Source organism: Capra hircus, chromosome 16 (assembly GCF_001704415.2).
Source record: "Capra hircus breed San Clemente chromosome 16, ASM170441v1, whole genome shotgun sequence".
Taxonomy (NCBI): domain Eukaryota; kingdom Metazoa; phylum Chordata; class Mammalia; order Artiodactyla; family Bovidae; genus Capra; species Capra hircus.
In genome coordinates, this window is record NC_030823.1 from 29,190,958 (window position 1) to 30,168,207 (window position 977,250).

A 977,250-nucleotide genomic window follows, 5' to 3' on the forward strand; every position below is an offset into this window, starting at 1 on the left:
CACGGGATTTTCCAGGCAAGAATACTGGAGTGGGTTTCCATTTCCTTCTGCAGGGGATCTTCCTGACCCAGGGATCAAACTCGCAGCTCCTGCCATGTCTCCTGCATTGCAGGCGGGTTCTTTACTGCTGAGCCCTGGGGAAGCCCCATTGAGGCCTTGGGGACACACTCAAACAGTAATGTCAACACCTAGGTTGTAGATGAATTCCTAGCAGGGAGCATATAAGCTCAGGTGCTGGGGTTTGCCCAGTGCACCTGTGCTGGACATAATCCAAGAGGAGGGGCAGGGGGAGGGTGGACACTTCCCTTGAATCATGAACCCATCCTTCTCACTTCAGCTCTGGAAGGGTCAGGAGGTCAAGGACAAAGGTTCTAAGATGGTAAACAACTTGTATACAGAAAACTTCAAAACATTGCTGGAAGAATTAAATAAGAGCCACTAACTGGAATGATAGTATCAATTCAATGGCCATGAATTTGAGCAAACTCCAGGAGATGGTGAAGGACAGGGAAGCCTGGTGTACTGCAGCCCTTGGGGTTGCAAAGAGTCAGACCTAACTTAGCAACTGAACAGAAAACAAAGTTGGAATGAAATGCCAAGTTCATACACTGGAAGCCAATATTGTTGAGATTTCCATACCACCCAAAGTGATGTACAAATTCACTGCAACACCTAGCAGAAATCCAATGGCATTTTATAGAAAGGGGGATTTTTTTCTTAAAATATGTAGGGAACCACAGAGAACCCCAAAGAACCAAGGCAATCTTGATAGCAAGAACAGAGATGGAGGCTTCACACTTCCTGAATTCAAAACATATATGCAAAGTCACAGCAATCAAAAGAGTGGGGGTAATGGCATCAAAACAGGCAGACAGACCCATGGACCAGAAGAATAGCTTTCAAAAACATTCTTACATACTGAAACAAGGACCTTCACTGATGTTCTAAGACTGTACAATGGAGAAAGAATAGTCTCTTCAGCAATCAACAGAATGAAAAGACATCCTACAGCATGGGAGAAAATATTTGCAAATCTAATATTTGAGAAAGGAACTAATATCCAAAATATATAATAAACTACTAGAACTCAATTGCATCATAAGGGACACATAATTCTGTTTTAAAATGGGCTACAAACTTGAATAAACATTCCTCCAAAGAAGATATATGAATAGCCAACACACATATGAAAAGGTGCTCAACATCACTCATCATCCTGGAAATGCAAATCTAAACCACAGTGAGGTATCACCTCACACTCATTCAGATGTGCATGTGAGTTAAAAAAATTTTTTTAAGAAAATCAAATTGGTGAAGATGTGGTTAATTGGAAATTTCATACACTGTTGGAAGGAATATAAAATGATACAGCTATCATGGAAGACAGTATGAAGTTTCCTCAAAAAACTACAAACATACCCTATCATATGATCCAGGAATCCCAATTCTGGTATATATCCAGAGGAAGAGAAGTCAGCATCCAGAAGACAGATCTGCAATCTCATGATCACTGCAGCACTATGCGCTATATACTATACACGATATCTGAGATAGAAATCCAGCCCCAGGTCCACAGGCAGATGTATTAAGGAAGAAAATGTGGAGAATATATACAATGAGGTGCCATTCAGCCTTCATGGAAGATGGAGATCCTGTCATTTGCAGCATCATGAACAGAGAGGACACTATTTGAAGCGAAATAAGCCACTCACAGGACGGATACTGTATGAGGCATTGAAATGGGGTATCTGAAAGAACACTCCTAAGCAGGTTGTAGAAGGGTGGTTGCCAGCAGCAGGAGGAACTGGAAATGGGAGTGTTAAGTCCTGCAGGATGAAAATGTTCTAAATATCTGCTGTATGAAAATGTGCATATAGTTAAAAATAATGTACGGTACACGAACAGCTTGATGTTAGAGTTCATGTTATGTGTTTTAAATCACAATTAAAAATAAGGGAAAATAAAATGCAAAGAAAAGAAAGAGGGGGGAAGGAAGGAAAGAGGAAAATGGAAGGTGTCTGGCGTGTCACAAAGGCAGCTGGAGACAAGGACAGAACAGGAGCAAGTTCCTCTCGCAGGTCTTAAAGAAAATGCCTGTCCAGTGTTCACTCCAACAAGACGGCCCTGTGCTTTCTCATCCCCAATCAAGAAGGATCCCAAAGAGCATCCTACATGAGGGCCTGACTGGGCTCAGGTGCTGTCCCCCGATTCCTGATCTTGAAACCAAACACCTGATCACCACGGGGCCTGGGTGCCTTCCTCTGTCTTCCTTCTGCTCCTCTAAAGTGTTTCCTCTTCAAGTCATGCCCAAGGATCTTGATGCTGAGACCAGGTCTCACACCTGAGACCACTAGCCTCATCTTTGAGTTCTTATTTACAAAGATAAGATATGGAAGCAATGCAAGTGCCCATCAACAGAGTCACAGCACATGAATTCATATACAGACACTCCCACACCTATGTACACAGACTGACATCACCTAGCCATTTATACAGCTGCCTCCTGGGATGCTAATTCTTGGCCTCAGTTCTTTACCTGGAAAATCACATTCCATCCCCAGGTCCCATATTCCCAGTCCCAGCAGGAAACTGGAATCAGGTGGCTCTCCACAGGAAAACCAGCAAGAAAGCCCCATCTTTCACACCTTCTAAACTTTTCTCCCCGAGTGAGTTGAGGATACATACCGTTTTCACTTTCTACTGAGACCACCTGCAATTACAGAAGAGAAAACACTGTGAGGATCAGATCACGCTGCGGCCCATTTGCCCAGGGTTTTGTTCATTTGGTGACAGTGAGAAACCAGGTGGGAAAGACTAGCAAAGTCAAGGGAACCCAGCAGCAGAGCGAACCTCCTCAGGCCAGAAGGCATGAACTTTTCCTGGAGGATGCGTCTCCCAAGTTCATTTGTCTTGGCTTGTGACAAGATTGTTTTCCCAGGAGGAAAAATTGCTGCAAGAATAAGAACTCACTACCGTACAGTGTGCAGCTGATGTTGTCGATTTGTTAATTCCGCTTGGAATCCAGTATCATGAGTTGGTAATAGACTCCCACTCCATATTCTCCCACCCAAGGAAATTGTATGCATCATCCGGGATGCGCATGCTCAGTTTTCCGTATCTTAATTCCATGGAAAGAGATATAGATTAACCTTTCTATCTCAGGGTAAGAAAGGTGAGCTTACCTTAGAGATGGGTGAAGCTTCCTCCTCTGCTCTGTCCTTCAACAAATCCTCTGGGGGAGCTAAGAGGACACAGAGTAACTGTCAGCACCTTAGTTGTGTTCATCAGAAGCTACTCAAGTAGTTTGGCTTGATGTGGACAAGGGCTGGGATCGTGTGGACATGCGTGCGTGTGTGCATGCTCAGTCACTTCAGTCACATCCAACTCTTTGTGACCCTATGGACTGTAGCCTGCCAGGCTCCTCTGTACATGGGATTCTCCAGGCAAGAAAACTGGAGTGGGTTACCACGTCCTCCTCCAGAGGATCTTTCCAACCCAGGGATCGAACCTGCGTCTTCTGTGGCTCCTGCATTGCAGGGGGATTTTTTCCTTTGAGCTACCAGGGAAGCCCTGATTGTGCGCGTGCAGGTGGTTAATATGTTTAGATTAGGCTGCCTTTGGGGAATTTGGATGATGAAGACAAAAGAGTAAAAAATGAAAACTGAGCCACTGACTTTCCATCTCTGGAGAATCTAATCACGTGAAATAGTCTGTAAAAGAGTAAGCACTAAAATGCATGCTCTGTTTCACTGACAGAATCCTGTGACTCCTGCTGTCTGCTTCACAGCTGAACTAAATGCTACTGTCTCCTTATCTTCTTCCAAGATCACTTTTTCCTCCTGGATTCACAGTTGCTGCTACTGTATTTATAACCACATCTAGAAGATTTTGTACTTGATTAAAAGCAAACGTCACTGGGGAGCCAAATTCCATGTGAGGCAAATCACGCTATTATATTTATTCACTTTTAGCTTGTCATAAGGAAAATAAAAAACGACACCCAGTTGTGGATATGACTGCTGATAGAAGCAAGGTCCAATGCTGTAAAGAGCAATATTGCATAGGAACCTGGAATGTTAGGTCCATGAATCAAGGCAAATTGGAAGTGGTCAAACAAGAGATGGCAAGAGTGAACGTTGACCTTCTAGGAATCAGCAAACCAAAATGGACTGGAATGGGTGAATTTAACTCAGATGACCATTATATCTACTACTGTGGGCAGGAATCCCTTAGAAGAAATGGAGTAGCCATCATAGTCAACAAAAGAGTCCGAAATGCAGTACTTGGATGCAATCTCAAAAAACAACAGAATCATCTCTGTTTCCAAGGCAAACCATTCAGTATCATGGTAATCCAAGTCTATGCCCTGACCAGTAATGCTGAAGAAGCTGAATTTGAACGGTTCTATGAAGACCTACAAGACCTTTTAGAACTAACATCCCCAAAAGATGTCCTTTTCATTATAGGGGACTGGAATGCAAAAGTCGAAAGTCAAGAAACACCTGGAGTAACAGGCAAATTTGGCCTTGGAGTACAGAATGAAGCAGAGCAAAGGCTAATAGAGTTTTGCCAAGAAAACACACTGGTTATGGTAAACACCCTCTTCCAACAACACAAGAGAAGACTCTACACGTGGATGTCACCAGATGGTCAACACCGAAATAAGATTGATTATATTCTTTGCAGCCAAAGATGGAGAAGCTCTATACAGTCATCAAAAACAAGACTGGGAGCTGACTGTGGCTCAGATCATGAGCTCCTTATTGCTAAATTCAGACTTAAATTGAAGAAAGTGGGGAAAACCACTAGACCATTCAAGTATGAACTAAATCAAATCCCTTATGATTATACAGTGGAAGTGAGAAATAGATTTAAGGGCCTAGATCTGATAGACAGAGTGCCTGATGAACTATGGACGGAGGATCATGACATTGTACAGGAAACAGGTATCAAGACCATCCTCAAGAAAAAGAAATGCAAAAAAGCAAAATGGCTGTCTGAGAAATTTCTTACAAATAGCTATGAAAAGAAGAGAAGTGAAAAGCAAAGGAGAAAAGGAAAGATATACCCATTTGAATGGGTAAGATATACCCATTTGAGTTCCAAAGAATAGCAAGGAGAGATAAGAAAGACTTCCTCAGCAATCAATGCAAAGAAATAGAGGAAAACAATAGAATAGGAAAGACTAGAGATCTCTTCAAGAAAATTAGAGATATCAAGGGAACATTTCATGCAAAGATGGGCTTGATAAAGGACAGAAATAGTATGGACCTAACAGAAGCAGAAGATATTAAGAAGAGGTGGCAAGAATACACGAAACTGTACAAACAAGATCTTCACGACCCAGATAATCATGATGGTGTGATCACTCACCTAGAGCCAGACATCCTGGAATGTAAAGTCAAGTGGGCCTTAGGAAGCATCACTACAAACAAAGCTAGTGGAGGTGATGGAATTCCAGTGTAGCTATTTCAAATCCTGAAAGATGGTGCTGTGAAAGTGCTTCACTCAATATGCCAGCACATTTGGAAAACTCAGCAATGGCCACAGGACTGGAAAAGGTCAGTTTTCATTCCAATCCCAAAGAAAGGCAATGCCAAAGAATGCTCAAACTACCGCACAGTTACACGCATCTCACATGCTAGCAAAGTAATGCTCAAAATTCTCCAAGCCAGGCTTCAGCAATATGTGAACCATGAACTTCCAGATATTCAAGTTGGTTTTAGGAAAGGCAGAGGAACCAGAGATCAAATTGCCAACATCCGCTGGATCATGGAAAAAGCAAGAGAGTTCCAGAAAAACATCTATTTCTGCTTTAGTGACTATGCCAAAGCCTTTGACTGTGTGGATCACAATAAACTGTGGAAAATTCTGAAAGAGATGGGAATACCAGACCACCTGACCTGCCTCTTGAGAAATCTGTATGCAGGTCAGGAAGCAACAGTTAGAACTGGACATGGAACAACAGACTGGTTCCAAATAGGAAAAGGAGTACATCAAGGCTATATATTGTCACCCTGCTTATTTAACTTCTATGCAGAGTACATCATGAGAAACGCTGGGCTGGAAGAAGCACAAGCTGAAATCAAGATTGTCGGGAGAAATATCAATAACCTCAGATGTACAGATGACACCACCCTTAGCAAAGAACTAAAGAGCCTCCTGATGAAGGTGAAAGAGGAGAGCAAGAAAGTTGGCTTAAAGCTCAACATTCAGAAAATGAAGATCATGGCATCCGGTCCCATCACTTCATGGGAAATAGATGGGGAAACAGTGGAAACAGTGGCTGACTTTATTTGGGGGGGGGGCTCCAAAATCACTGCAGATGGTGACTGCAGCCACGAAATTAAAAGACGCTTGCTCCTTGGATGGAAAGTTAGACAGCATATTAAAAAGCAGAGACATTACTTTGCCAACATAGGTCTGTCTAGTCAAGGCTATGGTTTTTCCAGTAGTTATGTATGGATGTGAGAGTTGGACTATAAAGAAAGCTGAGCACTGAAGAATTGATGCTTTTGAGCTGTGATGTTGGAGAAGACTCTTGAGAGTCCCTTGGACTGCAAGGAGATCCAACCAGTCCATCCTAAAGGAGATCAGTCGTTTGGAAGGACTGATGTTGAAGCTGGAACTCCAATACTTTGGCCACCTGATGTGGAGAGCTGACTCATTGGAAAAGACCCTGATTCTGGGAGGGATTGGGGGCAGGAGGAGAAGGGGACGACAGAGGATGAGATGGTTGGATGGCATCACCGACTCAATGGACATGAGTTTGAGTAAACTCCGGGAGTTGGTGAAGGACAGGAAGGCCTGGCATGCTGTAGTTCATGGGGTCACAAAGAGTCGGACACAACTTGAGCGACTGAACTGAAGTGAAGGAAAATAAAATATAAATGTTCAAAAATACTAAGATCCTGCTGCTTAAAAATTAACACTATCAACCATGTGCCATTTTCTTCCCTGTCTTCTTTTTGTAAACAATGTGTGCATGTCCGCTGAGTTGGTGGCAGTTCACACTCCCATGTGCCATCCAACCAGAGGAACAGTTCATTACAGAGAGGAAGGCTGGAGTGAGTGCTGATGTCTCTAACCCAGCTGTGCAGGAGGTTTGTAAAATGGCTGATGGGCACAAGGACTAACAAATTCATTTAGACTTCTTTGCCACTGTGCCATCAGTGAGTGTTTACAGGATTCTAGCATTTCTACGGCTTGTGGTAGTAGTATCCAATACAATAAATACCTCCCTCATTCTTGCTGTGTTTGGTCAAATGCTAAACAGTGACCCCAACACTGAAAGATGTTGACCTGCATTGTCCTATGTGGAACCTCACACCTCTCAGAATCTGTGAGCTGAGCACAGTGTGCTGGCTTTCTGGGTGTGTTTCACACGCTTGACTCTGCCCAAGTTGGCTGTTGAATGTACCGACAGCTGCCCTGGGTTCTGTGAGCCACCTTAGAGTGATGGGCAGTGTCTGGGACCTCTGGAGAGTCTAGTGCTGCCAGGCATGTACACGGAGCAGAGACCCCCTTGCCTCAGGACTGATGATCCTGTGGCTGTGTGATAAGGACAGGTCAGTGGTCCAGAGCATCACATTGGGACCCTCATCTGGGTTCCCATTTTGACTTTTCACTTTAGGAAGTCATGAGTTTGGGCCGTTTATCTCTGTCCCATCTCTCTCTGAGGAGAGAGAATATTATCCAAACCTCTGGGAACAGCTGCGGTGAAGGAAGAATGAGGTGTTGCTTTTTTTTTTAAACAGAAAGTTGACAGGAGTGTTCTGTGCAAGTGGGAAATAGCTCTTGGGGAATCAACACATTTATACACACAGATTGACAATCATACCCCTAACCTCACACGTGGAGAGCCTGTTAGTCCTCATACACGCAAGCAAACATCATCTAAGTGACCTCACAGCTTCCGGGGACTACACAAGTTCAACGCTTTTTTGAGGGAAATTCATTTATTTCACTAAATCCTTCACTCTCTTTCCTAGTGGGAACCCAGAATCAGGGTGTTTCTCCAAGCAAAGCGGGCAAGACAGCCTCACACTTTTCATCACTTAGCTTTCTCCTCTGAAGAGGAGTGGTTTCAGAATACGTACGGTTTTCACCAGCTCTTGCATCCTCCTGGGAAGAGAGAGGAGAGGACACTGTGAGGATTCACAGAGAACAAACGAGGTTACCGACGCGAAGAAGGAAAGGTTCCCCTTTCCTCAGGGCCACGAGTGTTGTACAAATTTAAAGGGTACAAACTACTTTGTATAAAATAGAGGAGCAACCGGGACGTACTGTAGAGCTCAGATAATTAGAGCCATTATCTTTTTCTTTTTTTAAAAGATTTGTTTATTTAATTTTTGGCTAGGCTGGGTCTGCATTGCTATGTGCAGGCTTTCTCTATTTGTGGCAAGTGAGGGCTTCTCTTCATTGTGGTGCGTGGGCTTCTCCCTGTGGTGGTATTCTTGTTGTGGACCACAGGCTCTAGGAGGTTTTGCGTCACTAGTTGCGGCTCACGGGCTCGGTATTAGCAGCTCCTGTGCGCTATAGTGCAGGCTCAGTAGTTGAGGCACATGGGCTTAGTTGCTCTGCAGCATGTGGGATCTTCCCAGACCAGGGAATGAACCCATGTCCCCTGCATTGGCAGGTGGATTCTTAACCATTAGACCATCAGGGAAGCCCGAGCCATTATTTTCTAACAACTTTTTATGCAGTATAATTGGAAAAACACTTAACCACTATGCTATACATTTAAACTAATATAATATTGTAAATCAACTATAGAAAGTGAAAGTGAACGTGAAGTCGTGTCCGACTCTTTGCTACCCCATGGACTGTAGCCCACCAGGCTCCTCTGTCCATGGGATTTTCCAGGCAAGAATAATGGAATGGGTTGCCACTTCCTTCTCCAAAATCAACTATAATTCAATTAAAAAAATTTAGACCTCTGGGGATGGCAGCATCCTGTGAACTTGGGTACAGTTAGTTCTTTGGGTGACTTTGGGAAACCAGATTGGAAACAGGTTGTTGAGTTTATGGCCCCAGTGAAAACAGTGAAGACACTTGCAGAAAACTCTTTGACTTTTCATGGAAGAACTTCCCAAGTCCATGTTGACAGGCAAATACAAATTTTTTTTTTCCAGTGGGAAAATATTCTGTTCGGGGAAAAAGCTCACTATTTTCTAGTTTGTAAGTGATGCTGTCATTTTTGAAATGTCCTTTCAACCAAGTATCTGTTGGTAATAGACTTTCATTCAATATCCCCCCGATCAAGGAAATTGTAAGTATCATCTATATTGAACATTGTCAAATGTCTGAATTTGATTGGGAAGGAAAAAGAGATTAACCAACATTTTCATCTCAGGTAAAGAAAGGGGAGCTTACCTTGGCAGTAAGTGGGATCTCTTCCTCTGTCCTGTCGTCAGTCAGGTCCTCCAACAGGTCCGCAGGGGGAGCTAAGAGAACACAGAGTAAATATCAGCATGCTGGTGGTGGCGCTCAGGAGCTAGAGAGAGTTCACTGCTGTGCAAGTGGGATGGGTGTGTGTGGGTGAGGGTGGTTAATAAATATAGACTGAACTGTGGTTTGGCATTATGTTGGTGGACTGAAAGAAGGCAAAGGTGAGAAGAAAGGAAAAAAGGTGAAAAAAAGAAGCCTTTGGTTTTCTAGCTATGGGGATCATGCTCAGTATGAAATAGCCTGAAAAACAAGGACTCCTCTTGACCCAGGACTGATGATCCTGTGGCTGAGTGATAAGTACAGGTCAGTGTTCCAGAGTGTCCACACTGGAACCCTTGCCTGGGTTCCCATTTTGACTTTTCCTTTTAAGAGGTCAAGAGCTTGGGCCATTTATCTTCTGCCCCACCTCCATCCGAGGAGAGAGAATATTATCCACATTTCCAGGAACATCTGTGTGAGGGAAGAATGTGAGCAGTGGTGATGAGATTTTTTTTTTAACAGAACCTTGACAGGTGTATCGTGCTGTGTGAGTGGGAAATAGCTCCTGAGGAAACAGGCACTCTTCCACACACACAGATTCACAATCACACCAACAGGCTCACACAGGGACACTCACTTTTCATAGACACAAACCCACACCCGATAATCATTCTCGTAGTTTCCAGGGACGGTGCAACATGGGGTTGCTCTTTGCTGCATGCAGGCTCAGTTGCAACCCCATGCACTGCAGCCCACCAGGCTCTTCTGTCCATGGTGTTCCCCAGGCAAGAATATGGGGGTGCGTTGCCATTCCCAGTGGGAAATCAATTTCATTTGCTGCATCCCCACCCCTCATTCCCTGTAGCAACCCAGAATAGGGTGAGTGTCTCTCCAATTCCAGCAGGCAGGCAAGTCCCACCTTCTTCGTCAGCATCAGCTAGATTTCCCATCAGCAGAGGAGTGGTTCCAACACATGTAGCATTTTCATCATTTGTCCCATCCACCTGCAATCAGAGAAAAGAGAACGCTGTGAAGGTCACAGCATCCTCTGCACTGCGGGCTCAGGTCTGCCCTCTGTTGGTGACCTTAGGAAACTATCTGTAAAACCACAGTTGAGTCAGTTTCCTCAAAAGAAAACTGTGAAGACTCTTTTGGAAAAGGCTTGAGCTTTTCATGGAAGATTTCCCAAGCAAGTCCATGCTGACCAGAAAAAAAAAAAAAAAAAATCATTATCAAGAAGGAATATTTCAGGCTTCCCTGGTGTCTCAGTGGTAAAGAATCTGCCTGCCAATGCAGGAAACACGAGTTCAATCCCTGGTCGGGGAAGATCCCGCATGCCGCAGAGCAGCTGGGGCCGGGCGCCAAAACTATTGAGCCTGCGCTCTGGAGCCTGGGAGCTGCAAGCACTGAAGCCAGCGAGCCCTAGAGCCCGTGCTCCGCAGCGAGAGAAGCCACTGCAATGAGAGGCCCCCACATCGCAACTGGAGAGCGGCCCCTGGTCTCTGCAGCTAGAGAAAAGCCTGCGCAGCAGTGAAGACCCAGCATAGCTAAAAACAAATAAATAAATAGAAATTATATTTAAAAAAAGAAGGAATATTTTCTGCAGAAGAAAATGCTCACTCTGCTCAGTTTGTAACTGATCCTGCCAATCTTTCAAATGTTCTTTGAATCAGTTATTTGTTGATAACAAACTTTTATCCAGCATTTCCCCAAACAAGGCGTTTGTATATGTCATCTCTAATGTACAGTGTCACAATTTCATGTCTGAATTAGTTAAAAAGACACAAAGCAAATTTTTATCTCAGATAAAGAAAGGCGAACTTACCTTGGGGGTAGGCGGGGCCTTCTCGTCTGCCCTGTCACTGGGCAGGTCCAGGTCTTCCAACAGGGACTCAGTGGGAGCTAAGAGGACATAGAGCAAGAGTCAGGATGTCGGTGGTGCTGCTCAGGAATTACTCAGCAAGCCTTATCTGACTGGACGTGGGGTGGGTGTGTGTGGATGCGAGAAGTATGGACTGAACTGCTATTAGGCCTCCTCCTAGGTGGACTGAAGGAAGGCTAAGTGGTGGCTCAGATCGTAAAGAATCTGCCTGCAAGGCAACAGACCTGGGTTCAATTCCTGGGTTGGGAAGATCCCTGGGAGAAGGAAATGGCAACCCACGCTAGTATTCTTTGGGAAATCACATGAACAGGGGAACCTGGTGGGCTACAGTCCATGAGGTCACAAACAGTTGGACACAACTGAGCAACCAACACTTTCACACTTTCACAGAAGAGAGGAACTTGGAAAAAAAAAAATGAGCAACTGAGCCTTCAGCTTTCAAGTTCATGGGAACATATTCAATTGAATAGAGTCAGTCTCAAAAAGGGCACACTAAAATGCAGGCTGTTTCAGTGTGAGTGTCTCATGGCTCCTCCTGCCCATTTTAAAGTTCAGCCAAATTTCCATTTTTCCTGAAATATTACAGGATAGTTTCACACATGCTGCTACTATGTTCCTCATCTATTGATTGGATTTTTTTTTTTACTTCTTATATATATTTGAAATATACATAATATTTATCCTTGTAATAATTTGTAGGTAGTCAGTTCAGTGATCTTACCTTCACAATGCAATGCATCCTTCACTACTGTCTGTACATAATTTTTTCATAATATCTTATATAACCTCTGTACCCATTCAGAAATAACTCCACCTTCACCCATGGTTCCACTTTTTAGTGCTCACTGCTTTCTGTCTTTGATTGTCTGGCTATTCTGTTCACCTCATATATATGGAATAGTACTTTGTTTTTCTGTGCCTGCTTGATGTCACGACTGATATATATATATAGTCTATCTATGTTTGAATATGTAACATATTTCAAAATTTACTTCCTCTTTCTGGCTGAATATTATTTAACTGCAAGTATATATTACATTTTATTTATCCATTGATCACAGTGAAATTCGGGGTAGGTTCCATCTTTTGATGCTTCTGTGAACAGTGGTGTACAGATATCTGTATGGTGACACCTGACGTTATATATTTGTCAGAACTCACCCAATGTCACAGCACAATGAGTGAATTTTAATGTAAACTTGGACTTTTAATTAATAATGTACCAGCATTGTTTTGCTAATTTTAACAAATGTACTACAGTATAATTAATTAATAATGTACCAGCATTGTTTTGCTAATTTTAACATATGTACTACAGTAATGTTCAATATAGTTAATAGGGGAATCTGGAAGGACTGAATATGGGAACTTTCCGTATTATCTGTTCAACTTTTATTTTAGTATGATTTGGTGCTAAATAATATCTAATAACATTTAAAAATCTGGAAATGTGGCTTCAGGGATAGATGTATTTCAGCTAATATTCAAAAATCAGCTAAGGTCTAAACATGACTGAGGCCATCTTAACTATTAAACATAAACTGAATTTTGAGTTTTAAATTCATCATCACTTTAGTTATAAAACTACCAACTGAGTCAGTCAATTTGAAGTTTCAAATAATCTAAAAGAAGAATATGGCTTAGAATTTGTATGGTTCTTTCTTAAATATGGAACACTGAGCTAGAATAATCGCTCTTGAATGAACTTAGAGTCACTTTTCACAGTACCTTCTTCTGAGTCATTGATAGGGTGCACCCTCTTATGTGGCCAGAAGTGGATTATTCTGGCCCAGCTAGTGGGTGATTTTCTTGACATTAGATGAATATTTCTTCTTTCATTCCTGAAGCAAGATCCTGGAAAATGAATTATAGCAGACAGAACTACTACCTTGATTTCAGAAGATGACAATGAAATTGCTAGTAATTGGCTCACAGGCCAGTCTTTGATCCCTTACTAACGGACAGCCCAGCAGAGCCTCCAGAGTCAAAGTTGAACTTAGGAAGATCTTGCCTTTTAGGTTTTGTGGGCAAACACCCTTGTGTAGCAGAGACATTCTAGATATACAGCAAAGCACAGTGACCATGCCTGACGACCTGATTTCTAAGCCCCTGTATTAGAAGCACATGCCTGAGAAAGTGATGCAGATTTCTCTGTACCCCAATTCCCTGCTCTGAGATGTAGAAATGTTAATATGACCCACATATTCATATTCTGTAAAGTGGCCAAAAATGATTCATTACAGGTAAAGCCTTAAGAAAAATAAAGGACGGCTGCTTCATGATTGTTTTATGGGTATTCACTTATTGAATGCCTGCAGGAATAAGCTAAGCATGTGCTAGCGGTTGAATCCAGAGAGGTGACTTGGATGGTGCCAGAGCAAGGGAGGAGGGAAGCTTTCTCTCCAGCCTAGGCATAGGAAGGAGCTCACAAAGAACATCTGTTACTGTCTCCTCTGGTCCCCACATCAGTCCAATTCCAGGTGAAAGCCATGAAAAGCAGGTGCTGTAATCCGTGTTTTCAGTGGTAGACGCTGAAATTTAGAGAAACTTTTCAAGAGTCACAACTATGATGAGTGATGGATCTGGGACAGGAATGTACTTGCTTGCTGATGGCAGAGTTCCCTGAATCCCTGAGAAGCACCCAAGACTGAGATAATGTGCTGCACCTTTGAATCAAGAGCTCCCCTCCCCTTGAGTGGAGTGAGTGAAGTCGCTCAGTGTCCGACTCTTTGCGACCCCATGGACTGTAGCCCAGCAGGCTCCTCCATCCATGGAATTCTCTAGGCAAGAGTAGTAGAGTGGGTTGCCATTTCCTCCTCCAGGGGACCTCATTCTCAAATCCTCCCGCCCCAGGTTTATGGCGGGTGAGACTTGAAGCCCCAAGGAGATGTCTGAACCAAGATGACAGTCTACATCCTCTTCCAGTATGTTGCCTCCATGTTTCAGTCCCTGATCCATATACAGGAGTTTCCTCCAAATAAATCCCCTCTAACAGACCAACATCACTGATTCAATGGACACTCTGGGAAATGGTGAAAGACGGGGAAGCCTGGTGTGCTGCAGTCCATGGGGTCACAAAGAGTCGGGCTTGACTTAGTGACTGAACAGCAACAAGGGACCAGAGGAAGTCCAGCTGTGGCCATCCTCCCCAGCTTCTCCACATTGTCACTGTCTCATATGGTACCTTCACAATGACCAGGTGACTGCCTCAAGTGACCAGTGAGTGGTCTGTTTGGTCTGAAGTGCTCTCAAGATGGCTTCTGAGCATCAGAGGGCTTCAGATCAGCCATCAGATGGCTTCACAATGGCCTAAGCCAAGTGCCCCACTCTGCCAAGAATTATCCTCCCTTCAGCCGAGCAAACCTGTGTAAGCAGTTAATGTGAATTCCCTAGGGAGATGGCCATCCGGGCTGGTGCTTTGGTGGTTTAGGAAATCTAGTCTGTGATGCTGAATGTCTCACTGACTTTCTATCTAGGTACATGTTGAGCAGCCAAGGCCTGTTTGAGAATGGGCAGGAGGTCAAGTCTTTCTTCACCAAAATCCAGTCTCTACTCTATAAACATTTCCTCCATCTATAGATCCTGTAGAGGCAGGAACAGAGTACCATATTCCCCTCCATGTCCTCAGCCTGAACACCCTGCCCTCCTTCAGTTGCCAAATATTCATTCCTTAATTTGATGGCACTGTCCCTTACCACACTCTCAGGCAACACCCAAGGAGTCTATGATCCTGCCCTCATCAAACCATGGAAATCCTGCCTGGAAATCCCAGTTGCTTTCCATTCTAAAAATTTCTGTATTTCAACTGCCATTATTTGGTTTCAGATTTTGACATCTACATTCAGAAGAGCTGAGCTGTTCCCCTTTCCTGTGATGTCTATTGCAGGGGTGGCATCAAGATTCTCCTGCTTCAATGAGAGTTGTGTGATACAGTTCCTCTGTCTCTGCTCCAGAAGAGTGTGCACAAAATTGATGAATTAAGACACAGATTTTTTTCTTGACAGCAGAATTTAAAAGTACCTTAAGTAATACAACAGAGTTAAATAATAGATTTATATCAATAAGTTTATATGTAGAGTGGTGGAAATTAAAAAAATGGTGAGGAGAATATTTGCACTCAAAGTTAATCTCCCATTTGAAGGAACAGCCTTTAGAGGATCAATATAATGTACCTAAAAATAACAATTTGGATTTCCCATTTTCAAACACTCGAGGTGTGAAAGTGAGAGCTTGTCACCTGTTACCAAATTTGAACCTCTCAGCTCATAGACTGACAGCTGGAATGGAAGACAGGATGGGCATCATCACATTACTATGGAAACCAGTCATCATAGAACTTTCAGAGTGAAGGCAACTCTGCCCACTCTGAGTCCACCTGCTCTGTCTAGACTAGTGTGTGTTCCCATGGACAAGTGTGGGATTTCAGAGTGAACATTTCATTTCAAAAATTGAATCCCAGCCTCACACATTATTGCTCTCTGATTAAGAAAACAAGTTATGTGAGAGGAAAAGACCTCCCCAAATACCATTGATAAGTCAAAATTTTAGGATGAGGAGGAACAAAACATGGGGAAGACTTTACATAGGAAGGATGCTTTACTGCTCATGGAGAATATCTATTATCTTCTCATCTGATCCCTGCGACAGCCCAGTTGCAGGGGAAGACAAATGCAAAGCAGGGGCTATAATCCATATTTTTTCAGTGGAAGACTTCACAGTTTAGAATAACTTTCCAAGAGTCACAACAATGAGTGGATCTAGGACAGGAATGTTCTTGGTTCCTTGAGGACAGAGATCTCTCAACCCCTGATATCCACCCAGAGCTGAGATCATGACCTAGAGCCTTGAATCAAGAGTCCCCCTCACTCTCTCCCTCAAATCCTCCTTCTGGTGAGTGTTGATACCCTACGGAGATGTCTGAGCCAAGATAACCATGCAAAATCTCATCCAGCATTTTCATCCATCTTTCAATCCCTGATCAATGATAGAGGAGTTTCCTTCAGACAAAGCCCCTCTGAAGAACCAGGGGAAAGACAGCTGCCACGCTGCTATCCTCCCCAGCATTTACACATCGTCAGCTCTCTCCCAGGACACCTTCACAATGACCAGGTGACTACCTCAAGTCACCAGTGGTCCATTTGGCTCTCAAGATGGCTCAGAGTTCAGAACAGTCTAAACTAAATGCCATATGATGGCTCTGCCAAGAATTAGCTTCCTTTAGCTAACCAACCCTGGATGAGCTATTAATGTGAACTCACTGGGGAGGTCGCTGTCTGGGCAGGTGCTTTGGTCGTTTAGGAAATCTAGTCTGTGATGCTGAATGTCTCACTGACTTTAGATCTAGGTATATGTTTGAGTAGCCTGGACCAAGGCCTGTCTGAGAACGGGCAGAGGCTCAAGTCTTTCTTCACCAAAATCCAGCTTCTATAAACTCATCCTTCTATAGACCCTGTGGTAACAGGGACACAGTCCTATATTCCCTTTGAGCATCCCCTCCATATCCTCAGCCTGAACACCTCATCCCAGGACTCATCTTTGAGTACTGCAGACAGACACTCCTTCCCTGAACCAGTTGCCAAATGTTCATTCCTAGATTCAATGGCACTGTCCCTTCTTACCACACTCCCAGGTAACACCCAAGCAGCCTGTGATCTTGTCCTTATTAACCCACGGAAATCCTGCCTGGAAAGTCCAGTTGCTTTCCTTTTTACATTTCTCCTGCTAATATTTGGTTTCAGATTTTGACATCTACATTCAGGAGAGTTGAGCTGAAATTCCCCTTTTCTGTCTATCGCAGGGGTAGCATCAAGATTCCCCTGCTTCGATGAGAGCTGTGTGATGTTTTTTTGTGTCTGTGCTCTACAAGAGTGTGTACAAAATTGGCACTAGGAATAGCATATTTTTCTAAATTTAGGAAAATATTTGAGGCAGCCAGCTTGACAGCAGAATTGTAAAAATACCTTAAGTAATACAACAAAGCTGTATAATAGACTTATAAGTCTACAGAAAAATTACAGTGGCAGAAATGGGAAAAAAAGGTGAGAAAAAAATATATTTTCACTCAAAGTTAATTATCCATTTGAAGAAATAACCTGCCTTTAGAGTATTGATATAAACGTACCTCCAAAATAACAATTCAGATTTCCCATTCTCAAACACTCGAGGTATGAGGGTGACAGCTTCTCATCTGTCACCAAATTTGAATCTCTCAGCTCACAGAGTGACAGTTGGAATGGAAGGTAGGATGTGCATCATCACATTACCATGGAAACCAGTCATCATAGAACTTTCAGAGTGAAGGCAGCCCTGCTCTGTGCAGACTGTTGTGTGTTTTCGTGGACAAGTGTGGCATTTCAGAGTCAACATTTTACTTCAAAAATGGAATCCCAGGACCGCACATTATTACCCTCTGATTAAGAAAACAAGTTATGTGAGAAAAAAAGACCTCCCCAAATAGAGTTGCTATTGAAATTTTCAGAGTGAAGAAAAAAATGAATATGTTGAGAATAAAAAGAAGTTTCATTCTTGGTGGAAATACCATTTTTATTATTTCTGAGTCAGTAGACCTTTGTTTTGGAGAAGGCAATGGCACCCCACTCCAGTACTCTTGCCTGGAAAATCCCATGGACGGAGGAGCCTGGTTGGCTGCAGTCCATGGGGTCGCTAAGAGTCGGGCATGACTGAGCAACTTCACTTTCACTTTTCACTTTCATGCATTGGAGAAGGAAATGGCAACCCACTCCAGTATTCTTGCCTGGAGAATCCCAGGGACAGAGGAGCCTGGTGGGCTACCATCTATGGGGTCGCACAGAGTTGGACACGACTGAAGTGACTTAGCAGCAGCAGACATTTGTTTATCAAACAACTAAAATTTTTTTCCAGATGAAAAGCAGCAATAATAGGAATTCAACTGTAAAATGTGACATTCTCTCTCTGAGCATATACCTATCAAATTACATTAATCCTTGTCTTATTCATTATCACTTTCTTTTTCTCTGAATGCAACTAATTTTGTAGACTTGATCATGTCTCAGTCTCTGTGTATTCATTAAAAAAAGTCCCTGTCATTGTGTATACCCAAGAGTGTGTAGTCAATGAGCTAAAATAATAGTGTATTTTCACCAGTGGGTTGAGTAAAAGTACATAATTAAATCTTTCCTATACAAAGAATTTTAGATAACCCCAAAATGTAGGATTAAATATACGTTCTGGCTCAAAATTTAACACCTAATCACACCATTCTTGTGTTAGGTCATGAAATCCAGCTATGAAAAGGTAAGTAGCAGCCTCCCTCCCCCCTGTCCCCCCGCCACCTCCAGCCTTGGTACAAGTGAAAATTCTAGAAGATGAGAGAATTGCCATGTTTAAAACAAAGCTGGTAGTGTTCAAGTTTTGGAATGCTGTAGTACAAATCTCTATCACTGCTGATGTGCCACAAAAATCTGCAAGAAAGCAAATGGATCATTGATGAGGTATAACAAGACTATAGATGGTGTCATATTTTCTTCAGGATTGCCCTATCCCAATTGCTGTTTCTCAGAGTGATTGAACAAGGACGCAAAAGAAGAGGTAAAATAATACATCTCTAAATTAAGAATTGTATTGCTTCCCAGCTTGGTAGAAAATAATATATGTGCTGCTGCTGCTGCTGCTGCTAAGTTGCTTCAGTCGTGTCTGACTCTGTGTGACCCCATAGACAGCAGGCAGCCCACCAGGCTCCCCCGTTCTTGGGATTCTCCAGGCAAGAGCCCTGGAGTGGATGGCCATTTCCTTCTCCAATGCATGAAAGTGGAAAGTGAAAATGAAAGTGAAGTTGCTCAGTCATGCCTGACTCTTAGTGACCTCATGAACTGCAGCCAACCAGGCTCCTCTGTCCATGGGATTTTCCAGGCAAGAGCACTGGAATGGGTTGCCATCGCCTTCTCCAAATATATGTGCTGCTACCTCATGAGAAACACTGGACTGGAAGAAACACAAGCTGGAATCAAGATTGCCAGGAGAAATATCAATAACCTCAGATATGCAGATGACATCACCCTCATGGCAGAAAGTGAAGAGGAACTAAAAAGCCTCTTGATGAAAGTGAAAGAGGAGACTGAAAAAGTTGGCTTAAAGCTCAATATTCAGAAAACGAAGGTCATGGCATCCGGTCCCATCACTTCATGGGAAATAGATGGGGAAACAGTGGAAACAGTGTCAGACTTTATTTTTCTGGGCTCCAAAATCACTGCAGATGGTGACTGCAGCCATGAAATTAAAAGACGCTTATTCCTTGGAAGAAAAGTTATGAGCAACCTAGATAGCATATTCAAAAGCAGAGACATTACTTTGCCGACTAAGGTCTGTCTAGTCAAGGCTATGGTTTTTCCTGTGGTCATGTATGGATGTGAGAGTTGGACTGTGGAGAAGGCTGAGCACTGAAGAATTGATGCTTTTGAACTGCGGTGTTGAAGACTCTTGAGAGTCCCTTGGACTGCAAGGAGATTCAACCAGTCCATTCTGAAGGAGATCAGCCCCGGGATTTCTTTGGAAGGAATGATGCTAAAGCTGAAACTCCAGTACTTTGGCCACCTGATGTGAAGAGTTGACTCATTGGAAAAGACTCTGATGCTGGGAGGGATTGAGGGCAGGAGGAGAAGGGGACGACCGAGGATGAGATGGCTGGATGGCATCACTGACTCGATGGACGTGAGTCTGAGAGAACTCTGGGAGTTGGTGATGGACAGGGAGGCCTGGCGTGCTGTGATTCATGGGGTCGCAAAGAGTCGGACACGACTGAGCGACTGAACTGAACTGAATTGAACCATGTATAAAATAGATAACTAATGAGAACCTCAGTTCAGTTCAGTTCAGTTGCCGTGTCCGACTCTTTGCAACCCTACAGACTGCAGCACACCAGGCCTCCCTGTCTATCGCCAACTCCCGAAGTTTACTCAAACTCATGTCCATTGAGTCAGTGATGCTATCCAACCATCTCATTCTCTGTCATCCCCTTCTCCTCCCACCTTCAATCTTTCCCAGCATCAGGGTCTTTTCAAATGAGTCAGTTCTTCACATCAGGTGGCCAAAGGATTGGAGTGTCAGCTTCAGCATCAGTCCTTCCAATGAATATTCAGGACTGATTTCCTGAATGGACTGATTGGACTGATTGGATCTCCTTGTAGTCCAAGGGACTCTCAAGAGGCTTCTCCAACACCACAGTTGAAAAGCATCAATTCTTCAGCGCTCAGTTTTCTTTATGATCCAACTCTCATATCCATACATGACTACTGGAAAAACCACAGCCTTGACTAGACGGATCTTTGTTGGCAAAGTAATGTCTGCTTTTTAACATGCTGTCTAGGTTGGTCATAACTTTCCTTCCAAGGAGCAAGCATCTTTTAATTTCATGGCTGCAGTCACCATCTGCTGTGATTTTGGAGCCCAAGAAAATAAAGTCTGTCACTGTTTGCACTGTTTCCCCATCTATTTGCCACAAAGTGATGGGACCAGATGCCATGATCTTAGTTTTCTGAATGTTGAGTTTTTAAGCCAACTTTTTCACTCTCTTTTTTCACTTTCATTAAGAGGCTCTTTAGTTCATCTTTACTTTCTACCGTAAGCGTGGTGTCATCTGCATATCTGAGGTTATTGATATTTCTCCTGGCAATCTTGATTCCAGCTTGTGCTTCTTCCAGCCCAGCATTTCTCATGATGTACTCTGCATATAAGTTAAATAAACAGGGTGACAACATACAGACTTGACGTCCTCCTTTCCCTATTTGGAACCAGTCTGTTGTTCTATGTCCAGTTCTTGCTATTGCTTCCTGACCTGCATACAGATTTCTCAAGAGGCAGGTCAGGTGGTCTGGTATTCCCATTGCTTTAAGAATTTTCCAGAGTTTGTTGTGGTCACTGTATAGCATAGAGAACTCTACTCATGTTCTCTGGTGACCTAAATAAGGAAATCTAAAAAGTAAGGGATATATGTCTAGGCATAGCTGATTCACTTTGCTGTACAGCAGAAACTAACACAACATTGTAAAACTACTATACTCCAATAAAAATTATTTTAAAAAGAAAAGTGTTTGTGTAGATAGGAAGCTTGAGGAATGAAATAAAATAGAATTAGGGAATATATTATGAAAAATATACTTATCTGAGGAGAGGAACAGCATTCAAAAGACAACACTGAAAAACAGTTAAGATTTCCATTCTTGGAAAATGATGGGAACAGAGGATTTCCCTTCATCCTGCCACCTGAGTATCTGTGGTAAATGAAGAAGACATGAATAAACATAGGAAAACGCCTTGAGAAAAATGTTTGTCAGAGTGTCAGTGCTATGTAACTGCTCAGTTATTAAATCTGGAAGAAATACAGACACGTAACAGGTGTTGCTTCCAGATACAAACCCAGGAGAGGAAGGAAACAGATTGTAGTGTACGTGATTTGGCACCTCCTGAACTTGCACCTTTGTGTTATTTTTCTTGCTCTTAAAGTAATTTTTAATGAACTGACCTCCAAAATTGTGGCATTGAATACCCACTTTATTTGTTCATAGTCGCAGGTCAAGGAGTTTACACAGGGTACAGTGGGAAAGGCTCTTTTCTGCTCTGTGATGCTGGGCCGTCAGTAGAGAAGGCTCTGGGCTGAGGGATCAGGACAAGTAGAAGCTAGAATCCTCTGGAGGTAACTTCATTCCCATGTCTGCAGTTGAAGCAGGATTTTCTGGAGCACTTCCATGATACCTCCCCCACGGGGCCTGGACTTCCATGCACCAGGGCAGGCTCAGGGCAATCAGACCTCTTACTTGGTGGCTGAGGGCACCACAGGGAGTAACCTGAGTGACCATAGAGCCCTCTTGCCTTTTCAAGCGAAACCGTGGCTGTTGTAAGGTGTTATTTCCAGGAGATCAAGAGAAAAACCTGTCTGAAGTCAAGATGAGTGGACAGACAAGGCCTTTTTGATGAGGTCCTCATCTTGACCTTATAAATACTCGAGGGAAAGGCAAAACTAAGAGAAAAATCTGATGACTTGATACGAAATGCACTGCTGACCATCTTGTAGATTTGCCAGTTACCGTGTGACACTGGATGAATTATTCCATGATCAGAAACACTTGAATGAATTAAGTAGCAAAAAAAAAAAATCTTTACACATTCCCTATAAAACCTCCGTATTAATACCTGATTTACCATTCTACATTTTTATGAGAAATAAGTACACTAATGACCATAAGGCACAGCTTCTGGATGTTTTTATATATGAAGTAGCATCATGACTATTCTTACAATGGTAAGAATATGAGGGGCTGGAAATAACATTTAGGCATGCCAGACTTCCTCTGTTGGCTTAAGATCCCACCGAGACACCGCCATCCCTAAATACATGTGAATGGCTGCTTATTCTTCATTTTCAAACATATTTTCCTGAATAAAGTTAAAGAAGCTTTATTAAAAGTAGGACTTTCCTGGCAGTCCAGTGCTTAAGACTCCACACTTCCACTGCAGGGGACACATGTTAGATCCCTGGCATGGGAACTAAGGTACCACATGCTGAGTGGTGCAGCCAAAATAAATACATATGTTTTTTTAATGATGATATAAGCTATAGGGTATTAGGGTTGTAACCAAACCCATTAGTGAGTACCTAACACAATTTATTTCTCACTGAAAAGATTTCCTATAGAATATAATTTGCTAGCTATGAGAGTGTAATCAAAAAGGTCTTGGTCTCAGTTTTAAATCTACAACTTATCAGTTATTATGCGACACTGTATAGATTATTTCATGCTTTTTGCCTGAGTATTTCACATGTAAGATTGAATTAACCATGTCACCTACTTTCAGCAATGTTCTGAGTATTAAATGAGATTTTGTTTAAAAGCGAATTTCAGTTTTGGTGCATGTTAGGGGTTCAATAAATCAGAGCTAGTAAATAGCTGTAAAACAGTGACAGTGGTAGCAACAGTAGTAGCAACAATACTCAACAATACCTCAGCAGTGTTGCAAGTATAGTAGTATAGTATCGCAAGCAGTGCAAGTGTACCTCTTGCACTATACTTGGATATTGTGACTACACAGTTAATTCTTTGACTGTCTTTTGCCAAACATGACATCTTCACATGTAATGTGGTTGGCTGAAGTCTGTAAAGTGTTTATATCTGTAATCATCCATAGATAATCTAGAATAATTTAATAAATTATAGTTCCTTTCCTGACTAGTAAACACTATGCTCTTTCTCAGCCTGTGAGTTTATTCTCTACTCTTTTTATAAGATAGATTTCAGAGAGAATCTTTATGAGAAACAATCATCTAAAAAAAAAACCATAATTCACTCTTATTTGGTTGCTCAGTCGTGTCTAACTCTTTGGGACCCCATGGATTGCAGCATGATAGGATTCACTCTTGGATAACACTTTGTTCTTTTTTGGAAGCATGGTTAACTAGAGTAATTTTAGAAATATTCAATATGGTAGAACTGAATAATAATGCATGAAGAAAAACCCAGAGTATTTTAAAAACGCCTTTATTTATGACGTTTCTAAGTAGAAACAGAACATTTCTAAGTAGAAATTCACCAAATAACTTAATAGAATTAAGAGAAAAATAAAATTATCTTACCAGCCTGATGTATTAATAGCCAGCCCAGTGTTGGGACTGAAAGGCCAAAAGGATAGTACTTGATACTTGAAACTACCTAAATAATTTACTAAATATAGACATCTGTTTCTATATATATCAAATTTATGTAATCACATAGGAATTTGAGGCTATATCTTAATTAAAATTCTACTTATTAAAGCATTTATATTAAACAAAACAGTATAAAACTAAATATTTAGTATCTGATCAGTCTTCCTTGATAATGGTGCTTCAACAGCTAGAGAACCTACTCAATAGAAAGGAGGTAAGATCTGCAGAAAACATAATCTGAGCTTTAGATTTTAAGTTCTAATAGGATCAAAAAGAATTTTTAAAACCTAGGAATAATCTTAACAAGGAAGATGAGAGATCTTTACAAACTATAGGACACTGATGAAAGAAATTAAGGATTACAAAATAAATGAAAATGAAAAGGTACTCTATGCTTGTCGATTGGAAAAATTTATATTGTTGAAATGTCCATGTTACCCAAAGCAATCTACAGATTCAAAGTAAGCCCTACCAATTCCAAAAGCATTTTCTACAGAAATCAACCAAACAGTTCTAAAATGTGCATGGACCCACAAAAGACCCAAACAGCTGAAAGAGTTTTGAGAAAAAAGAAAAACTGGAGGCATTATGTTCTCTGACTTAAAAGTATATTAAAAGCTATAGTAAAATCAAAGCAATTGATTTTATTGACTATGCTAAAGCCATTGACTGTGTGGATTACAACAAACTGTGGAAAATTCTTAAAGAGATGGGAATACCAAACCACCTGACCTGCCTCCTGAGAAATCTGTACACAGATCAAGGAGCAACAGTTAGAACTGAACATGGAACACTGGACTGGTTCCAAATTGGGACAGCAGTACATCAAGGCTGTATATTGTCATCCTGCTTATTTACCTTATATGCAGAGTACATCATGTAAAATGCCAAGCTGGATAAAGCACAAGCTGGAATCAAGATTGCCAGGAGAAATATCAATAACCTCAGATACACAGATGACACCACCCTTATGGCAGAAAGTGAAGAAGAACTAAAGAGCCTCTTGATGAAAGTGAAAGAGGAGAGCGAAAAGGCTGGCTTAATACTCAACATTCATAAAATGAAGATCATGGCCTCTGGTCCCATCACTTCATGGCAAATAGATGGGGAAACAATGGAAACAGTGGCAGACTTTGTTTTCTTGGGCTCCGAGATCACTGCAGATGGTGACTGCAGCCATGAAATTTAAAAGGTGCTTGCTCCTTGAAAGAACAGTTATGACCAACCTAGACAGCATTTTTAAAAACAGAGACATTACTTTACCAATAAAGGTCCATCTAGTCAAAGCTATGTTTTTTTTCAGTAGTCATGTGTGGATGTAAGAGTTGGACCATAAAGAAGGCTGAGTGCCCAAGAATTGATGCTTTTGAACTGTGGTGTTGGAGAAGACTCTTGAGAGCCCCTTGGACTGCAAGCGGATCAGACCAGTCAATCCTAAAGGAAACCAGTCCTGACTATTTGTTGGAATGACTAATGCTGAAGCTGAAACTCCAATACTTTGGCCACCTGATGTGAAGAACTGACTCATTCGAAAAGACCCTGATGCTGGTAAAAAATGAAGGCAATAGGAGAAGGGAATGACAGAGGATGAGATGGTGGAATGGCATCACCGACTCAATGGATATGAGTTTGAGCAAGCTCCAGGAGTTGGTGATGGACAGGGAAGCCTGGTGTGCTGTGGTCCATGGAGTCACAAAGAGTCAGACATGACTGAGCAACTGAACTGGACTGAATCAAAGCAATATTGTATTGACATAAAAACAGACACATAGATCAATGGAATAGAATAGAGAGCCCGGAAATATGTTTGCACATCAGTGATCAACTAAAGGAGCCAAGGTACAGTGAAGAAAGAATAGTTTCTTCAATAAATGATGTTGGAGAAAATAGACAGCCACATGCAAAAAAGGTAACCAGACCTCTATCTTATGCCATACACAAAAATCAATGCAAAACAGATTAAATATTTGGACATGAGACCCAAACCATGAAATCCCTAGAAGAAAATGTCAGAAGTAAATTCCATGACATCAGTCTTGGCAAGAGTTTTTTGGATTTGACACCAAAAGCAAAAACAAAAGCAAAAATAAATGACAAGACCACATCAAACTTAAAACCTTCTGCACAGCAAACAATATTAAAAATGAAAAGGCAATCCACAGAATGAGAGAAAATATTTTCAAATCATAAATCTGATAATAGGTTAATATCCAAAATGCATATAATCATGCAATTCAATGGTGGGGAAGCAATATGATTAAAAAATGGACAAAGGACCAAAATAGACATTTTCCCGAAGAAGATACACAACTGGCCAACAGGTGCATGAAAAGGTGCTCAGCATCACTAAGCAACAGGAAGTACAAATCAAAACTGTAGTGAGATGTAACCTTAAAACTGTCAGAAAGCTTATCATCAAAAAGATAAGACACTACAAGTATTACAGAAGATGTGGAGATAAGAGAAACCCCGTACACTGTTGGTGGGAATGACTTTGGTACATCCATTATGGAAAACATTATGGTGTTCCTTCACCATAATGTTAATGTTTTCTTAAATTAAAAACGGAAGAACAGTGTGATCCAGTAATTCCACTTCTGAGTGTTCATCCAAAGGAAATGAAAACAGGGTATCAAAGAGATGTCTCACTACCACGTTCACTGCAGCATTATTCCCATTAGCCAAGGTATGTGTGCGTGTGTGGTAAGTCCCTTCAGCTCAGTTCAGTTCAGTCGCTCAGTCGTGTCTGACTCTTTGAGATCCCATGAATCGCAGCACGCCAGGCCTCCATGTCCATCACCATCTCCCGGAGTTCACTCAGACTCACAGCCATCAAGTCAGTGATGCCACCCAGCCATCTCATCCTCTGTCGTCCCTTTCTCCTCCTGCCCCCAATCCCTCCCAGCATCAGAGTCTTTTCCAGTGAGTCAACTCTTTGCATCAGGTGGCCAAAGTACTGGAGTTTCAGCTTCAGCATCATTCCTTCCAAAGAAATCCCAGGGCTGATCTCCTTCAGAATGGACTGGTTGAATCTCCTTGCAGTCCAAGGGACTCTCAAGAGTCTTCTCCAACACCACAGTTCAAAAGCATCAATTCTTCAGTGCTCAGCCTTCTTCACAGTCTACCTCTCACATCCATACATGACCACAGGAAAAACCACAGCCTTGACTAGACGGACCTTAGTCGGCAAAGTAATGTCTCTGCTTTTGAATATACTATCTAGGTTGGTCATAACTTTTCTTCCAAGGAGTAAGCAGTCACCATCTGCAGTGATTTTGGAGCCCAGAAAAATAAAGTCTGACACTGTTTCCACTGTTTCCCCATCTATTTCCCATGAAGTGATGGGATCGGATGCCATGATCTTCGTTTTCTGATTATTGAGCTTTAAGCCAACTTTTTCGCTCTCCTCTTTCACTTTCATCAAGAGGCTTTTTAGCTCCTCTTCACTTTCTGCCATAAGGGTGGTGTCATCTGCATATCTGAGGTTATTGATATTTCTCCTGGCAATCTTGATTCCAGCTTGAGTTTCTTCCAGTCCAGCATTTCTTCCAGTCCAGCGTTTCTCATGATGTACTCTGCATAGAAGTTAAATAAGCAGGGTGACAATATACAGCCTTGACGACTCCTTTTCCTATTTGGAACCAGTCTGTTGTTCCATGTCCAGCTCTAACTGTTGCTTCCTGACCTGCATACAGATTTCTCAAGAGGCAGGTCAGGTGGTCTGGTATTCCCATCCCTCTCAGAATTTTCCACAGTTTGTTGTGATCCACACAGTCAAAGGCTTTGGCATAGTCAATAAAGCAGAAATAGATGTTTTTCTGGAACTCTCTTGCTTTTTCCATGATCCAGCAGATGTTGGCAATTTGATCTCTGGTTCCTCTGCCTTTTCTAAAACGAGCTTGAACATCTGGAAGTTCCCGGTTCACATATTGCTGAAGCCTGGCTTGGAGAATTTTGAGCATTATTTTACTAGCGTGTGAGATGAGTGCAATTGTGCGGTATTTTGAGCATTCTTTGGCATTGCCTTTCTTTGGGATTGGAATGAAAACTGACCTTTTGCAGTCCTGTGGCCACTGCTGAGTTTTCCAAATGTGCTGGCATATTGAGTGCAGCACTTTCACAGCATCATCTTTCAGGATTGGAAACAGCTCCACTGCAATTCCATCACCTCCGCTAGCTTTGTTCGTAGTGATGCTTTGTAAGGCCCTCGTGCCCAACTCTGTGCGACCCTGTGGACTGCAGCTTGCCAGACGCCTCTGTCCATTGGATTGTCCAGCAAGAATACTGGGTTGCTGTGCCCTCCTCCAGGGGATCTTCCTGACCCAGGGATCGAACACTTGTCTCTTATGTCTCCTACTTGGCAGGAGGGTTCTTTATAGAAGCAACCTAAATGTCTATCAAAGGATGAATGAATAAAAAGCCACACACACATACTCAATGGAATATTAACCAGCCATGAAAAAGAAGGAAATCCTTCCATTTTCAAAAACACTGATGGAATTTGGGGACATTGTACAAAATAAACAAGCCAGACACATGCTATCACATATATGTGGAATCTGGGAGGGGGGTGGAGTGTCAAATTCATAGAAATAGAGTAGAAAAAATTATTTTCATGGGCTAGAGGCTGGGCAATAACAAGAGAGTGGTAAATATTACAGTGACTAGATTATAGTGACGAGATTAATAAGGTTTCAGGATCTGATGTAAAACATGGTGACTATAGTTGATAACACTGTATTTGTAACTGAAATTTGCTAAGAGTAGAATTTGTATTTTCAAATAAAACATACAAAAAAAGATAAATATTTGAAGTGATAGATGAGAATTCTTTTACCATGTATACGTATGTCAAACCACCATGACATACACTTTAAATATTCTACAATTTTATGTCAATTATGCTTTAGCAAAGCTGAAATTATAGATTTATTAATAAATAAAATTCAAAGAATAAGATTTAAGATCTTTTCACTGGCTTTTTTTCAGTCATTAGCTTAGTCATAATTTATTCTCTAAAAACATAACCAAACCAAGAAATACACTTCATATTTACTGAGACCAATTTGATCCAGACTTTCTGATAAGAACAGAAGTTGAAAACAAAATGGAAAATAAGATTTGACGGTGAATTGATACAAACTTACATACTAGCTCTGTAGAAATGGTTGTGAAAACTCTGGCAAGACATTTGCTTAATCTGAATCTCAATTTTCACATGTATATATTTAAAATAACAAGAAAGAGTTGTTGTAACCACTGAACTTGGGAAAATATTTTGAAAACTGAGAAAAACTTCTACGGAAAGCAAGTGTATTATTTGTTTTCCATGAAACAAATAATAATCTGTATTTTATTATTTTTTTATTTACTGAAGTGACAGATAAAATGTATTGATGAAATGTATTTTACACATAAAAGGTATGCCCAAATGGCATTCAGTGATACCTGTCTTAGAAAATTTTATTGTCAATAAAATAACTGTATTTTAAGACAATGATATTTTAAGCCCAATCCACTATTTATGAATACATAGTCTTTCTAAAGTATTTCATACTCTTCAAGATTTTTGTTTTGTCTGATCTTTAAAAAACTGCCAGTCCATCAGGGTAAGTAAGGCTAGAGTATTTACTTAGGAAGAACACCCCGGTGAAGCAGTTTGGTCGTTCGTTGGAGGGGGTTCCGCTCCTCGCTCGGCTCTCCGTTGGGCAGCAGACGCTGCGCCGCATTCGAAGAAGTGGCCTAAGACTTGGGCAGCGGTCTCAAAGAAAATGGCCCGGACCAAGAGGACAGTTTATAAGTCCACGGGTGGGAAAGTGCCCCGCAAACAGCTGGTCAGTGAAGCGGCCGGGAAAAGCGCCCCCTCTACCAGCGGGATGACAAGACCTCATCGCTACAGGCCCGGGACCGTTGCCCTCCGAGAAGTCCGTCCTTACCAGAAGTCCACCCATCTTCTGATTCGGAAGCTGCCTTTCCAGAGACTGGTGAGGGAGATCGCCCAGGATTTCAAAACCGACTTGAAGTTCCAGAGTGCAGCCATCCGTACGCTGCAGGAGGCTAGCGAAGCGTACCTGGTGGGTTTGTCTGAAGATAGTAATCTGTGCGCCATCCATGCGCAGTTTCACCATCACGCCCCAAAGACGCCCAGTTGGCTCGCTGGAGTGGGGAGGGGGCAGGAGGGGAGCTTTCAGTGAAGACAGTTTTTGTGGTGTCTTGTAGTGAATTCTGTAAAATACTTTGGCTTAGTTTGTGACATTTTTTGGTAGGAAATTGTTTATAATATGTTGCGTTTGTGCTTAAGTCGTTCCATCTTTCACTCAGGATGAATGGGAAAAGTGGCCGTTCACAGACCTCAGTTAATATGAGCACTGTTACTCAGAAAAGGCAAGTTGTTAATATGCAAAAGGGAAGAGTGATATTTCTTGCTTCTCATGATGCATGTTTTCTGTAGGTTTTGGAGAAGGCAACGGGCAACCCACTCCAGTACTCTTGCCTGGAAAATCCCATGGATGGAGGAGCCTGGTAGGCTGCAGTCCACGGGGTCGCTAAGAGTCGGGCACGACTGAGCGACTTCACTTTCACTTTTCACTTTCATGCATTGGAGAAGGAAATGGCAACCCACTCCAGCGTTCTTGCCTGGAGAATCCCAGGAACGGGGGAGCCTGGTGGGCTGCCGTCTATGGGGTCGCACAGAGTCGGACATGACTGAAGCGACTTAGCAGCAGCAACGGCTTGTTGGGTAATTACTATAGTACCAGAATTGATAAACCTATACTGGGTCCTTTTGCAGTAAAAGTGGTTATGACTTGATCCAGGTGTTTTTAACAGTTGGGGCTGTTAAGTCTGACCATACATCACTGTGATAGAATGTGGGCTTTTTCAAGGGATGAAGATACAAGTCTTAACCACAGTGTAACTTGCAGTTTCCTTAAAAAAAAAAAAAAAAAAGTAAACCTCACAGCTATAGAATACACTATGTGCATTAAAAACAGCTATTTTGTAAATCGTAGAGTCAACATTTTAAAATTAAGTGTTTCACATTGACACATGGTGGGGAGTCTTGTCATTAAGATGTGCGGGATTCAGAGTACAATTGTTTTTCTCCTAACTAGACTGCGCCTGTTTTCATACATAGTTCAAGTGCTTTGCACATTATACCTTCTACCAGTCCTCGTTGTACCACATGTTAACTAACCCTCTAGGTGATAATGCAAACACTGATGGGGGGATTGATTTATAAGGGCCCTAGAATATAATACAAGCTATTCACACCAACATCATCTGTTACTTATAGTTAGTGCAGTTTGTCTTTGTGTTGTGGTTGGTCTCATAACGAGGTTGAGTTTTTCTCTATCAAGAGGGAACAATGCTGAAGTTATTTTCCTTGTGGAGTTTGTATTATAATAATCCTTTGAGTAAACTTGCTGTGGGGGAGGCACACGTGGCTTCAGTCTACGGAACCTCTGTCGGTTAAAATAGGGCTTCCCAGGAGGCACTAGCGGGAAAGAATGTGCCTGCCAGTACAGGAGCCAAAGAAGACACGGGTTCGATCGCTGGGTTGGGAAGATCCCCTGGAGGAGGAAATAGCAACCCACTCCAGTATTGTTGCCTGGAGAATCCCATGTAGCCTCGCAGAGGGTCATAAAAGAGTCAGACAGACACCACTGAAGTGACTTAGCATGCTCACTCACCAGTAAAATGGTGTCATCTGGCATAAGGTCCAGCGAAAATCATTTCATAGAGATGTCTTTCCGAGTGATTTTAAAATTTATCCTTCTACTGAAGTTTTTATGTCAATTATGTATGTTGACTAATTTTACAAATGAACTTATTTACCAAAAAAAAATACCCCAATCCATCTTTTATACTTGATAATTAGTACACACCCAATATAATCCATATTTTAGTTCCTTTAATACATTTACATTTAATTTTTAAAATACAGTTGTACCACTGGTGATTACTTTGCAAGAATTTCTATTTAACTGTTCTCTCTGGGTCATATAATATAGGCACATAGTTTGAACATAAGTTGGTACAAACTCCTAGTGAAATCCCAATCAATTTTAATTTTTTACAAGGGGTTGTAGGTGTTTTGAATTGTTGTTCCTTTGATCATGTAAAACACTGAATGGGAAAATGCAGGTGCATTTATGCAAATAGCTATCCTTAATGAAAACATGAAATTTCATATGACCTTTACTTTTACTTATTTATACCCAAAACATGCTTAAATATTGTGATATGTATAAAACCATACAGAAGGTAACATTAAAAATAAATAAACCATCTATAAGTGGACCAACAGCCTCTTATATCTAATTCTTTCACAGTACTTGCTGGGTTTTTAATTTAATTTTATGTAGATAAACATATTTTTTTAAAAGTATACCATAAATTAATGTTTTGTTTTGCGTAAAAACTACTATGATTTTATCATAAGAAAAATTAAGGAAAAAGACTTTTTAGTTCCAATTCTGAAAACATACTAATGTTCCTCAACATAGTTAATATAATTGTTAATACACATTTATAGCTGGAACTAATATGTTTTTTTTTTAGTCATTTGGCTCAATACTTCCTTAACATAGTAGATGTATTAAGAAATTTTTACTATTATTTACATCGTTTTGGTTGTTGTTACAAGTACAGCCACACAATCACTAACATTTTATGTATGTATTTAATTAATTTATTTATTTTGGGGTCTTCATTGCTTTGCATGGGCTTTCTCTAGTTTCAGCGAGCAGGGGCTACTCTTCGTTGCAGTGTGCAGGCTTCTAATTGTGATGGCTTCTCGTTTTGAAGCACAGGCTCTAGATGGTGCAGGCTCAGTAGTTGTGGTTCAGGGGCTTAGTTGCTCTGAGGCATGTGGAATCTCCCTGGATTAGGATTGAACCCATGTCCCATGCATTGGCAAGTGAATTCTTATTCACTGCACCACCAGGGAAGTCCTATTTATAGATGTAATTATTTATTCAAATGTAGGCATTAACTCAGAGAAGGCAATGGCACCCCACTCCAGTACTCTTGCCTGGAAAATCCCGTGGGCAGCGGAGCCTGATAGGCTGCAGTCCCTGGCGTCGCTAAGAGTCGGGCACGACTGAGCGACTTCACTTTCACTTTTCACTTTCATGCACTGGAGAAGGCAATGGCACCCCACTCCAGTACTCTTGCCTGGAGAATCCCAGGGACTGGGGAGCCTGGTTGGCTTCCATCTATGGGATCGCATAGAGCTGGACACGACTGAAGCGACTTAGCAGCAGCATCAGGCATTAATTGACAACATAAGATTATCTCATCAATAATTAGATATTGACATGATACTGAACCGGCTATAACACATTTTTGTAAATACTGATTTTTAAATTTTATTTCTGTGTAAAATTTGAAGCTATGATAAAAAATAGTTTACCCAAATATAAAATAAAATGAAATTTAAAATGTAGAACAAAAGTTATTTGTCTTCTAATAGATAATTTTTAAGCAAGTTATGCCATGAATAATTAGGTTACTATTATAAAATGATAATGCTGTCTTTGTTCACTCTTTTGTATTTGCTGATTGATATTACAAAATACAAACATTTTTCTGAGGGATGACCTGGTTTTGGCTTTTTGCATGGTCAAATAGTTCATTTCCTATGTTAAAAATTTGAGGTGGCTTTGTATGATTTTATTTCATTGTGTTTTACTTTAAGGATAGAGAAGCTGTGCAGCTGCCTAGAAGGATTGTCATTTTAGTGATATTGAGCTACTGAAATGAGAAAAGGTCAAGACCTTGCAAAGTGTAAAGGTGTCTTCAGATTGGACTCTGCTCTTCTTTTGCGTTACTTTCTTCAGGCTCTTTCTTAGGCTTGTGATTCAGTATGTGCTTGTGCTTGTGTGCGTGTGTGCTTATTCAAGTCCATCTCTTTGCACCCCCATGAACCGTAGCCCAGCAGGCTCCTCCATCCAGGGAATTTTTCAGGCAATAATACTGGAGCGGGTTGCCATTTCCTACTCCAGGGGATCTTCCTGCACCCAGGGATTGAACCTGTGTCTCTTGCATTTTCTGCATTGGCAGGTGGATTCTTTAGCAGTGTGCCATCTAGGAAGCGCTTGTGGCTAGTGGGCACTATGAAAGCAGCCTCATCCTGTAACATTCTGTAAGATTTCTTAAGTGAGTCCTGGCTTAGATGAAGTTTCTTTCTTGATTATTTTTTTAATTTTCTTTCCACTCAACAGGTTGTATTCCTTGAGTCCAAGCAGCACAGTAATCTGGCAAGAATGTACTCCCAGAATAAGAGCTTCCCATGGCTTGTAGGAAAAAGGAGACAGCCACAACCCATGTAAGATGAGAACGGGGGCCTGAGAAGAGCTCTGGGACACTGCTGGAGTAGCCCTGAGCCTATGATGGAAGTGCTCATTCACATCCCTGAGTTTACTGTGAAACAAGTACTGTCTCAAAACACAAACAGAAAAGTAAAAAATAAACAGGAATCCCTGTCTCTGTGGTATTTATGTTCTAATGGGAGTGGAGAGGAAGCAGATGGTTAATAAATAATGAAAGCAGATGACATTAGTGAGGAATAAGTGTGACAGGGAAGAATAAAGCAGGAAATTGAATTTGCTATTATTAGAAAATTGAAACATTAAAAAGTAAAGTCTGGGTTGAATCAGTAAAAACTTTACATTTAAAAATAGACGTAGACTTTCCTGGTGGCTCAGTGGTAAGGAATCCGCCTGCCAATGCAGGAGGCATGGGTTTGATCCCTGATCCAGGAAGGCCTCACATGCCACAGAGCAGCTAAGCTCGTGTGCCACAACTGCTGAGCCTGTGCTCCAGAGTGTGTGCTCCACAAGAGAAGCCACCCCAGAGAGCAGCCCGTGCACCACAGCTAGAGAGTAGCCCCCACCTACCACAGCTGGAAAAGAGCCCTCACAGCAACAAAGACCCAGCACAGCCAAAACTAACTGAATACAGAACTTAAAAAATAGACATAAAGTAGGTGAGGTTACTGGGGCTTCCCTGGTAGCTCAGCTGGTAAAGAATCCGCCTGCAATGGAGGAAATCCTGGTTCGATTCCTGGGTGGGGAAGATGCCCTGGAGAAGAGAGAGGCTACCCATTCCAGTATTCTTTGGCTTCCCTGGTGGCTCAGATAGTAAAGAATCTGCCTGCAATGTGGGAGACCTTGGTTTGATCCCTGGGTTGGGAAGATCCCCTGGGGGAGGGCATGGCAACCCACTCTAGTGTTTTTACCTGGAGAATCCCCAAGGACAGAGGAGCCTGGCAGGCTATATAGTCCATGGGGTCACAAAGAGTCAGACATGACTGAGCAACTAAGCATAGCACAGCATAGGTGAGGTTACTAGCCATACGAATAGTTCTGAGAAAGGTGTCTAAACAGAGGAAGCACACGTGCAGTCTTGGACATCTCCTTAACCTCAGGAATGATAGATGTGGTCACCTCATCTCTTTGCTCCAGCAGAGCTCAGCTCCTGCCATTAACTTTGTCCTTGAGGTATCAGAGGAAACAAAACTCCAAGTTCACTCTACTTGACAAACTCCAGTTATTCAATCCAGGGGCCCAGCTACCTCCTACCTCAGCATGAGACCAAGTTTGTTTTATCCTAAACAGCTAAAAAGATAGGTAAGAGAAGGTCGTAGCTGATTTTTGGTTGAAGTGGAGAGAAAGAGATCAGAAGTAAGATTTTAGGCATGTTAAGTTTGAGAAGTTTCTCAGAGAGCCACATGGAGATGCTCAGAAAGTATTTAGGATATCAGTTCAGTTCAGTCGCTCGGTCGTGTCCAGCTCTTTGTGACTCTATGGACTCACAGCACGCCAGGCTTCCCTGTCCATCACCAACTCCCGGAGCTTGCTCATACTCATATCCATCAAGTCAGTGATACCATCCAACCATTTCATCCTCTGTCATCCCCTTCTCCTCCTGCCTTCATTTCTTTTTTTTACCAGCATCAGGGTCTTTTCCACTGAGTCAGTTCTTCCCATCCAGTGGCCAAAGGATTGGTGCTTCACTTCAGCATCAGTCCTTCCAGTGAATAGTCAAGACTGATTTCCTTTAGAATGGACTGGTTGGATCTCCTTGAAGTCCAAGGGACTCTCAAGAGTCTTCTCCAACACCACAGTTCAAAAGCATCGATTCTTCAGCGCTCAGCTTTCTTTATGGTCCAACTCTGACATCCATACATGACCACTGGAAAAACCAAAGCTTTGACTAGACAGACCTTTGCTGGCAAAGTAGTATCTCTGCTTTTTAATACTGTGTCTAGGTTTGTCATAACTTTTCTTTCAAGAACCAAGCGTCTTTTAAATTCGTGGCTGCAGTCATCATCTGCAGTGATCCTGGAGCCCAAGAAAATAAAGTCTGTCAGTGTTTACACTGTTCCCCCATCTATTTGCCATGAAGTGATGGGACCAGATGCCATGATCTTCATTTTCTGAATGTTGAGTTTTAAGCCAGCTTTTTCACTCTCCTTTTTCACTTTCATCAAGAGGCTCTTTAGTTCCTCTTCACTTTCTGCCATAAGGGTGGTGTCATCTGCATATCTGAGGTTATTGATATTTCTCCCAGCAGTCCTGATAGTTCAGTTGGTGAAGAATCCGCCTGCAATGCAGTTTGATTCCTGGGTCAGGAACATTCACTGGAGAAGGGATAAGCTATCCACTCAAGTATTCTTGGGCTTCCTTTGTGGCTCAGCTAATAAAGAATCTGCCTGCAATTTGGGAGACCTGGCTCCAGTCCCTGGGTTGGGAAGATCCCCTGGAGAAGGGAATAGCTACCCACTCCAGTATCCTGGTCTGGAGAATGCCATAGACTGTATATTCCATGGGATTGCAAAGAGTCGAATACAACTGAGCAACTTTCATTTTCACTTTCCTGGCAATCTTGATTCCAGCTTGTGCTTCATCCAACCCAGCATTTTGCATGATGTACTCTGCATAGAAGTTAAATAAGGAGAGTGACAATATACAGCCTTGACATACTCCTTTCCCAATTTGGAACCAGTCCATTGTTCCATGTTCGGTTCTAACTGTTGCTTCTTGACCTCCATAATGATTTCTCAGGAGGCAGGTCAGGTGCTCTGCTATTCCCATCTCTTTAAGAATTGTCCATAATTTGTTGTGATCCACACAATTAAAGGCTTTAGCGTAGTCAATGAAGAAGAAGTAGATGTTTTTCTGGAATTCTCTTGCTTTTTCTATGATCTAACAGATGTTGGCAATTTGATCTCTTGTTCCCCTGCCTTTTCTAAATCCAGCTTGAACATCTGGAAGTTCTCAGTTCATGTACTGTTGAAGCTTATACAAAGATCCATGTATCTATGCACTTACTTATTAACTATAGACCTGTTTTAATTTTTAATTCAATGGTTTTGCATGATTATTTTTTTATATTACTGTCTAATGAAACTTCTACTTTATTTTATTTGTCTAATATGAGTGAATCAGTAATTAGCCAATTAAAAAGCTCAAATTGGCAGATGCATAGCTGACTGTTCCCTTGAGATCAATGCTCACAGATGTAAACTACAGAAAAAAAATCCTCATTTGATATTTTAAGGATTATGGTAATATATATTTTCTAGAGATGTTTAAGGCAAGAGGAAATGAGAGCAGCAGAGGATGAGATGGTTGGATAGCATCAAAGGACATGAATTTAAGCAAACTCTAGTGGGTAGTGAAAGACAGGGAAGCCTGGTGTGCTGCAGCCCGTGGGGTCGCAAAGAGTTGGATACAACTTAGCAATAGAGCAACAACAATAAATATTTTCTAGAACCTAAATTTTCCCCATGGAACAAATATAATTGGTAACATTAAATATTCAGATAAATATATGTTGTATTTTCATATGTAATTCAGTCATATATGCATGTAAGTGGTATAGATTTTAGAAATACAATCCCATATTCCAAATTTCAAAAATGTTGATCTTTACTGAAAGACTGTCTGAGTTACTGGCCAATTGGCCACCTGAATCAATCAGTACTTACTGTAGAAAAAGACATATTTACAGGTTTTCAAGTCAAAGGTATCAAATATAGGGAATCAGACACTTAGAAAATTGTTTAGGTACTAAAGAATTAAAAGCCAAGGGGAGAATTTATAGGTTTCAAATTTTGCTCATGAGTTTTGGGGCTTCCCTGTTGCCTCAGATAGTAAGGAATCTGTCTGAATTGCAGGAGACCTGGGTTTGAACTCTGGGTCAGGAAGATTCCCCCTGGGGAAGGAAATGACTGCCCACTCCAGTATTCTCGCCTGAAGAATTCCACAGATAGAAGAGCCTGGTGGGCTCCAGTCCATGGGGTCACGGAGAGTTGGGACACGAGGGAGCGGCTAATGCTTCACTTCACTTCTCACCTCACCACTTTGTCAAGATATTGTCACCATTGCTACTCCTGCCTTGTAAAGCCTGGCAAGTGCCTGAGAAATAACCCAATTTTGATTGGGGGTGGGGAAAGACCCCGAACCCTCACTTAGAGGAAAGCACACAGTTCTGGCCTTTCAGCTGGAACCACCATCTTCCAGTGATTCACCAAAATGACCAAAACAAAGGGAAGGAGGGGAAGCACCTGCTGTGTGTTGTTTGTGCTCAGCTGCTCAGCCGTGTCTCTTTGTGACCTCATGGACTGTAGCCCACCAGGCTCCTCTGTCCACGGGATTTCCCAGCAAGAATACTGGAGTGGGTTGTCATCTTCTCCAGGAGAATCTTCCCGATCCAGAGACGGAACCCACATCTCCTGCACTGGCAGGCGAATTCTTTACCACTGAGGCACCTGGGACACCCTAGGCCTTCAGAAAACATGGAATTGCTCCTTTGGCCACATACATGTGAGTCTACAAGAAAGCTGATATTGCGGACATCAAGGGAATGGGCATTGTTCAAAAAGGAATGCCCCACAAATGTCACCACAGCAAATCTGGAGGTTTACAGTGTTACCCGGAATGCTATTGGCATTGTAATAAACAAACAAGGGCAAGATTCTGGCCAAGAGAATTGATGTGTGATTGAGCATATTAAGCACTCTAAAATCCTAGGATGCTTCTTGAAACATGTGGAGGAAGATGATAATAAAGAGGAAGCCATGGGACTTCCCTGGTGATCCAGGGAACTGTCATTACCTGTTCATTGCAGCGTTTTAAACAATAGCCAAGAAGGGTCAATCTCAGGTGCAGTGGGAAGCCTGGAACTCACATGCTCCAGGACCAGTGGAGCTTGTCGTTGCACTGAGAGAACGCAGCAGGCAGAGCTCCCAACCCTGGCCCAGCCTCAGAGCATACCCATCCTTGCCCTGGATGGGCAGGTATGTTTATGTAAACTATTAATATTTCCAAGCCATTGTCTGGAGACTGGGACACCTTTGTTGGCATACACTGTTCCCCACAAGCACTCCAGGGCTTATGTCTGCACAGCCTGAAAAGCCTTATAATTATCCTATCTGCAACACTCCTATTGCCACGGACAACAAGAGGAAAGATGAGATGGTAAACACAAAGAGCTGTGTATTCCTCTGTGAGAAACTATTCACACGTTTGTATTTACAGACAACATCCTCCCTGTGATTTCAGGCCCTTGGGTAACTGTAAGCTATTTGGAAGGCCCCCAGGGGTCACTCCTGCGCAAATGAGCAGCCCTCAGATTTCTACCTCCCTCAAAACAATCATTTTCTTTCTTCTAGGCCCTTCGATTCATTAGTAAGGTGACCACATGTCCCAGTTTGCCTGGGACAACGCCTGTTTGCATCTACTGTCCTGGAGTAAGTAGAACAGCTCCAAAGTATCCTAGTTTGTTCCATAAATTGTAGACCATCCTATTCCTCAGCCATACCTGTGCTTCAAGTTAACTCTGTCCTCTAGTGGATAGAGAGTCTCATTACACATATCCCAGACGCAGATGGCCCTGGAGGAGGACCCTCTGGGGTAACATCTCGGCCCTCTGGGACCCCAACTTCAGTGAAAAGCTGAGCTACTCTAACTGGTGTAGACAGAAATTGTCCAATTTAAAATGCTGATTAATGAATTCCCAGGGCTACCCACAGACACTCACTGGGGAGGTGATCTTTCTGGGGGAAGGGGTGACTCAGGTCATACATTTGCATAACTGGGTCTACTTGCTTTCCTGAGGGTTCGGGGGACTCTTGGTCAATTGCTGAGCCATATCTGGAAGACTCCCATATTTCACCTACTTCCTTCCCCTCCTGGTCACCTGTTCAGCCACTGACTTGATGGAGAAGAACTAGGTCACTCAGAATGACCTCCGGCACCTTCTAGCCTTTCTTCTCTGTCCCCTCACTCTCACCGCTCTTCTCTGCAGAAGTCGGTGCCTGACCCAGAGCCCTTGGTCTCTCTCTCCTTCCTCTTCTGGGGAGCACAAGCCATCAATCATTCCTCTCCCTCATCCTCATCCCTCCTCCCCATACACCTTCTCTTATCTGCACATTTCTCTTGACCTTGCTGTTCCTTCCAGTTACCTCCTCTTTCTTTTTAATTTCAAACTTACTTTTTTCTGTTTGAAAAGCATTATCTGTATATTAGAGAAATTTGGAAAATACAAAAAGGTATCGGAAGGAAAAATATTACCTATTATTCCACAACCACAAGACAACCACTTTTAAATGAACAGTCCTGTTGATGCCTAAATTCCTGTGTGTGTACAAATTAAACTTGGTGGCCTCTTGCATTCACTATGTTATAAAATAATTTCCCATTTGATGTATCTTGGACATTTTGTCATATGATATTGTTAAAATATATATTTTATGATTGCTATCTCAAAATGTCTGTATTTAACCAATTTTTATTAGATATTTAATGTTTCTATCTTTTTTCTTTTAAAGATATAGTTATTATTTTAAGAATTTTTCTACTGAAGAGTTCAAAAGAGGTGAAAGTGTTACTCATTTAGTCATGTTAAACTCTTTGCGACCTCCTGGACTATAGCCTGCCAGGTTCCTCCGTCCATGGGATTCTCCAGGCAAGAATACTAGAGTGGGTTGCCATTTCCTACTCCAGGGAATCTTCCTGACCCAGGGATCAAGCCCACATCTCTTGCACTGCAGGCAGATTCTTCACTGTCTGAGCCACCAGGGAAGCCCATCAAAAAGTGGTAGGTTTTTTTACATTTATTGATCTGTATTTAAAAGGAACATTTGACAAAGATTCACTGGAAATAATCTGAACAAACAGGAGAATAGTTATTACTACTGAAACCTGACAAAATGTGGTCCACTGGAGAAGGGAATGGCAAGCCACTTCAGTATTCTTGCCTTGTGAACCCCATGAACAGTATGAAAAGGCAAAATGATAGCATACCGAAAGAGGAACTCCCTAGGTCATTAGGTGCCCAATATGCTACTGGAGATCAGTGGAGAAATAACTCCAGAAAGAATGAAGGGATGGAGCCAAAGCAAAAACAATACCCAGTTGTGGATGTGACTGGTGATAGAAGCAAGATCCGATGCTGTAAAGAGCAATATTGCATAGGAACCTGGAATGTCAGGTCCATGAATCAAGGCAAATTGGAAGTGGTCAAACAAGAGATGGCAAGGGTGAACGCTGACATTCTAGGAATCAGCGAACTAAAATGGCCTGGAATGGGTGAATTTAACTCAGATGACCATTATATCTACTACTGCGGGCAGGAATCCCTCAGAAGAAATGGAGTAGCCATCATGGTCAACAAAAGTCTGAAATGCAGTACTTGGATGCAGTCTCAAAAACAACAGAATGATCTCTGTTCATCTCCAAGGCAAACCATTCAATATCACAATTATCCAAGTCTATGCCCCAACCAGTAACGCTGAAGAAGCTGAAGTTGAATGGTTTTATGAAGAACTACAAGACCTTTTAGAACTAACACCCAAAAAAGATGTCCTTTTCATTATAGGGGACTGGAATGCAAAAGTAGGAAGGCAAGAAACACCTGGAGTAACAGGCAAATTTGGCCTTGGAATGCGGAATGAAGCAAGGCAAAGACTAATAGAGTTTTGCCAAGAAAATGCACTGGTCATAGCAAACACCCTCTTCCAACAACACAAGAGAAGACTCTACACATGGACATCACCAGATGGTCAACACCGAAATCAGATTGATTATATTCTTTGCAGCCAAAGATGGAGAAGCTCTTATACAGTCAACAAAAACGAGACCAGGAGAAAACTGTGGCTCAGATCATGAATTCCTTATTACCAAATTCAGACTCAAATTGAAGAAAGTAGGGAAAACCACTAGACCATTCAGGTATGACTGAAATCAAGTCCCTTATGATTATACAGTGGAAGTGAGAAATAGATTTAAGGGCCTAGATCTGATAGATAGAGTGCCTGATGAACTATGGAATGAGGTTTGTGACATTGTACAGGAGAGAGGGATCAAGACCATCCCCATGGAAAAGAAATGCAAAAAAGCAAAATGGCTATCTGAGGAGGCCTTACAAATAGCTGTGAAAAGAAGAGAAGTGAAAAGCAAAGGAGAAAAGGAAATATATAAGCATCTGAATGCAGAGTTCCAAAGAATAGCAAGAAGAGATAAGAAAGCCTTCTTCAGCCATCAATGCAAAGAAATAGAGGAAAAGAACAGAATGGGAAAGACTAGAGATCTCTTCAAGAAAATTAGAGATACCAAGGGAAAATTTCATGCAAAGATGGGCTTGATAAAGGACAGAAATGGTATGGACCTAACAGAAGCAGAAGATATTAAGAAGAGGTGGCAAGAATACACAGAACTATATCAAAAAGATCTTCATGACCCAGATAATCACGAAGCTGTGATCACTCACCTAGAGCCAGGCATCCTGGAATGTGAAGTCAAGTGGGCCTGAGAAAGCATCACTACGAACAAAGCTAGTGGAGGTGATGGAATTGCAGTGGAGCTGTTTCCAATCCTGAAAGATGATGCTGTGAAAGTGCTGCACTCAATATGCCAGCACATTTGGAAAACTCAGCAGTGGCCACAGGACTGCAAAAGGTCAGTTTTCATTCCAATCCCAAAGAAAGGCAATGCCAAAGAATGCTCAAAATACCGCACAATTGCATTCATCTCACACGCTAGTAAAGTAATGCTCAAAATTCTCCAAGCCAGGCTTCAGCAATACGTGAACCATGAACTCCCTGATGTTCAAGCTGGTTTCAGAAAAGGCAGAGGAACCAGAGATCAAATTGCCAACATCTGCTGGATCATGGAAAAAGCAAGAGAGTTCCAGAAAAACATCGATTTCTGCTTTAGTGACTATGCCAAAGTCTTTGACTGTGTGGATCACAATAAACTGTGGAAAATTCTGAAAGAGATGGGAATACCAGACCACCTGACCTGCCTCTTGAGAAATCTGTATGCAGGTCAGGAAGAAACAGTTAGAGCTGGACATGGAACAATAGACTGGTTCCAAATAGGAAAAGGAGTGCGTCAAGGCTGTATATTGTCACCCTGCTTATTTAACTTCTATGCAGAGTACATCATGAGAAACGCTGGACTGGAAGAAACACAAGCTGGAATCAAGATTGCCAGGAGAAATCTCAATAACCTCAGATATGCAGATGACACCACCCTTATGGCAGAAAGTGAAGAGGAGCTAAAAAGCTTCTTGATGAAAGTGAAAGAGGAGAGCAAGAAAGTTGGCTTAAATCTCAACATTCAGAAAAAGAAGATCATGGCATCTGGTCCCATCACTTCATGGGAAATAGATGGGGAAACAGTGGAAACAGTGTCAGACTTTATTTTGGGGGGCTCCAAAATCACTGCAGATGGTGACTGCAGCCATGAAATTAAAAGACCCTTACTCCTTGGAAGAAAAGTTATGACTAACCTAGATAGTATATTCAAAAGCAGAGACAGTACTTTGCCGACTAAGGTCCATCTAGTCAAGGCTATGGTTTTTCCTGTGGTCATGTATGGATGTGAGAGTTGGACTGTGAAGAAGGCTGAGCACTGAAGAATCGATGCTTTTGAACTGTGGTGTTGGAGAAGACTCTTGAGAGTCCCTTGGACTGCAAGGAGATCCAGCCAGTCCATTCTGAAGGAGATCAGCCCTGGGATTTCTTTGGAAGGAATAATGCTAAAGCTGAAGCTCCAGTACTTTGACCACCTCATGCAAAGAGCTGACTCATTGGAAAAGACTTTGATGCTGGGAGGGATTGGGGGCAGGAGGAGAAGGGGACGACTGAGGATGCGATGGCTGGATGGCATCACTGACTCGATGGATGTGAGTCTGAGTGAACTCCGGGAGTTGGTGATGGACAGGGAGGCCTGGCGTGCTGCAATTCATGGGGTCGCAAAGAATTGGACACGACTGAGCAACTCAACTGAACTGAACTGAAACCTACAAAGATAATTCCAGGACATACAGTTTATCCAATATAATAACACCTCTAAATACTGTCACTGATATAAAACACTGGTTCTTACTTTTCTAAACACACAATGGTATAATAATATTCAATCACTTCTATTCTTTATCAGTATATAAAAATTAAAATATCAATTAAATATGAACATATCCTCCTCTTTAAATGCTTCTCACAGATACAACTTCAATATTTTTATTCAATAGTGGTGTTGTTTAAGAGATTTTTCATTCATGAGTCCAACAACAATCCACCTCAAAGGGAACTGACAGTCTATAAGCTCACAGTGCAAATAAAAGAGTTCAGGAATGCAGCAACAGACATTTCTAAAATATAAAACAGATAAAATTCTTAGAAAATACATGCAATAAGCTCTGCTAAGCAGCTGGCCACAGAACTAGAAGATTTAGTAATTTCACTGATGATTTCCATGGGACTCCAGATGTTACCAAACTCAGCCTGAACTCTCAGCTTCGGATTTGTATTTTGCTTTTCTAGTTTCACTAATGATACAAACATGATTCAAATCCCTGAAGTATTCATTATAGTCAAGGGCATACCCTATTACAAACTTTTCTGGAATTTCAAATCCAACAAAGTCTGGTCTATAGCCAGTGCTTCGAGGGGTCCTTTTCACCAGCAAGCTGGCAACCTCAACCATCTTTGGATTATGCTGCTGGACCAAGGATAGCTAGATTTGCATTGTTTTGCCCATGTCAATTATATCTTCAACAATCGAGACCTTCTTTCCAGCTAAAGTTGAGAGATTATCTCCACCAGTGGCTTTGACAGCACCTGTTGACTGGTCATTACAGTAGCTCTTAAAAAATCTAGTCTGATAAAATCTACAGTCATAGGAATGAACCTATCACTATTTCTGTTCAGCGCTTTAATGTAGTCCAGCAGGTCCGTAAAGAACGTTTAGCCTGCCTTGAGCACACTGAGGGCCACGATGTGGTCACCTCCCATATCCTCCATCACATCTCGGGCCAGCTTTTCCGTCCTGTCCAGAATGAGTCCATGAGGAATAAATACCTTTTCCAAATCCTCAGCGTAATGGTTAGGTACACAAAATAGATCTAGGTCATAACCTGGCTCCTCATCACTAATCATGACGCAGGGGCTGCAGCACGCCATAACGGAGTTGGCTGGTGCACGGGCCAAGGGCAACCTGGCGAGGGGGCGGCGGGGCAGTGCGGGGGAAGCCAGAGGGCCCACCCGGCTCTCTTCCTAGTGTCTGCTGTTTTCTGCTGGCTTAACTGTGGCCATCTTTATTATTTATGGGAATAAATTCAGAGAAATATAACTATGGCTGTATGTCAACATTTTTCAGGCATTTGTTATTTTATCAAATTATGAGCCAAAATATTTGCATAAATGTGTATTCTCCCAACTCTGTATTTGCTTTTTCTGAGCACCCCTGTGGATATTCCCTCCCTCAATGTGGTTTTGCGGTTTTAGAAAGTAATTGCTTTCCCTGTGCTATACAGTAAAAGAATATGGAAAATAACATATAAATGTGTGTGAATAACTGAGTCACTCTGGTAGACAGCAGTAATTAACACAACATTATAAACCAACTATAATTTTTTAAATAGTTGCTATTTCAAATCCTGAAAGATGATGCTGTGAAAGTGCTGCACTCAATATGCCAGCACATTTGGAAAACTCAGCAGTGGCCACAGGACTGCAAAAGGTCAGTTTGCATTCCAATCCCAAAGAAAGGCAATGCCAAAGAATGCTCAAACTACCGCACAATTGCACTCATCTCACACGCTAGTAAAGTAATGCTCAAAATTCTCCAAGCCAGGCTTCAGCAATACGTGAACCATGAACTCCCTGATGTTCAAGCTGGTTTCAGAAAAGGCAGAGGAACCAGAGATCAAATTGCCAACATCTGCTGGATCATGGAAAAAGCAAGAGAGTTCCAGAAAAACATCGATTTCTGCTTTATTGACTATGCCAAAGTCTTTGACTGTGTGGATCACAATAAACTGTGGAAAATTCTGAAAGAGATGGGAATACCAGACCACCTGACCTGCCTCTTGAGAAATCTGTATGCAGGTCAGGAAGAAACAGAGCTGGACATGGAACAATAGACTGGTTCCAAATAGGAAAAGGAGTGCGTCAAGGCTGTATATTGTCACCCTGCTTATTTAACTTCTATGCAGAGTACATCATGAGAAACGCTGGACTGGAAGAAACACAAGCTGGAATCAAGACTGCTGGGAGAAATCTCAATAACCTCAGATATGCAGATGACATCACCCTTATGGCAGAAAGTGAAGAGGAGCTAAAAAGCCTCTTGATGAAAGTGAAAGAGGAGAGCGAAAAAGTTGGCTTAAAGCTCAATATTCAGAAAACGAAGATCATGGCATCCGGTCCCATCACTTCATGGGAAATAGATGGGGAAACGGTGGAAACAGTGTCAGACTTTATTTTGGGGGGCTCCAAAATCACTGCAGATGGTGACTGCAGCCATGAAATTAAAAGACTCTTACCCCTTGGAAGAAAAGTTATGACCAACCTAGACAGCATATTCGAAAGCAGAGACAGTACTTTGCCGACTAAGGTCCATCTAGTCAAGGCTATGGTTTTTCCTGTGGTCATGTATGGATGTGAGAGTTGGACTGTGAAGAAGGCTGAGCACCGAAGAATCAATGCTTTTGAACTGTGGTGTTGGAGAAGACTCTTGAGAGTCCCTTGGACTGCAAGGAGATCCAGCCAGTCTATTCTGAAGGAGATCAGCCCTGGGATTTCTTTGGAAGGAATGATGCTAAAGCTGAAAGTCCAGTACTTTGGCCACCTCATGTGAAGAGTTGACTCATTGGAAAAGACTCTGATGCTGGGAGGGATTGGGGGCAGGAGGAGAAGGGGACGACTGAGGATGAGATGGCTGGATGGCATCACCGACTTGATGCACGTGAGTCTGAGTGAACTCCGGGAGTTGGTGATGGACAGGGAGGCCTGGCGTGCTGCAATTCATGGGGTCGCAAAGAGTCGGACACTACTGAGTGACTGAACTGAACTGAATCAAGCAATGTTCTCTGTCTCCAGGTTTTCCACATTTTCACCAACTATTTATTTTTTTAATCTCTTGCAATGTGACTTCTGGTCTCAGAGCTTTTCTAATACAAAAAAGTCTTTTTCAGACTTGATTATTCTTGTTCCTTTGATTTATTTTCTTAGTCTCTTGAGGCTCTGCGTGCCATGCAGCCTGGAGCCCTGAAGTTAAACCTTCTGCTCTGGGGCTCCTCACTGGCAGCCTTTCTCAGTGAGCTTGAGATTCTGGACTTTGGGGGCAAACTTTAATACACCCCACATCCAGCTGGATGGATGGATGGATCATAAACCTGTGTCCTCTCCTTAGGCTCTGGCTCTTCCTACACCTTCAGTCTTCCTGCTCAGACTACAAACACCTGTCTCCTTCTACCACCAATAGTCTCCTTCTCTGCTCCAATTGGGGGTGACATCTCTAGGGATGGATCCCAGCTCACCTCTCTACCCAGAGACTCAATCCTGAGACCTGGACAATTTCTAAGTCTGCTGAATATCTTCTGGATGTCTGTCCACTTCATCAACTCCTGTCGACAACCTTGATATCAAAGTCTCCCTCTTTCTCTAAGATCCTCTTCCTTATTTCTTCTACTTTTGTGTGTGGCTAAAGGGACCATGACACACTTGACTCCTCTTCCCCTCTTGCTCTCTGTCTACCACCTCTTGTCCACCAAGCCCAATAGGAGAACGTCTTCCTGATGGGTTTCTCCATCTGCAGCCTTCTTGCCAGTCTCACGGCCACTGCTTTAGCTCAGGCCTTCGTCTTCTCTTCTCTGGACAAACTCATTAATTTCTTTGCTACTGGTACCCTTCGCCTAACCTCTCCTTGCTCGAATTCAGCCCATACGCTCAGTGGTTACCAAAGGCTCTTACCTGAGTCGTCTCCTTGAAGCATTTCTAATCATCTAAATTATCTGCTTAAGGTTTGTTACTAGGCAGTAGCTCCTCACTAACCACCGAATACCCACCTCAACCTCTTCAGCCTATCTTATAAAAACACTTTCAGTTTTAGCTCTGGTCTTTACTCTTAGCCTAAATTCCCACCCCACCCAGCAAAGCTCAATCTGACACGGTCACTCACATGTTACAGGAATGTGCCTTACTCTCCCCCATCTATACATCTTTGTTGATGTCATTCTTTCCAATTGATTTGCCATGCTTCAGGGACCAGATTAAATCTTACATCTTCCACAGAAATGGTCCTCATTCTTAAAAAAATTAAGTGACCCTTTACCCTCTGAATTCTTTTATTATTTACAAGTAACATACTTGAACATCCTTGTGTAGGTTTGTCTGGCAACAGAGGAGGGTTCCTGAGATGAAGGTTGGAGGCTGGAGGGACTGGGATGAGCTAATCACTACACACTCCTAGTACTTACTACAAAATGCCTTAATAATGCTAACGTTTACTGGGCTTTTACATGAGAAAGCATACTGCATGCATTGCCTCGTTTAATTTTCACAGTATATGAGGCAAACTGGTAGCTATATACGAGGGACTTAAGGGCTGCGGTCTAACTGGAAGCAGAAAATGCCAAGTAAACATGTTGTTTTTACTTACATTTTATACTGATTAAAGGTGGTTTTGGAGGATGCTGAGAGCAGTTATGGAAAAGAGGGATAAAATCTTCCCAGCCTACCACCAGGAGATTGAAACTGCTGATGTAGGAGTTATTCTTATGCTCATTACACGAATGAGAAATTGATGCTTAGAGAGGTGGAGTGACTTGCCCAGGGTCACACAGCTGACCCAGGTGGAGCTGGACCTTGAGCCCAGTCCTTGTGATGACAAAACCCAGGCTTTATGGCATCAGCATCATCACAGTACAGCTTGTCTTACCAAAAGCTTCCCTCTTTGGAGGTAGGATTTTGCTTTTTTTACAAAGTTATTTTTCCCAAATCAATTATCACAATGCCTACCATGTAGTTAGAGCCCAATGATTATTGTTTGAATGGATGAATAAATGAATAGGGAGTGAATGCAAGAGACAAAGCCATCATAGTAGCCTTTTTCTTTTTATACTCAGATTACTATCCTCAGAAAATCCAGTGATCCTCTTATGTCCAGAAACTCCCCTTGTCCCTCCTTGGGTGTAGAGTCTATGTTTGTCTGCATACAGTGGTGTAAATACATTGGCTGGCCTGGCCAATGCTAAGATTTCCTGGATGAAGTAGTGTGGACATAACGATACTCATAGCTACTAGATAAGAAAACAACAGCATTTTCAAAAGCTAAGACTGTGGCATGACTCACAGCTATCAAGCATCCTTTATTTCTCTAAGGGAAGGAACCATTTCCTGTAATTTTCAAAAAAACTTATAATAAAGAGAAGCCATGTATTTTTAAAAAGGCTACGATTGGCTCTTGTTTAGCAACTTTAATTATGTAGCTGTACAATTACTCCTTCAAGCATAACCTGGCTAGCTCTGTTGCTGAATATGAGCTTTTACAACACTGGGCTGGATGTGTGCTGAAGTGTACTATCGATCTGGAATACAGTAAAATCTCGGGATTTTGTTATGGACTGAACTGTGGCCTTCTGAAATCCTTATATTGAAGTCCTAACCCCTGTACCTCAGAATGTGACTATTTGGAAATAGGGCCTTTAAAGAGAGAATAAAGGTAAAATGAGGTTATATGGGTGGGCCCTAATCTATCATAACTGAAGTCTTTATAAGAAGAAGAGATGAAAACACAGACACAAGGACTTACCCAGTGATCAAGATTCCGCCTTCCAACACAGGGGGTGTGGGTTCAATCCCTGGTCAGGGAACTAAGACCCCACACGCCAAAAGGTGTGGCCAAAAATTAAAAGTACGTAAATAAAAAGTGTTCACATATGCACTTCCACTTACCACCTCTCTCTGCTTGACTCCCTCAAATTGTATGTAATCATTTTATATTGTTAAGTTAGTCATGTTCCCATTATGGCTTGCAATTGTAATTATCTTTTTTTTTTTTTTTTGGTCTGGCTATTGATTGTGAAAACTATTAACATGTTTTACTATTGTGGGGGGAAAAAAACCAGGGACATCCTTGGCAGTCCTGTGATTAACACTCACTTCCACTGCAGAATCTGCCTGCAATGTGGGAGACCTGGGTTCGATCCCTGGGTTGGGAAGATCCCCTGGAGAAGGGAAAGGCTACCCACTCCAGTATTCTGGCCTGGAGAATTCCATGGACTGTATAGTCCATGGGGTCACAAAGAGTCAGACATGACTGAGTGACTTTCACTTTCACTTTGAAGAAGTAGAGTTATAGTGGTTATGTTATGTGGCCAAGGTCTTGTACTCTGCATGTAGAAAAGCTGGGTCTTGAATTTAGGTATAGTCCATGGGGTTGCAAAGAGTCAGACACGAATGAATGACTCTCACTTTCACTTTCCACTGTAGGCGGCACAAGTTTGATTCCTGGTGAGGGAACTAAGATCCCACATGCCATGTGGCCTAAATAAATAAAAATTTAAAAAAACAGACAGAAGGAAGACTATCTGAAGACAGGGAGAAAGCAGTCTTCAGATAACCTAAGGAGAGAGGCCTCAGGAGAAATAAACTTGCTGACACTTTGATCTTGGACTTCTAGCCTCCAGAATGGTGAGGAAATAAATTTCTGTTGTTTAAGCCACACCGTCTCTGGTACCTGGTTATGGCAGCCCTAGCAAACTAATACAGATCTTAGGGTCTTGATGTGGGAAAAAACCTGGAGGCCATCCAGTCCATCCACCCTTACGAGTCTTGCTTTCACCACTTCACATCCCCCTCATCTTTCTAACAGTGTTTTCCTTTGAACAGGTCCTCTTTGAAGATCTCCTCACCTTCACAAGATGCTTATTTCATTTCAGGCAGCTTTGACTCACAGTGAGCTTTGCGGATGGAACAAAATCTTTGTCCATACTGAAGGCAGCTCTGCAAGTGTGCTATAACCAGCACAGAGCGGAGAACTGGCACAATTTCTTTGCAGGCTGGGTTCCTTGGGATGCAGACTCTGAAGTGGAGTTTAGGGAGCGGGATGTTTATAAAGGAGCATCCTCAAGATCAACACCTGTGGAAGAGAGGGGGCCAAAGCAGGAGTGGGCAGAGGGAGACGTGGCCCTGAGTACAGCCCCAACCATAGCCTTGCAGAACCCACAAGGGTCTCTGGCTTTGACTCATCATTCGATGTGGCCCCCTGGGGTGGGGCTGTGACCTTGAGAGGCAGCTCATGGAAGCTGAGGGCATTCCTGATGCAGAAGAGACCTGTGTGCGGAAGAGTAGCCTCTCAGTCAAGGCCTAGCCTGTGGAATCTCTTCTCTGAGGATGAACAATGTGAGCCTGCCATGGAGTTTATGAAACAAACTCACTCATAGAGCTTCCCTGAGCAGCTATCTCTAGGACTCTTTATAGCCCAACTAGAACTGGAGCTGGGTCACCAAGTAATCTCAGCAAAGCACCCCAGCAGCTGAAGCAACAAGTCTGGGCGGGCTCTGGAAGCACACCACTGTGTTTACCACAGAAGCCTGGGTTTACAAAGGACATTTGTATGGAAGCACATAGCACTCTGGCTTTTATGACTGTCTGTGTATGCATGCCAAGTCACTTCGGTCGTGTCTGACTCTTTGCAACCCTATGAACTGAAGCCCACCAGTCTCCTCTGTCCATGGGGATTTTCCAGGCAAGAATACTGGACTGGGTTGCATGCCCTCCGAGGGATCTTCCCCACCCAGGGAATCGAACCCTCATCTCCTGCAGCTCCTGCATTGCAGGTGGATTCTTTACTGCTGAGCCACTAGGGAAGTCCTAATGACTGTCCACTGAAACCTTAATTTTTTTTTAAATCTCTGCCTGCCCAGATCCAAAGAACCTGTGAGACTGGTTTTCTGAGAATAAAATTTTAAAAAATTTAAATTTTGTAACCTGTACCTGGTTCTTCCCTCATCCTCACCAAATGCCTCCCAAATAAAACTCCACTTGCACAAGAATTTTATTAGGCAGTGCATTAGGGACTGTGCTAGACTGATTTCTTTAATCAGAGATCTGTATTGCAAAGGGCAATAAGTTCCATTTCATGAATTAGGAAAAAATTTTCTTTGTCTGCAGTGTCAGAAGTCCTGGGAACATTTGTGTGAAAGTGATATGCTTTCGTTTATTCCTGTGATGATTCAGACTCTTACTGCCCAGTGTGAAAGACAATGTTCCTGCAGAAATAGGAGAGGAGCCAAAGCAAACACTCCCAAACAGAATCAACCCAAATGACTAGAAGGAGGAAATAAGGGGAAAAAGAGAGCTGAGCATGTGGTGCAGAAGTGGGACCATGCCCACAGAATCCTGGGCCTTCTGAGCATGTGCAAAGCAGGGAGGGGTGGTCTCTACCTGTTTCAGTCTACCACCCTGCACTGTGTTTTCAAGACACACATAGGGGTCTTTAAAGAAGATAAAACAATCCTATTAAATTCTAAAAACCCTACCTCGCCCTGCCCTCCCTTCTCTTTGCTCTTCTCCTTTCCTGTAATCATAGGAACAGAGCAACAAAGACCTGGACTTAAAGCATTTATGCAGAGTCACCATCAGTCTACAGGTCGAAGCTAATTCCCATGGGCTCTGATGAAAAATGCTTTCTTTCTGTCTGCAGTCTTGATTGGTAGATAAGAGTTGGAAGGTTGGCTCTGCTTGGCAGGGGAATTGGTGGGCAAGGGGGAGGGTGGAAGCCCTGATTGGAGGAAAGACGAGGAGATGAGGGCCTGGCTCTGATTGGTGGGGGAGCCTGCCACTTGCAAACCCTTGACTGGTGGAGAGGAGAGAGGAGTCATGCTCTGATTGGCAGGGAGTTCTCCGGGTGTAAGCCATGTTTACCTCTGTGCCTCTGAGAACTGGTGTTGCCTGTTTCAAACCTCTTGTCCCCAATGCTCCATGTCCACTCTGGAATCTGTCTGGGTGCTAATCCCTCCCCACCCTAGAGGGGTGCTGCTGAATCCTCGCCTGCCATGCTGCCAGCCTCCCCAAGGTGTAAGCAGGGCTGTCTCCAAGCCACCAACACTGCACTTGTTTCAAGGGCAAGGGCCCAGCTTGCCCCCAATGATCAGTGTTGCAGAAAAGATGACAGGCATTAAAATGGCATGTCAGTAATTCTCTTTGAAACTTACTAGAAAATATGAGAAATAATGCCTCACCTCCTTGTCCCCATCTGTAGATTTAGAAACATTACTGAAGAAAGCAAAAGGTTTTCTTCCCAGTGCCTGACTCCTCCATTGGTTTAACTGACTGAGGACATGCATTAACAGCTGCTGAAGACAGGCTTTGTGCCCTTTCCAGCCCCCACTTCCATCCCCTTCTCCAGCGGTCCATGTGTTTTCATGAGGTCTTCAGGCTCAGATAGGTGTACCCACCAAACATTCCTCCTTGTAATCATGTAAAGACAAGAGCTGATGCTCAGAAAGGCATCTGGAAATTGAAAACTGGGCTTCTCTCCTTTTGAGGTCTTCTGAGGCTTCTCACATCTCTCAGTTTACCCTTAATGGGAATAGCAAAACTTTTCTTTTCATTTTTACCAGAGTATTTCACAGAAGAACTAAAAAAACAAAAACAAAAACAAAAAAACCTATAGGTGACAAAGTAGGGGAAAACAATACTATTAGAAATAGGAGCTAGAATATTTAAGGAGGAAAGGGTGAGGTTGGGAGGGCCCTAACCCATAAGTAGCCCAAGAAAGAATACAGTGGCTGACTGCACTTTCCACCTCGTAGCTAAGACAACACGCAGAATGTGAGGTCATAGAAAGGTTGCTGTGGAAGTTTCCCCAGGGACACTGTCTCTGGGCCTCTGGGGAAGGGAAACACAGGCGCTGGGCAGAGGTCTGTTGGCTATGTGAGCACCTTCTGAACAAAGGCTTTTGCAGACAGGTACCTCTCATCTCAGGGCTTCCCTGGTGGCTTAGTTGGTAAAGGATCTGCCTGCAACTCAGGAGACCCCAGTTCGATTCCCAGGTTGGGAAGGTCCCCTGGAGAAGGCATAGGCTACCCACTCCAGTATTCTTGGGCTTCCCTTATGGCTTAGCTGGTAAAGAATCCACCTGCCACGTGGGAGACCTGGGTTTGATCCCTGAGTTGGAAAGATCCCCTGGAGAAGGGAAAGGTTACCCACTCCAGGATTCTGGCCTGGAGAATTCAGGGGGTCATCTGAATTTAATGACCCCAGTTTTCAATTTCCAGATGCCTTTCTGAGACATCAGCTCTCGTCTTTACATGATTACAAGGAGGAATGTTTGGTGGGTACACCAATCTGAGCCTGAAGACCCAGTCCACGGGGTCACAAAGAGTGGGACATGACTCAGTGACTTTTACTTTCATGTTTTCACCTCTCATCTCTTCCCACTCTGTCCTCATTCAGGCCTGCATTTGGGATTTTTGTTTTTTACCATTTCAATGTTCAGTTCAGTTCAGTCGCTCAGTTGTGTCCGACTCTTTGTGACCCCAGGAATTGCAGCACGCCAGGCCTCCCTGTCCATCACCAACTCCCGGAGTTCACTCAGACTCACTTGCATCGAGTCAGTGATGCCATCCAGCCATCTCATCCTCTGTCATCCCCGTCTCCTCCTGCCCCCAATCCCTCCCAGCATCAGAGTCTTTTCCAGTGAGTCAACTCTTTGCATGAGGTGGCCAAAGTACTAGAGTTTCAGCTTTAGCATCATTCCTTCCGAAGAACACCCAGGACTGATCTCCTTTAGAATGGACTGGTTGGATCTCCTTGCAGTCTAAGGGACTCTCAAGAGCTTCTCCAACACCACAGTTCAAAAGCATCGATTCTTCGGCACTCAGCCTTCTTCACAGTCCAACTCTCACATCCATACATGACTACTGGAAAAACCATAGCCTTGACTAGATGGACATTTGTTGGCAAAGTAATGTCTCTGCTTTTCAATATGCTATCTAGGTTGGTCATAACTTTCCTTCCAAGGAGTAAGCGTCTTTTAATTTCATGGCTGCAATGAAGACGTACAAAATTTCAATGTTAGCCATGTGAATTTATTGTTATTTAAATGATTGATCTCTTAAGTGTTCATGCCTTGCTAGACTGAATAGTAACTAAATAGACAGGGGAAACACACACACACACATGCTCAAAATGCATGATTTCTGAAATCCTGTTTATCTTTCATAGTTTTCCCCTCTCTTCTTACTATTTTTGCCTCTGACAAATCAAGGCCGCTTTGCAGACATGTAGGCAGACATGGCATTTACTCTGTCCTATATCTGCTGTAGCCAGCGAGCTCTGGGGAGGGTGCTTCCCAGGCCGCACCAGGAGCGTAGCATCTGTGCACAGACTGTGGCTCTGCAGGGCCCGGCCTCGCCTGCTCCCCCACCCTCCCCTTCCTGTCCTTTTGCCAATTCATCACTGCACAGAAGGGAAGCGACCAGATGGATTTTGGCCACCGCTAATGTACTTCTATTTATGAGTAATCATTTTAAACAGAAAATGGGGTTTGCTGTCCTGAGAGAAGGTCAGACTGAAAAGACCAAAGCTCTCATCCTGAGAATCTGGTTTCACTGAGTGAAGACAAAAAGGTAGAGGGGCTAAAAGGTAGCTGTTGGTGAAGAGTGGTGGCAGCCGAAAGCTAAGCCTATGGATACGCCAAATGGAAAAGCCATCTTTTGTCATCAGAGGAGGAAATGAATAATTTAGTTTTGGCTAGGTACAACCACCCCACTCATATATCTGCAACAAGGGCTCAATAAAAACTAGATGACCTAGGAGCTAAACAAAAGGAGCAGCAGAGACGATATCTTCTATTTGTGTTATTGCTGTTGTTCAGTCACTCAATCGTGTCCGACTCTTTGCGACCCCAAGGCAGCACACCAGGCTTCCCTGTCCTTCACTGTCTCCCGGAGCTTGCTCAAACTCATGTCCACTGAGTTGGTGATGCCCTCCCACCATCTTGTCTTCTGTCGTTATTGGGCGGTGCCATCTGAAAACCAGGAGTAAAACACAATTCCGTGAATTCAGATTGTTGACAGCCACGAGCACCATAGGACAAACATCACACAGATCCACATTCGGAAGGTTTTTCGCCTCAGGTAAAGTACTACATTACTTTTTTTGCATCACCTTCTAAGCTCTGATTAAATTCTCAATTCTGTGTTAGATTGAAAGCACTTTAAGACTAAGTTTTGAGTACTACTTGTGTGTGCGTGCCCAGTTGTGTCCGGCTTGTTTGCAGCCCCACAGACTGTAGCCCACCAGGCTCCTCTGTCCATGGGGTTTTCCAGGCAAGAATACTGGAGTGGGTTGCCATTTCCTTCTCCAGGGGATCTTTTTGACCAACAAATTCTGGCCGCTTTCTACCCTTTTGTAGACAAACGTTGATTTTAATCACTGAGTTGATGTGCTGTCTTCTGTTTATACACCAAGACATGGCAGGTACTGAGGGAATCCAGAAAGGGGGGCTGAACGCTGCTCCCCAGAGCTCCTCGCGCCTAAGCCACTCTGCTTCTCTGGCTCTCGTGAGCCCCTCCCTCTCGTCCTCGGTGTCTGTGCTATGCTGTGGCACCGATAGGGGTTGCCTTCATTTAGTAAACAAAAATATAGGATGCCCAGTTAAATTTGAATTTCAGATAAACAACAAACAATTGTGTCGTACAAATTTGTCTCATGCGATAACCGGCATCCTGTATTTTATCTGGCATCCCTAGGCTATGTTTAGATTGTCTGCCAGGAAAACCTCTGCCTTCTCACTAGGGTCCCCTAGAGTCCATTACACAAGACCTGCACACCAACTTACCCATGCCTGTGGCCTGCAGTATGTAGTAAATGCCTCTGCTGTTTTTTTCCCACATGTAAGACCCAGAAGGAAAGTTATGACCAACCTAGATAGCATATTGAAAAGCAGAGACATTACTTTGCCGACTAAGGCCCGTCTAGTCAAGGCTATGGTTTTCCCAGTGGTCATGTATAGATGTGAGAGTTGGACTGTGAAGAAAGCTGAGCACTGAAGAATTGATGCTTTTGACTATGGTGTTGGAGAAGACTCTTGAGAGTCCCTTGGACTGCAAGGATATCCAACCAGGCCATTCTAAAGGAGATCAGCCCTGGGTGTTCTTTGGGAGGACTGATGCTAAAGCTGAAACTCCAGTACTTTGGCCATCTCATGCGAAGAGTTGACTCATTGAAAAAGACTCTGATGCTGGGAGGGATTGGGGGCAGGAGGAGAAGGGGACGACAGAGGATGAGATGGCTGGATGGCATCACCGACTCGATGGACACGAGTTTGAGTGAACTCTGGGAGTTGGTGATGGTCAGGGAGGCCTGGCGTGCTGTGATTCATGGGGTCGCAAAGAGTTGGACACGACTGAGCGACTGAACTGAACTGAACTGAAGACCCAGAGTGGACTTCCCTGGTGGCTCAGTAGTAAAGAATCTGCCTGCCAATGCAGGAGTCACAGGTTCAATCCCTGAGTCAGGAAGATCCCCTGGAGAAGGAAACCCACTCTAACCCACTCTAGTATTCTTGCCTGGGAAATCCCATGGACAGAGGAGCCTGGTGGGCTACAGTCCATGGGGTCACAAAAGAATCAGACATGACTGAGCAACTGAACAACAGCAAAGACCCAGAGGAATCGTGATCTAGGGTATAATAGTGATAGTGATCTAGGGTACAAAGTTGTAGGTAATAAAAAACAGTAGGAGGAGGATGCAGCGGCACCCCCAGGAGAAAGGCTCTGTAGATATTTCCAACTTCATGTTCATAAGTGGAGAGTCTTTGACTTATTCTCTTGATTTTGACCTTAAGGAAGTCACTGGAACTCCTTGGATCCCAGCTTCATTTCTGACACAACAATGCCCGCCTGATAACTCTAAAGGAACATGGTTTTAAAGAGCCAGGCAATACTTACATACAAGAGCTGTTGCATAGCTAGTTTTTCCTCTTCATTTGCAGGGAAGAGACACTTTCCAAGGTCACCAAGTGCCAGGGCTTCTGGAAATGGAGCGTTGTTTGGGAGATGGATCTTGGTGATTCCAGACGTTTCCGCTCTCTGCTCTGGAGGCTCCGTTGTTTGGGGGACTGCAGCCTATGTGGTTTCTCTGATGTCTGCTCCACTTCTCCTCCTTCCTATTTGCCAGGGCTGGATGCAAAGTCTGGACCCCAAATTCTAAGGACCTGAGAGAGGATCTGCTCAGGCAGATACTATTAACTGAAACTCCCAATTCGATGTTGTTTTGGAGACTAGACATGTGTCCGGATCACTATCCTTCCTCATGTTCAGGCTTGAAGGAATGCATCAGGCTGGGGCACCAAGCCCCAGATCTAAAGAACTGTGGCCTGAGTTTCAGGATGATGGGACACAGCACTTAGCACTTTGTTGGGAAGGGACCACCTGGCAGTCTCTTCCTCCAAAGGGGCTTTGGGCACAGTGGGCACTTCAAGTCTCTGAGTGGATTTCCACCTCTTATCCTCATGCACAGCTTCAAAAAACCTCCGCCAACCCTGATGCCACCATTGCATTTATCCACCAAATACAGACTTCCAAGTGGTCCTTCCTCCATGATGGCAAATAGAAAACTTTTGGTTATTCAAAAGATCATGAAAACGCATGTAAGAATTAAAGATTTTAAAATTTAAAAAAAATTAAAAAAAAATAAAAAAAAGATCATGAAGTTACGTTAGAAATACAGAGAAGGGGCACTTCCTTGGTGGTGCGGTGGCTAAATGCTACACTTCCAGTGCAGGGGCCCTGGGTTTGATCACTGGTCAGGAAAGTAGATCTAACATGCCAGAACTAAAGATCCCAGATCCCGTGTGCTGGGACCAAGACCTGGCACAGCCAAATAAATAAATAAAATACCTAAAAAAAAAAAAAAGAAATATATAGAAGGGGAAGCTGACTAAACAGCTAGTTCCTGTGATCTCATTCATCATCCAGATGCGGACTGCCTTCCTTCTTTGCCTTTTATTTACCACTAAACTATCCTATATCCTAATCTCCTCTCTAGTGAAGACTGAACTACTATTCCTATCTACATAATTTAGTTTTTTCAATCAAGAAAAAATGAAATTAAAGAAAAAGCAGACTGCCTATATTTATAGTTACTTTTAGACTAAGTTCCTGTCTGGACCAGAAGCTTAGGCAAGGATTTTTTTTTTTTTCTTCCTTGTTTAGTTTGTGCAGATCTTGTCAACCCCCCAATCTTGTACTTGGAAAATAACAACCGGCCATTTATGGGCTGTCATCATTCTGATGAATGATATGAGCCTTCTCTGTTCCCTAAGTGCATATCTTCTTCCTGACCCTTGATCTGAGGCAATTAAGAAAAGCAATAAAATCACAAAACCTCACTCTTGATCAGTGTATTCCAGCCAGAGGGAGATCAGGTTGTCCTTACAGAATACCTATAATTAGATTGGGTTTGAAATTTGGACTGCTGTATCAAGTAGAAAAAAAAAAGCCTAGTCTTTTTTCTATGCATTTTTTAAGCACAGAAAAAAATCAGTATCCCAACATTTCTGAAAGAGCCAGAGAGATCCAAAAGCTGTGAATAGACTTAGGCCTGAAATCAAGGCATTTCGAACTAAGGACCTTATTGTGACACTTTCTAAGTAGCCAGTTGTGTAGTAGTTAGGTCTTGTACAAACAAGGGGTGGTACTTGGAAGTCACCAAAATTTTTGTGTAGTCCAAATAAGCAACAACAGTGAAAGGGAATAAAGTATTCTAATAGCAATGATTCCCTTACCACTCATGATACCTTGAGATACTGTGAAGCTACAAACTGAACTTCTTTTTTTAATAACAGTTTTATTGAGGTATAATTTATGCACATAACTGCATCTATGTAAAGTGTACAATGCATTTTGAAAGATGTAGAAATCCATGAAACTATGACCACAATCAAGGTACATTTCTATCAATTTCAGAAGTTGCCCTGTGACCTTTATAATCCATCTTCCCACCATCCTTTGCCCCTCAAGGATCTGTTTCTGTCACTATGGGGTTAGTTTGCACTTTCTAAAATTTTATAACCAGAAACATACAATATATAGTCTGTTCTTCCTGGCTTCTTTAACTCAGAATAGTTAGAGACTCAACCATGTTTATTTATGTATCCATAGTTTGTTCTTTTTTATTGCTGAATAATATTCTATTGTGTTAGTGATGAACTACGGGGTGTTTCCATTTTTTGGCTATTACGGCTCTTAGGTAAGAACCTAGGTGTGGAATTGCTGAGTCATGCAGAGATCTGTACTTAACTTTATAAGAAACTGCCAAGCTGCTTTCCAAATGGTTGGTACTGTTTCATATTCTCCCTAGTTGTGTATGTGAATTTGGTTGGTTCACATCCTCACCAACACTTGGCAGCAAGTGTGCACACATGCATGTGTGGTAAAATTTGTGTAACATAAAATTTGCCACTTTAACTATTTTTAAGTGTACAATTCAGTGGCAATAAGTATATTTGCAAAGTTGTGATGCCATCGCCACCATTACCTTAAAAAAATTTTTTTTATCCTCCAAACAGAAACAGTTAAGTTTTAGCTTTTACATTTAGACCCATATAACTTTCCTTTCGCTCTTCCTTCAGCCCGTTAACCATTGTTCTACTTCCTGCCTCTTTGAACTTGTCTATTACAGATATTTAAGTCAAATCACACTATTTGTTCTTGCATCTGGCTTATTTCACATGACATGTTTTTGAGGTTTGTCCATGCTGTGTATGTACCAATTCATTCATCTTGTGGCTTTGATTTGCATTTCCCCGATGATCAATGATGTTGAGCATCTTTTCATGTATTTATTGATCATTTGTAGATCTTCTTTGGAGAAATGTGTATTCAAGTCTCTTGCCCATTTTAAAATTGGGTTGCTTGTCTTTTTGTTGAACTGTCAATGACCTTTCTATATTCTGGATATTTAACCTTTACCAGATATCTGAATTGTACAGATGTCCTCCCTTTCTGTGGGGTGTCTTTTCATTATCTTGATAACTTCCTTTGATGCACAAATTGAAAAACATATTTTTTGAGGAAGTCCTATTTACCTGTTTTCTCTTTTGTAGCTTGTACTTTTGGTGTCATCCCTAAGAATCCATTCCCAAATTCATCGTCATGGAGATGTACCTTATGCTGTATACACCCCTAAGAGTTTTGTGGGTTTAGCTCATATTTAGATTATCGATCCATTTTGGGATGATTTTTGTATATGTTGTGAGGCAGGGGTTCAATTTCTTTCTTTTGGGTGTGGAAATCCAGGTATCCTGGAACTATTTCTTTCCTCACTGAATGAACCTGATGCCCTCATCATAAATCAACTGGGCAAAGAGGTACAGGCTTGTTTCTGGATTCTTAATTCTATTCCATTGGTCTATGAGTGAGTGAGTGAGTATGTGAAGGTCACTCATTTGTGTCCGACTCTTTGCAACCCCATGAACTATACAGTCCATTGAATTCTCTAGGCCAGAATACTGGAGTGGGTAGCCTTTCCCTTCTCCCGGGGATCTTCCCAACCCAGGGATCAAACCCAGGTCTCCCTCATTGCAGGCGGCTTCTTTACCAGCTGAGCCACAAGGGAAGCCCCCATTAGTCTATAGGTCTATCTTTATGCCAGCATCACACTGTTTTGGTTACTGAAGTTTTGTAGTGAGTTTTGAAATTGGGAAATGTGAGTCCTCCAATTTTGTCTCTTTTTTCAAGACTGTCTTGGCTTTTTGGGCCCCCTCGCAGTGCCATATAAATTTTATAATTGGCTTTTCTACTTTGGCAAAATAGGCTCAAAATAGGGATTACATTCAATCTGTAGATCACTTTAGTATTATTAACTTAATAATATTATCTCCCATTCATCAATGATACCTTTCCATTTATATAGATATTATTTCATTTCTTTAATAATGTTTTGTAGTTTTCAACGTACAATTTTCTCTTTCTTGGTTAAATTTATTCCTAGGTATTTTATTCTTTCAGATTCCATTGCAAATGAAATTGCTGTCTTAATTTCCTTAAAGAATGTTGAATTTTGTCAAATGTTTTTTCTGCATCAATTGGGATAATCATGAAGTTCTTTTTCGTTATCCTATCAATGTGATGAATTACATTGATTTTCTTAGGCTGAACCACCCTTGCATTCTTGGGGTAATGTCAGTCTTTTAATCATTCTAGCAGGCGTGTGGTGGTATCAGTTTTCATTTGCATCTTGATGACTAATGATATTCAGCAACTTCTCATGTGCTCATTGTGTATATATACACAATGCCTAATGTAAATAAATTTATCCAGTAAAGGCCTTGTATTCAGTACAGAAAGGGGTTTTCAAATGGGTTGTCATAATATTGAGCTACATGAAATCTTTACATATTCTGAATACAAGGCCTTTACTTGATAAATTTATTGTGAATTTCCGACCCCCCATCTTCAGCTTGTTTTTTCATTTTCCTAACCATGTTCAAAGAGCCATGTGTTTTAACAGTCCAGCTGATCAGCTTTTTTCCCCCTTTTATGGTTTGTGTACTTTGTATTCTGAGAAATCTTTACTTACTCAAAGGTTGTGAAGATTTTCTGTTTTAGAAGTTTAATAGTTTTAGCTTTTGCATTTATATCCATTTATTTTAAAGTTAATTTTTGTTTTGTGTAAGGTAAAAGTTTAAGTTTATTCTCTAGTGAGACATAGAGTTGTTTCAGCATTATTTGTTGAAGACGTCCTTTCTCCCCTAACTGCCTTGGCACGTTAGATCACTTGAACACATACACAGGGCTTTCCTTTTGCCAAACCACAGTTTTGATTATTGCAGCATTCAATTTTGAAATCAAGAAGTTCAAGTCTACCAGTTTTGTTCTAACAAGTTCACCGCTATCTTCTAGGTCATATGCATCTCCAAACATATTTTAAAATCAGCCTGTCCACTTCAAATTTTGATGGAATTCTAAGAGGGCCAGTGTCAGGTCTATTAGTTCAGTTCAGTTCAGTCGCTCAGTCGTGTCTGACTCTTTGTGACCCCATGAATCGCAGCACGCCAGGCCTCCTTGTCCATCTCCAATTCCCGGAGTTCACTCAAACTCATGTTCATGGAGTCAGTGATGCCATCCAGCCATCTCATCCTCTGTCATCCCCTTCTCCTCCTGCCCCCAATCCCTCCCAGCATCAGGGTCTTTTCCAATGAGTCAACTCTTCACATGAGGTGGCCAAAGTATTGGAGTTTCAGCTTTAGCATCATTCCTTCCAATGAACACCCAGGACTGATCTCCTTTAGAATGGACCAGTTGGATCTCCTTGCAGTCCAAGGGACTCTCAAGAGTCTTCTCCAACACCACAGTTCAAAAGCATCAATTCTTTGGCGCTCAGCTTTCTTCACAGTCCAACTCTCACATCCATACATGACCACTGGAAAAACCATAGCCTTGACTAGATGGACCTTTGTTGGCAAAGTAATGTCTCTGCTTTTGAATATGGTATCTAGGTTGGTATCTAACTTTTTTTAACTTTTCTTCCAAGGAGTAAGGGTCATGGCTGCAGTCACCATCTGCACTGATTTTGGAGCCCAGAAAAATAAAGTCTGACACTGTTTCCACATCTATTTCCCATGAAATGATGGGACCAGATGCCATGATCTTCGTTTTCTGAATGTTGAGCTTTAAGCCAACTTTTTCACTCTCCTCTTTCACTTTCAAGAGGCTTTTTAGTTCCTCTTCACTTTCTGCCATTAGGGCGGTGTCATCTGCATATCTGAGGTTATTGATATTTCTCCCGGCAATCTTGATTCCAGCTTGTGCTTCATCCAGCCCAGCATTTCTCATGATGTACTCTGCATATAAGTTAAATAAGCAGGGTGACAATACACAGCCTTGACGTACTCCTCTTCTTATTTGAAACCAGTCTGTTGTTCCATGTCCAGTTCTAACTGTTGCTTCCTGACCTGCATACAGGTTTCTCAAGAGGCAGGTCAGGTGGTCTGGTATTCCCATCTCTTTCAGAGTTTTCCACAGTTTATTGTGATCCATACAGTCAAAGGCTTTGGCATAGTCACTAAAGCAGAAATAGATGTTTTTCTGGAATTCTCTTGCTTTTTCAATGATCCAGCAGATGCTGGCAATTTGATCTCTGGTTCCTCTGCCTTTTCTAAAACCAGCTTGAACATCTGGAAGTTCACAGTTCACGTATTGCTGAAGCCTGGCTTGGAGAATTTTGAGCATTACTTTACTAGCATGTGACATGAGTGCAATTGTGCAGTAGCTTGAGCATTCTTTGGCATTGCCTTTCTTTGGGACTGGAATGAAAACTGACCTTTTCCAGTCCTGTGGCCATTGCTGAGTTTTCCACATTTGCTGGCATATTGAGTGAAGCACTTTCACAGCACCATCTTTCAGGATTTGAAATAGCTCCACTGGAATTCCATCACTTCCACTAGCTTTGTTCGTAGTGATTCTTTCTAAGGCCCACTTCACTTCACATTCCAGGATGTCTGGCTCTAGGTGAGTGATCACACCATCATCATTATCTTGGTCGTGAAGCTCTTTTATGTACAGTTCTGTGTATTCTTGCCAACTCTTCTTAATGTCTTCTGCTTCTGTTTGGTCCATACCATTTCTGTCCTTTATCGAGCCCATCTTTCCATGAAATGTTCCCTTGATATCTCTGATTTTCTTGAAGAGATCTCTAGTCTTTCCCATTCTGTTGTTTTCCTCTATTTCTTTGCATTGATTGCTGAGGAAGGCTTTCTTATCTCTCCTTGCTATTCTTTGGAATTCTGTATTCAGATGGTTATTTCTTTCCTTTTCTCCTTTGCTTTCACTTCTCTCTTTTCACAGCTATTTGTAAGGCCTCCTCAGACAGTCATTTTGCTTTTTTGCATTTCTTTTCCATGGGGATGGTCTTGATACCTGTGTCCTGTACTATATTACCAACCTCTATTCAGAGTTCATCAGGCACTCTATCAGATCTAGTCCCTTAAATCTATTTCTCACTTCTACTGTATAGTCATAAGGGATTTGATTTAGGTCACACATGAATGGTCTAGTGGTTTTCCCTACTTTCTTCAATTTAAGTCTGAATTTGGCAATAAGGAGTTCATGATCTGAGCCACAGTCAGCTCCCAGTCTTGTTTTTGATGACTGTATAGAGCTTCTCCATCTTTGGCTGCAAAGAATATAATCAATCTTATTTCACTGTTGACCATCTGGTGATGTCCATGTGTAGAGTCTTCTCTTGTGTTGATGGAAGAGGGTGTTTGCTATGACCAGTGTGTTCTCTTGACAAAACTTTATTAGCCTTTGCCCTGCTTCATTCCATTACTCCAAAGCCAAATTTGCCTTTTACCCCAGGTGTTTCTTGATTTCCTACTTTTGCATTCCAGTCAGGTCTATGGATCAGTATTATTTTGTAAAATGAATTAGGAAGTCCATTTTCTCCTTCTGAAAGAGTGTTTTGTTGGATAGGTGCTATTTCTTACTTACATGACTGCTAGAATTTACTGGAGAAGCATCTAGATACGCAGTTCTGTGAGAAAGTTTTTCATTGTGCTATTTAGTGCTATTCAGACTTTAAAATTTGAAGGCGGCTCCTGCCAAGAAGCTTTTTACTCTTGGAAAGCCCATCCACTATCAATGCCACAAATGCTAACAAGAAGCAAAAAGTAGTGGTTACCAGGATTTTGCCTGGAGAAGATTCCTGTCTATCAAGGAGCTATGCAGGTGGGCTAGACAGAACTTTATTTTTACTCCTAATGCCTGATACATGGTAGAAAGGAATGAACTTAAGCTTCCACCTCCATGAGTTGCAGTATTCTGTTTCTTCATTCTCCCTTCCCTTTCACAAATATATTTACCTTGCCAGATGCTAACTTCTTTAAGCTGGTACCATTTCTTGTTTTGAGAGCCCCAGCACCCAGCTCAGTGCCAGGTAAACTGTAGGCATTCCAGTTTGTCAAGGTACAGATAACAATTAACACTGTCGCTCATGGTACTGCAGTGTTTTTGGAGCAACAGGCAAGAGATTGAGTTTAGGACTTAACTCTTCCTAGGACTGCGAAGAAGAGATGCCTAGTAGCCTCCACCAAGAGACTGAAATGCTACCAGAATTCCTTAAAGAAAATTCTTTAGCACATAAGGCTCACTAATTTATCCTTGAGTTTATTAAAATATCAGCTGGCACCAGAATTTGTACCATAAACCTTAGATCACTCTTACTCTTTTTGAAGATGGAAGCAACATAATAGAAGTGAATTTATAATGGATTCTGAAATTACAAGGCCTGATTTAAGGGATGTATGCTTACTGATCTAAGCATCAAATGAATAAATGTGCAAAATCTATGTACACTTCATAAGTAAGTATACAAGCGTACTGAAAACGTTGGTTAGTTGTGTCCGACACCTTTGTGACCCCATTGGCTGTAGCCCACCAGGCTCCTCTGTCCATGGAATTTTCCAGGCAAGAATACTGGAGTGGGTTGTCATTTCCTTCTCCAGAGGATCTTTCTGACAGAGACTGAACCCGCATCTCCTGCATTGGCAGGCGGATTCTTTACCACTGTGCCACAAGGGTAAGTTAATATGAACTGAGCCCACAGAAATGAATAGAGTTATACAGGTCACGTTAGTGGGAACACAAACATTTAGTCTCTCTCTGGATTGGGGTTAAATGCCACAAAGTCAGCTTCAGCAATACAAGTACTAGGTAAAAGATTTCTTTTTTCTTTTCCCAATATTCCCTCTCCATTTCTCAATTCCTATCCCTTTCTCCACCTTACCATTTCAGCAAGACCCAATTCACATCTGTCCTTTCAAAACAAAGCCTACCTCCAAATTTTAAATCCTCTTAGCATAATACACAAATTCACAACTCAATATAGTAAACCTCCCAGAGAGATTTGATTTTTAAATCTGAAGGAATGAATTTTTACAGTGAATTTCAGTGGCTGTTTCAGGCAGATGGGGAGATGTTTTAGAAGCACTGGAGCATTACGTAGGGACCTATTAGACTACCCAAAGTAATCTACTTGCGGGGCCAGAGACCAACTTCTGAAATTACTTTACTTTCACTTTAAATCAAGCGGTTTTTCTCAGTACCCAAGAGGTTCAAATAAACTCTCTGAGACATTTTGTTGGTGTAGATTTTAAATTACACGCTTGATCTGTTACCCCCAAATACAGTTTTTAAGGAAGATTAGTTACAAATCGTTGTCAGTACTTTCCAATGACAGGAAAAAATTACATGATAGTAAAACTGGATGAATTTTTTATGAGAGATAACAATTCTCCCATCACCAGATGTAATTACTCCAATTCATGCAATAAATGACCATTACATTTTTAAAAGCTGCCCTAGTTTTTCTAGGTGAGATTTCATGCCTATTTTAAATCAAGACCTCAGTATGCTCTTGAGCTCAGCTCCCTCTCCATGGGACACAGCGAGGACAAGCGTGGCTTTCCTGAGATGCAGCTGCCTCCAGGGACCAAAGCGTCATCTCAGGTCTTTCCCCTCAGTGTGAAGGCACCCAGGAAATCCTCAGTTTCCGAAGCAATGGCCCTGGTGGCCAATGTAATACTACAGATTATTTAGAACTTCAATAGTGATCGAAAAAAGGAACAGGAAGGAAATTTTGACTTATCTTGACATAAAACCGGCAGAAATCAGCATTGCCAAATTTCTGTAACTAGAAATCATGAGGGTAAAACAGAAGAGGTTTGTCTATGTTGGGGATACCCACACAGTAGACTTTGTGAATGTCTCTTACAGAACCACATAAGATAGTACCATCAGCATTTTATATATTTACATACAAGTTGAATACAAATTCTTAAAATTTATCATAGAACATTAAAATAATCTTCTAATAAAATCAGCCTTAAGTATAAGGAATCTAGATTTCAGTATCTTGTACACTTCTAAATAAATATCTTTGATCTATAATCCTTGAAAATATTATAGTTTATGGTGGCATGATAGAGACAAGTCAAACAGTATTATAAGTAAAAATAAAACATCAATTTAAAAATAAGCCTAAAAACACACTGAGTTGAAATTATAGAAAATCAAAACACTAAGTATACAGTAATTAAATATCAGGTATAACCAAATGCGTGCTAAACGACACAATTTCAACTTCTATAAAAAGCCCTTTAAAAATCATAAGTCTAAATAAATAAGCTGAAACATGAAGGGATGTACTGTACCAGCCAGTAACAACTAGTAAGAAAATTCTCTTTTTCTTTCAAATGATCCTAATGGAAAAACATGAAATAATGATCACTGCTAGAAAACTATAATCCATGTGTTTTGTTTCTTTTAGAATGCTATCAGTGAGATAAAAAAGTTAAAGAAAGGCTTCCTAATCGTTAGGTCACTGTACTTTAGGAAAGGAAAACTGACAGATTTAAATAAAAATCAGACATTTGTCTATTTAAGATATGATTGAATTTTCATCTAATGACCCCATATTAGGTCTGAATTAAGCCCATGATATGAATGCACATTCAAGCATCTGAATGTCTGATCTGTTAATACTGAATTATATATGATGATTTAATTTCATTCATTAAAGTATTAGTTTATTTTACCTAAGACCAGGATCAAAACATCTAGAGCAGGAACTAATATCTTATTTATCTTTGCAGAAGGGGTCTTAGATTCTCAGAACATAATAGGTGCTCAATAGGTCTTTACTGAATTGAGCTGAATCCGGCATCCATTACAGGAAGCATTGAATCCATGATGAAACTGGTTGCCTGAGACTCAGAGGGAGCTATTCGGTTTTATCTCTAGGCCTGTGATGAACTTCTGGCTAGTTAACCAAGTTAAGTGTCGCTGTATCTGTCACAGTTTCTCAATTCAGGGCCAAGATTTCTATAATTCATCTGTTCCACAGTTAAGCCTTCTTGAAAGTTTTGTGCCTGCACATTGGTAGTCATGTTGGAAGAATATTCTTCGTTATTTTATGTTGGGTTTTTGCTTATGATAACTGTCTGAAATACTCACACACACACACACACACACACACAAACCATTTCGCAAGTGGAAAACTGAATCTGGAAAGAGTGCACAAAGCCTAAATTATATAGCTCCCAACGTGAACTAAAAAAGACACTGAAACCATAAGGAAACGCCTTTTCATTACACACAAACTTATTGCGGGATGGCTGGAAGCAATGTCTTTGGACCAACAATTGTAAATCAACAGTGTCCTTTAACCATTAGCTTAGTGAAGTGAAGAAGTCGCTCAGTCGTGTCTGACTCTTTGCGACCCCATGGACTGTAGCCTACCAGGCTTCTCTGTCCATCGGATTTTCCAGGCAAGGGTACTGGAGTGGGTTGCCATTTCCTTCCCCAGGAGATCTTCCCGACCCAGGGATTGAACCTGAGTCTCCCGCATTGTAGGCCGATGCTTTACCATCTGAGCCACCAGGGAAGTCAACCATTAGCTTGAAGGTAGCCAAAAATGGTTTGGCTCCAGCACTGCCCTGTCTAATTCTGCTCAGTGTAGCTCATTACACTAGGAAGCAGCGAGGGGGAGGTGGACATGCTGTTCAAAGACCATTCCCTCCATCCACAGTGCTCAGATCAATATCGCTTCATTATGTGATTATTCTGAGAGCTCCTCTGGATTGCCATTTACAGTTGCTGTTTCTGATGTTTGTTGTTCCTCTGTGGGGAGGCGGCGGGGGGGCGGGGGGCGGCGCATGTTACAGAACTCCTGAAATAAAAGCTGCTTAGAAAGTCTCCCTCTGTGATGCTCACTGCCAGCATGCCTGTCCCTCGTGAACGCTTGCTAGGAGAGGTAGATCCAGTGTTTAAGTTCCGCTATTCCCTGTAGTAACTTAGTGTAATAGAAGTCCATGTTGTCTGCAAAGTCTGTACAAACGGGTGACTCCATGTCACCAAAAGTGCAGTATAACGCAGTTCCTCCCACACTAAGTAAAACCGTCACTATGCACAGCAAGACCAGTAAAATACAGGAACCACCTCCAACTTCATCTGCAAACAGGAAAACAGAGTAAGGTTAAGCTGACACAAGAATCAAATTCTAGTATCTTGCCTCACCGATTAAGATAACCAGATGTTTGTAATATTAGTCTTCTATGGATGGTCCCTGTTAGAAAGCTAGTGTACCAATGACTGTACAAGGACCTGTTACCATAAAGATAGACACTTGTGGAACTTGTGAATGCTAAAATTAAAACTAGTTCATTTATCCAACGGATGTAACCACTTCCATAAAAAAAGAAGAAAAAATCTGGCAGTACATCTCAGATCAAACACACGTGGTTAAGGATTTTTTTAGAAACAGGATTATGTAATTGTATTCTCCTTTGACTGACATATTTAGTTTAGTAGCTCTTCATAGTTAATTGACCTTAAGAGATTTAATAGTTTATACTTAGTATACTTTTTATACCTACAAATAAAAAGGACTATATCATTTGTGCTGTGTTTCTTAGTTTTGGGGGGGGGGGTTTGTCAGTTCAATTCTTTTATCATCTTTTCTGTTTTTGCCATGATTCCCACTCACCCTCTTATCTTTGTTAGCAATCTATTTTATGTATTTTTTCAGCTATTTCTTTACCATATATTTATATATAAACATTTAGATATAATTTATTTTAAAACATCTATTTTGTTTTATTTGTCTACATGCACTGACACTGTTTAGAGCTGTGCTGTCCAACATGGAGGCCAAGAAATGCAGGTGGCTACTGAGCAAAGTTATATGACTTAGTCTAAGATGAGATGGTTCCTAAAGGAACTAGGGACTGTCAGTTCTAAATCCAGGGTTCCTCCTACTAGGCAACAATTCAGTACCAATTGGCACAAAGAACTGAGCACTTTATCTGGAGAAGACTGTGATAGTTACAAGCAAGGTTCAGAGGTAAAAATGAGGAGTGAGAACAGATTATTTCCATGGCTCCCGCCAGCTTTATAGTTGTAAAACTTTAGAAACAGCTACTGCTATCACTTTATGTCATACTTAGAAATTGTGTCTACACATTGACATCATTATTTAATAATGCAGTTGTTTTATAAACATGAAAAGCACACTGACATATTCTAGGCCATGTTTCTACTCTGATTTACCTAGGCCTTAGGTAAACTTAACAACAACCTTAAATACAAGCCCAGGAGGGGAAAAAAAAAAAATCAAACAATAGCAACAGTGTTAAACTACTGCTCTTGAGAGACACTTTTTTCCCCATAGAGTCGAGAAGAAATCACCAAAGAGAATATATTTGTAATTTATAAATATTTTCCACAACAATCAAGGAGTATTGACTGTCACTGAAAAGAAGACAAAAACAGCAGGCTCACTAAAAACAAAAAGTCAGAAAACAAAACACTAAACAAAGAAACTGAGATGAACTCTGAACACTGACAACTATCTGTGGGACAGGCAGGCAAGGAGATGAACTTGCATCTGGTCACTTATTTGAGCAAACAGAATACTTAGGACTTACTTAAGAACTTATGATAGTTCACTTCTCTGTGATTCTTTATATAATGCAACTAAGTCTACATATTCTTTACAAATCCTATTACCAAACATCTTATTGTACATTAATTCATTCTTTTGGCAAACATGGATCAAATCTGTGCCAGACACAGTGCTGAGCACTCTACCTTGATCTAAGCTGTCGTCTATTTCTTGGAATCTCACTCTTCGCTTGGGTGTTTTCTGCTGCATCTGGGCGGGATGATCTCCTACAGCATCACTCCTCTTCTTCAATATAGAGACCAGTCCTTCAGCAGGAACAACCTGTCAGAAATGACAGGAACCGTCTGTTATATCGTGGTAAGACACCTCAGTGATATTTTACATGTAATGGTAAGAAGGCTAATTCAATTCAACAAGTATTGGAATTCCTATTGGAGTTTTAACCATAGGGGAAAAAAAAAACATAACAATTATCAAAATTTTACAGAGTAATACTTTCACTTGTATTCAGATACTGCCAAATACAGACTTCTAAAACACTGATTTCTTTTCTAAAGCCTTGAATTGAATCCAGGGCCAGGCAGTGTGACACAGCACCGACTGGAAATCAGGCCTCCTTTAAAGCTCCCCTTACCTGTTATGTCATCTATAAAATGATTCCTTTCTGCCCTTCTTTGCTTAATCATGAGTGCTGGGTTTTGCTTTACAACAGAGGCTTTTTTTTCATTCATCAGCAACTTTTAAGAAATGAATATGTGAGGCTAAAAATATACTTGATACCAACTTCTAACATCAAAGTCAGTGTTGTCCTCAATTTCTCTGAGAAACTACCCATTTACTAAATAATGTTACAGTGCTCTAAACACTTTACGAACTTCTCTTCTAGACTATCTCTCAGATCCAGTTTACTAGGCACATATTACCCTGTAGTATGCATAGCGTGGCAAACTATGGCCAGTAGGCCAAAGGCCAACTGCCTAGCTTTGTAAATATAATTTAATTGGAACACAGCCAAGCTCACTCATCCACATATTGTGTATGCCTGCTACGATGGGAAAACTAAATACAGGCCATAATGTCTAAAACATTCAATACTTGACCCTTCATAGAGTTTGCTATTATCTCTTTAGTCCCCCACCTCTACCCCTTTCTACGCTGTCTTTCTGGTTTTCACTTGGGATACCTCTCCTCTCCCTCCACCCTCGTCCCTTTATTTAGGATCAAAGACAAAACAGAAACCCTTGCCATTTTGGAATGAAAAGACTCCGAGGTGTAGGGAGAAAGAGAAGAGAATTGGTTCGTAGAGCCAGGCTGGGAAACTAGAGGCCTTACCAAAGGCCCCCTAAGCAGTAGGTTGATTCACACAGGTTGACTTGTGGCTGCCTTCTTGGACAAGCTGTAGGTGATGACATAGTTGGGCACTGTGTGCCTAACATTGTACGTGTCAGTGATTTGCAGGTATCACATCACTGTAAGCTGACCACTTCCTGTAATGTCATTTATCTGATCAATGGTATAAAATACTTAATATGACTTGGAGTTCCAGCCAACCATCTCTGATAATAAATTATTTGGAGTTCCAGCCAACCACCTCTGATACTAAATTATACATAAATGTTATAGATTCTATTAGTTCTTTTCATAACTCAAGGCTTTTAGGGTCAAATAACTCAATACTGTCTTCTATCTGGGCTTCCCTGAACATGGGTCTATAGAAACCATTATCTCAAAAAAAAAAAAAAAATCAATGTCAGTAACTTATTCTTTTTATAGAAAATATGTATTTCAGATGATGTAGTTCTTTTGAGAAAGCTAAAGTACTTTAGTGACATTAAAATGATAAGTACAAATTATGTAAAGGAATAGTTTTTCAATCTTTCATCAGAAAGCAAAACATTAAAGAGAATCTTTGTAAAACAAAGAAAAACTTTACAAGTACTGGGTACTTAAGGGAGAAAAAGAAGTCCTAATAAGTTTCTAAAGGGCAAGACATGGAAAATGGAAATTAACTTTTCATAGATTCATTTACTTTACTATCAATTTTCTCCATAAAATAGTATTTACCAAAAGTGATGTCACCTATCACAGGTGCTTTCAAGTTGCTTTAACTACTTAGAATAAGCAATTCTATTAAGAATAGCTCTGAAGAAGACCCCCAGAATTGCATCACTATTAACTGTATATCACTGTGATCTGAGTTTTGAATCTGTAAATTCAAGAAACAGACCCAACAGTGAATCTAAAGAACTGCAACTATGAGTAAATGGATGGTGAAAGGCCAAGAGAAACTCTCCAAATCATCTGGAAAGACACAGATGGTGCTTCTAAGACCTAGAAGCTACAGTAGGTGCAGGAGCTGTTAGGCCCCCACTTTAGCTCCTGCCTGGCCTAATTTGGGAGTGTTTGGCTCCAGAAATCAAGTAGTTACGGGATACAAGCCTTTCCAAGTGGCCCCATCTTATTTACCATGGGTGGCAGTGAACTTTGGCAAATTTTTTAAAGAGGGAAGAAGAAAGAGTATGAGGAATTATAGTTATGTGGGATGAGCCAGCATGCTATCTTGACACCCTCCCCACTCAACCCTTAATTCCTCGCAAAAATCTAACCACAGGCTTTACTTTCTTTTCCTTTTTCTCTCCCACCAAGAACATGTTTCAGCAAGACAGTGTCTGAAGTGAAGGAATGTGCTCTTTTCCGTTATTTCCCTTTAGTCTTGCTCAGGGATCTTCTCCAGGGATCCTTCTTTTTTAACTGCCCTCTGGTCCTACAGACTATAGGGATGGTGGGACTAAGTTTAGGCATAGGAGATGCAAGCCAAAAGGGAAACTCTCAGAAGACAGGTCTTTTCTGTTCTGGGAGGAGTTTTGAATAAAGGTCTTAGAACCTACACCTAGCCTGGAAATTCCTACTTACCATGCTAAGGCAATTGAACAAAAAATTAAAGAAATGGCTTTGGTAGAGTTTAATTTTATGGTAGAAGGGCAAGTTAGTTAAAACAAGATCAAGGTGTTAGTCTTGGGTCTCATTCAAAAGTTTGCCAAGTGTTTCTAAGTTTAGGGGACACAGAAATGTGTCTTATTCAAACTACTTAAAAAAAAATTTCTATGCTTCTATGCCTTTTAATTTTTTTATCATAATGTTAAGATTAAAAGGCTAAGAAATTTTAAACCTCAAAAAACAAAGCTTTAAAAACTAAATTTAGCTAATTCTCTGGTGATCCAGTGGTTAGGACTCTGTGCTCTCACTGCTGAGGGCCCAGGTTCAACCCCTGGTTGGGGGAACTAAGATCCCACAAGCTACATGGTACAGCAAAAAAAAGAAAAAGAGAGAAAATAAAACTAAACTAAATTTAGTTTCCCACTTCAATTACCAAATTCCTTTCCTACTAAAACAAAGTATACCAAGCCTTTACACTGAGAACAAAAAGAATGTCTAAGCTGCAATTAGTGTAATTGTTACTGGTGTTACACTATGAATTAGTGCAGAATTTAAAAAAAATAATGAAATATCCACCTGACTTAGCTCGGCATGGGCTTCCCAAGTGGCATTAGTGGTAAAGAACCAGCCTGCCAATGCAGGAGATATAAGAGAAATGAGTTCCATCCCTTTGTAGGGAAGATCCCCTGGAGGAGGGCATGGCAACCCACTCCAGTATTCTTGCCTGGAGAATCCCATGGACAGAGGAGCCCGGCAGGCTACAGTCCATAGGGCTGCACAGAGTTGGGACACAACTGAAGCGAGTTAGCATGCACGTAGCTCTGTATATTTGTAAATAAATAGCTCTCCTGCACATCTCCTCAAATATCAATGATCATCACAAACAGCATTTTAAGAATGAACTGGTTATAAAAACAAGATTATTCTGCAACTCTGCTGGCACAAGAAATCATAATATGGCACGGAAAAAAACAGACAGGCCTTGCTATTAAATCTGCCTCCTCAAAGGAGAAAATAGATATTAAATAATATTATTTTATTGACCTAGGCTTTGCTCAACCCAGAACCTTAAGGCTGGCAAATTTTGCTTGGTTTGCAACTAACTTGATAATTAATATTCATAAACCATATTAGTATATTACAAATAGCTTGAACGCCAGCAATCTCACTGTGGAAACACATGTCAAGCTTTCTGCTATTATTCTTCACTGAAAGAAAAAGTCATGGTTCTCTGTTTGGTCCTTTAGATCTGGGTTCCATAATAAGAACTATAATTTAGTGAATCTCTACACTTTCTGTAAAGACATTTACATAATATGTCATACTTAAGTCCTATTTTACAGATGAAGTCAAGCTGAGACAGCTTAAATAACTTGCTTACATTTGTAGCACCAGTTATTGGCAAAGTTGAATACAAACACAAGATTAAACCTCCTGCCATGTTCTTAATGTGAAGAAATCTTATTTTCCATGATTATTAAAATTTTGCTTAGTGTCACTTGTTATATATTACAATTAAAGTGAGATGAACAGAACTTTCAAATAAACCTAATAAGTTTCTTTTGTCTTTCCAAAGCACTTTATACAACAAATCCTTATAAGTCATCTGAATTAAGAGAGATACTTAAACTAATGGTTAAATCTATCTAGAGACACTGGGGAGGAGACAGTTAGATGAAAGAACATTTGTGTCATTCAATTCATCTGGAAGTAGATTAATGTCATGGCTACTACTACAGCAAATGACCATAACAAGTCACAGCTGGAGCAACAAGAACTGAGGCTAAATGGAGGAAAGTCATCTTCTAGAAAGAACACAATGGTTATCTCCAACCCCACAGTGCTGCATCTTAGAACACTGCAATTCGGAGAGTACAAAACAAATGATGATGAAGTTCAGTGATACTGAATTGTTCCAAGGTTAATTTAAAAAGAAAAAAAGTGTTTTAAAATAAAAATATGAGTTTTATAATGCACCTAAGTTTCTAAATTAGGCACTACCTGTTGTTTTTGTAACTAGGTTTTATTTGTTCAAAGGGACAATTTAATAAGTATAAACTAGGACAAGAAATGGGTAAGAATGTCAAGATACCATCCCACTTTTTAATCCCCAGTAAATCATTTTAAATGATTCCAAAGGTAGATTCCAAAACAGAACTCCTGATTCTCTTTCCCTCAAAACTGCTCCATTAGCAAATCTTGTTAGGTCCTCCTTCATAAAAATATATCTTCACCACATCCATTGCTACTCAGTCCTTCACTATTTCTCACCTGAATAATTGCAATAACTGGATTGATCTCCTTTCTCTGGCCTCTGCCTCCACTTTTCTAGTCTCCGAAGAGCAGGCAGGAAACATATAAAATCACATCTTCTGCTCAAAATCCATCTTAAAATGTTACCACCGGTTAAGTTTAATTCCAGTTCCTCACCTTGGTCTACGATGCCCTCAAGGAACTCGCTCAGCTTGTCTTCTCCACCTGAACGTCCTACCGTTCTGTTCACTGTGCTCCAGCTTGGCTGGCCTTCCTGCTGGTCCCCTCATTGCCCTCCCCTCCACCCTGGTTAGCCAGAGCCCATTCCTCCACCCTACCCAGCACTCTGGTCTCTCTACACCCCTTCATCCTGCTAAAATTTCTTCAGAGCCATTATCAATATATAAAATGGTACTGTTTATTTTTATGTGACCTTATTATGTGTCTCTCCCTCTAGAGAGTAAGTATCATGAGGGCAGGCTACTTTATACTTACTCAAATAACATAGCCTTTCCCCTTAAAATAATCAAAACCAAATCTATCCTTAAAGCTGATTAATTTTTCTAAGTGAACTAGGTCAAAAAAAGAAAAGAGGAGCAGGGGAAGGCTTATTGTATACAGGTGGCTGTTGGGCTTTGCAGAGAATACAAAAATGCATTCAACAGGATCCTCACCCTTCAGAAGCTTGCAATTTAGTGAAGAGGGCAATATACAAACACGTGTGTGTGTGCCCTTTAATAACAGGACAGGTAGACAGAACTTAGGGAGGAATGATGTTCAGGCCCCTCCCTCATCTGCAAGTCAAAGGAAAAAACATTATGGACTTTGGTGATCAAGAAATAATGGCAGCAGCTAGCATTTATTGAGTACTGCCCATGACAGGCACTGTGCTTGGCACTCCACATGCTAAAAAGGCAGAGCCTAGGCCTCGAGAGTGGACAAGAAATAAATGTGTGGGGAAAGCGTTTATCACTCCAGAGCAGACTAAGACTAACACAGAAGGTGAAGACCAGAGGTGACAATATTGGAGTAATACCTGAGAGGCAGCAGGGAAGCCAGGCTGACAACAGTAACAGTTTTAGAACAAAGGAACAGCAGGAGATGGTGCTGGAAAGGGAAAGGGGGCCAGATTACCAAGTGTCTCGAATATCAAGCCATTTACTATACAGCCCTTATCCTGGAGCCAAATGGAGTCATGGGAAAAGACGGACAAGCAAACATTATTTTATAGCAGAGGTTTAAACTCACAGTCTATGTGTTAGATCCAGACCCTCAGGTGTGTTTGGCTGCACCTAGAGAATTTCAAAAAGCTATTCAGCTTTCTAGATAAGAAATGGGAACGTTCCCCCATCACCTATAACGGAGTCATTTCATTTACCCGTGTTGCCTGAGTGGCTGGGGGATCCTGTTGAGGCACGACTTTTATACAGTACTAAATATAAGACCATTTGAAGGGGGAGAAGATGATATGAACAATGGGGAAACTTATTAAGTAGCTACTGCAAGAGTTCAGAAAGAGGCAGTAAAGATGTAAATTTAAAGAACGATTTAAATGGAAAAGAAAAGCAGCTGGGTCCAAGAGACATGACAAATAAGAGATGCAGTAAGCAATCAGAAAATTCAGAGGGCAGGATAAAAAAGAAAGGCAAAGATAAGACCATCTGGCACAGAGAAAGGATAGGTAATCCCTGGATAATCCTCTGGGGCTCATTAGACACTTACATAAATCCTGGGTCAAGCATTTTCCATGCACCCTCTTACGTTATTAGAAGACTATATTTCCTCTATGGTGACGAAGCTGGGCTTACCCTGCTCCCCTTAAAACAGTCATTCAAAAAAACACCATGATTGCTGTTTCTAAGACTCTCCTTTGTCTGAGATCCATGGAAGAGCTAATTATATGATTTCCTAAAATCCTGCTGCTTGATTCCAGCCTCGCATCTTACATTGGTAAGGGAATCCCACAGTGGTTACTTAATGTAACTTAATCCCCGGTCCCACCCAAGAGACAGAGATGACTACTGCACAGAAGTCACTTAGATTAGTTTCTCTGGAGACAAACTCAACACCAGTTCTGGGTTGTTACCTTTCTCCCCATCAGAAAGTTCTAGGTTATGTCCTTCCCTATTTTGGTTCCTGTGAGACAGGCAGACCTAAAGCTAAGTAATGCTGCCGACATAGACACAGGACAAGGAACACGTGTTGCCCTCTTTCAGATTAAAAGTTTTTTAAAGACCCAAGCAGCAGTAAAGGAGTAAAGAAATTATGCCGTCATTTCTAAAAACAAAAATCGCTTGAATCTGAAGCCTTTAGTTTTCTGAACATATGCCATCTCTGCCAACAGATTACACATACATATATTAAATGAAGAAAAACGAATGGTTTATTTTCCTATGGCATATTGTGTTGCCAAAATCTGCTCATAAAAGTATCCTTGAATTACATACTATGATAATTTTCAATGTGAATAGATTAATTATTGTAAAAATTTATCCAATACTTGATGTGCTACTTATTTAGAAAACAAAACAACTCCCTCTTCTCCACATATGTAGCAGCCTACTATGAGCTGAGTGGACTTTTATTATCAATAGCAGTATGAGGCTAGTTCCTATTGCCTCCTTGAACTTGTATAGCATATTTCCTCCTAAGGTTCTGATGCTAGGAACAGCTAAAGAGTTTAAAGAGACAATAATGCAACCCTCCCAGGTTCCAGAACAAAGCCAGTCAATGATGTATTAGCATTACTAGGTTGCTGGGTAAGAGGAGTTTGCATTCTGAGATTAAAATGTCAGGGTATTATGGGTATTGAGAAAAAATTTCATCTTTTTCTAAAAACTAGGATACTCAAATTCAGTAAACGGGTAGCACATGCAGTCAGACAACTGTTAGACAGAGGCTTCACAGATATAGCATCCTTCTCTAAATTTTTAATCACTGCACCTGTAATGTCATGGCACTCAAGTTACATAAAAATCACTGAATGAGGGGATAAGTGAGTGAGTCGCTCTAACGTACAGACACTCCACATGTGATGAACTTTTTTCTTAAGAATCTATGAAATGAACATAAATGTTTTTGATGCTTTTTGAAAACAGTAGAGGGGGTAGAATGGGGAGGGAGGTGGAAGGGATGTTCAAGTGGGAGGGGACATGGGTAAACCTACGGCTGATTTCATGTTGATGTTTGGTAGACATCAACACAATACTGTAAAGCAATTATCCTGCCATTAAAAACAAATTTTTTTTAAAGATTAAAAAAAAAACAGTAGATAGTATACGTTTGATGACAGTGTGTCAGGTTCTAGGTTCTCTTTTTACGTAAGAAAGAACAGCAATGCTTCGGATACTAAGCTATTATTTTACTTAGCAAAATTATTCTGGCTTTGAAAACATTTCCCAAACCTAGAAAAGTTTCATTGATACATATTTCTTTATTAATGAATTACTGTACATTAGTTCTCTATGAGATTTTGTATAAATTATCTCATCTTAATGAAATAATGATGAACCTAAGTGTTTAAAAAAAAACAACAAACACTTCCATTGTGCTGGTAATGGTTATCAGGGCCAAGTTCCACAGAAGTCAGAGCTGAGCAACGCAGAAATGGCAAAAGAATGAAAGCAGAGAGAGCTATGGCAATGAGAGATCATACCACTATAGTCTACCATGAACACAGTGGCAGAAAGTGTGACAGGTGGTAAGGAGATCTGTGAGGGCGGAGTCACTGACAAGAAATGATGAATTTGGGGGAGAAGGCCTCACAAGGAGAGCACAGTTCTGTGGAGGAACACAGGCTATGAGCCTCAGTGGATCCTGAGGGCAGGAAAAATATCCGTGAATATTATTTAGTTAGTAAGAAATTATGTTCCGTATCCTCTGTTCACAGAAGTATGGACAGGTGTGGCAGCAGAGAGCCCCTCAAATGCCACGAACTTCATCTGACTCCTCCCTGCGTCTCCATCACCTGACACATGGGAGACATCCTTAACACAATTTCATTGAAAGCATGAAATAAACAGTGTTTGGATTAAAAAGAAGTTTGTGCTTCAAAGCAAACCCCCTATTACCTGAACATTTTACTTAGCTCAAAACTTCATTCTTAAGGCGCTAAGGAAACAGTAAGCACAGTGATTTTCAGTTTCAAAGTTTAAAAACTTCTCCTGACATGGTTGGGCAGATTTTATCACAGTATAATTTTTAGGATGGAGAAGGAGTATTCAGAAACAGGCCATTTAGCATTTATCATAGAAAAGTAAGCTAGCTTTGTCAGTCATATGCAGCTTCTGGGGTTTTAAAACCAGTACAATTTAACAGACCAATAGACTTTCAGGAAAGGGGACCATCGCGTATAAAAAGTAATTTCACAGGAAGGACGATTTTAAGATGTACATAGCATAATCTCCATGGAGGAAACCTAGGAAAAGCTGACATTATGAGTTTTAGGAAGGACTATTCCATTTAGTTGTAGTACAGTGGTAATTCAACAGTTAATTCCCCACCATAAACGTCCATTAAGGCAGGGAGACTCAACAGGAGCATCTGTCCTTCTCCAGTTTATATTTGAAAAAGTAAAACTAGACCATACAACAAGTCAGCTTGATTCAACTTGAAAAGAAGCATTTAGATGGTAGTAAAGTTCTGGTATTAAACCTAGATTTGAATATGGTTGTGACCTTGCTTTGATAATTCCCTGGACCAGAAGTCTGATGAAAATAAAGAGAAAGGAGTTCTGGGTCCAGTGTTATACTATTAGGTCTATTTAAAATCTTTTTTTTTTTCTATTCTTAAAAATTATGATATAAAAATTATATACACACACACACATATAACATTGCCATTTTAACCATTTTTAGGTGAAATTATATTCATGTTGTATAACCACCACCAATATCTATTTCTAAAATTTTTATCACCCCAACAGAAACTCTGCACTTATTAAGCACTACTAAACAATTTTAAGGAAAAACTTAAGAAAAGTCAGTTTATGGAGGATTGACTGTCAATGGCAATAAAAAGATCTAGTTAAAATATAAAGAATGACTATTTTATCTATTTTGTGAAGAAAAAAATTTAAAAAAATCATAGCTGATAGAGAGTTGACTATAAACTGCAAGAAAGCAAGCTAGTAACATGACAGTAGTTATCTTAGAAAGCTCTCACAGGGTTTCATTTCCATATGTATTCTGTTGTCTACTTTGGCTTGGCTACATTTCCATCTTGATGGCTTTTTATTTCAGTGATAATGCAGAATCAGAAAACAACAGATACAAATTAAATTAAAAGCTTACTTGGAAAAAAATGTAAGATGAGAGAAGAAGAAAAGTAGTTAGCATCCTAATTCTCAGAGAAATAAACAGAATCAGACGGTAGCTCCATAAGGCTGGTAACAGTATTTGAAGTCAGTGTTTGAAGGCTGAGTCAGTATTTGAACTAAGGTTGTCACACATTGCTATTTCTACTAGGCCAGGCTGCCTTTTGGAGGTGCTATAGTTTTGGTATGGTCCCCCGACCCCCGCCTGAACTTTAAAAAATTGTATTTTCAAACAAAGGAGGATGGTCACTTTGATATTCTCTCCTGCCCTCTTTTTTGGTTTTGATTAGCTTAATTACTATTTAGAGAAACTTTAAAACTTTGAATTATTTGTAAAATTTGACTTAGTCAAGGAGTATTTAGTTTGTTCAAACCTAGAGCTGATAAATCCATTCAGTATTTCCAACTCTTACTGTATTTTAAAATGTTTCATTCATTGCTATACTGTTTTAAAGAATTTCAAAATACATTAGTATTAAGAAGAAACAAGTAGTATTTTATCTTCTAGATGTATGACAAGAAACGTAAGATTTCCTCACAAGAATGTAACTAATCTTGTCTTGTTCGTAATTCCCAGGCCTGCTGAATGAAAATCATAAAAATATAAAAAATGGTGTATATAATATTTACTATACTGGAGGCATGCAATATAATTACCTGAGGAATAAACATCATGATTATACATAGCGAGTCAAAGTTTATGCTAACTCAATTTCCCAGTCATGTTTGAGGCCAGAGAAAAATTGACAAAAGCAAGGCAATATTTAACATATATGTGCTTTCAAATTTCATCTTATTTTTAAAATTATATTAAATCTCAAATTTACCTCTGCGATCTCTATCCTTTTTGCAAGATCATCGAGAGAGAGGCAGCTTTCATCAGAAGGCAGGTTCTCCTGTAGGCTATAGGATGCTTCTTCAGGAGAAAGATCTTGAAGGAAATCAGAGTCTTCCTCTTGGTTATCTTCATATGAGAGGGAATCTTCAGTATCTTTTAAGCATCCTTCTAAAAGGCTGTTCAGATAGTCGTCTGTCTCCTTACTGACTTGTTCTTCCTTATCTCCCTGTTCCTCTGGGGCCATATACACCTCTGGAAGCACTGTACTTAAATCAGACACTGGATTATTTTCACAAAGTACACTCTCAGAGCCCTCTGAGTCAGCCTGCCCCTGTGGTGATTTTCCATCACGCTCTGTGAGATCAGGTTGCTGCAGCTCATTTAATTCATTGTTCTCAAGTTGGTCTGTGGGCAACGCCTCAGAAGCATCCCGGAGTGGCAACCGGAGTTCCTTTCTTTGTGAGTATTTACCCTCAGAAATCAATGCAGGAGGTATATGGTCAGAGCCTGGTGAAATCAATGGCTCTGTCACTGACTGGCTGGAAACCTTAGGGTCCTTAGCAATCCGCTCTGTTTCGGCCAGGTCTTGGCAGGCCTCTGTCTGAGCCAGCTGCAAGCGGCTGTCATCCTCAGGAGCGTTCCCTGAGGAGTGGGGGCTGGACCTGCTCCCTGCCGACTCCGAGGGCTGGGCGTGGAGCTCCTGCGTGGCTTCAGCGCTGCAGAGCGGCTCCTCCGTGTGGCCCTTCCCTGCAGTTACCAGGAGGCTCCGGGGATCTGCCTGCCTGACCATCTCATTACAGCAGGGACTGCTCTCCGGGGTCTCTTCTTTACGTTGGCTTTCTTTTCTTGATTCCATGCCAAGACAAATTTCACTCTCTGAAGATGAAGAAAAACAAGTGGTTTTAAGATTCAACATGGCACTTTGTACAGAAGGGAAGAGAAAGGACATGAATTGATCATGGGACACAGTAATGCTCTGCACCTCTGAAATGGAAATTCTACCTGTTGGATTATAGCATCTTTAAGTAGAAGAAATACTCTAAACATTTAGTAAGTAATCCTTTAGATATAAAAATTAAGAGATTATTAAAAAACATGTTAAGAACAAGAATATATTGCTTAGTCTTCATTATAATTGAAAAAAGTCATTTTTCAAAGGTTTAAAAGACATTTTAAAGTGTGGGAAAATTATTTTTAGTATGTTTATGAAATATACTGTATCACATTGTAAGAAAAACGATACTGGTTCTGATCCATTAAGACTAATAATTAAGGAACATGCTGTGCTGTGCTTAGTCACTCAGTCGTGTCTGACTCTCTGTGACCCCATGGACTGCAGCCCACCAGGCTCCTCTCTCCATGGGGATTCTCCAGGTAATAATACTGAAGTGGGTTGCCATGCCCTCCTCCAGGGGATCCTCCCAATCTAGGGACTGAAACCAGGTCTCCCACATTGCAGGCAGATTCTTTACCATCTGAGCCACCAGGGAAGCCCAATAATACCGGAGTGGGTAGCCTATCCCTTCTCTAGGGATACTTCTGACCCAGGAATCAAACCAGGATCTCCTGAATTGCAGGTGGATTCTTTACCAGCTGAGCTTCCAAGGAAGCCCCTAAGGAACATAAATCTGTTCAAATTTATTTAAACATCCTTAATAATAACATCCTTAATTAATGTATTAGAAAATTACTTGTAACTTCTCAAGGGGAAGTAGTAACAGGCAGTGGTAAAAGGCAAAGCATAAGTCTTGGCACCCGGCAAAAATGGGTTTGGAATTTTGATATTTCTTTCAATTTCTATTTTAAATAAAATCAATTTAAAATACTTCCCTTTGACTTTAAACCATTAAAAACTTTCACAAAATATATACTGAATGCATACATAAATTAGTAGATCACAGAGAAGCCTGTTCATGATTCAGCTTTCGGTTGACTGGGCTACGTCACTTTAGTCACTTTCACTTCAGCTAAGTCAGAAAGTCACTGACTGTGATCCTGTGGGCTGCAGCCTGCCAGGCTCCTCTGTCCATTGGATTCTCCAGGCAAGAATCCTGGAGTGGGTGCCCACGCCCTTCGCTAGGGGATGTTCCCGACTCAGGGACTGAACCTACGTCTCCTGCATTGGCAGGTGGGTTCCTTACCACTAGTGCACCTGGGAAGCCCTTTCGGTCGATCAAGCATTCCTAACTCCTGGCATGCTGCACTTCATGGGGTTGCAAGGAGTCAGACTTAGCAACTGAACAACTATCACAGAAGTTTTAACTTATGGCCTGTAGCCTGCCAGGCTCCTCTGTCCATGGAATTTTCCAGACAATAGTCCTACAGTGGATTGCCATTTCCTTCTCCAGGGGATCTTCCCAACCCAGGGATAAAACCCGGGTCTCCCGCATTGTAGACAAACGCTTTACTGTCTGAGCCACCAGGGAAGTCCTTATATTATTTAATTTACATCATTTTTAAATTAAATAACATATGATAAAAGAAAAAGTTAAAACTTCTGTGATAGTTGTTCAGTTGCTAAGTCCGACTCCTTGCAACCCCATGAAGTGCAGCATGCCAGGAGTTAGGAATGCTGGATCGACCGAAAGGGCTTCCCAGGTGCACTAGTGGTAAGGAACCCACCTGCCAATGCAGGAGACGTAGGTTCAGTCCCTGAGTCGGGAACATCCCCTAGCGAAGGGCGTGGGCACCCACTCCAGGATTCTTGCCTGGAGAATCCAATGGACAGAGGAGCCTGGCAGGCTGCAGCCCACAGGATCACAGTCAGTGACTTTCTGACTTAGCTGAAGTGAAAGTGACTAAAGTGACGTAGCCCAGTCAACCGAAAGCTGAATCATGAACAGGCTTCTCTGTGATCTACTAATTTATGTATGCATTCAGTATATATTTTGTGAAAGTTTTTAATGGTTTAAAGTCAAAGGGAAGTATTTTAAATTGATTTTATTTAAAATAGAAATTGAAAGAAATATCAAAATTCCAAACCCATTTTTGCCTGGTGCCAAGACTTATGCTTTGCTTTTTACCACTGCCTGTTACTACTTCCCCTTGAGAAGTTACAAGTAATTTTCTAATACATTAATTAAGGATGTTATTATTAAGGATGCTTGGGCCAAAGGTTAAAATCAAGGATGAAATAGAGTGATGATTATATTATACCTGGCTTTTCATGTATTGGTACTTCAATATTTAACAATTAGCAATGGTGGCACATACCGTAACAAAGGTAGGACTTAAATTCCATCTTCTGATTTCAGAGAATCAGGGAAAGAAACTGGCAACCTCAGCTCTGTACTGCTTAGTTCGTATTACCTCTCCCAACACCTTAAGTCAAAGTCAGATGAGGAGAGGACAAGGAAAAAGAGGTCTCTTTTGGGGAGAATACAGCATTCTTTCTTTTATCCCACCCCAAAGAATCACTCGGGGAGATGGTAAAGCTCCGCGAGATGGTGAGGGACAGGGAAGCCAGGCATGCTGCAGTCCAAGGGGTAGCAAAGGGTCGGACATGACTGAGCATTGAAGAACAACAAAGAATCGCTCTAGGTTGAGAAGACTGCAAAAAACCATTTTAATTCCCATTAGGTTGTCACCTTCACCACTGAGCTTGCTGGTCTGCCTCTCTGTTAAGATGGGGGAGGTCAGAGCAAGGAGGGCCCCAGCCAGCTGCAAAGGGATCCAAGCTCTTCTCCCCAAGTTCCCAGTACCCAAAGGTTCAGAAGACAGCCTTCCAGACACATCCATAGAATTCAAAGAGTAAAGAGCACAAACACATGGCAGAGAGGCCCTCAAATCAGAGGAATGGGATATGCTGTCTCAAGCTGAAGGTCAGTTACCTGAAGGACCACAAATGTCCAGGAAAGTGACTTGGAAGTAAGCTCCTCCTCACTTGGTCCTGCTGGAGCCACCAATGTCCCTATAGACTAGATTCAGGCCTATGCACTAATCTAGATAGCTCGAAAGGGAAAAGACCATGCACCCAGCCCTTGCAGAGCTGGTGGACAGAGAAGAGCTTTGAATACAATGAGATTTAAGTGTTAAATTTGGAATGTAATAGGACTAAGTCATAAAGAATCAAAGTGAGAGTATTTAATAGCTATAAGTTATTGAAAGGTTAGAGAATCAGCCTGAGATGGCATTCTATTGTAACAGGGAAGAGCAAATTCTGACTTTATGTTGGATCTGTTTCTTTTACTTTAACCTTCGCTTTTTATTGCTTTTGTTATTATAATCACCGTCTACAACTGTAAGCATACACAATGGCCTGCCACAGGGAACCCTGCCCCTCCAACCTGTCTGTTAAACTAGAGTACTTTGTTCAGCTCACAGAGAGACATACTGACCTGCTCACCTGTGAAAGGCTGCAGAAAAGAAATTAACATAACCCCTCCACAAGACTGGTTATTTCAGGAGATTTCTGCAAGACTTAGGACCTTTTTACTCTACTTCCTCACCTCCTTCCCCTCTCTGTTCTATAAAAGAACCTAACATCCAGGCTCCCATAAGATGGCTATTTTGAGACATTAATCTGCCATCTTCTTGGTCTGCCAGCTTTTTGAATAAAGTCGTATTCCTTGCCTCCAACACCTCATCTCTGATGTACTGGCTTGTCCTGCAGTAAGCTGAGTGAGCTTGGACTCGGTTAACAATACAACCGGAAAGTGAAGTGGCTGACTGTGGTTACCAGACAAAACACAATCAATTTAAGTAGTTCCTAATGAAGCAAGATAACACGTAAGTGGTGTGCAGTAAAGACTATCATTGGTACAATGTATTATTTATAAAATAATAGCCTGAGAACAGTTGCTTCATTCCACTATTAGATACAATATTAAATATAAAAAATATAGTAATTTAAGATGTAAAGGGCAAAAATTTCAGACTAGATCAAGACAGTAGCTATAATTTACGTGTGATGCCATATAAATGATATTTTTAATACATATTCAGTCTCCAAATCAAATAAGACATATGCTATTTTATAATTTGTTATATCAAATTATGCATTTGGAGAAAAGTTTTAAACCTGTCTTTACTGGTAATGCAAAACAGTCTTCCGCCTTAGTCTTCCATCTGTCTGATTCCTGCTCTCTAGGGGCAGCTACTTTTCAATTCCTTTAGCTTTTTCTGCTCATATTTACCCTCCATTTCTAGAGAAGACTTCCATTGTTATCTATTGACTTTTCAGTTTTAGAGACCACCTACTAACTTCCTACTAAGGAAGAGAGTTAGTTCTCATGGTTCTTTAGATTCTCTCTTTCCCCTCTAGCTCCCATTACAATTCAACATAAATCTGGGGCAAATCAGTATTTAAAGTTTACAGTACTATGGCTTTGTAAGTATTATTCACAAGATACCCAGACTGTGTATTATGGTACATTTTTCTTTCTCATTTATGCTGTTTTCTTTTGTGTTGATAACTGCCTCATTACTTTGTTAAAAATAATTTTAATCTATGCATCTTTGAACTCTGACAGATGGACAACTATGGCATATGTAACAACAGATAATCTTTCAGTTTTAAAACATATTCTTCTTGAGTCCCTGACCTGGAACTCCTTTCCAGGCTTGCTACACAGGTACTGTCCTAGAATTTCCTTTCCCAGTGATCCTAGGAATTCATTTTGGCTCTATTTTGGAAACCTTGTTTTCTCTGAATCCCAGGTCTTCCTCTTTGTTTATTTTCTCTTACTGTAAGGACACTTCCTAAGAAAGCGTACATGGAAGGCGAACTTTTTAAGATTACTCTCATCTTAAAGTCTTTACTCCTTCACCACTGATTAGAACTTTGCTTGGGTAAGTTTTCTAGGTTAGAAATCCTTTTCTCTCACATTTTTGAAGACACTGCTGTATTATGTCTAGCTTCCAATAGGGCTTCCTATTTGGTCGAGAGGGGATATCAAGGTCTAAATGCTTCCTACACAGCTTTTTGACTTAAATTTAGAGGTCCTCTCTGTGCTTCCATTTCCCAAACCCTCTCAGGCAGAAATCAACCTTTTCCCTGTAGACACTTAGTTTTCGGCTTTCCCTGGTATGTTAAGTTGGGCTTCCCAGGTGGCTCAGTGGTAAAGAATCCATTTCCAATGCAGGAGATACAGGTTCTATCTCTGGGTGGGGAAGATCCCCTGAAGAAGGTAATGGCAACCCACTCCGGTATTCTTGCCTGGAGAATCTCATGGGCAGAGGAGCCTGGTAGGCTATAAACCATGGAGTTGCAAAGACACAGCTGAGTGACTGAGCATGCACGGTATGTGAAGCCAGCTGTCACCAATCCATCTGCTTTCCAGCTTCCAACATTTTCTGGATGTCATATCTGCTGCTGGTTCCTTGCCAATTCTGTCCTTCTGGCTTTCTGCCTTTAAGGATCCCTTTGTGACATTTCAATAGTATTAAAAAAAAAAAAGTAGAAGTAAATGGTCAATCTACTATGTTTAACCAAAAATATATTTTGAATTTCTACAAGCAGGTATCACAGTATAAACTTATTGCTAATGTTTCTGTTAATACTAACATGAATTTCCGTTAACTTGCTTTCTTGAGCCCAAAGATCTAGTAAGGTAAGTCTACTAATCCCTACTGCATTGGCTTAAGACACACTAAAAAAAAAATTCTACTCTGATGAAATAACAATGGAATAATAGTTGAATGTATGAAATACTTAATAATACCAAATTAAAAAGGTAGTTCTCAAATGAGAAGTTAGACTTCATCTGAGTTCTAACATGTGCTCTACAAACGCACATGCCTTTGAGTTATTCTCGCAACTCTCATTCTGCCATGAATTCTCTTTAGGGAAAAATTCCCTATGTTATTTATGGATGAGACTAAAGCATTCATGAATTAACATGTTTCTTCTACCTTCTCAATATCTCACTAATCATCATGTAAAAACATTTGAGTGATATATCAGGCTTGAAAAAGAAATTTTCAATGTTAATATTTATTTTGGCGGATTGATGAAAAAATGTGCCTTCATTAAGTTTGAAATATTGATAATAGCATAAATTAGTACATCTTCTACAGAGATTAATGCAAAACTAAAAATGTACACACTTGGTCCTCAGAGAAAAACAAGTTAAAAACCACAATGACATTCATATCTACTAAAATGACTTAAAAAAAAAGACTGACAATATTAAATGTCAGCAAGGATTTGGAGCAATTGAAATTTTCATATATTTGCTGGCAGGGTATAAAATGGGACAACAGCATTGTAGAACTGTTTTGACAGTTTCTTACCAAGTTAAACATGTACCTTCCATATGACCCTGATTCTACTTTCAGTTCTTTACCCAAGAGAAATGAAAACACATATCTACAAAAACAACAAAAAAAACAACTTCCTATCAGTTTTATTCATGATATCTCCAACTTGGAAATTACTCAAATGTCTATCAACAATTATGTGGATAAACGAATTGTGTAAAGTTTAAAATGGAATACTAATCAGCAACAAAAAAGAATGTATTAATGGTACATTTAGTCATAAGGGTAACTCTCAAAAGAAAGTATGCTGAGAAATTCTATTTCTATTACATTCGGAAACAGGGAAAACCTATTGATAATAACAGGAAGCACTGGGTTGCCTGGGACTGGAGGTGGGAAGGACTGAGTATAAGAAGATTAGGAGAAAGATTTGTGAGTGATAAAAATGATCCATATTCTGACTGGGGTAGGGGTTACATGACTGTACACAACTGCCAAAACTCATCAAACTGTGCACTTAAAATGGGTACATTTTATTGCATAGAAATTGTACTTCAATAAAGTTGATTAAAAAGTGGGAAGGGAATGATAAACGGAGAACTCAGGATAATGACTACCTTGGGGCAGGGGAGTAAAGCAGGTGATGGGATAGAAAGGAACACAAAGGTAGTTTTAACGGGAGGACTGACAATAATCTAATCCCTCTGTTGGGAATAAGGTTCACAGGTCTTCATTTTTTTAATACATTGTTATAATGTATATATGTAACATGTTTTCACATATAAATATAACTTAATAAAAATGAATTAAAATATAATAAAAATACATGGGCTTCAGGGCCAGAAAACAGGATTTTAACTTTGTGTTCTAATTAGTTCTGTTTGGATAAGTCACTTACCTCCCCTGAGTTTCTTAAAATGACTTAGCCTACCTTAAATCGGTTGTTAAGAGGAAAAGATGAAATAATATACATAAAAGTACACTGAAAATATAAAGTCATATGTAAATAACTTGGGGACTTTAATCATGGTAGATTAATCAGGAAAGCAGCAATGCATAACACATAGAGAAGATTAATGGAATACCAGCCATAGCGGGTGGTGATAACATGGGAGGAAGTGCTGGAGGAAGGGTAATGAGAGCAGTCGGCACGTAGGTTTCTTACCTTGTGCCAGGCACTGTTCTAAACCTTAATGAAATTACTACTTTAATCCTCATAAAAATCCTACAAGGTAAAAATAACCCACATTTGGAGCTGAGCAAAGGGAGGGACAGAAAAAAGTTAAGCAACTTGTCTGTGGTCACACAAACTTTTTCTTCTGGCCACACCATGAGGCATGCAGGATCTCAGCTCCTCAACCAGAGATTAAACTTGTGCCCCTACATTGGGAGTGTGGAGTCTTAACCACTGGATTGCCAGGGAAGTCTCTTAAGGTCACACAAATTTAAGTGGTAGAGAGAGGATTCAAACCAGACAAGTTTGATACCAGCAACAACCACACACAGACAAAAGCAAGTTACTTATTATATAAGGAGCTTAAGACCAAGACATATATAAAGAAAGAAAAGCAAAACTCTACACTGTAGAACATGTAAGATATTAGAAACAAGGGATACGGGGTAAAACAAAGAGAATATATTAAATACAAATCATTTAAAGTAATATTTTCATATTTCTATTTTTTTTCATATTCTTTCTAACATTTCTCTGTATTTATTCATAGAATAACCTGTCTGAGTAGACTATGAGAGATTTTACATTTTTCTTTAAAAGATACTATTTTATCAGACTTGGCAAGATTTCTTTCTCAGAATTTAGTTCACACCCTTCCCATAAAATGGTTACTAATGAAATGTCTGCACTGTGGAATTTGATAATCCACACAACTTCCTTAGCAGAAGTACGCTGCAATTCAGTTAGAAACCAGAAGACACAGGTTCTAGTTGTGAGTCAAAGCACCAAGTAAGTGGCTTATGTGCAGTATCTCAGTTTACCTGTCTGTGCCACTCATCCTGCGGCAGAGCCTAAGCTGGAAGCAGTGCTGAGCTATTGCTGCGCAGTGTCAGACTCAAACTTAGAATAGCCTTCTTCCCAATGTGCACAACACAGAGACGTATTCACACCCAAACTAGGTGACTACTTTGTGATGTTTTCCCGTAAGATCTTTATGAAGCTCATTCTGGTTTCCAACGTAACAATGACCAGAAAAGAGAGATAGGAAGAACAGAACATAGTAGGATTGACCTAAGGCAACCCAAATTTGCCACATAAGAGAAGAGGGGATAAAGTAAAGATCTGAGGGGAAAACACTTAAAAGAGAAAAAGGCAAGTGAAATTCAGGGCATCACCATCATCATCTTATCTCTTCAGGCAACTCAGTTAAGACACATCATGCTGCCTGTTTAATATCAGGGTTTTCAGACCCAGGAATATAAAGTAGTACTAAAATCATATACATGGAAAAATAAATGCCCTAAAACACATTTTAAAAAATCTATCTTTAGTTTCTCAAGCTTTTGTAATGAACATACATTATTACTATAAGAAAACAAATTTCTAAAACTCTTAACTTTTGACATAAGACACAGTGGTATAAAACATAACTATAAAAGCTTTAGAAATATATATATATATATACAAATTAAAGTATACCATGTTAGCTAACAAAAAAAGAAAGAGAATAAATTACTAAGATAAGCTATCAAGATACAGAACTTATCTTGATAATATCTACATTTACAGAAAAAAATTTCTGCTAAAGTTTGTAAAAATAATTGTTGGTTTTTATACAGAAAAGAATGCCTGAATGCACTAAAACCAGTTCGCTTTCACAGCTTATTTGCACTCTTGTCATATTCTCTTAGATACATATAACCACCTACTGAAAACATGAAACAATTTTATGTTTTCATAAGAATTTAGATTTTATATTTTCTACTACTAGATATCTAAAAATAGGATTATATGATGTTAAAAAAACCCTTGCTTTGCTATTTGTCTAGGAGCAGTATGTGCAAAAAAGCTCCTTCACAGCAACTCAGATGTAATACTTGTAAAATATTATAAGAGGCAGGCATTTTTAACGTCTACTTCTAATTTAAAAACATACCCAGCTCTTCGGCTGTAGCTCCTCTTTCCTTTGGATCTTCAGATACTATTAACTGCGTAAAGCATTTCCTTCCCAGGGACTTCTGGACAGCTGCTATCTGAAAAGTTTTTCAAAAAGAAAGGAAAAAAAAAAAAAAAACTTAGGGGAAAACTGTTGCATTAAGCTAGAAAGCTGAAAACAATCTGAGGAAGGTTTCATTATTTTCTAAACCAGTCCATACAACAAAACATGACATTCTACGTTTTTCCTATAAACATTTTCAAAGAAAATCTCTTACCTTATCTTTGGATAAAAGAGGACTGTAGGAAAAGAGAGAGAGAGGGGGAAAAAAAGAATTAAAAAAAATATTATAGCAGCAAAATGCTTCCAAACAAATGTCACTGAAACGGCTGTAAAAAAAAAAAAAAGAAAAAAAATACAGCTTCTCTGGATTCTAATATTAGCACAGAACATTTCCACTGCTGAAACATTACCACTGGTTCACACAGTTCAAAGTGCAACTATATCATGTGTTAATCTTCTTAGATGACCAATAACTAATGAAAAACCTCCAAAGAAGCTATAAATACTGAGATTCAGTGGGGGAAAAAATGTCAACCTTTTGCTAATAATGTATTTCAAGAATATTTTACACATATTAAAATTTCAGTTTATGTCATTATCGTCTAAAGTTGATTATGGCGGAAGATATTTTATTCACATTTTCCACAGAAAAGGATAAAAATAGACGTAATCTGTAAATATATTTTAGGGAACACTCAAGATAAAAGAATGCATACATTCACCGAAAAGCATACACAATAATGTTCACAGCCAGTTTATTCATAATATTAAAAAACTGGAAACAATCCAAATGTCTACTAACAATATAATGGATAAATAAATTGCTGCACAGTCATATAATGAATCCACACAGGAGTAAAGCAGAGCAAATTACCACTGCAGGTAACAACATGTAACACAGACGTAATCATGCGCAAAAAAGCTAGACACAAAAATCTAGTCTGTGTGATTACATTTATGTAAAACTACAGGACAGGCAAATACAGTGTTACAGAACTCAGATAGCAGTTACTACCTGAAGGGGATGAGTGCTGGCTTTGTACACAAATTAGGGAGCTTTCTGAGGGGCTGGACTGTTTTGACTCTTGGTCAGAGTATTAGTTACATATATGTATCCTGTACATATAAAAATTCAGCTGTGTGCTTTAATACTCAAACATTTTATATTAATTTTAGGAGTATAATTTTGGGGAATTATCAAATATAAGTGTAAAATGTTAGGTTTGGTTTACAGTACTGTTTACTGTTCACTAGTCAGATAGTCTCTAGAGATGTGCAGCAATGTGACTGAAGACTAGTTTTTAAATTATGTGTTGGCACTAATAAGGACCTATTGTATAGCATAGGGAACTCTACTCAATACTCTGTAATGACCTATATGGGAAAAGAATCTAAAAAGGAATATATATGTATAAAAGTATAACTTGATTCACTTTGTTTTATACCTGAAACTAACAACATTATGAATCAACTATACTGCAATAAAAATTAAAAAAACAATATGTGTTGGCAAGTTGCCTTATATTTAAAAAGAGAGAAAAAAGAAAAAAAGTCATGTCTATACTAGGTTCAATAACTATTTATTTTTAAATAATTAAAACATTTATAACACATTAAACAATTATTAGTTCCCTGGGAAGAGCGAAAAGTATCTATATTGAATATTTTGAAAGTAAGAAAATAATCTCCCTTATCTATTTTTAATATTCCATTATTTAAAAGTTTTACAAAGCCAAGAGTTAAGCTATTTAACACACTAAAATTAGGTCATAATGCAGAATCCATAAAAAGACTGTTTCAAAAGTTCAAACTAACACAATAAAATTGTACATCCCAGAAATCTGCACTAGTTTAATAACTATCACGTCCCCTCACCTTTATAATTCTGTTTTCAAATAATAAATTAAAATATATATACTTAAGTGCTTTATTATGACTATGTTCAGTTTTAAAAATCCAACTCTTTACACAAATCAAACAATTTAAAATTATCTGGTATTCTGATTAAATGCATTTGCATTCCACTATTAGGCTACTCTTAAAAGTGTGTTTTTACTACAACATACAAACAGTGACAGACATACAAACACTGGAAAACAACTGTAATAAAAATTCCAACACAAAATTTTCCATCCGAATCACCTAATCTCTTAAGGAAAAAGTAATCGAAATTAGAAGTTACATTTAAAAATTTCTAATTAGAAGGTGCTTTGAATTTTGTAAAACAGACCTTTTGTTAAGTTTTGTGTAAGAAACAGATAAAAGCTGAGAAAGGAACCTAATCATTTTATTAATTTCTCCAGTTAGCATTAACAAAACAAAGAAGCAAATTCTGCATTTTAACTATTCAGGACTACAATGCTTCTCCAATATTCTATTCCAGTTCACTGTAAACAGTCAAGTACTTACTCGTGATGTGTTGCACAAAATTTAGCAAGCCGTTCAAAATCTTCACCATTAAATCCTTTTTCTGAATTCCTCAAAGGTGTAACTGTATGTGGCTGTACAGTTTTCCATTTTGTTTCTAAATTTAAAATATCTGTTAGTCACTAGCTATTACAAAACATGTTTAGAAGGGAAAAAATACTTAGCTGGCACCACTGATAAAGATTATCATGAAAAATTATCTTTTCAGCCCAAAGTTAACACAGAAATAGCTAAGTGATTGCTTTTAGATCTAAGTATATAACCCAGAGACTAAATCAGCCAAGGACATCAGAAGAAATGAAAAAGTTGCAAGTGTTCTTTTCTTGGTACTGGTATGAAAAACAAAATACAAAGACAAAAACTTTCTTAAAATGAGGTAAACTTGAGGTAAAAATGCTACTTTCTTTGTAACACTAACTTGACTAGAAACATCTACTTCCTGACTTAAAAAACCAGGTCAAATATGTTAACTCTCTAGATAGCAATTTGTTAGATTATTGATAATTCTGCATTCTACATTAGTTTGTACTCACCCCACTGTTCTTGAATGGCAGAAAGATTTGCGAGCAATTGCTCATGATACAGTCGTTCGAGCTGAATGAATTTCATTGCTTTCTCATCTGAACAGAAAATTTGAGGAAAACAGGAATCCAGGCTAAAGAATAATGTCCTAGATCAACTGAGAATTTTGAAGCTTATCAAAAAATGAGAGGACTCTAAATATTTTTAAATTTAAACAAAAAAGGTTTCTTGGTTTTGAAGTAGGTAAATTTTAATGTTGCATATCATGCAGTAGCTACCTGGTTTCTATTCTATCAGTAAATAGGAGACACAAAAAGAAGGTTTTAATGTTCAAGAAATGCCTGCTTGCTAATAATACCTCTAGCAGTCAATTAAATATAATTTGATTGGAAACAGGACCCATATGGAATCTGTAATCTAAGTGTCCCCTCTCTTTTCTCTCCTTAAATTACCTTCTGTCAAGCCACCATGTTATCCTCTGGTCAAATGTTTGTTTCTGATTTCAACTCCCCGTGATCCTTATTTCTCACTGAATTTTTTTTTTTTTTTTTTTTTGTAAATTAACTTGCCACAGTGATTTTTATAATTATGTGATTTGACTTTTTTTTTTGGTAGATTTTCTTATGAATTTCTGCCTTCTCCATCTGTATCACACATTTAGCAATACATGCGGTCAAGACAAGCTGTCCAACTGTCTACCTTCCTTTGGGCCATGTTCTAAATGTTGACCCAGAAAGAAGGAAGAGAAAATACTCATTGTTTAGCTTTTTAGCCTTCCCATGGTCACTCAGAGGTTCAGTTCTCTCTCTCATTTGTGTCTTAAATATATGCCAGGGATCATAAAATAGACCAGGGAGAAGCAGAGACAATTCTAATTTCCTCTGCTCACGACTTAAAAATATACCAATGTTTCTCACACTTTACTGAACCTAAATGTTATTCGAAAATCTTGGTAAAATATAGATTCGTGAGTCTGATCCCCAGAAGCTCTGATTCTAAAGCCCACGAGTCTGCATTTCTAGGAAGCTCCCAGGGAACTTGATGTGATCTGCACTGTACTCCATCATACTCATCATCTGGGTAGTTCTAAGCTTCATTTCCTTAAGAATTTGATTTCCTTCAGACTTAGTGACGGACAGCCACTGCCCTAAGTTTCTACCACACTTTACTAGTTTACTTGATAGGGGTTCAGGATGACAACTGCTTGTCCTCCAATCTGTAGTGAAAATCAGTAAGGTTAGGAGAAAAAAGAAATCACACAAATGGGGAAATAAAGATACTTAGGATGAGTTCTCTCTAAAGTGTATATATTGGACCTTCTCTGAAAAAATATAAACAATTTTAAGGGAGGGAAATTAAAACATGGAAGGAATAAATCTTTCTTTTACAAAAGTTATGGGCTTTCCAGGTGGTGTTAGTGGTAAAGAACCTGCTTGTCAATACAGGTAGATGTAAGAGATGTGGGTTCAATCCCTAGGTCTGAAAAATCCCCTGGAGAAGGGCATGGCAACTGACTCCAGTATTCTTGCCTGGAGAATCCCATGGACAGAGAAGCCTGGCAGGCTATAGTCCATTGGGTTGTAAAGAGTCGGACATGACTGACGAGACAGCACAAACAAAAGTTAACATGCAGTCTTCCTTGACAACATTTATTCTGTTTATCGCTAATGAAGAACTCAATCTTCCCTTTGCTATATACATATAGCTATAATAAGAGTCACGAGATTTGCTATGTATAATATGGCTGACAAACTCTATCATATGAATATTACTTGACATGCACTTCTGTTTAATTCAAAAGAAAACAAATCCAATGGGTTTTTATTTTTTTGCAACATGCATTCTCCCCTTCCTCCACACACAAATATTTAGATTTTGGTAAAATTAGAGCTTGTCCACAGGAGGTCAAACTTGGGTGGTTCTAGAGAATTTTCTGGAGTAGCAAATTTGCTACATCTTGTTTTCTGAGATGGTTACATGGGTGAATGAAAAAAAATCCAGTAACAACAGATCATACATTCATTGTAGGTAAATCTCAATTTTAGAAGTGGGCAATTCACTAAGTGTTCTAGGCATTTCTTCTTGTAATTAAAAAAAAGGATACAGTCCTCCTCCTGAAAATAAGACTCTGCTATCTGTTAAAAACAAATAAAAAAACAGAGAAAGTTAAATTAACAGTTGAATAAAAAGACAAATTTGGAAGAAACCAAAACCTTGAAATTCTCAAAATCTTTGATAGCAAACTAAGAAAACTCTTATTTAACTATATTTGCCAGTTCAGAAAAAATATGACTCTAGGCACAAGACACATTTCTGAAGTCACTTGTCTCAAGAAAAGCAAACACAGACATTCTTTGGTCCGTACACAATCTCATTCTTTCTATTCTATTTCAAGTCAAAGCAAACATCACTGATTCATTAGAGTTTAGAATAAGAACTCTAAAGAATGAGAGAAATGCTATCGAGGCTTATAAAAGTAGAACACAAATGAAAGGACGGCTTTATCATAAACTAAAAAACTGAAATATGTCATGTTACAAGGGATCTTAAAACCCATTCGTCTCTTTAGTATTTCACAAACTACCTCATGGGACACTGATTTTTCATTCTCTTTTGATATTTCAGAAAAGGACAGACCAAGTGCTACTAGTTGAGCAATGATGTTTGGAATATATAGAGTGCTGCACAGGATAAAGGGCACTGGATGGGAGGGCAAGGTCCAGGGACTCAGCATCTGGACCCAGTTGAGGCACATCCCTTAGTAGATTCATTCTAGGGCAACTTTAAATTTAAAAATTCTTTGATTCTAAAAACTTTGGGGTCCTTTATTCAGATGTAGCATTTATAAATAGAACAGTAAAACCAAAAGTATACATGGAGAAATATTTGCATGAATTGACTATTGTCATACTTAAAATACTTCATTAAGTAGTTTACACTTTCAGTTTGCCCTGCTTTTTCCTAAGTCACTAATGAAAAAGGTATTCTGTTTATGGATCATGATGTCTACTTTCCAGGAAGCTATCAGTACAAAGAGCAATAAAGCACTAGTCAAACCTATAAATTAGAAATAAAAAAGGAATTTTTTTTCTAAATTCCACAGCGGAAAAAGTATAATTTTAAAGGAAATAGTTGCCTAGCTTAAAATTTATTCTACATATCTAACATTCTTCCAGGAGCAAAACAACAATATAGACGGAGCTAATCACCTCTCTGTAAACTGTCAGTTTAATCCATTGGCTTTCAGACTTCTGGGATAGTTCCAGTCCCATAAGTGCAACCATAAAGACAGGATCATGAAACCCAAGGCCTCAAAAGTAAAAAGGCACTTACAGGTGCAAGAGCAGCTTGAAAAATACACACACAGTGTGCTTTCTCCCATAAAAACCTACTCCTCGCAATTCAAGTGGGGAAAAGAAGGTGTGATTTTCTTTGATGCCCCAAAGGTCAAAATCCAGGAGGTAGCTTGGTAGAGCAGAAAAACATGAAAGTTTGAAGGCGAATAACCTGACTGTGTTCTAGACCAAGCTTTGCCACTACCAGCTGTGTGACTCTGGACGTGTCATTCATGTCTCAACCTTGGCTTCCTTATTTGTAAAACAGGGTCAGTAATACCTACAACTCTAGGAGACAGAACGTGTGTCTAGTACAGTGCCCAGGACACAGCAGCAAGTGCTTAAAACGGTTTGCACTTGCTGACTCTGGACCAGAAATACTCTACTCTACCAGTGCAAAGTAGAATTGTGAGGAAGTGAGTTGAAAATCACTTTGGGAGGGCAGTCATTTTAAGGTTTTCCTGGTTTTGGGCGTCTTTTATCTACTGGGAACAAAAAGGAATTAGGAAGGTGTATGCATTTGTCCGCAGTCCCACAGAGTGGCTTCAAGGATCCCAGTGAAGCCGTTTCCTGCTTGAGTCTGAGATGAGTTTTAGGACATGCTCACTGAGGACAGAGTACAGCATTTGAACTACTTCTTCTCACTTCTATATGAAAAACTCTCAAGTTTATGACTTAGATAATATACATTTAAAGCTAACCTGCCATTATATTAACAAAGTCAGTGTGTAAGAGATTACTCACACCCAAGAAAAACAATTTTTTTTTCGGCCACACTACACGGCCTGTGGAACTCCCCTGATGAGCGATCAGACCCATGCCCCTGCGGTGGGAGTGCAGAGTCTTAACCACTGGACCACCAGGGAAGTCCTCAAGAAAAGTAATTTTTAAATGGAATCTTCGAGAGATCCAAGAACTTTAGTGTGGACTCTGGAACCAGACATGGACTTAAATCTTGTCTCTATGACTTATTGGCTGTGTGACTTCAGACAAGTTTAAAAAAAAATCTTCTTTGGTTATAATAATGTGTCATTCTGATACTGTGAGGATTAAATGGGCTACAAAACCTAGAATAGTGCTACGAAAACAGTATTTCCTATTTTAGTATTCTTATCATTGAGGCTGTTATTAGTACTGTTATGTCCATACTGACAGAGACTTACAATGGATGCTTGGAAAACAAGAATCAATAAAACATGTTAAGTGCCAAAAGGAAAAAAGAGTTCCGAGAGCTAAAAATGTAAGTGAATATCTGCAGTGATCACAGTCATTAATATCAAATGTCCTTTAGCATATATTCATCCATATAATATGTTAAAAATAGTAACTATCCCGTAATTAACTCTCCGTTAATACGTCCTTTTTTCTGTCAGTGGTACTACCATTCCTAGAATTGGTATTCCTAGGCTTATTCTTCTCTGATTTCTTTATCATCCCTTTTTTCATTATCTACACCGAGTCCTGATATCAAGATTTCAAATTCACCTCTCCGTGTTTCCACTGTCACCACGTTGACCTAGAAACTACTCTCACTTTATGTTTGAATTATAAATTGCTTCTTTTACCTCTTACCTTTATCAAAAATATATATATTTACATGGTTCAAAGAGGCAAATGGTTCTATAAGGTGTGTTGAAGAAAGGCCCTACTGTTCATGCCCTATTCTGCTTTCTTTCTTCAGGAGCAAGCACTTAAGATATCTCTTTTTTAAAAAAGCACTATATCTCTACATATTATGCTTATATTTGTTATTTCTCGATTTTTTTTTTCCGTTTTAGAAAATGGGAATTGAGTCTTTTGCACCTTACCCTACAAACATGTACCACACACACTTTCTCTCACATATTGACCTATCCCATGTTGTTATATTGTATTAAAAGGTAGATACACATTTAATGTTTACCTTATTATGAGTAAGCCATGTAGTAAACTCTCATTATTTTTCCCTTCATGAAAACTTTCTGTTTTCTCTGGAGTTTCCTTTTTCCTTTTTTTTTTTTTGGTATAGTTTTCCAAGCACTTTTCGCTTATACAGCTAGTCTATCAAGAGTTGAAATCTTCCTCAATGTATTCAGACACACTGAATATTCAGAAATCAGAAAATGATATAAAAGTTTCTCCCCAGACCCTTCTGATCTGCTCAGATAGAAGTGGGTACACTCTTTCTTGGTACAAAGCTGTCATCTAAGACTCTCTCTTCTCCTAGAGATCCCCTTCACCCATCTCCAGGGTAGCACCCCGTCTTCTTATATCTTAATCTTTCTGTTCCTTGGTTTACTCTCTTGTTTTGGTGGAGTACACCATATAGTGACTTCCTGAGAAAGGATGAAAAGGAAATATCATAGGCCCTGACATAGGAACATTCCTGGTATAGCTGAGGAAGTGCTAGGAGGCCGGTGTATCTGGAAAGAAGTGAAGAAGAAGGAGAGTTTTAGGAATTAAGGTCTAAGAGGTAACAGGGCCAGATCATGGAGTGTCTTGCTATGGTAAGAATTTTGGCTTTTACTCTGAATGTGAAAAGAAGTCAATGGATGGCTTTGAACAGAAAAGTCTCATGATCCCAACTAACATTTTACCTGGATCACAATGACTGCTGTATGGAGCGGGGGGGGGGGGGGGGCGGGCGGGGGGGACCTAAATGGAAATAAAGGTAAAGCAGAGAGGGTTCTACAATTAGTTTACTGCAAGAATCTGAATGAAATCTGATAGTGTCTTGTACTGAGATGGTGGCAATCAAGGAGGTAAGAAGACATCAGAATCTGCATATATTTTTTAAACAGATTGGCAGGATCTGCTGGTTGGATATGGACATGGGGAAAAGTGAAGGATGACTTCAAAGTATTTGGTCTCAGCAACTAGAGGGATGGATATGCCATCTAACAAAAGGGAGAAAAAAAGTCAAAGCCTGATTTTGGGCATCTTAAATTTGAAAGGCCCATGAGATGCCTCAGGAAGCTGGATGTTTAGTTTATACTGCAGAACTGAATCCTCAAGCACTCCAATGTTTAACAATCAGTAAAATTTGGAGGACTCAACAAATGACCCAGAGAAGGCATATCCAGTGAGGTAAGATATAAAAGTGGAAAGTGGAGGGTCCTAAAAAGCAAAAGAAAATGCTGCAAAATAGAGCATGTGATCAACTTGTCAGAGCTTCTAATACTTCTGGCAGGAAGAAAACTGAGGACTAACAACTAGATTCACATGAGCATGTAACACGGAGATCAATCCTGGCATTTACAGTGCAATTCTGGCGGAGCAGTTGCACAAAGGCCAGACTGGAGTGAGTTCAAGAGTCATCTGAATGTGGAATGTTACCTAGATAGAATTCTTGCCCAATGTATTTTAACCTGAATCAAATCGAAGAAATAATCAGACAGATCCTAATTATGGGACATTTCTACAAGAACTCCTAACTCTTCAGACCTGTCAATTTTATAAAAGCAAAAATAAACAAACAAATAAAACAGAAGGCAGGGAATTGTTCTGGATTACTAAGGATTAAAGAATGTTCACAACCAAATGCAATGTGTGCTCTTTTACTGGATCCTGGATCAGAGGGAAACCAATTATAATGAATATTTGTGGAATAACCTCAAGAAACAAATATAGGCTCTATATTAAATAATATTAAACCAACATTTCATTTCTTGGGGTTGATAATGGCATTGTAAGTTATTTAGGAGAGTGTCATTGTTCTAGAGAAATTTATGTGCAAGTATTTAAGGGTGAAGTGATGTAATGCCTGAAAATTACTTTAAGATGTTTCATGGGAAATAAATATGTGGGGTAGGGTTGAGTGGGAGGAGGGAAAAACAAAATCTGGCAAAATGTTAACAACTGTCAAATTCAAGTGAAAGGCACAGTGTGAGCTGCTGGGAATTACTAAATAATGGAAAAAAAAAAGTCACTCCACTTCTCTCTAACTTGTGTTTCCCATGAGAGTAACTCACAGGATATTTTGTATTCTTGGACTACAGAAGGCAGTCATCAGCTGACTGCTGTTGCCCTGGTGTCTCAGCTTACTGCAGTCTCAGCCATCTCTTTCCAAAAGCAAGCAATGTTTGAATTAGTGACAGAGAAATATAGTTCCGCTTAATGTTTAATTACTTTTATGTTAAGTATACCAAGTGTTATTGATACGTTAAGTACTTGTACATGCAGTATTTCACTGAGTCCTCTACAACATTACAGAAGATGAAACTAAAAGCTGCTTAGTTTGTTAGTAGTAGGGTTACGGTTAGATTTTAAAGTAGAGCCAGAGCCCATACTTTAAAGCCACCACTATATTCTCTAATCTTCTCTGCCAGGAGAGGACAGACTGCTGAGGTATTTCAGAAGCAAAACCTACAGGACTCAGCAAACTGACATGTTCCTAGGGGATGAAGGTGGAGTTCTACTTTGAGACATTTAAAAAAATTAAATAATCTGCATCTGATCAAGACTGTTATCATCTTCCTGCCTAAAAATGTGATTTTCTACTAGATCTGCTTCAGCTATGGGATCACCTGCTAGTAGAAAAGCGCATTCTCCTTACATTTAACGTAACAATATCCCAGTGACATAAACTGCTTGAAAAGATTTGGCTACACTTAGCTGTTTCTATTTACTCCAAATGTCCGTTTCCCCAACTTATTGAAATTCTACAGAAGACTTCAAAGAATAGTAAAATCAACAGTCATATACCTTTATTTAGATTTGTCAATTATTGACATTTTGCCAAATCTTCTCTTTTTCTTTCCCTTTCTTATACATTTTTTCCCACTGAAATATCTTAAGTTGCAGCCATTATATAACTTTACTCCTAAATACTACTTGCACGTGTGTTTCCCAAGAATAAAGACACTCTCCTACATGACCTTCAATTCCATTATCAACCTCAAGAAATTTGACAATGATGCAATAGTAGTATTATTATACAGTCAGTATTCAAATTTCTGTCAGGTTGTCCCCAAAACACATGCTTTGAGAGATGTGGGTTTGATCGCTGGGTTGGAAAGAGCCCCTAGAGTAGGAAATGGCAACCCACTCCTGTATTCTTGCCTGGAAAATTCCATGGATGGAGGAGCCTGGTGGGCTACAGTCCATGGGGTTGCAAAGAGTCAGACACAACTGAGCAACTGAGCACAAAACAAAGGCCTACAATTATAAGGAACTTGCTTTGTAAGGGAGTCTTATATCTCCCATTTGTTAAGACGGTGATAATGTCTCTCTAGATTGTTTGGAGAATGAAATAACAGTGTAAATATCTTTTACAAACTCAATCCATTGTACAAATTCAAAGAAGGCTGAAAGATTAGAAAGCTGCCTTGGTATTGGTGGTTCTCAACTACAGTTCTCAACTATGGTAAACATGTATTATATACGTCAGCAACACACCAGAGGTCAAAAAGTAGTACACATTTTCTCGAAGGCATTCTTCAAGCCCAACAAGGAGGTAATATAAATTTGTAAGAATATATGTTTTCCTGCATTGGGACAAAAGCTGTTTTACTTTTAAAAAATTATTCCCTGCTTATTGCAAATGTTTAATGAAACAGGAAGCGTGAGTGAAATAAAATTGAAGCTTCTTCCAATCCCATATATGAATTATTTTCATTTTGAAAAAAGAAAATAAAACACAGCTCATAAATACCTTAATCTTTTCAGAATTATCTCGTGTAAAAAACCTTCCGTATTACTGTCCTTAAGGTCTCCCAGTCTGCAGGCTCTCCATCTTCTAGTTTACCTTCTCAATCATCAAGAGTTATATTTCTAGAATTCTAATTTTGGCACCTGCATAATCAAAAGCTCTCGGCCTCTAAAAGCAAGACCTTAATGTTACAAGTTATCCAATCTTAATTCTCATCTCTCTTCCATCTTAATCTTCAAAATAATATCCCAGTCATGTCTTTGCAAAGGGTGATCTCTTTTTGTACCAGTTCACTTTCTTTATCTATTGTGAGCCTATAAATCCTGCAAAACCCAGCTCAGGAATCACCTTATTTCTGCCTAATGTCCAAAGGACAAAGTTAATCATGCATCTTGTGCTTTTGCTGAACCTGAAGCACATACCTACTCTAATACTTTATACAGACTTCTACCATTAGTTAGCTACATAATTGTTTTTCCTATTCCACAGTGTCGTCTTAAGGACATGTTCTTATGTAATCTGTTTGCCTAGTGTCTAGCTTAGTTTTGGGTACCTTGTTGGTACTTACTAAGCACTTTCTACATTGACTCATTTGTACAGTACACTGACTCTCAACTGTACACACCAAGTAAAAGAAGGGGCTTCCCTGGTGGCTCAGTAGTAATCAATCTGCCTGTAATGCATGAGATGCAGGAAACGTGGGTTTGATCCCTAGATTAGCAAGATTCCCCAGGAGTGGGAAATGTCAACCCACGCCAGTATTCTTGCCTGAGAAATCGCATTGAACAGAGGAGCCTGGCAGGCTACAGTCCACGGGGTTTCAAGAGTCGGGCACAACTTAGTGACTAAACCGCCACCACCACCAAGTAAAAGCAGCTAGCAATTGAATGAGCCATAGACTGATGATCCAAACCAACATGTGGCCACCAGTCAGTGATATGCCAGATTTCCTACCAGCTACTGATCCAAGGTCACCTTCTCCTGGACTCACCAATGACAGGTGGAGCAGAATCATTTACAGAGAATTGGATTTTAGATTATTACAAATATTGGCCCCAGAATTTCAGTGAGGCTGCAATTGAAAGTTCAGCAAGATACCTGGTGAAGGCAAAGGGGAAGTGCTCTTGAATCCAACTGCTCAACTTCACCTCGTATAAGTGAGAACAGAGATTGCAGAACCAACTTTGAGGCTTCCAGTTGATCGTTAGCATTTACTTCTGCAGATTCTTCATCACTAACGGCATGTGTGGCTACATGTAGTATATTTTCTTGCATTAAAGGTGTGGTATCTTCTGAAGAAAATCCTTTGAGAGTAAATAAAATGCTCACATTAGAATAAATTTCCATCATGGTAGAACACCTTAAAATAATTATGCCTTTTAACCATAAAATTTTCAAATAAAACTGATTATATTAAAAAAAAAACCCACAGAAGCCACAAGTTATTTCTCTCATTAAGTTAAGATTCTGCTTGACATCTGATTCTATTAGCAATTAGCTAACAGAAGCAATTCTGTTAGTTCTATATAAACTTTTCTATTTACAATACATTGTAGATTAAGAATCTAATTTATATTCTTAATTAAAAATATTTTAAAAAAAGAGAGATCTAAAGAAAAGTATGTAGGTTAAAATCTGACCAAAAACTTGACTCTCCCAAAGGAAAAATGAATTAACTATAATTTGAAGTCATACTTTGCTCTAAATAGCGCTAAATGAGAAAGTAAATGTGGCTATCATATCAAAGGCTAAAGAAGTTAAGCTGTCTTCTCTAAACTCTGGTCTGATAACTTTAGAACTACCTCTGGAGCCCAGGAGAGCAGAGGGAATCAGATGTCCAGAGCTAATGGTCACAGAAACTTTCTTCCTAGTAAAAAAGAGTAAAACAAACTTGGGGAAAAAAAAAATCAGTGACTAAATCCTTGGCCCAGAGCTCCTGAAATAACACACCAAATTTTAAAACTCTAAACATAACACATTATAACTTTATCCTTCACTGAAATCTCAGCATGAGTTCTAATTTTCATACTGAAATTGAATAGACTGCGTACATCTGTACTTACCTTCAGCTAGTCCGTCTAGGGAAGGATCTTTCTCAGTAATTTAGTGTATGCATACCATGATTGAAGATGCCTTCGGCCTGGAGATGGCATGCCATTTTATTTTGTAGGAATGGTATTTGTGAAAAACAGGAATGATTTTTCTGCTTTCTAATTTTCTAACTGCAATGGTGGTAATGCCAATGTAGGAAGAGAAGCTTTCTATAGAGAACTACAAAGAAACTAAGATAAATACTGTTTTCTTCCCTTTTCCTCCCAGCCACACGACTATACCCAAGACATTAAATTACATAAGACTGTGATAAGGCGAATCACCCAAATTCTATATCTCTCTTAATTAATTTCTTCTTAATTTTTTATTAAATGTTTGGTAGAATTCACCAAGGGGCTTCCCAGGTGGCTCAGTGGTAAAGAACCCACCTGCCAATGAAGAAGACCCAGGTTCAGGATCCCTGGGTCGGGAAGATCCCCTGGAGGAGGGAATGGTAACTCACTCTGGTATTCTTATCTGGAAAATCCTATGGACAAGGGGCTTGGAGGGCAATAGCCCATAGTGTCGCAAAGAGTCAAACACGACTGAGTGACTGAACAACAACGATAACAAAATTCACCTATGAATTAAATGTTTGGTAGAATTCATTTAATGAAAAATTAGTGTCAATCCTTCTCAGACTTTTCCAAAAATCAAAGAGCAGGGAACAGTCTCAATCTCATTTTTACAAAGCCAGCATTACCCTGATACTAAAGCCAAATAAAGATATTACATAAAAAGTAAACTACAAGTAAATGTCTCTGATGAATACAGGTGCAAAAATTCTCAACAAAATACTCAGCAACTTAATTCAAAAGCACATTTAAACGATCGGACACTGTGATCAAGCAGAATTTATTCCTGGCATGCAAGGCTGATTCAACATACATTAACCAATCAATGTCATACAGCACATTAACTGAATGAAGGATAAATAACACATGGTCAACTCAATGGATGTGGGAAAAATTATTTAACAAAATTCAATATCCTTTAATGATAAAACTCTCAACATAGTAGGTACAGAAGAATGTACCTCAACACAATAAAAGCCATATATGACAAACTCACAGATAACATCATACTCAGCAATGAAAGGTTAACATATTTTCCTGAAGATCTGGAACCAGACAAGGGTGCCTACTCTCACCACTCCTATTCAACATAGTACTGGAAGTTCTGGTCAGAGCAATCAAGCAAGAAGAAAAAATGAAAGGCATCCAACTCAGAAAGGAAGATGTGAAACTGTCTCTGTTTGCAGATAATATAATCTTATAGATGGAAAACCCTCAAGACTTCACTAAAAAACTGTTAGAACCAACAAATGATTTCAGTACAGTTACAGGATATACAATCACCATATAAAAATCAGTTGCATTGCTATATACTAACAGCAAACTATCTGAAAAACTATTTTACTTACAATAGTATTAAAACAACAAAGTACTTTAGAATAAATTTAACAAAGTAGATGAAAGCTACTGCTGTTGTTGTTCAGTTGCTCAGTCACATCTGACTCTTTGCAAACCCATGGACTGCAGCACGCCAGGCTTTCCTGTCCATCATCTCCTGGAACTTGCTCAAACTCATGTCCATCAAGTCCGTGATACCATCCAACCATCTCATCCTCTGTCGTCCCCTTCTCTTCCTGCCTTCAATCTTTCCCAGCATCAGGGTCTTTTCTAATGAGCCAGCTCTTTGCATCAGGTGGCCAAAGTGTTGGAGCTTCAGCTTCAGCATCTGTCCTTCCAATGAATATTCAGGATTGACTTCCTTTAGTAATGACTGGTTTGATTTCCTTGCTGTCCAAGGGACTCTCAAGAGTCTTCTCCAACACCACAGGTCAAAAGCATCAATTCTTTGGTGTTCAGCCTTCTTTATGGTCCAACTCTCGCATCTGTACATGACTACCGGAAAAACCATAGCTTTGCCTATACAGACCTTTGTGGGCAAAGTAGCCTTCCAGAGTCCTCTGTCCACAGGGATTCTTCAGGCAAGATTACTGGAGTGGGTTGCCATGCCGTCCTCCAGGGGATCTTCCCAACCCAGGGATAGAACCTAGATCTCTCGCATTGCAGGTGGATTCTTTACCATCTGAGCCACCAGGAAAGCCCATGATTACTAGAGTGGGTAGCCTATCCCTTCTCCAGGGGATCTTCCCAACCCAGAAATTGAACCGGGGTCTCCTGCACTGCAGATGGATTCTTTACCAGCTGAGTTACCTGGGAAGCCTGAAAGCTATTGAAGACACAAATAAATGGAAAGATATACTATGCTCATGGGTTGGAAGAATTAAAAAATAACTACACTACTCATAGTAATCCTCAGATTCAGTGGAATCCCTATCAAAATTGCAATGGCATTTTTCAAAGTATTAGAAAAGGTCTTAAAATTTATATGGAACCATAAAAGATCACATACAGGCAGAGCAATCATGAGCAAAAAAAAAAAAAAAACCCAACAAAGTTAATAGCATCCGACTATGAGATTTCATAAACTACTACAAAGTTATAGTAATCAACAATAACACAGTTGGCATAATAACACATGCACAGAACACTGGGACACAATAGAGCATCACAATACAGCAACAGATTTGTTTCTACACATTTACGATCTTTATCAAAAATGCAAAGAACACACACAGTTAGAGAAAGGACAGTTTTTTCAACAAAGAGTGCTACGAAAACTGGCTTTCCACATGTGGAAGAATGAAATTGAACTCATCTCACTACATATGCAAAAAATCAGCTTGATATGGAATTGAGATTTGAATGTAAGACCTGAAACCATGCAACTATTAGAAGACAATATAGGGGAAAAGCTTCCTGACACTGATGTAGGTGAGACTGTTTTGGACATGACACCAAAAGCACAGGAAACAAAAGCAAAAGTAGGCAGATGGGATTTCACCAAACTAAAAGCACAGTAAAGGAAACAATCAACAAAGGGAAGAGACAGTCTATGAAGTGGGAGAAAGTATTTGCTAACCATCCATCTGAAAAGGGGTTAATATCCAAAATACATGAGGAAGTCAAACCACTCAACAGCAAGAAAACAATGTGATCGAACTGTTGGTGGAAATGCATATCGGTATGGTTATTATGAAAAACAGTACAAACACTCCTCAAAAATGTAAGACTAGAACTACCCTGATGCTATTGCTAAGTCACGTCAGTCTGTCCAACTCCGTGCGACCCCATAGATGGCAGCCCACCAGGCTCCCCCGTCCCTGGGATTCTCCAGGCAAGAACACTGCAGTGGGTTGCCATTTCCTTCTCCAATGCGTGAAAGTGAAAAGTGAAAGTGAAGTTGCTCAGTCATGTCCGACTCTTAGCGACCCCATGGACTGCGGCCTACGAGGCTCCTCCGTCCATGGGATTCTCTAGGCAAGAGTACTGGAGTGGGGTACCATTGCCTTCTCTGAGATAATCCAGCAATTCCACTTCTGGGTATACACACAAAGGGAACAAAATCAAGAATCAAAATGATTATCTACACTCTAAGGTTCATTACAGCATCACTTACAGTAGTTCAGATATGGAAATAACCCAAGTGTCTGTCAATGGATGAACAGCTGAAGAAAAGGTGATGCACAGATACAATGGAGTATTCTTCAACTGTGAGAAAGAAGGAAATGCTACTTTGTATGACAACTTGGATGATTTAGGAGGTCGTCATGCTGAGTGAAGTAAGCTAGACAGAGAAAGACAAATACTACATAATTTCACTTCTGAGTGCAATCTAAAAAATAAAAATTTAAAGTGAAACTCAAAGAAGCAAAGTAATATGATGGTTGCCAGGGGCTGGTGGGGGCAGACAGGGAGATGCTGATCAAAAGGTGCAGAGCTGCAGTTATGTAGGATGAATGAATCTAGAAGTCTAACGTACAGGCATGATGATTCTACATAATAATACTGTGTGGAACACTGAAAATACACCGAGAGCAGCTTTTAGCTGCATGCATCACACAGTAATAAATGATAACTATGAAACGAGACATGTTAACTGGTTTGACTGCATTATGTGTACTGAATCATCATGTTGTACACCCCAAATATGGACGATTTAAATAAATGAAACGTAAAATACTGCTCTGAACAAGGCTGTTCAATCATTTAAGAAAACTGAAGGGTACCTGTGTATTAACAAGTATCTTCTAGCTGCTCCACACCCCACATGCTGTGTTTTTTTAACCACTGTGACTATTTTGCATAAACCGTGGGTTGCATAAACAGTGGATTGCATAAACAGAAGCATATCAGAGTTTGCAAGAAAATAACTGAACGGCTTTGCAAGAAGAATTATGCAACATTGCACACTGAAGAGCAGGTTTCTGTTTTCAGTGTTGTTAAGCTTTTAAGGAAATAATTTTGGGGCTTCCCTGGTAGATCAGATGGTAAAAAAAATAACATCTGCTTGCAATGCAGGAGACCCCGCTTCAATCCCTGGGTCGGGAAGATCTCCTGGAGAAGGGAACGGCAACCCACTCCAGTATTCTTGTGTAGAGAATTCCGTGGACAGACCACGGGGTCACAAAGGGTCAGACACGACTGAGTGACTAACACACGTGGTGGTGTGACGGTGAAGCATCTGCCTGCAACGTACGAGATACAAGCTTGACCCCTGGGTGGAGAAGATGCCTGGAGAAGGGAGTGGAAACCCACTCCAGTATTCTTGCATGGGAAATCCCATGGACAGAGGATGCTGGCAGGCTGCAGTCCACGGGGTCACAAGAGTTGGACATGATTAGTGACTAAACCCCCACCACCAAAGAAACATAAATTGTTATCATACACGTAATTAAGTGACAAGGATATACTTTACACATAAAATTCAATAGGAAAACAATAGTTGGCCAAATTCTAGCTACATCAATTTTTAAACTACTTAAAATACATCCTAATTAATTTCACATTGCTAGGATAAAAAACTCGCATTGAGAAAACTATTCCCAAAAAGTTGGGAGAAGAATGACCGGGGACATAAGGGCAGCCCTGAGTGCCCTTCCTGTTTTCCAGTACTTATTAGCTATTCCTATGGCACATCAGTCAATCTTTCACTCCCTAGCCTCCCAATCGATCTCTAAACTGGGCGTTCTACCATCTTATAAAATTACTGTGAGAATTAAATGAGATAGTGAATGTAAAAGCCAGGTATCCTCCCAAAGAGTATCTTAAAATAATGTCCTGAGGCTGTACTGTCACTTGAATGAAAAAGGTCATAGGACTTGTAAAGCACTTCTGAGACAGCCCTGTTTTTTTACTTTGAAGAAAACATTGAGGGAAGTGTAAATAAAGCTAATGAAGCTCATATTTCTATTGTCACATTACATAACAGGAATTATAAAAACTATGTTGGCATATCAAATTGCTTATTTATTACTCACCAATACTATACGTTTGAACACGCTTGAGCTTATTTTTAGTAAAGACAATAAGGAAAATAAATACTTGCGTAACCACGAGTACTCAGAATGACTAGCATGTTGTGAACTGATACGTTCATAATGTACTAAAATATTTTAAAGTAGTCTTAACAAAGCATTTATGTCATAACATGGAAGTTCCAGTATTTTTCCATGTGAATTTCAAATTAATTATTTTTCATGTCACATTGGTCTTACAAAAGTTTTGCTTGAGAAAACTAAGAATATGTCATCAATTAATAGGAAAATTCATTCTAATACATTAAAAGTTTTCTTTTAATGGTAAAGACATATTTTAATGGTAAAGATATATTTATCATTAATGAGAAAAGCCAAATCAAAACATATACTGGTACATATAATTTCACCTTCACTACAAACTGTCATTCAACATAAATGAAGCTTTCTTGTGTCAGATATGAATCTATACATACAGACAGGAACAAAAAATTCTATTTGTCTTCATCTGTGGGCTACGGTTAAAACTTGCCATTAACCAATTTGGTGTTCTATTTATAAGTATATGTAGGTGGTGACAGTCAAATCATAGGCCTTCATTTCACTTAGTATCTGTCAACTTTGTCAAGCTCTAAAATAGACATCACATTTTACATGTACCTATTGAGGTTTTATACTTAAAAAAAAAATTACTTGTAGCTGCCTTGGGCCAGAGATTAGAGGAGTAATCTTGCCTGATTTTACTCAATTTATCATACGACAAAATTCAAACTGAATTCTGTCTGTTTTGACATGTAGTTTTATTCAACTCAGAATCTGTCTCTCATGGTGGTCAAGAGACATACCTGGGGGAGATGAGTGCTGGTACCCTTTACCTTAACTCATTAGGAAGGTACTCTAACACTAAATTACTGGCAGTATTCTCCTTTAACAATCTAGCATTGATCTACCATTTGTTAATATATTGACGAGATATTAACTGTTTCTTTACGTGACAGGGAAAATGATGTAACTAGATAACTTAAAGGTAAAAACCTCATAGCTAGTACTTGAGGTAGTAATTAATCAAGATAATGAAAAGCTATCACAGGCAAAATGGGGTTTGAAAAGATGCTACAATGAGACATCCAGGTCTAGGTAAAGACAGAAGCAATGACTATACTTAGGATAAAACAGTGAAAGTAATGATAGAAACTAAGCTGATGGGGATGTTTGGGGATGGAAGAAGGGTTATTTAAAGACTTAATGTATTTCACCCTTACGTTCATAGCAGAACTATCAATGATAGCCAAGAAAAATGGAAGCAACCTAAATGTCCACAGGCAGATGAAGGAATAAGGAAGATGTAGGACATACATTCAGTGGAATATTCCTCAGCCATAAAAAAATGAAATAATGCCATTTGCAGCAACATGGATGCAACTAGAGAATATCATACTAAGTAAGTCAGAAAGATAAATATCATATATCACTCATATGTGGAATCAAAAATACGACACAAATGAACAATCTATGAAACAGAAATAGACTCACAGGCACAGAGAACTGATCTGTGGTGGTTAATGGGGGGAAGAGTTGGGAGAGGGATGGAGAGGGAGGCTGGGGTTAGCAAATGTAAGCTACTACATATATATATATATATGATAAACAACAAAGTCCTACTGTATAGGATGGGGAACTATATTTCAGTATCCTATGATAATGGAAAAGAATATTTTAAAAAACTATGTCTATTTATATAACTGAATCACCTTGCTGCATAGCAGAAATTAACCCAAAATTATAAAACTACACTTCAAATTATAACGATAAAAGTTCAATCATTTCAAATACTGTCTACTACTATTCAGAGTATAAGGATGCTCTCTTATATGCAGGTTAGTGTGACTTTAGAAAACAATCTGGTTTTTGTTCATGCTGGTCCCTCTGCCTGGTCAGTCAGCTTTTAAAGGGTTAGAGGTATGCTTCATCACTGTGACATCCACAGTAAGCATAGTGCCTGACCAACAGCACGTACTTAAAACACTTCTTGGGGAAAACGGTTAAACGTTATATACCACAGACTACAGAGTATACTACAAGCCCATATTCACTACGCCACTAAATCCTCACAACATTATAGATGAAGCAACTGAAATTAATCAGAGAGTAAATGAGAGCCTTGGCTTGGAAGTCAAGTGCCTGCCTGTGAATTCAAAAATCAACTGCTTTCTAGTTCTGCGACTCTAGGCAAAGTCAATCTCTTTAATCCTTTATTTTCCTATCTGTTAAACAGGAATATACCCTATATGGACTCTCCTCAGAAACTTCATTTAGATGAGACGTTAGGAAACAGTCATGTCTGACTATTTGTGATCTCATGGACTATACAGTCCATGGAATTCTCCAGGCCAGAATACTGGAGTGGGTAGCCTTTCCCTTTTCCAGGGGATCTTCCCAACCCAGGATCGAACCCAGGTCTCCCACATTGCAGGCGGCTTCTTTACTAGCTGAGCCACAAAAGAAATCCAAGAATAGCGGAGTGGGTAGCCTACCCCTTCTCCAGTGGATCTTCTGACCCAGGAATTGAAATAGGGTCTTCTACATTGAAGGTAGAATCTTTACCAACTGAGCTATCAGGGAAGCCTGCCCATCAGACAGAACAAGACCCAGTTTCCCCCTCAGTCAGTCTCTCCCATCAGGAAGCTTCCATAAGCCTCTTATCCTTCTCCATCAGAGGGCAGACAGACTGAAAACCACAATCACAGAAAACTAACCAATCTGATCACCTGGACCACAATCTTGTCTAACTCAATGAAACTATGAGCCATGCCATGTAGGGCCACCCAAGACGGATAGGTCATGGTGGAGAGTTCTGACAAAACGTGGTCCACTGGAGAAGGGAATGGCCACCACTCCAGTATTCTTGCCTTGAGAACCCCATGAACAGTATGAAAAGGCAAAAAGATAGGACACTAAAAGATGAACTCGCCAGGTCGGTAGGTGCCCAATATGCTACTGGGGATCAGTGGAGAACAAACTCCGGAAAGAATGAAGAGACGGAGACAAAGCAAAAACAACACCCAGTTGTGGATGTGACTGGGGATGGAAGTAAAGTCCAATGTTGTAAAGAGCAGTATTGCATAGGAATCTGGGGTGTTAGGTCCATGAATCAAGGCAAATTGGAAGTGGTCAAACAGGAGATGGCAAGAGTGAACATAGACATTCTAGGAATTAGCAAACTAAGATGGACTGGAATGGGTGAATTTAACTCAGATGACCGTGATATCTACTACTATGCACAAGAATCCCTTAGAAGAAATGGAGTAGCCATCATAGTCAACGAAAGAGTCCGAAATGCAGCACTTAGATGCAATCTCAAAAATGACAGAATGATCTGTTTCCAAGGCAAACCATTCAATATCACAGTAATCCAAGTCTATGCCCTGACCAATAATGCTGAAGCTGAACAGTTCTATGAAGACCTACAAGACCTTCTAGAACTAACACCCCCCAAAACATGTCCTTTTCATTATAGGGGACTGGAAAGCAAAAGTAGGAAGTCAAGAGATACTTGGAGTAACGGGCAAATTTGGCCTTGAAGTACAAAATGAAGCAAGGCAAAGGTTAACAGAGTTTTGCCAAGAGAACGCACCTGTCATAGCAAACACTATTGGAACGACTGATGCTGAAGCTGAAACTCCAATACTTTGGCCACCTGATGTGAAGAACTGACTCCTTTGAAAAGACCCTGATGCTAGGAAAGATTGAAGGCAGGAGGAGAAGGGGACAACAAAGGATGAGATGGTTGAATGGCATCACCGACTCAATGGACATGAGTCTGAGTAAACTCTGGGAGTTGGTAATGGACAGGGAGGCCTGGCGTGCTGCAGTCCATGGGGTTGCAAAGAGTTGGACACGACTGAGTGAACTGAACTGAAATTAACACTGCTATTTATTCACAATTCCATGATCTATCTAATTTCAACTAAGACCATTGAGTTTTTGAAGAAAGATATTAGGAAACAAAACTACATTCACTGCTTAAAAAAAAACACTTTCCCCTGGAGAAAGAAATGGCAACCCACTCCAGTATTCTTGCCTGGAAAACTCCACGGACAGAGGAGCCTGATGGGCTACAGTCCATGAGGTGTCAAAGAGTGGAACATGACTGAATAACTATATTACAACAAGAGGCAGGATGAAGATTTCCAAGGTGTTCAAAAAAACGGTTTGAGAGGACAGGGAATAGTGATTGGCTTGATGTATTTAAGAGAAGGCTTGATGAGGCTTGAACTTTGAACTTTCAGTTTGTGTTAAAGGGAGTCCTCAGGCTTTTTTAATCAGCTTGCTTTGGCTAAACGGGAAGAAACTGTCCAGAAGACTAAAAGATGTCAGTGGGGATTCCCAGGTGGTGATAGTGGTAAAGAACTCCAGGAACCTGCCAACGCAGGAGATGGTAGAAGTGGGTTCAATCCCTGGGTTGGGAAGGTCCCCTGGAGGAGGGCATGGCAACCCACTCTAGTATTCTTGCCTGGAGAATCCCCATGGACAGAGGAGCCTGGTGGGTTTGCTATGGTCCACAGGGTCACAAAGAGTCAGACAAGACTGAAGCAACGTAGCACAAAGGTATTTTTATCCTAGATTAGTAAAAAGCAAAAAACCCCAAACTTTCCTTGACCCAATTGTTGACAGTCCTTCTCACTACATTGAGGATAGATCAAATAAAGAATCTAAGGAATCAGAGACAATTAATGAAACAAACCAAACTCCACCACTTCCTTCAGGGTGAACCAACACCCTTTTCTCTGATCGTGTTTCATCTTGCTAAGGCTGGTAGGCAGGAATTGTTCTGAAGAAGCATGGCTGCAACATACTCAGAGAGAAAGTATGTGTGAAACGGTCCTGTGGCAAAGTGTGTTAAGTCAGACATGAAACAGAACTTTTCTTTAAACATACTTCAAAATTAGAAAATGTCAAATAGCGTAGTTTAACAATCAGGCTCAGTTTGAAGTCAGACTGCCTGGGATCAAATCCTGAGAGTGTCACCTGTCAGCAGTACAATCCTGGGCAAGCTACTTCTCTCTGTGCTTTCAGATTCCTCCTCTGGAGATTGAGGCTAATCGTGGTACTTAATAAGAAGATTAAATGACATATTTCATACAAAGCAGGTATCACGGTGGCATTCATACACTAAGTGCTCAGAAAATGTTCAAGAACTTTTGTTTTTAAAACTCAGCAAGCTGCAATCAAATTAAATATGTCCATGACAGTGAATTTGGAACTCTATGAATTGTTATTTGGTGATTTTTTTATATGTAACATAAAACTTAACATTTTAACCCTTTTGAACTGTGCAATACAGTGACATTACATTCACAATGTTGTACAACTATCACCACTTACCATTTGCAGAACTTTTCATCACCCAAACAAAAACTCTGTACCCGTTAAACACGAACTCCCCATTCCCCTCCTGCTTTACATCTGGAATCCTCTGTGGATGAAAAATGTTGCCTGCATATCAGTAAACAAAGAATGTTGCGGCCATCACGTCATTAGCCCCTGCAGCTGCCCAGCTGCTAAGCCCTGAGAGAACTCAGGATGGACACAAACAAGCTGCCAGCCACTGATACTAGCCACTGCAGCCTCTCCCCAATGGTGCATCCTGAGGGGATTTAGGATGGGAAAAAGCAAGATACAGGCCCTAGATAATTATAATGCATATCAAAGGAATGATTTAAGTGAGTCCAGACTTTCACATCTTCCTATACATAGAAAGGCACTAAATTCATTAACTTAAGTTTTCTTTATTTAACGTTTTCTAGTTTCCTTTATTTAACGGTAATTTTTCATCTTGTTTTTGTTGCAAAAATTGCTTTTTTTCCCAGTTTTTACCTTACCTCTTGGTAACAGTCTCTCTGGAAAAAGGTTGATTCCTGGGTTTAAATCCTCAGAACATCTGCCAAATTAAACAATCTCTCTTCTAGGCTGTCCTTTTTTTTCAGGTCAGCAGCTCTAGTCCACTTTCTGCCTCCATGAATTTGCCTAGACCAAGTACCCCATGGAAGCAGAGCCACACAGTGTTTGTCTTTTTGTGTCCGGCTTGTGTCACTCAGCACAATGTCTTCAAGATTCATCCACGTGGCAGCATGTATCAGATTATTACTCCTTTTAAGGCTGAACAATGTTTCCATATATATTTTTTTTTTCTTCATATATTTTATCAATGGACATTCTGGGGTGTTACCACCTTTTGGTTCCTTTGAATAATGCTGCCCTGAACACTGGTGTACAGCTATCTGAGGCATTAGTTTCAATTACTCTGGGTACATATCTAGAGAATTGGTGGATTTAATGATAATTCTATGTTTAACTTTTCAAGGGAACTACCAAACTGTCTTCCTGGAGCTCTATAGAATTTAAACTCCTCCACCAACGTATCTTCATGAGGCTGCAACAGTTATGTTTCCCCTCCCCTCATCTCTAAGACAAAAATAATATTACTTTCCAAAGATTGAGGTGATGTTTCTTAATCAACAGTATGTACACCTCAAAGTTCCTATCATACAAAAATATTATACAGTAGTATTCTTCAGAGCATTTTAATTTAAATCCATGCCTCTGGACATAGTTTACGGATTCTTTTTCCTGCTTGCTGAAATCTGCTGTTGAATCCCCTTAAGTGAAATTTTCATTTCAATCACTGTATTCTTAAGTTCCAGAATTTTGGCTTCACTTCTATTAATAATTACTAGATTTTATATACAACAGATGTGAAAAAGGACTTCAAGAAATGAACTTCATGAAACTCCAAGGGAATTTAATAAATGCATGCCCATTAGAGCTCCCACAGGCTGTCAGAGAAAAAAAAAAAAATTCCACCTGCCATATCAGTAAACACAGGATGTTGCAGCCATCAAGCCATCGTGCCATCACATTACAGCTGCCCAGAAGGTGAACCCTGAGGGAACTTGGGATAAAAACTGGATGCCCACTATCCAGTAGTTAGCCACCGCAGCCACCCCAATGAGGTACATGGAGTCAGGACAAGAAAGCACAGGATACTGGTCCCAGAGAGCTGAGATGCATGTCAAATGGATGATTTAAGCAAGCCCTTGCATCTTCCCATTTGTAGAAAAGCACTAAATTCCTTAACTTGAGATGTCTTTTTTTCTTTAATTAACAGTGATCTTGTAATATTCCCACTACCTGGCCTTTGTTGCGAAAACTCCTATATATCTTGGCTCCTCCCTTACCTATTTGGAGCAGTTCTGTAGAGCTGTATGAGAGGCTGCATCCTGGGCTCAAGTTCTCAGTTTTGTCTGTCAAAGAAAGTATGATTCTCAACCTTTAGGCTGTGATTCTTTTTAGTTGACAAAGATAATTATCCTATCAGACAACAATTCAATTTTGAAAACTGTGCTACTACTTGGAGGGTCTCCTAAGTGCTTGGGTTCACCCTATTATGTCTTTAATTTAATCCTTAGCCATTAATTTATAAGGACCTAGGTTGAGAGGATTCAGGTTGCTTACCTTAGGTCACAGGGCAGTTTGACTGGCCTGAAATCTTAACCACAGCGCTGTGCTGCTCCCTCTAAAGGCAGAGGCTGCCACCTGAGGGCATAGCAGGAGACTGCGTTGCCTGGAGCAGCCGGTAATTACGCTATAATTACATAAGATAACCCTCTGACCCCAGGTCAGGTCAGAAAGGAGCTGACTCATTTTCCAACCTTGTCTCTCATAATACTAGTATGTAGTGTTAAGAAAAAGGAAGGGATATTTCCTTTTAACTACTTGAATGTGTTAAGCTAACAACTGAAGATATTTAAACGCTCAGCACTCTTCTATTTTCATAGCACTAACTTGAACCTTTGAAAGAGGAAATTTTGGAAGGAAAAAGGAACAAAGCACAGCAAACTTAGCATCCAAACTGCATACTCACATATTGAAATTTATTTCTGATTCATTTCCCAAATTCATGGCCAAGATAGGCATCAGCTTACACAGGCGATTTGAGGAATTTTACTTATGCAATGGTTCTAAGAATCATAACATGAAATCATAGCAATGAAGACTTTTTTTTTCAATGTCACTATAAGGAAGGAAAGACATAAAAATAGCCACAACTTTATTTTATGACAGAGGAGCCTTGGTGGGCTACAGTTCATAGGGTAGCAAAGAGTCAGCCACAACTGAACGACTGAAGACATGAAAATTACTATTAATATTTCATGACTTTTGGGGAATGGGACTCAAACAAGGCTGAAAGACCACTCCTTTCACTAACTAAATCACCTATGTTTTAAGTGTTTTAGTAGGAATGTGCCATCATATCAGACTCTGACATAAACATATTTAAAAGAATATCCTTATTTTCTTCTCAGATGCCATGAAGGACACTTGAGAGGGAAGAATAGCACTTCTTTCGGCTTGCTTGCTTTGCTGAGCTCCCAAAGAAGCAGAACTTCAGAAAATTTAATGAGCCACACAAAGCCACAGTCTGGTTCTATAAGCTTACCTTATTATTTAAGCACCTCGGTATCCAGTCAGACTGTCTTAAACTCAGAAACCATTATTTCCTTTCTCCTTTCATAGAAAAGGGTCACTTAGGGCACACAACTGTCTTGAGTAACCTAAACTCAACACTTAGATTTTATATATAGCAGATCTGAAAAAGTACTTCAAGAAATGAACTTCATGAAACTCCAAGGTATTTTAACAAATGAATGCCCATGAGAGCTCCTATAGGCTGTTTCAGGGCAGAGTAAATGGAATGACTATTAATAGGTATGGGGTTTCTTTTTGTGGTAATGAAAATAAACTAAACTGTCTAAAACTGACCATGGTAATGACTGCATGGCTTTCTGAATATACTAAAAATCACTGAATTATATACTTTATTATATGAGTGAATTATATGGTATGTGAATTATATCTCAATTAAGCTGTTAAAAATTTACTGGGTTTAACTATAATTCAATAAAAAAGAAAAAATATATTGATTTTCACTTGTTCTTAGGATATTTACCTAAAGCTCCACCAGATATAGCCACAGGGAAAATTTGATGGAATGCAGCTTGAAACCCTGTTTAGTTGACTATATCAAGGGGATTCCATTCTCCTAAGGAAAAAAAAATTCTCGTAATATAATGACAACTGGATTTTCCTGGGGACAAGTTCCAGGTTTTAGCATGTTTACAGAAATGTAGCCTCCAGAAAACCAGTAAATAAAGATGTCTCCTAACACTACTACTCCAATTTTTTTTCCTTTAGTACTAGCTACTGGATACATGAAAAATTACTACAAATTAAGCATAATGTGTGCATGTGTGCTAAGTCACTTCAGTCGTGTCTGTTGAGCCCCTGTGGACTGTAGCCTGCTAGGCTCCTCTGTCCATGGGATTCTAAAGGCGAGAATACTGGAGTGGGCTGCTATGCCCTCCTCCAGGGGATCTTCCCGACACAGCCATTGAACCCACGTCTCTTAGGTCTCCTGCACTGGCAGCTGGGTTCTTTAACACTAGCACCACCTGTAAGCATAATAGTAAATAAATTCACCTTAATGTTTGTTTCCAAAAAACAACTGTTGAGAGGGCACCCAGCTATAAAAAAGTTACTTCTGGTTTGGGATTGAACATCATGTTCTATATGTCTTTCAAATCACATCTGAGAAGCTATTCTATTATTAGAAAAGTACTTATCTGCAAAACTGTGAGACTTTATTTATGTAGGATCTAGGAATTAAATCGTGAAAAGAGTAAATATGCTCATGTCTAGATCTCTAACTATAAACTCTCTGCCTTTTTAATCCTAACATGCAGAATGGATTGGCAAAACATAAGATGGAAGAAATGTTTGCAGAGGGCTTTTGCAGTACTCCAGTTACAGATGATGTTTAAAAACAAAAATGTACCAATGTATTGCTTACACATGAAAAACTCAACAGATACACTAGAGAGGAATTACCAAATTTTAATTGAGTTTAGACTGTACCATCTCGATTCAGAAATCTGAGAAATTCACAGCTCAAAAAGGAATTTTATAGATATATGGAGATGAACACCATCATTACACAGACGTGGAAACTAAAATACAGAATGGTTAAGACTCACCAAGTGACCAGCAACCAGAAGTAATGAGATTTGAACGTAGGTTTTACAACTCATAATTCAGTTTTCTTACACTCTTAAACTCATTTTATTAAAGGTATATAAAATAATTTTTAAAATAATCTGTATAAAAATTGTCCCTAAGTTTTGTAAATCATACATTTCAAATGCATTAGGAATACTAATTCTACACATATCTGCTCACGGGATAATAAGTACTAAATAACTTGAAATTATATAATCACACCTAGGGTAACTGGAGTAAGATCATGGAAGAAATAAAAGGAGCCATCAGTCTTGAAGCTATGACTGATTGTTACACATATGCAACTAGGTCTCAGTTCTTAAAAGCATCACACGGTCACATCAGAAAGGAACAAATAACTTTTGACTTATGTTTACAGAGTGAATCAATTTACATACAAATAGCACTGTATATATCATCGGTTTACACTTAGGTCTTTTAAGAAAATGCTTTCAAATCTCTCATCAGAATTTTTTTTGCTTTACATCTACTAAGAAAAAGCAAAGAAAAAGGGATCCATTAATTGGAAAGCCAAATGATGAGTTACAGTAAAAAGTTGTCAAATTGCCCTACTGAATAAACAAGGGTTTGTAGAAACTGAAAAGTTTCATATCTTACTCCAAATAAACAAATACAAATAAAAAAACAGGATATGGATAGACTGACCATATCTCTCAATCAGCCAAAGAAGTAGAAGAGGGCAGATGAGACAGTCCAATTTGTTCTCCAGAGCCCAACACAGGCCATAGGTGTAGGTAAAGTGGTGCTACACTAAGGTGGCCCAGACTAAGGTGTCCAGAACTCTCTAGACCCACATGGTTCCGATCAAAAAATAACCAGAGGCTGCCTTTTCGCAAGGGTGCCTTATGATTCAGGCAAAAAAAGTCCATAGCTCCAAATTTTAACTGCCAAATTATATGCCAGATGAAAAATACTCTGTAACCAAAGTAACATAAAGCTAGACGTCTTACTCAACATTGTTATATGATGTATATTAGTATACATTAATGAAGTGAGATGTAAAGATCCAAAAAAGCTGTGTAAGACTGGACTAGCCCATAAACTCACTGGTTAGAAATCAAAGCCAAAGTGACAATGGAAGGAAATTTTTAATGCTGAAATTGGTAGAAAAGGGTCTAACAGATATAGGAAAAGGTTATATATATATATATATATACATACATTAAAAGCATCTAGGGAGAAGACATGTACAAAAAATGCCACCTTCAACACATTTATTATAGAATACTGGGAATAGCCATAAAGTGGTTAAATACTTCATGGTACACCCATACAATGAACACTATAGACACATGTCACATACATGGCATACCACACAGCTGTGGTTTGTATGTGCTATCACAGAACTAGCTCTGGAACATATCAAGAGAAGAAAAGCAAGAAGCAGGACAATACACACAGTATGGGATGGGAAGACTGTTTATTCTTAGTTAAAAATAATAATTTAAAAAAATACCTTGTGGTATCTTCTTTACAGTGCCTCTTTTGCCTCTTGAACTTCTGCTTCCAGGTATCTTGTGGTCCTTTCTCAAGAGGGCCTGCCCGTCTTTGGGGCTTTCACAAGAAATGTTTTCCGAGTTCTCACTTGCAGCCACCTCACAGCTTGGTGTGCAGCTTTCATTATTGTTCAGACTGTCCTGCTCCAACACTTCAGGTTTGCCCATTGCACTGTCACTGCTGGTCAGAAGCTCAAGCCCATCCCCATCAAGTTGATTTTCATTTTCATCTGATGCAGAAGGCAAGCATGTTACTATACTTTCCACGCCGTCACCAGGATGACATCCATCTTGTGGTTCTATGTGCAGATTATATGCAGGAGTTTCGCTGTCATCCATTAGAGCATCTTTTGTTGAACCATTTAAGTTTCATTAAAGTCCTTGAATGTCTACAATGACAAAAAGAAAAATCTAGTTCATTTTTTGAACTCTGGATTTTCAGTGATCTTTCATTTTCCTCTTCTCCTGGATTCTTTTACTGTAAACATAGAAGAGACAGAAATGACGAAGGCTCACTCCTATTTCTACTTTTCTCACAACCCTACCCCACCTCACCTGGTTCCTGCTTGAATACAATGGTTCTAAATCCTGGGTGCATGTTTATTACCTGTGGAGCCTGTCAAAGTTCTACTGTAGACCTATGAAATAAAAATTTCTGAGGACTAAGCCTAAATATTGATGTATTTTTTGAAGTTCTCAAGATATTCTAATGGTGTAACATGCTGGAACCACCCCCTTGATGAAAGACATTATTATTTAAATAAGGTTGTCTGCTAAAACCAATCATTCATCTTATTCCTGGACACTTAATAGACAAGCGTAAGTGTAAGTCCTTATATGGCCAAGCAGCAGCAATATTTACAAATGAAAACACTTAAGGATAGTTTTAAAATAAATTTTTAAAAAAGTATATGGGGGAAAATTCAGGCAGCATATATTCTCATTACATAGTTTACTTTCTAAAAATAAGCCCTGAAAAGTACTTAAGAATTGTCAGCAAATTTCTTTTATTCAATTTAAAAAAAGAGAGAATCATGATTAACTCTAGACTACTTAGTTTAGACTAGGAAAAAATGTAAATCTACTCCAAGAATCCTTGTAACATTTTAAAGACATACAAAACAGACTTTAAGCCATTAAGACTTTAAGACTGTATCAGTCATGTTTTTTTTCCCCTTCTTCTCATCCAAAAGTATATCATATTTTAAGAAAAATGATGCCACCCAGATTTAGGTATTTTATGCTTGCCAAGTTTTGCTTTGGGTTTGAATCAAATATAATTCAGCAATTTTGAGAAAAACACAGTGATAAGAATTTTGTAAATTCTTCAAATTAATAAATAGAAATGCTATTTGCTCTTTAGAAACAGTAAATATACACAGTAAATAAGTATCATATTTAAGTAAAGTAATTGAAAAAAAAAAACAGAAAACAAAGTATAAACAAACCTGAGCCCTACACTGACTGGATCACATGCTTTCAATTATCTTACAACTGGAATACTTTATCTGATTCAGAATAAAAGTACTGCTTATCAAATACAAGAAATACCTAAATCTGGCTGGTATCATTTTCCTTAAAATATATGCTATATTTCTTCATTGACAGAAACATAATGTAAAAAGTAAAATGATTTAACTTGACTAAGAATGACTCAGTTTAGACCTAAAATGAATTCAAACTAGAGTATAATTTTTAATTGAAAAGTGATTAATAAAGTATTTTCAGGATCTCTATCATGAGAAAATTCTAATTCTAATAAGAGCTTAAAAGTGTATGTGGCTAATATGGTGTCCCATGATGGATGAAGAGATAAGCAAAATGTAATATATTTATACAACAGAATGTTATTCAACCGTAAAAAGGAATAAAGTTCTGATACATGTTACATCATGGATGAACCTTAAAAATAGTAAGCCGACACAAAAGGATAAATACTATATGATTTCACTTATATGTAATACTCATAATAGGCAAATGCATAGAGATAGAAACTAGATTACAGGGTCTGAGGGCAAGGGAGGAAGTTACAGCTTAAGGGTTACAGAGATTTTGCTTAGAATGATGGATAAGATCTGGAAAGAGACAGTGCGGACAGTTACACAACAGTGCCACTGAACCGATACTTAAAAATGGTTAAAATGGCATATTTTTGGTCATATATTTTTACCACAATAAAAGTAAAAGTAGTGAAAAATTTATGTGGCTATGGAAGAGAAATGTCAGTTCTTAAAACTGTCAACAGCCTCAGCTGTTTTCTAATGTAAACAATCAAGATATTTTCTGGCATGTATCTGCAGTTGAAAGCATAAAGGTTTTATTTTTATCTGCAAGAGACACAGAGATTTCTTGCCAAGGTGGAAGGCAGAAAGCGATCTAGAGAGCCCCAAATAATAACAGTCACCTCTTGCTGAGTCTCTTTCATGTGTTAGAAGCTGTGCCAGGCACTTCATGTATCTTATTTTTAATCCTCCAAACAAGCCTCCATGGAGGTATCCATACTGTGTTTGAGATGAAGACTCTGGGGCTCGAAAAGGCAAAAATATCTTGATTAAAATCTTATTTATTCCTAGATAAGTGGAACTGAATCTGAAACCAGGTCTTCCTGATTTGAATCCTGTGCAGTTCAGCATAATGTCTGAGAACACAGGCAGACCAAGGCTCAAATTCTGGCTCTGCCATTTAACAAACTGTGTATGTGACCTTATGCAAATTACCTAGCATCTCCAAGCTTTAATTTTCTCTTTGTAAGAGTAAAGAACTGTAATACCTACCTCAAAGAGTCATTTGTGAGGCTTAGATGATATGGCAGGTAAAGCATGTAACCTGTCCACAGTACCTGGCCCACAGTAAATGTTCAAGAAAGTCAGCCATAAATACTGTCCCCCAAACTCACAGATGGGCATAACAACAGGTTTATTCGAGTGGCTTAAGGTTCAGAAACAGAGCTTTTCTAAACCTCCTGAAAATTATTTATTGTGATCCTGTGTGGATCACAATAAACTGTGGAAAATTCTGAGAGAGATGGGAATACCAGACCACCTGACCTGCCTCTTGAGAAATCTGTATGCAGATCAGGAAGCAACAGTTAGAACTGGACATGGAACAACAGACTGGTTCCAGATAGGAAAAGGAGTATGTCAAGGCTGTATATTGTCACCTTGCTTATTTAACTTATATGCAGAGTACATCATGAGAAATGCTGGGCTGGAAGAAGCACAAGCTGGAATCAAGATTGCCGGGAGAAATATCAATAACCTCAGATATGCAGATGACACCACCCTTATGGCAGAAAGTGAAGAGGAACTAAAAAGCTTCTTGAAGAAAGTGAAAGAGGAGACTGAAAAAGTTGGCTTAAAGCTCAACATTCAGAAAACGAAGATCATGGCATCCGGTCCCATCACTCCATGGGAAATAGATGGGGAAACAGTGGAAACAGTGTCAGACTTTATTTTTCTGGGCTCCAAAATCACTGCAGATGGTGACTGCAGCCATGAAATTAAAAGACGCTTATTCCTTGGAAGAAAAGTTATGACCAACCTAGATAGCATATTCAAAATCAGAGACAGTACTTTCCCGACTAAGGTCCGTCTAGTCAGGGCTATGGTTTTTCCTGTGGTCATGTATGGATGTGAGAGTTGGACTGCGAAGAAGGCTGAGCACCGAAGAATTGATGCTTTTGAACTGTGGTGTTGGAGAAGACTCTTGAGAGTCCCTTGGACTGCAAGGAGATCCAACCAGTCCATTCTGAAGGAGATCTGCCCTGGGATTTCTTTGGAAGGAATAATGCTAAAGCTGAAACTCCAGTACTTTGGCCACCTCATGCGAAGAGTTGACTCACTGGAAAAGACTCTGATGCTGGGAGGGATCGGGGGCAGGAGGAGAAGGGGACGACAGAGGATGAGATGGCTGGATGGCATCACTGACTCGATGGATGTTAGTCTGAGTGAACTCCGGGAGATGGTGACGGACAGGGAGGCCTGGCGTGCTGCGATTCATGGGGTCGCAGAGTCGGACACGACTGAGCGACTGCACTGAACTGAATAACAGACTAACACTAAGCAGCATCATTTGAGAATGCTAAGTATTAATTTACAATAGGGATATCTCAGCAAGTTCCTGGAACTTTTAACTATCTCTTCTATATACCATTTCAGATGATAAAGATATCTAGAAATTAGTGATTAAGGCTCCCTGGTGAGCATAAAATTACAAATCACATTTTGCAACTTTATCGAGCATCATGTGCCAGTTAAACTGTTCAGACCAACACTCTAATCTTGTCAAAGGTCAGCTAATAAGTTTAGAAATGGAACATGAAATGTTTGTGATCCTGAGGCTGCATTCATTAATTATGCTCTATGGACAGTGGGGCGAAAGCAAGTTAATATTTCACTCCAGCTATGGTATACCTCAGAGAAGACTCTCACCCTACAATAGAGGACACACTTCTAACAACCAAGAAGCTCAAGTTCCTGGAAGTTCTCTCTTTCCCTGGGAACTGCTGGATTCACACAATATACGATTTCTTATCTAGCCCACCTTCTTCTGCTGAGAACTTGAAAAAAAAAAAAAAAAGACGTATATACTAATATACTATTTATGTTAAATATCTGTTACCAGTAAAGTATGTCTTATTTCTTTGGGCTTAAAGACATTTTGCCTCCTATTATTTTGTGATGATGTAACTAGTTGAATACTCAAAAGTCCACTTTGTAAACTATTTTCTTTTTTTTAATTTTTACTTTATTTTACTTTACAATACTGTATTGGTTTTGCCATACATTTTCTAATACTAACACTTTTAAGTATCAATGTCCTGTAATTATCATTAGACCCTGACCAATTCTTTGTGGCCTGGCACAGAAGTCACTCCATTTGTCTTCCCTGACTTCTACATTCTGTAAGATATAGCGTATACCTCTACAGCATTCATGCAGAGTTTCTCCCAAATACAGTTTTCTGCAGTGTATATATGTACATGCGTATATATGAAGGAGTACGGGACTTACGTCCTACAGTTTCCCTCTGAAAAGCAGAAAGGCACACGGATTCCTATATACTCCTCTGCCCATACTCTGAGAGGTAAAGGAGCCCATTACATAATATTTGGCTTCTAGCTTCATTTTTAACAAACTTCATTTGGAACACTTAAAGCAGTAGGATAATATTCTTAATGGGATTTCAAATTAGTACAGTCCTACTGCTTTTAGAAACAGTTATAAATTAAAGTGTTATTTTTGTCTCTTCTTCCTCCTCTTCCCTTTCCCTCAACGCTACACTGACAGCATTTCAAAAAGTTGATATTCAAGTACACCTGTATTGCACTATATAAAAGCATTTAGCCAAGAGAAAATCATAGCAAGAAGCCTCAGTTAACACATAGTACTTTAAAATATGCCCTAATATTATACTGGCTTTCCTAGTGGCTTAGTGGTAAAGAACCCGCTTGCCAATGAAGGAGATGCGGGTTCAACCCCAGGTTGGGAAGATCCCCTGGAGAAGGAAATGGTAACCCACTCCAGTATTCTTGCCTGGGAAATCCCACAGAGGAGACTGGCGGGCTACAGTCCATGGGGTCGCTAAAGAGTTGGACAGGACTTAGCGGCTAACAACAACACTGGAAGTTAGAAGTACAGTTGAAATGGCAATCTAAGTCATTTGCTGTCTCTAAATTCTATGTCTATTATGTAAGAGTCCCTATGACTGCACCGATTCTCACAAAAGAAACACTGACACAGTACAGTGACTGCACAGCACTGACTTGGGCATAATTTTTGCCAGTTTTTGCCTTTTTAAAGCATGATAGTAAGTGCTGCCCAAGTTTTCAGCCTCTTGTGGCAAAAGAGCATACCAAATATGTACACTGCATAAAAGTTATGTGACATGTTGACTCCATGCTGAAGAATTTTAAGCAAACTATTTGTGAGGCTTACATAAAACTTGAAAAAAAAAAAAAAAAAACAAACTCTGAGGAAGCAGCCTTAAATAGACTAACAAACAAATCTACATTTTGTCAAAAAAAAACCAAACCAATCTCACTCCCAGGTATGATTTGACTTCATTTTTTTTTTTTTACTATCTGAATCACCAGGGAAGCCCCAGACTTCCTTTTTTTCTTTTTTAACTTGAATTTATTTGACTTCATTTTTTGATATATCTTAATGGATTATCTGGTAAGACTAAATATCAAGTGTCACTAAAATTAAAACATTAATTTATAGGAATGGTTAAATATATAACATTATTCAATTTTTTAATTAAAATGCTTTAAGAAGATTTTGAGTGCCATTTTTCTGTAATTCATGTAAATGAGGCCTAAACACTACGCTTTTACCTTTGCAAGAAGCCAAGATTCTTCTTAAAAATTAAGATGCAACCCCAAGTTTAAATTTGATGATTTACAGTCAAACCAAAATTTAGAAGACAAATTACCAAATCAAGAACATATTCTATTAACCATAAATTAAAATCTGCCTCCTCATAATAACTCAGAATTGAGTAAGAAATTCACCACAATCCTACGTTGTGTCTATGAAGGTCACTACATATGACTTTACGTTTTGCCATCTTACTCACTTGATGTGTTCTAATACTACTTATACCTCATTACTAAACCTACAGTTTTCTGTGATTAATGTTTTGTTTAGACATATGTACCTGTAGGAAATATTTACTATATCAGCAATCAAAAGCATGCCCCAGAAGAAAAATTCTCAAAAATTCTGCAGCCCCAAATTAACAATTCATTTTTTCATTGAGATCATGTACATACAAAACACACACTGAAAAATTAAGACACTGAAGCAAGGGTTAGACTACACACACACACAAAGCACTCTGATACACTCTGCATTCTGTTCAATACTATTTCTTATTTCCTTTAAATGCTACTCAAGGTCCACTAGGCGGATTTCATATCCCACTAATGAGCACCAATCACAGCAATAAGGCAGTTTCTAGGAAATAACAGAATCTCAACCTGAAGACCACACACTGAGCACTAGATAAGTCTGCAATTATCTCCACAGCTTTTCTGAAAATGACGCAGACCATATGACACTCAGACATAAACTTCACTTAAAATGTTACCTCTGTAATATCCATAAAATAGTTCTTGCTAATTTATATCATTCCCTTCACATTAAAATTTAGCTAAAATAATATGCTTGATTCAGGGTCCTTTAGTTGACATTTTCAGTTGTTAGCTATATTCTGTATCTATGTTAACCAATGGTAGCCACTAACTACACATGGCTCCTGAGTACTTGAAGTATGAACAGTGAGACTAAAGAACTCAATTTTTACTTTAATTTTAATTTAAATTCTAAAACAGTTGTTGATTCAATTATTGAAAAAATTATGGATGTTTGGAGTAAACTGGGTATGTGAATCTGCTTTTTCACCTAAATTCTAGTAAGATGCTTGGTTCCAAATAGGGAAAGGAGTACATCAAGGCTGTATACTGTCACCCTGCTTATTTAACTTATATGCAGAGTACATCATGAGAAATGCTGGGCTGGAGGAAGCACAAGCTGGCATCAAGACTGCTGGGAGGAATATCAATAACCTCAGATATGCAGATGACATCACCCTTATGGCAGGAAGTGAAGAAGAACTAAAGAGCCTCTTGATGAAAGTGAAAGATGAGAGTGAAAAGGCTGGCTTAAAAATCAACATTCAGAAAACTAAGATCATGGCATCTGGTCCCATCACTTCATGGCAAATAGATGGGGAAACAGTGGCAGACTATTTTTTTAAGCTCCAAAATCACTGCAGATGGTGACTGCAGATGGTGATTGCAGCTATGAAATTAAAAGATGCTTGCTCCTTGGAAGAAAAGTTATGACCAACCTAGACAGCATATTAAAAAGCAAAGACATTACTTTGCCAACAAAGGTTCACCTAGTCAAAGATATAGTTTTTCCAGTAGTCATGTATGGATGTGAGAGTTGGACTATAAAGAAAGTTGAGTGCTGGAGAATTGATGGTTTTGAACAGTGGTGTTGGAGAAGACTCTTGAGAGTCCCTTGGACAGCAAGGAGATCCACCAGTCCATCCTAAAGGAAATCAGTCCTGAATATTCACTGGAAGGACTGATGGTGAAGCTGAAACTCCAATACTCTGGCCATCTGATGAGAACTGACTCATCTGAGAAGACCCTGATGCTGGGCAAGACTGAAGGCGGGAGAAGGGGACGACAGAGGTTGATATGGTTGGATGGCATCACTGACTCAATGGACATGAGTTTGAGTAAACTCCGGGAGCTGGTGATGGACAGGGAGGCCTGGTGTGCTGCAGTCCATGGGGTCGCAAAGAGTCGGACATGACAGAGTGACTGAACTGAACTAAAGATGCATGCACAGTAATCTTCCTAAATAATTTCTATATGATAATATGTACAAAGGTAAGCTAGACTGTTTTACTTAATAAGAATAAAAAGCTCTATCTCACAATAAGGAATTTACTCCTAATAAATTGAAAAGTCATAGAAAACTTAGGTCTTAAGAAGGAAGATAAAAATATAACAAAAGACATAGATGCAAAAAACTACGTATAAAATGGATACACAACAAGGTATCCACAGGGAACTATATTTAATATCCTGGGATAAACCATAACAGAAAAGAATACAAAAAAAGAATGTATATATGTGTATAACTAAGCCATTCTGCTGTATAGCAAAAATTAACACACTGTAAATCAACTATACGTCAATTAAAAAAATAAATTAATAATAAAAACACAACTAATTATATAACAGATTATTTACCAGCTGAGCCACAAGGGAAGCCCAAGAATACTAGAGTGGGTAGCCTATCCCTTCTCCAGCAGATCTTCCTGACCTAGGAATCGAACCGGGGTCTCTTGCATTGTAGGTGGATTCTCACCCACTGAGCTAGCAGGGAAGCCCAAATGAAAGCACAAGTGGCTCAGTCGTGTCTGACTCTTCGCGACCCCATGGACTATAGAGTCCATGGAATTCTCCAGGCCAGAATACTGGAGTTGGGTAGCTATTCCCTTCTCCAGGGGTTCTTCCCAACTCAGGGATCGAATCCTGGTCTCTCGCATTGCAGCCGGATGCTTTACTGTCTGAGCTACCAAGGAAACCCAAGAATACTGGGGTAGGTAACCTATCCCTTCTCCAGAGGATCTTCCTGACCCAGGAATTGAACTGGGGTCTCCGGCATTGCAGGCAGATTCTTTACCAGCTGAGCTACCAGAGAAGCCCTATGTAACACAATGAAAAGAATATAAAAAGAAAGTCAAGAAAAACAAATGCTAGATTAGTATAAAATGTGAAGGTAATGATTCTAAGAGAGAATACAACAAACATGTATTTTATTTATGCATAGAAGGTATTCTTGCAATAACCCAGAGGGTGGGATGGGGATGGAGATGGGAGGGAGGTTCAAGAGAAAGGGGATATATGTGTACCTATGGCTGACTCATGTTGAGATTTGGCAAAAACAAAATTTTGTAAAGCAATTATCCTTCAATTAAAAACTAAATCAAGAAAAGAAAAAAATTACTATTTGATGTACATTAGATTTCCTTACTGTATGACCTACATCACTGACTCTTTTCTAATTTCTCTTTATATTTTTATATTGAGATTGGGGGCTGAATTCCCAATCAAACTTCACGTATCATCCAGTGAACTACTACTTTCTGCAACTGTATAAAATTTGTTGCTTAATTTGTTCGCTCAGTTTATTTTTCTGATCTTTATTTTTAGAAGTCATACCATACTACTTAAAATATCTTTAACTTTTTGACAGCACCATTTTCCTTTTTATCCCATTTTATTAATTTTATTAAAATATTTTAATTATATAATTATAAAGAAAATACTCATTCTTAGGAATCTGAATCTATTGTTTGTTGTTTCTATCGACTGTTAATCCTAGAGAATTATTCTGTGATTTTGAACACGCTGCTCTGTAGGGATCTTGCATAGGCAGATTTAAGGATCACCTCTTCCAGACTGCTTTAGCTTTTGCCAGGTATCCCTGGTTATGTTACCAGCCAGGGCCAATTATTGCATTAATTCTTAACTGAGGAAAGCATTAATATAAACCTCAAACTTCAGAGTTAATAGACTCATGATTACAAACAAAAAGAAGCCACTTGCCAACAGAGTATCAGGGCACAGACAGAAAAACTCCTCATCTCTTTGCTACTAGGCAGACGCCCCCTTCCCCTAAATCTATCACTGGAGAACTGAGGTCTTCAGGGTCCTGGCTGTGTGTGCAGCTCTCAGTTCCCAGGCCCTGTTCATGTTCCTTGGCCTGGACTTAAGGCCTCCTTTTCTGTCCCAATGTGGCAGTTCAAATCCAAGTCTGCTGAATAATTGTCCCTATTCTCTTGTCCTAAAACAGCTGCTGATTATACGTGATTATTTATCAATATTTAATGAATGCCAGGTATTACACTAACACTTTACGTATCTTATTTTATTTCATTCTCATGGAAATCCTTCTATTTTTCATCTCATTCTCATGGAAACATAAAGGGAAATGAATAACTTGCTTAAAGTTTATATAGCAAGAAAGAAGCAGGACTGAGATTTGAACCGAGATCTATGTGAATCTGGAATATGCCCTGTTAATTACCATACACTGCCACTTTTAAAAACATCTTTCTAGTGCCTAGGCTAGTGCTAGATGCAAAGAAACCACTCAAGAATTGTCTGTTGAATGAACATTCTCCTTCAGTGTGTAAGCTTGGTATTGGAAATCCTGAGAACAATTAAGTATTTAGTAGATTTTTAATAGTAGAGTTGGACTGTGAAGAAGGCTGAGCGCCGAAGAACTGATGCTTTTCAACTGTGGTGTTGGAGAAGACTCTTGAGAGTCCCTTGGACTGCAAGGAGATCCAACCAGTCCATTCTGAAGGAGATCAGCCCTGGGATTTCTTTGGAAGGAATAATGCTAAAGCTGAAACTCCAGTACTTTGGCCACCTCATGTGAAGAGCTGACTCATTGGAAAAGACTCTGATGCTGGAAGGGATTAGGGGCAGAAGAAGGGGACGACAGAGGATGTGATGGCTGGATGGCATCACTGACTCGATGCACGTGAGTCTGAGCGAACTCCGGGAGTTGGTGATGGACAGGGAGGCCTGGCGTGCTGCGATTCATGGGGTCACAAAGAGTTGGACACAACTGAACGACTGAACTGAACTGAGATTTTTAATGTGCTTAGTTGCTCAGTTGTATGCCACTCTTTGCGACCCCATGGAAGTGCAGCCTGCCAGGCTCCTCTGTCCATGGGGATTCTCCAGGCAAGAATACTGGAGTGGGTTGCCATGCCCTCCTCCAGCGGATCTTCCCAACCCAGGGATCAAATCCAGGTCTCCCACACTGCAGGCAGATTCTTTACCAACTGAGCCACCAGGGAACCCCAAGTATAAAACAGTGGGTAGATTACAGGATATCACCCAAACTACTGAGTAGAAATAATGTTGGATGGCACTTCCAGCTATGATCTATACTTGAATCACAACATTAAAATGTTTCATAGACTAATTATGAAATTCTAATGATAGCAAGATGCATGATATTGTGATGAATAATTGTTACATTTGTCATCACTATCGAGACAGAATGCTTCCTTGAGAAGAACTTACAGGCTAGTGGAGAGCACATGTGTATAACGTACAGTCAGACATAATGAATAAATACTTAACAGAAAAAGAGAAAACTAGGGGAAAAAAAAGTTAACCAGGGATCTGTAAATTCATAGGATGATAAGTGACCATTTCCTGATAACATCAACTGACTCCAAAAACTGAGGTGGGAACTATTTGTATGTTAAAACAGATGTTATGAAGCACAATCAAAAATAAACATAAAATTCCAAAAATATTTAGGTTCAAATACATGCCTTCATAGAATGATTATACTTATTGTGAGGAATAACCATAACAACAGAGTGTGAGAATAAAAGCAAATACTCATACGGTACTTACTCTGTGCTCTGTATATACTGATTCATTAAGCCTCACAACAATCCTCTTAGGTAGTTATTATTAGCACCTCTATTTTATAGGTGAGCAAGACAAAGCACTGATAGGTTAAGTACTTATCAGGTCAAACAGCTGTCAGAATTGTAACTTAAACCTAAGCTGACAGGCTCCAGAGTCTGTGCTGCCTCTGATGACGACACACAAGGTAGAATCTGAGCTAAGCTGCTGAAGATGAAAAGTTGGGACAAATTAAGAGGAGGAGGAAAGGAAACTGAAATATAATTTACAATAAATATAATACAAATTTATTCTTTGTCCTTAGAGAAGTCCAGTCATAGATGGAGACAGCTTATGCTGGATCTATGCTAAAACATTTACAAAGACCTTTTTTTTTTAAACCAAGTAAACACTGTATTTATTAAAAGTATCTAGTGTAGCCTTTTAGGCATCAGGGACTGGTTCATGGAAGACAATTTTTCCATGGATGGGGGGCGAGGGTGTTGGTTTCAGGATGAATCAAGTACATTTACTGTGCACTGAATTTCTATTATTACATTGTGATACATCATGAAATGATTATACAGCTCACCATAATATGAATCAGGGGGAGCCCTGAGCTGGTTTTCCTGCAACTAGATGGTCCCACCTGGGGCTGATGGGAGACAGTGACACCTGAACTGTGTTGCTTATGTCCACTCTACTCTGTGATTTTGTTTTGGTTACTGTCCCTGCAGAAAACCCTGCTTCACAAAAACAGGATGGTGGAAATATAAGCAGGCTTTTCAGGGCTTGTGTGGAAATCTCAGGATATTCTGCCTTGACTTTGATCTAGAACGTGTGAAGATTTGAAGGTGACTTAAACCTACTTTTAAGGCCACCATCATTTGCGATCTCAAGTAGCTGATCCTCTTCTACAGTGGACAAAACTGATTCACCTGGCATCCATTCCTTCCCAGTCCAGGGGTCTTTTGTGGTAGAGGAGTAATGCTCAAACTCTTTTGAAAGCTGAGACAGGTGATAATGCATCCAGTTGCGAGAAAGAAACCCCTGGCTCAATCTCTTTCAAAATCTCTTTAAATGTTCAAAATATCAAAAATTCCAATTGTTCACTCATCGCTCCCATAATTGGAGTCTGGCTTCAAATGCAGCCACTGTACCTGCTGACTTGAACACAGCTGTCGTTCTCCCCTGAAGTGACAGAGTGAGTTCTTTGAGCAGGCTATGTCACACAAGTAATCAAGTTTTGCCACCCATTCTGTGTCACTGAAATATACTGCCAGTGGTGACTGTTCTTCTAAAAGAAATCTTTGGAGTGGCTCCTGTAACTCAAAAACTCTGGCCAGTGATCTTCCTTTATAAAGACACCTCACTTTTGTGTATAAGAGAAGACGTGTGTGCTCTTGTGTCCATCTCACTGAGCTGTGCTAAGAGACGTGAATTAAGGGTATGTACTTAATGTGATCATTTTAATCACACCCTGCAAAACATTGTTATGTTCAGGTGACATTTTTCAGCTAACCAGCATTTCTGCATGGATGACACAGTGCGTAGACTCACATTCAGAAGCAACCTCTTGGTGACCTGAGTAGTGTAACCAGAAAGTTTTAGTCATGGCAGCAGCTCTGTCTGTATGGAATGACCAATTCATGTATCACCAATTTCCTGATACGTAATTATTCAAAGACTTGAATAGTTCTGCAGCTGTGGTGTTGGCTGGTAACAAAGGTGCACATAACATAACCTCATGTACATCCTCCTGAAAAATATTTGCACAAAAACAAGCATTGTTGCCTTGTCGTCAACATCAGTAGACTTGTCAGCCTGGATTGTGTACCACAGTGACTCATTAATCCTCTGGTAATTACGCCTCGGTATCCTCTGCTATGTCATCAGTTTGTCTAGTTATGGTGCTAGCCAAAGGAGGAACACGTGTCATCTTGTGAACGGCAGTCTCTTCTAAAAGTTCATGACAAATGTCCTAAGCAGCAAGCAGATCAACTCTTCACCAACAGGAAAGGGCTTCTTAGCGTCAGTAATGCAGTTAGCCACTAAGAATGATGCTCTCAGTGCAGACACGTTTGATGAAGTGGTGGCCTTCAATAATTGCTTCTGTTCATGTTCACACTTTTTCCTTTGGAAAATCTCCAAAGGCTTGTCCTTTAATGCAGGGTGCTTTGTCTCCATGTGGCAAAGCAGTTGTGAAGGTTTCATGACTTCATTGGATAGTCAGTCGCCACGTATTATAAAAAGCAGGCTTGGAGAATGTGAATCACGTGTTGCCATGAACCCGTAACTTAAGTAGGACTCTTGGTATTTTCTTTAAAATGCAGCTTTCTTTTTGTTGGCAATCTTAGAGTCTTCTGCTGTCTCATCATTGGGTCTTTCCCCCTTTTCAAAGAAGCTCTCCAGCAACATTTGTTTTTCACTCATTTTGGTGAAGGTTATATTGTAGGCTTCCCAAAACTGTGTGAGACAAGTGTGCAGTGTGGGAAAAAGAAATGGATGGAAGTGGTATACACAATAAAGGGTGGACCACACATGGACTAAAATAAGTGTTGGATTCTGACTTAGAGCCTGCTACCAGATGTGGCTTAATTGTCACTTGCCACTTACTCACTGATAAGAGTTTTGATGAGCCTGCAAACGATTTATTGTGGTCTCTGCAGTTAACCTCTTTGCTAATGAATCTGTATCTGCAGTCACTCCCCAGCGCTAGCATCACCGCCTCAGCTCCACTTCAGATCATCAGGCATTAGATTCTCATAGGGAGTTCAAACCTAGATCCCCCACATGCACATTCTCAGTAGGGTTCTCATTCCTATGAGAATCTAATTACAGGAGGTGGAGCTCAGACAATAACGTGGGCGATGGGATGTGGCTGTAAATACAGATGAAGCTTTTTACTCACCCACTCACCTGGTGTATGGCCTGATTCCTAATAGGGTTGGGGACCCCCATCTAGTGGGTGCTGCCTCAAATTTGCTTATTTATTGCTTTAGGGCTTTTTCACAAGCTATTCCAATGCAAGTATATTATTTCCCAAGGTAGAATCCAAGTGCCTGAAGTAAGAGAATGTGTTACTTCTTTTGTAACACCATAGCAAAGCCTGAGGCACATAATGGGTGCTAAATAATGACTGTTCAGTTGAACTAAAACACTAACGTCTCTTTTTCACTACCTCTTACCTAAGGAAATAAACTTAGGAAAAATGGTTACATCACTCAATACTTAAACTTTATTTAACAAAACAGACCCCACAAATATTATCTGGTAGGAAACAGAAATAGAGGGGAAACTCTAAAAGAGCACTTTTGTCATTGAAAGATTAAATATAAAAGGCAATTCAGCAAATCTGAAAAAAAAAAAGAAGCATGAATTAGAACAAAAAGCAAAGATTCAATTAAATGGGTCCACTCTTACTGTCTTATCCAGAAAATTTTGAGTCTGTAATTACAAACCCTTCATTTTATGCTATGTAAATTAAAGGATAAGGTTTAACTATTCAGAGAACATATAGAAGAATTGTTTTAAGTTCCTTTCAAATATAGAGATAAGACAAACGGAACTAGACCAAGGTCAAATTTATTTTAATCTAGAATTTCCTTTTTTTTCAACAACAATTTTTACTTGAAAGTTTCATCTTCTCACATTCTTGACTGCATTTCTCCACTAAAGAAAAACATAAAAGATATTTCCATGCTCATTTAAAAGACAAAATGAAACCTAAGAAATAAATGGAATGAAACTGGTTCCAATAAAAATTATGACCCCTCTTATTGAAATTAAGAAAATATATTATTTTACTAACAGGGCTCTCCTGAAATTTTAAAAGTAAAAGGCTAAAATAATAGAGTAATCTCAGAGGTCCAAGTGAAAGCAGCAATAAATATAGTTTGAGAATTTGAATGATGGGTATAAAACAGTGGATGAATTACAGGATATCACCCTGACTACTACTGAGTTTCCTTGGCCCAAAGTTAGTTCAGTCAGACCCAGAAGAATGGCCAGAAGGTCTAGAAAGAGAATTAGAATAAGGAGGTAAAAGTAGGAGAGGGAAGAGGCTATGGGGCGGGAGAAGGGGGGTACAACAAAGTCATAATAACAGTGCGACAGGATTACTGCTTACATTTGTATTTCATAAGAAATGCCAATTGTTAAGATGTTTTAACCACAAAAACATTTGCACCTGAATCATTTTAGTACATGTCCTTTTAGTACTAAAAGGAAGATGTCCAACTTAGCAATATTTAAAAAAACCTACAACTTTGCTATGCTCCATCAACAACAGAGGGTAGGATAGCTTCTAAAAAGCTAAGAATTGAATTAAGAGAATTCTCTGGTGGCCAGTGGTTAGGACTCCTCTCTCTCATTGCTGAGAGGGCTGGTTCAGTGTGACCAGAAAAAAAAAACAAAACCCAAAATCAATATTTTACGGAAGAAGTGTTACTATATTTGCTCCATATTAGAACAAGACTTCCAAAGGTTTGCACTCTGGCCCAAGCTTGAATTTTGAAGGCCAAGTTTCCATGGCTCCCAGAGGGCAAAGTTAAAACCCTTTATTAACACCTACTGAGAGCGAACTAATTATCTAACACCAGGCTCAGTGCAGTGTACACTGCGGGTGGAGCAGGGTGGAGCGGGGTGAACAGGAGCATAGGACAAAAAGAACTGAGGTGTAATTTGTGTCCAAAAGTGCTCTATTTGAGGGGACAAAGCATATATGAAAGAAAGAAATTACAGGAGAAGGCAATAATAATTGAGAATAAGTTAAAAGAAAAAAGTGATAAAAGCATATGAGAAAAAAAATTAGGCTATAAATACTGAAATCTGAATTCTAACCAAGCCCTAAAGTTGTTTGAAAAGCTTGAGCAAGAAACCCCTCTGAGCCTTCATTTCTTCAGCAATAAAATCATAGGCCCTTTTAATTCTAACTATTTATGCCATTATTCCTCTTGAATGGCTATTAAAAGAAATAATTATGGTAGTCCTTATGAACTGACAAATTACTTTTACTTAAAATTAAAAGATGTAAAAAGAGAATTATGTGTTTATAACTCCAATACAATTATTAAACCAAAACAAAATTTGAAATTAATACAAGCAATAAAAACACCAATAATATTAACATTCATTTAATATGATGTATGATGCTGCTCTGCAAAAATTAAATGTCTGTTCATAACCTGAATTTGGTATTAACTGTGATAACACAGGTTCCTTCAAGTTCAGCACCTCTGTTTACCATGAGCACCTTAAGACTCAGCTTTCCCACCAGTTTTCTCTACTAACTACTGAGAAACTTTTGTTTTTACAACATGCTATAATGTTGCTCCAAAGATGTAACTTATTAATTTTATCCCATGATTATAAAAAGAAATCTGAGCACTGAAATCCCATAGCAGAAAGTTGTTTTATGGCAGTGTTCATGATGATCTTGAATAAGCTTATGTTATTTTCTTTTGGGAGAAGACAATGGCAACCCTCTCCAGTGTTCTTGCCTGGAGAATCCTAGGGACAGAGGAGCTTGGTGGGCTGCCATTTATGGGGTTGCACAGAGTCGGACACAACTGAAGCAACTTAGCAGCAGCAGCAGCATTTTATCTTATCATAAAAATGAAAATAGGAAAATGTTTAAATTCTAACAATTTTTTTCTTTTTGTAATTCTCTATGTTTTACACATTCTCTGTGATAAACATGCATTTTTTTCCAAATGAACTTTTAAATGATAGCTTTATTGAGATATCACTCACATACCACAGAACTTACACATTTAAAACGTACGAGTCAACCGTTTTCAGTATAGTCACAAAGCTGTGCACACATGTCACAATAAATTTTGGGACATTTTCATCATTCCAAAAAGAACCTCCCTGCTCTCCAATCCCCACATACCCATTAGTAGTCACTTTCCATTCTCTCAGCTCTCCCAGCCAGCTCTAGGCAACCACTGGTCTACTTTCTTTCTCTATGATCAATCCATTCTGAATATTTCGTATCAAGAGAATCACATAATATGTGGTTTTCATAACTGTCATCTTTCACTTAGCATATTTTCCAAGGTATATCTATGTTGTAGCATATTATCAATACTACATTTCTTTTATTGCCAAATAATATTCCATTATATTGGTTTACCACTTTATCTATTCATCAGTTGATGGATATTTGGGTTGTTTGTACTATCTGGCTATTATGAATAATGTTGCTACAAACATTCCTATATAAGCTTTTGGGTTGTTTTTTTAACATATGTTTTCAATTCTTTTCAGTACGTACCTAGGAATGGAATTATGAGTCATATGCTAATTTGATGTTTAAGTTTCTGAGAAGGCATCATACTATTTTCCACAGAGGGCCTACCATTTTACATTCTTACCAGCAACGTACAAGGTTACAATTTCTTTATCTAAAGATATGAAGTAGTATACATAGTTTTGATTTGCATTTCCCTGACGGCTAATGATGCTGAACATCTTTCCATGTATTTATTGGTCATTTGTGTTTTTGGAGAAATGTCTATTCAGATCCTCTGCCCAATTTTTAAGTGGGTTATTATTTATTGAGCTGTCAGTTGTATTATTTTTGTTCTCAGAAAAAAAATTTTTTTAAGGCATTGAACATATGCTAATATATGTTTTTTAATCACTAAGAATGTGGCAAGGTGACTGTAAATACTGAGAGTTATGAAGAAACTTCCCTCACCCCTGATGTCTTCCTTTGGATTCATCTCTGGGGAGGTAAACTGATTTATCAGTTTGGTAAATTTGGTAATACCTAAGCTTAACTGTCTCAGCCATCCTTCTCTCTTGAGTGACCCTGCCAGCAGAAAACAGACTGCTCTGCTCTGTTGTTCTGGCTGGGTAGGCCTCCCATACAGGAAAAGACAGAGGAGAAAAGACTGAAACAAGGACTAAGAAGGAAAAATTAGACAGATGGACAATAAAGAGAGGTGGGCTAGGACAGGCACTGCAGTACAGATACAAAGACTAGGAGTTGTTAGAGGAGAATGAGTGTGATAGGTTGGCTGCATGGGAAAAGTATAAGAAGCAGCTAGAGGCCTACTGAAGCTGCCTTTTCAACTCACATTGCCCTCTGTTGTTGTTTAGTTGCGAAGTCGGGTCTGACACTTTTGAAACCCCATGGACTGTAGCCTGCCAGGATTCTCTTGAGAGCCTGAGTCTCCTGGAGGGCTACAGTCCATGGGGTTGCAGAAGAGTCAGACACGATTAGTGACTAAACAACAACAATCTTCTATTGAAATATAGGCATTGTCACATGCTTTTCAGTTAGAATATAAACTGGCACAATTTATCAGAGAACAATTTCATAACATGTTCCTGATAGCTCAGTTGGTAAAGAATCCACCTGCAATGCAGGAGACCCAGGTTTGATTCCTGGGTCGGGAAGATCCGCTGGAGAATGTCTAGGCTACCCACCCCAGTATTCTTGGGCTTCCCTTGTGGCTCAGCTGATAAAGAATCTGCCTGCAATGCGGGAGACCTGGGTTTGATCCCTGGGTTGGGAAGATCCCCTGGAGAAGGCAAAGGCTACCCACTCCAATATTCTGGCCTAAAGAATTCCATAGACTGTAAGTCACAAAGAGTCAGACACGACTGAGTGACTTTCACTTTCAGGGGAATGATTAAATAAATTAGCTTATACCCTAAATGTTATAATACCACAAAATGTGCACACTGTGAATCTATAATAAATATAACTTAAAATCATAAATATGATCTCAACTATGCCTACACACACTCCAGGGACACTGAAAGTACATATACAGAAATGTTCACAGTTCTTGCTGTTGGCTGATGGGAGTACAATTTTTTTTCACTTTTCTGCATTTTGCTGTATTTGTTTTCTGTGTTACTTTCTGTATTTCTGTATATTTAACACACAATATTTTTTCTATTCAAGAAAAACATTAAAGCATTGAATCAAGGACACAATTTTTTAAAAACTCCTAAGAATGCTACACAGTGAATCAATATATTAATACTGTTCACCTCTTTACAAATAATCCAAATAAATATAAGGTTATCACAAAGTTTAGCAAATTAAAAACAAAACAACCAATTTACTAAGTGCTCTGTGTGCTTAACATTGAGAAAGGCAGTCACTTTAACATGCATTATATCATGTAATAAACGTGTGTGTGTGTTTTTTCTTTTGGAAATGCTTTTATCCACTATCTCAAAGGACTCTCATTGCCTTAAGACCCTATTTTACAGGAGCATATAATCATTGGATATATAACTTACAGAAACAGGAGTTCCTACAAAGCCAGTTCTCAAGGGCTCAAAGTAGAAACCTCTATGGTGGAACACTACAGATCTTAGAAATGAATTCATCTAAACTGTTACACAACTTTTCCCTATTATGTTTATCAAACCGTAGGTCAAAAAGGTTGCATTTAAAATTCTGGAAAAATAAGGAAATAAATTCTACAAAATATTTAGTAAATTAACTGTAAGTTAGACAAAACCAAAAAATGTTTTCATGTAAATTTCCTTCCTTTTCTTAAAAAATTACCTGTATATATTTGAGACTTGTATTTTTCATCAAATGTTTTCATGGAAGGGCTCATTTTTACTGCATTTCACACAGTACTTAGTGTAATGCTGATCACCGAAGGGCTCAGTTCAGTTCAGTCACTTAGTTGTGTTCAACTCTTTGCGATCCCATGAACAGCAGCACACCAGGCCTCCCTGTCCATCACCAACTCCCAGAGTCCACCCAAACCCATGTCCATCGAGTCAGTGATGTCATCGAACCATCTCATCCTCTGTCGTCCCCTTCTCCTCCTGCCCTCAATCTTTCCCAGCATCAGGGTCTTTTCCAATGAGTCAGCTCTTCGCATCAGGTGGCCAAAGTATTGGAGTTTCAGCTTCAACATCAGTCCTTCCAAAGAACACCCAGCTCAAACATTAGCCAATGAACTAACAGGAACTAATGCTAGGTTCAAGGTCATTGACAAGCTACCATATTTCAAAACTATTCACCAAAGCGTATATGGACATTTTAATGTGCAGGTTCAAATGGATATCAGTAAATTAAAATCAACCTATCAATTCAACTAGAATAAAGAACAAAACCATTTTAACAGTATTTTAAAATTATAAACCTGAACTAGGAGCTCTCTAGTCCCCTTTTGAACAAAAGGTAAAAATTTATTAATTCTATCATTTCAGAAGTTATGAAATTTCAAAATGAGTTTAGGCTGATATGTTTACTTTTAATTAAGGTTTTCTCTCATAAGCCAGAGGCAGATTACTGTTCAGAAAACACTACCTTTGAAAAGCAATGATACTCCAATAAAAAATTAATTTAAAAATACTAATAAAATTTTAAAAAAGAATATTCTATCTTTGTGTTCTCTATAGGAAAAACAGTGACTTAACAGACTTATGGAATGCATGTTTCTTTATGCCTCAAAAATCTATAATGACATTATTGTCTGGTCAATTTAGCAACTGTCACCCTAGTCTTAGATTTTACTGTGCGTCAAAACACTGTATTCATCTCAGGTGAGTCTCCACATCTCCAACTACCAATATCCCATTGTCTGGCTCTAAATTCCTATTCTTTCTAACTCTTAATCTTTACTGTCATTACCTCACTACCATCACCCAGTTCAACCACATCAAGAACTCCGGACTCAGGAGTTCCTTTGTGGCCAAGTGGTTAGGATTCTCGGCTTTCACTGCCAAGGCCTGGGTTCAGTTCTACTTGGGGAACTGAGATTCCGCCAAGTAATGCATCATGGACAAAGCGAAAAGAGAAAAAAGAACAAAATTAAATTATTAAAAAACAAACCGAAAACTCCAGACTCCTGCATTTTTTTAAAAAATATTAGTCTGACTCTGGCATTCTTTCTTTTCAAGCACTGAATTTATGTATCATCTCTAGCTACTTCCTTTGTTATCTTATATGTCTACTGCACCCACCCTATAAACCCCAGACCTGATCAACCTGACCATCTTCTCTGCTCTTATACCCAGCCTGCTGAAGAAAATCATAACTATGCAGATTGGAAACTATAAAAGCAGTATCCTTCCAACATCAGGTGCAGCCTCAATGCTGGCCAGACATCCTTACCCAATTAGCCCCAGAACCACATCCCCAAAGAGACACTAAGCTTCATCACTGCCCTCCAGTCCTCTTCCTATTCCTAGCAAAGCAGTCTCAACTGGGCCACAGGTAAACAGAAGTTACCAGATTGGTAATCAGTTATTTCCCCTTCCTATCTCAGTAGTACAATGTTTCTATCTGCTGTTCAAGGGTAATCTTTCTAATTGTACCCAGTTTCTTACGTTTTTCTACTTCATCAGGAGCATGCGTATCAACCTATCTGTGAATGCATTCCTCTCACTGGGTAGGGGAGCCTCATAAAATGCAGCTTTCCTTTATCCTGATTCTGAGTTTATATATAGGAATGTTTATAAAACTATAGCTGCTTATAAGGATTAGCAATTTATAACCAAGCTCAAATTAATTCTGTGAGTCTTATTCTCTTCAGGGTCATGGACCCTTTGAAGAATCTGACAAAAGCTAAGAAATGTCTCCTCAGAAAACTACACATAAAAAAAAAAAAGAAAAATGCACATATACTACCATTAAGTTATGAGAGTTATTTCAGGTGGCACACAGACCCCTTGAAGCCTGTTCTTGGACCCAAGGTTAAAACACTCTGTTTCCAGAGATTATATTGTATCCATGTCAAATAGGTAGATACTGTTTTCCTCTCCTATAATAAAATATCTAAGTAAACATTAATGGTATTAACTCTTACTGTGATGGGACACAACGGTGACATGCTAATTTATATCTGCTGCCTACCAAAAGTTAATAGGAAGGCAAGAATGGAGATAGGTGTAAAAGTGAACATGGCTTCTCACCATCAGCCATTCAAGAGAAATATGATGATGCAGGTTTGGGGGAAAAAAAAATTCCAGAGTAAGGCAGCTTATTCTAGGTAAGAAATTCTTCGAAAAGAATAAAAAAAAAAAAAAAAAAAAAAAAAAAAAACAGTACAGAAAAAAACCTGTCTCAGAGGAAGATAACTTGGAATGCTTTGAAAGACTGCTGATAGAATATGATTTTTCCCCAAGATATTTTATTTCAGTGGAGAATATCCCCTAAAGGAAACACATATGACAAAAGAGACACTATTAAATTTATTCTAGCAGGAATTCCTTGGCAGTTCACTAGTTAGTTAGGCCTGAGTGGTTTAACTACTGAGAGCCCAGGTTCAGTCCTTGATTGGGGAACTAAGATCCCACAGGCTGCAGGGCACAGCCAAATAAATAAATGAATTATACATATAATGAATGAAAAATATATGTGCATATATTTCTAGCACTGTCTCATATTAGTGCAACGTTTCCCAGCGTGATAGGGAAGAACAAATCTGACATCTTATTGGATCTATTTCTTCTCCTTTAACTCTTTGTAATCTATTGTTTTTTGCCAGAAGTTTAGAATGTTGCCAATAGCCTAAAACATACAGGAGAGCCTAATCTCAAGACTCTGATCTCTAAAGGTAAAACACTTTGCTGTTCACATAGGGATAAAAAATAACATCTGTCTGGCTGGCGGTTTATAGGAACACTGTGACTGGCTACCTAGAAAGCTGCAAGAGCAAAGGATTTCCGCACCGAGAAGTTCCCAGCAACCAACTACAGGCACACTCCTTTTGGTAAAAAGAAGCCTGACCTCTAACTGGAGGAATGGTTCTTTGGGACACTAGTCCATCACCTCTTCAGTTGTTGGCTTTCTGAATAAAGTCACTCACTATTTCTTGCCCCAAGAACTCATTTCCCAAGCAGTACTGCTATCGCTTGTACTCAAAGATTCTTCCTGGCAAGTCTACCAGGCATCAGAGGTAGGACAAGAGAGACCAATGGATTCTGACTGCTAAATTAAAGCTTCTGTTCAACGTTCATTATAGGAAAAAACACTGATTTTTGAAAAACCATGTTTTCCTTAAATTAAAATTTAGCTTCCTTCCCCCTGCTCTCTCTGTCCCCGCCACCCCCCCGCCCCCACCGGAGCACAATTACTTCTGCAATAGAGAAGAAAGAGAGGAAAAAAGAAAGGAGTAAAATTTGTTGTATTCCTACCACCTACCCACTCCCACCCCCACCGCCAACGTTCTACTAAACCATGACCTATTCTGACTTTTGAACTTTACATGGAAGACAACAGGAAAAAAATCAAATGGTGAAGTTATGCGAAATAAACTAGAGGAGATATTTATTCTGGGTATTTTTTTACACACTCCGAAGCACTGGAACAAAATGAAAACTCTCCAGCAAAATATACAGTTTTATGCAAAATTTTATACAAGTACATGGCGATTGTCATTTTAAGACAGTTGTAGAACATCTGTTTCATCACCATAGGTAAGTGTTTCTGAAGCAGAATTTTTGCTCATAAGTTTCTGCACACACACATTTACTCTTGGAGGCTGTCAGGGAAGGTAAGCCATATTTTCAAGCATCAAAGACCTGTCATGATTTACTAGGGAATCCCTTGGTTTTTCCCAGGTAAGCAGCTGAAAGAGGACAAAAAGGCTGTAGGCATCAAAATCCACAAAATTATAATTAATCAAGAGGGTAAGTGATATAACAAAAAAAAAATCTCCTGAATTAAATAGTTTACTTTAGGTTAATTTGAAATCTTTCTCTGGCTAGCAAAAATATGAACTTTGGTTGACATAAGACCTATTAGGTCAGTTTTAAACTAGAGTTCAACTGTAAGACTAATAAGACAAACCATTGCATCTTACAAAACATTTAATTATATGATCAAAGAAGTCACATGACCTTTCTTCTCATTTTGGCTCCTTACAGTGCTGATGCAATGCTATAGGTATAAACTCTACTTGGAATGACAAAGAACTCCAGAACAATTTTTTTTTTAGCTACTGAAGCAAAAGGAACCTAGTGACTACTTTGTAAACTGTTGAAGAAAATAAAGCCTAATGACTGATTTTAGATTAAGAAGTCACAAATGGATATAAAGTCTTTTCCTCAGGAAACTAAACTTTGCAGTCTTCTAATCAGCAGAGTTTCTACAAAATTCCATTCCTCTTTTAATTTGGGTTGAACATGAGGGAGGAAATCAACTCTGTTACCTGCTATAAATCCTTCTGAGACCTGACTTAAGAAAACCTTTTCATGCCCACAGTAGAAAAAAGAAAAATCTAATCTTTGGTGCTTCATAAACGGGGAAAAAAAACTCCATGAGGATTCAATAAATAGAATGCAAGTTAACAAAAATAAGTCCTTGCTGAAAAATCTTAAAGGAAAATGTTTCAGTTCATTTAATAATCACTTTTAAGATTTATCTGTACACTGTTAATACCTGCAGAAGAGAGAAACAGTGAACGAGAAAAACAATGCATGCATAAATTAAAAATACAACTGGTATGCTCTCCAATATCCAGGAACAATAGCATTCTTCCTGTTATTATAAAGTTCACATATTTTAAGGAAACTATTTACCTAAAAATCTATAACATAAAAGGCTCTTCAAAATGGTTGTTTGCCTTCATTCAAATTACAAAACCACAGCCACCCAATTCACTGGGTTTTCAAGATGCAGCAAACATAGAAAAAATATAATTATTTATTCAGGTAGTAGTTTTCCTTAAAAAATCAGTGTTTTCATAAGAGGATTTAATAGGTATGGCGATTACAAGAAAGTAAGAGAGTTCCAGAAAAATAACCACTTCTGCTTTACTGACTATGCCAAAGCATTTGACTGTGTGGATCACAACAAACAGGAAATTCTTCAAGAGATGGGAATACCAGACCACCTCACCTGCCTCCTCAGAAATCTGTATGCAGGTCAAGAAGTAACAATTAAAACTAGACATGCAACAACAGACTGGTCCCAAATCTGGAAAGGAGTACGTCAAGGCTGTATATTGTCACTCTGATTATTTAACTTAGACACAGAGTACATCATGCAAAATGCTGGCCTGGATGAAGCACAAGCTGGAATCAAGATTGCCGGGAGAGATATCACTCTCAGATATGCAGATGACACACCCTTATGGCAGGAAGTGAAGAAGAACTAAAGAGCCTCTTGATGAGGTTTCAACATTCAGAAAACTAAGATCATGGCATCTGGTCCCATCACTTCATGGCAAATAGATGGGGAAACAGTGACAGACTGTATCTTTTTGGGCTCCCAAATCACTGCAGATGGTGACTGCAGCCATGAAATTAAAATACGCTTGCTCCTTGGAAGAAAAGTTATGACTAACCTAAATAGCATATTAAAAAGCAGAGACATTAGTTTGCCAACAAAAGTCCATCTAGTCAAAGCTATGGTTTTTCTAGTAGTCATGTATGGATGTGAGAGTTGGACTATAAAAAAAGCTGAGCAGCAAAGAATTGATGCTTTTGAACTATGTGTTGGAGAAGTCTCTTGAGAGTCCCTTGGACTGCTAGGAGATCAAACCAGTCCATCCCAAAGGCAATCAGTCCTGAATATTCATTGGAAGGACTGATGCAAAGCTGAAACTCCAATACTTTGGCCACCTTATGCAAAGAACTGACTCCTTGGAAAAGACCCTGATGCTGAAAAAGATGGAGGGCAGGAGGAGAAGGGGATGACAGAGGATTAGATGGTTGGATGGCATTACTGACTCAATGTACATGAGTTTGAACAAGCTCTGGGAGTTGGGGATAGACAGGGAAGCCTAGTGTGCTGCAGTCCATGGGGTCGCAAAGAGTCAGACACGACTGAGCAACTGAACTGAATCACAAGATATTGTTAATTCCTAAAATCTCTTGTGAAGTTGCCCAGTCTTGTCCGACTCTTTGCGACTCCATCGACTGTAGACTGCTAACCTCCTCTCTCCAGGGGAATTTCCAGGCAAGAATACTGAGTGGGTTGCCATTTCCTTCTCCAGGGGATCTTCCCAACCCAGGGATAGAACTCAGGTCTCCTGCACTGAAGGGACACTCTTTACCATCTGAGCTACCAAGGAAATCCTTAAAATCTCTTATGTACAGTCAATTAAAATATCAAATGCTCCAATGTTAATAAAAATGACTAAATCTGTCACTTTAAAAAAATTTGTCCTACAGTCAAAGGGAAAAATAATCTTGAGCTGTACTTTGACAAACACACACTACCTTTCCTCTCCACATGGCTAATGATGATGAACGGGGGTGGGGGTCAGCGGGCGGTGTGGGGTGGGGTGGGGGAGCCCTAAGAGATGGCAGGGAGGAAGTCATATAAAGGCAAAAAGTTTCCATCTCCAAATATGGTAAAGAGCAGAATCTGAAAACTGTGACTAAAACAATTTAAGAAATCTCAAGCTGTTATAAGATTCAGAACTTTTTAATGATGTATTTTTTTTGAAAATTGTTCAGATATGATTTTTTTACTTTTTATTAAAGAATATTACAAAATAGTTATTTCAAATGCATTTTTAAAAAGTATCCCTTGGTTAAAAGGAAATACAATTTCCCCCCACAGGAATGATCCATAAATAAAGAGAAGCCTATATTCACAAGAATCTTCAAGGCCCTAAACAAAAGAACACATTCATAACAGCACTGAGACATAGATTATTGAATGTAGAACTTCTCAATAAAAATATAATCCTCGTAGAGGACACTTAAATTGAGGTTTTTAAAAAACTTGCAGGACTTCACTGGTGGTCCAGTGGTTAAGAATCTGCCTACCAATGCAGGGGATACAGGTTCAATTCCTGATCCAGGAAGATATCACATGCCACGGGGCAACTAAGCCGACGCACCACAACTAGAGAGCAGCCCCAGCTTGCCATATCTAGAGAAAAGCAACGAAGACCCAGCACAGCCAAAAATGCAAATTGCCAGACTATCAATTATTCCTTCTTAACTAACTAAAGAAAAATTAGCTAAGGCTAATTTGTAGGAACAAAACAGTGTATTTCCTCTCTTATCCAACTAAAATGGTAGCAACCGATAGCCACCTATATTTAAAAACAATTGAAAATGCTACATTTTCCTACATAACATGCATGCACCTCTCATGAAACAAGCAACAACCAGTAACTAGCCCTTGCCCAAATCTGTCCTTGATCCTTTAATACTGCACACACTGCCAACACTGTGCTAGGTCTATACTGACTAGATTTTACAGAAGGAATGTTTACTGATCAAGTAATTTAAGATTTATTTATACCATAAAAGTTGTGGAGGAGACAAGTTTCTCACATTAAATTACAATGAATACTAATTAATCCCTGAAGAATATTTTGACATTAAGTGTAAATGTAAAACCGTGCAGCTAAAATAGTATTTAGGAAAGTTTAACAGAATACAGACATCAGGATAGGAACCATGAAGGGTCATAGTGACCCACAGAAGTCTGTGAGCTGCAGTTACCCTTCCAACAGGGCTATCTTTCAGTCCTAACAGCTCTGAACAAGAGGCGTTCCATGTAAATCACCATCTCTGTTGCAAAAACAAGTTAAAACACATTCCTAGTCAGTATGTCAGTAGCGTTCTCCAAAAACTGCCATATTTCTTTTATAGTTTACCCAAACCACCATACACATTTGTGTTTTGCTACTACTCCCAGTGTTTGGGAGTCAAAAAACATACCCTCTTCCTTCCTAATTTTTGCTAAAAAGATTTTATCTTTCCTTTGATAACACCATCATGCAGAGAAGCACATACACAAAACTCTTAGCCATACCTGACACTGCTTCAGAGCAAGTCTCCAACAGCAGATATTCTACCTGTTCACCATAAAGTTCAAACTTCTGGTATGTCTTCAGGTTCTCCCTGCTTAATGCCAACAGACTTAGTAGACAAAGACTCACACAGTTCCTTGACACATTGTTGACATGCAGATGTAAATAACTGTAACAATGACACCCCAGGAAATGACTGAGCACTCTATACATCTTATGACCCTCACTAAACAAGCACAGGGCAACCTGTTTATCCTCCTCAGTATTAACACAGTCAACACTAAGAGGAAGAGACCCTCCAGGACTTTTATCCTGCTTAGAATCATCTCAGTTTGAACATCCTAGCACTTTAGGAAAAGGATTTTTAAATTTGCCTCATAGAATTTACCCCAGACTCTTAGGATAAGAAAACGTCTTAAGAATCACACAGAAATCCTATAGATAATATGCTAGCCAATAAGGTCTTAGCCACAAGCTAAGACCAGTAGCTAGTCAGAATTCAAATGTACTGTAAATGTAAAATACACACGAAATTTCACAGACTCAGTATGAAAGAATGTAAAATATCTCATTGTTAACTTTTAAAACAGATCACTTGTTGAAATGATACATAAATAAAACAGGTTGAAATTGATCCTATTTCTTTTTTACTTTGGTAATGTGACTAAAAAACTTAAAATTGCTCATGTACTAATGCCTTGTATTTCTATTGGACAGTACTACTGTAGACTCACAGCCTTAATTCTGACAACAAACTTTTACCACCTGACATTTTCCAATCGCAACGGTAATATAGAAGTCAAAAGAAAAGAAGCATTTTGGCTTCTTTATCAGTTAAATTGAGATAATAATAGAAAAAACTTTAAAATAGTCAGTAGAATCATTTTGCCTGACACCAAAGAGATATTTTCAAAAAGGCAAAAATAGTATCAGATGCAAAAACTATACTTCTTAAGAAAATAAGATGGGGAATAAACAACCAAGGTTTTTCTAATAAAGTAGGTTTAAATGCTGATTAAAGGTTCATCTTTAAAGTAACACGGACATTTCTTTCATTTCTAGTAACTGAGATCTCAGAAAAATAAAATATGTAATATTCTGTCTCTTGTGTTGTTTAAGCACCTACAACCTCAAACAAACCACTATTAACACTATAAAAGGGGAGATACTTATCATAACCTAATACTCTTTTCCAAAATCAGAAGAGAATAACACCACTCAAAAGCAAAATTTAAAGTGACATCAATTTCTCTAGGGCTGAATATTATGAAGAAACCAAATTTTAAGATGAGTATTTTTATCACAATTTTTAAAAGCATATTTTAAAAGTGAGAAATCGAACCATTCACTGTGAGTGAACTATTTCTTCTTTTACTGTAACACATCTTTCAGCTTTGATTTTAACAACATTTAGACCTCCAGAGCTTGTGTATTTCTAAATCTACAAAAATATTTTTATAAGGAGAGAGGGGACAGCTCAGTAAAAGAATGGGGGGCAGGTCTGTTCACTCAGGTATTCAGAGGGTGCGAGAATAACAACTTCTAGAGAATTGTCAATGGCAAAATCGCATTTTAAAAAGAATTTTTAAAAATTAAGACCAAAGGGTCCCCAGGGCTCCACAACAGTTCTGAAGATACTTTCTATGCTGTCCTAACAAATTTATAATCGGAAAAAGATCACAGTTGGCCATCAATTCCTTCTCCATTTGATATTCACCAGCTGAGTAAACCCTCAGACTTCTATTTGCTAAGTGATACATTCCTTAGAAACCTTTTCCTTGTGCATTTAAAATGCCAAGGTCAATTACGCGGCCAGTAAAGTATGCAGAAAGGATGGTGCATATTGTAAAATAGGAAGTTGAATGCCTGCAGCTTCCTGCCTTGGTAGAAAGAGTGATGCTGGTAAAGCTCTTGAGTATAATCCTTAAACACTGAAATCACTCTCAGAGAATTGAGGCTTCTAACACTGCCTAAGAGGTTAAAAAGACTGCCAAATTTTCCATTAGGGCATCCTATTTTTAGAGTCTTTGGAATCTCTCTTTTAAATTGCATTCCACAGTAAGATGTGTTGGACTAAGTTTACAAAAGCAACAACATAAGCATTCTAAGACCTTAATGCTTCCAAGCTTAGGAAGAAATGCTAAGCTTTTACATTTTTCTTTTTTAAATCTTAACTTTACACCTTTAACAACACGCAAATAAAAATAAAAACAAAGGTAAATATTGGCCCAGAGAGAGGAATGGAAGGGAGGCACTAGGTGCTTCTTGACAGCCTAAGTGGTGAGGCGAGGGGGGGAACAGGTACGAAGGAAAATACAAATCACCCGCAGAGGTGGAGAGACTGGGCAACAGAATGAAAAGGAACAGAAGCGCAGAGGAAGCCGCAGGCTCCGCGGGCAGCCGGGCGACGGAGGACCTCCGGCGCGAGTGCCCTAGGGAGGGAGAAATGGGCGCGCGGCGCAGGGAGAGGCCACGGCGGCGAGAGAAAAAGAGGAAAACAGGGGAGCGGAGAAGGGGCGGAGGTGAGGGAACGGGGCTCCACCGCACCCGGGGGGCAGAGGCGGCGCTGCCAGAGGAGGACAGCGCCGGGGAAGGAACGAGGGGGGTCCCAAAGGCTTTCCCCTCGGCCGCCAGCCGGCCGGTCTCTTGCATCTCGCTCTTCCTCTCCTTACCTGGGAACAGGAGACGCAAGGAGGGCTACCGCCGGGCGCCGAATCTGTTTCCAGCCCCGCTCGCTGACATGGCGGCCGACGAGCTGTCACAGAGGTTGCTCAGGTCTCCCGCCGGTCGGGTGGAGGAGACACCTCTCGCCTTCCCGCCCCGCCTCCTGCTCAACCCTCCCGGCAGGCGGGAGGGCGGCCGGCGGCCAGCGACCGCGGAGCATAGAGCGCGGACGGCTAGAGAGGAGGCACAGAGGGCAGACGACCATAGAGTCCGAGTTCAGACACCGCCTAGACGGGCCTTCTCTCTCCGCGGCCGTCCACTCTCAATCCTCCGGCCTCTGCGCCGGCAAGGAAACGGAAGTGACGGCAAAGGCAAGACGGAGAGGTCATTCGCAGGCACAGCGTGGAGTGTTTACTTCCGCCGGCCTAGTCCTGGAGTAGGGCTAAGTGGCACGTGGGGTGTTCCCTGTGTGGAGTTCGTCGACAATGTAACGATCCTGGGCGACCCTGGGACAGGCCTTAGAGGGTGAGAATGTGGGTCCCAGGGGCGGGAATTCCCTCTCGGCTGACGCTTTCAGCCTTTACCCGCGCTGGGCGATTTTGCGTTTTGAATTCCGGAGTGGCGAGGTGGAAGGACGTCCCAGCAGAGAACTGTCGTGGCTTGTATGACTTCCATCCGCAACTGAAGCCCGATGTGGGATTTGGGAAATTGTCCTCTCGCCTGTACAAGTCCCGCTCCGAGACCAAGCGATACGTAACCAGTCCGAGAGTGGCTGAGACCGTGGTGCGCATGCTGCGGGGAAAACGAAAAGCTGGCCAGCTAATCCTGGAGTGCAATCCAGGTGAGTCCCTCGCGGACTGCATTTTCACGTCGGCGTTCTGTCATGACTCCTTCGTTTAAGGAACTTTTATGGCCTGTGTTTATCCTGACTTCACATATTTCTGTATCAATTTTCACTTTACAAAATATTTTGATAAAACATGCTCTTAGATTTCACTGTCTTTCCAGAAGAACTTTTCATCTCGTTAGTGCGTTTTCCATAGACCGTATGGGAACACAAGATTTATAGACTTACTGAAGAATAATGTTTTAAAGCACCGTTTCCTATCATGAGCAATCAAGTTCTGTTTAGGTTTCGCAATATCTTTGCTATTAAAATATCCGGATAGTCCCTAAGTAACTGGTAAGCTAGAGGCAACCTTTTTTGTTTGTTTTTTTCTTGAGAGGTAGTGGAACATTGTAATTAAGAGAGCAGGTTTTTCACTCTTTGACAGAATGCTTTCAGAGCCATGCAGCACCACATACCAGTTGTGATGTTGGAGTAAAGTGACTGTCTAATACCCGATTTCCTTATATGTAAATAAGGAGTGTAATACCTACTTAGGGGATGTTGTGAGAATTAAAATTAGATCATACAGATAAAACATCTAATTTCTTTGATATTGAAAAGGATTTTGATGTTTCTTTTGCAAATAAACTTTTCGTTCTTTCAATGTGTTAGGTCCTGGAGTACTCACCCGAGCATTGCTTGCAAGTGGTGCCAGAGTGATTGCCCTTGAAAGCGACAAACATTTTCTTCCAGGATTGAAGGTATATTTTTGTTTTTTAAAATAATTTATTGTTCAGTCAGCTACATTCCAGTGTTTTAGGGAAGTAAAATTAAGCACACAGATTATTTTTAAACAATCACTCTTACAGGCTATTCCATGAATATCTCCTTACCCTCAGTGGATGGAGCAGAGTAAGTATCAATGATTGCTGACTGACTGAAAGATAGGATTCAAACTTTTTTTTTCTAATTCTAGCTCTGCTACACGCTGGTGACTTTGAACAAAATGTATAGCTGGTGTCTCTAGGCTTGTTTCCTCATCACTAGTGGACTATCCTGTGCCTCTTCTTTCTTAGAAGGGGCTTGGAAGGGAGCTTAGAGTCTAGTTGCTAATATTAGGTTAATGGAACTATGCTAACCCCGGACTTAAGGACTCAGAGGCTGGAGAAGTTTGATGTATTCTTATAAAACTTCATGGAGTAAAGTATTATCCAAATGGATTTTTTAGTGAATTCAGCTTCATGTATGGCTGACAAGTTCAGTAAACGGTAAAGTGGAAATTCCTGGCCTCATTGCCAGCCTCTTTTTCTTTATTTTTTTCCTTTCCTTCCTTCTTTTATAAATCATTTGATTCAACTCAGGAAAATAAAATGTACAACACATTAGATGGTTGTTTTTCTACAACTGAAAAAAATCAAGGTTATAATCAGGTTATTTAATTGATGTTTAATATGCTGAAATTCCAAAATCATGATGAGAAAAAGGACACTTAAAATTATTCAGAGATTCAAGATCTTGAATGTGACTTAGTAAACAAAGCCATCTGTAATTTCAACCTGGAAATTAAAAACAAGATAGCTTTTATTTTGGTATTTAGAGGGGTGCCTACTTTTGAAGATTAATCTACACATTCAGAGTTTTTCCAAGAGAATGCACTGGTCATAGCAAGCACCCTCTTCCAACAACACAAGAGAAGTCTCTACACATGGACATCACCAAATGGTCAATGCTGAAATCAGATTGATTATATTCTTTGCAGCCAAAGATGGAGAAGCTCTATACAGTCAGCAAGAACAAGACCAGGAGCTGACTGTGGCTCAGATCATGAACTCCTTATTGCAAAATTCAAACTTAAATTGAAGAAAGTAGGTGAAATCACTAGACCATGCAGGTGTGAACTAAATCAAATCCCTTATGATTATACAGTGGAAGTGACAGATTCAAGGGATTAGATCTGATAGACAGAGTGCCTGAAGAACTATGAACAGAGGCATGACATTGTACAGGAGGCAGTGATCAAGACCATCCCCAAGAAAAAGAAATGCAAAAAGGCAAAATGGCTATCCGAGGAGGCCTTACAAATAGTTGAGAAAAGAAGAGAAGCTAATGGCAAAGGAGAAAAGGAAAGATATACCCATTTGAATCACTGAAGTGAACTGAAGTACAGATGGCATTAACATGTCCTGTTTACAGTTTGTTATCCTGTAGCACAATGGTTTTCTATAAGGTCAAAGTAAGTCTTAAAAAAATTGAATCAATGAAAAAAGGATAATTAGGGTCTGAAGAATGCCTCACACACAGTATTTCTTGAGAGAATGTAGAACTACCCTTGAAAATGTTTCTGAAACTGTTAATAGAAGTGCAAAATTTAAACGTCTTAACTCTCCATTCCCTCCTCCCCTTAGCAATAACTTGAGCCCAGCCTTTAACTCATTATAAAGTGCAGCCAAAAATGGAGAAGCTCTATACAGTCAGCAAAAACAAGACCAGAAGCTGACTGTGGCTCAGATCATGAACTCCTTATTGCCAAATTCAGACTTAATTGAAGAAAGTAGGGAAAAATCACTAGACCATTCAGATATGACCTAAATCAGATCGCTTATGACAATAAGTGGAAGTGACAAATAGATCCAAGGAATTAGATCTGATAGAATGCCTGAAGAACTGTGGATGGAGGTTCATGACATTATAGAGGAGGCAGTGATCAAGACCATCCCCAAGAAAAAGAAATACAAAAAGGCAAAATGGTGGTCTCAGGAGGCCTTACAAATAGCTGTGAAAAGAAGAGAAGCGAAGGTAAAGGAGAAAAGGAAAGTTATGCCCATTTGAATGCAGAGTTCCAAAGAATAGCAAGAAGAGGTAAGAAAGCCTTCCTAAATGATCAATGCAAAGAAATAGAGGAAAACAATAGAATGGGAAAGACTAGAGATCTCTTCAAGAGAATTAGGGATATCAAGGGAACATTTCATGCAAAGATGGGCACAATACAGGACAGAAATGGTATGGACCTAACAGAAGCAGAAAATATTAGGAAGTGGTGGCAAGAATGCACAGAACTACAAAAAAAGATCTTCATGACCCAGATAACCACATTGGTGTGATCACTCACTTAAAGCCAGGCATCCTGGAATGCAAAGTCAAGTGAGCCTTAGGAAGCATCACTACAAACAAAACTAGTGGAGGTGATGGAATTCCAGTTGAGCTGTTTCAAATCCTAAAAGATGATGCTCTGAAAGTGCTACACTCTATATGCCAGCAAATTTGGGAAACTCAGCAGTGGCCACAGGACTGGAAAAGGTCAGTTTTCATTCCAATCCCAAAGGCAGTGCGAAAGAATGCTCAAACTACTGCACAGTTGCACTCATCTCACGCTAGTAAAGTAATGCTCAAAATTCTCCAAGCCAGCCTTCAACAGTATGTGAACTGTGAACGTCCAGATGTTCAAGCTGGATTTAGAAAAGGCAAAGAAACCAGAGTTCAAATTGCCAACATCCATTGGATCATCAAAAAAACAAGAGGGTTCCAGAAAAACATCTATTGCTGCTTTATTGACTAAGCAAAAGCCTTTGACTGTGTGGATCACAACAAATTGTGGAAAATTCTTAAAGAGATGGGAATTTCGGACCAACTGACCTGCCTCTTGGTAAATTGTATGCAGGTCAGGAAGCAACAGTTAGAACTGGAGATGGAACAACAGACTGGTTCCAAATTGGGAAAGAAGTACATTAAGGCTGTATATTGTCAGCCTGCTTATTTAACTTCTGTGCAGTGTCCATCATGAGAAACACTGGGCTGGATGCAGCACAAGCTGGAATCAAGTTTGCTGGGAGAAAATCAGTAACCTCAGATATGCAGATGACACCACCCTTATGGCAGAAAGTGAAGAACTAAGGAGTCCCTTGATGAAAGTGAAAGAGGAGAGTGAAAAAAGTTGGCTTAAAACTCAACATTCAGAAAACTAAGATCATAGCATCTGGTCCCATCACTTCATGGCAAATAGATGGGGAAGCATTGACAGACTAACTTTTTGAGCTCCATAATCACTGCAGATGGTGATTACAGCCAAGAAATTAAAAGATGCTTGCTCCTTGGAAGAAAAGTTATGACCAACCTAGACAGCATATTAAAAAGCAAAGAATTACTTTGCCAACAAAGGTCCATCTAGTCAAAGCTATGATTTTTCCAGTAGTCATGTGTGGGTTTGAGAGTTGGGCTATAGAAAAACCTGAGTGCCAAGAATTGATGCTTTTGAACTATGTGTTGGAGAAGACTCTTAATTAAGAGTCCCTTGGAGTGCAAGGAGATCCAACTAATCCATCCTAAAGGAAATCAGTCCTAAATATTGATCGGAAGGACTGATGCTGAAGCTGAAACTCCAATACTTTGGCCATCTGATTTGAAGAACTGACTCAGTAGAAAAGACCCTGATACTGTGAAAGATTGAAGGCGGGAGGAGAAGGGGAAGACAGTATGAGATGTTTGGATGGCATCACTGACTCAATGGACATCAGTTTGAGTAAACTCTGTGAGTTGTTGATGGACAGGGAGGCCTGGTGTGCTGCAGTCCATGGGGTTGCAAAGAGTTAGTTGGACATGACTGAGTGACTGAATTGAACTGAAAGTAAAGAGCCATTCAAAGTTTTGAGTGAATTCATATATATGTGCCAGAATAAAAGAGAAGTAATTAAATAGAACCTTTGCAACCCTAAATCAGGGCCTTAAGTGGTGCTCTTAGCAAGCAGTGCTTTTAGCCACCTAAAGACACTCAGTTGTACTAAAAACTAAAAGGATTTTCAAGGTTAATGCTTGACTCAGCATGTTTACCTAAATTTAAAATCCTTCTCTCTGCTAGTCCACTTCCCTGATAAAATTCCTCAGATTCCACATTAACAGTGTTTCAAATAGGAATAGTTTGTTTTCCTATTTGGATGTGCCAGAGATACACATGTTGCAAATTGTGTTCTATGTCACAACTTTTGTAAATCAACTAGTTTTTTTTTTTTTAATAGATGGAGTTATATCTCATTTGAATTGTGAAGACTATTGTTGCAGAAATAGCTGTGTATGTTCAGTAGAAGAGACATCATCATTTGTGGTGGTGGTTCAGTTGCTCAGGTGTGTCCACTCTTTGTGACCCCATGGACTGCAGCACGCCAGGCTCCTCTGTCCTTCGCTATCTCCCAGAGTTTGATCAAACTGTTGTCCATTGAGTCAGTAATGTCATCCAACCATCTCGTCCTCTGTCTCCCCCTTCTCTTCCTGCCCTCAGTCTCCCAGCATCAGGGTCTTTTCCATTGAGTCGGTTCTTCACAACAGGTGGCCAAAGTATTGCAGCTTCAGCTTCAACATCAGTCCTTCCAATGAATATTTAGGGTTGATTTCGTTTAGGATTGACTGGTTTGATCTCCTTACTGTCCAAGGGACTCTCAAGAGTCTTCTCCAGTACCACAATTCAAAAGCATCTATTCTTCGGTGCTCAGCCTTCTTTATGGGCCAATTCTCATATCCGTACATGACTACAGCAAAAACAATAGCTTTGACTAGACGGATTTTGTCAGCAAAGTGATGTCTCTGCTTTTTAATATGTTATCTAGGTTGGTCACAGCTTTTCTTCTAAGGAGCAGTTTTCTTTTATTTTTATTGATGCAATCATAGTCCACAGTGATTTTGGAGCCCAAGAAAATAAAGTCTGCCACTGTTGCCATTGTTTCCCCAACTCTTTGCCATGAAATTATGGGACTGGATATACTCTCCTCTCTCACTTTCATCAAGAGGCTCTTCAGTTCCTCTTTACTGTCTGCCAGAAGGGTGGTGTCATCTGCATATCTGAGGTTATTAATATTTCTCCCAGCAGTCTTGATTCCAGCTTGCGCTTCATCCAGCCCAACGTTTTGCATGGTACACTCTGCATTGAAGTTAAGTAAGCAGGGTGACAATATACGCCTTGATGTACTCCTTTCCCAGTTTGGAAACAGTCTGTTGTTCCATGTCCGCTTCTAACTGTTGGTTCCTGACCTGAATACAGATTTCTCAAGAGGCAGGCCAGGTGGTCTGGTAGTCCCATCTCTTTAAGAATTTTCCACATTTTGTTGTGATCCACACAGTCAAAGGGTTTAGTGTAGTCAATGAAGCAGAAGTAGATGTTTTTCTGGAATATCCTTGCTTTTTCTGTGATTCAATGAATCCTGGCAGTTTGATCTCCGGTTCCTCTGCCTTTTCTAAATCCAGCTTGAACGTCTGGAAATTCTCAGTTCACGTACTGTTGAAGCCTTGATTGAAGGATTTTGAGCATTACCTTGCTAGCATGTGAGATGAGTGCAATTGTGTGGTAGTTTGAGCATTCTTTGGCATTGTCCTTCTTTAGGATTGGAATGAAAACTGACCTTTTCCAGTCCTGTGGCCACTGCTGAGTTTTCCAAATTTGCTGGCATATTGAGTGCAACACTTTTAACAGCATCATCTTGTAGGATTTGAAATAGCTCAACTGGAATTCCATCACCGCCACTTGGTTTGTTCATAGTTACGCTTCCAAAGGCCCACTTCGTAAGGCTTTTGTGGTAAAAGCCTTATTTCAGTTCATTTATGTCCTCAGCCTGTACTTCAGTATCCAGGTCTACAACTTCCTACCTACATCTCCGCTTAAGTCACATAATAGGTGTCTCGAAATTATCATGACCAAAAATACATTGTTTCCACTCCCAGCTCTGTTCCTTTCCCTATCACTAGTTTGTTTTAGGGGTCCTCTTGAAAGTAATCATTAAATGCTAAATTTAGAAATAGAGTCATACGTATAGGTTGAATTCAAACAGTTAAGAAAGCTTAGTTTTGTGGTTTTTTTTTTTTTTAAACTCATAACTTTAAATTGCATGTTCACTGAAACCTTGTTAATACCTGTAGAATTTTCTGTGCATGAGAACCTCAGGGTGCACATCAAAACATTGCTTTCTTCTGTTTGATTTTTAGTAACTTCGAATTAAGTTTGTAGAGTCTGTAGCTAATACTTCCTTTCACTAGTAAGTTCTCCAGCACTGCCAGGTGAAAAACATATGGGCAGTAAAAAGATTGAGATATATTTTATGTCTTCTAGCAGGCAAAGAGCTTTCCTTCTGTTGCTGGCTCTGACTTTAGGAAAAGTAAAGGAAAAATTAAGAGGAAGCTAGAGAGTGAAACGCTAAAATTTCTGAATAAGTTCTCTCTGTCTGTCTCTAGTCCTTACGAGACAATGTGAATGGAAGACTAGACGTGATATATTGTGACTTCTTTAAACTGGACCCTAGAAATCGTGGCACAGTGACACCGCCCGTTATGACTTCAGATATGCTTTTTCAGTATTTGGGAATAAAAGCGCATCCTTGGAAAAAAGGTGATTTTTGTCTTTCAGTAGAGACGTATCTTATAGTTTGTCAGTTTTCTTTAGCAGTATACCAGGCTTGTTGGGATTTGTGTAAATATTTACATAGTATAGTTTATGGGCAGTTGCTCTTAAATTGATGATGGCTTTTCCATCACCTAGATTCAATCAGAGCAGTTTTGTAGGGGCTAAGTTCTAGATCATGGAATGATGCTAAAGGCTTAGTTTTCATTGAAGTAACTTTAATATAGTTTGTTAACTTAATTTGACTCAGTAAAGTATACTCATAGGAAAAAAATGTTAAGAATTTATTTAAATACTTTGCTTGTATTCTTAACAGGTTTCCCTTTAAAAGTAGTTGGGATCTTACCAGTCAAAACTGAGAGAAACACACTTTGGAAAATTTTACATGACCTGTATTCCTGTTCTTCTGTATATAAATATGGACGAGCAGAACTAAATTTGTTTGTTTCTGAAAAAGAATGCCGGGTAGGTTGTTACAAGTACCTGATTAAGTTTTTGTTTTGAAAGAGTTCTGTGATTTTTATCAGATTAGTCTTAATCTGCATGATTTTAATTTGGGCTCATGACATTTAAGAGTACCGAGGTTTTTAAATTTCTGTAGAGCACTCCTTAGGTTTTCTTTTTTAAAAGGTTTTTTGTGTGATAAAATATACGTACCTAAAGTTTACCATTGTGACTATTTTTAAGTGTACAGTTGCATGGCAGTAAGTACATTCGCGTTGTGTACAGCTATTACTAGCATCCATCTCTTCACAGAACTTTTTCATCATTCCATTCTAAAACTGTGTATCCACTAAACAACTAATTCCCCTTCCCCCATCTCCTAGACCCCTAGTAACTGTTGTTTTATTTTCTGCCTCTGTGTTCCTCATGTAAATGGAATCGTACAGTATTCCACTTGGTGTCTGGCTTATTTCACTTACTTATTCCACTTTTTAGGGTTCATCCAAATTGTAGCGTGTGTCAGAATGTCATTCCTTGTTAAGGCTGAATAATAACTCCATTGTGTATTTACACCACCCCACCATCTTTCGTTTATCCATTTTTATCAATGGATATAACGGACATGTAGCACTGTATAAGTTTAAGGTATATAGTATAATGTTTTGACTTATATACATAATGAAATGATTGTCATAATAAGTTTGGTAAGCATCCATCATCTCATACAGATAGAAATTAAAAAAAAAAAACTTTTCCTTGTGAAGAGAACTCTTGGGATGTATGAATTTGTTTCTTGAAGTATAATTTATCTAAACACTACGTTAGTTTCTGATGTATATAACATGGTGATTTAAAATGTCTATGTATTAGACAATGATCACCATGGTAAGTCTAGTTAGCATCTGTCATCACACAGAGATGTATCACTGAGTATATTTCCCAGACTGTACCTTTCATCCCTCTGATAAATTTATTTTGTAACTGAGAGCATGTGCCTGCTAATTTCTTTTTCCTATTTCATGTATTCCCATACCCCCTCACCTCTGGCAAGCTTCCGTTCTATCTGTAATTCTGTTTCTGTTTTGTTATTTGTTTTTTAGATTCCACATATGAATAAAATCATACAGTATTTGTCTTTCTTTGTCTGACTTATTTGATATAACTTAATACTCTGTAGATCCATCCTTTGTCGTAAAAAATGACAAGAGATCATTCTTTTTTAATGCTGAGTTATATTTTGTGTGTCTGTGTGTAATGTATATATATGTGTCTCTCTCTCTCTCTCTATATATATATATATATATACATATTTTTAAAGAACATATCCATCTTTATCCGTCTTCTTTACCCACTGAACTGTCAGTGGGCACTTAGATTATATTTTTTTCTTGGCTATTCTGAATGATGCTGTAGTGAACGTACAGTTTAGACTTTTTATTCTCTGAAATCTGAGGGCCTCTTAAAATCCTTGAAAGTTATGTTTCTTTGCTGCTCAGAATGCTTCATGTTATTCATGTTTTAATCCAAGATAACTGGAAATGCTTATTTGTTTAAGAGCTACAGATTGGGATGGGGATTGTGGGGGACCAGGGTCCAGAGATGAAAAGATGATTTGCTCACCCAGATCCAAATAGTAAGTAAATGGTGACTGTCCCTGGAAAGAGAAGAATTTCCCAGATGGCTCAGTGGTAAAGAATCCACCTGCCAGTGCGAGAGCCATAGGAGACGTGAATTCAGTCCCTGGGTCAGGAACATCCCCTGGAGTAGGAAATATCAACCTCTCAGGTGTTCTTGCCGGGATAATTCCATGCGCAGTGGAGCCTGGTAGACTACATTCAGTCCATACTTAGCCCATCAGCTCGTATATTTAATGTACATGATGATATATTTCAGTGTGAAAGTTTAAGGAGACTTTTACTTGAAATGGTTAAGATTTTGCATTTAATTCTTATTTTCTTTCATTTCTAGACACTATTAAGATATTGCTATTACCATTTCTAGATACTATTAAGATCTGACAGTTGATTTTGGTGTATTTTCCTTTTACTAGAAACTAACGGCAAATCCCCAAACTCCAGGCTTGTATCAGTCATTAAGTGTGCTCGGTCAAACAGCTTGTGCGATCAAGGTCCTATGTACGGTGAGTAAAATCCGTCTAAATTTCAACAAAGAGCTTCATTGTTTTTCAAAGAGGCTGCATTTCTGTAACCAGTAAATGAAGAAAAATTAAATTTCTTTTTTCGTAAGTATTTAAGATAATAGAGCACTGTGCTGATGTTTTGTGTCACAAATATGTATTTCATTGTAAAAGTTTTTATTCTTTTACAGTGGAGATTTTACCTTTTTAAAACATTTGATAGCTAATAGTCAATTACAAAAAATTTTTCCCTTCTATCTAAACATTTTTCTTGTTTTTAATGGCTATTTAATACCTCATTTTAGAGCATTCTCCTTTTTAGTTTATTTCCTTAGGCAAGATCAGAGCTGTCTAATAGAAACATAATACAAGCCACATATGTAATTTTACATTTTTAAACAGTAACGTTATGAAAAGTCAAAAAAGGTTATTGTATAATTTATATTCTTCCTTGTGTAATAAAATTCCAGTGTGTATTTTACACTTAAAACCAATTCATACTGGATGCATTTTATGTGTTCAGGAGCTACATATGACTTGTGGCTACCATTTTGTGTGTGTGTGTGTGTGTGTGTGTGTGTGTGTCTGCCATTTTTAAAAGAGGCCTAAAGTATAAGAAAAAAAATGATAAATACCATTTCTTTCCTAGCATAGTTTGCCCATTCTGTTCTTTATTATGGTAGATTATCCATCAAGTTATTGTTAGAAGGAATATGTCTGTGAATATTCTACGAACCCTTGTTCTTCCAAAGATATATTTGCTTAGTTTTAAAGTCGCGTACAGTGTTTCTCCATGTAGACTCGTCATTGCTTTTGTCCACATTAAGATCTTCAGTACGTACTTGGCCGTTAGAATGTAGTCTCATCTGATTTTTTTTGTTCCGATTCTGGCTTTTCCCTCCAGAGCATCCCAGGTTCTTAGTTTGGATCTCTCTGTACCTTGTCTTGCTTCTATCATGCTCTCATCCTTTTTCTGTATTCCCGGAAATCTTTTTCGCCTTTGACCTTCACGGCACTGACCCTGCCTTCTGCCCATACCATATAATGCAGTCTTGGTGCTGTCATTCTTGGTTTCCCTAAAATCCTCTCTTAACCCCACTGATCTCTTCTCATTCTGTTAGCTTTTCATCTCAGCTCTTCTCTCCTCCTGACTTTTGTTTCGTTTCTTCATAGAGGCCCTCAGAGGACTTCAGCTTTCAGGATAGTTTTATTGTTTTTTGCAGTGTTTATTTTCAGAAGCCCTATGTTGACTTTTGCCATTTATTAACCTCCAGAAAGGTCAAGTTATTCCAGACCCAGCATTTTAAACAGTTTTCCATTACATTACTATGTCTGCTACTGGAGGGTCTGTTGTTAAACCCAGTTCCCAAAGTCTTGTAGGTTTTCCTCTCCTGTGGGTTTGGTAAATAGAAATGAGGTCTTCTCTGTGCCCATTGCAGAGCCCTAAACTTCTGTACATAGACCAGGTGTGGGAGCATGCTGTGCACTGCCCGCTGCTACTGTTGTTGCTCTGCCTTCCTCCTCTCAGTGACTTCGTGAAACTGCTGAGAATTTCACAGATGGGCAACAATTGCATTTTTCATTCTATGCCAGCAGCAACTGCAATTAGTAATAAATTATCATTTTTGACAGTAGACTTGTACACCTTACACTCAATATTATGTCTTAGTCTTTTAAGTCTGTGTCAAATGCTGTTCTTTTGGAATTAAATGTATGTGTGTATGAAAGTGAAAATTGCTCAGTTGTGTCCAGCTCTTTGCAACCCCGTGAAGCCCAGCAGGCTCCTCTGTCCATGGGATTCTCCAGGCAAGAATACTGGAGTGGGTTGCCATTTCCTTCTCCAGGGGATTTTCCTGACCCAGGGATCAAACCCAGGTCTCCTGCATTGCAGGCTGATTCTCTACCATCTGAGCCACCAGGGAAGCCAAATATGTGTCTAATATATGTACACATATGCAGTAAATTCTTGTGTATATATATATATATATATATATATATATATATGCACACACACACACACAATTTTTCAGTTGGGTCATCTTTTAAAATGGCTTCACATACAAAATTGTTTATACCAAAGTTAGATACAAACAAGTAATGATTCTTTTAAAAATTGACATAGTTTGTCTCCTTACATGTCCCAGCATATTCATATCAGTGACTTTTCCACTGAAGTAGAACAGAAACATCCTCAGTATTGATCTGATAGCCCCTAAACTGTGCCTATAATAGAGAAATGCTTGCTAACTTAAGAATGTATTTACGTAATTATATTAAGGGCAACCATGTTTATCTAAGCAAGTAATAGAGTATTAGTATTGGGATAGACCTTTGACCCTCCTTTTATCTAAAAAGAAGAAAAATGTGTATGATTTAACTGTCACATATTTTTCTTAAATTTAGTTAGACTTGGCTTTAATTTATTCTGCTGTATAGGCAAGACATTTTTTAAGGTGGTAATGATGTGTGGTACTTTGTCCAAAAAGAAATGAAAGAAATGTGTTTTTAAAATTTATCTTCCCTCAAGGAGCCTTCCTCATCATTTGACGCGTATACTGCAAAGGGACAGCTGGAAAGGCAAAGGCATAGGGTAAGAACGAATGAATACCTTTTCCTTTCTTCCTCTAAAAGTAACATACTTTGTTTTCTTTTGCATTACCTGGTACTCTGTATTTACTGAAATTTTAAATTTTAGAATATCTAGAACTTTTAAAAATATATCTTATTGCTTTTAATATATGTTCAAATTATTTTGGAAAAGAGTTGTATTTTTCAGCTATTTGTACAGTGAATGCCAGCATAATAATAGGCTTAAACCCAGATTCTGTCTTCTCTTTTTAATTTTTGAAATGAAGACACATCTCAAATTTGGAAAATGCGGTTATTTTAATAGTCATCTAATTTGATAAACTAAAAACAAGATTTTATTTTTTCCCTTTATAAGAAACCAAAGTGATGATGTTATAAAGTGATCCTCCGTTTAGATTATATAGAGCTACTTATAACAGTTTTTGGACTCAATTCAGAAGTTCCACTTTGGGATTAAATGCTAACGATGCACTAATCTCAGTGTGTTAGCTCAGTCTGACGTTCCCAATCGCTTCCTACTTTGTTTTTTTCCTCACTCTTGCCACCAAAGGAAAAAAGGAAAATTTTCAATTTTTAAATAATCCTGATTTCAGAGTAACCAGCGATCATTGTAATTTTAGTGGTATTTCCCTGTTTGTAAACATAATTTATGTAGCCTCACAAAATAAGAGTGCATTTTGGCTTGGCACCACTAGGTATTTATCCATATGACCTGAAAATGAGTAAGTCCCCTACATTTAATACACTTTCTCATTTTCTCATTGAAAGTGTCAAAAGGTAGAATATTTTTTGGCTAACATAATTGTTGAAACTTTTAGAGATGAAGATGAAATAACCAAATGTTACATTTCATGAGAAATTTTTATTCAGACTTCACATGTGTCTTTAATGTTGGTGTGTTCATAATTGTTAAGAAGCACCTTTAGATATTTAACAGATTTTCTAAAGCACATGATCTTCATTGTCCACATGGTTTGAGATTTCCACTTTTTTGAACCCATGTTTTTGTGTTGTTCCTGGAAATTTTTTTCTTAAGCTATTAAATACAAATAGCCATTCATTGACATCAGGGAAGTTTTTTTTTCTTCCTTATTTATCAAATGAACCAATATCTGTAACTCCAGATCTATATACAAAGTGCTTTTTAAATTCACCTTTAAAAATCTTGTTAACAATGCTTTCAATTGTGTTATTCCTCTCCCTAGTTAATAATTGCTAAATATTTTAAAACTTTATTGCCTTGCTTTTTTTTTTCTTCAGCTACAAGAATTCAAAAGTAGAAACCAAAGCTGAGTGAAATTTTATTTTTTGGCCACCATGTCTTCCACAAATAGTATTTTTGTTTACATACGTGTATGTATACATCTTTTTTTATAAAGAAAGGGATTGTTGTATAGTAGCTGAGTCATCTCTGACTCTTTCGCGACTCCATGCACTGTGGCCCGCCAGGCTCCTCTGTCCATGGGATTTCCCAGGCAAGAATACTGGAGTGGGGTGCCATTTCCTTCTCTGGGCGATTTTCCAGACCAAGGGATCAAACCCATGTCTCCTGCTTGACAGGTGGATTCTTTACCACTGAGCCACCTGGGCAGCCTAAATAAGAGATTATTAGCTAATATGTGAGATTTCCTAAGAACTCAAACATAAGGCTCCCTCTGCTCTGAGGAATTAATTTTAGGGGGGAGAAACAGCTTAACGTTACATCAAGTCATATACAGTTTTTATTTTAATCTGTATGACACTATATACTAGAGTAGGTTGGCAAACCTTTTGTGTAAAAGAGAATATTTTATGCTTTGCAGGCCACATACAATCTATCACATATCCTTTGTGGGTTTGTTGTTATTGTTTGTTTTCTAAGAATCCTTTATATATGTAAAAACCATTTGTAGTTCCGTAGTACATAGAACAGGCAGGCCGTGGTTGCTAACCCTATATTTTTAAAAATCCAAATAAAAATTGTAAGGCAATAATTTTTTTATGTTTAGTATTTGCTGTTATGCCTCAAATACAGAGGAGACTCAGTATATTTGAGTGTCACATTTAGGATTTCATTTTCCCCTGCTTACAAGTTAAGCAGCTGTTACCCCTGTGTCCCTTGGAAAAATGTGAAATTGCTTGGCTGAGTGGTGTGCGTGCAGTGGGTTTGCCTTGCAGCTGAGGAACACAGAGCTGGGGGCATCCATCCCTTTTATAGCAAACATTTTGTCCTATAAAGGGGCACTGTCTCATCCCCCAAGAGAATAGCCCAGGTTAAGAGCAACTGGGGCCTTGCTTTTTTGGCACATCCAAAAAGAAGCTCTAGAGACATGCAGTGTCTGTGATGATTCTGTCTTCCAAAAGGTAAATTGAATGCATCAGTGAACAGTGTCTTTCATGGGCAATATTTTATGACTAATACGTTTTATTTTCCTTTCTCTGCAGGAATCATTAGAACAAAACGTATGTTTTATTCAGTTGACTCCTCATAGAAATTTATTTACAGGAACCTTAACACCTTTTAACTATGATGTATTTTTTCACATGTTAAGGCAATGTTTTATGAAACGCAATGCCAAGCTAATAGACCATTTACCGTAAGTAAGAATTATACAAGCAAATACAAAAGTAGCAACTTACTGTGAGAATTGTGCTTTCATGTTAACAGCTTTGTTTTTATATCTTTTATGGCTTCGTTAACAGTGAGGGACCATGTTTTCACTCATCTATTAATATTGCTTCAAAATACTTCCTTTTTGCTGGTACATATTTTGAGGAAAATATATTTTCCACACAATTTTCCAGTTGAGGAAATTAATTTTCCAATTAATTTTCTTAATTTTCCAATTAAGCTGTCCTGAGCTTAATTTTTTTCCCCCTTGTTTGAAAAAACAACTAGGGATGCTTAAAATTTGTTTTATCTTTGTTGAGATTAATCTACATGAAGAACTGGCTCCTTGCCACTGGCATTAGTGGTGGCATACCCACCAGCTGCATCTTGTCATTGCCTGTCCTTGGTGGTTCTGTTTCCTAACCAAAGTAGGCACAAATCATTATACCACCCTAGTCCTCCTACTGTGGGTCATACTCTGTATTTCTACCAAAAGCTTTGGAGATTCTATGAACTGCAAGGATGTTTATACTGGTGACCAGGATTCCATTCACAGTCAGAAAAGTATTGGAAATATTTTCCACCAAAACATTTTACTACAATTGTTTACTTGTTATTGTCAGAGGCTCACTGGTGGTTTCTTGCTAGACCAATACAGAATAAGGCAGTGCTTATTTATTTATAATTTATAATTATAAATTATAAGTTTATTATCTGCTTCTAATTTATTCACAGTAATATTTACACAAAAATGGGAAAAATTATTTCCTCTTTGAAAACAGACAGTAGTTTCTGCTGTTTGCATACTTACTGAACTTCTACATAAACATAAATGGAGTTAATTTTTTTGCAAAGAGAGTTAAAAGATGAAACAGGTGGGCAGAAGAATATTTTGAAGGACAAATGTTAAACTAGTGTTTTGCTTAAGAACTGATTAGAACATGTTAAAGCCTAAATCTGCTCTTTGCATTGCAGGCAAGCCATGAAACTTTAGGAATAGACATAGGTAAAGCTATATATAATATGCAGGCTCTTAAACTTAATAGGATTAATTTACATATATTGTTAGACATTTAAAATTGGGCTTAGAAACCACCTCTGTCAGCATTCACTGCCAGTTTTGTTATGAAAAATATTTAAGCAGATTTACTTTGTGTTTATTTTGCAGTTCATTGAGTCCAATTGATGCAATGTATATATTGAAGCAAATAAAAAAACCTAAAGATGTGAGAGTAGTAGATATGTACCCTGAAGACTTTCAGCACCTTTTTGAAACCATAGAATGTTCAAAAGATGATACTTGTAAGTGGCTATATGATGAATTCATGGAGGATACACTCGCATAGTGAAGTGGACTGCTGAGACGTTAACTGGAGCTGCTTACTATTTTGAAAATTATGACACAAATGAAAAAGAACTGAGTTTGAAAAGCTCACATCCTTTCAGAAGATAACTGTTCTTGTTTTGCACAACTAGGCAGATCATTTCTTCTGCCACTGATAATGGTGTATTGGATAAAACAGTGGTTGCTATTTTATTCAAATGAATGAAATGAAAACGTCTGTTAATTGTGGATTTAATAAAATTGGATTTGTTTTGTTTTAAATTCCTATCTGTTGTAAGCATACTAGTAGTTATAGGGTATTACTAGGTGAAATTCAGTTTTAGAAATTCTTTTGGCCTTATATCATATGCTGTATTTAAATTTTCCATTTTCGCTGTCGATTTTTATATCCTCCTGGGGGAGCAGAAGAGTGAATATAAACGTGGAAAGTAAACTGATTTAATTGGTTTGTTTTACTTTTCAGTTTATTGAAATGTATTATCAAGTACTGTACAGTTATTTAAATTTTAATATGGTTTAAACTTTTTTAGAAATTAAAATATTTTAAGTAATAGGATTTTGTGACTTTTTGTTTCTATCTGTTCAAACATAAAACTGACCCTGACTTATTCACTTTAAATTCTGTCTTGTATAGTCGATGTACTTCAATGAGTTATTCAGTCTGTTATTCAAAAGTTTCATGCATTTTTGTTCCATCAAGAACATCTGAAGTTAAGACTTTTACATAAACCTAAATGGAATTAAAAATATCTGTCTTCTTAGCTCTTTGAAGAAGCTTCTAGATTTTACCTGAGGCATATCTAATCTCCTCTGTTAGATTTCTTTGGTGTTATATATAACCCTTCATAATACCTAAGACATATTATTAGTAACTCACTGTAAGGCACATTAGTAATAATACTTAGCAAAACCGTTTCTTCCTGACTTTCCTGCTGTTGTCCTTGGTTTACATTTCAGTCCAGCTAGAAACTCTGAATCCTTTTTTCTCTTGCAATTCCTATCCTCCTATTACATAATCTGCCTGATCTTCATAATGTCTTCCAGTCTTCCTTCTCAGTCCTGTGCCTTACGTCTAAATTTCTCCTGAAACTTACCTGCTTCTCATTTTCATTACATCTTGTTTATTACTGCTATATTAATCTTTTTTAAAACATTTATTTCACCGTAGATTCTTCTAAGGCCTTGGTTTCCTAATGAGTAATAGTGTCATTTATCAGGGTTATTATCAGGAGTGGTGGGGCTTCCCAGGTGGCATTAGTGGTAAAGAACCTGCCTGCCAATGCAGGAGATGTAAGAGATGGCGGGTTCAGGCCCTGGGTTGGGAACATGCCTGGAGGAGGGTATGGCAGCCCACTTCAGTATTCTTGCCTGGAGAATCCTGTGGACAGAGGAGCCTGGCAGGCTACAATCCATGGGGTCACAGAGTCAGACACTACTGAAGTGACTTAGCAGCAGCAGGAGTGGTAGTGGTAAATGTTGATATAATACAGAGTTTAAGAAAAGAAATTAACAATTATGTATTCACTAAAAGATACAGTAATTAATGAAGCTTAATATGTGGGGATAGTTGCTCATGGTAACAGGTGCCCCAAGAATTTTGAATTAAAGTTAGCCTTGTTGCACAGTAAAAACACAAGGAAGTCAATAGTAACCAAAGCCTCTGGAAAGGTCAGTTAACTAAAATTATAACCAATGTAATTATCAGTTAGGCCAGTTTCAAATAAGTGGTGGAGCCAGAACCCTGATGGTGAGAGTGTGTGCTTTGTTGTAAACTTGGCTGTATAGGGGAAGAAAAAGAAGTTGAGGTGTAGGATGGGTACCTATAGTTCTTAGTTTATTTTTTTTAAGATGAGATATTTAAATAGGTTGTTTAGTTGCTAAGTCATGTTTGACTCTTTGTGACCCCGTGAGCTGCAACACGCCAGGCTTTCCTGTCCTTCACTATCTCCTGGAGTTTGCTCAGACTATTTTCATTGAGTCAGTGATGCTGTCTAACCATCTTGTCCCTGCTGCCCTCTTCTTTTGCCTTCAGTCTTTCCCAGCATTAGGTGGCCAAAGTATTGGAGCTTCAGCATCGGTCGTTTCAATGAACATTCAGGGTTGATTTCCTTGCAGTCCAAGGGACTCTCAAGAGTCTTCTCCAGCACCACAATTTGAAAGCATCAATTCTTCGGGGCTCAGCCTTCTTTATGGTCCAATTCTCACATCCATATGTGACTACTGGAAAAATCATAGCTTTGACTATAGGGACATTGTTGGCAAAGTGATGTCTCTGCTTTTTAAAATGCTGTCTAGCTTTGTCATAACTTTCCTTCCAAGAAGCAAGTGTCTTTTAATTCCATGGCTGCAGTCACCATCTGCAGTAATTTTAGAGCCCAAGAAAACAAAATCTGTTACTCTTTCCATTGTTTCCCCATTTATTTGCTATGAATTGATGGGACCAGATGCCATGATAGTTTTTTGAATGTTGAGTTTTAACCCAACTTTTTCACTCTCCCCTTTCACGCTCATCAAGAGGCTCTTTAGTTCCTCTTTGCTTTCTGCCATAAGGGTGGTGGTGTCTGCATATCTGAAGTTGTTGATGTTTCTCTTGGCAATCTTAATTCCAGCTTATGATTCCTCCAGTCCATGACATACTTTGCATATAGGGCTTTCCAGGTGGCTCAGCAATATAGAATCCGCCTGCAGTGTAGGAGTTTCAGGAGATAAGTTCAATCCTTGGGTGTGGAAGAACCCCTGGAGGAGAGCATGGCAACCCATTCCAGTTTTCTTGCCTGGAGAATCCCATGGACAGATGAGCCTGGCGGGCTACAGTCCATAGAGTCAAAAAAGTCAGACATGACTGCAGCGACTGGGCGCACACCCATGCCCTCTGTGTTTAAGTTAAACAGTGTGACAGTATACAGCCTTGATGTATTCCTTTCCCAATTTGAACTGGTTCATTGTTCTGTATCCAGTTCTAACTGTTGCTTCTTGACCTGCGTACAGGTTTCTCAGGAGGCAGAAAATGTGGTCCAATATTCCCATTTCTTTCAGAATTGTCCACAGTTTGTTGAGATCCACAAAGTCAAAGGCTTTGGTGTAGTTAATGAAGCAGAAGTAGATATTTTTCTGGACTTCCCTTGCTTTTTCTATGATCCAGTGAATGTTGGCAATTTGATCTCTGATTCCTCTGCCTTTTCTAAATCTAGCTTGTACCTCTGAAAGTCCTTGGTTTACGCACTGCTGAAGGCTAGCTTGAATGGATTTTGAGCATTACCTGCTAGCATGTGAAATGAGCACAGTTGTATAGTAGTTAGAAGATTCTTTGGTATTGCCCTTCTTTGGGATTGGAATTTTCTAGTCCTTTGGCCATTGCTGAGTTTTCTGAATTTGCTGACATATTGCGTGCAGCACTTTAACAGCATCATCTTAAAAAGGATTCAGTCCTGTCAGATTCTCTGCGACCCCATGTCCTGTAGCCTGCTCGCCGGGCTCCTTTGTGCACAGGATTCTCCAGGCAAGAATACTGGAGTGGGTTGCTGTTCCCTCCGCCAGGGGGTCTTCCTCAGCCAGGGATCAAACCCACATCTCTTATGCCTCCTGCATTGGCAGGCAGATTCTTTATCACTAGTGCTACCTGGGAAGACTTTAAACATGTTACTAGGTTACAAGAATGAAGTCAGCTGAGAAAGACATGTTAAATAAAGCTCAGAAGAATTAGCTGATGTTTTTAAGAAACGGTATGATGTCAAAAGACCAGAAAAGCACATTTTGTGGAAACTAGGTAAAAAGAGTTGGGTATGGGTGCTGACACAGATGTACGCAGGGAGCAAAAGATGAATTAATGCCTTTTAACTGGGAGAACCTGGGGACAGGATCAACCTGAAATAATGCACATGAAGCTAACAGGACCTGCCAATGAAAAGAGAAGGACTCCCAGGTCTGAGGCTGGGTTATGCCAATGATGGTTCCTTGTTCATTACTTAGAACCCTGAGCTTTCAGTCTTGACACTGAATTTCTCTCTCCCGCTCTTTCTCTCTTACACATTCTCTGAGCCAGAATGTCTGCTCCTCACAAGAGACCTTAGCTGCATAGCTCCTTAATCTCTACATGGTGTCTCTTTCCTGATGGGAAGAAAGAGGATTTATAAGTTTACTTGCACAAACTGCCTAGGATGGTGTCTGACAAATATTAGGCACTCAATTAATGTTAGCTGTTAATATTACAAAAAACAAATCACCATTCTCGTTACTCTTTCCCTGTATTTTGTTTCCCTCGTAGCTCAGTTGGTAATGAATCTGCCTGCAATGCAGGAGACCCGGGTTCAGTTCCTGGGTTAGGAAGATCCCCTGGAGAAGGAAATGGCTACTGACTCCAATATTCTTGCCTGGAGAACCCCATGGACAGAGGAGCCTGGCAGGCTACAGCCCATGGAGTCGCAAGAGTCAGACACGACTTGCCAATAAATCACAACTGGTGTATGCTCTTGAGAAATACCAGGCAGTGTCACTTCTGGTGGAATGGAAGAGGGGATTTGAGAATGACCAAGATTTGTCAAGTGCTGTGGGCAATTGGGGAGTTAAGGAAAGACTAATACAGAGGGTCTGACTAAGAATGGAAATAGAATTTACAGTTGTATCATTTTATTCTATAATACTGTGTCATTGGGACTAGAGCAATGGAGGAAAGGGACAAAGAGATTAATAGTGAAAGTTGTGTTTGAGGACATTAGCTATTAGATCTGTGTGTGTGAATGATTTCTGTTAGTGAGAAATTAGTCTGATATTCACTGTCTTTCAGATGGGATGGATGCAGCCTAAAGACAGTGATGGGGGGGCCACATCTATGTGGGGAGCAATTTGACTGTTGTCCCCAGCTTCTTACTCCTTCAGTCTCCCACTGTCTATGCCAAAGGCCACACTTCTTACAGGCCGCTCCCAGACTAAGCATGGTGGAAGTACTGAGGAAGTCCCCATCTGATGACACACAGTACTCCAAAGGGCAATTTGGGGGTTTTCCTGATGGTCCAGTAACGGAGACCCTGCGCTCCCAATCTGGGGACTTGGGATCGATTCCTGGTCAGGGAACTAGATACCCCATGCCACAACTAGGAGTTTGCATGTAGCAGCTAACACCTGGTGCAGCCAAATAAAAATGTTTAGAAGACATACATTTTCAGAGGGCAATTTTGACTTAAGGGCTCCCTATTGAACTGACTAAAACTTTCTTTGAATTTTGCTGTGTTTGGGGACTTCCTATCCAATCTTCCTGCCTTTCCTCTCTCTTCCCATAGATCACCCTGCAGTCACAGTCTGAAGCCCTTCCTGCCTTCTGCTCCCTTCTCTTAAAAAGGTTTTAACATGGCTAATCTTTTCTTAGCACCTGCCTCTCTATGGACCCAAAGTTGCTGAAGAGTCAAGGAATGTGAAAGTAATAGGAAGAAGAACGGTTGGAATAATTGAAGCATGTGTTAGAAAGTCAAGTCATTTAAATTCTGATAAGAAGGTGCCAAAGATGGAGTGATTCCTAATGATGCAAAGGTCCAGTACTATGTAATTTGGGGTTAAGCACTTTCAAAGATATTTTGCCAAAAGGCCTTTTATTTTTGCTGGTCATTTGATTCATTTGAATACCCCAAACCTGGTGAGTTTAGTAGAATGTTCAAATGGAATATTGGGAACATGGCCTGGTGTCTCTGAAGAAAATGTTTCACTAAAAAAGGAAAACAGCTGCCCATACAATTAGCTCTAGGTAAGATCATGGTAGAGGAACCAGAGATCAAATTGCCAACATCCGCTGGATCATGGAAAAATCAAGAGAGTTTCAAAACATCTATTTCTGCATTAGTGACTATGCCAGAGCCTTTGATTGTGTGGATCACAATAAACTGTGGAAAATTCTGAAAGAGATGGGAATACCAGACCACCTGACCTGCCTCTTGAGAAACTTATATGTAGGTCAGGAAGCAACAGTTAGAACTGGACATGGAACAACAGACTGGTTCCAAATAGGAAAAGGAGTACGTCAAGGCTGTATATTGTCACCCTGCTTATTTCATTTCTGTGCAGAGTACATCATGAGAAACGCTGGGTTGGAAAAAGCACAAGCTGGAATCAAGATTGCTGGGAGATATATCAGTAACCTCAGATATGCAGATGAGACCACTCTTATGGCAGAAAGTGAAGAGGAACTAAAAAGCCTCTTGATGAAAGTTAAAGAGGAGAGTGAAAAAGTTGGCTTAAAGCTCAACATTTAGAAAACGAAGATCATGGCATCTGGTCCCATCACTTCATGGGAAATAGGTGGGGAAACAGTGGAAACAGTGTCAGACTTTATTTTGAGGGGCTCCAAAATCACTGCAGATGGTGACTGCAGCCATGAAATTAAAAGATGCTTACTCCTTGGAAGAAAAGTTATGACCAACCTAGATAGCATATTCAAAAGCAGAGACATTACTTTGCCAACAAAGGTCTGTCTAGACAAGGCTATGGTTTTTCCTGTGATCATGTATGGATGTGAGAGTTGGACTGTGAAGAAAGCTGAGCACTGAAGAATTGATGCTTTTGAACTGTGGTATTGGAGAAGACTCTTGAGAGTCCCTTGGACTGCAAGGAGATCCAACCAGTCCATTCTAAAGGAGATCAGTCCTGGATGTTCTTTGGAAGGAATGATGCTAAAGCTGAAACTCCAGTACTTTGGCCACCTCATGCGAAAAGTTGACTCATTGGAAAAGACTGATGCTGGAAGGGATTGGGGGCAGGAGAAGAAGGGGACGACAGAGGATGAGATGGCTGATAGCATTGCCGACTCGATGGACATGAGTTTGAGTGAACTCCGGGAGTTGGTGATGGACAGGGAGGCCTGGCATTCTGCAGTTCATGGGGTCGCAAAGAGTCGGACATGACTGAGCAACTGAACTGAACTGAAGATCATGGTGGCTAAAGTTTTCTAGGAGAGCTAAGAGCTTACAACAGGAGATCCTTTTTCAGTGGTATTTATGAATCTCCTTGTGTGTTTGTTTTAGAATATTGATAAACTCCCATTAAGAAAATAGATATTTTTCTCTGTAGAGTATATAAGGACGCAGTCAGTGTAAATGCAGAAGGTGATCGGGAATAAAATAGGCTTGCTGTATATTAGCAGGGTTTTTAAAAAAGTTCTTTGTTATTGTGGAATATTACCATTTGTTCTCTCATCACTGAAGTGTAGAACAGCATTTAGCAAGTTACTTATCTGGGTCTTGGTTTGCGTGCACATGATAGAAGGATTTAACTATGTGCAAGGAGATCCAACCAGTCCATCATAAAGGAGATCAGTTCTGGGTATTCTTTGGAAGGACTGATGTTGAAGCTGAAACTCCAATACTCTGGCCACCTGATGTGAAGAGCTGACTCATTGAAAAGACCCTGATGCTGGGAAAGATTGAGGGCAGGAGAAGGGGATGACAGAGGATGAGACGACTGGATGGCATCACCGACTCAATGGACATGCTGCTGCTGCTACTGCTGCTCCTAAGTTGCTTCAGTCGTGTGCAACTCTGTGCGACCCCACAGATGGCAGCCCACCAGGCTCCCCTGTCCCTGGGATTCTCCAGGCAAGAGCACTGGAGTGGGTTGCCACTTCCTTCTCCAATGCATGAAAATGAAAAGTGAAAGTGAAGTCGCTCAGTCATGTCCGACTCTCAGCAACCCCATGGACTACATCCTACCAGGGTCCTCCGTCCATGGGATTTTCCAGGCGAGAGTACTGGAGTGGGTTGCCATTGCTTTCTCCCAGTGGACATGAGTTTGGGTAAACTCCGGGAGTTGGTGATGGACAGGGAGGCCTGGCTTGCTGTGGTTCTTGGGGTCGCAAAGAGTCGGACACAACTGAGCGACTGAACTGAACTGAACTGAATATTCTATAATTATCTGACAGTGTGTTTATTTCCTATAGGGAGAAAAATTTCTTTTTTACCCACCACATAAGGAGAATCTTCTAAAAAATGAAGTCAACATGAGAAACTATGGAAATAGGGAGACATCATTCTGATATTCGAACCCCTGGCCCCAGCTATACCCAAAGTCATGATGGTAGTGGTTTAGCTGCCAAGTCATGTCCAACTCTTGCAGCTCCGTGGACTGTACCCTGCCAGGCTCCTCTTGGGATTTCCTAGGCAAGAATACTGGAGTGAGTTGCCATTTCCTTCTTCAGGGGATCTTTCCGACCCAGAAATTAATTAAACCCCAATCTTCTGCATTGCAGGTGGTCTCCTGTATTGTAGGTCAATTCTTTACTGACTGAGCCACCAGGTAAGCCCACCTGAAGCCACAGACATGTTCAAAGCCAAGGAAATGCCTGAAGCCAATCTGCTGGGGTCCAGCCCCCGCAGAGTCCTGGGATATCCTCAGCATGAAAGGCGTTGGCGAAGGAATGAATGACACGGGGAGACCAAGCTTCGGTGAGCGAGGCCCGTAACTTTGTTCTCAAAAGGGGCTTTTATACCCTGACTTGTACATAGAGGAAAATGAAAGATGCAAGGTCATGCAGAGTCAGCTCAAACACTCCAGCAGTTTTGCCCCTATCGAAACCAGGATTTTTTTCTGCATACCTTTCCCATAAACAAGCGTCCTATGTTGTGTACATTATCTTCTGGCCTTGGAGGCCTGTTGATATTTTATGACCCTTTTTTGATAAAGGTTTATCAACCAGAAAACTTGTTTTCCCTTGAAGTGTTTTTTCTTTATACCTCTAATCTGTGTCAGCCTCCGAAAGTACTAAACAAAGTTACATTCTCATGGAGCAAAGGTGCAGTGGGTTACAACAACAACAAAAAGAACTTATTAGCTCAACGGTCTGATGTGGTTAATACCAAGGCTACTACTTGTTTTTCTTACATTCCAACTATATTAACCAATGCACTCCCGAGCACACAATGGATAAGGGATATGGGAACTTGGCAGCAAGCATTGGCTCGACAATGAAACCCTTCACCAGTATTATTTTAATAAAACTTTTTCACCCCTCGAAGGGCTCTATATTTTTAGAATGCTTAGGCTTCTCGTGTCATGGTTGGGATGTTGTGAACAAGCATATGCGTAGTTGCAAGAGTCTGGATAAACCTGCCAAGAAAGCTAGAATGCTAATAGTGGGGTTTGAATTGAAATGCTCCTTTCATGCCCAGGAGACTTATCAACTAGAGCCCTAAGTTGATTTTCTCCAGAGAAAGGTGGTCGGGGATAGCCCCCTGGTAATGTCAGAAGAGTTGGTGAAAGGCATAATATAGTATACAGCAGACAGACAGATTTTGATTTGGGGTAGATGCTCGAGCAGGTCCAGGGAGTCCCTTGAGTCCTGATCCGCCTTGCTTGTCAGGTCTCCTCCGCATGACCTTGTCATGGGTGGGATCTCCCGCGCTGGCTCCCAGCACCAATCCATTTCCTATTTTGTTTAAGCTAGTTTGGGATGGAATTCTATTACTTTTAATCCAGAGTTCTAATATAAATACTCTTAATAGCACTCATCAATAACATCCCATTCCTATATTAATACAGAGACTCTTCTGAGTTTAACTATTACAAATTAGCATGCTTCTAGCACTGAAGAATTGATGCTTTTGAACTGTGATGTTGGAGAAGACTCTTGAGAATCCCTTGGACTGCAAGGAGATCAATCAATCCTAAAGGAAATCAGTCCTAAATATTCATTGGAAGCCCTGATGCTGAAGCTGAATCTCCAATACTTTGGCCACCTGATGTGAACTGACTCATTGGAAAACACCCTGATGCTGAAAGATTGAGGGCAGGAGGAGAAGGGGACGACAGAGGAAGAGATGGTTGGATGGCATCACGGACTTGGACATGAGTCTGAGCAAACTTCGGGAGTTGGTGATGGACAGGGAAGCCTGGCATGCTGCAGTCCACAGGGTTGCAAAGAGTTGGACACGACTGAGCAACTGAACTGACTGAAAGTGATGACTGTGGTTGGTGACTTCCAAGCCACAAGTATGGGCCTTTGGATTAGTGAAAGAGGAAGGGATTTTTAATTCCATGACCTGTGAATATATTATTTGCACCATTATATAGGCTTGAATGAGGAATTCTAGTTACCTGATGAGGTATGTATTAATTATAGACTTTTAAAATAATTCAGTAATTCTTGGTTAAATGTTCCTTCAGTTTATTATGAAAATTGCTGGGTAATTCTGTATTAAAGATTTATAGCTACTACTTAACTTACCTCTTGGAGAAGGCAATGGCACCCCACTCCAGTACTCTTGCCTGGAAAATCCCATGGATAGAGGAGCCTAGTAGGCTGCAGTCCATGGGGTTGCAAAGAGTTGGACATGACTGAGCAACTTCCCTTTCACTTTTCACTTTCATGCATTGGAGAAGGAAATGGCAACCCACTCCAGTGTTCTTGCCTGGAGAATCCCACAGACGGGAGAATCTGGTGGGCTTCCGTCTATGGGGTCGCTTAAAGCATGTTTGTAAGGCTCTTTATTGGAAACATCAAATCTTCTCCAAAACTCTGAGAAAGAAGGTCAGGTGAAATATCTCACCCAGGATTTCCTTATAATTTATGGTATAGAAACCTTTACTATATATCATGAGCCTCTCATAACATCCTTTAGTTCTCTTTAAAATAAACCTTTTCTTTTACTGTTTTCATACAAGAGAAACTCCCACAAGAATTTCTTGAGAGCAGGACAAGATTGAGAGCTTAGGGATTCTGAGCTTTTATTTTTCTAATACATCTAAACCATAATGTGGTCCCTCCTAGGGAACTTTATAGTATGATCAGCCACCTTTACAGTTTCTGAGTGGTCTTTGAATAGGAAATTTGGATGGAATCTGATGCTTGTGATTTATCATTTAGGAATTCTGAAGAGCAGAACTTCCTATTTCCTAATACTTTGATAAATCTTTTTTATTAAGAGGAGAGGGGGAAAAAAAACCCTTAATCTTTCTGTTACCGACTACATGATTTTCATTTTAGGACGTGATATTTGTATTATTATGGAACTGTATATTCCATTGGTAGGAACAGATCCAAGTTTGTGGGCCTAAAGTTTAAACAACTTTAGGGAGCTGTCTTTTTAAAACTATGGAATAGATACAGTAGTAAGAAGAAATACACACATACACACACATGTGCCATTTTAACCATTTTAAGTTTCAATTCTGTGACACTAAGTGTATTCACATTGTTGTGATACTATCACCATTATATATTTTCCAAACTTTTTCATCATCCCAAATAGAAACTGTATATCCATTAAATGAATTTTCCATTTCTCCCCTCCCCTGGCCCCTACTTCATGGACCTCACATCAGTGGACTCATAGTGTTTGTTATTTTGTGTCTGGCTTGTTTCACTTAGCATAATGTTTTCAAGTTTCATTCACACTGTAACATGTTCAAATTTCATTACTTTTAAAGGTTGAGTAATATTCCATTGTATGTATAGACTACATTTTGTTTATCCATTCATCTGGACATGGACACTTAGGTTATTTCTGTAATACCTTTTGACTATTATCAAGAGTGAAGCTATGAATTCTCTTGGAGTCCCTGCTCTCAGTTCTTTTGAGTAGAGGGATCTTTTTTAAGAAAAAGGATACAAAACAATGAATACAAATATAAGTACAAGAGGGCATATTTGGAATAAGAAAAAGTATAACAAATATAAATTTTTAATAACTGATAAATACCACAAACATCAAAAAGCCCAGCAAAAGTTCAGTTCAGTCACTCAGTTGTGTCCGACTTTGCAACCCCATGGACTGCAGCATGCCAGGCCTCCCTGTGTATCACCAGCTCCAAGAGCTTGCTCAAACTCATGTGCATTGAGTCCATGATGCCATTCAACCATCTCATTGTCTGTCATCCCCTTCTCCTCCCACCTTCACTCTTTCCCAGCATCAGGGTCTTTTCTAATAAGTCAATTCTCCACATCAGGTGGCCAAGGTATTGGAGCTTCAGCATCAGTCCTTCCAATGAATATTCAGGACTGATTTCCTTTAGGATTGACTAGTTTGATCTCCTTGCAGTTCAAGAGACTCTCAAGAGTCTTCTCCAACACCACAGTTCAAAAGCATCACTTCTTCGGTGCTCAGCTTTTTTTATAGTCCAACTCTCACATCCATACATGACTACTGGAAAAACCACAGCTTTGACTAGATGGACCTTTGTTGGTAAAGTAATGTCTCTGCTTTTTAATATGCTGTCTAGGTTTGTCATGGCTTTTCTTCCAAGGTGGGACTTCCCTGGTGGCTCAGACGGTAAAGCATCTGTCTACAATGCGGAAGACCTGGGTTCAATCCCTGGGTGGGGAAGATTCCCTGGAGAATGAAATAGCACCCACTCCAGTACTCTTGCCTAGAAAATCCCATGGACAGAGGAGCCTGGTGTCCATGGGGTCGCAAAGAGTTGGACACAACTGAGCGACTTCACTCACTTCACTTTCTTCCAAAGAGCAAGCATCTTTTTTATGGCTGTAGTGATTATCTGCAGTGATTTTGGAGCCCCCCCAAATAAAATCTGTCATTGTTTCCACTGTTTCCCCATCTATTTGCCATGAAGTGATGGGACCAGATGCCATGATCTTTGTTTTTGAATGTTGAGTTTTAAGCCAGCTTTTTCACTCTCCTCTTGCGTTTTCATTAAGAGGCCCTTTAGTTCTTCGCTTTCTGCCATAAGGGTGGTGTCATCTGTGTATCTGAGGTTATGGATATTTCTCCCAGCAATCTTTATTCCAGCTTGTGCTTCATCCAGCCCAGCATTTTGCATGATGTACTCTGCATATAAGTTAATAATCAGGGTGACAATATACAGCTTTGACATACTCCTTTCCCAATTTGGAACCAGGCTGTTGTTCCATGTCCAGTTCTAACTGTTGCTTCTTGACCTGCATACAGATTTCTGAGTAGGTGAGTAAGGTAGTCTGGCATTCCCTTCTCTTGAAGAATTTTCCACAGTTTGTTGTGATCCACACAGTCAAAGGCTTTGGTGTAGTAAATAAAGCAGAAGTAGATGTTTTTCTGGAACTCTCTTGCTTTTTTGATGATCCAACAGATATTGGCAATTTGGTCTTTGCTTCCTCTCCCTTTTCTAAATCCAACTTGAACCTCTGGAAGTTCTCAGTCCATGTACTATTGTAGCCTTGCTTGGAAAAATTTGAACATTACTTTGCTAGCATGTGAGATGAGTGCAATTGTGTGGTAGTTGGAACATTCTTCGCATTGCCTTTCTTTGGGATTGGAATGAAAACTGACCATTTCCAGTCCTGCGGCCACTGCTGAGTTTTCCAAATTTGCTGGCATATTGAGTGTAGCACTTTAACAGCGCCTTTTAGAACTTGAAATAGCTCACCTGGAATTCCATCCCCTTCACTAGCTTTGTTTGTACTGATGCTTCCTAAGGCCCACTTGACTTTGCCTCCCAGGATGTCTGGCTCTAGGTTAGTGATTACACCATTGTGGTTATCTGGGTCATTAAGATCTTTTTTGTATAGCTCTTCTCTGTATTCTTGCCACCTCTTCTTAATATCTTCTGCTTCCATTAGGTCCATACCATTTCTCCTTTGTCTTTCGCTTCTCTTCTTTTCTCAGCTATTTAAGGCCTCCTCAGACAACCATTTTCCCTTTTTGCATTTCTTTTTATTGGGGATGGTCTTGATCACTGCCTCCTGTACAATGTCATGAACCTCTGTCCATAGTTCTTCAGGCACTCTCGGATCTAATCCCTTGAATCTATTTGTCACTTGCACTGTACAATCATAAGGCATTTGATTTAGGTCATAACTGAGTTACCTAGTGGTTTTCCTACTTTCTTCAATTTAAGTCTGAATTTGGCAATTAGGAGTTCATGGGCTAAGCCACAGTCAGCTCCTGGTATTGTTTTTGCTGACTGTATAGAGTTTCTCCATCTTTGGCTGCAAAGAATATAATCAATCTGATTTCAGAATTGACCATCTGGTGATGTTCATGTGTAGAGTTGTCTCTTGTTTTGTTGGAAGAGGGTGTTTGCTATGACCAGTGTGTTCTCTTGAGAAAAACTCTATTAGCCTTTGCTCTATTTCATTTTGTACTCCAAGGCCAAACTTGCCTGTTACTCCAGGTATCTCTTGACTTCCTACTTTTGCATTCCAGTCCGCTATGATGAAAAGGATATCTTTTTTTGGTGTTAGTTCTAGAAGGTATTATAGGTCCTCATAGAACCATTCAACTTCAGCTTCTTTGGCATTAGTGGTTGGGGCATAGACTTGGATTACTGTGATACTCTGTGGTTTGCCTTGGAAATGAACAGAGATCATTCTGTCATTTTTGAGATTGCACCCAGGTACTGCATTTTGGACTCTTTTGTTTACTATGAGGGGCTACTCCATTTCTTCTAGGGATTCTTGCCCACTGTAGTAGATATAATGGTCATCTGAATTAAATTTGCCCATTCCAGTCCATTTTAGTTTGCTGATTCCTGAAATGTTGGTGTTCACTCTTGCCATCTCCTGTTTGACCTCCTGTTTGATTCATGGACCTAACTTTCCAGGTTCCTATGCAATATTGTTCCTTACAGCATCAAACTTTACTTCCATCACCAGAAACATCCACAACTGGGCATTAGCCATGTTACCCCAAACTAATTCTGAGCCCAGAGAACAAGTTTATAGTATAATATCATAATATAACATTATCAATTTCTATAGCGAGGGTAAAAAGATAAATCAGTCCTCCCTCTAACATGGTTGTCTAAAATGGTGTTGTTGTTGTTTTTTTTTCATTAGCAGTAGTTTGAATTTTTTTCTTTCATTCTCTTAACTAATTGGTGACATGTGTCTCTAACTTCCTCTGCATTATTTTGTACTGGCTGTGCTTCTCACCTGAAGGCAAGCCTCTTGGGGCTCCAGCCCTTTGATCTCCCTCCACACTGCCCCAGGTCCAGTTCCATGAAGTACCTGGTCCTCCCCATTCCCTGAACCCTGTCTCTGCCAAGTTGGTCTTGGACTGGTGAGTGAAGTCTGGATCATAGTGATCCCAAACAGTGACTCATTTAGCCTTTTCTCCTTGGGATCGAAGATGTGGATGTGGAGGGACTGCTGACAGTCTCAAGACTGCCACCAGGAAATAGAGGATGAGCCCCAGTACTCCATGGCTTCTATGTGCCTGAGACTCCTGCTTCCTTCCTTTGTTCATTGAGGAAAACTGAGAGCCTTGGAAAGGGGCCTTTTAAGTGAAGGACTCTGAATATGAAGTTTCCTTAGTCTGTGTCCACTGGTCAAGCATGGGACAGTGGGTGACCTATTTGGTAAGAAAGATGCTTTGCAGGGGGTAGGCTACTTTCCAATTCTCGAAACCCTCTTGTTGTTCACAGTTGGGTCCCAAAGATCCTCAACACTAGGCTCGGTACTCTAAACTCAAATCAGGAATTATTTAACTCATTCCAACTTTACATTCTGTGGCTCAACATCGAGTTATCTTGGCTTCACATAGCATTTCAATAACTGAAATTCTTGGACTTCCCTGGTAGTCCAGTGATTAAGAATCCACGTGGCAATGCAGGGGATGTGGGTTCAGTCCTTGGCTGGGGAACTAAGATCCCACATGCCACAGAGCAACTAAACCTTTGCGCCACAACTGTAAAAGCCCAAGTGGCCCCAACAAAGAGCCCCTTGTGCTGCAATAAAGACCCAGTGCAGCCAAAAATACCCCCAAACAACAAAGAACCCCCAAAATTTAAATCCTACATTCTTTCTGGGCCTTAAACCTTCAATTGAGGAGCCCATGCCTTCTCTTGCCAGTGTACTGCTCACAGGCACACAGCATCACACTCAGTTTCATGAAACAACCCACAAGAATAGGGACTGAGCCCTGCCATTCATTCATCTGTCAAATCTCTGCATGCTAATTATGAGCAATGCATTATTTAAGATTGCAGGAAGATGGAAGTTTGTACCCCTGAAACTGTGCCCATGTATTTTGCTTTGTAGCTATCTTTCTGATGCCCAGCATCTGCTTCTGAGATAAAAGTTTTTGACTCCATGTTGCTATGTATGGGCCGAAACAGAGATCTCTTGTGCATAGCCTCTTGGACACTGAGCTTTTCTGGAAGCATAGATGACCTCTTGTGGTATAAGCAGCTTGATGAGAGTTCCTAACTTCCCTTGGCTCTTGTGAAAGTATCTGATGCTTGTTCCAGGCATTTCTTGCCTGCCCTGGCTCCTGTTGTTCCTAAACAATGAACGTGAGCAGGGGACAAAGAAAAATAGAAGTATGTATTAGCAAAAACTGCCTCTATAACTCTGCATGGGAAGGCCAGATGGGCAGAGCCCAGGTATTGCACTTTGGATACTAAAGAGGCTGTGATGTAGTGACATTGGTTTTCTCTCTTTAACACAGACCAAAATAAGAGTCATTTAACCAAGTTGTCTCTTCCATGGAAATGTCCAGTTAGGTGAACAGTTGGAAGTGTAGGCCTCTTCCTTTCTTATTGCATCATTGTCTGGGATATTGCTTTTTTCTTCATGGGAGGTGATGGCTCACCACCAGCCAAGTCCCAACCAGTGGGAAATGAGAAACTTATATATGCACATACTAGGAAAAAGTGAGACTGCAGGAACAGGATATTCCTCTAAGATGTGGGGCAGCTGACTTTCTGCGTCAGAGGGAAGGGGAACAAGTCATACATTAGAGGAGAAGGGGTCATGTCCGGATAGCTGGAACCACATCCCAGAACGGAAGGACTAAAGCATCTCATCTCTGAGTATGGAACCCAGCATCTTGTTTCTCTTGAGAACTCCGCATGCTTTAGTGACAGGGAATATTCTATGGTACAATTAGCCCCCAGTTCTCTGGAACTCCTTATGACATGTTATTTAGTTCAGTAAAAGGTTTGTGAGTTGCTTCTATGTATCATGCTTAATGCTAAGTACTGGTATGAGATGATTATACCAGCAGTGTTGGTGAATGCTCAGGCATTAAACTAAACTTATAGATGTAAAAGATTTACCTCAGAATAACGACTCCCTATATTTGTAAGGTGAATTAAAGGTTTTAAAAAATACTTTCATAGGATTTCTCCTCATCACTTTGTAAGGTATTATAATCTTTATTATAACCTTACTAAACAGGCTTGGCAAAGTCGCCAGAGCTCACACAGCAGAACTAGAACTTAAAGTCATGGTTTGAAATCCTTACCCACAGCTCTTTCCACTACAGCACAGCCACTGCTAGACTACTTTAGGAAGTGCCAGAAGTTTGCCTCTCAAGGTTGTGAAAGTCAAGCTATTCTTAGGGTGCGAGAATATTACCTCAAAATTTACTTACTAATAGCAAAGGTAAAATGTACATTTATAAGGAAGAGTTTTAGCAGCCCCCACTTTTACCAGCTGATCAAACTTAATTTTATTAGTAGCAAACAACCTGATATTATGCACACTCTGATATGATCTGATACAATATGAAGTGAACAATCTATAATTTGTAGTGTGAATTTTTACTGAAAAACACTTAAACTTGAATCAAGTCAAACCTCTATTTTTCTGACATCTAGATCTAGCCTGAATTTTATAGGGCATGCAGGGAGCTGCAGAACAAAGGAAATGCCACTAGGAGAAAATAACAGGCAAATACAGAATGCGGGACATTTTAACAAGAATCCCAGCTTAGAATCTTAAAAGAGTCACTGTCATGAAAAAGAAAATGCAATCCTGTTTTATGAAGAAAAAGTTACCAAAGCCATTCTTAAAGTGAATATGCTTTCTGCTTGCTATTACAGAATACTTTTTTTTGGTTGCATGTCTTGTGAGTTCTTAGTTCCTGGACCAGGGATTGAACCCACACCCTTGGCAGTGAAAGTACAGAGTCTTAACTACTGGATCACCAGGGAATTGCCAGAATAAATCTTTTAATTTTGGAGTATCTTTATTTTTATATAATTTTAAAGTGATTGAAAATAAGCACAAATAATAATGATCATAGTTGTAACTGACATACATATTAAATATTATGTGCCAACATTGCTATTTTACTTGTTCTAACTAAATCTCCACAATAGCACTGCGTGGGAAGCAGTATATATTTTCCCCATTTTTTGATGCAGAAACTGAGGCTCAGAAGTTGACTAGACCAGGCAAGGTCATATAATAGGTATCATTACCTATTATCTTCCAAAGGAGAATGGACAGACAACCTCTTGGCTTCAGTTTTTTGATTTATTTAAATTTGAAATATAATTGCTTTACAATGTTGCGTTAGTTTCTGCTGAAACAACACAACGTGAATCCAACAAATAGCAAGAATTAGCTATATTTATACATATATACCTTTCCTTTAGAGCCTCCCTCCCACCCCCAATCCCCATCCGACACTTCAAGGTCATCACAGAGGAGAGAACTGAGCTCCGTGTGCAATATAACAGTTTCCCATTAGTTATCTGTTTTATACATGGCAGTGCTACTCTCTCAATCAGAATAATTTTCTTCAGTTCAGTTCAGTTCAGTTGCTCAGTTGTGTCCGACTCTTTGCGACCCCATGAATTGCAGCATGCCAGGCCTCTCTGTCCATCACCAACTCCCAGAGTTCACTCAAACTCACATCCATTGAGTCGGTGATGCCATCCAGCCATCTCACCCTCTGTCATCCCCTTCTCCTCCTGCCCTCAAACCCTCCCAGCATCAGAGTCTTTTCCAATGAGTCAACTCTTTGCATGAGGTGGCCAAAGTACTGGAGTTTCAGCTTTAGCATCATTCCTTCCAAAGAACACCCAGGACTGATCTCCTTTAGGATGGACTGGTTGGATCTCCTTGCAGTCCAAGGGACTCTCAAGAGTCTTCTCCAACACCACAGTTCAAATACCCAGTGCAAATACTCCAATACCACACTCAGCTTTCTTCACAATCCAACTCTCACATCCATACATGACCACTGGAAAAACCATAGCCTTGACTAGACAGACCTTTATTGGCAAAATAATGTCTCTGCTTTTGAATATGCTATCTAGGTTGGTCATAACTTTCCTTCCAAGGAGTAAGCGTCTTTTAATTTCATGGCTGCATTCACCATCTGCAGTGATTTTGGAGGCCCCCCCAAAATACAGTCTGACACTGTTTCCACTGTTTCCCCATCTATTTCCCATGAAGTGATGGGACCGGATGACATGATCTTCGTTTTCTGAATGTTGAGTTTTAAGCCAACTTTTTCACTCTCCTCTTTCACTTTCATCAAGAGGATTTTGAGTTCCCCATTACTTTCTGCCATAAGAGTGGTGCCATCTGCATATGTGAGGTTGTTGATACTTCTCCCGGCAATCTTGATTCCAGCTTGTGCTTCTCAATGATATTGTTGTTTTACAGAATAGTTATTCTGCGGAAATGCATGTTACAGTACTTCTGCCATGTCATGATGTAAAGAGTTGTGAAACGTTATGATGTCTGCAATTTTCAAATGGTTCAACATAGCTTACTTTGAAGTGTTTGAATCACTATTATAAACATACATATATAGCGGGAGAAAATGAGCAGAAACTGCAAAATGCTAAGAACTGTGTGATCCAGGTGGAGGGTATACAGGTGTTCACTGCACTGAGCTCTCAACTTTCTGTCTGCCTTGAAAAATGATTATAATAAAATGTTAGCGGGGGAAAAAAAACCGCCTCTCCTTGCAGCGCCGCCTTAGGAACCAACGGTCAAGAGAGCACAAACAACAGCTCACACCCCCTGTCCCCGGCCGGCGCGCCTAGCCTTGAAGGGACCCCATCTGGGCATGCTCAGAGGCCGCACGCGCCCGCCCCGCCCCTCGGGCGTACGTGCGCGCAGAGCGCAGGCGCGCGGCTCCCGGTGGCCCCCGAGACCCTAGCTGCTAGTCCCGGCAGACGCAGAGGTGTCCGATCTCGGCAAGGATGGAGCCATCTAAGGTGGAAAAGTTCAGCACCACCGACAGGGGAAACGGGCTGCGCGCGTTGGCACCGCTGCGACCAGGAGAACTGCTTTTCCGCTCAGATCCTTTGGCGTACACGGTGAGCAAGGGGAGTCGTGGTGTCGTCTGCGACCGCTGCCTTCTCGGGTACGTATCGCTCTCGCCCGAGTCCAAACAGTGCGGGGTCCGGTATGCCGGGGACGTAGCGGGGCAGTTCTCCCCCGACTCTCCCGGGCCGTGGCTGCACTAGATCTCCGCGGTGTTGCCCAGATGCCCAGCCCCGCACTTCGCTTAGACGCGCGGCTCCCCGAGGGCACCTCGCAGCAGACGGGCTCCGCCTGGCCGTCGCCTGAACTGCCGCGGCGGGTGGCTGAAGGTACCCCAGGCTCATCGCCTGTAGCTGTGCAGGGCAGAGCTGGACCCGCTGCAGGATGGGTTGGGGAGAGCCGGTGGGCAGACTTAAGCGGAAGCGTTTAGTCGTGGGTAGTTTTGCTGGGGAGTAAAAAAGTCTGCGTCCTGGGGTATAAGCTTCGTTGGTGCAGTTGCGGAAACCACAGTTGGCGGAGGTAGGGATGAGGGGGCGCAGGGATGGTGTAAATCTGGATCATAGCGGAGGCCTAGCCAGGAAAGTACTGAGCTTGCAGGAGGCGGAAGACTCTTGGTGTTTACGGAGCGCTTCCTGTGGTCCAGATTCTGTTGGGCGTGTAGATAAGAAGATGAACGGTACATGCTTAAGAATCCTTAAGGAGCAGATGAGTGAGTGAGATGATTAATTACAGTGTATCAGAAGGGCTGAAATTGAGATGCTTCCCAGGGGGCGCTAGTGGTAAAGAACCCGCCTGCCAATAGAGACGTAGGAGACTTGGGTTCGATCCCTGGGTCGGGAAGATCCCCTGGAGGAGGGCATGGCTACCCATTTTAGTATTCTTGCCTGGGGAATTCCATGGACAGAGGAACCTGGCAGGCTACAGTCCATAGGGTCGCACAGTGTCGGACACGACTGCAGCGACTTAGCATACGCAGGCACTGTACAGTAGGAGCATAGCTTATTGAGGTTCAATAGTGTGCTTTGCTTTTAATAGCTGTGCAGGCATCTCTAATTCTTAACCATCTATCTAGAGGCAAGAATTTATGTGAAAATGTTTTATAAGCCTGGACGCATTGGACCAATGTAAAGGGCTATGCGACAGCAATTTATGGAAATGTGTGGATATAATATGTATGCACAGTCATAGGAATTGTATTCAAGAAACAATTGTTATTGAGCTATTATAGGTCAAGGAGAAAAGCTCTGTTTGAGATAGGCAGGATGATTTTTTCCCCAGGACTTCTTTTCCAGACCCATTAAGCTGGGATTGGGATGGTGGAGGTGAGGGGGTTAAGTGCACAGCTTAAGTCAATAGCTTGACCATTAATACTGTTATGTCCTTATTTGGTTCATAATTGAGGAATTTGTTTAATTTCCTATTTTAAAGTTACTTAATTGTATTTTATTTGTTGCTTCCTAAAGTAATGATCACAGTAACAACAACAACAGTTCGTGAGAACACCTTGACATTTCTGTAAAATGTGTGGTTGAAAACATTCATTCTTTTCAAGTAATGAAATGCTGAAGACTTCAGCATTGAAAGGTATAGATCTTTAATTCTCATTCAAGCAAGTTAGAAAGCTGGGCTTTTCCTTCTGTTCAATCCTTTGGGAGGTGTACCTAGAGTTTGAATGGAGTCCAAAACAGAGAACTTTCATTTTCTTAAACCCTACAGCATTAATTGGGGAAGATGTGGGGCATCTTACAGATAAAACCAGACTGCCAAGTTATTTTGTAGTTGGAGTAGAAAAGTTTTGTAATAAATACCGTATGACCAATTATTAATTAAGTTATCAGAGCTAAACTTAAGTCATAAGGTAGATGAAATCGTCCGTTTTCCAAAATAAACTACACAAACCCAGCCCTTCGTATGTGGGGTACTTCTTGATTTACCATACAATTCTGTTACTGCTATCACTTATTTTTCTTATTAACAAAAAGTGTAATGATTTAAATTTAAAAAAAAAAAGGTATTTCATGAAATAGTATTGGGGAGTTCTCAGCATTCTTTTAAAGTCTGGAGGAAACCCAGCTCTGACAATAGGCGGGAGCCAGGGGAGATCCACGGTTAAAATTGCACTGCAGGAGTAGTTGGAGTTGAGACTCCGGGAGTCCGTGGCCTCTGATGCTGCCTGGTAACTCTGGGTTTTGCAGCATGTGTTACCAGCACCCTGACAAGGGGCCCAACTGCTTGGAGAACTGGTTGCTGCTGGAAAGTTGCTGTCTCAACCATGCTTCTTTGTGATGTTAGTTTTTATTTTGGGGGTATGGGAGGGGATGTGCCGCACTGCAAGGCTTGCAGGATCTCAATTTCTGGACCAGGGATTGAACCCAGGCAGTATTCAAATAGTGTATAAAAGGCATTCTCTGGGTTTAGGGCTAGTTTTCTGAAATATACCAGCAGCAAGTGCAAGTGAACTGCTGCGGTGTTGTAGACTCTTCCTGAGGGCATGAGCTTGGAAGGTGGAAAGACTAGCGAAATCCTCTCAAAGGTCATGAAACCTTGAGAGATGCCTTGAAATCAGCATTTGCAGATTCCTGGACAAGGGCTAATGGGTTTACTGGTGGGGTCAAGGACTTGGAATAAATAAAGTAGAAGGATCAATAATGAAGTGGGTTGGGAAAGGTCTCGTTGGATATGACTTCCATTTTTCTTTTTTTAAGTGGGAGTTATAATCCCTGTTTCTTTTGCTTCTTCCTTTTCTTCTGCAAGGAGGTTTGGGGAAGGGCTGTATGTCAGAGCCCTGAGCCTGAAAACATTTGGTCCATGTGAATGCCACAGCAGAGGACGTTCTTAATCAGACAGCATGACCTGCTTTGTGGATAGCAGTGAGTTCTCCTTCTTCAGAGAGCCTGGTGCTTGTTCAAGGGCTCAAGAACAGAGCGACCGTGGAGACAGGGATGGAGGCTGGTGCCTGGACCTCAGCAGTGCAGACTTCCTCTCACCGTGGCCATCGTAGCTTCTGCTGTTACAGTTTGTAAGGGATCCCGAGTTCCCCACACGGCAGCACATATCTGGGGACAGCCAGCTGGGCAGCTGGGTTGGATTTTATTTTAGACCCTTTTGTCATGAAGGGATCACTGATTTGTTCTCATTGGAACACTTGTGTTTTTCCCTGCACTTGGATTTGCCTTTTCTACTTGGACTGCGTCTCTTGAGACCGTATGAAATCTTCTGTGAGGGCATGGTGTTCCTCTCAAGGTTGCCTCTGACCTTCACAGAGAGAGAAGTGAAGCAATGGGCTAGTTAATACCCATGGGTTGACTGCTCTTGGTTTATGCTGTCATTTAAAGCAGCTGATTTCGTAGACGTGGTTCTTAAACTTCAGTCTCAGGACTCCTTTCCTCTCTTAAAAATTATAAAGATTTCCTAAAAGGGTTTTTAAAAAAATGTACTTAGGATTCTGAAGAGGTATAAAGGAAACCATAACCACATAAATAATGTGGTTATATTTGTTGATTTTACTGCTTGAAAAACTAAATTGATCACTTTTGGAATTATGTACCGTTGGCCAAAAATCTTCAGGGGACGGAAAGATTCCAGAAAGTTCCTAAAAGCAAAACTTGAATTTTCAATGTGAAGGCAACTATTTACAGACCATTTCACTTTTATTTACAACTATTTCCATACATTTACGGGGGTTCCCTGGTGGCTCAGATGGTAAAGAATACACTTGCAATGCAGGACACCTGGGTTCTATCTCTGGGTCGGGAACCTCTGGAGAAGGGATTGGCAACCCACTCCAGTATTCTTGCCTAACATACATTTACAGTGTATTAGATTCTAGAGATGATTTAAAACATATGAAAGGATGTATATAGGTTCTGTGCAAATAAGATGCCATTTTACATAAGGGACTTGAGTATCTTTTTAATATTGACGGGGTCTTGAAACCAGTCCACAGCAGATACCAAGGGATGGCAGGATTTAGACATAATAAATAATTACATTTTGACAAGGATTTTAATGAAGTGGGCTATATTTTCAAACAAAAGAAAACTTAGAAAACTTGCTTGTTTTACATTTTTGAATATCTCTTTAACGTCTGGCTTAGTAGAAGACCCGCAGATTCCCATCACTGCTCCTGCATTTAGTGTATTGTAAAATCACACGTCATTTAGCCTCTAGAAGACTCCACTGTATACTATGAGAGGAAGAGAAGAAAACAGACAAGAAATGTCTTACTATCAAAATAGTTCTGACCTTGTGGACCTGCTTAAAGGGCTTCTGAGTCCCTGGACCATCCTTTGAGAGCCTTTGTTGTAAAACACTGTACATGTTTTGTAACATTTGGAAAGTCTGGGGTTTCTCCTTTAATGTTTGTTGTGAACCACGAATAATACTTTGTTTTGGTTTTTGCATAATCTGCCAGGATATATTGGGATTAGGAACTAAAGTATAGAGTTAGTGCCTGTCTGTTAAGATGACTCACTTCTCACTCTGGCTGATTCTGGCTATTTAAGAGTCAAAGGGTTTGGATGGTGATTAACCTTGATTTTCAAAGGAAAGTAAGAGCCATTTTCCACTTACTTGTTACCATAATATATGGTGATTGAAAATTATTATTCAGTAGGTAATATTTACTATCATTTACTGAGCAATGAATGGCTGGGGCTTCCCAGGGCGTGTTAGTGGTAAAGAACCCACCTACCAGTGCAGGAGACATAAAGAGATGTGGGTTCAGTTCCTTGGTTGGGAAGATCCCCTGGAGAAGGAAATGGCATCCCACTCCAGTATTCTTGCCTGGGAAATCCCATGGACAGAGGACCCTGGAGGGCTGCTGTCCATAGGGTTGCAAAGAATTGGACACGACTGAAGTGACTTAGCACACACTGAGCAGTGACAGGCATGATTTTAAGCACCTTACCTTATGTACTGCTTCACTTAATTCTCATAGTGACTCTAAAAAAGTGTCCATTCTGTTCCTTATAAGCACAGATAGGGACTAGAGAGCTTTTATACCTTTGTAGACGGTGAATTGGTATCGTCCTTTGGAGGGCAATTTGGTAGTACCTAGCAAAATTGAGTACTGTGGTTTCTTTGACTCTATTTTAGGGGATTCTGACAAATAAAAATAACATTGGTTGCGCAAAGATACTTAGCATAGCAATTTGGTGATGAAAGGAAAGGGAGAGAGAATTTTAATGTCCATTAATAGGGACTGGTTAATTATGCTGCAGCCATATTGTAGAATAGCATGTGGCTGTTAAGACTGAAGTGGATCTGTTTCTATAGATGTGGATGGATGTCAGTAACACATTACTGGGTAAATAAAAGTTGTAGAACAATGTATGTATTTGAAAATCTTTTTGTATATGTGCTTGTGTGTAGAAAAGTTCTGGAAAAACATCCCAGGGTTCTGTTACGATTACTTCTGGAGAATGAGACTTGGAGTGGGGGAAAGATATCCCTTGGTCCTTAATATATTTTGTATTTTTCAAAGCTTGTATCATTTTTTGTAATTAGAGATTTGAATAAACTTTGAGAGAATCTTTGTTTCATTTGGAATTGTAAAAGGGTGGTATTGCTTGGGATGAAGATGATTTTGAAATGCTTGCCAGTTTATGTCTGCTTTTTTTTTTAAAGTTGCATTCAAAGGAGAAAGAAACGGCAACTCACTCAAGTATTCTTGCCTGGAAAATTCCATGGACAGAGGAGCCTGGTGGGCTACTGTCCATGGGGTCACAAAAGTGTCAGACATGACTTAGTGACTAAACTACAGTCCCTTTCTTTATAAAAAATATGTATGTATATACGTATGTAAACAAAAATACTGTTTGTGAAGACATGATGGCCGAAAAAGAAAATTTCAATCAGCTTTGGTTTCTACTTTTGAATTCTTGTAGCTGAAGAATGTCTTTGCTCTTTGACTTTTGCAGAAGACAGGGTTTAGGAAGTATGCAGGTTTGTGCAAATATGCATATATGTACACACATATGGGCTTCTCAGGTGGTGCTAGTGGCGAAGAATCCACCTGCCATGCAGGAGACGTGGGTTCAATCCCTGGGTTGGGAAGATCCGGTGGAGTAGGAAATGGCAGCCCACTCCAGTATTCTTGCCTGGGAAAATTCCATGGACAGAGGAGCCTGGCAGGCTGCAATCCATGGGGTCGAAAAGAATCAGACATGACTGGGCACACACACATACAACATATAATATGTATTTTAGAATATGTATTTCAGAAGTCATGAGTTCACATCAGTACTTTCAATTCAGATTTGCCTCCCCAGGGTTCTTTTTACTTTTCTTCATTCCATAATCCTTTCTTCCTCACTGAGAACTCTGACCCTTGAAAGCCTCAGCGTATTTACTCATTTGCTCAATTCTGTATATCATCTAAAATGGTTTCAGAATTACTTTGCCCACATTGTTACCAAAAGGACCAGTATGGAATTTGTTTGCGATTTCCCCTTTCCTCCTACTCTGCCAGAGGCTGAGGATATATCATTAAATACTGTATTCGTTTTACCTTCTTTTTTATCTGCCTTCAGTGTATTTATTTGTATTCCTTAGAAATACAGTTGAATTCATTTGTTTTACTTTGCTTTCAGTTGTAGTTTTTCTCCCTATCCTTTTGATTTAATTTTGTTTTTTGAATATATGAATATTCATATGCTTCCAAAACTCAAATTATGAAAAAGAGAAATGTCACCCTTCCCATATTCATACTGTTTCCCACTTCCACCCCTTGCAGGCAACCAACTTCATTGTTTTCTGGTGTATCTCTCTCTCTCTCTGGTAAAGACAAACATATATGTGTGTGTGTCTTATTTTCCATTCATATACAAAAGATAGCATAGTATATTTGCTCTTTTGCACTTGCTTTCTTCACTTAAAAAATCTACTGGAAATCACTTCATGTTTACAGAGATCTTTCTTACTCTTTTTTTCTTGCTCCATAATACTCCATTTTATGAATGTACTATAGCTTCTAATTTTCCTATGCTTGGACATTTAGGTAATTTTCAGTATTTTGCAGTGGTGAATAGTGCTGTCATGAACAACCTTGCACATAGGTATTTTCATATTGTTTCAGGTGTATACTGGGGGTAAAGTCCTAGGAGTGGGATGGCTAGGTCGTAGTGTGAATACCTATGATGGCGAGGGTGGTACCATTTTACGTTTCCTCTAGCAGTGTATGAGTGCTTGTTTCCCTCAGTTTCACAGACTTCGTATGTAGTCAGAGTTTTGAATTTTTACTAATCTGATGGATGAGAAGTGGTATCTTAGTATAGTTTTGATTTGCATTTAAATTGCACTATCAAAAAGTTACTGTATGTCAACAAAATGTAACTAATTTTGCATATACTTACTGTGATTGCATTTTGCAATTCAGTATACCCTGTACTATTAAATTTATGTATGTTAAAGTAAAGAGCCATTTTCCTGAAAAGCAGTTGTATTATCAGTAAAGTTAAACATCTTTTCATATGCTTAAAGGCCATGTTGATATCTCTTTGTGGATTATCTGTATATATCTTTAGCCCATTTTTCTGTAAGAATTTTGTTCTTTCTTTCCTCTAAGATTAAAACATTTTTTTTGTCTATTAGAGATATTAGATTTATGTTTGATAAATATTGCAAATATTTTCTTTCTGGCTGAAAAGAAAAGTCACTGGTTAAAAGTCCCTTGTCTTTTAATGTTTCTTGTGATAAAGCAATTCACACATGTTTTCTTCTAGAACTTGTTTCCTGGGTTAGCCAGCAAGTTGTTTGGGTTTTCCTGTAGCTGCTTATGGAAAAACCCAGAAGAACCTTTTTTTATTAAGTACAAGGGAAAAATACAGTAACTTTACAGTGGGGAAACTTGGCAGGCATTATTTAAACAGGTGATCAATGTTAGTATCACCAAAAACAGCACAAGTTGACATCATGAGCTTCTTGATATGCCCTGAACAGGACACAGCATCACTTTTGTGATGTATAGATGCCAGAACATGTAACCTGAATTTAGTCTTGAGGAGACTTCAGTAAACCCAGCTGTGCATGCATGTTAAGTCACTTCAGTTGTGTCCAATTCTTTGTGACCCCAAGTCTTTGCCCACCAGGGTCTTCTGTCCATGGGATTCTCCAGGCAAGAATACTGGAGTGAATTGCCTTGCCCTCCTCCAGGGGATCTTCCCAACCCAGGGATCAAAACTGTGTCCTTTGTGTCTCCTGCATTGGCAGGCGGATTCTTTACCATTAGCGCCACTTGGGAAGCCAACTGAGAGAGAGTCTACAAAGTAACTAGGCAGTGCCCTGCAAAAATGTCAAGGATGTGAATGACAGGCAGAGACTGAAGAACTCTCGAATTCAGGGAAGCCTGGCAACTAAATGCAAGTGTGATCCTGGATAAAGAATTGGACATTTGTGGGACAGCTGATGAAATTTGAATAAAACCCATAGATTTGATAAAAGTATTGATTCAGTGTTAATATTTTGATTTTGTTAATTGTTGTTTAGTTTTATAAGATACTAACATGGGGAATCTTTATGAAGGACACCTGCAAATTCTTTACTATTTCTTACAACTTCTAAAAAGACTGATAAAAATCAATCAAATTAATTTCAAAATGAAAAGTTTAAAAACAATGAAAGCTTTATCTTTTTGAGATAGATAATGGATGGCGTGACAGGCTGTCTGGTGTTTGGAATTGGGAGGTATTGGGAAGTTTAGGTTATGTAAGATTGGTTATGTATTGATAATTTCTGAAGCTAGTTGATGGGTTTTTTATTATAATGTTCTCTCTAGTTTGGGGTATGTTTGAAATTTTCTATGAAAAGGAAAAAGGAAAGGAAAAGAATCCTTAAGTGTCTGCTGATTCTTGGCCAGTTGTATTTAAAAGCGAGACACCACAAAGTTTTAGGTTAAAAAAATTCTGGGCATTTGTACAGGTTCTTTCCTAGTGGGTGACTATATATATGGTCAACCAGTGTCTCCCAGCTGTCAAGGCTGTTCTCTAAGGCTGATCAGTTTTTGTGGGAAGGGATTGTATCACTTAGGGTTTGATCAGAGAAGCAGAATCCTTGAATGACAGGGGATAAGGATTATAGGGATTAGAGTTGACATGATACGTTGATAAAAATACTGTTGTTGTTCAGTCGCTCAGTTTCATCCAACTCTTGCAACCCAGTGAACTGAGCATACCAGGCTTCCCTGTCTTTCACTGTCTCCTGGAGTTTGTGCAAGCTCATGTCCATTGAGTTGATGCCATCCAACCATCTCATCCCCCTTCTCCTCCTGCCCTCAATCTTTTCTAGTATTAAGGTCTTTTCCAATGAGTCAGCTCTGCATCAGGTGGCCAAAGTATTGGAGCTTCAGCTTCAGCATCAGTCCTTACAATGAATATTCAGGGTTGATTTCCTTTAGGATTGACTTGTTTGATCATCTTGCTGTCCAAGGAACTCTCTAGAGCCTTCTCCAGCACCACAATTGAAAAGAATCAATTCTTTGGCACTTAGCCTTCTTTGTGGTCCAACTCTCACATCCTTACATGACTACTGGAAAAACCACAGCTTTGACTAGACGGACCTTTGTTGGCAAAGTGATGTCTCTGCTTTTTCCTTCTCTGTCTAGGAAATGGCAACCCATTCCAGTGTTCTTGCCTGGAGAATCCCATGGACAGGGGAGCCTGGTCGGGTGCCGTCTGTGGGGTCATACACAGTCGGACACGACTGAAGCGACTTACTTAGCAGGTTGGTCATAGCTTTTCTTCCAAGGAGCAAGTGTCTTTTAATTTCATGGCTGCAGTTACTTTCTATAGTGATTTTGGAGCCCAAGAAGATAAAGTCTCTCACTGTTTCCAATTTTTTCCCCATCTGTTTGCCATGAAGTGATGGGACCGGATGCTATGATCTTAGTTTTCTGAATGTTGAGTTTTAAGCCAGCTTTTCAACTCTCCTCTTTCACCTTCATCAAGAAGCTTTTTAGTTCCTCTTTGTTTTCTGCCGTTAGGGTGATGTCCTCTGCATATGTGAGGTTATTGATATTTCTAACCAAAATGATCACATGGATCACAGCCTTGTGTAACTCAGTGGAACTATGAGCCATGCCATGAGGGCGACCCAACATGAATTGGTCATGGTGGAGAGTTCTGAGAAAACATGGTCCACTGGAGAAGGGGATGGCAAAGCACTTTAGCATTCTTGCCTTGAGAACCCCATAAACAATATGAAAAGATGCTGTTGCCTCTGCTTTATGTAGTGGGCCTGAAACCTTGGTACGTCAGCAGAACTGGTGGAGAGAGAATCTGGTATCAAGTGGAAGAAATGAAGAACAAGTTGGAATCCAGCTAGAACTAATAGGGCAATTGGAACCTGTCTATCATTGCCTTCCCCCTCAATGACACCGATAGCCTGCAGAAATTGCTGATGCTCTTTGCCACAGTACTGTTTGCCTTGAAGAACGTCCAGGAAGAGATACAGTGGGGATTGCTGGAGGACAGAGCTTGCCTGCTGCCCCCGGCCATGCAGTGAGTGACATGGGTGACGGTCCACGCAAGCTGCCACAGTGCGTGGCGCCCTACGCAGACTGTCAGCATGCAATGGCAGTGGCTGCACTCCTGCCTTCCAAATCTCACCATGTCTTTTTTGGCCAACCTTCACCTAGAATCACACACAGAGGGAATTTGGGTAAATGTGATTCCAGTTTGCTATGTTGCTAAACTGCGGAAGCCACCACAGGTCATCCTTTGTCATCTATACATACTTCATTTAACTGTACTGAACTGTACTTAACAGACAAGTGCAAGCTCACTCTCCCACCTAACCTTTGCACAACTGAAAACACTAGCCCTCTCCCAAAAAGAGTATCCAAAATCTCTTTACCCATCTTTGGGTGATTTCATTCTTCTTAGAGCTGAATCACATTCACCTTTCAATAGTCTATAACTTTGATATCCAGTAATTGCTGGGAGCCAGCGTGAGGAACTCCGCCCATGACAAAGGTCATGAGGAAGGAGGCTTGGCATACGCAAAGGCGTGATCAAGCCTCAGGAAACCCCCTGTTCCCGAGCATCTAACCCCAAAACCAGAGTCTTGTTTTATGCTCTCGCCTAAGCCTCTGACTTTACGGGGGGCTCTCCCCCATAACCATTTCTCTCGGAGAAGGAGTTAACTTGCAGCTCCAAGTCAATAAAAATTCCTGGGCGTGACAAGAGTGTTTCAGCTTACGGACTCCTCTGAAGGTTATCTAGCCCACCTGTATAGGTTCGTCCGGCCACATGTGATTGTTTATAGCCTCCCAATCTGAGAGGCATGAGATGTTTTAGACTTACTAAAGGCAAATTCTTTTGGGGAGTTAGAAATTATTAGTATAGTGGGTTGGTTAGGAATTATATTGGTGAAGGGTTCTTCATTTGTTGTGTCAATAATTGCTGCTAATTCCCTGCCCTGGGTGGGACAAGGGTGTCTCAGGTGAAACCTCTCTGCTGACAGACTAGCTTGTGTGACAGGATTATCCATACTCCTGCCACTATGCACATGATTGTTCACTACCTCTCAACCGTAAACAGCACAGAGAGTTCTGGAGTATTTTGAGAGTCTTAATTAGCATAGGGCTTTTTCTTCTTGTTGAGTCAATGATTGCCGCCAGGCCTCTATATCCTTAGGCACCTGGGAATATATTAATCAATGTATTTGGAATATAGCAAAGGAAATATAGTAGTTTTTGATGTTAGCAATACTAGACTTTTTGAGTTAATGGATTTTCTCTTTTGTAATAGATCAGTGTACTTTGTTATAAATCACTGTGTCCTTGCTATGTAAAAATGTAACTTTATCATATCTTAAGACTAAATAGATCTTAAGGGGAGCATTGGTGAAAGGATTTTCATTTGTTGGGCTGATGTTTGCTGCTAAATCTCCATGTTCCCTACCCTTATAATGAATATAACTAGCATATAGGAAGAAATAAGCATTAACCTTTAAGCATATAGGAGAAATAAGTATTAACCTTTAAGATTAATCATGTTAACCTTGGGTTAAATAAATTCCTTTCTTGATTGTAACTCACTACACCCTCACCCTATAGGAATGTAACTTTATTTGGAGGGTGGTGCCTGGTTTAAGAAAAAACACCCTTGGAAGAAATAAGTTTTTTGGTTATCAGAAAGAAAGGATCATAAAATGTCAGCAGGTCTCACTCATGGCCAGAAGATGATGTACCTTTTTTATACATTTATGTGAAGCACCTGATTTTGATAACCAGGTTGTCATTTCCTTCAACAAAGCGTGAAAGTGAAAAGTGAAAGTGAAGTTGCTCAGTAGTGTCCAACCCTTAGCAACCCTATGGACTGCAGCCCACCAGGCTCCTCCGTCCATGGGATTCTCCAGGCAAGAGTACTGGAGTGGGTTGCCATTGCCTTCTCTGCAATGGACATGAGTTTGAGCAAACTCTGGGAGATAGTGAAGGACAAGGAAGCCTGGTATGCTGCAGTCCATGGAGGTCGCAAAAAGTCAGACACAACTGAGTGACTCAACAACTACAGCGCTTTATTTTTTCAGTGATTTAAGTTATACTTCTGTTTGCCAGACCTAGCAGTTTTTCTCCTTATATTAATCAGGTGAAACTTTAGTAGATTGCCTTTCTATTTCAGTTCTAGGGACACAGTGATCAGTTAGGCTATGTCAAAGATCTCTGCAGTTGGAATCTTTCTGGTTACTGCTTTGGCTGCCTTTATGGTATCTACTCCCACCTTCTTTTTGGTGACTGAGTACTGTCATCCCTTCTACCATGGGGCTCCACTATCCCCCATTCAGTTTTGGGAGCCCTGTCCGATGGCAGGAGTTCACACTTTTATTCCTGGCCTCTGGAGAATAGCCACCATGGAGCTCTTAAGGGAGGCCAGGGCTTCTCTCCTGAAGGTATTTCTTTTTGCTTGGTAAATGACAAGTTATCTGGATCCTTCCTGGGACATGGTTCAGGGGTAGGTAAGCAAGTCTTACCTATTAAATCCACTCAGCATTGTGATCTCCCTAAGCCATCAGATAACTTCCTCCTCAGTGTATGAAACTTCTGACGTAGTTTCATTTAGTGTAGGTCACCTTTAGGTTGGAAAAGAGTCGAATGCTGGGAAAGATTGAGGGCAAGAGGAGACGGGGACGACAGAGGATAACATGGTTGGATGGTGTCACCGACTCAGTGGACATGAGTTTGAGCAGACTCCGAGAGAGTGAAGGACAGGGAAGCCTGGCACTCTGCAGTCCACGGAACCACAAAGAGTTGGACACAATTGAACCACTGAATAGCAACAACCTTTAGTTCAGCTCTCAGCCAACCAAGCGCACTGTTAAGAGTCATTTCCAGCTGCTTGAGCCAACCTATTGAATTCACAGTCTTGGCTCCATATCAATAAATCCACTCATATAAATAAATTCAGCTCAATCCAGAATTATTGGGACTTTCCTGGTGGTCCAGTGTTGAAGAATCCACCTGCCAATTCTGGGGATGCAGGTTTGATCCCTGGTCAGGTAACAAAGATTCTACATGCCATGGGGAAGCTGAGCTCACGTACTCTAAAGCCTGTGTTTCACAAGAGAAGCCTTTGTGCCACAACACGACAGACCACGTGCTGCAACTAGAGAAAGCTCACTCACCACAGTGGAGGCCCAGAGCAGCTGAAAAAAAAAAATCCAGGGATTTCCCTGGTGGTCCAGTGGGTAAGACACCAAACTCCCAATGCAGGGGACCCGGGTCAATCCCTGGTCAGGGAACTAGATCTCACATGCCGCAAAGAAGACCCACTGCGGCCAAATAAATAAAAATAAATGAATACTAAAAAAAACACAGGATTATCTTTCACCTGAACCCAACACTACAGCACTCTTAGCATTCTTTCCCATATGTGTTTCCCAAGTTATTGTTGATAGAAATTGGTAAAATCTTGCAGTTCTTTTAGTGTGTTATTCACCTCCAAATGGGTCACGTTTTTTTAGCTTTGTCCTTGGGGCCCAACCAGACTCAAATCTGGCCATAGAGCTAGAAACTCTCAACGGTAGTGAAAGTAGTTCCCAGAGAGGATCAGTAGTCCTTTATAAGGCACTTGGCGTAGGCAAGGGCTTTGCAGGTTCTTCAGGCAAAGGGAAACCAACCTCTTCAGAGCACTTTTACTGGTAAAGGTGATTCAACATAATTTGGGAGTTCAAGGTGCCATATTTCATGAGTATCTGCCCAAATGTTTGCATTTCATGTTTAGGGCCCCACTCCTTACTTGATGTAAGAGTTAAACACATGAGTTTGGAAATTCAGCGTATGTTGTCATCCAGTTCTTGCTGAATGTGGTCTGTGAATCAGTAGCATCTCTGTCAACTGGGAGCTTGTTAGCAAGGCAGAGCTCTGTGCTACACCAGACTTACTGAATCAGGATATACATTTTCTGTATGTGACTTCAAGATATCTGTGTAACTTGTATCTACACTAAATTAAGACAGTGATTTCTTTAAGTATTTTTAAACTTAAATTCTCAGCAATCCAGTAATTGGATAAATATAACATTTGAGATTATTTTGGAGATTTTTATGATTTTTTACTTTTAAAGCTGTATATACATCTAAAATTTTTGCAGGTCAATGTTTTAGATGCTTTCTACTTTCTATTTGGGAGTTCTGCAAGCAGTCTTGATTAGATGTGATGCTCCCTCTGGTGGACAGTGGATGAAAAGCATGCAGACGTTTTTCAGGATACACAATAAACTGTGGAAAATTCTGAAAGAGATGGGAATACCAGACCACCTGACCTGCCTCTTGAGAAACTTATATGCAGGTCAGGAAGCAACAGTTAGAATTGGACATGGAACAACAGACTGGTTCCAAATAGGAAAAGGAGTACGTCAAAGCTGTATCTTGTCACCCTGCTTATTTAACTTATATGCAGAGTACATCATGAGAAATGCTGGGCTGGGAGAAGCACAAGCTGGAATCAAGATTGCTGGGAGAAATTTCAATCACCTCAGATATGCAGATGACACCACCTTTATGGCAGAAAGTGAAGAGGAACTAAAAAGCCTCTTGATGAAAGTGAAAGTGGAGAGTGAAAAAGTTGGCTTAAAGCTCAACATTCAGAAAACGAAGATCATGGCATCTGGTCCCATCACTTCATGGGAAATAGATGGGGAAACAGTGGAAACAGTGTCAGACTTTATTTTGGGGGGCTCCAAAATCACTGCAGATGGTGATTACAGCCATGAAATTAAAAGATGCTTACTCCTTGGAAGAAAAGTTATGACCAAGCTAGATAACACATTGAAAAGCAGAGACATTACTTTGCCAACAAAGGTCCGTCTAGTCAAGGCTATGGTTTTCCCAGTGGTCATGTATGGATGCGAGAGTGGGACTGTGAAGAAAGCTGAGCGCCAAAGAATTGATGCTTTTGAACTGTGGTGTTGGAGAAGACTCTTGAGAGTCCCTTGGACTGCAAGGAGATCCAACCAGTCCATTTTAAAGGAGATCAGCCCTGGGATTTCTTTGGAGGGAATGATGCTGAAACTCCAGTGCTTTGGCCACCTCATGAGAAGAGTTGACTCACTGGAAAAGACCCTGATGCTGGGAGGGGTTGGGGACAGGAGGAAAAGGGGACGACAGAGGATGAGATGGCTGGATGGACTCGATGGCCGTGAGTCTGAGTAAACTCTGGGAGTTGGTGATGGACAGGGAGGCCTGGCGTGCTGCGATTCATGGGGTTGCAGAGTCGGACACAACTGAGCTACTGAACTGAACTGAACTGAACTCAAAAACTTACCAGCCACTTTGAGGCAGCCTCATTTGTCCTGTTTCTTTAGCTTCTCCTCTTCTCCTCACTTTCTGACTGACATCTCCAGCAGTTAGTGATGGACAGGGAGGCCTGGCGTGCTGCGATTCATGGGGTCGCAAAGAGTCGAACATGACTTAGCAACTGAACTGAACTCAGGCTTGGTTTTCAGCTGTTAAAACTTAATATCGGGACTTCCCTGGTGGTCCAGTGGTTAAGAATCCTCCTTGCTAATGCAAGGGACGCAGGTTTGATTCCTGGTCAGGAAATGAAGATCCCACATGTGGTGGAGCAACTAAGGTCGCATGCTGGAACTACTGAACCTGCACACCACAACTAGAGACTCCGTGTGCCACAACGAAAGATCCCACCCAACACAGCAAAGATCACAGGTGCCACAACTAAAGACCCAGTGCAGCCAAATAAATGATTACGTAGTTCCCGACCCAGGGATTGAACCCCTGTCTCCTGCACTACAGGCAGATTCTTTACTGTCTGAGCCACCAGGAAAGCCCAAAGATGTATTAAAAAAAACAATTATTTTCCCTGAGTGATCGCCTTCATGACTGTTCTCAACCTCTGACATTTCCCTTAATGTTTGTTTTGAATTTGAACCAAAAATACTCCAACCAGAATCAAATTTTGTCATAAATATCTATATAAAACTCATCATAATGAAAGAGCACTGGCAAATTGATATGGTAACAGTGCCTTATTTATTTTTTTTGTCCATGCCAGGAGGCTTGAGGGATGTTAGTTCCCGGACCAAGGATTGAACCCGAGCCCTTGGCAGTGACAGTCTGGAGTCCTAACCGCTGAGTCATCATGGAATTCCCAACAGTGCCTCATTAATAATATTGACCATGTTATTCACATTGAAAGTCAAAAAATCTTGTCTGAAACTGGTAGTTGGGATTTGTGATGATGTGGGAGAAAAATTATGCCTTTGATCTATTTATAATGGAATTTATTACTAGGAAATATTTTGTGCAATTAATTTCCCCCTAGCTTTTGCTATAATAATTACTTACTAGGATGAAAATAATAAATGTGACTGACTGCAGTGACCTTTTCTTCTATATCACATTCTGATCTTAGAACTCGAATGGTTGCTTTTCCAGGGGCATAGGTATATGTCTGAACTGTTCCTTTCCAGTTCACCCATGTGACAAACACCTTACACATTTTGTTTTAAAAGTGAAAGTTGTCAAAACCATTACTTTACTTGTCTGAATCCAGTAAAAAATTGCCTTTTTAAAGTTAGCTTGTTGCCATTTTACTATTTTACACATGGGCTATTCATGTTCAATTTAAAATACTTAAGGGCATTTATAGTCCTAGATTAATGTTGATTTTTATTCATTACTTTGGTTGAAAATTTTAATGTTATGGAGTTCTCTGGTTTGTTTTGTTGTTGTTGTTGTTAGCCATCAAGGCAAAAACGATGAGAGAAATCTCATAAGGGGATAAAGATAGATTGATAGATCAACAGATTTGGCTTCATGAAAGAAGAACTATCTTATAATGGGAAGCCAAGAAACTGAGGGAAATATTTGTAACACAGAAAGGCATATATCTTTAATACATAAAAATCATTCATAAATCAGTGAGAGAGCTGCGACCTCCCCCCTCTTTGTTTCCATCTCTAAACAGTTGTGAGCCTCAGATTTCTCTGAGAGATTTTCTGATTCATAGGTTCTCAACATTGTGCACCCATGGGAAGCAGCTTTAAAAGAATACTGATGCATGGGTCCCAGCCAGAGATTCTGTTTCATTTGGTTTAGAGTAAGGTTTGAGCATAGAAATTTTAAGACTCTCCAGGTTTTTATAATGTTCAGTCTGAGTTGACAACTACTCTCTTTTTCACCATAACTAACTCTGTTCTTTGTATCTTTAAATTCAAGGGCTAGGGTGAAATTGACAGCTGGGCTTAGTCAAGCTACTTAGGATACATTAAATAATTCTGCAGCTGAATTTCAAACTGGATATTTATATTAGCATGTTCTGTTCATATTTAAATAATCATCATATGTTGGACAAGCATGTATGAAGTTGTGTTTTTAATTTGAATGGTTGTGATATTTCTCACAAATAAACTTCATGAGTATATAAAAATTTAATTCTTGTTGGCATTTTTCAACTACTGTGTTTACTCTTGTTAAGAAATAGATATTAATTAGATTGATGTTGTACAGATGATCAAGAAAAGAATGCTTGGATATTTAGGAAACAGTCTCTCTGGACAGGTTTTTATTTTTTGACTGTATGATATTAGATAGTTTAGGTACTGAAAACTTAACCATTTTACAGAAGACTTTCTTAAAGTCTATGAAACATTGGTGTTCACTCCTTGTAAAATTTATTTGTAGAATTTTTAAAAAATATCCAGCTGTCCAGGCCACATCTTTAAAGCCCTACAGGTAAAGCTGAACTGAGAACTTTAATCTGGTGGGGGAGACAAACAGATTAATAGTAAATATAAGTGAAATAGATAATAGCTATGGGGTATAACTAGTGGAGAGACGCATATAGATTCTATGCGTGTCTGCTCAGTCGCTTCAATCTTATCTGACTCTTTGTGACCCTGTGGACTGTAGCCCGCCAGGCTCCTCTCCCCATAGGATTCTCCAGGCAAGAATACTGGAGTGGGTTGTCATGCCCTCCGCCAGGGGATCTTTCTGACCCAGGGATCGACCCTGTGTCTCTTATGCACTGGCAGGCAGTTCTTCACCAGCCGCGCCACCTGGGAAGCCCATAGATTCTGTAGCAGATCATTTTGACTGTATTGGAATGTTATTTGTATGGAAGGTTATAGTGAATAAGGTTGGAATAGATTCTGGAAGACAGAAGGCCTTGATGGCCAGGCTAAATAATTTGAACTTTATTTTGTAGGTATTGAGGAGCTCATAAAGATTTTTGAGTAGCAATATGAAATGTACGGAAGTTGAGAAGACTTGTGCAGGAGAACTGGTTTGGTGAATGTGACTGGGGAGAGATGTGGAAGGACTGAAGGTGGGGATTCCAGTTAAGAGAAAATTTCCTTTCGTGAAGGCCTAAGTTAGGAGGGTGTTAGAGCACCTGGCAATAAAACAGGTCCTTTTGAGAGAAGAGTTGATACAGTTCATTGACTGATTGTCAGGTGAGGGAAAAGTAAAAGATGAATTTTTGGCTTTAATTGTTGGAATAATGACACAAGTAGTAATGATAGTGGTGCTATTTGGAGTCATTGGTGTGGCTGAAATCCCCAGGTAATAAGTTACTGAGCAAAAGATAGCACTGTTGAGGACCAAGCTTAAGAAAAATCAGTTCTCAGGGCTGGGAGACAAGAGAAGGCTATTGAATAAGGTTATAGTGCCCTTTTGGGGGGCTTAGGTTTTACTGTCTGTGTAACATAAGTGATTTAATTCTATGAGCCTCGATTTTACTTTTTTTGAAATGAAGGGATTGAATGATTTCTGACATCCTTTTGAAACTCTTCTACTGTTCTTGAGATCATCCTGTATTTGTTGCCTCTTCCTCCTCTTTTTTTTTTTTTCTAACAGCTTTTTTGAGATATAATTCTTATACCATATCATATATTCAGTGATATAAAAGACCATTTTTTTCCATTTTTAACTGTATAATTCATTGGCATTAAGTACATCGAAATGTTACACAACCATCTCCGCAATTTTAGCACATTTTCAACACCCCCAAAAGAAACCCTGTACCATAAGCCTATCTTCTACTCTAAACAAACAGAGGAAAACCTCAAGATTTAAACCCTTGAATTCATCTTGTTTTCCATCTGCTTTGTAACCAAATGAATTCACAGCCACCTAGAAATCACTGTCAGTTCAAATCAGCTCCTTGCCAGTTTGACCCACTAGGTGGCAGTGTGGGAACACGAGGTAGGAAACGTGACTTGGAGGACTCTGTCTGCTTCTGTTTCTACACAGCTGCAACAGGCACTAGTTATGCAGTTACAGCTGTTTGTGGTGGTAGGTGTAGTTGTTATGCAGGCACTCTCAGAGGACGAAAAGTTTCCGCCTGAAGACTCTGCTAATGCCGAATACTGTCTTTACCAGTCGGCCATATTTCCAGTCACAAAGTTATGACCAACCTAGATAGCATATTCAAAAGCAGAGACATTACTTTGCCAACAAAGGTCCATCTAGTCAAGGCTATGGTTTTTCCAGTGGTCACGTATGGATGTGAGAGTTGGACTGTGAAGAAGGCTGAGTGCCGAAGCATTGATGCTTTTGAACTGTGGTGTTGGAGAAGACTCTTGAGAGTCCCTTGGACTGCAAGGAGATCCAACCAGTCCATTCTAAAGATCAGCCCTGGGATTTCTTTGGAAGGAATGATGCTAAAGCTGAAACTCCAGTACTTTGGCCACCTCATGCGAAGAGTTGACTCATTGGGAAAGACTCTGATGCTGGGAGGGATTGGGGGCCGGAGGAGAAGGGGACGACCGAGGATGAGATGGCTGGATGGCATCACTGACTCGATAGCCGTGAGTCTGAGTGAACTCCTGGAGTTGGTGATGGACAGGGAGGCCTGGCATGCTGCAGTTCATGGGGTCGCAAAAAGTCGGACACGACTGAGCAACTGAACTGAAGCCTATCTTCACAGTCCCATCTGGTTTCTGTGTACCATTTGTTAAGTGCAGTGCCTCCTTTATCATTTTTCATTGCTCTGTATCTTGGAATCCTGTTCAGTATTCAAGCCAGATTTTTCATTTTAGCTTTTGGCCCCAGTAATTCCTTGGGTCTTTTTTTCACCTTTCCCATTGCTTTTCCTTCTTCCTCCCAGTCATGAACATCCTCTGCGATAGTGACTCTTATTGCTCTTGGAACCACCGGGGAGCTTTAAAACATCCTGATGCTCAAGCTACACTCAAGATCTGTTAAATCAGAACCTTTGGAATTGGAACCCAGACATCATTATTATTTAATCTCTAAATTGCCTACGAAATATTTTTGTCTTCCTGTATCTTTTATAGTCTATGAGAAATGAGCTAATTTAACTAGATCTACTGTAAGTTCATAATATTTCAGTATTCCAAGCGATGTATGTCTTGATTTTCTTTCTTCTTTGTCTGTTACTAGTTCTTTTCATTCTTATCTGAAAATGTCTCTTTCTTTCCTGTGTTCCCACTGCCTCTGGGTTAGTACAGGCTTCTGTCTCTGTCAGTGTTCCCTCTACCCAAAGACTACCAGGAAAATACGAGCCATTGAACGAAGTGGGGTTTATTAATTCCTTGCAGTGAGAAAACTCATAGACTGTGGGGGAATTGTGGGGTGTCTCAGAGGATGTTGGAAGGGATTTGTTGTAGGATTTGGCTTGTGTTAAGTGATTTGGAGAGGGTTCGGGGAAGTAAGACTTGGCTCAGAGTTGGATGCTGTCAAGAAGCAGGGCGATTCAGTGATTTAAATCTTACCTAGAAGGCGATCAGCCCTGGGATTTCTTTGGAAGGAATGATGCTAAAGCTGAAACTCCAGTACCTTGGCCACCTCATGCGAAGAGTTGACTCATTGGAAAAGACTCTGATGCTGGGAGGGATTGGGGGCAAAGGGGACAACAGAAGATGAGATGGTTGGATGGCATCACTGGCTCGATGGCCGTGAGTCTGAGTGAACTCCGGGAGTTGGTGATGGACAGGGAGGCCTGGCGTGCTGCAATTCATGGGGTCGCAAAGAGTCGGACACGACTGAGCGACTGAACTGAACTGAACTGAACTGAACTGAGAAGGCATGAGGAATGAATTGAGGCTACAGCTATGATTGATAAAGAAGCTGCAGTCACCTGTGTTAGCCAGGATGGGGAATGTTTGATCATTTTTGTGGCTTGGACATTGTTCATGTTTTATGTTCCTGGTTACAGAGAGCTCTTTTTTATTTTTTGTCTTGGTGCATCTTTGCCACAGAATAGCTTTGTCTGATGATGATGCTTGTGGAATTACCTTCAACAGGGGGACGGCACCCACTAGCTATGAGTGTTGGGCAGCTCCTAGCACTGTGTCTACAGCCAACACCTTACACATTGAAATTTTCTCCTTCCCTTAATTAGCCAAAGCTGATCGTGCCAGGCTGGCTCTGACAGTGAGGGGCAGCTTCTTTCTAGAGCAGTTTCTCAGACGACTGTATCTTTTGATAGATCTTCCCTCTTTTGGTTTGTTCTGTGCAGTACTGACATAATAGTCTCCCTTAATAAATGTCCCTTCAGTGTCTGATTCTTAGCTCTCTCAGATTAGCAAGTGGTCCTGTCTTATCCGGCCCATCTCTGTTCAGCCTTACCTCCCAGTGTACCTTGTAGTTATGTGAGTTGAGGGAAGTGACTTCCTGCTCTGAACTTTGCTTTTTTCACCTTGAACACTACCTCTCAGGTATTCTTAGAATTAAAAGAGATAACATGTGTGAAAGTATTTGGTATGTAAGAGGTGTTCATACTTACTGTTCTCGCTCTACTTCTCACTGATTTCCTTCATTGATCTGCGGTATTAGGTAATATTACATAATCTAGTTCCTAGTTTGGTTCTTACTAGATTTTATTTCCCATTTGGTTTAGCCTCCTTGAGGACAAGGATGTAGTCTTCTTTTCCTGTGAATTTCCAGGGCCTGGCACAGTACTGAGCATACAGGGATGCTTGATAAGCGTTTCAGTTTCTGAGATTTACAGGGTTATCAGAGCACTGTGTCTACAGCCAGCTCCTGAGACGTTTTCCTTATACTTTGAAACTTTCTCCTTCCTTTAATTAATTAATATGCTCTGTCAGTTGGTACTGCCAGTTAAGAGAACTAATATATATTGGGCCACAGGCTGAATTCTTTTTATCAAAATTATAATTCTGTGTAATCACCAAGAAGTTTATATCAAAATAAATTTTAATAGGTATTTAACTTAGCTGTTAAAGATGACTGAAAGTTCAAAGAAAGTAAACTTTAAACATAGATAACTTCATACCAAAGTACTTTTACTCTCTGCCTCAGCCTACATGTAGTCAACTCCAGAGATAATTTTAATTTTTTAAAAAAATTGAAGTATAGTTGATTTACAGTGTTGTGCCAATCTCTGCTGTATAGCACAGTGACTCAGTTATGCACATATAGACATTCTTTTTATAGAGATAATTTTAAATAATTATTTAATAGTGTATAGTTTTTAGTGTTGGTCTTTCATGTCTTTGTGTCTTTGAGTGACGCAAGATAATGAAACTCTCTGACTTCCTATTATTTTTATTTTTTAATGATTTTAATGATTTTAAGAATATTTGATTTTCAGCTTCTTTAGTTTACTCTCAAGTTGCTGTCTAATATAGCGAATTTCTCTTCTGTCCTTTTTCTTTCTTGCTAGTTGTTTAAGTTTGGGTCTCCTGTCCTTTGTCTTTCTCTTTAGTTGTTTAATTTTGGGCATCTTAACCTCTGGACGTTTGTTTCCTCATTCATAAAGTAAGGATAATATCTATGTCATGTGATCTTTATGAAGATTAAGTGAAAGAACACATCTGAGAGTACGTAGTATAACGCCTGGAATATTGCTGTTTCTCAAAGCATGACCCACAACCATCAGAATTAGCTGGCAGTGGGCTTATTTTAAATTTTGTTTTTTTGTGTTTCTCAGAATATCTACTATTTTAGGCACATTAGTGTACATTCTTACTAGAATACCTGGGTGATGTTGGTATGCAGCAAATTTTAAGACTTGCTTACCTGCAGGATAAGAACACATTCCCTGTGGAATCTGTCTTTTTGCCTACTTTGTCTTATTGGCACTGAAATTTGAGACTACTGGGATGAAATAAGTATTACTTGAATGTGAGTTTTTGCAGCATATCTCAGTAACAGCCTGATTAAAGTTTTTACAATTTTTTTCTCTGCTTAGCTCTGACTTTTTTCTTGGCAAACTTCACTTTTACCTATCTTAACTTTGCTTTTTGATTGATTTTCTTGAACCTGACCTTGTAGTATTGGAGATCTATAGGAAGATCGTCTGTTGTCTTTAGCTAAGATGTACAACTCAAGCTAGCAGATGATTCTAGAAGTCTACTTTAAAATGGCCATGTAAGAGCTGTCTTTAGTCATTAATTTATCAGTCACAGAATGAGTAACCTGATTTAAATGTAACTTGGAGCCCACCCCTTAATGAGCAGGATTTAGTGAGCAGTGCATTTTTGGATGGTCAGTTTATTGACAGGTCAAATGATTCATGTACTGGGCATTGGAAATGGAAAAACATAGTAAGTGGCAGCTATATTAGAAACTGAGCTTAGATTTCTATAGCAAACTGACACCTTCTGAAACTCTTTTTCTTGTATTTTGAAGCATCTCCGATTTTTCCCTTTTTCTTTCCGTAGATCAACAGATCACTCGGTTACCCAGTTTGTTAAAGTGTTACTCTCTTTTCCATGTTCTCATAGCATATATCTTTTATTCTGTGTACTACATTGTATTTTAGTTAATTATGTGAACTTGTATTTATTATATAATTTTCTGTCTCCCCTGGAATCTCTGATTGCAGGATCTATGTCTTTTAGTACTGCCAATATATACCAATTCTGATGGTTCTTCCTCGTATACATTAAATTTCTCAGTATAGTTTTCAACCTTATTTTCTTTATTTTTCCTTAGTACAGGTAAATAATTTTATTTTCCTATCTTGGAGACTGTGATCCTCTGCCTTCCTTCTAGGTCCCGCGGCTACCCTTTTTGAAGAGTGTTAACGTTCCTTCTCCTTTCAATGTTGTCATTTGGAGAACAGCACCCTGTTTTGTCTTTAAGGCTTTTGATCATGGATGAGAATGAGCGTGATGTGTGGACTCCTTTTGGGGGGAAGGAGTTCCCTCTTTTTAGGGAAGCCGTTACTCTTTTTTGAGATTTGTTTTTAATATTTATTAACCTGTTTGTCTACATGTTGGGGTAAAAAAATTTGCTCTGTACTTGGAGCAAGAAGCCTTAGGTTTGAGTCCTTCTTCTGTTACTTGTCAGATTTGTGACCTTTCACTTGCCTCATCTAATAAGATGATAGTTCCTATCTATATCCATGGGATTATAGTAAAGGTCAATTCATTATAATATATATATATAATATATATAGTATAGTATATATTTGGTATGTATTATATACCAAAGGATTATATAAATGTGGTATATTATCAAAATCATCACTCGCATCCCTGAAATACCTTTTAAGAAAACGAAAGGTCAGTTAGTTAATCTATAGATGGAATTCGGTTTTTCTGTTTTTGGCTGAAGCATTCAGAAGTTGGTATAGTTACTTGTAGGTGAATGTCACCTATAATGTCTTTTGGATAATGAATCTGTTATTACTCATTCTAGAGGAATTTCTACCTGTTAATACTTATGTCATACCTGTTAAGGAGCTTTGTTATCAGATACATTCTGGTTCAGGTTCTGGTTTTGCTATTTACTAGAATTTTCCCTGATGCTCACCAGGAAAAGAATATGCCTAAAATGCGGGAGATGTGGGTTTGATCCCTGGGTTGGGAAGATCTCTGGGTAAAGAAAATGGCAACCCATTCCAATATTCCTGGTTTGGAAAATCCCAGGGACAGAGAAGCCTGGCAGTCCATAAACTCACAAAGAGTTGGAGACAACATATTGACTAAACAACAATAACAAAAATGCCATTTATTAATTGTATGGACCTGAAAAATTACTTGCTGAACCCAGTTTCTTCATTGATAAATGGGGTTAATAGTAATAATAATAACAATAACAACAGTACCTACCTTATGAGGTTGCTGAAAGAAATAAATGAGAAAACCTATGATAAAGTATCCAGCATCCAGTACAATGCCTAAGATATTATTTGTGATTGATAAGTAAATAATAATAGTGATGGATGGTACCACCCTTATGACAGAAAGCGAAGAGGAACTAAAGAGCTTCTTGATGAAGGTGAAAACTCAACATTCAAAAAATGAAGATCATGGCATCCGATCCCATCACTTCATGGCAAATAGATGGGGAAACAGTGCAAACGGTGACAGATTTTATTTTCTTGGGCTCCAAAACCACTGCTGATGGTGACTGCAGCCATGAAACTAAAAGATGCTTGCTCCTTGGAAGAAAAGCTATGACAAACCTAGATGGCATATTAAAAAGCAGAGACATCACTTTGCCAACAAAGGTCCGTCTAGTCAAGGCTATGGTTTTTCCAGTGGTCATGTATGGATGAGAGAGTTGGACTGTGAAGAAAGCTGAGCGCCGAAGAATTGATGCTTTTGAACTGTGGCGTTGGGAGAAGACTCTTGGAGAGTCCCTTGGACAGCAAGGAGATCCAACCAGTCCATCCTAAAGGAAATCAACCCTGAGTATTAATTGGAAGTACTGATGCTGAAGCTGAAGCTCCAATACTTTAGCCACCTGATGCAAACAGCCGACTCACTGCAAAAGACCCTGAAGCTGTGAGGGATAGAAGGCAGGAGGAGAAGGGGATGACAGAGGATGAGATGGTTGGATGACATCTTCAACTCAATGAACATGGGTTTGAGCAAGCTCTGGGAGATGGTGAAAGACAGGGAGGCCTGGTGTGCTGCAGTCCATGGGGTCGCGAAGAATCGGACACACTGAGACTGAACAACAACAAAATGGTGATGGTAAGTATAGAGGACAATGATATTAAACACTTCCAGAGTACTTGCCATGTCAGGAACAAGGCCAAGGGTTTCAGCGTGCATTATCTTATAGAATCCCACAAAATCTCCTGAGGTCTCTGCGAAAGTGTTAGTCACTCAGTCGTGTCTGACTTTTTGCGACCCCATGGACTGCAGCCCGCCAGGCTCCTCTGCTCATGGAATTCTCCAGGCAAGAATACTGGAGTGGGCTGCCATTCTCTTCTCCCCGGGATCTTCCCGGCCCAGGGAATCCAGCTCGCCATCTCCCGCATTGTAGGCGGATTGTTTACTGTCTGAGCCACCAGGGAAGCCCAGGAGCCCCATGAGGTAGATATTCTTATTATTCCCATTTTATAGATAAGGGAACTAAAATTTAGATAAGTTTTAACTTGCCCTAGTCATCCAGCTAATGCTATTATTCCTGAAGTCAGAGCCCATGAACTTTATTATTAATTAAGCTTTTCTTTCCTGTTTGAAATTTGTCAGATGTCAACAGTAATTATACATTCTGTGATGTAATAAAATCGATGATAATCTCTCTTAGAGATTAGGGAAAATTGTACAGACAAGAATGAATATATAAAACGCTTTCTTGTAATGTGTAGCTAGCCCAGTAGTTCAGAGTTTTAGGTTGAAAGTTATGTATTTTTTGTCCTTCATTATCTTAAAAACTTTTTTGTGACTAGCATCTGTTAAAATAGTGAAAAAATAATGGTCCGTTTATTAATATTGAAATATTATTTGTAATTAACCACAAACTATTTGGACTGCGTTGAGACTTTGTTTTTATGACAAAGACCCCAAATAGCAGAATGGATGAAAGGGAGAGAGAGAGAAAGAGAGAAGGGAAGAGAGAGATACAGATTATTACATTTTCTGTGAATGCTCATTGCTGGTATTTATAAATATATATATTTTCTCTCTGTTGTGCTGTCTTATTTGCTCCACGCTCTTGTAAGAAAGCTGATGTGAGAGTCAAGGCTGTATGAGAGAACATAATTACATAATTACACAGCCTTCTTTCCCGTAAATGGTCCCTTAAGCCTTTAGGTCAGCAATAGAGATAACTTAGTGGCTGTTCTTCTAAAGAACAAAGAAGTCCTATAGTTTTGTTTTTAGAGAAAGCAGTCTTTGTGTTTGCATACAACAGTGCTTTGGTAAATGCTGTGTATTTAAGGGAAGAATAGGGTACCTTTGGGGGCTCAGTGAGTATTTTGATGTTAGTCTTAAAACATATTTTCATGCTGTGAATGATAACTTGTGATAAACTGATGCTCTGGTGTCTTAATGGTTGTTCTTTTCATCGCCAGTTTAGTATGACTCATTATGTAATGCTCTTTAATGTTTTGCTTGAATTAATGTGAATGTTTTATGAGAATACCAGATTTCAAGGACTTATCAACAGCTTAATTCTTAGTTTGATGTTAAAGCGCATCAATTGAGGTATACATGTCATCAAGGGAGAACTCCTCCTTTCATTGCCTTAACTTAAAAAGGAACATTAGAAAAGAAGTCACGTGGGTGCAGTAGAAAATCACTTTTGTTGCTGTGAGCAGTAAATCCTCTCTAAATGTATAACTGGGTTTTGTTTAGGTTCAAGAGAGGGCCAGTGAGATCAATCTGGTTGTGTAAGAACATATGGTCTAAGTCAGAAGAAACCTGAAATTTGGGGTAACTAGTTTTATCTCTTCGGGAAATCTACTTACAACCATAAACTCTTGGGAATCTTAGAGGTTCCCTGGCCCCCCTTTGCTTGTGGTGAAATCTTTTCTTCTCTCTGTTCTTAGATGGCAGTTTTCCAGGGGGCCATTTCTCCTAGGGAGGAATATATGACTTTGATTTTCTTGTACTTGAAATTGGAGTAATACTTGTTTCTCACCGTCTCCTAGGTTATTGTGTTTATAAAAGACGTGTAGCTTGTTACCTTAATTTTACCAGCTGAATTTCTGTGTCTGTTAGTTCAAGGGCTGGCCACATTGTTAGAAAAAGGTGCTGTACTGAGATTGAGTAGGTGTTTATCCTAGGACATGTGAGAAGATGGCTATGTGTGCCTCTGATTGAGGGTTGTGGAGAGCCTATCTTGGTTGTTCCTGCTTATACTTGGCCATGATCTAGGCCTGGAAAGGGAATGAGATGGCTTCCAGCAGCCATTGTAGCTGTTACCAAAAAAAAAAAAAAAAATTGATGGAACTTGTATCACATGGGTGCTTCTGTGTTTGATGGAACTAGATACATGACTAATTAATTTGTAAAGTGATTAGAAAGTGCCTAGTATGTGCCTGTAACTTTGAGGATTGGGTCGGTAAGGAGTTCTGCCATGACTTTACACATAATGGCCTCAAGTGAGACCGTCAGTATAGAGGTTGTTTGTCCTGGCCTGACCCAGAGTGTCACGTCACCTTTCATGGCAAACTGAAAAGAGTCAGTTGCACAAGTTATCTCTGACTCTTTGTGACCCCATGGACTGTAGCCCACCTGGCTCCTCTGTCCATGGAATTCTCCAGGCAAGAATACTGGAGTGGATTGCCATTTCCTTCTCCAAGGGATCTTCCGACTCAGGGATCAAACCCGGGTCTCCTGCATTGCAGGCAGACTCTTTACCCTCTGAGCCACCAGGGAAGCCTGGATTCTCATGGCAAACTGAGAATCATTTTAATGAGAGATGTTATGGAAGTGTTTTAAGCTTCTCAGAGAGGAGTTGACATACTGATCTGAAGGTCTTTGGAGCAGACTTATTTATTAATATAAAAAATGTTTATTTATGTGTGCATGGCTGTGCTGGGTCTTTGTTGCTGTGTGCAGGCTTTCTCTAGTTAGTGAGTGGGGCTACTCTCTCGAGATGCTCAGGCTTCTCACTGCAGTGGCTTGTCTTGTTGCGAAGCACAGGCTGTAGGTGCTTGGACTTCACTGGTTGTGGCATGTGGGCTCGGTAGTTGCGGTTCCTGGGCTCGAGTGCGCGTGGGCTCAGCAGTTGTGGATCACCGGCTTAGTTGCCCTGTGGCACGTGGGATCCTCTTGGACCAGGGATCAAACCTGTGTCTTCCTCATTGGCAAGCAGCCTCTTAACCACTAGACCATCAGGGAAGTCATGGAGCTGATTTATTACATTCATAATCTTTGTGTAGCAAGGCTTCCCTGTTGGTTCTTTTTAAAATTGAAATTTAAAGAGATCCTTTAAAAAAAAACAAAACAAAACAACGAAAAACCTTACTTGGATTACATTGAAATTTGCTTTTAATTTATCAGAAAGACCCAAAATAGCAGAATGGAAGGGCTTAGGAGAGGATTGATTGCTATATTTTCTGTGAATGCTCATTGCTGGTAAAATTTATTTTTGCTATGCAGTGCCATCTTATAAGAGAGCTGATGCGAGAGCCAAAGCTGTATGAGAGAACATAAACTCATACCTCCCACTTTCTCTTAGACTAGGAACTAATAGTTATGTCCAAATGGGTAGTTTATAAGTCTTACCTTGCTAAGATTTGGGAAACACATTTTAATACAGTGAAAAATGTGTTGCTTATTGTTGAAGCTGGTTGATGAATACATGAAGGTGCATCATACTTTACTTCTTTGTATGTTTTAATATTTTATTGTACAGAATGTTCAGTTAAAAACACTATAAATATGTGACAGAAAATCTCACATGGAGTATTAGGAACTAGACTTCTAAATCTTATTAAAAACAAATGAGGAGACTTGAACTTCCGGCAATGCTTCAGTTCAGTTCAGTTCAGTCGCTTAGTCGTGTCCGACTCTCTGCGACCCCATGAATCGCAGCATGCCAGGCTCCCTGTCCATCACCAACTCCCGGAGTACACTCAGACTCACATCCATCGAGTCAGTGATGCCATCCAGCCATCTCATCCTCTGTCGTCCCCTTCTCCTCCTGCCCCCAATCCCTCCCAGCATCAGAGTCTCTTCCAATGAGTCAGCTCTTCTCATGAGATGGCCAAAGTATTGGGGTTTCAGCTTCAGCATCAGTCCTTCCAGTGAACACCCAGGACTGATCTCCTTTAGGATGGACTGGTTGGATCTCCTTGCAGTCCAAGGGACTCTCAAGAGTCTTCTCCAACACCACAGTTCAAAAGCATCAGTTCTTCAGCGCTCAGCCTTCTTCACAGTCCAACTCTCACATGCATACGTGACCACTGGAAAAACCATAGCCTTGACTAGGCGGACCTTTGTTGGCAAAGTAATATCTCTGCTTTTCAATATGCTATCTAGGTTGGTCATAACTTTCCTTCCAAGGAGTAAGTGTCTTTTAATTTCATGGCTGCAATCACCATCTGCAGTGATTTTGGAGCCCCCAAAAATAAAGTCTGACACTGTTTCCACTATTTCCCCATCTATTTGCCATGAAGTGATGGGACCAGATGCCATGATCTTAGTTTTCTGAATGTTGAGCTTTAAGCCAGCTTTTTCACTCTCCTCTTCGGCAATGCTTACATATGTATATTCTCAAGAAGGCTGAGTCTAACAAGGGTTGTGGCAGAGGGAATGGTTTCTGATCCACCTGGCACTAACCAATTTCTTCACTATTTAGCAAGATATTTATTTAAAGCCTTCTACTTGTCAATCATTGTTCTAAGTACTGAGCAACAGCAGGGGACAAAACTGACAAAAATCCCTGGGTTGTTCTTGACACATGCCAAGCACATTACACGTATTTTCCCACCTTATCCACAGTGCCCAGTGCAATGCTAGATGGTGAGGTATACCTTCAGTGAAAGTGTGTTAAATGAATAACTGTATAGAGTAAGTGTGGTTTTTATTCCCATTTGACAGTTGAGGTCACTAACGCTTAAAGAGGTTACTTGACTCAGGTCACACAGCTGTTAATGACGGAGCTAGGTCTTAAACTCAGGTCCTTGTGACCTCAGGTCCTTGCTGTGAATCATGACCTTGTACTGCCTCCAAGATAGAGGATAGGCATCTACGACTGAGCACTTGCATGTCCATAGACGCTTTCTCACCCCCTATCACTTTTGTACAGACGAGCCTTAGTATCTAGGTGAGTGTGTTGTTGTTTAGTTGCCAAGTCGTGCCCAACTTTTTTGTAACCCCCATTCAGAAAACGAAGATCATGGCATCTGGTCCCATCACTTCATGGCAAATAGATGGGGAAATAGTGGAAACAGTGTCAGACTTTATTTTTGGGGGCTCCAAAATCACTGCAGATGGTGACTGCAGCCATGAAATTAAAAGACACTTACTCCTTGGAAGGAAAGTTATGACCAATCTAGATAGCCTGTCAGGCTCCTCTGACCATGGGATTTCCCAGGGAAGGATACTGGAGCGGGTTGCTGTTTTTTTTCTCCAACCTATGGATCAAACCTGAGTCTCCTGCATTGGCAGACAGCTTTTTTTTTTTTTTTTACCACTGAGCCACCAGAAAAGCCCTTAGGGTGAATATCCTCAGATGCAATTACATTAAATCTCCAATCACTTAAAACATCAGCTATTAGATATTCTTTGTGGTTTAAGTTGGTTTATTTTTCTTGTTTTAAATTGTCCTTATCTTTACTCTTAATCCCTCTTATAATGTTTGGTAAAATATTACTCTAGCACTATGCTCTCATAGTGGGTCTTCAACAGATGTTTTTTAGAATAAAAACCTGGGAGGGCCTAATAGCTAATTTTCTCAGTCATCTTTGTCTTCAGCTACATGTTAATGTGTGTTGACTTGAGATTCACCTTTGTTTTTCCCATCCAGTTAGTTGATATCTGATAGTTGGTTGTCTTACTACCAATACTGTAGATGTCGGTGGCACTTGTGATACAGTAGAGGTATAGACTTTTTAAAATTAAAGATCCACTTGGCGTGTGAGAAATACTTGTTATCTCTGGTAAGCAATCAATAACTCTACATTGGAAATGCAATACCTGGGTCAGAGGAGGTATCATGAGCTTTGGAGTCAGATAGAGCTGACTTATTCTTTTTTTTTTTTTCAGTTATTATGTGGCCTTCGACAAGTTGCATAAATTCCATGTTTAATTTTCTCTTTAATAATATAAAGGGTTCTATAATATCTGCTGCAATAATAATTATGTGAGTGCTTACTATATGAAAAACCAAGAATTACGGCATAGCAAGTTTAGATAACCCTGCCCTTAGGTCACACAGTCACTGAGAGTGGATGTAAACGCAGAATAGAAATCCAGATCTGCCTAATTGCCAAACTTGTACCTATTTGCTGGTAGGAAAGCCATAAAAATAGTCCCTGCTACTTATTTTTTCAAGTAGTTTCTCTACATTTCAAAAAGAACATTAGAATATATTTATATTGAAAGGTGATTTTAAAAGGCAGTGCTTTTTTTTTTTTTTTTGTACTCTTTTTAAAAAAAGGTACCTGTTGGAGAAAGTTCTATAGGTAATTTGGTTCATAAGGCCAGATTTTAATTTCAAAATCTAATAAATTCCTTGATTATATTTATTCAAATATTACATAAAGAGGAAAAATAGAGTGCATGAACACAGAAAACCCTGGGTAGCCCTCAAGAGAGACAAGATAATTTTTAGAAATGGCTTGATTTTGAGAAAGAGAAATGAGGTTTAAGTATATTAAGAATTAACCATATTTTAACGTTGGTCTAGTTTCAAACAAGTAAGTCTATTTCAGTTCGTGTCAGAGGTGTCTTTAAGTGCAAGGCCTTGAAGCGTGTTGTTTTTAGTAGACAAGCATGACTAGTTGGAACAATATCTTTTTGTAATCCTGCCTTTAAAAAGTTGCTGAGCATGAGAAATCCAGAGACAAGCTGTCTTTGAAGCTTTTTGTGGCATATTTGAGAATTGAGTAGTCAAGAGCTTTGTGTCTTAATGATGTGTCTGCTCTTATGTGTAATGTTCAGTCAAATGCCAAGTTGTAAAAGCTTGTCTACCTCCCCACTCCCCCTAATTAAAAAAAAAAAGTTGTTTTTCTTCTGTATATCTGCATGGGAATAGGAGAAATAGGCTTTTGTCCTAAGAATAGAAAAAAAGACATTGCACAAATCAAGTGTATTTTAGTTGGGTCTAGAACTTCATTGTAAATTGAAACTCTTCACATAAACTGAAAGCAGTGCCTTGATTCAGTACTTAAGAGTTAGGATATAAATGCCTTTTTGCTTAGGTCACTGGATCCTAAGTTAAATATCATCCTCTTCTAGTGTATAGTTGGGTAGCAGAGTGAAGTGATCTAGAATTTATTACCAAAAGTGTGGTTTGTGGACCAGCAGCATTGGTGCCTTTTGGAAATATAAAATGTCAGACCCAGTCCTTAGCCAGCTTAATCAAAGTATTCGGGTAATTTGTGTCTCAGAGTCTGAAAAGCACCAGTTGAACATGAGCTATGGACGTGAATCTGACACTTTCTAATGTTGTGACTTTGGGCAAGTTATTTAACCTCCTAAGTTTCAGTTTCCTAATTTGTAGAACAGAGATAATAATGGTATATGTGCAGTGCTTAGAGGAATGGAGTTCACAGGAAGTGCTTCGTTAGAATTAGCAGGGTATTTTTAAGGTGTGGGGTACACTATGTGCAGCACGTGAGTGATTACAGGGTAAAATGCCAATGTTTGTTACCATGAACCCCATTATTAATTTATTGGTGAAGGTATTAAAAATAGCTTTAGGATCATATACTATGATTATCTTTCTGTATCAGTGTTACTTGTCATGGAATAGCAAAGTGAAAAGTAGATAACTTATAACTTTTGAGCATGAATAAAATCAATTTAAATACAAATTCACAGTAAGAACTTTAATCATCCCATAAATCACCAGAAGGTTGTAGTTGAGGATTTGACCATCTTTGCCAAAAGTACCAAAGGCAACACCTTAAGGGTATCATAGGGCTGTTTTCTTTCTACCTGAATTGCCTCGTAAAACTGTACCTTCTTAGAAAGAGGGTGGAAGAGAGAAGGGGGAGAATGACCTGCAGACTCTCTTCCTCCCCCCACCTCTTCCTGTCTACTTTCTTTCTTCCATTAACCTCCAAGAGTTGTTGACTTCTGCTTTAGGTGTTGGAATCCTCTATGCATATTAGAGAAGAAAAAACCTAGTGCCTACATTTTATAATTCTATACGTAGAATTAAGTTTTGCTGTTAGTAATTATTTGATATTAGTTTTTAAAAAGACTAGTCAAGCCAAATTTCTGTAAGAACTGTGTAAAATGTATGTCTGTCTTGTCTGTGGGGGAAAACTACAGACTGCAAAGTTTAAATGCTGAAAGTGCCCCTTTGAGGTTTGTCCTGATGGGGCTTTATCTGTAAACCTACATTGTTGGAAATGCTTCATAGAGTAACTGTGTGGTTTCCTTTACTCATAGAACTGTTAGGTCAGTGGGAAAGAATTACAAGACAGAGCTGCCAAATAAACTATGAAAAACGTAATAAGCAAACTTCTAAAATCTTAGATATTGGCATATCTCAACAATCTGTACTGTTCTAAGGTGTGATAGCTTAGGAGTGAATATGATTTGAATTTAATATATTTTTAAAGACTGTCAAATTCAGAACTAGCAGATCTATCTCCTGACCCTAACCATGGTCCTAAAGTAAATTGCTTCAGGAAATTGGATCCCAAAGATTACAATCTTTTTCCTTAGGTGGGAAATTTTGAAGTGTGTCTGTATTCCACTGGAGATCAAAGAGATGAAAGAATTTTGTGCTGATTGACGTGACAGCTGTGGATTGAGCAAAACTTCTTTTTGAAAGGGCTGTCTTACCTTGAAGATTATGACTTTGGAGGAACTAAGGTGAAGCAGTAGAAAGAATCAGAAAGTGTGCAATTCCTTAAAACTTTATTGGCTTAAATAAAATTTGGTCTGTGTTATGCATAATTAAAAAACCCTTTATACTTTGTGCAAAAAAAAAAAAAAAAAAAGCTGAAAATGCCCTAATGTAGAATTAGAATATTTTGTATTTTATTTTACTTTATTTAGCTGTTAAAAGTGGTTAAGCATATATAGAATTAGGTTGGGCTTCCTTGGTGGTTCAAATGGTAAAGAATCTGCTTGCATTGCAGGACAACTGAGTTTGATCCCTGGGTTGGAAATATCCCCTGGAAGAGGGCATGGCAGCCCACTCCAGTATTCATGCCTGGAGAATCCCATGGACAGAGGAGCCTGGTGGGTTACAGTCCATAGGGTTGCAAAGAGTCAGACACAATTGAGCAACTGACACTTTCACTTTTTTTTTTTTTCAGGATTAGGTTACAAATAAACCTTGGGAACTTTTGGTAGGCCTATGGTATACTGAGTTTGCTGGCCCTACAGATTTTTTTGTTTTGTTTTGAATATCAAAACCTCAGCCTTATCAGTGATAGACCATTTGGAAAAAATGACTTTGGTGTATGGCAACAATTGGCCTCCACGGGATTAGGCAACAGAGGCCAACTTAGTCTTTTGGCATTACTGAATGACCCCAGGCTTTCTCCTGAGGGGCAGGACCTTCTTCTCTGCAGTTTATGACATGGACGAGTTACCCCAGGAAAGAACTCTGAAGGGACTGAGCCACTTGTGTCCAGCTTCCCAAACTCACCAGTCATGTAGGTCATAAATGGGTCTTGGACTTTCAGTGCATAGTGTGTGTCTGCTGCTTTAGTACAGAAAAATGTTTCTTGAACCTTACAAGACCTATTAGAGAGTGATGTCCTGAGCCAAAAGCAAGTGAAGCTGTAAAACAATGTTTTTAGAAAAATGGTTCTGAAATAAGCCTGGAGTAGTGATTTATAGAGCTAGTCATAAAAGATTTTTCTTCCCTGAGATGAACAGAATACCCATCAACAAAAGTAATAAGGAGCCAAGATACTTTCTTCAGTTAAAAAAATATGTATAATAAAATAAATAGTACCATAATAAATCAGATTTACTATGAATATATTCTAGACCCAGACTGCTAAAGTAGTCTCCAAGATATAAAGCAAGTTAGACTTGCTGTTTACTGTAGACTTGTAGTTTACTGATTTTCCTTATTACCAGAACCTAAGCAGTGTAAAAGGATTAACTAAAGCATTAAGATACATGCTAAATAAGGGAATGGAAAAGATTAATAAGAGGAGACCAGATTGACAAGAAACTCTTATTTGTCTCTTTAGTAATAATCAAGCTGTAAGAAAACATGGGAAATCTTTAAATAGAACTGTTTCATTTTCTCCATTCAATTAAACAACAAATATTGTCAACTGTTCCTTCAGTGTGTAACTTGAATTTGAACGTTTCTCTTTATTTGCACAGCAGCCAACATTGTCTAAACAGACACACATGCGCACATACACACACAAACAGAAGCTTGTTTATTTCTATGTTGCTGTATCTACCTACCTGTACACACATACAATGTGTGTGTGTATGTGTTTTAAGAGAAAAAATGGTCTGACAAAACTACATGTACTACAGTTGGGTTTTGGAGAAGTAAACCCTGAAACAGTTCTTTTTGTTCTGGCCTAGACTTGGTTATTTATCTTAGAGCAGAAGCAGGGAACATTGAAACACATAGAAGTGGTTATGTCATCAGCAAAGAGTGAGTCCATGGTATGCAGGCCTCTGTATTAGCTTTATTGGGTGTGCAGAAAACATGATTTTGATCTCTTAGATCAGAAATGTCGGATATGTGTTGTGCATGCTAGTATTCCTTTTTCCCTGAGCAGACTTGACTAACTTCCTATGGCATTGTGGAATTGGCTTCTAGTCCCTCTTAATACCTTTCTCTTCCTAGCAGGCCATTATCATCTGATTAGAGATTATAACATGAAGCCCTTTCAGACTTATTATAATAAGTGAGGGCCCTGGGCAATGTCATCTCCTAAGGCTTCAGATACCATCTCACTGTGTTTAGGGCTCTGAAACCTTTATGGCTTTGATCCTAGTTACAATAGTTAAACTCTAGACTCTCTCCTCTGCAGTGGGCAGCAGCTGAAATCTCTGTTCATTTCTGTTAGCTTTATTTTAGCTGCTTGCGTCTTGCTCTGCTCAGTTGCTCAGTGATGTCCAACTCTTTGCCACCCCATGAACTGTAGCCCATGAGGCTCTTCTGTCCATGGAATTTCCCAGGCAAGAATACCAGAGAGAGTTGCTATTTCCTTTTCCAGGAGACCTTCCTGACCCAGGGATTGAGCCTGTGTCTCTTGCATCTCCTGCTTTGGCAGGTGGGTTCTTTACCACTAGTACCACCTGAGAAGCCCGCATCGTGCCCTGCTGCTGCTGCTAAGTCGCTTCAGTCGTGTCCGACTCTGTGCGACCCCATGGACGGCAGCCCACCAGGCTCCCCCTCCCCTGGGATTCTCCAGGCAAGAACACTGAGTGGGTTGCCATTGCCTTCTCCAGCATCTTGCCCTATCTGTGTGTAATTTTTAAATGTCAGCCAAAACTTATGGTAGAGTTCATACTTAGAAATTGGGGGACACGTGCTCTTCTCTTTGAATCTCTCTTTTTTCGTTTCTTCCCTTCATTTGCTGGCTATTTTAGATGCCCCAAACTCTGTTTTTTCAAGCCAGTAAGTCTGTGAATTTTTATCTTAATTTTAGCTGTCCCGCATAGCACAAACTGGGACCTGCCTTCAGAATAAAAGTCATTCAAACCAACCAACCAACCTGGAAATTCACCCAGGACTATTCCCTTCTTCCAGGTATAACCCCCGACTCCCTATCTCCCCACACTTTGGTCTTCTCCTGTGATTTTCTCTCTGCTTTTGGTAGCTCTCCAGTGCCTTTGGTAGTTGATTTTTTAATATTTTGCCCAGAGTTTTTAGTTGTCATGGGCAGGAGGATTGCCCCATATAGGAGCAATTGCCCATGACTTCTTGGTCCTTTCCTTTTTTCTGTATTTGTTTTGGTTGCCCTGGGCCTTCATTGCTGTGTGTGGACTTTCTTTAGTTGTGGGGAGTGGGGGCTTCTCTCTAACTGCGGTGTGCTGGCTTCCTGTTGTGGTGGCTTCTCTGGTTGTGGAGCCAGGCTCTAGGGCCAGGGCTTCAGTAGTTGCCGTGCGTGGACTCAGTTGCCATGTGGCATGTGGTATCCTCCTGGACCAGGGATTGAACCCACTTCCCCTGCATTGGCTGGTGGAATCCTATCCACTGTGCCACCAGAGAAGTCCCCTGTTCTATCCTTTTTTAAAAAATTAAAATGTAGCTAAAATACCTTAATTTATCTATTTCCAATACTGCTTCAATTATACTGGACTGAAGCTCTGTAACCATTACCTAGTAACTCTTCTCTTTCTTCCCCAGCCCCTGGTAACCTTGAATCTAATTTCTGTTTCTATGAATTTGCCTCTGCTAGATATTTCATATCGGAGAAGGCAATGGCACCCCGTTTTAGTACTCTTGCCTAGAAAATTTCATGGACGGAGGAGCCTAGTAGGCTGCAGTCCATGGGGTCGCTAAGAGTCAGACACGACTGAGCGACTTTGCTTTCACTTTTCACTTTCATGCATTGGAGAAGGAAATGGCAACCCACTCCAGTGTTCTTGCCTGGAGAATCCCAGGGACGGGGGAGCCTGGTGGGCTGCCGTCTGTGGGGTCGCACAGAGTCAGACACGACTGAAGCGACTTAGCAGCAGCAGCAGCAGCAGATATTTCATGTAAGTGGAATCATACAATATGTGGCCTTTTATGACTGGATTCTTTCACTTAGTATAATGTTTTCAGGGTTCGTCCATGTGGTTGCATATCTCAACTTTATTATTTTTTATGGCTGAGTAATATTCTATTGTATGTATATATTTCATTTTGAGTATCCATTCGTCTGTTGATGGATACTCGCATTGTTCCAATCTGTTGGCTATAATATGTAAATAATGCTGCTGTGAACAGTCACAATATAAATTTTTGTGTGGACATTTTCATTTTTCTTGGGAATATGTGTCGGACTGAATCATGCATTTTTTTAATGTGTGTTTAATTTCTGAATTATGTATGTTTAATCATTTGAAGAACTGCCAGACTGTTTCCCAGTGTGGCTGTGCCATTGTACATTCTTACCAACATATGTGGAGGGTTCTCATTTCTCCACATCCTTGCCAACATCTGTACTCTGTGTTTTGGTTGTAGCCATCACAGTGGGTTAGAAGTGTATTTCCTTGTGGTTTTAATTTGCACTTCCCTGATGGCTAATGTCTCCCTTATTCTTAAAATCCCTAGGTCTCTTGACTTGCACGTAATACCACACTTTCTTGTTTTCCCTATTCTCTCATTATCTACTTCTTAGTCTCATTTGTTGATTCTGCCTCTTCTGCCTGCCCCCGAAAAATGGAGTTCCTCAGGTACAACCTGGGTCATCTTGTCTTTCTGAACATTTTTCTTAGGGAACTTTGTTCAGTCTCACACATTTCAATATCTTCTGTGGTAGAGGCGGTCCTTCTAGGCCTTCATTTTCCTTGACTTTTAGATACGATATCATGAGACTCCCTTAAGATGACCACCAAGTGACTGGCCAAATTAAAATCTGTGGTTCTAAAACTGTGAGCAGTTTGCTCTTGGTTTTCTAAGTGTTAGTTTGAACTTTAGATGAGTGTGTATGTTTGTATGGGGGATAGAGAGGGAAGCTTTTGGACACACTTGTTGGCAGCTGGAAATTCTGAGGATTTTTTTGGAGCACCTGGGAATGTGCTCACCCGCTAAGACCTCCTCACTGTGTAGGAGAGCTGTTTCTCATCTGACCAGAAGAGGCTCAAGGAGTCAGTGTCATAGGTGACTGACAGGTTGCTGAGATGGTGGCCTGCTTTCCTCCTTTTTGTATAGGCTTTACAGCTTAGTGAGATTGTGGGGCATTCCTTCTGACCAGGAATCTCACTTTCTTCTCCTTTGGGGTTAAGGACAGGTGGGAGTCAATAATCAGTAAATTTTTATATTCAGTCTGCAAGTGTTCTTTGTCATTTTGTGATACCAAAGGTGAACCTGAGATAATCTATCACCAAGTTTGTGTGTGTGTGTCTGTGTGTGTGTGTGTGTGTGTGTGTGTATACGTGCGCGCGCGCGCGCGCGATCAGTCATATCCGACTCTTTCAACCGCATGGATTGTAGCCTGCCAGGTCCTCTGTCCATGGGATTTCCTAGGCATTAACACTGAGGTGGGTTGCCATGCCATCCTCCAGGGGATCTTCCCAACCCAGGGATTGAACCTGAACCCACGACTCCTGCGTCTCCTGCATTGGAGGCAGATTCTTGGCTGCAGAGCCGCTGGGGAAGCCTGAGCCAGATCTGTTACCAAGTTTACACCCAAGTTTATAAGCCTGAGGCAGATTTGTTGTTCATATGCTAAGTTGTGTCCCACTCTTTGCAACCCCATGGACTGCAGTTCTCCAGACTTCCCTGTCCTAGAGTTTGCTCAAACTTATGTCTGTTGAGTTGGTGATGCTATCCAACCATCTCATCCAATGTCGCCCTCTTCTCCTCCTGCCCCAAATCTTTCCCAATATAAGGGTCTTTTCCAGTGAGTCAGCTCTTTGCATCAGGTGGTCAAAGTATTGGAGCTTCAGCTTCAGCATCAGTCCTTCCAATGAATATTCAGGTTGATTTCCTTTAGGATTGACTGGCTGTCTCTTAAAACATTGCCTGTAAATTGATGATTCTCAAATGTATGTCTCCAGTTCCCACCTCTATCCTCAGCTCCAGGAGACTACCTGTAGGGTAGTGAAATGTCAGGATGACTGCTTATAATATGCATTTGGTTCAAATTAGGAGAGAAGGCCATTTTTTTCCTACTCTAAGCTATAGATAGGGTGAGTAAAAAGTGCACAAAAAACATAAAGGAAAACAAATTCCAAAGGGGGAAATAATGCAATAAATTCTGATCTAAATATGAATCAAATTAAAACTTGGTATGCTTTGGAGCAACTGGTAGTAGCCAGGAAGGGTATTGTATTGTGGCATTAGGAGCATTCTTTTTCTAGTAGCAAAAGGGTCATGACCTTATAAGCATAGAGAACGAAATGGGTAGGGAAAGAGCAAATTAGCCAACATGGCATGGCCAAGTTCCCTTGCCCCACGTTTTGTAAATGATTATGTAATAGCTGAGATCACTTATAGCACTGTCCATGCACGTCATGAGGTACTCGCTTGGCCACGGGCAGCTTTCTGTTCTGTAAGCATATGTAAGCTCCACCTGGAAAGCCCTTGTGGGTGTGTGCTGTTAGGTTATGTTATGGCTGCTGCTACAAGCTGTTGTGCCAGCCAGCAGAGACTAAACATGTCTGCAATTCCTATGGCTCCTCGCATTTTCTTCCAGCTTCTTCTTAGCTCATGTCTTGTCTTGTCTACCATGGATTCAGTGAACACTGTGCACAGTGCGATGCAGTGAGGCAAGTGTAATCTTAACGTACCTTTTGACCCTTTGTTGAGCAGTGTCCTTTATTGGTTTTTACCTTTAGAATTATCCTTTAGTGGTCTTCAGAGTTGAGTCCCTGGACCAGAAGCATCCCTGGGGACTTGTTAGTACTGTGAAGATTCAGGTGACATCTCAGATCTGTAGACTCAGAAACGCACCAGGTGAAGTCCAAGTCTTGTGTTTTAACAAGTTCTCCAGGTGATTCTGATTCACATTGCAGTTTAAGAACCACTGCTACAGACAGTGCATGGAAGACACAGAAAATTATGGCCATATAATGGAATGTGAATTTTATTTTATTTAAAAAAATATTTATTTATTTGGCTGCACCAGGTCTTAGTTTCTTTTATGCAGAATCTAATTCTCTGACCAAGGATAGGACCCAGGGCCCCTGCATTGGAAGCATGGAGTCCAGCCACTTAGCCAAGGAAGTCCCTGGAATGTGAATTTTAAATCTTAACAATGTAGGACAAAAATAAAGCAGAGCTGAGGGAAGTTGGGAGGAGATGTAGAAAAATGGGTACAGGTTCTGATAGTCTTATTTTGTGAAGGAGTCATCAAAGTATTTTGTATTTGATAGAACAAAAAAGAAATTGGTAGAATATCTAAAAAGTAACAAACTGAAAGTAGTGATATACATCGAGAGGAATAGAGAGGGTGTTTATGGCAAGTGTAAGTTAACTAAAGCATCAGTCCTATCAGATGTATCTCACAGATACCTGTAGGTGATAAGTTAAGCTGCTGCTGCAAGTCGCTTCAGTTGTGTCTGACTCTGTGCGACCCCATAGACCGTAGCCCACTAGGCTCCCCTGTCCCTGGGATTCTCCAGGCAATAAACACTGGAGTGGTTGCCATTTCCTTCCCCGATGCATGAAAGTGAAAAGTGAAAGCGAAGTCGCTCAGTCCTGTCTGACTCTTAGCGACCCCATGGACTGCAGCCAACCAGGCTCTTCTGTCCATGGGATATTCCAGGCAAGAGTACTGTAGTGGGGTGCCATTGCCTCCTCCGAGGTGATAAATGAAGAAATATTGGAAAAAATGAATTATTTAGAAAATTGAGAGTAACTGCAGGAAAACCCCTAAAATGAAATGGTTAAATATGATTGCCTTTAGGAACAGGAGAACGGAGCCCTTGGTCCTCCTTCAGTTTTTTTAACCATATGCTATATATTACTTTGATTAAAAATTTAAAGACAGAAGAAAACGTGCTTCAGTTGTGGAGGAGTATCCACTCATTAAATTGCAGAAAGGGCTGCCTGTCACTGTTCTGAGTTCTTTTTCATATGGTTGAAAGCCTCTGATTCTTGTAATTACACATGGCACTTCCGTTTGAGTGTTAGATGAGTGGGTTTGTAGAACTGTGGTGTGTGTGTTTTTCTGAGGCTCCCGTGGCTTGTGCTGGGTAATTAATCTTTAGTTTATATTCTTCCCATTTTTTTTTATTACTTAAAGAGCATCGGAATCATTGGAAAACTAAAATCAGGCATTTTAGTTCAGTGCTTACATATTTTTATAGAATCATCCATAGCATAAGACTTCATAAGTAACAACTTAAGCTTTTATTTCCCAAGATAGGTCTGAATGTTCTCCACTTTCTGTATTTGAATTGGGCTTCCTGCTAACTAGCTTTTAAAGGCTAATGAGATTAGGAGCCAAATTTGGTGCCTATGCAGTTCTTAACCTAGTTGACTTTATGAGCTGTCTTCCTCCATTTTTATAGAACTTCTTTTATATCCAAATGTAATAGTCTATTTATAGATAAGAGATAAAGTGTTTTAATCTTACTCAGGGGACCCCTGATGAGCCCCAGATGAAATCCAAGTGAAACAATAAGCTGAGTACCAGTGCATAATTTCTATGCTAGCTGAAGCTTTAATCCTCTCATAAAATATTTATCTATGCTTTATGTCACAGATATAAAGATTGTTTCCATCGGAAGTTATATTTTATTAGTTTGCTAATTATGGCTGAAATGAAAGACAAAGTGTGAATGCATTCTTAGTTTCAAATATGCTTTTAAATTGGTTAAACCACTTAAAAAGCTTTATTTTGGAATAATTTTAATATTATAGAAGAGTGAAGAAATAGTACAGAAGACTCACATGTCTGTTATCCAAGTTTAGCAAATTTTAACTCTTTGCTACATTCAGTTCAGTTCAGTCGCTCAGTTGTGTCCAACTCTTTGGGACCCCATGAATCACAGCACGCCAGGCCTCCCTGTCCCTCACCAACTCCCGGATGGCTGATGCCATCCAGCCATCTCATCCTCTGTCGTCCCCTTCTCCTCCTGCCCCCAATCCCTCCCAGCATCAAAGTCTTTTCCAATGAGTCAACTCTTCTCATGAGGTGGCCAAAGTACTGGAGTTTCAGCTTAAGCATCATTCCTTCCAAAGAAATCCCAGGGTTGATCTCCTTCAGAATGGACTGGTTGGATCTCCTTGCAGTCCAAGGGACCCTCAAGAGTCTTCTTCAACACCACAGTTCAAAAGCATCAATTCTTCGGCACTCAGCCTTCTTCACAGTCCAACTCTCACATCCCTACATGACCACAGGAAAAACCATAGCCGTGACTAGACGGACCTTTGTTGGCAAAGTAATGTCTCTGCTTTTCAATATGCTATCTAGGTTGGTCATAACTTTCCAAGGAGTAAGTGTCTTTTAATTTCATGGCTGCAGTCACCATCTGCAGTGATTTTGGAGCCCCAAAAAATAAAGTGTGACACTGTTTCCACTGTTTCCCCATCTATTCCCCATGAAGTGATGGGACCAGATTAGGTTTATCATATTTGTTTTTTCCTCTATCTCTACTCACACTCTCACACACACACTGGCACACACTATTTTTTGAGAGTATGCTGCACACGTAATGTCCCTTTTACTTAATACTTTATTGTGTCTTTCTTAAGAACAGTAATATTCTCTATCACCACTGTACACTCAATAAAATCCAGAAAACTTAATATTCACACAATACTTGTCTCTTTAGTCCATATTGCCAGTTTTGTCAATTGTTCTAATAATGTCCTTTGTGTGTTTTTCCCCTTCCCATTCAAGATCCAGGCTAGAACTGCATGTGGTTGTTATTGCTTGGTAGTTTTCTTTAACCTGGAATATTCCTCAGCCTTTCTTAGTCTTACGACATTAATATTTTTATGCTGTTAATATTTTGGAATAAGGCAGGGTGGTTGTTTTTTAGTATGTTCCTAAAATGGTTTGTCTGGTGTTTCCTCATGGTGCGCCTTGAAGTGACTTAGCAGCAGCAGCAGCAGCAGCCAGAGGGCGACATAAATGATGTTATGTTCTTAGGGTCTCATGTCGGGAGGCACGCAGTGTCCCTGTGCTCCTCACGGATAAAATTTCATCACCTGGTCAAGGTACTGCCTGGGGTAAGTAGTTACGATCGTCCCCCTTGTACCTTGTAAGCCAGTTGGTGGGGAAGATACTTTGAGACCATGGAAACGTCTAATCCTCATCTTTTTTTTTCTCCATATGTTTAGCACCTCTTTATGATTGGTTCCTGCCGGAACCAAAATTTACTGTGACGGTTGTAAAATAGCGATTTTTAAACTCCTTTACTCCCTCCACATTTTAAAGTGTTTATTCTCTTCAAAGGAAGAGCTCCCGCTTCTTAATTACTTGTTATCTGTTGATATCAGTATGATAGGTTCAAAAAAATAAAAAGCTGATTTTATTCAGTGAGTTACAATCCATTATTGTTCTTTTTGCTTAGATGTTGAAGTTATCACAGATTTGACTAAAAGAGCCCCTTAAATCTGGCTCCTGTATTTTTGGTCTTCCTCCGTATTTTTTGAACACATATTTTTTTCTCTGGTGCAACAGACTGTTTTAGGTTTGCCTAGTATATTCTGCCTCCTTGGATCAGCCATTTTTATGAATTCCTTTAGCTTCATTTAAAAAAAAAATTATTTTATTTTTAAACATGTTATTGAAGTATAGTTTGGTTTACAATGTTAATTTCTTCTGTACAACAAAAAATATGTGATTCAGTTACATATATATGTATTCTTTTTCACATTCTTTCTTTTATGGTTTATCACAGGATATTGAATATAGTTCCCTATGCTATACTGTAGGACCTTGCTTTTTATCCATCCTATATATAACAGCTAGCATCTGTCCTTTAGCTTCTTTTGATATCCTAACAACCACGTCTAGACTATGAGGTAGTGAAATTTACGATATTTAGGGCTTTTTCCACCAAGGGAAATTGTGGGAAGAGGAAAAAGACCCAGATTAAAGAAGTAGTTGGTAAGACTTCACCTGCTTGGGAGGTATGTTTGATAATGGAGGTGGTGACAGTGGAGAGCAGATGGCCAGCAGCAGAGGCCGCTCCAGTGGGTGGCCAAAGAGATCGGCCAAATGTGACAGTACTCCTGGTTCTTCATGGCTTGCTTTATACTTGCCATCCCGGACTCCACAAGTTCCCCTTTGCTCTAGTGATGGACTGTGGAGGTACTCAGTGGGCTAGTGGGTGCTGGGTTTAGGGTGGAAGGGCTGCCATGTGTAGTGACTTAATGAACAAAGGCAGATGACTGTGGTTGTGGACCATGGCAGTGGGGGGTAGCACAGTCTCTCAACAAGCCATTTGGCAGGGGTAAGGGATGGAGAGAGGGATTAAGTACAAAGAAGCACCCCAAGAGAATTTGGGGAATGACAGAGCTTTTCTTTCTATGTATTTTAAAAAAATTATAGAATTGTATATCAAAAGAGTGATTTTAACAATGTATAAATTTTTTTAACAAGGCATGTTGGGTGTTTCTTGTCAAGGTAAAGAGAAGGCATCTTACATTGTATGAAAACTCTAGTTTGTCAAACATTGTGCATCTCTTGGCCTAAATAAAGGAAAGATATACATTGATTCCCAGTGTTTTAGTGACAGGTGTCCTTCCAATATCTCTTCCAAACTCTAGAACTTCTTCCATTAATTTATATTTTAGTATCAGCACTGAATCCCTGTGCCAGAGCAAGAGTTATTAGCAGGGTATTTGACACAATTCCGAAAGTAGATGCTATCATATTTTGGTCATTTTCAGAGGGATGGCAGTGTCAAGTTCCTACAGGTGCATTACTTAACCAGGTTTGTGAATTAGTCCACTTTTTCTGAAGCAAGTCACATTGTTGGAGAGAAGATTCAAATTATTTGGTAGAACACTGACTCCTGCTGTCTCTGTTGGGTTTCATGTGACATATTTTGACAGGAATCCATCAATTGGTATTTGGTCATTTCCGTTCCTCCAGCTGTATTAATATATAGTTGAATATTGTGAAAGTTTAAAATGTGCAATATAATGATACATGTGTATTTTGCAAAATGTTTACCACAGTAAGGTTAGTCAACATATCATTCACCTCATGTAATTACCCTTTTTTGGTTGTTATTGAGGGCAGTTTCCCATCTTCTCCTTATTACCATCTTGAAGGATAGTAGCATCTGGAAAGCATAAATAAGAGGTTTAGCTGAGAGCTTTTCATTTTATTTAATTTATTCCTGCATTTCGTGCTTCTCACTTTTGGGGAATTTGGTTCCTAAAGCAGGAAGATACATCAAATGACAGTCTCAAATCCCTCAAATCAAGCTAATGAAAGAGTCTGTAACAAATCTATCATCTTTCTTTCTTTGCGTTAACATACCGGACCGAGTAAGACGTTACTTACAATAAAGAAACATTCCCAATCTTTGGGGGGAGAAAAGGCCCCACACGACAATATGTTAGTGCTAAGTCCAGGTTAACCATAACCGGTGGGCTGGAAAAACTGAAAATCTGGTGGACTGCTTCTTCAACTACCACCCTAAAGCCACACAAACTTTAGTTTAACCAGAAACCATCCGGGAGAGGAGGAGCTGTTCCCCCCACGTGGAACAGCCCATTTTCTAGCCTTGTGGGGATTTATACTATTGAATATCATTTTTCTCTTGTGTTGTTAATCTTTCTCTCTTTACTGACTCCTCCTTTCAAGCACTTAAACGTGTTACCTTGCCTTCCATTCCAAATAAAGTGGCACCCCTCTACCTTAGCCTCTTGTCTCTCAAGGCTACTTCCTGTATTATCTTTTCTTTTTCACAAGCACAGTTCTCAAAAGCTGTGTTTACGATGGAAGACTCCACTTCAGTTTCATGCGTAGGTCCTCCCTGCCCCTAGTATCTAAATTTAAGATTTTAGATCTTTTCAGCACCTGTTCCCAGGCCATCTTTTCAGGACACATTCTTCCTTATCCTCTGGCGATCTCGGGTATCGTTGCAATTAATTATAGACTAGCAGTTCCCCAAATTATAGTTTTAGTGTCAAGAGGCCTCTCTTTTGAGAGATCTGTATATTCAGCTGCCTGCTTGATATTTCTTCCTAGATATCTCAGAGGTGAACATGTTTAAAATACTGTGTTCTCAGTCTTCTTAAATCATCTTTCCTCCACTTTATTTCAGTTATTGTTACCACCATTTTTGCCCTTGTGTTGCCTTGGGAGGGATTTTTGACATTCTCTCTCCTTCTCTCTACCACATCAGTCCTGATAACCAGTGAATCCTACTGGTTTTAGCTATGAAATATTTCTTTTTTTAACTTTTAAATTTTTTGGAAATGTTTCTTAAATAGATGTTTATCTCAGTGTCTCTACTGGCTTCACCCTAGTTGAAACCATCATGCCATAACCTCTCATATAAACTACTGTAGTAGATTGCTAATTTGTTGCCTTGTATCTATTTTTATTCCCCTTCTAGCTATTGTTCTTTTTTGTTTATTGGAGTATAACTGCTTTACAATGTTGTGTTGGTTTCTGCTGTACAAAGAAGTGAATGAGCTGTATGTTTCCATGTCTCCGCTCCCTCTTGAGCCTTCTTCCCTCGTGTCCATCCCACTGTCTAGGTCATCACAGAGCACGGAGCTGAGTTCCCTGTGCTATACAGCAGCTTCCAACTAGCTAGCAGCTTTACACATTAGGTGGTGTGTATAAGTCACTGTTGACTGTCAATTTGACCCACCCTCTCCTTCCCCCACTGCATTCCTGCTCTACTGATAGGTAGCTATTGTTCTTAATTTAGGGCTTAAAATCCCTCCATGCCTTTATTCTTCCCCCCTCCCCCCCTCCATCTTGAGCCATTTCTTACCCTTTTCCTTTTCTTTCTTCTCATTCTAATCAAGTCCAGCTATCTTTATGGTCTGTATTACTAAGTTTTGCTTGAATTCTCCTTCTTTCCATACCTACTACCAATGTCAGAGTTTAGACCTCTGTTATTTCACTTGAATGTCATCCCTGACACAGCCTCTTAAAGGTGGTTTTTACTACCTCCTGACTTCTTATTCACCAGTCTGCCCCCTGTTAGCCACCAGAATAAGTTATCTGAAATTTCTTTGGATCCTGATTTCCTATAACATCAAGTCCCACTCAGTGGACATTAATTTGAGCAAACTCCAGGAGATAGTGAAGGACAGGGAAGCCTGGCATGCTGAACTCCATGGGTTGCAGAGTCAGACATGAGTTAGCGACTGAACAACAAGTCTAAACTCCTCATGTGTTTCTTTAGTCCTGCAGTCCTGATTGTCCTCTCAACTCTGGGCTCATCTCCTGATTGTCTCTGCCCCGAACTTGTTTCAGCCAGACTGGATTAGCTGAAGCCAGTTCTCCTGTCCCCCACCATACCCAGCAAGCTGATTCGTCTCTCTAGGGCTTTACTCAAAATTCCAGGCTTCCCCCCATATCTATACACAACACACACACACACACACACACACACACGCACGCATGCACGCATGCACACTTGTCTACCCCCACCTCCCTGCCCCGCCCTCCCCTCCATCCAACTTGGCTACCTTCTACCCTCTGTTTTAAGATTTACCTCCTTCATGGAATGAAACCTTTCCTTGCTCTGCCTACCATCTCACACTGCATTAGGTTCCCCACTCTGTTACACTTTCCAAATTAAATTACAGTTAGGCTTATGTGTTTGTTTCTTTTCTAAACAGTGAGTACCTTTATCGTTATGTCCTTAGAATTAGACAGATGTACAATCAGTTTAGAATAAATGATAATGAACGCATGAACATGAGTGTTCTGAGAGCTAAGAAGTGTGTGCCACAGCAAAAATCAAATAATAGTAATTTCACTGTGTCAGAAAAAAATGTTTTTGTGTGGATATTTTCTCAATTGTCATTTTTTCCATACATTTTTCTTAACTTTCAATTACATACTACTTCTTGGCAAAATTAATGAATAAATATGCTTCCCAGAAGACACTAATGGTGAAGAATCCACCTGCCAGGGCAGGAGATGCAGGTTTGATCCCCAGGTTGGGAAGGTCCCCTGGAGTAGGGAATGGCAACCCACCCCGGTATTCTTGCCTGGAAAATGCCATGGACAGAGGAGCCCAGCCAGCTAACGTCCACAGGGCTGAAAAGAGTTGGACATGACTGAGCAACGGAGCACACAATGACATATGTTCAAAAAAGCATGGAAACAGACTGCAGTGCTTTGTATGACAGGCTTTTGTTTTTCTATAGAAACATGCTTGTGACATGATCACTTTCTGCCATTAAAATTGTCCTACGTTTTTATGATGAATGTTAAAAAACATTTTGTTGAAGTATAATTGATTTATAGTGTTGTATTAATTTCTGCTGTACAGCAAGAAAGAAAGAAAGAAAGAAAGAAAGAAAGAAAGAAAGTGAAGTCGCTCAGTCGTGTCTGACTCTTTGCAACCCCATGGACTGCTGCACGCCAGGCTTCCTTGTCCATCACCAACTCCTGGAGCTTGCTCAGACTCAGGTCCATCGAGTTGGTGATGCCATCCAACCGTCTCATCCTCTGTCATCCCCTTCTCCTCCTGCCTTCAATCTTTCCCAGCATCAGGGTCTTTTCCAATGAGTCCATTCTTTGCATCAAGTGGCCTGAGTAATGGAGTTTCAGCTTCAGCATCAGTCCTTCCAATGAATATTCAGGACTGATTTCCTTTAGGATTGACTGATCTGATCTCCTTGCAGTCCAAGGGACTCTCAAGAGTCTTCTCCAACACCACAGTTCAAAAGCATCAGTTCTTCAGTGCTCAGCTTTCTTTATAGTCCAACTCTCACATCCATGCATGCTACTGGAAAAACCATAGATTTGACTAGATGGACCTTTGTTGGCAAAGTAATGTCTCTGCTTTTTAATATGTCTAGGTTGGTTATAGCTTTTCTTCTAAGGAGCAAGTGTCTTTTAATTTCATGACTGCAGTCACCATCTGCAGTGATTTTGGAGCCCCAAAAAATAAAGTCTGTCACTGTTTCCATTGTTTCCCCATCTACGTGCCATGGGGAAATAGCGATGGGATCGGGTACCATGATTGTTGTTTTCTGAATGTTGAGTTTTAAGCCAACTTTTTCACTCTTCTTTCACTTTCATCAAGAGGCTCTTTAGTTCCTCTTCACTTCCTGCCATAAGGGTGGTGTCATCTGCATATTTGACATTATTGTTATTTCTCCCAGCAATCTTGATTTCAGCTTGTGCTTCATCCAGCCTGGCATTTCTTATGATGTATTCTGCATAGAAGTTAAATAGGCAGGGTGACAATGTGCAGCCTTGATGTACTCCTTTTCCAATTTGGAACCAGTCTGTTGTTCCATGTCCAGTTCTAACTGTTGCTTCTTGACCTGCATACAGATTTCTCAGGAGGCAGGTCAGGTGGTCTGATATTCCCATGTCTTGAAGAAGTCTCTGCAGTTTGTTGTGATCCGCACAGTCAAAGGCTTTGGTGTATACATATGTATACGCCACTTATACACTTATACATATGTATATATTTTCATATTCTTTTCCATTATGGTTTATCATAGGACATTGATTATGGTTCACTATGCTATAGAGTTGAACCTGGTTGCCTGTCTGTCCTATACATAATAGTTTGCTTCTGATAATGCCAAACTCCCAGTCCTTTCCTTCCCTTTGGCAACCTCAAGTCTCTTCTCTATACCTGTGTGTCTGTTTCTGTTTTGTAGATATGTTTATTTGTATCATGTTTTAGATTCCATATTTAGGTGATATCATGTGGAATTTTTCTTTATGACATTTCGTTCAGTATGATAATCTCTGGGTCCATCCATGTTGCTACAAATGGCATTATTTCATTCTTTTTAAGGGCTGAGTAATATTGCACTACACACACACACACACACACACACCCCATCTTCTTTATCTGTTCAGCTGTAAATGGACATTTAGGTTGTCTCTATGTCCTGGCTATTGTGAATAGTGGTGCTGTGAGCACAGGGGTGCATTTATCTTTTTGCATTACAGTTTTGTCTATGTATATGCCCAGGAGTGGAATTGCTGGATCATGTGGCAATTCTACTTTTAGTTTTTTTGAGGAGTATCCTTCTTGTTTTTCATGATGACTGACCAACTTACATTTCCACCAACATGCAAGAGGGTTCCCTTTCTCCATACCCTCTCCAGCATTTGTTATTTGTAGACTTTTTAATGATGACCATTCTGACTGGTGTGAGGTGGTGTAGCTCATGGTAGTTTTGGCTTGCATTTCTCTAATAATTAGGAATGATAAGCTTCTTTTCATGTGTCTATTTGGCCATTTGTGTGTTTTCTTTGAAGGGTTGTCCATTTAAGTCTCCTGCCTGTTTTTTGATTGGGTTCTTTGTTTTTTGGTTGTTGAATTGTATGAGCTGTTTGTGTATTTTGGAAATTAAGCCCTTGTCAGTCACATCATTTGCAAGTATTTTCTGTTATTCCATAGGTCATCTTTTTGTTTTGTTCGTAGTTTCCTTTGCTGTGCAAAAGCTTATGTTTGAATAGGTCCCATTTGTTTATTTTAATTTTCTTGTGAATTTGGCTGCACTGGGTCTCTGTTGTGGCACGCAGGCTTCTCTCTAGCTGTGGCTCACGAGCATCTCTTGTCGTGCACCATGGCCCTAGAGTATACAGGCTCAGGAGTTGTGGTGTGTGGGCTTAGTTGCTCCAGGGCACGTGGAATCTTCCCTAACCAGGGATTGAGCTCCTGTCCCCTGCACTGCAATGCAGATTCTTAACTATTGGACCACCAGGGAAATCCCCCATGTGTTTATTTTTGCTTTTATTTCTATTGTCTTGGGAGACTGACTATGATGAGTTTTAAAGTATCAATATTTCATGGCATTCCACGTTATTTATGTTGTTCTGCATAATTCCTAGAGCAGCATGTGCTGGGTGTTCAGGAAAGATTCTTGTTGACTAATCAAGGGTATCATAACTCCTGCTAGTTGATAACGATTGGAAGTCTTTAGAGAGTAAATGTGTTTGAGATCATTTTTCTTGAAATGCAATCAGATTTTTAGGTTTAAGATAATGTGGAAAATACACAAAATGCCAGGGTATACCCAAGTGTCATTTGATGTAGTCTTCTTACATTCTCTTCAGTTACTGTTTTCCAGAAATTACGTTAGACCATTTAGAGTCATTGTGGGCTTTTAGTAACATTTGAACTCTGGTATCTTCTGCCTCATGGTCGTCTTTTTCTAGGTTAACTTTTCTTCTCTTATAGCGCAGTAGTTACCCTGGTGATGATTGGGTTTCTCCCAGTCAGCATTCATTGTAAGTAAGGCAGAAATTTACTAAATTTATACTCAGCTAATTAAGAGTTTATAATAATTCCGACATGCTGATTTGAACTTTTCTTTGTCCTGTTTAAGTCAAAGAGAAAAGGATTTGCTTAGCTAATTAAAACTAAACAAGGAGGACTGTTTAATGTAGTTGAGGCAAACCAGTAACAGTTTTCAAGCATGTAAAATAAACACAAACTAAGGATACACCAATTAAAATTATTTTTTATTTGTTTAAGCACTAATGGATTCTCTGAGGCACAACTTCTGTCTGGTATTTGTTGAGGTTATTAAGAAATACTGATCCACTGGTATTTTTCAGACTCTTTGTTCATGACTTAGTTAGAAATACATATTTTATAGCTATCCATTGCGAACACATGTGTAGCTGAGAGAAAGTTATAGAAAGCAATGTTTAACCTTATTCTTATTTCTACTTTTATTTTCACATATTTCAAAATTTTGAAAAGTACCTCTAGGAACCCACTAATTGATCTAGACTCACATTTGATGTAAGTACTTCGCTAGATTATGAATTTGAGTGCAGGGTCCATGGCTTCCTTGTCATTCTGTTGCTAGGTGCTAGCAGTGGCTGGCATGAAGTAGGTGCTCATTAGATGCTAGCTGAATACATTGGAGGTTGGAAAGATGAGTAAGAAATGAAACAGGATTTATAAAAGGGTTAGATGTTTCTGGCAATGAAGTTTTTGGATGTAATCAAGATTGCAGAGGCAAAGCACTTGTGGTGTGAATATTTACTTAAGATTTCTTGTTTTTAGGTAACAGAAGCCAGTTTGAGCTAGCTTAAGCAAAGACGCATACACTAAAAGGATTCAGGGTATCTTATAGAACTGAAAGGCAGAGGTTCATCTCACAACCTGGAAAGGGGTTGAAACTAGGGCTGGAAAGGCTTCATGATCCCAGGCCTGGTCTGCATTGTTTCATCTGTGTTTCTTTCTGCTTCACTGCTTTAGTTTTTTTGTTTTACTGCAGAATGGTTTGTTGTGGTGCTCGGTCCACATGCTAATTTATGTCCAAAGCTCCTTCTTTTATATTTCGGTCCAGCCTTTTTTTAAAAATCGAGTATGACTTGTATATGTTAGAATAAATTAGACTTTTGATATGTGCTGTGTGATAGATGTTAGTAATCTCAAGTCACTGCTTTTAGATTACAGCTGCTCTGACATCCTGCTGTAAAATTAGTGTTTCTAATGTCTTCGTTTTGCCTTCTGGGTCATATGAAGACACACTGTATACATGTATGCATATATAATTACTGCTTGTGAAAGTGTTAATTAATTCAGCATATTTTTGCAGCATCCATCCTATTACTAGGTTAGGCTGTAGGATGGTTACAGAGATTAATACAATGTATTTAGAATCATTTTGCCCCCTGAAGGTTATGGCCCTGTTCCAGTGAAGTGATCCATTGATGAGCTTTGTTCATGATGTTAGCTCAAAAATTAATCTTCAATTTTCCCGTACCTCCGTTTCATCTCTGCTTGCCCCATTTGTCTCTTCCACCTCTATCCTTTTCATCTGGGATGAAGATCTTACTTCACCTTTCTTCACTTTCACTATTTGTATTCTACACGTGGACTCAGGCTAGTGTCAGTCCTCGAGGCCTTATCCAGGACCCCCCACAGTTATGAGCTGACCTCAAGGAGAGGCTCTTTACTACGCATAGCCTGGCATGCCGGCCTCCTCTTGGACCCAAGAAAGAAAAACGAAAGCTGGACCAGAAATTACAGTTCTTATCTTTAAGAAATGTATAAACATATGAAGAAGATAAAATCACAAGTGTTATTAATACATCGTTATAACTGTCATAACTCAAGTTTGAACACGGTACCAAAGGAATGTTTATACCTATGTCTGTCACATAGTAGGGCCTTTAGAAGAATGTTTAGAATCAGTACATAATGAGTGTGTTCATCTGTTGTAGCTTCACTGTAGAGGTAACAGCTGAGCTGATTTTTTTTTTTTTTGCCGGATCTGTGAAAGTTGGAAGATGGGTGGCTACTGGGTTGACATTTTTACTGTAAGAACAGCTTGTGTACAGGAACGAGGTTGTGAGCTGGTCAGGTGTGAATGTAGCATTGGTACTTGTTGCATTAGTACAAGGAAGGAGAAGAGCGGAAGAGCTTGGTTAGAGCCAGCTCGAGGAAGGCCTTACAGGTTATGGCAGAGAATCCGGACTTCGATCTCAGAGCTACATGAGAATTTCCAGTGCAGGAGTAATGGGAGGAGATTTTCTTTTTTTAAAGGTTACTCTGTGGTGAGTCTAAGCTTGGGGTGGCAAGGAATGGGCAGTACAGTATGAGCATGAACTGTGATGTTGTTTTAGAAGTCCAGGCAAAGACTCGGAAGACTCCATCCACCTAAGGGCTATAGCTATGAGGGTGAAAAGCACTTATATTTGATATACTGTGGGGGGATAGACTCCGCAGGATGGTTAGCTCCAGCACAGGATCACTTAATCAGCCTAATCTACTCAGTGTATGGGCTGGAGGCTCAGGTGCACCATCCCCTCCCTTCTGTGTCCTCCTCCATGACCATCGTCCTGTGTTTTCATGGTTAATCATCCCTTAGCTATTTCTCTTGTTTTCCAGCCTTGCAGCTACTTCTTAGAAGTGATTATAAAAGTTTGGTTAGTCTTTTTGGCTATCACTCACCCTCTGGAATCACCCATTTGTGGATGCTTGGGATACAAAAATGAAAAAAGAAAATCCAGTCTTACGGGGATGATGGAAATATGCACAGTTCCAGTAAATGGTGATGGATGCTCTCATGGGGGCATGGACAGAATTCTGTGGAAGCTTGGAGGAAGGAGCACCTAATGCTCCTGGGGTCAGTTAAGGAAGGAGAAGAAAATGTTCTAGCTTAGTGCTGGTGGAAGCACATGTCAGATAGGAGAGAAGTTTGAGGGGGGTCTGTGGGATACTCAGGTGAGGCTCATCAGGAAGGTTGATGTGATGGATCTAGACGAGCAGTAGGTCTGGACCTTGACTGCCTGCTAGGGAAACTAAACAACAACAAAACTGTGACCTGGTGCTTCTTATAGAGATTCTGATTTAATTAATGTGGGATGGGGACCCAGCTTGCTGTTTTAAAAGCTACTGAGGTCATGCTAATGTGCAGCCAAAGTTGTCGTCACTTTAATCCTGGAAATTGTGGAGTGCAGGTGACAGCTGATGCCTTGATCAGTTTGGGAACAGAGAGAATTAGAAGAAAATACAATTAGACAGAACCCCTGATTAAGAAATACCAAGGGCTTCCTATGTGATCGTCATGAAACTATGAGCCATGCCCTGTAGGGCCACCCAAGATGGATGGGTCATGGTGGAGAGTTCTTACAAAACATGGTCCACTGGAGAAGGGAATGGCAAACCACTTCAGTATTCTTGCCTTGAGAACCCCCTGAACAGTATGAAAAGGCAAAAAGATAGGAAACTGAAAGATGAACTCCCCAGGTCGGTAGGTGCCCAATATGCTACGGGAGATCAGTGGAGGACAAACTCCAGAAAGAATGAAGAGACGGAGACAAAGAAAAAACAACACCCAGTTGTGGATGTGACTGAGCATGGAAGTAAAGTCTGATTCTGTAAAGAGCAGTATTGCATAGGAACCTGGAATGTTAGGTCCATGAATCAAGGCAAATTGGAAGTGGTCAAACAGGAGATGGCAGGAGTGAACATCAACATTTTAGGAATCAGTGAACTAAAATGGACTGGAATGGGTGAATTTAAATAAGATGATTATTATATCTACTGTGGGCAAGAATCCTTTAGAAGAAATGGAGTAGCCATCACAGTCAACAAAACAGTCCAAATTGCAGTACTTGGATGCAATCTCAAAAATGGCAGAATGATCTCTGTTTCCAAGGCAAACCATTCAACATCACAGTAATCCAAGTCTGTGCCCTGACCAATAATGCTGAAGAAGCTGAAGTCGGATGGTTCTATGAAGACCTACAAGACCTTCTAGAACTAACTCCCAGAAAGGATGTCCTTTTCATTATAGAGGACTGGAATGCACAAATAGGAAGTCAAGAAATACCTGGAGTAACAGGCAAATTTGGCCTTGGAATACAGAATGAACAGAGCAAAGGCTAATAGAGTTTTGCCAAGAGAATGCACTGGTCATAGCAAATACCCTCTTCTAACAACACAAGAGAAGACTCTACACATGGACATCACCAGACGGTCAATACTGAAATCAGATTGATTAGATTCTTTGCAACCAAAGATGAAGAAGCTCTATACAGTCAGCAAAAACAAGACTGGAGCTAACTGTGGCTCAGATCATAAACTCCTTGTTGCCAAATTCAGACTTAAAGAAAGTAGGGAAAACCACTAGACCATTCAGGTATGACCTAAATCAAATCCCTTATGACTGTACAGTGGAAGTGACAAATAGATTCAAGGGCCTAGATCTGATAGATAGAGTGCCTGATGAACTATGGAATGAGGTTCATGACATTGTACAGGACAGGGATCAAGACCATCCCCAAGAAAAAGAAATGCAAAAAGGCCAAATGGTTGTCTGAGGAGGCCTTACAAACAGCTATGAAAAGAAGAGAAGAAAAAGGCAAAGGAGAAAAGGAAAGATATACCCATTTGAATGAAGACTTCCAAAGAATAGCAAGGAGAGATAAGAAAGCCTTCCTCAGGGATCAGTGCAAAGAAATAGAGGAAAACAATAGAATGAGAAACACTAGAGATCTCTTCAAGAAAATTAGAGATACCAAAGGAACTTTTCATGCAAAGATGGGCACAGTACAGGACAGAAATGGTATGGACCTACAGAAGCAGAAGATATTAAGAAGAGGTGGCAAGAATACACAGAAGAACTATACAAAAAAGATCTTCACAGCCCAGATATTCATGGTGGTGTGATCACTCACCTAGAGCCAGACATCCTGGAATGTGAAGTCAAGTGGGCCTTAGGAAGCATCACTACAAACAAAGCTAGTGGAGGTGATGGAATTCCAGTTGAGCTATTTCAGATCTAAAAGATGATGCTGTGAAAGTGCTGCACTCAATATTGCTAGCAAATTTGGAAAACTCAGCAGTGGCCACAGGACTGGAAAAGGTCAGTTTTCATTCCAATCCCAAAGAAAGTTAATGGGAAAGAATGCTCAAACTACTGCATAATTGCACTCATCTTACATGCTAGCAAAGTAATGCTCAAAATTCTCCAAACCAGGGACTAGATCAATGGTATGTAAACCATGAACTTCAAGATGTTCAAGCTGGATTTAGAAAAAGCGGAGGAACCAGAGGTCGAATTGCCAATATCCACTGGATCGTTGAAAAAGCAAGAGAGTTCCAGAAAAAATCTACTTCTGTTTTATTGACTATGCCAAAGCCTTTGACTGTGTGGATCACAACAAACTGGAAAATTATGCAAGAGATGGGAATACCAGACCACCTGACCTGCCTCCTGAGAAATCTGTATGCAAGTCAAGAAGCAATAGTTAGAACTGGACATGGAACAATGGACTGGTTCAAAATAGGAAAAGGAGTACGTCAGGGCTGTATATTGTCACCCTGCTTATTTATCTTCTGTACAGAGTACATCATGTGAAACACTGGGCTGGATGAAGCACAAGCTGGAATCAAGATTGCTGGGAGAAATAACAACCTCAGATATGCAGATGACACCACCTTTAGAAGAAGAACTGAAGAGCCTCTTGATGAAAGTGAAAGAGAAGAGTGAAAAAGTTGGCTTAAAACTCAACATTCTAAAAACTAAGAACATGGCATCTGGTGCCATCACTTCATGGCAAATAGATGGGGAAACAGTGGAAACAGTGTCAGACTTTATTTTTTGGGTCTCCAGAATCACTGCAGATGGTGACTGCAACCACAAAATTAAAAAACTCTTGATCCTTGGAAGAAAAGTTATGACCAACTTAGCTTATTAAAAAGCAGAGACATTACTTTGTCAACAAAGGTTTGTCTAGTCAAAGCTACGGTTTTTCCAGTAGTCATGTATGGATGTGAGAGTTGGACTATAAAGAAAGCTGAGTGCTGAAGAACTGATGCTTTTGAACTGTGGTGTTGGAGAAGACTCTTGAGAGTCCCTTGGACTGCAAGGAGATTCAACCAATCCATCCTAAAGGAAATCAGTCCTGAATATTCATTGGAAGGACTGATGCTGAAGCTGAAACTCCAATCCTTTGGCCACCTGATGCGAAGAACTGACTCATTTGAGAAGACTCTGATGCTGGGAAAGATTGAAGGCAGGAGGAGAAGGGACAACAGAGGATGAGATGGTTGGATGGCATCACCGACCCAGTGGACATGACTTTGAGTAGACTCCAAGAGCTACTGATGGACAGGGAGGCCTGGCGTGCTGCAGTCCATGGGGTCAATGAGTCAGACACGACTGAGCGACTGAACTGAACTGATGGGCTTCCCAGGTGGCTCTAGTGATAGAGCCTGCCTGCCAATGCCAGAGACTTAAGAGATGCTGCTTTAGTCCCTGGGTGGAAAAGATCCTCTGGAGTAGGAAAGGGCCACTTGCTCCAGTACTTTTGCCTGGATAATCCCATGGACAGGAGAGCCTGGCGTGCTACAGTCCATAGGGCTGCAAAGAGGGGGGCATGACTAAAGCAACTTAGGATAGCTGCAACTTAGAGGTAGGTGGCAAGGAAGTGCCAGCCAAGGAGAATCTGTAAACATAATTCCTAAATCTTAATTGTACCCTGTTTTAATTAAGTTATTAATGTGAGTTTTGCATAATTTTTCCCTTTTATGACCCACGGTGAATAGTCTATCTCCTGATACCATAAATGCTGGATTCATGTTTATATATTGTTGATTGACAGACTGATACAAATGATAAACATTAATCCTTTGGTCATTGATGTAGAAAATCATGACCTTTAATTCTTATCGGTAGCAAATAACTATACCTGCTTCCAAGTTTATTTAAAAGAAGGCTGCATGAAAGTAACAATTTCCAAGAATCCATTTTATTTTCTGAATTCTAAGTCACCTGTCATTTTTGCCATAAATTCTTTGAGGCATGAAATAGCCTGTCAGTTGTCTATTGCTCTCAAAGTTAATGAATGGTTATCAATTTATCATGGGTAATAACCTAACTGCAAATTGTAAAGAAGGCATTCTATCACTTCCTAGCATTTTTGCCTCAAGGCTGTATCTGCCTTTTCCAGAGGATGTAGAGGCTCAATGTTCCCAAAGCTTTCAACAGTACACATTTCTTGCTTGAAAACCTCTTTACACTTGGTAATGGGGCCATGAAATATTAGCTGTTTATATCTTGTGTTTTTGGAATAGATTTTGTGTAAATAAAATTTCTTGATGTAGGATGTCATAGTTTTACATCGAACCAGTATAGCATTATAGTTTTAGAGATATGCAGTTTTATTCCTAATTCACATTCCAATCACTCATTACAAGTACAATGTAGTAATGTTCCAGCTTTGTAGCCTCTTGGTTAGGCAGTTAATGATTGGAAAAAGAGGATTGTTTCAAGGAACCTTACTTTTTAAAGGCATGCCATTTTCTTTTACCACTGGCAAAGACAAAGAACTCTGTAACATGAGCTCTTTTAGATCAAGGACTTGGACTTGACTGTATATTTATTTAAAATCACAGTAAACCGAGTCCACATTTTATTCGACTTCACATTTCAGGCATTGAGCAGAGTATGAAAACTCAAGTACATATTTGTTGAATTAAAGTCAGCCATCACCTGTGCTTCATCAAGGCTGGGTTATCTTAGGGATGGGAGGATGTTGATTTAATCTCATCACCAGTTTTTATCCTGGCAGTATAAGCAGAGGTGACTATGTAGCTACGTGTACTTATTTTCGGTTACAAACTCAAGAATTTCAGAATGAGCTGCTCTCAGAACTTGCTTCCAGTCCTGTAACAGGCTTTATATAAGATTTCTTCAAATATTTTCATCTATTTAATTTTGGTTGCTTCAGTTGGTGCCTAGCATAGTGGCTTGGGAATATAATTGTGATTAATTAGTTAATATGCCTTGTTCAGTGGGAGAATAGACATTACTGAGATTTCTTTAAGGTGTTAGTATGTTTTCAAGAATCTCTGATCAGTTATTACCATTACCATTGTGGTAGATTATTTACCTGTGTCTGTTTAAAAAGCTTCCAATCCTTTCAGCTTCTGAAAGTTAGAGGAAGGAAACTGTTCTGATTGACTGCTTCTTGTGTGCTTATTCCTAAGACATCTAGGAGAAAGCAGAGAATTAGGTTGTCTTATCCATCTCTTGTATTGTTTTGTTCTCTTCCTGTGTTTATTCTGTCTCCCCAGCCGTGAAATAGGTATTTGTCTTGATGGAACCGTTATCTTACATTTTATTATAACTGCTGCAGAGCTGTGCACATAGTAGGAACCCCCTAAATTATTGATTGGTTGCTTAGCTGATTGATGAGTTAAGGGGGGATCCTTGACAATGAAAGCATCTTCACCATCTCAGTGCATGACGGTTTCTTAATGATTGTGTGTCTGTCTTAGAATCCCAGGTTCTCCCATCGGCTGATTTCATATTGAAATGATGCTTGTTTTTCGGGGAGTGTAATTCTATATACCCGTTCAGGATTTCCCTTTTTGCCCTGTGAACAGTGTACTCACGTAGGCTCTAATGTGAGTCAGCTTGTCTGAAGCAACTGCCTTCATCTCGGCATTAACGGCCTTCACCAAGGTCTTTCATGGAAGAGGAGCCAGTGGGAAGATCTATGGTTACGGTTCCATCAGATTCCCTCCCCCTCTCCTTGTTTCAAGATTTGGTGCTTAGTTGGGTGAAAAGAGTGTGGATTGTTGTGCACACAGTTGAGGTTTGCTGGCAATGTGCTGAAAGATCACTGCGGATCCCATCCACGGGCTCCCCTGCTGCTGGCGTGTGCTTGGTTGCTCAGCTGTGTCTGACTCTTCGCGGCCCCATGAACTGTAACCCACCAGGCTCTTCTGTCCGTTGAATTCTCCAGGCAAGAATACTGCAGTGGGTTGCCGTTTCCTCCTCTAGGGGATCTCCCTAACCCAGGGATTGAACCTGATTCTCCTGCATTGGCAGGTGGATTCTTTACCACTGGCCGCCACCTGGGAAGCTACTCCACCACCACCACCACCATAACATTTTGCATTTTTCAGTTATGTTAAAGAAAAAGTCATCTATTGCTGTTTTGCTAAGGGTTAAAAATCAGAAGTGGTTTTGTAATTTTTTCATAAACATGTTTGACATATACTGCCATGGTCATTAACTTTTGTTTTTTGACCTATTTGTGTGGTTATTATTTATATGGGTAAACTTAATATTTAATAATCCTTCTATTCCTAGATTGAACATTTTGTGCTCATAGCATATCTTTCATTTAACATATCCCTGAGTTCTTTTGGGCATCACTTTTAGAGTTTTTGCAGTAGTTTTTATTATGTTATTTGTCAGATTTTGGTGTCAGTGTGATGCTGTAATTATTTGACAGTTTTCCTTCTTTCTCTAGACTTCCCTGCTGGCTCAGACAGTAAAGCGTCTGTCTACAATGTGAGAGACCTGGGTTCGATCCCTGGGTTGGGAGGATTCCCTGGAGAAGGAAATGGCAACCCACTCCAGTACTCTTGCCTTGAAAATCCCATGGACGGAGGAGCTTGGTGCAGGCTACTATGTAGCTTCTTTCTCTATACCCTAGAAAAATTTAACTTGTATTATTTCTTCATTTAAAATTTAAAAAATGTTATATTAGGAAGGGAACTGAGAGATTTCGTCTAGTTGTCTTAATTTTACAGATGAAGACCCAGTGGCTTGTTTATAGCTGCTTGATGGCAGCTGCTTGGGATGTGGAATTAGGGCTGCGCCACAGAGATGAGGACTGTTCCTTGTAGCTCAGTTGGTAAAGAATCTGCCTGCAATGCAGGAGACTCAGGTTTGATTCCTGGGTGGGGAAGATCCCCTGGAGAAGGAAATGACAACCTACTCCAGTATTCTTGCCTGGAGAATCCTGTGGACAGAGAAGCCCGGCAGGCTACAGTCCATGGGGTCCCAAGAGTTGGACATGACTTAGCGACCAAACCGTCACCGTAGAGGTGAGGAAATAATATTTACTGAGCATTTACTTAGGTGTTTAAACCCAATAGCATAGTTTTGATGTACTCATTAGATGTGGGTTTGCTTATCTGAACATCAGGGTAAAATCATATTGTTTTTAGAAGCAGACTGTTTACAAGAGCAGTTTCAGATTCATAGCAAAGTTGAGTGGAACGTACAGAGCCCCCATATACCTCCTACCCCAAACATGCACGGGCTCCCCCGCTGTCAACATCCCCCACCAGAGTGGTACACTTGTTATCACTGATGAACTCACACTGACGCATCCTTATCATCTGGAGTCCATAGTTTACATTAGGGTGACCATTCCATGGGTTTTGACAAATGTATAACTGCATGTATCCACTAATAAAATGCCACACAGAGTAGTTTCGCTGCCCTAAAAATCCTGTGCTCTGCCTGTCAATCTCTCCCTCCTCCCAACCCCTTGTGGCCACTGATTTTTTTTTTTTTTTTTTTGCTATCTCTATAGCTTTGTCCTTTTTAGAATGTAATATAGTTGGAATCATATATGTAGCCTTTTCTGACTAGCTTCTTTTACTTAGTATAACATATATTTAAGGTTCCTTTTTGTCTTTTCAATGGCTTGATGGCTTGATAGTTGTGTGTGTGTGTGTGTGTGTGTGTGTATGTGTGTGTGTGTGTGTGCATGCATGCATGTTGAATAATATTCCATGGCCTGGATACAATTCTGTTGGCTTTGGATGGCTGAATGCCTTTACTGAAGATCATGTCTCAGTCTTCTTTTAATCCTTAGAATCTAGTCAGTCAGCTTACAGATGTTTACTGAAAGCTGCTGCTGCTGCTGCTGCTGCTGCTGAGTCGCTTCAGTCGTGTCCGACTCTGTGTGACCCCATTATATTAGGGCTCCCCTGGCAGCTCAGCGGTACAGAATCCGGCTGCAATGTAGGAACTGCAGGAGACCTGGGTTCTATCCTTGGGTCAGAAAGATCCCCTGGAGGAGAGCATGGCAACCCACTCCAGTATTCTTGCCTGGGGAATCCCATGGACAGAGGAGCCTGGCGGGCTACAGTCCATGGGGTTGCAAAGTGTTGGATACAACTGAAGCAACTGAGCATGCATGAACAAAGTATATTGTCACTCTTCTTGACTCTAGTGATACAGCAGTGATCAAAACAGTCATGATCTTTGCCTGTCCTTGTGGAACCTGGCATAATTTCCAGAACCTAGCAGGTGCCTGGTTAATGTGATTGAAATGTGTTTGCTCATGGTCCCCCAACCCAGTTGGAAATTTTCTTCTTTAAGGAGTTTGCAGTCATGGTAATGTTCATTATTTCCACTAGGTGGCGGTAGTGTCATGTAGCCAGAGCAGTTTGCCCATAATTGTCACTTAATTGTTTGCTTATAAATATACTTCTCTTTATAATAAGTGAAATTTAAATCTGTTTATATTAATTAGAATGTAATTACTAATTAAAATGAGGACTTTTAACACACATTTCAGGATGAATTCCAGTAAGTAAAATTCCTCGTTTTCTTAAGTTTGTCTTCCTTTGTTTAATAATGAAACATTTGTTGGGATTTGGCTACATGCTAGGCATTGTACTATTGTTGGGGATTTAGAATTGCATATGATTTCCTTTTTGTCTTTGACATGTCACAGTTTGATGAAAGAGATAGGAAAAGAGATTCAAACTTACAGTGAAATGTGTATGTGTTAAGTGTACCATTAGATGAGTGTTGACAAATGTATATACATGTGAAAGAAAGTTAGTCGCTGAGCTGTGCCCCACTCTTTGTGAGCCCCGTGGATTGTACCTGCCAGGCTTCTCTGTTCGCAGAATTCTCCAGGCAAGGATACCGGAGTGGGTGGCCATGCCCTTCTCCAGGGGATCTTCCTGACCCAGGAATTGAACCCGGGTCTCCTCCATTGCAGGCAGATTCTTTACCATTTGAGCCACCAGGGAAGCCCGAAAGACGTATATACACGTGTTTAAACCCAAATCCCTATCAAGTTATAGATCGTTACCGTCATGGAGTGGCTATTTTTAAGGGCCATGTATAGGCTGAGTTAACGGAAGAAACCAGTTAAAAGAGAAGTGAGGTGATCAAACCGAGCATTTCCTGGGAGAGAACTAAGCTGGTTTCTTGAATTACTGCTTATTAATTCCAGTTCAGTCCTTGTCAATCCTAGGTGTACTTTAGATCTGTGTGTGGGGTTCTGCACGAGCTGGTTTTGGTGGTTTTCGGTCACTTGCAGTCAGAGCATCACATCCATGCTGTCCTTAGCTTTCTAAGATGAGGGACTTGGCACCATATTGCTAATAATGCAACTTAGAAACAAAAAATAACTACCAACTGTAACAGCAGGTTATTGAATCACAGAGTTAGGTGTTTCAGTGCTGAAAACTGTAGCCTAATCAAAGCAGCTAACTTCATTGAGGACTTATTCTGTGCCAGGCACTGTTCCTCTTTGCGTTCATCATCTCTTTTTAGGGCAGTTAGCAGTAGGTGGTTCCTGTTCCCTCAGTCGGGAACATTGGCAAGGAAACTGATGTTCAAAGAAATTATAGAACTTCCATAAGATCATAGCTAGAGGAGTCAGATCCTGAAACCCAGGGCTCTCTGGTTCCAAAGCAGCTGCCCGCCCCCCTCCCCCCTGTGCCCCTCCCCTACTGCCACCTCCCCCCACCCCCACCCCGCAATATATCATACTGTCTTAGAAGAACGGATTTTTAAGATACGGAGCAGAAACACCACAAAAATAAAATGAGGACCTCAACTCCATTTATCCTAGTTGCGGAAGTAAATGAAGACCAAGCAAATGAGACCAACCAATGGCTATTCATTTAGTGCTTGCTGTAACAAGGGAATCAGCCATGCTTGTATCTGTCAGGGATTCAAAGGCAAATAGGGGAGTGGGAAACCTTGATAGTGGAAAGGAAGGTTCAGGTGTGCCTTGATGGGAGACTGTTTGTGTGGGGAAGCTGTGGGCAGGCTAATTAGAAGCAGGTCATCCTATGTGGTTGGCCTTCCCAGGTGGCTCAGTGGTAAAGAATCTGCCTGCCAATACAGCTCGATCCCTGGGTTGGGAAGATCCCTGGAGAAGGAAATGGCAACCCACTGCAGTAGTCTTGCCTAGGAAATCACCTGGGCATAGGAGCCTGGTGGGCTCTAGTCTGTGGGGTCGCAAAGAGTCAGACATGACTAGAGAGAAGAAGCACGTGCTACATTCTCTGGAAGGCATAGTGATCGATGAAGCAGGGGAACCCAGGCCAGTTTGATTATAAAACTCATGTTCAAGTAAACTTTGTGTTTTGTTCATTGTACCTCAATAAAAACCAACCAACCAAACAACAACAGCAAACTAAAACTGTATTAGTTTCCTAGGGCTGCCTTAACAAATCAATACAAATTCGGTAACTTAAAGGAAAGATGTCTTTCCTCATAGTTTTGGAGGCTAGCAGTCTGAAATCAAGGTTTGGCAGGGCTTTCTCGAAACATTGTATTAAGAAACCCTTTCTTGACTCTTCCTAGCTTCTGGTGCTCCCAGAAATTCATGGCATTTTTGGCTGCACAATTCTCCTGTCTGCCTGTGTTGTCGGCTTTCTTCCCATAGGCCTCTGTCTTCTCTGTATGTTCTTATAAGGACCCCAATCACTGGATTTAGGGCCCACCTAATCCAGCATGACTGCATCCTAACTAATGACATCTGCAAAGACCCTTCTTCCAAATAAGGTCACGTTCTGAGGTTCTGGGTGGCCATGAGTTTCGGGGCCACGCTGTTCACTCCAGTGCAACACCTTTGTGAAAAGCCACTTGACCGTATACAAGAGTCTGTTTTTGGGCTGTGCTGTTCCTTTGGTATATATATCTGTCTTTATGTCAACAGTGTACTGTCTTGGTTGCTCTAACTTTGTAGTAGGTGTTGGCATCAGATAGTGTGAGTTCTCCAAGTTCATGCTTATAAAAATTGTTTAGGCCTTTTGCCTTTCCTTGTATACATCTTAGAATCAGTTTGTCGATTTCTCTAAAGGAGCGCGCGGGAGGTGTCCTCGGCTTGTGGATGCGTGACTGCAGTCTCTGTCTCCACCTTCATATGGCCTTCGCTTCTCTCTGCCTTCTTCTGCCTCTTGTAAGGACAGTTGTCACTAGATTTAGGGCCGACCCAGGTAATTCCAATTGGAGCTCATCTCCTGATCCTTAACCTCTTTACATCTACAAATATCTTTCTTCCAAATAAGGTGGGTTTCACAAGTTCCTGGGGTTAGGACATGTTCATATTTTTTTAAACCCACTCTAAGAACCATGCTCAGTCTCCAGCTTAAAAAATTGTATCATTATGATAAAATGCAAAACAAGGGACTTCTCTGGCGGTCCAGTGGTTAAGACTCTGGTTTTGCTGCAGTGGGGGAGCCTGGTTGGGGAACTAAGATCCCACATGCTGTGTGGTCCAAGGAGGGGAAAAATACAAATCAAAATCAAATACAAAAATACAAAATCAAATACAAAGCAAAAACAAATCATAGTTATACACTGAGTATATGATGAATGTCAGGATTCATTCTTTTCTGATCTTACATCCTGCAACTACCCCCAGCTTACTGGACTCCAGCCACACCGCCTTCGTGCTGATCTTCAAACATTCCAAGCAGGCCCCTTGCTCTGTTCCCAGGGCTGGGCTTTCTCAACCTCCAGATGCTACAAGCTACTCAGTCAAATTCATCTGAGTCTCTGCCTCATGTTATTTCTTTGGAGGGGCTTCTCTCTACGCTAAATACCAACTCTCTCTCATTTTTCATCCCATACACTGCTTTATTTTTCTCCTAAGCACTTACCCCCATCTGATATATTACGTAGTTATTTTTCTTTCTGTTTTTGTCTTCATAAATAATAACGTAAGCCCCATGTAGTAGGGACTCTGTTGTTCTTTAATGTATCCCCAACACTTAAAAAGGCATCTGGCACATGGTTAATACTTAAGAGAAATTTTTGAAATAATTTATATGAATGAGTAGGTGATTTTCTTCAGTAGAGAAATAACCTTAAAAAAAAAAAGGTGACTTTAATCATACTGTATTAAGACTCAGATTTTTAAAAAGCAGCAGCTTAAAGAATTTGCTAATTGTCAAATTTGGGGCAATTTGAGTTTTAAGAAAGAATAAGAAGTCTGATTGTAGCATTTAGAATAGTTAACAGTCTATTAGTCCGTAGCCCCTGGAGGAGAAAATGGCAACCCGCTCCAGTATTCTTGCCTGAGAAATACCGGGAACAGAGGAGCCTGGCAGGCTACAGTCTAGTTCAGTTCAGTCACTTAGTTGTGTCCAACTCTTTGTGACCCTGTGGACTGCAGCACACCAGGCTTTCCTATCCATCACCAACTCCTGAAGCTTGCTCAAACTCATGTTCATCGTGTCAGTGATGCCATCCAACCATCTCATCCTCTGTCACTCCCTTCTCCTCCTGCCTTCAATCTCTCCCAGCATCAGGGTCTTCCACAGAGTCAGCTCTTTTCATCAGATGGCCAAAGTATTGGAGCTTCAGCTTCATCATTGTTCCTTCCAATGAATATTCAGAGTTGATTTCCTTTAGGATTGACTGGTTTGATCACCTTGCAGTCTTCTCCAACACCACAGTTCAAGAGCATCAATTCTTCGGCACTCAGCTTCCTTTATGGTCCAACTCTCCCATCCGTATATTGTTACTGGAAAAACCATAGCTTTGACCAAATGGACCTTTGTCAGCAAGGTAATATCTCTGCTTTTTAATGTGCTTTCTAGGTTGATTATAGCTTTTCTTCCAAGGAGCAAGCATCTTTTAATTTCATGGCTGCAGTCACCATCAGCAGTGATCTCGGAGCCCAAGAAAATAAAGTCTGTCAGTCACTGTTTCCACTGTTTCCCCATCTATTTGCCTTGAAGTGATGGGACCAGATGCCATGATCTTCGTTTTTTGAATGTTGAGTTTTAAGCCAGCGTGTTCACTCTCCTCTTTCACTTTCATCAGGAGGCTCTTTAGCTCCTGTTTGCTTTCTGCCATAAGGGTGGTGTCATCTGCATATCTGGTGGTTAATATTTCTCTCTGCATTCTTGATTCCAGCTTGAGCTTCATCCAGCCTGACATTTCACATGATGTACTCTGCATACAAGTTAAATAAGCAGGGTGACAATATACAGCTCTGACACTCTCCTTTCCCGATCTGGGACCAGTCTGTTGTTCCATGTACAGTTCTAACTGTTGCTTCTTGACCTGCATACAGATTTCTCACGAAGCAGGTAAAGTGATCAGATGTTCCCATATCTTGAAGAACTGTCCACAGTTTGTTGTGATCCACACAGTCAAAGGCTTTAGTGTAGTCAGTGAAGCAGATGTTTTTCTGGAATTTTCTTGCTTTTTCTATGATCCAGAGGATGTTGGCAATTTTATCTCTGGTTCTTCTGCCTTTTCTAAATCCATTTTGAACATCTGGAAGTTCTCAGTTCATGTACTGTTGAAGCCTCAGTTGGAGAATTTTGACCATTACTTTGGTAGCATGTGAGATGAGTGCAATTGTGAGATAGTTTGAACATTCTTTGGTATTGCTTTTCTTTGGGATTGGAATGAAAATTGACCTTTTCTAGTCTTGTGGCCACTGCTGAGTTTTCCAAATTTATTGGCATACTTAGTGCAGCACTTTAACAGCATCATCATTTACGCCTATATTCCATGGGGTCACAAAGAATCAGATATGACTGGGCATGCACACATTATTATTTTTATAGTCCATCAGTTCAGTTCAGTTCAGTTGCTCAGTCGTGTCCGACTCTTTGCGACCCCATGAATCGCAGCACGCCAGGCCTTCCTGTCCATCACCAACTCCTGGACTTCACTCAGATTCATGGCCATCAAGTCAGTGATGCCATCCAGCCATCTCATCCTCTGTCATGCCCTTCTCCTCCTGCCCCCAATCCCTCCCAGCATCAGAGTCTTTTCCAATGAGTCAACTCTTCGCATCAGGTGGCCAAAGTACTGGAGTTTCAGCTTTAGCATCCTTCCTTCCAAAGAAATCCCAGGGTTGATCTCCTTCAGAATGGACTGCTTGGATCTCCTTGCAGTCCAAGGGACTCTCAAGAGTCTTCTCCAACACCACAGTTCAAAAGCATCAATTCTTCTGCACTCAGCCTTCTTCACAGTCGAACTCTCACATCCATACATGACTACTGGAAAAACCATAGCCTTGACTAGACAGACCTTAGTCGGCAAAGTAATTATAGTCCATAGTGGTATTCAAAAAGGGTAGTAGGGTAAGGAGGAGAACAGAGGAAATCAAAAAGCAAAGCCCTACCATAAAACAGAAATCCCCCATGTAAGTATAGATGGATGATAGAACATCACCATTGTGAAATATTCTCTCAAAAATGTTTAGCTTGACTCTAATCAACCCTATACCAAAGTCAGTATTTTAGGAAACACAGCGGATAGAAAAACAAGGTAAATGCCTGAAGAGGAAAATAGTCAAGTTCAAAATACATGACATGAAATAAGAGTTTTCTGGAACTTTTCAAAATGTCATTGTCATAAAAGAGCACACTGTGTGTGTGTGTGTGTGTGTGTGTGTGTGTGTGTGTGTGTGTGTGTGTGTGTGGTTGTGGGTGTGGCTGGGTGGGTGGATTGGTGTGTCTGAGAAAGAGAAACAGAGAGAAACTATTCTTTAGCCTAAATAAAGCTAAAGAGACATAATTGCCAATTGTGATCTATGAACTTAGACTGGACCCAGGTTGAAGGGGGAAGTTAAAACAAATGTTCTTTCACCCACTGGTGAAATCTGAACACAGTCTGAATAATAGATAATACTATATAATTGTTTATTTTCTTGGGTGGAATAATAATTTGTGACCACACAGAAGATGTTAATCTTAAGAATCACATGCTGGAGATTTTAGGGTGAGTTATGATTTCTGCAGCTTTCAAATGGATGAGCCAAAGAACATCCACATTGATGTATGTATGGAGAGATAAGCAGACGTGGCAAATTGTTAACAAACATTGGATCTAGGGGAAGGATATAGTAGTGACCATTGTATTTCCCCCCTACCCCTCAACTTTTCTTTTTGAAAAAAGTGGGAGGAAAACAGTTTTCTTAACAAAGCTGGGAGTGAAAGAGTAGAGCTTGATAATCCAAGTGATGATTATGTGGCAGTTAATTCCCCAGGGAAGGTGAGGCTGCCTTGAACTGGGAAAGGGTGTTGAATGAATTGACTAAGTATGAAGCTGACCTGTCCTCTGTGATTTATGATGTGTGTGTGTCCTACTCACTCTCCTTATGTGGGTATTTCTGTAGTCTATAAGGCTGCAAAAGAACCATTGGAAAGACAGTCATCCTTGTATTGAGAGAATCAATCTTAAACAGGTACAACAACTTTAGGTAGGTGGCCTGTGAGTAAGTCTCTCTCTCTGATATTTGTGAGAGCAGCTCTGGTGATTAGATATGTTTTCAAATATCAAAAAAATATTTTTTTCCCCTGTTTTTATCTTGTCATAAGCCTGAAATTTCCTTCTGGCTTTTATGGCCAATAATCATTTTTTCTGTCTTTTAGGAATTTGAATCATGCTACTGATTTTACAAGTATTCTTTTTTTTTTCTTCCATGCTACATTTCATTACTGAATGTTAGTAAAGTTTATGGAACCAAAAAAATATAGTACACACTCTAATCCACTTATTTAATCACCCACCCAATTTCTCAGAAAAGACAAAACGTCACAGATTTTCTTACAATTAAATCTAGTTTCCAAAGCAAACATTATAATGATAATGCATTTAATACTTCAGTAAAAATTTCATTTATAGGATATGGTTTTGAAAGCTGTATATCTTTTTTTTAATTACCAGCTTATAGATCTCTATTTTTATTCTTTTTATTTTATTTATTTATAATTGAAGAGAATAAGTGCTTTACAGTATTATGTTGGTTTCTACCAGACACCAACATGAATCAGCCATAGCCTTACCCATGTCCCCTCCCACTTGAACATTCTCTAAGTTATGGTGTGACAAAATTAACTAGGATGCCAATTCTAAATTGCTATTATGCAGTAATAGAAGTTTCCTTTTAATAAAGCAGTGCCATCAGATTCTTCAGCTTACCGAGGTTCATAAAATTTATCTCCATATGGCACCAATCTCAATCATAGATAAGTATTAATGAATTTTTAGAAATAAAACTTTTCATGGAAAGAGATCAAAGAGGTAGCTTGAATGGGTTTAGATAAACAGCATTGCTTGATACTATCTTTAATGTGAAAGTCATCATTTACTAAAGATTAGTACATTGCAGAAGAAGAAGGGGATGACACAGGATGAGCTGGTTGGATGGCATCACCAATTCGATGGACATTAGTTTGAGCAAGCTCCGAGAGTTGGTGATGGACAGGGAAGCCTGGTATACTGCAATTCATGGAGTCGCAGAGTCGGACACGACTGAGCGACCGAACTGAACTGAATAGCTCAGCTGGTAAAGAATTCCACCTGCAGTCCGGAAGACCCTGGTTCGATACCTGGGTTGGGAAGTTCCCCTTTAGAAGGAGTAGGCTACCCACTCCAGTATTCTTGGGCTTCCCTGTTGGTTCAGACGGTAAAGAATCCACCTGCAATGTGGGAGACCTGGGTTTGATCCCTGGGTTGGGAAAATCCCCTGGAGTGGGAAAAACCCACTCCAGTATCTTGCCTGGAGAATCCCCATGGACAGAGGAGCCTAGTGGGGTTGCAAGAGCCAGTCCATGGGGTTGCAAAGAATTGGACATGACTGAGCAACTCAGCACAGCATAGCACACAGTATATTGTTTCTCCCAGATCCCAGAACTTATTGGATAATATAGCCTTTTTATTTTTGACAATCTTTGAAGGATTACATTGTTTATATATAGTAAATTGTTGCGCCTTTTCTTATTAAATAGAATTATTTCTAGAGTAGTCTTTAGGATGAATGAGGTAACACATTGTCTCATGGGTGTAGCGCTGTGACCCCTTGACTCTCTGCTGTCTTGCCGTTTGCTGCATGTACTGACGCACTCTGTTTCACAGTTTGTCCACTAATAACATAAGCCATGATTTTGGGCTCTGCTTCCACAAAAGCTTTGGGAGACAGTGCAGTATCTTCTTTGTTCTTTCAATATTTGGTCTTTGTTTTTAGAGGCAATTGATATAATTACATCCTGGGTCTCTGATTTACCTTAGCAAGTGGGGAGGTAAAGATGAAAGAACAAACCACTTCTAGAAAGGTTTTAAAAAATGAAATAGAATTAACTGTTTGTGGTCTTGAATGAGCTTGATCTATGGGACAATTGTATGTTGTTTAATATTAACAGATATCTAATAATACCTTACTTTTTATGAGTCATTGAAGTTAATTTCTTCATGTCTAGGAATTTTTTTTATTTTTTGGATGGCCACTCAAAGGCGAAGCTCTAGGCTCATTTCAGAAGTGAAAATGTTTGTGAAATTAAGCCTAGGTCATTCCAGACAAATTAAGTTCTTATCTGTTTTAAGCTTTCCCGGACAGATGGCTGGCTGGAAGTCCCCTCCATACTTGCACAAATTAAATTCCAAATCTTTTGGTTTGCAAAAGACTCTCTCTTCACACCTGTAGGGGTTTTCTAACTAAGCTCTCTTGAGTTCATTTCCTTTGTTAACTGTGTCATATACTATTAGACTCTGGGCACCTTAAACTCAATTTGAAATTCAGATAAAGATTTGAGAGTAGCTTAAAAAATAGCAGAATCTTATTAGTGCTATTTACCCCTTAGGTCAATAGTAAGAAAGGATGATTTTTATGTTCTTAAACTGTGCTGTGATTGGGGTTAGATTCATGGAAGTCAATTTTAGAGACATAGGGTGGGCCTGTAATTGAAAATGTCTCCATTTTGTCTGAGTTGCCTTGATTTTGTTAACAGTCCCCTTACTCACAGTCTAAATTACTGTTTGTTAGCATTGATTGAATGTTTACGACTTGGCAGGTTTTGTACTAAGTGTCTCTTGCTATCTCATCTAACCCTCACAACGATTCAGTGAAGCCCAGTTATTTATAACATAGTCGTCATCATGACACGATGACCATCACTCCTGTTTTATAGTCGAGGAAACTGAGCCTTAAGGGGATGAACGACTTGTCATATATGTCCTGCTTTGTGGAAGTATGTTCCTTTTTTATCCAGTTGTTGAGAGTTCTTATTGTGAGTGGATGTTGAATTTTGTCCAGTGCTTTTTGTTTCCTGTGTTGAGATGATCGTATGGTTTTTTCCTTTCATTTTATGAATGTGATATACCACACTTATTAATATGCATATGTCAAAAGTCACACTCAGTGAGGAAAGACTGAAAGCTTTTCCTATAAGATCAGCAAAAAGGCAGGGGTGCCCACTCTCACCATTCTATTCAATAGAGTACTGCAAGTCCTAGCCAGAGCCATAAGGCAAGAAAAGAGGTAAAGGCCATCTGAATTGGAAAGGAAGAAGTAAAATTGTCTCTGTTTGATGATAGCATGATCTTCTAAATAGGAAACTCTAAGGACTCCACTAAAACACTGTTAGGACTATTAAGTTCAGTAGACAAAATCTAATCTAATGTATAGCATGGTGACTATAGTTAACAATGCCGTATTGTATATTTGAAAGTTGCTGAGAGAGTAGATTTTAAAAGTTCTCACCAAATTCACACAAAATCATAATTGTGTGAGTTGATGGATGTGTTTACTCACTGTGGTAATCATTTCATAATATATACATATATTCAAGCCTTATATTGTATCTTACACTTATACAATGTTATATACTCAATGATATCTCAATAAAGGTCATCCAAAAAGAAAAAGAAATTTATTTAAAAGTCACAGTACTCTTAAGTGGTAGAGCTGGAATCTGAACCCTGAGCATGACGATGACAAAGTCCAAGCTCAGCCTTCCCTATGTTGAACCTACGTATCTTAGAGCTTTTACTGTGTTGCCGTGTATCTCGATTCTGCTTCTTTGCTTAGGACTTTATGACTGATAGTTTTCAGTTTGTGTGCCTGACTTTCACTTTTGAGTTCCACTCTGCAGCTGTTCTTAGGTTAGTAGTCTTCAGAAGGGGATATATATACACCTGGCATTTCAGGGAAACTTTCTAGGGATTTTGCATGCAAAAGTAGTGTAAATGGTATTTAGTTGCTCAATGCACATATCTGCTTTCCTGAAATTGGTTGTCTGAGAGCACTTGTGATTGGCTGGTTCTCCTTTCCTACCTTCCCCTTCACAAATTGCTTTCCTCCTACTTGGCCACGGAGTCACACATGCTTTTCACCCAACGTGGATCTTTCAGTAGTTGATTGCTTCCGGATGCAAAAACCTCTGGCTCTCCAAACAAGGGGACCATTTGGCAATTCTTAGCTCCTGAGTGAGAATCTATAGCAAAGCAAACAGAGCTCTGGTCAGAATCCTAGATGGGACAGGATCTTATTTTATCTTGGTATCAAATACACCACAGATGTCCATGACTTATTTCTTTTAGAGTTGAACTTGATTTCTGTGTGTATAGAGAGGGGGAGGGGTTACTGAGAAGGCAGATTAGCACATTTATTTGAAATGAAAAATGAAGTCAGGCTTTTCTGAAAGATAATTAGTTTGATTTGGTTTATTGATTTGACAGTGAGGACATGCTTAGCAACTAGATTGTTTGGTAAGCATATTTCACAAATAAATGGGTGAAATCTACAGTAACCAGGGTTGCAACAAAAATATATTTAAAAGAGTGTTGGCATATATATATATATATATATGTATATGTATGTGCATGTAATAATATAAATGTTATTCAACCATAAAAAAGAAAGGAATCTTGCCTTTTGAGACAACATGAAGATCCTGGAGGAAGTTATGCTAAGTGAAATAATCCAGACACAGAAAGACAATACTGTATGATATCATTTATGTGTGAAATCTCAAAAAGTTGAACTTACAGAACCAGTGAATAAAATGGTGGGTGCCAAGGGGTGGGGGAAATGGTGAGACCTTGATCAAAGGGTACAAACTTCCAATTATAAGATAAATAAGTTTTGGAGAGCTAATGCACAGTATGATGACTATAGTTGGTAGGACTGTATTATGTACTTAGGATTTGCTCAGAAACTAGATCTTAAATCTCCTTATCACAAAAAAAGAAAATAACTCTATGAGGTGGTAGAAATGTTGATTAGTTTGATTGTGGTAATCATCTCACAATACATATGTATATTAAGTCATTGTGTACACCCTGAATATACAAGTTTTCTTTGTCAATTTTATCTCAGTAAAACTAGAAAAAATAGAATATATACGTATATAATGTTGGGAATTCTTCATTAGGTTTATGATTCAAATTTAAGAGGTCAACTTAAAAATGTCAGAGGAGTGCATTCTTTTAGGAGGTGCAAAAGCAAAGAACTTGAAGCACATGGTGTTGGATTGCTGTGCCTTTTTTACCTATATCAGCCTTGATTAAGACTGGTTAGAGCCCCTGTTTGTACAAGGAAGGATTTAGGACTGATTTCTCCTAAGTGTTTTAAAATTAGATTATGTATCTGAAGCACTGTAATTAAATTAATCTCAGTTACCACATCTCTTTCCGTAGCGGCTGCCTTTTAATGTTACATGTGTATTGATTGTATAGGAGATGATTTCTATTTGAGGAGTTATATTCTAGAGCTTCCTAATTCAGATTTCAAATTTTATTGATGTCTGGCTGTGTATTAAATTCTCTTAGACACGTTGGTGGATATTAAACTTACAGTAGATGCAGAAATGTCTAGTTTGACGACCACACTCAAAGGTATTGAAGAGTTTAACAGTTAACTATAATCTTCTTCCTTGATGAAACCAGAGCTGATTGGTAAGAGGAAGTTGAGCAAAACTTCTTAGGCCAAATATGAGTAGGTGAACCAAAATGTTAATGTAAGAAGTAAGAGAGTAAAAATCAGAAATGACTATAAGGAGTACACAAACTCCAAAACAAAACTACCACAGTATTTTCATTTAAGTAAGAACATTTTAAAGACAGTTTCAAGTCTGAAGTCAGATTTGTGGAGCATTTTGTATGGGAAGTTGGTAGGCAAGAATCCTAGAGAGTAGAGAGCCTGAGGTTAGGTGGACACAGCGGTTAGGTGCCCAGAGGGAATACTAACCTTCTTTCTCAAGGCTTCAGGTTCCTGCCTGAGCTAATCTATGACCATCCATCCATTCTCTTTTTGCACTGCTTCATCCCCTAGAAGCTTTGAGGGGGTAGAACCAGTGTTCGCTATAATGATTTTGCTTTGTCAGTGAGTTATAGCATACAGCTGTATCTATAAACCTCTGGCCTAGTTTCCTACCTGCTTCAAAAGTGTTTTGTTTTGAAACTTATTCTCCAACTGGTCTCCAGTTCAGCAGCCATACATTACGTTATCATAACATTGTCTTTCTTTTTCTCATTTTCTGTGTGACTACTTTCACTCTTTTTACTTCTTCTTACTAAACCTTTCCAGTTGTCTTTTAATAGACTAGGGGGTAGGATGGGGAGGGAGACCGGAAGGAGTTCCAAAGGGAGGGGATATATGTATACCTATGGTTGATTCATGTTGAGGTTTGACAGAAAACAGCAAAATTCAGTAAAGTAATTATCCTTCACTAAAAGACTTTTTTCCTTAAGGGCACATAATTTTTGTCCTCTATGCTCTAGCCCTGATGGATTGTTACATTACCCCTTCTTGCCTGATAAAAAGGTGCCTCATGGTATGACTCAAATAACACCTCCACTGTGCTCACATAGTTTTTTTTTTTTAATTTAAATTCATTTATTTTAATTGGAGGTTAATTACTTTACAGTATTGTATTGGTTTTGCCATACATCAACATGAATCCGCCACAGGTATACACGTGTTCCCCATCTTGAACCCCCTTCCCACCTCCCTCCCTGTACCATCCCTCTGGGTCATCCCAGTGAACCAGCCCCAAGCATCCTGTATCCTGCATCGAACCTGGACTGGCGATTCGTTTCATATATGATATTATACATGTTTCAATGCCATTCTCCCAAATCATCCTACCCTCTCCCTCTCCCACAGAGTCCAAAAGACTGTTCTATACATCTGTGTCTCTTTCACTGTCTTGCATACAGGGTTATCGTTACCATCTTTCTAAATTCCATATATATGCGTTAGTATACTGTATTGGTGTTTTTCTTTCTGGCTTGCTTCACTCTGTATAATAGGCTCCAGTTTCATCCACCTCATTAGAACTGATTCAAATGTATTCTTTCTAATGGCTGAGTAATACTCCATTGTGTATATGTACCACAGCTTTCTTATCCATTCATCTGCTGATGGACATCTAGGTTGCTTCCATGTCCTCGCTGTTATAAACAGTGCTGCGATGAACATTGGGGTACACGTGTCTCTTTCAATTCTGGTTTCCTTGGTGTGTATGCCCAGCAGTGGGTTTGCTGGGTCATAAGGCAGTTCTGTTTCCAGTTTTTTAAGGAATCTCCACACTGTTCTCCATAGTGGCTGTACTAGTTTGCATTCCCACCAACAGTGTAAGAGGGTTCCCTTTTCTCCACACCCTCTCCAGCATTTATTGCTTGTAGACTTTTGGATTGTAGCTATTCTGACTGATGTGAAATGGTACCTCGTTGCGGTTTTGATTTTCATTTCTCTAATAATGAGTGATATTGAGCATCTTTTCATGTGTTTGTTAGCCATCTGTATGTCTTCTATATAACACTTCCATATGATATAGTACATGATTTATAAACTGGATTTCTTGGCTAATTTGTGAGAAGCATGATGGTATCTGTCGTTCTTCATTGCTTTCCTTGGAGCCTATCACATGGTAGGCTTTTTATGCTTGTCAGCTGAATGAATGGATATATGTCAACATCAAAGGCATTAAAGAGAAAGACATGGGGAAAGAAAAGCCCAATAATAGTATTATTCAACATTTATGGTGTGTTTCTTATGTGCCATGATAAGTGTTATGTGTGTACTAACTCATGGAATCCTCATGACTCCATGAATTACTTCTCAAATTTTATTTCATAAAGACAAGTGAGAGTGGCTTAGAAACTTGGCCTTAGTTCATTCTTATTGAAATGCAAAGGAAGCTTTAATAGTCTGTTTTGACCCACTCTGCTGCTGCTGCTGCTAAGTCGCTTCAGTCGTGTCCGACTCTGTGCGACCCCATAGACGGCAGCCCACCAGGCTTCCCCATCCCTGGGATTCTCCAGGCAAGAACACTGGAGTGGGTTGCCATTTCCTTCTTCAATGCATGAAAGTGAAAAGTGAAAGTGAAGTCGCTCAGTCGTATCCAACTCTTAGCGACCCCATGGACTGTAGCCTGCCAGGCTCCTCCATCCATGGGATTTTCCAGGCAAGAGTACCATGGAGTTGGGTACCATTGCCTTCTCCTGACCCACTCTAGGTGACATTATACCCTCAAAGTTAAGATTCTGGGTTCTAGAGCCAGGCTTCCTGGATTCCAATTCTGGCTCTGACTTTAATTAGCTATGCAGGTTATTGGGCAAGTGTGCCTTCATTTGTTCATTTGCCAAAAGAGGATGACAGTAGAGTGTACGTTATGTGATTATTGTTGATACTGAATAAGTTAACTGTGGTATTGGAGAAGACTCTTGAGAGTCCCTTGGCCTGCAAGGAGATCCAACCTGTCAGTCTTAAAGGAAATCAGTCCTGAATATTCATTGGAAGGACTGATGCTGAAGCTGAAACTCCAATACTTCAGCCACCTGATGTGAGAGACCCTTGGACTGCAAGGAGATCCAACCAGTCCATCCTAAAGGAGATCAGTCCTGGGTGTTCATTGGAAGAACTGATGTTGAAGCTCAAACTCCAATACTTTGGCCACCTGATGTGAAGAGCTGACTCATTTGAAAAGACCCTGATGCTGGGAAAGATTGAGTGGGGGAGGAGAAGGGGACGACAGAGGATGAGATGGTTGGCTGGCATTACTGACTCAATGGACATGTGTTTGGGTGGACTCCGGGAGTTGATGATGGACAGGGAGGCCTGGTGTGTTGCGGTTCAAGGGGTCGCAAAGAGTTGGACACAACTGAGTGACTGAACTGAATAAGTTAATGTGTGCAACACACTTAGGCAGTGCCTATTAAAAGGAAATAGCCACTAAATGTTAAGTATTTTTATTTCACAAATGACTCTATTGACACTTTTACTTAATACAATTAAATGTCTTGAATGTCAGATTTGTGGCTATCTTCTTTGTGAGCCTTTTCAGAGGAGAAGGCTCAACAATACAGAGAATAGGGAGTATGTTCTCTGTGTTTCTCAGGGTCAGTTGCTCAGTCATGCCCAACTCTCTGCAACCCATGGACTGCAGTCCACCAGGCTTCTCTGTCCATGGGATTTTCTAGGCAAGGATGCTGGAGTGGTTTTCCATTTTCTTCTCTAGGGGATCTTTCTGACCCAGGGATCAAACCCAGGTCTATTGCACTGCAGGCAGATTCTTTACTGACTGAACTACCAGGGAAGCCCAGGAAATTCTATTTTCCGTAGGATTTAAAAATGACTTAGTCCCTAAGATTTCAGTCTTGTTAATTTAGGGAAATTAAGAAGCCATTCTCTATCCTTGTTTCAGTGTCTCTGCTGAGCCACCAGCATGTTTTCCAGTTTCTTGAAGATTTCCAAGTTTCAGTGATGTCAGAAAAGGAGTGACCAGTGGTACTTTCCTCACAGGGTTCTTGTGAGGGTGAAAGGAAGTGGCTTGGAGCGCTGTGATCACACACTCCACAGTGTTGTTTCAAACCATGACTTTGCCGTGTAGTTGAAGTGACCTTGCAGCAAAGGTATTGTGGGACTTTAATAAGTAAACATCCATGAACGAGATCTAAGAAAGAACCACCTTAGAATGACTTTTACCTGCAATGATCCTCTTAGAGACTTTTCTGGGAGTCTCTAAGAGGTCTTTTCTGAGTCTTTTCTGAGTCTCCTAGTGAGGTCTTTCAAAGTCTTGGGGAAAAGTTTTCTCCTCATAGGCCTGTAATATGTGAATGCTTATGGATGGCAGGCCAAGGGGAAAGGCACAAAATGGAGATTAAGGGTTACCTATAATTTGCTTCTGCATAAAATGATCAGATTGGAGGGCCTTGTTTCTCCCATTAAGAGGTGTGCATAATTCCCAACGGCCTGAAACCAAGCAGCAGGCATAGATAGCTTTACAACACGTGGCACCAAGGGCATTGTTCCATTCACGAAGGGATTTCTTCTTCTCTCAGGAAAATACAAAGCAAGGGGTAAACCAGGACATTCAGAAACATGGTCACAGATGAGAAGGCTCCAACCCTGTAATTATGAAAGGGATTTTGTGAGCTTTTTCTGTGAAAGCTCACGCTGCTGTTACAGGTTGTTTGAATTACCCCTCTCTACACTTCTGTATGGTAGTCAAATGTGAGGCTTTCTTTTTTAGTCATATCAATGTCAACATTTTCAACTTTACCTTAAATATATTTGTATTCCTATTTTAATTTCATTTTTGTACTTAAAAAATTTTTTTCATAGACATGCACTTGTTGATTTGAGGAGAGTTCCCACTGAAGTTCTGCCTGAAAGACTTCTGTACTTGACTTTGTAATTAAAAAAAAAAAAAACTACTATTGTAATTATTTGTTCTGCAACCCTAAATATCACTAAATATTTAACACTCAGTTGTTCAGCAGTATGATGAGTGTTATGATACCATCTCACAGGCTTTTTGTGAGGATGAAATAACTTATGGAGAGTGCTAACTGTAGTGCCTGGCAGATGATAAGGACTTAGTATATGATAGGTATGTATCTTTGTTAGTCATTTTTTAATGGTATTTAATGACATGGGACACATAATCATATTGAATTATAAAAGTAAATTACAAAACTGTATCCTGGGCCTTGAAAAATAAAATCTTATACATATTTTGTATGTGTATTAATTTAACAGTGGTTATTTTTCTACATAATTGCATTATTATCTTATATTTGTTTTTCTCATTATTTCACAGTTTAAAAAACTCCCCATAGCCATGACTATTTGAGAGAAAATGTTTTTCTTTACTCTCTTCCTATTTTTTGTCCTTCTTTTTTTTTCTCTTCTTCTTCTTCCTTTTTTTTTTTTTAAACTAAGAGTGCTGTTGAAAACTGTCATGACTGCCTACAGAAATAATGTTTAACTCTTTTTGGCCAGAGGATAAATTGAAAATACTCACCCCTCTTTGGGATAGGATGTTTACTTTGCAGGATATATTGATGACATTTGGTGGTATTGGTGAAAGAAAAATGCAGGATTAGAGAGTGGTTGGTCATTATATACCTTCCCGAAATCTATTTTGACATTTTAAAAACATTTCCAAAGTAGGTTTTTATCTGTGTGAGGTAATATTAGATGACGTGATCTGCCAATCAAATTTTTATTTCTCACAGGTTACATTTGGGTTAAAATCTTGAGTGATCCTATGGTAATAAAATTTCTATCAGAATTTCATATAAAAACCACAAAGTTTAGTATTGAGTGTCCTTGTGTGATAATATTAAGAATTTTAGAGTATATAACATAGCCCCTTCATTTTAAACAATCGTTAGTGTAGCTTGAATAAAATGCAAAGCTGGACTCAGAAGCAACCGTGGGAAATGATGCATTATTGCTAGAATAACTTAAAAAGTGTGTGGAGAAATTAAATTTTAGATAGAAGTCAACCTTTTATTTTTACTCCCGTAATTCAGTTCAAGAAATGGTGACTGTAGACACTGAGACTAGAAGCATAGTGAACGCACTGGAAGTACTGAAGAAGTGTGATTTCTTAGGTAGGTTACATACAGTCTCTGTGCATAATTATAGTTGAGTTCAGTTCAGTTGCTCAGTCATGTCCAACTCTTTGCGACCCCATGGACTGCAGCATGCCAGGCTTCCCTGTCCATCACCAGCTCCCAGAGCTTGCTCAAACTCATGTTCATCGAGTCAGTGATGCCGTCCAACCATCTCATCCTCCGTCATCCCCTTTTCCTCCTGCCTTCAATCTTTCCCAGCATCAGGGTCTTTTCCAATGAGTCAGTTCTTCACATCAGATGGCCAGAGTATTGGAGCTTCAGCTTCAGCATCAGTCCTTCCAATGAATATTCAGGACTGATTTCCTTTAGGATTGACTGGTAGGATCTCCTTGCAGTCCAAGTGACTCTCAGGAGTCTTCTCCAACACCACAGTTCAAAAGCACCAATTCTTCAGTGCTCAGATATCATTATAGTTAGATAATTTGGGTGGACTGAAGTTTTTCCTTGGGTTATTACAAATTCTAAATTAGCAGAACTGAAGAAAGTGATATCTTCTCAGACCTAGGATATGCTGGACCTATGGTTTTATATTCAGACCCATACCTGGCTGTCTATTCTTAGTGAAGAGTTGTGGTGATAAGGACACTTGTCTGGCAGTTAGAAGGTTCTAGGTTGCTTCTAGCAGTAATCTTAGCTATGTACTCAGACAATCTAATTTTCCTGTTTAGGTTGTAGTAAAGTGTATATAGCATCAAATGTATCACCTTAACCATTTTTAGCTGTATGTTTCAGTGGCATTAAATTCATTCATATGGTTTTGCAACCATTACCACCATCCATTTCCAGAAATCTTTTCATTTTACAAATCTGAATCTTTGTACCCATGAATAGTAACTTCCCCTTTCTGTTTTCTATGAATTTAACTACTCTAGTGAATGAATGAGTGAAAGTTGATCAGTTGTGTCCAACTCTTTGCAACCCCAAGGGCTGTAGCCTGCCAGGCTCCTCTGTCCATGGAATTCTCCAGGCAGGAATACTGGAGTGGGTAGCCTTTCCTTTCTCCAGGAGGTCTTCCCAACCCAGGGATCGCACTCAGGTCTCCTGCATTAGAGGCAGATTATTTACCATCTGATCCACTCAAAGTACCTCATACAAGTGAAATTCTATGGAATTTGTCTTTCTGTGACTGGCTTATTTCACTTAGCATAATTTCCTCAAGGTTCATCCTTGTTGTAGCTGGTGTCATAATTTCCTTCCTTTTTAAAGCTGAATACTATTCCACTGTATATATACAATATTTTGTTTATCCATTCCTCTGTAGATGGACACTTGGATTACTTCAGTATTTTGACTATTTGTATAGTGCAGCTGTGAGCATCGAAGTATCTGTTCAGGAAACCTCTTTAAATTCTGTTGTAAGTATATCCGGAAATGTAATTGCTGGATCACATGGTAGTTCTATTTTTAATTTTTTTTAGGAACTGCCGTTTTGTTTTCCAAAGTGGCCGTACCATTTCACATTCACACTGACAGTGCATAAGGCTTCCACTTTCTCCATATCCTTGCCAGTACTTATTTCCTGTTTTTTGCATCCACCGTGGTTACCTGTGTGTGTGATGATCAGTGTAAGTTTGTCAATATGTTGTTTCAGCTTTTTCTTGGATAATCTAAATGAACTAGACCAATGTTGCCTAAACTTTCTGGAGTGGGTAGTAAGAATACTTGCCCCATACCTGTTGACTCAGAATTTCCAGGCTTGAAAATCTATGTATTTGATCCTAGGTGATTCTTACTGCCAGGCAATTTGAGAAATACTGATTAGAACTTCATTTGCCTTGATTTTTGGTCAGGTAGATTCATAAAATTTCAATAATCTCCCTCTTGGAGATTCATAATGAATATTATCTTAGTAAAAGATTTGTAAAAATACCTCTCCTAAAGCTCTTTTATCTTAGTCTAGTCCAGCATTTCCTAGCTTAAGCATGAGCCCTCTTTTGGCATCATATTTAACTTCTTATTCTAGGCTATTCTGCCTTGAAACATAGTTTGGGTGCTCAGTCGTGTCCAACTGTTTGTGACCCCATGGACTGCAGCATGCCAGGCTTCTCTGTCCATCACCAACACCCAGAGCTTGCTCAAACAGATGTCCATTGAGTCCGTGATGCCATCCAACCATCTCATCCTCTGTCATTCCCTCCTCCTCCTGCCTTCAATCTTTCCCAGCGTAGGGTCTTTTCCAGTGAGTTGATTCTTCCCATTAGGTGGCCAGAGTATTGGAGTTTCAGCTTCAGCATCAGTCCTTCCAGTGAAAATTCAGGACTGATTTTCTTTAGGATTGACTGATTTGATCTCTTTGCAATCCAAGGGACATAGTTTGGTAAATATTAATTTAAACTGTTTCTTAACTCATATTCTGTGTGAAAATTTGACCATTCTGAAAATTTTACAGATCAAAGGTCTTACTAGACTTAGTGGAGTTACAACCTAGCATAACATATTCAGGCCTTAACTATCAATTAATTCCCTGAGTGAAAGAGGTCTCTTGTCTCTATATGCCTACCATACCCTGTCTGCTTATAACTAAGGGGAGTTTTTTTTTTTTTTAAGTGGTTTCTTTGGATTTTTAAAATTATTTTAGCCTTAAATTCATAGACTTATTTATTGTAGTCTTTTCTCACTAATGAAAGAGAAGGAAGATTTTCACACAAGAGGGAGAAATATCCAGGATTATTCTCGTCTCTATAGTAGTCAGAGTGATTCTGGTCCTACAAAATGTCCTATAACCTACAAAAATGAAGCATAGCTTTTTGTCTGCAAAGCAGAAAGTGCTGGGTGTTACCTGGAATCAAAAAGTCTAGTACAATAGCTTCTAGCCACTTGTGGTTATTTAAATTTGATTTAAATTAAAAAATTTGGTACTTTAGCAAATTCTCTGGTGGTGCCTTGGCTAGGACTCCTTGCTTTCACTGCTTAGGGCACTGGTTCAGTTCCTGTGGGGAAGTAAAAATCCCACAGACCTCACAGCACAACCAAAAATGAACAAAAAAATAGTGGTTTAACCAAATACCTACATTTTAAGTGTATGGCTAGTGGCTCCTGTAGCTATAGAACATTTACACCATTGCAGAAAGTTCTATTGGGCAGTGCCCATCCAGAGGATCTGAAGCATGATTATACTTTATTGTTTGGCCCACATGAAGTATGTCCAAGTTGCCATGTGTCATTCATGGAGATGATGTACTGCATGGAACCATGGAGCCAGAAAAGTTTTCTTTATATCTGAAGATTAAAAATTTACAATTAGAAAATAAACCCATTCAAAAAACAGCAACTATATACTCTTATATACTCAAACCCACTCAAAAACACAAAATAATAGCACCTATATTCTTCTACAAACTCAACTGTAACTCTTAACACCCATGAAAAGGATTTTTCCTAAAACCTTTCAAATCAGTTCTTTAAAAAATTTTATTGAATTTTTATACACATAAGTGCATATGTTAATGTGTATACACAATGTACATAAAATCGCATGTTTATGTATATAAACTATATGTAAATTATATATACATACATGCACATGTGCTCATACTCAACATACATAAATGTTATGTATCAGTACAAAAACTATTGATCAGTTTTACAAACTGAAAACCACAGTGTCACCAGCACCCCATATGCCTTTTTCCTTTTGTTTTGTAAGTATTGCAGTGCTTGTTTATTTACTAACTAATGAATTATCACTTCCAAATATTAACTGAATTTGAAAAACCGTATTACAAGAACATTCTTCAATTTATGGAAAAAAAATTGAACTTTGAAATGAAATCGATTTGAGGTTGCACCTCCAGTCCTCTGAAGTGAATAATATCTTCAATTTCTGAAGCAGAATAAACAATTAAAAAAAATAAAATTTTTAGTGGAAGTGCTCATAATAGAATAATTAGAGAATACAGCTTTTAGTTTCTTTAATTATCTTTTATTAGACATGACTGTTCACTTTAGCTGCTCTTTGCGACTCCATGGACTGCAGCACACCAGGCCTCCCTGTGAGTATAAGAAGTAACAAAAGGCTCTATTTGTGAACTTCTGAGAGAAACTTTCTTGAGTATTTAATAACTGCTCTTCACTAATAACAATCCTAAAGGAAATCAGTCCTCAATATTCATTGGAAGGACTGATGCTGAAGCTGAAACGAATACTTTGGCCACCTGATGCGAAGAACTGACTCCTTGGAAAAGACCCTGATGCTGGGAAAGATTGAAGGGAGGAGAAGAAGGGGACGACAGAGGATGAGATGGTTGGATAGCATCACCAACTCAATGTACATGGGTTTAAGAAAGCTCCGGGAGTTGGTGAAGAACAGGAAAGCCTGGAGTGCTGCAGTCCATGGGGTCGCAAAGAGTCGGACACGACTGAGCAACTGTATGGAACTGATTCACTAATAGACTTCTGTTTGGGAAGCATGGAGATTACTAGTCCTCTAGAGCATTGAAATATCTATTTCATGTACACTGAGGAAGAAAAACCTACAGAATTATCTTCAGATTTAGGATTACAGTACATATTTAACAAATGAATATAACAGCTTTGAGTGATTAAATGCTCCCCTAAAGGGACAATAAAAACGTTGCTATTTGTTCTAGTTGTAAGGCACATTTAGAGCTCTGATGATGACGAAAGCCAAAGCATGTTTATATAGGTTGTTTTCTGCCTATGTATTATTAAGCATCTGCAGCAAAGACTTTCACTAGCTATTGTAGGCTAGCTTTTCTCAGATTTTTTTTTTGAAAATAGAATTGGCGAAAATTTGTATCCTGAGTTAGTTCAAACAAGTATTTTTATAGTTGAAAACAGTAAATCACGCCTTCCTACTTGTGATCTGGGATATATTTTGTTCTGTTCATCTTTAGTTCCTTGTTTAGATCACTTAAAGAGTGCCTACATTGATTTTACAACCCACTAATGGGTTGCAGCTGCCCATGTGAAAATTCTGTCCTGGTCACCCACAGCAGTTGCTAATTGAGGGACTGTGACTTCCTCTGTCTACATGTGGGACTGTTGGTATAGATGCTCCTCTTAATGGATACTGTTGGTCATCCAAATTCAAGTTTGCCCCTGTTAGTAAATGTGAACGCCTACCACCTGTTAGACTCTGTTGTCACGGTTTCCTGATCTTACTTAACTCGTGTCCGCTCAGTCGCTCAGTCATGTCCGACTCTGCGACCCCATGGACTGTAGCCCACCAGACTTCTCTGTCTATGGGATTTCCCAGGCAAGAATACTGGATTGGCTTGCCATTTCCTTCTCCAGGGAATCTTCGATACTCAGGGATCGAACCTACATCTCTTGTGTCTCCTTACTTATGTCTTCTTAAAGTTTTGATAGTGGTTCAGGCTGTGCCCACTCTTTTGTGACAGGGTGTTCATGTGATCCCAGGAAATAGCCATGGGTGAAGGTAGTTCTGCTTGGAGAGTCTGCATTTGACTACCACCATGCCTTCCTCCACTCCTTATTTTTTTAAATTAAGATAAAATTCACACAACGTAAAAATTCACCATTTTAACCATGTAAAAGTGTACAATTGGATTTTTAGCATATTTAGTGTTCTGAAAATATCACTGCTATCTAATTCTAGAAAATTTATGTCACTGTGAAACCAAACTCTATAGCTCCTAACTTCCCCCTTCTCTACCCTCTGGTAACTATTAGTCTGTTTTCTCTCTCTCTGAATTTGCCTGACAGTTCATATAAATGGAATCACACAATTTGTGGTCTTTTGTGACTGACTTCTTTCAAGGTTCATTAATGCAGTAGAATGTGTTAGTACTACATTCCTTTTTTAAAAATTGAAGTGTCATTGGCATATAACAGTAACTTAGTTTTAGGTGTACACTGTAATTTGATATTTGTATATATTGTGATTTTATTCTTTTTTATGGCTGAATAATGTTTCATTGTCTGTATATACCACCACATTTGGTTTATACATTCATTAGTTGATGGACATTAGATTCCGCCCCCCCCCACCAAATTTCTATTATGAATAATGTTGCTGTGAACATTTGTGAACAAGTTTTGTGTGGCCATAAATTTTTATTATATATTATTTTACGTACCTAAGGGTGGAATTCAGTTCAGTTCAGTCGCTCAGTTGTGTCCAACTCTTTGAGACCCCATGAACCGCAGCACGCCAGGCCTCCCTGTCCATCACCAACTGCCGGAGTCTACCCAAACCCATGTCTATTGAATTGGTGATGCCATCCAGCCATCTCATCCTCTGTCGTCCCCTTCTCCTGTCCTCAATCTTTCCCAGCATCAGGGTCTTTTCAAATGAGTCACATCAGGTGGCCAAAGTATTGGAGTTTCAGCTTCAACATCAGTCCTTCCAATGAACACCCAGGACTGATCTCCTTTTGGATGGACTCGTTGGATCTCCTTGCAGTCCAGGGGACTCCCAAGAGTCTTCTCCAACACCACAGTTCAAAAGCATCAGTTCTTTGGTGCTCAGCTTTCTTTATAGTCCAACTGTCACAGCCATACATGACCACTGGAAAAACCATAGCCTTGACTAGATGGACCTTTGTTGGCAAAGTAATGTCTCTGCTTTTGAATATGCTGTTTAGGTTGGTCATAACTTTCCTTCCAAGGAGTAAGCGTCTTTTAATTTCATGGCTGCAGTCCCCATCTGCACTGATTTTGGAGCCTAGAAAAATAAAGTCTGACACTGTTTCCATTGTTTCCCCATCTATTTCCCATGAAGTGATGGGACCAGATGCCATGATCTTCGTTTTCTAAACGCTAAGCTTTAAGCCAACTTTTTCACCCTCCTCTTTCACTTTCATCAAGAGGCTCTTTAGTTCTTCTTCATTTTCTGCCATAAGGGTGATGTCATCTGCATATCTGAGGTTATTGATATTTCTCCCAGCAACCTGATTCCAGCTTGTGCTTCTTCCAGCCCAGTGTTTCTCATGATGTACTTTGCATATAAGTTAAATAAGCAGGGTGATGATATACAGCCTTGACACACTCCTTTTCCTATTTGGAACCAGTCTGTTGTTCCATGTCCAGTTCTAACTGTTGCTTCCTGACCTGCATACACATTTCTCAAGAGGCAGGTCAGGTGGTTTGGTATTCCCATCTTTTTAAGAATTTTCCACAGTTTGTTGTGATCCACACAGTCAAAGGCTTTGGCATAGTCAATAAAGCAGAAATAGATGTTTTTCTGGAACTCTCTTGCTTTTTTGATGAGGCAGCAGATGTTGGCAATTTGATCGCTGGTTCCTCTGCCTTTTCTAAAACCAGCTTGAGCATCTGGAAGTTCACGGTTCACGTATTGCTGAAGCCTGGCTTGGAGAACTTTGAGCATTACTTTACTAGCGTGTGAGATGCGTGCAATTGTGAGGTAGTTTGAGCATTCTTTTGCATTGCCTTTCTTTGGGATTGGAATGAGAACTGACCTTTTCCAGTCCTGTGGCCATTGCTGAGTTTTCCAAATTTGTTGGCACGTTGAATGTAGCACTTTCACAGCATCATCTTTCAGGATTTGAAATAGCTCCACTGGAATTCCATCACCTCCACTAGCTTTGTTCGTAGTGATGCTTCCTAAGGCCCACTTGACTTCATATTTGAGGATGTCTGGCTCTAGGTGAGTGATCACACCATCATGATTATTTGTGTTGTGTAGATCTTTTTTGTGTAGTTCTTCTGTGTATTCTTGCCACCTCTTCTTAATATCTTCTGCTTCTGTTAGGTCCATACCATTTCTGTCCTTTATTGAGCCCATCTTTGTATGAAATGTTCCCTTGGTATCTCTAATTTTCTTCATTAGATCTCTAGTGTTTCCCATTCTGTTGTTTTCCTCTATTTCTTTGCATTGATTGATGAGTTGTATAGAATTGAGGAACTGCCAAACTTTTGCACAGTGGCTGTACCATTTTAACAAGCAGTGTATGAGGGTTCCAGTTTCTCCACATCCTCAAAAACTCTTGTTAATCCATTAAAAAAGTTAGTATAGCCATCTTCCTGGGTATAAAGTAGTGTCTTTTTGTGGTTTGATTTGCATTTTCCTAGTCATAAGTGACAGAGAAAGCAATGGCAACCCACTCCAGTACTCTTGCCTGGCAAATCCCATGGACAGAGAAGCCTGGTAGGCTGCTGTCCATGGGGTTGCTAGGAGTCGGACACGACTGAGTGACTTCACTTTCACTTTTCACTTTCATGCATTGGAGAAGGAAATGGCAACCCACTCCAGTACTCTTGCCTGGCAAATCCCAGGGATGGGGGAGCCTGGTGGGCTGCCATCGATGGGGTCGCACAGAGTCGGATATGACTGAGGCAACTTAGCAGCAGCAGCAGCAGCAGCAGCAGTGATAAGTGATTTGGGCATTTTTTATCTGCTCATTGGCCATTTTACATCTTCTTTGGAGAAATGCTCAAATCCTTTGACTATTTTTATATTGGTTTATTTATCTCTTTATTGTTGAATTGTAAGAGTTCATTATTCTGAATCATAGACCTTTATCAGATATATGATTTTTCATAGAGTTGTCTTTTCATTTTCTTGATAGTGTTTTTGATGCACAAAAGTTTTTAATTTCTATGAAGTCCGACTTACTGATTTTTTTCTTTTGTTATTTGTGCATTTAGTGTCATACTTAAGAAAGTACTGTCTAATGCACGATCACTAAGATTTATATCTGCATTTTCTTGTAAGAGCCGTAGCTCTTCCATTTAGTTCTTTGATCCATTTTGAATTAATTTTTGTATATGTGGTGAGTAAGAGTCATAGTTTTTATGCTGATACCTAATTGTGCCAGTATTATTTGCTGATTAGGTACCTACTTACACTTCTGTTTATAGGAGGGAGAATGGAAATTGTCAATTCACGCATTGGTTCAGTAATATGGATCCAATATTTCATTTCTTTTTTCTTAATTTTATTAAGGTATAATTTAAATACCATGAAGTTCACCCATTTTTAATGTACAATTTAATGATTGTGAGAGGAGAGAGAAAGTAAGGGAAAGAACCAGACCCCATTCTAGAATAACTGGTTGATAATGGCAACCCACTCTGGTACTCTTGCCTGGAAAATCCCATGGACGGAGGAGCCTGGTAGGCTGCAGTCCATGGGGTCGCTAAGAGTCGGACACGACTGAGCGGCTTCACTTTCACTTTTCACTTTCATGCATTGGAGAAGGAAATGGCAACCCACTCCAGTGTTCTTGGCTGGAGAATCCCAGGGACACAGGAGCCTGGTGGGCTGCCGTCTATGGGGTTGCACCGAGTCGGACACGACTGAAGTGACTTAGCAGCAAAGGCGATAATTGTAGATATAGCCTATGAGACAGAATGCTTCTTCTGTTCTGAAAAATGTGCCATGCCATCTATCTTCAATTTCTTGATTGTTTCTGGGATGAAGATATAAGACAGAACTTCTAGATTTTTGCATAAAGGAAAGTCTAGGGAAACTCACAGATTGTTGGCCTATACCAGGAAAGTAATTTCTCTGGGCCTGAGTTAAGTACATTTTTCACTGTCTTGCTCCAGCTGTCTCTCATCATTCACCCATAAGCCTGTGCTTATGAAGTCCTCTTGATGGTTGAAAATTCATTTACTGTGTGTGGTTTTATTATAGAAATGTGATCATGTGATATAGTTGCAGGAAGAAAGATATAAATAAGAGACAGTACTTTATTGACTAGACTTTATTTTCCTATTGTTGACATCGTTTATATTTTGGCAAAAGGGAGTTGGATCTCATAAAGAAAAAATTCCCTCTGAACGTTTGCCAGAATCAGTTTACTGTCATTTCTAGTTAAAAAGATTTTCTTTTTTCAAACCTACCATACACCTTCTTTTTGCATAGCAGATGGGAAAGATCAGTGAACTGCTATAGAGATTACAGGGTTTTCCTGTATTTTGATCTTTGATCTTAAGGCAGCTTTTAACCCTGTAGTAATCTCCCAAGAGATTTGAGGAAATATTTTGTAAAACAAAATTATGGGGACTATGAATACATAATTGGTGTTCTCAAAGCATTCTGTCAAATGTAGAGTAAATGCTTTTAAGAAATCATTATCAGCTGTTATGTTTTTTATTAAGCTGATTCCTTAGGTGTATGCCCAAATGCATTATTGTAATTTGTTTTTGAATTTATTCTATTGTTAGGGAAATAGACTTTCCTTGATATATCAATAAGCAGCTGGAAAAAATCACCTCAGTGAACAGCCAAAACTCTCTAATTAAGTTTTCAGATTAAAAATTATATTATTTTAATTTGGAATTTGGAATGGTACTTTTGACTTTTTACTAAGCTTTAATTTTTGTTTCATAGTCTTATCTTTTAGCAAACAAGTTCATGCATTAATAAAATCAAAATTGTGCAGAAAGAGCATTTCCTCTACCCTTAAAACATGACCTCCTCCTCTCTACAAAAAGTGGTGCAACTGCAAGCTTATAACTTTTTTGGAACTCCGATCAGAGAGCTTAGGTTCCAGGGCTGCCCACTGGTGTTAGGTCTAAGGAGAAACAGTCCCTATAGAGAGAGACATGAGCACTTACTTACCCGGGGCAGCAATTGCTGGGCACTGGCAAGAGTTTAGCTGAAGAATTCATGGATGCTGAATGTGGGCTGGTAAGAGAATGTGAAGACTTTGCAGGCTGTACATATAGGTAGAGTTTCTATACACTTGCAGCTTTTTCCTCTATGAACTCTACCAGGCGTTCCCCCCCAAAGACAGGTGCAACTCTCGAGAAAGCATCCTCTGGTGGTATAGGGATTGGTAGGAAGAGCCACTGCCGTAGATGAAGCAAGAAATTATGCCCATACACTTGTTCCCTATCTTGTTTCTCCTATACTGAATGAACGCAGGGGGAAAGGCAGAAAAATCACTTGGCCTTAGGGCACTGTTAAAGCCCCGTTGCACTTGAGGGTAGAAAGTGGAATCAAAGCTACACTTGGGTATCATGTTGGGCTCAGAACCACAGCTGGGTAAGGGACAGGAGTAGTGAGAAGGCCACGTCCTTGAGACTCAGTGACTTTCTAAGATTTATGCTTAGTGAGAACAACAGAAAATCTCTACTCCTATAACAGAGTGGTGAGCATCGAGTAACAGGTAACAGCTGAACACTGCTGGAAGACTGACCAGACCGCGCCGACCTCCCTGACGTGCAGCACAGAGGAAAGACTAACGCTGAGAGCAGGGCAGACGGTGAGAACCAGTCCCCACGCTAAACACTTTAAACGCAAGTTATCAGGAGAGGAGTTAGAAGACTGTGATGCCCCAAGGACACCATATCCACAGTAAATCTCAGACCTAGCCTGATTTCTGACTGGAGGAAAGTGAAGTGAAATGTGCTCAGTTGTGTCCGACCCTTTGCAACCCCACAGAGTATAAAGTCCATGGAATTCTCCAGGTCAGAATACTGGCCTGGAATCTTGGAATACTCCAGGCCAGATTACTTCTCCAGGGGATCTTCCCAACCCAGGGATTGAACCCAGGTCTTCTGCATTGCAGGCGGATTTTTTACCAGCTGAGCCATCTGACTAGATTAATTTAAACCTTCACCCTAAAAGCACAGCAAAAGAAAAGAGTTATGTTGCTTTCTATGCATAAAATCTACTACCTTAGTTCTTAATCTCCTTCACAAGTTCAACTTTCAACAAAAAAAATTAGGTGGCTTACAAAAAGGCAATCAAAAAACCCCCAGTACACTTATTGCCAAGAGACAAAGTAGTCAACAAAATCAGATTTAGGTGTGACATAGATATTGGGACTATCTGACTTAAAATAACTATAATTACTATATTGAAAGCTCTAATTAAAAAGGTGAACATGGATTACATGGATAGTTTTAGCGGAAAGATAGAAACTATAAGAAAGAATTAAATAGAAGCACTAGAACTGAGGAAAAGCAGCAGTGAAGAATGCCTTTGATGGGCTTATCAGTAGTTCTGACCGTCAAGGGCAGAATCATTGAGCTTGTGACTAGGCCAATAGAAATTACTATAAAGGAGAAAAAAGTCAAAAAAGAGCAAAAAGAGTAGAGTAAAACACAAAATAGAGCATCCAAGAGCTATGGAATGATGTTAACAAGTCAAATGTAAGCACAGTTTTTATATTGGAAACCACTAAAGAAAGTGGACAAAGTAAAACTATAGGGAGAAAAGACAGATCAGGGGTTGTCAGAGTTGGAGATGGGGAAAGGTTTGACTGCAAGGGGCAACATGAGGGGATTTTGGAGGTAAGGGAACTGTTCTGTGCTGTGACTGTGGTGTTGGGTGGATGGCTCTATCCATCTATCAAGATTGAACTGTATACCACAAACAGTGTGTTTTACTGTTTGTAAATTAAAAACAACAACCAGGATGTGAGGGGAAAACAACATGGAATACAGATGAGTAACATATCACTAAAGAGAGTGGGGAGGAAAAAAGCTCCCCTGATTAACGTTGGAAGATAGTCTTCTGACTGGATGTTGTGAGGTTAAAGACAAAAAGAGCTGCACATAAGCACTGCACTCTTGTTGGCATATTTGTTTCTCACAGAGGTATGGATTAGCAATTCTGAAACTATATGTTTATTAGAGTTGAAAAAATAGGTACAGTAGATAAGGAGATTCAGTTTTCTGCCAGAGAAATTACAAATAAGGAATGTGACCGAGTAGAATAAACCCTGTGGTGCTGGATTGCATTCAGAAGTATCAGTATAAATTCATTCTGAATATTTTAGCTGTATATGTAAACAGATATAGAAATAAATATAGGTGCATATGTAGGTGTTCGGTAGTATATGTACATATACAGTTGACCCTTGAACAACATGGGTTTGAACTGAATGGGTCCTCTTATATGCTGATATTTTGCAATAGTAAATACTGTTTACTATAATACAGTACAGTATTTACTATACTACAGTAGCACATGGTCTGGGGCTGGTTGAACATGAGGATGCAGGGGATCTGATGCTATGGAGGACTGACTGACTCTAGTTATATAAGGATTAACCCCCACATTGTTCAGAGGCCAACAATATTTCTTATCACTGTCCATGGAGAGGGTCTACCTAGAATCAGAGATAGCCCATTGACAGTGAGCACACCTGGTTCCCATATCGTGTTTTCTAAATACCATTCTCCAGTTAATGGAGCTAGGGTTCCTTTGAGAATCGGTTGATCCCAGGACTGGGTGAGAGAAAATACAAGATAAGCCGGGAGCATCTTGTATTACCAGAACTAAGAAAGTTCTTAAAAGAAGCGTGTGGGCATGTTGAGAGGCATAGGAGCTAACCTGAAAGAGCTCTCAATGACCAAAGCTGGAAAAATTGGGACCATAAAATATCAGAGTAGTTTTAGACTGTAACTCACAGAAGAAAGTAATATTTAGGAGCCCAGACTGATGCAAATAAATAAAATAAATGAATCAGTGAGTGGGGAGGTAGCATGTAGAAGAATTTGAATTGTAAATGCAGAAGGGATGAGGGAAGTAGAAAATTGCCGTTAGAATACTACAGTAGTAATTTTCACAGGCAAGATCCAGTGATGGATGCCAAAATTAGTGCATGATAGTGTGATTAGAAACAGGATATTTGCAGAATCTTAGAATGTCCCTTCCAAGATATTAATTCCAAGGGAAAGAGAGTATCTTTACGGTGGATTAACCTGGAAAATACCACCTTAACCAAGACAAGAGCACCTCACCTTTGTGGTATTCTTGCTAAAATGCATAACCTCAATTTAATTGTGAAAAAACATCAGAAAGATGTTAAATACTTGATCATTACTCTTCAGTGGTATCAACTGTCAAAGGCAAGGAAGGACTTTAAGGATTACCACAGATTGAAGAAGACTAAAGATATGCAGGGTACCTGAATGCATTGTAGAATCCTGGACAGAGCAAGGATGCTAGTGCAAATATTTAGTTGGATGAAGTCTGAGTAAAGCCTGCAGTTTACTCGATGATTTCATCAACTTTTGTTTCTTAGTTTTGATAATTATGGTATGATTAAGTAAAATGTTAATATTAGTGGAAATTGGATGAAGTGTATTTGGGAATTCTTTGTACTATTCAGGTTTTCTGTAAGTTTAAAATTATTTAAAGATAAAAAGTTAAAGGGACAACTGTAGGTTTTTTTAAAACTGCTGTCTGATGACTGAGATACTATAAAAATGAAGCTCCCATCTCCAGTTAAGAAATTTAAACTTGTAAATCTCCATTCACTTTAGGAAGATTAAGTTCTTTTGCATTCTCCTACTTTTGTTCTATAGTTTTATTAAAACAAGGAAGAAGGTTTTATAACTAAATTTTCCTCTCAAATATTTTGGGATCTATCTATACATTTTATTTCTCAAGTTGGTGGATTTGAACATGACTACTACCAAAAACTTATGGCTCCCCCAATTTTTTAAACTTGGCATTTGCTTCCAACTCTTACTTGCATTGTTGATTCATGAAATGTTGAGTATGACTGTGTGACAAGTGTTGAGCTGGGACACATGGTACAAAGACTGTTAAGGTAGGTCTGTCCCCTTGATGAAGTTGCAGTATTGGAGAATGTAGGAAAAATTGTAGTCGAGGAAATTTCATTGTCATGGGGGACATCCTATTCTATGTGGTTTTATTTCTTCAATCTCTTTGTACTTTCTGTTTGGAATTTGACTCGTTTAGAATTTCAACACCTCGGCAGTGTTCCTTTTCCTCCACCCTCTAAAGCCATTTTGGAATTCTCAATATTTTCTGATGACTTCCCTAACTCAGAGAAGAGCGATAGGTTTTGTCTTGGTTGTACTTTTTCTCAGGTGGTGCAGTGGTAAAGAACCCACCTGCCAATGCAGGAGATGTAAGAGATACAGGTTCGACTTGGGTTGGGAAGATCCCCAGGAGGAGGGCACGGCAACCCACTCCAGTATTCTTGCTTGGAGAGTTCCCCTGGACACAGGAACTTGGTGGGCTGCAGTCCATAGGGTCACACAAAGTCAGACACGACTAGCGACTTAGCACACACGCATAGCTTCTCATAATGCTCTTTGCTTAACAAACTAGTCTTAACAAAGAAACTTTGGAGTATAAATAAAATGCCTTCACTTAAAATTCTGCTGCTCTATTTTGTGGTCTTACTTATGCAATAAGAAAATTAATTTATGAAACCTCTTTGTGGAAATAGGCATTTATACATATTTTGCAAGAATATCAGACAAGCAGACCTCACAAAACTTACTCATTGACTCTAGGTAATGAATCATGTTCAGGGGCAAAAATGAAGTATCAGTTTACCTTGATACTTCATTTAGTTCTTATCACATTAGATAATGATTTTGGAGGGGCTGATTATGATAACTCAAAAAACAGTGAAAGGTTGTTAAAAAGAAAAAAAGACTATGGACTGTTTTGTCATAATGAGAGTATAGCTGAAGGATGTTGGATCCGGGAATCTTTTAATTATTCTCACGTCTTACCTGCATTCTGTCAAATATTTTTACTTCTTCCTACTTTCCGTTCTTGGTATATTCCATTTGTCCTTAAGTTGTTGCTATGGTGTTAGTCTACCTGCTGTTAAATGTGAACCTTCTAGTTCTGAGTGACTTGGTACCAGAGGGGTTGTGCTGAATTTAGGTTACACATGTTTATTAAATGTCTTCTATGTGGCAGACTGTGCAAAATCCACTTTCACACGCCTTCTTTCATTTGATCTTATTTAGTTAAACAAGACTGTGAAATATAGCTGACACAGAAAACCATTTTATTGTGTGGCCTGAATCATATTGAGCGAAGTGTGTGGGATTACTAATGGGATTCTGGAAGGCAATGGAAGAATGGCATAAAATATGTATAAAGTAACATACAGGAAGGCTGATAAGACTGGAAGATAAGCTTATGTGTATGTTTTGAAAGTCACCTCTAATGCTAAATGCTATTGATGACACCTTTGCCTACATAAAATCATAATGAGTTTACATTTAAGATGGAGTACTTTGGATGGAAATAAATTGCTTTATTATTAATGAATCTAGGGTGAGGGTAATGTGTGCCGCAGTTGTAGCCCATGATTTGCTTGCTGATTGGTAATATCTTAGATTCCATTATATGAAAACTTTCTTATTTATAGTTCAATCTGTAATGTATTTGAGCTAATTTGGAGCTTTGTTAGTCATAGCTTATGACTTTGTTTGCCCTTTGTCTCTTGGAAATATTCTAAGAATGATTCTAGAGTAGTCATTTATTATATAGTGAAGTCTCGTAGAATATTGAAAACTAAACCTGACATAGTGAGGAGAATTTTTTTCTGCTGAAGTGAGCCTACTGAAGAGGATCTCTTGCTGTTTTTTGACTCTATGCAGATTACATATTTTGAGTTTTTGATAAAGTCTATTTCCTGGATGTTTTCTCTTACTGCATGCATGCCAAGTTGCTTCAGTCGTGTCCAGCTCTTTGCAACCCTGTAGACCAGAGCCCAACGGGCTCCTTTGTCCATGAGATTTTCCAGGGAACAATACTGGAGTGGGTTGCCATGCCCTCCTCCAGGGGATCTTCCTGACCCAGGGACTTAACCCACATCTCCTGCATTGGCAGGTGGGTTCTTTGCCACTAATACCACCTGGGAAGCCCCTCTCTTTATTGGGTGCCCTCTAATTAACTTTTTAAAAAGCACTGAGCACTAGTACCTCCCCACCGCCTTTGAAATTGTTCTGTGAGAACAAGGAGAATGATTAACTTTCTAATTGATGTATGGTGGCATCACTATCTAAAATACTTTCATTAAAGCAACTTATTTTTTAAAAAAGATAGCCAAGTTAAATATGTAATCACTCTCCAGAGTAATTACAACGAAAGAATGGATGTAATTAGGAATTGTGTCTATCTTTTTATAGCCCATCCCATAACTGACAGTTCTGCTTTGTACATGCAGTTGATAATACATGGCTCTGATAGTTTCCTTTGAGCAAGTGCTGAAGGAGCTGGTACTTTCACACTGATGGGCCAATCTGAGTCTGACATAACTTCTTCATCACTACTCTACTGTGGCATCTGTAGTCATACAGTGAGGTCAAAAACTTACACATACTGTGTGATGTCTCTTTTTTTTCTCCTGCAGTGTAGCCAGAAATGTGGATTTTTAGGAAATGACTGATTTTTCTAAATTTCAATAAAGATAAAGGACATTTTGAGTTTTTTTTTTTTTAAATGGCTCCTTCTTGAGAAAAGAAGAACTGAGTAAAAATGAAGATTTAAGATTGAAGTTTCACTGCCTAGGTTGAGCTTGAACAGACTGTGGCAGAATTGGAGAGTAATTAATGTAGCAGATATATATAGATTTGTTCCTTTTAGAAACTGGTCGTACAAAAGGTGTGACCTCGTCCATATACCTTTTCATAAAATTTTGCTAAGCAGCGTATTTATGAGAGTTTTGATTAGTTTCTTTTCCCTCAAAAAGTTAACATTGTAATTAATATTATTTTGCTCAAAATAACAAGTTCGTTATGCTTGCTGAGTTTGCAAATCTTTTAATGTGTGCTTTAAAGCTTTTTTTTTGTTTAAGATAAACATTTTGAAATTGGATCCAGCTCATCCTTTGCAGGTGCTATTTTCCTTTCCTTCCACCTGATGACTTTCCCTGTTCATCTGGGTCACTTTGACTCAGCTTGGATGGATTCTCAGTTGCTCGGTCATGTCTGACTCTTCGCAACCGCATGTACTGTAGCCTGCCAGGCTCTTCTATCCATGGAATTCTCCAGGCAAAAATACTGGAGTGGGTTGCCACTTCCTCTTCCCGGGTATCTTCCCCCTCCAAGACTGAACCTGCATCTCCTGTATTGGCAGGCAGATTCTTCACCACTGAACCACCTTTGGCTCAGCTCAAGAGGAGTCTGTTCTGACCTCCCAGTGTGCACTCCCCTCCCATTCCTGCCACTCCACTTAAACTGCTTTTAGCCAGGCCATCAGCAGCCTCAATCCCTGGGAATGTGTTTTGGTTCTTACTCCATCTTGCTGTGAAATTGGTCAGTATTGATGTCTCTTTTTCTTCCATGCTGTTTTCCTGCTCTCCTGATTTTCTTTCCACTTACATGGTTGCTGCTTCTTATTCTTTGTGAGCTCTTCTGCTCATCCCACTAATGGTGATGTTCCTCAGATTATTTCTCTGGGTTCCTTTTTTTTTCCCCTTATGTATCACATCCTCTCAGTGAAACATCTTATTTCATAACTTCAGCTATTATTTGGTCCATATGGCGATGGTTTAGTTGCTAAGTCATGTCTGACTCTTCTGACCCCATGGGCTGTGGCCCGCGAGGCTCCTCTGTCCATAGGATTTTCCAGGCAAGAATACTGGAGTGAATTGCCATTCCCTTCTCCCGGGGATCTTCCTGACCCAGGGACTGAACCTGGGTCTCCTGCACTGCAGGCGGATTCTTTACCGGTTGAGCTGCCTGGGAAGCCCTAACGAGCCTTAGAGGAGTCCAGATGAGTCCTAAATAAAATTCCCAGTTCACATCTTTCTTTTGCTTTCCTGACTCAGATCTAGCTGGATTCTGGGCCCTTGCAATAGGTGAGAAAAATCACCAAGATGTCCCAGAAGCCCTTTAAATTCAGTGTCTCCAAGCCTTCTTTAGGGGATCCCCCCTGCCTCTGGTTATGTCGTTTTCTCTACTGGAAAACGTTTAGTGCCTCTTCTTGCCTACCAGTACTCTGTATTGCTAGCTTCATTTTCCATTGTACCTTTGCTTCACTGAAATAAAAATATTTGGTTTTCTATCAGAATGTCCTGAGCCTGCCCATATCCTTTTTATTTTCTTTTGTTTCTTGCCTCCCTCGTCTCTTGCAGATGCTCGCGCAGTTCTGATGCCAGCTTGATACTGAAACTTTGCCTGTTTGCTTTTTGTGAACTCGTATAGGGTTATTGAGGATTTTCCAGGTGGCTCAGTGGGAAAGAATAGCCTGCCATTGCAGGAGAGGTGAATTCGATCCCTGGGTCAGAAAAACCCCTCTGGGGGAAGAAATGGCAACCCCTCTCCAGTATTCTTGCCTGGAAAATGCCATGGACAGAGGAGCCTGGTGGGCTACACAGTCCATGGAGTCGCAAGAGTCAGACACGACTGAGTGACTGCGTATATACACGTATTTTATTAAAACCCATTTAATGACATTACCTCATTCTGTTAATTATTCTGTATAATTATTTAGTACTTGCCTTACCTCCCCTCCAGCCTATCATATCCGTCAGGCTGGAGTTAAGACATTTTCCCTCAGAGAACTTACACATTGGGCTTGACATATGGTGGGCATGTTGTAGCCTGGTATGGTGTCTGATTGAGGGACTGAGGAGTGATATTTGTGACAACTCTCAGTTACCATTGATGTTAAGTTCTGGGCCACAGCAGGACTAATTTCTGTTCCATTTCTCAGCTTGCATGCGGAGTCAGGCTAGACTCATGTTAGATATATATATGTGGGGAAGCAGTTGTAGATATTTTCGATCCCTGGCTGTTTTCACTTATCATATTATTAGAGTCATATTATTTGAAGCTAACATGAATATTTTCTCCCACATTTCAGAATCTCTGAAGTTAGGATGAATTTTACAGTTGATGACCTCTTACCATAATAATTGGCTATGTGATTCATCAACTCCTGCCCAGCTTTGGTGGCTAGCTTCTCCCTGGTACTCTGGCTTGCTGTCTACACGCTTCTAGCCAATGAACACTCTGAGGCAGAGAGTAGCTGTGGCCCGTGGCAGAAAGCTGTAAGACTGTAAGGGAGTGGTGGGTGCTGAGTAGACAAGCAGCTCATCCTCTATTGGCATTCCAGATCTGTGCTGAGATATAGAAGGTGTTCTAGTTTCCAGCCAAAACGAGGAGATGGATGTACTCTATGGGCCTTGTTGTCTGCTTGCCGTCTTATCTCCAGTACCTGGAGAGCTACAGTCTTCTCTGAATGGGCCCATAAATGAGTCAGGGAGCAGTTTTGCACTTTTTCTGTTGAAAAGAGCTGGTGGGCTTCTCCACCTCAGGGCCTGATCCCCTGTGCTCTTTCCAGGTCTCGTCCAGGCCTGCTCAAAACTCTGGACTGGCTCTTGGAGGGAGTTGTTCTTGCTGTGACCAGTTTTACATTGAGCCTGTGGTTTTTGCCAATTAATTTTAATCAAATAGGATAAATTAACATTGACAAGATAATTATTTATTTCTAAAACAGATAATTTTTTTGGCTTTATTTGCCTCTGCCAACATGAATTCTAATGTGTTTAACCCTTATCTGTCTAGCTACTGTGAAACAAGAAAAGCGTAATTTTGCAAGCAGATATGTTGATGTGACTGTTGCATGTTGATCAAGGAACTGTACAGTACATGAGATACAAAATGGTCCCATTAACCAAAGACTAGGGTTTTATAAATAACTATTTCCATTGAATATTTCACCTGATTTTCTTCTTAAATATCCTCAACCACTGTTTTTATTTGGTGATGTCTGGTATTTCCAAAAGCTTATTTGAATGAGTAGGTATCAGTAACCTAGTTGGCTAATTAAAAACATCTCTTGATTTTGGAAACCATGTGCAGTGTGATAGATCGAAAGGGAATGTGCAAAATGAGCATATTACGATAAATCACCTGTGAAACCTACAGGTAAACGTTTACATCCATTAGTAAAGATGTTGGTTTTCACCTTTATTCCCAGTAGATATGATGAGTCAGACTACCTTACACATGTTGCTTGGTAGTCACTTTTCTTGCCAAGTTTTCTTAAGTATACTTGTTTTTCTTATTTATTTCTTGTTCTGATTTCGTTTGAATTGAATATTTTTAAATATTCCATTTTATCTCTTTTATTGGTTTATTAGCTCTGTTTTACTTTTTGTTGTTGCTCTAGGATTTAAAATATTTATCTCTAACTTATCTGTATATCTCTACTATTAAATAATATCACACACAACATGTAATGTGTGGATGTTATAATCATAGTATACTTCCATTTGCCCCTTCCCATTTTTGGTGCCATTTCATCATAAGTTTTACTTGTATGTATTATAAACCCGACTGTATATTGTCATCTTTGCTTTAAATGATAAATTATCTTTCAAGTAAAATTTTAAAATGTGGAACAAAATTTTTTATTCTTCTTTTTTTTTTTTGACCAAGCAATGCAACATGTGGGATCTTAACTCACTGACCAAGGATCAAACCTGTGCCCCCTTCATTGGAAGTGTGGAGTCAAAGTTTTTGTCACATAGATAGCATTTCTAATATATCTTTGGATTTATCTGGATTTCCATCTGGTATTCTTTTCCATCAGCTTCCTTTAAAATTTTTAAGTTCCAAATCTTCTGGTACCAAAGTATCTTTGCGTTTAACTAAAATTTTTATTTTGCTTCTTTTTAAATGTTTTTGTTTGGTATAAAATTCTGGCTTGGCTTGCTTTTTTTCTTGACAGCCCCCCATTGCTTTCTTTAATTTCAACACATTAAAGATGCTCCACTGTCTTCTGTTTGCATTGTTTCTGAGATGATTTCAGTGGTAAAGCCTTCTCAGTGACCCAGAAAGTCTACATGATTCGAATCTTCCGGGTTTTTTGGCCTCATTTCCTCCTCTTACCTCCCTCCGTCATTCAGGCAGGCTGAGTGCTTATCTGGTATGGATTTTCGTATTTATTCTTCCATTTTTGTGGGCCTCTCTTCTCAGATACTCTTATGTCTCCAGCTTTCACCGCATGCTGTCATCCTATGAGAAAAGCATTCTGTGGTTACTCTCTATAGAACAGTAGTACCTTCCATTCTGCACTTATCTTCCTTCTGACCCAACATAACTTTTATCCATAATGCCTGTCACTGTGTCATCGTTTGTCTTGATTTGTTTTTTGTCTTGTTTCTACTATTGAACTTTAAGTCCACCTAGGAAGGGAACTAATGTTTTCTTTATATTTTAGAATAGTACCTGACCCTTAATAGGGGTTCAGGAAGTATTTGTGGAAATAAAGAAAAGAAAGACAGATGGATAGCAGGCTTCAGTTCATTTTGGAAGTGATGGTATAAATTTGGGGTATTAAAGATAGCTATCTGTATCCTTAAAAAACCTGTTAGATATGAGAGTACTTATGAGTTCATTGTGTGGAAACCTCATAACCTCTGTTAATAATTCTTCAGCTGACCACGAGTAGATTATACTCTCTGAGCCTGACGACAGAAGGAATGGAGTCAGACAATGTCTAAAGTCCCTTGCAACTTTTCATTCATCATTCTAAACAAGTTCATAATGAGGTCTCCTTCCTAGTTTTTCCTTTAAAAATCCATTGTAATCAGATTAAACATGTAGTAGGGAGATTAATTATATCATTTCATCTGCAGAAAGCCTTCGTTGGTTTTTGATTGCCCTAAAATTCTTTGATCAATCATCAAAGTTGCTCTTCCATGTTCTATCCTGTCTCCAGTATTCCATATCACCATTCCTACTCTGTATCTCATACCTGTTCCACATTATATTTTTTTAGATGCTGTTTTTGTTCCTTCCATTAAGGATTCCTGTCTTCCATTCCTATTTGTGAAAATCCTTTCTGACTTTCATGTTTAATATCAAATACTATCTTTCTTTGTGACATCTTTCCCAGTGCACAGAATTAAATGGTTGTTTCTTAATATCTGAACTTCTTTTGGACTCTGTTGGAATGAAATATTATATTTGAATATACTTAACAGATCATAGGGCCTCAAAACTTCTTACTGTTTTAAAACATTAAATAATTTCATTGTTTCTTAACATAGGTAGGTATGTTGGTGTAGTGCAATAACATTGACTGTAGGAAAAATTGTGTAGCCAGTGAAGTTTTTTTAACCCCATCCTTCCTTTTCCTTTGGAGGAGTATTGACCTCTCTTTCAGTGTTAGTTTTTCAATTTGCACTTGATAGTTGGGGCTTTGCACTCCAGCTTTCCTCTCCCTAAGCAGCAGCCTCCTCTAGCTCCATTTTAGAGTTAAAAAATCTCTTCTCTTTTTTATATTATTGTCTTTATTTATCGTATGTTATTTTCAGGTACTTTCAAATTCTCTACAATTGTTCTTAGTATTTTTTATTTAGTATTTTAAATCCTATCAGATTGCCCTTAATATAGACTCTAGGGCTCTGTGGCTTTCAATAAAATAAAAAAGTCACATTAAACTTTAGTTTTAAGGTCATCTTTTTCCCCATTTTTCTCATGGATTTGAAGGTTGACTTTTTTGATTTTATCATTTTATTACATTTTATTGCCTTTAGTGTTTATACAAAGGGCTTCTCTTGATATCTTTTTATTCAGATTCTTTTGATAACGTTTACTGGTTTTTCACATATCAGTAAAGGAATCTTTAAAAAGAGAAGGTAATTTATCAGGCCCTTTACTGTTCTTTATTGTAAGGTGCCTCAAAATGTACATCTGTTTTAGCCTTATTGGTAGTTTTGTTTATTTGATCACAGTGAAATACTGATATAAATTAAATAAGCTTCTTCCTATAATTAGTAATTTAGATTACTCATCAGTTAATGATGTAAAGTTGATCCTTACCTATTAGATATGACAATGTAAAAATTGAAGAATGGATATTTGAGGAATTTAGAGTTAATTTCATTGTAGGATATCTTAATTTTATAAGATCATGTCTTGACATGTATAGGTATACCTTGAAGATATCATGGGTTACTTTCCAGATCACTGCAATAGAGCAAATATATCACAGTAAAGTGAGTCATAATGCTTTTGGTTTCCCAGTGCATGTAAAAGATATGTTTACACTGTACTGCAATCTGTGAAATGGGCAAAAGCATTATATCTAAAAATGCAATGTACAAACCTAAATTTAAAAAATAGTTTTGTTAAAAAATGGTAGCCATCATCTGAGTCCTTTGCTGATAGAAGGCCTTGCCTTGATATTGGAGGCTGCTGATTGATCAGGGTGGCGGTCAGTGGAGTTTGGCATGGCTGTGATAGTTTCTTAAAATGAGACAGCAGTGAAATTTGCTACATCAATTAACTCTTCCTTTTATAAATGATTTCTCTATAGTGTGCAGGAGCATTTTACTCACAGCAGCTGTTGTTCAGTTGCTCAGTTGTGTTTGACTCTTTGCGACCCCATGGACTGCAGCACGCCAGGCTTCCCTGTCCTTCACCATCTCCTGGAGCTTGCTCAAACTCATGTCCTTTGAGTTGGTGATGCCATCCGACCATCTCATCTTCTGTTGCCCCCTTGTCCTCCTGCCTTCAATCTTTCCCAGCATCAGGGTCTTTTCCAATGAGTCGATCCTTCCTGTCAGGTGGCCAAAGTATTGGAGCCTCAGCTTCAGCATCAGTCCTTCCAGTGAATATTCAGGATTGATTTCCTTTAGGGTTGACTGGTTTGATCCCTGACTCTCAAGAGTCTTCTCCAATACCAAGTTCGATAGCCTTGATTCTTTGGTGCTTAGCCTTCTTTATGGTCCAGCTCATACATTTGTACACAACTACTGGAAAAACCATAGCTTTGACTATATGGACCTTTGACAGCAAAGTGATGTCTCTGCTTTTTTTTTTTAAATTTAAATTTATTTTAATTGGAGGCTAATTACTTTACAATATTGTATTGGTTCTGCCACACATCAACATGAATCCTCCACGGGCGTACACGTGATCCCCATCCTGAACCCCCTTCCCACCTCCCTCCTCGTACCATCCCTCCGGGTCATCCCAGTGCACCAGCCCCAAGCATCCTGTATCAAACTTGGACTGGTGATTTGTTTCTTATATGATATTATACATATTTCCATGCCATTCCCCCAAATCATCCCACCCTCTCCCTTTCCCACAGAGTCCAAAAGACTGTTCTATACATCTGTGTCTCTTTTGCTGTCTCTCATATAGGGTTATCATTACCATCTTTGTAAATTCCATATATATGCGTTAGTATACTATATTGGTGTTTTTCTTTCTGGCTTACTTCACTCTGTATAATTGGCTCCCGTTTCATCCACCTCATTAGAACTGATTGAACTGTATTATTTTTAATGGCTGAGTAATACTCCATTGTGTATATGTACCACAGCTTTCTTATCCATTCATCTGCTGATGGACATTTAGGTTGCTTCCATGTCCTGGCTATTATAAACAGTGCTGCGATGAACATTGGGGTACACGTGTCTCTTTCAATTCTGGTTTCCCGCCATCTAGGTTTGTCATAGCTTTTCTTCCAAAGAGCAAGCATCTGTTAATTTCATGGGTGCAGTCATGGTCTGCAGTGATTTTGGAGCGCAAGAAAATAGTCTGTCGCTGTTTTCATTGTTTCCTTTTCTGTTTGCCATGAAGTAATAGGACCAGATGCCATGATCTTTGTTTTTTGAATGCCGAGTTTTAAGCCTACTTTTTCACTCTCCTCTTTCACTTTCATCAAGAGGCTCTTTAGTTCTTCGCTTTCTGCCGTAAGGATGGTGTCATCTACATATCTGAGGTAATTGATATTTTTCCCAGAAATCTTGATTCCAGCTTGTGCTTCGTTGATCCTGGCATTTCGCATGATGTACTCTACATATAAGTTAAACAAGCAGGGTGACAATATACAGCCTTGGTGTACCCCTTTCCCAGTTTTGAAGCCATCAAGGCTATGGTTTTTCCAGTGGTCATGTATGGATGTGAGAGCTGGACTGTGAAGAAGGCTGAACACCAAAGAATTGATGCTTTTGAACTGTGGTGTTGGAGAAGACTCTTGAGAGTCCCTTGGACTGCAGGGAGATCCAACCAGTCCATTCTGAAGCAGATCAGCCCTGGGATTTCTTTGGAAGGAATGATGCTAAAGCTGAAATTCCAGTACTTTGGCCACCTCGCGCGAAGAGTTGACTCATTGGAAAAGACTCTGATGCTGGGAGGGATTGGGGGCAGGAGGAGAAGGAGACGACAGAGGATGAGATGGCTGGATGGCATGACTGACTCGATGGCTGTGAATCTGAGTGAACTCCGGGTGTTGGTGATGGACAGGGAGGCCTGGCGTGCTCTGATTCATGGGGTCGCAAAGAGTCGAACACGACTCAGCGACTGAACTGACTGATTGTTCCATGTCCAATTCTAACTTGCTTCTAAACCTGCGTACCGGTTTCTCAGGAAGTAGGTAAAATGGTATTCCCTTCTCTTTCAGAATCTTCCACAGTTTGCTATGATCCACACAAAGGCTTTAGAGTAGTCAATGAAGCAGAAGTAGATATTTTTCTGGAATTCCCTTGCTTTCTCTATGATCCAGCAGATCTCCTCACAGTAGAACTTCTCCCACAATTAGTCAGTCCTCTCAAACCCTGCTGCTGCTTCATCAATTAAGTCTATGTAATATTCTAAATGGTTTGTTGTCATTTCAGTAATTTTCACTGGGAATGGATTCTGTCTCACAAAACCACTTTCTTTGCTCATCAGTAAAACACTTCCTCATTCATTAAATTAAAAAAAAATTTACTGGAGTATACAACACTGCTTTACAGTGTTGTATTGGTTTCTGCTGCATGGCACAGTGAATCAGTTACACATATACATATAAATGACAGAGTATTAGTTAGGGAATCTGTTTGGCTGAAGTAACAGAGACTAGATTTAACAATGAATTAAACAAGGCTGATGTTTCTTTCTCCTGCATATAAAGTTCCATGTTGGTTCCTATGTGATGCCACCTGGCACTGGCCCAACTTCCCTCTGTATTTTTTTGTCTTCATTAAAGGTTGATCGTGAGATTGCAGCAATTCAGTCACATCTTCAGATTCTGCTTCTAATTCTCTTGCTCTTTCTACCACATCTGTAGTTATTTGCTCCACTGAAGTCTCGAACCCCTCAAAGTTATCTGTAAGCGTTGGAATCAACTTCTTCCAAACTCCTGTTAATGTTGATGTTTTGACCTCTTCCCATGAGTCTGGAATATTCTTAATGGAATCTAGCATGGTGAATCCTTTCCAGAAGCTTTTCAGTTTACTTTCCCCAGATCCATCAGAGAAATCATTAGCCTGAACAAAATGTATTTCTTTCATAATCAGACTTGAAAATCAAAGTTACTCTTTGATCCAAAGGCTGCAGACAGATGTTGTGTTGGTAGGCCTAGAAGCAACGTAAATCTCCTTGTACATCTCCACCAGAGCTCTTAGGTAGCCAGGTGCTTTGTCAATGAGCAGTGATATTTTGAAAGGAACCTTTTTTTCTGAGCAGTTGGTCTCAACAGTGGGCTTTAAACATGCAGTAACTGTGTTGTGAATAGATGTGCTGTCATCCAGGCTTTGTTGTTTCATTTATAGAGCCCAGGCAGAGTAGACTTAGCATAATTCTTAAGGGTCCTAGATTTCAGAATGGTAAATGAGCACTGGCTTCAACTTCACGTCACCAGCTGCATTAGCCCCTAACAAGAGAGTCAGGCTGTCCTTTGAAGCCAGGCATTGATTTCTGGTCTCTGGCTACCAAAGACCCAGACGGGATCTTGGTCCAATAGAAGGCCATTTCATTTACATGAAAATCTGTTGCTTAGTTAGCTGCCTTCATCAACTGGATAACTTGTTGCAGCTTCTACATCACCATTTGTGGCTTCATTTTGCATTTTTATGCTTTGGAGAGAGCTTCCTTCCTTAAACCTCAGGAAGTAACCTCTGCTAGCTTCAGACTTTTCTTATGCAACTTCCTTACCTCTGTCAGTGTTCACAGAATTGAAGAGAGATAGGGCCTTGCTGTGGATCAGCCTTAGGTTTAAGGGAATGTTGTGGCTGGTCTGACCCTCTTTCCAGATCTTTATGACTGTCTCCAGATCAGCAATAAGGCTGTTTTGCTTTCTTACCATTTGTGTGCTCACTGAAGTAGCACTTGTAATTTCCTTCCAGAAATTTTCCTTTACCTTCACAACTTGGCTAATCATTTGGCAAAAGAGGCCTAGCTTTGGGCCTGTGTTGGCTTTCGACAAGCCTTCTTCACTAAGTTTAATTATGTTTAGCGTTTGTTTTAAAGTTAGAGACATTCTACTCTTTCCTTCGCTTGAACATTTAGAGGCCACTGTAGGGTTATTCAGTTCAGTTCAGTTCAGGTTATTAGTTAGCCTAACTAATTGTTGTGTCTCAGGGAAAAGGGAGGCGGGAGGAGAGGAAGGGAGAGTAGAGCAGTCAGAACGCACACACAGTATCTGTCAAGTTCACCGTCTCATATGCTGAGGTGCATGCTACCCCCAAACAATCAGAATTGTAGCATCAGAGATCACTGATCACACATCACTATAACAAATACAATAAGAATGAAAGTACTTGAAATGGTGGGAGAATTACCAAAATGTGACACAAGAGATGTGAAAGTGAGCAAGTGCTTTTGGAAAAATTGTGCTCAACCGAGTTGCCACAAACCTTCAACTTATCTTTTTAAAAATGCAGACTCTGTGAAGGGCAATAAAACAAAGCTTAATAAAATGAGTTAAACCTGTATTAATGTGAAGATGTATTTGGTCCTTCCAGACACTTTTGAATGCTTTGCATCCTCCGTTGTTTTTAATTCTAGCAACAATCCCATTATTAATCCCATCTGTTAATAAGGGAATTGACAGAGAATTTAGGTAAATAGTCTCAGGGCATACAGTTGGCAGAGCTGAATCTAGAACGCTGGCTTCTAGCAATAAAAGAGTCTTTGCCTCTCCCGCCCCCACTTGTAGGGCTTCCCTGGTAGCCCAGAAGGTAAAGAATCTGCCGGCAATGCCGGAGACCCAGGTTTGATCCCTGGGTTGGGAAGATCCCCTGGAGGAGGAAGATCCCCCTACTCCAGTAGTCTTGCCTGGAGAACCCCATGGACAGAGGAGCCTTGTGGGCTACTATCTATGGGGTTTGCAAAGAGTCGGACACAGCTGAGTGGCTAACAGCCTCCCCGCCCCACCCCCCCCACACACATATACACTTTTAACATACTTGGTTTAAAATTCCCTTTGGAGAACAAAAGGGTTTTACTGTTTCAAATAAAAATGTTCAATGCCACTGGACTGCAGAGTTCATTTAGTTATTATTACTTATCCTTTGACATCACTTTTACTGTGATCTTGATACATGCTTTAATTCTGTGTTGCTGTTTAACTTTCTGATGTTAGTGACAAATATTTTTACATTCTGAACTGTATCCATATGGGTATAAATTTCCTACAGATACATTCACTGACCGGATTTTCCTAGAGAACTTTTATTTCTTTGTGTCTCCTATGTGGCACCCAGCACAGTACCTTGACATATAAATTTTTCAATAAGTGAACTTACTATAACTAAGTTTTTAGTTACAAACCCATATTTTTGTCCTTGGGAAAACAATTTTAATTTGGTGTAAAATATGGTCCTGATAATAAAAATCAGTCTTGAGAATGTCACATGAGAGGAACAGTTCTGCCCCACCCACCCCCATTTCGTATTCCTACAGTGACACATATCAATTCGTAGGTTGGAACAAGAAGTCTTAAGCTACAAATATATGGAGCATACTTTTCCTGCAGTGGGATGGCTCATGTGACTTGTGTATTCTAATTAAGCTTTTTTTGAAATTCAGGTCTGCATTCTTACTTGATTAATATTCACCACCACTGTTTTTATGCAGATCACATGAAAAATGAACCCTACATGCCAGGATAGCTTGCATGAAATTACTATTCATCAGCATGAATCAATAAGCACACAAGTATAGCAATATCCACTGGGAAAAGTTAAAGAAAAAAAAAAAACTGTTATGAAGGTCATATAATATGAAAGAAAAAGGAGAAAAAAATTCATTTTTGCATTGAAAAACATAAAAATGTTTCAAGAGAAAATTAGTATGACTATCTAAGATCAAAAACCAATAGATGAAGTTCTGATATATTTTACTGCATTGAACCTTGAAAACAGGAGGCTAAGTGAAATAAGCCAAACACAAAGGGACAAACGTGGTATGATTTTTCTTATGTGAAATACCTAGAACAAGCAAATTCAGTGAGACAGAAAGTGGATCAGAGGTTACTAGGGCCTGGTGGGAAGGAGAAAGTGGAACTCATTTCTTAATGGTAATAGAACTTTTTGAGGGGGATGATTTAAAAATTTCAAAAACAGTGTTGATGATTGCACAACCTTGTGAATTGTACTTAAAATTGGTTGAAATGGTAAATTTTATGTTATCTATTTTACATTTTAAAAAGCATATTAATTACTGGGATGGAAATTTAAGCATTTTCTTTAGTCTTTGAATGAAGAAAGCAACTGATTTCACAGACACTGAACCAGACCACACCATCAGCCCAGGGCTTTCTCTCTGCCCAGGAGTGAGCGTTGCCTGGCATGCCTCCAGGTTGTACATGGTAGACCTGTGTGGGTCAGGTGGACAGAGGAATCTAGACGTGATCAGCTTGTGAGACACTGTAGTTGGGAAAGGAACTGACTGACCCAGAGTAGGAGACATGTGAAATTTTGCAAACTTGGAAGTCCTAAAAGAATGAAAATGGAAGAAAAAGAAAACGAGGCAAGTAATGCTGAGAAGACAAGACCAGATGTGCAGTGGAGGAAGGCAGCTTGCCTGGGGAAGCTGGACACCTTCCTTCTGTGCTCTGAAAGCACCCAGGTGATGTTAGTGGTAAAGGTAAAGAATCCGCCTGCTGATGCAGGAGACAAGGGTTCGGTCCCTAGGTGGGAAGATCTCCTGGGTGTGGAAATGGCAATCCACTCCAGTATTCATGCCTGGGAAATCCCATGGACAGAGGAGCCTGTTGGGCTACAGTTAGTTCATGGGTTTGGCAAGAGTTGGATACGACTGAGGACACACACACACACACACACACACACACACACACCCCAGTTCAGGATTGTGGTATAAAGAACACACACACTGAAAGAGTTGGATACGACTGAGGACACACACACACACACACCTACACACACACACACACACACACCCCAGTTCAGGATTGTGGTATAAAGAACACACACACTGAAAGAGTTGGATATGACTGAGGACACACACACACACACCCACACACACACACACACACACCCCAGTTCAGGATTGTGGTATAAAGAACACACACACTGAAAGAGTTGGATACGACTGAGGACACACACACACACACACCTACACACACACACACACCCCAGTTCAGGATTGTGGTATAAAGAACACACACACTGAAAGAGTTGGATGTGACTGAGGACACACACACACACACACACACACACACACACACGCCAGTTCAGGATGTGGTATATGAGGACACACACACACACCCCAGTTCAGGACTGTGGGATAAAGAACACACATACTGGAATCACCCAGCTGTTCATTCCTTTCTTTACCCTCTGTGAATCTTCCTGCACTGCACTGAGAGACCAGGGGTCATGTCCATTTCTGAATTCTCAGAGTTTGGGACATGAAAAGGACTCAGTAAGTCAGTCAGATACCTGGGAGAAGGGGAGGCTGTGGTAGGCACAGACAGAATCAGCAGGCCAAATGACCACCAAGAGAGATGTGTGGAACTGCAGAAAAAAGGCAGCTAAAAATGGCTGAGGAAATACCTACATTTACTGCAGTTCCCTCTTGAAATACAACAAAAATAACAAAGGAAAATTTTTTTTTCCCCAAGAGGAGGAGGGAGAATTGGCATAAACAGAAAACAATGTAAAAAATAGGAGGAAGAAAACGCCCAATGTAATTGTAGAAGCTGATTTAAGAAGTCAGAGACTCACTTCGAAAGGAAATAAAAAGTTGAAATCTGAACAGATGATAGAAAGTGAGCATTTGCGAGCATCCTGAACCTGTGAAAGAATCTCGAAAGATGCCAGCGATCTGTTGAAAGAAACGACAAAGAATTAATGCCCCCCACCCTCAGGTCTCCTTAATGCTGCATAGCCTGGGAATTGCCCCTCTAGGGGCATCAGGCATAGCTGAGGCAGTGGTGCCAGGCTGAACACTGGCAGGGGCGGGATGTTGCGACAGTCTATACTGTGTTGTAACCCCTTTGCACACTTGAATTCCAGAGCAGTGGCAGAGGGGCTTATACTCCCCCAGCAGGATGTGGGAGGACACTTTTCTATTTTTCTGGGAAATTTTGACCAGCCCCATTTCCCATAATCAGGCTTTCCCCAAATCACTCAAGGCTTCCGTTGTCCAATTTGGTAGTCACTGAGCAATGTGAGGCTACTGAGCATTGAAATATAGATGGTCTGATTTTAGATAGTAAAATTCACTCTGTATTTTAAAAACTTCATAAGAGAAAAATATAAAGCTGCTCAATAATTGATATAGTGATTACATGTTGAAATAATATTTCTTTTCTTTTTATTTTAACGTATTTATTTGGCTCCACTGAGTCTTAGTTGTGGCAAGAGGGATCCTTAGTTGTGGCATTCTAACTCTTAGTTCCCTGACCAGGGATCGAACCCAGGCCCCCTGCACCAAGAGCTCAGAGTCTTAGCCACTGCACCACCAGGGAAGTCCCCCTGAAATGATATTTTTGATATAGTAGGTTAAATAAATTTATTTAAATTAATTTAACCCATTTCTTTTTAATGTTGCTACCAGAAAGCTTAAAATTCCATATTTCTACTGGATAGTGCTGCTCCAGAATGAAGCCTTCTACTCAATAGTTTTCTTTTGCTTATTGACTTCAAAACAGCTTTCAATATTCTACCATAGAGGGGATAGTCAAAGTTCATTAGACTTTTGAGGAAACATATTAATATGAAGGACACAGACAAAACAAACTTTTTTCTTTTTAAGTAACTTTCTGAAAATAAACAATGCAAGAGGAAGAAAACATAATGAGACAACCAAAAAACTGTTCTGTTATTGTTAGGGAAAAGTTACTGCAACCCGGTTTTTTTTTTAATTTTTTTTTTAAATTCATAAAACAAGTATTTTTGGAAATTAAAGCCCAAGTACAAAAATGAACTGTGGGGCAAAGTAATAGCCTCCTAAAGATGTTTATGTCCTAATCCTGGGATCTGTGGCTGTGTTGGGCTTCCCAGGTGGCGCTAGTGGTAAAGAACCTGCCTGCCACTGCAGGGGACATGAGACGCTGCTTCGACCCCTGGTCAGGAGGATCCCCTGGAGGAGGGCATGGCAACCCACTCCTGTATTCTTGCCTGGTCATGGACAGAGGAGCCTGGTGGGCTACAGTTCATAGGGTCGCAAAGAGTCAGATATGACTGGGGCAGTCCCCAAGAGCTCTAGTTTTCTTTTCAAGAATCTATGGCCCTATCCAAACCTGGTCTTATGAATGGCCAGAGAAGGTGTTCACATAATTGGCATGGTTTCCCAGGGAGCTGAAAGATTCAGCCCCTCCGTATCTCTGATCCACTGCCTTGTTCTAATATATCAAATCCCCACTAACAGAAAGCCTTCAAGGTGAAGTCTTCAGAAAGAGTATTAAAATGAAAACATTAACAGGAAGAATCGTGCCCACTAAAATTTTAGCTTAGACTAAGGAAGAGAAGCGGTTATGCAGAACAGCAAAAATGGTTGATTGGAAAGAGAATCAGCCATCTTTGGTGGAAATTTGATGAGCTTTACCATTTTCATTGTCCAAGTTCTAAAATATCCCTATTTTTATAAGACAGGACTCTCTTCTCCCAGCTCTGGAATCCTGAGCCTAGAGACGATAAATCTTACCTGAGTTTAGAGAAGAAAAGATCACAAATTGGTGTGGTAGTTTTTGGATAAAAATTACTAAGAATAAATCTGGGTTAACAGTTCTAAGTTAGTTTTATTAGTTTTATCTTCGTTTAGATACAGTTCTCATTAGAATAATATAAAATATTCCTAAACCTGTTATCAGCCTTAAATTACAATAGCATTTTGTTACAAATGCTCTTCTGCTCACCAGATTTGCCCAATATAGATTGAGAAACCTGACTCCAGTATTTACACTTACTCGATCCACACATGTATTTCTATTTACATATGTGTTTCTACCTGTGAAAATATGTATGTGAACATATATGAGACTATACATATATGTATAAATGTATTCTGTCTACATATATGATACAGAAAGAGTATATACATGAAAGCCTTCACAGTGTTGACAATAAGAAGTGTTTCCATGATACCACACATTATACTTTGGCCACTTGATGTGAAGAACTGACTCATTGGAAAAGACCCTGATGCTGGGAAGGATTGAAGGCAGGAGAAGAAGGGGATGACAGAGGATGAGATGGTTGGATGGCATCACTGACTCGATGGACATGAGTTTGAGCAAGTTCTTGGAGTTGGTGACGGACAGGGAAGCCTGGCATGCTGCAGCCGATGGGGTCGCAAAAAGCTGGATACGACTGTGCGACTGAACTGAACACATTAATCTATCAATTCTTCTAGCATATTTGTTCTAAATCTTAAGCTGTGTGGAGAAGAGGAATGGTTCTCTTCTTATCTGGATTTTTCTGTGTCCACGAAGCCGAGTTGGGATATCCGATTCTTACGTCAGGGCTTTGTTAGTTTAATGGATAATGTTTTTAGCTTTTCTTAACATATATTCTAAGAATAATCCCTCAATGCCCTTAAAAATGGTTTATTTAGACTCTTTTGCTCTTCTCTAATATATTTGTATATCCTTAACATCTCACTGTTGGCCTTGTTTATAAAATTGTGTGATGCCTCCGCCCTCAGTCTCTCAAGAGATTGCCTGCTCTGTTTTGTGTTTTGAAGCCACTTCTCTCTGATTCTAAACGGTTAAGGAGGAGCCTGGCGGTCTAAGTAGAAAAATGATTTCCATTGAGGTAGACATAGGGAGACACTTCTGTGTTACACCATTAAATCTCAGCTACTCCCTTTCCATGCATAAAGAGCAATTAAAGGGAATTATCTCTTTAATCACTTCATGTTTGGTATTTACAATAGCACGTCAAAAGAGGATATTTAATCCTTAAGGTTAGTGGTTATGATTTTTAAGAATTTTAATTCTTACATTTTAAAAAGTCCCATTTTGATTTGCTAATCCAACCTCATGAATGTAGCTGTGACTCAGTCCTGACCCCATGGACCATTGCACCCCAGGCTCCTCTGTTCATGGGATTTCCCAAGCAAGAACACTGGCGTGGGTTGCCATTTCCTTCTCCAGGGGATCTTCCTTACCCAGGCACTGAACCTGTGTCTCCTCCGTTGGCAGGCAGATTCTTTACCACTGAGCCACCTGGGAATTCTGCTTTTGGGAATAGAATTGTTGTAATTCCATTAGTTATCTTGGCTGGTGAAAATTAGCTGTTGACTCAGTTTTGCCTAGTGAATTTTAGTCTTTGCAGAGGGTATAGTCTTATGATGAGGGGCATGGATTCTGGGGTTCGAATATGAGCTGTGCTATTTCCTATGGTTTTGAGCAGCTTAATTTATTTTCTCTAGCCTCAGTTTTCCCATTTGCATAATGGAGCTAAATTTGGTACCTATCTCATTGGGTTATTATGGTGATTAAATAAGAAATAGCACAGTTCCTGATATGTTGTTAGCACCAGTTTAATACTTATTGTCAAGAGGCAGAAAGGTGTAATCTAATTAGACAAGCATGGTTTATAATCCTAGCACTGAGGTGGCGGTCATAGTGGAGGTTTTTTGTTTGTTTGGTTTTTTATATGCAAGATCTTTAGCAAACTGTCTAACCTCTCTGTGTTGATTTTTTTCAGACTAAAAAGTTCAGTAACCTTCCTTATCAGGTGATTGGAAGGTCTGGTATAGAGCAAACTTATAAAACTGCCTGCTATGCTCTTCTCTTCTCCCTTTCTTTCCAGTTCTTAGTTCCATTTAGGAATGCAAATTCAGAAAATCTTCTGAAGGGGGGTTCTCTACCCCCTTCTCTTAAAACTCAGCAAGTATTCTTTTACAACACATGTTAAGTAGTTGTCATTCAATCCGTTTTGTTTTACTGGGATCTTTTTTTATTTAATGCTTGCCCTATTTTTGGCTAAAGTATAGGAAATGAGCAGAAGGCATTGAGAAGAGATCAAGTATTAGAGAGCTTTAAGGTTTTATGTCTAAAGAATAAATAGAAAATAAAAAAAAATAGGCAACAGAATTGCTTTCATTAGATGCTATGTGGTAAGAAACTAAAGAGATGCCTGGTAGGTCAGGGAAATGAAATATACATCCTGTGTTTTGTCTTTGATTTGGTGATGGAAATAGCAATATCAGTAAACTATATGCAGGCTGGGAGAGTGCTGGAGGAACTACCCAAGGGATTGTGAAGTCATTCTTATTCACCTAGTGGGTAAAGATGCTGAGAATTTGAGGTGATTTGATGGTGATCAATCTAAGGTCATGTGCCTTTTCTGTAGCTTCTTGGGGATGTGCTGAGAATGGTAAATTCAAACCAAGATGGCTCAGCCTGGAAGGCAGTGATAATAAAAAATAAAATTAAAAAAAATTTTTAAAATTAAAAAAAAAAAATGAAAGAGGAGGGATAGTAGTTTCTCTTCCGCAGACTTGCTTCAGGGTAGGGATTAGGATAGGGAGGGACCAGGACTCTATGGAGAACTTGCAAGTTTCATTTTTCCCTTTGTTTATCCTGGGCAGTCAGAAAGCTGGTGTAGGGGATATGGAGCTCTGAGGATAGTAAAATATTGATGGGAAGCAGCACGGTGGGTATCACATGGCTCCATTCTGTGCACCACCAGCTTGTTTCACAGAACTATGTCCCCTTTTTGTAAACATGTATTTGGAAACAGACACACAGACTATCCTGAAGGAAAAAAAATCTTAGCTAAGACAGCTACTTATATACATTATTTCAAAATACAAATATAATGCCCAAATAATACAATAAAGGAGAAATAAATGGGAAGTTATCATAAAATAGTACATGTTGCCTTATATGAATGTTTAGGCATGATTAGAATTCATAGAAGAATTACTATAAATATGCAGTTCTAATGAAGACTGATAGGAATGTACTGAGTTGGTGATTCAAATAGCATGACATTATCGTCTGAAATCTTGAGCAACTCTTGGTAAAGCTTTGGACAAAAAAGTATTAATTTTCTTTAGTTTGCCTAGTAATAGCAATCCTGGAAAATTCAGCATGTTAAATTACTAAAACAATGCAAGGATTGCTTCTGCCCATATGTAAAAAGGAATTTGGTTCTAGACCAAAATGTGCTAGCTGAAAGCTGTGTGGGATTGTGACATGTACTGTGGGATGTAAGCACCCTTGTCTCCTGCAGGGTGAATGCCTGTGGTTCCTCCCCCGCAACCACTCATTGTGAAATCCGATCCACCCTCACAGCTTGCTCCCACACCTCCCAGGGATCCGTGCCAACCCTCCTGAGCAGAGCTTGTTTCCTTCCACATTTGCCAGGGGGGTTAGAAGTCCAGATAGTGATTACTGCTGTGGTCACATCCAAATCCCAAGAGACTTCCCCCTTCCCTGTCATTGCCAAGCCCATTAAATAAGCTGTCTGTTTCTAATAATATTACCTAACAGCTAGCTTGGAAATGCTTTGTTTGTTTGGGAAGGAAACTTTCAGCGTATAGGGAAATATTGCATAATGCCTGCGAGCAGAAACTCTGGGTCCAGATTGCCTGCATTCCAATCCAGTCACTGCCACTTCCAAGCTGCATGATCTTGCATGGGTTACGGAACCTCTCAGCGTCTCTGGCTTCTCATCTGGAAGGGGAGAGGTACATCGAGGTACTTACCTTGTGGGACTGCTGTGAGGATTTCGTTAGTGGCCACATGCTATGTGCTTTGAGCAGTTCTTGACACATAGCACTATGCACATGGTGTGTATACAAGACTTGTGAGCACAGTGAACAGGCCTGTAAAAAGTGAGACAGGAAATGATTAATTTGTAAATATACAGTGCAGAAAATGAAATAAGATCATGTATTTTTTATTTTCTCTCATAGAGAATCTTTACCAGAGCTCTAAATAGATTCTAATGGATAAAATTCATCATATTTCCTTTCTCTACTTTTGGCAACGATAATAATGGTTAATAGATAACAATTATAGAGCTCTTAACATGTACAAAGTGTGGTACTAATAGTTTTATAAGTATTGTATCATTTAATTTTTAAACAGATCTATGAAGTTGTTACTATTGACTTCATTTTTACATATAGGAAAATGAGACAGGGTGAGTAACTCAGAGAGTCACGGTTTAGAGAGTCAGACTCAACCATGCAGCTCCAGGGGTCCATTCTTTCTCATCACTGGGCACCGCTAAACCATGAAATGGACATATACAGACAGTTCCAAGAGAAGCCTCGAACACCCAAGCCTGGAAAAACCTCAGGTAACTGTGCTGGGTGACTAATCCTTGACATTTTCTGGCTGACCCTAGGATTTTTATAGTCAGCAGTGTGGTGAAGGTTTTGTTTTGAATAACTTAGTGTTTGTCGATTGAGTTTTGGCTGTGCTGGGTCTTCCTTGCTGCGCAGGCTGCTCTAGTTGCAGTGAGCAGGGGCTGCTTTCCAGGTGCGGAGCGCAGGCTTCTCATTGAGGTGGCTTTTCCTGTCGCAGAGCACAGACTCCAGCACGGGGGCTTTGGTGGCTGCGACTCCCTGGCTCTAGAACCCAGGCTCAGCGGTTGTGGTGCTCAGGCTTAGTTGCCCTGCGGCATGTGGGACCTTCCTGGTCCAGGGATTGAACCTGTGTCTCCTGCTTTGGCAGGCGGATTCTTGACTGCTGAGCTACCAGAAGCCCTGGTTTTGTTTTAAATATGCATTAGTGTCTGGATCAGGACTGTTCAGAAGTACTCTCTTTAATGTTCTGTATGGTAAACAGCCAGTAGTCATATGTTGTACTTGAGCACTTGAAATGTAGCTAGTGTGACTGAGGAAGTTAATTAAAAAATTTTATTGAATTTTAATTAAATGTGAATAGCCACATGTGTCTAGTATTAGTGCAGGCCTAGGTAAGTAAAGGAGATGCAAAGAGAAAATGCTGGACTTGCAAAACCGCCACCCTCTGTTTCAGCAGGAGGGAGTCTGTTATAAGGTATAGAAAACACATGGAGGGTGTGGGACTGGTTTCTTTCTGCCTTTTTGGACATGGGGACCTTAGTGCTGTGCCTTCGGAAGTATCCTTTGTTTAGCAGGTGGGTGCCCTATGGGAAGTCCTCTGGTGTGTTCACAGGTCCTCAGCTTCAGCATCCCTGGCACTGCTGAACTGGCTCTAGAAACCTTTAATTATTGCAGCATATGTTTCAGTTTTTAAACTGGAAGAAATTTATTCCCTTCAGCCTGAAGTCAGCACAGATGGGATCTACAGCTGAGACCTCAATATGAAAGAGCTAAATTGCTGACCTTTCATAGTTGCCATGATGCTGCTGACCTAAACAGCTGTGGTTGCCACAGTATGTGGAAAGCTTTTCTAACAAAAAGGAAAAAAATTTTCCATTTAGAGCCATCATTGTGATTTGAATTCAAGGTAGGTAAATGAAAGGTGGTCTATGTTGCTGGCTTTATTTTAAAGAAAAAAAATCTACAGTATTAGAACAGAAGAATGTTGCTTTTGTTCAGTGTGTCCATGAATGTTGTAGTATACATTTCAATCTAAGTGTGTATTCAACAGGAATAAATTTCTGTGAAAACACTGACTATGAATCGGGGTATCTGAGATGTTTCTGTGCTTAGTACAAATGTATATACGCTTAAACCCAGATGTCTCTTATTTCTTGAGTGCTATAAAGTGGTATCATTGCTGAATGTATAGAATGGGATATTTTGGGTAGTCAGCATTGCAGTTTCAAGAGTCATCTGTCATTGCATGTAGCTGTAGGCCATTCATCTTCATGGCTGTATGACAGTCCACTGTATAGGTTATATCACACTTCATTCATTCTCCTGTCAGGGAACTTCTGGGTTGTTTCCTGGTTAAACGTTCTTTCAGTTGATTATACTTTCTGTTGCATTATGGTTGGGAGGCAGCAAGGATAGGGCATGGATTATCTACCTCTGAGAAGGAGAGAACAGTAGGAAGAGCAATCTGGAATGAAGGATATATTTAAGATAAGGAGAAGAGTTGGGAACTAACATATTTTATTTTTTGAGTATCTGAACTATCACATATGCCATCTCATTTACTTCTCAAAACAGTCATGTGAGAAATTTTATTATCTTCATTTAGTAAGTGAAGAAATGGACCTACACAGAGGAAAAGCAACTTTTCCAAGATCACACAGCTCATAAGAGACGGAGCTAAATGTTCAACCCGAGTGCTTTCTGACTTAAATCCTTCATCTTTTCTCTACGTAGGGCTGACTAGAACAGTCAGGATTATATGACCCTGAGAGGAGCCGAAGTATGAATGGAAAATATAACAGTATACTGTCAGACTCTGTCACTTAAAACAACAAAGTCGACCTAGCACCAGGAAATTTGATTTCAAGGTAGACTACTAAAAGAAAACAAAAGGGACTTTCTGCTCCAGGCTCTGCATATTGCTCTCCAGCACAAATCTTTCTGACTCTGCCTTCTGACTTGGACAGTGACTTATCCAACCAGCTCTGTGGTCTTAATCTTCCAGAAATTTTCCTTCTGTCAGGGATGAACCAAAAAGTCATGTCATCCCAGGATTACCCTTCATCAGCCATGCAATCAGAGTGAAGAATAAATTGACCCTGTTTATCAGCAATCTACCATATGAGCTTTTTTTTTTTTTTTCCCCCAATGGTAAGTTTTTATGAAAAGTTAGGATTGAATTGGGTGCCAGGGACTTCCCTGGAGGTTTAAGGGCTAAGACTTTGTGGTGGTGACTCAAGTTTGATCCCTGGTCAGGGAACTAGATCCCATGTGCTGCAACTAATACCTGGCACAGCCAAATAAACTAAGTGAATAAATAAAATAAATTAAAGAGAATTAGGCGCCATCCTAGCATATGAGAGCACTTTGTTATTTTCGGTCTGGAGCAATTTTTGGTGGCTACTGTGCAGTTCATAGTAAAGTGTAAGTATATATTCAACATTTGTTTCCATGATTTTAAATTATTGACTGCTACTGCTATCCCAGGGATCATACAGCCAGGGTGACTGTGCATCTGAATGGAGAAAAATCTCTTCGGTAGACAGAGGCTGGAAATTGCCGTTGCTCTTTGCAGGTGGCTGTTGTACTTGTTCATGTTTTATTTAGGTGTTTAGCAGTGCCATTTGAGTTTTTAATTAAAGTTGTGCCTGCACTTCAATTGTTTATGAAGCCTCACATAGATTTAATCATCCGATCAGCTTGATGAGGATTGCAAAGGTGAGCTTTATTGCTTCACGCAGTGGCTTCTAGCTTCTATCTGGAATGTAAAGGGAGCATCGATTCATAAGAACATTACAAATAGCTCAGTGATCATCGGAGTATATTGAGTGGGGATGAAATGCAGAAGTCTATTACAGACGCTCTGTCTCTATTAACCTCTCTAACCTTCCATTTACTTTGATGGATAGAAGGATTTGTGCCCTGAAATCATGGAGATACCACGTGTTTCAGATGTGGGGTTATCTTTAAGATGGTGTTGTTAATCATTTTAGCACATCAAGACTGAGTTTAACTGATTTTGAACAGTTTTGCTTCACATTTTACTATAGTAATTCATAAATTTGGAGAATAGATAATTAGCAAATATCTTGAATTTACTCAGTAGGGTGAAAAAATACCGTATTTTGTTATTTATGGTATTTAGAATTTTAATTCCATATATATTGAACTAATGTTCCTATGACTGCAGTAAAAATACTGCATTTCTGTTTTTGCCATTCCTTTGGGAAAAGAAAGGATGGATGAAGGTAGTATATACCGTTTAGAGAGTTATTTTATCCTAGGGTAGAATGGATTATAATAATAATCTTAAAATAATATTTGAGTTTCTGAGCTTTAAAAACATTGTTACTGGGATGTTTTAAAACTTTATACGATTATTACATACATTATTTTTAGAGTTTAATATTATCAGTGTTTTCCAGTTTAATGACTCTTTTTGGTTACCTAGAAATATTTTCTTTTTATAGCTCTGAAAGAAAGCTTTGCTTTGAAAATGATCACTGAATTAATCTAAGGAAGTATGTCTTAAGATACTGTGATATTGATATTCAGCTGCCCCAAACATTAAAAAAAAACTAGTATCATATTCATTGACTATTACCAGTTTCTTTTGATTTACAAATGTCATTTGTAAATCAAAATGGAATTTTGTGACATTTATGAATTTCAGTTTCTGAAAAAAAAAAAGGGAATGGTGGATATAAAGCCATTTCTTTCCATGTGAATGTTTTCATTTTTCAGTATTTTCCAAAGAATACACTCACAGATACCATGTAATTCATAGTCTGTTTTTCCTTTTCTGCCCGGGATAATTAACTGAATAAAATTAGAGTGTGTTAGTTATTTTATTGCATGGCTAGTATTTTTCATTTTGCTTCTTTTGCCTTTTTTTTTTTTAATCTTAAGTTTTCCATCTAAACTGCAGTAGCCTGAGAGTAGCAAGAATTTGAAAGTGGCTAGGAATTTGTACCGGAGAAGGCAATGGCATCCCACTCCAGTACTCCTGCCTGGAAAATCCCATGAATGGAGGAGCCTGGTAGGCTGCAGTCCATGGGGTTGCACAGAGTCGGACACAACTGACGCGACTTAGCAGCAGCAGGAATTTGTACTGTATCAACATTAGAAGTCATCAGTTCAGTTGGTCGCTCAGTCATGTCCGACTCTTTGTGACCTCATGGACTGAGCACGCCGGGCTTTCCTGTCCATCACCAGCTCCCAGAGCTTGCTCAAACTGACGTCCATTGAGTCAGTGCTGCCATCCAGCCATCTCATTCTCTGTCATCCGCTTCTCTTCCTGCCTTCAATCTTTAGAAGTCATAAAATAGCACAACTGTTTCATGTTGTTAACCATGTTTTTGTTTCTTAAAGTTGTCTAAATACCTCAAGGACTTTTAGCAAATGGATCTGAAATGAAAACTTGAAGTGCAAGTCATTTCTGGTGTAGTTGCAAAACTTAGTTATTAAAAAAAACACTTGACATACTGTGTTTTAGTTGCCTTGTTAAATTATTTTACAGCTGAAGACTAAGCTTTGTGAAGGCAGGTACTGTTTTTGTAATGTTCGGTGCTTATTTCTCACTGCCAAAATAGTATCTGGCTTAACATGTAATTGTTAAATGAATAAATCAATGAATGACTTCTTAAACTGATGACATAAATTTAGTCACTGAGGAATTGAACCATTTTTAGGATTCAAAGTGTGAAAGTGTTAGCTGCTCAGTCATGTCTGACTCTTTGTGACCCCATGGACTGTATGTAGCCCATCAGGCTCCTCTGTCCATGGGATTCTCCAGGCAAGAACACTGGCATGGGTTGCCATTTCCTTCTCCAGGGGGTCTTCCGACCCAGGGATTGAACCCTCATCTCCTGCACTGCAGGCTTACCACTGAGATTATGTACCTTAAATATGGGCTTCCCTGGTGGCTCAGATGGTAAAGAATCTGTCTACAATGCAGGAGACCCAAATTTGATCCCTGGGTTGGAAAGATGGCCTGGCGACGGGAATGGCTACCCACTCAAGTATTCTTGCCTGGACAATTCCACAGACAGAGGAGCCCGACAGGCTACAGTCCATGGAGTGACACAGAGGAGTTTCTTTGCCTTTTATTTCTTAAAAATAAATAAATAAATAAAGGAGAAAAAAGGCAATGATGAAAATTATAGCATAAAATATGACTATAATCTTAGTGGTCTTATTGAATGGCTTTTTAAAATTAATTTTTTATTGATATATAGTTGACTTACAATATTAGGCTCTTTTTAATCTGAGGATTAAAAACTTCAGGGGAACCTAGTCACGGGAGGCAGCCCATACTTTTTGAATTTTACCTCTGGGAGCTTGACCAGGTTCTTACAGTAAATGTTGGAGAAAAATTCCCTCATGCTTCTGGCAGGGGGAGGGGAAGAGGAGCCATTCTGAAAAACACCAGAGCACTTTGCACTCCCTAACAATGCTTCCCTCAGAAGAAATTAGCTTATCATATCCTAACCTGCTGGAGTGTTACTGGAGCCTAATGGACCTGGAGGAAGGGAAACACCCACTCCAGTCAGCTCCAGTAGATGGGAAATACTAACCTCCTCTCTGCCTTCCATGTGGGAAGAGGGAAATATCCAACTCCAGTCCACGCTAGCCATTCTCTCACCTAAAGAGACCAAAACAACAACAGAAAAACAACCCCAAGAAACACTTGTGATGCACTTGTGATGTTCACAGTCCAGAAGCACTGGCTCATTAAAAGGCAGAAGCCTGATCACGAGACTGCTTTTGCCCTATGACTCACTTTTGCCCTACGACTCACTACTTCATTATTAAAGGTCTATTTACAGCAGTTCCTTTTACCCAGGACATCATATCCAGCTATCAAGAAGAAAAAATCATAAGGCATACCAAAAGGGGACAAACACAGTTTGAAGAGAAAGAAGTGTCAGAACCAGATATAACAGAGATATTGGAATTACCAGACTGGGAATTTAAAACAGCTGTGATGGATATGTTAAGGGTTCTTATGGATGAAGTAGACAGTATATAAAAACAGAAGGACAATACTAGCAGAGAGACAGAAATCCTAAGAAAGAAACCAGAAGAAATGCTAGAAATAAAAAAAATGCTGTAACAGAAATTATTCATTTCTTTAGTATCTACTAATATTACTATCTGCTAATATCTACTGGATATGGTTGAGGAAAGAATATTACTCACTGCTAAAATGGAATGATCTACGAAGCCATGAAAGACAGGCAGGTACTTAAATGCATATTGCTAAATGAAAGAAGATAATCTGTTAAGTCTGTCTGTACGGTACAACTCCAATTATATCACATTCCAGAAAAGGAAAAACTGCAGAGGCAGAAAAAGACCCATGGTTGCTATGGGTTGAGTTGAGGGGAGGGATGAATAGGTGGAGCCCAGGATTTTTAGGGTGGTGAAAATATTCTGTTTGACACTTTAATGATAGATATATGTTATTGTACATTTATGAAAGCTCGGAAAATGTATAACAGCAAAAGTGAACCCTGATGTAAACTGTGGACTTTAGGTGCTTATAATGTGTCATGCATGTAGGTTCACTGATTGTAACAAATGCGGTGTGGAGGGTGTGATGATATGGGAGTGGCTATGAATGTGCAGGGGCCACGGAGTGAATGGGTGATCTCTGTACCTTCTTCTCAACTTTGCTGTCATCCTAAAAGTGCTCAAGAATTTGTTATAAAAATAACATGAAGTTAAAACAGTATAGCATGGGAGAAAAAATATCTGAAAGTTGATTTATCTTTCAAGATAGTTTTCTTGAGTATTTTCATGTCATAATATTGCTTCAAAATTGTTGTTGTTGTTTAGTTGCTAAAGTTGTGTCAGGCTCTTTGCAAATCAATGGACTGTAAGCCACCAGACTTGTCTCCATGGGATTTCCCAGGCAAGAATACTGGAGCGGGTTGCCATTTCCTACTCCAGGAGATCTTCTCGACCCTAGGGATCGAACCTGCATCTCTTGCATCTCCTGCATTGCAGGTGGATTCTTTACCTCTGAGCCATCAGGGAAGCCCGTGAAAGTGAAAGTGAGGTCACTCAGTCGTGTCCAACTCTTTGCAACCCAATGGACGGTAGCCTACCAGGCTCCACAGTCCATGGGATTTTCCAGGCAAGAATACTGGAGTGGGCTGCCATTTCCCTCTACAGGGGATCTTCCCAACCCAGGGATTGAACCTGGGTCTCCTGCATTGCAGACAGACGCTTTACCATCTGAGCCACTAGGGAAGCCCCAGGGAAGCCCATAGTCAGCCTTTTATCATAGGTTAATGGAAAACACTGGGCTTCCCTGGCGGTTCATGCAGTAAAGAATCTGCCTACAATGCAGGAGACCAGGGTTTGATCCCTGGGTCAGGAAGATCCCCTGGTAAAGGGAATGGCTACCCATTCCAGTATTCTTGCCTCGAGAATTCTATGGACAGAGGAGCCTGGTTTATAACAGTTCATGGAGTTGCAGAGTCGAACATGACTGAGCGACTGACACTTTTCACAGTTCAAAGCACAGCTATCTCTGCGTGTACCTTTTGTTTCTGCAACTGAGCTGCAATAAAACCCATTCAGCTTAATAGTGTACGTGGACATTTTGCAGTCATGTCAGCTCCCTGTTAATGCGCTTCACCACATGAAGCCAGTGGAATAGTCTCAGCCTTGTTCACAAAGCCCTGGTCTCTCAACTCCCCTTGTATAATTTGCATTTTCTATTTTTCTCATCACTTTCATTTCAAAATTGCTCCATTGAAGGGAAATTGTAGCCTCTAAAATCAATTTGAATTTTTTAGGAATAGCAGCTTATTAAGAAAATAGTAATTGTTTCACATGCTGTGCGTAGTCCTAGGAATGCTTTAGAACTCACTTTTGCTTTTATTCCTCCTTGACTTTCTCCTGATCATGAAGTCTCCTTCTATTCCTGATAGCATTTTTGTACCTCTGTTCTTTTAGTCTGGGTGCCTTTTAGGCCCCCTGTAAGGCTATCCTGTCACCTTTACCAATAATTATTAATCCTATATTGCATGCTTCACTAGATGTTTCAAATTTGAAGCTTCATGTTGGTGAAATAAATTAGACCTTCCTTTATCAGTGTGTTCTCAAATACGTTTACATAAAATGATGGCTACCAATTTACAATTTTCCAGTGGTTACATACTTGGTTTAGTGCGTATACATGATCCGTGGTGTTCAACTCTTTGAGACCCCCATGGACTGGAGCCCACCAGGTTCCTCTGTCCATGGAATTTCCCAGGCAAAAATATTGGAGTGGGTTGCCATTTCCTTCTCCAGGGGATCTTCTGACCCAGGGATAGAACCTGTGTCTCTTGTGTCTCTGGCATTGGCAAGCAGATTCTTTACCACTCAGCTACCTGGGAAGACAAATGGTTTAGTAATTGATTACAACTCTGTATTTCTCCTGATTAGCTTCTTTTGGACTGTATTTAATATGATGTAATATTATATGTTGTGTATATGTGTATGTGTATTCTGTCCTAAATTTTATAGGCTAGGGATGAATCAGTTTAATATATTGATCATCTTCTAAAAAGCAGCATCATGACAGCTTTTATTTCACGTGATATGTTAAATTTTGCTGCTTGCCATTTCAAAGATTATATATTTTAAAAGCAAACAGGCTTAATATTCAAAATAATTATTTGCAATTCCATTTCAGATATGACCTTTTTTTTTTTTTTCAGGTTAGAATACTGCTTTTCTACTATTAAGGCAATATGAATTACCGAAAGGTATTTTTAAGATGCAGGTTCAGATTCCATAGTTGTGGGATACTGTTAAGCTCCCAAGTGAAGCCAGGCTTCTGGTACTAGCAGTTGTCACCTTCTATCATTTGGGAGGAGGATATGATCAAGGTGGCTTCTTTCAGTGATGGCGGAAGTCTCCTGTCATTCAGATGTCCTCCCAGCGGGTAGGTCCTACTGTGAAGACAGAAGCTAGGTTGGTGATTCCTTAAGGCTCTTTCATGCCTGTAAGGTCCTTTTGCCTTCCGTCTGTGTGACTCCACGCCTCAGAGGAGAAGGGGCACCTCGTTAGAGGAGAGGCTGGACCCATTCTTTTAACTGACCTCTGCATTAAGAATGTCAGGAACTTCCCTTGTGTTTATGAGATGTGTAGAGGCGGACTTAGATTTTAGCTTGGAGACACAGGCTTGGCATGACAAGTGCAGGCAAAACTTAGTGCACCTAATAATTTAAGCGTAGCAGCCAGTCCCATTTAATAGAGTACTTCAGTAAGTCTTTCTAAAAAGTGAATATAAGGAGTTCCTTGTTGGTGTTGTTCAGTGGCTCAGTCTCGTCTGGCTCTTTGTGACCCCATGGACTGTCAGAACGCCAGGCTTCCCTGTCCACTAGCTTCTGGAGTTTGCTCAAACTCATGTCCATTGAGTCAGTGAAAAGTGAATGTAAGATATTCTTTTTTTTTACAAAAATGAGAATTCCCTAATGTTTATTTTTGTTAGTGTTTCTGTTAGTGGCTTTTTTTTTATTTTTTATTTTTTTAATTTTCATTTTTACTTTATTTTACTTTACAATACTATATTGGTTTTGGCATACATTGACATGAATCCGCCACGAGTGTACATGAGCTCCCAAACAGGAACCCCCCTCCCACCTCCCACCCCACATCATTCCTCTGGATCATCCCTGTGCACCAGCCCCAAGCATCCTGCATCCTGCATCGAACGTAGACTGGCGATTCGTTTCTTACATGATAGTATACATGTTTCAATGCCATTTTCCCAAATTATCGCAGCACTGTTTATAATAGCCAGGACATGGAAGCAACCTAGATGTCCATCAGCAGATGAATGGATAAGAAAGCTGTGGTACGTATACACAATGGAGTATTACTCAGCTATTAAAAAGAATACATTTGAATCAGTTCTAATGAGATGGATGAAACTGGAGCCGGTTATACAGAGTGAAGTAAGCCAGAAAGAAAAACATCAATACAGTATACTAACACATATATATGAAATTTAGAAAGATGGTAACGATGACCCTGTATGCAAGACAGCAAAAGAGACACAGATGTGTAGAGCGGACTTTTGGATTCTGAGGGAGAGGAGAGGGTGGGATGATTTGGGAGAATGTTATTGGCTTTTACAAAAGAAGTGTTATTTTATATGGGCACACATTTTCACTTTTGAATGTATTTCATAAAATTTCAAACTTGCTGCATGAATAATAATATGAGAAAAGCATGGTGGTATACACTTTTTCCCCTTAGAACACACTAAGTAATTTGCATGGTTACCAGGTGAGAATTTTGTTTGCCCTTAACTAAACATTTAACATAAAGTCATGAAAACTGTATTGTGTTTGTTGAAATATTTGAGTGAAGGTGGAGACCTTTTTTTTTGCTTTTATCTTTGAAATAGTACAAGTTTTGAGAAGCACAAAAGACTAAAATTTGTCTATTCAATCTGAAGTTTGCCTCTTGACCTCCAGGAATATTATTTTGGAAAAATTTGTCAGTTTTCTTTTAAAGATCTCAACCATTATTGGTCTTGGCAGTCTAGTTGAAAGTACTTCTCTATGTAAATGCACATATTCGTTTAGCAAATATTTATTTACGTGTAAAATGTGCAAGGCACTGTGGGAAACACTGATGAGGTTACAGAGAGGTACCAGATGCAGTTCATCTTTTTAAGGAAATCCTCATTGCCCTTTAATGCATTATCAATCAGTCTGAGTTCACTGGTCTTCATGGTGTGAGAAAGTCTTTAAGTCTTCTTATTTGATTTGATTGCAGTTTGTCTATGGTATTTTGCAGAAGAGTATACTTTGTCTCTCTTCCCCACTCTGTTACCAGACAGTATCTTTAATCTCATCAGTGAGATGATATTTATCATCTGTATCTGTTATATTGTACTTAAATAATTTAAGTGAATTATTTAATATCTTCTTTTGCATATAAGTGTATCCTGGGTTCACTAACTTTCAGTGCTTTCATCTCTAACAAAATTAAGAAATCTTATTCGTATTGCATTTAAACTCTTTATTTTGAGAGCCTTTCTTGGGACTCCGTAAACTTCTGTTTTGCATGTATTCTTTATGTCAGATAAAGTCTGCTCTGCTCTCTAGTAGTGTGGAGGGAGAAGGTGAGAGAAATGTTTCAGCGAGTGCGAAGGGTAGGACAGGCTTGTTGCATTTCCATGACAGGACATGAGGCCTGGGCGTGGGGGGGTTAGACTCCTCCCAGTGAGATGGAGCCATTGTGTGGACATTCTGCTGCTTTCCTTTTCTAAAGGAAGGACAGAGCCATGTTCATGTTGGGGGTCAAGAGTGTTCTTTGCCCCAATAATCTCTCCTTCTCTGACTTTAGAATAGAGCTGAACTAATCAGAGGAGTCAGATTATATCATCTCTTGGTTATCTTTTTTTTCTCTCCCTGTAATAGCATTATTGAGATATTCACACACTATACCACACTGTATATTTACTCATTTAAAGCATATAGGTTAGTGGTTCTTAACATATCTATAGAGTTGTGGAAGCATCACTGTAATCAATTTTAGAACATTTCAGTTCAGTTCAGTCACTCAGTCGTGTCCGACTCTTTGCGACCCTATGAATTGCAGCACGCCAGGCCTCCCTGTCCATCACCAACTCTTGGAGTTCACTCAAACTCATGTCCATTGAATCGGTGACACCATCCAGCCATCTCATCCTCTGTCGTCCCCTTCTCCTCCTGCCCCCAATCCCTCCCAGCATCAGAGTCTTTTCCAATGAGTCAACTCTTCGCATGAAGTGGCCAAAGTATTGGAGTTTCAGCTTTAGCATCGTTTTCCTTCCAGTGAACACCCAGGGCTGATTTCCTTTAGAATGGACTGGTTGGATCTCCTTGCAGTCCAAGGGACTCTCAAGAGTCTTCTCCAACACCACAGTTCAAAAGCATCAATTCTTCGGCGCTCAACTTTCTTCACAGTCCAACTCTCACATCCATAAATGACCACTGGAAAAACCATAGCCTTGACTAGACGGACCTTTGTTGGCAAAGTAATATCTCTGCTTTTCAATATGCTATCTAGGTTGGTCATAGCTTTCCTTCCAAGGAATAAGCGTCTTTTAATTTCATGGCTGCAGTCACCATCTGCAGTGATTTTGGAGCCCCCCAAAATAAAGTCTGACAGTGTTTCCACTGTTTCCCCATCTATTTCCCATGAAGTGATGGTACCAGATTTAGTCACTCCAAAAGAAATTCTGAACCTCTTAGAGGTACTTCTCACTTCCCCCATCCTCCACTGCTCCCACCCCAGCCCTTTGCAACCACTGGTCTGCTTTCTTCCTTTATGGATTTGACTATTCTGAATATTTGTATCAACAGAATCATACAATATGTGATCTTTTGTGACTGACTCCTTTCACTTAGCATTATTTTTCAAGGTTCCTCCATGCTGTGGCATAGCAATACTTTATTTCTTTTTTATTGCTGAGTAATAGTCCATTGCATGTCTGTATCACACTTTATCTGCTTATCAGTTGGTTGACGTTTGCTTCTTTTCACTTTGGAAATGTTATGAATAGTACTGGTATGAGCATTCAAGTACAAAATTTTGTGTGTTTGAGTTTTCATTACTTTTATCTGTGTATCTAGGAGTGGAATTGCTGAGTAAACTCTATGTTTGAACTTTTGAGGAATTGCTAGATTGTTTTCCAGAGTAGCTCTTTATTATTTTTTGAAGCCGTTTCTTCCACCTGTTTTCACTTTCCCTGCCTTGATTCAGGTCTTGATGCCTCTTGCCTGACTGAAGAGACTCACTCGTAGGCAGTGGCACAGTGGCTGAGAGTGTAGGTTGTGGAGTCAGATGAAATCAGTGCCTAGCATGTGACAATAGAAAGTTACTGAACTTCTCCCTATCTCAGTTTCCAGCTAAAGAATTATATGTTCCTATCTTCCATGCAGTTAGATGTGGCCATGTGACTTATTGTGGCCAGTGAGATGTAAAGAAACATTGTGTGTGATTTCCAGGATAGCTTACTGAGGGGGATTGTGTCGGTCTCTTGCTTTTACTTCTTCTTGCTGCCTGGAATTGGATACATTGTTTGGTGCTCTAGTAGCATCTTGGTCTCACCAGTAACTATTGGAGGGAGCTGGATGCTTGGTCACCATAGATCTTTCCAAGCATCCCCATTTCCTGTCTTTGTTTACATGAGAGAAACAATGGAACTCTATGTGATCAACCCACTGTAACACGAATTTTCTAGATACAACCACATCTGTTTTGAAATTAATTTTACTACCACCAACCTTTCCCTTACCCTGTGCCTTTCCAGTTTATAGGTTTTATTCATGCCTGGCCCCTTCGACTGATTCAGCCACAAGGACTGCCCTCTAGCTGGCATCTGTGCATCTTAACTGCTGTTCCTATCGTCTGCAGTGCTGACGTCGCCTTTTAACCATATTAACCCAGCAAATTCTTACCCATTCTGTAGTTTTGATTTCGTTGATCATTTTTAATGAGTTCTGTTCTGACAACTCTTTGTTTCTAATCTTGAGTTTTCCTGGATATTTGTTACACGTTTTGACTGAAACATTTTGTCATTTTGCATCAAGGCTATTTTAAGAGTGGAATGTAGGTAAAATGAATGTGGCCTCTGAAGTCAGCTAATATCCAAAGTTATCCATCAATACTGAACAAATGGCTCTTGTCTATCTTAATCTCACTAATTCTTTACCCTTTCTTAACATTGTTTCCCCTATCCTTTCTTCTCTATCACCTGGAACGTGCTTTATCATCAGCAAAACTTCAGGCAATATCCTGAAGGTCTTCTCTGAATGTTCTCTTGTTGCTCCAAGTGAAATCTGACTGCCTGTTAAGGACAGTGCTTCCTGTCCTTCCAGGTAGTGGCTGTTTTTTCTCATATCCTATGTTCCTTGGTGTCGAGAGAAGCTGCATGTCTTTCTTGTTTCCATTGCTGCTTTTAAAGATATGTCTCTTCTCCTTCGAAGTTACCAGGTCCTTTGAAGCGTTTGCCTTTATATCCCATCACCTCACCTTCCATTTACCCCTTTATATTCATGACTCACTTTTTCTTTCTTCATCATTACTCTGTGTCATTCTTGGTGTAGTGAATATCCGTCCAACACCTGGCCTCTTCATCCCTATTTCTTATTATCTTTCCCTTTATCCCAGTTTAGCTACCTCTTCCTGTGGCCACACTCCAGAACCTGTGGTGACCAATAACTGTTACTTCTGTTACTTCAGTATCTGGGTTCCCACTCTCTACCTGCTACTGTCTTACAGATGGCTAGCACAGTACTGATTCCACATAGCAGGCGGGATAGTAAACATTGTTGCTGTTCCTGCTTCTCTGTTTCTGTTGCAGAAGCTCTTGAAAGTAAGAACTGTATCTTATTATGATCCCTATTTCTACAGAACCTACCAAAGTCCATTGTACAAAACAGTTCTTAGTGATGTTTATGGGCCCAGTAAAATAAAGAGCAGTAACAATAGGAAGAGTTTGTCTTTCAAAAGATCCTTTTATCAGAAAAAAAGAGAATTAAAATTTACCATTTAAATATCACATGGCTTTAAAAAGCCATTTGAGTAATGACATTTCAAAAATTGTTTTCTTTCTCATTCCCTCAGGGGGAAAATAGATGTTATAATTTATTGCCATTGGGATTCTTTAATTTTAGTCAGGGTTGATCAGTTATAAATTTCCATCATCCAAAGATGATTATAACTGAGCTATACATAGGAAGATTGCTTTTTAGTAAAATGAATCAGCTTACCTGAAAATAATTAATTATCTTTTCAGTGTTAGAAAACGTTTTACTACTCACTTAATGAGTGAGAAGGAGAGGGGAGTGGATGTGTTAAGATTTTCTCAGCCTTTCTTATAATATTTGTAGAAAAATAGAAGTATTCAATGCCATTGTATTATTTGTGTTTTTTTTTTTATTTTTTTGGAGATAAGAGAAAGATATGTAAAAGTTTTCTACTTATGTGGGTTGGATGTTGACTTTCAAGAATGTTTAAAACTAATGTGTACCAACAGTTTTCCCAGAAGCACTAGTTCCATTATTAGTGTGTTTATGTGTGGTTGCTCATTATATCCATGAATATTTCAGTAAATAACTTCTACTTATATTGCTATTATACTTTTCAGTAATTTTTCATAGTTAGATATATGAAGGACTTGAAAATCATTGGGAAAAATATTCCAAGGATTTATAAACATTCAAGGTTTTATAAAATTCTGAATTCCTATAAGGTTAAACTTTTTAATTATTAATATGTTTTTTACCCAGCACTTGAGGTACTTCAAATAGTATCTGGAAACATCTTTTAGAGTTTGCCATTAAAAAATCTCCTAGGTAATAATAACATGGTGATGATTATAAGGAGCCCTTCCTATAAACCAAGCACAGTAAGTTTTTCCCATATATTATTTAATTCTTGTTATAGCCATGTAATTTTGCTGTTATTATTATTCCCACTTTAGTTCAGTGGTTTAGAGAAAGTAAACTGAAAATTCAGTTCCAGGCCATATGGCTTCATTCTCAATGATTTATCTATTGTATTTTTCTTGTAGTGCCTAATTGAGGAATAAATACAGACTCGATCTTTGAGAAATTAATTTAAAATCATGCATCCAACAAGAGATCAAACTCAGTAAATTTATTCTCTTTAAAAGACAACACAGCTGAAAATGGGCAAATTACATGAATAGGCAGCTCACACAAAAGAAACCAAAAATGGTGAATGGACTTGCAAAGGTGCTCAAGCTCTGTTTATCAAGAGAACACCCAGCAAAAGCACAACGAGATAATATTTCACACCCATCAGGCTGAAAAAAAGTAAAATGACTGTCAACAGGGTTGACAAGATATGTATTTAAGAGAACTGTACTGCTGCGGAGAATTCCATGGACAGAGGAGCCTGGTGGACTACCTTCTATGGGGTCTCAAAGAATTGGACATGATGAGCAAATAACACACACACACACACACACACACACACTGTTGAGGGAGTGTGAATTTTTACAACAGCTTTGGAAAGCTGTTTGTTGACATGTAAAATATTTCAAGATGTGTATTCTTATAACTCAGCAATTCCATGTCTACAAATATGTGCTCTAAAGCAGCAAAAGGCAAAGTGGGGTCCTGAAACTTCTGGGCTTTCCCCAAGGTACTTTCAGAGGATTTATAAGGTGAAAACCATTTTTATAATAATATTAAGACAGTATTTGCCTTTTTCATTCTAATTTTCTCATGATCATACAGTGAATTTTCTCAGAAGCTCCATGATAACTGATTATTCAGCAGATTGAGTTCAGAAACATTGATGAGAATTCAGCTGCATTTATTCAGCCATACACTTAAGATTTGCATAAATATGTAACAGTGCCACTCTTCCTCACTAATTTATTTTTGTTTTGTGAAATATAGTTATTTTCATAAAAATGTATTCTATCAACATGTAGTATAATTATCATTTTAAATGAATTAAGTATTTTTAAAATTTCTTAATTTTAGTCTTTAATATAGGAAATATGGAGAGATGTTAGCTGCATGAGTAAAACCTCTTTGGAGTCCTTCAGCATTTTTTTTTACATTGAATTTGTATTATATATTGGAGTATAGTTGATTTACAGTGTTGTGTTCATTTCAGGTGTATGGCAAATGATTCAGTTATATGTATACATATATCAATTCTTTTTCAGAGTCTTTTCCCATAGAGGTTATTACAGATTATGGAGTAGAGTTTTCTGTGCTGTACAGTAGGTTCTTGTTAATTATGTAGTTGTATGTATATGTTAAGTCCAAAATAGTTTTGAAAATCATTGTATATATGTACAATGCAAGTGTTCACCATAGTATTGTTTATAAGAGTAAAATAATAAACCCAAATGTCCATCAGTATGGATATGATGCCAATTCTATCAATGTGGAATGATAAAATAAATTGTGATATATCTTTATATATATACACATACATACACACATTCATCCATATTTCTCAGATAATCCTTACCTTATGTGTCAAAATGTTTTTGAGGCTGTATTTTTCTATTTATAAGTACACAATAAAAACAGATGCAAAGTTTATTAAAAATTAAATATCAGTTCATAATATTGCAAGTTTGTTGACCTTCATCTTGAAGTGTTAGCCACTCATTTATGTCAGACTCTTTGACAAGCCATGGAGTATAGCCTCCAGGCTCCTCTGTCCATGGAATTCTCCAGGCAAGAATACTGGAGTGGGCTGCCATTCTCTTCTCCAGGGGATCTTTCCAACCCAGGGATTGAACGTGGGTCTCCTGCATTGCAGGCAGATTCATTACCGTTTGAGTCACCAGGGAAGCAAGGTAGAAATAAAAGTGGTACCAAACAGAAGCTACTCTGTTTGACTAGATGCACGATAAGCACCTTTAATAAGTCTTGGTTTTTCAGAATGTAGAACATGTTTTTTGTTTTATTTCAAGAGTACTGTGTGCTTATTGATAAAGAAACATCATTTAATTGTATCTTTGTATAGATACTTCCACTTTAACGGCTTAAACAAATAGGAACTTATTTTCTGATTCAAAGTCTGGATGGTAGCTGCTGGCTGTTGGACGTTATCAGGGTCTTTCTGTCTGATAGTGTTTATCCTCTTATTGTTTCTTGTGCTCAGAAAGTTGAAATGGGCAAAATGCCTCTCATTAGAAATATAGTTGATTCTTTTTATTTACCACAAGCACTAAATTAGCCAAAACTGAATCATTGCTCCTAGGTGATAGTCAGAGTTAGGTTCCTATAAATCGCTGGGCATATTTTAATCAACAATCAATATATAACCCTATTTTGTATGTGTTTCTGTTTAGAGACATATTATTTAATGTATATTGTTGATTCACTAACATTGCACTCATCGCCAGCAGTACTATAACTCATTCATGAATGAAGCTTATCTAACACACGTATTTCCTGGGTAAGATACATCATAGCTTCCTGTGCTTAGGATACTAGATAACATCGCAGTACTATGCCAGCTGGCCATTTAAAACAGCAAAAACACCAATGAAAAGTGAAAAAAAGTTAGAGAAGTGTGGCACTAGATAGACCATACAAAGGGTACCTGTTTACAGTATGAGAGCTGAAAGAAAGCAGAGTGTCCCTTTGTTTGACCTCAGCTGGGAAACATGTGCGTTGGGTGACTCAAATTTTTTCCCTCTCTACACATATCCACAAATGACTGCAAAAATGCTGCAGGTATTGATTTGGAGTTATAAATAAATTTTAGTGAGTCGGCAGATTTTCTAGTAAAGAATCCATGAGTAATGAGGATCAGCTGTATTCCTTTACAAGACATTAGCCAGAACTGGGTAACATGGTCTGTTCTCAGAACAACCAGTGTCCATGGGCATAAGATTTTTACTAGTTTAGACCAGTGATGATTTATCCCCCTGGAGTTGGCAACCTGCATGCTCTGAAATCAAAAGATCTCTTGTATTTCAACAAATCACAGTTCCTGTGGCAGGGAAGAGTCAAGTGGTTGTTGGGTAAGCAATGGACAATGTCTGCTGTATGCCCAAACAAGGGCTTGGCATCTGGAAGGGACCCAGTACATTTTTGCTGAAGAAGGAATTGGTGAATGAATGACAGGGTCAGTTTTGAAAACAACCTTTAATATCTCTCATACCTAAAAGATTTTTCCATTTGCATCTGGAATTTTAAAAAAAAGTGGTATTTTGAGTACCTAACTCCAAGTCAAAGTGAAAGATAATGTAAGAGAATAAAGAAATTTTACTTTATATGGATTAACTTCAAGTTGAATAAATCAGCAAATTCTTAGTCACAGCAGATGAGATCTAGTTTCCTGACCAGGGATCGAACCTGGACCCCCTGCATTGGGAACACAGAGTCATGGCCACTGGATCAACTGGGAAGTCCAAATAAGTCAGAGAAAATAATAAGAAATGAAGCATCAGTTGAAACTTGTGTTCAGAAAATGACTGAGTAGCCCAAATTTCATTTGATTGAACTTAAAAAAAATTTTTTTTATATTGTTCCGTTTTAGAAATGATTGTTTTTATATGTTGAAAGATATTAACTCTAGAAAATGTTTTAAAATATGCTATGATAATATAGATATTATTATTTTAAATTATCAGTTTCTCATATAGTATCTGAGTAAAAATATTTTACTTTTTAATACTACCATTTGTACCAAACACCAGTTAAAAATAAAATCAATTAATAAAATATAATTTCATTTACATTTTGTTTAAACAAAGTATACATTTGTGTTTACTATTCCCAACATGGTAATAAATTGTAATTCAAATTCAGTCTCTCTCTGTGTCCTGCCTTAGACCAAGAACAATTTAAAGTCATTAAATAGTAGTACATATTGGCTTTTCATTATTATGCTTATTTGGTTATAGAAGCAAAATAATACTATTATATAAAATTGAAAAAGAGGGAAAAAGGGAAAATCATCTCAATTTGTATCACTCAAAGAAAAATTTAAACAATTTGGTCTATTTCTCCTGGTGGCTCAGACGGTAAAGCATCTGTCTACAATGTGAGAGACCCGGGTTCGATCCCTGGGTCAGGAAGATTCCCTGAAGAAGGAAATGGCAATCCACTCCAGTACTATTGCCTGGAAAATCCCATGGACAGAGGAGCCTGGTAGGCTACAGTCCATGGGGTCACAAAGAGTTGGACATGACTGAGCGACTTCACTTCACTTCTCTCCCCCAGACCACATTTCAAGAACTTAATTTCATAAAGTATGTGTAGTGTGAAAAATCTGTTCCACTTTCTAGGTAGGCTTTATTATTATTATCATAGATTAGAATAACTTACAACTTTAAGGACAGAATTATATTTATTACTATCATTTGTAGAGCAATAAATGAAGCAGCTAGGATTAAAGTTTGCTTCTTCTAGAACTTTTTATGCTCGGTTTACCTTCTCTATTCCATACCTGCTTGCATACTGAGCTGGAGTCCAAATTTCAGGGCAAATGAAATTGTCTTCGTGTACATTTTTAACTTCCATTTTGGTCCGTTGTCATAGTTTCTCCTGTCTTTTCTCTCTTGACCTTTCTTCATGTTGAACACTCTGGTAGTTCTCTCCCCTTCCTATACCTTCTCGAAACAAAATTTCTATTCCTAGAAATCTCAGCTAAGTGTTTAGAGAAAAATAATATGATTATCTGATTAAGGTAATTCATTCAGTTCAGTTCAGTTGCTCAGTCGTGTCCGACTCTCTGCAACCCCATGAATCACAGCATACCAGGCCTCTCTGTCCATCACCAACTCCTGGAGTTCACTCAAACTCATGTACATCGAGTCAATGATGCCATCCAACCATCTCATCCTTTGTTGTCCCTTCTCCTCTTGCCCCCAGTCCCTCCCAGCATCAGGGTCTTTTCCAGTGAGTCAACTCTTCATACTGAGTTGCAAATAAATTGTAGTCATAAGTCTTTTGCAGCAATGTGTACATTTTATCACAAGGTGCTATCAAGCTCAGAAAGGTTTTTGATAAGTATAATGTGAGTGTAATACTGTGGGACCATGAGAGAATCTTGTATAGGCATAGCACCTACTCACTGTAAGAGGGCCACACGGGCATGAAAACCCTTACAAACCACTCCTGTTAACTCTCATTAGTTGGCTATCAGCTGATGATCATTCTCTTTATAAATATCTTGGGAATTAATAATTATAATGAATTGACTGGTGAAACATTTAATTCTGTGTCTCCTATGGGCTTGTCTTTTAAGGTTTCTTTGGGACTAGGTCAGTACAGTGTTTTTTTTAATAAACATAAAAGGCCACTTTATTCAAAATTGAGAATGAGTTATTTGAGATTTCATTATTGCTTACTTCCAAGAGGACTTGAGGAAATTTAAGGTTAAAAGTTAAGCAAAGTAATGTACTTAATTATAAAATAAAAGAGGAAAATTTTAAAGTAGCTAGAAGGAGAAAATGGTCTCTAGGCCTCTGAAATGAACAGATTAATATGATTAGATGGTGAATTTGGCTTTTGGATTTCTCACTGTTGGAGCTAAAATGGAAATATCCTGCTATTTTATTTTTTAACTAGAGGAAGCATGATTGATGATTCATTCATATTGATAAAGTGTACTTTTAATTTGAAACCAAGATGAACATCTTTTGCCATTTTCAAGGCTTAGGTTATAGTATATTAATGAAATTATTGACCAGATTTTCTTGTACCTTCTTTGAAATTTTACCTATGGTATTTTTATTTTTATGATTATGCAGTATGATATTTATAATAGCAATACTTATATATTTAAAGCATTTCTGATTTCAGTCTTTAGGCAAAGCATTTTTTCCTTCATCCTGATTTAAAACTATTTTAGATTTTAAGATGACTTAGGGAAATTGAATGTATTAATGTCTCTTAGACTTGTCAGAATACACACCGAGGAAACCAGAATTGAAAGAGACACGTGTACCCCAATGTTCATCACAGCAATGTTTATAATAGCCAGGACATGGAAACAACCTAGATGTCCATCAGCAGACAAATGGATAAGAAAGCTGTGGTACATATACACAATGGAGTATTACTCAGCCATTAAAAAGGATACATTTGAATCAATTCTAATGAGGTGGATGAAACTGGAGCCGATTATACAGAGTGAAGTAAGCCAGAAAGAAAAACACCAATACGGTATACTAACACACATATATATGGAATTTAGAAAGATGTTAATGATAACCCTGTATTCGAGACAGCAAAAGAGACACAGATGTATAGAACAGACTTATGGACTCTGTGGGAGAGGGCGAGGGTGGAATGATTTGGGAGAATGGCATTGAAACATGTATACTATCATGTAAGAAACGAATCGCCAGTCTAGGTTCGATACAGGATTACAGGATGCTTGGGGCTGGTGCACTGGGATGACCCAGAGAGATGATATGGGGAGAGAGGTGGGAGGGGGGTTCAGGATTGGGAACTCATGTACACCCGTGGTAGATGCATATCAATGTATGGCAAAACCAATACAGTATTGTAAAGTAAAATAAAGGTAAAAAAGAAAAAGAACTGTATCACTTGACTAGGGCAAAGAGATCTCCTGCTTAGCAACACGGATGCTGTCACCGGAACAGACCCCTCTGCAGCAATTCATTTTGGCCACAGCTTTCGTCATGTACGTGTCCTCTACCTGAAAAACATCTCTAAGTCTCCAGATTTCAATTCTTAGCTGTTGGAATGACCCATAGTTCAGCTCACAGTATCCAATTTCATAGGGAAACATATAACGAGAGTTTAAATCTGTACTCTTGCGAAAAAGTTAATTCCCACTTAACCTATAATAGATATTACTTTGCATAAAGCAAACAGAATTTTAGGAGCTAACATTGCCTTTTAATATTATTGAAGATATAACAGTCTTCTCTGATTTTAATTTCCACAAATGAAACTTTCGTAAAACATTTTTTCCTTCTTGAATCAGGCCACTTTGATATTAATCATTCTGATCAAGTTAAAAACAGTAACAATACAGACTTTGGTTGAATGTAACTTGAGCGCTGAAACGCTTATGATGCGAGTCAAATTTTGAAACTAGAGGCAAGTATTTTGGGTACATGTGGGTTTCAGAAAAATGGTGAATTGTCTGTGTGCTTGAAAGAGATGATCAGATTTGTGGCGTTTGTGGATTTTGCTTTTTTAGCAACCATGGAAGGGGCGTGGGAGTTTTCACACATGGCATAGAAATAGGCAAAATTATCTCGAGACTTTGAAAGTATACTCGAAAGCCTCAGTTTTCACTCTACGCTTCTATGCTTTGTTAGCAGACACTTTATGTAAGTTATCTGGTGTAGCCTACCCCACAGTCTTATGAATAATCACTTGTTGTCACTTTACAGAGCAGAAAATCGAGGCTAACGGGATATAAAGTTACACTGTTGGTAGGCTGTGGGCTTAGTGTCTCAGTCCTTTCCAGCTGCTGTAACAAAATGTCACAGACTGGGTAGTTTATAAACAACTGAAAATTTTCCCCACAGTTCTGGAAGCCAAGATCAAGGTGCCAGCAGGTCACATTCTGGTAAGGGCCCTCTTCCTAGTTCATAGCTGGCACCGTCTCACTTTGTCCTCACGTAGTGGAAGGGATAAGGGATCTATCTTTCTGGGGTCTCTCTTACAAAAACGCTAATCCCTTCATCAGCATCTTACAGTGGAGTACAGGTCTTTGGTCTCCTTAGGTAGATTTGTTCCTAGGTATTTTATTCTTTCTGATGCGATGGTAAATGGAAGTGTTTCTTGAATTGCTTTTTCTGATCTTTCGTTGTTAGTGTATAGAAATGCAACAGATCTGTGTGTTAATTTTGTAACCTGCAACTTTTCCAAATTCATGGGTGGTTCTAGTAGTTTTCTGGTAGCATCTTTAGGATCTTCTGTGTATATTATTATGCCATCTGTGAACAGTGACAGTTTAGCTTCTTCCTTTCCAATTTGGACTCCTTTACTCCTTTTTTCCTCTGATTGCTGTAGCTAGGACTTCCAAAACTATGTTTAAAAAAGTGGTGAGAGTGGACATCCTTGTCTTGATCCAGATGTTAGAGGGACAACTTTAGGAGACCAAAGACAATGAAAAAGGGAAGTTCTCGAGTAAGATGGTCAGGCTCTCTTGACTAACCTGTCTCAAATACTTTGCTGTGCTTTTCTCTAAGAGCTAATGTGGGTTTAAGTTACTTGTATTTCTCCGAGGATGTGATGGTGCCTATGAATCACAGATTCATTTTTCCTGAAATATCAACCATTACATTTTCTTGTTTTGTATTGTAAATATTAGAAATAAGAAATAAAGTGATAGGGACTATAGAAAAAGGAATCCAAACTGATTCTATTTTCCTGTGATATAAATCTATATTATTTTGATCATCTCTGCTGTTTTGTATGAAAAACCATTGGATAGTTAGGTGGATGGTGGATATGAATCGCTTTAATTTTTAGAAAGGCCTTTGGGCCCAAACCAGCACAATGACCATTTCCAAACAAAAATGGAGTATCCTTTTAATGTGTTATTATAAATATTTATGCCTAAAGGAGTTCTTTTTGTTTACCACTTTCCAGTGTATTTTATTTGGCCAGAGTAGATGTTACATTATCCTTGAAGATAATGACATGATTTTATTTGGGATAATCTCTTTTTCATACTGTAGAATTTCTTTTGCTTTAGAAATTTCCAGGGAGAAACAGCCAAGAACTTGGTAAAGTGGCATTAACGTTTCTAATGAATTCTGAGACTTCAAAGAAGTTTACAAACATAAAAATTCTATAAATAAATATTTCTGTGGTATTTTTGTTTTAAAAATTGTGCTTAGACTTCCTTCACTTATTTATTTTGGCTTTCTCCATTTAAAAACAGATGGAGAGTTTTTATTCTTTATTCTCAAGAGTTTCTTCATGACATTCACTATTTCTCATACAGCATAGAGCACCTTGGGTCTTAATTATATAAAAAATACTTTCATAGGAATTCTATTCAGAGAATCTTTCTTAAAACTTGTATAAGAGCCTAGTGTACTAAATCAGACATGCCATAAGTCAATACTCTTTAGCAACTGTAAGTGGTACAGGCTTTACTCCATGTGTTCTGGTCTTTTTCTTAGCTCAGATTTCTTCCCAAAGAAATCAGCTTTAAACTACATTTCCACAGTGATCAGCCACAAATTAAAATTCGGTCCTTGAGATACTCAGTGTGCAGAAGATCCCTGGGTAGGGATCTTCACTGTGAATAAGGAGGCTGCACAGGCACACACTAGGCTCTGTGTTGCTTCTGATCATACTGGGCTCTGCTCCATCCAGATGAGTGTGCTTCAGCAGGTAGGAGGGTCACCTGGCTTTTCTGTGGTGTCCGAGCCTTTGCCTGTAGCTGATTGGTCAGTGGTGAGCCAGTTACCTTCCATAGTGAGAATGGGCTTTCGAGAAGACATTCACCTGCTAAGCATACTGGGAGAATTCTAGGAGATCAAGGCGTATTACTAGGGAAAAACCCTGTGTAATAAATACATTACCTGTGAATTTGTTGTAGATATACTCTTATTTTGTCCTCTAGAGGAAGTTTAAAATGGATTCTGTAGGTGCCCGGGCTGGGTGAAATTTGCCAGTTGGTGGAGTTTGTTCATTTTTAAAATATCCTTTCCAGGGAACTTCTTTCTACCTGGCAACTGCCTATATTATTTTAGGGCAGTTTCTGAATAGTAAGGATGCTTCCCCCCCCTCAAATAGCCAAGAGGACAGATGTTCCCTTAAACAAGTAGTCTATTGTTGGTATTTAAGGGAACTATTTAATTTCCTTTCTTCTTTGATTTTTTTAATAAACACTTTTATTGGAGTATAGTTGATTTACAATGTTGTGTTGGTTTCAGGTGTATAGCAAAATGAATGTTATACATATACATGTATTCACTCTTTTTTAGATGCTCTTCCCATATAGATTATTACAGAGTATTGAGTAGAGTTCCCAGTGCTATACAGTAGGTCCTTATTTGTTGTAGTTTTTCAGTCGCCAAGTCATATCCAACTCTTGTGACCCTATGGACTGCAGCATGCCAGGCCTCCTTGTCCCTCACCATCTCCAGAAATTTGCCCAAGGTCATGTCCTTTGAATCACTGATGCCATCCAACTAACTCATCATCTGTCACCCTCTTTTCCTTCTGCTTTCAGTCTTTCCCAGGGTCAGGGTCTTTTCCAATGAGTTGGCTCTTCCCATCGGGTGCCCAAAGTATTGGAGCTTCAGCGTCAGTCCTTCTGTAGAATATTCAGGGTTGATTTCCTTTAGGATTGCCTGGCTTGATCTCCTTGGTGTCCAAGGGACTCTCAAGAGTCTTCTCAAGCACAACAGTTTGAAAGCATCAGTTCTTTGGTGCCCAGCTCTCACACCGGTACATGACTACTGGAAAGACCACAGCCCTCACTATATGGACCTTTGCTGGCAAACTGATATTTTTTCTGTTTAATAAACTGTCTAGGTTTATCATAACTTTCCTGCCAAGAAACAGTTGTCTTCTAATTTCATGGCTGCAGTCACCATCTGCAGTGATTTTAGATCCCACACAAAAAAAATCACTGCTTCCATTTTTTCCCCTCCACTTGCCATGAAGTGATGGGGCTGAATGCCATGATCTTAGTTTTTTTAATTTTGAGTTTTAAGATGGCTTTTTCACTCTCATCAAGAGGTTCATTAGTTCCTCTTTGCTTTCTGCCATTAGAGTGGTTATCATCTGCATATCTGAGGTTGTTGAAATTTCTCCCAGCAATCTTGATTCCAGCTTGTAACACATCCAGCTTGGCATTTCTCATGATGTACTCTGCATAGAAGTTAAATAAGCAGTATGGCAATATACAGCCTTAATGTACTGTACTCCTTTCTCAATTTTTAAAAATTTATTTAACTGGAGGCTAATTACTTTACAATATTGTATTGCTTTTGCCATACATCAACATGAATGTGCCATGGGTGTACACATGTTCACCATCTTGAACCCCCATCCCACCTCCCTCCCCATACCATCCCTCTGAGTCATCTCAGTGCACCAGCCCCAAGCATCCTGTATCCTGCATCGAACCTGGACTGGTGATTCATTTCACATATGTTTCAATGCCATTCTCCCAAATCATCCCACCCTCTCCCTCTCCCACAGAGTCCAGAAGACTGTTCTATACATCTGTGTCTCTTTCGCTGTCTTGCATACAGGGTTATCGTTACCGTCTTTCTAAATTCCATATATATGTGTTAGTATACTGTATTGGTGTTTTTCTTTCTGGCTTACTTCACTCTGTATAATAGGCTCCCATTTCATCCACCTCGTTAGAACTGATTCAGATGTATTCTTTCTAATGGCTGAGTAATATTCCATTGTGTATATGTACCACAGCTTTCTTATCCATTCATCTGCTGATGGACATCTAGGTTGCTTCCATGTCCTGGCTATTATAAACAGTGCTGCGATGAACATTGGGGTACACGTGTCTCTTTCAATTCTGGTTTCCTCAGTGTGTATGCCCAGCAGTGGGATTGCTGGGTCGTAAGGCAGTTCTATTTCCAGTTTTTAAAGGAATCTCCACACTGTTCTCCATAGTGGCTGTACTAGTTTGCATTCCCACCAACAGTGTAGGAGGGTTCCCTTTTCTCCACACCCTCTCCAGCGTTTATTGCTTATAGACTTTTGGATCACAGCCATTCTGACTGGTGTGAAATGGTACCTCATTGTGGATTTGATTTGCATTTCTCTGATAATGAGTGATGTTGAGCATCTTTTCATGTGTTTGTTAGCCATCGTATGTCTTCTTTGGAGAAATGTCTGTTTAGTTCTTTGGCCCATTTTTTGATTGGGTCGTTTGTTTTTCTGGAATTGAGCTGCATGAGTTGCTTGTGTATTTTTGAGATTAGTTGTTGGTCAGTTGCTTCATTTGCTATTATTTTCTCCCATTCTGAAGGCTGTCTTTTGACCTGGCTTAGCGTTTCCTTTGTTGTGCAGAAGCTTTTAAGTTTAATTAGGTCCCATTTGTTTATTTTTGCTTTTATTTCCAATATTCTGGGAGGTGGGTCCTAGAGGATCCTGCTGTGGTTTGTGTTGGAGAGTGTTTTGCCTATGTTCTCCTCTAGGAGTTTTATAGTTTCTGGTCTAAAGTTTAGATCTTTAATCCATTTTGAGTTTATTTTTGTGTATGGTGTTAGAAAGTGTTCTAGTTTCATTCTTTTACAAGTAGTTGACCAGTTTTCCTGGCACCACTTGTTAAAGAGATTGTCTTTTCTCCACTGTATATTCTTGCCTCCTTTGTCAAAGATAAGGTGTCCATAGGTGCATGGAATTATCTCTGGACTTTCTATTTTGTTCCATTGATCTATATTTCTGTCTTTGTGCCAGTACCATACTGTCTTGATGACTGTGGCTTTGTAGTAGAGCCTGAAGTCAGGCAAGTTGATTCCTCCAGTTCCATTCTTCTTTGTCAAGATTGCTTTGGCCATTCGAGGTTTTTTGTATTTCCATACAAATTGTGAAATTATTTGTTCTAGCTCTGTGAAAAATACCGTTGGTAGCTTGATAGGGATTGCATTGAATCTATAGATTGCTTTGGGTAGATTACTCATTTTCACTAAATTGATTCTTCCAATCCATGAACACAATATATTTCTCCATCTATTAGTGTCCTCTTTGATTTCTTTCATCAGTGTTTTATAGTTTTCTGTGTATAGGTCTTTTGTTTCTTTAGGTAGATATATTCCTAAGTATTTTATTCTTTTTGTTGCAATGGTGAATGGAATTGTTCCCTTAATTTCTCTTTCCGTTTTCTCATTCTTAGTGTATAGGAATGCAAGGGATTTCTGTGTGTTGATTTTATATCCTGCAACTTTACTATATTCATTGATTAGCTCTAGTAATTTTCTGGTGGAGTCTTTAGGGTTTTCTATGTATAAGATCATATCATCTGCAAACAGTGAGAGTTTTACTTCTTTTCCAATTTGATTCCTTTTATTTCTTTTTCTGCTCTGATTGCTGTGGCCAAAACTTCCAAAACTATGTTGAATAGTAGGGTGAAAGTGGGCGCCCTTGTCTTGTTCCTGACTTTAGGGGAAATGCTTTCAATTTTTCACCATTGAGGATAATGTTTGCTGTGGGTTTGTCATATATAGCTTTTATTATGTTGAGGTATGTTCCTTCCGGAGAAGGCAATGGCACCCCACTCCAGTACTCTTGCCTGGCAAATCCCATGTATGGAGGAGCCTGGTGGGCTACAGTCCATGGGGTTGCTAAGAGTCGGACACAACTGAGCGACTTCACTTTCACTTTTCACTCTCATACATTGGAGAAGGAAATGGCAACCCACTCCAGTGTTCTTGCCTGGAGAATCCCAGGGACGGGGGAGCCTGGTGGGCTGCCATCTATGGGGTTGCACAGAGTCTGACACGACTGAAGCGACTTCGCAGCAGCAGCAGCAGCATCTTCCTTCTATTCCTGCTTTCTGGAGAGTTTTTATCATAAATGGATGTTGAATTTTATCAAGGGCTTTCTCTGTATCTATTGAGATAATCATATGGCTTTTATTTTTCAATTTGTCAATGCGGTGTATTACATTGATTGATTTGCGGATATTGAAGAATTCTTGCATCCCTGGGATAAAGCCCACTTGGTCATGATGTATGATCTTTTTAATGTGTTGTTGGATTCTGATTGCTAGAATTTTGTTAAGGGTTTTTGCATCTATGTTCATCAGTGATATTGGTATCAGTGATAGTTTTCTTTTTTTGTGGCATCTTTGTCAGGTTTTGGTATTAGGGTGATGGTGGCTTCATAAAATGAGTTTGGAAGTTTACCTTCCTCTGCAATTTTCTGGAAGAGTTTGAGTAGGATAGGTGTTAGCTCTTTAAATTTTTGGTAGAATCCAGATGGAAGCTGTCTGGACCCAGGCTTTCATTTGCTGGAAGATTTCTGATTATAGTTTCAATTTCCGTGCTTGTGATGAGTCTGTTAAGAGTTTCTATTTCTTCCTGCTTCAGTTTTGGAAAGTTTTGCTTTTCTAAGAATTTGTCCACTTCTTCCAAGTTGTCCGTTTTATTGGCATATAATTGCTGATAGTCGTCTCTTATGATCCTTTGTATTTCTGTGTTGTCTGTTGTGATCTCTCCATTTTCATTTCTAATGTTATTGATTTGATTTTTCTCCCTTTGTTTCTTGATGAGTCTGGCTAATGGTTTGTCAATTTTATTTATCTTTTCCAAGAACCAGCTTTTGGCTTTGTTGATTTTTGCTAAGGTCTCTTTTGTTTCTTTTGCATTTATTTGTGCCCGAATTTTTAAGATTTCTTTCCTTCTAGTAACCCTGAGGTTCTTCATTTCTTCCTTTCCTAGTTGCTTGAGGTGTAGAGTTGTTATTTATCTGACCTTTTTCTTGTTTCTTGAGGTATGCCTGTATTGCTATGAACCTTCCCCTTAGCACTGCTTTTACAGTGTCCCACAGGTTTTGGGTGTTGTGTTTTCATTTTCATTCATTTCTATGCATATTTTGATTTCTTTTTTGATTTCTTCTGTGATATGTTGACTATTCAGCAGCGTGTTGTTCAGCCTCCATATGTTGGAATTTTTAATAGTTTTTCTCCTGTAATTGAGATCTAATCTTACTGCATTGTGGTCAGAAAAGATGCTTGGAATGATTTCAATTTTTTTTTGAATTTACCAAGGCTATATTTATGTCCCAGGATGTGATCTGTCCTGGAGAAGGTTCCTTGTGTGCTTGAGAAAAAGGTGAAATTCATTGTTTTGTGGTGAAATGTCCTATAGATATCAATTACATCTAACTGGTCTATTGTATCATTTAAAGTTTGTGTTTCCTTGTTAATTTTCTTTTTAGTTAATCTATCCATAGGTCTGTGTGGGGTATTAAAGTCTCCCAGTATTATTTATTGTTAATTTCCCCTTTCATACTTGTTAGCATTTGTCTTACGTATTGTGGTGTTCCTATGTTGGGTGCATTATATTTATAATTGTTATATCTTCTTCTTGGATTGATCCTTTGATCATTATGTAGTGGCCTTCTTTGTCTCTTTTCACAGCCTTTGTTTTACAGTCTATTTTATCTGATATGAGTATTGCTACTCCTGCTTTCTTTTGGTCTCTCTTTGCATGGAGTATCTTTTTCCAGCCCTTCACTTTCAGTCTGTATGTGTCCCTTGTTTTGAGGTGGGTCTCTTGTAGACAACAATTATAGGGGTCTTGTTTTTGTATCCATTCAGCCAGTCTTTGTCTTTTGGTTGGGGCTTTCAACCCATTTATGTTTAAGGTAATTATTGGTAAGTATGATTTGGGTTCGAGTTTATACACTCTTTTTGTGTTTCCTGTCTAGAGAAGATCATTTAGCATTTGTTGGAGTGCTGGTTTGGTGGTGCTGAATTCTCTCAGCTTTTGCTTGTATGTAAAGCTTTTTATTTCTCCTTCATATTTGAATGAGATCCTTGCTGGGTACAGTAATCTGGGATGTAGGTTATTTTCTTTCATCACTCTAAGTATGTCCTGCCATTCCCTCCTGGCGTAAAGAGTTTCTATTGAAAGCTGTTATCTTTATGGGAATCCCCTTGTGTGTTATTTGCTGTTTTTCCCTTGCTGCTTTTAATATTTGTTCTTTGTGTTTGATCTTGGTTAATTTGATTAATATGTGTCTTGGGGTGTTTCGCCTTGGGTTTATCCTGTTTGGGACTCTCTGGGTTTCTTGGACTTGGGTGATTATTTCCTTCCCCATTTTAGGGAAGTTTTCAACTATTATGTCCTCAAGTATTTTCTTATGGTTTTTCTTTTTGTCTTCTTCTTCTGGGACTCCTATGATTCGAATGTTGGGGCGTTTAACATTGTCCCAGAGGTCTCTGCGATTGTCCTCATTTCTTTTAGTTCATTTTTCTTTTTTCCTCTCTGATTCATTTATTTCTACCATTCTATCTTCTATCTCACTTATCCTATCTTCTGCCTCTGTTATTCTACTGTTGGTTCCCTCCAGAGTGTTTTTGATATCATTTATTGCATTATTCATTAATTGATTGACTCTTTTTTATTTCTTCTATGTCCTTGTTAATCCTTTCCTATATCTTCTCAAACCTTGTCTCCAGGCTATTTATCTGTGATTCCATTTTGTTTTCAAGATTTTGGATCATTTTCACTATCATTATTCAGAATTCTTTATGAGGTAGATTCCCTATCTCTTCCTCTTTTGTTTAGTTTGGCGAGCATTTCTCCTGTTCCTTTACCTGCTGGGTATTCCTCTGTCTCTTCATCTTGTTTATATTGCTGTGTTTGGGGTGGCCTTTCTGTATTCTGGCAGTTTGTGGAGTTCTCTTTATTGTGGAGTTTCCTCTCTGGGACTTCCCTGGTGGCTCTGATGGTAAAAGCATCTGCCTACAATGCGGGAGACCTGGGTTCAATCCCTGGTTTGGGAAGATTCCCTGGAGAAGGAAATGGCAACCCATTCTAGTATTCTTGCCTGGAAAATTCCATGGATGGAGGAGCCTGGCAGGCTACAGTCCATAGGTTCGCAAGGAGTCAGACACGACTGAGTGACTTCACTTCAGTTCACTTCTTCCTCACTGTGGGTGGGGTTGTACGGGTGGCTTGTCAAGGTTTCCTGGTTACGGAAGCTTGTGTCAGTGTTCTGGTGGGTGGAGCTGGATTTCTTCTCTCTGGAGTGCAATGAGGTGTCCAGTAATGAGTTATGAGATGTCAGTGGGTTTGGAGTGACTTTGGGTGGCCTGTATATTGAAGGTCAGGGCTATGTTGCTGTCTTGCTGGAGAATTTGCATGGTATGTCTTGCTCTTGAACTTGTTGATCTTTGGGTGGTGCTTGGTTTCAGTGTAGGTATGGAGCTACCTTGGATGAGCTCCGGTCGATTAATGTTCCTTGGAGTTAGGAGTTCTCTGGTGTTCTCAAGATTTGGACTTAAGCCTCCTGCTTCTAGTTTTCAGTCTTATTTTTACAGTAGCCTCTGGACTTCCCCATCTATATAGCACCATTAATAAAACATCTCACGAAGACAGTGGGCTGCTTTCCTGCATGTCTGATGTCCTCTGCCGGCATTCAGAAGTTGTTTTGTGGAATTTACTGTGTTCAAATGTTCTTTAATGAATTTGTGGGTGAGAAAGTGGTCTCCCCGTCCTATTTCTCCGCCACCTTAGTGGGTTCGAACCTTTCTCAATTTTGAACCAGTCCATTGTTCCATGTCAGGTTCTAACTGTTGATTCTTAACCTGCCTACAGGTTTCTGAGGAGACAGGTAAGATGGTCTGGTATTCTCATCTCTTTAAGAGTTTTTCACAGTTTGTTATGATCTCTGCATGGTCCATTGGAGATGGGAATGGCAAACCACTTTAGTATTCTTGGCTTGAGAACCCCAGGAACAGTATGAAAAGAGAAAAAGATAGGACACTGAACGATGAACTCTCCAGGTCGGTAGGTGCCTAATATGCTAATGGAGATCATTGGAGAAATAATTTCAGAAAGAATGAAGAGACAGAGCCAAATCAAACACGACACCCAGTTGTGGATGTGACTGGTGATGGAAGTAAAATCTGATGCTATAAAGAGCAATATTTTATAGGAACCTGAAATGTCAGGTCCATGAATCAAGGCAAATTGGAAGTGGTCAAACAGGAGATGGCAAGAGTGAACATCGACATTTTAGGAATCAGCAAACTAAAATGGACTGGAATGTGTGAATATAATTCAGATGATCGTTATCTACTGCTGTGGGCAAGAATCCATTAGATGAAATGGAGTAGCCATCACAGTCAACAAAAGAGTCTCAAATGCAGTTCAGTTCAGTTCAATTGCATCTGACTCTTTGAGATCCCATGAACCGCAGCATGCCAGGCCTCCCTGTCCATCACCAACTCCCAGAGTCCACCCACACCCATGTGCTTCGAGTTGGTGATGCCATCCAACCATCTCATCCTCTGTTGTCCCCTTCTCCTCCTGCCCTCAATCTTTCCCAGAATCAGGGTCTTTTCAAATGAGTCAGCTCTTCACATCAGGTAGCCAAAGTATTGGAGTTTCAGCTTCAACATCAGTCCTACCAAGGAACACCCAGGACTGATCTCCTTTAGGATGGACTTGTTGGATCTCCTTACAGTCCAAGGGACTCTCAAGAGTCTTCTCCAACACCACAGTTGAAAAGCATCAATTCTTTGGTGCTCAATTTTCTTTATAGTCCAACTGTCACATGCATATGTGACCACTGGAAAAACCATAGCCTTGACTAGATGGACCTTTGTTGGCAAAGTAATGTCTCTGCTGTTTAATATGCTGTCTAGGTTGGTCATAACTCTCCTGCCAAGGAGTAAGCGTCTTTTAATTTCATGGCTGTAATCACCATCTGCAGTGATTTTGGAGCCCAGAAAAAAAAAGTCAGCCACTGTTTCCACTGTTTCCCCATCTATTTCCCATGAAGTGATGGGACCAGATGCCATGATCTTAGTTTTCTGAATGTTGACCTTTAAGCCAACTTTTTCTTTCTCCTCTTTCACTTTCATGAAGAGGCTCTTGGATGCAGTCTCAAAAATGACAGAATGATCTCTGTTCATTTCCCAGGAAAACCATTCAACATTATGGTTATCCAAGTCTATGCCCCAACCAGTAACGCTGACGAAGCTGAAGTTGAATGATTCTGTGAAGACCTACAAGGCCTTCCAGATGTAGCACACAAAAAAGATGTCCTTTTCATTATAGGGGAGTGAAATGCAAAAATAGGAAGTGAAGAAATACCTGGAGTAACAGGCAAATTTGGCCTTGGAGTACAGAAGAAACAGGGCAAAGACTAGTAGAGTTTTGCCAAGAGAATGCACTGGTCATAACAAACATCCTCTTCCAACGACACAAGAGAAGACGCTACACATGGACACCACCAGATGGTCAATAGTGAAATCAAACTGATTATATTCTTTGCAGCCAAAGATGGAGAAGCTCTATACAGTCAGCAAACACAAGACTGGGAGCTGACCATGGCTCAGATCATGAACTCCTTGTTGCCAAATTCAGGCAAATTGAAAAGTAGGGGAAACCCCTAGACCATTCAGGTATGACCTAAATCAAATCCTTACAATTATGCAGTGGAAGTGACAAATAGATTCAAGGGCTTAGATCTGATAGACAGAGTGCTCGAAGAACTATGGACTTAAGTTCGTGACATTTTACAGGAGGCAGTGATCAAGACCATCCCCAAGAAGAAGAAATGCAAAAAGGCAAAATGGTTGTCTGAGGAGGGCTTACAAATAGCTAAGAAAAGAAGAGAAGCAAAAGGCATTGGAGAAAAGGAAAGAATACCCATTTGAATGCAGAGTTCGAAAGAATAGCAAGGAGGGATAAGAAAGCCTTCCTCAGTGATCAATGCAAAGAAATAGAGGAAAACAACAGAATGGGAAAGGCTAGAGATCACTTCAAGAAAATTAGAGATACCAAGGGAACTTTTCATGCAAAGATGGGCACAATAAAGGACAGAGCTGGTATGCACCTAACAGAAGCAGAAGATGTTAAGAAGAGGTGGCAAGAATACACAGAAGAACTATACAGAAAAGATCTTCTCAGCCCAGAGAATCTCACGATGGTGTGATCACTTACCTAGAGCCAGACATCCTGGAATGAAGTCAAGTGGGCTTTAGGAAGCTTCACTACGAACAATGCTAGTGGAGGTGATGGAATTCCAGTGGAGCTATTTCAAATCCTAAAAGATGAGGCCATGAAAGTGCTGCACTCAATATGCCAGCAAATCTGGAAAACTCAGCAGTGGCCACAGGACTGGAAAAGGTCAGTTTTCATTCCAATCCTAAAGAAGGGCAATGCCAAAGAATGCTCAAACTATCATACAGTTGCACTCGTCTCACACACTAGCAAAGTAATGCTCAAAATTCTCCACGCCAGGCTTCAGCAATATGTGAACTGTGAAATTCTAGATGTTCAAGCTGGATTTAGAAAAGGCAGAGGAACCAGAGATCAAATTGTCAACATCTGCTGGATCATCATAAAAGCAAGAGAGTTCCAGAAAAACATCTACTTCTGCTTTATTGACTATGCCAAAGCCTTTGACTGTGTGGATCACAACAAACTATGGAAAATTCTTAAAGAGATGAGAATACCTTACTACCTTACCTGCTTCCTGATAAATCTGTATGCACGTCAGGAAGCAACAGTTAGAACTGGATATGGAACAACAGACTGGTTCCAAGTCAGGAAAGGAGTACATCAGGGCTGTATATTGTCACCCTGCTTATTTAACTTATATGCAGAGTACATCATGAGAGATGCTGTGCTGGATGAAGCAAAAGCTGGAATCAACATTGCCGGGAGAAGTATCAATAATGTCAGATACACAAAGGATACCACACTTACAGCAGAAAGCAAAGAACTAAAGAGCCTCTTGATGAAAGTGAAAGAGGAGAATGAAAAAGTTGGCTTAAATCTCAACATTCAGAAAACTAAGATCATGGCGTCTGTTCCTATCACTTCCTGGCAAATAGATGGGGAAACAGTGGAAACAGTGAGAGACTTTGTTTTCTTGGGCTCCAAAATCACTGCAGATGGTGACTGCAGCCATGAAATTAGAAGATGCTTGTTCCTTGGAAGAAAGTTATGACCAACCTAGACAGCATATTGAAAAGCAGAGACATTACTTTTCCACAAAGGTCCCTCTAGTCCAAGCTATGGTTTTTCCCATTCATGTATGAATGTGAGAGTTGGACTATAAAGAAAGCTGAGCACCAAAGAATTGATGCTTTTGAACTATGGTGTTGGAGAAGAGTCTTGAGAGTCCCCTGGACAGAAAGGAGATCCAAACAGTCCACCTTTTTCCTAAAGGAAATCAGTCCTGAATATTCATTGGAAGGACTGATGTTGAAGCTGAAACTCCATACTTTGGCCACCTGTTGAGAAGAATTGACTCATTTGAGAAGACCTCATGAGAAATGCTGGACTGAAAGAAACACAGCTGGAATCAAGATTGCCGGGAGAAATATCAATCACCTCAGATATGCAGATGACACCACCCTTATGGCAGAAAGTGAAGAGGAACTAAAAAGCCTCTTGATGAAAGTGAAAGAGGAGAGTGAAAAAGTTGACTTAAAGCTCAACATTCAGAAAACGAAGATCATGGCATCTGGTCCCATCACTTCATGGAAATAGATGGGGAAACAGTGGAAACACTGTCAGACTTTTTTTTGGGGGGGCTTCAAAATCACTGCAGATGGTGACTGTAGCCATGAAATTAAAAGATGCTCACTCCTTGGAAGAAAAGTTTTGACCAACATAGATAGCATATTCAAAAGCAGAGAGATTACTTTGCTGACTAAGGTCCGTCTAGTCAAGGCTATGGTTTTTCCTGTGGTCATGTATGGATGTGAGAGTTGGACTGTGAAGAAAGCTGAGCGCCAAAGAATTGATGCTTTTGAACTGTGGTGTTGGAGAAGACTCTTGAGAGTCCCTTGGACTGCAAGGAGATCCAACTGGTCCATTCTGAAGGAGATCAACCCTGGGATTTCTTTGGAAGGAATGATGCTTAAGCTGAAACTCCAGAACTTTGGCCACCTCATGCGAAGAGTTGACTCATTGGAAAAGACTTTGACGCTAGGAGGGATTGGAGGCAGGGGGAGAAGGGGACGACAAAGGATGAGATGGCTGGATGGCATCATGGACTCGATGAACGTGAGTCTGAGTGAACTCCGGGAGTTGGTGATGGACAGGGAGGCCTGGCGTGCTGCGATTCATGGGGTCGCAAAGAGTCGGACACGACTGAGCGACTGAACTGAACTGATGCTGGAAAAGATTGAAGGCAGGAGAAGAGGGGGATGACAGAGGATGAGATGGTTGGATGGAATCCCCGACTCAATGAATATGAGTTTGAGTAAACTCCGGGAGTTGTTGATGGACAGGGAGGCCTGGCGTTCTGCAGTCCATGGGATCGCAAAGAGTCAGACATGACTGAGTGACTGAGTTGAAATTAGCACAGTCAAAGGCTTTAGCATAGTCAATGAAACAGAAGTAGAATTTTTTTCTGGAATTAATTTGCTTTCTCTATGATCCAACAACTGTTGGCAGTTTGATCTCTGGTTCCTCTGCTCTTTGTAGACCTAGCTTGTACATCTGGAAGTTCTTGTTTCAAGTACTGTTGAACGGTTGAAAGCATAACCTTTCTAGCATGAGAAGTGAGTGCAATTTTTCATTAGTTTGTGCATTCTTCAGTTCTGCCCTTCTTGGAAATTGGGATGAAGGTTGACGGCTTCCAGTCCTGTGGCCACTGCTGGGTTTTTCAAATTTGGTGACCTTTTAAGTGCCATGCTTAGTCACTCAGTGTTTAAGTTGGATTGTAGCCCAACCTCTGTCCCTGGTGATTCTCCAGGCAAGAATACTAGAGTAGGTTGCCATGCCCTCCTCCAGGGCATCTTCTCAGCCTAGTGATTGAACCCAGATCTCCTGCATTGCAGGCAGACTGCACCATCTGAGCCAACAGGGAAGCCCACTTTTATAGCATCATCTTTTAGGATTTAAAATAGCTGTGCTGGAATTTGATCACCTCCACCAGCTTTATTGGCAGCAGTGCTTCCTAAGGCCCACTTGAGTTCACACTCCAGCATGTCTGGCTCTAGGTGAGTGACCAAACTGGGTCATTAATATCTTTTTTGTACATTTCTTCTGTGTATTCTTGCCGTCTCTTCTTGATCTATTCTGCTTCTATTAGTTCTTTACTACTTTGTCCTTTATTGTGCCCATCTTTGCATAACATGTTCCTTTGATATCTCCAGTTTTCTTGAAGAAATCTCTAATCTTTCCCCTTCTGTTGCTTTCTTCCATTTCTTTGCATTGTTCATTGAAGAAGGCCTTCTTGGCTCTACTTGCTATTCTCTGAAACTCTGTCTACATTCGGTTGCATATATCTTTCCCTTTCTCTCTTGCTTTTCACTTCTCTTCTTTCCTCAGCTATTTGTAAAGCCTCCTCAAACAACCGCTTTGCCTTCTTGCATTGCTTTTTCTTTGAGAGGGTTTTGGTCAGTGCCTCCTGCACAATATTACAAACCTCTCTCTATAGTTCTTCAGGCACTCTTTTATCAGATCTAATCCCTTGAATCTATTCATCACCTCCACTGTATAATCATTGGGGATTTTATTTATGTCATGCCTGACTGGCCTAGTTGTTTTCCCTGTTTTCTTTAGTTTAAGCCTGAATTCTTTAGCTGGAAACTGACCATAGTCAGCTCCAGGTCTTGTTTTGCTGACTGAGTGGTGCTTCTCCATCTTCAACTGCACAAAAATATAATCCATTTGGTTTTTTTATTGACCCTTTGGTGATGTCCATGTGTAGAATTGTCTCTTGTGTTGTTGAAAAAGGGTGTTTGTTATGACTCTTCACAGAATTCTCTTGGCCTTTGACCTGCTTCATTTTGTACTCCAAGGCCAAAGTTGCCTGTTACTCCAGGTATCTCTTGATTTCCTACTTTTGCATTCTAATCACCTATGATGAAAAGGACATCATTTTTTGGTGTTAATTCTAGGATGTCTTGTATGTCTTCATAGAACTGATCAACTTTAGCTTCTTCGACATTAGTCGTTGAGGTATAGACTTGGTTTATTGTGATGTTGAATGGTTTGACTTGGAAACGAACCGAGATCATCCAGTTTTTTATTTATTTTGGGGGTTGCACCCAAGTACTGCATTTCGTATTCTTGATTTTGTATTGTTGATTATGAGGGCTAGTCCATTTATTCTATGTGATTCTTGACCACAGTAGTAGATACAATGGTTATCTGAATTAAGTTCACCCTTCATGGATCACTGCCTTGTCATGCTGATGAGCTTGCATAACTCAGTGAAGCTATGAGCCATGCCTTGTAGGGCCACCCAAGATGGACAGGTCATAGTGGATAGTTAGAAAACGTGGTCCACTGGAGGAAAGAATGACAAGCCACTCTAGTATTCCTGCTGCAAAAACCCCATTAACTGTGTAAAAAGGCAAAAAGATATGACACAAAAAGATGAGCCCCCCACGTTGGATGGTGTCCAATATGCTACTGGGGAAGAATGGAGGACAATTACTAGTAACCCTGGAAATAACGAAATGGCTCGGCCAGAGCAGAAATGAGGCTTGGTTGCGGATGTGTCTGGTAATGAAAGTAAAATCCGATGCTGTAAAGAACAGTATTGTGTAGGAACCTGGAATGTTAGGTCCGTGAATCAAGGTAAATTGGACATGGCCACACAGGAGATGGCAAGAGTAAACATCAGTATCTTAGGAGTCAGTGAACTAAAATGGATGAGAATGGGTGAATTTAATTCAGATCCTTATTAGTTATCTACTTTTTATATAGTAGTGTATATTTGTCAATCTCAGTCTTCCAATTTATTTCTTTTATTTCTTAGAGACACCGGTTTCCTCAATATCCACATACAGCTGACCCTTGAATAACACAGGTTTAAACTGTACAGGTCCATTCATATGCAGAGTTTTTTTTTTTTTCCTTCACAAAATATAATCTACAGTGTTACATGGTCTGAGTTTGGTTGAATCATTGATACAGAACCTTGGATACATGGGCCACACTACAAAGTTACAAACAGATTTTTGCCTACATGCAGGGCCAACACCCCTATGTTCTGCATTGTTTAGGAGTCGACAGTATAAATTTTTAACTGGTATACTAGCAGAACAATTAATTTTGCCTTACTTTTATTTCTTTTCCATACTTCAGTTGCATAGGCTATTGGAAAAACTAATTATGAGCGAACTTTTACCTGGAAGAGAGGACTTCACTTATGCTCCATGAATCACTTTCTCTGGGGCACTGAGCAAGCTGAGAAGTTTCTCTGAGTTAACTTTGTGTTCAATAACATATCTGAGTTTATATGAACAAGTGATAAGGGATCCCTTTTTCAGTTTTTTGCAGTGGGATCTAAAACTTCCATTTATTTTAGTATACAATAATATATCTTGTCTAGTTTAGAGGTAGCATACTACTATTTGTCTCCTGAGGGGAAGAATAGATAAAAATTAATCACTTTGCTGTTACTGATACATTCCTAACCTATTTCTTTAGATTCTTTTTTATTCAGAAATTCTAGTTCTGGATGCACTCTTGAGATAATCAGTTTGCAAACAGGATGTTTGTATAGTCCGTGAAAGCTGTTTTCCTCTCTTTTCTACTCCTCTAAGATTATCATATTTGGCCTTATAATATGCCCAAATTTTGTCTTCAAATTTATTCTATATTTGTTGGTTATACAAGAGGAAGAGAACCAATTAATTTGGAATTAGAAGGAAACTTAACTCATGTTCCTTTGCAGTGCTGGCATTTCCTTTACATCATGTCTGTAAATGTATGTACCAGATTCTCCTTATTTTAAAAATCTGAGAACTCCACCGTCTCAGGGCATTTCTTTTGAATTTTGAGCTATTGCCCTGAAGATCTTTACCTTTAGACAAAATCTGCCTGTCTCTACCTTCCATTCAGTATTTCTTGTTTTAGCCTCTGGAACTGTGTAGAATAGGTGATCCTTTTTATTTAGGGGCTTCTAATTAATTCTGCTTTTTATTTGACCTGTACATTTCTGATTTTTTAAAGAAAAAATATGGGTTTTTCAATTAGAAATGATATGTTGATTTTTAAGAGAAAGAGAATGTTTTCTTGAATTGTCTGGTGGCTGTGTTTCTAATACTTATTTTCCTCTCCCTCTGCTGCCCAAGTGTTTTTCTCTGTAGGGAAACCTTCAGTTCAGTTCAGTCGCTCAGTCGTGTCCGACTCATTGCGACCCCGTGAATCGCAGCATGCCAGGCCTCCCTGTCCACCACCAACTCCCGGAGTTCACTCAGACTCACGTCCATCAAGTCAGTGATGCCATCCAGCCATCTCATCCTCTGTCGTCCCTTCTCCTCCTGCCCCCAATCCCTCCTAGCATCAGAGTCTTTTGCAATGAGTCAACTCTTCGCATGAGGTGGCCAAAGTTCTAGAGTTTCAGCTTTAGCATCATTCCTTCCAAAGAAATCCCAGGGCTGATCTCCTTCAGAATGGACTGGTTGGATCTCCTTGCAGTCCAAGGGACTCTCAAGAGTCTTCTCCAACACCACAGTTCAAAACCATCAATTCTTCGGCGCTCAGCCTTCTTCACAGTCCAACTCTCACATCCATACATGACCACAGGAAAAACCATAGCCTTGACTAGACGGACCTTAGTCAGCAAAGTAATGTTTCTCTTCTGAATATGCTATCTAGGTTGGTCATAACTTTTCTTCCAAGGAGTAAGTGTCTTTTAATTTCATGGCTACAGTCACCATCTGCAGTGAGTTTGGAGCCCAAAAAATAAAGTCTGATACTATTTCCACTGTTTCCCCATCTATTTTCCATGAAGTGATGGGACCAGATGCCATGATCTTTGTTTTCTGAATGTTGAGCTTTAAACCAACTTTTTCACTCTCCTCTTTCACTTTCATCAAGAGGCTTTTTAGTTCCTCTTCACTTTCTGCCATAAGGGTGGTGTCATCTGCATATCTGAGGTGATTGATATTTCTCCCGGCAATCTTGATTCCAGCTTGTATTTCTTCCAGTCCAGCGTTTCTCATGATGTACTCTGCATATAAGTTAAATAAGCAGGGTGACAATATACAGCCTTGACGTACACCTTTTCCTATTTGAAACCAGTCTGTTGTTCCATGTCCAGTTCTAACTGTTACTTCCTGACCTGCATACAGATTTCTCAAGAAATCTCTTTCAGAATTTTCCACAGTTTGTGATCCACACAGTCAAAGGCTTTGGCATAGTCAATAAAGCAGAAATAGATGTTTTTCTTGAACTCTCTTGCTTTTTCCATGATCCAGCAGATGTTGGCAATTTGGTCTCTGGTTCCTCTGTCTTTTCTAAAACCAGCTTGAACATCAGGAAGTTACTAGTATGCTATTACTCTGAACCTTACCCAACAGAGAAAAGCAGTAACTCTTCAAAGGCCCAGTGGTTCCTCTAATCAAAGACACCTTTTCTCTTGGATACAGTTGCCTTTTTTTTTTGTTTTTGAAACTTGAGATGTTAAGTTTATTTATATAGTTATATGATCTGTAAAAATAACCCCAAACATTTAAATAACTCATATTAAAGAAGTTTTCTTTATGCATCAAATGGCAACTAAATTATCGAAGTACTTTGAATCATCTTGCTATTCATTTTGCTGAAAGTCTGTGCTAAAATTCATAAAAGTCTGTAGTTGAAAGCTATGGAGTGGGAAGGTGAGGTTTTAATACCTGCTACCAGGTTCATCACTGACCTTCTGGGTGTTTTGATTCTGCTGGTTATTTTTAAAAATTGAGATGAAACATTTTATATAGTTGGGGATCTTTATTTGCAGGCAGCAGAAATAACCTTTGTACAACTTAGACAAGAAAAAAGGAAACGAGGAGATATCTCAGTAGCCAGGTCTAAGGAAAGCAGGATTCAAAAGCGCCCCAGGGACCTCGTCCTTAGGAGTGTTCTTGCAGAAAGCATTCTCTCCCAATTTTGGTGGCAATTTTCCAGTTGGCTTGACAGACTTTCTGCTGGATATCTTTTGGCAGTTTGGAGCTTCTTCTGTTTTCAAGCCTATTGGAAGTTGCTTTTGTTTTCTCCCACAAATATACTGATTTAATAAAATCTTGAAGCCTGTAGTATTTTTTTTTCTGATAATATTTTTGGTTTTGTTGTACCTTTCCAGGTTGGGGAGTGATGGTTAGTGTTTCCTATTTCCTACTTATTCTGTCTTCATTTTTTTTTTTTTTATGAGGAGCGTAAAAAAGAATAAAAAGTTATACCGCTGCAGTCAGTGTAAGCATTTAAAGCTATAAATTTTCCTTTAAGTATTACATTTTGAGTTAGATTACATTTTGAATTTTTTTTAAATTATTTTGTCTATTTTCTAATTTTCATGACAATTCTCCTTTGATCATTGAATTATATAGAGGTAAGCTTTTAAATTTCCATAAATATGAGATTTTACTGGCTTGATTTTCGATGCTGATTTCTAATCTAATTCTTTTATTGTTGGAGAAAATTTCATATATATATAGATATATATACACACATATATACATATATACATATATATATATAATATTGATTCTTTGTAATTTTTGAGATTTGCTCTGTGTCCCAGTTTGTGGGCATATGTTGTAAAAGGCCAGTGAGTGCCTGAAGAGAGTGTGTGAATACACATGGATATAAAAAGTGCAAGGGTCTGTATTACATGAAATCAGATAAACTGTAGAGCTCCTTTTTCTTCATCTGCTTTATCTATGACTTCCTGAAAAAGACTTGTTATAGTGATAACTATTATGGTGATATACTGTTATGGTACTTAATATATTCCCGGTACTATTTTAAAGGCTTTACTTGTATTAATTTAATATGTATTCCTCATTTTTATCTTAGATCTATTACTTCTACTTTACATATTTTTAGACTGGGTACCCTTTTTGCTGGGTACTAATACCTGGTGGTTGGAATCTCTTAATCTTTGTGTATTGACTTATTCATCTCTAGTAATATTTTTAACTTAACTTCTTTTTTTTTTTTCTGATGCTGATATAGTGACACAGGCTTTTTTCTATTAGTATTAATTAAATTTTAATATTAATGTTACTATTTGCCCATCATATTCTTCTCATCCCAGATTTGTGTGTTCTTTTATTTGAAGCCTGTCTCATCAGTTGCCCATGGGTGGATTTTGCTTTCATCCAGTTTTGTCTAATAGTGGTAGTGGAGTATGATCATTAAAATCAAGGACCTTAAGGCCATATTGTTTGGATTCGGGTTGTTGTTTGGGATATTGATATCTGACAGCTAGAATTCTACGCTTGGGGGAAGCAGGTGTTTTGACGTTGCTTTATTTAGACCTTTAACCTCTCCTCATGTTATATGCTCTGTATCTCACTCCTGCTCTCCTGTGAATGAGCTACCTGATATATTCATGTTTTGATTCTCTGTGGTTTTTGTTCTTACCCTTTCAGTGTTTCCCTACCGCATTGCACTTTATGGTGTGTTTCCTTAGTCATCTACTTCTTATCTCCTGAAAATGTATTGAAGTAACTCTTAAATGAGCACAATAAAACTGTTTACTTACAGAATTGTCTGAGGTGAGTCAATAGATATACAGAAGTTTGAACCACACCTGGCACATCAGAAGTGCTCAGAAAGATTGCTCTTGTTTCATCACTGGTATTAGTATTATAGTTTGACTTTTAATGCTCTTGGCCACCTTGAAAGTATCTAGAGTCCTGTCGTTTATCACTGTGAATTGCATCATCAGATTTATTTTATAACGTGGGCTTCCCTGGTGGCTTAGTGGTAAAGAATCTGCCTTCAGTGCAGGAGCTGCAGGAGGCGGGGGTTTGATCCTGGCTTGGGAAGATCCTGTGGAGAAGGAAATGGCAACCCATTCCAGTATTCTTGCCGGAAGAATGCTATGGGCAGAGGAGCTTGGCAGGCTACAGTCCATAGGGTTGTGGAGAGTCAGACATGACTGAAGTGACTTAGCATGCATACACAGTCCTGTTATTTGTCACTATGAGTCTCATCATCAAATTTATTGTTTCATTTTATAATAAAGTTTTTCTTTGTTTTGACTTTTTTCTTCCTCAGGCAACTAGGGGGACATAACTTTGGTGTATCTCAATTTAGCATGTTGAAAGTAGTAATTGAATTTAATGGAATTAAAACTCATTTCCTAGAAAGAGTATATTACAATTAACCTATATGATAAATTTAAACTTGGACAGTTTTTATATTTGAAAGGCATAGGATGCTTTGAGTTAGTTGATAGACTAGATTCTGAATTTCGTATTCAGAGATTAAAAACTCTATTAAAGTGATTTTTTCTTTTTTTTGCCTTAGTGGGAATCTCTGTATTTTCATTAAATTTATGTTAAAAAGAACATTAGTCGTGGGGATTGTTACACAACAATGTTCTTAATGCCACTTAATGAATGTTCTTAATGCCACTAAAACTATGCACTTCAAAATAGTTAAAGTGGCACATTTTATGTTACATATATTTTACCATAATTTTTAAAAAAGAACGCTAGTTATTTTTAAAAAACCACTAGTCTCACACTGAAAGAAGTTGTTCACCACTGTGAAAATTTAAGTCTCATGGACTATACAGATGGAGTGAGTGGAACATCTTGGTGTCAGCATGCTGACTTACATTTTCTTTCTTTCTTCAGCCACATATGATTCTCATTCGTTTCCTAATGTGAACTTTATTTTTTAACTTTATTTTTATTCTTTAACAGGAAGGAAAAGCTGATGCGATGCTCTCAATGCCGAATTGCCAAATACTGTAGTGCTAAGTGTCAGGTAAGAATTCTGCTGTATATAAGTTCTCTACTCTTAAATTTGTTCTCCGTTATGCCTGTTGAACTATCTGTTTCATCATAATCTTTTATTTATTGTAACATTGTTTTCTTTCAACTTAAAAATCATATATGTATATGGCAAAAATTATATATATAATATATAAACTCTATATAGTATATAAATATATACATGTATATGTGTGTATATATATGTGTCTGACTCTTTGTGACCCCATGAACTGTAGCCCACCAGGTTCCTCTGTCCATGGAATTTTCCAGGCAAGAATACTGGAGCAGGTTGCCATGTCTTTCTCCCAACCCAGGGATCTTCCCTGGATCTCTCTGATGCAGGGATCATACCTGCGTCTCTTGCATCTCCTGCATTGGCAGGAAGGTGCTTTACCAGCTGAGCCATCTGCGAAGCTCATATATCATTGAAGAAAAGTTAAATGTTTACTCCTCTCCATCTTCTTGTCCTCTTGACCTCAATCCCATTTCTCAGAGCTGTTAAGTTTCTTGTGTAACTTTGAAGCATTTTTTGTGCAAACACATTCATGTATCTTTACCTTTTGTTTTAAAAAGCAGATACAGGTTATTCTGGCACAGATTCTTGTATACTTTGATTTGTCTTTTCATTTAATAATCTATCTAGAACAACTTTTGTTATCATTTCATTTATTCTATTACATGAATGTGCCACAATCATAATTTCCCCACTAGTGAATGTATGATTTTCCCTCCAATACTTGGTATTGCCAGTAGTGTTCCAATAAATGTCCTTTTGTGCACATTTTTGCACACTTGTGCAAATTAATTGTAGGACAAATTTTTCCACATTATATTGATTAGTAAAAGGGTATATGTAGTTTGAATTTTTAAAGATAATGCCTAGTGCCTTTCAAGAGTTTGAGTTAATTTGCAACAACTGACAGTCTATGAGAGTACTGCTGTTCACATCTTTGAAATTCTTTCAAGGATGTATAATTAACATTCAACATGACCTTTTCTTCTAACCTTATGATTAATCATTTAATAAGAAATTTAATTATGCTCTAATGAATTGTGTCATAATAAAAAGTCTTAATTGGAGGTTTTGTGTTTGTGTCACTTATCACCCACCCTCCATCCATACATTTTGTTTCTTATTTTGGTGTGTGTGTGTATGTGTGTGTGTACCATACATGTATACACACACAAGTGAAAATTCCTCTTTTCCTTCTTTAAAATCTAGGCTGTGCTTATCTGAAGGATTTCTGTTATATCACTTTTTCCTTTGAAAATAATTTCTCCAGACTACAGACAGAGTGTTCTAAATGGAAAAGAAACCGAAACATACAAAAATTAGAGGACCCGTTTTAATAATATTCTGCCATCAGTCCAATTAAATTATCTCAGAGGAAGCACTAAATCTCTCTGGGCCTTAGTTTCTTGTTTGTCCTGCTACTAAGAGCTCATATGTATTAGACATCTACTATATGCCATGCCCTATTGTATTCAATTTATTCTTAACAAGAATCTTCAAAGGACTAACTATTATTATTATGCTTATTTTACTATTAAGGAAACTGAGGTGTAAGAATGGCAAGCAGCCTGCCAAACATTCTATAGCTTGTAGGCTCTGCACTTTGTTAAATGAATCCAGGTAGTCAGAATCCAAACTCTTAATGTCTCTTCTAATCCTAAATTTCATTCTTGCTCTAACATTCTGATTAGCTGTAGCTTTCCATTTTCTATTGTAATCTCCTTTTCATTCCTGGCCTTTATTTTATTTTTAATAAGGATGTACATCCTTATGAGTACGTCCCCAAGGAATGCAAACAAAAAAAAAAATACAAGAAATAGAAGGTTAGAAATAACATTTTCCTAATAAAAATAAGGAACATGGAAATCAATTGAATGCGCTATACCTCATTTTGTAAACCAAAAATTCTATCAGAATTTTAAAGATGTCAGACTTGTATAAGATCATCAGCAATAATAGCAACAAAAAGCAAAATATGAAAACAAATCCACCCCTTTTCTGCAAGATAAATTCTGGAAAGACTGTCCGTGGTGATGGTTTAGATATTTTATTCATGTGGAACTGAGCTACATGTTTCAGGGAACTTCAAGTTAAGAAGACTCCATATAGAACCAATGAGTTATCATGTTACTTGATACAGATTTTCTCGCTAAGCTTCCTTTCTGTTCTCAATGACCTGAACATTTGCTTTTATTTCCCCTTGTTTTTATGAATGTTTTCCCCAGTGCGACTCCCTCCTTTTATAGTACATTCAAGAAACAAAAAAGCAAAACCCATTATCTGGTTAGAATGAGTAGAGGAAGTCTGGTGGGTAGGTTTGTCATTTTGACTCATTAGAGTGCGTGTATTTTTACCACATATATTAGCTGTTTACTGTAGCATTAATAATAGTGTCATCGTCAGATACTGTAGAAGGTAATAGGAAAATAGCTAGTAAGATGAAAGATACCATCTATAACACAGTTAGTGCATATGCTTGTGTGTGTGTGTGTTGGGGGGGTGGAATGGAGTGTGTGCACAAAGGTGGTGTGGGAGTCGGAGAATGGCCGGAACACATGCATTTAAACTGCTCTGTTAAACTCACCCTTAAGGTACAACATTAAACACTGTAATTATTGCGGATACCTTCAAAGGAGCACAAAATTAAACTGACAACTGAACTATGAACTGTAATGAACAAGAGTACTTGGAATGGAAATTGATAGAGAAGATGTGAATTCATAACATAAAATCTATAATACGTTTACCCGAGGGGGACATAACTTTTGTTCACAAGCTTAGCATTTGATGTGTGTGGCCATTGCATCAGTGAGTTGTCTACAGGAGGCTGAGGTGTTACTGGGTGTAATGTCCCCTGAGTCCATAAGAAAGATATCAGTGGCATCAGTTTTCACACCTCATTCGTAAACATAAGTGAAACCAGGATGCATTTGCATTATAAAAGTTAGCACACTATAGACTGAAAGTGAAAGTGAAGTTGGTCAGTCGTGTCTGACTCTTTGCGACCCCATGAACTGTAGCCTACCAGGCTCCGCCCTCCATGGGATTCTCCAGGTAAGAGTATTGGAGTGGGTTGCCATGTAAAACGTGTTCTTCCTCCAGTGTTCTTCCCCCATTCCTACTTCTGTTTTTCAGAGGTAATCTCTTTGTGTTTGTTTTGTGAGTGGAAGATATACATGAAAACTGTTACTATATGTTTCATACATAGTATACACATATGTACATATTTACTGCTGTGTCAGAAATGTTTATATTCTTCTGTGTAGACTCTGTTATGGGGTGTCAGATATTGTAGTAGATGGGCTGTGGCTTATATATGGGATCCAGTTTTACTTCTATATTGGCATAATCAGAATATCACTGATGGTTATGAGTCAAAGAGGAAGAGCGAGCTAAGTTTTCTTACAAAAATTCTCAAAATTTGTAGAGAATTTGTATCAATTCTCAAAAATTGATAGCAAATAAACCAGTTTCAGACAGGTTCACCAGCTATTACTTCATCTCTGTTGGATTTAATTTGATTCACAATATGTACATTTCTAATTGAATTAAGTGCTGAGCGAAATAAGCAGCTAGGCACCACATCAAACTGCGGTTTATCTACTTTTTAAAACTACTGTATTAGCAGGAAGAGGCTCTATTTTATGTTGGTAATTATAGACTTCTTTAAAAATGTGAATCATATTTTTGAGTTTGCATTTGATGTTTAGTTGTAGAATGATTTGATTCATTTTTGATGAGTCCCACATTAGTGAGCACTTAGCAGGGTGATTTAATGAGTTGTCAAACCCAAAATGATGATAATGAAGAAAGCCGAACTGGGCTTCAGGCTGCTAGGATATGCACTGGGTGCTCTGTAGAGAAGTTGACTTCACGTCTAATTGTGAACAGAAAAAGAATACTGTATAAAGGTTACAATTATTTGATCATGTTTAACTTTGGATTTCTACAGCATTCTGCAGGCTTGAGCTTTTCTTATCTCACTCTACGTTTGCCCGTGGAATGATGCCCTCTACTCCCATGGCTTCGATTGGCATCTCTGTGTTAATTTTTCTCAGAACTCCATCTCCAGCCTCTTCCTTTCTCCTGAGCACCAGACCCACATCTTCTGGGCACCTCTGCTTGGTGTCTTAAATCTTGTGTATCTATACCTGAGGGCATTATCTTCCCCCAGACCTGCTTTACTCTGTGTTTTTCTACCTTAGTAAATAATCTCGCCAACCACTCAGCAGTCCCAGGTGCCACGGTGTCATCCTCTCTGATTTACATTCTTCTTGCCCCCGCATCCCATTCCCCACCATGTTCTGCTTATTCTTCCACCTGAAGGTCTGCACTGGCTCACTTCTCTCTAGCTTCTCTACAACTACTCTTGTGCATGTTACCATGATCTCTTTCCCAAGGTTATCTGCAGTCTTTAATCTGCCAGCTTCTATTTTCTACACAGGAACCAGAGTGATTTTTTTTTTTCCTAGAGAAAGTGTTAGTTGCTCAATTGTGTCTGACTCTTTGAGACCCCATGGACTGCAGCCTGCCTGGCTCCTCTGTCCATGGAATTCTCTAGGCAAGAATACTGGAGTGGGTAGTCAATCCCTTCTCCAGGGGATCTTCTCGAGCAAGGGATCAAACCGGGGACTCCTGCATTGCAAGCAGATTCTTTACTCTCTGAGCCACCAGGGAAATGCCAGCATAATCTCTCACTCACCAGTTTTAGACCCTGGCCCTCCTTTTCCTCAGGATGAAGTTCAAACTCACAGACTTCACCATGTTTTTACTTCAGGGCCTTTGGCTATGTAAATTCCTGGACCTAGACCAGAAGTCTCCCCCTCGCTACTGAATTTCTATTTATCCTTTAGAACTTGGATCAAATGTCACTCCCTTCTTTCCTAACCCCCTGAAACTAGTTTGTGTTCTTTCTTTATCATACAGAAAAGTAATTGTGTTAATTTAGGGGTTAAGTTCCTGTGTCTAGTTAGACATCAGGCTCCTTGAGGGTGTGCTCTATGCTGCAGATGTAGTATAATTTGTTGAGTGATTGAATGATTGAATGAATACCTTTCATTAGTGATAATTGTTGAATTAGATTTTAAAAATTACAGCATCTCTAAATAACCTGTCTGTAGTAATATTTCTTTCTAATGGAAATATAAATAACATTTAATGCTGTGTTAATTTTAGATATACAACATAATGATTTGATAGGTATTTATTTGATAGATCATCACAATAAGTTTAGTTAACATCCATCACCACATGTAATTATCATGTTTTTTATTGTGATGAGAACATTTAAGATTATTCTTTTATCACTTTCAGTGTTGTTAACTATAGTCACTATCCTGTATGTTACATCCCAGGAATTATTTAATTCTTATAAAGTGGAAATTTGTATCACTTGACCATCTTTTCCTCCTCCCCAGTCTCCTGCCTCTGGTAAATACCTACCTATCTGTTTTCTGTATCTGTAAGTTTTCTTTTTCTTTTTTTTTTTACTCCATGTACAAGTGAGACATAGTAATATTTTTTGATTCACCAGTATAGATATTATCTGTTAACTTTCTGCTCTGATGGACAGGGAATGTAGCTTACCTTTTCAAGAAGAATAGGTAAGCTTACCTTACCTATGCAAGAAGACAGACAGGCATCTCCTTCCTGTCCCTCTTCTTGCATAGCTATATCAGGATCCTCCGTTCTTCCAGAGTTTATCCAACAGATATTCACTGAGTATCTGCTAGCTAGTCACTGTTGTAAATTGGGATTAGGGTGGTGGGCAGTTAGCAGTGAACAAGTAACAAGGCCCTGTCTTTTATAAAGTTTATAGGGGTGAGGAGACAGTAACAAATGCCGTGATTGTATTAATATAAGTGAGTATGATTTGGCTGAGTATTGACTTGCCACTGCATGGCTGGTTACAAAGGGACTCCCTGTAGAGGTGACATCTGGCCTGGAATCTAAAAGTCCCTAGTTTTGGAAACGTCTGGGAACAGATTTCTTTTTTTTAATTTATTTATTTTAATTGGAGGCTAATTACTTTACAGTATTGTAGTGGTTTTTGCCGCACATTGATATGAATCAGCCATGAGCAGATTTTTTTAATGTAAAAGGAATAGCGAATGTAAAGGCACTGAAGTAGGAAAAAGCTTGTTATCTTAGAGAAATGAAAAGAAGCTGGATGTAAACAGCTTCACAAATTCATATAAAAAAATGAAAATGATCTCTTATACATATATAAAAATAGCCTCCCAACCGCTATTACAAAGGATTTCCAACACCAAGAGTGAACCCTAGTGTACACTGTGGGCTTTGGGTAGTAATGTTGTGTCAACATAAGTTCATCAGTTTTAACACATGCACCACTGTGATGGGGATGTTGGTAACAGAGGAGGCTATATGTGCCTGGGGCAGACGATACATGGGAACTTTATATACTTTCCTCTCAATTTGCTGTGAACTTAAAACTGCTCTAAAAACTAAGATCATAACAAAATTAATTGTATGGGAAAAAAAGCAGTTGGAGGTGAGACCAGTGAGTTAAGACTTGAAGGACTTGATCATTCATTCATCTATTAATTTACTCAGCAAATAGTAGTGCTGATGGCAGGACTTTTCTTGACTCTGACACTGAATTTTTTTTTTGCCACCTTATTTATTTTTAATTGAAAGATAATTGCTTTACAGAATTTTGTTGTTTTCTGTCAAACATCAGCCATAGGTGTACCCATGTCCCCTCCCTCCAGAATCTCCCTTCCATCTCCCTGACAGAGTATTCTTGAACAAGACGCAGAAAATCCTTGCCTTTATGGAGCTTTCATTTTCCTTGTGAGACAGATATATAATACTGTCTTATTTTTATGCATAAAATAAAGGGGGTAAGAGAAAATGATAGGGATTGGGAGTCTATTTTGATATAAGTATGTATGTATGTATATACATATACACATATATACATACACCTATCTATATTTATCTTCTCTCTCTATATCTAATATATAATACTGAGAAAGAGATATATTCATATCCATGTCTATAAGGAGATAAATATTTCTCTAAGACCTCTCAGGAGTTGAGTGGAGATCTAAAAGAAGTAATCAAGACATGTGAATATTGGAGAAAGAAATTTCAGGTTGGATGTACATCAAACGTAAAAGCAGGAGTGAATATGGTGTGTTCAGTGAAGGACAGGAAGGCCAATATGGTGAACCAGAGTGAACAACAAAGAGAGTTTTATAGGAGATAAGATTAGAGAGATAGGAGGAGTCAGGTTATGAGGCCATTGTTTTCTATGGCTAAAAATAAACATTTTGTTTTCTGTGTGATGAGCTGCTACTGTAGGGTTCTGAGAAGGGAATGGGGATTAGTATTATGGTCTGATTGAAATTTTAAAGGAATTTTTCTGGCTACTGTGGGAACAGGTTATAGGAGGCAAGGGTAGAGACAGAGGAACCAATTAGAGGTTTTTCTACAGTTGATTATAGTAGTCTGGTTTCTGTATGATGGTTCATAGGACTAGAGTAGTAACAGCAAAGAGAACTGGTTAGATTTGTGATATCTTTTGAAGGACTGACTGGGAACTGACTGAGTTTGCTCATGGATGCTTATTCATTCGTACGTTCATTCAAGCTGAGAACTCAGCATGTCAGGCATTGGTCCAGTCAAGAGCTCTGATGGCTTGGGTTAGAGTGGTAGCAGTAGAGGTGGTAAGAAATCATTGACCTTGAGACATATTTTGCAGGTGTAGCTAAAAGTTTGTCGATAGATTAGATGTAAGAGGTTAGACAGAAAGAACAGTCAGACATACAACTTTTAAGTTTTTGGCTGGAGCAACAATGGGTTAATGTGGTGCTAATTAGTGACTTAACAGAAATCTTTGTGAAGAACAGGTTCTAAGAGGAGAATTATGCAGATGTGTAGTCTGTACCCATTAAACATCTGCATGGAGGTATTGAATGTTCAACTGGATATTGTTGCTCAGATTGCGGGGGATTAGACTGTATGAAAAAATTGTAGGGGAAGTGAACATGGGGATGGGAAAGAGAAGAATCAAGAGTGACTCCTTCGCTTTTGGCTTTAAAAATTGGGTAGATGATTCTCTTTACTGACATAGGGGAGCGAGTGTAATAGACCCAGTTTTAGGTGGGAAAAAAATCTCCTCTTGCTGTGTTAGCATTGTGATAACTATTATATGTTTATTAGGTTAAATTCTTTTTCTTGTGTTTGTAACTTTAAATGTTGTGTGCAAGCCGCCATCCATGTTTTATCAATTCTAAACAGTATCTCTTGATTCCCTATGTTAAAGGTGAAGATATTAATATTTCCACTCTCTCCTCGTCTCTGTCACTCCATTCTCCATAGTTTGCTAGTTGTGCCTTTGCTCTTATGTTTTCAAGGTTAATGATAATTGCATGCTGTTCTAGAACCCAAAGTTTAAATTTAAGCATTAATTTTAAAAATTCAAAATCAATAAAAAGTTACAAATAAGTGATTTCAAAATATCGCTTTCTAGATTTAGATTCAGTGCAATGCTACTCAAAGTCCCAAAGATTGATAGCTGATTAAAATTTATGTGTTAATGCAGAAGACTTAAACCGAGTCGTTTATTAAAAGGAGAGCAAAGTTTCAGGGTGTAGACCGCTTGATTTGAACATGCTAAAGCTGCAGTAATGACAGTGGTTTTAGGATAGACATACAGCACAATGAATAGAAGAGAGAGTTCAGGAATAGGCCCTGTTCTGTGTTCTTTCTGTGATAGGTAGTTGTGGCCGCAAGAGGGGACTTGGAGAAGCTCAGGAAAAACAGTTTATTACACTCATATATCTAGAAACAGGAGCATGAATTGCCATACGGGATCACATGGAGGGAGCCTCAGAGTGGTTAGGAGGCAGAAAGGAGAAGAGGAGGGAAATTAGAGGCTAGTGTCTTTAGTAAGGTTTCCGCAGGAAAGGCTAGGAAGGGTAAGATAAACAGTTTAAGACTGGCTAATTTGAATAATTCCAGGGAGATTTGAGCTATAGGAGTGGTCGCTAGTGGCCCTACCTGACTCTGAATTTGAAAGCAGATGGAGGAAGTAGGTCTCTGATTGGTTAGTTTGCATATCAAAGGCATGCTGCCTGCTGAGCCTTTTGCTGTCTATTTCTAGGTGGTACTAGTGGTAAAGAACCCACCTGCCAATGCAGGAGACATAAGAGATGTGGGTTCGATCCCTGGATCAGGAAGATCTCCTGGAGGTGGGCATGGCAACCCACTCAGGTATTCTGGCCTGGCAAATCCCATGGACAGAGGAACCTGGTGGGCTACGGTCCATAGCGTCACACAGAGCTGGACATGACTGAGGTGACTTAGCATGCATGCACAAGAATTGCCTAGCTCTGGGATGGGTAACCTCTCTCCAGCCAGAAAGGTTTTTAAGATGTCAAAACATCATAATATATAGAAAAATTTAAAAAACAAATACACTCCCACACATGTATAGCCAGTTTATTTTCTGCAGAGGTGCCAAGGTAATTCGGTGTAGAAAGGATAGTCTTCTATGTGTGTGTGTGTGTGTCTGATTTAAGTTTTTTAATCCTAATATTGAAAACAAGCTGAAATAAATGAATTCAAGCATTCATCAAAATGAAAACATACACCACATAAAGAATTAATCAGGAAGGATGATCTTTAACAAATAGTGACAGATATGCATATGGACAAGGTCTCATAATAGTTACCGGCTTAAATGTAAAAGCCAAAGGTATAAAACTTATAGAAGAAAACTTAGGAGAAAAATCTTTGAATTTTTTAGGTCAAGTTTCTCAGGCTGGACACAGAAAGCACTAACTATATAAGACATATGGATAAAGTGGACTACAGCAAAGTTGAAAATGAAAAGGCAAGCCACAAGCTGGGGAAAATGTTTGTAATTCATACATATCCGACCAAAGAGTTGTATCTATAATTTTTAAACAGTGCTTGCAATTCAATAGTAAGATAATACAGATAAGTGGACAAAAGATTTGAATAGACACTTCAGTGAGATATACAGAAAAAAGGCTTAATATTAGTCATCAGAGAAATGAAAATGAAAAGCACAATGAGATACCGTTATATACCCACTACTACTACTACTACTACTACCACTACTACTACTACTAAGTCGCTTCAGTCGTGTCCGACTCTGTGTGACCCCATAGACGGCAGCCCACCACACTCCCCCGTCCCTGGGATTCTCCAGGCAAGAACACTGGAGTGGGGTGCCATTTCCTTCTCCAATGCATGAGAGTGAAAAGTGAAAGTGAAGTCGCTCAGTCATGTCCAACCCTCAGCGACCCCGTGGACTGCAGCCTTCCAGGCTCCTCTGTCCATGGGATTTTCCAGGCAAGAGTACTGGAGTGGGGTGCCATTGCCTTCTCTGATGTACCCACTAGAATGGCTAAAATGGTAAAGACCGACGATACCAAGTGCTAATAAGGAAGTAGAACAACTGGAACCTCATACTCTGCTGGTGGGGATGTGAGATGTTATAACTGCTTTGGAAAACTGCTTTCTAAAAGTGTTAAATGTATACTTACCAACTAACCTAGCATTCTACTCCTAGGTAGTTGTGTGTGTATTTGTATTTGCATGTGCGCGTGTGTATACACATAGGTACACACGTAATTTACTATTTCTCAGCCATCAACAACAGCTGGTGATGCATGCAGCAACGTGACTGAATCTCAGAAACATTTTACAGAGGCAATGAAGCCAGATGGAGAGTAGTAGTGTGTTCTGGAACAGACACAAATAGTCTGTAATACTGGAGACCATATCTGGTTGTTGGGGATGGAGGGCTTGAATGTGAAGGCCCACAAAGGAAATTTGGGAGTAATAACATTCTATATCTTAATTTTGGTGTTATTCACATCAAACTATACTCTTAAGTGGGCACATTTTATTGTAATATAATTATATCTTAATGTATCCTTGGCACCCTACTCCAGTATTCTTGCCTGGAAAATCCCATGGGCGGAGGAGCCTGGTGGGCTGCAGTCCATGGGGTTGCTAAGAGTCGGACATGACTGAGCGACTTCCCTTTCACTTTTCACTTTTATGCATTGGAGAAGGAAATGGCAACCCACTCCAGTGTTCTTGCCTGGAGAATCCCAGGGACGGCAGAGCTGGGTGGGCTGCCGTCTATGGGGTCGTGCAGAGTCGGACACAACTGAAGTGACTTAGCAGCAGCAGTAACAATGCATTCTTTAAAAAATATTGCTCACTCCACAACTATTAAGCATGCATAGATCTTATTTCTTCCTCTCTAATAAAGTGATCACGCCTTAAGCCACTCAAAGAACGAGACTGCTATTTGAGGAAACCCTTATAAGGGGGTGAGCATGAGGGAAGGAAGACCAAGCAGAAAGTAAAAGCAGTGATCTGGATCAGAGATAATTTTAGCATTGCATTCAACTCTACAACTTACTCAAAATCATGCCAGTAGTAAGGAGATGTTTTCGGACTCTCTTGTATAGACACTTCCGTTTAATACTTTCTTTTTCAGTCACTTCTTAATCCCATTCTCTGCCCCATACATTGTCTTCAATTCTGGATTCTTGTTTGAGTTCTGCTTGGCAGGAGTTGAAGATTTTGAAGGTAACTAACTCGTGAACTTCCTGATGTTCAAGCTGGTTTTAGAAAAGGCAGAGGAACCAGAGATCAAATTGCCAACATCCGCTGGATCATGGAAAAAGCAAGAGAGTTCCAGAAAAACATCTATTTCTGCTTTATTGACTATGCCAAAGCCTTTGACTGTGTGGATCACAATAAATTGTGGAAAATTCTGAGAGAGATGGAAATACCAGACCACCTGACCTGCCTCTTGAGAAATCTGTATGCAGGTCAGGAAGCAACAGTTAGAACTGGACATGGAACAACAGACTGGTTCCAAATAGGAAAAGGAGTACGTCAAGGCTGTATATTGTCACCCTGCTTATTTAACTTATATGCAGAATACATCATGAGAAATGCTGGACTGGAAAAAACACAAGCTGGAATCAAGATTGCCGGGAGAAATATCAATCACCTCAGATATGCAGATGACACCACCCTTATGGCAGAAAGTGAAGAGGAACTAAAAAGCCTCTTGATGAAAATGAAAGAGGAGAGTGAAAAAGTTGTCTTAAAGCTCAACATTCAGAAAACTAAGATGGCATCCGGTCCCATCACTCCATGGGAAATAGATGGGGAAACAGTGGAAACAGTGTCAGACTTGATTTGGGGGGCCTCCAAAATCACTGCAGATGGTGACTGCAGCCATGAAATTAAAAGATGCTTATTCCTTAGAAGAAAAGTTATGACCAACCTATATAGCATATTGAAAAGCAGAGACATTACTTCACCGACTAAGGTCCGTCTAGTCACGGCTATGGTTTTTCCAGTGGTCATGTATGGATGTGAGAGTTGGACTGTGAAGAAGGCTGAGCGCTGAAGAATTGATGCTTTTGAACTGTGGTGTTGGAGAAGACTCTCGAGAGTCCCTTGGACTGCAAGGAGATCCAACTAGTCCATTCTAAAGGAGATCAGTCCTAGGTGTTCTTTGGAAGGAATGATGCTAAAGCTGAAACTCCAGTACTTTGGCCACCTCATGTGAAGAGTTGACTCATTGGAAAAGACTCTGATGCTGGGAGGGATTGGGGGCAGGAGGAGAAGGGGACGACAGAGGATGAGCTGGCTGGATGGCATCACTGACTTGATGGCTGTGAGTCTGAGTGAACTCCGGGAGTAGGTGATGGACAGGGAGGCCTGGCGTGCTGCGATTCATGGGGTCGCAAAGAGTCGGACACAACTGAGTGACTGAACTGAACTGAACTGAACTCAAAAACTTACCAGCCACTTTGAGGCAGCCTCATTTGTCCTGTTTCTTTAGCCTGTCCTCTTATCCTCACTTTCTGACTTAAAGAAAAGAGGTTAAACCCTTCATCCACTGATGGCCCTTCTGGTTTACTTTGGGAGTTAAAAACTTGATAGATTACTTGTGTTGGGGAGATAAAATGCATGTGCCCATCTGCCATGTTCCACTAGAACTCAGCATTGACATTTCAATTAATCTAGCATGGAGATTTCTTTCAAGGAAAATTGGAAGTGTGTAGAGGATTAATTTTGCCCTTCCAGATAAAATGTGTCAATTGCACCATTCCATCTTGATATGACCTCTCAGTAGGTCAGAGGTTGGCAAACTTTTTTGGTGGAGGGCCAGATAATAAACATTTTTTATTTTTTATAAATGATAAAAGATCTATGATTCTGTAATATCCATTCCTAACAAATATGTGAATTATGTCAAAAGGGCATGAACCTCCTTGTGCGTGCTTTGTGGATTGTAAGATTTCTGTCACAGCTCTTCAACTCTGTTGTTGTAGTATGAAAAGAGTGAGTGTAAGCTGTGAATGTGGCTGTTTCAAAAAAACTTTCCAAAAATAGGTGTCAGAATGGATTTGACCTGAACCTGTTATTAGATGGTGATTGACTTACTTTGGGACACATGTTGTTATTTATTATGAGTTTACTTAATTAACCTGGAGACTGTAATCCCCATTTTCCTAAGGAGTAATTATTTATTAATTTTGTCAACTTCTTGCCCTGTAACCATCCTCTTGCCTTACTCTGTCTTTATATTTGGCCCTATCTGTCTAATTTGATTAAGGCAGTGGGAAGACACTCTTGTTCTACATTTGATACAGTATCCAGAAAGCTTTTAAAGTGGTAAGTCTAATGTCTATCACGAGGTCTCTAGCGTGCTCTAAGGAGAATTTATGCAAGATTTTAATCAATACCTGTCAGTCAACTGTAGCTTGTTACACAGACTGCTTAGCTTTCCGGTTTTCTTTTCCCAGATTCCAGCTTTTCAGGTCTTCAGACATCTGTCAACCTGCAGTTCATTAGTGTACCACATTTGAAGCGTGAAGAAGGTATTATTTATTTGCCATTAAGAGGTTGCAAGTGAATGGAATACTGTTGGGTCCTCTTTCTTTCCTGCAAGTCACATGGCAACTCAAATATCCTAAGTTTGCTCATGGGAGACAAACTGTAGATGATTGTGCATATTAATGGTTATTAATTTTGGCTAATAGTGGTTATCAATCATAAATGAACTTGTTGAATAAGCTGGCTTAAAAAATCTTCCACAGTTTAAGCCAATTTCCTTCATCTTTAAATGACCCCAAATCTGAGGAAAATACCATTCCAAATTTTTATAAGTCTCACATGAGGAGGTTTCAGGGGCTTTCCACATGGCACTAGTGATAAAGAACCCGCCTGCCAATACAGGAGACGTTAGACACAGGTCCAGTCCCTGGGTTGGGAAGATCTCTTGGAGAAGGGCATGGCAACCCACTCCAGTATTCTTGCCTGGAGAATCCCAGGGACAGAGCAGCCTGGCTGGCTACAGTCCATAGGTTTGCATAGAGTTGACACAACTGAAGCTTACTTAGCATGCATGCACGGAGAGGTTTCATGCCTTTTTGACATAATTCACATATTCGTTAGAAATGGATATTACAGACTCATAGGGTTTTTTTTTTTAATCATTGAGAAGCTGCCGTAGAGATGATTTAATCCAGTCCAGTTACAGAATAAATGTCTAGTGAGCCCTTAGTTGTAAATTAGATGTATTTTACCCAGGCTGGGCTCAATATATATTGACTCTTCCCACAGGCTATCCCACAAAATAATAAGCTGCCCTAAAATGAGTATTTAATCCAACCAAAATTCAATGTTAAATAGTATTTAAGTGGGTTATTAAGCTGTAGTAGCTTTGTGTCCAACTCAGGGAGGAAAACATTACGATAATAGCATAAAGGTTATTTTGTGTAAGATAGAAGAAATAAATGGATTTTCTCTTCCTGTCCTAACATTTCATCAGTCCTCTCCTTTCGTAATTAAGCAATCAAGACCATCTCCAACTGGTCAGAGCAAGGATTGTTAGGGATTTTCCTGATCTTCTTTTTGGATGGCCCACATTTAAAATAAACAGTGATAAATATATAGTAAGTTATATCTCCTAAATGGTACTTATTTTAGAATAAGTCATCAGATATCTATTGCACACCTCTTATATGCATGGTACAGTCGTGTCCAACTCTTTATGACCCCATGGACTTAGCCCTCCAGGGTCCTCTGTCCATGGAATTCCCCAGGAAAGAATATTGGAGGTGGGTTGCCGTTTCCTACTCCAGGGGATCTTCCTGACCCAGGGATCGGACCTGCATCTCGTGTCTCCTGCATTTGCAGGCAGGTTCTTTATTCCTAGTGCCACATGGGGAGCTCCAAAATAAAATAATAATATTTAAAAATTGGTGAGTTTACTTATTCTTTGTGTTACAAAAGATTTATTTGCTGTTATAAAATAATTTATTGAAGCATTTTTTTAATATTTAAAAATTAATACATTTAAGGGATTATTGGAGTTACAGCCAGGTTTTCCAAAATAAACAAACATTAAGAAGTTGTGTTTATTAATAGTGATTTTACTTTTTTCTCTTTCATATAAAAATGCTTCTCCCTGAATCACCATTACTAGATATAAGAAAGATAATTATGTTTGCTTCTACTTATAAATATAGTGTATGATATTTGTAAAAGATAACAGTATTGGGAAACTATACAGGGAAGAACAAAATTGGCTTTTTCTTATAGGAAAAACTGGAAAATTAGTGCCAATTTTCTAATATTTTAACAAATCTACAGTGAGCATTCTTCAGCTTATTTATGTATATCATTTAAATTAGGGTTAATCACATTATAAATATTACTTCTATGCCAGCAAAATGCACATTAAAAATTCTGATGTTCTCTACCAAACACTCATCAGAAAGATTAGGGAAGCTTATAATTCTAATGATGAGTTAGAGAGTCCTCACTTGCCTATACCCTAGAAGCTTTTGAATACAGTTATTTTCATTTATCTTTAGCACACTAATGGGTAACCTATGATATTTTGTGTCTATTAGCATTTCTTTGATCACTGTGGTTTTTTTTGTTTGTTTGTTTTGTTTTTGTTTTTTGGCTTTTCTTTTTTAGGCATGAATTTTCCCTTCATATCTTTCACTTTTTTCCCCCTAATTTTATGGAAATATTCACCCTTTTCTTATTTATTCTATAAGACCTCCTTCTATTTTGGAGACATTTAACACTATCCATATACATAGTTTAGATTTTGTTTTCCTAGTTGTTCTTTATTTTTCAACCATATTTGAGGTATTAGGTTTTCTTCTTTCTAATATAGAAGTTATTTATTTTTATGTTGTTTAGCATATACATGTTTTCATTTATGGTTTCTAGGTTTTATGTCCTGCTTTAGAAACTCTTTCCCACCTCATTACTATAAAAATATTAATTCCTGTAAGACAATAGTTTAACTATAAGTATAGAATAGTATTTTATAGTTTTAATCTATCTTGTATATATGGTTGACCCCCTTTTTAATTTAGCCTACCTCAGTGGTTTTTCAGTGTTGGCTGCACATGAAATCTGCCACAGTGATTAAAAACAATTTAGACATCAGATTCTATCTCAGCAATACTGTGAGATTCTGTGGGATGTGTCCCAGGCTGTGTATTTTAAAATATTTTCTTATGTGCGTGTTGGATGTGTACCTGTAGCATTGTTCTAGATCTGGGGTTTTCAGCTCTTTCAGGCCTAACTCCATCTTTCTAAGACAGTTACTATATTGTCGTCTCTACTATCTTGAAATGAAATTTCTTAGGTAATACAGTCTACCTAGTTACATCTTTCAAAATTCAATATCAATATAAATGCCATAACTGGAACATAAAGAAAAATGAGCATTAAAATAACTTACAGTAATATATACTTTTGTGTGTAAGTGCTCAGGTGTGACTAGACTAGAAGACATATTTAAGAAGTCATATACTTGCACCTGTACAGAGTCACTGTGCAAAGGGAAGTTGCAAAATGCAGATCAGAAAATGTGTTTTGTTGGTTAACACACATACCAGAGCTGTTTTTTGCTTCAGTGGGATGCTTTTGTGAAATATTGAATAATTGTGTAGCATTTAATTCTTAAATGCAATCTTACCTTAATTTCCCTAGAGAATTCTGTGCTATTAAAAGTACGTAAAAATGTCTTTGTATAAACAAAGGAGATTGGGCTTAGATAATTATGAACAAGTTTGTCACCTTTCTAGGAAGTCTGATCAGACATTTACAAGTCCTGTTGGATTTGGAACAGTTCTTCATTGTATGGGACAGTCTTATGCAGGATGTCTAGCATTTCTGGCCCCTGACTAGTAAGTACCCATGGTGCTCCCCAAGCATTGTGTGAAACAAAAATACCTCCAATAAAATCCTAAACTCCCAAGTTTAGGATTACTCCCACTGAAAACCATTGGGTTTAGTTCATCAGTTTATATGCTGAATCAATATAAATAGTATAAACTATATGAAAATGTATATACTCTGAAGTTGTTTTTGAGTCATACATGTACTTATACATGGAGTTGAGTCAAAGATGTCTTAATTTCTTTTTTGCCCTATCTAAAATTCTTCTCTCCTTGCCTTTGTTTCTTTTTTTTTCATTTTATTTAATATAAATTTATTTATTTTAATTGGAGGCTAATTACTTTATAATATTGTATTGGTTTTGCCAGGCATCAACATGAATCTGCCACGGGTGTACACGTGTTCCCCATCCTGAACCCCCCTCCCACCTCCCTCCTCATACCATCCCTCTGGGTCATCCCAGTGCACCAGCCCTGAGCATCCTGTGTCATGCATGGAACCTGGACTGGCAATTCGTTTCACCATGTTTCAATGTCATTGTACATGTTATACATGTTTCAGTGCCATTCTCCCAAATCATCCCACCCTTGCCCTCTCCCACGGAGTCCAAAATACTGTTCTATACATCTGTGTCTCTTTTGCTGTCTTGCATACAGGGTTATCATTACCATCTTTCTAAATTCCATATATGCATTAGTATACTGTATTGGTGTTTTTCTTTCTGACTTATTTCACTCTGTATAATAGGCTCCAGTTTCATCCACCTCATTAGAACTGATTCAAATCTATTCTTTTTAATGGCTGAGGAATACTCCATTGTGTATATGTACCACAGCTTTCTTATCCATTCATCTGCTGATGGACATCTAGGTTGCTTCCATGTCCTGGCTATTATAAACATTGCTGCAGTGAACATTGGGGTACACGTGTCTCTTTGAATTCTGGTTTCACCTTTGTTTCTTAATTCAGTATTTTAATTTCCTTTGTCTTTCATGCTAATTTGTGCTTGTTATACTTTATTGTTGATTTTCAACTATGAGAACAGAAAACATTACAGTTAGTGTTGTGAATAAAATCTTAATTGTACCCTGTGTTGGTAGTAATAGAAGAAAAGAGGAAAAAGTAGATCAAGGGCTTATCTTTGAGAAAGGGATAGATGTGTAATGTGTATGTGTCCTTATGTAATGTGTCCTTGAGGTCTCCATCTGATGACTCACATGGTAAAAAAAATCTGCCTGCAATATGGGAGGCCCGGGTTCCATCCCTGGGTTGGGAAGATCTCCTGGAGAAGGGAATGCCTACCCACTCTATTATTCTTGCCTGGAGAATTCCATGGACAGAGAAGCCTGGCGAGCTGCACTCCTTGGTTAAAGTTTGTAGAGTGAAGATGATGCCTAATGTTTCTGTATGAGTGTGAGGTTTTCTTCGAAGTAAAATGCAGTTGCTTAAAAGATTTCTTTTTAAACTTTTTCTTGTGGTTTGTTTCTATTAGTAAGCCTATGGTAAGCCTACAATTAATGTTTTAAAAACATAGTTTTTAGTAGCATGGTTTCTAGTGGTATGATTACCTTCCATATTTATATAGATCTGGTTTAAGATGAAAATAATGAACTTCTTTTTTTTGCTGAAGCAAGTTTGGAAAATAAGTACATTGTCCAAAGTTTCTGTGCAATGATCTAGGAATAGCCTTAAGAGATATATTGTCTACTTTCTAATTATTGCTGAGAATAAAAACTCATTTTAATTATGTTAAAGAAATAAAGGCATTTTTGCCAAGAGTTTTCTAAAATTTAGAAGCTTCATTCTAACTAATGTCATCTAACAGATCTGTTGGTTTGTTACCTGGGGTACATGTTGTAGTTGCCTTTCCCTGGTAAGCTTCCAAAAGGCTGAGCTGCTCAAAACTGGAGGTTTTAATATGAAAGTTATGGGTGATCTCTAAGAGTTAAGTGTCAATTAAAATCTGCTCTTAAGATCATTTAATCCATTATCTCAGCCTCATTTTACTAGGTGCGGTTCTTTTCCAGCCAGACACTTTCAGTATCAAATGAAAACTCTTGCACCAAAGCTATGGTTCTCTCCTCAATCAATAATCAAAAACATCCATGCTCTAGTTCCCCGTCAGTGAGAATGACTGTGAATTTGTCTGCTTACCCACCCTCATTCAAAGACCAGCTGAAGGAAAGAAAGTGTACAGGTATCTCTGAGTCTGTATACCCCAACCTGACTTCCCAAAGGATGGTAATAACAGTAACGGGAAACTCTGTATTAACTTATTTATGTAAGTTTCTGAAATACGGAGCATTTTAGAACTTTTAGTAGGCTAAAAGTATTTTGAATCTCTAAGCAGGTTCTACAATATGAAATGTTTTTCAAACTTATTTGACAGTGTAACCATATTTATTTTAGGGATCTTACAGCACATTGGTGCTTACTAATCGTAGTCCAAGGTTAGCCCCCGGAGCAATGGAAATCTTGTCTTCTCTGAGTTGTATTCTATTGACATTAGAAGCAGCTCTATGAAAGGCCATTGTGTTGTAAGCTATTGTCAAAGACATTGTCCAGTATACTGATTAGCATTCTTGGAATAAGTTCCTCCTGTGATTTAATACTTGGTAAATCTATGTGTTTTTCTCTTCTGTCAGATGAGAATTATGATTTCTTTTTGCCTTGCCTGTAAGGCAACTCATATAAATGGAGTGCACAAGCGCGATCGTTACTTCTCTTTCCTGTTTAGCTTGCTAAGAATTTATACTCTCTCTCTGTATATTTATGTAGCTTGGTAGTTAGATTCCAGCTCTTGAGCCTTACTTTCATCATCTTTAGTATAAGGATAATATCTACCATTTGGATTATTGTGAAAATCAAGTGAAATCTTTTTTAACTGCTTAGCCATGTGTCTGACACACTGTAGAATGCTAAGTAATGCGAGAATACTTTTTTCTCCATAATTTTAACATTACATTTTGTTTCTAATTTTACAATCTTATCTCATACGCACCTCTCTCTGAAACACTCATTTTTATTTGGAAATGAGGCAAGTGTAAATGGGGCCTCCTAGGTTGCACAGTGGTAAAGAATTTACCGGCCAGTGGAGGAGATGCAAGAGATGCAGGTTCCATCCCTGGGAAGATCCCCTGGAGGAGGAAATGGCAGCCCACTCCAGTTTTCTTGCCTGGAGAATCCCATGGACAGAGGAGCCTGGCAGGCTATATAGTCCGTGGGGTCGCAAAGGGTTGAACACGAATGAGCGAATGAACACACACACACACTAAGTATAAATGCTTAAAAAATCACATTAAGAGCATCGCCATAGTGAATAAGAAGGAATGAATGAGACAATTGTGAGTAGAGTTGATAAAAGAAATGATGTACCCCTTGTAAACAATGTCTCCAAGGTCTGGTTTACTAGGCGATAGTCGTGGACAAACCGCGCCTTCACCCAGCGAAGTGGCACGGGCAGTCTTTCTGAGCAGAATGCCGGCTGGAGCTTGAATCTGAGTCACAGCTTCAGAGTAGCTGCAGCTGCTGGTTTGGTTATGCTGCATGCTGTGCTATTAAGTGGAAAAGAGAGACCTCTTATAGGGGGATTTCCTAGGCCCAGCATCTGGGAGGCAGATTTATAATCTCTGAAAGAAGACAGTGTGAGCATGAGGCATTTCACAAGCAGAACTTACAGCTCTCATTTGGAAAAGAAATATTAGGTATTTGGTCTAGTGGTCTCCCTCTCACCAGGGTTAGATATTAGACACCCTGGATTATATTTCCATAGAGAAGCAGTCCCATATAAAGGGAGTCATGGCATTTCAGACTCGAGGACAACGTCCCTCCATTTAGTCCTCTCCCTCCAAGTGTTTCGATGTTGCTGACCGGCTCTGTGGGCTCTTCACCCCACCAGTACATCGCTAGGACTCTGGGCTAAGTGACTGTGCAATCCCAACCATTAACATTTCAGAATGTTAATAATTAGGCCAGGACAACATAAATAAACCAAGACCGTTCTGAGTAAAAATAGCCTTTGGTCATTTTAGCTAATAACTCCTTTCTATGTTATCTTAAAAAGCAAAAGGATTTTTCTATTTTTAAAAGTTTTGTTAGCCCTCCTGATATTTCTGTACTTACTATAGCAGCACAGAAATTCAGATAGCTATCTGTCCTGTTCTGATTTTTCTGAACCATGAGTTTTATTTTCTAAGTTGGAGTGATGTTTTCTTTTTGTATTCAAAATCACTGTCTATTAAGAATCCTATTTAATCACCTAGGAGACTATCTTATGAATTATTAAGAAAGACATAATCATTCTTTCTTTGGATGCTACCAGCCAGGTAATAACCATGGGGCAAATAAAGGATAAAGGTGAAATGGAAGCTTTTGATATCCATGCTTGGTAATTGCATACTAAATCCTGGATCATAATAGTACTAGAATATTGCTTTCCTTTCCTATTTGCACTTACATTTAGGCTATTAAAATTAAGTTAATGTTGATGACTCTCAACATTCAAAACCCATATAAACGAAAGTGAGATTTTTATGTCTTATATGCCCTCCTCACTCTTGTCTTAACAGAAAAAAGCTTGGCAGGACCACAAGCGAGAATGCAAATGCCTTAAAAGCTGCAAACCCAGATATCCCCCTGACTCTGTCCGACTGCTTGGCAGAGTTGTTTTCAAACTTGTGAGTATAAAACTTGTGAAATATGCTTGGGTTTTAACTTAACATAAGCACTTGCAATTGCTTGTAGTAGTCATATTTAAGGCTAAATTTAAATCTTTATTAAAGTAGAAGGTGGATTATTCCAGGAAATATCTTAAGACAAAACTTGCTATTTTCTATTAATCACAACATTGGTGGCAGTGATGAAGTGCATGGCCCCCTTTTTGAAGGCCCTGTATGTGTTCTCTTAGGAATGGAGACATAAGGTCCTATGTTTGGGGCATGAGATGTTAGTGATTCCTGTGACGTTGCCTTTATTGTTGTTCTACTGAGAACTAATGCACAGGGCAAGTATATCATTTTTTGGGTTGCTTCTTTAAGTGAGATTTTAATTAGATGATTCAAGGAAGAGTGCTGTTTTTTGTTTTTTTTTTTAAAAAAAGCTAACATCCATTGAAATTGTTTCTCCCATCCCTTTTCCTACTTTGCCAAAGTGGCTAGTGGATTCTATGAAATCACTCTCTTTCAGCTTTTGTTTTTCCCAGGCTTTAGCCTGTATCTCTTTATTGCAAGCTTCAGCTCTATTCTATCCTGTTGTTTATTAACTTCTTTGGCAATAAAATTTTATAGGGGTTTTTAGGAATGTAAAAGTATATACCTAAAACCAGTGCAGTGTTTTGTATCAGCTACATCAGTACTAAAAGATGAATTTAGAATACCAAATGGGTATTGTCTTTAGACTGATTATACAACATCTGTTACATATACTTACTGCTATTTTCAAATGTATATATTGTATTGAACTAAACTCAATAATACACATGTTTATTTCAAAGCTTTCGTAAATTGAAAGCAACTTTGTTATTATGCATTCCTTTAATTACTTGATATTAAAAGTATAATAATATATTTGAGTCTGAACTTTGTCAACTTTATTAATATTGAAAAGATAGAGAACCACTGTTAGAGCAGAAATAGGTTATTTCAGAATCACCCAAGGTACTAGTTCTCAATCTCCACCCCCAACCTACTGAGTCAGAATCTAATAAAAAGTAGTTATAATGATTGCTCCCTTCTGTTGAGCACTTACTGTTTCCAGGCCATGTGCTAATTGCTTTATATGTTAAACATATTTTATACCACAACAACTCAGTGTTATACATTACTTCTTACGTGTGTTTCGCGTAAGGAAATTGACTCCTCTTGCCTCAAGGTTAAGTAACAATGCCCAAGGTTGCACATTTTGTAATAAACTCTTATTTTTATTCATCTATCTTTGCTTTTCTGTAATAATTAGTAATAAAATCCTTGCAATGACACAAGTCAGTGGTAGAACTGGGGAAAAAATAAAAGTATGGAAACTTTTTGTAAAAGGATTTTGTGTTTAGAAATTAAACTGGTGGGTCAAGTTGCAATACATTTTAACATGATGAAGAGAAGGAATATATAGAAAATTGTCTTTTTAACAGACTTGCATTTAAATATCTAAAGATATCTAAACATATTCATGTATATATTGGAACACTTTAAATTGTTTTTGGTGTTTTCCTTCTTTCTTCACAGATGCAAGAAACACCCTCTGAATCGGAAAAACTTTACTCATTTTATGATCTGGAATCAAGTAAGTGATTGTCTGTCAGCATTTTAAAAGTTCTATAATTTATTTGCTGAGCTGATGAGCTGCTTTATTTTTGCCTTTGTTTTTCTGTCTCTGTTTGTGAGGCAACAAACCTTTTCAAGTTTTTATGTAGACTGACACATTAGCTTATTTAATTTATTCCAGGATAGCTTTGGCCATAGAGGGGTTTGTGAAATGCTGTAGAAGAGTCTTAAGTTAGCCAGTGAAGGGAGTATAACCCTTAGTCAAGGTGACAAAATAATTTCACTTCTATTTTCCCCTCTGTGTGCTCTTCTTCCACTCTTGGCTTCTTTTTGATGTCAGGGAACAGTAATATGAATGGGGGGCTCCAAGGAACATTTAGGTTCACTGGTCCTTTAGATAATATGGAAAATAGAAGGTACCGATGACTTAGGCTCTCTGACAGCACTGAGTGTTGCTCAGCTCCTGAACTACCATGGCAGTGGCCAACCTCCCTGAGAACACTGAGAGGCTTTGCGTCCGCGTGTTTAGTGAACGTAAGGTTTATCTTTCTTTCGTATTGGCACAGATCCTCTTCACTGAAGTTGCAAATGACTTCAGCTCAAAAATAGTAAGAGCTTGTGGAGTAAATGTGCTATACAGTTTAATATTTCTGGATGGAGACAAATAAGAGGATCTAGTCCAGATTTATGGTTATGGAATCCTAAGTGCCAATGATAATAAATTATTATTTAAGAAATCATTGGCTTAATTGTTCTGTTGCACAAGTAATTTAGAGAAAATATATAGACCTGATATGAGCACCAGAGTAATGGTGTAGTTCGTCTTGATCTATGTTTTCAAGTTTTAATAGAGAACTAATTAGTCATTTTTTCTTGTTACATGACTGCAAGATAATTAACATCTCTTAAAGTGAGTTTTGCTGTGAACAGTAGCCCTGCTCAGTAGCAGTGTCGTCCATGCTGCCTGAAGTGAAGTGCTCTCAAATGTTATTAATTGAATTGTGCAGTCTTAGCCTTCACAACCCTTTGTGGTATAAATGAAACTGAGTTTTTCAAGGAGTGATACTGGCTTTGGAACTTTCTCCTTCTGTTTGAATGGAAACCTTATATATCTTGTTTATTCATTCTTTAAAGAGCTTGAAGATGTGATTTCTTTGGTTGATCCATGTTTTCTTCTTGATATACTTTCTCCTTGACACATGTCATCAATTGGAACTTAATTTAACCAAACTTGTCAATTTTTGCTTTCTGGGTTTCTTTTTTTTTTTTTTTTTGCCTTTAAAATGATAATGGTAATCGGTCATGTCCTGATTGTACACTGTTTCATGGAAAAGTCTGCTTAAATTCACTGATGAAATAAGCATGTATGGTGGTTTGAGCATGTGTGCAGGAGGATGTAGACAATCAGCTAACAGACATCATTACTGATTTTGGTTTTATTGTTTTTTTATGTGGGTGTGTGTATTTTGTTTTGCTAGGTGTTTGATCTTATTTTGTAGATGACATTTGGCAGAATTTTACTGGTAAGTGTATATAATGATTTGTAGCTGTCAAAAATTAAAAGATAGGCATTTTTAAAAATTTATTTTTTAATTAAGGATAATTGCTTTATAGAATTTTGTTGTTTTCTGCCAAACATCTGATCTCCCATGAAATCTAGGGCAGGAAATATCTGGCTTAATAGCTACCACTGAATACCTGAAAATTATCCACTGAAAGTTCGCTGTATGATAGTGCTATTTATTTTCTGTTTAAAAAAGATATTAACAAACTGACTGAAGATAAGAAAGAGGGCCTCAGGCAACTTGCATTGACATTTCAACATTTCATGAGAGAAGAAATACAGGATGCTTCTCAGCTGCCACCTTCTTTTGACATTTTTGAAGCCTTTGCAAAAGTAAGTGTTAACTTTGGTATCTTTGCTAATGCCATAAATCAACCCTTTACTCCTTATTTTGTTGTTGATCCATGAAAATCCAGGCCTCTTCATGTTTTTATCACTTCCCTGCCTTTATGAGTAGAAAATGGGAGAATGTATTGCTAATAATGAAGAGTATTACTTTTCCTGCTTTATCACTATGCTAATTAACAGCCAAGAGTGTTCACTGTTAGCTGGGAAAGCACACCCTCAAAAGAGTGTGCTTTCTTTCCTCAAGAGAGAGTAACATGTTCTATTATTTCTTACTAATGGATTTACGTTTGCCATTGAGTTCATTTAGTTTTGTGGTGGTGGTTTCAGCAATGGAAACTCTTTTGAAGTGGAAAAATTATTGGAATCCATTTCTTGATTAAGTGAATTCTAAATAGACTGAAGATATAATCATTTCTGATTTAAAAAGGATTTCCTAAATTGCCTAAAAATTTGTTTAAATGTTTCAAGTCACTCAAATCTTAGATTAGGAATATAAATAGGTGTAAGTTAATATTTCATTATGATCTCTTGGCACTGGTTATCTGAGTGTATGTTTTGTAAATGTTTCTGGGATTTGTTTAGGCTCAGAGAGACAGAATGTACTGATTAATTCTTGATGTCTACCCTGGGACAGGGATAAAGGAATCAATATGTCCTGCACTATTATCATATGTTTGCTTTCCTTACTTTGCCATACTGTGTGTTTTGATTTGTTTAAATATTTTATCAATCTTTCAAAATATTGATATATTTTAATAATAAGCAAAATTTTACATTTGAGGGTGATTTTTATTAATTTTACACTTTATAAGCACACATCCAGTGACATATTTATCCTGTGAATATATTTGAAATATGTTATATTTATAATATGAATATATTTATAATATGAATATATTATAATCTGAATTTATTTTCTAAGTATTTAAATGTGGTTAGTATGATGGCTATAGATTTATTTTTGTTTTTCCCAAATGTATTTTGATTCTTTAGAGTATGTTCTTATGATTTTCTGATACTGTCATCTTAGCATTGCATTCTGGTTTGTCTGTAATTTTAAATTGATTTCAGAATGTAAAGATTGCTTATGATACATCTGAGAGGTTTCACATATATGTATTTCACATGCTTCTGAAAATTACAACCTATAGTAGTGCTATGTATACACCACACACAAGCTCTTTTGATGTTACCTACTATACAAAGTAACACCTACTGAAAGATAAACGTATACCTATGATGACTATAACTTCATTCCTAGCGTTCCCTATTGTTGGAAAATGTTCAAGTGCTAATTGCTGGAGTTATTAATGTTCATAATACCTATTTAAAAATGGTTTCCATTATTCCATGTAAAGTGTGAATTACTATCTTATTTCTCTGGTTTCTTTTAAAATAATTTTCATCTTACGAATCTTACAATGAACTTTTCTCTGTATTATTTGGAGTGGGGGAAATTCTGTCATTACCATTAACCAGGAAAAATTTTAATAATATGCTTTCCTTCTCCCCACAAAATTATATTTGTTTTTGCTGCAAAAGTAAAACATATTCATTTTTATAATTTATGAGGGAATTGAACTCAATCTGTGATTTCTGTCTTAAAGTTTGGGTTAATATATATAAATCTATACTTTAACCTATATACTAACCTATATATATGTACATATATATATATGTTAATAATCAGAGGAAAGCAGCATTGACTTATGGCTCCTGAACTTCCTTGTAAAAGTTTTGTTTATCTTTTATAGATTGTAGTTATTTTTTCTGCTTATAAATTTGTCCTTAAAAGAGAAAACTCTTCTCCCTCCCCCCTCTTCCTCTCCATCCCTCCTTCCTGTCCTTCACTCTTTTTTAAAGAGATTAGGATTAAATTAAGCTCATCAGTGTCCTGTAAAGCTTAGGGATAAACCCCTAAGTTTATAACTTTGCAAGTGTGTGATGATGTAGATCATGACAGATGCATTGCAAGTGGGTGGAGAGTGCTGGTCAGGAAATTTTATCCCCAGCTACTGCCCTCTCCGTCTTGCTGGAATAAAGAATTAATCAGAGAGAAGAAGTGTGCAGTACAGAGAGGTTTGCATCCTGTTGCTGCTTCTCTGTGTGCAGTCTGTCAGCATGCCAACCTGCATTTCTCAGCCTAAGGAACTAGCTTTTGAATTTATGCTTTAAAGAAAGTTGACTTTATCTGGCCTCAGTAAAGAAAATCCTGCTTTATGTTTTGCTTTTCCTCCCACTCATTTATATTCATTTAGGTTCTCTGAAGGTATTAGACACGCTGAGCTTATGTTTCGGTTCATCTCATTGTCATTTAAGACAGAAGGAATTCTGAGAGCTTTTTCAAGTTGGTTTCTATCTGAATTTTTTTTGAGTTTTTGATTATGGGCTCTTCCAAACACACACAAAAGTAGAGAGACAATTCTGATAAAGCCTCACGTTTTTAACAGTTGGCATCAGTAGTTTTCAAGCTTGTTTTATTAATGTATCTGATAGATTTCACACAGGTGTTTGTCTCCTTTACTTGGATTTCCAAACATTCCTTACAATTACTCTTTTGTTATCAGGCCTCTTGGCTTCCTGAGAGAGGTGTTTGTTAGTGAATTTATTGATCAAATTATGCAAGCTTTATTTTGTTTTTGTTTGTTGGTGAACTATGTACAAAGCGCTCTTGGGCCAGGGTTATAGAAATATGTGGCTAAACTAACTCTGAAAATTACGTTCCAAGGCAAAGAACATCAGCAAGTCAAAAGTCTTTCTTGGGGATATGCAGATATTTATCAAACTTGCACTACCTGGAAGTGAAAGGCGTTGGTGGAGAATAAGAAGGTTCTTAATCCTAGGAACACATTTCTTCTTTGCTGAGCAGATAGCTTTTTCTAGTAGCAGTCCATGATTAATTACTCAAAAGTTGGCAGTTAATATTTTGAACACTCTGGGGTTTTCTGTTGAAAAATAGTGTATATTTGTTTGGGGGCTCGATTCTTAGTGCCTCTTGTGCTTCTGCTGCTCAAGACTTGGTTTTACTTAGAAAGTTTATCCCCGGCCCCCTCCCCACCCCCCTGCCCACCCCCCTGCCCCGCTTCATTACTCTGAAGACATTATAGTGTAGTCTTTTTCCAGTTATGTTTCCAAGTATCCCTGGTTTTCACCACTTCCTTATTAGCAGTATCAGCCCCCCACTCCCCCCACCCCCACACAGAGCAATTGACAAATTGGGATTCAGAGGCTAGGAATTTGCTGTATAAAATATCCTGTCCACTTAGGAATTTGTTGCCTGGTTGTAAAAATTAAGTGGGAAGGAGAAATTTTTCTAGGCTAAGAAATCAAGGAGAACTTCACATTAGGAAGCAGAAATTAATGGCATGCATTTCAGAAGAGAAGATGGTGTTTGGAAATAATTAGAGAAAATGGGCTAGAAATACCTGTGGGGAGCAAGGGGGTACAGCTCCTCTAACCCCCTGTGCTAAGAAAAATTCACTGGCTTCCTGTAAAGGAGATTTGAAAAGGCAGTTGTTACCAGTGGAATACATGTTTCAGTTGTACGCATTTTCAGTTAGTGATTACAATTGGAGTTGAATGAAAGCTTTGATGCTTAAAATGCAGCTTATTTTCGGTAGTAATAGAAATTAGAGGGGGTGGTAGTGCCTCCAGAACTTCTAAATAGGGTGGCTGCAGAGTGATGATCTGGTTGGATGGAAAGGTGGGAGAGGTTTGCCTGTAGCTTTATTTGCTTAACGGTTTTTTAAAAAATTTTTAGATTGTATGTTACTTGAGAGTGGGGCTGAATGGAAACTAAAGCATCAGGTGTGAGGAAAGTGGTGGTTTACCACTGATGGTATTGAAGGTGGCCAAAGGATAGGAGATGTACTGCGGATATTTGTGAGAATAGTGATGGCGTGTGATTATCTGTATCTTCATCAAAAATAGAGACCAGACTCATCTCTACTGGCTCTTTTTCAGATTGTTCAGAGAAGGGAAAATGTATGTTTTCATTTCTATAGGCCCTTCCTCCTTCCCACTCCCCAGCTTTTTTTTTTCCCCCACTTCTACTTTGAAGTAGAACTTCTGGTTCGATTTCAAAATGGATTTATACTGGCAAGACAACTCCTATGGTTCAATCTATTGATTGAGCTCTAAACATTTGCTACAAATATGCAGATAGTATGTATGCATAGTCATGAATATAAGCTTTTAAAAGGTGAGAAAATGACAGAGGACAAGTTTAAATGGGAGGCTGAGTAGTAGTGTGATGGTTAAGTCATTTTTTCAGACAAGTAAGTGAAATTCTCTCAACCTGGATTTCCTTATCTGTAAATGGGAATGATAATCATAATACTGGTGACTTAGTGGTTAAGAATCTGTCTGCCTATGCAGGAGACACAAGAGATGTGGGTTCAGTCCCCGGGTTGGCAAGATCCTCTGGAGGAGAAAATGGCAACCCACTCCAGTATTCTTGCCTGGAAAATCCCATGGACAGAGGAGCCTGGCGGGCTACAGCCCATGGGGTCACAAAGAGTCAGACATGGCTCAGTAACTGAGCACACAAACAGAAAACACAGAAAATAATAATAATTACAGATTAAAGTGAGGATTAACTATAAAGTACTTAGGGTGTCTGACGCATGTTATTAATTTCTGCCAATACTGCCCCACTTTCCATCTTTATTTGTGTTCCAGTGTAAAACAGGAGTGTAATCTGCAGCTGTCTGTAAATCAGAGTCACAGATACTTGCATACAGTTGTGTCCGGTGCTGGTGTCCCATACTCAGAATTACCTCTGTTATTGAGAAGAAAATTTTGCAAACAGAGAATAGTACCTTTCCACTAGTAACTGGCTTCGTTTCAGCCTGTAGCTATCATGATCAAAAATCATTTGCTGTGTCCTACATTGATCACAACATCATGATTTCAGAGTAGTTCCTTGGGATTTCATGGAGGAAATATAAAAGCAGGCTTTCTATGATGAATGAAATGTTTCTTACACGTGAATCTTAAAAGGATGAAATTAAATTATAAGAGTTTTGTTAGTTGTCATGGCATAGTTTACTGAAATGACATGCATGGTATTTCCTCTATTCTATCCCCTCAAATGTACACTGGTAATTATTGGTAATGGTCTTTCTAAATTTAGTGTCAGTAGACTCAGTTTTGAGCTTATTTCCAATGCATAGAGTCTATTTTTTAGAAATTATTGTACAGAGTTTTAAAAATATATACTTATTTTTTTCCTGGACTTAGAACTTCCTTTTCTAAAAATGTGTTTGGTAGACTGATGAGAATATGATAAGCTCTGAACAATAAAATAGAAAATGGACTAGTTGCGCAAAATGTTTCAAAGCCAGATATTAAATTGGAAGCAACAAGAATAAAAGTGACCTTTCTGACCACAAAACATATGTCATTGTTATTGCTGCCAGAGCTCCACAAAGTACTTTTTAACTCGATAATATATAACTGCAGCAGAATTTTTTGATTAGCAATTCCACATCTGTTTGAGAAGACTTTTTTTTTCTTTTAAACAAAATAATAGTTTTCCTGGTAGAACGTTCTTTTTATTCTTAAGGGTACATCTGTGACCTCCTGATCTTGCCTTCCAGACTCATGCTATTAGTGGCAACTGGCTTTGCAATGTATACTGTGATTGCATAGATCTGAAAGTGAGAATTTTAGAGGTTTTTTTTTGTATTATGATACTTAAAGTTTACATTCAGTTTCATTCTGAGTAAATTCTTTTTACAGGGAGAGATTTACTTTTTATTGGAGATGCAGTGAAGAATGGGTTAGAACAAGAATCTTGCTAATTCATAGGATGAAAATATATAGTGATTTAATATTTTTAGTCGAGATGTGTTAGAAATAAGACACACATGGTAATATATTAAAGATCATATGCTTGCATTTGGTATATGCCATTTGAGTGTTAATAAATAGTCCCTGGTATTCTGCCATAACCTCATACTTTTAGCAAAGTATGTAAGTCAGCATGGTGGAAAAAATTACTAAATAATCCCTTTTTGGATCTTTCTATTTGCTGAAGAATGGGGTACTTCAGTAAAAAGGAAGAACAGATTTGTTTCTGATATATTCAGTTTTTAATCTTAATTTTTCATCTAGTTAGCCCTCTCATTCTGGATGTAGGGTGCCTTATTACTTCAGTGTTGTCGTTAGGTTAATTTGTGGGACAAATAGGCCTCTGTTGTTTGAAAGGTCAGGAGTGTGTGTGTGCCTTTGCCGCTTGAAGGTTTCAAGTTCATGCAGGACCCGATTTTAGAACCTTTTCGTTGATCAGCTCAGTTGGATTTCACTACTGTAGCATGCTCTAAAGTAGTAAAGAAGGCAATCTTTTGAATTAGTAACATGATGGATTATCTAATTACAAAGTTTATATGAAATGGCAGTATGATAACTTTGACTGCATTACTAAATGATCCCAGTGACTGATCAGATGTGCCTGGATTCCATTAAGGAAAAATATGCCATTAAATATTTAATACTAAAAGCGAGCAGACACACCAGGATTGCTAACCTCTAATCACCAGGGTGCATGTATCTCAACATTTGGAGGTAGCTGCTAGATAACACATCTCTCTTGTCTTGCTCAGAACAGCTGTTAGAAGACTTAATTTTTGGGATTTTACTTTTATTCAGGTTTTAAGTAAAATGGGCAAACGGCCAACATACTTAACTGCATGTAGATCTTGGCATTCTAATTATGAGGAGCTGATGCATTTATGATTTATGTTTTTTTATACAATAGATTGACTCTCTGAGTAGATTCAAGAGATGATTATTCTCAAAAATGTTCTTCCAAGCAAAGTGACATTTGTAGGACACTTGGGATTTCAAAACAAAACAAGTCATGTAGTTTTAGTGATATTTATCTATTCTATTTTTCATTATTAACCATTCAGTTACTATTTCTCTTCATTTATGTATAAATAACCTGTGATGAATGGATGTCTGTTTATCATAGTTAAGGACCAGATGCCAGCTAACTTCTGAAGTTCAGAAGGATAATTATTAAATTCTTAATCAACATTTTTATGTATACCTGCGTTGCTCAAGGTTAATTACATATATGAGGCCAATACTTTGATTAAAACTACTGATGGATAAAAGTGTTTGCTAAGCCTTGTTGCCTTATCTATTTGAGTGTATAACTTGCCAATAATTCAGATAGAGGTAATATTTTTAAAATGATAATATGTCATTACGGAATGGCAGACTTTACTTTCATTGCTTTGCCTTTCCCTCTAGTGACAAAAGCTTCTATTAGAGTACTGTGTCTCCCTGCTAGAGTGTGACTTCTTAGAGCTAGCAATTTATTTATTTTGAATCCCTGGGAATCTTCATGGTACACAGTAGGCATTTAATTATTGACTGGGTCAAAGAATGTATAAAAACTGTACATTTTCTGTTTTATGGAGAATCCTTAGTTAAATATATTTTTAAATTATTACTGTAAATATATAAGACTAGATCAAAAAAGAATCTATATTATGGTAAAATTCAAGAAGTTCAGTTGATAGCTCAGAATCACAGAAGCTGCCATATTCATAAATTCTTCAGGAAATTATAAATCATTACATTAATTATTCCAGAGTTCATCAAATTTTTTATGCAAAAATCCACATAGTAAATATTTTAGACTTTGTAGGCCAAGAAGCAAAAGTGAATTATTACTGCCAATTTGTAATGCACGATGAGAGGGCTACTCATGGTCTCCATGGCAACTCCTAACCCTTCCATTATAGTTGAAAGCATCCATGGATAAAATATAAGTGAACTGGATGGATGTCTTCCAATAAAACTTTGTTTACATAAATAGAGCATTGATTTTCATATAACTTCACTTGTACTCAAATATTATTCTTTTTATTTTTTCCCAACCTTTTACAAATGAAAGAAAACATTCTTGTCTTGCAGTCTCTGCAGAAACAGGTGGTGGATCAGAATTGGTCCATGGGCCATTGCTTGCCAATCCTTAAATTATTTTTTGTAGCCAAAAGATTTTTTTTGTGTGTGTGTGCACAATAGGAGATAGCACATGCTGTCGAAACTTCTCTAATTAAAAAAAAGATAGGAAATATTTTATTTAAATTACTTTTAACAGTTACTGTTGCTTTTTAACATACCATTGGTTCTACAGTTTTACATTCCCAGTGACATTTGTAAGCACAATGTGTATACAGTAATTATCTCTTGGATTTATTATCTTTTATCCCCAAAACATTTGATTCAATAAATTTAAGATGTTTTAATTCAATAATATAGTAGAAAAGATGTAGTATATCACTAAGGATTAGGAAGAAAAAAAACTCTTAAATAAAAAAAATATATATTTTATTAACATCTTATTTATCATAAACTATCATTATTAGTTTTTTTTTTTTTTAACTGCAGATGGTATAGTTTGTTATTTTACCTTGAAAAGAGATGTAACAACACAGTTTTCTAGTAGAATTATTTTGGATGTATAACTCAGGTTTAGAAAATTTTTGTTTGAGTCTTCAGATCTTTTTCTTAGATTGTGGATATTACCTTCAGATTTTATTGTGCTTTGACTATTTGTGTTATGAATGAGATGGACCTCTTATGGGAGGAAAAAAAGTTTTAGGGGTATAACACTAATAGTAGTGAAAAATTATGATATGATAAACTTCTGTTAAATTTTATATCAGGGAGAAACAGAGCGATAGTTTTGAAGGCAGAAACTAGCCATTGCTACATGATGTAGAAAATAAGGTCTTATGTTATTAAGGTAAGCAGGTAAGTGTGGGGATGGCTTTTGTAAGTCAGATGAAAAAATGTGGCCTGATCAGGAGAGAAAATAGCCCAATTACTATCTGAAAGGATCAATTTTCATTAAATTTTTCTTCAGTACCTAGTGTTACATATTAAACATACATATGTAGATAGCTGTTCTTTGTACAGTATGAGAAAGGAAGAACAGAAAGCCCTGTCACATTGGGCAAGCTGTCTGTGGCTCAGTACCTAGAAGAGCTTTGTCATTAGAGTGCTCCAAGGATGTATCAGGCTGCCTTGGCATAGCTTTGAGCTTCCTGTCCTGCAAGTGTGTCATTCCAGGTTAGAAGCACATGTCAGGATGAGTTATCCCCATGAATAAGATAAAGTGAAAGTGTTAGTCACTCAGCTGTGTCCAACTCTTTGCGACCCCATGGACTGTAGCCTGCCAGGCGTCTCTGTCCATGGAATTGTCCAGGCAAGAATACTGGAGTGGGTGGCCATTTCCTTCTCCAGGGCTCTTCCCAACCTAGTGATTGAACTCGGGTCTCCCACACTGCAGGCAGATTCTTCACCAACTGAGCCGCCAGGGAAGCCCCGTGAATAAGGTAAAGCTTGATGATTTGTAAGATACTCGGTGCTTGTCATCTTCAGGGTGCATCATGGAAGAATGCAGTATATACCTTTCCCCATCCTCTCTGCCCAGGTCCTGCTTATTCTCAAACATTTCAGCTCAAATCGTTGGTGAAATCCACATGACTAGGGTCGATCCTTCCATGCTGTAAAATCAGTAGCCACTGGTATTTTCTATACCGATCATTTAACAACTGTGAATTTTCTCTCTCTTTATTAGCTGTATGTCTTCATTTCCTAAATTCCCAGCTAGATTGTAAACGTTGTGAGAATAGGGGTCATGTTACCCAGTTCCTTCCTTAAGCATCGGAGAACCATACAATTTTAGGCCTGAAAAGATCACAGAAACTAGCCAGTTCCCTAGCCTCCCCGCTTCCTCTCCTCTACCTCTTTCCATGATGTATCAGTCACAGTTAAGAGAAGGTTGGTAAAAAAAATCACCCTGTGACAGGATGGATGCTAAAATTTAAGTCTTTGGAGCTCAGTCAAATGCTCCTTCTCCTATCTGATGCCTAAGTGTTCAAGAATTAGTTTCTAAGTTGAAGTAAAACTGTGATGGAGCAAACAACTTAATGTCACAAACAAATCTTCGTCAGTATCTATTCCTTATATATTTTTTCTAGCTTTATTGAGATGTAATTGACATATAGCACTGTGTAAGTTTAATATGTACAGTGTGTTGCTTTGATATACTTACATATTACAGAATGATTCTGATGGTAGGGTTAGCTAACATCTCCATTATGTCACCTAATTACCTTTTTGTGTGTGTGGTGAGAACAGTTAAGATCTATTCATGTAGCAATTTTTAAATATAAAACAGTATTATCAGCTATAATCACCGTGCTGTCCAATTGATTCTCAGAATTTGTTTGTCTTATAGCTAGATATATACTCTTTCACTGACATCTTCCCATTTCCCCGGGTCCACACTTCTCTATTCCTTATATTGAAAGTTATCAGTATAAAGCCAGGAAATTAAGAATAAGTTACACTGTGGGATTACTCTTGTCAGCATTAGAAACTAGACTAGATTGTTTCTATAAAGATGAGTTTCAGTCTCAGAGATTCTGTCTCAGTTCAGTTCAGTCACTTAGTTGTGTCCGACTCTTTGCGACCCCATGAATTGCAGCACACCAGGCCTCCCTGTCCATCACCATCTCCTGGAGTTCACTCAGACTCACGTCCATCGAGTCCGTGATGCCATCCAGCCATCTCATCCTCTGTTGTCCCCTTCTCCTCCTGCCCCCAATCCCTCCCAGCATCAGAGTCTTTTCCAATGAGTCAACTGTTCTCATGAGGTGGCCAAAGTACTGGAGTTTCAGCTTTAGCATCATTCCTTCCAAAGAAATCCCAGGGCTGATCTCCTTCAGAATGTACTGGTTGGATCTCCTTGCAATCCAAGGGACTCCCAAGAGTCTTCTTCAACACCACACTTCAAAAGCATCAATTCTTTGGCACTCAGCTTTCTTCACAGTCCAACTCTCACATCCATACATGACCACAGGAAAAACCATAGCCTTGACTAGGCGGACCTTAGCTGGCAAAGTAATGTCTCTGCTTTTGAATATACTATCTAGGTTGGTCATAACTTTTCTTCCAAGGAGTAAGCGTCTTTTAATTTCATGGCTGCAGTCACCAGGTGCAGTGATTTTGGAGCCCAAAAATATAAAGTCTGACACTGTTTCCACTGTTTGCCCATCTATTTCCCATTAAGTGATGGAACCAGATGCCATGATCTTCGTTTTCTGAATGTTGAGCTTTAAGCCAACTTTTTCACTCTCCTCTTTCACTTTCATCAAGAGGCTTTTTAGCTCCTCTTCACCTTCTGCCCTAAGAGTGGTGTCATCTGCATATCTGAGGTGATTGAGATTTCTCCCGGCAATCTTGATTCCAGCTTGTGTTTCTTCCAGTCCAGCATTTATCATGATGTACTCTGCATATAAGTTAAATAAGCAGGGTGACAATATATAGCCTTGACATACTCCTTTTCCTATTTGAAACCAGTCTGTTGTTCCATGTTCAGTTCTAACTGTTTCTTCCTGACCTGCATATAGATTTCTCAAGAGGCAGGACAGGTGGTCTGGTATTCCCATCTCTTTCAGAATTTTTCACAGTTTATTATGATCCACACAGTCAAAGGCTTTGGCATAGTCAATAAAGCAGAAATAGATGTTTTTCTGGAACTCTCTTGCTTTTTCCATGATCCAGCGGATGTTGGCAATTTGATCTCTGGTTCCTCTGACTTTTCTGAAACCAGCTTGAACATCAGGGAGTTCACGGTTCACGTGTTGTTGAAGCCTGGCTTGGAGAATTTTGAGCATTATTTTACTAGCATGTGAGATGAGTGCAGTTGTGTGGTAGTTTGAGCATTCTTTGGCATTGCCTTTCTTTGAAATTGGAATGAAAACTGACCTTTTGCAGTCCTGTGGCCACTGCTGAGTTTTCCAAATTTGCTGGCATATTGAGTGCAGCACTTTCAGAGCATCATCTTTCAGGATTTGAAACAGCTCAACTGGAATTCCATCACCTCCACTAGCTTTGTTCATAGTGATGCTTTCTAAGGCCCACTTGACTTCACATTCCAAGATGTCTGGCTCTAGATTAGTGATCACATCATCATGATTATCTGGGTCATGAAGATCTTTTTCGTACAGTTCTTCCTTGTATTCTTACCACCTCTTCTTAATATCTTCTGCTTCTGTCTGGCTATGTTTAAATGATGGTGACTTTCCAAACCATCTGGATGTATTCCGAACAGATAACTGTTATGAACAGAACTGCTGTATTAGATACTTGACAGTTTGTGGATTTGTCTTGTATTTCTCATTTTTTTTGATCCCATACTTACTGGGAAACCAGTGCGTATTAGGCAGAGGTCTTTGTCTTACATTTCAGGACAATTGAAAGATTCATCACAAGTGGCCTAGTGCTAGAGTCACCCAATTTTATTTTTTATTTTAATTTTTAACTCTACAAAGTACTTTAACAAGTACAATCACATTCATTGCTTATAACAACCTTCTGAGCTGTTATTATTCCTTTTGCAGATGATGGAATGCTTAAGGTCACGTTGTTTCTAAATAAAGGTGCCAGAGATTTAACTTGAATATCATGATTTTAGATTTTCCTCATCCCACCATCCTGCATTCTGTGTTATGTTCTATATTAAAGGTCTAATTATGAACGACTCTAAGCCTTAGGAGAAAAACCAGAGTGAAAGAAATGGGAGTATGTATCTGATAAGATTTCTGTCACTAATACTAAAGCACTGCTATAGTATTATTTAAATTAAATATTTAAATTATTTGATTGGGATTCCTTCTGTTTTCATAGAGGTGGTGCCTCATGTCTTACACCTCTCCTTCATGTATTCAAATCTAGATAAGTGATAGCATGAGGGGTCAGGGGAGGGTGGGTTTTTCCTATCAAATATTTCTTAGCTGATGCTGCCACAACTGTAGGTGAAGATAAAGGTAATTGAAATGAAATTTTCATAGAGTTAAGATACTTTTTGAAATCTAGATTCTACAACCTTCAAGTACTGAATATTAAAATAGTAATCATTCAAGAGCCTTCAACTTTGTCTGTCTTGTTTTCAAGCCATTATTGGATGTGTTTTTCCTTGTAATTCTGTAAATACTTACATTTATGGATTAAAACATTTTATAATACAATAGAATATATACAGTAAAGGATAAAATCATCTTTGGCTTCTTTGACACCGATTTTTCTGTTATGCCTTTAAAGTTTATGACATGAGTGACATAGGCAAATAATTTAGAAATACTATGTTTTGAAGAAATACTTGTCAAATAAAAGCATTGGAACTGCGTATAACCAGATTTGACAATTGTGGGTGCTGTTTTAATTTTAATTAACATTTGGTTTTAGTTTTGATGCTATAGGAAAAGATTACCAAGGCTCTGTTTATGCAGAGCTCTTTTATTAGGATCTGATGAATTATGAACAGGATTAAAAATGCCCTTTACAGCATTTTCTTTCTTCCCCTCCTGCTCCTCATGGCTGGCAGTATTTTATTGAATTAACCGGACCAACTCAGTGTCTGAAGAGGCCCGTGTTACTTGCTGGGTGGTGTCCTGGGGCCTGTTGCATCCTTCACAGCCTTTCATGGGCTCTTGGTGTTTCAGGTTTAGAGAGAAATTGGTAGGCTATGTTGTTTTGGTGCCTCGGGAGTTTTTATAATAATAGGTGATTGTGTGGATATTCTTGTTTTGTTTGTCCAAGAGTCCATAGACCAGTACCCACTTAAACCTCAAGAATGCAGATCTTATGGTGTGATATTGTCCAAATTTTAGAAATTTTGAATTGCCTTTTGTGGCGTGACCTGCCCCTGTTTTACCTTCTACACCTCTTACCATTTTGTTTAAAAAAAATCATAATTTGTTAATTCTCTTTATACCTGTTGAATGACAAGCTTTCCGCAGTCATGGCCTAACTTGCTGAGCCTTACTATTTCCTCTGATCTTCAGTCTCATATTTTCTGCTTAATAAAAGCCTTCACTTGCATAATCTGTTTTAACTTCAGATTCATCATGAACAATACTTAAAAGTGTTGTCTTCTCCTTCTCCTCAATAGGATGGGCTTCTTATCCACCTTTTCTGTCTTTCCTCTTGGCGTGGCAGTCTCCTGAGTCAGCCACATCAGGAATATCAGAGATGTCTCTGAATGAATTTTCCCTCTCTCTTGCCTTCTATATGCCCTGCTTATGCTGCTTTTGAAATATCTCTTAATTCTTTTTTTTTTTTTTCTTTTCTCTCTGTTTATCTATTTTTTGCCTCTGGCCTAATTAAGGTTCTTTTTATCCTGCCTATGTGGCCTATCTAATCTTTTTTGCTTCTCCTTTCCTGGATCTCAACTCATTTTTGATATTGCCTTTAGAGATAAATGGGCTTTCCTTGTGGTTCAGCTGGTAAAGAATCTGCCTGCAGTGCAGGAGCCCTGGGTTCAATCCCTGGGTTGGTAAGATCCCCTGGAGAAGGGAAAGGCTACCCACTCTGGTCACAAAGAGTCAGACACGACTGAGCAACTTTCACTTCATTTCACTTGACACACACACACACACACACACACACACACACACACACACACATATATATATATATATAATTAATCTGATCATTTGTATTCTCCTGCTTTAAAATGTTGATTTCTTACTGCCCATTATATAAAATCAAGGTTTTAAAATATGGCATTTGAAGGCTCTGCAGGCCTCATTCCTTGCTCCTTTCCTGGAACTGGATGACTGCTTGGATAGACTGTAACTTGAGGGATGTAACCATTTTCTTAGCATGTTGCATAGTAACTAGTAAGTTGCAAGGATTTAATCAATGCATTCTTTCTCTCTTTTACATTGTTGCATTGTCACTGATATCTTGCTTTTCCTTTTTCACATTATTGCATCATCAATGTGTTTCTTCACACTTCCAAAGCCTGGTGATATCTGAAGCATTGCTGCTATGACAGTAGCAAATGAATGTAGGCAGGGCAAGTATGTCCTCTGGATAGGGAATTATTTTTGACAGGCTAAGCTATTTTGAGCCCATTTGTAAAGCTGCTAGTAAATATGAGAACACACAAGGAGAGGTTATCAAAGTCAGTGTGACTAATCAGCAAAGCCTGGTTATGGCTGCTGGTGTGTGTGTGTGTGTGTGTGTGTGTGTGTGTGTGGTGCGCACACACATGCGTGTGTAGATAGGTAAGCAAGGAGGTAGAAATCATTGTGTTCCTTTGGATCCTAAGGTGATGTGCTTCTACCTGTAAGTCATTCTGATTTGACAGAGGAAATTTAGCTTTGAATGTTAATCATCAGCAGTAGTTGAGTGGGCTTCTGCTTTGGAGAAGGAAATGGCAACCCACTCTAGTATTCTTGCTTGAAGAATCCCAGGGATGGAGGAGCCTTGTGGGCTGCCATCTGTGGGGTCGCACAGAGTCGAATACGACTGAAGCAACTTAGCAGCTGCAGCAGCAGCAGCAGCAGCAGCAAGGATGTAATCAGATTTTGGAATTCCATTCCTAGAAGATATCTATGTGTGTTTGCTAATGGTTGTCAGGCAGACTTCTAGCTTTTCTTCAGATACTTGCTAAACATAATTTTTTTCTATGCTGAAAATATTTTCCTCATATGCCAGTGATCTTTAGATATTTTTTGTCACTTCTTACCTCTTCAAAGTCACTAAAGAGAAGCTTGCAAAGTCCTTTGAATTTTGTAGAAGCTGTATAGTTAGAGTTATAGTTCTTTCAGTTTATTGGGAGGGTATTTTCTACAAGGCAAGGAGTGTTAGATGATCTTGGTATTTAAAAGTTTCTTTTGAAAACAACTTCATGTTTTCAATTACAAAATAATATAGTGGTTTAGTGAGTGTGATAATTCACGTATATACTAATAGTTATCAGCATTAGTTGAATAGGATTCAAAGTACTTTAAACTCTTGCCATTTGTCATTTCCCTAACAGTAAAGATTCCTTTCCCAATTCCAGCCTTTGTATGTGCAGCTCTTTCTATTCTTCCTGGCAAGTTCCTTTTCATTCTTTAAGATTCACTTCAAATGCCCCCCTTTCTCAACTTCCTTGGACATGTTCCATTATGACAGGAATGAGAAAGTAGAAGTACAAAAAAAGCAGATTAAAAAAATCTAAGAGCAGTAACGTCTATCCTTTCATCCCTCCAGCCAGGAGCTGTTGTCAGGAGTTGGGCAGTTTATCACAATAGGGCATAGTCAGAGGTTCCAGTCCATCAGGGTTGAACGGCTGCCCAAGATGACTGGCAGTATCTCACATCCAGACACGGGGAAGTCTTTCCTCCCATTCTAATCATGTAATTTTCTCCTTTTTGATAGTTTTTTATCTCTTATCATTCTGGTCCTCTGTGAAGAATCAACGGATTCATGATTTTTTAAAAAGCAGATCTTAAAAAATTACCAGTTTACTAGGGGCTTTCTTGGTGACACAGACAGTGAAGAATCTGCCTGCAATGCAGAAGACCAGGGTTTGAACCCTGGTTCAGGAAGATCACCTGGAGAATGGAATGGCAATCCACTCTCGTATTCTTGCCTGAAGAATTCAATGAACAGAGGGGCCTTGCAGGCTACAGTCCATGGGGTCGTAAAGAATCGGACATGACTGAGTGACTAACATTGTCATTGTTGTATTTATAACAAAATGATAAGCGTTAGGCATTAAATGATAAAATAGGTATTAAGTAGTATACTGTATATTTTTTGAAAATATTGCTTATGAATAACTTTCATAGATATCAGATTATGTGAAGTAGGAAAATTTGAAGATTAAGAAGGTCCTGAATCTTTTTGTGGAGGAAGATTTATTTTGGTAAACTTGCTCTATTTTTAAAACCTGGATTTCCATATGTGTCTAGCTTTCCCTAAGTCAGAGCACATTTGTGGTTAAGTTTGCCTTTCTCTCCCCCACCCCAGCCCCTCTTGCAGGGACCAACTGTTTCTTTAATGGGCTTTACTGAACTGAAGTTTGTGGGGGCCCATTTGCCCGTCTGTTTCTAGAACTGGTTGGAATCTACTTGGCCAAATTGTAATTCATAGGAAGAGTGCTGTGAAATTTATCTTTTGGCCATGAGGCCATTTAGCAAGTGACTGACTTCCTCTTTTCCAAAACCTAATTAGTGTCCCTGGGAACATTTCTATGCAAAATACCCATTCACACAGTTCAGCTTGCTCTCTCCTAAATAGAATTTCAAAACCCAATAACTTCAGCAGGTGTTCAGATTACTGTAGACACAGAGCATGAGAGAAAAAATAGCATCCTGAAACTTCCTGGTAAGTAGAGGAAATAAGGGCAGTAGTCACACTGCCATTTATCCTCATGCAGCCATTCAATTCACTTCCGATGTATTTGACATAGTGCACGTTTTGGCTGTTCTATTCCCTTTTGTGATAAACTGGCCAATCACTGAACTGACGCTTGACTGTTGCTGCTGCTGCTGCTGCTGCTGCTAAGTCGCTTCAGTCATGTCTGACTCTGTGCGACCCCGTAGAGAGCAGCCCACCAGGCTCCTCCGTCCCTGGGAGTCTCCAGGCAAGATACTGGAGTGGGTTGCCATTTCCTTCTTCAGATGCTTAACTGGAGCTGTATAATAATACAATTGCCTGTTCTGGTGTTTTCATCTGCATATATTTTATACTTCGACTTTTCTGCTCATGTCATAATTTAATATGTTTACTAGAATATGAGTCCATTCTGTGAAATGGAAAGCCCATGAAGACCATGTAGGCCTATACTTGTGAATGTTTTTGTTTGTCTCTTTTGTTTTGGCCCATTGCGTGGCTTATAAGATCTTAGTTACACAACCAGGAATCAAACCCAGGCACATAACAGTGAAAGTATCGAGTCTTAATCACTGGACTGCCAGGGAATTCTCAACATTCAGTATTTTTGAACAATTAAAAATATATACTGATGTTAGAAATAACTTTGTTCTGTTATATAAATATAGAATGAGTGCTTTAAAATTTTTTTTGTGTGATTAAGCTTTTAAAATCTTAGGCAAGGAAGTAATTTTACATTTTTGTGGATGAATCGTAGATTGGATGCTTATTTTGATGTTGGTTTTTAGAATATTGACATTGCAATCCTTTCCATCTTTATTTTCAGTGACAGCAGAATCCCAAGCATACGAAATGTGATTAATTCTTTCACATTGAAGTCATTTAATTGTTCTTTGCGTAACAGCTGCTTTTTATTCAGTACATTGAACATAAAGTTCTGGAGTGCTTTTGTGCCATCATAAATTTTAAATGTGAGCCATTCTTCCTCTGAAGGCTTATATGCTGCTGTTGCTTTGATTTGTCAGTTTGGTAGCCTCTGTTGCTAGAGATTGCCATTGTAGTTGGCCAGGAGGGCATTCTTCTGGGACTGAACTCTTTCTCCAGCTTTGCGTGTCACTATGGTATTTAGTATTATGTACCAGCAAAAAGATAGGCGGGAGAGACATCAACAGCTTCACATATACAGATGATACCAATCTAATGGCAGAAAGCAAAGAGAAACTAAAGAGCCTCTTGATGAGGGTCAAGGAGGAGAGTGAGAGAACTGGCTTAAAACTAAATATTAAGGAAACTAAGATCATGCATCTGGCCCCATTACTTCATGGCAAATAGAAAGGGAAAAGGTGGAAGTAGTGACAGATTTCCTCATCTTGGACTCTAAAATCACTGCAGATGGTAACTGCAGCCATGAAGTCAGGAGACAGTTGCTTCTTGGCAGAAAAGTGAGGACAAACCTAGACAGCATGTTGAAAAGCAGAGACATTACTCTGCTGGCAAAGGTCCGTATAGTCAAGGCTATGGTCTTCCCAGTAGTCACATACGGTTTTAAGAGTTGGACTGTAAAAAAGGCAGAGCGCCAAAGAATTGATGCCTTCCAACTGTGGTGCTGGAGAAGACTCCTGCGAGTCTCTTGGACAGCAAGGAGATCAAACCAGTCAATCTTAAGGGAAATCAATCCTGAATATTGGAAAGACCGATGCTGAAGCTGAAGCTTCAGTATTGTGGTCATCTGATGCAAACAGCTGACTCACTGGAAAAGTCCCTGATGCTGGGAAAGATGAGGGCAGAAGAAGAGGGCGTCAGAGGATGAGATGGCTGGATGGCATCACCGTGCAGTGGACATGAACTTGGGTATACTTTGGGAGATGGTGAGGGACAGGGAAGCCTGGTGTGCTGCAGCCCATGGCGTCACAAAGAGTTGGACACAACTGGGTGACTGAACAACAACAACTAGCAATAATGAAGCGAGGGAAAATTGGTTTGACTTGTCATTCCTAAGCTGCTTTTATTTCTAGAACAAATTGGTGAAGTGGAGAAGTAGGGTCACAACAAAGCAGTGACTTGGATATTTTGGGTCAGAAAGAAACAGCTTAATACATTTCAGCTCAACAAATCTATGTTGTCTCTGTTTATAGCACTATGTGGAAAAAGAAGCGTAATTAAGACTTTATTTCTGCCTCGTCTGTTAGGAGACATTAAAGAAGTTTATAAATAACTTATATATTTGTGTTGAAAATTCCTTGCATAGATTAAAGACTATGCCTTAATATTCTTTTTTAAAAAAATTTGCATTCCAAATTCAGCACACTGTAGTTGCTCAGGATATTCTCTGGTATACTATAATATTGTGTATAGTGACTGTAGTAGTCCTGAGATGGGCATCTGGTGTGGGGGCATCATTTGATTTGGGCTTTTAAGGGAAGGTGCTGTAGGTGCAAGAGACAATTCTGACTTCCTAGAATTTAGCAGCCGCTGTTGCCCACACAAGTCAGTGTGGGCCTTGTAGCTAAGAATTAGACTGCTATAACCCTGGATGCCAAAGGAATGAGCATTCCAAGGAGATTTTTACCCCCTGCCCCCCGAGGAGATTTCTTTCTCTCTCTTTTTTTTTTTAAATAGCTTTACTGAGGTATAACTGACATACAACAAGGAGATTTTTGCTGCTGATTTAAGTTTAATGAATCTGACTCTTTTGTGTCAGAAGCAGATAATTTAAGATTTTCCTCGAAGCCTATACCTGCGGCTGTCCCAGTGAGTCTCGTCCCTGTGTGAGCCCCCCGTGTGCCACTGACTCTTCCTCATCCTGATGGGATTCCACTGATTCATGACAGCTTTGTTTTCACGAGGGAAGTTTGGCGGTAGACTGTTGTTTATTTTGAGTTTGTTTTTCAAAATAAACTGAGAAGGATCTTTTAAATGACATGAAGGAAAAAGAGTAGCTTAGGTGTCTCAGGATCCTTGGTGATCTTAGGTGGTTTGGGATCCATGAAAGAAGACAGTTTCAGAAAGAAGATGGCCAACACACATGAAAGGGGGGAGGTGTTAAGGGGGAATAAAGTCAGCATTGAATTTAGGAATTCACTGGTATTTTTTTTAATCTTATTTTTTTAAGGGTAGGAAGCAAGATTTATCTATTTTGACCATGCCATACAGCACGTGAGATACTAAGTTCCCTGACCAGTGATCGCACCCATGCTCTCTGCATTGGGAATGCAGAGTCTTAACCACTGGACCACCAGGAAAGTCCCTCCCTGGTGCTGTTTTTATATGTTGTGTGGAATGAAGCTGTGAAGACTTTTATTTTTTTTACTTCAGAATAAGATCAAATGTCTAATCACTCTTATTTCTTATTCTTATTCATTAAGAGGAACTAAAGAACCTCTTGATGAAGGTGAAAGAGGAGAGTGAAAAAAACTGGCATAAAACTCAGCATCCAAAAAACTAAGATCATGTTATCCAGTCCCATCACTTCATGGCAAACAGATGGGGAAACAGTGACAGACTTTATTTTCTTGGGCTCCAAAATCACTGCAGAGGGTGACTGCAGTCATAAAACTAAAAAGATGCTTTCTCCTTAGAAGAAAAGCTGTGATAAACCTAGACAGTGTATTAAAAAGCAGAGACATTACTTTGTGGACAAGTCTGTGTAGTAAAAGCTATGGTTTTCCCAGTAGTCATGTATGGATGTGAGAGTTGGACCATAAAAAAAGCAGAGTGCTGAAGAATTGATGCTTTCAAATTGTGGTGTTGGAGAAGACTCTTGAGAGTCCCTTGGACTGCGAGGAGATCAATCCCTAAAGGAAATCAACTCTGAATAATCATTGGAAGGACTGATATTGAAGCTGAAGCTCCAATACTTTGACCACCTGATGCAAAGAGCCGATTCATTGGAAAAGACCCCGATACTGGGAAAGATTGAGGGCAGGAGGAGAAGGGAGCAACAGAGGATAAGATGGTTGGATGGTATCACTAACTCAATAGACATGAGTCTGAGCAAACTCATTCAGGGAGATAGTGAAAGCCAGGGAGGCCTGGCGTGCTGCAATCCATGGGGTCACATAGAGTCAAACACAACTTAGCAACTGAACAACAACCACCACCCAAATGATAAGATGTTTCTTAGGATGCCCCTAATGAAAAACTGAGTTTTTCTTTTTCATTCTTAGGAAAGAAATCCCTTGCTTCTACCATATTTGAATTCAGAATTACTCCTAGCTAAATTGGTATGTTAATCCATTGTTCTGAAAAATCAGCGAGTATCTTTTGAAGTATTTTGTGGAGGGCCGCGGAGTCATGGTGATTTAGGATTTTGGAAACTTGATTACTGTGTTATGTTCTATAATGAAAATATCCAGCATGAAGAAAGAAGTCAAAATGGTCTGATCTGAGCAATACTTTGCTTTACTCAATCCTTTGTAAAGCATCATTTTTACAATATTAACCTGCAAAGTAGTGCACAAATGTAATTTTGGGGATTACTTATACCTTACTAAGTTGGAAGCATAGGTTTATTTTAACGTATGTTGTGATCACTTAAGTATTGTACTAAGGTGCTAACTAAAGTGATTATCTATTGAAAAGCCATACCTGTTAACGGCTCTATCATGCTGTTAAGTATTCACTGCCAGAGGTGATGTAAACCAAATTGTGCTATTTTGAATAGACATCTGCTTGAATAGCAGAAATGTTCATATTTGTATATGGAGAATATATGTTTATTCATGAGCATTAAAACAATAAAACATGTCTGTCTCTGTGTAAGTTTTTGGAGGAACATGGTGCAGGCAAGTAAAGCTTGAAGATACGGTCTCTTGAAAGCTTTTAACTCCACTCAGAAATACATTTTGCAGTGCCCTTGGGAAGGTTCCCAAAATCAGGGGGTCAGCGCCTGGCTCACTTACCAAGTCTACGTCTTCCCGGGCTTGAAGGGAATGAAGACTTTCATAACCTGGTTTGTCACGGTTGCATAGGTATCAGTAGCATATTCAAGAGGAGGGCAGAGCTCTTAAACATCATACTTGCTTTTAAAGCAAGATAATAGTTGAAAAATCATAGAACAAACTAACTTTGTATACTTATGAAAAGGGGCCTTAAAGTATTTTTGGCTCTTTCATATTAGATTTTCTGATTAAGAATTCTGTGATAATCAATAATAGTCAAACTTTAGTTAGCATTTGCCTTCTCCATTTGACTATGGAAGCTTATATGTTAATTTCAAGTTATCTTTTTCAAATGGTTTTATTTCCTTTATCATCTCTCTTTAATATTCATTTCTTAATATCTTTATGAGAAAGTAGCTGTTATCTGCATATTATAAAATGGAGGTAATCTGACTTGACCATTAAATTTTTTTCAAATGTAATAAAGCTGTGAAATTACTATGACCCCTAATATTTTATGTTAGAAGGACAATTTGTTCTATATTGAAGATAACAAGGAAACTCTTATGCTGTGGTTGTGCTGAAATGAGGTTTTGTATAATTCTGTTAAATTGTTGTTTGAATTTAACTTATTTCTTGGGGTAGTTTTGTACCTTGTAATATTGTATTATTATTATTTTTTTAAATCAACTGTGAAATGGAATCTTTAATCATTGTTTTCCTAAATGAAGTCTGTGCGCCTCCTCAAAATGTGAACTATGAACCCTTTTGGACTCAGCAGTTATTGTGAGAGATTTAGAACACTTATGAAAGTTTGAAGCAACCTCTGGAAAAGTGAATTATTATATTTTTGTAAAGCTATACTCATTTCTTACTTCAAATAATTGTATCGGAAGTTATCTCACATTTCACGTGTGTATTGTAGAGATGTAAGACTACTCGGGTGTATGCTAATAGTTCTGGGTTGAGCATTAAGGCTGTGCTCAGTGATAGAGCTTAGGAACATAATTATTTTCAACCAAGATGAAAGTTTCATATCTCATGGGTAGCTTTAACGTAAACAAACAAGTCACAACCCAGAGAGATTTACCAGTGGACTATTCTTACATTATTTCTGATAAAGATTTATTAATTTATAGCCAAGGGCTCAAAAGCAACAGAGACATTGACAGAACGTTAGGTTCAAGCTAATGTTATAGGTCTCTACACTGATCATGCTGTAAAATAGTCTTTTCAAGGTAGTGATGACTGTGACTAATTAGGAATGCTGGGGGTTCAGAGAATACTCCCGTTCCAGCAGCATGGGTGGGTGGGTGGATGGGTGGGTGGGTGGCCTTTAGGCTTTGGGCTGTGATTCACTTGGTTTTGAGGGCGAATGAAAAAATACTTTTTCCTCACTATTTTTTCTTCTTGTGTTCGTGGAAGTCTTTTTAAAATCGTATTTTCAATTTTTTGTTGCTCGTCATTTACTAATATTCAGAGAAACAAGTGATTTTACGACATGTATGCACATTATAGGAGTATCTTTTCAAATTCATTATTTTTCTGCATGCTTTGAGCTAGTTTTTTTTTTTTATAGCTGATGTATATTTCTACATGTACTATGGTTACCTTTATAGGAATTTTTTTCAAACTTATTTTGCTTTGTACAAATTCTTTGCTGTCATTTTGTATATGTGGTCTCTAGAAATTCATTCAAATATATTTTATATTATGTTGTTTTGTTAGTTGCTAGTATCACCTGAAATATAGTACCATTATTTAATTTTATATGCATGATATGAGATTTTATTTACGAGTAAGATTATTATGCTTTTTTCCATGCTAAGTATCTGTTGATTTAAAACACTTAAAAATAACTTTGTGTTGCTATTCCTTATTTTTAGGTTAGTAGGCTGTAATTGCATATCTTGAACTTGATATTTCCAACTGGATTCTAGTTTATAGTATACGAACAAAACAATCACTTTCCTCATACAAAATCACTTTAAAGTCACTCTCAATACATATATTATAAAAATAATTTTTAAAATTGTTTGCCCTGATTCCTTTTAACTTTGGGATTCTTCGGAGGAACGACCAACTATATGTATGCGTGTGTGTGTGTGTGTGTGTGTGTGTGTGTGTGTGTGTGTATTTGAGGGGGAAGGTGGGAGGAGGAGAAGAGGGGAGAGAGAGAGAGAGATGAGTGGAGGTGGCTGCCCTGGGTTATTTCCCACGTGGCAACGATTTGTTTGAGCTGGGTGGCAGCTACTCCTTTTAGCATAGCACTTCAGCTTGCTATTTGCAGCCCACTCAGCTAACCTCAACCCATTCTTTCAGACTTGATATAAGCTTAAACTTGAGCGATAGATTTTTTTAAAAAGTCATTATAATTGAAGTAGTCTTCTTGCTTCTTTCCTCTGCCGTCTTGTTTTTGCAGTTCTTTCCATTTGGGATCTCTTTCCCTGTTGAAAACCTGCCACATCCTTCTGTGATCAATTCCATCTTTGCACAAAAGCTCTTCTAATTTCATATGATTGAAAATCTGGCTTGATATGGAATGAAGCAAAAAAGGGATTTGCATGCTAGGAACTAAAAGATGTCTCCTTTGGCATTGCTAAACCTAGAGGCTCAAGAGTTATCATGAAGATCTGTTATCTCTCCATTGCTAGACTCTCTTTCCAGGGGATGCCTCCATTCTTGGACAGGCCCTTACCTCTTGGTGGCAAGACATTGGTTGCAAGCTATAAGTTTTCATCCTCCCAACTCCAAATCCAGCATGGAAAAGAACTTGTTTTTTTGGTTGCCTAAGAAAAATTCCTAAGATTAGTGGTGATTGTATCTAATTAGCATGGCTGGGGTCAGGAATGAGTTTTTGAACCGTTTTCTGTAACCAGGGGGATGTAGTGTTTTTTACTTACTCAGCCTAGGTCACCTCCCACCCCTGAAGTTAGCTTCATGGGAGCAGGGAGACAGATAATGGGGAAGAGATGATTACCAGAGGAATATGGGTGTGAAGGCTGGATGACAAAAATGGTATATACCTTCCCCTTCCTTGGTTGCCCTAATGCAAATTCTGTGTCCCTCTGCTAAACTTCTCTGATACTGGTGTTCAGTGGCACATATAATATCCTGCTTTGTATTATAGTCATTTGTTTATTCACTTGTTTGCCAGACATTTATTTGATGCCATTGATTATGTAGGTATTGACCAAGAAGATGAAAATATGAAGATAAAGAAGACTCATCAGTTGCCCTTGGGGAATTCACAATACACTGTGTATCATTTGTTTGCCAACTGGATTGTAAAGCTTAGGGTATATCAGAAATGTTACTGTGCTCCCTTTAGCACATAACATAATATTTTCCACAAAACAGACTCTTGATAGATCGTAGAAATTTCATGCGTACAGCTTACTAGTAGTCTTATTACTTCAGACTTGCTAGATGAATGAATCTCAGTTTGTGACCATTTTGTTTGTACTCATATACCTGAAGAACATTCCCACTATACCTGTATGCTTCTTCCTGACTGGCGAGAAGTATGGTCTCTCTTGGTCAGACTGCTGTGGTGCTTGGAAATTCTTGTGTCACAGTTACTTGTTGGTTTATCTTGGTTCCTGTAATAGAATGGGATATTCCCGAGGGCAATGAATTGCTTAATACATGTTTATTGATTTCCTTCTGTTGAATGAGGAAAATGTATGTGCTTTGATCATGGGAAACAGTTTCAGTTCTTTTTTGCATCATCTCTTTATAGTTTATTTGTTCCTAAGGCTTTGTTTAGATTTTCCCTGAAGTTCTCGTTTATGTTTGACAGGTAGATTTGGGTTTTGTTCTTCATTTGGTGTTTTTTATATGTACAATTTGAACTGGTATTATTTTAACACCTGTCACAAAGTCAGAGTTGGTATTAATAATCACAGAGGACTTAGATCTCTGGAATACTAAAACTGTCTTTAGGATGATTATTATTACAGAGGAAAAATGAATTCTACTGACTGGTTGTGTGTTTTTTGTTATTCAATCTGAAGTTAACATCCCTTGTTTTTATTTTTTCTGCAATAAAATTCAGGCTTTGATTCCCTGAGGTCTTTGTAATTGCTACTGAAAGAAACAAACTTGGCATGCTTTGAGAAGGATAAGAGCTAACATCGAATATTGGCCATATATGAGGCACTGTTCCTTGCATATATTAGCTCTTAAAACTTCCCAACAATTTTATAGAGGTAATACCATTATTACCCCTGTATTGTAGGAGGAAAACTGAAGCTTGAAAAGGAGAAGGAACCTCCCCAGGGTCACATAATGAGTCACTGACAGAATTGGGCTCCTAAACCATGTATCTCTGATTGCAGAGCCCATGGTGTAAGTACCTGGACAGCACAGAGACATGTAAACCCCAATTCATACTTTACCACCCATGTCTCTCTCCTACCACCTTGAAGGTTGAAAGCATCTTCATGCTGGTAATATATTAAACATTTGCTGGACTAATTTTTTCACCAGTATTCCCAAGAAGACAATTTCGTGTATTTCTTTTCATCTCTTGTGTAATAACAGTGGTAGACTATAGATAACTACCTAGCCAACACATTATCTTTCATAAGTACCTCTTCTCATTTGACACAAGTGCAAGCCATTGTCTATAATATATGCAAATATGTATTTTTCAACTGTGATAATAGATGTAATCACTTATTTCAAACACTTGTTCAAGTGATTTAAATGTTTATTTGCATTATAAAGAAAATAATAAAAGTGCAAACCAGAAATTCAAGTGCTTCAGAGACCCTACCTCTTAGAGACCAGTTTTTCTATCATTGGTGTTGGGTCTACATCTGTATCTATAGCTAACATTTACACTCCCACAAGCGCACCGTATGTAATTTTCTTTTAATAGTCATATGCTGTTCCATGATATGCATGCATGCTAAGTTGCTTCAGTCATGTCTGACTCTGTGTGTCCCTATAGACTGCAGTCTGCCAGGTTCCTGTGTCCATGGGATTCTCGAGGCAAGGATACTGGAGTGGGTTGCCATGCCCTCCTCTAGGGGATCTTCCCTACCCAGGGATCAAACTTGCATTTGTTCCATCTAACCTGTATTGGCAGGCAGGTTCTTTACCACTAGCACCACCTGGGAAGCCCATTCCATGGTATGAAGCATATCAAAATGTATATAACTAGTACTCTTTGGAGGGTATTTCAATTTGTTTTTTTATTGCATGAAATATCAGTATATGTGTATCTTTACATAATAAAATTGTATTTTTTTTTGGCATAGAGTGAAAGGAAAGTGAAGTTGCTCAGTCATGTCTTTTTGTGACCCCATGGACTATAGCCTGCCAGGGTCCTCCATCCATGGAATTTTCCAGGCAAGAATACTGGAGTGGGTTGCCATTTCCATCTCCAGGGGATCTTCCCAACCCAGGGATTGAACCCTGGTTTCTCGTATTGCAGGCAGATTCTACCATCTGAGCTGCCAGGGAATAAGTTAATAAAAATGAATTTCCAAAGAAATTTTTTGTGCATTTTATGAAAGTGAAAGTTGTTCAGTTGTGACTGACACTTTGAGACCTCATGGACTATATAGTCCATGGAATTCTCCAGCCCAGAATACTACAGTGAGTAGCCTTTCCCTTCGCCAGGGAATCTTCCAAATCCAGGGATCGAACGCAGTTCTCCCACACTGCAGGTGGATTCTTTACGGGGTGAGCCACATATATGTTGCCAAATTGTGCTCCAGTATATATTGTATTAACTTATACCCCATAAGCACTGTATGAGTGCATTTTTTTAACAGCCTTGATAGCATGAGATATTATCATTCTTTTTAATCCTTGTCAACCTTATAAATGCTGTAAATAATATCTCTTTGTAATTTAATTTCAATTTCTTATGTTATAAAATTGTGTTGGATTTTGAATCTTGAAATTTTGCTCGATAGAACATTGAGACTGTCACTGTTTTTCTCTGTGAAATTGAGGCTGTCACAATTCTAAGCAGACCTAGATATTTTCTTTGGCTTTTAAAAGTAGAAATGTTTCTTCCTTCTTCGCATGGTTGAGTCTAATATACAAGTAATGTTGTATGTTCTTAATGATTCAGTCATTATCACAACATTATGATTGCTTTTTGTATAGCTTTATTTTAAGAGCCATTAGATGTAGAATGCTTTAACTTGGTGGGGTATATGCTTTACTTTTAGAGCAAAACTTCCATTTCACTTCTGTTATTTTATGAAAGAATACCTGGAACCAAATGTGGCAGTTCCTATATGACATTCGAAATTGTACTGTAAACACAGGAGAACCTGTATACTAGTCTCAGCTTTCTTCTTTACATTCAAGTACTTTGGATTTAGTGGTTTCCCAGGGGGCTCAGTGGTAAAGAATCCACTGCCTATGCAGGAGATGCGGGTTTGATCCCTGGGTCAGGAAGATCCCCTGAAGGAAAGGGCAGCCCATTCCAGTGTTCTTGCGTGGGAAGCCCCATGGACAGAGGAGCCTGGCAGGCCATGGGCTTGCTAAGTCATGTCCAACAACAACAACAACAACTTTGAATCCCATTAGGCATTAGCCGAGTTTGTTAGCTTTACTGTTCTTTTTGGTTATAGAAGAAAACTAATATTCAATATTTAAGTGTTTTTTCAATTCATTATGTTTCTAGTGCTTGAAATTGGTATGTCATTATATTTTATCTTTCCCCCTGCTTTTTTCCTGCAGGAATAGCTGCTACTTATTATTTTTTAACCTCTGAAAGCATGTTTTTGCCTTTTAGGAATAGTTACCTTAGAAGTTTCTTCTTATTTCTCTTTGGTTTTTGACAAAACTGTCTATGAACCTGCAGGTTTAAATAGACAAAGGAAAAAACCTCTGTTATTTATTACCTTTCCAGAAGAGGGTGTAGCAAGAGAGGAAAAGAGCAATTATACTGTCCCATCCTTTCATATTCAGTTCAGTTCAGTCGCTCAGTCGTGTCTGACTCTTTGCAACCCCATGAATCGCAGCACGCCAGGCCTCCCTGTCCATCACCAACTCCTGGAGTTCACTCAGACTCGCGTCCATCGAGTCAGTGATGCCATCCAGCCATCTCATCCTCTGTCATCCTCTTCTCCTCCTGCCCCCAATCCCTCCCAGCATCAGAGTCTTTTCCAATGAGTCAACTCTTTGCATGAGGTGGCCAAAGTACTGGAATTTCAGCTTAAGCATCATTCCTTCCAAAGAAATCCCTGGGTTGATCTCCTTTAGAATGGACTGGTTGGATCTCCTTGCAGTCCAAGGGACTCTCAATTCTTCGGTGCTCAGCCTTCTTCACAGTCCAACTCTCACATCCATACATGACAACAGGAAAAACCATAGCCTTGACTATACGGACCTTAGTCGGCAAAGTAATGTCTCTGCTTTGGAATATGCTATCTAGGTTGCTCATAACTTTTCTTCCAAGGAGTAAGTGTCTTTTAATTTCATGGCTGCAGTCACCATCTGCACTGATTTTGGAGGCCCCCCAAATCAAGTCTGACACTGTTTCCACTGTTTCCCCATCTATTTCCCATGGAGTGATGGGACCGGATGCCATGATCTTCGTTTTCTGAATGTTGAGCTTTAAGCCAACTTTTTCACTCTCCTCTTTCACTTTCATCAAGAGGCTTTTTAGCTCCTCTTCACTTTCTGCCATAAGGGTGGTGTCATCTGCATATCTGAGATGATTGATATTTCTCCCGGCAGTCTTGATTCCAGCTTGTGCTTTCTCCAGCCCAGTGTTTCTCATGATGTCCTCTGCATATAAATTAAATAAGCAGGGTGACAATATACAGCCTTGATGTCCTCCTTTTCCTATTTGGAACCAGTCTGTTGTTCCATGTCCAGTTCTAACTGTTGCTTCCTGGCCTGCATACAGATTTCTCAAGAGGCAGATTAGGTGGTCTGGTATTTCCATCTCTTTCAGAATTTTCCACAGTTTATTGTGATCCACACAGTCAAAGGCTTTGGCATAGTCAATAAATTAGGCAGCTCTTAAAAATTACAGATGACGGAATAGTCATCATACTGTGAAACACTCCTATACTTGTAACTCATAAATAATATTGACAATTAAATCCAACATGTTCTGTTAACAGGAACCAAAAAAGAAAAGTTGTCTCCCTCTAAAATATGAAGATCGTTGCCCTGTGAGACAAGGGTGAATAGAAAGAACACATATTTAGGACAGAAATGGAAGTCTTGGAAGGAAAAATCTTTTAATTTAATTAAAATCATTACTAATCTCAGATAGACTCATAGCATCCTTCAATTGGTGCAGTGGATTTATGGCATTTATATATTAGAAAAAATAAACAACATTTTGACATTTGATGCCTAAGAAAATAGACTCTTCTTTTTTTTTTTTGCTGGGGAATTTATTTATACTGCTAGGATTTGAGAAAAGAAAAAAAGGATAGATTGCTGCTTCCTAGTCTAAATCAGTAATTTAAAGCTTTTTGCCTTTAAAAACAAATCTGCTTTTGTTTCTTTCACATGAGAGTGGTTATTATATAGTCCAGAAACACTAACTTTTATTTGTTGAGGTTTCCGATTTTTGTGTTAAGGGCAAAGAATACAACAAATCTTGATGTGTCGTTTCCATAGTCTCACTAGTTGAGCCAAGCCTCAACTACTATATTGAAAATGACTTCACTAATACACCTAGTTACATCCTAAGTACAGATCCCATTATGCCTTTTCTGTCACTATGTTCTGCTGAGCTCTTTGAGGCATATATTGTTGACTGCTCTCTTCTTGAAACTCTCCTCTTAGAATTTCCAAGATACTTTTCTCACCTAATTTTTAAAAATCCTCCTACCTTTAAATATTTGATCTCCCTCAAGGTTTATCTTTATTTCTCTTTATTGCTCTCTTTTTTCACAATGTTTTCCTAAGGGATATCGTCCTAAGGAAGCATTACTATGAACAAAGCTAGTGGAGGTGATCGAATTCCAGTTGAGCTATTTCAAATCCTGAAAGATGATGTGGTGAAGTGCTGCACTCAGTATACCAGCAAATGTGGAAAACTCAGCAGTGGCCATAGGACTGCAAAAGGTCGGTTTTCATTCCAATCTCAAAGAAAGGCTATGCCAAAGAATGCTCAAACTGCGTCACAACTGCACTCATCTCACACGCTAGTAAAATAATGCTCAAAATTCTCCAAGCCAGACTTCAACAATATGTGAACTGCGAACTTCCAGATGTTCAGGCTGGTTTTCGAAAAGGCAGAGGAACCAGAGATCAAATTGCCAACATCCGCTGGATCACGGAAAAAGCAAGAGAGTTCCAGAAAAACATCTATTTCTGCTTTATTGACTATGCCAAAGCCTTTGACTCTGTGGATCACAATAAACTGTGGAAAATTCTGAGAGAGATGGGAATACCAGACCACCTAACCTGCCTCTTGAGAAATCTGTATGCAGGCCAGGAAGCAACAGTTAGAACTGGGCATGGAACAACAGACTGGTTCCAAATAGGAAAAGGAGGACATCAAGGCTGTATATTGTGACCCTGCTTATTTAACTTATATGCAGAGTACATCATGAGAAATGCTGGGCTGGAGAAAGCACAAGCTGGAATCAAGACTGCCGGGAGAAATATCAATCACCTCAGATATGCAGATGACACCACCCTTATGGCAGAAAGTGAAGAGGAGCTAAAAAGCCTCTTGAAGAAAGTGAAAGAGGAGAGTAAAAAAGTTGGCTTAAAGCTCAACATTCAGAAAACGAAGATCATGGCATCCGGTCCCATCACTCCATGGGAAATAAATGGGGAAACAGTGGAAACAGTGGCTGACTTTCTTTTTTGGGGCTCCAAAATCAGTGCAGATGGTGATTGCAGCCATGAAATTAAAAGATGCTTACTCCTTAGAAGGAAAGTTATGAGCAACCTAGATAGCATATTCAAAAGCAAAGACATTTCTTTGCCAACAAAGGTCCATCTAGTCAAGGCTATGGCTTTTCCAGTGGTCATGTATGGATCGGAGAAGGCAATGGCAACGCAATCCAGTACACTTGCCTGGAAAATCCCACAGACGGAGGAACCTGATAGGCTGCAGTCCATGGGGTTGCCAAGAGTCAGGCATGACTGAGTGACTTCACTTTCACTTTTCATTTTCATGCATTGGAGAAGGAAATGGCAGCCCACTCCAGTATTCTTGGCTGGAGAATCCAAGGGACAGAGGAGCCTAGTGGGCTGCCGTCTATGGGGTCACACAGAGTTGGACATGATTGAAGCGACCTAGCAGCAGCAGCAGCAGCATGTATGGATGTGAGAGTTGGACTATAAAGAAAGCTGAGTGCGAAGAATTAATGCTCTTGAACTGTGGTGTTGGAGAAGACTCTTGAGAGTCCCTTGGACTGCAAGGAGATCCAACCAGTCCTTCCTAAAAGAAATTCCTGGGTGTTCATTGGAAGGCCTGATGTTGAAGCTGAAACTCCAATGCTTTGTTTGGCCACCTGATGCCAAGAGCTGACTCATTTGAAAAGACCCTGATGCTGGGAAAGATTGAGGGCAGGAGGGGAAGGGGATGACAATGGATGAGATGGTTGGATGGCATCACCAACTTGATGGACATGGGTTTGGCTAGACTGCGAGAGTTGGTGATGGACAGGGAGGCCTGGCGTGCTGCGATTCATGGGGTCGCAAAGAGTCGGACACGACTGAGTGACTGAACTGAACTGAACTGATCATCCTCTTGTTTAGATTTAGTTGGTGCTTATTCACCAATAAGTGCATCTTTATCTCTTCTGCAGACAGCGCCCCTCAGTTCCAACCCTGCATTTCCAACTTCTGACTCTTTTACCAGATATCCCCACCTCACTTTTCAATTTATTAAAGAGTGAATGATTATCTAGCACTTTCCCTGAAATTTTTACTCACTCGTATATTTCCTTTATCATTTAATGTTGTTGTTCAGTGGCCAAGTTGTGTCTGATTCTTTGCGACCCCATGGACTGATAGCAGGCTTCCCTGTCCTTTGCCATCTCCCAGAACTTGCTCAAACTCATGTCCATCGAGTCGGTGAGGCCATCCAGCTGTCTCATCCTCTGTTGTCCCCTTCTCCTCCTGCCCTCAATCTTTCCCAGCATCAGGGTCTTTTCTGATGAATCAGCTCTTTGAATCAGGTGGCCAGAGTATTGGAGCTTCAGCTTCAGCATCAGTCCTTCCAGTGAATATTCAGGGTTGATTTCCTTCAGGTTGACTGGTTTGATCTCTTTCCATCTATGCTCCTCTACCTAGAAACCTTTGGTCTTTATCTTAATCTCCATAAGGTCTTCCCTGATAGCTCAGTTGGTAAAGAATCCACCTGCAATGCAGGAGGCCCCATTTCGATTCCTAGGTTGGGAAGATCCAGTGGAGAAGGGAAAGCTTACCCACTCCAGTATTCTGACCTGGAGAATTTCATGGACTGTATAGTCCATGGAGTCGTACAGAGTAGGACATCACTGAATGATTTTCACTTAATCTCCATAATCTTTAGAAACAATAAACAAAAGTATGTAGTCTGTGCAAGCTATAGTTGTTATTTGCATTGTTAATATTTTGTTTGAATTTTATAAAATTTAAGATACTAGATTTTAAAGTTTTCTTTAACATTAACTTATTTTGAAAAAGTGTCTTTAGCCAATTCTTTTCAGAGAATCTGGGGACATGTTCTGTAATTTTATTTTTAAAAAGGTAGAGGGAAAATATGACATATAGAAAATTTGACTACACATAGTTTTCAGGACTATGTTTAAGAAAGCAAGTGAGTTATTTTGTATATAAATAGTTATGTTTGTAAAAATCGATGGTATTACATATAAGTGAGTTGGTGATGGACAGGGAGGCCTGGTGTGCTGCGATTCATGAGGTTGCAAAGAGTTGGACACGACTCAGCGACTGAACTGAACGGAACTGAACTGATATAATAGTATATCTAATATAAAAATATTACCAAAATTAAGTTATTTATAATTCTGCACTGACTGTATAAGAAAAGAGCTGGCCAATGAGCAGGAAAATTTCTTCAGGAAATTTTCTATGCATGTTGATTCTTTCTAACAAAGCCAGTTTATTGTTGTCGTAGAGGGAGTGCAGATTTTTATTCTGGCTGTCTTTGAGGACATTGGACATGTAGATGCTATTCTGTGAAATCATTACAAGCAGAAAAGGAATGCTTTGTTTACTACTGAGGTTGTGGGGGAAAAGTTACCATTTCTTGGATTGTTGTAGAAACAAATATTAAAAAGCTCACAGGAGAGAAAATCTATATGATTTCCATAGTCACGGCTGAGGCTTTGCTGATTTTGTAGAAATTGTTCCTGTGTGCTTAAGCCGTCTGCGTGTCCAGACTTCAAAATGGTCTAATTAAAAACAGTAACTTTCTTCTCTCTCTCTCTTTTTTTTTGTTTAGAATCAATTTATCTTGAATATGTCCTTCTGATATTTTCTAGATAAAAGTAGAAGGTTAAATCATCCAAGGATGTCCTGGATTTCAAAATACAGCCTCCCCCCAGCCCGCAACAAATACGTGTGCACATGCACACAGAACCAAACACTGAAATGAACCCCTTGAGCTTCCTGTGAGAAATTTCGTCTTTATAATTCATACTTCCCTTGAGGATTGATTTTGTTCTGCTTTTGATGAATTCTGACTTTCTTGTTCCGTGGCTGTCATCTCAGTTGTTTAATGATTTATTTTTTTGTACTCAGAGAATTGAGTTTTCCAGATAATATAGCTATACCTTGTGTTGGTGTCAAGGTCAAAATGTTTTAATTTTATTGATGGAGCTCATTGTAACCTGAGGGTCTCTTGCTGTGTATTTAAATCCTGTCATATCATCTAAAAATGGTCATATCTTGGCTTTTGGTCCAGCAGATACTTTTATTAAATTCCTTGGCTACATCTAGTTTACTTGTCTTTGAGAGAAATATAACGGAATTCTACCAGCATCATGATTGCAAATAGATTGTTACTATGGCAACCTGACAGTTTTTAATATTAGAATTTTCTTGTTGAAGCAAAACTTACGACATTGGGGACCTTCCCCTGACTGTAATAACTTTATGGTGTGTCTTATAGTTGGCAGTACCCTGTGTTTGCTAAGAAAACTTTAATTCTTTAGCAGGGAAACCATTCATTTAAACACTTCATTTGCTCATCAACCCCTCAGCTACTATGTTAGGAAGACTTATACTTTCTCAGCTTAGACTTTCTCCCTTTCTTTGGTGTTAGGTCTTCTAGAGTTGGCACCAGTGAGGTTTGTAAGAGACACTAAGTAAAGAGAACCACAGTATTGTACCTGACACCAAAGGTTTTTGCTGTCAACCAGCTGCATGAGTGGTCTTGGGAAAATAGCTTAGATTCCCTGGGACAAGTTTTTAAAAATGATAAGTGGGAATATTAATTCTTGTCTTATTTATCTCATGGATTTATTTTAATAAAGTGAAGCATGAGTTTTTTATTCATAGTGAATAATAGGAAGAACTAATATATTTATTCCATAATGGGTTTATGTATTATCTCATGTAACTCTCATAGTAACCCCGTGAAATGCATATTTTACTCTCATTTTTGTATGAAGACATTTATAAGCAGAGAGCTTAATTGATTGGCACATAGATTTCACAGCTATTAAATGTCTAGGTGGATTTGGAATCAGTTCTTTTTCTCATTCCATTGCTTCCCCTGCCAATTCTTGTGCCTTCTATGGTAGCCGGCATGTAGCTGACTCTGGATATTTGTTGAATTAAGTGAATGCTGAACTGAATACTTCTTGGAAATACAGGCTTCAGGAAGGCTGACCACTTATTGATAAGCTAAATCTGGACTAGTCAAGAAATTAGAAATTAGTAATTTTTCAACAAGGTTGGCCCTATTTGTTTCTTTTTTTATTATTTTTATTTTTTATTTTTTTAATTTTAAAATCTTTAATTCTTACATGCGTTCCCAAACATGAAGCCCCCTCCCACCTCCCTCCCCATAACATCTCTCTGGGTCATCCCCATGCACCAGCCCCAAGCGTACTGTATCCTGCGTCAGACATAGACTGGTGATTTGATTCTTACATGATAGTATACATGTTAGAATGCCATTCTCCCAAATCATCCCACCCTCTCCCTCTCCCTCTGAGTCCAAAAGTCCATTATACACATCTGTGTCTTTTTTGCTGTCTTGCATACAGGGTCGTCATTGCCATCTTTCTAAATTCCGTATATATGTGTTAGTATACTGTATTGGTGTTTTTCTTTCTGGCTTACTTCACTCTGTATAATCGACTCCAGTTTCATCCATCTCATCAGACTTCCTTTATAATATCTCATTCATTAGGCCTTTATCAAACTTTGTGAGTGACACCCTGTGCCAGGGACTCATGTATGCAGAGATGAGTAAGACAGACTTAGCCAGTGGCCTGGATAGTCAGACCCTGTGGAAGGTATATGAACTCCTCTAAGAATATGTGATATTTCTATCAAGATAAGTTATTAAGGCCTGGAGACTGGTCCCTTCTTTGAGCCTTTATTAATACTTAAAAATAACAAGAAATATATTACGCTGAAGTTCTGAGTAAGTTTAATTTGTCGTAAACTCTTTAGGTTCTACAGCTGTTATACCAGTTGAGTCAAGCCAAATTATTATTGGTTCATCTTACATTCTTTGAAAGTCATTGAATGCCTGCCATGCTTGTCATATAAACTATTGGTTTATTTCTTCAAATATGAGAGTCACAGTACTGCCTACTATTCACAGGGGGCTCCTGCCCTTAGAGCACATGGGAAGGGCATTACCCCCAGGCTGTAGGTGCCTGGGGGGGCTATGGGAAAGTCTTTCAGTGTTCAGTGTTAGTTGCTCCATTGTGCCTGACTCTGCAGCCTATGGACTGCAGCCCACCAGGCTCCTCTGTCCATGGGATTTTCCAGGCAAGAATACTGGAGTGGTCTGCCATTTCCTTCTCCATGGAAAAGTCTTTGCAGCTAGATAAATTTGGGACAAAAGTTGTCAGTCAGAGAAGCAGTATATGTCAAGGCACAGATATAAAAGATGCTGTTTTCAGGAAACTGCTAAACAATTCAGCATGGGCAGGATGTAGGAACTTGCTTAGAAATGAGGCTGAGGATAGGCTGGAGCCAAGGCGTTGGGCCTTGTCCTGAAGGAAAACATCTGTATATACGTATTTTTTTCTTTTTAGCTGGCCTGGGTCTTCGTTGTGGCACATGGGCTTTCTCTGGTTGTGGGGCTTGCAGACTTCTTTTGTCGTGGTGCACAGGCTTCTTGCTAGGGCTTGCAGGCTCTTTAGTTGTAGCACATGGGGTTGGTTGTGCCATAGGCATATGGGATCTTAGTTCCCTGTCCAGGGATCTAACCCATGTTCCCTGCCTTAGAAGGCAGGTTCTTATCTGCTGGACCACCAAGGAAGTCCCCATTTAAGTTGACAAGGGACATGGGATTTGGTAGGTGAGATGTGTGCTTCAGAAGCTCTTTCTGTCTCAGTTTGGAGGATGATGGGAAGAGAGTAAAGCTGAGACCAGAAGACTGCTAGTTACCAGGTCAAGAAATGATGTGGTCCTGTACTGTGGCAGTGGTAACTATGGCCATGAGAAGGGAAGAGGGAAGGAATGGGAATGTTTTTGAGAAGGTGGAATTGCTAGCACTTGGAAGCTGCCCACTGTGCGGGTTAGAAAGAAAGGAGTGAGGATGCCCAGGTTTCTAACGTGGCACACTGGGGAGAGAGTGGTAGCGCCCTAGAAAGACAATGAATACAGCCTGGGGAATTGAGAATAGGAGAGAGAGGAAGTGGAGAGGGAGTTGCCTCTATAGATCATGAATTTCACTTTGGATATGTTGTGTGTGAGATGTTTGTGGGATATCTGGGTGGATGTATTTGTCAGGAAACTGGATATATGCAGCTGAATCTCAAGAACAATTTGGGTAGGAAATTGAGACTTGAGAATATAGTATATATTCTCATAAGTATAGAGAGGATTGCTTATTCTGTGGAGGTACAAATACTGCAGGGACATGGTGGAAACAACGGAAACAGTAAGCGTATGGGTGGAACTCTGTGGAGCAGGAATATTTGCGAGGCTGATTGTATGTGTGTTCAGTCATGTCCAGCTCCGCAGCTCTATGGACTGTAGCCTGCTGGACTTTTCTGTCCATGGGCTTTTCCAGGCAAGAATCCTGGAGTGGGTTGCCATTTCCTTCTCCAGGGGAATCTTCCCAACCCAGGAATCAAACCCACATCTCTTGCAACTCCTGTATTGCAGGAGATCCATTGCATTACAGGCAGATTCTTTACCTGCTGAGCCAACAGGGAAGCTCCCATTTAAGAGACTAGCTGAAAAGAAAGAGAAGCCAGGTATGGTGACTGATTGAGAGGAAAAGGCAGAGGAAAATCTAGAGAAGAAAAGTCATAGAAACCATGGGAGAAAAAGACATTTCAAGATTGAAGTCCACAGTCTCATGCAGTAGAGAAGTCAGTTATGATGAAGACTAAAAAGTGTTAATTGATTTCAACGGTAAAGAATCCTTTAGTGGTTAGAGTGATGAATGCTGCATCTTTTTACGAATTTTGGCTACAAATAAAAATAAATAGGATGGCAGTTAAAAAGGGAATGCAGTTTTTTGGTTCACTGGTTGGTTGTTTTAAAGAGATTTGAGCTTGGATGCATATTTAAAGGTAAGCGGGGTAGATGGTCATTGGTGATGAAGTGAGATTTCTGAGGTGAGAGCAAAGGGATTAGCCTTGAGTCCTGGGAGAGACACTTCCCTCCTGAGACTATTGTGGGTTGTTCCACTGTATATGCTAGAAGACTTACCAGAGTGGCCTCACCAGTTGGAGAGCCTTAAAGTGTCCTATATCCTCAAAAGAGAAATACATGGGCATCTGCCCCTGGAGAGGGAAATGGCAACACACTGCAGTATTCTTGCCTGGGAAATTCCATGGACAGAGGAGCCCTGCGGGCTACAGTCCACGGGGTTGCGAAATGTCAGACACAACTTAGCAGCTAAACAACAACAATGCCCACATTATTCTATGTTATATTATTTTGACCTCACAGTCCTCTAGTTTTTTTTAAACTCACCTTCAGCTAATAGCTTAATATAACTCACAGTTTAATAAAAAATTTACCTTGACCACATTTATATTAAAGTAGCCTTTTGGAAGCACTCTAAGGTGCCAATGAACCATTAGTAAATACGAAAGTACGTAGTATGTGTAGAGGTGAATGATTTGTTGTACAAAATGGCAATCAACATAGCTCAGAAGTGGACTGCTAGTTCTGAGACTCTTATGAGGTTGCCTGTAACACTGTGGCCCCATCACTGTCTTGAGGGGGTGATATGATGTAGTTTAGGGATTCACACTCCATTCCTGGTGAGGAGCTGCAGGTTGGCCTTATAGCTGCCACCAAGTATAAAATCAGTATCAGATGTGATCTGGTTTGTCTGCAGTGGGCATTCCTAGTATAGACGCAGTGAGAAAGGTATTTTACCAACTGTGGCAGCTAGATTGTTGTTGTGTGCAATCCTCCTCGATTTTATCTGCAGGTTTCCTCAACTCATACTTTAGTCTTCACGTCAACTAAATTTATTTTCTTGAAGATGGTTATCTCTTGACTTCTTCCCTTACGTTTTTCAGTTCCCCTTACCCCTGCCTGATCTCCCTCTGTCTTTGCTCAGTCCCTGATAAGAATGCAGACTGCTAGTTCTGCGAGACCTTTTAACCCCTGAATGATCTCAAGAAGTAGGTTGACAATACCTGCTCACAGTGCTTTAAGAAAGATGTAATTGTCATACCTTTTACTGTGTCATATGGTGTATTACAGCACATACCTGCAAAAATTACGTTGTAGTGTGCCAGAGTGACTTGTATGTTGGAGTGGATTTTTAGTAGTCTTACATTTGCCCATATGGAGATCATGTCTGCTTAGTATGTGACAGTTAGAGCAAGTTCAAGGTCCAGACATACTGGATTAGTTGTGGGAGCTTGTCATGACTCCTTTATGACCTACCTGTATGATAATCAAATTCATTTTTTTTCCCAAGACCAATATTTTCTTCTTTCTATGATAATTAGCTTTCTCATTCTGCAAGTTAACTGTGATAATAAATAGTGAATACTTGGCATGTTTTCTCAAGTATGAAAATAAAGGCTTATACTTAATGTGTAAATTACAGCTGAACATAGGTCCAGACATATGTTTATTAGTGTTGCTGAAATCACTGGGACTTCTTGTCAGTGCTGTTGCAAATGTTCCCGAAGGGCCTTCAAGTTGCTTCCTTTTCTGTCTCCTATAAGTAAAATAAATACATTTTAATTTGCGTGAATTTCAGATTTATTTATCCCTTTATTTGGAGGTCCAAATATAAACAGCGACAACTAGTACTGAGGAGTCCAGATGCTGCCCTGGGCTTGTTAGATGTCTCATGGTCTCTAAACATTTGGTCTAGTGTTTCTGGCTAAATGCCAGGAGCAAATTATACTTTCCGTGCAACTGTTAGCTTACTGTCTCCCTTCTCAGAGCGTGATCTGCAAAATGTACTCATAAGACATCAAATTTGAATTGTAAATTTGTGTGTGAATATTATTTTACAAGTAGTCAGAAAAGAAACCAAAGGGGAACATTTTTGTAATTTGTTAGCAAGCTGTACACATTATTTATAGCTGATGCTCATTTTGACCATATCATCAACATTCTGTAGGATATAGAAACACCAATATTCTCAAAGCTTTCTTTCTTTTTATTAAAATCACTTTATTAATTTCCATATTTTCTGTTGTGCTTAAAAGCTTTCTTAATTGAATCATCGTGAGGTAACAAATAGTCTAATTTTTTAAACAGGGGAAATTAGATATTTTTTAATGTGGAAAACTGCCTGTCTGAAAAGAAGTATATACAATAAATATACTTACAAATAATATACTTATTTATAAATAAATAAATCAGAGATTTATTATTACTTTTCTTTCAACTGTTCTGTATTTGGTGATAGGATAATTGATTAAGATGTCAGGTTGGTAAATTATGAAAATTGTGCAGCTCACGTGTTTTTATTTCAGAATAAAGCTAGCTTCCCCCCACCCTCCAATCTGGACAAAGGAAAAGATAAACTTGGAAAAAAGAATGCTGCAGAGTTTTCCTTCTTTATTTTGTGGGGTTTGTGTACGTTGGTTCCTTCTGTTGAGATAGTCCTGGTATTGCTTATTGATAGTATGAAAACTGAGCTCCAGACACTTGAAAGAAAAGCAGTGGAATGAAGGGCATCCGATGGCTATGGGCTTCATAGTGTGTTGATAAGTCTGAAATTCTCACCCCCTGAGTTAAAGTCAAAGTCAAGTCTTGAAGTTTCTTATAAGCCCATTTTTAATTTAGACAAGGTTTTGTTTTTACAGGTGCACTTCATTTGTGAAGAAACTTCCTGTAGAAAAGTCATACCTATGGAGTTTATAATTTAAGAAATTAACTATACTTTTGCTTTCTGGGAGCTTTTGCTCCCTCCCTTGACGAGCTTCCTCTCTGCTCACACACCAGTATAGTTAACTTTACTCTGTTGCCTTTTCTTCTAGAACCGTGTCAATCGCTGAAGTTTTGAATATCGTTCAAGTATCCCCTCTAAGTATGGAAAAACACCCTTTTGGTCACCAAGGAGATGGATTCTTTAAGATCAGTGTACTTAATTTTATTAAGTTATCACTGTTTTCTCCCCATAGGCCCACATACCTATTGTGATAAATACCCAAGTGATTCTCATCATCTGCATTGATAGTTGGGGAATTATTTTGAACAGAGTGGCTTCCTCTATCCATAATATTTGCAAATGGCCTCAACTGAGGGAGACTTCCCTGTAACTGAATTCTTCCATGTAACTGAGGGTGACCTGGGTCATCCTCGATTATTGCTTTGAATTCCTGTTGGTGATTCTGTGGCCACTTGTAGTCACGTAAAATCCCTGCCAACTACTAGCAGCTGTGAACACATTTACTGAGCATTTTCTATGTGCTCTGAACTGTACTCAGTACTTTACTTGAATTATTTTGTAAAAGACCTGTTTGAGATCAAGGTCATTGGGAGGGTAGATTTGTGTACACTGTTAGATCTGCAAAGAAAGTATAATAGCAAGGAATAATTTTCAAGAAGTTAGAACTTGAGCCATAGAAATGCAGACTAAAGCGTGTCAATGATTTATTAACTTATTAACAAGGAAACCAATAGGGTTACTGCTGGTTCCAACATTTATATATATATATATTATATGTTATGTATATGATACATGCTCATACGTTTTTTACATATATATGCATGTGTGTGTGCTTACTTGCTCATTAGTATCTGACTCTTTGTGCCCCTTTGGACTATAGCCCGCCAGGTTCCTCTGTGCCTGAGCTTTCTCAGGCAAGAATACTGGATTGGGTTGCCATTTCCTCCTGTAGGGCATCTTTCCTACCCAGGGATCAAACCAGCATCTCCTGTGTCTCCTGCATTGCAGGTGGATTCTTTCCCCTCTGAGCCATCAGGGAAGCCCACATATATGCATACATTTATAAATACATATATAGAATAAGATTTCTAGGTTGGAGATGAAACTGGTAATGTTCTACAGTCAGTAATAAAACTATAGCATACAGTCTTTTTCTTCCAGAGTAGTTTATGTTTAATTTTTCTACTGGTTGGTTTGCTATTTTATTTAAGTATTGATATGCTAAATGTAAGTGCTTAACATTAGTCTGATGCAAATACCTCCTTTTGTTATTTTTAATCAATTGTTAGAAACTGGACTGTCGTGAATGGTGTATTTGAGGTTGTGTATAATCATAATTGTCATGGAGTCTGAAATCTGGAATGTCCCCTGGTCTTTGTTTATGACTGGACAGTGTGAAAAGTGGGAGATATAAACCCTAAAGATATGGCAAGTAGGGATCCTTGTAGATTTCTGTGAGTGCTGTAGGCTCTATGTACCAGTGAGCTTGTTTGTGCTTTTGATGTCATAGGTAGGGCAATTTTACGTTTTTCTGGTCTTGCAGAAGCTGGTGTCATTTAGGGACCAATGGGGCAGAATATTGCAGTTTGGATCAAATTGTTTAATTTGAGACCTCTAGTTACCAAAAAAAAAAAAAAGACATAATCATAAATACACGTGAACGGAAACTTCAGTTGTATGTGAGCAGGGGAACATTTCCTGAAGTGCTGATTATTGACAAGAAGGCGAGAGGGAGGGTGAGATGGACTCCTCTAACACATTTAAAACCCAGCTTAGCCAGAGTGAGGATTCTGAGGTCCTATCTCTTTATTCAAGTTGAAAATCAAAGGCAAGACTTTAGGAGGGAAGTAATATAGGAGGTGTAATAACAGTTATAGCCTATGCTTATTGAACATTTACCTGCCATGTAGTATGCTAAGCTCTTTGCATGTGATAGTTTGGTTTTACAAAGATAATCTTATTATATTTGATTTAGAAAAGTAGGGGACTTGCCCATGATTACAGTTGTGGCCCTTCAGTCTGAATCCAGGACCCATAAGCCAGACCACTGCTTTATAGTCTTTGTATTCTGCATTGTTGTTGAGTAGAAAAACCCAATTTCTTCTGTCTGTTTTACTGTACCAGGGAAGGTGCAGCAAGAGGGGATTAAATTCCAGTTCTTCTTAAGAAATGATTTTACTGTAGTGGTTTGGTGTAGGGTAGGATGGCATAGCTGGAGAAGGCAATGGCAACCCACTCCAGTGTTCTTGCCTGGAGAATCCCAGGGACGGGGGAGCTTTGGTGGGCTGTCGTCTCTGGGGTTGCATGGAGTCGGACACGACTGAAGCGACTTAGCAGCAGCAGCAGCAGCAGAGTGGCATAGCAAGTATTGACGATGAATCTAGGCTTATTTGTTGCTGTTTGGGGAGAGAGATTCACCCTCAGTTTTACCTTAAATTGTTAGCAACCGTAACAAACCAGATTCATGTATAATATTTTCCAGGCAGTTTTTGTTGACTGTTTAGTTAATTTAGTCATGAATACATTTCTTCTGTTTTCCCCATAACATATGTTGAAACAGAAGTCTCATCTGCTAGAAGCAGTATTAAAAGTGCTTACATAACAATAATGTTGATACACAAGATCATTTGTATCCAAACAAAGAAGTTTAACCACTGTACTTCATTTATCTTCATCTGTCCCTAAGTGGCAAGAAAAGAGATGTTGAAAAGTAAGAGGAGGTAGGAAAAGAAAAATACATTAACTTCTTGGGAACCTGATGTAGTTTTTGAATCTCTCCATTGTATTTGTTTTCATGTTTTCCTTTCTTCTTTTCGTGATTCCTTCTTTTCATGGTTTTCTTGTTTTTTTTTTTTTCCCCTTTTCTTAATAGGTTTCAGGTTCTAATAAAGTCCAGCACCCATGTATTTCATCATCCTCTGATGTTCGAGTCCTTTTCCTATTTGGTTTTTATAGCTAGATAGTGTTAAGCTGTGTTTCCATAGCCTTCTGTTTAACTCATGTCTTGGGAATTTCTTCTTTTCTTGCCACAGTTGAGTATGGGTGACTATATTCAGGAATCAAAACTTTTCTTCCACTGCTTCTTAACACTTTTAAGCACAGGTTGTGCTCATAGTATGCATTTAAAATTCACCTTTGTTCACTGTTGTCTCCACTCATATATTATGCAGACATTTTTGGGTTGCATACTATACGCCAGGTACTGGAGATGTCTTCAGTTCTGGGGATACAAAAATGACAATAGCATAATCCCCTATGCTGAAGATGCTCAATTTTCTTGTAGAGGAGAAACATCTGTTTAAAACAGAAACATTGTAGTATAGTATGACAGAGCTTTCACTATCCATAAACTAATCATAAAATAACTATTTCATAGTGTTGCAAGTAAGGTGAATGTGATAGTGTTTGGAAAGCAGCCAGCCACAGTCCCAGGCATAGGAGATCATTAATTTTTAAATGGAATCCATTGTTATTCATAAAGTACAGTAGGTTCCTAAAGAAGAAAGAGATAACATTTTCCCGGGCTTGTTCAGTAAAGAATCTTGAGTTAACTCAGACCCATGATTCAGGCTGTACCATTGTATATGGTAAGGTAGCCCTGCTTCCTTCTCACTTTTATGGTATCCAATCATATGCTAGAATTTAATTCTCAAATGTATCTTTTTAATGACTGCTAAGTGCTTGTGAGTACCCAGAGGGCAGGTGCTATATTTCTATGTATCTCTGCTTTTCTGTGTTCTTTCAGAAATATGTAAGTGTTTGTTAGATAAATAGATTTGTGGAATAAATCGGTAGATTCTAGGAAACACTGCTATGGAATACTAGGGTGATTTTAATTGCTGGGTCTTTGCAAATAAAAGAGCCAAACTGAAGAAAGCATCTTTCTACTCACAATTGCAGGAGTAGCCATATTTTTCCACTGTCCTGTGTTTGGTATGGGAATCTGATCAAATGCAGTTTTAACTCTAGGATGCAGCTGGGTGTTGTCGCATTGACAAATGCAGAAAAGATGAGGCCAGCAGGGGTCAGTTTAATACCAGCTTCCACTGCAAGCACACTGCTTTTTACTTCTCTGTAAACTGGAGTGAGAATAGAAACTGAAACATACAGTCCAAATATAAAATATCAAGCTATAGCAGAGAATTGCCAAAAAATTAGGTAGAATATTTAACCAGTTTTAATGGATGACAAAGACTACTAGTGACAGAAAATAAACTATGGAAAATAGATGGATTAACTCTCTTTTTCTTGATCTGGCAGAGTAGGACTTTCAGCTAAAGTTATTTTCCTCACTGGCTCTTTTGTGTTGACATATGCCAGAAGAAGCGTGGAAATAGCATGTGTATTCCTTTGATCTTAGTTACTTGGTAGGCTTTATAACACAATACTTTAATTTATGCCTGTTTTGGGACTACCTGGCTATAACAATAAACCAACACTACTCACAGCTTGCATATAAAATGTCAATACTTCACAGAGTTGTATTCATAATAAGAAACTGTACATGAAATCATGACTTCTGAATGCTAAACTTCAAGTGAAATAACAAATATCTATCTGTCTGTTAGCTGGAGGTTATCTTGTTGTTCTGTTCTCAGTCGCTCAGTCGCATCCGAGTCTTTGAGACCCCATGAACTATAGCTTACCCGGCTCCTCTGTCCATGGGTATTCTCCAGGCAAGAATACAGGTGTGGGTTGCCATGCCTTCCTCCTCCAGGGAATCTTCCCAACCCAGGAATTGAAGCCAGTCTCCTGCATTGCAGGCAGATTCTTTAACATCTAAACCACCAGGAGAGGATTTGAATGGCCTTTATCTTTGCAGCCTTGATGTATGGGTTGACATTTAATAAGACTAGACTCTACTCGATACTGGATGCTTGGGGCTGGTGCACTGGGACGATCCAGAGGGATGGTACGGGGAGGAAGGAGGGAGGGGTGTTCAGGATGGGGAACACGTGTGTACCTGTGGCGGATTCATGTCAATGTATGGCAAAACCAATACAATATTGTAAAGTAATTAACCTCCAATTAAAATTAATAAATTTATATAAAAAGAAAAATTAAAAAAAGAAAGATTAGACCCTCAAATGCTGAGAACACAATGTGTGCCAAAACTCAGAGCCTTGCGTGCTAATCTTAGTTACTGAGAATAAGTACTCTTAGCAGATCGAATAGTTGTTTTCCTGATGTCTTAGTACACTTCTTTTCCTAAGGTAGTAGGTGATTGTTACTAAAATTGTTGAACTAAGACATTCTTAGGTTAAGACCGAAGAATGTAGGAACTGTTAGACCTGGAAGATACCTGGAGTGTCATAAGCCTCTCATAGGTGGCTGTGCGATGTTCCAAGGGCAGGGCTGCTGCTGGCAGAGCACTTCAGACTTCCTTTTTCCTATTTAAAAAAAAGTTAAAAATTTTATTCAATTTAATTAATTTGACTGAGTTGGGTCTTAGTTGTGTCTGGCGAGATCTTTTCGCTGGAGTGCACTGACTCTCCTAGTTGTGGCCTGCAGTCTCAGCAGTTGCAGCACATGAGTTTGGTTGCCTTGTGGCTTGTGGGATCTCAGTTCCCTGATCAGGGATTGAACCTATGTCCTTTGCATTGCACGGTGGACTCCTAGCCACTGGAGCACCAGGGAATCCCCACTTCAGACTTCTTATAGTATCTTTTCCATGATAGCATACTGTGTTTTTCTCTCCATATGGTGTGTTTGCTTTGGCGTGTTCACTATTCTGCATATTTGAATTGAATGTTAAATATACTGTAGAAATCAAGAGCCTGCCTTAGTGTCGTACCCTCCTTCAGTTGTAGACTAGAAGCCCATGCTCGTGAGTAAGGCCTGGTGATGGCAGTCTCCCCTCCTGGTTTTAATGGCTCCCACAGGATTGTTGTGAGCCACGTCTCCTGGGGCCACTTAGAGCCAAGGGAGAAGGGTCTCCTCAGGAAGGAATAGGGCTCTGCTCTAAACACAGTGGGTTGCATGCTCCCAGCAGTGCTTGTAAGGACTGTTGTGAGGTCTGTGATCTGCATTTGGTCATGCTTTAGGGCTGAAGTTGCTAGCCTAGAGTGGTATCAGGAAGGAACATAGGGCGGCCTTACTCACTGAACTAAGAAGTGACTCTGTGGTCTGTACAACAGACAGACAGCTCTGCCTAGCCCTGGTGTTCTGGAAAAGCCTGCTTTACTGGCAACATTTTTTTCTTTCAAACCGCGTAAGAAGTATCTCCCTCTGTGTCTTGATTAGTTCTCTGTTGTGGGTGACAAACTGCTACAAATTTAGTGGCTTAAAATAATAAAGTACTTATTTTACAGTTTCTGTGATTCCTGCAGTTGATTACTTCAGTATTGTCTGAATTTTACAAACCTGTGATGTAGTCTCCCCTTAGTTTTAGTATTCTAAGTTTCGCATCTGGGATCTTACAATACCTGACTTTTCTAAGAAAGAGCGGAGTCATATAGTGAAAAACACTGATGTGAGCATAACGCTGACATTCAGTCCAGTGTTTTATTCTGGTACTTCTCTGAAGACGAAAATGGCAAACCACTCCAGTATTCTTGCCTAGGAGATCCCATGGACAGGGGAGCCTGGCGGGCTACTGTCTTGGGGTTGCAAAGAGTCAGACATGATTTATCAACTCAACAACAAAAACTCCTATTTTAAGCCACTACTGCTGGATGCTGTGGACTCTGTTTTCCAAATGCACATGATTATTTCCTGTCTTAAAATTGCTAACTTACTGCATATAATTGAAAGCAACACAACTTTAAGAAAATTCTACAGCTCTGGTTTTTCACTGATTCAGGTTGAGAGTCCTTCCATCCAGTATAAATTCATCCAAATTTTATTGACTAGCCCATAAACTCTGTGAAATGAAATGTCTCACCACAGATGCAGGCAGCCTGAGAGACCGTCACATCCCATGGGAACACAGCTCATCTCTGACAGTATAGAGAGCCAGTCTCAGCCTCGCTCCCCTGCTGTCTGCTGTGTCAGAATTCCGTTTTACAAATAACATACTAGAAATGTTAAGCCAACGCCATTAGGGTCATTCAAGAATAATACTTGACAGAATAAATGCAAGAGTCATACTGCAGTATAGGAGAGAGACTATTAATTTATAAATTAGATCTGGATTCTAATTCTGGCTCCATTACTTGCCACCAACTATTTAACTTATAAGCCTCAGTTTCCTGATCTAGAAAATAAGGATATATCGGCATCACAACATTAGGACTTCCCTGGTGGTCCAGTGGTTAAGACTTCGTCTTCCAAGGCAGGAGATGCAGGTTTGATCCCAGGTTGGAGAGCTAAGATCCCACATGCCTCGCTGCCAAAAAATCAAAACAAGCAATATTGTAACATTGCAGTATTAAACTAATTCTTATAGTGATAATAAGAAATGAAATGTTAGCTGCTCAGTTGTGTCTGATTCTTTGCAACCTCATGGACTATAGTCTGCCAGGCTTTTCAGTCTATGAAATTCTCCAGGCAAGAATACTAGAATGGGTTGCCATGTCCTTCTCCAGGGGATCTTCCCAACCCAGGGATAGAACCCAGGTCTCCTGCATTGCAGGAGATTCTTTACTGTTTGAGCTACCAGGGAAGCCAGTGATAATATAGGGGTCATTCAATTCAATATTTATCAATTTATTAATATTGGTTATAGTTACATTTTTCAGTAGATCTACTAAGTATGGTGGCAGATCTGGAAAGAGTAATGATACCATTCAAAAAGTGAGCAGAGAAAACTGTGAAACTTCAGGATCTAACCCTGAGTCTCAAATGGTAGGCTCTAGATAAGGGTACAGTGGGATTACTGGCATTTAGTGGGATAGATAAAGGGAAGATTTTGTTTATTAGTTAAGTTTGGACACATAAACTTGTTGGTCTTTATTGATGCTAATTTAGTAGTGAGAGCCTACAAATTCTCAACTACTTCAGAGTAATGAATTTATTAAGGCAATGGTGATGTTAATTAGAGCTTGGATCATTTTATGAACAGTGATATGATTCCCAGCTGATAACTGATACTGTGATAAAATATGCAAGACATAATAGGGAAACAGGATCTTCCAAAACCCAAAAGAAATCTGGAGAGAAATCTTAATGTGTATCATTTTACACGACTCCACACCTGGGAATGGTGACTATGCAAGGCTGCCTTCTCTTACTGCTCATAGGAAAAGAAAGGACCTTCTTTTTTAGAGACTCACAGAAGAATGATGAAGAACTCTAAGGCTGGTCTGGGAGTAGACGTCTATTGAAGTGAAGAACTGAAATTAAGGTTGACTAAAAGCCTACTTTCCATTCAGCAAGTGTTGTTGAGCATACATGTCTGTGCTCAGATAACTAAGATGTGGTCTCTGTCTGTGGGTTGCATTCCAGGGAGGATGTCTAAAGGGTTGTAAGAGAGATGCAGAAAAAGTGGTCTGAGCGTATATGGGCATGATGTCTAGTTGGATGGTGGGGAGAATTAGGGATGGCTTAAAAGCGTTATCTTTGACAAGATCTCTCTGCTTCTATGTGCCAAGAATGGTTTGCTGGTATTTGAGAAATATGAAGTTGAGTATGTTCAAATGAAAATTTGAAAATGTTTCCCCAAAGCATTATTCATGTCAGATTTTAGAGGTTTACTATGGACATGGAATAATTAAATAACATAAACCATATTTTTTCTGTCTTTAGAATTGGGCTCAGAAGAGCATTTTATAGGTATTCTCCCAATTGATAAAACTTCAGTTCATATGTTAAGATATGATTATTAGGTTTTTAGATTATCTAGGCTGTACTTATAATTGTGGTCCATCTTTTTCTTTGGGCCAAGCATATACTCAGCTATCACTAGGCTGATTTGTATTCATGCCATGCAAATATATTTTAATATTGCTCTGTTTCATCTTTAAAATGCAGACAAATATTCTGACAAAAAGTTGCAAAGTGAATTTTATATTATTCAGTACTGAGTTTATATTCTGTATGTATCTTTGGGGCAAGACATTTGTCAGGTTCATAAAACTAGATATCAGTTCAGTTCAGTCACTCAGTCGTGTCCGACTCTTTGTGACCCCATGAATCGCAGCACGCCAGGCCTCCCTGTCCATCACAAACTCCCGGAGTTCACTCAGACTCACATCCATAGAGTCAGTGATGCCATCCAGCCATCTCATCCTCTGTTGCCCCCTTCTCCTGCCCCCAATCCCTCCCAGCATCAGAGTCTTTTCCAATAAGTCAACTCTTCACATAAGGTGGCCAGAGTACTGGAGTTTCAGCTTTAGCATCATTCCCTCCAAAGAAATCCCAGGGCTGATCTCCCTTAGGATGGACTGGTTGGATCTCCTTGCAGTCCAAGGGACTCTCAAGAGTCTTCTCCAACACCACAGTTCAAAAGTATCAATTCTTCGACACTCAGCTTTCTTCACAGTCCAACTCTCACATCCATACATGACCACTGGAAAAACCATAGCCGTGACTAGACAGACCTTTGTTGGCGAAGTAATGTCTCTGCTTTTGAATATGCTATCTAGGTTGGTCATAACTTTTCTTCCAAGGAGTGTCTTTTAATTTCATGGCTGCAGTCCCCATCTGCAGTGATTTTGGAGCCCCCCAAAATAAAGTCTAATACTGTTTCCACTGTTTCCCCATCTATTTGCCATGAAGTGATGGGACCGGATGCCATGGTCTTCGTTTTCTGAATGTTGAGCTTTAAGCCAACTTTTTCACTCTCCTCTTTCACTTTCATGAAGAGGCTGTTTAGTTCCTCTTCACTTTCTGCCATAAGGGTGGTGTCATCTGCATATCTGAGGTTATTGATATTTCTCCCAGCAATCTTGATTCCAGCTTGTGCTTCTTCCAGTCCAGCATTTCTCATGATGTACTCTGCATATAAGTTAAATAAGCAGGGTGACAATATACAGCCTTGACCATTCATAAATATAAATTTCCCTAAAAGGTGTTTAATGGAAGAGAATTAAGAAACCATGGGAAATGAATGAGAAAAGAAAAATATTAGTTTCTGCAATTTAAATTTTTTACTTGGCTTCATACTCCATTTTGAATTTTTACTACTTAAATAGAGATTTTTTCTTTCTCGTTGTTTCAAAGACTATGTTATAATATGTTCCTTAAAATTACTGCTAAAGATTTTGAGTCACATTGATCAAATTACTCAAAAATTTTATTTAGTAACTGCCCCTGAATTAGGTACATTTTGGACATATAAAAATGAATAAATTATGTTTTCTGTCTTCATAGACTTCATTATCTGGAATATAAACAACTTACTGTAATCATTTTATTAGTCCTCTGATAGTAGTATGAACACAAAGTTTGGAAGTATGGAAGGAAGAACTGTTAATTCTGTTATGGCAGGTTGGAAATAAGATTTGATCTGGTCCTGGCAGGAGGTATATAACATGGCCTGATGTTAAAAAGAAGGGGTGTGAAGGGAAAGGCATGGCATTTCCAGTAGAGTTCTCTCCCTGTCCTTTAAAAATTGCCAAACTTTTTAGGAATCATAAGCTTTGATACTGGTGAACCAAAAAAAAAAAAAAAGATTGGATGAGTATTAAGGATGACTAACATGGAACAGTTGTTTGGGGAGTTTGCATGATTCTCTTTTGAAATAGGTTTTCAGCATGCAAGGGAGCTGAGAAGTTAGTGGTGTCTTGAGGAAGAAGCTTAAAATAAGGAGGTCAATCAGTTGTATCTGTGTTTTTATAAATAGCAAATATCTGGACCTTAAGTATTAAAAACATTTGTGAAGAATTAGTTAATGCAGAGCAGAAGATTCTCAAACCCAATACTTTGGGAGAAGAAAATCCATTTTCTCATTAACTGGAAGATTGTCAATGTGAGGGGATGGAAGTGATTCTGAGGTACTTTCACATAATCCTACTTAAAAAAGCAAGCACTGCGGGAGTATTTTCTGTTGCTTCTTTGATTTATCAAGATGCCCCCATGGGAGAAGGCTTATACAAGCTGGACAGTGAGCTGATTTATTAAGATATGTGGTGGTCACTGAATGCTATACTGTGTCTGACATGTTTATTCCTCCTGCTGATTTGCTGACTTTTCATTGTTGTTTCATGTTTATATTGAGACCTGCTGAACATGTGAATATACCAAGAACTATCGCCCTTGAAAGATGTATTCTTTAAAAATGAGGATTGCAGGCTCTCTAGAGTCATCTTGTCTCTTTCTGCCGACTCATATTTGTGAAATGAGGGTTTATTCTTTAAAAATTAAAAAAAAGAAGAAGAAAGAAATATATGCTGACCAATAACATCCGTCTGATCCATTGTCAATAAAGAACCATGCAAGCACGATTAACTGGAGTTGAGTTGATGTTTCACAAAATCAGGATAAACAAAAGCTGGCAGGATTAATTTTTAGGCATATTTCTCTTCATATGGTTTTTGATTTAAAAACCCTTCTCCTTTAGATTTTTATTTCTTCAAAATTATCAATTGGAAACTGACATTCTTCTAGTAGTAAGATTACTGGTACTATCTGTATCATAAAATTGCAAGAATTAAGCAAGAAAGTCTATGCAGAGTGTTTGCAACATAGTAAGCACTGAATAAATAGCAGTTAGCATTTTTGGGCTCATCACCCCAGGACTACCACCATCACCATGAATATCATCATCCTTGTAAGTGCTTACTTTCACATTCTCTGTTTACATTAGAGTCTCTGACAAGGAAAGAGAAATAGCCAGTTAAATTTCAGATCTCAGGAATTTAAGAAGGCCTTAAACATTTTGGACTAAGAAGGATTTGGTCCAGACTGTGTGTTCTGTGTTTATGAAGACAGTACATACAGTCCCCACAGAATGGTTATAAAGCACTGCACTGCATTAAGAAAACTATTTTTTGAAATACATTGTCTTGTTGAAGTATGAGAAGAAAGTTGTATTGAACAAATATAGAAAAGTTACCATGTTTCATCAATGCTAAGATACAGATCTCATTTCATATTTTGTTTTATCTGAAATCAATATGCTTTTCAAAGTCCATGGCATGTTGTAGATTAATTGACAGCGTGTTTCTGTTACATAATTTAAAATGCATCTTAAAATCACAGGCATTTTAGATTTGATAAAATGTTTCAAATGCTTACCTATGTGGTATTCACAAGAATGGGGGTGAGCATCTAGACAAAGAGAAATCAACGCAACTCCTTAAGAGGAGGTCATGGGACTTGGGTAACCATGGTGTATCTGACTGGGGTCAGTCAAACCCTCTGGCTTCGCTTCTACTATGCAACTAATGTTTACATTCATCAGCTGCACCATCCTAACTGCTTCAGTGGTATTTCAGGCCCAGACTTTTCATCTGGGCTGCTGCTGCTGCTGCTGCTAAGTGCTTCAGTTGTGTCCGACTCTGTGTGACTCCATAGACAGCAGCCCACCAGGCTCCCCCGTCCCTGGGATTCTCCAGGCAAGAACACTGGAGTGGGTTGCCATTTCCTTCTCCAATGCATGAAAGTGAAAAGTGAAAGTCAAGTTGCTCAGTCATGTCCGACTCTTAGTGACCCCATGGACTGCAGCCCACCAGGCTCCTCCGTCCATGGGATTTTCCAGGCAAGAGTACTGGAGCGGGGTGCCATCGCCTTCTCCGCTCTTCTGGACTACTTTGATGATAATCCTCCTCTTTTTTCACTAACCTGTCTTTTCAAACACTCTGCGAGTCCTGTTAATAACAGTGGGATCTCACTGCTGCCGTCCTCAGCAGTCTCTAAGATCTGCCTCCCAAGACGGCAGAGCATGGTCCCGTCCAGTCTTCAGTCTGTCCAATCTGTCACCTGGTGGTCACATTTCTCTGGGCAAGTTTGTCAGCCTTTCTGAACCCATTGTCCTAGTTGTAAGACTGGAGTGATAATCATTCTTTATCTCAGAGGGTCATTATGTTTGCTATTTACCTTGCAAAGGGCTTGTTACATAGTGAATGTTTAGTAAATAGCAGTGTTCTCACTGAACTCAATTTCTTCATCTGTAAAATAGGGTTGATCATTTTTTCCTTGCTAACTTGGTCAGATTGCTCTGATGATTGATGGAAATACTTTATATGAAAGCATAAATTTTTTTTTCTTAAAATTATTATATTTTGTTCTTTAAATTACTATGTTCTGAACTATAAAATGCCATGTCAAATTAGAGGTTATTTTTATTGACGCATTCTAGGCCTTTAATGAACTTATTCCATGGTTTCTTTCCAGATCAGTGTACTACAGTGCACTCCAGTTATATACTCCCCAGGATATACTAGATACTTTGACATATTGTTGTTGTTGTTTAGTCATTAAGTCGTGTCTGACTCTTGCAACCCCGTGGACTGTAGTCTGCCAGTCTCCTCGGTTCATTACATTTTTCAGGCAAGAATACTGGAGTGGGTTGCTGTTTCCTTCTCCAGGGGATCTTCTCGAGCCAGGGATTGAACCTGCGTCTCCTGAACTGGCAGATGAATTCTTTACTACCAAGCCACCTGGGAAGCCAGTGCTTTGACCTGCTTGTGTGCTATATGTTTATGATGTAGGGATTTTATTCTTCACCATATTTTCCATATCCACATCCATCAAGATCCGGTGAAAATATCCTTACTTTTCTGATTATACTGGAAAAAATTGCTTTGTCCCATTTTCCCTCAGAAGTTGTAGGAGTTTGAGCTTCTTTGTAGCATCAGTTTTACTTAGATTTATACTGTGTCAATTGTTTTGTCTATTTTCTTATCCATTAAATTGAAAATTACTTAAAAGTAGGGACATGGCTAAGAAATGGCTAAGAAATCGTTTTGTCCACAGAAATTGTCTAGCATTTGTTGAGTGGAACAAGGCATTTGAAGGCAAGCAAAAAGACATTCTTGACAATGGGGTTAATGACTAAAGAGTTAATGTGCATAGAACTTGTAGAGCCCAGTCATGTTGCCTGGAGTGAGAGAGTGTTAAGAAAGTTGTGAGAAAGCAGAGTTGAAAGGTGGGGTAGCATCTCGTTATGGACGTCCCCAGCGACCAGCCAGAGAAGATGGAACCCACTGTAACAAGATAACCATTTTCAATTGTTATTTACCAGCAGAATTTTCTTCTCACATTTTTACAAGAAAATCCTAGTGTATTCGAAAGAGGAAGTGGAGTTACTTGGGCAAGTTTGTCAGCCTTTCTCAACTCTTTTTGATAGAGACACTGGATTTCCCCCCTCCCTGGATGCTCCCTCTTCCCCGTTGCTATCACACTGGCAGCTCAGCAGAACAACTGGAGTTTCAGGAAGCAAGGTTTGAAAATCATTGTCAGAGATTAGGCTGCTACCTTCTTGCGTCGGAGAAGAACATGATGGGAATTGTGCTTCACATCTGGTAGCAATGTGAAGGATATACTGGAGAGGAGGTGTTTGATTTCTTTTTTAATTGCTTCGTCTTCTTTCTGAACTAGCTCGGAACAACTGCCAGTATTCAAGGATTATCCCGTTGAACGATTTTTCCTGCCTGCCTGCTCTCTCAACTTCTCACAGAGCTATTGTCTGTTTTGCTCATCTTCATGCTGGTGACTGAGATGAATGCTTACTGTTTGACTGTACTCACTAAAAATTTCCCAGGCTGTCAAGACCTATCCATGCTGCTTATTTAGTGTCCCTGTGCCAAATTTGGGCAGTTATTTATTTATTTTTAATAGGCAATGATGTTAGTTTTTAGCCCCATGATAGCTTATACTTTGTTGCTGTCTTCTACTGCTTGTTCAAAAAGGTACTTAAAATGGGCCCTGGGAAAGATGATTGTATTGAATTATTGTCTCCAGAATAATTATATGCCAATTCAAAAGGAGGTGAATATCCAAGTGACAGAATGAAACAAGAGCAATTAGTTAAGATACAATGAGTTTTACTTCTAACAGGAAAAGTTTCCATCTGATTATCTCTCCTTCAGAGGATTGTGTTGTTAACCTGAGTTTCTTCATTACCTGTATGTAGGTTATAAAGTTAAAAAATAAAACCAAGCATTTATTTGTGTTCCTAATGATTGTTTGGCTATGACTTAGAAATTGAAAGCTTCATATATCTGTCTGTTGGTTATAAAGACTTCTTACATCAAAGTAATTAGTAATTTGGAGATTAAAAAATTAATTATGTACTATCTATCAAGGAGGAATATAATTGTCTAAGCCAGTTACAATCTTATACTTTTCATTTAAGACATGAATAAATGGCTAGTATAATTTTTTTCTGAGACACATTTTTTAAATGTCCAGATTTAAATACTCAGATTTATCACAAACCTTTGGGTTTGATCTCGCCTTTGAAAGGAATTGGTGTTTTCTTTGTAGAATAAAAAGGCAAAATTTGTTGAGGGAGTATAGAGAAATTCAAGAAATCAGTAATTTTTCCCATTTTTACTACTAAGTTATAGGCAGTTATTTTGACTGGTAGTTTGAAAAAGAAGATTATGCCCATGTGATGCTGGTAATGGAATTGGGTATGCAAATCACACACTTGAAATAGTCAGATGGCTGTGAGATGGTTTATTTGTTCACTGGGTTGAGGGAATGTGTACCATGTGGCATGTGTCACCCTGCACCACACGTCCTCTCTGTGTAAGTTTGAAGGGCAGGAATTTGCCATCTGATGTGGGTTTCCTGGATGCTCATAATCAGTGAAATAATTACTCTTCTTAAAAATTGTTTTTAAAATATGTATTTTGGGGTCGAACGGCAAGGTGTTTTAAGATAATATCACTGTGGGTCCAGATATCTATGTATGTTTATTTTGTAGAGCTAAGGAACTTACTTAATCAAATAATTCAGTGAACCTTCACAAAGAGCCTAATATGGGTAGCATGCTGGGTGTCAGGGACTGGGGCTGTGGAGAAGCTAGAGGGAAATGGGCTCGTAGGGTGGTGGCTAAGCTAAGCAGAGGGCCTGGTACATACGGAAAGTCCTAAGAAATTATTATTATTTTTAATAAATTATTAAATTATTTACTGAAATGAGGGCCAGAGTTGAAATTGTGCTCTATCTAAAATGGGCAAATTAGTTAATATTCTTAGTTTGTTTCTTCGTCAGAAATACAGGGTAATAAAATCACCATCGGAGGGACTATGTCAAGATTAAATGAGTTATTCAACAAAATGGAAATATTACTGAATGGGAGAAGATGTTTGTAAATGATATAACTGAGTAGGGATTAATATCCAACATATATAAACAATTTATACAACTCAACATCAGAAAAACAAAACAATTTGATTAAAAAATGAGAAGAACTGAATAGATGTTTTTCCAAAGAGAAAATGCAAATGGCCAACAGAGCACGTGAATAGATGCTCAGCATTGCTAATCACCAGATCATCAGGGAAATGCAAATCAAGGTCACAATGAGATATCACTTCACAGCTGTCAAAATGGCTGTAATGGAAAAGAAAAGAAAAAGACCAAATAGTAAATGTTGGCAGTTCAGTTCAGTTCAGTTCAGTTCAGTCGCTCAGTTGTGTCCGACTCTTTGCAACCCCAGGAATCGCAGCACGCCAGGCCTCCCTGTTGGCAAGGATGTGGAGAAAAGGGAACCCTTGTACACTATCGGTGTGATGGACATTGGTACAGCCACTGTGGAAAACAGTATGGGGGTTCCTCAAAAATCTAAAGATAGAACTACCATATGACCCAGCAACTATACTCCTGGGTATATATTTAAAAAAAAACACTAATTGAAAAAGATATATGCACCCCAAAGTTCAAAGTAGAATTACTTACAATTTCCAAGATATAGAAGCAAACTAAGTGTCTATCCACAGATGAGTGGATAAAGATGTGGTTTACAATACAATAGAATATTCAGTTCAGTTCAGTTCATTTCAGTCGCTCAGTCGTGTCCGACTCTTTGCGACCCCATGAATCGCAGCATGCCAGGCCTCCCTGTCCATCACAAACTCCCGGAGTTCACTCAGATTGATGTCCATTGAGTCAGTGATGCCATCCAGCCATCTCATCCTCTGTTATCCCCTTCTCCTCCTGCCCCCAATCCCTCCCAGCATCAAAGTCTTTTCCAATGAGTCAACTCTTCTCATGAGGTGGCCAAAGTACTGGAGTTTCAGCTTAAGCATCATTCCTTCCAAAGAAATCCCAGGGCTGATCTCCTTCAGAATGGACTGGTTGGATCTCCTTGCAGTCCAAGGGACCCTCAAGAGTCTTCTTCAACACCACAGTTCAAAAGCATCAATTCTTCGGCACTCAGCCTTCTTCACAGTCCAACTCTCACATCCATACATGACCAAAGGAAAAACCATAGCCTTGACTAGATGGACATTAGTCGGCAAAGTAATGTCTCTGCTTTTGAATATGCTATCTAGGTTGGTCATAACTTTTCTTCCAAGGAGTAAGCGTCTTTTAATTTCATTGCTGCAGTTACCATCTGCCGTGATTTTGGAGCCCAGAAAAATAAAGTCTAACACTGTTTTCACTGTTTCCCCATCTATTTCCCATGAAGTGATGGGACCGGATGCCATGATCTTCTTTTTCTGAATGTTGAGCTTTAAGCCAACTTTTTCACTCTCCTCTTTCACTTTCATCAAGAGGCTTTTTAGTTCCTCTTCACTTTCTGCCATAAGGGTGGTATCATATTACTCAGCCATAATTTTTTTTTTTTTTTTTTGCCATTTGCAGTAACCTGGGTGGAGGGTATAATGCTAAGGATATAAGTTGGACAGAGAAAGACAACTACTGTATGATATCACTTATTTGGAATCTAAACAGTACAACAAACTAGTGAATATGACAAACAGAAGCAAATTCACAAGTAAACAGCCAATTAGTGGTTACCAGTGAAGGAGCAATATAAGGATAGTGGAGTGGGAAGTACAAACTATTGGATGTAAAATTGGCCCAAGGATATATTGCATAATGTGGGAGATATAGCCAACATTTTGTAATGACCATAAATGAAAAGTTACCTTTAAAAATTATATGAAATATGAAAATTTTTTAAAAGATTAAATGAGGTAAATTATGGGAGTATGCCTTATATGGGACATGCCCAGAAGTATGTCTGGCACATGTCAGATAGTTAGTAATTGTCGGTAAAATAGTGAAAAGTAAAAAATAAAATAAAATAAAATTCCCTATTCTCAAGATGTGTCATGGCTTAGAACAGGGGATTCTTATACATTATGAAGTTGGACTTTAGCTGTCATTCCCACGTATTTGCTTTAAAATTCAGTATGAGTTTCACTAATAATCCAAAGAGATTTTGGACTCTAAGAAGAAAACACACATACACAAACACACCTACACATTTCCCTGCTCCTGCGCTCATAGTTATTCTTCTCTTGTTCACAGGTTTAAATTTTCTTAAACCCATGAAATATTTTTATATTTAAATGTCCTCTGTAATAACAGGAGAATGTGAGAAATGAGCGGACGCAGCAGAATTATATTATTGGATAAAAATTTGGATACAGAAGGAGATGTGTAGGTATTGAAATTTCAACAGCTTTATTCCCCTCACTGCTACGTATTTTGTGGTTCATATAAAAAGAGTTATTGTGTTTTTTCCTTGTGATTGGATGTACATGTGACAGGCTATGGTTTGTGCCTATCTGCATGAAATACCACCCATTTTAAAGAACTTTTCCCTTTCTTTCTTAATAGGAAGAGAAAATGATGTGTTTTTCCTGCTAGACCATAGTAAACTGACTTGTTTTAGTCTTTATTGCTATTTTAAGAAAAATTGCTGGTGTGAAGTACAGTGTTTTCACTTGTTAAGGTCAAGTCATATTTTAATAATGTGTTTTGTGTTTATCTATCTTTGGATTTAACCATTTAAAAAAATCTGATCTCTAAACTGATCATTTCATACATAATTGTTTAAATACCAGAGGTCATTTGATGACCTTTGTATGTTTTTTGATTTTTTAAATGTCTTTTATTTGAAGATTGTCATGTCTTTAATGCTAGTAATGCCTCATCTTTTCTGAAATTGGATTTGAATCATCACTAAAGGATAAAATGCTACGACAATAAGGTGGCATTCAAAAACAAGGTACACTTATTAAATTTAAACTATTACTTTCAGGCCCATATTTTCAACTCTTTCAGAAATACTTTTGAGTTAAAATTGAAATGTCAAATAACATAAAATTTAAAATACACATTTGGTTCAGTCTTACCATCATACAGTATTAAATATTAAACATTAATTTATTCCATGCTGCTGGCAGGACACAGTGATTCAGTGTTCAATGAAAAAAATTTGTCTGCTTGATGACTTCCATGTATTGTAATAGAACTGTGCATGTTTATTTACTGTGGATTAATAGGCTTTGTTCTGCTAGTGCATACTTAAATATGGTTTATAAGTCGTGTATAAATATACCTATGTCAGACATAGTCTATACTGAAATCCACAAATACTCTTTTTCGAAATATGCCTTTGTTTCTCTGTGAAAGAAATATTTATGAAAAGGTGCCTCTACCTTGTACACTACATTCCTTACAGTAACCAAGGCCTCATTAAAACTGGGTGCTTTGCACCTGGTGATGGGTTTAATGTAGGTAGTAAAATCTTACTATGAATGAATGTGAAAGGGAAGCTGCTTTAATTAAAGGGAATGAATCTTAAAATAATACAGTGTGCTATTTGGAATGGAATTAAAAAGCAATCTTTAACAGAGGGCAAATTTATTTCATTATATTTTGGAGTCAACATAATTATACGTATTGTTTGTTCATAACACTGAATGTGTGACCTTGGGCCAGTTACTGATCACGCTATACTTCAGCTTCTTTATCTGAAAAATGGATATAATCATAGTTCCTACCTGATATATTAATAGTATACTTGGAATTGTCCATGGCACTTAGCAAGCACTGTGTGTTATCTTTTGTTATTTTTATATATGATATGTAGAGTAGGGTAGGGAAGTGGAAACAGAGAATGAACCAGAAGATGAGCCATTCAGAATCAATTGAAATAGCACACTTTCAAGGGCCCTATTAGGGGATGCGGCTGGCTATTTTTGCACTTGAGATGAGCTCCAGTCACAAAATGATAACATTCTGTGGAAGGCGTCTTATGTCTTGTTGTTTAGTTCCTAAGTTGTGTCTGATTCTGTGACCTCATGGACTGTAGCCCGCCAGGCTCCTCTATCCATGGAATTTCCCAGGCAAAATTACTGGAGTGAGTTGCCATTTCTTTCTCCAGGAAATTTTCCTGACCCGTGGATCGAACTGGTGTCTTATGTCTACAACTTACATACAAATATCTCAAGGAAGACACTACTATTTGAAGTCAGGACACAACTGAAGTGACTTAGCAGCAGCAGCAGCAGCAGCAGGTTACTTTACGTCATGAGAGAAAAATTGTTCCTCTGTGAAGTTCCTTTCCCTCATCTCCAAACTCCAAATCCAGCAACACAATCCTCATCTCCAACTCAAATAGACTACCTACTCCCAACTCAAATCTACCTATTGATTTTCTTTGAATTAAGAAATTACATCCCTAGTGGCTCAGTGGTAAAGAATCCGCCTGCCAATGCAGGAGACGTGGGTTTGATTCCTGGTCTGGGAAGATCCCACATGAAATGCGGTAGAACAACTAAGCCCGTCTGCCACAATTGAGCCTGTGCTCTAGAGCCTGTGAACCACAGCTGCTGAGGCCACATTCTCTAGAGCCTGGACTCTGCAACTAGAGAGGCGCCCCTGCTCTCTGCAGCTAGAGAGGTGCCCCTGCTCTCTGCAGCGAGAGAGGAGCCCCTGCTCTCTGCAACGAGAGAAAAGTCCATGTGGCAACAGAGTCAGCACAGAAAAAAAAAAAAAAATCACACCTGAAATGAGTTTCCAGAACTACATGTAGGTCGTATGTAATTTTTAGCAGACCTTAAAGTAGTTGGGATTCAGGTTTTCCTTTTAGTTTATTGATCTCTTATAGCTAATAACTGTTGTTGAACGTTTTTTGGAGTTTTGTCAAGGTATAATTGGCATACAACACTATAGGAATCTGAGGTACACTGTTGTTGCTGCTAAGTTGCTTCAGTTGTGTCCGACTCTGTGCGACCCCATAGATGGCAGCCCACCAGGCTCCCCCAGCAATTCAGTGTTTATGTATATTGCAAAAGTGTCCCCACTAGAAGTCTAATTAACATCTGTTACTGTGCATCCTTACAGAATTTTTCTTTATGATGAGAACTTTTAAGATTTTCTCTCTTCAGTTCAGTTCAGTCGCTCAGTTGTGTCCAACTCTTTGCGACCCCATGAACAGCACTCCAGGCCTCCCTGTCCATCACCAACTCCAGGGGTTCACTCAAACATACGACCATAAAGTCGGTGATGCCATCCAGCCATCTCATCCTCTGTCGTCCCCTTCTCCTCCTGCCCCCAATCCCTTCCAACATCAGAGTCTTTTCCAGTGAGTCAACTCTTTGCATGAGGTGGCCAAAGTACCGGAGTTTCAGATTTAGCATCATTCCTTCCAAAGAAATCCCAGGGCTGATCTCTTTCAGAATGGACTGGTTGGATCTCCTTGCAGTCCAAGGGACTCTCAAGAGTCTTCTCCAACACCACGAAACTTTCAAATATTTGCAACACGTTGTTATTAACTGTAGTCACCATGCTGTACATTGCATCTCCTTGACTTATTTATTTTATAACTGGAAGTTTGTGCCTTTTGACCCCCTTAACCCATTTTGTCCTCCCCCAGTCCTCTGCCTGTGGTAACCCCCTCTGTGTTCTATGTATGTATGAGCTTGTTTTTTTTTTTTTTTAAGATTTCACATAAAAGTGAGATCATAAAGTATTTAACTGTCTGATTTCACTTAGCATAATGCCCTTAATGAACTTTCTTCTCTCAAATGGCAAGATTTCTTTCTTTTTCATGGCTGAAAAATATCCCAGCATATGTGTCTGTGTGTATGTATGTATGTTTATTTATTCTCACCCACACTTGTTGTTTCTTGTCTTTTTGAGAATGGTCGTTCTGACGAGTGTGAAGTATCTTTTTGTGGCTTTGATTTGTATTTCTCTGATCATTTTTGGTATTGAGTCCTTTGCATGTGTTAGTTGACCATCTCTGTCTGTTTCCACTTTCTTTGGAAAAAAAATAGCTGTTCAAATCCTGTGCCTATTTTTTAATGGTTTGTTGTTTTACTATTAAGTTGTTTGAGCTCTCTGTATATTTTGACTATTAACCTCTTATCTGATACATGATTTGCAAATATCATCTCCTATTTTTGGTAGGTTGCCTTTTCATTTTGTTTGTAATTTCTTTGCTGTGAAATAGCTTTTTAGCTTAATGTAGTCTCAGTTTTTTATTTTTGCTTTTGTTTTTGTTGCCTTTGTTTTTGGTGTCAAATGGCTACCTTTTAAAGTCTGATCTAGGACAGTTATATTTACACTCTCAAGTTTCATAGTTATTCTTAAAGGAGTCTTTCAAAGTTACTTTTTTCCTATTTTGCTTGGTAAAATTCTAAATGTATGAAAATCACCTTAAATGAAATCTCAATTGTAATCTAATTTCTGATTGAGTTACACAGAAGCTGCCATTTTGTCAGTGTTACAACCCTATTGACTATTTCTAATGTAATCCGTGGGCTCTTTTTTGATGATTCAAAGCACTATATAAGTGTAATAACATCTTACTTGTTTTCTGTACACTTATGTATTGGGTCTGGTGAAGATTTATTTTTCAAAATAAAATATTCTCTTATGAAATCTGAACATTCTCTGTCTTTACACCTAGCTTTTGTGAAAAATCACCTTGCATGCTGCAGTTTTGCAGTCACTGAAAATAGTGTTCTGAACTTAGTTGCTTTTCCTTAAATAGATGTTCTATGATAACCAGATTTCTCAAGAAAGAGTTGTAAAGTAAAAATAATAATAATAATAATAAAGAGTAAATGATAAATGGTAGAAAAATAGAGAAAGAGTTGAAGATGTAAGTATTGCACTATGAAAATGAGAATTTTCAAATGTAATTAGTCGCAGTAGACACAAGGTGAGAACAGATTAGATAGTGTTGCCAAATTTGTAGAGACACATTAGACTGAAGAATCAATGGAATCGGTGTATCATATGAGTATAGAGAAGTACATTTTTTAAATGTTGATTTCATACCAAGTTTTTTTTGAGACAGTTTTGCAGGTATGTTATGTATCAAGAGAAAGAAAAGGGGAAAGAATAGTTGATGGGAGAATGAAGAAAAAGAGGAGGATGGAAACGAATGCATTTAAATTTACCCTGCAAGCACTTAAAATTATTAATGGACTCCATAAAGGCACATTGCCACAGGTGACTCAGTTTGAAAGCAAGTTCACATGGAACATATTTGACTGCCTGGGGCAACTGCTCTCAGCAGAAATGAGACAAAGTTTTAATATAAAAAGGACAAGATCACTTATCTGAGGGGGAAATAAGTTTCAAGTTCATAGAACAGCCTATCTAAGAAACAGTTGCCAAAGCAGATATAGTGCAATGAAAGGAAAGGGCAGTAGGCTTCATGTGACCTTATCTTAATTAAATGATAAGGAAAACTAGTTTTCAAAGTACATAAACACATATACAACAACAACACCAGCACACACATACATACAAACATTTTTTTAAAGAGGAAAGAGAAGCTGTATTTTGATGTTGCCTTAGGTAAAGCTTTTAATCATATTGTACCATGATTCTCAAATATGACTTTAAATGAAGAGTTTTATAGAACCAATTTTTTTTTTCAGGATTATTTTTTCTAGACTATTGAGAAAAAAAAAAAAAAAGAACCAAACCTATACTGTATAATGGTCCATTGTGGGCACTTTTTTATGAATTAAAGTGTGGAATGTTGAATAATAGCTACAGTGATATTATCCTGTGTTTTTATTGCACTTTATAATTTTCACACCTTGTTCATGATTTCAGTTGATCCTCCGAGCAACACTATGAAGCAAGTAGATGGTTTCTTCCTTCTTTAGATGAGGAAGTTGAGGCCAGATCAGTAACATGATTTGCCCAAAGACATGGGTCTACAAACCAGGCTTTCAGAGCTTGACTGCAGAGCAATCAGGTGAGGACTAGAATGTAAGCACAAGGAAGCCCAGGAGCAGCTTTGATATAGGAAAAGAAGTGTTGAAATACTGATCAGTAGGTGCTAGAGAAGACTCTTGAGAGTCCCTTGGACTTCATGGAGAGATCAGACCAGTCAATCCTAAAGGAAATCAACGCTGAATATTCATTGGAAGGATTGTTGCTGAAGCTGAAACTTCAATACTTTGGCCACCTGATGCGAAGAGCTGACTTACTGGAAAAGACCCCAATGCTAGGAAAGATTGAAGGCAAAGGGAGAAGTGGGAGGCAGAGGATGAGATGGTTAGATAGCATCAGGGACTCAATAGACATGAATTTCAGCAAACTCTGGGAAATGCTGGAGGAATAGAGGATCCTGACTGGCTGCAGTCCATGAGTCACAAAGAGTTGGACCTGACTTAGAGACTGAACAAGAACAAATTGATGGTGGAACAAATGACTCAGACTGAGCTTTATTAACAAAACCATGCAGAAGAGGCAGCCTTTGTGAACTACTGAAAGCAGACACTTAGATCTGAATGGAAGTTTAGTTTCCAGACTTAGAGAAATTAGTTTATATATACTGGTTTGGCCAAAATTTCTTTCCAATAAAATATTGTCTCTGGAGAAGTTTCAAGCTGGAAAGAAGGGCAACTTTTGGACGATACAGGAAGATTTTAAATCTTGTGAAATCTTTTCAAAATCCAAAGAGCCCAGTTTCTGTTTTGTATCCAGACTTTTCCTGTGTATATTACATTGGTTAGAGGGCGTGATTTGATTATGTGGTCAGGAACAGTCTGGGTAAAATTGTTAAATCATCAGTTTTTATGTTACTGGCCCTAGCCTCACTTTCTTGTGGTTATTTTTCAGTTTTATAAAATGCTTTACTCCCAAACACTTTCTCAGTGACTCAATGCCCTTGTACTTCACAATTATCCAAAGAGATACCCTCACTTTCTGTGAACTATTTAAATCAAGACTGAAACCTAATGTCAAGAGAATGAATCTTCTGGAACTTTGGGTTCGGCCGGTTGGCAGGAGGAATTTTGGTGATGAACAAGAGTGAAGGCAGGAAAGGATATTTTCTCTTTGCTCACAAAAACAAAGTGAAGTTCTGAGGTCGCGTTTATCCGTAGCAGCTACCCATCCGAGGGAATGTTCATCCAGATTCTAGAATACTTGGATTCTTTTAGGAGGGAGAGGCTACTAAAATTTTTCAAAGCAAACATTGTAACCCACTTTGATTTATCCCTGTGAAGAAAATAGGTAATGTGTAGCTAGAAAATAAAAAATGCTACTGTAGCTTTTTTTCTTTAAAAAGCATTTTAAGGTTGTGTATTTAATCACAAGAAATGAAACTTGAGATTTTAGCATTGTGCTTGTAACACATAAAGTTCGAGGTCTGGGGCTCGAGATATTTCCTTCCAAGGTTCATGCACACTCTGAAATGCTGCTACCTGCCGGAGTCCAGCATCTGGCAATTTGTTATACTGAGCAGCTAATTTTTCACTGCGGTTCCTCTGCGGACTCAGTGCAAAGTCATACAACACAACTGACACAATGGAGTAGCAGCCTGAATTCAGATCAGGAGCCAGGTGAGTTTACAGCTCTATCACCTTCCAGCCTAGTAAGGAAGTTGTTTTAGCATTTGGCCTATTAATCCATTTAGTGATTGGATGTGTAATCTGGGTATTTGACACCTATAACTACCAAGACATATGCTGAATGTTATTTTCTCCATGAAAGCATTTAATTATCAGAATAATTGGAATTTAGATGTCTTACCATTCCTGGAGATACTATAATCATATTCAGCAGTGTAAAATGTTGGAATCAAATTGGGCATGAATTTTGGCAGAAACAATGTGTCTTTTGGACATATTCTGTATGCCTCAGTTTCTGCATCTGTAAAATGGGGCTGCTAAAAGTAGCAGCTTCATAGGGTTCCTGTGGGGATTAAATAAAATCATAGATCTACTATTAATGCATGTTGTAAATGCCCCATGCCATTTATTGCATTTTCTAGAATTCATTTATTAATATAACACTTTTTTGATGATAACAAATACATATATAATATAAATAATTCATTTTTTGTAAGTTATACTTGGTCTGCAATAGTATGGAGCACTCCACGTATTGTAGTGACTCCACTTGGAAACCTCATTACTTGGGATTGCTGCTATTTCCACTATAACAGTAACCTTAGGGACTCAGACTCCGGATTGTCCAGTAGAAAAGTGTATATTGTACATTGCCAGTAGGATCACATTTGAATAACTAGAGCAATGTCCAGTTCAATATAATAAACACATTTTCATGGTTATAGTTTACATGAATAATCTTTATTCAATGCAAAGAATGTGTGTTTGAAAATTGTCATCATTGTTCAGTCAATAGATCACATCCAACTCTTTGGGACCCCATGGACCTCACGCCAGGCTCCTCTGTCTTCTATTGTCTCTGAGTTTTTGCTCAAACTCATGTCCATTGAATTGGTGATGCTATCCAACCATCTCATCTCAACCATCTCTTAATTTATTATTTTGAATAATGAATTTTTTAGAATATACTTAATATTCTCTATTTTCCTTTATACATTATATGTAGTAAGTATACTTGAATATCTTTATAATTTAAATGTTTCTTTGAATAAACAGGGCTGGAAATCATAACTATAGGCTGAAGCTTAGGTACTAGAGATACATAGTTTTGGAAATGCCCTTGTTATCATTACCTTCTATTTATCAAATCAGTGGGGCTCCTTTAAGCCATGCATCTCCTAGCTAACTGGAGTCTTGGTCTTGGCCTCTTCACCTTTGTTGGCAACTGCCTGGTTCTTGGCATGTTCATTTGGGTATACCACTGTTAGCCTGGTACACCCTGGGTGCCAACATCAAGAAGGTAATTTTATCAGGAAGAAACCAAAGTCCATCTCAAGTGAGCATCCCACCCTGATTTATTGTCTTATTTTATTTTATTTTTTAAGCTATTGGGAAATAAATTCCTTTGATTTTATATCACATTTCTCTCTCGGGTCAGAACATCTCATCAATATTGATGCTTTAACTTAAATGAGAATGCAGTACTGGCGTGTAATTCATACTGGGCACAGGTGGTGGTGACATGATCTTCAGAAGGTGAAGGCCCTAAATCCCTTAGGCTATTAAGCAGAAACCCTCCCACTCCCTAATTGTTTAGCCATTTGTTACCTGCATAGTGAAATGGATTGCTCTTCACTATTGGTCCCTTACATTTGCTCGAAAGCCCATCACCCAGTTTTGTCATGGACGAAGCTATATCTTGGACTCGTCTTATTTGGATACTGAATGGGTAAGGGAAGCATAGTAACTGGGCTGTCACCTCCCACTCTCCAATTTCATTTTCTGGTAACTCTCAGGTTTTATCATCTTTTGAATTGCTTGTTCTTTTTTTGCATGCCATATCAGTGATTGGCTCCCGTGTGACCTGGGTCAGCCAGGCTTCATGGCCACTGACTTCCCTGGAGTAAACCTTTTTACAAATTACAGATCTCATGATAACCAAACATAATCAGAGGGAGAGATGGCCATTATTTCTCTTTTTTTTTCACAGCATGGGCCCAGTAATGAGTTTATTAGATATAGGACTTTGGTATGTATACATTTCCATATGTATGTCTGGCTAGAGAAAATTCTCATTCACAAATGTCCTTGACTTATAAATCAAGAAAATAATTATTTGTGATATAGAAGGACACACTATAGAGTCCTATAAATCAGAAACCTTTCTGAAACTTAGATGTTTCAACCAACAAAGGAAAGGGGAAGAAAGGGGAGAAAAGGAAAGGGAGGTCTGAGCAGGTCTGCCCCGCAGTGCAGTATGACTGGGATCATCTCCGAGTTACACAGCTCAAGTCTGGCACTTGAAGTTTGGTTAAAAAGTGATGCAAGATACTTTTGTTTGCAGTCAAGATACATGCTCCAGGCTTAGTGAATGAAACCAAAAGCCTCTGTGTTCTCGGATCCATATTACATTGAAACCTAGCTCATATACCAGAGCTCAGTTCTGCCCTTTAGACTAATGGTTCACCTTGATCCTGCCTTCAAAGCCTCAGGTGGTTCCTACCACATGGCTTCTCTCTCCTTGCAGGGTACCCACAACCATTTCCCCAAGGTAGTATGTTAATTACGAGACTTGGTATGGAATGTAATAGAAACCAACTCTGGGTAGCTTAGTTCAAAGGGGAATTTGTTGACTGGATCCTGGATTATTTTGTAAGATTAAAAAAATAAAAATTCCTTGGTAGCCAAGCCAGAGCTTGTGGACCTGCCCAGCCTCCGGAATGCTCCCTTGCATGTGACCACTCCACCAGTATCCTGTCTCTGAGTGTCTCTGTTTCAAACCTTTGTACCCTGGAATCAGAGTCTGTTTGGATCAGTTTGGGTTAAGCATCAGTTAGCAGGGCCATGTAGCTCAGAAATGAGTATTTGGTAAACATTTCGAGGAAAGGGGAGATTGTTAAACTAAAGCATCTCATGGCATAACTGCTCGATAATCCTGTCCAATCTTAGTTTCTGTATTTATGATGGTCCCTTTGCTTTTGTCCCTAATGCCAGTCAAAAATGTCTATGTAGCTCACTGCCTACCTTCTCCGTGTTGCCTTTCCTGAGCATCGGGTGCCAGTGACAGCATTCTCTTGCTTCCCACAGTAAATGACTGCTGTCTTTAACTTAGCAGGCTCTATTCTGCATCATTTTGTTCTTCTGATAAGCTGAGATACTGACTGCTCCCAGACAGTTTTTTCACTTCCTTTCCAACTGTTATGAAAGCCAGGGCTGAGCTTTCCATTCAATTATTATGGCTTTCCTTGGTAAAAAAAATATTTTAAAATATTATCTTTTTTTTCTTTCTTTTCACCACCTGTCTTTTGTCTTTGTCCTTGTGGTGTGATCCTTGATCTTACTGTACCTGTGGTTTACTTTAGAAGAAATGTAAATAGTAACAAAAAAGATGGCGTTTGTCACGCAAGTTCTTTTTCTGGTGCCCTTGCACTACCTGGAATAACTCTGGCCACAGCTCTGCTCACATCTTGGTCTATTAAAACCTATGCCTATTGTCCAGGGCTTTGCCCCACTGTCACCTCCTTTATTAAGTCTTTCCTTATCATCCTGATCCCCCAGCAAGATGTCAGAGATAGACATTTTTTTCCCCCTTGAAGATACTTTTATTCACACTTTATATAAAACTTGACACATGTTTGTCATTATTATTATTGTTGTTAACATTTTTATTAGGGGTGTTACTTTTCTGTTAGGGACTTCCCTGATAGCTCAGTTGGTAAAGATTTCACCTACAATGCAGGAGACCTTGGTTTGCTTCCTGGGTTGGGAAGATCCACTGGAGAAGGGATAGACTACCCACTCTAGTATTCTTGGGCTTCCCTTGTGGCTCAGCTGGTAAAGAATCTGCCTGCAATGCGGAGACCTTGGTTCAATCCCTGGGTTGGGAACATCCCCTGGAGAAGGGAAAGGCTACCCACTCCAGTGTTCTGGCTTGGAGAATTCTATGGACTGTATAGTTCATGGAGTCACAAAGAGTTGGACATGACCGAGTGACTTTCACTTTAGGAGGGCTGATGGAAATTGGGAAGGAGGGGTAAAATTCCCTAAGACTTGGCAACCCTGCTACCAACTGGATTTTAGTCTTGACTCTGGCACTTGCTTCCTGATTGATCTGGGACAACTCATTTCCCCTTTTCTAGGCTTCAAACAATCTCATTTTTCAAAATGTCTTTATTGAGTGTTACAAAAGCAAAAGTGATAGTTGAAAGCCCCTATAAACTTATATATATCTATAGAACTAAAAGAAGAAATAAGAGCACCTCTGTAGCCTCCTAGACTTTTATTTTTCACATGACTATATGGAAACCTCAAAGTATTTTAACCTAAATTATGCCATGCTGTCCATACCATGTGACAACTTGTTTTGTGTTATTTGATTAAAAATCTTGATTATATACATTAATATTTCTCATTTGTTTTATCTACTGTATTATGAGGAAGAACTGTTATTTAGCAATCCCTTATTGATGAAAATACCCTTTAAATGTTGAACTTTTCTTAAAACTAGGAAATTAATATATGCACATATATATTTTTAAGTGTAAAATGAAAATGTTCCTTCCTCCATCATCACTGTCTCTGAAAAAATTAAAAAAAAAACCCAACACTTCTAAAATATATTATTTTTGTTCTGATGGCTAACATCATAGTTTTAAATAATATATTCCTACGTTTCTTGATTTTCTTATAGTATTATTTTATACTGCCATAAATTATTCTTTTCCATAAACTAGAACTCCATCCTCTGTACTTTTGCATTAGTTGAGTTTAGGAGACTAAAAACCAATAGAGAACATTTATAATATTCTAATTATATTAATATTATTAAGCATATGCCACGTATGGTGGCAAGGTAAACAGACCCACAGAAAAGGAAATCCAATTCTGTCAGTTCAGTTCAGTCGCTCAGTCGTGTCCGACTCTTTGCGACCCCATGAATCGCAGCACGCCAGGCCTCCCTGTCCATCACCAACTCCCGGAGTTCACTCAGAATCATGTCCATCGAGTCCATGATGCCATCCAGCCATCTCATCCTCGGTCGTCCCCTTCTCCTCCTGCCCCCAATCCCTCCCAGCATCAGAGTCTTTTCCAATGAGTCAACTCTTCTCATGAGGTGGCCAGAGTACTGGAGTTTCAGCTTTAGCATCATTCCTTCCAAAGAAATCCCAGGGCTGATCTCCTTCAGAATGGACTGGTTGGATCTCCTTGCAGTCCAAGGGACTCTCAAGAGTCTTCTCCAACACCACAGTTCAAAAGCATCAATTCTTCAGCGCTCAGCCTTCTTCACAGTCCACCTCTCTAAACCTGTATTATTTAAGAAAAATTTTCCAAGAATCAAGATCAAGTAGATTCAATCTCCTATTGATTCTGACATCTCAAGTTATCTTTTTTCTTGGATTCTTTGTCATTTCATTAAAGTACCTCTTCAGATACTCATTTTTCTTATAGAAATCAGGGATAGTACTATTATGGCTTATACCCATGGATATTTGAATATTTTTTTTGTTGCCTTAATAGATTTTTGACTACCTAAGATTTTTGGCTAAATTATTTTCCCTGATATCTTTAAAAATATTACTCCATTATCTTCTACAATCCAGTACAGCACATGAGAAATTTAACTTTAGTGTAGTTCTTGTACCTTTTGCAACTTACTTTTTTTTCTCTAGAAGTATTTAGGGACACACACACACACATGCATGCACAGACATACAGAAACACACACACTTTTAAATCCATGAAATTATCACTGAGAATAGAAATATCTGAGCTTTTTTTTTTTTTTAATCTGACCCAACGCATAGTTTTTTTGGTCTGAAGCCTAGTATAGCATTTATCAGCTTTGTGAAAAATTTTTCTATAATTTCATTTATTATTTTCTCCTCTCTGTTTTGACTGTTATTTGCTTCTGAAAATCCTGATGAAAGGGTCTTGGTCTTTCTGCATGTTAACCTCAAAGTCTTTTATTTCTCAAATTATCCATTACTTAGTCTTTCTTTGTACATATTTTGGGAGTTTTCCTGAACTTTGCTTTCAAAATTAGTCTTTGGCTATATTTATTCTACTAGTTTGTCCATATATTGAATTTTTAATTTTTTAAATTATGAGACAATTCTTAGGAAAAATGTTTTTAACTATTTCAATACTGTTTTGATTCTTGCCTTGAAAGGTTGATGCAAAAAGGCCAAAGAACACAACAGATTGAGAGTTAAGTCAGAAATATTTTCAAGGTTTAAAAAAAATTTTTTTTTCCTGTTTTATTTGGAGGTAAAAAGTGATTGTTTTTAAGTATAAAAGTGAACTCATCTCTCATTTTAATGTGAAATAACTGCCTGAAGTGTAGCCTATTTTCAGTAAAAACTATATACTCTTTTCATGCATACTTTTATGTCATCAAATTTAAATCATGTATCCAGGCAGCCGCAGATTCAGTTGACCACTATTATAGATTTTTGCCTAGCCTTGTGGTTTAGGAGAAGGACAATAATAGATTAAGAGGAAAATATATATTAAGAGAATCTCTGCTAAATTATTTTCCATGTAAAAAAATACTTTATTATTGTCTCTTGTACACAGGAAACATTAACACAACATACTTTCCTCTTTTTCTATTGAACTCTAAAATTCATTATAAAAGGGGTTAGCTACAGGTCACAAATCAGCTACTCATCACTCAGCTCCCACACCTGAGAGAGTCCAAGGACACTGAAATGCAAATACACTGCACTTTTCACTTTACTGAGTGACCCCCATTTAAAATGTATCTTGAGCATAGTAGAATTTTTAATTCTAAAGTGCTGACTCACTTCATTGGAGAAAATGAGGTTTTCAGTTGTGAATGTGAAAACATTCCTGATTTTCTGGATCATTTTCTTCCCTTTCACTTTGGATAACACCACCTTATAAATAGGATTTAATTCACAGAAAACAGCAAACTGAAAGCTCCAGTGGTATATACTGTAATCATTTATTTTCATGTTTTAAATACCTTATTATTAATGGAAAATAGCTTTAAAGCCATCCATGATATGCACCACAGCTAACTCAGTTTGACAGTGAAAGATTCTTTGTTGGTCTGTAATGGCAGATATAAAGTATATACCATAAGAGCACATCTTGTGCATATATAATCAAATTCTCTGTGCTTCGTATTTTTTGTTACTATAAAAAGAGACAGGAAGCACTACTAATACTGCTTTTACTTCTTTATTTTTTCCACAGTGTTTTCTTTTACCTGCTATAAACATTGAAACATGTCTTTTTTTTTTACTGTCTGGTTGCAACAGTTTTATATACAGAAAAGATACTTCAGTTCTAATGTGAATTGGGTTTATATGGGCTCCATCTAAACATTATTTGTGAAATATTCTGAACACATACAAAAATGATATTTCAATGATCTTCAAAATGCTGAGGTTTCAAGTTTCTATAATTCTGCTCTCAGACCAGGCAGTGTGTTCATCTCTGTGTGGCAGCCTGCCTTTTAGGCGTCATTAATGTTTTAGATTTTCATAAATTCTGCCATGGCCAAACAGACCAAGAACCTGGTCTATAAACTATAAAGTTGCTCTAGGAATTAAACAGCTGCTAGCTTTTATTTTTCCCTTTGGGTCTCATCTCCAAATAAAGTGAAGCTTAAAAATAAAATAAAAATTGGGAACAAAAATATTTTGAAACGTGCTAGCATCTGTGTGTGCGTACATGCTAAGTTGCTTCAGGCTCTTTGCAACTGTGTGGGTTGTAGCCCACCAGGCTCCTCTGTCCATGGGGTTCTCCAGGCAAGCATACTGCAGTGGGTTGCCATTTCCTCTTCCAGAGGATCTTCCCAACTCAGGGATGGACACACCTCCTTTGTCTCCTGTATTAGGCAGGCAGGTTCTTTTCCACTAGCACCCCCTGGGAAGCCCTGCTAAAGTATTTAGTTTCTATTATATTAAGAAAAGAGCAGACAGTGCATTCAGGGTAATCCCTGACCCCAAAAGGGAGAGAGAAATGAAGCATTTTATAACTTAAGTGAAAATATCTCATCAATACAACAGTGACTTGTATCTCAGAGATGAAAGCTTGAAGTTTAACGTAGAAAATGCTTGAAACATAATATGATTCTGAGTAAGCCTTAATGACACTTTTATATCACCCTCGGCTAAACTGACATTAGCTAACTAACATTCCTTCAATACCAAGAAACCACTTTGCTCTGTATTCACACTCTGTATTTCATTCATACTGTATGAAAAGTTACAGCTCCATTTTTTTTTCAACTCTGCCAGTTCAACCACATAACCATAGATCACACAGAAGGAAGGCCAAGGTGTCAGTCAATTACTGAGCCATGTTTTCCTGCCCAGATATTCGTTGATTTTGGGTATCAGTTAATAATAAAATATTTTAAATTTATTCATTCGTTTGTTTTCCCTATGGCTTTTTAATCACATTTGTGCTCCAGTTTGTTCCATAGAAGGTTTGAGAAGACCAGCAGTAAAATTACATACGGTGCCTTAAAAGTATCCAGGACTAAGAAAACAGAATTTAAATAGGAAACCGAGACCAGAACCAACCCCAAAGCACAAAGACTCAGGGCCTTAAGTTCAGCAGATGTTTTGTTCTTCTTGTAAACTGTGATGTTGCCTGCCACCAAACAGTGATTTTGTTTCCTTTCTGTTGGGGGGACCTCTGACAGGACGTGGCACTGCCAGGAGCCTGATGGGTGGACATGGCTCCCTCTAGATAGATATTTAGGGCTTCCCAGGCGGTGCAGTGGGAAAGAACCTGCCTGCCAGTCTAGGGGACATAAGAGACACAGATTCAGTCCCTGGGTCGGGAAGATTTCTTGGAGGAGGGCACGGCAACCCACTCCAGGATTCTTGCCTGGAGAATCCCACGGACAGAGGAGCCTGGCAGGTTACATTCCATAGGGTTGCAAAGGGTCGGACATGACTGAAGTGACCTAGCACACAGCACACAGATACTTGTTTACCCCAGAGCCTTGCTGTCGCCAAGCTGAGGACCACAGTTGTACTTAATTTACTTACATAGCCGTGTATGGTTGTGTATCCCTAACGAGACTATAAGCAACTGGAGAGCAAGAATTATAGTTTATCATTCTGCCTCTTCTTCAGTGAATAATGTATTAATAATGTGTATGGGAAGGGATCATAGTCTGGCTTGAAGATAGTGTGTGATTCATACTCCAGTAGAGACTGAGACCGATTCTTCAATTTTAGTGAACTGGAAAGGGTTAAATATAGGATGATTAGGACAGAAACTAGTGTAGGATTTATGACACTTCCTAATTACAGTGGATAAAATGGTGTTAACTCTTGTCTTTTTCTTCTATGATCATGTACTTTCTGTCTCAGCCCTACGCTTAAGAGCAGATCTGTTAATGAGATATTTGACCTTTAGTTTTTTCCAGGTTAGTGGTTCAAAAGTAGTCCTATTTTTACGACTGAGAGAATAGAAAGCGATGCAAAGTCAAATAGAAATCTGTGCTGCAAAATCCGATTTAGTGTCACATTTCATGTTTCAATCCTCTGTGCGTATCTGCACCCCCTACCTTTCTTCTTTTGAACTGAAACAGTCTCAGAGGTAATAGAACCTGATTTTTTTTTTCCCCCTTTGTATGGGTTTTGGTCGTTCTTTATGTTAATTTTGTATCTGCTTCAATCGACACATAATGTAAACATAATCCTAATTCCAAACTGTGTAGTTAGAAAGGCTTCTTGCACAAGTTTTAACTGATACATAGAATTCTGTATTCTGAAGTTAAAATTTACGCTGCAGCATGGTTCACTGTGTCTGGTATTTAGCATTTGGTGTCTTGCAGGATAAAGGCAATATTCTCTTACACGAGATCTTTAAGGTACTAAAATTTAAGACACATGGTGGTGAGAGAGGCCAGTGACCATCCCAGGGTGGCTTGAAGGAGCACTTTCTTTCTGAACAGAGTGTGTTCTTTAAAGGCAGCAGCCATTGCTTTCTCCCTCATTGTAATTCACTCTACATCCAGCGCTACTGGAAAACTAATGAAAATGCTGGGACTACAAGGCTTTATTTTACTGTTGAGAATTCTCAGTGGTTACAGTATTATGTAGTGCCTAATTCTCTTGGTGTCACATTTTTTTTTAATAGTGATTTTTATTTTCAGTGCAGTAATCCATTTCATTCATTAACCCCCTAACCACTGAGTAAGCTTCATGTCTCAAAAGAACTTCCCAAGGAGAGGCATGCATTAGGTTTATTATAAATGTAAATGTTCTCATCCCTCCTAAATCTCTCTCTCTCTTTCTGTATATTTTTCTCATTGGCATTAAAAACTATGACTTTTAAGTCAAACTATGAAAGATCTAAGGGCTACAAGAAGAGAGTAAATACTGTGTTTCTCTTAGAATATGATCTCAAGTGATACAACTGTTGTCATAGCAAAATTAGGTTAAGTTTAATAAAATCTGCTCTTTGCTCCCATGGAGAAACTAAACTGGGACATAAGGATTTTAATGTCACTTCATTCCCCTTTCATTTGGTTTCCCATCCTTAACGCAAAATAAACATTGATTATACCCTTTATTTTGAAAAAAATTGATTTCCTGGCGGCGGCTAAATGGTATTGCATCCTCTGTGTGTGTGTGATCTGTACAGATTTGTACCCCAAACAGTAATTGTCATTCATGCTATGCCTTTAGGTGTCAAGTACTGTATCTGATGAATAACCGGCACCCTGGATGACTAAGGTGGTTTTGAAATGTTAGGGGATGTTATCTCCAGGATGTTATGAAATGTCTTAGGATCTTATTTTGATTAATTCCCTTGCCATTTAAAGCAGTACTTTCTTTTTTGTGTGTGTATCAGTGTGTGTTTATATGTACATTTTAGTAAAATTGCCCCCAAATCGGTTTTTAATATGGAATTTAGAATTACTATGTTGATGCTTATCTGAGCACTGTAAAAATATTACAGCTGCATTTTGTTGTTATACTGTTCCCTGTAGTAGAGATATGTATTTGCTTTTTAAAATAAGTCCTCCTATTGCTGCTGCTGATGTCTACTGCCCAGTGACTACAGAAGCTGCTTTCTGGACAGCATCTTTATTACTCTGCAAGTGTCCACAAGCCGTATCAAAAAAGCAGGAAATAGTATGGAAAACATACCTCTTTGAGAGTGGAATGTCATCTTCAGTGAGAGTAGGGTAAGAATGATTGATAGTTTAGGAGAACAAAAGACTGCTTTCAGAAATCAATGAGGACCAGAATCTAAGTGCATCCAATATAGTGCTTAGCAGTAACCCAGGAAACTCACAGATGAAGGATATGCTGAGTTCCTAGTTTGAAAAATTCTCTTGAATAAAATGCATTAGATAGAAAAGTAACTAAAATATTTAGATGAAAATATAACTCGTGGAAAATACTTCTAAGGAAGCTAAGTAACTGAGGAAGATACTATCATGATGGAGAAATTTATGCACATGCAGACATGCACTGCACCTCCCAGGTGGTGCTAGTGGTAAAGAACCCGCCTGCCACTGCAGCAGACATAAAAGACGTAGGTTTGATCCCTGGGTCAGGAAGATCCCCTGGAGGAAGACATGGCAACCCACTCCAGTATTCTTTCCTGACGTAGCCCATGACAGAGGAGCCTGGTGGGTTATAGTCCATGGAGTCGCAGAGAGTTGGACACGTCTGAGGTAACTTAGCACACACAAATGCGTATATGCGTTAGCACTAAACTGTCAAATACAACAGCCAATAGCTGCATTTGGCTAAAGTTTAAATTAATTAAAATAAAAGTTAAAATTATATTTTTAGTTGCACTAAGTATTTCAAGTGTTATATTTAATGGTGCAGACATAGAAAATTTCTATTACTGCATGAAGTTATCTGGGATAAGACTGCTCTAAAAGAATTTCTTCTTAAGAAGGGGACAAAGATCATGACTATTCTTTAATGATAAGAATAAGCCAAATGGTATAAAATTAAAGTGAACGTGAAGTCACTCAGTCATATCTGACTCTTTGTGACCCTGTGGACTGTAGCCTACCAGGCTCCTCTGCCCATGGGATTTTCCAGGCAAGAATACTGGAGTGGGTTACTATTTCCTTCTCCAGGGAATCTTCCTGAGCCAGGAATCAAACCCTGGTCTCTCGTATTGCAGGTAGACACTTTACCATTTGAGCCACCAGGGAATAAGTTAGTAAATTTGATCTCTGATTCCTCTGCCTTTTCTAAATCCAGCTTGTATATTTGGAAGTTCTCAGATCATGTACTGTTGAAGCCTGTCTTGAAAGATTTTGAGCATTACCTTGCTGGCATGTGAAATGAGTGCAATTGTGCAGTAGTTTGAACATTCTTTGGCGTTGCTCTTCTTTGGGATTGGAATGAAAACTGACCTTTTCCACTCTGGCCAGAGCTTAGTTTTCCAAATTTGCTGGCGTATTGAGTACAGCACTTTCCCAGAATCATCTTTTAGGATTGAAAGTAGCTCAACTGGAATTCCATCACCTCCACTAGCTTTATTGATTGTGATGCTCCTGAAGACCCACTTGACTTTGCACTCCAGGATGTCTGGCTCTAGGTGAATGATCACATCTTTGTGGTTTTCCAGGTCATTAAGATATTTTTTAATAGTTCTTCTGTGTATTCTTGCCACCTCTTCCTAATCTCTTCTGCTTCTATTGTCCTTTATTGTCCCCATTTTGCATGAAATGTTCCCTTGCTATCTCCAGTTTTCTTGACGAGATCTCTAGTCTCTCCCATTCTGTTGTTTTCCTCTATTCACGGAGGAAGACTTTCTTATCTCTCCTTGTTATACTTTGCAACTCTGCATTCAGATGGGTATATCTTTCTTTTTCTCTTTTGCCTTTCACTTCTCTCCTTTTCTCAGCTATTTGAAAGGGCTTCAGACAGTCATTTAGCCTTTTTATATTTCATTTTCTTGGGCATGGTTTTGATCACCACCTCCTATACAATGTTATGAAGCTCTGTCCATAGTTCTTCAGGCACTGTTTCTGTCAGATCTAATCCCTTGAATCTTTTTGACACTTCCACTGTATAATTGTACGGGGTTTGCTTTAGGTCATACCTGAATAGTCTAGTGATTTTCCTACATTTTTCAATTTAAGTCTGAATTTTGCAGTTTAAGTAGTTTGTGATCTGAGCCATAGTCATCTCCTGGTCTTGTTTTTGATGACTGTATAGAGTTTCTCCATCTTCAGCTGCAAAGAATATAATCAATTGATTTCAGTGACCACTTGGTGATGTCCATGCGTAGAGTCAGTCTTGTGTGGTTGGAAAAGGTTGTTTGCTGTGACCAGTGCATTCTCTTGAAAAACCTCTGTTAGCCTTTACTCTGCTTCATTTTGTACTCCAAGGCCAACCCGCCTGTTGCTCCAGGTATCTTTTGACTTACTACTTTTGCATTCCAGTCCCCGGTGATGAAAAAGACATATTTTTGGGGTGTTAGTTCTAGAAGGTCTTATAGGTCTTCATAGAACTCTTCAACTTCAGCTTCTTTGGCATTAGTGGTTGGGGCATAGACTTGGATTCCTCAGATACTAAGTGGTTTGCCTTGGAAGCAAGTGAGATCGTTCTGTCATTTTTTTATATTATTAATGTGCTATTAAAATTTTTGGTATTAACCCCTAATTCCATAGATTATTTTAAATTATATTTTTAATTCACTATGCTGTCTTTTCTTTTTGGTGCTGATTTACTTTGTTGTGCAAAAGCTTCTTAGTTTGATGTACTTCCTTTTGCTTACTTCTGCTCTTTTTTCCTTTCCTTGAGGAGACAGATCCAAAAATATAGCAAGACTGATGTCAAAGAGGCTGGTATGGGACTTAGACTCCTCACTTCACAGGGGTACCTCTGTGGTTGTGATATCCCTCTTCTGGGTCACACCCACCTGGTGTGGGTTCTGATCAGACTGTATTGAATTTTAGGAGGGAGATTCCTCCCGCCTGTCTCAATGTGGCCTTTCCTATATATATATATATATATATATATATATATACTTGGTTGTGGAAAATCTGTTCTGCTAGTCTTCAGGTCATTCTTAGAAATGGTTATCCTATATGTTATTTGTAGTTACCCTATATATAACTATACCCTAATAGTTATCCTGTTGTAATTTTCATAATGTCTGTCTGAAGAGGTGAGCTTAGAATCTTTTTACTCCACCATCTTAATCTATACCTTCCTTCAGGTTGTGATTTCTTTGTGTACCTTTAAAAAAATTGTTAGCCTATTGTATTAATTGTGTTTATGCAAACTCAGATCCTTTCTGGTGTGGAGTATGAATGTGAGATAAATGACCAGTTTCCTTCTTGTTAAAAAAGAGTTGATATTACTAATCCATGCATCATAATAGTATGAGAAATAATGAATTGATCATAGGGAACAATTGGAAAAATGTAAAACGTTATATACAGAGTGCCACAGATATCTGGAAAACACCATGTAGGAAAAGCAGTGGTTCTTAAAGGCTTGGTGCATTTTCAAATTAAAAAATTTTAAGATGTTTCTGAATTAATGTTTAAATACTATCATATTGAAAATATTTTATGTCTCTGGACAATGACATTGATGTTAATGCTTTATTTAGGGGGTTCATCTGTTTAAATCACTGGAAAAACCCAGGCCCTGATTTTTAGGACTGAAGATACATTTAACTTTTTTGTAGGTGTTCATGGACATTGAGATAGTTTCAGTATTATGTTAGTTTCTTGAAAGGTGTGTTATTTAACTTTGCAACATCTCTATGAGATGGTAAGGGAAAATTTTCATCATTTTTTCTGTAGATTTAACATGTAAAAAACTTTTAGGATTAAATACATTATTGATATTTTGTTCTGTGGCAGATAGACTGAAGCAATGTGACACCTACTACTAACCTAAACTAATTATTCAATAGGTTATTGCTAGTCATTTCATTTAAATTGACACTAATCCCTTTCATTTTTAATGAGTGACATAAAGTGATTTAACAGAATTTTAGCAGGATGATAAGATGAACAAAAACTCAATGTAGAGTTTCTCAGGAGAAAGTGTAGAATTTTTGGATATAAGCAAAGATAATTTATTAGGAGATGTTCTAACATTATTCCTGTAATGACTTTTAAATTAATGAGCTACTAATTACAGACTTAGGATAACTGTCATTATCAATGAATTATAAAACAATATTGGAGCTTTACTTTTGGAAATTATTTCAGGCCTCTAAATTGCTTATCTTAATCTAAATGATGCTAATGTGGTTTCTAAATTTATCTGAAAAAATTTTTTTTAATCTGGCTCAAAAATCCCACTTCATTAATTTGTTCATTCTTGGCTTTATTACTATGGATATTTCCAAGGATAATTGAACCTTCTAAAAGTAATGGAAGAATATGAAATAATATACAGTTAAAAAGAAGCCTTACTTCTTTTAGAAGAAAGATTGTATCTGGATGGTAGAGTTTCCAATTTATTTATTTTTAATTGAAGAACGATTGCTCTACAGTACCGTGTTGGTTTCTGCCATACATCAAAACATGAACCACCCATAGGTATACGTATGTCCCCTCCCTCTTGAGCCTCTCTCCTATCTCCCACCCGGTCCCCCGCTTCTAGTTTGTTCCAGAGCCCTGTCCTGAGTTCCCTGAGGCATGCAGCAGATTCCCACAGGGTGTCTGTTTCTCGTAAGTGGTGTGTATGTTTCCATGCTAGTCCGTCCATTGTCTCCCCCACCCCCCGCACCATGTGCATCATCTGTTCTCTATGTCTGCATCTCCACTGCTGTCCTCCAAGCAGGTTCATGAGTACCAGCTATCTATTTCATATATATGTGTTAATTTGTGATTTTTCTCTTTCTCTTTCTGACTGACTTCATCCTATATAATAGGCTCTAGCTTCATCCAGGAATGGTAGAGTTTTAACTGTTTTCATAAAATCAGATCCATGATTGTTGTCAGGCATAACATATCTTGTTTTTTTTTCTCTTTGAGAAATTCATACATAAAAGGAATATCAGTAGAGTAGAGGATTTTGAACTTTTTAACAGTTGAGACCTAAATTGCCACTTCAACTGATGTGGTCAAGATATTAAGATTTGTGAGTATTTGGGATTTTTTGCTGCCATTCAGCAGGAAGTACAGGGAGCCCCTGAGATAGGAATGGGGACAGTTTAAGAATCAGCAGCCAGTACTAAAGATGCAAGAAAGGATGTGTGGGAATCAGAACAAGACATTTGATTGATTTTCTTATGCCTCAAAATGTTGGAAGTTAAATAGATACAGTACCACACAGTTCAATAGTCTATGAATTTTTTGCCTTCCTTTAAAAATATTATAAATTCAAGAGTCCTATAGGAGAAGCTATTTTATTCTCATTAAACATTGAAAACCAATTGAATTGCTCTGCTTTAGCGTCTTCTGAAGTCAACTTTGAAACTGAAATAAGGGAAATATTTTTATGTAAGTGTAAATAATGACATGTGATGTCAAACCTAGTTTATAAATATATTTACCATAGTTTTTAGAGATAGATGGGACCTTAGAGAGTTATTTGAATGATTAAGTGTAAACTAGTATTATTTTGTTTTATGCCTAAAGTTAAAGGGGCCAAAGAGGTCATCTGCTTAGGTTCAAAATGTTAATGAAGTTTCAAAGGAACCCAGTTTTACAGCCTGGCATCTTAGGATGGCATTTTCTCCACTTCAGTGTTGTTTTATTTACTATTTCTAAGCGCTCTTGGAGAATGACATGGTAACCCACTCCAGCGTTCTTGCCTGGAGAATCCCAGGGACTGGGGAGCCTGGTGGGCTACCGTCTATGGGGTTGCACAGAGTCGGACATGACTGAAGCGACTTAGCAGCAGCAGCAGCAGCAGCAGCAAGTGCTCTTGAGTATATTAAATGGTAAGGAAGCATAAAATGGTAGAGTATATAATGAACATTTTCTAAAATAGCTACATAGTTCTCTAATAATAGAAAAAGTGAAAAGTGCAGTTAATCATGTATTGTGATGTGTCCCAGTGAAAATATTACCCTTTTCCTCCTCAGGGTCTACCCTTTTACCATGTGACATATGGAAAATTGGACTTGGTTAATATTTTCCATGAATTTTTACTGAGGTATGGAATTTAATATGTCAGTCATTATACATGCAGTTATTAAGTGTTAATTATTAATGCTAAGAAAATTAGGAAGAACAAATAACTTCACCTAATAATCAAATGCTAAACAAATCAGGAATATGTTTTGAAACCAAGGAAGATGAACTATATGATTTATAATGTCTTCCTGAGCTTTAAAATTCAGTGATGATGATTACTTCACTGTTTGTTTTGCTATTTTTCATATAAAATATATCTAATTTTTTTTTTTTTTTTGCCTTTTTGGTATATTTGCATCTGTCAGTTCAGTTCAGTTGCTCATTTATGTCCGAATCTTTGCGACCCCGTGGACTACAGCACACCAGGCTTCCCTGTCCATCACCAACTCCTGGAGCTTGCTCAAACTCATGTCCATCCAACCATCTCATCCTCTGTCGTCCCCTTCTCCTCCTGCCTCCAATCTTTCCCAACATCAGGGTCTTTTTCAGTGAGTTGTCTCTTTCCATCAGGTGGCCAAACTATTGGAGCTTCAGCTTCGTCATCAGTCCTGCCAATGAGTATTCAGGACTGATTTCCTTTAGGATTGACTGGTTGGATCTCCTTGTAGTCCAAGGAACTCGCAAGAGTCTTCACCAATACCACAGTTTAAAAGCATCAGTTCTTTGGCGCTCAGCTTTTTTAACGGTCCAACTCTCACATCCATACATGGCTACTGGAAAAACCATAGCTTTGACTATATGGAGCTTTGTCAGCAAAGTAATATCTCTGCTTTTTAATATGCTTGTCTAGGTTGGTCAAAACTTTTCTTCCAAGGAGTAAGCGTCTTTTAATTTCATGGCTGAAATCACCATCTGCAGTGATTTTGGAGCTGAAAATAAAGTCTGTGACTTTTTCCATTGTTTCTCCATCTATTTGCCATGAAATAATGGGACTAGATATCATGATCTTAATTTTCTGAATGTTGAGTTTTAAGCCACCTTTTTATTCTCCTCTTTTGCTTTCATCAAGAGGCTCTCTAGTTCCTCTTCACTTTCTGCCATAAGGGTGGTGTCATCTGCAACATCTGAGGTTATTGATATTTCTCCTGGCAATCTTGATTCCAGTTTGTGCTTCATCCAGCCTGGCATTTTGCATAATGTACTCTGCATGTAAATTAAATAAATAGGGTGACAATATACAGCCATGACGTACTCGTTTCCCGATTTGGAACCAGTCCATTGTTCCATGTCTGGTTCCTAGTGTTGCTTCTTGACCTGTACACAGATTTCTCAGAAGGCAAATAAGGTGATCTGGTATTCACATCTGTTTATTCAAAGGTGAGTTTGATAGTCTTGAAACAGAGTTTCAATTCTTTATTCCAAATATTCATTAAAAAAATCAGAAGAAAATCAAGTTGTAAGAAAAGAGACTAGAAATCATTGTGCTTCCCAGTTCTACTCAGAATAACTCATAGTTGAAAGAAGTTGGGCACGTCAAAGATTTGTAGGTGTAATTGGTAGCACAAATGATGACAGTGCTGCAGTCCATGACTTGAGTAAAAATCCTTTAGTAGTTAATGAGATTATAATCAGCATTGAAAGGGGGACTACTCACTGACTATTTTATTTTTGCATAATTTCTAATTATCCTTCCAGTAGTCATTGATGAATATATGCCCTCCATCCCCTGTAAACTACCATGATGTAGTAGATGGCATCATCATTAAGTGGTCTTCATGTAAATTAAAATTTTTTTCCTAACTTGTGCGAAGTGTGTTTAGTAGAAAAGGTGCTCCTTCAATAACTTAATAGGAAGGCTGTGGAATTGCATTTGCAGTACACTTAGGAGTTCACTACCTGCTCAAGGCTGTTACCAGGGCTTTGATAGTTATGAGGCCCTCAGCCTGCCCTGTGAAAACAGAGTCCAAACTGTTTATAGAGATCAAATTGCTGCACTTTAAGTTCAGTTTAACAGAGACTATAGATGGGAGTTTATTTTGGGTAAAGGGAAACTCTCCAGAACAAAATGAGGGCCAGAGAGTGTAAAAAGAGCTAATAAATATGGATACTTACCTTGTGAAAGGTACTGGAACATAACATTGACTTTCATGAATGGAAATAATAGAAAATCAGATTTAATCTTTCTAATGAAAATTTTCCCATTTCCAAGTGGAAGAGAACACCAAAATTTTGTGTGTGTGTATTCTGTGAGGTATGTCTCTCCTTGCTATCTTTTAATACCTACAAAATGCTGCTAATTTGCATGTTTATAAAAATGAAGATTTTAGTTGATCCTAATCTGTCCTCTAAAGTCCTGATTAGATTTGGAAGAAAAATATGGACAGAGAGGTTGAATAAAGGAAAAATGGGCCTAAGAGTTATTATATGTTGTGGGTCCATTTCTATTATTCAGTGAGAGGATTTTTAGAATTAGCCTTTAGCAGGTTGATTTGAATGGGAAACAAAATGAGAGGATTTTAAATATGTTCCATTTCTTACAGTAACTTCCATTATTACCTATTTTGAGTGTATGTGCACACTCACATATACACACTTCTTTTGACTTACCTTCTTTGTAATTACTGCTATATTTGTAAGCACAGTGAAACATTTTTGCTGATGTGGTTATGATTTACAGGTGGTCTATATCGGCCCCTCTTTTCTAGGATCTGCCCCTGGTTCTCTTGGTTCTCCAGACACATCTTTAGGTTTGTGTGGGTTTAGATGCAGTGACTGAACATGCCTAAGCAAGAATAAATGATTCAGACAGTATCTGATATTTAAAAAGGGACTGACATTTCATTGTGTCTGGTTGGAATTCTCTGCTTTGAACTTACTTTGTCCATTGTTTTCAGTGGAAGATACTGCCATTCTTCAATATCAAATTAATTCCTTATTGCTCTTAATAAGATAACAAAGAACTGTGTATATAAAGATGAGAGGAGCCTTCCTATTCCAAAGAAGGATATGTTTTGCTGCAACAGATCTTGCTTTTAAAAAAGAGACATAAATGCCTTTATGTATTAATTTTTATTGGAGTATAGTTCCTTTACAATGTAATATTAGTTTCTACTGTATAGCAAAGTGACTCAGCTATACATATACATCTATCCCCTCTTTTTTTGATTGCCTTTCTACTTAGTTCACCACAGAGCACTGAGTAGAGTTCCGGGTGCTATACAGTAGGTTCTCATTACTTATCTATTTTATATGTAGTAAGAAGCCAGCTGCAGTGCAGGTGACCCAGGTTTGATCTTCGGCTCAGGAAGATCCCCTGGCGAAGGGACTGGCTACCCACTCCAGTATGCTTGCCTGAAGAATCCCATGGACAGCAGAACCTTGCAGGCTACAGTTCCCGGGGTCACAAAGAGTCAGACAAGGCTGAGCGACTAACACTTACTAACCATTTACTTATTAACGTATATATGTCAATCCCCAAATCCCAATTCATCCCGCCGCCACCCTCAGAAATACCTTTATCATTACTGATTCTTTCTTGACTTTCAGAGCACCTGCCTCTCTTCTTTCCTGTCTGCTTTCCTTTGTCAAAAGCATGAAGTGAGATTCATGGCGCCCTAGAGCCTTTTGTTTTTAGATAACTCTTTTGGATAAAGCTTGGGTAAATGATTTCTGATAACTCAATAACTTACTCAAAGAGAATATGAATGTTTAGGCCAATATAGTACTGGCCACCTGATGCGAAGAGCAGAGAAATTGGAAAAGAGCCTGATGTTGGGGAAGATTGAGGGCAGGAGGATAAAGTGGCAGCAGAGGATGAGATGGTTGGATGCCATCCTCGACTCAATGGACATGAGTTTGAGTGAACTCCAGGAAGATAGTGAAGGACAGGGAGGCCTCGCATGCTGTAGTCCAGAGTTTCAGAGAGTCGGACATGACTGAGCAGCTGAGCAAAAACCCACATACCAAGTTATTTTCGACATGAGGCCTTTGTAATTGCTAGTTCTCTGGTTGGGATGGTCTTAAGTCTGTGGGTCTCAGTAAAGATGTCACTCCTGAGAAAGACCTCCTTGACCACTCAGTCTAAAGGAGCTCCCCATTAAAGCTACTGTATTATAGTCTCTTTGAAGCAACAGTATTGTATAAAATGTTGTTGTTCATTTACTTATTTACTTGTTTATTGTCTTTCTACTGCACGAGGACAGGGTCCTTGCTGGTCTAGTTCACTCTGTAGTAGCAATCCTCACAAAGAAATCCCATGTGTTCAAGAAGGATGCTTGAATAAATGTGCTAGAAATCAAAGGATTGAAATCCTCTTACAAATGAAAAGTATTTTAACTAAAAGGATTTTTTAGTTCTTTTCAAGTATAATCAAAAGTGATTTTGGAAACAGGTCAAACTGAATGCTACGATTTGATTAAGTTCATTTAATGAAATTATAGAATGTAGCAATTTCAGCATATTAGAATTACTGAAGTTTTCCATATTCTAAGGAACCGATCAAAACACACGGTTCTAATCAAGTGTGCTTGTCAGATAAGAGGATATGCTGCATAGAAGAGACGGGGACTGTAGAAGGGGTGGACCTCCTAAAGTGACACCAAGGTTAGGTGAAATCCTTGCATGCCTTCAATAGCTAGCAGCATAGTGTCAGGTCCATAAGAGAGGCAGGAGGGTGCTGGACATCCTCTTTAACGAGCACAACTCCATTTTGAGTATTTCTTCAAAATGTCAGAATGAACAAATATATAAAGTACTGTGTGTCACCCTCAAGCGGGAAACACAGAGACAAGAAACTAATATCATGGAGATTGGGAGATTTCTGTGATAGTACAGGAAACTCAGGCTGCATAGTTGATCAGATAAAACCGTCATTCTCATTCCCTGGCTACACTTCCTTCTTCTCTGCCTGGTGGGACATTTGTGGGTGGAGTGCATCTATAGCCTCCCTTTCCTGTGCCCAGCTCTCCTCATTCCTGCCTGCAGGGGACTTGCTTCTCTGAACCCTGGCTGCCCTCTGCCCCCTGATAGGAAACAGAGGAGTTGGGAGGAGGGGTGTTTGCTAGAAGCTCCAGGGAGGATTCAACAAATTACAAATCCGCAATATCAGAAACAGGAAATCTATGAATGAGTGTCAGAGGCTGTGTGTATGTGATATGGAGTATACTGTTTAACTGTATAGAAAAGACATGCACATCTTAGATGTTAAATAACAACATTAGAGCATTATGATTCAGTGTCAGATGAGTCACGATTATTACTAATAGGGCAGTTCTGTCCCTTCGTAACTACTTAATGACCCACTTAATAGATTCTGTCCATTCCTTCAGGGTATCTGTGAGAAGCCACTGAAGTGTGATAATAGAAAGTTTAGAGTTCCTTGCAACCTCCAGTTTATATTGATATTTTAGGTGTAAACTTTTCTCTTGTCCTAAATCTCAGTTACCTCAGACTCCTTTCACAATAAACTGTGGAAAATTCTGAAGGAGATGGGAATACCAGACCACCGGATGGGCCTCTTGAGAAACCTATATGCAGGTCAGGAAGCAACAGTTAGAACTGGACATGGAACAACAGACTGGTTCCAAATAGGAAAAGGAGTATGTCAAGGCTGTATATTGTCACCCTGCTTATTTAACTTATATGCAGAGTACATCATGAGAAACGCTGGGCTGGAGAAAGCACAAGCTGGGATCAAGATTGCTGGAAGAAATATCAATAACCTCAGATATGCAGATGAAACCACCCTTATGGCAGAAAGTGAAGAAGAACTAAAAAGCCTCGACGAAAGTGAAAGAGGAGAGTGAAAAATTTGGCTTAAAACTCAACATTCAGAAAACTAAGATCATGGCATCTGGTCCCATCACTTCATGGGAAATAGATGGGGAAACAGTGGAAACAGTGTCAGACTTTATTTTTTTGGGCTCCCAAATCACTGCAGATGGTGATTGCAGCCATGAAATTAAAGATGCTTACTCCTTGGAAGGAAAGTTATGAGCAACCTAGATAGCATGTTAAAAAGCAGAGACATTACTTTGCCAACAAAGGTCCATCTAGTCAAGGCTGTGGTTTTTCCAGTAGTCATGTATGGATGTGAGAGTTGGACTGTGAAGAAAGCTGAGCACCACAGAATTGATGCTTTTGAACTGTGATGTTGGAGAAGACTCTTGAGAGTCCCTTGGACTGCAAGGAGGTCCAACCAGTCCATCCTAAAGGAGATCAGTCCTGGGTGTTCATTGGAAGGACTGATGTTGAAGCTGAAACTCCAGTACTTTGGCCACCTGATGCGAAGAGCTGACTCATTTGAAAAGACCCTGATGCTGGGAAATATTGAGGGCAGGAGGAGAAGGGGACGACAGAGGATGAGATGGTTGGATGGCATCACCGACTTGATGGACATGGGTTTGGGTGGACTCTACGAGTTGGTGATGGACAGGGAGGCCTGGCGTGCTGCCATTCATGGAGTTGCAAAGAGTCAGACACAACTGAGGGACTGGACTGAACTGAACTGTAAGATGAAGATTTGGACATTTTCTTGTCAACTGGAACTTCATTATTAAATAGAAGAGTATATTTATTGAGAACCTACTCAATGACAGGTACTCTTATTAGGAATTTTACTAGATTATATGTAATTCTCTTAGGAACCTTGTGAATTAGGTATTATTATACCTGTTTACAAAAACTAAGGTTGAGGCTCTGAGAACTTAAGTTCTTGCTCAAAGTTATGCAGCTAATGAAACCCAGATGAGCTTAAATCCCAGGTTTGATTTCTGAAATCAGCCCATTTTCCATTAACATGAGTATCTCCCTATGCTTTATTCCTTGTCTGTATAAAGTCAGGCTAATAATACCTCCATATCTGTTTTGTAAAACCATGAGAACTCGATGAATATGAATGTAATACCTATACAAATTCCAAGCTCTATTGTGATTATTAGTAGCATTAATTTGACAACATTACCAAAATGGTCTTTTAATTAACTGTCATTTTATACCAAGGTTTCTGAATACCCATCATGGTTCTGTGATGACTTCTCTCTGCAACAGTGGATATTTTAATTATTTGTTAGACTCCGTGTGGTTATGTTTGGGTTTCTTTGAGGATGAGTTTTACACCCTTCCAATTGTTGGCAAATATTCATTCTGGAGAAAAACTATCCATCTGTTCAGCTGCTAGCCAAAACATCACAGCAAAATAGCAGATTCAGCTCTAATATGAATCATGATGGGACAGTGTAACACAAAATATGTCATATCCTCATCAACAGATGTGAGAAGAGGCAGTGTCCATCTAGGAAATTTTAAGATTGTCATCATTTAAGGGTAAAGCTGGGTTTAGAAGAGCATAGAAAATGCCCCAAATTGCACTTACAGATAGCATTTGAGTTGAAACTGAATGAACAGAAATAGAGAGGGAAAACAAAAGGCTAAATTATTTAGCTTAAGCCCAGCCTCTGTTGCAGATAGACTTGACATCTCCTAGACACTGAAGGAAAGCTCTTGGCACACCATAGGATGGAGGTCTACTTGACTAGATCGATCATTGCAGTTGCCCATATATTCTTCTTCTTTTTTAATGTCTGAAATTACTTGCAAGATTTACAGCAGTATATAATTTTTTTTTCCCGAAGTATTCTTTTCTGTTACAGTTTATCATAGGATATTGGATACAGTTCTCTGAGCTCTACAGTAGGACCTCATTGTTTATCCATTCTAAATGTAATAGTTTGCATCCACCAACCCCAAACTCCCAGTTCTTTCCTCTCCCTCCCTTCCTCTGCGTTGGCAAACACAAGCCTATTTATGTCTATGAGTCTGTTTCTATTTCTTAGATAGGTTCTCCAATATAGTCTTGAAGCACACAGATTCTTGATCTTCCTGAATGCTATTATTTTCCTTTTTTTTTAAGGCATGTGTCCCGTATGCCAGCATGAGTATAATTGTGCTTTTGGCCAGAATGCCCAGGTATATTGCTTTCTTTGTTTTGCTAAATACTTTTTTTATTATTAAACACACAACAGAAATGTTTATAACAGAAATACAAGGGACAAATAATAGTAAACAGAGACAGGTATTGCAATCAATCAGCCCGACAAACAGAACATTCCCACTCCCTTTGAAGTTCCCTGCACCTCCTTTATCTTACCTCCGTGTCTCCTATGATGTAACCACTATCTCAGATCTTAAAAACCACTGGCTTTTCTTTATATAGTTTTTCACATGTATATTACAATTGATGTTCTAGTTTAGTTTTATATGTTTTTAACCTTATTTAACTGAAGTCAAAGTAAGTTTAATTGTTTTCTTCTTCTTCTTCTTTTTATTTTTGGCCCAGTATTCTGAGAATTTATTCATGATGATAAAGGTAGCTATAGCCCATTCAGTTTCACTGCTGTATAGTTTTCTATTATGTGAGTATCTCATAGTTTAGTCACTTTCTGTTTTTAACAATTACACACTCCATTGCCATGAACATTTATATACTTATCTCCTGTTGCAAGTATACAGGAGTTTTCCTAGGGTGTATGACTTGTAATGGAATTGTTGGGCCATGAGTAGGCTATGTCAGCTTCACTAGATAGTATCAAATTATTTTCCAAGGGGACTGTATGAATTTATACTTAACCATCTGTGTGTCAGAGTCTGTATTGTTTCAAATTTTTGCTGACTTCAGACATTGTAGGATTTAAGGATGATTGCCAATTTTTATCAGTTTACTTATATTTTGTAGTTCTAAACATTTTTGTTTAAACATTAAAGGATATTTTTATCTTTCCTCATTTTTATAATCTTTTGTTTTTAAAAAATGTTAAACATTTACTTTGACAACCCAAATTGCAAAACTTTGCCAGCTTAATTCAGCTATATGATATTTATGCTGGGTCTTCCTCACTAGTTTTAATTCTTTGTTTTGTGATTTTTTAAAAAAACTGCAAGCTTATGTGCTTTTGAAATTCTGTGAGATTTCTATTGAAGGTGTTTTCATCCAAAGTGAGTTTGATTTTTGTTCTGGTGACTCACTAGGATAATCTAAGGTTAATTTCTGTGTTTGAGACTTCATGGGCCAGAAATGTAATGTTAATTTAGGCTTCATGCTTGCTTGGCCAATTACCAAGTTAACGGCTTTGAATCCTCTGGAAAAGTATTACTCCACTCTATTCAGTGCTAAACACTAGTTTGGCAACCTCCTTGTTCCTTCTGTGGAAAAAGTTTATTTGAATTCACTCTAAGGGTATGATCTTTTGGAATCCAGAGCTATTCAGGAGTTTGACCCAGGCGCAGTTCCCAGTGCTTTTTCCCTGGCTGCGGTCAGAATGGAAGTTCATGGTCCTCGGGCTAGCCATGTGTCCCCAGTGAGAGAGCCAGCCTCAGCGTTTACTTACCTCTCTGGGTTGCTGCTTTTGCTTCACTGCAGTCATCTAGTGATATTTTTCTTTCTTGTCATCTAAATGATTAATTTTATATTACTTTAAAATTTTCTCTTGTTTGATGGAACTTCTTATATACCTTAAGTTTTCTTTATTTTTAATTAGAAAAACATCCAGTCATGTAGAAAAGATGAAGCGATGAAACAGGAAGTGTATCACCTAGATTCATTAATTGTTAGTATTTTGTCATATTTACTCTTGTGTGTGTGTTTGTGGGTGTGGAGGGGCGGGCGGTGGTTTCTTGAACCATTTGGAAGTCAGTTGCAGATAGCGTAACACTTGACCTTGGATGTTTCGTTGCACATCTTCTCAAAATAAGGACTTTATACTTTATAATCACAGTAGCATATTACACCTTAGAAAATAAATAAAAAGTCTTTCATATTTTATTGAATGCCTAGTCTGTATTCCGGAGAAGGCAATGGCAACCCACTGCAGTACTCTTGCCTGGCAAATCCCATGGACAGAGGAGCCTGGTAGGCTGCAGTGCATGGGGTCGCTAGGAGCCGGGCACGACTGAGCGACTTCACTTTCACTTTTCACTTTCATGCATTGGAGAAGGAAATGGCAACCCACTCCAGTGTTCTTGCCTGGAGAATCCCAGGGATGGGGGAGCCTGGTGGACTGCTGTCTCTGGGGTTGCACAGAGTCCGACATGACTGAAGCGACTTAGCAGCAGCAGCAGTCTGTATTCAAATCCTCCAGTTATAATATATGTTTTTTTCTCTAAAATGAGAATACGAATATTGTAGTAATGCATTTATTTGTCAGTAGGGCTATTTGGGTTATTTGGTCCACCATACTTTCAAATGTGGAAAGACAGTTGGTTGATTGACTTTTTCTGAAGTTTGCCCATAATGTTTGTTTTTTAAGTAGCTGGAAGTGATGCATCTTTTGCCCTTCACTCACTTTCCTTTGAGGTGCTGATTGTTTGGGTATGAAGTTAAAGAACTGTAATTCTACTGAAAAGTTATTTTTATGTCCTTTTTAAAGAGCTTCACCTCTCAAGTGGAAGATACAGAGGTAGTTAGCTCATTGACTTTCCCCCGAATAGTTGTAAGTTTTAAGTTCTGTCAAGGTAAGTGGACTGACCTCACCCAGGATTGCCTCCTGGGTATGCTTTTTTTTTTTTTTTTTTTTTAAGACATTTGGTTTTCTTTACACAACAAAACCAATCTGTAGTTGAACTTTTGTTTGAACAGCTGAATTTTGCTGACCCCTATTTTGTCCTGCTGCTGGTCAACCCAGTTGGGTGAAAATGGGTGGAGAATGATGAAGACGAACAGTAATCCAAGTTACTTATGGGGAGAAGACAGATGAATAAGGATTTCTTCTTAAATATAAATCGAACCTATTGTTGCTCCTCATTACTGGTGACTTTCTTTAGGGCTTAAGGCTTGATGAATTTAGTGTTGCTTGACATATTTTTTAAATGGCTGAGGATTAAAAAAATATATTGCTGTTGAATAATAATAAGCATCACATAAGAGATACGACTGCTGCTGCTTTTTGATGATTTCAAGTTATTTATGTATTTAGCTACCCATATGAAGCCCCCATATTTGTATTTTTCTTTGCTACTGACTTCACAGCAGCTCAGGAGGACTTTAAGTGTTAATATTTTCTGGCACCTGCCCCAAGACAATATGCATCACCGTACATGCAAAGATGTATTTAGTGAAGAGACTGTGCAACTGTTTTATTACTGTCCCGATCTTCATCGGAAATGAAGCTGCTTTTTCAAACACTGTTTAGGCTTGCTATCTAGCAGTCAGTAATTGTGGCGATTATAATCATGAGCTTCTCTTCAGCATGTGTATGGCTATGGTGGTAATAACTGGTGAATCATTGCATTTTAATATGAATGAACAAAAAATAGAAAGCTCAGCAGAAGCATTCGTTAGAGAGGTAAAAAAAATCTTTTAAAAAAAGAAAAGAAGATGTACCCATGAATTTTAACCTACTAGATAGTAGAAAAAATTACTTCATAATAGAATATATATGTATGTATGCTTTTATAGTGCCACTAACACAAACATGAACATATAATTTTAGAATTCAGCTGGTTTAGCTGCAAAATGACTTTTCTTCCTCCTTCTTTGTATTTTTAAATGATCATCCCTCAGTAATTAGAGGGTTCTGTGTCTTCATTTTTCGGCCTAAATATCCCACTAGCTGTCTTTGGAAAGCTTTAAAACAATATTTTCAGTGACCATAATGGAAAAATGTTGAGTAAAACAGAACCATCTCTTTACATGAAAGAACCCAGTGGTCTAAAACAGTTGCTATCTTAGCCCTACTGCTTGGGGGTATATTTGTTGTACGGTTATTTATTTACTTCAGTGTGCTGATTTTTAAATTTCTTGTTTTTTATCTTAACCCCTTAATAAATTAGCTGATGCCATTAACTTTAACGTGTTGGTTTCAAACCTCATCTCTTCATCTTTTCCTTTTCCTTTCCTCCAGATATGGTTAATTGAGAGTTCAGTTTGCTCTTCCTTTGAGATTTCTTGTCATGTTTGGTTTAATATTCAAGCACAGACTGGACACTTCTAGCTAGATTCCTATGGCATTTGATACTTGTCTCTTTCCTCTTCAGTCTATCTTGTGTGTTTTTATCAAATAAATCTTTTAAAAATGTATCACCTCCCTGCTGATTCGTGGTCTAGAATGTGAAATCTTTCTCTGGCAAGATCTGAAGGAGCACGCCCCTCCTTGTCTTTTTCAAAATCATATTCACAGCTTGGCATTTTGAAGGCCATGTTCCATTTAGGCTAAAACCATCACTTCTTTAAAAAGTCTGACAGCTTCTAGAAGGTGGGGAGGAGAGTATATATTTCAGTACCTAGAAGATTAAACCATGACCAGTTTACTACAACTTCTGTCTCCTGATGTTAGGATGTGGATTTGGTGTTGCAAGAGAGCCACCAACCAGGGAAGGTTATGGGAGCCAGTTCTGCAGAGCTCCTGACAGCAGGTGTTCAGAAGATATAAGCTAGGATACTCAAGGTACCTCTAAAGGCATTTCTTGGAGGAAGAAGAGCTGTATTGAGGAAAAGAAAGCACCAAGAGAGGAGGAAACATTCTTTAGTCATATGCAGATTTGAAACTAGGTTTACTCAAAGTTTACAGTTGTTTTGGGGACCATGGTAAAGTCAGTGAGCCGAGGGGAGCATCAGGGTAGGACTGATCTTGGCTTTTGAACGGGGCCTCCTGGACTGGAAATGCAGGGCGATAGTCCCAGGCTGACATGAACCAGGAAGCTGAGCGTTCCGTTGCCCTGCGGTAGCTGACTTGGCTGGGGGTGGTGGGACTGTGGGCCTGAGCACACCGTGGGCACCGTGGGCACCGTGGGCTCCCTGTTTCACCCGTGCTGTTCCTTTGAAACAGATACATTTCTCCAGTCCATTTACCCAGCTGTCACATTGCTATGATGGAAGGAGCACAGATGTAGGTGGTCAGCTGACCTAGACTTGAGTTTTGTCTTTTTGCTGGTTTATCTGGGTGACCCTGACCAAGTTACTTCCCCATTCAAAACTCCAATTTCCTCCTTTGATAGTGGAGATATTGATACAATCTCTGCTGATATAAGGAATGAAAAGTCTGCCTCTCAGTTTTTGGAGTTAGGAAATTGCTTTTTTCAGCACCTATAGTCACTGATAATCACACACCCATATATGTGTGTGTGTCTGTGTGTGTCTGTGTGTGTCTCTGTGTGCTCCTGCTCAGTCACTCAGTCATGTCCGACTCTTTGTGACCCCAGGGACTGTAGCCCACCAGGTTCTTCTGTCCATAGGATTTTCCAGGCAAGAATACTGGAATGGGTTGCCATTTCTTCCTCCAAGGAATCTTCCCGACCTAGGGATTGAACTCGTGTCTCTTGTGTCTCCTGTCTTGGCAAACCGGTTCTTTACCAGCTGAGCCACTGGGGAAACCATATATATATGTGTGTGTATATATGCATGATACAGAAGATTTAAAGAGTTACTCGTTTCCACTGTTTCTCTTAATTTCATTTGTTTCTCTGCATCTTTGACCCTTTAGTCTCTCTGCCGGGAGGGGCTTTGCCGTTGTAGATAGCATAACCCCCTGATCCAGATGGCGCTAGAAACTCCTTTTGTGAAAAGACAGGGCATTCTGATATAAGAGAAATGCTTGCCTGACCCCTGTATATTTTCTGGAAGATTATATATTTCAATTTATTGACATATATCCCTAACATCTCAAGAGGATTCTATGCATGTTTGTATGCCCTGTGCTTGGCATGTTTGTTGAATTATTAAAGGATGCTTTTCTTTACATTAAAGTTATAGACTTTTATTGTAACTATTCTCTGTGAAAATATTGGAAAACTTTATCAGATATTTATAGAAATGAACACTATTGTTCTAAATATACTTTTGAAATTTAAATACTTCAATTTGTCAATACTTAGGAGACCAATGAAGAATGAAGTTCTGAGTGGAAATTTAAAAATCTATTTATCATTCAAAGAAAATTCTGATATATTTTATTTACTAGGATATTTTTTTATTACAAAACATGTAATTGTTTACTAGTATCGTGATATGTTCTCCACTATGTTTCCTATACATATTTGTATGTTATTTTGTTGTTTTTCTTTTCATTATAAGAATTATTTCTTTTCATAAAATATTCCTGAAAAATACTTTAATAGTGCTTCTCATATGCTGTATCATTATTCATTTAATCATTCTTCTAATACTGGGCATTTAAGTATTTATAATTTTAAATGTAATTAAAATAAATATCTTTTGTTAACATCTTTGATTATTTCCTTAAAATACTTTCTTAGTTAAACAATTACTGTGCCAAAGTTTTAAATATATGTATATATATTTTTTATATCAGTAGGGTATATATTTTAATCCCAAATGCTTAATTTATCCCTAACCTCCCTTTCATGTTTAGTAACAAGTTTGTTTTCTATGTCTGTGAATCTTAAATAAGTATATTTTTTTAAGTTTTTTTTTTTTATATTGCCAATGTTCTTCAGAAAGGTAGATTTAGTTTACTAGCCTGATATCCTTTAAGTGCATTATAGCCTTTTAATCTCATCGTAACCTTGCCAACACTGTTTTCATAAAAAAATAAAAGCTCTGGACTCTTATTTATTCATCTAGTCTGTGTTGCAGATATATTCCTTATTACCTGGGGTGTTTGTTGTAACTAAATACCTGAGGTCATACCTCTGTTCTTCTGTATTACTTTTGCATTGCTTATTGATGTGACTGTTTCTACCACAAGATTGTACAGGGATCACATCTTCCTCATCTTAATGCTGCCATAAAGATATGAGCATATATTGTTCTTAGTTGCTCAGTCATGTCCGACTCTTTGTGACCCCATGGACTGTAGCCTGCCAGGCTCCTCTGTCCATAGGGGATTCTCCAGGCAAGAATACTGGATTGGGTAGCCATGCCCTCCTCCAAGGGATCTTCACAACTCAGGGATTGAACCCAGGTCCCCTGCATTGCAGGTGGATTCGTTACCATCTGAGCCACCAGGGAAGCCCATATTATGTGCTCAGTAAGCATAAAAAATAATGATAATGTAATACCCAATACCCACCTTGATGGATTCCACCACTTACTAACATATATATGCATATATTTTAAGCAAATACCTCCTCTTTTTATTGGAAAGCATCACATAAAGTTCCTGAGTGTCTTTCTTGTTTTTGTATGAAGAACCCATTCATTGGTAGGCCATATTGGTGTATTTAAAATAAGAATTCTTATCCCCTCCTCTCAAAGTCAGTTCTGGTATCATGTCTATGTAATTTAGCTTCTAAATCACGTCATAAACACCAAGTCATTTAGCTTGTAAGCAGTGTCCATGCAAGAATCTGATGTTGCGCTGTCAGTGGAAAGTTATTGGAAAATGTAGCTAGTGGTTAGTAAGAATGTAACCACGATGGGAGCTTTACCAGAGATGTGAGATGTTTATTAAACCAGTTTCTGAAAATCATTTGCTTTTTGTATTTTATGGCTGTACCTTGTGGATCTGCATTTAGAATGATAATTCATGCTAATGGCTTTCATCTCCCACGAGGTAGCAGAAATCAGTTCTAAAGTGGCAGAATGAAAGGATATAGCAAATAAAGTCAATGAGCTGTCAAAGAATTTTTCTTCATCAAACAAGTCCCAAAGCACCATGTGTTACACTGACCTTCCTTCACTCTTCTTTTCTTGGATCCATATGCTGATTTGGTTCATGGTTTTTTTCCCCCTCATAAAAGAAAAATTAACAAACATGTTTGGTCAGTGAAACAGAAGGTATTTGAAAATAATACCTTGGAGCAGTGTCTCAATCTTCAGGAAAATGGTGAAGAGGAAATACAGCATTGATTGCCGTTGCTAAGCAACAGCTTTCGGAGCAGATGTGCCGGGGACAGTGGTGGTGTCTGCCAGCGCACGATGCAGGCTAGAAAGCCGTGCAGCACTGTGACGTTTCTGAGGAATCAGAACCTGGGCCCAGTGTTTCCTCTCTCATAATTTTCTAAGATCAGTATTTGAGACATTAAGATCATATTGTCAAATATATAGACTGAAAACTTTGGATCACTTTGGGAATTTTTAGAGCGCTAACTGTGAATGGATTTACAGAGCCGACTCTAAAGGAAACACAATTCCTATTTCCTTCCAGAAATATTATTAGTTTTCCCATTCATGCATTTATCCATTCATCCATGAATGTGTTCGCACATTCATTTAGCTTAATGTTCAAGGCGTTATGCTGCTCTTAAGAGTGGTACCTCTTGTATTGCTAATGGGTGCACTGTAGGTGTGATGGTAGGGAATTAGAGGTGGCGTGGCAACATGCGTGTGTGGTATAATGAAGAGCCTCTTGGGCCTTCTTTCTAGGACTGTAGCCCTGGAGCTTTAAGGCATGTGAAATCTCCTGGGTAGCTTATTAAATGATTTCTCAGCCCTGTTCCTGGCAATCCTATTATCAGAGGTCTGGAAGGTAATTTAGGAATATTCATTTTAAACAAGCTCCATGAGTTATTCTGACAGTGGTGCCACTCTTAAGAAATACTGAAGTAGATGGATTAGAGGAGATTTCACCACTGTTACCAGGCAAGTTTAGATTCAATTAAAACTGTCACCTGTCAGTTTTAATTCAATAAAAGAACTACTTTTGTGATTTTACTTGTTCATTCAATCTATGCCTCTTCAAACTTGATTCTTTATTTTCTTTCCAAAATTGTTTATGGACTGTTTTGAAAGTCTTTATTGAATCTGTTACAATATTGCTTCTGTTGTATGTTTTGGTTCTTTGGCCATGTGGTGTGTGGGATCCTAGCTCCCCAACCAGGGATCAGACCCTCACCCCATGCTTTGGAAAGCAAAGTCTTAATCACTGAACCACCAGCGAAGTCCCTCCAAGTTGATTCTTAAGTCTCTCCATATTAGAACTGCTTTTGATTCAGTAGAGTGAGACTAGTTGGGGTTCCTTCCAGAAACTTCTGTGGGGCTATCACTTCTGAGGATGGTGGAGCCCATCATCACTGCCTGTGACTCACCCATGAGCAAGAAATGAGAGTATGTATAACAAAGTACACAAGCAAAGCTTGGTGTAAATCTGCAGTTCAAACCCCCAAAGATTAGATTTCCAAGCTGCGTTTGATTGAAAACAAAAAACAAGTGAACAAGCAAACACCTGAACCAAGAGGTCATCCATTTTTTTTAAACCCCAAAGCTAGTAACATTTTAGTGGTCTGTCAATTGTGAATCTGGCCAATCCTTTAATAAAATCTTGTGTGCTTGTGTAGTATTTGCATAAATCAATGAGTAATTATTTTTTATACAGTCTTTTAATAAGATATTTTTTCCTTTCTCCAGTTAAATATGCTGCAAAGCTCAGTTTTGGTCCTAATTAGACCATGTTTGAGATCTTGGCTTCATGCCATGTAGTACTATAGACTAATAACATACGGTTCTTATTAGTTTATATAGTTTGTTAACCATTCATTTATCAAGCTAAATGACTTATAAATGACTTGTACATTTAAAACTGTTCAAAAGTTATTAAGGTCTGTAATTTATCATTACGAACACTTCTGACCTTATTCTTGGTCCCTTACCAAAATGATGTTCATTGAATATATACAACACAATAGGAAGAAAATTAAGTTGCATTAAAGGCATTACCAGTATGTGTAGGGAGGTTTAAACTATTGGCAGTCATCAAATAGAACTTACTTTATATGCTTTGTAGTAGAGACATTTTTCATTGCGCTTTTATTTTCTAAATTGCTTCCATTTTGAAATTAGGTGCCTTCATTTTGGACCATGTTCAGCAGTGAAATAATGTGTTTTCTGGATCTAAACTATTATATATGGTTTGGCCTTTAGCTGAATCAAGTAGTAAAGATCAAAATGAATCATGCTTGAGCAGGACAGGATTTTAATGCTGCTCTGCACTGTGTTTTTCCTCATCCCACATGCTGTTTAATATTATTAATTCAGCTTGAATGATGATGAGACAAAAAAAAAATGACTCTAGTTGTTTTTGGCTAATGTATTCTTGGATGTTATAGAAGTGCCTGTAACACCTGAATGGTTCCACAGAAATAGCAATGCATTTTTTATTTTGCCCACAAGAGAAAATGCAGCATGATTGCCTCTAAGCAGCAGAGAACAGGTTTCTAGATGTATGTTCTTTCCCAGGTACACATATATATAACTTCCATTAGTGCTAATAGGGCCTGTGTGTTTGCATCCAGAAATTCAGAATTTAGAATATGACAAGCAATGAACATTTGAGGAGTTACTACTGAACCTTTCAAATAAGCTGGAAGGCATAAATGACTTTGAGTACGGGGTAAGTGTGGTAATCCCTTGGAAATGAACTACTCAGAATATTTAACTCTATTATCAGTGAAATATTAGAAGGGGACTAGCCACATGTTTAGATTCATTTCAGCTTAATAGCATATATGTACACTTTGCCATCATTTCAGCTCCCTGGTAATGCACTTCACCACATGAAGTCAGTGGAATAGTCTCAGCCTTGTTCACAAAGGCCTGGTTTCTCAACTCTCCTTGTTTAATTTGCAGCCATTATAATGGCTCTTGCAGCAGCTCTGTTGCAGAAACAAAAGGTACATATAGAGAGCTGGCTGTGCTTTCAACTAACCTACGATTTAGGGATGACTGTCATTCAAGAATTATTTTACATCATATGGACACAAAGCAAAATGTATAATCTTACTTTCCAGAATAGATACATCTAAAAAGTGTGTCACCTGAAGTTTTATATACTAATTTGCTCTTCCTTTATATTTTTTTCCTGTAGATAAATATTCATTTAGATGAAAAGACATTGCACCAAGATATAGGCAATATTAAGAAGGTGTCAAGTCTCTTAAGACTTTAGAAATCACAGATTTATAGGAAATAATAATTTTTCTAATAAAACATGACAGCTCCCAAATAGCTGAGCTTATTTTTGTGTTGGTGTCTTGAAGGAAGAATGAGTCAGTTAGCTGCTTTGGAGAGGCACCTGAGAAGTCTCAACCATGTAGCTCTTTGTGTGAGCCCGTGTCATGTAGCAATGTACATGTTTGACTGGTTTACATGAAACAGTGGTTTAAAAGGTGGCATTGACTTAACAGATAGGTACAGGGTGATTACTGATCACTCATCTAAGTCCTAGGGATGTAATGTACAGCATGATAATTATAGTTACTGATATTGTGTTGCATATTTGAAAGTTGCTAACAGAATAGATCTTTAAAGTCCTTTTCACAAGGAAAAAAATATTACGCCAGCTATGTGTGATGATGGACCTGAGCTAGATTTCCTGTAGTAATCATTGCACAGAACTGTTGAGGGCTGAACAATGTGGAGGTTAGGGGTGCTCACCCTGGTGCGATGGAAAATCCGTGGGGGATAAAGATAACTGCAGTTGTTTTTCTGTGTTGGTGTATTTTTTCTTTTTATTATTGCACAGTTGATATCATGCTGTATATCAAATTTTTATATTCTACATTTTTGTTTATTATTGTATTAAAGACATTGTTTCCTTTCACTAAATTCTTTGTAGATCCGGATTTTAGAATGCAAAGGAAATCAATCCTATTGAAAAGATATGCTAAAATTAATGTAGTTTCCTATTGTTTAGATTATACCTAAATTTTTGCTAGTGTAAATACCATTACAATGAAGTTATGATTCTGTTTTTGCCACCTGTTCCATTATTTAATGTATGTTTAATATTTTCTTTAAACTCAAGATTTGCTTGGGACTTCCCTGACGGTTCAGTGATTAAGACTCCATGCTGCCACTGTAGGGGTGCAGGTTCTATCCCTGGTCAGGGAACTTAAGATCCTACATGCCGTGCAGCCAAAAACACAAAAGGCCCCCCTCCTTTTGCTAACTTGAATGTTTTTTTTGTATATTTGCTTTTCTATTTTTTAAAATTAATAACGAACATTTTTCAGGGTATAAATTTAGTTATAAGCACAGTGTTAGCTGTAACCTATACCTTGAATTCTTTTTTGTTACTTTCTAAGAAATAGGTTGCTGTAGGTCTAGTGTTTGTTTTTTCAGATGAATAGAATTTTGTATTTACATTCAGTAATTTCTAGTTTCAGAATATGTTCAGCGTATTTATTATAGATTTGTTTTATAGGTAAATAGTTGTTCAAACTCTTTCATGGACATTTTTCAAAAAGTGCAATATTACTTGGAGATGCAGAGTTGGTGTATTAATAATCCAGTCCTGTAGGTAAAATCTTTCACAAACCATACTTATGGATTGATTACTGTATTTCAGTCTTCCCCTACAAGTTGTCTTTGCTTGTGTTCATTTCTAATGGCTTTTGATTTTCATATTTTGATAGTACATGACTGAATGGAAAAAGGTTCACAATTATTTCATCATAGGATTGGTATAAATATAAATTGACCTACAGGCTTGGGTTTTGCTCTGAATTTTTTGTAATCTGATTTATCTTATTTTGTTGAAGTATAGTTGATTTACAGTGTTTCAGGTATACAGCAAAGTGATTCAGTTGTACATATATGTATATTATTATTTAGATGCTTTTCCACTGTAATCTGATTTTACTTTGTTAACTGTTTTAATTATGATTTATATATCTTTACCTGCTCTCTAACTTTTAATCTTTCTGTTTCATTTTGTTTCTTGGCCCTATATTAAGTTCTTTGTCCTGCTCTTGACAGTTAGAATTTTTTACATCTGTTTTACCAACTGACAGATGTCATTCACTTTGGTTCTTCTTTGGAGTTATCCCTTATTCATTGGTTGAATTTCCTGTCCCTGGCCTCATAGGCATTATCTTTTTCCTAGCATGTAGATCTCTTTATCTCTTTCCTCTAAAGCTAGCAGTTGTAAAACTTTTTCTGTAAAGAGCCAGATAGTAAATATTTCACACTTTGTAGACTGAGAGGCAAAGTAAGGATATTATGCAACTACTGTAACAGAAGCAAAAACAGATTTCTATAAATTTTTTATTGGTTCAATTCCAAATAAAAGAATAATTGAATAGAGTTTTGCTAAATTGTTTTGTTTTCTTGTAATGTGGAGCTACTAATGAGACAGATATAATTCTTTTGGAGAGAGAACCTTTTGGTTGGGGGCTTCCCAGGTTGGCTCAGTGTTAAAGAATCTGCTTTCCAGTTCAGGAGATGAAGGAGATGCGGATTTGATCCCTGGGTCGGGAAGACCCCTTGGAGGAGAAAATGGCAACCCGCTCCAGTATTCTTGCCTGGAAAATTCCATGGACAGAGGAGCCTGGTGGGGTATAGTCCATAGGGTCACAAAGAGTCAGACACAACTGAGTGACTGAGCATGCAACCTTTTGCTTCATTGGGGTTCAGAGTTCTCACCCTTCAGTTCAGTTTAGTCGCTCAGTCGTGTCCGACTCTGAGACCCCATGGACTGGAGCACGCCAGGCCTCGCTGTCCATCACTAACTCCCGGAGTTTACTCGAACTCATGTCCATCGAGTCGGTGATGCCTTCCAGCCATCTCACCCTCTGTGGTCCCCTTCTCCTCCTGCCTTCAATCTTTTCCAGCAAGGGGGTCTTTTCAAATGAGTCAGTTCTTCACATTACTTGGTTGCAAATATTCATCTGTAAAAACCATTTTTAGCCCACAGGACTTAGAAAACCAGGTGGCAAGCCGTATTTGGCTTTCAGTCGATAGTTTGCTGCCTTCTATTCTAATATTTTGAAGAATTTCCCAGACTTGTCCTCTTTTCTTCAGAATTCACTTTCTATATTGTCCATTTGGCTTTTTATTGTCTTGGATGCAAATTTTAAGTTTCCATTTACAGTTTTAAAAATCGTATCCAGTTTTCTTTACATTTCAACCTATTGACTTTTCAAACCATGTTCATCTCTGTCTGTGGTTCTTTTTGAAGCCATGCTTTTTCTGTTTCCCTGGAAATACAAAATGGACGTCTTTAAAATAGTCATGGTAAGTCATTTGCAGATGATTTTCTATGTATCACCAAACGAATGTGCACTTTATCCTAAAGCTTCAATTTTCATAGATTTACGCTACAATTCCAAATTTATACTTGTTTTTTCATGAGGACAAATTTAAGCACAGTTCGGTTCAGTTCAGTCACTCAGTTGTGTCCGACTCTTTGCGACCCCATGAATCGCAGCACGCCAGGCCTCCCTGTCCATCACCAACTCCCGGAATTCACTCAGATTCTTGCCCATTGAGTCAGTGATGCCATCCAGCCATCTCATCCTCTGTCGTCCCCTTCTCCTCCTGACCCCAATCCCTCCCAGCATCAGAGTCTTTTCCAGTGAGTCAACTCTTCTCATAAGGTGGCCAATGTACTGGAGTTTCAGCTTTAGCATTATTCCTTCCAAAGAAATCCCAGGGCTGATCTCCTTCAGAATGGACTGGTTGGATCTCCTTGCAGTCCAAGGGACTCTCAAGAGTCTTCTCCAACACCACAGTTCAAAAGCATCAATTCTTCAGTGTTCATCCTTCTTCACAGTCCAACTCGCACATCCATACATGACCACAGGAAAAACCGTAGCCTTGACTAGACGGACCTTAGTTGGCCAAGTAATGTCTCTGCTTTTGAATATGCTATCTAGGTTGGTCATAACTTTTCTTCCAAGGAGTAAGTGTCTTTTAATTTAAGCACAGGCTGTCTCAAATCTCAACAAACAGGTAGTTGCTTGCCTTTTGTTCTCTCACTATTTACATATCTTTCTCATATTTTAAGACAAGATTATGTTGTTGCAGCTAGCTTCTCACTCATTTTTCCAACTCTTCCTCCTAGTGTGACTATGTTAGAACGAGGCACAGTCTTTCCCGTCACTCTTCATTTAGCAATTATGAGAATGCAAGTTACATCTGTGTCATCATAGGTAGCTTGCACATCTTATTTAACTATACCCATACCGCCCCCCACCCCAAGTTTCTGTGCTCCTTCCTAGGCTTGTCAGTGTTTGCTCCTTGCCTCAATTGTATTAATGTGATTCCTGTGAAAAATTGAGATTGAATAGTAGATATGGTTAAAAAGTGCCTGGCAACCTAAACAAGAAACTTTAAAAGCTTTCTTAAGCAAATCTTTCCTTACCAGTTGTTCGTGATTTATTTTCTTTATCTTTCTTCTAGTTAGGAATGAAGAATACTGTATGGTTGTATAAATTTGTAGACTTTAAAGCTTCTTTTTTCCTTTTTCTTTAAAAATTTTTATATTATTCAACCTTTTCTTGGATTGCTTTTTCAACTTTTACTCTTCCTCTCTGATAAATATTAGCATACATGCCACTTTTTCCTGGGCTACATTTCTTGTGACATGTTTTTTTTCCCCCAGTGAGCTTTATTTAGTAGTATCCAAACCATTGTCCTTTTCCACTTCTTATTCTGCATTTTAGGTGGAAATATGAGGGCACAGTATTCCATCTTGGAATTCTGGGAGATGTTAAGGCTTGCAAAATAATATTAATATAATAGCATGGGCCAAGGGTAAACATGAAAACATAGAAGAAGACACATCGTAAATAAGAAAGAGAGACATACATTTGGATAATAGATATGAGAATCTGATGGTGATGAACAGTGATTTAAAAGAGAGGAGTAGATGTAGGAATGATTTATACCCAGGAATTCAAATTGTGTGATGTTTCATGTAAAATACTTATTTTATATAGTTTGGGTCTACAAATAATTCAAATATAATGTCAATGTACAGTATCCATTTGCCAGTTCAGTTCAGTCGCTCAGTTGTGTCTGACTCTTTGTGACCCCATGGACTGCAGCACACCAGGCCTCCCTGTCCATCACCAACTCCTGGAGTTCACTCAGACTCATGTCCACTGAGTTGGTGGTGCCATCCAACCGACTCATCCTCTGTCTGTATAGAAATGCCTCTTGTGGTATCATTTTAGGTAATCTGAAGTCCTAATACCTGCCTTATGTGCTGTGGCATAGAATGCCATTCCCTGCTAATGCCTGGCAATGAAATGTTTGGAAAAAAATTTTTTTAAGAAAGCATCTGAATCTTTGGCAAATCTCTGTTTCTATTAGTGAATCATAAAATTAATACTAATTATATTCCTATGAATCTGGCCTTTTATTGTTATTAAATCAGCTGAAGTGATATACTTTCTAAAACTATATTAAAATTAATATACTTGCTCTAAAGTAGCTAAGGTTTTAAGTTTGTGTTTTTCCCAACCTTTTGTGAATTTTATTAAAGCATCAAATACAAAATGCTCTCTTTGCCACTTTATGATTAGTTATGTACTGGTCAGAATGACAAATTTACTTTCTGAGAAGATGCTGAGCTAGGAGTTCCATTCAGGCAGTGCTGAAATTGGCTTTATAACACTACAATGGATACAAATCTAGAAATAAAATTGGTTATTGATTTTGCTTGTTTTGCATTGTAGTGAGGGAAAAATAATGTTTGTAATCTTTCATTCAGGCATATTCAAGCATACCAGTTCTGTGCAGAGTTTTTTTCTGTTCACTTTGTGTGTGTGTGGTTTTTTTTTTTTCCATCCCACTAAAACTTTCCATGTGGTACTAGCTCAACTGTGTGTGACATTCAGCCTGCTCGAATACCTGTTTAGTTTATTCAACTGCTTCATTTACCCACAGAATTCATATTGCTTTTACTTAAAAGAAATTCAAAATTCCTCATCTTTTCTTACAAGAAGGTTTCATGTTGTTTTATGGGGGCATATTGGCTTCAGTATAGATTTTACCCCCTAGTTTGATATTTATTCATCTATCATCTAGACCGTGTTTTTGTTTTTTAAACAATGATAGTTGTTTTATGGTAGGCTGGGTCAAAAATAGTTTTCTGATTCTTTTGAAAGTAACTAAACATTACAGGATACAATTCAGATTTCCAGGAAGGCCTAACATTTAAAAAGAAAAAAAAAGGACAAATAAAATTAGTGTTTTTTTTTTCTTGGTCATTTTATACTTCGCTCTTTTTATTCATTTTAGGTTTAAATGGTGTCTAGGTTTTAAAAAATTATATTTTCAGAGTTTTCTGGTTTTTTTTTCTGTTACTTCAATATGTAATTGAAATTGTCCTGTGAATAAAGAACATTATTTCATGTAAGATGTTCAATAGAAAATCTGACTCTTAACCTGGATGCTACATCAGGGATGTGTGTGTATGTATGTTCAGTTGCTATAGTCATGTCCGACTCTTTGAGATCCTACAGACTGTAGCCCACCAGGCTCCTCTGTCCATGGGATTCTCCAGGCAAGAATACTGGAGTGAGTTGCCATGCCTTCCTTCAGGGGAACCTTCTAGACCCAGGGATTGAACCTGGGTCTCCAACATCTCCTGCATTGGCGGGCTAGTTTTTTACCATTAGCACCACCTAGAAAGCCCCCCAAAGATACCCCTTGTTGTTGTTCAGCCTCTCTGGCATGTCTGACTCTTTGGCACCACATGGACTGCCGCACGCCAGGCTTCCCTCTCCTTCGCCATCTCCTGGAGCTTGCTCAAACTCATGTCCATTGAGTCAGTGATGCCAGCTAACCATCTTCTCCTTTGTTGTCCCTTCTCCTCCTGTCTTCAGTCTTTCCCAGCATCAGGGTCTTTTCTAATGAGTCATCTCTTTGCATCAGGTGGCCAAAGTATTGGAGCTTCATCTTCACCATGAGACATTCCAATGAATATTCAGGAGTGATTTGCTTTAGAATTGACTGCTTTGATCTCCTTGTAGTCCAAGGGACTCTCAAGAGTCTTCTCCAACACCACAGTTCAAAAGCATCAATTCTTAGGCGTTCAGTCTTCTTTATGGTCCAACTCTCACATCCATACATGACTACTGGAGAAACCATAGCTTTGACTAGATAGACCTTTGTTGGCAAAGTAATATCTACTCTTTTTAAAATGCTGTCTGGGTTTGTCACAACTTTTCTTCCAAGGAGCAAGCGCCTTTTAATTTCATGGCTGCAGTCACCATTGGCAGTGGTCTTGGAGCCCAAGAAAATAAAGTCTGTCACTGTTTCCCTTGTTTCCACATCTATTTGCCATGAAGTGATGGGACTAGATGCCATGATCTTAGTTTTTTGAATGTTGAGTTTTAAGCCAGATTTTTCACCTTCCTCTTTCACCTTCATTAAGAGGATTTCAGTTCCTCTTCACTTTCTGCCAAAAGGGTAGTGTAATCTGCATATCTGAGGTTATTGATATTTCTCCCGGCAATCTTGATTCCCGCTTGTGCTTCTTCCAGCCTGGCATTTCACATGATATACTCTGCATATAAGTTAAAAAGACACTACTACAGAATAATAAACAGATATCTTAGGAGCTATGTCTGGCTTTCAGGCTAACATAATAGAACATAGTTCTGGCCAGATGTATTTCTCTTCCAAATAAAGTTATGTTTAAAAGTTAAAACATAAGATATTAAGCTTCTGAATGAAGGCCTGTAGGGTTCCCTTATAGGTGAAATTAATGAACAACCAGTCCATCCTAAAGGAGATTAGTCCTGAGTGTTCACTGGAAGGACTGATGCTGAAGCTGAAACTCCAATACTTTGGCCACCTCATGTGAAGAGTTGACTCATTGGAAAAGACCCTGATGCTGGGAGGGATTAGGGGGCAGGAGGAGAAGGGGATGACAGAGGATGCAATGGCTGGATGGCATCACTGACTCGATGGACATGAGTTCGAGTAGACTCCGGGAGTTGGTGATGGACAGGGAGGCCTGGCGTGCTGCAATTCATGGGGTTGCGAAGAGTCGGACATGACTGAGCTACTGAACTGAACTGAACTGAACTGAACCATCTATTCTGACATTAACCATCCATTTTGACAATTTATAGAATTTCTTGTCTCTTGATGCTTGCCATGGAGAAAGCAATGGCAACCTACTCCAGTATTCTTGCCTGGCAAATCCCATGGACTGTAGCCTGCCAGGCTCCTCTGTCCATGGAGTCGCAAGAGTCGGACACCGCTTAGTGACTAAACCACCATCACTTGAAACTTGACTATGTTCTAAAATGTCAAACATGTAGATAATTGACCTTGTAAATAAAAGATAGCATTATATCAGAATTTTCCTCTTAAGAAGCTAAAATTTGCCATTTGGAAGAAAAGTGGGAATTTAAGCTCACATGCCATGTAGGAGGATATACATTACATGCTAAGCAGGAATCTTGCTGAAATAACGAAGGAATTAGGTAAACAAAATAAGTGGTGAGCCCTTTCAAAATTATTCAAGCTAGAATTCTTTGATTTATAGTTCCTCCATGCATTTTGGTTGCTCCAAAGAGATAAGCTAGTTCTTTACTCCATAATCATTTGTTCAGGATTAAGCATTTGAAATGTGACACAAATGAGATAAAATAGACACAATAGACCTTCAAGGAGCTCGCATTCAAAATGGGGAGGTTAACAGGGATGCTGTGTGGACTTCCGTAATAAGTGTTTCAGTGGAATATGCAAAAAAGAATTGATGCAAAGAAACCTGATGTCAGAAATGTTAGAATGAGTGAGGTAAGAAATGGGGAAGGTAAGAAAGAGATAATGGGAAAAATTAGGGAAAAGAGAGATTTGGGGTCTACTTTTTTGGCCCACTTAAAGTGTTTGTTTTTTTTTTTCCTTGCCACCTGCATATAAAACTTGGGAAAAGTTATATTTCTAGGTTCTCTTGAAAGTCAGAAGAACAAGATACCCTGGGCTCTGTTTTCACACGTGACTGAAGTTTAGCAGTGGGCCAAACTTTCGATGGGCTGGTGCTCTCTGGTTCTCCCCCTGGTGCATTGATGATCTACCCCTCTACTTTGAGGTCGAGACTCCTTGTTGTTGTTCAGTTACTAAGTCATTTCTGACCCCTGGACTGGAGACTCCTAGTCTGGGATATTGTCACATCTTGGCAGTTAAGGGAAACAGCCAGATGGAACAGGGGAAAGATATGGGCTAGTGGTGGCCTGCTGGTGTTTAAATATGAAAAAGACTTGAGAGTGTTATTAATGAGGGAGAAGAATCAGGACCAAGTGTGAGACTGGATGTGGGCCAGGTGAGTTATGGGCTTAATTGTGTTGCTGCAGAATCTGTATGTTAAAATCTCAATCCCCAGTTACCTCCAAATGTAAATATACTTGGAGTTAAAAAAATTTTTAAGTATTTTTTAATTGAAGGATAATTGCTTTATAGAATTCTGCTGTTTTCTGTCAAACCTCAACATGAATCAGCCATAGGTATACAGATATGCCCTCCCTCTTCAACTTTGCTCCCATCTCCTGCCCCATCCCACACCTCTAGGTTGATCCAGAGCCCCTGTTTGAGTTTCCTGAGACATACAGCAAATACCCGTTGGCTATCTGTGTTACGTATGGTAATGTAAGTTTCCATGTTACTCTCTCCATACATCTCACCCTCTCCTCCCCTCTCCCCATGTCCATAAGTCTGTTCTCTATGTGTGTTTCTCCATTGCTGCCCTGCAGATAAATTCTTCGGTACTATCTTTCTAGATTCCATATATATGTGTTGCTGCTTCTGCTAAGTCACTTCAGTCGTGTCCGACTCTGTGCGACCCCATAGAAGGCAACCCACCAGGCTCCCCCGTCCCTGGGATTCTCCAGGCAAGAACACTGGGGTGTGTTGCCATTTCCTTCTCCAGTGCATGAAAGTGAGAAGTGAAAGTGAAGTTGCTCAGTCGTGTCCGACTCTTAGCGACCCCATTGACTGCAGCCCACCAGGCTCCTCCATCCATGGGACTAGTATATCATATTTATCTCTCTCTTTCTGACTTACTTCACTCTGTATAATATGCTCTAGGTTCATCTACCTCATTAGAACTGACTCAAATGCATTGCTTTTTGTGGCTGAGTAATATTCACCATTGTGTATATATACCACAACTTCCTAATTCAGGTTTACTCATCTGGATAAAGAAATCTGTAAATATACAGATTTATTCATCTGTAGATGGACATCTAGATTGCATTCATGTTTTAGCTGTTGTAAATAGTGCTGGAATGAATATTGGGGTACGTGTGTCTTTTTCAGTTTTTGTTTCCTCAGGGTGTATGCCTAGGAGTGGGATTGCTGGGTCATATGGCGGTTTTGCTCCTGGTTTTTAAAGGAATCTCTATACTCTCTTCCACGGTGGTTGTATCAGTTTATATTCCCACTAACAATACCCGAGGATTCCCTCTTCTCCACACCCTTACCAGCATTTATTGTTGGAGAAGGCAGTGGCACCCCACTCCAGTACTCTTGTCTGGAAAATCCCATGGATGGAGGAGCCTGGTAGGCTGCAGTCCATGGGGTCGCTAAGAGTCGGACGCGACTGAGCGACTTCACTTTCACTCTTCACTTTCATGCATTGGAAAAGGAAGTGGCAACCCACTCTAGTATTCTTGCCTGGAGAATCCCAGGGATGGGGGATCCTGGAGGGATGCCATCTATGGGGCTGCACAGAGTCGGACACGACTGAAGTGACTTAGCAGCAGCAGACTTTTTGATGATGGTCATTCTGTCTGATGTGAGATGATATCTCATTGTAGTTTTGATTTGCATTTCTCTAATAAGCGATATTGAGCATCTCTCGTGTTTGTTAGCCATCTGTATGTCTTCTTTGAGGAATTGTCTGTTTAAGACTTTTTCCCACTTTTTGATTGGGTTGTTTGTTTTTCTGGTATTGAGTTGTATGAGCTGCGTATATATTTTGGGAATTAATCCTTTGTTGGTTGTTTCATTTGCTATTATTTTCTCCCATTCTGAGGGTTGTCTTTTCACCTTGCTTATAGTTTCCTTTGCTGTGCAAAAGTTTTTGATTTTAATCAGGTTCCACTTATTTACTTTTGTTTTTATTTCTGTTACTCTAGGAAGTGAGTCATAGAGGATCTTGCTTTGATTTATGCCATTGAGTATTCTGCCTATGTTTTCCTCTAAGAGTTTTATAGTTTCTGGTGTTCCATTTAGATCTTTAATCCATTTTGAGTTTATCTTTGTGTATGGTGTTAGGAAGTGTTCTAATTTCATTCTTTTACATGTAGCTGTCCAGTTTTCCCAGCACCACTTTTTTAAGAGGCTGTCTTTGCCCCATTGTATATTCTTGTCTTCTTTGTCAAAAATAAGGTACCCATAGGTGCATGGGTTTATTTCTGGGCTTTCTACCTGGTTCCATTGGTCTATATTTCTGTTTTTGTTCCAGTACCATACCCTTTTCATGACTGTAGCTTTGTAGTATAATCTAAAGTCAGGAAGGTTGATTCTTCCAGCTTCATTCTTCTTTCTCAAGATTACTTTGGCTATTGTGTCTATTAAAACATCTGCCTCCAACGCGGGAGATCCAGGTTCGATTCCTGGGTTGGGAAGATCCCTTGGAGAAGGAAATGGTAACCCACTCCAGTATTCTTGTGGAGTATTGTGTCTATTGTAGCTATTTGTCTTTTGTGTTTCCATATGAATTGTGAAATTTTTTGTTCTAGTTCTATGAAAAATGCCATTGGTAATTTGATAGGGATTGCATTGTATGTGTAGATTACATTTCGTAGGATAGTCATATTCACAATATTGATTCTTCCTACCCAGAAACATGGAATATCTCACCATCTGTTTATGTTGTCTTTGATTTCTTTTCATCAGTGTCTTATAATTTTCTGTATGCAGTTCTTTTGTCTCCTTAGGTAGGTTTATTCCTAGATATTTAATTCTTTGTGTTGCAGTGGTGAATGGGATTGATTCCTTAATTTCTCTTTCTGATTTTTTAGTGTTAGTATATAGGAATGCAAGTGATTTCTGTGTATTGATTTTTTATCCTGTGACATTGCTAAATTTACTGATTAGCTCTAGCAATTTTCTGATAGTATCTTTAGGGTTTTCTGTGTATAGTATCAGATCATCTTCAAACAGTGAGAGCTTTACTTCTTCTTTTCTGATCTGGATTCCTATTTCTTTTTCTTCTCTGATTCCTATAGCTAGAACTTCCAAAACTATGTTGAGTAATAGTGGTAAGGGTGGACACCCGTGTCTTGTTCCTGATCTTAGAGGGAATGCTTTCAGTTTTTCACCATTGAGAATGATGTTTGCTGTGGGCTTATAATGTATGGCCTTTACTATATTGATGTAGGTTCCATCTCTGCCCAGTTTTTGCAGAGTTTTAATCATAAATGGGTGCTGAATTTTGTCACTTTCTGCATCTATTGAGATTATCACATGGTTTTTATCTTTCAGTTTGTTAATATGTTGTGTCCCATTGATTGATTTTCCTATGTTGAAGAATCCTTCCATCCATGGAATAAACTCAACTTGATCATGGTATATGAGCTTTTTAATGCGTTGTTGAATTCTGTTGGCTAAAATTTTGTTGAGGATTTTTGCATCTATGCTCATCAGTGTTATTGCCCTGTAGTTTTCTTTTTTGTGTGTTGTCTTTGTCTTGTTTTGGTGTCAGGGTGATAGTGGCCTTGTAGAATGAGTTTGGAAGTATTCCTTCCTTGGAGATAAAGTTTTTAAAGAGGTTCAGAATGAAAACTTTAAGGTGGAGCCCTAATCCCATGTGATAGGTTTCCTTTTTAAAGAAGGAGAGATTCTGGGGAGGGGCACACACTGAGGACCACTGTGAGAGGCCACAGCAAGAAGATGGCCATCCGCAAGCTGAGCAGAGAGGCCTCAGGAGGAACCAACTTGACCTCAGACTTTAACCTCCAGAACTGTGGGAAAATAAATTTCTGTTATTTAATCCACCCAGTCTATGGTACTTTGTTATGGTAGCATTAGCTGATTAATACATAGAAGTCCTGGAAGCAAGAGGGAGAGAAGATGATTTAGGTAGCAGAGACTATTGGCTCTGTGAAAGAAGGGGCCTCTGATTGTTGTCTAGAAAATCCTCAACACCTTAACCACATCTGGCTCAACTCGATGAATGTTTATTGAGTTAATTTAATTGAATTGCTTGTAAGAGGGCTTCCCTGATAGCTCAGTTGGTAAAGAATCCACCTGAAATGCAGGAGACCTTGGTTCAATTCCTGGGTCAGGAAGATCCCCTGGAGGAGCGATAGGCTACCCACTCCAGTATTCTTGGGCTTCCCTTGTGGTTCAGCTGGTAAAGAATCCACCTGCAGTGCGGGAGACCTGGGTTTGATCCCTGGGTTGAAAAGATCACCTGGAGAAGTGAAAGACTACTCTCTCCAGTATTCTGGCCTGGAGAATTCCATGGACTATACAGTCCATGGGGTCTCAGAGAGTCGGACATGACTGAGTGACTTTCACTTTTATTTCACCAAGAAGAAGAAAACGGCTCCAGAGTCAGAGGGATTCACTTTGGAAAAAGGAAGGAAGGTTGAGAGAGTTCTTAGTTTCCAGCTTTTGTTTTCTTTGTAAAGGGGTTGAGGAACAATTGGATTGGATTTGTTGCCTTAATGTTGGACATCCCTGGTGACTCGGTGGTAAAGAATCTGCCTGCAATGCAGGAGACATGGGTTTGATCCCTGGGTTGGGAAGATTCCCTGGAGAAGGGAATGTATACACACTCTAGTGTTCTTGCCTAGAAAATTTCATGGACAAAGGAGGCTGGTGGGCTATAGTCCACGGAGTCACCAGGAGTCAGACATGACTGAGCAACTAACCCTTTCACACTTAATATTAGCATATGGTGTCGCTAGCAATGGAGCCTTTACGTTTACGTGTAAGTGAGTACTGTACATTTTGTTGAGTGAAAAAGGATTTGGGCTGTATTTTGTTAGGTATGTGAGGGCATGAGTTGCATTTCTATGTCTGTGCATGGTTGTCGTTCTTCTCATCTTGGTGATTTGATTGAAGAGAGGTGATGGATTGGAGAAGTTGAGGAAAAGGGGACATCTTTGGAAACCTACGTAGGGAGACAAAAGAACTGCGTACAGAAAATTATAAGACACTGATGTAAAGAAATCAAAGACAACATAAACAGATGGCGAGATATTCCTTGTTCCATCCTAAAGGAGATTAGTCCTGGGTGTTCATTGGAAGGACTGATGCTGAAGCTGAAACTCCAATACTTTGGCCACCTCATGTGAAGAGTTGACTCATTGGAAAAGACTCTGATGCTGGGAGGGATTGTGGGCAGGAGGAGAAGGGGATGATCGAGGATGAGATGGCTGGATGGCATCACTGACTCGATGGCCGTGAGTCTGAGTGAACTCCGGGAGTTGGTGATGGACAGGGAGGCCTGGCGTGCTGCAATTCATGGGGTTGCAAAGAGTCAGACACGACTGAGCGACTGAAATGAACTGAACTGAAAAGGCCTGAAGGTGAACGATGTGAGAGAGATTACTATACTTGGGCTGATATGTCTTGGCTTGCAATGTGGCAGTGTTAGAGCAACTGTTATTTTCATAAACAGGCTCCATTTCTGGGTTTCCTCTGAACATTATCATCATCAGTTTGCTGGTATCTCCTTCTTTACCAAGGTCAGCAGGCCATAACAGCTGGTACCACTACATTCCTGATTGTCTAATTAAATATTTCACATAAAGCACATATACTATCCGCTTAGGTTACAGATATAGTGACCCAAATAATAAACGGAATTGCTTGTGTGTGCTTAAGGTGATCTGGAGGTGAACCTGCATTTTTGACATAGTGAAAAAATGCTGGGCTTGCACTGGTTTAGAAAATGCTCCCGCTTCTGACCCCCTTTAGTAGAGCTGACTGTTTGTCATTAGGGATTAGTGATTAGTGATTTTTGCTTATGTGTCCATATTCTCACCTGGTGTCCCTCATTACTGGCATCATATGTATGGCCTGACAGAATTAGTTAGAGGGGTGTTTTGAGCTTACAGAGATGAGCAAACTCATTAACTTATCTCTAAGAATTGTATTTGTTACCTTGCTATCACCATATTCTATCATTATCTGTACAAACTATTGGTTTATCTGTAGGCAAACAATATATTTTTATTGAATGAAAAGGAGTCTGTATATATTATGTGAAAAAACCTGGATTATATGAGGACAGGAAACCCTTAACAGTCAGAAATGGTTGTCTTCAAGAAAGACTTGCATCTCGGAAACGGTGTGGGTTTAATGTTTCACATCTTGGTCCTTGGATAAGAAACTTCTATTTCTATTGCCAGGTAGAAAGACCTAGGTTTCTTCCTCTATAACTTCAGCTAAGTAACTTAAATGTTGTGAACTTCAGCGTTTAAACTTTAGTAAAGTAAGGCTGATAATACTTTATTTTTGGTTGCTTGGAGAATTGAATCAGAGATGTGAAAGCAAAATGCCTGCTATAGTTCCTGGAGATTAGTTGGTGTGTCCCATCCCCTGCTCCTTCTCCATCATAGTGGACCTCTGTCTAGCGTCCGTGTCTCCCTCTTCTGGGAACAGCACCTCCACGTTTGCTTTGGTACCATCTCCTCCATTTTTGGATAGAGACTTGGTGTAATTGTTAATCAAGGTCCCTGGTATACATACGGGCCAAGCCAACCGTTCTGATGTGCTCGTGATTCTTGAGCTAGGCATCATGATTTGGCAAATGTGTAGGATAATGTCCTGAAGGGACTGACTGACCAGCAGTTTCTGTTTAGCCCTGCAACTGCTTCAGTCCCTTATAGCAAATACTTTCTTTAAACTTAAATTACCTGGGTTGTTTTGTTGATATTGCTATACCCAGAGTCCGCTGACTAGTACATTTGACTGGTAAACTTGAATAATTTCCCCCAAAGGTACTTTCATTCATGTGTTGATTCAGTTCAGTTCAGTCACTCAGTCATGTCCGACTCTTTGCGACCCCATGAATCGCAGCACGCCAGGCCTCCCTGTTCATCACCAACTCCCGGAGTTCACTCAGACTCACATCCATCGAGTCCGTGATGCCATCCAGCCATCTCATCCTTGGTCTTCCCCTTCTCCTCCTGCCCCCAATCCCTCCCAGCATCAGAGTCTTTTCCAATGAGTCAACTCTTCGCATGAGGTGGCCAGAGTACTGGAGCTTCAGCTTTAGCATCATTCCTTCCAAAGAAATCCCAGGGCTGATCTCCTTCAGAATGGACTGGTTAGATCTCCTTGCAGTCCAAGGGACTCTCAAGAGTCTTCTCCAACACCACGGTTCAAAAGCATCAATTCTTCAGCACTCAGCCTTCTTCACAGTCCAACTCTCACATCCATACGTGACTAGATGGACCTTAGTCGGCAAAGTAATGTTTCTGCTTTTGACTATGCTGTCTAGGTTTGTCATAACTTTTCTTCCAGGGAGTAAGCATCTTTTAATTTCATGGCTGCACTCACCATCTGCAGTGATTTTGGAGCCCCCCAAAATAAAGTCTGACACTGTTTCCACTGTTTCCCCATCTATCTCCTATGGAGTGATGGGACCGGATGCCATGATCTTCATTTTCTGAATGTTGAGCTTTAAACCAACTTCTTCACTCTCCTCTTTCACTTTCATCAAGAGGCTTTTTAGCTCCTCTTCACTTTCTGCCATAAGGGTGGTGTCATCTGCATATCTGAGGTGATTGATATTTCTCCCGGCAATCCTGATTCCAGCTTGTGTTTCTTCCAGCCCCGCGTTTCTGATGATGTACGCTACATGTTGATTACGTTCCTCTTTATCTGTCCAGTGCTGAGTGCTGGAGTGCATTCGAAGCAGAGAAAGATCAGATTTTCCGCTCCCTTGGTGCTCTCAATTCAGTGGTTTCACAGAGGACATTTGGCCCCAGCACTGTAGCTCATGTGTTACACAGTCTGAGGGATAATCCCAAATTAAATTTAGTGTTAGGTATAGCGACAGCTAATCTAACTCTAAAAAAGTTAATTAAGATGTTTTAAATAAAAAAAAATCTCTTTAATTCCATTAATTACATTTTTATTAAAGAACAGCTTTTACTCAGGCTTTTCACTAGTTTCATTTGTTTCACTTAATTTCATCTTTTCATTTATTTGATCTGACGAAGAAAATGTGTCTTTATGGTTTTATGTTAAAAAGTAGGTGACGCTCGAAAATTCAGAGCTTTTGCTGAAAATTGTGACCTTTGATTATTTATGCTGATAATTTATTCTGTTTTATGTTGCTATTATAGCATTCAAAAGAGTAGACGAAGATCTAATAATTTAGAAGCACCAGAGGCATTGTTGGACCAAGATGACAAGCCTTTAATGACTGTCTTAGCTGGTAAAAGCCAGTACAATTGCTGCATGAATATTCATTTGAGAAGCATTCATTTGTAGGAAAGTTGTAAATCTTACAACATATAAATTAAAAAAACAACAACAACACTATAAATCCTGATCATTTTTTATTAAAAGTATTTTCAGATGTTCTCATCAAATTCATTTTGCCCTTTTTCTTATAATAAGCTTGGCTTGTGGAAAGAAAATAGGATTTCATTAGCCTCATCTGAATATTAGAACTAATAAACAGGTAGTGTTCAAATTATATGAAACTGCTGATAGTTCTTAAAATCAGTCCTGCGCTTTTCTCAGAGGCATTAATCGCTTCCCTGGTTACATCTGTTCTTAGAAAGGAGGACCTGCCTTGACTGTCAGTGGGGACAAGATTGCCATCGGCTTATTCTCAGTGTTATTCAGAGCAACCCACTGGCCTGGTCATCACTAGACATGGTTAACCTGTGGTAAGAGAGTCAAGGCTGATTGGGCTTTACTTATTTTTCTCTTGTTGGGAAAGCAGAGATTGTGCTGAATATACCGAAGTCAGGCTGGTCTCCATAGTTAGTTATATCCTGTGTGCAAGGCAAGCCCTTAGCGAGTAAAAATCAGTGTAGATGGTTGAATTGGATTCAGATCCAAGCAGTTGATCTTGTTCATGCTCTTCACCACAGTGGCAACATCAAACAAATATTTAAAAAACAAACCTAAAACGGTATGTAATTATGACTTAGTTTTGAAAAGATAGTATAAACTTTCAAAATAAACTTTTACTTTTAAAACAATTTGAACTTACAGCAAGGTTGTGAAGATAGTACAGAATTCCCCTATATCCCACACTGTTTTTCCTGTCATTAACACTGTACACTAGTATAGTACATTTGTTAAAATCAATGGACCAATATTGTTTTCGGGTTTCTTCTGCATACAAATATTGTCTCTTCTTCCTTATTTTATTTAAGTTATTTACTGATTATAGACTGATGGATATTTATTTTACACTTTGGTTATAATTCAGTACTGCTTCATTTATGCTGTTTCTCAAAGTATTTCAGCTTTGGTCACTGGAAGCTCTTTCAGTTGACTTCTGTGTCCCTTTGACATAGTCCCACCTTTGTGGAGTTTGTTTATAGCTCTGCCTTACTTCCTGGCATCACAAAATGCTCCAGGCTTATCTTGTATATTTCCCACTCTACTCCTTGAATCCGTCTTTTCTGCAGTGAGCCCTGGTTCCTTTTATTAGAGAATGATATTAGAAACCAAGAGCTGGATGCTAGTTGTGCTTATTGCTACTGGACTGTCTTTGCTGCCAGGGCTTATAAAACGTTTTAATTCTAACTTTTTTAAGGGGCCTGAACTTCTATACTGAGCAGTATTTTTAAATATCGGTAACTAAAAGTGTTACATAAATAGGTGTAAATTTGTTATTCCTTGGGGAAAGAATGTTCTATTGTAGCTACAGTCAAAAACTGCCAAAAATAAAATTAAAAATGAAAGCATGCTTTGTAAGAGCATGAACTTTTGTCTTATACTTCCATAACTGTCTCCTTAAATTTGCCTTTATAGTTTTCTGATTTTTTTTTTTTTTTAAAGCAACAGTTCTCTGGATAGTAATGTGAAGAATACCATTTGTGCTTTTTGTTTGTTTGTTTGTTTACAATGGACTTTTCATTTGTTTAGTTTGGATTAGAATTAGAAATGCGAACAAATCAGCAATTGAATTTAGGTCTTGGAAGCTGGAGATTGACTGTCTTAGTTACACAACTGAAAAAGCAAAAGGGACAAACTACAGTATCTGTGCCCTGGAGTAATTTTCAGAAATTTTAATAGCTAGCACTGATTGAACGATGGGAACAGGATAGCCGGAAACAAGATTGTGTCAGGTGTACTTTGGACAAATATCACTCCTGCCCAAGCTGAAAGAACTGCTAAAGATCTGAGAAATTTTGGCTTATAAATATTATGAGTTTAAAAATCTTTTAAATATCTGTGATATTACTAAAAGTAAGTTTTTTAAAAAGAATCCAGAAATGACAGTGAAAGTTATTTTTGTTAGCTTTTAAGACAGTGCTGTCCTTTGTATGGCAATATATTACTCTGAAAAAAATCTTCATTCTTTCAAGCCTGTTATCACAGGAAAGCCACCACTACAATGACTGATATCGACAAAGTCTCTAAATCTTTTGGTTAAAAATTCAGCAAAATCAGAGTTTCCATAGAGCTTCCCAACCGGCTTTAGAGCTATGTGGAAGAACCATCCACCCATTTTAATAATCTAGACATGTAATACTACATTCTGGTATCCTGCAAAGTAATTACTTAGAAAGAGGTATAGGTGTTCTTTTTCAGAATAGGGAAAGACTGAACCACAGAAGGTAAAATGTAGAAGAAAGGTGAACTATTATTATAATGTTCTTTCAGTCTGTGTGTGTGTTTTCTTGAGCATTGTGTCATATGGTGTAAGATTTCCTGGATCATTTTTTGTTTCTGAACATACCTGTCCAACTGACAGAATGATGTATTACCTTGAGGGTCACTGGAATATAGTCCTGATGTGCTTAAGGTATTATGAAAACTTCCCTATTGTCACAGAGACCCAATGTCACATTACATTATGTGGGCCTGCACTCAGTATTGCTCTTAAACTTTAAAGGAAATCTAAGTAAAATTGAACTCAACTTCAAGTATAGTTTTTTCATTTGAAAGTGACATTATACTCATTAAAAAAAGTTTTGTTACATTCACTTTGAAAACCATTAAGTTATTTACTATTACTTACTTCACAGTAGCCCAAGTTCTTTCAATCTCCGGGGCTGAAGTAAAACTTCAGTAGCATAAACTTGACTTCTGTCACTTCCTTGGGAGTCATACTTCGTATGGACCTGTGAATTTCCAGGAGACTACAATATTATTTCATATGTGCAATAATTTGATGTCTTTTTTTGATCCAAACTTTTGCTGGACATTCGGGAGAGGTTAGAATGTAGTCTGGGTTGGAAGACTCCTGCTCTCAATGGGCAAGGTAGAGTGTCAAAAACTGCAGTGGTGTGGAACTTTCCTGGCAGTCCAGCATTTGAGACCCTGTGCTTCTAATTAATGCAGAGGGTGCAAGTTTAATCCCTGGTCAGGAAATTAAGATCCCAGATGCTGCGTGAGTCCCTTTGCTGTACACCTGAAACTAATATAACATTATAAATCAACTATATGCCAATAGAATTTTTAAAGAAACTGCAGTGGTGAAAAATGAGGTAGCTGTAAGAGAGTTCATGCAGAAGGCTGCAGGGTTCTAGTTAGAGCTTTGGTGTGACAGAAATCGTCTTCATTGTGCCAGAGGGACCAAGTGTAATTCTACAGATATTTTTCTGGAAAATCTTGAGTAAGGAGGAAGGACAGTAGAGCTGTCCCATAGAACTTTCTGTAATGATGGAGATGACCTGTATCAGGACCCTGCAGTAATGGTGGTCACTGGCCACCTGCATCTTTTGAGTCCTCGAATGTGCCTGAGGAACTGAATTTTTAATTTAATTTGGTTTTTAATTTAAATAGCACAGCTTTAGAGGTCTATGTTTGTCATGTTTATTCATCAGATAATGTCCAAAAACTGGGGCATAATAGATAACTCAAAAAATGTTCAATTCCCCTCCAGGACGTATGTAGGCTTATATGATACTTCTTTTAAATAACAACCTAGAGGAGAATAAATCTCTTGTTTTAACTTTCCAAATATAGCAACATTGCACATATATCTCTTATATTTCAAGGTGGAATCAGGAACTTTTAGAACTATGAAACTACAGAGAAATATACCTGAAAACAATATTCTTTTCTTAATCTTGTGTTCCCGAATGAAAGAGAACATAGCTAATACATTTGTAGCCATTTTGTTCCCAGCTCTGGACTGGGTGAACATGATTCAAGATGCTTTGGTAGTTTTGCAATATATTTTCACTCACTGAATAAAAGGGGAAGTTTGAGAGGGGGTTCAGAGGTAGGAGGGAACGAAAAGCAGGCCTAGAATTATGGAAAGAGGAAAAGAAAGGGAAGTACCTCCAGAGCTAAGGGCGCCATGTTTGTAGCCTGATTGTGGAGCTAGTGGGGTTTTTGCAGCTGTGCTGCCAGTGGCTCCTTCTGGAGGCGTCTCAGGAAATGGCAACCTGCTCCAGTATCCTTGCCCGGGAAATCCCATGGACAGAGGAGCCTGGCGGGCTACCACCCAGGAGGTCACAAGAGTAAACAGCAGCAGTAACGGAAGCGGTAAGTCATTTTCTCTTAGCTGTGATTAGCAGTTGACCTGGATCTGGTCTGTGCTGTGGGAAAAAAGCCTGGTGAGAAGTGTGGAAAGGGCATCAGTGATGGCGGTGGGAGCTGCTTGGCTCTCTACGCAGGATCAGTCAGACCGCAAGGCCACTGAGGGGCTATGCTTTTGTCTTGTCCAGGCACCTCATCCAGTGTACTGCATAACCTAGACTTTTATCTGAGGGCACGTTTTAAAATGTCTTATAGGGACTTCCCTGGCAGTCAAGTGGTTAAAAGACTTAGTGTTTCCACTGCAAGGGGCACAGGTTCCATCCCTGGTCAGGGAACTAGGATCCTGCAATCCACACGAACAGCCAAAGAATAAAAATTATATTTAAAAAGTCTTAGTAACAAGCATGTTCTAAAGATATGTAAAGCAGCATATAGTTCAATTTAAGCTCCAAATAGTTGGTGATTTCACTTTTTTTGACAAATCTTATTAGTTATTCCTATTCCTTATTGTATTTTAACCATTAATTTATTCTTCATGCCTCTTCTTCCTTTTCCATCTCATTTACTTCAGAAATGTATGTTGTTAGTAATGTGACTCTCAAGTCGTCTCTAATTTGTCAGGGGCTGCAGTCTTGGTTTCCCTTAACTAGAGGTAATAAATGAGATATGAAGATAAATGTAAGCTAAGAATATTTCTAATAAGGAATTTTTTTTTGTTTGTTTAACATGTTTTATTGGGCTTAATTAGAATGAAAAAAATAATCATAGTGCCACCTCTCACTTGGTGTCTCAGACAGTAAAGAATCCGTCTCCTTCCCTGGTGGCTCAGATGGTAAAGAATCTGCCTGCAGTATGGGAGACCCAGGTTCAATCCCTGGGTTGGGAAGATGCCCTGGAGAAGGGAATGGCAACCCACTCCAGTACTGTTGCCTGGGAAACTCCATGGATGGAGGAGCCGGGCGGGCTGCAGTCCATGGGGTCGCAGAGAGTCGGGCACGACTGAGCGGCTCCCGCTGTCACTGTCACTTTGTGGGTCTCTCACTCGTGTCCGACTCTTTGCGACCCTGTGGACTGTAGCCCGCCAGGCTCCTCCATCCATGGAATTTTCCAGGCGAAAATACTGGAGTGGGTTGTCATTTCCTCCTCCAGGGGATCTTCCTGACCCAGGGGTGGAAACCCAGGTCGATCTCTTGCCTCTCCTGTATTGGCAGGTGGATTCTTTACTATTAGTGCCACCCTAGCATATTTGTTCTTAATTTAGTTCTACTTATTAGAATTTCTCAAAGACTTACTATACTTATTACATGAAAAGCCTCCATTGTCAGTTGAATTGCATCCTTTATAACCACATTCTTTTTATTTTGACTTCACATTTTACCATTTTAAAAATAATGAATGCCTGACCATTACCATGAAATGTAAAGATCCCAGTAAAATTTATTTTTCTCCTTTCCCCAAGAGAGAGCTGATCTCAGGTTCATTCTTTATTAATAACTAGACTTAAATCAGTTTAGTCTAATATTTATTCTTTTAAAGAAAATGTGGTGATTATTAATTTGATTTCTTTAAAGCTATGACTAAATAATGGTACATTTTAACATAGATAGGTGCCATAATTTCAGATTTCTTCTTATTTTATAGTAACATTTACTAAAGAGACTGTTAGAATGTGAATTTGCATGTAAAGCACACAGAGAAAGCCTTATCTGTATCCAATTATGTGTAAGTGAAAGTCCTTACAACTTCAAACAAATGTAACATTCTTAATTTTTCCACTGTAACTTTAGTGTTTTAAGATTTTCTGATTGTTTTCCTATATATTTTTGTGGAGATGCTCAACTTTATAGTGCATTCACATTACTCATTACTGGAGTTTTTGATTTAGTAGGTCTTTGGGAGGGCTCGAGATTGGGCATTTTGATGAAGTTCCCAGGTTGCTGATGGCTGTTGGTAGTGGGGAACACAATTCAGAAATTGCTGAAGAGGGCTTCCCTGGTGGTTCAGTGGTTAAGAATCTGCCTTGCGATGAAGGGGACAACAGTTTGACCCCTGGTCTGGGAAGATCTCACATGCCACAGAGCAACTAAGCCTGTGCACCACAGCTCCTGCGCCTGTGCTCTGGAGCTCAGGAACTGCAACTGCTGAGCCTGAGGGTGCTGCAACTACTGAAGCCCAGGCACCACAACTAGAGAGGAGTCCCTGCCTTGCCGCCACTAGAGAAAGCCCGCGAACTGTACCGCCACTAGAGAAAGCCTGCGAACCGCAGCAAAGGCCCAGCACAGCCAAGAAGGAAATAATGAACTTTTTAAAACGATGGGGTTAATTTATTTGATCCTCATAAGAACCCAGTATGGTGTCGGGCAGATATAGAGAGGAACCTGAGACTTTCAGAAATTCATGATTTTCCCTGTGGCACATGATGAATTATTGGTTGATCAGAGATGAGAACCTGTGAAGACCTTTCAGTTGTCCTCCTGCTCAAGTCAAGAGTTCAGTTCCCCCAAAATTCTCTCTTGATTTCACGTGTTTGATATTTTTGATGCATTCTGTACAGAGCCATTTTTCTATGTAGATACACCCTCCTCTGGCCATTCACTTTTAATAAATATGTGTGTTAAATGGTCTCCCCTTTGAAAGATATAACTGATTTTAATGTCTTAAGACATTCTAAAAATGGCTTCTGTAGAAACAAAAGGCTTATATAACTTGTTAAGGCTTCCCTTTATCATGAGGAAAGATGTTGATACTTTTTATCCACTAGCCTAGTGCTCTGGTATTTTTTCACTGTAATTTGTGGTGATGGTTTTAAGCAGAAGCATTATTTGTGGATGCAGGGAATGAGGATGGAACATGAATGATCCAGGCAAGGAATCTTAAAGTCGTGACTCTTGTGTGTAAGACATTGGCAATCAGAATGAACTGTGATGTGTACTTTCTCTCCTTTCCCCACAGTTTCTCCCTGAACTGGTTCAGGGTCCTTAGCATATGTTTGTGGAGTGATCAGTCAAACCTAGTGCCACCCAGTGTTCAGAGCTTACCTTTTGAGTGTTGCCTAGTGATCTTTTCTAATATTATGAAGAAAACGTTGGTGTGCTTTCTGAGGCTAGTTTTTCTGGTTCCTGCTTTCTCTATTCTCTTGCTTCCCTCCTTTTGTTCTATTTTGATTTTGGACCTGTGTCGTCCAAACAAGGAAGAGAGAAAAGTAGTGGCGGGAGAACAGGTTGAAAATCCTGACCCAAAGATCTCCATTATTATTAATTATTTTGTTTTTGTTGTCTTCTTCACTGTAGGACAAAGGAAGCCTTGATATGTTTAACTTAGTCTTGCTGAGTATTAATTAAAAAAAAATTCTCCGTGCTTTCAAGCCTGAATCTCACTCTGTGCCTCAAGTGCTCCTCTCCTGTCCCTGCTCTTTATAAAGCTTGTATTAAGCCGTAATGTTTACCAGGCTATGTTTGGTGCTTATATACAGCATTTCACTTAATTCTCGCATTATAAGGCACACTTTTGAAGAAGCTGCTGATTAGGGCTTCCCTGGTGGCTCAGCTGGTAAAGAATCCACCTGCAATGTGGGAGACCTGGGTTTGACCCCTGGGTTGGGAAGATCCCCTGGAGAAGGGAAAGTCTACCCACTCCAGTATTCTGGCCTGGAGAATGCCATGGACTGTATAGTCCATGGGGTCACAAAGAGTCAGACATGACTGAGTGACTTTCACTTTCACTTTGAAGAAGTAGAGTTGTAGTGGTTATGTTATGTGGCCAAGGTCTTGTACTCTGTATGTAGAAAAGCTGGGTCTTGAATTCAGGTCTTTTGGATGCCGCAGCTTATGCCTTTAAGGACTAGTTTATATAACTCCCCATGTGAGACCATTACTCAGAGGAGAGTTGTATTTCATAATCTCATACAAGATTAATAATAATTTCATGCTTATTTTTTGTGGAGCTGAATTTATTTCAAGATTTAATTATCTAGATATCTTGAAATAAGTTTGGCTCCACAAAAAATAAGATTCTGACTCGCAGCTTGTCTCCATGTTTCCTCTTGTTTCTCAGTTCCTTTTTTTTAAAAAAAGAAATTCCTGTAGAGAGAAGGAAAGAATTATAGCATTCTCCAGAGAACTGTGCCTCTCCTAAGCACACACGACTGGCAGTATCTTGCCTTTGCTGTCCCTGGGAGTTTTTATTCTAGTCATTTGGTCTTTAAAGCAGCATGTGATGGAGTTTCAATGTGTCTTAAAGCCACAGAGTACTACTGTGATACAAACACCAATAAACTGCAGGGTGTGCATTAGGGTCTTCTCTTTATTTTTTCCCTTGAAATATTTGGCAGTTTTTGGAAAAAGGCAGCCACCCTAAGAGATTGAGTTGACACATTTACAGGGAGGCAGTTGAGGATATCTCCCAAAGCCTATTCATTTAAAAATCCTTCCTTAGCCTCGCCTATATCTTTGAAAATATCATTTTCATCTTTCCTGTTTTTTCCTGTAGACACCTCTTCTTGTGTGAATGTGTTTTTTTAACAACATCTAAAATACAGAATTCAGATTAAAATCAGCGTTTAGTGAATCTTTATTTTTAATGGTAACTCTGTACCAAAACCACAACTGATCATATGTCTTCCTTCCCTCTCTCCTTTTTTCCTCTCTCCATCCCTCACTCCCTCCCTTCTTCCTTTTGTTTCTGCCCTGCTTTCCTTTCTTTCATCATTGCTTCAATATAGAATAACCGGTGTTGATTCTTGGGCTTTTCCCTTACTAACTGAGTACGCTTGAGAAAATCCATTCATTCCTTTGAGCCTCAGCTTCTTTATCTGTGAAAAGGTGACGGTAGCGTCTGTCTAGATGTTTGTGAGACTTGGGTACCATAGTGTGCGGCACACAAGAAAGTGCCTCTCTGCCGTGTCCGGGTGGTGGAAATGCCATTTCTCTTCTCAGAAAATAAGTTTACCTTCTGGAAAACGATGACAAAATCAAAGCACAATGGCTGAAGTATCACAGAGGGTAAAGGAACAGATCTTAGGCAGTCCTTATCTAACTGATAAGATAGATATCTTTAAAATAAATATGTCAACTAGAAATATTAGTAACCTGTGGCCCTTTAAAAAACCGAAACACCAAGGCGGGAAAGAAGGGTGGATGGGCTGCATTGAGAGATTGGGATCGACGTATATACATTATTGATACTATGTATAAAATAGGTAACTAGCTAATGAGAACATACTGTGCAGCTCAGGGAACCCTACTCAGTGCTCTGTGGTGACCTAAATGGGAAGGAAATCCAAAAAAGAGGGGATATGTGTATACATATAGCTGATTCACTTTGCTGTATAATAAAAACTGACTCAACATTGTAAAGCAACTATACTTCAATAGAAACTAATTTTAATATACAAACAAAAAACTTTTAAAAAGTAGAGTTACTGCAGAGTTTCCATTTGGAGTGCTGAGAACGTCTTGGAATTAGTGGTAATGCTTACACAGCATAGTGAATTTAATTAATGCCACTGAATTAAATACTTAGGAATGGTTAAATGGTGAATTTTGTCATTCAAAAAGAAGTCAGTTAGGTGGATATTCACAATGTTCCTTGGGGTGTTATCCAGTAAAAGGAAAGCTGAAGTTAGGACCATGCTGCACAGACCCTGTGCAGAGCAGAGCCTGTTTGTGCAGTTCAGTCCAGAGATAGTAAGCTCCACCAGGGCAGGAATCTGCTCTCTTGTTCAGTGCTTTGCCAGCACCTGCTGAATGAATCGATAGCCTTTTATCATCCAACATTTTATGAATGCAACTTGCTGTCTAGCCCAACCAACAAGGTTCTCTCTGTCATGCATTGTCTTTGGGCTGTTTTATAGCTCCGTAATATTACAGACATCAGACAGTAAAGCAAATGATCTTGTCTATGAAAAGCTAATTGTGATCAGTGAATGCAATAGATTATTACCCTTTGTATAGTGATCAGTTTTTCCAATTTTGCCTACTTTTGCTTATTTCCAAATAAGTACTACTGATGCTTATATATTTGTTTGCTCTTGTGATTCTCTTTTGAATAGATTATACCATCTCACTCGTTCCTCAATTAATGAATTAAATGAAAGTTTTACACTTTTTTGAGATTTATGATTTTAACTTAAAAATTACTCCTTAACAGCACAATAGAAGAACACAATTCTGAGAATTAATGGATCTATTTATGTCACTTTTAATAAGGCACTCAAGTCACTGATCAGTGATTTTCTTATTTTAAAAAAAATGAGGTTGACTTAAATCGTCTCTGGTCTATGATTCCCCATTTTGTACTTTTATAATTTTATATTCTGTAAGTCTAAATACAGTGTCCTACGTTTGGTAATATCTAGGTCAATTGTCATAAAACCAAGGAAGTTAAGTATCTTACTTATGTAAAAATTTCAAGAGTAGTTCTTTATAGTGTTTTTAGCACACATGTACACATAAATTAGTGTTAAAGATATTTTATCTGGTTGTCGATGTTCCTCATGGAGGAATTATAATACTTATGTTGCTATCGACAGTTTTCAGTAGTGAGTGAGCTAAGGGTGAGCATCTGACAGCCTGCTTTTTAATAAAGAGAAACATTTGTTTGACTGTAGAAATGATATCTTGGCTTATAGCAGCACTTACGGATAATTGTAGGTGTTATTGCAGTCAGTGTCATTTTTAAACCATTATTATGTTCAAAAGAGCATTTCTGAAGCACAGAGCATTGCATTATGCCATATATAATAAATAAATTTAAAATTTCATTCCTGCTGTCTGGAAAGTCACTAAGAAACATTGGTAGAGTAGGTATGTCTTAGCTCAGGTTGCTGTAACAGAATACCACAAATTGGGTGGCTTAAACAATAGAAATTAATTTTCTGCCAGTTCTGGAGCCTAGAAGTCCATGATCAAGGCTCTGGCTGATTTGATTTTTGGTGAGGACTGTTTCTGGCTTTCAGATGGCTGCCTTCTTGCTCTGTCTTCATGTGGCCTTTTCTTTGTGGGTACTTGTGGTGAAATAGGGCAAGCTCTTTGATGTCTCCTCTTAAAAGGACACTAATTTTATTGGATCAAGGCCCCATCTTTAGGACCTCTTAGGTGCTTCCTTAGAGACATCTTCTATAAATATAGACACATTGTGAGTCAAGGCTGCAGCATATTTTTTTTTGCAGGGCCACAGACATGCAGGCCATAACAAGGTGTGATACTTTTAGAAGCAGAAATTACACCTCTAAGGTACAGATTGGGGATGACAGGAAGTACTGTCCTCCAGAGATGGCCAGGTCACTGAGCATTGATGAGTCTGATGCTGCGAATGTGTGTGCTGACTTGGAAACTGTTAGTTATATTGATCTATTATGGCTCATCTGTGTTTTCAACTATTACTGTCCAAGTATTTCCCCGTAGAAGAAGAGGGTGATGCACTTGCTTATCTTTCGTATTTAATGTAAAAACTGAGGCCTCTGGGGGTCAAGGTATGCCTTCAGGTTTTTCCAGCATTTGTAACAATATCTTGGAAAGGACAAGTGTTTCTTTGATTCCATTCATCTCGCATCTAGTTTTCCACCTAACTGCCTTTACTGGTTTGATGTAATGGGGATACTGCCTGTTAGGGAATAATAAAGCATGATCCTTCTTGGATCTCGGGGTGGCTTACATGGTTTAAAATAATCTAGTATGTGTGTAGATAGAGTTATTTCAAGTCATCTGGCTTTACTTCCATGCCTAATGTCTTTTCTCATCATTTATTAAAGCTCGCCTTTTGGACTTTGATATATGTCATATTAGTACCTGGTAAGTCCTTCTAGTAATACCTTTCTATTATTAAAGTGTAAACATTGTTGTTTCTACCCCATTTGCTTTTCCCTCTCTGCCATTTTTATAGGGTTCTTTAACCTGTTAATGTTCCAGGATATTAATTTGAAACAGCCAGCCAAATAGTAGAAATTGCTTCTTTCTTAGGATGAACTGACCTCCTTTTACTCGGTTCCTTTTCAGATTCAGTTTGGAAAGTTAACTTTTCATAATCTTCTGAGCTGGTATTTGACTTCCCTGATGCTTGAAATTTGGCAGCCTTATTATGCTCAAGACTTTATACCAAGAGTACACACTATTTTATTTTTTCTGAACACTCTTCCCCTGGCTCAGTCAGAAATTTGATGCATATATTTGTTTGTTTATTCTTTGTATGCATTTTCTCTAATTTATTCACCTTGCTTCTTCCTAACTTTATTGTGTCACTAAGGGGTTTAGCTAGGACATTTCTGGCTTTTGTCTCTTAAGCTAACCTTCTCATATTTAGCTACATGGGTAGAGCTGTCAGATTAAATGATGTCTAATGGACTATATTTGAGTTTGTGCTTGAAAATAATTTCAAGACTTGTTTGATGTTTTGTCCTTTGTTTCTGGTTATTCTTGAAGTTCATAAGTTTCTTCTATCTGAAAAATACTGTTGTCTTGAATACTGGCTCTTTAGCATGGAAGTTTCTTTGATTGCCCTGGACTTGTACAAGTTTCTAACACTTTTGTTGATGGCTTTTCTCTTACATTAAGGATGTCCATGGTCTTTATATTAACCTATTCTTTGGTTCTAGAGTCTAGCTTCCAGAAGGCAACATAGTCAGTTTGAATGGACTTTAGACCAAAGCCAAAAATATCATTAAAGGGTTGATAAAGCTAAAGGGACTAAGATTATTTAACCTCCTAAAGGTAAGGTAAGGCTGTGGAGATGTTTAGGTTTGTGCTTTTAGAAAAGATCCTTGTGTTCTTTCTGTCAACCATCCCCACCTGCACTTAGGGGCTTATGTAGAGTGCCTTTTCGACCTTGGTGGTGATTGTGCTTCAATGTCACATTTAAGTGGGCTTCTCCAGTGGTGCTAGTGGTCAAGAACCCACCTGCCAACTCAGGAGACATAAGCGATGTGGGTTCAATCCCTGGGTCAAGAAGATTCCCTGGAGGAGGGCATGACAACCCACTCCAGTATTCTTGGCCTGGAGAATCCCATGGACAGAGGAGCCTGGTGGAGTATGGTCCATAAAGTCACAAAGAGTCAGACATGATTGAAGCGCTTAACATACACATACACACATCACATATAAGAATTAAGGGCTATTTCTTCTTCTAGGAAGGATTTAGGTTTGACTCATGGAAGGTATCCTTCCAGTCACATTCAGTAGTGGAAAGAACCACTGGGAGATGGTCATTGTGGAATCAAATCTTACTCTCTGATGAGGTGGACTAAGGGTGAAGACATTCGAACTTTGGTAGAGTCCTTCAGATATAGGATTCTAATCTGATCAAGGTGGTTGCTTTTGTGTTATTTTTCCATTTGTGACTGGAAGCCCTCCTTCTGGTAGAAAACAATGAGATGCATCACCTGGTTCCTCAAATCCCCCTCTTGGGTAAGAGTGAGCAGTGCCAGGTAGGCGGTAGCACCGTGCTATCCCAGGAGGACTGCTGGATGAGGACGGAGCTTTACAAATAGTTGGCTTGCTGACGATGCGGAGCCTGTGCCTTCATCACTTCAGGCCTCATCTTTCTATTTTTACTGGTTAGGAGTTTGAGTAGAAGAGTTCTAAGGTCCCCTTCAGCTCAGTCTTATTGGTGACAGTGGGAGGGACGTTATAATTGTAGAGGGAAGTGAGGGTAAAATAGGGGAGATGAGTGATAGAGGACCCAAGAGAGAGCAGGAGTTCCTGGGGGAAGGCTATGATGGTGGGACGAAGAGGAAGGATGGAGATGCAAATACGAGGTGTCGGGGTTTTAACCTCAGTAAGGAACTGGTGAGAAGACAGTGTTTACAGCCACTGATAATGGGTCCTTCCTAGGCTTGGAAGGTGAGCTCTCTCTCGCTAATCTCTCTTTAGTTGGATTAACTGGGCAGGATTTGTTCAAGCTTTTCTTTCTGTTTACTTCATAATTAGGTTAAAGTTGTGTTCTTTCTTTGAAGATTTCAAAGAATTTATTTTTCAAAAATGCTCCTGCAGAATAACCTCTGTGAAATGGATAAATGAAGGTACAAGGTTGCTAAACAATTTATTCCGGAAATAAATATGCTAGTGTTAGAATCCAGTTGTTCAGCTCCCTCTGTTAGGCTTCTCAGTTTTCTGTTGTGTGTAGGTATCTGAAGGACATACTACTTAGACAACTGGTGCTTGGCATACAAGTAGCTGAAGTAATACCATGTCTCAAAGATGGGAGCCTTGCATCCCCTTTCATATTGGGGAATGGATCCCAAACTAGACCACCCTAGTCTATGTACTTGTTTCATAACTCAGTAACTTGAGTTCTGCCTCTTATAAATAAAATTATACAAATTAAGAAAATATCCATACACGTGGGGAACAGAAATTCTGAGATTTCCTGTCTGTGTAGAGAGGATCTTTGGTTGCCCAAAGTGCCATTCATGAAATGATACATAATTTGTAGCAATCTTGAATTTCCCAAGTCCTGTATGTGGCAAATAAGATGTCAGGCGTAGTACTGTTCCTGAGCCGTCTCGGCTTTGGAGGGTAGAAAGGTGGGATGCTTTTCATTAATTTTGTACATAGACAGACTTTTTATATTACAGCTGCATATGATTTCAAGGTCACCTCTCCCTTCCACTGCACTGGAGACTAGGCTGTCTGTCTGAAGGAAAAATACAGGAGAGACATTTTCCTCCACTGCGGTCACTTTCACCGTAGCGTGTTCTTGGTGAGCCCTCCATTTGCCTTGCTCTCGTGAGACACTGTTCTGCACAGTCGCTCCTCTGAGTGGAATGGAACCTCTAGGAGTAGAATGAGTTCTCTGTGCACAAGAGCATTTGTTTGCACACCATGTCAGCCTCCAGTTTCTACTGCTTGTCAAGGGTGGAAATGCATGTGGAGAGAGAGATGATAGTAATTACCATAGTTTAAGTGATGACTTTACTTCTCAGGAAAAAAAATACAAGCCATATGATGTACATACTATAGTAGAATATGTCATTTCCATGGTATTTGGTTGCTTTTCCCACATCTCTTTATGGCTCCTTATATCACAGACTCTGTTTATATCACTTTTGAGGAGTGTTTGCGAAAGGAAGCATCTCTTGCTGGAAACTAGTGGCAGTCAGTTCTCTCTATCCAGGGGTTCTTATGTGCGGATTCTGCATCCACAAATTCAACTGAGGATCAATTTTTTTTTTTTAATTCTAGGAAGTTCCAAAAAGCAAAACTATAGTTTTCTGCTTCCCAGCAGCTACCTACATAGATTTACATTGTACCAGGTATAATAAGGGACTTCCCTGGTGGCTCAGAGGTTAAAGCATCCACCTGTAATGTGGGACGCCTGGTTCAATCCCTGGATTGGGAAGATCCTGTGAAGGAGGGCATTCTCCAGTATTCTTGCCTGGAGAATCCCCATGGACAGAGGAGCCTGGTGGGCTACAGTCCATGGGGTCGCAAAGAGTCGGGCATGACTGAGCGACTAAGCACAGCACAGTACAGGAATTATAAGTAATCTAGAGATGACTTAAATTATTCTGGAGGGGGACTTCCCTGGTAGTCCAATGTATGACTCGATCTCTGGTTAGGGAACTGAGGTCCCACATGCTTTAGAGCAACTAAGCCCGCACGTCACAGCTAGAGAGTCCATGCACTGCAAGGAAGATCCTGCATGCTGCAACTAGGACCCAACACAGCAAAATAAATTAATATTAAAATGTAAATTATAGCACAATGTGTAAATATATAGGCTATATGCAAATATTACTCCATTTAATATAAGGGACTTGAGCATCCTTGGATTTTAGTTTAAGGGGTTCCTGGAAGCCGACTCCCACAGATACCAGGGACAGCTGTGTAGTGACTGCTACCCATTCTCTTCTGCCCTTTGAGTTTCTAAAATCAGGTGGCAAGCATTTGCATCATGACTCTGAGAGAAAGGTGTTAGATATTTAATATTCTTAAAGATGCAGAATTCTTTAACTTTCTTATTTGGAGATATTCAAATTAAGGGGAAAAAAAATCTGCTTGCTGAAGAGGCCTTAAGGAGACAGATGCTCTCAAAGCAGATTATTATCTTTCTTTACTCCCACTCTTAGACATACTTAGATAACGGATAGTTTTAGATTTCTGACACAGATGTGGGGGATAGTCCTCTCAAGGGATTTTCAGAGCTAAAAGTTAAACCCTTATTGGTTCTTTTTGTAATGATATTAGGGAGTCAATCATTACTTTGAAAACTGACAAATAAAAGGAAAGAAGTTTTTAGCATGCTTCCCTTTACAAACTATACCTCGTATTTACCAAATAGTTGATGAAACTGTCTCTCTTTAGAGCGGTTTAGTCCTGCTAACAGAGGAAGGGGTCAGAAAGTCAGGATTTATTATTTTGTAACCCCCGGTAAGTTGATGAATCCAAGTGGTAAGTACCCCTTTTTTATGGACATCACAGAGAGGCACCTTGAGATTGTAGGTCTCCAGTACACAGCTTCTAAAGTGTTCTTGCCAAAATTTCAAACTGTAATCTGATCTGGCCTCTTTCTCTGACTACCCATGGACTGGAAGTACAGAGGGCAGGGGAACAGACTGAATTAAATATCATGGAAACACAATTTTAATAATCTAGACTGGGCAGTTCTACAGGGTAAATGACTTTGTATCATTAGCTACAACAGCTAATGCAACAGAAATAAAAAGAGATGGAGGGCTTCACTGGTGGCTCAGTGGTAAAGAATCTGCCTGCCAGTTCGAGAGACACAGGTTCGCTCCTTGGTTCGGGAGGATCCCACATGCCATTGAGCAGCTAAGCCTGTGCACCACCACTACTGAGCCTGTGCTCTGCAACAAGGGAAGCCACCACAGTGAGAAGCCCGAGCTCCCTGGGTAGAGACTAGCCCCTGCTTGCTGCAACTAGAGAAAGCCCTTAAATGGCAATGAAGACCCAGTGTGGCCAATAAATAAATAAATAAGATTGTCTTGTAAAAAGAGATGGAGGGGAAATCTATAGATTAAAAAGATTTATGGGATATGTCAATTCACCCTACTGTCTAGACCTTTTTTGGATACAATTATATACAAACTGGGTTTCCCTGGTGGCTCAGAGGTTAAAGTGTCTGCCTGCAAGGTGGGAGACCCGGGTTCAATCCCTGGGTCGGGAAGATCCCCTGGAGAAGGAAATAGCAACCCACTCCAGTATTCTTGCCTGGAGAATCCCATGGATGGAGGAGCCTGGTAGGTCACAGTCCACAGGGTCTCAAAGAGTCGGACATTACTGAGCGACTTCACTTTCACTTTCATATACAAACTATTAAAGGCTGTAATGGGTGAACTGTGAACTTCCGGGTGTTCAAGTTAGTTTTAGAAAAGGCAGAGGAACCAGAGATCGAATTACCAACATCTGCAGTATTCTTGCCTGGAGAATCCCAGGGACGAGGGAGCCTGGTGGGCTGCCATCTATGGGGTCGCACAGAGTTGGACACGACTGAAGTGACTTAGCAGCAGCAGCAGCAGCTGGATCATCAAAAAAACAGAAAAACATCTATATCTGCTTTATTGACTATGCCAAAGCCTTTGGCTGTGTGGATCACAATAAACTGTAGAAAATTCTGAAGGAGATGGGAATACTAGAGCACCTGACCTACCTCTTGAGAAACCTATATGCAGGTCAGGAAGCAAGTTAGAACTGGACATGGAACAACAGACTGGTTCCAAATAGGAAAGGGAGTACGTCAAGGCTGTATATTGTCACCCTGCTTATTTAATTTATATGCAGAGTACATCATGAGAAATGCAGGGCTGGAAGAAGCACAAACTAGAATCAAGATTGCTGGGAGAAATATCAATAAACTCAGATATGCAGATGACACCATCCTGATGGCAGAAAGTGAAGAAGAACTAAACAGCCTCTTGATACAAGTGAAAGAGGAGAGTGAAAAAGTTGGCTTAAAGCTCAACATTCAGAAAACGAAGATCGTGGCATCCGGTCCCATCACTTCATGGCAAATAGATGGGGAAACAGTGGCTGACTATTTTTCTGGGCTCCAAAATCAGTGCAGATGGTGATTGCAGCCATGAAATTAAAGGACGCTTACTCCTTGGAAGGAAAATTATGACCAACCTAGACAGCATATTAAAAAACAGAGACACTATTTTGCAAACAAAGGTCCATCTAGTCAAGGCTATGGTTTTTCCAGTGGTCATGTGTGGATGCAAGAGTTTGACTATAAAGAAAGCTGAGTGCCAAAGAATTGATGCTTTTGAACTGTGGTGTTGGAGAAGACTTTTGAGAGTCCCTTGGACTGCAGGGAGGTCCAACCAGTCCATCCTAAAGGAGATCAGTCCTGGGTGTTCATGGAAGGACTGATGCTGAAGCTGAAACTCCAATGCTTTGGCCACCTCATGCGAAGAGTTGACTCATTTGAAAAGACCCTGATGCTGGGAAAGATTGAGGGCAGGAGGAGAAGGGGACGACAGAGGATGAGATGGTTGGATGGCATCACCGCCTCTATGGACATGGGTTTGGGTGGACTCTGGGAGTTGGTGATGGACAGGGAGGCCTGGCGTGCTGTGGTTCATGGGGTCACAAAGAGTCGGACACGACTGAGTGGCTGAACTGAACTGAATAATGGATAAAAGGTATAGTGCCTGAATGATATTAAGGAATTCTTATTGATATACTTAAGGGATTATTACATTGAAGTTTTAGAAATGAAGCCTATAATTATTTTAAAAAATATTTATATATTTATTTGGCCCTTAATTGTATCACATGGAATCCTTTGTTGTCGTGTACAGGCTCTCTAGTTGCTGTGTGTGGGCTCAGCAGTTGTGATTGGTGGGCCCAGCTGCCCTGTGGCATGTGGAATCCTAGTTTCCCAACCAGGGATTGAAACTGTATTCCCTGCATTGCAAGACAGACTCTCAACCCACTGGACCACCAGAGAGTTCCAAACCCTATAAACATTGCCACATAAAATGATATGATATTTGAAACTGGCTTCAAAATAATACAGGAGAGCTAATGACACAAGGTGTAAATGAAGAAAATTGGTCAATATTATTGAAGCTGAATCTGGTTATGTGAGCTATTCTCTCTACTTCTGCATATGTTTGAAATAATCTGTCATAGAATTTTTTTTTTTAAGAATCTTATGTCAAGATATGTAGTAAGGCTTTGGGAATAATGGAAAGGAAGTTGGGAGAGAAGAAAAAGAGATATCAAGTGTTTAGCATGATACTTGGTATGTTTTATATATTGAATTGTATTGGCTATAATTATTTCTAAGCCATGCATGCATCCATTCATTTATCCAGTTACTCTGTTGCTTATTTCAATAATAATTTATTGAGTGTATATGATATGGCAAGCATCAAAACACTTCTGTAAATCAAGTAAAAATAGAGCCCATCATACCCCAGTGGTATTTTTGGCCTGCTCATTCTACAGAGTTTCTGAACCGTATGTGAATAGCTTCCAGACTAGAGGATTTTAAACGGCACTGTGTCGTGTCATGCCTGGCTTCATTCAAGTTTAGTGTTTAATATTCTTCTCAGGGTCGCTCTAACTAACCATCTGCTGGGTCTTTGCCTTCCTCTTGAATCATCCAGCTCTTAAAGGTCACAAGTGCCACCTCTGTGACTCCAGAAGGACCATCTCTGATTCCTGGCCTGGTTCATCCAGTGCCTGCCCATTGAACAGGCAGCTCCAGATTTATAGTTGAAATCCTATGGGAAAGCTCCCTCCCCTTGCCATTTCACCTTTAGAACTGTTGTTACACTCTGGAAGATTTTCCAATTACTACATCTAATTACAAGGAAGAATAAATTACTGAAGCAAGTTAAATTATCATGTGTGTCATAACAGTAATTAACATTCAAATAAGAAACTGCTCCCAATAAACATCTGAAAGTAGAGGCAGCACCCCTTTTGAAAGAAGGAAGCTAGAGGGTCTGAAACCTGGAGTAAGGATGGTCTGGGAGGATTGCTAGATTGTGCCTGTGTGCTAAGTAGCTTTAATCATGTCTGAGTCTTTGCAACACTATGTAGACCATAGCCTACCAGGCTTCTCTGTCCATGGGGTTCTCCAGGCAAGAACACTGGAATGGGTTGCCATGCCCTCTTTCAGGGGATCTTCTAGACCCAGGGATCGAACCTGCGTCTCTTATGTCTCCTGCATTGGCAGGTGGACTCTTTACCACTAGAACCTCCTGGGAAGCCTGTTTAGAATAATCTATCTGGATAAGATTGATGCAGTTGGAGAGATTGATTTTTTAATTGTTCCTGTTTTAATCTAAATTCTTAGAAACATCAAAACTTGTCTCTGCATTTCTCACTATCTACTTTGTTCTCATGACCATACATATTTTCTTACCTATTTTTTCCTCCATATTTCAAATAGGACTGGACACCAGTCTGCTCATAGGACATTTCATGTGCTAGGCATTGCTTGGAAAGCAACTCATAGCCTTCTCAGAATCCACTTTTCAACAAGTCCCTGTGCATTCCTTAACCTTTTCGGTGCTCTTCTGCCATGAAAATGCTTATTCTTCTCCGAGTGGTCTCTTGACTTGATATCGTGTTTCTGAGCTGCTTTTAGGGTGAACATACTTTTCTTGCTCAGTATATCGCCTAGCCTAGCGTTACTGCATCTAGTATTTAGAAATTCTTAATGGCAGTACAAAAATTAAAAACTCCAAGAGTTTAGGAGGAATCTCTTTTATTGTTTGTTTGTTTGTTTTAAATTTAATTGGAGGCTAATTACAGTATTGTGGTGGTTTTTGCCATACATTCACATGAATCAGCCATGGGTGTTCATGTGTTCCCCATCCTGACCCTCCCTCCCACCTCCCTCCCCTTCCCATCCCTTAGGGTCATCCCAGTTCTCTGGCCCTGAGCACCCTGTCTCATGTATCGAACCTGGACTACTGATCTATTTTACATATGATAATATACATGTTTCAATGCTATTCTCTCAAATCATCCCACCCTTGCCTTCTCCCACAGAGTCCAAAGTCTGTTCTTTACATCTGTGTCTCTTTTGCTGTCTCACATATAGGGTCATCGTTACCATCTTTCTAAATTCCATATGTATGTGTTAATATGCTGTATTGGTGTTTTTCTTTCTGACTTACTTTGCTCTGTATAATAGGCTCCAGTTTCATCCACCTCATTAGAACTGATTCAAATGCATTCTTTTTAAATGAGTAACATTCCATTGTGTATATGTACCACAAGGAGGCATCTCTTAAATTATGCGGTAGTGGCGTACAGAACTAGTACTAACGGGTCTGTAGCTGCTTTTAACCTCATTTGGTGAGTAGTGTGTAGGCAGTTAAAACTCAGCAAGGTTTGGGAAGATCATTTTAGTCTGCCGTTAATATTTGGGATTATGAATTGTTTTTATTTACTTAGTAGACTACTAACCTGCCTAGAAGGGCTTCCCTGGTGGCTCAGACAGTAAAGCGTCTGCCTGCAATGCGGGAGACCCGGGTTCGATTCCTGGGTTGGGAAGATCCCCTGGAGAAGGAAATGGCAATCCACTCCAGCACTCTTGCCTGGAAAATCCCATGGATGGAGGAACCTGATAGGCTACAGTCCATGGAGTCGCAGAGTCGGACACGACTGAGCGACTTAAATGGTAAAAATAAATTAAACCTGTCTAGAATTTATTTAGAAAATCGACACCATAACTCTACCTTGGATAATAATGAATGGTTATGGTTTTTGTTCATGTTCTTCTTTGAAATTTATAAATTCTTAAATGATGTAAGGATAGTGAACAATAGAATCTAATTTAAGAAAGCAGTGGTCTTAATATCATAAATAGGTATCTCTGGTGTTATGAAAGGTTTAACTAAGTCATGGAGATAAGCAGAGATCTTTTTACCCTCAGGCCAAATATGAATCACAATGGTTCCTACAATAAGCAAATTATAAGCCTGACAAAAATTTCAAAATTTCTCTTCCTTTTGCCCTATATTTAAATAGAAATATTATGTATTTCTACCAATTTTAGTTAAAGTCTGTAATTTGGGGATTCATACAGTATGTTTGTCTGTTCTTTATTTTTCTCCTTTTTTTAAAAAATTGAAGGTGTGAAAGTGTTAGTCGCTTAGTCGTGTCCATCTCTTGTGACCCCATGGACAGTAAGTAGCCTAACCAGGCTCCTCTGTCCATGGGATTCTCCGGGCAAGAATACTGGAGTAGATTTTCATTTTCTATTCCAGGGGATATTCTGGACCCAGGGATCGAGCCCAGGTCCCCTGTACTGCAGGCAGATTCTTTACCAACTGATCCAATAGGGAATAGTTTATTTGCAATGTTGTATTAGTTTCAAATGTACGCCAAAGTGATTTCATTATACACACACACACACACACACACATACACATATATTCTTTTTCAGATTCTTTGCCATATAGGTTATTACGAGATATTGAATGTATCAGTAGTTGTTCTCTGTGCTGTGTGACAAGTCCATGTATGTGTTATTTTAGCTCAGGAGCGGCTAACCTCACCACCTAAGGGAAGAGCCAGCATTTACCAGCATCATTGACAAAAGTCCAATATAAGTATTATTCTCATTGTTGCTGATTTTAGGCCATCTTATTCCTCTTGCTGATTTTAGGCCATGTATGTCATTTCTGTTTTAAATAACAAAAAATTACTTTTTGGTCACAGTATCAGTTCAGTTTTAAATGCTTTCTTTTTCTTTCCTTTTTTTTTTTTTTTTAATGTTTTCTCTATCTGCCAAGGTCTCTGAAAAGCCAAATATGGCCCCAAGTTTTGGTTCCCTTTTTGGATTTGGATGGCAGTGGAAGGATTTAGGAATGACTGATGAGCTGGAACTCATCAGTGTGGTTGAGGGAGGCTAATTTTGTTTACTGATCTCCAATTTTGCAACTCTGCACTTGTTTCTGAGACTAAGTGTTGTGTTAAAAGATAAGAATTATTTTGTGGTCACTGGTAATAGAGTTTTTGCTGGGGCCTGGAGGAGGCAACTGAAAGGAAAGGAGGATGTTGGAATGGAATAAAAAAGCTCCTGAGTGACTTTGTGTAACATTAGCTTAGACTAGAAGACTTGTTCCCCATTCTCTTGCTGCTCTTGAATAAATAAATACCTATTCTAAACCATGGAAGATGTAGTAACTTGGGTCAATGTAAATTGCTTTTCATGAGGAATGTATTTAAGATGGAATCTCCTTTGAATAAATTACAGATTTGAAAGAGGTTTCTATTCTCTTTTATCCAGCATAATATATATCAAATTTGTGGCTAATTTACACGTTTCATTTACAATGTATTTGAAAGCCCTCCTCAGTGAATAGTTGGTAATTAGATGATTGACATATTCTAGCACTTGACAATCATACATACCAGTAAATTGTCCTCTATTTTTCAAGAGTATCTCCAACAAATATTTGAAACTTCCCCTAGCAATTGCTGTTGAGCAAAATTATAGGGGACTGACGGATACTGTATTTCCATAAATGGAATGAATGCTCATGTTGTAACACCCCGTCTTCCCGGATGGTTTATGAAGTACTTTCAGATCTGTGATGGAACGAGTGGTTCAGCTTGAGTAAGCAGATATGAATCTTTAGTGTTTTAATTCTTAGGTAGTGAAGGAACTGCAGAGTTTAGGGTACCTCTAAATGTAAAAGTTGCTTATAGAAAAAAACCTAACCTTTTTTGTTTGTTTGTTTTTTAATACATGAATAATTGTTATTCTAAATTTCAAAGATCAGAGCAGTTATTTTGTTGAAGGCTTCCCTTGTGATTTAGTGGTAAAGAATCTGCCTGCCAAAGCAGGAAACATGGGTTCCATCCCCAGGTAAGGAAGATACCCTGGAGAAGAAAAGGGCAACCCACTCCAGTATTCTTGCCTGGAGAATCTCATGGACAGAGGAGCCTGGCGGGCTTCAGTCCATGGGGTCACAAAGAGTTGGACACTACTTAGTGACTAAACAACAGCAAAAGCTTAACTCAGGGCTACTTTTTCTTTTATCTCCCATAACAATTGGAAAATACTGTGTTTATTGTCATAATTCATATTGAAATTCAGCTGTAATTTTTGGTGCAACAGAGGGATCGTTACCATTTCACAAAATACCATTATATAAGAGATAGAGAAGAAAGTTTGGCATCCTGCAGACCATGGGGTCGCAAAGAGTCAGACATAACTTAGCAACTGAACAACAAAAACAGAATTTCGTACTCAAGTATGATTTTATAAATGAAATGAATGCTTGTGTCTGTATCGCCAGTGTCACTTCTGCATGGATTATATGACTTCCTGCGTGTGTGCTGAGTTGCTTTAGTCGTGTCTGACTCTTTGCGACCCTAAGACTGTAGTCTGCTAGGCTCCTCTGTTCATGGCATTCTCTAGGCAAGACTACTGGAGTGGGTTGCCATGCCCTCCTGCAGGGGATCTTCCTGACCCAGGGATCGAACCCACGTCTCTTCTGTCTCCTGCATTGGCAGGCGGGTTCTTCACCACCAGCACCACCTGGGGAGCCCACATGATTCTTTCATCATACTTATATTTTTTCCCTTGAGTACTCTTTATTTAAATTGAGTTATAATTCATGAAAAATAACAGATACTGACCTAGATATAATTCGGTGATACCTGAGTATTGATATGTAGGTATTCATGTAACACACACATTCACGTACTCCCATCAGTATGTAAAGCATTTTCATGATTGTCAGTTCAGTTCAGTCGCTCAGTCGTGTCCGACTATTTGCGACCCCATGAATCACAGCACGTCAGGCCTCCCTGTCCATCACCATCTCCCGGAGTTCACTCAGACTCACGTCCATCGAGTCCGTGATGCCATCCTGCCATCTCATCCTCTGTCATCCCCTTCTCCTCCTGCCCTCAATCCCTCCCAGCATCAGAGTCTTTTCCAATGAGTCAACTCTTCGCATGAGGTGGCCAAAGTATTGGAGTTTCAGCTTTAGCATCATTCCTTCCAAAGAAATCCCAGGGCAGATCTCCTTCAGAATGGACTGGTTGGATCTCCTTGCAGTCCAAGGGACTCTCAAGAGTCTTCTCCAACACCACAGTTCAAAAGTGTCAATTCTTCAGCCCTCAGTTTTCTTCACAGTTCAACTCTCACATCCATATGTGACCACTGGAAAAACCATAGCCTTGACTAGACAGACCTTAGTCGGCAACGTAATGTCTCTGCTTTTGAATATGCTCTCAAGGTGGGTCATAACTTTTCTTCCAAGGAGTAAGTGTCTTTTAATTTCATGGCTGCAGTCACCATCTGCAGTGATTGTAGAAAGTATTATAATATTATAGTATTCCTGATTTTAAAATTAGCAGAGAACCTTGGAGTAGTGATCAGAGAAAACTTCATTTCAGTTTATTAGGTGTTTACTAGAAGAAATGATAGAAAAAGGCAGATGTATTAAATATTAATAATTTAATAGTTGGTTGAGGCTCTGTTCCATGCGTGAGTTATTTTAGCTCCTAGAGTAAATCCATTATTAATAAACAAATACTGTAAAATTTAAGCTATTTACAGGTGACTACACTCTCCTCCTCCCTCAAACTTTGTTATTGAAGTAAAATTATAGGCAAGGCAAATCAGGCAATTAAACTAAAAGAAAGGGATTACAATATCAATTTAATATAAATGGAGTTTAAGATTAAAAAAAATTTGATGGAATGAATTTTATCTCTTTCATAAAAGAAATAAATCTGGGTGGATGCCAGGACAGAAGGAGTTGGGGAGTTGGGTGAAATCCTTTAAAGGATTTAAGGGGCACAAATCTACTGTTATATAATAAATAAGCCATGGGTTGTAATATCCAGCATAAGGAATGTGGTCAATAATACGGTAATAACTTCGTATGGGGACGGATGGCTACTAGACATATGCGGTGTCAAATTGATGTATGCAGGTGTCAAATCATTATGCAGTGCACCTGAAAAAATGTTGTATGTCAACTGTGTTTCCCACTGAAAGGAACTATACTGTTTATTCAGATTTAGTTATCATTGAGATATCTATTAAAATTGATTCTTTTTTGTGCCAGGGTTAATTCAGCCCTACCCGTTCCCCGGGAACTAAGAAGCTGTAATTATTGGACCAAAGTGGAAGTCATAGTCATTCCCATGTCATGACCATAGAAAACTTTCTGATTAAAAAAATATATACATTGGAGGGTGTTTTGGAAAATGCCATGTATTTTGCTTGCAGAAATCTCTGAGAAGTCTTGAATAAGGTAGTTAGAGGCCACAAATACCACAAAGAACGTACAAAAAAATACAAACTTTAAGAAATAATAGATTAATTGAAGAGACATACTACATTTGTAGATGAAGGGCTAAGCATTATAAATATGGTGGTCTTTCCAAACTAAGTATTTTTGTGACATTTTTTCCAGATGATTATTTAGATTTTACATTGAAGAATCAATAGACAAGATAGTGTAATATACAGAGAAGTCACAAAAGAATTAGCCTATAAAAATGTGAAAAAATATTTAATCTTACTAATAATCAAAGAAAGACAAATAGGGAAATGCCATTTGGCAGGAATTAATAAGAAATGTTAATGCTGAAATGTTAGCAAGAACTTAAGTCACTTCCATGTTACTGCTATTGTTGTTTGCACTGATTTGTGATTGGTACAAAGCAAATTTAAAAGTGTTTATTAAGAGTGTAAAATTATTAATTCATAGTGAACCTATTTGGTGCAACTAGTAATTGTACTTTATTTTAATGGAAAAAAAGAAAAGGTCCAGCAATGTGAAGTGGTTAAATGAATTATAAGTGAAACTAAAAAGAAGTTACTTGAACCATTAATCATTTTTAATAATATGGGGAAATAGCCATGGTACAATATTAATTGAACAATATGTATATATATATAAAACATCATTCTGATATTTTGTAATCAGATGTATTTCTGGAGGGAAGAAATCATATAATGTAAATTCTCAATTTAGGATAACACAAAATAGTTAATTCTTGCCTATGATAACGAGGAACTATACCAAAAATATTCCTTTTCTTAACTTATAAATACCTAATAAACTGCAGTGTGGTTTTCTTTGATTGCTAGTCCATGGTTCTCTGCTAATTTTAAAATTCAGTTCAGTTCAGTTCAGTCACTCAGTTGTGTCTAACTCTTTGCGACCCCATGAATCGCAGCACACCGGGCCTCCCTGTCCATCACCATCTCCCAGAGTTCACTCAGCATCCAGCTATCTCATCCTCTGTCGTCCCCTTCTCCTCCTGCCCCCAATCGCTCCCAGCATCAGAGTCTTTTCCAATGAGTCAACTCTTCGCATGAAGTGGCCAAAGTACTGGAGTTTCAGCTTTAGCATCATTCCTTCCAAAGAACATCCAGGACTGATCTCCTTTAGAATGGACTGGTTGGATCTCCTTGCAGTCCAAGGGACTCTCAAGAGTCTTCTCCAACACCACAGTTCAAAAGCATCAATTCTTTGGCGCTCAGCCTTCTTCACCGTCCAACTCTCACATCCATACATGACCACAGGAAAAACCATTTATGTATGTAGTATATATTATAGTATGTAGTATATATAGAGTCCCTTTCTTTTTTCTTTGTATTATTCTCTTATTCAGAGAGGGCAGTGGCAACCCATTCCAGTGTTCTTGCCTAGAGAATCCTAGGGACAGGGGGAGCCTGGTGGGCTGCCGTCTATGGGGTCGTGCAGAGTCGGACATGACTGAAGCGACTTAGCAGCAGCTGCAGCATTCTGTGATTTCTGTACTTTCTATAATGGTTAGAAAATGAAAAAACAGGCAGCATCCAGAATTAAGCTGCAAGAAATTCTGATTGTCACCAAATTTGAAAAATCATTTCCATAATTTGGGAAAGATGAGTTTATTAGTTACATTTTGGACCTAAGCTTCTTGCCGTATTTGTGGAGTTGGAACTCAAACCTGGGACCGCCCGTGCATTGTATATGCATTACATTATTCTGCTTCTTAATTGTTCTTTAACTGTGATCTAGGACAAGCAAGAACATTTTGATGACTAATCCAGGACTAATTTTTATTTGCTTTCCCAAGAACATAATTTTTCTTTTTTACAGTAAGTTTACTTTTGAGCTTGCCCATTTCATGTATCATATAATTAGAGGTTTTTCAGAGAAAGTTTTTTGCTATGTAACAGACCTTCACTAATTTCCCTTCTCTCTACTTTGTAAATTAATTTTGGCATTTTACCTTTTCATTTACTGATTTGTTTCCTTCCTTTTGATTTACTAATTTTTGACCACCCCTTCCATCTTATTCATTTGTTCCAGTATTGAGAATAAACTTGAATTTGAAATGGCAACCCACTCCAGTATTCTTGCCTGGAAAATCCCATGGACGGAGGAGCTTGGTGGGCTACAGTCCACGGGTCGCAAAGAGTCGGACATGACTGAGCGACTTCACTTTCACTTACCCGTGACTCCTAGTTCCTTTCCCTCTATCCTTTGCAGAGCTCATGAATTATAATCTAAGTTAATCAGTATGTCAAGGTTTAAATTTGCTGGTAAAGGGAATGTGGGGAAGGAGATACATAAGCCTTTAGAAAACCCAAGCTCCCTAAGGAATTCAAGTGAAGTCAGGACTTCATTCCTTTTTAAAGCAGTGTAAAATGACAGGAAAAATTACAGGTATGAAATTGTATATTATAAACAGAAGATTTAATTGAACCAGAGTATATAGTAAGAGCAAAGACCCTGATGCTGAGAAAGATTGAGGGCAGGAGGAGAAGGGGGCCTCAGAGGTTGAGATGGTTGGATGGCATCACTGACTCAATGGACATGAGTTTGAGCAAGCTCTGGGGGATAGTGAAGAACAGGGAAGCCTGGCATGCTGCAGTTCATGGGATTGCCAAAAGTCAGACACGATTTAGCGACTGAACAACAACAATATAGTAAGAGACATTGAACCCCTACCCTGGAAGAACTTTTAGTTACCAAATCTGGAATAGACTTGGAGCACAGAGGCCTTTGCACATTGACATTGGATTGGTGTTACATGTTACAATGAACGTGGTTTCTAAAGACTGCAAAGCATAAAGGCAGCAGCATAGACTTAGCAGAAAGATGCATGTGACTTTTGGATATGAGTGGGTGCACTGCTTGACATGATTCCCCTGGTTGTGATGAAGTTTTTGTTTGTACAGAAAGGAGAGAATCTTGATGCTTCTCAATAATATGGTTTACTGTTCTCACTCACAGTGATGGATAGACATTTCAAAGAAATGACAGTTATAAAATACAGTAGCCTGCAAGCTTTCCCCGTTTTTTTCATTCTAGGGACTGTATGATGGGACAGAAGGTTTGGTCCTTGTTTAGTGTTCGAATCATCAAATTTCTTCTCCATGTGGGTTCTGCCTTCTGTTCTACAGTATAAGAATGCTTTTCCTATGTTGTTAAAGGTATAAATAACAATATTTTACCAAGTGCTTTTCATTATTTTGAGACCATTTTATACTTAACATATTTCCTTGCTGGAGTTCCTTTTTCCCTTGCATGGCTGAATCTGGTAAAGGTTCATGCATTTCTCCCATCTCTATGGGAATACATATGTAATTACATGGAGATGCTGTCCCTTCAAATTTTATTGATTATTGACAATTTTATGGTTCTTACTTTGTCTTGGACACAGTTAAGTATACTACATTGATTAAATTATTTATTGCTCATCACACATCCATGAAGTTTAATATTAATATCTTCATCTTACAATGAGAATCTCTGGTTCAAAGACATAGCTCTGTCAAGGTCATAAAGATGTTCAGTTACAGAGTGAACCCAAGCAGTCCGGTTCCAGAACATAACCTCTTAAGACTATACTGTTAACATCTTGTTTTGCATCTCATCTGCTTGAAGCAGTATGTTTAGAGACGAGTATCGGAGTACCTTGCTTAAAAATGACTGAAAGACAAACCATCCAGTTTAAAAATGGGCCAAGGGCTTGGATAGATGTTTCTCCAGGGAAGTTACACAGCTTGTCAATCAATACAGGAAAAGATGCTCAAGGTCATTGGTCATCAGGGAAATGCCACGGTGAGGTACCACTTAACATTTACTAGGATGGCTATAATTGAAACAGTGGAAAATAAGAAGTGTTGGTGAGGCTATGGAGAAGTTAGAATCTTTGTACAGTTCCTGGTAAGACTGCAAAGTGGTACAGCCACTGTGGAAAACAGTTCCTTAAAAAATTAAACATAGAATTATCATGTGACTGAGTGATTCTGCTCCTAAGTATATCTCCAAAAAGACTGGAAAACAATACTTAACAAATATATGTACACATATGTTTGTAGCAGCACTATTCTCAAAAGGTAGAAACATCCCAGATATTCATTAATGGATGAATGAATAAGCCAGTTGTGTTATATCGATACAGTGGAATATTTTTCAGTCATGAAAAGGAAGAAGTGTCATTGCATGCCATAGCATGGATGAATTGCAAAAACATTATGCTAAATAAAGGAAAGTAAAAGTGAAGTCGCTAAGTCGTGTCCGACTCTTAGCGGCCCCATGGACTGCAGCCCACCAGGCTCCTCCACCCATGGGATTTTCCAGGCAAGAGTACTGGAGTGGGGTGCCATTGCTTTCTCCAAACATAACGATTATGTAACCATTAATCAAGCTCCTGAAAAAGCCCACATATTGTATGAATCCATTTATATGAAAAATCCAAAAGAGATAAACCTACAGAGACAGAGCTCAGATTGGTGGTTTCCAGGAGTTGTGGGAAGAGGGAGTCAGGAGCAACTGCTTAATGGGTACAAGGTGTCATCCTGGGGTGATTAAATGTTTTGGAACTAGGTGGAGGTGGTACTTCTACAACATCTTCAGTGCCATGAATGCTACTGAGTTGTTCATTGAAAAATTTTTATTTTTGTTATATGAATTTCACCTCCGTAAAAAATTAAATGAAAATGAGCAAGCTATCCCGCATCACCTGGCCTGCAGATATTGCTGCTTTTAAGGAGCACATGCTTGCGTGTTCTACTGCAGAGCAAGGCAGGCAGGCACTATCTGGCAAAGATCAGGTTGAGTACTTGACATGTGCAGGGCACAGTGATTGACATGGTTCCCAGGCTCTCGGATCCTGCCATCTTGAAGAATTATCAGAGGCCGCCCCTCTGTGTTGACTGAGCTGACACTCAGTAAATAAAGGGCTTAATATTTTGGATAAGCAAAGAACTAACATGCCTTTTCCCACAGCGAGTAGTAAGAAGAGAGTCACAGGCCTTCAAGCGTGTTCAGACAGCGTGATGCTATCTTTCTTCTCGTTAAGTTTCAGTCATGCACAGTGGAACAAATGATTCAGGTGAGAGGAATGTTCCTGAAAAGAGCCCTGTACTCATCGGTACCTTTTTCTTGCTGAGTGTAAAGGGAACCTCCCATTGTGTGGCCCAGTGTAGCCAGTGCCCAGAGATTGTTAGTGTGGGCTTTTGATGTTCTCAGTTTCTTTTCTAAGTTGGCTTGGAGTTTTAAGCATACAGTGCATTCATCTCCACAGTATCCCTCAGGAGCTGAAAGAAAATAGATAGTATTTTCCTTTAAAAAAAAAAAAATAGAAGGGAAATTTGGGACACGGCAAGGGGAAGCAGCTTGCCTGAGGTTAGGTAACTGAACTGTGCCTCACAGAGCATGCACCTTATTTCTCTGAATTCCTCCCCTCTTCAGTTTAGATGTATGTGTGCAGATACATTTGCTCCTGTATAACCTCTTATGTTACTTGAGCTTGTTGCTTCAGCTCTATCTACATTTCAAGGTTTTTTACCCTAGACATGGAGTGATGAATGAAAATGTTTATTTGCAAATGTTTGAATCATTGTGTTCCCCAAGTATTTCTGCCTAGTTGGACAAATTTTATATGTCCCACTACTAAGTAAATTTATTAAACTATAACCCACCTTTTCCCCTCTCAAACCTCCCATTCACTTTTACCAGTTGTCAATTAACCTAACCTTAAATACACATTCCAGTCCCTGGGGGCTTCTTCCTTTTGCAGTAAATCTTGCCTGAGAATTTTCCTGGCCTGAGGCCATTCAGGCAGAAGTCTTTCAACCTTTAATCCTTCACTTCTGCTCCTTACCCCATGGTTGCTCTCCTCAGCATCTTTTGTCCTCCTGTCCCTCAATTCCCAGGGGAAAGGAGTCTCCTCCTACTTTCTGGATCCCACTCTGTTATATTCTTTCAGGGACCTCAGTCCACCAAGTTATTCTTCATTAGTCTCTCTTTTCAGCCTTTAAGTATGGTTAAATCTTTCCTATTTTAGGAAGGGAGGGAGAACGGAAGAAAGAAAGGGGAAAAAAAAAAAAAAAGAAAAACTTCTCTGTCCCAACTGTTTCTCTACTTATCCTGGAACCAGTCTCTTTCACAATCAAAACTGAAATTGTCTGCATTCTTAGACTGCATTTTCATAACATCTCATGGGCTCACCTGCCCAGTGCAGTCTTAGGTTCAGGCCTATAACTCAATTGAAACTGCTCTAGTTGATGTCACCCTGTTGCTAAATCCAGTGAGTCCTGGATCCTCTTGGTATTGACTCCATGGTGCTGAAAACTTGGCCTCTGTGTACCAGTGCCAAATCAAATCTCAGAGACAGAGTTTTGGGTGAAGTAGAAAGGAATAGCTTTGTTGTCTTTGCCAGGCAAAAGGGTACACGGCGGGCTCATGCCCTTCAAAACTATGTGTCCCAACTTGGGGAGGATTTGGTGAGGAGTTTCATAGCAATGGTTTCAGTGTGGGGTTGCTAATAAGGATCAGGGCGTTTGCAGGGCCTGTACTCCTTTAATCTGGCCTCAGGTGTTCTCCTGGTGAGCTTGTGTGGTTAACATCAGGTAGTCTTCATTTGTTGGGGGTTTTAGTTCTAAGAAGAGCTCAAAGACATTGTTATGCGTGTCCCTTGAGGTGGAGCCAGGACCCTGCCCCAAGGCTGCACTGTGGTGTCTTGGCTGCTCTTCCCTTGTCTCTGTAGCCCCTTCCTTCCATGACTGGCATCTGTTTGAGCCTGCCCTGTGGAACTTATGGAAGTTCTTGGAGGCCAAAGCCTATTCCCTCCAAATAAGGAATGAGGGAATGAGGGACACAGAAGTGTTTCTTTGCCCAGGAGCCCTAAAGGGTCCTGCTCCGTTTCACCCATGACATAAAAAATATGTGTACTATGGATGGTTCCTTCTTGAAACACTTTCCTAGTTTAAGTTTAAATACTTTTTCTATGTTTGTGGCTTATTTCCCCCTTTTTTCCTTTGTCCTCTACGCACTATCTGGGTGACCTCATCAATTCCTATAGCTTCATTACCATATATATGCGACTGATCCCCAAATTTCGCCTGTGTTTTGATTCCCATTGTGTGTTTCCAGCTGCTAGCAACACATGCATTCAGTCTTTTGTGAGGGAATGGGTAGACTAATGGATGGATATTTTTCCTAATAGCACTGATTACTCTCCCAAAGATGTTGGTTATTACTGTTTCTATTAGGCACCACTTACAAGAGTGTAAACTCCATGTGAGCAGAGACATTGTCAGTCTTGCTCACTGCAAGGACAGCGTGCCTGGCGCATGATAGATACTCATTCAGTATGAGCGAGTGAATGAGTGGGTGTCCAGGAAGATCCTAGTGCTGGTAACAGCTCCTCTCTGGACCTGGCCACAACAGGTACTTTTTTCACCTTCAAGTGTGTTTCTCATGGACATCACTGAGAACTGCAGTTACTGAGCTTTTTTAAATCATAGTCCCAGCAGTGCCACTCGTTGCTGTATTAAGTAGAAAGAATGTTTTCTAAGAAATCTTTCTTCCTCCCCCCATCTCTCCTGTTACCTGAAAACTGTTTCTGTTTCTTGGTGGGTCCTTGAGCCAAAAGACACAACCAAGCCAAACATCAGGAGAAGGAAGGATTTATTACTTGCAGCAAATAAGGAGAACACTGGAGAACTTTTCCCAAAGCAGTATCTCTCTGAACAGCAAAACTGAGGAAGCTTTAAGTGAAGGGGACATGCCTAGTCATGAGGGGGCTTGAGCAGAAGACAGTTTAGTATAGAATTGGGGCAAAGTTTGCTGAGTCCAAGCTTTAGCTGATTGGGGTCTCGAGAGGTTCTAACCAGGCTGGATCTCAGCATGTACTTAAGTCCTCTACCTGGGTGGGAGCCTTGGTTCCTGCAAATGACTAAAAAATGTGTATCAGATTGTTCTGTACATCTTTTGAGGAAGAACTAAGACTACTATCATTTCTCGATTGCTTTTCTTTTGTTCCCATAGTCCCCCACTTCCTTTAAGATCATTAACTACTTAGATCCATTCAAGGGCAAGCACTGTGGCCAGCTTAGACCACAAAATGGCTTTGGCCAAAAATGGCTTCTCTTCTGTCAAAAAAATCATGCCTGGTTCTCTTTCTCCAGGGACCCTTTCCCCAGCGGTTTACAGAATATCTAAAGCAGGCCCTCATCTCATAAGAAGCCTTATTTTTATACCATTCTCTTTCAAGTCCCTTTCCTAGGAACCTACTGGGAAAAAACAGCTCAACACTACGTGTACATTTAAACTTCGTGCTCTGAACTGACTCGGCTAGGGTGGGAGTGAAAGAGGAGGCCCTCAGAGAACTTGAGCTAAACACGGAAACATACCTTCTGTCTTGAGTATTTCTTTTATTTAGAGGATCTGTTCTTTAGATCTCTGAATCTTTGGCCCTCAGTTCATGGAGATTCTGACTTCTGTAGAACCTTCTCTCAGTTCCCTTTACCTTGAGGTCCTGAAGTGTAGCTGAAGGCAGTGTACCAGCATAGCAGGGAGTATACGTAGTGGGCCTGGTAACCTCTGGGTTTCGAAGGTATTTTCTTTCCATCTCACTGTCTTTTTGTTTTGGTTGTTATTGTTGTGCTTGTTTCTTTTATAAAGTGACAGCAGCTAAATTTATTTGTCCACATAAGTTCCCTTTTAAAGAGTGTCTATATTAATAAACACTGAGCAAAGGAAGCTAATCTGAATTGGTGTTTTTACAGAGAGCACTCTAATTAAACACAGGCTGATAAAACATCAACTAGATCCTCATGCCTCTTGGAAAATCTGATATTTTTTTCCTAGTCTAGCAGGCTGAGACCTTTATTTCCAAGTTCAGAGGGCTATAGGTAAACAAAGATTAGAATAGCCTTGTAGTGAATATGCATAAGCCTATGAAATACAAATATAAATTGGTTAAAGAGCAATAAAATTGTTTTCACTTTCATGAATGCTTAACAGCATTATAAAGACATGAACATGTTGTCTATTTCAGTGAACTGCAGCCTTACCACTTGATAGGTTTAACTATTTTCAAGGTTATTTCTTTTTATAAAATCAGGGCAAGCTGGAAAATGTCAAACAGCCCCTAAGTATAGAATGAACTCCTATTTTCATTGTCATTTTATAGTCATATATAGTTGTGGCTTTGATTTTCCAAGTTACAACCGGTCATGGAGTATAGAAGTCACAATAATTTATAATATTAGGAGCATGGCATCTATTATCTCACCAGCCATTAATGTGCCAAGGATCTTTTCAAGTGAAAGAATGGCAGAAAAATAATTGATGTGTTCTGAGAATATGAATATTTAAAGCATCAGGTTAACAATACAGTTGAAGGTGATTAACTGTGCAATAGGTAAGATACAGTAAGATAAATGTAATTGAGGCATCCAGCTGAAAGGATTATGTACTTAGCCCCTAAGCCACTTAGGATATATATTAAGTAAGCTGCTGGCACCCTACCATTTCAACTGAAAATAATTTTTCCTTGCATAAAGCAAATACTACTAACATAAAATCTTCAACATGAGTTGTAATTATAACACTTAAATAGGAAGTTGGAAGTTGTTCATTATGTAGTATATGGTATAATGCATATCCTTTTATGGGAATCCTGACATACTAGTAATCTCTACCTCTGGAATAACCCTAACATGTTATTGTGCTTGAGAGTTTGAGGTGATTCCGGGGTAGGCGTCATAACTAAGAAGTCTGATCTCAAGATTCAAGATTTTTGCTGCCACCACCTGTTAGGAAGTGCTCGTTGTCTTGTAATGATGCCTGAAAACTGTGGACTCCTCAGCACTGTATAAATTTGGATTCAGAGGTAACACAAAAAATTCCAGATCCTTCTAAATAGGAGATAAGAATTTTAAATGATCCAACAGCATTCATACTATGCTGTTAATTTAAAAAGAATTCACGTGCCTGGTGTGCCTGCAGTGTTCAAGTCAGTTGGCTACAATCTTCAGAAATACTTCTGTATTTACGGTGTTAGTCCTCGCTCTCTCTGAGGTGACTCGTAGCTGTCACTTGTACCCAGGATCTGACAGACTCCTTTTCCCAGAAGCACCGCCACCCCCAAATGCAGAGTCTCTTTAGCTTAACCTAGTTCTGGTGGGTTCTCTTGGAATAATTGAGGTTAAGGCTGTCCCTCCACTCAGGCAGTTTGGAGATGCTGCCTCTTCAGCTGATGGTCTTCCTGTGTGCCGTGACTTCACTCTTACGCTTCTTTTTCACTTTGGAAAGATTGCTCCTACAGAGGTAGCCTGTACAGTTAGTCTTTCTCTGACAGATTTACCAAGGCAAAACTAATTTAGCTTAGCCAGCCAGATACGCAGCAGCTTGGTTCAACCTCACTCACTTGTACAGGGAGCTCAGGGTCCCACCACACTGTCCTCTCCTCCATTCCCAAAGCTCTCTGTGCTCCCTCAGGAGGCACACAGGCTTCTTCCTCTGTAATAATTATCTTTTCACAGACACACATGCAGGCGCACACGCATACGCTGTTGCTGGCAAACTCTTCCTTCCAAATGAAGCCTACCCTAATCCTCATGCACTCCTACAGGCAAACCTCCCATCTCTAACCCAGACTAGGTTGTTGTTATTGTTCATTTGCTAAGTCGTGTCCAACTCTTTGAGATCCCATGGACTGCAGCATGCCAGGCTTTCTTGTCCTTCACTATATCCCGGAATTTGCTCAAACTCATGTCAGCTGAGTCGATGATGCCATCAAACCATCCAATCCTCTCTTGCCTCCTTCTCCTCCTGCCTGCAGTCTTTCTCAGCATCAAGGTCTTTTCCAGTGAGTCGGCTCTTTGCATCAGGTGGCCAAAGTATGGGAACGTAATCATCAGTCTTTGCAGTGAATAATCAGGGTTGATTTCCTTTAGCATTGACTGATTTAGGTTTCCCCTTTTAAACTGCTATACTCTTCATTATACCTTGTCATTTTCATCATAAAGCATTTATCACGATTGTAATATTGTAGCTGTTTATTCATTGGTTTAATTCCATGGGTGTAGGATTAATGCCGGTTTTGTTTGCTAATGTATTCCCAGGGCTTAGCACCATGCTTCCTGTGTGAAGTGTGTGATACATACTTGTTGACTGAAATAATTAGCATTCATAATTTTGGTTTGAAGGCTGCTATTAGTTTAACTAGGGAGGAGTAATATGAGGGTCTGGATAGAGGCCAGAAGAGTCATAGCTATATGTTGAAGGAAAAATCAGGACTTGGAAAGACATATTCCTGCCTGACAGTTATTTGAAATATGCTCTTCTTGGGCAGATCTGTATCTGATTATCTTTTTAGGCTTTGAAATAAAAACTTTTAGGTCATTATTTATCATCAAAAATTTATTAAACAGTTACTTGTTGTGGGCACAGTGCTAGGCTCTGGATATGTTGTAGGAAGGGGGAGGCCCCCCCTTCAGGGCCCCAGGAGCGGGCTCTTGACTAACACTCAGAAAAGAATTGTCCGAGGAGACACGTGCTGACAAAGCAAGAAATTTTATTGGGAAAGGGCACCCGGGTGGAGAGCAGTAGGGTAAGGGAACCCTGGAGAACAGCTCTGCCACGAGGCTCGCAGTCTCGGGCTTTGTGGTGATGGGATTAGTTTCCGGGTGGTCTTTGGCCAGTCATTCTAATTCAGAGTCTTTCCTGGTGGCCCATGCATCGCTCAGCCAAGATGGATGCTAGTGAGAGGGATTCTGGGAAGTGGACGGACACGCGGTGTCTCCTTTTGACCTTTCCTGAACTCTTCCGGTTGGCGGTGGCTTATTAGTTCCGTATTCCTTACCAGGATCTCCTGTCATAAAACACCTCATGCGAATGGTTACTAAAGGGCCTGGCCAGGGTGCGCGGTTTCAGTCAGCGTGTTCCCCTAACAGATACAGCTATTGAGGAGGCGTAGAAGTAAATCAGTGACTTCAGTAGAGTGTGGTATGCTGGGGTAGAGCATCTTCAGAATGAAGGGGGGCATGAAGGAGGCCCCTCAAATCAGATGTGGAGGCTGGGGATAGGCTTGCTGGAGGCAATGAGGCCTCAATTGGTTTTTTGGAGTCCCCATAGGGTATACAGTTTTATGAAAGCAGGTGCAGCATGGAAAAGAGGGAACAGCCTGTGTGTGGGGAGAGAGGATGTAACCTGTATGTAGAGGAGACAGAAGGAACTCTGTCTTAACTGGTACTGGGGGGCACGCAGGTGAGGCACAGCATAAGTGGAAGCCAGAGGATAGGGCATAGTTGGGGTGCTCGGAACCACTGTAATACACAGTAATGTTACTGAAGGTTACCCTGAAAGTCATTGGGCCCCAGAGAGGAAAAGAGGTCTCTGGAGGAAACTTTTTTTTTTTAACTACCACAGAGAAAACAGTGTCACACTTGGTAATCAGGGTTCAGCCACACCAGGTGCCCCTGCCAGCTATATTTGCATTTGCAGAGGACTCTGCTTGGAGGTGCTGGGTGGTGGTGGTGGGAAGGGGGTGCTGAGAATGAGGGGAGGGAATGAGGTTCACCTAAAGCAATTGCTGGAACTCATGGCTTTTCTGATGTTACTGTCTGTCTCAGCATGCAGGGCAGTAGCCTTCAGGGCGAGAGGTATAAGCAATCCCTTCCGTGTGTCTCTGCCCTGGAGACTCCAGAGAAGCTCCAGCCTCCTACCCTTCTTTGAGACTCACTGCCTCCTTTTAAGCTCTCCAGATTTAAAAATAATGGCTTGTCCTGGGTGTGACCTATCTCTGAGCATTTGCCCAGTGCCTGCCCACAGAATCACTGCTGCCTGCCTCTCGGGTCATGCTGGAATGCTGCAAGCTCTAATGTGAGGCTGGACAACTGCCACCCTCCCAGCTCCCTGCTCCCTCCATTTTCCCAGACCTCTTTATTCTCCAATTCCTCAGGAAACTCAATTACCTTTACTTCATTATGCAGAGCAATTTAACTCTCAAACATCCTTAGGCTGTGGGCCCACCTTTGCAAATCCAGAAGCTCATTAATGTTTCACAGCACTGAAGCGCTGGCAGGAGCTTTGAAATTTCGCTCTTTTCTTCTTGCCTCCCCAGGTATCTCAGAGTGAAAAGGAGCTGTGTAGAGATTATATTCCCACTAATATGAGTTTCACTCCCCCAAACTTCAATATCAGAAAGAGATACAGTCAGTTTCGATTTTTAAAGAATTCTTTTTTTCTTTCCATACATATTAGATAGGTAAAGAATCACATGGAAATCTATCTAGAGTACCAGGTAAATGAAAATATTAGAACAAATAAAGAAGTACTTCTCATAAATGTGAATGAATAGGACAGTGGTAATAACCAGAATGGATTTGGGAGAACGAGTTCTGTCAGTTCAATATTCTGAGTGCTTGTTAAAGCAGAGAGATGAAGGCAGTGGAAGAGGACGGGGTTATGAGTGTTATCCACTTAAAAAATACTCACAGCCTAAGAGTTGAGAATTATGTTTTATTCAGTGGGAATTTTTAGGACTTCAAGCCCAGGAGACAGCATCTGGAGTAATCCCAAGAGAACTGCTCCAAGGATGCAAGGGGCTACAAAAGGCACAGGCACGTTAAAGGCATGCAGCTTTCCAAGCTGCTTTGCAGTAGCTGCGGAACAGTGTTCAGAGCAAATGTAAATTGAGGTTTATGGGCAGAGCTTTCAGGAGGCTATTATTTTCTGATATGAAGGGACTGGCTGGACTGGCTGGGCCTTTTACCCTTCACCTTTCTCCATTCTTCCCCCCTCCCCCCACCCCCCCAGATGCTGGTTTCCTGCAAAGTGATAGAATGGCCCTCTGGGTGAGCATAAGGAGAAAAGATATACATCAGGGGTATCAAAGGAAACATTAGAGGGAGCTTGGGTCTCCCTCTGGAGACCCAAGCTATGAGAAAAAGAACTTCCTTTGGGTAAATCATTTTATTTGGTATTCCATTATAAGCAGCTAGATTTAATTCTGGCTGTTTATACTTGTATAGAATTGAATGGTGCTAGTGGTAAAGAACCTACCTGCCAGGGCAGGAGACATAAGAGACATGGGTTTGATCCCTAGGTCAGAAAGATCCCTTGGAGGAGGGCATGGCAACCCACTCCAGTATTCTTGTCTGGAGAATCCCATGGATGGAGGAGCCTGGCAGACTACAGTCCATAGGGTCGCAGAGTTGGACATGACTGAACCGACTTAGCATGCACACATACATGTTCTTTCCCCACCACTTAACTTTTTTTAATTAAACAATTTTGTCTATTCATTTATTTAGGGCTGTGCTGGGTCTTCACTGCTGTATGGGCTTTTCTCTGGTGGCAGTGAGCAGGGACTACACTCGAGGTGCAGTGCACTGGCTGCTCATCGTGGTGGCTTCTCTTGGTGCAGAGCCGGGCTCTAGACAGGGGCTTCGGTAGTTGCGGCTCCCGGCTCTAGAGCACAGGCTCGCTAGTTGTGGTGCACGGGCTTAGTTGCTCTATGGCATGTGGGATCTTCCCAGGTCAGGGATCAACTTGCATCTCTTGCATTGGCAGGGGAATTCTTGACCACTGAGCCACTAGTCAATTTGTATGACCAGCTCCTTTTCATCATTTGGTATTCAGTTGAAGAGAACCTCCACAAAGAGGCCTTCCCTGGTCCTTTCATCATGACTCTTCCCTTTCACATTCCTGTTACATCACTGTTTTATTATTATTATCAAATTGTTAACATCATCTGGAATGATCTTGTTTCTTTACTTCTTGGTACTGTACATCTCTCTGTAGAATTAAGCTGCATTACAACAAGGACCTAGTATATCTTATTCATTGCTCTGCTTGCATGGAGGATGGTGTCTGATAGGAAGTAGATACTAGTAAATATTTTTAAAGTGAATATAAGATGTGTTATGTGGATTAAATAGCTGCTTTTTAATTTAGTCAGTAATTTGTTGGGAAGAAGAAAAACAAATTGAAGTAAAATTAATGGTATTAGGCCGATTATATATATTTATATAATCTGTGCTTATGTGTCTCTTTATGTCCCTGAGATCAATAAATTGCACACTTATGTGCTAGGAACTCTGACTTCTAGCTTTTTATATTTTTCAATAGTTTGTATAAAAAAAGAAAATAAAAAGTTTGTCCCTTACTCTGCCTTTCCTGGGTATTTCTAAAAAACAAAAAAATTTCCTCTTTTCACCATCGTATATGTGTTTACTCTGAAATGTTTGCTCAAAGTGAAGTTTGGGATGTGTGGTGGACTTTGAAATAGAACTGCATTTCTGTCCCAGTAGAAAACGCTCTTTCACAAATATCTCAATGGCTTCGTTTCAGAAATGCGCCATTTTGCATGTCAAGACGCCCTTCTTTCCTTACTGTGCCTTTCAAAGGATGGCAGTATAGAGAATGAAATTTTAGTGTCAGACACATCAATTACCACCCAACGGAGCTATTTCATTTTTTCACCAGTGATAGAGAAAGAGAGTCGAGGGAATTATGAGTCTATTTTTAACCTTAAAGTCACAGCATTCGGAATAAGATACCTTCACTTAGAAACCAGTCCTGCCTTTGACTGTGGATCAGTACAGGGATTAATAATTCATTCTGCAACCTGCGCTTCCTGGGCCAGTGCTCCCTGGCTCTTATTTAGAGGTCTGTTTACCTCTCAGTTTGCACCTGCAACTGTCCTTTCAGTCTACTGTACGTAACCAGTGGAGAGTAAGCCCAGTAACCAGAATAATTTAAGCATCTCAGTTTTCTGCAGTCTACAACTTACTGGCATCTCACTGGCAACATATGTCTTTACGAAGCTCACCTTTCATATCAACTGGGAGTCCAGATCCTTAATACACTGATCAGAAGCATGTGGTTCTCTGACATGTGAACATTGAGAAACCCTGTAATAGATGGCTTGGCTTGCAGGTTCTCAAAGCAGCCATCAGCCATCATTCAGGTGTGTTTTGTGTCTTCACCTACTGTCCCCTTTCTAGTGCAGCTGATTCCTTCTCAACCTTCAAATTCAGCTCAGACATGTCCTCTGACAAGGCAATGTGCCGGGGGCGGGCTCTCCCTCTTCAGTCTGACTTGAATGCCCCCTTTCTTGGCTCTTCAAAATTCCTTGTGAATATTCTAGAAATCAGCATTATTCTGCAAACATTAATTTCCTCCTCTAGACTCTAAGCTCTTTGGGGCAGAGACTGGATCTTATTTGACTTCACATCCCCAACTCTTGGCACAATGCTTTGTAGGCATTTTTAATGTTTATTGAAGGAATCAAAGAAATAGGTCTTGGTGAGTTAACTTTGGATTGTAACCATGATGGAGAACTTATTTTCATGGGAAAATAAAATAACTTAGGATTATAAGCTTTAGGGGATTAGCAGATGGCATTCTGAAAGTTCCTTTGTGAAGTTTAATGTCTAAACTGTTTAAAAACCTTGATTCTGTGTGGTGGTGACTTACCAGTCCTCTGCCTTCATCAACAACTTCTCAGTGGCAGGATTTTTATAAATCCTTTTCATCTTGTTGTTTTATTTCCTTTCACTTTTTTTTTTTTTTTTTTTTTGTTACCAATTCTTGAGTTTTGTGGACCAGGGGTAGGGATTGTTTGAGGAAAGGGTCTTAGCTAAATTTATTGGAAATGATGAGCAAACTGAAGGAAGTCTTCAATAGTTAAGTGTTCGAAGTTAACAGCCAAGGCAAGCCTCTCAGACTTTAATATTGATCTAATAAAAATCCTTAGAATTGTCATAGCTGAGAATAGATAAGATTCTTGCCATGTTGTAATTTGGGTTCTGTTTCTCCTGCTGACTCTGAAAATCTTGAGGGCAGGAAGTGAATCTTATTCACTGTATTGCCAGTGTCTAGCATAATGAATGTTTGGTGAGAGATCAATCAGTAAATGAATGATGATATTTCCTTCTCAGTGTTGATGAGAGATCAAGTTATTGGATTTGATAACATATTTTTTTTAATCTGCAGGTAGGTTTTGATTACTGTAGAGAAGATCTGCTTGATGGAGTCGAAGTTTTATATTTTTATTTAATCAAAATGTATAGAAATATCAGTGTACTCATCCTACTGGGTTTCTGTTTTGAATCAAGAAAATTATAGAATGAAAGGGATGAAAATTATATGCTTTATGTCTTTTATTATTCTCAAAGAACTGGAATTTGCCATGGAGACAAAGCTAAGTGGGAAGCAATAATCTTTTCCTTTTAAAGTGGTGCCGGATTATTTGCCATAATAATAATAACAAAACAAATTTCTTCATTCCTTTCACTCTCCTCATCGGATGCATGGTTTGTTTAGGGTAAAGAAGTTTAGGAATGAAGAAAACCAATTCATTAATTCATTTTACTGATTTAGTATAATGTTAATTTTGTAGTAGCTTCATTTCTTTAATACATTGTTATTGTCATAAATTATGTAGGTTATGAGAGGTTGGAGGGATTGAGGAAAGATAAACAGAGGAAACAGCATTTTTAGGGCAGTGAAAATACTCTGTATGATACTATGATGATGGATCCGTGTCATTGTACGTTTATCCAAACCTATAGAATGTACCACACCAGGAGCGAAGCCTAATGTAAACTACAGGCTTTGGATGGTTATGATGTTAAAATAGGTTCATCAGTTGTATCAAATGTACCACTCAGGTGGGGGATGTTGATAATGGCAGAGCCTGTGCCTGTGTGGGGCAGGGGATGGGGCATGGGAAATCTCTGTACCATCTTCTCAATTTTGCTGTTAACCTAAAACTGCTCTAAAAATATTAAGTCTAAAAACATTCCCCTCAAAAGTATAAACAATAAAGAAAGAGTTCTTTCTATGTTGTAATACTTCTTGCAAAATTTTGTTAAGTACATCCTATTGTTTTTTTTTTTATCTTTTTTTTGATGTGGAATACTTTTTTAAAGTCTTCATTGAATTTGTTACAATATTGCTTCTGTTTTTTGTGTTTTGGTTCTTTTTGGCCTTGAGGCATGTTGAAAATTAGCTCTGCAATCAGGGATCGAACCTTCACCCCCTACATTGGAAGGCAAAATCTTAACCACCGGACTGCCAGGGAAGTCCCTGCCCTATTGTGTTTAGAGGAAAGGAGGGGAGAAAACACTGGATCTGAGACTGTATTACAGGAAAGATTAACTAGGAGGGGTACTGGCTTCAGCTTCCAGGGTCATTTGTAACACCACTGATAAAGCTATGTGGGCTTGAAGTGTGTTGGACAACCTTCTGTGTTGTGAGCTAGGCTGAGAGTTTGAAGACATAAACTCTCGATCACTCATTAAACCAGTAAACATATTTCCACAGGAAAAAACCAAGAGCTAAATAGAGTAGCATCAGGTAGAACCTTGGTTCCTTGATATCTCACTTTGCCAACAAAGTAATTTACAGAATCACTTTTTAAGTTTTTGCCAGGGGTGAAATCAACAGAGATAGCACACTAAAGGCTTTGGAGCCACCAAGACTGATTATTTTCATTGATTCTTTATTTCATTGACTCATTCAGTACAGACAGGGCACCATATTATGTGCTTGGATTTAGAGACAAAATCATGCCATTGTTTTGACATTAATGAACTTACAGTCTAATGAAGCCACCAAAATATACAAGAGCGATTCAAGGGTGGGAGAGTAAGCAAAATGTACAAACTCCGAAATCCTCTGATTTTTGCATATGAGGTCATTGGAAACCAAAGCAAGTTTAGATTGAGGGGCTTAATGGTGTCATAGTACATGGAAAATCCCACGGACAGAGGAGCCTGGTAGGCTGCAGTCCATGGGGTCGCTAAGAGTCAGACACGACTAAGCGACTTCCCTTTCACTTTTCACTGTCATGCATTGGAGAAGGAAATGGCAACCCACTCCAGTGTTCTTGCCTGGAGAATCCCAGGGACGGGGGAGCCTGGTGGGCTGCCGTCTATGGGGTCGCACAGAGTCGGACACGACTGAAGCAACTTAGCAGCAGCAGCAGTACACATTATAAAACGTTGAAAATTTGAGTAATGAATATGAGTGTGGAGATTTTTTCTAGCAGTTTGGCTATGAAGGGAGAACTAAAGTGAGCTAGAGGTGAATGGAGTTAGAAGGGGGAAGTCTGTTTTAAGATGGAAGTCTGGGAGTCAAACTTAAGGCTCAGGAGAGGTAGTTAGTGGAGAGAGAAAGAAACTAAAGATTAGGAAGTAGAAGTTATGAGTGCTGGAGCGGGAAGGGGGCAGGAAGAATGAAGCTTAGAATACAGGAGAATGGATTGTTCCAGCAGGAGGAGGACTATTCCTCTCCAAGAGGGGGAATTTAAAGAACGGGCATACGTGCTGTTCCTGGGGAATGTGTTAGCTGCTTGTGTCCTACTCTCTGCGTCTGTCCATGGGGTCCTCCAGGCAAGAATACTACAGTAGGGTTGTTATTCCCTTCTCTAGGGGATCTTTGGAGAAGGCGATGGCACCCCACTCCATTACTCCTGCCTGGGACATCCGATGGGTGGAGGAGCCTGGTAGGCTGCAGTCCATGGGATCGCGAAGAGTTGGACACGACTGAGCGACTTCACTTTCACTTTTCACTGTCATGCATTGGAGAAGGAAATGGCCGCCCACTCCAGTGTTCTTGCCTGGAGAATCCCAGGGATGGGGGAGCCTGGTGGGCTGCCGTCTATGGGTCGCACAGAGTCAGACATGACTGAAGTGATTTAGCAGCAGCAGGGGATCTGCCTCATTTTCAGGGATCAATCCCGGGTCTTCTGCATTGAAGGCAGATTCTTTACTGTCTGAGCTAACAGACTGGTAGGAATTCGTAGCAGATTGTGCCTTCTGTGAAATCAGGAGCAAAATTGTCAGGTGAGGAGGAGCAGACACAGAGGATTGGGGCTTGAGCAGAGAGATAGAGGTTTGAGGGGACATCTGAGGAAATGAATCTGGACGATGCAACAAGGTTCCAGGGTCATGAGCAGGTTATAAGGGTAAACCAGGCACCATATATGTGTTGAAGCACTAATCCACAGAGTTCCTCCATCACAGCTTGGCAGCCAGGTGTTATAGCAAATAAAAATAGCAAACATTCATTGAGCGCTTACTTTGTGCCAAGTAAGCACAAAGTAATTTGTAATTTGTGTGGTTTTCACCACAATGCTGTAAAATAAGCTCCTATCTTTACCATCTGCATTTTGCAGATGAGACTGGAAAGTTGAATGCATCACTCAATGCTCTGCAGCTAATGAGTAGCAGGGCTGAGATTCAAGTGCAGGCAGTGCTGTTCCGGAGCCAGCCCTCACTTGTGCTTTCCTGGTTTCGAGCCCACAAGTGCATAGTGGACCACTCCATGTTGCATTCTGCTGAGTAGATGAAACCGAAAAGGAGTTGATGATGCTGGTGATAGAAGGGTTGAAATTGCGTGGAATTAAATGATGCCCTTTGGGGTCTGGGTGGATGGATAAAGGGGTGGAGCTGGAGTGGGTTTAGGAGTTTGAGGTCCTTGGAGAACAGAGTATCCCAGGGACTAGAGTGCAAGAGGAGTGGTTAATAACAGGAGGGTATCACATGGGTCTGGAGGGAGCGGGTAAGGTTTTCCTCCAACATGCATTTGAAAGTTTACTTTTCCTGAGGTATTCTATTTTCTTTAAAAACTTTGGCCATGTTAGGTGTTCTTATGGGCACTATTTTTGACTGATCAGTCTCTACACAATTTGCTACCTATAGAAAAAGAGCGTAGTATTTGAGATATTTCAAGTTTTCACCTGAAAGACTTGGAACAGAGTATCAGCGTTAATAGGGAAGAAATGTACTGGCACTAATACTGCTCTGTTGGGAAACAGCAACTGTTAGCAGTCACATTGCTTCGTGTGGTCTGCAGCGCAGTGAACTGTGATGCGTTTATTGAAAGTTTTTGGGCTTTAGATTCTCCAGAGTGAAGGGTACTAGGCAACTTCTTCATCCACGGGTTACAGACAGAAAATCTCTATGGAGGACGGTGTACGAACACTGAACAGTGATTTACATGGGTTGTCAGAGCGTACCCATACCAAACAACACAGGCCAACATTTCTAAAAGATTTTTGTACGTGTGTAGCTGCTTGGCAGTCCTCAGAGTCCAGGACTCAGTCCAAAGCAATTGGGGACATAGGAGAAAACTTTAAAACCAGTTATATTACTGTTCTCAGTGAGATTCAAGAGGACATTACATCTGTAGAGAAAGAAGAGACAGCTTTGAGTAAGGAACATTTAGGAGTACATTCATTCTTTTACATGATCATAAAACTATATTACAAAATTTGATCATGCATTAAGCAAAGAGAATCTCAATAACTACAGCACAGAAACCCCAGAAATTCATAGCAAAAATATAGCCCCCTCAAAATTTAACAGCTTGTTAATTTTAAAAATGCTATCTGCATCACTCAAAAAGGAATACAGCTTGGCTGGAAAGAGCAAAAAAAGAAAGGATGTGTGTTTCTTGTTCTTTGTAGAAAGCTGGATTTCATGTTATCCCAGGCAAGGTCAGCATGATTTAGGGTAGTGTCATACCATTTCTTGTCTTTTTTAAAAAACTAATTTACTTATTTTTGGGTGTGCTGGATTTTCGTTGCTGCATGCGGGTTTTATTTAGTTGCCAGAAGTGGGAGCTACTCTCTAGTTCTGGTTTGCTGACTTCTCACTGTGGTGGCTTCTCCTGGTGTGGAGTATGGACTCTAGAGCGCAGACTCAGTAGTTCTGACACGTTGGCGCAGTAGTTGCAGCACCCATCTCTAGAGCACAGGCTCAGTATTTGTGATGATGGGCTTACTTGCTCCGTGGTACATGGGATCTTCCTGGACCAGGGATCAAACCCATGTCCCCTGCATTGGTAGGTGGATTCTTAACCACTGAAACACCAGGGAAGCTTGAGTCATACCATATCTTGACTTGTTGTAGGTGGAGAAAGATGAACTATACTATATACTAGTGATTCTCAAACTTTTGATCTCAGGATCAAGGTACTTTGAAGTATACTGTTTATACTCTTCAAAGTTATTGAGGACCCCAAATATACATTTTTATAAGGGTTATATAAATTTTTGCCATGTTACAAATTTAAAACGGAGATATTTAAAGTGTTTATTAATTCATTAAATCCATTAAATATTAGTAAAAATATTTTTATGAAAAATAACTTTTCAAAGACAAAAATTAGTAAGAAAATTGACAATGTTTTATAGTTTTACAAATCTCTTTAGTGTCTGGTGTAATAGACAATGGTTGAGTCCTTATGTCTACTTTGGCATTCAGCCTCTTGCGATCCCATATGATGTGTGGCCTCTGGAAAACTCTGTCCACAAGATGATAAGAATGAAGAAGGCAGTAGTATCTTGGTATTATTATGAAAATAGTCTTGACCTCTCAGATTCTCTGAAACAGTCTTTGAGAGCTGCTTTGAAGACCACTAGTATACATAGTAGGTTATGTTTTCCAAATAAATCAATAAATACTTGATGTGAATTCCAGGTTATCTTTTTGGTGATAATATTCAAAGAATATAGCTTGAGCTTCAAAATTACATTTGCTTTCATTCAAAAACCTTTATGGACTAGAGCTAATCAGTGAATTTAGCAAAGTTGCAGGATACAAAATCAATACACAGAAATCACTTACATTTCTATATACTAACAGTGAAAAATCAGAAAGAGAAATTAAGGAATCAATCCCATTCACCATTGCAACAAAAAGAATTAAACATCTAGGAATAAACTTACCTAAGGAGACAAAAGAACTGTACCCAGAACATTATAAGACACTAATGAAAGAAATCAAAGACACCATAAACAATGGACAGATATTCCATGTTCCTGGGTAGGAAGAATCAATATTGTGAAAATGACTATCTTACCAAATGCAATCTACAGATTCAATGGGATCTCTATCAAATTACCATTGGCATTTTTCACAGAACTAGAACAAAAAATTTAACAATTCATATGGAAACACAAAAGACCCTGAATAGCCAAAACAATCCTGAGAAAGAAGAATGGAGCTGGAGGAATCAACCTTCCTGACTTCAGATTATACTACAAAGCTACAGTCATGAAGAGAGTATGGTACTGGCACAAAAACAGAAATATAGACCAATGGAACAAAATAGAAAGCCCAGAAATAAACCCAAAACTCAAAAATGGATTAAAGACCTAAATGGAAGACAGAAACTATAAAACTCTTAGAGGAACTCATAGGCAGAACACTCGATGACATAAAGCAAGATCCTCTATGACACACCTCCTAGAGTAATGGAAATAAAAACAAAAGTAAACAAGTGGGACCTGTTTAAACCTAAAAGCTTTTGCACAGCAAAGGAAACTATAAGCAAGGTGAAAAGACAACCTTCAGAATGGGAGAAAATAATAGCAAATGGAACAACTGACAAAGGATTAATTTCCAAGATATACAAGCAGGTCATACAACTCAATGCCAGAAAAACAAACAACCCAATCAAAAAAGTGGGAGAAAGATTCAAACAGACATTTCTCCAAAGAAGACATACAGATGACTAACAAACACATGAAAAGATGCTCGATATCACTCATTATTAGAGAAATGTAAATCAAAACTGCAATGAGATATCACCTCACACTGGTCAGAATGGCTATCATCAAAAAGTCTACAAACAATAAATGCTGGAGAGGGTGTAGAGAAAAGGGAACACTCTTGCACTGTTGGTGGAAATGTAAATTGATACAGCCACTATGGAAGACGGTATGGAGATTCTTTAAAAAAGTAGGAATAAAACCACCATATTAACCAGCAATTCCACTCCTTGGCATATACCTTGAGGAAACCAGGATTGAAAAAGACACATGTACCCCATTGTTCACTGCAGCACTATTTACAATAGCTAGAACATGGCAGTAACCTAGATGTCCATCGACATCTGAATGGATAAAGGAGGTGTGGTACGTATACACAATGGAATATTACTCAGCCATAAAAAGGAATGCATTTGAGTCAGTTCTGATGAGGTGGATAAACCTAGAACCTATTATATAGAGTGAAGTGAGTCAGAAAGAGAAAGATAAATATGGTATTCTAATGCATATATACAGAATCTAGAAAAATGGTACTGAAGAATTTATTTACAGGGCAGCAATGGAGAAACACACATAGAGAACAGACTTATGGACATGGGGAGAGGGGAGGAGAGGGTGAGAGGTATGGAAAGAGTAACATGGAAACTTACATTACCATGTGTAAAATAGATAGCCAACGAGAATTTGCTTTATGGCCCAGGAAGCTCAGACAGGGGCTCTGTAACAACCTAGAGGGGTGGGATGTGGTGGGAGATGGGAGGGAGGTTCAAAAGGGAGGGGATATATTTATACCTATGGCTGATTCATGTTGAGGTTTGACAGAAAACAGCAAAATTCTGTAAATTTTATTCTTCAATAAAAGAATAAATTGAAAAAAAAAGAGATGAAAAACTATGGGAAAAAAAAAACCTTACGATCTGAACTGAACTGATGGTAGAAGTATATCTAATCAAATCATGCAATTCTGCAGAATGAAATTACGTGGAATGAAATGAGAAAAAGCTTCATTCTGCTTAAAACATAGTAAATGCACAGAAGATACTGGCTCCCTTCCTCTGCTCACCACTTCCCTCTTAATAAGTACCTAATTTGAGATGACGTTAGTTTGAAAGTGTATAGCTCTTGCTTTACCGAGTTACACTAGTTAAGTATGGAAATAGAAATAAGATGGTACTCCCTGTGCTCTGTCCCCACATACCCAGCTGCAGGTTCTTCTCTCCATATCATTTCTGCAGGTCTGGGGCTGTCTTGTCAAGTGCACTGTGCCTGCAGTGTATGTTTGTAGACACTTTTCCCTCCACTTCTCCAGCACCATCATCCCTGCTTCTAAGTGCAAGGCATTCTCAGCTATCTTTCTGTGTTCAGGATGTGGGCCGTCTGCTGAGAGCCTCTTCTATCCATCACCCAGACTCTCTTATCTTCGTTTCCAGTGGCCATTAGGTATTGAGTACACTGCCAGGAGTAAAATGAACCTTAATTTCCTTAACTAGTGGCAACCCACTCCAGTGTTCTTGCCTGGAGAATCCCATGGATGGAGGAGCCTGGTGGGCTGCAGTCCACGGGGTCGCAGAGAGTCGAACACTACTGAGCGACTTCACTCACTCACTCTAGCCACATATTTGCTCATCTATTCAAGTGATGTTTGAACCTGTCTGTTGGTAGAAATTGTGGGAAAAAGATGAACAAATAATTGTTTGTTCAGTGTCCGTTGAATGGTAGACTCTAGGCTAGGCCCTTTTCAAATCTTATTTTAATTTTTTGTTCTTTTGATAGTCTTTCAACACAGGCTTATTATCTCTGTTTCACAAATTGGGGAACTGAGGGTCAGAGGTTAAAGTTACTTGTTTGTTGCACTGTGTTTAGTAAGTAGCGGAGTCAGGATTTTAAACTGCTTGGTCTCAAACCTTGTCCTTTTTCCGCTGTCTCAGGCAGACTCACTAGCTAATAGAAACTCCATCCTGCATAAAAGGGACATAATGACATATGAAAAATAGAGAGTTACAGAGCTCTGTTTTCCCCTCAAATAATATTTCAAGTTATAACTTGGGAAGAATTTTATTTCAGCCTGGAGCCAAACTTCTAAACAAGTCTACTTTCTCTCAAAAAAAAATCTCAAGTTGGTAACTGGGGAAAATTTTGCCAAATCTTTGGGGTTTTGGCAGGGCTCTAGATGGGAAAATAAGCCATTAGGCTATAACCGTGGTTATATGGACAGGACATGGACGGGACTTTGTTGGTTCTGTCTCCCTGTGTCCCCATCTCCGCCGTCTTTCATGGTTGGGTCAGGCCTTTCCTTTCTGGGACAAGCTTCTGAGTCTGTCCCCTCCATGGCTGCAGAGAAGTCTTTGGTTTGGGTCCCAGTCTGTCATGTCCAGAATTAGCGGTATAGTAATTTTTTTTTTTAGCAGTATAATATTGTATTATTTTAACCAATAGATGTAAGACCTTCCTACTAGCCCTACTCAGAAGGTGGGGGTAATCTGTTTCCCTCATTCTTGTGAAAACTCACACCAACAGCATTAGCAGACTGTAGACAGTTAAGATGTTAGTGGAAGAATCTAGGAAATGATCAAACAGATAGTTGACCCCTAATTACAAAATCTTGATTACCAATTCACATATTCAGTTAATGTTTATATTAATTTTAAAGTTTATATCATATTCTGTTACCAATTTGGGGTATAAAGTACTTTGCCTGATTGATGGGCTATATTCTAGATTGGATTTTTAGTAAGGTTTTGGGTATTTTGAACCTGGCTTAATCATTTTATGATAGTTGGGACAGGATTTTGGAATAATTTGGAATGAGTGGTTTTAATCACAAATGTGAAGGAAGATGAATTGAACTCCTCTTCCAAGTTTAGTTATAATTACTGTTGCTCTCATGTTGAAATTAAAGCTGAAACTGAGATTGGTGACTTACCATTTTCTGTTAAAATGAAATGTTCAGCATGAGTGAGCTATAGTAAAAAAAAACCTCAAACAAGTGAAATACAATTACCTTTGCTTGATCAAAGTAATTTTTGCCCCCATAGTTACCTAAGTACTATATGTATCTGTACATATACATATATATATACACCAGTATATATATAGTACTATGCATATATACATATATAGTACTATATATATACATGTATATGTATAGTACTATACATATACATGTATATGTATCTAAGCTATATGTGTCAAAATTGTAGCAGAATGACATGAATCTAATAGCCAAGAAATTTGATCTATTTTGAGAAGGAAGGCAGTCTTATTATAGGTGTCTTATATATTTTCTTTAGGTATTATTTATTTCTTTGGGCATTTAAGTTGTTTGAGAAAGAAAATATTTTTATGTTTTCTTCTGAGACTTAAATGATTAAAATATTTGTGCAACAAATTTATGTTTATGCTAAAAGTTACTGTGGTATTTTTTTCTTTAAAATCAATCCTAGTGATGAGTCAGAAACTGAATTTCTTTTTTAATAGCTGTGGCTATAGAAGAACAGAGAGGTTAAATGGGCTTCCTTATATATAGAAGTAAATGGTTAATTCAGATTAAAAATGTATAGTATTGTAACTTTCTTAGGACGTGAGATAAAAGGGAGACACAGAAATCTTCAGGTTAAATTGTAGACAGTTGGTGTATCTTTGAATATTAGGAAGCTTCCTGTCTTACATGGGTACTTTCCAAGATGGTCCGTAGAATACTGATCTCTGTTTTGAAGGCACTCAAGATCTGAAGTTCATTTAATATTCTGTCTACTTGGCACATTTTGGATTTTGTCTGATGTAGCAGAAAAATTCCTAAGTAGAATAATTTTTTAAACATGATTACATTGGATTAGAGCAGTGAACACATTGCTCTTCTCAATAATGCTTCCAGCTTTTGAATTCATTAAAATAATAAAAGCTTTTCTTTATCTGCCTCATTTTTTTTAATGCAATTCTGTCACAAAGCAGACTTAATCCTTTTGTTGATGAAGGTAGTTATAATTTCCCTTCTGAAAGGAAAAAAAAAGTTCACTTCTTCTAGTTAATCTGATACCTTTATCTTCAGGGTCTTTCGAAACATCTTGGTAAAAGCAAAATCAAAACAAAAATTGGGTCTAGTCACAGTGGCGCAAGGGACATGGTATTGCATGGCAAGGTGGTGGGTGGAGCAGAGAAGTCTTCAGGTTAAATTGTAGACAGTTGGTGTATCTTTGAATGTTAGGAAGCTTCCTGTCTTATATGGGTACTTTCCAAGATGGTCCTTAGAATACTGATCTCTATTTTGAAGGCACCCAAGATCTGAAGTTAATTTTAATATTCTGTCTACTTGGCACATTTTGGATTCCTCAGGGCTCTGAACCCAGCCTTGCTCTTCATTGGTGCTGTTTTGAAGAAGTCACCTAAACTCTCTTGAGTCTCCATTTTTTTCGTACAGAAAGAAGGACTTCGATTTAGATCTCTGAGATACTTTTTAGTGCTTTGTTGTTGTTCAGTTGCTCAGTCATGTCCGAATCTTTGCAGCCCCGTGGAGTGTAGCACGCCAGGCTTCCCTGTCCTTCACCATCTCCCAGAGTTTGCTCAAACCCATGTCCATTGAGTCAATGATGCCATCCAATCATCTCATTCTCTGTTGTCCCCTTCTCCTCCTGCCTTCAATGTTTCCCAGCATCAGAGTATTTTCTAATGAATCTAATAGTGCTTATTGTTTATATAATTTAATAAAAATGCCGCAGGAGGTATTATTTCCCAATTTGACCTTCTTACTTTTCATACCTCTTCAGACACCACACCCTCCACCAGCTACTACTTCATCGCTTTCATTTCCCTTACAGGAACACTTCTCAAAGGAGGTGTCATTATCCTCTGGTTCTGCTTCTTATCCTCCCATTTTTTCTTAAACTTACTTTATAACCCTTTGGTCCCCTCCACTCTAGTCAGACTTTTTGTCGAGGTATCTACATTGCTAAACCCAACACATTTGTCCTAGGACCTGCCATGGACGGTAGGGTTTCCTTGCTACTCACCCACCTGAAAGCACTAGATGAAGCCTTTGAGTCCCTTGGGTGCTTAGGTGGTGCAGGTCTCTCCATAGCATCATTCTGATGGCAGACCTGTGACAGATGAGTTGTCACTTACTACACAAGTAAAAGGCAGATCCCAGGAGTGTGTTGGAGGCTAGAATGGGAAATTGTGCTTTTAACTTCAGATGTCGCTAGGCAACCTGCAATTTGAGATCACCTGTATAGCACGCCTGGCCCCGTGCCGTTGAACAGCAGGCAGTCTATACCTGTATGATTTTTCTCCATCTTTTTTTTTTTCTCCTTCCATTTTTCCTCCACCCTTTAGTCTTGGCCTCTACATCATAGCGTGGAATTATAACCACAGAGCACATTCTGATTCACATTGCTTTCAACATGTAATAAAGGCGTATTCTTCATGGGGGCTATTTCCCAGCTTTTCTCTCCTGTCTCACCATAAATGAGGGCTGCTCTCCTGGCTGTCCCTGCCGCTTATGACACGAATCCTCTAAGGCATAGCCCTTCTCCAGCAATAAATCAGCAGAGCTGCTCCTATTCCTTGGCCTGGGAAATTAACAGAGCAGGATACCCCGCTTTCCCTGAGGGTTTGCTGAAGCGAAGTTTGTTCACAGTGAAGAATGTAGCATGCAGCTCCAGCTTTAACCTGATCGGTGAACATATGGGTTCAGATGGAAGCAAATGGGATAGTGTAAATATACCGCGTGCTTCTGCCACCAAGGCAAGAAGTGAGGAGGCATCTAATTATTCTTGAACAGATTGTCCTCTGCCAGGGACTATCATCCTTGTGTGCAGGCATACAGGAAAATGGCCCGAGTCTAACTCCAAAACCACACAGAGCCATCCGTGGGTTCTCTGTCAGTTTACCTCAGTGTGTAGATGGACAGCACCATCACCCTTCACTAGATTAGCAACAGTCTGGAGCCTGAAATTTTAAGCTGTTTCTTCCTCTTTTCTCCAGCCTTCTTTCTGAGGCATCATCTCTCAGAATGCATTATTGGCTTGTTAATTACAGGTCTGTGTCTCTGGAGCAGAGGCTCCGGAGAAGGCAATGGCACCCCGCTCCAGTACTCTTGCCTGGAAAATCCCATGGCAGAGGAGCCTGGTGGGCTGCAGTCCATGGGGTCGCTACTGGTCGGACACGACTGAGTGACTTCGCTTTCACTTTCCACTTTCATGCATTGGAGAAGGAAATGGCAACCCACTCCAGTGTTCTTGCCTGGAGAATCCCAGGGACGGGGGAGCCTGGTGGGCTGCCGTCTATGGGGCCGCACAGAGTCGGACACGACTGAAGCGACTTAGCAGCAGCAGCAGCAGCAACCAGTTTACCTCCTTTTTGTCATCCTATTTCCCACTCCAGTTCTCTTTTACCTTGCTTCCCTTTCAAGTCCCTTTAAAAAAAAATTAATGAACTAATTTATTTATTTGGCTTCAGTGGGTCTTAATTGCGGCACACAGGATCTTTCCTTGCTGTGCATGAATTCTCTAGTTGTGGCTCCCAGGCTCAGTAGTTGTGGTCCTTGGGTTTAGTTGCCCCATGGCATGAGGGATCTTAGTTCCCTGTGCTGCTGTGCTGTGCTTAGTTGCTCAGTCGTGTCCGACTCTTTGCTACCCTGTGGACTGTAACTCACCAGTCTCCTCTGTCCATGAGGATTCTCCAGGCAAGAGAATCCTGGAGTGGGTTGACATTTCCTCCTCCAGGGGATCTTCCCAACCCGGGGATCAAATTCATGTCCTCTGCATTGCAAGGTGGATTCTCAACTATTGGACCACCAGGGAAGTCCCAGGTCCTTTTATTCTGTCCTCCTCAAAACTCACCTTCAGGAAAGATCTCCTAGCAGTCTTTCGTGCCTCACCATGCCTCAGGTCTGTGTACTGTTACATTTAAAGTCTTTCCTTAGCTGTGGAAGAAGAACTTTTTCCCCTTGTTTGAAAAAGTTGGCAGGAGACTGTTTCTCAAACCCTCAACATTACCCTCTGCGTACTTGCCCTACTGAGTTCAGTCCACAAGCATTTCCCTCCTTTTGGTGCGTTTGCACTCCTGCGGCTTAGATCCTAGATACTCAGACGTTCTGAACTGCTAGACATGTCTGGAAATTGGGTTTTAAGAAAAGGGTTAAGTGTGAGGTCATGTAAATATTTTCATTACCTTTATTCTTGCCTTCTGAAGCGTCCCATGTTTATTCACTTAACTATTCATCCCCCTGTAGTGCTCCCTGCTGCTGCTGCTGCTGCTGCTGCTAAGTCACTTCAGTCATGTCCAACTCTGTGCGACCCCATAGATGGCAGCCCACCAGGCTCCCCCGTCCCTGGGATTCTCCAGGCAAGAACACTGGAGTGGGTTGCTGCTTCCTTCTCCAATGCATGAAAGTGAAAAGTGAAAGTGAAGTCACTCAGTCGTGTCTGACTCTTCACGACCCCATGGACTGCAGCCCACCAGGCTCCTCCGTCCATGGGATTTTCCAGACAAGAGTACTGGAGTGGGGTGCCATTGCCTTCTCTGGTGGTGCTCCCTGAGACCTGTGTATTTTTCCTGTGAGATCACAGAGCATATTATTTTGTAGTGTTCAGTATCTTTTAAAAAATATTTATTATTATTTTATGCATTTTGCTGTGTTGGGTCTTAGTTGTGGCATGCGAGATCTTCAATCTTGTGGGATGCAAACTCTTAATTGTGGCAGGTGGGATCTAATTCCCTGACCAGGGATCAAATGGGGCCCCTTGCATTGAGAGCACAGAGTCTTAGTTCCTGGATCACCAGGGAAGTCCCAGTGTCCAGTCTCTTATGTGTTTCTTCCAAATATGTGAGCTCCCTGAGGCCAGGTCTATCTTCCATATGGTTTATTATAATAAGTCAAACAGACCTGGAATAAATTCCCACATTTACTCCTTGACAGTGGCAAGACTCTTCGAGTTTTCTAAGCCTCTGTAGCAGAGGTATGATCTTGAATTGTCACTAAATAGATAGTAATGTCTGACACATAGGAAGTACCACGTGCCAGGCATTGTGCTAAGGAATCTACAGGAATTGTTTCATTAAACACTCCTATCTGTGAGGTGAGTACTGTATTATTACCTGCTATTTGGGGATGATAAAGTCAAGGCCTTAAGAAGTTTGTTACTCACTCAAGATTACACAGCTAGGAAGGTGGGCAAGCTAGAAACTAACACATGATCATCTGACTCCAGAGCCCGTGTTCCTTAGTTTGCAGGCTCCTTAAAGAGTAATACAGCAGCTATTCAACAACCATACTTTGATAATCAAGATAAATGAGGGTTATCGTTACCATCTTTCTAAATTCCATATATATGCATTAGTATACCATATTGGTGTTTTTCTTTCTGGCTTACTTCAGTCTGTATAATAGGCTCCAGTTTCATCCACCTCATTAGAACTGATTCAAATGTATTCTAAGAAATTTAAAAAAAAAAGATAAACGAGGGACAAGAGCTACACTTTACAAATTGTCCTTAATACAGTGAAGCTGAGATGCCTATAGTGTCTTTAATTCTCTAAATATTTGCACAAAATTATTTAATGTGATCCTAAACAACTCAGTATTATTAGCCAAAATTAATGTATTATCATTGTTAGAATAAAAGTTGCTCTTTATTGAGCAGCTACTCAGTGCTCAATACTTAACTAATTTAAATTAGTTAACAGACTTTACATACTTAACTAATTTTCATAACAGCCTTATGAGTTAGGTGTTACTAGCATGCCCTCATTTTACAAATAAGAATCTGAAGCTCAGAGAAGTCAACAAAATCTGTCAACGTCACATTGTAGCTACAATGGCAGTGCGCAGATTGAAGGTTAAATCTGATTCCCAAGTCCATGTTCTTTCCACTACACACACCTAATTAATGAGAACTGTTACTAGAGAGCTCAGCCTATTTGACTGCATGTGGGGCTTTCTCAGTGAAACTACCACAATCCTATAAGAGGAAAAACCCTGTGGCCTCAGATAACTCCAGTTTGATTTAGTCTGGTTCCTGCAAAGTTGTAGATGGATGAAAATCTTGTGACCTGAGAATGGAATCATATTTTAAACAATTATTTTATCAATATGTTGTGCTAAGTCACTTTAGTCGTGTCCGACTCATCGTGACCCCATGGTCTGTAGATTGCCAGGCTCCTCTGTCCATGGGATTCTCCAGGCAAGAATACTGGAGTGGGTTGCTATTTCCTTTTCCTCTTTTATTGGTATTTCTGTTTAAAAATATCTACTTCCAAGGAGCCTGACATTTTATAAAAGGAGTGAGCATAAACCTAAAAATGATTTGATCATTTTTCAGTTCCACGGGCTTTGTTTCTTAAAAGTGTGTACTTACACAATTTTCAGGAGTCATATGTGCACGTACACCATACACTTTCCTAACACAAAGAAGAATAGCTGTGTTCTAGAGATTGTCTCCAAGCTCTTTTCAGGCAGATTGAGTGTCTGTTTTATCTTGTGCTCTGCCTCTGTGTCGTGTCTGACTCTACAGCTTCATGCACTATAGCCTGCCAGGCTCCTCTGTCCATGGGAGTTCCCAGGCAAAGATGCTGGAGTGAGTTGCCATTTCTTTCTCCACGGGATCTTCCTGACCCTACATTGATAGGCAGATTCTTTAGCTCTTCCCCACAGCCTTATCTCAAGACCATGAATATGATATTTGGGTACAATTACCTTTCCCATCATGTTCTTAAGAGGCAACTACTCCCCCCACCTTTAATGCGACTGGGCAGGTTAGTGAGACTCAGTCTCTTGAAATGCCTTCCGTGGCACTCACAAACAGAGCCACATTTCTGAGTCACTGTATGTTGTTAAGTAATGCTTGTGTGAGGTGGTGGCCAAGTTGACTTTTGGGCAGTTTTGTGCTACCCAGGGCCCCTGTTTCATGCTTTCAGGACTAGCCATGTGTGTCCCCTTCAGGGGAAGTTCTGTGCCCCAGTCTCCAGTGACATGGGAACATAATGACTATGTCCAAATATTTTGTATCTTTTTGTGAGGTTTCTAAAGGTCTTATTTATGAAAGTTATTAGTTATGCAGAATCTGCCTTAATGGATAGTTCTATGAAATGGCTCTAATTGAAATGGATAGATTGCCAGTCAGTGTCAGCTAATTAAATTATGATATGCTCCTGTCATTAATAACAATTCTGACTGGAGAAAAGAAAGAAAAAGATAAAAGCAGATCCTTGAAATTTGTTGATAGAGATGGTATATTACTCTGTCCATTCTTATATAATTAGAGGAATAAAACAGCAGCTTCCCATTATGTATTTGAAATAGGAAAATCTGTTATTTTCTTCTAGGGTATAATTAATTCAGCTGTAGTATTTTAGATGCTATGGTGAAATGGAGTTTCATTAAAAACTATAGTTTAATAATAAGGGGTCAATCAAACTGACACTGTTGCAAACGTAACAATGAGCTTCAAATAGCAAAACCACATTGCTTCTTCAGTGTTAATCAGAGAAGAAACTGCACTGAGAAGGAGCTGGGTTAGAATTTTGAGGCTGCTTCCATCTCAGAATCTCGAGCTTCTGGGGGGAAATACTGCACAGGATTGCATCCAAGAGTGCCAAGGACATGGCAGTGCAGCCTCCCAAATCCTCAATAATACTCTGGTGGGTACATCCATCACCACTTGTCAGCTCTGCAAGGATGCTGTCTATCTGGGCGAGGAGAGGCTTGCTGGGCTGCAGAAAGTAGTTTATAAGTACAGTCAGAGAATGAAAAAGAAATCTCCAGCTTTTCTTCCAGCAAAAGTTATAAATCTTTACAGGAGCTTCTAGAAGCAGTTTATTAACCATGCTCCTGCTCTGTGAGGATGAAAATATCTGACTGCCCACTATGAAAGCTTTGTAAAAGTCACCTTTTCTGCATTAAATCAAATTTCACTATCTTTGTCTAACGCCTTTTTGTGGGGTTATTTAGTTGGGTGTTCCTACAGGTGAGTGTATAGATGATATAAATTTACCAGATGGAGGATCCAGGGCAGCTTTGAGAAGTGTTGTGGCCAGGGAGAGGTTTCTTATGGGATCCTCAAACATAAATAAGCAAAATCTGGAGAATTTAGACTTTTACTAATTTTTAAAATTAAAGTATAGTTTAGTTGATTTACTATATAAGTTTCAGGTGTACAATATAGTGACAATTTTTAATGTTATAGTCCATTTATAGTTATAATAAACTACTGGCTATATTCTTTGGGCTGTGCAATATATCCTTGTAGTTTCTTCATTTTGTATATAGCTAGACTTGTACTAATTTGACTTTATGAAATTCACATAGGCTTGCAATTTGATTGTTTCACTGTGAATGGACAAAGCTTACTGGAAAAGAAGAAATAAGATGCAAAGTACTCCAAATTCCTTTTCTTGAATATATGGAATTGGCGATTGAAAAATCTGAGTGTGTTTTAAAGTCGCTATAGCATGCACTTGAACATAATCATTAAAGGTGTGTAAAAATATGCCGATTAAGAATGTTTTAGGTAAGTGTGAGGTGAACTAAGTTCTAATTCTCTTTTTTAGTGTGATCTGGAGCAAATCCTCTAGGTATTGAAATACTCTTTTTAGCTTCCTGCTTTCATTAGGATATGTTTCTAAAATATTTCTGTGCCCTTGGGAAAGATCTTTTGTAAACATAAGGTTAAAAGGTTAATTTTAGGTCTTTGGTTTATGAAAAATTAAATTTCCTGGGAAGTTTAATCAGATATTAATATAACACCCCATCAGTCCTGTGGAACCTGCTGTGAGTTTCAACGTTGCTCTTTATTGATTAGAACATGTTCTTTTTGCTGCTCATGAATTATAGATGGAGGATCCCCTCAGGGTCCTGAGGCATTGTAAAGGGAGAAAATAAAACCTCTTCCTTTGAATGGCTCAGACAGAGCTTGGTGGCTGCAGTGCCTGAGGAGGCCACCTCCCTTGGCTCCCATCTCAATCCCCCTACAGCCCTCCCAAAATCGGGAGTTGCTGGAAAGAAACATAAAGGGTTATACTGTGCCCAGTGAACTTAATGGACCTGGCCACTTTAGAAAACATGTTTCACATGTATTCGTTTTCAGAGAGCAGTTCAAAGAATTGTAGGAAGTATTTAGAAAATAGATTCTTCTAATAGTTAGCATGTTAGTCACTCAGTCGTGTCTGACTTTTTGCAGCCCTGTGGACTATAGCCCACCAGACCCCTCTGTCCATGGATTTATCCCAGCAAGAATACTGGAGTGGGTAGCCATTTTCTTCTCCAGGGAATCTTTCTAATAGTTGATTGGAAAAAGTGAATCGATCAAAACACATTCTTCATATTTATTTGGCTTTGGTTTTATTATTTTGATCCCAGAAGCTGAAGATCATCGAAACAGTTGTTTTAATATTAACACCTTTATTATCAGTGTGTGTATATGTGTGAAGTGGGTGTGGTCCTGAGAATGCAGCACTTGGAGGCAGAGTGAGAAGGGGGCAGATGAGAACTGTACATTTGTCCTATTTGTAAATTCAGTCTTTGAGGGGGGCCATATTCATAGAAAAGGAAAAATAAGTCAAGCTCTATTTTGTGTTTGTTCAGCCTGAGTTTATTAACTAGAAGAATATTTTTTAAAAATAAAGATATTTTGCATTTTTAAAAGAATCAGTTCAGTTCAGTTCAGTTGCTCAGTCCTGTCCGACTCTTTGCGACCCCATGAATCGCAGCACGCCAGGCCTCCCTGTCCATCACCAACTCCCGGAGTACACTCAGACTCACGTCCATCGAGTTGGTGATGCCATCCAGCCATCTCATCCTTGGTCATCCCCTTCTCCTCCTGCCCCCAATCCCTCCCAGCATCAGGGTCTTTTCCAATGAGTCAACTTTTCGCATGAGGTGGCCAAAGTACTGGAGTTTCAGCTTCAGCATCATTCCCTCCAAAGAAATCCCAGGGCTGATCTCCTTTAGAATGGACTGGTTGGATCTCCTTGCAGTCCAAGGGACTCTAAAGAGTCTTCTCCAACATACAGAGGGATAAAAGTATGTGTGTGTATGTGGCATATAAAGGCAAATGTTGTGCTTAGTCACTCAGGTGTGTTTGACTCTTTGCGACCTCTTGGACTGTAGCCCACCAGGCTCCTCTATCCATAGGGATTCTCCAGGCAAGAATACTAGACTGGGTTACCATGCCCTCCTCGAGGGGATCTTCCCAACCCAGGGGTTGAACCCAGGTCTCCCACATTGCAGGCAGATTCTTTACTGTCTTAGCCACCAAGGAAGCCCAGGAATACTGGAATGGGTAGCATATCCCTTCTCCAGGGGAACTTCCCAACCTGGGAATCAAACCAGGGTCTCCTGCATTGGAGGTAGATTCTTTACCAGCTGAGCTACCAGGGAAGATTTCTTCTAAGATTCATGGTAATAATCTATGAGAGATATTTGGAGATTTACTTATTTTAAAATGTGCTGCTAAACAATAATTTCAAAACCCAGTGGTAGAATTATAAGTACAAAATTTAGTGGAGGGTCATTCTTAGTTGACCTTAAATGGGGTGGGGGAAAGAATTAAACTGAATTTATAACCCTCTAATTCCATCTGGGGACTTACAGAGAAATATCTGTGCATTCTTGGGAGAATTTCAGTTTCATTCTTGGAGGAAAAATCAATGATCATCTAAGGCTGTGGTTGCTGCAGTGGGTGATTAGGTGTTCACCATCTTCTTTAACCAGCTTTTGATCTGGCCACTGTATTCAGATTGTTATGATATCCAAAGGGCAGAAAAAACTCTTAAGCTTTTGTAATTGGGAAACCAAGTGATACTTTAAGAACGTAATGAACCTTGAAAGTTGTTACTTACCAAATGAAAATAAAAATGCCACATCAGGTAGACAGAAAATTTACTTCTTTGATACTTCCTCAGTTCTGGCGGTATTTCTTTAGTAAATAATCTTTTATGTTCTACTGAGACTCTTCAATGTAAATCACCATATGTGCACCTTGGGGAGATATAAAAAATAGAAATTAATATTAAGATTGCGGTATGTTAATTCTGTAGGCTGACAGGAAGGAGAACTGGGAGTGAATGCTAATAGGTACAGTGATAAAATTTCCTGGAATTAGATAGTGGTAACCTAGATAGCATATTCAAAAGCAGAGACATTACTTTGCCAACTAAGGTCCGTCTAGTCAAGGCTATGGTTTTTCCAGTGGTCATGTATGGATGTGAGAGTTGGACTGTGAAGAAGGCTGAGCGCCCAAGAATTGATGCTTTGGAACTGTGGTGTTGGAGAAGACTCTTGAGAGTCCCTTGGACTGCAAGGAGATCCAACCAGTCCATTCTGAAGCAGATCAACCCTGGGATTTCTTTGGAAGGAATGATGCTAAAGCTGAAACTCCAGAACTTTGGCCACCTCATGTGAAGAGTTGACTCACTGGAAAAGACTCTGATGTTGGGAGGGATTGGGGACAGGAGGAGAAGGGGACAACCGAGGATGAGATGGCTGGATGGCATCACTGACTCAATGGACATAAATCTGAGTGAACTCTGGGAGTTGGTGATGGACAGGGAGGCCTGGCGTGCTGTGATTCATGGGGTCGCAAAGAGTCGGACACAACTGAGTGACTGAACTGAACTGAACTGAATGTTGAATAACTGCAAATATACTAAAATCACTGAATTATATCCTTCAAGAGCATGTATATTTTGGTATGCGACTTATATCTCAATTTTTAAGAAGATCATTAATGCTGAAATTCTAGTTATGTGCCTATCATGTTGGTTTTGAGTAGTCAAAATAGTGGCTTAACTTGCAGTTACCTGTTATGTCTTCTATTTCTTGTATTTTACCTACTGCTTCCAAATTAATTTTACTCAATCATTTGTTTTATAGTGATAAAAACTTACAGTGAATTCTCTTTGATTTTGGCAGGTCTGCATACAGTTGGGCAGACTGTACATTATACAACTCTTAAGGAGCACCTTTCTTATTTGCTTTTTAGGAAAGATTCAAACTCATTGCTTCGCATTCAGGACTACCTGTACCTTAGCTCCAGCGTACCATTCATGAGCCTCATTCACTTACAGGTTCACTCATTCCTATACTCATTTATTTTATTTGTTCATTGGTTGCTTTGTTAGTTCATTCATTCAACTCACTGATTCCTTCAATAAACTGTATTCCTTATCTTAAAATTGCCTGCTGGTTGGTATGTTCTCTCTGCCTGAACTGCCCATGCTCTGCTTCATCCCAGCTCTTTCCCCATCTTTTTTCTTCACTTCTAGGCATTCTCAAGTCCCTCTTTACATACCACTTCTTTTCCACTTTTCTTTACCATGGTACAGTCAGTATTTCTTTTGTAGACAGTAAGAGATTCATTCTTCTTGACTGTCTCTAGACTCCTCCATGATGTGTCTCAAATACCTGCCTTTCTTTCAACTTTCAGATGTAAGCAAGAGGGACTTATGCTTTTAGAATTGATAATAGATATCAACTGAAGAATGATAGCTAGGTAGGTTAGTTTTTTGCTGTTGCATGATGGTAACTACAAATTAAGGAGATCTACGTTTTTGTCGGTTAGCCTAATAAGCTTTCACCTCTGTAGAGTGTTCTGTGTATGGTTAATTCCAGTCTGTTGGAACTATGTTGAGATGGTAGTTTGGGAACATATGCAATTCCTATTTGAGAGGATTTAAGAATATGAATGATAGAGAAACCAGTACCAGTGACCGATCTAACAATCCCGAATAAATGCTCTTGTTATCAGTGGGCACTGCCAGATTTAAGAATCCTCCCCTCTTCTCATCCAGTTTTCTCTCCTGTTTGCAGAAGTGAACAAAGGATGCTTTTGGAACACCTTTACCCCTTTTTAAATGAGATTTTAAAAAAAGTGAAGGTGAAAGTCACTCAGTAGTGTCTGACTCTTTGTGACCCTGTGGATGGTAGCCTGCCAGGCTCCTCTGTCCATGAAATTCTCCAGGCCAGAATACTGGAGTGGGTAGCTGTTCCCTTCTCCAGGCGATCTTTCTGACCCAGGGATCAAACCCAGGTCTCCTGCGTTGCGGACGGATTCTTTACCAGCTGTGCTACCAGGGAAGCCTTAAATGAGATGACTCCTAGCAATTCTTTCTACTTGTATGATCTTATATGCTTCTCTTTTATTTAGAATTTTATTTTGGGTTGAATGTGAAAAGACTTTAAACTGTGTATATTTGTTCTGTTTTTACCTATATTTTTGGTGACATTTCCACATTCAGGTGGTGCTAGTGATATAGAACCTGCCTGCGCAGGAAACGTAAGAGATCAGGTTCAATCCCTGGCTTAGGAAGATCTGGAGGACGACATGGCAACTTGCTCCAGTATTCTTGCCTGGAGAATCCCATGGACAGAGGAGCCTGGTGGGCTACAGCTCATTGGGTCGCCAAGAGTTGGACATGACTGAGGTGACTTAGCATGCAGTCACTCAGTCCAAATTCATTTATTTAAGAAACTTTAGGGTAACTGATATTGGAATCACTTATTGTCTCTGTATTTTAATCAAGTTTTTGTTATTTGGCCGATCACTTGTATGTTTATTGCCACTGACTTGTTACGAAATAATTCAAGGAATGCTACTGGAAGTGATAATTCTGTGGAAGAAATTGATACGTGTCCCCAATATGACTTATTTTATTTATGACCCTCCTTTATTTTAGAGCATTCTGAAGCTGGCCAAATTTGGATAGCTTTCAACAGTTCAAATTATAGTGTTTAATCAGATCATGCAGTATTATAATTAATCAAAAGCTATTTGAATTGCCTGTGTTAACCAGCCCCTGTGTCTGACACTCCGTGTAGAAGGATGAATGAGACAAAGGTCCCTACTCTGAGCAGCACAAAGAAGAGTAGTGTAGACAGACCTATTTAATTAGTTAATTAAACTGGTTTTTTTTTGCAGTTTTTTTTTTTGTTGTTTGCTTGTTTATTTTTGGTTGTGCTGGGTCTTGGTTGTTGCATGTGACCTTTCCCTAGCTGCGGTGAGTGGGGGTTATTCCTTGTGGTGGTGCATGGGCTTCACATTGTGGTGGCTTTTCTTGCTGTGGAGTACAGGGTCTGGGGAAGGCAAGCTCAGTAGTTATGGCGCGTGGGCTTAGTTTCCCTGTGGCACGTGGGATCTTCCCAGACCAGGGATTGAACCCATACCCCTGCACTGACAGGCAGATCCCTAGCCACTGCCCCACCAGGGAAGTCCTAGACCTATATTAAAAGGTTGGAATTGAAACATTTTGAGGTATATTACCAAATTATAGCTCTTCAACACATCACTGTAAGAGAAAGATTTACTTTTTGATTTTAATGAGCATATTTGCATTTTAAATATTAGTAATGTTTTGCACTCAAATACTGATGTGGTTGTAAGTCAGAGAAGCTCTTCGTCCTTTCCAGTTCTTACTGCCCACTTCAGCCCTATCCCAGGGCCCAGTGCTAGTTCCTCCAGCATTAGGTACCCAATTTTCTTTGCAGTTTGACTATGAACATTTTCTAGGTGGCATAATTTTTAGGTTGGCTTAATGTACAGGCAAGCATCTGGAAAATTTGGTCAATCCAAACTCATCGCATATAGGTATAGAAGTAAACGGACAGCTACGTGGTTACTTAAGTCCTCCAAAAGTCATGTTTTGTTTTCTGCTCAGAGATGCTATTTATAAATATAATGGTCATTTGGGAATAAACTAACGATTCACAGATTCTTTTGAGGAACTGTTTAAAATGAAGTACACATAACAAAATTTGCATATACTTTCCAGTGTTTCATGAGTCCCGAAACACAAAAGTGGACCTGCTAGGAGCAAATAAGAAATATATGTTTAATTTATCTTCTGAAAATTATATTACAAATGTATAATTTAAAATTTGCCTACATTTATAAATTATCTAGATTATTTATAAATTATATAGCTGATCTAGCTGAGCTGAATACATGCATCTTTATTAAATGCTTTTATGAAAAGCCCAAATTTAAAATATGTCTTACTGGAATTTAGGTTGAAATATACTTTTGGATTACTATTTCTAAAAGAAAATATTTCCAAGTAAAGGCGATTTCTCTTGAAATGTCAGTCATATGCCACTTCTAGAAGGAAAGGTGAGAAAATAAAAACATTTTTCTTAATGTAATACAGTAAGTGACAAAGTGAGCTGACATGCTTGTGAAGCTAGGTAGGAGATGTGGTTTGTAAAGAAAGATTAAAATGTCATTTTATCTGAAGTTTCACTAGTCATTTCCCCAGGGCTATCTTTGCCTGGGTATGGAAATGGTTCTTCTGGTACAAATATCATGCATTTTTAAATAGTTTGATCAAAACAATAATGTATTCCTTTTGAAGTACTTTTAGCCTATCGATGGCAATGGTTTAATTATAGAGTTTAAAATGAAAACTTAGAATATAATTTTAATTATAGGAATAAGAGACACCGCAATGTCAATTGCTAACTTAGCTCTGACTGTTACTAAAATAATGAAATGGTTTCAAGTATTGTTTTGATAGCAGTTGAGTTTATTGTGCTGTTACTCTGCTACTTTTAAAAAAATATGCTCATGAAAGAGCAAAAATTTTAATTTCTTTAAGAGGATGTTTGCTCATGCTGCTCCCAGTATAGTATAAGCCTCCCTCCATTCAGTTCAGTTCAGTTCAGTCGCTCAGTCATGTCTGACTCTTTGCGACCCCATGAATAGCAGCACGCCAGGCCTCCCTGTCCATCACCAACTCCCGGAGTTCACTCAGACTCATGGCCATTGAGTCAGTGATGCCATCCAGCCATCTCATCCTCGGTTGTCCCCTTCTCCTCCTGCCCCCAATCCCTCCCAGCATCAGAGTCTTTTCCAATGAGTCAACTCTTCGCATGAGGTGGCCAAAGTATTGGAGTTTCAGCTTTAGCATCATTTCCTCCAAAGAAATCCCAGGGCTGATCTCCTTCAGAATGGACTGGTTGGATCTCCTTGCAGTCCAAGGGACTCTCAAGAGTCTTCTCCAACACCACAGTTCAAAAGCATCAATTCTTTGGTGCTCAGCTTTCTTCACAATCCCACTCTCACATACATACATGACCACAGGAAAAACCACAGCCTTGACTAGATGGACCTTTGTTGGCAAAGTAATGTCTCTGCTTTTGAATATGCTATCTAGGTTGGTCATAACTTTCCTTCCAAAGAGTAAGCATCTTTTAATTTCATGGCTAAAATCACCATCTGCAGTGATTTTGGAGCCCCCAAAAGTAAAGTCTGACACTGTTTTTACTGGTTCCCCATCTATTTGCCATGAAGTGATGGGACCAGATGCCATGATCTTTGTTTTCTGAATGTTGAGCTTTAAGCCAACTTTTTCAGTCTCCTCTTTCACTTTCATCAAGAGGCTTTTTAGCTCCTCTTCATTTTCTGCCATAAGGGTGGTGTCATTTGCATATCTGAGGTTCTTGATATTTCTCCCAGCAATCTTGATTCCACCTTATGCTTCCTCCAGCCCAGCGTTTCTCATGATGTACTCTGCATATAAGTTAAATAAGCAAAGTGACGATATACAGCCTTGACATACTCCTTTTCCTATTTGGAACCAGTCTGTTGTTCCATGTCCAGTTCTAAGTGTTGCTTCCTGATCTCTTTCAGAATAATGATGACATGAGTCAAGAATCAGGTTTTAGGGCAGATCAGCAGTTGTAACAGATGGGCCTCTTCACCCTTCTTTTTGTAGAAATTCCCAACTAAGTAAAACAAAATTGAAAACTACCTAAGGGACAATGAAATATTATCATTATATAACAAGTTTAATAACATTCAGGCCTTTTGAGTTTTTTTTTTTTTTTTTAAATTTTCTAGCTTCTCCATTTAGTAAAATATGAAGATTTACTATGGCAAACACTCGCATCCTTGCCTGACATTATGGGAACTGGACCAACTGACTTTTTCAGTAATTGTAGAGCCTGGGAGCTTTTTCCTTCAGTCAGGTTATAAGAGCTGATTTAAATGATGTGTTGTGGGAAAGTTACCTTCTCTGCATTAAATCAAATGTTCAATTTTTCAAACTGTTGAGGTTTGAGTGTTCTTTAAATATTCTAGATTCTAGTTCTTTATCAGATACATGATTTGGAAGTAATTTCTCATAGTATGTAACTCATCTTTTCATTTTGTTGGAGTCCAGTTTATCAATAGTATTTAATATTTTTTGGATAGTTCTTTTGGTGTTGTCTAGGAGCTCTTTGCCTAGTCCTGAAACCGAAAGATTTTATCTTTGTTTCGGGATTCACTATTCTGTTTCATTGCTTGTGTGTCTATGCCTTTAACAATACCACACAGTCTCAGTCACCATAAGCTGTGTGATATCTTGAAATCATGTAGACTGATACCTTTCCCCTTTTTCTTTCTGATTATAGTTTTAGCTATTCTAGTTCCTTTGGCTTTTCAAATTTAAAAAAAAAATTTTTTTAACTGTGGCATACAGGGTCCCAGTCCCTCAACCAGATTGAACCCATGCCCCCTGCAGCAGAAGCATGGAATCTTAACCACTGGACCACCAGGGAAGTTCCCCAGATATATTTTAGAATAATCTTTTATATAGCTACAAAATTTGTTGCTAGGATTCTGATGCTAATTACATTAAATCTATGTATCGATCTCGGGAGAATTTACACTTTTTACCATGTGAAGTTTTCTAATCCGTGAACATGATATGTCTCTCCATTTACTTAGATTTACTATAATTTCCTTTATCAACTTGTAGTTTTCTTCATATGGATCCTATCTATGTTTCATTAGATTTACAACTGAGTATTTCATTTTTGAGCAATTATAAATGGTATTGGTTTAAAATTTTTGTGCATCCATGTGCTCCTGTGTGCTTGCAGGTGTGCAAAAACACACACACTCTTACTTGATTTTGGTAAGTTTACCTTGCATCCTGAAAAACCTGTGGTGATGATATATGTACGTGCAGGTGTTCAAAACCTTGTCTTGGATTCACAGCTTCATCTTTCCCCTTTCTTACTGATGGATGGGTGACTGCATGGTTTACTCATTCTTTCACTCTGTAAGCATTCACTTCAAGGCAACCACCATGTACATGGTTCTTTGTTAGATAGCTCTGATAATCTGGAGTTAAACCAGACAGAATCTTTGATCTTGTACAGTAGCAAGCAAGAGGGCAATGCAGGCAGCCACTGATAATACTAATCATGATACACTAGGCATCATTCCAGCAGTAACACTCTGTGTGTGGTGGGAATGCAAAGGAAGAAACAAGTAACTGTAACTATGAGGGTCAGGAATATCTTCATGAAAAAAGTAGAATATGTGTGGAGTGAGGCTGATCAGTGGAGGGAAGGGCTCTGTGTGTACCCAGTCCTTGAAGCCCTGCAGCTGTTGAGCTTTATTGTCATATAGGGGACTGAAAGGCTTCCCTGGTGGCTCAATGGTTAAAAAAGGAAAAAAAGTTCACCTGGCAATGCAGGAGATGCAAGAGATGTGGGTTCAATCCCTGAGTTGGGAAGATCTCCTGGAGAAGGAAATGGTAACTCACTTCAGTATACTTGCCTGGGAGATCCTATGGATGGAGGAGCCTGGTGGGCTACAGTCCATAGGGTCACAAAGCACTGGACACGATTTAGCGACTAAACAATGGGAGACTGGACAGATGAAATGAGCTTTGACTGTGAGGTTCTTGAATCCTCTGGTATGAAGTTTGGACTTTGTTCTATAGTAAATAGGGAGCTGTTTAAAGTTTTTAAGCAAGAGAATAACATGATTGTGATCATTTAGTAAGATAATTCTGGTAATAATGTCAAAGATAGATTAGAAAGTAAAGGGGCTAGAGGAAAGGATGCTCTAGTCTGTTAAACCCTTGTGATGATTTAGGCAGGAGAAATGGAAATACAAAATTGATCTCTTTCAAAACGGTCAGAACCATCTGAAATGCAGTGAATTCATGTAACTGCTGCTTTTGATCCAAGGAGCATTTTCTCCTTGTGATTAGGAGGAGATTAAAATCCTCTATTATCTAAGGAGAGTAAAAATTGGGTTTTCGAAAAGAGAAATGCATTGTTTTCACTTAAGATTTCTAGCTTCTTTATAAATAATAAATATAGGTTGTAATTTTCTTGGAGTGATGCAGTTTTGAATTTTAAAAGGGCAATCACTCTGTAAGAATCAGTACATTTTAGCATACATTGGTATTCTTAGGGGAGGCAGTCACTCTGCATTACCTGTTTTGTAATTAAAAATTTTCAGTTTTGGGGATTCAGTGGGTATAGTACTTGTAATAGGAGCTCAATTTGAGCAAATTCTACTGCTGTTTATAACACCAAAGATATGGAGGTCCAGAAACTAACTATATAAAAGAGTGAAGGAGCCTAAATCTTTTTGGAGATAATTTTGTCTATATATTGTTGTTGTTCAGTTGCTCAGTCATGTCTGATTCTTTGTGACTCCATGGACTGCAGCATGCCAGGCTTCCCTTTCCTTCACCATCTCCTAGAGCTTGCTCAAGCTCATGTCCATTGCGTCAGTGATGCCATCCAACCAGATCATCCTCTGTCGTCACCTTATCCTCCTGCCCTCAATCTTTCCCAGCATCAGGGTCTTTTCAAATGAGTCAGTTCTTCGCATCAGATGGCCAAAGTATTGGAACTTTAGTTTCATCTGTCCTTTCAGTGAATATTCAGGATTGACTGGTTTGATCTCCTTGCTGTTCAAGGGACTCTCAAGAATCTTCTCTAGCACTATAGTTCAAAAGTCTGAATTCTTGAGCACTCAACCTTCTTCATGGTCCAGCTCTCACATGTATACATGACTCCTGGAAAAACCATAGTTTAGACTAGAGATTAAGCCTTAATTCTAAACTATGGCCACTCAAAGTGATGTAATGAATTGTATGAGTCACTCTACAGGTCATTGTCTGTGGTCACCTGCTTCTGGAGAACCTGTCTTCTTGGGGATACTCTCCTCTCTTTGCATTTTTAACTTGTCTTCAGATTGTAGCATCACTTAATATTCTTAGTTTTCTAGTCTCTGTGCCTTTGAATAGGAGGAAAGAGAGCTACAATTGCATCTTGATTGATCAGAACTTTAAATTATAGAAATACTTGAGATAATTCAGTGAAGGGCATACTGAAGAAGAATTTATTGTGATGCAATTATGAATATTTATATGTTAAGAGTTTAGTACTATCTTTGCCTTATCAGATAACAGTACTGTAGAATTATCTTAAAATAATTCAGGCTTAAAAAAGAGAGAAAGAAATGTATTCAGAACTTCCTCAGCCTGATGGAGAATTACTCCTCTCCTGTGAACAGATGAGTCCTCTCCTGGCAGCCCCTTCCTATAACCTCTTGTGAGTCCCTTGACACACGTGCCTTTTCTTATGTGTACCAAGTGCTTTATTCAGGGTTGATTAAACAGCAGCATCATAGATGCAGACTGTCATTGTTGCCTTTGGTCTAGTTTGAATAGTGAACATGCAGCAGAAGATGCTGTTAGTTGAAAGAAAATAGCTCAGAATGTCAAAAGGTTGGTCCCTCAAAAATACTTTGAGAAATGAGAAAATGTAAAATGTCACTTTAGGAAGCTGAGATCAGCCATGCTCTTCTCTATTCTTAAGCTTATTTTCACTGCATTTGATAAATTTACTTTTGTCTCATGGAGTGTTTAGGGGAAGTCATTCTTTGTTTTAGAGGTGTTAAGTCAACAATTACCTATCAAAGCTTCTAAGACCCCAAACTGAGGTATTTAGAAACACAGGTGCATTAAAACATTGTTTTTTATTGTGCATATTTTGCTGAGGGTATTGTTCAGTCACTAAGTTGTGTCTGATTCTCTGCGACCTCATGAACTGCAGCACGCCAGACTTCCCTGTCCTTCACCATCTCCCAGAATTTGTTTAAACTTATGTCCATTGAGTCAGTGATGCCATCCAACCTTCTCACTCTCTGTTGCTCCCTACCTTCAGTCTTTTCCAGCATCAGGGTCTTTTCCAGTGAGTTGGCTCTTCGCATCAAGTGGCCAAAGTATTGAAGCTTCTGCTTTAGCATCAGCCCTTCCAAGGAATATTCAGGGTTGATGTTCTTTAGGATTGACTGGTTTGATCTCCTTCCTGTCCAAGCCACCTGAGCCACCAGGGAAGCCCCTTGCTGAGGGTGCCAGTGAATAAAATTGGGATTATCTCTGGGACATGAAACAATGGACTGGTTCCAAATAGGAAAAGGAGTACATCAAGGCTGTATATTGTCACCCTGCTTATTTAACTTCTGTGCAGAGTACATCATGAGAAACACTGGGCTGGAGGAAGCACAAGCTGGAATCAAGATTGCTGGGAGAAATATCAAGAACCTCAGATATGCAAATGACACCACCCTTATGGCAGAAAATGAAGAGGAGCTAAAAAGCCTCTTGATGAAAGTGAAAGAGGAGACTGAAAAATTTGGCTTAAAGCTCAACATTCAGAAAACAAAGATCATGGCATCTGGTCCCATCACTTCATGGCAAATAGATGGGGAAACAGTGGAAACAGTGTCAGACTTTACTTTTGGGGGCTCCAGAGTCACTGCAGATGGTGATTGCAGCCATGAAATTAAAAGACGCTTACTCCTTGGAAGGAAAGTTATGACCAACCTAGATAGTATATTAAAAAGCAGAGACATTACTTTGCCAACAAAGGTCCATCTAGTCAAGGCTATGGTTTTTCCTGTGGTCATGTATGGATGTGAGAGTTGGACTGTGAAGAAGGCTGAGCACCAAAGAATTGATGCTTTTGAACTGTGATGTTGGAGAAGACTCTTGAGAGTCCCTTGGACTGCAAGGAGATCCAACCAGTCCATTTTAAAGACGATCAATGTATGGCAAAACCAATACAGTATTGTAAATTAAAATAAAGGAAAAAAAATTATTACAAAAATAAAAAATAAAGACGATCAGTCCTGGGTGTTCTTTGGAAGGAATGATGCCAAAGCTGAAACTCCAGTACTTTGGCTACCTCATGTGAAGAGTTGACTCATTGGAAAAGACCCTGATGATGGGAGGGATTGGGGGCAGGAGAGAAGGGGACGACAGAGGATGAGATGGCTGGATGGCATCACCGACCTGGTGGACATGAGTTTGAGTGAACTCTGGGAGTTGGTGATGGACAGCGAGGCCTGGCGTGCTGCGATTCATGGGCTTGCAAAGAGTCGGACACGACTGAGCGACTGAACTGAACTCAACTGGGGCTGAGTGGTCCAGAGACCTCTTTCATCTCCTGAGGGGAGAATGATGGAGTCTGAGCTTTGCCAGGATCCATCGCATTGGTCATTGGGTGGACTTTCCTCTCACACTGCCTGAACTTGACGTGAATGCCAGCTCTACCACTCACTGGCTGTCCATATTAAACAGCTTTCTTAGCTTCTCAAAATTCCAGTTTTCTCATCTGTAATATGGAGGTTAATAATACTTACCTTGCAGGCTCTATTAGTAAGGATTAAAGAAATCCTCTCTGTAAAGCACTTTAGGATGTTTCTGGTTCATAGAAAGCATTCGTTGTTACCTTTCATTCTTTCCACAAATAGGTACAGGCCACCTACTGTTTCAGCCCCCCTTTTTAGATGCTGGAATATAAAGCAAACAAAACAGACAGTGGTTCCTTCCCTTGTGGAGCTTATATTTTAGTAACAGGAGGCAATGATAATCATAAGAAATAAGTAAATTATGTAGCATGCTAGAAATTGAGCAGATCATAGGATTTCTTTGGAAGGAATGATGTTAAAGGTGAAACTCCAGTACTTTGGCCACCTCATGTGAAGTTGACTCATTGGAAAAGACTCTGATGCTGGGAGGGACTGGGGGCAGGAGGAGAAGGGGATGACAGAGGATGAGATGGCTAGATGGCATCACTGACTCGATGGACGTGAGTCTGAGTGAACTCCAGGAGTTGGTGATGGACAGGGAGGCCTGGCGTGCTGCGATTCATGGGGTCGCAAAGAGTCGGATGCGACTGAGCGACTGAACTGAACTGAACTGATAGGGACTGGGAGTGTAGATTGCAGAGTAAGTTGTGATTTTAAACATGGAGTCACTTTAGGCCTTGTTGAGAAGTTGACTTTTTTTTTCTTAATTGGAATATAATTGCTTTACAATGTTGTATTATTTTCTGCTGTACAACAAAGTGAGTCAGTGAAATGTATCCATATATCCCCTTCTTCTTGAGCCTCCCATCTGCCCCAACTCACCCCTCTAGTTTGTCGCAGAGCACCAAGCTGAGCAACCTGTGTTACACAGTTTCCCGCTCCCTCCCATGTGACACACAGCAGTTTATCCACATCAGCGCCACTGGCTCAGTTAGGCCCCTCTCCTCACCCCACTGTGGCCACAGTCCGTTCTCTACATCTGCATTTCTATTCCTCCCCTGCAAATAGGTCCATCAGTACCATTTTTCTAGATTTCATACATATGCATTAATACATGATATTTGTTTTTCTCTTCCTGACTTCAGTCTGTATTACAAACTCAAGGTCCAGCCATATAACTACAAATGACCCAATTTTGTTCCTTTTTATGGCTGAGTAATGTTCCCTTGTATATATGAACTACATTGAGAAGATGATATTTGAAGAGAAACTTGAAGGTCTTTGTTAATATTATTAACTCTACCAAATAGGTTTTTACTTTGTATATACATTTCTACCATTATTATGTGTAGTACAAATCATTACTATAACAAATTGATACTTAATACTATTAACTTTCATTATAGAAATGATGAACTATATGTACAGTCACTTTAGCTTCCTCTTTTCCTTTCCCTTGCATGTCTCCCCTCTCAATGTCTCTGCCCCACTCCAGTGGGTGTACCGATTAGACTAGTTTAGAAACGTTCTTTAAAAGCAATATAAAACAGAAAATAGAGAGTTGTTCTGCAGATTCAGATTTCCCACCTGTCTTTTGTCGGATACTTTCCAATAGAGTATCATGACATGGCAACAACACTATTTCTGAAAATACTAGGGCTCATCTCAGTTGCAGTTATTGACAAGAAAGCTTGTACCTTTCCTGTGAAGGGGAGTCAGTCAGCTGTTTATGCAGACTGGTTAGATGATGTAGCTGAAAGAACAGGAAAGTGGCCCTTTCCAATCTCCTATTCTAGTCATGATCAGGTGATGTTTTCTTCTTCATTGCTAGCATCAACTTTTGATACTGTTGCCCTTTGGCTTTCTTTATAGGAAAATCAGAATCTATTCTCCGATGCAGGTAAAGCAGGCGTTACCCGCCATATCAGATTCATTGCCCCCTCTTTCTAGCATCTTTTGGAATATACCCCCTTTATTTTCAAAATGAAATTTATAGATAAAGGAACCACCTGTACATTGAACTTTGAAATTAAAATAATGCTACAATTTTAAAAAAGAAAGATAACTTGAAAATATGTATTTATTTAGCTGCCCCAAGTCTTAGTTGTGGCACACGGGATCTTTAGTTGTGGCGTGTGGGATCTAGTTCCCTGACCAGGGGTCAGAAAGAGGCCCCTTCAGTGGAAGCATGGAATCTTAACCACCGGACTGCCAGGAAGGTCCCGAAAGATAACTTTAAATGCATTTTACCATGTAAATACTTGTTCGTTACTCTGCTAAGAGATGTAATGAGACAATCAGATATTTGAACCTATTTCTCATGCATAAGTTTGGACTAAAGAAAAGTCAAACAACATTCAACTGAGTATTGGCAAAAGTTCTTTATATTTGAAATTTTGAAATGATGACTAAGTAAGTATACATAGACACACATGGAGTAACCAGAAAAGTAACATCTGCAAATGCAGATGGAGGCAGGTATGTTGTATTAAACACCATGATTTGCTGACATGCTTTTCCAAAATGGTGAACAACTCTGATATAATTTCAAATGAAACAAGGTATAATCCTTCCTCAGTTTACATTCAAGGAAATGGCAGTCTTTGAAAATTTAGTAGTTATTAAAATGTGTTGGAAACTTTGTGTCTCTAAGTAAATTGGGGCTGGATTCTAAATTTAGATAATTAACAGGGATTTTCCATCTACCGAAAAGTCCAGTGAGACATTGGAAAGACTTGCAGGATGCAAGAGAAGTCTTTGTTATTGAAGACTGTCCTGTCTAGCATGCTGGGCTCCAGTTTCCCATTGTGATCACTGAAAACATCCAAAAATGGCCCAGGGGCAGTGCCGCTCCCACTGAGAGCTGCTGATCTAAAGCTGTTGCTCCCCACTTGTGCCCCTGTGGGGTCTTGCCGAAGCTTCAGTGCTCTTTGCTTCCTGACTTAGCTTGGCACCATGCTGCACCACGTGTGGGTGCCGCTTCCTGCTCTGGGACTGTTCTGGAAGCACTTTCAGATGTCTGGCTGATACCTCCTAAGGATGCTGAAATCTGCTCAGGTGGTTTCTAATTCTCCAGATTCCTCAGCCCCTTTCTTGAGATACGTTTTATACTTTCTTCAAAGGTTATTATGGGTAAAAGGAAGTGAATTGTTAGGTAGTTCTTACTCCTTTTCAGCACCTTTCTGATTACAGAACCGGTTGTTGTTGTTCTTGCTGGTGATTTATTGACTGATTGGCTGTTTTTCTTTGTCGTCATCTAAATTTCATGGCCACGTCCTGGCATTTGTTTGTTGCTCGGTATCCCTGCCACCGCTTCTGATCGTGATCATCATCATTGTTGCAGTTCTCACTCCGCTTAACTTTATGAAAGTGTCTTTTATGATATGTCACCACTCCCTTGGAGTATTTCTTTGCTTCCAGTTCATCAATATCGTGGTCCTCTACTGTGCTTTTAAAATTGCTGTAGACTCAGGGATCACTTCTTTAATACTGTTTTTTTTTTAATTCTTTTTATTTTTTGTTTACTCCTTTTTTGTTCTGTCTACACCAGAATGAAAAATATCTAAACGACTTGATCTAGAAAGCCCTAGTTTCTTTGTCACAGAAACCTCTAGTATGTAGTGTAATGTATTAATTACATTAATGTAATGTAATGTATATCATGTTTACCACATGGGCACGGTAAGATTTTGTCTTTCGTTTGGTATGACAGACAATAGTCAGTACATGTTCTTAAGATGAGTGAAATGATCAAAGTTATATTCTAATGACTTAAATGGTATTTGTCCTGCAGGGGGGTTTTGTGGTGGTTTTTTTTTTTTTTTTTTTGAGAAAAATTGAATGTGGATTCTATTTCAATATGTGGAGTACTAAGAAACTTGTTCAAGGTTTTAAATATGCCATCATCATCATCTTTACTAACGAGAGGAAATTTCCATAATGGTTGACACATCAGAAATCTGTTAAAGGAAAGAGGGTCAGATTTTGTTTTGAGTAGAAGATCAAACTTTACTTCGGTGTCATATGTGGCCTGGGATGAGACCTACCCAGGTCCCCTTGTGTGACCATGAGACACGTTCAAGCTTGAGACATCACAGCCAGTTGTTTTCGTTTTTAAAATTATGCTATTTGTGCATCTCTCTAGCAGTTAGGACATCTGCCTTACGTTACATTGGTCTTTTACTTATTTCTCCTCCCGTTAGATCGAAAGCACGAGGGGTCGTCTTGGCAGTATTGTGCACTCACACAGTGTGTGTGCTCAGCAGCTAAGTCGTGTCCAGCTCTTTGCGACCCCATGTACTGCCACCTTCCAGATTCCTCTATACATGGAACTTTACAGGCAAGAATACTGAAGCTGGTTGCCTTTTCCTCCTCTAGGGGTTCTTCTCAACCACAGATTGAACCTGAGTCTCCTGCGTCTCCTGCATTGGTAGGCAGATTTTTATACCACTGAGCCGCCAACCATTACACTTAATCAGTGATCAGTACATGTTGGGAAATTGACACTACCCACGCTTCGTCTTCTCATTAGAGCACAGCATCTTCAAATTTTATGACATTTCTTTAATCACCTTCAAAGAATTTTAGATGCTGATTCAGTTAATACTGGGCTTCTCTTGTGGCTCAGCTGATAAAGAATCTGCCTGCAATGTGGGAGACTTGGGTTTGATCCCTGGGTTGAGAAGATCCCTTGGAGAAGGAAAGGTCACCCACTCCAGTATTCTGGCTTAGAGAATTCAAGAATAGTCCATGAGATCCCAAACAGTTGGACACGACGGAGAGACTTTGAATCGATTAAAATAGCCTTTTAAAAATATCATAGAATTATAGACGTCTATCGCTGGAAAGAATTTCTTTAAAAAAAAAAATCACCTTGGCTAACTTCGTCTTTAATAGGTGGAGAAACAGAAAACTGAAGAGGTTAGTGACTTGGCCGAAATCATTAGCCAGTTAGCAACAGAACTAAGGTGGCTCAGTGATAAAATAATCTACCTGCCAATAGAGACACAGGTTCAATCCCTGAGTCAGGAAGATCCTCTGGAGAAGAAAATAGCAACCCACTCCAGTATTCTTGCCCGGGAAATCCCATGGATGGTGGAGCCTGGCAGGCTATATAGTCCATAGGGTTGCAGAGTCGAGCATGACTTAGTGACTAACCAGCAGCAGCAAGAGAATTAAATCAAGAATTTAGGTTTAAATACTTCAGAAAAATTATTTTTCACTTATTAAAACTTGACCATTGCTTTCACAGTAATAGTTGTAGTCTAATTCATCATTAATTCAACAAATATATATTGACCATTTTTAGGCACAGAATATGGTATTAAGCTTTAGCAATGATGTATATACAAAGACAAATTTTTTTTCTAAGAAGAATGTTAAATGAAGAGATTTAAAAATAAAGAAAATGTAGTAGCTCAGCAGTAAAGAATCTGCCTGCAGTGTAGGAAATGCAGGAGACTCAGGTTCAATCCCTGGTTTGGGAAGATCCACTGGAGGAGGAGAAGGCAACCCACTCCAGTATTCTTGCCTGGGAAATCCCATGAATAGAGGAGCCTGGTGGACTGCAGTCCATGGGATCTCAAAGAGCCGGGCACAATGGATCCTGTACACATACATCCATGCAATGCATTTAAAGATGACAGTGACAGAGGATAGTGAAAGGGGTGGCTGATATGACCTGCATGAAGAATTGATGGGAAGGATGGCTAATGAAGGCAGGTGGAGAACTGGGCTCAGCCTTTGATGAGCTCAAACCATTAATTTGATGGTTCCTGTATGAAAACACACATTTCTTGGAAGAAAAAAAAAATGGAAAATTTGACAGCAGGCATTTTTTTTTAACTTGTAATTTTATGTTGGGGTGTGCTTAGTCACTCAGTCGTGTCCAACTCTTTGTGACCCCATGGACTATAGCTCCTCTCTCCACGGGATTGTCCAGGCAAGAATACTGGAGTGGACTGCCATGCCCTCCTCCAGGGCATATTCCCAACCCGGGATCAAACCCAGATCTCCCACATTGCAGGCGGATTCTTTACCATCTGAGCCACCAGGGAAGCCCATTTTATATTTAGTAGAGCCAGTTAACAATATCAGGATCATTTCTGGTGGACAGTATAAGGACTTAATCATACATAGACATGTTTCCCATCTCCCCCACACGTCCCTGCCATCCAGGCTGTCACATAACATTGAGCAGAGTTCCCTGTGCTATACAGTAGGTCCTTGTGGATTATCCATTTTAAATATAGCAATATGTACTTGTCAGTCCCAAACTCCCTAACTATCCCTTCCCTCAACCTTCCCTGCCTGGTAACCATAAGTTGGTTCTCTGAGGACAGCATGCATTTCTGTGTGATGATTTAATTAGGTCTTTTGGACTTATATACTAGTAGTTTATATATTACCTTATGTAAAACAATAAAAATGTATAATGCAATTTAAATGCCTTTAGTTTTATTAGAAACAAAAATATAAAGATGCAAACCAAGGATTGTCACTGTTAGAAAAGGTATTTAAAAAATTTTTATCTTTATTTTGTATTGGAATATTAATTGCTTTATAATGTTGCGTTAGTTTCTGCTGTCCAGCGAAGTGAATCAGCTATATGTATACATGCAGGCTTAAGAAAGATGGTACTGATAAACCTATTCACAGAGGAGCAATGGAAACACAGACATAGAGAACAGACTTTTAGACAAGGGTGGGGGAGAAGAGAGAGAGTGAGATGAAAGGAGAGAGTAACATGGAAGGATATACATTATATGTAAATAGATAACCAATGGGAATTTGCTGTATGACTCGGGGAACTCAAACTGGGGCTCTGTAGTAACCTAGAGGGGTGAGAATGGGTGGAAGGAAATGCATGGGAGGGAAATTCAAGAGGGAGGGGGCATAGATATACCTATGGTTAATTCTTGTTGATGTATCACAGAAATCAAACTGATATTATAATAAATCGGTCAATTAACATATACACAATGGAGTATTACTCAGCCATTAAAAAGAATACATTTGAATCAGTTCTAATGAGATGGATGAAACTGGAGCTGATTATAGAGAGTGAAGTAAGCCAGAAAGAAAAACACCGATACAGTATACTAACACATATATATGGAATTTAGAAAGATAGTAATGATGGCCCTGTATGCGAGACAGCAAAAGAGACCAGATGTGTAGAGCAGACTTTTGGACTCTGAGGGAGAAGGAGAGGGTGGGATGATTTGGGAGAATGGCATTGAAACATGTATACTATCATGTAAGAAACGAATCGCCAGTCTATGTTCGATGCAGGATACAGGATGCTTGGGGCTGGTGCACGGGGATGATCCAGAGAGATGATATGGGGTGGCAGGTGGGAGGGGGGTTCATGTTTGGGAACTCATGTACACCCATGGCGGATTCATGTCAATGTATGGCAAAACCAATACAGTATTGTAAAGTAAAATAAAGTAAAAATAAAAATTAAAAAAAAGAATAAATAAATATAATTTTAAAAGACATGCTCTACAAATAGAATTACTGACTTAAAGAAAAAAGAAAAGGTATTATTCTACAGCCCAGACTGACTTAGGCCAATAAAATTCTCTTTAATTTTGAATTGTTTTGAACATACTCAACTTCAGTTACTATCTGGTAGGCATTCTGACACTTTAGAATTTTGGATTTCTGTGGTTTTGAACTCCATTTTTTTTTACTAAAGTTACTCAGTTTTTGGTGAGAGAACAGGGTGAAAAAGGAGGAGAATTCATCGTCGAGGATAGTCTCTTATCTCCCCTTATATCTTTCTCTTTTACTGGACTTCACTGAGCGTTCTAGAGATGATGTCCCCTGGAAATCAAAGTAAAAACCAAAAAACTCAAAGTATGCTTTCTACTGACAGAAACTCCCTCTGAATAAATTCCATGAACCATAGATGTACAATTATGTCTCCTTTGGGAACCATAGGATTGGCCTGACGTTAGTAATTGCTGTATTCCACGCTGATTTGTTTTGGTACAGATATGAAAGTAGTTCTGCATAGCAGGGAGAATGTTCGCTTGACTTCTTGGTTAGGACATCAGCTGCGTTTAGCCTGTCATGACACACCCTGCCATCTCGCATTTGGTCTCTGAGTTCCAGCTCTGTTATAAAGCTGGACTTACCAAAATGACCACCTAACGTTCAGTGAAAAGATTCAGTAAGAGTTAAATGAAATATGTCCTTTAGTCAAGTATGTGATTTTTTTCTTTAATGAGTAAGTGCATTTTTGAAAATTATTTGGCAACTGGGGATATTTCATTAACGTAATAGGATTAATATTTAGTGAATCACTTTTGAAATACATGACAGATGTTTGGGGCTTTAGCAATTTATCATTTGGCAGTAAGGAGTAGTTTTCAGAATTCTTAGTAACATCTTATATGAATACATTTTCATAAGGATGTAGATGTGTGTGCTGGAGATGAACATATGTATGTTCTTGAAATTGTGTCTCCTTGGCTCCATAAAATGTTGGAAATTTTTTTTTCTTTTCTTTTTGTGTTATCAGTTTTTCCTTCCCAGACATTCTATAAAATATGTTTCTTTTTAAAATTTGAAAGAATAAAGGGGGATTATTTTTTCCCTTGGAAATAGAAATATTTTCAGATATCACAGTAGCTTGTTGGAGATGATATGTCACTATAAAAGAGGATATAGGTGTTATATTAACTGGTGTCTTATTCTGAGCATGAAATTTTTCACTTAGTTTATGATATTTTGTTTTATTAGAAATCTTATAGTAAATCTCTTTGTTATGTTACGATGCTCCTGTCATGGGTAGTATTCCCAGGTGCCATCATTAAGACTGTGTTCTTTATCCCAGAATGACATCACTGAATCCTCATTTAAGGACCAATGTCCAGAATTTATTCTTCTTCCTTGCCCCGTGGGGCCAGTCTTTGAAAGCAAAAAGTGAAAGTGTTAGTGGCTCAGTCATTTCCGGCTCTTTGTGACCCCATGGACTGTAGCCCGCCAGGCTCCTCTGATCATGGGATTTCCCAGGCAAGAGTACTGGAATCGATTGCCATGCCCACCTCCAGATCCAGGGATTGCAGTCTGAGCCACCAGGAAGGCCAGGGCAAGTCTTTATCCACTATTAAGGATATGGTATTAGCTGCAGTTAACTTTAAAATGTGAAAGAAAAAATAACAGTGTTACTTGTTTGGGAATAAACTGGAAAGTATGGAAACAAAAAACATTTGTTTAACAGACATAGATGACTGTTGTAGTATTTCATTTGTAAAAGATTACAATTAAAATGAACACTAATTAGAGCAGTTATCCTTGACAAAATGGGAGGGTTTCAAAATTTATGACAATGCTGGAAAGTAAAGTCAAACAAATGTGAGGGAAGGGTCTCAGCCTTGGTCTGACTCAGTTGGCAGTAATGTTTAGCTTCCCACTGATTCTTTGTTGCCACATATTTACTAAGTGGATTTTAAAAATACTCATCAAACAAGAAATATCATGCATTAAGATTATATCCTAGATTACTTTTGTTTTATCTTTAGTATCATGAAATATTTACAGACTAGTACATAATACGGGCTAGAGACTACAGACACAACACAGCATTCTGTCTTAAAAGTTGTATCATACTTTCTAATTATTAGTATATGTGACCTTCTCAAAGCAAAAACTCTGTGATTATTTTGTATCCCTGCTGCAGCAGTGTGTGGTGAACAGGAGATGGAAGAAGGCCATTCTTCATTTAGTTGATCTGTGTCAGTGCTGAGTAAATATTTAGGAGCAAGTGCTGTAAGTCAGTCAAGGTGCTCAGTGTTGGTATCAACCTGTGTGATACATGGTCTCTGCCCTTTTGGGTCTCCCAGTCTGGCAGGAGAGGCAAATGTGTGAATACCTAACCACAATCTGTTATTCAGTGGTATGTACAGAGTGTTCTGCAGGCACAGAGGAGGGAGAGATTGGGTTGAGGAGAATGATTTCCCAGAACAAGTCACATTCAAGTTGGCTGGCCATTGATCCATCGTTTATAAATCAAAATATTGGCCATCCAGTAACGGTCATGAGCCAGACACTGTGCCAGATGCTAAGGATATAGAGATGAACATGATACACTCTCTGCTCTCAGGACTAAGGATTTATAGAAGACAGATATGTATACAGATGATTAAAATTCAACGAGGAGGGCTGTGAATGGAATGCTGTACAGGGAGAAGAGAGAGGCAGACGAAGAAAGCCTCACTTGAAGGGGAGAGAGGACCAGCAAAGACCACACGGGAATGACCCTTGAACTTAGGTTGTGGGACTGTGGATTTAGTAAGCCAGTAGTGGGTGGGTTGGGGTCTGGTTTCATGCAGAGGAACCTGATCTATGAGAATATGGGGCATGATAGGGAACAGTGTTCTTAGCAAGAGCAGTATAGCGTGTGATAGAAGGTGAAGCAGGATTCAGGACATCTGATGGGTAATGCAGAGTCATTCAGGAGGGAATGTATTCATTAAAACATTTACCTGCAAGAGACAGAGACCCAACTACAGTGGCACAGATGTAGGAGTTTATACTCTCACATAAAAGAAACCAGGCAAACATTCCAGGGATGAGATACCAGCTTTAAAAAGCCCTCAGAGGTCCTGACCGAGTCTCTCTTTGGCTCTGTTGTACCTGGCTTCCTGTCTCGAAGGTGCTGCATGGCTCAAAGCAGCTGTTGGAGCATCAGCCATTGTTTTTGCATTAAAGAAGGCAGAGAAGCCATGAGCGCACGTGCCCTATGCCTTTGAAGTAACCTCTGCTGAGGTTCCACAGCACTGCTACTTACCATGCATTTAAAAACAGATAAATTTAAAAAAAAGTGAAGGTCTTCCTTATTGAAGAAGAAGGGAGAATTGATATTGGAGAGCAACTCCATTCCCTGTTACCTAGAGGTGTGTCATCAGATTTGAATTTAGAAGGGTTTCCTTGACAGAGGATGGAGGATTTATTGGTTAGAGAACTGGCATTGCTTCCCTGGTGGGTCAGTGGTAAAGAACCCTCCTGCCAATTCAGGAGATGCAGGTTCAATCCCTGGATATCAGGAAGATCCCCTGGAGAAGGAATTGCAACCCACTCTAGTGTTCCTGCCTGGGAAATCCCATGGACAGAGGAGGGCTACAGTCCATGGAGTCAGACTTCGTGACTGTAATGTTGAAACTGGCCTTAGATTGACAGGAGGAGGTACCTGTCAGCCTTTCTTTTTTCCTTTTTTCATATTTTCCATCACGGAGAGTCTTGAGTTGGTACAAATGATAGCTGGCTTCATCTGATCCCTGGGTGAAGATGGGCTGTATCCCATGTGATTATCGCATGTATTAACTCGCCGGTGGTGTTTGATGTAGGCTTCTAGGCTCACCATGAGTTTTCAGTGCATTTGAAATGAAGGGTGGAACTGAGTTATCTCTCCTGTGATTTCATTTTTTAGTAGACCTTCTACCTGGAAAAAAATATCATCTGCTTTTAAAATCATTTTTGCCCTTTGAATGGCCTTTAAGACAGCACTTATATCTTCTGGGCTTCCCTGGGGGCTCCGTGGTAAAGAATATGCCTGCCAATGCAGGAGATGTGGGTTCCATCTCTGGGTCAGGAAGATCCTCTAGAGAAGGAAATGGCAACATACGCTAGTCTTCTTGCCTGGGAAATCCCGTGAACAGAGGAGCCTGGTGGGTACAGTCCATGGGGTTGCAAAGAGTCAGACATTACTTAGAGGCTGAATGACAGCAATAACATATATCTTCCACTTCTCTTTATTTTTATTTTTTTGTCTAACGTGAATTTTGGAGAAATAAACTAGAAAGCAGAGCTGTGTTCAGCTACTTTCTTTCCGTTTAATCTCTCTTCTATTACATATTTAAAATAATCATCTGTAAAACTTCATGGTACTTCTGATTTATGTACTTGGTTACTGATAATATATAGGCACTTTCAGAACCACTTATTATTCTTGGAGTCCTTTTCTCTTAAAAGTTCATTATCGGAATTACATAGCTGTTATTCACCTCCTGGGAATTTATGTCGTTTGTGCTACATTGTAATGGTATTGAGATCGAAAGATATATCAATAATCATATAGTAACTATTAGTTTCTAAGTTCCTAACAGAAAGATATCCTGTCATAAAGAAAATATATACATTTGACCAGTGGTGAGAAATACTATTATTGCATTGTTTTTTAGGACTAAAGGAACTGAGTTTTTAAAGTAGTGTTTTTTTTTTTTTAAACTGTAAATGTGAAGTTGCTGGCTGCGTGCATGACAAAATGGATTCCTAAGTTGTTTCCTGCTTAAGAGTATAAGTACCATTACTGGGTTTGCATAACCTGACACATGGATCAGAATTCAGGATGTACAGGAAATGACTTCTGTTGAAAAATGAAAAGATCTTTTTTAAACAATGAGATAATCAAGTCTTATTGGTAGGCTGGATTTTTTTTTCTAAATTCAGTAAGGCTTTTATTTAAAAAAATTAATTTCCTTATATTATTGGAGGCTAATTACTTTACAGTATTGTGGTGGTTTTTGCCATACATCAACATTTTGCATTCTATTAACCTGGCTTCAAGTTATTTTTGTCATCTGGGGAACCTGCTTCCTGTGCCCTGTTTAAGCAGAAGGGGGCAGTAGAGAAATCAGTTGGAATGTCAGCAGCCTGGTTTGCTTCCTCCTAATAGAGGTGGTTGTGCCATACAAATAGACTGAAAGGAAATGAAAGTTGAAATTAATCCCTTTTATTTATTTAAGCCTAAAATTATTAGAAAAAAATTAAAATAGCATGATCTAGATTTCTTGGCAGTTTTAGCTTATATAGATGTTGCAAACTAGATATAATATTTGTGGGGTTTGTTGTTCTGAAATCTGATCAGCAAGTGTAGAGTGTGTTATTTCATGCAGTTCTGATTTCAGTGAGACTTGTTTTCTGCAAGATATCTTGTGTGTTTACAGAAAAGCAGATGCTCCAATGTGTTTTGTGGTTTATTCTAATATGTTTATCCATTGGAGTTAAGAGTTTCTAAGGAAAACCATTTCATTTCTTGCTAAAACAAAGGGGAACTTAATGTCACTTGACTAAATTTTGGTTTTGGAGTCAGAGACCTAATTTTTTGTTGTTTTTTTTCTAATATGCCTGCATAAATTTCTTCCCCCTGTTTGTTACAAGGAATGAGGTCTAAGCTAGCTGACTGTTTTCATGCCCTTGATCTTTGAAAATGTGTTACTAAATTAATTGAAGCAATACTGTTTTTCTGTAAAGAATGACTTCAGTCTTGCAGATGGGCCTGGCTAACTAGTTTTATTTACTATGTATGAAAGCTATTCTGTTTCTCATTAATATTTGATATTTTCCCGTATGATTAAAGACACAGTAAAACAGCAGAGCTAAGGGCTTCTGTCTGAAAGCCAGTCTGGTGTTTTGATGTATTCTGCAGTAAAGAACGGAGAAGGAAATGGCAACCCACTCCAGTGTTCTTGCCTGGAGAATCCCAGGGATGGGGGAGCCTGGTGGGCTGCCGTCTATGGGGTCGCCCAGAGTCAGACACGACTGCAGTGACTTAGCAGCAGCAGCAGCAGTTAAGAACAATGTCTAATGCTTGAGAAGTGACTAGTACTTCTTTCTCTGGTTTACAAGTGAAAAGAGGAATCATAAAGTTTTATTGGGGCTCCCTCTGCAAGAGAACCAATGAAGATAAAGGTGCAGCTCTGTTCTGCAATCTATTACGTGTGTTTGTTTTTATATTGTGGTAAATTTATCCTATTGATTTCTTTGTTATGGCCCTATTTTAGAAGATAAACTATGAAGAAAATGGCCTCAGTGTGATTTACAAGGTGAGAAATGTTAGTTTTGCTCTAAAGGTTAGGATATGTACCATAGCCTAATGTCTAGCAGAAACCGTGTGTGTGTGTGTGTGTGTGTGTGTGTGTGTGTATCACACAAGTGCATGAGATTAAAGTTCACTGTTACTGAAAGCACCTAGTGGCCCATCTGGTCCATTACCTCTGGATCCCAGCCCTTCTCATACTCTCCCTATGTGGAAGGTGTCATTTGGTAAAGGCTAATTGTACAGAAGTGATAGAGTAGGAAATGGCAACCCACTCCAATATTCTTGCCTGGGAAATCCTGTGGACAGAGGAGCCTGGCAAGATACAGTCCACAGGTTCACAAAGAGTCAGATATGACTGAGCAGCTGAGCACAGCACAGCAGGAGCAATGGTTAGTCTTGGTGAAATTACCAAGGCAAGACTCTCTGAGTCCTCTTTCCAGTGCCCTAAGAATCTTGAGCTCTTCTCCGACTGATGGGAGCAAGTGTTTGGCTTCGTTGCCTCTAATTCTTTCAGGCGGTCTGTCCCCACGCTAGGGTAATGTCCTCATGTGCCCGTGCTGATCAGCGGTCTGTCCAGTACTTAAGGGTGAGCACTCACAGATTTGTAGAGTTTCCACTGTGCGGTTCTTTCCTCACCGGCATTCTGATCTCTGAGGTCTAGCCCTGTAGGTCTCCCTGTACTCTCGGCTTCATTATCTTAACCCAGGAAACCCACCAGGCTTCCCTCTCCCACGCTATAACTCTCTGCAGTGAACTGGGGTCACCTTTTTGTTCAGTTCCCATCTGTCAGTGATCCCTGGTCTTTGTCTCATCATGTTCAGGGTCATGAAAACCTTTCTTTTTTTCCTTATTTTTCATATACCTGATCCAGGCTGTTTCATGTGGAAGGGTAGATCCAATTCTTATTGCTCCTGCTGGGCTGGTAGCTGAAGTGTCTGTATCTAAATTCTCAATGCTGTCCCCTGTCAGAGCCCATCTGAACTTAGTGATTTTCTCTCCTCTTGATATTGGAGTTCTGTTAGGAGCAGTATAAGGTTTAAGTTATAGGTCCCACCATGGAAATCTATGCAGCATCTCCAAGAAGTCCCATTCCTATGATACCTGCTGGACTTCTCTTCCTTTTGTGGATTCTTAAGCAGGTTTTCAAGGAGTGCCAAGAGCATGGCCACGTCTCTGCCTGTTGACTGTGAGTCAGCATGGAGTGGACATTCTCAAAAGGAGCAGAATGAGGTGGTCATTTCTAGGCAAATGCATTTATTGCTGCCACAGCCTCTTTTTGAAAGGCTCAAGGATGAGATTATAAGTTGCCATAGTTTAAAGTCTCTCTGTTTGCCAGTCTTGACGTATATACAGGTGCGGAAGATATAGGATGAGTGAGAAGCAGATGTCCTATCCCAGGGGGAACTCTGTCTATTGGAAAAAAAATACGCAGATGAAAAACTCTAATACAGTGTGATAAGCTGTGGCGTTCCTATTTAAAGACCTAGGCACCAGAGACAGTCTCTGTCATTCCCATTTTAGCACAAGCTGAACAATACTGTTCTGGTGCTTTTGTGTACTTCAGATTTCTGGTGAAAACAAAATTCCCTATCTTATCATTTATCGACAAACCAGAAAAGAGCAAAAAAAAATTTTTTTTTGAAACATTTCTTCTTGCTAAGATTATCTCCAGGTGACACTTTTTATCACTTTACTAATTTGTAGTCATCTACATAGAATTTGCTGTTTGTTAATGTAATTTTTCAGATCGGTGATAGGTTTTATTCTGTTTACCATGTGGAGAGCATTTCTAAGCCTTGATCTTTAAAATATGTATTCCCTTTGGCAGCAATTCTAGTGGAAAAAATAGGATTGTCTCTTTTTATTAAGTCTCTTCTATCTTTTTTATAAAACAACTGTGAGATGTTTGGTCTTCATTGGTATTTTAACTTGTGCTTTAAGAAGCAGAACTATTTCTCTAAAAATATATTACAGAAGCATTGCTGTTCTCTAAGATGTTATTAAATGAAGTAATTTCTTTTCCAGGTACATTTGCAAAAGTTCATTAGCTGGTTTTTAATTTTCTTTGTTTTATCTTTGGATACCAGTCAAGATATTCCTTCTCAAAGCTTAGATTTTTCAAAACACACATAATCCACATTTTTCAGTAACCTTGCCCTGTATAGCACTTGAAAGAAGAAATACTGGAGCTATTTAGCTCTGATCCTTTTCTTGGTAGCCATCTATGTGAATTGTTAGTGGCTTCTCTTAAAGAAACCTAATTATTCACCTGTTTAGGAGACTCTAGTAAAGAACTGATTTGGTAGAAACAAAATAAAGTAATCCAGTAGTACAGTCATTGTAGAACCAAAAATTTAACAAAGATTTATTAGAACATTTGGCCAGTTTTACATTTCTTCCAAAATGGACCAATTTTGAATTTTTTCACAACAGTCAGTGGAAATCGTAAAGAAAACAGCTCAAATTTTGCAACAACAAGGAAATGAGGTTTAGCTCTTCTCTCTGTCTGATAATTTATCTTATCGTTTGAAGAATAAACTCATAAATTTGGGGTTGTTTATAAGTGCTGCACAGCCTTCATTAGGAAATGACTTAGTAATTAGCAATTTTAAGTATATAGGGGGTATGCGCCCACTCTATCTAGGGTAAGAACATACCAGCCAAGTAATATTCCTCCAAAACTAACTTCTGTGCTGTATGTATAAATTAACTGGTCAATTGCAAGGAGATCCAACCAATCCATTCTAAAGGAGATCAGTCCTGGGTGTTCATTGGAAGGACTGATGCTAAAGCTGAAACTCCAATACTTTGGCCACCTCATGCGAAGAGCTGACTCATTGGAAAAGACTCTGATGCTGGGAGGGATTGGGGGCAGGAGGAGAAGGGGACGACAGAGGATGAGATGGCTGGATGGTATCACCAACTCAATGGACATGAGTTTGAATGAACTCCAGGAGTTGGTGATGGACAGGGAGGCCTGGCGTGCTGCAATTCATGGGGTCGCAAAGAGTTGGACACAACTGAGCGACTGAACTGAACTGAACTGAAGAGCTGGTTAATAAGCAGCTCTTGTTTGTCTATCATAAGCAGGCCTATATTGTATCAGCCATACACTGAGCAGACCTTTTGCTAACTATATTATTCACCCTGCATGGTAGAGTAACATGGGAAAAAGTACGGTCGTTGGTTCACTCCAGATAGACGGCTGTGATGGTGATGTTACATAAACTAGCAGAATGCTGTGTGGATGAAAAGACGATGTCCACTGTTTTGGTGACTGTTGTGCACTCCTCCTCGTCAAGAGGAGCCCAGAAAGAAGGATCATCCATGAGCTGTGTAGAGACATTACCACAGGGATGAAAGCAGTCCTCCTTGTGTAGAGGAGTTTATATCTATATAAATGATGTATATGATAGAATGATAGATTTGGAATGATTGATTCGGAACTTCAGTAGACTTGTTGTTGAGCAATGCTACCCAGAAGAGTGTTAAGGAAAAGCCAGAGATTCTTCTGGCTGCACTGAATTCTGCACCGTAGGCAGTCTTATATGTGTGGCATGGAAAGACCCTCTGCTTGCCCAGTGTGGCCTTTTTTCCCTCCCATGCTGGCTCACATGGGTTTCCTTCAAGATCATTTGTTCCAGAGTCAAAATATCAATAAGAGGGAAAGCATTTAACTCAGGAGGTCTTAAGACAGCTGTAACACTGTTCAAACACTGGTTATTATGGATGGGATCACTTAGAGAGCATCAGTAGTATTAGCACCTGGATTCTTTTAACTAGGAAAAACATGTCTTCTTTGGGGGGGTTGAACTTTGTTAATGATTTATTAAGAGGGAGTGTGAAACCTCTAGACATATTTCTATCACATGAATATCTTGCTCAAATACCATGTTGTACCCAAATGTTATGCTGGGTGAGGGTTTTCAGTAAAACAATTTTTTAATGCCATTTCTGTTGTATTTTGGTTGTTTCTCTTTGTGAGAGGATGCGGTGATTGATCTCATGGGCAGTGAAACAGAAAACATCCTAATGAAAGGGTCTTTCCTAAATTAGTGTTTGAAGAGTATCTAAAATCATAACCGTCTTCATTTTTGTAGCTTAGAGTCCTTATGCGGAATTGTAGTAGTTTAGAATTAGACAAGACCTAAGAGATGATCTGATTGGACTCTTACTTTACAGATGAAGAGATTGAGTTCCCCCGAGGTTAACTGACTTGTCAAAGGCAACACATCTGGAGACTAAGCTAAGACAGAGCCCAACTTCTGACTTCTAGATCCATGACCTTTCCTCACTGGAATTTGCAGTTTCTGTTTATTTGTTGCTGAGGTCTGCCACTTCTGCGAGTCTGTCTACCCTGGAGTTAGGTGTGCATTGCTGAATGAGAAATATCTTGCTGTGTGTCCTATTGAGGCTGCATTTGGGGCTCTGACTATGTTAATGGATCACCATGCCTTGTTTGGTCTCCTAGTCCTACTCTTATCCTAAGAATTCTGCCTTCCTGTAGCATTTAATGGGGAGTCCTGGGACCTTGGAAGAAAGGCTTCCCTGCACCCTTGCCCGAGTCTCTGCTTCCTCCTTTGCGCTCCCACATGGCAAACTGACAGCCGCACACTGAGGCCTGGCCTCTGCCCACCTGATTGGCTCCCTGGTATGCATCCGCAGCCCCAGGAGAAATTTATTTTAGTGAGACAAACAAACTTGGAGACCAGGGTCTGTAATCAGTTATTTGGTTGTAAGTGAGAAGTCGGTCAGAGACCTCTATCGTTTTGTTGAGAGCTGACTATATGAGACTGTTGATGAAACCTGATTTTTTTTTTTTTTGGTATAGGTTAATAACTTTTCTGGAGGCAAGCAAACAATGTTTTCTTGACCATACAAAGATTTCAGCTGCAGAGAGAGATTTTTTTCAATAGTCTTCTTAGAATACATTGCATTTATTTTTTTTTTTTTAAATAAAATCTGGCCTTAAGCTTAAAAATAAGTTTGTCAGAAGCCTGTCTTATTTTCCCTTGAGCTAACTTCAAACCTCAAATGATTTGCAAGCTGCAAGGTGAGTGCAGTGGAGCCAGGCGGATGCAGTGAATGGTAAAGAATCCATTTATTAAAAGCCTCCCATTCTGGCTCTTTCCAGAACTATAACAGTATTTCTTTATCAGGTCCAGGATAATTTTATCTTTGTAACATGGTACAGTACCACCCTAATAGGTAGTAATTTCCTTTGTTAGACTTGTATTGAGGATGGATTAGTAATTCTGCGAGTTCATTCATCAGATATTTTTCAGATATGCTCCTTGTATCGCCTATTGTGCTAGGTTCTGGCAGATGATTAAGAAATGGTCCTTTTCTAGGAAGGAAAAAGACAAATAAAATGACACCAATACACTGAATACAGTTCTGTGGCATATGTAGAGTGTTATAGCTACACAGGGCCAGATGTTAAACCTTTCTGGAGCCAAAGAAGACTACACCGAAGACAGTGTGTTAGAAGAAAGAGCTTACTGGGCAAGGCCAAGGGGAAGAGGCCTTCTAAGGAGAAGGGACACGACTGAGCAGCTGAACTAAACTGAACTGAACTGAACTGAACTGAAGGAGAGGGATGAGTGTGTACAGAGCGGTGGTGGCTTGATAGTCCTGGGGTCAACGCTGAGTTCAGTCTGACTGCTTCTGTGTTAGCTTGCGGGTGGGGAGTGGGGGGAGGGATAAAGTGAGTATTTGCTTTGCTGATTGGACTTACCAGTTAGTTTGAACTTCATCTTCTGCCCATCAGAAACTGTTAGAGGTTTTATTAATAAAAAAGGGAGTAGGGCTTACCTGGTGGCTCAATGGTAAAGAATTCACCAGCCAATGGAAGGAGACCCGGGTCGGATCCCACGTGCAGCAGAGCCACTAAGCCTGTGTGCCTTACTCAATTAATGAGCCTGTGCTCTAGAGCCTGGGAGCCACAAGTACTAGAAAGGCCATGCACCCTGGAGCGTGTGCTCCCCGCCAAGAGAAGCCACCACAGAGAAAGCCCAGGCACTGCAACTAGAGAGTAGCCCCCTCAGTGAAACTTAGAGAAAGCCAGTGGGCATCAGTGAAGACCCAGTGTAGCCAAAAATAAATAAATAAAAATTATATATAGCAAAAGAAAGGAAGTAAAATCAGATTCTTGTTTGTGGAAAATATTCTAATAGTAACTAGTAAATAATGAAGGATGTGGATGCTGGAAGTGAGGACCCAGATTGAGAAGCATTTGTAACAGAAGGTATAGGGTATGTGTTAAGAAGCAGGCAGTGGCTATGATGTCTGAACCAGTTTGGATGACATTTTTTTTAGGTGGATCAGGAACTCAGTAAAACAAGGAATTTAGAGGAAGGTGAATGTTAGGACTGGATTAATGTTGATGGCATTAATTAGGGGAGGGCATAATCCTTTTGCTGAGATTGTGACTAAGGTTATGTTCTGGGATCCCTGCATTCATAGCTACCCTGTGGCCCTCCCTGGCATTGTCACGGTCAGTTATTTCCCTGGAGCATAAACTGTTTGAGGTCAGGGGCTAGTTTTACTTTGCTGTTGCTGTTGTTACCCCTACTCCTTGGCATAGCGTTAGGTATATACTAAAGTACTGGGCTTCCCTGGTGGTCAGTCCATAAAGAATCCATCTGCAATGCAGAAGACCTGGCTTCGATCCCTGAGTCGGGAAGATCCCCTGGAGAAGGAAATGGCAACCCGCTCCAGTATTCTTGCCTGGAGAATCCCTGTGGACAGAGGAGCCTGGTGGGCTACAGTCTGTGGGGTCGCAAAGAATCGGCCGCTGCTGAGCAACTAAGCACACAAACACGATAGTAGGTGCTTGGTAAGCACTTGAGTGTTTTGATGAGGCATCAGCCACCTATGTAAGGAATTCCTCTACTGAATTCTTCCTTTACCCAAGATTTTTAAATGCTTTGTGTCAGAAACAAGACCAACTAGTTCTAAAAGTCAGTTATAATTTTCAGTATATGAGCAAGTTTCTCTGGGCTTTCTATTTTCCAGAAACCGCCCAGGCTTAGATCTCACTGTTTCCGTGATGACAACTGACTGAAGTTCTTATTGTTGAGAGATTGCATGATGAAGTGGGTGCATGTACTGGAATCTTGGGCAGGCAACCCCAAAATGTGCTTCAATGGCATAATTGATTGTTTTGAGTTAAAATTCCTTATGAAGCAACCTATGTAAAAGGGACACTCTGACCCTCCTTCTCTGACTCCCTGAAGTCAGGACATAAATCTGTCATGTGAAAGGTACTCTCTGGGCCTCTGAAGGAAGAAGGATACCCCTTATTGCTAAATTTAGGAAATCTGGGGCCAAGAAGCCTGTATAAACAAATCTGTTACTTCTTTAATTTACTGCCCCAAGCCCAAACTCTGTTTAGATCCTTCACTAAGTAAGCATTCAAAGCCTAACTTTCTTTGTCCTGTTGATTCATCACAAATGTGTTTGTTGTTTCTTTGCCCAAAAAAGTATAAAAACTGCCTGCTTTGGTGACTTCTTAGGTCCCGTTTCTAAAGAAACCTCTGTACACATGAGATAAAATTTGTTTCTCTTCTGATCATCTGTGCTGCGTCAATTTTATTATTAGTTCAGTCACAAGAACGCAAGAAAAGGGAGGGGAGGGTTTCTTCTCCCTGAAATATATATATATGTTACTATATACATATGTATTTTTTCATATTAACACTGGCTACTTGAAACTATGGCTCTGTGATAAAAACAGTAATTCTTTTCTAGATTTGTTTATTTGAGAGTTCTCTTTTTTGAAAAATACTCTCATATTTATGCTCTTCAGTTAAATACACTTATAATTGCTGTAGGGGGTTCCCATGGCATGGCCACAGCTGGAGGTCTGGTGGGCTTTTGTAAATGGCATTTGGAAGAATGATTAGTTTGCCAAAGCATTAGCAGTCTTTTGTATTGTTTCCATCTGTTTCTTGTCCAAAGAGACAAGTGTTAGAATTTTATTTATTTAATGAACTTTGTTTGAGTTAGCTAATTTTCCCACTGCCCAGAATTCTTGAGGGAAGCTGTGAGCATTTATCACAAGGAATTACTCTATTCAGTTCTTGCTGAGCAGTGCGGAGGCAGAGGGTATCACTTTTATGGCCATCAAACACCTGATATTTTGATCTTTTCTGTGATTAAGTTATAAAGAAGAAATTGTGAGCTTGCTTGGTTCTTGTATTTAGTAAAATTTTATTTAATTATAGTTGATTTATAATCCTGTATTAATTTCTACTGTACAGCAAAGTAATTTGGTTATACATATATAACCATTCTTTTTCATATTCTTTTCCATTATGGTTTATCAAAGGAAAATGATACTGAATATAGTTCCCTGTGCTATACAGTAGGACCTTGTTTATGCATCCCCAGTTTGTATCTGCTAATCCCAAACTCAGAATCCATCTCTCCCCAACCCCAACCTCCCCCTTGGCAAGGGCCATATTTTTAAAGTACAATTCAGCAGTGCAGTAAGTTGATTCTGTTTTTGGTTTCCTTTCTGAAGAAGGGAAAAATAGATATATTTACATTTCTAAAGTTTTCTCATCTAGAACTTGTTCTGTGCCCAGGTCTTGCATTACTTTCTCTTATTTCACATTCACAACAACCCTACTTGAGCACTGTTGTTATCCTCACCTTACTGTTCAGAACAATGTTTCAGAGAGCTCACAAAAATCTACAAAACTCCCTTACCAGTCAGTTATCAGAGGTTGTTTCAAACCCAAGTCTTGGCCATGAGGGGGAAGCTTATCTCAGAAGCTGGTGAGATAAGCCTCTGTCCCCACAGCTCTGATGGGCTTGGAGGCGTCCACATGCAGATAAAATTGTTGGAAATGGAAGCTGAAAGACTTGACCTCCTTTGGAAGAGGTGGTCACAGTTGTGCTGTGAAAATCAACCAGAGGGGGACATTTCAACTCTTTCTTGGTAACCATGGAAATCGTATATAAATTATGACACCTGGTGTATTAGGACTACACATTTGAAGAAGTTAATAGTCCTTTGTCTTCTCTCTGTTAGTGTGATGTAGGGTCACGTAACTGCCAGTGAGCTGCTTGCTGGCAGACAAGGGAGTAGTTTTACTTCCTTGGCTGTTTAAAAATCATGATAATTTTTGCACTCTCATTGTGAAATGGATGAGTTCAGAAAAACAGTTTGGAGAGTATCTGTATTAAACCAAAGCATAAGCAATTTCACCTTCAGTAAATTTAATTCCTGACTTTGGCTTTAGACCCCAGAAATCTTCAATGAGATATTTTGTTGCATGCTAATAGCCTTAGGGATTTTATCTACTGCTGTTGTGGCCCTTTGAGAAGGATTCTCCCATTGCAGAGGATGCCTAAATATAATGAATGGCAAGAAGTATCGGGAATATTTCTGAGTGCTTAAACCCATCTGAGGTTTATTAATTTTCCGGATATGGGTTAACATGGTTCCATGAATAGGCACAAGGCCTAGAGAGTAGGATTAGGAAGATTTCCAGGGGCTCTGAACTCATGTCAAGCAAAACTGGCATGCTTGGCAGCTAAGTCAACTGAATGGGGAAAAGGCTTTGAAAGTGCTTTATCTCACTGCATAATGTCTGTAAATTTTATTCAGTTAATTTACAGCTGCAGGGCTCATGAGGCTGAAATTAAAGTTTTGTAAAGTTTCGATAAGGACTTAGCCAAACAAGTTGGATGAGCTGTGGATGCTTTGGAAATGAGTTGGCAGTCATGCAAAAACCAGAGGTTTGAATTTCAGGAAGCGTGTTGGGTTTCACAGTGCCCATTTGATTCTCTGTGGAAAGCACGTATTTCCCACCTATCACTTCAGGCATCTTTTCTCTCTCTCATTCTCTCATGTCTTCTCCAAGCTAACCTCTAACAGCGAAATATGCATCTTTGATAGTTAAGTCTCATCAGCCCAGTGTTCTCTGGAAGCCTGTTTTATTAGTGGAAATCAATGGGAATCTTCCTACACTCTCACCCTTTGCTCTTTGATCTTTCTTTTCAGGTTGTGGGCATTTTAAGAAAGTCTTTCTCTCGCTAAAGTTTTCGGTGGCAGATGTTCCTTTGCTTGGAGTTCAGGTCTGTCCGTGGCCAGAGGATCACAGATAAGGATACACAACACAGGTGTTCATATACAGTGATATTAAGCAGGCAGAAGTCTTCAGAATAACATCGACCACTGTTAAATATTAGTATTCTTTAGTGACACATTGCCATAAGCCTCAGCAGGAAAATTTCTTGCAACTAAATTGGATTTAGTGTCTGTATTTGTATTTGTTGCTCAGTCATATCCAACTCTTGTGACCCCATGGACTGTAGCCCATCAGGCTCCTCTTTTCTTGGAATTCTCTAAGCAAGAATATGCTGGAGTGGGTTTTCAGTCCCTTCTCCACGGGATTTTCCTGACCCAGGGATTGAACCTGGGTCCCCTGCATTGCAGGTAGATTCTTTACCATCTGAACCATCAAGAAAGCACCAGACAGGATTTAGTAACCTATTTAAAAAGTCATTTTGGAAGCTGTCTCTGAAGAGGAAAGGAGGACATAAGGATTGGAGAAATACATAGAGGTGGCTTCAGCTGTGTCTGTATTATTTTAGGTCATGGGAGAAAAAGGTTTCAAGCAAATATGGAAGGTGAGTATGAAGACATTGGTTGTGGTACATGGGTCATTGTTATATTATTGTCTTTGGTCGTGTTTTCCAAACTGTCTCTGAGTAAAAGACTGGTTTTTTTCTTTTCACTTTCAATCTGTCACGAATGGTATGCACACCTGTTGAGCCATGGCTAGCCTGCAACTCTTGCCATCCATGCCACTTACCATGTAAATTCAACAAGATCCAGCTGGTACCTTAAGACAAACCCACGGATGGTGTATGTGTCATCCTTGTCAAGTTGCTATAAAAGTTTCTAGATGATTATTCTTTATTTTGGTTCTTATCTCACAGTAGACCCATAACTGTGTTCCTGGCTAGTGGCATACTCTAGGGTTTGTATGCCAGAAGTATTTCATAATAAAAGTGTTTAAATCATTTTGGAAATATTTCTGTTTTCCAAATATCTCACATTAACTGATTTACCTATTCTGTGTGTTTGACCCCAAAGTAGGCCATTCTTTTATTTCACAAGTTTGTCTTAATCTTGGAGCTGTGATAGGTGCCCCTAAAAATGCAAGGATGAATAGACATTGTTCCTGCCTTTGAGAATTTGCTCTGTAATGAAGATGGCTTGATTCAACTTTTGTTTTTGAGCACTTGTTTTGCCTTTGACTTTATCTTAGGTAGTGAATAATCAAAGATATGTAATTCACAGACTTTTTTTTTTTTTTGCCTGGAGTTTCCCTTTTATATAGAGATAGAGCCAGTATTTTGTGTTTCATACAGGTGTCTAAACTAAATGCTATGGAAAGCCTGAAATAGTCATTATTTGTAACTTGGGTAGGTTGGAAAGTTTTATGGAGGAGAAGCTTATTTGAACTGGATCTTCCAAAAGGGTGAGTAGAGATTTTTCAAAGTGACAAAGGGATCAAGTCAAAGAAACTGCATGAGCAAAACTGGAGAGATGTGGCAGACCGTAGCTTGATGAGAAGTGATCAGTGATTGGCAGATGGATGTGAGTCTAGAATGTAGCAAGACAGGTGAGGTTAGCAAGGTAGAATGGAGCAAGGTGGCACTAGGGCCTGGACTTGCAGGCTAAGACGTTTACATTTTTTTCTTGATCACATGAGTTGATTTTAAGGCATGAACAGATTTCTGGTAGGGCCCAAATAGTATAAAGAGTTATTCAGAGGAGAAGGTAGAGGAGGGGAAACTCTTGTAGGGAGTTTGTTAAAATAGTCTGAGGGGGAGGTGATAAAGACCTGGCTCTGGGAATTTAGAGGAGGGAATCAGCCTAAGGACTATTTCTGAGCTGAAAGTGAAGGTGTGGAGTGCAGGGAGAGAGACTAGCTGAGGGTCCAGACCTCCTTCACATAGATAAATGGAATCACAGAGGGACACATTTTTCCATGGATGAAAATACTGATGATTTTTGCAGCAAAGAGGAGAGAGCATGGAAATATCACTTTCAGTGATCCTGATAGTCTCAAAATAATTGAAGTTATTTCAGGAATAGAAGAAGCAATGTAAAAATTGATACAGAGGACAAAGGAAAAAATACAGATTTGCCCTAGGGAATGTAGTAGGAGGACCTTCTTTATTAAATAGCAGCTAGGATGGTTGACTTTCATTTTCTGATAAAGATCTTTAGCTCTCACTTTTGAGCTCCATATGTTCATTCATTCTTCAATATTAATTGAAGGCTACCTCCCGAGAAGCACTGGATTATGAGCTGGGGATATAAATGTTAAGTTGTAAGCCCTGCCCTAAAGGAGCTCACAGGCTAAATATAGGGACAGCAATATGGGTCTGGGTAGGTAGGTTAGTTATAGGAAGGATGGCTTTCCAGGTGGCACTAGTGTTAAAGAATCTGCCTGCCAGTGTAGAAGATCCCAGAAACTCAAGTTTATCCCTGGGTTGGGGATACCCTCTGGGGAAGGAAATGGCACCCCAGTCCAGTGTTATTGCCTGGGAAATTCCATGGATAGAGGACCCTGGCAGGCTACAGTTCATAGGGCCACACAGAGTCGGACCAGCTAAGTGACTAAACACACGTAGGTTATAGGAGGGATGGCTAATCTTGCTCACACGCCTGAGGACCATGAAAGCATTGGAAGAGCTAAGTTTCGAGAATAGTCTTAAGAGATAGGTACATGTTAGGTGAACAAAGTAAGAAGGACTTTTCAACAGGTGGGGAGTGTAGAGGTTAGAGGGAGAGGCAGGCGGTGCCCAGATTCTTGAAGGCCCAGTATGACAGGGGAGAATTTATGGTCAGATGAAGATCCTTTGAAAGATTTCACTGGAAGAGTTACTGAACAAATTTAGGTTTAGATAGATTATGCTGGCCACCGTGGAGAGCAGGTTATAAGTTCTATCCTGCAAGGGCAGAATTAGAGAGACTAGCTGGGAGACACTGCAGTAGCTCAAGTGAGAAATGATCAGGATCAGGCAATATCAGGAATAGAATGAGGAGTAATATAAGAAATAGAAGGAGACATAGAGGTTGATTCAGGTCAGAAAATGAGAGAGGGAAGGCACATGAGATGGCACAGTTTCAAACTTGAGCTACGTAAGTGGAGGGACCACCACTAAGAGCCTGGGGCAACCATACTGGGGAGAAATTTGATGAGTTCACCCTTAGACTGTACAAGACACCTGGAGATGTCTGTCAGGTAGCTAAATGTTCATGTGCAGAGAGAGGACTATGGAGAAATTGAAGCTGGTATGGATTTGGGGGGCGGTAATCAACATGTGAAAATAGGTAGTTAAAATCGATAATGGAGGAGTTTGCATTCATGGGGCTAAAAGAAAATCAAAGTTACTCTGTTTCATCCTTTGGTTCAAATTTACAGGGAATTGACCTCATGGCATCTGGTCCCATCACTTCATGGCAAATAGATGGGGAAACAGTGTCAGACTTTATTTTTGGGGGCTCCAAAATCACTGCAGATGGTGATTGCAGCCATGAAATTAAAAGACGCTTACTCCTTGGAAGGAAAGTTATGACCAACCTAGATAGCATAGTCAAAAGCAGAGACATTACTTTGCCAACAAAGGTCCGTCTAGTCAAGGCTATGGTTTTTCCTGTGGTTATGTATGGATGTGAGAGTTGGACTGTGAAGAAAGCTGAGTGCCAAAGAATTGATGCTTTTGAACTGTGGTGTTGGTGTTGGAGAAGACTCTTGAGAGTCCCTTGGACTGCAAGGAGATCCAACCAGTCCATTCTAAAGGAGATTAGTCCCGGGTGTTCTTTGGAAGAAATGATGCTAAAGCTGAAACTCCAGTACTTTGGCCACCTCATGTGAAGGGTTGACTCATTGGAAAAGACCCTGATGCTGGGAGGGATTGGGGACAGGAGGAGAAGGGATGACAGAGGATGAGATGGCTGGATGGCATCACCGACTCGATGGACGTGAGTCTGAGTGAACTCCGGGAGTTGGTGATGGACGGGGAGGCCTGGCATGTTGCGATTCATGGGGTCGCAAAGTGTCGGACATGACCGGGCGACTGAACTTTACTGAACTGAACTGACCTCAGAGGACAAAAGAAGCCAATTCAAATGCAACTGCTGGTGTTTCTTTTTTGCTTATCTAAACATCTTTTCTTTCCTTGGATTGTATAGTTAGAGAAATTTTTTAAAATGTAAGCATGAGATAATTTGAGAACATAAGATGGTGCTAATGGTAAACCTACCTGCTAGTGCAGGAGACGTAAGAGACGTGGGTTGCACCCCTGGGTTGGGAAGATCCCCTGGAGGAGGAAATGGCAACCCACTCCAGTATTCTTGCCTGGAGAATCCCAAGGACAGAGGAGCCTGGTGAGCTACAGTCCATGGGGTCCCAAAGAGTTAGACACAACTGAAGTGAGTTAGCACACACATACACATAAAATATCACTATAAAACTTATATAAGCCGTATTTTTAAAATATGAATAGATAGAGTTATAAACTGAGCATTTAAATGCTGTGATGATTTAGAATAAGTTAAAAATACTGTCAACTCTGGGAGATAGTGAAGGACAAGGAAGCCTGGTGTGTTGCATGCCGTCCATAAGGTGGAAAGAGTTGGACACGACTTAGCAGCTGAACAGCAGCAAGAATACCTCAAGGAGCATTTAATCAGGGAAATTCCCTGCAAGTTTGTAGAATGTGTGGGTGGAGATTGGCAGAGATTTAAGGAGCCCCTTTTGTGCCAGATACTGTGTTGTAAGAGGTAGGGATAAATAGGCAGAGTCTGATAACATTTTTTTTTTTTAAAATAATACCCTATCTTCACTAAACCATTGATATGAATGTGATGCTGCAGTATTTGTTCCTGTTTGCTGATGTAAGCTCTCAATTGGAAAATACAGAGATGCACTAGCATTGCAATTCTTTTTTTGTTTCACAGTCAAATCTTAAATTTGGCTGCCTCTGATTAGAGGTATAATTCTAAGCAGAACCACCCTAGCATCTCAAGAAGTAGTTGACAGAACTTCATATATTACAAGCTTCTTAGTCCATAAACAATATTAAAATAGATGTAGGATGAATAGCAACAAGATTCTACTGTTATAGCATAAGGAACTACACTAAATATTCTGTGATAAACCATAATGAAAATAATGTATAAAAGGATATATGTGTGTATGTGTATGTGTGTGTGTATAACTGAAGCACTATGTTGTACAGCAGAAATTTACACAGCAATGTAAGTCAGCTCTGTTTCAACTAAAAAACCAAAGTGTTATTAGTAACATATTCATTGAAATAAGTTTCAGCCATTTATCTGATTTGTGGAAGAGACTGAAACTTAATAATTCCTTTGCTTCAATATAGTAATCTATAACTGTAAGTTAAGTGGCAGTTTTTATTGATCTTTTAATTTGTTTTCTCAATGATAATATCTGTAAGACTTCATGGGGGAAAAGGTACATAGAAAATTGATTCACAGGAGTCTGTATAACATTGTAAGCAAAGAAGCTTTGGGAAGGTGTGGATCCTTCTCTGCAGATTGAGTCACTCTCTTGGATTTGAGGTTACTCACAGATACAAGAAATTCAAGTCCAAGGGGGGATGTGGCCGAGCTGACCTGTGAACAGTTCAGTGGGTGGGTGTCCTCTGTCTTGAGAAGGTATGCACACCCTGAATTTTGAACCAGACCCCTGGGTGTGCTCATTGGTCCCTTGGGCCAGGCTTGTCCAGTCCTCGAGGGCAGGTGGGGAAATGAAGGTTGTAGGCAGATTTGTGTAGACAGTGAGTGTTAGAGTGGGATTGACATTGGCAGTGCTTGTCAGTGTGGTGCTTGCCCATCGGAGAAGTCTGCGGACATTGGAGTGACTCATGATGGGGATAACTTTACTCATCACATTGGCAGGTGCCACAGCTCACACTTGACATGTGCCTTCTGATTTCTTCAGTACCAACCTGGCTCTTTCATGCAAATGTATTCTCTGTTAATCAACATTTCTGCACTCTCTGTTGAGGGTCTACAAAAAGGTTATGCTAATCTGAACAATTAGGCAGGGTGATGTGTTAGGTAAATGTAACCTCATGTATCCCAAAGATGAAGAGATTTCTGATTTTTTTTTTAATTAACTGGAAAAAACTCCAGCTTTTCTGTTCTATTGGCATGAAAAAATATGAGCTGCTTATATGTGTTGGACTGTCCATAAATACTTACTAGGCATTGTGCTGTTAATGGTCATTTAATGATTTAATCAGAAAGGGCTGGCTTTAGATTTCTGATGAGGTAATGAGAATTGGCATTTAACAAGTTAATTGGAACTGGAAAGAGCTATTAAAAGGCCATGAGAAGGTCTTTCATGAAACTCTTGAATATGCTTCAGTCTGAAGAACTTATTAAATTATGCTAAGGGTGTTTTTCCTTTCACTTTAAATCACCCATTAGGATCATCTAATCAACTTCTTGAATGTTGCTGCAAATGAAATTATTATTAACATCATAATTGTTGGAATTTATATTTTTTTTCCCTCCAGTTGTCAGTGAATCAGTGTATAATAGACAATAGTCTTTCACAGCCACACTGGGACCAAACCAGAATCATTTTTAGGTGTCTTTTTTTTTTTTTTTTTAAACATCTTTTTGAGTTTAAAACTTTATTATTGTGGATATTGGTGACAGTTTTTAGTGCTCAGTTTCAGTAATTGCTTCATTGTTTCTTGCAGATACCGTTCTATTCTTTGAACAGACAGCTTTGCTGGAGTCATGCGTTGTGCATAGATCAGTTCATTGTCAACACAGAGGCAGATGGAGAGATGAGGTGGTTGAATTTTGCTAGCCCTTCACCAATAACTCAGAGAAAGCTGTTTATTTCACAGCCAACTATGGGACTGAAGGATTGTTTGTGTCCAAATAAAGACCAAATTGAACTTTCCTCAAATTATTCTGAGAAAATCACTTGCCTATTCGACTCAAGGATATTAATAATAAGAACTACTCTGTGCTGAAATCTTAAATACTTGTTTTGGACCTAGATTCACAGTTTGAGGCTCTGTCAACACTTTTTTGAGACACTTTACCTAACAATGAATGGTGAATATGGATTCTCTTTTGAATCAATAAAGAGCTTGAAGCGTAATTTATCAGACATTTTCATATGCGAAAACTTGCTGCCACCCCATTTGTTTAGAGACTGTTGGCCAGTGGTCTGCTTGCAGCCTCCATCTCCAGAGCATCACAGCTCAAGCTGTGTAGTTACCACTTTTAATTCTTAACATACTAGACCCAGGACACTAGACGGGCTAAATCTGTTAGTTAAAAATTATTGTCAGTCCCTAGTATTGTTTAAAGACAGACTAGCTGGAAGAGATTGGCAGAAATTCCACATTTCTTTGCTGAGAGACAGCTTGAAAATAGTTTGGCAAAATGGCATTTTAGTTTTTTTGGAATTTTTTTCAATATTTTAATGTGTTTATAAGACTTATGTGTATGGTTTATATTTTAATCAGAGGGTTCAAATGTGTGTGCACACACACACGTACCTGTCTTTATATAATAATGTTTATAAAAAGTTGGATATAATAAATCTTTTATAATTTAAAAACTATTTCAATAGGACAGGGGAACCTGTCTAAAGAAATACAGTGTCATATACTAAGAGATGAACATAACTTTCATTTTTAATGTACAAATCTAAACACTATACATAAAATAGGTCACTCAACATGAAAATTTTTCTAGTATTTTATTATCATTATATAATTATTCTGTAAATGGCATATGAAACATTGGGGCAATTTGAAAAGAGATATTTTACTTTACTTTTTTATTGGATAAAATATACATTTTATTGGTAGCCATAAAAAATATAAAGAAATGAATTGCACTAAGCCTTTTCATAGGAGTAATCATTATTCCAATAAGACTTTTAGGAATGATAACGTTAGTATTCCCCAAATACGTGTCTATACACAGCAAATTTCTAATAAAACCCCAATATAAATTTCATGACAAAATATAATTCAGAACTCTGTGTCTGACAGAAGGGATTGGTATAAATCAAGATACACCTGCAGCAGAAGGGGGGGGGGGGTGTTGGCCGAATTGGACCTACTTTATAAGGATTTCTTTAAAAGCCTTAGTAATTAAGACTCTTCAGCTCATGAATGGATACACGAGTCAATCGAACAAAAGACAGAGCACCAAAACAAAGCCAATCAATATGAAATCTGCTTTATAACAGATTGCTGGGCAGTGAGGAAGGTGAATTATTTATTAAATGAAGCTAGTACTATTTTTTTTTTTTTGGTATTCACTTTATATATTATTAAATATAGTGTTAATACTAAGATGTATATAAAATAAAGTAAAAAAAATGTGTGTGTGTAATAGAGCCCATTGTGAATTCTTGATGCCTCTTGGCTATTCCTTTTTGCCTTTTAAAAATATTGGCATATAGTTAATAATGTTGTTAGTTTTAGGTATACAGCAAAGTGATTTAGTTATACACGATCTATTCCTTATTTTTTTTTTGCAAAACTTGAAAACCCTTTAGTAACTTGAAAACCCTTTCATTGGCATATCTTCCACTGATCCTATCAACAAGGATAGGATTGTTGATAGGATCAGAGATGTCCTATCTTCCTTAAAAAGAGATTTTAAAAGGAAATAATAGCTTCTTATTTATTAGCTTTAAATAATTAAATATTTAAACAGTAGGCTCTAAGAACACAAGATAGAAAGTATTTTCTTCTAAAGTCTATGGTTGCTGCTTCTGGATCTTCATCAACCTCCTTAAGATAGTGTGTGTTAGTTGCTTACTCCTGGGTGACTCTTTGTGACCCCATAGACTGTAGCCTGCCAGGCTCCTCTGTCCATGGAATTCTCCACGCAAGAATACTGGAGTGGGTTGCCATTTCCTTCTCCCAGGGATCTTCCTGACCCAGGGATTGAACCCAGCTCTCCTGCATTGCAGGTCCATTCTTTACCATCTGAGCTATAGGGAAGTCCCTCTAAGGCAGTAAGTTCTTGAATATTCAGAATACCTGGGAAAATCTTAACAGACTCATCACAAGCATGGAAATTGAAACTGTAATCAGAAATCTTCCAGCAAACAAAAGCCCAGGTCCGGACGGCTTCACAGCTGAATTCTACCAAAAATTTAGAGAAGAGCTAACACCTATCCTACTCAAACTCTTCCAGAAAATTGCAAAGGTAAACTTCCAAACTCATTCTATGAGGCCACCATCACCCTAATACCAACACCTGACAAAGATGCCACACAAAAAAAGGAAACTACAGGCTAATATCACTGATGAACATAGATGCAAAAATCCTTAACAAAATTCTAGCAATCAGAATCCAACAACATATTAAAAAGATCATACACCATGACCAAGTGGGCTTTATCCCAGGGATGCAAGGATTCTTCAATATCCGCAAATCAATTAATGTAATATACCACATTAACAAATTGAAAAATAAAAACCATATAATTATGTTAATAGATGCAGAGAAAGCCTTTGGCAAAATTCAACATCCATTTATGATAAAAACTCTCCAGAAAGCAGGCATAGAAAGAACGTACCTCAACATAATAAAAGCTATATATGACAAATCCACAGCAAATATTATCCTCAATGGTGAAAAATTGAAACCATTTCCCCTAAAGTCAGGAACAAGACAAGGGTGCTCACTTTCACCGCTACTATTCAACATAGTTTTGGAAGTTTTGGCCACAGCAAACAGAGCAGAAAAAGGAATAAAAGGAATCCAAATTGGAAAAGAAGAAGTAAAACTCTCACTGTTTGCAGATGACATGATCCTCTACATAGAAAACCCTAAAGACTCCACCAGAAAATTATTAGAGCTAATCAATGAATATAGTAAAGTTGCAGGATATAAAATCAACACTCAGAAATCCCTTGCATTCCTATACACTAAGAATGAGAAAACAGAAAGAGAAATTAAGGAAACAATTCCATTCACCACTGCAACAAAAAGAATAAAATACTTAGGAATATATCTACCTAAAGAAACTAAAGACCTATATATCGAAAACTATGAAACACTGGTGAAAGAAATCAAAGAGGACACTAATAGATGAAGAAATATACCATGTTCATGGATTGGAAGAATCAATATAAAGAAAATGAATATACTACCCAAAGCAATCTATAGATTAAATGCAATCCCCATCAAGCTACCAGTGGTATTTTTCACAGAGCTAGAACAAATAATTTCACAATTTGTATGGAAATAAAAAAATCCTCGAATAGCCAAAGCAATCTTGAGAAAGAAGAATGAAACTGGAGGAATCAACCTGCCTGACTTCAGGCTCTACTACAAAGCCACAGTCATCAAGACAGTATGGTACTGGCACAAAGACAGAAATATAGATCAATGGAACAAAATAGAAAGCCCAGAGATAAATCTACACACCTATGGACACCTTATCTTTGACAAAGGAGGCAAGAATATACAACAGAGTAAAGACAATCTCTTTAACAAGTGGTGCTGGGGAAACTGGTCAACGACTTGTAAAAGAGTGAAACTAGAACACTTTCTAACACCATACACAAAAATAAACTCAAAATGGATTAAAGATCTAAACCTAAGACCAGAAACTATAAAACTCCTAGAGGAGAACATAGGCAAAACACTCTCCGACATAAATCACAGCAGGATCCTCTATGACCCACCTCCCAGAATACTGGAAATAAAAGCAAAAATAAACAAATGGGACCTAATTAAACTTAAAAGCTTCTGCTTTTAAGAAACCAGAATTGAAAGAGACAAGTGTATCCCAATGTTCATCACAGCACTGTTTATAATACCCAGGACATAGAAGCAACCTAGATGTCCATCAGCAGACGAATTGGTAAGAAAGCTGTGGTACATATACACAATGGAGTATTACTCAGCCATTAAAAAGAATACATTTGAATCATTTCTAATGAGGTGTATGAAACTGGAGCCGATTATACAGAGTGAAGTACGCCAGAAAGAAAAACACCAATACAGTATACTGACACATATATATGGAATTTAGAAAGATGGTAACAATAACCCGATATGCAAGACAGCGAAAGAGACACAGATGTATAGAACAGTCTTTTGGACTCTGAGGGAGAGGGTGAGGGTGGGATAATTTTGGAGAATGGCGTTGAAACATGTATAATATCATATATGAAACGAATCGCCAGTCCAGATTCGATGGATGAATCTGGATACTTGGGGCTGGTGCACTGGGATGACCCAGAGGGATGACATGGGGAGGGAGGAGGGAGGGGGTTCAGGATGGGGAAAACGTGTATACCTGTGGCGGATTCATGTTGATGCATGGCAAAAACCAATACAATATTAAAAAGTAATTAACCTTCAATTAAAATAAATAAATTTATAATAAAAAATGCATTTATATAGTGCTTTTAACTTAGGGCTTTATTAGTTGGCAATGACCAAATATTTGAGATATGTTTATTGGCATGCAACAAGCAAATGAATGTGAACATCATTCATTTTGAGTAGTTTGAGAGTTAATTCTATCTTCTTTCTTGTTCTTGATTTATGCTTTTGCAGTATTGTCTCTTTAGGTGCAGGTGTAAATATATTTCCCCCCCAATTGCTTACTATTTTTGAGGGTGTGTATTTGACATTCATATGTTTGATACAAATAAAATATTAAAATGAATCTAATGGTAATTTAGAAATAAGTAGACACAGGAAGGAAAAATAAGATTGTGATAAAAAGAGAAAGAAATGGCAAACCACTCCAGTATTGCTCCCTCGAGAACCCCAGGGACAGTATGAAAAGGCAAAAATATATGACACTGGAAGATGAGGCCCCCCGGTCAGGACATGTCCAATATTCTTGGGGAAGAGCAGAGAAAGCTCTAGAAAGAATGAAGAGGCTGGACCAAAGAGAAAATGATGCCCAGTAGTAGATATGTCTGGTAGTAAAGTCCAATGCTGCAAAGAACAGTATTGCATAGGAACCTGAAATGTTAGGTCCATGAATCGAGGTAAGTTGGATGTGGTCAAGTAGGAAATGGTGAGAGTGAACATTGACATTTTAGGAATCAGTGAACTAAAATGGACAGAAATGGACAAATTTAATTCAAATGACCATTATATCTACTACTGTGGGCAAGAATCCCTTAGAAGGATGGAGTAGCCCTCATAGTCAACAAAAGAGTCTGAAATGCAGTACTTGGGTGCGATCTCAAAAATAACAGAATGATCTCCATTTGTTTCCAAGGCAAACAATTCAACATCACAGTAATCCAAGGCTATGCCTCAACCGCTAATGCCAAAAAAGTGAAAGTTGAATGGTTCTATGAAGACCTACAAGACCTTCTAGAATTAACACCAAAAAAAGAGATGTTCTTTTCATCGTAGGGGATTGGAATGCAAAAGTAGGAAGGCAAGAGATACCTGGAGTATCAGGCAAATTTGGCCTTGGAGTGCAAAATGAAGCAACACAAGAGATGACTCTGCACATGGACATCACCAGATGGTCAGTACCAAAATCAGATTAATTATATTCTTTGCAGCCAAAGATGAAGAAGCTCTATACTGTCAGCAAAAATAAGACCTGGGGCTAACTGTGGCTCAGCTCATCAGCTTCTTAATGTGAAATTTAGGCTTAAATTGAAGAAAATAGAGAAAACTACTAGGCCATTCAGGTATGACCTAAATCAAATCCCTTACAGTTGTACAGTGAAAGTGATTAATAGCTTTAAGGGATTAGATCTGACAGACAGAGTGCCTGAAAAACTATGAACAGAGGTTCGTGACATTGTACAGGAGGCAGTAATCAAGATCATCCCCAAGGAAAAGAAATGAAAAAAGGCAAAATGGTTGTCTGAGGAGGCCTTACAAATAGCTGAGAAAAGAAGAGAAGCGAAAGGCAAAGGAGAAAAGGAAAGATATATCCATCTGAATGCAGAGGTCCAAAGAATGGCAAGGAAAGATAAGAAAGTCTTAAGTGAGCAATGCAGAGAAATCAAGGAAAATAATAGAATGGGAAAGACTAGAGATCTCTTCAAGAAAATTGGAGATACGAAGGGAACATTTCATGCAAAGATGGGCACAATAAAAGACAGAAATGGTATGGAATTAAGAGAAGCAGAAGAGATTAAGAAGAAATGGCAAGAATACACAGAAGAGCTATACAAAATAAAAGTCTTAATGACCCAGATAACCACAATGGTGTGTTCACTCACCTAGAACCAGGCATCCTGGAGTGTGAAGTGAATTGGACCTTAGGAAGCACCACTATGAACAAAGCTAGTGGAGGTGATGGAATTCCAGCTGAGCTATTTCTAATCCTAAAAGATGATGCTGTGAAAGTGTTGCATTTAATATGCCAGTAAATTTGGAAAACTCAGCAGTGGCCACTGGAAAAGGTCAGTTTTCATTGCAATCCTGAAGAAAGGCAATACCAAAGAATGTTCAGTGCGAAAGAACGTTCAAACTACCATACAGTTGCGCTCATTTCACATGCTTGCTAGGTAATGGTCGAAATCCTTCAAGACAGGCTTCAGCCTTACATGAACTGAGAACTACCTGAAAGACAAGCTGGATTTAGAAAAGGCAGAGGAACCAGAGGTCAAACTGCCAACATCCTTTAGATCATAGACAAAGCAAGGGAATCCAGAAAAACATCTGCTTCTGCTTCATTGACTATGCTAAAGACTTTGACTGTGTGGATCACAACAAACTGTGGAAAATTCTTAAAGAGATGGGAATACCAGACCACCTTACCTGTCTCTTGAGAAACCTGTATGCAGGTCAAGAAGCAATAGTTAGAACTGAACATGGAACAAGGGACTGGTTCAAAATCGGGAAAGAAGTATATCAGGGCTGTATACTGTCACCCTGCTTATTTAGCTTCTGTGCAGAGTATATCATGTGAAACGGTGGGCTGGATGAATCACAAGCTGGAATCAAGATTGTTGGGAGAAATATTAACAATCTCAGATATGCAGATGATACCACTCTAATGACAGAAAGCTAAAAGGAATTAAAGAGCCTCTTGATGAGGGTGAAAGAGGAGTGTGAAAGAAATTGTTTAAAACTCAACATTTAATAAACTAAGATCATGGCATATTATCCCATCACTTCATGGCAAATAGATGGGAAAAAAGTGGAAACAGTGACAGATTTTCTTTTCTTGGGCTATAAAATCATTGTGGATGGTGATTGCAGCCATGAAATTAAAAGATGCTTGCTCCTTGGCAGAAAAGCAATGGCAAACCTAGACAGCATATTAAAAAACAGAGACATCACTTTGCTGACAAAGGTCCATCTAGTCAAAGCTATGGTATTTCCAGTAGTAATGTGCGAATGTGAGAGTTGGACCATAAAGAAGGCTGAGCGCCAAAGAACTGATGCTTTTGAATTGTGGTGCTGGAGAATACTCATGAGAGTCTCTTGGACAGCAAGGAGATCAAACCAGTCAAGTCAATCCTAAAGGAAATCAGTCGTGAATATTCACTGAAAGGACTGATGCTGAACTGAAGCTCTCTCTGATACTTTGGCTACCTCATGCAAAAAACTGACTCTTCAGAAAAGACTCTGATGCTGGGAAAAATTGAAGGTGAGAGAAGAGGGCAGCAGAGGATGAGGTGGTTAGATAGTATCAGCAACTCAATGGACATGAATTAGAGTAAACTCCAGGAAGTAGTGGAGGACAGGGGAGCCTGGAAGGCTGCAGTCCATGGGGTTGTAAAGAGCTGGACATGACTTAGCAACTGAACAACAATAGAAATTAATGTGCTAGGTCAGAAGGTGTGTGGTCAAGTCTGATTTAGGCAGGAAGTGGAAGGGATTTGTGACTACCTAGGTGTGACACAGCCTTCCCAGTGGGAAGTACTGGTTGGGAACTTGGGTGGGGTGGGGTTGCAGGTAAGGAGTTGGTGTTGGAGATTGGAAGAAAGGAGTGAGGGGAGTTCAATGTGTCTGTTTGAGAGCTCTGGAGTAATAAAGAACATATTGCTTCTCCAGTCAACTCTCCTCAGGCAAGTCGAGTTTGCATGGCCACATTGGCAATGTGAGGGAGAGAACCGTGGAGAGAACTGTGGCATGGGAAATTTGGGGAGGTTCCCTGTGGCCAGTGTGAGCTGGCTTGGAACCTTTTCAGCAAGCCTGGTTCATGCCCCGAACTTGCTGCCTTTGTTATCCTTTCTGAGAGCTGGATACCTGCCCCCCCTCACCCCTGCTGAGTGAGGCTCACACCAGGGAATCAACATAATTTACAACCCCTCCCAACTCCTACTCTGTGCTTGGCCCAAATTAGGAGAACAGTGGGTTTAAAGGAAATAGGTTGAAATGAGTTCTGTTCTTGGGGAGCAAATAGAAGCAGATCAGTGTGATGTTTCTTTGTTTGAAAAGCTATCTTTTTCCTATGTTTTCTAAATTTTCCACTTATTTAAGAACTCAAGAAATGAATACTTTGTAATAGAAGAACGTTTAACTGGCTCAGTAGGGCAACTTTAAATTGCATATCTGTGCCTAGTACTTACGAAGCTCTTTAGACTCCCAGATTATGCATGAGAATTTGGACTGAACACATACAAATCAAAGACTTGGATAAAAAGTGCTCATGCACAAGCACAGAGCCCATCATTTTCTTGCCTTTGATAAGATAGGCAGATCATGTGGCAGTTATTATAAGTGTCTCTCCTCATAGACTGTGCTTGTCGTCATATAATTGGAAGTACGGTTTAAATGATAAACACTTGCCGGAGCCATGGATCCTTTGTTCAACAAAAGCTGGCTCTGGTATCTTTTTCATATATGTTGTTTTCTCAAGCCAGTAGAATGTTATTAACTCAGACCGAGGCTCCGGTTGACAGTATATTCTGGTTGGCTCTTTGTGGTCCTGCTTCAGAGTACTTCAATCCATCAGAGTATCTAAAAAAGCATTCCCTTAAATACAGTGGACTGAGATTGCCAGATTTCTTCAAAGATTATTCCCGTTTAAAGGATTTAGACCTCAGCTCTTCATTCTTCCCACTGTCATAATTTTCTAAGTGCTGAGGCCTTGTAGATCTTGTCTCTCTGTTTATTCAGTTATAGAATTTGCCAACAAAGAGGCTTGGACCAAGATCTGCTAATCCTCTGGTAAGGCTAGCGAAGGGGTTAGTTTTTCATATTGTCTATTCTGCTTGCTTTGAGTATGTTGGTTGAAGAAAGCTCCAGACATAAAGCAGCTCTAAACACTCAAGCTAATAGAAAAAAGCATGAGTGCATATATTTCATATATGTATATATATATTCAGCAGCAAGCTATTCTACATTTAACATTTTTCGCAATTCTTTTTAAACAAAAGATACTGCTGTTTACTTTTCGATTGTAAAGGGAATAGTGTTTGATATTGATGTTTTGCTTACTCAGTCCTCATAGAATTGCCTTTCTAGTATTCATAAAGAAAAAATATTTAATAATTTTTACTAAGTTTGGGGGAAATACTACTATAATTGTGGTTTGAGAGAATCTGACTGTCTTGGCATGTTTAGCTTATTTAGAAGGAGTGTTAATGGTGATCCTGATGTATGAACGTACCATTAGGATTGAAGGTGACCTTTCAGGTGGTTTCTCCTTCAAAGCTGGTTCACCAGGGCTCCGTTACTGGCTTGATTGACTTGTTACTTGCAAAGCATATGCAGCTATCCTGCCCTGTGTCTCCTGCTGATAAACTACCAGTATAACTGTCTTTAACCCAGGCTTCTATGCAGTCTTCTCCAAATCTTTAGGCATGCATTTGTCTTCTCGACCTGTGTTTTCAGAGAATCTTGTGCTTACCTTATCACCTAACAATTATGTTTTCATGTCCAACTCCTTTACCATATTGCAGGGCACTGTATCCTAATCATCTCTGTCCTTATAGTGCCTAATGGAGTGTCTGGTATATAGTATAAGTCCAGTAAGTATTTGTTAAATGAACTATTAAATAGTTAAAGCCTAAGAAAGATTGAGATACTAATGACTGTGGAGTACTTCCTTCTTATACGTATGTTTGCGGAGAAGGCAATGGCAACCCTCTCCAGTACTCTTGCCTGGAAAATCCCATGGGTGGAGGAGCCTGGTAGGCTGCAGTTCATGGGGTCGCTAGGAGTCAGACATGACTGAGCGACTTCACTTTCACTTTTCACTTTTCATGCATTGGAGGAGGAAATGGCAACCCACTCCAGTGTTCTTGCCTGGAGAATCCCAGGGACCGGGGAGCCTGGTGGGCTGCCGTCTATATGACTTTTTTTCTTCCCATTAAGGACAGGCATGTCAAGTTGCATTTCTGCTAGCTACCAGAAAGCCCATGGTATAGACTGAGACTCAGAATCAAAATCAAAATATCATGTATCAGTGATAGGATGATGTGTGCAGGGGGTTTTGGAAAACCAGGGGAGGATACCCAGTCCAGCCTGAGCAACCAGAGGAGGCTGTCTGAGGGGATAGCCACTGGAATGGAAGATGATGGCTATAGTATGGAAAAGCCATTGATGTGAGGAGGGGTCATACCAGTATGTAGGTCCCTGCATGTACTCAAGGCCAAAGACGAGAAAAGTCTAACCAAGGCAGGGAAGAGAACGTGGCAAAAAGGAGCCAGATTAGAGAATGTGAGATACTCTTTCAATTTTGGTGCTGCTTAGATATGAAAAATAGGAAGTGGGATAAGTGTTAGGTGTGTTAATATTAAGAACTTTCTGGTATTCCTGGGGGATACTTAAACTTGAAGAAGTGAGGTGCAACTCACATGGTATAGGACTTTAAAGCTCTGAGGGACAGCCAGAAATAGCTCTGTTAATTGTTTTGGAGAAGTAAAAACAATTACTCCGGACCTTTGTGTACCTGCTGGAGCCTTGAAGGGTGATTCTTTGAACTCAGACAAACCAGAGGTTTCTGAAAGTCTGGAAAGTTAAGAACTGTGGAAGAGAAAGCACTGTCTAGAGGATCACTCAGGGGAAGCCTGAGTATCCGGACAAACACTCCATGTCCCAGTTACTCGGATGTGAGTGGCAGTGTTGTCCAGTGAGCAGAAACTTCACTGCCTCATTTTTTACCACGTGAGCTTGGGAAAGTTAGGTAGCCTATTGAAGGCTGCTTAGGACAGAAGTCTGTGACCCTTCATCGAGTCTGTGTATGGATTAAACTGGGGATTAAAAGGTGAGGCACATGGAAAGCCCCAGCTTGTAAGCCCCTTTCTCTTTCATTCTTATTTGCAGTATAAGGTTATCACCAGCCTTCATGGTAGTGTTTTTCCTCTGTCCAGAAACAGCCTGAATGTAAAACCCCTGCATAATCCTAGAGGTCTCTCTCTCTCTCCCAGGCAGTTGCCTCTGTGACTGGGGCTGGAGGAGTCTCTGCGGTGAGTATACAGATCTCCCTCTCTGACCCCCGCCCTGCCTTTGGGACCCCACCTGTTGGAAACTCTCTTGCTTGTGATCAAGTGGGTTTTGATGTTTTGATGGCCCTGTCCCTGCCCTGATGAAGGATGTTTATCAGCTGACAGAGCATATAGCACAGATACTTTATATAAGCCAGAAGTTTGCATAGGTTGTGTGTTTATCTGAAGTGGGGGAAGAGGGGAAAATGCCAATAAATGAGATTTATTTACATTTTAAGTGTATCCAAATAGGCACAGAGCCTTCAGTAACATCTTAGAACTTTATCTGTTGGAATTTTAAAAATGAGTTAGAAAATTGTTGCCCGAAGATATTGTTTTCCAGTGTTTGTTAGAAATTTCAAAATTTTAATGTATGGGGTTATTTTCCAAAAAGTAGGAATGTGTTTATTCCTGGTTCTCCAGTGGTTTCCTCTTATCTGATGGGTCTTGGGTAATTTTAAACAGCAGCTCAAGTTTGCACTGTGCCCTGTAAGGATTTTTGAAGTTATTTTAACATTTTCCCTTTTGGAGAAAAATAGACATTTAAAATAACTGCAGCTCCACCCCCCCAAAAAAAAGTAAGATTAACCCCACAGCTATGCAGTTTAATTCATCATATTTTATCATTAGAAAATATAATAGTCCACACATAGCCTTTTATCTAAATTGATATCTTATGCTTGAAGTAAGATTTGAGGACCTCCCTGGTAGCTCAGTGTTAAAGAATCCATCTGCCAGTGTGGGAGACATAAGAGACACCGGTTCAATCCCTGGTCCAGGAAGATCCCACATGCCGAGCAGCAACTAACCCCATGTGCCAACTATGGAGCCTGTACTTCAGAGCCTGAGAACTTCAGCTACTGAGCCCGCCTACCCTCGAGCCCATCCTCCACAGCAGAAGCCACGGAAACGAGAAGCTTGTGCACTGCAGCTAGAGAGTAGCCCCCAGCTGCCAAAACTGGAGAAAAGCTATGCAGCAATGAAGAACCAGCACAGCCAAAAATAAGAAATAAAGCAAGATTGAATAGATAACATGCATGATTAGGACAGAATTTTGTATAACGTAGATGAGTAATGGCTATAAAGGCTTTTAAAGAAAAAAAATGTATTGAATGATTAAAGAGCAGTTATCTCTGTTTCGGAGATTGTCATCAGCTTTGCGGGTGATGAACAGTGTAAAAGAGCACTGTTCTTCTATGCCCAATGGAAAGGTTACAGGTGTTACAAAGAGTTGTGCTTATAAAATATCCCTTGATAATAGAGATGAAAGTAGCATTTGAAGCACAAAATTAATATTCCTGATGCAGCATTTGCACCAAGTTAATCACTCATGCCTGCTGTCACTCTTTTTTTTACTGGGTTAGCACATACTTTTCCAGGAACTGTTAGGATTTCTAGTGAAGCTACAGTCATACACAGGACTTTGTCTAAATCACTTGAGTATGTGCTTAAAAGAAGCAGTCTGTCAGTGTGCAGTGGAAATGCCAAAGCACAAATCACTAGCATACTCTCCTTGACCATCAGAGAAAACAACCACAGCCAAATTTAAAGCACATTTTCCCAGTGTGAAGCCAGAAGTGATTTCAGTTCTTGGCTGACATCAGGGTTTTGTTCAGAAAGAGCACACCATCTTCTCTGCTTCCACAGTGCCCATTTAATGACCAACTTGTAGCTGTCACTGAGGGGTGAGAAAAGAAGAGCTCTTGTATATGATTAACTTTCCTGCCCCACCCTCCCCCACCCCTTAGAACTTCTTTCCCTTTTAGGACAGAGTGATCATGTAAAAGCTTGTGTGTTGGTCAGTTTTGCTGTTTGTATGCTTCTTTATAGAATTTTTCTAATTTTTTTTAACTTTAATATTTATTGATCTGAAATTTAACCCTGGATTTGAAACAGTTTCACCTTTTCTTTGATGGGAAAATAATTCCCTATCCAGTGGTAGACTGAACCGTAGACTCTCTGAGGGCAACTCCTACAGGCTATTGCTGTTCAGTTGCTAAACTGTGTCCTACTCGTTGCAACCTCTTGGACTACAGCACGCTAGGCTCCTCTACTCTCTTCCGGAGTTTGCTCAAATTCATGTCCGTTGAGTTGGTGAAGGACCAAGGTGTGAAAACAGACTAGATTTTTCTAGCCTCAGAAATTGGAAATTGGAAATAAAATTTTTTCCCTACCCACATTGCTCCCAATCTCCCCTATACAAACACCTCTCTCACCCCCCCAAACCTATGCTAATTTCAGAGTTGATTATTGAATAACAGTACCGTAGAAACTCTGAATGATTTATAGGATGAAACAGTGTTGTAAATGAGTGTGGCTGGCATTTGGAGGGGGAACAGATGGTAAATGGAATCAGTCATTGTGTCTATTCATCTCCTTGACTCTTCAACTCCTTTACTATTACTGAAGATGAAGGGACAGCTTTCTACCAGAGGCCTTGGCTGAATAGTCATAAGCCTGTTTTCATGGGTGTACAAAAAATATGAAAATCATGATCATGTGAGATGGGAATGTTTTTGGGAGAAGATAACTTCAGTGATCTGTGAAGGTTTTATGAAGATCAGAAATATTTCCGGTGGTCTTAAAAGAACAGCTTAAGTAATTTGGGGCAGTTTGATTCCAACTAGAAATATGGATTAGTTGGATATATATCTTTTCTAAAATAACAATTCTCTGGATCAAATATTTATAATTAAAGTAGATCCTAAGAATAAAGATATTATTTATGGACATGGAGAATGTAACTGACTCCCAGTGCCTAATGTTTTAGTTATACAAAAAAGAAGGTACCAGGAAAAAATAATCTTTTAAGAAATATATTTGTTTATTTATTTGGCTGTACCAGGTCTTAGTTGCAGCATGCAGAATCTTTAGTGGCATTTGTTGTTCAGCCTCTCAGTCATGTCTGACTCTTTGCAACCCCATGGATGGCAGCACGCCAGACTTCCTTGTCCTTTACCATCTCCTAAAGCTTGCTCAAACTCATGTCCATTGAGTCGGTGATGCCATGCAACCATCTCATCTTCTGTCATCCCCTTCTCCTCCTGCCTTCAAACTTTCCCAGCATTGGGGTCTTTTCCAGCGAGTCGGCTCTTCTGATCAAGTGGCTAAAGTATTGGAGCGTCAGCATCAGTTCTTCCAATGAATATTCAGGGTTGATTTCCTCTAGGATTGACTGGTTTGATCTCCTTACAGTCCAGGGGACTCTGAAGAGTTGTGGCATACCAACTCTTAATTCTGGCATATGGGATCTAGTTCTCCAACCAGGGTTTGAACCTGGGCCCACTTCATTGGTTGTGTGGAGACTCAGCCACTGGACCACCAGGGAAATACTGGGAAACATGTCTTCATGCACTGAAATTTCAAATAAGAGTCAGATAGTTACCCACACAGGAGTCCAAGGATTCAAAACCTCTGAAACTAAAAATATGGTTGAAATTCTCCTGAATATAGCATGTATGTATATAGCATGAATGCACACAGACATATGGACTTGTTAACCAAAACTGCAGAAATGGAGACCTGATTGCGATAAAGACACATTTATTTGTAGTTTGCTAGGACTAGAGCCCAAGAGACACAGATTACAGAAGCACTTGAACATAGACTACAAAATGGAGGAAACTTATCAAGGCAAAAACTGCAAGGCCATAGTGAGTGACATAAATTATTTCTCAAGAATTATAAATGGAGTTATCTAAAAGTAAGGGTGCTTCTTAAGCAAGGATTGGTTGGGGGTCTGAAGTTGAGGCATGGTTACAGTAAAGACCTTGAAACCCTGAAGTCATAGCTGGAAAGTGTTGTTCTAAATATGGTTGGTGATGTCCTTGGGTTTGATACCATTCAGAAAAAATTCATGTTCTCAGTGGAGCAGGGACATGTCTGAGAACAGATCCTCAGTGGCTGCACTACTCCATTTCTGTATGCCTTAACCACAGTTACTCCAATGTAATTTCAATTTGTCATCATATTTCTAAGATAAATAAACATGTGACTCCCTCCTGTTAAAATTATAAGGTTTTCTGAAATCATTAAAATGGGATGCAATGTAGGAAGTGTGTTAGATGACGCATACATTGTTCATTTTTCAAAACATTTTGTGATGTGGTACTGAAGATAGAAATGGACGAGCATCAGTCTCTTCAGACTTACCTCTTGGGTAAATTAAAAATTTTAACTAGATTCCTTTGTGAAATTTCTCTCATTCCTCTCAACATTTAAGCCAGAAGGAACAAAAAATTGAGAACTCCTGAAGAGTACATGTGTGTACGTGTTTGCTCATGTGCTTTTACATGGATTACATTTCTGTGGCATTTCTGAGGCATTTCTTTGTCAGATGTGTGTTTCCTGGTGAATATTTTTATGGTCCCTCCCTTAGTCGGTGTTGGAGGTTTCAGAAATTGTCAATTCATGTACCAAAGGGATCCAGAGAAGAAGAAGAGTATTGCATTGGCTAGAAATTCAGTGCATGAAACAGATTATAAATGATACTTTATAATTTTTTAAAATTAGATTTAAACTTTTGCCTGCAAAAGTCTAGTCGGTTAGAATTGGGAGTCTGTTTTGATGAATGTTTGGATGATGCTGAGGAATGGGCTCTGGTTTAAATCTTCACGTGGAATCCAGAGTGGACCTGAACTGTACAGTAATCTCGTATCGCAGTAATGTTGGAACTCAACTTTGCCAAATTGAGGGGGGGTTTCTGTTTTTTGTTTGTCTGTTTAACATACTAAAAATTAAAATCAAGATGCATCAGCAGGTATGTGCGTGCATGCATGCTCAGTTGCTCCAGTCATGTCAGACTCTTTGCAACCCTGTGGACTGTAAGCAGGTAGTCTTGCCATATTTGTAAGTCGAGTTGCTATGTCAGTGGGTTAAAGTATTTTATATAGAACACTTTGCTTATTTAGAGAAAAGTGTCCTGGGGCCCACTGCTAAATTAACTGCTAAACTTTCTTCCCCTACAGCATTTATAAGAGCCTCTACTCCTCAGATTTTTTTTTTTTTTTTTTTGCCATTGCTTTCCCATTGTCTCAAAAGGAGAAAAATAACTATTGAAGTCTGAAGGAGAAACCAGGAGATCTTTCTTTTATTCACTGCTCAACAAATATTTGTTGATTTACTCAGTTCAATTCAGTCGCTCAGTCGTGTCAGACCCTTTGCAACCTCATGGACTTCAGCAAGCCAGGCCTCCCTGTCCATCACCGACTACTGGAAAAACCATAGCTTTGACTAGACGCACCTTTGTTGGCAAAGTAATGTCTCTTCCTTTTAATATGCTGTCTAGGTTGGTCGTAACTTTTCTTCCAAGGAGCAAGCATCTTTTAATTTCATGGCTGGCGTCACCATCTGCAGTGATTTTGGGGCCCCGATAAATAAAGTCTCTCACTGTTTCCACTGTTTCCCCATCTATTTGCGGGGAAGTGATGGGACCAGATGACATGATCTTAGTTTTCTGAAGGCTGAGTTTTAAGCCAGCTTTTTCACTCTCCTCCTTTACTTTCATCAAGAGGCTCTTTAGTTCTTCGCTTTCTTCCATAAGGGTGGTGTCATCTGCATATCTGAGGTTAATTGGTATTTCTCGCAGCAATCTTGATTCCAGCTTCTGCTTCATCCAGCCCAGCGTTTCACATGATGTACTCTGCATATAAGTTAAATAAGCAGGGTGACAATATACAGCCTTGATGTACTCCTTTCCCGATTTGGAACCAGTCTGTTGTTCCATGTCCAGTTCTAACTTGCTTCTTGACCTGCATATACATTTCTCAAGAGGCAGGTCAGGTGGTCTGGTATTCCCATCTCTTTCAGAATTTTCCACAGTTTGTTCTGATGTTGACTAACTGGTACATGCCAAATGTGCTAGAACCCAGGGATATAGAGAAGACTGAGAAGGGAGGGAGGGAGGTTCAAGAGGGAGGGGTAGCTAGTTCACTTAGTTGTACAGCAAAAACTTTACAACATTATAAAGCAATTCTCCAATTAAAAAAAAAAAAGGACGGACAGTGCAACTGTCTTCATGAAGCTTATAGCCTAGTGTTGGAAGAAAGATGCTGTACAAGAATTTAAAAGAGCAAAAGATTCTAATTCCCTTTAAACATGAGTGACAGGATGAATCTGGAAATAGGCAAATGGACTTGTAGATTTGGTGGCAAGAATTGTGGGGTACTTCTTGCCAAAAGCTCAGTTTACTCTAAGATGCAGGAAGAGCATTCATATGCTGGAAACTGCCAGCAGGGTAAATGGGGAATGTGGATTTGAGGAGAGTTAGGGCCTTCCCAAGTGGCACTAGTGTTAAAGAACCCGCCTACAAATGCAGGAGACGTAAGAAGGGATGTAAGTTTGATCCTTGGGTCAGGAAGATTCCCTGGCAAAGGGAATAACAACCCACTCCAGTATCTTGCCTGGAGACTCCTATGGACAGAGGAGCCTGACAGGCGACAGTCCACAGGGTTGCAAAGAATTGGACATGACTGAAGTGACTTAGCATGCACACAGGAAGATCTGAAAACAGTCATGATAGAATGGGGAAGCCAGCATTGCAAGATAAATTTTAAGGCTAGTAGAGAGTTATTTTCACAGAGAGGGATGCAATCTTCTCAGTCATGTGGTCTTCCTTTTCCCCAGATTCACTCAAGTTCTGGACCTAGGCAGTGGGAAGGCAGATAATCTTAGCAATTCTTACTCTTCAGTCATATGATGGTATTAGTATAGAGGGTCCCTCCATTTTCATTTAGTTATTATGTTTATTCTGGCAAGTATATGGAGGATTTATCCCTTTGTTAAAAACATTTGAGTCATAAAAATTTTTCAAGAGCTTATATGATCAAGTAAGTTGGCAAAATGGTTAACATTAACATCGTGTGCACTACAGAAAGCAGTAACTCTTAAGAAAAAGACATCTTCCTAAGGTATTCTGGCTAATGAGCCCTTCTTTGGGAGCTGAGGATAATGGCATTTGCCTGTCTGAGAAATAAGTTACAAAAGTAGTTAATTTAAAATGAGATTAAATTAAAGAAGATATTTTAAAGATGCTTAGTAAGTGTACATGCTCAATAGATTTTTCCATCTTTCCTTATTTAGTTTCTCTTGATCTCTCTTTCCCTTTCATGTATATAGACAAATGAGGTCTTTTATATTGGGTATTAGATTAAGTTGTGCTATTCTCTGCTGAGCGGGTATTCCTAAGAAAGAATCTTGAATATGTTCAATTTTCCTTTTCAAATGTTTAGAGGAAATATTTTGACACTAAGGATCTTATGCATTCCCTAACCCCATTAACCTTTAGTTTTAGTTCCACATGATTTGTTACTTTGGTCTGGCCCCAGTCCCTGGGATGCTCATCTCAGTCTCAGGGACAGGAGTTGGCAAGCAGCTCTGGTAGGCTTTGCTTGGGGTCGGGACTGGAAGAAGCATGTCAGAGCTTGTCATTATTGCCTAAGCCAGGCGTAAACAAGATTTCCAACTCAGAAGTTCAACTCTAGAGATCAGTGTGTCGAGAGGAATTATAAGTTGTGTTTAGTTGTTCTGTTAGGTTGGGATCTTCTTAAAAGAAAATCAATGATAATGCCTCATAAGCTGTATCTATGATGTTTTTTGCCTTTTACAATGAAGTTGCATCCATATTATTCCTCTTCTTGTATTGTATTTGACAAAATCCTTCATGATTTTATACTTTCGACTAAAAAATACAGTCACAAATTGAGAGTAGAGAGTTCTTTTATTTGGTGGGAATGTTTAGGACTCCAAATCCCTCGGGAGACAGCATCTCAGTAGCTCTGATGAAACTGCTCCAAGGAGGCAGGAGGGGAAGTTGAGCTATATACAGGTTTGCAACAAAGGGAGCAGTCAGTCTGAATGTCAAAGATCAGTTATCATTTAAGGGCTTTAGCATTCTATGTGGGGGGAGGGGTGGCAGCATCCACTGGATCCCAGTTTGGGGAGACTTCATTCACATTTGGAGGCCAGGAATCACTGATGGCTGTGACATTTCATATGGCAGGAGGTATTTTCATTTCATAATGTACACATATACACACATATTCATATTTATCTATGTAAGATTAGGCCCTGTGTCAGCACACAGCTTAATATACTTACCATAACAGAATATGACTGAAAGTTGATGGTGTTATGCCCAGTGTCCGAGTCCCCAAAACTGAGAGAATAAGACATCCACAGCAATGCAAAAGCATAAAGGGGTTTATTGCTAGCTCGAGCTAGGGCTCAAGTCTCATCCAGCGCACTGGAGTCTTGAGGAGAGCCTGGAGCTCTGAATCACATCTACTTTTATACAGATGGTTCTTTATTCCTGTAACAGCATAGCTGATTGGTTAAACTATGCGCGTGTGGGACTTTTAAACCTCGCATCCCTATCAGGGTTGGCTCAGGTCTGGCGCAGGCGGTGGGGGGGGGGGGGGGGCGGGGGGTTGCTACCGGGGCTCCTGGGATTTTTTCTGATTGGTCAAGCTACACTGCCTGCGGGAGTTCCCAGTGCCTCAGCTTTCCTAGAGACTAAACCTCAGGCCTAGCCTGCCCCTTAGAGCCTGTCCTGGCTTCAGTTTGGTCCTAACAATGGGACTGAGGAATTCTTGGGTGCATTTTGGTTTCGCCATGTTTTGCTCCAAAGCAATAAAAGTACCGAAGTACCTTTGTCCTTAACGCATGTCCACGCACACTGTGTCATGTTTATAGGTAATAATAGCAGGAGAGGGTAAAGAGAAATGAGCGCATGGTGCAGCTGGCGCTGCTCCTGAGCATTCTGCATCTGTGGGGAGGGGTGGAGAGGAGCTCTCAGTGTCTGTGTGAAAGGAAGCCCTGTTTCCTTTGAAGACCTTTCGTGAACCTTCTTGGTAGCTCTGGTAAGTATATTCATTTGTACAATGTTTGAGTCTGTTGTTATCCAGCTCATCACAAGATTTCCAACTCAGAGGCTGCTTTAATTCCTGGAGATGGGAGTTTTTAAGGTATTTCATTCCTGTTGTTTGTCCTTGTCGTGTCGTTGTCTCAGGGACTGAAGCATTTGACTGCCTTCCTCACTGTGGTTTTTTTTTTTTTTGGTAAACTTCAGTTCTTCCTGTCAGTTCTTTGCCATTCAGCTTTCTTTCCAGGGTTTTCAGAGGTATGAGGTGTGTGCCTAGTGTCAAACTTCGTGACTTCCTCAAGGTACCTGTTGCAAACTGACCTAAGTAAATTTATTTGTGACTAATTATGTGGAAATATGTCTGTAGCCTCCAGTTGTTAGAAGGAAGTGAGAACTGAAGGTCTTTGTCATGCAAGCAGTTCCAGGCAGGGTGATGTAATGAAAGCAAGTCTCGGACAGTATCACACACAAATATGAACATCACCACACAGGCACAAAAACTCACACCGCCTGTTCTGCAAACTTCTTGAAGCCCCCATCTCTTTGTCCTTTGAAAGCTCTCATAAGCACCTTACAAGGAATCATTCACTAGAGGTAGATGCAAAGGTGTTTTAGCTTCAGGATTCAGCTATTCAACCTAGTCGGTTGACAAAGCTCCGTTCAGCTTTCATTGTATTTTTAAATATAGAGGATTCTAAGATGTGTATGCTATATTGTACAGGGGTGTCCATACAATTTAATGTTCAAGCCAGGGTACTTCTGAGAACAAAAGGAGGAGCTATTTGTAATTATTCTGCGGTAAGTGGTGTAAACCAGGGCTATACCAGGCAAATAGCTCTGGGCAGGCTAGGTTTGCATCCCCTGCTCATACAAAGCAAAGATACCTATTTACATTGTATTTTTATCCATGCATACTTAATCGCTCAGTCTTGTCTGACTCTGTGCCACCCCATGGACTGTAGACCACCAGATTCCGTTGTCTATGGGATTCTCCAGGCAAGAAAACTGGAGTGGGTTGTCATTCCCTTTTCCAATTTTTATCCATCCACATATCTTAAACACTCATTGGATCCACCTAGGAAAAATTATTTCTATCATCTTTTATGCAAATTAGCATCGCCTTTAAGGTTGACAAGAGGAAAAAGATACTTGAAACCTTTTTGTAGCTACTTCTGACTTGGTGGCATAACATGTGAGAAAATAACTAACCACTCCTGGAGTAATGGCTCACTAACCTACTTGAGATGTTAACTAATACCTTTTGGATGTGAATTGAAACTCACTAAAACACATCCATCACCCTGTAATACTTCTCTATTGAAGTACTTAAAAGTTACTACAGAAAGTGTAACAATGCCTTTGCTGGAAGACAAAATCCTGGTGGTTTTAAAAGAGAAAATGCAGTATTGCTTCGTGTGTACAGTGTAAACACAGCTTAAGGCTGCATTAAGAGGAAAACACAGGTAGACTCAGCCTTTAGCAAGTATATGCACTCTCTTTTATGTCTTCTGGGTGCTTTAACCATAAAATATTAGTGTGCATCTTTGGGGGTAAAATAATGTGCACTAGAGAATATGGATAGTCACTTATAATTTGCAATTACTAGATTTTTAAAGTAAATAATTCCACAGCAGCACTATAGGATCAATAATCAGTATGCTGAAGAATGAATAATGCAATTGATTTACATTCTTTTGTTTTCACTGATAGGGCGATAACAGTTTACCTTTCCTATATTCTGCAGGTAGGCATGTTTTTCAAAAAACACATGAAAATAAGATTACCATAGAAATACAGAGCGAGCACATGTCATAAAGTCATTTGCCTAATGAAAGTGGCAGTCAACAGCATGGTAAAGCTGATCCCCCCCAGATCCAGAGATGAAGTTTCAGAAGCACTTACTTATTGAAGTAAGGTTGTAAAATTAGTAAATTGGTTATTATTTCATAGGGCAATGAAACTGTAATCTTGGGGTTATCTTTGTACCAGAGAAAAATCAGGTGCTTCTCTATGGACAAAAATCTACACGTTAACAAGAAACAGCAGTGTGGACCCTGAGAGATAATAAAAAAAGTAAGCCAAAGATATAGGATCCTAAATTGCTAAATAATCCTCAAGTAGGCTTGTGAGACAGATCCACTCTGACATTGAAAGGACACAAAGTTATCCTTATTTCCACGTTTCTGATAATTTTTCCTAACAAAGTTTTTTGTTTAGTTTGACTTTGGTTTAAATTGAATTATGTGATTCTTCAGCAGATACTGCATTGTGACCTTTGTATGTGTTTTGTCTGTTTTTTTGTTTATCTGTTTGGATCAAGGGTTGGAACTTGGAACTCAGTGAGGAAGGGGCTAATGGCTTTGACTTAATCTGAAATGTAAGCAAGACCAGCTGTGTTGTTATTGGTTTGGAGCTTTTATTTCGTGTGAAGGGAGCTCTTCAAAAATCCAGGAGCTCAATTCGGCCCTTAGGCCAACTGGAGACATTTATTTAAAATTTTTTCTAGCAGAGGGAATGATGTATTTGATTCTCAGTTGGCACACTAGTAATTAAGAGATAGAAGCTAGGAGAAAAAGAAAAAGAAAATGGTTCTATATTTAACTGTGCTTATAGATTGTAAGAAATATTATCTTCTTTTATAGTTCCCTATCATTGCAGAATTCACATTCTAGTTGGGAGATAGACAATAAAGAAGATAAGTAAGGGGTTGGATAGAGGAAAGAAGATAATTAAGGGGTTGCGTATTTTGTTGAAAAAGAGTACACCGAACTTGAACATTTAAGTTCAAGGTATCTTAAGGGCTTCCTCCTTTGTGTGGCAGGAAAAAGCGTCCCTGATAATCTTTCTTTTTACATTAGCATTAGTTCCTTTTCCTTCTAGATTCCCCAGCTTTCCTAAAGGACTTTTGCTACACAGACACGGTTCTCCTAGGGCATTGACTTAAGGGTTTATGAAAAAGTTAGAGATAATTTAAAGATTATTGCAGTTTTATTTTCCTGTACAGTACTAACATTCCAAATTACCCCCAAAGCATCTGAAAAGGCCTCCTTTCCCCAAACTATCTCTTTACTTGATCTTCCCTTTCCTCTTTCTCCCCCTCTCATTCTTTTACGATTATTCAGACTTTAAACTGCTCCGTAGTGAGTCATTAGAGATTACAGTTGTCAGTGAAAATAATCAATAAACAGCCTAGAATATGAATAGAAGAGTTTTATTTGAGCCAAACTGAAGACTATACCCTGGGAGCCACAGATTTAAAAAGCACTTGAATTGTGTTCCACAGGACTACAAAATGGGAGAGAATTATAAAGGCAAAAAACCACAACGTTACATAAATTGTTCATCAAGAATTAGGTTTGGAGTTGCCGAGAAGTAAGAGTGCTTGTTAAGCAAGGATTTGCTGGGGCCCAAAATCGTTGCATAGTTATAAGAGGAGACCCTGAGATCCTAAGGTTGCAGCTGCTAACAGATAATGTTTTGAGAATGGCTGGTGGTGTCCTTGAGTTTGACACAGTTCAAAACATTCATGTTCTCAGTGATGCAAGAACAAATCTGAAATCACATCAACAATGGCCACTGGCTCCATTTTGGGTACTTGAACTGCTATTATATATCTTCTCAGAACAAAGAACAAACATCAAACATGACAGGGGTACATTCCTTCAAGGTTTGAAAAGAGATTAGCATGTATACGAGTCAGCATGATGTTGGTGTCTGGGAAGAGAGCCTCATCTTTGAAGGAGTCCTAGCATGGGTGTCATCAGAAGAGGGGAGGGTCACTTATCCCTGTCTTCAAAGTCGACCATCTAAACAATCTGGTAAATGAATTCTTTTCTTTGATTTTTTTTTTAATGTGAAAGCAGATGTACAATATATGACTGACAGGTCATAAAACATGCTGTTCTGGTTAGCATAAAGTTCAAGTCAGATCACCTATAAGCCAGAATGACTTTTTTCATACCTCGATATATGAAATTTTCTTTCATCACATTCATTTGCTTACAAAGGTTTTTATAATTAACATTTATGATTTTGTATGAAATGTTTATTAAATTCTTTTCTTTGGGGGGGGCAGATTGCATTTCCTTGCTATATAGCTGACATACCCTAGTTTGTTTTGGGTTATGGGGTTTTTTTGTTGTTTTTTTTTTTCGCACTGGAGACCAGAATTTGCAGCCAGATTATACACTGAGCTTCATTGGTTTCCACTAAGCTCATGTTTACTCAACGCTTCCTATACGCCTTGAAGTCTGCTGGTGACCACAGGGATTGTAGAGACACACAAGGCACAGTGTTGCGTTCCCTGCACTTGGAAACTTTCAGAAATGGTTTTACTTACCTACCCAGGTGAAACAATTAGAGAAAAAATAATGAAAAATACAGTAGAGTCTACTTGGGAAGTAGAGATGGAAAATAAATTAGGCTTTTAATTTATCACGTAACATGAAAAAAAGTATAGTCCAAATTGTCTTGAAAATTTCTTAAATGGTCCAAATGTATAAAAAATATTTCTGTTAAGGACTATTTAACAGAAGAGTCCTTAAATTGTTCAGATGTTCTTTCAACATGAAGGGCCTCTTTCAGGCTTGATCGGCCCCATCATCTCTTTAATGTACATAGAGTAGGACTTACAGCCAGATTCACTTACCGTCAGTATCTTTAGGATACGACTCTACTCTTTGTCATCTAGTTCTGAAATGTGTGTGGTGTACTCTGGCACACCTAAGAGGAAGGAATGATTTTTGGCCAGAATGAGCAGAGATGGGCTCATGGAGGGCTTTGTTTCTTTGTCTGTCCTCTTTCTTCTTGAGGGTAGCAAAGGTGTTCTTTCGTTCATTGATGTATCTCTGGTGCCTAGAACCATGTTATGAACTAGGTATTAGATAAGTAATTGTTGAATGACTGAATTGAGTCATTCTCGATTGACCCAGATTGACCCTTGGGTCACTCTTGCCTCTTCCCTCTCCCTTATCTCCACATGAAGTCAATCAATACACTGAGTCAGTTCTACCTACTGACACTCTTTGAATCACAGAATCTCTATGTGTTTCTCTCCATCCCTACTGCCACTCCCTAGTTCAGGCCACCACTGTAAGGATCAGTGAATCAGCCTCTAACTGGTACCCTTGCTTTCTGTCTTGCCTTCCTCCCTTTAGCCAAGAAGGCTTCCACAGCATGTGGACTGAAAAACTAGCCATCTTTAAATCCTTTGTGACTCCCCATTGGCTTCTAATAAAGGTCAAACTCCTTAACATAAATAGAAAACCCTTCATAATCCGTCCCCTGCTTACCTCCCAGTCGTTTTTGACCTCAGAAACTCCTTCTGGGCTTCTGCCATATTAAAATTCTCCAATCCTACATGCTGTCTGCCCTCACGTAATTCCTGTAACTCATGTTCCATGTCTGAATTGTGTCCCTTCCACTCTCTACCTCATTCTTCAGTTCTGAACCTTTTCAATGTATCTTTCTTTGGACTCTCCAGTCTAGATGAATTCCATAAATTTATTCTCCCATAGCGTCCTGATTCTCTCTTTCTATGATTAGGGTACTTATCCCATGGTATTAAAATTACTTATCTACCTCCTCCAGTATTCTGTTATATCTCTGAGGCCAAGGACTTTGTCTTACGAGTTTTTTTTTGTAACTCTAGAAGCAAACAGAGGTCTGACATAGAATGTGCAACTATTGAATGGATGAGTGAAGGGCTAGTTCAGTGGGACTTGAGTGTTGCACTTGATAGGTAGATGGACTTCGTATACTCTCAAGACTGAAGTGAACTGAATATTATTAGAGATGAGACAGTATCTCTGTTGTAGGGTAGAAAGGAACCAGTTAAAAAAAGAGTGCATTTTGTTGTTGTTAGAAATGAAGTTTGACTGTATTAGTGAACAACTGGAAATGAGGGCATCTGTGCAGTAATTGGGGTTTATGTGGCATGTGAGTCCTTAAGTCATTATATTCCTTTCCCCCGCCTTGTCTTCTAAGAGTAAAATTGGGATAACAGTAGTCCAATAAGGAGTATTTGGGGGGAAAAATATTTGAAGCGCTCAAATAAAAGTTGCCCAGATGTTTCATAGTAAAAAGAAAAGCTTATATTATCTCAAAGTTTTGTTTTGTTTTTTTTTCTTAAAGTGTGTTTGTATGTTTGTGAGTGTATCTCCTGCTTGGTTTATGAAGGATACTTTAAAAGAAGTTGCTGAGATATACTTTTATTTAACACTGGCAATATAGATTTTTATTTGAACTAATTTTGAAACTTAAAAGAAGGGAAAATATTAGTTTTTGTTTTCCTTTGACAGACCATTATTTCCCTTTTTAAAATGAGAATATCACCAGAACAGGAAAGGCATACCAGAGCATGTGTAAAATGTTCTGCAATAACTTTTGCCTCAAAAAGAAATCTCTTTTTTCTCTCAGGTTTGTGGGGTTATTTTGCACTCTCAATGATGGGTATTCTGATTATAGAAAAAGTTTATTCCTCCATTCTCTCCTTTCTTTTTTATTATTTTAAATTCTTTACTCTTCCATGTATTTGTTTCATGTAGCCTGGAGGGCATGAATTGGATAAGGCAGCCCCGATCTTGGCATGGTTTCTGGGCAGCACCATAGTATAATCTGTTCTCCATGCTGCTGCTTTGGAAATTATGTAGCTTTACGCATTTAGCTCCCATGCCAGGCTATCGTCTTCTTGAGGGACTTTGTAGGATTCAGCTCTGTACCATTGCTTTTCAGCACAGTTTCTGGTACTGTATAGGCTCTCAAATAATATTTGTTGTAAATGGAGAAGCATGGTAATTCATAGTTTAATTATTTATAATATAGTTTAATTATTTACAATAATTGTTTATAATTTACAATAATTATTTACAATAGCTAGCACTATTTACAGTAGCTAGAACACGGAAGCAACCTAGATGTCCCTCAACAGAGGAATGGATTAAGAACCTGTGGTACATATATACAATGAAATACTACTCAGCCATAAAAAAGAACATATTTGAGTCAGTTATAATGAGGTGGGCTTCCCTGGTGGCTCAGACCATAAAGCGTCTGTCTGCAATGCAGGAGACCTGGGTTCAAGCCCTGGGTTGGGATGATCCCCTGGAGAAGGAAATGGCAATCCACTCCAGTTCTCTTGCCTGGAAAATCCCATGGACAGAGGAGCCTGGTAGGCTACAGTCTATGGGTCGCAAAGAGTCAGACATGACTGAGTGACTTCACTTTCACTTTTCACTTTCAAATGAGGTGGACGAATCTAAAACCTATTATACAGAGTGAAGTAAGTCAGAAAGAGAAATATAAATAATATATACTGATGCTTATACGTGGAATCTAAAAAGAGAAATATAAATATCATATACTAGCACATATATATGGAATCTAAAAAGACAGTGCTGATGAATTTATTTTCAGGCCAGCAGTGGAGAAACAGACCTGTGGACATGGGGGGAGGGGAGGAGGGAGGGGGTAAGATGTATGGAGAGAGTAACATGGGAACTTACCTTACCATATGTAAAATAGATGCCAATGGGAATTTGCTGTATGACCTAGGGAAATCAAACAGGGGCTCTGTGACAATCTAGAAGGGTGGGATGGGGAGGGAGACTGGAGAGAGGTTCAGGAAGCAAGGAACATGGGTGTACCTATGGCTGATTCTTGTTGATGTATGACAGAAAACAACAAAGTTCTGTAAAGCAATTATCCTTCAATTAAAAAATAAAGTGGCAAAAAAATTTTTTTTTGGTCAACTCCACTGCTTATCAAATAAGGTCCAAGCTTTTTAGTTTGGCATCAAGACCCCAAATTACATATCCAGCATTTTCTTGCCCACACAACTTTTGCCCACATCGCCTCTATACACCAGCTGTATTGGACTACCCCCTTTGTTTAAATGCCCTACACTTCTCTGCTGTTTTATTTCTATCTTAGGTTCCCCACCCCAGTCTCACCTCTGAAACACTCACCAAGAACCAGTTCCTCCTGATTCTCCAACTGGAAATAGTGTTTCCTCTTTTCTGCTTCCATATGACAGTCGGTCTTGTTTTCTATCTGTGTGTATAGCTTACTTATTCCACTTAAGTCTTAGAGGATGAGCCCTGTCTCAGTCATGATGACTTTTAATAAATACTGTTACAGTAAATATGTTCAATAAATGTAGACTAACCATGAAGCAAAGTGTTTTCTTCTGTTATTATTATTATTGTTGTTGTTGTTATTATAAACCCTAACCAAAAGGAAGACAATTAAATCATTTATCTCGCTTGACCATGGCAAAAATGATAGGATGCTAATGTAAGCAGTTCAAATAAAGAAGCCAGAAAGCCAGGTGACTGATATTTATGTCAGGTGCTTGGCTTATTCATTATTATTTTAGTCAGTACCATTAGTGGTCTTAAATTGTCAGTTTATACAGTAGTTAATCAACCATACAGTGAAGTCCATGATTTTGAATTGTTTTTAAAACCCAAAAGAATTACATTGAATCAGATTTGATTCTTCCCTGAGTAAAGTGGGGTCTATTAGAAGGACACTGAAATCTAACCGCATCTGTCTGCCTTGGGCATTTTCAGTGTGGGTGAGTGGGTGGATGGTACTGAAGAAACTCCTCTCAGCTGGCTGCATGTGTAGGAAGTCTCCGCTCCACTGTGTCTTCTCATTTCTTCAGCTTTTGAAATGCAAAGTGGGAATTGTGAATGGACACAGCAGAGCTAGAGATGGATTTGTTGTTTTGCCCTTTGGTATCTCTTTCTGTGCTTTCATTCTTCCTTAATTGAATGAAAAGTAGAGAACTAAAAGATTTTAGTGGACGTATGCGTTTGTGTACATGTTTAAATCTGCCAGTGTGTCTCATACCACTTATACAAATGACCATGTTGGCAAGGAATCAATGAATGAGATCATTGCTGGCTGAGACTTTATAATAGCATTGCCAAAAGTATTTTCCATGAAAAACTAACTCTGTAAGTGATGGTATCATGGTAGAGGGCTTGGGTGGTATAACCCCTGGAGAGTTCCAGTGTATATTTGCATATTAAAGGATGAGAAATTCTGCTCAGAAAAAAGTGTTTAACTTTGTCCATCCCAATGTTTCTTAAACTCGTATGATGGCAGAACAGTTGTTTCAAATATCACTTATGTCTTACTCAGCTTGGGCTAGTGTACAAATTGCCCTACATTGGGGAGCTGAAACAACAAATATTTATTTGTCACAAATCTGGTGATTTTGGAGAAGTCCAAAATCTAGGTGCCAGTGGACTCAGGGTCTGGTCAGGGCCTATTTCCTAGGTTCTTGCCATATCCTCAGGTGGCAGAGAAGGAGATTATCTTTATTGTGTCTCTCATAAGAACACTAATCTCGTTCATGAAGGCCCCACCCTCATTACCTAATTACCTATCAAAAGCCCCACTTCCAAGTACCTGTCACATTGATGATTAGGGCTTCATCATATGAATTTAGCAAAGGCAGAAGTATTTAGTCCATACTGACTTATTTTGAGAGAAATGCTGCTTTATTTTACTATGGTTATTGTACCTTAAAGGTGTCGCTCAGTGGTGTCCAACTCTGCGACCCTATGGACTGTAGCTCACCAGGTTCCTCTCTCCATGGGATTTCCCAGGCAAGAATACTAGAGTGGGTTGCCATTTCCCTCTCCAGGGGATCTTCCTGACCCAGGGGTTGAACCCTTGTCTCCTGCATTGGTAGGCGGATTCTTTACCACTGAGCCACCTGGAAAGCCCTTTTTAGGTGTGCCATCTTACTATTTATTTTCTGTCTATCCTATTGGTTTCTGTTCCACTATTGCTCCTTTCTTGCCTTCCTTGGCTTGATTGGAAAAAATTTTTATTGACTATTATCTTTTAGTCTGGCTATACCTCTGTATTCTTTTTTAGGGATTATAATATACATACTTACATGTTCACTGTCATTAGCATTTCTCAGAATATGATGGTTTACTTTTTTGTTTAGTCATATGTATTTCGAAGAAATACAGAGGCGAAAAGTCATTTATGCTTACCCACATAACTACCATTTCTAGTTTTTTCATTCTTTCTTGAAATTTCCACCTGATATCACTTTCCTTCAGCTGGAAGAACTTCCTGTAGCACCTCTTGAAGTCAGGAGGTCTGCAAGCAATGGATTCTCTTAGTTTTCTTTTATATGAAAATGTCTTTACTTTTATTCTTGTATAATAATTTTTGCTAGATATAGAATTATGAGACAAGGTTTTCTTCCCCTCTCAACATGTTTACCACAAACTTACTGGCATAGAACAAGTCTAGAAGTCAGAAGTCCAAAATTGATCTCAGCTGGCTAAAATCAAGGTGCCAGCAGGGCTGTGTTCCTTCTAGAGGTTCTAAGGGAAAATCTGCTTCCTTGTTTCTCCAGCTTTTAGAGACTGCCCATTTCCAGACTCATGGCCCCACCATCAAAGCCAGCAGTGTCAGGCTGACTCTTTATCATTGCCGTTTCTCTTGTACCTTCTTTCTGGTCTCCCTTCTTCCATCTCTAAGGACCCTTGTGATAATACTGAGACCAGCTAGATAATCCAGGATAATCTCCCCAGTTTAGAGTCAGCTGATTTGCACCCTTAATTCTATCTACAGCCTTAATTATCTGTCGCATAACATGGTCACTGGCTCTGGGTATTAGGATTTATACATTTTTAGGGTCCATTCCTCACCAACCACAGCACTATAAAGCTTTTGTTCCACTGCCCTTCCACCCTCTACAGTTTCTGGGAAGAACTCAAAATAATGTCCTTGTAATATGATTCTCTCTGGCTACTTCAAGATTTTCTCATTTTGTTTGTTTGTTTTTTTACCACCAGATTGAGTATGATACCTAACTATGAGGTTTTTAAAAAATGTATCCTACTTGTGGTTTTTGGAACTTCTTGAATATTTTTTTCTTTTGCCAAATTTAGTCAAGTTTTGGTCATTGTGTTTTCAAATAACTTTTTCTACCCTGCATCCCTATCTCTTCTTGTTCTTTCTCTGGACTCCAGTTACACACGTTAGACTTTCTGATATTTTCTCACAGGTTTTGAAGCTTTTAAAAGTTTTTCCAATCTTATTCTCTTTGTCCTATAGATTAGAGGATTTCACTGAGTTTTTTTTTTGTTATTGCTACCCACTATTAAGTTATCCAATAATTTTTTTTGCATATATTGAAGGTTTTAGAATTTCCATTGGACTCTCTCTAGTTTTTAAAATATTAATTTCTGATACTATTGCCTATTTTTTCATTTATTGTGAGCATATTAGCCTTTATTCCATTGGGCATAGTTATAAAACCTAAATAAAAATATTCTTATCTAGCTACTGCAACATTTATATCATCTTGGGTTGGTCTCCACTGATTGCATTTTCCCCTGGAAAACGGATCACCTATTCCTCTCTCTTTACATGTCTAGTAATTTTGAATTTTATCCTGATTATTTTGGATATTTTCTAGGATTTGGGACTCTGTTATATTTCTCCGAAGAATACTGGATTTTGTTTGTTTTTGTTAGCAATTAACTTGGCTCAACTCACGATCCAAACTTGGTTAACTCTGTGAAGGGCAACATTTCAGTCCCTTTGACCTTAGCTGAGCTTATTGGCGTCTGCTTGATCCAAGTGGATTTCAGAAATTAACCAGAGATTCAAGTGGATTTTATGCAGTGAATTTAGAGTTTCCCCTTTGTGCTATTGTTGGGACATTTCTTCTCACTTTCTTCTTTTTCTTCAAGTTTCAGTTGCCCAGCTGATACAGACTTTCCTTCAGCTACAAAACCTTAGAAACAAGAAACTCACCAAATGTTGTTCTTTTTTTTTTTTTCAAATGTTAATTCCCCTACAGTTTCTGCCCCACTTTTCATTACTCTCCAGTGCCTTCAGTTAGTTGGTTTTTATATTTTATCCAGAGTCTATTGTTGTAATATTTGGGAAGGTTGCTATGGTAGAAGCTATTACCAGAAGCCTTATTATAACTTTTAATAACTGTTGTTTCTAGTGTATATTTATAGCTTTTTGGCAAGCCAACAAAAAGGAAGATAATTTTTTTTCTCCTGTTTTTATTTGCAAAATGTGTTTTACTCAGAATTTGTCTGACTCTCAGAAGTATCAAAGTATATTCTTTGGAGGTACAGGCCACTTCTTAATTTAGCATGATCCTATCTAGACGTTTCTCTAGTATTAAAGACCTAGACCACAGTCAACTTGCCAGTCACTACATTTACATTTTTCTTTGGAAATTGTGCCTGAGTCATGGATCTCTTAAGTTGGAATATTAATGGAGTCACACACTTTAGGGACTTCTGCAGCACCTACCATAGTGCTTTCTTTCCTAGTATCTTTAGGTGCTAGGCCTCTTCAGCACTAAGTAGTCATGGCGTGATTAATTACAGTGAGCTATAACTAATCTGAAATCTTAAAATATATAATCATTTAATTTTGAAAGATACATACAAAGCTAAAACCTGCCCTGGTCACTGTCCTCAGTCCCCATTTCCTCTCCTGCTACCTGCCCACCTTCCCTGAGGTACCTGTTGCTAACATTTTGGCATATGATCTTCAAGACCACACACACACACACATATACACACAGAAAAATAGAGAATTGTTCTGTGCTGTTTTGATAGGTGGGATTATATTGTGTGTGTGTGTGTGTGTGTGTGTGTGTGTGTGTGTGGCATCCTTATTTTTACTTACTAATAGGCCTTAGATATCTTTTCATATTTACCACATACAGATCTACTACATTTGATTTTGTATACTTCTGTTTTTCTCCGAGTTAATTTATCCTATTGTAATCTCCTTAGGAAACCCTTCAACTAGTATTTTTAATTGAACCAGTAAAGCCTCATTGTTTTGGAACCTACTTACTTTGAAATTTGTGATAATTAGACCAAGAATAGAATTAAAATTTATGGCTGCCAATTAATGACTTTAAAAGAATATATTTTTCTAACTAAGAGATAAATAGCTTTTAAACCCTAGTTTAAAATGTACCAATTACATATAAATTTTTATCTGTGTTTCATTATCTAATGAAATAGTAGCTTGTTCTGCTAACTGTATGCATTTGAAAGCAATAAAAGGTACATGCCATTAAAATAATTCCACAATCCGATTTGTCACTAATTAGGACTCTGCCTTTGCAAAGTTAGACACGATCATTAACTTCACATCTTATTCCACTGCCTTACTTGGTTCTGTTACTTTCTGATTAGAGTTCTGACATATCTCTGGGTGAAGAGTACTCCCCTTGGGCCTGATCCCTGAGTAGTTAGGGGAAGGGAATATAGACAGAGATTTTCTCTTTTGGTATTCTAACAGCCTGAAATGTTTAAAAAAAATCATTTTGGATATCTTTTTCAAAAGATAAAATGGGAATGAGGAAAGGGTGTTTTCAAATGGATGCATTAAATATTTATAAAGTCTCTTACAGATTGCTACAGAAATACCCAGTTGTGTTTCTGGCTGAATACCAAGAAAGTATAATTGGACTTGATCGATATTAAATACTACTTTCTCTTTTTTCTTCTTTGAGAATTTAACTCAGTTGTGGCATCTTCAGAAATACCCAGTTGTATTTCTGGCTAAACACCAATAAAGTATAATTGGACTTGATCGATATTAAATACTGCTTTCTCTTTCTCCTTCTTTGAGAATTTAACACAGTTGTGGCATCTTCTCTCATCTTTCACAAAGAGGTAAGGTGAATGTTATCCCTGCAGCCATCAGGCATAGAGGGGAACAGGAAAAGAAGAGGACCCAAGACATAAGCTATTGGCATGCATTTAGGAATTCCCAGTTTACCCCTGACTAGTTTTCTGTTTCTCTGGATTTTGTGGCTCCCAAGTCTCCATTGCCTTAAAATAAAGAAGAGGAGGGTGACCATCTCTCAAAGCACAGATTGAGGCCTAAGAAGTGACCCCCACACCCATGAGCATGACAGGAGAGTGGGATGTTGTAATTCACTTCTCACAACTGAAGCTACATATCCTGAGGATGTGGGGGAGAGTGTTGGGGTCTGAGGCAGTACCCTCTGCAGGGCCTGCCCAGTGCTAATTCTTGAGCAGGTGGCTAAAAAAGAGAATACTGCTGCCTTTGATTCAGGAATGAGCCTGCAGAGAATGTTGAATTCTCTGTTGAATGAAGAATGAATGTTGAATGAAGCAACAAAGCGATTCTACATGCTTTTCGGGTTGGATGGAGATAAGTTTGAAAGCAGCTTGAAGTGATATCTTTTGGGCTTACAAATGCCATCTTTCTCTTTTATGATGGCTTTGTTTCTTGATTTGAGATTGTGTTTATTTGTTTGACTTATTAACATTAAAATAATTAGGAAAATAATATATGCATTCAGGAACTTATCTTATGTTTAATTTCTGACAATATTTTTGTCCTTAAATGCTTAGCATGGTGTATTTGCAAACACAAACATGGTGCATCATTGCATATTGACATTTGTAAAGAGGCTTGTCTTCAAGATTTTTATCTAGTTCAGGAACATAATCATAATTAGCATGACAGTATTCTTTTGTTTATGTGGAATGTGTTGGATATTAATGTTGAGTTGAAGGTATCTGGTTTGAAGCTTTCCTTATACAGAAGAAAACTTTCCTGCCTCTAGCAAATTCTCCTAGTTTGTTTTCTTTCTACTAAACATTAACACTTTTTTTTTTCAGATTTTTGTTTCAAAATTTTTCTTTTCATGGCAGAACAATATGAAGCAGCTATAATGTCAAGATTAAGAACGCAAGGTCCAGAGCCAGACCACTGGCTTAGTAGTTTGCCATTGGACAGGTTACTTATCTCTGTGACTCTGTTGCAGTATCTGAAAAATGGAGAGAACGATACAGATGTGTTTTACCTAGCTGATCACTGTCATTTTATTTTCAGATGGGAGCTGCCTTGTTTCCTGATCAGACATGCTGATTCTTCCCATGTTGGTTTTGGTGTTTTATTTTTGTTAGGAAGATCACCTTTTCATGAACCATGTGTGCGTGTGTGTGCTAGATCACTTCAGTTGTGTCTGCCTCTTTGTGACCCTATGGACTGTAGCCCGCCAGGCTCCTCTGCCCATGGGATTCTCTAGGCAAGAGTACTGGCGTGGGTTGCCATGCCCCCCTCCAGGGGGTCTTCCCGACCCAGGGATTGAACCCACCCCCCTGCACTGGCAGGCAGGTTCTTTACCGCTAGTGCTACCATATTGGTCCTTTCCCTGTGGACTTATGTGTGCTGATTCTGGATGAATGACTTTGCAAATTGTATGCCTGTTATGTCTCTAAAACTGATTTCCTGCCAAGAGTCATTCATACTGATTCCACATGAAAGAGATTCTTTGATTTGTTACTAATGCGTGGTATTTATTATTGTGGTTTCTATTAGTGTAACTAACAAATGCTAACGTAATTCATTATGACTATTGACAGTATACTTACATGCATTATTCTGCTCTTGGCAGAGACGTGGAAAGTGTGGCTGGCTGAAGGGTGCAGTCTCTTCTGCTCTTGTTCTTCACCAGCGTCTCATATTCCATCCCAGCGGTATTAGCCTCCTGAGCTAATGTTATTAGCTTAATGTTTAATGTTATTATCACTTTTGATTTTTCTTTTTCAATTGTTTGTATCATCAGAATACAAGTTTTTTTTTATGAAGAAGAAAATTATGAAACACTGACTTGAAGGAAGCATCCCTTTAATAAAGGCAGTGACAGGACAGCTTTTTACCTCTTGAGTGTTCTTTTTTTGCTGACCTATAGTTTAATTTCCATTGTCTAGACTTACTAGTCTAGATATAAGCAAAATCATCTGGAACTGATGTTTTTCACACTAAACCCTTCTTTCTGATCCTAGCTTCCAGGAGGCTTCTTCCTCCAACCACACCTCCAGATGAAAATTACTTAATTAACCAAGAAATATTTAGCTGTCTTTAACTGCTTTTCTAAACAGTCACATATGTTGAATTCACTTATGTTGAGAATTGACTAGCCAGTTGCAAACCGCAGATTCATTCTCATGAACCTCTGCACAGTCTCTTTTCCCCCCAAATAAGGTCTTGTTGGGGACCGTTTGCTCCTCTTCCAGCAGCACCAGCTTAGTCGGCACTGGGATATGTGGCCCTCATAACTGTTTGTGGTTTTCCTGCCTCATGATGCTGACGGGGCCAGTCCTCTCCAGAACATGAGATACATGCAATAACATGCATCTGAAAGTTCCAATGTCTCTTCCCAGTTTCTGTTATACATATGTTTTTCATTCAAGCAAAATAAGAGAATGGATTTACATCAAGTTATTGAATAAATGTGTCAAATGAAAATAATCCTGCTTGTTACATTCACATCTGGGAGTAAATTGTCCTTAGTTTTGGTTACTGAGCTCTGCTTTCCTGGGAGAGCCCTGAGGCTGTGGGCCCTAGGAGGGCTTTAGAGAGTGGAGGAGTGTCTGTATTTCTACCAGGAAGTACAAGTCTGCAGAGCAGTATTAAGTATTTGAAGAACCCCTGCAGATAGTTCAACTCAGAATTGTGTGCTAATTAAGAACAAAACTGTGCTCCTCCTCTGGCTGTCTGGTATATAGACATGTAAAACCAGCTGCGGTATTAGAGCTTAGTGTGTTTAAGTACTGATGATAGGGTTTAGTCTAGTTTATCACTGGCAATAGTCATGATCTTTGTGACATACCCATGCCCCTAGTTCTTCTAATCTATCTTTATTGAACTATCCTGTCTCCAAGTGGCTGTTACAGTGATCTCAGAAACTACTCTTGCAGCTCTTATTCACCAGAAACTTTTACTTTTATTGACTCTCTCTGAAAGTTTACCAATTCCAAGAAAGGTTATTCCAACTAAAATAAAGTGTTAAATTCTGCCATCCACTCCTCCCATTCCACCCTTTAATTATCAAACCACTCTTACACCAGATAGTAAACTTTAAATATTTTAGCATTTTTCCCAGCAGGGAAACAGCAGCACATAAAACAACATGCAATTATACTAAAAGATTTATTTTTCTCTGACCCAGGAAGCTATGCATCAGTGCTTTAAGATGATAAAGTCTGCCCTTCCCACACTGGGGAAGCTAATGAATTAGCATAAATACCTGTGAGTAGGTTAAATATACTCAGTATGACAGATAGCAAAATAAGGGACCTTTAAACAATTAACACGGAGAAGGCAATGGCACCCCATTCCAGTACTCTTGCCTAGAAAGTCCCATGGACGGAAGAGCCTGGTAGGCTGCCGTCCATGGGGTCGCGAAGAGTCAGACACGACCGAGCGACTGCACTTTTCACTTTCATGCATTGGAGAAGGAAATGGCAACCCACTCCAGTGTTCTTGCCTGGAGAATCCCAGGGATGGGGGAGCCTGGTGGGCTGCCATCCATGGGGTCGCACAGAGTCGGACACGACTGAAACGACTTAGCAGCAGCAGCAAACAATTAACAAGGGTTTAAAAACCCTGATCTATCAGGTGTTCTAGAAGGTGTTTGCTTATACATTTAGAATTTAGCTCAAATTATATTGAGCACCTTAACATCTTTTTAAGTCATGGTTCATTGTCAGGTTCATTCACAAGAAGAGTTTCCATCTGATTATACTTATTTAGAAATTGTTATGATTTTGGACATAAACTGGCTAAAACCGTTTCGCTGTTGTGAAAAATAATTTGAAGAGAAAAAGTAATGTAAAAAATATTAAAAGACTGATCCTTTATTAACTGTAAAACGTTGAGGTAAGATTGATTTATCAGGTAGGTTTCATATGTCCGTTCTAGTTCTACTTCTGTGTACACACACTACAGTGGGCTCACCACCAAACATTTAGTTTCCATCTGTCACGATACTGTCTTCCCTGGTGGCTCGGATGGTAAAGCATCAGCCTACAATGCGGGAGACCCGGGTTCGATCCCTGGGTTGTGAAGATCCTCTGGAGAAGGCAATGGCACCCCACTCCAGTACTCTTGCCTGGAAAATCCCATAGACAGAGGAGCGTGGCAGGCTGCAGTCCATGGGAGTCACAAAGAGTCGGACACGGCTGAGCGACTTCACTTTCACTTTTCACTCTCATGCACTGGAGTAGGAAATGGCAACCCACTCCAGTGTTCTTGCCTGGAGAATCCCAGGGACGGGGGAGCCTGGTGGGCTGCTGTCTACGGGGTTGCACAGAGTCGGACACGACTGAAGCGACTTAGCAGCAGCAGCAGGATGTCCACTAAGCAACATTTGATTAGCCCAGTTTGAACTGCTGCCTTTGTACTTGACATAAATTAAACTGAATGCTTTAAAAATTTAAATTTAATTCAGAAAGAGTTTTCATCCAGCAATTAAAACTAGTAAGATTTAGTATTAAATTTTGATGTTTTTATGGTGACAAGCATTGAATTTTCTTCATGATTTTATTTTTCCCAACTCTGTATGAAATGTCTTCCCTCTGTGTTCCCTTCTCTTTGTGGTTATTTGTTGGGGATTTCGTAAAGCAAATTAATGAAAATTATCTCCTGCTTGAGTGTTTATAAAGCAAAAACAGATGCAAAGGAGGAAAAAAAAAACCTTGGAAAAAAATTGTCTGATGTCAGTAATAGTTAGATCATTGTTATTCAGTCACTAAGTCATGTCCGACTCTTGGCAGCCCCATGGACTGCAGCATGCCTGGCTTCCCTGTCCTTCACCATCTCCCAGAGTTTGCTCAAACTCATGTCCATTGAGTCAGTGATGCTATCTAACCATCTCATCCTCTGCTGCCCCACCTCTCCTCTTGCCCTTAATCTTTCCCAGATTTAGGGTCTTTTCCAATGAGTTGGCTCTTCACATCAGGTAACTGAAGTATTGGAGCTTCAGCATCATTCCTTCCAATAAATATTCAGGGTTAGATATTACAATAATGAAAACGGGGGGAGGGGGAAACAGAGGGTTTGCTCATTAGGTAGGCATTAAAGTTCCTTGAGGGCAAGAACTGTACATTAATTACATTGAATCCACCCAGCTCTTAATACAATGTTTTACTTAGGATGTTATCAAGGAAATTTTGTCAAGGGGACAGAAATTAACAGGACTTTGAGCACATTCTCACATTAGAGATGCTAATAATTTTTAGTGTGAATTCATTGATAACAGTGTTTCAGTATTTAATATTAATTTGATTTTTCTGGCTGGTTTTGGACTTGAGTTACATTTAGAGGTAATGAAACAAAAGGATTGCACAGTAGAATCTGGGGAGGATTTTCTCACTGTACATTTTAAAATAGCCTTAGTAGTTAAATCTGGGATGACAAAGTAGGTATAATTGTGGGGTGTTTACTGCCCTTATCCCAAAGAAACTTCATTGATTTGCCATAGCATTCCTTTAGATAGTGAGCATCTCAAGTAAATTTAAATTTTGATTCTGCACACAACTCACTTTACACCTAGCTTTTCAGCAGTGAGTTGACCAAATAAAGTGTACATCTGAACTCGCTGCTTTGAGTTGTGTTCCTGAATCCTCTGAGGAAAATCTGGGCACAACCTGTGTGTGTCTTTTGTTGGACTGACATAGTTGCATGAAGTTGAGCTCAGAACTAGAAGTGAAATATTTTCTTTTTTAAGATGTGCTTTGGATTCAGCTAGAAATGGGTCGCTGAGAAACATCACAGGTTCACTTTCTCTAGAGAAGAATGGGATCATGTTTTCTTTTCCTGTCTCTGGGACTTATGCATATTTATATTCTGCCTTTTTCTAGCAAGAACTTAAGTTTTAAAAAAGGAAAACAAAATGTTTAGAAATAATCAGGATAAGAAGTTAAGGAAGGAAAGTAAGGTGAAAGCAGACTGGGGACTCGTGTACAAATTTTATGCCATGAGAACCTAGACAGTCACAAGAGGTGGACCACACATTTGGCTGTTAGCTTTTGAACAAAGCCAATACAAACAGAATAATATGAATAATGCACTACTCCCAATGTTTCTACTGGAGCTAAGTTGAGTCCTCTCTCAAAGGCTGAGAGATAATACTGACCTCAGGAGAACCCTTTGCTAAAATGATGACATTTAATCAATTAACAAATATTGGTTAAGCTGAACCATTTGTCAGTCATCCCAGCAGATACTGTGGATGCACAGACCATACCCTGACGGAGTACATAGTTAGTGTATGCAGATAAATAAATGAAATAAACTTGGAAATCACAGTGCAGTGTAGTACATGCCATGGAGGGGAGGAAGCTCAGGGCATCATGGCAGAGTCCAGACTCGGGGAGGGGCTGTACCTGGGGAGTTAATGTCTTAGGAAAGACCTAAAGGATATGTGCTTCTGATCTTTGGCAAAAGCAGAAAAATGTTCCAGGGAGACAGCGCAAATGGTCTGTACAAAGTGCCAAAGGCAGGAAACCGTGATGCCTTCTGACAATTGTACATCATCATTCAGTATGACTGCAGCAGAGAATACAAAAGGGAGAGAGTTCTGAGAAATGAGACAGAGAACTCGGGCACACATCCTAAGCCGTTGGTACAAACACTGTGGTTTATGCTGAGCACTATTCCTGGGGTTTTACTCGTTAGGTTGGTTTTTTTGTATTTTACCAAATTTACCATTTTAAGACACTTTCTGTGGCCTTGATGTGGTTTGCCACGTATTTGATCTCAGAGCATGAATCAGTACATTTTTCCAGTTATCTATTTGGGGAAACATTTATATGGTACCCAACTGCCCACTTATATATCTTGTTTCAGCTCTCTCTCTCTGTTATTTTACCTTTAAGCATTTACAAGAGTTTAAAACATCTGTTTCTAATGAGGCTGGCTACCTGCATAAAACCAGGATTATGTTAGAAATGAAAAAGAAGGAATATGTGTCAGGCAGGTGACCAGTAATATATGGTAAGTGAAAAGTGTAAAAGTGTTAGTTGCTCAGTTGTGTCCAACTTTTTGCAACCCTATGGACTGTAGCCTACTAGCTCCTCTGTCCATGGAATTCTCCAGGCAAGGATACTGGAGTGGGGATCTTCCTGACCCAGAGATCAAATCTAGGTCTCCTGCACTGCAGGCAGGTTCTTTACCATTTGAGCCACTAGGAAGGCTAGTATATGCTAAGCAAATGGGTATTCCTGGTAGTGATGAGAGTGACTGCTTCCCCACCTTCTGACTTGCCTAGCAAAGCAACAGAAAGATAAAATGGGACCTGGGTCTCTTTGTTGGTGGAATGGAATGATAATATCAGAGCTCAGATTCATTCTGCAAATGGGAACAGCGATAACTAAAAATTCATTAAAATTGACAAGTCATTTCAATAAATTGACATGTTATTTAGAGAAACTTTTTTAAAGCAATGCATTTAGTGATCTCTCGAGTAGCTCTGTTTGTTAGCACTGCCAAATTTGAAATCATAGCTTAAGTATTCTGCACTGTCTTCTCTGTTTTAACTTTCATGCTAATACTTACATGCCCTCCAATATAAATGGATTTTGTTGAACAACTATTGCTAGTAATTAGGCTTTTACCAGTTTCAGCTGACTTCTACAAGCAAGAAACACATTTCTTCTTCATTAGTCCTCCTAATTGAGTTTCAGAAAATGAAATATTACTATGCCACAGAATAACTGTCTTATTTGCCTTTTCCCTAAAGCTTCTTACAAAAGCTTAAGACTTTTTAAAAGGAAAGGAACACTTGTTGTTGTTTTTAACCTATCTATCCCTCAGCATCAAGTCTAAAATTATTTCTTATTACTTCTTGGAGATACTGCTTTTAGTTCTGGTTCTCAAGACTGTGCAGTATGACTAACGTCAGCTCAACATGCTGCTAATAAATCTGAGTAAAAGGACCCTAATTCCAGGGTCATAGCAGATGCAGCACCTCCAGTTGGTCAAGTATCTGCTCAGTTTTAAGCATGTTGAATTCTTTAAAAAAAAAAAAACTTTATTGGAGTATAATTGATTTACATTTGTTGGTTTTAGGTGTAGTGAATCCGCTATACTGATTATATATATATATATCTCCTCATTTTTTTATATATCCTCTTCCTATATAGGCCATTATAGAGTGCTGAGTAGGGTTCCCTGTGCTATACGGCAGGTTCTTACTAGTTATCTATTTCATATATAATAGTGTGTGTATGTCAATCCCTGCCTCCCAATTTATCCCTCCTCTCCTTTTCCCCTAGTAGCCATAAGTTTGTTTTCTATATCTGTGACTCTATTTCTGTTTTGTAAATAAGTTCATAAGCATAATGGATTATAATTTAAAAGCTTTCCTATTACTGTAGAACATGTATAATAATTTTAATTTGAATATTCTTTCTTTTTCTATAATAATTGACTGTCTTTTATTATCCGAGACTCTGCTACTTTGGAAAACCTAGCAGCAGCAAGCCACCTGACTTGACTATACATACATCATACCCCAAGGATCTGTTGCTTTCTCATGTACTTTTGCTAATTTGGAGCCTAGAAATACAGGATTTGAGTAGGCAAGTGGGTACCTTTGTTAACTGTAAGAAACATTATCTATACATTATTTTTATTACACTAAAAGTCCTTTTCTGTGCTGCATGACTTTGAAATTTTCCAACAATGTTTTATTGTTTCCCCGATAAAACTGATTTTGCGTCTCTGAGCTGCTTGGATTTGAGTTCTATAGAATAGCAAAATGTTTTTATATGGCCCTTTAGACTGCCAGCTGTTATGCTTAGCTATAAAAAGACCTCCTCAAGCTTCCTCATACTGGCTTTTAAAAAGCCATCTCCCAAGTTTTTGAGAAAGAGTAAAATTTTTATTTCCCTAGAAAGAGAAAGACAGGGAAAAGCCCCAATTCTGCCAAAGAGAAATGAATCATTTATTCTTTCATAAGATAATGTGCTGCTTTAGGTTACTGACTGGGGTTTGCTTCTATCATTCATGGTTTCCATCATACATTTTTAATGCAAAAACTTTATTTGAAGAACAGTAGAAGAGAGGAAGGGAGAGAGGATAGGAAAGAAAGGACGGAGGGAGACAGGAAAGCACCAATGAGTCTAAGCCACCACCTAAGAAGCTGCTTTTTTTTTTTTTAAATTTTCGCATATAGCTATGCTTTCCATACCTGAATATTACAGGTGGAGTTTATGGAAGAAGAATAAGAAAAAGGCTAATATTTATTGAGAATATATTATGTCCCCAACATTATGTTAAAGTATAACATCTATTGTTTAATTTAATCACTGCAAAACCTTTTGAGGTTGATATTATTATAATTTCAAGTTTGCCTTTGAGAAAATTGCAGGAAGAAGAGATGGTGTCTCTTCTTAGATCCAAGATTGGGACCTGGGAGGTATGATACTTATGCTCATTAAGGGCTGTTGCTAAGGCACTTTGGTCGTGTCCGGGACTCTGTGTGACCCCATGGACTGCAGACACGCAGGTTCCTCCATCCATGGGATATTCCCGGCAAGAGTACTGGAGCGGGTTGCCATAAGGGCACGTGCTCTTAATCTGTGTGTTCAAATGTTGACTGAAGTGAGAAATAGCTCAGGACAGAAGTTTTGAATTCTTTACAAGACGTTCCTAAATGTGAACAAAAGTACCTGTTTTCCACACATTTTATTTTGATCGGTTGTCATGGCTTTGCATCTTAGTACGTCCGCTCTCCCCTCCCCGTCCACCCACCGCCCCAGTATGTGGGACCCTGCTTATGCACTGATTCCCCTCATGTATTTGGGCCTGGTTTGGACACAGAGAGAAAATCTTTGAGTGCACGTCTTGTGAAGACTCTGAATCATCAGACAGTGATTGCAAACTGAGCTCTACTGTTTACTCTCTGTGGAACCTGGATAAATTACTTTATGGTACCAAACCTTAAGTTTCCTCATCCACACACCTGTTACTGGAGTGACCGATGAAACAGATGCTCCCCAGGTATTTGTTTGATGAATGAATTTTTCTCCTCTTTTCTTCCTGCTTCTCATAGCAGAGGGGAGATGACAGGACACCCAGTTGATATGGCAGGATAAAATGAGGGAAAGCAGGGAAGAGAGGCATAATAAATTATATTCTCGCTAATTTGTTGGTCTCTTCTTTTCCCTTATCAACTTTACTGAGCAATAATTATATATAATTAAATGGATCTATTTAATTGAATGAGTTTTGACAGTTTTATACACCCATGAAACCATAATCACACGGAAGATACAGAACATTTTCATTACTCTAAAAAGATTTCCTGTTCCACTTTTTTCATTATACTATTTTTTTATTGCAGTAAAATATATGCAATATGAAATTTAACATTTTAATCATTTTTAAATACACAATTCAATGGCCTTAATTGCATTCATAATGTTGTACAACCATCACCACGATCTGTTTTCAACAATATTCTCACTCCAGATAGAAACTCTGTACCCATAAAAGAGTAACTCCTCATTCTCTCCTTCCCTCCAGCTTTTGGTAACCTCTAACCTACTTTCTTTCTTATGAATGTGCCTGTTCTAGATAATATTTCATGTAAGCAGATTCATATAATATTTTTCCTTTTGTGTCTGCCTTTTTTCACTTAGCATACGTTTTTAAGATGCTTCCATGTTGAAGCATCTGTTAGAACTTTATTCCTTTTTATTATTGAATAATATTCCATTGTATGTATACGCCACAGTTTGTTTATCCACTCATTTGTTTGGTATTTGGTTATTTCTGTTTTGGCTGTGGTCATTAATGTTGCAGTGAACATTGGTATACAAATACTTATCTGAGTCTCTGTTTTCAATTCTTTTGGTTTTTTACCTAGAAGTGGAATTGCTGGATCACATAGTGTCTAATTTTTCAAGGAACCACCTTAATGTTTTCCAAAGCAGCTGCACCATTTTACATTCTCACCAGCAATTCATAAGGGTTCCAGTTGCTCTACATTTTACCAGTACTTTTTTGTTTTTGATAATAGTTATCCTAGTGGATATGGGCTTCCCTGGTGACTCACATGGTAAAGAATCCACCTATAATGCAGGAGACCCAGGTTTGATTCCTGAGTTGGGACGATCCCCTAGAGGAGGGCATGGCAACCCTCTCAAGTATTCTTGCCTGGAAAATCCCCATGAACAGAAGAACCTGGCGAGCTACAGTCCTTGGGGTCACAAAGAGTCGGACACGACTGAATGACTAAGCACATCCTAATGGATATGAAGTGGTATCTCGTGGTTTTGATTTGCATTTCTCTAATAATTAGTAATATTGAGCATCTTTTTATGTGCATACTAATGACCATCTGTATACCTTCTTTGTAACTGAACACTTTTCTAGTCCAACCCTCTGTCCATCCATCCCCAACTACTGATCTTTTTGTCACTGTACTCTGTTTGCATTTTATATGAGCAAAATCATTCAGTTGCTGCTGCTGCTGCTAAGTCGCTTCAGTCATGTCTGACTCTGTGCGACCCCACAGATGGCAGCCCACTAGGCTCCCCTGTCCCTGGGATTCTCCAGGCAAGAACACTGGAGTGGGTTGCCATTTCCTTCTCCAATGCATGAAAGTGAAAAGTAAAAATGAAGTCACTCAGTCATGTCCGACTCTTAGCGACCCCATGGACTGCAGCCCACCAGGCTCCTCTGCCCATGGGATTTTCCAGGCAAGAGTACTGGAGTAGGTTGCTGTTGCCTTCTCCAAATCATTCAGTATATACCCTTATAACCAACTTATTTCACTTAGCATAATGGTCTTGAGATAACACCCGCTTTGGTACTATCAGCAATTTACTCTTTTTTATTGATGAGTAGTGTTCCATTATGTAGACATACCACATTTTTGTTTTTCCATTCACCTATTGGTGGATATTTACTATGAATAAATTTGCTATTGATAGTCACATGTAAATTTCTGTATCGACTATGTTTTCATTGCTTTTAGGTAAATATCTAGGGGCATAGTGGCTAGATTATATGGTTTATGATTAACTTTATAAAAAACTGCCAAACTGCTTTCCAGAGTGATAATGCCTTTTATGTTCCAACTGGCATCATATGAGAGTTCCAATTGCTCTACATCCTGGCCAACAATTAGTATGACCAATCTCCTTAATTGAAACAATTCTAATGGGTGTGTAGTGGTATCTCATTATGGTTTTTATTTGCATTTCTCTGATTAGCTAATGAGGTTGAGCATCTTTTCATGTGCTTTTTTGCTGTTTTATTTTTCTTTTGAGAAATATTTGTTCATATCTTTTCCACATTTTATATTTTTTGGCTTTATATTATTGAATTATAAGACTTCTTTATATAACATGGATATGAGTACTTTGTCAGATAATGCATTGCAGACATTTTCTCCCTATCTGTGATCTCCCTTTTTGTTTTCTTAATGCTATCTTTTGAAGAGCAAAAGTTTTAATTTTGGTAAAAGTCAGTGTAACATTTTTTACTTTAATGGTTCTTTTTTTGTGTGTCTTATTTAAAAATCTTTGGCAACAGAAATTCACAAAAAGTTTTTTATAGACTTTTTAAACTTTAGCTTTTATGTTTAGATTTATAATATATTTTGAAATAATTTTTTCACGTGGTGAGGTTAAGGTTGATGTTTCTTGTTTACTTTTTGGGTGGGGCTGCACCTCACGGCATGTGGAACTTCCCCAACCAGGGACTGAATCCTCATCCCCTACAATGAAAGTCTGAGAATCTTAACCATTGGACCACCAGGGAGGCCTTGATGTTTATTTTCTATGCATATATTCAGTTGTTATAATATCATTTATTGAAGAGACTTCCCTTCTATTGAATTACCTTGTCATCTTTGTTGGAAATCAATTGACTATATATAGTCAACAATATATTTATTGTCACTATACATATATATATATTTAATGATATATAAAATATGATATATATTATATATAATGAATATAATATATATAATGATATATATAAAATACATATAATGATATATATAAAATATATATAATGATATATAAAATATAATGATACATATAAAATATATAATTATATATATAAAAATATAATGATATATAAAATATAATGATATATATAAAATACATATAATGATATATAAAACATTATGATATATATAACACTATATTGACTATATATATTGACTTAAATATATAAATTTTTATATATAAATGAATTTATATATATAAAGCAGTAAAGCAATCTCTAGATTTCCCAGCAAGAATACTGGAGTTGGTTGCCATTTCCTTCTTCAGGGTATATTCTCAACACAGAGATCAAACCTGTGTCTTGTGGGTCTCCTGCATTGCAGGTGGATTCTTTACCTCTGAGCCACCAGGGAAGCCAGATGTATATATGTATGGCTCTATTTCTAGAGTCTCGATTCTGTTTATCCTTTCTCCAACATCATACTATCTTGATTTGTAGAGCTTTTTAATAAGTCTTGAAATTAGGTAGTGTATACCCTCAAACTTTTTCTAGGTCAAGCAGTGTACAAAGATTGCAATGGATCCTCTATTACCCTAAAGCTTGTAGTGTTCACATTGTGTTCAGTGGGGCAGCTGCCACTGAGAGAGACTGTCACTTGCCCGGAGTCACAGAGCTAATGAATATTAGAACTGAGATTCAAGAGAGTTCTGCTGGCTCCAGAGGCCATGCTCTTAGTCACTAGTAGTCAAGATAATGTATTTGGGAACTACAGATATTTATTTGAAGATATTCTTAGCAATTTTTTGCATGCCTATTTTTCTCACTTCCTGTTTTTTCCAACCTAAAATATATATGCAAGGTATATGAGCAGTTAGATATACTCATGGAAGGATAGATAAGTCTTTAGTCCGCCATCTCAAACTCATGGTGGACATACCTATCATTGGAGAGTCATGTCAGTTTTATCTCTGAAATGCATTTTAATTAGCCTGGATTTTTTCCCCTTTTGTCTATCTCATCTAGACACCATCAGGCGGAAAATAAGTCTTGTACTATCAGTATCACATAGGAAATCGTTAGAATTTTCCAAAGTTGTCTTTTCTCATACCGTCCCATCAATGTGCTGGTCAGCTGGCACCATTATCATGCCCCATGTGTGAGGTCTCAGAATATGGAAGACTTGGATTTCACTTGTTAAAAGTTGTCTGGAACTTTGGTTGTGCCTAACAGTTCTTTTTCTTCCTCCTTTTAAAAGACAAGAAAAATGAATGGGCTGTTTTATAACCCCTTTCAATCCTCTGATCTTCAGTGAGGAAGATGTTGAAAGGCATGGTGCAGCTGTTTTATGTTGCAGTTAATAATCTAATTAAATGTATCTTATTCAGATCATTATGGACTTCATTAGAGCTGGACTTCTTATAAGAAAGATGATGAGTTAGATTTATGCAGAATCATCTGGGTCTTTTAAATTTTGTGATCATGCCAGCAGTGCCTGATGAAAAAAAAAGTTCAAATCTGCCTATCTGATTTAGTTGGTTGGTTGTTTTTGAAAGGTTCTTGCTTCCAATTTTGCTCACGTTTTTGTGAGCAGACAGTTTTCACAATGATTAATAAGTGAAGTTTGTTGTTTCAGAGACAGTACCATTGGGAAATGATGCATCATCTTCTTAGAAGGCTATGTATCATTTGAACATCCTGGTGCATATGGGAAATAAAGCATCTAAAGTAATTGGCATTATGTAGGTCAAAAGGAAAAGAAATTACATTTTGCTTGCTGTATTTTCTGTACTGGAGAAGAAATTAGTTTTCTGGTCTTCAGTTTAGTTGCTGAATTTTTCCAGTGTCAGGGAGAAGTATCTAAGCTAGAAATTAATTTGAAAATAAAAAGTGACTCATGTTAGCCTTAGTCACATAATTTGTATATAAAGGTTTCAGAGTATTTTTACTCTGTTTTAGGTATGATGATCAACTTCTGCATGACTTCCTAGTCTGTCACCTTAAAAGGGAAATTGATATTAAGGTGTGCTCAACAAAAATTTCATATTTTTAAAGAATTCTTCTTAGGATGTCTTCCTCTTCATAATTTTATATTTTATAAGTCAGAGTATATCTATGGTCTTGAATTCCTCATCCCTTTAGCTCTGATCATAGGATCCTAATGACGTACATAGCTTTTCCCTACTTGGATAATTTATTCTATCAGTTTAACTGTGAAAGTGAAAGTGAAGTCGCTCAGTCGTGTCTGACTCTTTGAGACCCCATGGACTGTAGCCCACCAGGCTCCTCCGTCCATGGGATTCTCCAGGCAAGAATACTGGAATGGGTTGCCATTTCCTTCTCCAGGGGATCTTCCCGACCCAGGGATCGAACCCAGGTCTTCCACATTGCGGGCAGACGCTTTAACCTCTGAGCCACCAGGGAACTGTGGTTGGCCCCAAACAATTCTGAGTTGTTATTCAGTAAGAGGCAATATTGAAATATAATTTGATGGTTGATATTCTATTGGAACTTTGGTCTTGCCCACTTACTTGAAGCCGGGAAACCTGCACACTTTCCCAGATGGTTCCTATCTGTGTGTGGCCTGCACAAGCGTTTTCTATGCAACTGGCAGAGTAACAGAGATTCTCTAACTATCTCTTAGTATTCAGTTTTAGTTTGAACTGCTTGCAAGGATCCAGTCTTCTTTCTCCATACCCTGATCCTTAACTCCTGATCTTCCTCATGCCTGGCCTAGGGATTCCTTTAACCTTTTTATGGTCAAGTCATATACATTGAAACTGACGTTCAGAACACTTCTTGCCTGTGCTTTTTCTTCCCTCGTCCACAGTAATTAATATTGTTCCCCCAGGCAAACTACCTTTGGTTATTCTAGGTGAGCGGCACGCTGAGTCTGGCCTACGCTTGAGACCCTCATCTTTCGCCCAGCCTCCCATCTAGGATACCCTCCTCTTCCGTATTTGTGGGCCTGCATCCTCAGAGTCAACCAACCACAGATCAAAAATATTCAGGAGAGAAAAAAAAAAAAAAAAAAAAAAAATTCCAGAAAGTTCCAAAAAGCAAAACTTATTTACTGTGCTCCAGCAACTGCTTACATAGCATTTACATTGTATCGGGTATTACAGATACTCTAGAGGTGCTTCAAAGTATACAGGAGGGTGTGTATAGATTATACACAAATACTATCCTGTTGTATTTAAGGGACTTGAGCAGACAGATTTTAGTATCTTTGAGGGGTCCTAGAACTAATCCTCAACAGATACTGAGGGGCTACTTACTGTACATTGATACTCTTTGAATTCCTAGTTGGTTAAGATTATATCTATGAAATTTTTTTGTGTATTGGACCAGACTTACCTGTATAGAGACTATTGTGGGGCTAGAGCTTTTTGGTGATCTCCTTAATTGAATAATGATATAAAAATTCTAGACTATGAGTCTAGTGTTGGCCTATACTAAATTTCTCATCTTTCATTTTGAAGTGAAAAGAACATTGGCTTGTCTTTTATGGCCCTAATCTCTATGTACTTTGGTGAAAGACTGTCCGTGGGCTGTATTAGCACAGTCATTGCTTGCTCTCTAACTTGTATTCCTTATTGATATTTCTTCATATAGATCTCATTTTTTGCTGCTAAATTTACCCTATATGTCATATGATATGTATTGCTACTTTTGTTGAATATTTTTATTAAATGTCTAGCTGTTTACTCCTAGTATAGTGAAAAGTTGATGATTTTTTGGTATATTTATTTGCATCTGTGCATCTTAGTAAATCCTCTTATTAATTTAAATATTTCTTTCAATTAAAGTTGGATTTTCAAAGTATATAATCTTACTATCTGCAAGTAAAGACTATTTGTGTGCATATATAAAATTTATATATATATAAGTATGTATATATATATTTTTCTTATATCAACCAGAACTTTCAAAATAATATTTTAAAAGAGATCATGATAGCCATCCTTGTCAAATTTCTCTTTTTAATAAAAATGACTTGAACACTTAACCATTGAGCATTGTTACCTATTGGATTTTCTAAAATTATCTTTATCATATTTAAGTAATTTTCATTTTTCCTAATTAAGTATTTTTAACACACCTCTTTATTGACCTAACTTCTTGTATACAGGCTGGTCTCCATAAAGGCCTCTTTACCTGTTCTGCAGCCTTAATTCAAATAAACAATTTATCATAAAATTTTGTGCCAAGTGAAGGGGACTGGAAATCAGTTTACTTGATGAATTTTTTTCTCAGTGATCTGAGCTCTAGCCTCTCTGCAAAATATGATTTAGCGTGTATCATCTTTAAATTAGTTCTTTCTTTATGTACCTACATAATTTCTTTCCCAAGCCATCCATTTACATGAGAGTCTTTATTCTGGCATAAACATTAGCAAGTTTATGTTCCTTTCCCTGAAAGTAAAATGGACATCATGTGATATCTTCATTTATCTGCTATGTATTCATCTAGAACATGTTATTTTGGTGTGTGTAGACATGGACTTATTTAAGCCATTTCCCATAAATTGAACCACGAATCATTATCAGTTCAGTTTAGTTCAGTCGCTCAGTCGTGTCCAACTCTTTGCGACACCATGGACTGCAGCACGCCAGGCTTCCCTGTCCATCACCAACTCCTGGAGCTTGCTCAAATTCATGTCCATCAAGTCAGTGATGCGATTATAATTTACACTAAGAACTGAATCCAAATAATGACTTCTTATTGCACAATGAGTACCCCGTAACTTAGAAAAATATACTGTGTATCAATTAAAGTTAGATCTGTGTTTAATTATTTACAAAACTGTTGAATTAGAGGAGAATTGGAGTATATTATTTTGTGGAATGATTTCTTTTCATTTTTAAATACAAGTCTTAGACAAAAGAGGCTGCCAGGGAACTTCATTGACATCTGGGAGAAAAATGAAACATACCTAAAGAATCTACTGTTTCTCACCAGGATGTACCCACGGACACTGCAGCAGTTGTAGTAAATGCTGAATCTTCCTAAACCTAGTGCTCTGACAGGTTTTCCTTCACTTATGGATCCCAGAAATCCTTGGTGAGAATCATTATTCGGTTTCCTCTCTGTGTTGAGGATTTTTGCCTCTTGCAGAGTCCTAATCCCAGTGTTTCTGAGAAAAGAACATACTGTCATAGTTCTGGGACGTTGCTGGGGAAAAGCTACCCCCTCAGACAGTTATTTTGTTTTTTTGCTTTTACTGCATATGTAATACATTATTCATGAGTTTCCAAGCATGTTCATTATAAATGCTATTTAATCATGTTTTAAAAGTAAACAGCATTTATCAAATTTTAAGTCAGTATCCACTTTTAGTCAGCATCAGTTCTTAACCACAAGCCTGTGCTCTGCACGGGGCATGTGTGTCTATCTTTTGTGCCATTACCTGTGCAAAGGCTGGGAGCTACCCGCATGTCCCCTTGAGTTATTTCCTATGTTTTGGGTCGTTCCCCATATTAAAATAATCATATATTTTGGTTGTGTTGGTTCTGTCTCAAGATATGTTTTAATTATGTGAAGTGAAGTGAAGTGAAAGTTGCTCAGTCATGTCTGACTCTTTGCGACCCCATGGAGGATACAGTCCATGGAATTCTCCAGGCCAGAATACTGGAGGGAGTAGCCTTTCCCTTCTCCAGGGGATCTTCCCAACCCAGGGATCGAACCCAGGTCTGCTGCGCTGCAGCGGATTCTTTACCAGCTGAGCCACCAGGGAAGCCCTGGTATATGCACAGTAGTTTGATTATGTACAGTAGTTAATTTTGCGTTTCTGGACTTTTCTGAATCTCCATGATGGTTCAGGCATTTTGTTTTCAAAATATGTGAGTATCTTAACTGACTTGCTTTTAGTGCTTTACACAGTGCTATGAGCTCCATGAATATTTGTTTGACTGAATGGCAGCAATGCATGGTGAGACTGATGAATTATACAGTGTTGTGTATGTTATCAGAAATTCTTAGATTTCTTGATTCCTTTTTGCCTGCTTTTGATAATAATGGCAGTGGAGACAGTGTTAGTCCATGCAGAAGGTAGAATGGTTGATCATGATAATGATGTGTCTGTTTACTTATGTGCAAATGTTGGCCTGTATTTATCTGTATATAGGTAAGAGTGAGGATAAAGAAATAGTGAGAGTGGCTGAAAAAAAAGAGATAAAGATTTCCCACCGTGTTCTGGAAATAGTTTTAGGCACTTTGATTTTTCCTTTATCCCTCAAGATATACTTATTAAGCATCTACTAAGAACAGGCATTAACGCTCCAGAGACAGCCTCAGTAAGCTTAGCCTAGTGGAAGAGACAGCAGGAGGCTATCTGGTTAAGGCTTTGATAAAGGTAGGGTTCACAAGTCAAGGCACAAAATAAGGCCTCCATACTAGAGTAGGATTCAAGAAGGCTTACTTTAAGGAGTGAGTCTTGGGTTTAGTCTTGAAGATGAAAAAGGAGGTAGCTTGACAGAGAAGGGAAGAAGCGGGGGCTTCAGCCAAAGGTAGCAGCAGCCATGGAGAGTTGATTTATACAGCTTTAATTTCTTCTTGCAGGATAGAGGAGAAACATTTTGAATTGAAGCTGTCACACTAGGTGCCTCTTTTAGAATCAGTTCACTCATAATAGTAAATTCGTTCATATGGGCAGAGAACCTAACAGTGCCCAAAAGAACAGAACTGTTGCCATTGAACGTTCTGTGGTTTGGCACGTATACCTCTTGATGTACATGGCGTGTCATGCTCCTTTTGCATAACTTGCAATTAGGAATTTAGAGATAGTCTGAGTATGTGGTTCTTTTTTAATTGCAGCATGATTGATGTGCATTGTTATATTAGTTTCGTGCATATTACGTAATGATTTGATGTTTGTATACATTGTAACATGATCACTACAGTAAGTCTAGTGACCATCTGTAACCACACAAAGTTAATACAATATTCTTGACTATATTCCCCATGCTGTGCATTACACCCCCATGACTTATTTATTTTACAGCTTGCTCCCTTTTATTCATTTAGCCACCCTCCCCCTCATCCTCCTTCCTCAGGCAACCATATGGTTCTTGAATTGTGATTATTTTTCTGGGATTTTACCCCCCAGTTTTTTTCTTGTCATATTAATTTGCTTTTAATCATAATTTTCCCCATTGTTATAATATGCAGTATATATTTGTGAATCCAGAGGAACATCTTAGAAATTTTAATTAGTATATAAGAATATAAAAAATCCAAAGGATTATTTGAACAAGAATAGGCTTTGGAGGGAAACTGTTAAGCTATCCGTTGTCGTTTAATATTCATTCTAGGATGTACAGATAACATGCCTCAACAGCCTCAGATGGTGACTACAGCCATGAAATTAAAAGAGGCTTACTCCTTGGAAGAAAAGTTATGACCAACCTAGATAGCATATTCAAAAGCAGAGGCATTACTTTGCCAGTAAAGGTCCGTCTAGTCAAGGCTACGGTTTTTCCTGTGGTCATGTATGGTTGTGACAGTTGGACTGTGAAGAAAGCTGAGTGCCGAAGAATTGATGCTTTTGGACTGTGGTGTTGGAGAAGACTCTTGAGAGTCCCTTGGACTGCAAGGAGATCCAACCGGTCCATTCTGAAGGAGATCAGCCCTGGGTGTTCTTTGGAAGGAATGATGCTGAAGCTGAAGCTCCAGTACTGTGGCCACGTCATGCAAAGAGTTGACTCATTGGAAAAGACTCTGATGCTGGAGGGACTGGGGGCAGGAGGAGAGGGGACGACAGAAGATGAGATGGCTGGATGGCATCACGGACTCAATGGATGTGAGTCTGTGTGAACTCTGGGAGTTGGTGATGGACAGGGAGGCCTGGCATACTGCGATTCATGGGGTCGCAAAGAGTCGGACACGACTGAGCGACTGAACTGAACTGAACTGAACTGACCAATCAGATGGGCCCAGGGTCACATCCTCAAAATATCACTTATCAGTCATATGACCTAGGACAGATTCTTTAATCTTTTGATCTTCAATTTCCTTTACTATGAAATGAACACACACTGAAACTAACTCTATAGGTGAAGCTGTTAGAGAAAAGTGTTACAAAGTACCTCAGTAAGGGCTTTAAGGCATAGTATAATAACTTCCTTATTGGTAATTTCATCTAGGAACGCAAGCTTTTTATTTGGTCAAACCTCTATTTTTATAATAAGGATTTCTTACCATCTAAATTTAGCTAGTTATAACTCCATTTGAATCCACTGGAAAAGAGATTACGAACCCCTCTAATTGTCTCCCAGAACCAGAAATTAAGATTTTCCTAATGTAGCCAGTGTATTTGATTGCTTTAGATGTGAACCTTTCACTAGCTCTCTTTAGAATTACTTTCTTGTAGATTATAACCATTGTTGAATTGCCCACAAGGCAGATTTCAGGCTGCTGTGTGCATGCTTAGCGCCCTAGCAGCACTGAGATGCAGGCACAAAACCATACACATAGACAATTTACTTTCATAAAAAAGGTCAAGTCTGAACAAGTTAACCAGAAATTTACTATTAGAAGTTCTGTAAAGACGTAGTTAATTTCAGCATATGCAGCATTTTTCTTTTGCTATATAGTGTTTTTATTTTGAAAGCTCCATTGTGGGAAGAGAGTAAGGAACATCAAATGTTTTCACTGCATGGGGACTTTAAAGCCCCTCCGGATGATAGGTATGTCTTAATTAGGAAGTAGTTCCTAGTGAGTAGTTCTTCACCGATTATATATCAAAAGTGGAAAAAGCACAACCATCTGTCTTTCAGTTATTTGCCATTTGTGCAACATCTAACCATTTTCAAACAAAATTCTAAGCAGCAAGATATTAAGACGCAGTAGAATCAGTGAAGGGTAGACTATAAAATGTTAACGCTCTGTAGGAATAGGATTTGTCCAAATATTTTTGCATAAAACCCTTTCTTTAAATGAAAGAGGAGACAGGAGCCCACCAAGCCATTTTGGTAAGAGTATATAGAATGCTTACTGAGGGGAATGTGAGGGGAACGGGGATCCCCAGAGTTTGACGCCTCTTTCTTGGTTGCCCCACCCCCCCAGGCTGTGGGACTCTGGGGAGGTTCTGGGAAGCAGAGTTTGTAACTACTGGTTTAATATAAGCCCCAGCTGAGAACCCTGACACCCAGAAGGCTTTATCCCAATGTGGCTGAATTCGAGTATTTCTGGCTCTGGGGGCTGCATTTGGAACTAATTTGGCAAATTCCTATCAGAAAGCAGTGTTTGGAGGGCATTGTCCGCTTTTATTGGGATAGTTCTTTGAGAGAAGGAAAGTGTGTCAGAGTCATTCCAAGCCCAAGTTCATGTTTGTGTAAGAGAAAAGATAAGCAACAGCATTTCTTAGATTTCTGGTGACAAAGCAGAAGTAGTTGACTTTTGAAGATGCTGTGATGGATTAAAAGCCGAGAGTTTGAATCCTGGTGGTTTTCCTATTTCTTTAACCCCTCAGGTTGGAGCTAAATAAATCCTCCTCCTTTTTAATCTTTGCACGTTAATAGCATTCAGATTGTAATGCAATAAATATCCAAAACAGCCCCAAATTACTTGTAAACCAAAGCATTAGAATACATCCATTTGAAAGGTGAATGCTTTCTCTGATTCATTAGAGTGTCTTATTAGGTGACTGAATAAATCCAGTTTAACACTACCTAGGAGAAATGTTTTATAATACTTAATTGTACATAGCCACATATTACGTTGGACATTCACTATAATTTAGACAATAATAGTGGTACTGATTCACTCTGAATTAGTATAAGTTACTTTTCTGGTACTTGGGATTAGTTTGGGCTGAACCATTCTCTTTTCTGCCCAAATCTCTTTTGATCTCCTGCTAGCATGTTGAGAATACTCAGGCCTGAGCTATGTCTTTGAAACACCATAAAAGGTAATTGGCAAAGAGAGGAATGAACCTGTGACCTTGCTTCCACTACAACAGGACCTAATCAATTGAGAAAACTCCTGTCCGCAGCTTTTCTTTCAAGGGTTCTCCTCTCTTTATTGCCATGTAACTGATGTTTGCTATCTTGTGACTCAACTGTCACCAATTACCCCTACCCTTTTAATCCCACATGGTATTCTTGCACATTAGGAGCTTAGTAAAATTTATCGAGTCAATTAGTAAATGGAGACAAGAAGTCTATAGCCAGTTTGTAAGCATCAGTTATTCCTTTGAGGAATACAGTGATATTATGGTCACATTTCAAAGGCTCCCTCAGATTATCCTAGGTATTGTGCTTATTTTTGCACTGGGTCTTTCTTCTTCCCCAAAGCCTATATTTACCTTGGCCATTTTGGTTTTGTATGTTGGCCTTTGTAAATGTATATTTTCTAATATATATCATTAGATGAGGATGGGTATATATCTGCCTGTATCTATGTTTACATATGGATGAACATATAATTTGTACATCTGCATATACCCATATATGGAGAGAAGGGCATCTAAATATGAGTAAATGTGTTCCGTCATGGACAGAGCAACTGATTGCAATTTCAAAGATTATTTTTGTACCTCCACTGAAAAATTTTAGATTGTTATTACTCATTACTAGTATTGTTGTGTAGAAGGTAAATTCATGTTGAAATCTCTAAATCTCCACAGTCTATGTTTTGCTCCTTCACCTGCAACTGGATTTGCTTCTTCATGATGGGAGAAAATAAGCAACGCTCACTGTGGCTTTCAAATATTAAACCCTGGTAGAGATTTGAATGCCCAACACCTTTCTCCTATGAGGAAAACCTTTCCTAGTTTATGGAAATAAGTATTTAAATTGGCAATGCTTTAATTTCCCTGTTTCTACTTCCAAAAATTCCCTGAAGTTATTTGGTTTTTAAATTGTAGACAGCGGAAATTCGCTATACTGAATTCGCTACAAACTAAGGCCAAGAACCCTTATACCCTGGAGCAGAATTATACAGGAAGTAGTGTGTGGGCCTGAGATGGAAACACTGAGAGATTGCCTTCACGTTGAGACCTGCAGCAGACGTCCCATATGCCTGCTGATGGAAAGATGTTGGGGTGGGCGTGCCATCTGCCTCTGTACATGAAGCAATGGAGAATTCTTGGAATTTCTACAAGAATATGATGTAAAAGCTCTTCTGAGTTCTAAGGCCCTTAGTATTCGTGTAGAGAAGTGGTTTTTACGGTCCAGAATCCAGTGGGCTGGAAGGTCACTCTCTCGCACTTTGGGAGCAGAGAGTTTGCCTCAGCCGTGGCGCTCAGTCTATGTCATGCCTCAGTCTTCCTTCCATGGAAGATTTTACTTGAGAAATAGGTTTCACTAATTGAGACATGTTGTTAAAACTCTTGTCTTAGAAGGCTGAGTGGTCTCATTAATAGACTATTGATGGTAGCACAGGCTACCTGATTGAATTTAAGATGCAAGCTTTCTGCTTTGAGTTTCTTGTGGTTTTCCTGACTCCCGGTTCTTTTTTTGAGTGTGACAGAAAAATCTGAAACCATAAATAAAAGATGAATTCTACCGTGTTAAAATAAACATTAAAAAAACATCTGCATAGCCAAACCCCTGTAAAAAACACACTGGGGAAAAAATATTTGCAGCTCATAACCTAGGGAAGGGATAATTTGCTTAATGCTGGGTCTGTAAGTACAGTCCCAAGGCCAAACTCAGCCTGCTTTTATAAACTGAGTTTTTTAGAACTTGATTTGTACACCCATCCGTTTGCATCTTGTTTGGGGCTGTTTTCACCATACGGTGGCAGACTTGAGCAGTTGCAGCAGAGACCATATGGCACACAAAGCCAAAAATATTTACTGTTTGGCCCTTTATAGAAAAAGTTTGCCCCTCTTCGCTCTAATGAATAATGAGTTCCTACAGTTATGAATCAATATGAAAGAGACTAAACAGCTCAGTAGAAAAATAGGCAAGGGGTTTGTATGTCAGCGTCTCAGCAAAACACAAAATCAGCTAACAGTTTTCAAATGAAGACTCAGATTAAGGAGCAAGATGAAGGGAATGAACGAGGTGTGATGAGACATTCAAAGACCAGCAAGGGCAGGAAGCCATCACCATCACTCCGGGTGGAGGGCACACAGAGGGAAAATAGTGTTGCTAGAACTCAGTGAGAACAGCAGCGGGGGATGACGGATTGCCCAAAGGAAGCTGTGAATATAGAGGCATATAGCCACCATGAGAAGCGTGGCATTGGGATGAGGCAGAAATAGGAAAGAAATGCCTTGATATCTCTCGCCTACCTTCCCATCTCCTCCTGGTGCCTCCCAGTTACTGAACCTTGCCAGGCAAGAGAGGTCAGGTGAAGCTGTCCCCAGGGGTCAGCCTCCTAGGACACAGGTGAAAAGATCCTCAACTCATTCATTCATAATAAGAACAATGTAAGTGAAAACTTAAACTGAAATGTCTTTTTTTTTTTTCTATTAGATTCGTAAAGAGCAAGGTGTTCACTGGTACCCTGTGTTAGCAAGGGTACAGAGAAACAAGCTGTGTGTGTATTGTGTGTGTTTGTGAATACATTTTACAAATACATATACCCTTTGACTCAGCAACTACACTTCTATGAATTTATTTAATACATACTTTAGCAAATACTTGAAGTGACATTCACTGCAGCATTATTTGTAATATGAAAAGAATGGAAATAACATTTACCAATAGACTGGTTATTTAAATCAAGCTATATCTGTTCGGTGGAATACTATAAAGTCATAAAAAGAATGAGGACACTCTTTATGCCCTCATATGAAATTAAATCTAAGTTATATTGTTTAGTGTGCAGAGAAAATGAAAATGGACTTTGTGGTATATGGCCATTTGGGTAAAAATTAGGAAGGAAAAGAATATGTAAACATATTTTTATATGCATAAAAGTAAAGCTGATAAATTTAGATGCCTCTAAAGATGGGGGAGTGGACAGGGAGACTTTTTTGTGGTTTTGAACCTTTTCAATTTTGATTCATGTCAGTTAATTACCTATTTTTTTAAAAAAAGAATAACTATTGCTTTGCCAGGCAAAGGAGGACTCACCTGGCTCCTACCCTCAAAAATTGTATCCCCTACCTATTTAAAAATAAAGTAAAAATAATCTTATGGATGAGTTAGTTGCAGTCGTAGGTAGCTTTTATATGAACATTTCATTTAGGAGAATCTCAAAATTCTAGTCCCCACCTTGTGACTTCTCTTAATTTCACAAACAAAATCTGAGAAGCTGATTGGGAGATCCAAGCTGGGCTGGCTCTTAAGGCTTCAGGCTTTGGTGAGGACGCTCTGTCCCCTCCTCAGCCCCATTTTGTTGGCCAGTTGGTCATGGTCCCAGGTACTGCCTCTTAAATCTTTGTTTTCCTCAGCATACGTGAAATCAGTAACACTGTTTATTTATTTTTAACTATTCTCTATCATTGTGCTTTCAATTAATTCATTGTGCTTTCATCCTGCCCATATCTGTTGGTCTATATATTGAGATTTTTCTCTGCACGTGTCAGCCCTCCTAAAGATAGATATATGCTTTAGTTATTTGGAGCTACGTCTTTTGAATATTTATTTTGACATGGAGCAAATTGTGGATTATCAACAAGTAAACATTTGGACAATCAGGGGATCAAAATACAGGAACAGATCTGGATTTCTCAAATCTGTCTCCTTTTATTTTTTTTTTTCTGGGCAATATTTGCCTGAAGTGGAAAGAACTGAATATGGATGAGCGCATGTTGCAAACTGATTTTCCACCGTAATTGCTTTGCAGTACGAAAATAGGCCGAGAAAGTAGATTGAGAATATAAGCAATCAGAGATGAGATTCTTACACCTGCCAGATACCATGTGTAGCACACGAGCCTCCACAGAGAAATTGAAATGCTGCTATCTTGTGACAAGAGGTTCCAATTAATGTGATTCGGAGGCATCTGTCTGCCAATAGCTCACCTCATGAAATGACGATACTGTCCTGATGTTGGAGTCTGTCAAAAGGCTCATTTGGTGAGTGGCAGAGAAGTCATCTCGGAACTTTGCTGTAGGCTGTGACCTTCATTCCCTTCCATTTATTTCAACTCAGGACCAGCAGCTTCCAGGGAACTCTCCTAGCTGGAAGACTTGCAACAAGATGGCATTTATACAATAAATGCTATTCTGAAAACATATGTTCCTCAAATACATGGCTATGGAGTAGGGGTTTAACATAGCAAATTGCCAGGTTTTGATCACTAGAATAAAGACATCCTTACCACCTTCATTTGGGCATGGAAAAGATTTGGACAGCATTTGGATCATTTCAGGCCCTAATTTAGAACTAAAGAGTTCAGACGGGGCCGCCTGGTAATTCTGTATCCTGAGGCAGTGAACTGGAGGATAAGGTGTGGGAATGTTTGTCCTGCCAAAGAGTCTGCTCCTCATTTTATTTTGAGGGCTAGAACACTCTGATGCTTCATCCACTGTGCATATGTGTGTGTGTGTGTGTGTGTGTGTGTGTATGTGTATATGTGTGTGTGTGTTTTCCTTTCCTTTGCCTGTGTTGTAATTAGGAGCTTCATGCAAGCTCATTTATACAGTAAGGATCAGGCAGAGGGCCTAGAGCTCTCTGGGAAAGCTCTCTCTCTGAGCATCAGCAAAATACTAAGGTCAGCTGCAGTCCTTCAGGAGGCCAGGGCCATGTACCAGACAGCAGGACCAAAGGGGCTTTATGGAGACCTGTAGCATCCTGCTGGTCTTGCCTTGCCACCTCCCAGCCATGTGCCCAGATCCCAGCGCCCGTTCACCTCTGCCTTCTCAGTGCCTTTGTTGCACTGATGGTCTCTTCTCCACTTACTTGTTCTCTGACCTCTTCATGTGTGACTTTTTCTTCCTTAACTAGATGTGAATTCTTGAGTGGATGAAGCCAGGTTTTATCCTTTCCTCTTTTTTCCTGCTATACCTGTAATGGAATATACAAACTGATTTTTGGCCATAGTTTTTCTTTTGATGGTGGCCTTTGGCTAACTAAATCAAAATCCACTGCTGCCTGCCCCACTATTCACATTTTTGATAAAGAAATTTGGTGGTGTCTGAATTGCACAGTTTTTCTATGGGAATTGGGCCGATTTTGTTGGATATGAAATAATGCAAATTTTCCTGAAAGTCTAGATTTACAGAAAAAAAGGCCAAGAAAGACTTGTATTATTATCAGACTGTTTTCATGGAGTTATGTTTTCATTTGACCACAAAAATCCACCAGAACACATTCTATCTATGAACAACTTCCTAGAGGAAAGAAACGAACATTTAGTGAATCTCTGTTTTTGCCAAGAACTGACTGTTCTAGGAGATTTTCCATATAATATTTAATAATAATTTATTGTTCAGTTCCATATATTATTTAATCCTTGTGTGATCTTCTGAAATATGCACCATCTTAAGAATTTCTTTTAATTAAACCTTTTATTTTGAGATAATTATAAGTTACATGTATTAATAGTTTTCATAAACAATATGGAAGCAATCTCTGTGTTTTTAACCTGGTTTCCTCCAGGGGTGATATCTTACAGAACTATGGTACAGTATCACCAGACACTGCCATTACTATAGTCAAGAAATAGCATTTCATCACCATACGCATCCCTTAAATGTTGCCCTTTTCTAGCTACATCCATTTTTTTCCCCACCTCAACCCCTCTAGTCCAAACAGCCACTAATCTACACTCCATTTCTATAATTTTGTCATTTCAAGAATGATATACAAATAGAAACATATACTATGCAACCTTTTGGATTTTTTTTTTTTTTCACTTAGCAGCCTAATTCTCTGCAGATTTGTCCAGGTTGTTGTGTGTATCAATCATTTCTTCCTTATTTATGATTTAGTAATATTCCATTTATTACTAAGTAATTTAACCTTTCCCCCCATGCAGGACATCTGAGTTGCTTCTAGTTTATGGCTATTACAAGTAAAGCTGCTCTAAAATTCATGCACAGGTTTTTGTAGAAATAGGAATTTTCATTTCTCTGGGATAAATACTCAGGAACACAATTCCCAAGCTGTGTGGCAGCTGCACATGTTGTTTGAAACTTGCAGTGATCCTCTCAAGTGTGCATTTGCTTTATTTGCTACCACTACTATTGCTACTACTACTGTTGATTATTTACAGATGAGGAAACTGAAGCTCAGAGTAGTTAGCTGCCTTGCCCAAGCTCACATAGCTAGGAAATAGCAGAGCTATGACTTGAACTCGGGTCTGGCTGACTCACCACATCCATACATTTTCCAGTCAAGGACTCTAATACGGTATGTAGTCTTTACACGTAATGGTGGAATGAAAGACTGAGGATGCTGTTTCTGCCTGACCTTGGATCCCTAAAAGTGAGAAGGTGGTTTAATGGTCATGCTACTTGAACATGAGAGGAGACAACAAGCATCAGTACAGAGGTACCAGAGTCCATGATAGACATCGTTAAATTAGAGCTCCTAGCATTTCGATGCTAAGGTGGTAAGTTTTATGATCCCTGCTTTGCTGAGAGGTTGAAGGGACTTGTCCAGAGAATCAAGGGCAAAGCCTGGGCTTGTATATATAGAAACTCTCCATCCCTTTTCTATCTGGTTGCCATCTCTTTCAGCTCATACATCCTTCAGTGCTGGGACAGGCAGCTGCTGACGGTTGATCCTCAGAAAGACAGATGCCATCAATTATTGCTGTGTTTGTGGGAAAGATGAGAGTGGGGGAAGGGGGGAAGAGGGTGAGACAAATCCAGGTGTGAGCTGATCTGCTCGTGGCAGGTACTGAAACTCTGACGATGTTTATAGTTATCAGATGCACTGCAGGGAATTGCAGCCCCTTCCTGTAATCTAAAGGGCTATTTCTGGGTGACATCTTGACAGGAAACTGTCCTTTGGGAGAAGAGTGCTCACTCAGTGTGCTTGACCAACAGTTAATTATTAATACTCCGTGCCCTAATAAGTAGAGTGTTGGTGCCTGGGTGCCTATTATGGAGCTATTGGTATTCTGCTTGTTTTTTTTTCCTGATAAAAAGGATAAAGTTTTATTAAGCAGTTTCAGAAAATTGCAGCCACAGAATTGCACATTTCTGCAAGAGTGAAAGGGTCTTTTCCATATAACTTTAGAGCCTGTGTAATTTATGCTATTACAGAAAATATCCCTTTTGTTTCAGAGATTTTAAGCAAAGGCAGGGTCGTCATCACTGCTTTCTGCAACCTAAATATTGTTTCTGAATTAAAATGGCTGATTTCAGTTAAGTCCCAACAGACTACAATGGAGCCGGAATGAAAATGACCTGATTTTATGTTCATAGCAGCAAAGCCTTTTGAAATCAGCTTCTACCATAACTTAACATCTTTGTAACCTGAAATAATGTTTTATTTCCAGGGGTCAATATTATTTCTATTAAAATAACAGATTTTCCCAGTTAATTCTTCACTCAGTTTTAGATCTCAGTGTTTAATACATAATAAATACATAAGTAAGATTCCAGGGTGGTCTGAGCTTAAGCTCTCACTCCCTCTTTTCTTAGCAGATAGGTAATATGCCATCAGGATTGTTTACTTTGATCTATTGTAGTGATTATCATGCCAATGATCTTCCCTTTGTTTATGTGATTTCCTGTGAGAACCATATATCATAGAGTCATAAACTACTATTGCTAGAAGCATATAGAAAAAAAAAAAGGCTTTAATGTATAAGGTGACATCACCAGGAGGGGAATCCACTTTTAATTTTATCCGCAAATGAGAGACTTATACTGCCTCAGTGAATTTCTTTAAAAAAAAAAAAGTTAATTTTTTATTTGGCTATGTCAGGTCTTGGTGTGTGGGATCTATCATTGCAGCGCGTGGGCTGCAGAGTGTGGGCTCAGTGGTTGTCACCCAGGGGCTTAGTTTCCATAAGACATGTTGGATCTTAGTTCCCTGAAAGTGAAACTGTTAGTTACTTAGTTGTGTCTGACTCTTTGCAATCCCATGGACTGCAGCCCACCAGGCTCCTCTGTCCATGGGGTTCACCAGGCAAGAAGACTGCAGTGGATTGCCATTTCCTTCTCCAGGGGTTCTTCCCAACCCAAGGATCGAACCTGGGACTCCTGCATTGTAAGTGGAGTTTTTACTGCCTGAGTCACCAGCAAAGCCCTGAGCAGGGAGCCCTGTGTCCCCTGCATTGGCAGGCGGGGTCTTAACCCCTGGACGGACCACCAAGGAAGTGCCTGCATCAGTGATTTTCAAACAACATTCTGGGGAAGCAGCCCTGTCCTCTCACACAGACATGTTCATGTCCCTTTCCCCCAAGCCCAGACACGTACACACATCTTCCTTGCATCACATCGGATCACATTTATTTTGTGATTCTATGTTTTTGGGGTTTTTCTGAATGCTTTGATAGATGTAAGGGTTCCACAGCAGAAAAATTTGAAAACTATAGTCAAGATGCTTAATAAGTCTTCTTAGGGCTCTGTCATCGGTGAAACATGTTAAGTGCACATAATTTGTGTGTTGGTATGTACTTATGACCTTCTTTGTGACAAGTCTGGCAACAACGGAACTTTGAAAGAGCTTATTTTACAAGTTTTTTTTTTTTTTAAACAAAACAGCCCAAGTTTATTGGCCATCTAGAATATAGTATAGAGTGCTCTAAGCATCTGCTTGATTTTCCATGTCCTATAAGATGCTACTTTTTACCTACATGATTACTCTGCTGCTGCTGCTGCTGCTATATCGCTTCAGTTGTGTCCAACTCTGTGAGGCCCCACAGACTGCAGCCCACCAGGCTCCCCTGTCCCTGGGATTCTCCAGGCAAGAACACTGAAGTGGGTTGCCATTTCCTTCTCCAATGCATGAAGGTGAAAAGTGAAAGTGAAGTCACTCAGTTGGGTCCGACTCTTAGTGACCCCATGGACTGCAGCCTACCAGGCTCCTCCATCCATGGGATTCTCCAGGCGAGAGTACTGGAGTAGGGTGCCATTGCCTTCTCCCATGTGATTACTCTATATGAACTTTAAAAAGACCAACCTGTCTTCTCCCAAAGACAAATGGAAAAACTACCATTTTGTTAGGCAAGTGAGTGTTTTGAGGTTCCATGGTTACACTATATGTATCCTATAGTGGTGGTGGTGGTGGTTTAGTCACTAAGTCATGTTTGACTCCTGCAAATCCCATGGACTTTAGCCCACCAGGTTCCTCTGTCCATGGGATTCCCCAGGCTCAAATACTGGAGTGGGTTGCCATTTCCTTCTCCAGTGTATCCTATAGATAAACATAATTATATGGCACGGATTTAAATGAGAGTACTTGATCTAAGAGTTCTTTATGATCTCATCTACAGAACTTAGGGAAGGTTAGAACTCTGTTTTTGAAAAAAGCAGGCTTGTTTCTGGGACAGGGTTCTCTTTCGAACACTTGGGATTTAGTATACAGCTCCTTAGTTCATTGTTGCTGGGTCTTAGTAACCTCACCACATCCATTGATTCTCTCTCTCCACCTATTTACCTCCCTACCCACTTATAATGTAATCATGATCTATTCAGATGACAAAAGGGAGAAATTATACCCACTGCTTTTATCAAGATGGTATGTTGCTAAAGTTCACAGGCAGACCCAAGTCCCTCTCTGTCCAAAGGCACTGAGTCTTGGAGAGTCTGTGTCCTCTCTGTGGTTTAGGCCAGCAGAGTGTACAGGATACCCAGCCAGCTTTTTCTTTCTGAGTTACAGACTTAGACTTAGCATTATTCTCTTCATGATTCGGTTAATTCCAGTGACCTGATCTGTAGAGTCACTGATACTGCTTTTTGGTTTATAGAGGGATGTTAGGAATCTCTGAGTTTAGCAATCGTTTGGATGGAGGAGACAAATCTTACTGATACTGCTCTTACGTTCAAGATGATCTATTTTATTTCTAGATTTGTTTTCCTCTTGGTTCATATCTGTCATAACTTCCTTTCTAGATGCTTTCCATCAATAGAGTCTTTAACTTTTTGTTGTTCAGACAGAGATTATACTGAGGTTCTCCTTTTCTGGAAAAAGATTAAGCTGTATTGTGTATCCTGGGTTCAGACTGCAGGCCTGTTTCTCAGCCTAGCATGCTGGGGCTCATCCCCCTACGTGGCTCAGCTGCATTGGCCAAGAGTACTAGTGCACCTGCCCTTCTCTGAGCATATCCCCGAGATCTTACCAGTACTTTACAATACACTCTTGCTCATTCACACAGTCTTAGGGACCAAGGCTATTGATCTGTGTCCTCTACAGGTAGCATATTCTAGATAAGTGGCAGGTGTTCAGGAAAGTTCTAACTGGATTCTCAACCTTCTGCTGGAATTCATGTCTGGATTCTGCTGGAATTCATCAGATAAAATTACCCATTTTTAGGTAGCACTTTTTTTTTTTATCAACTGAAATATAGGGCCTAGCCATACCATCTGGATTAGGTATTAAAAAAAACTATATTGTATATCTATTACTGTACCTGAGATTACTATTTTTTGCCTCCATATAATATTGCAGAAGGAAAAATATGGTGGGATGTGGTTGAAAAAAATACTGGGCTGTGATATAAGAACTGATTTTAGCTCGAGTTCACTCCTAGGTGACCTGACCAAGACATTTGACTGTCTGTCAACTGATGACCTCTACAGTTTCTTATTTCATCTCCTCCCACCTGGTATAGTGGTAGTCATACATATGGTAATTTGAAGGAGTTAATCCGTCATTGTTCTCTATTTATTCTCACTAAATGATCAAAATTTACCATTCACAAAGATGTCTCTGAAATAATAATTTACAGCTATTAGGTTTGTACTAAGAACCAGTCACTGTTTTAGAGCACTTTATAGAAATTAACTCATATGATCCTTAGAATAGTACTATGAACGGGATTCTAATAGTGCATACCTTCATTTACCTGATGAAGAAACTTAACTCCAGAGAGATTAAACAACTTGCCTAACATGAATAACTAAAAAGTGGAGAGCCAAGATTTGAACTCATGCAGTTTAATTCCTCTTTTCTTCTATGTTATCTACGTCTCTTTGTCTCAAAATCAAAGCCACAGCTTCATTTTCCAAACAAGACTAGGGCCCAAAGTAAAGCATTCATTCTCAGCATCATCCTATACACGGAAAAGAATTGTCTTCTTGACAATTCTCAAATAGTAGTGACTTTGGAAAATGAAAAACCATGAGGCTTTTCTGGTGAAAACAATTGGAGGAAAAAAAAAAGGAAAATGATTCAAGCAACTTCATTTGGTCATTTTCCCAGATTCAGTTTTCCTTGTATCTGAATTCCATAATAAGACACATTGGATTTATCAGTTAGAGCTTGCTGTATTACCTAATCTTCACTTTGCTAATTGCTAATTTGAAAGACTACAGTTCTGGAAGGAAATCCATAAAAGAGGAGATATGTGTATTGCTGAGTCACTTTGCTTTATAGCAGAAACTAACATGGCAATGTAAAGCAATGTATTCCAATAAAAATTAATAAAAAATAAAAATAAAGGACCACAGTTCTGCTTGGACATGCATTCTAACAAAGCTTTCCATCAGTGCTTTCAGCATATCATTTCTTGAGATGCAATCACTGATTAGCAAGACTTTGCTTTTTAAGTAGATGCATCTTTAATTCCCACCTCTTGTGCCTCTTAGCTTTTTTCACTCACCAAGGATATCCAGTCCAAGACAAATACCCAGTAAGTTTGAGAGGAACAAATATCTGCTTATGTCCTAGGTAGAGAGGCAACCCTGGCTGGGAAGTTTAGACAATGAGTTGGTAGAGAGGTATACTTTATTGCTGCTCTAAAAATTCCTGGGCTAACAAGTGACGTTATTCTTCCTAAATTATATCCTACTGTCCTGATGTGAAGAAGAAGCAGCAGAAAATTCTTCACAGAATTAAAATTTAGATAAGAAAATTTAAGTTATGGTTATGATTGCTATTTGCTGTTTTGATGTAGGATCACCCTCACATCATGAAAAGTGTAAAAGTGAAAGTTTTCCTTTGCCTAGCAACTTCTCATTTTCCAAGGGAATCCATAGTTGGTATGTATCCCTGCACGTGCTCACGCATGCATGCATACACATACACACACACACACACACACACACACAGAGTCACGTGCACACATTCAGAGGTATGCTACTTATATTCATCTACAGCTTGCAGCAATGACTCAAGGCCATCTTAACATGCTAACAAATATAGGTCCATCCTTTTTTTAATGGTCACTTGTCAGCCAAAAAGTTTGTTTGTGTTTTACCAAGCATACTGGGTATTCCCTGGTGGCTCAGATGGTAAAGCGTCTGCCTACAATGTGGGAGACCCAAGTTTATTTCCTGGGTCGGGAAGATCTCCTGGAGAAGGAAATGGCAACCCACTCCAGTATTCTTGCCTGGAAAATTCCATGGATGGAGGAGTCTGGTAGGCTACAGTCCATGGGATCTCAAAGAGTTAGACACGACTGAGTGACTTCATTTCACTTCAGGCATACTGGTAATGTTATATCATAATGATTGCTAACATTTTTTGAGCTCTTATTCTGTGTCTGGTATTTTATTAAACCCTTTACATTTATTCTCACTAAATGATCAAAATTTACCATTCACCAGGATGTCTCTGAAATAATAGCTAAAAGCTATTAGGTTTGTACTAAGAACCAGGCACTGTTTCAGAGCACTTCATAGAAATTATGAAACCATAGTGAGGAAACCAAGGTTCAGAGAGGTATAATAACTTGCCCAAGGTTATACAGTGAGTATCTTGTGGACTATGGATTTAAACCAAGTGGAACCAGGATTTAAACCAAGGCTGGTGGCCCCAGAATCCATATGTGCACTGTAATACATGTTACCAACCCCCTGCTAATAGGCATTCATCTTTCCTTTTACACCATGACAAGTGTTTCTCTAATGAACATCTTTGTATAGATGTGTACATCTCTCTATATATTTGTATACATTTTAATGAATATTTCTCTTTGATATGTAATTTTTGATGTCTGAGAGCCAACTTTTTTGTTAATGACACTGACTTGTGCAAAGAAGTGACAGTCTATCTCCAGAGGGCCTGATGTCTTACGCATAGCAAGATATCATCTTGATTATGACAAAGAATTCAGTTCTTCTGTTGTTTTATTAGATTTTTATTTATTTAATATAAGGCCAGCCAGTCTTTGATGCTGTTCAGTGGTACTGGCTTCCAGGTGCCAATGGAGTCTCAACTATCAGAGTCATTCAGAGCCTAGGAAAAGAATCCCTGATTATGGAACAATTTGGGGGACTTACTCTATAGGAGTCTAATCTTCCAAGAGCTCACCTACTGAATACTGAAATAATACGGTCCTTTTATAAAGATATCTTATGCTCAGTATCACACTGGAAAGTGCAGTTCCATTTTTCCACTTTCCATTTGAATGGGTTCAGATTTGCCTAAAAAATGAATGAATAATATACAAATAAAATTTGGTGTGTGTGAAACTTTGCCTGTATTGCTGAGAAAACAACAGAACTGTAAAACTGAGATGGCTTTTCATCAATAGAGTGATTAATTACTACATCAGAGAGTGCAGAGGCTAATCAATAATATAATGATTGATATGTGAATTTCCTGCCTCCCAAGAAGCTTCTCCAGCACTTTTTTCCTTCATATCTCCCTACAGATCCTTATAGGGATTGGGCAGCTGGTTGGCAAAGCAGGTGTCTTTTTGGCTGTAGGATTCCAGATCCATTGACTGCAGTCCTGAGCATGGGCATCAGTCCATGCTCTCCTGTTGCCTGGCCACAGAGTGCCCTGTGGCAGGGGCTTGTGTGATAGTGTGGATAGATCCAAAGTCAAAATATGCTCTCCCCACCATAGGAAGGGGCTCTTGAGAGTCCCTTATACTGCAAGGAGATCAAACCAGTCAACCCGAAAAGAAATCAGTCCTGAATGTTCATTGGAAGGACTGATGCTGAAGCTCCAATTCTTTGATCACCTGATGTGAAGAACTGATGCACTGGAAAAGACCCTGATGCTGGGAAAGATTGAGGGCAGGAGGCGTAGGAGGGTGGGAAGAAGATGAGATGGATTGCATCAGTGACTCAATGAACATGAATTTGAGCAGGCTCCAGGAGATAATGAAGGACAGGGAAGCCTGGCCCGCTGCAGTCCATGGGGTCTCAAAGAGTAGGACACGACTGAGCGACTGAGCAACAGTAACCACCACAGAAAGATGAACTCTGAGCACTTCCATAACAGCGGAGTTATATTTTGCACCAAGACAGAAAGATGTAGTGGAATTCTGCATGTGCATCATGAGGCTTCAGAGCTCCTCAGTCTTCCCTGTACTCTACTGGGGCAGCTAGTGTCCTTCCAATCTTTGCCCCTGGGTGGAGACAGAAGATGGTAGAGAGGCTTTTCTTCTGCGTTTGGAGAGATGCACCCCATTTTTCCTTTTTCTCAGATAATTTAATGGCTACCTTGTGATAGTCACATGTTTCTGCCATTGTTACTGTGAATAGTTGCTGGTCATCTTAACAAAACAAATGATGTTCTTTTTGGCTTTTATTTTTGCAATCAAATTCACCAATGATCCAGACAAATTTATAAAGATTTGTCCTGGTAACTATGTAAATCTGCTCATGCAGTTAGGCTTTATAAAAAAAAAAGGGGGGGGACTCTGGGTTTCATGCGGAGTGAATGTTGAAGTTTCAGATTCAGTCAAAAATAAAGATGAAGAAAGTTTTATTTTCCATGACAGAGTAACATTCCTTTTAGCATACAACTTAAAGAACCTAAGAGAAAAGCCATAATGCTGCGAGTGAGTGAAAGTGGCTCAGTCGTGTCCGACTCTTTGCGGCCCCACGGACTATACGGTCCATGGAATTCTCCAGGCCAGAATACTGGAGTGGGTAGCCTTTCCCTTCTCCAGAGGATCTTCCCAGCCCAGGGACTGAACCCAGGTCTCCTGCGTTGCAGGCAGATTCTTTACCAGCTGAGCCACCAGGGAAGCCCATAATGCTGGAAGGAGGGTGGAAATGAGAGAGGCAGAATAGTGATTGGTACCGTGGGTTTCATAATGAGGCTTTCTGATTGCAATCCTGGTTCGGACCTAGAAAAAGTTATTTAAACCCCTGGGCTTCGGTTTCCTTATCTATAAAATGGGAATAATAATTATAATAATAGTATCTACTTCATAGGTTGCCATGGGATTGCATTAACACATGTAAACTCATGTAAAGCATTTAGAATAGTAAGTAACACCATAGAAAGCCCCCAATTCAATAAATGTTAGCTCCTGTTTTGATTGTTATTATTAAATAATAATTATTATTTTGTCATTTTCACGGGCTTTTTATTTCTTGTAACAAGTCAGGAAACAGACAAAAGTTTTAAAATACAGTGGTTAAAAATTTGAAAAAAAGCTAGTTTAGTGCATGTAAGAGAGGAAACAGAATTTACAGGGTTTGTAGGCTTTTGAATTATGTAGACTGAGAGTTCTCCTCATTATGTAAGTTCCCACAGCTCATTAGGGAATCCAGACCACAAGAAGCCCCTCTAATGAGTTTAACACTTTCTCACTGGAAATCACAGTTTCTGAGACTACTGTTTTACTGGTGGTACTTTTGTTCAAGCTGTTGTGCTGAAGAAAAGGGAGACAGCATAGGTTTTTGTTTCGCCCTTAGCCTCTGGGTAAGTTTTATTGGACTCCGCATTCTCTTCCCGTGCGGGGGTGGAAGAAAGTAGATGTCAATTCTGTCAGGAGGATCGGATTATGTTCAGGTGGATCTGGGACAAAGACATTGCTCTGATTGGATAGAGGAGCTCCTGAAATCCCTGGGTTCTAAGAATTGGATACTTGTGAAAATGATAGTAAGCTGTTCTGGCAGGCCAGTAACGATTCTATAAGCAAGAAGATACATGCTGTGTGTGCAAAGAGAAAACATTTAAAAATCTCCTTTGTTTCTAATATATCTAATATATTCTTTTTTCCCTCGGCTTTATGGAGGCATATATAATTGACTCTTGTTATAGTTCTTCATGTTATTCTGCTATATAAAAATTTTCTTCCAGGAACCTGAATTCCAAGGAAGCAAGGATTTTATTTTTAATACTTCTCTTTATTTAAAAGATGTGTATTTATTAGTTTTTTTTTTTTTTTTTTTTTTTTTTTGTACTAAGGTCCTTGGTACTGGCATTACAGGATTTGAAACAATTAAGTTGTTATTTGCCTTCCTTTTTGTGGGCATTTAAGATAGAGCAAATGCAGCCAGATAATCTAGATATGGGTTCTTGACAGTATTGCAAACACAGATTTAAAACTGAATGATCAGGTGAGTGTCTTAATGTGAAGACTTCACCTGAGAGAATCCTTTGTGGAGATAGTAGTAGCAGCTTTATTTTGTTTTATTTTCTACCATCACTTTGGATTGTAGGAGGCTCTACGATCAATATTTATAAGTCAAATTCAGAGAAAGACATTGTTTACATTAAAGATCCTTCCCTTTTTACCCTTTCTTCTCCAATATCTCATTTTGGAAGAAATGAAAAGACAACTTATAAGCGGTGGGGAGAATATGTGTGCTTGCGTGCATGCGTGCTCAATCGCTTCAGTCTGCCCAACTCTTTGTGACCCCGTGGACTCTAGCAGGCCAGACTCCTCTGTCCCTGGGATTTCCCAGGCAAGAGTACTGGAGTGGGTTGCTGTTTCCTCCTCCAGGGGATCTTCCTCACCCAGGGATCATACCTGAGTCTCTGGAGTCTCCTGCATTGGCAGGCAGGTTCTTTACCACTAGTGCCACCTGGGAAGCCCTGGAGAGAATATAGAACAGGGTTTTTCAACCTTGACGCTGTTGATATTTCGTTCTTGGTTGTGGGGCTGTCCCGTGCATTGCAGGAGGATTAGCAGCAGTCCTGGCTTCAACTTACTAGATGCGCATCACACTCCCCCTCCCCGGGTAACAACAAACTAAAGTATCCACACATTGCCAAATGTCCCCTATGGGGCAAAATTATCCCTGATTGAGAACCAGTGGTGCAGAGAACAGAAATGCCCCAAATTCAGAAAACAAGTGGAACTCAGAGGCAGTAGAAAAGCAACAAACAGTTCAGATTTTCTTAATCAACAAAGTAAACGTTCTTGTTAAGAAAATAAAAGAAATTAAGAACCAAGGAAGACATCAGGAAATTATTTGCAACACTGAAACCAAAGAATTAATACCTTTACCATACAAAGATCATAAGCTAATCAATATGAAATTGACATAGATCCATTTAGACAAATAAGCAAAACACATGAAACCATTTTTATACAGAAAATATACTAGCAAACATAACATTCAAACTCATTTGAATTTTGACATTCAAACTCATATATAAAGCTGGTAATATATCTTGTTCTCACTATTTCCCTGTGGTTCAGTAGCAAAAGTTATTAGATGAAGCAGAGCAAATTAGGGACCTTGGTTAGGAAAGGGTCCCAGGATAGAGGAAAGCCACAATAGCCCAGAGCCGAGTGTCAGAACTCAGGTGAAGTGAGGAGAACATTCCCAAGTCCGCATCCAAGCAGGACCAGGGGACAGTGACAGACATGACTTCTTGTTTTAGAAGGGGAGAAATTAGAACAAACTCTGATAATAACAGTGGACTGGTTAACAATTGGGAAAGGAATGTGCCAATGCTGCATATTGTCACCCTCCTTATTTAACTTACATGCAGAGTATATCATGCAAAATGCCTGGCTAGAAGAATCACAAGCTAGAATCAAGATTGCCGGGAAAAATACCAACAAGCTCAGATCTGCAGATGATACCACTCTAATGGCAGAAAGTGAAGAGGAGCCAAAGAGCCTCTTGATGAGGGTGAAAGAGGAGAGTGAAAAAACTGGCTTAAAACTCAACATTCAAAAAACTAAGATCATGGCATCTGGTCCCATCACTTCATGGCAAATAAATGGGGGGAAAGTGGCAGATTTTATTTTCTTGGGCTCCAAAATCACTGCGGGTGGTGACTGCAGCCATGAAGGAAAGTTATGACAATCCTAGATGGTGTATTAAAAAGCAGGGACATCACTTTACCTACCAAGGTCCGTATAGTCAAAGCTATGGTTTTTCCAGTAGTCATGTACCAGGTGTGAGAGTTGGACCATAAAGAAGTCTGAGTGCCAAGGAAGTGATGCTTTCGAACTGTGGTGCTGGAGAAGACTCTTGAGAGTCCCTTGGATAGCAGGGAGATCAAACCAGCCAATCCTAAAGGAAATCAACCCTGAATAGTCATTGAAAGGACTATTGCTGAAGCTCCAGTATTTTGGCCACTTGGTGCAAAGTGCTGATTCACTGGAAAAGACGCTGGTGCTGGGAAAGATTGAAGGCAAAAGGAGAGGGAGGCTGCAGAGGATGAGAAGTTTAGATTGTATCACCAACTCAATGGACATGAATTTGAACGAACTCTGAGAGACGGTGGAGGACAGAAGAGCCCAGCTTGGTATAGTCCTTGGGGTTGCAATGCGCCAGACATGACTTAGTGATGGAACAACAACTGTTCACTGAAGGTATTGGTGTGAACTCATGGTATTCAGTAGAGAGAGTTGTAGAAACAGGCACGGATGTAAATCTTTGTGTCATTCATACAGCTGTTTCCCAGCTCTGTCCACCAAGAGGGTCTGTGAGCCGTGCTTCATGGTGCACACCTAGTCTGAGACCTTGGCTTGTAAATACTATCTCCACTTTAAAGTATTCCTTGGACGAATGGCTGATTTTAGGGCTGGGACAGAGAAGTAGGAGATGAGCCTGGAATATCTTACTGTTCCATAAAGCAGGGGTCCCCAAACTCTGGGATCTAATGCCTGATGGTCTGAGGTGGAGCTGATGTAATTATAATAGGAATAAAGTGCACAATAAATGTCATGTACTTGAATCATCCCCGAACCATCCCCACCCCCCGTGGAAAAGTTGTCTTCCATGAAAATGGTCTCTGGTGCCAAAAGAGTTGGGGATCACTGCCATAAAGTAAGGAAGTGTTCAAAGAAAGGTAAGGAATATGTCAAAAGGACACAGGAACAAGCTTTAAGCGGCTCTCACTAGGCAAACCTGGGTCATTTTGAGCATAAAAATAGTGATTGTAATAGATTATAATTTGTTGAATAAAATAGGAATTCATGATCCTCTACTGAGCTAAATAAAGTCAGTGCTTAAAGTCTATATTTGAGGAGAAATGAGATATTTGTGAAGTCTCAAAGTAACTCCCATACCCTCAAATACTTATTAATTACAAATGAATACGAGTGACTTCACAGTGGAGAAGCCTGGCAGATACTACCTTAGCCAAGTGATCAAAGTTAATAGCAGCCTGGTAGGCTACAGTCCATGGGGTCGCGAAGAGTCGGACACGACTGAGCGACCTCACTTTCACTTTTCATTTTCATGCATCGGAGAAGGAAATGGCAACCCACTCCAGTGTTCTTGCCTGGAGAATCCCAGGGACAGCGGAGCCTGGTGGGCTGCCGTCTGTGGGGTCGCACAGAGTTGGACACGACTGAGGCGACTTAGCAGCAGCAGCAGCAGCAGTAGGACTGATTGAAATTAGGTACCACCTGGTAGGCTACAATGGGAGCGTAGCATCGTTACTGTGATAGTCTAGCCAAAGATGCATAAGTTGAATCTAATCACAAAGAAACATCAAGCAAACCCAAATTGAGGGACATTCTACAATATAGCTGGCCTCTAATCTTCAAACGTGTCAGTGTCAGGGAATAAGGAAATGGATGCTTTGAACTGGATCCTTTTACCACAGAAGTCATTACAAAATGATTGGCGAACCTGAAACAGAGTCTAAGGATTAGATGACAGTGATACGCCAGGGTTAATTTCCTGATTTTCACGGTTCTGTTGTAGGACAATATTGTATAGGAAATACACAATTTGATGGGAGTGGGGCAGCTACCTCTCAAATGGCTCAGAAGAAATAAACCGTCCTGTTTTTTCAACTTAAGTTTAATATTCTTTTGAAATAAAAAATAACAAAATTAAAAATGGCAGTGCTGATACCTTGTTGATATAACCCGTTGGATAGCAAATTAACAATATGTATCAAAAGCCTTAAATGTACGTATCCTGAGGTATTTGTATTTTAGTGTTAAGTGAGAAAGTTCTATTATTAAGCTCTACCTACAGTGACTTCTTTACCACATACAAAACATCCTTAACAGACTGGAAAACCCCCAACCCATTATTCTTAGTGTTAGCCCTTCAAGGCAGCTCTGAATGGCCATACATTGGCTAACCTTTTTTCCCATAATTTTTTTCAGCATGTTTTAATTTCCATTAAGGTTGTTCTGTTTCCATGTATTCTTTTTTCTTTTACCTTAGCCAGCTCACTGCACCCACCACCATCCCTGCTTCATCTCAGCCTGTCTCTGTCCCGCCTGACCCTTGCATCTCCCTGAGGACAGGATTTCTTGTTTTCTGTGTTGAAACATTTTCAGACATGTGCTTATATTTTGTAACTTTAGTGTTAAGTTCTCTTTCCCTCGTACTGTAGAGACCCGTGTTAATGCTTTTCTCTTTCTAATCTGCATCTGCCAGCAGACAGACAGGATCGACCAGTCATGAGCTTCACTAGATGCCAGTTAGAAGTCTGAACACTCATTCACCAGTGCTGTCCTCAAAGGAAACTCCTTTCATATTGTTGAGTAAGGAATCTTCTCTCATCTGTAGTTGATAGTACTTACGGCTAGATTCCATGCAGTTTCACGGGTATTTTAATGGGAAATTAAAAGAAGATATCTTCTGAAGTCCAGAAGGCCTCAAATGAACTTTAATTAAACATCTGCTATAAATAAAGAATCCTTGTAAAATATTCAAAATAGCCTTACAAAGGATTTGTTATATTATCATTGAATACTGGGAAGTGGGGTTTAAAGAGGTTAATAATGTGACTGGTTAATCAGCTGGTATGTGGTAGAGTCAGGAATAAGCCCACACCTCTTGGGTCAGCTGCTGCTGCTGCTGCTGCTGCTGCTGCTGCTGCTGCTGCTAAGTCGCTTCAGTTGTGTCCGACTCTGTGCGACCCCAAAGACGGCAGCCCACCAGGCTCCCCCGTCCCTGGGATTCTCCAGGCAAGAACACTGGAGTGGGTTGCCATTTCTTTCTCCAATGCATGAAAGTGAAAAGTGAAAGTGAGGTCGCTCAGTCGTGTCCGACTCGTAGTAACCCCATGGACTGCAGCCCACCAGGCTCCTCTGTCCATGGGATTTTCCAGGCAAGAGTACTGGAGTGGGGTGCCATTGCCTTCTCCGCCTTGGTTCAGAGTTCATGCTATTTCGTGAAACCCCAGTTCCTCCAGAAATCACGCATGAAGTGTTATCTGATTACTAGGAAATCACATGGCGTTAGCTTCACAGTTTGTTGCTTAGGACACGTACTTTAGGACAAAATTGCTGATGAAAGCCGAATTTCTATGATGCTTTTGAATTCTAGGAGATATATTTTGACTTTTTCCCTCCATTCTTCTCTCTTTTTTTGTATTTACAGATATTATTAATAAGATAGTGTAAAACTGTACACCAAGAGGCTCCTCAGGTAGAAGTTTTAGGCTCTCTGTTCTCCGAGTGTGGGCATTGAATACTATATGACAGTTGAGACACTGCAAGAAAAGCCCGTTATCTCTTCGTAGCGCAGCCTGATTTTCCATGTAATTTTCCTCTTACCCACTCATCCGCTTTTACAAAAATACATTTTTTAGTGCTTCTGCAGCTCAGCATTCCAAACAGTCTCATACCTGGCACGTCCCTTTAGGCTCATGACTTGCCCATCCGTCATCTTGATCTCAGCCTTGCTGCATTGACAAGATTTCCATTGTTAAATTGTCCTAATAAGAATAATAAAAAAGCAACCCCCAAACTCAAAATTAAATAAATTTAATATATCAAGCCAGTAACTATTATATTGTCGTCTCGAAATCATATGGTAACTGCTGTTACATAATAAAACTGTGCCTGTGAATTAAAAAAAAAGAGCACGTGAAAAGAGAAAATGAGCCGTAGGTGTTGAATGAGAGATTCTTGGCATGGCAATTTTCTCATATTTAAAGGAGACAGAAAAAAACCTATGAAATGTAATCTGTCTTCTTGGCACTTTCGAGAAAAGTCCTGAGTTCTGTGTTTTCCTTGTGGAAATGCCATGTCTTTACCTATTTATTCCTTCCAAATATTAAGCATGCTCTTTTGGTGCAGACGTGCTTATGACTTCGTGGGTGACAAGTGCTTATGAAAAATGGACAGTAGAGTGTTGTTTCTTGATGTGAATTCATTAACAGGCTTCTCAGGTCCTAGATTTCTCAATCATTTGCCCAGAATGTGCCCCACACCTTGTGGCGCTTCTCTTTTGCATGTGTCGGGGGTGGGAGGGGATATACACATCTACGGTAATTGAAAATCAGAACAAACGTGATGGGAATCTCTTTCCCTTCTGCTTCTTCCCTACGGTGATGTGTCCTTGAGGGAATTTATGCCCGTGTGTAGATGACTGTGCAGGAAGGGGTGAGGATGGTAGGTGGTGATTGGTAAAACCGCAGTCACACAAATTCCAACGTTTCCCTGCTCGTGTTTGCATTTACTACATGGGAACATATGTACATGCTATCGATAGAGGTGATTGTGAAAACTGTTGATGCCTCCTGGAAGGTGAAATCGCAAACTGCAAAGGTTTCTTGCCAGGGAAAATGTAGCTCTGGCGGTGCCACCTGTTGTTTAAACCAGAGAACAGCTTCAGGTTCTGTTGCACAAATATGGAAGCCGATGCTAGGAGAGAACACCAGGGAGCTTTTCTCTTGTCTCATCACAGGGAAGCTCCAGTACCTCGTTTACAGTCTCATCCATTCATTATAGAGTAGGCTAGCAAATGCGGGTTTTTACAGTGTATGGGAAGGCGATTTACATTGAAAATGCACATTGGTCCTTGTTTGCATTGCGATTTTCAATGCTTTCTTCCACACCGGGAAGCTTAAGGCTCTCCCTTTTGGTGATTTATTTCCCTCAAGAAGACAAAAGAGGAGTTTATCTTCCTTACAGCTGCTAACGATGGATAAATAAGTAAGAAAGTGCTCTCGACTAGTGTTACATCCAGCAAGCAGCTTGCCCACAGTTCATGATGGCCAGTGCTGGTTGCTTTTACTGCTCTCCATGCATGCATTCCACCTGATGTGAAGAGCCAAGTCATTGGAAAGACTTGATGCTGGGAAAGGTTGAAGGCAAAAGAAGAGGGTGACAGAGGGTGAGATGGCTGGATGGCATCACCAACTCGGTGCACATGAGTTTGGTGGGCAAACTCTGGGAGACAGTGAAGGACAGGGAAGCCTGGTATGCTGCAGTCCATGGGGTTGCAAAGAGTCGGACACGACTGAGTAACTGAACAGTAACGACAATGTGTGGGCTTATTTTCATATCAGATGACTTGTTCTGCCCCCGGGGTGTTTGCCCTTCTGTGGGGAAAATAGTTTCGTTCCTGGAGGTCTTGAGTGCCGGTGTTAAGTGTGTGTAGTGGAACAAATGTGAACTTAGTAGGAGTTTCTGACAGATGGTGTGTGATCATATAGGTTTCAAGCCATTTTGATTGGTAGAGATCAACACCCACTGTACAAATTTACCATGGTTTAATGCAAAGGCTTTCACAGAGTTAAGGAACTTTACCTGTTGAGAAACAGGTAGCTCGGTCAGAAGGCAGTGCACGGCCAGGTGAAGGACATCACCTTGTTGGATTCCAGTCTCTGAAACTGTTCCTGGTTTTTAGACCATTTCTCAACATTCTAAATTCTAAGCAGCTTACACTGGAGCCTTGGGGAGTGGGGATTCCCACCCACAGCCTTGACAGTGGCCTTAGGTGGCTTTCTAAATCCTCCCCCTTCCTCATATTCCTTTTCTAAATTTCTCAGACACACGTGCCAGACATGTATTGCTGACTTTCTGACCCTGCTAAACCACTAGCAGTAAACTCTTAAGTTGTCTTACTGAGGATTGACACAATCAGCAGTGTCCGTGTTGGCCTTTAAATTCAAGAAAGCCAAAGCTCAGACAGAGTATTAAAAAAAAAAAAACAACAGTAATAGATGAGAGGCAGAAGATATTTAAAGGCTACTTCTTAACCTTGGAGGCAAGTTTGTAAGTTCTTAGGGGATTTCCTTATCTGTAAAATGGGAAATTCAGGTCAGATTGGATGAGATTTTTGAGGTCTCTTGTACTTTCATATATTTTGAATTAATCTTATAATAGGGCTTTGGATATATAAATATAAAATCCTATTTAAAAATGTAGATTTCCAGTCCAATTGCAATACTAGGCTTTCGTTTCCCTGGAACACGTGGTGATAGCCCTCTTTCTAGCCTCATGATTCTGGGAGAAGCTTCTGTGTGTTTTCTATGACAGAAACTCTCCAAAGTTTTCATAGAAGACTCATAAATAAACTAGGATAAGCATAGTTTTCCTTGGGAAAATACCATCTTCCCTTAACCCTTTTCAGCCTATTATTTTTGATCTTCAATACATTTAAATAGGTGACACAAATTTTATATCCATAAAGAGCACATCATAGTGAATATCTGATGCCTTCCAACAGCTGTGTTTTGGCAGGTATTTTAGACCTCTGATCCTTAAACATGGGTAAGAATTTCCTCTAATCTAAGAAATATTTTATGATGAATGTTTAAAGATGAAGAAACTCACTTTTCCCCATCTCCTGTTCTTTTTCCTATTTGGATTTTCTCTGTCATAACTATTCATTCAATGAATCAGCGAAGGTAATTCATTTAACTGCTTGCCAAAAATACACTCAGATTTCTCCTGCAAGAACTCATTTTTTAGGCAAACCAAAATAGTAGCAAATGAAGAAAATAAAGAGTTTATTAAACTATGCTTCCTCTGGGTACATGTTGATCTGATTACTTGCTTTGTTGGACGTTTCTTTCAAGGATAGAAGCTGGGCACAGCTGTCACTGGTGAGTGTTTCATGCCCAAACTTAGGTCCTTACTTTCTGTATGGAAAAACTTCATCACTGGTTGAGGTTTGGTAGTCAACTAGTAAAAAAGTAGAGGTTAATTTTTTAAAGTCCATTTTTAATCATTTCATACATTTTGACTACAACCAAATTGTTGCTCCAAATAGAAAATGATTCTAAATTCCGTTTCCCATCAGAAATTCAGAAAAGGTGGAGAAGCATCTTGTAACACCCACAAATACCATTCCCAATGTCATTTTAAAAGTCATCATTATTATTATTTCAAGCTCTTATGGACATATGTTTGAGCAAACTCAGGGCGATGGTGAAGGACAGAGAAACCTGGCGTGCTGCAGTTCATGGGGTTGCAGAGTCGGATACAACTTAGCGACTGAACAACAACATTCTTATTGAGGATAGTACTAAACTTTATAATATGCACAGTCTAATATGAAACAATATCACCTCCCAACAGCTTCTTCCTTTTCATCCTAGTTATCCTCCTTGGGGTCACAACAGTATTCCAAAGGGTTTTTGTTTCTCATTTTTAATGAAAAATAAAACATGCTTAATGTTTCTTTTCTTTTTTTAATGATGAGAATTCTTGAGACCTGATCAGAAAGGTTGAGACTTGTCTGAAGACTCCTGCTATCTTCAGTATTAGAAATAGATGGTCTAAGTTGGAATCTGACGTTCTTGCATGCATGCGTGCATGCTGAGTCGCTTCAGCCACGTCAGACTCTTTGTGACTCTTTGGACCGTAGCCCACCAGGCTGCTCTGTCCGTGGGATTCTCCAGGCAAGAATTCTGGAGTGGGTTGCCATGCCCTCTTCCAGGGGATCTTCCTGACCCAGGGATCGATCCCACTTCTTTTATGTCTCCTACATTGGCAAATGAACTCTTTACCACTAGATCCACCTGGGAAGCCCATAGTATACATACAAGCCCATGTTATTTTCTCCTTTGATACCCTTTCACGCATATGTGTGTCTACATATTATACATGTTGCAGAGTCATTCAGTTCAGTCAGTTCAGTCACTCAGTCGTGTCTGACTCTTTGCGATCCCATGAATTGCAGCATGCCAGGCCTCCCTGTCCATCACCAACTCCCAGAGTTCACCCAAACTCATGTCCATCGAGTCAGTGATGCCATCCAGCCAGCTCATCCTCTGTCGTCCCCTTCTTCTCCTGACCCCAATCCCTCCCAGCATCAGAGTCTTTTCCAATGAGTCAACTCTTCGCATGAGGTGGCCAAAGTATTGGAGTTTCAGCTTTAGCATCAGTCCTTCCAATGAACACCCAGGACTGATCTCCTTCAGAATGGACTGGTTGGATCTCCTTGAAGTCCAAGGGACTCTCAAGAGTCTTCTCCAACACCACAGTTCAAACGCATCAATTCTTTGGCACTCAGCTTTCTTCACAGTCCAACTCTCACATCCATACATGACCACTGGAAAAACCATAGCCTTGACTAGATGGACCTTTGTTGGCAAAATAATGTCTCTGCTTTTGAATATGCTATCTAGGTTAAGGGTCCAATTAAAAATATATATTCAAAAATGTTTCCATGACTTCAAAAAGTGTGAAAACTCCTAGTTTAGATGAGATGATAAGAATACATTGAAGTTAGGATTGTAGAATCTTCCCACAAATGGAAAGGACACTTAAGAGAAGGTTCATTAAGTCCTCTAGCTTCAGGCTCTTCTGCCCCCAAAACCGCCTGGACGAATCATCACTAAACTTTCTATATGTTAGTAGGGTGTTTCCCCCATTACAGGGGTCCACAGAGTGTTTCTGACTTGACTGCCACAGTCTGGACAGGTATTGTGATGGATACTGCATTAAGTGCATTGAGTATAATATCTCAGTACAACGCCAAGTACACACAAGTTACAGATATTTTGTTTGTTTTGACACTGTTTTACAGAGTTAACATTTATTGAGTGTGGACTGTGTTAGGGGTCGGGCGTTTCACGGCAACCCTAGTTTCCTTAGTTTTTGCTAAGAAGAATCTGAGACTAAACGACTTGACCGAAGTCACGTTGCCAGCAAGTTGCCTCGGCTGGTACTTGAACCTGGGTCTGTCTGACCCCAGACTGTAGTAAGCTCTCTGCCCCTGTGCTCTGCCATCTTCTCACCCGGAAAAGGTGCTGCAGTGTCTCAGTGGATTTGCCCACACTCTGCAAGCCTGAACAGACTCGATCCTGTGGTTTAATGTCTTCACAGGGATGCTGAGGGCAAAGGAGGGGCGCTTGTTTTCAAAACAAATGACTTTGGCATTCATGAGAAAAGGAGGCCTAGGCAATCGCCAGCTCCTCGCTCATGTGTTGACGCTGCTGCTTTGCTTCCCTGGCCTGTGGCTGCTCATTAAACTGCTCCCTCCCCGTGTTGCTGGAGAAAGGAAAAGAAAACTTCAGAGATGCAGCGACTCCCAAAGCACTGTTGTTAGTCGAGCTTCTAGCACTGACTTTTCAAGATCTGAAAAATAGTGGTGGCATTCATACCGCCCTCGCTCCCACCAGGATCTCAGCCCAGCTGACTTCCAAGCACAGAAATGTTAATGGGCCCAGGGAGCCGCGTGGGGAGGGCTGCCTCCTTCCCAGAAATTCAGGCTAAGCCGGTTATCAGCCCAGAGGAGCGCCCACCTTTATTTCTTATTTATGTGGAGTTGTGGAATATGGAGAGGGCCCCCAGACTTCACAGAGGTGAGCAGGGGCCCGAGGGTTCCTGGCGTAGGCTCCAGGCGTGTGATAAGAGCTTGATTGCCACTGTGTCTCCAGGGTCACTGAGACCAGCCATGGAGCATAGCCTATGGCGCTTCATTACTGTCAAGAGTTTAGAGGCCCTGAGGTTTTTTGTTTGTTTGTTTGTTTTTTACTCTCCCCTCTTGCCCTGTTTACAAATAAGGACAAGCAGGAGAAGGGAAGGGACTTCATTACTGCCACAGAATCACAGTACCAGTGGTCCCGCTCCAGACAGCCCACATCTGGGAACGGCACTCGTTTGTTGACACTGCTTTGTTGTGAATGGCTTTGTTGTATGGACAAGGGCCATGACTTACCGTGGTTTTGTTTTGGTATAAGATCACCCCCTTGATGTTGGTAATAGCTTTTAAACAAAGCATTTATTTGGCCGCGCTGGGTCTTGTCGTGTCGTATGGGATCTTTAGTTGCAGCACACAAACTCTTAGTTGTGGTGTGTGGGACCTAGTTTCCTCACCAGGGGTTGAACCGAGGACTCCTGCATTGGGGATGCAGAGTCTTAGCCACTGGACCACCAGGGAAGTCCCAACAGTTTGTTAAGTGACTCATTGCTGTCATTTCTCAAAATTTCAGTTTCGTTCTTTTCTACTGAATTTAATCCTGTATCTCACTCCCAAGTACAAAATGCCCTGGAGTGTATTTCTTGTCTTACCCTTCTGCCCCTTCTTCCATTATTTAAATATACATATATTTATATGCAGATTTATATATTGTGGTACCTTACATGAGACTTATGCTCTGAACAGATTTTTAAGTGAACAATACTGTATTCTTATCTAGAGGCACAGTGGTGCACAGACCTCTAAAACGTGTTCATCTTCCATAACTGAAATTTTATATCCATTGATTAGCTGTCCTCTCTTTTCACTTCCCCTGATCTCTGCCGTTCTGTTTTTTGCTTTGATATGTTTGCCTCTCTTAGATAGCTCATATCAGGGGACTCATGCAGAATTTGTGCTTCTGCGAACGACTTGTTTTACTTAGCATAATGTCTTCAAGTTTCATTCCTGTTGTCACATACTGCAAGATCGCCTTCTTTCTCAAGACTGCGTAATAGTCCATTGTAGAACCGTACCACGTTTAAAAAATACATTCATCCTTCAGTGGGCATTTAGACCGTCTCCACATCTGAGCTACTGTAAATGATGCCACGGTGGACACAGGGTTAATAGCTCTTTGAGATCCAGATTTGAATCTTCTGTTCTTTCCTTACCGCCTTTTCTTCTCCTAAGTCTCCGTCTCTCCCTCTATAGAATGAACATCCAAAGTGTTAGAATCATGGATCTGTTGTATTAAGGAGCCTCAGATTCCAAGGGCATTTACTTATTTCTTCAGGCATTTATTGCTGTCAGTTGTTCTGTGTTCAATCTCCCTCCCGTACCTTTTTTGAACCTTAATGAGATATCTGGCAACGGTCTTGGTTTCCCCTTAGTTATTAAAATTAGCCCAGTTCATCTGATTTTAATTTTAACTTTACATCTGATTCAAATATCTTTCTCCCCATCACAGGTTAGACTTAAAACTCAGGGAGCTTAGAGGAGAGGGGATTGGGAGCCTCTCCTTCCCCTCCTTCCCATTCCCTCCTGTGAAAAGTTTGGCACATATGCCCTGGTGGGCCAATCGGAGGGTGAAAGTGAAAGTGTCAGTTGCTCAGTCATGTCCGACTCTGTGACCCCATGAACTGTAGCCCGCCAGGTTCCTCTGTCCATGGGATTCTCCAGGCAAGAATGCTGGAGTGGGTAGCCATACCCTTCTCCAGGGGATCTTCCAGACTCAGGGATCGAACCCAGGTCTCCCACATTGCAGGCGAATTCTTTACCATTTGAGCTACCCGAGAAGTCCATCAGTCGGAGGATGGTTCAAGACAAAAATTCTGTTTTCTTCCGGGGAGAACATGCTGGTCGTCCCTACTGCTCTATTACACCCTCTGTGGCAAGTATCCAAATACTGAACTCTTGCAGCATGCCTCTGTGGGTAATTTGGAGGGCCCCGTGCCCCTGTCTTCCTCTCACCATTGTGGAGGTGCTGGACGTGGAAGCCTTGGTTCTAGATCTGTTGGCCACCTCTGGGATTAGGCGTCAGCATGATGGCTCAAGCTCAGCTGCATCGTGTGGTATCCGCCTGTCCCAGAGGACGCACATGTATTTGTGACCAAACAATTGACAGCATATAGGCAACGCCACTGCCTTCCTGTGAGCGCTCTCATTCTCACATGCCCTGCTCAGGTAGGGAGAGGTGAGATCAGGAAATCGGCTGCCCAGGTAGGCGCCTAACCAGGGAGCTGACGCTAGACTCACTCCTTTTTAAATTTTTTTAATTGAAGTAGAGTTGATTTGCAATAATGTATTTATTTCTGCTGTGCAACAAAGTGGCTCAGTTATACCCATACGGACATTATTTTTTTATATTCTTTTTCGTTATGGTTTACTCCAGAATATTGACTATAGTTCTCTGTGCAATACAGAAGGACCATGTTGTTTATCCATTCCATGCATAATAATTTGGATCTAATAACTCCAAACTCTCAGTCCATCCCTCCCCCACTGCCCCTTGGCAACCACAAGTCTGTTGTCTATAAGACTCACTTGCAGATGCCCTGGAGGAGGGCATGGCAACCCACTCCAGTATTCTTGCCTGGAGAATCCCCGTGGATAGAGGAACTTAGAGGACTGCAAGTCCATAGGGTCACAAAGAGCTGGACACGACTGAAGCGACTTAGCACGTATGCACAGTTATCAATACCCAAGAACATTCCCTTCTGGAAGGGAAAGCACCCTCTCCCATCCCCTATAGAACCACTTTTCATTTTGAAATCAAGGCCAAAGATAAATTCGCATTTTTTTTCAGACTCTGCAGTCTGGGAAGGACAAGTGTGGTCATGGAGAGTTGGTAGCACTCCTGATGGGGAGGCTGTATGGTACCAGCTGTTGGCTGTTTCTCTGACAGTGTCTTTAGACTATGGGGAATTTAGCATCTTGTCCTCAGCTTTGGGCTTTGGTTTCATTTCTGGACCAGTAGGGGAAGGCTCTCTCAGCCATTAACTGGGGTAGCAGGAAGGAAGCGGGGAGGGAAAAGACCCAGCATACTTTTGCCTGGAGAAAAATAACCAGGAAATAGTAATCCGACTCTTCCCCTCCCCCACTCTTCTCAGGCTCTGGCTGCTCCTGTTCTTGAATTTCATGATGCGCATTGCTGTTATGTTCTAGAGGTTTCAGAGTCCTTTGTCTTGTTCATTGTCACGTCACCAGTAGCCCTGCTGTGTGTTCATTGTGTCCATGGTGTTAGTTGATACAGTTCAGTTCAGTTCAGTCGCTCAGTCGTGTCCAACTCTTTGCGACCCCATGAATCACAGCACACCAGGCCTCCCTGTTTATCACCAACTCCCGGAGTTCACTCAGACTCACATCCATCGAGTCAGTGATGCCATCCAGCCATCTCATCCTCTGTCGTCCCCTTCTCCTCCTGCCTCCAATCCCTTCCAGCATCAGAGTCTTTTCCAGTGAGCCAACTCTTCACATGAGGTGGCCAAAGTACTGGAGTTTCAGCTTTAGCATCATCCCTTCCAAAGAAATCCCAGGGTTGATCTCCTTCAGAATGGACTCGTTGGATCTCCTTGCAGTCCAAGGGACTCTCAAGAGTCTTCTCCAACACCACAGTTCAAACGCAGCAATTCTTTGGCACTCAGCCTTCTTCACAGTCCAACTCTCACATCCATACATGACCACTGGAAAAACCATAGCCTTAACTAGATGGACCTTAGTCAACAAAGTAATATCGCTGCTTTTGAATATGCTATCTAGGTTGGTCATAACTTTTCTTCCAAGGAGTAAGTGTCTTTTAATTTCATGTCTGCAGTCACCATCTGCAGTGATTTTGGAGCCCCCAAAAATAAAGTCTGACACTGTTTCCGCTGTTTCCCCATCTATTTCCCATGAAGTGATGGGACCAGATGCCATGATCTTTGTTTTCTGAATGTTGAGCTTTAAGCCAGCTTTTTCGCTCTCCTCTTTCACTTTCATCAAGAGGCTTTTTAGCTCCTCTTCACTTTCTGCCATAAGGGTGGCATCATCTGCAATGGGGTCCATGTGGAGGGCTTCCACATGGTGAGCTCGGTACACTGTGCTCCACCTGTGTTCTGTATGGGCAGGAAAGACAGGTGTTTGGTGGTGTGAGGCAGGGCAGTGCACCATACCTATTGCCTCTACCTACTGATCTGAAGTCAGCTTACTTCTGATTTTTTTAAAAGATATTATGAAAACAGACCTCATTGATTTACCAAGGTCAGACAGCTAGTCCGTTGATAAGCCAGGGTTTAAATCCATTCCCAAGTGTGGTCTTCAGTTCCCCACATACGATCACTTTGCTGCTGTGAGCTTTTGCTTTGCTGCTGTGGCAAAGATTTATAGTTTGTCTGCTGAGTCTCAGGACAATGGGGATCTCTTAGGCTTGCCTTAACCTCATTGGTGAATGATTGAAAAGATAGGAAGAGCCCTCGTTTGTGAAGTCTTTCTTTGCTTACACTCTTAATAGGACCCTTCTCCCTTTATATGTTTTCACTGTTACTCCGTTTGTTTATATCTGATAACATCTGTCATCACATGGGTCTCCCCAGGGAACAGTGTCTAGTGGCTCCCTATTTCATGTTGTTGTTGCTCAGTAACTAAGTTGTGTCTGACTCTTTGTGACCCCATGGACTGAAGCATGCCAGGCTTTCAGTCTTTCACCATCTCCCAGAGTTTGCTCCAACTCATGTCTATCGAGTCAGTGATGCCATGCAACCATCTCATCCCCTGTCATCCCCTTCTCCTCCTGGGTGGTCCCCAACTCAACTCTGTGGCTCACCATACTCTAGTCCTAAACCCCACATAATGCTTTGTGTGCACATGTATTCTTGGGCTCCCAAGATAGAGACTCCTACATGAGGAAGCTGGATGAACGCCTGGAAAGGTTATTTTGTTTAAATTCTTTCCTTGAAGTTCCTTTGGTAAGGGAGCCAGACTGGAAATCATACCACAACAGTTGTGTTTCATAGTTACAGTGTAATCGGGAAACTGTAATTCATGGCCATTAAATTGCTTCCTTTGAAGTGTAAGCAAAACCAGAACAACTTTTATGGCCCTTTAACCCACAGGATTATAGTGCACATGAATTAAAGTCAAGTGTGTTATGAACTCTTCCAGGTACCTTGCCTGGCAGAATTCCATTTTCACCCTAGTGCTCATTACTAGGTTGACCCTCAGTTGAAAACTGGAGGGCGGATATCAGGATCCTGGAAGGGCTTTTCTTCTCTCTCACCTTTGTGTTTTTATCAAACAAAACAGAGGACACTTACTATGGATACTCGACTGAAAATGAAAATTATTCTTTCTCTGTTGGGTCTCTTCAGAAAGGGCAGCTGCAAAAAATTAGTATATACTTAGCACTTTCTAAATGTCAGCACTGTGCTGGCCATTCTACAGGCTTGTTTTTTACGGAAGCCTCACAACAATCCAGTAAAATGGATGTTAGCATTCCCATTTTACAGATAGGAATGATACAGACTTGTGAAATTGAATAAGTTCTGGAGGATATCGGTCCTGGGTGTTCTTCGGAGGGAATGATGCTAAAGCTGAAACTCCAGTACTTTGGCCACCTCATGCGAAGAATTGACTCATTGGAAAAGACTCTGATGCTGGGAGGGATTGGGGGCAGGAGGAAAAGGGGACGACAGAGGATGAGATGGCTGGATGGCATCACTGACGCAATGGATGTGAGTTTGAGTGAAACTCCGGGAGTTGGTGATGGACAGGGAGGCCTGGCATGCTGCGATTCATGGGGTCTCAAAGAGTTGGACACAACTGAGCGACTGAACTGAACTGAAGGTCACTCAGTAAGTGGTAGGGTCTGAATTCTGGCCGAGATCTGAACCAAAGTATGTGCTTTGCCCTCACCCTATGTTACCTCCCAGAACTCATGCCTGATGCCACAGGAAAATCTATAGTCCTTCTGGAGCCCCGTATCCTGGGTCCTAATATGACTAGTATAATCAGTTGTACAATAAATCACTGAGATTTACACTATTGTAACTTTTCAAGGGAATTTCATGAGAAAACCATAGAGAGAGAAAGAAAAGCAATAAAATTGTATGTTAGTATTTAATGATTATATATGAAATATTTATATTATATGTAATAAACATGTTTCATGACATCTATATCTGATTTTAAGAGATGCTGAAAATAGATATTGTTAGAAAAAATAGCAATTTTTTTCATTAAAAATTTCATTGAGAGCTGAGTTAATTTTAAAAGAGGGGGGAATCTTTCAGAATGTGGAATATCAAGTTATGCCTCACTTGTTCTAAGAGGAGGTAACCTGTCAGACATTAAAAAAAAATTTGAACTTAAGTTGTATGTATTTCTTAGTAATAGATTTTGTCGTCTTTATTTGTTGCTTGGAATATTTTCAATATGGACTTCAATTCAGTTCAGTTCAGTCGCTCAGTTGTGTCCGACTCTTTGCGACCCCATGAATCACAGCACGCCAGGCCTCCCTGTCCATCACCAACTCCCGAAGTTCACTCAGACTCACGTCCATCGAGTCGGTGATGCCATCCAGCCATCTCATCCTCCGTCGTCCCCTTCTCCTCCTGCCCCCAATCCCTCCCAGCATCAGAGTCTTTTCCAATGAGTCAGCTCTTCGCATGAGGTGGCCAAAGTACTGGAGTTTCAGCTTTAGCATCATTCCTTCCAAAGAACACCCAGGACTGATCTCCTTCAGAATGGACTGGTTGGATCTCCTTGCAGTCCAAGGGACTCTCAAGAGTCTTCTCCAACACCACAGTTCAAAAGCATCAGTTCCTCGGCACTCAGCCTTCTTCATAGTCCAACTCTCACATCCATACATGACTACTGAAAATATGGACTTAGTCCTAGGCAATTCTGCTCTAATGGAAGAAAGCAAAGAGGAACTAAAGAGGCTCTTGATGAGGGTAAAAGAGGAGAATGAAAAAGCTGGCTTAAAATCCAGCATTCAAAAAACTAAGATCAGGGCATTTAGTCCCATTGCTTCATGGCAGATAGATGGGAAAAAGTGGAAGCAGTGATGGATTTTATTTTCTTGGGCTCCAGAATCACTGTGGGTGGTGACTGCAGCCACAAAATTAAAAGATGCTTGCTCTTCGGAAGAAAAGCTATGACAAACCCAGACAGCATATTAAAATGCAGAGACATCACTTTGCCAACAAAGGCCTGTATAGTCAAAGCTGTGGTTTTTCCAGTAGTCATGTATGGATGTGAGAGCTGGACCATAAAGAAGGCTGAGCACTGAAGAATTGATGCTTTTGAATTTTGGTGTTGGAGAAGACTCTTGAGAGTCCCTTGGACAGCAAGGAGATCAAACTAGTCATTCCTAAAGGAAACCAACCCTGAATATTCATTGGAAGGACTGATGTTGAAGCTGAAGCTCCAATACTTTGACCACCTGATGCGAAGAGCTGACCCACTGGAAAAGACACTGGTGTTGGGAAAGATTAAGGGCAAGGAAAGAAGAGGGCAACAGAGGATGAGATGGTTGGATGGCATCACTGACTCAATGAACATGAGTTTGAGTAAACTCCTGGAAACAAGGAAGGACGGGGCCTGGCATGCTGCAGTTCATGGGGTCCCAAAGAGTTGGACGTGACTTAGGAATTAACAGTAGTAACAGTTCTGATTAGGTTATTATAAGTCCCACCACTCCACTAGATGGCGCTGTGGTAACATGGATATGCCTGAGGCCCCACCGTGGGTTTGAGAACCAGGTGAGAACTCTGTTCTGTTAGGATGTTCCCAAGTCCAAGGAAGTGTGGATTAGCGTCCCATGGGTATAATAGAATTTTTTCACATGTCTGACTCTGGTTCCAGTTCTTCTCCACGTCTTCACTTGGTATATCTTTGTCCTTTTACCATTCTTTCCCTCTAGACCTTCAGCCTTTCTTCCTACACCCTGCCCACCAATCCTCTTTACCCATAACCTTCACTCTTCTCTCCTTTATGAGTCGTATGCATTTTTCTCTTGAGGGTACATCATGCTCTTACACTGTGCGGTGATAGACGGAGACATTTATGGGCCATGCAGCGGGACCACCTGCTGAGGCTAGTTTGCCAGGAGACGGTCATCTTGCCCTGCAGACTGGGGTCTTTCCTTACACCTGCATGGTCTCCTTGGTGGGCTCAGCTTGCTGCTTCCCCCTACAATGAATTTGGAAAGTGAAAGTGAAGTCGCTCAGTCATGTCCGACTCTTTGCGACCTCATAGACTATAGCCTACCAGGCTCCTCTGTTCATGGGATTTTCCAGGCAATAGTACTGGAGTGGATTGCCATTTCCTTCTCCAGGGGATCTTCCCAACCCAGGGCTCGAACTTGGGTCTCTCCCATTGTAGACAGACACTTTACGGTCTGAGCCACCAGGGAATTTGGTGCTTTCTCAAAAGTGGTAGGTTTGGCTCTAGGAAATACAATCAGAAGAAGGAAAGGGGCTCTGGCATGGGGTGTAGAATATTGGAGGCATACAACTTGCTCTTGATCTTCGTGGGCATCATTCAGAACCAGAACTGACAGGGAGCTGCCAGGGCCTCTGTCTAAACCCCTCATTTTGAAGTGAGGAGAGATCAGGAAGATCCTTATCTCCTGAGTAAGCTGCCAGTTCCAAAGAGGGAGAGCCCTGATGTGCAAGGAAGGAAACCATCTGTGAGTGCTGTTTACTGTAGGGTCTGCAGTTCTGAAGATTACTCAAGAGAAGTGACCTCTGTTTGACTATCATTTGTAATTCAAAAGGGGATCATGAAAAATATTTAAACTATTTTCAGTTGTCCCTATCAAGTGTTCCTCTTTGCTATGTGAGAGAATTAATGTGTCTGCCTTCACATCCCAGCTTTCCAAAGTCAGAGATCACCAGGTGGGAAACAGGCGTGCTTCTCAGATTTAGAGCTTGGTAAGGCTGGTTGATGTGAAAACTTTCCCCTTCAAAGTGTGATGAATTCCCTATATCCTTTTGGTGTCTAGGATGAAGCTAGATTCTGTCTCTTCATAGTACCAAGAGCAAGGAGAAACTTTCAAAACACCTACACCCTATGAGGTTGAAGATGGGTTGGCAAGGGGAGGAGGTGCTTATGGGAATCAAGCTTGTAGGTGGGCAAACATGTTTAGACTCGCCTGGCATGTTTTCTCTTTGATATAATTCATCTTCTGTTGAAGTAAACCTTCCTCACTAGTCAGAAGTCCATTTTCCCAGATGTTGTTTAATTCACACTAACAAATTACAATGAACAACTTAACAATATTTAAATTTAATGTTTAATAATTAATTAATAATAAATAGAATTTATATTTAATAATAATAAAACATAAATGAGCAGTGTAACAAATTACAATGAAGTTCAGGTGAACCGGTTGAAAGGCAGTGTTTACAACTGGTCTATAATGACCCTAAGTACGGCTCTTTCTGGTGACCTGAGGAATTAACCTGGCTCCTCTCTTCCATCAGAGGAGCAGGACAGTGGTCCCATTTCATCAGACATGGGTGAAGTAGTGTAAATAAATTTGTTGTTTATTGGTAGATTTTTCTAGGACTTTAAAAATTACATGAAGTCTTAGGTGAAACAAGTCAGTCTTTATTTAAGTGATCTAGACTTTCAATCCATTAGCATATTTTTTCAAAGAAATCTTTGATCTTTCTGTTTTCCAGTGCTGAATAAACCAGGGATGAGTTGAACAAATATTCCTTAATGTTGTCGTAAGACACGTTCTCCGCCATCCAGAATCCTGCAGTTTGCTAGACAGCAGGAACTCGGTGAATAACCAGTGATCAGCATAAGACCTGTTGACCTTGTATTTGAGTTCTCTGTTATCTTGATTAGTAAATATTCGAAAATGAAACTCCTTAATGACTGTTTTCTTGCTGTTTAGTTATAAAGCATGTCTGACTCTTTTGCAGCCCTGTGGACTGAAGCCCGCCAGGGTCCTCTGTCCATGGGATTTCCCAGGCAAGAACGCTGGACTGGGTTGCCATTTCCTTCTCCAGGGGATCTTCCCAACCCAGGGATCGAAACCGCACGTCTCTTGGTATCTTCCCTGGCCATTGGTGCAGGCCATATGCCTTTACCACTGGCGCGGCCCACCCTAGGAAGCTCCCCAAGGTCGAACTGTTTTGGTCTCCTTGCAAACCAAAGAATGATGGCCAAAGAATGATGATGTACTTGTGCCTCTGTGGTTGTGGCCAGGGGAGGGGGGAATGGGGAAGAGTCCTTTGACCCCAGCTCTGGCTTAAGGTGGGCTTCCCGGGTGGTGCTGGTAGTAAAGAACCCACCAGCCAGTGCAGGAGAAGTTGGATCGCTGAGTTGGGAAGATCCCCTGGAGGAGGGCATGACAGTCCACTCCACTATTCTTGCCTGGAGAATCCCACAGATAGAGGAACCAGACGGGCTACAGTCCAAAGGATTGCAAAGAGTCAGACACGACTGAAGCCACTCAGCACGCATGCTAGTTTTGAGGGTGTAGAGAAGTTTCCTGTCATCTTCAGTCTTGGGGCGTGATTGATGTGACAGGGCATTCTAGAGAGAAATGGAAGGGCGAAGCCTCCTACAGACCACAGCCCCTCCTCCCCCACTGGGAGGGGGGCCACAGAGGTAACGTCCCATCTCTGGCTTCACATCCTATTTCCTTTTTTCCTTCCATGAGCTCTCTTTCTCCTCTCCTGCTTCCTCTCCTCTCTCCTTCCCACGTCTTCTGGGAAGACTGGAGAAGTTCTGACGCTTTTATCAGTACACTGCTTTGTGTCAACATCTGGCTGGCTTAAGGGTAAGAAGCAGGGAGGGGCAGAAGAAACAAGGTAGCTGTTTGGGAGTATTTGTCTGCAGCCTGGCAGGCTTGAAAAAACAAGCACCGAGATTTATGTATCTGATCATTATCAAGAATCTTTATTCTGAGAAGTTAAGCAAGAAAAAGTGTCTTCAGTCAGCCATTATGGAGAGTAAATGGGAGTCGGGAACGGTCACAGCTTATCTCATTCACCTTCTTGACAACCTGGTGAGGGAGGAATAATTCTTCCCATTTTGTGGCTGAGAAGCTAGAATTCAAAACACCAAGAGAAATGGTGCCCCGTGCCCAGTAGACGGTTGGTAAATGCTTGTTAAATGAATAACTAAAACAGGTGATAGGGGCTTCCTGGTGGTCCAGTAGTTAAAACTTCATCTTCCAATGCAGGGAGCCCCAGTTGGATCCCTGGTCAGGGAGTTAAGATCCCACATGCCTCATGGCCAAAAAACCAAAACAGAAAACAGAAGCTATAATGTAACAAATTCAGTAAACTTAAAAGAATAAAGTAAATGATAGGGCTGCGATTTGAAACCAGATTTTATAACTTCAAGTCCAGTGATCCTTCTGCTTTGTTATTCATCTTCCTGGAAGGGACTTGGGTAAGCCTAAAAGATCAGTGGTATCCTGCACTATTTCTTCAACAGTTAGTGTCTGATTTTGAAAGAAGAGGAACACATCAGTTTCATTAACCTTTATCTGTCCTTTACTTTGCATGCGTGTGAGCTAAGTCACTTCAGTCATGTCCAACTCTCTGCAATCCTGTGGCCTGTATCCTGCCAGTATCCTCTGTCTATGGGATTTTCCAAGCAAGAATTCTGGAGTGGGTTTCCATGCCCTTCTCCAGGGGATCTTCCCAACTCAGGGATCGAATCCACATCTCGTACATTGCCTGCATTGGCAGGCAGGATCTTTACCACTAGTGCCAGCTGGGAAGCCCCTCTCTTACTTTAGTTAGTCTGAAATTTTTTTATACAGCCCTAACCTTAACCTCTGGAGAAGGCAATGGCACCCCACTCCAGTACTCTTGCCTGGAAAATCCCATGGGTGGAGGAGCCTGGTGGGCATGACTGAGTGACTTCACTTTCACTTTTCACTTTCATGCATTGGAGAAGGAAATGGCAACCCACTCCAGTGTTCTTGCCTGGAGAATCCCAGGGACGGGGGAGCCTGGTGGGCTGCCGTCTATGGGGTCGCACAGAGTCAGACACGACTGAAGTGACTTAGCAGCAGCAGCAGCAACCTTAACCTCTTGGTGGAGGCACCCTTTTGTCGTTTATACTGGCACAAGGATCAGTTCTGAAAATATGGATTCTGGGTTCAGACTTCCTGAGTTTAAATCTGCCACTTACTAGCTATGTGACCTTCAGTTCAGTTCAGTCGCTCAGTCGTGTCCAGCTCTTTGAGACCCCATGAACTGCAGCACGCCAGGCCTCCCTGTCCATCACCAATTCCCGGAGTTCACTCAAACTCATGTCCATGTGTTGGTGATGCCATCCAGCCATCTCATCCTCTGTCGTCCCCTTTTCCTCCTGCTCCCAGTCCCTCTCAGCATCAGAGTCTTTTCTTAGGCAAGTCATTTAACCATTAGGTGCCTCAGAATAACCAACTTTAAAATAGAGCTTATAGTAGAAGGTACATCAAGGGATCACTCTGAGGATTGTATGAGTTGATATATGTATAATACTTAACTCCTGGTGTAGAAGAAGTACTATATAAATGCTGTTAATATAACCCTATTGTGAATATTACCATCATCCTATTCTTTTTTCTACTTTTGAAAATAAACTTCATGATAGCAGTGTGTCACTATGACACCCTCTTTTTTTAAAAAAAGATACTTTATGAATAAGCTCTGTTATGTTGTTATTTTACAAATTTCTATATTGCTTTCTCCCTTATCTTTTGTTTTCATATTTAGTTGTTTTTATTGTGGCAAAATATGCCATTTTAACCATCTTTAAACATACATTTCAGTGGCATTAATTACATTCATACTGTTAGGCAATCATTACCACTTTTTATTTCCAAAATATTTTTATCATCTGAAATAAAAACCAAATCCCATTGGTCAGTAATCCCCATTCCCTTCTCCCCAACTCCTAGTAACCTCTGCTGCTGCTGCTGCTGCTAAGTCGCTTCAGTCATGTCCGACTCTGTGCAACCCCATAGATGGCAGCCCACCAGGCTCCCTGATCCCTGGGATTCTCCAGGCAAGAACACTGGAGTGGGTTGCCATTCCCTTCTCCAGGGAATCTTCCCAAGCCAGGGATCAAACCCAGGTTTCCCACATTGCAGACAGATTCTTTACCATTTGAACCACCAGGGAAGCTGCTGTGGACGTTGGCATGTTAGTTTGAACTCCTGCTTGTAATTATTTTAGGTATATACCTAGAAGTGGAATTGCCGGATCATACGGTAATTCTAGGTTAATTCTTTGACGAACTGCTGACCTGTTTCCCCAGCAGCTGTATTGCTTTGCATTCCCGCTAGCAATGCACAAGGGATCAAGTGTCTCCACATCCTCACCAGTACGCTTGTTTTTTCTTTCCTCTTCTTTCTCCTTCTTTTGTTTTTCCCTTCCTCCCATCTTCTTTCCTCCCTTTCTTCCTTCCCTCTCTCTCTCTCGCATAGTCATCCTAATAAGAATGAAGTCATGTTTGCATTTTGTTATCTAGTTTGTCATTGTGTTTGTCTCATAGTTCCTTACTAAAATCATGGCTATTAAATAAAATGAAGCTAATTTATCGTAAAAATCAAGCTATATTTCAGATGTGTGTCCCTGGTTAGGTTACTGACTTAGAATTATTTATTCAACAAGAGTCATGTCTTGATAAAACTTACCAAGTTTCAAAACCACGCGAGTTCTAGAGAAGAAAGTTTCGTTGTGCCTTTCTTCCAGGGTTAGTGATCTCCCTACCCTCCCAAAAGGTGGTGATGTTACCTAAGTGGGGCTCTTAGCAGGAAGATGTCTTCTCGTCTTCACTTCCCTTTTGAAGAAACACTGTGAGCCAAGCCTCAGAGGAACTAAACCTGTGACTGTACATTTTGGAATTCACTTGCTCGCAGGTGTTGGCAGCCCTGGCCTGGGTCCAGCACAGCATTTTCCCTGGAGGAATGCCCCGCTCTGGATTTCCTTGTCTGTAGACTGTGTTATTGTCCAAGCTTTCAGCTGGGATCAGGGAGAGGTTGGTCCATCTGTTGCCAAAACAGCGCCTACGCGTGACCTCTTGTCTGAGCGCCTGCCAGAGCGCACTGCTATCTCTGCAGGGCAGCTGAGGGCTTGAAGATGCGCCTGACAGTGGCTGGGCCCACTCCCAGCTCTTCTGATCGCGTCCAGACAGTCGGGCCCTGGTCCTCACTGCTCACCTTTGTCCTTCCTCCTGTGTCTTCGCATACTCCCAGCCGCCTTGAGTTGGGTCTTGTTTCCTGGAGCTGTTGGATGCTCTGGCGTTCTGAGGAAGGGCGAGGAATCCTGAGTGTGGGTTGCGGCCCTAGCTCATACTGCGCTATTTGCATAGCTAAGTGACCTGGGGAGAAGGCAATGGCGACCCACTCCAGTATTCTTGCCTGGAAAATCCCATGGATAGAGGAACCTGATAGACTGCAGTCCATGGGGTCGCTAAGAGTCGGACACGACTGAGCGACTTCACTTTCACTCTTCACTTTCATGCATTGGAGAAGAACATGGCAACCCACTCCGGTATTCTTGCCTGGAGAATCCCAGGGACAGAGGAGCCTGGTGGGCTGCCGTCTATGCGGTCGCACAGAGTCAGACACGACTGAAGCAACCCAGCAGCAGCAGCAGCAGCAAGGGACCTGGAGACAGTTCCTTACAGCACAGCCTACTCTGCCTCAAGCCCACATCCCAGTTTTTTCCAGGAAAAACAGTCCTTGCCTTGAGTGATTCATGGCTAAAATCGAATGAAATCACATGAGATGAAAGTGCACTGCTCAACAAATATGTTAGTTGTTAATGTCTCTCCAAAGCTTCTTGAGGAGAGAAGGAGTCTTTTGTGTCTTATAGCATAAGACGTAACCTCGGTGAACTCCAGCCAAAAGAAAGATGCTCACACTTCTGATTTCATAGGGAAATCAGTTCTCCAGTTATCCCCTCCCCCAGCCACCACTGAGTGACATTCCCAGTTATATTTGATTAAAATGTTTGCTTCTTGGAAAAAAAGCTATGACATACCTAGACAGCATATTAAAAAGAAGAGACATCACTTTGCCAACAAATGTCTGTCTAGGCAAAGCTATGGTTTTTCCAGTAGTCATGTACAGATGTGAGAGTTGAGCCATAAAGAAGGATGACATTAAAGAATTGATGCTTTTGAATTGTGGTGCTGGAGGACTCTTGAGAGTCCCTTGGACAGCAGGGAGATCAAACCAGTCAATCCGAAAGGAAATCAACTCTGAACATTCATTCAAAGGACTAATGTTGAAGCGCCAGTTCTTTGGCCACCTGATGCAAAGAGCTGACTCATTGGCAAAGACCCTGATACTGGGAAAGATTGAGGGCAGGAGGAGAAGGGGGCGACAGAGGATGAGATGATTGGATGGCATCGCCAAACTCAATGGACATGAGTTTGAGCAAACTCTGGAAGATAGTGAAGGACAAGGAAGCCTGGCATGCTGTAGTTCATGGGGTCACAAAGGGTCAGACATGATTTAGTGACTGAACGAAAACAACAGCACTCGGGTGACGGATTCAGTTTCCCTGAGATGTCTTGTAACAAGTCAGTCTTTTTCTTCCTGTTCCTGGTGTTATTCCATTTAAAGGGGGCTCCCCATATTTAGCATCATTAAATAAGTTCACTAAATGTCTCATTGTGTCGGGCAAGTGTGTCATTTCTTAGATTAAAGTCCATTCCCTGAACTAAGTTCAGAAGCCCCAAGAGCCAGAGCTGACTGCACTCGTGGAAGGACACCCCACATACCCATCTCCCCAAAGCAGACGCCCTGGTTGTCTGCACCAGCTAATGTAGTCTCAGTGCCAATTCATAAATCAGAAATTTTCTGGAATGTAGGTCATGTTAGGGCTTTTGTATCTGGGGCAGACTCCTCCTTCCAAAGCACAGAGGCATGTTGCTGAAGAACAGGAAGGAGCTGGAGGAAGTTGAAACCTGGAACTAATAAGTGGCTCTTTCCTCTCTGCTCTCTCTCCACAACCACAGGCTTTGAAAGTGTCCCCTCTTTGGATGGGGATACTGGAAAGCCAGCCAGCCCTTGTTCTGCATGCTATTCTTGATTTTGTTAGGTTCTTGGATCCTGGGTTTGGCTATTGTTAAGCTGGGAAAACCACTAGACCATTCAGGTATGACCTAAATCAAATCCCTTATGATTATACAGTGGAAGTGAGAAAGCAATTTAAGGGACTAGATCTGATAGATAGAGTGCCTGATGAACAATGGACGGAGGTTTGTGACATTGTACAGGAGACAGGGATCAAGACCATCCCCATGGAAAAGAAATGCGAAAACGCAAAATGGCTGGCTGAGGAGGCCTTACAAATAGCTGTGAAAAAAAGAGAAGCGAAAAGCAAAGGAGAAAAGGAAAGATATAAGCATCTGAATGCAGAGTTCCAAAGAATAGCTAGAAGAGATAAGAAAGCCTTCAGCGATCAATGCAAAGAAATAGAGGAAAAGAACAGAATGGGAAAGACTAGAGATCTCTTCAAGAAAATTAGAGATACCAAGAGAACATTTCATGCAAAGATGGGCTCAATAAAGGACAGAAATGGTATGGACCTAACAGAAACAGAAGATATTAAGAAGAGGTGGCAAGAATACACAGAAGAACTGTACAAAAAAGATCTTCAGGACCCAGATAATCACGATGGTGTGATCATTCACCTAGAGCCAGACATCCTGGAATATGAAGTCAGGTGGGCCTTAGAAAGCATCACTACGAACAAAGCTAGTGGAGGTGACGAAATTCCAGTTGAGATATTTCAAATCTGAAAGATGATGCTGTGAAAGTGCTGCACTCAGTATGCCAGCAAATTTGGAAAACTCAGCAGTGGTCACAGGACTGGAAAAGGTCAGTTTTCATTCCAATCCCAAAGAAAGGAAATGCCAAAGAATGCTCAAACTACCGCACAATTGGACTCATCTCACATGCTAGTAAAGTAATGCTCAAAATTCTCCAAGCCAGGCTTCAGCAATACGTGAACCGTGAACTTCCAGATGTTCAAGCTGGTTTTAGAAAAGGCAGAAGAACCAGAGATCAAATTGCCAACATCCGCTGGATCATGGAAAAAGCAAGAGAGTTCCAGAAAAACATCTATTGCTGCTTTATTGACTATGCCAAAGCCTTTGACTGTGTGGATCACAATAAACTGTGGAAAATTCTGAAAGTGATGGGAATACCAGACCACCTGACCTGCCTCTTGAGAAACCTGTATGCAGGTCAGGAAGCAACAGTTAGAACTGGACATGGAACAACAGACTGGTTCCAAATAGGAAAAGGAGTACGTCAAGGCTGTATATTGTGACCCTGCTTATTTAACTTCTATGCAGAGTACATCATGAGAAAAGCTGGACTGAAAGAAACACAAGCTGGAATTAAGATTGCTGGGAGAAATATCAATAACCTCAGATATGCAGATGACACCACCCTTATGGCAGAAAGTGAAGAGGAACTAAAGAGCCTGTTGATGAAAGTGAAAGAGGAGAGTGAAAAAGTTGGCTTAAAGCTCAACATTCAGAAAACGAAGATGATGGCATCTGGCCCCATCACTTCATGGGAAATAGATGGCGAAACAGTGGAAACAGTGTCAGACTTTACTTTTTGGGGCTCCAAAATCACTGCAGATGGTGATTGCAGCCATGAAATTAAAAGACGCTTACTCCTTGGAAGAAAAGTTATGACCAACTTAGATAGCATATTCAAAAGCAGAGACATTACTTTGGTAACAAAGGTCCATCTAGTCAAGGCTGTGGTTTTTCCTGTGGTCATGTATGGATGTGAGAGTTGGACTGTGAAGAAAGCTGAGCGCTGAAGAATTGATGCTTTTGAACTGTGGTGTTGGAGAAGACTCTCGAGAGTCCCTTGGACTGCAAGGAGATCCAACGAGTCCATTCTGAAGGAGATCAACCCTGGGATTTCTTTGGAAGGGATGATGCTAAAGCTGAAACTCCAATACTTTGGCCACCTGATGCAAAGAGTTGACTCATTGGAAAAGACTCTGATGCCGGGAGGGATTGGGGGCAGGAGGAGAAGGGGACGACCAAGAATGAGGTGGCTGGATGGCATCACTGACTCGATGGACGTGAGTCTGAGTGAACTCCGGGAGTTGGTGATGGACAGGGAGGCCTGGCGTGCTGCGATTCACGGGGTCACAAAGAGTCGGACCAACTGAGCGACTGAACTGAACCGACCTTATATTTTATAAATATCTGTATTATTTTGTATTTGCAGATAGAGGTCTTGTGTCTTCTGACTGTCTGTCAAAATGTATCAGGTATTTATTGAATCCCTACTGTGTGCCTAGCACTCTTTCTGACACTGTGAATGCATTAGGTAACTAGATAGACAAGGTCCTACCCTCCCAGGTTTATCTATTTGTTCCATTCTCAGGTTGTTAGGTCACAGTGTTTAAAGTAAAAGAACATGCATATCATGAATTCTAGTCTATACACACCTATAAAAATTACACAGAGAAAAGTTCCATTCATTACAACACATCCCTAATCAAAGCCGCCTGGTTGGCGGTTTTGCACTGTTGATCTCAAGGGTCTGGAGAAGTTAAGACCTACTCTGGATGGTTTCGGAGAATGAGTGTCACCCCACTCCATCACTCTTGAATCCCAGGGATGGGGGAGTCTCATGGGCTGCCGTCTATGGGGTCACACAGAGTCGAACACGACGAAGCAACTTAGCAGCAGCAGCAGCAGCTGGATGGTTTGTCACCAATCAGCGAGCAGGTTTTCACTGAGCATCCTCTGTGTACCTAGCAGCATATAGAAAATCATTTCAGAATACGTCCTGCTATTCGTTAATGCACCATGGCTTATTTATGTGTGTGTGTGTATGTAAAGTAAAACAAGAACATTTATTAAACATTCACTGTATTGAGCATTGCTGACTGCCAGAAAAATATTATGTGTTGGAAAATTAGACACTAGAATGAGTATAATCTTCAGCCCAAAAACTACAGTGTGCAAGAGATAACACTGAAAATTTTTTCCTTAAAGCTGCCCAATTTCTGGCTCAAATTCCTCTTTCCACTGGTGTGGTGGAAAACCGCCTCCCTCTGGAGGTTCTGGGGTCATTCCAGGACCAAGTCGGTAGGGGCTTGGGTCTCCGCCACAGGGCTGGCAGCTCTCTCTCTGCTGCTTCCTTGCCACACGGAGGACTTAGGAGTCTCGCTTGAAGTTGCGTGTGGCTGTGTTTACCCATTTCCTCCTCCCAGTGAAGTGTGCTGCCAGGATGTTAGCACTACCAAGAATCGTTCAGACCTCCTGGTCCCCCTCAGCCCCCACTACCTCTGCTGAGATTCTGTGCAGAATCTGCACCCTGGAGAAAAAGAAAGAGGAGAAAACAAATTACTGCCTCGAAATGTCATCCACAGTTCACATCTGCCTAATCTGTAAAGATTTCTCAAACACGTCGGCATCAGTTACCTATTGAATCCTCATAGCGGCTATGAGTTTGTTACTGTTCTCACCATTGTTCAGGTGCATAAAAAGGCTTAGGCCACACACTGTCATTCAGGTGGAAATCTCACAGACAGTAAAGAAGTTGCGGTGATCTTTCTGCAGCGTCGGACTTCACAGGCTGCCCTCGGGATTACAAAGCCACCTCAGATGTGTAGTGTTCCTAAGCACAAAAGTTAGTGTAGGAAGTAGACGTCAGAAACATGCTGGTGAATGATATGCTTTGTTTTACTATTTTATTTATTTGTATTAAAAAAAAATTTTTTTTTTGATGTGGATCATTTTTGAAGTCTTTATTGAATTTGTTATAAGATTGCTTCTGTTTTGTATTTTTTGGTCTTGTTTTCGGCCATGGGGCATGTGGGGTCTTGCCTCTCTGACCAGGGATCACTCTTGCACCCCCTGCATTGGAAGGCCAAAGTCTTAACCCCTGGACCACCGGCAAAGTCCTTTTCTTTGTATTTTTTTTAAGGAGTTAATTTTTTTGAAAGTTGAGTTTTACAAACTGTGTCCTTTTTTGTGGTATCTTCTTCTCTTAAAAAACTTTTCTATACCTTTCAGTTTATCTCACTCCATACCACCTAGTGTTGTGATCTGCCTATGGGGCTTCCCTGGTTAGCTAAGTGGTAAAGAAGCTGCCTGCAGTGCAGTAGACCCTGGTTTGATTCCTGGGTCAGGAAGATCCCCGGGAGGAGGGCATGGCTACCCACTCCAGTATTCTTGCCCAGAGAATCCCCATGGACGGAGGAGCCTGGCAGGCTATAGCCCATGTGATCAAAAAGAATCGGACACGACCGAGCGGCTGACAACATGCATAACGTCCACATGGACGGATAATTAAGGGAAGTGCTTAGTGAATGAAAAATATATGTTCTTGACTAAGGGCATGAAACTTCGTTTATGACTAAAGTCTTCTCTGTTTCTGAAATGAGACCAGAGATGCCTTCTGCCCAAATGTGGGGGACGACCACGGTGGTGAGGAAGGAGCCAGAGCTCCGGGCTGTGAGCCCTGGGCTCCCCAGTGTACCAGGAGAAAGTGCCTCTTCAGAGGTTGAGGACAGGGGTCTAACGTTAATCCAAGGTGCCAACCCCGGGAGAGAGCAGCCTTCCCACATTGCCTCTGATGAGCCAGCACGTCCACAGCAGGAGTTTGGGAAGAAACCCTGACTGCCAGGTGCCTGCTCGTTGTGCATCTTTGCCCCAAGGTCCCAGCAGCTCCCTGGCTGCTGACTCCCACGCTTTCAGATTGTGGGGCCGATTTCTGACTCTTGAAACACACAGGAGACATCTGGGGAAGAGTATAAATAATGATAATCACAGAGTAGTGTCTAAAGTATAGGCTATGAAGCACTTAATAGTGTGGGCAGATTTTCCCTGGATTTAGGATTGGGCTGCAATTTCCACTTTAAAATTGCTACTTACACGACTTGGGAGATACAAGCATAGAGGAAACTGTTCTAACATTTTTGTGTGTGTGAGGAAAAGAGCAGTCAGAAGAAGGTGAGAGAAAGATGATGAACCAACCAAAATGGATAAATCCTCTGGATTCCTTTCTATGCTTTCCAACTAACCTATTTTCTAAGCATTTGAAGTGCTTAAATATGTGGGGTTTTCCATTTTGTGCGGTTCTGAGTGGAATATCAGACACTGAGTTTCATGTCTGCATTTTTAATTGTGGTAAAATATACATAACATTGACTTTATCATCTTTTAAATTTATTTTTAATTGATGGATAATTGCTTCACAATATTCTGTTTCTGCCATATATTAACGTGAATTAACTGTAGGCAGACATATGTCCCCTCCCTCTTGAACCTCCCTCCCATCTCCCACCCCACCCTACCCCTCTGGATTGCCACAGAGCTTGGGTTTGAGCTCCCTGCATTATACAGCAAATTTCCACTGGCTGTCTCCTATTTTGCATATGGTAATATACGTTTCCCTGCTGCTCTCAATTCGCCCCACCCTCTCCATCCTCTGCTGTGTCCGCAAGTCTGTTCTCTGTCTGTATCTTCACTGCTGCCCTGCTAAGAAGTTCATCAGGACCATCTTCCTAGATTCCATATGTATACATTAACTATTTTTAAGCATACAACTCTGTGGCATTAGGTCCACAGTCCACAGTTTGTGGACTTCCCTGGTGGCTTAGATGGTAAAGAATCTGCCTGTAGTGTGGAAGACCTGGGTCCAATTCCTGGGTTGGGAGGAGCCCCTGGAGTAGGAAATGGCAACTCATTCCAGTATGCTTGCTTGGAGAATCCTGTGGACAGAGGAGCCTGGCGGGCTACAGTCCACGGGGTCGCAAAGAGTCAGACACATCTGAGTGACTAACGCTTCCACAGTTTGTGCGACTGTCACTACCATCCACTCCAGAACTTTCTCAGCTTGGCAAACTGAAGCTCTGTGTCCATTAAACAGTAGCTCTCCACCTCTCCTTCCCCTAGCCCCCGGCATCCACTAGTCTACTTCCTGCCTTTATGAATTTGACTACTTATATAAGTGCACTCATAGTGCCTGTTTTTGAACCAAACCTTAAAGTGTGATTGCTTTTTTTCAAGTTTTAGTATTGCTAATGTTTTATAAGTTGTGTATTTAAAAAAACATTATTTGTGATTCCATTTACATTTTGCAATCATGGAGATTGAACCTTGATGGCTTTTACACACTAGAAAGTAGCCGACCCATGACCACTTCAGGCCTCGTGACCACATTCTAGAGTCGTGCAATGGCTTCCTTTGTTGAAATCTTTTGGAAGAACATGGTGTGACAGCCAGCCTCCAACATGATTCTTGCCTCCAGGTATTCACGTCCTTGTATAGGATTCCCTCCTGCCTTGGACTGGAGTTGGTCCATGTGACCAATAGAGCATGATAGAACTGATGGTATGCTATTTCTGAGAGGGGGTTATTAAAGACATTGGCTTCTGTTTTGGTCCTTCTCTTTCTTGGCTTTCTCGTTAGGGGAAAAGCCTCCTGCTTCCTTGTAGCAGCCGTGTGGAGCCTCTGGCAAGCAGCCAGTAAGCCCCGAGGCCTGCCTATAACCATGTGAGTAGAGTGCTTATGGGAGTGTTTCTCTTTAAGGCCTCGCAGCCGTGGGTACATTTAAGTTGGGCCCTGTCTTGCCGATCAGTGAACCCAGGGTAGGCAAGGCCCAAGCGGGGAAGCTGGAAGAAGATGAAAGGAGCCGTAGGAACTGCAGACATACTTTCTTTGCTGGTGGCTGTTGCTGCAGCAAGTCAAACATGCTTTATTCTCTAATGGTTGACTCTGACACAGCACTGTTTCAGGTATTGCTCATATAGGTATGTGGTAGAACTGATGGTATTGCTTATATAGGTATATGGTAGAACTGAAGGGGTCTCAAAGAGTCAGACACGACTGAGCAACTGAACTATATAGGTATACAGAACAAAGGAGGCTCGTGGCAAAGTGAGTACATCACGACATGCGTATGCATTGCTATAAATGATCTCAGCTGTTACTTAACCATGCACAGTCATTGTTTACAGAACGAGGGGTGAGAGCGAGAGGCTGTAGGGGAAGAGAGCCTGACCATTGCCATCTTGGCTAATTTCTATCCCTCTACAGGCCCTAAAAGTTGCAGAGGAGTTTTTCAGGAGAAGTGAGAGAGGGCACTTCAGGTAGAAACCTGTCATCATAAATGTTGTGAATTTTATGACAGGCACTAATTATGTAAATAGTCCTAAGAAGTTACGGAATCATAAAGTTAGAAATGATCCAAGTGTCTATATCTCACCACTCCCCAAGAGGCGATTCTGAATAAGTTGAAATGTTTGCAGTCTCAGTAATAGAATAAGAACTTCAAAGCAGCGTGGATTATAAAAGGGATTTGGATGCGTGCTAAGACGCTTCAGTTGTGTCCCACTCTGTGCAACCCCATGGACTGTAACCTGCCAGGCTCCTCCATCCATGGGATTCTCCAGGCAAGAATGTTGGAGTGGGTTGTCATGCCCTCTTCAAGGGGATCTTCCCAACCCGGGGAATGAACCCCGTGTCTCTTACGTCAGGCAGGTTCTTTACCACTTGCAGCACCTGGGAAGCCCAAATTCATTCTAATGGGGCCCATTTAGGGCACATATGCAGCCTCCCTTCACACCAGCCACTGTGGCCAGAGGAACAGCATTTGCTGATTGGTTTAAGCTGTGTTATTGCTTCTCCCAACGGGGCAGGTGTCAGCTGATTGGATTGGGCCAATTGTAAGCTGAGGCTGGAGCCTCTTCCAGTATATTTCATGTGGGAAGGGTGGTGGTGGGGATGAAGGCAGTGGATGCGAATCAAGACTCGCTGTCGCCTCAGCCTGGATACGTGTCAAGCAGGCAGAGGCCCCACTTGCTCATGGGTGATTGGGGACCCATCTCAGGCCAACCACAGTGCTTGGAATTTTAGCTAATCATCTCTAGTTCATAACAAGAGTCTTTTGAGGTAAGTCATATTCTGTAACTGATAAAAACTGAAACTCAGAGAAAGTAACTCGACCAAGGCTGCACACCTAGCAAATTGCTGAACCAGGAGTACAACCGGCCACATCTGTTTGCAGACACTGAGCTCTTATCTTTTATGTCGTGATGTCCTAGGAGGGAGCTGCTGCCACTTTGGGAGAATTTTGATCGTTAGGTCTGGTGTGTGAATGGAGATGTGGTTTGGTTGATCTGTTTAATAATGTAAAGCTAAACCTGCCTCCTGGTGAAACTCCTCTGCATTTTATTCCAGTTCTGAGGTCCAGAGCAATGGTTTTCAGGCCAGCAGGGCATCAGTTCCAGAGATGGTCCTTTAGCATATACAGTTTTGGGAACTCCTACTTTAGAACACGGGCTTCCCAGGTGGCCCTACTGGTAAAGAACCCACCTGTCAATGCAGGAGACATAAGAGACTTGGGTTCGATCCCTGGGTTGGGAGGATCCCCTGGAAGATGGCATGGCAACCCACTTCAGTATTCTTGCCTGGAGAATCCCTTGGACAGAGGAGCCTGGCAGCCTGCAGTCCATAGGGTTGTAAAGAGACACGGCTAAAGCAACTTAGCACTCATGCCTGCACTTTAGAACGTAACCAACTTCTTCTCAAATCCATGTCACAAATCTTGAAATATTTAAGACTGTTTCATCTCCTAGGGCCATTTGCCTCTTCAGGTTCTTGTGTTGTGCTTTACAGTTGAGATTTCAGAATCAGAAAGACTGTGTTCAAACCCTCCTCTCTGTTGTTTATAAGTCCTATAGTTCAGGGAAGTTTCTTATTATCCCTAAGCCTTAGTTTCCTTATTTGTAAAATGGGAATAATCAGCCTATATTTAAAAAAAAAATTGTTGCAAGGAAAAAGTTTAAAAAGCATGTGGCATTTCTTAGCAAGATGCTGGCACACAGAAAGGGTTCAATGGATATTATTAGCTGTTGATAATAATTAAAGTCCCCTGCTCCTCTAGCTCTTTTTAAAATTGTATTTTCAAGATCTCTTTTACCTCTCGTTTTTGGTGCACTTTAATTTCCCTCTTAAAATGCGATTCCCCTGCATTTTCTTTAGAAAGTGGGTAGTGGTATGGGGTGGGTAGATGTTAGCACACAACTCTAGGCATCTGACCACGTCAGCAAACGGTAGGACTGTAACTTCCTGTGGTCTGAGTGTGACATTTCTCTGCATGCAAATATCCTCTAGATATTTAATATCTGGGAATTTCCCATCCTTGCGTAAGTTCTCTTCTCTTAGGAAATTTATCAGTGGACAATTACAGAAATATCTGGATACTTCAAGATTTTCTGGACATGCTTTGGCTTATTTTCAGGCCTAAGCTTTGTTTGGAGGCATAGTATGAGAGGTTCATCATCAACGTAGGTTGTTACCAAGGCCACTGTGATCTGCTTTCTCTGGTGTAGATCTGTCAGCATTTTCGTCTGCAGCAGCTGTGATGACTGACTTTGAGGGAGATATCCTCTCCAGCAGAGTGCAATGCCATTTACGTAAAATGCAAGTGTTTGTTTAGTTCTATTTATTTTTATTTCTTGATCCTCAAATGCATGTTTACTTGATTTGTCCATGTGAATGGGTTTTCTGTGAAGGGCCTGTCAGATAAGAGCGTGACTGTTGAGTCCTGATGGGGAGAGTGCCCAGCTGGCCCTCGCTGAGGCCTGCGGGCGTAGGTGGCGCTTCCCACTGAGGAGATGGGAGTGGAGCGTCCTGCTTCGATGGTGGGCCGTTCGGGGCAGTAAAGCCTTCACTGAAGACCGTGAAAGTGCCAGGAGGCTACCAGTTTCAGTCAGCTAACTGGGGCCTTTACAACTGGCCTTAAAACTTCTTGTGATTTTGTTCATGGTCTCATAATATATGAAAGCAGTTGGGCTGACTCAGGGCTGTGTGGGTAGTCTGTCCTCCTTGGCCCAGATGTGGGAGTAACAGTCCAGGGTCATGTAGCACAAATGTGTTCCGAGGCACTGTCTTTGATTCGAATGTTAGGAAACAGGTACTTACAGAAATAAAAATTCCCAACACCAGCTTCCCTTGGGCTTCCCTGGTGGCTCAGACAGTGAGGAATCTGCCTGCAATGCAGGAGACCCGGGTTGTGATCCCTGGGTTGGGAAGATCCCCTGGAGAAGGGAACGGCTACCCACTCCAGTATTCTGGCCTGGAGAATCCGATGGACAGAGGAGCCTGACGGGCTACAGTCCATGGAGTTGCAAAGAGGTGGACACAACTGAACAACTAACACTTTCCCTTTTTTTCACCAGCTTCCCTTAGCTTCCCTTATTCTAACAACTAGAAGAGAAAAACTGTTGAGAGAGACATTTCAAAAAATGTTTTAACAGACTGTTAATCATTCCCAAATCCAATTTCATGTCTCCTTCCCCAGTTCCTTGAAGAAATGAAATGAAAAACAGATTAACGTATTTGAACTGAGGTGGAAAAAAAAAACAAAATCAGACATTGGTGGTCTGAAATTTAGTGTTTCAGTGACTGCCAGAGGAACATGTTCCCTTGTTCAGGGTCACTGATACATTATTTAAAACTTATTTTTAGTAAGGATCATACTGTGAGCGAGGTATTACTCTCAGCAGTAGCACTTCAAAGATTTATTTCTGAGAACCCTACAGTCTAGTGCGCTGGTCGCCTTAGGAACAGATCATCTGCTTCAGTAGAGGCAGGTGCCACGTGGAGTGGGAGCAGGAAGGGGATCTGGATCCAAAAGGACTGGGGAGAGTTTTAGAAAGAAGAGGGAACTAGAGCAGGGGTTAGGGATAGATAGTTTTCCAGGCAGAAGGGATAGGATATACAGACATTTTTAGATGTGAGAGAACATGACATATTCAAAGATTTAATCAAATAGATTAATATTACTAGAGATTAAAATATGAGGGGGGAGTGACTAGAAATTAGGTTAGGCAGATGGGGAAGAGCCAAATGTTAAAAGCTCCGACTGCCATGCACAAGAGTTAAAATCTTTATCTCAGTGGTAATGGGAGCTACTGAATAATTTTGCATAGAGGACTATAGATCACTGTGTTTGCAATGTAGAGTTTGGAAGGGGAGAGCTTAGAAGTAAGGAGATCATTGGTGCAGGCTGGATGATGTTGACCTAAGTTGGTTGCAAAGGTCATGGAGATGGGAACAAATGGCCAGTTTGGAGATATGAAGTAGATTGGACAGACTTAGAATATGATTGGGTGTGAGACAGAAGGACATGCTTGTCCTTGCAGACTGGTTTGCGTGAGTGGGTAATGGAGCAGGGGGGTATTATTAGATAGAAAATAAAGAAAGCGGAACAGGAAATTAAGAAAAAAGAACAGGAATGAAGTAGAAGGTAATGGGTTCGCTTTTATGCATTGATATCTTTGAGGTGCTTGTTGGACAAATAAAATTGTCTATCAGTTGTCTTCTGATAGCTGTGTATTTGAAGTTTAGGAGAGAGGTGTAGGTTTGAGAGTTATCAGGATATAGAAAATAGTTGGAATACAAGCATAAATGAGAATTCTCAGGCAAAATGTGTAGAGCGAGAAGAGGAGGGCCAAGGGAGAAGGACCTAAGGAGTCCCAACACTAAGAGGGATGTGAAAATGTATTCCTACAAAGGAGACCAAAAAGGGTCAGCAAGAGAAGGGTAAGAGACCCGGGATAGAGAGATGCTACAAAATCCAGAGGAGGAGGGAATGCCCTTTTGGCAGGTGAGTACGCCAGACATTGTGGAAAGATTAAGATGGGGACCAAGAAGTAGCCTGGAAACTCGAGTTATTCAGGAGCATAGGCTGTGCAGGTTCAGTGAATTTGAGAGGGCAGCTGTCAGGCTGCAGAACAGCGAAGGTTAAGTGGGAAAGTAGAAAGTGATACGTGGAGAACATTCTCTTAAGAATTTCGGATGCGTAAGAAAGGAGAGAGCAATACACTACACCCATTCTCAACGAGGTCAAGGGAGATTATTGTTTGCATTTTTAAATGAGAGAAATTTAAACATGTTTATATGCTGAGAGAAAGAGGCAATATGGAGGGGGAGTCTTAAGAATCTGGGAAGAGAGGACAGTCAACCCAGCAGGTTCTAGAATAGTGTTTCTGAAAGTCTTGTTTGGGGACAACAGCATCAACATCACCTGGAATTTTTTTAGAAAAGTAAATTTTCAGCCCCTATTGAATCAGAAACTCTGGGTTTGCGGCCCAGCAGCCAGAAACAAGCCCTCCAGGTGATTCTGATACACCCTCAAGTCTGAGAACTCCTAGAGGGAAGGGCTTCCCTGGTGGCTTAGGTGGTAAAGAATCCGCCTGCAATGTGGGAGATGTGGGTTGGATCCCTGGATTGGGAAGATCCTCTGAAGAAGGGAATGACTACCCACTCCAGTATTCTGACCTGGAGAATTCCAAGGACTGTATAGTCCACAGGGTCACAAAGAGTCGGACACGACTGAGTGGCTTTCACTTTTCAAAGGGAAGGGAGAGGGGTGAGATGGAGAGCACAGGTGGGTACACACATCTTACACAGGAAGGGAAACATCTCTGTAGGGTTCAAGTGCAAATAGATTCTTGGTAAATGGTTGTGAAGTTGCTTCTGATTGAATACTTTTTCTTTTAGAAATAGAAAGTAGCTTTGTCTACGAAAGATTCCACGATAAGAGTAGGCTTAATTGAGTCTATCCTAATGTAATACCCATTTAAGTTTTGAAAGTGTTGCCTTATAGTTGAATTATAATATGATTAATCTGAAGCTAAAATAAAACTCTGTTCTTTCTCTCGTTGGATCTTTCTCCTGGCCATTTTTCACAGGAGCAAGCTGTTTTGCTTACTGGTTTCTAATTCCTTCCAACCAGAACTGTCCCTATCACACCATGTGTTTGGAAACTATATCTTTAGGTGTTTTGGGTTTTTGTTTGTGATTTCAATGGGGCTTTTACAATATTGTCTTAGTCATTGGATACCCTGGGAGATTGCTGAGATCACATCACTCAGAACCAAAATAAAGATGAAAACAAGTAAGGATCCATCATATCAATAAGAGATTGACAGATGTTACTAATAGCTTCTTATTAACATTCTCACATGGAAGGTTTGAAATGATCAAGAGAAAAGCAGGACATATATCTTAAAAAGAAAAGCCAAACAATTAAAAAATTCTGAGTGTCTGGTCAAGGGTCCAGGTGGCCCATATAGGCTGAACTTTTGATCTCATGAAAAGGTGGTTGCCATTTCATCTTATGACTTCAATATTATGAAGGACTTTGACAAAGAAGCATCATTTTGACATGCCCAATTCTTATTAAAAAATAATGAAAGTGAAAGTGAAGTCGCTCAGTCGTGTCTGACTCTTTGCGATCCCATGGCCATGGGATTCTCCAGGCAGGAATACTGGAGTGGGTTGCCATTTCCTTCTCTAGAGGATCTTCCCGACACAGAGATCGAACCCAGGTCTCCTGCACTGCGGGCAGACTCTTTACTGCCTGAGCCATCAGGGGCTTTCAATCTGCTGTAATAGCCATTAATTTTCTTTTGCTATTACCTTTTGGAGAATGCATTTATATTACTTCTAATCTAGGCACAGAATCCCTTAAGGGTGAGAATTTGAAAAGTTACAACTGAAAATTATGTCCTGAAGGCCATGGCAAAATAAGGAAGGGGAGAGATGTTATGTCTATTATTATTAGATCTTCATTGCCAAGTGTTCTCATCTGGTAGCAGGGGAGCAGGATCGTGTTGGGGCATCATGTACCATCATGCAGAGCACCAGCACTTTAGAAATTGTTGTAAGAAACACCTGACCACATCCCTCATGGTGTGACTACAAAAAGGGAATTCCTACTTCTGAATGGAATACAACACTCCTCAAAGCAAGTCTAGTGTGATTTTTTTTAAAATCTTTGTCTGATTTTTTTGCTCATCCTATGGAATAAATAAATTTTCTTAATATTATAAAAATAATTGGTATAGACTGTGCACATTTTCCCATGGTACCTGAATTATTAATAAATATGAAGTAAGTGGGCTTAAATGTGTGTGTGTGTGTGTTAGTTGCTCAGTTGTGTCCGACTCTTTGCGACTCCACGGGGTGTAGCCCACCAGGCTCCTCCATCCATGGGATTTTCCAGGTAAGAATACTGGAGTGAGTTGCCATTTCCTCATCCAGGGCATCTTCCCAACCCAGGGATCAAACCTGGGTCTCCTCCATTGCCCGCAGATTCTTTACCATCTGAGCCACCAGGGAAGCTCAAGTGGGCTTTGGAGACAGTTAATTTTTAAAACTTTGTTACATTGAGATTTCTTTGGTACAGTATTTAACTTATACTTTTATTGTAATGTCAGGTCAGCCTTCAGAATGGTATTTTGATTGTTTCATATTTGATCAGAAACTGAGAAAATGAATGCCACTTTTATTTAAATCTAAGTGTAATCCTGTCATAACAGTAATTAAACCCCCCACTGCTTTCAACGATGGTAATTCAGTATTACCAAAAACATTTTAAAGGAGAATATGTGTGGATTAGGAGAAAGTCACAGCTCTACAGACCTCCTGTAAAGAAGACACCACAGTGCTTAGAGCCCCTGCGAGTATGAATTGTGCCCCAAATCCCTTGAGGCAGGACCTAGAGTCTTCTACCCAAGCCTGCCTCCAAGACATGTGTATAGAAGCAAGAGTTATTTTGAGTGAGAGGGAAAAAGTGAAAAAAGAAAAATAATATCAAAATCTTCCTTTACGCAACAAGTTCTATGTGATCATTTTCCAAGTTAAAGGACCCTTCCTTACTTTAAATCTAACCATAAACAATTTTATTGGAGCCAGAACTTACACATGCTTTTAATATTAACACTAAAGGATCTTGCTTAGAAATGTCTGGCTTTTCTGTTTCTTTCTTTGCTTTTGTTATGGCAGGTTAGATTGAGCTTTTTCTTTCAGATCTGAAAGTCTTATTTTTTATTTTTTTTTGCTCAGTACCTTGAACATTTGTGTTTATAAATGTTTGGCTTCTGACAGCTGTTTTGGGTTCAACTGTGTAAGGGACCCCTTAAATTTGAACCGCTTTGCAAGTGTTTATTCCCTTGAAACGTTTCTAATGTAAATGTATATATATAGAAAAAGGATTTTGAAAGGTTCTTCATAGTTAGGTTTAATCTGTCCTGACAGGCCAGCAATTTTGATTTCTTACAGTGATTATGCCCTGGTTATTTGTCCAGCCTGGGCTCCCAGAGTGCTCCCAGGTACTTAGTTGACCAAAGGACACACAGTGGTAGCCCTAGTTACTCATGGTTTGGCCTCTCAAAGGGGGCAGAGCCTCTGGACACGGGCCTGGCCCCGTAGGCATCCTACTAGTACTTGGTATGCTGTTGCTACTGCCCATCACAGAATCTCACCGTTTATTTGGCCATGTGTTCATTCTATATTCAAAGGTTTATCAAGTACCTGCTGTAAACCAGGTTTTCCAAATGTCAGACATAGAAGTCTGAGTCAGACAGACAAGGTTCCTATCCTCTTAGAGCTAAAATTGTAGCATAAACACTATAGGATGGTTCAGAGTAGAGGTTGGCTGATTTTTCTATAAAGAATCAGGCAGTAGATAAATATTTTAGGCTTTCTGGTCTTGGTTATAACTATTCTACTCTGTCCTTGAACACAAAAGCTGCCATAGACAATATGTAAGTGAATGGGCAGGGCTGAGTATCAATAAAACTTTATTTACAAAACAGGTAAGTGGTGTATCAGATAACAGCAGCAATTCGGTGGGGCAACATCCATAACACAGTCTGTACTAGGGTTCTGCCTTCCACTCTGGAAGACATTGCTCCAGCCAGCATCCAGCAGCCATAGAGAGTAGGTGTATCTCTCGCCTTTTGCTGATTGTTGCAGAATTACTGACTGCTGCGTTTGTCATGTTCTTGAAACTGTTTTCTCTGCCTTGGATTTAATAGGTTTTCCCAGAGTCCTCAGTTAGGAAGTATCACCCTGATTTGCTCTACATGTCATATGTGTGTGATAAGCAGGAAGGAAATAGGCAAACTCAGGTCCAGACACTGAACTTGGAAGGAAGCATTTAATTCTGGCTCTCTTTCCAGCTTGGTAGTGAATGATTCTTTGTGACACTGTGGACTATAGTCCGTAAGGCTCTTCTGTCCATGGGATTTCCTAGGCAAGGATACTGGAGTGGGTTGCCATGCCCTTCTCCAGGGGGTCTTCCTCACCCAGCCACAGGTATCCCTCCCTTGGGAGCACTTCCATTTACTCTGTGCGTAACCTTTCAGCTGATGCCTGGCACTGTGGAGGAAACAGAACTCAGATTTTCCCCTCAGGGAGTACACAATCAGAGGTCAAAGAGATGAAGTAAATTCATACCTTCTTTTCCCAATGTGTTTGACCACCTATCACATACATGCAAGGAAGGCGAAAAGACCAAGACATAGCCCTTGTCCTAGAGAAGTTCACAGTAGAGTAACCAGAAAGTAATGCACAGCAAAATGCAATCAAATGATTCAACCCAAGAAAGAAACCACACTGCTTTGGTTGCTGAGTTCTCTTTCCTCTACGTGATTCTGAAGGCTGCCCAGAGTGCCGTATATACTCATGGGTGAGGCATGTTACAGTATCGTCTCCATTTATGGATGGAGAGACTGAGGCGCAGAGAGCCCAACCCCACAGCTGGTGAGCATCAGGGCTAGCATATGAGCTCATGCTTCTTCCAACCTCCAGACCCTGAAAGGTAATTCTGCTCTTTAGAAGAACATACGCTGATGTGTTACATCCGGAGAATGAACTTTCTTTTTGACCCCCCCCCAAAAGAGTCTTGTAACAGTATTTTTTATTTTTAGCAAAAATATGACTACCCCCTGGATAGTGAACACTGAATTAGAGGCAATCTGGCGGCCGGGCCCTGAATCAGGCCCACAGATGTGTTGTTTGGCCAACACAGGTTTTTTTTTTGTTTTTTTTTTTGTTTTTAGACATCTGAATTTGGACACTGTTAGTTTCCTAGGGCTGTAAAGCAAAATGCGAAAACAAAGTACCACAAACTGAATGGCTTAAGACAACAGAAGTTGATTCTCTCACAGTCCTGAAGAATAGAAGTCGGAAATCACCGTGTCAGCAGGGGTAGCTCCTTCTAAGGGTTCTGAGTGTGAGGCCGTCCCATCCCTCTGCCTTGGTGATAGCAGACCGTCCTTGGTGCTTCTTGGCTAGGAGCTGCATTCACCGAACCTCTGCCTCTGTCTGCACGTGGAGCTTTCTGTGCGTCCCTCTTCATACAGCCTTCTGACAAGGTCCACCATTTGCATTGGATTAGGGGCCCCGCGACTATGTGATCTCATGTTAACTAAATCACCCACAGTGGCATGTATCCAAAGAAAGCCCATTCTGAGGTCCTGGTGGTTGGTCTAATGTCCAGCAAGTCTTTTTTTTGATGAGGACATAATTCCACCCCTAAAAGATACTTTTAGATAGGACAGAACTTCCCTGTTCACCCCCACTTTACTCTCCTTCATCTCCTCTAGAACAGATTCACAGACCTCTGTTGCTTCTGGCCTCCTTGGGCATTTGATTTGACGGGTTCTGCCCTCAAGATCTTTCTGTTTGGTGGTGTGGTGGTTGTTCCAGAGAAGGGTTGAATGCCAGACCTTTAGTCATCTAGATTTCCTTCACTAGGAAGCTAGGTTTATTCTTTTCCCTAACGACTGTTGTTGCTATCCTCTCATGGAGCAGAAAGCCACATTTCATAACAAGGATGTCTGGATTATTACAATAGCCGTATACTTTTTTTAAAAAATTGAGGTATACTTGATTTACAATGTTGTGCCAGTCTCTGCTGGACAGCAAAATGACTCAGTTTTACACAAATATACATTGTTTTTTTAAGTATTCTTTTCCATTATGGTTTATCTCAGGAGATTGGATATAGTTCCCTATCTGTATAGTAGGACCTTGTGATTTATCCATTCTAAACGTAATAGCTTGCTTCTACCACAAATTCCCAGTCCATCCCTCTCCCCACATCTCCCCTTTGGTGACTATGAGTCTAATGTCTGTGTGTCTAGTCTGTTTTACAGATAGGTTCAGTTGTACCATAATTTAGATTCCACATATAAGTGATATCATATGGTATTTGTCTTTCTTTTTCTGGCTTAACTTCACTTAGTTGTGATACTCTCTATGCATCTACGTTGCTGCAAATGGCATTACTTTGTTCTTTTTTGTAATGGCTGAGCGGTAGTCCAGTGGGCACCTGTACCACATCCTCTTTATCTGTTCTTCCATCAACGGACATTTAGGTTGCTTCCATGTTTTGGCTTACAGTGAGTGAAAGTCGCTCAGTCATGTCCAACTCTTTGCAACCCCATGGATTGTAGCCTGCCAGGCTCCTCTGTCCATGGACTTCTCTAGGCCAGAATACTGGAATGCGTAGCCATTCCCTTCTCCAGGGGATCTTCCCAACCTAGGGAGTGAACCCAGGTCTCCTGCGTTGCAGGCGGATTCTTTATCATGTGAGCCACCAGGAAAGCCTGGTTTACAGTAGCCAGATACTTTAAAGATACATACCCACTGTGAGAGGGATGGGTACTTCATACTAGATTGTACTGCTCTGAATTTGTAGGCCCTTTCCTAGGCGTTTCCCGGAGAGAATTCTTAACGTGGTAGAAAGAACTTTGCAGTATGGATCACCATCATTTGGTTTAGCAGAAGTCAGAGCTGACAGGAGGAAATGGGAGAGGAGACTGGGCCACAGGAGCATAGGGGTGGTGTGGGGAACAGCGCTGATGAGACACAAGACTCTTGCAGGGTAAGCCCACGCTGAGCTCCCCACAAGGCTTGTGGTAGACTAGCCATGCTCTGCCCTACCCTGGGGGATTCAGACTTTTGAAACAGTTCTCCCTTCCTTCCCCCACACTTAAACATTTCTCCAGTAAAAATGATTCCTACTCACTCATGGAATAGAATGCCACACTCCATAAAAGGGCTCTTTAATTTTGAAAGACAAAGAATACCTGTAGGATCAAATCAACTCCGTAAGTGATTAAAATGATGAATGGTAACTGTTGTACTTATTTTTTTATAGGAACACGTAGGTGACTTTTAGTTTATTGCAATTCTGGTTCTGCTAACTTTTAATTTGCCGGCACACATTAGGCAAACTTTTCTGAGCACCTACCATTATGTTGGATACCGTGAGAGACATAAAGATGGATAAAGGATGATTTTTGCCCTCGAGGAGCTTATAAATTAGTGGAGAGAGACAGTGCATACCAACATGAATAATCGCACTGGCAGTGAGTAAGGGAACATATAAAGGTCCTCAGTTTCTCTGGTTGTTCAGACTTAGACGATTTTACTGCATTGTTCACTGAGTCAGTATTTATGGAGCGCCCTCATGAGCCAGGCCCGCTGCTCGTACAGGGGGCTTACCTGCAGTGGTAACGCCGAGCACAGACTCTGAGGCCAGGCTGCCTGGGCTTGTGCTTGGCCCCGCTTCTCAGCAGCCGTGTGACCTGAGGGAGGTGCTTAACCTCCCTTTGCCTCAGATCCCTTAATCTGTAAAGTGGGGATAGTATTAGTCTTTACTTCATAGGGTTTTGGTGAGGATTGAAGGAGCATATACATAGACTGAGAGCGAGCCCACGTTGTAATATAGCAGATTCCTACCTACCTTCAGAGGTGCTGATAACAAGCACCAGAGAAATAAAGGCACTATTACAAATTGTGGTAACTGGAAGGGTGTGAGAAAACATTATCAGGCAATGGAGAGAAAATGGAAGAGGAAACCAGATTTTTTGGTTGGGGTAGGCTGCTACACTGGTTGAATTTGAGCTACCCTGCACGGATAAGCGTGCAGAAGAGAGGTGATTTGGAGGCAGGGGCTCTGAGCACTGGGTAACAGGCAGATCTGATCTAGCAGAGCCTCATGGGCCATTTGAAGAAGTTTCTATTTTATGTCAAAGCAGTAGGAAACCATTGAAAGGTATGAAATATGAGCGTGACCAGATCGAATCGTGTTTTTTAAAAGATGATTCTGATACTTTTGAGTGGATCCAAGAAGGCAAGAGCTGAAGCTGAGTACAAGGCTGTTACAATCAGAGACAGAAGATGGTGTTAACTAGGAGGCTGGCAGCAGGGATGGAAAGAAGTGAATGCATTCAGGAGACTTTCTGGAAGCAGAATTGTCAAGATTTGGATGAGCTGGATCCTAATTATTAGAGTCCAAACTCTGCACTCTTCTCACCACCCCATTGCCATTGAGCACCTTGTCCTTGCCCTCCAACCCTCTGGAGTTGACAGTGGAGCTTCAGGTATGTGAACTCGCTTACAGCTTCAGAAGCGTGTGTCCAGCCTCTTCCCCAGCAGCTAGAGTGCCTGTGACCTAGTAGTGGAGTGAAAACACAGCATAACCCTTAAGATGTGAAATCCGATTTCCTTGTCCTCTGCTTTTCAGGAGCTAGAGGCGAGGACAAGAAAGCAATCTGGTATCAGGGGACTTTCCCAAGTGTCTCAGTGGTTAAGAATCCACCTGTTAATTCAGGAGATGCGGGTTCGATCCTTGGGTCGGGAACATCTCTTGGAGAAGAAAATGGCAACCCACTCCAGTATTCTTGCCTGGAAAATCCCATGGACAGCGGAGCCTGACGGGCTACAGTCCATGCCGTTGCAAAAGAGTGGCACACAACTTAGTGACTCAACAATAATAACATCAGTACTTATTAAGATATTTGAGGACATGGCCTAGGGTAAGAACACCTTTGGATCAGTGGCCCCTGCTCACTTGTTTCAGTTGAAATGAGTCAGTGGCACCCAGAAGCCCTCTAAGACCAGCTGTTACCAGGGCACAGGAGACCACGCTGAGGACAGTACGCTGCTCACTTCAGTTAGGCTTTGCAGGCTGAGTCTCCTTCAGTCACTTACCAGCTATGTCACCTTGGACAGGTTCCTTAATCCTCCTAAGCTTGAGATTTCTCCTCTGAAAAGTGGGGTTAATGAAAGCTGCTTCACAGCATCATTTTAAGTCTCACGGATCATGTAAGCCAAGAGCCCACCACATAGTAGCTTCAGGTTTTCCCTCAGGAAGAATAATGTAGTCTAATCAGACTAGAGTGTGTGTTCTGTTAATAGATTGTGTAAACTAAAATTGTGCAATAGCCAGTTTGGGTGCAACTAGGTATTCAGATGAAACATTGACATTTTTATATGTTGTTTTAATAGCCCTTATGATAAATGCCAACAAAATAATACTTTTTAGAGACGCTTGCTTTTTACACACACTTTGAGAGGTAGTAAAATCTCCCATTAATGCTAATAGCATTCTGACAGCGCGAAGACTTAGCGGTGTGACGAAAAGTAAGTTACCTTGCTCTTTTCCAAATGCAGTCTCAATTCTGAAGCAACACAAAGGAAGGCTCTCCGTATTTATTCAGGGATTTGTGTGTGCGTTTGATAGGTACCATTTATCTCCAGCAGAGGAATCCACACTTCTGGCCTTTTTCCCTCCTCGGTTAGTTCGGATTTCCTCAAAACCCTTTGCCCTTTGAAGAGTTGCATGCTATTAAGTAAATGAACGGAGTATGTTTCTGGGCTTGCGCTGACAGATTTATGACAGGATGGCAAAGTCAGCAGGGAAAACAGGGTCAGGCACATACCCTGGCTGAGAAGCCCGGCTGATTCAGACACGAGAGCTTTGCTTGTGCTTTTCCTCAGCGTAGTAGAGAGAGGTTTTGGCGGAGGCCTTGAAAGTGTGTGTGCTAAAATAAGCTCTGTCATCATCTTTACTGCTAGAAGAGATGGTTGCAGTTGTTACATTATTGCTATGTTTTGTTATGTCCTATCTGCTGAATAGTATTAATGAATTATTGAGATTAATTTTCACAGTGACTCCATGTTAATTTTAACTTCATGTTAACTTCATCCCAGGCTCTCAATGTTTTAGTTGAAATGAGAACTTCGGCGGATCTACTCTTATTTCATCTTGCCTCCCCTTATGACTTAATGAAGAGAATTCACAAGTACTTACATTTGGGCGAAGATGAGAGGTTCGTTTCCATAGTATTAAGAGGGTAACCCATTATTAACAATCAAATAATCAAAACCATCAAAAATTGAGAAAACAATCAAAATTGCATGTTTTTAGAGGTTGTTTTTACAGGACACAGTAGAAGTCCCCGAAGTCTGGAAGTCTCAGTTTTCTGATGGAGAATATTATTATCTTCCCTCGTGATCAGGGATGGGGAGAGGGAACATTTCCTTAACAGTCTGTGGAGGCATCTTCCACTAGCCCTGGGAACTAAGCCTCTGTAGTGACCAGCAAACGAAAGAAACCTGAAGAGACCCAAACTTACAACATAGGAGGGACATGGGCAGCATAGAATTATTCATTAGAACATGGGAAATGTGTGTTTTGTGTCTAACACCTACATTTGTGACAACACGGATCATTATGTCTGTTTTACAGGGGAGAAAACTCAGTTTCAGAAAGGTTGATTCACTTAAACAAGGTCACGAGAGATTAAAAGATGTCAGAGCCAGGCTATAAAGCCACATATATCTGACTTCAGAATCCATCCCTTCTGCTTTGCCCCATAGCAGTTTGTGCAACATGTTTTGGTAACAAAAGTTATTTGGCCTTGAATGATTTTCACCCTCCACTTTGAATAGTGACCTTTTTGAGTGTATTGCAAGTTCTGAATGATTTTGGTGAAATGAAAAGTTCTAACTCTTCCTTCTTAAAAAAGGAGTGGGAGCCTCAAAGGAGGATTGCCATTTCAGCTGTCTGATGAAGGGCATTTCAGGCAGAAGACACAGCGTGGCTAAGGCGCAAAGGTGAGAAAGGTGCAGGCTTGGTCAGAGAATGAAGAGTAGCTCATTTTGGGGAGATCTGAGTGCATCAAGAGGGGAGGGTTTTAGGCCAGGACCTGGGAAGCGGAGGAAAGCCATCTCTGAAGAGAGGATTAAAGTGCTCAGAGCTGTGTTCTAAGATGGTTCTGACAGCAGTGCGTAGATTGCAGCAGTGCTGAAATAGACTGAGGAAGAAGTGACCTTTTCCATAGAAACTGTTAAGGAGCTCGAGAAGTCTGGGTTTTCATTTACTGAGTTCAGGAAACATTGACTTTGTCACAGATGTTTCCCAGAGGTATGAATATATACTGCACTCTACTGGTTCAGAATGCAAGGTTTAGGGGGAGTTAAGAAACACCCTTAAGCCACAAGGTGGATGCTTAAAAATGAAACATTCCCTCAAAGTGAGGCATAAGCAGTGGAAATATGAAGACATGAATTCATGCTATTCTTCCTGCCTGTTGCCTTGTACCAACCATTCCGCCGAAATGATTTCTTCTATGGCCATGTGGCTGAGTTAGTCACAAGTGGAATTATTCAAGGAATGATGCATTTACTTTGCATTTAATGCTCTGTCGTTACCGCTCTGTTTAGGGCTTTGATCTCTGTTGCTTTAATTAAGAAGAAATTCTTGAATTGTGCCTGGCCCTGGTCTGAGGGCCCCAGGAAGTCTGTGTCACACAGTAAGCAGGTCATTGGTGAGCCCACCAGATGAACTAAGTCTGTGTTACAGATGCTTCAACACCCTTCGTAGTAGGTACATATAGATACCAGATGTGGTCACAGGCCAACCTTTCTTGCTTCTCAAACTGAAACAATTCACAGTGCAACAGATTTTCTTTCAGGGACAAGCCCAGGTTTCCATAAATGCCGCTATGTACGCTATCGACCTTCCCCCAGACAGCTTCTCCGTAATCACTCAACAGGTATTGATCACCAGCTACGTGCCTGGCATTATCTTAGGAGTTGATAGAGGAAGTTTCACCTATGGAAATTGTGTTCAGAATTTCGAACTTCTTTCCAGTTCATTGATCTTACAACTCATTCCTAATTTTAAAAACCAACACACGAAAAAGACTTCCAGAAACATTCAGTCATATTTGAAATGGGTATATTCCTAACAGTGAAATAAAGAGCGGTAATAATACAGAGAATATAGTACTAGGGTACTGTATAAGAATTATGATGGGATAAAAACCTTTCATCTTCTTCATTCTCTCAAATACCATTCATCACTTGACAGTGAAAAGGAGAATGAGAAATGGAACTGATGAGACCAACAGTCACCTACAACACCAGTGTACCAGCAGTGGAGACAGAGCCATCGGAGGTCTGATGGCTACATGCATAGGGCAGAGTTTTGTGAGACCCAGTGCCTGCAGTAATGGCTGCCAAAGAGAAGCAGGCAGATTTCCTGCAGAACTCTGGAAACACTCAGAAATTGAAGAAGCCGGGTGCTGAGAAGGATGAGTTGATATGGAGAGCTTGAAAGAGAAGCAGTGTTTGAGAGACTACATAAGATCCTCCCCTGTCTCCCTACAACCCAGGGTGGTACCCCCTCATGCACACAGTTATGGCTTCTAGAGCAAGCCCCAGACCCCAGGTGCAGGATAGGTTTTGAGGGTGAGGAGGAAATAGGGACGCTAGATTAACTAAAAAGTTTGTTTCCCCAGGGTTAGATCCTTAGCAGTCAGGTTTAAGCAGAATTAAAAAAAAAAAAAAACCTGTGCTTAGAAAAAAGGTTACAAGGAAACAACCTGTAATTGTAGTTCCCAGTTGGAAAACTCTCAGTGATTTTTTTTTTCTTTTTTCATTTGTTTTTCACATTTTGTTTAATGTGTATATGTTATTTTCATGCTAAAAACAGCTATATAACGCAGGAAAAATAATAATTGTGATAAAGAAGAAAGAGAAAAATGGTTGTCAAGATTTAGTGAATGTGCTTCTGATAAACTTTTTTTTTAGAGCAATTTTAGGTTCATGGAAAAATTGTGGAGAAAGTGTAGGTTTTTGTATACCCATTGTCCCCACACGAGCCCAACCTCGCCCACGACTAGCATCCGCTCCGCAGTAGTACATGTGTTACAGTCAGTGACCCCGCACTGACACATCCTTAGGGCTCACTCTCAGTGTTGCGCACTCTCTAGGTTTGCACAGATGTTTAATAGCATGGATCCACCAGTGTAGCATCACACGGGGTAGATTCACTGCCCTCAAAACGCTCTGCGTTCTGCCCGTTCATCCTTCCCTCCCCATTAGCTTCTGGCCACACCGATCTTTTTATTGTCTCCATAGTTTTGCCTTTTCCAAAATGTCGTAGCTGAAATCATCATGTTGCTTTTTAAAATTGGCTTCATCACTTAGCAAGTAATACACATTTACCTTTCCTCCCTGTCTTTCGTGACTTGATAGCTCATTTCTTTTTAGCACTGAATATTTTCTTTTCTGGATAAACCGCAATTTGTTTATTCACTCACCTACCAAAAGACATCTTGGTTGCTTTCAGGTTTTGGCAGTTACAAATAAAGCTGCATTTTATATGATTCTATTTTCTCTCCTCTTAGCATATCCGTTAAAAGTCTTTTAAAGCTGCATTTTAGTGGTTGCCCTAGAGTTTGCAATGTACATTTACAACCAATCCAAGTCCACTTTCAAATAACTCTATACTATTTCATGGGTAGTATGTGTAGCTTATAATAACAAAATAATCTTTTTTTCCTGCCTGTTCCTTGTGGTAATTGTTGTCATTCATATCATTTATATATAAGCATATATATATATAATTGAGAAGCATATATATATAATTGAACGTATTGTTGCTATTTTTAAACAAGCTTTTGTTAAATAATTAAAAATAAGAGAGATAAAAGGGTTTGTTTTTTTTTTAATTTTACCATCACCTATTCTTTCTTCAGTGCTTTTCCTTTTTCACATAGATCTGAATTTCCAACGTATATCATTTTCCTTTTCTGTGAGAACTAATGTTTCTTGTAAGATGGGTCTACTGGAAACACATCCCATTAATTTTTCTTTGTCTGAGAGAGCCTTGATTTCTCCTTCACTTTTGAAGGCTAATTTCATAAAGAACAAAATTCTAGGTTGATGTTTTTTTTCCCCCTCTCAATATTTTAAGTATTTCACTTCACTATCTTACTTGCATGGTTTCTGAGAAGTCAAGTGAGTTCTTTTCCTTATTCTTCTATAGGTAAGATTCTTTTCTCTTCTGATTCTTTCAAGTTTGGTTTTTTTTTTTTTTCTTTATCTTCGATTTCTGAAGCTTAGATGTGATACCTTTAGGAGTAGGTATTTTGGACATTTGTCCTGCTTGGGCTCTTTGAGCTTCTGGAGCTGTGGTTTGGTGTTTGACATTTAATTTGGGGGAAATTCTCAGTCATTATTGCTTCAAATATTACTTCTGTGTCTTTCTTTCTTCTCCTGGTGTTCCCATCTCACATATGTTATGCCTTTTATGGTTGCCCCATAATTCTTGGATATTCTATTCTATTTCTCCCCTTTGCTTTTCCATTTTGGAAGGTTCTTGTGCCATAGCCTCATGTTCAGAAATATTTTTTTCTTAGTTATGTCCGTCAAAGGCATTCTTCATTTCTGTTACATTGGTTTTAATCCCTAGCATTCTTTTTTGATTCTTTCTTAGTTTCCATCTCTCTGCTTACAATATCCATCTATTCTTGCATGTTATCTACATTTCCCATTAAAGCCCTTAACATATTAATCAATATTTTGAAATTCCTGGTCTGATAATTCCAAAATTGCTACCATACCTGATTTGCGCTCTGATACTGTTCAGTCTGTTCAAGCAGTGGTTTTTTTTTTTTGCTTTTTATTATGCCTTATCATTTTTTGTTGAAAGGTTGACGTGAAGTAGTAGATAAACGGAACTGCTGTAAATAGACCTTTCCTAAAGTCTGAGGCACTGGGAAGTGTTCTGTAGCCCTGTGATTTTTAAAAATGATTTGTTTACTTCTGGTTGCAGAGTCTTCATTGTGGTGCGCGGGCTTCTCATTGTGGTGGCTCCTCCTGGTGCAGGGCACAAGCTCTGCAGTGTGGGCTTCGGTAGTTGTGGCACACAGGCTTAACTGCTCTGAGGCATGTGGGATCTTCCCAGACCAAGGAGCGAACCTGTGTCCACTGCATTTATAGGTGGATTCTTATCCATTGCACCATCAGGAAAGTCCCTGTAGCCCTGTGATTAGGTCAGCCTTTTGGTGAGCAGGTACCTGGGCTGTGGACCTCGCCAGTGCTCTTCAATTTTATCCCCTCTTTCAGGTGGAACAAGATGGCTGAATTATTCAGCCAAGTTGGAGTAGGATATTTCCCTTCCCGAGGTCATTTATTCTCTGATAAAACCCCAGCAGGATAGGTTCTGATAAATAGTTTCTTCCAAGGCCAGGCCTTGTAAAGAACAGAATTCTGTGGTGTTTATCAAAATGGTTCCTTTTCCCCTCCCTCTGCCGGAAACATGAAAGGATTTTTCTCAAGTACTCACTGTGAGGCTCTGGTCGAGCTCTGGGAGGTAAAACTCACAAAGGTGTGGGGTCCTCTACCCCTGAGTCCCACTAGAGTTTTTCACGCTTAGATTTGTGCAATTTATCAATTACCGTTTGGGTTTTCCTGTGCCAGCACTGGTTTTCATGGAGGTTTCTGCTTGAGGGTTTCTGTTTGCCTTAGGTTGTGATTCTCTGTATCTATCTTTCCAGTTTGGGGGCAGCTGTCTGCCCTATGACCTCACTTCTCTGAGAGTTTTCAGCAGAATCATTAAATTTTCATTTGTTCAGCTTTTTACTTGCTGTTAGGATGGAGTGGCAACCTCTAAGCTCCTTACATGCTGAGCCGGAAACTGGAAGTCTCATCCGATTTTTAAAACAGGGTTTTGGACCATTTTATTTTCCTGAACAAAATGCCAGCAGCTGGACCTGCATAGGCATGCCATGGTTTCTAGTCTTATAAGAATTTATAAAGAAGGACTTCATGTCTTATCCAGTAAGCCCCCTGTGACTCTTGTACATTTAAAGTAAAATCCCAGTTTCTGGCAAGATCTGAAACTGTAGCTTTTTGGGTTTTGTCACATATTTAAAACATCATACCAGAAGTAAGCCCATGAGAGGCATTATTATATATTAAGGGCTACTGTGATTTTTTTTTGCTCCCATGGATGTTTTTAGAAACCTAATGAAACACTGAGATGATTGGTTTTGCAGCTGTTGAGGTCAAACCTTAGCCCAAGATTTTGTGTCTCTGTTTTCTCTTTACCGTTCAGCACAACCAACACGCAGGGTTCTGTTTCTCCTTCCCCTCCACCTCATCTACTTGACATGTTGATAGGAGCTTGGCCAGGCTGCCTGGCAACCAAACCGAAAGCCATATGGCTTGTTCAGTCAGAAAGGATATTCAGGAATAAAATAACCATGTGGACGGCCCTGCACTCACGGAGGCACTGAACTTTAGAAAGAGTGTTGTGATCACCTAGTCCTTCCCCTTGTCTCACAGTTCTGGAATCAATGTTAGCAAAATTGTATTTCTGACAACACCAGGATTCTCTAATCATTTTGTGTAGAGTAACCTTGCAAGGTAAGTGATAAAGAGAGATGAGGGAACGTGAAACAGTGAGAAAGTCGGCCACTTGCTTGAAGTCCCAAAGGTAGTGGTAAAAACAGAGAGAAAAAGTGAGATTTGTAACTTGCATCTCACCACGAAGTCAGTGGTTTTGAAGCATTTCTTCTTCTCTCCCACCCAAAAAGTCTTCCACTTGACTTTCTTTAGTCAAGTGTTGGGAAATACCTTATGTGAAGTAGATGAGAGCAGCTACTGGCCCACATGGGAGGCTGTGTAGTGTGGTGTCGTGTAGGAGAGAGACTCCACCGTTGCACTGCTTAGGTGCCTCGTCTGCAAAAGGAGGGTGACCACTGTCCCTGCTTCCGAGGGTGGCCATGAAGACAGAACAGTGCTTGGCTGCCTTAAGTCTATGGTTCATCCATCCTTTCATTTGCACATTCAGAAGTTTTCATTGAATATGTTACTATATTCTAGGCTCTATTTTAAGCACAGGGTTATGTCCCTGAGGAAAACAGGTAGACATCCTTGCTTTATTGACATGTATACATTATCACGTGTAAAATAGATAACTAGTGGGAAGCTACTGGATTTAAGCACAGAAAGCTCAGCCTGGTGCTCTGTGATGACATGGGGCGGGGGAATGGGAGGCCTTGATATATAACAGAGACCACCACAACAGTATAAAGCAATTATCCTCCAGTTAAAAGAAGGCATTCTCATTATAAAGATTCTGCCCTGTCTGTGCTCAGTCATGCCCAATTCTTTGCGAACCCATGGACCATAGACCGCCAGACTCCTCTGTCCATGTCCTGTCTTTTCCAGGCAGGAATACTGAAGTGGATTGCCATTTCCCTCTCCAGGGAATCTTCCTGACCCAGGGATCAAACCCATGTCTCTTTTGTCTCTTGCAATGGTAGGTAGATTCTTTACCACTATTCCACCTGGGGATCCCAATTGGTGGTGGTGGTTTAGTTGCTAAGTCATGTCTGACTCTTTTGCGACCCCATGTACTGTAGCCTGCCAGGCTCCTCTGTCCGTGGGATTCTCTGGGCAAGAATACTGGAGAGGGTTGCCATTTCCTTCTCCAGGGGATCTTCCCGACACAGGAATCCAACCCAGGTCTCCTGCATTGCAGGCAGATTCTTTACTGACTGAGCTATGAGGGAAGCCCGGGAAGCCCCGTTAGTGTTGGTAAAATGAATTTAGGGGAAAAAGACCTGTAGGTCTCCCTCCTCTCTCTTCTTGGCTCCGGGAGTTCTGAGGGTGCAATGTTCAAACCACTACAATAGGTCAGGCATTTTAACAGCTAGAACATCATTCAGAGCTAGAGAGGGGAGGGAGGAAAAATGGTAGGATCTTATGACAGCATGTAAATTTTCCATTACTGCCATAAACCCTCCCAAAAATATCAGGTAGAAGAGAAGGGTGATTCCTCTGTTTGAGGGTCCAGTTTGGATAGCTGATTAGTGACTTGTCCACCTTACCCTCCTTGGCCATCTCGGATGCTCACAGCTGTGTGTCTTGCTTTGTGTCTTATGCAGGCTGAGAGCTGTAGGATGGAAGGATGAGAAGGAAATTTAGATCCAAAATGCTGACAAGATGAAGTGTTCTCTGAAGACTCATCCCCTTTAAAAATGAAGTTATAACCCAGATAACTTTTCTTAGCCAGCTGATGTGGGGAAAGTGGAAAGCTCCAGAAAATTGTTTGGTTGAAAATTATGTTCTTAGGAGTGAGGGTTGACTCGGTTGGAAATGAGCCTGTACATCTCTGCAGAGAAGCATGAGAACCTTCTTCGTGTAGGGCCTGAGAGAAACCTGAGTGGATAATGAACCCTTCCCAGGTGGCGCTGTGGTAAAGAACCCGCCTACCAATGCAGGTAGACTTGAAGAGATGCTTGTTCAATCCCTGGGTCATGAAGATCCCCTGGAGGAGGGCATGGCAACCCACTCCAGTATTCTTGCCTGGAGAATCCCATGGACGGAGAAGCATGGCAGGCTGTAGTCCATAGGGTCACACAGAGTTGGACATGACTGAAGCAACTGAGCACGTAATGAATCCTAGTTTGTGATTATCTTCAGTTCTTCTTAGATACCTACAAACATCTTGCATCTTATCTAACTCTGCCTTCCCTCCGTAATTTTCAAAGCCATCTGGTAGCATTTCACCAAACTGAGTGTATTTTTGAGTGGAATTTTTTTTTTCTTATTGTTGCCATTTTAAGGGGCTAAATACCATCCAGGAGACCTTTGGCATTCACATGGACTGTGTCTTGGGGCAACTACAAATCTCCAAATGTAAAAATGCCATATAACATGTAATTTTCCCTTTTTCTCTTCCTGAAAAATGTAAAGTATAATAGAGAAAGTTAAGCAACCCAGATATGTAATGATTCCATAAAATCAGGATTAAAGTAATTTATAAAATTACTACATGGCTGTTGTTTAGACTGATTCACTTCTATCACCAACATCGGTCAGTTGGTTTTCATGTTAGCAGGATCATTTTCAGGCAGGAAAAAAAAAGTTTTTTCCATTTTGCCCAAGTTTCTGCTTTCATTACGAACAGCCAAGAATAACAGAGCCCATGAATCAGTCACTAGGTAATGGACCTTCTCCTGTGGACATCAGGCTTACAGCAAGGAGAATTCAAATATCTTTCTCAATAAAATTGCAAATGATCGCATACCATGTACCCTCAGCATCACATATGCAATTGTAAAACCCATGAATACTAAGTGTCTACTGTAGTGCAACAGATTAAATTTTGTAAGCTAATACCCATTTCCCCTTGGACTTGGATTTTACCTGCGTTCATTTGTTTTATTAGCTTTGTCCCCCCAGAAGTCATCCTGTCCAGTGCTCTCAAGCAAAATATGTAGATTTTACTCAGTTTTTTGTTCATGTCGTACCTTATTGTTTAGAAAGAGCCATCAGACAGAGAAAAAAGTGTTGGAGCAAGATAATGAGTAGGGGGCTTTGGACAGTAGCATGTTGCATGTTGTTTAGCTGCTAAGTCGTGTCTGACTCTTTTGCGACCCCGTGGATTGTAGCCTGCCAGGCTCCTCTGTCCATGGGATTTTCCCGGTAAGAGTACTGGAGTGGGTTGCCATTTCCTTCTCCAGGGGGTCTTCCCCACCCAGGGATCGAACCCCGGTCTCCTGCATTGGCAGGTGGGCTCTTTAGCACTGAGCTACCAGGGGAGCCTAGTATGTTGCTCAGAACACAGTAAGTGATGGGAAAACAAACAGCCTTTCTTAGAGTGGGAGGACATTTTCCAAGCCATCAGTTGATTGCATTCACCCAATTCTCTTTTCACCTTTGATTTTATAAATGGGAAAAGTGTGTATCTCCCTAAAGTCACACAATGGAGTCAGGGCTAGGACCCAGGTTTTCTGACTCTGTATCTGTCTGCTTGTTATTATGCCATGGTACCTTCTGAGACGCTGGCTCATCTTCGTCACAGAAATTTAGTCAGGAGTTGTCAGGAACCACAGAACATCTGAGCTAGAATGGGTGTGTTATGTCATCTGTACCACTCCTCGCTTGATGTTAGGAGTTCTTTACCACCCTGATGGGTTATTATCTGGCTCCTACTTGAACACTGGCTCATGAGATAGATAGTCCAGCTCTTACAGATTTTCTGTATGGGGATCCCAGTTAGACTACCCTCTGATTTCTGTCCATTTGTCCCAGTTTTCTTCCTTGATGTATCAAGCACTTTCTATTTTTTAGTAATACAAAGTGAAATAAAATGTGTCTCCTGCCCTCCAGGAGCTTAGTAGGGGAAACCGTCAAATAAACGAGTAATGAGGAGCCAGCAGGATAAGTACTCTGGAGGGGTATGTGCTTTGCTGTGCAGGAGAAACGTCTAAATCAGGCTGGAACCAGGTGAGGAAAAGCTGCTTGAAGGAGGTGACCCTTGAGCTGGGTTTTGGAATAAGTAGATACATAGATGAAGAAAGAAGAGGGGGCATCTCAGACAAAGGGAAGAACCTGCAGAAAGGCTCAGAATCATTCTTTAGCGCATCACTTTAGAGATGAGTGTGATGATCTGTACAGTTGGAGGTAGGGAGATTTATGGCAAGTGAGGGGAGAGGAGGTGAGGAAAGGACTCAGGAGTAAGATGCAGCCGCCTACATCGCGTGCAGCTGTGTTGTCAGAAGAGTGTTTTATAGCCTTCACCCCTCTTAGTGAAAGTCACTCGTCATGTCCAACTCTTTGCGACCCCACTGTAGCCTGCCAGCTCCTCTGTCCATGAAATTTGCTGGGCAAGAATACTGGAGTGGGTTGCCATTTCCTTCTCCAGGGGTCTTCCTGACCCAGGGATCAAACCCCGGTCTCCTGCGTTGCAGGCAGATTCTTTAGCATCTGAGCCCCCTTAAGATGCCTTCAAATTTAACTTGGCCTGCTTCGGAGCATGATGATCAGAAAACTGTAGGTTCAAATCCTGACGCCAGTATGAGGCCATTCTAAGCGTTAGTTTCTTCATCTGTAAATTGAGGGTGGTAGTAATTTTTCCCAACTTTTGTTTAGATAAAAGGGTACGTGAAAGCACCTCACATAGTTCCTGACTCACTGTAGCTATTAAAATCTTTCTCCTCTTTTCCTAAAGTCTGTAATAATTACACCCAGAGGCCCTACCTTGGCTGTTGTAAACTCTTAACTTTAGACTGTCTTGTTTTTGTTTTGTTTTTTTGGCAAAGATCCTGTCATTTTTACCTAACCACACATTTCTACATTATGGAGTGAAATTAAATCCAAAGTAAAGATTGCCCTTATTACTTCCTAAGGCTTTGAGAGAGAAAGTGATTAGAAAGGTAAGTTATGATTTTTCCAGATATCCTGCTTTTAGCAGGCTAACTAAGAGGGTGAGATGATGAGTATTTCTGAGAGAGTCAGACGAAAAGGTCAGGGAAGCTACTGGATTTGATTGAAGTATGTGGGGGAGACAGTGTTTATATGATAGATATATTTTGTTTGAAGAAGGATTCTGAACCTACTCAAGTGTGGTAGCAATATGTCTGGAGCAGAGGATATGCTTTAGCTAAAAGCACATGCAAGAAATATAGCCATCCTAAGAAAGACCCAGAGTGTAAAAGGAAGAGTTGAATTATTTGCAGTGAAATGGAAACTCAAATTAGAAAGGAAAAGCCTTGCCTGGAGAAAACTTGAAGTTAAAAAGCAAGTACTGGCTACTCTCTAGCCCTGTCCAAGGATCTTTATTAAGAGAGGCAAGGGAGACGTGGAAGAGGAAATGAGACTAGCGGAGCCATGGGAAAGCAGGTGAGGGGAGATTTAATGATGAAACGGAAGTGAAGGAAAGGGTGATGTGTGTGGCTTTGTATTTGTGTATTTGCTGTGTCAGAATAATGGCTTTTCCCCTTCCTTCCTTCCCTTCCTTCCTTCCTTTCCATATCAGCCCCCTGCCTTTTATTTTTTTTCTTGGCTAAATAATCAGATCTAAATTATGACCATGGTAAAATGATGACAGCAAAACTCAAAGTGAGATGAACTTCTATGAATAATACTCAGTTTCATGGAAAAACTTGTCTGTAGTTGACAGTCTTTTCTTTATCTTTGGATTTAATCCCTTTTCATCATTTTCTACACCAATTCTTTTGAAAGTAAATTGACTAGTGCTGCAGATAAACATATACTTATTTGGTTTGATGTAATTCGTCTTCCCCTGCATCTCCACCAGCAGTGTTATCCTGAGAATTAGTTTCTATTTCAGTAAAATGAGAAATAGACAAATAGCATGCTGGGATGGTGATCATTTTTTCTAGGTTTTGCTGAAGAGCTGACATCAAATATGTTAAAAAGGCAAAAGGCAGGGTAGTTCAACTGCCTGAAAATGGGTCCGCAGTGTTCAAATGGTGACACAGTGAGAGACAGATCATTGCCTCAGAGAATGTAGTTATCACTAGAGCAAGTCAGAGCTTGAGATGGGTAGGCAGAGAATGGAAATTCAAAGGTCAGTCCTTACCACCATCCCTAATCCTTCCCAGGTGTAGCAGAGCAAATTCATTCAGAAGAAGAGAGTAGCAAAGGAGATGAGGAAGTGTGGGGGAGAGGGTGGGTTGCAGAGAGCAAGGAGGGTGCCTTTGAGCCACAGTGGTTTGTAAGGCCTCGAAAGTAAGCAGGTAGAATTAACACTATCAAGTGTAACACTCCATCCACCTAGCTTGTGGTAGGCATTGTTGTTTACTCGCTCAGTCATGTCTGACTCTTTGGAACCCCATGGACTGTAGCCCACCAGGCTCCTCTGTCCATGGGATTCTCCAGGCAAGAGTACTGGAGTGGTTGCCATGCCCTCCTCCAGGGGATCTTCCCGACCCAGGGATCAAACCTGGGTCTCCAGCTTGGCAGGCAGATTCTTTACAACTGAGCCACCAGGCATTGCCACATTGCAGTTTCCACTTTGTTCTCTCACTTGCTCGGTGCAGTTTATCTAAGCTGTCAGTTTATCTGAGTACCTGTCCAGTGCCAGCCTTAGGGCCTAACCTGATTTTGTGAATAAATGTCTCAGATATTTGCTGAGCATATGACTGTGTTGTGTGTTGGGCTTGCAGGGGGAGGCCATGGTGAATCAGTTGTTGTTTTTCCTCAAATCCATTTATCTATTTAAAAAATACTTATGGAGACTTACTGTATGCCAGACACATTAGTAAAAGCACAAGTGTGGAAAATATCTTGATTTGTTTACATATCTTCCTGATAAGAAACATTCAGGTCAATTGCAGTTTTTACATTTATGAATGTTACTATGGACATTTTTCTTGTATGTGCCTCCCAGAGCTCCTTTGCAGGAGATTGTCTTAGGTAGTGAAATGAGTAAACTATAGCTATACACATTAACATATGTGAATCTTAGCATAATGTTGATCCAAAAACCAAACACATATAAGTTTGCAACGCAGTAATAAATCAGTATGATTCCATTCATAAGAAACCAAAAGCATGAAAAATAAACATTGTTGTTTAGGGATACATGCATATGGGATAAGACTATCATAAAAACAAGGGAATAAGTTACACAAAATTAAGACAGCGATAATCTCAGGAAGATGGAGAGGGAATGAGATGGGGGAAGCACAAAGGCTATTGTACTGTTCCACCCATACAGGAAACTCTGGTTAATTTCTGTTTATTTAGTGAGTAAATGGAACCTTGACATACATTTATATTAAGTATCATATTTATATTTTTGATACATATTTAATTTTTACTTAAAATATTTTTAGAGGGAGGTGTGGATCATGACCTCAAGAAATTTATGGTTTATTGAAATAGAAAAGACAGATTAGCAAATAAATGCCACAAAGTGCTTGAGAGAGATGACTCGTGGTGTTCAGTTGCTTATAGTCCCGTGTAGAGATTAATTTTTACATAATTTCAATTACAGTTTCAATTCAAAGTAGAATATAATAAATGTCATATGAGTAAAGTGCTATGAGAGTATAGAGAAATAAAACGGATAGGTTATAGGAAAGCTTCTTAAAGGAGGTGTCATATAAGCTGGATCTTGCAGGGTGAATAAAATTATGAGCAACACAGATCATGAGGGAAGAGTTTTTTTAAAGAGGAGATACTGTAGGGTTTCCCCCGGTGGCCCAGGTGTAAAGAATCTGCCTGCCAGCGCAGGAGACACTGGTTTGATCCCTGATCTGGGAAGATCCCACATGCCCTGGGGAAAAAAGCCCTGGGCCACAACTATTGAGCCGTGTGCTCTAGAGCCCAGAAGCCACAAGGACTGAAGCCCGAGTGCCCTAGAGGCCATGCTCTGCAGTAAGAGAAGCCACCACGGTGAGAAGCCTGCATTCCACAGCTGGACAGTAGACCCCCGCCCGCCACAAGGAGAAAAACCTGTGCAGCAGTGAAGACCCAGCACACACACACAAAAAGCAAACCAAAAATAAGTAATAAATAAATAAAATTATTAAAAAATAAAGAGGAAATGCTCTAAACAAAAATGTAACATCTCTTGAGTACAGGACATGGCTGAGGATGACAATGAGGCCAGTGTAACTGATACTTACAGTTAGTGCTGGATGCAGAGGGAAGAAAGGATGCGGCTAGACTCGGGACCTTTAATGTCATGCTAAAGAATTGTGTCTTTATTCTGCAACTACTCAGTGGATCTCAGATTTCTCTTTATCTGGTAGCATTTTGAAGAATGGATTGGAAAAAGATGCAGGGAATGGGAGAGTTCGCAGAGAGCCTACCTTGGAAAGTTGCAAGCAAAAGATGAAGGTGTAAGAAGTAGTGGAAATGGAAAGAAAGGGATGAATGTGAGAGCTGACACAGAGGTATGACCTGATTGGTAATTGAATTAGGAACGATCCACCACTTTCTTTATCTTATCTTTTTGTCCCGGTTTTACATTGACCCTAATTTTCTTGAAGAGATCTCTAGTCTTTCCCATTCTGTTGTTTTCCTCTATTTCTTTGCTTTGATCGCTGAGGAAGCCTTTCTTATCTCTCCTTGCTCTTCTTTGGAACTCTGCATTCAGATGCTTATATCTTTCCTTTTCTCCTTTGCTTTTTGCCTCTCTTATTTTCACAGCTATTTGTAAGGCCTCCCCAGACAGCCATTTTGTGTTTTTGCATTTCTTTTCCGTGGGGATGGTCTTGGTCCCTGTCTCTTTTACAATGTCACAAACCTCCATCCGTAGTTCATCAGGCACTCTATCAGATCTAGTCCCTTAAATCTATTTCTCACTTCCATTGTATAATCATAAGGAATTTGATTTAGGTCATACCTGAATGGTGTAGTGGTTTTCCTTACTTTTCAATTTAAGTCTGAATTTGGCAACAAGGAGTTCATGATCTGAGCCACAGTCAGCTCCCAGTCTTGTTTTTGCTGACTGTATTGAAATTAAAAGACGCTTACTCCTTGGAAGGAAAGTTATGACCAACCTAGATAGCATATTCAAAAGCAGAGACATTACTTTGCCACCAAAGGTCTGTCTCGTCAAGGCTATCGTTTTGCCAGTGGTCATGTGTGGATGTGAGAGTTGGACTGTGAAGAAAGCTGAGCACCGAAGAATTGATGCTTTTGAACTGTGGTGTTGGAGAAGACTCTTGAGAGTCCCTTGGACTGCAAGGAGATCCAACCAGTCCATTCTAAAGGAGATCAGTCCTGGGTGCTCTTTGGAAGGACTGATGCTGAAGCTGAAACTCCAGTATTTTGGCCACCTCATGTGACAAGTTGACTCATTGGAAAAGACTCTGATGCTGGGAGGGATTGGGGGCAGGAGGAGAAGGGGACGACAGAGGATGAGATGGCTGGATGGCATCACCGACTCAATGGACATGAGTTTGGGTGAACTCTGGGAGATGGTGATGGACAGGGAGGCCTGGCGTGCTGCGATTCATGGGGTCGCAAAGAATTGGACACGACTGAGCGACTGAACTGAACTTCCATTGACTCCTGCATCAGTCCTATCCTGATCTGCATCCTTATATTTCAATTGCCACATAACAAGCAACTCAGGAAAGGCATTACCAACTGCATTTTACCTAACATCTTTAAAACATTTATCTGGGGAAGATTGGCAGTATTTGCAACAAATATTTATACTGGGGCAAATGGTAAAGACTAAGGAGAAATATGCTTTTCCTAATTACAGTGTTGATAGCTCAGGGTTTGGTCACTTATCTCCAATTTAATCACATCAGTGCGTTAACATGCGCCACCTCGTGCGCTACCTTTTTTAGTTTCTTTTCACTTGAAAGTATTATATCCACTGGGATTCCCTGGTGGCTCAGATGGTAAAGAGTCTGCCTGCAATGCGGGAGACCTGAATTCTATCCCTGGGTCTGGAAGATCCTATGGAGGAGGAAATGGCAACCCACTCCAGTATTCTTGCCTGGAAAATCCCATGGATGGAGGAGCCTAGTGCGCTGCAGTCCATGGGGTCGTGAAGAGTCGGATACGACGGAGTGACTTCACTCACTCACTCACTCACTCATTCCATCCATTAGCTGTTTTGTTTTTAATTATTCAAGGTAAAGAGGATTATTGTGTTTCAAAAAAGTTAAACAGAAAAAATCTCTTAAAATTTCAACGAAAATCAGTGTTGAAAATCTTTCTGAAGTTCTAGGGGCCTTAGTAGGTACAACTTACTAAACACATTTTAACCTAAACTTGATGTTGAGCTTCTAGGCTTCATTTATGGTATGTAGTACTGTAGTTGAAGAACAGGCCCAAAACTAATCCCATAATATACTTCATATTATTTACTGTTGTTCAGTCACAAAGTTGTGTCTGACTCTGTGACCCCATGAACTGCAGGACGTCAGATCCTCCCTGGCCTTCACCATCTTCCTGGGTTTACTCAGATTCATCTCCACTGAGTCAGGTTTTTGTTATTTTTGCTGTTCATTCTTGAATACTGAACCCTACATGTAAGCTTGTGTTCCTGACATTTTCTATCCCTACTGCCTCTCCTCAGAATAACATCCTGAAAAATATTTTTAGTTTATTTAAAGATTTTATATAGTTGGAGTCCAGCATGTCAGTGTAGACAAGTTTCCCAATGATAGTAAATTCAAGTACAGAAGAAAAACATCTCACCTTACTTTGTTTCTTTCTCCAAATACACTGGACCAAAGAGGTCTAACTGTCTTGAATTCCTTTTTCGGGAAATAAAAACACTGTATCCAAAGGTATTTATTTTTATCACTTTCTGGGGTGTTTTGGGGGATTTCATGATTACATGCTTGCCAAGCTCCTTTGTTTTAGGTTCCTACAGCCTCCTGCTCAGCCTCTAATTGCTACCTATTCTGTCTGATAACTGCCTTTCTGTTTTGATTCTAGTGCCTTCCTAACAGTAATGATATTTAGTCTTTGGTTTGATGTATCATCTGGGTATGCACTGACCCCCGCATAGGGAAGGGTAGTTGCTTATGTTCAAAAGGCGTTGGCTGGAATGTGACATTCCAACATGTGTAGGGCATTTGGGAAGTTGAGGCTCTTCATTTTAGAAAGAGTTTTACAACTCTCTGCTGCTGTGGGTAGCCAATGCTTTGCTTGCCTTTAGCTTAGTAAAACTTGCTCTGTCTACACTATGTTACGAAACATATGGTTAGTGGGTGTTGACTTTCAGTGTTTCTTTTGCACAGAATCTTCGCCATGGTGGAAGCGATGGGGAGGGGAGATACCTGTCTTTAATCAGTAGCGGGAGCATCTGGGGAGCCTGTATCACAATCTGCTCAGATTAGAACAGTGGGAACAATAGTGCCTACCACACTGTACTCTCCCCATTTACCTGTAAGCTGCATCTTCATTGATCTGCTTCTGAAAATCGACTCTCTGACTTACTGGACTGAATTATTACCAGGCAGTCATGTAAAAATCATAGTCTTTGTTCCTTTTCCTGTCAATCTTTTATTTTTCTTCATGACAAGCCAAATACATACTAGAAATCAGCGATTCTCATCCTTAGGTTTAGTATCCTTGTAACTTTTTTGTTGCCAACTTATGTTTCCTTAACCTCCTTTTCATGCCTTTTTCCTTTCTATTTCGTTTTTGCTCCATTTCCCAAAATGAGCCTTGCATTTCAGTTTTGTGAACTTACCTTTCACTGATAATGCTTTGGTTTATTATTTCCCCTTCAAATTGTCTTTGTAATAATAATCTTCACATAGGGGTATTTCTGTGTTATTTTCTTTGAAACCAACATTTCTTTTCCTGCCATTGATAACTTACTGATTTTTTTTACACAAACAGCAGATTAATTCTCTACTCATTGTCTCTAAATTCAAAGTTGGAAACCTTACATATGCAAATTCTGTTCTATTTGCTTTAATTGTCAAACTCTGTTTCCTTCAGTGAATATGTTCTGTTTTGCATTTAGGTGTTGCTAGAAAATGAGGAGAGAGTATGTGCAAAATAAGTCTGGAGGTAAAGAAAGAATCTTTTGGAATTTTATTTTTCATTTAAAGAACTAATTAAAATTGTATAACCCAAGCAAGGGAAAACTTGACTCTTTTGTGATCGTAAGGGTGGACTGTTGGATCTCACAAATTAGGAAGTTCAGATGTTTCTTCTTTGTGTAGGCAACTCTGAGTGTGATCATTATAAAGGACAATGCAAAGAAAGTGGGGAGTTTGAATGGCCAGACCACAGGCAGCATAATCTGATTTTTAATAATTAGGATTTGTCTATGGTCATGAAGAAGCATTCTTACAAATATATCTGAAGAGTATATTTGCATTATGATAAGGTGAGCATTAAGTGGACGTTTCACTCTCAGATATTTGTATAGCCAAGGAATGCAGTGCACTGCTGATCACCAAGGACTCTGGCTGAGGCTTTAGAAGATTACCCACTCTTTGGCAGTGAAGTGACAAGGGTGTTGTAGAAACAACACACCTTTTCTTTCTTCAAGTCCTGTGTGGTTTCTATTTATGCCTTTGTGTATCTTTCTCATTTCCTTATGTGTTAAGTAGTCTTGAAGGCCAGTACTCTTCTTGAAAACTAAGATTCTGGAGCATTCAATTCCTATCTGTGTGACTTGTAAGGTTGATGATGAGTGACTTTGAAATCTGTCTGCAGTGTTTCCACCCAAACTATCCTCAAAAGTGCATTCACTTGATTCTTTAGAGAGAGCTATATGGTAGGTGGGGGAAAAATGTGAGGTTGGGCTTTAAAGTAACAAATTCCTTTCCAGGGGAAATTGCACTGCTTAACTGAATATTGAAAGAAGATACTGGGAACATATGTGCGTTAGGTCAGCCTCCAGAGTATAGCTAAATTTGCAAGACAGTTGACTTGGCTCAAGTGATGTAACTTTATATCACAATTGTCCTTTGGGTTTTGAGTGACTTACAATAGTCTGTTTTGTGATGACGGATTCAGAAGATGGTGAAAACATCTTGGTAGTGAGTGCCTTTGAGTGATAGTAAGAGTCGGGAGCAACCCAGTCTGTTGGTGGGAGAGGATCCGTGAGGTCAGAAACTCAGGGCATGACATCCGCAGAAACCAGCTGTTTATCAACATCAACTGATGTTCTTCCAGGAACCTGGAGTTCTACGGAGTGATGTTGTATTTTATTCATTCCAAGCTGCATATGTTTTATAATTTTACACCTCTGAAATTGAAATCTGTTTCATATGACCGACAACCTAACATAGTTTGGTTGTGTTTTTTCCTAGTGGTGTATATGATGGTGTGTCTTACTAATTATTGAGTTTGTCTTATAGTTAATAAACTGGGCAGTAATAATGATCTTGATACTATTCACTAAGCTTCCTGCATGCCAGGAGACTTTCTGAGGCCTGCATTTATTATCTCACTTAATCCTCACAATTCCTCTGGTTTATAGCTTTCTGATAATTTCTGGTCTTTTATTTTGGGGCTCTTCCTAATCTAAACTAATTGGCCAATAGTGTAAAAATGCAGTGATGGTGGTTTAGTCGCTAAGTCATGTCTAGGTCTCGTGACCCCATGGACTGTAGCTCACCAGGCTCCTCTGTCTATGGGATTTCCCAGGCAAGAATACTGCAGTGGGTTACCATTTCCTTCTCTGGAGAATCTTCCTGACCCCAAGGTTGGAATCTGGGTGTCCTACATTGCAAGCAGAGATTCTTTACCAACTTAGTCACCAGGGAAGCCCATAGAAATGCAGGCACATACCTAATGTAGCACATTTCATCCCACATAAAAAATACAGATTCCCTGATGTTTAAATGTGATCAAGTGGGAAGGCAGAAGGCATTCATGAAAAGAGAGAAAGCGACCATGGTTATTTCAGAGAGAGGACCACGTGGGAAGGAGTTCTTTGTAGAGTCTGTCTCTGATCCCTCCCTGTGTGAGTGAATGCCTGCAGATACCATGCCAGTCATGTGCCAGAGTATCCTCGGCCTCATTTTCTCCTTCTTTCTTCAGCCACTTGCTCTTTTATAGCTGATTGATCTTTCCAGACTGCTCTGGGAGAGCGCATCCCTCTCTTTGTGGCACTAATTTGGTGAAGGCAGTGGGCTGCAGTCAGACAGTGGGAGAGTGGAAAATTCAAAAGCCATCCATTTTACTTGACATCTCCCAGCTGGTCTTCAGTAATCCCCAGCAATCTTTTGTGTGAATGATCAGGGGATGGGGAGGCCAGACCGCCTCCCAGGGCCATGGAAGAGCAGTGGACTCATGTGTTTCTAAATTGACCTGACAGATCAGAGTGGTGCCCTGCATTATTGCAACTTGTATTTTGACATAGTGACTTATAAAGAAATATGGTCAGTAGTCAGGAAAATAATCTTTGGCTGAGGAAGGCTAAAATTTGTCAGAACTGGAGAGAAACGTGACAGTTGTTTTTACTCGCTTGTTTCACCGGGATCACCAGGCGAAATGGTGGAAGATGTAGCGTTTGCTTCTTGCGCCTGGTGCTTTGGTGCACATTGAAGGTGGCTCAGTTGTGTCCAGCTCTTAGTGACCCCATGGAGTTCTCCAGGCCAGAATACTGGAGTGGGTCACCTTTCCCTTCTCCAGGGAATCTTCCCAACCTAGTGATCGAACCCAGGTCTCTCACATTGCAGGTGGATTCTTTACCAGCTGAGCCACTAGGGAAGTCCAAGAATACTGGAGTGGGTAGCCTATCAAATTCTCCAGGGGACCTTCCCAACCCAGGAATCGAACCAGGGTCTCCCTCATTGCAGGCGAATTCTCTACCAACTGAGTTTTTGGTACATGTAAGGCCCTTAATAAGTGAATGAATAAATCCTCATATCTGAAGGCCCTGGTACATCATCCTTCCAGATCTCACCTTTCAGTGAACTCCCTCTCCCAGTCTGGGACTTCCTCCAGGACCAAGTTTTCTGCTAAGATGAACTACATTTTGCTGCTGTGTGAGAGCAAATGAATCTGTCCCGAGAACATGCACTGATCTCTCTGAGCCTGCTTTTCCTCATCCTTAAGATGAAGCCACAGTACTCACGGCTCATTGGTGGACTGGAAGAGTAGAGGAGATCCGGTGAGAAGCGCTTCCAAGGGCACCGCAGAAGCGTCAGCCGGCTCTCCAGCAGCGCACTTAGGTTTAGTCGTGGCTTTGCTGTGCTGGAAAATTGTGGGTTCAGTGGTGTGAACCCACACCTTGCATTCTGCTCTTCCTGCATCTCCTTCCTGGTTCTTTCCTTTTTTAAAAAAAAAAAAAATTGAAGTATACCCTTCTCTGGTTCTTCAGAGAAAACAGTTAAATCCTTTTTTCTCCTCTCCACAATATGGAGTGAAAACAAGGTACATTTCAGAGGCTTGTGGACCTTTTTAAACCAAGAAAGAAATGTGGTGGGTATTTCCTACCATCTGGCAAAATCCTAAGTCCGTATTCCTTTTACTTGTTGGTGTTTCCTTTGTAATAGCTGCCGTTATCAGATGTCACCACCTTTAACTTTTTAAAGTCAAAGGGGTCTGTATAGGTATTAAGTTTATGCCAGTTTTCTTCAGTCTTAGGAAACAGATTTTTAGAATTTATGATTAAGTCGATATTTTCCCACTTTGTCTCAGAAGGAATAAGAAGTTTGAGTTGCGCTTTTGATTCCAGGTTCCGGGTCCCTCTTTTGGCATCTGATCTTCATTGAGCCTTCCCTGACCTGACCCAGCCCAGCTAGTGACCCCTCCACTGGGCATTAGTTCAGTTCGCTTGTGATGTAGTTCATACAGCTGTCTTGCCTGCTGGTCTCAGAGTCCTTGAACGCAGGGTCTGACTGTATATCTTCTTACAGGTCCAGAACCTGTCTGTGTGATTCGCTGAGTGACTTTGTTGTAGGAAGGAATGAGATGGGGAGAGAGAGAAAAGTGTGGAAGAGTGGAGGATGTTAAGAGAACTTTTTTTTTTTTGATTGTACAGTGGTGATTGCCTTGGTTTATGAACATTTCTATATAGAAGTCACAAAAGCTAACAGAGTCACTAAAGTAGTCAGTCCATAATCATTCATTCAGCAGACATTTTTGGAACATACTCAATGTATCAGACCTCTCTGAGCCAGGAGGAGAAAAAGGATAAAGTGGAAGATCTACCCTCCTGGAAGTCGGGTGTACAGAGCTCACCATGATGTCTTGCATCGATTGTGGCAGCGGATATGTGAATAGCAGTGCGGGAGTGCTGGCCACGGGGCCTCGCTTCTCAGCTGGGCAAGTCCAACGGCCTCCCAGGAGGGAAGATTTTTCAGGTGGACCTCAAAGAATCAGTGGGAGTGCATTCAATAGGTGGGAAAAGGAGAGGGGATAATTTTAGACAGAAAGATTGGCCTGCCCCACAGAGACATCAGGGTATTAAGAGTGGAAAATTCAAAGGCAGTGTGAGAGGCCAGTGCCGGGATAGACTGGAAGATTTGGTCAGGACCAGATTCAAGTCCAGCAGTTAGCCTCTCTCCCTAGCCCAGGGCTTGTCTATCTTTTTTTTTTTTTTTCTTTTAAATGTTTTTAGTGTCTCAAGAATCAGTAGAACTTTATTCACTTCCATTCTTTTGCCATTAACAGAAAACTGGAGAAGGCAAAAATGTTTTATATGTTTACAAAGATAAATGACCTCTTTACCCAAGAAAGGTCAAACCTCAAACAACAACGGGGAAGATCTTTTTAAAGCTCATGCTTCAAACCTAGACAGCTTATTAAAAAGCAGAGACGTCACTTTGCCGACAAAGGTCTATATAGTCAAAGCTATGATTTTTTCAGTAGTCATATACAGGTGTGATAGCTGGACCATAAAGAAGGCTGAGTGCCTAAGAATTGATGCTTTCAAACTCTAGTGCTGGAGAAGACTCTTGAGAGTCCCTTGGACAATACGGAGATCAAACCAGTCAATCCTAAAGGAAACCAACCCTGAATATTCACTGGAAGGACTGATGCTGAAGCTGAAGCTCCAATACTTTGGCCACCTGATTTGAGGAGCCAACTCATTGGAGAAGACCCTGATGCTGGGAAAGAGTCAGTGCAAGAGGAGAAGGGGGCGACAGAGGATGAGATGGTTGGATGGCATCACTGACTCAATGAACATGAGTTTAAGCAAACTCCAGGAGATACTGAAAATACAAGGAAGCCTGGTGTGTTGCAGTCTATGGGTTCACAAAGAGTCGGACATGACTTAGTAACTGAATAACAATATATTGCTTTGTTACTACAGAGTTCCACACCCTAGCCAAGACTAGCAAACTTTATTTTCAGCAATGCATGTTACAGAAGAAAAGATGTATTTAGTCTGCTTTTCCAGATAACCCTCCTCGTCACTTTCTGATGAACTCTGAATGGGGAGAGGGGTCCTTCCTTAGGAATCTCTGTAGCTTACCACCGAAGTGGTGCAGGACGTGTGTTGGTGTTTTATCCAGTCACCAACTCAGGTTCTTGGTCAGAAGAGAGGCTGGGAATAGTACCATTTATGTATTCATTATGCTGTTTAATTTAAAATGGCACCAGAAGAAAGGACAAATAATCAGCTTGGGTCCTTGCTTTGAAATCCCACCCGTTTGTTCTGTGTATCTGTCTGTAAGAGTGGCTGGAGGAAGCAGGGGAAAGGCTGATCACCTCTTAGAGAAGGGGGTTGGGCGGGGATGAAGCCATGGTTTACCTTCTCTTTTACTTGACTCTGTGTTTCTGAAGATAAAGGGGTGCACCTTGAAAGATCATGAGAGGGGCTGGCATCCCAGGGCCTCATTCCATACGCTGGACTACAGGAGTAGAGTTGTGACTCTCTCTAGTCTGGGGTCCTTTCTTCCCTGGCTCCCGCTCACATGGGTCAACAGGCAGTGTCCAGGGATCAGGTAGGCGTGGAAAACCACACAGGGATTGACCCACTGAAGTGCTTCCTCAACCGTGGCCATTGCCTGCCAGGAACAGCTCCAAACCCTAGTCCCCAAAGCACCCTGGTACAGGTTCGTGCAGCTTGTAGATGAGCCCTGCACACCTGGTCTAAGGTGAAATATATGCTTCTGGGGTTTCATTCCCTGAGATGTCAGGTATGATCAGGATGATAAACCCTCACCTGCCAACATTTCTCCTGGAAAGAAAACTCACCTTAATTTCTACATAGCGAGTGTAACCTTAGCTCACATGTGAATTTGTCTTTCATTTGGGGATTACATCAAGCAGTTGGTTAGTGCTCAGTATTCCCTTTCACATGGAGTATTTTTCTGTAGTTTTCTTTTTCTCCATTAACTTGATGGAAAAACACAGATGATTTGAGGCATACTCTGCTCTATCCAGTTCAGGCTCAGTTGGGGACACACATTACCTAGCATACTTCATTTAGAAGTGGAGCACTGGAGCTCAGAAAAATTGGCTTCCCTGGTGACTCAGATGGTAAAAAATCTGCCTAGGATGCAGGAGACCTGGGTTCAGTCCCTGGGTCCAGAAGCTCCCCTGAAGAAGGAAACAGCAGCCCACTCCCATATTCTTACCTGGAGAATTCCATGGACAAAGGAGCTTGACGGGCTATAGTCCATAGAGTCGCAAAGAGTTGGACACAACTGAGCGACTAACACACTTTCAGAAAAATTACAGCGAGGAATACTCAGCTGCACATGGGTAGATTTTTGCTCTGTTTACATGGAAAGAGAATAATGAAACTAAATGATCATGTAAGAGAACATTTCTTGCAATTCAGGTCAAACAAAAGAATCTTTAAGTGTGCTCTGTGGAAAAAAGTTGAATTCACTGTGGTCATAAACTTTTTGGATAGGAGCGTGACTCAATGAAATTTTTAACAGAAAGGACTCTTATGTCAGAGCTATGGAAACCTACAATATCCTGTAATAAATTATTTAAGAATATCCTAGTAGTTCTGAGCCTCAGGATGTGGGAGGAAAATTAAACAATGGAAATCATGTTCCAGGACTTTATATTTTTATACATACTTGACAGACATCTACAGTAAGTGGTTTTTTCATCAGATGACTTATAAGGAGGTGAAATGCCATGTAATATCCCCAGGGAAAGAACAATGGGCAAATTTGTGAATATCATTTCTGTTTGGCTTTCTATTATCAAGGACAGTTGTTGGATATAATAAGTTCTGCTGTGAGTAAAGCCCTTAGAAAAATGAAAATGTGGGTGGATTTTAGAAAGCAAGCATGATATCTAAAGGGGCTTCATTCTTTGAATCCTCATTTGCTAACATTGGGTTGTTTGACCTTGGGGAAAATGTAAAACAGAAAGCCCAAATTTATGATTGCTGTTCCTTCACTTATGATGCTGATCTTGCTGTTGATTTTAGCCTTGGCAAGTCAATGCTGAGTATTCTGTATGTCTGTGTGCATGCGTGTGAAGTCACGTCAGTTGTGTCTACCTCTTTGTGACCCTATAGACTATAGCCTACCGGGCTCTTCTGTCCATGAGATTCTCCAGGCAAGAATACTGGAGTGGGTTGCCAAGCCCTCTTCCAGGGGATCTTCTCAACCCAGGGATCAAACCTGCATCTCTTATGTCTCCTGCCTTGGCAGGTGGGCTCTTTACCACTAGCGCCACCGGGGAGGCCCTCCACATGTCTAGGGTACACTATTTGTGACCACGGCTTGAAATGTGAAAGACACTATTAAAGTTGTGGAAACAGTACTTGAATGTACTAGGGTCTAGAAGCACACATTTCCAAATACATTGTTATATGGGTTGTGATAAAGTAGTTTACTTAAGTAAGATTATTTATTACCTGGGTTGTATAATAATACATTTACCAAAACAATAATATTCATTTAGTTCAGTTTAGTGACTTAGTTGTGTCTGACTCTGCGACCCTATGAACTGCAGCATGCCAGGCTTCCCTGTCCATCACCAACCCCTGGCGCTTACTCAAACGCATGTCCATTGAGTCAGTGATGCCAGCCAGCCATCTCATCCTCTGTCATCCCCTTCTCCTCCTGCCTTCAATATTTCCAAGCATCAGGGTCTATTCCAGTGAGTCAGTTCTTCCCATCAGGTGATCAAAGGATTGGAGTTTCAGCTTCAGCATCACTCCTTCCAGTAAATATTCAGGACTGATTTCCTTTAGGATTGACTGGTTGGATCTCCTTGCAGTCCAAGGGACTCTGAAGGATTTTCTGCAACACCACAGTTCAAAAGCATCAATTCTTCGGCACTCAGCTTTCTTTATAGTCCAACACTCACATCCATACATGAATATTCATTTAACACAAGGACAATTTTTTAATTTTTCCATTGAACAAGTGGTATACATGGTTAAATTTGCTTTAAGTTAGTTTTGTACCCAAAACAGCATTATTTATCAACACATTTTTTTTAACGCTCTATATTTTGTATTGAGGTATAGCCAATTAACAATGTTGTGATAGTTTCAGGTGAACAGCAAAGGAATTCAACCATATATATCCATTATCCCCTGAACTCCCCTCCCATCCAGGCTAACACATAACATTGACCAGAGTTCCCTGTGCTATACTGTAGGTCTTTGCTCATTATCCATTTTAAATAGAGCAGTGTGTATGGGTCGATCCCAAACTGCCTCACTATCCCTTCTCGCCATCTTTCCCCCCAGCAACCATAAGTTCATTCTCTAAGTCTATGAATTTGTTTCTGTTTTCTAAATAAATTAATTTGTATCATTTATTTTTGGGTTCCCCATGTAAGGCATGTGATAGGATATTTCTTCTCTGTCTTACTTACTTTACTCAGTATAACAATCTCTAGGTTCATCCATGGTGCTGCAGCATTATTTCATTCTTTTTAATGCTGAAAGTGAAAGTCACTCAGTTGTGTCTGACTCTTTGCAACCCCCTGGACTATACAGTTCATGGAATTCTCCAGGCAAGAATACTGGAGTGGGTTACCTTTCCCTTCTCCAGGGAATCTTCCCAACCCAGGGATCAAACCCAGGTCTCCCGCATTGCAGACAGATTTATTTATCAGCTGAGCCACAAGGGAAGCCCAAGAATACTGGAGAAGATGGCCTATCCCTCCTCCAGCGGATCTTCCCGACCTAGGAATCGAACCTGCATTTCAGGGGTCTCCTGCATTACAGGCAGATTTTGTACCAACTGAACTCTCTCTCTCTCTCTCTCTCTCTCTCTCTCTATATATATATATATATATATATACACACACACTATATATATATAGTGCATGTACATGCACTGGAGTGCATGTATCTCTTCAAAGTATGATTTTCTCTGAGTATACCCCCAGAAGTGGAATTGCAGGCTAATATCATGAGAAACGCTGGACTGGAAGAAACACAAGCTGGAATCAAGATTGCCGGGAGAAATATCAATAACCTCAGATATGCAGATGACACCACCCTTATGGCAGAAAGTGAAGAGGAACTCAAAAGCCTCTTGATGAAAGTGAAAGAGGAGAGTGAAAAAGTTGGCTTAAAGCTCAACATTCAGAAAACGAAGATCATGGCATCTGGTCCCATCACTTCATGGGAAATAGATGGGGAAACAGTGGTTGACTTTATTTTTTGGGGCTCCAAAATTACTGCAGATGGTGACTGCAGCCATGAAATTAAACGACACTCCTTGGAAGAAAAGTTATGACCAACCTAGATAGCATATTCAAAAGCAGAGACATTACTTTGCCAACTAAGGTCCATCTAGTCAAGGCTGTGGTTTTTCCTGTGGTCATGTATGGATGTGAGAGTTGGACTGTGAAGAAGGCTGAGCACTGAAGAATTGATGCTTTTGAACTGTGGTGTTGGAGAAGACTCTTGAGAGTCCCTTGGACTGCAAGGAGATCCAACCAGTCCATTCTGAAGGAGATCAACCCTGGGATTTCTTGGGAAGGAATGATGCTAAAGCTGAAACTCCAGTACTTTGGCCACCTCATGCGAAGAGTTGACTCATTGGAAAAGACTCTGATGCTGGGAGAGATTGGGGGCAAGAGGAGAAGGGGACGACAGAGGATGAGATGGCTGGATGGCATCACTGACTTGATGGACGTGAGTCTGAGTAAACTCCAGGAGTTGGTGATGGACAGGGAGGCCTGGTGTGCTGCGATTCATGGGGTCACAAAGAGTCAGACACGACTGAGCAACTGAACTGAACTGATGGTAGTTCTGTTTTTAGTTTTTTAAGGAACCACCATACTGTTCTCCATAGTGGCTGTACCAATATATATTCCCACCAACAATGTAGAAGGATTCCCTTCTCTCCATGCCTTTTCCAGCATTTATTGTTTGTGGATTTTTTTATGCTGGTCATTTTGACTGGTGTGAGGGATATCCATGCCAAATGCCGGACTGGATGAAGCACAGACAGGAATCAAGATTGCTGGGAGAAATATCAATAACCTCAGATATGCAGATGACACCACCCTTATGGCAGAAAGCAAAAAAGAACTAAAGAGGCTCTTGGTGAAACTGAAAGAGGAGTGTGAAAAAGTTGGCTTAAAACTCAACATTCAGAAAACAGATCATGGCATCCTTTCTCAACACTTCATGGCAGTTAGATGAGGAAACATTGGAAACAGTGACAGACTTTATTTTGGGGGGCTCCAAAATCACTGCAGATGGTGACTGCAGCCATGAAATTAAAAGACGCTTGCTCCTTGGAAGAAAAGCTATGGCCAAAAAAATAGAGCATGCTAAAAAATAGAGACATTACTTTGCCAACTAAGGTCCGTCTAGTCAAAGCTATGTTTTTTCCAGTAGTCATGTATGAATGTGAGAGTTGGACTATAAAGAAAGCTGAGCACCGAAGAACTGATGCTTTTGAACTGTGGTGTTGGAGAAGACTCTTGAGAGTCCCTTGGACTGCAAGGAGATCCAACCAGTCAGTCCAAAAGGAAATCAGTCCTGAATATTCATTGGCAGGACTGATGCTGAAGTTGCAACTCCAATCCTTTGACCACCTGATGGGAAGAACTGACTCATTGGAAAAGACCCTGACGCTTGGAAAGATTGAAAGGCAGGAGGAGAATGGGGGCAACAGAGGATGAGATGGTTGGATGGCATCACCAACTCAATGGCCATGAGTTTGAGGAAGCTCCAGTAATTGGTGATGGACAGGGAAGCTTGGGGTGTTGCAGTCCATGGGGTCACAAAGAGTCGGACATAACTGAGTGACTGAACTGAGGGATATCTCATTTTAATTTTGATTTGCATTTCTCTAATAACTAGCGATGTTGAACATGTTTTCATGTGCCTCTTGGCCATCTGCATATCTTCTTTGGAGAAATGTCTGTTTAGGTTCTGCCCACTTTTTGGATAGGTTGTTTGTTTTGATGAAGTTAATCCTCATGAGCCATTTATAAATTTTGGAGACTAAGCCCTTGTCGGTCACATCATTTGCAAATAATTTCTCCCAATGTGGGGGTTGTCTTTTAGTTTTGTTTATTGTTTCCTTTGCTATGCAAAAACTTTTGAGTTTAATTAGGTCCTATTTGTTTATTTTTGTCTTTATTTCCATGATTCTAGGAGACAGATTGAAAAAGATAATTGCTGCGATTTATATCAGAGAGTGTTCTTCCTATATTCTTTTTTAAGAGTTTTATAGTGTCCAGTCTAACATTTAGGCATTTAATGCATTTTGAGCTTATTTTTGTATATGGTATTAAGGAATGATTTAATTTCATTTTTTTACATGTAGCCATCCAGTTTGCCCAGCACCCTTTGTTGAAGAGACTATCTTTCCGACTTTGTATAATCTTGCCTCCTTTGTTGTGGATTAATGGACCATAGGCGTCTAGATTTTTAAATGAGTATTTTTGGTTTGGCTTTAGACAGTATCGTGATTTTATGACCTGATGTTTGCCATTACTATCATTTACTTTTCAAAATCCAGATAGATTAGATTTCACAATTTTCACGTTCTAAGTGATGAAGCAAGAGAGAAGGTTTTAGGTGAGAAATAACACACTGCAAGTGGACAGAGTTGGGCACGACTGAAGCGGCTCAGCACAGCATGCACAAGACTTTAATAGAGTTCATGTCACCTGCTAAAAGTAAGATTATGTACTCATTATACTTTCTCTGTCTAACGTTTTCTAAACACTAGAAATGTCTGGAGGTGCTATGTAAGAATTTCAACCAGATCAGAGTCGTTATATGGAACATCTTGAATCAGATTTATAGAATTCCTTATATAAGTTATTTATAAAATTATAATTTTTGTGTTCCTCCTTGCAATCCTTGCTTGCTGTCTTTAATCAGTGGTCCATTAGGTTTGCAAATGAAATAGCACATTAGCAAACACTATAATGTCAGACTTCCACGGAGCTTGCAGTGCAGCAGAGACGTGGCTCAGTGATGGGATCTCCAGCAGACTGGTTTGCCCCCACCTCCTTACAGCCCACTCACAACACAACACGGAGGCTCGCCAGCTACTTCCTGATAAAGGGCAAATATATTGCAGCGCTTGTCTTGTATATTGATTGTTAAAAATCCTAATTGAAACAGATGTCACAACCATCCTTACTGTTGTAAGCCTAGGGAACACTTGTGGATCCTGGAACTTATGATTTTGTCTTTTGAGAAAACTTCTTCCGCAGCCTGGTCTCCTCCCGTTGTTCTTCCGGTCTGGAGACTGCAAAACCTTCATCTTCAAGGCTAGGAAAAGACTGTCAGTGAGTGACCAAAGGAGGGAGGGAGGTATTAGGAAAGGGCTGCTTTGAGTCATGAAAGAGGGATAAACATTTGCCATGAAGGTAGGAGGGAGCAAGAAATAAAGATTTTAATGTCTTCAGGCTCATGAGAATGTTTGGAAAGAATTCTCTATTCAATAAAATATCATATTCTATGGAAAGAGAATAATATTCCCTGACTAAAATGCTTATCTTGCTTGTGAAGTTAGAGAATTGCTAGTTCAAGGAGTAGCGGGGAGGGCCGTTATTTTAAATGAAAACCCCTGCTTTTGGTTTTCATACCTGCCTACTCTTCTTCCTTTCCTTCTGTCCACAGAGCTTAATAAAACTAAGTGCAGTAAGCTTCCTTTTGAAAAGGTACTCTAATTAATAAACTCTATGTGTCAAAAGTCCTGTGTCATGAACATTCTATTTATGCTTCAAATAGAGACATTTTTAAGGAGATGCAGATGGTCTTTGAGGAAACCGCTTTACATTCGGTTCAGAAACTGAGTTCCCTTATGTTTAAATGTGTTTTAAAATTTATATATTTTGAAATTGAAAGCATTCTTTGAAGTAGGCTAGAAACCAGCTAAAGCTACTTGCACACAAGACTCAGTTCTTTGTAAAAATCCGTAATTGGGCTGGGTGGGGGCGGCTGGGAAGTGGATGGCTTCTCCTGTTAGGGTGTAGAATTACTGTGTTCTGAATCGGTGGTAAGCTCTCTTATAGCTGTTCAGCTTTGCCTTTAAAAGCCATTATGCTGGTGATTTTCCCTTGTGTCTCAAACATCTTCATTTGTCTGGCACTATAATAGAAGGCTTCTAGTTCAGAAAACTTGACCAAAAGATTTGAAATTTAAATAAGTGGTATTGATTGCTGCAGAGAAGTTTTTAAACTCAAAACAAAAATGTCAGGTTCTGGAACATGAACAAAATGACTTAAGAATTTGGTTTATAGCCTATTTTAAAGTTCACTTTAGTTTTTGTTTTTTGTGTGTTTTTTTTTTTTTTTTTTTCAAAATAGAGATGTTCCATGGCTAAAGAATACACATAATGTTACATTCAGTAATTATAAAATACTTTAAATGTATGTTTTAGCTTCATGTCATGGGAAATATTTTTACAGTAATAGTCAAGCTTAGTTTTTAAAAAATACTTTCTTAACCTAATTGCTTTCTTAGAAATAATTCCTTTAATAGGCTTTTCTATAGTGTGAAATATTCATTGATTGTTTAACCTGTTTAATTTCCTAAGAAAATGTTTTATATAGAGATAATATTTTGGAAAATGTTTAAACTTTGAGTTTTGGCTCCATATACATTCTTTTATCTCTTGGTATAAAGAGGAATTCTTTTCAGATTTTAGTAGTGCACATATGGAAATATTATCTACCTATTATTTCATGCAAAAAAAGATAAAACCTGAGGGCTAACTCATGTCCACCATTGCTATCAGTTATATATGTCAAAAGAATTCCTGTAACACTTTTCTTAAATCACATATTACTGAATGGAACCAATATTTTTTAATCAAAGTAGTTGTATGCAAAAAATTAAACCTTTTGTTTGCTAGCTCAGTAACACTAGCACATAACACCTCTCAGAATACAAATGAGGGACTTGTTAAGAATTTGTTAAATAAAACTTGAAAACAGTCCTGCTTATTGTGGAGTGGGACAGAATGAGAGATGGTGGCAGACGGATAATAGTGAAAATAGGACAGGGAGGGAAGAAAATAAAGAATAAAAAGAAAAGATGGAAGAGAAGTGAAAGGAAAAGAGAAGGACCATCACTTATCTATTCACTGGTTCGTTCGTTTTCCAAATACATATTTTGTGTTGAGTGTATTGGACCTCTGGCATTTTAAGCAGAGAATTAAACAAGTCCTTAATGCTCCTCTGATGAATACTACTGCCTTCCCCTTCACTGAACTGAAAGAAAAGAGGATGAGACAAAAGTGAGCTGGAATAAAGAGAAAGAAAGGACAAAGAAATATGAGCAGAAAATATAAAAGTTGGATGCCTAAGGACAAGAGAGATGGAAGGTTAACTTCTGCTTATTCTTTTTCATGGTACAGAATTACATCCATATCCCCTTCTTCACACCCACAGGATGCTTTTGATTTGTTTCTGGCATCTTCTCATGCCCTATTTGGATAATGCCTCTCTGGGCATGCTGAGGTCTACACCCAAGCAACCATCTATTGGAAAAAAATGTTTTTTAGTGTCTTCCACGTGCCAGGCACTGTGCTAGGCAGGGAGATACAGTGGTGAATGAAACTCGATCACTGCCCTCTGAGTATTTCATGATCTAGTTGTGCCAAGTAAATGGATAAATGATTCAGTACGATAAATGCTGCTAAAGAGATAAGTAAAAGTCAGCTAAGTCTTGGGATCAGTAAGAGTTTCCTGAAGTAAGAGAGAGCCAAGTTGATATTTCCCCTTGTTAGCTTGTCCTTTTTAAAAATTCCATCAGAATGCCTTGTTTGGAAAAAAAAACCTTTCAGTTTCTTTATAGTTGAGAAAAATTTTTAATTTTGGTTTGATTCAAAAGTTAGTAGATTACATTTGTTTGACCTGGCTTTTCATTGGTGAATTGTTTTAGGTAAAGTCCTGATTACACATTTAAAATAGATGTTCTAACGTATATTTCCTCCTAAAAGATTCATACCCATTTAAAAATATTTATGAAGTTTCAAAAACAAAGCGCAGGATCTTTTGTCCTGTATTTTTAACATCCATTTTATGCATAAATATGTATAGGCAGTACACTGTTGCAGCTTAATATGAAACAGATGCCCTTACAGCAGTTTAATGCGTGTGTGTCTAAAGTATGTATATGTACACCAATTTATTTCCTGACTTAAAACTGCAGTGTTATCAGAATTGTAGAGGAAAAATGCCAAATCATGATAGGTTGCACTAGATTTCATCTAAGAGCTCTTTGGAGCAGTGAAAGAGACTAAAAGGACTGAATGCTTTTTCATCCTTTATGTTCCTTCACGTAAAGCTGATTTAGAGACATTCCTGTCGCTGTTTTTTCCTTTGCAGAAACTTTATAACAACAAACCAGATCCGTCTGTAGCCACTGGTTCATCTCAAGTCTGTAGTGGCCTTTTCTGTCTTCTTCTTGATGGGTTTTGTTCTGTTTTGTCCTGAGTGTCAATGTCCAGCCCTAACTGTTCCCTGAACTGCAATTGCTCATTCTTAGTCTTGGCTTGATGTCTAATAGGTCACTTCAAGTTTAGCCACTGGACTTCCTCCCAACTCCAGTAACCAAACCTGGCTCCATTCACAGTCTTCTTCACAGATACGGCGATGGCAATCTTGTTCAGGTCCCATACTCAAACATTATCCTTGGCTCTTTTCATCTCCATAAGCAATCCATTGGCAGTACCACCTGCTTCTCCCAGTTTCCACAGCTACCAACCTCCATGCCATCATCATCCCTTGCCTGGGCTATTGGCTTGGTCTCCTAACTATTTCCCCTACTTCCAGTTGTGAGTTTCTATAGCCATTCACTACAGAACAGCCAGGGTGATTCTTTCAAAACAGAAATCAGATCCAATCACTCCTTGGTCAGAATAAACACAGTGGCTTTCTGTCTCATTTACAGTAAAATCCAGACATGACTATAAGTCTCTATATGATCTAGCTACCTCTCTGATCTCATATCTCACCCCTCTTCTTCTTACCTACTCTGCTTTGGCCATACCAGCCTTCTTGCTGTTTTTTTTGTACCTGAGATAGGAGCATTCCCACCTCAGGGCCTTTGCACTTGCTGTGACATGAACCGTCATCACCCAGATACATACACGTTCATTTGCAGAGTTCCTTCAGATTTCTGGAAGGAACTTAATTAATTGTCCTAAAGAACCTTCCTGAACACCTTTTTCTGCCCTTTTGCTTTATTTCTTTCTTAGCATTTATCCACATGTGTCATTTTTCTATCAAATATTTATGTCTTCCCTGCGAGTGCTTAGGCTCCATTAAGGCAGGAATTCTTTTTCTTTCTTGTTCTATCCCTAATACCTACCTGAGGCAGGATTTATGGCCAGGCTCTAGATTTTCTAAGTCCATTGCTCTTTCCGTGGTTCTACATGCCCTTCCATAGGTTTTAAGTTCCCCAAGTGCAGTGATTGTATCTTTTATTTCTTTTGCCCCATCGCCTCGTAGGATATAGGACCGTGCTATGCACTCAGTGTGAGGTTCCATGTGCCAAGTCAGTGCTGTACATAGCCTGATTGAATTACTTTCTGTGTTCATATGGTTGGTCATCAGCTTGGATCGCAGACTTACTCAGGATGTACTTCACCCTTTGTAGGAATAAAAGACAAGTTGCTGTTATTCCCCAGATACACAGTGACATTCAGAAACTGTAGGCAGTTTGTTTGCATGAAAAATCTAACATGGTGAGACTCTGGTTCTCAGTAAATAGATTATTTGCATTCTGAGTTTTGAATACTTGATGGAGAGGATTAGATTGTGCTGGTTTAAGCCTGAGGATTTTGTTGTTGTGGTGGTGGTGGTGGTGGTTGTTTTTGATGTTGATATTTGGTGTTGTTTATATTTCTGCATTTAACCACCCAAAGTTCTTTTTTTTAATGTATACAAATTATATATATATATATATATATATAAAATATACATATGTCTGTCTGTGTGTATATTTAAAGAACAGGATCACACACTGCATTGTTGTTCAGTCACTAAGTTGTGTCCAGCTCCTTGTGACCCCGTGGGCTGCAGCACACCAGGCTGTCTTCCCTGTCTTTCACTATCTCCCAGAGTTTCCTCAAACTTATGTCCAATGAATTGGTGACGCCATCCAACCATCTCATCCTCTGTCACCCGTTCTCCTCCTGCCCTCATTCTTTCCCAGCATTAGGGTCTTTTTCAGTGAGTCAGCTCTTCAAATGTGGTGGCCAAAGTATTGGAGCTTCAGCATCAGTCCTTCCAATGACTATTCAGGGTTGATTTCCTTTAGGATTGACTGGCTTGATCTCCTTGCAGTCCAAGGGCCTCTCAAGAGTCTTCTCCAGCACCACGATTCAAAAGCATCAGTTCTTCAGCACTCAGCCTTCTTTATACACTGCATACTATTTAGATTTTCATGCATCATATCATGACCTTTTTATTGTGTCACCATGATATTGACAGAAAAATATTGTTTTTAAAGATTATCCATATGTCATCAGTTCTCAAACTTAAGGAAAATATGTCCCAGACATGTTCTTTTACAAATGGAAGACAAAGCAGCTACTAAAAGGCTCTTGCATTTTATTTCGACAATTTGTGTTCTTTTGCCTATGAGGTTTCTTAGGTGACAGGTAATCCTGACTGTTTCCCTCTTGTTTTTACAGGTGATCTGCAACTCTTTCACCATCTGTAATGCGGAGATGCAGGAAGTTGGTGTTGGCCTGTATCCTAGGTAGGGTGGATGTTATTTCATTTACTGGAAGAAGCCTCTTTAATTCCCACCCAGCTCTCCAACCTTTTAAAAGTAGTTAGAAAGGCTATTACATGCAGCTGGTTTGAGAGCTAAGCTTGAAACTTAATGATAAATTACAAGAAAAATGGAAAATGTGAAGTTTAAAGAAAACAGTTTTATAACCCCACATTATATTCTATGCTGTTAATGGAGAGGAAGACCTCAGACCTAAATTCTTGTTGGGAATTGTGTTGAGGGCTACCCTGTGGTCCAGTGGTTAAGGCTGTGTGCTTCCAGCAGAGAGGGTGTGGATTTGATCACTGATCAGGGAACTAGGATCCGACATGCTATAGGGCATGACCAAAAAGAAAGAAAAAACCACCCCAACATTAAAAAAAGTTAGGGGTTGTGGGTGCTAGTAAACCACCCTGCCCTGATCTTATTCCTAGCCTTCTGGGCTGATCAGATGATTATTATACCAGACATGCTGTAATGTACCAGTTGGGTCCATTTTGTCTTTTGGCTCAGCCTCCTCTGAACCCCAGTGCTCCACGAGGTGGAACCCTCTTAGGCTCTGGTCTCCCAAAGAGCTCTCTCCAGCTCTCACCCAGGTGATCTGTATTGCTGAGCTGCTAGATTCTCCTTTGATGAGCACTCTGAGTTTCATTTTGTTTTCAGACTATTAGTGTCCAAATGCAAAGAGGGTCTTTTCTTATAATTAACTGTGAATCTGAGAAGTCAGCTTCTTATTTCTCATGTGTTATAAACCACAGGTCTATGATGTGGAGCAATAAATGACTCTCGTAAGATTATTGTGATGATGAAATTTGATCAACATGATCATGTGCTAAGAAGGTGCTTTCTACATAGTGAATACCCACTTAGAGTTATTTCTAATTATTATCAAATGTGGTGGCAGCTTAAATACATTCCCTTCCCCAAAAGTAAAAGGTATTCCTCCAAGGTAATGAAATGACTTGGCCACGGCCTGGAATGCATGAAGGTTTTGGTAGTGAGATAATCTCAACATTCTGTTGAAGAGGAAGTACTTCTAATTATTCTGCGACACAGTTGCACGTGTTCTAGTGAAGTTGGCAGTTCCACCGAAGGAGTTCAACAAATGTGATCCTGAATGGGAAGCTCAGGGGTATTTTGGCTGCTTCCTACTTACCTCAGAAGTAAATAAGGTATCCCTTTACCTCAGAAATTTTTCCTTTGCAAGGCAGTTTGTTTTCCCCATCTTCATGTTGGGTCGCATTAGTAGCTGGTACCTAGTGAGCCACCTCCCCATCCCCTAAAGTTTATTAACAAACTTCCCTAATGAGCTTTCACCCAGGGAGCCTTTCACTTCATGGGAAGTAGGTTAGTGCCCCCAGAGGACTCAGTCCCTGGTACACTGTCAACCCTACCTGTCCCTCTGCCCCTAAATTAAAATGTCTTTTGCCATTATAGTTGTTAAATATAGATGTTTGATTCTGTCTACTGAGCCACAGTATTCTCCTTTTTTTTCTCTTCTCCAGTATGTCTTTGCTCAATCACAGCTGTGACCCCAACTGTTCGATTGTGTTCAACGGGCCCCACCTCTTGCTGCGTGCAGTCCGAGACGTTGAGGCGGGAGAGGAGGTAAGGAACCCATGTTTCCCACTGGCTGGCCTCTTCTTCCTTTAAAACCAGTTGTGCCTGAAGGGCAGCTTTTCATTGTCTTTCTGCTGAAGAGAAGATATATATATAATACCTCTACCCACATATATGTGTTAATATACGATATTTTGTTTTCTCTTTCTGACTTACTTCAGTCTGTAGGACATTCTCTTGGTCCATCCATGTCTCTATAAATGACCCCATTTCATTCCTTTACATGGCTGAATAATATTCATTGTATGTAAATATCAAATCCCTTTTATCCATTCATCCATTGATGCACTGCGGTGACCTGAATGAGAAGAAAGTCCAAAAGGAATCAGCTGTACATACGTATACCTACAACTGATTCATTTTGCTGTACAGAAGAATTTAACACAACATTGTAAGCAACTATGTGCCGTGCTGTGCTTAGTTGCTCAGTCATGTCTGACTCTTTGCAATCCCATGGCCTGTAGCCCACCAGGCTCCTCTGTCTGGGGGGATTCTCCAGGCAAGAATACTGGAGTAGGTTGCCATGCCCTCCTCCAGAGGATCCTTCCAACCCAGGGATTGAACCTAGGTCTCCCACATTGCAGGCAGATTCTTTACTATTTGAACCACCGGGGAAGCCACTATACTCCAATAAAAAATTAACTAAAAAAGAATACCTCTGCCCAGAGACTAATTTAACCATCATTACTTCCAGATATAGGTGGGCTAACTTTTTTTTTTTAATCATCATTTTCCTGGATGATGAAAAGTTCCTACCATATGTGTGTGGGAGAGACGTGTATGTGTGTGTGATAGTGTGTGTGTTTTGTGCATATGACAGTCCATCAGCTCTTGCATCTCCGCAAGTGGTCATCCTTCTGTAGTCAGAGAGGTCAGCCCAAGCTTGTGACAGATCTCAAGGGTTTACTTACTCCCAAGGCTGTTAATTACATTTCAAGGATGATTCATTTTTACCTTTGTGTTAAGAAAGCAAACAGGTTTATATTCTTTCAGGTTGCCATTGGGCCTTTACAAACCTATCAGCGTCAGCTTCTCAGAGTAACTGTCCAATCAAAGATGTGAAGGGAATAGAGGACAGGAAGTATGACCTCCAGCACTGAACTGGCCTTGACCTTTCCAGTTCTGCAGGCTGCCCAGCCAGCGTCTTTTGATGAGGACCCTTCTCAGAAGTCCAAAGACTCATAAGACAGCTGTGGATGGGCTACTCCAGCACTGTTGAACCCGAGCCTGACAGAGTTTGCACAGTGCCTACTCTGAATTCTGGGTTATAGATATTTATGCTTTTTAGAACCCAGTTTCCCTCTACCTTCCAATTTGCTAAAGTGGATATTTACTGCAAGGAAAACAGACTATCATAAGCTTTTATTGCATTTATGCAGCACTCAGCCAATAAAACCTAAACTCAGAGGTACTATATTTTATGTAGACAGGGATTTGGCTTTGATAAGACTGCCTCCAAACTGAGTTGTGACTGAATAAGCTGTCTCTTATCAGCCACTTAATTGAATTTCCAGTGTTTAGGATTGGTGTAGTAGGTACATGGGGATATCTGTCAACAATATGTGGAATTTAGATTTTTTTTCCTTAGACCATATGTGACTTCAAGCCAGGGAAGAAGGGGACTGCTGTCCATTTTCAACAACATTAGTTTGGGAGCTGAGCGATGGCTGCCTTTTGATAATGTTGTTGTTGTTTTATTAAATTTAAAAAAAAAATAGGTAACTTGACAAGCAAACAGGAGAACTATGAGAAACGATTGGACTTCTCAGAAACAACAAATTTCTTCATATCTTGTTTTCTAGGCTTGGCTGCCAATTATTCTCCTTGGTTAGTTTTCATTTAGTTGAAAAACACCGTCTTTTAGTGCTTATTTCATTTCCTTTACTTTCCATCTCTGAAGCAACAAGCAAATCCTTCTTCTTGCCTCACACAAAGTAGTTTTCTGCTCAGCATCTGCCCTGTAGACTCAGATATTTCCCCCTACAGTCCTTATCAAAATGGCTTCTCAACAGAGAAAATTGTCCCCATAAGTACTTTTTATACCAGTTTGTTCAGAAAATAAATGTTTTCCTACCATTATACACTTTCTCTGTTCACTGGCTCTGTCTTCCCAGCATTTCTACCTTCTTAATGTTATTTACCCCTCAAATATCATTTCTTCTATAAAACATTTGCTGATTTCTCAAATTATGAGATTCTTTTCTCTGAGACCTCTCTTTGAGTGGTTATTAATATTTCTTTGGCATTTATTCTGGCTTTCAGTGACTTCTCCATTCGGCGATGAGCTGCATGAGCACGGGCAGTTGTGTCTTACTGTGTCTCCTTAGGTCTTCCCAGGTGGCTCAGTGGTAAAGAATTCCCCTACCAATGCAGGGTTTGATCCTTGGGTTTGAGACATGGGTTTAATCTGTGGGTTGGGAAGATCCCCTAGAGTAGAAAATGGCAACCCACTCTGGTATTCTTGTCTGGAGAATCCCATGGACAGAGTACCCGGTAGGCTACAGTCCATAGTGTCAAAGAGTCGGACATGACTGAGTGACTGAGCAGGCATGCTCACACGCATGCATATGACTCCTTTAGTATCCACTGGATCATAGAAAAAGCAAGAGAGTCCCAGAGAAACATCTGCTTCTGCTTTATTGACTACACCAAAGCGTTTGTGTGGATCACAACAAACTGTGGAAAATTCTTCAAGAGATGGGAATACCAGACCACCTGATCTGCCTCCTGAGAAATCTGTATGCAGGTCAAGAAGCAACAGTTAGAACCAGACATGGAACAATGGACTGGTTCCAAATTGGGAAAGGAGTATGTCAAGGCTGTATATTGTCACCCTACTTATTTAATTTATATGCAGAATATATCATGGAAAATGCTAGATTGGATGAAGCACAAGCTGGAATCAAGACTGCCAGGAGAAATATCAATAACCCCAGATATGCAGATGATACCACCCTTATGACAGAAAGTGAAGAGGAACTGAGGAGCCTCCTGATGAAAGTGAAAGAGGCAAGTGAAAAAGTTGGCTTAAAATTCAACATTCAAAAAACTAAGATCATGGCATCTGGTCCCATCACTTTGTGGCAATTAGATGGCAAAACAATGGAAACAGTGACAGCCTTTTTCCTTGGTTCCAAAATCACTACAGATGGTGACTGCAGCCATGAAACTAAAAGACACTTGCTCTGTGGAAGAAGAGCTGTGACCAACCTAGACAGCATATTCAAAAGCAGAGACATTACTTTGCCAACAAAGGTCCGTCTAGTCAAAGCTATGGTTTTTCCAGTAGTCATGTATGGATGTGAGAGCTGGACTGTGAAGAAAGCTGAATGCTGAAGAATTGATGCCTTTGAACTTTGATGCTGGAGAAGACTCTGGAGAGTCCCTTGGACTGCAAGGAGATCAAACCAGTCAATCCTAAAGGAAATTGACCCTGAATTGGAAGGACTGATGCTGAAGCTGAAGCTCCAATGCTTTGGCCACCTGATGGGAAGAACTGACTCATTGGAAAAGACTCTGATACTGGGAAAGATTGAAGGCAGGAGGAGAAGGGGACGACAGAGGATGAGATGGCCGGATGGCATCACTGACTTGATGAACATGGGTTTGAACAAGCTCCAGGAGTTGATGATGGACAGGAAAGCCTGGTGTGCTACAGTCCATGAGGTCGCAAAGAGTCAGACACAACTGAGTGACTGAACTGACTGAACTGAGTCTTAGCAGAATTTGAAAACTGGCTACAAGGTTGTGACAAAGACCAGAGACACGATTAGCATTTCAGTTTGATTTTAAAGAGAGGAAGGATTTTTCTTTTTCTTTTAAAAAGATTTTATTTATTTATTTTTATTGAAGTATAATTGCTTTACAGACAAGGAAATGGCAACCCACTCCAGTATTCTTGCCTGTGAAATCCCACGGACAGAGGAACCTGGTGGGCTAAAATCCATGGGGTCAGAAAGAGTCGAACATGACTGAGCACACACACACACACAATTGCTTTACAGTTTTATGTTAGTTTCTGCTGTATAACAATATGAATCAGCCATATGTATCTCTGTGTGAGTGTGTGTGTGTGTGTGTGTGTGTGTGTGTGTGTGTGTGTGTGTGTGTGTATCTACACCCTTGCTCTTAACCGCCCCCATCCCACCCTCTAGGTCATCGCAGAGCACCGAGCTAAGCTTCCTGTGTTATACAGCAGCTTCCCACTAGCTGTTTTATACATGGTGGTGTGTATATGTCAATCCTACTCCAAGAGAGGAAGGATTTTTCAAAGTCTATTTTCAATTCAGAGCCAGTATTAGAAAAATTTATAATTGTGACAGTGTAATTTGAGAAATGAAAACAGAGTCTAATTTTAATTTGATCTTATTATCCACTCAGAAATACATAATGAGAAGATGGGCTTCATGTAAAAGGGATTCATTTTGCCTTGAAATTTTCAAGTAAGCAACAAATTAAATATCCAGCAAATATCTTTCAGGATATTACTCTAATGTTGGAAATGATATACTGTATTTTCCATAAGAGCTGCACTAAAATGGCAAAGCTACGGTCAGTAGCATTAATATTTTAATGTGATCCTGTTCTTTGCCATTAAAACATCCACTGCTCAATGGCAAAGTTTCAGATATATTTTCCCACTAAATGAGCCCTATACTGAGTGAGCAGAATCTCCATTAAAACTGGTGAGTCAGTGAGTCTTTGATGAAGGTTTTTAGCTCTGGTTGATAGAATGATTTAGCTGTCATCACTAGTTAGTATTTTGGATTTTTTTTCCAAAAAAATTATGGATAAAAATGTTTTCACTGTTGAGACCTTCAGTTTTGATAGTGTATTTTGCAAACTTCACTGGTGTGCAAGAGGCCCAAGGAGAAGAATGGGGCATTCTTCATTGGAGGAGTCCTGTTTGAGCCATGCCTGAAGGAGGAGAGAGTTCTGAATAGACTGAGAATGGGTGAAAGGGCATTCACTGGCTGGTGAAGGTCAACACCATACACATTGCATGGTGTACACTGTTTCAACATAGTTATGTTGGATATACATAATTATGGAAGATGGTAGTGGGCAGGGTAAAGAATCCGCCTGCAATGCAGAAGACCCAGGTTCTAAACCTGGGTTGGGAAGATCCCCTGGAGAAGGAAATGGCAACCCACTCCAGTATTCTTGCCTAGGAAATCCCATGGACAGAGGAGCCTGGGGGGCTACAATCCATGGGATTGCAGGAGTCAGACGTGACTGAGCAACTAAACTGCCAAAGGGTATGGGGGGGATTTTGAGGTTATAAAGGCAGACAGAAAATCAGCTTGGGAAGCCTTGTGTACCCTCATCCTCTATTCAAGGAGGAACCATCAGAACTTTGTGTAGTAGACAAATGACGTGATCAAATGTGAACTTCAGGAAGATCTCCCTTAAAGCAATTTAGAAGATGTACTATAGGCTAAAGCCAGCAGGGTGGCCAGCTGGAAGATCATTACACAGTCCAGGTAATGGTTCTAGGCAGTTACAGGATACTGAGGGAGGCCGTAGGAGTCTCTCTATTGGAGTTAAATGAAATAACTGGCCTCCTGCTGCCCATTCTCTGGCTGGCATGGTCACTCATAAGTTTTGGCCCTTGTAATAAACTCAGGTTTGTCAAGCATATTTCTCTGGTGAGACAGGCCCTGGTTTTGTTGGTTTCACCCTGGGCACGTTGGAATCACCCAATAACTACTACTGGTTAATCCTGATATTTGGGGCTGATGACTAAGAGCCACTGGGCTGGATGGAGTACTAGAGTCGTAGGGACTTTTCCGATAACCTGCCTGCCAGTGCACAGGACATGGGTTCAGTCCCTCATCTGGAAAAATCCTACATGCCACAGGCAACTAAGCCCATGTGCCGCAACCACTGAGGCTACCCACTCTAGCACCAGCACGACACAGCTAGAGGGTCCGTGTGCTGCAATGGAAGACCCCGCATGGTGCAATTCTACTCCCCAGCCTCTTCCCCACCCAGCACCCCAGCAGAGGCATGAGCCGTGCTACTGTAAAAAGAGTGTCAGCCTGAATCAATAGACGTGGGTGCAGTTCCCAAATGGATCTAGGCTGGTTTTCACTGGTGAGTGCCCAGCACATCGTAGATATTCAGTAACGTCAGTGTGCATTCCTTAAGGACAGGCACTCTTGTTTTCTGCTTGTGGAGCAGCATGTTATAGCCGCCTCACATGGGAAGGGTTTATAGAGGGCCAGCCAGCTGAGGCTGTGGCTTCTGTCACCCTGGTGATGGCCAGGGTGAACTTGACGTTCTTCCCCACTGACCGCTTTAACAAGGCCTCCCAAAGCCATGTTTTCTGTCAGGGTATGGCCTCCCCTGCCCTACCATGCTGTCAGACAGGAAAGATCAGGCTTTGTAGACAGGAGATGCTTTCTTTTAAGTCTCAGAAAGCCACATGGCATGTTCCACTCTAGGGAGTGTTTGTCATCTCCCTCAGTGGATAATCCTGCCTCCTCCTTCTTTACTATCCGCTTCTTCCCCCACCACACAGGTGCTGCTGCTGCTAAGTCACTTCAGTCGTGTCCGACTTTGTGTGACCCCATAGATGGCAGCCCATCAGGCTCCCCTCTCCCTCGGATTCTCCAGGCAAGAACACTGGAGTGGGTCACCATTTCCTTCTCCAATGCATGAAAGTGAAAAGTGAAAGGGCAACCCCCCTTAATTACTTCTACACATAAAAGCAAATAAAGAAATAATTTATGCGGTGTGTCACTAGCTGATCTGGTACAGAAAAAGGAAAACTAGAAGAGGATGAGGAAACTAGGAGTCCTTGGGTGAGGGAGGAGTCAAGCTGTTATTTTAAATGAGGTTGTAAGGGGACTTCTTTCATGGTCCAGTGGCTGAGACTCTGAGCTCCCAGTGCAAGCGGGCCCTGAGTCAGGGAACTCTATCCCACATGCCACAACTAAAGATCCTGCGTGCTGCAACTGAAGACCTGGAGCAGCCAGATAAATAGGGTAGTAAGGTTAGACCTCAGTGAGAAAGTCAGTTTTAATGGGAACTCAAAGGAGCTGAGGGAGGTCACCATAGTAGATCTGGGGGAAGGGCAGAGGAAGCTCCCATGTTCAGGCCTTGAAGCAGGTGTGTGTGTGAAACCCCGGTGGGGCTGCGCTGCCTGAAACAGCCAGGAGGGGAGAGGAGACGGGAACAGACCTTTATGAAGCCACTGCTGCCCTCACTACCTGTGATGAAGGACCAGTTTCTTTATTATTTTTTTCCTTAATCCATGGTCAGCTGATAGTTTTATAAGATTTAATGAAAACGAATTGCTAGAAAAGTGAACTTAAAATAAGAGCCTAATATTTTTTTATTAGAGCCACATAAAATTTCTCTTACCAGACTGATGTCAAAATTTCTAAATGTTTCCTTTGCATTTCTGTACTCACTTCAACATAGACCTATAATCCACGCTGTAGAACCACAATTTGAGTCGTGTTATGAGAATCCATCGTAAGGACTTGGCTTTTGCTCTAAGCTAAAGGAGGACCTGTTGGAACATTTAGAAGAGAGGAAAGATCTGATCCAACTGACCTTTAAGTGAATCACTCTGGTTTAGAGGATGGAGTGCAGGCAGCTCAGGGGAGAAGCAGGGATGCCTGGTGAGACTTGCATATTACAGGCAAGAGATGATGATGGCTCAGACAAGGATAGAATAGGAGGAAAAGGTAGAACATGAGTGGTTCTGGATGTGTTTCTATGGATGAGCCCACAGACTTTCCTAGTGGATTCAGTGGGAAAAGTGAAAGCAAGGGAAATCAGGGGCGACCTCAAGGTCTCCACTTGGATAACACAAAAGATGAATTAATGTCAGCTGAGACTAGGAATGCTCCAGCTGTAAGGGAAAGGTTGCGGAAATCTGGAGTTCTGTTTTGTATGTTTTGAATTATACTTTCAGTGGATAGGAGGTCTAAGAAATGTTTAAACATCTTAATGTTACATAAAGGCCTGCATCTTGAAGTGAAGACCTAGGGCTAGAGGGAAACCTGCAAAGTCCCTCAAGTGTGCCCTCTCACCTGTGGTCTTTCACTATTCGGTGCAAGGCATGTTGTTGTTCAGTTGCTAAGTCGTGTCCAGCTCTTTGCAACCCCATGCACAATGGCACGCCAGGCTTCCCTGTCCTTCGCTGTCTCCTGGAGTTTGCTCAAATTCATGTCCCTTGAGTCAGTGATGCTATCTAACCATTTCCTCCTCTGCTGCCCTCTTCTCCTTTTGCCTTCCGTCTTTCCCAGCATCAGGGTCTTTTCCAGTGAGTCAACTCTTTACATCAGGTGGCCAAAGTGTTGGAGCTTCAACTTCAGCATCAGTCCTTCCAGTGAATATTCAGGGTTGATTTCCTTTAACATTGACTGGTTTGATCTCCTTGCTGTTCAGGGGACTCTCAAGAGTCTTCTCCAGCACCACAATTTGAAAGCATCAGTTCTTGGCACTCAGCCTTCTTTATGGTCCAACTCACATCTGTACATAACTACTGGAAAAACCATAGCTTTTACTGTATGAAAGTAATGTCTTTGTTTTTTAATACACTATCTGGGTTTGTCTTAGCTTTCCTTTCAAGGAGCAAGTGTCTCTTAATTTCAAGGCTGCAGTCACTGTCCTCAGTGATTTTGAAGCCCAAGAAAATAAAATCTGTCACTGGTTGCACTTTTCCCTCTTCTATCTGCCATAAAGTGATGGAACCAGATGCCATAATCTTAGCATTTTGAATGTTGATGAGGGTGAAAGAGGAGAGTGAAAAATCTGTCTTAAAACTCAAGGCAGGGCATAGTTATTATATTTAAAAGGGTTCAAGGAAGTCAAGTTAGTTACCTTCATCAGTGATCGCATCCTGACATTAAATTCTCCCTATCTGGAAAGTATTCCATCTTTTTAAATCCTCACAAGTGAAAGAACTGTCTCCTCGTTTCCAACAGTCCAAATCTGGTTGAGCCTAAGTTCCATGAAACAGCTATAGAATTGAGTAGGATTTAAGAGCGATCTGGCTACATAATCTGCTATCCATTTGATTGCCAGGATTAATATGGCTTCTCTGATTGCCAGTGATTACAGAAAGTATCACCAAAACTTACTAACACCAAACATATAACGGTTCTTGATATTTTCTGTTTAGTGAATAAAATGTGGAGAAGTACATAGAGTTGATGAGCCCAGTTCTTTACAATATTAAATGCATGATATACCTAACAAAGACTGGAAGGTAATGCCTTACAAAATTTTACATGTGATCATTTGAGTGGAGAGACTGTAAGAAGCATCTCCTCACCCTTTCTGGTATGTAACTAAAACACGTTTTACTTTAACAACTTGAAGTAATCGCCGTTTGTTAAAGAAGGTGGGCACAGCAGCCATGTGACGCCTCCCTCTGTCTGGCCTCCGCAGCTCACCATCTGCTACTTGGATATGCTGATGACCAGCGAGGAGCGCAGGAAGCAGCTGAGGGACCAGTACTGCTTTGACTGTGACTGTTTCCGATGTCAAACCCAGGACAAGGTATGTGGTATGGAACCAGCTTGAAACACCACCCAGGCAATATCCCCATGATTTTGCAGAGAATTCTGCTTTTATTTCCCATTAACCCAAAAGTAAATGACTCTCAGTGCATACTAGGAAACAAAGGTAAATAAAATAACTCATTGCGCTGCATATATTTTATTTCCTGGAACTCTTACCAACCACCAGGCAACAAGCAGTTTAATCTCAGGTAACAATCTATGGAGTCTAGAAGGAATATGGGTGTAAAACATGTAATTGAAAAGATGTTGGAGGCCAGAGTGCTATTAGAGCCTATAGCAAGAAGGCTAATTAAGATATGAGTGGTAACAGTTATTGCTTAGTAGTAAATACACCAAGTTTTATCTAGTTTTTATTTCTTTAAAGTTCCTCCTGTAACCCTTTCGGCTGCAATACTTTATCAGATGGAGATTCCTTATCCAGCAACTTTTACTTTCTGAGAAATGAAGAGTCAAAATAAATGCCGTAAAGATAATAAATAAACTTTTCTCATATTACTCATATATTTTCCTGACACCGAACCTATTTACTCTTAGTTTGCACACAGTCACGTTGTCTAATGAACTCTTACTTTTGTCGAGTGTTTTATATTTGTTGGAATTCTTTTGTAATCATTATCTCATTTGAATTTAAGACTCATAAATTAGGAAACAGAACTCGGAAAGGTTCAGAGCTGTGCCTGTGGGATAGGATGAAGGGAAAGTGGTAGCGCCAAGTCTCAAACACTGACCTTTTGATAAACCTAGTGCTCCTTCCACTGTGTGACAACTACCTGTGGCTTCTGGTGCCCACATCAGGGGAGAAAGGTAGCTGCTTTCACTCCATGAGAAGAGAGCGTAAGCTCATTCTAAAGATGCAGAAGTCAGTGATCATGATTGGTTTTTCATTAAAAATAGCTTATAGAGAGAAAGGTTCAAGAAGCAGGGGGCATATGTATACCTATGGTTGATTCATGTTGTTATATGGAAGAAACCAATACAGTATCATAAAACAGTTATCCTCCAATTAAAAAAACAGTTAATGGTAAGTTTTGCTAATAGGATGTATCTTCTGAATGAAACACCATCTTGAATTAATGAAAACACTCTTTGATTAATTTGATCAGTCTGATACTTTAATTTGCCATAACCATGCCCATCATACGTTAAAAAAAAAAAAAACCAGTGTTAGTTTTAAAAACAGCATAGATTATAGAAATAAATGAATGGAATGGGAAAAGTTGGGTTCATTACTGGTAGCTTCCCAAGCTTCAGTCTAGTTTGCCATTCACAAGCATTCCAGAAATCAGAGATCCCCTGGAATTCCTCCTCAGAGTTTAACCTGGAATGGCTGGGAGCGAGCTAGCATCCCATCAGCATCCTTGGTTGGAGATGGGAAGGCTGTTGCACTTAGTGCCTCTTACCTGCCAGTTTGGAGAAGGGCATGGCAACCCGCTCCAGTATTCTTGCCTGAAAATGCTATGGACTGAGGATCCTGGTGGGCTAGTCCATGGCATCTCAAGGAGTCGGACATGACTTAATGACTGTGCGTGCAAGCCCACATGCCATCTATATGGCAGACCCTCTGTTGTTTTTTTGAGTGATTATTTGATTAAAACTCAGGTCATGTTCACTTTTGGCTTATTGTTATAGTTGAAATATGGGCTGAAATAATAGGAAAGAGTTTAGCTACAAAGAACAGATAACCCAAAGAAAACTGGCTTTAGTAAGTGTATTATGTTTTTCTCAATAATTCTAGAGAAGCAGCCCAACATGAGAGCAGCTACTGGTAGGTCTCTTCACAGACCCAGAATCCTTCTGTCTTCCTCCTTAGACAGCCCTAGCATATGCTTTTGTCTTCATGGCCCCAGGATGATTGCTGCCCTCAAGCCCCAGTCATTGCATCCAAGCTCTATACAGGAAAAACAAGGGGCGATAAAAGGCAAAGAAAAAAGGGAAACTCTCCTGGGGATTTCCACCTGCATCTTATGGGTCAGAGCTGTGTCATATACTCCTGCAGCTGTAAAAGAGGTGAGGAAACAGAATTTTGGCTTTTCAGCCTTTATACTAGAAAAAGATAAGGGAGAAGAAGTTGTGAATAGCTTTTTGGTAGCTGATCTGTAGTGTCTATCGTATCCATTAAGACCATTTTCTTTACTCCTTTGAGTTCAAAGTTTGAGATAATATTAGGATTGTCCAGAAAAAGAGAATGAGCAGGGTGTATATGTGTGTTTGTGTGTGCACATGCATGCACACATGTAAAGAGACAGAGAGGTTGATTGATTGATTATCAGGATTTGGCTCATGTGATTGTGGGGACTGACAGGTCCCAAGACCTGCAGTCGGCAGACAGGGAACCCAGGGTTGCTGATGGCATAAGTTATGGTCTGAAAGTTGGTAGGCTCAGTGATGCAAGAAAGCCAGTATTTCAGTTTGAGTCCAAAGGGAGGAAGAAATTGAAATCCTGACTACCTAGAAGGTAGTCAGGGAGAAGGAGTTTGCTGTTACTAGTGGTGGAGTCAGCCTTTCTGTGCTATTCAAGGCTTCAACTGATTGAGTGTGGCCCACCCACAACGGGGAGAACAATCGGCTTTAATAAGCCAATTTATCCATGTGTTAATCTCATCCAAAAACACTTTCATGGGCATGCCCAGAATAATGTCTGACTAAATGTCTGGGCACCCTATGACCCAGTCAAGTTGACATATAACTTTAACCATTATAAATATTGTGTTAGAGGTAGGCCAAACTGTATCATCAAAAAAGTACTGGAGGGCAGGAGGCGTGGCAGCATCTGGCTTTGGGAAGGCTGTTGGTGCACAGAAGCTCAAAGGCACCTGGCACACAGCCGCCCCACCACCATCATGACATCCAAGGGGAGGGTCAGCTGTACTAAAGGGGTGGCGAATGGGGAGCCCAAGAGATGGGCAAGGTTGTCAGCTAAGCCTGTTCCTGAAAGCGTGGACATGAAGCCACAGAGGCAGCAGGAAAGGAAACTCTTCAGACCAAAAAGTGCACACAAAAGGGGAAACAGGAGCAGAGGGAAAACTGGCCAAAATGCCTAAGCAAGAAACTGAAGATTTCCCTGTAGAAAATGGAGAAACTAAAAATGAAGCAAGTCTAGCCTCTGATGAAACAGGAGAGAAAAAAGCTGTCTGATTAATATCATCTGCTATGTCATATCAGTGGCCCCTGTCTCCCTTCTGGCATGACCCAGAGGAATATTTTTATCTAATATTTTGTAAATACAAGACTTTTAGAACCTCTGGAGACATTTTTAAGAAGAGAATTCTACTTCCTTCCCTTTTTAAGTATAAAGGGTTAAAAATTTTTTTTTTTTTTTTTTTTCTGGAGCACAAGTTTCTGCTATACAATAAGGTGAATCAGCTATATGTATACATATATCCCCCACTCTGGAGCCTTCCTCCCACCCCTCCCCCATCCCACCCCTCTGTCACACCCCTCTAGGTGATCACAGAGGACCAAGCAGAGCTCTCTGTGCTATACACCAGCTTCCCACTGCTGCTGCTGCTAAGTTGCTTCAGTCATGTCCGACTCTGTGCAACCCCATAGACGTCAGCCCAGCAGGCTCCCCGTCCCTGGGATTCTCCAGGCAAGAACACTGGAGTGGGTTGCTGTTTCCTTCTCCAGTGCATGAAAGTGAAAAGTCAAAGTGAAGTCATTCAGTCATGTCCGACTCTTAGCAACCCCACGGACCACAGCCTTCCAGGCTCGTCCATCAGTGGGATTTTCCAGGCAAGAGTACTGGAGTGGGGTGCCATTGCCTTCTCCGAGCTTCCCACTAGTTATCTGTTTAACACGTGATAATGTATATATGTCAGTCCTACTCTCCCAATTTGTCCCTCCCTCCCCTTACAAGGGTTTTTTTAAGAGGTAAAAGCATCTTCTGTTTTTTATATTTTTTTTGGTACAACTAGAAAATAGTGGGATATTAAATAAGGAGGTTTTGATTGTCTTGAATGACCGCTTAACATACCATAGATGGGGATTACTTTTTATATCTTATGATACAAAGCATATTAGATGGCAGTTTGAAGTCAGTATATTTACTGTGTCTTGAACATTTGAACTTCCATTCCTGTGTTGTTTTCAGTAGGATCATTTCCTAAAGAAAATCCCTTGTCTTGGTTGTCCCTGTCAGAATTGCATGCTAGCATCTTTGGCCATGGTAGTGCAGTTTCTGTAGTAACTTTGGTAATATACTGTGAAAGAAAGCTGAAAATTTTAATGTATAGTGTATATGATATTACGTTGTGAATTAGTGAAATTTACAATGTAGCAACTTAACAATATTTGAAGATATTGGTACTTAATATCCTATTAAGAAAAATTTGCCTTCAAATTTTAAGCTGGAAAGTCACCAGAATAACTGTTTAGGAAAGAATCACAATGACATGATTTTTCAGATTTTAAGAATTGTGTGCAAACTGAAATATCTGTGTACTGATCTTCAAAACAGTCAAGAAGATCTCTATTATTAAAAAAAAAAAAAAATGCTTGACTTCTGTGCTAGATTCCAGTCCATTGTGTATCTATCTTGGGCAAGGCAGTCTTCCTCTCTGATTTTTTAATGTCATCATTTTCACGTTTATACAAGGGAGGAGTGGTATTAAGACTTGATCATCTTAAGGCCCCTTCTGGCTCTATTACAACTTATTTCTATGAAATGTTTCCTAGTGGAAGTGAGTAGAATATATATTTAGATGAGAATATATACTTGATTTCAATTAGTTCATCAGTTATATTTTCAAGTTTCTATTTGAGAATTTTGTTCTGTTTAGCAATATAAACATTCCTCTGAATTCTCTATACTGTTTATTTGATTTGAAAAATATAGAGGTGAATTCAATTTAGTGCATCCCCAAAAGAGCATACATTCAAAATTAGTTCAGTCAAAAATTATATTTATTTCAGTTCCTAGATTTAAAGTTTTCAAGCTTATTTTTCTGCTTTTCTTGGAACCTAGAAAATTCATCTCAACAGGTTTCTGCATCAAGTAATATTTATTATGTGCCTACGTCTGCGTGTTACTGGACTTGCCTGGTGTCGTGTTTCAGGAAGGCAAGAGGCCTTTTAATAGCAGGGGTAATTTGCATTTGTGAAGTTAGCTGTCATTTGTAATCAGCAACAACTTAATTTCTGGAAGAAATAAAACTTACCTTCTAGAGAAGGTTTTGGAATGATTTGGCTTGTGCAGGTCAAAATCCAAGGCAATAGAAACAGAACAGACTAAATGGAGTTGATTGTTTCCATAAGTTTGTGGATAGTACCTAGTATGCTTCCTTGGACGTCACGTGTTTTATTGCAAAAGAAAAAGCTATGTTTACTTTCCATGTCACTTTCTTTCCTAATACCTGTTACATATGATCTTCCTTTTAAAACACAGTGTCGATCTACTCACAGCCCTCTTGCCTCATTCCTAGATTATTGAAATAGCCCCTAAATGGTCACCTGACACTCAAATTTCTTTCTCTTTCATCTGTCTTGTACCTGGTTTCAGAGTAAGTTTTCTGAAACAGCACTACTTCCATGCTTTATTCAGAACTTTAAAAAATATTTAGCGTTGCCTTTAGTCTTCAAGATAAACCTCAAACTCAGCACGGCATTCACTGTCCTCCAGGATCATGTCCCCAAAGTCCAGCCTGCTGTGGTTTTTTTTTTCTCTTTTCCTTTTCCCTCTCTTCTCTTCTTCAGTTATCTGATCTAACTTGTTTAATCTGATTATAACCTTCCCCCATCCAAAAGATTCTGAAGTGGCTTTCAGGCACACATGCGTACATGATACCCCTGTATGCAGTAATATATAGCTGCATATGCCATACAACAGCGATACATTTTACATTGATTTGTAAAATAAGTGACAAAAAATCAGATAAAAGCAAGTTAGAACCCTGAATGCATCCCGTATGAACCTGTAGAGTGACAAGAAATAAACTACAAATTTGCTCTGAATTTCTCAGCAGCCAAATATCTGTGTACTGATCTTAAATAGCCAAGAAAATCTCAATTATTTAAGAAAAAAAAAAGTGCTAGATTCTAGTCCATCCTGTATCTATGTTGCATAAGGCATTCAGCCTCTCTTGATTTTTTTCTATCATCTGTAATACAAGGAAGTTGTATTAAAACTAATTTCAAAGTGCACAGTAGCTGGAAGACTGGACACATACATGCTCCTCAGCTGAAGCAGTTTTTTCCTGTCTCTGAGGCCCCCGCCACAGGTCCCACTGAGACGGAATGATCAATATCCTTGTCCAGACATCCGCAAAGATTTAAATAGCTGACTTTTATAATATTCTTCAGTGTGGCTGATTGACATAATTTCACATTATAGCCTAATCAAAGAAGTAAGGAAGGTGAAAATTTATGTAATCTAGGTTCTTATCTCTCTAGCTTACTTCATTCCAAGAGTAAAATTATAGAACTATATAGAAGAAAGCGAAGACTGCATATCCTTCAAGTAATCCTTTGTTATTTCTTATAGTCTTTTAATTAAAAAAAAATTATTAAAAGTTGAAGTACTAGACCTGTAGTGAAAACCTGAGTATACGCTCTCTCCTGCTGCTCCCTAAGTCTTGCCCCCAGAGGTGCCCCATTTCAGCTTCTGGCATTTGTTCTGTGTTTCTAAAACTAAAGCGCCCTTAAATCACACCCTGTTTTGCTATTGGGTTGGTTTAATGACTTTTTTATTTGCAGGATTTCAAATTTGTTTTTTATTCCCAATCTTCCAGTTTAGGTTTTATTTCTACTTGTTTCTGTTCTGTAATTTCTTATTCATGTCCAGTACGTGCTTCTCTGTTAGGTATCTATTTGCACATCCTAATCTTAAAGTCTTGGTCGTTCAGTTTATTTTCCTGGAGTGAAATCACATTCGGATTCTTGATTTTTTATTTTCGTTGAGTATCTACCTTAGCCTTGCATTTCACTATGTGTTTTGGAATTCTGTGTGGCAGGCCCATTTTTAGTGGGACGTCTTCTTATTTTGTTCTCTTTTCTCCTTCTCTGCGCATCTGCCCTCTCATAGCTTTCTGCTTGCCTCCCTCAGGCCCCAGCTCAGAACCAGACTTCATGGTGTTTGTAAGTGCGGACCACAGTGATGTTGAGATTGCAGACCTGGTTACTAGGAGATAAGCATCTGACTCTGTACCCGGAGAGACTCTATGTGTCTTCTAGGCTTTCCACGGCCAACAGTTCCTGTAAATATTTATCCCCAGGAAACATATCATCATCCTATATTTTCAGCCTCTTTTCATAACCAGGGAAGACTCACCCTTGCCTTTAAGCCCACCTTTCTTCTATGAAGCACTTTTCTCTCTCTTAACCATCGGGCCAAACACGTGTCTGTGACTGCCGGCTTCCAGACCTGAGGCACTGGCTTCGGTTTTGCTGACTGCTCTGCATTTCTGTTACTGGTCCAGAAAAGATGTTGATCTTGTTTTTGAATTAATAAAGCCATTTTTGTTTCTCTTTTTATAGTTTACTTATCATTACTATCACTTTGGAGTAGAAGTGAGCACCTCCAAGTCTGAACTTACACCATCATGTTGGAAGCCTGCTATTCGCTTCTCATAGCTAAGAATTCAAGTCTTTGGCGGCAGGAGAAAATACGAGGATAAACAATGATCTAATTCTCCTGAGGGCTTCCAAACATGTGTGCACTTTTCCTGGTACCAGCCTGTCTGTGAAGCAGGGATCTGTGTCTTGTATCACTGGGCCTTCTATGGACAGAGAGTTGAGTAGAGTCATTCTGAAAGTGTATCCATTTCAAAAATAGTTTAATAGATGATTCTGTAGGGGAAACACCCTCAGAAACTCCTCATTCCCTGGTGCTACAGTTCTGAGTTCACTTGCTCTTTTCTTCTGTGGGGTTTCCCTGATGGTCTGCCATGCAGAAGACACAGGAGACGCAGGTTCAACCCCTGGGCTGGGAAGATGCCCTGGAGGAGGAAAATGGCAACCCACTCTAGTATTCTTGCCTGGAGAATCCCATGGACAGAGGAGCCTGGTGGGCTACAGTCCAAAGGGTCTCAAAGAGTCACACAACTGAGCGACTATGGACACACAATTTCTTCTATAGAAATAAAGCAATGTTAGTAACTGTCTTTGGTAATCATTTCAGTTTGTTTTCAGAGAGTCTCTTTTCTTGGGTCCCTCGGAGGCCCTCCACAACAACCTCTGTGGGTTACAGAGCCCAGCGTCCCTTAGAGTCACGGCTACTGCTGGTGCCAGGCAAGCGCAGCCTTGGTGCCTGAATGTGCTGTGCTGTCCCTGCCCTGTCACTGCCAAACGGGGAAAACTGGGGAGAAGGGGCAGGCTTGACCCAAAGGGAGGAACAAAGATTGTCTGAAGGAGGACTAAAGGGTGTAGAGTTAAAGCTGTATTCAAAGGAAGTGAAGGTTTTCTACACAGGAAGAGGTTTTTATGGTAACTTGAGTCTATTTGAAATATGAGCAATTACTGAAAGGTCATTAGAAACCCTATATATATATATATATATTTGGGGCCTTCTATTTTGCTAAATTAATTGTAAGCAGAAATGCCTCATGATAGGAATGATGAGCCCAGTCAGCTCTGAATTGTTTTATATTTCATGTTTTAACAATCTAAGTAGAATGTGTTTCCTGTTTCTAAAGTTTTCATCATAACAGAATTACATTATCTTCAGAAGATTAGCAAGATTTGGCAGGAAACTGAAGGAAAGAGAGACAAAGAGTGTGTTGTGCATGTGTGTGTGTGATAAGTTTTTAAGCAGTAAAACCTAACAGTACTACATGTTACCTGACTTGTATCGCCAAACAACCAGAAGAATGGTTTTTCCAAACGTGGCTGTCATTAATGTTAAAGCAAGGAGAGGGGAGTTTATTGGCTTCCTAATCACCTAACTCCTCATGCAGTGTCACTCTGAGTGCCAGGGCAAGGCTTCTGGGCATGGCACGGTGAGCATAGCGGGCTGTGAAATACACACTGTAGTTGTGGTGTTAGCCCTGGGGTGTGCTGTTTCCATATCACAGGTCACAGCGCTTCAACACTGACTTCCCCCCAAGACCATATGGCTCCGTTTTATCCAAAAGCCCACCCCAAGGGTAAGAAGAGGATCTCACCACAATTTTTGGTGACATGAATTCCATCTCACAACCTTTACAATTCCTGCATAGAAGCTCTTTTCTCCGGGCTTTTGGTGTAGAAGCAGCTCTGGCTTGGGGAACGGATTCAGTGGTGGCAGCTCCTGTGACAAGGAAGTATGTATTCTGTGTCCTGGGCACATTACCTCACTCAACACATGGCACACGGTGTTCAAGGAGTGCTGCGGAGGGAGGTGGTGGTGGTTGTTTAGTCCCTAAGTCGTGTCTGACACTTTGCAACCCCATGGACCCTTGCAGGTTCCTCTGTCCATGGGATCTCCCAGGCAAGAATACTGGAAGGTGTTGCCATTTTCTCCTCCCGGTGGATTTTCCCGACCCTGCATTAGCAGGTGGATTCTCTACTGCTGAGCCGACAGGGAAGCCCTAGAGGGAGGCACTCTTCCTCAAAGAATATAATCATCATAATCTTGTCTGCTCAAGCTTGGGGGCTCTTACTGTGTGCCGGGCATGATTATATGCCTCCTCTCACTTAATCTCCATCATCTTATAAGAGGGTGGTTGCTCTTCTTCACGCTTTGCAGATGCAGTAACTTCAGGAGCTACATTCTTAATTGCTCCACTATATTGTCTCTGTAGTTTCATGAATAGTATATACATTTTCCCTCTCTTAGTTTTTAAATATGGGAGTATGATTTGCATCCATTAAAATTCACTCTTTTTACTGCACAGTTCTGAGTTTTGACAAATACATGCCATTTGCCTCACCACAACTACCCAGATAGAGATCAATCCCATCACCGCTCCCCCCGCCCAGATTCCCCTATAACTGCTTTAAAGTCAGCCTCCACCCCCACCTCCAGCCCCTGCTAACCCCTGACCTCCTGTCACTATAGCTTAACCTTTTCCAGAATGTCATATAAATTGATCCTACAGCCATTTGATTCTGTCTTCCTTCATTTAGAATGATGCATTTGATACTCAGCCATGTTATTTTTACATGCATGTAAGTTTATAATCTCAGAATTTGGTTTCTTTTTATTGTCAAGTTGTATTCTATTATGTGTCTGTCCCACAGTTCATCTATTCACCAATTGAAGGGTGTTTGGGTTCTTTTCCAACTGTTGGTGGTTATCAATGAAGCCACTTTAAACATTCATATAAAGGAGATCAGTCCTGGGATTTCTTTGGAAGGAATGATGCTAAAGCTGAAGCTCCAGTACTTTGGCCACCTCATGCGGAGAGTTGACTCATTGGAAAAGACTCTGATGCTGGGAGGGACTGGGGGCAGGAGGAGAAGGGGACAACCAAGGATGAGATGTCTGGATGGCATCACTGACTCGATGGACGTGAGTCTGAGTGAACTCTGGGACTTGGTGATGGACAGGGAGGCCTGGCGTGCTGCGATTCATGGGGTCGCAGAGTTGGACACGACTAAGTGAACTGAACTGATAAAGGTTTTCGTGTGAATATAAATTTTCATTTCATTTGGGTAAATATCTAGGGGTAGGATTGCTGGGTTGTACAGTAAATATATGCTAAACTATATAAGAAATTGCCAACCTGTTTTTTAAAGTAGATGTACCAGTTTGAATTTCCCACCATCAATGAATGAAAGTTCCATTTTACTCCATTTCCTTGCCAGCACTTGATTTTATCAGTTTTGTTTTTAATCATTCAAATAGACGTATAGTTAATATCACTTTTTGGCTTTAATTTGCATTTTTTAATGGCTAATGGGGCTTCCCAGGTGGCACTAGTGGTAAAGAATCCACCTAATACAGGCAACATAAGATATGTGGGTTCAATCCCTGGGCTGGGGAAGGGCATGACAACCCACTCCAGTATTCTTGCCTGGAGAAACCCCCATGGACAGACTAATGATTTATTATTTTCATGTGCTTATTTGCCATCTATATAACTTATTTGGTGATTTACTTGTTCAAATCTTTTGCCCATATTAAAAGTTAGATATTTTCTTCTTCTTGAGTTTTGAGAGTCCTTTATCCTGCATCCAAGTCTTTTATTAGATACATGTTTCAGAAAACTTTTGTCCTTGTCTGTGGCTTGTCTTTTCATTCTCTTGAAAGAGTATTTTGAAGGGTGGAGGTTTTTAATTTTACTGTCATTCAGTTTTTATTCTCTTTCTTTAACAAAGCTGTCTTCTGATGGTCTGTCTAAGAAATCTTTGCCTAACCCAAGAGAATAAAGCTTTTTCTATGTCTTCTATTAGAAATTTTATAGTCTGAGGCTTGATCCATTTTTTAGTTAATTTCTACATGTGGTACAAGGTTTGCTTATTTACTTATTAATTTTTTTGGCAAACGGAGGCCCCGTTATTCCAGTAGCATTTGTTGAAACAATATCTTACGTAAGACAATAGTATATCGTAGGAAGAGTGCAGTGTTAGATACAGGAGTAGCTGAGTTCTAGTCCTGGAACGCCTACTCGGGACACTGGTGCCGCTAGCCAGAGGTCAAGTCTGAATGTTGGGGAGCAGGGCAGTTGACTGTACATGCTTCAGAGGCATGCAGAGTCTCCTGCCTCCTAACCGTTGGATGTTGGCAGGTTTCCCTGTGATAGTCCCTCGTTTTTCCTTTTGTAAGATGAGAATAATCCATATCTGGCAAAGCTGCTTGGAGGGTTCAATTAGATAATGTGAATCTAGCTCAGGAGGTGGTATTTCCTCAGTGATGGTGGCTATTATTGTTATTGAGTAGTCTGAGGAAAGAGTCTAAATGGAAAGTTGTAGGAATTACAGCTTCCGCCGTTCCCATCATTTGCTGATCAGATTCCCCGAATTGCTCACCTAATCTTCTTGACAGCTTTTGAGGTCTTCCTGCTCCAATTTTTAGTCATCTTTGCCTGCTTCCTTCCCCTTTTTTGTTCCTAATGCCTTCTGTTTGGCTCCAGTGATCCCTGTGTTGTGGTGATTAGTACTTTTCACTCTTGTATTCACCCTGTGATACCCACCCCCTCAACCCCCGCCTGGGCGCTCCCTCCTGAGAAGGGAGCTGACCTATGTCCAGACTGAGGCATCTCACGACCCTTCATCACATGTGACCCTGTTCATTCCCACATTTCCTGACGAGGCTCACACTGAAGGGTGTGTGTTTGGGCTGTATATAAGGATGTGAGGTATGTGTGGGGAGGAGAGTAGGGAGGGGGCTGTCTGAATGAGTAGGAAGACAGCAAAGACAGCAGGAGTGACCCCAGCCAGAGTGACCTGCAGGCCATTCCTCCCCTTCCTCCCAGATCCCTGGACAAAGCAGATGTCATCCTGGACTCTTTCCTCAAGTTCCCTCCCAGAGGAGATGCTGCTGCTTTTAGGATTTAGCACACAGGAATTCTTCTCCCTTTCTGAGTGTGACTATACTTGGAATCTTTTGCCCGCAATGAAACAGAAATCATGGAACTCCATGGGAATGGAAGCCAGACAAGACTTCCCTTGCCACTGATTTCTCACTGCAGTGCAGAGGAGTGTCTCCCATACTCCCTCAGCCCTGAGCCTGAGAATAGGCCTCCTCAGCAGTCACAGCAGCCCAGGGGTCCAGAGGGAGTGAGACCAGCTCGCTCTGCAGGGCAATGGGCAGCAGAGGGTTGTGCCTAAAGCCTGCAGCTGGCTTAGCAGTGACAAGAGGAAGGATATCCCTGCAGTCAGGAGTGGGAAGATGGGGTGTTCTCATTCCTTCAAATGGCATAATCTGCCATTGTGTGGAAACTAAGAGAAAACGATGCCACTCAGAAATAACTTTTATTTATTTAATTTGCAAAGTACATTTTTCCCCTCCATATCTATTTGCTGGGCACAAGAGCAGACTTGAAGGCTAAGACTTTTTATCCATGGTACCTGCCCAAAGCCCTTGAAATATGATGTGCTTGACTTCCCAAACTTTTGGAATCCTGTGGGTCTCTGTCACACAAACTTCCACTGACATCTCACCATGGTGCTATGGGAATAAGCAGACTAAATAGTGAATTTCACGATAACTCCTTGGGGCTCACTATTTGTGTAGTTATAGATAGGTAAAGAATCTGCCTGCAGTGTGGGAGACCTGGGTTTGATTTCTGGGTCAGAAAGATCCCCTGAAGAAGGGCATAGCAACCCACTCCAGTATTCTTGCCTGGAGAATCCCATGGACAGAGGAGCCTGGGGGGCTGCTGTCCATGAAGTCACAGAGTCGGACACGACTGAGCGACTAAGCAGCAGACCCCTGCAGCAACACCACCTCCGTGAAGGGATGAAGCTGGGAAATTGTTGTCATTGGTGAGTCCAGGAGAATGTGTGGTGCGGCTCTGTGAGTTGTGGATGGGGGCTACCAACTGTGGTTCCACTTTCTTAGTCCCTTGCTTTGAGAAGTAGCTCTAGGGCTCCAGGTAAATACGACATATTGTTTGTGTGTCTGCATTTCTCCACACTCTTACCCCAAAACCTGCTGAAATGATGGTAAGATTGGGCTCTTCCTACGTATTGTTGAGTGCATACTTTCAGAGCCTTAAAGATCGGCACAAGAAAGCATGCTTTTTACTTAGATCCATAAACAAATATCACAAGAGGCTAGTGATATGTCGGAAGGTATCAGTTCAGTTTGAATAGCTGGGAGAAACATTAGGCATCTGCTTCAATACCTTCCTTTTACGGAGAGTCAAAGTGACCTGGACAGTGAGTGATGTTAGAGAGTCAGGACCAGAAAACCTAGGGATGCTAACTCTGGGGCGATGCTCTTTTGATGAGGCACTGTGGGTAGTGCACCTGGGCATGGGGGCAAAGATAAAGGTTAAAAGAGTAAGTTGGCTAGAAGTTCCCCCTTGACTGTTTTTCTTGCAAGATCACTTCCATTTGTTCACTCATCTTGAAGTACTCAAAATAATATCTTTATCCAATTTCTCATCTCCTTTGGATGACAGAACTCTAGAAATAAAAACAGAAAATGTATATGTTTTAGATTGTTTTTGTATTGTTTAGATAGATTGTTTTACCACTGGATAACTTAGTGTATTCTAATTGTAATGTCTGTCCAAGACCAAGAACTAATGTTCACTAATGTTTCCACTAACAACCCAGGAAGATGAGATTAGGTTGAGCCTATAAAGAGAGTAAACCACTAGCTGCTAGTGGTGCATCTGAGGAACCCAGACACACTCTGCAACAAGGACTGGGATTTCCAAGAAGTCTTTTCTATTCCAAGCCTGAGCATTAATTCTTAGGAAATCAGGCTTCTGGTATTGCTTAGGACTTGGGAGTGGACTTGTCTCCTTTTTTGCTTATCTCTCATTCACAGTCACCATTTATCGCCAATCTTTCAGCAAACCTGCCTGAGTGTTTACTTCCCTCCTTCCTTTTCTCCCCCCTTTCTTTCTTCCTTTCCCAAGTATTTAATGAAGTAAGACTTGTAATACACCAACGATGGTAATCCTAAGAGAAAAGGACCTCCCCTGCCTGCACATTCTAGTGTGGACACAGACATCAGATACACAGTCTGTCAGTACAGCAGTTACCATAATGGAAGCCTGTTTTAAGTGCAGTGGGAACAAAGGAAAGGAAAAAAAATAACCCTGCACAGTCAGAGAAGACTTCACATTGACCTGAGATACAAAGGTTGTAAGGTGTTTTCAGTGAGGCAGGTTCAGAGGGAGCATTCCACACTGAGGGCACACCCTGGGAAATGTCCTGGAGGTTTGGAGAGTATAGTGTGTCATCGTTGTTCAGTTGCCAAGTCGTGTCTGACTCTTTGCGACCCCATGGACTGCAGCACGCCCGGCCTCTCTGTCCCTCACCGTCTCCTGGAGTTTGCCAAGTTCATGTCCATTGAATTAGTGATGCCATACAACCATCTCATCCTGTTGTCCCCTTCTCCTCCTGCCCTCAATCTTTCCCAACGTCAGAATCTTTTCCAATGAGTCAGTTCTTCTCATCAGGTGGCCAAAGTATTGGAGCTTCAGCCTGAGCATCAGTCTTTCCAATGACTGTTCAGGCTTGATTTCCTTTAGAATTGACTCGTTTGATCTCCTGTCCAAGAGATTTCTCTAGACTCCTCTCTAGCATCACAGTTTGAAAGCATCAGTTCCTTTGCACTCTGCCTTTTCTATGGTCCAACTCTCACATCTGTATCGGGAAACTGCATATTGTTCAGTCTTCCTAGAGGATAAAGGTTGGTAAGGGTAGTGACTGGGGGCAAGGGGAGAGGTAAGCCAGGCAAAGAGTTTGGATTTTCATTACAGAGTGATGGGAAGCCATTAAAGAAAGTGAGGGTTGGCTTTTGACCAGCAGCAGCCAGGAAAAATATAATCGTGTGTGTACAAATAAAAAAGTCAGAAACTGTTCTACAAAGGAGAATCAGAAACTCTCAAAACAGGTGAGGAAATTAGTGAGGTTCTGAAACTATTACATCCAGAAGGGTTTTTTGAAAGCTGCTGTTGCATGTTTGTGATGGTGTTACTGAGTCAAACTCACTCTGCTTGCTGCACAACAGGCCAATAATTGGGTGATGAGGTGTTAAGGCAAGGAATAATGACTTTATTCGGAAAGCTGGGTGTCCAACAAGATGGTGGACTAGGGTCTTAGAGTACCCTTTTAAGGGGTCTGGATGCTAGTTCCTTTTATGCAACAGAAGGGGAGGAGGTGAGGAAGTAAAGTAAAAAGGCCTTAAATCCTGCAAAATATCTCTCAATTTGGCCAGCCTCTGGGAAGGAATGTGTTAATTTCTTCTTTCCTGAAGCCATTCACAGCTGGGCAGGGTCAGGGTGTTTCCTTGTGATCCCAACAAGGGTACTTTAGTGTAACATTCAGGCAGAAAGGCCATTTTGTATGCTTACAGCTACAGACAGCATCTTTTTAGTGAGTATAGTAACAAAAGCAAGGGAAAGCCAAGGCTAAAGTAAAAGAACCAGATCCAGTATGGAGTCAGATTTTGTTCTTCCCTGCCTTTTTCCCTCCCCACCACCCCAGAGAATGAGATGTCACTGGGTGCAGTTAATATCAGGGGATATGGCAGCTGGTCTTTTCAGATACTCATCTGCTTACAGGCTGTTTCTGGGTGCTTCAGTTAAAGACTAGCATGTGTACCAATTGTGCTGAGTATTAGTTGCTGAGGAGAGGGTGTGATGGTTCTCTGAACTAGAACTGTACTTCCCGGTAATTAGGATATTGTATTGCTTCAGATGCAGACATCAGCGTGTCTGCTGTTCTCCTTCAACATTTATTGCCCTGTTGTTTTTCAGACCCTGAGAACTCTTAAAAAGTAAAGAAACATGTGAGCTTCTGTCTCTCCATTTTTGATATATAAATTGAACCCTGAAATTGTTAAAGCATTGATAATTCTTTCCTGTCCATGAAATTAAAATTTGAAAGCTGCAGCTAAGGGCTCATAAAAACAGTTGTCTCCACATTTGTCATTAAAGCCTTTTATGCAATAAATTTGCGTATCCTTAATTTAGAATCATCTTGTTTTTTTCAGAATTTAGTCAACGTTCGCGTTTTTTTCCTTGCCTGTTATGCTAATTTCTTTATTTATTGTGCTTCTCAAAATGAAACACAGAAAGCAGCAGCCGATTAATAAATTATGTTTTCTGCAAATGAAATAGACATGTTAATCATTTCTAAACAATTAGGCCACATTCAGCATGGAGAGCTCCTCAGTGGGAATGGCACACACCTTCAGAAGATGAGAAAAACTCCCCGAATTTGACATCATGTCAGTGAATATCTACCTTTTTACAACTGTGTCTTGTTATGAATAAGGTCAATGAAAGTCGTGGTAAGAACTGTGCAGACTAACTGCCTTAATTACATAACATTGCCTTTCAAGCTCAACAAAAGGCCCAGGGCAGCTCTCTTCTGAAGCTGGAAGTCACCATGTCCAGCAGCCATAACTTTAAAAAGGGACAAGGAGAACCTCCCATGTCCTCAGAGAAGCAGAAGTGCGGTAGAAAAATAAGATTCTAAGGGCAGATAAGGGAACAGGACTCTTTAGCCTGCAGGGGAAGGGGCAGGACTGCATCCAGGCAGGGCGGCCTGGAGTCTTCAGTGGTAACTAAGCCTGGGGAAACAGACTTCAATTGCAAATGTTTGGATTAGACAGGGCTCTCCTGGTGGCTCAGTGGTAAAGAACCTGCCTGGCAGTTCAGGAGACAAGGGTTTGATCCCTGGGTGGGGAAAATCCCCTGGAGTAAGAAATGGCAACCCATTCCAGTACTCTTGCCTGGGAAATCCTGTGGACAGAGAAGCCTGGAGGGCTACAGTCCATGGGGTTGCAAAGAGTTGGACACGGCTGAGCGACTATACAGCAACAACAGTGACCTTTGGATTAGATGTACTGACCTTCCAAACTTTTTTTTAAGACATGATGGTGTTTGCCCTCAAGGGGATCTTCTAAGAACAAAATCTTTCCCATCTGTCTCTTGCCTGGCTTCCCAAGAAGCTTACCATTCTTTAAGTTCTGGAACCTATTTGACTCTAATAGTTCCCTGGATAAGTGAGATTGGGTGGACAGGGGAGGATTTTTTTTAAAAATCACACATTCTGCCAGTAAAGAAAAGACTTTTAAAAAATCACCCACTGTGGATTTGGGTCATTTCACCTTTATCTACTCATCCGCATGACATATGTGTTCAGCAAGCATTTGCTGAGTGCCTGCCATGTACTCCAAGGCCTAAAAGAAGACCCTGTTAACTGAAGCTCCCAGAAAGCAGGCCAGAAATAGGCAAGAATGAAAAGAGGGTTAAGCCTGTTCGGTTGATGCCTGGATTCTTACTGTTTGGGGCCATTTGTGTGTGTTGCGATCTCCAGTTGGTTTCCAGGGATAAAGATGTTGAGAGGTCAGAAAGAAGCAGTCCTCCAGGCTTCCCTGGTGGTCCAGTCGTGAAGAATTCTCCTACCAATGCAAGGGACACAGGTTCAATTCCAGCTCCTGGAAGATCCCACGTGCCACAGGGCAGCTAAGCCTGTGTGCCACAACTACTGTGCTCACGCTCTGGAGCCCAGGACCTGCAACTACTGAGCCCACGTGCACCTATAGCCTGGGCTCAGCAATGAAAGAAGCCACTGCATATTGATATTTGACAGAAAGCAACAAAATTCTATAAAGAAATTATCCTTCGATTAAAACAAATTAATTTTTTTAAGTCACTGCATTGAAAAGCCTATCCATCACAACTAGAGAGTAGTCCTGCTTACTGTGACTAGAGAAAGCAGCAAGAAAGACCCAGCACAGCCAAAAATAAAATTAAACAAATAAACAAGGAAACTAGGCGGTCCTCCTCCCTGGTCCTTCAGGATCAGCACACAAAAAGAAGCAAATTAGTAAACAGGGAAATAGAGTTTACTTCTGTACCTCAGTCCCAATATTTTTGTTTGTTTTGTTCTGTTTTTTAAGCATGAAAGAAATTCCATCTTGTCTGACTGTTGTGACCCATGGATATATCCATGGATCTCCAGGCCAGAATAGTGGAGTGGGTGGCCTATCCCTTCTCCAGTGGATCTTCCCGACCCAGGAATTGAACCGGGTCTCCCACACTGCAGGTGGATTCTTTGTCAGCTGAGCTATCAGGGAAACCCTTTTTAAGCATGATAGAGTGGCAATAGACGGGATGGGGCGGGTGAGGGGGAGCTTAAAAATGAAAGGCAGTAGACCGTTTTGTTCTTACCCCAGAAAAAGTGGAAGATAGCAAAATTATCACAGGGTGTCTTGGGTTTCAGACTTTTCTTTGGGTGGTTTCAGGGCTTGAACAAGACAAGTTCAAGTTTATTTCAAGTGCACCCCTTAGTCTTTGTGCTGGGAGCCTGCTTCAGATGTTATCTGGATTTTTCTGAGGTAACCAAATACTATTTTACAGTCGGGAAGAAATAAACTGTTGCCGTAATGCTGTTGGTTTAGCATCTAGGTATCAGGGTTGTACTTAGTGAGGAGCAGATGGATTTTTGATGTTATTAACAAAGCTTTTAGGGATTGTCTATGCCCTTTCCGCATTTGTCATTTCAGAACTTAAAGACTGAATGGACAGGTTTAAATGTAAAATCACCGATATTGTCCACTAAGGACAGTGACCGACTATCAGTCTCAGTTTCTCTCTGGAACAATCCCAGCGCCGCTGTGTTAGCAATTAGAGAAGCTTAGTCTTCTCTTTCTGTAAAATATAAACGCTTGAAAACAGTTTGCCTACGGTAAGTCCGTCTGTTGACTGAGCTTTTCATGCTGCCGTAAGCTCATCCCAATAATTTTTACCCAGGAAAATTACTACTCTTCACCATCCAGCCTTTCAATTAAGTGTGCTTTGCTATGAGACATAGCATTTAGATTTTTATTAATTTAAACATTTTGTGTCAACAGAAGGTGGATCATTATTAACTGGTACAGTGTGGCGTTTCACAAAATACATACGTGTCATAGAAAAGTAATTAACTTCCTCATTCTATTGCCGAACAGATGTGTATCTGAATAAGAACGGGGCCCCAGGGTGCGCTGGCACATTTATTTATTTATTTTAAGTCATTAAATTGTTGACTCAGAGACGTCACTGCAGGTTTTCCAAACTTTGTTCTCTTTTCCATTGCTACCTCCCACCTCCCTTCCCCCATTAAAAATAGGTTTAGAGCAGTCACCCAAAATGATCAATTCATTTTTGGCTTATTATAGTCACTGCAAGCTATAGATGGGTTCTCTTTCAGATGAGATAAGGGTCTGATGACTAAGAGAGCTGAGAATACAGAGGATATACAGGGACTTTTGTTGCAAGCGTGCAGAAGGTTTAGTGGCAGCTGTTTGAGGCAGCCGGGGGCTGGGTTAATCAACCTGACCGGTTTTCACTAGCCAGCACGCCAGAGTGAGGCCAGTCCAGACCGTGTGACCACACCAGCTCCCTGTCACTTCTTTCTTTCCCTCCAGTAGCAGCTCTGATACTCTAAGGATGTCTTCTGCTCCATTCTCTTCTACCTGGACTGCTTGCTGAAGGGGTGTGCTAAGTGGTCTGCCTCTTGCTACCTGCGGCTCCAGGATTTATTTTCTGTGCAGAAACCAAAGGGGTGTTTTTCAGGAGGGACTTCTCACCCACACCCCATTCACTGGAAGGAGAGATGGAGTGATCCTGGTGAGGTCACCATGTGGCCTCTGCTGCTCACCGTTCTAATTTCAACCCCTTGGCAGGGACTTACCAAGCTCTTTGCTGTCTGGGATCCTTGCACATGGCTTGCCTGTGCTTGAATCAGTCATCTGTGTCTCTGTGCCTCCCCAGCTCTTTCTTCAGCATTCTTCAGCTCAGCCTCCCTTCCTCGGAGAGGCAGCCTTGCCTCCTCTGTGAAATAAGGTGCCTCCTTCCACGTTATTCCCTGATGCCTCTCTATCTCCATTAGCGCACCGTTACTACATATCATTATTGTTTGTAGTTGCCTGTGGGCTCGCTTATTAAGAAAGTCAGAAGGACTTGATCAGTCTTGTTTTCCGTGGTGTCCTCAATGCCTAGCACACTGCTGCCATAGTTACAACTGATCATAACAAATTTGGGTTGCATGAATGAATTGGTCAAAAAATACTGCTATTTGCCTACTATTAAGTTCTGTAGGATATGCCAAGTAACTGCATTACTAGAAGCTTTGAAATGACTTTTGCTTGTAAAACAACTTCATAATAGTATAAATGATGGGCTTCAGGAAGGAATATTCTCACCTGATTTTCCTCCAAAAGTTTCTAGGTTGGAACATGACCTATCCCAGTTCCCAACACCAAGGCTTACAAACCTGCATGTAAACCCCCCAGAAAGACTGAGTGCATTGTTCCAGGGACCTAGTCATGAGACCCCCTGTCTGAGCCCCTTGCATACTGTCCTCTCAGAAAGCACACATTTCCAGCGTGTGTGAAACTAGACTTTATTCACACAGGGTGGTGTGTACCAAGATACGTGATATTTCTAAGCTGCTCAGGAGCATCAGGAAATGGCAGCCACTCCAGTATTCTTGCCTGGGAAATCCCATGAAAAAGGAGCCTGGTGGGCTATAATCTGTGGGGTTGCAAAGAGTCAGACATGACTTACAACCACAGGAGCGTAAATATTATTCACATTACCCTGTTGAATATCTTTGTTTTTTATAATTAACACAGTGTAAGAGAGTAGTTTCATAGAGACCTGTAAGCCCAGGACTAGGAAGGACCTTAAAGGCCCTGCCCAACCAGGGCAGGAACCTCTTTGGGGTTATTCCTGCTGGTGGATATAGAACTCAGTGTGAACCCATTTTTGGTGGAGATCTTAGCACACTCAGTGTCTTTGGGTAGACCGTTTCACTCTCAGGCAACTGTGATTATCAAATTAATTAACCTCATGAATTCAAACTTGTCTTCTTAAACTTACATCAGAGCTCTAGTTCTGCTTGGTGGAGCATGTGCAAGTGTGCCTGCGTGCTAAATCGATTCAGTTATGTCTGACCTCATGGACTGTAGCCTACCAGGCTACCCTGTCAACGGGATTCTCTAGTTGAGAACACTGGAGTGGGTTGCCACACCCTCCTACAGGGGATCTTCCTTACCCAGGGATCCAACCCACGTCTCTTACGTCTCCTGCGTTGGGAAAAGGGTTCTGCGCTAGTGCTATGTAGAGAGTAAATAGCATCCTTACTCCACCCATCAGAATATTGGCGGCAGATGGAGTAGTACAGGGGGCTTTCCTGGTAGCTCAGCTAGTAAAGAATCCACCTTCAATGCAGGAGACCCTGGTTCCATCCCTGGGTCGGGAAGATCCCCTGGAGGAGGGCGTGGTAACCCACTCCAGTATTCTAGCCTGGAGAATCCCTTGGACAGAGGAGCCTGGTGGGCTACAGGACTAAGCACAGCACAGGGTAGCACAGAGCACTCAGGCCATCAGGTAAACAACCCGAAGATCAGTTCCATCTCCATTACTTTCTAGCTACTTGAACTTGAAGACATCACTTCATCTTTTCTCAGCTGCAGTCTTCTTATCTATAAATTAGGGACTGATCGGTATTTACCTTGTACCTTCTTGAAATGATTAAATGAGGCAAAGCACTTAAAGTAACTAGTTCAATGTATCTCAATACATGTTATTATCATTTTTTCCCCTGCAGCTAGCCAGATCTCTGAAATTCAGCCTTATCTGTAAAATAACGAAAGGAATTCCTACCAATGAGTGGTCCAAGCTTGACTTCATTTAGTCCTAAGACATGGTTGATTGGTCAGTCAGCCGGGAATCTTTACATGCATTCTCATCCTAACCAGATTTCATTATCTTTTCTAAAAAATAAAAATCACTCTATTGAAGTATGATTGACATGCAAAAAGCTGTACATATTTAATGCATACAACTGAATGGATCTAGAGATAAGTACACACCAGTGAAACAATCACCGCAATCTATGCTATAATCATGTCAGTCACCTCCAAAACTTTCCTTTTGCTACACTTACTAAGTTTCTGTGAAAGAGCACAACATGAGCTCTACCGTCTTAGCAAATTTTAAGTGCACAGTGCGGTGTTATTAATGGCGGGCACTATTTTGTAGCGTAGATCTCAGATTTTAATTACCTTGCTCTCAGAACATCATGAAAGACTTAAATACTTGTTGAAGTAGAAATATATGTTATTAGTAATGTTCACCCTGTGCGCTTGTACAGTCTCTGTGAGGAGATGAGTACAGAGTGCAAGGTTGGTTCTTCTTGTTCCCCTGCTGGTATACTCAGGAATACCACTGTATCCTTCGAAGTCTCAGTAAGCATTAGCCAAAGAAAGACACTGAGTTACCTGATGGGAGGGGGCTTATGTGTTTATTATGCACACTTTTATTTTTGTTTGTGTTTTCTTGGGACCTCTAATGCCACCGCTTTGGGCTTCTGCTGCCACTCCTTTTCCTCCAGTTCATCAGAGGAATAATAATTGTTTCATGCTGTCTCTGCAAAGTTCTTTGACTACCCTGGGATATTAGTTCATCTGGAATTAAACGCAGGAACTTTCCTAAAGATACCTTGTTCTGCCCTGTCCTGTTTGAGAATAATTTCTCTGGGGAGAAACGAAAGGGGGAGAAACCTTGGAGTCATGTAGCTCTGTTCTCTGTGTTATCTGTTGATCTTATACCACTCACCCCAAGCTATAAATCCCTTCGTGCTTGCTTCCTGCTCACTGAGCCCAGAACCCTTCCTGAAAGCTGCAGTCATTCAGCACTCCCTTCCTTACAGTCTCCTGGGTGACTGCTGCTGTCTGGGACTGTCCTGGGGTTGTCTGCTCTTGTCCCACCTTCTGTTATGATACAGCTGGTGTGTCTGTCTGTTTAGCAGTCACTGTGAGCCGCTTGCTGTGCTGAGTACTTCACACGCATCGTATTTTGTTTAGTCCTGATGCTAGCTGTGTAAGGTCGATTCTGTAGTTCCGTTTCCTGTTGGGAAATGCTTAACAGCTACTTTAGCGTCACGCTCTCAGATTTTGTTCAGGATGGGGAAGTGGTGCCATTGTACAAATAGAAAAGGGTACAGCAAATGTGAACTTAAATGATTATCAGGAATTTTACAAGCTTATAGTTTCCCAATAGTTTAATGTGCCCTCATTATTCAAGACTATAGGTGCTTTGTTATAAAATGAAAACACATTTAAAAATGGGAGTGGAGACATGGGAAAGCAGTCCTAAAATCTGTTATTAGCATCATGAAACCTAGATTACAGAAGTGTCACTGGTCTTCCTGGAGGTTAAACAAATGTGTGTTGGTTTCTTGGCTGAATTGTAGTTGGAGCAATGAAAGTTTATTTATCTGCTCATGTGAAAACCTCACCATGACTGGCTTCCCCTCCTCCTCGTCCAACTTCATGTTTCTTTCACCTCCTTTTCTGCCCTCCCTGCCCCCATGGAGGAACAGTAGGTCCGAGTTTGGAGCAAAGTCAGAGACCTTGGTATTCCTTAAAGCACATTCGTTCTGGTGCAGGCGTGGGCCTGGGGGCCTCTGCTCTTTATACATTTCTGGTGGGGCAGGAAGTGAGCGTTCTGTGGATGCCTTGGTTGGTTGTTGGTAGTTTAGCTGCTTAGTTGTGTCCGATTCTTTTGCCACCCCATGGACAGTAGCCCACCAGGTGCCTCTATTCGTGGGATTTCCCAGGCAATAATACTGGTGTGAGTTGCCATTTCTTCCTCCAGGGGATCTTCCCGACCCAGGGATTGAACCTGAGGCTCCTGCATCGGCAGGCAGAATCCTTTACCGCTGAGCCACCTGAGAAGACCCTGTAGATGCCTAGAGTGAACTAAAGCCCCCAACAGATATAAAACTGGCATGTCCCACAGAGTCATCTCCCACTGGTGATGAAAAGCAGGTTCCCTCATGTGGGAATGAGAAGTCTCTGAGAACTCTCTGAATGAGGTTCTGTCTACACTTGTACAGAGCAAGAGGGATATTTCACATTTGTCTACTTCCAGAAAGGAATTCCATGCCTATTTTAATTGATGATGAGCATTGAGTAATAAATATTAGAATCTTACTTTCAAGTAATCTAGGAAGTTAAACAGTAAAATAGCAATGTTAAAGGAAAATAGCTGGGGCTGTGTACTTTGACCCATTGAATATGACTCACAAAGAAAATAAAAACTGATTAAGACATCATGATTTTATAAATCCTCTATAACTGGCATTGTAGCATTCCCTGGGGCAAGAGGTATGAAAAGAGGATTAGGTTCTCTTGTATACACCCAAAGTGTTATTTGGACACCCAGAATTTGATAGGGTCCTTATCAGACATCAGTGTTCAGATTACACCTATACCTGTAGTAGTTGGGGCAGAACTGAGATTTGACATTGCCCACAAGCCGGGTGCACCTGAAAGATACTCATGGTTCAGGAGATTCAGTGAGTATTCTTTGGAAGCAGGAGTATTCTGAGTATATGCTGCAGTGTATGTCTCCGGTTTTACCCAGGATTTCCAGTGTGCCCTCCGTGAGATCCCTTGTCGCTTTCTCTACCTCTTTCTCTTCCTGTGAAGTGGGGACATCTCTGGTCATTGTCTGGTAATGCTTATGAAGCTCCATCAGACTTTTGTCTGGAAGGCTCTGTTAACAGTAATGCCTGCTTGGTTTACGAGATGGTTATAGGAAAATGGAGGTGGGGGCAGGGTACCAAACATAGCCGGTGCTTTTATCTTTGCCATTATAAAAAGGTCCCCTGGCCAAGGGCCAGATTGGAGTTTCCTGGAATATAAAATGCAGATGTGTGCCTTTATGCCAGGGAATGCTCGCCATACCTTCGGCCAGCACTTCACTTCCAGGACAGGCACGGTTGCTAGGGAGAGCATCTGAGTCCTGGTGATTTTGTAAAGGCTCTCTTGTTGGTTCGAGGTGGGGCAAAAAAAAGTTGAACTGTGGTCACCTCCTCTCCCAGACCTTAGAAGGAGTGGTCTCCCTGCCAGACCCTCAGCTTATGAGTAATGCCCTCTGGAATGACCCTTCCCACCCCAATTCCTGCCAGCTTCCAGGAACAGAGCTCTTTGTGAATTAATTCACAGACAACAGAATTATTTTAGAAGAACTGGAGGAGTGCTGGCTTTTCTCCTCTGGGAGACAAATGCAATTCTGGGCTCTTTATTTCTGAAATTATGACTGAGATATTAAAGATAATTCTTCCCCTCAAATTGGGACATTTCTTTGGAACATCTGCCTGTGTGGCACACAGGCTGTCGATTTCAGCGCTGCCTTACAAGATATTAGTAAGAACTGGTGAATTTGTGCAAGCCAGCTCTGAAAAGGGAGGGGGTGCTAATGGAGATTGCATTAACTGGGGTTATAGGACAGATTCTGATGTCACATTAAATCATTTCCTTTGGTTGCCCTTATGATTACCTCCTGAAAGAATATATCTAGACTTCTGTTCACCCACTCCAGTGTTCTTGCCTGGAGAATCCCAGGGACTGGGGAGCCTGTTGGGCTGCCGTCTACGGGGCAGAGAGTCTATGCCGTCTATGTCGCACAGAGTCGGACACGACTGAAGCAACTTGGCAGCAGCAGCTGTAGACTGACTTCTGTTCAGGACTCATGATCTGAAATTGTTAGTGTGAGCCCCAACGAAATTAGTCCCTAAATTTGAGAGGTAGTCAGTCGTGTCTGACTTTTTGTGTCCCCATGGACTGTTGCAGCCTGCCAGGCTCCTCTGTCCACGGGATTCTCCAGGCAAGAATACTGGAGTGGGTTGCCGTTTACCTCTCCAGGGCATCTTCCCGACCCACGGTCTCCCACATTTCAGGCAGATTCTTAACCATCTGAGCCACCAGGGAAGCCCCCAGTTTGAGATCACAGATTAAACCAATCTGGTGTAGTTGCTTTAGGAGATAAGCAAATGGCATGTTCTCGTGTGAGTTTGGAATGTTCCCAACACTAATCATTATACATACAAGTGTTCAGAGAGACGTGTGGATTAAATGGTCACTGTCAAGTTCTGGGTTTGGTAGAGCGCTCTGCTGGGTTGGGTCTAGTCTTCGTTCGGTCGTCTGCGTACACGTCTCTGCTCTGACTGGTATATTTCATAGTGAGAAAAATCAGCTTAAAAGAGGATGAACGTGTTTGTAACCTGTTGCACAACCACAAATTTCAGAGTCTTACCCTTCAGAATTTCAGGTCTCTCTTCATGCAGACACCACAGACACAGGTGACTAATGGAGTGGAATGATAGGTTTCCATCTCCATGGTAACTTTAATCAGGTTCTCACCTGGGGAAGCTGAGCCAGGAAGCATTGTTAGCCTGCAGGGTGCACAGCTGGCCAGCAGCAGAGCTGGGCTTGGGGCTCCAGCCTCCTTGTTTCCATTTCATGGTGCTGCCTGTCACACACTCCCTTATGCCAGGAGCATGAAAGTCAAATCCTACCATTGCTCATCTTATTTATAGCTGTCTTTGGAAGTACCACATCTAGTTCATTGTAACTGCTGCTCTTAGAACATTGCCCCTATACTTAACTTGGGTTTGTTCAGCTGCGATTTCAAGCACCTTCCTCTCTGTTTGCAGAGGAAAGTGAAAGCAGCTATTCCTAAAGAAGGAATGACGAGATGGAGGTGTAGCAGACAGACGGAGGTGAGGGCTGTTGTTTGTGTCTCCCTTAAAATAACACCTGCCCTGAGATTTGGGGGTATGCTTTACCTTAATGAGGGTTGCCATTCAGACAATTTTTCCTGTAAAATAATCTGCATTTTTCCCAGTCTCAAACCTTCCTCCTTGTGGTGGTTATATGACAGGATTGGCAGGACTCTGCTAGGAATTGCAGCAAATTCTGCTTAAGTGTGCTTTTGCAAACAGAGCCAGTAGCCTTCTGCTTCAGATAACCCCGTTATGTACTCTCAAGAACGTGTCTTTTTCATGGGAGGAGTGTCTGCTACTTCGGTGTCTTCATGCAGTCTTCACTTGCCTTGGCATGTCAGCTAGTCATGCTAGCTTTTCACACGTGCGTGCACGCATGCTCAGTCCTGTCGGACTCTTTGCGACCCCATGGACTCAGCCCTCCAGGCTCCTCTGTCCACAACATTTTCCAGGCAAGAATACTGGAGTGGGTTGCCTCCTTCTTCATGGGATCTTCCCGAACCAGGGATGGAACCCATGGCTCTTGCGTCTCCTGCATTGGCAGGTGGATTCTTTACCACTGTGCCCCCTGGGAAATCAGTTTTTCACATATGGTTACATTAAAGGCAGATTTCCAGCAAGCACCACTGACATAGGTAGGCTTTCAAACTCCCCCAAGTGTGTGGATGCTGTTTTTTTAATTTCCTCTAAATTGACATGATTTTATATAAGCAAATGAATTTAATTCTGGGAGAAGGAGTTTTAGTTGCAGTGATGGGAACACTGAGCACAGAGGGAGGGGAGGTGTTAAGGCCACAGCTTGGAAAGGCCAGTGGCCCTTAGTCATGCTCAAGGCTTTGATCACTTTCCTAGAAGCCCTGAAGGGGCATGCCCCTTCCTTCCGGCAGCTTTGTGTTCCTGTACGTGTAACCTTGACCTTGCAGTTGGTCGCAGTGTATGGCCTTGTGGGAATCTGTAGCTGCAGTAGAGTTATGGCAAATGAAATTAAACGGGCATTGGCAAATGCTGAGGTCAGCAGTGGGAACAGAGTCTGTGGAGGTGAAGTGGAACAGCGCTGCCATGGGCCCAGGTGGTTTCGTGAACCTTCTCTTCAGCATCAGTGCTTGTTTAGACTGGGCTTAGTGCTCCTAGTTGCCCAAATTCTCCTCACCTGGATCCAAGACAGTGACAGGACTGGCTATCTGCAGGAGGCCTGCCAACCTGAGAAGAAGACCTCTCTTCTGGGGTCAGCCAGCTCAGGGGCCACAAGGGGGCAGGAGGCTAGAGCTTCAGTCAGCCTCTTGGAGATGCAGTTTCGAGCCTGGCTGTAGATTCTTGGTGCACATCCCTTGTAGGCGCTGAGATTTCAGCATTTTATGAAGAAGATGAAAGAAAGAAACTTTGCAAGGTGATTGTACTCCATGCATATCTGAATGACATCCTTTTCATCTGCATCAGTGTGACCCGTAGCTACAGTTAGCCCGGAACCCAGTGGAAGATATACAGGGGATTGTGCCTATGGAGGGCAGAGGTTCTTGATGCATGAGAGGAGTTTGTCTGGATGACTCAGTTGAGGAAGAGCCTTCCAGGCAGAGGGAATGAAACACACAGAGATGTGGGGGTGGGCAGAGTGGTTCTTGATGACATTGTAATTTGCTCCCTCCTTCATGAGGGTGAGACTTTTTCTCTGTCCCACCAACAAAACAGACTCCAGTCAGACGCCTGATTTCTAGGATGGGAAGTGAAAACTCAGGGCACGATGCCATTCATGACATTAGTGCCTCTAGTAAAGGTTGGAATGTGTATCTACTCAGGATTGTTACCACTGAAAAACTTAGCTTTAGCTAGATTAAATATCTTGCCAAGATCACTCAGCTATGGAGCCGAGATTCATTTTAGGGCTAAATCCAGTGTTCCTTTCACTAAGTTCTAATTATTGTGTACCGTTTCTTGTTAATTGCTAATTAGAACATTCTGCAAGTTGAGCATGCTTCATTGAGAGAAGATTCTTTTTCTTCTTCTCTGTCCATAATGCCCACTGACTGGTTTGTGGTTGATATGAATAAGAGTGAATGCTCTATTTTTAACCATTTTTCCAGTTTATGAAAGAGCTGTTTTTCCCCTCACATTAAATCTGAAATGTTTTCAGTTGTTGTTTTTTTCTTTTTTCTCAAAAGAGGTGGAAATTGGTTCCTGTAGAGCTGTTTCCTGTGGATCATAAAGATTTTGAATGATGTTGTATATTAATCTATTGAGTGAGTGAGTGAGTGAAAGTTGCTCAGTTGTGTCTGACTCTTTGTGACCCCATGGACTGTACCCAGCCAGCTTCCTCTGTCCATGGAATTTTCCAGGCCAGAATACTGGCATGGGTAGCTGTTCCCTTTTCCAGGGGCTCTTCCCAACCTAGATATTGAACCCAGGTCTCCCACATTGCACATGGATTCTTTACCATTTGAACCACCAGGGAAGCCCATATTAATTTATTAGTTTCAGTATATTATCTATGAACCAGAGGACCTCAGTAAAAAGCACTGCAAATTAAACTTTATTTCTCCCATAATTTTGATTTCAGGACTTTCCAATTTCTCTCCTAAGTGCAGACACTATATTTGAGCCTCGTTTTGCTGTAGAAACACAACAGACCACAAAAAACTTCTTCTTTTAAGACACTAGAATTATTGAATTACTGGAAAAGTTTATGTGTTCAGTAATTTTATTTCCCATCCTGTACTCATCTCTCTCCAGTCCAATCTAATTAGAGTTTGCATGAGGATTGGATAACAGGAAGTACAGAGAAGCAGATTGCCTTTCTCCTTTTCCTCTTAATGTGAACCATCTGAAATTAACCCAGTGCAAGAGTTTCAACATCAAATGCTTGTGAGCCAAGTGAACACATCTGTGTAAGTGTTCCAGATGCAGAGTAGGTCTGGATGGCTGCCTCTGATGTTTGAACCTGATAGAGCCACTGGCCACTTCCCCAAGGATGTGCTCAACCAGTCCTGCTGGATTCCAGCCTTACTCTATTAATAGAGACTCAGATTTCCAGTTCCATCAGGGACCACTGGCAGCTGGCAGGGATGCTGCCTACTCTGAAACCCAGAGGAAGCATTTGGCCAACTGAATGTAACTGTGCGGACTGACACCCTTTGATGTAGTGGATTGTCTCATATCATCTGGAACCTATTTTTTACTCTTAAGGGAAAAACGTTTATTTGTTGAGCAGCTTTGCATGGGGGAAATTGGATGGCCTTGCTGATCCATCCACGGGTAGTTGAGGGCAGGGGCCTGTCTGCCAACTGAGTGGCAGGAGGCTCGGGGTGATGTTGGAGGTAGAAACCAGGGGAGTCAACAGAGCTCACTTGCAAACAGTCTTGATGCTGCTGTCTGGGAACACAGCTCGTGAGCCTGGGTGGGATTCCGTATGCTGGGGTAGAGGTCACCTTTAGGTTCTAGACGCATATCTAGTCATTTGGTAAATACCAACAGTTCCAGTAAGAACATGCCATTTTCCAACATAACTATTGGCATAGTAGTATTAGAAATAAGTCAAGATAGAAATATAGAGTAAAGAGAATAATCTTCTGTTTCCTCGGTTGAGGTTGTCCTTGTTGTTGCAGAATTAAGGTATTTTGTTCTTTTTTTGTAGTTTAAAAAATGTATTGTTTAATTTTTGGCTGTGCTGGGTCTTTGCTGCTGTTCTCAGGCTTTCTCTAGCTGTGGAGAGCAGGGGCAACTCTCTAGTTGGGGCGCGCGGGCTTCTCATTGCCGTGGCTTCTCTCGTTGTGGGGCACAGGCCCAGTAGTTGTGACGCAAGTGCTTAGATGCCCCACAGCATGAGGGATCTTCTCAGACTGGGGATCAAACCCATGTTGATTCATAACCACTGGACACCAAGAAAGTCCAAATTGTTTTACTCTTATAATACTGTTACCTGTGGATTGTAGATGTTCCCTCTCTCTGCAGTCATCTACTCTGTCACCAGACATTTACTGAATAGCTCACCATGATGGCCCAGGGAATAGATATGATTAGGTCAAGGACCCTCAAGAAGTTCTGAGCTAATTGAAGAAACATTAGATCATTAATGACACCTTGGTGCTAAGAGAGAGGATTGCAAGATTTCCCTGGTGGCTCAGTGGTAAGGAATCCGCCTGCCAGTGCAGGAGGCATAAGTTTGATCTATGAGCCAGGAAGATCTCAAATGCCACAGGGCAACTAACCCCAGGCCACAACTACTGAGCCTACACGCCCTGGAGCCCTTACTCCACAAGAGAGGTCACTGCAATGCGAAGCCTGCGCACCATGAGAGAATAACCTCTCTTGCCGCAACTAGAGAAAGCCGGCACAGCAATAAAGACCCAGCACAGCCAAAAATAAGTACATACATAAACAAATAGAATTAGGTTTTTCTTAACTTTTTTTTTTTTTAAGAGGGGCTTGCAGAGTGGCTATGATGCTTCAGGAGGGCTAGGTTGCCTCAGAGGGTGGATAGACAAGATTTCCTAACTGAGAACATTTGAGACTGCCTCCTAAAAGACAAATGGGAAGAAAGCTGGAGAAATGAATGGAAATGGCAATCTAAGACTCTTTGCAACCCCATGGACTGTAGTCTGCCATGGGATTCTCCAGGCAAGCATACTGGAGTGGGTTGCCATTTTCTTCTCCAGGGATCTTCCTGACTCGGATCAAACCCACATCTCTGATGTCTCCTGCATTGGCAGATGGGTTCTTTACCACTAGCGCCAACTGGGAAGTGGCAAGGAAAGAGCAGAAAACTCCAATCCTAGTCCTGGCAGAATCCAAAGGGCAAAGATTCCACTTGGAAGAGTAGGTATACTGGCAGTAAGATGGAGCCAGGGGATGGGTCAGATTTGAGGCGGGGCTGGGAGAGAAAAGAATGGGAATGAACGAGAAAGAGTCAAATATCAAGAGCGATAATTCAGATTGTTGGGGAGTTTGTACCTGGTCACTGAGAGGGCGGGGGCAGATAGAGGAGCTTGAGTAGTTGAAGGGAGAAATTCAGAAGATTCATTCCTACCCAGATTCTGAGAAGAGCTGGCACAGTCCTGCCTTGGATGAACTGTTTCCATGTTTTTCTTGTTTAAAATGGAGTCACTTTTAAAGACTCTTCTGGAGCTGTGTGGGGGAGTGGTTACCAGAAGAAGAGCCGAACTAGCTCTGCACTGCTCTAGGCTCTAGAGTGGTCAGGTGGTCATGAGACCAATTTCTGGTTTTACCAGTGAGGAAGCTGGGGGCAGACAAAGGAGGATGTCGCAGGGACACACAGGGGTCAGGACAGAGGCGCTGCTGGGGCTGGAACCAACATGTTCTCAATTCTCTTTGTAATTTCCCAGCAGAGAGAACCTTCTTTGGAGTCCTTCTGCTTATAGTCTGAGTTATGTTTATCATTTGTAGAAAACTTAGCAATACTACATTTGATTTCAAAACAATACACACACACACACACACACATATACATATATAATGTATAATATATATTTTATAAATAAAATATTCTCCCACCACTGAAAACAAATATCAGGACTCATTCATTCAAGCCCCTTTTACAAGGTAAAGCTGAAATTCGAAAAGGAATTTAAAAAATTTTTTTCCTAAATGATAGCAAACATCTTTGATACATTTGGATAAGAAATAATGAAATAAATTTACTAATTTCATACCTCAGGGGCTGTGAAAAGAGCACACTAATTTACTCCTCTATTTGCAGATTGAAAAAGGAGAAGATTTAAGTTCTGCTTCCCTAAGTAGTCTCTCTGTTTGTGTATATACGTTACACACATACACACACACACTCCCCTTTGAATGGTCCCCTCCTGACTGGCCCCATTTTAGGGACAGTTATGGGAGAATGGAATTGGGAGGGTCAGGGCATGGCAGTGAGGGGAGGTGTGTTGGGAACCTGGAAGTGGAGACTGTCACCTTGGTGAAACACTCCAGGTGTGGATGGTTAGCTGTTAGTGAATGTCTAGCTCCAATATATAGTGTTCCCTAGGGCTATTGTTTCTGAATGTTTGGAAACAGTTTCCAAGCTTGCCTGCTCTTCTATTAAGCAAATAAAGCCTAAGGCTCAACCCAAAGAATAGTTACTCAGATAATGGTGGGGATTTAGTTGTGAATATAATTCCCGTATGAAATTGTTCTGCCCTGGGCCATGGTCTCACTCTGCTTGGTGAAAGAATACAGGTCCCATTGTGGGTTCCATGCTGGAGGAGTCCATTGCCTTTTCCAAGTGCTAAGACTAGGAAGATCAGAGGACTTGGTCTATGATCAATTAAATTAAATTGATTGAGTTGAACATATGTTCAACTTACTGTCTCACAGACATGAGTTTTACCTTGTAAGCAAGCCTAGGAAAAAACACAAATTCAAATTAAACATGAAGATGGTGGAAAGAGCATGGGCTCTGGAGCCAGACAGACTTGGATTTGAATCTTACCTCTGGCAATTCGATGTAGAAGGGACATTTGTAGTGGTTACTTAAGCTTTAGGACTATCTTGTGCCACCTTTGTAAATTATAGGTATTGATGCTCTATGGGGATGGTGAGAGGAATAAAGAGACATGTAAGAGCCATTCCAATTGTTATCATGTAAATGTTCATTTTCTCCTTCCAGAGCCATTCTGCAGATGTTTAAGTGAGCTTTTGTTCCATACAGGGTTCTGTGCCTGGTATTTGGAAGTGGCAGAATGAAAGAGGTAAAGAACCTGCCTGCAATATGGGGAAACCCAGGTTCAATTCCTGGGTCAGGAAGATCCTCTGGAGAAGGAAATGGCAACCCACTCCAGTATTCTTGCCTGGGAAATCCCATGGACACAGGAGCCTGGCGGGCTATAGTCCATGGGGTCACAAAGAGTCCAACTCACCTGAGCAACTAACGCTTTCACTTATCTTTGAATGAGGATGATGTCACATGCACACAAATGACGGCCCAGGTCTGGCCTCCTTGTCGCTCGTGGAACATTCAGGCCTGCACCTGCTTCTGTACTGTGGGACTTACTGTTCACTCTCCCTAGAATTCTTGTCTCTGCTCCTCACCTCCTCCTTCAGTCATGAGTCATCTTCTCAGCAATGCCTTTCCTGATCACCCTAAACGCCCTGGGACCAGTGTTCCCCTTCCCTCTTTCCCATTTGTTTCTCTCTCTGACAAATATATTTTTACATGTGTGTGTGTGTATTCTGTCATACACAGAGCCCCTCCTCCCTCCTCACTGTGAACACTGTCATCGTCTGATGTCTTTTACTTTTCTCAGTCAGTTCTGTCGCTCAGTCGTGTCTGACTCTTTGCGACCCCATGAACCGCAGCACGCCAGGCCTCCCTGTCCATCACCAACTCCCGAAGTTCACCCAAACTCATCTCCATTGAGGCGGTGATGCCATCCAACCACCTCATCCTCTGGTGTCCCGTTCTCCTGCCCTCAATCTTTCCCAGCATCAGGGTCTTTTCAAATGAGTCAGCTTTTCGCTGCAGGTGGCCAAAGTATTGGAGTTTCAGCTTCAACATCAGCCCTTCCAATGAACACCCAGAACTGATCTCCTTCAGAATGGACTGGTTTAATCTCCTTGCAGTCCAAGGGACTATCAAGAGTCTTCTCCAACACCACAGTTCAAAAGCATCAGTTCTTCTATGCTCAGCTTTCTTTATAGTCCAACTCTCACATCCATACATGACTACTGGAAAAACCATAGCCTTGATTAGATGGGCCTTTGTTGACAAAGTAATGTCTCTACTTTTTAACATGCTGTCTAGGTTGGTGATAACTTTCCTTTCCAAGGAGTAAGCGTCTTTTAATTTCATGGCTGCAATCACCATCTGCAGTGATTTTGGAGCCCAGAAAAATAAAGTCAGCCACTGTTTTCACTGTTTCCCCATCTATTTCCCATGAAGTGGTGGGACCAGATGCCATTATCTTAGTTTTCTGAATATTGAGCTTTAAGCCAACTTTTTCACTCTCTTTCACATTCATCAAGAGGCTCTTTAGTTCTTCATTTTCTGCCGTAAGGGTGATGTCATCTGCATATCTGAGGTTATTGATGTTTTTGCCAGCAATCTTGATTCCAGCTTGTGCGTCTTCCATCCCAGGGTTCCTCATGATGTACTCTGCATATAAGTTAAATAAGCAGGGTGACAATATGCAGCCTTGACATACTCCCTTTCCTATTTGTAAACAGTTCGTTGTTCCATGTCCAGTTCTAACTGTTGCTTTTTGACCTGCATACAGGTATCTCAAGAGGCAGGTCAGGTGGTCTGGTATCCCCATCTCTTTCAGAATTTTCCACAGTTGATTGTGATCCACACAGTCAAAGGCTTTAGCATAGTCAATAAAGCAGGAATAGATGTTTTTTTCTGTAACTCTCTTGCTTTTTCGATGATCCAGCGGATGTTGGCAATTTGATCTCTTGTTCCTCTGCCTTTTCTAAAACCAGCTTGAACATCAGGAAGTTCATGGTTCACATATTGCCAAAGCCTGGCTTGGAGAATTTTGAGCATTACTTTACTAGCGTGAAGTGAGTGCAATTATGCTGTAGTTTAAGCATTCTTTGGCATTTCCTTTCTTTGGGATTGGAATGAAAACTGACCTTTTCCAGTCCTGTGACCACTGCTGAGTTTTCCAAATTTGCTGGCATATTGAGTGCAGCACTTTCACAGCATCATCTTTTAGATCTGAAATAGCTCAACTGGAATTCCATCACCTCCACTAGCTTTGTTTGTAGTGATGCTTCCTAAGGCCCACTTAACTTCACACTCCAGGATATCTGGCTCTAGGTGAGTGATCACACCATAGTGATTATCTGGGTCGTGAAGATCTTTTTTATACAGTTCTTCTGTGTATTCTTGCCGCCTCTTCTTCATATCTTCTGCTTCTGTTAGGTCCATACCATTTCTGTCCTTTATCGAGCCTATCTTTGCATGAAATGTTCCGTTGGTATTTCTAATTTTCTTGAAGAGATCTCTAGTCTTTCCCATTCTATTGTTTTCCTCTATTTCTTTGCATTGATCACTGAGCAAGGTTTTCTTATCTCTCCTTGCTATTCTTTGGAACTCTGCATTCAAATGGGTATATCTTTCCCTTTCTCCTTTGGTTTTTGCTTCCCTTCTTCTCACAGCTATTTGTAAGGCCTCCTCAGACAGCCATTTTGCTTTTTTGCGTTTCTTTTTCTTGGGGATGGTCTTGATTCCTGTCTCCTGTACAGTGTCACGAACCTCCGTCCATAGTTCATCAGGCACTGTGTCAGATCTAATCCCTTAAATCTATTTCTCACTTCCACTGTATAATCATAAGGGATTTAATTTAGGTCATACCTGAATGGTCTAATGGTTTTCCCCACTTTATTCAATTTAAGTCTGAATTTGGCAATAAGGAGTTCATAATTTGAGCCACAGTCAGCTCCTGGTCTTGTTTTTGCTGACTATATAGAGCTTCTCCATCTTTGGCTACAAAAGATATAATCAGTCTGATTTTGGTGTTGACCATCTGGCGATGTCCATGTGGTGATGTATGTGATGGAGTAGCTATCATAGTCAAGAAGAGTCCAAAATGCAGTACTTGGGTGCATCTCAAAAATGACAGAATGATCTCTGTTCATTTCCAAGGCAAACCATTCAGTATCACAGTAATCCAAGTCTATGCCCCGACCAGTAATGCTGAAGAAGCTGAAGTTGAATAGTTCAGTGAAGACCTATAAGACCTTTTAGAACTAACACCCAGAAAAGATGTCCATTTCATTATAGGGGACTGGAATGCAAAAGTAGGAAGTCAAGAAACACCTGGAGTAACAGGCAAATTTGGCCTTGGAATACAGAATGAAGCAGGGCAAAAGGCTAATAGAGTTTTGCCAAGAGAATGCACTGGTCATGGTAAACACCCTCTTCCAACAACACAAGAGAAGACTCTACACATGGACATCACCAGATGGTCAACACCGAAATCAGATTTACTTCTCTATCCTAGAGCAATGCCTACAGCACTCAGTAGATACTAACTGAATAGGTGAGTGATCAAATTAATTACCTTCAGATACTGGGAGGGTGGGCTTCCCAGGTGGCACTAATGTTAAGGAACCCGCCTGCCAATGTAGGTGGTGCAAGAGATGTGAGTTCGACCCCTGGTTCAGGAAGATCCCCTGGAGCAGGGCATAACAATCTACTCAGTATTCTTGCATGGAAAATCCCATGGACAGAGGAGCCTGGTGGGCTACAGTCCATAGATTTGCAAAGAATCCAACACTACTGATGCAACTTAGGACCCTCACATGCACTGGGAAGGTATGTGCCAAACTCCAGTGGTCACAAATGCAGAAGTATGTCATGGACTGTATTCATTTCCTGTGGCTGCTATAACAAATTATCATAAAATTAGTGACTTAGCACAAACTTCTTATCTATAGTCTGTGGATCAGAAGCCTGACAGGAGCCTCATTTGGCTAAAATCAAGGTCTTGGCAAGGCTACCCTCTTTCTAGAGCCTCCAGGCTAGAATCCATTTCCCTGACCTCCAGCTTCTGGAAGCTGCCTGTACTCCTTGACCTGAGGGTCCCTTCCTTCATCTTCCAGGCCAGCAAAAGGAGATTGAGTCATCCTCATATCACATTGCTCTGACCTTCTCTTCTGCCTCTTTCACTTTTAAGGACCCTTGTGATTCCACTGGGTCCACCTGGGTGGTCCAGGATGATTTCTTTAAAGTCAGCTGACCAACAATCTTAGTCCCACCTGCAACTTAATTCCTGTTTGCCATGTAAGCTAACATATTCACAGGTTTTGGGGATCAGGATGTGGACTTTTTTGGGGATCCATTTTTCTCCCTACCATAAAGACTAACAAGTGAGACATTTTGCCTAGAGCCTAAGGTTTCAGCTGCCAGTAGTGAAATATAAAACAAAAATTTAATCAAGAATGGCCATGGTTGTCAAGATTTAATTTGTGGGCTTTATCTGGGAGGCACTGGGAAGTTACTCAAGGCTCTGGAGTCACGTGTTGGAACTGAGGCTTCAGGAGATGAAGACGGACTTAGAGCAGGTATTTGGTGGGAAATTGATGTTTACCTCTTTTAAAGCAATTGATTTTTTATTTCCCTCCTATACATACAGAAAGCTAGGTTCTTATTTAGAATTTCATAAACGAAGCAGTCCATTTATGGTGTCTTTTTAAAAACCATCCTGTCATATTACACATGTGTACAGCACATATATGGAGAGACTCATAAAGCCCTGTTATACAGACACACACACTCTATCTCTCTCTCACACACACACACAATTTCCTCATACATACCCCCTCTGCTTCTCTCTGTACTTGAGATCTCTTTTCTGTGGCACTTGGTAGCCCTCTTTTTTTTTTTCCCTGCCCTGGCACACCTGAGTGACTTGTATCTTCCCACCAGTAACACAGGCTTATTTACGCAGGGAGTGGTTCTCACAGGGGTCATTCTGTTGATATAAACCTTCCCTAGAAGGTACGTAAGAATCTCTAGGGAGATACATAGAGTTCGAAAAAGTCTGCCCTCCTTCAGTTTAACCATCACCCCACAGTGGCTGTGATTTGATATAACTTCCTAGAATTGCTCTTCTCCCTGACCCCCACTGAGAATCTAGTGGATATGGAATACCTGGTTTTGAGTAGAGTCTGAGAATTTCTTACCTTTTCAATTAACTTGTTTGGCTGTGCCCGGTCTTCATTGTAGCACATGGAGTCTTTGATCTTCATTGTAGGATCTTTAGTCTTGGCGTGTGGAATCTAGTTTCTGATCCAGGAATCGAACCCAGGCCTCTTGCATTGGGAGTGCAGAGTCTTAGCCACTGGACCTCCAAGGAAGTGCCCCAGAATTTCTTACCCTTTGATTAACCTCATCAAAGCAGCACCATCCAGTAGAACTTTCTGTGATGACAAAATTGTTCTAATATGTCTGTACTGCCCAGTGTGGGAGCCACAGCCACATGTGGCTATGAGTTCTTAAAATGTAGACGTACAGGAAAAATAGAGGACCCAGTGGGAGGATGGACAATGAATAAATGGTAACTCCTACTTTCATTTTGGATTGCCTTTTAAAAAATATTTTAGTTTATTTTTGGCTGGGCCAGGGCTTTGTTGCTTCACAAAGTTCTCCCCAGCTGCATGCAGCATGTGGGAGCTACCCTTTAGTTGTGGTACTCAGGCGTCTCATCGCAGTGGCTTGTCTTGTAGTGGAGCACGGGCCCTAGGGCACTCGGGCTTTAGTAGTTGCAGCTCACAGGCCCTAGAGCACAGGCGCAATGGTTCAGTTGTTCCGAGGCGTGTGGGATCTTCCCTGATCAGGGATCGAACCCACATCTCCTGCACTGCAGGTGGATTCTTTACCACTGAGACACCTGTGAAGCTCTGAATTACTTTTTAAATTATTATTTTTTTTTTAGTTTTCATAGTAATCAAATTGGTTCACATGGGTATAATTGTACTCATCTTTTACCTATCCTCATTTTGATTGATGACTCAATATTTGATTCAAGTGTTATTCATGGGTCTCCTGACAAATGATTTTTGCTCTTGCCTCTGTTCTCTTTCCTGATAAATACATACATGCTTGTGCACTAAGGTGCTTCAGTCATGTCTGACTCTTTATGATCTTATGGACTGTAGCCAACCAGGCTCCTCTGTCCAAGGGATTCTCCAGGCAAGAATGCTGGAGTGGGTTGCCATGGCCTCCTCCAGGGGATCTTCCCAACCCAGGGATTGAACCCGAGTCTCTTTTATCTCCTGCATTGGCACACAAGTTCTTTACCACTAGCGCCACCAGGGAAGCCTGAATATATTCATACATACATATATGAATATATTTACTGAGGCATAATTCACATAGGATACAATTCAGTTACAGTGTACAGTTTGATAGCTGTTTGTGTAGCAATTTATAGCTTTTCATCACATCAGAAAGTGATTACAACTATCACCAGGATTGCTTTTAAACATTTTCATCACCCCTAAAAAAGCATTAGCAATCCCTCCTCAATTCTGTGTACTTACCACCCTCCTGCCCCAGCCATTTGCTAATCTACTTAACTGTCTGTATGGATTTATCTATTCTGAGCATTTCATATTGGTGAAATCATGTGATATGTGGTCGTTAGTGAATTCTTTCACTTAGCATGATGTTGTTCCTGTTTATCTATGCTGTACATGTTGTAGTACTTCGGTTCTTTTTATTGTCAACTGGAATTGCATTGTGTAACTACGCCACATTTTATTTACCCGTTCATTAGTTGATGGTATTTGGATTGTTTCCACTTTGTTTGTTACTATGAATGATGTAACTGTGAACATTTATGCTTAAGTTTTTGTGTGAACATATATTTTCATTTCTCTTGGACATACATGGAAGGAGTGGAATTGTTATATAATAACTCTGTTTAACTTTTAGAGTAACTGCCAAACTGTTTTCCAAAGTGGCTACACTATTTTACTTTCCTACTAGTAATGTACGAGGATATCAATTTCTCCACAACCTTACCAACATTTTATTATCTTTTTTATTATAACCATTCTAGTAGGTGCAAAGTGATATCTCCTTATGGTTTTGATTTGCATTTCCCCACCGGCTAATAATGTTGAGCACCTTTTCATGTGCTCATTGGTCATTTGAATACCTTCTTTGGAGAAATGTCTATTCTTGCCCATTTTTTTAATTGAGGAATTTGTCTTCCTCTGTTCTTTAATGTGGCCTGAACAGGATGCTGATATGCTGACTGGTGATGAACAGGTATGGAAGGAAGTCCAAGAATCCCTGAAAAAAATTGAAGAACTGAAGGCACATTGGAGTATCCTTTTACCTATGGACTGAGTTGTTTATCGGATTGCTTCCTTACTGGTTGGAGCCTGGTATTAATGAATCCAAGTCCAGGCTTTGACCTCTCCATGAGCCAGAGAGCTTCATTCTGTTCCACAGGCACAGGCTGCATCCCTGTCCCCAGCCAACAATTTCAGTAGTGGTGAGGGAAGATTGTGGTAAGGTCAATGTGAATTCCTCACCATTATTAGTTGATAATCAAAATTTATAGCTAGGATTAGTAGGATAGTATGGAGTACTCTCTTTACATATGTACAAGGTAACAAATTTCTGGATTCCCTTCCTCCCATGACCTACATCTCTATAATGTATAACTTAAAATCCTTATAATTTAATGACTGTAGTCATGACTACAGTGGTAGTCAGCGGTGCTACGCAGTACGTTTTCTTGGCATAAATGGTAAGGACCGTGAGTGGGTACACTTTAGAGTAAGGAGAGACTGTTTATGATGGAGGTCCTCTGGGAAAGCTCCACCGATGTTATACTGTGTGAAAAGTAGCCCAAATCAGGGACAAGGTTTATACAGGCAGAGGCTGAGAGGGAGCCACTTCCAGGAGTGGAATTAGCTTGAGCAAAAATGTGACAAAAGGAAACTGAAAGGTAAGGAAAAAGAGACTAATGTAGATTAAAAAAAAAAAAAGATTGCAATATATCCCAGGCACTAAGAAAATCTATAAATGAGGTTTCCAAAATACAGTGTTCTTTAAAGAGTTGTAAAAGAGCAGGAGAGGCAGTTAGACAAATGTTCCTATTTTTTAAAGGTGAAATAAGTAATTTGTAAAATCTATAGTCCAGTGGGGTTTTGATTGTTGTGAGCAGTATTGGTAAAGAATCTCGAGCTGTGGAATGGAAAGGAAGGAAAGGAATGGAAGGGAAGCTGTGATCGCCAGGATGCTGCAGGGGTTCCTTAAGAGCAGGTGAGTTCGCAGAGTCATGGCTTTCTTTGGTAAAGTTTGTATGCGGACTTCAGAAAGAGATTTGATTTTAAAAAGTAACCAAGAGATTTATGCTAGATGCTAGAGTGACCAGACGTCTCATTAAATGGTTGAAGAGCCAAACTGCAGAATTGATGCTTAGTGGATCGCTGTCACTGTGGGGTGCCCTGTTCCCAAACCAGTCCTCTTCCTCCTTTGCTTCAGCACCTTGTCTGAGGATGCAGGGCACAAGTTCATCAGATTCTCAAAAGTATTTGGACTGGAAGGATGGCAGAGCTGGGATGACAAAATCAAGAGCTCAAAAGATCTTTGAAGGTTTGAATGATGCAATGATGCCTGAGATGAAGATGAAATTCAGTAAGAGGGTATTTCACATCTTCTATTTGGGCCAAAAAGTTCAAGTGTATAAATATATATAAAGTTTGATGGCAGAATCTGTGAAAGAATTTTAAGATTTTTAGTAAACATCAAAATTCAATAAAACTTAAGAGTATGATATAATCCCCCCCGCAACCCAGAAAAAAACAAAACAAAACAAAACACTCCTGTGATCTTGGACTTCATTAGTAGAACTAGAGAATAGAAAATGAGAAAGTTAATAGTATTAGTCCGATCATTTCTAAAATTTTCTCTTCAGTTTGGGGTAGGACACATTCAAAGGGGTAGAGAAGAAAATGAGTTTTGGGGAATGGAACCAGGATCAAGTGGTATTTGAAACTCTGCGGACAGGATGGAAGACAATTGGCAAGCAGTTGAATCTGAGAGCAAGATGGCTGTTCTCAGGCCCGGAGAGCTGTTGTTACACTGCAGAAAAGACTTGTTCTGTGTAGTGCCCTGCAGAGAAATTAGGGCCCGAGGATGATCAGTTCAGTCTCAATGGGATGAGCTTTACTGATGATGAACACTGTGCCAGGCGCCTTACTGGTTATAACCCACCTTATGGTCCAGGCAGGATTAAGAAGACAAGCCAGTACTCCCCGCCCTCTTGAGTAGCTGGGTATTAAATACATAGATTAATATCTGAGGGACATTGAAAGCACAGCAGTCAACTTTGGGAGGTTAAAGGTTTCACAGAGGAGGCAACTGCCCGGGAGGGTTAGGAGGAGCTCACCAGGCAGGCAGTGGAAAAGGGGAGACCCTGAGGGAGAAGCCTGTGCCTGCGCGGAAGGCGCAGCCGCCTGCAGCCCAGTTAGAGTTGCTCAGTGTGAGAGACGGGAGCGTGGCCGGGCCCTGCTTCAGTGTCATGCACCAGACGAGGTGTTACGTATAGGCTCGGGGACCATGGGAGGATTGTAAGCAGTGGACGATTCTAAGAGCCAGGGTTGTCAGTCTTTGAGTCTCAAGAAGTTAACTCCCAGGGGGATTCAGTGTGTTCCCCTTTCTCTCCCCCCATCAATTCTCTTGCAGTCATGGTAAACTCTGCAGAAAGGTGCCTGTCCTGGCATCAGCACTCTTTTCTCTTCAGGTAGGCTGTCTGCCCTGCTCTCCTCACTGGAAGAGAGGGACTTGTGGTCAACACCCAGCAAATGCCAGGGACTACATTTTTGAGCAAACATTATACATGTCAGCATTAGCTTGGGAGAAAAGCCGCTTAGTTAAAATTATTCCATTTTTTTGCTCACTGAGGTGTTTTTACAGGAAAGGTTTACCTTGTTTGCCAGGAGACTTGTCAGTGTTGCGAAGGGAAGTCGTCATGTGGTTCCTGCCAGCTTGCTGGGGCATAAAGCAGATGTATTCCTATCAGCGGCTGCATCTGGCTTTTACTTCCAAGGCTTGTCACCCCAAACCTCTTTAAAATGAGTTGGAGCGTACATAAATGAATAGGCAAATAATAATGGAAGTCACACAACTTGATGTTAATATAGGGTCAGAGTCTTGCCACAGAAATGTCTGGGTTATTGTGTAAGAGACAGTCGTTCCTCCTGATAATCCATCACATATCTAATCCTAGGATGAAAAGCCACAGAGGTTAGCCTGGAGTTTGTTACAAAACCAGTGCATTGCCTAAGACACCGCCTCCCCCAGCCTCTAGGGAATACGTGCAGTAAACTTTAAGCACACACGTCAGATGAGTAAAACAGAAGGCCACCAAGTCACTTTTCTTCAGTAAATGTACCTCTTCCAAGACCACAGTTAACTCCTCAGAGACAGGACTCGGCCTAAAATGATACAGCATCATGTACAGAAAGGCTTGTTAGCCGTGAATTTTGGTGCTTGAAGTTCTACCCAGGAAGTCAGGCCTGTAGTGCCAGGTGTTCTGCCTTCTGAGGATTATATACTTCTTGTGAGGATTAATAAACATATGAGCTCTTGGGAGAATGGATACATGTGTATGTAACGCTGGGTCCCTTTGCTGTTCACCTGAAACTACCACAACATTAATTGGCTGTAATATTAGTGATAGTTTTTGAGTCATGTCCGACTCTTTGCCACCCCATGGACTATAGCTCCCCAGGCTCCTCTGTCCATGGAATTCTCCAGGCAAGACTACTGGAGTGAGCTGCCATTCCCTTCTCCAGGGTATCTTTCTGACCCAGGCATCAAACCCAGGTCTCCTGCATTGCAGGCAGATGCTTTACCATCTGAGCCACCAGGGAAGCCCCTCCCCAATACAAAATAAAATAAAAAGTTAAAAAAGAAAGATACGAGCTCCCACTCACATAGTTGACTTGATTGGTTTATTTAAACTGTTTACTAATGTGTTGGAAAGCAGTGCCCTGGGAGTCTGAATGCTGGAAGAAGTAGATTTGGCTGAGCACACACACATTGTTTAAGGATAGACTTGGATCACTTTTCTTTTATACTCAAAAAATTTGAGATCCAGCGGAATGGATTTCTTTCAATTGCTTTCCCTTGTGTGTGCCTATGGGTTGTGTTTTTGGTTTCATATATGCCCAAGGTTCAAATGACACAGAAGCAAAAATGAGCTCCTCCTTTTTTAAAAAGGAGTCTCTCTAAAGCGTCTTTAATTTCAGATGAGTTTTGAAACAGCAGCTAACAGAGTAAATAATTATAAAGTGAACTTAGTCTTTAGCAGAGTTTAATAAGTAGCTGCATTCATTTGAGGACTAGGTTTCAGGAGAATTCATCTAGTAGGACTAGGAGGAAAGAATGGCTCTCTGGAAATCTAAGCCCCCAAAGCACAGGCTTGGTTGGAAGATGGCTTGTTGATGTAAACAGAATTCTTTCTCTGAGACGCCACTTACATGTTTTGTTTCTCAAGTGTGTTTTCAGGCAGCTCATTTGTGCAAAATAATGGGCACTTCCTTCCCTCCTGTGCCTGGGAGCTCTTCAGCCTTGTAGAGAATCTCATTTCACTTTTGTTTTCTCTTGATGAACACAATGAATCCTTAACTGAGGTTAATAACAGAGTGGGAACAGGTTCTGGCCATGTGCCAGTCGATCATAAGCAGTAACGCAGAGCGGCTTCCTGATATCAACATCTACCAGCTGAAGGTGCTCGACTGCGCCATGGACGCCTGCATCAACCTCGGGCTGCTGGAGGAGGCGCTGTTCTACGGCATCCGGACCATGGAACCTTACAGGTGAGTCGAGGGGACAGGCTAGAGTAAGGGGCAAAGACTCGAAAACATGACCTCATGCTCATCAGAGCTGCTTTATAAGAGTGCTGCATCTGCTGCTCGCTTGATGTATAAAGCCAAACCTTTGTTCACTGATGTGTTCATTCATCATTATGAAGTTCCTTCCATGTGTCAGGCGCTGTGTCTGTGCAGGGACTAGTGAGATGCTGTCTCTATATGGAGCCAGTGATTCTAATAAAGTGTGCCGCTCAAGGTGGCAAAGGCAAGTGTAGGGCCCGGGGCAAGGGGGGCAGAGAGGAGTGCAGCACAGATGCAGCTTGTGCGGGCTGTGGCATTAGCTCTGCTGATGGACGCGGTGCGGGGCCCTCCGTCTGACTGACAGCAGCGCTGGTTTCTTTCACTTCTCAGGGCTTCATGGTTGCTGGGGTGCCTTCACTTGAATCATTTGACCTCCTAACCGCCTTATGACCCGAGCTGGAGAGCAGGGAGACAGCCCTGTCAAACACATCACTGAGTCAGAGGAAGGGACTGTTGCTCATTGTTTCTTGACTAGTCTCAGCTCCTCCAGGCCAGTGTGTGTTTCACCCCAGATCAGAGGAACTTCGGGAGGAATAGCGGTGTTAAAGTCTGGTGCTGAGAGTTTGGCACTGGTGGGTGTGGGACCCTGGTTTGCAATAGGCTAAGAACCTAAAGCTGTGGAGGTGATGGGATTCCAGTTGAGCTATTTCAAATCCTAAAAGATGATGCTGTGAAAGTGCTACACTCAATATGCCAGCAAATTTGGAAAACTCAGCAGTGGCCACAGGACTGGAAAAGGTCAGTTTTCATTCCAATCCCAAAGAAAGGAAATGCCAAAGAATATTCAAACTACCACACAATTGTATTCATCTCACTTACTAGTGAAGTCATACTCAAAATTATCCAAGCCAGGCTTCAACAGAACGTGAACTGTGAACTTCCAGATGTTCAAGCTGGATTTAGAAAAGGCAGAGGAAACAGAGATCAAATTGCCCACATCTGCTGGATCATGGAAAAAGCAAGAGAGTTCCAGAAAAACATCTACTTTTGCTTTTTTGACTACACCAAAGCCTTTGACTGTGTGGATCACAACAAACTGTGGAAAATTCTTAAAGAGATGGGAATACCAGACCACTTGACCTACCTCATGAGAAATCTGAATGCAGGTCAGGAAGCAACAGTTAGAACTGGACGTGGAACAACAGACTAGTTCCAAATCAGGAAAGGTGTATGTCAAGGCTGTATATTGTCACCCCAGTTATTTAACTTACATGCAGAGTACATCATGAGAAATGCTGGACTGGATAAAGCACAAGCTGGAATCAAGATTGCTGGGAGAAATATCAATAGCCTCAGATATGCAGATGACACCATCCTAATGGCAGAAAGTGAAGAACTAAAGAGCCTCTTGATGAAAGTGAAAGAAGAGAGTGAAAAAGTAGGCTTAAAGCTCAATATTCAGAAAACTAAGAACATGGCATCTGGTCCTATCACTTCATGGCAAATAGATGGAGAAACAATGAAAACGGTGAGAAACTTTATTTTTGGGGGGGCTCCAAAATCACTGCAGATGGTGACTGCAGCCATGAAGTTAAAAGACACTTGCTCCATTGGAAGAAAAGCTATGACCAACCTGCTGCTGCTGCTGCTGCTAAGTCACTTCAGTCGTGTCTGACTGTGTGACCCCATAGACGGCAGCCCACCAGGCTCCCCCATCCTTGGGATTCTTCAGGCAAGAACACTGGAGTGGGTTGCCATTTCCTTCTCCAGTGCATGAAAGTGAAAAGTGAAAGTGAAGTCGTTCAGTCGTGTCTGACCCTCAGCGACCCCATGGACTGCAGCCTCCCAGGCTCCTCCATCCATAGGATTTTCCAGGCAAGAGTACTGGAGTGGGGTGCCATTGCCTTCTCCAATGACCAACCTAGACAGCATATTAAAAGGCAGAGACGTTACTTTATCAACAAAGGTCCATCTAGTCAAAGCTATGGTTTCTCCAGTAGTCATGTATGGATGTGAGAGTTGGACTATAAAGAAAGCTGAGCACAGAATTGATGCTTTTGAACTGTGGTGTTGGAGAAGACTCTTGAGAGTCTCTTGGACTGTAAGGATATCTAACTAGTCAATCCTAAAGAAAATCAGTCCTGAATATTCATTGGAAGGACTGATGCTGAAGCTCCAATACTTTGGCCACCTGATGGGAAGAATGGACTCATTCAAAAAGACCCTGATGCTGGGAAAGATTGAAGGCGGGAGGAGAAGGGGGATGAGATGGTTGAGAGGATGAGATGGTTGGATAACATCACCGATGTCATGAGTTTGAGTAAACTCTGGGAGATGGACAGGGAAACCCAGCATGCTACAGTCCATGGGATTGCAGAGTCAGACACGACTGAGCAACTGAACTGAACTGGAGAACCTAAGTTTGGAAGATGAGATAGATCAGTCTAGAAGAAAGGACACAGAGACATACATACCACCATCTGAGATTGGAATAGCCATCTCCAGCATGAAACAAGGTCACCGAGTGTGGTGAAGGTGCCTTGAAAGCATCTGAGACCTGCAGGGGTTGGAGGTGGGGGGTAGTTTCCAGGGGTAGCAGAGGCACTGTTCCAGGGAGATGTTGAGTTTCGCAACTCTGAAGACCGTATGATGTCAGCCCTAAGGGACTGAGCAGAGGGAGGATCCAGTCTAGATTTATGCAACATGGACAGCAGGCAGGGGAGTGGTCCTCGGAGAAGGAGGAGAGGGAGGTAGAGCCCAGGGTGCCACCTGTCTGCACTTGAGGAAGAGCCTCGGAAGACAATGGAGTGGGGAAATTACCAGGATCCACATGATAAGAACAGAAGCAAGTCCAGGATCTAGCATATGGGTTCAGGCAAAGGAAGGAAGCTGGAAATGACATGCTTGGTCAGGAAGCCAGGAGCATGGTGCAGACAGAGAAGAACCTAAAGATGGTGCAGACCCACCAGCCAGGTGCATGGCAGAAGTCCACAGGCCAGCCACAGCACCCAGGTGACCCTGAGGGCGTTTTTCAGAGCTTCTCTAGGTGGTTTCTTCCACTGCCTTGTGGTTGAACAGCTTTGGAATCCAGACTGTGAGTCAGCTTTAATCAAACTTATAAGAGATTGCCTTGAGGGCTGAGACTGTAGACTTTCCCATGAGCGTGAAATGTCTGTTAGGTATGATGAATCTTGTGGGTTCTCAGAAAATAGGAATTGAATACAAAGAGATAAGGCTTCGTTCACTTTCTGAGCCTCTGTGTTGCAATGAGAGGCAGGTTGGGGATGGTTGGCGTTACCTCTCTGAACTCAGGGCTGGGTCTCAGGACGCTGAACTGCAGGCTGCCTGATGAGTGAATGGATGCCAGCCAGGAGACAGAAAATCCTCCTTCCTCCAGACCCGCTTGGCAGCCACTCACCCCATGCTGCTGGCTGGGCTGGACACACACTGACCCTTTCTATCCATCCTCCCCTTCCTTTCTGCAGCCAAGCCGCCCCTGCCCCCAGCGCAGAAACATACATTGGTCCCCTGATTCATTAAGAAGGCAGCATGCCTTTGAGGGAGCTCCTTCTGCACGTACTTTTGAATCCTCTTTTCTCTATACCCACTGAGGCTTCTCTGGAGGACTTTCTTACCCCTTCATTAACTGGCAGTTTCACCAACTTAAATTTGAGTCAAACAAAGAGGCCTTTCTTGTAAGTGAGGCCAAATCCACCAGAATGTACTCCACGTTGTTTGGAATACATTTGCTTATGTTTCTCTGGTGTTTGGCAGGTCATGTTCACTCTGTAAATGTACCCTCTGTTCTTAGGCTGGGTGACATGTTTCCAAGCTTCCCTCCATTTTGCCTCCTGGAGCTTGTTACAGAGTTCCTCTGCGGTGTTCTGTATTTCAAGAAATCAAATCTGCAGCGATCCACTTCAAATGAGTGGGAACTGAACGGTTTGTTTTCGGAGCTGTAGCAGAGAAGGAGATGAGTAACCCAGAACCAACAGAGTTAAGAGAAAGGAGAGAGGGGTGGATGCTGGCGGACTTGGTCCTTTCTCCCCTCAAGCCCTTTAACAATCGTAAACTGTGAGGTGGGAATCCCAAAGTGGGCAGTGGGCCATAGGTGAGGGACTCAGCAGTCTATACCATCTCCCAGCAGATGCTCATTGTTTTATTGTGTTAGCCCCTCAGTCATGTCCAGCTATTTGCAACTCCATGGACTGTAGCTCACCAGACTCCTCTGTGGAATTCTCCAGGCAAGAATACTGAAGTGGGTTGCCAGTTCCTCCTCCAGGGGATCTTCCTGACCAGGGTCTTCTGCATTGCAGGCAGATTCTTTACCATCTGAGCCACCAGGCAAGCCCAGCAGATGCTCCGGGGGGGCTTTTTGTCCACCTGTAGCCAAGGACATGGGCAGTTAGGCATGTGTTACTGAGAGGTGACTGGATTGCTGTCTGCTGTAACAGGTTTACAATGTTGACATTACCGTTTTCAACAACTAGCTTGAGGTCAAGACACTCATAGAGATTTTGTCACTGCTGACCTTGGTGAAATCGTAACTGCCAACCTGAGAGAAGGTGTCCATTATTCCATTTTTATCCAGTCCAAATCAATGCATTGCCCTCAACTCCCTTCTTGCCACTCCACTTATTTTTACTCAATAGAAGTTCCTTTTATGATGCAACATAAAATATTAAGTTCTTTATGTTCCATAAAGCAATTTAGAATTAATTCACATAGGACAAAATGTGTAATCTTTAGTATTGACTCATAATATGTCCCCTGAGGGTATCTGTGCATGTATCTCTGATTATATATGCAGGGTCATCTGTCCCTTAGCACTGCAGACATTAAGCAGAATGAAAGTGAGTTAAAGATACTTAACAAATTTTATTTAAAAATTTAATTCGGTCAAATCTCAGCCATATGATAAATTGGGTCCTGCAAGTTAGTTTGCCAGTTGGTAGTTTAGAACTTGGAAAGAATTTTCTTATTGAAGAAGGTGTTACAGATCATCTGAGGTCCCTTGGACCAGCCCATGAAAGTCTGCTCAGCATCATCAATGTAGGCCATAAATTTAAAAAAGAAAGAAAGAAATACCAAAACAAAATTGTACATAGTTTTAAAAACTAAGATTTAAATTATGTTGAATACAAATGAAACTTGATTTTCTTTAGGAACCAGAGGATGATATGGAAATAGAGAGGCTTTTTAAGGCTTCAAGGAGTACTTTCAAGATATCTGCACATTCTGTTAATTTTTATGGTAAGAATAATGTATACTTTTAGGAAAGGACATTTTCAAAACAATGGAAAGGTGAAAAACCACCCTCTTCTTTCACACTCCTTTCCTGCTCCCTGACGATAGCCGTGGTGAGTTTCTTTCTGAACTTTTCAATGTGTGAAGCGCTCATCTGAATATATTTCAAAGCCCCACTATCCCCTTCTTTCCTCACTTTCCCCTCCTTTCCTCACATTCTCTCTTCTTGTCTTTCTTAGGAAGAGACTTGGTCCCCATCCTGATCTATTAAATATGCCTACTAGCCTGGTGGGTGGGGAAAGAAAGGTAAGAAGCCAGTGGAATTCTCCTCTGTGGAAGAGAAAGAAGGGAAAAAAATAGGGTCTCTCTCTGTCTCATGTTCCATAACTGACTTTTTCACTTTATAACCAATGTGGACATCCGGGCCTCATTCTGTACCTATTCTCTATAACAGACAGCTAGTATATCATCTCATGAGTGTACCATAATTCATCCCTCTGGTTTCCATGTATGTTTACCATGTCAAACAATACTATGATTAACAGCCATGTACTTGTATGCTTGTGTTCCAATGTGACTGAATCCATAGGGTGAGTCCACATGATAAATTCCTTAAATGCTAATTTGCTCTAGCAAAGGTGATGTTCATTTTCAGTGTAAATAACTATTACCAATTTGTGTCCCCCATCCACCAAAATGCCTCTCTTTCTTCTAAAGGATTAAGAATGGATGGCATGATCTTGATGATATCTGATTTAAATTCATTTCACAATATATAAGGACCTTCTCATTTCCCTGATCAAGGTCTGTTCTTATAGAGTGAGGTTTGCTTGGACTGATTTACTTGTCCACAAGTAGTGCTGGGTATGACATTTTGTAAACTACCTTTAAAGACGCAGAAGGGTAGGCATGATGAAGGATCTTAAGCATGAGTGTGTATATGATGGTGCCATGATCAGAGAAAGAAGTAAGGGGGTATGAAATCCTCCATAGGGGAAAGAAGGCATGAAAGAGTAAGATTTCATCTTAGGTCAGTTTCTGTGCTTTGTTGTCAGGGAAAAAAAAAATAGTGGGAAGAACAGAAGTAAAATGCGGCTAGTGGTTTGTGTACATGACATAGTTACAAGTAATAGTCTGTAAATCAGACATTGCCAGTAATTACATAGCAGCCGCCTCCATTTTCATTTTGCCAGTAATTTTTAAACTTTTCCCTTAGAAGCTTCAGCAGATAAGTTAATGAAATGTAAGGCTTCGTCAGCGCAGTACCTTCTACTACTGTTTTCAAACTGGCTTTTCCCCTGAAGATGTACAGCTGGTCTTTTGTGGGGTTTTTGTCATCCAGCAATACGACGTTCTAGTCTGGGAGCCAGCAGGGCGTGTGAGTGCACGTTACCCGGGCACAGTCACTCACTCAGCACTTCCCTGGGCCTGCTCTGCTGTTCCTTCACGTCTCCGTGTCACACAGACCTTGTGAGATGGCTCCAGGAGGATGCTCCTCTCCGTATCCCTGTCACTGAAGCTCATCCCTAGACTGCAGGGTCTTGTGTGGTAAGACTTCCCTCAGCCACACTCATAGAGGAGGACCCAGAAAATCAAGCCAAGCCAGGTCTCCATCCAGGAGCGGACGCGAGCATCTGAGTTTCACCCAGTGCTCTGTTCGCTTACGGTGTTTGCCATCTATCTTCCATGCTGAGGTTTACAGAATTATTTCACCCAATGAATGAACAAATGTTTTATTCTCTGCTCACTGATGTGGACAGTAATCCCTTAGCCACTTAGTCATTTTTTTTTTATACACTGTAATTTTCAATTAAAGTATCTTCGGTGGCCAACCCCCTGTGTAAGATTTTAAGCCTTGTGTGCATGTTTGTGTAAAGCACAGAATTACCCGATGCCTCTAATCACAGCCTTTCTCTTTGCTGCCAGTTCTGTGAGCTTCATTTCTTAGCCATCGCCTCTTACCTTGACACTGGGGCAGTGACCGCCTGCTTGGCTGTGGGGGAAGGGGCCCGTTGAGATCTAAGTGATCTTAATTTTACCCATTTAATAGCAGAACTTTAATACCAAAAGACTGTCTTTTTGAAAAAAAAAATTATTTTTTAATTTGTTTGCTTGTTTTTGCCTGGGCTGGGTCTTCGTTACTGTGCGAGCTGCTCTCTAGTTGTGGTGTACGGGCTTCTCGTTGCAGTGGCTTCTCTTGTTGCGGAGCACAGGCTCTAGGTACCCAGGCTCAGTAGTTGCAGCTCCCGGGCTCTTGAGCACGGGCTCAGCAGCTGTGGAGTGCGGGCTCAGTAGCTGTGGAGTGCAGGCTCAGTTGCCCTGTGGCATGTGGGATGTTCCTGGCTTAGGGATCGATCCCGTGTCTCCTGCCTTGGCAGGAGAACTCTTTACCACTGAGCCATCAGGGAGGCCCCCAGAGGGCTCTTTTAATATAGAATCTAGAAATGCAACAATAGGAAAATGCAAAGGCAGAGAGGGGAAGGAAGACGGTGAGGACAGCACCTCCGATGAGCTGCAGTAGTTCAGGTACAAGTGTGTTTCCTAAACTACTGACTTGAGTTCATACCTAGTGACTCCTGTTTTCCAGGAATGCATAACCTGGAGCTAGTGTGAGCCTGTTGGTAGAAGAAAGGAGAGCAGGATAAGCAGTTTCTCTCACTGTACTTTTCTTGGGGCAGCAGAAAAAAACATCTCACCTTCAGTGGTCCACTCCTCTAAAAGTACCCTAACTTCTCTTTCGCTCTAGCCATCTTGCTGAAGATGCTGCCTGTATGTTTGGGGAAAGACCTATTTATCGACAGTGTGCTGGATGGTTCCAGTTACATGAGAATAACCCAGCTTTGTGGTCTTAGTTCTGAAAGAAATAAAGGATAGTCTGTGCTTGGAGTTGGCATGAGGCTCTGACAGTCTCTGAAAGAGATGAGGGGTGACCACGAGCCCACCCATTGTCCTCGATGCAGCGGTTCCTCTGTCTATCGCTGCCACCCCAGGCTCTCTGGCCTCTGAACAAGGGCTGCAGATTTTGCCAGAGCTCTAGCTCTAAACAGGCCTAGGTCATGGGCCAGCTTCACAAACCAAGTCTTCATCCAACCTGGCTATTCCCAAATAACTGGGCACTGCTGGTATATGTACAGCCCCTGCTGGGAAGGGAAGGTGACCCACACATCGCCCCAACATGCTATTCATAGCAGCATACACGTAAAATCCACGCTTCCTCCTGCCTCTTGGCCATACCACTTCTGATGTTTGTTTCCTGGCTACAGTCTGGCCACCTCCTGATCATCTTTCAGAGGCCCCACCTTCTGCTTTGCCCTGATCCTAGGAAATCTTTGCTGAACTTTATTCAACTCCCCATCCTACCCCCCCACCCCATCCCATGCTTGAGTTGTTAGATCAGCCCATTGCCCATAGCCACATTCCTCCTCTCAGACAAGAAAATCCTGCAGCCTCAGGCCAGCCTCATCTGTTCCCACTCTTGCTTTGACTCTAGAGACCCCAAGCTGGGTGGGGACACAGGACCTACCTCTCCTCTGTTGCATTTGCCTGTTGCTCAGTAAACAACCTCCTTGTGGCGTCAGATGAAAGCCACGCTCCACCCTGGGATCAGGTACCTGCACCAGAAGGCATTTCATCTTCTGCGTTTGCAAGTGTGTATCCTCTGAGAAATGGTGTTCAGTCCTCCTGTTTATGAAAGCATTTCCAGAAGAAAATCATTTCTCATTCCATTTCGCATTTTTTTTTTAACTTTCACAAGCCATCGCTGAGTACTTTGACTTTGCTGACAGAAATCTTCTGTTTCTTATTACAACAAATTGTACCCTGAGCAGCAGGATATCAAATCCTAGGGAATCTTTTGGGATGTGTTGAATTTCTCCTGTTGAATCAATCTCTTGCTTGGCTGCCCCTGCAGGCACTTAGCTACTATCTCTTTTCCTTTTTCTCAGCTCTTGGAAGAGAAAGTAGGAGGGAAAAAAAAAAAAAAATATATATATATATATATATATATCCCATTTTCCTCTGTAGGGAGCCAACAGAAAATCAGGCAGGCCTGAGAAAGGGGAAGTGACAGATACAGCTTCAGAAGGTTCAAAATGAATCCATGAAAACCAACCTTAATTTCATATAAATACATGTGTTATAATTAAACAAAAATGTTTTGATCCACACACTGACATTCTATTTATCTGTGTATTTGAGTGAAGTCCATACTGAGTTTTCAGAAATTCTCCAAGGATAGATGAATGGACCTTGGATTAAATTACACAAGTAAAGCTGATTTATCAAGCCTCATACGTTTGATCACTTACAGAGAATGGTGATGGCATTTGTAAGGAACAGTAAGAGGTCCTTGAAATAAATGAAAGATGGGGAGTAAATAGCGCCCAAAATGATAGGACCCAATTCTTGAGAGAGCCAGGTTATTTTGAGCTGGAACAATATCCTTCCGCCTAGATAGTTCAAAGCTCATGAGCTCATGAGAGCATGAAAAGTGAAAGTGTTAGTCGCTGAGTCCTGTAGGACTCTGGACCCCATGGACAGTAGCCTCGGTCTATGGAATTCTCCAGGCACGAATACTGGAATGGGTAGCCATTCCCCTCTTCCCGGGATCTTCCCAACCCAGGGATCCAATCTTGGTCTCCTGCACTGCAGGCAGATTCTTTACTGTGTGAGCCACCAGCATACTGCCTGGGGGGAAAATGTGTGATATGTTCAAGGGATGCAACCCAGCCAGGGACGAGGAAACTGGCGTGCAAGGGGGGTGGCTGTCTGTAGCCTTGAACAGGGCAGAGGGCGGGGCCCTGGGCGCCGCGAGGGGAGTGGAGACAGCACCGGCTCTACAAAGAATGTATGGCTGATGGAAGTGGCGCTTCCTACACAAAGCACACCAATCACGCGATTACACTGCCCTTCAGAATTAAAGAGAAACAAATCTGCTCTTGCTTGTAATGGGAACTATCACCGTAATATCCTCCCGGAGTGAGATAAATCGGGTTTAGCCGTCACAGAAGCATCCGCCAGCTATCCTTTAGCATCCTCTTTTGAGAGAAGCGGGTGAGAGGACTGTAAGAGCTCTCCTCCACCTTTCAGCTTCCCTCAACTGAAAAGTAATTGCTCTTATTTATTAAGAGCCTTCTGTGGACCAGGCAGCTTGCTCGTCCCTCTTATCCTCCCAGCACAGTGAGCAGGAAGTTAGCCTGCCCTGTCCTCCACATGCAAAGGCTGAGGATGAGACCTAGGTGACTTGCCAACTCGGTGGCAGAGCTGGGGTTCAGGCTCGGGCCTTACATTTATTTATTTTATAGTGATTATAATTTTCCAGAAGAGTGTTTGAGTCAGCTTGACCGCGGATCTGCTTGATTATAAAAGTCTGGGTTGTTACTACACTGTAGACAGCTGAGTAGTCTTTCCAGCTCCACCACCTTGCCATCCTGCTGCATGAATCTATCATGATTCTTTTTGTTACAAGTGACAGAAACCCATCTTAGGCTGCCTAAGCATTGAAGGGAGTTTCCTGCCCACAGAACCGCTCAGCCAGGGATGGAGTTACTGTGACAGAAGTCAGGGATCCAGGCTGGGTCATCAGCTGGGTCTCTTCCTCTCTTACTCCCAGTCCTTCCCTCCTCCTCTCCCCACATCTGTTTCTCTCTGCGCCCTCCTCTGTTGCCTTCATTCTTTCCCACACAGGCCATCTCCCCACAGTGCAGTAGAGAAGATGGCTTCCAGTAGCCCCTGTTCACATTCTCCTAGCTCTGTGACAAAAGAAGACGTATTTCCTCTAGCTCTAAATTTTTTGTTTTTTGGGGGGGGGCATGCCATGTAGCACGTGGGGTCTTAGTCCCCTGACTAGGGATCAGACCTGCACCCCTGCAGTGGCAGTGGGAAGTCATAATCACTGGACTGCCAGGGAAGTCCCTCTAGCTGCACATTTAAGAGCATGTGTTTTGGGTGGACTTGTTTCACCTTTGGGTCTCATGCCCTCTGCTGCTTGCACCAAGGGAGTCAATGTGCTGGCAGCCCTTCCATCCTACACCAGTAACAAGGTGCAGGATGGACAGAGAGTGTTCAAAAGCTTGGACTTTTGATCCAAGTGAATGAAAAGTCATGATGAATGACTGATGTGAATGAGGGACAAAGTAGAATGTTCTCCACTGTACTAGTGTACTCAGAGATGATCTAGTAAAAATTTTGGAAAGAAAAAAATTCATATATATTACCATGTATAACATAGATGGTGCTCACATGTGTCCGACTCTTTGTGATCCCATGGCCTGTAGCCCACAAAGCTCCTCTGTCCATGGGATTCTGCTGGCAAGAATACTGGAGTGGGGTGCCATTTCCTACTCCAGGGGATCTTCCCCACCCAGGGATCAAACCCACGTCTCTTGAATCTCCTGCAGGGGGATTCTTTACCATGTGTACCACCTAGGAAGCCTGTGTAAAATAGATATAGCATACGGAGCTCAGCCTAGTGCTCTGTGACAACCTAGAGGAGGGTGATGGGGGCAGGTGGGGGTGGGAGGGAGATTTAAGAGGGAAGGGATATATGTATACTTGTGACTGATTCACATTGTTCTACAACAGAAACCAACACAACATTGTAAAGCAATTATCCTCCAATTAAAAATAAAGTTAAAAAAAGGAAAAATCCCAAGGTGGGAAAGAGAGTCCAAAGGCTGGTAAATAAAAAGTTATGACATGGGAGAGAAAGAAAAGGCAGCATTCTACCGTTAAAGTTATGAATTAGGAATGACATTCTGCAAGAGCAGATTCCTGGAATTTTAAAAGGAGCAGCAGGATTCAGTTGGATCAGAACGCAAGATAGCTGCTTAAGAAGTCTGTTTGCTGTAAGAGCAACGGATGGGTCAGGGTGCTGGTGAGGCCCGACCTGAGGCAGAGAAGTTGTGTAAGAAAGGGCGCCCGATGGCAGCATGTGGTCCATTGTGTTCAGGGTTTTCAGTCCCTGTGTGTGTCACCTGTTTCTGGCTGTTGGCACTAAGGAACATGACCAGAAGGCTGCATTCAGTTTGGAGGTGCTGCAGAAAGAGTACACCTTGATTTCATCAAGAAGTTTGATAATGTCTTCTGGTACGTTTCCTATAGATGGAAAAAAATGGGCTAGTAAAGTTGGTTTATGCCTTTTAAACAGCCATTTCTGAACTGTAGCCATTAACAGATTGATAGACTCCTTTGGGCAAACATATAATGGTATCTGCCTCAAAGCTCTACTTTTTTGGTTCTGAATCAACATTTTTATTAAAGACTTAATGAGAGGAATACATAGGAGTTATGTATATCAAATTTGCAAGGGATGCAAAGCTGAGTAGAATAATTAATACTTTGGAGGACTAAACCAAACTTCAGAATTATCTCCTTAATTAGAAACATTTGTCCAGTGCCAACAACATGAGCTTAAACAGGGATACACGGAAAAGTCTGCATTTGTGACAAAAAATTCAGTAACTGGCTGGAGAGTTTTTGTAGTATTTTGTAGTAGATAATTTTTGGATGCCCCACCAGCATTAATTCCTCTGTCCTTTTTCTTAATAGAACCTCAGATGTCCTAGCCATGTAGTTTATATGTGATTGACTGACCACGGGGGCAGTTCATGATTAGCTTAAGCTAGAAAATCATATTTCTCTGGTCTCCTGACTCAAGCCAGACCAGTTAGAGCCAATGATGGTCCATTCTTAGACTTTTATTTGCGATATTAAGAAAGTAAACCTCCCTTTCCTATGCCTCATGATAGAGGAAGCATATGGCTGCAGGAGATGCAGGCTGCTAGATTATAAAGAGAGAGAATGGAGATGAGACCCAGGAAGCACAGGGAAGGAGTGGAGAGAGATCCTGGTTCCCATTGTTTAAGCATTGCCTGAAACCAAATTCAGCCCTTTAATATTGAGTTACACAACACTTAGGCTGATAGATGTCATTTTTTTTATCAGCCAGTTTGAACTGGACTTCTTGGCTCATATAATATAAAGAATCCTAACTGCTCTCTATGGGGGGGGGGGGGGTTGCAGGAGACGAGTGCAGTGCAATGGCCAAGAAAGATAATGCCGCCTTATACTGTGTGTGCAAGTCACTCAGTCGTGTCTGACTCTTTGCAACCACATCAACTATACAGTGAGTGGAATACTCCAGGCTAGAACACTGGAGTGGGTAGTCTTTCCCTTCTCCAGGGGATCTTCCCAACCCAGGGATTGAACCCAGGTCTCCCGCATTGCAGGCCAATTCTTTACCAGCTGAGCCTGTATACTGCATGATTGTAAGTAACTGGAAGAGACTGGATACATGCATCCACCAGTGTATCTAGAGAGTTCCTCTCTGAGAGTGACCAGAATGAGAAGAATCTTGTAGAGACATTATATGGGAAATGGCAGATGAAAAACGGAGAGGTTTTACCACAAGATGAAGAGACTTTGTGAACGAGACCCGTTACAAGTTTTCAAATTTTTAAAGAGCTGTAATGTAGGAAGGGAGTAGACTCTTCCTCATAACCCAAGGAGGAGGAACTAGGATGTCTGACTTGGAATTAGGAGACGACACTTTGCATGCCAGGATATTAGGAAGAGCAGTTCATGACAATTCAGCTGTCCCATAGTGGTCCATTTTGTTTTGAAGAGTAGTAAATTACCCATCTTTGGAAGTGTGTACACAACAGGTGACCATCATCTGGAATTTTATCAAAATAATTCCCTTATCAGGTGGGAAGCTTGTCCAGATGAGCTTTAATGTCCCTTTTGGCTGAGACTGTGAGTTTAAGAACCCTCCAAAACCTCTTCAGTTTTAGTCACAAATACAGTACAAAAACAACCAGCTCAAGTCTGATTTTCTGTTGCCTCAATTATCATTAAGTTATGAATGATACATAATTTTCCTTCCTCTGCCTGGCTGTAAGAGAACATCCTGAGGTAAGTGTAGCTTTGATAGCTTACAATATTTTTCTATAATTTTGTAGGTGGTAGAATAGTAAATATAATAATATATAGAGAGAATAATATATATCATTCTATATATAATAATATAATTATAATATAAACATTATTATTCTCCAGCTACTGTTAGCCGCTCAGTCTTGTCCAGCTCTTTGAGACCCCATGAAATGGGTCTTGCCAGGCTCTTCTGTCCATGGAATTCTCCAGGCAAGAATACTGGAGTGGGTTGCCATTTCCTTTTCCAGGAGATCTTCCCAACCCAGGGATCTAACCCAGGTCTCCAGCATTGCAATTGCAGCAGACTCTTTACCGTCTGAGCCACCAGGGAAGCTCACCACCTACTAAGTGGTGTGTGTGTGTGTATGTGTGTGTATATATATATATACAGATAGATAGATAGATAGATAGATAGATAGATAGATAGATATAGATATATATAAACAGAGTGGGGCTTTCTTGGTGGCTCAGAAGATATAGAATCTGCCTGCAATGCAGGAAACCCAGGTTCGATCCCTTCCTGATCTTGGGTCAGGAAGATCCCCTGGAGAAGAGAATGGCTACCCACTCCAGTATTCTTGCCTGGAGTATCCCATGGACAGAGGAGCCTGGCAGGCTACAGTCCATGGGGGTCACTAAGAGTCAGACACAGCTGAGCAACTAATACTTTCACAGAGTAATATTGCTTAAGTTATATGTATGTATACATATATACTGATATATATATACACACACACATTCATATTCATATATTTTAAAGGATACATTTCTCATCAGTTGCGTTTGTTTTAAATTGAAACAGTTGCTAACCTCTAGAAAGTGAGAGATTTTTATACTTTAAAAAGCCTGAATTTCTAGCTTCGCTTGGGAAGTCTGAAGTCCAGGTGACAGTGGATCCATATCCCTGAAGCATTACTCGCTGGGCAGGGCAGCAGTGGCTTTTTAAACCTGGCTTGTGCTCTGTCCATTGCCAAGGTTCCCACCATTCCCCGACCAGGCCAGCTTCAACTTCGCTCAGCCGCATCCTCTCGGTCCCGGTGGGCTTGTCAGTGTGTGATCTCTGCCCCGAATGTTGCCTTTTTCGCTCCTAGCCCTGTGCTGGCTGTTATCACAGAGGCCACTGGGAGTGGGAGGGAATTAAGATGTGGAGGCATGCTGCTGCTCAGATCCGAAGAACACGGAAGGAGAAGAAAGCTGACACTTCATTCTCACCCATAGTTTTCTATGACAATACAAGGTTTTAATTTTAAAATTTAATAGAAAATGTGGCATTTTTCATGCTTAGAAATGGATGAATAGAACATAAGAGTTTGCAGATTTATAAAAACGTAACATCTGGGTAAACTTTAAGTACCTTTCCTCATTAGTTCCCTTGTTATCAGTTTCTAATGAACTCAGAGGCTACTATTCCCCGGGACCTCTGATGCACACACCTGACCCCGTTCTTGTTATGTTTCCCAAAGTATGTTCCCTGGGGACAATTATTCTCTTGATCTGATGTGAAAAAAGATTCTGGTCGAGTGAGTCTGGGAAAAGGTACTTCAGGTCAATTTGCTGAAAATCAATTACTGGTAGCCAGCTCACCAAACACCAGTTCCATGATAGACCTGTTTGTCACATATGCCAAATTTACCTATGATGATCTAGCAGCTTATATAAAAAAAAGTTCAGTCTGATGAATGGACAGTGAAAGATACTTTTCTGAATATGAACTAATACTGAGATGTTCTCCAAGATGTTGGGAAAATACAAATTCTGGAATGCTAGCAAAAACAAAATTCAGTTTATTTGAAAAACTCCTACTTGAAATAGTACACTTCTTCTATCGAATGATTCAACATTTCATATGTGACAGGATTGCCTCAGCTATATTTGATTTTTTTCTATGCTTTCAAAATGTCATTTTTTAAAAAAACATAAGCATTTTTAATATTCTTTCTGAGGTTCGTTTGCCAATTCCTAAAAAGCTTATTAGCCTTAGTTCTGTATTTCTATCAATTTAGAATTTAAATTCAACTTAAATTACTTTAAAATTCTAATATCTTTAGGGGGCCTTTGAATTTATATTTAATTTACATGTTTAACTGCTAGAAATACTAAACTATGGCTGTTAAGCCACTGAAGGAATTAGTGAATAGACAAATTTACATGCTTGACATTTTAAACAAACCTAAAAACAACATCCAGAAACATCCAAAAGAAACCAGAAGCAGCCTAAACAATCTTATTTGTGGGAAAGTATCCATTTCTATTAATCTATATTTTACTTTTTGCAAGTTTAATACTTCTTTGCCACTTGAACATTTCTGTTGAAGCTTTGAAGACATTCCCACTATAAGTCATGTCTTGAAGGAAAAAAATGAAAGTTGGTAAATTTGTTAAAATCAGCAAATAACTCATCAAATTTATCTTTCAGTGAATTGACCTGCTTTCAGATGGAATTAAACTGATTTCTTTTGTGCAGAACTTCTCAAGGTTTTTAATAAACTAGTGTACATTGTGAATGTCTAGAAGAGCATTTAGAATAAGATGATAGTTTTCAGTCTCAAACAACTGCAAAAGCCACAAACCATGAAGGAGTGAGTTTCACACCACTACTTGGGTGACAGGTGTTGGCCTCGCTTTGGTGCTTTGGGGCTTTGTATTTAAAAGTCCCATTAATTAGATTTTAAAACTTTTTTTAAAACCTTATATCTTATTTTTTAAATAACAGGCTTCTGCCTCCCTACTTTCAAGGTTGCTTCTTAAGAGCAACTTTTAAAAAACATTACTGTTTTCAGTATTTCTAATAGTTATTTTTATACCTCTGAATAATGTTTTTAGATTTAGGTTTCTTGTATATTACCTAATAAATTATCAACTCCTGGCTAAGAAAAACCAAAACTCTACCTTATACTATCCTCTTTTCTCTATCCTTCCTCTTCCTTTCCAATACAAAATTATATTGTTTAATTACCTTAATGGATACCTGTGAAACTTAAAGCAATATACTGAAATTTCTATTTCTCATTCTATCCACTTCCGGCATGTTCCTTGGTTTCCCACTCTATTAGATGGAGGTTTAGTACTCCTGTTCTTGATGAAGAATTAAGATATAAAATTCCCATCAAAATGACTTTCAATGGCCATTTTAAAAGCCTGCTACCCTGTCTTCTAAGATCTTTTATTTCTGATTCTGCTTGGATTTGGGTTTCTTTGTTGATCGTCATCTTATCTTTCTGTAAGTTTTTAGGCTCTGTTCTTCTCTTGGATGTTCTGAAAGTTCACATTGATGTATCTAGGCATAGGTTTTTTTCATTTATGCTACACCCTTTCATTTTAAAGGCTCTTGTCTTCCTTTATCTCTGGGAAATTTTTTCTTTATTTTTTTTCAATTCAGTTTCATCTGTTTTCTCTGTTCTTTTGTCCTGGAAGTCCTGGTGGTTAGATGTTTCTAGTGTCTTGGGTCTTTTGCTTTATGTTCTGAGAGTTGTCTTTGGCTTTATCTTCCAGACCTTTACTAGAATTTTTATATCTCAGCAAAAATTTTGTTTCTAAATTGGTCAGAGCCCATTCTTGAAATTTTCCTTTTTCATAGCTCTCTATTCTATTTTCGGACTCAGCATCTTCTCAAATCTAGAGATAATTGGTCTTTCAAAAAATTCTCTCCCATTTTGTGAATGATCTCTGTTTCTTCAAGTTTTTTTTTTCCTTCAGTTTATTCTGATCTTTTTCTGTGCTCTTTTCTTGAATTTTAGGTGCTTCTTGATTCATATTTTTTAACAACTTTATTGAGGTATAATTCACATGCCATGTCACTTACTCATTTAAAATTTACAGTTGCTTTTAGTATATTCCCAGAGTTGTACATCTAATACTAGCATCAATTTTAGAACATTTTCACTATTTCCCTCTAAGGAAACTCCATGCTCTTTAGTGGTTATCTATCCCCTAATCTTCTCACTAGAGTGGCTCTTATCCCTTCTCCAGCAGATCTTCCCAACCCAGGAATTGAGCCAGGGTTTCCTGTATTGCAGGCAGATTCTTTACCAACTGAGCTATGAGTGTGTGTGTGTTAAAGCTCAACATTCAGAAAACTAAGATCATGGCATCTTGTCCCATCACTTCATGGGAAATAGATGGGGAAACAGTGGAAATAGTGTCAGACTTTATTTTTGAGGGCTCCAAAATCACTGCAGATGGTGACTGCAGCCATGAAATTAAAAGACACTTACTCCTTGGAAGAAAAGTTATGACCAACCTAGATAGCATATGCAAACACAGAGACATTACTTTGCCAACAAAGGTCCGTCTAGTCAAGGCTATGGTTTTTCTAGTCATGTATGGATGTGAGAGTTGGACTGTGAAGAAAGCTGAGCGCTAAAGAATTGATGCTTTTGAACTGTGGTGTTGGAGAAGACTCTTGAGAGTCCCTTGGACTGCAATGAGATCAGTCCTGGATGTTCTTTGGAAGGACTGATGTTAAAGCTGAAATTCCAGTACTTTGGCCACCTCATGTATGTGAAGAGTTGACTCATTGGAAAAGACTGATACTGGGAGGGATTGAGGGCAGGAGGAGAAGGGGACAACAGAGGATGAGATGGCTGGATGGCATCACCAACTCAATGGACGTGAGTCTGAGTGAACTCTGGGAGTTGGTGATGGAGAGGGAGGCCTGGCATGCTGCAGTTCATGGGGTCGCAAAGCGCTGGACACGACTGAGTGACTGAACTGAACTGAATCTTCTCACTCACTCCCACCTACCCCTGCTGCCCTAGGCCACCACTGTCCCTCCATATTTGAAAAGCGATTAGAAAGGTCGACTTGTTGCTCTGTGGGTTTCAAGATGGCGGCTGGTCAGAAGACAGTGCTTGAGAAGGAGTAAAAGGCAGAGGTTGAGACTGAGTAGAACCCAAGTCCTAGAAAGCTGGGTGTGGGAACAGGATCTTGGAGAGCCCTGAGAGGGGCTGGTGTTGGAGCTGAGCAGTCAGACCTTCTGTACTGACCAGCTTCACCTCTGTGTTCAGGACTCAGAGGACACCCTGCCACAGATGCTGATCCAGTGCCTGTGGACTCTGGGTTCCTTAAGGGGAATGGGGGTGGGGGGACATGTGTGTCTCTTTCGCTGCTCTGTCTCTTGCTCTTGGCATACTGTCTAGCACAGTATTATATATTTGTAGAAGAATTCAGTGCCATGTGTTTATATAATGCCTTACAATTGCAGAGCACCTTTTGTATCCTCATCCCTTATCTGAGATAGGCGGTGTGCAAAGGTGAATTCACCACTAATGAGATAGAAACTGTAGGATTCTCCACTTGCATGAACCCCTTCTAAAACCCTGTTCTTAATCCTGTATTTGCATTCTTTTCCTTAAAGAAGGCCTACAAAATTATATTTTGTAGAGTCAGGCATCAGAAAACCTGAACTTAGAGCCTCCTCTCTAGATTACAGCAGATGTTTGTTATTGTTGTTCAGTCACTAAGTTGTGTCCGACTCTTCAGTTCAGTTCAGTTGCTCAGTTGTGCGACCCCATGAATCACAGCACGCCATGGCAATCCCGTAAACTGCGGCATGCCAGGCTTCCCTGTCCTCCACTATCTCCTGGAGTTTGGTCAAATTCATGTCCGTTGAGTCAGTGATGCCATCCAACCATCTTAGCAGATATGATTAACCCCAACTTAGAGCTATTAAAGCTGTGGCTGAGAGAGTTGGGTGCCTCGCCCAAGGTCACACATCTAGTAAGAGGCAGAACATGTCATACCTGAATGATTTTTCCCGTTACTTGTCTGCCTCCCCTCCCCTCCCCCCGCCCCCAAGAGGAGTGGCTTCTGATTGGTTCCTGTTCCCAGGACAGCAGCCACTGGGTTTGTCAGCAAGGGATGGGCCCAGAGCAACTGGTGAGGACTACAGGTGGTTGGTTTCTGTTGCTCCCCAAGCTCACGGGCTGTCTCTCTATCCAACAGGAATCAAACAAGGAAAGCCACACACAGCCCACCCCCCCACCTCTGCCTACATATTTAGGTTTCAATTATGAAATACCTTTGGAAGTATTTTCTCTAAACAGAAATACTGAATTCTCCTTTCCACTTCTGTTTCTGAATAAGACTTTTAATCTTCTGTTGTTTCATGGTCTTCAAATAAAATGTAAGGTCTAAGGGGAATGAAAAAAAAAAGAGATCATATTTTCAACTGCCAACTAATTTGGTGATTCTCCCAGGTGGGAAAATCAATGTCTGCTCTGGAGAGGCGAATCATACATTCCATTGGGTTGTGCTGCCGTGATTTTCTTCTGTGGAAATTAACTTACCCTCCATGCTTTTCAGCTTCTCAGTGAAGCATATTTCATGCTTGCCTTTCCCCAGACACAGATATATGTGTTTTGAGTAGAAATCTGAGCCACTGATGCCCAGAAGAGATGGTCTGAGTCTGTTGGAGGATTGAACTGAATGCCTCAGAGGCAGAGAAGAAATCTCCCAATGTCTCAGGTCGATCTCTTACAGCCAGCCAGCCCCCAGGCTAACTCGAGACCTGGCTCTAGGGGGTTTCATTCTTTCTAGAACTTCCTTATTCTCAAATTATTGATCCAGTAGCAATTTGGTCCCCTTAACTCACGGGGAATACCGTGGTGTGATCGGAAAGGCCAAGGTTACAAAGGCTTCCCTCTTTCCATGCTGCTTCTCTCGGTGTTTGCATCTTCACCCTCAACCCTTCACTGGCCCAGGATTCACCTCCACTTGGTGTTTTTGTTCAGTTTTATTTATTTATTTTTGACTGTGCTGAGTCTTTGTTGCTGTCTGTGGGCTTTCTCCAGTTGCGGTGAGCGGGGGCTATTCTGTAGTTGTGGTGCACGGGCTTCTCATTGCGGTGCCTTCTCTTGTTGCAGAGCACAGGCTCTAGGGCACTCGGGCTTCAGTTGTTGCAGCACGTGGGCTCAATAGTTGCAACTCCCTAGCTGCAGAGACAATCTCCCAAGATCAGGGATTGAACCTGAGTCTCCCGCGTTGGCAGGTAGATTCTGTACCACTGAGCCACTAGGGAAGCCCCTCGACTTGGTGTTGACTCATGCTCATAATGGCATTAGAATACTTTCTTCCCTGCTGTTAAGCAGCCATGACCCAAACCCTCTGTGCAGCTACACAGGCTTTTATCCTGGAACTTTCCCATCATCCAGGAACCAAAACAGGTGGGTGCCCTACACCCCTTCTGGGACCTGCTCCATTGCTACAACTGGCATCGCTTCTGATTGATGAGGAACTCTGCCATACTGCAAAAAGTCACCCCAGCTCCTGACAAAGTCTGATCACCTGGGATAGGGGCTGAGTTGTGTAATAGGCTTCTGTCTGATACCCTGTGCATGTGTACTAAGTCACTTCAGTGGTGTCTGACTGTGAAACCCCATGGACTGTAGCCCAGCAGGCTCCTCTGTCGTTGGGACTTTTCCAGGCAAGAATACTGGAGTGGGTTGCCATGGCCTCCTCCAGGGGATCTTCCTGATCCAGGGATCAAACCTGTGGCCCCTGCATTGCAGGCCAGTTCTTTACCGATGAGCCACCAGGGAAGCCCGTTTGACACCCTAGTTCCTTGGCAAATCAGAAGCAGAGTTGTTCCTTTAAAGGTGGATTCTCAGGGCTTGTCTCAAGGCACACCTTTCTTTTGACTCTGCTCTGCCAAGGTTTCAGGGACACTGGTAACAGTAAAATCACACAATGAGGCACTGGAGCCACCTCTGTGTGAGTCAGGACATCCTTGTGAGCACCTTTGTCGCAGTCTCCCCGGCTGTGCACGAGTGAGTGCCTGCTAAGCCCCACTTCCTTATAAGAGTATGTGTGCAGACTGAAGAACGTGTGCAGCCGGCGAGGCCAGCTTTCATCTGTCAGCAGCTGAGAATGTTTAGGGCCGTCCACCGACTGGAAACATGCACCGCAGCGAGGTGCTCAGCTACAGATGGAACTTGCAGAACCCACATCAGTGCCTCAGGTGGCCTTTGGATGAGCTTGGAATTAACCTTCATAAACACAGACTCCTCTCAAGATGTCCTTCAAGAAAAGATCACTCCTCGGCACCGACCCCTGAACACTGCAGGGTGTGTGTGGCCGGTCTGGGGCCAGGGGCTGCAGGGGGAAAGCCCCATGTGGAGAGAAGGTAGCAGCAGCGACTCAGATCCAGTCTTGTTGGAAACCAGCCTCGCTCCTCAGCTCAGCCAGAAGCTGGACTGAGGCCACTGCTGGACCAAGTCATTGCTCTGGCTTTATCCTGTCTCACTTCTTAGGTCTCCAGTGTCTGTTTATGTATAAATCAAAGGGTGTCATCCTTGTCCCTTGGCCATGGCAGTATTTAACCATATTGGCCAGAAATGGTTTCTGCCAAAAAATATTTTCTCAGTGGGCTTCCCTAGTATCTCAGGGGTAATGAATCCACCTGTCCACCTGCCAATGCAGGAGATGCGGGTTCGATCCCTGGGTTGGAAAGATCCCCTGGAGAAGGAAGTGGCAACCCACTCCAGTGTTCTTGCCTGTGAAATCTCACGGACAGTGAAGCCTGGAGGGCTAAAGACCATGAGGTCACAAAAGAGTCGCAGACGATTTGGCGACTGAACAACAACATTTAAAGGAACAGGGACTTCTGGTCTGGCAGGAAGGAGCCTGGCCTCCTGGGCTCAGGTGTTGGCCTACAGAGGCACCTCTGAGATGACACGTGGAGGACCAAACAAGTGAAAACATGGAGCTGTCTCTGCCTAACCAGAAGTCACCTGCAGCTACAGTCCTGAAGGGAGAGGAATGGAAAGGATGAGGAACTGAGGTCTGTCACTGTCACCAAAGTTAATGCAGGAATTAGCTTCATTGAGCCTGGTGCCGGGTGTGTCTGTGCAGCAGACTTGGTCTGTGGCATCACCACCCTCTTCCTCGATGCCATTCATCTTGTATCCCTTCCCTGCCTCCCCTCACTGGTGACTCCTCTAGCCCCTAAGGGGGTCAAGGCCCCACTCTTGTCTCCCTGTAGTCCTCTCTAAAACCACTCTCAGATCCTTCTGTCCCACGGGGTGTCTCCTGACTGGCAAGTTATAATCTGGGTTTCCCAAGGACACATCTATTTTAACAGAAATAAAAGCATTAAGGTAGGGACTTCCCTGGTGGTACAGTCGATAAGAATCCCCCTGCCAGTGCAGGGGACGCAGGTTCAATGCCTGGTTCTAGAAAATTCCACATGCTGCAGAGCAGCTAAGCTGCTGGGCCACAGCTGCTGATCCTGCACTCTAGAGCCTGCAAGCTGCAACTACTGAGCCCATGCACCTAGAACCTGTGCTCCACAAGAGAAGTCACCGCAATGAGAAGCCTTTGCTTTACCACAACAAAGAGTAGCTCCCGCTCTCCACAACTAGAGAAAAGCCCGTGTGCAGCAACAAAGACCCAGCACAATCAAAAAGAAATATTAATAAATAAAAAAGCATCAGTCTAAGTTGTTGAAGCTCTAAGGATCACAGTCTAGTCACCAGGCACCAACCAGTGCGGCAATCCCTGGACCGTCTTGGATCTTGCAATCTCTGTACATTAATCTCCTTTCTTGTACTTAAAACTCACTTTGATCAGAGCAGACTGGGTATGATTGCAAGTCTTAGCTGCCCTTATGATTCTTGTGCATGAGCAGTATAAACGCTAACAAAATGTGGGCAGGGAGCAAACAGAAGGAGCAAACAGCATTCTGATCATGTCCAAAGAGAATAAGACCCCTCAGCTCTAAGTGATGTCGGGTTGTTCAGGTAGACTCGCTTCACGGCACTGACGTCTGTCCTGATTGTGCTGCACACTCCAGAGACAGCTTTGAATGGCTCCTGCCTCTCTGGATTGTCCCTGAGACCCTCTCAAAGCTGGGGCGTTGGCGTACCAAGCTTGTGCAGATTTGAGGCCATGCCGTGTGGTGTCGACCATGAGATAAACCCCAGTGTAAAGGCAGTTTGCAGAGTAAGGGAATTTCTTGCTACTCATCTTCTCTGTGCCAGGCACTGGCTAAAATGCTTCAGACAAGTCACCTCATTTGATTCTTACTGTATCATTGCCAGGTGGCACTAGTGGTAAAGAACCCACTTGCCAATGCAGGAGACGTAAGAGACTTGGATTCAATCCCTGGGTCAGGAAAATCACCTGGAGAGGGACATGGCAACCCACTCCAGTATTCTTGCCTGGAGAATCCCATGGACAGAGGAGCCTGACGGGCTACAGTCCATAGGGTCACGAAGAGTGGGGCACGACTGAAGCGACTTAGCATGCACGCATGTATCATTACTAATAGGACGTCCTTTCAGTCATCCTTGTTATTATTCCTATTTTACTAGTGAGAAAACCAAAACGCAGAGAAGTTGAGAAACTTGCCCCGTGAGATAAGATTTGAATCATGGACTGTCCAACTTCAAGTCCATACCTTTTCTACCATACCGTTCTTTTGACAAAAGATGACAGATTTTTTGAAATAAAATGAATAGCTGCCCTTGTTGATCTCTAAGCCCACCTTGTCGAATAGCTGAAAAGGCTCCCATTCCCATAATTTGGAATTTTCCCCCAGAGACTCCCCGTAGGAGTTAATTCATTTGATGGATGGCCCTCTACACACCTGTGTACTCATGTGTGCCTGCTGCTAAATGCTGCTGTCACTTAGTAGGAAAAATACAATCCTGTGTCCTAAATGTCCTTGTCAGTAGCCAAGACAGAGCCTGACATTAGACCGCCCTCTTTGGTTTTCCGCTTGCGGACTGAACCATTGTTACCCAGGACATTGCTGTGATCTTCTGAACAGAAAGACTGCTCTATCAGGGCCACTCAGGATGGTGAAATGAGGTTGGTGATCATAATTTGCTTCCTAAATTTGCAGCCTACTAGGCTGCCCATACAGTGCTCTTCAGAGGATGTTAAAGAGCCTGTATCAGAGAACAGGAGTGCATTCTATTAAAGTCGTGTGTGAGTCCTGGCAGTTAAAAGACAGAAAGGTTAATGGGGGGTGGGCGCCTGGGGTGCAAGGGCAGGGCTTGGCTGCAGCCCGCCAGCCTTCATGGTGGAGTGTGAGCAGTTCTGATAGGATTCTCACGGGGTCAGCACTGGAGTGATCAGCCGCTCAGCTAGAGAGTTTTTCCTCGCCGACATGGTGGCAGAGGTCAGCCACTCCCAGAGGACTGTCAGCATATCCATACACAGCTCACAGAAATGCAAGCACAGCCTTCCCAGGGTGAGGGAGAGGTCAGAGAAATCCATTTATATACCTCAGAAATGTCGCTGAGGATGGCAGAGGCTCTGAAGAGCATTTCTTTATGAGGAAATGTGGTCATGTCAGGCAGGTGGGACTAGAGGCAGATTCCGCTCCAGAATCCAAGGGTTTGGACCCAATCCACTGCCCTCCCCTCTGTTCCAAAGAGTAAGTCACAGGTGTAGGTGAAGAAAGGGCTCTGACATGAAAAAAAAAAAAAGGGCTCTGTGATCAAATTAATTTGAGAAACAGCGGATTAAATGAGGTACCACAGGACAGCCCAGAGCCTCTACAGTTCACTTCATTCTGTTGTAAAATAATGAGCACATTGCTCTATATTGTAATGCATCTGAACGTGCAGTAAATGTTCGAATCAGTGTCAGCAACAGGGTGAGGTGAGTGACGTGTGTAGGGAGCAAGGTTTAAGAAGATGCTCATTCGCAGGGTCCTGCAGGTGAGACCCGGGAGCGAGCATGCCGAGAGCCTCCCTCGCCTCACCCTCCTCCCGCTCCAGGTGGCACCCAGTGGGGGTGTGAATGTGCTGAGGCTCCCCCGCCGCACAAAATGCTGGGGCCTAGTCTTCCCAGAGGTCTGCTCATCTCATGACAACTTGAGTGAGTGCTTAAAATAGCTCCCCAAGGTTAAATGTTATCTTAGACCCTTTCATTGACTCTTTTTTAAAAAAATATTTATTTTATTTATTTTTATTTGAGCTGGGTCTCTGTTGCTCCACACAGGCTTTCTCTAGCAGCGAGCAGGGGGCTACTCTTCATGGTGGTGCACAGGCTCTGGAGCGTGGTATCAGTAGTTGCGAGGCACAGGCTTAGCTGCCTCTCAGCATGTGGAGTCTTCCCAGACCAAGGATTGAATCCATGTCCCCTGCATTGGCAGGCAGATTCCTATCCACTGTATCACCAGGGAGGTCCCTTTCTTTGACTTTTAAAAAATTATTATATGTCAGTGTATGGCAAAACCACTATAATATTGTAAAGTAATTAGCCTCCAATTAAAATAAATTAATTTTTTTAAACAGGAAGGAAGAATGAAAGAAAAGACTATGAATTGCAGTGGAAAAAGCCTAGCAAATGACACCATAACCATATAGTATCCAGATTAGCATCATCAGTGATGCCATGTGCCTATCATGGCAAACAACCTATAGGTTGTTTATACCAACCTATAGCCCCTATTTAGTCATGAGAAAAACCCAGATCAGGGTACATTGAATAGAGTAACTTGGCCAGTGCTGTTTGAGACTGTCTAGGAAAGATTAAGAAACTGCCATGGTCCAGAAAAAAAAGGGCAGACATGACAACTGAATGCAGTTTTGTCCCTGAATTGGATTCCAGAAGAGAAAGAGGACATTGATGGAAACACTAGTAAATCCAGATAAAGTCTATAACTTAATTATCAGTAGTACGCCAACTTTGGTTTCTTAGTTTGACAAATGTTCCGTGATAATGTAAGATCTTAACAACAGGTAAAACTGGAGAAGGATTATGGGAATTCTGTACTGTCTTTGCAGCTTTTCTGTAAACGTAAAACTATCTACAAGCAAAATATTCTTAAAAAGAAAAGACTGTTATGAAGTAGCATTGTAAAGGCAAATTTTCTGCCACCCTGCAGGCAGTGTAGTTAAAGTTGATAGCAGTAACCAGATTTCAAGGAATGGGTCATAGAAATTTCAAAATGAGAAATTGGTGTGCTAATTCTTGAAATGATGAGTCCTTCATTATTAAGAACCCTAACTCTGTCTCCAAGCATTTATTAAAAGCTTCCAGCTCACACATAAGTGAAGTTGATACCATCTAGTGACATGTTATTCAGTAAAGGAAAAGAGGAAGCTATAAACTTATCAAAAAGAAAAGGCTCATGAATCTAATATTCCTTTACAGGATTCAGAGTTATATTTTTATCCTAAAGTTGCAAAAGAAGTCAAGGTCATGAAAAGTTTATAAAAAGCAATTCATCATTATGATATTTAAGATAATTTCCAAAGGTCAAAAGTGATTCAGAAAATCTTTAGAATCTGAAGGCAAAGAATTAGATACAAACCATTACTGAGATACTGAAGAAGGAAGTCTGTAAGTGCCTGTAGAGATAAATGTAAACTCTTATAATTTAAAAACAAAACTGTGTAATTGTAATCAGGTGTTTCTTCCTCATCCCTTCAAAAGCACTGCTATTAAATCAGTGGAGAGCTTACAATTGATGAATCAAAGAATAAAACAAAATGGAATACATTTTTTCAAACTTAACTGCCCAGGGAACCCTGGGGTTCCATGGAGCATCCTTGGGTGAAAGTGCTCTACCCTACTTATTATAAATCCTTTTGTTACAAGGTGAATTCTTAGTTATAAAAACTGTAGCTGTAAAGTTTGGGAATGAGTGTGCTACATACTGATTAAGTGAGAATTTCTGTGACTTCCTTGGTGGTCCAATGGTTAAGAATCCACCTTTCAGTGCAGGGGACTCTGGTTTGATCCCTGGTTGGGTAACTAGGATCCCACATGCCTAGGGGCAACTAAGCCCCAGTGCCGTAACTAGAGAAGCTGGCACACCGCAATGAAGGCCCAGCACAGCCAATAAAGAGAGAGAGAATTTCTGAACCCAGAGGGGCTCTGCTATAAGTGACCCCTAAAAAGTGGAACCCAACCTCTTGGCTGATTACTGAGCCAGGCTCTAAGTCACATGAGACATACAGATCCTTTTCAGATTCTCTGAAGGTGATAAGGGTGTCCCAGACCTCCCATTCATTATACAATAAGGCTGAAAAGCATGGAGGTACACAGAGTTGGCAAGGCCTTCCCTCCGTCCCTCACGAAATGTAGTGAGCTCTAGGAAACTAACACACATCACTGAGGGAAGAGGCAAACGCTACTCCTGTGACACTGGCTTCGGTGGTGTCTGGCAAGGTTTCCAATTCAAGACTCCCTACTTGTGAGCCAGGGCACTCCTGCATCACAGACACACACACGTTCACAAACCCTGGCCTCCTCCAGAATCAGCCTCAGGTTATCGAGGGACATTTGAAAGTTGTTGTCCTCAGAGCCTTGCTTGGCAGTTTCCGGTTCTCCGGTGAGTGAAGGGTTAATGTGTCATTGCACAAGGACTTTATTAATCCAGTGTCCTGCTCCAGACTTGACCTTCAATCACTGGAAAACAAGAAAACACTGAAAAGAATGTCAACCGAGTGAAAAATACTCTGTCGGACCTCAGTCCAGACGTTTGTGTGAGTGCTGCCTTTGTGTGAGTGCTGCAGTGAAGCAACTGTCCGACAGGTATGTTTCTAGCTGATGGAAACCTCGAGTTGTTAATGGCTCCTCTGGGGCAAGGCAGTAAGGGCAGAGTTGGCCCCTGCTCTGGCAGAATAACAAATGAGAGAGAAGGTTACTGAGGCACATGCTTTGCCCCAAAATAGACATGGATGGAGGGACTATACTTACCAGATAGATGTCTTGACTCCTTCCCACCGGTAAAGATGAGTAAAGACACTTAGTTTCTTTGTATATGTCATGGCTAGAGTTCTCTCACTTGCAGCCAATTCATCATTTGAGGTCCTGTGTGTAGCTCCGTTGAGAAGGACAAGCATTTATTAGCCTCAATAAGGTACAGAACTGTCATTACAGAAAAACAGTCACTCAGGGTGGGCCCTGGCTAAAATACTGAGAAGTGTGTCATTCACACAAACGTATGGACCCAGACTTGTGAAGTTCAAGTACTGTTTACTTGGGATTAGCTCAAGTTTGGGTAAGAAGCTGTGGAATTTGGATGTGGTTGTTGATAGTGCTGTTTGTGGTGAGAGAAACCAGGCCAACCCTTGTGAAGAGGGAAGGGGGCAGGGCAGGGACGGGGGCGCTGAGAGGCCACCCACCAAGAATCTACATCTTACTCTCCATGATAATTCTGAAACTCAGTCGAGGCATTTTGAAGCTGGAGGGTGACCTTTGGAGAGGAAGATGAAAGAAATATCTGTCTCTTCTAGTTTAAAGACAGGTATTGTCTTTGAGAAGGAAATGGCAACCCACTCCAGTGTTCTTGCCTGGAGAATCCCAGGGCCGGGGGAGCCTGGTGGGCTGCCGTCTATGGGGTCGCACAGAGTCGGACCCGACTGAAGCGACTTCGCAGCAGCATTGTCTGTCTCGGGCTTCCCGAGAATCCGCCTGCCAATGCAGGAGACACAGATTTGATTCCTGGGTCAAGTAGAGCCCCTGAAGGAAGAAACAGCAACCCACTCCAGTATTCTCACCTGGGGAATCCCACGGACAGGTGAGCCCGGTGGGCTGCAGTCTATGACGTCACAAAAACGTTGGCCGTGACGTAGCAACTTAGCAACCCCATTGGCTCTCTCGGGCGAAAGACTTGAGAATGTGGTGCCACCGTAGGAAGCTGTCAACCTTCCCAGAGGCTGTATTCTGCCAGGAAAATCAGTAATCTCTGAGCTTTCTTTTTCTATGGTAGTTTGGGAAATATTTGCGGACTACACTCTGTCACAAACTCTTGTTCTAGAAAGTTCCCTAGAGGATCATTCTCTACAGGTTTACAGAAGGTAAAAGACAAGGTTGTTCCCAGGCCAGCTGCCTGCTCACTTATACACATAGCTATTGAGGTCATCTTTTACCGTAAAGACTAGGTTATACATAATCTTTTCTTTTTCTTACAGCTTTATTGAGATGTAATTCACATAGTAGACAATTACCAAAGTGTGCAACTCAATGGCTTTCAGTATATTTACAGAGTTATGACTCAACTACCTTTTTAATGCAATTTTAGGACATTTTCATTAGCAGTCACACCACAGTCCTCTCAGCCCCTAGTTTCTAGTAATCTGCTTTCTATCTCTCTCTATTTGCCTATTCTGGACAGTGTATGTAAATGGAATCATACAGTAGGTGGCATTTTTTGATTGGCTTCTTTCACATCATATTTTCAAGGTTCACCCATATTATAGCATGTATTAGTACTCTGTTTCTTTTTATTGATAAATAATAATCCATTTGATGGGTATACCAGATTTTATTTATCCATATATCTGCTGATGGACATCTGTGCTCTTTCCACTTTTTGGCTATTAAGGATAATACTGCTATGAACATGTCTGCACAAACTTTTGTATGGGCATGTTTTAATTTCTCCCAGGTATATACTTAAGAGTGGTATTGCTAGATCATGTGGTAACTCTGTATTTAACATTTTGAGGAACTGCCAAACTGTTTTCCAAAGTGGGTGCATAATTTTACACATTCACCGGTAGTGTATGAAGGTTCCAGTTTCTCCATATCCTTGCCACCACTTGCTATTATCTGTCCTTTGATTCTAGCCAACCTAGTGGATGTGTATTGGTATTGCACTGTGGTTTAAATTTGCCTACTATTATTTATTCCTTAGAGAAGTGTCAGTTCATATACTTTGCTCATATCTATTCATACCCTTTGTCTTTACTGAGTTGTAATAACTCTTTATATATTCTAGAAAGAAGTTCTTTCCCACATATAATTTGCCTGTGTTTTCCCTCACTCTGTGGGTTATCTTTTCTTCTTCTTGATGCACAAAAGTTTTAATTTTAATGATGTTCAATTTATTTATGTTTTCTTTTATTGCTTATGCTTTTGGTACCATATCTAAGAAAACATTGCCTAATACAAAGCCATGAATATTAATCCTTGTATTTTCTTTTACTAGGTTTATAGTTAGATTTTCTTCTAGTAGGTTTCCAGCTTTCATATTTAGGTTTTTGACTCATTTGGGCTTAATTTTTGTATATGGAGTGAAGAGTAGGGGCCCAGCCCTATCTCATGTGGATATGTAGTTGTTGCATATCATTTTCTAAAAGAAAAAATCCAGAATCCATTTCTGGACAGTCACTCTGATTGTGTTAAAGACCAATTGCTCCCCATACCTTTGTCCCACAGTTGAGGAGAAGGTGTTGGGAGAACAGAGAGACCCTTGACTTTAGAGAAAACAAACAGCTGTTTGCATAAAGCAGGTGTATTCTAGAGTGAGAGAATCTGAAGCCTTGATCCAAGCCCCAGTCCTCTTGCTCATTAACCAGAGCGCCGTGGGCAAATCACTTAAGGCTGTCTAAGGTTCAGTTGTCTCATCCAATGAAAGGGGAGCTAATTGGAATAGAATACATTCCAGGAGAACAGCAAGTTTCTCTGCTTAGTATAATCTTGTATACCTAGGGCCTAGAATAGTGCCCAGAACACAGTAGGCTCTCAAAAGTCCCATTTGTGGATTAAATTTAAAAATACCTCCATTAGGCAATCCCCTAGGTTTATTATAAGAAAAGGCATTTAGAAAAACAATGTGCTCAGATGTTTTATGAATTATGCTACAGAGATGTATGGTTTCTTTTCTTTGTTGTGGAAAGAGAGATGTGAGTAGCTATAACTGCAGCAATCCTGCAAATTAGATGAATATATATTTTCTAGAAGGTGCAATTTCATTTTCAAGGTACTAAAAACCCAGCGATCCTTTAATAAAGTTAATTTATTAAGAATTTTGAGGTCATAAAATGTTAATGCCCTTTTCTAGATTTTCACACTTCGCCCTGAAGAGAATTACATCTCCCAAACTTTCCTTTAAAGCAAGCGGTATTGTAGCGAGGGTGGCGGGGGCAGAGGAGGAAGGACAGAGAGACTGTGTTGTCTTTCAGCTATTTAATAGCTCTGTAAGAACTGGGAATTGTCACTATTCTTTATGTATCTCTCTCTGTTCAAAACTCCTTTTCATCTTTTTTTTTTTTCTCTTCTAGAAATTAAAAAGTAGTATTTTCATATCCCCTTAAAATGACTGAATGTAGGATTTAACCTCTCTTTCCTTGTGTTTGCCCACTTAGGGCCTTAGGACACAGTTCTGATGCAGAGAAGAGTTAAAGACTCTGGTTAGATGAGGCCCAGCACCCACAGCAGCAGCAGAACTCCAACCAGGAGACAGAAGGCTGGGTTCCAAGGCCCTAGTCTTCGCTATTTAGCTCTGTAACCAGACAAGTCACTACACATCTTGGGACTCGGTTTCTCATCTGAAAAGTAAGAGTGTTGAGGCAGATGTTCCCTAAAGAAGCTCTTATATTGCGCAGCTCCATGGTGCATCTGGTCAGAAAGCATTCATCTAGTGCTGGCCATATCCCCAGGATGCTATTAGGTGGAGAGGTGGGAAGGGGCTTGTGCATCCTTCCTTGGAGGATCACAAAGCACTCTCTAACGCTACCTGGGAGAATGTCTATCTGACTAGATTTGGCCACCCAAAGCAAAGGGGAAGCAAACTACAAGGAAAGTCAGTGGGAGCATTTGGACAGGAAGAAGTGAGTCTTGATCTGGGCCTTGAGGAGGGTATGCGATTTGACTTGAGAATCACGTGCACAGGTCACCCAGATGAGGAGTGGCATGGGAAGGTGGGTGGCAGGTGAGCAGGGCAGAGAGCCCTGGGCTGGGAGTCAGGGGTTCAGGGCTCCACCCCGCTGCTAAAGCTAAAGGGCAGTGCATCCTCGGGTGTCACCTCATGCTTCTGGTCCCCTGCTTCTGCTGTGTCACTCACTGGGGAAGTAAAGATGAATGGTGGGCAGCAGGCTATAGAGTCAGAGGGGCCCTGGAAGAGCGTCAGAGATCCAGATTGCTGCACTCTGCAGTACCGTGTCCTTGAATATGTTCTTTAATCTCCCTGGGCCTCAGTTTCTCATCTGCAGATCATACCGTGATCTTCAAGGATTACTGTGAGGACAGAGTGAGAGGATCGGTTAGCACAGTGCGAGAGTTCATCAGCTGGTGGGGGTGGTGGTCATATTATCAAAGCTCTTCTGTGAGTGAAGTGAAATTGAGGGTTGTTTATTTTTTTTTGACTTTGTATTTTAACTTCGTGTTTTTTGGAGTATAGCCGATTAACAACATTGTGATAGTTTCAGGTAGACAGCAAAGGGACTCATACATATTCACATAGCCATTCTCCCCCAGACTCCCCTCCCATTCAGCCTGCCACATAATATTGAGCAGAGTTACCTGTGGTATATATAGTTGGATCTTGTTTTTTATCCATTTTAAATGTAGAAGGGTATAAGGAAGCAACTTGATAAGACTGGGCATTTATAGAACCTAGTGGAATAGGGGACTTCCCTGGTGGTTCAGTGGTTAAGACTTCACCTTCCATTGCGGGGGATGTGGGTTCAATCCCTGGTCAGGGAGCTAAGAATCCACTTGCTTTGCAGCCAAAAACCCAAAAGCATAACAGTATTATAACAAATTCAATAAATACTTTAAAATACTAAAAAGAAAATCGTTTATTTAAAAACAACAACAACAAAACTTAGTGGACTTTATACATTGGAATAATATTCAGCCATAAAGAAGAAGGAAATCTTGCATTTGTGACAACATGGATGAGCCTTGAGGATAGTATGCTAAGTGGGATACTGCTGCTGCTGCTAAGTCACTTCAGTCGTGTCCAACTCTGTGTGACCCCATAGACGGCAGCCCACCAGGCTCCCCCATCCCTGGGATTCTCCAGGCAAGAACACTGGAGTGGGTTGCCATTTCCTTCTCCAGTGCATGAAAGTGAAAAGTCAAAAGTGAAGTCGCTCAGTCGTGTCCAACTCTTCGTGACCCCATGGACTGCAGCCAACCAGGCTCCTCCATCCATGAGAATTTCCAGGCAAGAGTACTAGAGTGGGGTGCCATCGCCTTCTCCGAAGTGGGATAAGACAGTCACAAAAAGCAAATACTGCGTGATTCCACCCAGATGAGGCATTTCAGGTAATTAAACTCATAGAAACAGAAAATAAAATAATGGTTGCCAGGGGCTTGGGAAAGGAGAAATGGAGAGTTGTTCGGTGGGTGCTGAGTTTCAGTTTTGTAAGATGAAAACATTCCAGAGATCTAATCCACAGCAATGTGAATATACTTAATATTACCCAACTGTAAACTTTTTAAAAATTTGGTGGAGTGAATAAAAGATGCATATTCTTCCATTTTTATTTAATGAGTATTTAAATAAATACAACATAGAAAGCACTGTGCCAGATGCCAGAGGTAAGAGCAGGGATACGAAGATAACCAAGGGGAGGTCCCTGCCTTCAGGGAAGAAAATAACCGACAGTTTTGAGACCTCAATTCCAATCTGAGATGAGCCACTGCTGGGGCATGACCTTGGGCAAGTTACTTCTTCCAATTGTGAGCTTGCTATAGATGTGAAATAGAAACAATTTATGTCTGTCTCACAGACTGCCATAGGAATGAAGTGACAGTGTATTTAGAACAGTGGGCACAGGCTCAATAAATGCTCTTATGATCGATTCCTCTCTTAGAGGGGTTTACACTCTTGTGGGAGAGGTCGAAGAAATGCCCGCACACAACAGAAGTCACAAAAGTGGTAAGAAAAGTGGAGGGACAGGCAAGGTGTTCAGGGAAGGCCAAGGATGGCCTCATCCCACCCTATGAACACCTCCTGGTTTGATGATAGGGATGCAGACTAGATGGAGGGGCCGCTGTCATGGACTGTATGTCTGTGTCCCACACAACTTTATATGTTAAAGCCAGAACCCCCAACATGGTGGTGTTGGAAGCTGAGGCCTTTGGAGGTATTGATATTAGATTTAGATGAGGTCATAGAGTGGGGTCCTTGTGATGGGATTATAAGAGACCAGAAAGTTAGTTCTGTCTTTCTCTCTGCTGTGTGAGGAGACAGTAAGAAGAGGGCTATCTGCAAGTCAGGAAGAGAGTTCTCACCAGGAACTGAATCTGCTTGCATCTTGGACTTGTACTTCCCAGCTTCCGAAACTGTGAGAAAGAACTGTCGTTGAAGCCACCCAGTTTATAGTGTCTTGGCATGGCAGTCCCAGCAGACATACAGCCGCTTAGGAATCTCATGCCAGTGACTTAACAATGGTAGAGTCTCCTTATTGGTCGGGAACTGGGAGAGGCAGGGACAGCTGGAGAAAAGCCTGAGACCCCAAGCAGGTGTGAAGTCTTCTAGCGCAGGTGGTTGGGGGCGGCCGCTGAGAGCATGGAGTCTAGGAGAAGGTGGGCACAGGTTGCCGAGTCGCGGTAGGACCTCTTCTTTTAACATCTGTTTTATGGCACAGCCGTGTCCTCAAGGGTCTGGGTGGCTTCTCCGGGGGCCTCCCTAAGGGTAACATATCCAGATCCCTGCAGAGCACTGATGGGTCTGCATTGTCGAAGTACCTCAGTGAATGCCTGGCTTGAGGCTTGCGAGAACAATGCCTTACTTATGCCTTACTTTTGTTCACTCTGTCAACCCCTTCATCTCCCTGTTCTTTTACACAACTAACCTTTACTGATACTCAGTAGGGAAGAAATGGGCTTCCCCGGTGGCTCAGAAGTAAAGAATCTACCTGCAATGCGGGAGCCACAGGAGACGCAGTTTGGATCCCTGGGTTGGGAAGGTCCTCTGGAGGAGGGCATGGCAACCCACTGCAGTATTCTTCCCTGGAGAATCCCATGGTCTGAGGGGCCTGGTGGGATGTAGTCCCTAGTCCTTGCTATGAGGTGTCTCTTCTTCCAGGCCATTTACTTATTAAATGATGACAGTACTTTTGATTAGTGGCTGGCTGTGTGCAGCGCTGGGTGACTGTGAGGAGCGCCCCAGGGAAAAGGCTGTGCAGACTCGACCCTGTTTTCGGGTCACAGAAAGTGTGGCCCCGGGCCTCTGGGTCCCTGTGTGTGAAGGAGAGGAGCCTTGCCTGCCCCACCGTTCCTGGGGCCCCACCAGAGCTTCTGCTCCAGTGTCATTTCATCCAGGACCAAGACCGGGACTGAATCACGGGGGTCATCCCAAGTTTCTTTCCCCCTCTGGCATTCTCCCCACTGTGCCTGTCCTCTCTCTCTTCAACAGAAAAGGAGAGCAGAAATCGCATGTCCAGGCTCCTCTTAAAGGTCGTCCGGCCACTTCAGTGAACGACCTAGGGGGAGAAAACATGAGAGAGAGTCAATAAAGCAAGAGCTTTGGGAATGAACATCTATGAATACTGTCCATATGGCTGAATTTGATAAATCCTACTGGGCCTGTTGGCATGAGTGGGAGCTTTTCCTGAACAAAGCCGTTGGCCCAGGAAATTGCAGTGCTGTGTGGCACCGAGTTTTAAAGGATACTTGCTTTTATTTCCCCTCTTTCTTCCCTCCTTTTATGAGGTGAGCTTCTCCGGGCACAGATAACGCAGCCTTGGAAAGAGGAGCACACCCACACCTGTCGGGGGAGGGGGCAGGCGAGCACAGAAATGGTTAGGGAAGGGATAGAGAGAGGAAGAAATTTTAAAACTGAATTTAAAAGCTGTCCTAAAGAAGGTGGGAAAGAAAGAAGACAGGAATCAGGTTCTCTAAATGCTTTTTCTGTGTCCCCTTTTGTGTGTGTTATCTATCCCCATTCTTCTAAAGTCAATGGCCTCTGTCACTCTGCGTGTATGCACATTAAGTCACTTCAGTCGTGTCCAGCTCTTTGAGACCCCATGGACTGTAGCCCACCAGGCTCCTCTTTCCATGGAATTCTCTAGGCAAGAATTACTGGAGTGGCTGCCAGGCCCTCCTCCAGGGGATCTTCCTGACCCAGGGATCGAATGGCGTCTCTTATGTCTCCTGCGTTGACAGGCGGGGTCTTCACCACTGAGCCACCTGGGAAGCCCTCTGTCACTCTGATTTCACGCCAAAGGGCTAACTGAGCTCCTCCCGCACAGGGCCCGTGTCTGTGGGGTGGCAGGCACAGACTGTACTAACTAGGGAAGCAGAGAATGAAAGCCCCTTTGCTCTCACAGAGTCCACGCGCTTCAGGGCACTCGCCCGCACTGCCGGAAGTGGAGTAGGGCCTGCCTTGACCATCCTACAGTTCTATTTATTAAACACTTACTTGGCTCAGCCCTGTTCTGTACATTTGAGTTCAGCCTCATTGGAAGATTTTCTTTTTTAATGGGCTTTATGCCACATGTATAAAAATGTCTTTTGATTGGAGAGTTGCAGGAGATATTGAGACCAAGTGCCGTGTGGGCGGGTGGAGGAGCCACGTGGAGTGGCAGTGGCTGAAGTGGATGGCAGGTCAGTGGGGTCACGGTTGCTGAGTCCTTGACCTCAACTGGGAAATTGGGCACCATGCAAAGAATGCCACACCCGTATAGCATCCCCAGGAAACGACTAAGCCCCTGGGACCACAGCTGGTAGCAGCTGACGGCATCTGGCATTTTCTACACAGATGAAGGGGACCTCTCACGGTCAAGGTCACCTTGGATTACATAATATTTGGCTTTGCAGTGGCTCAGCTGAATATCACATTGCTTCATTCTCCCATTCTGAGCTGTGTCTGAGGATGCTGCTCAGCTGAGCACGACTCCAGCAATGTCAGAGTGAGCCCCACTCCCCTTGGTCTGTCTTGATATGGAGTAAAGGTATTGTGCCCCCAAGGAACACTCTGTGTGGGGAGTCTACCACTGCTGCGATCTGCATGGAAATAGACTTAAATCTTCTCTTCTCCTCAGCTGTAATCCATCTGGAGAAAACCTCGGTTTCTTGGCACAGATTATTGGGAGAGGCTCATGGGAGGAAGGAACTCCTGGATCTGTCGTTCTGTTCCCATTGAGCTTCACGGGACATGCTGACCCCTCTCGCACACCCCAGGGCTTTGCCCCAAACCTCTCTGAGGTACCCTGGCCCATCTTCTTCCACAGAGGTATTATTGTTGTTGTTTAGTTGCTGAGTCGTGTCCGACTCTTTGTGACCCCAGTGGACTGTAGCCCACCAGGTTCCTCCGTCCATGGGATTCTCCAGGCAAGAATACTGCAGTGGGTTGCCATTCCCTTCTCCAGAGGATCTTCCCCACCCCGGGATTGAACCCATGTCTCCTCCATTAGCAGGTGGATTCTTTATCGCTGAACCACCTAGGAACCCCCACAGAGGTGCTCCGCTCTTTTAAAAGAACCATGAGCTGCACCTTACCCACTTGGGCAGAGAAAGTGAACACTGAGGGGCAGCCACCATGGACACTTGAAGGGCAGCTCTAATGAATGGCTGGATCACAGGGTTTGGAATCACCAAACCCAAGTCCAAGGTCTCAGCTCAGCTATTTACCAGCAGGCTGTGTGGTATTATTGAAAGTGAAAGTGAAGTCACTCAGTCGTGTCCGACTCTTTGCGACCCCAGGGACTGTAGTCTGCCACACTCCTCCGTCCATGGGATTTTCCAGGCAAGGGTACTGGAGTGGGTTGCCATTAGGGCATGTCATTTCTGAGTTTGTGAAAACAGATTCTAGCCTATACCTCAGAGGGGTTGATGTGATGAGACAGTGGCTGTGGACAAACTTTGTAGGCTACAAAGTGCTAAAGATGTTACCCTTTGTCGCCATCCTTACCTGGGAAGGGTGTTCGAATGCCATCAAGCAGGACAGCAACCACACAGGGGCGGCACTGCCAGAACATGGTGGCTTCTGCCCCCACCCATCAGGTTGTCACTGGCAATGGGATCTGAGTACTTCCTTGGGTTCGATGCCTCAGTGTTAATATGCATCAGGATCACCTGGACTTTAAACATACTGATTCCCAAGGCCCCAGCCCTCTAATTAATTTCTTTGGTTGGTCAGGATACATCTGTTATTAGCTCCCCAACTATTCTGATGCAGGTTATCCATAAACCATACTTTAAGAAAAATTAGAGAGCACTGCTGAGACTAGGTGACCATGGGGTAGAAGGGGAACACAGGTGTGATGTCCACGTGCACCCTTGGGTGGGAGGCAGGGGAACTTCATTCGGAGTTAACCAGCAGCTCTTCTGGTTCTGCCTCCATGACGTCCCATCTGTCAACAAGAGCTTCCTCTGTGTGTTCTTGTTTCCTTCTGGTTGGGATGTTTGACTTCTTATAGTCGTGGATAAGAAGCAACGCTGGGTCCGAGATTTCCGTTGTTAAGTTTTGAATCTATTTATAACTTCAGAAGGAAAGCTGAAGTGTATCCCAAACCAGAGCCTCAAGCCTTGCCAAGTCAGTGCGAATTCTTAGCCACACACAGAGTGTTCATCCCTGCGCATCTGGGAAGGAGGCCCTGGGGTATAGTGGTGGCAGTGGCTTAATCACTAAGTTGTGTCCAACTCTTGTGACCCCATGGACTGTAGACCGCCAGGCTCCTCTGTCCATGGGATTTCCTAGGCAAGAGTACTGGAGTGGGTTCCCATTTCCTTCTCCAAGGGATCTTCCCGACCCAGGGATCAAACCTGGGTCTCTTGCACGGCAGGCAGATTATTTACCCCTGAGCCAGTGGGGAAGTCTGGTATAGTGGTGTCACAGACATATAAGAGTGCCTTCTATTTCATACACTGAAGATCCCACTATTTGGTAACAACAGTTTCCTGGCTCACCTTCAAGTCATTTTGGGAGGCTCTACCTGTGAAACCATGCAACTTGGCTGGGACTCGAATGTGGCCAAAACTCACAGTCTTCCAACTGATATTGGTTTCATGACTTAATGAAGCTCAGGTTCTTGAAGTCTCATTGCAGAGAAAATTCAGTGAGAGGCAAAGTGATAGGTAAGAAGTGGATTTATTTAGAAACACGCCACAGAGTGTGGGCCATCTCAGAGGGAGACAGCAGCCTTGAAATGTGATGTGGTTAGCTTTTATGAGCTGGGTTAATTTCATAGGCTACCTATTCTGGGGAAGTGAAGTGAAAGTTGCTCAGTCGTGTCCAACTCTTTGCGACCCCATGGACTGTATGGAATTCTCCAGGCCAGAATGCTGGAGTGGGAAGCCTTTCCCTTCTCCAGGGGATCTTCCCAACCCAGGAATCGAACCCAGGTTTCCCACATTGCAGGCAGATTCCTTACCGGCTGAGCCACCAGCGAAGGGGCAGAGATTTCCAGGAACTGGGCCACCACCCTCTTTTGGTCTTTGATGGTCAGCCTTGGAAATGTCATGGCTCCTGTGGAGGTATCACTTAGCACACTGATGTGTTACAGTGAACATCTACTGAGGCTCTAAGCCCAGCTGAAGTCGATTTGTCTGCCATCTTGGACCCGTGTGGTTCTAATCAGTTTACGTCGCGTGTCCTCTGGCTAAGTCCTTCTTTCAGATGTTCTGCCCTGCCTCCCTCCCTCCTGTTTCACCTGGAGACGTAGAGAAGGGATTGAGACCGTTTCCTGCTCTGGCCTTGTCCAGCATGGTCTTTTGTGAGCTTAACTTACTCTTCATCTCAAGCACTAACCAAGGCCCTTTTGTGAGGAAGTTGTCTGGGGAGCCTTTAATGAAGAGAATGTGGGTATGATGGAATCCCTGGTATGAGGGCATTCCTGAGCATCTGGAACCTGAGGAAAACATACTTCTGGGAATTCTCAAGTTCTGTCACGTGGAAGGTCCCAAAGCCTTCCTCATTGGAGCTCCTGACAGAGCCAGTACAAGCTAAGTGACCTCAGATCCTTCAGAAGAGCAGCCCCTCAGCAATTCCAGGTGCAAAGCACAGGAGATAAAAACATGTCATTTAACAACGTCCTACAGTAGCATCCGTCTCACAGGTCCCTGGGGCTGCTTGTGTTCAGTACTAGGACAAGGCTAAACAAGTGTGTAACAACAAAGCTCTCTTTTTACCCCCAATTAAATGAGATAAAAAAAGAATTCTTTTAAAAAGATGAGCTGTATGTGTTCTTACCCTTGTGCTGCCTCACAGATTTTTCATCTTCATTTTCTAATATTTCTATGCAAACAATGGCTTGTATAATTGGGCACGGCTATAAATGACATTATTAAATTGTTTCTGTTCAAAGCAGGTCCAGAAATTTGAGTGCCTTCCTTCAGGATTGCAGCTCAAATCTTACTTAATAGCTCATTAATAGTCATGTTTTACTCCTCTGCTGGAGAGTAGGTGTGCTGATGTTGACTGAAGTTCCTTTTTGCAGTTGTTACACTGTAAAGACAACAGTTGGACTTTTGTTGATTTTCCTTTACCCCTTTCTGATTATAAAAGTTATGCTATCTTTTTTTTAAAAAAAAAAGGTACAACAATGGACACCTCCCCCCAACAACCCCATCACCTCAATGCAACTACAATTAATATTTTAGCTCATTTATACCAGTGATTCATCTATGCATAGATAAGGCCCCATGAGGTAACCCAAGTGAAAGAGCAGTTCAGGTGCTAATATGCTGATGACATCTAAAATCTAAATTTTGCCTTTCTCCTGAAGATAGCTACCACCCTTAGTCCACCCTTAACCACCCTTCTACTCTGTTTCCAGAGTCTTTCCCCAACTTCTGGTCTTATTTGGATGCCTTCTGTAGAGCGTCTAGAAATCACAATAAAGTCTTTGATGGGCGGGTCATTAACTCACCTAGTCTTCAGCCTTGTTGTAAAGGTTGAGTAAATTAGTTGGACTGGTACTTGGCCTTCTGAGCCTTTGTTGTTATCTCTTTTCAGATAATTACTATTCATATACTTCTCCCAAATTCTCTTAGGCCAGGGAATAGCTTCCTTTCTTGCCATCTATAAGGTGTGATTCTCCTGCCTGGGCAGCCTGCCTTGTTCAAGGCTATTCATTTCCTCTTATTCTGAGGCCAGCTGCTGAGCCTGCACCTAGGGGAGGGAGGTGTGCCTCTCAGGCTGTGTGCTGACCTTGTGAATTTTATCTCAGGGATTTTTTCAAATGAATAGAAGCCATCTCACTGCCTCTCTCCACCTTCATCTTCCTCTGGACCCAGGCTGCATCTCCATCCTTGCTCAAACCAAACTCTCTGGCTTGTTCCTTGGATGAGAGTCACTCACTCATAGTTGTTGTTCAGTCACTCAGTCGTGTCTGACTCTTTGCGACCACATGGACTGTAGCACACCAGGCTTCCCTGTCCTTCACTGTCTCCCAGACTTTGCCCAGACTTATGTCCATTGAGTCAGCGATGCAATCCAACCATCTCATCCTCTGTCGCTGCCTTCTCCTGCCTTCAGTCTTTCCCAGCATCAGGGTCTTTTCCAGTGAGTTGGCTCTTGGCATCAGGAGGCCAAAGTATTAGAGCTTCGGCTTCAGCATCAGTCCTTCCAATGAATATTCACAGTAGTTTATACCAAAAAAGAAAAAAAAGAGGTACTAATCATTATGTCCTGACAAATAAGATAGTGCTTCTCACCCCGCCCCTTTGAGTGGGTGCCTGTCTTTTTTTTTATTCCTGTTACTGGGTGAGTCTCTCCCGCTTGGCAGATGACTAGAAATGTTCTCCATCAGGTTGTGCTGACGAGGGGATGGTTCCCAGGATCTGACCCCAAGCATGTTTACCGGACAACACAGCTCCCTCCCTCAGGTAGGAGGCGGGTTGCGAGTGTTATGTTGGTCATAAAGGAGGAAATTGAGAGGCACACCCTCCCAAAGAACACAGTGAAGACATGTCTGTGTTCACGCCTTGCCTTGTGCATTCTTTACCCAGCAATTCAGGGAGCTGGAGGAAGGGGGAGGGTGTTACAATCTGCAGGAATAGCTTCTGCTGGAGGAGAGCAGGTGCCTTCAGAGCCTAGAATCATACTATATCTTCGGAGCACAAACCTGCCCTCACCAGTGCTGGGGTAAGGCAGTCATGACTCGGAAGCATATAGAATAGAATTATAAGGAACGTCAGAGTTCTCCAAGCCATTCTTGCATTTTCCTGGGGGAGAAGAAATGCCATGAAGGGAAATGAGCTGCCCACACGTGTGCCTGACTGATGTGGCCTGCAGCTCAGTCCTGTCCGTGGGCTGACTCAGGCCTCAAAGGTCACACCAGTCTCTAGCCACTGAACATAGTCGTTACCTACTTCCAGAAGGACTTGCCATATCCCTGTACATGGAAAATCAATTTTGAAACAATAAAGGACTGATGCTGAAGCTCCAATACGTTTGCCACCTGATGCAAATAGCTAACTCATTGGAAAAGCCCCTGATGCTGGGAAAGACTAGAGGAGGAGAAGGGAGTGACCAAGGATGAGATGGTTGGTTGGCATCACCCAGTCAATGGACATGAGTTTGAACAAAGTCTGGGAAATGGTGGACAGGGAAGTCTGGCGTGCTGCAGTACATGGGGTTGCAAAGAATCAGACATGACCGAGCAACTGAAAAACACCAATGCAAGTAAGAGGGGGTGGTGGTGGTGCTTCTTTCCTAAGCTAGTATGATGTAGTGGACAGAACAAGGGCTTTGGAACCAGGCCAACCAGTGGTCAAATCCAAATTCCTCTAGTTATTAGTTGGGTGATCTCAGTGTACTAAACCTCTTCAGTTCAGTTCAGTTCAGTCGCTCAGTCGTGTCCGACTCTTTGCGACTCCATGAATCGCAACACACCAGGCCTCCCTATCCATCACCAACTCCCGGAGTTCACTCAGACTCATGTCCATCGAGTCAGTGATGCCATCCAGCCATCTCATCCTTTGTCATCCCCTTCTCCTCCTGCCCCCAATCCCTCCCAGCATCAGAGTCTTTTCCAATGAGTCAGCGCTTCGCATGAGGTGGCCAAAGCACTGGAGTTTCAGCTTCAGCATCATTCCTTCCAAAGAAATCCCAGGGCTGATCTCCCTCAGAATGGACTGGTTGGATCTCCTTGCAGTCCAAGGGACTCTCAAGAGTCTTCTCCAACACCACAGTTCAAAAGCATCAATTCTTCAGTGCTCAGCCTTCTTTACAGTCCAACTCTCACATCCATACATGACCACAGGAAAAACCATAGCCTTGACTAGACGGACCTTAGTCGGCAAAGTAATGTCTCTGCTTTTGAATATACTATCCAGGTTGATCATAACTTTTCTTCCAAGGAGTAAGCGTCTTTTAATTTCGTGGCTGCAGTCACCATCTGCAGTGATTTTGGAGCCCCAAAAAATAAAGTCTGACACTGTTTCCACTGTTTCCCCATCTATTTCCCATGAAGTGATGGGACCAGATGCCATGATCTTCGTTTTCGGAATGTTGAGCTTTAGGCCAGCTTTTTCACTCTCCACTTTCACTTTCATCAAGAGGCTTTTTAGCTCCTCTTCGCTTTCTGCCATAAGGGTGGTGTCATCTGCATATCTGAGGTTATTGATATTTCTCCCGGCAATCTTGATTCCAGCTTGTGCTTCTTCCAGTCCAGCGTTTCTCATGATGTACTCTGCATATAAGTTAAATAAGCAGGGTGACAATATACAGCCTTGATGTACTCCTTTTCCCATTTGGAACCAGTCTGTTGTTCCATGTCCAGTTCTAACTGCTGCTTCCTGACCTGCATACAGATTTCTTTACTCATGAAGGTAATAACACCAATCTTCAAGAATTCATCAAAAGTATTAATGGAATAATATTCATGGTACACCTGTACCATACATCACCTTATTTTTAACATTCAAGAAGTGATAGTTATTATTTGCTTGTGATTAGAGATGCATTCACTCTTCACTGATTTGTGTTTAGGGAGATAGCTTTCTCCAAATATTAAGTTTGTTATGTATATGAGAGAGGCGGGGGCTGGCAATAGAATTGTGGTTGAAAAGGCAAAATGACAGGAACAGCCAAATTGTATCATTATCTGTTCCCAAAACCTCTGATCAGATGGTTTTCCAAATTCTGAAGATCCTAAACCCCAGTCCTTTAAGGAAATAATGTTAAAAGTATAGTGTTAAGAAACCCAAGGCTTTCGCCATTTGTTCAAATCTGTCTGAAAGTGCAGATCCTAAAAGCATAACAGATATTTAATGGAATCTGTCTTTTTGATGATAATTACAGCATTCTGAAGTAGGCTTTAAACACATCTGTATACATGAACTGCTGCTTCAAAATTACTTGCTTCAAGGGGGCATTCAGTCTCTTGTTCAACTTTCAAGTTAGATAACTACTGTTTAAATTGATGGCAGGTGTTTGATCTATAAATAAGAGTTGCGCTTTGCACTGTAGCACTCTGTTTACCTGCCACCGGGTGTTCATTCACATCACACTGGGATCCTGGGAAGGCCGGAGGAGTCCGCAACAGGGATCTGCCCGAGTGCGACAGCTGCAGGGCCGCCTTCACACTTTTACATTCTGAGAGGCGCTAGCTCTCCGTTCAGAACGGGAGGCCCCGTTGAATTGGAAGATGCACCGGTGAGCCTGAAGGGAGATGAGGAAATAATACTGGAAGGATAATGAGCACTAGGGACTTTGGTCAGAATATCTGATAACCTCAGTAGCTACTAAAAAATCTTTCCTAGTCTTTTTTTTTCTTCCCAGTCTGCCTCAAGGTGGAAACTGCATTTCCTCTGTCTCCCAGGCCACATGGTTTTAGCAGCCAATCCCTTTGCAGCATCCTGCTGCCAACATATTTCAGTTTGCTACTAAGGACCCCTAGGGAAATTGGTCCTCTCTCCACAGCTCTCAGGTCACTTCTGTCTTTCAGACTGTCGCATTCTGACACAGACCAGAGGCTCATAGGCACCCTGATGGCTCTCCTCTTCCAGCCTCCTCAAACCTAAAACTGCTGTTCAGGTCCATCGATGTGCAACCCCTCAAGGCTTTGAAGACAGCAGGCCAGCAGGAGCGCCACTCGGAGCCAGCCCGCCTGGCCTGGAAAGAGGGGCTTGCGTGGAGACACAACTTTCAGCCGACGACGGGGCGCTGATGCTGGAGACTGGCCTCGTGACCACTCGCGTTCACTCGTCAGTTCCAGCCTTGCTTGGATGAGGACTTGGCACTTCTGGAAATGGAGTATGGAACATTCAGGGGAAACTTGGGCTGGATGCTCCCACTAAGAGTACCACAGTGGCAGTGGTCATTGCCGGGGGGAGGCGGGCCATCCGTGCTTGGCCCACTTGAAGAGCTCCGGAATGGGTTCTAGACTCTGTGAACACAAGCCTCTCCCAGCTTGCTGGGCAAGAGGCCCCTGCTTAGGACCCAGCAAGGAGGCGGTGCTGGCTCATAAGAGGCACTCTAGCTCTTGAGCTGGCTATCTGGCTTCAACACACAGAAGACAAATCAAGGGAGGCAAAGCTTTCTTCTGCCCAGGCAGCAGGGAGAACAGAAACCCACTGAAATTGGCTTCTTCTGGGGAAATGGACAGCATCCACAGCAGCCTGCTTGCCTAGGTTCACCTCCGCTGTGACCAAAACCAGCTCTGGTGGCAAATTGGGCATACCAGCCACCTAGACAGGTGTCTATATCTTGAGTCTTGGTGGAGACGAGTGAGAGAGAGCTCACCATCTATAATGAAGACGCAGTACAGTTTACTCCAAATGCTTATAAATAATAAACTGTCAAGGATAGAGAGGAGCTTCTGCTGCCACCAGTTCCCAGATCCTTCTCACCAAGGAATTCCCCCTGAGCAACGTGGCCCTGGGGAGAGCTGTGTGCTGGGCTGGCTTGGATCCTGACTTCAGCATCCCCGCTTGTTCTCCAGTCCAGACTGCCCAGGTTCTGATGTTTGATGCCTGCCGCATCTCGCTTCCTCAACGCTGCGGGCTCACAGTCTTTACTTGGGGATCTATAGAATGGTGTTCCAGTGCCGTCCTCCTTTGTCCCTAACCTGAGTATCTCATGTCTGTGCCACCCAGCTGCCACCCCAAGGAAGTCAAGAGCATATACCCAAGACACGATACATCCAAGTGTTGATGGAAGGGTTAAGGTCTACCACTTCCTTCTCTTGAACCACAGGGCTCAGGAGGAAAGGGCCTGTGCTTCCTCTGTACATTGGGACCCACATGGCTGGGATGGGACCGCTCAACCCAGCTCCTAGGTCCCTGAGAGAGGGACAGGCAAATCCCACCCAACCTCGTGCAATACTGTATGTTGATGCAGGTTGGATACAGAGAGCTGGAGAAAAGTGCAGATAATTCTGAACATTTGCCTAGCAAATGAAGTTGTAATCCAGCTACTAAATGATCACTAACACCGAGGTGATAAACCCAGTAGCCCTGAGCAGCAGCAGCCAGTATAGAGCTCTAAGGTTGGAGACCTCGTGAAAAATTGTATTTTGAAGCTTTTTTTTCTTTTTTGCTTTTTATTTTATTATTTTTAAAATTTTTATTGGCGTATAGTTGCTTTACAATGTGTTAGTTTCTGCTATACAGCAACATGTATCAGCTACACGTATATATACATCCCTCTTTTTTGGATTTCCTTCCCATTTAGGTCACCACAGAGCACTGAGTAGAATTCCCTATGCTATACAATAGGTTCTCATTAGTTACCTATATGATACATGGTTGTATATATGCCAGTCACAATCTTCCAGGTATCTGCCCATTTGTTCTCCAGCCTGACTTTAAAAAAGCACAGCCACATTTGTTTTCATATAAAAAGTCCTGTGCTGGGGTGGATGGCACCCCCAAAGAGGCTGAGGCATTCCACAGTCTAGATGGAAACACACACACACACGCACACACACACCCACACACACACACGGCAAACACCTCAAGAACCTTGGGGCACCTAGGAGCCAACATGTGCTTGGCCTCCATTCACCCCCTGCACCAGCTCTCAGGAGGCCTGCTCTCTTCCCAGCTGGTTCTCTGATAAAGTGAAAGTGGTGAAAAGCTAAACTTGTATCCTCTTGAATTCTTCCAATTTCTGTTTTTGCTGGAGACATAATGGTGTTATTTTCTACCCTTTTTCCTTTAGAATAATATTTTTGAAACATCGTGGAAACAGGTGGGAGAGGAGCCGGTGTATACATAAGTGCTTTGGGGTGGGGTCCACAGGCCCACAGGAGTGCCTAGCTCCTAGAAACAAAGAAACAAGTATGACATCTTTAGATCTGATTTTAGTAAAGAAACACCCCAGCGCAGAGCCTTTATCTGTTTAATGTACCAGAACTCAACTGCAGGAAACTGGTTTCTCTATTAGCATATTACCAAATGTGCAGTACAGCTGCCTGGGAACGGCCAGTTTATTATTGCAGCGGGCCGTCCTGGGTTATGATCTGGAAGAATTTGAATCACCCTTTACTTTTTTTTTTTTTTTTTCCTGCTCTCATTTTGATTTTGGCAGTGGAAGAAGAAGAGAATACTCCCAAGAGATTCAATTATTTCCTTTCAAAATTCTCTTGGAATCATAATGCCTATTAGAAATTGAAGGCACCCATATCTCATGCTAGTCAGCCTAACTGGTAATTAAAGTGCAATTAAATTTTTCACGGTGTGGATTGTGACTATTTTTTTTTCAAGGAAATTACAAACTCCAAGCCCTTGAGAGTTAGGGGATTAATCTATAGACATTTAATAATTCAGCTTTGATCAGATGCAGTCACGGATGGGTCTCTGAAAAGGAAGGGGAATAGTAAAGTATTGTTTTGTTATTAATGGTGCATTTTAATTTTATTTGGTTTTTTAGAGGCCAGAAAATAACTAACCAGTCCAGGAACGAAAGGCCATTTTCAAATTGGCTCTTACTGTTCTCTCTAACCTGTGCCAGTAATGACATCTCACTGCCAGCCTCACTTCCCTCAAATAGCTTTGCACAATTTAGGGTCCATTCCTGACTTGTCACCAGTGGACAAGGAATTAACATTTGGCCAGAAGTTGGGAGGCTTAATTGGCTGACCCTGTCTGGCCTTAACCAAATGTTTTTTCCTCCTCTCATTCCCTTCATCACTTTTTCTCTTTGTTGGTAGACATGTCTTTGCGTGGCAGGGCTGTGCTAATAAGTGATTTCTTGAATTTGGATCTGAGGTCAGTGTTCTCTCACAGACCTAGTTAGCTCCCCAGTCTCTGACAGCGAGCCTGGCCCGAGTTGGAGCTGAACACACCTGAAGCGGAGCTCCCACCTGCCCGCAGCCCGGCCTCGACGCTAGGGGGCGCTCGGGTGCTGACTGGGAGGGGACTCAACCTACTTGTGATTTGTAGCCAAGGCCCACCCTCATGCCCTGACCTCAATCAGATTCATTTTTAATTTAGGGGAAGACATGGCTTTTTAAAAAAATATATACATTTTGAAAATTCATCTTAAGAAATACTTATATCCTGTCCTAAATTGGCAGGATATAAGTTTATGAGTAAATTAGTGCAGTATAACATAGCTAAGAGTTTAGATAGGAGTCAAATAAGGCTGTGCTGCAACTCCATTGCCTTGAGGTCTCTTATTTTAGATATGGGTTACTTAGTGTCTCTGAGCCTCACTTTTCCCATCTCTAAAGTGAGTGTATTGATAGAACCTGCCTCATAGGATTGTAATAAGGATTAAAGGATATAAATCTTAGCAAATGCCTGGCACAAAATAAGTACTCAGCAAATACTAGCTGCTAATGTTTTAATTATTGATCTATAGTATAGAACATTGGCATTCTTTTGGGGGTGCATTTTAATTCTACATCCTTACTTTGAAGTACTTTTAGAATACTTTCTAACACTGCTCCAGACTAGAATTCTTCTCCTCTTTGATCCTTCCTATGAATATCAACGAAGCTGAACCACTGGAAAGACCGTCTTACTCATCACCATATTCCCAGCAGCTAACTTGTTCCAGTGCACACAGTAGGCCCTCAATATGTAATAAGATGACCACAGAGATGGAAGGAATGTCCAAAACCAACTAGATGATGGAGCGGGAAAGAAAAGAACCACTCTGGTCTCTTTATCCTTCTGTCTCAAGTCATACGCTGCATACAGAAGCTTTAGTGAGGGACTCAGGAGTATAAATTATGTTAAACTCCTAGCTGCAGATTCTTCAAGTAATGTGCGTGAACCTGGATTCTGAAGGGATATTTGTCAGGTGAGACAGCAGCTACTGAATCTCATATTAGCTCATAGGATAATGGCACAATGCATCATCAATTGGAACCGGGAACAGAACACAGTTTTCACTTGGTTGTCTGGAGCCACGGATGGGGTGAATACTGATTTTCAAATGGTGACTAATAGATGGTAAAAAGGAAAATATTTTTTTTTTGTTCCAACTTATCCTTTGCCCATGCCATGCATTTTGGCAGTAAATTAAAATCTATCTTTTATTTGCCTGAAACAATAAATTATCAGAGCAGAATGTGGGCAGGAAGACTTAGGACACAAATAAGCAGATGGCTATTACTTTCTGTATTACATATTCACAAATGTTTAACCAGTTCAGAAAAGAGACAGACTTGACTAGGAATTATTAGTACTAATAGAATTATTAGTAGTATTCTAATGTTTTATTATTAGCATAATATGGGAATATTCTAATAGTTTTAATCTAATAATTTAATCATTTTAATCAAATCTTAGCTGTTGGCTTGTGCAAATCGCACAGTCTACCTAAACTTGAGCTGCTTGCCTATGAATGAGGGCATAACAAACTTGCTTCTGTCTTATATTCTAAAGACTTAATTGTGAAATAGCCTGACTTTCAGCTCTGCGTTAGACCCTATAACACACTAGCTGAACCTGTGGATATGAGAAGTTTCTCTTTCATTTCTCTTGTTTTGACAGGAAATATATTCTTTTTTCTTTTACTCAGAAACTTACATAAACAATTTATCTCTGCAGTTTTCAGCTAGCTGGGCCTTGACCCCATGGATTTGTAAAGTAGACTAGAAGCCTAAGGTTTTTTGAATATTTGATAAGAAATGGATTCTGCCTCTTTGTGATTCAGCATTTTAAGTCAGCCTGGTCTAGCATCATAAGCTTTTGTGTATATCATAATTATTATTTGTGTGTAAGTGTGAGTATGTTTTCTAGTGGGAAGACTCATGGAACTGAAAAGTTCAGGGGTATCTAGTTTTAGTCATAGCTGGATCCAGGGCTCCAAGAATACAACACTGTTTCTCTCCAGCTGTTTCCCCTTGTGTTGGCTTCATAATCAGGTACATCAAATTTTTTTTAATGTGTCATTTTTATTAATTTTTCTTAATTCTAGAAATAGTGAATTTGTTCTTTCCCTTGAACCTTCACCTAATTCCACTATTCCAGACGTCACCTCCAAAATTGTCCTTCTGTCTTATGAAAACCATTTAGCCTCTATGGGTCCTGGCTTTGTGTTTGGATTGTCATTTATCTTCTTTCGATCGTACTGCACTCAGAGGCAGATCTGTAGAACTCTACTTTCCCTATCTATCAGGGATCTTGTGTAGCTTTAACCATATGAAACTATTGATAGCCAATCATTTCTGATCTATGAAATTGGCAGGTTCATACAGTTCAATCTAAAATATCAGGTTTGCCGTGGTAAATGTTTTGCAGCAGCAGCAGCAGGAACCTTGCATAAATTGCGATTTTTTTTGTTGCTGTTGTTGATGGTTTGTTACTGGCCCCTCTCCTGGCCTCAGTGTGATGTATAAACAGCTGGAGGCAAATGACAGAGTGCTTGAGCATATGGCAAGTCATTCATAACTGAGCCCCGTGCCCAAGATGACCATCTCTCATGTCACAGTTGGAGGTTCTGGCATACCGTTCCAGAATTTCACCATTAATTTAGGTTCTGTGAGTCAGATAATGAGGAAAGATAGACATTTTTAGAAACTGCAGCGCCTCACTGCCAGTCCTGTGAGTCTTAAAACATTCATGCTTTTTAACTCACTTCTGCCTTTGTTGGTGGGGTGAGGAGTGTCCATAAATCCCCAAAAGGCCAATCTACCTATGTGCTAAGGCCATTAACAGAGAATAGAATTTCAGAGCTGGAGAGGACTCTAAAGACAATCTAGCCACTCACTTTACAGATGAGAATATCGAATCTCAGTGAGTTAAGATATGCGCCCAGAGTCAGAACTAGGACAAGGCTTATGACTCTGGCTTCCCGGTCCTGTCTTTTTCCTCTTATTCTATCATTTCCAGGAGCAATGCTGGCCTTCCAGAGTGAGGAGTCAAGTTCATTCCCCTCCCTCTTCATAGCTTGACTCTTTTTTTTTTTTTTTAATAATTGTGAAATTTTAGGTCACAGACAGACACATGAGGGAACGTTAGAAACTGGAGCCACCTTAAATGCCAGAAATCTTCAAAGCCCAGAGACAGGCCCTAGACTACAGCCTGCAGCCACTGACCTGGGGTATCCAAAGCATGGGCAAATTCCATCTCTAATACCACAGTCCTTCTGCTTTGGGAGGCATAAGATTTTTTTTTTTTTAATCTTAAAAACAACTAATCATCTTGCAAGAGATTAAATTAGTTTTGATCTTAGTATAGTAACTATTTTTATAATTTATAATAAGAAGAAAGAGTCATCTCATGATTTGAGAAGGGGAGGGGTTAACATTTGACTCTTCACTCTAGGACTCATGCATAGTCCTGCAACACCTTAAAGCAGCCTACTGCGCTGGTGGCCAGGAAAACTCCATCTGAGGAACACTGTCGGGTCAGATTTCTCCCATTCTGTGAGTTTTCAGTAATTTTTTGCTTATATGCAGGTGTACTCTGCAAGTAACTCAAATTATTTTCAATAACTCAAATGATTACAAAATAAAACACAGTGGAATATGTTCACAGCAATGGTTATAACATTCCTGAATTCAGGTCCCTGGGAATCATTGGACTGGATTGTACAACAGACAACCTTCCTTTAATGGACTGGTGTAGCAAAGACTTAATCAAGACTCTGTAAATGACATTATCTTTTGGAAGAACAAGATTTGATGACGTTATTCCAAGTTCATTGTTTGATGTTCTGTTTTTGTCTGTTTGCCACTCAGTTGTTTTCTTCTTGTGCCGTTGCTTTTGTGTGGATCCTTCCCCGAAGTCATTTTTTGTTTTGAAAAGTAAATGCAGGATTCCCCTTTTATTTTGATATAATTATTGTTAGTTTCAGCCTTTCAAACTTGAGACTTTAAAAAAAATCCTGATTCCACTCCTCTGCATAAGAAGGAGGATAACTAGCCTTATTGGCTCACTTGATGTACTTTTAGCTCGTTAATTCTTCCTCTGGGATCAGAGGCATTATCCCCATTTTATAGATGAGGAAATGGAGAGTCCAGTGGATTAAGTAACATGGCCAAGATTATAGAGCTATTATCCCTTCCTCTGGACTTGTAGCAGCTTCAGGTTTCATAAACATGTCTTAAATATCTTTATCCAGATCATGGCTACAGACATTGACTAAATCCAGGCTGGGGATGGCCTATTTCCAGTGCCCTGCAGGCCAGAGGGAAACGTTAATCAACATCCTCTGGGAATAGTTTTTCAGCCACTTAGTGATCTACCTTGTCACATCTGATACTCTGTTTATTGACATTATTATTGTTTTTGAAAATGCTTTTACGTATAAAAGCATCAAACACATCTTTTGAAGTTTAGCTATTTTAAACACTTGTGATTGGTTCTGGTATAATATGTAGCACACCCACACAAAAAATAAACTTCTTCAAGATCGAATTCTCTAAGTGGGGCTGTTTATTTGGTTTGTCCACCAGACACTTGACTTTAAAAGCCAAATTGGACCCAGTGCATTCTGGCACCTCAACATCATATTATCTAGATGGCTTCGTCAACTCAGGATTTTATGTGATGAACAAAGAATCTGTTGAGAATCACTAAGTCCCATGCTCTGTAATGAGAACTACATAAAATTCATACAGTTATGTGCAACTAACCACAAACAGGCCCCGCTCTGACAGTTTCTCTTTCTTCCCCATCAGAAAGGTAGTGCTAGTCTTTAGCCATGGTGTCCAAGGAAAGAGTGTCCTTCATCAGCCACACCGAACCCTTTTTCCAGGTCCTGGGGACCTTCCCCTAAGCACCTCTCAGTCTCCCATAGGTGATGCTGGGTTGGCTACTGCTTATTTTAGGATCCTTATTATTAATTGCAAAAAAAAAAAAAAAGTCCTAGTCTTTCCTTATGCTATTCTATAAAATGTAGTCTTTAAGAAAAGATTTTCATCCATTGTTATCCATTTGTTGTTGTTCAGTCGCTCAGTTGTGCCAGACTCTTTGCAACCCCATGGACTGCAACACGTTAGGTTTCCTTATCCTTTACTATCTCCCAGAGTTTGCTCAAACTCATGCTCATTGAGTCAATGATGCCATCCAACCGTCTCATCCTCTGTCACCCCCTTCTCTTCCTGCCCTCAATCTTCCCTAGCATCAGAGACTTTTCCAATGAATCTGCTCTTCCCATCAGGTGGCCAAAGTACTGGAGCATCAGCTTAAGCATCAGCCCTCCCAATGAATATTCAGGGTTGATTTCCTTTAGGACTGACTGGTTTGATCTCCATGCAGTCCAAGGGTATCTTAAGAGTCTTCTCCAGCACCACAGTTTGAAGGCATCAGTTCTTCAGTGCTCAGCCTTTTTAATTGTCCAGCTCTGACATCAGTACACAACTACTGAAAAAACCACAGCTTTGGTTACATGGACCTTTGTTAGCAAAGTAATGTCTCTGCTTTTTAATATGCTGTCTAGATTGGTCATAGCTTTTCTTCCAAGGAGCAGGCATCTTTTCATTTTATGGTTGCAGTCATAGTCCACAGTGATTTTGGAGCCCAAGAAAATAACGTCTGTCACTGTTTCCATTCTTTCCCCATCTATTTGCCATGAAGTGTGGGACCAGATGCCATGATCTTCATTTTTTGAATGTTGAGTTTTAAGCCAGCTTTTTCACCTTCCTCTTTCAGCTTCATCAAGACTCTGCAGTTCTCTTCACTTTCTGCCATTAGGGTGGTATGATCTGCATATCTGAGGTTATTGATATTTCTCCCAGCAATCCTAATTCCAGCGTGTGATTCATCCAGCCCAGCATTTCGCATGATGTATCCTGCACAGAAGTTAAATAAGCAGGGTGACAATATACAGCCTTGATGTACTCCTTTCCCAACTTTGAACCAGTCTGTTGCTCCATATTTGGTTCTAATAGATTTCTTTTTTTTCAGCCAGTATGAGGGCTTCCCAGGTGGCAACAGTGGTAAAGAACCTGTCTGCCAGTGCAGGAGATTAAGAGACACAGGTTTGATCCCGGGGTGAGAAACATCCTCTGGAGAAAGAAATGACAACCCACTCCAGTATTCTTGCCTGGAGAATGTCGGACAGAGGAGCCTAGCGGGCTACAATCCATAGGGTTGCAAAGAGTTGGACATGACTGAAGCGACCTAGCGTGCCTTGCAACGGTTCCCTCACTGCTTCTTTACACAGGCATGCTAGGGCTCTCTGTCACATCATTCTCTGCCATTCATTCATCAACTTCTTAAATATTTAACTATTTATTGATTATCTCCCACTTACCAAGCACTATTACAGTATTTTTTTAAAAAAAGCATATAGGAATCCTGCCACCAGGCAGCTCATACCCTAGTGTGAGGCATACCTTAATGTGAGTGCTTAGTTGTATCCGACTCTTTGCAAACCCATGGACTTGTAGCCCATGAGGCTCCTCTGTCCATGGACTTTTCCAGGCAAGAATACTGGTGAAAGTGAAAGTGAAGTCGCTCAGTCGTGTCCGACTCTTTGTGACCCCATGGACTAGTAGCCTGCCAGGCTTCTCCCTCTATGGGATTTTCCAAGCAAGAGTACTGGAGTGGGTTGCCATTTCCTTCTCCAGAATACTGGAGTGGGTTGTCATTTCCTCCTCCAGGGGACCTTCCTAACCTAGGGACTGAACCAGCATCTCCTGCATTGGCAGGCAGATTCTTTACCACTGCACCACCTGGGAAGACCCGTACCTTAATGACATGATTCTAAAATTACAGCATGTAGTTAAGCACTGTGTTAGAGCTATGACGGGAAGATACACTGTTATGAGAGCTTAAGATGGAAGGACCTGGCACGGTCTGGGGTGAAGAAGAGTGGCAGTAGAAAGAGAACACTGCTCTCAGAGAGTGATATGAACTAGCGAGGGGCTGAGCCAGTCTCGGAGAAAAGCTGGCCCACAGGTCCTGAGGCAGGAGGGATATGACAGACTCAAGAATCTACACAAAGGCCAGTGTGTTTGGGGGCAAGGAGGACGTGAATGATGGGGCAGGATGAATGGCCCTGAAGGAGGCTGGCGAAATGGGCACATGCCTTAGGCTGGCTTCTTTGCCACCTTGGTAGTTGTTTCAAGTTGCTGTTATTAAATGCAGAGGCCCTCACAGGGTGTCTGGAGGTGATGCCACCTGCTCAGGCAGTTGGTGTGAATACCTGAGCTGCAACCTGCGGTGGGCAGTTGGGCAGGCACAGCCTGTGGCTGGGGTTGCCAGGAGAATCCTCTTCTGGCTCAGCAGCCCATGAGCAGACAGCACGAAGAACCTACTCCAGGGCAGGATGGCTGCCTCCTCTGTAAGCGCTGCTGCGGGCATGCCGGGAGCGTGATGTGCCTGCGCAGTTTACCCACGTGATTAACGTTATTTACGCTTTCCAACCAAGCAGAGTACGGAGCGTTTAGGGAGAGGGAGGGGCATGGACACAAGGGCTGTGGAAAAGTGACAAGGATGTCTGCCGTCAGGGAGAGACGTGGAAGCAGAGGGAGCGAAAGAACAGCAGGGCTGAGGGGCTGATGATGCGTTCTTGGGGGGAAATGAAAGACAGAAGTGAAGTAAGAAAATAGGGAGCAAAGGCAGGATGGCGATCTGAAGAGACACGAACAGCGAGAGTGAGGCGTGCAGCCAGGAGTACTAATCCAGAGCCAGAAAGGCGGGAGATACAGGACGCACAGCCACGGCAGAGCTAAGGAGACCTGCCCCCGGCTCTTGTTGAGACTCATACGGGACAAGCCCCGCCTGGAGAAAGCAGGGAGCCTAAGACGTTTGATACTGGCCCCTCGCTTGCTTGCTCTGGAGTGGACAGGCTGAGAAGCTGGTGACATTTCAGCATGGAGAAGGCGCAAGGTGTGCGCGCGTGCATGGGTGCGGGCAAGCGCTAAACAGACAGGGCTCCTCACTCAGAAGGCTTCTCCGTCTGTAGTTCTCTGCAGGCCCGGCCCCTCTGGCTTGCACTGGAAACTGCATCCTCTGTGCGGGGCTGAGGGCCTGAAGCCAAGGCCGGCTTGGGGACATAAAGGCCTGGGCCAGGCGGTGGGGTAGGGCGGCTGGGGCTGCCATGCTCAATGGCAACAACTGGGTGTGAGAAATCTCACATGTGATTTCCTGGAATTTGAAGTAGCCAGTAACAGCTAAGAATTGTATATATTTTTAAAGGTAAGATAATTTCCGAAAAAAGGTTTTAAAGATTGTTTCTATTTTCTGGACTGTGATTCATTCACATAGGGTAACACTGGACATTTATGCCTAATCTTTAATCTGTTTTCTATGCCCCAAGCTGCTAATGTCACATACTGAGCATCCTTGAACTCATATCATGAGAAGTCTTACAGCTTTTGAAAATGGAATTCCCTGGAATACACTGGTAGTAATGAGCGTCGACAATCTCTTGGTCCAGCTTTCTTTTGGAAACCAGAAGCAAATGAGGAGACACACCTTGACAGAGTTTTGAAAAGCTGCCAGTAGTGGACATTTGCAGCAGACCCGAAATCTCTCCAGAGTTGGCCATTTCCTGTACTTACATAGCAGCTTTCCTTCAAATGAAGGAAGGCCCTGTTTAAAAGAAAACATACACCAAATCCCCTCATGTTCTGTGTCCAGCAATCTGGCACCTGAATAGAGAGTTCCTTGTAGTGACTGTTTTGAAAACTTTCACTCATACTAACAAAGAAGCAATTTCCTCCATCATCTGGCTCCTGAGTGCACTAGCTAGTATAGATATGTCTCCTTTCAGACTCATCATGATTTCTTAGGGGCTTTGCACTTTAATCATGGCCTTTCATTTCTGACAGACTAATCAGAATAGTGATGCCTTCTGTAGAGAGAGACAGAAAGGAGAAAGAAACTCCGAGACTCCTCACTTTACCAGCTATTTGCTGCCTGATTGAAACTGAGAGACTGGGGCAGTGATCAAGTTGTAGTAAAAGAGCTGCCTGTTACTCTCTGCATACATCCCACCCTCTCCTTCCTCCCCCACCTCCATAAATCTGTTCTCTATGTCTGTGTCTCCATTGCTGCTCTGCAAATAATTTCATCAGCACCAATGGGAATTTGCTGTATGACTCGGGGAACTCAAACTGGGACTCTGTAACAACCTAGAGGGTTAGGATGGGGAGGGAGGCAGGAGGGAGGTTCAAGAGGGAAGGGACATATGTATACCTATGGTTGATGTTTGGCAGAAACCAACACAATTCTGTAAATCAATTATCCTTCAATTAAAAAAAAAACATGAAAAGATGCTCAACATCTCTCATTATTAGAGAAACGCAAATCAAAACCACAATGAGATATCACCTCACACCGGTCAGAATGGCCATCACCAAAAAGTCTACAAACAATAAATGCTGGAGAGGGTGTGGAGAAAAGGGAATACTCTTGCACTGTTGGTGGGAATGTAAATTGATACAGCTGCTATGGAAGACTGTGTGGAGATTCCTTTAAAAACTAGGAATAAAACCACTGTTTTATTTATTTTAGGACCCAGCAATCCCACTCCTAGGCATATACTCTGAGGAAACCAGAACTGAAAAAGACACACGTATCCCATTGTTCACTGCAGCACTATTTACAATAGCTAGACCATGGACGCAACCTAGATGTCCATCAACAGATGAATGAATAAAAAAGTTGTAGTACATATACACAATGGAATATTACTCAGCCATAAAATGGAATGCATTTGAGTCTGTTCTGATGAGGTGGATGAACCTAGACTCTATTATACAGTGTGAAATGAGTCAGAAAAGGAAAGATAAATCTCGTATTCTAACGCACATATACAGAAACTAGAAAAATGATACTGAAAAATTTATTTACAGGGCAGCAGTGGAGAAACAGACATAGAGAATAGACTTATGGGCTTGGGGAGAGGGGAGAAGAGAGTGAGAGGTATGGAAAGAGTAACATGGAAACTTATATTACCATATGTAAAATAGATAGCCAATGGGAATTTGCTGTATGGCTTAGGAAGCTCAAACAGGGGCTCTGTAACAACCTAGAGGGGTGAGATGGGGAGGGAAATGGGAGGGAGGCTCAAAAGGGAGGGGATATATGTATACCTATGGCTGATTCATGTTGAGGTTTGACAGAAAACAACAAAATTCTGTAAAGCAGTTATCCTTTAATAAAAAATGAATTTAGAAAAAAAAAAAGAGCTGCCTGCACATGCAGTGACTACACTGTGTTTCCTTCCAAATTCAAATCAAAATATACAAGAGTTTTGTGCACATCAAATCCTATTGATTTGGCCTCATGGATTTTGAATGTATGGTAGTTTAGAGCAGACTCGGGCTGATCTTCACATTTCCAGTATCTATAGAAGAAAAAAAAAAAGTTTCCTAAAAAGCAGATGATTAATATGTAGGAAATTATAGGGGACATACTCATTAATGCTGCCTTTAAGCATGCTATCCCAAATAAACACTGCTAATCATGGACAATTCCTCACTATTTATTAAAGCAGGCCCTGGCAGAGTCTCTATCTGGTAAGATTCTAGTAGCCAACACTCTGTTATTGTACACACTTATATAAAATAAACCAATCTGTCTTACTAAAAGAATTTAAAATTTCTATTAAATAAGTTGTTTTATCAGCCCAATTAGTCCTAATAAATGAATTTATTATATTTTCTTTTAGAAAATATTGAAACAACAGAATCTTTGCTTATCATGTTGTTGTTGTTCAGTCCCTCAGTCACGTCTCTTTGTGACCCCATGGACTGCAGCACACCAGGCTTCCCTGTCCTTCACTATCTCCCGGGAATTTGCTCCAACTCATGTCATTGAGTCAATGATGCCATCCAACCATCTCATCCTCTGCCACCCCCTTTTCCTCCTGCCCTCAATCTTTCCCAGCATCAGGGTCTTTTCCAGTGAGTCAGCTATCTGCATCAGGTGGTCAAACTATTGGAGCTTCAGTATCAGTCCTTCCAGTGAATATTCAGGGTTGATTTCCTTTTGGGATTGACTGGTTTGATCATCATGCTGTTCAAGGGACTGTCAAGAGTCTTCACCAGCACCACAATTCAAAAGTATCAATTCTTAGGCGCTCAGCATTCTTTATGGCCCAATTCTCACATCTGTACATGACTACTGGAAAAACCATAGCTTTGACTAGATGGGACCTTGGTCGGCAAAGTGATATCTCTGCTTTTTAATTCACTGTCTACGTTTCCTATAGCTTTTCTTTCAAGGAGCAAGCATCTTTTAATTTCATGGCTGCAGTCACTGTCTGCAGTGATTTTGGAGCCCAAGAAAATAGTCTGTCTTTGTTTCCATTGTTTCCCCACCTATTTGCCATGAAGTGATGGGAACGGATGCTATGATCTTCATTTTTTGAATGCTGAGTTTTAAGCCAGCTTTTTCACTCTCTTTCACTTACATCAAAAGGCTCTTTAGTTCCTTTTCACTTTCTGCCATTAGGGTGGTGTTATCTCCATATCTGAGGTTATTGCTATTTCTCCCAGCAATCTTTAAACCAGCTTGTGCTTCATCCAGTCCAGCATTTTGGATGATGTACTGTGCACAGAAGTTAAATAAGCAGGGTGGCAATATACAGTTTTGACGTTCTCCTTTCTCAATTTTGAACCAGTTCATTGTTCCATGTCTGGTTCTAACTGTTGCTTCTTGACCTGCATACAGGTTTCTGAGGAGGCAGGTAAGGTGGTCTGCTATTCCCATCTCTTTAAGAAGTTTCCACTGTCTTGTGATCCAAACAAAGGCTTTAGTGTAGTTAGTGAAGCACATGTTTTTCTGGAATTCACTTGCTTTTTCTATGATCCAGCAGATGTTGGCAAATCTGGAACCAGATCATCTGTTTCCTCTGCCTTTTCTAATCCAGCTTGTACATCTGGAAATTTGTGGTTCATGTACTGTTGAAGCCTAGCTTGAAGGATTTTGAATGTTACTTTACTAGCATGTGAAGTGAGCGAAGTTATACGGTAGTTTGACTATTCTTTGGCCTTGCCCCTCTTCAGGTCTGCAATGAAAACTGACCTTTTCCAGTCCTGTGGCCACTGCTGAGTTTTCCAAATATGCAATATATTGTGCTTCTGTTAGGTCCATACCATTTCTCTCCTTTATTTTGCCTGTCTTTGCATGAAATGTTCCCTTGGTGTCTCTGATTTTCTTGAAGAGATCTCTAGTCTTTCCCATTCTTTTCCTCTGTTTCTTTGCACTGTTCACTTAAGAAGGCTTTCTTATCTCTCCTTGCTGTTCTTTGGAACTCTGCATTTAGATGGATATATCTTTCCTTTTTCACTTCTTTTCTCTCAGCTATCTGTAAGTCCTCCTCAGACAAACATTTTGCCTTACTGCATTTATTTTTCTTGGGGATGGTTTTGGTTACTGTCTCGTGTACAGTGTTACAAACCTCCATCCACAGTTCTTCAGGCACTCTATCAGATCTAATTTCTTGAATCTATATGTCACTTCCATTGTATAATAATAAGGGATTTGATTCAGGTCATACCTGAATGGCCTAGTGGTTTTTCCTACTTTTCTTCAATTTAAGTCTTAAATTTGTAATAAGGAGTTCATGATCGGAGCCTCAGTCAGCTCCCGGTCTTGTTTTTGCTGTCTGTATAGAGCTTCTCAATCTTTGGCTGCAAAGAATATAATCAATCTGATTTTGGTATTGACCATCTGGTGATGTCCATGTGTAGAGTCGTTTCTTGTGTTATTGAAAAGGGGTGTTTGCTTATCATACATAATACCAACTTCCAGATAACTCATCATCTAAATCCCCAAAAGAAAATCAGACTTCCCAACCCAAGAAGTATGTCATATCAGGGCATTCCTATGTATAATTTTGACCTTTATGTTTGCAGATAGCACTATTGTCAGTGTGTCTCGTGTAGGTAAGTTTGGCCAAAAAGACAGAAGTGTGTGGTCTATGGCAACTGTTTTCTAGATCTTGTGGCTGTTTGCAACTTTTTTTTTTTTTTTTTTAAGTAAAAAGCAAATACCTAGGCATTTGTACTTTTCAAAAAACTCCAAGGTAATTCTGATATGCATCTAGATTTTAAAAAGTGATTACAAGTTTTTCTATTAGATGGAAGTTTTGGTGATATAGAATTCTATTATTTTTCTCTTTACTAATCATGATATAATGATATTGAATAATAATTACATAATCATAATAGTAAAAGATATTGATCAATTTTCACAAATAACAGCCAGGCAAAAAAATAAAAGATAATTATAACTGTAAGCCATAATGGGAACATGATTAACCTAACAATATAAAATATAATTACGTATAGTTTAGGGGCTCAAGCAGAGTAGTGTGGCAAGTGAGGTTGCATACATGCACATGTGTTCATCTGTCAAGTCTGTGTCTTTTGGTTGCAAGATTTGACCCGTTTACATTTAAGGTAATTATTGATATGTATGATCCTGTTTAGTTCAGTTCAGTCACTCAGTCATGTCCAACTCCTTGCAACCCCATGAATCGCAGCACGCCAGGCTTCCCTGTCCATCACCGACTTCCGGAGTCCACCCAAACCTATGTGCATTGAGTCAGTGATGCCATCCAACCATCTCATCCTCTGTCATCCCCTTTTCCTCCTGCCCTCAATCTTTTCCAGCATCAGGGTCTTTTCAAATGAGTCAGCTCTTCACATCATGTGGCCAAAGTATTGGAGTTTCAGCTTCAACATCAGTCCTTCCAATGAACACCCAGGACTGATCTCTTTTAGGATGGACTGGTTGATCCCCTTACAGTCCAAGGGACTCTCAAGAGTCTTCTCCAACACCACAGTTCAAAAGCATCAATTCTTCGGCACTCAGCTTTCTTTATACTCCAACTCTCACATCCATACATGACCACTGGAAAAACCATAGCCTTGACTAGACGGACCTTTGTTGACAAAGTAATGTCTCTGCTTTTGAATATGCTATCTAGGTTGGTCATAACTTTTCTTCCAAGGAGTAAGTGTCTTTTAATTTCATGGCTGCAGTCACCATCTGCAGTGATTTTTTTTTTTTTTTTTACCATTTCCTTAATTGTTTTGGGTTTATTTTCTGTAAGTCTTTTCCTTCTGTTTCCTGCCTAGAGAAGTTCCTTTAGCATTTGTTGTAAAGCTGGTTTGGTGGTGCCAAATTCTCTTAACTTTTGTTTGTCTAGAAAGCTTTTGATTTCTTCATCAGATCTGAATGAGAGTCTTGCTGGGTGGAGGATTCTTGGTTGTAGTTTCTTCCCTTTCATCACTTTAAATATAGCATGCCCTTCCGCTCTGGCTTGTAGAGTTTCTGTTGAGAAATCAGCTGATAACCTGATGGGAGTTCCCTTACATGTTTGTTGTTGTTATTCAGTCACTCAGTGTGTCCAACTCTTTGAAACCCCGTGGACTATAGCACAGTAGGCTTCTCTGTCCTTCACTATCTCTCAGAGTTTGCTCAGACTCATGTCCATTGAGTGGATGATGCCATTCAACCATCTCATCCTCTGTCCTGCCCTTCTCCTCCTGCCTTCAATCTTTCCCAGCATCAGGGTCTTTTCCAATGAGTTGGATCTTCACATCAGGTGACCAAAGTATTGGAGCTTCAGCTTCAGCATCAGTCCATCCAATGAATATTCAGGGTTGATTTCTTTTAGGATTGACTGGTTTGATCTCCTTGCTGTTCAAGGGACTCTTAAGAGTCTTGTCCAGCATCACAGTTCAAAAGCATCAATTCTTTGGTGCTCAGCCTTCTTTATGGTCCTACTCTCACATTCGTACATGAGTACTGAAAAAACCCACAACTTTGACTATACAAACCTTTGTCAGTAAAGTAATGTCTTTGTTTTTTAATACACTGTCTAGGTTTGTCGTAGCTTTCCTTCTAAGAGCAAGTGTCTTCTAGTTTCGTGGCTGCATACAACACCTGCAAGTGATTTTAAAGCCCAAGAAAAGAAACTCTGTCACTGCTTCTACCCTTTCCACTTTTATTTGCCGTGAAGTGATGGGACTGGATCCCATGATATTTGTTTTTTGAATGTTGAGTTTTAAGCCAGCTTTTTCACTCTCCTCTTTTACCTTCATCAAAAGGTTCTTTATTTCCTCTTCACTTCCTGCCATTAGAGTGGTATCATCTGTCTATCTAAGGTTGTTGATATTTCTTCTGGAAACCTTGATTCCAGTCTGTGACTCATCCAGCCCAGCATTTCACAGGCTGTACTCTGTGTATAAGTAAAATGAGGAGGGTGACAATATACAGCCTTGACATACTCCTTTCCCAGTTTTGAACCAGTTAGTTGTTCCATGTCTGGTTCTAACTCTTGCTTCTTGACCTGCATACAGGTTTCTCAGGAAACAGGTAAGGTGGTCTGCTATTCCCATATCTTTAAGAATTTTCCAGTTTGTTGTGATCCATACAGTCAAAGGCTTTAGTATAGTCAATGAAGCAGAAGTAGATGCTTTTCTGGAATTCCCTTGCTTTCTCTATAATCCAACAAATGTTGACAATATGCCTTTTCTAAACCCAGACTGTACATCTAGAATTTCTTGGTACATGTACTGCTGAAGATAGCTTGAAGGATTTTGAACATAATCCTTCTAGCATGGGAAATGAGGGCAACTGTCTGGTAGTCTGAACATTCTTTGGCACTGCCCTTCTTTGGGACTGAAATTAAAACTGACCTTTTCCAGTCCTGTGGCCACTGCTGAGTTTTCCAAATTTGCTGCCATATTGAATGCAGCACTTTAACAGCATTTTTTAGGATTTTAAATAACTTGAATTCCACCACTTCCACTAGCTTTGTTGGCAGTAATACTTCCTAAGGCCCAGTTGACTTCACACTCCAGGATGTCTGGCTCTAGGTGGGCGACCACACCATCATGGTTATCCCAGTCATTAAGATCTTTTTTGTACAGTTCTTCTGTGTATTCTTGCCACCACTTCTTAATCTCTTGTGCCTCTGTTAGGTCCATGATGTTTCTGTCCTTTTTCATGCCCATTCTTCATGAAATCAGATGTTCCCTTGCTATCTCTATAATTTTCTTGAAGAGATCTTGTCTTTCTCATGCTATTGTTTTCCTCTATTTCTTTGCACTGTTCACTTAAAAACACTTTCTTATCTCCCCTTGATTTTCCCTGAAACTCTGCATTCAGTTGGGTGTATCTTTCCCTTTCTCCCTTGCTTTTCACTTCTTTTCTTTCCTCAGCTATTTGTAAAGCCTCCTCAGACAACCATTTTGCCTTATTGCATTTTCCCCCCGCTTTGGGATGGTTTTGCTCATAGCCTGCTGTACAGTGTTTACAAACCTATGTCCATATTTCTTCAGGCACAATCTCTGTTGTATCTAATCCCTTGAATCTATTCATCACATCCACTGTATAATCATAAGGGATTTTGATTCAAGTCATACTTGAATGGCCTAGTGGTTTTCCCTACTTTCTTCAGTTTAAGCTTAAATTTTGCAGTAAGGAGCTGATGATATGAATCACAATCAGCTCCAGGTCTTGTTTTTGCTGACTATATAAAGCTTCTCCATCCTTGAGCGCAAAGAATATAAGCAATCTGATTTCGGTATTGACCATTTCATGATATCCATGTATAGAGTTGTCTCTTGTGTTGTTGGAAGAGGATGTTTTGCTATGACCAGTGTATCCTCCTGACAAAATTCCATTAGCCTTTGCCTCACTTCATTTTGTACTGCAATTCAAAACTTGCCTGTTACTCCAAGTAGCTCTTGCTTTCCTACTTTTGCATTCCAATCCCCTATGATGAAAAGGACATCTTTTTTTTTGGTGTTAATTCTAGAAGATCTTGCAGGTCTTCTAGACCTGGTCAACTTCAGCTTCTCTGGCATGAGTGGTTTGGGCACAGACTTGGATTACTGTGATGTTGACTGTTTTGCCTTGAAAATAAATGGAGTCCATTCTGGGTTTTTGTTTTTGTTTTTGTTTTTGTTTTTTTTGAGATTGCAACCAAATACTGCATTTTGGAGTCTTTTGTCAACTCTGAGGGCTACTCACATTTCTTCTAAGGGATTCTTACCCATAGTTCAGTTCAGTTCAGTTCAGTCCAGTTCAGTCTCTCAGTCGTGTCTGACTCTTTGCGACCCCATGAACTGCAGCACGCCAGGCCTTCCTGTCCATCACCAACTCCCAGAATTCACTCAAACTCACGTCCATCGAGTCAGTGATGCCATCCAGCCATCTCATCCTCTGTCATCCCCTTCTCCTCCTGCTCCCAATCCCTCCCAGCATCAGAGTCTTTTCCAGTGAGTCAACTCTTCACATAAGGTGGCCAAAGTACTGGGCACAGTAGTAGTAGATATAATGGTCATCTGAATTAAATTCACCCATTCCATCCATTTTAGTTCACTGATTCCTAAGATATTGATGTTCACTCTCACCATCTTCTACTTGACCACATCTGATTTATCTTGATCCATGGACTTAACACACCACAGATTCCTATGCAATATTGTTCTTTACAGCACTGGACATTATTTTCACTGATACATCCACAACTGGGCATCGTTTCTAATTTGGCCCAGTGGCTTCATTCTTTCTACAGCTATTAGTAGTTTCCCTTTGATCTTCCCCAGTAGCACCTTAGACGCCTTCTGACCTGGGGTACTCATCTTTCGGATCTTATCTTTTTGCCTTTCTGTACTGTTCATGGGGTTCTCATGGCAAGAATACTGTAGTAGTTTGCCATTCCCTCCTCCAGTGGACTACATTTTGTCAGAACTCTCCACTATGACTCGTCCATCTTGGGCGGCCCTGTACAGCATGGTTCACGGTGTCAAAGCTCCTTCACCACAACAAGGCTGTGATCCATGAAGGGGCCTAAGAGCTTATAGCACTGTGAAAAGATTCACTGGTAGAGATAGACCAGTTTTGCACAATAGTAGTTATATGATTTGGGATAATTATTTAACTTCTATGAGATAGAGTTTTCTCATATAGAATGGGAATAATAATGTTTAACACATTACTGTTAAGGATTAACTGAAGTAATGCTTTTGTAGAACAATACCTCCCTGGTGGCTCAGATGGTAAAGCATCTGTGTACAATGAGGGAGACCTGGGTTCGATCCCTGGGTTGGGAAGATCCCCTGGAGAAGGAAATGGCAATCCACTCCAGTACTATTGCCTGGAAAATCCCATGGACGGAGGAACCTGATAGACTACAGTCCATGGGGTCGCAAAGAGTCGGACACGACTGAGCGACTTCACTTCACTTTCACCCAGGCCCTAGAAGAGTGCTTGACTAATTCTCAGTACTCAGTAAATCCAGGACTGAAGGAAGCTGCATTGTGGGGGTGAGGAAGGTGGGGGTGGAGAGGAGGGAGAGATGTAAAGCCCCTAGGCACACAGCAGTCTTTGATCCATATTTGAGAAAAAGCCAAGAACAGTGACATGAACAGAATTCCTCAGAGCAGCCTTTTGGGGAAGAAATTTACATGTGCCACTAACACAGACACATAGACTTGTTTCAGATTAGAATGTTTTCATAAATCTAATCAGGTGGTTCTGTGTCATCGGGCCTGACAATGAAAGCTAATCAGAAAAAATGAGAAAAGAGCTACTGATGGGAGGAGGGAGCAGCTCAGAGAAAAGAGAGTCAGGCAGTGATTCTGGGGAGAAAAGCAAGAGGGGAGTGTGGGGGGAGGGGAGGAGCCTGCCTGACCTGCAGAAGCTGCTCAGTGTCACTTCTTCAGTGGCTTCCAAACACGTGACCTTCTGGGTATCAGACGTAACCTGGCTAGAGGCTAAAAAGACAGGAATTTCTGTTTAATGAATTGAATTTCTACAGGACAAATGTCCACCGATGCTCCTATGAGTATGGACACATTTTTTCCCTCCCTCCCCTCACCCTTCTCTCTCTGCATTTCTTTCCTAAGAGACAGATAAACTCATTAACTACAGAAAATGATAATCCATCTGGCTGAGCCCTGCTCCATATCCCTGCTCAAGAAAAACACAGACTGTAAGCACATAAACCTTGGTTAGCGACAGAGACACGTGTCACAGTGCCCCACGCTGGGACTCCTGCCGTTTCCATATGCCATCTTGCAGAGTCACGGAGTCAGTGGGATAAACTGATCCCCTGCATTAACTAGTGTTGCAAGAAGTACTTTGGTGCCCACGAGGGATCTGGAAAGGCTCTTGCTATGCTTGCCAGACCTCTTCGCCTAGGTGAAATAAGAAGTTGTCTTTTACCCAGCTGATTTCATTCCCTGCAAAATGCCCAAAACAGTTTCATAAAGAGGGAATGAGCCAAAAAAAAAAAAAAAAAAAAAAAGCCAGTTTAAGGAATTGACTGAATTCTTAGATGCTGGGGAGAAATTGGGGACATCCCTTTGTAATGACACAGCTCTCTAAAGAGAGCTGAGCTGAGTAGCTCACTGAAGCTGCCTCCTTTCTTCCTGTCTCCTGTGCATCTCTTCTTAATGACAAACACAAAATATATGTCTGTAATTACACAATGGATTCATCTGTATCAGTCGTCTTTCTGCTTTTTGGGCTTTTGAGGTAGAGACAATACTTTTTCAACTGAAAAATAAGATTTACTCAGGAATATACAGTGAATTTGGAGAAGGCAATGGCACCCCACTCCAGTACTCTTGCCTGGAAAATCCCACGGACGGAGGAGCCTGGTGGGCTGCAATCCATGGGGTCGCTAAGAGTCGGACACGACTGAGCAACTTCACTCACTATACAGTGAATTGGGGCTTCCTAGGTGGCGCCAGGGGTAAAGAACCCAGCTACCAATGCAGGACCCATAAGAGCCATGGGTTCGATCCCTGGGTTGAGAAGATCCCCTGGAGGAGGGCATGGCAATCCACTCCAGTATTCTTGCCTAGAGAATCCCATGGTCAGAGAAGCCTGGAGGGCTACAGTCCATAGGGTCACAAAGAGTCAGACGTGACTGAAGCAACTTAGTAGGAATGAAGTACACATACAGTGATTTAGGCAAAAAATTCTTTATTCCCTAGTAGAAACTAATGAGGTCTGATGGTTAATCAGGACAGAGAGTCATTAGAGTCTTGGATTCAAATTCGGCCCTGTTGCTAAGTTTCAATTTTTGGTTGATCCATGAAGATGCTCAAATGTTTTTCTTGAAGTTCGCTGTTTCAATGCAAATCATTCAAGCAGTGGTGCCAGAGTATCACATTGTAAGCGCATTCACCGCCCATCATGGCTTGTCTGTGGCAATTCCTGCTTCCAAAATGTGGCTGCCACTCTGTCTTTAATTGTGCTTGTGCCTCCCTCTTTCTGAAGCCTTCACATTGATTGGGTGCTGGCTGGCCTGGTTTGTAGCTGGGTGTGAAAGGTACCATTGCTCTGGAGCCTCAGGTCCTGCCTTGTCCGAGCTTTGCTGTACTAACTATGGGCACTCTCCCTGGCTTGGACCTGACACGAGCGGGTGGGTGAGGGCAGGCTCATGTGGCCTCGTGAGCCACGGGGGTTGACTAAGCTGATACAGCAGGTACCGTCACGTGCTCTCTCTTTCTCGCTGCAAATCATGACTAAGCGGATACAGCAGGTGCCATCACGTGCTCTCTCTTTCTCGCTGCAAATCATGACTAAGCGGATACAGCAGGTGCCGTCATGTGCTCTCTCTTTCTCGCTGCAAATCAATATGATCTGTGTCACCTGCATTGCATACTCAGAACACTGACTTTTCATCAGTTTTTTGAATACAAGTGTTGTCTTGTGCCCGATGACCTTTGTACTTACCATTCCTTCTGCCCAGAATATTCATCAGTCTGATTGTGACTCATCGATCAGACCCCAGCTGTTTCCTGTTCTCAGAAGGCTTTCCCTGGCCTTCCAGTTTAGAGTAGGTCTCCTGCTATGTGTTGTTGTTGAGTCGCTCAGTTGTGTCTGACTCTTTTGCGACCCCATGGACTGTAGCCCGCCAGGCTCCTCTGTCCATGGAATTCTCCAGGCAAGAATACTGGCGTGGGTTGCCATTTCCTTCTTCAGGGGGTCTTCCAGACCCAGGGATCAAACCCACATCTACACCAGCAGGCGGCTTCTTGATCACTAAATCACAAGGGAAGCCCCTGCTACAGACGCCTGCAGAAGCTTACCTGGTACTCACCAGACTTGTCGGTACTTCACCAGGTCTGGCCCATCCCCAGTGATGTAAGCATCATGAAGAGAAGAACCATTATCTGCTTTATTTCCTCTTTATCTCCATGAAAAGGAAAAAGGAAAGTGAAGTCGCTCAGTCATGTCCAACTCTTTGCGACTCCATGGACTGTAGCATACCAAGCTCCTCCGTCCATGGGAGTTTCCAGGCAAGGGTACTGAAGTGGGTTGCCATTTCCTTCTCCAAAGGATCTTCCTGACCCAGGGATCAAACCTGGGTCTCCCACATTGCAGGTAAATGCTTTAACATCTGAGCCACCAGGGAAGCCATATTCTCCATAATGCCTGGAATATAATGGGTGCTCAGTAAATAGTGAATGAATGAATAAGTAAATGAATTAACAAATGACCAATCAGATAAATGGGTTCTCCTGGTTTCTCTCTCCCAAGATGTATGTCATATCGATGGGGATTTTTCTTTGATCAAGAATATGCGAGGAGTTTTTGCTTTTCAACTAGAAAGTTCAAATGCCTGAGCAGGGAAATCCATTAGCCAATTGATATTGTCCTTGTGCCAGCAACATTTTGAGAGAGGCTAGGAGAAATCAGCTATTAGTGTTGAATAAAATTGGACAATGGTGGAAGGAGGTACAATGGGAAGCTTATGAAAGTCTTTTTACTTTAGACCTTACCTGTCTGGCACCAGTATTTAAGTTTTTGGAGGAAATTTCCAAAACACAGGCCACACAATTCTACTCAAATGTAAATAATATTCTATAGCCATTAAAGAATTTGGGCTCTCAATAAAAGATCTGGGGTCATTCCGTTTGTATTACCCTAGTCACATGTTCTCTGTTCATTGAATTCAGTGGTCAAAGGTTGACTTTGTTGACCCTAGTCACATGTTCTCTGTTCATTGAATTCAGTGGTCAAAGGTTGACTTTGTTGAGCTCTTTCATTGACCTAAAATTAATTTTTGTATTGGAATCCTTCCTTGCCCATAGATTGCAAAGTTGCAAACTACTAATAACCCAGGTCTATGCTAAATTTCATTGGGTTCTGGTGCCATTCTTGTTCTGTGATTGGTTTGGAATGCCCTCACCCCCTCTGTGCAACAACTTTCCATTTATAGCTGAATGGTGACGGTGACATTTATCTCTCAATTTAGTTCAGTTGCTCAGTCACGTCCAACTCTTTGCAACCCCATGGACTGCAGCATGCCAGGCTTCCCTAAAAGGTCCCAACCCGATGGCAGATTATCATGCCACGTTGTTGTTTTGTTCAGTAGCTCAGTCAAGTCTGACTCTTTCTGACTCCCTTTCACTATCTCCCGGAGTTTACTCAAAACTCATGTCCATTGAGTCAGTGATGCCATCCAACCATTCCATCCTCTGTCGCTCCCCTCTCCTACTGCCCTCAATCTTTCCCAGCATCAGGCTCTTTTCTAATGAATCCACTCTTCACGTCAGATGGCCAAAATACTGGAGCTTCAGTGTCAGCATCAGTCCTTCCAGTGAGTATTCAGGGTTGATTTCCTTTTAGGAATGACTGGTTTGATCTCCTTGCTGTCCAAGGACTCTCAAGAGTCTTCTCCAGTATGACAGTTTGAAAACATCAGTTCTTCAGTGCACAACCTTCTTAATGGTCGAACCCTTCAAATCCATACATGACTACTGGAAAAACCATAGCTTTGACTATATGGACCTTTGTCAGCAAAGTGATGTCTCTGCTTTTTAATATGCTAAGTTTGTCACAATTTTCCTTCCAAGGAGCAAGCATCTTTTACTTTCATGGTTGCAGTCACCATCCATAGTGATTTTGGAGCCCAAGAAAATAAAGTCTATCACTGTTTCCATTTTTTCCCCATCTATTTGCCATAAAGTGATGGGACAGGATGGCATCTTAGTTTTTTGAATGTTGAGTTTTAAGCCAGGTTTTTCACCTTCCTCTTTCAACTTCATCATCAAGAGGCTCTTTAGTTCCTTTGCTTTTTGCTACTAGGGTGGTGCCACCCTAATGCTACATGGCTTAGCACAAGTTGGTGGACTCTGAGCAACTTTTCTGGGTTTTACACTGTCTTTAAATTGAAGGGGCTGAAGTAGGTGATCTCTGATTCCTTCTAACTCTGAGCAGTTTATTATTCATTCTAACAACTGTAAGCAAAGCACGTACCAAGAGTATCATCTGGCCAGCCAAATGCCATGAAAGACTGGTAGAAAGAGAGGAAGGCAGATGACAGACCTCATAGTAACAAGTCTTTCAAATCCCAACAGTTTAGAAAGTAGAAGAAAAGGCCTAAAGGGTTCTCTCTTTCTAGTCACTGTTGTGGAGTCTGGTCAGGCGGTTTGAGGCCCTTCCTGGCATCTTAAACAAGCTAATGGATACTTCAGTAGCAAGGCTGAGGGTCCTTGGCTGTACCACGGCTAGTGGTCAACTACCACACTTGTGAACCTCAACTCACCAGCGTTCTAAAAAACATTCCTGAGAGGTACTTGTGCCCCCCAATACTTTTCCTTCTCACTAATGAGAATGTATCACCTGGTTATATTGTTCTGAATTTTATCCATTAGAAATTCTTTGGGTTAATGAAAATTTCTTCTTCAGAATGCAAACACCTCTCTGAAGTTATCAACCATTAACAAATATAATTTAATAGGACTGCATTTTTTAACACCTTGATGAAATCAGACTATTCAGATGGAAGATTGGGAATTTTGATTGGGTGAAGAGGGTTCTTTCTTGGGAAGTGGGGAAGGCAGCTTATGTGAGGCACCACTGACAAGACCGCTGGTGAGTCCCAGCCTGAAGGGAAGAGTTTTAAAGAGGAGGAGATATGAAATGAGTGAAGACAAATGGCAGTTACTTCAAAACTTTGATGTCAGTTCTAGAGCTGGTCCAGCCCCAGCTAGATGGGCTTGATGAATTGCTTAAGGAAAAGACTGCCCCACAGGAACTTACTGAGTCTAAAATGACGGGGCATGTGTACTAAATCGCTTCCGTCATCTCTGACTCTCTGCGGCCCCAGGCTCCTCTGTCCATGGGATTCTCCAGGCAAGAATACCGGAGTGGGTTGCCATGCCCTCCTCCAGGGGATCTTCCCAACCCAGGGACTAAGCCTGCAACTTGGTCTCCTGCATTGGCAGGCAGGTTCTTTACCACTACTGAAACCTGGGAAGCTGCCTGTAAATAGAAGCCACATAGGTGTTCAGAGAGTTCTTTTCCTCAGCAGTATAAAGAGCCCTTTCTAGCAAAAATAGATGTAATTTGCAGAAGTGTTCAAAAATCTACTTCTAACTGTAAAAATACTGAACTATCCAGGGCATAGCAAGCCAACTGTTCTGCCCTGTGACGTGTGTGATCTTGAAAAATAACGAAAATGGAATAAGTCATTGTAAAGATATTGCTCTAATGAACATAGTTCTCTTTGCCAGCCTTTCTTCCTGCTAGCAAATTATATTACTCCATCAACCTGGTAGAACATCAATAATGTCTTCAGAGAATAGCATGGAAGAGTGGAGATGCTCTATGGCAGGATTTTTTAAAACAATGTAATTTGGCATTTCTCAATTTTTTCATTTTGCACAGAGAAAATGGAAGACTATGATAAATATTTTCCACAAATGGCATCTTAAATGGGAGCACAGCTGGTAGCAACAGTATCCTGCTGTTTCTTTGGATGTTGGATTCCCAGTTCTCTGTGTGAACCATGTTGGCAGATTCACTGGTTTTGTATTTTTTCAACAGTTTCTGATTTTTTTTTTCCAGTTAAGTGATCAATTTGGTTTCACCTGTGGGCACCTGGTGGCAAGAGGTAATGTCAGGCTGCTGGCACGCTTGTACTCAGTGGTATCAGATTTGGGGCTATTGAGATTACCTGGAGATATTTTAGGTGTACTATGAGAGGTTAACAAAGTACACAGAGCTAATCTAAGGCAAAACTTAGACTGGGGAGATTTAGTGAGGCAAAGATGCAGACTGAAAAGAAAACAGATTCAGGAAGCCGTTGCTGGGTTCTGAACTCAGCGTCTCCATTTATTGGCTGCACAGCTTAGTGACCGGCCAATGACGCGGGCAGAAGTGTTGCTCAGACACATTGAACCTATGAGGCTTCCTTCCACCTTCGGCCACGTGTGGGAAGGTTGCATTCAATGTTGTAGCCAGTTCTCAACCTCCCAAGTCATCTCCAGATCTTCTTGTGGATGTCCAGTTTCTCAGGTACCCAGGTGACATGGAGAGGTTGTCTCAGTCATTCTGTGGCTCATCCAGGCAAGCAGGTTATAGACTTCTGCTTTTCTGACTCTACGTTCTAGCTATTTTTATTGTTGTTGTTGTTTTGAGAATAAACACTTTTCAATCTGTTCTTTGCCTTTGGTCAATTTATCATGCCCTGAGGTGATAGCTTTTGGCAATTTTGTCCAGCTGCATACTTTTTTTGCAGAGGAGACTCTTGGATCCCATCATCATTACCAAGTTCACTTGTATAAGGTTATTTTAGAATAAAGTGCTTCAACAGTGCCTGATAGGAAGCAAGGACTCTTCACTGTATTTGCTATCATTATTATTAGTGACAGAGACAACTCTATAGTTACATATCTAATTCATATTCATAGTCACCTGTTGTAGAGTGCTGTTGTTGTTGTTGTTGTTGTTGTTGTTTTGCATGAGAGCCTCTCTCCAGCCTCTTACTTCTAGAAACTCCTTTACTATATAAACCAGCTGTCTGCAAACTTTCTGTAAAGGGCCAGGCAGTAAATATTTAGGCTTTGCAAGTCATACAGTCCTGTCACCTACTCAGTTCTATTGAGTTAGCCTGAAAGTAGCCATAGACAATATATAAATGAATAAATGTGGATGTATGCCAACAAAACAGTTTACAGAAACATGCTGCAGGTGGGGTATGGCCTTCAGGCTATAGTTTGCTGACCCCTGCTATTGACTCACTGTCATAGATTTTACATCTTAGCAGTGCCATCTGCTCTGCTCCAACAGGCTATATTTTCTCTTGGAAATCACTGAAAAAGAGAACATCTCTGTTTCTTGGCACACATTCCAGCTCCTCCCAACACCTGTGCTCTGGGAGCCTAAGACTTCTTCAAGAGCTGAGGGTGCTCTTAAAGAGTGCCTGACATCTGTATGAGCTGACTTCAGTAAAAGTACCTGTCACTTCTGGAATATATGTCAACAACACTCTGTTGTTGGATATCGACACACTGTATTACAGATACAGACACACAACTTGGTTAACCTTACTGATGGCAAGCTGTATTTCATCTTCTATGTAAAACTAGATTGTGCAACTTTTTATTGTTAATTTTTATAAATCTCATTTTTTCCTTCAAAACAAAGGAAAGGTGTGTATGTACATTTTAAAAACCACAATGTCCCCTTCTTCATTTAGTACTCAACCTTTTGAGATCATTAAATTCATTGTTATTATTGTTCAGTAGCTATGTCTGACTCTTTGTGACTCAATGGTCTGCAGCATGCCTGGCTTCCTTGTCCTTCACTATCTCCTGGAGTTTGCTCAAACTCGTGCCTATTGAGTCATTGATGCCATCCAACCACCTCATCCTCTGCCGCCCCCTTCTCCTTTTGCCTTCAATCTTTCCCAGCATCGAGCTCTTTTTCCAATGAGTTGGCTCTTCCCATCAGGTGGCCAAAGCACTGGAGCTTCAGCATCAGTCCTTGCAATGAATATTCAGTCCTTGCATGATTTCCTTTAGGATTAACTAGTTTGGTCTCCTTGCCATCCAAGAGACTCTCAAGTGTCTTCTCCAGCACCCCAATTCGAAAGCATCAATTCTTCAGCACTCAGCCTTCTTTATGGTCCAAGTCTCACATATGTACATGACTACTGAAAAAACCATAGCTTTGACTATATGAACCTTTGTCAGTAAACTGGTGTCTCTGCTTTTTAGTATGCTGTCTAGGTTTGTCATAGCCTTTTTCCAAGAAGCAAGTGTCTTTTAATTTCATGGGTGCAGTCATAGTCCGCAGTGATTTTGGAGCCCAAAAAAATAAAGTCTGCTACTGTTTGCATTGCTTCCCCATCTATTTGCCATGAAGTGATGGGCAGTGGTGGTGGTTTAGTTGCCAAGTCATGTCCAACTCTTGTGACTCCATGGACTGTACAGCCTGCCAGGCTTTTCTGTCCATTGGATTCTCCAGGCGATCAACCAGATGCCAATTATAATTAATCTAATTGTTCTTTACACTATAGTTTTGTACCTAGAAATTAAAACAGAACATTAATTCAGTTATTTAAGACTATTAAATAATTATTAAATTAAATGCATATCATTAAATACATCAAAGGGTATATAAATTATGGATGAACTATTTAAAGAAATATATATATATACAAGTTCTTTCTGGACATAGAAGGATTTTAGAGTACTTGAATCCTGCTTTCTTTCCTACTGACATATATGATGTACTTACTATATTTTTTACTTTTACTGTATTTTTAACCTCCTAAAATTGTTTTGTCAGTATTTGCAGACTTGCCCATATAAGCATTCTTTTCAGCCCTTCTTGAACCTCTGACTTCCTATCTTCACTTACTTCCCTTCTACCAGAAGTATATAGGTTTAGAAATTCCTTTAGTTAAGATCCGTGGTGACAAATTCAGCTTTTCTTTGTCTAAAATGACTTCATTTCAACCTCATTCCTTTTTAAAAAAAAATAACACCTTAGTTGTTTTTTTTGTTTGTTTTTTAAGGTTTCGGGTCACAGCAAAATTGAGTGGAACGTGGTGAGATTTTCTATATACTCCCTGTCCCACACATGCATCCCCCATTATCAACATTGCTCATCAGAATGGGACACTTGTGACAACTGAGAAACCCATAAGGACACATCACAGCCACCCAAAGCCCATGGTTTACACTGGGGTTCACTCTTGGTGCTGTACATTTTGTGTGTTTGGACAAATGTATATATATGTATATGTAAAATGTATATGACATTTTCCCATCATTATGGTGGTAAATAGAGTATTTCAGTGCCCTGAAAAAGCCTCTGTGCTCTGCCTGTTCATCCCTCCTTCAGCTCTGAACTCCTGGGAACCACTGATCTTTTTATTGTCCCCATAGTTTTGCCTTTTCCAGAATGTCACACAGTTGGCATGTAGCCCTTTCCAGTTGCTGGCTTCTCAGTTTATACACTTAAGGTTCGTTCCTCCATATCTTTTCCTGGCTTGATAGGTCATTTCTTTTTAGCACTGGATAATATTCCATTGTCCAGATGTATCAGTAACATAGTTTATTTATCTATTCACCTACTGAAGGACACTTCTGTTGCTTCCAACTTCGGGCGATCATGAACAAAGCTGCTGTAAGTGTCCATGTGTAGGTTTTTGTTTTCAGCTCCTTTGGGGAACTACCAAGAAGCACAATTCCTGGATACTACAGTTTAGTCTGATTAGCATGTGTTGTTTCGTAAGAAACTGCCAAACTCTTCCAAAGTGGCTGTCCCATTTTGCATTCCCGCTAGTGATGAATGAAAGCTGCTGTTCTACCTCCTCACCAGCCCTTAGTGTTGCCAGTGTTCTGGGTGTTGGCTGTTTAACAGATGTATACCCATATGTCATTGTTATTTTAGTTTGCATTTCCTTGATGACATATAATATGGAGCACATTTTCATAATCATTAATTGCCATCTTTGTATCCTCTTTGGTAAGATGTCTGTTCAGGTTTTTGACCCATTTTTTTTTTTAATGGGGTTTTTGCTTACTATTGGGTTTTCAGAGTACTTTGTATGTTTAGGATAACAAGCCTTTATGAGAAGTGCCTTTTGCAAATATTTTCTTCCAGTCTGGTTTATCTTCCCATTTTCTTGACATTGTCTTTTACATAGCAGAAGTTTTTTTATTTTAATGAAGTCCAGCTTATCAATTATGTCTTTGACTTCCCTGGTGGCTCAGATGTTAAAAGCATCTGCCTACAATGCAGGAGACCCGGGTTCAATCCCTGGGTCAGGAAGAGCCCCTGGAGAAGGGAATGGCAACCCACTCCAGTACTCTTGCCTGGAAAATCCCATGGATGGAGGAGCCTGGTAGGCTACAGTCCATGGGGTCGCAAAGAGTCGGACACAACTGAGTGACTTCACTTTCACTTTCATTGTGTCCTTGATGTTGTATCTAAAAGGCACCACCAGACCAAGATTGGTTTTGAGTTCTTTTTTGTGATGGGTGTTAAGATCTGTGTCTTTTTGTTTTTGTTTTTGCATATGGATTGCCAGTTGTTCTGCGATCATTTCTTGAGGGGGTTAAAAAAAGAATACTGTCTTTGCTCCATTGTATTGCCTTTGCTTTTTGGTCAAAGATCAGTTGACTGTGTTTATGTGGGTCTTTCTGAGCTCTCTATTCTGTTCCATTGATCTGCTGGGTTGGGCAAAAAGTTCACTGACCAACCCAGTATTTTGTCTTTTCTTTCTCAAATACAATACCACACTGTCTTGATTACTGTAGCTTTTACAGTAAGTCCTGAATTTGGGTAGTGTCAGTCCTCCAACTTTGTTCTGTTTCAGTATTGTGCTGGCTATTCTGAATCTTTTGCCTCTCCATATAAACTTTAGAATGGGTTTGCTGACATCCACAAAATAAGTTGCTAGAATTTTGTTTGGGATTGCACTGAATCTGTAGATCAAAATGGGAAGAACTGACATTTTGACAACACTGACTGTCCCTGTCAGTGAACATGGAATATCCACTTATTCTGATTTTGTTCATCAGAGTTTTCCAGTTTTTCTTATATAGATTTTCTATATGTTCTGTTATAGATTTATACCTATTTCATTTGTGGGGTGCTAATGTCTCATTCTTAAAGTTCTGTTAAGTTGTAATCAATTCACTCACCATACAACTTACCCAACCCATTTAAAGGTACAAGTTAGTGGTTTTTTTTAATTATGTTCAAAGATATGACACCATGCCTACAGTCAATTCTAGAACATTTTCATCACCTCTAGAAGTACACCTTTCAGCTATCCATCTTGATTCTTGAGAAAGATATTTCTGAAGATACAGAATACTGGTCTAGGAATCACTTTTCCTAGGCACATTGAAGGTATCATTCTACAGGCTTCCACTGTCAGGCTTACTGCATCTCTTTTGAATGTAATCTGTCTCCCATGATTGGCCAAAGGGGAGGCTTTCCTATTAGACCCCTCCACACTGGGTAGACCCTAAGCTTGCTCTTCTGCCCCACAAGCTCCCAACAGCAGATGAAGCCAGAGGTTTCTGCACACCAGTGGAGCAGTAGTCTCACCACTCTCCTTACTTCTCAAGGGTACCTCTTCATTTAGATTTTGGCCTGATGGTTCTTTACTATCTTGCCAGCACATCCTTACTTTAAAAAATATTTTACCTACCGCCTTACCTTGTTTTCAGTGAGATAATCAATATGGCTACTAAACTTGCCATATTACCAGTAAAACAGCATCAGAACAATTTTCATAAATCTGAACTAACAGGTTCAAATAAAATCTAATTTATGAAAACAAGATTTCTACTCAAGAGCTTCTTCTTGGGAACTGATCTCCGAGTGATATGAGATCTGTGTATTCAGATACTAAGGGGATTTAGAGTACACATTTAGAACTTCAGCGGTGAGTTTTGTTGCCCATGTAAGTGAATAAATAGAGCTTATACAGGACAAGTGGAACTTTTCTAATGAAAATCTCATTGCCACTTTTTCCCAAGGACTTAATGACTAAATTATAGTCACAGTATATTTCAGTCATGCTGGCTGGCCCATGGCATCTCCCCGCTGTTAGCCACGCTGCCAGGGGACCAAACAGCACATAAGCAGGTCTGGCAAGGGGATGAGGAAATTTGTGCACAAATCCAGGGTTAAATTAAACTAATTAAACATACCTAGTTGAAAGTTACAAGCATGGGCAATGTCTTCTCTGTACATTTTTTCTTTATTTTTAAAAAAATTTTTAAATTTTACTTTACAATACTGCATTGGTTTTAAAGAAAGCTAAAACTCAAACTTTTAGGTTCAAAATTGGACATTTAACTCTATCTACATCATAAGCCTTTCCTTAAAGAGGCAGCTTCTGACTACTTAACCAGTGTCTCCCCAGCCTCTCCCGGCCCCACCAGGCTTCTCTTTGCTGCACATTCTTTTCTCTCTTTGGTTTTGTTTCCCAATGTTAGGATCTTTTTTTTTTTTTTTTTTAACAAAAATGATCATATTACAAGTAAAGCTACTCTATTCCTGAATTGTAGCCCTTTGAGGGGGGCGCTGAGTCACAAATGAAAGTCAAGGGTGTTTATTAGTGCTCCTTGTCTTCTTTGCTGAGCCCTGAACTCCAAATTCTGTGTCTCCCTACCTTTGAGTAATGCTCAAAATTCTCCAAGCCAGGCTTCAGCAATACGAGAACTGTGAACTTCCTGATATTCAAGCTGGTTTTAGAAAAGGCAGAGGAACAAGAGATCAAATTGCCAACTTTTGCTGGATCATCAAAAAAGCAAGAGAGTTCCAGAAAACCATCTACTTCTGCTTTAAAGACTATGCCAAAGCCTTTGACTGTGTGGATCACAATAAACTGTGGAAAATTCTGAAAGAGATGGGAATACCAGACCACCTGACCTGCCTCTTGAGAAATCTGTATGCAGGTCAGGAAGCAACAGTTAGAACTGGCCACGGAACAACAGACTGGTTCCAAACTGGGAAAAGAGTATGTTGAGGCTGTATATTGTCACCCTGCTTCTTTAACTTATATGCAGAGTACATCATGAGAAACGCTGGACTGGAAGAAACACAAGCTGGAATCAAGATTGCTGGGAGAAATATCAATCACCTCAGATATGCAGATGACACCACCCTTATGGCAGAAAGTGAAGAGGAACTAAAAAGCCTCTTGATGAAAGTGAAAGAGGAGAGTGAAAAAGTTGGCTTAAAGCTCAACATTCAGAAAATGAAGATCATGGCATCTGGTCCCATCACTTCATGGGAAATAGATGGGGAGAAACAGTGGAAACAGTGTCAGACTTTATTTTTGGGGGGCTCCAAAATCACTGCAGATGGTGACTGCAGCCATGAAATTAAAAGATGTTTACTCCTTGGAAGAAAAGTTATGACCAACCTAGATAGCATATTCAAAAGTGGAGACATTACTTTGCCGACTAAGGTCCATCTAGTCAAGGCTATGGTTTTTCCTGTGGTCATGTATGGATGTGAGAGTTGGACTGTGAAGAAGGCTGAGCGCTGAAGAATTGATGCTTTTGAACTGTGGTGTTGGACAAGACTCTTGAGAGTCCCTTGGAATGCAAGGAGATCCAACCAGTCCATTCTAAAGGAGATCAACCCTGGGATTTCTTTGGAAGGAATGATGTTAAAGCTGAAGCTCCAGTACTTTGGCCACCTCATGCGAAGAGTTGACTCATTGGAAAAGACTTTGATGCTGGGAGGGATTGGGGGCAGGAGGAGAAGGGTACGACAGAGGATGAGATGGCTGGATGGCATCACCGACTCGATGGACATGAATCTGAGTGAACTCCGGGAGTTGATGATGGACAGGGAGGCCTGGAGTGCTGCGATTCATGGGGTCGCAAAGAGCTGGACACGAATGAACTGACTGACTGATACCTTTGAGACTGCCAAAACTCCTGTTCAGCTCTTTAGCCTAGCTGCCTCTCCTTTGAAATCAACAAAGGGAAAAGTAGCAACAAAGGACCACCTACTTGAGATTGTATTCTTTCTGCCACTTGAATCATTCAGACTCCAGTCCCTCAGTCATTCTTCAACACCTTCAAACAGTTTTATAAATATTTTGTCTAACGTTTCTTGTTAGCATGGAGTTTGGTCTGAAAAAAACTAACCCATCATTGCTGGAAGGAGAAATTATGCTGAAGAGATTTACATCAAATCACAGTCATAACATCATTTTATCCATGCGTATTTCAGTTTGTATCTCTGAAAAATGTGGGCGTGTCCTTACAATGCCATTGCATGTTCCGATTTCCTAGATTGACTCAGAAATGTCTTTTTATAGTTATTTTGAGTTAAAATGAAAAAGGTCTACAAATTACCTTTGACTGTTGTCTCTCTTTAATCTAGAGTCTTCTCCTTCTCTGCCACCTTTTTCTTTACATGCCATAGACCTGCTAAAGATCCTGGGTGACAATGGTTCTGTAAAACTTCCCATATTTTGAATTTAGCTGGTTGCTTTTATTTGTTCCTCTACCAATTGTTTTTCCTGTGAAATGGAATTTTATGGGCTTGATTAAATTTCTTTTTTTTCTTTTTTTTGTCAAAGATCCTTTATAGGTGGTACAAAATCTTACTGGGTCAGCTCAGACAGCAGGTAATGTCTGGCTGTCCCATGTTAGTGATGCTAAGATTGATGACTGGGCTCAGATGGTAACAGCCTTACACACTGTAAAATTTTCCATCATTCTTTGATCTACTGGTTTCATCTAGTGATACACTTTCCATGGATTAGTTATTTCTTCAAGAGTTGCAAAATGCTGAATTTTCTAATTCTATTATTAGAATTAGATTTCACATTTATCAGCTAAAATTCATACTAATACATTATAGCTACTTGCTTACACTAAAATAGTTTATATAGTTAAGCTCTTATTTTAAATCCAGTAATGCATTTTATATCAGTTCTAAAAAAAAAAAAAGTCCTAACAATAAGTGATTTTTGCTGCCATACAAATGTTAGAACTGCTACCTGTAGTGAAGAAATGTGACTTGTAATTGCATCACATGGAAAAACTTCAGCAAGACCAACAACATAGGTCCTGCCATCGGGTGTGTTTTTCTCTATCCCCTTTTAATTTGAGACATTCCAGTTCCCTGACCCAAAGCCTTCTGGGAGAATATGGCAGCAAGATCTTGGTGCTTATAGGTCTTAGTTAAACTAGCATGTGCTGCTGCTTTTCTCTTGCTTGTTTAAACACCTTCCTTCCTATACACGTCTTCACCACAGAAACACCAAGGGCACTTTTTCCTTTCTGGGCCCAGCATCCCAGACCACATGATTGCTAGCACTATACCCATGAAAAGAAAATTCATAATACCAAACAGGCAGAATGCCTGGCTGAATGGGAGTTTTGTTATTATACAGTCTGCTTGTGTTTTTGTGGCAGCATTTTGATTTCTGAATCGTGGAGTCAACTCTGCCTGCCAGACCTCAGCAGGTCTCCAGGCCCTACCCAGTCAGCTGCAGAACATCTTTTAGTTCAGATCCTCTCTTCTGTTCTCACCACCACCATCCTGCCTCAGGTCTCTCTGCCTCTAGAGTCTCACCTTCCCACTCAAACTCCTATTTTAGTCCTTGGGCATCCTCCATTCCTTCTCTGGTTCAGGCCCTCAGCCTGGCCTTGATTCTGTGATTGAAGACCTGTTGCAGGCCTCCTCCCTCCTCATCACTGTCACATGCGGAAAGCTGATGAAGGCCGTGCCTTGGGTAGAGAACTTCTCCCAGCAGGAGTGAGCTTCACCAGTTTTCCCTGGGGTGCTATTCCGGCAAGTAATCATGATGCTTATTCCATATGTCAGCTGGGAGGCCTCCAGAAACAACCCAGGCACACGCATAGCACCCCTGCCAGAGCTGCAAGGCTGCTCCGTAAATACTTATGTGGAAGTCCCCCTCCCAGACACTTCCTTATCCTCTCCTGATTAAACTCCAGTTCGTTTTTTAATATCTTTAAGCAACCAGAGCAGGTACCTGTCATGGAGTAATTATATGCACCACTTTCTCTGCAACCATAGAACCCAAGATTTTCTTTGCTTCTGCTAACTGACATGACAGACATCCACTGAATAGAATGATTATTAGTATGAAATTACTTTTTGGCCTTTAAATTTAATTATGTCACATTCATAGCAATAAAATAAAGTTCCAAATCCAGGTGTGCTTTTCAAGGAAAGCGTCCAAGGCAATTAAGTACAGGGCAATGGCATCCTATACTTAAGCCTTTTGTCCGGGGATCTTAAAATCTTTTCCACACAAGTAGATAATGATGTTCGTTTTGTAAGGGGCAGAGGTGACGTGACTGATCTCTTGGCAGGCTCAGGAGATGAAGGAAAAGCCAGGACCCAGGTGTCACCTTTGTTTCCTTCCGTCCCCTCCCTTTTTAGTTCTTTAAAAGAAACATAGCCAACATTCTATTAATTTAAATACCTCCCTCTCTTGGGTACTGCTTTCCATTTCTTTAAGAGCCTGAATGAACAAAGTTTCTATATCACATTTAATGTGGGCAAGAGCTGAGGTTCAGGGCTAGGGAATGGTGTACAGATAGTATACTAATTGGAGAACATATGTGTCTCTTGATAAATTCACCTCACAGTAGAGCCTAAATGTGGGTTCTACGACGTGTTCATAAATGAAATGCAGAACAGTGCTTGGCACATGGCAAGCCCTGAGTAAGTCATGACTTTTTTACAATTACCTTTTGGAGGCCTACAGACAAGTACCTGTGGTCTCTGGCCAGGCAGCGTCTGGAATGCACCTTCACTCACGCCACTCAACAGCAAGGATGCATTTCCATTCCCCGCCCCCCACCAAGACAAGCCTTCCCAGATCCCAGGGAGCCCCAGTGAAGTGCCCCTGTTCCCCTCCTCTAGGAAACCTTCCCTGATCTCACCAACCATCATAACTCTCCTCTTTGTAACTCCTGTGTCATTTTCTCAGTTCATTCCATACACTTGAACTGACCATTGCTGTGTACTAAGTCATGCTCTATCCTGTGATATTTTGAAACTGTTGTATGAATGTCTGTCTTGTGTCTAATGGGATTATGAGCCTTGAGGGAAAAGATCACATATATACAGTGTACTCTCTCCTCCAGCCCTAGAATCGATCTTGCTCATACAGCAGGAGCCCAGGAGACTCTCAGGATAGACGATGTAGGAGGAAGAAGAGGCCGAACTGTTCACATTTTGTTGAATCTAATATAGTAAGTTCTTGTTGAGTCAAGGTGAAATAACACTGGGTCTGAAACATAGTCCTGGGTTTTCATTCTTCAGTCCACTGCAACACTCTGTTCTATTCCACTGTGGGTGAAAGAGGTCAAGTATGTGTGGAGTTCTTACATGCAGGGCACGGTGGCCAACACAGATGGGGTGTCTGAATCCAAAGCTCTGGATCCAGTGATGATGGAATGAATACACAGGGGCAGTGAAAAAGGTGGGCTGCAATGAAGGATAGACTCTGCAGCTGAAACTCAGAGGACTCTGTGGTGAAAAGGAGGGTTGTGGGCATATCACTGATTTACTTAACCATTATATACTGAGAGGCCAGCTTCTGGTCCAAGGCTTCCTGGGTGCTGGAGCTTCTCTTAGCATTTAGTAGAGAGGCATTCCAGTCCCGTCTCTTTCCCCGAATGCAGAAGGCATTCCAGGGAGCAGGAGACCAGCAGTGAGCTTCCTCCCTCAGCATCGCGTTCCCACGGCTGCAAAGCTGATTCTGCTTAGTGGCTCGTTGACAGTCACAGCCAGCATTCGCTCCCACTTTTGTATTCTCCTGATGAAATGCTGACTGCAAGGGTGAGAGCTACTCACACTGCTTGCCTTTTTTTTTCTTCCAGGATTTTTTACCCAGGAAACCATCCTGTCAGAGGTGTGCAGATAATGAAAGTCGGCAAACTGCAGTTACACCAAGGCATGTTTCCCCAAGCAATGAAGAATCTGAGGCTGGTGAGTGTACCAAAATCACACGCAGTTCTTTCTGCCTGTTGATGGAAATCACAAGGAAGGGGTCTACCAACTCTATACCAGTGTGCAGACATGCATTAATACACACACATGCCCATAAATGTTAAAAAAGAAATCATTGGAGTGTTTGCCAATTTCTATGACAGTGGGTATGAACATGCCCACTGTCACTGAGTTTAAACTACTAATGTCAAATCAACCAGTTCACAAAACTCAGAAAAAGTAACAATTAACTCTTACTAACTGGTGCGAACTGACCTCAGACACCCCATACCCATCTGTCTCCATGCCTCCCTGCCCTCGGCCCACAGAACAGAGTCTAAATCTGCAGACCCTTGACCACCTGTCTGAGGACCACCTTCACAGCCTCCTCACCTCCAGCCTCCCTTCCCACCTCCACACACACACACACACACACACATTACAGACAGTGTACACGGAGACACTCACCAGTGCCCAAGGCATGCTCACACTTAGGTCCTTTCAAAGCTGTTTCCTCAGCCTTAAATGCCCTTTCCCCAACCCCCTGGGCTTGGTATAACTCTCCTGACCCTTTAAAGCCCACTGGAATGCTGTCTTCTCCCTGACCTTCTGCAGTCTGCTCACTCTGTCAGCTGAGCCCTCACCACACAGCAGCACAGAGACCTGATGCCGCTCCCCTCAGGAGACTGCAAGGTCTCTGTGTGTCTATTTTGAAACCAGCTCAGCATCAAGCAAAGAACCTGGGATTCAGGAAGTATTCACTGTTGGAAAAAGAAGGGAGAGGTCAGTACAATCCTTGCAATAAGTGCAAAAAGACCAAGTGGGAGAACTGGGTTCATGTTGGGATGTGATGTAGAGGATGACACCTGTGCTCACCCTCTCTAGGCGCCTCCACTGCCACCAAGGCCCAGGGCTCTATGCTGTCCTGACCTCTCCACTCTGGCAGAGCTTCCAAAAGCAGAGCTCATATGCTCCTCTGATTGAGGCACTGGACTGGTGGCTTGTACGGAGAACTGGTGTGTGGGGCTTCAGGGGCAGCACCTTCCCGAGGGCATCAAGGGCCATGATGCCCTTGTCTGCAGAAGAGTGGAGAGACTCAGGCCCTGAAATGGGATCTCTCAGGGAGTGTCTAGGGGCTGGTTGTCCACATTTAGGTGAGAAAAATAACAAATGCCTAAGGGATACTTTCCATATCATCATGTTATCCTGCCGCTGGCCTTACAAATAGCTGAGAAAGACAAAGGAGAAAAAGGAAAGATACCCAACTGAATGCCGAGTTCCAGAGAAGAGCAAGGAGAAAGCCTTCATAGTGAACAATCCAAAGAAATAGAGGGAAAGACTGGAGATCTCATCAAGAAAATTAGAGACACCAAGGGAATATTTCATGCAAAGACAGGCACAATAAAGGAAAGAAATGGCAAGGACCAAACAGAAGAGATTAAGAAGAGGTGGCAAGAATACATAGAAGAACTATACAAAAAAGATCTTAATGACAGATAACCATGATGGTGTGATCACTCACCTAGAGCCAGACATCCTGAAGTGAGAAGTCAGTCAGGCCTTAGGAAGCACTACTACAAACAAAGGCATTGGAGAAGATAGAATTCCAGCTGAGCTATTCAAATCCTAAATGATGATGCTGTTCACGTGCCTCACTCAATATGGCAGGAAATTTGGAAAACTCAGCAGTGGCCACAGGACTGGAAAAGGTCAGTTTTCATTCCAATCCCAAAAAAGGGCAATGCCAAAGAATGTTCAAATTACACACACTATCAAGGTAACACTCAAAATTCTCCAAGCCAGGCTTCAACAGTATGTGAACCGAGAACTTCCAGATGTTCAAGTTGGATTCAGAAAAGGCAGAGGAACCACATAGCAAATTGTCAACATCCCTTGGGTCATAGAAAAATCAAGGAAATTCCCCCCAAAAAATCTACTTCTGCCTCACTGACTATACCAAAGCCTTTGACTGTGTGGATCACTATAAACTGTGGAAAATTCTTAAAAGAGATGGGAATAGCAGACCACCTTACCTGCCTCCTAAGAAACCTGTATGCAGGACAAGAAGCAACAGTTAGAACTGGACACAAAACAATGGACTGTTCCAAATTGGGAAAGGAGTACGACAAGGCTGTACATTGTCACGCTGTTGGTTTAACTTCTGTGCAGAGTACATCATGTGAAATGGTGGGCTGGATAAATCACAAGCCGGAATCAAGACTGCCAGGAGAAAAATCAATAACCTCAGATATGCACCACCACCCTAATGGCAGAAATCGAAGAGGAACTAAAGAGCTTCTTGATGAAGGTGAAAAGGAGAGTGAAAAACCTGGTTTAAATCTCAACATTCAAAAAATGAAGATCATGGCATTCAATCCCATCACTTCATGGCAAATAGATGGGGAAAAAATGAAAACAGTGACAGACTTTATTTTCTTGGGTTCTAAAGTCACTACAGATGGTAACTGCAGCCGTGAAATTAAAAGACACTTGCTCTTTGGAAGAAAAGTTACGACAAACCTAGACAGCATATTAAAAAGCAGAGATATCACTTTGCTGACAAACGTCTGTATAGTCAAACTATGGTTTTTCCAGTAGTTATGTTTGGATGTGAGAGTTAGACCATAAAGAAGGCTGAGTGCCTAAGAACTGATACTTTCAAACTGTGGTGCTGGAGAAGACTCTTGAGGGTCCCCTTGGACAGTAAGGAGATCAAACCAGTCAATCCTAAAGGAAATCAGTCCTGAATATTCATTGGAAGGATAATGCTGAAGCTGAAACTCCAATCCTTTGGCCACCTGATGGGAAGAGCAGACTCACTGGAAAAGACCATGATGCTGGGAAAGACTGAGGGCAGGAGGAGAAGAGGGCGACAGAGGATGAGATGGTTGGATGGCAGCACTGACTCAGTGGACATAAGTTTGGGCAAACCCAAGAAGACAGAGAAGGACAGGGAAGCCGGTCATGCTGCAGTTCACTGCAGACACAACTTAGTGACCGAGCAATAAGAACAAAGGGATACTCAAAAGTGACATTCCCTTATGCTGGTTTTTGTTGAATACCAGCCCTGTTGTCTTTTCCTGATCTCTAAGTGACATCAACAGGAAGAATCCTAGGATTCCTGAAGGCACGCATCACTTCCTATTTCATTCACCTGGTCTGACATCTTTACCCAGACTGACAGAAGAACACTGGAAGGTTCCTGCAGTTTCAGAAGAACTTTCCTTTTCTGCTCTGGTGAATGGTGGTCAGCCAGTCAAATCAGCTGGGCAGAAAATGCTTATTGAGGATCTACCATATGAATGTTCTCCCACAAAAACTTTCTGGAGGAAATTTTCCAAGTGTATGATGTGACCTAACCAAGGGTCACCTCCAGGTAGGTATTTTACAGATAATCAAATTAATCCTTTATGTCTCATGGGACTAGAGAGTATTAATCCTGCTCATGCATACATGAATGCTCTGGTCCTCATGACAGCCATCTGAGGCCAGTGGGCCAGGCATTCTCATGGCCATGTGAAAACCAAAGGAGCTAAGGCTTACAGTCCCACTGAGGCACAGCCAGGTCTAGTTTGTCCAGTTTAATCTAACACATATGGACCTGTGCTGGCCATTTACTAGCAGAGTAAGATTCTGTTCACCCAATTCCAGCATGCAGTAGGGGTTTTCCCCCATCAACAAACATCTCTCAGACACCAGCTGGGTGTCGTACAAGTCAACTCAACTCTGACACCATCTACCTGGAGGTGGCATCAGATTCCACAGCCCACAAGAGCCTCTTCCACTTCAGATGCCAGTCACAAGCCCGGGCTGTCATACAGGCTTCAGACTGACTGGCTACAGCTTCAGGGTTCCAAGGATCCCACCATGGCCTTGAGTAGTTTGCCAGAGCAGCTCATAGGACTCCAAGAAACATTTTACTTACTAGATCACCCATTTATTATAAAAGGCTGTACATCAGGAGCAGCCAGATGGAAGGGATGCATGCAGGGCAGGGCACTGGAAAAGGGCATGGAGGTGCCAGGCCCCTTCCGAGTATACCACTTTCCTCAATTCTCCATGTGTTCACCTACCCGGAAGCTTTCACATTCTATCCCTTAGGGTTTTTATGAAGACTTCATTAGAGACTCATGATTGATTAAATCATTGGTCACTAGTGACTGATTCAACCTCCAGCTCCTCTTCCCTCAAAGATCAGGGGTTGGACTGAAAGTTCCAACCTTCTAATCACATGGTTATCCTAGCAACCATCCCCCACATTTTAGGTGCTTCTAAAAGTCATCTTATTAAAATAACAAGAGACACCCTGATCATTTTCCTCACTTAGGAAATTCCAAGGGTTTTAGGAGCTCGGTACCAGAAACAGGGATGAAGACCAAATATATATTTCTTATTATATATCGCAGTGTCACACAGAGAGATGGCCGACACACATCCCATCTTTTTGCAAGTTCACAGGACCTGAGTCTAGAAGCAGGTCAGTTTCGTTCTGCAGAAAGACTCTCCTCCTGAGGTTTCTCAGGGCTCAGGTGACCCAGAGAAAGGAAAAGAAAGATATATATATATACTTGCCTTTTAAAATTTAGGTTCGTGGACTTCCCTGGTGCACAGTGGATAAGAATCTGCCTGCCAACACAGGGGACACAGGTTTGATCCCTGATCTGGGAAGATCTCACATGCTACAGAACAAAGCAGCCCATGCACCACAACTTCTGAGCCTCTGCTCTAAGGCCCATAAGCCACGGTTACTTAACCTGTGAGATGCAACTATTGAAGGCTGTGAGCCTAGGGACTGCTTGCTAACAGGAGAGGCCACTGTGATAAGCCTGAGCAGTGCAACGAAGAGTAGCCCCCACTCTCTGCAAGAGAGAGCCCTTGCACAGCAATGAAGACCCAGTGCAACCAAAATAAATAAACATTTTTAAAAAATAAACTGATGTTCTTTTTAGACTGGCACCCCTAGATATTCTTTCTTAGAAACTCTAGAAATAATAGGACGGAAGAAAGAGTTTGAATAACGGTTCCAAAGGCTGAGTTTGGAACAAAAATGAGAAAAGCTTCAGAAACAAAAATGCGTTACAGATTCAATTAGGCCCAGCCTCCTCCAGGAAAGGAATCCATTTAGCCCAGCTCTGATTTGGTTTAGGCCCCCATCTCCACTGGGCTCAGCTGAAATTCTTGTGATTGCTGCCACAGGACAGCCCTGGGGTCCCCTCACAGTACCTCCCTCCTGCTTTGTCCTGTCTCTAATCTATTTTCATTTCTTTCCATTTATTTCTAAGAAGAATTTTGTTAGGACTAATTTGACTTCTTAGACCTTAAGGGCAACCGTCCTCATCTGGGCTGTCTTATCAGGGAGCCTGCTTCTTTTCTGTGAGCTCTGCACACTGCCAACTCCCTCACCCTGGCTAGACTAGCTGCTTTGTTAGCAGTGCCTTGTTAACTGAACTCAGAAGGAAAAAGTCAGACTTCCCCCTCCTCAATAGCCACTTTTATTGAGATGTAAATTACACTGTAATGCTTTTTCTCTTCTCATTTCGTACGTTGAAGCATCTTGAGGATCTTTTAAGCTTTTCCTGGACCTGAATAGGGAGCCCAGGCTCAGTCCCACACAGAGCTCCTCTCACACCCACACAGTTATGAGCACATTCAAGGAAAGCTCCAAGCACAAGCTGGTGTGTGTCTACTCCAGACTGCACCCTGATTTCAAGTCCTCCCCCTTAAATGGATGATTTAGAGCCTGCACATCTATTGTTCCCGTTTCTTAATCTGCTACAATGATTCTTAATGTTCTTATTTTTGAATTGTGTGAGAACCACTGACTCACCAGAGATAATGTACACACATAGAACATTATATATATGTATATATATAGTGGGGAAAGGGGATATAGGGACCACCTGAAGACTCTCCATGGACTTTCTCTAGGCTAGCAGTCTCTAGGTTAAAAAAATCTCTAAGTGTGTATCATCACACATGTAGACAGATGGAAGGGACATGGGGAGGACAAGAAGGTGTGCAGAGATGAGGTGCCATAGCCAGTGACGCCTTCAAAGAGGAGTCTGACAGTCTCTGACTCTGGTGCTTATGACAGGCCCCTACTAACCTGAAACAGGAAACAGTAGTTTCAAGAGTACGTCTCTCAACCAAGAAAGGAGAAGATAAGAGAATGACCCTAAAATGAGAGCATAGTGATTAAGTTGCATTTAAGGAAACAAATAGAAATTTACCTATCAGAAAGTGTAATCCCAGCAGTGACAAGCAGCCAAGTGAGGAACCTGGACTTGTACCTCTACCAGGCAGTAACAAGGTATCATCCACCATACTCCTGTTGAAGCAATGGTGGAGAAAGCCAGCTAAAACAGAAAGTTGACATAAAATTCAGAATCTCTGTGTCATGCTCACAATGTCCAGGTTTCAGTTGAAAATCACTCACCATAAGAAAGACGAAGATTATAATCTTGATTGAAAAAAAAGACAATCAATAGATGCCAACTCAGAGATAATAGATTTTAGACTTATCTCACAAAGATTTTAAAACCCATGATAAATATGCTTAAATAGTAATTACAAACATCCTCAAAACAAATGAAAAAATAGAATACTGCAGCAAAGAAATTAACACAGGAGAAGCAAACAGAAATTTAAAAGCTGATAAATACAACTGCCAAAACATACAGACTGGAGCTTAACAACAGAACAGAAAGAAGAATGAATTAATGAACTTGAAGACAGAGCAATATAAGCTGTCCAGTCAAAAAAACAGAGATAAAACGACTAAGAAATTCAGCAAAGCCAGAGGATATAAATTAACATACAAAAGTCAGCAGTGTTTAATTACACTTAGAGGGAACAATGCCAAAAGAAACCTAAGAAAACAGTTCTACTTGTAATTGTATCTAATCACTTCAGCATTCTTGCCTTGAGAACCACATGAACAAAATGAAAGGCGAAAAGGTATGACACTGAAAGATGAACCCCCAGGTCAACAGGTGTTCCACACGCAACTGGAGAAGAGCAGAGAAATAGCTCCAGAAGGAATGAAGAGGCTGAGCCAAAGCAGAAATGACGCCCAGCTGTGGATGTGTCTGGTGGAGAAAGTAAACGCAGATGCTGTAAAGAATAATATTGCATTCGAATCGGGAATGTTAGGTCCATGAGTCAAAGTAAATTGAAAGTGGTCAAACAGGAGATGGGAAGGGTGAACATGGACATTTCAGGAATCAGTGAACTGAAATGGATGGGAATGGGTTAATTTAATTCAGGTGACCATTATATCTACTACTGTGGGCAAGAATCTCTTAGAAGAAATGGAGTGGCCCTCACAGTCAACAAAAGAGTCCAAAATGCAGTACTTGGGTGCAATCTCAAAAACATCCAAATGATCTCAGTTCATTTCCAAGGCAGCCCATTCAACATCAAGGTAATCCAAGTCTATGCCCCAACCAGTAATGCTGAAGAAGCTGAAGTTGAACAGTTCTATGAAGACTTACCAGACCTTCCAGAACACCAAAAAAAGATGTCCTTTTTATCATAGGGGATTGGAATGCAAAAGTAGGAAAGCAAGAGATACCTAGAGTAACAGCCAAGTTTGGCCTTGGAGTACAAAATGAAGCAGGGCAAAGGCTAACACAGTTTTACCAAGAGAAGGCACTGGTCATAGCAAACACCTTTTTCCAGCGACACAAGAGATGACTCTACACATGGACATCACCAGATGGTCAACACCAAAAACAGATTGATTACATTCTTTGCAGCTGAAGATGGAAAATCTGTATACAGTCAGCAAAAACAAGACCGGGAACTGACTGTGGCTCAGATCATGAACTCCTTATTTCAAAATTCAGACTTAAATTTAAGGAAGTAGGTAAAACCACTAGGCCATTCAGGTATAACATAAATCAAATCCCTTATGATTATCCAGTGGAAGTGACAAATAGATTCAAGGAACTAGATCTGATGGAGTGCCTGAAGAACTATGTATGGAGGTTTCTAACACTGTACAGGAGGTGGTAATCAAAACCATTGCCAAGAAAAAGAAATGCAAGAAGGCGAAATGGTTGTCTGAGGAGACCTTACAAATAGCTGAGAAAAGAAGAGAAGCGAAAGGGAAGGGGCAAAAAGGAAAGGTACACCCATCTGAATGCAGAGTTCCAAAGAGTAGCAGGAGAGATAAGAAAGCCTTCAGTGAACAGTGCAAAGAAATAGAGGGAAGCAATAGAATGGGAAAGACTAGCGATCTCTTCAAGAAAATTAGAGATACCAAGGGAACATTTCAGGCAAAGATGGGCACAATAAAGGACATGAAAGGCATTAACCTAATAGAAGCAGAAGATATTAAGAAGAGGTGGCAAGAACACACAGAAGAACTATACAAAATAAGGTCTTAATGACCCAGACAACCATGATGGTGTGGTCACGCACCTAGAGCCAGACATCCTAGAGTGTGAAGCCAAGTGGGTCTTAGGATGCATCACTATGAACAAAGCTAGAGGAGGTGATAGAATTCCTGCTGTGCTAGTTCAAATCCTAAAGGATGATGTTGTGAAAGTGCTGCACTCAATATGGAAGCAAATTTGGAAAACTCAGCAGTCGCCAAAGAACAGGAAAAGGTCAGTTTTCATTCTAATCCCAAACAATGTTCAAATTACCATACAGCTGCACTCATTTCACATGCTGGCAAGGTAATGCTCGAAATCCTTCAAGCTAGGCTTCCACAGTACATGAACCAAGAACTTCCACATGTACAAGATGGATTTAGAAAAGGCAGAGGAACCACAGATCAAATCGCCAACATCCACTGGATCACAGAAAAAGCAAGAAAATTCCAGAAAAAACATCTACTTCTGATTACTGACTACGCTAAGATCTTTGACTGTGTGGATCACTACAAACTGTGGAAAATTCTTAAAGAGATGGGAATAGCAGACCACCTTAGCTGCCTCCTGAGAAACCTGTATGCAGGTCAAGAAGCAACATCTGAAATCGGACATGTAACAATGAACTGGTTCAAAATTTGGAAAGGAGTACATCAAGGCTGTATTTTGTCATCCTGCTTATTTAACTTATGTAGAGAGTTCATCATGAGAGATGCCAAGCTGGATGAATCACAAGCTGGAATCAAGATTGTTGGCAGAAATATCAATAACTTTAGATATGCAGATGACACCACCCTAATGGCAGAAAGTGAAGAGGAACTAAAGAGCCTCTTGATGAAAGTGAAAGAGGAGAGTGAAAAAGCTGGCTTAAAACTCAACATTCAAAATACTAAGATCATGGCATCCAGTCCCATAATTTCATGGCAAACAGATGGGGAAACAATGGAAACAGTGACAGACATTATTTTCTTGGGCTCCAAAATCACTGCAGATGGTGACTACAGCCATGAAATTAAAAGATGCTAGCTCCTTGGAAGATAAGCTATAACAGACCTAGACAGCATATTAAAAAGCAGAGACATAACTTTGCTGACAAAGGTCTGTATAGTCAAAGCTATAATTTTTCCAGTAGTCATGTACGGATTTAAGAGTTGAACCATAAAGAAGGCTGAGCGCTGAAGAATTGATGCTTTTGAACTGTGGTGCTGGAGAAGACTTGAGAGTCCCTTGCACAGCAAGGAGAGCTAACCAGTCAATCCTAAAGGAAATCAACCCTGAATATTCACTGGAAGGACTGATTTTGAAGCTCTAATACTTTGGCCACCAGATGCGAAGAACTGACTCACGGAAAAGACCCCGAGGCTGGGAAAGATTGAGGGCAGGAGGAGAAGGGGATGAACGAGGATGATGTGGCTGGATGGTGTCATCAACCCAATGGACATGAGTTTGAGCAAAGTCTGGCAGATGGTGAAGGACAGGGAAGCCTGGCGTGCTGCAGTCCATGGGTTCACAAAGAGTGAGACATGACTGAGTGACTGAACATCAACAGCAAACAAAATAAAATACTGAGGAATTAACTTAACCAAGGATGTAGGAGACTATACACTGAAAAGTACAAAACACTGCTGAAAAAAATAAGATGACACAAACAGAAAACATCCCATGTTCATGATCGAAAGACTTATTACTGTTAATAAGTACCTAAAGCACATTTAATAGTACCTAAAGCAACCTATAGTTTCAGTGAAATCTCTTGTCAAAAGCCCAATGACATTTTTTTTTTTTTTAGAAATGGAAAGGTTCGTATGAAAGTTCAAGGAACCCTAATAGCATAACAATTTTGAAAAAAAAAAGTTAGAGGACTCATACTTTTTGATTTTGAAATTTACTGTAAGACTGCAGTAATCAAAACCAGGTGGGACCGGGATAAAGACAGCCATGAAGGCCAGTGGGATACACTAGAGAGCTGAGAAATACACTCTCATATATATGTCAAATGACTGTTGACAGGAGTGACAAGACTACTCAATGCAGAATGGACAGTCTATTGAACAAATGGTGCTGAGGAAACTGGATATCCACATGCAAAAAATGAAGATAGATCCTCACCTAATACTATATTAAAAAGAGTAATACATGGGTTAGACTTAGTATAAGAGCTAAAACTACCAAACTCTTAGAAGAATACACAGAGGAAAAGCTTCATGATACCAAATTTGGCAATGGTTTCTTTGAATATGGCACCAAAAGCACAGGCAACAAAGAAAAAATAGACAAGTTGAATTTCATCAACACTAAAAATGTGCACCAAAAGACAAGATCAACAGAGTAAATAGTAAAAATCAACAGGCAACCCATAGGATGGAATAAAACATTTGCAAATCACATTTCTGGCAAGTGGTGAACATCCAGAATACATAGAGAATGCCTAAATTTCAACAACAACATCAAAACAGTGCAGTTCAAAAACAGGCAAAGGATTTGAATAGACATTTCTCCAAAAAACATATACAACCAGCCAAAAAGCACATAAAAAATAAGCTTAACATCACTAATCATTAGGGAAATGCAAACCAGAATCAATGAGATACTACTTTTCACCCACTAGGATAGCTATTATTAAAGAAGAAAGAAACACGCAGAAGAGAAACAAGTACTGGTGTAGATGTGGAGAAACTGGAACCCTTGCGTATTACCGACAGGACTACAAAATGGAAAAGCCACTGTGGAAAACAGTGTAACAGTTCCTAAAAAATGTGAAACATAGAATGACTATTTGATCCAGCAATTACACCTCTGGTTATGTACACAAAAGTATTGAAAGCAGGGACTTCAATAGATATTTGTACACCAGTGTTCACAGCAAGCATTATTAACAACAGCTAAAAGGTGGAAAAACCTAAATGTCCATGGATGGTGGGTAGTTTAAAGCTGGAATATATATATTATGAGATATTATTCAGCCTTAAAAGTGAAACTACATGGATGAAACTTGTTGAACATTGTGTGCATGCTAAGTCACTTCAGTCGTGTCTGACTCTTTGCAACCCCATGGACTGTAGCCCACCAGGCTCCTCTGTCCATGAGATTCTCCAGGCAAGAATACTGGAGTTGGTTGCCATGCCCTTCTCCAGGGGATCTTCCTGACCCAGGGATCGAACCTGTGTCTCCTGTAGCTCTTGCATTGCAGGCAGATCCTTTACTGCTGAGCCACCGGGGAAGCCTCAAGTGAAATAAGCCAGTCACAAGAAGACAAATGTTGTATGATTCCATTGATATGAGGTACCTAGAGTAGTCAAACACAGAGACAGAAAGTAGAATAGCGGTACCAAGGGCTTGAGAACGAAAGGAATAGAGAATGCTTATTTAGCGGGTATACAGCCTCAGTCTGGAATAATGCAGAAGTTCTAGGTATGGATAGTGAGAGTGGCTGCACAACAGTGTGAATGTAATTAATGCCACTGAAAATAAAATACCTGCAGACTCAAGAAGCTAAGTGAATCCAAATAAGAAAAATCCAAGAAAATGCACATCAAGGCATTCTAGTCAAACTTCTGAAATTATAAAGACAACAGTATCTTAAAAGCAGCAAGAGAAAAATGATACCTTGCCTATAGGAGAAAAACAATTTGAGTTACAGTGGCTTTCTCATTAGAAACCACGGAGGCCAAATGTACAGTGGCACATTTTTCAAGGACTTGAAGAAAAGAACTGTTAAGGTAAAAACCTGCATTCAGCAAAATAGCCTTCAAGAGTTAACGGGAAGTCAAAACATTCTCAGATGAAGGAAAACTAAGGGAATTTGTCTCCAGCAGACCTCTTCTAAAAGAATTGCTAAAGCATTTCTCTAAACAGAAAGGAAGTAATAAAAGCAGCAATCTTTGAACATCGGGAAGAAAGAACATGGTAAGCAAAAGTAAGGGTAAATGAAATAGACTTTAATTCTCCTCTTAAGTTTTTTAGCTAATCTTTGACAGTTGAAACAAAACGTATAACACTGTCTTCTGTGGTTCTAAACGTATATAGTGAAAATGTTTAGGACAATTATATTCAAAATAGGGGAAGATAAAAGACATAAAGGGAGGTAAGGTTTCTTGAACTGGTAAAATGAGAACACAAGTAGAAATGTGAAGAGATACCATACACAACTGAATATGTCTCTATTTGTGTATATATATGTCTCATTGCAAACGACCCTGATGCTGGCAAAGACTGAAGGCAAAAGGAGAAGGTGGAAGGATGAGATGAAAGGGTCAGTTAGCATCACCAACTCAACAGACATGAATTTGAGCAAACTCCAGGAGACAGGGGAGGACAGAGGACCAGGCATGCTGCAGTCCATGGGGTTGCAAAGAGTCAGACACAACTTAGCAACTGAACAATAACAACAATGTCTATGTCTATATATAACACTTAGAGTAACCATTTTAAAACTACACAAATACACTCAAAAACATTACAGAATAGAATTCTTTTTAAAAGTTAGCTATCCACTGGAAATGAAAGAGAAAGAAAATAAAAGCAAAAAAAAAATCAGAATAGACAAATTTTTCTAAATGGCAAACTTAAAACTCTAATATATTAACGACATTATGTAAGTGATCTATGTAAGAAGTGTAAATTTCTTGTCTAAAATATACTAAATGACAGAGATTATTAGAATGGATTTTTTAATGATCCACCTATATGTTGTCTATAGGAAACTCACTTTAAATATAGTGATACAGGGAGGTTGAAAGTAAAAGGATGGAAAAAGATATACCATGAAAGAACCACTCATCTAAAGAAAGCTGGAATGGCTATATTAATATCAGATAAAGTAGACTTCATAGTAAAGAAAATGACACTAGAGACAGAGAAGGATATTATATGTTGGAAAAGGAGGTCAGTTTATCAAGGAAACATATTAAAAGCAATCCTAAATGTGTATGCACTAAACAACCCAGTTGAAAACACGGGAAACAAAAACTAATAGAGCTAAAAGGAGGTACAGGCAATAGACTTACGGATATGAGTATAGCTGGGGATGTAACACCCACTGTCAACAACAGACAGAAGAAATGGACAGAAAATCAGCAAGGATACAGAAGAATTTAACAACATCCCCAACCAACAGGATCCAATTGACATTTATAAAACTCCATCCAGCAGTAACAAAATACATGTTCTTGTTTAAGTACCCACAAAACATATACCAAGAAGGACCATATTCTGGGCCATAAAGCAAGTCTCAATAAACGTAAAAGGATTCAGATCATACATGGTAAATTCTCTAACTCCAATGGAGTTCAATTAGAAAACACTAACACACACACACCCACACACACACACCACAATATTTGGAAGCAAAACCAAATCAGCATCTCCTAGTTCTGTGTCTGTGACTTTGTCCACAGAATTGATCTAATCCAGTCTCCTCATATTCAAATGAGGAAACCTAAGCTCAGGGAGGAGACATGATGTCTTCAGGCTCTCTCCGGTACTTAACAAATAAATACGCCTTGGATCAATTGATTAGTTCAACAGAGCAACACGAAGTCAACTCTTTCTGGAATAGCTACTCCCACTGGAAGACACACAGCTCAGCTCAGCACATCTGTCACCCCTTCTGGGCTCCCTCCTCTGGACACTCAGCACCTCTCGTCTCTCTGTCACACACTGTCCTTCTATAACCCTGTCTCCTGGTTGTGCCAAAGCTCCTCCCAGGGTAAAGGCCAAGTCTTACTCATTATAGCTGCTTAGACAGTATTTCACCTGCAATGCAGGAGACCTGGGTTTAATCCCTGGGTTGGGAAGTTCCCCTGGAGGAAGAGGGCATAGCAACCCCCTCCAGTATCCTTGTCTGCAAAACCCAATGGACAGAGGGGACTGGTGGGCTACAGTCCATGCATCGCAAAGAGTCGGACACGACTGAGCGACTCAGCACAGCACAGACAATATTTAGTGTGTAGACCTTCTAAGGAAATTTTGCCTGCTAGGAGGACAGGTCCTTCCAGTGGGTCCTGTACAAAGTGTAGAGCACAATGAAGTTGCAAGGGTGCTGTGAGCTCAGGCAGGTCATCAAAAGCCTTGGGAGTCCCTGCTGCCCCTCGTGAAGGGCCCGTCGTGGCTCTGGAGCTTCCTGATGTGTTGTGGGTCTGTCTTCTTACACGTCCAGCCCATGCCCACCACCCTCTACCCCACTACTCTGCTGTCATCCTGGATGGGCAGAGGAAAACATGCCTGCATTTCCCTCTCTTGTGATCTGACTGCAGAGGATTTTATCACGCATGCATTTCTTTTCCCTCTGATTTATATCCATATTTAAATCCTGCTTGGGGAAGTCATTTATTGGATTCCCTCAGGCTTTTGGGAGAGAGTATATGAGATCCTTGATAAGCTTAATATATTTTTATTAAAAATTAATAAGAAAGCTATATTGTTTGTAACTTTAAATTATAATTTGATTCAATTCATTTTATTTAATATATGACCACAGTTCTAAAATTACTTTTAAAAAAAATGCTGTGATGAGATTGAAATCAGTTCTGGGGACCCTATCTTTTAAAGACCGCATCTTTACTCCTGAGTGAACCGTGCCTGTCAAGTGGCAGACAATCTGTGCTTCCATTCCTCCTGTGACATTTAGAGTCAGTTCACAGGGGCAGCAGCCCCCCTTGAAGGCTTCAAATAGGTCCTCAGTGGGAGATTACGCCAGGCTCTTTTTAAATGCTACCATTAAAAAAATAAAATTTAATGGAAAGAGATAAGCTTTTCCCAGCACAGGCCGGCTCTGGTTTTATGCTTCCTTAATCTGTTTTACATACTGCTGCAGGAAATTAAATCAAAACCGTTCTCTCCGACTTGTGTATGTGTGGCAGTTGGGCAGGGCTGAGAGAAGGGGAGACACAGAGCTACCAGAAACAATTATGCTGGTTTGTCAGAGATTTACTGTAACTTTGTCTGGGGGAGGGAAGCCCTCCTCTTCTTCCAGGCTGAGGGGCTGTGGCCACCGCAGAGAGCCAGCCTGTGCTGACAGCTCCCTAAGGCTCCCTTCTGACAGCACTGAGAATTGTGCCCCAGCTTACCTGGAGGCCCAGGTGGCATCCACGACAAGGACCAGATGTCCTACCTGACCAGGTGTGAGTTTTAGCTTCCTGTACATCCAAATTGACATATTACTCAACACACACAGAACACAGTCATCATCATATTTTGCGCATAACTAAATCCTATTTCTTTTTATTTTCTTTTCTTTCCCTCCTATCCCACCCATGGCTCTGAGAAAATTACAGTATTTACTGGTTCATCATATTTATATTTGGTTTTACCTTCTAGACAAACGATATGGACTTTTTTCCCAGGCTCTTCATATTGGTCCTCTGCTCCCAGCTATGCCCATTTCTGCTCCGCTCCTAGCCACCCTTGTAGATAAGATCCTCTAATCTTAGTATCTTGGGTCTTACATATACACACCCAGGGATTGTCCCCACCCCACTTTTGCTTCCAGTGCTTCATTCATCACCAAATAAGAATGAAGGTCAAAACCAGCAGCATCCTGACTAGGAAGACCTTCGTGGCCCCTCAAGGTGTTGCAGAAGTCATACCTCAGAGACCCTCCAGGCCCTCTCCTTGGTCACTGCAGACTCTCAGCAGGGGAAGGGCACATAGCAGAGTCATGGAATGAACACTGGGTCCACCCTGGGGCCACTCTCAGGCCAGACATGAGGACATTGGACCAGATGGTCTTTATGGTGCTCCTGCAAGGGAACAGGCTGGGAGGTGTGGAAGTGAGGCTTTCCTTCCTGGCTGTGGCTCTGTGGATCCTGAAGGGCTGCGGGGCCAGAAGCCTCCTGCTGGCACCTGCCCTGTTGTGGGATGAGCAGGAACGAATGGGAAGACTCCAGATCAACCACCATGAACTCTGGCTCTTGAGGAGTAGGCCTTATTCTCAGAGCTGGAAGGGAGGAGACAGCGAAGCGTATGACTGAACGAATGGCAGTGAGGAAGGAAGCTACAGCTGTTAACAGGTCTGAAAACATGCAGACGGGCCTGACCCTGTCCGAGTGGTATGAAGGTGACTGTCCTGGCCTCTGACTCAAGTCCCTGAGAAATACCTTCTGGGGCGGAACCTGGAGAAATACACAAGGAGGACAAAGAGAAGCTGGTCTGGGAGTCCTGAGAAACAAAGCCAGGCCCTCACCCTGCAGAGGAGAACTGGGAGGAGTGGGGAGGCGAGAGCCCCCACAGGTCAGGCTGGCCCTTCTCTGGCCCCCCTGTCCATGGGGTGGGGTAGAACAGTGTGACGCTTCCTGCAAAGAGCTTTTCAGGCAGTGCTCCTGGAGCATTCACTCCTTTTGTCAGATCACAAGTACATCTGGCCCTCTGTTGAGCAGAAGGGAGAACATGTAAGCAGCTTTTGAGTGAGAGAATTTCCCATGAAGGGCTTTAAGCATCTCTCCAGTCTCTCTGTCCAATCACGCTCTCCCATATGCCTCTGCCTCAGACTCTGAGATGTCCAGAACAATGGAGCACCAAGGGGGGTATGGGGAGGAGACAGGAGACATTTGTTCTCTGAATGGTATCAAATATTTGATTTTGGTTTTCTGCCCAAAGACATCTCACTGAGTTTGGCTGCCTCCAAGGTGCGGGCTATTCCCAACGCCTCCCCTCTATCTCAGACACCCTTCACTCCACCCACCCTCGGGATTTGCTTGCAGATACTGCACAGGGAAGACCCATTCAAGTTAATAAGAACTAAATCCCACCACCCTGACTCCATCACGGCCACCTTCTGGTTTTCCAGCTAGGGTATCACGGGTGATGGGTCTGCAGGATTACAGCTGATTCCATAAGCAGAGCTCTTTTCCAGGCTGGCACACCAGTGCCAGAGATGGCAGGCCTTTCTTTCCCTTTCTCTTTTCTCTCAGCAGCTAAATCTAGACCCCATCTGTCTGCCTATTTTCCTTCATTCAAGCCTAAAGGGAACATTTTTTAAAAGGCCCAAAAGCCAGGAACACGGGTGGAAAGTGCTCCTAGTCCTGAACACTTTGCTTCTTCCGCTCTCAGGTTTCCTCCTCAGGAGACTGTGTGCCCCAGCTTTAAAGTCTCTAATGGCTTTAAAGATGCTCACACCTAGGAATCCCACCTCCAGGAATGCATCTAAAGTAGAGAGTCAGCAAAGCCAAAAAAGCCCTATGCTAAAAGATCTACATCACAACCACAAAAAAAATGGTAGTGATCTGAATTTCTAAGAGTAGCTCAGTGAATAATGATCTATAAACCTGATGAAATGAACTGTACACAGCCATTAGAAGGGTAATTATGGTTGGCTACAAGTTACCATTGAATAATCAATAGTTGTTATTACTTGTTGAAAGCTTACTCTATCAGTTGTTCTCAACCCTGAGGACATGTGAAACTCTCCTGAGGCCAGGCTCACCTCCAGAGAACAGGATTCAATTGACCGTGTGTGGGGCCTGGGCACTGGTACACCTTTGGAAGCCCACTGGTTGATACAGCTGTGCACCCAAGGCTGAGAGCCATGGTACTGCCTGCAAGGTATTTTTCTGGGTGCTTAAAACACCCAAAGTGTGTTTACCTATCTCTTGAGGCACATTTACATGGAAGACAATGGATCTGATGACCCTTCTGTTTGTTGCTGTTAGTCGCTCAGTCATGTCCAACCCTGTGCGACCTCAGGGACTGTAGCCCACCAGGCTCCTCTGTCCATGGGATTTTCCAGCCAAGAATACTAGAGTGGGTTGCCATTTCCTTCTCCAGGGATCTTCCCAACCTAGGGCTCAAACCCACGTTTCCTTCATTGGTAGGCAAATTCTTTACCACTGAGCCAATAGGGAAGCCCATAAATATAGTCACTGCACAGCCTGGCCCATACAGGAACAAACCCCTGATCCTGGTGTAATTTATTCGCACCATGCTGTAACCAACTGAGCTGACCAGCCCTTCTGTTTGAGAGCCCCCAGTTTGGGAAGCTCAGGATGATATGGTTTATCTATAATTTACTGCAAAAATATTTTGTGGATATTTTGACTATTTATTGCTCTATAACTAACCATCCCAAAACTTAGCAAAGTGAAACAACCGCCCTTTTATTATGTTCACAGATGATTCAGATCAGGAATTCAAACAGATCACAGTAGGAATGGCCTGCCTCTTTTCCCTGATGTCTTGGGTGTCAGCTGGGAAGACTGGAATCTAGCTGATGCCAGAAGATTTACACCATAACAAAAAATTGGTAGTGATCTAAAACCCACTCCAGTGTTCTTGCCTGGAGAGTCCCAGGGACAGGGGAGCCTGGTGGGCTGTCATCTCTGGGGTTGCACGGAGTCAGACACGATTGAAGCGACTTAGCAGCAGTAGCAGCAAAGTTCTAAGAGTAGCTTAGAAATCTGGCTGAAATCATCTGGAGGCTTCTTTATGCACATTTCTGGTGTTTGGGCTAGGATGATTTTAAAGATAGGCTCACTCAGAGCAACTAAGCCTGTGTGCCACAACTATTAAGCCTATGCTCCAGAGACCAGGAGCTGCAACTGCTGAAACATACACGACCTAGCGCCTGTGCTCCACAACAAGAGAAGCCACCACCATGAGAAGTCCACACACTAGTAGAGAGTAACCCCGACTTGCCACAACTAGAGAAAAGTCTGTGCAGCAGTGAAGACCCAGCGCAGCCAAAAGTAGTCAATAAATAAAATGTAAAGATAGGCTCAGCTAGGACTATCAACCAAAGCATCTACCCTTGGCTTCCCCATGTGGCTTGGGCTTCCTCACAGCATAGAAGCTCCTGTTTCCAGGAGCAGGTGTACTAATAAACAAGGCAAAGGTTGCATGGTCTTTTTGACCTAGCTTTGGAAGTTGACAGCATTAATTCCATCATACTCTATTATTGTAGTGGTTACAAATCCATCCAGATTTCAGAAATATTTTGGAGGCAGAATTGACAAGATTTAGTGGAGACTGAAGGCAATGAATGTCAAAATGCAAATGCTATAATGCCATATAACATGAAAAGAATACAAAAAGTATATGTATGTGTTATATGTCTCATATAGATGAGAATACAGCATGAAAAAATGAAAACTTCTTTTAAGGTGATAACAGCATGGTAACCATTAATATTAATCATTTTAGTAACTCTTCTTAAACCTCTGTTAACTACCTACACCAAATCTAAGCTCTAATAATCCCTGAAGATCATTGCTGGACACCAGTCCCAGCAAGACTCAAGCAGTAAGTCCAAGCACCACATTAAACTCACCCTTGTCACTTCATTTCTAGTGTGGAGAACCACTGTGCTGATCATACTGTAGGCTGCGGGTTTCTCCGGGCTCCTGGCCCAAGAAAAGATGAGGAACAGGTGGGGACCTGCCTCACTTGGGGATCTAATCCATCTTCGTTTTCCTTCAGGCTTTTGATATTATGAGAGTAACACATGGCAGAGAGCACAGCCTGATTGAAGATCTGATTCTACTCTTAGAAGAATGCGACGCCAACATCAGAGCACCCTAAGAGAACTCTGCAAAGGAAGAGCCAGCTTGTACCTTTATTGGATGCCTTATTGAGGTCACACACCCTAAATTTTGTTTGTTGTGTGGACCTCCCCTATTGGAAATGCTGTTCCATATTTACTTAGGTAAATAAAAGCAGACATATGGTTTGCACACCACAAGAATTAGAGAAGCATGATTATAATATAAGAAAATTTGGTTGAAAATACCATCTGGTAATTGTTTTCTTTGCTTTCTTTCATTGGTAATGTTAATGTTTAACATCTCAACATTAAAGACAGAAAATCCTATTAAAAGCATAACAGAATAAGTTCTAACTTTCTCGCTGGATATATGTTGAGAGTTGGATAGAAATCATTGTTTTCACATTTGCTTCCAAGCAAAAGTTAATGTCTGTTTTGGCAAAAAGCAAGATTTTCAGATACTGTCCTCACTGCTTGTGGTAAATGATACGTGTGTCCATTATTCACTTCCAAATATGTCTCCAACACAAGAAGTTTTATTCTAAATCTTAGAAAGAAGTCATATTAGGTTTATTAGGTTTTATTAGAAAAGGACAGGAGGTCTTAATGGAAAAGAAAAAAAATTCATATGTCTCATGGCTCTTTGTGTAATTCATTCTGAGCATCTCATAACTCTGTGTGTGTGTCATGCTTTGGGGGAAGGAAGTTTTTTCTGTAATTCTCTATGTCTAAGGTTCGACCATGTGATCTACACAGCATGAGGCACCATTACCCTGCAGGAAGCAGGGTTCTAGCACCCCAGCTCAAATCAGGCTTGCTCCTTTCCCTTTTGTCCTCACTAGTTAGTCCCCAATTCCGTGGTCTGCTTTTCCTCTTTCTGCTTTAGACAAATACAGAAACCTTTTCTTTTCCTCTGGTAGATGCAAGGTAACTTCTCTTACGGCTCAGTGATCCTGAGAGCACTTTAGTCCCCTGTCCTTAGAGGAGACTCTGGTAGTAACTGAAGCCCTTGGATTCCTGCAGCGGACAGGATTCTCAGAGAGCTTCCTGTCACCCGCACCTGATTTTATAAGCAAGGAAATGAGATTCAGGGAGTGATGGCAGAAGCTGGAGCAGCAACTCTTGTTCCTTCAGGAGGCTTCCCCACCCCCACGGAGGGAGTGGCAAGTCCTCTGGCCACATGGTTGCATGCAGCAGCAGCAGCAGCAGCCACGTCAGAAAGACACACGGTCGAGCTAGGAGGAACCAGCCTCATTTTGCAGCAAAGAAAGCTGACACCTGGAAACGAGTCCACGTGCCTCACACCTGGTGGTCACCATGATCATTGAAACATGCCTGACCTCCTGCATGCTGATGAGTCCTGCAGCCATTTCATCAGAGTGTTTGGCTGCAGCCACTGTCTGCCAAGCATTGGGCATCTCTAATGCACACAGTATCTCTAATAGCCACGGTAGCACCACAAGGTTGGTGTTTTGAAGCACATTTTATAAATAAGGAAATGGAGGGCCAGAGTTAGGTGCTCAGGGGTCTCTCCTGATTTATTAAGTGACCTTGAGAAAGTGGCTGAATCTCAGTCTTTTTGAGAGACCAGTTCTAACCAATTCAATAAATATGTATTAAACGGTTGGAGAACTGCCAGGTGGGGCAATGGTAAAGAACCTGCCTGCCAATGCAGGAGACGTAAGAGATGCAGGTTCAATCCCTGGGCCAAGACGATCCCCTGGAGAAGGGAATCGCTACCCACTTGCCTGGAAAACCCCAAGGACATAGGAGCCCGAGGGCTACAGTCCATGGGGTCGAAAACAGTTGGACACAACTGAGCACACATGCATATTAAATGATTATTGTGTTCTTAGGGGAAAGAGATACAAAGTCTGAATAAGATGTATCCCTCATTCTCAAAAGGCACAGTTAGAGTATTTATATCAGTTAGTTTTACTGTATAATAAACTACTCCAAAATAAATTAATTTTGCTCACTATTCTGTATGTCAGCAATCTGGACTGAACAGTTGCTTCTGGTTTGGCCCAATCTCCACACACCCCTGGCTCTTGCAAAGTCACAATGCAAGAGCATAGATGTGTGGAGAGGAAGAAGTTGCGGCCACATATGCAATCCACCATGGCAGCCCCTACACTATTTCAGCATAAACTCACATTTAGTGAGTTTAATGAAATCCATAAACCTTGGAGTGGCTGATGTCAGCTGGGCACACTCACTGTCTGCAGTTGCTGGCAGGCCAGATGGGGGAAACCAACAAAGGTCCATCTACTCAAAGTTATGGTTTTTCCAGTAGCCATGTACAGATGTGAGAGTTGGACCATAAAGAAGGCTGAGCCCTGAAGAATTGGTGCTTTTGAATTGTGGTGCTGGAGAATACTCTTGAGAGTCCCTTGGAGAGCAAGGAGATCAAACCAGTTAATCCTAAAGGAAATCAACCCTGAATATCAATTGAAAGGACTGATGCTGAAGCTCCAATACTTTGGCCACCTAATGCAGAGTCAACTCAATGGAAAAGACCCTGATGCTGGGAAAGATTGAGGGCAGGAGGAGAAGGGGGCAACAGAGGATGAGATGATTGGATGGTATCATGAACTCAATGGACATGAGTTTGAGCAAACTCCAGAACATAGTGAAGGACAGGGAAGCCTGGCATGCTGCAGTCCATGTGGTCGCAAAGAGTTGGACATGACTGAGCAACTGAACAGCAGAGGACAAAGCCAATCACAATGCCAGTCCAGGATAAAGGGTAGCTAGACTCCTCTCAGTCAGAAGAAATACAAAGTGCACTGCAAAGGTATAGATCTGGGGACAGGGAGATGGTAGTCCGCTATGGCAGCCCTTAAGCTATCTCAGGGGTACAGAACATTTGGTGAATCTGATGAAACCCACAGACCTTCCTTCTAGGGAAACATACACATATGGGCAATTTGCTTATAGGATCAGGCATCCTTGATCTCCCTATGGCCCATCAGTGGATTGCCTGGGGTCCTTCATCTATGAAAAACAGACTCACTGCCTTTCAGAAACATGGTGAATTTTAGATTCATTAGGAAAAGAAAAAGGTCATAATAGAAGGTAACTGTAGCCAACTTACATGCCGAATGAGCAGAATTCACTGATAGAGCCCTGTGTTTGCCAATTTTCTGAATGAAAGTGATCAGTCAGTGATGATCCTGGATTAAGAGATTTGCCTTCATGCCTCCTATAGAAAGCATGATAGGCTTTTAAATCCCTCTTAGCTCACCTCCAGTTTTCTGAGAAAAGGGCTCTTAAGAGGAAGGGGCCCAGCTTGCACCAACTTTTAACAGAAACCAAACATTTAAACAACGGTAAACATTTACCGAACAACTCTACAGGAGAACAATTTGGGAGAAGCGGAAAGGAAATGGAGAATATAATTTAAAACCCACGTCACTGGTGGCTGACAATTTACTGCTGCCCCAGCCTCCATGTCTGCTATTTCATTAATCCATAGTCATTGTACCGGCAGGCTTTTTCACACCAGTAACTTGACGCCATTAGTTGCTCCTCTGGGATGAGAACACATTTAAACTGAAAATGAACACACCGGGCCTAATTTATAGCCATGCCATGTGGATGCCAAGACTGCAGGGGAGGAAGGCTGCCTGGAAACCTGCTCACTGTGAGAGCTCAGCACAGGCTTCCTTTAGCCAAGCAAGAGTGTGGGGTGGCTAGAAAGGGCAGTCACCCTGTGATGAAGCCAGACAGCCACAAACCACAGAAGCCCCTCAGTCAAGCCTCACTGCAGGGATGAAAGAGAAATTCCATATATGGGCGCTCTCCCCTGAGTTGTGCCTTGAAAACTCTATTCAGGCCCAACCAGGAGGTGATGTTATATTCGCTCAGAGTAGCCCACTGGGCTTCCACAGACACATGGTTGTTCTGAGCGTTGTCTGTGGAGCAGCATAAAGTACTGTGAAAAGCAAACACTGACAGCAGCTTTAGGAAAACACCAGAGCCCTGCTTTTGCCTGAGCTCTGTAACAGATCAAGCTGGTTGAGGAAGCTCAGCAGCACCATCCCTAAAGTGGCACACCCATTTGACGTTTTTGAGATCTGTAAACATCAAAATGCTATTGGCTCAGTCAATATATTCAAAACCCATTTGAAATACATCAAAACTCTGAACATACACACACTGCTATATTTAAAATGGATAACCAACAAGGACCTACTGTAAAGCACATGGAATTCTGCTCAGTGTTATGTGCCAGCCTGGACGGGAGGGGAGTCTGGGGGACAATGGATACATGTACATGTATGGCTGACTCCCTTCACTGTTCACCTGAAGCTATCACAACGTTGTTAATTGGCTATACTCCAATACAAAATGAAAAAAATTAAGCAGGTTATCTTCCATTAAAAAATACATGAAAAAACAATTCGCTGCTCCTCATATTTAGCTTAGCTCCATCATCATCTTTCTACCCTTCAGCACAGAAACTCAAGAGTCACTGACTCGTCCCTTGTCCTTCAGAGGACTAAGTTCTGTCTATTCATCCTCTGAAATGCTTTTTTAAATGTCAGCCCTTTCTATCCTTATCCATTCGCAGGCTCTTTGCAGGCCACAGCACTTCTGCAAAGACTCCCTCGCTGATCTCCTTGCTTGCCATCCCTCTATTTCCTGTTGTCCATCTAGCTGCCAGTCATCTTCCCAAAACACCTATTTTGTCTTTTCCTCATATATCTCCCCTGCTCAGAAGCTTACAGTGGCTCCCCATTGCCACTACACTCAAAATGTCATCTTCAGATTGGCACTGGAACTATCAACTCTTATGCTTACTGATCCCCATGTGAACCTGCAGTCTAGCTGGATCAACCCCATCCCAACTCCAGGTTCCTGAAATATGCCCTCTTCTTTACCGGTTCCTTACTGACTAAACTACCTTTCTTCTCCATCTATTTAAATTGAATCCATTCTCAAAGGTCTAGCCCAAGCCTCTTTTTTTTTTTTTTTTTTTTGTTTTGTTTTAAAAATCATTCAAACATGTTACATTCTGTAACAAGAATTACTATTTTTGATGTTCAGGTCGTATCAGTCTTGGCTACTGGAATCATCTTCAAGCTGGATCCTGTTTCCTATGAGTTGCTATGTTTTGGGGAACACTTTTTTACTTGGTGCAGCAAGATATTCTAGGCTCATCTTACACTTTTGCACTGTAGACCTGGAACTAACCGTTCTCTGAAGATCTCTGGTTTCTTTTACTAATGAAAGGTTTATTAGAAGCCCTGATCCAGGTACTGTGTTTGCTTATTGCTCCTAGGGAGTCACAGCTTTCTAGGCCTTTTTAAAATCATGAGCTCACACTGATACCACCGATTAAACTTCAGCATCTGCAGGGCTCCCCTAGTGGCTCAGTGCTAAAAGAATTCACCTGCCAATGCAGGAGAAGTGGGTTCCAGTCCTGATCTGGGAAGACTGCACATGCTGCGGACCAACTAAACCCAAGCACCACAACGGAGCCTGCGCTCTAGATCCCAGGCTCTCCAACAAGAGCAGCCCCTGCAGTGAGAAGCCTGTGCACCACAGCTAGAGAGCAGACCCTGCTTGCTGAAACTAGAGAAAAGCCTGCAGAGCAACAAAGATCCAGCTCAGCCAAAACAAAAAAATTATATTAAAACAATCCAGCATCTAGGGTATTCCTCCTCCTCCTCCTTCCATATTTGTACTTCTCTCATACACACACAATAGTTCCAAAATTATGACTATGACCTCCACTAACAGCAAAACTACTAAGTGAAATTTAAGTTTTCTAGTGCTTTTTGTTCTTAAGCAAAAGAGACGGTATTTTCAGAATACTATATTTAAAATTCTGAATTAAATTTTCCCATGTGATTATGTAATCAATTTGATATCCAATTAGGTTTCTTTTTTTAATTCGATTTTACAGTTTGTCCCATTATTGATGTATGTTGGTATATAAATATCAAAGTAATATATTAATATATATTATATTTTGCTACTATAAATAATGCCATAATGAAAAACCGTGTGCCTATTTTTTATTGTCCCGCGGCTAGAGATGTACACTCAGGGTAATTTCCTAAAAGTGGAATTTATGAATCAAATGGTAAATGTACATATGATAGGTGCTGTCAAATTTACCTTGAGAGGGGTAATATAATTATGCCTGTGTCCCCTCAGCCTTTCCAACAGAATGGATTCTTCTAAGCTGACAGGTGAGAAATGGTAGGTATCTCAATGTAGTTTAAATTTGCATTCTCCTTATTAGCGAAGTTGGATGTCTTCAAATATTTAGAGACTTTTTGCCTATCTTTTGTGAACCATCTTTACATGCCCTTTGTCCATTTTTCTATCAGATTTTTTTTTCCCTCATGACCTTCATATAATAGGGAGATTTTCCCTTTATAATAAATAATCTCTCAGCATGCATTTGCTTTTTGACTTTGCTTTACTTTTTTGCCCTGAGTTCCTTTGGACAGAGGTTTCAAAAACATTCCATAAGAACTCTACTCCATGATAAACCAGCTTCCAGTTATAAAACTAGTAAGCACAACCAACTTTCCTCAGATGGTTCTTGACTCAACAATTCATAAGTTTGTTAGGTAGAAAGTTAGGTATGAGGAAGGAGGAGTGGCCTAGCTAAAAAGCATCCAAGTTGATCTCTAAACCCCATCCCAGGCACACCAAGGAGAGCGCACAGATATGCTACAAAAATAACCACAGAGACTTTTCTACCTCCAGCACATGTGCCCTAAGCACACGGTGGATACAAAATAACCACAGGGACTTAAAGTAACCTTAGGCAGCTAGAAGCCCATTGCTGCTGCTGCTGCTGAGTCGCTTCAGTCCTGTCTGACTCTGTGCGGCCCCACAGAGGGCAGCCCACCAGGCTCCCTCATCCCTGGGATTCTCCAGGCAAGAACACTGGTGTGGGTTGCCATTTCTTTCTCCAATGCATGAAAGTGAAAAGTGAAAGTGAAGTTGCTCAGTCGTGTCCAACTCTTCACGATCCCATGGACTGCAGCCTACCAGACTCCTCCATCCATGGGATTTTCCAGGCAAGAGTACTGGAGTGGGGTGCCATTGCCTCCTCAGTATTCTACACATATATACATCTGATTATAAAGACAGGATTATGGGAAGACATACACAACAGAGCCTGCTGTCAGAGAACTTGCAGCTGTCAGTCGGCCTTAAGTATATGCCTATTTACACTCCCTTTCTTGACTGGTGGTGGGTACAAGCCCTATTCTGCACAGGGCACAACCAAAAGGAAAAGACAGGAAGTATGAAAAGGAGGAAGCCAAGAGGGGATAGAAGGACGACTCCTTTGTTGCTGGTCTGCTCCCATGTCTTGGGAGTGTCTGTGTAGTAAAAGATCTGTCTGCTTGTGCTGAATTGAACTATAACTTATCTGTTATTTTAAACCCTTTAGTCCGTCATCCAAATTTTTGTTGCAATGAGACAATAGCTGAGGAAGAGAAATAAACTGACCTGACATTCAGTGCCACGACTTGATGCCTTGGGAGTATTAACTTAAAAGTTGGGACCTGAACCCTAGCCAGTAGCTTACTTTTCCAAGAGGCTCAACCCAAGTGCCTGAGGCTGGCCTCCCTGCCTTCAAAACCTTACAGCCTTGCACTCCTGATAGAAGATGCCTTAAAATGCTCTCTTGGGGACAAGCTATTTTTATCACCCACTGAGTGAAACAACTAAAGAGGAAAGGACATCTATGGATGTCTGATCAAAGGATCCTCAGATATCAAGTACTGCTGATGGAAAATCTAGGACTGACTAGATGTTCAGTGATGTGATGTTCTTAACCTAGTTACCCTTCTGCCCACTTAAGGGCTCTCTCTCCTTCCACTGTTGTCTAGAAACCATCAGACCATTGGACAAAGCCGCAAGAGCGATTCTCAGAAGATCCGATGACCAATCCTGAGAAAATTTGGCACACTGATGGAAGCAGCTTTTTGATAGAAAAAGGAAAGCAAGACATGCAGTAGTCTTCAATTTGGAGACCACAGAGGCTAAAACTTTACCACCAGGAGCTTCAGCCCAACTGGCTGAGCTCATAGCTCTGACCCGAGCTTTAGAGCCGGGGAAAGCAAAAGCAGTAGCTATTTACACTGGCTCCATGTATGCCTTTCTGGTGCTATATGCACATGCTGCCACTTGGAAAGAGAGGGGCCACATGACCACCCGAAGTCCCCAATCAAATACGCTGACCAGATCCTTAAGCTCCTGGAATCAGTCCATCTGCCCACTGCAGGGGACACCAAAAGCAAAGTATAGAGGTGGCACGAGGAAACCAAATGGCCAATCAGGCGCCTAAGAGAGCAGCATTACAAAACTGTGACATGACAGCGGTTGCTGCCCTAGTTCCACAGTCTACCTTGCCAGGAACTGCTTCCTATACTGAAGGGGAGACACTCACAGCTAAGAGTGAGGGCTTTCAACAAGATCATGTGGGGTGGTTCCAAAAGGAGGGACTCTTCTTTCTGCCTGGGAACCTCGAATGGAAGTTGGTCAGCTCCCTATAAGCCACCACTCATTTAGTAGGCAAAGCCCTCCAGAGATTACTAGAAAGGCCTTTAGGGGAACAGGCCTCCAAACGACCATAACAAGACAAGGTCACCACAGCAGCATCCTGGTTTCTGTCAATCAAGGATACGCTCCTACAGTGGTTCTGGCCTATAATTCTGTTAGCTCCCTGTTTCCTCAACTTTCTCTCTCTGTTTATTTCTACTCGTGTCAACAAAATACAGGCTGGTTCTGATGCAACATGGACACCAACCCCTGACCTCTCTGAAAACTTCCTCATACTGCTCCCCCCGGATGGACATCAGCAGTCCTTACCAGCCCCTCTTGTTGACAGCTAGCAAGTGATGGACACTCAAGGCCCAACTTAGCAGGAAGTAGCCAGAATGAAAGACATCCATTTCCCAAAGAATTGGGGTCCATACACTTGAGGAGGGGAATATTAGATAGGAAATTAGGCATGAGCAAAGAGGGGTGGCCTTGCCAAAAAGGATTCAAGCTGATCTCTAAACCCCATCCCTGACACAGAGCTCACAGATATGCTACCAAAATAACCACAGAGATGTTTCTACCTCCTGCACATGTGCCCTAGGCACACAGTGGATACAAACTAACCACTGGGCTATCTCAAGTAACCCAGGGCAGCTAGGAGCCCATTAATGGTTCATAAATATTCTACACATATATACATCTGCTTATAACAGGCAGGATTACGGGAAGACATGCACAACAGAGCCTATTGTTATATAACCTGCAGCTGTCAGTTGGCCTTGAGCATATGCCCATTTGCACTCCCTTTCTTGACTGGTGGTGGGTACAAACCCTATTCTGCACAAGGCACAACCAAAAGGAAAGCACAGGAAGTATAAAAAGTGGGGAGTCAAGAAGGATAGGAGGACGGCTCCTTTGTTGCTGGTCTGCTTCCATGTCTTGGGAGTGTCTGTGTAGTAAAAGATCTGTCTGCTTGTGCTGAATTGAACTATAACTTGTCTGTTGTTTTAAACCTTTTAGTCTGTAGTTCAAAATTTTTGTTGCAATGAGACGAGAACTGAGGAAGAGAAATAAACTGACCTGAGGAGTTAACATTTTAAAATTCATTCTTCACAATCCATTCTATGATCTTCTTGACTTCACTCAGCACCTTGCCTTGTCAAGGTTCTTTACCTGGTGAAATGATTCAGATGTTCATACCTGACTGTCAGGGTCCTTTGTGGTTTTGCCTTTGTGGGTTGCCTCACTCTTCACTGAACCAGATGCACAATTATTAAGATGCACTTCAGAGAATCCCCCGAGTTCAGACATGGTTCTCCTTTACCCAGGTGTATAGCACCAACTCCAAAGAGATCACTCAGTCCAACCAGATCAGTAATCTGTTTCTACTGTTGATTCAGAGGCAAGAAGAGGCCCAAACAACTACATGAAAATCTCAGGTCCCATAATAATGGTGCCATTATTGTATTTCCTGGAGGAATCTTTCTCCCTTTTCTAAGTGAGGAATGATTTAAGCCATGGAACTTAAGCCAGCAGATTCAAAAGTCACAGGAATAGGAAGCAAAAATCTGCAAATGCATTATTAACAGTAATTGTGAGAGAAAACTGTTTACAACCCAAATCTGAAAGATAAATGCCAACCTAGTATATTAAAAGTAAATGTGAAATAAGGACTATAAGTCTCCCACATTGTGTTTCCCATGAATACTTTTTTAGGAAGCTATCAGATGATTTTAGCACTCTAATTTTCTTGTCTCTCTTCCCTATTTTTCAGTCTTTTATATTTTCATTTTACTTTATGAAAGATTCTCTCCATTTTAAGTCTCAAATTTTTATAGAATTTTTTCACTTCTGCTAGCACTTTTAACTTCCAAGAGCTCCTGTTTTATATCCTAATGTTCTTTCTAAATAGCATCTTGTTCTTGTTTTATGGATTCAATATCTTATCTCTCCAAGGATACTAATGACATGAAGAGAAGGTTAATTTTTTTTTCTCTGCATAACTGATTTTGGCCAAATTACCTTTTTCTTTTTGTTTTATTATTCATTCTTCTTATAATATATTTTCTCAAAATCTGGTGACTGTTACAACCTCACCAGAGCCATGACAGGCTCAGAGAGGTGCACTAGGCCAAAAATAATCCCTGAGTCATGCTTCCCGGGCTTCTGGGGATAGTAACTCTGGCCAATCAGAGAGATGGTAACTCTGGCCAATCAGAAAGATGATGACTGGCCAATCAGTAAATACCAGGAAACCCCTGCAGCCAATCAACCCTTGCCAACTCCCTGTCTTTGTTCTAAACTTATAAATACTGCTGTAAATCTGGGCTGGGGCTCTGGTCAAGACTCCACTGCGCTGGATGAGACGGGAGCCCTGGCTCGAGCTGGCAATAAAACCCCTTTATGCTTTTGCATTGCTGTGGACGTCTTATTCTCTCAGTTTTGGGGCCTCGGACTCTGGGCATAACAGTGACCACTGGCTATCCATAATTTAGAATAGGATTCCGTAAAAGAGTTTGGAGATTTTATGGCTTCTGATTATGGAACGTTGAGTTTTGTGGCACAACTCTTTCATGAGGAAAATGCTGGGGGAGGAGGGAACCACAAAAATAACTTTTAAAACACTGAAGAGATTAAGAAGCTGAGGTGCTTTGAGGCTAGCTTTTGGACGAAAGCCTGTAACAGAGAGGCTAGGGAACTGTTAGATATTGGAACCAAAGCTGCTTATCCACTAAAGGCATTTGTCAGTGCTGCATATTTGGATTTCAGAGGCTTTGTGGGGGAAAAGGGACAGAAATTGAGACTCATGAAATCTCTAACGTGGTTAGACTTAACAGAGATTCTGTTTATATTGAACTGGGACCCCAGAAGGCTAAATACTTATTTTAAGAGGAGACTGGCTCAGGAATGTCTTCATATTGAAAAGAGTAATAAATGGAAAATGAAAGGGGAGGCAAAAAGACGACTTTGTGAGTCATGCCTAGAGACCAGAACTTCCGTTTATTTACTGTCCAACCAGGCAAAGTCTGGGTTAACCAATGAGCCTCAGGTTGTGAACTGACTCGGGGTTGATTCTCAGTTGATAACGTCCCCAAATCTCTGGCAGAAACAAATGAAAAACTCTGGCAATGCCCACAAGTCATTTTTCACGACCAGTTAATGACCAGTCAATGGTAATCAGGAACTCAAGAACAGAAGTAACGAGTCTGTATCAGGAAAACAACAAAGAGCAGCCACACACTCACATTCCAAGCATGGAAATACCATACGTATTTTAAAACAATTAAGCTCACTATTTAAAATAATAAATGATAGGTTTTTAAACAATAGAGAATAAGGAATAAAAAGTAAAATAATATATTTGAAAAAGAATCACACAGATTCTAGAGATAAAAAATACAGTAAGTGAAATGAAAATTGTAATAGATAATCTTGTCAGCCAATTGGTCAGAGTAGAAACAAGCCATGTACTGGAAGATAGGTCAGAAGAAATGATCCATAACGCAGCACAGAGAGGAAAAATATGAAAAAAAATATAGTAAATAAGTGAAGAGTGAGGAGGAAATGGTAATAAGGTCAACCATACATTTGATCTAAGATCCGTAAGGATAGAAGAGTAAGAACATGCAGGCTTCCAGTTCAAGATGGTGGAACAGAAGGATGTGCACTTATCCCCCCTGAGAGAGCACCAAAATTACAACTATCTGCTGAACAACCATCTACAGGAGGATGCTGGAACCCACCAAAAAAAAAAAAAAAAGAAGCTGCAGGGAGACAGTAGGAGGGGTGCAATCACGATAAAATCAAATCCCATATCCACTGGGTGAGTGACCCAGAAACTGGAGAGCAATAATACCAAAGAAGTTCTCCCACTGTTGTGAAGGTTCTGAACCTGACATCAGGCTTCCCAGCCTGGGGATCTGACAACGGGACTGGGAATCCCCAGGGAATCTGACCTTGCAGCCCAGTGAGATTTGATTATAGGACTTTCACAGGACTGGAGGAAACAGACTCCAGACTTGGAGGGCACAAACAAAATCTTGCATGAACCAAGACCCAGAGGGAAAGAGGAATGACCCCACAGGAGACTGAACCAAAACTATCTGCTAGTGTTGGAGGGTCTCCTGTGGAGGCGTAGGTCAGCAAGGGCTCACCACAGGCATGGGGGCACAAGAAGCAGCAGTCCTGGGAGGTCCCCCTTGGCATAAACCCTCTTGGACGTCATCATTAACTCTACTGTAGGCCCAAGGGCTGGGTCACCTCAGGTCAAACAACTATCAGGGAGAGAGCACATCCCCACCTAGAAGCAGATAACTGGATAAAAGCTTTACTGAGCAAGGTCCTGCCCACCAGAGCAAGACCCAGTTCTTCCCTATCACCAGTCCCTCCTACACAAGCCTCTTAACCTCCTCCATCAGAGGGCAAACAGAAGAAGCAAGAAGAACCACAATCCCACAGCAGCTAAAACAAAACCCACATTACATAAAGTTCATCAGAATGAAAAAGCAGAAAGTTAAGTCCCAGATGAAGGGACAAGATAGACCCCCAGAAAAACAACTAAATGAAGGGGAGACAGGCAACCTTCCAGAAAAAAGAATTCAGAATAATGACAGTGAAGATATGATCCAGGATCTTGGGAAAACAATGGAGAAGATGCAAACAATGTTTACCAAAGATCGACAAGAACTAAAGAACAAACAGATGAATAATACACTAGAAGGAATTCATAGCAGCATAACTGAGGCAGAACAGATAAATGACCTGGAGGACAGAATAGTGGAAATTACTGCCACAGAACAGCATATTAAAAAAAGAATGAAAAGAAATGAAGACAGCCTAAGAGGCCTCTGCGACAATATTAATTGCACCAACATTCGCATTATAGGGGTCCTAGAAGGAGAAGAGAGAAAGGACCTGAGAAAATACTTGAAGAGACAATAGCTGAAAATTTCCCTAAAATGGGAAAGGAAATAGTCAACCAAGTGCAGGAAGCACAAAGAGTCCCAGGCAGGATAAATCCAAGGAGGAACACACCAAGACACTCAGTAATCAAACTGACAAAAATTAAAGACAGAGATAAAATATAAAAAGCAACAAGGGAAAAATGACAAATAGCATACAAGGGAATCCCCATCAGGCTATCAGCTGATTTCTCAACAGAATCTCTACAAGCCAGTTGGGAATGGCACAATATATTTAAAGTGATGAAAGGGAATAACCTACAACCAAGAATATTCTACCCAGCAAGACTCTCATTCATATTTGATAGAGAAATCAAAAGCTTTCCAGACAAGCAAAAGTTAAGAGAATTCAGCACCACCCAACCCGTTTTACAACAAATGCTAAAGCAAATTCTCAGGGCAGGAAACACAAGAGAAGGAAAAGATCTACAGTAAATAAACTCAAAATAATTAAGAAAATGGTAATAGGATCATACATATCAATAATTACCTTAAATGTAAATGGATTAAATGCACCAACCAAAAGACACAGACTGGCTGGGTGGATGAAAACATATATATGCATGCACTTCCACCTATCACATCACTCTGCCTGACCCCCTAAATTGTATGTAATTATTTTATATTGTGAGATTTAATCATGTTCCCTTTATGGCCTGCAACTGTAATAATCTTTTAATTTGCGTCTGGCTACTGATTGTGAAAACTGATAAACATCTTTTACTATTGTGATTATGTAACTATTACTCACTTAATACCACTGTATCAAGATTTGTCAACAGAAAAACAATAGAATTCTATTATCACCAAAACTACAACTTAATAGAAAAACCTGTAATCACTTTTTAAAATCCAGATGCATATCAGAATTACCTTGGAATTTTTTGAAAAATACAAATACCTACATATTGCTTTTTTTCCTCTTCAGAGCTCCAGATACGTTTCTAATGAGCGGCCATGTTTAAAAACAACGGGACTATATGATTGTCTTTTACTTTTACCTAGTTTGTTTCACTTTTTCTATTTTATACTCAATGATCCCATTTCATTTACGTTTTTCAGTTTCCCAGTTTCCCAAGCCTTTATCAAGCATAGTAGAAAAGCTTTTGTGTATATACCATTTATGTATTTTATAAAACTTATGAATTTTTGCCTAACTAAAAAATTCATGACATTTTGATTCCACTTGTTTGACTTCGTATGGATAGAATGCTAGATATGCAACAAGCAACAAAGTTTTACTGTATAGCATAGGGAATTATAGTATCTTGTAATAAGTTATAATGGAAAATAATTTCAAAAGTAATGTATGTGTATATGTATAGTTGAGTCACCTTGCTGTGCACCTGAAACATTGTAAATCAATTATACGTCAATAAAATATATTAAGGAAAAAAGAGTAAGAACATGCAGCACATAATGGTTGAAAATATTCATGCATATAATGATTGAAACTTCCCCCAAACTGATAAAAACACTAATCCACAGATTCAAAGATCAGTGAATTTCAAGCATGATAAATAACAAGAAATTCACAACAAGTACATCATTGTGAATTTAAGAAGAATGAAAAAAGACAAAATCTGAAAAGCAACCAAAGGAAAAAGGCAGATAATTCTCAAAAGAATGCCAGTTAAGATTCACAGGTGACTTCTCAAAGGCCTCAGTAGAAGTCAGAAAAAATGGAAAGCTGTTTTCAACTGATGAAAGAAAATAACAGTTGCCCTAGAATATTATACCCTGCAAAAGTTCAATAGCAAGGATGAAATAAAGATATCTAAAAATAAAATCTAAAAGGGTATATAATAATATAGCATTAGTACCTACAGTGTGAAATGCCACATGCTTGTAAGTTCTGAGATTTTTTTTTTCTGAAAAGGATACCAAATTGCTATGATTTATTCAGTAATCCTGGATAAATACTTTGGTATTATGTAGGAACTTGGATGATCCTTTCAGCTTTATTCAGTACTGTTATTTTTTAGGGATCATGTACATTTCAGATCATCAGCAGTAATGTAGCAGATAGGTGAATTTCTGTTTAAGAGAGGATTGCCAGGTATTATACTCTCACAGGTTCTTAGGAAATTTTGTGGAATGTTTAAGAGTTACTGAAATTCATTTATGGAATATTTTCATGGAGAAGGAAATGGCAACCCACTCCAGTGTTCTTGCCTGGAGAATCCCAGGGATGGGGGAGCCTGGTGGGCTGCCATCTATGGGGTCACACAGAGTCGGACACGACTGAAGTGACTTAGCTTAGTACCTATAAGGTAGAAAAGAACAGAACTTTTAACAGAAACAGACATATCAACAATCATAATGAGATATTAAAGATCAAAGAAATAGAAACATATTCTAACTGATTGATAACAAAAACTTGCAGGATCAGCAGTAACCAGATATAGACAGAGTAAATATATAGGCTAGAAATGTTGCAAGGTCCTTGTACTATTCAAAGGAAAAACAGGCCAAAAATAAATGAGCTAAGAACCTATCTCAAAAGCTTATAAAAAGCTGAGAAAATACACCCAACAAAAGTAGAAGGAAGGAAATGATAAAAACCAGGGGAAAATCTGCAAAAACACAAAGTAAGGACAAAATACAGTGGGTCAATAAAAAAAGTCTATCTTTTGAAAAGACTTATAAAACTGACAAACTTCTTGCAAAATTAATGAAGAAATAAAGAGAAGCTATAAGCATCTAGTATCAGAAATGAAAAGGGAACAGCACTCCAGATGCCTCAGCATTAAATAATTTTTAACAACTTTATACCAAAATTCTTGAATAGATACATGAACAAATTCCTAGAAAGATGTGATTCACCAAAGTTGACTCAAGAAAATTTTTAAAAATCTGAAAAAAAACTCACTAATGAACAACAAGGAACACTTTATACTCTTTAGTACTCTTTCTAAAAGAATAATGAAAAGCTGAGTTGGTTTTACTAGTGCATTCCACCAAAACATTTAAGGAAGAAAAGAATTCAACCCTTCACAATTTTTTTTCCAAGGAAGAGAACACTAAGGAGCACTTTCCAACTAATTTATACATTTTACCTCAGTACCAAAATCTGACAGTACAGAAAGGAAAAGTACAAAGAAAACACAAGAATATAAGCATAAGAACCCTAAACAAATATTAGTAAATCAAAGCCAGCAACACTTAATATGCTGGTAAGCCAAAGTAAGCACAAATACAAGGGATGATACATGCAGTAAGTCCACTACATTTACACACTAGAGAGACGTTATCATGTGAACATCTCAGGATGTGCAGAAAAGCATGTAAAGAAAATTCAACATCTTTTCATGATTAAATAAAACCTTAATAATACAAGGAGAATCCTTAAAAGGTGAAGCATATCTACAAAAACATATAGCAAGCACCACACTTAATAGTGAAAATTAGAAGTTTGCCTTTATTAGTAGATGAGTCTTGGAGACATAATGCACTGTTTAGTGAATATAGGCAACAATATCGTATTATAATCAAACTTGCTAACAGACTAAATCTTAATTACTCCCATCACATAAAAAGATTATTATGTCATGTGATAGAGGTGCTAGTACTACAATGGCAGTCACATAAAACAAATCAACATTTGGTACACACCTTGAACTTACAATAAAATTACACATCAAATATATTTTATTTTAAAAAAAGGAATATTCTATCAAGAAATATTTTCTCAGCATTATACACGAGCTCCCAGCCAGTGTCATAAGACAAGAAAAAGATTTAAGAATAAATATTAATCATTATAATCACTATATAACCGTAATCGATATATAGTAATCATTGTATTATATAGTATACATATAATATGTAATAAATACAATGTAAAAACAAGTAATATAATAATAATATAATTAATATAATTAATCATTAATCCTTTTATTTCAGAATAATAATTAAATTTTGAAGCCCGGCGTGCTGCAGTCCATGGGGTCACAAAGCATCAGGCACACCTTAGTGACTGAACAAGTTTCTTTACAATGTTGTGTTAGTTTCTGCTGTACAGCAAAGTAATCAGCTATACACATACATATATCCATCCACTCTTTTTTAGATTTCCTTCCCACTTTAGGTCACCGCAGAGAATTTAGTAGAGTTCCCTGTGCAATACAATAGATTCTAATTAACTATTTTATCCACAGTTGTGTATATATGTCATTACCAACCCCCCAATTCATCCCACCCATCCTCCTTCCCCACTCAGTGTGCATATATTTGTTTCTAAGTCTTTGTCTATTTCTGCTTGGCAAATAGGTTAGTCTGTATCATTTTCTTCTAGATTCCACATAAAAGCAATATAAGATACTAGTTTTTCTCTTCTGACTTACTTCACTCTGTATGATAGTTTCGAGTTCCATTCATGTCTCTGTAAAGGACACAATTTTTGTTCAGTTCAGTTCAGTCGCTCAGTCATGTCCAACTCTTTGCGACCCCATGAATCGCAGCACACCAGGCCTCCCTGTCCGTTACCATCTCCTGGAGTTCACTCAAACTCACGCCCATTGAGTCGGTGATGCCATCCAGCCATCTCATCCTCTGTCATCCCCTTTTCCTCCTGCTCCCAAACCCTCCCAGCATCAGAGACTTTTCCAATGAGTCAACTCTTCACATGAGGTGGCCAAAGTACTGGAGTTTCAGCTTTAGCATCATTCCTTCCAAAGAACACCCAGGACTGATCTCCTTCAGAATGGACTGATTGGATCTCCTTGCAGTCCAAGAGACCCTCAAGAGTCTTCTCCAACACCACAGTTCAAAAGCATCAATTCTTTGGCACTCAGCCTTCTTCACAGTCCAATTCTAACATCCATACATGACCACTGGAAAAACCACAGCCTTGACTAGAAGGACCTTTGTTGGCAAAGTAATGTCTTTGCTTTTCAGTATGCTATCTAGGTTGGTCATAACTTTCCTTTCAAAGAGTAAGCGTCTTTTAATTTCATGGCTGCAGTCACCATCTGCAGTGATTTTGGAGCCCCCCAAAATAAAGTGTGACACTGTTTCCACTGTTTCCCCATCTATTTCCCATAAAGTGATGGGATCGGATGCCATCATCTTTGTTTTCTGAATGCTGAGCTTTAAGCCAACTTTTTCACTCTCCTCTTTCACTCTCATTCAAGAGGCTCTTTAGTTCCTCTTCACTTTCTGCCATAAGGGTGGTATCATCTGCATATCTGAGGTTATTGATATTTCTCCTGGCAGTCTTGATTCCAGCTTGTGCTTCTTCCAGCCTAGTGTTTCTCATGATGTACTCTGCATATAAGTTAAAGAAGCAGGGTGACAATATACAGCCTTGATGTATTCCTTTTCCTATTTGGAACCAGTCTGTTGTTCCATGTCCAGTTCTAACTGCTGCTTCCTGACATACAGATTTCTCAAGAGGCAGGTCAGGTGGTCTGGTCCCATCTCTTTCAGAATTTTCCACAGTTTATTGTGATCCACCCAGTCAAAGGCTTTGGCATAGTCAATAAAGCAGAAATAGATGTTTTCTGGACCTCTCTTGCTCTTTCGATGACCCAATCCATTTCTGTTACGGCTGAGTGAATATTCCACTGTGTCTATGTACCACATCTTTATCATTCCTCTGCTGATGGGCACCTAGGTTGCTTCTGTGTCCTGGCTATTGTAAATAGTGCTGCAATGATCACTGGAGTGCATGTATCTTTTTAAAGTATGGTTTTCTTCAGGTATATATATGTCTAGTAGTGAGATTGCTAGGTCATGTAGTAGTTCTATTTTTAGTTTTTTAAGTAATCTCCATACTATTCTCCATAGGGGCTGTATCACTTTACATTTCCATCATCAGTGTAAGAGGGTTCCCTTTACTCCATACCCTCTCCAGAATTTATGGTTTGTAGATTTTATGGTGATGGCCATCCTGACAAGTGTGAAATGAAACCTTATTGTACTTTTGATTTACATTTCTCTAATAATATATGCAGGTCAGGAAGCAACAGTTAGAACTGGACATGGTTAGAACAGACTGGTTAGAACAGACTGGTTCCAAATGGAAAAGGAGTACGTCAAGGCTGTATATTGTCACCCTGCTTATTTAACTTATATGCAGAGTACATCATGAGAAACACTGGGCTGGAAGAAGCACAAGCTAGAATCAAGATTGCCAGGAGAAATATCAATAACCTCAGATATGCAGGTGACACCACTCTTATGGCAGAAAGTGAAGAGGAACTCAAAAGCCTCTTGATGAAAGTGAAAGAGGAGAGTGGAAAAGTTGGCTTCAAGCTCAACATTCAGAAAACTAAGATCACGGCATCTGGTCCCATCACTTCATGGGAAATAGATGGGGAAACAGTGTCAGACTTTATTTTGGGGGGCTCCAAAGTCACTGCAGATGGTGATTGCAGCCATGAAATTAAAAGACGCTTACTCCTTGGAAGGAAAGGAACCTAGATAGCATATTGAAAAGCAGAGACATTACTTTGCCAACAAAGGTCTGTCTAGTTAAGGCTATGGTTTTTCCAGTGGTCGTGTATGGATAGGAGAGTTGGACTGTGAAGAAAGCTGAGTGCCGAAGAATTGATGCTTTTGAACTGTGGTGTTGGAGAAGACTCTTGAGTCTCTTGGACTGCAAGGAGATCCAATCAGTCCATTCTAAAGAAGATCAGTCCTGGGTGTTCTTTGGAAGGAATGATGCTAAAGCTGAAACTCCAATACTTTGGCCACCTCATGTGAAGAGCTGACTCCTTGGAAAAGACTCTGATGCTGGAAGGAATCGGGGACAGGAGGAGAAGGGGATGACAGAGGATGAGATGGCTGGATGGCATCACCAACTCGATGGATGTGAGTTTGAGTGAACTCTGAGAGTTGGTGATGGACAGGGAGGCCTGGCGTGCTGCAACTCATGGGGTCGCAAAGAGTCGGACACGACTAAGCGACTGAACTGAACTGAATAATTAGTGATGTTGAGCATCTTTTCATGTTTTTGTTGGCCATCTGTATGTCTTCTTTGGAGAAATGTCTATTAGATCATCTGCCCATTTTTTGATTGGGCTTTTTAAAATATATTAAGCTGCATGAGCTGTTTATCTTTTGGAGACTAATCTCTTGTCAGTTGCTTCATTTGTAAATATTTTCTCCCAATCTGAGGCTTGTCTTTTCATCTCGTTTATGGTTTTCTTTGCTGTGCAAAAGCTTTTAAGTTTAATTAGGTCCCATTTATTTTTGTTTTTATTTTCATTACTCTAGGAAGTGGATCAAAACAGATTTTGCTGCCATTTATGTCAAAGAGTGTTCTGCCTATGTTTTTCTCAAGGAGTTTTACAGTGTCCGGCCTTACATTTAGGTCTTTAATCCATTTTGTGTATGGTGTTAGGGAGTGTTTTAATTTTGTTCTTTTACATGTAGCTGCTCAGTTTTCCCAGCACCATTTATTGAAGATACTGTCTTTTCTCCATTGCCTCCTTTGTCACAGATTAGATGACCAAAGGTGCATGGTTTACCTCTGGGCTTTCTATCCTTTTCCACTGATCTATATTCCTGTTTTTGTGCTTGTACCATGTTGTCTTAATTAATTGCTTCGTACTATAGTCTGAAGTCAGGGAGCCTGATCCTCCAGCTTTGTTTTTCTTTCTCAGAATTGCCTTGGCTATTCGAGGTGTTTTGTGTTTCCATACAAATTACAAAACTTTTGTTCTACCTATGTGAAAAATGCCACTGGGATGGGGATTGCACGGAGTCTGTAGACTGCTTTCAGTAGTATAGTCACTTTCACAATATCGATTCTTGCAATTCAAGAACATCGTATATCTCTCCGTTTCTGTCATCTTTGATTTCTTTCACAGTATAATTTTCTGAATAAAGGTGTTGTGTTTTTTTTTTTTTTTTGCCTTGCTAGGTAGCTTTATTCCTAGGTATTTTGCTATTTTTTGTTGTAATGGTAAATGGGATTGTTTCCTTAATTTCTCTTTTCAATTTTTCACTGTCAGTGTAGAAGAGTGCAAGAGATTTCTGTGCATTAATTTTTATATCCTGTAACATTACCAAATTCACTGATTAGTACCAGCAGTTTTCTGGTAAAATTGATAACTGGTAAAACTGATTAACCTTTAACCAGACTCATTAAGAAAAAAAAGGGAAGAGGCCTCAAATCAATAAGAAATGAAAAATGAGAAATTCCAACCGACACTGCAGAAATACAAAGGGTCATAAGAGACTACTATAAGCAACTATATGCCAATAAAACAGACAACCTGGAAGAAATGGACAAATTCTTAGAAAGGTACACTTTCCTTCACTGAAGGAAACACTTTCCAACACTGACCCAGGAATAAATAGAAAATATGGATAGGCCTATCACAAGTAATGAAACCGTAATTAAAAACCTCCCAACAGAGGGCGGCCCAGGGTGCTGAGAGATGCGCACACAAACCTCAGCCGAGCAGAGGGTCGGGTCAGGGAACAGAGAAAAGAGCCACACAAGCAGGCTCTGCCCTGCAGCACAGGTGGGGCTGGAGGCAGAAGCTACAGCAAAGATCCCGGGGAGAATCAGGGGCTGGCAGCAGTGAGGATGCGCTAGGAGGGCCACTTTGACGCAGCTGTGGAAGTGTCACTGCCTGAGTCGCAGCCTAAGCCAAGGACTGCCCACCCGCAGACACCCCAAAACCTACTACTGGAGACTGCTGCCTTTCAGAGAGATGAGATCCAGCTCCGCCGAACTGCGCACAGGCACAAGTCCCCGCAACCAGGAAGCCATCACAGGACACTCATCCATCCCCATGCACTGGGGGCAAACTCCACAACTAAGAAGAACAGGCACCTTGAGAACTTTTTTCTTTCTTTTAAATCACAGTTTTTATTCCCCCTACATACTTTGAACTTTACATTGGCTTTTTGTGGAACTGTGGATTTTTCCTTTTTTCTTTTAAGATTTTTTTCTTCCTTTTTTGTAATTTTATTTTGGTTTTGTTCTTTTTTTTATTGTTCTTTTCCTGCTGTAGCTATTCTTTAATATTACAAATCTTTTTCACATGTCTATTCATCTTTGCTTTTCTATTTTTTCTTTTAATCCTTTCCTTCACCCCTTCCTTTTCTCTTTTCTCTCCCTTCTTTGTTTTCCCCTTCACTCTCTTTTTTCACCATGTACGTTAATTTGTTATGTTTTCTCTGCTATATTCCCAGTTGGCAGTCCGCTCTGGCTCAGTTTTCTGGTCTGAGTGTTAAGTTAGCTCTATTTTTAATTGGTCAATATAATTTTTTGTTTCCTTTGCTCACCAAGTCAGTCTCTTTTACTTTCTTCTCTTTGGAATACTTTGGTTATATTTGTGTGTGTGTGGGTGTGTGTATATGTGTCCCATTGTTATTCTAATTACCTGCCTAATCCTGTATTTTCCATTTATCTGTGTTTGTCTTTTATTTCATGTTATGTTTTGCTTTCTGTCTTGGTGTGTTTGTTTTAATCCCCTTTAATCCCATCCTGAAGGAGATCAGCCCTGGGATTTCTGTGGAGGGAATGATGCTGAAGCTGAAACTCCAGTACTTTGGCCACCTCATGCAAAGAGTTGACTCATTGGAAAAGACTCTGATGGTGGCAGGGATTAGGGGCAGGAGGAAAAGGGGATGACATAGGATGAGATGGCTGGATGGCATCAATGACTCGATGGACGTGAGTCTGAGTGAACTCCGGGAGTTGGTGATGGACAGGGAGGCCTGGCGTGCTGCGATTCATGGGGTCACAAAGAGTTGGACACGACTGAGCAACTGAACTGAACTGAATTCCATAACAAACAAACAACTTATGGAGTCTCGGTCCTCCATCCAAGGACTGGGCCTGAACCACTGAAATGGGAGCATTGAGTCCAGGATCTCAGACAGCCAGAGAGCTCCAAACCCCAGGGGTATTAATTACTGAGAACTTTCAGGAAGGCCTACACTCGTGCACAAAGTCTGGTAACACCCAGCTGTTGATGACATCCAGTGCAGGACACTTTACCCAAACAACAAGCAAGACAAAAACACAAAAACAATCATTAGCAACAGGATTCCCACAGACACTCCAAAACATACCACTTCACACAGCCCTGCCCATCAGAGGAAAAAAGGGGAAGAAAAAAAAAAAAAAACTCACCTGCTCCCAGTAGAATGTAAACACAAGTCACACTCAACAAGAAGTCAACACAAACAGCTGAAGCAACCTTTCCCACCAAGGGCAAAAACCAAAAGAAGAAGGAATATGACCCTAAAGCCTTGGCAAAGGAGACCTCAAAAGGAGTAAATTGGGGGAAAAAAAAGAGAAGACAGAGAAATACAGCACAAATGATGGGACAAGGTAGAAACTCACAAGACCAAATAAGCAAAGAGGAAACAGGCAAGCTACCTGAAAAAATAATTCAGAATAATGAGAGTAAAGATGTTCCAACCTTAGGAAACAGAATGGAGAAAATACAAGAAGCAATCAACTATCAAGGACATAGAAGAAGTAAAAAACAAACAGAGATGAATAACCCAATTACTGAAATTAAAAACAGAAGGAACCAACAGCAGAATAACTAAGGCAGAACAAAGGATAAGTGAGACGGAAGATAGAATGGTGGAAATAACTGCTGAAGAGCAGAATAAAGGAAAGAGAATGGAAAGAATTGAGGATACCCTCAGAGACCTCTGGGACAATATTAAACACACCCTCAAGTTACAGGGGTCCCAGAGGAAGAAGAGACAAAGAAAGGCACTGAGAAAAATTTTGAAGTGATTATAGTAGAAAACTTCCCCAACATGGGAAAGGAAATAGTCAATCAAGTCCAAGAAGCTAAAAGAGTCCCATACAGGATAAACCCAAGGAGAAACATGTTGAGACACATACTAAATAAGCTAACAGAGTTTAAACACAAAGAATATTAAAAGCAGCAACGGAAAAGGAACAAGTAACATACAAGAGGAAAATCTGTACAATTAACAGCTGATCTTTCAGCAGAAACTCTGCAGACCAGAAGGAAATGACAGGATATATTTAAAATACTGGGGGTGGGGGGGGGGCGGAATCTACAACCAAGATTACTCTACTCAGCAAAGATCTCATTCAAAATTGATGGAGAAATCAAAAGCTTTACAGATAAGCAAAAGTTAAGAGAATTTAGCACCCAACAAACTAACTTTATAACAAATACTAAAGGTACTTATATAGGCATTAAACACAAGAAACAGGAAACAAACCCAAAATAATTAAGAACATGCCAATAAAAACATATATCAATAATTACTTTAAATGTAAATGGCAAAACCAATACAATATTGTAAAGTAATTACCCTTCAATTAAAATAAATTTATATTAAAGAAAAGAAAAAATGTAAATGGATTAAACACTCCAATCAAAAGACATACTGGCTGAATGGATAAAAAAACAAGACCCATATATACGCTGTCTACAAGAGAGCCACTTCAGACCTACAGATACTTATAGACTGAAAGTAAAAGGACGGAAAAAGATATTTGATGCAAATAGAAGTCAAATGAAAGCCAGAGTGGTGATTCTGATTTCAGGCAAAATAGACTATTATAAGAGATAAAGGAGGACACTACATAATGATCAAGGGATAGACCGAGAAGACAATAATTGTAAATATTTATGCACCCAACACAGGAGCACCTCAGTACATAAGGCAAACACACACAGACATAAAAGGAGAAACTGACAGTAACACAATAATAGTAGGAGACTTTAACACCCCACTTACACCAATGGGCACATCGTCAAAACAGAAAGTCAATAAGGAAAGACAAATGTTAAATGAAACATTAGACCAAATGGATCTGACATCTTCAGGACTTCCATCCAAATGCAGAATACAAGTGCATATGGAACATTCTCCAGGACAGACCATATCTTGGGTCACAAATCAAGCCTCAATAAATTTAAGAAAGTTGAAACTATATCAAGCATTTTCTTTGACCATAATTCTTTGAGACTAGATATCAATTACAGGAAAAAAAAAGCTGCAAAAAACACAAACACATGGAGATTAAACAATACATTTCTAAGTAACAAAAAGGTTACTGAAGAAATAATGGAATTCAAAAGATAGCTAGAAACAAATGACAAATAAAACACAATGATCAAAAACCTATGGGGTGCAGCAAAAGCAGTTCTAAGAGGGAAGTTTATAGCAATAGAATCCTACCTCAGGAAACAAGAGAAACACTGAACAGACAACCTAACTACACCTAAAGCAGCTGCAAAAAGAACAGAAAAATCCCAAAGTTAGTAGAAGGCAAGAAATCATAAAGATCAGAGCATAACTGAAAAAGAAATGAAGGAAACAACAGTAAAGGTTAATAAAACTAAAAGCTGGTTCTTTGATAAGATAAACAAAACCGGCAAACCATTAGCCAGACTCATCAAGAAAAGTGGAGAAAAAAATCAACAAAATTAGGAATGAAACAGGAGAGGTTAGAAAAGACAATGCAGAAATACAGATGCTCAGAAGAGACTACTATGAGCAACTATACACTAATAAAATGGACAACCTAGAGGAAACAGTCATATTCGTAGGCAAGTTCAACCTTCCAAGACTGAACCGGGAAGAAACAGAAATTATGAACAGGCAATTACAAACAATGAAATAATGGTGATAAAAAATCTCCCAAGAAAAAACGACAAAAGCCCAGGACTAGATGGCTTTATAGGTGAATTCTATCGACCACATACAGAAAGAGTTAATGCCTATCCTTCTGAAACTCTTCCAAAAAATTGCAGAGGAAGGAACACTTCCAAACTCATTCTACGAGGCCACAATCAACCTGATACTAAAAGACAAAGATACCAGACAAAGATATCATAAAAAGAAAATTATAGGCCAGTATCACTGATGAACATAGATGCAAACATCCTCCACAAAATTCTAGCAGACAGAATTCAACAAGATATTAAAAAGATCGTACACCATGATCAAGTCAGGTTTATCCCAGGGATGCAACACATTCTTCAATATATGCAAATCAATCAATGTGACACCCCATATTAACAAATTGAAAGATAAAAACCACAGGATAATTTCAACACATGCAGAAAAAACTTTGGACAAAATTCAGCACCCATTTATGATAAAAAAAAAAACTCTTTGAAAAATGGGCATAGAAGGAACCTATCTTAACATAATAAAGGTCACATACAACAAACCCACAGCAAACATTACTTTCAATGGTGAGAAACAAAGCATTCCCTCTACAATCAGGAACAAGACAAGGGTGCCCACTCTTGGAAGTCCTACCTACAGCAATCAGAGAAGAGAAAGAAATAAAAGGAATCCAGATTGGAAAGGAAGAAGTAAAACTCTCACTCTTTGCAGATGACATGATACTGAACATAGAAAACCCTAAAGACACTATCAGAAAATTACTAGAACCAGTGAATTACAAAATCAATACATAGAAATCACCTGTATCCCTATACACTAACAGTGAAAAATCAAAAAGAGAAATGAATCAATCCCATTTACCATTGCAACAAAAAGCATAAAAGACCTAGGAATAAACCTACCTAAGGAGACAAAGTTATGACCAACCTAGATAGCATACTCAAAAGCAGAGACATTACTTTGCCGAGTAAGGTCCATCTAGTCAAGGCTATGGTTTTTCCAGTGGTCATGTATGGATGTGAGAGTTGGACTGTGAAGAAGGCTGAGTGCCAAAGAATTGATGCTTTTGAACTGTGGTGTTGGAGAAGACTCTTGAGAGTCCCTTGGACTGCAAGGAGATCCAACCAGCCCATTCTGAAGGAGATCAGCCCTGGGATTTCTTTGGAAGGACTGATGCTAAAGCTGAAACTCCAGGACTTTGGCCACCTCATGCGAAGAGTTGAGTCACTGGAAGAGACTTTGATGCTGGGAGGGATTGGGGGCAGGAGGAGAAGGGGACAGCAGAGGATGAGATGGCTGGATGGCATCACGGACTCGATGGATGTGAATCTGAGTGAACTCCGGGAGTTGGTGATGGACAGGGAGGCCTGGCGTGCTGCAATTCATGGGGTCACAAAGAGTCAGACACGACTGAGCGACTGAACTGAACTGAAGGAGATGAAAGAGCTGTATTCAGAAAGCTATAAGACACTAATGAAAGAAATCAAAGACAACACAAGCAGATGGAAGAACATTCCTTCCCCCTGGGCTGGAAGAATCAATATTGTGAAAATGACTACCAAAAGCCATCTACAGATTTGATGCAATCCCTATCAAATTACAATGGCATTTTTCACACACCCAGAACAAAAACCTTCACAATTAGTATGCAAACACAAACAATGCCAAATAACCAAAGCAATCTTGAGAAAAGAATGGAGCTGGGAAGAATCAACCTACTGGATTTCAGACTATGTACCAAAGCTACAATCATCAAGACAGAATGGTACTTGAACAATAGAAAGATAGACCAATGGAACAAGACAGAAAGCCCACATACATATGGTCACCTTCTCTTTGACAAAGGAAACCAGAATATACAATGGGAAAAAGGTAATCTTTTTAATAAGTGCTACTGAAAGAAGTGGACAACTACATGTAAAAGAGTGAAATTAGACCACCTCCTAACACCATACACGAAGATGAACTTGAAATAGATTAAAGACTTAAATGTAAGACCAGAAACTATAAACCTCTGAGAAGAAAACTTTCAGAACATTGTATGACATAAATCATAGCAAGATCCTTTATGACCTACTTCCTGGAATAATGGAAACAAAAATAAATAAGTGGGGCCTAATTAAACTTAAAAGCTTTTGCACAGCAAAACAAACTAAAAAACAAGGTGAAAATACTACCTGCAGAATGAGAGAAAATAATAACGAATGAAACAACTGACAAAGGATTAATTTCCAAAATATGCAAGCAGCTCAAACAACTCAATACCAGAAAAACCAACAGTCCAATCAAAATGTGGACCAAAGACCTAAACAGACATTTCTCCAAAGAAGACATACAGATGGCTAAGAAACACATGAAGAGATGCTCTTAATTATTAGAGAAATGCATATCAAAACTACAATGAGGTATCACCTCACACCAGTCAGAATGGCCATCATCAAAAAAATCCACAAACAAGTGCTGGAGAGGGTGTGGAGAATAGGGAGCCCTCTTGCACTGCTGGTGGGACTGTAAATTGATACAGCCACTGTGAAAGAGAGTATGGAGAGTCCTTAAAAAACCAGGAGTACCCGTGGCAGATTCACATGAATGTACGGCAAAACCTATACAATATTGTAAAGTAATTAGCCTCCAATTAAAATAAATAAATTTATATTTAAAAAAGGAGTAAAACCACCATACGACCCAGCAATACCACTTCTAGGCATATACCCTGAAGAAACCTAAACTGGAAAACACACGTATACCCCAATGTTCACTGCAGCACTTAGATGTCCATTGACAGATGAATGGATAAAGCAGCTGTGGTACATATATACAATGGGATACTAGTCAGCAATAAAAGGGGCACACTTGAGTCAGTTCTAATGAGGTGGATGAACCTAGAGCCTATTATACAGAGTGACGTCAGTCATAAGGAGAGAAACAAATATTGTATGTTAATGCATATAAATGGAATCTAGAAAGAGGAACCTGATGAACCTATTCACAGAGCAGCAATGGAAACACAGACATAGAGAACAGAGTTATGGACAAGGATGGGGGAGAGGAGCGAGACAGTGAGATGAAAGGAGAGAGCAGCATGGAAGGATACACACCAACACAGGTAAATAGACAGCCAATGGGAATTCGCTGTATGACTCAGGGAACTCAAACTAGCACTCTGTAATAACCTAGAGGTGTGGGAATGGGCAGGAGGTGGAAGGGAGATTCAAGAGCGAGGGGACACACATACACCTATGTTTAATTCATGTTGCTGTATGACAGAAATCAAACCACTACTGTAAAGCAATCAGTTAAAAATAAATAAATATTAAAAAAGAAAAAAAATCTCCCAACAAAAGTCCAGTTGGCTTCATAGGTGAATTCTATCGAGCATTTTGAAAAGAGCTAACACCCATCCTTCTCAAACTCTTCTAAAAAATTGCAGAGGAACAAATACTCCCAAGCTCATTCTACGAGGCCACTATCACCCTGATACCGAAACCAAAGATATCACAAAGAAAGAAAATTACAGGCCAATATCGCTGATGAACACAGATGCAAAACTCATCAAGAAAATACCAGCAAACAAAATCCAACAACACAATAAAAGGATCATATACCATGATCCATGATTCATGAACAGAAGCAGAAGATATTAAGAAGAGGTGGCAAGAATACACAGAAGAACTATACAAAAAAGATCTTCAGGACTCAGATAACCACAATGGTGTGATCACTCACCTAGAGCCAGACATCCTGGAATGTGAAGTCAAGTGGGCTTTAGGAAGCATCACTATGTACAAGCTAGTGGAAGTGATGGAATTCTAGTTGAGCTATTTCAAATCCTAAAAGATGATGGTGTTAAAGTGCTGCACTCAGTATACCAGCAAATTTGGAAAACTCAGCAGTGGCTGCAAGACTGGAAAAGGTCAGTTTTCATTCCAATCCCAAAGAAAGGCAATGCCAAAGAATGTTCAAACTAATGCACAATTGCATTCATCTCACACACTAGCAAAGTAACGCTCAAAATTCTCCAAGCCAGGCTTCAACAGTATGTGAACCATGAACTTCCAAATGTTCAAGCTGGATTTAGAAACAGCAGAGGAACCCATTCTGTTGTTTTCCTCTGTTTCTTTGCACTGATTGCTGAGGAAGGCTTTCTTATCTCTCCTTGCTATTCTTTGGAACTCTGCATTCAGATGCTTATATCTTTCCTTTTCACCTTTGCTTTTCACTTCTCTTCTTTTCACAGCTACCTGTAAGGCGTCCTCAGACAGCCATTTTACTCTTTTGCATTTCTTTTCCATGGGGATGGTCTTGATCCCTGTCTCCTGTGCAATGTCACGAACCTCTGTCCATAGTTCATCAGGCACTCTATCAGATTAAGTCCCTCAAATCTATTTCTCACTTCCACTGTATAATTATAAGGGATTTGATTTAGGTCATACCTGAATGGTCCAGTGGTTTCCCCTACTTTCTTTAAATTAAGTCTGAGTTTCACAACAAGGAGTTCATGATCTGAGCCACAGTCAGCTCCCGGTCTTGTTTTTGCTAACTGTATAGAGCTTCACCATCTTTGGCTGCAAAGAATATGATCAATCTGATTTCAGTATTGACCATCTGGTGATGTCCATGTGCAGAGTCTTCTCTTATGTTGTTGAAAGAGACTGTTTGCTATGACCAGTGCGCTCTCTTGGCAAAACTCTATTAGCATTTGCCCTGCTTCATTCCGTACTCCAAGGCCAAATTTGCCTGTTACTCCAGGTGTTTCTTGACTTCCTACTTTTGCATTCTAGTCCCTTATAATGAAAAGGACATCGTTTTGGGGTGTTAGTTCTAAAAGGTCTTGTAGGTCTTCATAGAACTGTTCAACTTCAGCTTCTTCAGCGTTACTGTTTGGGGCATAGGCTTGGATTACCGTGATATTGAATGGTTTGCCTTGGAAACAAACATTTCATGCAAAGGGAACATTTTGCATGTTCATTCAAGGGAACATTTCATGCAAAGATGGGCCCGATAAAGGACAGAAATAGTATGGACCTAACAGAAGCAGAAGATATTAAGAAGAGGTGGCAAGAATACACAGGAGAACTATACAAAAAAGAGCTTCACGACCAGACAATCACGATGGTGTGATCACTCACCTAGAGCCAGACATCCTGGAATATGAGGTCAAGTGGGCCTTAGAAAGCATCACTACGAACAAAGCTAGTAGAGGTGATGGAATTCCAGTTGAGCTTAATCCTGAAAGATGACGTTGTGAAAGTGCTGCACTCAATATGCCAACAAATTTGGAAAACTCAGCAGTGGCCACAGGACTGCAAAAGGTCAGTTTTCATCCCAATGCCAAAGAATGCTCAAACCACCACACAATTGCACTCATCTCACATGCTAGTAAAGTAATGCTCAAAATTCTCCAAGCCAGGCTTCAGCAATATGTGAACCGTGAACTTCCAGATGTTCAAGCTGGTTTTAGAAAAGGCAGAGGAACCAGAGATCAAATTGCCAACATCTGTTGGATCATGGAAAAAGCAAGAGAGTTCCAGAAAAACATCTACTTCTGCTTTAATGACTATATATCAAAGCCTTTGACTGTGTAGATCACAACAAACTATGGAAAACTCTTAAAGAGATGGGAATACCAGACCACTTGACCTGCCTCCTGAGAAATCTGTATGCAGGTCAAGAAGCAACAGTTAGAACTGGACATGGAACAATGGACTGGTTCCAAACTGGGAAAGGAGTACGTCAAGGCTGTATATTGTCACCCTGCTTATTTAACTTATATGCAGAGTATGTCATGAGAAACCCTGGGCTGGATGAAGCACAAGCTGGAATCAAGATTGGCAGGAGAAATATCAATAACCTCAGATACGCAGATGACACGACCCTTATTGAAGAAAGCAAAGAAGAACTAAAGAGCCTCTTGATGAAAGTGAAAGAGGAGAGTGAAAAAGTTGGCTTTTTGTTTTGTTTTGTTTTTTTGAGTTTTACTCAACATTTAGAAAACTAAGATCATGGCATCTGGTCCCATCACTTCATGGCAGACAGACAGGGAAACAATGGAAACTGTAACAGACTTTATTGGGGGGGGGGGCTCCAAAATCACTGCAGATGGTGACTGCAGCCATAAAATGAAAAGATGCTTGCTCCATTCGAAGAAAAGCTATGACCAACCTACACAGCATATTAAAAAGCAGAGACATTAAGTTGCCAACAAAGGCCCCTCTAGTCAAAGGTATGGTTTTTCCAGTAGGCATGTATGGATGTGAGAGTTGGACTACAAAGAAAGCTGAGTGGCAAAGAATTGATGCTTTTGAACTGTGGTGTTGGAGAAGACTCTTGAGAGTCCCTTGGACTGCAAGGAAATCCAACCAGTCCATCCTAAAGGAAATCAGTACTGAATATTCATTGAAGGACCGATGCTGAAGCTGAAACTCCAATATTCTGGTCACTTGATAGGGAGAACTGACTCATGGGAAAAGACCCTGATTCTAGGAAAGACTGAAGGCAGGTGGATAAAGGGATGACAGAGGATGAGAGGGTTAGATGGTATCATCGACTCAATGGACATGAGTTTCAGCAAGCTCTAGCATTTGGTGATGGACAGGGAAGCCTGGCATGCTGCAGTCCATGGGGTCACAAAGAGTCAGATATAATTGAGCAACTGAACTGAACTGAACACCATGATCAAGTGGGATTTATCCCAGGGATACAAAGATTCTTCACAAATCAATCAATGTGATGTACCATATAAACACACAAGAAAAAAAACATATACACATCTCAGCAGATGCACAAAAAGCTTCTGACAAAATCCAACATCTATTTATGACTTTTGTTTGCCCAGACTTTACATTTAAACTGCCTTCATATGTACAATCAGAATAAAAACCCTTTACTAAACCACATGCAGATTTTTGGTTAAAAAGAAGATAAGGACCATCAAACCCAGAGGGGCTGCTGGGTTGACCAGTCTGTGTGCTGAGCCTTGAGGTATTTATGGTGAAGACTCTGCTCTGAGACCCTACAGGTCCAGCTCAAGGGATGTGGGTGGAGCATCCTCCTCTGAACCCCTTACCAGCTCTGAGATATAGCGACATTCATTTCACATAAAATGGCTAGGGCCTTTTTACTACTGGAAACAATTTGACATTAATTTTCAAGAGGTGCCATCTTTCAGTTCAATGTGTTTCACGGGTCACATGATCTTCGATTACCAAGGTGACACTCAGGACAATTTTATGGCAAATTGAATCCCAAATTACAGCCCCTGAAGGAGTCTGCATTAACAATGGTCTGTAAGAGCCCAGCAGGGGGTCTGAACCAGGTTATATTGAGATCAAACACGGTCACTAACGTAACATTTCAGTGGGAACAGGAGGAGTGTATTGTTAAGACACATGCTTTTCTTTTCCCTTCAGAAAAGGAGGGCTCAAATCACCATAGACGTGGAATAATAAAGACAGAATTATTTTTGCATGAATTGGGACTTCCTCATAGCTGAGTTAAGAAACATGACCCCCTATGAGAGAATGGGAATTACTCACCCTTCCTATTCTTTTCCCCTCTTCTCCTCTCTCTCTTTCATTAACCACTCTGATTGTTTTAGTTCTGCTGTAGGCATTTTACTCCTTACATTTGATAAACCAGTGTCATTAGAATAACAGAGCGTGAGAAACTGACTGGGTTACTAAGCAAAACCTGTAAAAATAACAAGAATCATCCACAGACTAGTTTCTGAGGTATTTCATGATGTGAATCCTCTGTACACAGCAATGTGCTGAGTTTTGCAATATCCTAGTAAGACAGGCTTCCTATCATTTCAGAACCTCCTGTAGAAACCAGATATTAACACTGATTTCACGTGGCTGCACATGCATTTACAATCACAAATATGAAACAAATATAAGAGAGAAAAAAGTTGATTGTGCTCCATCAAGCAACATTCCCCCATGATTTAGGTAGTTTTCTCATACGTTAAATATTGGACGATTAGTGAATTTTTATGATTCTTCAGGGAACATGGACTTATCACATTGCAAGCACATGTGAAAACGATACTCTGGGACTTCATTCTATTGGTTCATATTTCTTATGTATGGAATATACATTTCTAACTAATCTAAAAAATGTTATTCAGCTTTTTGCTCTTCTGCTTTTCTTTAAAAACTTCAAATTAACTGCTATGTGATATGTGACTATTGAGTGCATTTAACCACTGAGAATATGTCTATTTTGTGCAAGGCTCTGTTCTGTGTACTGGAAAACAGTCACTGCAGAGCCCATCAGAGCTCACTGCCCAGTAGTGAAGACATAGAACAGACAAACCAATGATGTGTGATTTTCAGTCACTAAGTACTCATCTCCTGGGTGCTGAAGACATAGGATAAGCCTTTTAGAGATTCACTGCCAATTCCCAGAAAATAGAGGGTATAGACCCAAGAGAGAGCAAGTGAGTGTGAGCGAGCATGCACGAGAAAGGAGTTAGGAAAGTGAAGAAATTAACTATTATGGGATAATTCTGTCTTCCTTCCCCAAGTTTGCTTGTTGAAGTCCTAACCCCCAGTACCTCAAAATATGACTGCATTTGGACACAGGGCTTTTTCAGAGGTGACAGAGTTAAAATGAGGCTGTTAGGGATGGGTCCTAATCCAATCTGACTGTTGTCCTTAAAAGAAGAGGAAATTTGAACATACAAAGAAATACCAGAGGGGTGTGTGCATGGAGAAAAGATCACGTGAGGATACAGGAAGAGGGTGGCCGTCCACAAGCCAAGGGGAGAGGCCTTCAGAGAAAACCCACCCTGCCAGCACTTCAATACTGGTCTCCCAGTCTCCAGGAGGGTAAGTTGTTTAAGCCTGTGGTATTTTGTTATTGCAGCCCTAGCAAACTAATATGTTAACCATTCTGTTAGGAATGGTTTTTAAGAAAAAACAATCGCAAAATTCCAGAAGAGTTGCAAGCACAGGACAAAAAAAAATTGTTTTTTTCCTGAATTATTTCAGACTAAGCTGTTGACACACCCTAAAGTTCCTGAGAGTTTTCTATAAATGATACAAAGATTCTTGCAGCTGTTGCCTGAGGATGTGGGATGTTAGTAAAAAAGACCAGAAGACTTCTTGTGTCCTGTCTCTACCATAAGCTCTGTGACTTTGGGTAAATTACCTCTGCATCCAGTGACAATTGGGCTAAATAACTTCAGAGTTTGCTTCCAACACATTTTGTGATTTTATATCTGAAGGACATTTTTTTCTGCCATGAGGGTTAAAGGGCAAAAATGATTCAGTACTGTCCACCAGCGCCAAGTACCCCTGCCCACCATTTGTCCCTGTGCTTGTCAGCCTGTGGCCTTTGACAGGGCGTCCAGCCTCACCTTCCTCCACCTTACCAGAAGCCTCCTACCCTGCAGCCAAGCCCAGCTCCTGGCAGTCTGTTCCCTCATGCCCCTGTGCTCATGTTACTCACTCTGTGCCAAATGCCTTCTGCCTTCCCGCCCCCCATGCGCCTGGAAACTTTCTGCTCACTTTTTCTGACGGTTCTAAGGAGACCTCTGTGCTGCTTAAGCATCTATTCACTCCCCTCAAAACTTATCACAGCAACATAATGGCTTCTCTATTTGTCATTCTCCCCATTAGACTCCAGATCCCTAGAGGAAAGGACCTGGGTTTCTTCCTTTCCTGCAGCCTCAGTTATTGCTGCTAAGCATGACTCACAATAGGTCTTCAGTAGATAAACATGGCTTAGGAACTGCGGGCTAGACACTGTGCTGGGCTGGGCAGAGAATGGTCCTGCTCTTGGTGAGAAAAATAATAAAAGAGGTAACTACAACAGAAGAGAGAGTGACCATCACTGAGGCAGAGGTACGCTAGAGGGGACAAGGAAGTTCACCGGAGGGTACCTTTCAGACCTGGAAAACCTTCCAGTAAGCAGGCTGATGCACACTTGGATTTCACCAATAGTGCTGGGCCAGGGCAGGTAGTGAAGAAATGTTTGCTAGACTCTAAGCTCATAAAGGACTTAAGACCATGACTGCCCTCATTAACTGTTGTCTCCCCAGCTGACACACTGTGATAACCAATAAATATTTGTGCAGTGAGTGCATGAAAGAACCAACAAGCAGGTCCTCCTTCCTGTTCTTTTCAAATGCTTTTCCTACCTTCCTCTCACCTTCTGACTTGTCCTTGTCCAAAGACGTGAGCTAATACTTAACCTAAAGGAGGTGGTGATGAAAATCAAAGACATTAACAAATATGAAAGCACTTAGTACAGTATAAAGTGCTCTATAAACATGAGTTACTACTTACCGCCTCTTCCCTTCCATGGGGCATGTTGGCCTGAAGCCATTCTGGGCTGACCTGGTTGGGGTTCAGAAGCCCTTAGGATCTTATATGTTCCTGTCAATGCAAAAGAAAAAAAAAAAGACTCAAGCCTTCTCAATTTACCATTCTTTAGAAGTGTCCTACGTTTTAATAAGGACCTTAGAGATTCCTTCCTTTGCAACCAGAAAAGAATAATTTGGGTGCAGTAATTAGGGTTCACGCAGTCACTCCTCCTGTGGACAGTCCTAATGAGGGTTTTTCTTTTTTCTTATTGAGCTCTCCCAAAGGGAGCTCTTATTAGAGAGAAAGGAGTTCCACAGTCATGGTGGGAGGCAGCCTGTATTAGTCAGGGTTCTCCAGAGAAACAGAACCAATAGATGTGTGTACATACGGACTGTCTGTTCACTGTTGTGGGTCACACAGGAGTACGCAGGGGTTGAGCCATGCTTAAATCATGAGCTGGGGCTGGTAAGAGGGGCTGCCACCGGCCTGGAGCCTGAGATGGCTCAGGAGGCTACAGGGAGGTGTATTGTGGAGCAAAGCCCCTCGGCCTGTCTGTGCCTGAGGGAATCGAAACGCTCCATCAGGGACAAGGAGAAGCCTCCTTCCCTGCCAAGAACTCCTGAACCGAAAAGTCCCCAGTTATCTGCTGAGGCGCAGCCAGAGGGAGACACGGACAAACCAGGTGACCTCATGCGAAGTGCGAGAAGCCTGAGGGTTCAAGTCGCTCCCTTCTCTTTCTCCAGGCTGGCATAGCGCATCTAAGGCGCTCATTTTGGCCTTTTACAGAACGGGCTTCCTTGTCTATTAAAAAAAAGCACGTGATACTGAGTGAAGTGGTTTTCCCAGGTGGGGCGAATGGTTAAAAAAAAAACAACAAAAAAACACCTCCTGCCAGTGCAGGAGACATAAAAGCCACAGGTTCAATTCCTTGGTCGGGAAGATCACCGGAGGAGGAAATGGCAACCCACTCCAGGATCTTTGCCTGGAGATTCCCACGGACGGAGGAGCCTAGAGGGCTACAGGCCATGGGATCACACAGAGTCGGACATGACTGAAGCCACCCAGCACACAGCTGAGTGAAGTGGAGAAGGACTGGGATGATTAAATTATTGCCTACCCCTGCCGCCTCAGATACAGCCACCAGGTGAAAACAGTTGGCAAAGGCGGGGAGACGGAGCCGGGGGAGGGGGGGTGGTTGGGGTGAGGGGGTGGGAGAGCTGTAAAATCAGTTCAGGTTTTCAGGTGTCCAAAAAAGGAAACAAGAGGCAGGGCCTAGGGGGCTGAGAGAGGCTGTGGAGAAGGTAAAACTGATCTCCCCTCAGTTTCTGAACCTTTCTTACCTCCAGTCCCCTCACCTTTTTGCCTTGCCCTTGAGGCAGTTCCAGCTTCTAAAGCTAAAAAGTTTCTCCTCCACAGTTAAAAAACTTTCCAGAAAGATCAGCAGCCTGAAGCGGGTGTGTCTTGGAAACAGCACTGAAGTTGCTCAAGCAGAGGGCAGCTGCACAGTCCCACGGGGTCTGGGTGACCAGCACCTCCGAGGGCGCCGAGGCACACGGTGGATCGCTGTGCTCTGCGAAGCGCAGTCCCGGCGTCCACGTGCAGACTGCCATTCTTCCCGGCCCGGACCCGCCCTCCGCCCGACTGAGCCGGGACCCTGGCGCCGCGCGCCCATCACTTCTGGGAACCGCGGCGGAGTCCCCGGCGGCCACACATTCGTTCAGGGTGGGATTGTCTCTCCTCTGACAGGCGCGTGCGCGTGCACAGTGCGGACTCAAGCCGTAATTCTTCATTTTTCACTTGTATTCGACAAAGACTCCATTACCACCTCTGCTCGCCCCGGGGGCGGTGGCCGCAGAAGAAGCGGGCGGTGCGGGCCTGGCAGCTCCCCCCACCGTCGAGAGGCTGCGCGTGCGCAGAGTAGCCTGACCGCCCCGGGGATGCGCCTGCAGACCGTGCTCCCGGGGCTGCTCCAGTACATTAAAGCGTTCTTTGTGAACCGGGGTTCGCGGGAGCTGCAGGGAACACCTCAGGGGTAGTCAGCTTCTGCAGCGAAGTCTGGAACCATCCGCCAGGAATGGCTAGCCAGCACGTGAAGACTCAGAGCCACACAGCACAGTAATCAGTTTAAATCTCATCACCTGAATCAAACCAGGGGGGCTCGTGAATTGATAGCTAAAGCATTTTGAAATTGTTTTTCTTAGTAATATTAGATTGAAGGCATGTGGCCGACTTGAGAAACAAACTGAACCATCCTTGGTGGGGGGAGGGGATTGTACCTGCATCCAGCAGGGCTTTTGGAGCGAAGCCTTGGGTCTGGGGTTCCACTTGATCCTGTGTCCCCATTGCTCAGGGAAGCGTTGGCAGCTATGTCCCCTGGAGCAGCTGCCTGTGCCCCTCGAACGGGGTTCTCCTCGGAGTGACTGAGGACGGGGAGCAGGCAGGATGCTATGAACCTGGGACAAAAGAAAAGTTACACGTGCAGCAGAATTCCACCACCTGGCCCTTCATCAGTCATCCCACCTGGGAGCGGGGTTTGGGGAGTGGGGGCCAGACAGCCCATCTATGTCCAACAGGAGGAGGCCCCTGAGGGTTATAAACGCATGGACCAGTGCTGAATGAGGCCACTGGATGACAGGCACAGCCGGTGGGAGAAGTGAAAGCATGTCTGAAAGGTCTTTGTTCTAATTATTAAATGTCTGGTGCTCTAGTAGCTTACCTCAGATGAGCATTAGCAGATTCTGACATCCTTCTGCATACAGTGGCTCCTTTCATTGTCAGAACCAGCCCAAGGGACCTCGGCCACACATTCACTTCTACACAGACAAGGAATCTGAACCCAAAGATCTCCCTTGACCCCCTTAAAGTTGAGTGCAGAATGCCATTCTCAAACTAGCACCCAGGTTTGTGACTTCTTGGCTTCTCAGGGAAGTGTTCCCCAAACGTGTATATTATAATGTATATAAAAGTTCCTTTCTGAGAATGATGACCCAAACCCTCTGTGTGCTAACACTTGTGTGCCCAGCACTGTGCTAGACACTATGGGTCATAGAAAGATCTGTGCTTGGGAAAGTTGAAGAACCTGCCACCCACAACATGCCAGTTGAGCATGAGGGTTATTTTGAACTAAAGGCACTTGAAAAACCACAGATGTAAGAAGTATGTTCTGATCTCCCCCTTTTCTTCCTGAAAACAGGAGATATAACTCCCCTATGAAAGATGCCCTCCCAGTACCGAGGAGAAGAAAAACGTTCTTATCATCAGGGATGGGGAGTCAAGGTTGAGAGAACAGTGCACGTAGAGCCTTGTTAAAATAACTCATCTTCCTTTAGCCTCCCCACATATTTTAGTTCCGTTTTCACAGCTGCCTCTCTTCAGCTGAGTTTAAAAGCATTTAGGCTTTGCCACTTCTTTGGATCTTCATTTTTTTTAAAATGAAAGCTCTTGTGGCACATAAAGCTTATATTAAATAAATATGTATGTGTTTCTTCTGTAAATCTGTCTTGTGTCAATTTAATTCTAAGGAACAGCAGAAGACCTAAGAAGGCTGGAGTTAAGTTTTGTCTCTGCTACACCTTCAGAGCCTAATACAGAGACAGATGCATTTTTCTTTCATTAGATACAAAGGAATGTATAAGGACTTGTTGCATCTTAGAGCAAGAACTCATCCCACTTTGGAACTCCTTGATATATATTTGTGGGGTGAACAAGTAATTGAGTCAATGAAATAGGAATTTAGAGAGGAAGAGATGACTGTAAATGGGGCCATTGGAGGAGGCCTTTAAATTATTCAGGTTACTCTCCATGTGTATAAAATGCCTTGTAATGTTGGTTTAAAACATGGCCACTCTCTGTGTATAAAACACCTTGTAATCTTGGATTCCTCTTGGGAGGAATCACTTCTAGGGATTTATCCTAAGAGACTTGCCAGAGATGTAAAAAAGAGATTTATGTTCAATATGTTTATTGTAATGTAATTTATACCAAAAAAAGTAGACACAATTTTAAGGTCCAATAGCAAGGAACTGTAGTACCGAAATGGTGGTTAATCCACCCGATGGAATATTCAGGAGCCATTAAACATTAGTTGTAAGAACACATGTTCTTGCCTGGGGAAATAAATGTGCACCATAGGATTATCAGTGGTAGTAGTGTTAGTCGCTCAGTTGTGTCTGACTCTTTGCGACCTCATGGACTGTAGCCCAAGTTCCTCTGTCCATGGATTCTCCAGACAAGAATACTGGAGTGGATTGCCATTCCCTTCTCCAGAGGCTCTTCCTGACCCGGGGACTGAATCTAGGTCTCCTGCATCACAGGCAGCCTCTTTACTGATTGAGCTACAGGGTAAGATTATTAAGGAGGAGGAAAGCAAATTTTGAAAAAGGGTTAAGTCTATGACTAGCCAGTATTTGTACAGGTGTTTTTGTGTGTCTATTATCACAGTGGTTCTCTGAAGTGAGATTAAAGATAATTTTTATTTTCTATTTCTAGCTTTTCAAAATCCTAGTTTTTTTTTTTTTTAAGCCTGTTTCTTGCTGGCTCTTCAGGGAACTTGGGGTTTGTGGATGGAGCTCTGTGGTTTGGTGGAAAGCCTTTATTTCGAGTTTTTCTTCCAAGCACACACAAGACAATGTAACATACACATCGGGACTTGGGACTGCTATGGAAGGAAGGTGTCCAAGGATGGGTAGATCAAGGGCAATTTAACAATTACAAACAAAAAAATAAGCGGGAGAGAGAGAGAGTTAAGTCACTCAGTCATGTTGGATTCTTTGTGACCCCATGAACTGTAGCCTTCCAGGCTTCTCCATCCATGGAAATTCCCAGGCAAGAATATTGGACTGGGTTGCCATTTTCTTCTCCAGAGGATTTTCCTGACCCAGGTATCAAACCCAGGTCTCTGGCACTACAGGCAGACTCTTTACCATCTGAGCCACCAGGGAAGGAACTCAAAAAATAAGTGGATTACCCAGCACACAGGTGGACCAGGAGCTCCCAGAGCAACTTCCTCAGGTGACCTCCAGGTCTCTTCCCCAGATAGAGAGGCCATGTTGGCTTGGGGGAAACAATCTACCCCTCACTCCTAAACCCCTCCTGGATTCTTTTCAGACTCTTGGTAAGTGCAGGGAGAAGGCTTCCAAACAAGGGCTAGAGGACTCAGCTGAGCAGCCCCGGGGATGACAAGCCTCAGCAGACAGGTTTAGGGCTGGGCCAGCCTGGGACCCCATGGGGAGTGAACTTCCATAGGAGAAATAAGGTGACTTGCAGGGTGATCCATACTTTTCTTCTCTCCATCCTTGCCCCCTCCTTGTCCTCCCAATCTTGGGCCCAAGATTCTTTTGGAGGTGAGGTCTGGCCCCAGGTTCCAAATAGATGAAAAGGGGCATGTGGTGGGGGCTGGCAGGAGAAACCGTCACCCTACCTTGAGGGGAACTGTGTTTGCCTGTTTATAATGGGGTTTCTGTTTGCCAGCTGGTATTGCCAGCTTACTGAGCTCTTGGAGGCTGGAGTCTGTTTTGTTTTCAGCCCCAGCAGTGTCTGAGACAAAGCAAGCCCTCACTGAAGATTTGTCCCATGGTTACTTTGTAGATGGTGAGAAGGCATCCATGTGCTTGAATGCTACTCTTCTATCTCTAGGAGGCCCAAAGGCCAAGGCTGCTCAGTGGTGGGCTGTGTGTCTGGTAAGCAAGGGCTCCAGTTTGCCTGGTGCGGGCCTGGTGCAGATTGTAATTACGGACTTCATGCCCAAAGAGGCATTTGCAGACCTTCAGTTCTGTTGTTAAAGAAGTCTGACATTTCCACACACTTCTGCCCAGGATTTTTCTGTCCCCTCTTCTTCCAAAGGTGATCCCTTCACTCATTCACTCATGTATCCAATTAGTATTGTTTGAGTACCACATTCAAGATGCTGTTCTAGACCCTGGGGATATAGGAGAACAAGAGACACCCATTGGTGCTAGGTACACTGGCTGCTGACAGGCCAATGTGTTTACATTCAAGTGCTCTGTCTGTTTATAAAGGTTTTCTGGAAACAAAGCCTTCAACTGGAAGATCAGACATTGCCGTGGGCCCTAAGTGAGACAGGGCAGCATTTTCTCCACGCAGATGTAGCAATGGCCTGGTCTGCTGCTGCTGGAAGGCGGTGTCACCTTGCTTTGGTTTTTATGTCCTTCCAGTCCCCATGTCTGCAGGAGTGTGCCATGGTCCCATGATAGACAGAGTCATTATGTCCTCCCTGAGACCAAAAGACAGGATGGAAAGGACGAAAAACATAACAGTTATGTTAATAACAATTTGGAGAGCTTAATGGTTTAGGAGACAAATCCGCGTAAGATCATGGGTTTCCCTGGTAGCTCAGTGGTAAAGAATTCACCTGCCAATGCAGGAGATGGCAGGTTCAATCTCTGGGTTTTGGGAAGATCCCCTGAAGTAGGAAATGGCAACCCATTCTAATATCCTTGTCTGGGAAATCCCACGGACAGAGGAGCCTGGCAGGCTACAGTCCATGGGGTCATGAAAGAGTTGGACATGGCTTAGAGACTAAACATCAAATAAGATCACATATTTGATAGTCCTCCCTTGAGGGAAGAGCGAGGGGTTAGAAGCAGTTCTAGGAGCTGTCTTTATGGTCTCTTCACTCCAAGGGGACGGCCAGGGCTAGGTATCCCCTCCACCAGCTCTTCTATTGAAGGCATTTTGTCTAGAAAACCCTTATGACTCCTGGCTTCTTAAGAACTTATGACTTCTGCTACAGTGGCCCAAAGTGAGCCCACAAAGGTCCAGTGTAGGATGTGGAGACAAGAGGAGCGGGTGGATGGGAGCTGCGTGTGTCCAGGCTGGCTCGGTAAAGCAGGAGACATGGATTCAGAGCACGCCATGCCAGGAACAATGAGTGTGATTTGCTAGGAGTGGTTGCTGCCCTCTCTCTCAGACTGCAGAGCATTTATTCATTGGATGGAGGGGTTACCACCATCGAGAAGTGTCTCATGCTGCCCAGGGGAATACCTTCAGTGGAAGGCACCAGACTGTTCTTGAGGATGGGGGACACCTAGCAGGCCTTCTTCCAGTTTCTGACCTGTTCCTGCTTTGTCACCTGAGTATACCTAGTTACAGGTGAGAACAGCACAGTTGTGACAAGGGGCTGTGTGTCCAGGCCCAAGCAGTCTTCATGACTGTCAAGGCCTCTATTCTGTATCAGTCCCAT

General features: G+C 40.4%; 4 protein-coding genes, 1 long non-coding RNA gene and 1 pseudogene across 11 annotated transcripts; 3 read left to right on the top strand and 3 right to left on the bottom strand.

Moving 5' to 3' along the window:
* Positions 2,686-8,129, bottom strand: LOC106502949. The gene is made up of 3 exons (XR_001296628.1): positions 8,100-8,129; positions 3,183-3,241; positions 2,686-2,710 (listed from the first exon to the last, which is right to left on the bottom strand). It is a non-coding gene; the product is annotated as an uncharacterized LOC106502949 (long non-coding RNA).
* On the top strand, positions 29,704-34,468 carry LOC102169981 (histone H3.3C-like). Its single transcript, XM_005690547.3, has 2 exons — positions 29,704-30,061; positions 34,214-34,468. Exons 1-2 carry the CDS (start codon positions 29,759-29,761, stop codon positions 34,319-34,321), a joined length of 411 nt encoding a protein of 136 aa, XP_005690604.1. The 5' UTR covers positions 29,704-29,758; the 3' UTR covers positions 34,322-34,468.
* Positions 44,783-45,465, bottom strand: LOC102186506 (annotated as a pseudogene).
* On the bottom strand, positions 67,436-155,959 carry CNST (consortin, connexin sorting protein). 3 transcript variants are annotated; one of them, XM_018060246.1, is made up of 12 exons: positions 155,851-155,949; positions 126,906-127,028; positions 124,462-124,890; positions 106,490-106,695; positions 98,532-98,562; positions 96,439-96,525; positions 95,888-96,002; positions 93,693-93,714; positions 93,416-93,512; positions 83,095-83,981; positions 71,949-72,084; positions 67,436-70,310 (listed from the first exon to the last, which is right to left on the bottom strand). In XM_018060246.1, exons 3-12 carry the CDS (start codon positions 124,838-124,840, stop codon positions 70,105-70,107), a joined length of 2,166 nt encoding a protein of 721 aa, XP_017915735.1. In that variant the 5' UTR covers positions 124,841-124,890; positions 126,906-127,028; positions 155,851-155,949; the 3' UTR covers positions 67,436-70,104. The 3 variants fall into 3 exon arrangements, with proteins under 3 accessions (XP_017915735.1, XP_017915734.1, XP_005690605.1); XM_018060245.1 differs by lacking the exon at positions 126,906-127,028 and having other exon boundaries at positions 155,851-155,959; XM_005690548.3 differs by lacking the exons at positions 126,906-127,028; positions 155,851-155,949 and adding an exon at positions 153,181-153,270.
* TFB2M (transcription factor B2, mitochondrial) lies at positions 156,214-173,707 on the top strand. Of its 2 annotated transcripts, XM_005690551.3 has the most exons (9): positions 156,214-156,683; positions 157,344-157,432; positions 163,881-164,034; positions 164,363-164,511; positions 166,541-166,630; positions 169,155-169,217; positions 171,641-171,658; positions 171,748-171,792; positions 172,975-173,707. In XM_005690551.3, the coding sequence occupies exons 1-9, from the start codon at positions 156,374-156,376 to the stop codon at positions 172,990-172,992; spliced, it is 936 nt and encodes a 311-aa protein (XP_005690608.1). In that variant the 5' UTR covers positions 156,214-156,373; the 3' UTR covers positions 172,993-173,707. The 2 variants fall into 2 exon arrangements, with proteins under 2 accessions (XP_005690608.1, XP_005690607.1); XM_005690550.3 differs by having other exon boundaries at positions 171,641-171,792.
* On the top strand, positions 192,889-934,009 carry SMYD3 (SET and MYND domain containing 3). Of its 4 annotated transcripts, none has more exons than XM_013970114.2 (13): positions 313,703-313,790; positions 314,225-314,397; positions 360,416-360,479; positions 382,319-382,426; positions 383,969-384,026; positions 385,768-385,904; positions 771,286-771,353; positions 772,874-772,976; positions 782,397-782,507; positions 823,335-823,422; positions 827,758-827,932; positions 913,696-913,804; positions 933,592-934,009. In XM_013970114.2, the coding sequence occupies exons 3-13, from the start codon at positions 360,429-360,431 to the stop codon at positions 933,691-933,693; spliced, it is 1,110 nt and encodes a 369-aa protein (XP_013825568.1). In that variant the 5' UTR covers positions 313,703-313,790; positions 314,225-314,397; positions 360,416-360,428; the 3' UTR covers positions 933,694-934,009. The 4 variants fall into 4 exon arrangements, with proteins under 4 accessions (XP_005690609.1, XP_013825566.1, XP_013825568.1 ...); XM_013970115.2 differs by having other exon boundaries at positions 313,714-313,780; XM_005690552.3 differs by lacking the exons at positions 313,703-313,790; positions 314,225-314,397 and adding an exon at positions 192,889-193,172.

What these genes read in the sequence shown, in the direction of transcription:
- TFB2M (XM_005690550.3), top strand. Translation starts at nt 156,374, where the DNA reads ATGTGGGTCCCAGGGGCGGGAATTCCCTCTCGGCTGACGCTTTCAGCC. An exon ending in AATCCTGGAGTGCAATCCAG is followed by an intron (nt 156,684 to 157,343) that starts GTGAGTCCCTCG and finishes TCAATGTGTTAG; the next exon opens with GTCCTGGAGTACTCACCCGA. An exon ending in CGATCAAGGTCCTATGTACG is followed by an intron (nt 166,631 to 169,154) that starts GTGAGTAAAATC and finishes TCTTCCCTCAAG; the next exon opens with GAGCCTTCCTCATCATTTGA.
- LOC102169981 (XM_005690547.3), top strand. Translation starts at nt 29,759, where the DNA reads ATGGCCCGGACCAAGAGGACAGTTTATAAGTCCACGGGTGGGAAAGTG. An exon ending in AGGCTAGCGAAGCGTACCTG is followed by an intron (nt 30,062 to 34,213) that starts GTGGGTTTGTCT and finishes TCCACTCAACAG; the next exon opens with GTTGTATTCCTTGAGTCCAA.
- CNST (XM_018060245.1), bottom strand. Translation starts at nt 124,840, where the DNA reads ATGGATGACAGCGAAACTCCTGCATATAATCTGCACATAGAACCACAA. An exon ending in TGTAAAGAAGATACCACAAG is followed by an intron (nt 106,696 to 124,461) that starts GTATTTTTTTAA and finishes TTACTCTCAAAG; the next exon opens with GATTTTCTTCAGAAGATACC. An exon ending in TTTTGTGCAACACATCACGA is followed by an intron (nt 93,715 to 95,887) that starts GTAAGTACTTGA and finishes CTTTTCCTACAG; the next exon opens with TCCTCTTTTATCCAAAGATA.
- SMYD3 (XM_005690552.3), top strand. Translation starts at nt 193,009, where the DNA reads ATGGAGCCATCTAAGGTGGAAAAGTTCAGCACCACCGACAGGGGAAAC. An exon ending in TGCGACCGCTGCCTTCTCGG is followed by an intron (nt 193,173 to 360,415) that starts GTACGTATCGCT and finishes ATTCTTTAACAG; the next exon opens with GAAGGAAAAGCTGATGCGAT. An exon ending in CGGACCATGGAACCTTACAG is followed by an intron (nt 827,933 to 913,695) that starts GTGAGTCGAGGG and finishes TTTTTCTTCCAG; the next exon opens with GATTTTTTACCCAGGAAACC.